This window comes from Saccopteryx leptura, chromosome 3 (assembly GCF_036850995.1).
Source record: "Saccopteryx leptura isolate mSacLep1 chromosome 3, mSacLep1_pri_phased_curated, whole genome shotgun sequence".
NCBI lineage: Eukaryota > Metazoa > Chordata > Mammalia > Chiroptera > Emballonuridae > Saccopteryx > Saccopteryx leptura.
The window spans coordinates 244,564,398-245,717,830 of NC_089505.1; the positions used below are offsets into that span (position 1 = coordinate 244,564,398).

Genomic DNA, 1,153,433 nt, shown 5'->3' on the forward strand with positions numbered 1-1,153,433 from the left:
TCCCTTCCTCCTTTCCCCCAACCCCTCTCTCCTTTTTCACACTAAAGGCAGGTATGAGGATGGGTGAAATGGGAGACAGAGCAAGGCAGAGGAGTCTTACTAATAAGTAACAATAATTCTGGGGTGGGGGGAGGAGGTGGTCTCTACTTCAAAAGTCTGAGAGGACATTAGGCTTGGCCCTGCCCCCAGCATGGCAGGAGGCAGGAAGACCTCAGGACTGAGTAGGGGAGCCAGAACACTCGTCCCGTCCTCTCCTCAGCTGCCCTTTACCCTTCCCGGCTGGCCAGGGGCCCAGAGTGGCTCCTCAGTTAACTTCGCTGCCAGCTACCTAGCGGCCTGGTCCTTTCCCCTCCTCCCCCACACCCTACATCACTGAGATGCCATGGGGACTGGAGAGGTGTCATGCCGTGGGGTCTCCACTCTGGTCCCCTCCTGGTCACGACATGGGAACTCAAAGGTGAGAGTGCACAGCTGGGCAATCTTTGGCATGTTACACAGGGGTGTGCACATGTGCTATGTGACTGGGAATTACTACAGACACATTAGCATAGGAGGCCATGTTCTGTGGAGAGAGGCTGGGGTTCACGTGGATGAGGCCAGGAGGCATTTCCCCAGAGCCGAGCTCCCTGAGGTGAGACATGGGGAGCTGCTAGGATGGAGCATGGCCTGGAGGTGTGGCTCCCGTGGGGAGGAAGGAGCGCCTGGGCACCTCCAGGCTTGGGTAACAATGGACCAAGCACCAGCCTGCATTGTATTTAAGGGACAAAGGACAGGAATTGGGAAAGGAGGGGGATAGGGGCATCTGACCAGCCTAGTCCCAGCTGGTCATGCTCATGGACAGACATGCTAGAGGTCCTTGGGGTGGACATGGAATATCCCCCTCACTCCCCTGTTCCTCACAGGCCAGCTGCTGGCCCCCAACTCAGGGGTATTAAACACAAAACCAAAAAATTTCCCAGCTCGTTCATGCCAAAGACAAAGGGAAACTTTGTCTTTTGGTTAATCTGAGGCCCTGGCTTGATCTGGCAGCTGGGCTCAGCATGTACAGGCATGTATTGTGTGTGCTTACATGTGCCCGTGTGTGGTGGCCAAGGCCAGGCCACGTATCTAGGGACACAGATTGTTAACCCTCTGGTGGGTGGCAGCTTGTGGCCCAGAGGCTGGTAAGGTCTCCCTGCCCCAGTGGTGGAGGACCTGGGGAGGCTGAGTCCAGGCCAAGGAGCGAGGCCTGAGAAAGCCCTGGGCCCGAGCCCATGGGTTAGTAAGGAGGCCTGGGGACCTGCCAGGGACAGTGAGCCTGGCCCTTTCTGCTTCCCCAGCTCCCCGAGGGCCTCTGAGGGTCCAGAATCCTAGAGGATAGGAAGAGAGACAGGTCTAGTGTCATTTCCAAGGCTCTTAAATCCCTGGGCCCAGAGAGGACAAGTGTCAGGTGTGAGAGACTCTCGCCACCTTGTGGGGACAAGTGGAACTGCTCAAGCTGAACGACCAGCCTGGTTGGGAAGAGGAGAAACCTTTGCTGGAACATTCACCAGGGTGGGGGTTGGGTGGTGCTGACTGCCCTCACACTTTCATGGGAACAAGGGGCCCAGTGAGAAAATCCACCCAACACCCACCAGACAGAAGGGACCACCCAGGCTGGCCAAGGCATACCTGCAGAGGCAAACCTGATGTCCTCAGATGCAGCCTGACCATGTTTGAAATAACCTGGAGAAAGGTTTACAGGAAGAAATGTTGGAGCTCATCTGGTTTTTTTTGTTTGTTTGTTTTTTCTGAAGTTGGAAACGGGGAGGCAGTCAGACAGACTCCTGCATGCGCCTGACCAGGATCCACCTGGCATGCCCACCAGGGGGTGACGCTCTGCCCATCTGGGGGCGATGCTCTGCCGCAATCAGAGCCATTCTAGCGCCTGAGGCAGAGGCCACAGAGCCATCCTCAGTGCCCGGGGAAACTTTGCTCCAATGGAGCCTTGGCTGCGGGAGGGGAAGAGAGAGAGAGAGAGAGGAAGGAGAGGGGGAGGGATGGAGAAGCAGATGGGTGCTTCTCCTGTGTGCCCTGGCCGGGAATCGAACCCGGGACTCCCGCAAGCCAGGCTGATGCTCTACCACTGAGCTAACCGGCCAGGGCTGGAGCTCATCTGTTTTAAGGAAAGCCCAGAAAGGGAGGGGGCCCTGTCTGAGACCCCACGACATGTGCATCAGAGGGAAGCTAGACCAAGGGATCTTGACTCCAAGGTTCAGGCATTTTCCTATGAGCCCAGTGAGTCCAGGACAAGGCGTCCAGAGCGAATCCCAGACCTCCTGAGGCCCAGAACAGGAACAGCGCAAAGAGGGATCTTTCCTCGGGTTAGCAAGGGGCAGGCATCTGGGCCACGGGGAAGAGATGAGGTCGCAAGTGGAGCTCCAGGATGGTCTGGATCTTCATATTAAAGGCAATGAAGAGTACTGGCCCCCACGAGGCAAATACTGTGCTTAACCTCACAGACACTGGGTTATTTAACACAATGACCCTTTGAGGAAGGCAACCTTATAAACCACATTTTTTAGATAAAATTGAGGCACAGAGAAACAACTTGCCCAGGGTTACAGCTAGTAAGTGGCAGAGCACGGACCTGTGTATAGCGATTTGACTCTGGTGAGTAAAAAGGCTGGTAAGTGAAAAAAGAGTGTGAATCACTGGTCTTCTCCTAGGAAGCTCAGAAGGGCACCACCAGCTTCAGCCCAGGGCCTCACTCCAGCCAGCGGAGCTGCCTGTTCAGGAGGCAGCATGGGCTCAGTGCGCCCTCTGCTGTGTAAAAAGAGCAGAGAGTTCCCTTCTGCATAATCGGACCCAAGTCTGAGTCCTAGAATTGGCTCGCAGGGAACATACTCTCCTCCCAAATATGGGCCAGGAAAGGGCTGGCTGGCTATAGACTACCACTGCAGGGCTCCCAGCTTGTCCACACCTACCCACCTGCAGGTTGGGTCTGGTCCTACCCCTGGTTTCTCAGGACTTCCCTCTTGGATATTGCCCCCTAAGGCAGTGGTCCCCAACCTTTTTTGGGCCACGGACCGGTTTAATGTCAGAAAACATTTTCACGGACCAGCCTTCAGGGTGGGATGGATAAATGTATCACGTGACTGAGACAAGCGTCAAGAGTGAGTCTTATGTAAAGTAGTACAACCATTATGGAGGAAAGTATGGTGTTTCCTCAAAAAACTGCAAATAGAACTACCTTATGACCCAGCAATCCCTCTACTGGGTATATACCCCAAAACCTCAGAAACATTGATACGTGAAGACACATGTAGCCCCATGTTCATTGCAGCACTGTTCACAGTGGCCAAGACATGGAAACAACCAAAAAGCCCTTCAATAGAAGACTGGATAAAGAAGATGTGGCACATATACACTATGGAATACTACTCAGCCATAAGAAATGATGACATCAGATCATTTACAGCAAAATGGTGGGATCTTGATAACATTATAAGGAGTGAAATAAGTAAATCAGAAAAAAACAAGAACTACATGATTCCATACATTGGTGGAACATAAAAATGAGACTAAGAGACATGGACAAGAGTGTGGTGGTTACCAGGGGTGGGGGGAGGGAGGACAGGGGGAGAGTTAGGGGGAGGGGGAGGGGCACAGAGAACTAGATAGAGGGTGGCGAAGGACAATCTGACTTTGGGCGAGGGGTATGCAACATAATTTAATGACAAAATAACCTAGACATGTTTTCTTTGAATATATGTACCCTGATTTATTAATGTCATCCCATTACCATTAATAAAAAATTTATTTAAAAAAAAAAGAAAAAAAGAGTGAGTCTTAGACGGATGTAACAGGGAATCTGGTCATTTTTTAAAAAAATAAAACATCGTTCAGACTTAAATATAAATAAAACGGAAATAAAGTTATTTATTCTTTCTCTGCAAACTGGTACCAGTCTGCGGCCCGGGGGTTGGGGACCACTGCCCTAAGGGGCCCTAAGGCATGTTGGCCCGTGGCCCACCCCATTGAGGACCAGCACCATGGGCAAAGTATTACCAGAGGGGGTAGGATCCATTAGGAGCACTGCCATGTGATAAGGGATAGAAATGGGAATCCAGGAGAGCCAGGCAAATGACCTTTCCCTGAAGGCTGGATACTCTTTGAATAAGCCAAGGGTGAGGAAAGGTGAGGAAAGACTGGGGTCACTATAGGTGAAAGCATGACAAACAGGTGTCTGGGAATGCCCAAATTGGCCAACTTTGAACCTGGCCTTGCCACTGGGCAGGACTCAAGTGACAAGAGGCACATGGTTCCAAGATAACTCTCCTGGAAAGAAGTGTGGCACCCCAAGTTTGGGTTAATTGCCTCAGGAACAGCCCTGGGCCCAGCAAACAGGGAGGTAGTCATTGGCCTGTAGCAGAGGCATTACTGTCCACTAGGCACTAATAAAGGACAATCCACATTTTATTTGTATTTGTCTTGGATGTGTAGAAAAACTCAGCCCCCCCCCCACACACACACTCATGTGGGGAACAAAGAGTAGGTTCTAGAGGAAGAAGGCATTAGAATGAAGTCATGGTGTTCGGCAGAAGGTCCCGCTCCCGAGTAGAGGATCCCTGTGGGCCGAGACTTGCATTGCCCCCGCCGCACCAGGCCATCTGTAATCTACCGTGCCCTCCTATCTGAAACAGCTAACCCTCCTTTCACCATGGACAGGAGACCCAACTCCCTCTCTTCAGTGTGTCAGCTTCTTGTCCTACTTTTCTCATTTTTTAAATTCTATTCCTAGAGAGAGAACACCAATAACCATAACCTCTCTCTCCCAAGCCTCCCTAACTCAGGGTGTTCAACATAGACTCCTAAGAACTGGGCACCCCAGTGACCTCACAACTGGCTGGGTCTGAGAACAGGACAGCAGGCATGAGCGCTTATCTGTGTAAAGCAGGGTTGTGGTGCCACTGTGGGAGGATGTGAGGAGGCACAGGGCTTCTGGGTGTGCCTGAAAGGGGAAGAGGGCCCCAAGGAGCCCAGGACATGGGCTTATTTATCGTAGAAGTCAACGTGGGCTCCAGACTTGAACGTATCCTTTTGCAGCAAGCTTAGCAGCTTCTGAGCCGACATCTTACAATCCACCAGCTCCCCCTTCGTCTTCAGCTCCTGCATCGTTTTTCTCAAGTCTGGGTCCACAGAGGTCTCCCGGGCCAACTGCTGCATGTCTGTGTCCAGGGGCCCTGGGCGATAGAGAGCAGAGGTTGAGGGGTACAGCTGAGGGAGGGGCAACCTCTATGTGTGTCAAGTCAAGTCTGGCCAGAGGCGGCACCTTACCTTGGCTAACGTGTGTGGTCAGAGCCACCAAAGGCTCTACTCTGTCACTGGTGAGCTCCAGACTCACTCAAATTCCAGTGCCAATTGCACACGGTCCCTCCAGACCACCATGTGCACAACCAAGCTTATCATCTCCCTTCTAACCGAGGCCTCCTCCCGAGGTGAGCGAACTCCTATTGGCACTTTCTATTAATATTTTCCAGAAGAGGAACTATAGCACCCTAGAATTTGGAGTGAACAGGCCTCAGGTACAGACAATAAAGGAATCTCAGGGTTGGAAAAGCTAGCCTCCTGATCCTCAAATGTTTTTCAACCACCTGTGCATCCCTGGTAAATGGGGACTTGCTATATCTTTGGACAACTGTTAGAACATTATTCTCCCAGAGACTGAAATGAAACCACGTCTGGTCTCAGCCTTCACTCAGGCCCTGGTGGCCTTACAAGAAGTTCATCTTCTTCCTAATTCCCAGGCAGTCCCTGAGATCTAACCCAGTCACATGCAATTCCGGGGTCTGCTCCACTCCGAGCTATGGTTTTCATTTGCTCACTGTTCACCAACTAGTCCTAGGCTGAGCTCAGGTTGGGTGCTGAGCTGAATGCTGGCTGGAAGAAGAACTGTGTGTGTGTTAGGGAGGGAGAACTGGGTACTGGAGAGCATGAGGAAGTAGAAATGGCACTGATCATGAATTTGGAGGCAAGGTTTGATCCTGGCTCTGCCACATCTGGGCTTTGGTCAGGTCATTCTACTTCTTTGCCCCCAGGATGCCGAGAGGAATAGACTGTTTTTTGGATCTCTAAGTTGCTCAGATATTATACAACAGTGTCACCACTTTCTAAGTGCAATAATCTCAAGTCTAGAAGTCTCACTTTTAAGGAAGCAGCACAGTGGCATAAGGGTAGGGTGGTGAGAAACCAGACCAAATGTCACAGACCCCTATCCTTTCATTTCTATGAGGGCCCTATTTTACTTACACCAACATCCTCCTCCCCACTCCCACTCCCACTCGTGTTCCAGCACAGTTCAGCCTAAAATGGTCAGTATTCAACAATGTCTGTGTGCCCTTCATTCAACTAATATTTTCTGCAGGCTGATTCAATGGGGCACTTTGCTAGGTGCTGGGAACATACTGGCACAGTCTCTGCCTTTAAGGCTTTCCTATCAAAAGAGAAGTATACAGACTGGCCAGGGGTGGCACAGTGGATAATACAGTGTTGATCTGGGACACTGAGGTACCAGGTTTGAAACCCCAAGGTCACCAGCTTGAGCACAGCATTATTGACATGATCCCATGGTTGCTGACTTGAGCAAGGGGTCACTGGCTCAGCTGGATCTCCCCCCTCCCCCGGGGTCAAGGCATGTATGAGAAGCAATCAATGAACAACTGAAGACGTAATTATGAGTTGATACTTCTCATCTCTCTGCCTTCCACCCTCTCCCTCGCAAAAATTAAAAAGAGCCTGACCAGGCGGTGGCGCAGTGGATAGAGCGTCGGACTAGGATGTGGAGGACCCAGGTTCGAGACCCTGAGGTCGCCAGCTTGAGTGCGGGCTCATCTGGCTTGAGCAAAAAGCTCACCAGCTTGGACCCAAGGTCGCTGGCTTGAGCAAGGGGTTACTCGGTCTACTGAAGGCCCGCGGTCAAGGCACATGAGAAAGCAATCAATGAACAACTAAGGTGTCGCAACGAAAAACTGATGATTGATGCTTCTCATCTCTCTCTGTTCCTGTCTGTCTGTCCCTATCTATCCCTCTCTCAGACTCTCTCTCTGTCCCTGTAAAAAAGTAAATAAATAAATAAGAGAGAGAGAGAGAGAGAAAGAGAGAAGAGAGAGAGGTATACATATGAATACACTTTGGAGGGTCCCATCTAACAATTAGAAATGTTAACAATTAGATAGTACTTCACAGTTAGAGATTATTTTCACATACAAGATAGGACAAATGTAGATTTATAGTTGTATGAGAGTTTATTCTTTAAAAATTAAAAAAAAAAATTTTTATTAAGTGAGAGGTAGGAGGCAGAAAGACAGAATCCTGCATGCACCACAACCAGATGTACCCAGCAAGCCCCCTAGGGGGTGATGCTCTGCCCATCTGGAGCCACTGCTCCGTTGCTCAGCAACCAATCTATTTTAGCACCTGCGGTAAGGCCATGGAGCCATCCTCATGGGTCCAACTTTGCTTGAACCAACTGAGCCATGGTTGTGGGAGGGGGAGACACAGAGGAGGGGGTAGAGAAACAGATGGTTGCTTCTCCTGTGTGCCCTGATCAGGAATCAAATCCAGGAGTTCCACAGGCGGGTCTGATGCTCTACCACTGAGCCAACCGGCCAGGGCTGAGTTTATTCTTGTATTATTAATTATTGTATGATTTTTCTATATGAACAACTGTAAACCTACTTTTACCCCACTCAGTATATTACCTCATTCAGTCCTCCAAACTGCCTTGTGAGACCAGTGGAGTCTTCCATTTTATTTGAGGAAATGGGGTACAGGCTTGGAATTCAAAACCTAATCGTCTCTCAAACTCTAATAGCTCAGATTTTCTGGCCCCACCATCCAGTTCAGGTGGCTCCCCACTCTCTCTCTGTGCCCTGTAACTATGGCTCCCTGCCCCTTCCAGCTCTAACTTCCTTAGATCTGGTATTTCCCTTAAGGAGTGATGAGTCATGATTCAGGGACAATATATTTGGAAGAGAAGGACTAGGCCCCTTGCTCAGCCCCCAGAGGGAAACCAGCCTGTTCTGGGGACAGGGATGGCAGTACTGTCCCACCTACCTGGGGCATAGCTCAGCACCCTCACACTAGGTTCCTCTCTGGCCAGGACCTGGAACATCATGTCACGGGCAGCTTTCCCTGCACAGTACAGTGCCCAGCCTTTGAAGGGCTGCTGAGCACAGATGGACGAGATGTTAACCACAGTCCTGCTGAGGCTAGGACTGTCTGGGAAGGCCTTCAGGATGCTGGAAGTCAGGCACAGCATAGAGGTCAAGTTCAGAGCCCAGTAGCTGTTCACTTCAGCTGCATCAGCCAGGTTAATGAAGCCTTTGGACACATCTCCAAGAGTGCCTGAAAAATGAGACCTTAAGAATCACCCAGTAGAAATGGAGCTTTCCCTTCCCTCAGCCCTCTCCAAATTCCTCCATGACTCCCTTCCCATTCAGACCTATAGGGGTCTCCCTAGTGCTTCTGAAGGCACCTCCTTTTCCCAGCTCTGCGCCGCACACACCCCCACACCCACACCACACCCACACCACACACACACACACACACACACACACACACACACACACACACACACACACACACACACACACCGGGGGCACCCACTTACCCCCAAGTTGCAGACTGAGAAGGCCCTGGTCTGGGACTGGGGGAGAACTCTGGGGCTATTTGCAGAAGCCTGGAAATTTACTTCTCCTGGGAGACCCCATGTACTGACTCAGGCCTCCGCCAGAGGGCGCTGAGCAAGACAATCGGGAAAGTTCCAAGTGTTCTAGGAAATCTGGCCTTTAAAGGGGAGGGCGGAGTGGGAGTGGGGGGGAGGAATGGAGTGAGCACCGGGTCTTTCTCCATACCTCGCTGAAACAACTAGGAGGAGGCAGTGAGAGGAAGGATGGGAAGGGATGCTAAGTGAGTATTCCAAGCGCTCACTCCAGGAGCCTGTCCCCCGCCAGCGGGCGTCTTACCTGCGTTGTTAATGAGCAGCACTCGCTGCAGCCCTTCGGGCCTGGGAAGTTCGCGCAGAGCGTCGAGAAGGCGCTGCAAGCCGGCCTCGGAGCCCAGGTCGGCGGGCACCCGCACCACGAGCAGGCCGCTCTGTCCCGCTCTCAACTCGGCCTCCAGCTGCCGCAGCGCCTCCTCGTTACGGGCGCTTAGGACCAGCACGGAGCTGGGAGATAGCAGCGGGGCTAGGAGGAGGGCCAGCGCGCGGCCGAAGCCACGAGAGGCGCCGGTCACCACGCACACAGCGCGCCCCAGGCAGCCCTCCTGGCCACCGCCGTCCTCCATGCTTGGGACCTCCATGCCTCGGACCTCCACCAGCTCTTTTATGAACCAGTGACCCAAGGACTGGACCTGGATAGGAGTTGGCGGAAGCTCCGCCCGAAGTGGGCGGGGACCTAGGACTTAAGTATTTGTTCCTGGGCCACTGGTGGCAGAAGAGGGGCACCTGCACCCCTTCTGAGTGGCGCGAAAGCGCTAAACGAAAGGGCGACCCCTGACACACACACACATACACACACACACACACACACACACACACACACACACTGGGATGGTTCTCATCCAAAGTCCAACCCAACTTTCTTGCACAGGTGTCACACACACACACAGGAAATCCTAGCACTTTCAGTTCCCTGCTGGGGTGGTTCTCATCCAAAGTCCGACACAACTTTCTTGCACAGGTGACTTCCTCCTGGTCAGGCCATTTTGCCCCGTAGCTAGTATCCTTTTTTAAAGCAGAGCCCTGAATGAATCCCATGCCAGGTTAGGGCTTTCGAATACATTCTGGGCTTGGTAAACTGACCAACCGCCCTGTGTGTTTCAGGAGTGTAATGCCGGTGGTGGAGGCCAGGCAGGTTCACATTGAATTCGGGCAGACGGTAGAAAAACTGCCCAGCCGGAAAGAGTCCATTCTGTTTAATAAAATCTCACAACAGCGGACAAGCACACAGGCAGGGGAAACCGCATCTCAAGCAAACAAACAATATGGCCCCTCACAGTGGCCGGCAGGCCATCCACAAGCTCCCATCTCTCTCTAGCGCAAGCACCCCTAGCCTTATATAGGCCACACACACATGGCACAGCCGCCCACTCACGCACCAGTCAGGCAAAGTGCTTGCAGCTGCAGCTGGTAAGCCGCAAGCAAGACTAACACAACTGCCCCACAAGGAGCTACTTCCAGGAGAACCACAGTCGCTCCTCCAAGTGATGTAAAAACCCCTTCTTCCTTACCAGGCTTTAAGTATCTTGGTGCTGACGCCTTATTTGACTTCTGCACTCCTAAAGGTCTATGTATCCTAGGATTCTGCAGCCATTCATGCTACACTCTTCCTAGTAGGCAATTGCATCTACTCCCAACTTCAAATGTTACAGAGATGCTCACCTAAGTCCTGTCCAGGGCTATGCTTCAGAAAACCTACATTTCCATCTTTTTTTTTTCATAGACCTGGGAAGATGGGAAAGCTGGCTACAATCTCCTTAAAAAGAATCTCTTCAGAGTTTATTTTAGCAAGGGTGGTAACTAACCTCAGATAAGTCAGCCCAAGTCCCTACAGGGATGTTCGCTCCCCTAGTAACAGACATCACAATTGCCTTTCAAAGCTCCCGGAAAATGCATTTTTGCTTCCTTTTGCTTTGAGCTATTGTAATGCCGAGGCCAAGGCTAGGCAGGTCCGCATTGGAATCCCGCAGACAGTAGAAAGACTGCGGAGTCAGAAAGGGTTGGGCCATTCTGTTTAATAAAGTCTCACAATAGTGGACAAGCACACAGGCAGGGGAAACCACCTCTCAGGCAAACAAACTGCAAAACGGCCCCTCACAGTAGCAGGCAGGCTGTCTGTGCATCTGCAACCCCCAATCTCTCTCAAGGGCAAGCACCCATAGCCTTATATAGGCTATGTACATGTGTCTCTACCACGTGCTCACGCACTGTGCCCCAAGCCTAACACAGCTGTCCCACAGCTATTATGACCAACACGTGGGGAAAACAGCTGTTAGTCCTGCTCGCTGGTTTACCAGCTGCAAGCACTTGGCTTGATTAGTGCATGAGCACGTGGCCATGCTGCGTGTGTACAGTCTGTGTAAGGCAATGAGTGCTTTCCCTCCAGGGATTCTCCCAGATCACTCTCCCACCACTGCGAGGTGCAGTTTTCCTGCTTCCTTGCCCTTCACTGTGGAAAGGAGGTTTTCCTTTGTTTCTTAGCTCTTTTCCTTTTTTGTTTATTCGCTCACCTGTCTTTGCCAGTCTCCAATAAACGGGTATAGCCCGACACTTTCTGACTCCACAGTTACTCTACTATCTTCCCGAATTCACTGCAAACCTGCCTGGCCTCAGCCACCAGCATCACACAACACCAAAACAATTTTTCTTGTGGGGGACCAGGAGGGGGGTGGCTTTTCACTTGTTAACATAGATGTCTTTATCACAAACGTTTTGTAAAAGGTGCAGTTCAGACTGTGCCTCTCCATGGAACACATTCTAAGAATGTGGGGCAGCTGTGTTAGGCTTGCTTGCTTGCTTACCAGCTGCAAGCCCTTTGCCTGATTAGTGCGTGAGCACGTGGCCGCGCCATGTGTGTATGGCCTGTATAAGGCTATGGGTGCTTGTGCTCAGGGGAACTGCAAATGCACAGATTGCTTGCCCACCACTGTGAGGGGCCATTTTTACTGTTTGTTTGCCTGAGAGGTGGTTTCCTCTGTTTCTGTGCTTGTTCGCCATTGTGAGATTTTATTAAATGGAATGGCCCAACCCTTTCCAGCCCTGCAGGTTTTCTACCATCTGCCCAAATCCAATATGAACCTGCCTGGCCTCGGCCACCGGTATTACATCTGGCATAATAGGCAGGATTTGGAGTAGATTGATATGGAGCCACCAACACCCTTGAGGGGTGAAATAGAGGAGTGGCTGTTCCCAGTGGCTCTCCTGGTGGGGACCGTGGGCTGGGTGTTTTTTACAATCCTGTGAGAAGAAACCAAGAGCTCTGTGCAAGAAGCTGAGCAAGGTCGAAAGCTCCAGGATGAGCTACATACTGAGCGCCTGTGACGGTGTGAACTGGAGCAAGTGCTGGAGAGAAGGCCAACCGGTCCGAGAGTTGCAGTGTGAGGTGCAGGCTGAGTGCCAAGGGCGCCTGGAACTGGAGTGGTCGCTGGAGAAAGATTTACAGGTTCACAAGTTTGCCCTGGAAGCTGAATGTTGGCAGTGATGGCTGTTGGAGAAACAACTGTGGGTTCAGGAGCTAGAGAGACAGCTTCAGGCTGAGAGCTGGCAGCCACAGGAGCCGAAGAGGATGTGGAAGACAGAGCTGCATTCCTGCTGGTGGAGGGGCTCTGAGTCAGCAGGAGCAGGGGTTTCCAACCCTTCTGAGGGGGAGGCTCCAGCTGCAACTGCCATCTGCAGACTTGGAGCCCGGCCGTTGGTCACGAAGAAGGTAAAGACCTAGCAGCCGAGAGTTCCTCAGGGGCAGCCACAACCCCCTCCCCAGGTAGTGGAGCATTCTGTGGTCTGGCCCTATACCCAGACAGAGCTGATGGAGTTGGGGGCACAATTCAGGCAGAAACCCACTGAGCCCCTGGCAGCCTGCTTGGTGCGGCTTCAGGACATAGGGGGTGGATGGCATCATGCTTTCTGGAACAGAGATGGAACATAAGGCTGTGAGGGGCACTGCCCGTCCTGCCCCCCGACTAACAAGAGAAATGGGCCTGTAAAGGTCACCCGAACACAGGTGTGGATAGGTTTTATTGTGGCCAGGACAGATAGAGAGAAATTAGATAGCAAGCCTAATAAAGTCTTGTTGGAGCTTTGGTGACAGTTTGAGTCAAAACAGAGGTTCCAGCCTCTGAAAAAGGGGAAGCAGGTGGCCCCAGCATCTGCCAGGAAAATGGCTGGAGTTCAGATTACAGGATCTCCAAGACCCATTGTCCCAGTTTAAATAGGGGGAAGAGCGAGGGACCCATCCAACAGGGATGGGCCGGGGCCAGAGGCCCCATGTGAAATTGGTAGTCCACTGGTCCCCTTCTAGTGTGCAGCAGGTGTTGGCATTAGAAGGTAATAGGTGCTTTTTTTTTTTTTTTTTTTTTTTTTACAGCAGCAGCTAAGAGAACTGTTAAGGAGACACAGGCCTTGAATGTGTTTGACCCCTCCAGGCCCTGTGAGCTTGTTGAGGGTTGGGAAGGGGCTTGTGGCAATGGACAGCACACTGGAAATGTGCTGAGGTCTGTTAATAAAGAGCTATATGGCTAGTTGCCTGTAATGGACCTTTATCTCGGTGATTTGTACAGACAGCTGGGCTGTCTATTGTGGACTGACTCTTGGACTGCAACCCGAGGGGGGCACCAGCTTCCCTGATAGATGGACACATTGCTTGTGAACAGTATGAGATTGCGATGTGTTCACATCGCTTGTGAACCCTGACTGGGGGGGTGCAGCAGCTGTGGAAGCTCTCCTGCACTGGTTCTCATCCAGTTGCAGAGGTGCTCCAAGGGCAATTTATGGTTTCCATGGACACAGCCCTGGACTATACAGGCCCTCCTATCTAGGATGGGGTAGGGAGTTAGAGGTGGGCCTCCAGGTGACACCTGGGCAGAGTGCTCAGGGAGACGCTGTGAGGGCACCTTTGTAATTATTGTGTAACTTGTGCTGTTGCTGTAGTCTCTGCTTCCTGTCATGTAGATTGTGAAGTGAGCAACCTGAAAGGGCTGGAGTGTGGGGCAGCTGTGTTAGGCTTGCGCCCTGGTTTACCAGCTGCAAGCCCTTTGCCTGATTGGTGCATGAGCACGTGGCGGCACCACGTGTGTATGGCCTGTATAAGGCTATGGGTGCTTGCGCTCAGGGGGACTGCGGATGCACAGATTGCTTGCCTGCCACTGTGAGGGGCCACTCTGCTGTTTGTTTGCCTGAGAAACTGTTTCCCCTGCCTGTGTGCTTGTCTGCCTTTGTTAGATTTTGTTAAACAGAATGGCCCAACCCATTCCAGCTTTGCAGTTTTTCTACCATCTGCCAGAATCCAATATGACCCTGCCTGGCCTCGGCCACTGGCCTTACAAAGAACAAATGAAACTGCCAAGGAACCTTAAGCTTAATTGCATAGACATCATTAATATGTATAGTACTACTTTGAAACTATTTTACATAAATTAGGGCAAAAAAATAAATAATTATGCTAATATTAGAGAAATAGATCAAGTATGAATTCAAGGAAGTTGTAATACCAGTGGCCAAGGTCAGGCAAGTCCACATTGGATTCAGGCAGACAGTAGAAAAACTGCAGAGCCAAAAAGCGTTGGGCCATTGTTGTTTAATAGCATGTTGCCACAGCAGACAAGCAAACCAGCAGAAAAAAACACTTCTCAGGCAAACGAAGAGCAAAAATGGCCCCTCACAGTGGTGGACAGGCAATCCACAACCTGCCATCTGCAATCTCCCCTGAGCGCAAGCACCCAGAGCCTTACATAGACTATGCACAAGTGCCTCTGCCACATGCTCACATTAATCAAGGACAGTGTTTGCAGTCGGTACACCAGTGAGCAAGCCTAACTCAGCTGTTTTCCCAACATTCTACCTCTTTAGGGTTGTTCACCTCACAATCTACACAACTGGTATCTTCCATGATGGTCCCTATGTGTGGAGTGAGGTACATTACAGAAACTAACAGACTACAGCAGCAGCACAAGTTATACAATAATTACAAAGGTGCCCTTTGCAAAGTCTCCCTGAGCACTCTGCCCAAGGAGCTACTGGAGGTCCACCTCTAGCCCCCTACCCTATAGGAGGACCTATGTAGTCCAGGGCCATGTCCATTGAAACAGTAAAATGTCCTTAGTGCGTCCCTGCAACTGGATGAGAGCAGCTTCCCAGTGCAGGAGGGCCTTCACGGGTGCTGTAGCCACCCCCCACAAAGTTTTTTATAGTACTGTCCACAAGCAGCATGTCCATCCAGCAAGGGAGCTGGTGGCCCCCTCTGGTCACAGTCCAAGAGTCCATTACACTGCTCAATGATCAGTCCATGATAGACAGCCCAGTTGTCTGTGCAAATGACCCAAGGTGGAAGTTCATTACAGGCTACTAGCCACAGAGCTTTTTATTAACAGGTCTTAGCACCTTTCCATAGTGCTCTTTCCATTGCCACCAACCCCATCCAAACCCCTCAGCAAGCTTACAGGGCTTGCCAAGGTCAAACACATTCAAGGCCCATGCCACCTTGACAGTTCTTTTAGCTGCTACTGCTGCAAAAAAAGCACTTCTTATCTTCTAACATCAACACTTGCTGCACATTAGAAGGGGCCAGTGGATTGCCAATTTCACATGATCTCTTCAGCCCCCTCATCTGTTCTTGTTGGATAGGTCCCTTGGCCTTCCCTTTATTCACATTGGGATAACAGGTCTTAGGGGATCCTCCTCTCCCTCACCTGTCTCCATCATATAATCTTGCAACCCTGCAACCTAAAAGTAGCCATTTTGTTGGCAGCTGCTGGGGCTGCCTGCTCCCCTCTTCTTTTTTTCAGCAGCTGGAACCTCTGTCCCAGCTCAAGCTGCCACCAAAGCTCTAACAAAACTTTATTAGTCTTGCCATCTAATTTCTCTCTATCTGCCTCAGCCACAATCAAGTCTACCCACATTTATGTTTGGGTAACCTTTACAGGCCCATTTCTCCTGTTGGGGGGCAGCATGGGCAGCAGCCCTCATAGCCTTATTGTGGGAGACAGTCTGTAAGCTGACAAAGTCCTTACAGCCTAGGGCTTAGTTTAAGACTAAGCTCTTCCCCACCCTTTTAAGACTAAGATATTCTCAACACCTGTCTAATACTAAGATCTTCCACACACCCTTTTTAAGACTAAGCTTTTCTCTGCACCCTTGACTGTTGCATGGTAGGGGGTGGTGCACTCTTATGAGGATTCCCATTTATGCTTCAGATAAGTGACTTTGTATCAGAGACTTCCTATTTGCATATGGCTTACAGGCTTTAATTCTCTACACTATATAATAAAGCAGACCAGGGGCTCTCTCACTCTAACTTGCCATCAGCTTGCAGAGGTCTCCTGATCCCATCCCTTTTTCTCTTTGAGTCTATTTCTTCATTCCGTATCATTCTCCCTCAGGACCTGTAATTATTAGTTGCGCTGGTTCATGGCACCTTATAGTCCATCTCTGTTCCAGACAGCATGATGCCATTCACCCCCTATGTCCCACAATTGCAGCAACCAGGCTGCCAGGGACTCAGTGAGTTTCTGCCTGAATTTCATTCCTACCTCCATCAGCTCTGCCAGGGTGTAGGGCCAGACTCCAGAGTGCTCCACTACCTGGGGAAGGGGCTGTGTTTGCCCCTGGGGGACTGTTGGCTGCTGGGCTTTTACTTTTTGGATGACCACTAGCCAGGCTCTGAGTTTGCAGATGGCAGCTTCAGCCTGAGCCTACCCTCAGACGAGAAGTTGGAATGCCTGCTCTTGCCAGCTCAGAGCCACTCTGCTGGCTCGGATGCAGCTCCATCCTCGGAGCCTGCTTCAGCTTGTGAGGCTGCCAGCTCTTGGCCTGAAGCTGGAACTTGAGCTCTTAAACCTGCAGTTGCTTCTCCAACACCTGTTGCTGCCAACGTTCAGCTTCCAGGGCAAACTACAGCTAATGAAACTGCAATTCCTTCTCCAGAGATTGTTCCAGTTCCAGGCACCATTGGTGCTCAGCCTGCATCTCACCCTGTAGCTCTCAAACCCAGTCAGCCTCCTTCTCCAGCGACTGTTGCAGTTCCTGCTGCTGTCAGTGCTTGGTCTGCAGCTCATCCTGAAGCTCTCGAACTTGGGTGGCCTCTCGCACAGAGCTCTTGATTTCTTCTTACAGAGCTGTAAAAAACACCCAGCTCACAGCCTCGAAAGGATAGCCATAGGGAACCATATGCTGGAGAACAATGACCACTCCTCTACCCCACCCTTCAAGGGTGTCAATACCAATCTGCTCCGAATCCTGCCCACTTCACCAGATGTAATGCCAGTGGCCAAGGCCAGGCGGGTTCACATTGGATTCAGGCAGATGGTAGAGAAACTATGGAGCCAAAACATGTTGGGTCATTTGCATTTAATAGTTGTGAGAACAACTGCAGACAAGCAAACTGGCAGGGGAAAACCACTTTTCAGGCAAAGAAACAGCAAAAATGGCCCCTCACAGTGGTGGGCAGGCAATCCACAATCTGCCATCCACAATCTCCCCTGAGTGCAAGCACCCATAGCCTTACATAGGTGATGCACACGCGCCTCTGCCATCTGTTCACACACTAATCAAGCAAAGTGCTCGCAGCTAGTACATCAGGGAGCAAGCCTAAAACAGCTATTTTCCCATCAGAAGTTAAGGAGAAAATCTGGTAAAAATGACTTTTAATTGGAAGCCAGAAAATTGTTAAATTTATTGCAATCATTTTAACTTATATGGTAACACCAAAAACACAGTTTTCTCTTCCTGATGTGTTGGTACTCCAATATCTGTGACTAACCTTTTTGTGAATCCTTCCTGCAACAGTGGAAGGATTAAAGTGGTGCCCAGATAAATTCTACAGTTGTGTTTTGTTTGGCCCAAACAGGGCTTTTTTTTTTTTTTTTTTTTTTTTTTTTAATTTGAGGTGACATTTCTAAAGTGGGAGATTTTACACAATATCAGAATTTCTAGCTTCTTTTGAATAATGAATGGGTCTGGCAAATTGGCTGCAGGGGGAGGTGAGCAACATCACCTCTTGGGAAGGAGACGTGTGCTCGGTTTGCCAAGACCCACACCACTCACAGCTGCAGACACTTTGTTTCCTACTCTGGAGGCAAAGCTGAATTCTTACACAGTAATGGGAGTCCAGAGATCATCAGGCCAGGCATTGTGTTGAACTGTGGAGAGGCGGGCCTAGAGAGGGGTGAGGGGGCTTTTGATATTTTAACACAAGTAAGACTACATGTGTGTGTATACTATATTTGAAACTGCCCTGTTTTCACTTATCTGATAAGAGTGGAAGATAAAGATTTTCAAAGCCCTTTTTAAAAAAATTATTGAGAGGCGGGGAGGCAGAGACAGACTTCCGTATGTGTCCTAACCAGGATCCACCTAGCAAGCCCCCCATCTGGAGATGCTCTGCCTGTCTGGGCTGCTGCTCCATTGCTTGTCAGCCAAGCTATTTCAGCTCCTGAGGGGAGTCCATGGAGCCATCCTCAGCACTCAGGGCCAAATTGCTTGAACTATTTGAGCCATGGCAGTAGGAGGGGAGGAGAGAGAGAGAGAGCAAGAGGGGGAGGGAGGGAGTGGAGAATGAGATGGTCGCTTCTCCTGTGTCCCCTGACCAGGAATCAAACCTGGGACTTCCACACACTGGGCTGACCCTCTACCACTGAGCCAAGTGGCCAGGGCAAGCCTTTTGTTTTTTTAGAGAGAGAAATACCAATTTGTTGTTTCACTTTTTTGTTTTGTTTTTAGGGAGTGAAAGACAGAGAGACAGACAGACAGGAAGGGAAAGCCAGCGACCATTGGGCTCAACCCAGCAACCATGGGAACATGGGAATTCGATCCCATGCTCAAGCGGGAGACACTGCCCTCTGGCTGGTGAGCCTGCGCTCAGGCCCTATGAGCCATGCTCAAGCTGGCAACCTCGGGGTTTCAAACCTGGGACCTCAGTGTCCCAGGTCAATGCTGTTTCCATTGCTCCACAGCTGATCAAGTTGTCTTTTCACTTATTTGTGCATTTATTGATTGATTCTTATGTGTGTCCTGACTGGGGATGAAACCTGCAATTTTGGCATATGAGGATGATACTCTGAACAACTGAGCTACCTAGCCAGGGCACTATAGCCTACTTTTAAAGTAATTTTTATTAGCCTCTCCCTGCTCTCCAGGCCTCACAAAGCAGGTTAGTGAAAGCACAATCCCATCCATTCACTCATTTGACATTTATTGAACTTCTACCATGTGCCAGGGGTTGAAGAAAGGAGGGAACAATGAAGGAGGCTAAAAATCAGACCTAACCTCTTTTATTTATTTTTTTTACACTTATAATGCATGTCTTTACTGTATGTACATTTTAACTCAATAAAGTTATTTTTAAAATCATAAAAATTTTCTAAATGAGAAATGTTGCACAGCAAACATTATAATAAGTACAATGTAATTTCTATTGTGGTAAAATCTACATAACACAAAATTTACCATGTTAACCAGTTTTAACTATTTTGGCTTTAAGTATTTTTACAATGTTGCTCAACTAACACCATGATCTTTCTCCAGAATGTCATCTTTTTTTTTTATTAATTTTAATGGGGTGACATTGATAAATCAGGGTACATATGTTCAGAGAAAACAGCTCTCGGTTATTTTGCCATTTGCTTATGCAGCATTCCCATCACCCAAAGTCCAATTGTCTTCTGTCACCTTCTAACTGGTTTTCTTTGTGTCCCTCCCCTCCCCCATCTCCCTCCTTCTCCTTCCCCCACTCGTAACCCCCACACTCTTGTCCATGTCTCTGAGTCTCATTTTTATGTCCCACCTATGTATGGAATCATATAGTTCTTAGTTTTTTCTGATTTACTTATTTCACTCCGTATAATGTTATCAAGGTCCATCCATGTTGTTGTAAATGATTCGATGTCATCATTTCTCATAGCTGAGTAGTATTCCATAGTACATATGTACCAAAGCTTTTTAATCCACTTGTCCTCTGACGAACACTTGGGCTGTTTCCAGATCTTCGCTATTGTGAACAATGTTGCCATAAACATGGGGTGCATTTCTTCTTTTCATACAGTGCTATGGTGTTCTTGGGGTATATTCCTAACAGTGGGATAGCTGGGTCAAAGGCAGTTTGATTTTTAATTTTTTGAGGAATCTCCATACTGTTTTCCACAGTGGTTGCACCAGTCTGCATTCCCACCAGCAGTGCAGGAGGGTTCCCTTTTCTCCACATCCTTGCCAGCACTTAGTCTGTGTTGTTTTGTTGATGAGCACCATTCTGACTGGTGTGAGGTGATATCTCATTGTAGTTTTAATTTGCATTTCTCTAATGATTAGTGATGTTGAGCATTTTTTCATATGCCTATTGGCCATCTGTATGTCCTCTTTGGAGAAGTGTCTATTCATTTCTTTTGCGATTTTTGGATTGGATTGTTTGTCTTCCTGGTATTGAATTTTACAGGTTCTTTATAAATTTTGGTTATTAACCCCTTATCAGATGCATTGTCAAATATATTCTCCCATTGTGTAGTTTGTCTTTTTATTCTGTTCTTACTGTCTTTAGCTGTGCAGAAGCTTTTTAGTTTGATATAGTCCTATTTGTTTATCCTGTCTTTTATTTCACTTGCCCGTGGAGACAAATCGGCAAATATATTGCTGCAAGAAATGTCAGAGAGCTTACTGCGTATGTTTTCTTCTAAGATGCTTATGGTTTCACGGCTTACATTTAAGTCTTTTATCCATTTTGAGTTGATTTTTGTGAATGGTGTAAGTTGGTGGTCTAGTTTCATTTTTTTGCAGGTAGCTTTCCAATTTTCCCAACACCATTTGTTAAAGAGGCTGTCTTTACTCCAATGTATGCTCTTACCTCCTTTGTCAAATATCAGTTGTCCATAAAGGTGTGGGTTTATTTCTGGGTTCTCAGTTCTGTTCCATTGATCTATATGCCTGTTTTTATGCCAGTACCAGGCTGTTTTGAGTATAATGGCCTTATAGTATAACTTGATATCTGGAAGTGTGATACCTCCCACTTTATTCTTCCTTTTCAGGAATGCTGAGGCTATTCGTGTCTCTTTTGGCTCCATATAAATTTTTGGAATATGTGTTCTATAATTTTGAAGTAAGTAATTGGTATTTTAATTGGTTTTGCATTGAATTTATAAATTGCTTTGGGTAATATACACATTTTAATGATGTTTATTATTCCTAACCATGAGCATGGTATATGCTTCCACTTGTTTGTATCTTCCCTGATTTCTTTTATCAATGTTTTATCATTTTCTGAGTACAAATCTTTAATCTCCCTGGTTAAATTTATTCCTAGGTACTTTATTTTTGGGGTTGCAATGGTAAAGGGGATTGATTCCTTAATTTCTCTTTCTGACAGTTCATTGTTAGTGTATAAAAATGCCTCTGATTCCTGAGTATTAATTTTATATCCTGCCACCTTGCTGCATTCATTTATCAGGTCTAGTAGTTTTTTGACTGAGACTTTAGGGTTTTCTATATACAATATCATATCATCTGCAAATAATGATAGTTTTACTTCTTCTTTTCCAATTTGGATGCCTTTTATTTCTTCTTCTTGTCTGATTGCTGTGGCTAGGACTTCCAGGACTATGTTGAATAAGAGTGGTGATAGGGGGCACCCCTGCCTTGTTCCTGATCTTAAGGGGATTGCTTTTAATTTTTGCCCATTGAGTATGATATTGGTTATGGGTTTGTCATAAATGGCTTTTATCATGTTGAGGTATGTTTTCTGTATTCCCACTTTGCTGAGAGTTTTGATCATGAGTGGGTGCTGGATTTTATCAAATGCTTTTTCTGCATCTATTGAAATTATCATGTGGTTTTTCTCCTTCCTTTTGATTATGTGATGAATCACATTGATTGATTTGCAAATATTGTACCAGCCTTGCCTCCCAAGAATAAATCCCACTTGATCCTGGTGTATGATTTTTTTCATATATTGCTGGATCCGGTTTGCTAATATTTATTGAGGATTTTAGCATCTAAATGCATCAGGTATATTGGCCTATAATTTTCTTTCTTTGTGTTGTCTTAGCCTGGTTTTGGAATCAGAATTATGCTCGCCTCATGAAAGGAGCTTGGAAGTCTTCCTTCCTCTTGAATTTTTTGAAATAGCTTGAGAAGGACGGGAGTTAGTTCTTCTTTGAATACTTGGTAGAATTCATTTGTGAAGCCATCAGGCCCAGGACTTTTTTTTTGGGGGGGGAGCTTTTTGATAACTGTTTCAATCTCATTTGTTGTAATTGGTCTGTTTAGGTTTTCTGATTCTTCCAGATTAATTTTTGGAAGATTATATGTTTCAAGGAATTTGTCCATTTTATCTAGGTTGTCTAGTTTTTTGGTGAACAGTTCTTCATAGTATTTTCTTAAAATATTTTGTATTTCTGTTGTGTCAGTTGTTATTTCTCCACTCTCATTTCTAATTTTATTTATTTGAGTCCTCTCTCTTTTTTTCTTGGTGAGTCTGGTTAAAGGTTTATCGATCTTGTTTACCTTTTCAAAGAACCAGCTTCTGGTTTCATTGATCCTCTGTATTGTTTCTTTTTTTTTCTTTTTTTTTTTTGTATTTTTCTGAAGCTGGAAACGGGAAAGCAGTCAGACAGACTCCCGCATGCGCCCGACCGGGATCCACCCGGCACGCCCACCAGGAGGCGATGCTCTGCCCATCCGGGGTGTCGCTCTGTAGCGACCAGAGCCACTCTAGTGCCTGGGGCAGAGGCCAAGGAGCCATCCCCAGCACCCAAGCTATCTTTTGCTCCAATGGAGCCTCGGCTGCGGGAGGGGAAGAGAGAGACAGAGAGGAAGGAGAGGGGGAGGGGTGGAGAAGCAGATGGGCGCCTCTCCTGTGTACCCTGGCTGGGAATCGAACCCGGGACCTCCGCACGCCAGGCCGACGCTCTACCACTGAGCCAACTGGCCAGGGCCTGTATTGTTTTTTTAGCCTTTATGTCATTTATTTCTGCTCTGATCTTTATTATTTCCTTCCTTCTACTAGCTCTCGGCTTTACTTGCTGTTCTTTTTCTAGTTATTTTAGATGTAGTGTCAAGTTGTTTATTTGAGCTTTTTCTAGCTTCTTGAGGTATGCCTGTAATGCTATAAACTTCCCTCTCAAGACTGCTTTTGCTGTGTCCCATAAATTTTGAGTTGATGTATGCTCATTATCGTTTGTTTCTAGGAATTTTTAAATTTCTTCTTTGATCTCATTGTTTACCCATTCATTATTTAATAACGTGCTATTTAGTTTCCAAGTGTTTGAGTATTTTTCAGATTTTCTGTTGTGGTTGATTTCTAGTTTCATGCCATTGTGATCAGAGAAAGTGCTCGATATGATTTCAATCTTCTTAAATTTGTTGAGACCACTTTTGTGCTCTAACATGTGGTCTATTCTAGAGAATGTACCATGAGCACTTGAAAAGAATGTATATTCTGCTGCTTTAGGGTGAAAGGTTCTGAAGATATCTATTAAATCGAGTTGATCTAGTATGTCCTTTAAGTCTGCTGTTTCTTTGTTAATTTTCTTTTTTGAGGATCTATCTAGTGATGTTAGTGGGGTATTGAAATCCCCTACTATTATAGTATTGCTGTTGATCTCGCCCTTTAAATCCATCAAAGTCTGCTTTATATATTTAGGTGTTCCTATATTAGGTGCGTAGATATTTATAATGGTTATATCTTCCTGTTAGACTGCTCCCTTTATCATTATGTAGTGGCCTTCTTTATCTCTTATTATAGTCTTTGTTTTAAAGTCCATTTTTTCTGATATAAGTATTGCTACCCCAGCTTTTTTTTCATTTCCATTTGCATGAAATATTTTTTTCAATCCATTTATCTTTAGTCTATGTGCATCTTTTTTTTTTAAGGTGTGTCTCTTGTAGACAGCATATGTACGGGTTCTGTTTTCTTATCCACACAGCTACCCTATGTCTTTTGATCGGATCATTTAATCCATTTACATTTAAGGTTATTATTGATATATAATTGTTTATTGCCATTTTATTCTTTAAAATTGTATTCCTCTTTTGCTATATTCTTTTTCTCCTTTGATCTGTTTACAACAGGCCCCTTAGCATTTCTTGCAGCCTTGGTTTGGTTGTAGTGAATTCCTTGAGGTTTTTTTTGTCTGTAAAGCTTTTTATTTCTCCTTCAATTTTAAATGATAGCCTTGCTGGATAAAGTAGTCTTGGTTGTAGGTTCTTGTTCTGCATTACTTTGAATATTTCTTGTCATTCCCTTCTGGCCTCAAGTGTTTCTGTTGAGAAGTCGGAAGTCATCCTTATGGGGGCTCCTTTGTAGGCGATAGTCTTTTTTTCTCTAGCAACTTTTAATATTTTCTGTTTATCACTTAGCTTTGGTATTTTAATTATGATGTGTCTTGGTGTTGATTTCTTTGGGTTTCTCTTTAGTGGAGTTCTCTGTGCTTCCTGAACATGTGAGATATTTTCCTGCCTTAATTGAGGGAAGTTTTCAGCTATGATATGATTGAACAAAGTCTCTATCCCTTGTTCTTTCTCTTCTTCTTCAGGAACCCCTATGATGCAGATGTTATTTCTCTACATGTTGTCACAGAGCTCTCTTAGAGTTTCCTCAGACTTTTTGAGTCTCTTTTCTTTTTTCTGCTCTGCTTCTGTGCCTTTATTTATCGTGTCTTCTAACTCACTGATTCGCTTCTCAGCTTCATCCATCCTGCTTTTAATTCCTTCCATTGTGTTCTTCATTTCTGATATTGTATTTGTCATTTCTGACTGATTCTTTTTTATTATTTCAATGTCCTTTTTTATATCTGCTATCTCTTTATTTAGGTGTTTGTAATGACCATCTATTGTTGTTCTAATATCTTTGTGCATCCTAAAAATTGTTATTTTAAACTCTGCATCTGGTAATTTGGTTATTTCTGATTCATTCAGGTCTTTTTCTGGGAATTTCTCTTGACTCATTTGTGTTGCATTTCTCTGCCTTCTCATCTTCTCTGTGTAAAAGAAGGTCTTGGCCACTGTAGTCCACTGGGTGTGGCCTTTGTTCCCTAGGTATGGTCTGTCTGCAGGCCCACCACCCCCTCTGCTGTTGCTGCCTAGGGCATTCAGGTATGGGCATTGCTGGTGGCTGCCCATTGGGGCTGTTGCTGTGGTTTCCGCCTTTCCTTCATAGGGTGGCTGTGATCATGTGCTTGGGTGTACAAGCCTTGGTGGCCTTGGCCTTTGCCCCACCCCTGTGGGTGGCGTTATGCTCGGCCCTGAGGGCAGTGGCAAGCACCTTTGCTCAGTTGTGGGTCTCCGCCTGTTTCCGGGCTTCCACCTCACCCTTGCAGGAGGGGCCCGCTCATGGGATGGCTGCAAGCCTTGGCTCCACAGGCCAGGCAGGACTGTGTGCCCATGCTCAGTAGCGGGACTCCACCTGTTCTGGGCTTTTGGCTCCACCCCCCACGGGAGGAGCTGGCTCCCAATTCAGGCCACAAGCCTTGGTTCCGCGGGCAGCACCCTTTATCAAGGGCAGGTCTCCACCCCTTCCGGGGTTCCCGCCCTTCTCCTGCAGGCTGGATTACAGGCAGCCCGCAGCTGGGCTTGACCACTTTTTTTTTTACAATATAAAATATTAAATGCTCTTATTATGCATTTATCATATTATAGTGTATTATTGCAATGAATAAAATGTTTTTTTTTATTTATGATAGTTTTCTTCAATTTATTTTTGTCCTCCTTTTCATTGTAAAAAAGTTGGTCACCTTCAAATAGAGACTGATAGAGATTGATACAGGACCTCAAAGTTACACATAAGATGGTTATTCCCAGACATCCTGTGGTTCCAAATGCACATAATCTAGGATCATCTATTCTGGTAGACTGCCAATATTCTTCAGTGATGATCAAGTTATGTAGTGCCTGTTTGAGCATGTCTGACACGATTCAGTGGCATCCAGAAGAGAACCAAACTGTGAAATCTCTCAAAATCTTCTAAAGCTCCCAGCAGGGGACACTGTGTGTTTGGTGCATGCTGTGACTGGCTCAGCAAAGGGTGTGCATGAAAGGAAAGCATGGCAAGACCTAAGAAAAACACATAAGACACAAGATAGAGAAAAGATGGCTACAGGGTACTCCCAGCCTCTAGGACTGAGAGCCTGGGCTTGACCTCTTTTGCAATTCCCCTCCTCCCGAGCCAGGCAAGACTGAGCTCACACCTGGGCCCAGTGGTGGGCACCTGGCTTCCGCCCTTGCCAACAGAACTGCGCTTCTGCATCCCACCGCCGCCCGCCCTCGGGCAAGCCCTCAGCCATGTGGGTGCAGGCGCTGCAGCTCAGACCCTAACACTCACTACTGTAGCCCCGAAAGCTCCCTCCTTCTAAGCGACTCTGCTCTGAGTGCCACAAGAGAGCTTGTTTGGCTGGTGTCCTGCTTTCCTTTGCTGGTATTGCTGTTTCCAGGGGAAATATTCACTTCAGATTTGGGGAATGACTCATCCCAGGGGCTAGGGTGGCTGTCTCCCAAAATGTTTCTCCCTGTGCCTCCTAGATTATACTCTCTTCCTGCTACTCCAGTCCTCTCCTCTCTCCCCATTCCCTGGAGCCCCGGGTGAGTGGTTATGAGAGAGGTTTTCTGTGTGGTCCCTTTAAGAAGAATCCTGGGTCTGAGAAATCAGTCTCTTTCTCATATACAGTATCCTGTATTGTTTCCAGGTAAATACTGTTCATACGCCTCTTCTAGGCTCTGGGGCTGCAGGCTGGGGCTTTGTTCCTGGGGTTCAGGACCCTCCCCTCTCTGCTAAACTCACTTCCTGCCACGCGAGTCTCTCCCAGCTGCCGTTTGCTCCGGGGAGCTGGGCAGCCCTCTCCACATTTCCACTTTTCCTACCAGTCTCAGTGTGGCTTCTTCAGTGTTCCTTGGTTGAAGAGTCCTCTTAGTTTAGTCCAAAGTTGGTTTTTCCAGATGATAGTTCTTAAAATTAGTTTGTAATCCCCTTTGGTTCTGTGAGGTAGGAGTTGGTACATCCACCTACTCCAGCGCCATCTTGTCTTCCAGACCTAGCCTCTTTTAAACTTAGCTGCTTCTAGGAGGAACTGTTTGGAAACAGTTCCCAAGGAGAGTGTAGTTTGCCTGGACTAAGTGAGCACATGTAAACCCATTTCTGAGGAAGATGGTTATCTACCCCTCACCTTTCCCCAGTCTTAGTTCAAGTAATGTTTTAGTAAATTGTGAATAATATCTCAGGGGAGGCATAGTTCATTGAATTTATTTAACAATAGCACAATAGTTCCCAAATACTCCTGCATGTTGTCACTGGAAAACTTCAAAAACAGATGCTAGTATCCCACAGGCCTCGGCTTAGGAATATTTTTTATTTAATCTGTTTAAACAAACAAAAAATAGTTCATCCATTTCTTCCAACTGCCCTCTCCTGTCTCTTGCAACCACCAATCTATTCCTTATGTCTATAAGCTTGGGATTTTGTTTGTTTTCCAGACTCCACATATGAGATAGTACAGTATCTGTCTTTCTCTGTCTGACTTATTTTACTTAGTGTAATGCTCTTGAGGTCTATGCTTTTGCAAATGACAAGATACTATTTTTTATGCCTGAATTATACATATCTGTACATACATTTGTGTGTGTGTGTGTGTGTGTGTGTGTGTGTGTGTGTGTGTATATATATATATATATATATATAGAGAGAGAGAGAGAGAGAGAGAGAGAACTCAAAATTTCTTTATCCATTCATCCATCATTAGACACAGGCTATTTTGATATCTTGGATATTTTATTTTTATTTTTTAAATTATTTTTATTTATTCACTTTAGAGAAGAGAGACAGATAGAGAGAGAGAGAGAAGTTGGGAGGGAGCAGGAAGCATCAACTCCCATATGTGCCTTGACCTGGCAAGTCCAGGGTTTTGAACCGGTGACCTCAGCATTCCAGGTCGATGCTTGATCCACTGCGCCACCACAGGTCAGGCCGATATCTTGGATATTTTAAATAATGTTGCAATGAGCATGGGTCTGCATATATCTTTTCCAATTTGTGTTTTTGTTTTCCCTGAATTAATATACAGAAGTGGAATTGCTGGATCATATGGTAGTTCTAAATTTTTGGAGGAAGTTTCATATGGACCACACCAATTCACCATATCGCCTCATGTATAAGACACACCCTTTTTTGAAAAATTTGGGGTCTAAAAACTGGGTGCATCTTATATAGTGGTTGTAGATTCTTTTACTTGCATTTCTTGCTTTTTTGCACGAATGAGGAGTTGTATGAATAAAATGAGTTCAATAACTTTATGTAATACATTTTGTTTTTAATTTCAGGCCCCAAAATTAAGGTAAGTCATTTATATACCTGGGAGGGTCTTATACATGGGAAAATACGGTACATTTCCACCAACAGTGCATAAGAGTTCCCTTTTCTCCACATCCTTGCCAATACTTATTGTTTCTTGTCTTCTTCATAATAGCCATTCTATCTAACAGGTGTAAGGTGGCACTGTGGTTTTGATTTGCATTTTCCTGATGATTAGTGATGTTGAGCATCTTTTCATGTATTGGTTGTCCATCTGTATGTCTTCTTTAGAAAAATATACACTCATATCTTCTGCCCTTTTAAAACTGGATTGTTTGTTTTTTTCTCTTGAGTTGTATGAGTTCTTTATATATTCTGGATATTAACCTTTTATCAGCTGTATGATTTGGAAATGTTTTCTCCCACTCAATAGGTTGTCTTTTCATTTTGTTGAATGGTTTCCTTAACTGTATAGATTTTAGTTTGATGTAGTCCCACTTGTTTATTTTTGCTTTTGTTGCTTTGCTGTTAGTGTCAAAGATTTAAAAAATCATCACCAATACCTGTGTCAAGAAGCTCACTGTTTATGTTCTCTTCTAGGAGTTTTATAGTTGCAGGTATTGGTGATGATTTTTTAATCTGACAGGAAGGGAGGGAGCTGAGAAGCATCAATTCTTTGTTGCAGCATCTTAGTTGTTCATTAATTGCTTTCTCATATGTGCCTTGACCGGGGGGCTACAGCAGAGCGAGTGACTTCTTGCTCAAGCCAGTGACCTTGGGCTTCAAGATAGAGACCTTAGGGCTCAAGTCAGTGAACATGGGGTCATGTCTATGATCCCACACTCAAGCCAGGTGAGCCCATGGTCAAGCCGGATGAGCCTGCACTCAAACCAGCAACCTCTGGGTTTTGAAACTGGGTCCTCAGCATCCCAGGCCAATGCTCTATTCACTGTGTTACCGCCTGGTCAGGCTGACTTATTATTAATTTTTTAGGTGTAATAATGGGATGTGGTTATGTAAGAAAATGACTAAAATTTTTAGACAAAGTGATATGAATCTATCCAGTGGCTCAGTGGATAGAGCACTGGCCTGGTGTATGGACATCCCAGGTTCAATTCCTGGTCAGAGCACACAGGAGAGGTGAGCATCTGTTTCTCCCCCCCTTGTTCCCTCCTCTCTGTCTTCCCCTTCCACAGCTAGTGGCTCTACTGGTTCAAGCATCAGCCAAGGCACTGAGGATAGCTTGGTTCATTTGAGAATCAGCTGGAGGCAGAAGTTGGTGGGTGGATCTTGGTCAGGGCACATGTGGGAGTTTGTCTCACTATTTCAGCTCTTCTCACTTAAAAAAATAAATAAACAAAATTTAAAGAAAAGTCTGGGATATGCTTTAGAATACTTAAGTACCAAAAAAGAAGAAGGAAAAGAAGAAGGAAGGAAGGAGGGGAAGGAAACAGGGATAGATAAATCAATGGTGACAACCTTGATAACATTATTTATTTATTTATTTATTTATTTATTTATTTTCAGAGAGAGAGAGAGAGAAAGAGGAAGGGAGAGAGATGAGAAGTATCCACTCATAGTTGCATCCTCATCACTTTAGTTCTTTATTGATTACTTCTCATACATGCCTTCACCAGGGGTCTCCAGCGAAGCCAGCGATCTTGGGATAATGTTAATGATCCTGCACTTGAGCCAGCTACCCCACACTCAAGCAGGTGAGACTGTGGTCAAGCCAGGGACCTTGCAGTCTTGAACCTGGGGTCTCAGCTTCCCAGGTTGACACTCTATCTATTGCGTCACTATTAGTCAAGCAAAAATTTTGGTAATTATTGAATTATTGTATCTAGATTATAGTTAGAGCTATATAAGAAGCCTGACAGGCTCAGTGGTCACAGAAGTAACCAAATAGGATGATCTGATCATAAAGTCTTTTTTTTTTTTTTTTAATTCAGTGAGAGGAGGGGAGGCAGATACAGAATCCCACATGGGCCTGAGGGAGATTCACCTGGCTGGCCCACTAGGGGGCAATGCTCTGCCCATCTGGGGCCTTGCTTGGTTGCTCAGCAACTGAATTCTTCTTAGCACCTGAGGCAGAGGCCATGAAGCCATCCTCAGTGCCCCAGGCCAACTCGCTCCAACTGAGCCCTGGCTGCAGGAGGGGAAGAGAGAGTGAGAGAAGGGGTGCAGGAGCAGGAGCAGATGGGCGCTTCTCCTGTGTGCCCTGACTGGGAATTAAACCCAGGACTTCCACACACCGGCCAACGCTCTACCACTGAGCAATTGGCCAGGGCCTGATCATAAATTCTTAACTGGGCAGTTCACAGTGGTAGTCACACCCCAGGCCTGTAGCTTTCTTAGTAAAAGATTAATCTTTACCTTAAAGGGGCCCTGTTCACTGTTCTTATGATTCTAGGATAACATACCTTTGCAATGTCAAAGTAATCATCTTTTCCATACCCCTCAAGGCCTAAGCACCCATGGGAGCACATGTAGCAGAACTCTCCACTGTTATGCTGTTGCCCACTACATCTCTAAGCATTGTAAATGTTAAATGTTAACTATTCTGTACCCACAAATGTAACAAGTGTCTCTCCATTTTGCTCTTAATGCAGTCCTAGAAATTTTCTCACTTTGCTTTCTCCCTACTCCTTAATCTCCCACCAATGGATTTCACCTACATTCCTTACACATCTCCAATGTAATGTACAAAGTTAACTGCAAAACTGCCATTCTCTGGAGCAATTTTTTAAAATTTGTTGAGATCTTGCTTCTGGGAATGTCCTCAGTTTGGCTCAAATAATAAACTCATAAAAAGTTTTGATAGTTTTGAACTTTCTTTTGTTGATAGGTATATTGTAGTTCATTATATTATTCCCTTTCTTTTGTGTATATCTGAATATTTCTATCATAAAAAATTTAAACCCTGAAAACTGATAAAAGTACCATAGAACATTCTACTACTTAATATTGTCCAAATTGCCTCTCAAAAAGTTAGAATAAGTCTATACTCCCAACTAATAGCATATAAGCATGTCCATTTCACCATATTAATTTTCTTTAAGTTCTTTAGGTTTGTTTGTTTGTTTGTTTTTTACAGAGTCAGAGAGAGGGATAGATAGGGACAGACAGACAGGAACGAAGAGAGATGAGAAGCATCAATCATCAGTTTTTCGTTGTGCCACTTTAATTGTTCATTGATTGCTTTCTCATATGTGCCTTGACTGTGGGGCTACAGCAGACCAAGTAACCCCTTGCTCGAGCCAGCGACCTTGGGTCCAAGCTGGTTAGCTTTTGCTCAAACCAGATTAGCCCAGGCTCAAGCTGGCGACCAAGGGATCTTGAACCTGGGTCTTCCGCATCCCAGTCCAACGCTCTATCCACTGCAGCACCACCTGGTCAGGCTAAGTTCTTTAGGTTTTAGTAAGACTGGTATTTGATTTGTTTGCTCTTTGCTCATTTCTAGTAGGCTTCCTAATTCTAGGCTTTTTGGTGGTTGCTTATTTTTTCAACCCCAATTTTTTTTGTTCCACTTACTTTTTTCCCCTATTGATTTGGAAGTTACACATCCTATTTTTAGTCTACCATGGTTACTTTGAAATAAAATTATAAATATGTGAACTTTTATTTTTCTATTAATATTAAATATACAATATTATATTTGGGAGGGAACAACATGAGTCCAGATTTTGGAAGCCTGGTTGGAAACCTGGCTCTACCTCTTGCTTATGCAATCTTGGCCAGGTCACATAACATATTTAACCTTTAACCTTGGTAATTTTATAGGCTTGTTTATTCAACATTGTAAAAGTATTTGTTGAGTGCCTAACATAAACCAAGAAATGGGCTTGTCTCTGGAGAGCAACTCAGACAATCCCTGTGTTCACAGAGGCTGGAATAAAGTAGCTAAATATAAAGCACTATTACATTGCCTTATAATTAATAAATAGCATAGTATTATTTTTATCCATATTATGAGAGATTTTGCACACTTTATTTTATTTTACTTTTAATTTTTATTTGTTGATTTTAGGGAGAGAGGAAGGAAGAGAAGGAGAGATTAAAAAATCAATCAGTTCCTGTATATGCCCTGACCAGGGGTTGAACTTGCAACCTTTGTATATCTAGATGATGCTGTAACCAATTGAGCTATCCTGCCAGGGCAAAATTTGGCACATTTTAATTCCTTCCTCTACACCTTCCCTGGCATCAGTTTTGTTTTTAAATATTTACTGATTGATTGATTTTAGAGAGAGAAACAGAGAGAGAGAGAGAGAGAAAGAAGAGAAACATCAATTTGTTGTTTTTCACTTATTTATGCATTCATTGTTTGATTGCTTTATGTGCCCTGAGCCTGGATCAAACCCGAAACCTTGATGATGCTCTGCTACCCGGCCAGGGCCTACATTCAATAATTTTTATGTGTTGAACTTAACCATTCATTCATGGGATAAATCCTACTTGGTAATGATTATAAACCTTTCAATGTGCTGCTAAATTTAGATTGCTAGTATGTTGTTGATTTTTGCATCTATATTCATAAGGGATAGCCCTGGCCAGGTAGCTCAGTTGATTAGAGCACTATCCCAATAAAATAAGGTTGTGGGTTTGATTTCTGGGCAGAGCACATACATGAATCAACCGCCTGACCTGTGGTGGCGCAATGGATAAAGTGTCAACCTGGAATGCTGAGGTCTCGGGTTCAAAACCCTGGACTTGCTTGGTCAAGACACATATGAAGAGCAACTACTACAACAAGTTGATGCTCCCTGCTCCTCCCCCATTTCTCTCTCTCTCTCTCTCTAAAAAAAAAAATCAACAAGTAAAATCTTTTCCTAACCTGTGGTGGCACAGTGGATAAAACATTGACCTGGAATGCTGAGGTTGCCAGTTTGAAACCCTGGGCTTGCCTGGTCAAGGCACATATGGGAGTTGATGCTCCTCCCCTCTTCTCTTTCTCTCTCTCTTTCCCCCTCCCCTCTCTAAAATGAATAAATAAAGTATTAAAAAGCTATAAAAAATCAACTAATGAATGCATAAATAAGTGGAACAACAAATCTATGTTTCTGTCTCTTTTCCTTTATCTCTCTAAAATCAATAAAAATAATTTTTTATATTCATATGAGATACTGATCTATAGTTTTCTTGTAGTCTCTTTGTCTGACTATGGTATCAGGGTAATAGTAAAAGAAATTTGAACAACATAGTTACAAGTTTGACTTAAAAGATATATATATCAATATATATTATATATGTATAGTGTATATCTAGACAGAATTTTTCTGTCCACAAATAGAGAATACTTATTCTTTAAAATTCAAAGGACATTTATAAAAAATTCATCATGTACATAAAAATCTCTATAAATCCCCCAAATTCTCTTAATACAATGTAACAAAATGGAAAAAAAAGCAGTAAAATGATATTTCCAATAATTCATCCTGTATCTGATTCACTGATTTCTGTTTCCTGCTTCAGAAGCAGCCAACCCAGAGCCACCTGGGATTTCTGCCCTTTCTGGACCTAGGTTTTTGTTTGTTTGTTTTTCGTTTTCTCATTGATTTGAGAGAGAGAAAGAGGAGGGGGCATTCTTTCTTTTAATTTTCATTCTTTAAAAATAAGTGTTTTTATTTATTGATTTTAGCCAGAAAGGAAGGGAGAGAAAGAGAGAGAGACAGGAACTTGCTTTGTTTTGGTATGGGCCCTGACCAGGGATCAAACCAGCAACCTCTGTGATTCTGGCCTATGCACTAATCAACCAAGCTATCTGGCCAGGACATTGACATTCTAAAACCACCTTTCCAAACACTCATTTTGAAGAAGAAATAAAAATCTATTCAGAGTCTGATCAGGCAGTGGCGCAGTGGATAGAGCATTGGACTGGGATGCAGAGGACCCAGGTTCGAAACTGCAAGGTTGCCAGCTTGAGCATAGGCTCATCTGGCTTGAATGCAGGCTCACCAGCTTGAGTGCAGGGTTGCTGGCTTGAGTGAGGAATCATAGACATGACTCCATGGTTGCTGGCTTGAGCACAAGGTCACTAGCTTGAACAAGGGGTCACTCACTCTGCTGTAGTCCCATGGTCAAGGCACATACGAGAAAGCAATCAATGAGCAAACTAAGGTGTCACAATGAAGAATTGATGCTTCTATCTCTCTCCCTTCCTGTCTGTCTGTCCTATCTCTCTCTCTCTCTCTGTCTCTGTCACACACACCAAAAAAATCTATTCAGAAAACAGTAACAGTGAGAACTCTGCTTTGTATATCAGCAAAACTCTTCTGAGAGGGGAAAAATATTACTAAATAAAAATCTTTTGTTAGAAAGCAACCCCCCCCCCCAATGAATCAAGTATTTGCCTTGTGTGAGTTAAAGATTTTTGTTTGCAAAAAAACAGAAATCAACTCAGATAAAACAAAGAGAAAGATGAAAAACCAGGTCCAGCCCTGGCCAGGTAGCTCAGTGGATAAAGCATCATTCTGGTAAACTGAGGTGGCAGGTTCAATCCCCAGTCAGGTCACATACAAGAAGCAACTAACAAGTATACAACTAAATGGAACAACTAAGTGGAACAATGAGTTGACGCCTCTCTCTCTCTCTCCCCCCCCCCCTCTCTCTCTCTCTCTCCTCCTCCCTTTCCCTCCCCCCTCCTCTTTCTCTCTCTCAAATCAATGAGAAAATGAAAAACAAACAGACAAAACCCAGGTCCAGAAAGGGCAGAAATCCCAGGTGGCTCTGGGTTGGCTGCTTCTGAAGCAGGAAACAGAAATCAGTGAATCAAATACAGGATGAATCAGCTACTGGATGAATCAGCTACAGCTGTTTTTAGTCCTACAATTTTGCTTATAATTTAGTTGCCATGGAGCAAGCATGAAATTAGCCTAGGTCAGGTTTCATGTCTATTTTTTAATCTGAAAACATTCAGTGCATCTTCATTGATGGTTTTACCAAACAGTGTCCAATAAGGAAAGGTCAGTTCCCCAAGAATAGCTGGGATAGTGCTATCAGAAGAAGGGGCAATGGATATGGGGGTAACAAAAACAACAAAATGGCATTACACAAAATTACACAACTTAGAAGCTAGATTTTTGCTAGAATGTTCACTATAGCACTTGCTGCAGTATCAAAAAGTTATGAGTGCTTTCTTCCTCTTCCTCTCTCTCTCCTCCCTCCTGTGTGTGTGTTCATATCCTAACACCTGGACCTATAAGTATGACCTTATTTGGAAAAGAGGTCTTTGTGGATGTAAATATAATTAAATGAATGATCTTGAGATGAGATCATCCTGGGTTATCCTCATGTGCCCTAAATCCAATAACCTTACAAGAAACAGAAGAGGAAAAGACATAGACACAGAGAAGACCATGTGAAGTCAGAGATTAGAGTGATGTAGCCACAAGCCAACGAATGCCTGGAGCCACCAGAAGCTGGAAGAGGCAAAGGAGGATTCTCTCCTAGGCCTTTGAAGGGAGTGGAGCCCTGCTGATACCTTGGTTTTAGAATTTTGCCCACCATTGCTATGAAAATAAATTTGTTTTAAGTCCCCCGTTTGGTGGTAATTTATTACAGCAGGCCTAGAAAACTGATATATATTCACAAACAACAGTAATCACAGTTGGAAAGATAGATGGAAGATAGTGTAGAAGATAGATGGAAATTCCCATATTTTTCCACATTATAGTACTGTATGTTGTTTTAAAATGTGGGTCTAAAGAAGTATAGCACATTTAATGCCAGACACAATAAAATTTAAGCAAAAAATACTAAATGTACCTATATTCCCATGGGCAAATCCCTATGAGAATACTACCCACTGTGACTTAGGAAACCCCTCCAGCCATATTTCCTATTCATTGCTTTGAATGCCTGAGCTTCTGTCTGGTTTTCTGAACCCCTTTAGTATCTGTTTTTCTGCTCCATCACACCTGCATTCGCTTCCTTGGGTGTCCAGGTTGGTTGGGTGGACTGGTTGGAGGGTTGGATCTCTCTCCATGGTGCTGTGGCCTAGGTTCCCAGCACCCAGCATCCTGGATCCTCACTTGGCTAGGAGAGGGAAATTGGAAAATTACAAAGAGAGGTTATTGCTGCCTTTCAAGTGCTCCTAACACATGGAGTGTGAAAATATCGGGTAAAAACCAACAGTAATGCGCCCATACCAATTGGTAAATTACAATGTGGTGATTGTTTCTCCTCTCTAAGGGCTGAGGTGTGATTGAAGTTATTATCTTTATTGGTGGGGTGGGGTGGGGGGAGGCCAGGTGATGAAAACTCAGGCCACCTTATTTTTGGAACCGGTAAATGAGAAGTGGTATTCACGGTATTCTGGCTGCCCAGTATCCCCAGGTCACCCAACAAAGCATCGCCATCTAACCGGGAGGACCCTGGGAAGATTGTAGCTCTTTTGGGAACCCCAGCCGGATGGAGAATCACTTGCACAGCACAAGCATCCCAAAACAGTTTTACCCATGGGCTATCAAATCACCACCAGGTGGCGCCAAAGAGCAGCTGAGACCTGGTGTATGTATAAATATTTAAATCCCGCAGCCTCAGCCTGGAGATGTCAGGAAAGCACCAGAATTAGATGCTGCGTGGTCTCTTCAGAAGGGCCCTTGCTCTCTGCCTTCGACCCCAAACTCCCCCGAAGTGGGTATGGACCCCTTACATCTCCACCCCACAGTGAAATCCCAAAGTGGAAGTTGTCTGCGAAGAGCAGGGATGTATTGTAGTAAGCCTTGCAGAAGTCAGCCCACAGCAGCCTGGCGAATATCAAGATTGTCAAAGGACTACAGGACCAGAGTATGCAAAGTTTTCACAAAGGTGGCCGGGAGAGAGAGGGCTGGCAGAGTGGAATGGCCTCGAGGTCTGAGCCAATTGTGCACGTACCAAAACTGGTAAGTGTGGGGAGAAGACCACTAAGCTAATGTCAGCATAGTCTGTGGCAGGTGACAGGACTGGGAGGAGAAGATGGTGTACACCTCAAGGGATGCCAAAGAGGCAGGTGATGACCACGGACCATTTAGATACTCCCCTTAAACTACAAGAAGTTCCCCCTGACTTAGATGCAGCCTCCTATGAGAAGGTGGGAAAGGGGAACCATAGTGGCCTGGAAAAGAATCCTGAAAAAAACTCAGAAATAGCTGAGTTTATCTGGAAGTGACTAATATTTGTGTGTGATCAATGGGTTTTATTTTTAATAGCCATTAGGAGTAATTGATACTCAAAAATAGAGGAAAAATTCATACCATAAAACACTACATTTTGTTTTACTAAACTTGGATCTGTGGCATATGAAATGGTTGTCAGCTACAAATATTTATAAAAATTGACTCATATAAGAAACCTTAATAAATTCCAAAAAAGCAGAAATTGGATAAGCTACATTCTACAGCCACAGTGTAACCAATAAATATATGAAAATAAACAGGAAAACATAGGCACCCCTAGAGTCATAGAGAAATCAAGATTATAATATCAGATTCTTAAAAAACAAGTAAGAAAACACAAAATAAAAAGTCTAAGATATATGGACTAAGCTTTGTTTTCACATATAAAATCATAGCTTTTAAATGCTTTTGTTAGCCGAGAGAAAGAGAATTGATCAACTGAATATTTTAGAATTTTAGGAAAATGAAAGGTCCTTATAAAGGAGTAAAGAAATAACAATGGAAATAAATTAATTAGGAAAAAGAACAGAGTTAGTTATTCTTTAAAAACTAATATAGAAATTACACGGAGACAATGTAAAATATACACTCGTTATCTTGTCCTTCAGAAAGCACTTAGCCATCTGTCTCAGCAAAGGGCTCTGCTTCCTCCAGTTAGCCCACTGTGCCCCTCTAAGGAGAGTTACAAGATGCCCTTCCTTGTAGATTAGAGTTTACTCCCACAAAATCTAAAGTAACCTTTAAAATCCGTAAGTTCCCCCACCTACATAGCTCCGATGAGATAGGGAACAGTCCTTAAAGATGACAGCAGGATAATATGAGTTACTATGACCAATTGGAAAGAACTCACATGTGTGTGTGCATAAGGGTGAGTGTATTTTCTTTTAGTTATTCTAAACTGTTGAATCCAGATATCCTCAAAGAATCCAGTCCCAACACACAAGTATGTTTAGTATGTGTCACACAGTCAGTGATGAACATGCATTATAAACCAAGGATTTTACTTTAAATTATGCACCTAAAATTTTATGCACCTCTCAGAAAAGAATTACTTTGATTTTCTTGTCCACCTTTATCAATCATCAATAATAACTGAGCACCACATACCAGGGACTCAGTGCCAAGCAATCATTATCTCGTTAACCTCTCCTTGTGTGAAGGTACCATTATCATTCCCGTTTGAGAGGGCTCACAGAGGAGTTAGTGACTTGCCTTGCATCACCAGCTAGCCCAGTGCTGAGCCAAATGAGGTCTGTGTGGCTTCCAAGGTACTAGTCTTATCATAATGCTATCAAAGTAACTATTTTATAATAAAAGTAATTTTGCCATTATTATATGCATATAAAAATTAATATGTATACCTACCTCGTTTTGGTTTTTGGCCCTAGATTTGACCTGAATCAGGAAGCCCGGCTTGCCGAGAGCATGGACACTGTAGTGTGTTATGACTGCCGTAAGGTGGCAGCAGAGTCTGAAGCTTTTTCTCTGACGTGAAGTCCAGAAGCTAGCGCGCTCTGCGAGGATCTGCCAGCTAGAGGAGCCCTCCTTGTCGCATGCTTCTTTAGTCTCTCGCCTGGCTTCCATTTGCTTTCCATCATTCTTCTGTGTAGCTTCTCACAGCTGAGCGGCCACGGCACCGGCTGGCACAAAAACACCTCTGTTCCTAGTGCAAAATTTTCTGTACTTGAGCCCTGTTCTGTGCTTGAGTCCTATGAAGCTTACAAAAAACAACTACCCTTATACTGACTGTTGGCCCTGGAAGGTTGGCTCAGTGGTAGAGCATCAGCCTGGCGTGCGGGAGTCCCAGGTTCGATTCCCGGCCAGGGCACACAGGAGAAGCGCCCATCTGCTTCTCCACCCCTTCCCCTCTCCTTCCTCTCTGTCTCTCTCTTCCCCTCCTGCAGCTGAGGCTCCATTGGAACAAAGTTTGCCCGGGCGCTGAGGATGGCTCTGTGGCCTCTGCCTCAGGCGCTAGAATGGCTCTGATTGCGGCAGAGCGACACCCCAGGATGGGCAGAGCATCACCCCCTGGTGGGTGTGCCGGGTGGATCCCGGTTGGGCGCATGTGGGAGTCTGTCTGACTGCCTCCCAGTTTCCAACTTCGGAAAAAGAAAGAAAGAAAGAAAAAAATATATATATATCGACTGTTGTAGCAATTTAGTTATTTTGTTTCACAGAGCGTCTGTTTTGATTTGTTAATACTATAAGGTATTCCTAATTTGCCACTTTATCACTTCCCCCCATATTTTGGCATCTAGTATTAAACAAAATCCATTGACTCCCTGGAGTGGGCTAAAGCTGGGAGTCAGGAGGACATCTCAAAGTGGGGAAGGCTAAACTTCCTAAAGCTGCCTTGGGCTCACTGAGGGTCTGCAGGCATGGTTCTTGTGCCTGCAGCTATCACCAGTTCCCCGAGATCTGGCAGTTGTTGGCAGTTGTTTGTGCTTTTGTGTGTGAGTGTGTGTCTGTGTGTGTGCTTTTTTTTCTGTGTTTCATGGGCACTTTCCTGTGAAGGTAAAAGAAGCTACAGTGAGGACTGTTAGAACATTCTTCCAAGACACAGTTGAGCTGAACCTTTGGCAGCCCCGTGCAGCAGCAAGATACTGAGTCTGCAGGTTCCTGGAGTTGGCGTGCCAGGGTGGGTGGGATTCTCGTCTCTCCTTCCCCAACCGTGATCACTTATCACCATCTTTAGGAAGGCGGGTGAGTTCTGGCTAGAGACAGGTGCCTGTGGCTCTGGGAAAGAATCTTAAAAGTGTGGCCCCAGGAGGAAAAAGAGCCAGAAGGGTTAACTAGATTGGTTTGAAAAAATTCTGCTGCTTCTATGTGCAGTCACGGCAGAGGGCGAGTCTCCTGCAGCCCCTTCTCATCCGTGATGCTTTTACTGACCCAGGCCCTTAGTGGCAATGCCCCTGACCTCAGTGCTCTTCCACAGCTTGTGAAGTCTTCATCTCATGAAGGTCCTTGTTGTCCATCAGCTACCCACTCAAGAGGTCCCAGAAAAAAACATATGGAAACTTCTGTTGTTGCACTGTGGGCTGGGCAGAGAGGAATGACCTGCCTCAGCAGCTGGAGACCCCATTCTGAAGATCGGGGCTACCACTGTGGCCGCCCCTCCTGCCACCAGCATGTCCCCATAGCCAGTCTCCCAGCTCTCGCAAGCCTTTAGAGCTTCACACCTTTGTATTTGGCAGCTGAGAGAAATGACTCCAAAGTCTTATATTCATCTAACAAACCCCTTAACAGCTGCAGGATGAAGGAGAATGGGAGTCAAAAAATGGGGTTGCAGCAGAGGGAGGAGCACCCCGGAGTACGGGGCTGGCGTGAGGGCCCCCGGAGGCAGCTGGGACTTGGACAGTGAGGAAGGAGAAGTGCAAGGTAAGGAAAGGGGTCGGTAGGGTGAAGTTCTTGGTATTATGATAACAATGGAGAGCAATTCAAGGGTTTAAAACAGATTGGTGATATAATCTGATTTGTGTCTTAAAAGATGATCTGTCTATAAACTGATTGGGAGTGGAATAAGCATATTAGGAGGATATAGCTGTGGCCTAAGCGAGAGATGATGGCGGCATGAAGGGGTGGCAGTGGGGAGGGAGAGGAGACCTGTGTAGTTCTGGGGAGAGGGATGAGGTGGGTTTATAATACAGGGCTGAGGCAATTTTCCTGTGAACGTGCTCACCCTCATACACATTCACACTGACATTTGCACTTGCACTCTCATCTGGTGCTGTGCTATTTGCATAAACACAGGAGGGAGAACTCAGGGATCAGGTGGCTTGGGGTAAGGAGATGAACGTATAGCACTCCCCGCTTCTTTGTGATTTTGCTTTTTGTGGTTTCAGTTATCCTTGGTCAAATCTAGTCAAAATATTAAATGGAAAATTCCAGAAAGAAACAAATCATATGTTCTAATCTAAACAGTGTGTTGTTCTGAGTAGCATGATGAAATCTCTCGCTGTCCTGCTCTATCCTTCGTGCGAGGTGAACCGTCACTTTGTCCAGAGTGCCCACGCTGTACCTGCAGGACGGAAGGGGTTCAGAACAGGTCTCCCCAAGAAGTGCCACGCCGGCATGTGAATTGGTTTGAGCTAAAAGCCATGGAGACCCTGCCGGCTCACAAGAAACTTTTACTTCTCCCTTAAAGAATTTAAAGTAGAGACTTTGCCCATAATGAGATATCACCAGAAATAACTTTTTGTGATCTGTTTACAGGGCTGGGAAAACTTCTAATTCCTGCACATCTGCTCTTCTGACTGCCCTGTGAGTGACCTTCTCCCCTCTGAAGCCCCAGGTGCCGTACCTCAGCCTTGCCTTGGAATGTCATCCACGCCCTATTTTACCTTTCTGTCTCCAATTCTCTCCTACATGTGGGATTTCCATATGTGCATATATAACTAAATGTTGTCATATTCTCTTGTGTCACTCTGTCTTGTGTCTATCTGAGCATTAGACCAGCCAAAAGAAACTAGAAGGGCAGAGCAAAGTTTCTTCCTCCCTCATAGCACAATGAGATGTTTTGAGAGAAAGACCGCATTCACATACCTTTTATTACAATACATTGTTATAATTATCTATTTTATTATTAGTTACTGTTGTTAATCTCTTCCTGTGTTTAATTTATAAATTAAACTTTATCATAGGTATGTAAGCATAGGAAAAGATATACCATGTATAGAGTTCAGTACTACCCACAATTTCAGGCATCTACTACTGGGGATCTTGGAATGTATCCCCATGGATAAGATGGGGTTACTGTACAATAGGTGATATAGGAAGAGTGAGATCCTGCCCTGGCCAGGTAGCTCAGTTGGTTAAAGCATTGTCCCAATACACAAAGGTTTCTGTTTTGATCCCCAGTCAGGACACATACAAGAACAGGTCGATGTTTCTGTCTCTCTCTCTCTCTCTAAAATATATAACTTTTTAAAAAATTAAGCCTGACCAGGCAGTGCCATAGTGAGACTGGGATGCGGAGGACCCAGGTTTGAAACCCCAAGGTCGCCGGCTTGAGCAAGGGGTCACTTGCTCTGGTGTAGCCCCTTGGTCAAGGCACATATAAGAAAGCAATCAGGCCCTGGCTGGTTGGCTCAGCGGTAGAGCGTCGGCCTGGCGTGCGGGGGACCCGGGTTCAATTCCCGGCCAGGGCACATAGGAGAAGTGCCCATTTGCTTCTCCACCCCCCCTCCTCCTTCCTCTCTGTCTCTCTCTTCCCCTCCCGCAGCCAAGGCTCCATTGGAGCAAAGATGGCCCGGGCGCTGGGGATGGCTCCTTGGCCTCTGCCCCAGGAGCTAGAGTGGCTCTGGTCGCGGCAGAGCCTCGCCCCAGAGGGGCAGAGCATCGCCCCCTGGTGGGCAGAACCTCGCCCCTGGTGGGCGTGCCAGGTGGATCCCGGTTGGGCGCATGTTGGAGTCTGTCTGACTGTCTCTCCCCGTTTCCAGCTTCATAAAAAAAAAAAAAAAAAAAAAAAAGAAAGCAATCTATGAAAATCTAAGGTGCCACAACAAAGAATTGATGCTTCTCATCTCTTCCTTCTTGTCTGTTTGTCCCTATCTGTCTCTCTCTCTCTAATTCTCTCTCTGTCTCTGTCAAAAAAATAAAAAATAAAATTAAAGAAGAGTAAAATCCCAAGGTGTGGGTCTAGCTCAACAAATCTATGACTTCATCCAGCCAGGATCCCTCTGAAGACCCTAGAGAAAAGCTAGCCAGCTGTTTCCCTGTAGACCAGCTCCCTGGGTCCTGGTCCTTGGAGAAGCTGCACCAGAATGCCATGGCTACTGTGGTCATGTGACAGACATAGGATTCACCTTCTATCCCAGAGGACCCAGTACACCACAGTTGGAAGGAGGTTTGGGAACAAGACCCCTGGGTTCTCATGCAGGGCCTCTTAATTGTCTTGGGGACAGACACAGCTGAGGTGCAATGTTTTTTTTACTTCGGCTCTCCACAGAGGCCAGTCTAGCCCAGCCCTAGGGAAGGGGGAGGGGCCTAACAGGCTGAAGGGGAGAAAATGCAGAAGACCACTGAAGAAGGTGAGGGAGGCTAGGTGGAAGGCCTCCAGGCAACAGAGTCAAAAAACAACAGGATGGGAACATATTAAAAGGACATAGGAACCAACGTGAAGGAGCTCCCAGTGATCAAAGCTGGGACAATTTGAGCAATAAAATAAATAATGTAGTATTAGATTATTACCCAAAACATAGAATAAATGTACATGTGTCCATAGTGACAAAGATATGTATTTGAATAAACAAGGAAATGGTGGGGGGAATCTTCCTTTCTGAAGAATCTCATTGAACGTATGTGGCTATTTCCTCCCCTAGGAGGGGAGCTTAGTCCCCCTTCCGCATGTGAAGGCAGACTTGACTCAGTCTGGATTCCAAAGAGTTTGGAAAGGGAACAGTACTAACACTGCAGAGGAGAAAACTGGCAAACACTGCCTTAATCATGTGCTCAGGCGATGCTCAGTGGGTTCATGTGCCCCCTACTGTGAGGCAATGACAAGCCGTTTCCCCTCTGTGGTATTCTTTCTACAAACTCCTAACTCCAGTCCAGTCATGAGAAAAACATCTGCTAAACTAAGTGTTTTATAAAATACCTGACCAGTATTGTTCTTCAAAATCACCAAGGTCGTGATAACAAGGAGAGTTTGAAAAACTGTCACAGATTGGAAAAGACGGAGAAACAAGGTGGCTAGATGAAGTATGGTGGTCTAAATTGGATCCTGAAGTTCATAAAGGACATTAATGGAAAACCCGGTGAAATCTAAATGGAGCCCGGAGTTTAGTTAGTACAATGTCCCAATATTGGTTTCTTAGTTTTGACAATGTTCCATGTAATATAAAAAAATGATAACAGAAAAATGAAACTGGATGAGTGGTATCTAGGAACACTGTATACTGTACTACTTTTACAATTTTTCCCTAAATCTAAAATTATTTTAAAGTTAAAAGTTTATTAAAAATATATATCCAGGAGGTTACTGATTTAGCACACAGGGAGCCTCCTCCTTTGTGTCTGCTTCTGCATAGTACTCCACTGTATGGATTTGCTGTAATTTATTTAACCATTTCTCTACTGGTGGACATTTAGGTTTTCAATCTTTTTGCTGTTATAAACAATGGTACATGAAGGATAGGCCATTTACACGTGTGAGAACATCTGTAGAATAACTTCCTAAAAGTGCAATTGTAGGATTAAAAATATTGGCACTTGTCATTTTGATCAATACTGCCAAATTGCCTTTCTTAAAGGTTTGTGGGTGAAAAGGGGGTTCTGTGGAGAGTAAACTCACAGGGCGATCTAATCACAAATTCCTAACTGGGCAGGTCATGGTAGGTAGTTATATGCAGGCTTATAACTTCCTCCCTAAAAAGCTTTTCTTTGGTTTGAGCAAGCTCTGTCCCTTGGTGTTTCTGTGCATCTAGATTAACATACATTTGAAATGCTTCTTTTTGGACCACTTCTTCTAAGACATAACCACCCTCAAGAGAGCTAATTTTAACTATCCTGTAAACCAGGGGTCCCCAAAGTATGGCCCCCTGAGGCCATTTATCCGGCCCCCTCTGCACTTCCGGAAGGGGCACCTCTTTCATTGGTGGTCAGTGAGAGGCCCATAGTTCCCATTGAAATACTGGTCAGTTTGTTGATTTAAATTTACTTGTTCTTTATTTTAAATATTGTATTTGTTCCCGTTTTGTTTTTTTACTTTAAAATAAGATATGTGCAGTGTGCATAGAGATTTGTTCATAGTTTTTTTTATAGTCTGGCCCTCCTACGGTCTGAGGGACAGTGAACGGGCCCCCTGTGTAAAGAGTTTGGGGACCCCTGCTGTAAACTCATCCCCACCTTGCTTTCTCCCACCGTCATGTGATCTTCATTGTGTCCTCTCCTTTCAAATGCACAAAGAAACTGCAAGACTGCCCTTCTGCAGAGCATTGAAGTTCTTGCTCCCCAAAATATGTTGTTAGTTTGGCTCAGCTAAACTCTTATTAAAAATTTTTTACAGGTTTGGAAATTTCTTACATTGACATTTACTTGGTATAGTTGGCAGGATTCTGAAGAAGCCCACCCAGGACCACCCTTCGGACCTGGATGTAGTACTAGGTACAAGCAAGGGCTCACGTCGTGTCCCACCAGCTTTCTTCTTCACATCAGATGAACCAACCACATCAGATGAGTCTTCTTTCGAAATTCCAGGCCTCCTTGCTTTGCGTAACAGGCCATAACTTAATTTCAGCTGTTCTTAGAAAATCCTGGAGATGGATAAAGGTTAAGATAACCCAAGCAAAGGAAAAACAGTGGGTTGCTGCTTTTATTTATAGTTCCACCTGCAATGTAGAAAATGCCTCCTCCCTCACACCCTCCCAACACTGGTTATAATCAAACCATCTTAGACAGGAGGTTCCCAAACCTCCCTCCTCAGGTTTGATTAATATGCTAGAGCAGCCACAGAACTCATGGAAACTGGTTTACTTACTAATTACTGCTTTATTACAAAGAATGTTAAAGGCCGGAAAGATTCTAACACAGGAACTTTCATCCACGTGGAGTTCGGGTACACTGCCCTCCATGTAATGGCCACACACCGTAGATCCCTTTTAGTGTAGCTCTCCAAACCCCATGGATAAGGGATTTTTTTGGAGGCTTCATTTCATAGGTATGATTGATTAAATCATTGGCCATTGGGGATTGAACTCAATTTCCAGCACATCTCCCCTCCCTGAAGGTTGAAAGGTGGGGCTGAAAGTTCCAACCCTCTAATCACGTGGTTGGTTCCCTGATAACCAGCTCTCATCCTTAGGTTGCTTAGGGGCTTTCCAAAAGTCAGGGTAAGTTTGTTTTTGTTTTAAATTATTGATTGATTTTAGAGAGAGAAGAAGGGAGAAAGAGAGAGAGAGAGAGAGAGAGACAGAAACATCAGTCTGTTCCTGTATGTGCCCTGACTGGGGATCGAACTGGCAATCTTTGAGTATAGGGATCATGCTCTCACTGAGCTATCTGGCTAGGGCCCAAAATCACCTTTTTAATGTACACCCAGGCTCAGTTGAAAGGGCCTGTTTTTATAATAAGATATTTGCTTCACCTTTGCAAGTAAAAGAGGAATGCAGGAAAGTCAGAGTCAGAGATGTAATGATAAACGCAGAGGTCAGAGTGACTGGATTGCTGGCTTTGGATATGGAATGCAGAAGCTGGAAAGGCAAGGAAACAGATTCTCCCCCAGAGCCTCCAGAGGAACACAGCTCTGCTGACATCTTGATTTTAGCCCAGTGAACCCCATTTCAGAATTCCAACCTTCAGAATTGTAAGGCAATACCTTTTTTGTTGTTTCAAGCCACTAAGTTTGTGGCAATTTGTTACAGCAGCAATAGGAAACTAATACACGGTAGTTGTGGTATAATTTTTATATTTTAGGAAGATGGCTCCATTGCTTCTCCACAACCTAAACCCCAAAACACTTGCATCTATACCCTACCTCCTGTGATAATGGATGAATATTCTCACCCTCATCAAAAGCCACTGTTAACTGTTGACTTACCAAAAGACCATCAGAAAAAAAAACTGTCAAGTTAAGCTTACTTTCTTAGACCTGATTTGGTAAGGGAGACCATCATTGCTGAATCGTAGTGTAGTGTCTCAAAATAGGGAACAAGGACAGGATATTTATAGAGTTTCAGGGTCCGGGTTGGGTGACCTTGAGGCAGGAAGGAGGAGGACTGGTGGAGATCGAACAGAGTGTGTAGCAGTTTTGGACTGGTGGGCACGAGGGGGTCTTCAGTGAAGGGAGGGTCTTGAAGGAGGCTTGATGAACAAGTCATTTCAATTGGTTCAGTCTGACCTCCCAGAGCAGGTGTTTCCTGGAACAGTCAGCTAAGTTACTTTTACTTTATCTCAGTCTTGTTTCTTTTATTCTCTTAAAAGATGAGAAAATTTATTTAGAAAGTCACAGAGGTAGAAGAAATGGGCTCAGGAGACAAGTTACAGAGGCAAAAGAAGGGTCTTTGGAGCTTAGGGGAGGGAGGAACTGCCTGAGGGGAAGAAGAGGAGGAGGGGAAAGGCACAGGTGTGCTTCCGGTAGGGAAGGCGCTGAGCTCAGGATTGTTTAACACAAGGACAGGAACGCAGGCCCAGGCCCAGTACGGTTAAGTATAGGCACAAGGAAGTGTGTTGCCATCAGTGCTCACCAGAAACTCCGCTAGTGGCCTGGACTTCATTCCTTCTCTTCACTCAAGGTCTTTAGCCCTATAACATTGCCTCTGTCTTTGACATCACCAATTCTCCCTATTAGATCATTTCCATCTTGGAGGGGAAATCTCCCCACCGACCCCTTTTACATTTTCCCCACTTTCCTTTACAAAAAAACCTCTTGAAAGAGTTGCCTGTGGTTACAGCGTTTACCTCCGCCTGCCATCGCAGCCGCTCTCCCCGCTTTGTTCTCTAGCTCTTACCACGCTGGTCTTCTTTAGGTCGCTGGGACGCTCCCAGCGCGCTCCTGTGTCAGGGCTTCGCTGTCTGCTGCTGTTTGCCGGTACTGCTTCTCCCTCCCCCAACATCTTTACGCAGCTGGCTCTTGTCCTTCAGAGCTCAGCTTCAATGACACTTCCTCACTGACACCTCTACCCATCAATCTTCAAATGATCGGTGCAGGCTTGATTACGTCACTGCACTTGACACAAATATTTTTTTTTAATGGTGGCAAAATACTCCTAAAAGAAACTTTACCATTTTAACCTGTGGCATGAATTCAGTGGCCTCAATACATTCACCTTATTGTGCAACCACAGCTACCAGCCATCTCCAGAACTTTCTCATCTTCCCAAACTCAAACTTTGCATCGATTGAATAATAGCTCACGGTTTCCCTCATACCCCCAGCCCCTGAGACCACTATTTAATTTCTGTCTCTATGAATTTGCCTATCCCAGGTGCCTCATATAAACGGAATCATACAATTATTGTCCGTTTGTTTCCAGCTTGTTTCACTTAGCATAGTGTCTTCAAGTTTCAACCATGTGGAAGTATGTGTCAGAATTCCATTTCTTTTTAAGGCTGAGGAATATTCATATATAGAATGCAAATATAAAAACATAAATGGATTAAACAAAATGTCTAGCTGAAGCAGGATAACAAGAAGCTAGAAAAATCCCTTGACAAGTAGAATAGGCAAACTGTGACAGTCATCAAACAAATGGCTGAGCAATTTACAGCCAGGTTCAGAAGGTCACCAGGGTGGAAAGCCCCAGGTGCCTAGTAAAGGGCAAGACTGACGTTCTATCTCGTTCCCAGGGTGGCCTTTCTCCCCGGGGTGGCCTTTCCCCCTGGGGTGGCCCTTCCTCTGCTGGCATATTGCTGGTCATGTGCTTTAGACTGCCTGACCTTTCCTCCATAGAGATAGCATTTGGCCTCAGTTGTATTTCAGCTCCAGGCCCAGAAAAGCAGCAAAACCAGGTGAGTTACCAGTTGCAATGACTAATGGCCCCTGATGCTGACCAATCAGTAGAGACTATGACTGAAAGAGTCCACCTGGAAAAGCTGATGAATATTCTATTGATAGTCTCCCCCGAAACCTCCCCTAAAATCCCTGCCTTTGGAAAGCAGATAAAATGCCTCAAGACAAAGAAGCCAGGGAGGCTCTTTCTGGGGCATGCCCATGACTTCTCTCAGGCGGGGAGTCTTTACTTTTTCTCCCCTAAATGCTAAGAGTCCCCACGAGACTTGTAACCAGAGGAGAAACTGGGCAGCAGTAGCTTGTCTCGGGCTAACCCCCTGAACCTGTCCCCAGGGCCCCTTTTCTCTGACTTTGCAGTGAGCTGACAGCACCCCGCCTTGGCTCACTTCTTTCCCATAACATTCCAGAGAGCCAACGAAGCCCCGCTCAGGTGCTCTCCTGTTGCACCCCCCCTTTTAACTATTGATTTTTTAGAGAGAAGGGAAAGGAGAGAGACAGATATTGATTTCTTGTTCCAGTTATTTATGCATTTATTGGTTGATTCTTGTATCTGCCCTGACCAGGGATTGAATTTGCAACCTTGGTATATTTGGATGATGCTTTTTTTTTTTGAATGTTTATCCTATTGACCTTAGCGAGAGAGGAAGGGAGAGAAGAGAGAGAGAGGGGAACACGAATCTGTTCCTCTATATGCCCTGACTGGGGATTGAACCAGCAATCTCTGAGCTTCAGGATGATGCTCTAACCAACCAAGCTATCCAGCCAGGGCTGGATGATGCTCTGAACCAACCTGCAGCTGAGCTATTTGGTCAGGGCTCTCCTGTTGCTTCTTATAGCATAGGCCATTCCTTGTTTCGCTGTCCCCCAGATTTAATAAACATACTCTCAAAATCACCCGGACTTGAGTTGTGAAATCTTTGCTGCATGAAGTCAAGAACCCACACGTTACAGACCAGGCTGAGGCAGACCCACTCTGGGCCAGTCTCTTTCCAGTAACACACCTGTTGATGGACAATTGGGTAGTTTTCATCTTTTGGCTATTGTGAATAATGCTGCTATACAGTAAACGCTTATGTACAAGTATTCGTTTGAGTACCTGATTTCAATTCTTTTGGGTATATACCCAGAAGTGGAATTGCTGGATCAAATGGTAGTTCTATGCTTAATTTTTTGAGGAACCTCTAAAGTGGTTTCCACAGTGGCTACATTACTTTACATTCCCACCAATAGTCACGGTGGTTCCAATTTCTCTACATCCACACAAACCATTGTTATTTATTTATTGATTTTATGATAGCCATCCTAATGGGTATAAAGTGATATATCAGTCCATTTTAATGATCTAAGTAGTATTTGTAACTAGCGTGGGGTCTAGAATCGCTACTCACGCTGTATCTCATTGGTATGCAGATTGCTTTGAGCTAAAGACTATTTTAGATTCAGGCTCAAGAGAAACTTCTCTCCTGCTGCCCCCACATTTTAATATCTAGAAGAATGTAAAGGCCTTGCCGGAAAAGAATATCAGAGATAGCTTCTTTTGACCTACCCATAGGGCAGGGCAAACTAATTACTGAGGTTTGTTCTTATCATGCACTGACCTTTTTTTTTAAATTTTTTTTAAAATTTATTTTTTATTGCTTTGAGAGAAAGAGAGAGAGAGAGAGAGAGAGAGAGAGAGAGATATCAATTTGTTGTTCCACCTATTTAAGCATTCACTGATAGATCCTTGCATGTGCCCTGGCTGTGGAGTGAACCCGTAACCTTGGTGTGTCAGGACAATGTTCTAACCAACTGAGCTTCCTGACCGGGGCCACTGCAATGACCTTTTGACACCCCCACGGCACTTTACCTCATCCCAGCTCAGGATGTCTTACTTCCCTCAATCTCCCTATCTCTGAACCCTTTGTGAGGTACAGTGCCAGTCTTGCCCTTTGCTAGGCACCTGGGGCTTTCCACCCTGATGACCTTCTGAACCTGGCTTGCTGATTCTCTCATGTATGTGAGATTCCCGTGCACATGAGATTAAATTTGTTTTCTTTTGTCAACCTGCCTCCTATTGTTTTGATTATTTGGCTAGTCAAAAGAACCAGACAAGAGAAAGGGGGGGTTTCCCCCTTCCCCACAGTTTCAGCGCTATGAGCCAGTTTCACTGACTGGAAGTGGCACTTCCTGCGAGGCTGCTGCAGATGAAGAGATCCTGGGGCATCTGACACAGGCTGCAGGGAGTTCTTACCCCGTCAGCACACCCAGATCTCTGTCTACAGCGTCCTGTGGGAGTGAAAGTGGTGAGGATCTTTTTCTCTTTTCTAAATTTAGATTTGCAAGGGAAAATATTTGTGAAATTATTTTCTTAGGCCAGCAAAATTTGGATATTTTCTCTGGCTAATCTGCCTCAAATGTATTTGATTATTTAGACTAGCAGAAGAGCCTTGAGGGTAAAGTTTGTTTCTCCCCCACACTAGTTGAGAGTTTACACACACACACACACACACACACACACTCTCTCTCTCTCGCACACACACTTTTTTTTCTCCTCCAACTATGTTGTAAGCTCTAGAAGAATAGGGATCTTGTCTTTCTTGTTTACCACTGTATTTCCAGCACCAAAGAGTGCCTGGCAAGTAATATCAACAACAACAGTAATGACAACAGCTACAACAAACCCAACAGCCAAAACTGATCCAGCACTATTTCATCACAGTGTCAGGTGCTGTTTTATAACAATATAACAATCCTATAGTAGAGGTATTATTATTATTATCCTGGCTTTACAGAGAGCAAAATTGAGACACAAGGAATTGAGCAACTTACCCAAGGTCATACAAGTAGTGTCAGGCAGATGTTCAAGAAAATTTTTTTGAAGAGAAGAGCGAAGGAATGAGTGAAAGAGAATGAGGATTTTAGGAAAATGAATTGGCAGACTATTGTAAAAGTCCTGGCAGGAGGAGATGTTAAGCCTTGACTTCTGGTAGTTACCATGGTGCTAGACAAAGCTTGGGTGGGGGTTATCCAAGCCACGGCAGAAGAAGAATCATTGTTAAGATTTCATGGTTTTTACATGGTGACGGAAAATGATTTCATTTGGGTGATGGGTATACAACATAATCAACAGTTCAAATGCTATAGAAATGTTTACCTGAAACCTATGTCCTCTTGTTGATCAATGTCACCTCATTAAATTTGATTTTCTAAATAAAAAAAAAAAAGATTTCATGGTGTAAATATATATTCAGAAATGTCTCTTTAATGTACTAGAAATTAGATGGCCTGGGATGGGCATGCAGGTTGTGAGAGATAGCTTGAGGAGGTGAAGGAAAACTAACCCGAAACACTCCTGATCCCACCATGCATTTTGGTGCTTAGTTATTTCCAACTCAGCACATTATCGCACTCTGCCTTTGTGTTTTCTGCTTGGTGTGGAGCAGGATAATGATCTGAGTTTCTGCTTTGTCTTTCCTTCTCTGATCTCCTTCTTCTATTCTAAGGAGGCAGTCTGGCTTCAGTTGACACTGCCTCAGAGCCATTTGTGTGGCAAGACAGGCATGAACGTGGTGAGAGGGAAGACTAAGTTCTGTGATGGGTGGATGCTTGGGTCTGTAGGGATAAGGCCAAAGTGAAGAGGGTAGAAGGGAGGAAAGAGTTCTTCAAAACTTCAGTGGTGACTTAGGGGTTCCCAAACATATGAGAACCCGAGCTGCTTCCCACGAGGCCCCCTGCAGAGGTGGTGAGACAGCAGAGAGGAATGGCCCCCCAGTGCACCCAGACACTGGGACCCCTCAGTGCTTCCTAAGGAGAAGGGTGATTTGAAGGCTGTGGGGTACTTCACAGGACTCCCAGGGCTGGGACAATAAGCAGCTCAGTTCAGGCTCCCCCAAATGTTTTGCTCCAGGATCCCCGCTGAGCCTTCCCTCAAGCTTGAATTTCTGCTAACCAGAAGGTTGAGCATTTGGAGGCAGATTTAACTTGATTAAAGGGAGTTAAATTAACGCACCATTTTGCATACCCCGTGTGCAAAGAAAAAAGTTATTATTATTATTTTTTTGTATTTTGCTGAAGTGAGAAGCGGGGAGGCTGGGAGACAGACTCCCACATGCACCTGACTGGGATCTATTCAGCATGCCCACCAGGGGGCGATGCTCTGCCCCTATGGGGCATTCTCGTTGCAACCGAAGTCATTCTAGCGCCTGAGGCGGAGGCCATGGAGCCATCCTCAGTGCTCGGGCCAACTTTTGCTCCAATGGAGCCTTGGCTGCAAGAGGGGAGAGAGAGATAGAAAGAAAGTAGAGTAGGAAGAGTGGAAAAGCAGGTGGGCACTTCTCCTGTGTGCCCAGGCTGGTAATCGAACCCAGGCCTTCCACACGCTGGGCTGACACTCTACCACTAAGCTAGCCGGCCAGGGTGCAAAGAAAAATTTATACTTGCTTTGTGTGTGCTTGTTGGCTTTCCCAAATAGATGAGACACTCTCTAAATGAGGGGATCGATTTTTTAAATTCATTTTGTCAACAAAGATTTATTTAGCACATACTATGTGCCAGGCACTGATCTAGACACTAGGCATACAGTAAACAAATCAGACATAGTGCCTGCCCCCTTGGATTTACAGCTTAGTGAAGGAGAAAGAAAATAAACAACAAACAAATAAGTATATAATTATAAATTGGGATGAGTGCTACGAAGGGGAAAAAAACCAGTCTTCATCTTAGCAGCCAAGTATCTAACTCAGGAGCTGGCCTGACAAAGCGAGAGAAAGTCGATGCCCTGTTGCAGCCTGGCCTCTGCTCCTCTCCCGGAGCTGCACCTCGACCAAACCCAGTCCTGGGCTGCTGCTTTCTGTCATGGCCAGACCTGTCAGACCTTTTCAATTTGGACTTCTCATACTTCTTATACCTTTTCAATTTGAACTTCGAACATGGCACACCATGTTCGAATGGCCAGTCACATTCTGTTTGTTACCATCTCTGAGGAGATAACTAACCTCTAAACTGTTAACTCCGATTCATCCTGCAGGTCTCAATGTAAAGGTAAATTCAGAGCCAGAGGTGGGCGGGATTTGGTGTGCTGGAGGGGCTGAAAGGTGGCCCCTGCAGCTGCAAGGTGAAGCTGGGGTGGTCAGGGGAAGGTGCACAGGGCCATGGTTTAAGTTTGGATTTGGATTTTGTTCTAAGTGCAACAAGAGCCGTGTGACACTGTAAGTTGAGGAGTACCTGTCTAATTTTTGTTTTAAGCCATATCTATTATTCTAGATATTGAAGTAAAGAACTGTCTATTCAGTTGTTTGATAATTACTTTCCAAATTAAATTAAATGAATGGTTGGTGGGTGGATAGAGGCAAATAACCCCTCTTTGGAGATGGCTTCCTTTTTTAAAAATTTTTATTGTAGGTAAATGTGGTAAACTTATTATTATTATTATTTTATTTAGAAATTAAATTGAATGGGGTGACATAGGTTTCCGGTGAACATTTCCATAGCATTTAAATTGTTGCTTGTGTTATGTACCCATCATCCAAAGTCGAATCATTTTCCATCACCATATATTTGTCTCCCCCTCACCCCTTTTCCCTGGTAACCACTGCACTTTTATCTATGTCCATGAGTCTCAGTTTTATATCCCACCTATGTGTGAAATCATACAGTTCTCAGCCTTTTCTGATTTACCTATTTCACTCAGTATAATGTTCTCAAGGTCCATCCATGGAGATGGCTTTCTTATGGCTAACAAAGACTGGAAAGTTTAAAACCCAAAACTTCAAGGTTGAAACTGTTTTAAGTTTCCCACAATTTTAAAGTGGAACAGCTCTGTGACAGTCAGGTCCTGGAAAGGTTGACAAGTTGTCCTAATTTCCTCTTGCTCAGCTTCTCCCTTTTTCAGTCTGACAAACTCACTGGGGAACTTAAAAAAAAATTTTTTTTTAATTTGGTGTGTCAGAGATTCCAGGCAGCATATGTGTAGTGCAAAATGCTGAATATAGCTTACGGTCTCAAGCGACAGGTAAGTTAAGGTGAGAGACGGAGGAAAGGTGCCCACACGTGGAAAGAGGCCTCTGGGCAAAGGAAAGGACCCCCAAAATCATGACCACAGAATTTTTCTCAGGCAGGGGCATGTGGACAAGGTCTGAGTTCCTTACTAAGCCCCATGGAAACATGAGTGATGTCAGTGTGCTTGTGGTCTCAGGGGCCTGGCAGAGCTAGAGGCTGACATCACTGCCCAGGGGACTCAATGAGCTCAGACTCTTGGGAGGCCTCCTCACAACCCCCAAAGATGCTAGCGTGACAAATATGACCAAGAGAGTCCTGGGGGCTCAGCTGCTTTCATCCGCTGTTCAATTCTTCTTTTTTCTCACCTTTCTGCTAGCACAGAATCCTATCTTAGCACTATGGAGAGAGACAGAAAAAGGGAGCATTGATGCTCTGCACCCAGGAAACTTTAGGCCTTTTGGGGAGACATATCTCTTCCCCTAAGAGAGCCAGCTGTGTGCACAGGCAGGACTCATGGTATATGTGGAGAGACATACAGCAAAACTAATAACAGCAATAAAAGAAAGGGTATGAAACCCTCGCTAGTTAGCTCAGTCAGTTAGAGCTTTGTCCCAAAACACCAAGGTTGAGAGTTCAATCACCGATAAGGGCACATACAAGAATCAACCAAGATGGTATGAATGAGTGAAACAAGTTGATGTCTCTCTCTCCCTGCTTCTCTCTGTCTCTCTAAAAATCAATCAACTAAAAAAATAAATAAATAAATAAATAAAGGGCAAAAAATGTATGAGTTTGAGGTTAGGCCTCACTACTAATCTCAGTCTGTCACTTGGCTATGAGCCATCTGACCTTGGGCAAGTTATTTCAACACTCTGTACCTCAGTGTTTTCATCAATGAAATGGAGACAATTTTTCTTATGGCAAGATGACTATGAAGATTAAATGAGAGAAATTATATTAGATTCCTGGAACCCAGCAGGTATTTAATAAATGGTAGTTGTTATTGTTACTCAAGATTACATGATGTGATAGGGACAATGTAGAGTCATATGTTAATACAAGCTAGAGATGTTGACATAGGATCCATTGATTGCTTGCCCGTGTTAGGAAGGGAAGGCTTGTCTTCACAAAGGAAGGCCATACAAGCTGGAACTTGAAGAATGATTTCACAAAGTAAGCAAGGAGGAGGAAAGAGGAAGAGTATTTATACTGAAGAAAGAGAGTAACATCACTAAAGACTAAAAAAAGGGGCAAGCACTTAAGTTCAGTTCATTTCAGCTCAAGCTACATGAACTAAAAACCTTCTAAATCCTTTGCTGAAGTGCTGAGAACCCAGGGGTGAATAATAATAGTATTACTATTAATCCTTGTTTAAGTACTTTGTATATATTAGTTTAATTTAACCCTATGAGGTGCTATTATCATCCCCATATTATGGATAAAGAAAATGAGACACAAAGAAATGAATAATTTGCCAGTCACACAGCTAGAAACCAGTAGAACCAAGATTTTAATCCACATTATCTGACTCTTGAGTGTCCTAATTACTCTGCTATGAGAGACTGAGCTATCCCGAAGGGAAAAAAGTAGTAAAATTGTGTGCTCACCCTTGGGACAGATATGTACACAGGAGGCTGAGAGCTCAAGTGGAAGAATGAGATCATATAGCAAAGGCTCCCCATAGGAGAGGGTGACTCTGGAGTTGAGTCTTAAAGAATGAGTGTGTTGTTCTAGGTGGAATGAACAACATTAGCAAAAATAGATACAGCAGATTGTTTATAATAGTCCTGGTATGATGTACAAGGATATGAATTAGGTAGGGTAGGGATACATGGGATAAAGAGGACTGAACAGAAGAGTAAAATAACAAGGCTTTGTGGTCTATTGGATGCAGGATATGAAGGAAAAGAAAGAAACTAAAATGGTTCCTGAGTTTCTGTTGTGAGCATATAGTGTCATTAAGTGAAAGGAATTTGAGAAGGGAGAGAGTATAGAATCAATTTTGTATACATTGAGTTAAAAGCACCCGGGAGGTATTTAAGAGCAGATATCCACCCAACAATAATAGTTGCAGACTTCATTATCTTACTTTTGATAATGGATATAACAACTAGGAACAAGGGAATAAAAGACTTGAACAACAACAGAGTACTCATCCTTATCATAGAGGAACACTCTCTATGATAGACCATATCAATAAATGTAAAAGGACTGAAATGAAGTATGTTTTCTGTACCACAATGAAATTAAATTAGAAGTCAGTGGAGCCTGACCTGTGGTGGCACAGTGGATAGAGCACCAGCCTGGGATGCTAAGGTTGCCCGTTTGAGGCCCCAGGCTTGCCTGGTCAAGGCACATGTGGGACTTGATGCTTCCTGCCCCTCCCCTCCTATCTCTCTCCCCCCTCTCTAAAAATCAATCAATAAATAAAAAAATCTTAAAAAAAAAAGAAGTCTACTGACCAGGTGGTGGTGCAGTGGATAGAGCATTGGACTGGGATGCAGAAGACCCAGGTTTAAGACCCCGAGGTCGCCAGTGTGAGCGTGGGCTCATCTGGTTTGAGCAAAGCTCACCAGCTTGGACCCAAGGTCGTTGGCTCGAGCAAGGGGTTACTTGGTTTGCTGAAGGCCCACGGTCAAGGCACATATAAGAAAGCAATCAATGAACAACTAAGGTGTCGCAATGAAAAACTAATGATTGATGCTTCTCATCTCTCTCCATTCTTGCCTGTCTATCCCCCTCTCTGACTCTCTCTCTCTGTCTCTGTCAAAAAAAAAAAAAAAAGTCAGTGGAGGGTATTCACAAATATGTAAAAATTAACATATTCTTAATAATCAGTGGATCAAAAATCATAAGTAAATTAGAAAATATTTCAAGATGAATAGAAATGAAAGCACAAATTGCCAAAACTGTGGGCTGCAACTAAAATAGCAATTAGTGAATTTCTAGCTATAAATGCCTATATTGAAAAGAAAGAAAATTCTCAAATCAATAACCTCAACTAAAGGAACTAGGAAAAGAAGAGAAAACTAAACCTAAAATAAGCAGAAGGGAAGAAATAATAGATAAAAAATAACAGAAAAACAACTGAGACAACCAATAAACCAAAATTGGTTCATTGAAAAGAACCAAAGTTGAAAAACTTTTAGCTAGACTGATCAATAAAACCACTGTAAAGCCCTGGCCGGTTGGCTCAGTGGTAGAGTGTCGGCCTGGTGTGCAGGAGTCCTGGGTTTGATTCCCGGCCAGGGCACACAGGAGAAGTGCCCATCTGCTTCTCCACCCCTCCTCCTCTCCTTCCTCTCTGTCTCTCTCTTCCCCTCCTGCAGCCAAAGCTCCATTGGAGCAAAGTTGGCCTGGGCGCTGAGGATGGCTCTGTGGCCTCTGCCTCAGGCGCTAGAATGGCTCTGGTTGCAGCAAAGTGACGCCCCAGGTGGGCAGAGCATCGCCCCCTGGTGGGCATGCCGGGTGGATCCCGGTCGGGCGCATGCGGGAGTCTGTCTGACTGCCTCCCCGTTTCCAACTTCAGAAAAATACAAAAAAAAAACAACCCTCCCCCAAAACCACCGTAAAACAAAGAGCCAAACAAAAAAAGAATAAAATACTTTAAATTTGATAACAAAAGTATAAGACTTGTCACTGAAAACAAATTGTTGTTGAAAGGAATTTAGAAAGACCTAAATAAATGGAAAGAAATCTCATGTTCATGGGTTGAAAAAGTTAATATTGCTAAGGTAGTAATATTTCCCAAACTAAACTATGTCCCAATCAGAAGCTAAGCTGGCTTTTCTTTCTGCAGAAATTGACAAGGTTACCCTAAAATTCAATTGAAAATATACAAACAATCCTGAAAAAGTGCAAGGTTGCAGGACTTCATCCTTCATAATATCAAAACTCACTACAAAGATACAATAATCAAGATAGTGCTGTAGTGGCATAAAATTAGATGGATCAATGGAATATACTTGAGTGTCTAGAAATGAATTCTTTTATGATCAATTAATTATTTAAAAATTTTATTTGTTGATTGATTTTAGAGAGAAGAGAAGGGAGAAAGAGAAACATCGATTTGTTGTTCTACTTATTTATACATTCCTTTGTTGTTTCTCATATGTGCCCTGATGGGAGATGAAACCTGCAACTTCAGCATAGATAATGCCCAATAATCACGTGAAAAGATGTTCAACATCAATTACCATCAGGGAAATGAAAATCAAAACTAACATGAGATGTCCTGACCGGTGGTGGTGCAGTGGATAGAGCGTGACCTGGTGCACTGAGGGGCCTGTTTGAAACCCCATGGTTGCTGACTAAAGTGTGGGCTTGGCAGCTTGAGTGAGGGCACAGCAGTTTAAGTGTGGGTGTGGCAGCTTGAGGGCAGGATCATCATTGACATAATCCCAAGGTTGATGGCTAGAGCCCAAAGATCTCTGGTTTGTTGCCCAAGATTGCTGGCTTGAGCAAGGGGTCACTGACTTGGCTTGAGCCTCCCAGTCAAGGCACATATGAGAAGCAATCAATAAAAAAAAATAACTAAAAAGTGAAGCAACTGCGAATTGTTGCCTCTGTTCTCTCTACTCCTCTATTTCCCTTCCTCCCGCCCCCCCCAATAAAAAAGAAAAGAAAAGGAAAAGGAAAAAAAAAACTGATGAGATGCTACTTCACATCCACTAGAATAGCTAAAATGAAAAAGACACACACATACAAATGTTGACAAGGATATGGAAAAGTAGGAACTCATATATTATTGGTGGGAATGTAACATGGTACAGACACTTTGGAAAATATTATGTAGCTACTAAAATATTAAACATGGAGTTACCATACAACCCAACAATCCCACTTCTGAGTCTATACCAAGGAAAATCGAAATGTATGTCCACACAAACTTGTATGAATGTTCCTGGCAGCCTTATTCATAATAGTTAAAAAATAAAAAACAACCAAATGTCTATCAGCTGATGAATGGATAAATAAAAGTGGACTATTATTTGGCCATAAATAGAAAGGAGTGCCGATATATGTATGCTATAATACAGATGAACCTTGAAAACATTAGGTGAAAAAAGCCAGTTACAGAAGACCACATACTGTAAGATTCCATTTATACGAAATGTCCCAAATAGACAAATCTGTAGAGACAGAAAGTAGATCAGTGGTTGCCTGGGGTTGGGAGTTTTGGGTGAAATGGGGTTATTGTTACTAGGTATGGCGTTTCTCTTTGAGGTGATAGAAAAGTCCTAAAAATTAATTGTGGGAATTGTTGCACAATTCTTTGAATATACTAAAAAGCAATAAATCATGGAATTTTTGAGAATAATTTCTTTTTAATTCTGTAAGTTTGGGATGATTTGTAACATAGCAATAGTAACTGGAACAAGGGAGTTCTCATCTAATGATGTCTTTTATATTTATTTATTTTTTAAAGAAAAAAGAGTTGAAACAATTTTGGGCTGTGTGTGTAGTTAGTTCTATTTGTGGAGCTTATTTCCTGAGGTATCAAAGAGCTATCAAGGAACATGTGAATGAGAATTGACTAAAGAGAGGTACAAGGCAGTTGCAGGGTATGAGGCAGGGAACACAAAGAGCTTTGCAGAGAGGTTGGGATTTGGGGTTGGAGGTCATTTGCATATTTGTGCTCTTTTCCCTAGTTGCCTTTGGCCCTTTTGGTGTAAGAATGGAGAAGGGTGATTGATTTAGAGTTGGGGTAGGACAGTGCAGTGGGAGGGCAGGGTCTGGCATCGAGAGTGATTATGGGAGAATGCAACTATAAACCTTCCCTCAGGAAGGCTCATTTAAGGTAGGAAATGGCAGGAGCATTCTGGGAAAATGTTAAATGTTAAAGGAGCCTGGCTTAAAGTAGAGGTAGGTCAACAGGGGGGAGGAATTATAGAGCAGTAAGACAGTGGGGAACTCTGAGGTGTTTACAATTTGCATAGTGTCAAGAGTGATTAAGATTGAAAGCAAAGAAGAAATTTTCCTGGCTTTCCTTTCTGAATGAAGCTCACAGGGCAGACTTTTTTAGAGGCGGATCTCTGCCCCAATCACGTTGGCAGAAGGCAGCTAGTCTGTGGGTCAGCTTAGGTGCAGTTATTCATCCCAGATGTTTTTAGCTTTGTGTAAAATTGGGATGGACTTATACAAATTTATGGCTCTTGAATAAAAATAGGTGGTGGTACCTGACCTGTCGTGGCACAGTGGATGGAGCATCAACCTGGAGTGCTGAGGTTGCCGGTTCAAGACCCTGGGCTTGCCTGGTTAAGACATATGCAGAAGATAACTACTACGAGTTGATGCTTCCTGCTCCACCCCCTTCCTCTTGCTCTCTCTCTGCTCTCTCTACAATCAACAAATAAAATAAGTGGTGGTGGCACTAGCTGGGTGGCTCAGTGGGATAGAGTGTTGTCTTGGCCTGCCAAGGTTGCAGGTTTGATCCCCAGTCAGGGCACATAGAAGAAGCAACCAATGAGTGTACAACTAAATGGAACAACTTCTCTCTCTCTCTCTCTCAAAGGAAAAAAAAAGAGGTTGTGGCGTAATTGGTCAGAGGGAAGATGGGAAGGAGTAAGAGCTGATTTTGTCAAGAAATTTAGATATTTGTTTAAAATATTAAGTTTAAAGTGGTAGCAGGATATTAAACAGTAATAGTGTCCAGAAGACAACCAGAAATCCATATATGAAGTTTAATAGAGAGCATTAGGAGTCAACAGAGAGATTATATTTGACCCCCTGGAATTAAATGAGATCACTCAAGGACAGAGAAGGAAGTTGAAAAGAAGGTTGGCTAGAAAAGGAGGTTGAGAAGAGAAACAATAAAGTATACAGTGTAAAAAAAAATGGTGATGAAAATTAAGAAGATGCAGGCACAGGAGAGTGAGTCAGGATTGTAATGTGTCCCAGAAGCTAAGGGAAGAGAAACTTTTATGGAAGAAGGTAGAATGTATTAGATAGTTATTGTTACAAGAAAGCTAAGTAACCCAAAGGCAATGGCTTACAACAGAAAGTATTAATTTTTTTTAAATTCAGTGAGAGGAGGGGAGGCAGAGACAGACTCCCGCATGCACCTGGGCTAGGATCCACCTGGCAAGCCCACTAGGGGTTGATGCTTTGTTGCTTAGCAACTGAGCTCTTCTTAGCATCTGAGGTGAGGCCATGGAGCTATCCTCAGTGCTCAGGGCCAACTTGCTCCAATCGAGCCATGGCTGCAGGAGGGAAAGAGAGAGAGAGAGAGAGGGAAAGAGAGAAGTGATGGGGGAGGGATGGAGAAGCAGATGGGCGCTTCACCTATGTGCCCTGACTGGGAATTGAACCCAGGACATCCACATGCCAGGCCAATGCTTTACCACTGAGCCAAACAGCCAAGGTAAAAGTATTAATTTCTCACTTAGGAGTTTGTGGTCAGCTGGGGCTGCTCTGCTTCAGGCTGCAGTTTGTAGATTGGTTGGGTAGCTCTGCTTCCCATTTTTCATTTTTACTGGGCCAGTGGGCTTTGCTAGGCATGTTTTTCTCATGGCAATGCCAGAAAGGCAAAAGAGGAAGCCCATTCATGTATGGACATTTAAGGCCTCTGTTTATTGCTTGTCTCTCTCATTAGCCAAACCGAGTCATATGGTTGAGCCCAAAGACAAGAGTCAGGGAAATACAATTTACCTATAGTGGGAAGAGCTGCAAAGTCATAGGGAAGAGTAAAGAATTGAGAAAAATAATGCAATGAACTGCATACAGGTAGTCAACTAAGCCTGTCCTCTAACATTTTTGGAAGACTTGGGATAAGGGTATGAAAGGAGGTACACTCCCTTTCTCTGTATTATTCCACTCAGTGCCGGGGAGCAACATGTGTCAAGTCATGGATAGATATCAGGTAAATGATGGCTGGAAAATGCCTTTGGATTTTGCGATTAGAAAGTTCAAGATCATGTGTGAAAAGCTGTTTTTTTTTTTAGGAGTGGTCTGAGTTAAGATATAAAGAACAAGTGGGAAGAGAAGAGAAAGAGTGAGTGTAATATATATTTCCAAGTAATGAAGGGAATGAAAAGAACTGGAATGGCTCAGAGAAGCAAAGTTGGGGGAGAGATTTTTTCATTTTAATTCCCCCTCCAGCTTTATTGAGATATAATTGACATAAAACATTGTGTAAGTTTAAGGTGTACAAACTTAAATTTGGTTCATTTATATGTTACAAAACAATCACTACCATAGCATTAACACCTCTATTACATCACATATTTACTTTTTTTTGTGGTAAGAAATTTAAGATATACTCTCTTAGTAACTTTCAAAACTAAAGCATTATTAGTTAAAATTACTATGCTGTACATCCCCAGAATTTACCCATAATTGGAAGTTTGTACCCTTTGACTATGATCTTCCCATTTCTCCGAGCCCCTAACTCCCTGGTAACCACCGTTCTACTATTTCTATGAGTTGGGCCTTTTTAGACTCCACTAAAAGTGATATAATACAGTACGTCTTTCTCTGTATGACTTATTTCACTTAGCATAATGCTTTCAAGTTTAATCCATGTAGCAAATGCCAGGGTTTCCTTTTCTCCTGGCTAAATAATATTTACCATCTATCTATTTCATATCTTCATCCATTCATCTGTTGTTGAACACTTACGTAGGTTATTTCCATGTCTTGGCTAATGTGATGAATGAACATGGAAATGCGGGTAATCTCTTTGAGATCCTGTTTTCATTTCTTTTGGATAAATACCAGAAGTGAGATTGCTGGGTTATACAGTAGTTCTGTTTTTGATTTATATATATATATATAAATATTTATTTATTTTTACAGAGGGGAAAGGAGTGAGAAGTATAAGTTCACAGTTGTTTCACTTTAGTTGTTCATTGCTTGCTTGTTGTATGTGACTTGATTGGGCAAGCCCTGGGTTTCAAACTGGTGACATCAGCATTCCAGGTCGAAGCTCTATCCACTGTGCCACCACAGGCCAGGCTGTCTTTAATTTTTTGAGGAACTTCATCACTGTTTTCCATAGTGGCTGCACCAATTTATTATTCCACAAACTGTGCACAAGAGTTCCCTTTTCTTTTTTTTTTTTTTTTGTATTTTTCTGAAGCTGGAAACAGGGAGAGATAGTCAGACAGACTCTCACATGCGCCCGACCGGGATCCACCCGGCATGCCCACCAGGGGGCGATGCTCTGCCCTTCTGGGGCGTCGCTCTGCCGCGACCAGAGCCACTCTAGCGCCTGGGGCAGAGGCCAAGGAGCCATCCCCAGCGCCCGGGCCATCTTTGCTCCAATGGAGCCTTGGCTGCGGGAGGGGAAGAGAGAGACAGAGAGGAAGGAGGGGGGGGGTGGAGAAGCAAATGGGCGCTTCTCCTATGTGCCCTGGCCGGAATCGAACCCGGGTCCCCCGCACGCCAGGCCGACGCTCTACCGCTGAGCCAACCGGCAGGGCCAAGAGTTCCCTTTTCTCCACATCTTTGCCAATTCTTTTATCTTTTACATTTGTCTTTTTTGATGATAGCCACTCAAACAGGTTTGAAGTCATACCTCCTTGTGGTTTTGATTTGCATTTCCTTGATGATTAGTAATATTTAACATCTTTTTCATGTGCCTGTTTGCCATTCTTACTGACCAAAATAAAGCAAAGAAGGAAAGACTAGAGCTGTAAGAAGGAAGAGAGATAACTAGGAACTTTTCCTAGAGAAGTTAACTTCGGAAAGTGATAGGGATCCCCATTTCTCTACATAGGAGATGAGGAGGAGTTGAATGAAAAGATGCTGAAGGGGAGGGAAAACAAGCTTTTAATAATAGATGGCAATTCTTCCAATGCAAAAGTATCTTCGAGGAATGAGGAGGATGGGAGCTGGGCTAGAATCTTAAGTAGGAAGCAAAGGATTACAGGTGGGGCCAATGAGCAGAAATAGAAGTCAAAGAATGGGTCAGCCACTCTCAGTGCCCAAATGATGTTGAGCAACACAAGTCTGCAATGGTGCTAGCTGCCATGGTCACAGTCTTCTTTCTTCATTACAGTAAGAGGGAGAGAAATTGGCAGTGTAGGTAGGGTGATGATCAAGATGTAAAAGGAAGCTAAAGAGAAGCCTGGCCTGGGGTGGTGCAATGGATACAGGGACGACCTGGAATTCTGATGTCACCAGTTTGAAACCTGAGGCTTGCCCGATCGAGGCACATACAACAAGCAAGCAATGAACAACTAACGTGAAGCAACTATGCATTGATACTTCTTGTTTCCTATCCTTCCTCTCTCTCTGTAAAACCAATAAATAAAATAGAAAGAAATATATTTCTAAAAGAAAAAAGAGAGAAGGCTTAGGCAAATTGGTAGCTCATGGGAGTACATGTAGTGCATAGCTTCTATCATTAATTCTGCCAAGTTCTGTGCTAAGCCCTTACATTAATGACTTCTAGTTCTTACAACTGCTTAAGGCAGGGGTCCCCAAACTACTGCCCGCGGGCCGCATGCGGCCCCCTGAGGCCATTTATCCACCCCCCCGCCGCACTTCTGGAAGGGGCACCTCTTTCATTTGGTGGTCAGTGAGCATCGGATGCATCCTGTGCTCCTGGAGTACTGTATGTGGCGGTGCCGCAAAGCTCGGCGTCACTCACATACAGTACTACTTCCGGTGATGTGGGATGGAGGCCTCACGGCTCCGGAAGTGCGTCATATCGCTTGTTATGGCTAGCAGTGACAAATATGGAACCTGAAATTGACCATCTCATTAGACAAAAGCAGGCTCATAGTTCCCATTGAAATACTGGTCAGTTTGTTGATTTAAATTTACTTGTTCTTTATTTTAAATATTGTATTTGTTCCCTTTTTGTTTTTTTACTTTAAAATAAGATATGTGTAATGTGCATAGGGATTTGTTCATAGTTTTTTTTTATAGTCTGGTGCTCCAACGGTCTGAGGGACAGTGAACTGGCCCCCTGTGTAAAAAGTTTGGGGACCCCTGGCTTAAGGTATTTGTACTTTAAACACTATTTTATAAATAAGAAAACTGCAGCTTAAGGAAGCCACGTAACATCCTAATTCACTTGCTGATTAATGGAGAAGCCAGGAATCAAACTCAGATCTCTCTGAATTGGAAGCTTGACTAGAAAAAATAAATAAATCCAGAATAAAAGGGAAAAAGTGCCAATAGATTACATAGAAATCAGAGGTGAAGATTGAAATGAGAATAATGTGTGGGTCTCAGTGAAATTAGGCTCAGGAAGAGGTGTATGGAAAAAAAGGCAGAGAAGAATTTTAAAGTTTGTGGTCTTGGGGGTAAAGCAGTGTTTACAGAATGGAAGGGAAAACTTGCGACTGTGGATGAATGTATTGTCTGCATGGCATGAGGAACATGGCTGGGGGTAGTTGGGCTACATGAGGCCAGGGCATTGGGTGGACTATCCAGGTTGATATTGAGGTGCCTCAGGATCATAGAAGAGAATGAAGTGGAGAGAAAAAAGCTATGAGCCAAGTGGTGAAATTTCTGAGGAATATGAGCATTAGCAGATGACCATAGCACAGCCGGATGCAATAGATTTCAAAGGTGACTTGAGGAAATAGGTACTGGAATAGCAGTTTAGAAGTGGCAGTGGGTTAGTGAGATACTATAAATCTACAGATGTGGGAGAAGAGAAAATCAGTTTATTTAAAGTAAGTGGAAAGAGGTAGTACTGAGAAGAGGTCTTCAAAGTGACCTTCAAGGGGTCTGAGAAGTGATGTAATCTCTGGGGCTGATGTTCTGTCCATCTGGGACCGCTGTTTCATTGCTCGACAACTGAGCTATTTTAACACCTGAGGTGAGGCCATGGAGACATCCTTGGTGCCCAGGGCCAACATGCTCACTTGAGCCATTGCTGTAGAAGTGGACAAAAGAGAAAGGTGGGGGGGGGGCGGGAGGAGAAGTAGATGGTTGCTTCTCCTGTGTGCTCTGACCAGGAATTGAACCCGGGACTTCTACAGGCAGGGCTGATGTTCTACCACTGAGCCAACTGGTCAGGGCCTGATGTAATAATAAATGATACTATAGAGGCCAAATGATTAGCTTAAGTTCACACAATAAATTGGCAATAGAGGGTGGGATAGTATGGCTCAATGATCAGGAAATGGGCCTTGGGATCAGATGGACCTGGGTTTGAATACCAGCTTCATCATTTGTTAGGTGTGAGACTTGAGGTATTACCAATTCTTTCAATGTTCTCATCTGTAAAACGAGATACATAGTATTTACTGTGCTGGATTGCTGTAAGGATTTCATGATCTGTGTGAAGTGCGTACTTTGTGTGTTGTGCCTGGCACAAAGAAAATGCTCAACATTCTAACTATTCATGCTTTACCTGAATCAAAGCTTCCCTGACTCTCAGTCTAGTGCTTTTTTGGTCATTCCACACTGACCTTACATTCTCTGTATTTAGAGGGCAGTCTGCCTTCACTGAAGCTTTCCTACTGGAATCACTCCAGACTCACACACACTTGTTGGTAACGTGAGATTTCTGTCCTCTGTGCGGGCTCAAAACAACAACAACAACAACAAACTGCTGAAAGTAGTAGAAGCTAGGTTAACCACTTCCATACGTATCTGGTCTACACACCAGTCTGCTTCTTGAGATGGACAAAGTTTTCTGCTGAGTGATATACTCAAATGGGTGCCTAAAGCGACCCCCTGTCATGTATTTCAAGAGATCTTTAGAAACATGAAAGGCTGCATACTCTCTGAACCCTCCCTACATCCATCTGGAATTGTTTAAACATGAGTAATGAAATAAAATGAGGACAGCCAGAGATTATTTAGACACAGACAGGTTTAGCAACTTGCTCACTTCCTGGTAAACCAGGACTTGTAACCCATTCTCCTCATTATGGATTTTGTGTAGTTTTAAAATTTATTTTTAGTTAATACTATTTTTATTGAGAAAGTAATACATGCACAAGGGAAAGAATTTCAAAAGTACATACATAATTTAAAATTACCTTCCTCCTACTTCAGGCCTCTTGCTTCCAATTCTTCTCCTGGCTGCCACTACTGTTCATAGTCTTTTGACTATCTTTTCAGAAATTTTGTATGTTTGTAATGTTTTATGTATATATAAGCATATAAATATTTATTCTTAAAGAAAACCAAGCAAATGAAAACATACTGTTTCATTCCTTGCCTTTTCACTCAACACTACAATTGGAAGACATTTTCTTATCTGAACATAGTCTTTTCTCTTTCTCTTCAGTGATCGCTTAATACTCCATGGTATGGATTTTTTGTGGCTGTTGTTGATGGCAACGCAATAATCTGTCACTCTGTTCCAAACTTTAGAGCAATACCCAAGGTCCTCCTTCCCATATCTAACAAATTGTGCCAATTCTGCTTTTAAATGTATTTATTTGTTCATTTTTTTATTCCATTTTCATTGACATATCCCTGGTTTAGCCCTTAACATTTTTTTTTTTTTTTTTGCATTTTTCTGAAGCTGGAAACAGGGAGAGACAGACAGACTCCCGCATGCGCCCGACCGGGATCCACCCGGCACGCCCACCATGGGGCGATGCTCTGCCCATCCTGGGTGTCGCCATGTTGCAACCCTCCTGGGCGTCGCCATGTTGCGACCAGAGCCACTCTAGCGCCTGGGGCAGAGGCCACAGAGCCATCCCCAGCGCCCGGGCCATCTTTGCTCCAATGGAGCCTTGGCTGCGGGAGGGGAAGAGAGAGACAGAGAGGAAGGCGCGGCGGAGGGGTGGAGAAGCAAATGGGCGCTTCTCCTATGTGCCCTGGCCGGGAATCGAACCCGGGTCCTCCGCACGCTAGGCCGACGCTCTACCGCTGAGCCAACCGGCCAGGGCCAACATTTTCTATATCATTTCTTTGTCTACAAATTTTCCATTTCTGCTCACCTTGCACACTTGCTTTTGATCAAATTTCTTAATGTCAAGCTTCTCATTGTGTCACCCTTCTTCTTAAAAATTATAGTGGATTCCCATTTATTGTGTTATGTAAAAATTCAAGCACTGATCAATAAATAGTATTTTTTAATTCTTTTTAATTTTTTTTTGTGACAGAGAGACAGACAGGAAGGGAGAGAGATGAGAAGCATCAATTCTTCTTTGTAGCTGCCTTAACCGGGGTGGGGGGCTACAGCAGAGCGCGTGACCTCTTGCTCAAGCCAGCGACGTTGGGCTCAAACCAGCGACCATGGGGTCATGTCTATGGTCCCATACTCAAGCCAGCGACCTCGCGCTCATGCTGTTGAAACTGTGCTAAAGCGGGTTGAGCCTGCACTCAAGCCAGCGACCTCAGGGTTTAAAACCTGGGTTCTCTGCATCCCAGTCCAAGGCTCTATCCACTGTACCACCGCCTGGTCAGGCTGATTTTAAAATTCTAATCTGGGGATTTTATGAAACGCAGATGTATGGAACAGAATGTCTAGATGTAAGATCTTTAGTCTGCACTAAAAACAAAAGTTTCGAGGTGCTTCCGATACAGTTGGTCATTGGATCAGTGGAACCATTAGAATAAAGTGCAAATTTCTTAGCCCAGTATTTCTCTCTTAAGTACTTTTCCAGCTCAACCTCTTACTACTACTTCTCTACATAGCGCAAATAAAGTTCTTGCTGGCTTTCTGAGATTTCTTTATACATTCTAGTCACACCTTTTAAACCTCTAGGCCCTGTCTATGGTCCTTTGCACCTACAAGTAATCTCAGTTTGAGTCTCTAAAGTGGCTTACAGCCACGTTCTGCCTTAGGTCTTAGTTTGGGCTTCTTCAGCTTTCCCTCTTCGCACCCCTAACCTTCCAGCTTGTATGATAGCGGTCCATAGAACCTAGTTAATCCTTTCTTATTATTCGAACCTGTAAAGCCTTTTGAACTTTGTGGCAAGGATTTTAAACAAGAGTTTGTAGGATTAGGGCCATTGCCTGAGTAGATCACCGCTGCACTGGCAGTCATTACTTGTTCTTGGCTTAAAGCGCGGCTTTCCACACTTACTTGTGAATTTAATGACTGTGTGAGCGGAATCCTGCCTAACATCTCCCAGAGAACTACGAATCCCAGAGGGTATTGCGTGGAACTCCAGCGGACGCAGTCACGCAAGGGGGCGTGCCGAGTCTGCGGGAGGGGTCGTCTGCGGGTAGTCAGAGGCTGGGGAGGCTCTGGAGCCTAGGGTGCGAGTGGGAGTGTAAGGTGAGCGGAGCTGAAGGAGGGGCAGTTTGCCGGGTGCCCAAGTCTATGGAGCGGGGTAAGATGGCGGAGGCAGAGAGCCTGGAGACAGCGGCGGAACACGAGCGGATCCTGCGAGAGATCGAGAGCACCGACACGGCCTGCATCGGGCCCACGCTCAGGTATTCCGGCTGCTGGGGCTACCCACGGGCGGGCGCTAGCAGGACAGGGGGCAGGCTCGTTCGGGGCTGTGCGTTTGGCCAGCCTCGGGCAGGGCCAGCGCTGGCCCCTCCCTCAGACAGCCCGGCGAGGGACCTCCACCCTTGGTGTGGCGGGTCTCCCTCTGCAGCCCCGATGTGGGGTGCCTTCCCCATCGTGGATCCCCGATCGCCGTCTTCACAGCCCGGTTATGCTGAAGGCTCCTCCTGCCTCCCTCCCGGCTGGGGCAGCTTTCGTTCTCCCTCCTTCATTCTCCCTCTGAGGCTGGTCGGGCGGGCAGCTAGAGAGCACCGGACAGAGGGTGCTTTGATCAGATCTTCCCCTGTGGACATCACCCTTCTCCCTCTGACTCAAGCCCCTTTCTGCCCTGGACATAAGTCCTGCTCTTCGGACAAAACACAATTTCACCCCATGGTTTGTTGCTCGGACATTAAACTCTTGCCTCCTTAAAACCACAACACTTCTCAGAAATGAGTTCCTCGAAATCCTAGGCCTGGAAGGAAGTTTCCCGCAACCCGTGCCTCTCTCCTGGGAGGGTGTGCTCCCGTAAGCCTGTCAGGAGGACGACCTCTCCCAAAGGTGCAGCCTCATGGTAGTCTCATCTCTGAGCAAGTTATCCCCCTTTCGCCTGTTACCATTACCTTGCTCCAACACCTCCATTTTACTTGGATGTCAAAAGAAACCCCCACCTACCTACGTATATTTATCAACACTTAGGTATCATTTACAGTGCAAGACACTGTTAAGCAGTTGCCAAATGTAAGTTATTCAGATCTCGAAACAATCCCGTTAGGCACTATTATTACCATTTTACAATTGCGGCACAAAGCTGTTAAGTGACTTGCTCAAGGTTACTGAGAAAACAAAGTGGGGGAGTTGAGATTCCTGCTCAGGCAGCCTGGATCCAGAGTCTGTATTTTTCACCTCTGCTGTTTGTTCTGCCTTACTTGGGGATTACTATCCAACTGTACTTGTTAATTACCAAGCCCAATTTCGAACTACCTTTGCCTTTCCCCGCAGTTTACTAGTGCTCTAGAACTAATACATCTTCATCATTCCTCTGATGCTTTCTGATCTCCATATAACCAATATAGTCTTGAGTCACTGATTCTCCTTTCAAAAAAGAGTTATTATTCTCTGCTTGTTTTTTTGTTTTGTTTTGATGGAGAGAGATGGCTCATGAAAAGAGTGTTTGAAGGAGGGGCAGGCTGGAGACTTTACTCCTCATCTCCACCTGCACAGCTTCCTTCTTGCAGGCACAGTTCTCCAAGTGCTATCCCTTGAACATGACTATTCCTAATAGTTGGCTAGTCTCTTATTGCATTATGATCGTGACCATAATTCTCCTTTATCCATTATTTTGAGCTCTTAAGGGTAAATGATCCTCATTCATTATCTTTTATAAAAACCAAGGGCTTCTTACTAGTATTTATAAGGGCATTATTCATTGTTATTAATATTTGGTTTTCATAAAACAAGATGTTAGTAGAGTTACTGAGGATGCTGTTTGAGTATTCTACTAAGAAATTTGGCTGCTGAGCTGCATTTGGCAGCCAAGGAAAGCTCCCACTGGAGCAGTTGGGATTACCAGTACTCTTAGGAAGAATTCTTTCTCAGACACCATCAATGTTGACTTGAGTTGGTTGTGGTTTTTCATTGCCATATTGGTTTATATGACAAATGACTTTTATTTAGTGCTATCAGTTTAGTTTGTTGTGACTTATTATGTTAACCCTCCACTGAATAGTAATGCATATTTTTTAACACTTGCCCTAACAATACATGCATATGATTCGAATATAAGTTACCTATTCTTCCCAAAGTTAGCTCTATTGTTATCACTGAGTTCTTTTCTTACTGGAAAGTGAGGTTTTATGGGGATAGATGAATTAGGGATCTTTTGCCCTAGGTGGATGTGGTAAGGCAAAAAAAAAAAAAAAAAAGGGTTTGAGAACCTCTGTACTATGCTATCAGTTCTAGTGGCTTTTCTTGACTCCCACTATCATTGTTAGGGGCTTTTCATTTTTAACCTTGTCCTGTCTTTGTCAGGTAACCCGAAATTTTACTCTCAGACCCAAGATTAAATTACTTGAACATCTTATTTTTTTTAACTTTTTTTTTTAATAAATTTTTATTAATGTTAATGGGATGACATTAATAAATCAGGGTACATATATTCAAAGAATCAACATCTTATTTTTTTCTTTTTTCTTCTAAGTGAGAGGATGGAAGACAGACAGACTCCCGCATGTACCCTGACCACGCAACCCCTGTCTGGGGCCCCATGGTTTAATCAGCCAAGCTATCCTCAGTGCCTGAGGCTGATGCTCTCATCAACTGTGGTATCCTCAGCGCCCAGGGCTGATATTTGAACCAGTCCATCCACTGGCTGCCAGAGGGGCAGAGAGAGAGAAGGGGGAGAGGGAGAGGGAGAGAAGCAGACGGTTGCTTCTCATGTGTGCCCTGACTGGGGATTGAACCTGGGATGTTTGCATGCCAGGCCAATGCTCTATCCACTGAGCCAACCTGTGAGGGCCATTGAACATCTAAAATACAAGTAGTACCCACTGTCTTTGTCTTTAGTCTGGCTTGTCCCTGCCCATATTCATAGGGGATGATCTCATCTTTTTTTCTTATCCTATTCAGAGAGAGCAGCATGCACAGACTTTATGTTTTAGATCCCATGCTTTACCCTGGATGTATCTCCATTATCATTATATCCTGTTTTCCATCACAGTCATTAGCCAGGTTTGATGAAGGCAGTAGGCTCTCTTCCCTAACTTTAAACTGTAAACCTCAAACTCCTCTAACCCGCCTCATGGTCTTATCTCTTTCATCTGTTGAGGTAGCATTTTTAAGGCACCAGATTCTTAGCTGTTGCTGAGTTATGTTTTGTAACAGAAAGTAATGGTAAATTGATCACAGATAAAAGATTGGTATGCCATCCCTTAAATTCCCTTTCTCCACAAAAATGCACCTAGTTACATTTGCTTAGTCAGATTCTTTTCTTTCGAATTATCACTTGTGAATCATTATTTGTTTCTTTCTCTGGTATACCAAATTATCCTTCCAATCTAACTCATTTTTGTTTGAGGAACCCAGTGGCTTGACTTTTTTCATTATATAACTGTCCTTATTTTAATCTTGAACAATCAGGCAATTCCCATATATTAAAAGGGAGTGCCTTTCCTTTTTCATTGTAATTCTGAAAGGCCCGAGCATATCATGCGTGTGGAGGCTATTGCCTAGCAAATTCTTTTGGGAAAGCAACCATTTCTTTCTTTTCTGTTTTCATCTTAAAAATGATTTTGTTAGTTGCAAGTCTTAATTTTGCAGATGATGAAAGAGACCCATAAGATGATAGGATTTATCTTGTTTTTAAAATAATATTGGCTCTGGCTGGGTAGCTTAGTTGGTTCGAGTGTCATCTCAACATGCCAAGGTTCGATTCCCAGTCAGGGCACATACAAGAATCAGCCAGTCAAAAAAAAAAAAAAAAAAAAAAGAATAAGCCAGTCAAAGAAAAAACAAGTCAACCAGTGAGGGCATGAATAGGTGGAACAACAAATCGATGTTTCTTTATTTCTCTCTCTCTTCCTTTCTGTCTCTCTAAAAATCAATCAATAATAATAAAAGAATAATACTGAAGTCCTAATCAGGTAGTTCAGTTGGTTAGAGAGCATTGTCCCAACACACCGAGGTTGTGGTCCATCCCTGGTCAGGGCACATACAAGAATCAACTGATGCCCTGGTCGAGTGGCTCAGTAGATGAAGGGTAGAGCTGGGGCACCAGAGATTGTGGTTCGACCCCCTCCCCACCCCCCGGGGTCAGGGAACTCATGAGAAGCAATCAATGAGTACACTACTAAGTGGAACGACTAGGTGGAACAGTGAGTTGATGTTTTCTTTTCTTTCTTTCTCGCCCTTTCTCTTTTTCTCTCTTTCTCCCCCAGCCCCCTTCCTCTTTCTCTCAAATCAATGGAAAAATTAAAAAAAAAAATCAACCAATGATACATAAATAAATGAAACAAATAATCAATGTTTCTCTCCCTTCCTCTCTCAAATTAATTTAAAAAAATCTTTAAAATGATTGATTCCAGCTTTGTAGCACTAATGCTAAAATATTGATTATAAATTACTCATGCACAAATCTCCATATTTTCAGTTTTCAAATCTCATCTCTGTATCTTTAGTTTTCCCTCATGTCACTTATTCAGTAGGTAATTTCTTCAGTTTGCTCTCTGGATACTAGCAGTTAACATTCATTAAAATTTTTTATTTATTGATTGATTTTAGCGAGAGAGGAAGGGGGAGAGAGGGAGAGATTGAAACATTGATCTGTTCCTGTATGTGCCCTGGCCAGGGATTGAACAGGCAAACTCTGTGCTTTGGAATGATGCTCTACCAATTGAGCTATCTGGCCAGGGCAGCATTCATTCTTCATTGCTATTTCAGGTTTTTAAACAAATACGTTTATTGAGGTAACTTTGGTTAATAACATTATATTTAATATAAAGTTCAGCTGTACAACATTATAATTTGATACTTGTATACTCTCTTGTATGCTTACCACCCAGAGTCTAGTTTCGTTCCATTTCCATGTAAACTTTTTAATTTAACAGTGAAATATACCTTTAAGAATAGCTTTATTGAGATATAATTCATATATCATATAGTTCACCCATTTAAAGTGTAAAATTTATACTCACATTTGTGCAATAATCACCATAATCTAATTTTGGAACATTTCCATCACTCCAAAAAGAAACCCTACCCATTAACACTCACTTTTCATTCTGTCTCCCTCCCTCCCCAGCCAGTCACTACTTTCTGTATTTATGGGTTTGCATATTCTGGACATTCATGTAAATGGAATTATACAGTATGTGTTTCTGTGACTAAGCAAGTTCTCAGGGTTCATCCTTGTGGTAGATTGTATCAGTACTTCATATCTTTATATTGCTGAGTAAGTATTCCATTGTATAGATATACCACATTTTATTTATTTATCAAGTAATGGACATTGGGGTTGTTTCCATTTTGGGACTGTTATGAACAATGCTTCTAAGAACATTTGTTTACTAGTTTTTTTTTTGTGGACGTATGTTTTCATGTCTCCCGTGTGTATATCTAGGAGTGGAATTTCTAGGTTAAATGCTAACTCTAGGTTTAACATTTCGGAAAACTGTCAAACTGTGTTCCAAAATGTCTTATCCAGCATTTTGGAACCAGCATTTACACTCCAACCAGCAATATATGAGAGTTCCAGTTCCTCATTCCCTTGTCAGCAGCTGTTATCTTTTTATTTTGCTATTCTGGGTGTGAAGTGGCATCTCACTGTAGTTTTGATTTGCATTTCTCTAATGGCTACACTTTCCATGTGATTATTGATTATTTATCTTTGGAGAAATGTCTTTTCAGATCCTTTGCTCAGTTTTTAATTGGTTATTTGTCTTTTTGTTGTTGAGTTGTAAGTGCCCTTTATATATTCAGTAGTCTCTTACCAGATATATGATTTTCAAACAAATATTTTCTTCCATTGTGTGAGTTGTCTTTTTTCTTTCTTTCTTTTTAATGTTTATTTTATTGTTTTAGAGAGAGAGTAAGGGGAGAGGTAGAGAGACAAGAACATCAATCTCTTTATGTGCCCTCACCCAGTATTGAACGGCAACCTCTGTACTTTAGGACTGTGCTCTAACAATCTGAGCTATCTGGTTGCGGCTAGTAACATCTTAATTTTTTATTTTAAATGCAGCATAATGACTTTTAAAAAAGATTGAAGAGGTCATGGCTAGGTAGCTTAGTTGGTTAGAGCAGTGGTCGGCAATCCACAGCTGGTGAGCCACACGTGGCTCCTTGGCCCCTTGAGTGTGGCTCTACCACAAAATACCACGTGTGGGCGCACAGGTAGGCGCAGGGGGTGTGTCGGTGGGTGAGGCGACAGGAGACACGCTGGCGGCAGGATACGCAGCGCGGGGTGGGCGATTCATGCTGGAGTTGAGTGAGTATGTGGCTCTCCAGCAGTGGTTTGCCCGGCCACTGGGTTAGAGTGTCATCCTGATACGCCAAGGTTGCGGGTTCCATCCCCAGTCAGGGCACGTAAAAGAATTGACTAATGAATGCATCAATAAGTGGGACAACAAATTGATATTTCTCTCTCTCCCTCTCCTTCTTTCCCTCTTTCCCTTGCTCTCCCTCCCTCTCCCTCTTTACTCCCCTCCTCTCTCTAAAATCAATCAATAAAAAAAAGATTGAAGAAACAGACAAAAAACTTAATCCTGCCATCCTCTCACAACTCTTAGATTTGTATATTTCTCTTTAACTTTTTTCACATGCATTTTATTACATCAGGCGTTAAAAAAGTATTGTGACTTTTTCAGTTAACATGTTATATATAGTTTCATACTTTTTAATCTATTTTAGAGCTATATCACTTTAGTGGCTTCATTCATGAGTTATTATTTTTTTCATTCATGAATTAACTTATTTATTCATTCAACAAATACTTATTGACTAAATTCTATGTATTAGACATTCTTCCAGGCTCTGGGATATAGCTAGGAACAAAATACACAAATCCTGCCCTATGGACCTTGTATTCTAGTGGCACACTGACCAAATAAACAAATTCATAAAATAATGTTTTTGATGTTACATATGGTGGGATGTTGTTTTCAATTAGGTGGCTGGAAAAAGTTGTTCTGGCAAAGGTTTGTAGATAGTGAAATAGCAAGCCATATGGCTTTCTGGGGGAAGTCTCTTTCAGAGGGCCCAGCAAGTGTGTCAAGGTCCTCAGGAGAAGCGTAATGGTTGGAGGTGATGGTAGGAGAATACTCAGGGTCCAGATTATATTGACTAAAAAAGAAGCTGATTTTATTCCAAATGTTAAGGGAAGGTAGAGCAGAGTTTTGAGCAGGAAAAAATATGTGCTGTGAGTTATGTTATACAAGAAACGTTCTGGCTGCTGTTTGGGGACAATAAGAGAAGAAACAGGGAACTCGGCCAAGGGGTATTTGCAATAATAAGAGTCAAGAAGATGGTTGTGGCAGTAAAGTGTTGAGGAGAAGAAGATGAGAAGTATTTAGATTTAGAATATATTTTGAAAGGAGAGCCAAAATAATGGATTCTTTATGGGGATTAGAGAATGAGGGAAATCAAGGACGATTCTAAGGGTCTTGGTATAAGTAACCAGGTCAATGATGGTACCATTAATTGGGATGGGAAACAAAGGGGAGGAACTTTATTTTTTTCATAGTACTTACTACTTCCTGACACATGTGAGTTTTTGATTTTCTTCTCTACTAGAATGTGTATTCGAGGAGGGGAAGGGATTTTGTTTCTTTAGATTGCTGCCCTATTCTGGGGGCCTAAAAGAGCTCCTGACATATAGTTGGTGCTCAATAAATATTTGTTGAATGAACAGAAGAATAAAATGTATTATGAATTGTTTATTATCTGAGCTGATTAACTGATTTACTGATTAATAATCAGTTAATTAACTGATTTGTGAATTAACTGTCTTAAAAATATGACTAGGCTTTTGAGAAAAAAAGAAAATTGCTGAAAACCTTGAAAACCTCAGTGTATCAGAAATGGTTTTTTTTTTGAATTACATATAATTTTGTAGTTTGTCCACCCAAAATATAATCTATGGCCCCTAAAACCTGCCATTTCTTTTTTTTTTTTTTTTCCTTTGTATTTTTCTGAAGCTAGAAATGGGGAGAGACAGTCAGACAGACTCCCGCATGCGCCGGACCGGGATCCACCCGGCATGCCCACCAGGGGGCGACGCTCTGCCCACCAGGGGGCGATGCTCTGCCCACCAGGGGGCGATGCTCTGCCCCTCTGGGGCGTCGCTCTGCTGCGACCAGAGCCACTCCAGCGCCTGGGGCAGAGGCCAAGGAGCCATCCCCAGCGCCCGGGTCATCTTTGCTCCAATGGAGCCTCGGCTGTGGGAGGGGAAGAGAGAGACAGAGAGGAAGGAGAGAGGGAGGGGTGGAGAAGCAGATGGGCGCTTCTCCTGTGTGCCCTGGCCAGGAATCGAACCCGGGACTTCTGCACGCCAGGCCGATGCTCTACCACTGAGCCAACCGGCCAGGGCCAAAACCTGCCATTTCTTAATATTTTGTGCAGTGTTGTCAAAAGTTTGCAAATATAAATATAACTCTAGTGATAAAATGTTATAATAAGTTCATGTTGTATACATAAAGCTTAACATTTGTCAAAAAGTTAAAATTATACATTTGGGAAAAATAATTTTCCTTAGCTGGGTAGCTCATTTGGCTAAAGCAGTGGTAGTCAACCTGGTCCCTACCGCCCACTAGTGGGCGTTCCAGCTTTCATGGTGGGCGGTAGCGGAGCAACTAAAGTATTATATAAATAAAAAGATTTAACTACAGTAAGTTGTTTTATAAAGATTTATTCTGCCAAACTTAGCGAAAATTCGACATAAAGTACTTGGTAAGTAATTATTATTATATGCTTTAACTTGCTGTAACTCTGCTTTATAAATTTTATAAAGTAAAGTTACTTCCCTACTTTGTAAATCACCATTACTGTGGAACTTGTGGGTGGTTAGAAAATTTGACTACTAACAGAGATACGAAAGTGGGCGGTAGGTATAAAAAGGTTGACTACCCTTGGGCTAGAGCACTGGCCCAGTACACCAAAGTTGTGGATTCAGTCCCTGCTCAGGGCACCTGCAAGAATCAACCAATGAATACATTTCTTAAAGCTTTATTTATTAATTAAAAATTTTCCCCCATTGATTTGAGAAAGAGAGAAGGAAGAGAGAGACAGAGGGGAAAGTAGAGAGAGAGAAGTATCAACTCGTTGTTTTAGTTAGTTCCATTTAGTTGGGCACTCAGTTGTTTTTTTATGTGCCTTGACCGGGGATTGAAACTACCACCTCAGTGTGCTGGGTTGACACTTTATCACTGAGCCACCTGCCCAGGACCAAAAAATTTTTTTAAGCCACAATAATTTCCTTTGAAACAATCTTAAATTTGATGTTTAAAATAAAAAAACTCCAACCCATGTGGTCCATTTAAAAAGTTGCCAACAAGTGAAAAACCATAGATGTTTTGCCTTAGGCTATATAAATTAGAATATACTGGCTGGAAAATGTATGTCTTATTTAGAAGGTTATTTACTTGGAGAGTCTGGAAACTTCCTTGTTCTAGATTTCTAATTTTAAAAATGTTGAGTGGTAGGGGCATGTGTGAGAAGCAACCAGTGAGTGCACAACCTAGTGGAGCAACAAGTTGATGCTTTTCTCTCTCCCTTTCTCCCTCCCTTTCTCCCTCCCTTTCTACCTCTTAAGTCAATGGAAAAATTAAAAAAAGTTGAAATGTGTGAATCTCAAGAGCATAGTGATTGATAAAAGAAGTTTAAGCATGTAATATGTGTTTGCATAACTATAATTTAGAATTTTATTTTATTATTATTATTATTTTTTACAGAGACAGAGAGAGTCAGAGAGAGGGATAGATAGGGACAGACAGACAGGAACGGAGAGATGAGAAGCATCAATCATCAGTTTTTCGTTGCACATTGTGATACCTTAGTTGTTCATTGATTGCTTTCTCATATGTGCCTTGACCGTGGTGCTACAGCGAACCGAGTAGCCCCCTTGCTTGAACCAGTGACCTTGGGTCCAAGCTGGTTAGCTTTTGCACAAACTAGATGAGTCTGTGCTCAAGCTGGGGACCTTGGGGTCTCGAACCTGGGTCCTTGGCATCCCAGTTCAACGCTCTATCCACTGCACCACCGCCTGTTCAGGGTATAATTTAGAATTTTAAAACACACATTCCCTTTGAAATATGTGTGAGTAAGAACTATCATAGTGCAACCAGCTAGATTACCTTACTGTGATTTGTGGTGATTTATATGGATTGTGACTCAGTTGAAACATCCACTTTCTATTCAGTCTTGAAGATACCATATTGATATATACATGACACTGTAGTGCCATTTACTTTCAGTTACTACTGTGGTTTGATCATTAGACTGATCAGTAGTTAAAAACAAAACAATGACATTAACAACAACATTTTTTAGAGCAGTTCTATCATTTTTTGAGTTTAGATGCGTTTAGTGTTTTAAATACTAGGTAAATGTTCTATTGTTAGATAAATGATGAAGGCCATTTGCTAAAAACTGATGATTTGGATTAAATTACAGGCACTTTTGGTGTATTTGTTTTTGATTAAAAAGCTGTGTAACATAGGCTTTCAGTTTGATCCTGTTTTTATATATTTGGAGCATGACAAGCTGTGTGACAAAAACATATCTTTTGGCACTGTGATATTGTACTGTGGATCACTGACATCTTGTTCATGTCTAAGCCAACTGGGTGTCTTTGTTCCTTTGTTCTCAATATCTCTATTTTCTTGCCTCATGTTTGTGCTTGCTTTTCGGATCTCTCTTCTACTTTCTATAATTTATTTATTTTTAAATTATTTGTTGATTTTAGAGAATGGAAGGAGAGAGAGAGAGAGGGAGAAAGAGAGAGAGAAAGGGAAAGAAAGAGAAAGGTAGGGGTGGGTGCTGGGGAGGAGTGGGTAGCATCAACCCATAGTTGCTTCTTATATGAGGCTGGACCTGGCAAGCTGGGGGTTTTGAACCAGCAACCTCAGCATTCCAGGTTGATGCTTTATCCACTGTGCCACCACAGGTCAGGCTACTTCCTGTAATTTAGAATTTTAATTTATTTATTGATTTTAGAGAGAGAGGAAGGAAGGAGAGAAGAGAGACAGACAGAGACAGAAACATCAATCTATTCCTGTATGTGCCCTGAGCGGGGATCGAACTGGCAGCCTTTGCATATTGGGATGAACCAAGCTATCCAGTCAGGTCCCTACTACTTATTTTATTTTTATTTTTGTCTTTGCTCTTTAGGTTCTTGAGGTGTAGAAGCTTAGATGATGATGATGATGTAAGTTTTTAAATGTTAGTTTGTTGGGGTTTTTTTTACTGATTTTAGAGAGAGAGGAAGGGAAAAGGAGAGAAGCATCAGTATGCTCCTTGTGTGTGCCCTGACCAGGGATGGAACCCACCACCTTTGCATATCTGGAATATGCTCTAACCTACCGGGCTATCCGGTCCAGGTGGAATTAGAGGATTGATTTGAGAATTTTCCTCTTTTTTTTTAAGGATGAAAAGACAGATTACACTTTATTTTAAAAATTGAAATGAATTTTAATTCAGAAAATAAAGACACCATATTGCAAATTTGTCACTCAAAGGGCTATTCTATTTAAGGAAATCAGTGTGTTATACTTTGAGAGATGAAATGTTACAGTTTGCACATCAAAATTAAAAAATGAAATTAGCCTCATGGGTGGTGTTGCAGTGCGTAGAGCATTGGTCAACCTGGGATGCTGAGGTCCCCGGTTCGAGACCTCGAGGTCACTGGCTTGAGCATGGGATCATCAACATGATCTCACGGTTGCTGGCTTTAGCTCAGAGGTTGCTGGCTTGAGCAAGGGGTCACTGGCTTGGCAGGAGCCCCCTGTTCAAGGCAGGTATGAGAAGCAATCAATGAACAAAAAAATGCTGCAACTATTGAGTTGATGCTTCTCATCTCTCTCCCTTCCTCCCTCTCTCTGTCTCAAAAAAAATAAAAATTAAAAAATGAATTTAAATTGAAAAATGAAATGTTTACTGAGGTAATCAGGTCAGGAATCAAAGGTGAAGGGTCACATGTTATTAAAAAGAAACCCCAAAGCACCGTTACATCGTGGTCTCTCATTAGTGTTCCAACGGAGCCTTTCTTTGGGTAAACTGGAACATTTTGGCAGACCTTCAAGCAGCTTTTTTGATAAAAAGTGTTTTACATGACTACTAATGCTGTGCCCATGATCATCTTTTAGAAGTGGCACGGTGTTGACAACACAGTAGTTGCTAGTTCTGAATAATACGCTTTGATAAACACTTTTCTGGCATGTTTTCAGCAGCGATTATCCCTCCATGTGCCTCATCTTTCTCCTCACTCCTGCCTAGTGCCTAGCCCAGCTACCCTGCAGCCCTCCTCTTTTAAATTTTAATTGAATTTATTGGGATTTTGGTTAATACAATTATATAGGTTCAGGTGTACAATTCTATGACACATCATCTGTGCACTGTACTGTGTGTTCACCACCCAAGTCAAGTCTCCTTCCATCACCACTTATCCCCTCCTCTTTTCTAATGTATGCATTTAGTGCTGTAAAAGCCCTTCCATCACTGATTTTCTGTGTCCTATAAAGTTTGCTATGTTGTATTTTTAAGATTCGCTCAGTGTGTTTTTTTATTTCCCTTTAGACTTTCTGTTTGACCTATGAATTATTTAGAAGTGTGTTGTTTAGTTTTCAAGGGTTTGAAGATTTCCTGTTGTCCTGTTACTGATTTCTAGGTTAATACCCCTAATGTTGTGGTTGGAGAGCGTACTGTGTATGATTTCAGTTCTTTTGAATTTGTTGAAGTTTGTTTTATGGCCCACAGTATGCTCTTTCTTCTGTGGACACTGAAAAGAATGTGTATTTTGCTCTTGGGTAGTGTTTTACAAATGTTGATTAGATGCCATTAGTTGATGGTGGTGTTGTGCTCTTCTACATGCTTGCTGATTTTCTGTGTGTTTCTGTCTGTTGTTGGGAGAGTGGTGTTGCAGTCTCAATAATTGTGTTGTCTGTTTCTCCTATGAGATCTGACAGTTTTTGCTTCAATTTTTTTTTCAGAGAAAGAGAGACAAGAAGGGAGTGAGGGTGAGAAGCATCAAATTTTTTTTTTTCTGTATTTTTCTGAAGCCGGAAACAGGGAGAGACAGTCAGACAGACTCCCGCATGTGCCCGACCGGGATCCACCTGGCACACCCACCAGGGGGCATCGCTCTGCTGCGACCAGAGCCACTCCAGCGCCTGGGGCAGAGGCCAAGGAGCCATCCCCAGCGCCTGGGCCATCTTTGCTCCAATGGAGCCTCGGTTGTGGGAGGGGAAGAAAGAGACAGAGAGGAAGGAGAGGGGGAGGGGTGGAGAAGCAGATGGGCGCTTCTCCTGTGTGCCCTGGCTGGGAATCGAACCCGGGACTTCTGCATGCCAGGCCGACGCTCTACCACTGAGCCAACCGGCCAGGGCTGTTTTTTTCACTTAGTTCTTCATTGATTGCTTCCGAGGGAGGAGAGAAAGAGAGAAGTACCAACTCATAATTGCTTTCAGTTTAGTTGTGCATTGATTGCTTCTTGTATGTGCCTTGACTGGGGCTGAGACAGTGTCGCCTTGCTCAAGGCAGCGACCTTGGGCTTTTCATGCCAATGACATTTGGGCTCAAGCTAGTATGCTTTGGGATTGTGTGAATGATACCCCTGCTTTAGCCAGTGACCCTGTGCTGATTAGCCCGCACTCAGAGCCAGTGACCTTGGGGCTTTGAACCAGCAACCTCAGCATTCAGGTTGGACACATTATCTCCACTGCGCCACCACCACTCAGACTTTTGCTTCAGTACCGTTTGGTACATACACAGTTAGGATAGCTGTATCTTCTTAGTGGGTTGACCATTTAATTCTCTGTCTTCTGTTTTTTCTTTGCTCTGAGGTCTACTTTATGTGATGATAATATAGTTACTCCTGCTTTCCTTCGATTAATGTTTGCATGATTTGTCATTCTATCTATCCTTTTTATTTTTAGCCTGCCTATATCATTATATTTGAAATGAATTTCTTATTGATAGCATATAGTTCTGTGTTTTTAAATCTGCTGTCAGTCTCTGGTATATTTAAAACATTTTCATTTAATGTAATTATTGATATGCTAAGGCTCAATTCTGCTTTGTATTTGTTGTTTTATGTTTACTTTCTCCTTTTTTGTTTCTGTATTTTCTTTTTTTTTGTGCTTTCCTTTAAGTTACTTGAACAGTACATTTTTAAAAATTTTATTTTGATTGTGTTTTTGAGTGTACTTTTGTGTATAGTTTTTTGGTGGTTTCTTGGGTTAACGTTATTTAATATTTAGCTTATCAGTTTAGTGGTGTCATCATTTTACCAGTTTGAGTGAAGTATAGAAACTTGACTTCCCTTTATGTCCCTTCATCTTCCCCTACTTATAACTGTCTTAAATATTTTCTCTACAAACACTTAGAACCATATCAAAACTTTTAGTTTTTGCTTTAAGCGGCAAACCTAATTTAGAAAACTCAAGAGAAGTAAGACCTATTGTATTCACCCATATTTTTGCTTACTGTGTTCTTTCTTTTTTTCTTATGTTCCAAGATTCCTGTTAAAAAAACCATTTCCTTCCTGTTTAAAGAAGTTCCTATGCCATTTTTTTAAAGAGTAAGCAGCAAATTTTCTCTCTCTCTTTTTGAGAGAGAGGCAGGGAGAGAGAGAGACAGGAACATCGAGTTGCTCCTGCGTGTGCCCTGACCAGGGAATTGAACTGGCAACCTCCACACTCTAGGTCAATGCTCCAAGCAACCAAGCTATCTGGCCAGGACCCAGCAGATCCTCTTTACATGAGACCAGCTCAGTTTTCCTTCATATGAGAAGGAATGAATGATTACTTCTATTGGGGGTGGGATTTTGGTGTCACTTTTTTCTGACATTGATGGTTTCTGATGAGAAATTTGCTGTCACTCAGTTATTTTTCCCCTGTAGAAGAGTTGTCATTTTTCTCTGGTTACTTTCAAGATTTTTTTTTCTTTGTCTTTAGTTTTCAGGAGTTTTTTTTTTTTTTTTTTTTAATTACTTATTCATTTTAGAGAGAGTGGAAGGGAGAATGATGTTGATTTGTTGTTCCACTTATTTATACATTCATTGGTTGCTTCTGTTTGTGTCCTGACCAGAGATTGAATCTACAACCTTGGTGTATCTGGTCGACACGAACCAACTGAGCAACCCAGCCAAAGCAGTTTTCAGGAGTTTAGTCACAATGTGTCCTGGCATGGATTTCTTTGAGTTTATCCTCTTTGGGATTTACTGACCTTTGTCAAGAGTCTGTAGGTTTATGCCTGTTGCCAAATTTGGGAAGTTTTCATTCATTATTTCTTCAAGTACTTTTCTGACCCACAGTCTTTCCACTCTCATTCTGGGACTCTGGTGACATGAATGTTAAATCCTTTTCTTTTTTTTTTTTAATTATCCAACAGCTCCTGAGGTGCTGTTTATTTTCTCCTACTCAGATAATATAATGTCTATTGTTATATCTTTCAATTCACTGATTTTTTCCCCTCTGTTTCTTCCATTCTGCTTTTGAGCCCATTACTGAGGTTTTTTTGTTTCAATTATTGTATTTTTCAGTGCTAAACTCTCCATTTGGTAATCCTTTGCTCAATTTTTTTTTGCTGAGGCTCTCAATCTTTTTTTTCAAGTATATTTATAATAGTGTGTTGGACCATTTTTGTTATGATCACTTTAAAATCTTTTTCAGGTAATTCTACCATCTCTGTCTCTCAGTTTTGGCACCTAGTGATGGTCTTTTTTCATTACTCTGACAACTTCCTTGTTCTTGGTATGAAGAATGATTTTTAATGCCACCTATACAGTTTCATATTATGTTAGGAGACTCCGGCTCTCATTTAAACCTACCCCTTTAGCTAGCTTTCTTTGACACTGCTCTGGCAGAAGTTGTGAGTTGCTGGCTTATTACTGCTGGGTGGAGGTAGATGTCCATGTTCCCCACTTGGATTCTGTTGACACCTGAAAGGTGCTCCTCATTACTGCTACAGATGAAAGTCCTGGCTCCATATATAGTCTCTGCTATTGTCATGGTGTGGGGATTGTAACCATCTGATGGGGGTGAAAGTCTTAGCTCCCTTCTTGGCCTTTGCTGACACTCTGATCTAGGTGTTGGGTGCTTTGTTATTACCTTGTAAGGGTGGAAGTCTTGGCTCCATCTCTGCCTGTGCTTGTGTGAGTATGGGTGGGGCCACAATTTTTTCTGTAGTGTTTGTCTGAAATACAGCAGTGATTGTGTGAATGTTTTCTGTCTTGGTAGGCTATCCCTTTTGTTATCTTTGGATAGAAAGAGCAGGCTTTTGTTGAGGCTTTTTTTGTTTGTTTGTTTTTTGTTTCTTTTCAGTTCCAAGCTGGGATATGAGGCAAAACTAAAATCCAGAAGATTTACCATAGTGTTATTGTTTTGGTCCCGAAGTCTCCAGCCAGTCTGCCCTCTTCTTTCTTCCTTTTAGATCATTTTATGTTTTTTTATATATGCTGCCTAGAGTTTTTAGTTATACTTAGTGGGAAGAAGAGGAAAAACTATGTCTGCTTCACTTTCTCAGAATGGGAGTCCTATTATATGTCTTTTCATTAAAATTTTTTTTCTTTTTTTAAATGTGATGCATGCTCATTAGTAAAAATAAAATCAAGAAGACTGTAAAACTATACAGGTGACATAAATACATATCAGGTAAAAATATGTTTTTGAGAAATGGTCATTATTCACTTTATGGTGATCATAATTCCATATTAGCATCATTCCACACAAATATACAAATAGGGCAAATAGGAGAAAATAATTTTCATAGAAATTTGATATTGGGTATACTATAATGCTGTTTCTATGAAAAAGTTTTACATTTAATTTTACTAGAGGAAACTGAAATGAAACATGGAATTACTGAATTTCAGGAATTTTTTTTTTTTTTTTTTGTGTGTGACAGAGACAGAGAAAGGGACAGGTAGGGACAGACAGAAAGTGAGAGAGATGAGAAGCATCAATTCTTCTTTGCTGCACCTTAGTTGTTCAATGATTGCTTTCTCATATGTGTCTTGACCTGGAGGCTACAGCAGCCTGTGTGACTCCTTGTTCAAGCCAGTGACCTTGGACTTTAAGCCAGCGACCTTCGGGCTCAAGCCAGTGACCATGGGGTCATGTCTATGATCCCATGCTCAAGCCAGTGACCTTGCCCTGAAGCTGGTGAGCCTGTGCTCAAGGCGGATGAGCCCACGCTCACGCTGGTGACCTTGGGCTTTCGAACCTGGGTCCCCTGCATCTTAGTTCAATGCTCTATCCACTGCCACTGCGCCAGCACCTGGTCAGGCCAAATGATATTTATTTTTAAAAGATCTCCTAAACTTAAGGTAAAATGTCAGTACCTATATTTGTAATTTAAAAAACACACATTTAATTTTAGGCAGTATTAATTGATTTCCCACTATGGAAATAAAGGAAAATCGGTACTTTTTCTTTTTTTCAAAACAGCTTAAATGAGATATAATTCACATACTTTTCAGTTCATCCACTTAGAGAGTACAATTTAATGATTTTTATTACATTCTCAGGCTACAGTATTTCTCCAGTGAAGAATCCCCTGATGCTTTGCCTACTGTGAGGTCTTTGGCTGCGGGAGTATCCATGAATGGGGTAGATGTGTAGAGGTTTGATTGTTCTGTGTTCAGAACAATGGATTAATCTGTTTGCTTCAGTGCTTCCGTTATTCTTGCCACTCTGACTCCTGACCTCCGTGGTTATGGCTGGTACTCAGACTCCCTTTTGGATTTCATTTCTTTGGCCGATGCTCTGTTTTTATACTACTCAGCTTCATCTTTACTGCTCTTTATCAGCTTTAGTCTTCCAGAAATTTGTTGCTATTTCTTGTTGGCTGCAGGCTCTTTTTATGTCTTTTGGAGTAATGGGTTTATACCCTTTTCTGTAAGGAGGTTTTAGGAGAAAGAAGGTAAATGCATGTGGTCGTTCCATCACATTGAAGTGGAGGTTTAGAAGCCAGAGTTACTCCTGCTGGCTCAGCTGTTACCTTCTAGGGTACAGCCAGTATATATTAAATAGTAGACAGTCACTAGATTTTTAACATTGCCCCCCCCCCCCATTTCAGTACTATTTTCATACAATGTGATGGCCCTCTCCCATTTATGTAACTTGCACTTTTTTTTCTAATTTCCCTCCCACATATTTTCTCTCAGTCTTTTTCTCCTGTTTTACACCGCCAGTCATTTGTCACCCAGCCCCCCTCAAGCCTCTATCTGTGACTATCCTATAGAAATCTTGCAAACTTGTGTTATGTGTCCCAGTGTTTTCAATTCTTCTTTTTTGTTCATATTTTATAAAAGGTGTATTAGTTTACATGATTTCCCTTTAAACTTCATTATTTTCTATTTTGTGTGAAATTATTTTATGTTATGAGTGTGTGACATTCCTAGCCAATTCATTTAATATTTCCTTTTGTTAATTGAGTAACCTTTATGTACCAGGTACTTTATTTTTAAACTGTAATAAATTTTTAAATATTTTAAAGTTTTATAAGTTTACTGTAAAAAAGAAACAATTTAGAAGTATATAAATAAATTTCCCTCTCTTCCCTATACTAAACTCACCCCTTCAAAGCATTAGTAGTAACTTAATGTGTAATTTTCTAGAATTTTTTCTTTGCTTATAGAAGTATGTGTATATGTATACACACTCATATATATATAACCTTATAGTTTGTTTTTATAGTGAAAATTACTGTGTACATTTGGTATACGTCTGTTTTTTCTACTTAACAATATATATGTCAGATATCTTTATAAGTTGAAACTTCTAGATCTTCAATTTGTTTAAAATTTTTGCTCATGCACACGCATACAGGAGGGGGGAGAAAGAGAGAGAGATACAGACAGGGACAGACAGACAGGAAGGGACAGAGATGAGAAGCATCAACTCATAGTTGCAGCACCTTAGTTCTTATATGTGCCTTGACCCAGGCTGGGGGAGCGTCAGCCGAGCTGCAGGCCCCTTGCCAAGCCAGCAGCCTTGGGCTTTAAGTCACTGATCTGGGGCTCAAGCCAGTGATCTTGGGCTTCAGGCCAGTGACCTTTGGGCTCAAGCCAGTGACCATGGAGTCATGTTTATGATCCCGTACTCAAGCTGGTGACCCTGAACTTAAGCTGGTGAACCCATGCTCAAGCTGGATGAGTCCGTGCTCAAGCTGGCAACCTTGATGTTTGAACCTGAGCCCTCAGCATTCTAGGCTGACACTCTATCCACTGCGCCACTGCCTGGTCAGGCTCTTCATTCTTTTTAATGATTGCAGGATATTCTGTTGTATACGTACTCCTCTGTTGATGGACATTTAGAGATGGTTTCCTTTTCCCTCCCTACGTTGTTCTGACAAACAGTTTTGTAGTAATACCTAAAACCATATATTCAGTTTATAAGATATAGCTTTTCTTTTCATTTCTGTGGGTCTAGTGGTAGGAAGGGAAAGAGGAGAAGAAAGGCATACATTCGGCTCAACCCAAAGAGATATAAAATCCTTAGGCAAACAAAACAACAAAAATCCTTGTTTATCTCACTGAAAATTGTCTTCTGATTCTTCAGAAGACTTTGCCTGCAGTTCCTAACTTCTGTGCCACATTTAAGGAATCAGCTTTAAGTATTAGAAAAGGATATTTTGTTTGAGCTCTTAAACATTTTATCCAGAGTCTTAAGCTGAGTAAGGGTAAACAAAACAAAACAAAACACCTCATGCAATCTGTATTCTTTCTTCTCATTTCCTAATGATCAGTATTAGAACAGTTATGTCAAGTTTGCCAGCTTCTTGCATAATGTTGACTGGAGAAGCACAAGATTGCATTTATTGAGGATGCTGGCATGTAATTGTAATGGATTATACGTTTTTAACTGAGGATGATCACAGTGTTGTCCTTTAAAATAATGACTCAGAATCTACTTCAGTCAGAAAAGACTATTCATGAAGAGCAAGTAAAATAGCATAGTGGTTCTTGAATAATTCTAGGGGAAGAAACTCTTTCTAAGGGTTTTATTTAGCTTGAATTTTTAAATCATTTATATTGTACAGGGCCCATGACTACTAGAAAGTGGTCTCTTTTCAGTATATAATATTCTGGCATGTGAGAAAACAGTCTCCCAAAGGTATACCAGATTTAAACTGTCATTGGTCTCAATTATCACATTTGGACAGCATGACCCAGAATTTGTCCTTGTTAACCAGACTTATTAAAAAAAAGTCAGAAGTTTATAATAAATTCTAAAAAAATTCAAGTGTCCTCTTTGCGGTTTTATTTCCCATGTCACTACACAAACTTGGTCAGGAGTTTTATTTTTTGCTACCTGGCAGTTTTTGACAAACTAGGAGGACAAGTCCCATGTTGCTTAGAATCATTTTTTTTTTTTTTTTTGTATTTTTCCGAAGCCAGAAATGGGGAGGCAGTCAGACTCCCGCATGCGCCCAACCGGGATCCACCTGGCACGCCCACCAGGGGGCGATGCTCTGCCCATCTGGGCGTCGCTCTGTTGCGACCAGAGCCGCTCTAGTGCCTGAGGCAGAAGCCACAGAGCCATCCTCAGCGCCCGGGCCAACTTTGCTCCAATGGAGCCTTGGCTGCGGGAGGGGAAGAGAGAGACAGAGAGGAAGGAGAGGGGGAGGGGTGGAGAAGCAGATGGGTGCTTCTCCTGTGTGCCCTGGCCGGGAATCGAACCTGGGACTCCTGCACACCAGGCCGACGCTCTACCACTGAGCCAACTGGCCAGGGCCAATCAGTTTTAAATTATAAATGTTTTTTGATAGGAGTAGAGAGAAATTTCTCAATATACTTTAGGCAGAGATGTATAAGTTTCATTTCATTACATCAAGTTACTAGACATATTTTGAAATTACCTTGAATTCTGCTGTTCTTTATCTGTTTGGAGCTAAAGCCCCAGAGCTGTATAGCCTGATCATTGGTTACTTGGAAAGATGAGGTGATAGGTTGTATACATAGTTGGGAGGCTTTAAAAATTAAAAAAAAAAAATTGATTTGAGAGAAAGATTGAAACATTGATTTGTTGTTCTGTTTATTTATGCATTCATTGGTTGATTATTGTATGCGCCTGGCTGGGGATTAATTAAACCTTCAACCTTGGCATATTGGGATGATGCTCTAACTATCTGAGCTACATGCCAGGTCCTAGGTTAATTCTTAAGCTTGGTTGCTTTGTATAGTGTGCAGGCTATATACTGGATAGCTGGGTCATTTCTACTTTAGATAATGTAGATTTATGTACAGATTGGGGAAAAAGTAGGTTTATAGTTGTAAACAGTTTATTCTTGTATTGTTTATTAATTATTGTATTTTCCATCCAAGCAACTGTTACCTACTTTTGCCCCACCCTGTATTCATAGGACAGTATTCTAGTAGATGGTAGGCAAGAGTCTTAGATAGGGGAAAGGTACCATATGGGTAAGTGTGTAGACCCTTTAAAAAAATTTTTTTTAATAGAGACAGAGAGAGAGTCAGAGATAGGGATAGATAGGGACAGACAGACAGGAATGGAGAGAGATGAGAAGCATCAATCATTAGTTTTTCGTTGTGACACCTTAGTTGTTAATTGATTGCTTTCTCATATGTGCCTTGACTGTGGGACTACAGCAGACCGAGTGACCCCTTGCTCGAGCCAGTGACCTTGGGTCCAAGCTGGTGAACTTTGCTCAAGCCAGATGAGCCTGCGCTCAAGCTGGAGATCTCAGGGTTTCAAACCTGGGTCCTCTGCATCCCAGTCTGACGCTCTATCCACTGCGCCACCGCCTAGTCAGGCAGTGTAGACCCTATTTTTAAGTATTAACAATTTCTTACAAAACTGTGAGAACTCTTTTTAAGTTTGTAGATGCAGTAATTTTAAGTGCATTGTCCATATATTTATCTTCTCTTTCCTGTATTTATTATTTCTTCCACATTTTCCTTATTATGAAGTAATAACATTTTAAAATTGATTCTTTATGTTAGGCTGTTGTATTTATTATATTGCCCTACAATGTTTGGTCTATCCATTCGACATTCTTTTCTTTCTTAGAATATCTTTTCACTTTTTCTAAAGGTTATAGTCCTAAATAATTTGACAGAACTTTGACACAGTTATTGTCATTTCATCATAACAATAATCATATGCTCCACGTTCTTCTTTTTTCATTGTTATCAGATTTCAAGGGACACTTATTCATTCTATTATACTGTGCTGTTCCAGTTGCCTTGATATTACATTCTTTCAATTTCAATAATAATTCAAAGCTTGTAAAGAAGTTTTTAAAAAATATTTTATATTCTGATGGATACTGCAGAAAAGTCATCTTCATTATTACAGAGGCTCCTATACCACTCACAACTTGTTTTTCTTCACATTTTCCTTCATAAATATCCATATGAAAACAATGCCCAGATTCAGAGCAACCATACTGCCCCGAAAACTGCAAAAGTAAAAAACAACAACTATGAACTACTAAAATACTTAAATAGTATCAATTTTAACATAGCACATTCCAGGAGCCCCAAATGAGATCAATAAAAAAATGTTTAAAAATAACTATTTTTAAAAACATATACCAGTAAAGTAACCTAAATTCCATTATCTAATTCCATTTTCAACCCTAATACACCAAAAATACCAAAAATAAAAATTAGGCATTTTTAATACTGACAGTGTTATTTTATTCTTTTCCTGGAGATAAAAGCTCTTAAGTGAATTTGCTATGAGAGTGTTTTGGACTTTTATCTTGGATGTGTTTAGTTTGTTCACAGTTCAGCAACTCTGAGGCATTAATGTAGATGTTCTTGCCTTGTTGAAATGACTTAATGCTTGAATTCTGTTAATAAGTTCAATGTATGTTGAATAAACCTAACATCTTTGCCAGAGATTTGAGTATTACTCGGTTGTGATTCTATCAGTGTGTTGTCAGCTGGGATTCCAAGATCATTTGTTATTTTTCAGAGTTTCCAGAAGGTTGCCCTGGGTAGCAACAGGCTTTTGATAGTATTCACCATCTAGAGCTGTTGTTTCTAAAGTTGGATTTGAAGTTTTATTTATTCTTTTTGCATCAAGATTAGTCACAGTTCTGGTGGGCTGCTGCTTTATTTCTGCTATTTTGAATATTTTTGAGGTTTATGAGTAAGCAGGCTCTCCTGGTGGGGATATCATCTGTGTTTGTTGGATCTATGTGGCACTAACAATATCAAGAGGAGTTTAAACTGGCCTTTCAGGTCACCAGGTTTTGAGTTCATCTAAAATAGTGGTTCTCAGATTTGAGTGTGGATCAGAATTAGCTGGATGGCTTATTAATACAGATTGTGGGCTCCACCCCCAGAGTTTCTAATTCAGCAGGTTTGGAATAGGACCTGAGAATTTGCACTTCTAACTAGTTTTAGATGATGCTGATTCTGCTGGTTTGGTTCACACTGAAAATCATTGCTGTAAGATAAAAATACCTTATTCTTATATAAAGTTATAGTACTTAGTAATCTGGCATGAAAGGCAGTAGATGTGGCTTATTGAGAAAATGATCAGAATATTAGAATTGTTTTTATTTTTATTTATTGATTTTAGAGAGGAAGGGAGAGAGAGAAATATTAATTTGTTGTTCCACTTATTTATGCATTCATTGGCTGATCTTGACTAGGGATTGAACTTGCAACCTTGGAGTATTGATTGGGATGATGCTCTAACCAACTGAGCTACCCAGCCAGGGCCAGAAAAATGAAAATTTAAAAGGATGAGATTAAGATATTGATAGTAGAGATGCCAATGTTTTCTTTCTGTGCCCAATAGAAACTGTTGCTTTATGTAGGTTTGCTTCTGGCACATTATTTTATCTGCAGAAAACAAGGGGCTTCCTGATTTGAGGCATATATCTAAACTGAACTTTTATACCTATCACAGCCCTACTAGGCTCAAAGAGCTATTTTTATATTTGTTCCTGAACTGTATAGTGCACTTTTTATTTCTTTAGCAACTCTGAAAGACTGGTTCCTTATACTACCACATGGAGAATGAGAAGGAAGAGGGTATTGTTTGTTCCTTCAGATAGATGGAGAAATTCTGCTATTAAACATCATTGATAGAGTGTATATTACATTGATTTTTGATTCTTTCAGAACCATGGTTTATAAAAGGTATTGTAGAGAAATTATTATACCAAATTTTAGTATAGTGTAGTGGTTAAGAGCCTTGTTTCCAGCACCCAACTATAGTAAATGAGTCATGGTGGGTACTCAGTGTTTATTTTGATCATTTATCAATTTATAGTCACTGAATTCATTTAAATGCTTATGCTTAGGTCATACTCTATCAGCACCTTCTTTAGGAATTGAACGAAGGAAATAGAGATTAATAAAGTTGTAGGAACTGATTAAAGTTTTGTTGGTTATTAGTGGACTTCACATGAATTACTTTTTTTTTCTGTTGCTCCACGTTTAACCAAAATATCGGGGTGATTGTCACCAGATCTCAAGATTACATTTAGGGTTGTTTGACATTCACTTGGGGAGCTCTGGAGGGAGGATCACCTCAAAGGTAGGCAGTTATCATTTCAGAGCAGCTGATACTGAGCTAGGCTAAGAGGCCCATATGATTGCCCGTTTGGAGAGGCATGCCTTACATATTTAAGCTGCCATAGACAGAGAAACAGTGGTTTCAATCTGAACTCCAAATCAAAAGTCAAATGGCAGGTTATCTGATCAAAATTGATCTACTTCTCACAAGGGCAGCTCTATATAGCATGTGACAAGATTTCTCTATTTATGTGAAAGTTAATGAGTTTACTAAGCAACATAGTAGTGGTTAGTGGGAGGGCAATTAGTTGTTCATAAATCTGTATTCATCTCTCATCCCTAATACTGAGGAGCAGTGTTTCACCAGTGAACACCTCCCTTTTCGAATGAGATTTAGAACAGCTTCTCTTGGTTTACTATGGTCCTGATGGAGAGATGGAAGCTGAGTTTTAGTTTTCTCAGTGTTCCCTTCCTTCCGTTTTATCAATATGTCTTACATAATACCTACCAACTTTTTGCCCACGACCTATTTGTTATTTTAGGTACACATTATTCTGGCATCTTCTTTTCTTTTATACCCTCTTTTTCTCTGGTACAAATCTTTACCTTCCCAGGGCTCATCTCCCAGTTGAATTATCCCCCTTTAATTGTTTTTCCTGAAGCTCTGCCTAATGACATCATTCCCTTATATCTCACTGTTTGCGAAGGTTGTCCTTTTAGTCATTTTTCATCATACCTGCTCTTCAAGGCCTCCTTTAAATTTCTGATGTTTCGTTTTTCCTTACTCTTCCAGGTGGTTAAGTAGTTAATTTTCTTTACTTCTAAAAACATTGTTTATAAGTCTGTTATAGAATTTATCACATTATTATAGAATTGGTTTGTTAATTTTTCCTTTCCCTCAAGGCTCAGCATTTTACAGTCCTATGAGTTTTATATTTAGAACCAATATATCATAGTAATATTTGGGTTTTGGGGTAGGCAGAGAGTAGGGAAATAGGCAGAATAACCAATATTATTTTCTGAAGTTACTGTATTTCCCCATGAATAAGACGCACCTTAGTTTTCGGTCCCGAAACTTGAAAAAATCGTATTACATAGTTATTGAACTCGTTTTATTCATCATAAAATTTATACAACTTCTCATCTGTGCAAAAAAGCAGAAAATGCAAGTAAAAACAAACTACAACCAGTATATAAGATGCACCCAGTTTTTAGACCCCAAATTTTCCAAAAAAAGGTATGTCTTATACATGGGGAATACGGTACCCTATTATAAATCTAGCCTGTTCTTAGGCAGATCAGATTTAGTAAAGAGTACATTTGAAAGTTATGGGTCTGAAATTGGGTTCTTGAGCAACTATATGCCCACTTACCATTTGGAAAGTCTCTGTGTGTGTTCTCTTTGTACCCATTATGTAGGTTTGTGTCTCTGAAGATCATTGCTCTAAAGAAATTCCTGTGTATTTGCATTAGGCTCCATGTAAAGGAAATGGTCATAGTACCAATGTACATGCTAACTAAAACATATAAACAGTGCAGATGTCCAAAAATAATAGGATTGATAAATAAATTATTGTATATATGGTAGAACATTCATACAATAATGAAAATGGACGAACCATATAGGTAAGGTACAACAATATGGACTCATCTCATTATTTATATAATATTGAAAGAAAAAGGGTACAAAAAATACAGTTCTATATTCCCTTTGTATAGGTAAAACTAATCAGTACTATTTATAGAAGCATACATATATGCTCAGATATAAAAAAGATCAAGAAAATAGTTATTACAAACTCATGGTAATGTTTACCTCTGGAAGGCACAAGGTAGTGATTAGAGAGAGATACTTGGTATAGCAAAAGTAACTTGATTCTGGTAGCCAGCTGACTTTAAGGCAAATTATCTAATCTTTTGGCTTCAGTTCCTTTGACTGCAAACTGGAATTATATAACCACTTTATGAAAGTTGGAAGGATAAAGTGAGATAAACTATAAAAGCAGTTAGCTCAGTGTTTGGCTAATAGTAAACACTAAATAAATGGAAATGGTAATATTTTATATTGTGTTTTTCACCAGATGGTGTAGGCTTTTGGTAAAGATGATATAGTTCAAAATATTCAATAAGTGGATGAGCCTGACCAGGCGGTGGTGCAGTGGATAGAGTGTCCGACTGGGACATGGAGGACCCAGGTTCAAAACCCCGAGGTCACCAACTTGAGTGTAGGCTCATCTGGTTTGAACAAGGTTTACCAGCTTGAGCCCAAGGTTGCTAGCTTGAGCAAGGGGTCACTCAGTCTGCTGTAGCCCACTGGTCAAGGCACATATGAGAAAGCAATCAATGAACAACTAAGGTGCCACCATGAAGAATTGATGCTTCTCATCTCCCTTCCTGTTTGTCCTTATCTGTCCCTCTTTCTGTCTCTCTCTGTCTCTCACAAAAACAAAACAAAACAAAACAACACACAAGTGGATGGAGTTAAAATATGGTAATCTAGAAACGATAAGGACAAGCAAACTCCATTTGGGTAGTACTTTGTTTCATATGCCTTGCTATTTGGGCTTATTATTTTATTTAATCTTCAAAATAACCCTGAGGCCAGGTTCAGTTATTCCAGCCAGAGTTAACCCCTGTGTTATGGCTTAGATGTCATTGTCACCATTTTAAATTGTATTGGTTAGGTAACTTCTTCAGGGTTCTACAGCTAATAAAGTGATCGAGCTGGGATTTGAATCAAGATATTTTTACTGTGTTGTTACTTATGAATTTGGCTTGAAAGTTGCCAAAATATAGTCATTAGTCTGCTTTCAGTGTACATGTAAATGCTTCCAGGAGTATTTAACCAAGGTGTACCCTGAAGTTCTGTTGAAGACCATTGGATTACATCCATTTCTGGCAAGGACTTCATTTTCCATGACTATGCAAAAGAATCTGGTTAAACTAATTCAGTTTATTTCAGGATTAATTCTAGTTTAACAGGGCTCAGTCTGAAATGCTGAAGCTAGGATTTTGGAAAATAGTTTTTTGTTTTTGTTTTTTTCTGAAGCTGGAAACGGGGAGAGACAGTCAGACAGACTCCCGCATGCGCCTGACCAGGATCCACCCGGCACGCTCACCAGGGGGCGATGCTCTGCCCACCAGGGGGCGATGCTCTACCCCTCCGGGGCGTCGCTCTGTTGCAACCAGAGCCACTCTAGCGCCTGGGGCAGAGGCCAAGGAGCCATCCCCAGCGCCCGGGCCATCTTTGCTCCAATGGAGCCTCGCTGCGGGAGGGGAAGAGAGAGACAGAGAGGAAGGAGAGGGGGAGGGGTGGAGAAGCAGATGGGCGCTTCTCCTGTGTGCCCTGGCTGGGAATCGAACCCGGGACTTCTGCACGCCAGGCTGACGCTCTACCAATGAGCCAACCGGCCAGGGCCTGGAAAATAGTTTTGAATCTAAATTTTAGTGAATTCAAAATTATAGGCAGAAGTTTACAGGGTTGGTTGCTGAACTTCAGCTCCTTTTGATTTATTGTGTTTATTGCCTTTGATGTTTATTGTGGTGAAGCCAGATTATTTACTTATTTGTTTGTTTGTTTATATTTAGCAAGAGGAGGGGAGGTGGAGACAGACTCCAACATGTGCGCCTACCAGGATCCACCCAGCAAACCCACTAGGAGGCGATGCTCTGCCCATCTGGGGCCCTTGCTCCATTGCAGCCAGAGCCATTTTTTAGCATATGAGCTAGGGGCCATGGATCCATCTTCAGTGCCTGAGGCCAACTCGCTTCAATTGAGCCATGCATACAGAAGGGGAAGAGAAGAGAGAGAGAGAGAGAGGGAAGGGGGGAGAGAGAGAGAGGGAGAGAGAGAGAGAGAGGGAAGGGGGGGAGAGAGAGAGAGGGAGAGAGAGAGAGAGAGGCGCGAGAGGGGGTGCGGTGGAGAAGCAGATGGGCACTTCTGTGTGCCCTGACTGGGAATTGAACCTGGGACATCCACATGCCGGGTGGACGCTCTACCACTGAGTCAACTTGAAGCCAGATTTGATAACTAGTTTTCAATCAGATTTACAGTAAACTCCAAGGATTAAAAAGATGACTTCATCAAGGATTGCTTATCCACTTGGTCTTGAACAGGGGTCCCCAAACTTTTTACACAGGGGGCCAGTTCACTGTCCCTCAGACCTTTGGAGGGCCATACTATAAAAAAAACTATGAACAAATCTCTGTGCACACTGCACATATCTTATTTTAAAGTAAAAAACAAAACGGGAACAAATACAATATTTAAAATAAAGAATAAGTAAATTTAAATCAACAAACTGGCCGGTATTTCAACGAGAACTATACTCCTCTCACTGACCACCAATGAAAGAGGTGCCCCTTCTGGAAGTGCAGCGGGGGCTGGATAAATGGCCTCAGGGGGCCGTAGTCGGCCCGTGGGCCGTAGTTTGGGGACCCCTGGTCTTGAAGATACCTGTTTTTTGGGTATTGACTTTTCCAGCTGTATTTGTTCTTTTGTTATTACTATTTGTTAAGAAGCATTTATATAACCTTGTGTTTTAAATTTATTTTGAATAGGCCTATTTTCAGTTTAGAAAATATTTATTTTTTATAGAACAGAAAATTGAAATTTAGAGTAGTTCAGTGATTTACTTCTAGTTTACATAGGTAGTATATTAGAGAATTGAGACTTGACAGTAGATCTGACTACAAAGTATGTGCCCTTGAGTACACCTGACATATGAACATTTTACCGTTTGCAAAGCACATTCACTATATTACCTATTGGCAGCTTAGTGTAATGCTTTGGAGCCATATTAGTTGGTGAAAGTTTTGGATCCACAAATTATTTCCTGTGTGACATTGTGTAAGTTACTTGAACATTTTGTGCCCTAGTTACCTCACCTGTAAAACGGGGATCCCAATATATTTTTTTGAGAAGAGAGAAAGAAAGAGAAGAGAGAGAGAAAGAGAAGCATCAACTTGTTGCACTAAGGGTTCCATTTAGTTGGCACCCATTGATTGCTTTTTATATGTGCTCTGCCTAGGGCTCGAGCTGATGACTGGTGTGGGATGATGCTCTATCCACAGTGCTACTGACCATGAAGGATCCTAATATTTCTTAACCTCATAGGTTGTTCTGAGGATAAAATGAAAAACACATTTAAAATACTTAAGGGTGATGCCTGGCATGTTAACAATAAATGTTAGATATGATTACTATAGATGATCAAAATGTAGGATTTTTTTTTAGATTTATTATTTTTTAATCATTTAAAAATTTTCACTTGATCTTAACCAAAAGGCCGAGAAGTGATATTCATTTTTTATTTTTCAATTACAGCTGACATACAATATTATATTAGTTTCAGGTGTACAATTCAGTGACTACACATTATATAACTTACTAAGTGATCATCCTGGTAAATCGAGTACCCATCTGACACCATACATACTACTTATTAGAATATTATTGACTGTATTCCCTATGCTGTACTTTTTTGACTATTTTGTTACTACCAATTTGTACTTCTTAATCCTTTCCCCTTTCCCCCCATCTCCCCAATCTCATTCCCATCTGGCAACTGTCAAAATGTTCTCTGTATCTATTAGTCTATTTCTCTTCTGCTTGCTCACTTATTTTGCTTTTTAGATTCAATTGTTGATAGATATGTATTTATTGCCATTTTATTGTTCATATTCTTAATCTCTATTTTGTTTTTCTTCTTCTTGAAGAAGATCTTTTTTTTATTTATTTATTTTATTTTTTTTTATTTTTTTAAATTTTTCTGAAGCTGGAAACAGGGAGAGACAGTCAGACAGACTCCCGCATGCGCCCGACCGGGATCCACCCGGCACGCCCACCATGGGGCGACGCTCTGCCCACCAGGGGGCGATGCTCTGCCCATCCTGGGCGTTGCCATGTTGCGACCAGAGCCACTCTAGCGCCTGAGGCAGAGGCCACAGAGCCATCCCCAGCGCCCGGGCCATCTTTGCTCCAGTGGAGCCTTGGCTGCAGGAGGGGAAGAGAGAGACAGAGAGGAAAGCGCGGCGGAGGGGTGGAGAAGCAAATGGGTGCTTCTCCTGTGTGCCCTGGCCGGGAATCGAACCCGGGTCCTCCGCACGCTAGGCCGACGCTCTACCGCTGAGCCAACCGGCCAGGGCCTTGAAGAAGATCTTTAACATTTCATGTAATACTGGTTTGGTAGTGATGGACTCCTTTAGCTTTTTCTTGTCTGGCAAGTTCTTTATGTGTCCTTTGATTCTAAATGATAGTTTTGCTGGGTAGAGTAATCTTGGTTATAGCTCTTGCTTTTCATTGTTTTGAATATTTCTTGCCACTCCCTTATGGCCTCCAAAGTTTTTTTTTGAAAAATCAGCTGACAGTCTTATGGGAGCTCCCCTGTAGATAACTAACTGCTTTTCTCTTGTTGCTTTTAAGATTCTCTTTGTTTTTAACCTTTTGTATTTTAATTATGGTGTATCTTGATGTGGGCTTCTTTGGGTTCATCTTGTTTGGGACTCTCCCGGACATATATGTCTATTTTCTTCACCAGGTTAGGGAAGTTTTATGTTGTTATTTTTTCAACTATGTTTTTAATTTCTTGTTCTCTCTCTTCTCCTGCTAGGACTCCCATGATGTGAATGTTGTTACGTTTGAAGTTGCCCCAGAGGCTCCTTACACTGTCTTCATTTTTTTTCTTTTTACTGTTCTGATTTGGTGTGTTTTACTTTCTTATATTCCAAATAGCTGGTTTGATTCTTGGCTTTATCTATTCTACTGTTGATTCCCTGTAAATTATTTTTCATTTCAGCTAGTGTATCTTTCGTTTCTGTCCCTCCCTCCTTCCTTCCTTCCTTCCTTCCTTCCTTTCTTTCTTTCTTTCCTTTCTTTCTTTCTTTCTTTCTTTCTTTCTTTCTTTCTTTCTTTCTTTCTTTCTTTCTTTCTTTCTTTCTTTCTTTCTTTCTTTCTTTCTTCCTTCCTTCCTTCCTTCCTTCCTTCCTTCCTTCCTTCCTTCCTTCCTTCCTTCCTTCCTTTCTTTCTTTCTTTCTTTCTTTCTTTCTTTCTTTCTTTCTTTCTTCTTTTCTATGGTATCTGTGTTCTTTTTCATGCTGTTAAAGTTCTCACTGAGTTCTTTGAGTATTCTTAAAACCATTTATTTGAACTCTATATCTGATTGTTTGCTTCTGTGTCATTTAGTTCTTTTTCTGGAGATTGCTCCTATTTTTTCATTTGGGATATGTTTCTTTGTCCTCACATTTTTGGCTACTTCTCTATGTTTGTTTCTGTGTGTTAGGTAGAGCTACTACTTCTCCCAGATGTGGTAGACAGGCTTTGTATAGTAGATGTCCTATAGAATCCAGTGGCATAGCCTCTCCAGTCACCTGAGCTGGGAGCTCCATGTGTGCCCCTGTGTGGGCTCTGTGCACTCTTTATTGTAGTTGAGCCTTGATTGCTGTTGGCATTACTGGGAGGGATTGACCCTCAGACTGATTGGCTACGAGGAGTGGCTGTGACTGTAGTCACAGGAGGAGCAGATGTGCAGGAGTCGACTCTATGGAGCAGGACTTGCTTAGTGGGGCTTTGGTGCTCCCCAAGTCTGCCCCTTGAGAAGCATCAACTAGTAGTTGTGTCACTTTTAGTTGTTCACTAATTGCTTCTCCTGTGTGCCTTGACCTGCAGGCTCAAGCTGAGCCAGTGACCCCTTCCTTAAGCCAGTGAGCTTTTGCTCAAGCCAGCGACCTCGGGTTTTAAGCCAGCAACCCCGCCAGAATCATGTTGATGATCCTATGCTCAAGCCAGATGAGCCCATGCTCAAGCTGATGACGTTGGGGTTTAGAACATGCAGCCGCAGCATCTCAGGTTGACACTCTTATCAACTGCAGCATCACCAGTCGGGCAAAATGGACTTTTGTTTATCTTTCTACATTCCTTAAGAAAGGAGATATAAACAGCTTGTTCACTCTATTTAGATTTAAATTTTATGAGGCTAGAATAGGCTGGAAGCATGGCTTTTAGTGGGGCTGCTTTAGGTTCTAGAAAGTATTTGAGAGACCGTTTAATAAGCTAATGATTGAGTTGGGTTTTCTTAAGCCCATTTTTACATTATTTTACGTTTATTTGCTATTAAAGAGCATATTGTGGATGAGGTCCTTTCTGCATGTGAAGTATTGATGAGGATACTAAATATAGAATTCTTTTCTTATTTAACTGTCACTTGCTACTTAGTTGTAGAAACTTGCTACTTACTGCTTGTACTTTTTTGTTTTCCTTAGGGGGTTTCTTTGATTGTACTTAGTATTTTCCTTCTTGGATTAAACATTTTTTAAATTTATCTCTGTGAAGGTTTCTGATGTTCCCTTGAAGTGGAAGTGTTATTCATGGTGGGTGCTGGCAATGTACTTAACACACCGGTCCATTTCAGCCATGTTAGGAAGGAAGTGGATTTATGGCCGCAGATGGAAACTCCTTTTCCTAATCAGCCCTGTGCCATTCCTTTGAGTGTGGCTGCCTTAAAGGGGGTCTGTGGGTGCCTACGTAGGTTGATATAAGACTTGATAAATTTTATAAAAGAGGACAAAATCAAGGAGACTTTGTTTTCTATTAATTGGGTGGTGGTAAATTTGTTCCCTCTGAACTCTGGGAGTGTTAGTATATGAGTATGTCAAGTTCTACCTTTCTGCTGTCCCAAATTTTTATTAAGAAAAGTTTCTAATTAACAGAAAAATGGAAAGAACAACCACTTAGATTCAATAATTAATTATTAACATTTACCATATTTACTTTAGCTATATACATTTTCCCATTGGACATTACATTGGCTATTTCTTTGTTGTTGTTTTTTTTGGTTGTCAAATATTTTCCTTTGTATTCCTTAAGTAGCTGGGCTTTCCAGTGCACCACTGTTGATGTCACCTAGGATGTCATGAGGGTGGTGGCCATCGACACTGCAGCCCACAGATTGGACATTCCCCAGGGTCTCTTTAATGGTTCCAGAGAGTTCTCTGTGGAGCTAAAGATTAGTGTTGCATCTGTTGGGCAATGGTGACAGTCTCATCAAAAGTGGTATTTCCATTCTGCTTCATGTTTTTTCTTCTTTCTGTCTCATGGTGGGTTTTTGAGGGTTTTGATGATCAGTGCAGAGGTTGAAGGTACTACCTCAATCTGGGCCTGTTGGTCAGTTTCACTGTGATCCTCAGACCATTCCAATCACATTTGCTTTGGTTATATTATCACCAACATTTTTTGGAGACAGATCCAAAGAGCCAATCATGGGGGCCAGAGAAGACTTGGCACCAACTTCCTCACCAGTGCACCTCAGGTACACAACTTCGTTCTTATTAGAGTCGAACTGTGGCAGCATGGTGGAGGCTGCTGCTGTTGGATGAACCCAAATTTGGGATGACCCAAGAAAGTTGCACCTAGGCCTCTTCCGAACCAAAAACTGAAAAGAGTCACGTTGGCTTTTTATTATACAATTGGGAGAAGGTTAGGTTTGGTGTCTTGTCATCAGTCACTAATTTAGATGTTTACATTCTGCCTGAAGGGTAGACCATTTTGACTTCTGAGTAACAAACAAATGAAGCAGTTTTCTCTCTGATAATGTTAATAATGATATAAACATTAAACATATAGTCACATGCACCTCTTAGGAACTTGGGAGGCATAGCTAAAATTAAGAAGTCGGAGACTGATACTAATTCATATTCACCTCAGAAAGTGTTGAGGTTTTTAAAGAACCCTGATGTCTGCAAGCTGTGCCCCAACAAGTTAACCATACACACCTGTCCTAGTCTCTCTCCCAACCTTTTTCATTGTATATTCCCTAGAGGTGGAGATAAAGTAGGGAGAAGAAGGGTAGGAGGAAAGTAGCATTTATTGACTAGACTTGACGTATTCCATGTTAGCTCATTTAATAATAACAATGCTATTATAGATATTAGTATACTCATTTTATAGCTGAGGAGATTAAGGTTCAGGTAAGTTAAAAAATTTGCTCAAAGTCACATACCAGGTGGTAAGGAGAGGGAGGAGTATTTTTGAATTTAAAGCCTGTTATTTTCAGCTCATGGTGATGACAGTATGTCAGGTACATTTGAATTACAGATCTCAGGTGGAAAATGGTGCTTTTAACATTTTTATAGTTGGATAAATTATTTAAATCTCACATGATTGGCAATCTGTGTGGGACTTGTTAATACTGCTTCTTAGAAGATAGGCACAAAGGTCTGTCTTAGTTCCTTTGGGATTTTAGGGAGCTTGATAAGTGCTAAGTCAGAACTTAAAGTCTTATTTTATGCTTATGTTCATGCTATCAAGAAAAGTGGATAATTACAAGGTAAACCAGCCAAAATACAGCTGAATTCCACCACATCAGCATTTTCAGAAGAGGTAGTGTCAGACACAGCACTGCACCCAGAATCAGCCATGCGGAGCCGGTAGAAGAGGCTAACTCAGGAATTCAGTGGAGAGGTTGTGACTCATCTCTGGATCCTGTAGAAAAAGCTGAGGTGAAGATCTAAGGAGTGAACTGAAGTAAAGAATGGGATCACAACTTGCTCAGCCAGCATGAGGAATATGGGAGAGTCTTGATATTCCGAAAGGATACAGGTTGTTAAGAATATCCAGTTCCAGCCCTGGCTGTATAGTTTGGTTGGTTAGTGTTGTGCCGATACGCAAATGTTGTGGGTCAGTCCCCGGTCAGGGCACATACAGGAACAGATCATGTTTCTGTCTGGCTCGCACTCTCCTTTTCTCTCTCTCTAAAATCAATCAATAAATTTGGAAAAAAGAAAAAGAATGTCTAATTCCAGAATGTTGCTAATTGAAATGTTGATACTAGGTAGTTTGCTTGGCTCATGCACAGGCTAAATGACTAGTCTTCACATTCAACTTATCACCTGTATTTGTATTAGGTATTTTTAATAATAACAGCAGTTAACATTTATTGAGTATTTACTTTGTGCTAGGCCATATTCATTGCAGTTTTATACATATTTACTCATTTAATACGACCTCCTCCTATGAGGTAGATGAGGAATAGGCTAAGAGGTTGACGACTAATGCAGAGATCATGGTAAGGCACAGGAATTGAAATTTGAATTCAGGGAGTCTGCATCTAGTGTCTTTGCTCTTGATTACGATGCTATGTCAAAACCATTATGCTATATTAGAAAAATACTATAAGGTAGGTGTTATATCATCCTTTCATCAATTATTGTAATTAAAAAATGTCTTTATTTTATTGATTTTAAAGATAGGAAGGGAGATAGCAAGAGAGAGACAGGAACGTTGAACTGTTCCTGTATGTGCCCTGGCTGAGTATCGAACCGGCAACCTCTGTGCTTCTGGATGATGCTTTAACCAACCAAGCTATCTGGCCAGGGCTCATCAATTATTTTTTTACACTTGATCTTAACTAAAGGCTGAGAAACAATCATAATTTATTTTTAAGGTCATGCTTGAATGGGGAAAATAAGAATATAAGTATTAAAACCTCTTAATGATGTCTCTCTTACCTAGCTCAAATAGCTTGATGGGTCTTCCTTTTAGTCCTTTGAATTTATAGTGTAGTCTCAGATATCTCTTTCTGATCTTAACTAGAACCTTTTTGAAGTTTTTGTTATAATGAAAAGTAAATTATAATCTTAAATTTTCCTTAGAACTACCTCTTATAGAAAAATAAAAATAAACCCCTGGAGGTTGATGTATATAGACTTTTTAAAGATCTTCCGCGAAGCACTTTCTAATAATATGTAATACATTAAAGGTTGTCAGGTAGTTGTTCTGACTTAGATTTTGTTGTGATTAAATTGCTCCTCTGGTCTCTGTAACTGCTTTCTCTCAGTTCCTGTAGTTCATAAGCTGTAAAACTTAGTATTTAAATAAAAACTCATTGCTGATGTTGTCCCCATTTCCCCCTGACAATGTCCTAATTTAGGCCCTTACGTTTTTCTTGGATAACAGTTTCCTTACTGGTGCCTCTACTTCATTCTTTTCAATTTTTTGAACAAATGTCTACTTACTTAGGGTTTGTTATGTGTGAGATGCTGTGCTCAACACTGAGTGTATCAGCAGTAAACAAGACAGGTATGGTCTTGCCCTAGCTTAGTGTATTGTCAACTGGTCAGTCCATTTTGCATTCCATTGTCATAAACTTTCTAAAATCCAGATCACATCTTTACTGGTTCTCATTTGCCTACCCTAGGCTCTTTATAGCCAAGTTGTAGCATGCCTTCCAGTTAAGTGACTTCTCCAGTGAAGTCATCCTTGATCTCTCCTTAGAAGCAGACACAATTATTTTCTTACCCTGAGTTCCATTCCATAGCACTTTATAAAAATCTTTACTAGAGTATTCATTATATTGTATTATAGCTGTTTGTATCAGTCTCCTTTGATAGTTTAAATATTTCTTGAAAACAGGGATAATTTTTTTGTTCATTATTGTTTTATCATTGGTTCAAATATAGTGTCTGGAATATAAGTGCTGCATACATGTTTCAATTATGGTGTAGTCTGAATATTTACTGTCATTGCAAATATTTGTCTTGTTTCTCCAACTACTAGTTTAAAGACTCTTATAATTTCTTTTGACATCGAGGCTGGTGCAGATAATGTTATAATCCCTAAATAAATATTTTCTGGTTATTATTATTATTTCAGCATTTTCTGCATGCTGGCCCTATCATTTAGAAAAGTATGTATTGGTCCCTTGTTTTACAGAATATCTTACATTATTAAAAAAATCCAAATATTTTACTCTAAGGGTCCTTATTTAATTTTATGCCTATCCTGAATAGCTGTTTATCTTATTGATCCTGTAATTGATAAGGTGGATCTTTCTTTCTCCTACTTGGCTAGTATAGTACTTACTTGCTACTACATTTGTGTCTCACCTTTAAAAAAGATATATGATTTCTTAATAATGTACTTTATGCATCATCTTCACTTTTAGTTTTAGGTTATTGCCCTTTGTATCGATTGGTCTATTTTTAATTTTATTTAAAAATAACTTTATATTATTTGTATCTTTACATGCTATTTTAAATCTTTAAACAAAAAACAGAGAAACCAACAATTCGTGGTCTTTTGTGGTTCCATTTATGTTTTTGGAATATTCTAGTCCTGTGAAATACACTATTGGTATCTGATAGGAATTGTGTTGAATCTATAGATTGCTTTGGGTAGTATGAACATTTTAATGATGTTAATTCTTCTTATCCATGAACACGGTATATATTTCTACTTCTCTGAGAACTGTTCTTATAATCCTGTTTTGCACTAGTGAAAGAAATAATTTTTTTACTTGTTTTAATTTTATTGGCATAGGTGTATTTGGAAATATGGAAAACTCAGTGTATCACAGGCATACTTTGTTGTTTATGAAGCTATTAATTATTTAAATTCTCTTGTAGTTTTTATTTTAGTAATACAATATGTTACATATAAACCATATTTTAAAAAGAAATAAACAGGATAGTAATATTTTTTGCCTTGGGACTATTGTTGCAAGTGACAAACTCAACAAGAAGTTATTTAAGGAAAACAGTTTATTAGCTTACCATGAGCAAGCATCTGAAGACCTAGGGTCAAGCTGGTGTTAGGGAAGACTGCAACACAGAACTCATGTTGACAATGTGTTTGTGATGTGATTTACACTTTTAATAAATGTTTTCTATGTAGTTGAAAAATATACACATATACACAAATGCATATAAGATGCATATAAAAAGTTTTGTGAATATATAACATGTATTTTTGTTACATAATTTTATGTATATTATGTATAGGAGCAGCAATATATAATATGCACATTTCTATTACATATATATAGTATATATACTTTTAAAAATAGGCGGATAGAGAAATAGAGGAATGTAGGATTACAAAATTAATTTGTAATTGATTAGGTTGACATGGTTTGCCAAAGTATACAGGTTTCAAGTGTACTCAGTATAATACCATCTACACACCACATTGTGCCCACCCCCTCGTCCCAAGCAAACTCTCTGCCTCCATACCCCCGCATTTGCATTTGCCCATACTACCCCTGCCTCCACCATCCTCCTTCCTTTTCCTCTGGCTATTGCCACTATGTTTCTGTGTCAGTCTTAGTCATGGCTCTGTGTCTCGGCAAATAATTTATCTTATCTGTAACTCAGTGTCTCTGTATGTAAAATAAAGATGATACTGTTATTCTATATCTTGGGATGGTTTTGAGGTTAAGCAAGATAATACATGAAAGTATGTATTTACAACAGCTCTTTTTTTTATTTTTATTTTTTTACAGAGACAGAGAGTCAGAGAGGGGGATAGACAGGGACAGACAGACAGGAACAGAGAGATGAGAGCATCAATCATTAGTTTTCCGTTGCGCATTGTGAGACCTTAGTTGTTCACTGATTGCTTTCTCATATGTGCCTTGACCACGGGCCTTCAGCAGACAGAGTAACCCCTTGCTCAAGTCAGCGACCTTGGGTCCGAGCTGGTGAGCTTTTGCGCAAACCAGATGAGCCTGCTCTCAAGCTGGCGCTCTCGGGGTCTCGAACCTGGGTCCTCGGCATCCCAGTCTGACGCTCTATCCACTGCGCCACCGCCTGGTCAGGCTACAACAGCTCTTTGTAAGCAGTAAACATGTAATAAATGGTATAAATACTGTAGTGTTTATATTATACTATTTATAGACATATATACTGTATATATTTGTATTGTATCATATTAATATATGAATCTGACCGGGGGGCGGTTGGGATGAGCATGGCAACCTGTGAATTTGTAGCTGTTCAGGCAGAAGTGTGGGTAGCTTGGATAACCCCAGTTGTGCTTGGTATCTGAAGTGGGGACTGAGCCCTTAACTTGTAGTGTCTGGTGTAAACTCCAGTAGTTAGTGTCAGAATTGAATTGAATTGTAGGACTCTCCTTTGGTGTCAGGGCATCAGAGAATTGGTAAAGAAGAGAAAGGACCTTTCATTGGCTATATGAATAAAGCTGTTATTCATTGGCTATATGAATAAAGTAATACAGACTTTTGTATTGTTTGGTCAACATAATTGATCATTTCTCTGGAATTAGTGCCCAGGTGTACAGTTGCTGGATTGTATGGTAAATGTATGCTTACTTTTTTTTTTTTTTTTGGTATTTTTCTGAAGTTGGAAACGGGGAGGCAGTCAGACAGACTCCCGCATGCGCCCAACCGGGATCCACCCGGCACACCCACCAGGGGGCGATGCTCTGCCCATCTGGGGCGTCGCTCTGTTGCAACCAGGGCCATTCTAGTGCCTGAGGCAGAGGTCATAGAGCCATCCTCAGCGCCCGGGCCAACTTTGCTCCACTGGAGCCTTGGATGTGGGAGAGGAAGAGAGAGACAGAGAGGAAGGAGAGGGGGAGGGGTGGAGAAGCAGATGGGCGCTTCTCCTGTGTGCCCTGGCCGGGAATTGAACCTGGGACTCCTGCACGCCAGACCGACGCTCTACCACTGAGCCAACTGGCCAGGGCCTGTATGCTTACTTTTTAAAGAAACTGCCAAACTATTTTTCTTAGTGGCTGTATACCATTTTAAATTCTCTCTAACAATGTGTAAAAGATCCAGTTTCTCTGCTTCCTTGCCAGCATTTGGTGTTGTCACTATTTTTTATTTTAGCCATCTGATGTATGATTATATTGTAATACTGTATTGTGTATTATGATTATATTTTAAATCCATCTTTATTATTGTAGTCTCCAGAATGACCGATTTATTATTTGCACTACTTATGTGAGATTTACTGTTGCTGGCTGTTTATATTTTTGCAGCTGAGGCCCATTGCTCTCCTAAAGATACCCAATACTTATAAACTTTTCTTGTGAGACTGGGTGGTGATATATGTTTTTTTAAATTTATTTTTCAATTATAATTTACATAATATTTAATAGTTCCAGGTGTACAACATAGTAAAGGTATATAAATTAAACATTTTTATACCTTATGAAGTGATCACCCCGGTAAATCTAGTAGACTGGATGGTGATATTAATAAATGTAACCTTTTGATGTTATATAATGTAATATGTCAATATTTGGCAGACGTGTCTAACCCAGTGAACCAGTGTTTTTCAAGTGACCAGTGCCTGATGTTACAGAATCATACATGGGTAAAAAATTCATTTGAGGTGTAATATAGACCAGCGGATTTTGTTTGAAAACTTGTGGAGTTTTGAGGTTGTATCAAAAATTTATATATATAATTACATGAAAAGCCTTTAAAAACTGTAGTACTTCCAATTACATATGTATGAAGCTGAGTTTTCTTCATATACAGGGCAAAAATACCATTATTTCCCCATGTATAAGACACTCCCATGTATAAGACACACCTTAATTTTGGGGCCCGAAATTTGAAAAAAAAATGTATTACATAAAGTTAATGAACTCAAGTTTTATTCATAAAATTCATACAACTCCTCATCACTGTCAAAACTCCCATCCAGGCCCTGGCCGGTTGGCTCAGTGGTAGAGCGTCGGCCTGGCGTGCGGGGGACCCGGGTTCGATTCCCGGCCAGGGCACATAGGAGAAGCGCCCATTTGCTTCTCCACCCCCCCTCCTTCCTCTCTGTCTCTCTCTTCCCCTCCCGCAGCCAAGGCTCCATTGGAGCAAAGATGGCCCGGGCGCTGGGGATGGCTCCTTGGCCTCTGCCCCAGGCGCTAGAGTGGCTCTGGTCGGGGCAGAGCGACCCCCCCGGAGGGGCAGAGCACCGCCCCCTGGTGGGCAGAGCATCGCCCCTGGTGGGCGTGCCGGGTGGATCCCGGTCGGGCGCATGCGGGAGTCTGTCTGACTGTCTCTCCCTGTTTCCAGCTTCAGAAAAATACAAAAAAAAAACCCCAAAAACCAAAAACTCCCATCCATTAACTTGTCCTCATCTGTGTCTGATGACGAATCACTGTTTTCATATATTGCTTCATTCTCAGTTCCATCTATGGCATTTGAAATGCCACAACCACGGTATAAGACTCACCCAGCTTTTAGATCACAAATTTTTCAAAAAAGGATGCATCTTATACATGGGGAAATAATGGTAGCTTTACAGGTGTAGTAATATAAATAATAAAATAATAATGCAAGAATAAACTTTTGTGTATTCACAACTGTAAACCTATTTTTGCCAAATCTTGTTCTGTAAGCAAAATCATACATGGCAAGAGATTGAATGTGGAAGCAGTTACAGAATCCAGATATATTCTGTTAAGCCAGACATTAAAGAGTTTTGTGCAAATGTGAAATGAACTTTTCTATTTTTTGTTTTGGAATATATAATTATTTTATAAAATATATTCATTGACATGTAATGGGTTTATTGTTAATTTTAAATCTATCAATATTTTCTAGTTTCCCAGTGTTAATTTTTAATACAGGAAATATTGACATATATATAATCCATATAAAGAATAGTCTGGAGGGTCCCCCAATAAGTTTTCGTAATGTAAAGGGCTCTATATCTAAAAGGTTTGAAAACTGCTAGTTTAGATGAAAGAGAACAGAAGAGACATGACAACTGAGTATGATATGTGATCCTGGCCTGGATACTCTCCAGGAAATGAAAATGCTCTAAGAACATTATCGGAACTGTTGACAAAATTGGAATACGGACTGTGGATTAGAATGTAGTTGTATGAATGCAAAGTTCTTGATTTTGATAAGTTGCTGTAGTTGGGTAAGAGAGGAAATACACTGACGTTTTAAGATACAATGTGTACAACACATTCTCAAATGGTTTAGAAAAATACATGTACTTATATAGAAAGAGAATGACAAAACATAGCAAAAATGTTACTAATTGGTGAATTCTGCATGAAAGCTATACAGGAGTCTGTATTATTTGTACAATGTGACATTTCAAAATAAAAATTAAAAAATTGTGAAGTGATAAATCTCTTTGAAGCACATTTTACATATTGTTTAATTGTGCTCAATTCTTTGTGCTCTGCTGCCCCCTAGTGACTTTTATGCTTATCAGCAATTCATTCTGTAAGTACAGTAACCTGGGAGTTGATTTAGAGCAGGGTAGTCATCCTTTAAAAATAACTTGGTATCTAAAGTAAAATAATTTTTTTTTGAGGGAGAAGGAGGATACTACTATGGCGCTGTACCGCATGGTCTCTTTATTCTTTGAATTTTTTAAAATTGTATTTTTGTTCTTGTGGGTCCTTTGAGTTGTACCCACAGTTCCTCTTATTCTCCTCCCCCACCCTTTTTAAAGATAGTATTTATTGGTTCCTCATCTGACAATAACAGATAAACTTATTTATACTCTTCCCTTGTCTCTTTTTCTCTACCACTAAATATTAGTCAAAAATATTATCTTAGTGTTTGGCTTTATATATAGTTTTAATATGCTTAGAATACTGTTAGCCCGATTTGAAATTTTAAAGGCTCTGAAAACTGCCTGTCATCACAACCTGCCTAAATTCATTAGACAACAAAACCTGATGTGAGATGACGAGATAGTGATACTCTTTATATTTACTACTTGTGTGAATATTCCTACATATTGCTGCAGAAATACTAATGTGACTGATTCTGGAATATTTCTTAAGACCTCACATATAATGTATGATTAATGCACTATATTTGTTTTTTTCAAACCTGAAAAATTCAAAATTATAAGATGTTTCTACTCCAGTAATTTTAGATTAGGGATTGTAGACTTTGCTTAATTTGTTTACCTTTGACTCCCTTTACTTAATTTGATTACCGTATTTCCCCATGTATAAGATGCACCTTTTTTGGGAAAAATTTGGGGTCTAAAGCTGGGTGAGTCTTATACCGTGGTTGTGGCATTTCAAATGCCATAGATCATTGGTTCTCAACCTGTGGGTCGCGACCCTGGCGGGGGTCGAACGACCAAAACACAGGGGTCGCCTACAGCCATCGGAAATACATGTTTTATTGAAAAATGTATTGTATAATAAATATGTATTTTCCACTGGGGTCGCGACCCACAGGTTGAGAACCGTTGCCAATAGATGGAACTGAGGATGAAGCAATATATAATATAAAGACAGTGATTCGTCATCAGACACAGATGAGGACAAGCTAATGGATGGGAGGTTTGACAGTGATGAGGAGTTGTATGAATTTTATGATGAATAAAACTTGAGTTCATTAACTTTATGTAATACATTCGCCCCCCCCCCCAAATTTCGGGCCCTAAAATTAAGGTGCGTCTATACATGGGAGTGTCTTATACATGGGGGAATATGGTAGGTATGAGGCATTCTACCAGCTTATTCTACTTGCTATCTTTTCTCTCTTATTTTTATTAGTTGTACAATTTTGCACACTATATTTATATTCTGTATTTTGTCATTTGTAATCTGATCTTGTTTTTGTCTTAGAGTTGCAGTTAAATATGTTCACTTTTTAAAACTGATCTTTATTGTTGAAGTTTCTTTTGTAGTCTACTTTGGTTGGAGTTCCTTCTCTAGCAGTTATCTTAAGAAGGCCTTCTATGAACAAGAATTTTTGAGTTAGTGTACATGCAGAATGGCTGCTCTGTAGACTTGTTCTGCTGGATGATATGGCAGCTCTATTTTTAATTTTTTGAGGACCCTCCATACTGTTTTCCACAGTGGCTGCACCAATTTTCATTTCCATCAATAGTGCACAAGGGTTCTCTTTACCCCACATCTTTGCCAACACTTGTTATTTCTTGTCTTTTGGATAATAGTCCATCTGACAAGTATGAGGTGATGTTTCATTGTGGTTTTTATTTGCTTCCTTGATGATTCGTGAGGTTGAGCACCTTTCATGTACTTGTTAGACATCTGTGTGTCTTCTTCAGAAAGATGTTTTTCAGTTCCTCTGCCCATTTAAAAATCAGATTGGCCTTTTTAAATTTATTTTTTTGTTTTTGAGTTCTTTATTATGTTTTGGAAATTATGTAACCTCTTATCAGATATATGATTTGGAAATACTCTCTCCTATTTCATAGGTTACTTTTTCATTTTGTTGTGTGTTTTTTTTTTTTTTGCTGTACAAAGCTTTTTAATTTGATGTAGTCCCACTTGTTTAGTTTTGCTTTTGTTGCCTTTGTTTTTGATGTCAAATCAAAAAAAAAATTGCAAAAACTGATGTCAAGGAGCTCACCACCTATGTTTTCTTCAAGGAATTTTATGGTTTCAGGTTTTAACGTTTGAGTCTTTAATCTATTTTGAGTTAATTCCATGCATGGTATAGGATAGAGGTCCAGTTTTATTCTTTTATATGTAGCTTTCCAGTTTTCTCAGTACCATATGTTGAAGAGACTGTCCTTTTCCCATTGTATATTCTTGGCTTCTTGGTTATAAATTTGATCACATATGTGTGGGTTTATCTTTAGGGGTCTCTGTTTTGTTCCGTTGATTTATGTGTCTGTTTTTATGGTAATACCATATTGTTTTGGTTACTATGGCTTTGAAATATAGTTTGAAGTCAAGAAGCATGATGCCTCCAGTTTTGTTTTATTTTCTTCAAGATTGCTTTGACTATTTGTGGTCTTTTGTGGTTCCATACAAATTTTAGCATTGTTTGTCCTATTCCTGCTTTTGTTCAGGATTTTCTTTTACTGGTATATTTTTTGGATATCCATTGGTTCTACTTTTTCTGATCTTTAGGAGTTACCATAAGGATTGTAACATGCCATACTAATGAGTCAACTTCCTTAACACTGTTAGGATCATATAACACTTTATTACATTTATTTTCTCCCACCTCTTAATATATTGCTATTGTGAATTTTAATTTTACTTATCATTTAGTGCCCACAAAACATTATCCTTATTATTTTGTAGAGTTAGCATTTATTTATGTTTACTTTTTCTTTTGGTTGATTTTCTTTTCCTCCTACATTTCTGTGCTTCATCTTGAGATTGCTTTCTTTTTGCACGAAGAACGTTCTTTAACATTACTTTCAGTGTAAGTTAACTACTGATGCATTCTTTTTGCTTTTATGAAAAGGTCTTATTTTTACCTTAGTTCTTTTGGAATTGTGGTAAAATAAACTTTACATAACATAAAATTTACCATGTTATTTTAAGTGTACATTTTGTGGCATGAAGCTAAAATTTACCATTTTTAAGTGTACAGTTTAGTGGCATTAACTACATTCACACTGTTGTGCAACTTGAACTTCAGCATCGTCCATCTCCAGAATGTTCCTCATGTTCCCAACCCAAAACTCTGTACTCACTAAACAAGAACTCCCTGTTCTCCTCTTGCCCCTCCTTCCAGCAGCTGCCATTCTACTTTCTGTCTTTGAATCTGACCACTCTCGTCATAAGTGGAATCATACAGTGTCTGTACTTTGGCAACTGGCTTCATTTAACATAATGTTTTCAAGGTTCATCAAGGTTGTAGCATGTGTCAGAATTCCTTTCGTTTAAAGGGTGAATAATATTCCTTTATATACGAACCACATTTTGTTTATTCATCTGTTGCTAAACACTTGGATTTCTTCTTTCTTTTGACTCTTGTGAATAAAGCTGCTGTGAACATAGAAGTGTAAGTACCTCTTGGGAGTCCCCGATTTCAAAGTTTTGGGTGTATACCCAGAATTGGAATTGCTGGACCACATGGTAATTTTATTTTTTTGAAGGAACCGTCAAACTGTTTTCCATTATGTACCATTTTACATTGCTCGCCTTAATTTTTAAAGTTTTTTTATTTTTTAATATTTTTCACTAGTTTAGGGATCTAGGCTGACAGTTTAATTTTTCCAGCACTTTAAGGTATCATTCAATTGTTGACTTACATTTTCTGTTAAAAAGTCAGCTTTGAATCTTAATGTCGTTTCTTTAATATTTTCTCCTTTGATTTTGGTTTTCTGCAATTTTACTGTGATGTACGTAGGTATAGTTTTCTTTGTAGTCATCCTGCGTGAGGTGTGTAGGGCTTGAAATTGTAGATCGATTTTTTTTGTTAATTATTTTTATTTAAGTATAGTTGGTATATGATTTTATATTGCTTATGTTAGTTTCAGATGTATAATACAGTGATTTGACATTTTATGCCATACAGTGTGATCACCCCACTAATTCTAATAATCTATTACTGTATAAATTTATCAAAATATTATTGACTAAATTCTCTTTCACCTTTTCACCCATCATCCCATTTCCCTCCTGCTGGTTACTATCCCTTTGGTCTTTGTTTCTCTGAGTTTGTTTTGTTTTTAGGGCCCACACATAAGTGAATCCAGGGTATTTGTCTGTCTCTGACTTATTCAATTAGCATAATACCCCCTAGATTTATTCATGTTGTCACAAATGGCAAGATTTTATTCTTTTTTTATTGCTGCATAGTATTCATTTCATTGTGTCTGTATACCACATCTTTTGCATTCATCCATTGATGGACACCTAGGTTGCATTAATCTCTTAGGTATTGTAAATAAAGCTGCAATGAACATGGGGTGCATATATCTTTTTGAATTAGTGTTATAGTTTTCTTTGGATAAATACCCAAAAGTAGGATTACTGGGTTATATGGTGTATCTATTTTTGTTTTTTTGAGGCATCTCCACACTGTTTTCCATAGGGGCTGTATGCTTGTTTTCTTTTCTCTGCATCCTCACCAACACATGTTATTTGTTGATTTTTTGATAATCGCCATTCTTACCAGTGGGAGGTGGTATCTCACTGTGTTTTTGTTTTTTTTTTTTTGTATTTTTCCGAAGCTAGAAACGGGGAGAGACAGACAGACTCCCGCATGCGCCCGACCGGGATCCACCCTGCACGCCCACCAGGGGGCGACGCTCTGCCCACCAGGGGGCGATGCTCTGCCCCTCCGGGGCGTCGCTCTGCCGCGACCAGAGCCACTCTAGCGCCTGGGGCAGAGGCCAAGGAGCCATCCCCAGCGCCCGGGCCATCTTTTGCTCCAATGGAGCCTCGCTGCAGGAGGGAAAGAGAGAGACAGAGAGGAAGGAGAGGGGGAGGGGTGGAGAAGCAGATGGGCACCTCTCCTGTGTGCCCTGGCCAGGAATCGAACCCGGGACCTCTGCACGCCAGGCCGACGCTCTACCACTGAGCCAACCGGCCAGGGCTCTCACTGTGATTTTGATTTGCATTTTCCTGATGATTAGTGATGAGAATTTTTTCATAAGTCTGTTGGCCATCTGCATGTCTTCTTTGGGGAAACTTCTATTCATATCCTCTACCTTCTTTTATTATTTGATTGTTTATTTTTTTGTTATTGAGTTGTATGAATTTCTTATGTATTTTGGATATCAGTCCCTCGTTGGATATATCATTTGTGAATATATTCTCCCAGTTAGTAGGTTGGCTTTTTGTTTTGTTGAAGGTTTCCTTCACTGTGCAGAAGCTTTTCAGTTTGATGTAGTTTCATTTATTTATTTTTTCTTTTGTTTTTCTTGATCAAGGGGACATGTCCACAAGGTACTATTCAGAGTGATGTCAGATAGTGTACTGTCTGTGTTTTCTTTTAGGAGTTTTGTGGTTTTAGGTCTTACATTTAATTCTTTAATCCAATGTATATTGTTTCCTCCTTTGTCATACATTAGTTGACCATATAAGTGAGGGTTTATTTCTGTGCTCTCTATTCTGTTCCAATGAAGATCGATATCTTTTATTAGTTTTGGGGAATAGTTGGCTCTGGTGTCTTTAAATATTGCTTCTATCAACTCGTAATTGGCTTCTCGTGTGTGCCTTGACCAGGCGAGCCTAGGGTCTTGAACCGGTGACCTCAGCTCTCCAGATGATACTCTGTCCATTGTGCCACCACAGGTCAGGCCCAGAAGACTATTTTTTAGGACTATGGCAAAGTCTCAGGCAAAGGATATCATCGAGGGGTGCTTCAAATGTAAGAAATGAACAAATAAAGTTGGTTTTTGTTTCTCAAAAAAAAAAAATTGCTTCTGCCCCATTACAGAATGATAAGAAACCTCTTTCAGCAGAGTTACAAATTCAAAACTATTTTCATATTATCGCTAAGATATTTTTTGCTATTTTTACTCACAGTTTTGCAGGATATAGTATAGTATCCCAGAGGCTATATAACATGTGAAGATGTCATTATTTAGTGGCTAATGTAATAGCTTGTGTATTCTAATGTTTAATTTTTTGTTTTAATTTCTAATGTGGTAAGTGTCTGCAAATATAACCACATATACAAAAGGTTTTGGGGACCACATTATTCCTTAAGTGTATTTAGGCCCCAGAATTTGACTACTGTTGTTAGTCCTTTTGACTATGTTTTATATATATATTTTATATTACCTAATTCCTCTGTATTTTACAACCTTTTATTTTCTTCTTTGTGCTTTAGTCTAGATATTTTCTGTTGACTTATATTTATTAATCATCTCTTGTTGATGAACCATCTATGGAATTCTTAATTTTAAGAATAGCATTTTTTCACTTCTGAATGTTCCCTCAATTTTTCAGTAACAAAGATTTCAAGGCATTGATAAAATTCTCCATTTCATCTAGATTGTTCATCTTTTCTTTTTTATGTCTTACTATATTAATCATAGCCATTTAAAATTTTTTTTCTGATAACTTCAATATCTGGATCATCTGTGGATTTTGAATTTTTAGTTGCGTGATTCTCTCCCTTGGTATCTGGTAATTTTGGACTGAATGGTGATAAAAAAAATGTGGAGGCATCTCTACATTTTCTTTTGTAAGGCAGACAATGTGGTAATGATTTTCTTTTCTTTTTTTTTTTCATTTTGTATTTTTCCAAAGTGAGAAGCAAGGGCTGCAGACAGACTCCCGCATGCGCCCGACTGGGATCCACCCGGCATGCCCACCAGGGGATGATGATTGGCCCATCTGGGGCGTTGCTCTGCTGCAATGAGAGCCATTTTAGGACCTGAGGCTGAGGCCATAGGGCCATCCTCAGCGCCCGGGCCAACTTTGCTCCAATGGAGCCTTGGCTGTGGGAGGGGAAGAGAGAGACAGAGAGGAAGGAGAGGGGGAGGGGGGAGAAGCAGATGGGCGCTTCTCCTGTGTGCCCTGGCCGGGAATCAAACCCGGGACTCCTGCACGTCAGGCCAACGCTCTACCACTGAGCCAACTGGCCAGGGCCAGAGTCATTTTTTAAAGGAAGGCAATTTACTTTTATCAGAGTTACCTGTTATGTTTTTTTTAATTCAGTATATTGAAACAATTATGCAGTTTTAGTAACCTTTCTTTTCAGAAAGATATCTCTTAATATGCTAAGCTAGTTTTTTACAATTTTAATTTTATGATTTGAGTTTTAGTATCACTTATCTTTTTAAATTTTTTGTTTTGACTGTCTTAGGACCATTTTCCCAAATAAATCTAAATAGGTCAAGGTTGTATCAGATTTTATTTTTATCTTTTAGAATATTAAAAATAAACTTGCTAGTATCAGTTATATAGTTGAACATGTATTTAATTTCTTGGTCTAGGTATAAAGTAAAATTATTGAATAGAGTGGACACTAAGATGTCTCCATGTAGAGACAGTTATCAACAGAGGCAAGGTCTTAATTTATTCAAAGACCATGCCCATCACTGAAGTAATCCTGTCTTGGAACACAAAGGACAGTATAGCAAGGCTGATTGTGATATGCCAGGCTGTTGTTTTGGGAGTATGAGGCTGATTGTGATATGTCAGGCTGTTGATTTGGGAGTATGATACAGATCATTGGTTCTGTATGTTAGCATGGAAAATGGTTTCTTGATGGAGCATATGTGAGCTTGGAATTATGAATTGTCTTAGAATTTCTTTTCAAGGGAAGGCACATATGAGAGGGAGGGTAAGCAAAATATTTTGTTTACAATTTGCTGTAAAGATAACTTATTACAATTGAATATTAAACAGCTCAAGAGGCCTAAAATTTATCTCTGTTGGTTCTAACTGGTGTTTCTTTCTGACACATGGTGTGAATCAACTGTCCTTCGAACTTGAAAGAGAGGAGAGCTTGCTGACGCAATTTCTTTGTTCTGGGGAATTGTTTCCACTGTGCCTTCAAAAAAGAGGGACATTAAAAAAAGCTTTGGCTCATGGCAAGTTCTCTCCAAGTTGGACACAGGTGGGGGCTGAATGTTGGCTGAAGGAAGTAGGGTTGGTGACTTCTTTTATATCCTGGACATTAACTTTTTCAAGCTCTTTCTACTTGACTTTATGTGATTTAACAATCCCTCCTTCACCCTTAAAATGGAACCAGAAAATCTCAGTTTTTATATTTTGGCATTTTCTAGGATACTCCTTTCTTAGATCTTAGAGAGTTGCTTGGGTTTCTGCCCTTGACAATAGTGAGTTTTCTTTTGTGAAAATATTCTTGTACCTAACAAAGGGAAACTTGGAAATGGAAACTTGAGTGACCAAATCATTGTCTCAGATCTCGGAAGCCCTGGCCAGGTAGCACAGTGGATAAAGCGTTATGTCAGTACACTGAGGTCCTGGATTTGCTCCCCAGTTAGGGCACGTACTAGAGACAATCAATGAGTGCACAGTTAAATGGAACAACTAAGTGGAACAATGAGTTGATGCTTCTCTCTCTCTGTCCCCCCTCCCCTTTCTTTCCCTCAAAGCAATGGAAAAATTTTAAGAAAAAGATCTCAAAAGCCTGGAAAGATGGACTGTACTTGTAATGGGTAATAAGTTGTAGATTCAGAATGTCAACTGAATGATTATAGTAACATATAAAATCAAGTTAAAAATTTTTATGCTACTTAAAGCTCAATATACAGTGCTATATGACTGCCAAAACTGTAAAGCATTATCGTTAGGCTTTAATAGAAGCTGAGGAACAAAGTTAAAGGGAGTGTGTCTTATTTTCCTACTTTGACCATGCTTGATTTTAAAATTGGTAATACTTACAGCATACTTTTTGTGTGCCAGGCACTGTTTTGAATGCTTACTTATATATTGTGCTATTTAATCTTCACACAACAACTGTATAAAGTGGTTGCTATTATTATCTGCATTTCACAGATATGGAAATTGAAGCATAGAGAAGTTTAATAACTTGCCCAAGGTCACACAATTAATAAGTAGAAGAACTAAGACTTGAATCTAGGAAGTCTGGCTTTGAAGCCTGTGCTCTTGACTACTGCCTGCTTTGCTACACTTTTTTTTTTTTTTTTAGTGACAGAGAGAGAGAGAGTCAAAGAGAGAGATAGACAGGGACAGACAGACAGGAACGGAGAGAGATGAGAAGCATCAATCATTAGTTTTTCGTTGCGCATTGCAACACCTTAGTTGTTCATTGATTGCTTTCTCATATGTGCCTTGACCGCGGGCCTTCAGCAGACTGAGTAACCCCTTGCTGGAGCCAGCGACCTTGGGCTCAAGCTGGTGAGCTTTTGCTCAAACCAGATGAGCCTGCACTCAAGCTGGTGACCTCAGAGTCTCAAAACCTGGGTCTTCCGCATCCTAGTCCAATGCTCTATCCACTGCGCCACCGCCTGGTCAGGCTGCTTTGCTACACTTTAAGAAAATGTTGACTACTGGAATGTGTCCAAAGGGTAAAAACCTGAATTGAAAAGCTGTTTATATATGGAATAGTTGAATAATTTGAGATTGTTTAGTCTGGAAAAGGGAAGGGAGGGATCCAGATTTTCTTCTCAGTAATCCTCTGAGGGCACAAATAAGATAAATGGTGAAAATTATAGGAAGGCAAATTTCATTTTTGTATTAGAACTTTATAACAGCTGTTAAAATGGGATTGCTTGCCTTGTAATGAGCTTCCTTTTACTAGTGATGTTTCAGCAGAAGCTGGATATGTATGTGATGGAGATAGCTAGAAAAAATTGAATTTGTGTCTCTGAGTTTGGCTGGATCATCTCTGAGGTTTCTTTTTTTCTGTACATTTTTATAGTGAAGAGAGGTCTTTATAATACTGTCTGTAAACAAGTGTTTCTTTGAAAGAAAAAAGATACAGTATTTTTTTTTTTTTTGTATTTTTCTTAAGTTGGAAACAGGGAGGCAGTTAGATAGACTCCCGCATGCGCCCTACCAGGATCCACCCAGCATGCCCACCAGGGGGCAATGCTCTACCCATTTGGGGCGTAGCTCTGCTACAACCAGAACCATTCTAGCGCCTGAGGCAGAGGCCACAGAGCCATCCTCAGCGCCTGGGCCATCTTTGCTCCAATGGAGCCTTGGCTGTGGGAGGAGAAGAGAGGGACAGAGAGGAAGGAGAGGGGGAGGGGTGGAGAAGCAGATGGGCGCCTCTCCTGTGTGCCCTGGCCGAGAATCGAACCTGGGACTTCTGCACGCCAGGCCAACGCTCTACCACTGAGCCAACCGGCCAGGGCAAGATATAGTATTGATTCCTAATGGTAACTTGGCATTATAATGTGAGAGGATGGGTGTGTCCTGATTTATTTTTGTCTAAAACATGAACTTTATTTATTTTTGTAAATAGCTTTATGCTATTCGTAGGGAATTCTTTGGATGTGATGCTAGTGGAAAAGGAAGCAGTAGAAAATGGGAACCTTTTCCAGTTCACAAATCAATTTATTTAGTAATAGATCTGAGGTTTCATCATAATAACCATTGATCCCCTCTTCTCCTCCTGTTTGAAGGATAATGAGAGAACATTAATTGGTGGGCTTCATAGTTGCAATGGAATAGCTCTAGAAGCTGCTACATCAGTCTTCAATTAAGAATTTCAAGTTAACAGCGCAATATATAGATCATGTATCATAGAAATGTACACTTGAAATCTATATGATCTTATTAATCAGTGACACCCCAATAAATTTAATAAAGGAGAAAAAGAATTTCAGGGTATCAAATACATGTATGTTTTAAATTCTATGTATGGAATTCCACTTATATGTAGAATCTAATGAACAAAATAAACTAACAAACAAAATAGAAACAGACTCATAGATATGGAGAATAGACTGACAGGTATCAGAGGGAATGGGAGTTGAGGGACTGGGTGAAAAAAGTGAAGGGATTCAGAAAATAAAATATTTATACACAGACAACATTGTGGGGATTGCAGGAGGGAAAGTGGGTGGGGGAGGTGGAGAGGGTAGAGGAGGGATAGATGGTGGTGGGGGAAGACTTGTCTTGGGGTGGTGAACACACAGTTTAGTGTACAGATGATGTATTATATACTGCTCACAAAATTTAGGGGATATTTCAAAATGAATGTGAAGCGATAAAATATTCCCTAATTTTTGTGAGCAGTATAGAATCATACACCTGAAACCTGTATAATTTTATTAACCAATGTTACTTTAATAAATTTAATTAAAAAACTACAGAGAGGATATTGATTGGTCTATTGGAAAGGCCTTGTGATTTGACATTTGTGGGCCTAGAATAAGGGAGAAGGATTAGATTTTTAAAAACACTGGTTACAAAATGGGCTGAAAAAGAAAACGAGGAAGAGTAAAATTGACTTTAATATATTTTTTTAATATTTTAATTTTATTTTTTTAAAAATTATTTTTATTTATTTATTTTAGAGGAGAGAGAGAGACACACACACACAAAGAGAGAGAGAGAGAGAGAGAAGGGGGGAGGAGCATCAACTCCCACATGTGCCTTGACCAGGCAAGCCCAGGGTTTTGAACCGGTGACCTCAGAGTTCCAGGTCGACACTTGATCCACTGTGCCACCACAGGTCAGGCCTTGACTTCAATATTTTTACAACAAGTAAGGCAATGTGGTGCCATTGATAAGAATGGTGAGGTTAAAAAATAGGAAATAATGTTAGGGGAAAAATATCATTTTGAGCTTATGATTAATGATAAGAGAGGGTTAAACCATAGAAAAGATAGTGAATTTAAAAAATTTTGACCATGGTGAGTGCTTCTTGGGTTTGTAAGTGATAGATTGTGACAGGAACGTCTTATCTATTTTTTTTTATATTTATCATATTTGACTTTTTGGTAATTATTGAAGATTATACCCCAAGTTACCCTGAAGTGTTTGTTCTTATTGGGTTTTTATTTTAACTAATGTTTTATTGAACATCTGTTACAGACCAGGCACTAGTATAAACTCTTAGATACATTTCTTTTTTCAATTATGAAAACTATGTGCTTTTTTTTAATAAAATATAAAGTTATAGAAAAAAGGCAGTTACATTATCCAAACGTCATTTGTGGTGTCTCTCTCTTTTCTCCTTCTTGTCCTCATCTTTCATTTTCTCCCACTCATCCATTTTTCATCTTATCCTTGATATAATGGAGCAATCAGGGGAAGGCAAATGTTTCTGTGTACTGGCAATATCAGAAAGGTTGCTTCATGTGTGAAATGATCATAGTGATAACTACTTCCATAGGATTATTATTATTTTGTTCTTTTTGAGAGACAGAGACAGGAAAGGAGAGAGATGAGAAGCATCAACTCCTAGTTTTGTCACTTTAGTTGTTCATTGATTGCTTCTCATATGTACCTTGACTGGGGGGCTCCAGCCGAGGCAGTCACCCCTTGCCCAAGCCAGCAACCTTGGGCTTCATGCCAGCGCCTTGAGAGCATGTCAGTTATCCTGCCCTTAAGCTGGTGGTCTTGGATTTTGAACCTGGGACCTCAGTGTCCCAGGTTGACACTCAACCCACTGTGCAACCACTGGCCAGTCCCATAAGATTATTTTTAAGCAGTAAGTGAGTTAGTGTATGTAAATTGTTTAACAGAAAGGACTTGGTAACTATTTAAAAATATTTATTACTTTTAACATTACTTTATAATGTTGAGCTGGAATTATCCTTTAATTTGATATAAGTATAGTAAGATTTCCTAGATTAAATTGCTGGGTAGTTGAATGATTGACCTCTAATTTTCTATGCTTTTCTTATGAGTTGGTACTGTAAGTAACTTTCCCCCCTCTCTTCTTGAGCCATCAGTCATTGCAAACTCAGACATATACCCCTTTTTTCTGAACAATGATCAGTTATAAACTGACTTAGCTGTCCCACAAGATGTGTGGTAGGATTTCTCTGCATAGCCCTATGATAACCATTTAATAGAACACTTAATCTAGGTCAAAATAATGAAAAAATTGGTAACTAACAGGACATTTATTATTGCTTGGTTCTCCATGACAGTGTCTAGTCTTAGTATGAGAGTGATGTTTATGATACTGAGTTCTTGACTACTTTTTTTTCAAGATTTTATTTACTAATTTGAGAGAGAGAGGGATCACAGTTGCTTCACTTTAGTCATTCATTAATTGCTTCTTGTATGTGCCTTGACCAAGCAAGCCTGGGGTTTTGAACTGGCAAACTCAGTGTTCCAGGTGGTTGCTCTATCCACCCTGCCACCACTGGTCAGGCTTTGCCTACTTTGATGTTTTACCACATACAAATCTTTAACAAACTATCCTGTCCTCCCCCTTAAAGATATAAAAATTAAAACCCGTCAACAAATTTTTTCTCCTCTGAGACTTAGGTTGGTAGTTTGGAGCATATAACCATGGTGTTTGGGAGCTGTTTCCATTGTTGTGGCCTGATTGCCCATGGTTTAATCATCAGTAGTTAAGAAGGAAAGCAGAAAATGGCTCCAGGCTACACAGTACCATAAAAAATTTTCCACCTGGAAACTATTTTTTTCTAAAAGCCCTTGGGGACTGCTGTCACCCTCCCCCTTCTATTGGCAACAGGGCCAGAAACACCTTTCCCTTCAGAGACAGGTCTTGTTGCAGTTTAATTGTCTTCTTTCTTCTAGCTTCCAGGGGAGGTTAGGGGAGAGCTAGGGAAATAAATTATTCCCAGACACTTTTCTGCTTCTACAATAGATATCCTTGAACCTTTTAAGTCTTACCTTTTCTTCCTCTGATTCTTTCTTTTTCTTTTTAGCTTTTTAGCTGAAGTGCCATTTTTTTTTTCACTGCTGGAATTTGAATTTACTTTTTAAGCAAGAATGTTTGTTACTGACTCTAGTGCTTGTCTTTGGAGAAAATTTAAATGTAACATTTTTGGGCACTGCTTTAGGCTCTTTGTCACTTTATAATGCCTTCTCTGTGAGATACAGGCATTGTTCCAGGTGGAAACTCTCAAGGAACTTGTGGTTCTGTAGGGGAGATAGACATGTAAATAAATCTTTACAAATGTAGAGTGCTCAATGTTTTAACCTTTCAAAAATATGAACAAATAAACATTTCAAAACAAAAGAATATCAAGTCAGCTTTCAATCAGTGAAAGTCATTAGTGATGGTGCCCATTCATTTCTAGCATAATACTAGGCAGTTGTCCATGAACTTTATGGCAAACCGAATGACAGTATTTCTGGTGAAATTTACTTCAAACCACATGTTTCATGAGTTCAAGGCCAGTTCAGATTTGTGCAATGTCAAAGTGAGGGCCAGGTGGTGAATGTGAGAATACCATGGCTGTTATCTTGTATCACTTACAAGGCTAGGCTAGGCCAGTGATGGGCAATCTTTTGAGCTTGGTATGTCTAAATTCACCAAAAAACTGAGCATAACTTGGGTGGTGTGTCACTTTGAGAAAAAACCATAATTTCGCAATATTTATAGTTTAAATAACAAAAATGTATAATTGAAATATATAACTGTATTTAATAAACCAAAAACTATTTAACTTACCTGCTTAGTGACTTCTTTGTTCATCTGTCTGTCGGTTTCTTTTGTTGGTCTTGATATTATTTAACTTGTGAGGGGTGCCGTGAACTAAGGTAAGTGAGGGGGAGGGGGAATTCTTTAACTAATCTGCCTATTAGTGACTTTTTTGTTGCTGAATTTCATTGGCTAAATCTTCAATTGGAGGTTGGTATTTTATACACTTCAAGCCCAAGCAAGTGCTAGTAACTTCATCTGTCAATCTGTTTCTTTTGTTGGTTTTGATATTATTTAATGCTGAGAATAAGGTCTCACAAAAGTACATAGAGGGAAAAATTGTGAGTAAAGCCACTGCTTATTTTTCAGGGTGCTAAAAGTGTCTGGTAATCGGTTCCAGGCACTCCAAATTTCCTGTTCATAGTGGCACTCCTCTTGATTCTCCAAGCAGCACCTTTCCAGATTCTCAAGCTTCGACCTCAAGTCGACCTGAGCCCAGATGCTGTCTTGAAATTCTGCAAGTTACATCTTATGTAAATTAAGATGGCTGCCCCTATTTCTAATGGCGGGAAACGGCACCCATAGCACAGGCCCTCGCCTCTCCCAGCCTCCCCCTCACTTATCTCAGTAATGATGGTCAATTAGAAATCCACGACACCTCAGAACAGTAGATTGGAGGATGGTTGCTGTGGTTGCTGGTAATGGCGATCACAGGGCCCCCAGAGTTGCGTCCGCCGCGGCATTCCACTGCTCCCTGCTCTGCTGGCTGGAAGTGAGGTCAAAGATCCCCTTAAGGGCCTAACCGGAAGTCCCAGAACTAGACGCTGTATGCTGTCCCAGAACTAGTTCTGTTGTTTTGGCCTGCAGACGTCCGGTAGTGTCTACACTACAGCAAATGTTTTATCCTCGGCTCCTGCACCTGGCCGTGCAGGAGCCGTGGATGAAACATCCTTCTTGGCATGCGGCCCCATACTTCTCTGGTATGCAGCTGCGTGTCATCGAAAATGGCTACATGTGTCAGTGTTGACACGTGTGTCATAGGTTCGCCATCACGGTGCTTCAACAGATTTTGTTTTTTAATTTTAAAAATAGATTTTAAAATGTATTCCTTCAAAAGCTAGGTTATTACATACTGCAAAAGGTTTTTTTGTTTTGTTTTTGTGACAGAGACAGAGGGGGACAGATAGAAAGGAAGGGAGAGAGATGTGGAGCATCAATTCTTTGTTGCGGCACCTTAGTTGTTCATTCATTGCTTTCTTATATGTGTCTTGACTAGTGGGCTACAGCAGACAGAGTGACCCCTTGCTTAAGCCAGCGACCTTGGGCTCAAGCTGGTGAGCCTCATTCAAACCAGATGAGCCTGCACTCAAGCTGGCGACCTTTGGGTTTTGAACCTGGGTCCTCCGCGTCCCAGTCTGACGCTCTATCCACTGAGCCACCACCTGGTCAAACCAGAAATTTTTTATTGTAGATGAGATTGGCCTTTTTTGGGGAAGGATGCCTAATATCAGCGTATCAGTAAATAAGAGAAAAGTAACCTTCAATATGAATATTCAAAGAATGGGTCCTGTTTGCCAAAAATGCCTTCAGAGAGTACAAACTTAAACTCGCTCTCGTTTTATGAACAGTTTCTTAGGTTCTACCTTGTTAGTAAGGAGGAGGAGCTTCGCTACCAGGTTAGAGTAGTTGCACTAAAGAGTGAGGTTTTATAGAAGTAAGTTTTGAGTGGTATTGAAGGATGAGTGGAACTTTACCACATAGCGTGAAGTAAGGAGATTATGGGCAGAGGGACGATGTATCGATAGTTCATTCAGGGAACTTGAAGTAGAGTTGTAGAGTGAATGTGGGGGTATTCAGAGACAAATCTGTACCTGGAAGGGTCTTTTATACTCTGCTAGGGACTTTGGACTTGATCCTGAGACAGTGTGTAATCCTAAATTGGGGTGTATGTGTGTGTGTTTCATGATCACAATTTAATTTTAAAAAGATTACTGTTAAAGAAGTATCAAAGATGAATTGTTAGGGAAATAAGAAGAAAGAGGTATAAAGAGTTGTGCAGGAGAGGGCTAATGAGGATGTGAGCCCTGATGGTGGTGGGGATAGGGAGGAAGAAAAGCACAGAAGAGAGCCCTGGCTGGGTAACAAGGTTGGTTAAAGTGTCACCCAATATGTCAAGGTGGCGGGTTGGATTCTTGGTCAGGGCACATAGAAGAGTCAAGTAATGAATGCATAAATAAGTGGAACAACAAATTTATTTTCTTATCTCTCTCCCTTCCTCTTTCTCTAAAATCAGTAACTAAATATAAAAAATTTAAAAAATCATAGAAGAGCCCTGGCCCGATAGCTCAGTTGGTTAGAGCATCATCTCGAAGTGCAGAGGTTGCTAGTTCGATCCTTGGTCATAGCACATATAGGAACTTTCCTGCTCTTTCCTCCCCTTCTCTACAAATCAATAAAATAAATATTTAAAAAAATCATAGAAGAAACATGGAATTAGAATTGGTAGGTCTTGGTGATTAGTTGGAGGGGAGATGTGAGGTGGGAGTGAGGAGGGAAAGTTAACTTACATATTTCTAGTGGCTGGTGGTACCTTTATTTTAGATGGTGAATGTAAGAGGGAAATATAAGTTTGGGTAGAAGGCTGGTGGTTTCAATTTTTGACATGCACAGTTTGAGATGTTTTTAAGATAATGGTGGTTTGATATTGAGATTTATAGGATTTGACAGAGATGTGTCCTGGTGTTACTGTTTTGGGAACCAAAGATGTCTAATTAATAGTGAAAGCTGAAGTATTGATGTTATCTCCAAGAGAGTATGTATGAAGAGTGAAAGGATATGAAGGCCAAGCATGTACTGAGGGCCGGAAGGAAGACTTACTGGAGGCTGTGAAGTAATGTAAAGGCAGCTCTGGGAATAGAGATTTAAGAAAGAGGGAATGGTTAGCAGTGGCACGTACAAAAGAGGAGTCAAGTAAATGGTGAACTGAAGAATGAATATTTGATTTGACAATTAGTAGGTTTTATTGACCTTAGCAAAATAGGTAATGGGGATGAGAAACAGGTTACGCTGCGTCGAAGAGCAAGTCCAATTTGAGGAGATGTAGGCAGTGTATGGATATTGCTCTTTTAAGAATTTTAACTGTGAAAAGAGAAAAGAGAGAGATATGATACCAGAAGGAAAATTATCAGAGGAGAGATTTTAACTTAATAGTACTTTTAAAAAGTGTGTGTGTGTGTGGGGGCTATGTTGAATTTTTAAAGAAGTTAATAGAGATGAAACATTTGACAGTACAGAAGTAAAAATGGAGTAACAACATTCCTGGGGAGAGGAGTAATGAGATGTTTAGAATACAAGATTAGCCTTATATTGAGGTGAGATTTCTGTTTCACTGAAAGAGCAAGGCACAAATGTAAGGATAGACAGATATAGATAGATTTGTAGATTGGGAAGAAGGAAATTAAGAAGATTCATGCTTGAAAAGCCTGTGAAATTTTCTTTATGAAATAGGTGACAAAGTCATTTGTTATGCAACAAAGTTGCAGGATTGAGGTTGGGTAATGGTAACAGTTTGAAATAAATAATATCTGTAGAGGAAGAATGACCTGGTAAAAGATGTACCAAATGTTTAGATCAGGGGTCCCCAAACTACGGCCCGCGGGCCACATGCGGCCCCCTGAGGCCATTTATCCGGCCCCCGCTGCACTTCTGGAAGGGCACCTCTTTCATTGGTGGTCAGTGAGAGGAGCATAGTTCCCATTGAAATATTGGTCAGTTTGTTGATTTAAATTTACTTATTCTTTATTTTAAATATTGTATTTGTTCCTGTTTTGTTTTTTTACTTTAAAATAAGATATGTGCAGTGTGCATAGGAATTTGTTCATAGTTTTTTTTATAGTCCGGCCCTCTAACTGTCTGAGGGACAGTGAACTGGCCCCCTGTGTAAAAAGTTTGGGGACCCCTGGTTTAGATGGTGCTAAAGGTCCTTTGTGTTTGTGTGATTAGCTCCATCAGAGTAATATGCTATGCTATTACTCTATGCTACTGAAGTTGAGCCATTAAAAGAATGGTTAACCAGGTAGCCCTTCTAAATATGGATAGATATATCACTGAACAGTGCCATTGTTGTATTGGAGGACTGCTTTTGGTAAGGCTTTTGAGTGTAAAAACTTCTATGTATCTTATCAATTTTGGGAAATTCTCTGCTATTTCTTTGAATATTACCTGTTTATTATTTCTTATTAGAGCTCCCAGTAAACTCCTGTTCTTCATATTTTTAACCTTTCTTTAATGTTTTCTGCTACAAGTTGAATGTTTGTGTCCCTCAAAATTCATATGTTGAAACATTAACCTCCAAGGTGATGGTATTAGGAGGTTGGACCTTTTGGATATTATTAGGTCACAGGGGCGGGCCTTCATTAGTGCCCCTCTGCCATGTGAGGATACAAGTTGTCTACACAGAAGCGGGCCCTTGCCAGACCCAGCTGGCACCCTGATCTCAGACTTTTAGCTTCCAGAACTCTGAGAATAAATTTCTGTTGTTTATAAGCTACTCAGTTTGTGGTATTTTCTTTATAGCAGCCTGATTAGTCTAAGACATTTTTCATTTTTTGTCTCTCTGTGCTGCATTTTGTAGAAGTTCTATATATACCTCTCAATTAAATATTGTCTCTTCTAATTTATTAAATTTTAAATAATGATTATTATATTTTCTATTCTAAAAGCTCTATACATCTCTAGTTTGTCTATTTTTGTAATTCCCTTATATTTCTTTAAATATATTACACATTTATTTTTAATTCACATGTAATTTTAAGACTTTGCACATCTTGATTTTGTTACTGCATTTTTGTTGATTCTTGTTTAATGTGTTTTATTTCCTTGTGAGTTTTATGGTTCTTGATACTTTAACTCAAGGAATGTAATTTGTGAGACTTTTTGGAAGTATGGGTTAATATGTATTCCTCTAGAGAAGATTTACCTTTACTTTAGTTAGTTTTCTGGGGGTACTAATAACCAGACTGGGACAGCTTTCAAAAAAAGTTCTCAATTTGAGATATCCTAGACCACGCAGCTAGTACTAATATTATAAATACGGGCCTCCCTTCTGTGAAAAGGCCAGCTTGTGGTTTCAGATTATCACAGGAGCCCTTCCTCTCACCCCATATCCTAGTTCCAAAGAGGTAAGTTTCTTCGTAGTTTCCCCTTAAGGGGAAGAGTTTTTCTACCTTATTTTTCTGTAACGGTGTTTCCCTTGGCTATCTTGGCTTTTATTCATTTAAGGGCTTCTGATTGGATTCCCCACTTTTTCTGGGCTCTGTGTTTTGTCTCTTTTTAAAAATTTATTTATTGATTTTAGAGAGAGAGGAAGGGAGAGAGAGAGAGCAAGACAGAAACATGGATCTGTTCCTATATGTGTCCTAACGGGATCAAACCCACAAAGTTGGCATATTGGTATGATGCTCTAACCAGCTGAGCTATCTGGCCAGGGCTGTTTCTTGTTCTATATATAGCTATACAGTCATCCCTTGCCATATCATGGTTTACTTTTCGCGGTCTCACTGTATTGTGGATTTTTAAATTGTATGTACCTAATTTTGTATCGCAGATTTTTTGCTATATTGCAGGAGTTTACGTAGGTTTAAGAGTATAGAAAGTATTTAAGAGCATAGGAAGTATTTATAAGAGTGTGGGAAAGGTTAGTAACAGTGTGGGAAAGGTTTATAAGAGTATTGGGAAGGTTTATAAAGCCTTAAATATATATACAAATAATAAAATAAATATAAATTCGCTACTTCGCGGATTTTCGCCTATTGCGGGGATTCTGGAACCTAACTCCTGCAATAGACGAGGGACCACTATAGAAGCATTAGGCTAGAGGGGATTGATAGACTTTGGATTGTCATTACAGATTTGTTTTATCCTCTGGAGATTTTTATTTCCTTTTTGCTTAGCCATGCACTAAAAAAAAAAAAAAAAAAAAAAAGATTTAGAAGCTTAATCCAGCAGTTTTAGAGTATAGTAGTAGAAAGGTTTTTTCTGTTATGTCTAATCTTCCATAGTGTTTGTGGAAATTCATCCTATTTGACCTACTTTGTTCTTCACTATTTTTTTTTAGGATAGAAACTATTGCAATGCCTTTTATCCACCCTCCTTTCAGGGTCTTCATTGCTCGTAGACTTAAAGATTGCAGTTAGCCATGAAGTGTCAGTAAACAATCACTTGTGGATGAAACTGGACCAGGAATTTAATGTGATGTTCACAAGTCTGATTCTTTCTCAGAAAATCAGAAATGTGTGTGTGTGTACGTATTTTGTGCATATGTGTGTATATGATACACACACACATATATATATATAGTGTATGCATATGTATGCACATACATGTCTTTATTTTTATTTTATTTTTGGGGGGAGAATTTATTTTATTTTATTATTTTTTAGTATTTTATTTTATTTAGACAATTAATTTTAATGGGGTGACATTGGTCAACTAGAGTACATAGATTTAGAAAAAACATCACATCATTTTGACATTTGATTATATTTTATACCCATTACCCAAAGTCAAATTGTCCTCCGTCACCTTTTATTTGTTTCTCTTTATGCCCCTCCCCTCCTTCTACCCCCTCCTTCTCCTCCCTTCCCCTCCCCCTGGTAACCACTGCACTCTTATCTATATCCATGAGTCTCAATTTTGTGTCCCACCTATGTATGGAATCATAGTTTTTAGTTTTTTCTGATTTACTTATTTCACTCAGTATAATGTTATTGTAAATGATCCGTTGTCATCATTTCTTATGGCTGAGTGGTATTCCATAGTATATATGTACCACATCTTCTTTATCCAGTCATCTATTGAAGGGCTTTTTGGTTGTTTCTATGTCTTGACCACTATGAACAATGCTGCAGTGAACATGGGGCTATATATGTCTTTACGTACCATTGTTTTTGAGTTTTGGGGGAACATACACATCTTTAAATGACAATACTTATAGTTTGACTTAGTGATTCTGGAAAACTTGGTCGGTCTAATTTTATTAAGCCCACATCAAATCTACATACATAAGGAAACCAGGAGTGTTCATTTAAGTGTTTCCAGTACCCACCCCCACTGGTTTGTTTTTCTGTGTTAATAGCTTTCTCATCTCTGTCATTGGAACTATAATAATTTTAAGTGTGGAGTTCCTGAAGCATTTCTTCAGTTAGCATGCAGTCTTTTAAAATATTTACATAGCTCTGCAGAGTATTTATTTAATTAAATAATATCTTTTATAAAGGATTTTGAAGCTTACCAACATACCCTAGTTTGTACTCATAATTATGATGGTGGTAGATATTAAGTAGATCAGTAGTTTCATTTAGCCCCACTCAACTTTGTATGTTTCAGTGTTAAATTTGACACTCTGAATTCCATGCAGTGAAAGTGGAGTTAATCCACAAATGTTAATTTTAACCCTGTGTGTACTAATGACCTTTCTCTCCTGCCTTCATTTTTCCAGGTTAGATTTAACAGGAGTCATCAGGCTGTGTATGGATTCTTTTTATTTGGCAGCAACATCCATATTCCAATTTTTAGCTGCCATATTTCATGACCACCACTGATTGCTGCAATGGAATAAATCTTATTGCACTTAACGCAAGTTGATACAGACGCCAAAATGAAGCCACTGATACATCCTGTAGTGCCTTTGTATCTTCAATTACTTAGGGTGATTAGTTGTTCAAACCACGGCCCTGGCCAGTTGGCTCAGTGGTATAACATTGGCCTGGCGTGTGGATGTTCTGGGTTCGATTTCCGGGCACATAGGAGAAGCGACCATCTGCTTCTCCACCCCTCCCCCTTCCCCTCTCTCTCTCTATTCCTTTCCTGAAGCATGGCTAGATTGGTTTGATCGAGATGGCCTCAGCACTGAGGATGGCTCAATTGCCTCGGCCTCAGGCTTTAAAAAAATGGCTCCATTGCTAAGCAATGGAGCAATGGCCCCTGATGGGCAGAGCATCGCCCCCTTGTGCGCTTGCCCAGTGGATCCCGTTGGGACACATGCAGGAGTCTGTCTCTGCCTCCCCTCCTCTCAGTTAAAAAGAAAAAAAAAAAAGAAAAATACATTGATCAAACCACGTGACAGTATCATGGTAGCTTTTATTAGTTTATTTCCTAATAGTTTGTTATTGATTTGAATGATATTTTGTGACAAGTTCCTCTTCTCCACTTACCTGTGCTTTTGAACCAATATCTGACTTTTAATAAGTCCTTTGACTAAGTGCCAGTTGGAACTTCTCCACTCTGCTTTTGTCCCTCTGAAAATAGCCATCACAAAAATGTGGGGCTCCCTTTCTGCCTTCAGGGAGATCTCTATCACACAGTATTGTTTTGGTTCAGGGACTGTCTTGGTGAAGTCATTTGGGTACTTTGGTATATGCAAGGGTGAAAGAAGGATTTGAATGTATTTGATCACCTGTAGCAATGCAAAAACATTTGGCTATGGTCTATAGCAGTGATTTTCAACCTTTTTTGAGCCGCGGCACATTTTTTACATTTACAAAATCCTGGGGCACACCACCTACCAAAATGACACAAAATGACACTCTAACTGTTAGAATTTATTTAAAGTTTAAATAAATTACATTTATTAAAAAAAAGTTAAATAAAAAAGGATAACCCCCTCATATATACAGTCCTATGTAACATCCCTCATATATATAGTCCCATGTAACATCCCTCATATATACAGTCCCACGTAACATTCCCTTATAAATACAGTCCCATGTAACATCCCCTCATATACAGTCCCATGTAACCTCATATATACAGTCCCATGTAACATATATACAATCCCGCTAATAGATACTGGAGCTTTCATCAAGATTGTGGGTTCAAATCAATTTGGCAAATACTCTCTCTATATAGAGACTGCACAAAATCAATTTTAGAAAATGTTGGGTACTTGTGTAACATCATAAGTCATCAGAGCATCTCTACTGTCAGATTGAGAAGTTTGCTTTCTAGGTAAGGATTCTGATAAATACTAGAGTTCTCCCTGAGGTTGTGGGTTCAAATCCCATGGTCAGCTGGGTGCAGGGGCCTTGGTTCTGTCTGTTTTGATGATGTATATAGAGATTTGAGCTCTTTAAGAAGATAACCCTTCAGGAGGCCATATACAATGTAGATAACATTGTGATGCATTGTATATCACCCTCTGCGGGGGCCTCTTTTAAAAAGAAAAAGGTCAAATGGTCAAATATTTATATACACCATCAGGATAGACATAACCAGCTGAGGCTGAGGCTTCATCTAGTGGTGGCAACATTTACCTCCAGTCCTGACCAGGATTAGAAATCGGGACCATGGGGAGGAGTAGCAGCTTCAACTACTCGCCGTGGCCACACAATGACAAGTGCGCAGCAGCCCTAGCAGGGACCTTCCTGGGTGTGGATGAGAGGCGGCCTACTATTGGTTCATCACTAGCGGTCGGGATGAATCCTAGAAGGTGATTGGTCAGTGAGCGTTCCTTGTGCCTCCACTCTTCCTGTCGCTGATAGCTGGAGGGATTGTGAGGGGAATGTTTATGTTCGGATGGAGGCGGCTGGTGGCAGGCCAGATAAATAGCCTATGCGGGCCGTAGTTTGGGGACCCATGTTTAATTTCCCCACGGCACACCTGACCATGTCTCACTGGTTGTCTCACAACCATGGCACACTGGTTGAAAAACACTGGTCTATAGCAGGGATAGTCAACCTTCTTATACCTACTGCCCACTTTTGTATCTCTGTTAGTAGTAAAATTTTCTAACCACCCACCAGTTCCACAGTAATGGTGATTTATAAAGTAGGGAAGTAACTTTACTTTATAAAATTTATAAAGCAGAGTTACAGCAAGTTAAAGCATATAATAATAATTACTTACCAAGTATTTTATGTCAGATTTTCGCTAATTTTGGCAGAATAAATCTTTATAAAACAACTTACTATAGTTAAATCTATCTTTTTATTTATACTTTGGTTGCTCTGCTACCGTCCACCATGAAAGGTGGAACGCCCACTAGTGGGCAGTAGGGACCAGGTTGACTACCACTGGTCTACAGCTTTGGCTTCATTAACTAGCATATACTTCCCTTATTAGTGATGATGATAGTGATCTGCTTTCACTTTTATGTATTCAGAGCATCCACATTACCATAGTAAGGTCTGAGTTACATTGATAGACAAACTGTAGTAAGGAAGGGAAGGTGCTTTAAATTTTTATTGACCTCCTGCAGTTTCTTTTTCAATATCATATACAAATCTGTTTTCCACTTTATTTATTTTGAGAGAGGGAGAGAGGGAGGGAGGGAGGAAGGGAGAGAAGAAGGGAGAGAGATGAGAAGCATCAACCTGTAGTTGTGGCACCTTAGTTGTTCATTGATTGTTTTCTCATATGTGCCTTGACTGGGGGGCTACAACTGAGCGAGTGACCTCTTGCTTAAGCCAGCGACATTGGGCTTCAAGCCAGCAACTTGAGGCTCAAGCCAGTGACCTTGTGCTTCAAGCCAACAACCATGGGATCATGTCGATGATCCCACACTCAAGCCAAATGAACCTGCACTCAAGTTGGTGACCTCAGGGTTTCAAACCTGGGACCACTGTGCCACCACTGGTCAGGCTTCCACTTTATTTTTAACTTTTGGAATAAACAAAAATACTAATGATGCTTTTATGGTACTTAATGAGAAGAAAATGTTTCAGGACTAAAACCATGACAGAAGTTAAAAAACATATTAAAAAGAAAAGACCACATTAAATGCTGGCATTTTTTTCTTTGATTAATCAAAAACAAAAAGCAAATTGTTCAGTCATCATATCTTGAAATTCTTGGTTCTGAAAACATCTCAACAGATAAGCTGTGTTTGATGTGATTCTCTTTTGCATCCATCTTTGAGAATGCAATCAAACCCACATTAGTTTGTTTCTTACCCTTTTTTCTCTTCCTCCATCTTCACATATCTGGAGGCTCTCCTTCAAACCAGGATCTGTGCTAGATGCTGAAGATAAAATGGGCAAGACACAGTGTCTCCCACAAGGAGATTAAAGTTCTAATATGGGGAAATTGGTGAGCGAATGGGCAACCAGAATTTAGATTAGTAAATTATGTGATGGTGTTAATAACAAAGGAGGAGCACGTAACAACAGTCTGTATGATTAGAGAAGGTTTCTCAGACAAAGTTAGGTGCAAGCTGAGATTTGCAGAGTGGATGGGAGTTAACTAAACTAGGAGAAAAGGATGAAGAGCAGTCTAGGTCCTAGGGACAGGATTCCTTAGCCCTGTGTAGACTTTGACTTACTGTTGTTTTTTCTTTGATTTGCCTGCTATCTTTGAAGACTGAACAAAGCTGTGCATTTAGAATACTTTCCTTTGCAAGTTGCAGACTATTGAGGGAAAGTGGAAATACCATATTTCCCTTAAAATGGGAAATACGATTGTTTCAGGATTGGTTCTTCATCAAGGATGCAGGTGTTTTCCCTCTTTATCTTAGTCATCTTCAAATTATTGATATTCTCTCCTCTCATCTTAGTATGGTTCCTGTGTCCCCAAGTATCATACAGAACAATGTCAAAAGAGGAAAAGCAGCTTCTTTCCCTGCGTCTTTCAGGAAAGAATATTTTAAAATATATTTATTGAGTTTAGAGAGAGAGGAAGGAAGAAAAACAAACATCGATTTGTTCCACTTAGTTATGCATTCTTGATTGATTTAAAAAGGTTTTATTTATTGATTTTAGAGAAAGAGGAAGGGGGTGAGCAATAGAGAGAGAGAGAGAGAGAGAGAGAGAGAGAGAGAGAGAAACATTGATTTGTTGTTTTACTGACGCATTCATTGATTGATTCTTGTATGTACCCTGACCGGAGATTGAACCCGCAACCTTGGTGTGTTGGGATGATGCTTTGACCAACTGAGCTTCCTGGCCAGGTCAAGAAAACTGTTTCCTGGATCCTCCCTACCAGACTTCCCTTTACGTCTCCTCAGTGAGAGTTGTATGACCTATTAATTGGTCACTGACAAAGGGAAAGGAATTATCATGATTGGTTTACAGATTAATTAGTGTTTACCCCTGTGGTAGGAAGTGAAGATGAAATACCAGAACAAATTGGGACTCTTCCAAGAGGAAGAAGAATGGAATAGCTGTTGTGCAGACAGACATAGCTAACCCTGACTCATCTTGAAGTAGAAGTCTCTCCCTCCCTCTCCCTCCCACTTAGCTTTGTGTTAGGCTTCAAATGCATTAGCTTTTCCTAATTGTGTTTTTTTTTCAGAGTCAAGTCCAGATGTATCAGTAACAAGCAATGTAATTTTGATTAAGGCATTTAACTTTTCTTGGCCTCAGTTTCCTCCATTGCACAATAAGATCCTTGTATTCCATTTTCAAGACCTCTTTCAAATCTAACATTTTAGGGGTCCGTCTGACTATTTTGCTTACCTTGTTCTAAAAGGAGACAGACTGATGTACTCCAGAGAATACTTTCTAGCTGTGTGAATTTGGCAGGCTACTTCATCTTCTTGGGTTTCAGATTCCTTATTTATAAAATGGGAATAATGTCTAATTTATAAGATGCATAGGATTTAAATGAGATTCCATATGCTCATAATATTATTTACTTTTCTCTTATGACAAACATATTTGAGCTGATGTAGGCTCTAGCAAGTGACATAATCCTATAATGATTTAGTATAGGGGAATGATAAATAATTCTTTACTAGCATGCCTGAAGTGCCATTTTATAAGTTAAAATTTCTCTCAATATACACCTGAAATCTAGGCAGGATGTTCACAGGTATGCATCAGATATAGACACAAGGGTAAAACATTTTACATTTTGCAAAAACCTGTAGTTTATTTGATGGTTTTTAAAAACTAGACTTTAAAAGGCAGCATTAAGTCGTTAAGTTAAAATAAAGCCTATTAAAAGTTGTTAATTTCCAAGCATTTCTTCTTGTTTATCTTTTACTAGGTACCAGGATAGTCTTTGTTTTACCACAAATAATTAAACCAATGGTGCAGTTTATTTCAAAGTTTAATTTAACTCTGGCACACCTGAATATATCAAAAGTACATGACCTTATTCTCAAAATTATACTTATTATTAGGAATGGAAATGTAAACATTAGGTTATTTTAAATAAAATATAATTTAATAGTTATAAGTCTTTAACCAGCAGGAGTTATAGAATATAGTTTTTCAATTTTTGAGCAGTCCCTCTGACTTGGCCACATCAAGTTTAAATTTCAAGGAATGTTAGAAACAGGCTATCACTAGATGGCAGTCTTTCTCTACTTTAAGTCCTTTGTGGGGTTGCGGGAGCTACTCTGTTCAAGTACAATGTTGACTATCAATATTAGGTTAAACTTGAGTTAGGTCTGTCACTCTCCAGAATTTAATTACTGTTTATTTTCGTTTTTAGCATTTTATATCTGATAGATGTGTTGGTTTGCACTGAGTAAAGCTGAGTTTATGGTTGAAATGCTGATTTGAGCTAAACTGTTAGGAGTGATCAATAATTGCCTTTTCCTATGGTAAGCATCTAGAAACAACATTTTTTTTTTTTTGTATTTTTCTGAAGCTGGAAACGGGGATAGACAGTCAGACAGACTCCCGCATGCGCCCGACCGGGATCCACCCGGCACGCCCACCAGGGGGCGACGCTCTGCCCACCAGGGGGCGATGCTCTGCTCCTCCTGGGCGTCGCTCTGTTGCGACCAGAGCCACTCCAGCGCCAGGGGCAGAGGCCAAGGAGCCATCCCCAGCGCCCGGGCCATCTTTGCTCCAATGGAGCCTCGCTGCGGGAGGGGAAGAGAGAGACAGAGAGCAAGGAGAGGGGGAGGGGTGGAGGAGCAGATGGGCGCCTCTCCTGTGTGCCCTGGCCGGGAATCGAACCCGGGACTTCTGCACGCCAGGCCGACGCTCTACCACTGAGCAAACCGGCCAGGGCCTAGAAACAAAATTTTAAATCAGTGGTTTGTGACCTCTTTGGTAACCAGATGGAAACTATGGATTGATTGGTTCCCCTTAAAATTGCATATATGTGCTCTGCCTGTGCACACAAAATTCACATAAAACCGGAAATTGTGGATTTCCTGATGCATACCTGCAGAACACAAGTTTATTAAACATAGTCTCAAACCCCTGTTTTAAATATGTGAGTATTATATTTTATTCTAACTTTTAAAAATTCTCAAGATACTCAGGGATCTATTGTAAACCTTTTGTGTTATTACACATTATTATAATAAAGAGAGTGTTAGAATCATAAGACCCTAAGATAAGAGAAACAGGCAGGGGATAGAGATAAAGATATAGAAAATTCATTAACTTGTTTTGAACTACCTGTTTAGATTATTCTGAAAATGTATGATATTTACATTATTATTGATTAAATTTGAAAGTGGAAGTGAATTGTAGAGATTTAGAGCTGGGTTGATCCTTCAGAGTATGTGTAATTGATTGCTTCCTATTTTCTAAATGAGAAAGCTGAGGGTCAGATTAACTGACTTGGCCAAAGATCCATAGCTAATTACATTGCTATAACCAGAGCCACACAGCTAGGTAGCTAAAATCCATGTTTTCTTTCTTTGATTTATATATATTTTTATAGGAAGTTCAGGGAGCTAGGGAGTCATTATTAACATGTTATAAATTTTTTAACTTTGGGATTTTCTTCTTGAGGTTGTCTTTTGTGATATTAACATAGATCATTGTAAGGGAAAAAAGAGAAAAGGTTTACATAGTAAAAGGACATAGACTTGCTACTTAGTAACATTATGGTTAAAATATAATTGAATTCGAAACCAAGAATTATCTAATATTGAATAATGTCTGCTTATACCATTTAGATTCCTTTTCAGTGTTTATTCCTTTTCTTCAAATGTCAAAGAATATTAGTATCTTTACATGGAAACCTTTCTTTATTTTTTTTTGAAAGGTGAAAGGTTATCCTTATTTGAGATTAGTCAATAGTAGTGTATTGTCTTGTGTATTTCAAATAGCTTTTACAGGCAAGTGGTTGTTGTGTAGTGTGTCTTAATTGTCAAAGCAGGGATTGTGATAATTTATTTGAAGGTCTTCTCTGTTTATTTCAAAGGAAGGAGAATGAACCTAGATTGCTCTGGCTTTTCTAAAGTAAGTTTTCAGAATTTTACTGGAAGCCAAACAAGTAGACATATTATCTGTGGTTACTGCTGAGTTTTGGACAGTGAAACTGACCTGCTCAGGAAAGTGTGCTTTCTGATCCACAGGATCAGGGTAGTGATTCAGTACTCAACAGATGGTCGTAGAACCAGAAAATATTGGTAATGATAAAATGTATATTTATTGAACAAATGTCAGAGATTAAAGAGTTCTCAGAGATGATATTAGTCATTCATTTAGTCAGCACTCATTGCCTACTACCTGTCTGGCACTTTTCTAGAGGTACAGTGGTAAATATGGCAAACATAGTTCTTGCCCTGAAGGTTACAGTCTAATAGGGATGGGTTGGGGGAGAGATAGACAATACACCATGGATGATGAGAAGGAGAAAATTGTTTGAAGGTATAAGGGACAAACATTACTAGCATAAAAATAAAATGTTTGAGTCAGGAAGAGGCTAAAAAGGTATCCAGTGTAGTTGAAGCATAGAGTGTGGAGGGAGGCTGGGGGTGGAAACCAGAGAGAAGAGAGAAATGAGGTTAGAGAAGCAGAAGCCAAATCATATGAACTCTTAGTAGGCCATTGCAAGCATTTAAGATTTTTATTCTTTTTGTAAAGAGAAGCAATGGGGGAAATTTAAGCAGGGGGATAACATCTGAATTACTGCTTTAAAAAGATAATTTTAACTGCTGTGTGGAGAGTGTATACATTGGGGTAGGGAATGGGACAGATGAGGAGTGGAGAATGGAGACTTTTAGGAGGCTATTGGCTGGCTCCATGTGGCAATGATGCAGGTGTGGACTAAGGTGTCAGTGGGCATGGTAGGATGTGGTCAATTTTAAGATATGTTTTGGATGTTTAGTTGTTAGGACTTTATTACTTACTAAATTTGACAATTGTCTGTTTTTCTTTTTCTTATTTTCCTTTTTATTGAATTTATTAAGGTGACACTGATTAACAAAATTATACAGGTTCCGGTGTATAAGTTCTACAACATGCAGATGTAGAATCTCAAAGAGGATGTGCAGATGGTCTGTAGACATTTGAAAAGACGCTCAGTGTCACTAATCAGAGAAATGCAAATTAAAACCACAGTGAGATATCACCTCACACCTGTGAGAGTTGTCAAGACTTTAATGGATTGGAATGGAATGTATGGGATGTATGATGGAAAGAGATGGATTAGGTGTGATTCCTAGATTTGTATTTTTGACTTTGGCAGCTAGATAGTGCCATTAGCTGTGATGAGGTGGATGGATGCGGGTTAGGGGGGATCTTGAGGGAAGGAACAGTTTGGGGAGAAGAGATAGTTTAGTCATAGATTTTTTTTTCTGTGTTAAATTAGAGATGGCTTTAAAAAATCCAATTGGAGTTGTTAAATAGCGGCTAAATATTTGAGTCGATTCTAGGAAGTGCTCTGAATTGGAGGTATAGAGTAGGAAATCATCACTATATGGATGGTATTTTAAAGCAACAGGCGATAGAGTGTAGATAGAGAAAAGAAAAGGTTTTAGGAATATTTAGAAAAATAGTAGAGCAGGAGAAGCTCATAAAGGAGATTGAAAAGGCATGTCAGTGAAAGGATAAAAACTGCATTACTGTGTATCATTGAAATCTAGGAAAAAAGGGTTTCAAGAAGGAAAATGTGTTAAACCATAGCAAATGCTGCTATTAGGTGGAGTAAGAGGAATGCTAACTATTGAGAGCTGAGGAAGTGGAAAGGTGTTTTGTTGGGAAGGGGAGCATAGAAATAAGATGGTACCCAGAGGGAAATACACATATAAGGACAAGTTTCTTAAAGTCATGTTTATATACCCATAAGAGTGATTTAGTAGAGCGGGAGAATTATATGATGCAGGGGAGAGACAAAGGGAATAATTGCAGAAGTAATGTTCTTGAGACAACAAGGATTGTAGCTAAAAGCTTGAAATATTTTTCCATTACAGGAAGGTTGACAGAGTAGGAGTTACAGATGCAAATAGGTTGGTTGCTTTTAGTGGGAGAAGAGGACATCCTTCTTTTTTCCATAGTCAGCAGTGAGGGGATGGACATTTGGGAAGAGGGGAAAGTAAGGTTTTTATACACAGTTATTTAGGAGAATATAAAGTGACTTTTTTGGTGGTAGTGTTGGTGCAAGGAAGGGGAAGAGAAGATTTAGTAGTATATCTAGTGGTTTTTATTGAGTGTCTGATTTATGTTTGTAGTTATAGAGCTCACCTGAGTCTAGCTGGCATAGCTATGTGATTTTTCCCAAGCAGTGTCAGCTTCTTGGATATTGTCATGGAATATTTTGAGTTGTGTTTATACAACACTGAGTTTTTCTAGATTAATTTAATTGAGAAAAAAAAGTGCAAGGACTTGTTATTTCTTCATTTGATGATGAGAATTCTGTGATGAATATAGTCAGACACTTAAGATTTTTGAATGTACCCTGGCCAGATAGTTCCGTTGGTTGGAGTATCAGCCTGAAGTGCAGAGGTTGCCGGTTTGATTCCTGATCAGGGCACATACAGGAACGAATTGATGTTCCTGTCTCTTTCTCTCTGGCTAAAATTAATAAAGAAAAGTTAAAAAAAAAAAGGCTACATTTAATATTTTTGAATGAATGAGAAGCAAAATTTTGGGTTTTCCTAAAAAATACTCATCTAGCATTGGGACAATATTAATATAATTGGATTACTTTGTGGTTTATGTACTTTAATATCTAATTTCTAAATACATTTGCTTCTGGGTTTGCAATTCTTTTTCGATATCTTAGAAGTAAATCTGCTGTAATCTTCATGTCATTTTTAAAAAATACATCATCTGTATATTGTATTGTGTGTTCGCTACCCCAAGTCAAATCTTCTGTCACCATTTATCTCTCATTTTCCCTCTGCTCCCCCCCCCCCCTTTCCCTCTTGTAATCCATGCCATTTTTTTTAAAGGTCTGTCTATGATGGTGAGGAACATGGACGATTCATGGAGAAGCTTGAAACTCGCATCCGCAATCATGACCGAGAAATTGAGAAAATGTGCAACTTTCATTACCAGGGCTTTGTGGACTCTATAACTGAACTGCTTAAAGTGAGAGGAGAAGCCCAGAAACTCAAAGTAAGGACGCTCTAAGAGAGACTTGGTTCTCTGTCCTGTGCTGGGATTTTGACTAGCATTAGAAGAGTAGGGAATACATTGCAGGTTGTTACATATTTACTACAAATAAGATTTTTGTATAGTAAGGAAGGACGAATTAGTGCCGAAACAGATCATTGGAATCATAGCTTCTAGCTAAAAAGAAAAGTCTTTTAAGTTAAATTTGGAATAACTACATGTGGATGAGAACCAGTAATAGAATAAGTGATAGTTTCTTTCAAACAGAAATTTAGTTGACTCTTCATGACATCTGTCTACTTCCTTACTAGATAAAAGTTATCCCTGTAGGATGGTGTTATTGCAGGGCCTGACTGTAGAAGTCTTCAGCGTGGCAGCCTGAAGGAAAAAAATCATAACAGTTGTGAAGTGTTTCCTTCTAAAGCATGAGGGTTCTTTCTTGAAACAACAGATTCAAGTTGAGGACCATATTAATCTGGTCCCTGGCTTAGCAAATCCACTTATCTTGGATAACTGACTTTGCTTATTGATGTAAAATCTAAGCACTTCACTAAACTGTTCTATTTTTTTCTAATAATTTGTATTTAGATTTTTCATTAAGTTTTCTCTGTAAACTTACTCATATGATCTGCAAGTAGTAACAGCTTTATTATCTTCTTTCCAGTTCTTATACTTTTAATTTCTTTCTTTTCCTTTCTTTCCTTTGTATTTTGTTTTGGTCTTGTTAGAATTTGAATTAAAGTCCCCAAAGGATATTCCTGGGCCATGAGTGAACTTGACAGTGAGTGTAAAATTCATATAAAAGAATACCTTAGTAAGAAAAGCAAAGAAACAACTTTATTGAGGGGAGAAGTGAGCTATTAGATGTTAAATTATATTTTAAAGTGACAGTAAATTTAAAAGCAAATTTGACTGCGAACTCTGACATGAATGGACATGAAGCTATCACATTGCTTAATATGTTTTATTTAATGTAAATTTTTGTACATTTCTATAGAGATATTAAGGTGTTTGATTATGGGATGCTATCATAGTATCCGTTGGTTGTATAATGTACAATTTGAACCATATTATCTTTATAAATCCCCGAAATTCTGAAGTCTGGAACACAGTGGGGCCCAAGGTTTTAATAGGAGTTCATGGACCTGGCCTGACCTGTGACTGTGCAGCTGATAGAGCCCTGACCTGGAATGCTGTGGCTGCTGGTGCGAGAGGCCCCAGTTTGCCCAGTCAGGGAACATGCAGGAAGCAGCTGTGAGCTGATGCTTCCTGCTCCTCCCCCCCTGCCTTTCTCTCTCCTCTTTCTAAAATCAAGTAAAAAAAATTAAAAAAAAGAAAGAGCTCATGGACCTGTACAACAATTCTCAAACTATCTTAAGAAATACAGTATTGCCAATTAAATATAATTGAAGCTTTTTTTTTTTGTATCCTTCATTGCCCTCTCCAACAGAAATAACAGCTCTTCTGGTTTCTTGTTCATATTGTTTAATGCTTAGCTAACTGAAATTAAATTAAATCCCTTTTTCATTCAACATACCAAAATTAATTTCAGATGAACTAAAGTTAAATGCAAAAAATAAAATCATAAAGTAACTATTAGAAAATATAGAGGAATATATTTCTAAATACAGTTTTAGGGCAGAAAGAAGAAATTGATAGTTATGAGAACATTAAAATGAATGAACCTTTTTTACACACAACTCAAAATTAAAAGGTTAGTTACAAATATATGTGATGATTAATAGTCTTAACATAAAAGATCATTGTAAATTAATAGGAAAATATGAACACTAATAGAAAACTGAGAAATAACTGTATACATTAATATACAGTGTAGAAGAGAAATACAAGGGAACTGTACAATTTAGAAATATTTAAAGGAATGCAAATAAAAAATACAAGTTGCTATCTATTAAAATGACAAAGAAGAAAAAAATAAGATTGAAGATGATACCAGTCAACAATGAAGAAATGTCTGGTTGGAGTGTAGATTGTTAGAAACTATGAGAAGAGCAATTTTATTTATCAATACTTAAAATTCCACATAGTTTTTAAGATTTATTCTAAGGCTCTACAAGTGCATGTACAAGAATGTTAATATGGTTTGTTAAAATAGATACAACTTTTAAATGTCCCTAGAAGTTATTTGATAGAGGAGTAGTAAAATAAATCATGGTACATTCATTAAAAAGAGTAATAAACTACAATACAGTGTAGAACAATATCTGACATGGAAAAGTGTTGGGAATATTTGCTTAATGTATAAAGCAAATTAAAATTGTGAACAATTTGATCTGATTTTAATTTATTTTTTACTTATTTGATTTTTTTTGTATTTTTCTGAAGTTGGAAATGGGGAGGCAGTCAGACAGACTCCCGCATGCACCCAACCGATCCACCCAGCACACCCACCAGGGGGCGATGCTCTGCCCATCTGGGGTGTCGCTCTGCCACAACCAGAGCCATTCTAGCACCTGAGGCCGAGGCCACAGAGCCATCCCCAGCGCCCGGGCCAACCTTGCTCCAATGGAGCCTCAGCTGCGGGAGGGGAAGAGAGAGATAGAGAGGGAGAGGGGGAGAGGTGGAGAAGCAGATGGGCGCTTCTCCTGTGTGCCCTGTCCGGGAATTGAACCCGGGACTCCTGCATGCCAGGCTGATGCTCTACCACTGAGCCAACCGGCCAGGGCCTGATTTTAATTTATTGTGTTTACATAGATTCAGGTGTCCCACCAAATATATCTCCCCCCACCCCTGTGTTCCCTTCGGGCCCCCCTTTGCTCCCTCCCCCCAATGTCTTCCCCCCTTCCCGCCAGGATTTGCTGTCCTGTTCTCTATAATGCTATGTTATGTATATATAATTTCACTAATATCTTTCCCTTCTCTGATCAATTTGATCTTATTTAAAATAAAATGTTATCTGAATTTTTGGGACCTGAATAGCCTCAGATGGACAAAAGAATCTGAAATGTGTGAAAACGAAGATGTGGGGTTCTTGCCTGGAGCCATGTGCTGTAGGTTCTCGGCCATCTGGCTTCCTACCCGCACCTTGGGCTGTTCTTTTCTATGCTCAGTGAACACGTATTCCAGAACTTCTCCCTCCGCTCCCAGTGCCCCGCACCCACGATGGGCAGCAGGATGTTTTGTCTGTAGTTACTGCAGTAGTAAACCTGTAGGCAGATAGCACTGATTGCCTATAACGCTAGTCAGTTGCTGGTTGGTACTCCTCTTCTTTCAAGTTGCAATGACTCAGGATGCTCCTGAGGGAAAGCAAGAACTGCGGGAGACCAGTTCAGCGGTTTTGGCTGCTCAGGCTGCACTCACTCACTTGGAGAATTGAGGGGATTGAAGTCCAGAAGCACATCTTGGAGGCTCTGTTCAGTGGGAATCCATTCAACTGGGATTAAGAGTTTATGAAATTTAGAGGTTCTTGAACTCTAGAAGAGTTTAGAAAATTGAAAAGTTTAAACATTAACTGTTCAATGCTATTTAACATAACAATTAAAAGAAACTACACTCTTTAGGATGCTTGATTGCTATTTGATTCAAAGCATGTGTATGTGTGTCTCTGAGAGAGGGAGAAAAAAGGTGTGAGAGAGAGAGAGAGAGAAAGAGAGAGTATTCCCTATACTTGTGTACTGGACTGCAGCATAAAATATTTCTTTTAATGAGTTTGAGGTAAAATATCTTTCAGATATGTCTTTATATGGTAAACAAGGTATTCTAGCAGAGACAGTGGTGCTAACTTTAGTAGTATTTATGGAAGATTGTATTTTATGAAATCTCCAGTTTAGGAGAATAGTCAAATTATTCTTGAATAACTTCTCTGAACAGGATGACACTAACACTCAAGGCATCCTACCCCATTTTTATTCACATTGCTTGAATTTTCTTATACTGAACTGATATTAACCCTATTTTCTAGTAATGTCCATTTATTGGGTTAAATAATAAGCACTATTTTTAGGGCACTACCTTTTTTTCTGATAGCTTTCAGATGTTTGAAGGACAGCTGTTGTTCAGGTATGGCGCATAGTGTGTAGTGCCCAGGTTAGTGATTAGTGCCTCCAAAAGAATCTTTTCCCCCCTCTTTGTGAACAGGCTGAGCCTCTCTGAGGCAAGATCGATCGGAATTTCCCTCAGTTGTCCCTCGAACTCGACCTAATTAGCACTACGTACTGCTTTCCTTGGCAGAGATTTTCTTGACCCTAATGCATGTGCAGTTAAGCTCCAGAACTATCCACTGCTGTGAGACCTCATTATAATAGTAAAAGCCCACACACCTGGGTGATTTAACATGCTAATGAGACATGCAAGGCTTGAAGAAGCATGTAGTTACAATGTAAAAGCACTGAAGATCCCCTCCCTCTACATACTCAGACGTCATCTTTCCCACCTCAACTTCTTTAAAACTGTTCTCTGGCTTCTGTTCAGGGAGCAACATTCCTTTCTCTCTTTAGATATTGTCTTCCTTGATGCTTGACTATATATAATGAGTCCTTTTTTTGGGTGAACTCTCTTGATTTCCATCTCAGGAGTTCCCAAGAATCCAGGTTGGTTCAAAGGTAGAAGTCTCCTCTGCCTTGTGGGAGACCTGGGTTTGATTCCAGCCAATACACTAGGCTCTATATTGGTCTTTGGTGATCTCTTTGTTTCCATCCTGGGAGATTGCAAGAACCCTGGGTGCTGGTAACATTCCGGCTAAAAATGGCATTCTCTAAATTTTTCATGTGGGTAGCTTTGACTCTCTCTTCAAACATATGTCTAATCATGCTTTAGTTTGTCAGTGGCTTTCCTAAAACATGGCATCTGGGTGTAATTCTCTTAGTGTGATCTTAAAGCCTTGTCTTCTCACATATTCTAGACCAAAGATCAGCAAAATATTATATATCTTGCAGGCCAAATCCAGTTTGCCTCCTATTTTTGTAATTAAAATTGTTGAAACATAGCAATGCCCATTCATATATGTCATGTTTTTTGGCTGCATCCTTGCTACATTGGCAGAGTTGAGTAGTTGCAGCAGAGACTAGCTACCTGGTCTCTTGGCAGAAACAATTTGCTGACCCCTATTTTAGATGACACATTTATTAATTTCGTCTTAGAGCATTTGGATGGCTGCATTACACTTTATTCATGTTGAGCTCACAGTCCAGTAAAACCAAGTGTTTCACATGTGGTGCTATTAAAAAAGTAATCAAGAGGGAATTTGAGGGTTTCTTGCTTCTGTTTTTGATACTTTATAATAACTTTTTGGAGAAAGTCTGATTTCATTTTGTCTCTGAAAGGGGGTACATGTGGTAATCTGCTCTGAAAATGATAGTCCAGGAATAGTGTAGGGCAAAAGTTTCAAAAAACTAATTTCTTGATATGATTCCCAATAAAAGGGTGTTATGTTAAATAACTTTGAAAAAGACTCTATGATATCCCCTTCTTGAGCATTCACAGTGCATATAGAATATTAAAGGCATCAAGAAATCTTCAATAAACTCACCTGTTCAGTGGAATTTCCCCTTCATATTGTGTGTTTGTGTGTGTGCATGTCTGCGCCTCTGTGTGCATGTATGGAGTAGCTATTAACATTTCTCGGTGTCCTGGGGACAAATAGGAAATACTGGGTTAGGGAATACCTTAAAAGTCTAAGGAGTGGCAGCTACTAGTGGAAGGGTGGAAAGCCTCTGTCAAAGAAAGCTTTAGAAGTAAATATTGCTCATGTTTTGATAATGTCAGAGATGGTGAGGAAATTACTATTCTATGTACTTATATTTATATCACTTGAATATTCAAAGGTAGGTACCCAAAAAGTAGTGCCAGTTTCTTTAAATTATGAACTCTAGATAATTTCTTGACAGTTTTGACTATCTGATGGAGAGATTAATTTAGAAAATGGGAATATGGAAGCGTTATGGACTGTTAAGAATTAATTATCCAGAAAAAACTAAGATAAAACTTTCTAAAGTTAGGATAATAAATAGGGTAAATTTGACCTGAGTTAAAAAGTTCAATTTATACCTGAGTTTTCCAGGAATACAATAGTAAAGTGAGGAATATCTATGATAAAATTTGTTCTTTCTGCACATAGTAGAGATGGTAAGAATCTTTGTGGGTTATTTCTTCTGTTTTTATCTTTCAAAATTAAAAAAACAATGTTTAGTTTGTTATAGTATCATTTGGAGTATTCAAAACGGAACATACCTCTTAGTAAATTTTTCTTTTCATTGTTGAAAAGTTCATGCAACATTTAGTAGAAAAGTTGGTATAATTTAAACACAGGAAGATACCACTAAGCTAAAATATGGTAGAATATTGAAACTATCTGAATACATATCTTCACTTAGTCTTTTTGTTGTAAATTTTGATCTTATCCAACTATTATCTAAATATTTGTTTTTATGAGTTTAAATTGTCTTCTCTCCACAGAATCAAGTGACGGATACTAATAGAAAACTACAACATGAGGGAAAGGAAGTAAGGCCAGTTTAACTTTTGAAAAACCCTTTTCTGTTTTCTGTCATTCTCCTTTGATGACTGTGTTCTTGATTTAGTGGCTTGTAAGACATAAACAGTATATTGGAGGAATTTGGATATTATTGTTGCTTCTTCTAATGTTTATCTGAATTAAGTGAATACAGCCACTAGAAAGCTTAATAAGAGATGATATAGCCTTTCTTGGCTGTGATTTTTAAATTACTTGGATAGTCATCACAAGGACAGTGCTGTTCCCTCCTCCTGGGATGCTTTTTTGACAATATTTACCTACTTCAGCTTTCTGTTTTGTTAGCTCCTTAATGAGGCATTTTCTAACCACCTTGTTTGAAATTGCAGTTTCACTTTCAACCCCCTGTATTATTTTTATCTTTCTAAGCTTTATTTTTCTCCATTGTGTTTATCATGCTTTCATATTATATATATTTACTTAGACATTTTTTTTTTTTTTGTCTGTCTTCTTCCATTAGAAATCAAGCTCCATGAGGTCAGGAATTTTTGTTTTATTGCTATATCCCTTCTACCTGTCTAAATAATGACTGGAACAAAGGAGATGTTGCGTAAATATATACTTGTTTAAAACAATGAATCATTGATTTCATTCATTGATATACTCATCATTTAAATTATTATAGTTTACAAGATTATTTTCTATCTATTTTCTCACTTGATCCTCATTGCAGACTTTGATAAAGTCAAGACAAGGTATTATCAGTATTTTATTGATGAGGAAACTAAAACAGATGATTTGCCAAAGTTTACATAGTAAATGGGAAGACTGGCTAAAACTTGTTTCCTGACTTGTATGTAGTCCATTTCTGTTCCCTGTATCATGTGCCTTTCTTATTGCCTGATTTATTAATTTTAATAATCTTTAAGAGGAGCTCTTGATTGTTTTATTAGTGACCTAACGGGTTATTCTCTTTTGTTCTTTTTTGCATGGTATCTAAGCAGATAATATTTTTAGATATTGGTATGGAAGTACTACAAGAGGCTATATAAATAGATTAGTGCTTTTTGAAAGTTTGTTACATACTTTAAATTATGCAGAGATGTAGTTTCTTTTAGTTTTTTTATGGTATGACTTCAGATCAAAACTTTTAAAACAGCTATGGGAAGAAAAGTAAGTTATTCTTAACTAAACTGTAATTTTTCAAAAAGCACAACTTCTAAGAGTGATGAAACCATAATTCATGAAGAATCTGAATACAGTTTGGAGAAAATCTGAACATTTTTTATTTTCGCCTGGATAGCCTCTGAATTTTAGGACTTTATTTTACCTAGCCTTTCCTTGTATAGTATGTACCCTGAGGAATTAGTAGGACACCATGCAGGAATGTTTTACTGGTTGAGAAAGGCAGTTCTTTAAGTCCACTTGGCAGGTCTTACTAAGAAACTGTCTGGGATTTTCTGATGAATTGAACACAGGGTGGAAAAATGTGACTGAAAGCTTTTTATTTACAGCTATTGGCATAATTCAGTTTTTTCCCCTCTTGCCAAGCTGGTAATAGCAATGGAAGAGCTGAAGCAGTGTCGACTACAACAGAGAAATATTTCTGCCACTGTTGATAAATTAATGCTGTGTCTTCCAGGTGAGGAACTGGAAATGGATAGGATTTTTGATGCAATTCTTTTAGCTTTAATTAGTCTTTCACTTTCTCTAAATAATGCTTGTTTGCTCTTCCCCCCTTTCTTTTTCAAGTCCTGGAGATGTATAGCAAACTGAGGGACCAGATGAAAACTAAAAGGTAAGATGTTTTTCCTAACCATCTTTTCGTAAAGTTTTAAATTACAAAGAATAAAAAAAACTTGTATGCTTTCTCTGAATTAACAGATAGTAATAGTTTTTCCATTTTGATTGACATGTATGTAAATCTATACAGTGGTCCCTCATCTATCGCCAGGGTCTAGGTTCCAGAACCCCTGTGATAGACAAAAATTCTCAAAGTAGCAACCTTGTATTTATTTTATTATTTATATATATTTTAAGGCTTTATAAATCCTCCCCACACTCTTATAAACCTTTCCCACACTCTTATAAACACTTCTTATGCTCTTAAAAACTTTCTAAATAATTAAGATAATAAATACACGTCGGCCTAGCGTGCGGAGGACCCGGGTTCGATTCCCGGCCAGGGCACACAGGAGAAGCGCCCATTTGCTTCTCCACCTCTCCGCCGCGCTTTCCTCTCTGTCTCTCTCTTCCCCTCCCGCAGCCAAAGGCTCCATTGGAGCAAAGATGGCCCGGGCGCTGGGGATGGCTCTGTGGCCTCTGCCTCAGGCGCTAGAGTGGCTCTGGTCGCAACATGGCGACGCCCAGGATGGGCAGAGCATCGCCCCCTGGTGGGCAGAGCGTCGCCCCTGGTGGGCGTGCCGGGTGGATCCCGGTCGGGCGCATGCGGGAGTCTGTCTGACTGTCTCTCCCTGTTTCCAGCTTCAGAAAAATGAAAAAAAAAAAAAAAAAAAAAAAAAAAAAGAATAAATACAGCTAGTGCTCGACTTACGACTATGATTGGTTCCGACAGACCGATTGTAACACGATTTGGTCATAAGTTGAGTAGGCTATATGTACAGTACTGTGAAATGATGCTATAAAAATCTTTAAGTCATATTTTATCATAATTTTCTTTCATTACTGTTATATATCATAATTTTCTCTGTTCATTTTATGCCATTTGTATCATCTCTACACCATTTTGTTTCTTATTTTTACATTCATCAGGTTTAAGTAAAACACTGTATTACCAGTACAACTGGTTTAATATTTGCAAAGACAATTTCCTCTTGGTAGACATCTTGGGAGGGGTTTGATGAAAAATATCCAAGACACAAAACACAAATTGCTGTACCGAGTCTGGGATAACAGTTGAAATGGTGCACCGGAGATGGTAGTGCTGCTGGAAGCTGGTTGCACTGTCATATGCCCAACTGGGCAACGCTTGCAATGCCAGACGCGGAGCAGTCGTGGCTAGCGATTGTGGTCCTAAAGTCGAATGGTCGTAAGTTGCATAGGTCATAAGTTGATCAATATTTGTATATAAAAATACCTATATATCGCAAAGTCCCACAATATAGTAAAAAATTTGCGATACAAAATTAGATACATACAATTTAAAAACCCATGATACAGTGAGACAGTGAAAAGTGAACCGCGATATGGCGAGGGATGACTGTATCATATATATATATATATATATATATATATATATATATATATATATATATATTTGGACAGAAGGAGGAAAAGATACACATTTTAAAAATTACAGATAAAACTTACCTACCTTTTCTCTATCCTACTTCTTCTCCTACTCCCCTGCAGAAACCAGTATCATAAATTTGATGAGTGTCCTTTTGGTCCATGCTTTTAATATGTATAAATTATTGTAATATTTTGTATTTTTAAAAATATTTACATGAATGATTATTAGTTCTCATTTTTTTGAGATTCATTTATTTATTCATTCAACAGAAAATGAATTTAGTACCTAATGTATGCTAGGCATTGCTCTTGGTGGCAGGGATATAGCTTTGATGAAAGCAAACAAAAATACCTGCTCTTATGGGGCTTACTACTAGTAATCATACTAGTAGGACTGATTTTCTTTATTTATATATGTAGATCTAGTTCATTTTCTTTAAACTCTGTATAGTAGTCCATTATATGAATAATTCACATTTCCTCTCATAGTTCTAGTAGTTGTCATAGTGCCGTTCACCAATATTTTTCTAGCTGAACCTTCTTTTGGCACATAGTAGGATATTTCCTGGGTTCCCTTGAACCGTGTGACTCTTTCGGGCTGGTAAGATGTGAGCATAAGTGATGCGTTTTATTTTTAGACTTAGCAGTTAATTTTCTGTGCAAGTGCCTCTAGAGTTCTATTTTCCGTTAGTCATGAAAAATGATAACTTGCAAGATGATATTGAATTTCTGAGTATTTGTAATGAACAGAGCTTCCCTGCCAAACTGCTATGGATGTATAATATGAGTAAGTTATAAATCTTTGTTTTAAGCTACTAAGATTTTTGAGATCGTTGTTACTACAGGATGACCGATCTGACTGATACTATGAGAAACATTTTGGTATGTTTCCTATTTGTTATGCAGACAAAGGTGCAGTAAATGCCCTAGTTCATGTCTCTTCAGGCCTACATTCAAGGTTTCTTGAGAACAGTTCTCTTCAAATGTTATGTTTACAAATTACATGGGGATTTGTTAAATGTAGATTCTAATTCAGTAGGTCTGGGGTCATTCCTGTCATTTCTATGGAGTTTTCAGTTTTCTCTTAATATTCTACTGTATTTTCTGTGTAGATGATCATCTTGTTTGTAAATAAAGACAGTTTGTATTTCTTTCCAATAGAGATGGTTTCTTTTTGGTTTATTTTTCTTGTCTTATTGAACTGGCTAGCACTTCTAGTAGTGTTGAATAGAAGTAGTGAGAGTGGATATCTTTGCCCTCTTTCTGATTTTAGGGTAAAAAGCACTTCACAATTAAGTGAGATGTTAGGTATAGCTATTTTTGTACATGCCATCTATGTGATTGAGGAAGTTTCCTTCTGTTTTTGGTTGTTGAAAGTTTCTGTTAGGAATGAAAATTGTTTTTGTCAAATGCTTTTTCTATGTCAGTTGAGTTGATCATATATATATATATATATATATATATATATATATATATACACACACACATATACAGACAGACTCCCGCATGTGCCCCACCGGGATCCACCCTGGCACGCCCACCAGGGGGCGATGCTCTACTCATCCTGGGCGTCGCTCTGTCGCGACCAGAGCCACTCTAGCGCCTGGGACAGAGGCCAAGGAGCCATCCCCAGCACCCCGGCCATCTTTTGCTCCAATGGAGCCTCGGCTGCGGGAGGGTAAGAGAGAGACAGAGAGGAAGGAGAGGGGGAAGGGTGGAGAAGCAGATGGGCACCTCTCCTGTGTGCCCTGGCCGGGAATCAAACCCGGGACTTCTGCACGCCAGGCCGACGCTCTACCACTGAGCCAACCAGCCAGGGCCTGATATGCTAAAATTTTGTTGAGGATTTTGCATCTATGTTCATGAGGAATGTTTGTCTATATTATTTTTTTTGTAATATCTTTATCTGATTTTGATGTCAGATTAATGCTGGCCTCATAGAATGAGTTGCAAAGTATTCTCTCTTTGACTTTCTGGAAGAATTTATATAATGTTGGAATTGTCTTTCTTAAATATTTAGTAGAATCTACCTGTGAAGGCATTTGGACAAGGGTATTTGTTTTTAAAACAAATTTAATTTAAGAAATCAGTACTGAGCTGCTTGCATTTTTGTTTCTTGAGTAAATTATGCTTATTTGTGTTTTTCAAGTAGTTTGTCCATGTCATCCAAGCTGTTGAATTTATTAGTAAAAATTGTCACGATATTCCCTTATTTTGTCATGTGTAGAAACTATAGTGATACTTGCTCTTTTATTGCTTATACTTTGATCTTTTCTGTTTCTCTTTTTTTTTTAATTATTTTTTCAATTACAGTTGACATACAATATTATATTAGTTTTAGGTGTCTAACAAAGTGATAGACATTTATATACTTTATGAAGTGATCACCCTGATAAGTTTAATACCTGTTTTTTCTGATTTATCTCTGCCTCCCTCTCTGATTATTCTCGCTAGAGGTTTATCACTTTTAGTAGTAATTTTTTTCAAGAAGTACTTTGAGGTCTTATTGAGTCTTTTCTAGTTGTCTTTCTGTTGTCTATTTTATTGATCTCTGCTATTATCGTTAGTATTTCCTTTCTCTTGCCTACTTGCAGTTTAATTTGCTCTTTTTCTGGCTTTTTAATGTGGAGGCCTAGAGCATGGATTTTGGTTATTTCTTTTCTATTGTTGCAATTTGAAAGTGTACATTTCTCTTTAAGTAGTGCTTTGACTGAATCTTACATGTTTTATTATGGTGTTTTTTTTCAAATATTTTCTAATTTCTCTTGTGATTTTTAAAATTTAATTCAGTAATTATAGTGAAATAGTTAATTTCCAAATATTGAGATTTTCCAAATTTTCAATATTTATTTGTAATTTTAGTTCATTGTGTTCACAAATGTACATGTATGATTTCAAAGTTTTATGTTTGTTGAGACTTGTTTTACACACATCATTTGGTCTGTTTTGGTGAAAAAGTCGTGTATACTTAAAAAATAATGTATATTCTGTTAAGTAGAGCATTTTGAAACTGTTATTCAGTACACTTGGTTGATAGTGTTATTCAGGTTTTCTATATACTAATAATTTTGTATTTGTCAATTGTTCACAGCGCAGTATTGAAATTGCTTATAATGATTGTGGATTTACATATGTCTTCTTTCTGTTCTTTGAGTTCTTGCTATGTGTATTTTGAAGCTCTCTTTTTTGATGCATACACATTTAACATTGATATATCTTCCTGATGAAATAACCCATTTATTATGGGAAGATTCCTCTTTATCCCTGGTTATGTTCCTTTTTCTAAAATATATGTTTTGTATTAATGTAGCCCTTGCTGCTTTCTTTTTGTTTAATCTTTATATTGTCTCTTAAAATTTTTGTCTAAAATATATGTGTATTTTTTCATTAAGTGGGAGGTGGGGAGGCAGAGAGACAGACTCCCACAGGTGCCCCAACCTGGATCCACCCGGCAAGCCCTCTATGGGACAATGCTCTGCCAATCTGGGATGTTGCTCTGTTGGTTGGCAACCAAGCTACTTTACCTCCTGAGGCAAGGCCATGGAGCCATCCTTAGCTCTTGGAGCCAAATTTGCTCAAACCATTTGAGCCTTGGCTGTGGGAAGGGAAGAGAGAAAGAGAGAGAGAGAAAGGGAGGAGGAGAGGTGGAGAAGCAGATGGTTGCTTCTCCTGTGTTCCCTGACTGGGATTTGAACACAGACTTCCCCACGCCAGACTGATGCTCTACTGCTGAGCCAACCGGCCAGGGCCTAAAATATTTTAAAAATATTTATTTATTGGCCCTGGCCGGTTGGCTCAGTGGTAGAGCGTCGGCCTGGCGTGCGGGGGACCCGGGTTTGATTCCCGGCCAGGGCACATAGGAGAAGCGCCCATTTGCTTCTCCACCCCCCTCCTTCCTCTCTGTCTCTCTCTTCCCCTCCCGCAGCCAAGGCTCCATTGGAGCAAAGATGGCCCGGGTGCTGGGGATGGCTCCTTGGCCTCTGCCCCAGGCGCTAGAATGGCTCTGGTCGCGGCAGAGCGACGCCCCGGAGGGGCAGAGCATCGCCCCCTGGTGGGCAGAGCGTCACCCCTGGTGGGCATGCCAGGTGGATCCCGGTCAGGTGCATGCGGGAGTCTGTCTGACTGTCTCTCCCCGTTTCCAGCTTCAGGAAAAAAAAAATTATTTATTGATTTTAAGGAAAGAAGCATCGATTTGTTGTCTCACTTACTTATGCAACCATTGGTTGATTCTTATATGTGCCCTGTCTGGGATGGAACCTGCAACCCTGGTGTACTGGACAACACTGTGACCAACTGAGCTATCTGGCCAGTGCCTGTCTAAAATATTTTAACAGCTTTTTTGACATGTAATTCATATTCAGTTCATCCATTTTCATCCATTTAAAATGCACAATTCGGTGGTTTTAATATGTCCACAGAGTTGTGCAACCATCACTGCTGTCAATTTTAGAATGTTTTTGTTCTTTCCAAAAGATACTTCAAGCTTCTTAGCTGTCACTACTCAATCCTCTCTGATCCCTGTCCTCTTTCCAGCTATTGGGAACCACTAATTGACTTTCTGTCTCTGTACAGTTATCTATTCTGGAATTTCATATAAATGGAACAATATAATATGTGGTTCTTTCTGATTTGCTTTTTTCAATTAAAATAATGTTTTTAAGGTTCATTCATGTTGTAGTGTATACCAGTTCTTTATTTTTTTATTGCATTACAGGATTTACTGGGGTGACTCTGGTACAAAGTTATACAGGTTGCAGGTGCACAACACTGTGTGTACCTGATCACTGTATTGTTTGTTCACCACCCCAAGACAAATCTCCTCAATAAAGAGAAAAAATAAATAAATAAATTGGACAAGGAAAATATATAGGAATATATCACATTCTATTTCTCTGTTCATCAGTTGAACATTTGCTTGTTTTCACTTTTTGGTTTTTATGAATTTGGCTATGAATTTCTGTTTACAGTTTTTTGTGTGGAGATACGTTATCATTTTTCTTGATTATATACCTAGGAATAGAATTGCTAGATTGTTTTAACTCTATGTTTAATCATTTGAGGAAGTGCCAAATAGTTTTTTTTACCCTCCTGTCTCTAGTATATAAAGATGTCAATTTCTACACATCCTAGTTAATACTTATTATTGTTTATCTTTTGATTATGGCTATCTCGGAGGGTATGAAATAGTATCTCATTGTTCACCTTCATTTTTTAATTTAATTTAATTTTATTTTTTTACAGAGACAGAGAGAGAGTCAGAGTGAGGGATAGACAGGGACAGACAGACAGGAACGGAGAGATGAGAAGCATCAATCATTAGTTTTTTGTTGCGCATTGCGACACCTTAGTTGTTCATTGATTGCTTTCTCATATATGCCTTGACCGCGGGCCTTCAGTGGACTGAGTAACCCCTTGTTTGAGCCAGAGACCTTGGGTCCAATCTGGTGAATTTTTGCTCAAACCAGATGAGCCCACACTCAAGCTGGCAACCTCGGGGTCTTGAACCTGGGTCTTCCGCATCCCAGTCTGACGCTCTATCCTTGTGCCACCGCCTGGTCAGGCTCACCTTTATTTTTGAAAAATATTTTTGATGGCTATAGAAGTCTAGGTTAATGGATTAATTAATTCTTATAATGTGATTTCTTTGACTTTTGGCTCATGTAGTTTCTGAGGAGAGGTCTGTGTACAGTCTTACTTTTGTTTGTACATAATGTGTCATTTCTCCATCTGTTTTAAAAGCTTTATCATTATTATTTGTTCTCAGCAATTTGATTCTGATGCACTTTAGTGTAAATACATGCGCATGCATACATGCGTGTGTATTTATCCCACTTGTGGTTTGTTAAGCTTCTTGGATTTGTGGTTCACAAAATCTGGAAAATGTTCAGATACTATTTTTTTTCAAACATTTTTTCCTCTCCTTTTCCCATCCTCATTCTGGGACTTAATTTACATCTATGTTGGAATAGAGGATCTATTCTGTTCTTCCCTCTCTTTTTCTCTGTGTGCTTTATGTAGTATAGATTTTATTGCTGTGGTCAGATCCACTGTTCTCTGTCTTTTGCATTGTCTTATTTTCTTTTAATCCCATCCAATGAAATTTTCATTTCAGAAAATATATTTTTTATATTTAGGAGTTCCATTTTTTATATTTAATTGTTTTTGTTTCCTTAAATACATGCACATAGCTCTACTATCTGTTTTCATGTACTTCTTTGCTAGTTCTGTTACTTTTGGCACTGGATCTCTTTCTGCAGACTGCTTTCATTTTTCCTAGTTATATGTCAGGTTTTTGTTTTGTTCTGTTTTTTGTTCTTAACGTGTTTTGTAATTTTTGATTTAATAATTGACATTATATTGTTGAGTGTCTGGATTTTTAATTTTTCTTAGAGAATGTTGATCTTTGTTTTGGCAGATAGTTTAGTTGTTTGCAGATTTGTTTAAACCTCATTTTTAAGCTTTGTTAGTCCCACCTTCATTTTAGGGGTATTTCAGAGTAGTATTCATTTGCTGAATAACTCAGGAATCCCCAAGGAATCTTCACTTTGGCTTTTCAGTTATTTTTCTGCCTTGTCTGAGCTCGTGGAAGTGCTTATCTTCCATCTCCATGTTATATGTCTGCCTCTCCCTTCCTTTCCTCTTCCCTTCGCCTCCTTTTCTTCTCTTTGCCTGCCTGTGTGGAATCTTAGTTTTCCTACGCTTGGTCTAGTACTCACTAAAGACTCAAGGGAACCCCTGTGTAGTTTTCTGTAGTTCTTTTCTGCATTGCTCCCCCCACCTTTTTTTTTTAATTCTGCTGTACAGCCTCAAGGGTCATCAGCTTCCCTAAACCTCTTGTCTCTGACTCTAGTGTTGCTATGCTGCTGGGTCCTGTTTGGGGTTTTTCTGACTCTTTTTGTGATCTAGCAATCACCTTCAGAAGATAATGCAGATAATTATTAAAGTTACCTTCTTTGTTTCTTTTTTCAGAGATTAGAGTTTTCTGTTACCTCATGTCCACTATCTGAAAACAATTGTTTTATATATTTTAGCCAATATTCTACTTTTAAAAAATGAGGATTCATGTCTGTTTCTTGTTACTCCTTCATGGCTGGAAGCGTAGTTATTTTTTAAAGCTGTAATTACTAATTATACTACTAGGTTTTCTTCCCAGGGAAGAATATCTGACCACCTTTCTATCTTTAACTCATAGAAGGGATTAAATATTTGTTAATGATGCTTTTTCATTAGGAAAGGCACTAATATTTCTTGTAGTGAAAGATTTTATTTCATATTCTTATCATACTTTGAATTTTAAAAAATTTCACATGGGTAGTTGTAATCTGCTTTAAAAGATCACATATTAGAATTTTAAAAACCATTTTGTGAAAATGGTTTTTAAAGTTACGATGGCAAGAAAGTACCAAAATTAAATTTGCCTGGAATCAACCTTTCTCTTCTCACCATAGCATTCAACCATGTCTGACCTTAGTTCTCCACATTCAACCACGTCTGACCTTAGTTCTCCACATTCAACCACGTCTGACCTTAGTTCTCCACATTCAACCATGTCTGACTTTAGTTCTCCACATTCAATCATGTCTGACCGTAGTTCTCCACATTCAACCATGTCTGACCGTAGTTCTCCACATTCAACCATGTCTGACCGTAGTTCTCCACATTCAACCATGTCTGACCTTAGTTCTCCACATTCAACCATGTCTGACTTTAGTTCTCCACATTCAACCATGTCTGACCGTAGTTCTCCACATTCAACCATGTCTGACCGTAGTTCTCCACATTCAACCATGTCTGACTTTAGTTCTTCACATTCAACCATGTCTGACCGTAGTTCTCCACATTCAACCATGTCTGACTTTAGTTCTCCACATTCAACCATGTCTGACCTTAGTTATCCACCTCATGGGATTTTTTAGATCTCCTTTCCTGCCACCTTTCTGTTTATTCCCTACTTTTATTTTATTTCTTCTCACATCACTATTAAAGAGCCTGCATGAGTGGAAGAGGAGGACAGCTAGCACACATGCAAATAAAACTTTAGAATTTCGTTTTTTATTCTATTTTAATAATGTTTATAGATTGTCAAAAGTAATGTCAAAATCTTGTTTTAGATTTCCATGGCTATAGGAAATAGGGTTTTTTTCTTTTGGTGCCTCTTATACAGGTATTTAATTGGCTGTCATTCTTTAACCTGTCACTGATACTTGAAATACATCAGAAATTTGAATAATCTTTTTGGTCTGTAATAGTGGGAACATGAATATGGTAGAAAAAAGACAATAGGGAAATAAGGTGACATTCTTTGTTGCCTGGAATCACTGGGTTTGCTACTAATTAGTCTTGAAAAATGTGGAGTTATTTGACAGACCAGATGTTTTCGGCATGCAGCCATGTGTCTCATCAGTGAATGTGCCTTGTGTCTGCAGGCAACATTGTTAGATTTTTCTCATTCTATAAACAATGTTCCAAAATATAACTAAACCCCAAAGTGTGTTTATCTTTTTGGCTTAATTTCTGGCTTTCTATTCATTCTAAATTTTCTCTCTAGAGGAATTGCATTTTATTGCACATAACTCTTCATACCTAATTGTACTATAAACAGCATTCTATTTATACTAAACCATGTGAATTGCATTGTTTTTGATTCTAAAATTTTAATAAAAGCAACCAGTTCAGATTAAACTGTATTTGTATTTTTATTTCTAAACTTAGAAGAAACAAACCTTTCTTCCCTCCATATATTTGGACTAACTTTTTGATTTTTGGAACACATGAAGGAAAAACAGTAACAACAAAAAATAAAACAAGTAAAACCAATCTCTAGTCTTTAGTGTTTGTGGTACTAAATGTATTTGAGCAAGAAGAGATTAAGTATCCACTGTGAAATTCACTCTTAAAATCTAAAATAGGGCTATAAGTCCTTTATTTATTAGGAACTGAGTTTTTCCTATACTAATATATTATTGGAAATTAGGAAATTAAAAAACAAGTAAATTATCAACCATTATGTTACTATCTAAAGGGAAAAAAATCATGGTTAACATTTTTATAAATATTTTTCTAGTTATTTTTCTATGTACTCATGTGTGGGTATATTTAATGATATATAGCTCATTCATGCATATAGATTTATAATCTATACATGTATACATGTTAATTGAAAAATATTATGATTATGTTTGTAAGTTTTGTTTTTGAAATAATTTTTATACAATGGTATTGTAAAATTTTTACTATTTTATTAGTCTTTTAGTACATGGATATACCATAATGTGTTAGTTCCTTGTTATTAGACACCTAGATTAGTTTTCTATTTATTAATAAATATAACTAATTCAAGAAGCTTAGGCATGTTCTGTATAGCTATCTTTGTTTTTTTGGAAATGCAATGAAGATTTTTTTTGGAAAACTCGTATCATTAATACAAATTTGTTTACTAGCAGGCTGTGAAGGATCATTTATTGAAACCACTGAAAATAATACATGATCTTTTTTGGTAGTTTGAATGACGAAATTATGTTTTTTATTGGGATTTCTTCAAATATAAGTTCAACTTCTGTTTTCATTTGTTGGCCTTTATTCTTTTTCATTTTTTTGAGACTTTACTTTGTTCATTGCTTTAAAAAAAATGCAAACAAACCTCAAGCATATATGTTGCAAATAATCTTTACCCGATTGTTTCCTCTTTCCTCTTTATTCTTATTATGTTCTTTTTATGTATAACTTATTTTGTTTTTATCTAGTCACTTTTATCATTCTCTTATGCCTATCGAAGCTTCCCTCCCTATCAGATAAATATTGTCCCTTTATAGTTTTGAGATGTTTTTCTGAATTAACAACAATATTTATTGTCTTAAAATCTATTTTATCTTATAGTAACATAACTATTTAAGCATTTTTTTGGATTACTTTTTGCACAATATATCTTATTCTGTTTTCTACTTTATAACCTATTTGTATCTTTGAATTTAAAATGTTTCTTGTGGACAACATATATTCATTCTAACCATACTTTTAAAATCTTTTCTGACAGTGTCTGCTTTTTGATTGGAGTGTATATAATCATAGATATGGTTAAATTTTGCTCTTTTGTTTTCTATGTTTTCATGTCTATTTTTGTTCTTATTTTTACTTTCTCCCTTTTTTGTGTTAAATAAATTTTACCATACTATTTTAAAATACCTCTGTTAATTGTTTTAGTGATTACTTTTTGGAGTTATTTTCTTAGGGCTCCTGTGTGGATTATAATCTGCATCATAATTTATTACAGTGTACTTGAAGTCATTGGTGATACAATTTTGGTGTAATATAGTAGCAGATTTGCTTTATCTTAGCTTCATTTCTTCCTTCCTCTTTGTATTATTTTGTCATGTATATTATATCTGTGTATTTAACAGAATCAGCAATGCATTGTTATAATCATTGCTTTAAAAACTCTTTTAATGAAATTAAAAAAAGAAAAGAGGAAAGTATTTTTATTATAAATTACTTGTCTTTTAGTGCATATATTAATTGTTAATAATTTGAGATTTTCCATTGATGTTTTTAATAAATCTTAATACTGGATATGTCTTAATGCACAGTGAAAATTTATTCAGGCTAGAAATTTTGGCCAAGGAATGTATCTGTGACCCGAAAGCAGACTGAGTTGAGCTAAAGGTGATACAATTCCTTTTATAGGCATTATCCTGCACTGAAAACTCTGGAACATCTAGAGCATACCTATCTGCCTCAAGTAAGCCACTATCGATTCTGCAAGGTGATGGTGGATAACATCCCAAAGCTTCGAGAAGAAATTAAAGATGTCTCTATGTCTGATCTCAAAGACTTTCTGGAAAGCATCCGCAAACATTCAGACAAAATTGGAGAGACTGCCATGAAGCAAGTAGGTCTTGGGTTTATGATAGGTTGGCCAATGACTTTGCAAGTGTTTTGTTAAATTCTTTTGCTAAGAGCTTTAATTATATCTTGTTATTTTAGGGAAATTTTTCATCTTGGTTGGAATTTATGATTTTGAAATGTTTTATTTTCTTAACAGAGAAATGAGTTATTTACTAGTATATATATATTTTGCTCTGTGCATGTCCAGTAAATACTGATTGATTGTGATAGTTTATATTGGGGTTTTGAAGAATCATCTTTCATCTATCTATCTATCTATCTATCTATCTATCTATCTATCTATCTATCTATCTATCAATCATCTATCTGTCCATCCTTTCCTGGCTTTGGATATAATTTGAAGCCAAGATTTTGAAAAGTTTCTTTCTAGTTAATGAGTTAAATTGTGTTGCAGGTACCTTTGGTTGATTATTTACTGTGTTAAGCAATCTGTCATGTTATAGATTTGAATTTTTCTGTAATTGCTTTTTCTGATTATCATTGAGTGTCAATGAAAAAGGGCTACTGGGGAATACTGTGAATTGTGGTCATAGAAAAGGATTTATTTATAGCTTATAAAAATTAACAAATGTGTTAGAAATACTTAGACTTTTTTCCGTATTCATCTTTAAGTCACCAAAGCCACAAGTAATGTCTGGATTTCTTTTGTTGTTATGAATAAAAGAACAGGAATGATTTGCAGTGCTACTTGCTCTTTTGAAATTTAAGTCACATTGATTTTATTAAAATTTTGCAGTATACCTTATGATGTAGCCTGCAACAGAAATAGAGGATTTGTTTATTTATGGAAAGTATTTTTTTTATTTTGATTCTGTATACAACTGTGTTCTTGAAGTCATTTGTAGTTCTTATTCTGTGAGGAAGGAGGGAGTAGGTCATATTTGGATCATATATTCAGTCACTGCTGGCCTTAGTAATTTTCTTTCAAATGTCTGTTTGATTCTGTAAATGAGATTTGTCTATTGAGAATCCCTTTCCTAATGGATTGCAGATATTTTCCCCCCTTTCTTCTTTTTAATTTTGTCACTGTTATACTTTACAAAGTGGAAACTTTAAAACTAGTTGATGATAAACTTGGTAGAAATCATGATATATTGTCTTTTTTTTTTTTTTAGTGGTGAAGAAACAAAATTAATTATTGAAATACACCTTTTGCATTGATGGGTGATGTTTTGAGTATGGAAATGAAAGTATCTTATAGGTCTTTATTGTTGTTGACTAATTATTCCTAAACTTTCAAAATATAGGAGTATAGTACAAAGTGTCTGTGGAAGTTTCCTTTTTTATTTCATTTATTTATTTAGGCAATTAAATTTAACAGGATGACATTGGTCAACCAGAGTACATAGATTTAGAGAAAACATCTCCACATCATTTGGACAATCAATTATGCTATATACCCATCACCCAAAGTCAAATCATCTTTCTGTCACCCTATATTTTGTTTCTTTAAGCGCCTCCCCCTCCCACCACCCCTTCTCTCTCCTCCCTTCCCCTCTCTCTGGTAACCACTGCACTTTTATCTATGTCTATGAGTCTCAATTTTGTGTCCCACCTATGTATGGAATCATACAGTTCTTAGCTTTTTCTGATTTACTTATTTCACTCAGTATAATGTTATTAAGGTCCATCCAGGTTGTTGTAAATGATACTATGTCATCATTTCTTATGGCTGAGTAGTATTCCATTGTATATCTGTACCACATCTTCTTTATCCAATCCTCTATTGAAGGGCATTTCGGCTATTTCCATGTCTTGACCACTGTGAACAATGTTCGATGAACATGGGGGTACATCTGTCTTTATGTACCCATGTTTTCAAGTTTTGGGGGTATATAACCAGTAGAGGGATTGCTGGGTCATATGGTAGTTCTATTCTTAATTTTTTGAGGAACCACCATACTTTCTTCCATAATGGTTGTACTACTTTACATTCCCACCAACAGTGAATGAGGGTTCCTTTTTCTCCACAGCCTCTCCAGCACTTATTACCTGTCTTGTAATAGCTAATCTTAGAGGTATGAGGTGGTATCTTATTGTAGTTTCAATTTGCATTTCTCTAATAGCTAGTGAAGATGAGCATTTTTTTTATATATCTGTTGGCCATTTGTATACAAATTTAGTGCAATTCCCATCAAAATTCCAATGTCATTTTTTAAAAAAAATGGAACAAAAAATCATCAGGTTTATATAGAACCATAAAAGTAATCCCAGGGGGGAAAAAATGAAGCTGAAGGCATTACAATACCTGACTTCAAACTGTACTACAGGGCCACGATAATCAAAACAGCATGGTACTGGCAGAAAAATAGACACACAGACCAATGGAACACAATAGAGAGCCCAGAAATAAAACCACATATATTGATATATAGTCAAATCATCTTTGATAAAGGAGTCAAAAACACGCAATGGAGAAAAGAAAGCCTCTTCAATAAATGGTGCTGGGAAAATTGGAAAGCAACATGCAAAAGAATGAAACTCGATTATAGTTTGTCTCCTTATACAAAAATTAATTCAAAATGGATCAAAGACCTAAATATAAGATCTGAAACAATAAATTACATAGAAGAAAACATAGGTACTAAACTCATGGACCTTGGCAGTAGAGAACATTTTATGCATTTGACCCCAAAGACAAGGGAAGTAAAGGCAAAGATAAATGAATGGGACTACATCAAACTAAGAAGCTTCTACACAGCAATAGAAACTGACAACAAAACAGCCAACTAAATGGGAGATAATATTTTCAAACAGCAGCTCAAATAAGGGGCTAATATCCAAAATATATAAGAACTCACAAAACTCAGCAACAAACAAGCAAACAATCCAATAAAAAAAATGGGAAGAGAACATGAACAAACGCTTCCTTTTTTAAAGTTCCTTTTCCTAGGCATCTGCTTAAGTCACTTCTTTTTTGGTAAAAGAGAGATTTCATAAAGACTATTAACTCATTTAATGTGAGATTATTTGGTACCTTATTTATTTGTAGAAATTAAGGCCCAGGGCAGAGAAGTGACTTGCTCCAGTTCAGATAATTTGTAAAGGTCAGATTCTGTAGTAGAATTCAGATTAGATTGAGGTGAATTGTCTGCGGTCGCCCTCTATCTGCGTAAACTATTAGCTATACTTTTGTCACATAAAGAAATGATGAAGAAACCTTTTTTGAGTTCAGAACTTTTAACTGATAACTCTTCATTCTGCCAATAAAAATTTATCTCATTATAGCTTTTTTTTTGCATATATTATTATCCTGTGCTATAGTATATAAAAGATCTTTGAGTAAAGATACCTTAATAGTATTTTTCCATTGACTTGCAGTGGGGGGAGGGAAGAGTGAGAGAAAAAGAGAAAGAAGCGTCCACTCATTCTACACAGTTGTATACTCATTGATTGCTTCTCATCCGTGCCCTGTGGCTTGAACTGGTGACTTTGAGGTCGAACCGGTGACCCCAGGATTAAGCCAGTGACCTTGGCATTTGGGATAACTATCCACTGTGCCACTGGCTAGGGCAAGATACATGAACATTTTTAGATCTTCTATAGTACCTAAAAGGTAAGAGAAGTAGATGGGAGAGAAACTACCACTTACTTTGTAGATAGTGTTCAATAAATTTTTGTTTGAATTCATGGATGTTGGAAAAAGAGAGGAAATGGTTTATTTCTCACTTATGTCAAGCCCAATATGATGTTTCTGATGGTTTTCTTCACAATAGTGACTTAGGAGCTCTTTCCATTATGTTGCCTGTGCCATCTTTAATGGCTTTGAAGATTGCTGCAGAAGGGTAAGACCAAGGACTATTGCATTAGGGAGGGATTTTAAGGGCGAGGCATGAAATGTAGCACATTATCACTTCTACTCACATTTCATTGGCCAGAATGTAATTACCTGGGCATATTGACCTGCAGGGGAGTCTAGGAAAGGCAATCTCACTGTTTCTAAGAGGAGAAGGACACAGGTTTGATGAATAATATCTAGTCTCTGGATAGTTTACTCTTCTGGTTATCAAATATCTCTTCACTCTTCCTCTCACTCATAGAACACACTTGCCCTTTCCCTAAGAGAGGTAACCCAATATCCCATCCAGTTGCTACATTCATTTCAAAGTCTAGTATCTTCCAGAGATGCTGAACATTCTCCATCAGATTAGATCCATATATGTTTCTTCAAGGGCTGCTGATCAAGAATTGGGATGACAAGTTATCTGGACTTGTGTCCCATCCCACCTATGATATACAAGGAAGAAACATGAATAGAGTAACTAGAAAACTCCCATGTAGAAAAGGAAATAATGGGAGACACACGGTATTCTCTGCTTCGTAGCAAATTATGTAATCCTTATGGGCCAGCATTGGGAAATCCTTCTGCCTTGGTAGTGGGGGCACTTCTTGCTCAGATGTTGACTCCTTGCTTATTGTTCTCCTGGGCTCCTTGCTGCACCCAGGTTTTCTTTGTCTTTTATTTATTGTTACACTTCTGAAGTCAAATATACCTTCCTTCGATTTCTCTCTTCTCTCTCTCTCTGTACATCTACATTTATATTTCAACTCTCTCCCTCCCTTTCTGTCCCTCTCTTTGTCCCTCCCTCCGTCCCTCCTTCCCTCTTTCTTTTCCTCCCTCTCCCCTTCTTTTCTTCCTTCCCACCCTCCTTTCCTCCTTTTCTCCACCTGCTTTCTGCTCCTGCAAGGTAAGGGGGTCTGGAAGTTTTGTTGTGTTTTTTTTTTATTAAAAATTATTTATTTATTCATTTTAGAGAAAAGAGGCAGAGAGAGAGAGAGAGAGAGAGAGAGAGAAGAGGAGGAGCAGGAAGCATCAACTCCCATATTTTCCTTGACCGGGCAAGCCTAGGGTTTTCAACTGGCGACCTCAGCGTACCAGGTTGATACTCTATCCACTGCACCACCACAAGTCAGGCTGGAAGTTGTTTTAAAGCTATGAATAGCCCTGGCCGGTTAGCTCAGCGGTAGAGCGTTGGCCTGGCGTGCAGGGGACCTGGGTTCGATTCCCGGCCAGGGCACATAGGAGAAGCGCCCATTTGCTTCTCCACCTCCCACCCCCTCCTTCCTCTCTGTCTCTCTCTTCCCCTCCCGCAGCCAAGGCTCCATTGGAGCAAAGATGGCCCGGGCACTGGGGATGGCTCCTTGGCCTCTGCCCCAGGCGCTAGAGTGGCTCTGGTCGCAGCAAAGCGACGCCCCCGGAGGGGCAGAGCGTCGCCCCTGGTGGGCGTGCCGGGTGGATCCCGGTCGGGGCGCATGCGGGAGTCTGTCTGACTGTCTCTCCCCGTTTCCAGCTTCAGAAAAATACAAAAAAAAAAAAAGCTATGAATAGTCAAGGTTTATTTAGTCTAGATTTATATGTTCTCGGGATTATAGTTACCTCAAAGCTTTAGTAGGCCTTTAATCTGTTTCTTTCCAACAGATTCTATTCTAAACACAATTTTCAGAAAATTTTTTTTCTTCTTTCTTGTTTGGAGAGATGGTGGAGGTAAGATGGTGTAGCCCTTGCCTTATGTCACTTTCTTACTTTAATGGCTCTGTTTTGGAACTATATGAAATAGTGAGTGGGAAGATCATACATGAATCTTATCTTTGCCTCAGGATTGAGTCACTAGGTCAACTAGAAGTCTTCGTGGGACTTACTTCCTTAAATTTTTTACCTTTCTTTTCTCTTAGTGTTTATGTTCTGTGTTTGTTTACCTCTGTAATCTTCTAAGGCGTGAGTTTCTGTACTTTTGTTCCCTCTAAGTTCAGTTTTTAAATCAGCCGATTCTTTTCTATGCTCATCTTCTTTATGTAATAATACCTTGCTAAAAGCAGAAAGTCCATTCACCCATAGAGCTACAGTAGATACATGGTGTGCCTTTTCATTTATTACAGGTTTCAGTTTTCCCAATTATGTCACTATTACAGGACTCTCCAAGCTTTTGACTTGTGAAATATATATTCTTGCTGCCTACTGCCTGATCTCTAAACTAATGCTGTTTAAGTTAATATTTTGTTTGTTTGTTATGGCAACATCATTCTTCCAGTACCTGTTTCTGTTTTTCTTAAATAATGCTGCCTGCTGTTATAGCTAAGCTCCAAAATCTCACCATAGAAATTGTATTTTTAGCTCATGTAAAGTCTCAAATGGATTTCTTGATAGGGTGGCTCTTCTCCAAGTGATTATCAAGGATCCAGGACTCTTCCAACTTGCGGCTTTACCACTTCAACCTCTGGCTTCCAAGGTTACAGCGGTAGGGAAAAGAGAGTTATAAATAATGCTGGGAGGCTTATTATGGACCAGGCTGGTAAGTGATTCATACACTTCTGCCAACCTTACATTGGCCATAGCTTACATGCTGCATGTGAGGCTTGGAAATGTAGTCTATCTCTGTGACCAGGAGGAAGAGGAAATAGGTTGGGAATAGCTAGCTAGAGTCTGCTACAACCTTCTATTATGTAGCCTTAAAAAAATACATCTTTTATGTTTTTTGCCTGTTGTTTTCTTCACAGGTTTATTTCATTGACAGTTACCCCCAAATCTTTTCCTTCAAATTTACTAATTCAATTTTTAGCATTGTCAATGCTGCTATTCAGAATTTTATTCTAATTACTTTTAGTTTAGCAATCGAAGTTTTTGTTTTAAGGAATTTGTTCTTTTATTTAAAAATGGCTTCTTTTTTATTTTAAAAATTTTTGCTTATTGATTTTAGCAAGAGAGGAAGGGATAGAGAGAGGCAGACAGACAATATCAACTTGTTCCTGTATGTGCCCTGATTGGGGATAGAAACACCAACCTCTGTGCTTTGGGACAGTGCTATAACCACCCATGCTATACAGTCAGGGCAAAAAGAGCCTTATTTACCATATGAGAAAACATATGAAAGTCTTATTTATATTGTAAGTTGGTCTGGGCACTCCTAGAAATTATGCAGGTGAATATGCTTTTTTTTTTTTTTTTTTTTTTTTTTTTTTTTTCTGAAGCTGGAAACAGGGAGAGACAGTCAGACAGACTCCCGCATGCGCCCGACCGGGATCCACCCGGCACGCCCACCATGGGGCGACGCTCTGCCCACCAGGGGGCGATGCTCTGCCCATCCTGGGCGTCGCCATGTTGCGACCAGAGCCACTCTAGCGCCTGAGGCAGAGGCCACAGAGCCATCCCCAGCGCCCGGGCCATCTTTGCTCCAATGGAGCCTTGGCTGCGGGAGGGGAAGAGAGAGACAGAGAGGAAAGCGCGGCGGAGGGGTGGAGAAGCAAATGGGCGCTTCTCCTGTGTGCCCTGGCCGGGAATCGAACCCGGGTCCTCCGCACGCTAGGCCGACGCTCTACCGCTGAGCCAACCGGCCAGGGCCTGAATATGCTTTTTTCTTGGCGGACATCTCCCTTTTCCTTCTTCCACTCACTATATTCTGGATTGCTAAGGTGACTCATGGGTGGGCTTTGTCTCTGGTACAATGAAATGATAGAGGCAGTTAGTAAATAGGCTTCTCTTTGTGATACACCAAAACAAACTACCAGAAGGGCTCTGCAGTAATTGACTTCAATGAGCAAACTGGGCTTCACACTTTTCTCTGAGATTTTAATTTCAAACTGTTTGTTGTCCAATTTTATCAAAAGGTACAAAACAGAAAAGTCTGTTTGAGGATCTGGAGGATATGTAGTTTATTCATTCACCTGTATTTAAGGTATAATACTGTCTCTGGATTAAGTTTTATCAGTAAGAAGCTTTTGGCTTTTATTGCATGTGGTAGGCAGAATTCTAAGGTGTTTCCCAGGATTCCTTCCCCTGGTGTGTACATCCTATAAAACCTTCTCCCCTTGAGTGCGTGGGCCTCATCTAATCAAGTAAGTTTCTTTAAAAGAGGGACTGCATGTCAGATGTAGAAGTTAGAGAGATTTAAAGTGGAGGCAGATGCTCTACTGTTGGTCTTGAAGAAACAGATTGCCATATTTTTGAGAGGGCCAGGTGGCAGGGAACTATAGTTACTGGGAACTATCCCTGGCTGATGTCAGCAAGGAAATGGGGACCTGAATTCTATACAACTACAGGGAGCTAATTCTGCCAAAACATGAATTAACTTGGAAGAGGCCCCTGAGCTCTAGATGAGACCACAGATGGCTGATGGAATGATTTAGCCTGGTTGAGACCCTGAGCGGAAGATCCCTGCAGAAACATGCTGAAGCCCGACCCGTGGAAACGCTGAGATAACAATTGTGTATGACTTTGAGCCTCTAAGTTTGTATAATTTGTTAACAGCAATAGAAAACTGATACACTCTGTTATATCAGTCTTGAATAGAATTACTTTTAACTAAACTGTACAGTTTAGTTTTGCCTTTGGATCTACAAAAGAGTGGTAAAGTCTGCTTTAAAATGGTGTTTAAGTAGAAGTTTCTGAGTCTTCTACCTGTCCATTGTACCTGGAGTATATTGAAAGATAAAAAGCTGCAGAAAGGTTAGAAAATGTACAGTTATGATAACTAGGTTAGAAGTTCAATCATTTAGCAAAATCTGAGGAAAAATTTTAAAATTGTTCATTCTACTTCCTATTACTAATTGAATTTTAAGTTAAGCAGTCATGATTTACTTTTCAAAAAATTTTTCACATATACACACACATGGACAGCATGGATTGAAAACATTACTAGACCCACCTGTGGGTTTTGCATGGAAACAGAGTCATCTTTAAAGCAGGTAGAAAAGCCCTCTCTTTTATCCTATCTCATTTTCTTTTTTTTCTTTTTTTTATAAATTTTTATTAATTTTAGTAGGGTGACATCAATAAATCAGGGTACATATGTTCAAAGAAAACATGTCCAGGTTATCTTGTCATTCAATTATGTTGCAAACCCATCACCCAAAGTCAGATTGTCCTCTGTCACCTTCTATCTAGTTTTTTTTGTGCCCCTCCCCCTCCCCCTCCCCTCCCTCTCCCTAACCACCACACTCTTGTCCATGTCTCTTAGTCTCGTTTTTATGTCCCACCAATGTATGGAATCATGCAGTTCTTGTTTTTTTCTGATTTACTTATTTCATTCCATGTAATGTTATCAAGATCCCACCATTTTGTTGTAAATGATCCGATGTCATCATTTCTTATGGCTGAGTAGTATTCCATAGTGTATATGTGCCACATCTTCTTTATCCAGTCTTCTATTGAAGGGCTTTTTGGTTGTTTCCATGTCTTGGCCACTGTGAACAATGCTGCAATGAACATGGGGCTACATGTGTCTTTACGTATTAATGTTTCTGAGTTTTTGGGGTATATACCCAGTAGAGGGATTGATCTTTTTCCAGGGTGCTTCTAAAATAACATGCATATCTGATTTTAGAATTATCATTTTAGCTTGAAGTGATTTTTTAAAAAAAGTCTGAAGTTCTTTGTTAATTATCTTCTGTTTTCTAGTTCCTTTTGAAATTGATTTCTGTGATTCACTTATGGAATTGATATGTACAGGAAGGAAGTTTTGTATTTGTTGTTTTGATTTATTTGTTCTAGGCTTTATGGAGCTAAATAACGTTTATAATGTAAATATTCTCAGGTTGGTTGATTTTTGTGTTAGGTCCTTTAATGAAGGGAAGGATTTATTTACTTCTAAAATTTTAACTTGGGTTTGCTAAATTATATGGGTTATATAACTGATGTTTAGGAAAGAAACTGGTTGCCCATAAAAAAATGGAAGGCTTTCAGGCATTCATCCTTTAGTAACTGGTTTTAAAGAAACTGACGCTTGGATGTGATTAGTTGTCACCATAGTCCTTTTTATCCTTTATTTGGTTAAGTGTTGACCAGAGCAAAATGTGCTCTTTTATTTATTGTGTAGACTTAGTTCTGGCACAGCACTACCACCTGAGTTCACACAGGCCAAGTAATGACTGCCAAGTAAAAGCAGTGTTGTTGTTGAAACCTCTTTTATGCTGGATGTTATGCAACACTTGCACAGAATATGACCTTTGAAGTCAAAGAAGTTGGTGTGCATTTAGACTGGTGTTCTTGAATTGACTTTATATTCTCTTTTCTTCTTGATTTTGGTATTTATTTCTTGCTCCTTGCTGATATGGTAGGGGTATGGTGGAAGAATATGAGAACTGTTTTATAATAGGGATTGTTGAAGTAGGCAGCAATCAGAATAGCTTATGATAGATAGGACAATTTTAGTTTACTGTTAAGTAATATGATAATTAACAGAATGAACTTTGAAGTTTGGGTTAGACTATTAGATTTGCAGTTTGCTAGCTGTATGACAGTGTGGAAATTACTAAATATCAAATTAGATCTTCTTTTAAAAAATATTTTAAGTCATAGTTGACTCACATTTAGTTTTTATAACTCTATAAAATTGGAATCTTATTTTTATTTTGTTAAGTGAGAGGCAGGGAGGCAGAGAAACAGACTCCCATGGGTGCCCCGACCAGGATCTACTTGGCAAGCCCCATCTGGGGCCATTGCTCTGCCCATCTGGGGGCACTGCTTCATTGCTTGGCAACCAAGCTATTTTCAGTGTCTGAGGTGCTGCTGTGGAGCCATCCTCAGCACCCGGGGCCAACTTGCTCAAACCATTTGAGCCATGGCTGTGGGAGGAAAAGAGAGTAAAAGAAGACTAGGGGAAGGGGTGGAGAAGCAGATGGTTGCTTCTCCTGTGTGCCTTGACCAGGAATCGAACCTGGGACTTCCACACACTGGGCTGATGCTCTACCACTGAGCCAACCGGCTAGGGCCTAAAATTGGAATTTTAAATATTCTTTTCAAAGATGTGGAAACATTTAGAGAAATCGAATACTTAGCTCAGTTACAGGTATATAATAAAGGTTAAATTAAACAAAATAAGGACATGCTAGTGAATGGCAGTTGTAAATAGACTTAAGAATGTTGAGAAGGAGAAGATAATTAAAGAGGTTAAACTTTGATGTATTGAAATACCTAGTTTTTTTTGTTTTTGTTTTTATTCCTAGAATTTAATTTCCTATGGTATTTTCAGCTTTGAAGTAGGTCTCATTTTCATTTTATTTTATTTTATTTTATTTATTTAAAGACAGAGAGACAGATAAGAGGGAGAGAGATGAGAAGCATCGACTTGTAGGCGTGGCACTTGAGTTGTTCATTGATTGCTTCTCATACGTGCTTTGATAGGGGGACTCCAGCTGAGCCAGTGGCCCTTTGCTCAAGTCAGTGACCTTGGGCTTCAAGCCAGTGACCTTTAGGGTCAAGCTGATGATCCCACACTGAAGCCAGTGATGCTGCATTCAAGTTGGCAAGCCTGCACTCAAGCTGGCAACCTCAGGGTTTCAAACTGGGGACCTCAGCATTCCAGTCAATGCACTGTCCCTGTGCCACACCTGGTCAGGCTAGATCTCATTTTTAAACAATTTTTCCCCCTTGCCTTAAAAAAAGTTATTTCTATTATATATAATTCCAAAATATTTTAAATGTGATTTCAGTTAAAAAGCACAAATATATTAGATAACCATTAAATTTAAAAGATCAGTATCTTTCTACTGGTATCTAGTTGGGGTGATAGAAGAAAGATAATTTATTTCCTTAATCTATTTTGAGGACAGTATTACAGTTTTGAGGCTTTCTGTTCTTGGCAAAAAGGTATGTGTATATATGTTTGTGTGTGTTTGTATGAAACAATATTATACTGTATTAGCTTATTTTTTCTCAAACTTTAAGAGAAAATTGTCATATAGATTCTCAATATAGTTTATGAATATGGTTGTGTGGTGAATTCATCCTAAAATAGACCATTGCTTAGAAAATCTAGAGGAAGAAGAACAGTTATTACAATACTTAGACTATCTCTCACAAATAGACATGTAGAAATATCTATATCTATATCTATATATATCTCTATATTTCTTTCAGTTATTTTAAAGTTAAATTCTTTTGAGAATATTCCTTTTATGAGCCTTGGTTTGTACTAAAGAGTAATAATACGTAATTTAAAACCATATAGTACTATAAGAACAAACTGATGAGCAGAACAGAATACAAGTACAGAAATGGACATATATAAGAATTTAATGAGTGGTAAAGGTAGTTTTTCCTCAGTAAACCTTATAGGCAGAAAGGTCAGCACAGTGCTTGGGAATACCATCTTCCTTGTCATTCTGTGGAGGGATCTGATGGGTTCAGCCACGTTGTTCAAATAGCAGGACATGCCTCAAGAGAGGACCCTGCTCTGGTATCACTTATATGGAAGTTATGAGGAGGGCCAAGAGAATCTAGTGAATATGGACTAAGTGGATTCTTGCTGGTCAGAGAAATAACTTGGCTCAGAGAATTCTCATATCAGTGCCAACTTATGTCAGCTGAAAAGACCTAGTATTCTTCAGGTGAGCTAGCTCAGTTTTATTGAAGAAGCTTATTGCTAAACTGTGAGAATGGAGAAGGCAGAGAGCCATTGGGGAACATCTCTAGCAGAGGGGAATACCATAAACATGATTGTTGCTTTACTTATCTTCTTCCCAACAAGTCTGGTCTCTGTAAGGAGATAGGGCCTTATCTTTTTATCTTTAGCACCTTATTAGCATAGTACTTGATGATTATAGATGTTAAAAATCAATTAATGGCCGTATTCTGTGAATATTTAATTAAATTTAATGTATCTACACCTTAACATTTTTCAGGAAAACCATCTTTTTTTTTTTAAATGTTCTAAGGTGTATGCTCTTAGTTACCAATTATATTTTTAAAGTACCGGTATATGACAATATCTCAAATTGCTCTGCAAGGATTTTGACCTTATCTCATAGTACGGTGGAGGTGCTAAAAAGTTATCAAGTTGACTTCTTGTTAAAGATGGTGGATTGTACATATAACATTTATATATTCTACCTCTCCAAATTCATAAAACAACATCTTAGGAAATTTTTAAAAAAGCATGGGCTCTCAAACATAAAGAATTCAGGAGAATAAATGATAGCAGCATTTTTAGAAGCTGCAAAGTAGGAAGAGGTGTGGTAATTGTACTAGCATACCTGAGAAAACTCAATCCTAAACCAGTAGTAAAAGTGTATAACAACCCAGTTTTTAGTGTATTATAGAACCATCATGTCTTAGAAATTGATAGTATCTGGTTGCTCTGAGAAAAGGGGGTAAAATCAATGCCCAAACCAGGAGGATTGGTTGAATGTCTGTTTCAAAAGAAGTTAGACAACTTTCTTCCCCAGCTATTCCCTCACCAGTCGACTGCCCTGTCTCAGCTCTAGGAGAAGACCAGTGGAGAGTAGATGCAAGCTGAGGGTAAGGTTACCAAACTGACAACAGTGGAAGTTTGTATATTAAATATGGAGACTTATCTTAATCTCACAGTTCTCTTTTATGATGTGGTTCCCAGAACTCTCATAGGCTTACATCCTTCAGGCTTGAGACTGGAAAATACTCTGAATAATATGATTAGCCCCAGAGAAATGTCCTCAAGGTATGTCCACTGGGTTGTCCCCAACCAAATGGACAAGTCAGATCTCTTTGAAGTCAACAGTTGACCAGATTTATGTACATACACAGAACTTGCAATCAGCTTTTTAGTTTTCCAATTTAAAATATGAAAAGATAATTAAGGGTTACCAGACATTTAAGGAAACCCTCTAACATGAAAGTTAGAGGTCAGAACAAAAATGTAGATATTTTGTAAGGAGAAGAAAACCAAAAAGGCAAACCAAAACAATTATTAATAATAGCATTAAAGGCCCTGGCCGGTTGGCTCAGCGGTAGAGCATCGGCCTGGCGTGCGGGGGACCAGGGTTCGATTCCCAGCCAGGGCACATAGGAGAAGCGCCCATTTGTTTCTCCACCCCACCCCCCCCTCCTCTCTGTCTCTCTCTTCCCCTCCCACAGCCAAGGCTCCATTGGAGCAGAGATGGCCCGGGCACTGGGGATGGCTCCTTGGCCTCTGCCCCAGGCGCTAGAGTGGCTCTGGTCGCGGCAGAGCGACGCCCCGGAGGGGCAGAACATCGCCCCCTGGTGGGCAGAGCGTTGCCCCTGGTGGGCGTGCCGGGTGGATCCTGGTCGGGCACATGCGGGAGTCTGTCTGACTGTCTCTCCCCGTTTCCAGCTTCAGAAAAATACAAAAAAAAAAAAAAAAAATAATAATAATAGCATTAAAAAGATAAGAGAAAATAAATTACATGCAAAAATGATCAGAATGCTACATAAAAGGAGAAGTTTAGAGAACGAGAAGAATATTTAGAAATTAAAAATATTCTTAAATATTTCTAACTTTTAATTTAGAAATTAAAAGTATTCTAAAACTACCAAAAGGAGGGTGTGGAAAATGAAGTTGAAAAAATTCCTCCAGAGAGAAGAGTAAAAAGAAAAAGAGGTGGAATATGGGAAATAGAAAATCTGTAAGAATATTAAAGAGTCATCCAGGCCTGACTTCTGGTGGCGCAGTGGATCAAGAGTCGACCTGGAACGCTGAGGTCGCTGGTTCAAAACCCTAGGCTTGCCTGGTCAAGGCACATATGGGAGTTGATGCTTCCTGCTCCTCCCCCCTTCTCTCTCTCTCTCTCTCTCTCTCTCTCTCTCTCTCTGTCTCTCTTCTCTAAAATGAATAAAAAGAAAGAAAGAAAGAAAGAAAGAGTCATCCAGAAGGTCCAGCATTTAATATGAGGGATTCTAGAAAAAGAAAGCAAAGAATATTAATAGAAGGAATTAAATCATAGAAATAGTGTGAGAAATTATTCTAAGACATGAATTAACAGGTTAAAAGACCCACCAAGTGCCCCAAAAGGGTTAAAAATAAACTTACAGTAGGCATGTTCTAAAATCTCAGAAACCAGAAGACAGAGAGAAAATCCTGAGGGCTTCTAGAAAGCTAAAACAGGTCACATACAAAAGATTTGGTATCTAAAAATTATTTTAGACAATACGGCAAGCTGTACTCTATACTGGACTGAACCAGGACTGTATCTTTAAAGTTCTAAGGGAAAAAGATTACACATCCATATTACCATTTGTAACCACAATACCAAGCAAGTGTGATGGTAGGGTAAATAAACATGGTTTCAGTAATGAAAGGCCTGAAAAATTTACTTCCTATGAACAACATAAAAGGATCTGATATGTTCAGGACATAGATAATCCAATGGAGGGGGGAAAGTAGAGGATCTAGGATGATGGTTAAGGGAGGTAGTTGATTGACAGTGAAGTAGCAGGACAGAAAGTGCAACCAGCACAGCCTGGAGCATTTAAGAAATTTAAAAAAATTCCTAAGAAGATGAAAGTGATAGAATGCTGGATGAATTTATGCATTTTGAGAGGAAATTCAGATAGTTGGGGAGAATATGCTAAGTACGTAGAAAACAGCAAATATATAAATGAGAAAACTATTAACTCCAAAAAACAAAAGTTGTGCAAGAAAGAAAAAGTAACCATAGTATCTTACATGGGTTGGCTGAGAATTGCATTTATATAGTTATAATAATTAAAAATTAAGTTAATTATCAAATCAATCTATTGCCTGACCTGTGGTGGTGCAGTGGATAGAGTGTTGACCTGAAATGCTGAGGTCTCCAGTTCAAAATCCTGGGCTTGCCTGGTCAAGGCACATAGAACAAGCAATCAGTGAACAACTAAAGTGAAGCATAGTTGATTTCACTCATTCTCTCTCTCTAAAATCAATAAATAAAATCTTTAAGAAATTTATAAAAAAGTCAATCCATAGATTTATCCTTGTTTTTGAGAGATAGGTTAATGGACACTTTGCAGATGTGTTATGTATGTGAATGAGACCTAAGTTCATATCTTCCATGGTGGAAAGTCAGTAGACAATGCTTAAAACCTAAAAAAATGCAATAGCCAAAAGGCAGAAGCAACCCAAGAGTTCACTGACAGATGAATGATAAACAAAATGTGGTATACCATTTCAACAGGATAATTATTCAGCCTAAAAATAGAAGTGAATTTTGATACATGCTACAACATGGATGACCCTTGCAGACATTGTGCTAAGTGAAATAAGCCAGTAATGAAAGGGTGAGTATTGTATGATTTCACTTGTGTGAGGTTTCTGAAGTGGTCAAATTCATAAAGACAGGAAGTAGAATGATGGTTTCCAGAGGTTGGGGATGGAGGAGGTGATTAGTTATTATTTAATGAATACAGAGTTTCAGTTGGGGAAGATGAAGAAGTTCTGAAGATGGATGTTTGTACATCAATGTGAATGTACCTGATACCACAGAGCTGTACACTTAAAAATAATAAAAATGGAAGTTTTATGTTATGTATATTTAGCACAGTCAAAAAACCTAAAAAAACCCCACAGAAAACAGATAGTAGCACACATAATCATGTTATATAAAGATAAAGAGGTAAGCATCAAAAGAGTGGTTGGTTGCCTCTTGGGGAGCAGGATTTGGGGGTAAAGAGGAGAGGAGGAAACTTATTTCTTGAGACTTGTTTGGAGGTTCTAGCAGGGGAGCGCAGCTACTCGTATACCCTTGACCGAAGAACGGTCCTCTCCTCTATCGGGGATGGTCGTCCTCTTCCACCTAGCATGCAGCTTCGGGAGGGATGCACATGGAGCGGTGAAGGAGGAAGGGGATACCCGCCTAGCCAGCCAGATCAGCCGAATCAACCCTGGCGATCAATGGGGTGACAGATGTTGCAGCCAGATTGCCTTCACATCCGGAAACATTTCTTATAATGAACTCTGTAGAACTATTTGACTGTATACAACTTAACTATGCATGGCTTTACATGAGTAACTTGGATAATATCTATTGAACAAAAGTAGAAAAGAAATATAAATTGTCAGATTTGGAATATATATGTCAGACAGGATTCGTTAACAGACTAGATATGAGGTGGGAAAAACTCAGGGTACAGAGAGAGATTTGCCCTTATTTAAGAGACTGTTTATCCTTAACTTTGGCTTTATTGATTTTCTTTTCTGCTTTATTGGGAGTAATTGAGCAGTGTTCAGTCCTCAGATTCATAAATGTAACAAGATAGGATTGGAATTATGTGTTAGATGTAAATTAAATTAAGGTCATTTCAATTCACAGTTATATTGTGTGCCTTATTAAAGAAAGGAATAGGCCTGACCTGTGGTGGCGCAGTGGATAGAGCGTCGATCTGGAAATGCTGAGTTCGCCGGTTCGAAACCCTGGGCTTGCCTGGTCAAGGCACATATGGGAGTTGATGCTTCTAGCTCCTCCCCCCTTCTCTCTCTCTGTCTCTCCTCTCTCTGTCTCTCCCTCTCCTCTTTAAAATGAATAAATAAAAATTAAAAAAAAAAAGAAGGGAATAGATAAATTTGGTAAAATGGACAACAAAACACATGTTTTGTATAATGTAAAAATCTTGAGGGTGATGATAAAGGTTGAAAATTTGTAATTATCAGAATGATCTCTTTTCTTTGCTTTGAATTTTTAAGATAAACATTTACCTGTGTTTGGAAGAGAATATGAGTTCTTCAACACTGTCTCTTGGTTGCAAAATAAATGTCACAGTACCCCACACCTTTCACTACTGCAGGCCCACACACTGACTTCGTACTTGGGCATGTGTTCTGGTGAGTGAGTGAGTAGTCCCTGTGCTGCTGCAGAAGATTGGGAAAGAGGGAATTAGAACAGTGAAGGAAGGTTGTGTTGATTGGCGGGCCTTCATAAAGTTAGCTTGGCCTGAGTTTTTTGGGAGACAGCCTGCAGCTTCATTATTATTTCACTGGGAAACAAATTTTCGTTAAATTTAAAATAAAGGAACATGACCCACACTATGAAGTTTTTCTTGGGTGGTTTGTACAATAACTGAACTTCATTCTAATACAGGACTCCTGGAATTTCCTTCTACCCCCATGTCATAAATAAATGCACCGCACTAATGTGGAAATGAGGTTCAGTTCACTAAACTCACTGTTGACTTGAATTTGAGACCAGTACTTTAGATTTAAGTTGTGAGGTGGAAATGAATTGATCTTATTAACATAAGTAAGATACTACCTGGTTACATTTTTATTATATAATTTAACCTCTGAAATATGCAGGCATATGTAAGAGATTATTTAAAATGATGCTGTAGCTATAATATGTAATAAGTATTATTACACAGGGGGCTAAGAACAACCACTTTATTATTTTTATTATCAGATAAACTTTACATTGGCCAGGCACAGCCTCTGTCTGCCTTTCTAAAAAATGAATGGAAGCAAGATGTATTTATCATCTTATCACTGAAATGGAGTATTAATGCTTATGTTTAATAGATAGTGATCTCTAATTACAGGTCTGAATGAGCTAGTATTCTTGTGTTGTATTTATAAAGTTACTGTCTTACTTTTCTTATATATCAGATTAGATACAACAACTACATGGTTGAACTACAGAATAAATATTTTAAAACAAAGACTTGCTTCTGTTTTACTTCCCATCTCTTTACATGCTGGGTTTTTTTGTCTCTTCTTTTTTTTTTCTCTTCTCTTCCCTTCCCTTCCCTTCCCTTCCCTTCCCTTCCCTTCCCTTCCCTTCCCTTCCCTTCCCTTCCCTTCCCTTCCCTTCCCTTCCCTTCCCTTCCCTTCCCTTCCCTTCCCTTCTCTCTCTCTTCCTCTTTTTCCCTCTTTCTTAGTTGTAGAAATCTTGCTTGCAAGACCAGAGGATTCAGCTTTCTTCTGAGCAGACTTACATGCTGACTGCCCCAGCTGGGAATCTGCATTTTATAAAAAAACCCAACCATATAAGATCTAAAACCATAATAAAGTTGAAATTAAGTTTGAAAGCTATGGTGTTTCTGTCTATTCTGTACATATTTAGTTGTGTGGATAATGGTTCTTTGGCTAAAGAGCAATTTTATATATGATATTTTTAGAGGGTTTCAATTCAAGGGCAAAGACTAATCAGTTCTGGTCCTTCCCAGATCCCAGATTTTGTTGATATTCTGATATAATATCACTATTCTAATTAGATTTGATAGATTCTAATACCTAATTTGATATCAACACAGTGAAAAGTGTACAAAGCAAAGAAGGACACAAAGGACATGGTTTAAAATGGTTATAAATTTCATCCATTTTTATATTAAATATGATTAATTCTTGGATCCTGCCTGCAGATAGTAGTTTATTCTGTTTGATTTCCATCCTAAATTTGGTGAGTGCTTTTTCACGCTTATTTCTCCATCCTAAGTTTAGATCTATTTAATATAATTCTATAAAGTAGATCTCATAGATTGTGATTAATATGTTTGGTCATTTCAATTGTCTTTTAAAAAAATACTTTTATTGGGCTAACAGGGATCATTAATAATCAAGAAAATAGGTCTCGTGAAATTGACTAGAAGTTACTATAAAGTTTTATAAATAGAAGAGTTATGAGTTATAAAATATTATAATAAAAGAGGAATTAGCACCAAGAAAATTTACTTTTATTTTTTTAAAGATTGAGTTTGAGATAGAGGTTAACTGTTAATATACTTAGGATTGGGAGAAAGGAGACTGGTTCCATTGTTGCCATCTAAAGGACCATAGTCATTTACTTACTATGAACATGACTTCCATTAATTGCAGGGGTAATGACTTCTTACCTTATCTTTGTCATGCTGTTATAGTGATACTACAAAATACCAAACATCAGTTAACCCTCTTTCTAATAATTTTTAGAGAATATAAGCTTATATCCATTCCTAGTCCAGTCTGTAGAAAAACTTTTATAGTATCTTCATAATTAAAGAACATAGGTTTGGAATGAAGAAAGCGAGGTTAAAGAATGGCTATCTCACTTATAATATGATTGGGCAAAACATTTAAGACTAAGCTTTACTTTCCTCTTTTATTAATTAGAGTCAAAAAAGATCATGTAAATAAGTGCTTAGCACTGTGTCAACACACAGCACACACAATCAATGTGGTGTTTTTGGATGATTTTTGTTTTGAGATCTATGTGATTTTTTCAGAAAATTAAAATCTTCAGTTGAATGTAGCTTGGGTATTGATAGCTTGCTAGTTACCAACTGTCTCTCCCCCTCTATATCTTTTTATTAAATGATTGCAACTATATTTTTCCATGAGTGTTTTAAAACAAACTGATTTGGAAAAGCATGAGTCACTACTTTTGGAGGGGAAAATTTTTTTTAACCTTAAAAGGTTTTATTATTTTCAGGCTTCAGTGTTAAAAAATGTGGGCACATTTTTTATTTTTTTTTGGTTTATTTTTGTTTTTTACTATATTTGCAATGAAGGCTTTAATGTCAATGAGAAACTAAACCCTAGATCTGTTTAAATAAGCAAATCAGACCATAGAAATTAATGAGACTTAAATGGATTTTGCAGAATGTAGTGGAGCCAAGTTCGAGGTTTGGATCGGGCGCCCTCTCTAGTCCCCGTGGTGTTCCCTTTGGCCTGAAGGATGGTTCTTCCTTGTCCTGGAGAAAACAGCTTGAGATTCCTAGGATTGTTACGCTCTCAGCATGGTTTATTCTTATCCTCTATCAGATATTTATTTTTACTGAGCACAAAAACACCATCAAAATTATTCTAAGAGAATTGATATATGAGGGAATAAAAAGAAAGGGAGAATATTTAACCACGTTTACAAGGGCCAGAAAAATAGACTTAAAGATGATCTAGAAGAGAGGGCTTTAGCTTAGTTGTATTTTCTCACATCTTTCTAGATCTTCCTGCCAGAGTATTTTAGCAGATAACCCTAAAGTAGTTAAAATGTAAAAAATACAATAAAATTCATTAATTTTTAGAATGCTTGAGTTTTTAACACATGCATAGATTCAGCACCACAAACAGGATACAGAGTAATTCCATCATTTCCCAAATTCCCTTGTGCTGCCCCTTTGTAATCAAACCTTGTCTCTACCCATAACCCCTGGCCATTGATCATGAAGTGAATCAAAAATATAGGATGGAAAGCACAGCCAACCAGTAATGATGACTACCAGAACTTTAGTTAATTATTGCTTCATTACACATTGATTGGGAATGTGGCATTTCTCTTATTCTTTCTTGTTTAGAATCTCAACAGAGAAATGGATCCCAAACCAAAAACACAAAGTTAAAGTGACAGATAAACATCTAACTCAGTGGTAGTCAACCTGGTCCTTACCGCCCACTAGTGGGCGTTCCAGCTTTCATGGTGGGCAGTAGCGGAGCAACCAAAGTATAAATAAAAAGATAGATTTAACTATAGTAAGTTGTTTTCTAAAGATTTATTCTACCAAACTTAGCGAAAATCCGACATAAAGTACTTGGTAAGTAATTATTATTATATGCTTTAACTTGCTGTAACTCTGCTTTATAAATTTTATAAAGTAAAGTTACTTCCCTACTTTATAAATCACCATTACTGTGGAACCGGTGGGTGGTTAGAAAATTTTACTAACAGAGATACAAAAGTGGGCGGTAGGTATAAAAAGATTGACTACCCCTGAACTAAGGTGTTGCTTTCTCTAGGTCTATGGGATTCTAAGGTTTAGAGGCTTTATCACCTTTGAATCTGACTCTTGGGATGGATTCTTTCTGTTTCCATTAGAAGGTGAATGGATAAAGGACAGCTCTGTGATGGCGAGGGACTGTAACACTTGGATTAGGAAGTATGGGAAATGGTCAGATCATTAGAGTTGAATTTTTAAATCACAGACTACTTCTTTTATTTATTTTTTTTTGGTGAGAGGCTAATGAACAACGCAATGGCAAGAGTTTATGCTGTGAATGGAAAATTTTCAACCGATTATGTTTTTGTTTTGAAAGCTTGTAAAAAAAGTTGTTTTGTTGACAAGTTCAGGCTACTTTACCTTCCTGACATACTTTTCTAATTGCACATCTATAGCAAATTTAGAACAGCTTTCAGTTATTACTGGTATGTGTGCATGTGGAGGAGAAATTCTCAGCAGATCAGAGCAAGTTGTTTGTGCAGGGAAGAAAGGCTTTGTCAGGTTGTGGTGTATTCTTGCACGTGTGTGTGTTTGCTTAAACTCAGAAGTCAGCCAATTGTGGAGGCCTCAGTGTGGTTAGACATTAATACAGTACAGTGATAATGGGTCTTTATATAAATTTTTAAGTATTTGGAAATTTTTAAAAATTGAGAAAATACTCTTTTAGAAATGAGATTGGTCTGTTAGGGGAGGTGATTATACTTTATGCCAGTGAGATGTTAATGAGATTGGGAGGGAAGTAGTGAATTGAAGAGCTTTTATTTTTAAAAAGTCTTAAAGTCCTGATGCTTAAGATGTGTTTTGTCCTGTGGCACACCACCATGAGGAACGTGCACTTTAAGTCAGGGGACTCACTTGCAGAAGGGATCTGGAGCAGGTGTTTGGAAGAGAGAAAACTATAGCTAGGATAGAGTCCAGGAAATGGAACTAAGATAATAGTCATTTACTGACATTTTCTCTAGGCACGTATCTAAATTGCTTCCATCATTTTGTTCCCATAGAACCTAGCACATTGCTTTGTATTAACTAGGCATTCATCAAATTTTTGTTTTATTATACATACATATGCTTTTTTATTCTCTTTGGCAGGGCACTTAAGAAAGCCCAGATGAAATTTTTTTCACTTAGGTATAATTTTATCTTGATTTTCCTCTAGTGAACCTTTCTCACTTTTATATACCAGTATTTTCTTTTTTTATTTGTGGTAAGATGTACATAACATAAAATTTACCTTTTTAATCATTTTTAAATGTACAGTTTTGTGGCATTAAGTACATTCACATCGTTATGCAATCATCACCATCATCCATCTCTAGAACTTTTTCATTTTCCCAAACTGAAACCTTGAAACCAGTGAATTTTAAGCTTGTAAATTGTGCCCCAGTAATGACTGAAGGTAGAGTCTCTATATATTTGTTGAGGGACTCGTGATCTCTTTTCAGGGAAGGAAAAGAGACAAAGAGCAAAACTGGAATTCTTTTAATTTAATAAGAAATAGATTATAATTGTTGAATTTTATAGATAGGTTTTTCTGTTCTTCAATTTCTTTAAGAAATATGTTCAGAAGCAACAACTGGAAGTGGCCCTTACTTTCTCAAAGTCTTGAGAAAGAGAGAGAGAGTTTCTTCAGTCTTTGTATATAACAAGATATGTATACAGAAAACTTATATTTTTCCCTTAGGTTTTGTGTTTAGTCCCATTACTGGCTGGCTTGGCCATGATGGTCTCAATCCACTTTTGAGGGCTATACCATGATATTTTTACCCTGGTGTCAGAGAATTTTAGGATAAGGAGTATCTTCTTTTTTTTTTAGTACTTTAATTCTATTTTTTGACTTAGGCTGAAGTCTGTTGTTAATTTGTATTTTCCTCCTTCTTGTAAGTAAACCAAATAAGAATACTTCCCCACAGAATGACTAGGTATTCTCAGTCTGCTAAACATGGATTTCCTCGCTGTCCTGATGAAGGCCTGTGGTCTAACTGGGCATGTGGTTTGTTTGTCTTTGTTGATAGGTCTTCAGTCAGAGTTGATCTTTTAACATTGGAGAAATGAAATATCTATAGCAGTAGTTCATAAACATGTTAGAGACATAAACCTTTTAAGAATCTAATGAAAGCCATGAACTCTCTTTTTAGAAAATTACCATAATAATTCCATAGAATAGAATTTTTTTTCATAAAATGCCATGGGATTTAGGCACTCTGTGGAATATATCCAATAATATATTCTTGGTGGGAGCCATTAGGATATTAAGGTCCACAATCAGTATCAGATTCAGTAGTATATTCTGGAATTCTTCTATTCTAGTTTCATCATGATTTGTGAAGAATACATAGAAAAGGTTGAATAAATTAGTGACCATCTCAGTTTCTTTCTATACTATCAGTGAAAATGGGTGTTATCTTCATAAACACTTTGACAAGTAGGTTTAAGATGTTGGTAAACTCTTCTGAGTAGCTGAGTTTAAATAGCGGATAGGTATCAGAAAATAGTTGGCCTATATTGCATTTTGCTGTGAAAGTTGGATAAGGTTGGGCTCTGATTTTCATGTGTTTTTGTCAGTTATTGTTTTCTCTTCTTATTTCAGTTGTACAATATTATAGAAAACATAGAATAGGGCAAAATAATTTTTAAAAAGTTCTACTTTTGACTTTAAATAGCTAGAGATAGCATGATATGAATAAACTTAAAGTTGGTAACTGCCTAAATATTTAGTATGACATAAAAAGACATTTTACTTTGGGGAAGACTTGACCTCTTTCTTCACAGAGAAAACCCTCCTTTATTTCTTATGAGTGATCTTACCTCTTAACCAATGTCATAGAAAACTGAGGACTATTTAGGCAGAAACTCTCTTGGCTTTCAGCATTCTTGTTCCTTAACTATTTAAGTCTCCATCACTCTTTATTGCTCTAACTCCATCTCAGAGGAAGAAGCTATTTTTCCTATGTAAGCTATTTCTTTTACTTGTGCTCCATTTCTTTTCTTTCTTTTTTCCCCTCTGTCAGTTATTCCCTTATTCTTCTCCTTTTTTCTTCAACCTTTCCCTTCCAATAACTTTTTCCACTTCACAATTGGCATGCTCTGGTCTCCCTTTTGTTGGCCATATCGCTGGAATCCCTCTTCCTTTCTCCAGACCATTTGATGCTTTTCTTCCATATTCCCTTTTTCATTGAATGATATCATTGTCTATCCATGATAGAAGCCTACTATGCTAAGAAATTTGATAGTTGTGCAAGTAATGTAGTAAATAAAATATTGTGGGATGGGGAGGAGATACATAATACTGTAAAATGAAAATGCACCGTGTTAGTAAAAGCAGAATATAAGAACTACGGAGATTCTTACTTCCTGGGATAGTCTGAAACTTGTAATGTTTGGAAGTACAGACGGACTAAATAGCCTGATGAGGCTTTTTTCAACTTTATTTACTACAGTCTCTAGGAATTTTCAACACATTTGACACCCCTATCTTCAAAAGAAATTCAACATTTGTGCCTAATATCTGTATATTTATAAGTTGTATATGTGTATTATTCTCATTAACTCATTGATTCTAAACCTTTTTGATTATAGACTTCCTTTAGTAAAGCATTTTTGTGTGTATGTACCCCATATTGCACATTTGATTTATTTCTAAATTATATACACATGTATAACTTGTATCAGCTACTATCTTAGGACAGGATATATATTTAGTCTAGGGATTCATTGTTAATAATGCATTTAAATTCCTTTTTCAGTTAGTCTTGATAATTTCAAATTTTGGGGTGTATTTTCTATCATCTCTGCTTTGATCATTTCTGTACTTACCACATGATATGTTTGGCAAGAGGTTCTTGCCAAGTGTATCAATTTTCCATTACTGTTTGACAAACCACCCCATAACTTCATGGCTTAAAATAATACCGATTTATTATCTCTCATGAGTTCATGGGTCAGCACTTGAGGCTGTGCATAGCTAGCGAGTTTGTCTGCTGACCTCCCCTGGAACCACTCAGTGGCTGGCTGGCACTTGCTGCCAGCTGTTGTCTTGGTCCTCTACCTGGCCTTATTCCCCAGTAGTCTGATCTGTGCTTCTTCAGAGCATGCTTGTCTGAGAGTTTAGAGAGAAAGAGAGCTGAAGCTCTAGGCCTCTTAGGATCTAGACTCTATAATTTAAAATTGTCCATCACATTCTGTTAACCAAAGCAAGTCATAAAGCCAAATCAGATTTAAAAACGTGGAGAAATGATCTTCACTTTTTTATAGAAGTAGCAGTGTTACATTGCTAAGGGGCATGTGCACAGGGAGGCATGATTCACTGGGGACCAATGTTATAATGGTCTAGCAACACTGGGATAAAGACAGGTATTCACCTTGCTCTTTTCTTGTCATTTGCATGTGCTAGCATTATTAGTATTATTTGAGGTTTCTTTCTAGGAATATGTTAAAGTCATTTGTCCATTTTCTATAAGTTTAACTAAAACTAGATTATATCATCTGATTTTACTTAACTGAACACATGTAATCTAAATACACTGTAATAAATTGAAAGCAAATAAACAAATGAGAGTATTATATCACCCACTTTGCAGTCTTTCCTCAGTATAGTATATCTTGAATTCCATAGGTGGTACTTGACTCTGACATACAGAGCATGAGGGTATCAGTGTGATTTCTTAAATCAAATGTTAGTAAAGCTTAGTTTCTTTTTTTTAAAGATGAAAATGAGTATAAATACTAATGGATTATTTTTACTTAACCTTGGGGGTAGACACCCCACTTTGGAAACCATGGGTCAAGCTGATATGGAATAGCTATGCCCCAAGTCTGTGGCACTGGTATGCCAGGAGTGTCGGTCCTGACAGAACTCAGTGATTCTGCATGGTGCTCTTTCCCCTGCCTCAGAGGGCTTCTCAGTGTCGTGTTCTAGGCTGGCCTTTACAAAGAGATTATAAATGACACATGAGGTAAAATGTGTCTGTTTTTCTGGTTTTAAGAGATTAATTTTACTTCTGGAAGAGGTAGAGGCTGTTTTAGGAAATATATTTTATAGTTGGTGTTTTAGGAAAGAACTTATCTGTGTGTGTGGAGTTGGAGTTTGTATGAGGGAGCTTGGGAAATACAGCCTCCATTCTTCCTTTAGCAATATATCATTTTTCATCATTGGTAACTTTTCTTTGGTTTTCATATGCAAAGTAAAACTATGGTGTAGAGAGCTGTGTCATAGAATTGGGCACCTGAAGCCTATATAATTATTTTAACCAGTATTACCCCAAAAAATTCCGTTAAAAATAGTAACCATTAAAAAAGGACTGTTTTCATATATTTTTAATGTGTTTGGATGGAAGATGAAAATAAGTGTTTATTTCCAGTGTATGAGGTTGGTTTTAATCCTGTTCTCTACAAAACTCAATTCACAGTTGCATTTCCTGATGTCTATGAGTTTGCTGATATCACTTCTTTAGCTTATGCTATGTGGTTGTCCTACTGTACTACTGGAGCTTTACAAACTTGAGAAGCTTGTTAAAATTCTAATGTAGTCATAGCTACTTCTCTTGTAGCTGTACTTTTCTTTGTCCTGGTGACTACAATGGATGCTTCTTCCATGCAGTCAGCAGGATTAACAAATAGGCAAGCGGAACCCCAAACTATTCAGCCTTCTTTCTTGCTTTGACCCCATAACCTCTTCTTTGGTTGGCAGTGTGCTGGTGTTGACAGTTCTCCTGGTTCAGCCAAAGGTGAAAGATAATTGCTTGTGGAGTAGCGGCTTGGATGGTATGTGTTTTTGCAGCAATCACCCCCACTCCCATCCCCAGGCAAAGGTTTGGATCTGGTGCACATTTCAAAGCATATGTTAAACTTTATGTGATACTGATTAAAATGGAGGGCTCCAGGGTGAATTGGCAGAGCCCCACAACTGCATCTGCCAAATGACATACAGAGAAATGTCTTGCTACAAATAGAGTGGCTCAATTCTGTCCCTCTTAGCAATACGCAAGGCTGCAAAAGGAAAGGTGACTCTGGGAATGCACAGACACAGGCTGTGGAGCATCCAGGATTCTTTAGCAACTCCTTTGCTTCTGTGGCATTTTAGCAGGAAAGAAAACCTTCTCATTTTTCTTCTCTTTTAAATAGCAACAACAACAACAACAACAACAAAACATATGGAAATAATAATTTGTATCACCATGTCCTTCAGTTTGTGATTCCTACTGAACATTTATGAAAAATCTAACTTGAGCCAAAGACTTGGAGGTGGAAGAATTGTCTGCCTTCTGAAGCTAAATTTATGGATCACTGGGATGAGATCTTGAAGGAAGCAAGACTTTCACAAGGCAGATGAGTTTGTATTCAGGTTTTTTAGATTCAAGATCTCCTCAGGATTTCTTTCTAAAAAGAAGGATGTATTTATATCACATGTTTAGATCATCACTTCCTCAAAGGCAACATTAGTATCTCAGGTCACATATCCTTAGACTTCTTGACCTGCGTTAATGTCAGGGTTAGGATAGATAGAACATCAGCTCTTTAAAGGGATTTAGACACTTTGTTAGGAAAAGGTAAGGAATTTTGAGAAATAACAAGGGTGAGTGGCACACATGGGAAAAAAATGAAAAGAAACAGGTTGAAGACATTAGTGAAAAGAGGAGGATTAGTAATCATCCAGGCTTCTCATTCATGAGTTAACCAGAGGGAACAGATAGAAGAATAGGGATTGGAAAATGTGGAATGGGTATGAAATATCAATAAAAATCAGCCAAAATTATATTGATTTATGGATTGAAATGGCCCCACCAAACACTGATGTATTTCATTTCATTTATATCCTGCTCCAGAGACTGAAGAATTGTTTGATCCTTTGGTTTTTCAGAATGGCCCAGAAGATGGCTTTGGGGACTCACTTTGGGATTATACTAGAGGTGGGGCAGATCCTGGATTACATTTTATTTTTAAGAACTTGCTTTTATAAATTCTGTGTAAAAAAGGAAAAACACAAGCCTTATGTCTAAGATGTATTTTAGTTTTCCAGGTAAGACCATCAGATCTGCTTTGCTTTTAAGTGTTTTCTGTGACATATCATATTTCTTTGTTAAAGTAGATTTCTTCTCTTTCTCCTCCTACTCCTTCATCTTTACTCTTTTGAAACAAAGTTGGAGGATATGCAGGGAACAGAAAGAAAAAATGCTGGCTATTTGCCTACCATTTTGGAGTTTTATTGAATTTCATGCAATTTTTTCATTTTTTCTCTGGTATTAAAGCTCAGTTTTCAGTCATGAAAAAAACATTTCTAAAGAGTATTTAGAAATAATACTTATTTATTATTATTTAGAAATACTTATTTCTAAAGAGTATTTTTAACTAAACTTCTGATAAGAGTGTTTGAGGGTGGGAAGTTGATAATCAGTGGGTTTTTTTTCTCTCTTAGAATCTTGGTTAGACAAATAGAATTTGCCTAGAGGATATTAGCATTGACTTCATGTAAAAGAAGTTTGAAACCCAAGATTCCACTTAATTTCCTCTTTGGGGCTTTTGTAGACTATTTTGCACAGATAGAAAAACACGACTGGAACGTAGTGAGCCGGTAAATCTCAGTGAATGCCACTTCTTTCCAAGGATCACCCTAGAATTTCACCCTGACTTTAGTCAAGTCAGTTATTAAATTGAAGCGTCAGCTTTGGTCAAGCAATCTTATTTGATAAAAAATACAATGAAAAAAGAAGAGGAAGTTCTACACACTTTTTTTGTGTGTACTAAAAGTTGTAATAGAGAGGATGGAATATAGAAAAGGAATTTGGAATTTATCAGTAATCATATAGTATTTCCTTACTCTAACACTTTTACCTCACAAACTCATTTTATGCTTGCAAGATTATCCTTGTTTAATAATATCTCATAATTTAGATACAGTTTTTTAAAAAAGAGTCAAGATTATTATCTTGATGTTTTATACTTTGTTTATTATTTCAGTCAACAAATACCTAGTTAGTGTGTATTAAAAACAAGTCAGTATAAATATGTCAGATGGTCATATTTGCTGTGGAGAGAAATTAAGCAGGGAAGGGGGAAAGTTTAGCTGTTTATTTGAGGTTGGATAAAGTGTTCAGTCCTTCAGTGTTCTTTGGTTAGACACTTAAAAATTAATCTTGATATATTCAAGATTTATTGTTTCTTCACATCAGCTGAAACTTATTATTTTGTTAGAGTGTAAGCTGCTTTGGTGGGGAGCAGCATGCAATGCTGCTTCTCCAACAGCCCAGATTCTGACTATATACAACTATTTAATATTAAGTAAACGGGCACAAAATTTTGTCTTTGTTTTTGTTTTTCATAGTATCTTTGGCTAGTGCAAAGCCAAATACAATAGCAGGTCACCAAATAATAGTATCCGATTTTAAAAAAATGTACCTGAAACTTTAAGATTCAAGAAGTTTTTACCCATTAGAAGTTAATAGATATATACAGTGTGTCCGTAAAGTCATGGTGCACTTTTGACTGGTCATAGGAAAGCAACAAAAGACGATAGAAATGTGAGATCTGCACCAAGTAAAAGGAAAACTCTCCCAGTTTCATACCTATTCAGTGCAGTTCAATGTGGGCTCACGCACAGATTTTTTAGGGCTCCTTAGGTAGCTATCCTGTATAGCAGGGGTCCCCAAACTTTTTACACAGGGGGCCAGTTCACTGTCCCTCAGACCGTTGGAGGGCTGGACTATAAAAAAAAACTATGAACAAATTCCTATGCACACTGCACATATCTTATTTTAAAGTAAAAAAACAAAACGGGAACAAATACAATATTTAAAATAAAGAACAAGTAAATTTAAATCAACAAACTGACCAATATTTCAATGGGAACTATGCTCCTCTCACTGACCACCAATGAAAGAGGTACCCTTCCAGAAGTGTGGCGGGGGCCGGATAAATGGCCTCAGGGGGCCGCATGTGGCCCACGGGCCGTAGTTTGGGGACCCCTGCTGTATAGCCTCTACAGACTCGTCAGTGACTGATGGCCTACCAGAATGGGGTTTCTCCACCAAACTGCCGGTTTCCTTCAACTGCTTATCCTACTGAGTAATGTTATTCCTGTGTAGTGGCGCTTCATTATAAACTCACCGATATTCACGTTGCACTTGGGTCACAGATTCGAATTTAGCGAGCCACAGAACATACTGAACTTTCCTCTGTACTGTCCACATTTTGACTGTCATGGCCATAGGCTGCTCCGCTGTATACATGGTGTTACGTCATCATCTGTGCATGCGCACATGCTGCCACATCATCCTACAGAAACTGGGAGGGTTTTCCTTTTATTTGGTGCAGATTTCACATTTCTATTGTCTTTTGTTGCTTTCCTGTGACCAGTCAAAAGTGCACCATGACTTTACGGACACACTATATATTATATATTAAGTCAAAATTGGATTTGGATGCTTTTTCTGTTTTTGTTGCAGTTGACATCTTTGATGGAACTAATTTCTATCCAGATTCGTAGACACATTCATGTTCTACTGTTTTATTTCAGGGCAGGAAAGTTTCAAACCATTTAGTCTTTTTATTGACACTTGTAATTTTTACTTATTTTACTCTCTAATAGGGTTTCTGAGATGGCTTTATTGAAGCATTTGAAGTGTTTTCAGATTTTGTCCTTACCAGCATATGTGCATTATCTTGGTTCGTAACTTTCATGGAACCTCAGCGCAGATGGTATCATCAGTCCAGGTTTAGTCGGAGGAGTGGAACCACTGGAAGAGTTCTTACCCAATTCCCAGAGTTGCAAACGATCAATCCCAAAGCCGGGCTGTTATCTTTGTGTCTGTCATGGAGTTTGGAGTCTATGTGGATGGTAGCCAGGAACAGAAGGTAGAAGGAGAGCAAGGACAAGCTGGAACCTGCAAGCATGGGCTTGAACCCAGGAGAACGGACTGAAACACCGGTTAGTTCTAGTTGTCTCTGATCTTAATGTTGTGGGTATACTGCAGGAGAAACTGATGTCCTTCATCTTGGAGCTGAACCCACACATGGCTTAGGAGAAGCTGAAGAACGATCCAGGGGAAAGTGAGTAACTGCAGGTCTGGTTGCTGCCTTGTGCCAACATGCTTAGCCTAGCAGTTAAGTGCAGTGTGAACCACAAGATGGCTGCGGCTTCATTTCTGCTCTAAATCTTGCAGTCATATCTCTTGTGCCTCACCTTAACTAAAACATATAGGGAAGAGAATTGTGGGAAGTGTAGTTTGGTCTAGCCAAGTTGATACATCACAACTAGGTGTGTATGATACCAGGACAATGAAGAAACATTACTCTATAATAGGGGTGTAGCTACAACCTGTGGGTGACCACCTGCTTTTATAAATAAAGTTTAATGAGAACACAACTATGCTAATTTATTTACACAGTGTCTACTTTTGTGCTGCCCAGAAAAGTTGAATAGTTTGTAATAACCACTGTATTGCCTACAAAGCCTGAAACATTTACTTTTTGGCCCTTTTAGGATAGTTTATTGACCCTTATTCTGCAGGGACTAAGAGATTCTTTGCATCCCAGAGGATTCATATCTAGAAACACTCTCAGACACTCTAGACCATTATATTTATTCCTAGGAGCCTTGCTAATTTAATATTTTTTTGTAAATGTCCTATTATAATTTTGTGGTTTTTTAAAATCTATATATTTTCAAGTTTTCTGAAATATTAACCAGAAATAGAATTAAAGTTATTGATAAAATATTACTGATTAACCTTCTTTTTAGAGCTCTATAAATTCAATTTCATATTGATCATGGTTTATCCTATAAGTTCTATTGCTAACTATATTGTGTGTTACTTTTTTGTTCTTTTAAATTTGATCGCTGTGTTTATAGTTACATATTTAAATTTTTTATTTTTATTGATTTTATTGGGTGACACTGGTTAACATAATTACACAGGTTTCAAGTGCAGGTGCAAATTCTACAACACATCTCTGTACACCATACTGTGTTTTCTTTTTTTTTTTTTTCTTTTTTTTTTCTGAAGCTGGAAACGAGGAGGCAGCCAGACAGACCCCCGCATGCACCCGACCGGGATCCACCCGACCGGGATCCACCCGGCACGCCCACCAGGGGGCGATGCTCTACCCATCCGGGGCGTTGCTCTGTCGCGACCAGAGCCACTCTAGCGCTTGGGGCAGAGGCCAAGGAGCCATCTCCAGTGCCTGGGCTTCGGCTGCGGGAGGGGAAGAGAGAGACAGAGAGGAAGGAGGGGGGGTGGAGAAGCAGATGGGCGCTTCTCCTGTGTGCCCTGACCGGGAATTGAACCCGGGACTCCCGCACACCAGGCCGACGCTCTACCACTGAGCCAACCAGCCAGGGCCTATACTGTGTTTTCATTCCCCCATGTCAAGTCTTTGTTATAGTTACATTTCTTAAGGTAGATATATTAGTTTTGTAGGGCTGTTGTAACACAGTACTACAAATAAGGTGGCCTAAAAACACCCCAGAAATTCATTCTCTCACAGTTCTAGAGGCCAGAAGTCTAAACTCAAGCCATAGGCGGGGTTGATTCCTTTGAGGTCTCGGAGAGAGAATCTGTTTTATGTTTCTCTCCTTGCTTCTGCAAGCTTTCAGAAACCCTTGGTGTTCCTTGGTTTGTGGCAGTATAACTCCAGGTTCTGCCTCCTTTATCACATGGTGTTTTCCCTTGTGTCTGTGTCCCTTCTCCTTTTCTTATGAGGAGAAATACACCAGTCATCTTGGATTAAGGACCTACTGATGGTGTCAACTTGATTACATCTGCAAAGAATATCCAAATAAGGTCACATTTTCAGGTTTGGGCATTAGAACTAACATTTTTGGGGACACGTTTTAACCTGGGACAGTAAAATTTAAGTTGACTGAGTTCTTGACAAGCCCTTCTTAGCAGCTGTGTCTGTACTGCCATGCGAGAAGGAAATGTTGAAATGAGCGCTACACACATGAGAGATCTTTAGCATAAGAAAGTCTGCACTTTATGAAAAACTAATTAAAACTAAGTAGGTATAAAAGGCTTTATATTCAAAGATTAATATTATATACCCAAAGTTGTTGAATTGATTACAAAGACTGATTCATGATTGTTACTAGTACTTGTCAACAAGTTGTGACTAACTGCAGTCAACAAGTCAATAGTGGTTAATCAATGACACTTTTAATGTGATCACGATGTACAAGGGCTTTTACTGTCAAAGGATTCAGAAGAAAGAATTCTTTAGAATGTTTTCAGGAAAGGTAAATTGACATATGATAAACTGATATTATAACTTGAGGCAATTTGGGCATTAAAGGAATGAATAGGTTAGTTTTGTTTTTAAAAAATGATATTCTGTTTAACAAAGAAAATAAGATATTCCTTTTTCTTTACTTCTTGTCCCATGGAAATGAAATGATTGGAATATGCATGGGGCCATGAGGATTTGAAAAGGGCCATCGGTCATTTGTTAATTATCATGTTGCTTTCCTTGGTTATCATGTACTCAGATGGTGCTCAAATGATGAACATATTACTGATGAGATGAAGCATCTTTTTAGGGGCTTTAGTTATGGTTGACATTTTTGTGAAGCAGGTAAGTGTGTTGTCCTTTCTGCCTTGTATGCTAGAAAAGTAAGTGTTCAGAGAAAGAGCTTTTGGGGGCAGGCTGGCTACAGAAATGTGATGGTAAAACTGGTTTGAACTGAAGGTTTAATTCCTGAGCTGTAATAAACCATCTCTGCCCTCCCGTTGTGTGAAGACTTCAAACTTGTATAACAGGTTGTCTTGGCAGAGTCGGAGCTGGAGTGAGAGGTTAGATAATATTCCACTGCATATCTTGTATATGTTTTGGGCAGACAGTTTCTTTAACTGTCTCAGAAATCTCAGAGAACACTTAAGAATGTACCTAGCTATGTCCCTCATTTGGTCATTAGGGACTCCAGGGAAAGAAGGTAAACCATCTGCACAATTGTGGTTCCTTAAACTGAGATAAGGAGATAAGACTGCAAGGAGACAGCAGAGCCCCTAGGAAGAAGCATGTGATGATCCTGGCACAATGAGTCAGACTTTGCCACAGGGCCCAAATATTAGAAAGGAGCATTGATCTGACCATTCTGTCTTAGTCTTCTCCCCTAACTTCACTCTTAGGCCAAGCACTTTTATTCCTTAGGACATGAAGCTATAAGATTTATTATTAAGAATCCAATTCCTTCTATTGTGGGGTATTTATTTTTAAATTAGATATTAAAAAGGAAGGCATTTCTATAAAAAAGAGAGACTCCAACAAAGCGGGCTGTGAGAATATGAGTGGAAATCAGGTTCAGCCACTTTGATAAATGAAGTTTTTGAGCCATTGAGCTTGGAGACATAATATTGTTAGAGTAGCCTAATAGGATATTGAGGTTGATAGGCCTAGGGGACATTCAGGTTATGTTTTTACCTTTCAGAGATTTAATCTTGTAGGCAGGTATAATTTTTAGTTTTGGTTACCTAACTATGAAATAGAGTAACACACCTTTCTGGCCAGCTGCTCTGGGTTAAAATTATTAGAGCTGGGAATTGGCATAATTAATGTGAATATAAAAGTTAGTAGGTAGCATGTTATAGAAGTTTAAAATGGGAGCTATGACTTTAGCTTTTAATTTTACTTCAATTTAACTTTTGGTCTTAATTCATCACTTATTGCTTTGGATTTGTTTTCTCATTGGTAAAATAGGGGTGGTTAATGTTTATCTACAGCACAGAGTGATGAGATGAGTACCATTAACCAAAGTGATATACAGCTTTGGTTAGATAACTTTGTAAACAAGCTTGATGATGTTGGCACCCTTATGATTTAGTACTAGATTATTAGTTTTCTAGAAGGCAGGAAAGAAAAGGATACAAGAAACAGTATTTTTACATTGGACGTGAGAGTGATCCAGGTTAGCTCAGTTCTTGTGGTGGCTGTGGCAGATGCTGTTGGTTCCCTGTTTATATCCCTTTAGCTCTTACCCGTTCAGTGCATACTGACTGAGCCTCCAGTTGCCAGCACCTGCATCTCTTTGCCTAAGCGCTTTCTTTGGATGCCAGAAATGGAGAATTTATACCACTTCTACCCTACTCCTGTCCCAGTAGTCAGTCAGTAACTGACGAAGCTGGTATAGAAATATTTCATCTCCCTTGTCCATCAGATAGGAGGGAGATACAGAATTTCTTTGAAGCAAGTATTCTATATATTACTTCCAAGTTCCCATGGAATTTAAGTTTCAGTTGGCCTAACTTGCTTGGTAACATATCCTATATTGACTTTCTTTTTGTTGCTTCATTTCCTTCCTACAAGTCCTGCCTGGGTTTCTCTCCCAAATAAATTCCTTGGACTCCCAATCTGTGTCTCATGTTCTCCTTCTGGAAGACCTTAAGATAGTACTCAATAGTAGTGAAAAGTCTGGACCCTATTTCTATACATACCCAACAGAAAATGTGGGTTTCTAGTAGATTTATGACTAAGCATAGTTACATAGCCACTTTAACTCCTAATGAAGTTATTCATCCATCCCCTCCCCCACTTGTGGGATAATCTGGATGTGGAGAAACTTTCTTTGTCAGGAGGATATATATATATCCCCCCCTTTTTTTGGCTGCTCAAATTACCCCAAGTAGGAGATTATAGAATCCTTCTTGCCTGCCAACATTTTAAAGAATCTAAGTGGAAGAAAAAGATTCGGAATTTCAACATTCAGAAAGTAGACTCTCATGCTTAATCCTCTTGTTTGTAGAAGGATAGCTTGTTTCCTCAATTGTGACAGCTATCCCCCTGTCCAGAGACCTTCTGTTGTTTTCTTTTCTAGAGAAAAATTCCTACCCTTTTGTTGTGGCAAGAGAAGGACAGGTACTTGGCCAGATGAAGTTAGAAAGGGGAATCTGAGGGTCTAATTGCTCCTTGCTCAGACTTTCATCTAAGCCCATTCAACCTTCATTTTCTACTTTTCCTTCCAGAGATAATTAGTGCTACCAATGTGATACAAGTCCTGCTGCTGCTTGCTCACTTTGTCTGGTTACCAATTGGACCGTCTGCCTTCCAGCCTCCAACATTTTGTTGCTGTTGTTTCTTTATGCACTGTTTGATTTTTGTAGATTTATGCCTTTTTTTTAAGGCTGTTTAGTTTTGTTTCAGTGGAGTTTTGAGGAAGGTATTCAGTTTGCCATCATTGACTTGAAATCACAGAAGTTAGCTTTTACCAAGGAAAGCCTAATAAAAGAGACTATACAGCCAGCAGTATTGAATAAAATGGTAAGTTGCATAGAGTGCCCAGTAGTTAACAATTTGTATATTTCTGAACATCTGAGGAAGAACATTTTAAGCAATTATTTCTTTTCTAGATTATTCATAAATACTGTCTAAAAAGAAAAACAAAAGAAAAACTTGGAGGAGAAACTAAGATCTTATGATTTTAGTGTGCATGAGCTATATATTCTTTGTGAAGTATATTTGTGGTAAATGTCGTTTGGGGTGAAAGTAATATTTTTATGAATTGCGCAGGGCTTTTCTTCTATAGAAGGAAGAAAGAAGAGTATAGTAACAATACTTATTTACTATTGTTTATATGAGAAATTCAAAATATTTGAACGTAAATAATTTAGAAAGGTGTTTAATTTGATTGATGGGGTAAATAAAGAACCCAGAATCTTGCTTAAGGTTACAGAGAAGTCTCAAAACAAAGCACTTGTCCTTCATTTGTGAAACCTGGTCTTTTTCAGATTCTACTCCTTGGCAATAAGTTGTGCCTTATTCATCAATTGTTTTGCTTTGGTAGGATTATCAGATCAAAATTGTATATTCTGAGATGCCTTTTGAAAACAGTATTTTCAGTGGTACTATCTTTTTTAGTATATCTTAAAGTTTATTTAACTCAGTGAACTCTGTATATGGCATACTTGTGAAATTTCAGATTTCTGTGGGCTTTTTTTTTTTTTAATCATGACTGTTGCCTCTTAGACTTAAAAGACTGAGCCTTCCTAAGGAAATCCACTTTTGAAAACTCCAGACTTCATGTGTGATGGAACTTAAAAGAAAAACTCTTGGCTGAGCTTGAATGCTGAGAACCAGTTAAGTGGTTTTCTCTGTCTGGAGAAAATTGGAAAAAGGGAACTATTAAGCCCAGCAAATGTAGTTGTTGATGGAAATGCTGACAGACTGGTTCTGCTTGGTGCCACTGTTGTGAGAAGTCAATCAATATTAGATGTATTGTAAGAGCTGCTGCTTATGTACAAGTTGTGTCTTATAGACCTTGTCACATATAAATAAACCCCTTCAAAAAATGTTAAGTGATTTCCATAAAAAACATTTATTCTGTTCTCCTTCTTAAGCCAAATTCTTGTTGTTTATGGCTTCCTGTACCCAACAGTTCCTGATTGTCTCAAAAAGCAAAACATGTCCTGCGTGGATTAAGCTGCTGAAATGCCTTTCAGGCATTGTTTATGAGTCTGCGCTCTTTATATTCAGAGAGAAAGCGAATACTTTAATGTCTTCCATATTCCATAAATCTGTCCCATGCTACAATTCCAAGCTGTGTGTGTTTTTGTTAGAAGTTACTTCTGGTTGTACTTAGGGAAGAAAAGCTGCCTAAGAATGTTAGTGAATATTTGGGTGGTGGTGGTGGCAGACTCCCCTAGAGGGGATTTGTACTGGTTGAAAGTGCTGTTGGTTTTTAGCTCAGGAAAGTAGTCACCAAAGGTGCTATTACAGTTAGTAGCAGAGTAATTGCTCTTTGATTGCTTTGCACCAGTAAGTTTCCTGTTTGGTTCATCCTTTGGGACCAGTCTTCCCTCCAGGCAAGCTTGCTGACTTACTACTTCTGACTCCACTACTAAGTAGCATACTGAGTGTATCTGCTTATTGGTCTCAGTAGAAAGAAGTTAGACACCACTTGCCACATAATGAAGCTGTTTATCTCTGCAGACAGAGCAAAAAGTAATTTGAGTTTCAGATCAAAGTTTACCTTTTTCATCTTAACATTTATTTTGAATATCATCAAACATACAGAAAAGTTGGAAGACTGTACAATTAACACTCATTTACCCACCAGCTAGATTTTACAGTTAACATTCTACAATATTTGCTTTATCATGTGTCTATTATCCATCAACCCATCACATCTTTTTCATGAATTTCAAAGTAAGTTTGAGACATCAGTGCACTTCAACCCTAAACACTATAGCAGTGTAACATTAACTAGAGTTAATAAAGCTACTATGAACATTCTTGTATAATATATGTATCATTTCTCTTGGGTAAATGTACCTGGGAGTGGAATTCTGCCATCAGAATTTTGTGAATACTTGTAAACCTTATTAAAAAATCATTGTATCATTTTACATTCCCACTGTTAATATAAGAAAGTTTCAATTACTCGGGATTCGAAACCCTGAGGTTGCCCGCTTGAGTGTGGGATCATAGACATGACCTTATGGTTGCTGGCTTGATGGGGTCCCCGGCTTGGCTGGAGTCTCCCCCTCCTCAAGGTATGCATGAGAAAGCAGTCAATGAACAACTGAGGTGCTGTAACTACGAGCTGATGCTTCTCATCTTTCTCCTTTTCTGTCTGTCTGTCTCCTTCTAAAGAAAAAAAAATTAAAATATACGTATTTGCAGAAATGGGCTGAAGCTATATTCAACAAATTATAGCCCTTTTATTCACATCTGAAAAATAATTAATATGTGTTAATATAGATCTACCAAATAATTTTTAATAGGTTATTATATAAATACCATGAATTAACTATTCCTGTATTTCTGGACATTGGATTGTTCTTAATACTTTTAAAAGCAGCCTTTTTTTTTATGCAGGCATGGGGTGGGAAAGGTTAAGGATGTTAGAGAATCAAAAATGAAAAGACATAGTTCTGTCTTCTAGGAACTAATAATCCAGTGAAACTGAATCAAATGCTAAAAGCTTTCAAAAGAAGTATTTTTCTGTGCAGAGCACGCAGAAAGTATGGGGTGGTTTGTACACAGTACATAGTTAGACATAGTATGACTCTTGCTGGTCAGTTTTTTGTTGGTATACCTGTGCAGCAAGACTGCCAAATTTTGATCAGGTTTGGTATTCTAAAAATGTTGTCAGTGAATTGCATTTGGGAATGTGGATTTTGAAGGTTGTTTGAGAGAACCCTAGAATTACATAATAACTTTATGAGGGTTCATTGAAAGAAAGAATAGTTATAGAGTGTGTGTCTGTCTCAGTGTTTATATATAATCCCACAAAAGGATTTGAAGATCCAGGTTATAGAACAGTACCATAGAAGAGCTTCCTGACCTTTTACTTTAGCCATGTATGGAATCAGGATGAATTTCATCTTAGTTATGTTTATAAAGTCAGAACCAAATCAGTTCAAATATATATTAATACTTGGTAACTTTGTCACCAGAAGACTTCAATCTTTAGAATTTATTGAATGAGTTGGTTTTCTCTTCTGTTATGGTTGCCCTGTGGTTTGTATGAGAAGCCATCACCTTTCCTTTTGTAATTACTCTAAAGCAGTGGTAGTCAACCTGGTCCCTACCACCCACTAGTGGGCATTCCAGCTTTCATGGTGGGTGATAGCGGAGCAACCAAAGTATAAATAAAAAGATAGATTTAACTATAGTAAGTTGTTTTCTAAAGATTCTGCCAAACGTAGCAAAAATCTGACATAAAGTACTTGGTAAGTAATTATTATTATATGCTTTAATTTGCTGTAACTCTGCTTTATAAATTTTATACAGAAAAGGTACTTCTCTACTTTATAATTCACCATTACTGTGGAACCGGTGGGCGGTTAGAAAATGTTACTACTAACAGAGATACAAAAGTGGGCAGTAGGTATAAAAAGGTTGACTACCCCTGCTCTAAAGTATGCTTTCTTCTAGGAAGCTTCTTACTGATTTTTCTTACAGAGGGATAGCAAATAAAAAGGTAAAAAGAGGAAAAGGAGGGATAGAATATAATATTAAAAAAAAAAAATATGTCTAGAGTTTGTGCACTTTTTGTCTTACTACTGTCTGAATTTTATCTGGTTCAAATTGTGATCTTCAACTCTGGGGCTCTTGTTTCTTGAATGGAATAAATAATAAGTCAGTCTATCCATTTGTGTAAAAGGAATCTTAGGAAGCAAGAGCAGATGGTTGCAGCCATTATGTTTCTGACCCAGCTGGGAAGGATACTGTTTTCAAATGTTATTTCCATTGTGTTTAATACTGCTCGAGGGCCTGTTTCCAGCACCTTTTTTATTTGGCCATGTGTTTTGTCCAACTCATGGTGCTAAAGGGAACTCTGGTCAAGACTTTGACTATAGGAATTAACCAGGCATTGTGACTAGCAAGATTAAACGCCTTCTCAGACAAATTTTATTAGTTTTCTTTTTTAGATACTATTCTGGTTAGAAATAACTGTATGAACTACAATTAGGCGGTCCTATTTCAAGGCTGATGGAGAGAAGGCACTTAGAAGAGTTGTCTTTTTATTTTATTTTATTTTTTTACAGAGACAGAGAGAGTCAGAGAGAGGGATAGATAGGGACAGACAGACAGGAACGAAGAGAGATGAGAAGCATCAATCATCAGTTTTTTGTTGTGACACCTTAGTTATTCATTGATTGCTTTCTCATATTTGCCCTGACCAGGGGGCTACAGTAGACTGAGTAACCCATTGCTCAAACCAGCAACCTTGGCTCCACGCTGGTGAGCTTTGCTCAAACCAGATGAGCCCATGCTCAAGCTGGCGACCTCAGGGTCTCGAACCTGGGTCCTCTGCACCCCAGTCCGATGCTCTATCCATTGCACCACCGCCTGGTCAGGCAGAAGAGTTGTCATTTTATATAGTGTATGCCCCTGATAGCAAAAGCATTTCAGTTATTAATTTTTTTATAACAAATTAAGGCCACAATATTGTTGTGACTAGTGTCTTCTAGAAAATCCACATACGAGTGTTCAGGGGCATCCCCTTTGTTACCAAACTACATTGACATCCTCTTTTTCTGAGAACTTGAGACATGGAGCTAAGTTTTCACTTCTGTGGCTAACATTTTACATACTTGGTTAAAAGTATAGATTTTGGCTTAGGCATTAGCCTTGTATGGTGGACAGATTCTTTCATTTGCTACTCAATAAAGTATCCTGTGTATACACACATGCTAGAATTTCTTGTCAAGAGATTCATTCACTCAATGCCAACTGAAAACCTATATTGTATCAGATTTTGTGCTTGCAATTCAAAGAATTATAAGACAAGCTCTTGCCCGTAAGAACCTTATCACCTAATGAGCATGACAAACTTAATCTTCAGTGTTTTCCCAACCATCAGTCGCGGACCAGTCTGCCAGAAATATGGTGTCTATCCACAAAAGAGTTAGTTAGCATCCTGATGCTGCGTGAAGTTTGTAGACTCAGTGATCTTAGTCAAATTCTCTTATGTTCAGGGTGATTTCTGCCCTAGTGGTCCCTGAAATAAGTCTATTTTCAGTGGTCCCCAAGTGTAAAATGGTTGTAAACCACTGGATTATAGTATAATACTGTGGTGGAGGTGTACACGTAGGGTTTTGTGTGCTCAAAGAGGTATCTGCCTCATACTGAGATAAGATTTGAGGGTGAATATGAGTTGGGTAAATGAGTAAGGATGAAATCCTATTCCAGACAGATGGAATGAGTGTTTCAGGGATTGAAGGTTTGTATTGAAAGAAGTGCAAGCAGTTTATTGAAGCCTCAGTGAAGGGTATATTTGTGGAAATGTTTTGAGAGATGAAAATAAAGTGGTATCCTGTAACTAATTCATGATGACTTTATATAATAAATTGAAGGAATTAGAATTTTATTCTTAAAGCTAACATTGAAGGTTTCAAGAAAGTTATCAGCTTATCAGAGTTGGGCATATAAAGAGTCACGTGTATAACCTCTCGCTGATAGCAATTGGACAGTTAATGGACGGCCAATCTGGAGGCAGGGGGCTCACACTGAGGATCAATAAACTTGAAGCTGAAGATGAAAAACCAAGACTTTTCCCATTGTTTGTTTCCTTTTTCCTCCTGTCACTGGCATGGTCTAAGAGACTGGTGGGAGAAAAGGGGGAAGGAATAAAGGATGATATTTGGAAAGGAGTAATAACAACAATTTGAGTACTTCTTAGTTGTTAGACACTGTTCTAATAAATGCTTTACATGAATTATGTCATTATTATATTCTTTACAACAACTTGAAGTAGTACTATATTGTCCCCGTTTTACAAATAACAAAATAGAGGGAGAGGTTAAAAACTGAACTTGCCCAAGGTCACATAACCAGTGAGTGGCAGAACCAGGATTTGAACCTAGGCAGTTGTGCTCCAGAGTGCATGACTTTTATTTTATTTTTTAAAAATAACTTAAGGTTAAAGAACACTTGCAAAACTAGTATGGAGAAGTTCATATACACTTTATCCAGATTGCTCAAATATTAAGATTTTGCCATATTTGCTTTATCCTTTTCTCTGTACATATAATTATATATATAATTATTTTTTCCCAAATGGTTTTAGAGTTAGTTGCAGGCATAATGCCTCCTTAAAAAATGCACTCTCCACCCTGGCCAGTTGGCTCAGTGGTGGAGCATCGGCCTGGCGTGCAGGAGTCCCGGGTTTGATTCCCGGCCAGGGCACACAGGAGAAGCGCCCATCTGCTTCTCCACCCCTCCCCCTCTCCTTCCTCTCTGTCTCTCTTTTCCTCTCTGCAGCCAAGGCTCCATTGGAGCAAAGTTGGCCCGGGCGTGGAGGATGGCTCTGTGGCCTCTGCCCCAGGCGCTAGAATGGCTCTGGTTGCAGCGGAGCGACGCCCCAGATGGGCAGAGCATCTCCCCCTGGTGGGTGTGCCGGGTGGATCCCGGTCAGGCACATGCGGGAGTCTGACTGCCTCCCAATTTCCAACTTCAGAAAAAATACAAAAAAAAAAGCACTCTCTTTTATAATCGCATTATCAAAATCAGGAAATTAATATTCATATTATCCAATTAATATTATTCAAATTTTATTAAAAAAAATTTGTTTTGGTCCAGGATCTAATCCTGTTCAGTTTGTGGTCTTAATTTCTATATTGTATTGCCTTTCCTTGGGCTAGTTACTATTGTTGGTAATAGCAGAACTGTTTCTAGCTACATTGATTATATTGCAGTTTTATTTTGAAATCTTCTGTTGTCACTTCTATCAGCTTCAAAGATTGAATAATTTCAAGATTCATTTTTTTCTTTTTCAGAAACTTCCTCCCGTTATAAGTGTTATTTAAATTGCTGTCACTTCCTCCAAATTCATTTACAAATCTTTTGTTATTTTTTATGACAGAGACAGAGAGACAGAGAGGGACAGACAGACAGGAAGGGAGAGAGATGAGAAGCGTCAATTCTTTGTTGAGGCATCTTAGTTTTTTGTTGCTTTCTCATATGTGCCTTGACCGAGGGGCTATACAACAGAGCAAGTGACCCCTTGCTCAAGCCAGCAACCTTTGGGCTCAAGCCAGCGACCATGGGGTCATGTCTATGATCCCACACTCAAGCTGGATGAGCCCTTGCTCAAGCCAGCAACCTTGGGGTTTCGAACCTGGGACCTCTGCGTCTCAGTCTGGTGCTTTATCCACTGTGCCACCACCTGGTCAGGCTCATTTACAACTTTTATAACATCAGTGAAGTCCTATGGAATTACCAGTTTTTTAATATCAGAAATGTTATTCTTTCTCCCAAACATCCTTCTGTCATTGAAAATATAGTCCCCAAAACAATCTTGACAGAACACAACTAAGAGACCCATGTATCCTTTTTTCTTTTTTTAGAACTGGATTTCTTAATCTGGGGTCCATGAACTATAGGTCCACAAGGTTCAGTAGTCATCTAAAATTATATGCAGTATTCTATGTTTTTGCATGTACTTCTGGATAGAGGGTTCATACCTTTCCTTAAGGTTTAAAATAGTTGATATCCCAGAATAAGTTTGAGGATTACTCTGATAGTGTGTTAATTTCTAGAGGAAAGATATCACATCTTGAGGTATGTTGTGTCTTTTGAAATTCTAGTTGGCAGTTAATCAAGTGCGGTTATTGAATATTCACATTGCACACCAATTTGATGTGTGCATTTGCACATGTTAGTATATCTATGTTCCTAATTTAAGTAGACTGCTATTGTGTATGTTTTAGCTATTAGTTTGCTCCAGTTTCTTAATAAGCAACACTCTCTCCTTCCCATTGCCAACCCTTCCAAGGAACCAGTACCAGTCCAGACATACTATTATACTACAGCTAGTGCTTGACTTATGACCAGGATTGGATTGACAGACTGGTCGTAACACGATTTGGTCGTAAGTTGAGTAGGCTATATGTACAGAACTGTGAAATGATGTTATAAAAATCTTTAAGTCATATTTTATCATAACTTTCTTTCATTGTTACATATCATAATTTTCTTTGTTCATTTTATACCATTTGTATGATCTCTACACCATTTTGTTTCTTATTTTTACATTCATCAGGTTTAAGTAAAACACTGCATTACCAGTACAACTGGTTTAATATTTGCAGACAATTTCCTCTTGGTGGACATCTTGGGAGGGGTTTGATGAAAAATATCCAAGACACAAAACACAAATTGCTGTACCGAGTCTGGGATAACAGTTGAAATGGTGCACCGGAGATGGTAGTGCTGCCGGAAGCTGGTCACACTGTCATATGCCCAGCTGGGCAACGCTTGCGCTGCCAGACGCCAAGCAATAGTGGCTAGTGATTGTGATCATAAAGTCGAATGGTCGTAAGTTGCATAGGTCGTAAGTCAATCAATATTTGTACTGGGCAGTGAAATCAGCTTGTTCACTAGTGGCAGCAGCATTTATAGGCATTGAAATAGAAATTGGTAATCATGTTACAAATGTTCAGCAAGCCACATTTCATGACCAGCTTTGCAAAAAAAAAAGAAAAAGAAAAAAGAAAGTGTGAACAGCTGTTGGTGCATTGCATTTGCATTTTTGAATTTCAAGTGCAGATAAAACATTAGCAGCTGTGAAAGATTCCTGCAGTTGACCTATTGCCTCAGGGTATGCAATCCATTGATGTTGTCAGACTGTCAGGGTCCTGGTGATAACTATGGGGAAAGGGAGGATCTAAGAGATGAAAATAGATTTGTTAGTCTTTTAAGTTTTTGTCCTGTTTTATTTTTTAAACTATATAGTCCTACTGGAATATAGCAATTACTATAATCACTGAAGGAGCTTTGACATAGGAATTCTAGTGGTTGATTGTTTTTAGACCATGTATGCCTTAAGAATATTAAAGTAGTTCTCTCATGTATTACCTATCTTTTTTATTTTGTCTATTTTGAATTGTATGTCTTTATGAGATTTTAATTCTGCCTTTGAATGTGTTTGGGTTTCCTCTTCCATCTTTACTTATGGCACTGTTGAGGAACTCTTTTATGAGATCCAAATGCTTGAGGGCAGAATTAAACTTTATTGGTGAAATTACTTTAAATCCACTTCTCATAGCATGTATTAGTAAATTACATTTTTTCCCCTCTACTTTAGGAGTTATGAAGTAAACTGTCAAGGAATATACTACTGTTTGACTTGCTGGCCCACTGAAGCTCAGTGTATAGTATTTTTGGAGAAGGTCCAAATAAAGTATTAAACAGGATTAAAGTGTGAAGAGTAGACTTGAAGGTGTTGCGTGCCTAAAGCTATAGAAGAAAGAGTTGAGGAGTAACTGCATACAATCAGTTCTTACTGTTTTGAACAACAATTTCTTCAAAATTTGAATGTACTTAGTTATCTTTTACTGTCCTTCACTCATTCCCACACCTGTTGAACTATAGGAAAGAAAGTCTAGGGTTTATGTTCTGCCAGCTGAGAATCAAATTAGAGATTAGGGCTGTCTGCATTCTGAAACAAATATATTCCAAGAGTTAGCAGATTTTTGGTCCACTCATCTTAATAAGAAAGGTATATTTAATGTTTTCTCTGGAATTGCTTTATTTTCGAAGACCTTGAAGACCCTTTAGTCCAAGATTTTATGTATGTAGACATTCTGGTACTAGTACTTAGTGGAATGTATAAGACAATGTCATTTGAGTTTTGCTTGTTTCTGCCACATTTGGTTTCCAGGGCATCACTCTGATGTGTCATAAGGTGGATTAACCCAGAACTTCTTTTTCTTCTTTTTTTTCCTTTTTGTAGCAATTCCTTCCTTGTTTGGGAACCAAGACAATTTATGCAGTTGGTGGTGGTAGTATCTTCTTCAGCTGCCTAGGAGGCCGGAAAATCTTGTGATCTGAGTCATTTCTCAAGAATACAGTTGACATCTAAATAGGGATGATTTTACCCCTTTCTTTAAATTGGGGTCATTGCCTCTGTTTTGGAAACAGTATTTGGTGGCTCTCCCTCCATTCTCAACCGCTAGACCTGTTAATCTTACTGAAGACTTCAGATGTTATATGCAGTCTGTGCAGGTAGCCAGATGCCAGATGCTGTTAATTTCTGATTCCATGAAGGCCAGATCACACAGCTGGAAATGATTGAAAGGAAAAGCACGTTCTTTTGTTTAACGAGACAAAGCCTATTGTGTACTCTGCTTCTGATGCTTAAAAGATGTATTTTTTTTCTTACTGCGTAGTATGTAGAGCTAAAAGTTTTGAACTCTTCACTTTAGAAATTACTTTTCCAGACAAAAGAGCAAAACAATGTTTGTTTAAATTGTTCTCTGAAACATGACTGATAGTGTTTACAACATTTCTATGACATTTTGATCCAGTGGGGAGTACTTGGAGAGGTATTTAAAGTGCTTTTCACTAAATCAGATGCTCTGTAGTCTTTGAACCTTTTTAAAAAATCATTTGAGAGGTTGAGTTAAGAGAATGAAAATGGCCAGGGCATTCACTAAAGACTCAGAATGACTTATAAGCAAAGCTGATTTTTTTCCTCAAAAATTGAAAACCTATTTTTTTTTTAGCTAGAATGAGTTACATACATATTGGTTCAGAGCTTTGTCTATTCATTCAGCCTTTTTATAAGAATTTTCAGAGTCTTCTGTTCAGTGAGAATTTTTTTGGAAAAAGTTAGGAGGAGGTGTGTGTGTGTGTGGTGTGTGTGTGTGTGTGTGTGTGTAGATTCTACTACCGAAGATGCTATAGTTTGATTCAGGTACCATGGACATAATAGTAGAACAGAGGAAAGCACCACATAACTGTTGTATTGAGCCAAAGATAAATTTTTAATCTCTGCCTTCTCCATTAGGCTTATATAATATATACTAACATTAACCATGTACCTCTACAGATAACTTCAACAAAGTCCAGGAAATAACTCAGCTTGAGTCATATGCTCAATCTTAAACTAAGACCAGAAGAATGAGGTACTCCGGCTAGCCTGGGGTTATATGGGCATCCCTGTGATAGGAAGCCATAGATACTACTGACAATAATATTCATTTATTCAAAAAATACCAATACCCTATACTGCACATCAGTTGAATCTGAATTACTGAGGATGAACCTGGGCATTGGTATATTTTAAAAGCTTTCCGACTTATCCCAGTATGTCATTAAGCTTGATAAACACTGATGTAGGCCTTTAGAGTCAGTGTAAAGACTTAATTTTGAGTGAGAAGGAAGTCACTGGAAGGTTTTAGATCCCTTTTTAAAATTCTTTGGATACATTGCTCTGACTGCTATGTGGAATATAGACAAAGAGGGTAAAAGTGGCCTAAGAGGACCAGGCAGTGGCCAATTTTATCAATACAGACACAAGAGGACTGTTACTTAGACCAGGCTATAGTGATGGAGATGTTGAGAAGGATTATACTCTGGATTTAACATATTTTTAATATAGAACCAATAGGTGTATTGAGTGGGTTTTAGGATAAAGAGAGATCAAGAATGGCACTAAGGCTTTGGTTTGAATGGTTGAAAGATTAGAATTGCTCTCTCCTATGATAAAGAATGTGGGTGGAGTGGGTTTTGGTAGGGGAGAAGAGGTTGGGAGAGGGAGTCAGGAGTTTGATTTTGGATGTGTTAAGTTTGAGATGTTTGATAGACATCCAAGTAGTGATATTGAGTAGAGTGATGGCATTTATGAGTCTGAGGTTCAGGGAAGAGCAGGTCAAACAATTTTGAGACTCATAGAATTGAATGGAATCACTCAGAAAGGGAGTGTAGATAAAGAAGAGGTGCAAGGACTAAGCATAGGAACTTTTCCAATATTTATTTAGAGCCGTGATGGCAAACCTTTTTATAAAAACCGCCCACTTTTGCAGTGCTGGTCAACCTGGTCCCTCCCGCCCATTAGTGGGCATTCCAGCTTTCATGGTGGGCCAATCATGGTGCCATTTGGTTGCTCTGCTACCGCCCACTAGTGGGCGGGAGGGACCAAGAAAGCTGGAACGCAAACTAGTAAACTAGTGGGCGGGAGGGACCAGGTTGACCAGCACTGCAAAAGTGGGCGGTTTTTATAAAAAGGGTGTTCTAGGTTCTTCTGTAGTGAAGGAGGTTTTCAGTATGAGGGGAAGAGCAAGTTCCTGAAAGGAAAGATTGTTGGGCAAAAAGTATCAAAGAGTCTTAAATGTCATTTTGAGTAATTTGGTTTTTTTCCTGTCAGCCCTATGAAATATCTAGGAACAGAATAGGAGCATGACAAGTTTGTGTTTTAGGCAGGCTTACCAGTAAGCAGTGTGATGATAGCCAGATTAAACGAAAAGGGATCTAATTGAGAGACTATTGCAGAATTTCATGGGAGAGATGATATATAGTAGTTTAATGTACTGATTCAGCCCTGTCAGAGCTAATGCTGACTTTTTGTAAGGAATATTTTGTAATGCCCCCTTTATAATTCTATAATAAAATTTATAGATAATATAATCCATATATATATATACATAATTGCAAAACTAAAGTAATGCTTTAACAGTACTATAAAGGAGAAATAAATAATAAGTTACTTACAAGAAAATATTATTATAACAAAAATTATATTATGATACAGTTTATTTACTTGGAAAATATTGTCATTACAACCCCTTCTGATGTGCATTAATGAATCTGAAGTGGACTGTAGTTTATTAAAAAAATTTTTAATAGTGTCTTTTACACAGCAAAAATCTTTAATATTGATGAATTTCAGTTTATCAGATTAAACAAATGGATTATGATTTAAATGTCATGTCTAAGAACTCTTTGCCTAACCCTAAGTTGTTAAGATTTTCTTCTAGAAAATAGTTTTAGGTTTCGCAATTAGGACTGTGATCTATTTTCAGTTAATTTTGTATAAGGTACAAGGTCAAGTTCAAAGCCTATTTTTGTTCGTGTGTGGATGTCCAGTTTGTTCCAGCACTATTTGAGGAAAAGTCTGTCTTCATTGAATTGTTTTTGTAGCTTTCAAAAAATCAAATGGCCATATTTATGTGAGCATATTTCTATTCCATTCGTGTGTGGCTCTATCCCTTCACCATAACACATTGTCTTGGTTACTGTAGCTTTAAAGTAAGTCTTAAAATTTGATATTATAATTCCTTCTATTTTATTCTTCTTTTTCAAAAATTAAAAAAGTCCCAGTTCACTTGTCTTTTCATTTAAATTTTAGGATCAGCTTTTTTATATCTTCAAAATATTTTGCTGAAATAGAGTAATTGAATCTATGGTTTAGTTTTGGGGAGAATTAAATCTTTATGTTGGGTCTTCTCATCCATAAATACAGTGTGTCTCTTCATTTATTTGATTTCTTTTATTAGCATTTTCTAGTTCTTTGCATATAGGTCCTGTATATGTTTTGTCAAATTTGTAGCAATTATTTCATATTTCTTTTACGCTATTGTAAATGATATATATAATTTTTGGTTTCCAATTGTTTATTGACAGTACATAGAAGTACAGTTGATATTTATGTGTTCACCTTATATCCTGTAAGCTTATCAGACTCACTTATTTGTTGCAGAAGTTTTTTTCTTTTCTTTTTTAAAAGATTCTTAGTGTGGCTCTGGGTGGTGGCTCAGTGGATAGAGCATCAGCCTAGTGTATGGACTTCCTGGATTTGATTCCTGATCAGGGCAGATAAGAGAAGTGACCATCTGTTTCTCTCCCCTCTCACTCTCCCTCTTCTCTCCCTCTTCCTCTCCCGCAGCCAGTGACTTGATTGGCTCAAGCATTGGTCCCAGGCACTAAGGATAGCTGGATTTATTTGAGCGTTGGCCTAAGACAGTGGTTGGCAGGTGGATTCTGGTTGCAGCACATGCGGGAGTCTGTCTTACTATCTCCCCTCCTCTCACTTAAAAAAAAAATTCTTGGTATGTTCTAGGTAGATAATTGTGTCATTAGTGAATATGACAGTTTAAATTTTTTATTTCTGATCTGTATGCTTTTAATTTCTTATTCTTTTTTTTTTTAATTTTTAAAATTAATTTTTAGAGAGGAGAGAGAATGAGAGAGAGAGAGAGAGAGAAGGGGGAGGGAGGAGCAGGAATCATCAACTCCCATATGTGCCTTGACCAGGCAAGCCCAGGGTTTTGAACCGGCGACTTCAGTGTTTCCAGGTTGATGCTTTATCCACTGCGCCACCACAGGTCAGGCTAATTTCTTATTCTTGTCTGATTGTATTGGGTAGTGTATGGCCAGTAGTCACAGTTGTCGTGGCCATCACCGTGGCGGCCAGGCAGGTGCAGGTTCCCATGAGATTCGGACGGACGGTAATGAAACTGCAGAGCCAAAAACTGGCGGGCCATTCCTTTATTCTAGCCTCGCAACCGGCTGGCGAGTAAACACACACATAAAGGGCACCAAAACTCACTCACATGTTCTCTGTTCCACAACCAGGAGAGTCTTCCTGGTTTTTTCTAGAATCAAAGGCCCCCACTAGTCTTATTCACTTCTGGTCCTTCATCTGCCAACATGGCTTCTTAACTCTGCAAAACTCTGCACAAACGGGCTTCTCCTTCAGCACCCCATCTTGGCTGCTGCTTCTCTGCAAAAACGTGGCCTCCTCTTCCCCTTTCTTCACAAACTTTTAAAAACTTCTTGGTGCGAAACCCCTCCTCCAGCACACATGAGCATAACAAAGCCCCTTCCCAAGCAAGAAGGTAATTAGCTGTTTCACCTGGGCAATGCAATTCACATGTGCAGTGGCCATTTTTAACAATAAAAGTGAGCAAAATCTAATAACACAAATTTTACAAACTTATTTGCCCAACAGGTAGGTACTTTTCAGTTCCCTGGGAGCTTAAAAATCCTTTGGCTAGAAAGCTGGGGCTTTTGTTACTCTGCTTTGCTGTGGATTTCTTCAACAGCCCCTCATTCTGAACCAAACGGAGAGAAAGAAAAAAGCACTGGGGTTTAGCACTACACTCTTATTACTTTTAAATTGAATTTTATTGGATGACACTAGTGAACATAATTATACAAGTTTCAGGTGTCCAGTTCTATAAAGCAGCTCTGTATACCATAGTGTGTATTCACACCCCTTAACCCCCAAGTCAAGTCTCTGTTCATCACCATTGGCCTTACCCTCTCAGAACCACAGTCCCACTGCATGGAGGGAAAGGTTCTTTTCAGAGTTTTAGCTCTTACGGCTCCCAGTTATGAACATTGCCATTGTTGCTTGGAGATTGTTTATAGGATGTGGTGGGAAGGAGAAGAGAAGGAGAAAATGGATGAGGCTGTTCCATACTTTCCTTGCTCTTTGAACTCAAACCAGAGGAAGTCAGGAGCTTTATTGCTCACTTCTAAGTTTCTGGGATATTGAGTTCAGTCTAGGAGATACCAGAAGGAAAAAAAAAGGTGAATTTACTCTCAGTTTGGTGATACTTCAAATTCTGGTCTTTTCTCCCAGTGAGCCTGCTATTATTTACTTTGCAAATAAGATACTCAAATGAGATACTTCATGCCTTCTGTCCAGGTTTTATAGCTATATTCAGTGGGAGAAATAGGTTTGAGTATGCTTATTTTGTTTTACCTAGAACTAGACTCCATTAATGGAATTTTATAGAGATTGAGCTAACCCATCTCCCTGTTAGCCATGGTTGTAATTGAAAATATTCTGTGATAGAAAAATTAATAGGCAAATACATTGATGGAGACAAAGTTGTTATTAGGAGGCATTGAATCAGGATAGCATATGTACAATGCTCCGGAAGAGAATTCTGAGGATACATAGTTAATTCTTTATCTGTGCCATTTCTATGAAAAAAAAATATTTTTTTATTAAAAGGAATAGAAAAAGGATAGTTTTCCTAAGGCTGAAAAAGGAATACCAGTATACAAATGTCACTGGAAATACATGTAATAAGTATTGTTAATTATATTCACGGTAATTAAATAATTGCAGGCTTTATTTCTTTCAGCTTTTTGATTAGGTAAATCAGTTTTTACGAATTAAGATAATATGTACTACCTATCTGCACACTGAATTTTAATAGTCAATTTCACTCTTAAAAAAATTTAGAAAAGGAGAGAGGGGGATAGAATGGTGAAGGAGATTGTTGTTCTATTTTACGCTGTGATTCCTTATTTTGGATTTTATCCAGACTGATCTGCATGGGATAGATCTTTTGCTGTTTTCAGATTGCCTGACCCTTTTGTAAGCTAAGGCTTTTAAGAATTCAACATTACAAATACCTTAGGTTCATTGGCATATGCAGAACAAATGTGAATCAAACACAAAAATGATTCTTTCAAGAAATTTATTTATTGATGTGGTAGTGATATCTACAATGTTTACAATAGCGAGCTAAGTGGGATTTTCGGTATGCTGAGAAGCTGACAGCTTGTGGGTCCTGAACAAAATAATGTCTTTTGTGGGATAAAAGGAGAAAAGATGTGTTCTTGAAATGATTATTTATAAATTATTTGAAATCTTGTTCTGCTTCCAGCTCAGGAGGCGTTTGCCAGCACTGTGGTCACTACAATGGTGAAACTTTGGTTGCAAGAAAAACCTCACAGGAGTCTGTTTGCATTTGAATAACAAGACAAAAAACCCAGTGTAGGCTTGGGAAAAGAAAATATGGTTTTACACATTTTTCTCTGATGGTAAAATAATTAGGAATTAGAATAAGTATTGTGGGAATTCACTGAAAAGTATGGTATGGATTTTGCTGGCTATGTAGTGGATAAGAGATTAGCAGTTCCCTTGATTGAAGGATAGACATCCCCATGGAGAGATACTTGCTTTGGTGTGATTTTATTTTCTTCAGATGGGAGGATAATATCGCATTTTAGGTTGTTTTTTGGAACTTGGGATATAGTCAAAACAGTCTATTATTTTCATATTGTATGTATTTGTTTGTTAATTTATTGTATGTTTCTGTATACTTCCAAAAATAATTTGAAATACTTCTGGGAAGAGACATAGAACTATAAATACTGAGGTTAAATGAACAGTAATATAGCAATGAAAATGCTGGTGAGTAGGGGGCATAACTAAAAGGAAGACTAAGAAATTGTACCAGGAAACTGTAATACAGTAAGTACCATATTTCTATATGTAACCTTACTCTGAATTTTCTGGCAGCCAAGGATTGAAAAGACAAACATAGGCTCTGTTACTTTCATCATTATCTGATAAAAAGAAATGTCACTTTTCTCCCTGGCCGTTTCTAAGAGAATTTAGAGGTATATATATATATATATTTATAGAGGTATATGTGTGTGTGTGTGTGTGTGTGTGTGTGTATATGTGTGTGTGTGTGTGTGTGTGTGTATATATATATATATATGTGTGTATATATATATATATTTAAATGAAACCAAGATAACTCAGTTATTGGGCAGGAGGGTTACACAATAATTATGATTAAAAATAATTAAAGTAGTCTGATTGATGGTGGTGCAATGGATAGATCTGCGTTGACCTGGGATGCTGAGGCTCCAGGTTCGAAATCCCAAGGTTGCCAGCTTGAGCGTGTGCTCATCCAGCTTGAGTGCAGGTTTACCAGCTTGAGCATGGGGTTGCCAGCATGAGTGTAGGATCATGGTCTCTGGCTTGAGGCCAAGGTTACTAGTTTGAGCAAGGGGTCGCTGCCTTGGCTGGAGCCCCCCACTCGAGGCACGTATGAGAAGCAATCAGTGAATAACTAAAGTGCCATAACTACGAGTTGATGCTTCTCATCTCTCTCCTCTTCTGTCTCTCTATCACAAGAAAAGAGAAATAATCAAAGTATACTCGTGAAAAAAGTGATAGTAACAATAAAAATACACTTATTAGAAAGTGTTTTTTGTTTCTTAGTCTCTTTTTGCCAATTAGAATTGTAACTGTCAGTGGCCGGTCATGTTGGAAAGGCAAGCAGAAGCTCCTTGTTGGCACCAACACCAAAGTGTCAGTGATGGAGGTAGAGGAATTAGGTGATGAGGAAATTGCAGCTGAAACTGAGTCTTTCCTCTTCTCTGGATGTTATAATATCTGTAAAAAAGACAGTTCAGCTATGAAAATAACAATAATTACAAGTAATTTTAAGAGACAGAAATGTTTGGGACACTTTGCTATCAAGAAATATTATTTTGGTCCTCTTTAATTATTGAAATTTTATTGGTTTAAAATTTTTAAGTTGATTTTGTATTTTTTAAATTGTCTTGGATTTCTTCTTTTTCCTGTTTCTTCCCTCCAGTTATCTCAGAATATATTGACTTGTTATAGGTAAAGGACATATCTATATTGGTGTCTTGAAGATTTTTTTTGTGTGATCTTCAATATAGTTTTATAGAGGAAGATAGAATGAAGAGCTGGGGTAGATAGTTAACCAGTTCTTTGGATTTTACTTTTCACTATCTGTTGCCTTATTTAAGTAAGGTGTACTTTTTCAAATTATAACAGTAATACTTGCTTAATGTAGTTGATTTGGGAAATAAATGAAATAAGAATTGTATATAATTAACACTTAGAGGTGACTGCTGATAATAGGTTGGCAAGTGTCCTTCAGCTTTTAAGTGTCACATCTAGCTTTTAAAATCTAGTACTATATTGCCTGGCCTGTGGTGCACACTGGATAGAGCATCAACCTAGAACACTGAAGTTGTGAGTTCAAACCCCTAGGCTTGCCCCATCGAGGCATATATGACAAACAATCAATGAACAACTGAAGTGAAGCAACTATGAGTTGGTACTTCTTATTCCTTCCCCCTCGCTCTCTTGCCTTTCTCTGTAGAATCAATAAATAAAATCTTAAAAAAATCTAGTACTATATTGTGAACATTTTTTAATGTAAGAAAATATTCTTCAATAGTATTAGCCAGTATTTATTGTTTTATTTTTCTCTTATGTAAAATTCTTTGGTGGGCTCTCCAAGACTAGTACAATGATTTTATTTCATAAAAACACCCAGGTTTTTTCTAACTTGCTGCTCTGTCATCTGTCAGTGCTACCTCAAGGTCCAACATGACTGTCTGAGTTCCATTTGTCCTAGCCATACTCCAGGCAGGAGGAGTATTGTTCAAAAAAGAGAGAAGACCTAATGTTGAACAATCATGGTCATATGGTTAAGTAGTTAATAAAATAGATAATTGATGATATATTGTTAATTCAAAACTAAATAATAGGTTATAAAATAATATGCATATGTATTTATATATATGTACATATATACACACACAAATATGTTTGTGCACACATACTAAAAATGTCTGGAAGGACATACATCAAATGCTAGTAGTAGTCTAGTCATCTCTGGGTTTTACGGATTTTTTTTTGTGTGTGACAGAGACAGAATGAGACAGAGAGAAGGCCAGATAGGGACAAACAGGAAGGGAGAGAGATGTGAAGCATCAATTCTTCATTGCGGCACCTTAGTTGTTCATTGATTGCTTTCTCATATGTGCCTTGACCCGGAGGTTACAGCCAACTGATTGACCCCTTGCTGAAGCCAGTGAGCTTGGGCTTAGGCTGGTGAGCCTTGCTCAAACCAGATGGGCCCGCACTCAAGCTGGTGACCTTGGGGTTTTGAACCTGAATCTTCCACGTCTCAGTCTAACGCTCTATCCACTGCGCCACTGCCTGGTCAGGCTGGGTTTTTTTATTTAAAAAAAAATAGTTCTATGACAAGCATCCTTGAATGAGAGTTATTTACTTTCACGAAAAATGGACAAGTGTGTCTTTTATCCAAATTGTTGACACTTAAGTTTTTTAAAAAAACAAACCTTTTCTACCATAAAAGGAAAAATTGATATCTTATTGGTTTTTTTTTTTTTTTAATTTATTATTATTATTTTTTGTATTTTTCCGAAGCCAGAAACAAGGAGGCAGTCAGACAGACTCCCGCATGCGCCCGACCGGGATCTACCCGGCACGCCCACCAGGGGGTGATGCTCTGCCCATCTGGGGCATCACTCTGTTGCAACCAGAGCCATTCTAGCGCCTGAGGCAGAGGCCACAGAGCCATCCTCAGTACCCGGGCCAACTTTGCTCCAATGGAGCCTTGGCTGCGGGAGGGGAAGAGAGAGACAGAGAGGAAGGAGAGGGGGAGGGGTGGAGAAGCAGGTGGGCACTTCTCCTGTGTGCCCTGGCCGGGAATCGAACCCGGGACTCTTGCACACCAGGCTGACGCTCTACCACTGAGCCAACTGGCCAGGGCCTATCTTATTGTTTTGATATGCATTTTTTGGACTGTTTTATTTCCTTTTTTGTGAAATTGTCCTTGCATTTGTGATTGATATGTTTAATATAATTGTATCTGTTGAGCCCCTCCCTTGTTTTCTGTTATGAAATCTCCATTCCAAGACTAGTTACTTTCTTTTATTTCCTACAGTATGATTCTTCTAATATGAGATAGAAACCTGATATTGTATATTTTTACCAAAGATTATCTATTTATCTCATTTATTAAAAAATTATTATTTTTTCATACTGATTGAAGTGATATCTTTTTTTAATTTATTGGTTTTAGAGAGAGACAGAGACAGACAGGAACATCAATCTGTTCCTGTATGTGCCCTGACCAAGGATTGAACCAGCAACCTCTGTGCTTCAGGATGAAGCTCTAATCAACCTAGCCAGGGTGAAATGCTACTTTTTAAAAATTTGGCTGTTTTTAGATTTTCTGTTCTATTATGTTATTTTCTTCTGTCTATTGCACACTAATATTGCTTCATAGTATACTCTAATATCTGATATTTTAGTTTCTCTCTCATTACTCTTCATTTCAAATGTTTTTTGGAATTTTCATTATATATTAACTTTATTTCCAATGGTTTCTTAGAAAACATTGTTATGCTTCATAAGAACTGTTAAAATTTCAAAAAGAATTATTATAGTATGTTTTAAATTTGATTTCTGGATAAATTGACATATAATAGAGGCATCATATCTAGGAACATGATATCTATCTTCATTTATTCTTGTCTTCTTACATCTATTAAGTTTATGGACCAAGATATAAGAAAGTAGATAAGTTTAAACTGGGAGCCTTTGCAAAATATCTAATATCAGGCATGGCTAAGTAGTTTAATACTACTAAATTAGAAAAGCACTTTCTACATAGAAATGAAATTTATAATTTTAGCCATTATATTTTTAATAATTATTTGAATCTGTTATATATTTTAGCGCTCATTTCCAGGCTTTGAATACTGGAATTTCTCCATGTTTGGGTGTTTATTTTGATTAATTTTGTGTTTGACTGGAGTGTGTCTTTTAATACTTTTTTCAGTAAGTTTACACAGGATGGAATATACATGGATGAAAATCTTATGGAACTATTGTATATCTCAAGACTTTTTTCCTTCTCTAACAAATGACTTTCTTGAATAGAGAATTCTTGTGTCACATATTTTTCCCCACTCAGAATATATTTATTTTTCTGTATTATCTTCTCACATTTATAATAGAAATCTGATATATCTTATCTGCTTAATTTTCTTTTTAGTATGTCCTTTAAAAAAATCTATAAATTTAAAGAATTAAAAAAGAACCTTGATAGTTTTGAATAAGTTTTTATGCAGTTATTCATAATATGTGCTTTTACTTTTTGAATTGACCTCCATATTTTCAGGCTAATGAGCTAAGTGATCATAGTTACAATTATTTCTGCATAAATGTCACTTTGTATAGAGTGGTTACTAAAATCTGTTTACTTAATTGTTTGAATCATTGATCTAATAATTCTGGACACTGAGTGTTGCTTGTCAATAAAAAAATCAGCCTGACCAGGCGGTGGCGCAGTGGATAGAGCGTCAGACTGGGATGCGGAGGACCCAGGTTCGAGGCCCCAAGGTCGCCAGCTTGAGCGTGGGCTCATCTGGCTTGAGCAAAAAGCTCACCAGCTTGGACCCAAGGTCGCTGGCTCCAGCAAGGGGTTACTTGGTCTGCTGAAAGCCCACGGTCAAGGCACATATGAGAAAGCAATCAATGAACAACTAAGGTGTCGCAATGAAAAACTGATGATTGATGCTTCTCATCTCTCTTTGTTCCTGTCTGTCCCTATCTATCCCTCTCTCTGACTCTCTCTCTGTCCCTGAAAAAAAAAAAAAGAAAATCAAATTTGTTCTCCTAATGAAAACTATTAGTTGAAGTGTGGGTAATTTGTGAAATTTGTAGAAGTAGGATTTAGATTTAAACTTTGTTCTACACGGGCTACCAATGTAAAAGGATAAATTATTTGTAAATTAGAAGAATGAATTAATTTGTTACTCAATTTATAGTGTTTGTTTTCAATCAATACCCCTTTTTCTTGGATAGTTCATGTAGAGTAAAACCTAAGAAAACGAGTTCAGTCTGTTTTTGCTTAATTAGCCTATAAAATCATACAGCCTGCTAACTTGTTGAAAGAATTTTGTGGCAGTCTTGATGTGTGGGTGATAACAGCTGTTGGGCATTATATTTGGTGTTTTTGAATTTAAAATAATCTTGGCATTAAGTTGTGTGGTCAAGAAAGAAAGAGAGAAAGAAAAAGAAATTATCTGCCTTCTGTGTTCAGCATGTAAACTAAGAATAAAGACACTTAGTTGTTTAATTTATATATCTGGAGGAGTCAAAATAACAAGAGAAAATCAGACTTTCTATGTCAGTTTTAAAGTCTAGTCTCTCCCTGTTCCCAAGCTATGTAAATTTCCTTAGGTTTTTCTTGGTTGACCCAGTTTAATCATAAATGTGAGAGAAATTAGTAAACTTATTCCAGGATTTGATATATAAACCTTTTTTGAATAAGATAAGACTTGCTGAGACTTCTATTGATAATGAAAGCTGGAAGAAAATCTAATGTCTAAAAATGTGTTTTTTTAAATTAAATGGAGGATGTTGTATATGGAGGGTTGGCATATCCCACTGAAGCATATACATGGGAGGATGTATATTTAATAAAACCTGTATTAAATGTTTGGCTGAAATATTAGATAGCAAACCAATAACTTTGCTTGGCTAATGAATAGTAAGTATAGATATTTCCTTCTTTATGTATTCAGGATCAGGGAGTGAAAGTAAATGGTTTTTAAAGTCTCTTTCAACTCAATGTCTGTTGAAAGACATTGTTTTAACATATTGCTCTCTAGTAAAACACGGAATGATTATAAAAGTAATTTTTCCTGTTCTGCATAGACATATATATGAAATGTGTTATTACATATGATATATACATAATATATGTGTATATGAACACACATGTGTGTATATAAATAAACCATATGTGTGTGTGTATATATATAGGTATGTATGTTGGGTATATATGTGTTATGTGCATATATGTATGGCCTCTTTTATGGAGTTATTTTCTCAGCTAAGCACTAGAGAATGTAATTAGGATGTTCTGTAGCAAAAGCAAATTTCTATCACTAGGTCATTGTTGATAGTTGCAAAGTTTTACTTGATTAGTCAGAAAAAATTAATCAGGAAAATATATACCGGTATATGTATTTTTAGAAACTGTTAGTCTGTGTTATTGGCTAGAAAAAGCAACATTATTTTGGTGAATGATTTGAATTATTGTTGAAGCCACTATGACAGACTTTTTGATATGGTTTGTACTGTGGTAGTAAAATCTGTTGAAAAGTTAGGATTTGTGAATCTTCTCCACCCAAAAGTTGCTCAGCTTTTCCTATCTTAAAGTGGTTAACATTTCCCTTAGTTTTCTACTTTGATATTTTGCAAAATAAGGGTACCAAGGAGCTGGTAATGGTTCTTCAGTTGTTGGGTAGTTTTGTTACTGACCTGAATAAATGTAAGTATTGATGTCACATTAAGAGTCTGGGAGCTCTATTACTGTATGCTAGGATTTGGACTTAACACAAAGTCGAGCAAACTAGAAAGATAATAGATGCAAACTTGGTACTGAATAGAGAGAAAAGAATGTGGATAGGGTAGGGATAAGCCATGAGGAAGATACAAATTCAGTGGTTTATTAAAAAAAGATTTCATTATAAATATGTAGGGTTTATTGTGGAATACAAATCCTTAATATTATAAAATAACACACATGCTCTTTATTACTATCACCATTCAACATTTAATAGAAATTCAATCAGTATAATATAATAATAATATGAAATGAGTTGTGGAAAAAATAGCACAATTACTTTAACTTGCAATATTAAAGTAATGGCGTTTACTGGGTAAGCCTAAAGTGATTTTAACCAATAAGAGAGATTTACTGACTAGGTACAAATATATAAAAGTTACCATATGTAAGAAATAACAAACAGAAAGGTAAAATGAGAAAAAGATCCTATATACAAGAGCATTAACGAAACCTGTTCATACTCTAACATATGTATATTTCCTAGAAAAAATAAGATATAATTAAGTTAAATTAACAAACTCACAAAAAAGATGCAAAATCTATGTGAAGAAGAGAACAAGACATTATTAAGGGACATCAAGTAAAACTTTAATTAATGAAGATACCATGTTGATGGGTGGAAAATCATAAATTTAATGTAGTTATAAGGAATATCCTAGTGAAATGAGAGTCTTTGGCTAAAATTGAAAAAGTGATTCCAGAATTTACTTTAAGGAGTAACTACAGCCATATTACCATGAATAATGGTGTGTGGCTTTTGTGGTAGGCATTTATGATTTGTGAACATATGAAAATATATAAAGCTATAACATATAGTAGTGACAGACGGAGCAATTGACTAGAATAGAAAGTACCTAAGCAGTACATATATGATGAAAGTGCCATTTTAAATCACTCATTGAAGGCTAAAGCATTTAGTGTGACACACAAACATTACAGGTGGGTTAAAGAGGTAAATGCAAAAAAATGCTATCAAAGTACTAGACAATATAATTTTGGGCTTCTAAACATGATACCAGAAGAATTATAACAATATCTGGGGAAAGTTTGGTATATTTTATTATAAAATTAAAAATTTATGTCTTATTTATTAAAATGAAAAGTGAAAGGCATATTACAGAGTGGGATAAACTATTTCATATCTGATTAAGAACTTGTATACAAAATATACAAAAAACTCTTAAAACTCAAAAATAAAACAACTCAATTGAAAAGTGGGAAGATGTGAACAAAGGAAGATATTAACATGAAAATTAGCATATGAAAAGATGTTTCACATTATATGTTATCAGGAAATTACAAATTAAGACAATGAGATAACTACTGTATATTCATTAGAATGACTAAAACTCCAAACACTGACAACACTAAATCCTGGTGAGGTTGTGAAGCAACAGAAACTTTTATTCATTGCTGGTGGGAATACAAAATAATATAGTCACTTTGAAAGATGATTTGGCAGTTTCTTACTAAGCTAAACATACTCTTACCATGTGATCCATCAATCATGCTTTTACATATTTACCCAAATGAGTCAAAAACTTGTCTTCACACACAAAATTCTGCACATGAATGTTGATAGCAGCCTTATTCATCATTGACAAAATTTGAAGCAACCAAGATGTCATTTAGCAGGTGAATGGATAAGTAAACTGTGGCACATCCAAGCAAAGAAATACTAGTTATTACTAAAATGAAATGAAACTGTCAAGCCATAAAAAGACATGGAGGAATCTTAAATGCATATTGCTGTGGGAATGAGGCTCTTCTGGAAAGGCTACATGACGGTATGATTTCAATTATCTGACATTTTGGAAAAGGCAAATGGGTTAGGGGATGGGGGAAAGAATGAGTAGGTGGAGCATAGGGGATTTTTAGGATAATGGTTTTATAATGTTAGATACATGACATTATACACCTTTCAAAGCCCACAGAACTGTACAATACATCTCGTACAAACTAAAGTAAGAAGAGCTCAGAATGTCTGAAAAGACGAGATGGACTTTAGTTAATGATCATTTATCATTATTGGTTCAACAGTTGTAACAAAGTTGTTGCACCAATGTAAAATGTTAGTTTTAAAATATCATTTCTTAAAAAGGGCAGGCAAATAGCAACTGGAAAACATTTTTATTTTTGGAAAGTAAATAGTTAATAACTATTTTCAGAGAACTCTAAAGACAGCCTTATAAAAATGGGCAGAGAACCTGAACAGATTGTTTACAAAAGAAGACAAGTTCAACAGAAATAATAGTAATGTACTTTTAAGCTCTAATATGATACTATTTGTCACACATGAAATTGGCAGAAATTTTCAAAAAGTGATACAGTACAATACTGTGACTAAGAATGTAGGGAAACACCCATTCTTGCATACTTCTGATTGGAGGAAGTATTGGTGATTGAAAGAAAATTTGAGGACACATATCCAAGCTTTAAAGTCTTGACCTAGAATTTCAAGGTTGAGGGTTTATACCAGTTAAAATGATCAAGGATGTGTGCAAAGGTCTAGTTATAAGGATATGCACTGCATGATGGCAGTAATTATTTGAAACTTCCCAAATGTCCACCATTAAGGAAAGGTTGAATAGATTGTTGTATGTGAATACAGTGGGAAAATGTATGGGAAAATGTGCTGAAATGTTGTTCTAGAACAGTGGCTTTCAAACTTGAATGTGCTTCAGAATTACTAGGACCCTGTTGGGCAAATGAGTTTGTAAAATTTGTGTTTTTGAGTTTGCTCACTTTTATTGTTAAAAATGGCACTGGGTAGCCATGTGTGTACTTGCCCTCAGAGCAGGGCAGTTGATTGCAAATTGCGGATAACTTTCTTGCTTAGGAGGGGCCAGTTATGCTAATATTTGCTGGAGGAGGGGTTTCTCACCAAAAAGTTTTAAAAAGAAAAAGAGAAGAAGGAGGAGAAGGAAGAAGGAAGCCAAGATGGCAGGGTGCTGAAGGAGAAGCCAGTTGTGCAGAGAGGAGAAGGGAGAAGGTGTGCAGATAGGGAACCAGAGGTGACTGAGACTGGTGGGGGGCCTTTGATTCTAGGAAAAACTGGAGAAGTTTCTCCTGGTTGTGGAACCAGAGAATGTGTCAGGGTTTTGGAGCCCTGTGTGTGTTTACTCTCCGACTGGTGCGAGGCTAGAATAAAGAAATGGTCCACCATTTTTTGGCTTCGCTGTTTCTTTACTGTCTGCCTGAATCTAATGTGAATGGGCAGAACCCGTTCACATTAGATTTGGGCAGATGGTAAAGAATGGCAGCGAAGGCGGTGACTACTGGCCATACAGACCCCATCTTTAGAAACTATGGTTTGGCAGGTCTGGGGAGTGGGAGAGATGAATTTGCATTAGTGATGTTTATGTTGCTGGTATGGGGACCATATTTTGAGAACCTCTTTATAACAAATATTTAGAAAAAGAACGCAGATTATAAATTAGTGTTTATAATCTGTATAATAATAATATGTGCTAAAATGATTACAATGATTATTTTCTAAAATGAAAATAGGGATGATTTAAATTTTCTGCTTTTCATTAATCAAGAAGTACTCTTTTTAAATGAAAAGAAAAATTGAAACAACTTAAAAGACAAAAAGATAAGGTGGAAGAAGACTTCAGTTCTTTTCAGGTTTAGCATGAGAACTAAAAATCTCAGGCAATCCATGGTTCCTTCTTCCTGTCACCTCCTACACACAATCAGTTATAAAGATATATCAATTTCACTTTCTACAGATTTCTTTAATCTCTCCATAGTTTACCATTCCTTCTGCCATTACTTCAGTTTAGTCTGTTATTATCTCATAATTAGGTATCTGGAATAGATTCTTTTTTTTTTTTTTTTACAGAGACAGAGAGTGAATCAGAGAGAGGGATAGACAGACAGGAACGGAGAGGGATGAGAAGCATCAATCATTAGTTTTTCATTGCGCGTTGCAACACCTTAGTTGTTCATTGATTGCTTTCTCATATGTGCCTTCATTGTGGGCCTTCAGCAGACCGAGTAACTCCTTGTTGGAGCCAGCAACCTTGGGTTCAAGCTGGTGAGCTTTGCTCAAACCAGATGAGCCCACGCTCAAGCTGGTGACCTCGGGGTCTCGAACCTGGGTCCTCTGCATCCCAGTCTGATGCTCTATCCACTGCGCCACTGCCTGGTCAGGCTGGAATAGACTCTTAATGTTTCCTTTAGCTCCAATCTTAGTCTCTTACAATCTAGTTTTTACACAGTAGCCAAAATAATCTTCGTCAAATTCAAATTTGAAGCATTGAGCACTTATTGTATGTTCTTAGCTGCCAGCATAAAGCCTAGACTTACCTCTTGCTCATCTTCCACACTTCTTTTCTTTCCAGACATTCTGGGCTCCTTTTATTTTAGTTTGTATTAAAATGTATTTTAATTTCCCTGTTCAGGTCTGACCCTCACCCCTCATCCCCACTGTTTTTGGGGATTGTCTTCCCACTTCACCTTGAGTTTGCTGACTTCTGATGACTTAACATAAATGTCATTTCCTTTGGGGAGCTTTTTCTAAGGTACCTAATTCCATGTTAAGAACCCTTTATGTATATTTCCATGGCATTCTTTATTTCTTTTATCCCAGATAACATTGCATTTTAGTTGCCTCTTTACTTGCCTGTACTATCCATTTTACTATAAACCCTCAGAGAGTAGGGATCAGTGTCAGGTCTAGAGTGGGAGCTTCAGAAATAATTGATGGCTGAGTGACTGAATGAATGGATGAAAAATGAAACATAAAGATGAGATGTAAAGATGTACTGATGTATGGGCCCTAAGTATAATTCTTGTAGCCTGCTCTGGTTAGTCTGGAATTCTCTGTATTTCTTTGTTCTACCAGAAGCTAAACTTGAAAAAGATTTGGAAAACAATTATCTTGATGATTAGAGAGCTAGAAAGTAGAACCAAGGAGGCAAAGTTCAGGGAATTTAGAGGACTATGAGTGTCCTGAAAGTTAATGGGATGATCTAAAAACTATCTTTAAATATATGCACTCATAGTTCATTTACTAAGAATACTGATTAGCTATTCTTCACCACTTCATGAGGAAAAAGAATTTAGTTGATTCTATAGAATTTAAATTCAATATATGGGGAAAAATTTAATGACTGCCAATAAATACTGGAATTATTACTGAGGCAATGGGAAGTGCCAATTTTTGTTTTGTTTTAATTTGTAAAAAACTTGTAAATAGAGAAGTATTATAAGGAAAATAGATAAAGATGATTTATGAAGTTTATTTTGTTAGTCAATAAAATACAGATAATTATAGTGCCTCAGATACTAAGGGAATTTAAAATGAAAATTTCTCAGCAGTCCCACTTCTGTATATTTATCTGAAGAAATCCAGAACACTTTTTGAAAAGATATATGGCAGCATTATTTACAGTAGCTAAGAGAGGGAAGCAACCTAAGTGTTCATTGATAGATTGGATAAAGATGTGATATATCCTTTATTTTATTTTATTTTGAGAGAGAGCCACAGGGAGAAAGAGACAGGAACATCGAGCTGCTCCTGTATGTGCCTTGACTGGGGAAACGAACCGGCAACCTCCACGGCCTGGAGTGATGCTACAACCAACTGAGCTGTATGGCCAGGGCTTAATTTCTTTTGATTTATTGTTTCAGAGAGACAGAGAGAGAGAAGGAGGAAGGGAAGCATTCATTTGTTGTTCTACTCAGTCGTGCATTTATTGGTTGCTTCCTGTGTGTGCCCTGACCAGAGATCCAACACTCTTAACCGACTGAGCTAATTGACCAGTGCCAAGATGTGGTACATCTTTATAAAAGAATAGTACTTGGCCATAAATAGTATGAAAACTTACCATATACAACAACATGGATGGACCTAGAGGGCATTATGCTAAATGAAACAAGTCAGACAAAGAAAGAGCAAATACCATATGATTTCACTTATATGTGGAATCTATAAAACAAAATAAACCACCAAAACAGAAACAAACTCATAGATACAGAGAACAAACTGATGGTTGCCAGCTGGGAGGGCATTTGGAGGGCTGAGTGAACAGGTGAAGAAATTAAGAAGTATAAATTGGTAGTTACAAAACAGTCACAGGGATGTAAAGTACAGTGCAGAGAATATAGTTAATAATGATGTAATAATTATGCACTCTGTCAGATGGGTAGACTTATTGGGGGGATCACTTTGTAAGCTATATAAATATCCAACCACTATGCTGTGCACATGAAACTAATATAGCATTGAATATCAACTAGAATTGAAAAATAAAAATATAAATAAAACTAAGATTTCTCTTCCAAAAAAGCTGTTCATATTTGAATATTGTTAATACGAATGGTTTTCTGACTAATTTCTAGGTAGCCTCACCAATTTCCTGTCAAGATTTAAGAAATTTTAGCCTTAATCAATGGAGAAAATACTAATGTCAGGATCTGAGATGTTAATAATCAGTATACAGAGAGCTGTTTTGGGGTAACATGAGCCTAGCAAGCAATGTTGACTTAAATGAGTGATGTATATATCCTGTATAATCAGTAGAATGTAAGTTTTAGCTTTCTCTGCAGCTGCAGGAGACATATATTTAATTAATACTGAAGCAATTATCTTGACAAGTAAATCAAACTCAATTAGATCTCAATTAGAACACTAACATTTTCTTAAATATTGTATGGTTGCCAGATGGTTACACATTTTTTCCCCCTCCCTTCTTTCTTTAAAGCTTGACTTTCCTACTACTGTGTTCATTAGGTATAATCACTCAGTTTTGTTTTCTTATTTGAGGGAGGAAAATTGAAATTTAACATACTAAAATTCTCATACCTGGCATTGTATAGTTTTGTTTTATAGAAATTTGGAAAAGTAATAATTTTTTCATTTATAAAATTAATAAATTCCAAACTGGAGATGGTGGATTACTTAGAATGAGCCTTTCAGAAGGCATTTTAATTCATACCCCTGCTGAGGCAGCTCAAATCAAAACTTGATCTATATATCATTGTGTCATAACTGTATTTTGTCTTCAAGTAGAATGGAAACATAGATGTTTTTTAGGATTAATAAATGCAGGCATTCCAATTACAAACTGTTTTATGATGCTTGCTAATTAAGACATTATTGTATTTTCTTCTACTAACCACTTAGTTATACTTAGAACATTGTGTCTAAGTGAGGTTTTCCCTTCAAGTACAGTTTCAAAGGTCAACTAAATGTTTCAGTTCAGATACAACTACTTAACTTCAGTCTTAATTTTAATTTTCTGTATCTTACTTGGTTGTTTATTTATAAAGATGGAGGATAAACAGTAGAAGCAGTATTAAATCATGGATTATAATTATAGGCTTTGTGGTTAGATTACCTGAATTTTAAATCCTGGCTCTATTATTTTCTAACTGTGAGGCTTTGGGCAAGGAAATTAACCTCTGTGATACACAGTGTAAGGTAATAGACCTAACTCAAAGGGTAGTTGAAGGTTTAAAGCAGATAAAGCATGGAATGTGCTCAGTATAAATTTTTTTTTTTTTTTTTTTTGGTTAAGTGAGAGGAGGGGAGCTATAGTGAGACAGACTCCCACATGTGCCCCTACTGGAATCCACCTGGCAATCCCTGTCTGGGGATGATGCTTGAATCAACTGAACTATTTTCAACACCCAAGGCTGATGTGCTCAGACCAACTGAGCTGTCTTCAGTGCCCAGGGCTGATGCTTGAACCAACTGAGCCACTGACTGGGAGGAGAAGAGGGAGAGAAGGGGGAGAGGGAGGGGAAAAGAAGCAGATGATTGCTTCTCCTGTGTGCCCTGGCCAGGGTTTGAACCTGGACATTCACACTCTGGGCCGATGCTCTATCCACTGAACCAACCAGCCAGGGCACTTAGTATATGATTTTGGATACATATTAACACCCAGGAAAAATTGGCTCTTGTTTTTGTTATTGTTATTCATTTATTTTATCATTGTTTTATGCATTGAATTTTTCAGTGAATACTTGGGTAATACTAGTCTTCAGATAAACTTAATTCTGAAATTTAAGGATTTAGGGTTTTACTGCTTAGCATATGCATAAGATTTTCCCTTGAGATGAGATAGTCTTTTAAATTATTTTCTTTTTTTTTTTTTTTTTTAACTCTTCTAGCTATTCTCCAAATGTTCTATATCAGGTGTTGGCAAGTATTTTGTGTAAAGGGCCAGAGAATAAATATTTTAGGATTTGAGACCACATACAGTGTCTGTTGTATTTTTCCCCCTTAACCTTCTATTTAAAAATATTACAGATTAACAGAAAGTTGCAAAGATAATACAAAGATCTCATATACCCCTCACACACTTTTCCCAGTGGTTACATCTTAAATAATTATAGTACAATATTAAAATTGGAAATTGACATTGATAAAATGTGCATAAATAGTTCTGTTATCACGTGTATATTCCTGTAACTACCACCATCTGCAATCAAGATACAGAACTATTCCATGGACCACAAAGGACTGCCTCATGCTACCCCTTTATAGTCACACCCACCTCTCATCTCAATATCCCTAACCTCTGGAAACCACTGATCTGTTTCTATTTTTGTCATCTCGAGAATGTTGTATGAATAGAATGACGCGATATGTGACTTTGTGATTGGCTTTTTTTTGCTTGATCTTGAGATATATTGTTTTGTGTTATGATTGTACATGCTTGTTATTGTGTATAGTTTTTGAGGAATTGGTCCATTTCTTCTAAGATGTCAAATATATGTGTGTAGAGTTGTTTGGAGTTTTCCCTTATTCTTTTCATGTCTGTACAGTCTGTGGTGCTTTCCTCTGGTTTATTTCTGATTTATGTCCTTTCTTTTTTTTCATTGTGAGTCTTGTTAGAAGTTAGTCGCCCTGGCCAGTTGGCTCAGCGGTAGAGCATTGGCTGGCGTGTAGAAGTCCCAGGTTTGATTCCTGGTCAGGGCACACAGGAGAAGTGCCCATCTGCTTCTCCACCCCCCCCCCCCGCCCCTCCTTCCTCTCTGTCTCTCTCTTCCCCTCCCACAGCCAAGGCTCCATTGGAGCAAAATTGACCCAGGTGCTGAAGATGGCTCCATGGCCTCCACCTCAGGTGCAGGAATGGTTCCAGCCACAATGGAGCAACGCTCCAGATGGGCAGAGCATTGCCTCCTGGTGGGCATGCTGGGTGAATCCTAGTCGGGTGCGTGCAGGAGTTTATCTGACTGCCTCCCTGCTGCTTCTAACTTTGGAAAAAAAAAAAAAAGAAAGTCAATTTTACTAATTTCAAAAAACCACTTTTTGTTTTATTGATTTTTCTGTATTAGTTTCCTGCTTTCAATTTAATTGATTTGTGCTTTTATACATAGTATTTCCTTCCTTTGGCTTTTTTTGAATTTATTTACCTTTCTTTTCCTAGTTTCATGAAGTGGGAGCCTAGAATATTGATTTGAGATTTTTTTCTCTTTTCTAATACATACATTAATGGTATAGCTGTGTCCCACAAATTTGGATGTGATTTATTTACATTTTTATTTAGGTTTTTTAATTTTAATTTTTATTTAATTTTTAAATTTCCTTTGAGACTTTCTCTTGATCTATGTATTTTGTTTACTTTCAAGTGTGTAGGAGATTCATTATTTTCAGAGATTACAACGTGTGATTTCAATTTTAAAAAATTTGTTGGCATGTTTTATGGCTGAGTATGACCTCTCTGGTATATATTTGTGGATACTTGAAAAAAATGGGTATTCTGCTGTTATTGTGAGGAGTGTTCTATAAATGTCAATTAGGCCTTGTTGGTTGATGGCATTGCTGGTTTTTTCTATGCTCTTGTGGATTTTCTGTCTCCTTGTCCTATCGGTTGTGGAGGTAAGAGTACTGAATATCCAGCTATACTAATTTGGCTATTTCTTCTTCCCGTTCTGTCACATGACACCTTGCAGGGATTCCTAGTTAGCCCTGACCAGGTTTAAAGCCCTGGCTCCCTATTCTACCTTTTTTGACAGTGGTGGGTGGGAGTGAGAGCATCCCATAGTCTGGAATGGGTGGAGTCTCAGCTCCTCACCAGGTGTTAGATGAGGTGGTGGTGGGTGGAGCTGCAGTTTTTTCTCTGGTGTTTGGCTGGAGTAGAGTGGTTATAGTGCAAAAAATTTCTGTCTTGGTAGACGACAGTCCCTTTTCTGGTCCTTTGGCTAGAGATTGGAAATTCTTTTGAGGGGGCTGCTTTCATTGACTTTTCTAGGTTGTTGGCTTCTGTAGTAGCCAGTGTTTTATATATGAGTCAAAATAAAACCCAGGGAACTCACTGTCATGTCATTTGTTGGATCCTGAGGTCCCTAGGTCCCTATATAATCTATCACCTTCTCACCTCCTCTCAAAATCTTTATGTAATATTTAGAGTTTTTAGCTGTACTTAACAGAAAGAACAGGTGTACTTCTCATATCTCTTTTATCTTTTTGGAAGTGGAGATCCTTTGTTTTTTCTTCAGTTTTTCTTTTCTAAGACTTTTTTTAGAGCAGTTGTAGGTTCATAACAAAATTGAAAGTAAAGTAAAGAGGTTTCTCTGTATACCCTCCCACCACACATGCATTGCTACTTCCATTATCAGCATCCCCCCACCTAAGTGGTGCATTTGTTGGAACTGATGAACATAAATTAACATGTCATAATCACCCAAAGTCCATATTTACATTATGGTTCACTCATTTGATTCCATAGTTTACTTTATGGTTCACTTTTGGTATTTTACATTCTGTGCTTTGGAAAAATGTATAATGACATATATCTACCGTTATAGTATCATACAGAGTATTTTCACTATACTGGAACTCCTCTGGGCTTTGCCTATTCACGACCCATGCCCAACTCTTTGCAAGTGCTGAACTCTTTCCTCTCTCCATAGTTTTGCTTTTTCCAGAATGTCATATTGTTGTAATTATAAAGTATGTAGCCTTTTCAGATTAATTTTTTTCACTTAGTAATATACATTCAGGGTTCCTCCATGTTTTTTCATAGCTTGAAAGCTCTTTTTTTAAATGCTGCATAATATTCCGTTGTATATTATAACATAGATTATTTATCCATTCACCCATTGAAGGACATCATGGCTGCTTTTAAGTTTTGGAAATGATGAATAACGCTGCTATAAACATCTGTGTGCAGGATGCACTTATTTGTGTAGATATAAGTTTTCAACTCTTTTGGGTAGATACTATGGAGAGCAATTGCTGAATTGTATGATAACAGTATGTTAAATTTTGTAAGAAACTACCAAACTACTATATGCCATCTGATATTCCCATCAGTAATGAATGAAAGTTCCTGTTGTTCAAGATTCTTGTCAGTATTTGGTGTTGTCAGTGTTTAAGATTTTGGCCATTCTTATAGACATGTAGTGATATCTCGTTGTTTAGTAGTGTTTGTCTATAAAACCCTTAAAAATGCTAAAAATCCTTAGCCCAAGGACTGTATGAAAACAGGCTATGGAGTGGATATGGTTCATGACTGCGATTTGCCAGCCATGGCTGTGCCTATGTTATTAACCTTGCTTGAATGTTTCTTCTGGTGGCTGAGAATACTGCAGTCACTGGCTTTTTATGTTTTCTTTTTTTTAAATCTGCCAACTCTTTTCTGTCTTCGAATCTTCACACATGCTCTTTCATCTGGATCATATTTACTTCCACTGTCTCCCTATCTATCTCCTATTTATCCTTTAGATTTCAGCTTAAATATCATCATTTCCAATGGCCTTTCTTGACTTTAGCAATCTAAGTTAGATCCCATGTACTGCTACTTCATAACACAGTCAACTTTTATTTTACTAATGACAGTATCTTGCTCGATATATATAAGTGTGACTGTTTGCCTGACATTTGTTTTAATTCTTAAAAATGAAAGTTCTTTAAAGGAACAGACCCTCTGTTTTATTAAACAGCTTATACTGCCCTAGAATAATATTTCAATATTTCACACAATGATTAACGCTTCAGTTTTATTAAGGGAAGTTGAAACTTTCATTGGTGTCAGCCTCAAGATACTATTCTAAGTGTTTTAGCCGTGTTTGCTAAGGTAATATTCTTAGAAATCTGTAAGGTAAATATTGCTATTCCTTTTTATAGGTGAGTATGATGAAACTGGAAGAGCTAAAATAATGTGTTTAAGTTTGGAGGCTTAGAAATGACCAGAGTTAGCAGGTAGCCTGTATCCAAACTCATTTTGTTTTAATTACACTAGCAGTTCTCACTGAAGCTTCAGAATCTTGATGGTGATAGGAGATGGGAAAGTGATATTAAAATAACAACAACAAAGAAGAACACTGTGATCAAATTGGTTCCTTTTCTAGTCTAGGGACAGGAAAACAGGCCGCCAGGAATGTGCTCCTATGTTTAGAATTCCTGCACCTCCACCTGCTGGCAGACAGAGTACTTTTTGTTAAGGGGCTTAATATTTTGGTCAGAGGGACAAATTTTGTAATTTGCTATTGATTGAGTAAATGCTGTATTGTAAAATTTAAAAGGAGACGTCAATGGATATACTGAGAAGGGTACAGTTTATTCTAGCTGTTCAGTTGAAAGAAGTGTGTTCACAGCTCATTCACTTCAGTGGGATGGCAGGGTGGAGATTAAGAAGCTGCGTTTAATACTTACTTTCTGGGGGACAATTCATATGGTCTCTTATGAGGAGTAGTATTTAGGTGCCAAGAAGTAGAAGGTAGACTATGCAGAATGTAAGAGACTACCACTGTTAAATTTTTGCATATTTTTCTATAGAATTTTTGTCTCCATGGCTGTGCTTTTTAAGAATAATTTTTAATTATATTGTATATGCAGCTGGGTGTGTTATTTTACACATTTATTTACATATATTTTTATGTTATATTGCATGTGAATGTCACTTTTAACAAATGTTTTGTGCTCGAGTCATGCTATATTAATAACTTTTACTAAATGATGGATAATTAGATTATTTCCAGTTTTAAAAAATATTAAAACACTAATTATATGCACATAGTCTTTTCCATGTTAAGATCATTTCTCTAAGATTGATTCTGAGAAATGGAATTATTGAGTTGAAGAATATAAATATCTTTTTAAATTGAATTTATTGGGGTGACAGTGGTTAACATAATTATTCAGGTATCAGGTACCCAATCCTAAAGCACATCTCTGTGCACTACATTGTGTGTTCACTCCTCACAAGTCAAGTTTTCTTCCATCCCCAAGAATATAAATATCTTTAAGGCTCTTGTTACACATCAAAAAATTGTTGCCTGACCAGGCGGTAGCGCAGTGGATGGAGCATCGGACTGGGATGTGGAGGACCCAGGTTCGAGACCCCGAGGTCGCCAGCTTGAGCACGGGCTCATCTGGCTTGAGCAAAAAAGCTCACCAGCTTGGACCCAAGGTCGCTGGCTCCAGCAAGGGGTTACTCGGTCTGCTGAAGGCCCGCGGTCAAGGCACATATGAGAAACAATCAATGAACAACTAAAGTGTCACAACGAAAAACTGATGATTGATGCGTCTCATCTCTCTCAGTTCTTGTCTGTCTGTCCCTATCTATCCCTCTCTCTGATTCTCTGTCTCTGTAAAAATAGAAAAAAAAATTGTTTCCCAGATAGAATTTTCACATTTTACTGATACTTCCAGAGAGTTCCTGTTTCATTGTACTTCTGCCAGTGCAAGTATTTTTCCTCAGTTTTAAAAAATTTAATAGGCATTGCTTTACTCTGACTTTATAATTACTAGTAAGACTAAACACTTTTTTTAAAACAAATTTTGAAAAAAACAACAAATTTTGAGAGACAGAGAGTGAGAGAGATAAGGAGGGAGAGAGAGGGTGAGAGAGGTCGGGAAACATCAACTCATAGTTGCTTGCACTTTAGTTGTACATTGAGCTTCTTGTAGCTGCCTTGACTGGGGCCACGCCAGTGTCCCCTTGCTCAAGCCAGTGATCTCTGGGTTCAAGCTGGTGAGCTTTGGGATTGTGTGGATGGATGATTCCCTGCTCAAGCCAGTGAGCCAGTGACCCCATGCTGACAAGCCAGCGCTCAGAGCCAGTGAGCTCGGGACTTTAAACCAGCAACCTCAGCATTCCGGGTTGATTTTTCATCCACTGTGCTACCCTGGTCAGGCAAGACTAAACATATTCCTATCCTCTTCCTCTCCCTTTCCCTCTCTCCATCTCTCCCTCCTTTCCTTGGTGAGAAGAGGGGAGATAGGCAGACTCCCACATACACCCCAACCAGGATCTACCCAGCAACCCCATCTGAGGCCTGTGCTCAAGTACCGAGCTGGTTTTAGCTCCTGAGCCTCACTTGCTCAGACCAGCTGAGCTATCCTCAGTGCCCAGAGCCATGCTCAAACCAATTGAGCCACTGGCTGTGGGAGGGGAAGAGGGAGAGAAGGGAGAGTTAGCAGATGGTCACTTCTCCTGTGTGCCATGACCGGGACTTGAACCCAGGCATTCATATGTCAGGCTGACGCTCTATCCACTGAGCCACTGGCCAGGGCCTTGTTCATCTATTGGGAGCCTGTTTTAATTTTTTTATATCAATTTGTATCTACTCCCATATTTTTTATTTTTTAAATTTATTTTTATTTTTTATTACTTTTTAATTTATTATGTTTACTTGGATTCAAGTATTCTACTGAATATAACTCCTTCCCCCCCACCTCTGTGTCCCTTTTTATACCCTCTTTACCCCCCTCCCCCTCTCTCCCTTCCCCCTTCCCTCTAGGATTTGTTGTCCTCTTATCTATATTTCTGTGTTATGTATATATAGTTTCACTAATCCTTTTACCTTCTCTGATCCCATCCCTGCATCCCCCTTCTCTCTGACAGCTGTCCCTCTGGTCCCTGTGACCCTGCCTCTGCCTCTATTCTGTTCCTCAGTTCACTTTGTTCATTAGATTACACATATATATGAGATCATATGATATTTTTCTTTCTCTGCTTGGCTTATTTCACTTATCATAATAATCTCCAGTTCCATCCATGGTGTCACCAAAGGTAAGATTTTCTTCTTTTTCACAGCCATGTAGTATTCCATTGTGTATATGAACCACAGCTTTTTAATCCACTCGCCCACTGACGGACACTTGGGCTGTTTCCAGATCTTGGCTATTGTAAACAATGCTGCAATAAACATGGGGGAACATATCTTCTTTTGAATCAGTGATTTGGTATTCTTAGGATATATTCCTAAAAGTGGGATGGCTGGGTCATTTCTAATTTTTTGAGGAATCCCCATACAGTTCTCCACAGTGGCTACACAAGATTGCATTCCCACCAGCAGTGCAGGAGGGTTCCCTTTTCTCCACATCCTCGCCAGCACTTATTCTGTGTTGTTTTGTTAATGAGCGCCATCCTGACTGGTGTGAGGTGATATCTCATTGTGGTTTTAATTTACATTTTGCTGATGATTAGTGACGTTGAACATTTTTTCATATGTCTATTGGCCATTAGTATGTCCTCCTTAGAGAAGTGTCTATTCAGTTCTTTTGCCCATTTTTTTTAACTGGATTAAATTCTTGGTCTTGAGTTTTAGAAGTTCTTTATAAATTTTGGTTATTAACCCCTTATCAGATGTATTGGAGAATATGTTCTCCCATTGTGTGGGTTGTCTTTTTATTTTGTTTATGGTGTCTTTTGCTGTGCAAAAGCTTTTGAGTTTGATATAGTCCCATTCGTTCATCCTGTCCTTTATTTCAATTATCTGTGGAGATAAGTTAGCAAAAATATTGCTACGAGAGATATCAGAGAGTTTACTGCCAATATTTTCTTCCAAGATGTTTATAGTTTCACAGCTTACATTTAAGTCTTTTATCCATTTTGAGTTTATTTTTGTGAATGGTGTAAGTTGGTGGTCTAGTTTCACTTTTTTGCATGTAGCTGTCCAATTTTCCCAACATCATTTATTAACGAGACTGTCTTTAGTCCATTGTATGCTCTTTCCTCCTTTGTCAAATATCAATTGTCCATAAAGGTGTGGGTTTATTTCTGGGTTCTCAGTTCTGTTCCATTGATCTATATGCCTGATCTTATGCCAGTACCAGGCTGTTTTGAGTACAATGGCCTTATAGTATAACTTGATATCCGGAAGTATGATACCTCCCACTTTATTCTTCCTTTTCAAGATTGCTAAGGCTATTCGTGTTCTCTTTTGGTTCCATATAAATTTTTGGAATATGTGTTCTATATCTTTGAAGTAAGTCATTGGTATTTTAATCAGTATTGCATTGCATTTATAAATTGCTTTGGGTAATATAGACATTTTAATGATGTTTATTCTACCTAACCATGAGCATGGTATATGCTTCCACTTGTTTGTATCTTCCCTGATTTCTTTTATCAATGTTTTATAATTTTCCGAGTACAAATCTTTAACCTCCCTGGTTAAATTTACTCCTACGTACTTTATTTTTTTGTTGCAATAGTGAAGGTGATTGTTTCCTTAATTTTTCTTTCTGACAGTTCATTGTTGGTGTATAAAAATGCCTCTGATTTCTGTGTATTAATTTTATACCCTGCCACATTGCTGAACTCATTTATCAGGTCCAGTAGTTTTATGACTGAGTCTTTAGGGTTTTCTATATATAGTATCATATCATCTGCAAATAATGATAGTTTTACTTCTTCTTTTCCAATTTGGATGCCTTTTATTTCTTCTTCTTGTCTGATTGCTGTAGCTAGGACTTCCAGGACTATGTTGAATAAGAGTGGTGAAAGGGGTACCCCTGCCTTGTTCCTGATCTTAAAGGGATTGCTTTAAATTTTTGCCCATTGAGTATGATGTTGGCTGTGGGTTTGTCATAGATGGCCTTTATCGTGTTGAGGTATGTTCCCTGTATTCCCACTTTGCTGAGAGTTTTGATCATAAATGGGTGCTGGATTTTATCAAATGCTTTTTTTGCATCTATTGAAATTACCATATGGTTTTCCTCCTTCCTTTTGTTTATGTGATGAATCACATTGATTGATTTACAAATAGTATGCCATCCTTGCCTCTCCAGAATAAATCCCACTTGATCATGATGTATGATTTTTTTCATGTATTGCTGGATCCGGTTTGCTAATATTTTGTTGAGGATTTTAGTATCTAAATTCATCAGGGATATTGGCCTATAATTTTCCTTTTTTGTGTGTTGTCCTTGCCTGGATTTGGAATCAGAATTATGCTTGCCTCATAAAAGGAGCTTGGAAGTCTTCCTTCCTCTTGAATTTTTTTGAAATAGCTTGAGAAGGATAGGAGTTAGTTCTTCTTTGAATGTTTGGTAGAATTCACCGGTGAAGCCATCTGGCCCAGGGCTTTTGTCTGTTGGGAGTTTTTTGATAACTGTTTCGATCTCATTTGTTGTAATAGGTCTGTTTAGATTTTCTGATTATTCCAGATTGATTTTTGAAAGATTATATGTTTCAAGGAATTTGTCCATTTCACCTAGGTTGTTTAATTTTTTGGCATACAGTTGTTCATAGTATTTTCTTACAGTACTTTGTATTTCTGTTGTGTCAGTTGTTATTTCTCCACTCTCATTTCTAATTTTATTTATTTGAGTCCTCTCTCTTTTTTTCTTGGTGAGTCTGGTTAAAGGTTTATTGATCTTGTTTACCCTTTCAAAGAACAAGATTTCATTGATTCTCTGCATTGTTTCTTTAGCCACTCTGTCATTTATTTCTGCTCTGATCTTTCTTATTTCCTTCCTTCTACTACCTCTGGGCTTTACTTGCTGTTTTTTTTCAAGTTCTTTTAGATGAAGGGTTGGGTTGTTTATTTGAGCTGTTTCTAGCTTCTTTTCTTTTTTTTTTTTTTTTTTTTTTTTCCATTTTTCTGAAGCTGGAAACAGGGAGAGACAGTCAGACAGACTCCCGCATGCGCCCGACCGGGATCCACCCGGCACGCCCACCAGGGGCGGTGCTCTGCCCCCCAGGGGGCGATGCTCTGCCCATCCTGGGCGTCGCCATATTGCGACCAGAGCCACTCTAGTGCCTGAGGCAGAGGCCACAGAGCCATGCCCAACGCCCGGGCCATCTTTGCTCCAATGGAGCCTTGGCTGCGGGAGGGGAAGAGAGAGACAGAGAGGAAAGCGCGGCGGAGGGGTGGAGAAGCAAATGGGCGCTTCTCCTATGTGCCCTGGCCGGGAATCGAACCCGGGTCCTCCACACGCTAGGCCGACGCTCTACCGCTGAGCCAACCGGCCAGGGCTCTAGCTTCTTGAGGTATGCCTGTAATGCTATGAACTTCCACCTCAGTACTGCTTTTGCTCTGTCCCATAAATTTTGAGTTGTATGCTCATTATCATTTGTTTCTAGGAATTTTTTATTTCTTCTTTGATCTTATTGTTAGCTCATTCATTATTTAGTAACATGCTATTTAGTTTCCATGTGTTTGAGTATTTTTCAGTTTTTCTGTTGTGGTTGATTTCTAGTTTCATGCCATTTTGATCAGAGAAAGTGCTTGATATGATTTCAATCTTCTTAAATTTGTTGAGACTGCTTTTGTGTCCTAACATGTGGTCTATCCTAGAGAATGTACCATGAGCACTTGAAAAGAATGTATATTCTGCTGCTTTAGGGTGAAAGGTTCTGAAGATATCTATTAAATCAAGTTGATTTAGTATGTCCTTTAAGTCTGCTGTTTCTTTGTTAATTTTCTTTCCTGAGGATCTATCTAGTGATGTTAGTGGGGTATTGTAATCCCCTGCTATTATAGTATTGCTGTTGATCTTGCCCTTTAAATCCATCAAAGTCTGCTTTATATATTTAGGTGTTCCTATATTAGGTGCGTAGATATTTATAATGGTTATATCTTCCTGTTGGATTGCTCCCTTTATTATTATTTCGTGACCTTCCTTATCTCTTATTATAGCCTTTGTTGTAAAATCATTTTGTTTGATATAAGTATTGCTACCCCAGGTTTTTTTTTTTCCATTACATTTGTATGAAATATTTTTTTCCATCCTTTTACCTTCAGGGTGTGTGTATCTTTTGTTTGAGGTGTGTCTCTTGTAGACAGCATATGCATGGGTCCTGTTTTCTTATCCACGCAGCTACCCTATGTCTTTTGGTTAGATCATTTAATCCATTTATATTTAAGGTTACTATGATATGTAGTTGTTTATTGCCATTTTATTCTTTAAAGCTATATTCCTCTTTTACTATATTTTCCCCCCTTTGTTCTGTTTACAGCAGGCCCCTTAACATTTCTTGCAGCATTGGTTTGATTGTACTGAATTCCTTGCATTTTCTTTTTTTCTTTTTGTTTGGGAAACTTTTTATTTCTCCTTCAATTTTAAATGATAGCCTTGCTTGATAAAGTAATCTTGGTTGTAGGCTCTTGTTCTGCATTACTTTGAATATTTCTTGCCATTCCCTTCTGGCTTCAAGTGTTTCTGTTGAGAAGTCAGATGTCATCTTTATGAGGGCTCCTTTGTAGGTAATTAACTGCTTTTCTCTGGTAGCTTTTAGTATTCTTTCTTTGTCTCTTAACTTTGACACTTTAATTATGATGTGTCATGGTATAGGCCTCCTTGGGTTCCTCTTTAATGGAATACTCTGTGTTTTTTGAACTTGTATGACTTTTTCCTTCATTAATTTAGGGAAATTTTCAGCTATGATTTCTTCAAATAGGTTCTCTGTTCCTTGTTCATTCTCTTCTCCTTCAGGAACCCTTATGATGCTGATATTTTTTCTCTTCAAGTTGTCTCAGAACTCTTTTAGAGTTTCCTCAGACTTTTTGAACCTCTTTTCTTTCTGCTGCTTTGCTTCCATGCTTTCATTTCTCTTGTCCTCTAAATCATTGATTCAACCATCTGCTTTATCCACCCTGCTATTAATTCCTTCTAGTGCAGTCTTTATTTCTGATATTGTATTTGTCATTTCTGACTGGTTCTTTTTTATGATTTCAGTGTCCTTTTTGATGCTTGCTATCTTTTTATTTAGGTGCTCATTATGTCTATCCATTGTTGCTCTAAGATCCTTGAGCATCCTAAAATCATTGTTTTAAACTCTGCATCTGGTATTTTGGTTACTTCCATCTCATTCAGTTTTTTTTTTCTGGGGATTTCTCTTGTTGATTCACTTGGGTCACATTTCTCTGTCTGCCCATTTTGTCTTTGTATTGGGTAGCACTGTCTGACTTTGAAATTTGTGTGTATTCTTTATGAAGAAGATGGGGTCAGTGGCATTGTCCTCCAGGCCACTTGTTTTCCTTGTTCTAGGAATGCTTCTTGAGGATACTATTTTTCCTCTTGTTGTATGTGAGTATTAGATTCAGTTGGTCCTTTCATGGGCATGGTTATCCTTTTAGGCTTTCTGCTTCTAAGGGTCAACCTTTGATTATATGTATTACACACTGTGCAATGTCTGTCCTGTTGGTCTTATTTATTCTCCACAGTGTCTGGTGCTTGCTAAACTCCACCTTTGGGTTTGCTGCTTGTATGGGTAGTTGTGTCTGGGTTAGGTGCTGTCTTCCACTCACTCCCAGTAGTGTTGGCTCTAGTTCTTCTTAGGTTAGTGTCAACTGTTTGTAACCCACTGTGGGCTACCAGTCTGCAGCTACTGCACTTTTCACTGTTTGTATCTGCATTTTCTGTGTGTGGGTACTGTCAGAGGGGCCAGCTTTTGTATAAAGATCAGCTTCCTCCTGTTTAGAGATGACAGCAACTCTGTAAAAGCCCCAAGCTCTGTAAGATTTGTTTGTAATTTTCAGCTGCTCCTCCTCCTCTTGCAGCTGCCTGGTCTTCCCACAGAGTTTTCTGTAGTAAGACTGTAGTGTGGGCTCAGATCGACCTCACTCAACCAATTCCTCTACAGGTTGCACACTTGGTGGGTTAGGGTAGCTGAGGTTGTGAATGCAGTATTTGTGGGACCCCCTACTTCAGGAGTCTCTTGGTCAGGAGCATAGTACAGGGGATATGGCCCCTACTCCAGAGCTTGATCCCTCAGCCACTGCTGGATACTTAAATTTTATTTCTTCCCAACAAGGTGAGCAACAGGTTCAGACTGAGTGTGGCCAACAGTCCCCTCTGCGGGAGTTCTTTCAGCTGGTGAGACCCCGGTCTCAGGGAGGAAGACTGAGAGAGTCCTCTTCTGGGGCTGACTGTGCCCCTCCCAAAGGTGGCTAAGCCCCTTGACCAGATCCAACAATAGACTCACAGGGACTCACATGTTAAATGTCCATGCTCTAAGACTCTCTCCCTTCCCCCTGTGGAATCTAGCCTAGCAGGACAGAATATCCAGTGCCAAGGCCTGCTGACTATGAAGCTCCACCCTATCCAATGCACATGAGCCACTGTACCGGTGCTGGTCACAGAGAGTGGAACTCACCTCAGCTGGGCCTGATGTGAGGAGCTTTTCCTCAGGATACCACTCTAGCAAGGATTGTTAGGTCCAGAATCGATGCTTTCTGCAGGTGGCCCCTGGATGCGCCAGCCCTGGGCCTCCCAAGCAGGAACCCAGCACAGACCAGTGGGAGACACTGCCTATGACTGGCCCTCAGCAACCTTCTTGTAGCTACAAGCAATTCAGAGTTTATGACTGCCTCTGTTGGGCTGAGGTGTACATGGAAATACCATGATGTGCTCCAAAGCTGGTTTTACCCATTCTGACCCTGGGAGAAAGTCCGCTCAAATGGCCAAGTTTCCCAGAGTCCCACCTCCTGCATCCTCTGTCTGCTGGCTGCTTGTTGGGCTTACCAGCTGTAAAAAACCTCTAGTAGAGTCTAGAGCCTGGGGCAATTCAGGGATTAGGAAGGGTGGTGGGTGTGGCTCTGCCCCTAGCTCCGGGTTCCTGTCTGCTCAGACTTTTTTCGCAGTCCTCAGTAGGGTGAGGCCCCAGGAGTCTGGTGGGCATGGCCTTAGACCCAGAGGTGTTGTCTGCCTGCCCACAGTTTCAGCTGATTCTCTTGTGAGGTGGAAGCACCAGTAATAGACTCGGGAGAGTGTGTGGGGGGGGGAACTCCAGTCTCAACACCGGAAAACTGAGTCACTGATGTGCTCCCTGCTTCCTGGCCTCTCCGAATGACCTGCCGCTGTGACTGGGGTATGAGAGACTCCCTAAGGTGGAGCAGTTGTTTTTCCCCAGGCTGCTCCAAGGGGATTGCTCCACCCAAGAAATATGGCGACTGCAATACTGAAGAATGATTCAGCACAGGGGTTCTGGTGGCTGTCCCCCACAGTGTCTCTCCTTGGGCCTCCAACTTTACACTGTCCTCTTGCAACTCCAATCTTCTCAGCTATCCCCTGCCAGAGCCCCGGGTAAATGGCTGTGAAAGAGGTTTTCTATGTGGGCCCTTTAAGATGGAGTCTGTGTCTGAAAGCTGTATCTTTTTCTTGCAGACTTAAACCGGCTCTTTTCACAGGTAAATGCTGTCTGGGCGCATCTTCTAGGCTCTGGGGCTCTGGGCCTGAGGCTGAGCACCCACACCTCTCAGGGCAACCCTCCCCGCAGTGAGAGTCCCTCTGGACCTTTAGCCGCGCTTGCCTCCCGGGAGCGAGGCAGCCCTTTACGCGTCTCCACCCTTCCTACCAGTCTTGGTGTGGCTTCTTCAGTGATCCTTGGTTATAGACTCCTCTTAGTTTAGTCCAAAGTTGGTTTTTCAAGATGATTGTTCTTAAATTAAGTTGTAATCCAGTTTGGTTCTGGGAAGTGGCAGTTGAAACATGCACCTACTCTGTTGCTATCTTTCTTCTCTATTTTTATTTTTTGGTGATTTCTTGTTGTTTTTTTGTTTGGATATTTATATTTGATTTTATTTTAAAATGTCATTTGACTATTTTATTCCTTAATTTAACTCTTTAGTATACTTGGAAAAATTTTTTTGGGTGGGTGTATAGTATGATCTAAAGATCTAAATTGCTTTTCAGGTTGATATTACCATTTGTTGGATAATTCTTGTATTCTGTTATGAATTTGGCTCCTTCACCTGTCCATGTGTTTGCACATTATCTTTTACAGGTTTGACGTCAGAGTTAAATATTATGATTGGATAGAGTGATGGAATGGAGCACTAGAGGGCCTATATAATAGTAATAATATAGGATTGTGGGTATTTTATCTTTGATTCACACACTGATTTAAGATACAGTGTATTATACACAGATATACAAATAAGCACATCTACGAATACACACAAATGCTTTAGAATTTTTGAAGTGTATTAATTATGCCACATTGCCTGTTTACCTTTTATTTGTCTTTATAAATAAAGGTTAATTTTTATAGGGTGTTCTGATTTGTGGTGGTAATGCAGAGTCATGGTGAATGTGCTATTATGTAGTATGCCGTGTTAGGACATCACATTGGGATTATTTAGTTTAGTTTGGTGATTTGATATGGTGCCAGTGTCCCTCCTTCAGTGTTGACTACTGTACTATTATGGCAGGGATTGCTGTTTCCTCCTGAGATTTGCACCTGAGCATTAGAAATTTTTTCCAGTGCAGAAAGACAGTTAACATGCTTTAGGATTGCCATTTCTCCTACTGTAATTGTTTAATTAGATATCGTAGGAGTTCTTTTCCCTCTTCTTTAGCTTGAGAAGTAACCCTATATTTTCTAACTTCTGGTGGCTCTGTTGCTTTAAAAATGTAAAATGTTTAATTTGGTAGAAAAATTTATACACATTCATTGTATAATACAGAAGACTATATAGAAATTTGATAATCTCAGAATGAGAGTCCAGAGGTCACAGTGGAAAGGTTGGGGAAAGAGGTCAGGGACATGCATAGGACTAATTCATATTGGGACAGATGTTGCATATTCAGCTAACTCCAAGAACTAAGTGGGTATATAAATGAGTATAGTGTAGACTGTGCAGGTCTAAGGGGGTTAGCTAATATTCGGTGCTGGCTGATTATTTCCATAGGACTCAACATTACCAGACCGTAATTTTTTCCCCTAACAGATACTGAAAATCTGGATTTTTGTGTTAATTATCTAATTTTTAAATATTGGCGGGTCATACATTTGTGATTTCTCACTTAGGAGACCTAGAGAGCATGGGGGGATGACAGTCTGGAGGATGGTAGATGATTAAAGAGACTTATACTTCTATCGTTAAGCCAAATGGGTGTGAGGTATAATAGAATTAGTACCCATGGAATGATCATGGGTAATCAGATCTCTTGTTCTGGTCCTGAATATTTCTTTCTGCATTTGTTGTCTCTTTGAGGATTGGCCTGATGTAATGCTACCCATAGCTAATGTTGCTTCCAAATGCTTGCAATCTGGTGAGTATTAAAGACAAAAAGAAATTATAATAAAGGACAGTGAATATTATTACAGAAGAAGTAAGTATAGCAAGTTTCTCAATCTCAGGAGAGTGGTATTTAACCCATATTAGGGTGATCAAGGAAAGCCTCCCATACTAAGTGGTGTGTTAGCTGAGACAAAGGAGTTTGATGAAGGTGGGATAGTGGGCGGACATGTTGTGGGTAGAAAACAAAGTGGTGCATTTAGAAATTGTAAAGGAATTCACTTCCTCTAACTTTTTGTCATTTTAAACATTGTTTTATATCATTGGTATCTTAATTACTGTTTATCCAGGGTAAAGAAATAAGAATTGAGTAAAAAGATGAATTAATGGATAACTAATTGAATATAAAGAGCAATAATAAATAAATCTTTGAGAATAGAGGGTTGTTGCTATTACTCCCATTGTAGAGGGTCTTTTGTGTTGAGCATTGGCTCTTTTATCAGAATAAGATGTTAGGAGTATGCTCATTATATTACTTATTAGTAGCTAATGAATAGGATGAATGTCAGAATCAAGATTCTGAAAGCTCTTTAAAGGGTGATCAGTTCAGTTTCATTTTGAGTTAAAGTTTTATCTGGAATACATTGCATTGTTCTTAAACCTAAAGTAAGTCATGTAAGTATAGGATGGGAAAAGTTTTAAGCAGCATGTGTGGAGGAAGTGAAGTGTGATCATTCAAAAAAGCAGAGGCTACATGAATAGTTTAATATGGGATGAGGGAGATGGCAGCCCCTTCCTGTTCTGTTTGGAATACACCTGGAATGTTACATATTGCTTTTGGAGACACACTTAAATAGGAGAAGCAGAACACCTTCAGGGGAAAGGAAATAATAGAATAGCTATCCAACAAAACACCATTGCATATGATGAGTAGTCGAAGGCCTTAAGGATATTTTTAATCTAAAAAACAGAAAATTTGGGGCCATTGATAATGGCTTTATATTTTTAAATGGTTAAATATGGAAAATTGATTGGCATTGTAATTTTTTGGCATCAAGAGAGTAGCCTCATAGCAGGTGGGCAGGAGAAGCTTTGGGGTTGGGAAAAGGTTAGGATGCCAGTAGAAAGCAAAGGGATGGGAGGTACCACTCCCATACTATAGATGGAGTTTTATATGCATTACATCATATAATACTTATAATACCCAATGCATCAAGTATTAGTTTAAAAATAATTTTGTATAAAAACATTATTAGCTTTTAATAATATAAAATATTCTTTAAAATTTTCTAAATTCATGTTTGCTTAAAACTGCTTTTAAAAGTTAATCCTGCCTTTCAGATGGCTTTCATATCCTGCTTTTACAAAACTAGCTAAGAACAACAAATGAATCTACAAGAATTCATATACAGGTTGGGGGCAAAAGTAGGTTAACAGTTATTTGTGTGGAAAATAATACAATAATCAATAAGCAATAATACAAGAATGCATTCTGTTTCATGTACTCCCAACTGTAAAACTACTTTTGCTCCACCCTCTATAATAATGATACAATAGAAAATGAGAAACAGAGGAATCTTAACCTACATTTTTGTGTTTCTTCTGAATGGATTTTTCAATCTTTCCATTTTCTGAATACAAGGTACTAAAGCACCAGTTATAAATTATATCATCTTTTCTCTAAAAAGAAAGGTTGATTGCAAGGCTTCACAAGTGCATATGCTTCTAAGGTGGCCAAATTATGCAAGACAATTGATTAACAACCAGCACTTTTTATTAACCATTCATGTAAGAGCTTTTGTTAGTAATTTTATCGATTTTTAAAATAACATACAATTTTCTATTTAAAGCTAACTACATCCAAAAAGCTTTTCTATCTCAGGAATGATTTCTGTGGATGGAACACTGGTTGCATGAGAGTGTACAGCGTAGTTGGTTAAATTACAAAGGTCCTGCTGTATGACTGGCAAGTTATTATACAATGGGGCAGGGTTCTCTGATGTGGCACCAATAAAGGGAGCACTGCTGAAATGGAGTGTTTTTAATATGTACATTTGTAGGGTCTTAGACTCAATTAAAGGAGGAATTTGGTTTGTAGTTTGCCTTGACTTTCAGTAATCTGAGAAGCAGAGATGGAGAAAGGAACGATTTTGGATATTGAACAGCATTTCAGACCAGTTAAAGAAAATCAGCAAGAACTGCTTTTCCGTTTTGCCTACTAAAAGCCTGTGCATAAATTCTGCCCCACCCCCATCTTCATAACAGCTCAGAGGGCAGTCTCCTTACTCAACTACAAAACATGGTATTCCTCTGATACTGCTCTCTTCCTTACCTCTTCAACCCTCTGCAAGAGAACACTCAGTCAGACTCATTAAACAGCAGTTAAACTTGCTTTTGAATACTATCTATCCAATAAGGCACAGATCAGAATAATCTTAATTAAGATTGTTGATCAGCAGGGGTCAGACTTTAGCCCATTGGATAAGATTAGTCTACCTTAGATGGCTAATAAATATATTTAAAAGTAGTGTAAAAGAAGGAAGAGTTTTTTATTCCATGTAAGTAGATCATAAGGTACTAGGGAGGGAAAAAGCTCCTCCTTCTTATACTTAGCAATGCTTAATAGTATGTGTAAAGTATTGTGTCAGTTAGATGTCAAAAAATTATTAAAAGGCCGTGATACTGTCTTTAATGTTTTAACAGTCAATGTGAGAAAACTATAAACCATAAGAAAGTAAAATGGTAATATATAGATAACAAACATTATAAGCAAGGTGTAGTAAAGATGTTCAGAACAGGAAGGAGTCAAGGACAGCTAAATAAAAGAATCCACAGAATCTCACAGTTTAAAGGGACCTCAGATCATCTTTTTAAAAAATAATCCATTTAAAAAGTGACTAGTCCTCAGATACGTCTAAAAACTGGAAACATGTCTGTGGAAGAGGCTAAACCATAAATTGTTCCTCAATTTAGATTTGGAAACTATGAGGCCAGCTATTAATTATCATTTTATTATTATTATTATTATTATTATTATTTTAGGTGAGAAGAGGGGAGATAATGAGGCAGATTCTTGAATGTCCTTGACGGATCCACCTGGCAACCCTGTTTGGGTTGGTGCTCAAGTACTGAGCTCTTTTTAGCGCCTGAGTCTGACCCACTCCCACAAGCTGTCCTCAGCACTTTGCGCTACGCTCAAACCAGTCAAGTCACTGGCTGCAGGAGGGGAAGAGTGAAGGGAGAGGGTGTGGGAGGGGGAGAGAAGCAGGTGGTTGTTTCTCCAGTGTGCCCTGACTGGGAATCAAACCTAGGACTTCCACACACTGGGCCGATGCTCTAGCCACTGAGCCACTAACCAGGGCTGCTATTTATTATCTTTAGGTGAACTCTAAATATTATTAGGAATCTGTGGTATATCCTCTGCTTGACAACCATTTGGTGTTTATTCTCTTCTTGATAAATCCAGTCAGATAAATGCTGAAAGAGCTATTATTGTTGAATATGAATTCATCTAAAGAATGGTTAAAGGATGGTTTTATATTTTATCATTTCTTTTAAGTAAAAAAAATGTGTTTTGAAAATTTTATTATTCTTTCTAGACTTGTTGAGGTGTCCTGGGAGATGGGGAAAAGCCTAGCTTTAAATTACTTGATTCATATAGTAGTCCTGATGTTGGAAAGGAAGGGCTACTATTAAATTCCAAATGAGGATGAATTCAGAAGGGAGGGATGGATTTGTAGAAACTTTGAAGGATAGCCAGAACATCTAAGTTTAGTTTCTTTGAAACCATGAAGAAGTTATAATTTTATAAAAACCACAGTAAATTCAATTGAAAACTATTGTTCAGTGTAAATGATGACCAAATGTGAATTGGAGGTGAGGGTATTCCTGAACTTTTTTAGTATTGGATCAGCTGTGGTGGTCCTGTAGCAATGGAAGGAGAACAAGAATATCCTCTGATGTTTATACAATTCAGTAAAAGACCAGTAATTCCAAGAGAATGCATGACATTTGGGATCTTGAATAAGAGTGTAGGAATTTGGAGGTAATTGGTATAGCCTGGAGCCTTTCTCGGCATATGCTAGCAAAATTTGAGGGGAAAAAGTTCTCTTTCCAGATGTGTTACATGGAAGAGTTTCTCATGAGTTGCTGAAATGAGGACAATAGAGGAAACAAGAAGCTGATGTTTCCTTGCCCTCCTAATGGACAGGCGAGGGGGTCAGTCCCTTGGAAGAGTCTGGCAGTAAATTTTGCATGAGAGGTAACCAAAAGCATTGAACCTGGCAGAGCTGTTTTTAGGGTATGGGACATGTATTTGACTATGCAGTCACAAATATGAAAGGACTGTTTCAGTCTCATTTGGAATTTCATAAGTGAACAAATGTTAAATACTATTGAAAGTCTTTTCTGTTTCTTTTTTTTAATAAAAGAAAAACTGTATGTTCTTGAGTATGGAAAAAGATAGGGAAATACAGGTCACCAGGCTGTTACTATGCATTAGAAGGTAGGAGAGTATGTGGTTAATACTCTGTGCACTCGGCAGACAGACTCTCTCAGATTTCAGCTCTGTCACTACAACATGTGTGACCTTGGGGAAGTGACCACCAATCTCTTGGTGTTTGTTTCTTCTTTCTTAGGATTGATGTAAAAATTAAATAAAGTAAAATGTGTAAAGTATTTAGAATGGTGCCTGGTAGGCATTATCATGCTTTTAAAGATAAAATATAGTAAAATAAGATTCTCAGATTTTGATCTAAAGGAAGAAAATATAGAGTTACTTTTTATATCTTCATTGGACTAAAAACAGTATATAGATTAAACTTTTACATTAGCATTTAGTTTTGTTTATGTACTATAGGATTTATGTACTATAGGAGTGTAACTTGAAAGGAGTTTCTTATGTATTCAGAAATATGACATTAAAACATGACCAACATTCTGGTCAAAATCTAGTCATTCATTATTTCATTCAGTCCTTTGTAATTAATTCTTGTTTCACTTCATCCTGGCTTATCATATTCATGAACCTATTTACTTTTCAATTTATGTTTTAAAAATATTTACTTAAACCACTAGTATGCTCTCAAAGGTGCTTAAGTGATATATCAGAATCCTATACCAAAAGGACCTGCCATAGTAGTCCCTTTCTATGGGAAGACTTCTTATTGAAAATGGAGCGCTCTGGCCTGTAGCTGATTCATAACAAGTGGTTTCAGGAGAATATCAGTTAAGTATCTGTAGGTGACAAAAGATTTAGCTTGGCTGTGCTTAACTTATTACTGGTAATTTTAAAAGTAGAAGATCTGATGAGAGTTTATTATAAGAATAATATAACTAACAAGAATAACATAATTGAAATTTGTTTCTGTGGCATAGAAAACAAGACATACATTAATCCAAAATTTTTGTAAATATGTCTGAAAACATATTTGATTAACCCTGTTTTCAAAGAATAGTGTGTATTGGTCTAATTCATAAAAATGGATAAATACAGTCTTTATAGATAAAATCTTAAGATATTACATATTAGTACTGACATAATATGCCATAAATGTATCATTTAAAAACAATGGAGGCCCTGGCTGGTTGGCTCAGTGGTAGAGCGTCGGCCTGGCGTGCAGAAGTCCCGGGTTCGATTCCCAGCCAGGGCACACAGGAGAAGCGCCCATCTGCTTCTCCACTCCTCCCCCTCTCCTTCCTCTCTGTCTCTCTCTTCCCCTCCCGCAGCGAGGCTCCATTGGAGCAAAGATGGCCTGGGCGCTGGGGATGGCTCCTTGGCCTCTGCCCCAGGCGCTAGAGTGGCTCTGGTAGCAACAGAGCGAGGCCCCGAGGGGCAGAGCATTGCCCCCTGGTGGGCATGCCGGGTGGATCCCGGTCGGGCGCATGCGGGAGTTTGTCTGACTGTCTCTCCCCGTTTCCAGCTTCAGAAAAATAAAAAAAAAACCCACAAAAAAAAAAACAATGGAAATTGTGATTGTAACACTAATTGTACTGTTGTCCAATATCAGGCAGAGCACCAAGATTCTGATAACGGGAAACATGACCACCAGTAGTGAGGGCATTGCCAAGATTGTCCCATGAACACAGCGGTACCTCAGTTGACCTCCTATAGTCTTTGCTTGTATGTAAAACCAGCACTATATTCACATCCCAGATCAATGCCACCTTCTTCACATAGATTTCTTTGTATCTTCAGTTGATTTAAAAACTTTTTATTTTGAAATAAGATTACAAAAGTTATAAAGATAGTTTGAAGAAGTGCTGTGTACCCTTTACCTGGTTCCCTCCAGTGGCCATATCTTGCATAATTATAGTATTATATATTATCAAATCCAAGTAATTAACATTGCTACAATATATGTGCATGTATATGTGTGTATATACTGTTTTATCATTTATGTAGACTCCTGTAACCACTGTTACAATCAAGACAGAGAACTATTCCATCATCACAAAAATCTAATGTCAGTATTTTGCCAATTATTGTAATGTATAGAAACCTTACCTCTCTTATGTCTCTTATTCTCTCTTGTTGAAAATGTAATTGTCTGAAAAATTTCCTGTAAATATGTTAAAATCTCTACCAGACAATATCATACTTTTGCTTTGATCATCAAATCTGTTTTAGAAAATTAGAAAGGAGTAAGGAAGTGCATTGTATTTACTAATGTTCTTTCTCTTTCTGTTATTTTTCCTTCTTTCCTTCTAAGATTCATTTATTATTGCCTTTCTGTTTAAAGAATGTCCTTTAAAAATATTAATAATAAAAAAATAAAGAATGTCCTTTAGGCCCTGGCTGGGTAACTCAGTTGGCTAGAGCATTGTTCCAATATGCCAAGGTTGCAGGTTTGATCTTAGTAAGGGCACATACAAGAATCAACCAGCGAATGCATAAATAAGTAGAACAATTAAATGATGTTTCTCTCCCTTCATCTTTCTCTTTAAAATCAATAAATTAAAAAAATTTAAATAAAAAACATCCTTTGGCCTTTCTGTTATGAAAGTCTGTTGATGACAAATTCTCTTAGTTTTCCTTCATTTTGAATGTCTTAAGACATTTTGATGAAGACATCTAAGACAGGTCTTGATTTCTCCTTTACTCATAAAGGATAATTTTGCAGGATATACAATTTGGGATGGATTCTTCTGAAAAATGGAAAGATTAGCATCAGTAATCAGGGCATTGCACTTCTCTGGGCACTTTAAAGATGCTATATCATTTCCTTTGTTCTTCTCTAGTTTCTGATGAGATACCAACTATTGTTTAAATTGTGTTTTCGCTATAGCTAAGGTATCATTTTACTTTTACTCAGGCTGCTTTAAAGACATTTTTGTCTGTTTTTGTGTTTAATTATGATGTTTCTTGGCATGAATTTTTTTGCCTTTATCCTGTGTGAAGTTGACTTAGCTTCTTGAATCTGTAAATTTGTGTGTTCTGCCAAACTTGGGAAATTATTAGTTATTATTTCTTAGAATACTTTTTCAGCCCCACCTTCTATCTCTCTTTCTTCTGGGATTCCAATGATTAGAATATTAGAGCTTTTGTTATACTTCCACAGGTTTTTGAGCCTCTGTTCTTTTTTTTTTTTAGTCTATTTTCTCCCTTTTATCAAGGTTGAGTGATTTCTATTGTTCTCATGTTAACTGATTTTTTTCTTCTGTGCTCTGCTATTGAGCCCATTCATTAAGCTTTTAAAATTTTTTGGTTATTACATTTTTTAGTTCAAAAATAATTTTAGCTTTCCTTAGTGGGAGGAATATGAAGAAGTGCATCCTTTTCATTAGTTAGCTCTTGAATAGTACTTTACAGTCGACAATCCATTTGTTTCAAGCATGTTTGTAATTGTTAAAGCATTTTTTTAAATTTATTGAATTTATTGGGGTACAGGTTTCAAGTATACAATTCAATAAAATATCATCTGCACATGGCATCATGTGCCTGTTGCCCCAAGCAAAGTCTCTTTCCATTCCATTTCCCTCCCTTTGCCCACCTCCACCTAGCCCCACACCCCCTTTCCCTCTGGCGAGCACCACACTGTTGTCTGTGTGTGTGTGTGTGTGTGTGTGTGTGTGTGTGTGTATAATGTGTTTTTAAAGCACTTTTATAATAGATGCTTTAGAATCTTTTTCAGATAATTTCAACATCTGTGTCACCTTCCTTTTGGTGTCTCTTCCTTTTTTAAGTTGAAGTTGAAATTTTCCTGGCTCTTGATATTATATATGATTTTTGATTTATCATGTCTATTTTATATATTATAAAACTGGCTATTACATTTTCAATTTTAGCAGACTTTTTGAATACTGTTTTAGTAGGGAAACTGGTTACTTTTTACTGTCAGTGGTAGTGGAAGTCCAGGGTCCCCACTTGGCCTCTCTCCTGGGACAGCCTGGAGGAGTGCCTCATTATTACTGGGAGGAGGTGGAATTTCAGGTTCCCACTAAGCTTTCCCACTAACCTCCTTGGCACGGGCAGGGTGGGACACCATCTTAGTGTTCTTCAAGTGGCCTGTACTGATACGGCAGCAGGGAGGAGGCTGGTAGCAGAGGTGATGGTGAAAGTTCTGACTTCCTACTGGGCCTCTTCTGATACCACATATTGGGGAAGAAAGTGTTGCCTCTCTACTACTTTATGGGGGTTGAAGTCTAGGATCCCTATTTGACCTCCTGACCATGGGGAGAAGACTTGGTACTGCCTGATGATGGTAGATGTCTAGGCTTCCCAATGGGCCTTTTTGATTAGACTTTAAGTGGAGTTTGCATTTTCTTCCCAGTGGTGTTTGGTTGGAGTGGGATAGTTACTGTCAAAAAGTTTACTGTCTTGCTAGGTTGCCCCTCTTAGTCCTGTGTTAGAAAAAAAAGAGGTTTTTCTTAGATCATATGTGCTTTTATTGGCTTTTCCTGTTTAGTTTCTTTTATTATTATTATTATTATTATTATTATTATTATTATTATTAAGTGAGAGGTGGGGAGTCAGAGACAGACTTCCACATGAGCCCCAGCCAGTATCTATCCGGTAACCCCCTACCAGGTGATGCCCTTCCTCTCTGGGCCGCTACTCTGTTGCTCAGCAGCTGAGCTATTTTAGTGCCTGAGGTGAGGTCCTGGAGCCATCCTCAGCGCTCAGGCCCAACTTTGCTCTAACCAATCAAGCCATGGCTGTAAGAGTGGAAGAGATAAGGGGGGGGGTGTGGCGAAGCAGATGGTCCCCTCTCCTGTGTGTCCTGACCAGGAATCGAACCTGGGACATCCACATGCCGGCCCGATACTCTACTGCTGAGCCAACCAGCCAAGGCCTGTTTAGTTTCTTTTATACCTACTCTAGGATACATGAGGCCACTCCCCCCCAACCCCCCTCCCCAACACCAAAACCAAAAAATAAACCCCAAACCATCAACAACAAAAGCCTAGGGAACTCACTGCCTTGATCCTAGTTTTTAAGGTCCCTAGGCAGTCTTTCTCCTTCCTACCCTTTGGAATCCTCTTATGTTTGTTGTATACATAATGACCAGGATTTTTAGCTCTGCTTAGTTGGAGGAATAGGAAGTGTGGTCTTCTGTATCTTTCATCAGTTAACTTTAGTACATTAGTTAGAGTTGGCAAAATGCTTCATGTGCATGATCTCACTTGATTCTCACAAGAAATTTATGTTGTGTATCTGTTGATATTATTATCTACATTTAATAGATCTAGAGTTGGGATCAGATGATCATAAAACATTCAAGAACAGAGCCAGGATCAGAAACTCAGCAATTATGGCCTGGCCTGTGGTAGCGCAGTGGTTAAAGCATTGACCTGGAACGCTGAGGCCCCTGGTTCAGAACCCCGGGCTTGCCCAGTAAAGACACATATGGGAGTTGATGCTTCCTGCTCCTACCCTGTTTCTCTCTCTGTCTCTCTCCTCTCTAAAGTGAATAAATAAAATCTTGAAAAAAGGAAAGAAACCCAGCAATTCTGATTCAACATTTTTTCTTTCCCTACTGTACTAGTTTTGATTCTACTAGTTTCAGTCACTCCAGCCTATAGCAGTTCTCTTTCGTTTGAATGAGTATAGACAGCAATTACTCTCTGATTATTAATTTGGTAATCTTTATGTGATTTTTATTTATTTATTTATTTATTTATGTATCTTTCTGAAGCTAGAAACGGGGAGAGACAGTCAGACAGACTCCCGCATGCGCCCGACCGGGATCCACCCGGCACGCCCACCAGGGCGACGCTCTGCCCACCAGGGGGCGATGCTCTGCCCCTCCGGGGTGTCGCTCTGCCGCGACCAGAGCCACTCTAGCGCCTGGGGCAGAGGCCAAGGAGCCATCCCCAGCGCCCGGGCCATCTTTGCTCCAATGGAGCCTTGGCTGCGGGAGGGGAAGAGAGAGACAGAGAGGAAGGAGGGGGGGGGTGAAGAAGCAAATGGGCGCTTCTCCTATGTGCCCTGGCCGGGAATCGAACCTGGGTCCCCCGCACGCCAGGCGACGCTCTACCGCTGAGACAACCGGCCAGGGCCTATGTGATTTTTTTTTATTGAACCATAGTTTATATAGTTTACTAGACTCTGTAATGAGAATTTATGTATGTATGTATGTGTGTATATGTCTGTCTGTATGGATTCATTTATTTTAGTTTAAAGTGAAAGAGAGTTTATTAGTGCAGCAGTAAGATAGAGTGGCTTCCTCACAGATAGAGCAGTCCCTCCCTAGTGGAATTTACTTCTTTTATTGTGGCTCATTTAATTGATGGGCAGGGCATTCAGTAAGAGGGACTCAGGGAAAGGGATGGGGACTTCTTGGAAGAGCCTTGGTGGTTTTAAATGATATAAAGAAATGATTAGTCTCCTTTACCTCATTTTATTTTTAGGTATTTTGTTTGTTTTGCACAATGTCTTGATTATAATTAGTATTTAAAAACTTTGCATTTTTATGCTACTGCTTCAGATTGGCTCTATCTCTGTGTTTGGATGATTTTGACTCTTATGTGGGAAGTGTTAGTAGCAAATATGGAAGGACTGAAAAGGTGTTTTTACTAAGGGGCTGGGCAGTTGAATGGAAACAAGAGTTACAGGCAGAAGTGGCCTTTCTTCCTTCTCCTCTCCACCACCACCTTCTTCATCTGTCTCTTCCTCCTTCCCTCAACAAGCTTAATTTAGCATGATGTATTGTTTTTAATACTCATGTGCAAAGTACTGCTTAGAGTTATGTAGTTTTTCTTCTCTATGGTTGCCATGTTTTCTCTTCCCCCTTTTCAGTGCCTTTCCTATCTTTCCGTTATCTTCTCTGATTTTGTAGTGGTTAGATCTTGTTTTAAGAACTTTTTAATAACATAGATAGCACCTGTAGTTCTTCTTCCCAAAGGAAGCCTACAACTTGCTTTGATCCACTTATAATGTCCAGGTTTTGTCCATTTCTTGTTTCTACTGTAAGCTTTCTGCTTAAGGAAACATGAAAATTCTCAGGACTTAAACTACCATATATGTATCATTGACTCCCAAATATACCGTATTTTTCACTCCATAAGATGCACCTGACCATAAGACACACCTAGGGTTTTAAGGAGGAAAATAAGAAAAAAAATATTCTGAACCAAATGGTTTGTTAAAATATTTAATAAAATACTGTATTTTTTGCTCCATAAGATGCACAGGCATTTTCCCCTCCACCTTTTGGGGGAAATAGTGCGTCTTATGGAGTGAAAAATATGGTATTTGTCTTCTCTAGACTCTCACCAGAATTCCACTCCTGTTTTCTGACTATTTGTAGGACAGCTTCACCTGGATGAACCTTATGACACCTGACACTCAAAATGTCTAAGATAAAACTCATATTCATTCATCCTGTAAGCCTGAACCAAACTTTCCCTTTTCTTTCTTATTTGGTAGCTTGACTGACCAGTCTTTTAAATTAGGGTTCTAGACATAAACTCTCTTCCTCCCTGTTTTCACATCCATTTCGTTATTAGAGCCTGTACCCTATTACTACTACCCCTCTGCCAAGCTGCTCACCTATTTTGCAGTGCTCGTGATTTGGCAGGCACTGTTGTGAGCTCTTTCCATGTGTGAACTCATTTAATTCTTACAGCACATCTTTGAGGTAGGTACTGCAATTATCCCTCCTTTACATATGAAGACTTTGAGAAGCTAAATTGCCTAATGTCATACAGCTAGGAAGTGGAGGAGCTTGGCAGGTTTTGGCAGTCTGGCTCTAGAACATCTACTCTTACCGAGTCTTTATAATTTTATCTTGAAGATAGTTTATGAATCTTTCACCTCATATTCATCTCTGCTAATGACTCAGTTCAGATTCTCATCATCTTGGGTGTAGATTAACCAGCCTTTCCGCCATCCATTGTTTTTTCCTTCAACTCCATTCTCTACATAAGTCACAAGGATGACAGCACTAAAGGGCAGCTCCCCCTTTTCAAATATCAGTAGCTCTCTAACACCTGAGAGTAATGTCCAGGCTCCTTACTCCTGCATCCATAGCTGCCCATTATCTAGTTCCTGTCTACTTCCTGTTTGTCTTGTGCCACCTCCTGTGTCTCTTTTCTTCTAGCAAGTATAAGTTTGATGGTATAAATTTGAAGTCATTTAGACCAGAAACCTGTTTGTGTGAGCATTCTTTTTCTAATTCCTTCGTGGGTTTTTTTCCCCCTCTGTTTTCCACTTTTGGTGTCCCACCTTAGCCAAAAAATTCTTTTCTTTTTATTTTCTTGCCACTATGCCTTTTCTCCTATTTTCTCTTATGCTTGATATATATTTTCCCTTTTTGTTGAACAGACTTATAAGATTTAATTTCATAAGATTTAATTCCTGGTCGCCTTGGAAGCCTTCCCCAAATTCTGTCTTCCCCTCTCATCCTTCCTGGGTGGGCAGAGATCTATTCTTTTTGTATTCTCCTGATCTCTGTTTTTCCTTCTGATGTTTGGCTCATATCACTGGATTTCTTTTAGGTTTCTTAGGAGTCATTTACTTTATAATTACTGGTGACTCTAATTTTTACTAGGCTAATTCTTGCCCTTTGCCCCCCCCTCCCCTTTTTGGAGAAGGGGTCAGTTTTCTCCCTCTGTCATCAGTGACATCAGGTCTTTTCATTCCTATCGTCTAACAACATCCCCACTATATTTTGCCAAATTGTGCTTTTCAACTCTTTGAATTTAGTCAAAAGAATATGTACTTTGTTGTTGCACCCCTGTAGTTTTGGACACTTGGCAAGTAAAACTCTGAAAAACAAAAACCTACACATTTGTTACACAGCTGTAATTTACTAGTGTTCAAAGTTTTTGCATTGACTGTTTATTTCCTGTCACATATTTATGACTTATTTTGAATAAGATGAAAAAAAAATTTGAGAGGATTAGCCTTATGGTCCCCAAATTTGTCAGTAAGAAGAAAAAAATGTGCTTAGCTTTCCATTCTGTGCTTACTCTGCCTTCTTTGACAGTGACATTATCTAAGTAAAAATTTTACCATACTAAACATACTAATTTTAACTGGTTTTGTTTACTGTTCTAACTAGAACACATGTAAATTGGTATATAATAGAGATTATGGGTAAATCCTAATCAGCTGCTCTAGCCACCAGCATGTGAAGAAGAATGTTGGGGGTGTTATTGGTTCTAGTTTTACCCTAGACTTGTCTTGTGACTTCAGTAATCATCTAAACTTCTTTCCTATATTTTCCCAACCCTTACCTGAGGTGGTTACCTCCTAGAATAGATTGAAATTATGAGAATTGCCAGCAGAATCATCAGTTCTTGGAAAAATGCTAAATGCTTTGAGAGTATGAGGAATTAACTGGTCTTTTAGATCTTTTAACAAGATTGTAGTATAAAAATATTTTGTCTTGGTCTTCACACACTGTTGACTTTGTATTGTTTGCATTTTGACCCCCCCCCCTTTTTATTTACCTACATTTTCTTAGCTCTGCTGTCCTTCATCTTATAATGGTAGATACCAAAATGTTTTCTTTGTGATTTTTATCTCCTTCTATAATTGTGAGAGATTAAAATATTCCAGGGAAGGAAGATGGGATATCAACCTCTATTTTACCTTTTATCTTTTGAGAATATCTGTTTATTGATCTTTGTTCCCTTGCATGGAAACGATCAATGATTTGTAACATCTGTGGACAGTTAATTATCAATTCACACAGTATGCTTTTTGGGTCAGACGTTTTTGGTTTTATCATAAACAGAAGTCAAAGTTGAGAACATATTTTTCTACATCCAGTTTCAGTTGTGGATATTTGGAATAGTTTGTTACCCACATCTTTTGGTTTTTGATGGGCCTCTTGGTCTGATAACACTGACCATTTCAGTATTCTACTATTTTTTTTTTTAAATTGGATTTATTGGGGTAACATTGGCTAATAAAATTATACAGGTTTCAGGTGTAGAATTCTATAAGACATCAACTGTACATTGCACTGTGTGTTTACCAGCACAAGTCAAGTCTTCTTGCAGTCCTGTTTACCTCCCTTACCCTCTTTTACTTCCTTCCACCCGTTTCCCTCTGGTAATCACCACACTCTTGTCTGTGTCTATGCGGCTTTTTTCTTTGTTTAATCCCTTCACCTTTTCCACCCAGGCCCCAACCCCCTCCCCTCTGACAGCTGTCAGTCTGTGCTCTGCGTCTATGAGTCTGTTTCTGTTTTGTTTATTTTATTTGTTAGATTCCACATGTAAGTGAAATCATATGGTACTTGTCTTATTCTGCTATTTTTCGAAAGTGCCCCAAAGGCTACATTATTGGAACTTTACTTATGTAAAACATAAAAGTGTTGTTGTTGTTGTTTTTTAAATTGCAACCATATTTTTTTTAATTAAAATCAAATTTTAATAAAAATTTGTAAGTCTAATGAAGAATAAGGCAGAAATTCTTCCAAACATTTGCTTAGAGCTATTGTTTCTATTTTTAATTTTATGGAAACTGACTTTATTCTTCTGATTTGAAAAGTAATACATATTCATTCTAGAGAACTTAGAAAATGCTAAGAGAGGTACAATGAAGAAATATATATCATTAATGATATATCATCCAGAAAGAGATTGTGAACATTTTAATAAATTTTAAAGGAACAAAAATAGACATATTTATTAAAAACATTAGCATCATATTTATAAATGGATTATTGGACATATTTCAGTATATATATTTTTATTTTGCTATAAAATAATTTTATTTTGCTAAAAAATGATTTAAATATGTAATATATGTAGATTATAAAACATAAAAATAAGATAAACATCTTTGTAATACTGCCCAACTTAAGACATATCATCAACTTTGAAGCTGCCTGAGTTGCTCGACTTTCTCCTACTTTCCAAAGATAACCAATATGCTACCTTTTGCACACATCATTTACTTGTTTCTTTAAATGTGAGTTAAGCATATATTATATATTAATTTTCCTTGTTTTTGATATTTTTAAAAACGGTAACATATTTCAGGCTTGCATTTTACACTTAACATTATGTTGCTACAAATTATATATTTGATATATTATTATTATTATTATTATTATTGTATTTTTTGGAAGTTAGAAGCAGGGAGGCAGTCAGATAGACTCCCCATGCCCACAAGGGGGCGATGCTCTGCCCATCTGGGGTATTGCTCATTGTGGCCAGAGCCATTCTAGCACCTGAGGCGGAGGCCAGGGAGCTGTCCTCAGTGCCCTGGCCAAGTTTTGCTCCAATGGAGCCTTGGCTGTGGGAGGGGAAGAGAGAGGAAGGAGAGGGGGAAGGGTGGAGATGCAGATGGGTGCTTCTCCTGTGTGCCCTGACTGGGAATTGAACCCGGGACTTCCACGTGCTGTGCTGATGCTCTACCACTGAGCCAACTGGCCAGGGCCTATATTTGATGTTTTAATGTTATATTTTAATTTTTATCTGTTATCTTCTTTTGAGTTTTCTACTTTGTGCATCTTCTGTTTCTCACCTTTTTTTTTCTCCTTTTGGACCAATTTAAAAAAAACATTCCATTTCATCCCTCAATCCCTTCCCTTTTTTGAAAGTTATACACATTTTTTTTTTAGTGGTTACCCTAGAACCTACAATGTGTACCCTTAACTTATGAAAATGTAAAGTTTATAAAAATTTTTACTCTACCTCTTGGAACACTTAAATTTTGTTTATTCTCTGCCTTATTTGTGGTATCAGCATTCTATCAATATATTTTAATTTTCTTTTAATCCTAGTAGACATTGTTTCATACAGTCAATGCTGGTTTACGTTTGCCTACATTTTAATTTTTTTTTTTTTTTTTTTGTATTTTTCTGAAGTTGGAAACGGGGAGGTGATCAGACAGACTCTTGCATGCGCCCGACCGGGATCCACCTGGCATGCCCAACAGGGGGCGATGCTCTGCCCATCTGGGGTGTTGCTCGCTGCAACCAGAGCCATTCTAGCGCCTGAGGCAGAGGCCACAGAGCCATCCTCAGCGCCGGGACCAACTTTGCTCCAATGGAGCCTCGGCTGTGGGAGGAGAAGAGAGAGACAGAGAGGAAGGAGAGGGGGAAGGGTGGAGAAGCAGATGGGCTCTTCTCCTGTGTGCCCTGGCCGGGAATTGAACCTGGGACTCCTGCACGCCAGGCCGACGCTCTACCACTGAGCCACCGGCCAGGGCCCCCTACATTTTAACTTTTAATTTCTTCTTTCTCTCGACTCAGACCTTCCTTTGGAGATCACTTACTCTCTACCTGAAGCATGTCCTTTACAATTATTAATGGAAATCTGTCAGCAAGTAGCATTTTCAGTTATATACCATATTTCCCATGTATAACAAGCACCTTAATTTTGGGGCCTGAAATTTGAAAAAAAATGTATTACATAAAGTTAGTGAACTCAGTTTTTATTCATCATAAAATTCATACAACTCCTCATCACTGTCAAAACTCGCATCCATTAGCTTGTCCTCATCTGTGTCTGATGACGAATCACTGTCTTCATCTATTGCCTCATCCTCAGTTCCATCTATGGCATTTGAAATGCCACACTTCTTAAATGACTGGACAACCACTATATAAGACCACCCAGTTTTTAAACCCCAAATTTTCTGAAAAAGGGTGTGTCTTATACATGAGAAAATATGGTACATTATATACATTATGTATATTTTTTCGCTGAATTCTAACTTCTTTTTTTAATGGTTTTATGTCAGCTGTCAGTCTGAATTTCACTCTGAATGTACTGTATCATTTCTTTCCTGACTGCTTTTAAAATTTCTCCATGTCTTTAGTTTTAAGCAGCTTCACTGTGATATGTTTGTGAGTAGATTCCATTTTATTTATACTACTTGGGATTTGTTGTGTATCTTGAATCTGTGGGTTGGTGTCTTTCATCAGTTCTGGAAAATTATCAGAATGTCTTTTCAAATTTTGTTCTTGCCTCAATCTCTCTACATTCTCTTTCTGGAATGTCAACTAAATGAATATTAGATTAATTTCACTCTAACCTGTATGTTTATTTCCTGGTCTATATTTTCATTATTTCTCTCTGGCTTTATTCTATATAATTTCTTTGATCTACTTCCCGTTAACTGGTTTTTCTGCTGTGATTCATCTATCAATGATAAACACTGAATTTAAAATTTCAGTGGTTGGTTAGTTTTTAATTTCTAGGATTTCTATTCTTTCCCCAAATCTAGAATCTCTCAACCATTTTATATTTCTAGAAGATATTTTCAACAATTTTATTTTTTAAAACAAAATAAGAATAGTTGTTATAATACCTGTGTTTATTATTCTAAAACTTGGAATCTTTGTGCTTGTTTGCTAATGGATCTTGATTTTCTTTTTTGCCTGGTTGTGTTTTTTTTGTTTTGTTTTTTTACTGTGTCTTGGCTGTTACCCTTGAAAAGGTGTGTGTGTGTGTGAGAGAGAGAGAGATTTTATTTATTTATTTATTTATTTATTTTTAATTTTAGTGAGAGGAGAGGAGGTAGAGAGACAAACTGCCATATACACCCTGACTAAAATATATACAGTAAGCCCACTTGGAGATGATGCCCTGCCCATCTGGGGCTGTTGCTCCATTGCTCAGCAACTGAGCCATATTTTAGCAACTGAGGCAGGCACAGAGCCATCCTAAGCACCTGAGGCCAACTCGCTTGAACCAATGGAGCCATGGCTGTTGGAGGGGAAAAGAGAGAGAGAGAGAGAGAGAGAGAAAGAGAGAGAGAGAGAGAGAGAGAGAAAGAAAGGCAATTGAGAAGCAGATGGTTGCTTCTCCTGTGTGCCCTGACTGGGAATCAGACCCGGGACTTCCACACAGCGGGCTGATGCTCAACCACTGAGCCAAGCGGCCAGGGCCGTGTGAATATTTCTTGAGGCCTATGATGAAAGTACCTTCCTCTAGAGATGAATTTTGTTTGCTCTATCAGGTACCTAATAGCACTGCCCCAATGAGGATGTTCTGAAGCCAAACTCACATGTCTGTCTAGGCCTGGGTGTCTGATTCCTGTGAGGCCTCGGAATAGAGCTTCTTCAGCATTTTGTTATTGTCCCTCTCTCACCAGCCAATGTTTCCACCAGAAAATATTGCGTTCTGCTCTGCACCAAGGCAACCTTCTTTGGATTTCCCACTGGGTAGGAAGGATTTAATTGTAATGTGTCCTCATCCTAGGTGTAGTCCTTTGAAGCTTTATGTGGGAGAGAATCAGCTACAATGCTTCTTATCTTGGATGGACTTGAGCCTTAACGTCTGCCCTCCTTGCCCTTTCCAGCCTTTAAAATTCCAAATTTTAGAATTCTAATTGGCAAAATTAGTTTTAGTGCTGTAGTAATTTTTCCTTCTCTGGGTATAAGTTTTATTCTGGAATTTGTCCTGGTGGTTTCACAGTAGCTTATTAGTATCCTAGTGTGCTTTTTTACTTGATGTTTTTAATATTTAGTTAACATTTTTAGTTTGTTTTTTTTAAGCAGAAATGTTGTTTAAGTAACCAAGCTCCCCATTAGTAGAAAGAATTTCTGTTGTGATTTGTTGTTAGTGTTAACTCAGTTTCTTTGTAATTTTATTTATGGATGCTATAATCCTGAGAAAATTTGTAGTAGCTTCACTTAGGTACTTTTAAGGTGGTGAACACTGATTACATGAGTTCTATCCAAATTAAATTCTCAACTGAGTTTTTTAAAAATTATAGTTGACATACAATATTATATTAGCTCAGGTATACAACATAGTGATTCAACATTTATATATCTTCCAAAGTGATTCACAATAAGTGTAGTAATATATCTATCACCATACAAAGTTACTATGATATTACTGACTATATTTCCTATGCTGAACATTGCATCCTTGTGATTTATTTTATAACTGGAAGTTTCTATTTCTTAATCCCCTTCTCCTGTTCCACCCATCCCTCCAATTCCCTCCCTCTGGCAGTCATCAGTTTTCAGCTGGGTATTTTTTGAATGTTAGACCCATATGCAGACTGTTTAGTGGCCACAAATGCTCAGGAGAATCTCTCCTTATCCCCAGGTTCTCTGTCCTCCTTCCTGTTCCACGAAGTCATTATGGAATCAGGCATGTGTCCGTGCACTATGTTTTTGTGTGATATATACTTCTTGAGTTCACTTTTGATTAAGTTTCTAGTCATTTGGTGTTACTGCCTTTTTACCGCATCTCTAATTTGATTCCTTACCCTGCATGAGCCAGAGGCTTTATTTCCTGTCCCCCTTGTGTATTCATTAAAAATGAAGCTCCAGGCCAAGGGCTGGCAAACTTTTTCTGTAAAGGGCCAGATAAAAAATATTTCAGCCTTTGCAGGTCATGCAGTCTCTCTTGCATCTACCCAATTCTGCGTGTGATATGAAAGCAGCTGTAGACAGTACTTAAATGAATGAGCATGTCTGTGTTGTAAAAAATTTTATTTATGGACACTGGAATTTGAGTTTCATATAATTTTCATTTAGTTAAATTTTTTCTTTTTTCTTTTCAACCTTTTAAAAATTTAAAAACTATTCTTAGTTTATGACTATAGGCTGGATTTGGCTTGTGGACCCTAGTTTTCCAACCCCTGCTTCAGGCCGTTAAGGTATCGTTCCTCCCTGCTGCTCTCATTCCTGGCCCTTTTAGAATTTTTCTCACTTCAGTGCAAGCTTAGGAAAGCTTAATATTCATTTTAAAATGAAATTAAAAGTACTTTTTGTTTTACCCAGCATTTTAGGTGTTTTGCAGTGGGAAGATTTCAGGATATGTTTATATTGTCAGAATTATATTTATTTCATCATTTCATACTAAGTAATATATAGTGAAATATTAAAAAAAATGGTAAACCATTTTCTGTATTAAATTTTATGACCCTGTTTGATCTATATTTTATATTTTTTGTTTTTACACAACTGTATGACTATATGCACATTGGTTTTGTTCTATGTTTACATTTAACGGTTTGGGGGCTTTTCTATACATATTCACAGTCCATATTTATTTACTCTATTAACTTCCTTAGCTGGTCATTGTGTTTTTTCCCCCGCTGGTATTTGTTTTTCTTGTGGGTTGTAACTGAGTAGTAAAGCAATTTAAAAAAGTGGAAATAGTTTTTGTCACATCTTGTTAAGGTGGTTTAAAACATTTAGAGGGAGGATTATGAGCTCCTTGGAGGCAGGGTATTGTTTTATTCCCCCTTTTTTTTTTTGCTGAAAATGACTTCTGTACAGCAAATGCCGGCTCAGTAAAGTGTTTTGTTATATTAACACTAAGCATTATCAGGAAATAAATCAAAAGGTTTTACTTGGATATTATTATCGTTTTAATGATATTAAAGCTATTCTTGAATTATTTGTTCTTATCCCACCCCCATTACCCCGCAATAATGATGGAACAGTTCTTCCACCTATCCCAGGGAATTTAAGGGGGCATTTGTTGTGGTTTAAAAAACACCAAATACAGCTGCACTGAATGACTTTCGTAAACATATATTTTGTTCTTTTTTTAAGACATCCAAAAAGAAAACTTTTGAGTATAGGCACCCATTTTTTAATATTTGGTTTATATGTATATATATGCCTAGAAGAAAAAACTCAGAACATTGTTTAAACAAATATGAGGGTTTTTGTTTTTTTTTTAATTTTTTTTTGTTGTTGTTTTTTTGTTTGTATTTTTCTTAAGTTGGAAACAGGGAGGCAGTCAGACTCCCGCATGAGCCTGACCGGGATCCACCCGGCATGCCCACCAGGGGGCGATGCTTTGCCCATCTGGGGCATCGCTCTGCCTCAACCAGAGCCATTCTAGTGCCTGAGGCAGAGGCCACAGAGCCATCCTCAGCGCCCGGGCCAACTTTGCTCCAATGGAGCCTTGGCTGCAGGAGGGGAAGAGAGAGACAGAGAGGAAGGAGAGAAGCAGATGGGCGCTTCTCTTGTGTGCCCTGGCCGGGAATTGAAACCGGGACTCCTGTACGCCAGGACGATGCTCTACCACTGAGCCAACCCTTCAGGGCCCAAATATGAGGTTTTTAATTATCTGTTACAACATGAAGCATGAAGGTAGGCAGTCCCGGGCTGAGGCAGCAGGAGTATGAAACTAAGGGGCACAGGCTGCTTCTATCTTTCTGCTCAGATATCTATAGCATGTAGCTTTTACCTTCATGCCTTTTCTTCTCAGAATTTCAATGTGGCTGTTACACTCTTAGTGTTGTATTGAGAAGGAAAGGAAGGACAGAGGCAAAGGCACTGCAAACTTAGTTGAGTCTTTCCTCTTCTAAAGAGTAATCCTAGAAGCCTCACCTTATAACTTTTGTATAAATATCCAAAAAAAAAAGTTTTTTACCTAAGCACACTACCACTTCTACCAAAATTAAAGTTCTTATAGTGTGGAAGGAGAGAATTGATAATGGATAGGCAGATATCAGCATCAGCCTCATTTAGGATTAACTCCTTTGTAGAAACTGCAAAGGACAGGTCATAGAATTGAAACTTTTCCCTCTGAGGCACATTGGTACTCATCATACTTGGTGTACGAAGATGAGAAGTTTTAAAATTTTTAAATGAGAAACACTATAGTTTATTTAATTTATTTTATGTTTTTTTCCCTCTGTATTATTGCCAGTGTAGTGGTATGTGTAATTTACAAGGTATAAATTGTATTAATTTATATAGTTTTTAATCTTGACTTTTATACTTTAAATGTTTTTAATAAGCTTTTACCATACCACTACATGTTTTTGAAGGCTTTACCATAATATTCCAAGATATAGTTGTACTATAATTTATGTACCAGTTCTTATACTGTTAAATGCTTATTTAGTTAGATTGATTATTTATATAATTATAAATTTGAGGAAATAATTTTACATTTACAGAAGAGTTTCAAAGATTACATGGAGAGTTCTTGTATACCTTTCCCCCACTTCCCCCATTAACATTTGTCAAGACTAAAAATCCAACATTGACACATTACTACTATTAACTAAACTCTAGACTCTATTTGTAGTTCACCAGTTTTTCCATTACTGTTCTTTTTCTGTTCCAAGATCCAGTCCATGGTAGCACGTTGTTTAGTTGTCATGTCTCCCCATTTTCCTCTGACCTTTCCTGTTTTACATGACCTTAATTATCTTGAGAGGTATTGATCAGATATCCTTTAGAATTTTCCTCAATTTGGATTTGTCTGACATTTTTCTCATAATTAGACTGGGATTGTGAGCGTGTGGAAAGGATTCCACAGAAGTGAATTTCCGTTTTAATCTCATCATATCAGGGAATATGTGATATCCACATGACATCATTGATGATGTGAACCTTCATACCTTGGCACACATGGTATTTGCCAGGTTTCTTCACTAAAGAATTACTATTTTTCTCTGGTCTTTGAAAGTGAGTCACTAAGTGTAGCTCACACTTAGGTGCTGGTGTGAGTGTGATCGGGACAGATGTGGATTAAGCTTCACCTACTGGAAGGAATTTCTATCTAAATTGTTTAGAATTCTTCTGTTAGGAAGATTTGTCTCTTCTCTCCTCAATTTATTGACACAATTCTTTATATCAGTATAGACTCATGTATATCTTATAGCTTGGGTTTTAATCTAATACTATAATATTTACTTTATTGCTCAGATTATTCCAGTTTAGACCATTGAAAGTTCTTTCAAGTTCCTTTCTATATCCTTTTGATAAGCACCCATTTTTAATTTTTTGATCAGGTTACTTTTTATTACAAAATGCTCTGATATCATCTTTTATTTCCCATTTTAGTCCTAGAATCATCCATTTCTCCAGGTAGTCCAGGCTCCTTTTTTTATTGGAGAATGGTATTTAGAAACCAAGTTCTGGTTGCTGGGAGTGCTCATTGCTGCTTGGGTATCATTGCTTCTAGTCCCTCAATAGAAAGAGGCTTCAGATCCCCTTGTTTTTTCCAGTAACATTCAATTTTCCCACACATTGCTTACTGAGTTATGTATCTATGAATAGAGATGGGGTGTGAGGAGGTAATTGGAAGGTGGGGTTAACTAGGTTTGTTTGGGGATATCTCAAGATTTCATTTCCTCACAACAGCCAAAGTGTTAGTATTAAAAATTTGACTGGTTTCTCCTTGTTCCAACAATATTCCTCTATCTATGGTAGGCTCACTCTTCTTTTCACCTGTGACTTTAAATTGATAATTGTCCCTAGTGAGGATAGTGTATGCCATTCTCTGTTAACTTTCAGAAGGGTTTGTCTCTTTCTGGTACTTTATTTATTTAGATTTTTTCCCCATCTACATCTCTTGTATGTTTTTAAAGGAAAAAATATATTTAGTTTCTGGTTTGTATTTTTATTGTTATTGGTGTGGTGAGAACACTGGTCTTTTGTGGCCTTCTACAGCATAATTAGAATAAAAATTTGTTTTTTTCTTATTTGAATTTAGCTTTTAAAAATTTATTTCAGCTTTAACGTTTATTTCTGAAACAGTAATGTGGAGGGAAAGTGGCCCCCAATCTCATGGCTACTGTGTGTGTGTGTATGCCCAATAAAAGAAAGGATTTATAAGGAATTTCTGGTTCAGTAATACTTGTGTGCATATATGTCTATTTTGGAGAGGAGGGATGAGGTTGGGCATAGTAGGAAGAATTAGGCTACTGATAACTATAAAAACTAAGGAATACAAAAGTCTTTTAGTTTATAAACTACTTAATGATTTCCAAGATCAATGATTTTTTTACCTCTTACAAGAAGAACTTTCTGGAATTTAATTATTTTTTGTATATGCAAATCTTGGTAAACTTTATTATTTGTTTTGTATTCTTTGGTTTTCAAAAAATTTTTTTTAAATTTATTGATTATTCTTGGAGGAAGGGAGAGAGAGGGAGAGAGGAACATTGATTTTGTCATTCCACTTAATTATGCACTCATTGGTTCATTTCTGCATGTGCCCTGACAGGTTTCAAACCGTCAAACTTGGTGTATCAGGATGGTACTCTAACCAACTGAGTTTACCACTCATTCTGTACATATTACACCTGTATTCTTTTAGTACCTTCTTTGTGATGTACCTTAAGTTCTTAAGACTTTCAAAATTTCTTAAAACTTTGGGCCATTGTGTTGTAAATATTAATACTTCATTCTGAGATCTATAAAACTCAAAAGTTCAGGAAGAGAATTGTTAGAATCTTATATATTTTGTTCTGTTTCATTTATTTAGCACTTCATTCAGGTCTAAATAACATTGTTTAGTTCATTTAAACTTATTGTTGATGATGGCCTTTTTTCATGTTTACTGAATTTATATAAAACTATCCTTTCTTCAAGTAATATCTTATTTCTTTTGTCTCATTACTGATAATTTTCTTAATGTCTTCTGTTCACTTTGATTTGAAATTTTTTTCAAGTTATTAACACTTTTATATTTGCTTATTTCATTCCATATCCAAACAATTATAAAAATTTCAGTCCCAGGCGTCTGATCACCCAGTAGAAAATCTTACTAAAGTTCTATCTGGTGTCTTTGAAACTTGGGCGTTAGGTATGACCTGTCAGCTAGTAGGCCAGCTGTCCAACAAGCAGCATGTTACCCATATTTTCTTAGATTGTAACATTGAATACAATAAAATATTTGTATCTTGTGTTAGCTCCTTTTTTAATTTTAAACATTTATTTATCCTTCACACATAGACTTCCTTTTCAGCCATACTATGGTATAATTGACAGATAAAATTGTAAGATATTTTTTCATGTATAGTGTGATTTGATATACATATACATTGTAAAAGAGTCCCCTGTTGAGTTAACTCATCCATCGTCATACACGTTTACCTTTTCTTGGGAAAAGGGGTAGTTAGAGCATTTAAGTTTTATTTTCTTAGCAAATTTCAATTACACAATATGGTGTTATCAAATATACCACCATATTATACATTAAAGTCTTAGACCTTATACGTCTTATAACTGAAAGTTAGTATACTTTTAATGACCTCTGTATTTTCCCTATTTTCCACCTTCCAGTGCCTGGCAACCTTTTTCTACTCTCTGTTTCTATGAGTTTGACATTTTTTCGGTTCCACTTATAAGTGATACCAACACATGGGCATTTAATTGGCTCAGTATGTTTCACAGAATCTTAGACAAGTTATTTATATTAAATGTTTCTTAACTTAGAAGAATTTGTCATGTTACTAATTGTCCATTTAACCATGTAAACTTTATTAAAAAAGGAGGCCTGATTTTTCTTGTCTATGAACTAGGGTATGACCAGATGTCTGGACTCCAGGGTATAACATATTTTTCACACATTCACCTAAGAATTGGGTTAAGTATTGTATTTGTAAAAATATTGTTAACTTTTGAGAGAGTTTCTTGAACTTAGGTGATTTTTAAAAATCGGGAGTATATAGTTATATCTTTAATAAGTTATGAGATATAAGACTGTTCTTGTTTGGGGCAATAACTTCAGATTTAGAGTTAGAGTAAGTTTAAATCTAACTCTATTTGGGAGACAGATTTTTTTTTTTGTAATCTGTGTTCACTGTCTTTCCTTAATGCTATTTTTAGAATGGTAGTATGTTTAAAATGCTACAAGAAAAATGATTTCACTAAAATGAATTTCTTGTTTTTTTGTTATATGCATTAACCATGTAGATGACTTTGTTAAGCTTAACACTTGGAGTATTTGTTAGATTAAATCTTGATAACATTAGATTAAAAGAATGTGGATGTACTATATTTATATTTCTGGGAAGTAATTATCTTCTAAACTTTATAAAATCATCACTAATATCTGTTTCTTTTAATGGAAAGGGGATAGGTGGAAATACTACTAATATGGAATAGATTTTTTTACTGAATTTTTTTGGTGACATTGGTTAATAAAATTATATAGGTTTCAGGTGTACAATTCTATAATACATTATCTGTATAATGTATTATGTGGTTGCTACCCCAAGTCCAGTCTCTTTTCATCAACATGTATCCCCCTATACCCTCCCACCTCCTACTCCCTCTGGTAATCACCACGTTGCTGTCTGTGTCTGCGGTTTTTAAAAAATTTTTGCTTAATGGAATAGATTTACTCCATAGACCTTTACGATAGTGTTTGTAGGTGTGTGTGTTTACTTGGGGAGTATGTGAGTATATGTGTGTAGTGTATGTATATAGTGGTAGTATAAATAAATCTTTTTATCATAACAGGATATTGAATTTAAATAAGCTTGGTAAATGACCTAATAGGACCCTTGAAAGACTTCTTTTTATGAGTTGAAAGCATGTAGAATATTTTGTTTGAAACTTAAGTATTAAAAATGGGAGTAATTACTCCTGGTTCATCTAGAAAATAAAATTATATTGTTAATACCTAGTAACAGAATCTGCGGGATCTTTATTTAGTTTTCTCTTTCTGACTCATTCTACTGATGGCCTGTAGAGGGCACTACATGTACAGTAAATAGAGCTTTGTATTATTAGTTTCATCTAAACTATTAGGTGCCTAGTTTCTGAGTTATATTCATATAGTTTATGATATGTCATAACTGTCAAAATTATTTAGTGGTATTGAGCTGACATAAGAGATAGTTATGAAACTAAAATTCAATTACAATTAAGATTTGGTTACTATAATTTCTTAAACTGCAGTTTTTATCTTTTCTGAGGACTAAATGAAGAAAGTATGCTGAAAGGGATTTAGAGAATTTGTGAATAAAGCTTCCCAAGATTTGTTTGTCTGGAATGAATTAGTTACTGAATCAGGCTTTAACATAGGTGTGCTAATCTAATCTTTCCTGAAATTCCACAGAAGTGATCCTTCTCAGTGAAAAACAAGAAAAGAACAAAGGTTTCTTCTTATTGCAGGCCTTTTGTGAACTTAAAATGCAAAGAAAACAGTTTAGTTCTCTTTATCCTTGAGATAAGTTGATATGATGTAGTGACAACTAGTAAAAACTTACAAAAATGCTTTCTTTCTGGACCCAGAGGACAATTACATAGTGAAGATCAGAATGGGAAGAGACTGTTTGATGAAACTGGAAGTTGTGAAGCCTTCTCTGGTTTCTCTTCCAAGGTAAACTGATTAAGTAGCATGCCTTCTCATCCTGGGGTCTTAGTGTTCCTCTATAAATTGGATTCTTAATTGTGACCTTTAAAGCTAGTGTTTTGCTTTCAGGTTTATGAGATTCTAAGTGGATAGGACATACTTATATTTTTGTACACATGTCATTTAATAATTAAATATGTAGTGCTGACACTATTTTTTATGGTGTTTAGTTGTAATGGGGAAACTGAGTAAATGAATGAATGATTCAGAAAAAGTAATTTGTGTAAAAGCTGGTCTTTACTTCAGAAAATTATTTTGACTAGAAAGAATTTTTTTTTCTGCCAAGAATGTTTTAATGATTTCTTTCACTCTTTGATATAAGATAGGCCAGACTCAGGATTACATCATTTTAATATAAAATAGTCTGATATTATCAGTAAGAGAGGTGCAGTTATTATGCACATGAGAATATAAATGTAATGTTTAAAGATATATCCACTGTTGTTAGTTTTACTTTCAAATCTTGGTTCTGCCAGTGTCTGTCTGGTATTTGTAATTTGTGGTCACATAAACTAAACATGTATCTTCTCTAAAGTGGGAATGGCAAAAAAATAAAAAAAAGAAAAATAAAATCTATACCGAGTTGTTTGTAATGTAAACAAAAAAATCCAGATTATATTTAGTATAGTGCCTGGTGTGGGAAGAGCATTCAAAAACGTTCTTCTTATTATTATTATTATAGGATTTCTTTCTGTAATTTTTAAGACAAAAAAATCATAGGATTTTCCTTATCCTAAAAATAAAGTGAAAAATTAAAAGTATTTTTGAAGCCCTGAAACCAGGGTTTATTCATGGGGTTTTTTTCTATTAGGTTTAAGATTATGAATAATAATCTTAATAAACTCCCCAGGCATCTGTGAGATTTATTTCAATAACACCGACTTTGGGTTTTAGATTATACTTCTTCCTAAGGTTGTTAGAGTCACTAAGTCATTTGGGGACTCTAGAAGATCTGTGTGACAGAAACTTCCATCAGCATCAAGTGACCAGGGACTAATAAATCTAAGATAATTGGTTTTTCTATAACAGTTAATAATTGTTCAGAAACTATCTTGATGGAACATATAAATGAAAAAATAACCCTTACATATCAAGACTCCAGTCTTGATATTAAGAAAAAGAAGTTCAAGACCATAAGGGAAAAATGTGGTGAATGGGGGAATTCCTTGAAAAGTTGTTAACTTGGGTAAGGGAAATAGCAGTGTATCTCTGTGGTCTTTCAGGAACAAAAAACATCTTTTGCAGAGGGCCTTGTGTTTGAGCCAAGATATAAAGTGACCTTCATGGCTGGCTGGCTCAACCTCAAGTTTTCCTAGGGAGAATCAGCATTGCTTCAGCTCTTGACAGTGGGCAGCAGATCACTTACCAGTGGGAAGCAAGGAAATGATGGTTGAAGCAAGGAATGACTGTTATTTCTCACCAGCAGATAGGTACACATCACTTGCTGAAATGATTCAGCAGTTTAAAGTTGAGAGCTGTTGAGACTTTGTGAGTTGCACACGGGGAGCACAGGACCCAGGAGGGTCAGCTCTGTTTGGAATACTTCTGGGATTGCTCTGTTCCCTTCTGCTTTGAATCACAGGCTGATGTGCGGTGTAGTCTTTTTCTTTTTTTCTCCTCACTGCTAACCCTGCCCCCAAGGTTTCACGACTATGTGTAATAGAGTATTCTAGACAGCAGCAGGTAAAAATTTTCAGGTGCTGTGGGGCCATGGGAGGTTTGGAAGGGGAAGGGAGGTGTTTCATCTATCCCATCACTGTTTAAGTTACTTCCATCTTTTAAAACTGACATTACTCTGTTCCACCCTATTCCCTGGAAAAAAACAGGCCTCTAGTCTGGGTCTTTTCGTTTTAATGATTTCCATGAAAAGGCTTTTACTCAGGCTCTGACATGACTGTCAGAACACACATTTAAATGTGAGACTGCTTAAAAGGCTATTGATATTCCCTGGTGGAAAAGAAAGTGCTTTAAAAAAATCCGTCTGTCTGTATACAAGTTAACCCTGACTATTTTCTTTCTTTCTCTTCCTTCTCTTCCTTCTCCTTTTCCTCTTCTTCCTTGCTCTGCTCCTCTTTTTTTTTCTTTTCTTTTTTAAATCAAAGACTTGGGGTAAAGCCAGATCCTTGGTCTCACAAAATGTGTGTGCCACCATCTTCTGGAAGCTGTCATTTTTATACATTGATGACTCTGGTTAATCTGGAACCAAAGATATTGAGTGGGGAGGAAAAATGCTTAAGTTTGGTCTGAGGCTGCAGTTTTGGTCTTGACAGACTGCTCCTTTTGAATCTGGGGCTTCTTTTTGTATATCCTAGATATATTAGCGAAGTCATGTTATCTGTATGGTAAAATGATAGTACTGTATATAGTAGGAATTGTATGCAGTATTTATAATAAAAAACACATTTGGCATGAATTTACTAAGTGCTGTTGGTTATTAAAGTTGATACCAGATTGCTGTAATACATAACCAGTCTGGTACAACAAATGGGTTCTGAAGTAACAACAAGGTATTTGATAAAATTTTAATTAATTGATAGGCATGTGAATATGGAGATGTCAACATGGTTGGTTTGTCCTCATGTTGGTGAGAAAACTGCCCTGTCTATTAACTATTAACCACTATGTTCATTGATGCTTTTTATTCCTCATGTGAAGTAAAATGGCTTTACTGAACAAGAAAGAGACATAGTAAAGTCTATAACAAGAAAAGAATTACTGCCAATGAGAATTCATTCATGGAAGTAGTAATATAATTATCCAGATTTTATCTACAGTAATCATGCCGCCTACTTTCACCTAGACATCCGAGGATACTTACAGAAACCTATAATTAAATTACCTTAATTATTACTTTCTCCAGGGTGACTTACTCTAAATTTTCTCATGTAATATAGTCCCACAACTTCACATCTATCCTACATTCCAGCTTATAATCTTTTACCTAGAAAAGGGAGATCATTAGGCAGAAGTTTAAAAAATGTCTAGATTATTTAGAATAACTTTCTCAAATTCCCTTTTTTATTTTTCACATTTCTTCTGGACCATCACCCTTTTTCCTATTTCAAAGAAAGAACTTTGTGCCTGGCTTCCCTAATGAGACTAATAGCTACTAGCTTTTTGTGATCCAGTGTCTTCCTAATTTTTCTAAAATATTGTTGAAATAGTAATCCCTTCTTTTCCTTCCATTTTCCATTCTCTTAGTTGCCACTTTTCCTTCTGCCCACAAACTTGGTCTTGTACTTTATAATAATAATTAAATAATAAAAAAAGAAAAATATTCTTCTACCTATAGTTCCCTCTTGAACCTTTAGCTTTACTGTTCTTTTAAATGCTTTAGCATGATGCCATTGATGTTTTTTTAGTTCAGTTCAGTATTTACTGATGTCTACTATTTACTCAGCAAAAAGATAAACCAGTTATGGCCTCTGTCTTCTTAGAGTTTATGTATATTTTATTCTGATAAAAATATTTGATCTAGTTGTAGTATTAAGTGTTAGATGCTTTAACAGAGATATATATTCAGTGCTGTTGGAGTTTACCTTGGTATTCACGGTATGCCCTCAACCTGCCATGTTAGTCTTACCTCTTTTTAAAAAATCTTATTTCGAAAATTAAATTTAATAGGGTGACATTGATCAGTAAGAGTACATAGGTTTCAGGTAAATATTTCTATAGCATTTGAACTGTTGATTGTGTTGAGTCCCCAGCCTTACCTCTTATTGTTGAGTGTCTGATGACTCTCCCAATGAAGTAAAAAGAAAATGCTTTTATACTATATAATTTTTTTCTTTACTTTTATTCTTTTTCTTTGAGAGCATGCATTCTGCTTATAATTGTTTTTTATATAATCTTAAGTTTTTTATATATTATAATTTTTATGTACTATAAAGCTCCTACTAATTACAGCAGTTTCATGTTGTCTTATCAATGTGTGATAAATTATTTTGAGAATTCAATTTTTAAAAATTAGTGTGTGATATTGATCCTTTCATAGCCAACTTCCCCAGTGACAAGTACTTTATTCTGAATCAAGGTTAGTTGCATTTCTGCCTTCAAGTAGAGTTTCAAGTAGAGTTCATGAAATGTGGTTTTTACCTAGGGATTTGAAAATATATATATGAATATGTCTCCCTGATATATGTTAATTTAAAATACATTAATGGCTTTAAAAAATAATAGACTTTTTAAAATAGACCATGGCGGTTTTTTTTTTAAAGATTTTATTTGTTGATTTTAGAGATAGAAGAGATAGAGAGAGAAAGGTAGAGGTAAGAGCAGGAAATATCGACTCTAGTAGCTTCCTATATGTGCCCTAACCAGGCTAGCCCAGGGTTTCAAACTGGCGACATCGGTGTTCCAGGCCGATGGTCCATCCACTGTACCACCACAGGTTAGGCTTAATAGAGTATGTTTTTAAGGAAAGTTTTAGATTTATATAAAATTGAGCGGATAATTAGAGAGTTCTCATATACCCATGTATCACTTCTCTCCCTATCACAGTTTTCCTATTATTTATATCTTGCATTAGTGGGGTATATATATTTTTTACAATGGATGAACCAGTATATTTTTAACTTAAATATGGTTGACATATTATGTAAGTTTAAGGTGTACAAGGAGTTGATTTGATACATTTATGTATTGTAATATAATTACCTGTGTAGCCTTAACTAACCTCTATTTACATTATTATTATTTTTTTTCTTTGTGGTGAGTACATTTAAGATCTGGTCTCTTAGTAACTTTGAAGTTTATAATATAGTATTGTTTTCAATGTTATGCTCCAGGACTTATTTTTCTACTAATTGCAAATTTATACCTTTAAACATCTCTCTAATTCCTCTACCCCTGAAGGCCCTGGTAAGCACCATTCTGCTTTCTGTTTTTATGAATTTGGCTTTTATACATTGCACATTTAAGTGATATCATACAGTATTTGTATTTCTATGCCTGACTGTACTCATTGAGCATAAGCCCTCGAAATCTATCCATGTTGTTGCAAATGGAAAGATTTATCTGGAGAAAATGAAAATGTGAAGGGATTGAACAAAGAAAAAAAAAAGAGAAAGACAACAGTATGGTGATTGCAGGTACACTCTACACTGCTCACAGAAATTAGGGGTATTTCAAAATGAATATGAAGTGATTAAAAAAAAGCATTTGATTTTTTTTTATTCAACAAGAATATCAGAAAAGCAAGCGACAAGTCAAAAAAAGTTGTTTGATTATGCAAATGAGGTGCAAAACCAACTTTTATTTCATTGGTGAAAATGCACTATACAACAGGCTGAAAGTACTGGAGTATCTGCATGTTCCGTGATCCCCTAATTTTTGTAGGAAAAGGGGTGGGAGGAGGTAGAAGAAGGTAAAGGGGGGTAAATGGTGATGGAAGGAAACTTGACTTGTGGTGGTGAACATATAGTTCGTTGTACAGATGATGTGTTATAAAATTGTACACCTGAAACCTACATAATTTTATTATCCAATTAAAAACCAAACAAACACACAGGATATCAAAAAGATATTTGTATTTCCATATTTATTGCAGTATTATTCACAATTGCCAAGATATAAGAACAACCTAAATGTCTAACAATGGATGAATGGATACAGAAGATGTGATGTGTGTGTGTGTGTGTGTGTATAATAGAATATTGTTCAACCATGAGAATGAAGGTATTCTACCATTTTAGATAACATGATATATTATTATTAGTCAAATCATAATTTACATTAGGCTATATTGTTTGTATTATAAATTTAAGTTTTGATAAATGTATCATCTCATGTATCTAACACTGTAATGTCATACAGAATAGTTTCATGGTGCTAAAAATCCCCTATGATGCTTTACAACTATTTATCACCCACTGCCCCAAATCCCAGGCAACCGGTGATCTTTTGTATTGCCGCTATAGTCTTGCTTTTTGCAGAATGTCATAGTTGGTGTTTTATACTATGTAACCTTTCAGACTGGAATTTTTTACTTAGCAATATACATTTGAGTTTCCTTTTTGTCTTTTTATGGCAGGATAGCTCATTTCTTTTGATTTCAGAATACTATTCCCTTTTATGAATGTATTACAGTTTGTTTTTTCTTTCATCTATTGAGGGGCATCTTGGTTGCATCCGAGTTTTGAATTATGAATATAATTATGAATATAACTGTTATAAATATTTGTGTGCACATAAATTTTAAACTCACTTTGATAAATACCTAGGAGTGCATTTGATGGCTTGTATGGTAAGACTGTATATAGCTTTGTAAGAAACTACAAAACTGTCTTCCAAAGAGGCTGTACTGTTTTTCATTCCCACCAGCAAAAAAATGAGAATTCCTTATGCTTCACATCCTCATCAGCATTTGGTATTTTCAGTTTTCTAGAAAAAAAAAATACATCCATAACAGATCTGTAGTGATACCTTGTTTTTGTTTTAATGAACACTTTTCTAATAACAGATAATGTTGAGGTTTTTTTTTTAATATGCTTATTTGCCATCTATCTGTATGCCTTCTTTGGTTAGGTGCCTATTCAGAAGTTTTGCTCATTTTTTTATTTGGACTGTTTGCATTTGTTGAGTTTTAAGAGTTTTTTTTTTAATATATTTTGAAGACCAGTCCTTTTATCAGATATGTGTTCTGCAAAGATTTTCTCCCAGTGCGGGTTGTCTTTATATTGTTTTAACGGTGTCTTTCACAGAGAAAATGTTTTTAATTTTAATGAATTTCAACTTATCAATTTTTCTTTCATGGAACATATGGTTGGTATTGTCATCACCAAACTCAAGGTCACCTAGATTTTGTCTAATGTTATTATCTGATAGTTTTACATTTTTGCATTTTATATTTAGGTCTATGATCCATTTTGAATTAATTTTTTTGTGAATAGTATTTAGGTCTGCATCTAGATTTATTTTATTGCATGTGATGCCCATTGTTCTAGTATCATTTGTTGAAATGGCAATCTCTTTTTTATTAAATTGCCTTTTACTGTCAAGGATCAGTTAATTGAGTTTGTGTGCATTATTTCTGTACTCTGTTCCCATTGATATGTTTGTCTATTCCTTTGACAATACTACACTGTCTTGATTACTGTAGCTTTATACTCACTCTTGAAGTTGAGCTTTATCACTCCTCTGATGTTCTTCATCTTCAGTATTATGTTGACTATTCTGTGTCTTGCCTTTCCATTTAAATTTTAGAGTCATTTTATCAATAACCACAAAATGACATGCTAGAAGTTTTATTGGTACTACTCTAAATCTATAGATCAAGTTGGGAAGAATTGATACCTTAACAACATTGAGTCTTTCTAGATCTTCTTTGATTTCTTTCAGCAGAAGTTTGTAATTTTCCTCCTATATGTTTTAGACATATTTTGTTAGATACCTAAGTATTTCTTTTGGGTGCTAGTGTAAGTAGTGTTCTGTTTTAAATTTCTAATTCCAATTTTTCATTATAAGAAATAAGGAAAGCAGCTGATGTTTGTATATTCACCTGTATCCTGCAGTTATGCTGTGTAATCACTAGTTCTGGGGGTTTCTTGTTCTTTTTGTTGTTGATTCTTTGGAAATTCCTACATTGACAATCAAGTTATCTTCAAACAAATAAAGTGTTATTTCTTCATTCCTAATTTGTACTGTATATATTTTATTTTCTTGCAGCATTAAATTGGCTAAGATTTCCAACATGATGTTGAATAGCAGTTGAATATTCTTGTCTTGTTTATGATTTTAGGGGGATAGCATCTAATTTCTCACCATTATGTATGATGTACTAGAGATTCTTTTTTTTTTTCAGAGACAGACAGGAAGGGAGAGAGATAAGAAGCATCAACTATTAGTTGTGGCACTTTAGTTGTTCATTGATTGCTTTCTCATATGTGCCTTGACTGAGGGGCACCAGTCGAGCTAGAGACCCTTTGCTCAAGCCAGGGACCTTGGCCTCAAGCCAATGACCATGGGGTCATGTCCATGATCTCACGCTCAAGCTAGTAACCCCTGCACTCAAGCTGGTGAGCCTGCACTCAAGCCAGATGAGCCCTTGCTCAAGCCGGTGACCTTGGGGTTTTGAACCTGGGTCCTCAACATCCCAGGCTGAGGCTCTATCTATTGCGCCACTGTCTGACCAGGCTCTATAGGTTCTTTTTATAGATCTTTATTAAGTTTAGGAAGTATGCAATTATGTAATACCCTCTTGATCCCTAAAAATTTTTCTTGTTCAAAAGTCTGCTTTGTCTGAAAATAATATTATATTGTTACTCCATCCTTCTTTAGATTAGTGTTAGCATGGGTGTATGTTTCTTTATCCCTTTATTATTTGAATCTGTGACTTTATATTTAAAATGTGTTTCGTGTAGGCAACATATAGTTGAGTCTTCTTTTTTATCTACTCTATCAGTCTCTCTTAATTGCTATATTTGGACAATTTACATTTAAAGTGATTATTGGAATAGTTGAATTAATATCTATCATATTTGAAGTTTTTTTATTCATTGCATTTGTTGTTTCTTTTTTTTATCTTTTCTTTTATGCCTTCTCTGGTTTTAATTGAGTATTTTATGATTTTATTTTCTCTCTTCTCAGCATATAATTGTACTTTATATTAAAATTTTTTCACTGGTTGCTTTAGCAATTGGAGTATACTGTATATTTGTAGTTAATCTACATGTACTTTCAAATAACAGTTCACTGGTAGGACAAATATAACAGAGTGTTTCATTTTTTCTTTCTGATCCCTTATATCATTGCTGTCATGCACTTCCTTTATCCGTAAACTGTAAAACCTAGTATCTTTAGCTATTATATTATTTTTAATCTTATTTTCATTAAGGTGAAATTCAGATAATTTAAAATGAATCATTTTAAAGTGAACAATTTTAGTGGCATTTAATATATTCACCATGTTGTTCAACCACCATTTCTATTTCTAAAACATTTTCATTGTCCCAAAAGGAAACCTTCCACCTATTTTTTCCATTCTCTCTCTAGCAGATATGCTGTACCAGATAATAGGAACTGAGCTAAGTAGGATTGTAAGTGAGTGTTTATGTGTATCTGGGCAGGAGTTAGGCTGGTTTTAATGTTTGCTATAATTATAGTTTATCAGAGGCTTCAATTTGCTTATGTCTGTTTTGTTTGCCCTGTTGTCTTTGGGTTATCTTCCTAGTCTTTTCTAGTTACTTCTTTTTATTTTTATTTTTTTAATTTGATTTTTTTTTTTTTGAGAGAGAGACTGGAAGGGAGAGAGAGATGAGAAGCATCAACTTGTAGTTACGACACGTTAGTTGTTCATTGATTGCTTCTCATATGTGCCTTGACTGGGGGCTACGGCTGAGCCAGCAAACTTTAAGCTCAAGCCAGCAATCATGGGATCATGTCGATGATCCCATGCTCAAGCTGGTGAGCCTTGTGCTCAAGCTAGATGAGTCTGTGCTCAAGCCAGTGACGTCGGAGTTTCAAACCTGGGACCTCAGCATCCCAGGTCAATGCTCTATCCACCACACCACCACCAGTCAGGCATAGTTACTCCTTCTTAAATAGAACCTTTGTGTTGTAGCTCTTTCTGTTGTAATTCACTGTTATTACACTGAAGCCCTGTTGATGTGGTAGTAAGGTATTGGGGAAGGGAAGCATTCTTTAGTTTTATGGTTAAATCTCCATTTTTATTTTATTTTAAATTTGACAGAAGTCTCTGAACTGTGGTTTTCAAGTTTCTGTAACCTTTCTTTTTTTCCCTTCTTTTTATGTGCTAAAGTAAGGCTAGAGGTGGCATATTTCAAAATGGCTACCTTTCTATGCCCCCTGTTGAAAACATGAGGGGAATTTTCTTGGATTTTCTCTGTGACAACCATGGAAGGCTCTTGGAGGTAAAACTTGTGGAAGCATAAGGGCCCTCCTAACACTGGACATCCAGGAGTTACAACTCTCAAGCTAGTTCAAACTTAGCCTCTAGCAGTTCACTTCTCATTTAAGTTGTCCTGTCAATACTGGATAGGCTCCAGGGACCTCTGTGTCTGGTAAGTTGCGATTTTCTGTGTTCACCTGTCTCTTTAATTTTTGGATTGGCAGTTTGCTTTGTAACCTCTCTTCTCTATGGATCTAAGAATAGTTAATTTGTTTTCTAGTTTTTTAGTTTTTTCTTTGTGTGAGGACAAGAGTGACCACTTATTTTTTTCAGTGAGAGAAGAAAAGTGAGATTCCTGCATGCACCCCTACTGGGATCCACCCACCAGCCCCTGTCAGTGGCTGACACTGAAATCAGCTGAGCTATTTTTAGCACGTGGATCTGATGCTTGGACCAGCCAAGCTGTCTTCAATGCCTGGGGCTAATGATTGAACTGATCTAGCCACTGGTTGCAGAAGGAGAGGGAAAGAAGGGAAAGAGGGAGGGGGAGAGAAGCAGATGGTCACTTCTCTTGTGTGCTCTGATCGGGAATTGAACCCAGGACATTCATACACCTGGCTGATGCTCTATCCACTGAGCCAACCAGCCAGGGGCCAGGGCCAGAATGACTTCTGTGCTCTTTACACTTCAGAGCTGAAACCAGAAGTTTATTCCATTTTTACTTTTTGTATTATCTTTGTAAAAGGTTCTTCCTGAGCTATCTTTTTTTCTCACCCCATTGTCTTTTGACATCTGTTATTATTGAGAAGTCTGACATTTACATGCTTTTAAAACATGTATTCCTCAAGTGTTTGATTGAATTTACTAGCATACCATCTGAGCCTGTAGTTTTATTTGTTGGAAGATTTTTTAATTGTTAATTCCATTTCTTTAATACATATAGGATTAATCAGGTTATCTATTTCTTCTTGAGTGAGCTTTAGTGGTTATGTATTTCAAGGAATTTGTCTATTCTAAGTTGTTGAATATATATGCATAAAAATGTTCATAATGTACCCTGATCTTTTGAATGTCTTTTGGGTCTGTCCTGCTTTGTATCTTTAAAGTCTGTATCTAGTAATTACAAATTCTGGAGCTTGCATGTAATTTTTTCATATCCTCTTCACTGCCGGTCCGGGATTAGTTTTTGTTCTTGTCTCATCTCCTTTGTGTTTGGTTACTTTAGTTACTTTTGATTGTGTGCTGGTCATTATGCTTTCAAAATTGTTTTTAGAAACACTTTCAATCTAGGATATTAGTATCCTTCCTTAGAGAGGAGTTAAGTTTGCTTTTTCCAGTCACCAGTAGATAGTATTATTCTAGGATGCTTGGGGGCATTAGTACTTTGGAATTACTATGAGTTTCTACAAGGGGCTTAAATAATCTTGGTTTAACCCAGGGGTTGGGAACCTTTTTGGCTAAGAGAGCCATGAACGACACATATTTTAGAATGTAATTCCGTGAGAGCCATACAATATGTTCAACACTAAATACAAGTAAATGTGTGCATTTTATGTAAGACCAACACTTTTAAAGTACAAGAAGCCTCTGAATTCTTTTTAATAACGTTGTTATGCTGTTGCTAACCAATGATGAATAAAGTACTTCTTTCCATTAATGCAACTTCTTGTGCTGCATGGTTTTGCTGATAGCTTTGTAGTCTGGTTGATATGTGGTGAGGTTAAGCTTCATGCATTCTTTGAGACTTCCATCCATTAAACATCATCATAGGTTAGTCTTAATGTTCTTTAGATGTGAGAAAGACTGCTCACATGCATACGTAGAGCCAAACATTGTCAGTACAGCAATACTCATGCTGCATTGTGTGGTATGAGACAGGAAGCGTGTTCCAAGTTTTGACAATCAGCTGGCTTGTGGGTTGAAGTTTTTTCATTTCTCCCCACTTGTGTTTGCTGGACAACTCTGCTTGTTGTCATGCAAGTCTTTCCAAATCTTCATTTAGTGACTTGAACTTATTCAACCACATGTCTGAGGCCTTCATGTCAGCAGCTTGTAGCTCAAAATCTCTGACAGAGACACTGGGGATGTAACTCAGGTTGGCGCTGTCCACTGCACACTCATGTGGATGGGTGATGAACTTAAAAAGACGAGTGCGCTCACGAAATTCTCCAAAGTGCGCTTTGAATGACTGCAGGAGATTAGATGTGAGGCCCGCTAGCTGCTTGGAGATCAAGATGTTGAGCAGGGTCACTTGCTGTGCATGCATCTTTAAACTCTCCCAGTTTTTCAAAGTGTAGTAAATGACCTGTTTCAATGTTGGCGATGAAGAGTTCCAGCTTGTTTTCAAATGCAAACACTGCTTGTTGAAGGGATAAGACTGTATTTCCAACGCCTTGCATTTTCACATTGCGCTGGTTCAGATGTTCAGTCATGTCCACAACATAGTAGAACTTCAGGAGTTACTCAGCGTTAGCTAACTCAGGATGCTCGACATTTTTCATTTCAAGAAAAGTCTGGATTTCGCTCAGACAAGCCGCGAAATGGCTGAGCACTTTCCCTCTTGATAACTAACGCACATTGCTGTGCAGAAGCAGACCAGGATAATTATTCCCAACTTCATCCAGCAGTGTTTTAAACTGGCGATTATTTAAAGCTTGGGCAACAATAAAGTTGACCATCCCAATGACCAACGACATCACCTCACCAAGCTGCTCGCCACACATCTGAGCACAAAGTGCCTCCTGATGTAGGATGCAGTGAAAACTTAGGATGAGTCTCTTTTCATGTTCACGAAGAAGTGCTACGAATCCTCTGTTTTTCCCCACCATGCACGGAGCACCATCAGTACACACCGAAATAAGTTTATTCATCGGTAGATTTTTTTCTTTAGCGAACTCAGTGAAAGACTTGAATAAATCCTCCCCTCTTTCATAAGCAAAACAGCAAGACTTTCCTCACGTAGTGTGTCATCAACAGCATACCTTGTATTCACGCTGAATTGGGATAAATGGCTTACATCTGTTGACTCATTCAAAGTGAGAGAAAAGAATGGTGCTGCATTTATGTCCTTCACTTGTGTTGCTTCAGTTTGATTTGCCATCATGATGGTATGATCGTGAACAGTTCTTGCCGATAGAGGCATGTCTTTTATTTGTTTGATTATCTTGTCTTTATCCGAAACGTCGTCAAAAAGTTCATTGGCAACATCAAGCATAAATGTTTTGGCATACTCGCCATCTGTGAATGGCTTTCTGTTTCTTGCAGTTGTTAAAGCATCAGCAAAGCTAGCTGAATTCCAATCACCTTGTTGGGTCAAAACATGAAGTTGCTGCTGACTAGCTTGTACTCTGCACAGTAGCTCTTGACATGCTTTCTTCCTGCTGTCTCCCGCTAGATATTTCGATGCAAATGTAGTATGGTGTGTGTCAAAGTGCTGCTTTATATTTGACCGTTTCATTGATGCAATTTTATCATTGCATATTAGACACACTGCAGAACCTGTTCTCTCCACAAAGGTGAATTCCCCTGGCCATTCCTGCTGAGAAGTACAATGCTCCTCATCTTTTTTTCTTTTAGCCATCTTCATCAAAAGGGTTTCTGCAATTAGGTAGCTGACTACTTGATTAAAAGGAGGGAAGTTTACTTCCTGACCTCACAATGACCCGTGTACCTTACGCATTATCCAATAAAAATTTGGTGTTGTCCCGGAGGACAGCTGTGATTGGTTCCAGCCACCTGCAACCATGAACATGAGCAGTAGGAAATGAATGGATTGTAATACATGAGAATGTTTTATATTTTTAACATTATTATTTTTTTTATTAAAGATTTGTCTGCGAGCCTGATGCAGCCATCAAAGAGTCATCTCTGGCTTGCGAGCCATAGGTTCCCGACCCCTGCTTTAACCTATCATAGGGTGCAACTGTTCAAGGTCCCATTCTATAATGAAGAGTATACCAAAGCCAATTCTCCCAGATAGAACTTAACTTTTATTTCTGTTTTCTAATCACTTGATATTATATCATAGAAAGTGCCATTTAGCTAGTCTGTTACCTTTCAGTATTGGTAAATGCCCTCAAAGGAAGAATGGCTACAAATGGTGTCTCTTCCTGAAGCCACTTCCCTTTCCTGTATTCTGGCTTAACAAGGTTTCACTTTTTACTCTTTGAATCTTAAAGTAGATGACTTTTATATTTTGTTCAGCTTTTCTTATCTAAATTGTCTAGTTCATTGCTTGAAGTGGGTATCCCTTTATATTTATAAACTACATCTATTTTATAAAATCTTGATAATGTGTAAATATATCTTGATTTTTAAGCTTGACATGTTAAGAGTATTTCTCCATGTAATTAAATGTTCTTTTAAGAGATTACTTTTAAAAATTTATTGAATAATATGTATTTATGTTGTATAATTTCTCATTCTTTTTAAAAATCTCATTCCCTATAGTAGATATTTACATTCCCTCTTATTTGCTATATAATGATACTTATAGATTCAAAATTATTTACAGGGTGTCTATTTTACACATTATATAAATGCAAACTTGATCATCCTTACTGGACTGGATACATATTGTGATAATAAAATTGAATTTTATTAGCAGAATGCATAGGAACCTTAGATATCTTGAGACACACCTGGCTTTTAAGTTAAAACTGGAAACAGAAGCTTGTGTGAGTGTATAGTTTTACACCTAGCAATAAGAGAACACATGTCCATCTGATCTTAGGAAGATTTTATAAGTTTCAAATGGGTCTTTGGCCCTGAGCCATTCTTGCTGTCATTTTTTATTAACTTTGTTCTCTTTTTCTTCTTACAAAAAGCCTGCTTTTTGTAATATTGTTTCTAAAAAATATGATTCCATTCAAAAGGATATTTTAAAATGGTGTCTTAAAATTGTGTGTTTCTGTCCATTAAAAAAACTCATAAAACATCATAATGTAAAATATACAGTAACTCGTCTGAGCCATAGAGTTAACTGTGATTCTCTCTCTCTTTTCATTTTAAGACTTTTTTTATTTTAGAGAGAGGAGTGTGAGAAAGAGGAAGGCAAGGGAAAGGAACTGGAAGCATCTACTCATTGCTTCTCCTGTGCCTTGACTAGGCAAGCTCAGGGTTTCAAACCAGTGACCTCAGTGTTCCAGGTCAACGTTCTATCCACTGTTCCACAATAACTCTATTGTAACTCTGCTTCATAGTAAATCAGTTTGCAATATCATCATAAAACAGCAACTTTCTTTTGAAGCAAACATCACTAGTTTCTTTTGTGGATAAGGCTGAGGCATTTACAATCACATTTATAGGCCCTGGCTGGTTAGCTCAGTTGGTTAGGGCATTGTTTTGAAACACTGAAGTTGCAGATTTGATCATCTCTGGTCAGGACACGTACAGGAAGTGACCAATGAATGCACAACAAAATGGAACAACAGGTGAATGCTTCTCTCTTTCTCTCACTTTCTTCCTGTCTCCCTTCCTCTTCCTTCTTTCTTCCTCTTTTCTCTCTTTGTCTCTCTAAAAGCAATAAAAAATCATGTTTGAAGATAATTTAGATGTTATTAAACATCACTGAGATTAAATCTAAATCTTAAAATTTACTACTTTGTTTTTGTATAACATTTGTATCAGCCTTTTTATTTATTTTCATAAACTAGATCATATGTATAGTGTTTGGTATTTCATAGATTGGCTAAATTATAATTTTTGCTGTTCTTTTTTCTCTGGCACATATTTTAGGAGTAGGTGGTAAGGACATGTTCCCTCTATTTCACAGCCCTCCTCCTGTCTGCTGTGGTTCATCAAAACTTAATTTTGTGGGAAATCAGGTTCAGCTTTTTTATTTTTACGAACTAGGTCATGGTTATGTTCGCTCTTTCACAGGCTGACTAAATTGCTGCTGTGCTGTTCCTTCTCCTATGGCATTTCTTAAGGGAGTGGGTAGTAGAGATATGTTCTCCTTGTTCTGATAGATACTCTTCTTACCTGACTAGTGTGGTTCATGCAGTACATACCTTCTATGTTGATAGGAACTATTGATAAAACAAAGAAACACTAGATTATTAAGAGAAGAAAGAGACTGACATTCTTCAAATGTTCACTCTGTGCCAATTACAGTGCTTGACACTTACATAAAATGAAGAGAATGGTTTATTTAGAACTTTGGACACTTTAATAAAAACCCATCAAGGTGGTTGGAGCTAAGCTTTGGAGACCTTAAGGTTTGCACTTTTTTCCTTTGTTACTATTTTTTTCTTTTTGCTATTTCCAGAGAGGATGAATTAAGCACAGCATAATAACATATAATTTTCTAATAAATATTCCTGCTTTATATAGATTGAATCTCTTGATAGCTTTTCTTTAGATATTCTTTGTGTTAGATTGTAGAAATAAGTTTAGTGTTTTTTTATAACTTCTATGTATATTTATAAACCATGATAATATTCATATTATTTTTCCAGATTTGCTTTTTACAATAGACTAGTTTATATGATATATGAATTTTAGTAGGACCATAATCAAGCTTTTCCTTGTATGGTGTTTTTCTCTATGAGAAGTTGTCTTATATACAGTTGGATTCCCCATCCTTGTTCTAATTAGCATTCTCTATAGCCAGTGACTTAATATCCAGTAGCTTTAATGCAGTCCTAAGATCGTGCCCTGAAGTCAAGGTAATTTGCAGGCTAGGAGAAGTATACCCTGGCTTTCCTAGTAAACCACACTAAAGGTATGGGTTTCCTTTGCTAAAAATTGGCTTCCTTCATCATTCTCCCCTCTTTAGAGGGCAGTTTGGAGTATTGCCCTTCACTTTGATGTGGTTTTAAAATTTCTTCTCTTCATTGGACTTCTTATAGAGGCCTTTATTTGAAACAGAATGTTTAAATCCAATGTGGCTTTCTAGCACATCATTTTTTTTTCATTCAATACATTTTCAGTCTAATAAATTATGTTGGATCTGTTATAGCATTTTCATGGTGCAAAAACATGAGAAAGGGGTAAGTAGGTAGATATAGGGAAGTAGTTCTAGTGACTCGGTGCACATACTACAGCCACTTGTTTTTAGACTTTTCTTGATTTTATAAGAGGAAGTCTAATTTTTAGGTAGACATTATGTCTCAGTGGATCATGTGGGTAGAAAGAAATTACAGGGTATACTTAAATATCTTGCTCCTTCCCAAAATTTAAAACAAAAGTAATTTTTTGAGTCGGGAGAATATGCCTATTCAATATATGCTATTGAATATTTTCCATTTTGATAACATTTAAAACTCAAGGAACTTTGTAACGCTTTGTTGTAGTAGGTGGAAGGGAGAAAAGAAATTTGCTATTAAAATTGTAGTTACTAGTTTAAGTCATATTGTGTGGATATTAATTAATACAGGAGTTATTAATTTTGTGTCATGTATCTTGTCAGAAAAAAAGTTATGGTACTTAAAGTAATGCATTTATTTTTCATTTCTAAAGTCTGATATTGATTTTTTCTACATATTTTTTCTTTACTGAATCAATGTTTCAAATATTGAAATAATAAGTCTTTACAATTTTAAAGCTGGAACTTCACTTAAACTAAAATCATACAAGGACATATAACTAGTTAGTAGCAGTTAGAACTACAAGTTAAGTCTCATAGCTCTTTGTACAGTAAATTTTTTCTTAGCCACACTGTTTAGTTGTTTTATCATAGAAATTTCTTTTAATTTTAACTTCCTTGTGAAGAAGTCTGTCACAAAAAATTTCTGACAGACAGTTCCATCCTGGGGCTAATTTGGATTCCTTTACTTGTGATAGGTTACTGCACAGAGAAAGGCTAATGATACATTTGAAAAGAAGTGTTATACTAGATTGGAATCATCAATATAATGTTGTTAGAATAGAAAACATTTGCCCTTTGGATTCTATTATTAGTGATATTTGGTTAAAATTTTTTACTTAACATTATTTTTCTCCTACTTCCTACCATTCTTAGCCCTCTTCTGCATTCATCTGCATTCAAACAAATATAATCATCAGGGTTTGGTAGAGTTTGAAGAAATATAGTAACATTTTTCTTGCCTTGTACTTGAGAAAGTTTGGAAAGATGGGTATCTTCTCTGCTTCTGATAGCTCTTGAGACTCTGGCTTTTATTAGAAATGCATTCCAGAATATAAAGGTAAGGGTGAAGGCGAGACATTTAGTTTCCTAAGAAGGAAGATAGTGGATTTATAAAGATTGATTTGTTAGAATTTTAATTTTGTCAAAAGGGTGAATCAATAGAATTATTATGGCACAATTCTTGCTGTTCAGGAATGGATCTGAAGATGTTATTGATTTTACTTCCTACCACTGTAGTTCTTCATTGTAGTTTTTCTTATGTGTTTGTTTTTCTTACTTGGGTTTTGATTGTAAGTTTTGTAAATGGAATGTTAAAAGAAGACATGTCGGCCCTGGCCGGTTGGCTCAGCGGTAGAGCGTCGGCCTGGCGTGCGGGGGGACCCGGGTTCGATTCCCGGCCAGGGCACATAGGAGAAGCGCCCATTTGCTTCTCCACCCCCCCCCCCATCCTTCCTCTCTGTCTCTCTCTTCCCCTCCCGCAGCCAAGGCTCCATTGGAGCAAAGATAGCACGGGCGCTGGGGATGGCTCCTTGGCCTCTGCCCCATGTTCTAGAGTGGCTCTGGTCGCGGCAGAGCGGCGCCCCGGAGGGGCAGAACATCGCCCCCTGGTGGGCAGAGCGGCGCCCCTGCTGGGTGTGCCGGGTGGATCCCGGTCGGGAGCATGCGGGAATCTGTCTGACTGTCTCTCCCCGTTTCCAGCTTCAGAAAAATACAAAAAAAAAAAAAAAAAAAAAGAAGACATGTCTCCTTAAACTTGTTTTATATAGCAGAAACAGAAGGGACATGGGGAATAATAGCGTATTATCTAGTTTGGTGCTATACTATGACTATGCTACCTAGTAACACATTGATTAGGTATTTATATTTGCATTCTCACTTAGGTTGAGTTGACTGAAAGGAATGATTTAAATGTTATGTGAGTTGTTAAGCCTGAGCATGCAAGTATGTGTAGTTGCTAGATATATGCTTATTCTCTTTCCCCCTCAATTTTAGCAGTTGTCTTCTGATAAAAAGGGAGATTACTTACAAGTCTTATGTTTTCTGTATAAAATTGTCCTTTGTTACAGTGAAAGCATAAAAGTAGGATGTTAAATTAGCATCTTTATTGATAGCCATAGGTATAGTTGAAACTACTGGTTTGGTTGAAATATTGACATGAATTGGTAGTTAAAATTATAACTTTTTCTTGTCCTTTTTAGGTGGGATGAGTTATCCTTGGAGAAAGCCTTGCTTATACAGGCCTTATCTTTTTTTAAAGGCTAGGTTAAAACATGTAATATTAAGCATGTAGGGGAGTCCTCTGAGGTTACTACCTATCCTTGATTATTTTTCCTCCCAATTTTACCCATATTAGGGGATCATTTTTATCACCACATAAAAATTGTCAGTGATAAAGAATGTAAAACTAACTCAACATGACATGTGGTAAAAATTTTTGGAGAAGAATTAATGCTATTTTCAGAAATAGGGTTAAGGATTATCTTGAAATTTAGCTTATTCATGACTTGTCCTATCTTAGAATCATGCATAAAAGATTTTAAGTGAGCTGTTAATGTGCTAGCCACTCAGCAAACCCTACCACAATTTTCCTGTCTTTCAGGTAACCAGGGTCAACTCAATAAAATTGAAAAAATATATTTCAAAATGACTAAAATATTCTTGAAATGTGATTAACGTTGTGGACATTGTCCTTTCAGGTATCACAGTATAACATTTATAACTCTAAAATCTGTGTGATAACTAGGGATTAAATAATTAACCGCATGTATTTGTCTCTCATTTTCTAAGCCCTTACCAATGAAATAAATAGGCACTAACATCTGAAACACAAATGCCACATTATGAAAGACTTTCCTTGATCACTCTGATTCCGTTCATACAGACCAATAAGGAGATTGGAACAGTAATCAAAAACCTCCCAAGAAAGAAAAGCCCCGGATTAGATGGTTTTATGAGTGAATTTTTCTTAACATTTCAGAAGAATTAACATTAGACCTTCTCATACTCTTTCAAAAAATTGAAGAGGAGGAACACTCCAAAACTATTTTTTAGAGGTCATTATTACCCTAATACCAAAGCTAGATAAGGACACTACAATAACAATAAAACTATGGGCCAATATCCCTGATAAATAAAGATGCAAAAATTGTCAACAAAATTGTCAACAGAATTGTCAAAAAAAACTGTCAACAAACATTTCAACAGCAGAACAGAAAGATCATACACTGAGATCAAGTGGGTTTTATCCCTGGGATGCAAGTATGGTTCAAGACAGCAAATCAATAAATGTGTATGCCGCACTAGTAGAAAGAAAGATGAAAATCATATGATCATTTCAGTAGATGCAGAAAAGTCACTTGATAAAATTTAATACTGTTCATGATAAAATACTCTCACTATCTTGGGTATAGGAGAAACATACCTTGACATAATAAAGGTCACGTGTGACAAATCTACAACTAACATTATACTCAATGGTGAGAGCTTGAAAGCTTTCCCACTAAGATCAGAAAGAAGGTAAGAACTACCCTTACCACCCCTTTTCAGTATAGTACTGGAAGTCCTACCCAGATAAATTAGTCAAGAAAAAGAAATAAAAGGCAGCCAAATAAAAAAAATAGGAAGTAAAATAGTCTCTGATTACAGATGATATGATTTTATATATAGAAATCCCTAAAGATTCCACCAAAAAACTGTTAGAAATAATAAACAAATTCAGTAAAGTTGCAGAATACAAAACCAACATACAAAAATCAGTTATATGTCTATACACTGACAATGCACTTCTGAAAAATAAACAATCCTATTTACAATATCAAATATAATAAAGATACATAGGAATTAATGTAATCATGGAGGCAAAAGGTCTCTATACTGAATAGTGTAATGTATGATGAAAAAAAAATTGAAGAAGACACAAATAAATTGAAATACATCCCATGTTCATGGATCAGAAGAATTAATATTGTTTAAATGACCATGATATCCAAAGCAATCTATAGCTCCAATGCCATTCCTGTCAAAATTACAATGGTACTTTTCATAGAAGTAGAAAGATAATGCTAAAATTTGTATAGAACCACAAAAGATCCTGAATAGCCAGAGCAATTCTGATAAAGAAAAACAAAACTGGAGGTGTTATTCACAATAGCAAAGACATGGAAACAACTTAATTGTCCATTGACAGATGGACAGATACAGAAAATGTGCTGTTATAGATACTATAGAATACTATAGAATGTTATAGATACTATATTATTTAGCCATGAAAAGAAGTACTGTATTTTGCAATAATATGGATGGACCTTGAGGTCATTATGCTAAATGAAGTAAGTCAAGTAGAGAAAGACTAAAACTACATGGTGTCACTTATATTATATGTAGAATCTAAAAAAGCTAAGCTCTTAGAAGTTGAGAATAGGATGCTGGTGGACAGGGCCTGGAAAGTGGAGGAAATGGGGAGATGCTGGTCAAAGGGTACAAACCTCCAGCTTTAAGATGATTAAGTTTTGGGGATCTAATATACAGCATGGTCACTATAATTAACAGTACTTTATTATGTACTTGAAAGTTGTTAACAGAGTAGGTCATAAATGTCACCACACACAAAAATGATAATTATTTAATGGAATGAAGATATTAAGTAACCTATTGTAATCATTTTGCAATATGTATGTGTATCACATTAGCATGCTGTCCACCTTAAACCTACATATGGTATATGTTAATAACATCTCAATACAGTTGGAGAAAAGAAAAACTGAGAGAAGTGTGTAATATAGCAGAATATATGACACTACAACAGAAAGTATAAATAGAGGTACACAGGGAATGGAAAAAACAGTTCAGTACAAACTTTATCGTTGGAGACTTTGGAGGTCTGAGTTACGATAGATGATGAGGTGAGAGGTTAAAGGTGTGATTTTTTGAAAGTTAGTATATAAAACATTTAATTCCCAATTTTCTTCTCTTGTCCCACGCGTGAGATATTTGCACTTATATTCTTAGGTGGGAGATTAGAAGATTTAAAAAAATTAATTAACCTTTTTGAATTTATTGACATTACTATTGGTTAATACAATTATATGTTTCAAGTATATGATTCTGTAAAACATCGTCTGTATATTGTATTGTGTGTTCACCATCCAATCTAGTCTCCTTCCATTTCCATTTATCCCATTTACCTTACCACTCTACCTGCCTCCTTTGGTAATTACCATACTGTTGTGTATCTATGACTTTTCCCCCCTTAATCCCTCCACCTGTTCCTCCCAGCCCTCCAGCCCCCCTCCCCTCTGACAGCTAGACATTGATAAAAAATTGCCACAAAATACCATTTGGATTTCCCCAGCAAAGAGATGACCTCCCTCTTAGGCTCTCTGAAGCAAAGCTTGCTAGTTGACAAGTCTCTTGTGTCCACAGACCTTTCCATAGTTCGTAAGTGATTCATTATTAAATATGAATAACCAGCCAAAGGTCAACAAGCATTTGAGGAAAAGATTCAGTTAGAGAGAGGCCAAAATCTACCAATATGAGAAAATAGGTATCAACAACTAAAAAGTATCTGGAGGCAACAGATAATACAGAAAACAGAATATATTGGTATCCTCAACAATTAAGAATTTGGGCCTTTATATGAAAATGTTACAAACATCATCAGAAGGAATTATAGAATTCAGTACAAATTAAGAATTCTAGACAAAGGGAGTGGTTTTCAACTTCATAACACTCAAAGTAAATTGTAGAAAGATTAAAAATACTGATATAAATGAGACTATAGAAAATATAGAGACAAGAGGAAAAATATTAATATAATTATAGAATGGGAGATTTTTAGTTTCTTATATAGCCAAATCTAATGATATGTTATGTTATCGTTTCTTCCTTTATTGTCATGTTTAGAAACCTTTACATTCAATGGTAAAGAGAAATGGCTCCTAGTGAAGCTTGGGGGCTAGGGAGTAAGCATCCATGCACGTGCGTGTGTTACTGTGAAGTGGCCTCGCTCTTCTGGAAGGTGGTTTGTCAGTGTTTATTGATTTTGCAGTATTTACCATTTGAGCTAGGTTTTCTATTTGTAGGAATTTCCCTAATAAAGCAAGGACATGCACAAAATTTTAGCTCTGGAAATAGTTTTTGCATTACTATTAAGTAGTAAAATATTAGAAGAAATATAGATGTCCTTTGATGGACTATATTTAAATAAACATTTGTTCTTTGAGATGCAATACAATGTTATAAATAGTTTTACTTGTTGAGAAAGATATTTGTGAAATATTTTTATGCAAAATGAGTACAAATTTTTATTCATTATAATTCTTTTCTGGCATAGCAATATCAATGCCAGTTGCAGCTAGATGGAAAATACAGAAAAGCAAAGAGAAAAATCTTTATATATGCACAGGAAATAGGCTGGGTTGTTTGTCACCAAAATAACTGATTATTACTGAGTGATTTTTTTTTGTATTTTTCCAAAGTTAGAAGTGGGGAGGCAGTCAAACAGACTCCCACATGTGTCCTACTGGGATCCACCAGGCATGCCCACCAGGGGGTGATGCTCTGCCCATCTGGGGCATTGCTCTATTGCAACCAGAGCCATTCTAGCATCTGAGGCATAGGCCATGGAGCCATCCTCAGCACCCGGGCCAACTTTGCTCCAATGGAGCCTTAGCTGGAGGAAGGGAAGAGTGAAATCAAGAGGAAGGAGAGGGGGAAGGTGGAGAAGCAGATGGTTGCCTCTCCTGTGTGCCCTGGCTGGAATCAAACCCGGGACTTCCACATGCTAGACCAACACTCTACCACTGAGCCAACTGGCAAGGGCCTGAGTGGAGATTTTGATAGATTTTTTCCCCATTAAAATTTTTTTCTTTGCATTTATTTCATATTTATTACCCAATTAACTACAATTAAATATATTTCTGTATTTGTGGTATTGTGTATGTTAACAAAGGAATAAGTATTTTTTAATTGATCGATTTTAGCGAGAGAGGAAGGAGGAGAGAGAGAAACATCTATTTGTTGTTACACTTATTTATGAGTTCATTGGTTGATTATTGATGCTATGCCCCGACTGGAGATCAACTCTGCAACCTTGGTGGATTGGGACAATGCTGTAACTAACTGAGCTACTCAGCCAGGGCTTAAGATAATATTTTAAAAGGGCTAGGAATTACCCTAATTCACAAGAGAATTTTATAGAATTTTACTGTTGCTTCATACAAATTCTAATACTCTACATCTAGTACATCTTACTACAGTGAATTTTGTTAGTGCAAAGCCCCGCCCTCCACCCCATGAAATATAGCTTTAAATGTGCATAGAAGAGTTTCAGAGACTAAGGATCTCAGTTATTATTTTAAAGGTGATATATATTTGCCTTCCTTGATTATTAAAAAATGTTTCAAGACTATCATAACCCTAGATTTGTCATCCGACTGATGGAATTCTTAGGAACATGATTAAGGTGTTGGTAAATTGTTTGTGTCTGTCTATTCTTCCTTTAAAATATCTTACAAAGTATATACTGTGTTCAGTAATATGCAAATAACTTTTTGATCTGATCTTGACTTTTCCCCTTCATTTTGAATCACTCTCCTTGTTTTGTTTTCATTTTGTTTGAATCCAATATTGAAGCTTTGTGACAAAGGATTCTACATAGTAGTTGCCAGAGCTAGTGCTGATAAGTATAGAGAAACCCTGTTTTGAAACTGCAACTCATTTGATTGGTGAGATTTGAAGAGACAGCTGTAGAGTCATCATTTCTTGATTTTGTCAATTATTTTCAGAGTTATCCTTTGGGCTTCATACATAAAACAAGGGGCATAATTCTGCTTCACTATTTTGTTGTACAGAATGTAATTTTAGCCTTGGTTTCTCTGAGGGGACCTGAGAGGTTGAGATGTGAGTGGTTTATTCATGTGTATAATCTATGGAACAGGAATTTAAGGGTCAGGAGGAGTGAAAAAAGAAGTTTGTAGAGTCAGTACACATACAATGCTAGGATGGTGTGGTTCCTTAATTCATGGGATTCTGAGAAGCCATATTAAACTGACTAGGGGAGGGACACAATGCGTTTACCTGTCAGTTCCTTGGTCAATGGTTGCTTCTCTTCTGGGTTGACAATCATGAGTGCTAAGTAGTTCCTGTGAGGTTCTGCACTGTGATATTAACAGCAAAGCCCCAGGGAAAGAAGCTAGAGGTGTAGAGTGTTAGAGCTGGTTTCAGGTTACATTGTATACTTCTAAGGCTGCTCAGAACAGGTTACTAAGGCTGCCCAGGACAGGTTGCTGATGCTCTAGCTGGAGTAAGAGCTGAGGTTGAGAGGATCTGAAGTGAAACACAAGAGGTGTCTAGGACAAATATCTGATATATGAAACGTTAGAAATGCAAAATTGAATGGCTATATGTAGCAGTATTAGATGCCAGTAATGATTATATATCTAAATATTTACTAGATCTCAGATGTTTCCATAGTAGAAAGTAAAATATATATTTCTATCTTATTTATTTTTGAGGGAAGACAGATGGAGCTTAAAAGTTTTTGTAGGTTTTTTTCCTTGATTGTTTCATTTATATTTGAATGAAGCTTTACTTACATCATCTCATTTAATACTTGTGGCAATTTTAAGGTATATTTTACTAATTTTTTTTTTTATAATAGATGGGAATTTTGGCCAAAGAAGTGAATAAACTGCTCAAGGTTATATAATAAGTTGCAGAGCTTAGATTTAAAGACCTTTCTTATTCCAAGAAGGATTTTGCTTTCTGTTTTCCTTTTTACTGAATTTATTGGGGTGACAGTGGTTAACAAAATTACACAGGTTTCAGATGCACAATTCCACAACACAACATCTGTACACTGTGTTGTTTGTTTACCACCCCAAGTCAAATCTCTGTCCATCACCATTTATCCCCCATACCCTTCTCCACATTGTTATCTGTGTCCATGAGTTTTTCTCTTTTGCTCAATCTTTCTTTACCCAGCCCCACCACCAACAGCTGTCCCCTGGCTCTCTATGAGTCTGTCTCTATTTTGCTTATTAGTTTATTTTGTTCATTAATTTGCCTTTTTTGTTGTTGTTGTTACAGCACCGGGTTATTGAAGTCCATTTAATTTTGTCAAGCCTCCAACCCTTCTTAATGAGTTTCTGATTCTACAGGTTATTTGTATATATTACTTTAGCCCACTAGAGGTCAGTATTGGGTTGATAAATACAGCAGCCTTCAGTTTTTGATTCGCATAATTTAAACAGTCTTATTGCTAGGCACCCTTGAAAGTTGTATTTCACAATAAAACTTTATTTTTTATATATATATGAATATATATATATGATGTCTCATAGCACTCTTTGACAATTGTAAAGTGTTAATAGCAACATTTTTAAGATAATAGTTCAGATTAGTTCATTCTTACGGGTTTTTTGGTTTTCCTCCCTCTTCTAATAGGTAGGAGAACATCCAAATCCTGTTCTTTGTAGGTATCTCTCTTTTGTAGGGCTAGATCTCATTCTCCCATAGATTTCTTTTGGTATCTATTGTCTTTATATATTAATTGTTTATCTAAATTAGTGTATATGTGCCACTGTATCTAGGCTTTGGGGATTCTAAGAATGCTAAAGTATTTCCTGTTCTCAAAGAAAGAAGGGTTACATCCTAAAGTGTGGTACTGGCATTAGCATGTGGATACCTCACAGGTTTATGGAACTTTTCTCCATCCTCTCTGTCCTGCTCTGAGCTCACTATTTCCCTGGTTTCTACTGGTTGGAATGACCCCACTATGTAGTCACCAAGGCCAGAAATGCTTGCAGCTATTTCTTATTTCTTTCTTGTCTTCTCTGTACTGCATCCAAATTAGCAAATTCTGATGCTGCTGCCTGTTATATATCTGATGCTACCTTAATTCAAGTCCTCATCATTGTTACTGAACGGTTATAATGATCTATATGGGTTTTCTTGTTTCTAATCTCTCTGTCTTTTCCCAGTTGACCATGCCTCTGATCCTAGAGGACTTGCCCGAATTTTAAAGCTGATCCTGTTACTCCCTTGCTTGCTGTCTCTCACTGTTTCTCCATTGCCTCTAGCTGACATTGAAACTGCTTTGTATGACATCTTTATCTGTTGTTAGTGCTTTATAAACTATATTTCTACACAAGATTACATATTCCTTGGGTGGATAATGCTATTTTACAATGGTCCTTTCTCATGCTATTTCCTTCTTCTGGAATGGTTACCCTTTCTACTTGCTTTTCTTGGGAAAAATTATATTTATTTTTTAAGAGCATGCTACCTGGTCCTCTGTGAAGCCTTTCCTGAAACCTCTCCGAGCAGACATGATTACTTTCTCCTTTGTTCAGCCATTGTTCTCTTTATTATTTCTATTATTATATTTATTACATGGGATTTCAGCCACTTATTTTCCAGTTGGACTTCCATAACAGTTTGATGTGAGGTTCATGAGTTAGAGACTCCCATCTTTTTCTTTGTATACCCAGAGTGCAGCACAATGCCTGGTACCAAATAGACATTCAATATATGTTTGACCAAAAATATCAATACAGAGAGAAAGCACCGTGAATTAGGGCAGTAAGAGGAGGCTTTCTAAAGCCAGAAGTATTTTAGTTGGATTTTGGGGGATAGGTTCGACTCAGGCAGAAAGAGGTGATTCAGTAAAGATACAGAAGTGGAAATATACCTCGTATACTATGAAGTAGGGTCTGATTCAAGTGGAAGATGTATTTGAGACTACTGGATACATATATTTGAAAATTAGGCTCAGCTTCCATTATGGAGGGGTCTAAGTGATGGATTGTGGAGTTTGGATTTGTTCTTGTTTAAATTTTTACCCAGTTTCCCTAATGCCTAATTGGTGTGACGAATGATGTGATTTAAGAAGAGCCGGGCCGCAGTATGCAGGGGAATTATAATGAGGAGGTGATGAGTTCCATTTTAGGTATGTTGGAAGTGAGGCGATGGTAGAGCACATAGTAATAATAGGAAACTGGAGATGTGCTATTTGATCTCAGGAGAAGAGGACTGAGGAATAAACCTTGCTTAATTTCTCTATATTAGGAAACCAGAGAAGAATGTATATGAGGGGACCTGGAAGAAGAGGTGGTTAAATGTATAAAATATTATTCACAAAGATAATGAACAACTAATAAGGAAAAGAAAATGCCTGAATGCTTTCTAAGCTACTCGTAGGCTTTGTATCCTCCTGCCTCCATTTCAACCCAGGTGGCAGAACTCAGGCAGCCACTTCTTTGGCTCATGATTCTAAAGGCTTTCTCTGGAGGGACAGAATAAATGGTCCTGGTGGTGTCGCTTCGTATGTTAGATGAGACCTCTGAACCATATTTACTAGTTTTTCTTCCCTGTGGGCTTATTTTAATACATATTATATGTATTTATATGTTATATCTATTTATTCTTCTCCACTTCTTGCCAGTCCCATAACATACATTCTGAATAGGTGGCAATTTTCATTTGCAACCATATGGGCAACATCTGAGTATTTATTTTATTATTCTACCTGAGATTCAGTGTTTCTAATTTGGCTGGTTCCTTCTTGGCAGCTCTGCCCTGACCGCTGCTTTACACACTGGAGCAGCCTTGATAATTCTAATAGAGACCTCAAGTTCTGATGGAGCTATGAAAGATTGCTTAAAATGCTTTGATTTCTAACATAGGGTTTGCTCTCTTAATCTGTACTCTTTCAAATTGATGGGAAAACCAGATACATACCACCTTAAAAGAACAAGTCACAGGAGATGTAAAATTACTTCTGTAGGATACTTTTCATTTAAAGTTTTAAATGACAGTATTTAAGTATGGCTTCTCTTGATTGTTTTTAATACACTGGCACTATTTTATTGATTGTGAAAGAAAAAGAATTAACGTGAAATTCAATAAAATAAAACCAACTTGTGAAAGCTTTTGGTATTGCTGTATTGAGAGTGGAGTTAAGGGACAAGGGACCACTCAAGTCGAGGGCGTGCATTTTTTAAACATGAAAACGTTAGGTAGTTCTCCCTTCCCTGGTGCCTCTCGGGTTCTGGATTCCTTTTTCTGTGGTTTGCATTTGAAGTGATGGGGAAGAACTTCTTACTTCTGAGAGGGAGAGAAAGACTATTTTATCTGGTTTTGGGTTTCTAATGCTTGAAGGATATGTATGTCTCGTGTACAAACCTAAATTAGATGTTCTTGGACGCCCTCTCTACCTCAGTTTGTCAGCATAGCCACTTATTTTATGTAAGTCAAAGCAAAATATCAATGAGCACTATGTAGAGAAACAAGTTTGTCCATTGATTCGAATCTCTGGAATGCAGATTCTTTTCATTTTCTTGGCAGAAACTAGCTCACATTGTTAAGGTTTTCCTCCGTCCTATTATACTTGTCTCATTTAACCAGGGCCTGGACTAACATCTTATACTTAATATTTGTCTTGAATTCCTTAATCTCATTCAGAATATTTGGAAACTGATTTTCCCCCGAACTAATATCTATTTGTCACTGAGGGGAAATAGCATATATCAGTTAAGGAATGTATATTCTGAGAAGTCACAGTTCCCAAACTTTGTATTTTAGGATGATACTAAGTATCACATATAAGAAAAAAAGGGACCATACATTGTGAAATACTTTTGGAACATGCTGGGTTAAATCAAATCAAAGAAATTTCTTAAAATGGACTTCTCCCAGTTTTCTGTTTTGTTGGTTACCATCATATATCTACAAGAAGGCTCCATGATGTGTAACACGTAGTTCCCATTTATTTGGTCACAGATGCCCTGTTTTGGGAAACATGCGGCCACGCTTTGCGGGACTTGGTGCGGGGGGAAGGTCACTGATGTGGGATTTAGTTCACACTTTGAGATTCTGATTTACTACAAACCTGACCCCATCCGAAGCCTTAGTTTCCTGAGTACTGACCAAGGTCACTTCGAGCTTTAATACTGTCTGGTTTAATACTTCTGTTGTTGACCTTGAAAGAGACACTTCCCATCTTTTTTGTATCTGTTGAAACCACACCGTCATTTGAGTCTATTTTTTAAAGCTGAGGGGATAACACTTACTTTTCTCTAAAAGTTCAAAAGAAGATGCCCTTTAAAACAGTTTTCCACAGATTAAGGTCATGAAATCCTGTTGGATTAGTTAGTTCAAAGCACACTATTAAGATACTTTTTTTTTTTCTTAATCAGTAGAATTGTGTTGATCTCTTAGATCCAAACAACTGTTTTTCAGAGTCCCCTAAGCTTAAAGTCCCCTGCCCTCCTCGCCCACCGCGTGGTTCCAAAGTGGCATTTATCTTGTAAGACATAAATATTTGGTCATGTGTACTAATCTCTTGGCTACTTAAAGGAAATGGGTAGTTTCACTTTGATGGTGATTTAGTGGGTATATTTGGAAAGTCTTATGATAGTACTGACTGAGTATAATCTTTTTTTTTTGGTGGGAACTGGGAAAATGAATTAAGAGGGGTAACTTCAGGGTTAAAAATATATACATTTATATTTTTGGATTTATTTCTGAGACTAAAACTGTGTATTAAGGCATTTTGTTGTATTTTCTTTAAGATATTAATTTGTTGAAAATAAGTTCTTTAAATACTTAATTATTATTATTATTTTTAATGTATATGTGTCTCTGTCCTAGGCCCAACAACAAAGAAACCTGGATAACATCGTCTTACAACAACCCAGAATAGGAAGCAAAAGAAAATCTAAGAAAGATGCATATACGATTTTTGAGACAGAGATAGAAAGCACTAGCCCCAAGTCGGAACAGGATTCAGGAATTCTGGATGTTGAAGATGAAGATGATGAAGAGGTAACTGACATTTGAACTGGGGATGTGAAACTGTTCTTAGATTTAAATACAGTATGTCTGAGATGTGATGAAGAATCTATTCATTTAATACAGCTTTTGTCATATTCTAGAATTAAATATCATTTTAAATACAAATAGGCCCTGATTTAAGGAAACTGCAGTTGTGCTAAGATATGTTAGATTCTAATTTTTTAGATTTTTAAATGCATTTGTTTAATTTTTTAAGTTTCAGGGCTTTTGATTGTATACTGACTGGGTGGGAAGAATGGGGTTTGCCTGACCTGGAGAAAGATATCCACATGACCTCCATTGAAACTACAAAACATTTCTGGAGACAAATAAAAGATGTTACTTTAAACAGTGGGGAACCAACAAGCACTTTCTTGGCCTTGAGTTATGGTTCAGGTTGAAAATGTAAAAAGGTTCCAGAAAGTTGTAAAGACATTTCTGGAGGAAATAAATATATGAGTGATTATAGAGAATCTGGGAATTTTGTGACACATCAGTAACCTCTGAGATTAGATCTCTGTCACTTTCAGGTAAATAAAGAATAAGATCAAGTGGCTTAACTAGTAGATATTTTTTATCTTTCTTTGTTGTTGGAAATGGATTTAATGTGTTTTTAAAAATAAAACTACTGTGACATGAGATTTCCTGTTAAAATGTTTTTGAAAATACTTATTTTTATAATGGAATTAGTTTCTCTTTGAGTGTAGTGGTTGAAGCATGACTGTTGGACTCAGACAAGTCCTGGCTCTACCATTTTATTTTGAAAAAAAATTAACATTTATATAATTTACTTTATTTCTTTTTTTTTTTTTAAATAAATTTTTATTAATGGTAATGGGATGACATTAATAAATCAGGGTACATATATTCAAAGAAAACATGTCTAGGTTATTTTGTCATTAAATTATGTTTAAAAATATTCAAAGACATGTGCGAGGAACCATTTATTTCTAGACTCAGTTAACCTGATTGCCTTTAAGTGCTTGTTACCTTTCTACTGTTTTATTTCTCCAAATAAAATTGGGTTCACTGTCTCCTCCTTTTTCTTGTCCTTTGCTATATCTACCTTACCACTCTCCTTTCTGTCTTCTCCCCCCAAAACTTGTCGCTGTCTAACTTTGTAATTGTAGGTAATTGTTGAGTCTGATGTAACTTTAATGTCTTCATCTATAAAGTAAAGACAGTATTCTCTGCCCCATAGGTTTGCACAGGTGCCTGTACCATGAATGGTGGTTTATATAGATGTTAGTTTCTGCCCTATTTTTATTATTCTTCCTTCCTCATTTCTATTAAGTAGCACTACTGTCAGTATCCCTGTTCTTGTTATTATTTCTCTTTCATGTCAAAAATCAAATTGCCACTGTTTAAACTGTTTGGGCTGAAAAGCAAATAACCCAGTTAATTATGTGTCTATAACATTAGCATTTGCATTTGATGGAAAGTCTGAGAGACCATCATATGTGTAAAGTACTACATTTTTTATATAGCTGTCATTATTGAGGGGACACAGTTCTACAATATAAGTGAATGATTGCATTTATAATTTATACTCTATCAGGATATGTTTATTATGTAAATGAGGTACATTAATGGTTAACAATGTGTGAAAATTTTATCATAATCCCTACTGTACATATATAACAAGAACTTTTAATAGCTCTAAGAAACAGAGCTAAGAAAAGAACTGCATATTTGCCTGACACTCCTGGAAAAGGAAAGGGGCAGAGAAGACTTGATCCCCTGAATATATTTCTAGTATTCTCTCTTCTTGCCTGTAATGACTGGTACAGTAGGATATAGATCCACAACTTACAGTAGTAATTCAATAAAGAATCAGTCTCAAGAAAGACCACTTAATGCTTTTTAATTACATTGTGGATACCTATCAAGGAAAGTAAATTCTATCAGGCACTGTGCTTTATGGAAACAGAAGTTAGACATAGTCTACACTCCTGGGTAATACTCCAAAAAGATGGTTAGATGATAAGATAAAAGAATAAAGTATGTGCACAGTTCTCATGTATCACCAAGAACCTTCTGGATAGAAGCCATTCTTCATCGTTAACTCACTGAATATCCTGAGCACCTCCCTTTTAATTTTTGTGCCACATTTCTTCTTTGTTTTATCTTCTAAGGTCCAGAGAAGATGAAGAAAGTAGGACTAGTAAAGTGTATGAGGGGTTCCTCATAAAGGAAGTATTTTAAGAATGTACTTGGAAGTTAACTTTTTAAAATACTCCCATATCCCAAATCAAACAGAATTCACATTAGAGATTTGCTGATAAGAATTCAGCACTTCACTGTCATCTAATGGCATCCTATCTTAAAAAAATTTCTACTTTATATTTATTTACTTCTCAGTTTGAATCTTCTTCAAGTGCACATTCTTAATCTCCAGCCTCATGTAGAGAATTATTTATTTAGATGTCTCCAAACTGGTTTCTTGGCATAGTTCTTGCATGGTGTGAATAAATTCTTCAGATAAGGTCTTTCGTGACCCACTGTGACGTTCTGACCTTCATTCTTGTCATTCTTCAACAGACCTCATTGAGAGCAGCGTAAGTAGTTTTTGAAATATTTTGACTTTTAAACTGTGGCATAGAATCCTGTCGGGCAGTGGTTCTTAATGTATTTGGAGTAATATGTTACTTTGAGAGTTTGATAAAAATGTATAGAATCTTTCCCCCAGTAAAACATATATATATTCACTCACAAAAAGTTCTGTGTGAAATTTTAGGACATTCATGAAACTCATGTTGCCCCTAGGACCCAAGTTAAGAACCTCTGTTATACGGCAGTGCTTCTTGAACTTCAGTGTGCACACGATCAACTTGTAATCATATTGAAATGCAGATTCTGATTCTACAGATTGGGCGTGTGAGAATGGTACACATGGTCTCAGAGCGTACTTTGAGTGGCAGGGGTAAAGAGGACCACAAGAAAGCATTTTTAGTGCATAAAGAAAACAAATACTCCCTGGCTGGACAGCTTGGTTGGTTAGAGCATTGTCTTAAAGCACAGAGGTTGCCGGTTTAATCCCAGATCAGGGCACATACAGGAAGAACTTGATGTTCCTGTCTCTCTTTCTCACCCCCTTCTCTCATTGAAATCAGTAGGAGACTCATGGTTTGGGTCTCCTATTGATTTTTCATTAATATGTCTTTTTTGGGGGTATTTTTTCTGAAGTTAGAAGCAGTGAGGTAGAGAGACAGACTCCTGCATGTGCCCAACTGGGATCCACCCAGCATGCCCACTAGGAGGCGATGCTCTGCCCCTCTGGAATGTTGCTCTGTTGCAACTGGAGCCATTCTAGTGCCTGAGGCAGAGGCCATGGAGCCATCCTCAGCACCTGGGCCAACTTTGCTCCAATGGAGCCTTGGCTGCAGGAGGGGAAGAGAGAGATAGAAAGAAAGGAGAGAGGAAAGTGAGGAGAAGCAGATGGTCACTTCTCCTGTGTGCCCCAACCGGGAAGTGAACCTGGGACTTCCACATGCCGGGCTGACACTCTACTGCTGAGCTAGCCGGCCAGGGCCAGGACTCTTCTCTTATAAGGACTCCAGTCCTATTGTATGAGTGTCCCACTCTTATGATCATTTAAGCTTAATCACACCTTTTGAAGGGACTTATATCCAAATATAATCATTTTGGGTGTTAGGGCTTCAACATAGGAATTTTGGGGGTGACACAATTCAGTCTATAACACGGTAATTGGAAAGAACTCAAGATTTGTATTTAGAAGGTACAAGTTCTGTCACCTTTGTGCTATTGGAGCAAATTAGGTCATTTCTCTAAGCATCTCTTTTCTCACTTATAAAAGTACCAATAATTAATTTATGTCAACTTGCTTGGGAAAAGTTCTAGTTATTAGGATATTTGACCCAAATTTCAAATTGGTTTTTACAAAATTTTCTAGTGACAGGAGGGTAACAGAAAATAAGGATCATTTCTCAGTAAGCTAAAGTGAAATACAGGATGCCATTAGAACTTCAGAGTTTAAATCAGAGAGGTTGCTGGTTGGCAGCCCATGGACCAGAAACAGCTTGCAAAATGGCTGTTGGCTTGTGTAGTGCTTGAAATTTAATAAGTTAGTTGCCAACTTTTAAAAGTCAATTGAATTCACATAAAAATCTGTCTTTCCAAGTTAAGCTCTTTCTAAGCATGGTAGTAATAGACTCGCCCTGGGTTGCCACGAGGGATCTGGCTTTCCCACTAACCCACACCCCTTGTTGTGCTTGCACATGGGTCATTGCCATTTACTGTCACGTTTATGCTGTTGTTGATGCAAAGATATTATTAGTTATACCAAGTCTCTATTAAAAATGGTAAAATTGAGGATAGAGTGATAGGACCACATGTTTGCAAAAAATGATGAGAACATAGTCTTTTTTATGGCAATGGTATTTTGCAGTTATAATTAAAACATTTTATTGACTTTATTGGGGTTATTAAAATTATACAGGTTTCAGGTGTATAAGTCTATAATACATCATCTGTGTATTCACCACCCCAAGTTGAGAACATAGTCTTTTATAACAATGAATAATAGTATGTCTATTCAGAGAATACAATTTAAAATGCTGGCCTACTTCACTTAATTCCCAGTGCCCCCTGACTCCTCCCTGTAGGCTGTGAATTTTTCACTTCTATTCTTAATGAAAGATGATCTATTAAAGCTGATATATACACGCAGATGAAAAGTAGTTACCTATACATATAATCAAGTGGCAATAAAGACCATTTAGAAACTTGAATAAAAACATTATGGCATGCTTGAGACATTCTGGGTTTCTTATTCCCATTCTTTGATCTTTCAGGTTTATTCATTGGCAAAAAAAAATACTATGGCTCATTGATTTAAGATCTTTTAAAATTTTTCACTGTAGTGATATTAAACAGATCTTGACATTTTGAAAATTGCTTGCCTTCATTACAAACACTTACCTACCTTTTCAGATCTTTTAGAATTTCTCCTTTATATGCTCATTGCTTACCCAACCACCCCTGTCACTCTGTGCTAAGTTGCTAATAACACCAAGTAAGGATTGTATCCCTTTTTTCTCCGTCATCTAAAATACCTAATTTTACTTTTCCTTGAGACTAGTTTATTCTCACCTCTTCTGTATCACCTTCTTTTAAAACATTTATTTTTTTTTGAAGAGTTTTAAATCTTCAGAAAAATTACGAGTGGTAAAATGAACATCATATATTCTTTACTTAAATGCTTCACTTATTAAAATTTGATGTATTCTTTCTCTTTCAAAAATTTGATTTTGAAAGAATCAGAAAAATATGTATCTACTTGCCCCAAGCAAAGCTAAGCCATTTGAAATGGTCGTACTTCATCATTTTTAACGCTCAGTACAGCAGTATGTAGTTTTCTGAGAATGACATTCTCTTTCATAACCACAGTAAAGTTATCACACCCATGAAATTTACTATTGGTACAATAATTGCCATTTAATATACAGCACATATACTCATTTCTCCAGTTGTCCCAATAATGTCTTTTATAGCAGATTTTTAAATTTTATTTTTCCTGTAGCCATATCCAGACAAGTATCACATATTGTATTTAATTTTTATATCAGTTTATTCTCCTTTAATATCTCTATTTAAGTATATTTGGTGCATCATGATTAGGTTAAGTTTAATTATTTTTGGCAGGAATATTATAGAAGTAATATTATGTTATTTCCAGTGCACCACATCAGGAGGTACATAGTTGGTTAAGGTGTTGTCTGTGAGAAAGGTACCTTTCCCTCTTTGTAATTAATGAGTGATCTTTGGCATGACACTTTTAGACTATGTGACTGTACTGTTCCCTAACAGTTTTTTAGCCATTGGTTTTAGAATTCATTGAGGATCATATGTTACTGTGGTGATTATAAAGTAGTGATTTTCTACTTTTATCATTTCTTTGACAATGATTAGTTGCATTCTTCTATAAAGAAGAAATTTCTTTTCTCCCTTTCCTTTTTTTAATGTTAGTACTGGCACATGGATTCTTATTTTCTATATAGTACAATGGGTTATATTCCATTCTTGTCTTTCATTTTGATTCTTTAATTGTTCCAAATTTGGCCAGTGTGAGTCTCATCCATTATCCTTTGACATGTCTCCATCAATTTTTTAAATTAAATTTATTGGATTGATATTAGTTAATAAAATTATATAGGTTTCAGGTATATAATTCTATAATACATCATCTGTGTATTGCATTGTGTGTTTACCACTCAGTCAGATCTCATTTTATCACCACGTATTTGGTCCCCTTTACCTTTTTCTACTTTCCCATTCCCCTTTCCCTCTGGTCACCACCATAGTGTTGTCTGTGTCATGAGTTTTTGTTTATTTGTTTGTCTTGTTTTGTTCATTTGTTGCTTTAATTTCTATATCCCACATATGGGTAAAATCATATGGTTCTTGACTTTTTCTGTCTGAATCATTTCACTTAGAATGATACTCTCAAGATCCATCCATGTTGTTGCAAATGGCTGTTTTCATTATTTCTATGGCAGAGTAGTATTCCATTGTATACATGTAACTATATCTTCTTTATCCAGTCATCTGTTGAAAGACATTTTAGTTTTATGTCTTGGCCACTGTGAATAATGCTGCAATGAACATGGGGCGCATATATTATTGTGAATAAGTGTTTTCAAAGTTTTTGGGTAGGTACCTAAGAAGAAGGGTTGCTGGGTCATATGGTAACTCTGTTCTTAATTTTTTAAGTAATCTCCATACTGTTTCCCCTATTGACTGGGAAACAGTTTATATTCCTGTCAGCAGTGAATTAGGGTTCCATTTACTCCACAGCCTCTTCAACACTTGTTATTACTTGTCTTGTTGGTAATTGCCATTCACATACGTGTGAGGTGGTATCTTGTTGTAGTTTTGACTTGTATTTCTCTAATAGTTTCCATCAATTTTTTTTTTGGATAGGTGCTCTTGGTTCAGTCCAGGTTCTATCCCAGCCCAGAACCAGCTATTTCTTCAAAGAGCTCTTTTCCTTTTACTGGAGAATGATATTTAGAAACTGAAATGTGGGCATTAGGTATATTTCTTTGCAGACGTAGCTAAAAAATACATATGCCATACCAACAATAGACAGTTTTATAAATCATGAGTTAAAACTGATGCTCTAATTTCAACCTGATATCACAGATAATAACTTCTCCTATTCCAGATTTGTATCTCTAAGAATTCTGGTTTCCAGAGTATCTGTATATTTATTTATTTGCCTAATCATATATCATAAACAAAGTAGTTCCATCCTTAATTGCTTGGCAAATGTTACTAAAGGCAGTAAATTTATTAGGTTCAAGTTTTTTTTTTTAGTTCTTTTTATTCTACAATATATCCCACTGAGACGATGTAGTTCAGAGTTTGTTTGTTTGTTTTTTTTGTATTTTTCTGAAGCTGGAAATGGGGAGAGACAGTCAGACAGACACCCGCATGCACCTGACCGGGATCCACCCAGCACGCCCACCAGGGGCGACGCTCTGCCCACCAGAGGGCGATGCTCTGCCCCTCCTGGGCGTCGCTCTGCCGCGACCAGGGCCACTCTAGCACCTGGGGCAGAGGCCAAGGAGTTATCCCCAGCGCCGGGGCCATCTTTGCTCCAATGGAGCCTTGGCTGCGGGAGGGGAAGAGAGAGACAGAGAGGAAGGAGGGGGGAGGTGGAGAAGCAAATGGGTGCTTCTCCTATGTGCCCTGGCCAGGAATCGAACCCGGGTCCCCCACACGCCAGGCCGACGCTCTACTGCTGAGCCAACTGGCCAGGGCCTAGAGTATTTTTGTGATAAAACTGATATATAATTAGGTTTATTTCTTTTTGCATTAATTTTTAGATTTCCCTATCATTATTTTTTTATATATATAAAATATGAACATGGTTCAAAAAATACATTCAGTGAAATCCCATTCTCCTCTTTGTCTCTTCTACTTTCATCCTACCCATACTTTGTAAATAATCGGTATCTTTTGTGTGTGTGTACCCTTCCTGATACTTTACATAGCATGACTATTAGGAGCATAAAACCTATATTTTTTTGGTATTTTTTGTCCAGAATATATATCCACATGTGTTTATAGACATCTTTTTCATCTTACTTTTACTGCTAGATAGTACTTCATTAATCGAATGTTGTTATAGTTTATTCAGTCAATCTCTATATGTAGGAGTTTAATGATTTTTTTCAAAATTTCCCTATTAAAATTTAGTGTTTCAACTACACAGCTGCTAGAATTAGCTAAAGATAATACTAATGATACCAGGTACTGGCAGATTACAAAGCAACTGGAATTCTTATATATTGCATTGAAAATGCAAAATAATATGGACACTTGGAAAACAATTTGGTAGTGTATTATAATGTTAAACATACACATCATATACAGGATGGGGCAAAAGTAGGTTTACAGTTGTGAGTACATGAAACACAAAATTTATTTTTATATTATTATTGTATTATTTTCTATATGAACAACTGTAAACCTACTCTTGTCCCACCCTGTATAGGATCCAGCTATCTCACTCCTAGATGTTTATTCGTTATGTTCACACAAAAACCCATACCTGAATGTTTATAGCAACTTTATTTATACATTGCTAGAAAGTAGAAACAACTTAAGTGTCTTTTAGTGGGTGAGTGCTTAAATGAACTGTGGTATAGGCACACCTGGAATGTCACTCTGAAATAAAAAGAATTAGCTATAGATACATGAAACAACACAGGTTCTCTGTGTTGACCCTTAGATGCAGTATGATAAATGAAAGAAGCCAGATCCAAAGGCTACAGACCATCTGAGCCTATTAATATGACACTCCTTAAAAGAGAGCCCCAGGGACAAAGAATGGATCACTGTTTGCCATGGGCTGGGTGTCAGGGAACAGTCTGATTATGAAGGGGCATGAAGAATTTGGGGGATGGCGGAGCATTTAAAATCTAGATTGTGATAATGATTACAGAACTACATGGATTTGTCAGAACCCACTGAATTACTTCTAGAAAGGGTGAATTTTACTGTATGTAAAATCCCTTAAAACTTTAAAAAGTTTCAAAATTAAGCCCAAAACCTGAAAATTGTTTTCCATAAAGTCAGACGTATGTGTTCAGGGTAGGTTCCTAGAAGCAGGATTGCAGGGGTAAATGCCTGTATGATTTTGTTAGATAGAGTCGATTCTGCTCCATAGAGGTTGTTCCATTCCCACATCTCCCCCTCCGGCAGGGTATGGGGTGCTTATTTCCTTACAACTTCTTAAAAAGCGTATTTTGTTAAGCTTTGAATATTTGCCAGTTGAATAGATAAAAAAATGGCATCTTTGTATATTTTTAAATGGCATTCTTATTACTAATGGTGAAATGTAGTATCTCATACGTTAAACTTCCTGCTCATATATTTTGCTTATTTTTCTAATGATTTTTCCTTCAATTTTAATGAGTTTTTTATACACTAGGGATATTAGTCCTTTACCTATAATATTTTCTATTATTTTGATCACCTTAATTTTTTCCTCCTCTCAGAATCTTTATACTTAATACAACATTCTAAATTGCCTTTTTTTGCCCAACAGTTTACAATTTCTTAGCATATAGTAGATTGTTGTTAAATAAAGACCAAATTTTTATTTCCCTAGTGTTAGCTTTAAGCAAAGAATTCTCTTTTTTTTTTAAAAAAAATGTTTATTTTATTGAGTTTAGAGGGAAAGGAAGGGGGGAGGGGGGGAGAGAGAGATAGAGAGAGAGAGAGAGAGAGAGAGAGAGAGAGAGAGAGAAAAGATTGATCCATCCCTGTGGGTGCCTGACCAGGGATCAAACTGGCAACCTCTGTTGGTTAGAGCTCTTTGGTTGATGCTCCAACTGAGCTGTCTAGCCAGGGCAAGCAAAGAATTTTTGAGGGACTGTCCTTTGATTTTGGCCACAGAACTTTTTGCAGTTTCTCAGTAAAGAAAATAGTGATTTTTCCTTATTTTCTTCTGCTTAGTGCAAACACTTGAGTAAATAAAGTGGTAATCTTTTTAGGGATTTCTCAGGGAGAATCCTAATAACTTGTAAGATGCTGCATAGCAAAATCTGGTACTTTTAGGCTAGAACTTATATGTTCAATGGCTTAGAAAATTCTTTATAGTTTTGTTAATTCTAGTCACTTAGACTCCTAGACCTTCTGGCTTGTTGGTGTGTTGTTGGTGTTCAGTCCAGCTATGAAGAAGGCTCATGTCTAAATGCATTTTACTCTTCTTTTCTCTGAAGTCTTGGTAACAAAATAGGACAGAAAAGTACACTGGTGAAAAATGTTTCCCAGGTATTTCCTGGCTTCCAGACATAATATAGGCAGTCAAAATAGATCCTCTGAATGCAAAGACAGTGCCCCTTCAGCTAATCATGGGTTGTTTTTTTCCCTTCAGAAAGATGCCTGGTACATTTTAATGACTTGAGATCCAACTAATGCTCAGATATGTGCACCAAGTCCCTGCATTCATTTACCAATACTGAGAAACTGGGTTTTTGTGTGTGTGTGTGTGTGTGTGTAAAGAGGTAATCAAAACTATTTTCAAGAAGGAGAATGACTCAAATAATTAGTGAGAACCATGTCTAAATTCCTTGCAAACCTCTGTCGTACTCTTTTTGGATGATCCACCTACTTTGAAAGATTTCATAAGAGAAAAATAAATGGCCTGTGTGTGTGTGTGTGTGTATCTCCTGGGACAGCTGTGAGAACAACAGAGCTGGAGCACACTAATGCATTTCTGTTTTCATGTGCGGCTTTATCAGCAGTGTAGGTAAATTTCTCAGTACATTTGCTTCTGCTCTTGAGGGAGGCAAGCAATCTTTTCTTGTGCTCTATTCTTCTTTCCTAATGGCATGCTTACCCAGTAATAAAGCAGGTAGATTTATGAGGTTGTTACCTGAGGATACTTTCTCCCCCTACCACCATCCACTGAGTCTTTAAAGATGGTAGAAATAGCTATTAACTCCCAACTTGTTTTGGGGAGTAGGAGGTGTTATAAAAATATTAAGTTGATGTATCTGTTAATACTTAAATGCCATTTTTTCTTTAATATCAAAATCACCTTTTTAAAATAAGTTAATTTTCTTTATTCTGTACAAGTGGAACTTAATCCATTAACCTTTCCATTTTCAAAGATTTGACCTGATATATTATAGAAGAAAAATTTCATGAAAGTCAGATCTTGAAGTTTTGTAAGAATTTTTGTAATTATAAATGTTTATTTTTTTTCCCTAACCATCCAATATTTCCACTTCTACTTGAATTTTCTTATATATTCCTCAAAATATATTTTCTGCAGAGGCTTAAAGACTATTTTTTCAGTGTGCCTTTCATTAATTCTATTTATAAATTTATTTTCTCACTTTGTTTCCAGATTCTTTCCATTCATCTGTATAGTGGCATCATTTGATACCTGGTGTATTATTAATAAGATACAAGGCTACTTAACAACAAATATTTTGAAGACAATAATTAAGTATTGCTTTGATGGAAGCTGCTACTATTTATCATAAAAATGTGAAAGTCATATAGAAACAGACTGATTAGTCATATGCACTGGTACCTAGTAACATATGATCTCTAGTGGGTGTGCGATTGTGTAATTGTAGAATATAGTAGTTGCCTTCCTTATATCTACCTCTCTCTTTTTTTTTTTCAGAGACAGAGAGAAAGTCAGAGAGAGGGATAGACAGGGACAGACAGACAGGAACGAAGAGAGATGAGAAGCATCAATCATCAGTTTTTCGTTGTGAAACCTTAGTTGTTCATTGATTGCTTTCTCATATGTGCCTTGACCGCGGGCCTTCAGCAGACCGAGTAACCCCTTGCTAGAGCCAGTGACCTTGGGTCCAAGCTGGTGAGCTTTGCTCAAACCAGATGAGCCTGCGCTCAAGCTGGTGACCTCAGGGTCTTGAACCTGGGTCTTCCTTATCCCAGTCCGACACTCCAACCACTGCGCCACCGCCTGGTCAGGCTATATCTACCTCTTAATGTTGTAATTCAGTCTCCCTTAAATTCTTTTACTGAAATATTATTTTAATTTCTTTATTTATATAATACAGTATACTCTTAGGCATGATTTCTTAGGTACAGAATCTAAAATCTTACTATTTGCTTCTTTGAAAATAAAGAGGTTAGGGCTGGCAGAAGGCACTAATGTTTTTCCATTCATAAACTATATAGGAAATTAGGCAGCTGCTGTCCTTGGTGATGAAATTATTTCATGTGAATTCATAAAGAAAATACTAATTTAAAAAAAGGCAGAATAATCTGAAATATACCATTGGTGGCAATGGTTGATATCTTCATAGATCTATTTGAACTAGAAAAATACAGACTCCAGTATCTTAATGTCTTGAGTTCCTGACTGCCAGGCAGAGGAAATGTTTAACTATTTTAATCATGTTTCTGTATCTCAGAAAGAAAGCCCTTATGAGAGGAAATGACAACGTCCTACCACAAAGTTATCTCTTATCAGTTATAGTCCCAGTCAATAATGATTTGTCAAACTTGGACATGTGTAAAATTCAAGGGCTGTGTTATTTACTTTGGAAAGGAAAAATTAGATGAAGCTGATAACGACAGAGTCATGGCTTTTGTTAGGAGACAGAAACCATTAGAGACAGTCATTGTTAGCTTAGGAAAGTGTCCTGGACCCTCCCTCTGCCCAGCTGAAACTTAAACCTGCTTGAATCATTCTTGCAACTTGAGGGAAGGGAGGGGCAGAAGAGGGGGAAGAAGAATGAGGACAGTTTTGACAGAGATTTAGCATTTTAAATGGGGAGCCAAAGGTGAGCCTCAAAACAGACCTATTTATGTGAGTAAGAAAAACTGCCTTTTGTTCACTTCCCCACCCCCATTTATTTAGGTTTTTGAAAGTTCACTTCTTATCCTTCCAAACATGTAGCATTCCTTCACGTACAGTGTAGGTTGCTCTCTTCCTTTCCCCTTTTCCTAGATGTGATTCTTTTTCATTAGTGAAAGCAGAGAAAACACATCTAGCTCAAAGCAACATGAGTCAGTGCATGCTTTACATACCTTTCTTCTCACAGCACTCTTGGTTCCACACAGTGCTCCTAGTGTTTCTCCCAGAAGGAAGCATGGAGGAAAAATGATTTCTAAATAGTAAGCTATTTTTTTTAGTATGGGCTTTATTTATTATGGGCATATTATTTATTAATCACATTAAAAAAGGATTTTATTTATTGATTTCAGAGAGACAGAGAAAGAGAAAGGCAGAGGGGAGGAGTGGAAAGCATCAACTCATTCATTGCCTCTCCTACATTCCTTGCCCGGGCAAGGCTGGGGCTTCGAACCAGCGACCCCAGCATCCCAGGTTGATGCTCCTTCCACTATGCCACCATAGGTCATGTAATAGAAGGCTACTTTAAGGATGGAGGTAAAATTTAGGAATTGAAGCCCCACTTTACTCCATCTTTTGTTGTTAGATTTTTGTGTACTGCTTTCAAAGCAGGCAGTCATGTGTTTAAGGGGGACTTAACTGTATTAAAATTTCAGGGCTAACAAGTAGCAAAGCCAATATTTCCAAGTCGGGACACTTTAAACAGTTTGAATTTGAATATGATGATGTTAAGTCAGCCTTACAGACAATAGGTTTGGCTGTAAAAATTTGATGGAGATAATAGGAAAGGCCTTTATCTCCTGTGTGTGTGTGTGTATTTTGGTTGGCCCAGATAAACCAGTCTTAGTAGCCCGTTAGTAAAGGGTTCCATTAACTTGTTCATCAGAGATTTGTGGGGAAACTATTCCCTAATGTGAGTGTTTATTTTATAAGGATGACTGACCTGTGAAAGGCTCTATCTGAAGAATGGCTTGAAGAAGTTTCCTTTTGAATGAAACTATAGCTCTCAGTCAAAGCAAAAGAAAATAAATAAATTGCATGAAGAACATATAAACAAAGTAGTGATTGAGTTTTTTTATCCAAAAATAGATAAAGAAATTTTCTGAACTTTTTATAAGTATATTTATAATAAATAACTTTATATAAAAGTATAATTTCTATACAGATCATTTTTTACAGTTTTCCTGCCTTTTTTATATGCATGTTTAATATTTATGAAGTTTAAGTACTAATATAAATATAACTTTAGAAAAAAATCTTATTTTCCTTCAAATTTCCACTTTGCAGTCAAAGAGGTAAGACTATAAAGATGCTTTAATGTTGTAGTCGTTTCAAGTGAGAGTACTTAATGTTATCTTGTTGCTTTATTTTGTGTTATTAAGTTGAAAACGGGTGACCGTTTGTACTCTTAAAGTTTCAATTTTTATGTGCTTTTTAAAAAATTGGATTTATTAGGATGACACTAGTTAACAGGTTTCAGGTGCCCAATTCTGCAACACATCTCTGTACACCATACTGTGTGTCACCCCACCCATTACCCCAAGTCAAGTCTTTGTCCATCACCATTTACCCTTCCTATGCCCTCCTGCACGTCCCCACTCATGGCAATCACTATGTGCTTTTTAATCCTACCTTTTCTTAACCTACATGTGCCCATCTGTCTATAAGCTGTGTTCTCAGTAATCCTGCTTGGGCCATGGTGTAGGATCTTGAGCACCTTACTATTGATCTTTGGATTTACATAAAAGTTAGTTTGAGTGCTTACATAGTATGCAGCACTATGAGATTCTTAAGCATAGAGATTTCATGTCTGCCTCATGGATGGAAGCAAATGAACAAATTCATTATTAAATCTGAACCAATAAACATAGAGATGCTTATATTCTGATGAATCATGCAATTGCCAGTGTTATAGTAAAAACTTCAGCTAGGTCTTTAAAAAAAATTACTTCTTTATGTAATTTTGTATTTTCTTTTTGCTTTATTATTATTATTTTTTGTTCAGTATTTATTTATTTCAGTGTCTCCTTTTGTTCTTACTAAATTCCTGTAGGTCAACTAGTAGTTTCTTTTTTTAGTTGAGGAACTTGAGGCCAAAGTAGATTGAGACTTATGAGTGTCAGGTCATGTGACAGATTGATTTTAGCATTGCAACTGTACTCCAGTTCTTACCTGATGTTTTTTGTTTTACTTTCTCTTTTGATGTCTAGGTTTAATCATATTCATTGTTCATAGTATAGTTTGCTAGTATTATTTATAGAATTTGCTTTTCCATTCTTTATCTTAATTTTTATATGATCTTCCCTCTCTTCCTAGCATATTTCTGTATTTTGATTGCATTCTTACTTAAATAGTCACTAATCCTTATAACCATCACAAGTTGGCTGGCAGGCCATTTAATTCATCCTTTGTAGCAAGTTTTGTATTGACCACAGGAATGTAGTTTTTAATGTAGACTACCATGAATCTAAGAAGGCAAAGTCGAGTTTTCAAAGTCACATTTCCACCCCTTTCCTACAGGCCCACGACCTAAAATATATCTCTAAAAGCAGATGCAGGACCAGTGACACCTGTTACTCCTCTCTGCTGTCCATCCTTCTGTTCTGTGTCTCAGCCTTGGTGCTATCTTCACAGTTTATTAACCACATGGCTAAAATGCCAAAATTAGGTTTCTGGGAGCATGGTTGGTTGGTTTGTTGGTTTGTGTTTCTCTCTTAGAAGCTAGATCTGGTTATTTATTTGTTTTTTATTTCCCAGTTAAGTAGTAAAAATGAATGCAATTGCTGTTTATTGCTTTGTTTGAATATTTGTAACAATCTTGATTGTTTTGCAGGTCCCTGGGGCCCAAGATTTGGTAGATTTCTCTCCTGTTTATCGATGTCTACACATATATTCTGTCCTGGTAAGTCTTTATCTGGTTCTGCCTAATAAAGATGTATATTGAATTCCAACTCTGCTTTCTCATTATTAATAGTTTTTTTATTTATTATTAAAAGTAAGGAGAGAGAAACTATTATTTAAGATGTATTAATTATAAAGAAAGTCTCTTCTTGAATCTTTTGTTTGTCATGTAATATGCTATAGCTAGTAATATTAATTTCTATTAGTCATATTTTATGTATATTAGGTTATACCTAAAAATAGTTACAATTCAGATTTCAGTTCTTAATATAATAATGTAGTTATTTAAATAACAGCCTATCTTTACATATAAAATAATATTTGTAAAAACTGTTTTTTTAATTCCTGATGACAACTATTTTTTAGTTATATAAATCATATGGAAAGAGGAACCTCCCTGAGGGGAAAATTATATGGGTGCTAGTGGTATTCTAATAAATGAATTAGAACTTACCTCCATCCTGATAGTACACCTGCATGCAGACGCACAGATGCATACAAAGTCAGTCAGAAATTATACTGTGAAATTAAAGACAAATTGATAAGAGAAGCCCATTATTGATCTTTTTTATAGCAAAGCTCAGAGAAGCTTTTATCAGGTTGTTTTTAATGTTATGCTAAATGAAGTAAGTCTGAGTATATATTGTTGCCCAATATGTTATCCATTTTCTTTCTTCATGTATTTAACATAGTGTCACTTAGTCATTACTCTATTATTTCTGGGTCATAAGGGATATGCATAATATTTCATTTCACTAATTTTTAATTTTTGTGAACCTGATGAGTATTGAATGCTAGCTCTTTGTTATAATCTGCATTTCTCTGATTACTGGTATCATTGTGCTTCTCTTTATACAATTACTAATCATTTAAGGTTTTCTTCTCTAAACTGCCTATCTTTAACCTTTGTCCTTTGTTCAGTTTTGTATTGGATCTCCTTTTTTTTTTTCCAGCAAAACACCTGGAAAATAAATATAATTGTTTTCCTTCTGAAATGACTTATTATATGTAGAATAAGTGAAAAGATTTTTATGTTTTGTTTCTGTTTCACAGTGATTCTTTTTATTTTAAATTAAATTTATTGGGCCCTGGTTGGATAGCTCAGTTAGTTAGAGCACTGTTCCTATACCAGCAAAAGGTTGCTGGTTTGATCCCCAGTCAGACACATACAGAAACAGATTGATGTCTCTCTCCCTTTCTCTCCCTTTAAAATCAATAAATAAAAAATTTAAAAAATTAAATTTATTGAGGTAACATTGATTAATAAGATAATTTAGGTTTCAAGTGTACAATTCTTTGATACATCATCTGTATATTGCATTGTTTACCCACCACCCAAAGTCACCGTATATTTGATCCTTTTTACCTTCTACTACTCCTCTGGTAACCGCCATACTGTTACCTGTGTCTATGAGTTTTTGTTTGTTTTTCTTGTTTGTTCATTTGTTGCTTTCACATATGAGTGATATCATATGATACTTAACTTTTTCTGTCTGACTTATTTCATTTAGGATGATATTCTCAAGATTTGTTGTTTTAACTTTTTATTTTTGCTGGAAAGAGGGATTTCAAGAACTTTTTATATATGGTAGATATTGACATGTTAGGATGTAAATGCTTTTTTTCCAGTTTGCCATCATATACTAAACTATGGCTATGTTATTTTTCATTAAACAGAAATTACTGATTTTTGATATAATCAAGTCCATCAATTTTAACTCTCTGTAGTTTGTATTTTTGCATCTTATTTTAAAAAAAAAAATCCCTTTCTATTCTACTGTCATAAAGCATTCCCTTGCATTGTCTTTAACATTTTACCATTCACTTTAGATTTTTTTTTTTTTTTTTTTTAATTCTGAAGCTGGAAACGGGGAGAGACAGTCAGACAGACTCCCGCATGCGCCCGACCGGGATCCACCCGGCACGCCCACCAGGGGCGACGCTCTGCTGCGACCAGAGCCACTCTAGCGCCTGGGGCAGAGGCCAAGGAGCCATCCCCAGTGCCCGGGCCATCTTTGCTCCAATGGAGCCTTGGCTGCAGGAGGGGAAGAGAGAGACAGAGAGAAAGGAGAGGGGGAGGGGTGGAGAAGCAGATGGGCGCTTCTCCTGTGTGCCCTGGCCAGGAATCGAACCCGGGTCCCCCGCATGCCAGGCCGATGCTCTACCGCTGAGCCAACCGGCCAGGGCCTCACTTTAGATTTTTATTTACTTTGGATTCACCATTGTATATAGTAAGAGGTATGGATCAAACTAAATTTTCTTTATATATAATGATTTCAGTTTTACCAACCCCATCTACTACATAATTTTTACATCACCAGTTATTCTGAGTAGAACTTCTGGCATACACTAAGTATCCATATTTATTGAACTTGTTTTCCAAATATATTGATATAATTCTGTGGTTTTTATCCTTTAATTTTTGAATGTGGTGAATTTCATTGATAGATTTTTCTGTTTTTGAACTATCTTTGCATTCTTTAGATAAATCCAACTTGAGGAGAATGTACTACTGCTTTTTTTAACATCCTGTGGAATTTAAGTCTTATTTGTTTATTTATTCTTTTATTTATTTTTACTCTTGCTTTTTCTTTACTCTTGTAGTTATATGTATGGTCATAAGGAGCACAGAACTATAATTTTTTTTCTATTTTTTATATGGTCTGTAAGTCAGTTTTATGCTAGCCTTATTAAAATGGCTAAATATTCTTCCATTTTTTCTATCTTATGAAATTATTTATGTAAGATAGGAGCTACCTGTTCCTTGACAGTTGAGTAGATATCCCATGTACAGTAGTACACATTTTTTCTTTACCACACAATTTTCTCCTTCCTTCCTATCATCTTGCTTCCATTCTTCATGATTTTGTTTAGTTTCTCCATTAGTATGTATGGTTATAGGAGTTCATAGTTGTTGCATTTAAGCCAAAAGTCTGTAGAAAAAAGAACCATATTCACTTATATCAAGTTTCAAGGTTTATTTTAAGCCTTATAATTGAAAAATCAAGTGAAATTTTTCTCTCAAATAATGTAAAACCTATGAAAATGGATAGTTTGTTTAGTTTAATCTTATACCTCAGTACCAACAACAGCTCTTGACATATGGTAAGTACTCAATAAATATTAGTTGAGTGAATAAATAAATAAATGGTAGCTGAAGAATGCCGTGCATTTGTTTGAATATATACTAACTCGAACCTTATTCATTTATTTATTCAATAAACTTATTTGTTTTCTCTTTTGCATGAAATGGACTTGGAGAATCAAGGATGTATAAATAAGTTAAGAACTTATGCTTTTAAAAAATTACACTCTATCAGGGCAGAAGTTATAATTTTTGAATGACTATAATATGACAGCATTATACCCTTATACCTAATCACTGTGTGTCTGCTAATTTATGTAAGATTTTATAATAATAGAAATTGTAAAAAATTTTCCTCAAGTAAGAACTCTTAATAGTGATTCGTAAAAGTACTGAACTAACTTATTTGCACACTTACTAACTGTGCAGTGTTAGGAAACTCATTTAAACCTTAGCTTGTTCACATGTGAAATGTAGTAATTATTACCAGCTTAGTGCAGTTACAGGTATATATGAACAGTGACTAGCTCAGTCTGTGGCACATAATTAGAATTTAATAGATGGCAGTTAATTTAAAAGTTATATATCTCTGGTGTTGATTATTAGACACATTATTTTATTAGTATTTTAAAAAAATATTTGAGCAAGTATAGACATGTAGATATAGGTTCTACATTCTTAAGCATACAAAACTATATAGTCCTAAACTGAAGACTAAACAAGAGGACCTTAAATTTCCTATTCAAAAATAAATTCTACATGCAGTATTTTGTAATGTTGAAATAGTTAGAATTCATACATTTTTGTAATGAGTTGATAAGGTATTGTTTCTATGGCAGAAACAGGCCCCCTACCCCATTCATAAAGTTTTCTAGTTTTTTAAAGGATATAACTAGTTGTAAGACCTCAGCTCTCTTTTTTCTCTGGAATACATGGTTATATTGTAGACTTTGCTGTTCCAGACCCACAGGGACTTTGATAATTAGATATCTCCTTTGCTAAATAAGGGCCAGAGCCTGTATAACTTCTAGGGGGTTGACAAAGCTTTGAGGGGCTATAATTTATCACTTTTCTGTATTTGTTTCCTCATTCTCAAGTTACTAATTTATATTATGTATGATGAAGGATAAGTCCTCATAATATTAGTGGCAGGGATAGTTAAAAATGGATTACTTAATATTAGGATTTGTAACAAATATTTTATTTCCTGATCTAATTAATATTAACATTAGACTTTAAGATTTGAGAGTATAAGTGAAGACTGAGGAGAAAATAAACCTTATATCTCTCATTCCTTTCCATTCAAATACTTGTCTCTACTTCATCATTTCTCATCAATCCAGTATATTTATCTTCTATTCATACTAATACCCTCAATCTGTATATTACTGGACCTTTCAGTTGCTTTTGACCTTGTTGATAACACACTCCTTAAATCACTTCATCCCTTTGTCTTCCTTTTCAATATGTTCCCTTCTTTCCTACCATCTTTTTTGAGAGTTGTTCATTGTTTTGGTCCTTGTGGGCTTTACTTTGTATCCCTCAGTGTTCCCACTTCTCTTCCTTCTCTCTTGCCTTTCTTCAATGATATTACCTACTTTTATGGTTTAATGTGCTAATGATTTTCACACCTATCTCTACTTATCAGCTTTTCCTGGAGCTTTACACTTTTTACTCTAATAGTCTACTGAACCTTACCTTATTCCATAGACAGCACAAATTCTATATATTTCATTAAATTATTTATTTTATTTATTCATTTTTAGAGAGGAGAGAGAGAGAAACATGGAGAGAGAGGAGAGAGAGACACACAGAGAGAGAAGGGGGGAGGAGCTGGAAGCATCAACTCCCATATGTGCCTTGACCAGGCAAGCCCAGGGTTTCGAACCAGCAACCTCAGCATTTCCAGGTCAACGCTTTATCCACTGTGCCACCACAGGTCAGGCCTCTATATATTTCAGAATGAACTCATTAACTCTCACCACCCCCTTAAAATATACTTCTTCTGAATTTACAGAGAGCTCAGATAATGACAGTATCATCTACCTAGTTACCATACAGAAACCTAAACTCTTCCTTTTCCTCAATTCCATATTCGGTCCTCAAAATCTTGCAACTGTTACCTTGATCTCAAAATGGTCCCATCTTCCCTGTCTTAAAACAATTGCCCTAGTTCAGATTCTTATTGGGATTATTGAAATTGTCTCCTAACTGTTCTCCCTACCTTATATCATAAATCACTAACTCTTCTCTATCATGATAGTAATCTATCATATGAATATGACAAATATGTTATCTGATTAAAATTCTCTGTGGTCAGGGGTGGAGTAAAATATAGCAGTCTAGAAGATAACATTGCTAATAGTAGTCTAGAAGGTTTTCTATGTCCTGTCTGCCATATTTCCTGCTGCTTACCACCTTGCTCTAATGATGCTGAAATGCCTTTAGTTTTTTGAATACATTATGCTATTTCATGTTTTTCACCCATTTCTTATGCTAGTTCTACTGTCTGAATTACTATTCTCTTTTTATTTTACCAATTCATATTTCTTTCTTCCTTTTTTAATTTTATTTAGAAAATTAAACTTAATAGAAGGTTTTAGGTAAACATTTCTATAGCATTTGAACTGTTGATTATGTTGTATGCCCATCACGTAAAGTCAGATCATTTTCTGTCACCTTATATTTGTCCCTCTTTATATCCTTCTCCCCACCCGCTCCCTTTTCCCCTTCCCTACATCCTCCTCCCCCTGGTAAGCACTTCACTTTTATCTATGTCCATGAGTCTCAGTTTTATATCCCACCTGTGTGTGAAATCATACAGTTCTTAGCTTTTTCTGATTTACTTATTTCACTTAGTATAATGTTCTTAAGGTCCATCCATGTAGTCGTAAATGTCATTATGTCATCGTTTCTTATGACTGAGTAGTATTCCATCGTATATATGTACCACATCTTTTTTATCCAATCCTCTATCAAGGGACACTTTGATTGTTTTCATGTCTTGGCCAATGTGAATAATGCTGCGATAAACATTTATTTCATATTGTGTCCTCCAGCAAATTTTCCTGACATTTCAAGTTGATGTTGGTGAACCCCCATCCCATTTACACTATTATAGGACCCAATATATGTTTCTATTAGTGCTTACTATATTATATCATAGTATTCTAAATATATATTCTCTTTTCTCAATAGACTATAAGCTCTTTTAGGGCAGGTACCATGTTTTCATTCATTTTTTTCATCCTTGTACTTAACATTCAATATTAGCAGTATATAATAATAAATGTTTGTTTTTAATTTTGAAAGATAACTACCCTCCTTTGACCTGCACATGAATCCAGTATTCTAGTCTCAGGCAGTGTTATACAATATCAGGGCTGGGACTCAGACGAGGGAAAACAGTTCTATTGGTGTCCAACGGAAGGATCATAACAGGAGTAACAAAAAGTTCTAATATTTTGTCATTTACAATAGTGTTTATCTGAACTTTTGGCCTGGAGGATAACAAGGCACACTTTGAATAAACATGGCAATATTTATTATTTTTAGTGAAACCGACCTTCCATTCACCCCCCTTTTATGGCTGTGCTGCTTATAAATTCCCAAAGGATTATTTGAAAAATCCTACTTATATCTGCCAGCCTTATCAGTAGGGCAGGAGTTCACGTATTGTAACAGGAGGTCAGATTTCGGTCATGGTCTTGTAGATGGGGCCAAGCACCTGTAAATTCTTCCTTTGGTGACTAAAGTGAAGTACAATATCAAACAGGCAGTGAGACTTTTCTAGGAAGTGCTGAACTTTGGCAGGAAGGGCAAACTTTGGCAGGAGGAGGGGAGGGAAGAAAGTGAACAAGGGTCAGATAGTGGTTAATTGAGACTCGGTCCTTGACGTAGTAATGCAATGGTAGTGTGCATGGCAAAGTTAGATATATTTTATTGAATCGTTTTAACAACTTAGACTGTTTAAATCTTCATATACAGTTTAGAGATGGGCAGGTAAGGGGTAGGATATAAAAACAGTTTACAGTCAAAGATAATATTTTTAAGAAGGGAGAAAATAACAAGCTAAAATGTTTTCTGGAAGGGAAATGATGAATAGTAATCTGAGGTACTTGTACATAGTGTAGTAGTGATTTAAAAGATGGATGGACTATCTGTCTAATGAAGAGAAGAAATCATTCTGTCTGGAAAATTCTTTTGAAAATTCTATTAAGACAGTGATATCTGCCATGTTTATGGGCCTCAAGTCTCGAATGCAGCTCATTTTGGACAAAGATTTGTATGTACTTTTAAGCTCCTCTATATACTATAACATCTTTCTGACTCTTCTCCAAATTTGCTGCTTACTCACCCTTCTATCACTGAAAGGGGGTATAAATATATATATCCCATCAGAGGAACTTGGGTGTCATTAGGAGACTGGGGGAGCAAAGCTATAAATACAACTGTGCCCCTTGTGTGTGAGTCTCATTTATGATCTTATCTTCTTGGGTATCTGCATCATCTGTGTAGTAACAATTCATTAAGTTAGAAAATGTTGATAAATGTACACCCTTGAGCTCTTTATTTTCCTGCATGTGTGTTATACTATAATAAAAAGTTTAAAGATTTCTACCATCTTGGGTTTAGGGATAGAAATCATAGGAATGTATGAGTTTTTTTTTTTTTTTTTTTTTTTATTGAGCAGCAACCCCTTTCGTATTATTACATGAATTATAAGAACCTCAGTTGTAACCTAATTTTCCTTCCATCACTAAATGAGACTATAAACCAGCCAAAGATATAAGAAAATGTGAAATGTAGTGCAGTGAATTTATTATTACAAAGACTCAAGAAAGCACAGTATTATTGTGTTATTTTCACTTCCTTGGGCAAAGGGCTCTGAGAATTTGATGAAGGCTGTGAACCTGTTCCCCAGACAGAATGCACATAGGTACATGCATATATTACTTTGCTTAGAATTTTAGAAGCTTCCCCATCTTCTGAATCTTGTCCATCAGAGACCTAGACAGAATCCCCCATTGGAAGGGAGCTACAAGGTGAGCTAGCTTTCACATACCTACTGGCTATAGACCTATGCCTCAGAATAGCTTACCCCAATTCCATTTGAGTATCCCCTTTTATATTTTCTAAGGACTCCCTACCAGCTTGTCTTGTTCTTAGATTTAGAAGCCTTGCCAAAATCTAATTTAAAAGCATATTTCAAAGTGATCTTATTTCTGTGTCATAAATTCTTATTCCTTGATCAGCCATTATGCATGCATGGCAAGCTGCTAAACTGTTTTCTGCTAAGAATCAGTTAGCCTCAGCACCTAAACTAATAGGTTTGCCCCCCAAATTGAAGAATTTGGGATTCAGAGTAGAGATTTAGGAATAATTATGAGAACTGTAGTGATTTATCTCCCTGAACATAAGTAATTGTGTTAAACTTTGGAATATTTTACCTTTAACTTGTAATAATCTCTCTTGTTTCTCGGCTGTACTTAGGAGAGGTGACTCAGCAGTAGAGCTAGAACTCACCCACACTCTCTTTACAATCCCTCATGCGTATTGCTGGAGCAGAGGGCGGGTGAGGTGGCGTGGGCAGGAACCCTGGATAATGTTTCTCCCTTTCTAATCTGAGGGTTTCTACTTGTATGGTCTGCACTGACAGCTGGGAAAACGACAAAAATCATGGTCGTGTACCTACAGATAACAGCAAGGAAAGGATTCAGAGAGTGGAAAAGGGAACAGATATAAGCAGTTTTAAGTGACATGTTTTCTGAGGTATTCAGGAATTACATAATGATATTACTTAAAGAACTTTGGTAGCAATTGGCTATTATAGTAAAGCACTTGGGAAATAAATACTTGAATAGTCTATGACACTCCTGGAGTATTCAATTAAAGAACAATGAATGTTTTAGGCATTCTCAAGGTTAGCCTTGAAGATCTTATTATGTTGTGGTAGTCAAAGGGTTTATTGTTTACATATGTATTTGTAATATTATGTTGGGTTTTATGTAACACTTTGCTCAGCAATCTCATAGTATTTCACAAATTTGACTATATTAAGTAAGTGACTTATATGTTAAGTATGAAAAAAATGCCTCACTTAGTAGAGACTGGCCTCACTCTGAATCATGGTATGAAATAGATTTGTTGGCACCAGAGGTAGAGTTTTAGGGTTCTTATTCTTGAACTTTTATCAGAAAGCACTGTTACTATTTAATAATCAAGTAAATTTAGCAGCTAGAATTGCAACATAGACTTAAAGCATATCTGAAGGACTGAGTGTAGTTTGGATGGTCAGATTTAAAATTTTTTATTAATTTTAAAAATGAGACGCTCTTTAAAATAACCCAACAAAACATTTCTGCTACAGATTGATTGGCAAATGAAAAAAAATCGTATATTAGTTTCCCCTTGTTTTTGCTAGTGCTTCTCACTGACCATTGATCTGACAGTGAATGCTAATCAGTAATTAGAGTTCTGACTGGTATTTTAGTTTTTATTATAATCAATTGTACTTTACTAGCATAGACTAGTTTTTTTTAGAGCTACTCTGATTCTATTATAAATGTTGATACCTTCGATTTGTACTTATTTCATATAACTAGTAAAAATCCATTCTTTAAACTCTTTCACTATTTTACAGACACCTGAGTGAACATTTAAATGCTTGGTTTGAGTGTAAAGACAAGCAGGGTAGAAACTAAGACAAATGACAATGAGGCCTACATGGAAAACTCTAGTGCCTAGAAGAGTCTGTGAATAAGGGTTTTTTTTTCTTCCCCCTTCTTTGACATTTTCAAAGATGGTATTACAGAGGGAGAGGGAAACATCACTTGAGTCGCCAGCCACACAGAATTGGAAACTGTGGCTATGGAACTCCAGGACTGCCAGAGGCATATATATTAACGGTCTAGATTTCCTTAAAGCTGTTTCCGAAGATGTGTTTCTGGGGAACACCACTCTCATCAGTTGATCTGTTAAAAAAAAAAATGGGAGGGACTCCTGTTTCAAATGTCATAGAAATTCTGTACTTGCTGTATTGACTTTTTTATGGTTCATGTTGGTATATTCAAGTATGTTCAGAGAAAATCTGCAAAAAATAACCATATTAAATTGTAACTATGCTAAATTTTATTTAAATCAGCATTTTCTAGTACAGTGAAAAATGTAAAGATGACCAGGAAACTTTCTGCTTTCAAAAGGTTTGTAATTTAATGGGTCTAGAGAAAAGCTGCTTGGTAAGGGACTCTGAAGAGGCCTGGTTTTAAAAATATCCATCATGTTTATTTGAAATGTATACATTTTCTTTAGGAAATTAAAAAAGAACATTGAACTTTTCATGGAAAAGCCTTTCTGAGAACAGTAATTTGAAATGAGTAGGTGGCATTTCAAATCCTTTGGAAAAGCATGGTGTTAGGAAGGAATTCTGCTGTTTATATATTTGAAATTTATTTTTTAAGAACTTTATGTGACTAATATTTCAGGTGCTGATATTTAGATACTAGTCTTCTTGATTCTTTTTATAACTATTTAACTTTTTTTTTCATTTTAAAGGCACTTTACTTTTTCTCTAAATATGTTCATCTGTTTTCCCAACTATTTAAGACAAATGCAGGTTGCATGGTAGAGAAGCCAGCTTATACTGTAAGAACAGAGCTGGAAGCTTTCTGGTTTGTTTCCATAGTGATCTTGAGTACTTCTGAGTAATAGAATGTATGTTAAGTATTTTCTTTAGAGATATGTTTTTTTAATGTGGAAAGTTTTGCCCTGAAATATTTGGTGACTCCTTGTGCATCTCTGACACTTAACAGATTGTTCCATCACTCTACTGCCCTATCTCACTGCGTCTAGTTTTACTGAGCCACCAGTGCCTGGTGAGGTTAGATAGGCGTAAACACTACATAGATCATAGAGAAAAGCTGAGGGTGAGATACTTTGTGCACTGCATTGATAAGGGCACAGGAAAAGCCATTTATAGTGATAACTTTCCTGTGCTATAGGCTAATGGGCCCTGGTTTGTGGTAGTTGTAATCTAACTTTTTATGATTGTCATATTGCTCTTTTAACGTGGTGACCTTACTACCCATGGGCATACATATCAATTGGCTTTGAACAAAACAAGAAGCAAAAGAAAAAAAAAAAGAAAAGTGATTAAAATTTCTTTATCGTAGACATGCTTGCATTTTTTTCAAAATGTTTACTTAAGGAACATTGAACTTCTCAAGTGTACTTGCTTGTTTTTTTTTTTTTTTAATAATATCTCACTTAAACAGCTTTAGACACCATAATAACAATTAAGTTCTGACAAAATAAACAAGAAATAATTCATTTCCATATAACATTTAGTAGCCCTTTTAAGCACAATTTAAATTATATCAGAACTGTGCTTTAAATACTTCAGTTTCTCATTGTTCTCAGACTACAGTACACTTCTTCACTAGGTGTATACTGTCTTCCACATTCGGCCCTTGGCTGAACTCTTACACCGTCTCTGCTGCTCTTTTTCTCCTGCCTGCCCGCAGTCTGTGCGCAGGTGTGCAGGCCTCCGTGTTTTCTCCTAACAATGCCCTGGACAGGGAGTTTCTATTCCCTGAAACATATTCATCTTTTGTTTCTTCCTTTTAATGTTTCTTTCTATTAATTATGCAAACTTTCTCACTTTACTGAGATCTCTCGATTTGGCATATATAATCTTCTCTCCCTCATCTCATAGAGCCAACCAGATCGCTTACATCTTTTTCTTCCCTTTCCTTTCTACTTTGGTTGTGGCTGCTAGGTTTTTGTTTGTTTACTTTAGTTTTTAAATTTAAAATTTTTAGGTTTTTTTTTTTTAACTTCCTTAAAATGACTTCTCTGCTGAATACTTAGTTTAGTACATTGTCTCAATGGTTTTGGACATTAGGAAGGAGGGTCATAAATAACTGCAATGAGAGCCTTAAGATCTAAACTAGGGGATGTGTAGGGGAGGAGTTTCCTTTTGTTTTATAGGGGAAATTTGGTCATTCAGACAGTTACGTCAGTTGCATCTACCAAAATGATCTTCTGACCAGAAACAAGTGGCATAACTGGAGCTCGTTTTTATCTGTAGTTGTAGCAGGTGTGATGAAGAGTTTGTTTGTCTTTAACCTGTTACCAGAACCGATTTATTTTCAATTGTGAGGGATTGGAAAAGCTGAGTTTGGGAATATATCGGATTAATTTTTTTCAGAGCCTACTCAAACCACAGTGTAGAGCTGAGGTAGCTTTGCAGCTCAGACTTTTTGTCTGTCTATACCCCCGATTTGCCCCAGATAGGTAGAATCCATCTTACTTTGTTACCTCAACGTTTTTAACTAGAACTTCTGGAAATGTCAGAATATTAAGTTTTCCCCACTTCAAAGAAGGAGCTCAAAAAATAATCGTGGAATGATTACCTGAATGAATGAATGAATGCTCAAAATACTTCAAGAAAGTACTATGTAAAAATTAATAGAAACCTAGAAATGGACTATCAAGTATGCCAGTCTTAAGAAGATTTAATTGTTTTGGTTAAGGTTACTATAGTTCACAGGTTTATCATATGGAATGTTAATTTCTTCTTGCCCACAGTATAAGATGTGTTAACATATTTTTTTAGCTAGGAAAAATGAGGTCATTATGATGTTTAATGGTGATGCTTATAGGAGTTCAGTTTGTATTTGACTACACGTAACCAAAACCTGACAGTAATGGTTTAGACAAAGAGAGTTTACATTTTTATAATATGACAAGAAGCCCAGGTGTAGGCAGTTTAGTGTTGGTAGTTTACATTTTTATAATATGACAAGAAGTCCAGGTGTAGGCAGTTTAGTGTTGGTATGGTAGCTCTACACTGTCCTGACTTAGGTTCTTTTAGTTACTCTAGTCCTCCATGTTTAGCATGTTATTTCATTCTTACAGGATGGATGCTGTGTCTTTAGGCTACACTTCAGGGAAAAAAAAGCAGGTAGAAAGCCAGAGCATAAAAGCTACATTCTATTTCTGCTAGGAAACAGTAGCTTCTTAAAAAAAATCAAAGACTTTATACAAAGTTTTTTGTAATTTTAGAAATAATTAAAATTAGAAGCTAATTAATTTCTAACAAACATGGTGTTTTTTTAAAAAAAATTAGGGACAAAGCAGATAAGCTTGAATCTAAATTTGACATAGATTTTTAATTCATTTTTAAAATTGCAAATAATAGTATATTTATGGCACAGTGGATAGAGTGTCGGACTGGTATGTGAGGACCCAGGTTCAGAAACCCGAGGTTGCTGGGATGAGCGCAGGCTTATCCGACTTGAGCGGACGCTCACCAGCTTGAATGTGAGGTCACTGGCTTGAGCGTGGGATCATAGACATGACCTCATGGTCACTGGCTTGAGCCTAAGGTCGCTGGCTGGAGCAAGGGGCCACTCATTCTGTGGTGGCTCCCTGGTCAAGGCACATATGAGAAAGCAATCAATGAACAACTAAGGAGACCCAACAAAGAATTGATATTCTCATTTCTCTCTCTTCCTGCCTGTCTGTCTGTCCCTATCTGTCCCTCTCTCTGTCTCTGTTACCAAAAAAGAAAAAAAAAAGAAAAAAAGAAATTAAAGAATGTATGTAAAAACAACACCTGGCATAGTACCTAAACATACTAAATCTTAAATATTTTCCTTTCAGCTTGTACATATTCTGTTCCACCACCCCGATCTGATCAAGAAAGTTTCATATTACTAAAGGGACTTTTTAAAGACTGTGATGGAGAAGGAATAAGGGAGTAGGAAGTAGACTAATGCATGTGTAGACATAATTACACAGATACAAGAAATAATACAAAAAGCCCTGTGCACTTCCTCTCACAGCCCATCCCCATCTAATGTTACCTTTATGAAAATTTGAATTTAGAAATTAAGAATTATAAAATATCAAGGGGAATGGGGCTTTTGTATATCCTTTCTTTTCATAGAAAACTGTCCTTGGCCTAGGACAGTTAAGTTACTCATCTAAAGTCACATAAGTGGTAAATAGTAGAATTAGAACTAAAAGCTGGTTAAATCTCTGCCTTGTGTTTTCACTCCATCAGTTGTCATCATCATTAAAGTGGCTAAATTTATTGTCCCATGTGTGAAGTCCTATTCTAAGCACTTACTGGCATTACTCAGTATATTATAATGCATCCCAATATGATATATAATAGATACATGAACTGTATAAACATAATCCATAATTTTTCTTCTGCTGCTGCCAGTAAGGGACTAGAGCAAAGGGTTTTCTGTCAGTAGTGATTGGAAATAAGAATGGATGTGGGAACGCCTTCTACATTTTTTAGTCTACCTTTTCAAAAAGTCTGTTCTCCTTCAGCATTGACTTTCCTACATACTTTAACACTTCAGTACTCTCAGTTTTTATGTAACTATATTTGTCAAAATGTTTGCTCTGGTTGTTCAGAACCGTCTGTGGTAAGGCCTCATGACAATAGCTGTAGGGAAAAAATCAGTACTGTCAGTTACTTTCATTCTATGAAAATGGTCTGTTTGCCTAATACTATTTTTTTCCTTATAACATAAAGAGATGCCATTGAAACCAGTATCATAAAAGAGTATGCCTGACCTGTGGTGGTGCAGTGGATAAAGCATCGACCTGGAAATGCTGAGGTCGCCAGTTCGAAAGCCTGGGCTTGCCTGGTCAAGGCACATATGGGAGTTGATGCTTCCTGCTCCCCCCCCTTCTCTCTCTCTGTCTCTCCTCTCTCTCCCTCTCTGTCTCTCTCTCTCTCTCTGTCTCTCCCTCTCCTCTCTAAAATAAATAAATAATAAAAGAGTAAAAAATTCTATACCATACCACTCTACAGCTGGCTTGGGTTTAAGTGATCAACACGGTTGCACGTGAGTTTAATGTTTTTTAAGCTATTGTTCAGGTTTTTAGGAGGGACTTGGGGATATTTTCCCTAAGTTTTAGTTGCATTTGGCCTATTGTCTTTCTAGATTTTCCTACATTATTCAGAAATTCTTCCATTAAATAACACAATAAAAAGTAGTCGGGCTTTAAAAGGCTTAGGGAAAAACACAGAAGTAGAGTTTGTGAGTATGGGTGTTTTCATTAGGAAGAATAGAAAACTATGAGTTTGTACTAATAATAAATAGATAATTGAATGAATAAATATATATACATAAATAAATGCTTACATACATAGGAGAGAAGACTGTGGTCTTACTTTTAGTAGTATGCTCAGTGTCGACTGTTGGGAGACAGTATGGGTCTCTTGCATCTCTATACATCTTGTGCACAGAGGCCCTGCCTGTGTTCATTCTAGACCATCTTTTCAAGGTGTCCGTGTTGCCAACAGCTTTGTAAGGAGGGATAGTGTTTCCCACCTTAGAAAAAAAGCAGATGTCCATCCAGCTTTGGAAAATCAGATAGTGTTTATCTGTGGAATGAAGATTTATGTGTTCCCTATGCTCAAGCTTCCTTTCTGGTAGAGGAAACTGCTGTGTGTAGGTGTCACCTGGATCTCTTCACATTGCCCTGTGGAAATTGGGACTCTGGGAATTGGTGCAAGTATAAATGCTGATATTCTGACTACTGCTATTGATACTAGTCATAGGTCCTTTGGCTCTGACCCAGGACTTTTGTGCCTTCTGCTAACATCCAAGATACTGTGGCATGTTAATTTGTTGGCTTGCAGGTGGTTAAAATCTCAGGCTCCTCATTGTTCTTCATTTTACAGTCATTACAATAAAGATTTATTCAAGCAGGAACCATCATTAGATGCTATATCAAGGTTGGAAATTTTGGTAAAGAGTATTATATTGTGTGGTATTAAAGTTTCTTCCCAAGATTGCTTATTAATAAGAAGGCAAAAATTGTAATTGGACACTATCTTTACCAGGTGATCAAAATTAACATTACAATTGAGGATCTGGTAGATAGTGTGTGCCTCTGAATGAGCTGCCTGAGGGGGATAAAGCATTACTTATGTAGTATTCTGACCCTGAGTGTGTAACCTAAATCTAATTCATGAGGGAACATCATAGAAACCAAAAATGAAGAACATTCTGTTAGGATGAGAAGAAGGAAGGAAGGGAGGGAGGGAGGGAGGGAGGGAGGGAGGAAGAAAAGAAAGAATATTTTTCAAAAATATCAGTCATTAAAGATAAAAGCTAAGGAACGATTTCAGATTAAAGGGAGGTAAAGAGATATGACTACCAAATGTAATGTATTATCCTAGACCAGTGATTGGCAAACTTTTTTTTAAAGGGCCTGATGGTAAATATTTTAGGCTTTGTGGACCATAGAGATTCTGTCACAACCACTCAAGTTTACTGTTATAGCTTAAAAGCAGCCAGACACATATGTAAATAAATGAGTGTGGTTGGATTCCAATAAAACTTTATTTACAAGTAATGGTATGGATATGACCCATGGTCTATGGTTTGCTGATCCCTGTCCTAGACTAAATCTTGTGGTTGAAGGAGAATATGCTATAAAGGATCTTATTGGTTCCAGTGACAAAACTGGAATATTATATAGACAGGAGATTAGGGGAATGTTGTATTTTCTAAAATTGATAAACTATTCTGTTGTTGTATAAGAGAATTGTTCTTATTCTCAGGAAATGTGCAATGAATTATTCATGAGTAAAGGAATCTGATATATATAATATACTTTCAAATGGCTAATGTAAAAACATGTAGAAAGGGCGCAACTGATAAAGGATATGGGGCAAAGTTCAAGGGTATGTGAATCCAGGTAAAGACAATATGGATTTTTTTTCATACTATTTTGACAATTTTTCTGTAAATTGAAATTATTTCCAAGTAAAAAGTTAAAAGAATATGTGTGTTTATATATGTATATTTATATGTATGCACATAGCGAAAAATATTTAAAAATTGGTAGCTCCTTTATACTCTCTTTATAGATACCTATAAAGGAAGAAATTAACCAAAACATGGATTGAAAATGACTATCTGTGATTAATGTAACAAGGGAAGCCAGCAAACATCATCCTTGGCTTAATCTGAATGCACTTAGTTACCAAACGGCTGTAGTCTAGGGGCCAGAGGTTTTAGTGCGGTCTAAAAACGATGGTGGGAGCCACATTTTCCAGACTGTGAAACACAGGGTGCCTTGTTTAGTCAGCACAGTTTAGGTCAAATGTGGTTATGAAAAACAGATGAATTCTGGTGATCAAGTTGTACTTTGACAAATATTCCATTGTTTGAACATGCAGTAATTTCTGAAAAATGTGAAGCAGCCCGGACTGCAGAGATTGAGTTTTCTCTTCTCAACTCCCTTGCCTGCTCACAAAGGTCTTGTCATCGTGGGGAGTAGAAATAACAGGGCAGAAGAAGTATGTTGGATACTCCCCTCCCCCATTTTCTTCTTCTTTTCTTTTTCTTTGCTTTACTGGCAAATCAAGCAGTTCTGGGCAGGCTGTTTTGTCAGCTGGAGGTCTTACACTACTCTGGGCTTTGGGGACAGCTTTTGTGCTTCAGTTTTTGTGGGTAGTTGTATATCGTGAATTAGATACTTAGAGTTTATCCCATTAATAGAAAAATGGTACTTGAGGTTTAGCGAGACATTGTTATATTTCACTGGCTCTTCTGTGTTATTATGTCATCCAGTGTCTGTTCCTAGCTCAAGAGGCTCATCCATAGAGCTGTTCCTATAACTTAAGAACCATAGCAGTAACAGCACAGCAGACCGCAGATGCTTGATGCAGAGAACTCCATCTAGAGTCAAGTCCTTGATGGCTTATCTTTCTATTTCTATGTTTGTGTTGTACTTTTTTGGTTGCTTCAGGATTTTGTCTCACTTTATTCTCTTTGTTCATTCGTTCACTCAATAAATATTATTAATATTAATATTGCATACTTAATGTACACAGAACAACACATGGTCTGTCTTTTTGTGTTTGGGTAAAATTTCTATCCTGGATAATTTAAACTTGTGTTATCCAATATGGTAGACACTGGCCACATGTGGCTGAGAACATGAAACATGGGTCATTTGAATCAAGATATACTGTAAGTGTAAAATACACACCAGGTTGTAAATGCTTGATACAAAAAAGGGATGTAAAATAGCTCATTAATAAGTTTTCTATTAATTGGATATTGAAATGACAATATGTTGGATTCCTTGAGTTGAATAAAATACATTATTAAATTTTATGTCGTGTGTATTTTACATTTTTATTGTGGCCTCTAGAAAAATTTAAATGGGTATATGCAGCTAACATTGGGGCTTACATTATTTTTCTGTCAAGCACTACTGCTTATCAAATTAATACAGAGAATTAATATAGAGAAATCTGAGTATTTCTCTCTTCTTTCTTATCATGAAGAGATCGTAGTCATTTCTAGTATTATCAGTACATTTACTGTTTTTCTATAAAAGAATTAGTCACAATTATTACACCCTCTTTGTTCTTTCAATTTTGATGATGAACACTACATCTCAAAAACACCAGTAATTCTGGTCAAATTGGTATACCACTTCTGAATAAATTTAGAACCTTGGTGAATATTTCTGGGCAATTAGATTCATTAATAACAAGCTGATACTTGTAAAGATGATGAGATGAGTATTACATAGAAATCTTGCTTGGCCCTGGCCGGTTGGCTCAGCGGTAGAGCGTCGGCCTGGCGTGCGGGGGACCCGGGTTTGATTCCTGGCCAGGGCACATAGGAGAAGTGCCCATTTGCTTCTCCACCCCCCCCCCCCCGCCCTCCTTCCTCTCTGTCTCTCTCTTCCCCTCCCGCAGCCAAGGCTCCATTGGAGCAAAGATGGCCCGGGCGCTGGGGATGGCTCCTTGGCCTCTGCCTCAGGCGCTAGAGTGGCTCTGGTCGCGGCAGAGCGACCCCCTGGAGGGGCAGAGCATCGCCCCCTGGTGGGCAGAGCCTCGCCCCTGGTGGGCGTGCCGGGTGGATCCCGGTCGGGCGCATGCGGGAGTCTGTCTGACTGTCTCTCCCTGTTTCCAGCTTCAGAAAAATACCAAAAAAAAAAAAAAAAAAGAAATCTTATAGTCGTTCTCTTGAATTCTACTAGAACTTCTATATATGTTACTAAAACCTTACGTAAAGTCATCATTGTTTTTATTTTGTGTGTGTGTGTGTTTTAACTATTTTAACTACAGAGAAGTGCAGGTACAGTAGTTGCATAATATAATGTGTTGTATAATGCAAAAGTAAGAACTTATCTCTAATCTTGAGCATTCAGTCACTATAAAATTGTAATTACAGAATGATGCAGTACATGTCTAATGTTTATTTGTAAAAGTGACCTTTTCTTGCTGAAATCTACAATGCATTCTGCTCTGAGGAATATAGACTGGGCAAAAGTTTTGATGGCTGCCTGGTTTTGTCTTTTGGAAATCTTGGTACTTTCATGCCATGGGAAGGCTGCCAAGATACTAGTATTTCAATACCCTACAGATGGTTTATGTTTTAGAAACTTGAAGTTAAATCTTTATTGTATACATTTTGATGTATATATACTAGTGTTGGACCTCTGCAAATGATTGTTGCAGTATTAATATCTTTTGTTATCATTGTCCCATGATTTAGATTTAATTAAGTCTTTACTTAGGTAGATCATATTTGATATTAGTGGCATATATGAATATGGGGCTGTTATGAATCTCACTAAGCCTCAACCATGGTATAGATACTTTTCAGGGCAGTGGGGCTTTCTGTGGCTTGAGACCCTAGTAGAGAGATGTCCTAATGAGGAATAAAGTTATGGGCAACTTTAAGGGAGAGAAGAGTCAGACTGCTGCTATAACTTGCTTAACCAGGACTTAGAAGCATGGTGTGTAACCAGGAAAAATCATATGCATCTGGACAAGGCTGGCTCCATAATAGGAAGTGAGAATGAGAAATGTCATCTTTTTAACTTAATTTTGGCACATTTTTGCAATGGGCTTGTTGGGGAAAAAAGTCAATTTGAGAATATGGTTTTTCCTATACCTGATACACTGAGCAGAGACAAGTGTGAGACATGTTCTTACATTGACAGATACTGATACAGGTGAGACATTAGATGACTGCCACTATATATGGACATTTCCTAATTTGAGAAAGGGCTTTGTTGGGCAGATAAAATATAATATGCTCACTTTGTTAAAGATGGTGCTGCCCACATGGAAGCCCATCGCCCAGGTGATATTAATGTGGGTTGGGGGCGGGCTGTGTGCAGGCAGGATCCTTGTAGCCTGAGGCTTGGTTCCCACCCTTTTTGATGTGGGGTGGTGCAATCCCATCATGCCTCAGATAAATGACTTTGTATTAGAGAATTCCCTATTTTGTATACTGGATTAAAGGTTTTGATTTCTGCACTATAAAGTGGGGCAGACTGGGAGCTTGCTCTCTCAGTTCCTGAGATTAGCATGAGGGGAGAGAGCAGAAAAGGAGAGCAGAGAAAGGCCACGTGGAGGAAACCAGAAGAAGCAGCCAAGATGGCGAAGTGTTGAAGGAGAAGCCAGTTTGTGCAGAGAGAAGGAGATGAGGAACAGAGGTGAATGAGTCTGGTGAGGTTAGAAACCTCTGATTTTAGGAAACTCGAATAAGTCAGTGGCTTTGTGAGCGCTGAATGAGTGGGTTTTGGAGCCCAGTGTGTGTTTTTACTTGCCCGCCGGGTGCAAGCTAGGATTAAAGTTAATGACCCACCAGTTCTTGGCTCCATTGTTTCATTACTATCTGTCCGAATCTAATGCGAACCTGCATGGGCCAGGTGGCTGTAACGGTGGCCGCGGCAACTGGCTTTACAGGCTTCTATGAAATATCCACATCAAAGATCATACTTAATGACTAAACTTTAGAAGGATTTCGAATAAAGTCAGGAAAAAGACAAGGAGAAATACGAGGACAAAGATGCCCACCACCACCCATCATGGTCATTATTTTCATGGTTCTAGGCCCAGAAAACAAATTAAAAAGGAAAGAAGATAGAGTTAAAAACTTGTGCACTATATACAATAGCATTTCTCAGTTATTTCCATTAAAAAGTACAACTGAAAATAAATAAACCTTTAAATAGGTTATATAGAAATTAATCCTCAGATTGTATAAAGCCTTTATGGTGACAATTTGAAAATTTGATTAGAGGACATATAAGAAGTACTGAATAAATGGAGAGAGATACTCTTTTAATAGATAGGATGTCTGGACATTGCAAAACATTTATTTCTTCCCTCATATAATATGTAAAATCAATGAAATTCAAATGATAATTTTTATAGGAAGTTTGTGGTAACTTGGCAACTCTTTTCACAATTCATTCAAAATTGCTGTGCTGTGTAGGCTGTGGCTTGCTGACACGACTTGAGGCTACATTGTGATGGCCCCTGCCCACAGGAAGCTCTTCTTTATTTCCACAAGGGTACATTTAGAAGGGTGTTTATTTTGGAATTGTTTCTGGGAGCAAATAATGGAGGAAATCTTGGTGTTCATCATTGGAGGATTGGATGAGTTAAATTGGCATTTACCTATGATTGAATGTAACATGCAACACAAACCAAGCAGTTGTAAATCATAAACAATACTTATATATAACAATATTTAAAGATTTCAGAAATATGGTGCTGTGGGGGTCAAAGTAAGAAACAATAGAATTGATAGCTCAATAACATTTATCTAAGTTAAAACAAACCAATAAATAATTCTATACATACTTTTTTCAAAGATATATTTATATATAAATAAATACAAAAGGCCTATTTGAGTAATTTTTTAAATATTTTATTTATTTTATAGAGGAGAGAGAGAGGGAAAGAGGGAAGAGCAGGAAGGAACAGGAAGCATCAACTCCCATATGTGCTTTAACCAGATAAGCCCAGGGTTTCAAAATAGAGACCTCAGCATTCCAGGTCAATGCTTTATCCCAGGGGTCGGCAACCTATGGCTCGCGAGCCAGATGTGGCTCTTTTGATGGCTGCATCTGGCTTGCAGACAAATCTTTAATAAAAATAATAATAACATTAAAATATAAAACATTCTCATGTATTACAATCCATTCATTTCCTACCACTCATGTTCATGATTGCGGGTGGCTGGAGCCAATCACAGCTGTCCTCCGGGACAACACCAAATTTTTATTGGATAATGTGTAAGGTACATGGGTCGTTGTATGGCTCTCACAGAATTACATTTTAAAATATGTGGCATTCATGGCTCTCTCAGCCAAAAAGGTTCCCGATCCCTGCTTTATCTACTGCACCACCACAGGTTAGGCAATAATGTTTATTTATACTAGAGTGGGTGGGTGCCTGTATCGATAAGGGGGATGGGATTAGGGATAGGATATAAAGAAAAAAATCAGAACGTATACTACTGTATGCCCAACTGTTTGTCTTGAACTGAGGTAGTGTAAAACCAATTCTTTGCATGTGATAAGAAAAGGCTCTAAACTGTTTCTACTTGAATGTCATGTTACCAGACAAATGCCATCAGCATTTGTGAAAAGACTACTGGTAATTTCCTATATCACTACATCTTTCCTGAAAATATTAAAAGAATTGCCACAAAGTATGGGTGGAACATTTTTTATATTCTTTTCTGTGAAACTTGAAAACCTGTAGTTCTTTTTACAGACTCATTGATGTTCACATCAGGCCACATAAAGTTGTTTTTCTTATCTATTTTGGAGATCTAAAATAGAAAAGACTTTATGCTTATAACCACGAGTATATATACATTCAGTATGCCTAAAGAGAACTTTACTCATCATGTACTTTGTATGGAAGTGGAGTAGGGTATAGTGGGGACAAATGGTGATGGTGGAGACTTGACTTGGGGTGGTGAACACACAATACAGTGTACAGATTGTGTGTTATAGAACTGTGCACTTGACACCTATGTAATAATTTAACTAGGCCGCCCCAATAAATTTAATAAACAGGAAGAAAACCCCAGACAAACAAAAAAAAAATGCCTTGTATCTAAAAAAAAGGTATCTTTTGAAAGGAAAACAATTACAAAACAAAACCAAGTAATGGCCTGCCTGACCAGTTGTTGCACAGTGGATAGAGCATCAACCTTAGATGCTTAGGACCTAGGTTCGAAACCCTGAGGTTGCAGGCATGTGCATGGACTCATCTGGCTTGAGCACGGGCGCACCAGCTTGAATGCAGGGTCCCAAGTTTGATTATGGAATGAATCATCAGCATGATCCCATGGTCACTGGCTTGAAGCCCAAGGTCACTGACTTGAGCAAGGGGTCACTGGCTCAGCTGGAGCTCTCCAGTCAAGACACGTGAGAAGCAATGAATGAACAACTAATGTGACCTAAACTACGAGTTGATGCTTCCTGTCTCTTCCTCTGTCTCTGTCTCTTTTTCTCTCTTGCTAAAAAAGAATAAAAAACAAGTAACAGATTCTTTAATACAACTATACTATATTCATTCACTAAATATTTTTGCATATATATTTTATTTTATATGGTTGGATTTCAAACCAATTAGAACTGCAGGTTTGAAGAGGTACATCAGAGGTTCCTTGATTGAAAAAAATAAAGAGTTCTTTGCTATAGGTTTCAACACCTTTGTAAACATGGATGACTTTGAGAAGGTCCTTGTTCTTTAACAGGGAAAGAGATGTAAATTATATGATTAGCAAGTTTTTCCTTTTAATTTTAAGCTTTTCATTTGTAATCGATGTGAAACATATTCCTTTATTAAAATAATTTTGATGGAGTTTCCTGAAACTACACTAGACCTGTCTACCTCCTCTGAAGTTTAATGTGCTTTAACCTTAAAATTTTGATTTGAGGTTTGGAGAGTTCCAGGAGGAAATCTCCATCCGCTATTAAAGGAACAGAAACAACTCACATCAGCTTGCTCAAAGTAGAGTCTTTGGAACTAGACAGAAAAACATGCAGAGGAAAGGCCAGTATGGCAGAAACAATATGATCTGGTATCACACAAATTTGTCTTGTTATTAGTGAGCTTTGTAACTTTGGCTTTCAGTTTTCTTACAGGGATAGGAAAAAGTGTTGTTGAGAAGACTAACTGATACAATAAGAATTGATTTTAAAAGGCACGTAGTAGGTGTAGTTGTTGCTCAATATATATTAATTCTTTGTACTATTTTTTAAAGCATGTGTAAGCTTGCCTCTTCTACTTCTAGCAAATCTTATATCCAACCCCACCTTATCAAGACTCTTAACTAAAGTTTAAACTTATGAATTACATATAGTTGATCCTTGAACAACATGGGTTTCAATTGTGCAATTCCACTAAGACTGATATTTTTCAATAAATATGTATAATATTATGTATTTTATGTACCTGATGGTTTTCTTAATCACATTTTTTATAACTTACTTTTATTATAAGAATGTGGCAAATAATACATATATAAAATGTGTGTTAATCAACTGTTTATATTATTGGCAGGGCTTTTGGTCAACAGTAGGCCAAACATTATATATGGATTTTCAACTGCACAGAGAGTTGGTGCCCCTCACCCCCCCCCCGTTTTGTTCAAGGGTCAACTGTATTTAAAATATATCATCTTTAAGGAAAAGTTTTACTGTATGCTTTTTAAAACATGAAGTATATGTTATTTGTTTTCCATTCTTTTTCCAATATAATTAAAAACATGTATTTCTCATGGCTTCCTGTGAAATATTGTGAAAATGGCAAACACATAGGATCCAGTGTAATTTTTAGTGTTACTTCTGCTGCCTCTTCAAACAGGTTTTGAAAACATGAGAATGGAAAGGTATCAAACTGATTTTTGTTAGAAGAAGGAAGGATAGTTTTTCTCTTTATTCTCCATTTGACAGTATTAGCTACAGCACTGAATTATTTTGCAGTCAACAGCCCAAACTGCTGAGTTTTTTTCAAGTACGTTTAGGAGTTCCATGTTTTTTTCCACCGCACTTTCACACTCACTTTATCTCATCTGAGCCTCACAATACCAGCCTGACAGAAAGCAGGTTTCATAGTGAGCATCTTGGATTGGCTTGGTGGTTGAGGGAATTGAGGCCCAGTGAGATTAATTGATCTGCCCAATGGATCACAGAGCCAGTGACGTGACTGGCAAAACTAGGAGGCAAGCCAAACAGGCTTTTACGAGTTGTATGTGAAGCTCTTTTTACTTTCCTGTATCAGTGTTTCTGTTTCAGGGGCAAGTGCCGTTCAGGAAGTAAAAAGACTTTCTGAAGGTATTACTAAAAAGTAAATCCACCAGCACTGTTTGAATTAATAGCTGGTTTTTCAAGTTTGGAGAGAAAGAATTGTATTTAAATTTTTAATAAAAAAGCAATGCTTTTGGTAGTTTCTGGAAAAACTATACTGAAAATAACAGTCGTGCCCTACCTTCTCATATTGGCAAAGGCACGGAAATCAGATATAAGGACCTGGAGAAAGACAGTCACATAAACCACATTGGTTTTGGCTTAGAAACATGGGGTAGAGAGAGAAGATGGACAAAATTCATTTAATAGTTTGCTCCTTAGATTGGGAGTGTTGCCTTATGAAGAACCTTAATAATGTGTTAGTGTCGTCATGCGAGATCTCCTTGGGCCTGTCAGGGTTCTGCAAGGCTAAGGAAAATGTCAGCCTTGTTGAAATAGTTCTCCACAGTTCATTCTAAGGGTTTATTTTGAATTAGAAATTGCCTGGTGCTCTCTCACTGCTTTTCACTGTAGGGCCTGGCTTGGGAAAATCAGGCGGGGAGGGCAGGTGCTAATACTGCTGTTTTAAAAGGCTCACTGCCAGCTCTAACTTAGGCAGAGCCAAACACATTCTGGATTAGTCTTAGAGTAGATCATCCTTCCTTGAGTTGCCAAATAGCCTTTCATAATGCCAGGTTATTGTGCAGTTTGTTCCAGGACCGGGTTGCTTTTGGGCCCTCCCATTCAGAAAAGAGCAAAAATTTCCCCTCTTTCCAGGCATAGCTTTATTACTCTGTTAAGGGAGACTTTCTGATATTTGGCTATTTCAAAAAACCTTCTGTTAAAAGTTTTTCCTGTGCAGATTTCTTCTCGTCTAAAATCATCTCATTCAGTTATTTTCGAGTTGCTTACTTAGTATGTACCTGAGGAGGCATCAGAGCCAGTCCCCTTGTCTGAGTCAGAAGTGGTAGATGACAGGGTCAGCAAAGCATTGGTTTGATGGTCATGTTTGCTACCAGGAAGGTAAGTTGCTTTCCAGGGGCCAGCGCTGCTACTCTTAGCCTGTTTAACTCTAGATGTAGTACAGGAACCACTTTTATCCTCACCTATCAGCTTCAGAGAAAGCACTTTTTTCTCTCTTGCGTTCTTTATCTTGGCCTCTGACAGTTTCTGTACTAATCACTCCACCATTGTCTGTGCTAGGCTCTTTCTTCCTTGACCTAGTGACATCAGTCGGTAGACTAGTGACATCAGTAATGCCTTTGATAAATGGAACTAAGGAAATACCTTTATTTTTCCCTAAATATCATTGTTTATTGTTTTAAAAATAGAAAAATTTGAAGAAACCAAATTACTCACGGTTCCATCACAATTTGGGTCTGCTTCCTTACAGACATTATTTTCTGAACACATTAGATATACTTTTACAAAAATTTAATTATACTATATGCTTTCTTTATAATTCACCCCTTAACATATGTCATATCACAAATAGCTGTTCATATCAATCACTAAATATAGATCCAACATTATTATGTTTTCATGGTATAAATTGATTTAATCTAGTGTTGTAATTAATTATGATGATGATGATGATGGGTACCATTTATTGAGTACTTTACTACATACTAGGCATATTATACAATTTGGATGCTAGGCCTTATATATAATTTGCATGCTAGGCATCATATTATATGACTTGCATATATTGTCTTTGTTAGTCATCATAGTAACCATGACAGTTATACATGTTAATACCCTTATTTTGCATATGGGACAATTGAGACTTAGAAAGATTAAATAGCCTGACCACCTGTGGTGGCGCAGTGGATAAAGTGTCGACCTGGAAATACTGAGGTCGCCGGTTCGAAACCCTGGGCTTGCCTGGTCAAGGCACATATGGGAGTTGATGCTTCCAGCTCCTCCCCCCTTCTTTCTCTCTGTCTCTCTCTCTCCTCTCTAAAAAAAAATATATATATATATATATTTTTTTTTTATAAAAAGAAAGATTAAATAAATTGCTTAATATCACAAAGTTAGGGGAAAACCAGGGTTAAACCTGTACTATTAGAATCGGAACCCAAGTTCTTTCTACTATGCACAGTTTAAACATTTTTTTGTAACTGATTTATCACTGTAGGTAAAATTATTAAAGTGAATTAAAGGGCATACACGTATTAAGCTTCCTGTTACCTAAGCTTTCAGGAAACTCTTAACAATTTGCATTCCTTAGCAAAAGAATGTAGGGGTACATGTTTAATGGACCTAGATGCCCTTTTCTCCTGCACCATGTTTTCAGCAATATTGGGTATTGTCTTTTTCTTTTGCTAATGTGTTAGGCAAGAAAAATGGTACATTGTGAATTTTATTTGCGTTGTAAAGTCAATATTGATTGTGACCTTTTAATAATGTTTAGTGGCCACTCATTTCCTTCTTGTGTATGCATGAAATGTTTGTACTGTATTTATTCAGATAAATACTTTTTTGTCTGATACGTATTTTATATTTTCTGCTTTTTAATTGTATTTCTTTTATTTTGATTTGTTGAAATTAAAAAAAATTTTGTGAACCAATCTGTCATTTTTTCCTACTTTGCTTTTTAAAGTATAATTTGCTGCATTTAAAATGTACAAATTTTAAAAGTTTAGCTTCCTGGGTTTTAACCTATTTGTACACTTCTGTAAGTACCACCCAGATCAGGATATAGAACATTTCCATCTCCCATGAATTTCCCTCTTGCCTCTTTCTAGTTATTATCAGCCTTTTCCTCCCCCAACAATATAAACTTTTTTGATTCTATCACCATAGATTAGTTTTACTTATTCTCGAACTTCATGTATTTGTAATCATATTGTCTGTGCTCTTTTGTGTCTAGCTTCTTTCCCTCAACATAACGTTTTTGAGATCCATGTTGTTGCACGTACTAGTAGTTTGATCTTTTTTATTGTGGTATAGTTTTTCATTTTATGAATATTGATGGACATTTGGGTTATTTCTAGTTTGGAGCTATTGATGAATCAAACTTCTGTGACATTCTTATTGAAATATTTTTAATGGACCTAGATGTCCTTTTTTCCTGAGAAAATATCTGGGACCAGAATATTCTAGTTATCTTTTTTGTTAGTGATTTCTAGATTTGGAGACATTTAATAAACCTTGTAGATTTTTACAATTTGAAATTTATGAAGATTTTCTTTATGGTCCAGTATATTGTATAATTTAATAAATGTTTAACATGCAATTGAAAAGAATATATATTCTGTAGTTGATAGAGGATCTACATATGATAGCTTGCTTTGCCAATATTTTCTGATTTTTGTTCTAACAGTATATATAGAAAATATGTAAGATAATTATATTTAATAGAGAAAGGTAAAGATGTAAAGGGAATTAAGCTTTCTGTACTTTTTTTTGGAACTGGGAAAATGACAGTACCACTAGCCAATAATATGTTTTATCATGTTATATTTGTGTGTGTATAAAGACATGAGATATATATACTGTAATACCTAGAGTAACACCTAAATATGTTGTACAAAGAGATATACTCTGAAACACTATAGATAAATAAAAATAGAATTCTAAATAATATTCAAGTAACCCACAGGAAGGAAGAAAATAAAAAAGAAACTAAAGACAAGGAGAACAAGTGTAAAATAAAAAAGAAAGTGACAGAGCCTGACCAGGCAGTGGCGCAGTGGATAAAGAATACAACTGGAATGCAGAGGACCCAGGTTCAAAACCCCGAGGTCACTGGCTTCAGCACGAGCTTATCCCACTTGAGCATGTTAAGTGCAGGGTAGCTGGCTTGAGCATGAGATCATACACATGACCCCATGGTCGCTGGCTTGAGCCAAGGTCGCTGGCTTGATCAAGAGGTCACTCTCTCTGCTGCAGCCCCCTGGTCAAGGCACATATGAGAAAGCAATCAATAAAGAACTAAGGTGCTGCAATGAAGAATTGATGCTTCTCATTTCTCTTCCTTCCTGTCTGTCCTCTCTGTCTCTGCCACAAAAAAATAAAATAAAATAAAATATAAAATAAAATAAAATGACAGACATAGCCCTAACATATAAAAATTTTATTGACTGTCAATTATCTAATGCATCAATAAAAAGGCAGATATGAGCAGAGTGGATTCAGAAACATGACCAGAGTACATGCTATTTATAAGAAAATCACTCCAATATAATGATATAGGTAAGATGAAAGTGAAAAATATGAGCAAAAAAGGACATAAATAAGCAAAATATTGATCAAAGAAAAGTAGAATTGGCAATATTAGTATCAGTGAAGTAGACATCGGCATAAAAAAATCACCAGAGACATAGGTACACTATATAATGATAAAAGGATCAACACAGGAAGACATATAATCCTAGATAAGTATACCCCAATCAACAGAGCTGCTAAGTTGTAAAGCAAAAACTGATAGAACTGAAAGGAGAAACAAACAAATCAAGAGTTAAAGTAGGAGACTTCAAAACCTCTTTTTTAAATAACTCATATAACTAGAAATCTTTTAGGATATAGAAAAACTCAACAGGATGATAAATAGACATTTATAGAACACTGTACACAACAACAGCAACATACACATTTTTTTTCAAACATCCTCACAACAAATACCAAGTTAGATCATTTCCTGGGCCATTATATAAGCCTTAACAAACTTTGAAATTACACACAGACCTCAATGAAATTAGACTAGAAATATAACAGAAAAATCTGTGAATACTTTGAAACTAAATAAATAACACACTTCTAAGTCAAAGAAGTCTCAAAGGAAATAAAATTACCTATCAAAATGAATGAAAATGAAAATTGGTGCTACACAGCTAAAGTAGTGTTGAGAGGGAAATCTATAACATGAACTTGCGTACATTAGAAAAGAAGAAAAGTCTCAAACCGATAATGTAAGCTCTTACCTTAGAGGCAAAATAAACCCAAAGAAAGCAGAATGAAGGAAATAATAATAGAAATCAAAGAAACTGAAAACAGGAGAACAACAGAGAAAAATCAAAGAAAGACCTAGCTTTTAAAAGGATTGACAAAATGGACAACCCCTCTAGAAAGACTAGCAAAGAGAAAGAGAAAAGAAGTAAGTTATCAATATCAGGAATAGGCCCTGGCTATTAGCTCAGTTGGTTAGAGTGTTGCCAGAAACACCAAGGTTGCGGGTTCAATCCCCAGTCAGGGCACATACAGGAAGCGACAAAAGAATGCACAACTAAGTGGAACAACAAATGAATCCTCTCCCTCCCTCCCTTCATCCATTTCTCTCTCTCTCTCTCTCTCTCTCTCTCTCTCTCTCTCTCTCTCTCTTCCTCCTTCTGTCTCTCCCTGCCTCTCTTGATCTCTCTAAAATCAATAAATAAAAATATATTTTTAAAAATATTAGGAATTAAACAGGATATCTGGGATACCACTATAGACACTACAGGTATCAAAAGGATAATAAAAGAATACTATGACTAGTATCTCTGTACACATAAGTGTAACAACTTATAAAACATAGGCTTATAAAAATGTTAACTTTGGCCTGACCTGTGGTGGCGCAGTGGATAAAGCGTCAACCTGGAAACACTGAGGTTGCCGGTTCAAAACCCTGGCTTGCCTGGTCAAGGCACATATGGGAGTTGATGCTTCCTGCTCCTCCCCCTTCTCTCTCTCTCTCTCTCTCTCTCTCTTCCCCTCTCTAAAATGAATAAATAAAAAAAATTTTAAAAATGTTAACTTCAACAGATTACCTAATATGAAATTGATAATTTGAAAAGCCCTGTGATGATGAAGGAAATTGAACCATAATTTAAAAACTTTTCCCTTCAATCTCCATCCATGCCCAAGTGATTTCAGTGGAGAATTCTATCAAACATTTATGGAACTAGCACAATTCTACACAGTCTCTCCCATAACACAGAAGTAGAGGGAACACTTTCCAATTCACTTTGTGGAGCTGTACTACTCTGATACCAAAACCAGACAAAAATAGTACAAAATAGAAAACTACAGACCAATATCCCTCATAAATATAGATGTAAAATGTCTTAAGCAGAATTTAGTAATATATAAAGTCAATACATGATCAAAGAAAGTTTATTTCAGGGATATAAAGCTGGTTCAGTATTTAAAAGTCAATATGATCTGCTACATCATCAGGCTACAGAAGAAAATTCACACACTCATCAACTGAAAGTTGATGCAGAAAAAGCACTTGACAAAATTCAAAACCATGCTTTTTTTGCCTACTAATTGTTTTATTTAGAAATTAAATTTAATGGGGTAATATTGATCAATAAAAGTACGTAAGTTTCAGGTATGCACATCTGTAGCATTTGAACTGTTGATTTCTTTGTGTGCCCATCACCCAAAGTCAAATAATTTTCTGTCACTGTATATCTGTTCCTCTTTACTCCCCTTCCCCTACCTCCCTCCTCCTGTTAACCACTTTACTTTTATCTATTCAAAACCATTCTTAATTGAAATAAAAAACCTAAACTTTCCTCAAATGGATAAAGAGCATACACAAAAGCCCACAGCTAACTTTGTACTTGAGGGCAAAAGACGGAATGTTTCCCCCTAAATCAGAAACAAAGCAAGAATGTCTGCTCTCACCACTCATACTCAACATAGTGCTGGAAGTTCTAACCAGTATAGTAAGATAAGGAAAGGAGATAAAAGGCATATAGATTGGAAAGGAAGAAATATAATTGTCTCTGTTTGCAAATAACTTGATTGTTTATGTTGAAAATCAAGATAAAACCATCTGATGATAAGTGAATATAGAAAGGTGGCAGGATACAAGATATACGGAAATCAGTAAGAGTCCTGTATACTAGCAATGAACATATGGGTACCAAAATTAAAAATACAGTACTATTTATGATCATTTAAAAAGATATGCTTATATAAAAATCTAAAACTATATGTACAGAATCTGTATGCTGAAAACTACAAAATACTGTTGGATGAAACCAACAAAAATGTCAATACATGGAAAAACACACTGTGTTCATGAATTGAAAGACTTAACACAGTATAGATAGCAATTTTTCCCAAGTTGATCTATAAATGTAATGAAATTCCTATCAAAATCCTAGCAAATTCTTGGAGATATGGACAAGATTATTTTAAAATTTGTATGGAAATGTAAAGGACTTAGACTAACGAAGACAGTTTTGAAAAAGAATAATAAAATGGAGGAACCAATGTACCCGGTTTCAAGACTTATAGATACAGTAATCAAGATTGTGTTGAAGGATATTTAGGTGAGTGTAGGGAACCCAAAAATAGACTCACAAATAATATTTGACAAAATTACAAAAGCCGTTGTTCAACAAATGGTCCTGGAACAATTAGACATCCGTAGACATTTTAAAATCTGTTCAAAGTGGATCATGACTGAAATGTAACATGCAAAATTATAAAACTTTTAGGAAAAAAATAGGAGAAATCCTCAGAATCTAGGGGGAAGGCAAAGAGTTCTTAAACTTTATTCCAAAAGTACTCACCATAAAAGAAAAATCTTGATAAATTGGAACTTATAATCAATACTTTTGCTCTGTAAAAGACCCTTTTAAGAGGATGAAAAGAGAAACTACAGAGTGAGAGAAAATATCTGCAGACTGAATATCCAACAAAGGAGAATTTTCTAGAATAAATAAAGGCTTTTTAGAATTAAAAATATCAGGCCCTGGACAGGTAGCTCAGTTGATTAGAGCATTGTCCTGATATGCCAAGGTTGTGGGTTCTATCCCTGGTCAGGGCACATTAAGAATCAACCAATGAATGCATAAACAAGTGGAACAACAAATCGATGTTACTCTTTTCCTTCCTCTCTCTCTAAAATCAATCAATAAAAATTATTATAAATCAAACAATCCAGTTAGGATATAGGCAAAAAAGAGGAAAAAACAATTCATCAAGTCAGATATATATAGATGGCAAGTAAGCACATGGAAACATCTTTTGTTTAGTATCATTAGTCATTAAAGGAATTCAAATTAAAGCCACTATGAGTTATCACTACACTGCTATTAGAATAGTGATGACACCAAAGGACAAGAGGATGCTGGTGGGAATGAAAAATGCTGCAGTCACTCTGAAAAACAGGGACTTTCTTATAAAACTAACCAGGCAATTGCTATATGACCCAGCAATAGCACTCCTGGGCATTTATCCCAGAGAAATGAAGACTCAATGCAGGTATTTTCTTTTTTTTTTTTGAGGGGGGGGGGGTTAATTAATTTATTTTTTGAAATGTTTATATTTCTTTGTTGCTTTCAACCAGTAACACTGTAAATAATCATGGAGCAAATCTCGTTAACCATTAATGCCTTGATAATAACTCGTTAATTTTACTTCAGTAAAGTTTTTTTTTTTTTTTATAATAATTTTATTTTTTTAATGGGGTGACATCAATAAATCAGGATACATATATTCAAAGATAACAAGTCCAGGTTATCTTGTCGTTCAATTATGTTGCATACCCTCCACCCAAAGTCAGATTGTCCTCTGTCACCTTCTATCTTGTTTTCTTTGTGCCCCTCCCCACCCCCTTTCCCTCTCCCATTCCCCCCTCCCCCCCGTAACCACCACACTCTTATCAATGTCTCTTAGTTTCACTATTATGTCCCACCTACGTATGGAATAATACAGTTCCTGGTTTTTTCTGATTTACTTATTTCGCTTCGTATCATGTTATCAAGATCCCACCATTTTGCTGTAAATGTTCCGATGTCATCATTTCTTATGGCTGAGTAGTATTCCATAGTGTATATGTGCCACATCTTCTTTATCCAGTCATCTATTGATGGGCTTTTTGGTTGTTTCCATGTCCTGGCCACTGTGAACAATGCTGCAATAAACATGGGGCTAATGCAGGTATTTTCTATACACAAATGTTGATAGCTTTATTCATAACAGCCCCAAACTAGTAACAACCTGATGTTTTTCAGTGGTTGAATGGTTAAACAAACTGTGGTACATTTGTACCAGGCCATGAAATATTACTCTGAACTATGAAGAAAAGAACTATTGATATATGCAACAACCTGTATGAATCTTCAGAGATTTATGCTGAGTGAAATAAACCAATTTCAAAAGGTTACATACTATAAGATTCCATTAATGTAACATTCTTAAAATGACAAGATTATAGTAACGGAGAACAGATTAGTGCTTGCCAAAGATTAAGTAGGGGGTTGAAAATGAGGGAAGTGGGTATGGTTATTAAAAGGAAATTGGAGGGATTCTTATATGATAGTTTGGAAACATGTACCTTGATTATATGAATGTTGAAAGCCTGGTTGTGATACTATACCTTACTTTTTAAAAATGTTTACTATTGGAGAAACTGGGTTAAGGCACATGGAAGCTGCCTCTATTATTTCTTTCATTTTTATTAATTTTTAAATTAATTTTAATTTATTGTGTTCACATGAATTCAAGTGTCCCACTCAATATAACATCCTCACCCCACAACCATGTGTCACCTGTTAAACCTTCTTCCCCCCACCATCCCCCTAATTCCCTCCCTATCTTCCCTCTGAGATTTGCTGTCCCGTTATCTGTAGCTATGTGTTATGAATATATAATTTCACTAATTCCTTCACCTTCTTGATCTCCTCCCCTAATCCCCCTTTCCTCTGACAGCTGTCCTTCTGCTCTTTGTAACCTCTCTGCCTCTGCCTCTATTTTGTTCCTCAGTTCACAGTGTTCATTACACATATTCAACATATAAGTGAGATCATATGATATTTTTCTTTCTTGTCTTGTTTATTTCACTTAGCATAATATTCTCCAGGTCCATCCATGCCATCACAAAAGGTAATTCCTTCTTTTTCACAGCTGCATAGTCTTCACTTGTGTATATGTACCACAGCCTTTTAATCCACTTGTCCACTGACGCACACTTGGGCTGTTTCCAGATTTTGGCTATTGTAAACAATGCTGCAGTAAACATGGGGGTGCATTTCTTCTTTTGAATCAGTGATTTGGTATTCTTAGGATATATTCCTAAAAGTGGGATGGCTGGGTCAAAAGACAGTTCGATTTTTAATTTTTTGAGGAATCTTCATACTGTTTTCCACAGTGGCTGCACCAGTCTGCATTCCCACCAGTAGTGCAGGAGGGTTCCCTTTTCTCCATACCCTCGTCAGCATTTATTGTTTGTTGATTTGTTAATGAGTGCCATTTTGACAGGTGTGAGGTGGTATCTCATTGTTTTTCTTTTTCCTTTTTTTTTTCTGTATTTTTTCCGAAACTAGAAGCAGGGAGGCAGTCAGACAGACTCCCGCATGCACCTGACAGAGGTCCACCCAGCATGTCCACCAGGAGGCGATGCTCTGCCCATCCAGGGCATTGCTCTGTTATGGCCGGAGACATTCTAGCTCCTGAGGTGGAGGCTGTGGAGCCATCCTCAGTGCCCGGGCCAACTTTGCTCATATGGAGCCTTGGCTGCTGGAGGGGAAGAGAGAGACAGAGAGGAAGAAGAGGGGGAGGGGGGGAGGTGCAGATGGGCACTTCTCCTGTGTGCCCTGACCAGGAATCAAACCCAGAACTTCCATACACCAGCCAATGCTCTATCGCTGAGCCAACCAGCCAGGGCCCATTGTGGTTTTAATTTGCATTTCTCTGATGATTAGTGACATTGAACATTTTTTCATATGCCTGTTGGTCCTTCTGTATGTCCTCTTTGGAGAAGTGTCTGGTCAGTTCCTTTGCCCATTTTTTAATTGGATTGTTTATCTTCTTGGTGTAGAGTTTTAGAAGTTTTTTTATAAATTTTGGTTATTAACCCCTTATCAGAAGTACTGCCAGATATGTTCTCCCATTGTATGGGTTGTCTCTTTATTTTGTTAATGGTGTCTTGCACTGTGCAAAAGCTTTTTAGTTTGATTTAGTCCCATTTGTTTATTTTGTCCTTTATTTCACTTGCCCAAGGAGATTAATTGGCAAAAATATTGCTATGAGAGATATCGGAGAGTTTATTGCCTATGTTTTCTTCCAAGATATTTATGATTTTGCAACATACACTTAAGGCTATTATCCATTTTGAGTTTATTTTTGTGAATGGTATAAGTTGATGGTCTAGTTTCATTTCTTTTCTTTTTCTTTTTTTTCTTTCTTTTTTTTTTTTTTTTTGCATGTAGCTCTCCAATTTTTCCAAAATCATTTATTAAGGAGACTGTCTTTATTCCATTGTATGCTCTTACCTCCTTTGTCAAATATCAATTGACTATAAAGGCTTTATTTCTGGGTTCTCTGTTCTGTTCCATTGATCTGTATGCCTGTTCTTATGGCAGTGCCAAGCTGTTTTTATTACAATGGCTTTGTAGTATAACTTGATATCAGGAAGTGTGATACCTCCCACTTTATTCTTCATTTTCAAGATTGCTGAGGCAATTCGTGTTCTTTTTTGGTTCCATTTGAATTTTTGGAATGTTTGTTTTATATCTGTGAAGCATGTCATTGGTATTTTAATAGGAATTGCATTGAATTTATAGATTGCTTTGGGTAGTATATGCATTTTGTTTTTAGTATATGCATTTTAATGATGTTTATTCTTCCTATCCATGAACATAGTATATGTTTCCACTTGTTTGTATCTTCCTTGATTTCTTTTTTTCAATATCTTATAATTTTCCAAGTACAAGTCTTTTACCTCCTTGGTTAAATTTACTCCTAGGCACTTTATTATTATTATTATTATTATTATTATTGCAATAGTGAAGAGGATTTACTTAATTTCTCTTTCTGACAGTTTATTATTGGTGTATAAAAAATTCCACTGATTTCTGAATATTAATTTTATATCCTGCCTCCTTGCCAAATTCATTTATCAGGTCTAGTAGTTTTTTGACTGAGACTTTAGGGCTTTCTATGTACAGTATCATGTCATCAGCAAATAATGATAATTTTACTTCTTTTCTAATTTGAATGCATTTTATTTCTTCTTTTTGTCTGATAGCTATGGCTAGTACTTCCAGAACTATGTTGAAGAAGAGTGGTGAAAGGAGGCACCCCTGCCTTGTTTCTGATCTTAAGGGGATTGCTTTTAATATTTTCCCATTGAGTATGATGTTGGCTGTGGGTTTGTCATAGATGGCCTTTATCATGTTGAGGTATGTTCCCTGTATCCTGTATTCCCACTTTGCTGAGAGTTTTGATCATGAATGGGTGATGGATTTTATCAAATGCTTTTTCTGTATCTATTGATATAATCATGTGATTTTTATCCTTCCTTTTGTTTATATAATGAAACACATTTATTGATTTGTGAATATTATACCAGCCTTACCTCCTCATAATAAATCCCACTTGATCATGATGTATGATCTTTTTTGACATATTGTTGGATCTGGTTTGCTAATATTTTGTTGAAAATTTTAGCATCTATGTTCTTCAGGGTTATTGGCCTATAGTTTCCTTTCTCTGTAGTATCTTTACCTGGTTTTGGAATGAGGATTATGCTCGCCTCATGAAAGAAGCTTGGAAGTCTTCCCTCCTCTTGAATATTTTGATATAGCTTGAGAGAGATAGGTGTTAGTTCTTCCTTGATTGTTTGGTAAAATTTGCCTGTGAAGCTGTCTGGTCCAGGACTTTTTTAAAATTAATTTTAATGGGGTGACATTAATAAATCAAGGTACATATGTTCAGAGAAAACATCTCCAGGTTATTTTGACATTTAATTATGTTGCATACCCGTCACCCAAAGTCAAATTGTCTTCTGTCACCTTCTATCTAGTTTTCTTTGTGCCTCTCCCCTCTCTCCACCCCCTCCCTCACCCCCTTCCCCCATAACCACCACACTCTTGTCCATGTCTCTGAATCTCATTTTTATGTCCCACCTATGTATGGAATCATATAGTTCTTAGTTTTTTCTGATTTACTTATTTCACTCAATATAATGTTATCAAGGTCCATCCATGTTGTTGTAAATGATCCGATGTCATTATTTTTTATGGATGAGTACTATTCCATAGTATATATGTACCACATCTTCTTTATCCAATCATCTATTGAAGGGCTTTTTGGTTGTTTCCATGTCTTGGCCAATGTGAACAATGCTGCAATGAACATGGGGCTATATGTGTCTTTACATATCAATGTTTATGAGTTTTGGAGGTATATACCCAGTAGAGGGATTGCTGGGTCATATGGTAGTTCTATTTTTAGTTTTTTGAGATACCACAATACTTTCTTTCATAATGGTTGTACTACTTTACATTCCCACCAATAGTGGATGAGGGTTTCTTTTTCTCCACAGCCTCTCCAACACTTGTTATTACCTGTCTTGTTGATAATAGCTAATCTAACAGGTGTGAGGTGGTATCTCATTGTAGTTTTGATTTGCATTTCTCTAATAGCTAATGAAGATGTTCATCTTTTCATATATCTGTTGGCCATTTGTATTTCTTCTTGGGAGAAGTGTCTGTTCATATCCTCTTCCCATTTTTTTTATTGGATTGTTTGTTTGTTTGTTGTTGAGTTTTATGAGTTCTTTGTATATTTTGGATATTAGGCCCTTATCTGAGTTGTTGTTTGAAAATGTCATCTCCCATTTAGTTGGCTGTCTGTTTGTTTTGTTGTCAGTCTCTCTTGCTCTGCAAAAACTTCCTAGTCTGATGTGGTACCATTTCTTTATCTTTGCCTTCACTTCCCTTGCCTTTGGAGTCAAATTCATAATGTGCTCTTTATAACCAAGGTCCATGAGTTTAGTACCTATGTTTTCTTTTATGTATTTTATTGTTTCAGGTCTTATATTTAGGTCTTTGATTCATTTTGAATTAATTTTAATATAAGGGGACAAACTGTAGTCAAGTTTCATTCTTTTGCATGTGGCTTTTTGGTTTTCCCAGCACCATTTATTGAAGAGGCTTTCTTTTCTCCATTGTGTGTTGTTGGCCCCTTTATCAAAAGTTATTTGACCATATATATGTGGTTTTATTTCTGGGCTTTCTAGTCTGTTCCATTGGTCTGAATGTCTATTTTTCTGCCAATACCATGCTGTTTTGATTGTCATGGCTCTATAATATAATTTGAAGTCAGATATTGTAATGCCCCCAGCTTTGCTCTTTTTCCTTAAATTTGCTTTGACTATTCAGGTTTTTTTTTATAGTTTCATATAAATCTGATGATTTTTTGTTCTATTTCTTTAAAGAATGCCATTGGAATTTTGATGGGAATTGCATTCAATTTGTATATTGCTTTTGATAATATGGTCATTTTGACTATTTATTCTTCCTATCCAAGAACAAAGAATATTTTTCCATTTCATTGTATATTTTTCTATTTCCCTTAACAATGCTTTGTAGTTTTATTATATAGGTCCTTTACATTCTTTGTTATGTTTATTCCTAGGTGTTTTTTGTTGTTGTTGCAACCATGAAGAGGATTATTTTTTTGAGTTCATTTTCTGATGTTTTATTGTTGGCATATAGGAAGGCAATGGACTTTTGTATATTAATTTTGTATCCTGCGACCTTACTGTATTGGTTTATTGTTTCTAGTAATCTTTTTTGGAGTCTTTGATATATAGGATCATATCATCTACAAAAAGTGAAACCTTTACTTCTTCTTTTCCAATATTAATGCTTTTTATTTAATTTTTCTTGTCTGATTGCTCTGGCTAGCACCACATTAAATAAGAGTGGAGAGAGTGGACAACCCTATCTTGTTTCTGATTTAAAGGGAAAGTTCTCAGTTTTATGCCATTTAATATGATGTTAGGTGATGGTTTATCATAAATGGCCTTTATTAGTTTGAGATATTTTCCTTCTATACCTTCTAATTTGTTGAGTGTTTTAAACATAAAGTTGTGTTATATTTAATTGAATGCCTTTTCTGCATCTATTGATAAGATCATGTGGTTTTTGTTCTTTGGTTTGTTGATATGGTGTATTACGTTAACCGTTTTACGTATGTTGAACCATCCTTGTGATTCTGGGATGAATCCCACTTGATCATGATGAATTATTTTTTTAATGTGTTGTTGTATTTGGTTTGCTAGTATTTTGTTTAGTATTTTAGCATCTGTATTCATTAGAGATACTGGTCTGTAGTTTTCTTTTTTTGGTGTTGTCATTGCCACATTTCGGTATGAGGGTTATGTTGGCCTCATAAAATGTGTTTGGAAGTATTGCTTCTTCTTCAATTTTTTGGACGACTTTGAGTAAAATAGAAACCAAGTCTTCTTCGAATGTTTGAAAGACTTCACTAGTATAGCTGCCTGGCCCTGGACTTTTATTTTTGGGGAGGTTTTTAATAGTTGTTTCTATTTCCTCCCTGCTTATGGGTCTGTTTAGGCTTTCTGCTTCTTCATGACTCAGTCTAGGACGATTGTATTGTTCTAGGAATTTATCCATTACTTCTACATTGTTAAATTTGGTGGCATATAGTTTTTCATAGTATTCTACAATAATTTTTTGTATATCTATGATATCTGTGGTGATTTCTCGTCTTTTATTTTGGATTTTGTTTATATGAGTCTTTATCTTTTTTTTTGGTGAGTCTTGCCAAGGGTTTGTCAATTTTGTTGATCTTTTCAAAGAACCAGCTCCTTGTTCTATTAATTTTTTCTGTTCTCTATTTCATTTATTTCTGCTTTGATTTTTATTATTTCCTTTCCTCTGCTGGTTTTGGGTTGTCTTAGTTCTTCTTTTTCTAGTTCCTTAAGATGTGAAGTTAAGTGGTTTACTTGGGCTCTCTTTGTTTACATAGGCCTGTGGTGATATGAACTTCCCTCTTATTACTGCTTTTGCTGCATCCCATAGATTCTGATATGTCATATTGTTATTTTTGTTTGTTGGTATGTATCTTTTGATCTCTATGCTTATTTCTTCTTTGACACACCATTTTTTAAAAGTATATTGTTTACTTTCCACATTTTTGTGGGTTTGTTTACCTCATTTTTGCAGTTGAATTCTAGTTTCAAGGCTTTATGATCAGAGAATATGCTTGGTATAATTTCAATTTTTCTGAATTTGCTGATGTTATTTTTTTGGCCCAACATATGGTCAATTCTTGAGAATATTCCATGTACACTAGAGAAAAATGTATACTCTGGCACTTTGGGATGAAATGTTCTGGAGATGTCTGTCATATTCAGTTGTTCCAGTGTTTTGTTTAAGGCCAATATTTCTTTATTGATTTTCTGTTTGGATGAACGATCTAGAGCCTTCAGCAGTGTATTGAGGTCTCCAAGTATGATTGTATTTTTGTCAATTTTTGTTTTTAGGTCAGTCAGTAGCTGTCTTATATATTTTGGTGCCCCTTGTTTTGGTGCATATATATTAAGAAGTGTTATGTTTTCTTGATTCAGTGTCCCCTTAATCATTATGAAATGACCGTTTTTGTCTCTGATTACCTTTGCTGTCTTGTAGTGAGCATTGTTAGACATGAGTATGGCTACACCTGCTTTTATTTGGATATTATTTGCTTGGAGTTTTGTTTTCCAGCCTTTCACTTTGAATTTGTTTTTATCCTTGTAGCTTAAATGTGTTTCTTGTAGGCAGTATACTATTGCATTTTCTTTTTAAATCCTTTCTGCTACTCTGTGTTTTTTATTGGTGAGTTCAATCCAGTTACATTTAGTGTAATTATTGACACTTGAGGGTTTCCTATTGCCAGTTTATATATTGCTTTTTGTTAGTTTTGTATCCTGTTTGATTCTTCTCTTTTGTTTTTCTATCATTTGTTTTTGTTTGTTGTAATCTATACTTCTTTCCTCTATTACTTCTTTTTTTAAGTCATGTGCTTCTGTGGTGGTTTTTCATGGGTGGTTACCATTAAGTAATGGAAATGGTGCCTACCATGTTCATTGTAGTACACTATCTCATGAGTGCTTTTGCACTCCATCCTCCTTTGCTACTGTTAATCTTCGTCCTCTCTCCTTTTTTGTTTTTGTTGTCACAGTTTAAATTTGATTTTATTGTATTCTTGGTGGAGCTTTTAATTGTGGTTTTGTTTTGTTTTGTTCTTTGTATCTGATCAGAAAACCCCCTTTAGTATTTTCTGAGGTGGGGGCTTTTTGGTGAGAAATGCCCTCATCTTTTCTGTATCTGTGAATAATTTTATTTTTCCTTCATATTTGAAGGATAGCTTTGATGGGTATAGTATTCTTGGCTGAAAGTTTCTCTTTTTCAGAACTTTAAATATTGGGATCCACTCTCTTCTTGTGTGTAGAGTTTCTGCTGAGAAATCTGATGCTAATCTAATAGGCCTTCCTTTGTATGTTGTATTCTTCTTTACCCTGGCTGCCTTGAGAAATTTTTCTTTGTCATTGCTTTGTGCCAATCTCATTATGATGTGCCTTGGAGTAGGTTTGCTGGGGTTAAGATAACTTGGTGTTCTGTTTACTTTTTGAATTTGAGGCTTTAGTTCTTTCCACAGACTTGGGAAGTTCTCATCTATTATTTGTTTGAATATGTTCTCCATTCCATTTTCTCTCTCTACTCCTTCTGGCATACCCATTATTCTTATGTTGTTCTTTCTGATGGAGTCAGACAATTCCTGTAGGGTTATCTCATTTTTTTATATTCATCAGTCTCTCTCCTCTTTTCTCTGTAGTGCATCTAATTTCCTGTCTTCTATGTCACCAATTCTCTCTTCTGTCTGGACTGTTCTATTAGCTAAGCTTGTAACCTCGTTTTTCAGTTCATGAATTGAGTTTTTCATCTCTGCTTGATTCATTTTCATAGTTTCAATTTCCTTGGTAAGATATTCTTTCTGTTCATTGAGCTGTTTTTTTTTTATCTCCCTAAATGGTCTTTCTGTGCTTTCTTGTATATCTCTGAGTATTTTTAGGATTTCTATTTTAAGTTCTCTGTCATTTAGCTCTAAGGTTTCCAATCTATTAAATAATTTTTTGTATAGATTTTTTCTCATCTGTCTGTTACACCTCTGTCTTTTGTATCCATGATATTTGATTTCCTTGTCCTTAATGGCATTTGAAGGTGGTTTTGTTAATAACACTAATAAGAATTGATAAAAAATAAAATTAAAATAAAAAATTTTTTGAGAAATATTGTGAAAATGAGAATTATATTATACTAAATGGAACAAAAACTACCTAGAATGGAGGGCCTGAGTTGGAGAGAAGTGACAAAGGGGCAATAAATGAGGTAACGACCCACAAAATCCTACAACGAAAAACTTTGTATAAAGAATAAAATAATTTCCTTGTAAATGATAGTAAAATGAGAGATATAGTGAAAGAGAAAAGAAGAAAACAAAAAAGAAAAAAGTTCTATTGTATTAAGTGGAACAAAAACTACGTAGAATGGTTAGCTGGGGTTGAGAGGAATGCTAATGAGATAAAAAGTGAGGTAAAAAGCACATAAAATGCCACAAAGAAAAAATTTGAATTCAAAATAAAATAATTTGTTTGTAAATGAGGATCAAATGAGAGCAAAAGTGAAAGAGAAAAGAAGAAGCCAAAAGAGGGGGAGAAAGAAAAAAAGAGAAAAGGAAAGAAAAAAAGGGGGGGAAAGAGATAAGATTTTTGGAAAATAATCCTTATAGAAAGAAAGAAAAAAAAAGAATGGGAAATGTAACACCTATGAGTAATGAAGTTCAAGATGAAAAGAAAAGAATAAGTCAAAAAGAGGATAAAAGGACCAAGGTGGAAGAAAAATAAAGATAAAAAATGAAAGAAGAAAGGTGGAAAAAGAAAGACTGTTGACTATTCTTGATTTTGAGAGGTTATCTTCTTTTTTTTTTTCCTTCTTCTCTCTCTTTTTGGTTGGTGGCACTGTACCCCAGGCTTTGCGCCTGTTTCAGGCTTTGGTAGAGATTTGCAGTTGATGTGTCGCTATGGCGATGACATATACTAGGCCTCAGTCTCGTTGGTAGTCAGGGCTTTTTAGCATTTTCAGGCTCCAACAATGCAAGAGTCTGTTTTCCCGGAGCCTATTTCCAAGTCTCTTCTTTCTGAACCAGCAGCCTGGTGATCCAGCTGTGAAGTTGCCCCTGCCACTGCCTGGAGAGTAAGAGGCCCTAAGAGCTGCCAAATCCCTCCTCTATCCCCACTCAACACAGGGCTCTGGGTAAGGCTTTGCCAGCCAGAGCCGCCAGCATAATCAGGCAGGACTGGGAGCCAGTTCCATGATCCTCTAGGCATGTCTAGTATGCCTCAGCACTCTGCGGGACCACTCTCCCCAGGATTTTTTACTTTGTAACCTGTACTGGCTGGCAGGAAGATGCCCTAGTCACTGCCTGCAGAACAGGAGATCTTAAAAGCTGCCAAGTCCCTCCTCCAGTTCCTTTTAGAGCACAGCCCTGAGTATGAAAGCTCTGTCGACCAGAGCCACCAGCTTAAGCAGGCAGGGGGGCAAGCTGACTTCTGTTCAGGCTTCTTTCTAGGGTTTCCCAGGTATTTCTATTTAAATTTGCCTTAGCGTTCCGTGGGACTGCTCTCTGCAGGCTTCTCCCTTGTTAAGAAGCCTACAGCCTAGCCTGCCCAATTTCTGCAGTGTTCTCTGAGGTCTGTTCTGTAGGAATGTGTTTTTTACCCTGTATTGGCTGGCAGGAAGTTGCCCCAGGCACTGCGTGCAGAGCAAGAGGCCCTAAAAATATCTCGTTTCTCCTTCGGGTTCTCTTAGATCTTAGACCTGAGAAAGAAGACCTTGTCAGCCAGAGCCGCTGCCAGTATTAGCCAGCTGGGCAGTGAGCAGACTTCGGGTTAGGCTCCTTTCTTTCAGCATCTGATTCGTGGGTCTGCTCTCCAAAAGCTGTCTGCAAGCTGCCTGTGTGCCCCTCCCCCTAGTACTTCCATATTTTTTCTTCCCGGGTAATGTGCTTTGTTAGCCTGCATGGCTGGCAGAGGTGCACTGCCTGGGGAGGTCTGGTGTGTAGGGAAGCCAGCTTTCGTGCACTTCCTGTACGCTGTTGTTTGGGGAGCAGGGATTACACTGAGACTGGTCACAGCCCATGCAGAAGGCTACTGCTGACAGTCTCTGACCCAGCCCCTATGTCCAGGAACATGGGCACCCACACCTAGGGCGCTAGGAGGAACCACTCGTACACTGTCCATGCTCGCTGACCAGGGTATCGGGAATAAACAAGGCAACTGCTCGCCCACCTCTGCTGGGGTTTGCTGTTAGTGTTAACTGTGCGCTCTGTGTGGATTGAGCTGCAGGCACACTCTCTCCTCGGCTTGAATGTCTCTGCCCTAGCCCAGCTTTTTCTACACACCCAGCCCTCGCTTTCTCTCAGTTCCAAGTGAAAGCAGCCCTTGCTCAGATCAGTGAGGAAGGCGGAGTACTCCATTCTTCGTCTTATTTCCTTCAGAGTGGATTATAAATTCAGCTACCATTTTGCCTAATCGTACCTTTATTTGGTTTATGTGTATTTTAGATGCTCCTGGGATTGTTTTTCTGTCTCTAGTTGTTGAATTTGTTGATATTTCGGGGAGAGATATCTGGAGCCCTCCTCACGGTGCCATTTCTCTGACGTCACCCCCAAGAAAATCGGTCCAGGACTTTTGTTTGCTGGGAGTTTTTGGATAACTGGTTCAATGTCATTTGTTGTAATTGGTCAGTTTAGGTTTTCTGATCCTTCCAGATTGAGTTTTGGAAGATTGTGTGTTTCTAGGAATTTATTCATTTCGCCTAGGTCATCTAATTTTTTTTGGCATATAGATTTTCATAGTGTTTGCTTACAATTCTTTGTATTTCTGTGGTGTCCATTGTTACTTCTTCACTTTTATTTCTAATTTTATTTATTTGAGACCTCTCTCTTTTTCTCTTGATAAGTCTGGTTAAAGGTTCACCAATCTTGTTTTCCTTTTCAGAGAACCAGCTCTTGGTTTCATTGATCTTTTGCATTGTTTTATTAGCCTGTATGTCATTTATTTTCACTCTGATCTTTATTATTTTTTTTCTTCTACTTCCTTTGGGCTTTGTTTGTTGTTCTTGTTCTTTTTGGTGCAGGGTTATTTATTCGATCTTTTTCTTCTTAAGGTATGCCTGTAATGCTATGAACTTCCCTCTCAGGATTGCTTTTGCTGTGTCTCATAGATTTTGAGTTGTTTGTTCATTTTCATTTGTTTCAATGAAATTTTTTATTTCTTCCTTGATCTCATTGTTAAACCACTTATTATTTAATAACATGCTATTTAGTCTCCAAATGTTTGAGTGTTTTTCAGTTTTTCTATTGTAATTGATTTCTAGTTTCATGCCATTGTGATCAGAGAAGATGCTTGATATGATTTCAATCTTCTTAAATTTATTGAGACTTGTTTTGTGTCCTAACATGTGGTCCTAGAGAATGTACCATGAGCACTTGAAAAGAATATATATTTGGGGGTAAAAGGTTTTGAAGGTATTAATCAAATCCTGTTGATCTAGTGTATCATTTATGGCTGCTGTTTTTTTATTAATTTCCTGTCTGGAGAATCTATCCATTGATGTTAGTGGGGTATTAAAATCCCCTACTATTATGGCATCACTGTCAATCTTCCACTTTATGTCCATCAAAATCTGCTTTTTATATTTAGATGCTCCTACATTAGGCACATAAATATTTACAATGGTCATACCCTCCTGTTGGATTGCTCCCTTTATCATTATGTAGTGACCATTTTTATCCTTTGCTTTAAAGACTATTTTGTCAAATATAAGTATTGCTACTCCAGCTTTTTTTTTTCATTTTCATTTGCATAAAATAGTTTTACCCATCTCTTCACTTCAGTCTATGTGTATCTTTTATTCTGAGGTGGATCTCATGTAGACAGCATATATATGGGTCCTGTTTTCTTATCCATGTAGCTACCCTATGTCTTTTGATTGGAGCATTTACCTATTTATAATTAAGATTATTATTGACATGTGCTTATTTATGGCCATTTTATTTTTTAAATTTACAATTCTCTTTCTCTCAATTTTTTCTTTTATTACTATTATTATTATTTTTTATTTATTTATTTTTTTTTGCTGATTCTACAGCAGGCCCCTTAATATTTCTTGTAGTACTGGTTTAGTTGTAATGAATTCCTTGAGTCTTTTTTGTCTGGGAAGCTTTTTATTTCTCCTTCAATTTTATTTTATTTAATTTATTTTTTTTAAATATTTTATTTATTGATTTTTAGGGGGGGAGAGAGAGAGAGAGAGAGAAGGGGGAGGAGCAGGAAGCATCAACTCCCATATGTGCCTTGACCAGGCAAGCCCGAGGTTTCGAACCCGCAACCTCAGTGTTCCAGGTTGACGCTTTATCCCACTGCGCCACCACAGGTCAGGCTCTCCTTCAATTTTAAATGATAGGCCCTGGCCGGTTGGCTCAGCGGTAGAGCGTCGGCCTGGCGTGTGGGGGACCCGGGTTCAATTCCCGGCCAGGGCACATAGGAGAAGCGCCCATTTGCTTCTCCACCCCCCCCTCCTTCCTCTCTGTCTCTCTCTTCCCCTCCCGCAGCCAAGGCTCCATTGGAGCAAAGATGGCCCGGGCACTGGGGATGGCTCCTTGGCCTCTGCCCCAGGCGCTAGAGTGGCTCTTGTCATGGCAGAGCGACGCCCCAGAGGGGCAGAGCATCGCTCCCTGGTGGGCAGAGCGTAGCCCCGGGTGGGTGTGCCGGGTGGATCCCGGTCGGGCGCATGCGGGAGTCTGTCTGACTGTCTCTCCGTTTCCAGCTTCAGAAAAATACAATTTTAAATGATAGCCTTGTTGGATAAAGTAATCTTGGTTGTAGGTTCTTGTTTTGCATCACTTTGAATATTTCTTGCCAATCCCTTCTGGCCTCAAGTGTTTCTTTTCAGAAGTCAGATGTCATTCTTATGGGGCTCCTCTGTAGGTAGTTAAGTGCCTTTCTCTTGCATCTTTTAGTGTTCTTTTTATGTTTCTTAATTTTGGCATTTTAATTATGATGTATCTTTGTGTAGGGCTCCCTGGGTTTCTCTTTAATGGGACTCTCTGTGCTTCTTGAACTTGTGTGACTGTTTCCTTCATCAATTTAGGGAAATTTTTCAGCTATGATTTTTTCAAACAGGTTCTTTATTTCTTGTTTGTTCTCCTTCAGGAACCTCTATGATATGGATGTTATTTCTCTTCATGTTGTCACAGAAGTCTCTTACAGTTAACTCAGTCTTCTTTAAACCTCTTTTTGTTTTGCTGCTCTGCTTCTGTGCTTTTGTTTATCTTGTCCTCTATTGCTGATTTGATCTTCTTCTTCATCCAGCCTGCTGTTGATTCCTTCTAGTACAGTTTTCATTTCTGATATTGTATTTGTCATTTCTGACTGGTTCTTTTTTTATGATTTCAATGTCTTTTTTGATGCTTGCTATCTCTTTATTTAGGTACTCATTATGCATCCATTGTTGTTCTAAGATATTTGAGCATCCTAAAAATCATTATTTTAAACTTTGCATCTGGTAGTTTGGTTATTTCCATTTTATTTAGTTCTTTTTTTCTGAGGACTTCTCTTGTTGATTCATTTGGGTCGTATTTCTTAGTCTGCCCATTTTGTCTGTGTATTGGGTAGTGCTGTCTGACTTTGAAATTTGTTGTGGTGTCTTTATGAGCAAGATGGGCTCAGTGGTTCTGACCTCCAGGCCACCTGTTTTTCTTGCTCTAGGAATGCTTTGTCAGGGTAGTATTTTCCCTCCTATTGAATGCAATTGTTCTTTTCATGAGTGCAGTTATCTTTTCAGGCTGGCTGGCTCTAAGGGTCAACCATGATCATGTGTATTAGACACTGTGCAGTGTCTGTCCTATTGGGTGTATTTATTCTCCATAGTGTCTGGTGCCTGTGGGACTACTCCTTTGGGCATGCTGCTTGTATAGCTAGCTGAGTCTAGGGTTGGTGCTGTCTGCCACCCACTACTGGTTGTGCTGGTTCTATGTCTTCTTGTATTTGCATCCGCCATTGTTTGTAACATGCTGTAGACTCCCTGTCTGGAGCTACTTCTCTGTTCGTGTTTGTGTCTGCATTTCCTGTGCCTGGATAGTGTGGGAGGGGCCAACCTGTGTATAAGAATCAACTTTCTCCTGCTTAGAGATGGCACCATCTCCGTAAAGCCTTAAGCTCCGTAAGATTTACTTTCACTTTTCAGCTGCTCCTCCTCCTCTTGCAGCTGTGTAGTCTTCCCAGAGTCTTGTAGAAAGACTGTAATTTGTGTTAAGACTGGCCTCGCCCAACCAACCCCTCCACAAGTTGAAAGCTTGGTGGGTTAGAGCAGCTGAGTTTAGGAATACAACTTTAGTGGAACCCCCTGCTTCAGGGGTCTCTTGGTCAGGAACTCAGTACGGGAAAGGTGGCTCCTACTCCAGAGCCTAATTCCTCAGCCACTGCTGGATACTCAAATTTTATTTCTCCCTAGCAAGGTGAGCAGCAGGTTCAGATCGAGTGGGGCTGACAGTCCTCTCTGCAGAAGTCTTTCCAGCTGGTGAAACCCTGGTCTCAGGGAGGAAGACTGAGTGAGAGAGTCTTTTCCTGGGCTGACTATGCCCCCCACCCCCCAGGAAGTGGCTTAGCCCCTTGACCAGGCCCAAGAAGAGGCTCACAGGGACCCACACTTTAAATGATCATGCTCCAAGCCTCTCTCTCTTTCTCCTGTAGATTCTAGCCCAGCAGGGTAGGATATCCAGCACCCAGGCCAGCTGACTGTGAAGCTCCACCTTATCTAATGCACATGAGCCACTGTGCAGATGCTGATCACAGAGAGCAAAACTCACTTCACGTGGGCCAGGTGTGAGGAGCCCTTCCTTAAACCAAACCACTAGCAAGGGTTGTTAGGTCCTAATCCTATGTTCTCCACAAATGCCCACTGGATATGCTGGCCCTGGACCTTTCTGGAGGGAACCTGGCACAGACCAGTGGGAAACACTGCCCATAACTGGCCCTCAGTAACCTTCTTGGAGCTACAAGCAATCCAGAGTATGTGGCTGCCTCTGCTGGGCCCAGGTGCTCATGGAAATACCAAGCTGCATGCCTAGGCTGGCTTTTACCCACAGTTGGTTTGGGGGAAGGTCCACAAAAGGCCAAGGTTCCCTGAGGCCTGCCTCCTGTAGCCTCTGTCAGCTGGCTGCGTATTGGGCTATTAGACCACTGAAAAAACCTTTAGCATAGTCTAGAGCCTGGGGCAATTCATGGGTTAGGAAGGGTGGTGGGTGTAGCTTCACCCCTCAGCCCCAGGTGTCAGTCTTTCCAAACTTTTTTCACAGATCTCAGTAGGGTGTGGGCCCAGGAGTCTGGTGGGTATGGTTTTTGAGACCCAGAGGTGTGGTCTGCCCGCAGTCAGGACAGTTTCTACTGAGTCTCTGTGGGGCGGAAACACCAGTCATCAGTCATAAACTCGGGATTGTGTGGGGAAGCTCCAGCCTCATCTCTAGAAAACTGAGTCACTGATGTGTCCACTGCTTCCTGTTTGACTTCTCAGAATGGCCAGGTCTTCATGGGGTGGGCAAGAAGGATTCCCGAGGGTGGGGCATTTGCTTTTCCCTAGGCTGATGCTGCTCAGAGGGGACTGCTCCACCCAAGAAAGATGGTGACTGTGGTATTGGAGAGTGACTCAGCACAGGGATTCTGGTGGTTGTTCCCCACTGTGTCTCTCCCTAAGCCACCAACTTCACACTATCCTCTCACAGATCTAATCCTTTTAGCCCTCCCCCACCAGAGCCCTGGGTAAGTGGCTGTGAACGAGATTTTCTGTGCTGGCCCTTTAAGATGAAGTCTGTGTCTCTGAGAGCTCCTGTCTCTTTCTAGCAGACAGAAACCTCAGCTATTTTCAGTACTAAATGCTGTGTGGGTGCCTCTTCTAGGCTGGGGCACTGGGCCTGGGGCTTAGGTCCCTCCCCTCTCAGGGTGAACCTCTGGCAGTGAGAGTTCCTCCAGATTCTCTGCCACAGCTCACTCCTGAAAGCGGGGCAGCCCTTTCAGCATCTCTGCCCTTTCTACCAGTCTCGGTGTGGCTTCTTCTGTGATCCTTGGTTATAGACTCCTCTTTGTTTAGTCCAAAGTTGGTTTTTCAAAATGATTGTTCTTAAATTAAGTTGTAATCCTACGTGGTCCTGGATCGTGGCAGTTGGAATGTCTGCCTACTCCGTCGTCATCTTGGGATCTTGAGCTCAATTATTTCTTATAACTGCATGTGAATCTACAATTCTCTCACAATAAAAAGTTTAATTTTAAAAAATAGTATTTTATTCAACTTTTAGTTTTTTTTTTCTCTTAACTCGTATTCTTACATTCTTTCTTTTTATATATGTATACTTTTGGTCTAATGTTTGTTGTTCACTTTGTCTGTTTTTAGATATTTTGCCTGTTTTCTGAACATGTGAAGTTTAGTATTACAGATTTTTTTTAATTTTTAGTTTCTAAATGTGTCTGTTTCTATAAAGCATCTATGAACTGAGGGTGGGGGCGGGGCAGCAAGCATGGGTTTATTTATACAAAATTTTCCCAATCCTCACTTAAGTGTATAAAAGGCTGTTTTTTGGGGGTGTGTAGCAAATCTGAATTTGAAATGCAGGGAGCAGCCATGTGTCTTTAATAAAACAGCCATTACATACATTTATATATCATAAAAATAACATGTATAGCTCTTTCAGTTTATAAAAGTACTTCAGCTGACCCTCAGGTTTTGTGTTTTCCTGGCATTGGCTGCCTTTATATACGTGGGAAGTCACTTAAAAGCTATGTAACTAGTCTTTTTTGTATAAAATCTTATACTGTACCTTCTGTTAAGCCAGTTTTTTTTTTATTAATAACGTCATTGCCTTCATCTCCATGAAGTGATTGTGTGTAACAACTGTGACATGATGGTTTTATTTTTATTTACATTTTTAGATGCCACATTTTTCTATTAGCTCTTTAGTAACTGTTCAGAGGCCCTATTCATTTTGTCAACATGAAACAAATTAAGAGATTTGTCTGGGAAATTTAAACTTTCAAATTGTGAAGTACTTTAACAGCTTAAAAGAAGGACAGGTGTGAGTTAGAAGATACTTTCCTTAAAAATTGGCACGTGTGGCCCTGGCCGGTTGGCTCAGCGGTAGAGCGTCGGCCTAGCGTGCGGAGGACCCAGGTTCGATTCCTGGCCAGGGCACACAGGAGAAGCGCCCATTTGCTTCTCCACCCCTCCGCCGCGCTTTCCTCTCTGTCTCTCTCTTCCCCTCCCGCAGCCGAGGCTCCATTGGAGCAAAGATGGCCCGGGCGCTGGGGATGGCTCTGTGGCCTCTGCCTCAGGCGCTAGAGTGGCTCTGGTCGCAACATGGCGACGCCCAGGATGGGCAGAGCATCGCCCCATGGTGGGCGTGCCGGGTGGATCCCGGTCGGGCGCATGCGAGAGTCTGTCTGACTGTCTCTCCCTGTTTCCAGCTTCAGAAAAATGAAAAAAATAAATAAATAAAAATTGGCACGTGTGAAATAGGGTAATTGAATAGTACCTTTGGAAAACTGTCAGATCTGGACCTAGTTCTTTGGAGAAAAGACAAAAAAAAATCCCTCATTATTTAATCTAATTAAAGGAATGATTCTCCTTGCTTGTCTTGTATGGATACTCAATTCCCTGAGAATTTTTGGTGTCTTATTGTTGGGCAGTTAATTTGGTATACTTCTTTGCTCACATATTCTTGAGAGTCCCTGATATTGTAAGGGACCACACTATAAAATGATGGAGGGGAGGTGGATTTATCATTTAGTGCCTTTTTCCATAATAGTAAAATAACATGCATTTCAATGGTTTATATTAAAAGCTGTATCATATATTAAAATTCTCTTGTGGAGTTGGATGCTAGCTAAATCTATTGTGGTAATCATATCATAAAATATATAAATAAAACCATCATGTACTCCTTAAGCTTCTACAAAGATATATGTTAATTTTTAATAAATCTGGAAAAAACATGAAAAAAAGAAAAATTTCTCTAGCTAATTATCCAAAATTGTTTGTATCATATTATAAGCATACTAAAATTTCTAATTGGCCAATTAAGATGCACAGTTATTTGCAGATTATTCAGTTAGGGTTTTCCTCACAAAAGGGACATTTATCTTAAAAGTGAAATCCAAATTTTTTCTCTGTTCAATTACCTTAATCATAGAGGAAGTCTGGGTGTTTGTTCTAACCAGGTATGTTGGTTGTAATTTTAAGCAGTTTGGTTTGCTAAGCATGATTAAGACACCATTCCCTTTGAGGTTTACCCTTTTGCTTCTAAGGTACAACTGTTTATCATCTTGGGTCAAAGGTTATAAAAAGTAGTCATCAATTAAAGCTTTATTGGTTGTAATTGGTAATGCTATGAAAGGAGCCAGCCAAACTGAATCTGATAATAAAAGACTCTTTGTTAAAATATTTAATAAATTAACACTCTCTTGGAGGGGGAAGCTAATTACAAAGCCCAAGATTGTTAATCATAATGTTTACTTTCTTCAAAAGCACAGACTCAACTACTCCATAATCATTAGACATCAGATTTCTTTTTCTTTTCTTTCTTTCTTTTTTTAAAAAAATTCCTGCAGATTCTATCATTTCCTAAGGGAATGTCCTTTTCTGTGGCTCAGGCTCAGGATATGGCAGAAGAATGAATGCCAAGACAAACATAAATTATAAGGGCCATCCTAAAAATAAACAGGACTCTTAGACATCAGATTGCCTTTGCTGTCTTCAAAAAGGGTCTGATGTTTATGTGAATTTATTTTGTAGGCTAATTGAATGATATCAATAATTGGGCATACATAGTTTTTGGTTTTTTGAGGTGTTTTGACTGTGTCGTGGCCCTTGAATTTCAGGCATTTTTAAAGCTCTAACGTAGGTGGTAGATCTGTGACATATACTACCATCACGATTGTTGATGACCTGCTTGGGAACTCTAAGAATGGACTTTTACATCTGGGAATTGAATGTTTCTATGTTTAGGCAATAGGGGGCATCTTAAGTTTGTTCTTTACACATGTTTCTGTAGTCTGATCTTTTGGGCAGTTCTAATGAAAGAAAATCGTGCTTTGGACCTGCTGTGCAAATTAGCCATATGGTGAAGTGTAATATCCCGCTGAATGTCATTATGGGACCCTATGAAAAGTGCTTCCCTTTTCACATGGAAGCAAATTAAAGTGGCCCTTTCAGGTTTTTTTAAGGGAAAAAAAGAACCCTCTGAATAAACCTGTCTTCACTTGGAAGCCGGGACAGTTAAAAGGGAGCTCTCCAGCTGCAGCCAGGGTGGTGAAATTACAGGCTTTGCCCAAGACCAAATGGAAATATTGCTTCCTGTAGGAAATGCCGGAAGAACAATGGTGTGTGCCTCTCTTCCATTTCCCTCCCTTGTTCTTTGTGTACTCATCTTTAGCTGTGTCTCAATCTAAGGTTTAATTTTCTGTTATTCTGATAGGTTAGTTGACTCGGCCCGTCTCCAGTGGACCCCATATCAGTCTCTAACCAGGAAAGACCCACTAGACGAAGAGCTGTTTAGCCAATTAATTTCACAGTAAATATTTAATGAAGAGAATAGAAGATCTGTCTCTTTTTGCCTATTGTGTAGACATATTGCCCAAGAATCATTGTCCCAGCATAAGTTTTTATTCCTTCTACAAAACGAGCATGTAGACACCACTAATGTTTGGTGGCATATGGGGCTCAGCAATTGTATGAAATGTTAGGGTGTCTATGTGCATGTAGAAATTATTACCTTTGTGAGAAGACAAATCCATGGAAAGGTCTTTTATCTGGCCTCCCCCCACCCTCCCTCAAGAGCAAGGATCACATGAATGTGACTTATTTGATTGTGACTTATTTTACATTTGTAGTTTTTAGTAGCTAAAATTTGACTTTTAAGCTTTATTAGCAATAATTTTTATCACTTTTGCAGACAAAAACAGAAAGCCTCACTGATGTGCCTACACTGAGTGGCAATACTGTGTATGTTTCCTATATTTGTATCCAGACAAGTGTCTAGACATATGAGGAATTGAAGTTGTCACTGGTATTTTTATTTTTAAACATTTATTCAAAACCCGTTTGTTCCAGCATTTGTATGAGAGTATATAGCATGCGTTTGAAGAAAGGGAGTTTTAACAGTGCTTTGCAGGAATAGCGGATCATACTAAATTGTGTTGTTTGGGAAAAGGTATCCTGCATGCAAAGGTCAGTGAAGAGTATATACAATATGATCCTATTTATATGTGTGTTTATATATTGTATGTATGTGTGTGTGAATTTCTGTTTATTTAGAACAGGAAACACTTCTGTAAGGGTGTATACTGAAAAATAAAGAGCAGTTATCTCCAAGCGATGGGATTATGAATGACTTTTATTTTCTCTCTTTGCCTGATCTTTATTGTCTGGTTTTTCTAAGCTACATATTTTAATTTTTTACTTAATAATAATTTTAAAAGAGATTCTTTTTTAAAACCAGAAACAATTTGTGGCATAAACTAAGGAGAAGTGTGTCATTTCCTTGTAAAATCAAGTACTAGGATTAATGATTAGACTTAGGAAATTGGCAATGGTTTTTGAGCATTTGATCATTAGCATCCTTCTTAAGTTTATCACGAAATATAATATAATATTTAAATTAAATATGAGTTTTAGAATATAGTTTGTGATCCTTTCGTTCTTATGTAGTTCTGTAAATGAATGACAAAATTTTTGTTGTAGAAATTTCTTTATAGTATAAACTTTAGTACTTAGGTTAAGTTTCAAATGGGATGTTGTTGAGCAAATAAGTTTGTAAAATGTGATTTTTATGTTTGCTCACTTTGTTAAAAATGGCGCTGCCCACATGAATGGCACTGCCTAAGTGAAACTGCTAGTTACTTTCCTGCTTGGGAAGGGCCATTGTTGTGCTAATTTTGCTGGAGGAGGTATCTTTGTGGGCCCAGGTAGTTTTTTTAGAAAGAGGAAAAAGGGGAGAAGAGGAAGAAGAAGCCAAGATGGAAGGGAAGGAGACAGAAACCAGTTTTACAGAGTAAAAAGCCATGTTGGCAGATGGGGAACCAGAGGTGAATGAGCTGGTTGGGGGCCTTTGATTCTAGGAAAACCCGAATGTGTCGGTAGCTTTGTGAGCTCTGAATTAGTGGGTTTTGGAGCCCTGTGTGCTTTTACTTGCTGCCAGGTGTGAGGCTAGAATAAAGGAATAGTCTACCAGTTTTTGGCTCTGCAGTTTCTTTACTGTCTGCCTGAATCTAATGGGAACCTGCATGTGCATGGCCGCAGTGACAGTGGCAACTACTGGCCATACAGATGTACACATTTAACATAGAAAATATTAAACAAAGTCTTGCTTGGCTTCTAAGTTTTTCTTAACTTTTACTAAAAAGTCTAAAAACTTACAACAGCATTGATTAATGAGGATGATAATTAACATTGCATTATCTGAATCCAAATCAATCTTTTTCTGACTTTAGAGCTGATTGAATGGATTGAGAAGTGAGTTGTTGAGTGAGGTGTTTTGTTGCCCTAAACAGGACGAACCTTAAAAACTCAGAAGACACTTTATTCCTTTTTATTACTGTATGCCTTCTGACTTGAGAATACAATCTTGAATTGATGAACACATTGGTTGTCTACCCCTGTACTGCTTCCAGACTGTGGGGTGAGGGAGAAGGAGGAACTCTGGTGGCAGCCCAGTTCATTCTGTGCTGGAGAATACTTAATAATGCTATCAAGAGCACAGCTAGTAACACTCTATAGTATTGTGGTTTTCATTCACTTGAAGAATTTCAGAGAGTTAGACATGAGAACTGTGTGGTAGGAGAATGTTTAACTATATTTCACCTGAACCTTGTAGGCCAATGGCTTGCTAGTCACTAGAATCAATTGGTGGATTATCTTTGAAACAGCTTGGGACCTGTACACATCAACCTGCTATAAATTACCATCTCCATAAGGATATTAGTAGCTAGATGAATGGTGAGTGGGCCAAAGGCAAACAAACCATAAGCCAAAAAGGGCTGCTGTTGTTTAAAATAGAGCAATTGGGAAAATGAAACAATACAAAACAAAATTTGAGACCTGAAAAATCACACAGAATAAAATGGATCAAGGGACATCAACATAAAAATTGAGAGGAAACACGATTCTAAAAATGGTTTTCTGTAAGAACCAACAGGAAGTTTTAGAAAATTGTTTGGTATGAAGAAGTCATAATCTCTATGAAACAGGAACAAAATTCTTTAAAAGAATGAAGATAGAAAAACAACAGGAGGAGATAAGTATGAATAATTAGAAAGAAGTGATCATTGCAATAGCAGTTAAAGTGTAAATATGAAAATAAAGTCTTATAAGAAAATGATTAATATTTTGTTCACACTTAATCATTTATTCAAAAAAATACATATTGAATACCATTTATGTACCAAGCATTGTTTTAAGAACTGAGAACACAACAATGAATAAGATAAAAACAAGAAACATATCTCATAGTGCTTGCACCCAAATGAAACGGACAAACAGACAAGAAGCAGCACAGTGTCACATGGAGATATGAGCTATGCAAAGAATGAAAGAGGCTTATGTATCAGGCATGACTTCCCATTTTATTTTATTTTTAAATTGAATTTATTGGGGTGACACTGATTAGTAAAATTACATGGGTTTCGGGTGTACCATTCTATGATACATCATCTGTACACTGCTTTGATTTTACTTATATGTGGAATCTAATGAACAGAGTAAGCTAACAAACAAGAGAAAGAAACACATAGATACAGATGACTTTTCCATTTTAAACTGAGTACTAGAAAAATCTTCTCTAAGTAGTTGGCATTTGAAGTTATACTGTATTTTTCGCTCCATAAGATTCACTTTTCCCCCCCACAAAAGTGGAGGGGAAGATGCCCGTGTGTCTTATGTGAAAAATATGGTATTTTATTAAATATTTTAACACACCATTTGGTTCAGAATATTTATTTTCTACCTTAAAATCCTAGGTGTGTCTTATGGTCAGGTGTGTCTTATGGAGCGAAAAATACTATATTTTAATTATGAGAAAGAGCCAGACATTTCTTATTTGTTGATGTCACTTGGGACATTTGTGTTAAGCCCTTTTATACTTTCATCCTATCCATGTTCCTTAGATTAGCACATTTTTTCCTAGGCTTCAGTTACCGTCTCTCTGCTAGTGATTTTGCAATCCATGCTCATTGGCTTAGCCCTTTCCCCTGAGCTGTGGACTCAAATATGCCTGCTTCCAAACACTTAGTGCTTGGAACTCACAAACCAAACACGTCCAATACAGAGGAAGTCGTTATCATCGGTACCCTTAGTTAACAGTCAGTTCTTGTTATTCATGGTAGTTATATTTCATAAAGTCAGTATAAATGCTGAGTTAGTGAAAACTGAGCCATTGCTCCTAGGAGAGATTAGGGTTATGTTTTTGTGAGTGTTTGATCACAATATTTGCATCAGCCAGTCAATTCATAACCTTGTTTTATGTGTGTTTCTCTTTAAAGACATTATTTAATATATATTATTGATTCATTAATATTGAATTCATGGCCAGCATCATTGTAACTCATGCCTGAATGAAGCTTATCTAAAACATGTGTTTTCCCTGTAAGGCACATCTTGCCTTACTGAGCTTAGAAACACTAGATAGCGGTTCAGAAGCACAAAATTTAAGAAGCACAAAAACACAAGATGTACAGTTGGCCAACAGGGTTATGAAAAGGTGCTTAACATCACTAAACATCAGGGAAATGCAAATCAAAACCACAATGAGATATCTCCTCACACCTGTTAGATGGCTGTTATCCAAAGACAGGAGATACCAACTATGAGCGAGGATGTGGAGAAAAAGTAACACTGTGCACTGTTGGTGGGAAGGGAAATTGATGCAGCCACTATGGAGAACAGTATGGAGCTTCTGTAACAAGTTAAAAATAGAACCAGTGTATGATCCAGCAATTCTACTTCTGGGTATTTATCTGAAGAAATCAAAAACACTAACTTGAAAAAATAAATGCATTTCCATGTTTATTGCAGCATTGTTTACAATAGCCAAGATATAGAAGCAACCTAAGTGTCCATCTATAGATGAATGAATAAAGAAAATATAGTGTATATGGACAATGAAATATTATTCAGTCATAAACAAAGAAGGAAATCTTGTCATTTGTGACAATATGGGTGGACCTTGAGAGCATTATGCTAAATGAAATGAGTCCTACAGAGAAAGACAAAGACTATGATGTCACTTATATGTAGAATCTAAAAAAATAAACAGAAACACTCAACCAAACTCACAGAGACAAAGAACATATTGTTGCTTCCTAGAAGTGGGGTGTGGGGTGGGGAAATTGGATGAAGGTGGTCAAAAGATACACACTTCCAGTTTATAAAATAAATAACCCCTGGGTATGTAATGTATACATCACGGTGACTATAATTAATGATACAGTAGGTATATTTGAAAGTTGCTAAGAGAGTGCTCTTAAAAGATCTCATCACAGAAGAAAATACTGTAACTGTGTAGTAATGGATGCTAAGTGGACTCACTGTGGTAATTGTTTTACATTGTATACAAATATCCAATCATTTTGTATACCTGAAACCAATACATGTTATATATATAGCAATTATCTCTTAATTTAAAAAAAGAACAAATGCAAAGAACGTGGCACCAGGTAGACTGTGAAAATGGTCTAGTACAGTGGTCCCCAACCTTTTTTGGGCCACGGACTGGTTAAATGTCAGAAAATATTTTCACGGACCGGCCTTTAGGGTGGGATGGATAAATGTACCACGTGACCGAGACAAGTGTCAAGAGTGAGTCTGAGACGGATGTAACAGGGAATCTGGTCATTTTTTAAAAATAAAACATCGTTCAGACTTAAATATAAATAAAACAGAAATAATATAAGTTATTTATTCTGCAGACCGGTACCAAATGGCCCACGGACCGGCACCGGTCCGTGGCCCGGAGGTTGGGGACCACTGGTCTAGTATATAAACTGAAAGAAGAAAGCAGAGCATGCCTTGTTTGGCCTCAGCTAGGAGCATGTGTATCAAGCAACTCAGATTGTTTACCACTTTGTACATGTCCATAAATGACTATGAAAGAGCCATGAGAATTAATTTTTAGGTTATAAGTAAATTTTAACAAGTAGTTAGATTTACAGATATGGAATCCATGAATAATATTTAACTGTGTTTTTTTCTTAAGTTGTCTTTCTCATTAAAGGGCACCACCATCTAACTAGTTACCTAGGTTAGGAAGCTTAGCTACTTAGAGCATCGTCCTGATATGCCAAGGTTAGGGCACATACAAAAATCAACCAACCAATGAATAAATGAAGTGGGACAACAAATTGATGTTTCTCTCTCTATTGCTCAAATCAATAAATAAAAATTTAAAAAAATTCCCTCACATCAACCTTTTTTCCTTCCTGTTCTTTGCCACCCATATCCATCAGTTATCAGCTTTACCTCCTAAATACATGTCAAATTCTGACTGACCTTTTGGTATTTAATTTTCCCTTTCTTCATTCAACTCACTACATTACAACTTCCAAGTGTCTAAAACTCTCATTATCTTAAGAATTGAAGTCCAAATATTTTAACATAATTCACAAAGACCTCCAGCCTAATCTCTTACCATCCCTCTCCCTTAACTTTGAGGTTCCAGCTGTGAAGAATTTCTTTCAGGTTTTGGGATGTGTGAAGCCTTTGTTCTTTGACCCCTGTGTCTCCACGTGGAACCCCGCCCCTTTCCCTTCACCTGGCTTATTCATTCTTTAATTATGAGTATAAATGTCATTTTTCCCTCCAGGAAGACTCTGACATTCCTCCCACTCAGTGTATACACACACACTCTCTCTCTAATCAATAGGCTTCTGTAATATAATTGCTTGTTTAGTTGCTAGTCTTCCACCATAGACTATAAATTCAGCAAAGGCAGTGTCTATCACATGGTAATAAAGCACTTTCTATATGCTAAATGCCTTGTTTTTTCTGTGATAGTGGGTATTAATTAATTATTACAAAGCCTTTGGAGAACTGTAATACTAATGACATAATGACATAAAATGAAAAAAAAAAAAAAAAAGCCAAAACATCTTTTTACTTGCTTGCCTATTGTTTTATCTCTGTTTCCTTATATCTTCAATAGTGTTTCAGTTTTAAAAATTATTAATGATTAAAGGAGTTTGAAGCTGAAGTGGCAAAGCTCTACAGTTCGTCTAGTGACCTATCGGTGGATAGGCAGGTACTTCATCAGTTACTCTACTGTACTGGTCAGGCATTTACTTCTCAAATTCTACCTGTAAGCACTGATTTGACAAAATTGGCAAAGGAAATGGAATAATCAGAGGTGAATTTATTTACCACCACTAGGGAAAATCTAATTCATTTTTGTAAATTAGATAAGTTGGTCATTTCTTACTTTTTTATTCTATTGAATGATTATTGGAAAGGCAAAAATGTATCTAGTTCAGAATTAAGTAGAGGTTCATGTTTTGGCTTTTGTATAGAATTTCACCTTGTGCATTTTCTATCATTTATAACAAATAATTAAATTAGTATGCCATGGTCTAATTAAAGAGAGGGCTTTTGCTAAATTCTCAGCTAAGTGGATCTTGGCTCCACAGCATGTTGAATGTGTAATGTCACACCAGGATAATAAAGGGCCTTTAGGACCATTAACCTTAAAATGACAAGCTCTTCAGTGTGTACAGAATGTAACTGACATTTGATAATACCACTGTGCCGTGAAACTGTGCCAAGGGGGCAATAGCTTTAACAAGCCAACAGGCAGTTTCTACTTCCTATTTTTTAAACAGAATCATTTGCTACTTCATTAATTTATGGACTAAGAAAGCCTTGAAATGGCTGTCTTAATGTTTGATATTATTTTATAGGCAGGAAGACTCGTGTGTGTACAGTTATAATCACTTCGGCATCTTAAAATATGTGTTTTTTAAGTTACACCAGGTATCAACAAATTATGACCCATGGACCAAATCCTGCCTGCGGCCTGTTTCTGTTTGACCTGTAAACTAAAAATGGTTTCTGTTTTTAAATGGTTGGTTAAAAGATCAAAAGAAGAATATTTCATGACAAGTGAAAATTATGTGAAATTCTAATTTCAGTTTCCACAAATAAGGATTTGTTGGAACCCAGCCACAGTGATTTATATATTGACTATGGCTGTGTCTGCACACAACAGGAGAGTTAAGCAGTTGCAACGAAGTATAAAAATATTTACTAAACTGGGTGGCTTAAAACAACAGGAATTTATTCTGTCATAGTTTTGGAGGTTAGAAACCCAAAATGAAGGTGTCAGAAGGTCATCTTCCCTCTCAGACTCTGCGTACAGTCCTCCTTGCTTCTTCCTAGCTTCTGATGATGCTGTCACTCTTCGGGGTTCCCTGGTTTGCCCCCTGCACCTCTCTAATCTCTGTCTGTGTCACCATATGATGTTCTGCTTGTTTCTATCTCTGTGTCTTTTCTCTTTTGAGAACACCAGTTATATTGGATTAAATGCCACCGTACTCTAGTATGACTGCATATTAGTTTAACTAATTATATTTGCAATGACCCTAGTTCTAAATAAGGTCACATTGACAGATCCAGGAAGGGCATGAGTTTTGAGAGGACACTGTTCAATCCAAACCACTTACAGAGCTCTTGAGACAGCTGTTGTTCCTTTAGCACCTGCAGTTAAGCCCAGAAGCCCTAAATGAAAAAGCAGAAACTATGCACTGAGAATTTCCAGGGCTGGCCCTAGCCTATTAGTTCAGTTGGTTAGAGCACTGTCCCCGATATACCAAGGTTGTGGGTTTGATCCCCGGTCAGGGCACAAACAAGAATCAACCAGTGAACGCATAAATAAGTGGAATAACAAAAGGATGTTTCTCTCTCTCTCTCCCTCTCTCTCTCTCTCTCTCTCTCTCTCTCTCTCTCTCCCCCCCCCTTCTCCCCTTCTCCCTTCTCTCTCTTAAAATCAATTAAAAAAATTTTTTTTCAGGGCTTTTTTTGTTTTATCTTTGATGTCAATTCTGTTCTAGAATGTATTCTGTCTGGAAAGACTGAGTACTATTCTCAGTTCCTTCCATTTTCCTGCCTCTCTTTGGCTGTTTGCTCATGATTCAGTTTCATTCTGGACATTTTTTTCTTCTGGAATGTTCTGTAAGATTTTTAAAGGAACATTTCTCAACTCTTGTTATAACCTATGAGAACATGGTTTGTCTTAATTCTTGTGAATTTGTGATAGTTGTGGAGGTTGTTGTGGTAGTTTCCTCTTTAAGAATCTTTTGCATCCATCACTATGAGATTTGTAAGTGAAATTCAACAAATGGTAATAGTTACTTTATTTTTTCTATGATTATTATCATTGTTAAAATAACAAATTTTGAGAAATGTATGGGTGCCTCAGTTCCAGACCTGGGAGCTTCTCTTTTTCCATGAAATAGTGGAGCAATTGGTCCAATTGTGTCAATTTTTTTTCTTTCATTCATTTACAGGGTGCCCGGGAAACATTTGAGAACTACTACCGAAAACAGAGGCGAAAACAGGCTCGTTTGGTGCTCCAGCCTCCATCTAACATGGTAGGATTACCACCTTTACTTTTCTCACTTTGTCACTTTTCTTTTCTGTTATCTTTTAATTATGTTGCATATGTGCTTAATTTTTTTTTGAACTGTTAGTCTGAGACCACTTTTGATGAATGTAATAAGAAAATAGCAACTCCAACATCTATTGATTACTGTGAGTCCGGCATTGTTCTAAGTCTTATTTTGTCCTCACTGTAACCCTGTAAGGTAGCTACTATTATTATATTTACCTTATAGTCTTGGGAGTCTTAAGAAATAAAAAAGCTGATATTAATTCTGTTTTAATGTATCAAAACAGACACAGTAACATTTTCTTTTTTGCTTCCTTGCAGCATGAAACTTTAGATGGCTACAGGAAGTATTTTAATCAAATTGTAGGGTAGGTATGTGTGTATGTGTTTAAACTGATACACTTTCAATACATATATAGATTTATGAGACTTGGAAAAATAAATCAAGTTTTCTTAAGGAAATTCTGTTGTGGTTTGTTTTTTAATTGTTAAGATTTAGTTTTGACTTTCTGATGATTTCAAAGGAATATTCTATTGGTTTCAGTGTTATATTGCTGCAAAGGACTTTTTGTGGATAAAGGGAGAAAAATATTGAATTGTAATCTTATTTGATGATTTGTTTCTCCATTTATGGTAAGAGGGAACCACATAATCAGCAAAAGTTGGCAAACTTTTTCTAAAAAGGCCAGATGGTTAAGTATTTTAAGCTTAGTAAGCCATCAGGTTTTTTGTCACAAATATCAGCTGTGTTGCAGTGTGACAGCAACCACAGACAATACGTAAATGAGTGAGCATGTCTGTGTTCCAGTAAAACAGTGTTTATAAAAATACACAGTAGGCTAGATTCATCCCATGGGTTATACAGTTTGCCATCGTATCTCTACTCCTGAGGAATTGCAGTTTCCAGATAAACATCCCAAATACAGGCATCTTACTTGAATTGCAAAATAATGGCTTTGCAGTTAAAAGAAAGGGAAATAAAAGATTGTTCCATGAAATGTCTTTTTTTAGATTAAGATTGTTTCAAAGTAATTGATAGTTTTGACTAAAATATATAAATATCCTATATATAAAAAACTTTTAATTAGTATAAAAATTTAGGCAAGATAGCTGAAGACACATTTTAAATACGTAAAAATATAAAAGCTTCAGCAGACTGTTAAAAAATAACTGTGCATTTTTGTTATAACCTTTGTAAGATATTTTTTCATTCCTATGTTGAGAAAGTCCATATAGGGATAAGGGTAGTAATTTTTACATTTTGTGTGTTGGATTCTTAAAATATGTATATTTTAGCTTTCATGTTCTCTTTAAAACCTATTGGTATTTCAAAATGTACTAATGACCTGATGTTTTTAATATGGTAAAATTAGCCTCCTTTACCTATAAACATTTTCTTCCCTTTTAAATTGCTGGATAACATGGTTAACATTAAATAGAAATGTAATTTCAATTTTTGTAAAAGTGTTTAAGAGGATATTAAGATCGGGGCATAATTCTGTCTAAGAAATCTGATTTTATTTATGATACCAAACAGTATTCTTTAAATAAAAAAATGACTGTTAGAATTTAATGGCAGGTCTTAATGTTTGTCAAACCCGGGAGATAGTATGCAATCTGTAATTTCTGACAACTGTGCTTTCTTTTTTCCTTAATTGTAGCTTTTTTGTGGTTGAAGATCATATTTTACACACAACCCAGGGCTTAGTAAATAGAGCCTACATTGATGAACTATGGGAAATGGCACTTTCAAAAACCATTGCAGCCCTTCGTACCCACTCGGTATGTAAAGCCTACGAGAAGGTCTTCAAGCTTATTATCTATATGCTATTCAGGTTTTATTGTTTTAAAATAATAATATGTGTATCATGTGCAATCTGAAATCAGAGCGCCAGCTTGGTGGGTTTCTGGTGAGGACTCTCTTCCTGCTTTACAAATGGCTGCATTCTCATTTTGCGTTCATATGGTCTTTCCTCCAGTGTATTCATTCTTCTTATTCTTTTGTAAGGACACCAGTCCCATTAGCTTAGGGCCCAACACTATTACCATATTTCCTCATGTATAAGATGCTCCCATGTATAAGATACCTTAATTTTGGGGCCCAAAATTTGAAAAAAAATGTATTATGTAAGGTTATTGAACTCGTTTTATTCATCATAAAATTCATAAAACTACTCATCACTGTCAAACCTCCCATCCATTAGCTTCTCCTCATCTGTGTCTGATGATGAATCACTGTCTTCAACAACAAGCACAAAATAAGCACAAAGAAGCGGGAAATGCAAGTAAAAAAATCTACAACCACTGGATAAGACACACTCAGTTTTTAGACCCCACATTTTCCAAAAAAAGGTGTGTCTTATACATGGGGAGTATGGTGCCTTAGTTGATCTTAATTATCTGTCTAAGATCTGTCTTTAAATATAGCCACACTGGGGGTTGGGGCTTCAGCATGTGAATTTTGGGAGACACAACATTCAATTCATAACATCTCTTACTTTCCCACATATTTTGAAGGCCACCATTCTCATATAATAATATATACAGTAAGGTCAATTTCTAGGCTCTATGATCCTCCCTTTCCCTTTCCTTTTCTGTATGTCTTGAATCAATATAGTATTAATTATTTGATTACAACTGATACAGTATGGTTTAATATTTTTATAGGACATGTGTATTTTCTGAAATCCTGTTTTTAAAATGTGCTTATTATCTTATTTTTCAAAAGTAATTTCAGAATTACTTTGTCACATTTCTTCTATCTCTTCTTCCCCCCTCCCCTACTTGAACTATAATCTTATTAGGCAATAAATATGTAAATATAATTGATATATTTTAAATTTTTGTAGTTTTCACCAGAAATATATATATATTTTTTCTTACTTGTTTTCATGTCTTTTGGTAAAATATCTTATATGCTTCCCATCTGTTTTTGGTGCTTTATGGTTTTTTTTCAAGTAATATTTTGAGGAAGGCTTTTTTCCCACCAATCATTTATTAACTGATATTGATGTCATTCTCTGGAATTCTGTGACTTTGTTTGTTCTGTATCTGTTTATTTCAGTGATTTTACCAGTTTTATTTTTTTCCTGGGAAAAGCTATTTTTCTTTCAGAAAACTTAATTTTTTCTAAGCAATTTCTTTTATTTAAAGCAGTGGTTTCTAATTTTTTGTGTATGACTCATGATACAGTTGAGGAGTCTATGTGATGAACCTATAGGATTCTCTCAGCAGGACAATATACCTTCTTCATGCAATTACATTTGATGTCATTAAGAGCAGGCCACTTTCCAAGTGTGCTGAGTAAAGTGTATATGTATGTAGACCATTAATCTTAATGTGTGTAGATCGAGTGTATATTCTTTTGAATTAAAGAATAAATGAGAAAACACGCCCCCTTCTCAATAGCTCAGCATCAGTCTATAGAGGGAAAAAGTATATTAGTGGTTGCTTAGGGCTGGGAGTGTGTGGAATGAGCAAGGCTATGATGGCATAATGGGCATGGGTTTCTTTTTGAGTTGAAGAAAATGTGCTAAAATTGACTGTATTAGTGTTTGCACATGTCTGCAAATATACAAAAAACCCTAAAAACCAATGAATTATGTATTTTAAATGGGTGAGTTCTGTGGTATGGTAATTGTATCTCAAGAGAGCTATTAAAACATAAGTTAGCATCACCCACATTTACTCACTGAACCATTTTATCCATTATGAGTCAAAGTAGTTGATGCCACAAATATTAATTCTATTTCATGACACTGATTATTGTATTATATTACCCAGCAAGCATAGCAAAATAAGAACGACCATACATCAAAACAAATCTCAAGCTATATAGCTGAGTGATTATGTTGTTTATCAAAAATCTATATATATATTTTAACACTATATGTCACTATTTAAAACTATTCTTTTACTTTTTTGATTGACTGAGTTATTGCATAAACTGAAAACATTTTGAAAGATATAATATTTTAAGTTATTAATTTGTGTAACAGTCTCATGATAATTTCAAAACAATAAAGATCTTAAACAATGTCTCAATTCAAGTTTATCAATATATTAAAATAATAATATGCTAATACTAAGAATTCAATCAGTAGTAATTCAATATTAGACCTGCTAATATTGCTAATATGATTATTATGATAAACAAATCAACTGATAATACTGAAAAGGTATTTTTAAGATTCAAAATTGTGGAACACTGTAATCCTGTGTGACTCAAAAAACTTATGTCTTATAGATAAAAATAGTGCATATTTTTTTCTTATAAAGTAGTCAAGAGTATGTACTGTGAGAGTGGTTTGATATACACCCACACCCATATCTAAACCCATTTCTTTTTTTTTATTTTTTTTTTATAATTTTATTTTTTTAATGGGGTGACATCAATAAATCAGGATACATATATTCAAAGATAACAAGTCCAGGTTATCTTGTCATTCAATTATGTTGCATACCCACCACCCAAAGTCAGATTGTCCTCTGTCACCTTCTATCTTGTTTTCTTTGTGCCCCTCCCCACCCCCTTTCCCTCTCCCATTCCCACCTCCCCCCTGTAACCACCACATTCTTATCAATGTCTCTTAGTTTCACTATTATGTCCCACCTACGTATGGAATAATACAGTTCCTGGTTTTTTCTGATTTACTTATTTTGCTTCGTATCATGTTATCAAGATCCCACCATTTTGCTGTAAATGTTCCGATGTCATCATTTCTTATGGCTGAGTAGTATTCCATAGTGTATATGTGCCACATCTTCTTTATCCAGTCATCTGTTGATGGGCTTTTTGGTTGTTTCCATGTCCTGGCCACTGTGAACAATGCTGCAATAAACATGGGGCTGCATGTGTCTTGACGTATCAATGTTTCTGAGTTTTTGGGATATATACCCAGTAGAGGGATTGCTGGGTCATAAGGTAGTTCTATTTTCAGTTTTTTGAGGAACCACCATACTTGCTTCCATAATGGTTGTACTACTTTACATTCCCACCAACAGTGTATGAGGGTTCCTTTTTCTCCACAGCCTCTCCAACATTTGCTATTACCTGTCTTGCTAATAACAGCTAATCGAACAGGTGTGAGGTGGTATCTCATTGCCGTTTTGATTTGCATTTCTCTAATAGCTAAAGAAGATGAGCATCTTTTCATATATCTGTTGGCCATTTGTATTTCTTCCTGGGAGAAGTGTCTATTCATATCCTCTTCCCATTTTTTTTATTGGATTGTTTGTTTGTTTGTTGTTGAGTTTTATGAGTTCTTTGTATATTTTGGATATTAGGCCCTTATCTGAGCTGTTGTTTGAAAATATCATTTCCCATTTAGTTGGCTTTCTGTTTATTTTGTTATCAGTTTCTCTTGCTGAGCAAAAACTTCTTAGTCTGATGTAGTCCCATTCATTAATTTTTGCCTTCACTTCTCTTGCCTGTGGAGTCAAATTCATAAAATGCTCTTTAAAACCCAGGTCCATGAGTTGAGTACCTATGTCTTCTTCTATGTACTTAATTGTTTCAGGTCTTATGTTTAGATCTTTGATCCATTTTGAGTTAATTTTTGTACAGGGGGAGAGACTGTAGTCCAGTTTCATTCTTTTGCATGTGGCTTTCCAGTTTTCCCAGCACCATTTATTGAAGAGGCTTTCTTTTCTCCATTGTGTGTTGTTGGCCCCTTTATCAAAAATTATTTGACTATATATATGTGGTTTTATTTCTGGACTTTCTATTCTGTTCCATTGGTCTGAGTGTCTATTTTTCTGCCAATACCATGCTGTTTTGATTGTTGTGGCCCTATAATAGAGTTTGAAGTCAGGTATTGTAATGCCCCCAGCTTCATTCTTTTTCTTTAGGATTGCTTTGGCTACTCGGGGTTTTTTATAGTTCCATATAAATCTGATGATTTTTTGCTCTATTTCTTTAAAAAACGTCATTGGAAGTTTGATGGGAATTGCATTAAATTTGTATATTGCTTTGGGTAATATAGCCATCTTGATTATATTTATTCTTCCTAGCCAAGAACAAGGTATATTCTTCCATCTCATTATATCTTTTTCGATTTCCCTTAACAATGGTTTATAGTTTTCATTATATAAGTCCTTTACATTCTTTGTTATGTTTATTCCTAAGTATTTTATTTTTTTTGTTGCAATCGTGAAGGGGATTATTCTTTTCAGTTCCTTCTCAGTTGTTTCATTGTTGGCATATAGAAAGGCTATTGACTTCTGTATGTTAATTTTGTATCCTGCGACCTTACTGTATTGGTTTATTGTTTCTAGTAGTCTTTTCGTGGATTCTTTGGGGTTTTCTATGTATAGGATCATATCATCTGCAAAAAGTGATACCTTTACTTCTTCTTTTCCGATATGGATGCCTTTTATTTCTTTGTCTTGTCTGATTGCTCTGGCTAGAACCTCTAGTACCACATTAAATAAGAGTGGAGAGAGTGGACAACCCTGTCTTGTTCCTGATTTAAGGGGGAAAGCCTTCAGTTTAGTGCCATTTAATATGATGTTAGCTGATGGTTTATCATATATGGCCTTTATCATGTTGAGATATTTTCCTTCTATACCCATTTTGTTGAGAGTCTTAAACATAAAATTGTGTTGTATTTTATCGAAAGCCTTTTCTGCGTCTGTTGATAAGATCATGTGGTTTTTGTTCTTTGTTTTGTTGATATGGTGTATTACGTTAACCGTTTTACGTATGTTGAACCATCCTTGAGATTCTGAGATGAATCCCACTTGATCATGATGTATTATTTTTTTAATATGTTGTTGTATTCAATTTGCTAGTATTTTGTTTAGTATTTTAGCATCTGTATTCATTAGAGATATTGGTCTGTAGTGTTCTTTTTTTGTGCCATCCTTGCCTGGTTTTGGTATGAGGGTTATGTTGGCCTCATAAAATGTGTTTGGAAGTATTTCTTCTTCTTCAATTTTTTGGAAGACTTTGAGTAGAATAGGAACCAAGTCTTCTTTGAATGTTTGATAAAATTCGCTGGTATAGCCGTCAGGGCCTGGACTTTTATTTTTGGGGAGGTTTTTAATGGTTTTTTCTATTTCTTCTCTACTGATAGGTCTTTTTAGGCTTTCTGCTTCTTCTTAGTCTAGGAAGGTTGTATTGTTCTAGGAATTTATCCATTTCTTCTAGGTTGTTGAATTTAGTGGCATAAAGTTTTTCATAGTATTCTACAATAATTCTTTGTATATCTACGGTGTCCGTGTAAACCCATTTCTTGTCACACACATATTTTAAATTTTTTCAAGTCAAAGGGTATACCAAGCATATATGTCTTCCAGGTCTTCTAACCAAGTTGTCATTGAAATAACATGGGGGAAAACTAAAAAGAGAAACTCTACAAAGTGCTATCTATAGGCTAGAAATCTCAATAAATTTCTTTGAACGTAGAAAACAGATGAAATCAGAATACTGACTGCACCTGAGAAAAAATTACATTATATATGGTAAGGGGTGGTTATTGTCAAAACAAGAGACTTTCTTCCAAGTGGAATATAGGAACACTCAAAATTCGGAGTCAGCAAATACAATGAGCAGGAATGGGCCTAGGATAAATCATAAAATAAATTAGTTAGAGGTTTATTTTCCAAAACCCTTGGCCAGTCAGCTGTTTACCCAGTTCCTTTGGCCAACCTTACCATTTAAGTAAAGAGACAATAGCATGATCAGCGAAGTTCTCTGGTACTGCTTTTTGAACAAAGTGATTCATCTGCCCCACTCACTTATAAAAAGCCTGTACTCAGTTTCTTGGGAAATTGACTTAAAACTGTAGAGGATGAAACCCATACTAGTGAGCCCTACTAATCAACCTCATCCTTCATTCTATAATGTGAACAAATAGTTGAGTCCAAAAATATTTGAGGAAACTCAATTATAGCAAATAAAGACAATAATAAGCAAAAAATAGAACATTCTTTAGTCAATATAAATAATTCATGGACTAGGAAAAATTTTACAAAGTAATAATCATTTCTCATTTTAGGAATATAGAAAGCTAGGCTATTCACACCAACTGGAAATAACTAAAAAAGCTGCTTTATGTATATGTATCATATAAGATGTTCTTTAAGTTTTAGTAAGCATATAAAGAATTACCAGGCCAAATCCAAGGTGAATTGAGAGCCCAAAGAGATGGGCCAAACACTTAAACTGCCATTGCCTTGAGGTAACGTGTTAATCTGAATTTAGATTTTGGTAGCCTGTTTCCATCTCCAAAATATGAAGGAAAAGTTAAGAAACATAGATAGTTGATGTAGACTTTTGATTGTTTCCAATAGAGGTTTAGAAAGAAAGAACAGTAACAAAGGAGGGTATTTAAAAAAAAAGAATAAAAGAAGGAAATTTCTCTGCAGTAAAGAAAGACTATATTATTAAAATTGAAAGAATGCATCTTGTGTCAAGCAGGCAGGGTAAATGACAGCAACTTTTTCACATCTGAAATTTTATATTTTCATTTGAGAGCAAAAAAAAAAAAAGGCATTCTCAAACATATCAGGATTCAAATTTACATTTTACCTATTCAACTTATTGGTGTTCTACAATAAGGTATGAAAATGAAAAAGAAATCCAAAATATATGATGAGATAGGATTAAATACAATGTTAAAAGGAGTAAAACTCATGGATAAATCTAATAATTATTTATTTGCAAAGTTTAATGCTGTTAAGAATCCATACAAAAGGAGAGGCTTAATGTTTAAAAACTTTTAGTGAAAACTCCAGATTATTTTAAGTAAGCTAGTGGGCAGGAAGTATTTAGCTTCTTAATAACCACTATAAGATAATTTATAAAAGTTGATCCAATGAAAAACATGAAAAGAAACAAAAAGAGAAGAAATAATTATAAATAGAAAACTTCAAATGGCTGGAATAGATCCAATTATATCAGTAATCATGGGAAATGTCAGAGTTAGAAAGTTGTATAGTTTGGTTATGAAGAGATATTCATACATAATTGAGATTATCTACAGAGACCGAAAATAAAGAAAGAGGAGCAGAAATGGCAATATTCTATAAGGCAAATAAAACTGAAGTTGAAGACTATTAAATGAGGGAGGAGAGGAACATTTTGTGTTAATATCAGTTTTACCCACCAAAAAGACAATAGCTTATTTACAGGAGAAAAGTAAGCATAAATATGTATAAAAACAAGAACTCTTAGCAAGGAGGAAGAGAAATTGATGAATCATACCACTGTGGGACAATTTATCCACACTTTCAGGAACTGAGATAGCAAGTAGAGAATGAGTAACCAAACTATATTAAGATAATTTGAATTCTAAAATCACTGAACTTTTAAAATAGTTACATATACATCTCTGTATCCTGCCCATGGAAGCTATCTTCTATGTCATTTCAATTTTCAAATTTGTTAAGAGATTGTGGACTTATTTGTAATTTTTATTTTCCTCTGTATTTGTTTATTTTCTCTTTTGTATTTCTTGTATTGGTTATTTTTGTTTTCTCTTTGTTGTTTAATCAGTCTTGCCTAATATTTGCCTATTTTATTTTTAACTTGTGCTTTTGTTTTCATTGATCAAATCTTTTATGTCTTCTCTTAGTCATTAATTTCTGCTGTTATTTTTATTAATTTTGTTCTCTCACTTACATATGGTTTATTTTGGCTTTTTTGGCTGGCTTCATGAGTTGAGTCCTTAGTTTGTTTACTTTTAATCTTGTTTTGTATTTTAATGTTAGCACATAAAGAAATAAATTTATTTTGAAATTGGCTTTAGTCACATTTTAAATGTTTTTATATTATGTATTCATTGTTGCTCATTTAAAAATAATTTGCAATATCAATTTGATTTATTCTATAATTGAAGAATTATTTGGAAGTGTATTTTTAAATTTCCAAGTGTTAAAAATATAGATCATGGCTTACTGGAGCCTACTCAGCTCCTCCCTGGCCAAATCTGGTGTTAACTTGAATCTGGTGTTGGGCCCTCTCATTAGAGCCTTCACTAGGTGAAGCAGTGAACACTTAAATCAAAATTTATTTTTATTTTTAATAATAAATGTTTTCCTAATTGTCTTTTATTTTCTTTAGTCTTACTGTTCTGATCCAAACCTTGTGTTAGATTTGAAGAACCTCATTGTGCTTTTTGCTGATACACTTCAGGTTTGTGACTTTGGTTTACATATATTTACCTAGATTATTAGTATTTCATCAGCTCTAAATCTTTTCACTGTCTACCTAAGTTTGAATAAGTACCTTTCAGTTTTTAATTGTGTTTCTTCTTTTCCTAGAGCAAGAGCTATTATCTCTTTGTAGCATTTCCTGATCATCCCCTTGACCATGTTATGTTCTCAGAAATAATTCCCATCACCTCCTTTTTTTCCTTAGAGCAAATCAATTGATTGAACCAACCACTACCTTACTTTTCCAAAATTTTCTTAATTCATATATAGGGCCTGAGTGGCTTTAGACTTTTTTTAACAACCATCTTCAATAATGATTATTGATTTGAACCACATATTATATTAATAAAATAGCATTAGCAGTGGGTGAGATTCGTAGCATTTTTAGTTTTTCTCCCTGCTCCTGATGGTTAAGTGTTACAGGCATGGTTGTAGGGAGAGCTTAGCTGATGTTCTATCCTATATAGATTGATTTTAACTTTCATCTTTTTATTTATTTCTGACTGGCTTAAATATTTTGGTATGTACCTTTTTAATTCTTGAGAGATAGATATTAGTTGGAAATAAAAGGTTCTTTATTATGATTTCATTTAAATTGTTGGCCGAAGAACAAAGATATCTTTAAATGCCTACTCTCACGTTACTAAAAACATCACCTTATAAAATAAAGCTATTTTTTAATTTTGTTTCAGGTGTATGGTTTTCCTGTAAATCAGCTTTTTGACATGCTGTTAGAAATCCGAGATCAGTATAGTGAAACTCTGCTAAAGAAGTGGGCTGGTATTTTCAGGTGAGAAGTTATCTACAGTGGTGTGTGTGTGTGCAAACTGTGCATGCATGTGCATTTTGTACGATGTGTTCATGCATACGGTTTTTTAGATGTAATGAGGAACAAGTAGATTTATATTTTCTAGCTATGGTTCAGATTATGAATAATAATAAAAGTAAATAGCATTGATATCTCAAATAAAGTTTCCAAGATATCCAATATCTGTGTGTTAGTGTCTACCATGTGCGGAGTCACCAAGTCCCATTGTGGCTCTTATGTTCCCTTGAATAAATGTCAAATATCATGGTATCTATCATCTATATCATCTTTTGTCTTCTTATTCAATTTTTTGTTTTCTATTTGAGGATCATGCCTAGTCTATGGCTTATTCATAAGGTAGTGGCTTTTGAGCCCTTTAGAATAATTTAGCTTCTTTGAAGTGTTTCTTGAAGATTGACTGATGTGATTCCTCATCATTTTCCTTCTCCATACACAGGAAAGAGAGCTATTACAATCCAAATTTGAAGCATATTATTTAAATAGTAGTTGTAACATGCTACAACAATAAAGAAGTGATTTTGTTAAATATCCCAACTTACAAATGTCTCCCTGGACTGGTGTACACCCCATGTCATTCACTTGAATTTCTTCTCCTTTTAAATCTTTCTTCTTTCCTTTACTTAAAGTGATCTTCCTGCTTGCTGCAAGATCCCTTCCCCAGATCACTTACCTTGTTTTCAAATTCTTACAGCTTCAAGCTCTTACATTGCCCCTTCAATTTTAACTATCTATAGTTTGTGAACATATCTCTGATATCACATAGTGATATTATTTGTATATTATATTATTTGTATATTAATATAAACAATTTATATTTCTAAGAACCAGATTTATCTAATGGTACAGTTGTATATTAATAGTGGAGGATTATCTCTAAAGGAACCTTGAAAATTAATAATACAATAAAGTCATGGTCTTAAGAGCATCTGATTTGATATCTTCAGTAAATTTCTGTTTTAATTTTGATAGTATGGTCTTTGCTTTTGTAGAACCCCTAGCCTAGTTAAGGAGTCAGGACCTATGGATGAAGAAAAGTCAACCTTAATATAGAGTAGTAGATGAAGTAAATGAACATAATTTGGATTTATTGTGGAAGTTACTTTTCTTCATCTGTCAATTTTGAAAGTTTGAATGGAAGATCTAGCATAGGATTAGAGATCATAATCAAATATATCAAACTACAAATAATCCAAAAACAAATGACTTCAGTGGCCAAGTTTAACAAGCAGCCAGCAGATGGAGGCAGTCAGAGGCAGATCTCAGGGTGACTATACACATATGAAAAGATGCTCAATGTCAGTAATGGTCAGAAAATTATAGATTAACACCACAATGAGCTATCACCTCACACCTATCAGAATGGCTATTATCAATAGATCAACAAGCAACAAGTGCTAGCCAGAGTGTGGAGAAAAGGGAACCCTTGTGCACTGTTTGTGGGAATGCAGATTGGTACAGCTACTGTGGAAAGCAGTATGGAGATTCCTCAAAAAATTAAAAAATGGAACTGCCTTTTGACCCAGCAATTTCACTTCTGGGAATATATCCTAAGAAACCTGAAACACTAATTCAAAAGAAGATACGCACCCCTATGTTCATTGTAGTGCTATTTACAGTAGTTAAGATTTGGAAGCAGCAGTGGTACATTTATGCAAGGAAATACTATGTGGCCATAAAAAAGAAGAAAATCTTGCCTTTTGTGACAGCATGGGCTGACCTGGAAATCATTGTGCTGAGTGAAATAAGGCAGTCAGAGAAAGACAAGTACCATATGATTTCACTCATATGTGGAATCTAATGAACAAAATGAACTAACAAGCAAGAAGAGAAACAGACTTCTACATCGAGAGTGGGATGACAGCTATCCAGGGGTGGAAGGGTTGTTGGGTAAGGGAGGTGGAGAGTTAGAGCAAAAAAGGACAAGGAAGAAAAAAAAAAGAGAGAGAGGGATAGAAAAGAAAAGAAACCCCTTTGCCTTTTCCAGAGCACACATTCTTTTATTGTTAATTTATCTTAAGGCTTCAATATATTGCCTTAAATTTTCTGTCTCATATGTAAATCTCAAATACTGTGAGATCATGTTTATACTTGTGTTCTATTTGTTTCAGCATATAGTTTTCTTTTTGTCTTATTTTAAAGATGTCCTTACCTGAAACCAAATAGCTATCCTGTAGAAGGAATAGACTAGAGACTTGGAAATATTTATTGGATTGTGTGTGTGTGTGTGTGTGTGTGTGTGTGTGTGTAACCATTGGAATTCACCTGAAAATTACTTGTGATTACTACAGTAATTAACTCATCCTCCTTCCCTCACTTTTTTTCCTACTGCCCTCTCTCCCTCCTTCCCTTCATTCCTTCTTTTATTTTCTTATAGAAACATACTTGATTCTGACAACTACAGCCCTATACCAGTAATAAGTGAAGAGATGTATAAGAAGGTGGTAGGACAATTCCCATTCCAGGATATAGAACTGGAAAAGGTAAGGAATGCTGTAAAGTAAATTTCTCTGTTTGTTTTGGTATCCTTTACATGCTTTCATTGTATTAGTCTCATTAAAGCTATTACCTCTAACTCAGTGGGTTAGAACTAGAACACCTTCAAACGGTGCTTGGGCTTAAAAGAATAGAAGTTCTGTTTTGTGTATCAGTAGATGGTTTTAGAGTCTTCTCACCTCTGGAGTATTTGGAGGATTGAGGTGTTTGGTTTGCACTTTGAAGTACAGTACTTGGGGTTTTTTTTTGTTTGTTTTTTTACAGAGACAGAGAGAGAGTCAGAGTGAGGGATAGACAGGGACAGACAGACAGGAATGGAGAGATGAGAAGCATCAATTATTAGTTTTTTGTTGCGCATTACGACACCTTAGTTGTTCATTGATTGCTTTCTCACATGTGCCTTGACCGTGGGCCTTCAGCAGACCGAATAACCCCTTGCTCGAGCCAGTGACCTTGGGTCCAAGCTGGCGGGCTTTTTTGCTCAAGCCAGATGAGCCCGCGCTCAAACTGGCAACCTCGGGGTCTCTAACCTGGGTCTTCCGCATCCCAGTCGAACGCTCTATACACTGTGCCACTGCTCGGTCAGGCAGTACTTGCTTTTATTATACCCTTAGAACAGTAGTGGGATTCAAATAATTTAACAACTGATTCTCTGCCCTAATGACCATTCTAAAGTATAAAAAAACGGTATACTGATAGTTATTATTTCATGCATTTAATACTTAAATAAGAACAAAAAAAGAGATATACAAAACTAGATTATGTTATAAGAAAGTTTTAAAATATTAATGAAAAAATATTAAATAATACATGACAAAACCAAAATTGTTATTTACTATATTTCCATATTGCATCTTGATTGGTGTCTTCACTTGCAATTTTTTTCACCTATGGACAGAATGAATGTTACTATGGGCTCTTAGAATACGCTGTTGCACAGATGAACGTTAAAGAAGAGTAAAGGAATGTAAAATTGTGATTTCCACATTGGGTGGTTGCCCATGTGCCCACCTTAGGGGGAACTCTGATTACAAGTGCCATTTTAACAACTGGTTCACTGAACTTAACAAAAAATTAGGAATTGGTTCTGCTGAACTGGTGTGAACCGGCTGAATCCCACCACTGCCTTAGGAAATTTTCACCCCTGAACATACAGTCAAATTTACCTTGTGTACGATATAATTCTATTGGCTTTGACAGTGCATTGAGTCATGTATCTACTACCACAATAATGACACTGACCAGTTTTATCCTCTCCTCAAATTCCATCATGCTGCCCCTTTTCAGTCACTCCTTCCTCTTACTCCTAGCCCTTGGCAGCCACCAGTCTGGTTGCTATTCATCTACTTTTGCCTTTTCTAGAAGCCAGTATAATTGGAATCATACCGTATATAATCTTTTGAGACTTTTTTTCACCAACATAATGCTTTTGAAATTCATCCAATAGTTCAATAGTTCATTCCTTTTTCTGCTGATTATGTATTACAATTTATTTATTCCTTTATGATTTGGAAGACATTTGAATTACAGCTTATTTAAATTTATATCTTATTCTTTTTAGTATTAGGTAACTTCCAGAAATACTTTTCTTAAATTGAGGTTGGTAAGCAAACAACTCACAATGGAGAAGAAATTCATTTTGCATTTTAATTAATTTACATGTATCTTCAATGTATGTTTGATTGTGATTTACTTTCATTAATTCTTGCATTTACAGCAACCATTTCCAAAAAAGTTTCCTTTTTCTGAATTTGTGCCAAAAGTTTACAACCAAATTAAAGAATTTATCTATGCCTGTCTGAAATTTTCAGAAGATCTTCATCTAAGGTATGTCTGATATAATGGAAATGCACAGGATATGGAAATTGTGACTGTATATGTTGATTTATTTTCCTGAAGAACTGTTGATATTCCTTTCAGCTCTTATTTGGAGTCTTTTGCCCTCACAGCGTGGCACTGCTGTGTTCTTAGATAGTCATGGTGAAAGGGAAGATTGGAAACTTTTGAATAACTTGTTTTTGTTTATATTATTTAGCTTATTCTCTACTATTTACAGATTTGTGTTTCAACACTTTTCTGTTAGTGAGAATTCACTGGGAAAGGGTAGTATAAGATACTAGTTCTGGCATTCTATTTGATGAAATTTTAAGGCTAGTAGGAGTATAGCAGGTAAATCCTTTGTAAATATCCTCCATTCCAAATAGTCTCTGGACTTGTTAAAGGTATCTGTGTCTTCTTTAATTTATACTTAATTATTTAACCAACATATATTGAGCCTATTTATATACCAGATACAATCTGCTTTTTTGGAAGGCATAAATAAAAGGTGCAGTTTTTTGCTCTTAGATATTGTCAGTATCTACTGAGGATAAGAAACATGAAAATAGACATGTAAAAATACAGCAGGGTGAGTGTTGTAATATGAATAATGTATGTACTTTAAAAACACCTAAAGAAGCCTGACTAGGTGGTGGTGCAGTGGATGGAGCGTCGCACTAGGACGCGGAGGACCTGGGTTCGAAACCCCGAGATCACCAGCTTGAGCATGGGCTCATCTGGTTTGTGCAGGGCTCAGTAGCTTGAGCCCAGGGTTGCTGGTTTAAGCAAGGGGTCACTCAGTTTGCTGTGGCCTCCCAGTCAAGGCACATGTGAGAGAGCAATCAATGAACACCTAGGGTGCTGCAGTGAAGAATTGATGCTTCTAGTCTCTCTCCCTTCCTGTCTGTCTGTATCTTTCCCTCTCTCTGTCTCTCTCTCTCTCTGTCACCAAAAAAACAAAACGCCAAAAAAAACCCCAAACAAACCCAAAAAACCAATCAAACAAACGAAAACACCTAAAGAACACTTAGTTCACCTTAAAGAATTTGAGGGAGGATAGTCACAATGATTGGCTCTCTAAAGGAACCGCCTCTCAGTGAATGATACCACCATTCACCCAAGTCACCGACCTGAGAACCATTTTCAACTCCTGTTGTCTATTAATAACTTTTTTAAAAAATATATATTTTTATTTTTCAATTACAGTTGACATACAGTATTATATTAGTCTCAGGTACACAATCCATTATTTAGACATTTATATAATTTATGAAGTGATCACTCTATAAATCTAATACCCATCTGACATGGTACGTTTATTACAATATTATTGACAATACTCCCTATGCTGTACTTTACATCCTTACGACTATTCTGTAACTACTAATTTGTGCTTTCTAATCCCTTCATCTTTTCCACCCTCCACCCCTGCCCCTCCCTGCCGCCTCTCCTTCATCTGGCAACTGTCAGACTGTTCTCTATATCTATGAGTCTGTTTCTAATAACTTTTATTCTTAAAATCAAAATTTCAGGCATTGACCTAAATTCCTAAACACACTTTACAGATATGTTATTACATCTGTAAAACTCAAAATAGTACTTATCGATGGGGTACAAGGAAGCATACGTTAGTTTTAGAGAGAAGGAAAGTCAAGGAGTAACCTCATACAGGGAGTGCTGTAAGTGTTCAAGCCAGACTCAAGTCTGATTAGCATCAACATCAACAAAATTGTCAGTACCATGTTTAGAATTCTTACTCTTTGGTAGTCATTGTGTTAGGATTTTACATGCATTCTCTTAGGTAGGTGTCATAATAGTTCTCTGCGATAAGCACAAATTATTCCTGTTTTAACAAATGAAGGCAGTGGTCATTTGTAAATGAGCTTCCTTAAATCTCATTGGTGACAAATTCTATGGATTTTTTTCCCCAGCTCTTTTTTTTTCTTTAAAGTTCTCTCTTCACAATATGGCTGTTTTAATTCACACTGTAGTCATATTTGACCTGGACTATTTAGTCTCCTAACTATTCTTCTATCTCTAACTTTACTTTCCCAACCATCTATCTTTTCATTTTCCTGATTCTATTCTGTATGTCCCTTAGAGTCTTTTCCTCAAATCAAATCTCATTTAACTTTTGTTTTCACCTTTTCAGGGATTCCTCATGGCCAGTAGGATAAAGTTTACTCTAGCCTGACATATTTATCTATCTGCCTCCTCCCACACCCCTAAACCTAGTCCGCCCTATACTCTTTCCCGATTCACAGCCCAATGTAACTTCCCTCTCACCCCATGCTTCGGTCATAATAACCTATTTGCTGTTTTCTGATCTTAACATACTATTTTATACCTCTCTGACTCTGCTCATGACTCTTTCTCTACTTCAAACTATTTTTCCCCGTTAGTGCTCTTGACTAATTTTTAACTATCCTTCAAGATGTAATTTAAACATCATGTACTGAATGAAGCCTTTTGGACCACTTCCATTCCTAATGGAGTTGAACTAATGATTCCTTTGTGCTACTTCTGTACTCTATGAATACTCATCTTAGAATTTATTTATCTAATTGTATCTATACATTTCTGTGTGTGTGTTAGAGTGTAAGTTCCTTTGTTTATTTATTGATTTATTTACCATGTGTTATGAGTAATTATTATTTGTTAGATGGTATGTGGTAGGAAGGACATTAAGATGATGAAAATATGGTCTCTGTCATCAAGGAGTACCTAATCTAATTGAGGAACTGAACAATCCATGGTAAGTGCTGCAATAGAGATATATAGGAACCACATAGTAACCAACTGAGACAAATTGAGGATGTTAGAAAAGGCCTTGTGAAGGGTAGAAGCATTTTATGTTTTGTTCTCAACATAGTATCTCCTGTACCCAGTTCAGTAAATTAAAAAGAGTGAATGAGTGAATGGAATGTATATAATAGGCTAGGCAGCTCTGAAAATAAGCATAATTGGAAGATAGCTTGAGTAACCTGTTTGATAGCTATTCTTACTAAGGAAAAATAAAACATGGGGTTTGTAAAATTAATTTGTTCTTTTCTGTTGGTCAAATAAGTTTGTAAATATGATGTATATGTTTGCTTGCTTTGGGTGTGGGAGACAGGCTGTAAACTGGCAAAGTCCTTATAGCCTAAGGCTTAGTTTTAAGACTAAGCCTTTCCCTCCCTTCTAATACTATACTAAGGTCTTTTCCCCACACCCTTGACTGTTGCATGATGTGGGGTGGTGCACTCTTATGAGGAACCCCATTTATGCTTCAGATAAGTGGCTTTGTATCAGAGACTTCCTTATTTGTATATTGGCTTAAAGGCTTTAATTTCTACACTATAAAATGAGGCAGGCTGAGGGCTCTCTCGCTCAGATCTTGCCATCGGCATTGCAGAGGAGAGGCATCTAAGATGGCGGAATGCTAAAGGAGAAGCCAGTTTGTGCAGAGAGAAGGAGATGGGGAACAGAGGTGAATAAGGCTGGTGGGGTCTTTGATTCTAGGAATACTTGGATGAGTCAGTGGCTTTAGGAGCCCTGAATGGAAAGGGGAGTGTTTTCCCACTGTGTGTATATACTCGCCTCCTGGGTGCAAGCTAGGATTAAAGGTAATGGCCCACCAGTTCTTGGCTCCATTGTTTCATTACTGTCTGTCAGAATCAAATGTGAACCTGCATGGGCCACGCAGCTGTGATGGTGGCTGCGGCTACTGGCTTTACATTTTCTTTAAAATATATTGATTTCATAGAAATGTTCTCTTGGAATGAGATGATCTTTGGAAGTTATAAACTAAAACATTTTTACTACTACCCTTACCATAATCTCTAGAGTACAGTTAGGTATGTTATTGTGTATAAATTATAACAAGTGTGTTACTTTTTCTATCCCCTTTTGGAGGAAAGGTAATATGGTAAGAGGGTAATGTGACTAAATTGTTCAGAAGTATTTTTCATACTTGAGTATATTGTTTGTCTGAAAATTCCTTTTGATGTGTATAAATAACATTGACAATTTAAAATATACATTTAATTTGGGAGTGTTTGTGCTTTTTACTCTTTGGTTGCCATTTACCTTATTTCCTGGACTACATTTACCTTATAACCTACAGTGACAAAGATTTCTTTGGTAAGTATAACTGTTATGGTGGGGAGAGGTTATAATATGGGATGTGAGACCATAATATATATAAGAAACAATTAGTTCTCTTAAACACAAGGCTTTCAAAACAAGAAAAACTGCTGTACTCATTTTTATGAATCTTTAAGGATAATTATTTTCAAATAAAATTTTTGGGTTTTTTCGGCAAGAATTTTTACTTTCATTGGATAAAAAATACTGAAATAATTATAAATATTGAAAAAATATATGAGTTCTGAAGACACCAAACTCTCCTTGAAAAGAAATTTCTTTTTATTTTTTTTATTTTTAGAGAGAGAGAGAGAGAGAGAGAGAGAGAGAGAACCGTCGATTTGTTGTTCCACCAATCCATGGATTCATTAGTTGATTTTTGCATATGTCCTGACCAGAGGTCAAATTGACAGTCTTAGCTTCATCAGGTTAATGCTCTTACCGACTGAGTTACCTGGCCAGGGCCAAGAAATTTTATTTTCAAAACAGCAAATAATTGTCATTTCTATAGTAAAATAATGTTCTAGCATTTGCAACTTAAAGTAGAATGCATATATCTTTATTATATGAGGCTTAAGTGTCTGTTTGTCACCGATAGCTTATTGGTTGCTTGCGTAACTATACTAGCCAATGGGGTGAAGTTGCCACGGCTGAACGCAAATTGAGCGGGTCAGGGGGAAGGTGAACATTTGTTTGCATTGGCAATCATCTGCTTTTGAAACAATTTAAGGCTGAACGCAAATTGAGCATGTCAGGGGGAAGGTGAACATCTGTTTGCATTGGCAATCATCTGTTTTACATAAAAACTACGTCTTAACGTAATTTCTTTTAAGAATGCCTCCTAGAAAATACAGCACTGAAGAGGAGAGAAAAGGAGCTAAAGCTGCACAAAAAAGGCTTTCTCGACAAAAGGAAACCACTGAGCAGAGAAAGACAAGGCTTGCTTCAGTCGCAGAGCAAATGCATCTTTCTCGGCAAAATGAGACTGATGAGCATAGAGAAACAAGGCTTGCCTCAGATGCAAGACAAAAAAGCCTGTCTCGACAAAATGAGTCCCTTGAACAAAGGCAGGAGAGAAATGCAAAAAAATGACAGAGTAATGCTGACCGAAACGCAAAAAGGATTAAAACAGTTTCAAACAGAGAAACTTTCATTTTTGAGCGGGAAACCCCGTGGAGCACTAAGCAAAGGGGCGTCCTCGCCGCCTGCCCTGGGTAATTCAGTTTGAATTAGCAGACACCTTTGCACAAATCATTTTAATTACAATTTATAATATCTAGAACAGCGGTCATTTCGTATGACCGCCGGGCTTTCTAGTATATGTATATACACACATATCTCTTTTTTTAAGGTATTAAAATTTGATTTCTTTGAAGAATTTGGGAGATATAGAATGGCACAAAACAGAAAAAATTTAAAGACCCAAAATGACCACATGGTGATAACTACTTTACATATGGGACTTTAAAAAAAAATTTTTTTTTCCCATGTGAACACACAGAGAGAGAGAGAGAGAGAGAGAGAGAGAGAGAGAGAGGCAGCACTTTGTTTTAAAGCAAGTTACAGTGATATACTTCCACTTCTGTCTATAATGTTGAAAACTGGACAGAGTATTGCTTTTCCCCTAACGGTGAAACAAAAAAACAAAACAAGTTATAAAAGGAAAACTTTTCTGGAACCTGTCAGGGAGCTGAAGTCACAAGGTGACCAAATACCCTGAAATCTGAAATGAGACTGACCCCATACAGGAGAGAGTAGTAGGATACACAGACTCCAGTGGCAAAACAAGGAAGACAGGCATAGCTATCATGCAGGTGAGAGAGTAGTAATTACCATGTTTCCACATGTATAAGATGCACCTTTTTTTTGAAAAATTTAGGGTCGAAAAGCTGGGTGCGTCTTATAGAGTGGTTGTGGCATTTCAAATGCCATAAATGGAACTGAGGATGAGGCAATATATGAAGACAGGGATTCATCATGAGACAAAGATGAGGTCAAGCTAATGAATGGGAGTTTTGACAGTGATGAGGAGTTGTATGAATTTTATGATGAATAAAACTTGAGTTCAATAACTTTATGTAATACATTATTTTCAAATACATTACACCCAAAATTAAGGTGCGTCTTATACATGGGAACGTCTTAAATATGGGGAAATATGGTAGTTACATCTTAATGGATCAGTAATATCTTAGTTGGAGCTAGTTAGTATGTTAGTATAAAATATTCTAGTCATGTGTCCCAGATCCAGGAGGAATTTATACCCATATGGATTTAAATAGACACATATGGTTCTTTGCAAATGGACCTCCATTACGTGCTCATGAGAAATATTGAGAACTGGCTAAGATATCAGAGAGAATTATCCCTGATCTTGCAGGCATGGAGAAAGGGATCAACTTCTGCTGTGAAAAAGGCATGGAGCCCCACCCCCTGGTTTGGGCCCCTCATTTATACTGATCAAAAACTCCTTCTCTCTGCAGTGTACAGGAAAAGACCTATTATTACAATAGGGAGGATTGAAGAAAAAAGGAAAGTCTTTTACTCCTGGGAAAATGTCAGAAGACAGTCCTGGTCTCAGGATCTTATAGCAAATACCATTAATGTTCTTCTAATAATGGGAGAGGGAACAAAACTGCAGTAGATTCACAACAGAGACAAAGCAGAGTTTGACTGCCACTGGCAGGAAGGGCAGGGATGTTGAGCAAGCTCTACCCCTTAGCACCAGGCACACAGGACCTACCTAAGCCTGACCCTGGTCAGGACAACAGAGACAGTCTTTTGATCTTTACTAATAGCATAGCAAGAACTAAGTAACAAGTGGCAGTAATCTGCCACCAGGTGATGGGAAAGCGTGCAGAGAGAGACAGAGGACAGAACAGTATAGGTTAATTATGTATGATAAGGTATAGCTGAACTGTGGATGATGCAGACCTTTATGAAAAATTTTCTAGGACCCCAGCACTCACACCAGGCACATTCTGTTATTAGAAAAATTTGGAATCTATGAAGCATTAGAGGTAACCATTGCAACAACAAAACCCAAATGCAGTTCAACTTCTGCATACACAGGCCCAACAGGAGAAAAGAAGATGGTCATTTCTACATATAAATACTGTTACCTTAGCCTCTACTGTTTTATTTATGATATCCAACCTTTAATAAAAAGTGTGAGACATGCAAAAAAGCAATTAACAACTCATTGTCAAGGGACAATGAACTCAACAGAACCAGGCTCAGAGATGACCCAGATGATAAAAATAGCAGTTTAGGGACTTTAAAATACCACATGCATGAAAAGATAGGGACTTTTAGCAGACAGACAGAAATTATTGGAAAGAGTTAATTGGAAATCTTGACGTAGAAACAGTTTTAGAAATGAAGAAATCCTTTGAGGGGCTCATCAGTAGATTTGATAAAGCTGAGGTAAGGTTTCAGTGATTTGAAAATATGTTAATAGAAGGTATCCGAACTGATATACAAAGAGAAAAAAAATGTTGAAGGAAATAAAAGTATTCAAGATCTATGGGGCAATTTCAGACAGTGTAATTGTTGGTCTCAGAAGGAGAAAATAAAACTGGAAAGAAGAAATGTTTTATAAGCAAATGGCTGAGTATTCTAGAAATAGTAGAAGACATTAAACCAGAGACAGACTCCCAGTAAGATAAACAAGAAAATAGTAGGAACAACAGCAAGCAAAGAAAAATACTTAAATACATCATATGCAAATTGATGAAAATGAAAGATAAAGAAAGTATTTAAAGGGCAGTTAGGGAAAAAATGTTATTACATGCAGGTATAATGATAAGAATTACAACAGACTTATCAGAAACTATGCAAACCAGTGACAATGTAGTGATATCTTTAAAGTATGGAGAAAAAAAACCCCAAATCAAACTAGAATTCTTTTCACAGCAAAGTAACTTCCAAATGAAAGCAAAGTAAATTTTTTTAACCAAACAAAAGCTGAAATAATTCATTGCCTTTGGACCTACATAGTATAATAAAAGGAAATTTTTTATACGGAAGGGCTGTCATATGAGACAAAAACATATACTTACAGAAATGAAGACATAAATAGCTTTGGGAATGGTCAAAATTAAAGTAATTGTAAAATACTTTTTTTTTTTTGTATTTTTCTTAAGTTGGAAACGGGGAGGCAGTCAGACAGACTCCCGCATGCACCCGACTGGGATCCACCGGGCATGCCCACCAGGGGGTGATGCTCTGCCCATCTGGGGCGTCGTTGTGCCGCAATCAGAGCCATTGTAGTGCCTGAGGCAGAGGCCACAAAGCCATCCTCAGCGCCCGGGCAAACTTTGCTCCAATGGAGCCTCGGCTGCGAGAGGGGAAGAGAGAGACAGAGAGGAAGGAGAGGGGGAGGTGTGGAGAAGCAGATGGGTGCTTCTCCTGTGTGCCCTGGCCAGGAATCGAACCCAGGACTCCCGCATGCCAGGCCGACGCTCTACCACTGAGCCAACCAGCCAGGGCCTTTTTCTCTTTTTTTAATTGCTCATTTTCTTAGGTTGTACATGATTTTTTAAAGGCATATAGTGTGATGATTTAATATACATATATATTATGAAATGATTACTACAACTGATTAATATACCTATTACTTCACATAATGACCATTTATGTGTGTGTGTGTGTATGTTGTGTGTATGTGGTAAGAACACTAGGTTTACTCCTTAGCAAATTTCAAGTATACAAAATAGTATTATTAGCTATAGTCACCATGTTGTATATCAGCTCCCCAGAACTTGTTCATCTTATAACTGAAAGGTTGTTCCCTTTGATCAGCATGTCTCATTTATCCTGCATCCTAGCTTCCGGTAACCATCATTCTATTGTATGCTTCTATGAGTTTGAGTTTTTTAGATTCCATATATAAGGGAGATCATACAGTATTTTTTTCCCCTGCATCTTGTTTATTTCACTTGGCATAACGTCCTTCACATTCATTCATGTTGTTGCAAGTGGTAGGATTTTCTTTCTTCTTTAGCTGAAAAATCACATTTTTTTAATCCATTTATCTGTTGATGGACACTTGGGTTGTTTCCGTATTTTAGGAATTGTAAATAATGTCCTAGCGAACATAGGAGTGTAAATATCTCTGCAAGATACTAATTTTATATCCTTATTTCACACCCTCACCAATACTTTTATCTCTTGTGTTTTTAAACTGAGTCATCCTAACAGGTGTGAAGTAATATTTCATTCTGGTTTTTATTTTTATTTATCTGATGATTAGTGATGTTGAATACCTTTTTGTATACCTGTTCATCCTTTGTTTGTCTTTGGAAAAGTGCCTATTCAAGTTTATTATTTAATTGGTGTGTTTTTATTTTTTGCTATTGAGTTGTGTGAGTTTCTTATGTAGTTTGGGTATTGTCCTCTCATCAGATACATGGTTTAAAAATATTTTCTCCCATTCCATAGGTTGCTTTTTTATTTTTAATTGTTTACTTTGCTGTGCAAAGCTTTTTAGTTGGATGTTGTCTCGCTTGTTTATTTTTGCTTTTGTTGCCTGTGTCTTTATTTGGTGTCATATTCTAAAAAGTCATTGAAAAGACCAATGTCAGGAAGCTTTTTCCTGTGTTCAGTTTTAGAAATTTTACAGTTTCATATCTTGCACTGAAATCTTTAACCCATGTCATGATATTTTTGTCTGTACTGGAAGATGCAGCTTTTGGGTCTGTTTGTGGGGGTGTGGCAGCATGTTCATCTCCCCGGGTCCCTGGGTGGGGAGTACTACTCCTGGACCATACCTTAGAGAGCCTGGAACCAAATCACAATTCCTTTTCAGGCTCCACATTCTGAATGAGGGAATTTGACTCCACAGTTGGGTTGAGGGATTCCTCCAGGGGCACTGATAGACATTCCTCCCACTGGGTTCCTGGGCAAGCCAGGCTAGACTTAGACTGTAGATGGGAGGGGATAGATTTCAAGAGACACTTCAAGATCCATAGTCAGACTGGGGTCAGTGGTCCTACCTCAAAATACAAGGAGTGACATGTGGCCTGGCAGGTCTCTGGGAAATAGGAGTACTCCTGGTGTGTGGCTGAGTGGATCTATGGCAAAATTACAGGGCTGTTTTAGTATTTGCAGTCAAACCAAGATTGAAGGGCTTACCTCTGGGCCATATATGGCATGTTTTTCTCACAGTCATGAAGTCAGGATTGACAACTGATGCTGGATTTGGGAGATGGACCACAGCTATTACTGAGATTGGTAGGTAAATGGTGCTGTTGGCAAGATCAGACAGGCTATAGCTGAGGTCACAGGGTTTGTTTCTGTGTCTGTAGCTGGTACTACGACAGTTAACCCTTTGAGTAGTAAGTTTTTTTCATGCTCGCTGACCCCTGGGAGTGAGTTGTTTTTTTGTTTTTTTTGGAAAAAATGAAATTAGTTCCAGTTTCAGTTTTTTTTCTATTTTTTTTCCAGTTCCAGTTTTATTAACTTAAAATCATGTTTGTTTGATAACCAATTTATGGAAACAAGAAAAAACATATATTTGCCTTTTTTAATGTTGCCTTACACATTTTTAAAATAAATTGATCATACTCTGGATGGTCAGGAGGCACGAGGACGCACATGAACATTCGTCCTACTCAGAGTTAATAACTGTGCCATCTGGGGATGGGCTTGCTTTCTCAAAACAGACTTCTTTGGCTGTGGGTTCCACCAGGTTTTACAGTCTCCTATCTGGATCCCAGAATTCTACAACAGCACCTTTGTCCATGTATGACTGCCAAATTCTTGTTGCTGACATGGAAATATGAGTGTAGGATGTCCTGTTCCTGTTCTTCTGTCTTGCTGATGTCACTCCTTTATTTTTAATTGCCTTTGAAGAAAATTACTTATCTAAAGCAAAAATAGTTACAATGTCTAGTAAAAGTAAATGTATACCAGTAATAGGACAAAAGACATCAGAGAAAAAATGGATATACTATTTAAGGTTTCTATGTTATATATGAAGTGGTACATTATTTGGGAATACATTCTGATATATTCAATATATATTATAAGATGTTCAAAATAGGTGAAACTTATTAATAAGCCAGTGATGCAGGTAAAATTGAATTAAAAAAATACTCAAAAGCCATCAAAAAAGAGCTAACTAGGATATAGAACAGATGGAACAAATACAAACAACTAGCATGATGATAAGTTTAAATTCAATGATAGCAGTGCTTTATATGCATGTGATTAGAATGTGTATTTTGCAGTTTTTAAGTGTAGTATTCTGTAAATGACATTAAATTTGTTAATACTATTGTAAAAATTTTCTGTACTTTCTTTGCTCTACTTTTTATGTCAATTACTGAGGAGTGTTAAAAGCATCCCTCTATGATTTTAGATTTGTCTTTCTCTTCAATTTCTTCATATTTATTGAATATTTTAAGTTCACACACAGTTAATACTGTTGCATCTTGTACTTACCCTTTTAAGTTTATGAAATGTCCCTTGTTATCTGTGTTAAAAATGAGAATAGTTTTAATGTCTACTTTACCCACTATTAATATAACTGTAAACCTTTTTTGTATGGTATGTAGTTATCTCTCCTATTATTTAACAACCTTTTCTTTTTTCTTTTAACATGATATTTTCAAATAATTTCAACATTAAGAAAATACTTGGAGAGTGTTTTGATGAACTGAACACCTTTTACCCAAATTTACCAATTTTTGACGTTTTACAATTTATGATTTATTAATCCCTCCCTCCTTCTCTTTCTCATTGTCTCTCTGTCTCTTTGTGGGTGTATATGAGTGTGTGTGTGAGTATAGTATTATAAACTCTATGGTTTATGTTAATTTTGATTAGTTAAGATTTCTGTTTTTTCTTTATAGTTATCATTTTTCCTTTGTCATAAGTAATATTTGTATTGAAATACTTTGAAACTGTATGTTTATTCTGTTATCACATGTCTTCTACCCCCCTTCTCCTTATAGTGTCCATTGATGTTCCTTGCCTGAATGAATTTTTTGTAATAATTATTGATTTATGTTTTTTAACTAATTTTTGATTTTTAAATTCTTTATGTATATTAGCATTCTATATTAAGGAGTCTTTCTCTCTCTGCTATCTATTATCTATCTATCTATCTATCTATCTATCTATCTATTTATCTATCATCAATCTATTTATCAATTCTCTATCATCCATTAATCATCTACATATCATTAGATCAGACTCACGGAATCTTACTTCATTCCTTCACTGTCTTTTTTCCTTTTGATGTTCAAACTCTCCCAGATATGGCTAGTGTAGGTCACTTTATGCTGGCTCCTGTGCCTTGTTGATGCATTCCTATCATGTTTGGGACATTTTCCCTCTTAACCATGGCATCATTAATTTCTCCAAGAAGCCTAATTCCTTTTAGTGCTGAGTGGTATCTTGAAAATAAGATCTGACTCAGACCAATGGAACAGAATAGAGAGCCCAGAAATAAAACCACATATATAAATATATAGACAAATCATCTTTGATAAAGAAGCCAAAAACACACAATGGAGAAAAAAAAGCCTCTTCAATAAATGGTGCTGGGAAAATTGGAAAGCCACATGCAAAAGAATGAGACTTGACTACGGTTTGTCTCCTTGTACAAAAATTAATTCTAAATGGATCAAAGACCTAAATATAAAATCTGAAACAATAAAATATATAGAAGAAAATATAGGTACTAAACTCATGGACCTTTGCCATAAAGAGCACTTTATGAATTTGACTCCAAAGGCAAAGATAAATGAATGGGACTACATCAGATTAAGAAGCTTTTGAATAGCAAAAGAAACTGACAACAAAACAGACAGCCAACTAAATGCAAGATGATATTTTTGAAAAACAGCTCAGATAAGGGGATAATATCCCAAATATATAAACAACAAACAAGCAAACAATCCAATAAAAAATGGGAAGAGGACATGAACAGACACTTCTCCCAGGAAGAAATACAAATGGCCAACAGATATATGAAAAGATGCTCATCTTCATTAGCTATTAGAGAAATGCAAATCAAAACTATAATGAGATACCACTTCACACCTGCTAGATTAGCTATTATCAACAAGACAGGTAATAACAAGTGTTGGAGAGGCTGTGGAGAAAAAGGAACCTTCATTCACTGTTGGTGGGACTGTAAAGTAATACAATCATTATGGAAGAAAGTACGGTGGTTCCTCAAAAAATTAAGAATAGAACTACCATATGACCCAGCAATCCCTCTACTGGGTATATATCCCCATAACTCAAAATTATTGGTACGTAAAGACACATGCAGCCCCATGTTCATTGCAGCATTGTTCACAGTGGCCAAGACATGGAAACAACCAAAAAGCCCTTCAATAGATGATTGGATAAAGGAGATGTGGTACATATATACTATGGAATACTACTCAGCCATAAAAAATGATGACATAGGATCATTTACAAAAATGTGGATGGACCTTGATAACATTATAATGAGTGAAATAAGTAAATCAGAAAGAACTAAAAACTGTATGATTCCATACATAGGAAAAATGTAGTTCTTTGTACTTACCCACTTATTTGCCATTTTCAGGCCTTCTCATTCTTTCTTGCAGATCAATGTAACCAATGTAACAATGAAACCAATGTTACCTTTGGTAGCATTTTCATTCAGTGTGATGAATTTATTTTAGCATTTCTTATAGTGTATATCTTCTGGTATTGTATTTTTTTTAGCTTTTGTTTGTCTAAACTTTTTCATCTTTGTTTTTAAAAATATATTTTTTAAAATATAGAATTCTAGGTTGACAATCCTATTTTTTTCTGAAGAGAAATTAGTCATCACTCTTACTTCTGTTTCCTTGAATGTATTGTCTTTTCTCTATGGTTGCCTTCAAGATTTTCTCTGTATCTTTGCCATCTACAGTTTGATTCTGATGTTCCTACGTGCTGTTTTCTTTGTATAAATTCTGTTTGGTGTATGCTGAATTTCTTGTATCTATAGGTTGAAATCTTTTATCAGGTTTGAAGGTGATTTTGCTAATATGTTCTTAAATATGTCTCCTTTCTCATTTTCTTCTTCTGTGATTCCTAGCTGCTTGATAATTCATTCAGATTTCATATTTACTTGAGTGAACTGAATGTGAGTCTCAGTTTTAATTAATTTCAAATTACTTCTGATTTCAGATGCTATTGCAGAAGTCTTTTTGTTCTTAAGACCAACCAACTCTGAAATTCCAAAGCTTCTATCCAGGGGCTTATCTGTGATCTTAACAGGATTTGAGCTGGGCTGTGTTTCAGCTTTAGTTAGTTTTTGCTCTCCTTTGGATTGAATTTCAGTATAGTCCTGGAACCTAAATCTCTTGCAAAATTTGCAAGAATTTTCTCTGATTTCTAACACTGCCTCCACCATTTCTTATATAACAGAATTTTTATACGAAAGAATTGTTGGGTCAGTATGTTTATTTTTGTTTGGGGGCTCTTCCAAGATTCCAGTCTGTAATATTAGCCCTCACTGTTAAAGGTTTGGCTGATTTCTCTTTATCCCACCAAAGCTGCTCAGCCCATGACTCTTTTACTTCCTCATCTCTGTGTACCCAGATGAGGTATTGGCCTGGAATATGAAAGTGGTTGGTACTCTTTGCTCACCTTTTAAAGGCTTGTTCCAGTGTGCAATTTAGTTTATTCACACAATACACTGCATTGATGTTTTAGCTTAGACCTAGCTTTGTTGTTGTGATGAAGGTAGTGATAGTCTCTCTTGATTTTCTACATCATATTTAAAAGTGGAACTTCTGCTAGTTTTTCTTAAAGCATAAGAGAGATATGTTATGAGCATAGGATGCCATGAAAGTGAGTGATATCGTGGTTACCAGAGTATTTTGGGAACCTGGATTAATCATTATTATAGCAACCTGTATTTATTTATAGTTCATATTATAATTAATATGATATAATCATGAGTTTACTATATGGAGGTTGAACCATGACCATTTTGTTCACCACTGTGACCTGAGTATTATACAAAAACAATGCCTTGCACCTTATATTTATGAAATGTATCTCAGTTTAATAATAATTTTGGAAAGAGTGACAGTGGGCCAGAAAGTATCAGTCAATTGAATATATCCTTACATGACCCTGTAAAAATATTTTTGTGGATCTTTTTTGTAATTGATTATGGCCTTGCATTTTGTAGTCTTATTTGTTTCTAATATTTTTCTGTTTTCACTTTGTATGACAGTGTAGATTGCCTATTACGTATTTTGAATTTTAAGATTTTTAATTCAACTCAACTAAGCCTATGATTTCCTTCTGTAGAAAGAAAAATCAATAAGGTAAAATTTATGACCATTATGTATGAGCAATAAATTATTCACAAAGATGTGTTCACACATCTTTATGTACAGTTAGTTCTTTCTTTTTTGAGAGAGAGAGAAAGAGAGAGAGAGAGAGACAGGAAGGGAGGAGGAGAGAGAGAGATAAGCAGGAAGAGAGAGGGAGGTTGGGGAGCATCAGCTTGTATTTGCTTTCACTTTAGTTTTTCATTGATTGCTTCTTATATGTGCCTTGACCGGGGCCAAGCCAGTGTCCCCTTGCTGAAGTCAGTGAGTGACCTTGGGCTTTTTGTGCCAATGGCCTTTTGGGCTCAAGCTGGTGAGTTTTGGGATTATGGTACAATCCCCCCTGCTCAAGCCAGTGACTCCCATGCTGATGAGCCCACGCTCAGAGCCAGTGATCTCTGGGCTTTGAACTAGTGACCTCAGAGTTCCATTTCGATGCTTTATCCACTGTGCCACCACTGGTCAGGCTACAGTTAGTTCTTGATGTATATACACAAGTACCATTATAATAGTAACTTATTATTAAAGAACTGTTTGTCTCAAAAGGATATTTTTTGTAGAAAACCATCCTGGGTGATGTTTTCGAGAGCTCATGAAGGCTATATAAGTCTTAAATTTAGTTGGTTGTTTGTAAGACTGTTTTGTTTTTAGACTTTACATATAAAAATAGCTTTGGAAGATTTTCTTTATGTTTACTTTTCTTTACTGAATAGAAAATGTCTCGCCCTGGCTCAGTTGGTTAGAACATCATCCCAGTACGCCGACGTTGTGGTTTTGATCTCTGTCAGGGCACACACAAGAATCAACCAATGAATGCATAAATAAGTGGAACAACAAATTGATGATTTTCTTCCTCTCTCTCTAAAATCAATTAATAAATAAAAAGAATTAAAAAAAAGAAAGCGTCTTTATTGATTACTCTTGGGATGGTAAATGGCATTTTAGAACATGTATGTAGAATCAAGCTTCTGGCTGGAAACATTTATTTTAGAATTAGAGCAAAATAGACATTATATGTAAATTGATACTATAGGAACAGAGATACCCTTTTTTAGGGACCTTTATCAGAGACTAGGTTGGAAAATTATAAATATGAATCTGTGAAGGAACTTGGAAATATGGGAGAAATAATGGATTTAGGATGAGGAATCATGCTGGAGAGCTCTTGACTCTGAGACAGTGTAGTAGTGCTTCCATGCTGTGGGCTTTAGACTGGACTGCCTGGTGAACATCCTTTATTCCCTCTATACTCACCGTGTGACTTTGAGCAAGTCACTTAATTTCTCTGTGCCTCCATTTTCTCATCTGTAGAAATAATAATAAATCCACTTTATATGTTTATTGTGAAGGTTACATGAATTTTAGTTCATTAAAGTACTTAGGATAATTTCTGGGACACAATAAATGTTATTTGCTGCTGCCATTATTTATTATTATTATTATTATTATTATTATTATTATCATCATCATTACAAGTACCACCTTGTCTGTTTGCAAAATAATTCTGTGCAGATATGACTGACTCCTGACACTTCTTTTTCAGCTCAACTGAAGTTGATGACATGATTCGAAAATCCACAAACCTGTTGCTAACCCGGACTCTGAGCAACTCTCTGCAGAATGTCATTAAAAGGAAGAATATTGGACTTACTGAGGTAAAGCTGCTCTTAGTGGAGGTGGCCAAGGCAATATGTCAACAGATGTCCTAAGCTCTGGGGTTTGTGAATTAGTTACACCTTTCCATATGGTTTAGTTCATCATGCTTTACAGACGGTCCCCTAATTGTGGGAGTGCAGAAAACTGTCTTGGTGTTCTTTGGTTGCCTTGGAGAAATCCATTATTAGTTTTTGAAAGTTATTTTCTTCTCTTTCTCTTGTTTCACTAGCTAACTAGTTTTCCTTTCTGAAGATGTTGGGTTAAATTTGTATTATTTTTCATTGATTATGTAAACAAAATTGTTGGTTGGAGAATATAGTCAACATCAGGTTACTATACTAGTGATTTCAATATGAGATCATATTTGGCCTGCATGAATGATTGTTGCCACAGATGTTGGTACTCACAGTCTTTGGTTAGTGTTAGACTTAGCTTTTGCTTTTGAGATACCTCAAATGGTAAGTTTCTCCTTATTAGCATGTCAGTCTGGGGGTTGGGGATTGAGGAAACCTGAGAGAACGGCAGTCATCACACTTCTGCGGAAGCTTATGGAATCTTAGATAGAGAGGAGAAATACTGTATGTATGCTGGGAACAGTATCTTGGCAAAATGAAGATTTGGAGCATTGGCATGAAGTCCTAAACTTTAGAAAGATGTGAAGTATTCTTTCTCTTGGAACCCAGGATTGCATGGGGACTTCAATTTGCCCTTTAATGGAAATGGTAGTGCCAAAAGTGAGTGCTTGGAGAAAATGTTTTCACAGGGAAAGGCTGTTGGCCATCTGTCTTACCTGCAGAGATGGTGTAGTTTGAAAGGCAGTTGCTCTAGGAAAATGGAAATTTTCAGATATATACTGTCAAGAATTATAGTGAGTTACTAAATGGATAATGATACTGACCCATAGGTGAAGACATCTGGAAGCCAGGTGAACATCTACTTCTGTTTTGAAATGATTAGGGTTTTTTTTCCCTTTAAGATACAAAAGTATAATATTATAATGTGGGATATTGGCAATGACTGAATTCTACTTATAAAAATTTTTTTTTATAATTGATTGTCACATTTGACATTATTTAGGACAATTATTTTTCATTTTGCAGAGCTTCCTTTTTATTGTTGGGTATAGAAATAACTATATTGCTTTTGTGTATCTGATAATAGGCTAACCTCATAATCAGAAAGACTACAGAAATGGAAAGTTGGAGTGAACATTAGAAAGTCTTGCTTTTGTTAGATTGTGCTGTTCTTCTTTTATGAATTCCAAATAGGACAAGAAGTTTGTTATTTATTTTGTGAACTATCTGTATGTTATAAAAGTCTTGATATAATTCTTCATATGCCATTCAATTCAACAGTCTCTTTTTTTTTAATTTTATTTATTTATATTTTACAGAGACAGTGAGTCAGAGAGAGGGATAGACAGGGACAGACAGACAGGAAGGAGAGAGATGAGAAGCATCAATGATTAGTTTTTCGTTGTGCGTTGCGACACCTTAGTTGTTCATTGGTTGCTTTCTCATATGTGCTTTGACCGCCGGCCTTCAGCAGACCAAGTAACCCCTTGTTGGGGCCAGTGACCTTGGGTTCAAGCTGGTGGGCTTTTGGCTCAAACCAGATGAGCCCACGCTCAAGCTGGGGACCTCGGGGTCTTGAACCTTGGTCTTCCGCATCCCAGTCTGATGCTCTATCCACTGCGCCACCACCTGGTCAGGCTCAACAGTCTCTTAAAAAGCCATTTCAAACAAGTGGTGTAGCAGGAACATGGAGTGATAGAAACTTTGACCACAGAAGACTTGAGTTTAGTTGGGTCTGTGCAATTGATTTACTTAAGAGAAAGACCTGATTTCTTACTTCTTTGGTTTTCCTGATCTTGTTGTCCTTTTTAAGGGCATTGTACAGATCATCTAATGATAGGAAGAAGCAGTAGGAGCTTGTCAAGGAAGAAGTTATCATAATTTTTGGCACTACTTAAATGAATGCTAAATGTTATTCCTAAATCATTGGATTTCCTTAGGCAAATATACTTTTATTATAAATATCTTTGCATATGAATCCACAGGCATTTATTTTTGTGGTTATAGTGGTGTGTACATGTATAAGACACATTATCAATTTTTTTCATCACTGACCAGTAAATATTTGCATAATTATATTATTCAATCATTGTAATTCATCATTGGAAAAGGAAGTTGTTATATCTTCCTTTACAGTTAACTAAAGTGAGTTTACATCTGGAATCAACATTATAATAGACAACATTGGTGGAAAAATTTGTATTCTTCAAAGTCCATTCACAAATACCATCTCATTTAACAACATTTGAAGCAGTCTGGGCATGTGTTATATCCCCATTTTTATAGATGACATATAATTAAAGTTCAAGGGGATTGCCCAAAGTCATATAGCTAGCAAAATGATAGAAATGAGACCTAAGTCCAGGCTGTTCTTTTCCCCAAATTTACTCACTTTTACTATCTGTACTGCCTTTTATATTGACTTACCATATTTCTCCATGTATAAGATGCACATTTTTCTGAAAAATTTGGGGTCTAAAACTGGGTGCATCTTATACAGTGGTTGTAGAAGTGTGGCATTTCAAATGCCATAGATAGAACTGAGGACAAGGCAATATATGAAGACAGTGATTATTCATCAGACACAGATGAGGACAAGCTAATGGATGGGAATTTTGACAGTGATGAGGAGTTGTATGAATTTTATGAAGAATAAAACTTGAGTTCAATAACTTTATGTAATACATTTTATTTTCAAATTTTGGGCCCCAAAATTAAGGTATATCTTACACATGGGAGCTTCTTATACATGGGAGAAATACAGTAATTATTTCATTATAACATGATAGAGATTTTTACAGGAGGTCCATAGTAATGTTGAAATTGTTCTTATTAGAGATGGTTTTATTACAGGGGATGGACTTCCATTAAAGCAATATAAGTATTGGTGATTACACAATTTCAAAATAGAATTAGGTTGTCAGACAATTATTTTAGGATTTTAAAGTCCTGTAAGTACATATCTGTTTGTCTGTCTTTCTTTGAGGCTACATATTATATAGCATCTCTTTTTTTCCCTGTCCACATGTGCTGTCCTTTTGTCTTTCTCTGTTTGTATACTGTATTTCTTGCTTTTTTCATGGCTGCTTAACTTCCTCATGTTGAGCCAAATCGACACTGCCTTGCAGTTTTGGCACCTACTTTAACTTGAATGTCTTGCTTTCTCAGATCTTAAGTGACTACCCCTAGTGCAATCAGCTGGTAAAGCTGTTTTCTTGAGCTGCTTTTTCCAGGTCTGTGAGGAGAAAGGGAAAATGCATGTTCTAAAGCAGACTGCCTGGGTTCCAGTTCTGGCTCTAACCTTAACAAATATGTTCTTGGGCAAATTACTAGGTTATATTTAAAAAATGGGGACAACAATAGCATGTATTTTATAGGCTTGTTGTCAGAATTAAATTAACAGCTTACAACAGTGTCTGGTACATAGTAAATATTCAATGCATATTGCCTGTTATTAAATTCTCTGCTTCGGGAAATAAAAATATATCGATTCTCATATAGGTAGATGTAAATACCGTAGAAGTAGTTTATAGTTGGGATGAAAATTTCTTCTTGGAATTTAGGGCTTAGTTTTGAACTATTGAAGATAAAGGCTTTTTTTCTTCTTCTTCTGGAGTTTGTCAAGAAAATAAACAGCTCTCTGTCATCATGGTTCATGCTCTGCTGGGGTGTTCCAGCAGGGTTGGAGAAGTGATTCCTACAGTCTACCTTGTGCCCTTTTTCATCAGATTCTCTGTGTTGCTGGGAGGGATGGAGAAGTGTTCTTCTTCTTAAAGATTTATGAACCAAAGGTCATTTAGTTGTGAGATGTGATTGTTTGCTATATAGTATGTTTTCTTTTTTGGACAATTCTTATAGAACTTTTCTTTATATAAGACATAACCAGTATATAATATGTTGTTGGTTCCATGTCCTTGAAACAATGTTAAGGACAGTTTAGATTGCAGCAATGTTATATTATTTTATAAAAGAGTGGGAAGTAGGGATTAAAAATACCAAAGGAGCTCAAATTCTGATGGAAGTTGATATCTGAAATTGCTTCATTTCATCCTTATGTTCAAAATTACACCCAAAACATCTGGCTTCACATTTGTAAATGCCCTTGTAAGGATTTTGGTTAGCTGTCACTCAGGAGAAGTGATCACTTAGACCTCATTAACAGACAATATTCCCTTTGAAAATGACATGGTATCTACTGTAATCCTAGAGTGTTTTAATAGTCTATTCTATGCTCAGCAATGAAACATTTCAGAAGTGACTGACAGCCAATTGATGTAATTCATGGTGATCTTTTGTGTTGACAGATCTTTAAAAAGTCATGGGAAATTACTACTGTACCCAGTGAAGCCGCCTTCTTTTTATTTTTTAACTGCCAATATCCTGCAAAACAGGACAATTTTCTCTTTGACTGCCACTGTTTTTTTTATTTCGACAACATGACACGATTTCTCTTTATTATTAGGATTTTTTTGATAGAGTGTGTTTGCAATTGGTAATGCTGATTTTAAAATAGAAAATTTTCAGTTCTCCAAATTAACTCTCTTACTTTTCTGACTTCTTTATCATGACAACCTTGCTAATAGCCACTTTCTTATTGAGGAAGAAGAATAATTTAATTTAGACAATTAAAATTTTTAAAAAATGATTTTAGTCCTCCTCTGAGGGAGGAACATGTTGAAAGGAAAAGGATGACAAATTGCTTATTTTGGTGTCTGTTTTTTTTCTAGAGCACTCGAACGCCAAAAGGCCAATGTTTGGGGTAATTTTATAGGAGACAGTATCTGTATCCAAAACTGCTAGTTGATGGAAGACCCAGAATCTACTTCAGCCTACTGTACTTATCATGCCAGGGCTGCCCCATGCTATGATAAAAGGCAGGGTCAGAAGTCATTTAAATGAGTTTGTATTTGAAAGTAGATACTTGGACTTGAATCTTGGTTCCATTTAGTTATGTGGTCTAGAGAAAATAATTTTATTTTGTATTTGTTATAGTAAAATGAAAGTAATAATTATTCTTATTTAATTTTCTTCTTCAGGTTCCTGGGAATAAAATTTTAGAAAATGAATTGCAAAGTTCTTCATAAATTTTAATTCTATATATATAATAATGATTATTCTTCCTCATTCTCCCCTCAGAGTAATTTATAGATGACTTTTATCTTACCAGTCCTGCCTCCTTTAAGGATATTTCCTGTATGAAAAGAGAAATAGTATTAACTAAAGAATATTTAATTTTCACAATAACTCTGTGAATTAGAAGTTATTATTGACATTTTACAGATAAATAAACAGGCTTAGAAAAGTCAAGGAATGTTCTCAAGATCACTAATTTTTTTGTGACAGAGACAGAGAGAGAGAGACACAGAGAGACAGAGGGACAGGCAGATAGGAATGGAGAGAGATGAGAAGCATCAATTCTTTGTTGCAGCACCTTAGTTTTTCATTGTTTGCTTTCTAATATGTGCCTTGACCAGTGGGCTACAGCAGAACTAGTGACCCCTTGCTCAGACTAGTGACCTTTAGGCTCCAGCCAGCAACCATGGGGTCATGTCTATGATCTCATGCTCAAGGCAGCGACCCCATGCTTAAGCTGGCGACCTTGTGGTTTTGACCTGGGTCCTCTGCATCCCAGTCCAACACTCTATCTACTGTGCCACCACCTGGTCAGGCTCAAGATCACCAATTTGTAAATAGTTTTACCCTCTGGTTTCTCTGACTTCAGTGCCTGTGTTTTTTCTTCTATAGACCCATGTAGTTTAATATACTGCAATCTATTCCAATACCTCTCTGTTCTTCATTCTTAATTTTGAAACTTTTTTTTTGCCTTTCATTATTTTTGTTTTTTCAGTGGGATTTTATTTAATTTATTTGGCAGTTATTTAAGGCTAAGCATTATGCTAAACAATATTAGTTTATTTTCCTGGTCTAGTCTTTTTTTAAACAGAAGAAAACATGTGTTTAAAATATAGTGACAAAGCTCCTATATGTAGAAGGGGAAATACATGATGCTTTAGACAGTTGGAGAAGGCTTCATAGATGATAATATCTGTGTTTTAAAACATCCTTAGTGGAGTACAGATGCCTCTGCCCTCATGCATTTTGTCATCTTGTACCAGCAGTTTTATACTGAGCCGTTTATCTTGAGGTGAATAGTCCAATGACTCTTACATGTGCCTGCTGTTTTCTAGCTTGTCCAGATTATTATCAATACAACACACTTGGAGAAATCCTGTAAGTACTTGGAAGAATTCATCACCAATATCACTAATGTGCTTCCAGAGACAGTCCATACCACCAAGCTCTATGGCACCACAACTTTTAAGGTGAGAAAACCTTAGAGTACTATAGAACTGCTTTTAGTATGCATATTCTGGGATAGTCCACCTAACATGGCTTTGTTCCTTCCAGGTTACATAGTAGGGTGGTTCATAGCATGCTCTTGAGAATAGGTGCTTATGAATTTCTTAGGGAAACAAATACCAATGCTAATTTTGAGGTGTTTATACTAAAAAAGAAGTCGACAACTATGTCCACTAAATCTTCCTTATATTTTCTACATAAAAATGGCTATTTCCTGCCTGACCAGGCGGTGGCACAGTGGATAGAGCATCGGACTGGGATGTGGAAGACCCAGGTTCGAGACCCCGAGGTTGCCAGCTTGAGTGCGGGCTCATCTGGTTTGAGCAAGGCTCACCAGCTTGAGCACAAGGTCACTGGCTCAAGCAAGGGATTACTTGGTCTGCTGTAGCCCCCTGGTCAAGGCACATATGAGAAAGCAATCAATGAACAACTAAGGAGCCTCAACAAAGAATTGATGTTTCTCATCTCTCTCCCTTCCTGTCTGTCTGCCCCTATCTGTCCCTCTCTCTGACTCTTTCTGTCTCTGTCACAAAGAAAGGCCATTTCTTTTGTTTTAATTAATTTTAATGGGGTGACATTGATCAATCAGGGTATATAGGTTCAGAGAAAACAGCTCCAGGTTATTTTGACATTTGATTATGTTGCATACCCATCATCCAAAGTCATATAGTCTTCCGTCACCTTCTGCCTGGTTTCTTTGTGCCCCCCTCCCCCTGCCCCTTCCCACCCCCCCCCCCCAACCACCACACTGTTGTCCATGTCTCTGAGTCTCATTTTTATGTCCCACCTTTGTATGGAATCATACAGTTCTTAGTTTATTCTGATTTACTTATTTCACTCAATATAATGTTATCAAGGTCCATCCATGTTGTTGTAAATGATCCGATGTCATCATTTCTTATGGCTGAGTAGTATTCCATAGTATAGATGTACCACATCTTCTTTATTCAATCATCTATTGAAGGGCTTTTGGTTGTTTTCATGTCTTGGCCACTGTGAACAATGCTGCAATGAACATGGGGCTGCATGTGTCTTTACGTACCAGTGTTTTTGAGTTATGGGGGTTTATTCCCAGTAGACGGATTGCTGGGTCATATGGTAGTTCTATGTTTAATTTTCTGAGGAACCACCATACTTTCTTCCATAATGGTTGTACTACTTTACATTCCCACCAACAGTTGATGAGGGTTCCTTTTTCTCCACAGCCTCTCCAATACTTGTTATTACCTGTCTTGTTAATAATAGCTAATCTAAAAGGTGTGAAGTGGTATCTCATTGTAGTTTTGATTTGCATTTCTCTAATAGCTAATGAAGATGAGCATCTTTTCAAATATCTATTGGCCATTTGTATTTCTTCCTGGGAGAAGTGTCTGTTCATGTCTTCTTTCCATTTTTTTTATTGGATTGTTTGCTTGTTTGTTTGTTGTTGAGTTTTATGAATTCTTTGTATATTTTGGATATTAGGCCCTTATCTGTGCTGTTGTTTGAAAATATCATCTCTCATTTAGTAAGCTGTCTGTTTGTTTTGTTGTCAGTTTCTTTTGCTATGCAAAAGCTTCTTAGTCTGATATGGTTCCATTCATTTATCTTTGCCTTCACTTCCCTTGCCTTTGGAGTCAAATTCATAAAATGCTCTTTATGGCCAACGTCCATGAGTTTAGAATCTATGTTTTCTTCTATGTAATTTATTGTTTCAGGTCTTATATTTAGGTCTTTGATCCATTTTGAATTAATTTTAGTACAAGGGGACAAACTGTAGTCGAGTCTCATTCTTTTGCATGTGGCTTTCCAGTTTTCCCAGTACTATTTATTGAAGAGGCTTTCTATTCTCTATTGTGTGTTGTTGGCCCCTTTATCGAAAATTATTTCACCATATATATGTGGTTTTATTTCTGGGCTTTCTATTCTGTTCCATTGGTCTGAGTGTCTATTTTTCTGCCAATACCATGCTGTTTTGATTATCGTGGCTCTATAATATAATTTGAAGTCAGGTATTGTAATGCCCCCAGCTTCTTTCTTTTTCCTTAGAATTGCTCTGGCTATTCGGGGTTTTTTATAGGTTCATATAAACCTGATGATTTATTGTTCCATTTCTTTAAAAAATGACATTGGAATTTTGATGGGAATTGCATTAAATTTGTATATTGCTTTGGGTAATATAGTCATTTTGACTATATATTTTTTCTTCCTATCCAAGAACAAGGAATATTTTTCCATTTCATTATATCTTTTTCAATTTCCCTTAACAATGCTTTGTAGTTTTTATTATATAGGTCCTTTACATTCTTTGTTATATTTATTCCTAGGTATTTTATTTTTTTTGTGGCAACCATGAAGGGAATTATTTTCTGAGCTCGTTTTCTGATGTTTCATTGTTGGCATATAGGAAGACAATGGACTTTTGTATGTTAATTTTGTATCCTGCGACCTTACTGTATTGGTTTATTGTTTCTAGTAGTCTTTTTGGGTCTTTGGGGTTTTTGATGGATAGGATATCATCTGCAAAAACTGAAACCTTTACTTCTTCTTTCCCAATATGAATGCTTTTTATTTCTTTCTCTTGTCCGATTGCTCTGGCTAGAATTTCCAGCACTATGTTGAATAAGAGTGGAGAGAGTGGACAACCTTGTCTTGTTCCTGATTTTAGGGGAAAAGTCCTCAGTTTTATGCCATTTAATATGATGTTAGCTGATGGTTTATCATAGATGGCCTTTATTATGTTGAAATATTTTCCTTCTATACTCATTTTGTTAAGTGTTTTAAACATAAAATGATGTTGTATTTTATTGAATGCCTTTTCTGTATCTATTGATAGGATCATATGGTTTTTGTTTTTTGTTTTGTTGAGATGATGTACTACGTTAACCGGTTTACGTATGTTGAACCATCCTTGTGATTCTGGGGTGAATCACACTTGATCATGATGAATTATTTTTTTGATGTGTTGTTGTATTTGATTTGCTAGTATTTTGTTTAGTATTTTAGCATCTGTATTCATTAGAGATATTGGTGTGTAGTTTTTTTGTGTGTGTGTTGTCCTTGCCAGGTTTAGGTATGAGTGTTATGTTGGCCTCATAAAATATGTTTGGCAGTATTGCTGCTTCTTCAATTTTTTGGAAGACTTTCAATATAATAGGAACCAAGTCTTCTTTGAATGTTTGATAGAATTCATTAGTATAGCCTTCTGGCCCTGGACTTTTATTTATAGGGAGGTTTTTAATAGTTGTTTCTATTTCCTCCCTGCTTATGGGTCTATTTAGGCTTTCTGCTTCTTCATGACTCAGTCTAGGAAGATTGTATTGTTCTAGGAATTTATCCATTTCTTCTAGATTGTTGAATTTGGTTGTATATAGTTTTTCATAGTATTCTACAATAATTCTTTGTATATTTATGATATCTGTGGTGATTTCTCGTCTTTCATTTTGGATTTTGGTTATATGAGTCTTTCTCTTTTTTCCTTGGTGAGTCTTGCCAAGGGTTTGTCAATTTTGTTGATCTTTTCAAAGAATCAGCTCCTTGTTTTATTAATTTTTTCTAAGATTTTCTGTTCTATATTTCATTTATTTCTGCTCTGCTTTTTATTATTTCCTTTCTTCGGCTGGTTTTGGGTTGTCTTTGTTCTTCTTTTTCTAGTTCCTTAAGATGTGAAGTTAAGTGGTTTACTTAGACTCTCCCTTGTTTGTTCATATAGGCCTGAAGTGATATGAACTTCCCTCTTTTAACTGCTTTTGCTGCATCCCAGAGATTCTGATATGTTGTATTGTTATTTTCGTTTGTCTGTATGTATCTTTTGATCTCTCGCTTATTTCTTCTTTGACCCATTCATTTTTTAAAAGTATGTTGCTTAGTTTCCACATTTTTGTGGGTTTGTTTACCTCTTTTTTGCAGTTGAATTCTAGTTTCAAGGCTTTATGATCAGAGAATATGCTTGGTATAATTTCAGTTTTTGTGAGTTTGCTGATGTTATTTTTGTGGCCCAACATATGGTCAATTCTTGAGAATGTTCCATGTACACTAGAGAAAAATGTATACTCTGGCACTTTGGGATGAAATGTCCTGTAGAAGTCTATCATATGCAGTAGTTCTAGTGTTTCATTTAAGGCCAATATTTCTTTATTGATTTTCTGTTTGGATGAATGATCTAGAGCTGTCAGTGGTGTATTGAGGTCTCCAAGTATGATTGTATTTTTGTCGGTTTTTGTTTTTTGGTCAGTCAGTAGCTGTCTTATATATTTTAGTGCTCCTTGGTTTGGTGCATATATATTAAGAAATGTTATGTCTTCTTGATTCAGTATCCCCTTTATCACTATGAAATGATAGTTTTTGTCTGTAATTACCTTTGCTGTCTTGTAGTCAGCATTGTTAGACATGAGTATTGCTACACCTGCTTTTATTTGGATGTTATTTGCTTGGAGTATTGTTTTCCAACCTTTCACTTTGAATTTGTTTTTATCCTTGTAGCTTAGATGTGTTTCTTATAGGCAGCATACAGTTGGATTTTCTTTTTTCACCCATTCTGCAACTCTGTTTCTTTTTATTGATAAGTTCAATCTATTTGTATTTAGTGTAATTATTGACATTTGGGGGTTTCCTATTGCTATTTTATATATTGTTTTCTGATAGTTTTGGATCTTGTTTGGTTCTTCTCTTTTATTTTTCTATATTTTTGTTTTTGTTTGGTTGTAATCCTTACTTCTTTTCTCTGTTACTTCTTTTTTCAAGCCATGTTCTCTGTGGTGGTTTTTTCAGGGGTTGTTACCATTAAGTAATGGAAAGGATATATATCATGTTCATTGTAGTTATTATCTCATGAGTGCTTCTGCACTCCATCCTCCTTTGATACTGTTAATGTTTGTCCACTCCCCTTTTTTGTTTCTTTGTCACAGATCAATCTTGTTTTTATTGAGATCTTGATGGAGCTTTTACTTGTAGTTTTATTTTGTTTTGTTCCTTGTGTTTGATCAGAAAACCCCCTCTAGTATTTCCTGCAGTGGGGGTTTTCTGGTGATAAATTCCCTCATCTTTTCTGTATCTGTTAATATTCTTATTTCTCCTTCATATTTGAAGAATAGTTTTGTGGGTACAGTATTCTTGGCTGGAAGTTCCTCTCTTTCAGAACTTTAAATATTGGGATCCACTTTCTTCTAGTTTGTAGAGTTTCTGCTGAGAAATCTGTTGATAATCTAATGGGCCTTCCTTTATATGTTGTATTCTTCTTTTCCCTGGCTGCCTTGAGAATTTTTTCTCTGTCATTGGTTTCTGCCAGTTTCATTATAATGTGCCTTGGAGTAGTTTTTTAGGGTAAAGATAACTCAGTGTTCTGTTTGCTTCTTGAATTCGAGGCTTTAGTTCTTTCCACAAGCTTGGGAAGTTCTCGTCTATTATTTGTTTGAATATGTTCTCCATTCCATTTTCTCTCTCTTCTCCTTCTGACATACCCATTATTCTTTTGTTGCTCTTTCTGATGGAGTCAGACAATTCCTATAGGGCTATCTCATTTTTTTAAATTCATGAGTCTCTCTCCTCTTCTCTCTATAGTGCCTCTAGTTGCCTATCTTCTATATCACTAATTCTCTCCTCTATCTGGGTTGTTTCATTGGCTAAGTTTGTTACCTCTTTTCTCAGTTCATGAATTGAGTTTTTCATTACTGTATCATTCATTTTCACAGTTTGAATTTCTTTGGGGAAGTATTCTTTCTGTTCATTGAATTGTTTTTTGAGTTCCCTATATTGGCTTTCTGTGCTTTCTTGTATATCCCTGAGTATTTTTAGGACTTTGATTTTAAATTCTTTGTCATTTAACTCCAAGGTTTCTAAGCTATTGAAATTTTTTCTATACATTTTCCCTCATCTATCTGAGCTACATCTCTGTCATTTGTATCCATGATATTCTATTTCTTTTTATTTAATGGCATTTGAGAGTGGTATTGTTAATAACACTAATAAGAGTTGGTAAAAAATTTTTTTTGAGAAAATGCAGTGAAAAACTGAAAATTCTATTGTGATAAGTGGAACAAAAATAGGTAGAATGGAGGGCCTGGGTTGGGGTGGGAGTAACAAAGAGGGAAAAAACGAGTCAAGAACCCACAAAACACCACAAGGAAAGGATTTGGATCAAGAATAAAATAATTTCTTTGTAAATGATGGTCGAATGAGAGAAATAGTGTAATAGAAAAATAAAAAAAAAGAAAAAGAAAAAATATAGTGAAAAATAAAAATTCTATTGTATTAAGTGACACAAAAACTATAGAATGGAGAGCCGGAGTTGGGGGAAATACTAAAGAGATAAAAAGTGAAATAAAAAGCACACAAAATGCCACAAAGAAAAAATTTGAATCCAGAATAAAATAATTTGTTTGTGGGTGAGATTCAAATGAGAGAAAAAATGAAAGAGAAAAGAAGAAACAAAAAGAGAGAGAAAAAAAAAATTGAGTTAAGTTTTTTGGAATGTAACACTCATAGGAAAAAAAGGAATGGAAAATGTAACACCTGTGGGTAATAAAGTTCAAAATGAAAAGAAAAGAATAAAATGGAAAGAGAATAAAATGACCAAGGTGGAAGGAAAAAAAAGATAAAAAATACAAGAAAAAAATAGAAAAGTTATAGACTTTGGAATTTTCCTGGTTTTGAGAAGTTATCTTCTTTCTTTTTCTTTCTTCTCTCTTTTTTTGGCCGGTGGCTCTGTACCCCAGGTTCTGCCCCTGTGGCACTCTTATGCAGAGATTTGCTGTTATTTTGCTATGGTGATGACATAAACTAGTCCTCAATCTTATTGGTAGGTGGGTTTGTTATCGTTTGTAGGCTCCAACAGTGGGAGAATCCGTTTTCCCGGAGACTCTCCCCAAATCTCTCCTTCCTGAACCAGCAGCCAGCTGTGAAGTTGCCCCAGCCACTACCTGGAGAGCAAGAGGCTCTAAGAGCTGCCAAATCCCCCCTCTATCCCCACTGAACTCAGGGTTCTGGGTAAGGCTTTGCCAGCCAGAACTGCCAGCATAATCAATCAGGCAGGGCTGGGAGCCAATTGCCTTTCAGGTGTCTTTCTATGAGCCTCTGGGCATGTCTAGTATGCCTCAGTACTCTGCAGGTCTGCTCTCCAGAGGCTGTCTGCAAGCTGCCTGCATGCCCTTCCCCCCACCACTTCCACAGTTCTCTTCCCCAGGAGTGTGCTTTGTTAGCCTGTATGACTGGCAGAGGCGCCGTACCCGGACAGGTCCAGGTGTAGGGAAGCCAGATTTCATGCACTTCTCGTGCGCTGTTGTTTGGGAAGCCAGGATTATTCAGAAACTCTGGTCACAGCCCATGCAGAGGGCCACTACTGACAGTCTCTGACCCAGCTCTTCCGTCCAGGAATGCAGGCACCATTGCCCGAAGCACCAAGTGGATCCATTCGCACATTACCTGCGCTCATCGACCGGTATACCGGGAGTAAACAAGGCAACTCCTCGCCCACTTCTGCCGGGGTCTGCCGCTGGCGTTAGCTCTGCATGGGCTGAGCCACGGGCACACTCTCTCCTCGGTTTGAATGTCTCTGATCTAGCCCAACTTTTTCTCTCAGCCCCAGCCCTCCCTTCCTCTCAGTTTCAAGAGAAAGCAGCCCTTCCTCAGATCAGTGAGGAAAGCGAATACTCCGTTCTCCATCTTGTTTCCTTCAGAGTGGGTTATATATTCAGCCACCTTTTCACCCAGTCGTACCTTTATTTGATGTATGTGTATTTCAGATGCTCCTGAGATTGTTTTTCTGTCTCTAGTTGTTGAATTTGTTGAAGTTTCAGGGAGAGGTATCGGGAGCACTCCTCACGGTGCCATTTCTCTGACATCACTCAAAAGGCTATTTCCTCAGTTGGCCCCCATCATAGTCAACAGTTATTAAGTATGATCTAAATAATAGTGGTTATAGTTGAAGTCAACATCAGTTAAAATTTTTAAATTAGCTGTTCTCTCTTTTCTGTACCCTAGTCAATTTTTTTTTTTACCTTTTAAATGAGGAATTTCTGTCCCTTGCTATTGTAGTTAGCAATTTTATGATTATTTCACAAGGCCACAGCACTAGTTTTGACCCAGTGTTAATCAAGTGGGAAAAAAATAATGACTCCCTTGTAGAGAAAAAGAAGGATTGATGGTAGATAAGTTTCTGGAGAGTAAATACCTTCATTTCAAAGAGCCTAAGAAACTCCTTTGTATTGCCATTTGAGCTTTAAATAAGTATTAACACTTTGAGTAGTGAGTTTTTTTATGCTTGCTAACCCCCAGGAGTTTTTTTTTTTTTTTAAAAATGAAATTAGTTTTATTAACTTAAAATCACGTTTGTTTGATAAGCAATTTATGGAAATAAGAAGAACATACATTTGCCTTTTTTTAATGTTGCCTTACACGTTTTTAAAATAAATCTCTCATACTCTGGATGGTCAGGAGGCACGAGAATGTACATGAATGTTAATACTACTCAAAGAGTTAAGCAGAAAAAGTGACAAGGCAACATTTTAAACATTAAAATGGTCAATTCTGACATAAAAGCTAACCTGTATGCTTTGGGCTTTTGTTATTGTTTTATTTTGCTGTTTTAGTTTCAAAACAAATTTGTCATTCTTTTGAAATCCAGAAGTTGAACTTTATTAGCTACAAAGTTGTAGAGTTGAAATCATGATTTTATGTCCACTGGTGTTTACTTTTTCCTATCCTTTTCCCCTTTCCCCCTATTTATTGGTACCATGCCTTGAGAGTAAAATTAAGAGAAGAAATCAAGTTTGATTCATATGGCTTATTACATTTTATGAGAGATAAAAATTTTGACTATGATCTCTTTCTCTGTTACAAGGAAAGATAAGAAAGACCATAAATGGTCAAAGCAATCTTAGAAAGAAGAATAAAGTTGGAGACAGCATGCTTTCTGATTTCAGATTATATTATAGAACTATAATAATCAAAACAGTTGGTATTGGCATAAAAATAGGCACATTAATAGATCAACGGAACTAAATAGATAAAAATAAGTTAATAAACCAGAAATAAACCCATGCATATAAGGTCAATCAATTTACAACAAAGGACCCAAAACTGTACAGTGAGGAAAGGCCGTTTCTTTAATAAATGGTGTTAGCAAAATGGGACAGCCACATGCAAAAGAATGAAACTGGACGCCTATCTTATATCATGTACAAAATTCAACTCAAAATGGATTAGAGACTTGAATATAAGGCTGAATCAATGAAACTCCTAGAAGAAAGCATAGTGGGCAAGCTCATTGACATTGGCCTTAGCAGTAACTTTTGCCTTTGACACCAGAAGCAAAAACAAAGCAACAAGCTCAAAAATAAACAAGTGGGACTTCATTAAGCTAAAAAAGCTTATGCATAGTAAAGCAAACCATCAACAGTATGAAAAAGCAACTGATGGGACTGGAGAGATTATTTACAAATCATATATCTGATAAAGGGTTAATATCCAAAATAGCTAAAGAACTTCTACAATTCAATAGCAAAAAAAAATGAAGCAACCCAATTTAAAAATGGGCAGATGTTTCCTGACAGCCAGGAGAGTGGTTCGGGGGTGAGGGGGTACAGAGGGAAGGTATAGGCAGAATAAATGGTGAAGGACAAGGACTTGACTTGGGGAGAGGGAACACACAATATGGTGTACAGGAATGTGTTGTAAAATTGTGTGCCTGAAATCTGTATAATTATGTTAACCAGTGTCACCCCAATAAATCCAATTAAAATGAAAAAAAAAAGAACTACCCAATCGACTTGCATATTTATGAACAATAAATATTCACTATTTAAAAAAAATGGACAGAGGAACTGAATAGACATTTTTCTAAGGAAGATATAGAAATAGCCAATAAGTAAACATAAAAGATGTTCAACGTCATTAATCATCAAGGAAATGCAAATGAAAACCACAATGACATATCACCTCATACCGGTTAAAATGGCCATAATCAAAAAGATGGAGATAACAAGTGCTGATAAGCATGTGGAGAAAACGTTTGCACACTGTTGGAGGGAAGTTAACTAACTTGTATAGCCACTATGGAAAACAGTATGTAAATTCCTCAAGAGATTAAAATTAGAGCTATTATATGATGGCACTATCTTACTCCTGCATGTATTATTCAAAGGAATCAAAAACATTGTCTTGGAGTGATAGCTATACTTCCATGTTGTTCATGGCAGTATTATTTACAGTAACCAAGATGTGGAGACAACCTAAGTGTCCATAAACAGATAAATAGAAAAAGAAAATGTGGTTTGTGTATACAATGGAATATTATTTAGCCATGAAAAATAAGGGAAACCTGCCATTGTGACAATGTAGATAAACCTTGAAGGCATTATGCTAAGTAAAATAAGTCAGACAGAGATTGACAAATACTGCATGGTATCACTTATATGTGGAATCTCTTTTAAAAAGTCAATCTCATAGACAGAGAATAGAAAAGTTTTACCAGGGGCTGGGAAGTGAGAGAAATTAAAGTTGGTAAAAAGATACAAACTTTAAGCTATAAGATGAATAAGGTCTGAGAATCTAATATAAAACATGGTGAATATAGTTGATCATACTGTATTATATAACTGAAATTTGATAAGAGAATAGAACATAAATGTTATTAAAAACTATGTGAGGTGATGAATGTATAAATAACTGATAAGGGAAGTCTTTGACAATATATACACATATATCAAATCACTACACTATACATTTTAAAGAACTTATAATTTTGTCTTCAGTAGTACCTCAATAAAGCTGAAAAAAATGAGATGGTCAACCACAAAATATTCGCTTTTAGAGAGAGAGGAGATAGGAGGGCAGCAGACAGGGACAGACGGACAGCAAGGGAGAGAGATGAGAAGCATCAACTTATAGTTGTAGCATTTTTGTTATTCATTAATTACTTCTCATATGTGCCTTGACTGGGGGAGTCCAGCTGAGCCAATGACCCTTTGCTCAAGTCAGCGCCCTTGCTCAAGCTGGTGACCCCATGCTCAAGTTGGTGAGCCTGTTCTTAAGCCAGTGACGTAAGGATTTTGAACCTGGGACCTCAGCATCCCAGGCCAATGCTCTATTCACTGCACCACCACTGGTCAGGCCACAAACTATTCTTAAGATCAGCTACTAGATAAGTTACATGTTTGAGGTGTGAACATGGATTGTTCAAATTACCTATAAAATTACTTAAACAAAGTTTATCATTTATCACATTATATGTGTCATTACTTGCAAACTTTTCAGTAATATTTTATTATATTAATATTGATAGTCATTTAGTGAGAAAAGGGCTTATGTAATAAAGAGGCCCAAAGAATGATTATGAAAATATGACAAGGGCTTTAAGACTCTTGGGATGATCTTAGGCAGTTGAAGAATTATAATTACTCTTAAATAGTAGCATTATTATAGAGCATGGGTAATAATTGTATCAAAAATATTTCCACTTGATTTACTGTGGAAGACAGAATTTCTCTAGGTAAGAAAATGTGGGAGGGGGACTATAGCTAAGTGTTCAGCAGAAAACAAGGGTTTGGAGGCTTAGAACAGGAGGATCATTTATTCTTATGTATTATACAGGGAGTATGCAATATGTTCTGCTACTTTTCCCCACACCTATCTCAATTTTCTTATTTCAAGGGCTTTTCAAATTGTGGTCAGCTATTTTCCCAGACAATGGCTTGTGTATTTTGTTATTGCATTTAACATTAAGATTGCTGAAGGAAAATTAAAGGCAGACAGGAGCTGTAGGATTTGAGTAGCCAGTTAAATCCTTACTTAGTAAGGGAGAACTTCTGAAGACCACTACAGGTCATGTCGACAGTGCTTATTGGAAACACTGGTTGTGTAAAACACATTAAAAGTTTATTTTTACCAGAACTATTTCAGAGTAGCTAGCCCAGAACTCAGAGTAAACATGGCAATTATAACAGCTACACATTGTGTATTTTCTTAAACTACTGTTTCCAGAAAAGTTTCCCTTGCAGATGGAAACCTTTATGCTGAAAAAGGGGCAAAAAGAATCAGAAGGTGTTTGGTGTTTTCTTGCAGTGTTTCCATTAGTTGCCATACATGCCATAGTTAGGCTGGTATTCTTTCCTTTCCTGTCCATAAGATTTTCTTAACTGTCTTACAAAATAGATTCAAGGTATTTGTCAATGTACTCCATTGTAAATATTGTTTTTGAACTTACTGTATAACAATCTGGTAGTTTTCTTAGATAGAAAAAAAATTTTTAGTCCTCAGATTTAGAGTTTATAATCTACACGAAAGACAAACTATAAATTCTATGAAGAATTAGGTGATAAATACTAGAATAATATAATATATACATTAAATCTCCCATTGATTCTACAAGTTTCTATAAAGCCCCTACTACATAACAGGCAATTTATAGGTATGAACTAAATAAACAAGTCTCCTGATCTTATGGAGCTTATAGTCTATTTGATAAATAGGGATGATTATTGATAAATATACACACAAAAAATGTCATGGAGTGGTAAGAACTAGGAAGAAAAATAAATGACCTGAATGAAATGACAATGGAATCATTTGGATTTCTGATAGACAAGCATTTTTTGTCAGAGGGAACAGTACAATAGTAGGTATTTGTGTGTTTAAGGATAGCAAAGGGGACAGTCTGGCAGTGATGTGTCTATCATCAGTGGTGTGATTGGTAAGAGATAAGATAGGAGCCAGATGATTTCTGGCCTTGTGGGTCACTGTAAATACTTTAAATTTTATCCTGAAATGAAGTTTGAGGTCATTAGAAGATGGAGGTGCTGGTGATAAAATGATTAATATATTAATGGATAACACTGGTTACTGTGTGGAAAACAAATGCATTATAGGTCAGTAGAGTGGAAGAAGAGAGTCCAGTTCAGAGGTGATTGCAGCAGTCTAGGTAAGAGATCACACTTACTTGAACTACAGTGGAAGAGGTAGAAGTGCTTAGAAATATTTTTAAAGGAAGAGATGGCAGTGCTTTATTGCTGGATTGGGTATAGGGTTATAAAAGGAAGAGTAGAGTCCAAGATTTTTGAACTAAGCAAACTTAGTTTAATGATTCAAAAAAAAAAGTAAACACAAAAAATTATCTGAACAAATAAAGGTAAATATTGATGTAAAAATCATAAATAATGAAATATCAAACAAAATCCATAGAAGTACATACAAAGTAGGGTAGAAAAGTAAAGATAAGAAAGCAAGGAGAATGAGTGTCAGAAAATTGACTAAAATTATTCACAGATATATCAAGTAAGAAAAAAATATGTGAGTATTTAAAAAGATACTAAAAAGGAAGTTATAAGTCAACATGTCTTCCTGCTAACGTCCCTTAGTATACCTCCCTATCAGTAATAGAGGCAGTAATCCAGGAGGCAGAAAATCAGTAAAGATACAGTTGAACTAAATGGAACCACCAGTCAACTGGATTAAATTGATATTTATAAAATACTTTATATAACAACAGCAAATTCACCTTCTTTTGAGATTATAAGAACATTCACCAGGGCAGACCATATTCTAGGTAATACATACACCTTAACAATTGTTTTATAAATTTTTATTAATTTTAATAGGGTGACATCAATAAATCAGGGTACATATGTTCAAAGAAAACATCTCCAGGTTATCTTGTCATTCAATTATGTTGCATACCCATCACCCAAAGTCAGATTGTCCTCCGTCACCTTCTATCTGGTTTTCTTTGTGCCCCTCCCCCTCCCTCTCTCCCTCCCTCTCCTCCCCCCACTCCCTGTAACCACCACACTCTTGTCCATGTCTCTTAGTCTCGTTAATTATACAAAACTTGCTCGCAGACCACATAGAATTAAATGAAGGAATAAATTAACAGAAAGATAGCAGGATACTTAAGTATTTGGAGATAACCAACACACAATGTTTTCCAGAAAGTAGAAGTAAAGGGAATACTTCCTAACTCATTGTATGAAGCCAGGATTACCCTAATAACATCCAAACATTTCAAAAAAGAAAATCTACAGATCAATATCTCTTATGAACATAGATATAGAAATACTACATGAAATATTAGCAATCAAATTCAACGTGTATCAGAAGAATACACAGGTGACCCTTGAACAATTGCAGGAGGTATAGATGCTGACCTTCTACATAGTTGGAAATCTATGTTATAACTTTTGACTCACCAAAAACTTAACAACTAACAGCCTTCTGTTGTCCAGAATCTTTACTGATAACATAAACAGTCAGCTAACATATTTTGTATGTTATTTGTATTATATACTGTATTCTTACAATTAAATAAACTAGAGAAAAAAGTTATTAAAATCATAAGGATAGGCCTTGGCCGGTTTGCTCAGTGGTAGAGTGTCAGCCTGGTGTGCAGGAGTCCCGGGTTCGATTCCCGGCCAGAGCACACAGGAGAAGTGCCCATCTGCTTCTCCACCCCTCCCTCCTCCTTCCTCTCTGTCTCTCTCTTCCCCTCCCACAGCCGAGGCTCCATTGGAGCAAAGATGGCCCGGGCGCTGAGGATGACTCCGTGGCCTCTGCCTCAGGCGCTAGAATGGCTCTGGTCGCAACAGAGCGACACCCCAGATGGGCAGAGCATCGCCCCCTGGTGGGCGCGCTGGGTGGATCCCTGTCGGGTGCATGCGGGAGTCTGTCTGACTGCCTCCCTGTTACCAGCTTCAGAAAAATACAAAAAAAATAAATAAAAAAAATCATAAGGATAATAAAATGCATTATTAGTATCTGTTGAAAAAAATCCACATATAAGTTGCCCCAACAATTCAAGGGACAACTGTACTATACAACTGATGGGATTGGCTTCAGCTCTGCAAGTCTCATTTAGCACTCAGAAATCAGTTAATATAATCCATCATATCAGCAGTCTAAAGAAAAATCATGCAATCATTTCAGTGGGTGCAGAAAAAGCATTTGACAATATTCAACACTATTAATGATAAAACGTCTGAGCAATATACAACAGAGGGGGAATTTCCTAAACTTAACGAAGGAACATCTTTGGAAGTCTTTTTTCTTTAACTTTTATTTTAAATTTATTGTGTTGACATGGTTTCAAGTGTCCTCCTCAATAAAACACCTTCTACAGCCCACTTCGGGCCACCCTTGCCTGAAAGTCTTATAGTTAACATCATACTTGATGTTGAGAAACTAGAAGCTCCCTGCTCAAATCAGGAAAAAGGAGAGGATCCCTCTCTACCACTTCTGTTCAACATCCAATAAAACAGGAAATAAAAGATTTACGGATTGGGATGGTAGAAATAAAACTGACTTTGTATACAGATGACGATTGTCTATGTTGAAAATACAAAAGAATTCACAAAACAAGGAAAACAAACAAAAATACATACCAGAACTAGTAGTGAGCATAGCAAGGTTGAGGACTTAAGGTTAATATACAAAAGACATTTGGTTTCTTATTATACTAGTAACGAACAACTCAAATTTGTCATTAAAAACAATATCATTTGTATTAACATAAAGAGAGAAATAGATATAACTAACAAAATAAATAAGGTCTATATGAGGAAACCTATACAATTCTGATGAAAGAAATCAAAGAAGGACAATCTAGATAAATGGAGATATAATCCATATTTATGGATGGGAACACTCCATATTTTTTCAAGCTATCAGTTTTTCCCAACTTGATCTATAGATTTAACACATTTTCATTCCAAATCCCAGCAAGTCATTTTGCATATATTGACAGATTGAGTCTGAAGTTTATATGGAGAGGGAAAACACCCAGAAGAGCTAAGACGGTACTGAAAGCAAGGAAGGACATCGGAGAAGTGACACGACCTGACTTCAGGGCTTACTGTGCAGCTACAGTGATCAAGACAGTGTGGTATTGACCAAAGAATAGATAAATAGATTATAAAAGCACAATAGGGAGCCCAGAAATAGGGCCACACAAATAGGGTAAACTGTTGAGAAGGAATAAAGTCAATTTAAGGGTGAAAGGAGTCTTTAATAAGTCATGTTAGAATCTCTATATACCCACATGTGATAAAAAAATGAATCTATACACAGATCTTATACTTGTCACAAAAATTAATTCAAATGGATCATGGACTTACACGTAAATACAGAACTATAAAATGCCTGGAAAATAACATAAGGGAAAATTTCGGTGATCTTTTATTTGACTGACTTTTTAGCTAAAACAACAAAAACACAATCCACCAAAGATAATATTAAGTTGGACTTCATGAAAATGAAACTTTTGGTCCTGGGAAAGACACTTTGTTAAGAGAATAAAAAAACAAGCCACAGACTGGGAGAAAATATTTATAAAATTCATATGTAATAAAGGATTTACATCCCAAATATAGAAAGAACTGGTAAAACTCAACAACAAGCAAACAAACAAAAGTAACCAAGTTAAAAATGGTCGAAAGATCTGAACAGATTCCTCATCAAAGAATGGAGAGGGGATTTTAAATTAAAACAACGAGATAACCACTACACGACTACTACAATGACTGAGAACACCAAATGTCCAGCAATAGCAGCTCTCATTCATTGCTGGTGCTAATGCAAAATGCTAATGCCATTTTGGAAGATAGTTCATCAGTCAGTTTCTTAAAAGGTTAAACATAGTCTTACCATGCAATCCACCAGTCATGCTCCTTGATATTATCCAAGTGAGTTGAAAAATTAAACCACAAAATAGCTTATACATGAATGCCTAGAAAAAAGTTATTCGTGATTGCCAAAACTTGGAAGCTACCGTAATGTCCTTCAAAAGGTGAATGAATCAACAAACTGTGATACATCCATACCATGGAGTATTGTTCACTTATGAAAAGGAATGAACTATCAAGCCATAAAAAGACATGGAGGAAGGTTAAATGTACATTGCTAATTAAAATAAGCCACCCTGAAAATATTTTTCATGTGACATTGGTCCCATAACATTTCTTAGAGTCTTATTGCTAGAGTACATCAAGAGACTCTTAAACAGGGTTTCTGAAACTTATTTGATCTTGGAATTCTTTTGCTATCGTCTTAGCATTTTTCAGGACTTAGAACACAATTTAGGAAACAGTGGCATGTACCAACCTTTGAAGAAGCTTTATGACAAAGAATCTGGGAAGTAGGGTAGTAACTTATGGGAATATATAGCATTAGGTTGAAACTTTAGGATTCTTATAATAAGCAAAATGAAGAGACTAGGGGACATAGAGGGGTATTACAAACAGGAAAGGAGGTTCTTAGAGTCCCAAAGGAGATGAGGGAATAGAATTTTAAGCAGAGATCAGAAAGTTGAAAAGGATGCAGATAGCTGAAGACAGTGCCAGTTTCTTTATTTGGTGAAGCAAAATGATAGCTTTCTTACAGACACAAAATAGAAAATACGCCACTATACTTTTGAAAAAATGAAAATTTATGGAGACTCTGATATTACTTAATATATACAATTCTGATATTTAGTGGATCATTGTGAGATGTGTCCAAACAGAAATTTCTGATATGCCTGTATTAGAAGTCTGAATGATTTTTGAAATTTTGTATTTCACAGGATGCCAGACATGCAGCTGAAGAAGAGATTTATACCAATTTAAATCAGAAGATTGACCAATTTCTACAGCTGGCTGACTATGACTGGATGACAGGAGATTTGGGCAACAAAGCTAGTGACTATCTAGTAGACCTCATTGCCTTTCTCCGTAGCACCTTTGCTGTGTTCACACACCTTCCTGTAAGTGACAATTGCCTTTACTTTGCCCATCATAGAAAAGAGCTCTGTTAAAATTTAGTTTAGAGAAAGATGTTTGTTTCTGCTCTTCAGGATATAAAAGCTCACACTATAATTATTGCCCCTTAACAAGGTCTGGAGATCTCTTCTGTTATTTTTTCATTTTGTTTATTCTGAAAATGGTTCCTAATATTGTATCTACTTATATTCCTTCTAACTTAAGTATAATTAGTACAAACACATAATGAATCCCTTGGTAGAAGAAAAACTTAGGAGTTAGAATTTCAGATATGTATTTTTTGGTTGTAGAATGTTCTTCTAATTGTTTTTATAATCTCAGATTTTCTGATAAAACTTTCTGTCTTTTTATCTCATTTGTCTATCTTTTCTCTATTTTTTTGAGCATATAATTAATCACAGTCCTCTTAAAACTTTTGTTTACTAATGCTAATGTGTACTTCACCTATGTGTTAATAGATTTGTTTCTGATTCCTTTTTCTTGGTTATCAGTGATATTCCTGTATCTGTTTACTACTTTTTGGTTGATATAAGACACTGTTTAAAATAGGTAGAGGTTTCTGGTGACTTCACATCCACTAGATTTGGTTTACCTTTTCCCTTTTTAAGTCGGTAGAATGGGTGGGTGAGCTGTGGTTTGAGCTCATCACCTTAGTCCAGTCACAGGTTGATCTGGGTTAGGCTTGGGTTGCAGTTGTGTTTATCTAGTTCGTACCCGTCAATAGAATGTGGTTGTTCAACACTTCAATGAAAACCTGAAAGGTCATTGTCTTCAGTACTAACTGGATTACAGAAGTTTCCACTATTCAGAGAAACCTTATTACTTCTGTCTTCTTTGATTTTAGAATTTGGCAAATATCTTAAGAAGGAGTCTTACTCACATCAACAATTGCCAACAGGAAAAAAAGGGGTTGGAAACGGTCAATGTCAATTCACCATCCCTCAAAAGTTTTCAGCTCCCACCTGAGAGTCTCATGAATCCTCCCACTAGTGAGTCCTTTTCTCTGAAACACAGAAAGACTGGGAAATCTTACTTTGCTTTCAGAGGTTTTGGCTTAGACCCTCATTTTTCTCAGCGGCGTAACTTTAGATTTCAGTGTCTTGTGGAAATAACTGGCTCTCAAATCTCCAGTTTTTGGCATTTCAGCTTCATAATAGAAGCAACAAAAATTTAATGATATTTTTTCACCCCAGTTGCTGTTCTCTACCTGGACCTGACCAGATTCCCAGTCTGGTCCAATGCCTACGTTTGGCAGATGCCTCCAGAGACAGCCACAGGTCCTCAGCTCACCTTTCACAGGTTTGCCCTCTCTGCAGCTTTATTCCCTTTAGTCCTTATTGCTTCACAGTCTTCTGGTATCTTAAAATATGTTTTTTCTTAGTTTTCTTTCTTTCTTTACTTTTTTTTAAACTGCCTTTTCTAATGCTTGGTGGGAACACTTCCCTGCAGAAAACTGGGTGGTTTCATCTAGCATCATCTTGATACCAAAACCAGACCAAAATAGAACAAAAGAGCAAACTACAAACTAATCTCACAATAATGGATAAAGAAATAAAATAAAGATTTAGCAAGTGGTGATTGCTGAAGGTGGAGGGTGTCGAGGAGGGTATGGAAGAATAAATGGTGTTGGACAGACTTGACCTGGGAGGGTGGTGAACACACAATTTGGTGTACAGAAGATGTGTTGTAAAATTGCGCACCTGAAACCTATATAATTTTGTTAACCAGTGTCACCCCAATAAAGTCAATTTAAAGAAAAAGAAAAAAGGAAAGCAATTTAGTACTACTATGTAGGATTTATTCTAGAAATGCAAGAATAGTTTGATATTTTGAAATCTTAATAAAATTTATCACATTAATAAGTGAAGATAAAGTATGTAGTCATCTTTATATTTTCTAAAAAGGCATTGTATTAACATCCTGCTTGCATTCCTGATTTAAAACAAACTTACTAAAATACAAGCAATGTAATATTTCAATAATATGATAAAGAACATCTATTTGAAATTCAGCAGCTACCAGATTTATCAGTGTCACACTTAAAAACATTTATTTGCATTAATGCCAAAAGTATGGTAAAGTTGCTTCTCACAACTGCTTTAGAAGTTCTAGCAAATAAGGTTAAAAGAGGAATAAATTATAAATTTAATAATGAGCCATAATATTATCATTATTATTGTATAATTGAATAATCCAAGAAAATCAACTGAAAAATAATTAAGACCAATAACACCTTCATTGGTTATATCATTCACTTATAAAACAAACCAACTTCTATTATATTAGTAATACCCTCATAGAAAATATATTGTAAAGAATGCCCTATCCACCTTAGGGCATAAGATGTAAGATTTCTATGAGTGCACTTAACAAGAAGTATGTAGGATCAATCTGAAAAACATGTCACAGAGTTATTTAAAAGAGACCTCATCATGTGCAAATACAGAGTTATAGGATGGTAATGTTTCATATCGTAGAGAGCTTTTTCAAAATTATCCTAATTGCAAGGAATATCAAGTGAATTTGGTCTTAACAATATAATTCTACAATTTTAGAGATAAACATGGACAATATTTTCCAAAGAAATATGAAAAAAATTTAATGAGGGTGGTCATTTCCTATCAAACATAGAAATATTATTGTAAACCAAAATAATTTAATTAATATCCCTCTCACACTAAAATGGACTGATAGATTACAGAAATAGAATATAAAATTATAAGTAGTTCAAAGTATTTGTAAGAATTTCATATATGATAAAGATGACATTAAGTAATTATTGTTGCTACTACTATCCTTTAATTTGGATAAAAAGAATATTAAATCTCTATCTCATTTATCAAAATGAATTCTAGATCAAATACAACTTTAAATTATTAAAAAGAAAGAAATTATGGAGGCATCAATAAAAATACTAACAAATATCTCTATACCCTGAAAGTGATTTATTATTATAATGATACCAAAAATTGAAATTATTAGAGGAAAAGGTTTAAAATCTGACTGCATAAAATGCTTTTTAAAGTACCCAAAAGCAATTAAGAAAGAAAATAGAATGTAAGCTTACCCAGAAAAATAATTACAATAAATGTTCCCAAAGGTTAATATATGTAGCATATAACAAACAGCATAGCACATTGTTTCAAATTTAATAAGAAGACACAGAACTTGATGGGGAAATTAGCAAAAATTATATTTAGGCAGTCAGAAAAGAAGAAAAATAAAAGACTGATGATAACATAAATAAAATGTATAACTCTCATAATAAGACATACATATTAATGGGTATTTTTGCCTATAAACTTGACAAAAGTTAAGAAAATGATAACATTCAATATTTATGAGAAATATTTCAAGAACTAGCTCTTCTGATACATTGTTGATAGGTACATGAATTGCTACAGTCTTCCTGGTGGTCAGTTCTTCAGTATGCCTTAGAAATCTCTTAAAATCTGTTTACCTTCTAGCCTGCAATCCCATTTTTGGAAACCTAACTTAATGAAATAATCATGGATGCATTAAAAATTTCAGATAGAAGTATGTTCAACACAATATTGTCTTTTGTGGAGTGAAAAGTTGGGGATAAATTAAAAGTTTTGCAACAGATGTATTAGCAAAATTATTAGATATTCATGTAGTATAGTATCAATCATTCATGAAATTAATGAGGGATCTTTATTTAAAAAAACATTTTAATTATCTCTGAATTGGAAAAGCAGATCACAAAATGGTATATACAATTTTACCTCATTTTTATGCCTATAGATATAGACACATTAATCATCAATTATATATAATAAAAATCTAGCATCATATTCTTCTTGGAGTAGGATCAACCATTCATAATCATCTTACCTCTTATTGCTCAGAATCAATCAGTCAGAGGTGATTCACACCCCTAAATACTCAATATTGCTCCCACAAATGCTGCTTTTCTGTCTTGCCTTATAGAGTGAAGCCACACTTTCAAAAAGTAATTATATTCATCAACTATTATGTTCTTTCCTTAGAATCAAATTAGTATGGCTTCTAAACCATTCTGGTTCTCTGCAGACAGAAAACAGATTGCTCAACATTTGTGTTCCTGCTCCCCAGAATGCTAGATAACTTCTCCCTGGAACCTCATATCAATAAAATGAATAGAAAGACAGAGTTGTGTCTAAGATTGCTATAATGCCTTGTGAGTGAAAGGTGAGAGAGAAAGGAGCTATTTCTGAGAAAGAGCCCAAATCATTTGTTTTTTAATAAATATGACTATTTCCATTCATATTTGAAATTCCTTGGCAAAAGTGGCTCTCTATCCAAGAGGATATTAGATAATAGGAAATATGTATATGATGTGGAAAAAGGCAAAGACTCTGGCCTGAGATTTTGAAATCCCCAGTTTTTCGTAGTTCTCTGGGATGTTTTGCCACCACAGTAGCAACATAGCCAAAGTCATAGGTCAGATTCTAGAGGGTGTGTGTGTGTGTGTGTGTTCTAGATTACACTCCATCAGTGAATGGTCAGGGAGAAGATTATTGAAATATGCAGCTATTTTCCCCTTGAGGTTTGATGACTAAGGTGGCCTCCCTATTTTTATGAGACAACCAGAAATGATTATAATAGTAAAGTTTTCCACAGTTAAGAGTTCTAAAATGTTGCTGTGTACTTTGAGTTAACAAATGAGGTAAGTTCATAAGCATTTTTTCAGGCTCCAGTTATATAATTTACTGTTGTGTGCACAACTACTCATTTTGCTTGCTCAGCATAAGTGCATACTTTTGAGAATTTATCCTGTTGTCCTGATAATTATCTTTCAGAAATGTTTGAGCAAGGAAATGCTGTCTCAAGTAACAGACCAAAAGGAGGGAATCCTGAATTTGTTTTCTTTGTCTGCTGTTAATGTTAATTTATATGACCCAGGGCAAGATCTTGGCTTGCCTTGACTTTCTTTGTTTAAAAATAAAGTGATACCTGCCCTTGGCCTTCCTTCCTGGGCAGTTAGTTGATGGGTCATCTTTAAGGGAAAGTTATTTTCTACATAGAAGTTCCTGAAATTCTTCTTGTCTAAACCCTCTGCAACTGACATTTCTCTTAGCACTCCACAGTTTTGTGAACTGCTGCCATCTCAGCACTGAGCAAATGATTCTGCTCTTTAGAAACTCTCAGTACCTCCCAGTAAGTACAGAATCTTCTCCGTGACCATCAAGACTGTCCATAATGTGACTCTCAAACTGCCTTTTCAACTTTTATTGCTCTATCTCAATTTTCTATTGGCCCAAGACATTCCTCCCAAAACTGAAGTAATAATGCTCTTTGTTAAGTACAACCAACTCTTTCTACTTTTGTTTTTTTACATGCGGGTCTTTGTCTACTTGAATTGCTTCTGCTCTTTAACTATAATGTATTGAAATATTACCAATATTTCAAGGCTCATTTCAAATCCTACACTTTCCATGAAACCTTCTCCAACTCTACTAAGATGAGATGGCAGCTTTCTTCTTCATGGCACTAGTCTGATTCTGTCTTGGGTGGGATGTGTCATCCTGTATGCTTACTTCACAGAAGGGGAAGGAAGTACCTCTGTGCTGAAGATATTTCACATGAGTTATATGTCATCTCAAATAATGAAGACTAAAAATGCTTCAATCAGATAAATAGTATTACAATTTAGGAAAGAGAACATGAGCTAAGGGCAGTTATGCACTGTGCAAGAGATACAGCAAATACCGTATATCCCCATGTATAAGACACTCCCATGTATAAGATGTACCTTAATTTGGGGTCTGAAATTTGAAAAAAAGTGTATTTCATAAAGTTATTGAACTCGTTTTATTCATCATAAAATTCATACAACTACTCCTCATTGTCATAATTCCCATTCATTAACTTGTCCTCATCTGTGTCTGATGATGAATCACTGTCTTAATATATTGCCTCTTCCTCAGTTCCATCTATGGCATTTGAAATGCCATACTTCTTAAATGACTTGACAATGATCTCAATCTTTATATTATTCCCAGATCTTTTCACCCAGGTACAAACTTCTGTAGTTGGTTTCTTGCTGTTGTCAAATTGTCCCCAGAAGACTTCATCTATTGGTTCCATTTGTCTCTCATGGCAGCTTTAAAGGGTTTGTTAATGCTGACATCAAGTGGTTGGAGCTGGGATGTCAAGCCTCCAGGTATGATGACCAGTTTTGTTTTGCGCTCTGCAGCAATTTTCATTGTGTTTTTTGTTAGGTGTGCCCTGAACTGATCAAGCATCAATAGGGCAGGTTTGCGTAAGAGCCCACCTGGTCTCCTTCTCCAAACTTTGTCAAACCAGATCTTCATCCCATCCTGATCCATCCAACCCTTGTCATAAACATGAACAGACAATCACTTTTTGAGGAATGTCTCCTTTTGTCATTGTTTTGTGTTTGAAAATCAGCATAGGAGGCAGCTGGGTTCCGTGGGCACAACAAGCTAGAACAACTGTATAATGGTTCTTTTCATATCCACTTGTCTTCACAGTTACAGCTTTCACCCCTTCTTATCAACAGTTCTGTTACTTGGGACATCAAATTGAAAGGGGACTTTGAAAAGATGGAGATTAACAGTAGCAAAGGACGATGGAGTGCAAAAGTACTCACAAAATAGTTCACTACAATGAACAGGGTAGGAACCCTTTTCATTACTTAAAGGTAACCACCATTGAAAAAACCACCACAGAAGCACATGAAATAAAAAAGATAGCAACAGAGGAAACATGTATGGAATACAACCAAATAAAAACAAAAGATAGAAAAACGAAAGAGAAGGATCAAACAAGACACAAAACTAACAGAAAGCAATCTATAAAATGGGAATAGGGAACTCACAAGTGTCAATAATTACACTAAATGTAAACAGATTAAACTCACCAATAAAAAGGCACAGAGTAGCAGAATGAATTAAAAAAGAAAATCCAACTGTATGCTGCCTACAGTAAACTCATCTAAGTAACAAGGATAAAAACAAATTCAAAGTGAAAGGCTGGAAAACAATACTCCAAGCAAATAACATCCAAAAAAAGCAGGCGTAGCAATACTCATATCTGATAATGCTGACTACAAGACAGCAAAAGTACTCAGAGACAAAAATGGCCATTTCATAATGGCTAAGGGGACACTGAATCAAGAAGACATAACAATTCTTAATATATATGCACCAAACCAAGGAGCACCAAAATATATAAGACAGCTACTTATTGACCTTAAAACAAAAACTGACAAAAATACAATCATACTTGGAGACCTCAATACACTGCTGATGGCTCTAGATCGGTCATCCAAACAGAGAATCAACAAAGACATAGTGGCCTTAAACAAAACACTAGAGCACCTGGATATGATAGACATCTACAGGACATTTCATCCCAAAGTGACTGAGTATACTTTTTTCTCCAGTGTACATGGATCATTCTCAAGAATTGACCATATGTTGGGCCACAAAAACAACATCAGCAAATTCAGAAAAATCGAAGTTGTACCAAGCATATTTTCTGATCATAAAGCCTTGAAACTAGAATTCAACTGCAAAAAAGAGGGAAAAAATCCCACAAAAATGTGGAAACTAAATAACATACTTTTAAAAAATGAATGGGTCAAAGAAGAAATAAGTGCAGAGATCAAAAGATATATACAGACTAATGAAAATGACAATACGACATATCAGAATCTATGGGATGCAGCAAAAGCAGTGATAAGAGGGAAGTTCATATCACTTCAGGCATATATAAACAAACAAGAGAGAGCCCAAGTGAACCACTTAACTTCCCACCTTAAGGAACTGGAAAAAGAAGAACAAAGACAACCCAAAACCAGCCGAAGAAAGGAGATAATAAAAATCAGAGCAGAAATAAATGAAATAGAGAACAGAAAAACTATAGAAAAATTAATAGAACAAGGAGCTGGTTCTTTGAAAAGATCAACAAAATTGACAAACCCTTGGCAAGACTTACCAAGGAAAAAAGAGAAAGAACTCATATAAACAAAATCCAAAATGAAAGAGGAGAAATCCCCACGGACACCGTAGATATACAAAGAATTATTGTAGAATACTATGAAAAACTTTATGCCACTAAATTCAACAACCTAGAAGAAATGGATAAATTCCTAGAACAATACAACCTTCCTAGACTGAGTCAAGAAGAAGCAGAAAGCCTAAACAGACCTATTAGTAGAGAAGAAATAGAAAAAACCATTAAAAACCTCCCCAAAAATAAAAGTCCAGGCCCTGATGGCTATACCAGCGAATTTTATCAAACATTCAAAGACTTGGTTCCTATTCTACTCAAAGTCTTCCAAAAAATTGAAGAAGAAGCAATACTTCCAAACACATTTTATGAGGCCAACATAACCCACATACCCAAACCAGGCAAGGATGGCACAAAAAAAGAAAACTACAGACCAATATCTCTAATGAATACAGATGCTAAAATACTAAACAAAATACTAGCAAATCAAATACAACAACATATTAAAAAAATAATACATCATGATCAAGTGGGATTCATCTCAGAATCTCAAGGATGGTTCAACATACGTAAAACGGTTAACGTAATACACCATATCAACAAAACAAAGAACAAAAACCACATGATCTTATCAACAGACGCAGAAAAGGCTTTCGATAAAATACAACACAATTTTATGTTTAAGACTCTCAACAAAATGGGTATAGAAGGAAAATATCTCAACATGATAAAGGCCATATATGATAAACCATCAGCCAACATCATATTAAATGGCACTAAACTGAAGGCTTTCCCCCTTAAATCAGGAACAAGACAGGGTTGTCCACTCTTATTTAATGTGGTACTAGAGGTTCTAGCCAGAGCAATCAGACAAGACAAAGAAATAAAAGGCATCCATATCGGAAAAGAAGTAAAGGTATCACTTTTTGCAGATGATATGATCCTATACATCGAAAACCCCAAAGAATCCACGAAAAGACTACTAGAAACAATAAACCAATACAGTAAGGTCGCAGGATACAAAATTAACATACAGAAGTCAATAGCCTTTCTATATGCCAACAATGAAACAACTGAGAAGGAACTCAAAAGAATAATCCCCTTCACGATTGCAACAAAAAAAATAAAATACTTAGGAATAAACATAACAAAGAATGTAAAGGACTTATATAATGAAAACTATAAACCATTGTTAAGGGAAATCAAAAAAGATATAATGAGATGGAAGAATATACCTTGTTCTTGGCTAGGAAGAATAAATATAATCAAGATGGCCATATTACCCAAAGCAATACACAAATTTAATGCAATTCCCATCAAAATTCCAATGACATTTTTTAAAGAAATAGAGCAAAAAATTATCAGATTTATATGGAACTATAAAAAACCCCGAATAGCCAAAGCAATCCTAAAGAAAAAGAATGAAGCTGGGGGCATTACAATACCTGACTTCAAACTCTATTATAGGGCCACGACAATCAAAACAGCATGGTATTGGCAGAAAAATAGACACTCAGACCAATGGAACAGAATAGAAAACCCAGAAATAAAACCACATATATATAGTCAAATAATTTTTGATAAAGGGGCCAACAACACACAATGGAGAAAAGAAAACCTCTTCAATAAATGGTGCTGGGAAAACTGGAAAGCCACATGCAAAAGAATGAAACTGGACTACAGTTTGTCCCCCTGTACTAAAATTAACTCAAAATGGATCAAAGATCTAAACATAAGACCTGAAACAATTAAGTACATAGAAGAAGACATAGGTACTCAACTCATGGACCTGGGTTTTAAAGAGCATTTTATGAATTTGACTCCACAGGCAAGAGAAGTGAAGGCAAAAATTAATGAATGGGACTACATCAGACTAAGACGTTTTTGCTCAGCAAGAGAAACTGATAACAAAATAAACAGAAAGCCAACTAAATGGGAAATGATATTTTCAAACAATAGCTCAGATAAGGGCCTAATATCCAAAATATACAAAGAACTCATAAAACTCAACAACAAACAAACAAACAATCCAATAAAAAAATGGGAAGAGGACATGAACAGACACTTCTCCCAGGAAGAAATACAAATGGCCAACAGATATATGAAAAGATGCTCATCTTCTTTAGCTATTAGAGAAATGCAAATCAAAACTGCAATGAGATACCACCTCACACCTGTTAGATTAGCTATTATTAACAAGACAAGTAATAGCAAATGTTGGAGAGGCTGTGGAGAAAAAGGAACCCTCATACACTGTTGGTGGGAATGTAAAGTAGTACAACCATTATGGAAGAAAGTATGGTGGTTCCTCAAAAAACTGAAAATAGAACTACCTTATGACCCAGCAATCCCTCTACTGGGTATATACCCCCAAAACTCAGAAACATTGATACGTAAAGACACATGCAGCCCCATATTCATTGCAGCATTGTTCACAGTGGCCAGGACATGGAAACAACCAAAAAGCCCGTCAATAGATGACTGGATAAAGAAGATGTGGCACATATACACTATGGAATACTACTCAGCCATAAGAAATGATGACATCGGATCATTTACAGCAAAATGGTGGGATCTTGATAACATGATACGAAGCAAAATAAGTAAATCAGAAAAAACCAGGAACTGCATTATTCCATACGTAGGTGGGACATAAAAGTGAAACTAAGAGACATTGATAAGAATGTGTTGGTTATGGGGGGAGGGGGGAGAGGGAGAGGAAAAGGGGGAGGGGGAGGGGCACTAAGAAAACTAGATAGAAGGTGACAGAGGACAATCTGATTTTGGGTGATGGGTATGCAACATAATTGAAAGACAAGATAACCTGGACTTGTTATCTTTGGATATATGTATCCTGATTTATTGATGTCACCCGATTAAAAAAATAAAATTATAAAAAAAAAAAAAAAAAAAAGAAAGGGGACTTTGTCCATATTTGCAATCTGTCCCAACTCAAACTGATGTGTCTTCGGACATTGAATGACAAAACGATGAAATTCAAGGACCTTCTGCTCATAGCTTTCAGGCACCTTTTGGGCAAGTCTGGTGCATGTACACATGCTTAGTTCATTTCGTTTCATGAACCTGAAGCACCAATTGTGCCCTCCTTTGAAATCAGTAATTTCTTTTTCATCAGCAATTCTTGCCTCATGCTGAATTATCTTTGTGGACACAGGAATTCCAATTGCCCTTTGCTCTTCAATCTATATCTTCAATTCCCTCTCTAAATCAGGCCATTTTGCTGACTTACCTCTAATGGATTTCTTCTGCTGTGGCATTTTCAGTAGGATTTCTTCTTCCTGTAGCCAGTCTCAGATTGATTTTTCAGTTGGAGGAGGACCAGACTTACATTCAGCAGCATGATTTTCATTCATTTTTGCATACTGGATCACTTTTAACTTGAATACAGCACTGTACAAAAACTTTTCTGGGCCATTTCTGAGCAGAACGTGGCAAAACGCAACCTACTATAATATACCGGTAACATGTGCGAGACAATGAGCACAAAGACAACAAGTGCGAAAAAGTGGGAAATGCAAGTAAAATAATCTACAACTGTATAAGACACACCCAGGTTTTAGACCCCAAATTTTTCAGAAAAAGGTGCATGTTATACATGGGGAAATATGGTAGGTGGCAGGGTTAGTATTTAAACAGCTTTATTTTATTTTAAACTTTCCTATGATATCATTGTGCCCACCAAATTGATTGCCAGCTATAGAACAGTGAATTCTGTGTAGAAAGACCTCGTTTTATTCATCTCTGTGTTTGTATACAATGCAGCATCTTGCTTGAAAATGATGCACAATAATTTTTGTGGAGTTTACTTGTTTTGAATAGTAAAATAAGTGAATTGAAAACCATTTTTGGATCAAATTCATCATTTAAAAAACCCCACTTAATTACTAACAAGAAAGATTTAAACTATTATTCTGAGACAAGACCCTGAAATTTGTTTGGATTAAAATTCTAAATTCATCTTTCTCGTTTTATCTTTTTTCAAGTTTACCACTAAAAATGATCATTGTTTCCCAAGTGACAGAATTTTAATTATAACAATGCTGTGCATTTGTGTATCACTTTATAATACTAGACCTCTTTTATATATTCTTATGCTCTCATTTGGTTTATAAAATAACCTCTATGCTGTATGGATTGTTATTATCTTCCTTACCTGACAAATGTCGACACTGAGGCCTAAAATGGTGTTGCCTGAGCCCTGGCGAGGTGACTCGGTTGGTTGGAGCATCATCCCTATCCACCAAGGTTGCAGAGCCTATCCTCACTCAGAGCACATGCAGTAATCAGCCCGTGAACGCATAAATAAGTAGAACAACAAGTCTCTATCTCTTTCTCTTTCTCTTCCCCTCTCTTTCTAAAATCAATAAATTTAAAAAAATATTAAAATACTGCTGTCCAAGGTTAGAAAATGAATCAATAGTATGGGTGGGTTTTTTATACTTTGTGGTCAGGCTTTCTTCACTATATAAAACCATCTTTCATTATTTAATAGTAGTTACTATCTTTTGAGTATATAACATGTACCAGGTACTATGATAAGCATATGCATATGTATATAAAAGTGTGCATATGTATGAATTTGTTGCAAGACATAAATGAAAATTTGTGTATATCTTTAGATATACACATATCTATAGATACCTCTACTTTACGTGTATGTGTATGTTTACATATTCTCATTTATTCCTTGTAATACATGTGCAAACAAGCATTATTATCCCATTATCCCATTTTAAAGATGAGAAAAGTAAAGCATAGAGAAGTTTACTACTGTGTTAAACATGGATCTGGGGTGTGTAATGCCTCCAAAGCCCAAGTTCTCTTCCCACTGGGTTCAAGGCCCTCTGAGCTGTGCGTGAGGAGCACAGGCCATGTTTCATGGTGCCATCATTAAATGCTATTTTCTCTGTGAGATTCATACTTAGTTTTTGTTGTTGTTGTTAATGTATAAAATTTTATTCATTATGACTGGTGCAGTTCCCAGTAGGAGACATAAATTGTGGTAATGTGCCCAGAAAGTAGGGACTTTATTTGGTAATGGGAAGGGTGTCATTAAGTGAGTTGCCTGTTTCTAATGTAACCTAGTTCTCTTAGCTGACACCTCATGTGGAAATTCTCTCATCTACTGGTAATAACAGTTCCATAAATCAGCCCGTCCCTATGGTGTTCTCTGGAACAAATTAAGGAAGTTTTGGATGTCCTTAAGGGGCCAGAGGCATCATTGCCTTCAGAATATCAACCAGTTTTTTTAAAAAATTAATTATTTAAGTAGAGCTCTTGTCCAAGGAATTTTTTTCTTTGTTATTTTCTCTGACAGAGACAGCAACTTACAGATTTACTAATGATTTTTCTGTGTACTCAGAAATTGTTTCCTGTTTACATGCTGTTAAAACTTTAGCTATTTGAGCTACACATCAGCATATTAGCTCCTTAGTATGGTATTGGGGTTGTAAGTTTAATTAGTTGTTTTAATGACTAAATCCTTCAGTTTTGTATTTCTTCAGAGATATCTTTTTTTTTTCTCTCTCTCTCTTTTTTTTTTTTTCTGAAGCTGGAAACGGGGAGAGACAGTCAGACAGACTCCCGCATGCGCCCGACCGGGATCCACCCGGCATGCCCACCAGGGGCGAAGCTCTGCCCACCAGGGGGCGATGCTCTGCCCCTCCTGGGTGTCACTCTGCCGCGACCAGAGCCACTCTAGCGCCTGGGGCAGAGGCCAAGGAGCCATCCCCAGCGCCCAGGCCATCTTTGCTCCAATGGAGCCTTGGCTACGGGAGGGGAAGAGAGAGACAGAGAGGAAGGAGGGGGGGTGGAGAAGCAAATGGGCGCCTCTCCTATGTGCCCTGGCCAGGAATCGAACCCGGGTCCCCCGCACACCAGGCCGACGCTCTACTGCTGAGCCAACCGGCCAGGGCCCAGAGATATCTTTTTGTATTGAGCTTGTACTTAACACTCTTCCTCATAAAACTACTTAACCCTGTAGCCTTGGCTGTCCCTGCTGTCATATTCAGCCACGTGTCTCTTGCCTCTTTAATAATACTGATCTTTGAAAACAAGATAGAAGGTGACAGAGGACAATCTGACTTTGGGTGGTGGGTATGCAACATAATTGAACGACAAGATAACCTGGACTTGTTATCTTTGAATATATGTATCCTGATTTATTGATGTCACCCCATTAAAAAAATAAAATTATATATAAAAAAAAAATAATAATAATACTGATCTTTGGATTGTCTCCTGCTCTTATAATTATTAAATAAAAGATTAAGAATGTTTGAATCCTAATACTAAAAGCCATTTCCTTCCAATCCTGTTTTTGGTGATAAGAAATAAGGAGAACCTAGAGCTTAAAGAACTGCAAAATTCTTAAAATCAAACTTTCCAAATTGAATATGGCGTGTATGAGTCAGAGAAAACAGTGAGAAGATCTTGTGTACTGCTAATCTGATTACCTTACTATCTCAGAGGACTTTTTATAATGGAGAGGATACAGCTTTGATTTTTTCTCATTGGAGCTAAGATCTTGGGAAGCTGGAATATTTTCCTAGGAAAGATCATTATTTCAACATTGCTTATAAGAACAAATAATTAAAAACCATTTTAACTATGTAATGACAGGTAAATATTTATATAAACTATAATACTATTCAATGAACTGTCATACATTTATTAAAAGTAATATGAATGTTATATAATACCATTGCAAAGTATTAATAATATGTTAAATGAAAGAAGCAGAATGAAAATTTTAGAAGCAATGATTTAAGTATGTAAAACCTCTAAAAATGTGTTATTAGTAGGGAAAAAGTTCAGTAGGAAGTATGTTAATTATGTAATTGTTTTGGTGGTGTGACTTTGTATTCTTTTTCAAAATATTCAGTATTTTATAATTTTTTGTTAACATTTTAAAAATATTCAAACAATTGTTTTATTAAAAAATTTTTTAGGTCTTTATAGCTTAAAAAGTATTTATCCAGGTTCCTAAGGAAGAAAATACTACTACTTGGCAACATTGCAATTAGGTCACTCTAAAGTGCATTTTTCCTCCTTTGACAACATGGCAAATTTGAGCCTGCCGCATGGTGCCAAGATACTCCAGCACATCTAGTGCACATGTTGTGGGGTGAGGAGTTCACAGTTAAATGAACAGGGATCTGGTACATGCCACTGTTCTGAGATACAGTACTTTCATGGTGGTTTATAGCCACATTTTTAATATGGTTTAGTAAGTGCTTGAAATTCTCCAAACAAATAGCACATATTATTGGAAATCAGACCCTGTGCGTACTTGCCCCTGGGGACTCCTACTTTGAATTAAAAACTGCAGGCTTCTTGTTCTGTAGCTCCCTGGCTGTGGATGAAGTCCAGGCTCTTCTTAAGTAAAAACTAGCTTCTTAAAAAATTAATAGAGTAACACACACATACACAGCCAGAAAAAGAAAAAAAGATTTCTACCCTGAAATATATTATGTTGTGTTTTTAAAAGGGTTTCTGTTAAGAATATTTACTTGTTGCTTTTATTTAATATAGGATAACTTGATTGCCTTTACAGTATTCCTGCAAATGAATGATTTATTCTCTTTAACTGTTCCAAGATGGAGACTTTAGTCAGTGACTGCCAAGCTAACAAAGTGATGAAGATGTTTGTTGTGTGTTAGCATATGTATTTTATTCTGCTTGGGTGGATTGATGTTTTTGTTTTTATTTTAAATTTCCTTTTTATTGTTGTGTATCTTGATAACCCCTTTGGAAGATAGTCCTAGGATCAACAGGTGACAGAGACCTGCCTTTCAATAGACAAATAGGTCCTATCTTTAAAGTCTCCAGAAGTCCCAACATGAACCTCTAGTAAAGGTAATTTTCTTCTATTTTTCCTACATGTGGACACAGATTCCAACTGGAACTACATAAAATTAAGTGTTATTCTCTAGAATGATATTTAGGTACTGTGCTGACGAGATCTACGTTTCTGCTGTTGTGAAACAGACATGGCACCTCTTGTAGCTCATTGTTTGAGTTAAGAGGGCCCTGAAAAAAACACTTTTTAAATAGTACATTTTTAAGGAAAGGAAATAACTTCATATGCTGCTTTTTTTTTTTTTATAATTAAAGAATAGCAGCTTGACCTGTGGTGGCACAGTGGATAAAGCATCAACTTGGAAAACTGAGGTTGCTGTTTCAAAACCCCGGGCTTGCCTGGTCAAGGCACATATGGAAGTTGATGCTTTCTGCTCCTCCCCCCTTCTCTCTCTCTCTCTCTCTCTCTCTCTCTTTCCCTTCTTTCTAAAATAAAAATAAAGTCTAAAAAAAAGAATACCAAACATATAGAAAAGTGATCAAATTATAAATACTAAATACTTGAATGACTTTTCACAGAGTAGACACACCCATGAGATCATCACCAAGATCAAGAAACAGAGCATTACCAGTTTCTCAGCAGACCCTTCTAGCCTTTCTCTTATCAAATTTTTACCTGTCTTCCTGAGGATAATCATTATCTGTATTTCTTTTTTTTTTTTTCAAGTGAGTGGGGGGTGATAGTGAGATAGACTTCTGCGTACACCCTGCCCAGGATCCACAACCCCCATCTGGGACTGATGCTCTAATCAGCCGAGTTATCCTCAATTTGATTCCATTCAGGGCACACAGGAGAGGCAACCATATGTTTCTCCACCCTTCCCCCTCCGCTTCCCCTAGATGAGCAGAGCATCACCCCCCCTGGTGGGCATGCCCGGTGGATCCCAGTTTGGACGCACGCAGTAGTCTGTCTCTCTGCCTCCCCTTCTCTCGCTAAAATAAAAAATAAAAAAATAAAAAATAAATAAAGTTGATTCCAGTTTTTGGTTATTAGAAATAGTGTTGTTTTGAAACTTCTATATGTATTTTGGTGAATATATTTCTTTTGAATACATACTTAGTGGTGGAGTTGCTGTGTCATAGGGCATGTAAGTTTTCCAAAGGATTATATATACTAATTAATATTTTTTCACCAATAACATGTGAGTTCCAGTTAAATCACATCCTTGCCAAATTTTGAGTTTATTTGTCTTTATCATTTTAATCTTCTGGTGTGTGTGTATTGATGTTTTCAATTGCCATTTTTTGAGGACTAATGAAATTGAGCAGTATTTCATATACTTATTGGCCATTTGCATACATTCTTGTAAAGTTCCTGTTCAAGTCTGTTGCCTATTTTTAAAATTGGGTTGTTTGCATTTTTGTTAATAATTTAAGAAGTTCAGTATATATTTAGATAAGCAGTTGTGGTAGACAGAAAAATGGTCTCCAGAAGATCTCTGGGCCTGATCCCTAGAACCTGTGAGTGTGTAAATAGCAAAAGGAGTTTTATAGGTATGATTAAGTCAATGATCATGAGATAGAGAGGTTATCTAGTATTATTGGGATGTATACAATATAAACTCAAGAGTCCTTATATGAGGGAGGTAAGAGTGTCAGAATCAGAAAAGAGATATAATGATGGGAGGAAAGGTCAGAATGATATAATCAGAAGCCTAGGAATGTTAGTAGCTTCTAGAAGCTGAGAAAAAGCAAGTAACAGATTTCCTTAGAGCTTCTAGAACAGGGGTCGGGAAACTATGGCTTGTGAGCCAGATGTAGCTCTTTTGATGGCTGCATGTGGCTCACAGACAAATCTTTAATAAAAAAATAATGTTAAAAATATAAAACATTCTCGTGTATTACAATCCATTTCCTACTGCTCATGTTTATGGTGGGGGTGGCTGGAACCAATCACAGCTGTCCTCCGGGACAACACCAAATTTTTATTGGATAATGCGTAATGTACACGGGTCGTTGTGAGGTCAGGAAGTAAACTTCCCTCCTTTTAATCAAGTAGTCCCCTAGCTAATTGCAGAAACCCTTTTGACGAAGAAGATGGCTAAAAGAAAAAAAGATGAGAAATATCGTACTTTTCAGCAGGAATGGACAGAGGAATTTGCCTTTGTGGAGAGAGCAGGTTCTGCAGTGTGTCTAATATGCAATGATAAAACTGCATCGATGAAACGGTCAAATATAAAGCGGCATTTCAACACATGCCATACTACATTTGCATCAAAATATCCAGCGGGGGACAGCAGAAAGAAAGCATGTCAAGAGCTACTGTGCAGAGTACAAGCTAGTCAGCAGCAACTCTGTGTTTGGACCCAACAAGGTGACTGGAATTCGGCTAGCTTTGCTGGTGCTTTAGCAGTTGTGAGAAACGAAAAGCCATTCACAGATGGGGAGTATGCCAAAACATTCATGCTTGATGTTGCCAGTGAACTTTTTGACGACTTTTCGAATAAAGACAAGATAATCAAATGAATAAAAGACATGCCTCTGTCGGCAAGAACTGTTCACGATCGTACCATCATGATGGCAAATCAAATTGAAGCAACACAAGTGAAGGACATAAATGCAGCACCATTCTTTTCTCTCACTTTAGACGAGTAACAGATGTAAGCCATTTATCCCAGTTCAGCGTGATTGCAAGATATGCCCTGGGTGACATACTACGTGAGGAAAGTCTTGCTGTTTTGCCTATGAAAGAGACAACAAGAGGGGAGGATTTATTCAAGTCTTTCACTGAGTTCGCTAAAGAAAAAAATCTACCAATGGATAAACTTACTTCAGTGTGTACTGATGGTGCTCCATGCATGGTGGGGAAAAACAGAGGATTCGTAGCGGTTCTTCATGAACATGAAGAGAGACTGAATCTAATGAGCATGAGCTTTATAGCATGTCAGGTTTCAACAGTATGCTTAAAACTCCAGTTCTAGTTCAGCTCTAATGTTAGTTCATAGACCCAGTCTACTGCGAATAATATGGCTATGATTAGCCTTAATCATCCCTATTCTGTGCTATTGACAAAAGATTGCTAGACCTGGCACAATTATATTATTGATACTAACTATAGAAAGTCACGAGGAATGTCTAGTGACCTTCTGTCTGATGCAATGTCTTCCTTTTTTATGTTGAATGGCATTTGATCTGCTTTTGATTAAAAATCACCACTACCCAAAACTACCAAACCACAATGTCTTTATGAATAACTCACAAACATTTACTTGTCTTATGACTCACCTTGATTTTGTTTTGCTCTGAGTTAACAAGTAACATCTCTTGCTGTTTAATTCCTTTACTTTTTTAATTTTGAGAAAGTCCTGTGATTAATTTTTAATGTGTCTATACGGTCTACAGTCTATGATCTCTGCCTTTCAGGCCCTCTGGTAAACTTGCCAGGCTGTTTCTGATTTCATAGAGGGTGAGTAGATATTTAGCTCAACTACTATTAGCCCAGAAGCCTAAGAAGCACTCTGAGAAAGTGATCTTGTCTGAATACCAGTGGTTAGCTTCTTTTTCTTCTGTCCTTCAGATCTCTTTGCAGTCCCTCATACCCTCACTACATTAACAGGATATGTGAATACTGGGGAACCTGCCATACTTTTCTGGTGTGCTGATTTTGTCTATAATTTTTTCCAAAGGATATACTTTCAAATTGTTATGGAAAGAAACGAATTTATCGCTGGCTGCTATGGATATTATCCCTAACTCTCACCATTAATTTCTGCCTTTTATTTAGAGTAAAATCTGAGTACCAAATGGCCCTCTGTTTTTTCTTTTAGAAATGAGAAAGCCCGGTGCTGGAAAATGTGGTTGTACGGCGGATGGATTAGATCTGTTTTGAATGAATCTAACAAGTAGGAGTTAGAAATAAATTAAATAGAGCATGAATTAGTTAACTTATGGTCAGCACTGGAACACAGACTAAATGATTGTTTATGGGATGTTATAAAGACAATCCTCGTGTTGACAGCGTTCGACTCGGACTCTGAGTCTTCCAGCCCTGCGATTTCCGTGCTTCTTCCTCTCCGTGCTGGAACCACGTATGTGGAATAACTTGGTGCAGAATTTGACACTGTGTCTGTATAATGTTTAAAGGTCATCCAACTAGTAACTGTAAAAGCATTTTAGAAATTAAACTAATAGTGAAGATAATTTTAGATCAAGGCCTAGTCTTTAGAGTAATTTTCACTTTATATTTCTCGTATTACTGTGACTTAGTTATTAAATGCTTAGTTTGATCCAATATACTTATAGAATCTCACTGTGAAGAATATCTTCCAAAACTTAATTATAACTCTATCCTCCAATAACTAAAATGGAAAAGAAAAAGCTAATTCTGATGATAATTGCAAAGTGAAATGAGGAACATAAACACCAAAGGTAAGAGATTTAGAACATAAATTATGTGGTTAATAATAATAAATACATTTATTATAAATAATAAAAATCTTTATAATATAAGCTGAGGTATACTTTCCTTGTGGGAAACAATAGACTTGCAATTATGTGCTTTTCTGATTTCACTGTCTGGCACTATAGAATCTCATGACTCTTTTTAACTTGGGATTATGTGACAGAATGCTGATCACACTCCATCTCACAAAGCCCTTAGCCATCTTCCCAAATGCAACTGTGACAATTACTGTTGTGAAGTGAGCTGGTCCATGGCTAGTCCCTGTCCAGATGTTCTAAGACAGCACTGCACTCAGTATTTTAAAGAACTTAGATTTGAGCTTCTTAGGTTTGAACATATTACTGATTTAACCAGATGATCCAAACCTAGGGAATTGTTTTTATAGCACAGCATATAGTCATTTTTGCTAATTTTTATATTTGACTTTCATATTAAATATAGCCCATTATTTTAATGTTTAGTTCATTTATTCTCTGTTACCACAGTTAAATTTTTTTTGTTGATTGCAAGGCAATGATGAACAATATCTAAATTTTCTTTCTCAAGTTATTGTTTTAAGTATACCTCAGTTGAGAGTTCATGAAATAAAACATTACTCAAAATATATTATTTGCCTCATTGTAAACTGTTAATCTGTATCATCACAAGTTGATTTTGCAAACAGTTGCCTAACATATAATTTGAAAACCAGTTACTTAAATGAATAGAGAACAGGGTGTATTCTTCTGTAGCTAAAAATAGACAAATATAAACTATGCTTTTTAAAAAGTTCAGGAAGATTCAAGAAATTATAAAACAGTTTCATGTACTGTGTAATCTGGTAGAAGAGAAAGGAAAAGACACCCCTAACTACACTGCTCACAAATTAGGGGATATTTTATCGCTTCATATTCATTTTGAAATATTACTTAATTTTTGTGAGCAGTATATATACTAGGCATTGAGTATACATCAAAACAAGAATATAGATGGGACATAAAAATGAGACTCAGAGACACGGACAAGAATGTGATGGTAACAGGGAGTGGGGTGGAGGGGTGGGGAAGGGGCGAGGAAGGAGAGGGAGGGAGTGGGGGGAGGGTAGGGGCACAAAGAAAACCAGATAGAAGGTGACGGAGGACGATTTGACTTTGAGTGAGGGGTATGCAGCATAATCAAAGGTCAAAATAATCTGGAGATGTTTTCTCAGAACATATGTACCCTGATTTATCAATGTCACTGCATTAAAATTAATAAAAATAAGATAAAAAAAAAAAACAAAAAAACCCCAAGAATAATCCTGCCAATATAGTGGCCTCTGTCTTTTTATATTATTTTAATATCTAGTTTGATGCCTAACACATTTTATTCCACATAGATTAGGAAAACGAATTTCAAAGGCCTTACGTGATGTATCCAGGCTTATTACAAAATGGCAAAACAAAAACTAAAATAAAACCCAGATCTGATTCCTAATACAGATTTCTTTTTAATATGTTATATTACTTCTAAGATTCCTTTCAGTTGTAATATGTGTATCATACCTGTTTGTATGTATATATGCGTATATAATATATGTGTAATATGTATGTGTAGCATGTGAATATATGCATGTGTACATATAGATAGACAGATAGATAAGGGCTAAGTGGAAGGAAAATAACTGATGTGGCAATGTCCCTACCAGTCAACAGTCAATGTGATCTTGGAGTGGTAACATCAAAACCTTTTTTACCTTCATTTCCTTTTCTAAAAATCGATGTTATGTTCAGCAATCATTCAAATGAAATCATTGACCCCTAACTATATGAAAGGTGGTAGACAGGTATTTGAATAATACCTGTCTATTGATAGGCCAATATGAGATATAATTTGTGAGATATAATTGTGATATAAATAAAGTGCGGTGAAAGCCCAAGGGGGAATGCTGAGAGATAGGAAGTATGGAAATTATTTTATAAAGAAAATACTCGCTATTTTGAGTTTTGAAGAATATATGGGAAAGGTCTTTTAAGACAAAAGTAACCCTATAAGGAAAGCAATGAAGGCTTAAAACTTGAGGTGTGTACGAGTGATAATAAGTAGTTTGATATATCCTGAACTGAGGATATATAAAGAAAAATATCAGGGAAAAATAAATCTGAAGAGGCAGTGTTTGGGACTGGATGTAGGAGTCCCAACTAGCCAAGGAAAAGCAAATGAAGCATCACCAATTGGCTTTGAATAGCAATTGTTTAAAGTCATACTTTTGTTTCTGTGAAATTGATTTGATAGCAGGAAATTAGACTGGAGATGGACAAATTATGGATAGGAAAACTAAGTTAGTGGCAGAAATTTCTACTAGTACATGTAGTAGATTAAAGAATGTTTGAATTGATAGAGATAAAGAGAGAATTAGTAAGAGAGATATTATTGAAGTAGAATCAATATGAGTAGATAATGAGTGAGTGTGTAGAGTAAGGGGAGAGTTATAGATGACTGAAAGTTTTGAGCTAAAAGTTTGGATAGTGATGGGGTAGTATCAATAAAATAGATAAATATGGAGAAGAGCAGCTTTAGGAAGAGATGATGAGTTTAGATTTGGACATGACTGTGAGGGCATTTATTATGTAGTTATTCCTAGGATGGCAATGTTATGCCTATGAACATTGTGTAAAATATTTGGATCTAAATGTTTCCTTTTATGGATATGATTTTATATTTTTTAACTTTACCCTTTTACAGAAAGGTTAATTAGAAAGGTTATTGCCCTGTGCTTAATGAAAGCATATTTTGATATTGAAATCTCTTAAATTTGTTAACTCTGTGGGATGTGCATAACTCCTATATGTTATATATTGTTTGTGTTAGGTTATATAACAGGAAATTCTACTTCTGTCATTATGATTCAGGGGATTTTTTTTTTTTTTTTCTTCACTACAGGAGACAGAATAGATGCCAGATGAGATTAGCACTCCTGGCTCTCATTTTTATTTATTTATTTATTTTTAAGTTTTACTGAATTTAAGGGGGGACATTGTTAAATACAGTTCTACAGGTTTCAGGTGTATAATTCCATAAAACTTCATCTGTATGTTGCATTGTGTGTTTATCACCCTGAGTCAAGTCTCCCTCCACTTTTATTTTAGAAAAAGAAATGTTTTATATGCAGCCAAATGTATAAACATAAAGGGCTATGTTAAAATATTTTAAGTTATAGATTTTTAATAATCTTTATATTTCTTCATCTGGGCAATAAGCCTTTTCAGGTTGTTTTCCCCCAAATAGGTTTTATTTATTTACCAAAACATATACACCAACAATATACAGCAACTATTCTAACTTACTTTATAAATATTAATTGTTTAAGAACCTTGTGGGATTGGTAGTATTTTACTCATTTTGTAAATGAGGATATTCAAGCACAGAGAACTAGGTAAGTTGCCCAAGGGCACGCAGCCCATTAGTGAGAGAGGTAAAAACATCGTCAATACCTTTAACAGAATCAACCTAATGTTTTTTAATAGCTGATGTTTCTCTACACAACATGGTAGAAGTGAAATAAAATTAGGCTTTAGTAAACATTTCAAAAGAAAATTCTGGGCCATTGCCTCAGTATTTGTATATCTTGCTTCAGAGTTCCATGTAGCAAGAATCTAAGCTGGGGTCTAAAATGTTAATGAAAATAGAATGAATTAAATGGGAGTTGAAGGTGATTTTTAAGAGGAAGTAAAAGCATTTGCACTGGTATGTTTAGAGCAGGGGTCCCCAAACTACGGCCCACGGGCCACATGCGGCCCCCTGAGGCCATTTATTCGGCCCCCGGTCGCGCTTCCGGAAGAGGCACCTCTTTCATTGGTGGTCAGTGAAAGGAGCACATTGACCATCTCATTAGCCAAAAGCAGGCCCATAGTTCCCATTGAAATACTGGTCAGTTTGTTGATTTAAATTTACTTGTTCTTTATTTTAAATATTGTATTTGTGCTTGTTTTGTTCTTTTACTTTAAAATAAGATATGTACAGTGTGCATAGGGATTTGTTCATAGTTTTTTTTATAGTCCGGCTCTCCAATGGTCTGAGGGACAGTGAACTGGCCCCCTATGTAAAAAGTTTGGGGACCCCTGGTTTAGAGTGTTTCTTTATAACTATCAATGGCTACATGCCCATTTCAGAATTGCCATAGCTCTCCCTCTGGTGTTTTTCTTATCAAGTTTTAATATAGCTTTATAGTCCAAGGTCTTAGATAAATTATAGTTGTAATTCAGTTACATTTCCTTTGCATTGCTAAGTTTTTTATTATTATTCACATAACTTTAGAATAACATGAGAGATCCTAGAATTTGAGGTTTATTGCTTTCAATTTAGTTCAACAAATATTTATTGAGCACCTAATATGAGTTCAGTGATGTGCTGTGCTGCCTGGTAAGGTTATAGAAATGATCTCTTCTCTGAGGAAAAATTAAGTGTAACAATTTGGAGTATTGCAATTTAATTACATGGGATGCATTTGGAATTCAGCTGTCCTAAAGATGCACTTTAGGAATAATTCCTCACTGAAATAAATTGACATTAGTAAATAAAGAGATTTATTCCAGGTTTAATTTTTGCCATTTCTGACAATCTAAGTAAGACCACAACCTGATGCCATTTCTGTTCTTATAGCCACATCGGGAAAGAACAAATCCCTAATATAATGCCCAGTATTAATTGAGGTAATATGAGGCAAAATTTAAATGAATGAGCTAGTCATCAAAATAATTGTTTAAAATTTATGATGAAGTTGTTGGTAGGTGAATCTCATTGGAAGCCAAGATATCAATTATGAAAAAGTATGTGCAAAGCGGGAGTCTGTAAACTAGATAAGAGTACAATAATAATTTTAAAATGATGCTAAAATTTTTTTAGTGCTCTAGGACATTTAATTAGGCAGGCTGAAATCTTTGATCTGTTAGTCTCTATTACAATTTATGATACTAACAGCACACAACACCTGAGAAGATAGATTTTAGTATCCCCATTTCAGTGCAGAGAAAGCTAAGACCCTCATAGTTAAGCACCTTATCTGTAGTCCCATAGCCATGAATTAGTTGGCCCCAAAATCAAATCTCTGGCTCTGAAGTTTGTCCTCTTGAGTGCACAATGTGTTTTATTTCCCACTGGTGAATTGGCAATGCTGGCAGCTCAGTTTCTTTCAAAATAGAGAAATATTGTGAGTTATAAAGTTAAAATTTTCCACTGATATGATTTTTCACGATACTGAAGAGTTTTATGGGTTCTCTTTTGATTTACATCTTTTTTTTTCTCTGAATTTAACATAAAGTGTCTTTAAGACTTGTTAGAGAGAAGCATAAGTTTCATCCATATAGTTGGAAACAAAGACCAACTTTATAGATGAGCAGAAGATGTTGGTTACCTCAATGTTTTATTTTTGCTTCCTTATAAAATTCTACAGGTAATAAGATGAAGAAATGTAACCTCAGTTATATTATGGGTCGTTAGTTGTGTGTGTGTATGGTTTTTAAAGCAGTCATATCGTAATGTACTTCCAAATATATTTTATCCTTTAAAACAGTCTTGGAAAGTTATACAGTTTTTACCAAAAAGTACATTTAGAGTAATTTTGTGGATCATGTTGTTTTGCAGTTATTATTATTACTCCAGAGAGTGTCATTCAATTTAATTGTTAAATACCTACAGAATGCAAGAAACCATGATTAAGTAATCTCCCATCTTATTCCTCATTCTTGGCTCTAAAGCAAGGATTCCCAGCCATGGCACTATTGACATTTTAGGCTGGATAAGTCTTTGTTGAGGGGTCTGTGCGCTGTAGGATGTTTAAAAGTATCCCCGTCCCTTGCCCATTGGATGCCAATAGTTTCCTCCCTGGCTTCCTCTCCTTGCCAAAATTGTGACAACCAAAAATATTTGCAGTCATTGCCAAATGTCCCCTGGAAAGCAAAATCATTCCCAGTTGAGAATTACTGCTCTCATGTCTGAATTAAAAAAACAAACAAACAACAAAACAGTGAATAATGCTACCATTGAAGATAATAAAAATACTGACCATGAAAGCTGTTCTAAAGGAGGAGTTCCAAGAATATTGAAAGCATGAATATAACTGTTGTATAACCTCCTATGGTTACCTAAGCTCTGAAATGTTTATTAAAAATATTAAATCTCTTTATGCTTATGTCATATATCATTACTTATCCTTGATGCCTTTTTCATTTCTACTCATATGGCCTGTTTGCTTTTAATGAGACTTTTGTAATCATCTAAGATAATTTTCAAATTCAAAATTGTTCAGTTATCCTCTAATAGCTTCATCATTTTATCCGTCTTTTCCATTTTGGGTAACGGCAGGAATAGTTCATTGAATTCAATTTGTTGTTTATTTGACACAAAGTGTTAGAATATTCTTTTTGCTAAATTGAATTTATTGGAGTGACATTGGTTAATAATAGGTGAAGAGATTAAACAAAGAAAAAAAGGTCAGAATATTTCTACTCATCAAATGCAAACATCAGGGTATGTGACACCTATGACGATTTTCAGAAAATTCATTTGAATATGGACAGTGTCATTGGAAACAAGCAAAAGATAAAAATAACTTTCTTTTTGGTTTGCTTGTTCCTTAAAGGGACTAAATCAATGAACTTATCTTTGAACATTCTAAGTTCAAAATAAATTTGAAATGTAATTACTTACTAACTACAAAGACTCATTATTTGATATCTTTAGATTTGGTTTCATCAACTTTAATGTGAAATTTATGTGAAAATTGAAATTTGAGAGTTCTACACAAGATGGCTGGCTGAACTGACTGCCCTACCTGAAACACTCTTGAAGCAGACGTAAAACAGCAAAAAATCGGGATGAGAGCTTCAGCCACAAGTAAAACTGTGGGAATGACTTTAGCTCCATTCCATTTATTGCGAAGACTATTTCCTAGATATTAATAAAATTGGAACCAAAACAAAGTTGGATGTCAAAAGCTGTTACATATATCCCCAATTTCAGCAGGTTTGAGGTTTTGCAAATAAGTAAGAAAGTTCAGGAAGATCTTGTCAGTAACTTGGAGATAGCACTAGGGATATGAGTGATAACAACAAACTGGGGCTAACTTTCATACTTCAGAATACAGAATGACAGGGGAGTTGGGGCTGATAGAGGATCATTTTAGACTACCATTATTTTTCTCAACCTGACTTTCTATTTTGGAAAAATCCTTCCATCTGTACTTCTGGCCCTGAAATGAACAATGGCTAAAATCTAAGAGAACTACCCTCATGGAACTTGACTTTGAGTCAGGACTAAACAGTCATCCAAAGTGTTTGGAGATAATATATTTGAGTTTAGGTCATCTCACCTAGATTCACTGTTCTCTATCAACCTCTCCACCTTTTTCAGAGCATTTGAAGGAACAAACAGATGTTGTATTCAGTCAATTTCGAGATTTCTAGCTCAGATTATAAAGTATATATTTTTTAAATGACTGAGAAGCAGTAGAATTCAACAACACTAATCATGGTAAACAGCAGATATAACCAAGTTGCGCCTCCTTGTAGCTAAATGACAAGTACAATTAGAACCTGTATAATGAGCCCTGGCTGGTTGGCTCAGCGGTAGAGTGTCGGCCTGGCGTGCAGGGGACCCGGGTTCGATTCCGGCCAGGGCACATAGGAGAGGCGCCCATTTGCTTCTCCACCCCCCCCTCCTTCCTCACTGTCTCTCTCTTCCCCTCCCGCAGCCAAGGCTCCATTGGAGCAAAGATGGCCCGGGCGCTGGGGATGGCTCCTTGGCCTCTGCCCCAGGCAGAGTGGCTCTGGTCACGGCAGAGCGACACCCCGGAGGGGCAGAGCATCGCCCCCTGGTGGGCAGAGCATCGCCCCTGGTGGGCGTGCCGGGTGGATCCCGGTCGGGCACATGCGGGAGTCTGTCTCTCCCCGTCTCCAGCTTCAGAAAAATACAAAAAAAAAAAAAAAAAAAAAAAGAACCTGTATAATGAGTACTACCAAAAATAAATAAATGGAAACATAAAAGCCAAATGAGGAGTATATATTGAAAGAAAAATTACTCCTGGAAACTGAATACCACTTTAAGAAAAAATAATTCTCAACACTCTCAAGGATATAAAAGTGACCATGGACTTTATGATAAGAGATCAAAGAAGAGATTTAAGAGATTAAGACATAGATAAAAGGACACCAAAGTAAGGTCTAGCAGAAGGGGATGAGTAAAACCATCAAAATAATGAAAACCACATTAGATACAGGAAGATGGAGTGAATGGTGCAGCAGATGGACTCAATGACTTAGAGAAAATGCCTAAGAAAAATCACACAACGTGCAATAAGCAAGTGGGAATGTATTGATGGAGGGGATCATTCCTGAAATAAACAAGCTCAGTCTATGGATTGACAATATTTACTAAATACCAGGAAAAAGTAATAAAGACTGAGACCACTCCTAGTGACTTTTGAGGTTTTTTAGAAATTCCATATTTCTAGACTAAGAAAAAAACTTACCTACAAATTAAAAAAATGTATTGGACTCATATATTTTTCTCAGACCCCAAATGACACTGTGATAATGTCTGTAGAATGTTGAAGAAGAAAAAACAGGTGACTTAATTTAAAAGGTAAGAAATTGTAGCTTTTATGAACCCTTCCAAAAACTGGCTTAGAAAATGAATCAAAAGAAAAATATCTGTAAATGATAAAATTACCATAAAAAGACTAAAATTGAAATGATGTAATGCTCAAAATTTTAAATAGAAGATATATAATTTAGAAATAATAAATTGAAGATAACAAATAAAAAATTTATTGAGTCAACAAAATGGAGTCTTTTTGGAGGGTTTGGGTTGTGAGAGAAGGTCTTATTAATATGCTAATTGTTTTTATATTTTCCAGAAGAAGTTATTTTGAAATATAAGTGGAAAAATGCAACTTCAATATACTAATGCATTTCATCAGTGGTAAAGAACATTTTTTCTCACATTTTAACACCTTTGGAATTAGAATATGTTTTCTAATCAATATTAATCTATAGTTAAAGTTGGCACCATATTTCTTTCATTGTCATTTTAAATAACCATACATCTTATAATTAATGACATTTTAGAATGCATTACATATAGATTTTAAACATATAAAGTCATCACTAGTAGAACTAAAATTGACAATTTTATATATTTTTTAAATTAATGATTGGCCTGACCTGTGGTGGTGTAATGGATAAAGCATGGATGGACTTGGAATGCTGAGGTTGCTGGTTCGAAACCCTGGGCTTGCCTCATCAAGGCACATATGGGAGTTGATGCTTCTTGCTCCCTCCCCACTTCTCTCTCTCTCCTCTCTCCCCTCTCTCTAAAAATGAATAAGTAAAATCTAAAAACAATATTTAAAATTAATGATTAAAGGGAAGAAGGAGATGGAAAAATCAATAGAATGCAAACCAAAAGCAAAGATTGAAAATAAAAAGCTGCTAGGAGAGGAGGCCATTTACAATAATAGTTAAAAGCTCAAACTTTGAAAATACTGATGTGGGTTGAGATCACAATACCGGAAAATGTGGAGGTAGTCCTATTACCTGGATAACAATAACACTGACAATTAGAAAATTTTCTTTTAACCAATGTTTTAAATATAGAAATCAAACTATAAGTTTATAATATCCTTTTTCAGAATATTTTAATATAATGATAAAAGCACCTCACATGGCCTATGAGGTATAATTAGAATCATACTTCAAGGATATTGATAACCTGAATGATTCCAATTTTAATCTAGTAAGAATGAAAAAACAAATGTTAAAAAAATAAGCATCAAAGGGAAAGCAACAGGAACTAATTAACAATAAAAATCATTAATTGATGAATTAAATATCCATTGAATGAATAGATTTAAGATTTTTTTCTTTGATAATAAAAGTCATTAATCTAAAGTTGGGGAAATGAAAGTAAAAAATACAAAATTAAGAATAAGAATTGGAAGATGACAGTACAGAGAAAATTAAATGCTTCAGTTTTGCACAAATATACACTACATACTTGAAAATTTGGATGAAAGATTATTTTTCTGGGAAATTTAAAGTAGACTGAAAAAGAGAGAGGAAATCTAAACAAAAAGACAAAAACATATTGGAAGGAATAAAACTATCAGAGGGCTTACCTATTCCTGTCACACATTCTAGGTAGTTCTGTTAGTGAATTTTGCTTAACTGTTGTTACCAGACCCCAATATTTGAGTCTGTCTGCCTGCATTCATTAGCTAAAATAAATGCACTATCAGGGATGTGCAGTATAGAAAAAAATGTGGTGCATTTACACAATGGAATACTACTCAGCTGTAAAGAAAAAAAGGAAATCTTACCTTTTGTGACAGCATGGTTGGGCTTGGAGAGTATTATGCTAAGTGAAATAAGCCAGTAAGAGAAAGACAACTACCATATAATAGCACTTATATGTGGAATCTAATGAGCAAAATAAACTAAAAACAAAACAAAACAAAATAGAAACAGACTCATAGATGCGGAGAATAAACTGACAGCTATCAAAGGGGATAGGATTTGGGGTACTGGGTGGAAAAGGTGAAAGGATTAAGCAAAAAAAAAGTCTTATAGACACAGACAACAGTATGGGTATTACAGTAGGGAAGGGGGTGGGGGTAGAAGAGAATATAGAGGGAATGAATGGTGATAGAAGGAGTCTTAACATGGAGTGGTGAACACAATATAATATACAGATGATGTATTATAGAATTGTACAACTGAAACCTATATAATTGTATTAACCATTGTCACCCCAATAAGTCCAATGAATTTTTTTTAAAAGGAAGGGAGTAGGTTATTATACAATTGGCCACTCTAGCATTCAGACTAGTTCATGCTCTCAGAGACCCTGATGACTTGTAGGTTTCAGAATATATATGGCAAAATCACAGCTCATTGGTTGGAGGTGATGTAAGGGTAATAAATTAGTTCTCCGGGTCTTGAGGGTAGGCCTAGGTCTGCTGTGCAGTCCCTTTGCTGGTTTCATGGAAAAATAGCCAGGGTTTTATTCTACTTTAGGACTCAGGAGCTGAAACCTAACTTAGGTCAGGATGTAATAGTTAGCTCTGGGCTATTGTCTTCCGCTCCTGCCTTAGGGGTTGGTGATTAGTAATGGAAAGGCTGAGGCTCTTTGAGTATGCAGGAAAGAGAAAGAGGGAGAGAAATTTGATTTCTAGAGCTAGGATTGAATGCTAAATTTAATCAAAATCATAAGGACCTTGTTTTCACTATTAAGGGAGAGGTAACATAAGGCTATTAAAATTGTCACTGATCATAGATTTAAAAGACATATTGATAATTAACAGCTACATTCATGAGAAAACATAATATTGACATGAAAACCTGACGTCAATAAGCAAAAAAGAATCTGCAAGTCAGTCTTGCACAATATTAATGAAAATCACCTTTAAAAATTTTAGCAAATGCAATACAACAGAGTATAAAAAGAACATATGCCATGGCCAAATGAGATTCATTCTAGGAATGCAGGGTAGTTCAATGAAATTCACAGATTATATTGTACAAAAAGACTAAAATGTTGGACACTTAAAAATATTTAATATAACTAAATATTTATTTTTATATAAAATCCTTAGATAACCATGAATGGATAAACAATTCTTTAAAATGTGTGTGTGTGTGTGTGTGTGTGTGTGTGTGTGTGTATGTGTGTGTGTAAAACAAGACAAAGGTTTTTCCTGGCACCATTATTTAATATATTTTTTTTTCTGGAGGAACTAGCTAAAGCAATTATGTAAGAACAACAGATTATAAATATTGAAAAAAAAGAGGTAAAATTATTACTACTTTCTGATTATGTGGTCCAATATCTGTTATATCTTGAGATGAAACTAACTAAAGCACAACTGGCTTTAAAAATTACGTAATTTAATAAATACATTAATTTGTAGTTTTCCTATACATACACCCAAACTCACAAAATGTAATGGATATTAAGATCACATTCATAATAACAACTAAAAGATTGGAACATTTAGAAATAAACATGAGCCTGACCAGGCAGTAGTGCAGTGGATAGAGCATTGTACTGGGATGCAGAGGGCCCAGGTTTGAAACCCCGAGGTCACTGGCTTGAGCGTGGGCTCACCAGCTTGAGCACAGGATTGCTGGCTTGAGCCCAAAGATAGCAGGCTTGAAGCCCAAGGTTGCTGGCTTGTGCCCAAGGTTTCTGGTTTGAGCAAGGGGTCACTCGTTCTGCTGTAGCCCCCCTGGTCAAGGCACATATGAGAAAGCAATCATTGAACAACTAAGGAGCTGCAGTGAAGCATTGATGCTTCTCATCTCTCTCCCTTCCTGTCTGTCTGTCCCTATATTTCCCTCTCTCTGATTCTGACTCAGTCAAAAAAAAAAATCTAAAAAGAAATAAACATGAAATATGTCAATACTAAATTAGGGAATTTTGAAAACTTAAGTATTATAAAATCATCTTTTGATATGTGGTAAAAAAAACTAAAAAATATGAGTTATCCCTTAATTAAATAAAGCTCATTAATAATTCCAGTGGGATTTGCATTGGAATTTATTATGTAAAATTTATTTTTTTCTGAAAGAAAAAAAAAGTGAGACAAGAATGATCTTACTTAATTTGGAAGGTTAGACTATGCAAACATTTGGCACTTGCAAGGATATGAATATATAGTTCCATGTAGCAGAGTAAGAAATCCAGGAAATACAGCAAAGTCTATTTGGGAATTTAATATATGATAAAGATATTTTGATCACTGGGAGTAAGGATAGATCATGGAACAAGTGCTGGAACAACAGAGTTAAGATGGAGAAAAGTGGACTCCTTCACTGCCCTTATACCAATGATTTTTTTTTAAAGTTCTAATAGTAGAAGAAAATGGAGTGGAGATTTCTTTAGCATGATTCAAAATTAAGGGGCTATACTGTAAAAATCTGTTAAATTTGACTGAAAACTCAATACTTCTCTGTCAAAATCACTACGAACAGAAGTCTAGTAGGGATGGACAGGGCTAGTTTTTTTTTTTCTTTCCGAAGCCAGAAATGGGGAGGCAGTCCGACAGACTCCCGCATGCGCCCCACTGGGATCCACCCGGCAGGCCCACCAGGGGGCGATGCTCTGCCCATCTGGGGCGTCGCTCTGTTGCGACCAGAGCCACTCTAGCGCCTGAGGCAGAGGCCACAGAGCCATCCTCAGCACCAGGGCCAGGGCTAATTTTTTAATAAACAATGCTCTTATATATTATTACCAATTAAAATATTTAAGATCAAAGTAGGCTAGGCCAGGGGTCCCCAAACTTTTTACACAGGGGGCCAGTTCACTGTCCCTCAGACCGTTGGAGGGCCAGACTATAAAAAAAACTATGAACAAATCCCTATGCACACTGCACATATCTTATTTTAAAGTAAAAAAAACAAAACGGGAACAAATACAATATTTAAAATAAAGAACAAGTAAATTTAAATCAACAAACTGACCAGTATTTCAATGGGAACTATGCTCCTCTCACTGACCACCAATGAAAGAGGTGCCTCTTCTGGAAGTGCGGTGGGGGCTGGATAAATGGCCTCAGGGGGCCGCATGCGGCCCGCGGGGCCATAGTTTGGGGACCCCTGTGCTAGGCACACATGTCTTTTTTTTTTTTAAGAGACAGAATAAGAGAGAGGAATAGATAGGGACAGACAGACAGGAATGGAGAGAGATGAGAAGCATCAATTATCAGTTTTTCCTTGCGACACCTTAGTTGTTCATTGATTGCTTTCTCATATATGCCTTGACCTGGGGGCTACAGCAGACTGAGTAACCCCTTGCTCGAGCCAGCGACCTTGGGTCCAAGCTGGTGAGCTTTGCTCAAACCAGATGAGCCTGCACTCAAGCTGGCGACCTTGGGGTCTCGAACCTGGATCCTCTGCATCCCAGTCCGACACTCTATCTACTGCGCCACCACCTGGTCAGGCTAGGCACACATGTCTTAATATCCTTTAACACTCCAATCCTGTAAAATAAGAGAGCAGATATATTTTTAAATGGAAATAAATTAGTAGCAGTGCAAGGAAACAAGAGAGAATGATGTCATGGCATACTAGATATTAAGGGATTTTTAAAATAAAATAAAGAAAATTTATGAGATTATTTGGAGAAAGAATACCGGAATAAACCATATTCTAAAGGTCAAGTAGGAAATTGCTGTGGTTTCAGTGTACCAATTAAAGTGGGTACCCAAAAAGTCCTCTCATTTGGATGAAATGGCTCAAGAGGGGAAAAAAAAAGACTAAACGTGGCTTGCCCAGAAAAACTGGCTCACCTCAAGGAACTTGTAATTAAGTCTAGAGTAAGAGGCATATCTCAGAAAGATTTGTGGATATAGCTATTGGCATAACAAAGTGCAGTTAAATAAAAAGTTAACTGAACTTTTGAGAGACTTGTACTGCCAAAGGTGCTATGCTAATAAGTTCAACTAAAAAAGACATGACTCAGGACTCTTGTGCCTCCTGCCTTCTGTGACTAGGAAGCTGCCTGATAAAGCTGCTCAGCCCCAACATGGTGGGGGGGGGGGCATTTTCTTTAAAACCTTATAGGTCCAGGTAAGATCAAGAAAAATGAACGACCTTCTAGAGCAGGGGTAGTCAACCTTTTTATACCTACCGCCCACTTTTGTATCTCTGTTAGTAGTAAAATTTTCTAACCGCCCACCAGTTCCACAGTAATGGTGATTTATAAAGTAGGGAAGTAACTTTACTTTATAAAATTTATAAAGCAGATTTACAGCAAGTTAAAGCATATAATAATAATTACTTATCAAGTACTTTATATTGGATTTTTGCTAAGTCTGGCAGAATAAACCTCTATAAAACAACTTACTATAGTTAAATCTATCTTTTTATTTATACTTTGGTTGCTCCGCTACCGCCCACCATGAAAGCTGGAACGCCCACTAGTGGGCAGTAGAGACCAGGTTGACTACCACTGTTCTAGAGGGCAGAGCTAGCGGACTCAGAGAACAGTGCACTGGGAAGCCATTCCAAGAGAGCAGAACCAGGACTCAATTAATGAATACCCCCCACCTCCAAGGCAAGCAGCCCTCACAACTTCTGTCCGGCCAAGTTTCAAAATTCATATGGATAAGTGACTGCTGTGTGTTCCCATTCTTCCCCTTTTCAAATTGGATATTTATTTCAGTTGTATTATTCCCCATTCTACAATATTTTGGATGTTTGAGGGCCTAAAGTTAACTTGTCTTTTTAGTTAACTGGTCTCCATAGTATAAGGTGCTACATCTGGTATTTAAATAGAGACTATTACAAGATCCTGGACTTTGTAAGTCTGTTGTGATTGGCTAGGGGCAGGGTGTATATATTTTGTGTACAAAGGGAAAAGGCAAATATTTGGCATCAGTTGGTAGATTGTGGCATAATTATTTTCCCCATTATTTCCTGCCTCCCCCTGTGAGAGAATTAAAATTTTTTACCCACTGACATGTGGCTTGTCCATGTGAACAGAAGGGATGGGTATCACCTCCGAGCAGGATCCTTAGGAGACATGACATAGTTCTGCCATGGCTGCCTTCCCTCCTCCATGAAACTAACTAGTCCCAGGAGAGGGCTGCTCCTTCAGCATGAGCCCTCTCTGACATGTGACACGAGTGGAAAAGAAATCCTTGTAGTTGTAAGCTACAAAGATTTGGGACTTATTTGTTATTTCAAAACAATCTAGTGTAAGTTCTTTGACAAATCAGTACTTGTCAAAGTTTTTGTGTTCATCTCCAGAATACTGTAGATGATATTAAGCCTCATAATATCTCCTAGAAATCACTGTTTCTGTGAACTTTACTGAAAGATAAGGAGTAAAAACTATTATTGCTATTTGACACTATTCCATATGTGCCATATATACTGTTGTTAATTCTTGCAGTTCTAAGATCTTCGTTACTGTCCCATAAAGTAAGAGCCAATAGTCAGAAATTTCACTTTGTGCTACCTATTCCTCAGTGGTGGAGTGAAGCAGTTGTGTTCAGTTGGCTTTTACATTGGCATGGTAACTAGAAGCTGTGCTCTAAATTGTCTATCACACTTTGGACACATAGAGACAGAAAGTTGTAGCATCTGTGGTTGATGCAGTAAAATTAACCATTAGAAAGGCTTTCATACATTTCAGACTACAGTGTTGGTACATTTGTAAGAGTTTTCAGGACGCATTTCAAACATAGGTCTTCGTTTTTTGTTTTAACGTGAGAAGACCTTGCTTCTTCTCCACACCTCGCCGCCCCCTTGCTTTTTTGCCACAACGACAGTGATTTGGCCTTTGATTGGCATATTTTTTGGAGGAGCCCAGGCTCAACATCCTTTGTGTAAATTTGTTCTGTGATTTTTAAAGTTCCCAAACTCCATAGCTAATTTTGGGAGACTGAGGCAAAAGCTTCAGTCAGGAGTATTGGTTTCTTTTTAGCTCATAATTTTTCCTGAGTTGAAAATTCAAATGAGTACCTGAATCTTAAGGGTCCCTCAGTGTTGTCATAGTAATTTATTATGTTTCTTTAAAAAAAGGTATAAAAATTCATCATGTTCATATCCTTTAAAAAAACATTTTTACCAATTCCATGACAGGAGAGTACTTATTATCAGTTTAATTCAGCCAAGGCAGTAGACATAGAATCTTAAATAGGCATGGGAAATAAGAGTTATCATAAAAGTTATATTGCAATCAAGTAATTTTTTCTTGATCCTCTGCTGACCAAAGCATCTTGAATTGAAGTAAGTATGAGCAGAGCTGGGCTATTTCACTGAGCTGATATATTTTTATAAGACTTCAGGATTGCATTCTTGAGATTTATCTTAAGTCTGTCAAACCGACTTTAATTGAACTTTGGTACCCAAGAAGTTGGCACAAAAAAATAACTAAGCAAGGCTTGTGAAGGTCATTAATTTCTAAAGTTTAACCAATTGATGCTGAACGCATCTGTTCCTTGAAAGGCTGTTCTCCTGGCATATTAATATCCTTGCACAGAGGGCCTCTGTCCATGTTATGTGGAAATGGCAGGGTTCTTTGTCTTCTTGTCACATTAGCTAGCTGGAGTCAAGGGCTCCAACTCGAAAGTAACTTTTTTCAGTTTTGCATAAGTATTTATAAAACAGGTTTTTTTTTTACAATAGTAATTGAACAATTAGAGAAACTATTCATATAGCTGAGAAGGAGTTAGTTATTTTTAAATGGTTTTTTGGAAAGCATTATGTAGTTGATTCATTGTTTTTTTGCCATTCTTAGCAATTGTTGTTATGGGATTTTAGAGAAATAATTTGTAGATACTCAGTGCAGAGCCTTTGAATTCTGTTAGTGTCAGAGAAAGGATACCAAGAGATCTTTGAAACTGGCTCACTTATAAATTAGAGATGACAGAGCTCTGGAACTTCTTTTAGCTTGATGAATTAAAGCTAAAATGTAAAGAATAATATACTCTCTTTCATATATGAATATATCATTAACAGTCTACCATCTGTAACACATTTTTTGGTGATTTTCTCAACTGAGATAGAAAACAAGGAATAGGCATGTTAAGTAGGTTATTCAAGTCAATTGTGTTTGTAAAACAGATTTGAGAATTTGAGTTGACTGCAAGTTCAGGTTAAGTACACGAAGTGATAGGTCTGCTGAAAAACAGAATTGATCTAAGTTGCTTTACAGAAGAATATTACCTAACAGTTTTTAAAGTGTGGCCCTTGTAACAACGGTATCAGTATCACAACAGAACTTGTTAATAATACAGAATCTCAGGCCCCATTTCAGGTGTACTGAATCAGAAACTCAGCTTTTGGCTTAGCACACTGTGTTTTAATAAGTTCTCCAGGGAATTCTCATGAATACTAAATTTTAAGAACTACTATTCTAGAACAAAGTTCTCTTCTACTTGATATTTGTAAGAGAATGCCTAGGTCAATTATTTTGGTTTTATTTTGTAATCTGAAAAAGATGCCAACCAGCCAGAAAACATCTAGAAAAAAAATGCTATAGTGTAGAAAGGACTAAAAACTAAATCCTATGAAGATATTTGAAAAAGGTTTTGGTTTATTCAGCCTAGAAACAAAGATATCTTAGAGACTTAAAGCACGTATTTGTGGACAAGTCCTGCCGGGGGTGAGGACGACGGAGACGCAAAGACCCAACTCCAGGGACCAGGTTCCATGACGCAGGTCCACTTTATCCAGGAAGTAAACTATAGTTTATATACATGGGTTCAGCCAATAGGATGTTATAGCGCAGGGGTCCCCAAACTACGGCCCGCGGGCCGCATGCGGCCCCCTGAGGCCATTTATCCGGCCCCCGCCGCACTTCCGGAAGGGGCACCTCTTTCATTGGTGGTCAGTGAGAGGAGCATAGTTCCCATTGAAATACTGATCAGTTTGTTGATTTAAATTTACTTGTTCTTTATTTTAAATATTGTATTTGTTCCCGTTTTGCTTTTTTACTTTAAAATAAGATATGTGCAGTGTGCATAGGGATTTGTTCATAGTTTTTTTTATAGTCCAGCCCTCCAATGGTCTGAGGGACAGTGAACTGGCCCCCTGTGTAAAAAGTTTGGGGACCCCTGTTATAGCGTGTTCCTCAAAGCCAATGGCTGAAAAGATCAAGGAGCTGCGTGGTTGGCGCTAAGTCACTTCCTTATAGCAGGGGAGCATCCTTCCTGGGTATGCCCAGGAGGTTTCTGGGAGCTGAAGTATTCTCACAGCATTGCATCAGCCACAGCTGCTAGGGTTGTGCTCTGTGCTCCACCCACATGTATTTGTTGACTTCATTAGCTAAAGTGCTATCTTAGCTCCAGGAGATAAGACTAAGCAGACACAGTTGTCTTGCAAAAGTGTTATATGTTGTCTCTGTGACTTAGCCAGCTTCACTTTCCTGAAGGCATCTGTATAAATTCTAGACACTGTCTTAATGGCAATATTGCAGTAGTCATTTATGTAGTGGGTTGAATCAGGTGGCCACTAAGATCTGTTCTAGACTTAGAGATTATATATGTGTCTATGACTTGCACTGTCATCATATTCTCAGTGAGCTTCTGGTTGTAACCTAGAACAATGTTCTTCGAGTTACGTAATATATGAACCCCTCTTACTTGAAAATATTATTATTTCACCCCTGTTCAGTCTCTAGCGGGGTTTGGAATTTGAATTAAACCTTACTTCTGCCTGTTGATGACGTTTTATTGTCTTCTAGCTTCTTGTTGCTGTCAGTCTTATTTATTGTTCCTTTGTAGGCAATTTGTCTTTTCTTCCTTATTACTTATAAGATTTTAATATTTTTACATTTCTGATTTATATTGTGGGTAATTCAGATCTGTCTTCTACTCCAATCTATTGTTTGTATAATCTACTGAATTTTAAATTTCAGTGACAGTATTTTTCTAGAGGTCCTATGTAGTTCTTTTTCATATCTGTTTCATAATATTCTGTTATTATGATTTAAATTCCTTTTATCTGGTTCTACATCTTAAACATGTATTTTATTTTAACTTTCAAAAAGTTCTTTTTCTCTCAGATCTTTGTCTATGCTATTTGGGTTTTTTTTGTTGTTGTTGTTGCTCTCTAGCCTCTACCTCATGGAAAATCAGTTCTTTGTGCAGTTTTAAATTTTTGATTGTGAGCTTACCTTCAACAGAATTGTTTTTCCATGGGAAAGGATGTTGCTTAGATTACACAAGATTTATATCTTTCTATTGTATTAGTCCTGTATCTTTAAGGATACTTTTATACCTTAAAAATCTTTTTCTGATGTTTGCTAAGACAGAAAGTTTTTTTTATTTTTGAATAATCTGTCTTTTCCCATTCTGTATTCTTATTTGAACATGCATTTTTTTAACGAAGCATATAATTATGTATTGTTTAAAATTAGCTTGAATTTTTTCTTTAATTTTACTATTTATTCTACATAACCTAATTAATTATTGTAGTGTTTCTGTTTAAATCTACCATCTTATTTTTATGTTCTATTTTCTCATCTTTAAAATTTTTTCTTTGCCTTATTTTGATTTAATTGTTTCTTATTTTATTGTCCTCTATTAGCTTGTCACAGTTTATTATTTATAGTTATTTCTCAATATATCAGAGCATGAATTTATAAGTTATTTATATGTACTATAAATAAGTAATTTCCATTTGTTCCTTAATGGTGCAAAAATCTTGTAGTACTGTAACTCCATTACCTTCCTGCTGCCTTCTCTGCTACTGCTGTCATGTGTGTTAATTTACATCTCTTTCAAACCTTTTAAACTTTCTTTTTACTATTTTTACAATCTATGCAATGCCCTCATTTTCATTTCTTTTTGCATTATTCTGCTGCCAACTGGGTATTATTTTTTGCTCTGCTTAGGGAATTCCCTTTAGTAGTTGTTTACTGACATTTGGATTTACTTGTGGCAAATTGTCTTTTATTTTTGTATCCAGAAACATTTTTATTTTTTCTTTATTTTTGAAGGATTTTTTTAAAGCTTTTCGTTGCCAGTTACTCCCCAGCAATTTAAAATTATAATCCAATTATCTTCTGGCATCTATCATTTCTGTTGAGAAGTCAGCTGTCAGTATTGATGTTGCTATAATTTTTTCCTCTAGTTACTTTTGTATTTTTCTTTTAATTTTCTGTATTTGTACTGAGATGTTCCTAAATGTGGGATTCTTACTTATTTGGCACTCATAAATATTCTTATACAGTGGAACCTTGAGATACAAGTTTAATTCGTTCTGTAAACAAGCTCGTCAGTCAGTCAACTCATATATCAAACAAATTTCTCCCATTTAAAATAACTGAAATAGATTTAATCCGTTCCAGCCCTGTGAAACATCCCCAAACCATCCTAAATTATGAAAAAAGACATGTTTTTAATTAAGAAACACACATGTATACTTTACCAATGCATAACAAAATATATGAAATAAAAGAAAAAAGTGTTATTTAGTACTGTATTCTTACCTTGAAGACAAACGAGTGCGGCTAATGGAGGTGAATGGCGGAGGAGGAGGGAGGGAGGGATGCAGGCACTGTAGACACGTAAACTGAAACTGCACATTCTTATCACTAAATGTGAACTAAAACGGCATTTTCATTACTTTAAACAAAACTAAAACTGCACTTTCTTTACTTAAGATGAAACCACAAAAACTTAATTGTAAAAAAATGTACTTTCTTAACTTTAAACTTAACCTAAACTTAACATTATGTATTTTTCATTTAATCATCACCTGTTATTGCCTTTTGGCTGCACTTTCGGCACTTTAACTTGCAGGACTTTTGAATAAAAATCTACCAAAGAGGTTTGCTTTTAAAATGTTATGGAAATGTGACAAACAAGTGTCATTAAAAAGTACTGAAGCATGACCAGTTTAAACTTTTTCTGGATGTTTCTTTTCAATGAAACTTGAAAGCTTCTCCCACATTGCCAGCATGTCTTTAATTTCACTTGTAGAAATCACTTTCTCGGACTTGACCTCCTCCTAACTACTAATGTCATACAGAAGCTCCATATGTTGCATCATCTGTAGCTCCTTCAACTCCTCAGTTGAGAGTTCCTCCTCATGTTCCTTGATGAGCTCGTTTACGTCACCCTCATCTACCTCGAGACCCATCGACTTTCCGAGGGACACAATCTCCTCCAACGCTTCTACCTCGGTCTCGGTCTCGGTCTCTGGTTTGAATCCTTCGAAGTCCCTGTCTGCAACAACATTAGGCCATAACTTTTTCCATGCTGAGTTCAAGGTTCTTGTAACCTCTTGCATTGCCAAGTCAATAATGCATAAACATATGCTGTTGTAGTGATCTTTCCAAAACTCTCGAAGGGTTAGATTTGTATTCTCAGTCACCTCAAAGCAGCGGCAGAACAAGTGTTTTGTGTAAAGCTTTTTAAAGTTGGAAATGACCTGATGATCCATAGGTTGCAAGATTGAAGTCGTGTTGGGTGGGAGGTAGAGGACTTTCACGAATTTGAACTCATCGAGAATATCATTTTCAAGACCAGGCAGGTGGGCTGGAGCATTTTCAAGGATTAGTAATGCTTTCATCAGGAGTTTATTTTCTTGAAGATATTTCTTCACTGTGGGACCAAAGATGAGATTTACCCATTCAATAAAAAACTGCCACATAACCCATGCCCTAACATTGGCGTGCCACATAACCTGCAGTTTTTCTTTAAGAATCTTGTGAGTCTCAAAGGCTTGAGGATTTTTGGAATGATACACTAGCAGTGGCTTTACTTTACAGTCACCACTAGCATTTGCACACAATGCAAAAGTCAGACGGTCCTTCATGGGTTTATGGCCTGGCAGCTTCTTCTCCTCTGCAGTGATGAAAGTCCTCCAGGATATTTTTTTCCAAAACAATCCTGTTTCGTCACAGTTGAACACTTGCTGGGGGATGTAGCCTTCCTTTGCGATAAGCGCAGCAAAACGTACGATGTACTCCTCAGCTGCCTTAACGTCAGTACTCACAGCTTCACCATGCCTCACCACCGAGTGGATGCCAGATCTCTTCTTGAAATTTTCAAAACAACCGTGACTTGCCTTAAATGTATCTTCTGCTGCCTCTTTTGAGGTTGATGGCTCTTTCTTCTTCACGTCGCATAAATAATATGTGCCTTTTCACATATTACAGTCTCCGTCACTGTATCTCCTGCCAGCTCTTTTTCTTTCATCCACACCAGCAGAAGCTTCTCCATTTCTTCATGGATATTTGTCCTTAATTGGGACAGAATTGTAGTTCCTTTTGCTGGACTTGCACTTTTGATGGCATCCTTTTGTTTAAGGATGGTACAAATTGTAGATGTACAGTGGTACCTTGAGATATGAATAGACCAACATACGAATTTTTTAAGATACGAGCTGCGACTTGGTCCATATTTTTGTTTGAGATCTGAGTGAAATTCCAAGATACAAGTTGTGATTCAGGAAGCTGTGGCTAGTTGGCACGTTGGCACATGAGTCTAGTATTGGCATTTTGATATACGAGTTGACTGACGAGCTCGGTTACAGAACAAGTTAAATTTGTATCTCAAGGTACCACTGTATTGTGGTCGTACAGCCTTGGCAGGTCAGTCACTCGTACACCATACTCATGTTTTTCTATCATTTCTTGCTCTCTATTGACATCATTCTCTTCTTCTTCTCACCACTGTCCTTTAACACTCACTTTCTTCGGCCCCATGACAGCACACAAAAAAAGTTAGTAAAAAAATGCATAAATGATGCAAGAACGAGTACAGCGCATGAGATTCAACTTGATTCTGTGGGTAACACATGAGAAAGAATGAGATGCTGGTGTTGTGCTGCTGATACTGGACCCGTGCGCCAACACTCCAACTAGCGGCAGCTTCCTGAATCACAACTCATCCCTCGAAATTTCGCTTGGATCTCGAACACAAATACGAACCAAGTCGCAGCTTGTATCTTTAAAAATTTGTATGTTGGTCTGCTCATATCTCAAGGTACCACTGTATTTGGGACTTAATGTCCTTGGTTAGCTTTGGAAAATTCCCAGCCAGGATCTTAACAATTATTTCTTTCTCTCTCCTTTCTTTCTAGGACCTTAGTTATGCATATATTAGATACTTTACTGTACTTCATACATTTCTTACAATATTTTTGTCTTTTAAATTTGTTTTATTTTCTATGTTTGAATCTGAATATTTTCTTTGGACCTATTTTCCAATATACTAATTCTTTCTTATATCTAACATATTATTAAAAACATATTTTAGGTTCTTAATTAATGGTTTTTCAGTTTATAGGTCTTAGGTCTTTAGTAAAATTCTCTATTCTGTTACATATTTTTCTAAACACTTGAAATTATCTTATATGATAATTGCAATATCTAAATCACCCAAAGGTGTTTTTGTGGTTTTGTTTTCTATTTTTGTTTGTTTTTCCTCACCCCATCCATGATATATATTCATCTTTTGTCACTTCTGATAATTTTTCTGTTGAATCTAAACATTACCTGTAATTTTTTAAGTAAGTTCTACATCATGTAATCTCCCTGCAAAGTAGGCTATCTATAAGGCTTTGTAAGGATTGACGTATTTCTGGTTCACACTTAAGAGTATAGTCTTGCTGGTATCTCAACTTGAATCATAGACTGTTTACCAGGAGCCTTTCTCCTGGGATCTTTAATTTTCTGCCCAGTTCTGTGACACTGCTTAAATTCTGCTTAGCTTTCTCACCTCTTAGCAGGTGCTTCCTGATTGCTGTTTCTGTTCATGCTCCCTGTACAGCTTAGGATTCAGTAACATCAAACAATATAAAGAATGTTGGTCCTGTTTCTCTGCAATTTACCTATTTTACGCCAGAATCATCTAATGTCCTAACTTGACTACCTTTTGGGAGGAGGATGAAGGGAGGATCTGAGGATGAGAGTGCTGAACTTTATTATTCTTTGACTTTACATTATCTAGTGGCTGGTATTTTCTTTTCAGTCTCCATGCCCTGTGTTGGGAACAAGCAAATTTTTCAATGGAAAGAAACATTGGAGATATTCCAGGTCACCTCAATGTTTAACTTCTTTCTTTCATTTCTTTAAATCTTTGTGTCCTTGATTGCTCTTTAATGCCTACAAACAGCTGCTTTTGTTTTGTTTTGTTTTGTTTCTGTTATTTTCTCAAGTTTTATAGAGGGTCTTGTTAGGAGGATTTGTTTTATATGAGCCTTTGGCAGAAGTGGAAAGTGGAAGACTCTTTAAGTCTCTCTCTCGCTCACTCGCTGGCTCTCTTTTTTCTAATGCTTTGCCAGATATTTATTAAAAAAACTCAGTTATTTGTTTTATATGATTTCCTGTGGTCCATCCCTGTGATATTACTTAATATGTTCCTCTGTGTCCTGTATTTTCTTTAAACAGGTGGTTGTTTAGTAGATGCAATTTTGACTGAAATGCTTTATAGATATTTGTATGTATTTCTAATTGGTGTGAAATGGGAGGCTCATAATGTCTGGTTTTCTCTATTTTTGTGATGTTAAAACTAAATAATGGGTGTAATTTTATTTTAATTTGCATTTGTGTGAAATGGTAAATTTATATTTTTAACTTTTTAATGTACTCACAAGTGGTTTTTGAAAATAACCATACCATTTTATATTCCCAAAACCAGTGTATTAGAGTTTTACTTGTTCACAGTTCTTGTCAACCTAATTTTAGTCACTCTAGTGAGTATGTGCTGGCATTGCCTTGTGTTTTTGTTCATTATTTCTTCAATACCCAATGATGCTGAGTACTTTTCGTGTGCTCTTTGACTGTTCATATCTCTTCTTTTGTCAAGTGCCTGTTCAAACCTTTCCCCATGATTTCACTTGGATTATTTTACTTATACTAAATTTTATATTATTTCATGTATTTTGGATACCAATTTTATTTTTGCTATCTATGTGGTGAGTCCTTGTCTTCTCACTATATCCTAAGAAATCTCCTCCAAGTTCTAGAAGTTTTTCTATGTTTTTTTTCTAGATTAATAACTAACTTTTTTTAAATTTAGCTGTATGTTCCATTTAGAGAATTTCTTTTGTATAATAGGAATGACAAAACAATTGAGGTTTATGTTTAGCTATATGGATATCCACTTGTTCAAGCACCATGTTGAGAAATCACTTAGGGTTTCAGTGGGTATTACCTCATTTACAGATAAGAAGACATATTTCCTGACCATAATGTATAAAGTTTAATATATATCTTTTCAAATCATATTATTGTATTATTATTTAGACCTCACTTATAATTTTTGCTCTTTGATCTGTCAAAGTCTTGGTATATTTTGTTAAGATATCTTACTACTATTTTGTTGTCTTTTTTATTTTTAGGTCTTATTCCTTTTTTGCAATTTTTTCTTTATGTATTTTAATAAAACATATTATATGTTGTATGAGGGCTTACAACAGGTCTTTATTTTAGAATGCTAATAGGAAATGACTCTTTAAATTACGTTTTCCTTGAATTTGAACTTACCTGTTAATTAATATGTAATTAACTCTTCCTTTACACTTGTTTTTCAGTGTATGGTTTTACCTATTATTTGTCAGTTTCACCAGTTTTTAATCTTGCCTTTGTCTTTTAATAGAATAATTTAGACAATATACAGTTATTGTGCAGTTGACTTGGTTATTATAACTATGTTATTTTTCTTTCATTATATCTCTTTTCAAAGTTTCTTTTGTTTTAAAGCATATATTATATATTTTAGCTTTGCACATCTTTAGAGTTTTGAACATCAGTCTTTTTTTTTTTTCAAAATAGTTTTCAACTTACACTCTCTAAGCTTTTGGAATTAGGCATAAAAATTTATTTGTGGGATAAAGAAAAAAAAAGAATTTAAAAGCCCTGGCTGGCTGGCTCAGGGGTAGGGTGTCACCTGGTGTGTGGAAGTCCTGGGTTCAATTCCTGTTTAGGGCACACAGGAGAAGCAACCATCTACTTCACTCCTTCTCCTGCCCCTCTCTCTCTCTCCGTCTCTATTTTTACTGCTGCCATTGCTCAAATGGTTCAAGCAAGTTGGTCCTGGGGGCTGAGGATGGCTCCATAGCCTCACTTCAGTTGCTAAAATGCTGCCATTGCTCAAATGGTTCAAGCAAGTTGGTCCTGGGGGCTGAGGATGGCTCCATAGCCTCACTTCAGTTGCTAAAATAGCTCAGTTGCTGAGCAACAGATCAGCAGCCCTAGATGGGCAGAGTATAACCTGGTAGGGAGCTTGCCAGGTGGATCCTAGTCGGGACACATGCAGGAGTCTATCTCTCTGCCTCACTGCCTCTCACTTAATAAAAAAAGAAAAGAAAAATTTATCTGTGGCATATTTAATATAAGTGGGTTATCACACATTTTTGTTCCCCTTCTTCCTTGCTATATTTTAAAATATATTCCAATGTTTTAGATCAAGAGTATTACTATTATTATTACAGCATTATTTTCCATGTTACATGTCTTTTTTAACAGTAAATACTGATATTTACATTTAGTTTAAGACAATTTTTAATCTTATCTCACTTTTAATTAGTTTCCATGCTTTAGATCATGGCTTTCACTATATATATCTTCAAGTAAAGAGATTTGTTTCATATTTTATGAAGCCGTCCTTTTTTTTCTTTTTACCTTTTAATTAACAAAATTAACCTTTTGTTCTTGGTTATTGGCCTAATTTTTCTGTGTGGATCCTAATACATTTTTGTTAATTTTTCTCTGATATATTGATTATACGTGGTATCTTGTTTTCCTAGCTCCTTTTTGCAAATGTAAGTTGACCTGATTTGTTAACTGTTTTCTATGTTAAACTGATCACTTTCTCTGTCATAATCTTCAGTTTCATGCTAGTTTTCTAAGTTCTGGGAGAAAGTCTCATGCTTGTTTTCAGTACAATTTGGGTAATCTTCCATAGCTTAAAGCCTGTAATTAGAATCCCTCTTGTGTGGATTCTAATTTAGTTAATCTATGTTTGATTTTCTTATAACCCTTTTCTTTCAATGATTATTTTTCTTTTTTTTAAATTATTTTTCTTTTAAAAAATTTTCTTTTTATTGATTTTAGAGAGAGGAAGGGGGAGAGAGTGAGTGAGACAGAAACTTTGATTTTTTTCTCTATGTGCCCTGAGTGGGGATTGAACTGGCAGTCTCTGTGTTTCCAGATAAAGGTCTAACCAACCGAGCCCTCTGGCCAGGGCTCTTACAATCCTTTTATCTGTCTCCTTTTATATTTATTGTTGTGTTCTTGATTTCTCATGCTAGCATTTCACATCAAACTTTTTCTCCTTACTGTGTCTCTCTTTCTTTGAGAACAGTTTATTTTACTAGATGATGATACAAAAGAGTTTATTTAAAATTTTCCTTTGACCCATTAATAAACAATTTTCTGAGGCGTGAAAATACTTTGAGTCTTTTGTATAGTGTATATTAGTTAGGATTCTCTGGAGAAACAGAACCAATAAAATGTGTGTATGTCTGTATATAAAGAATTGGCTCATGTAATTATGGGGGCTGAGAAATCCCAAGATCCATAGTGAGAAAGCTGGAGACAAGGGAAATTGGTGTAAGTTTGGATCTGAAAGCTCAAGACCCTATCAGAGCCATATTTCATCTCAAGTCTGAAGGCTGGAAAAGACTGGTGTCCAGCTCAAGGAAGTAAGAAGGCATGAAGGGTTCCTTCTTAGTTACAGGAGGGCCAGCCTTTGTGTTCTAGTCAGGCCTTCAACTGATTGGATGAGGCCCACCCACATTAGGGAAGGGAATCTGGTTCACTCATTTTACTGATTACATGTTAATCTCATCCAAAATACTCTCACAGACACATCTAGTGTAATGTTTGAGTAAATATTTGGGCATCTAATGACTTAGTCAACTTGGCACATATTATCACAGAAGCTGTATTCTTTCCTTTGTTTTGCAGTATTTTTATAATTTTGTGCTAGTATTTTACTTCTCCCTTTACTTGTCCTCAATTATAGGAGATCTATACAGGCTGTGTATTTGTCAAAAAATCAAGTGGGTAGACAGTCTTTCATCCTTTTCTCTGCCCCATTTAATGGCATTCTTATTTTTAATCCAGGCTATTTATATGTATCATGATGTACACATCTCTTATCTGATTTTCTGATTCTGCTGGCTTTGATGTGATTATATGTTATCAATAATTGCAAACCAACTTCAGTAGTTTGAATGCCTAAAAGTGTATTTTCTCAAATAATAATGCCACAAATGACATTAGCTCAGAGACTCAGGAACATCAGGGCTGAGCTCTTTGTCATTCTCTTGAGTTTTTCCTCAAGATTTCACAATAGCTGCTAGAATTGTGATGCTAGAATTCTAGCCATCACAAACTTACCTTGATAGCAAAAGAAGAAAGTGCGAGGCAAAGGGGCTTCTGCAGGCATTTCTGCTTTCAAATCACTTGCCCTCCATATATGACAAGATGTAAATGTCCTAACTTTTTATATAGCCAAGGATTATTTTGTTAAGGTAGAAGGGATCATAGACAATAAGTAGGCAACTAACATACTGTGCAAATACAGTTTTCAGTGGAGGTGGCGTGTTCTTTTAGCACCAGGGTCTGGTTTCTGAAAATGTTCTGAACTTGTTTAGTACAATATAAATGGTAGTTTTTTAGCATGTCCTGTTACAGAGATCCTTCAATTCTTTTTCTGACTTTGCTCAAGGGACTGTACCTCTAATATTTGATTATATTCTACCCCAGTTTCCTTCCAGCCACAACTTTGTGCCATCTTTCTAACATTTACAGGTTCTTTTCAGATAAGAAATAAACTAGATGGCAGAAAGTAGGTGAGGGAATCAATAGGTAAAAGGGATAATCTTGTTTTAACTTAATAGTTAGGAGCATCTCCATTAGAGAGGAGCAGCTGCCTTTCTCTCTGCTGCTTGGTGCCCTGGGTTTCTGAGGATGGGATAAATGGGAGAGGACTTTCTTGTTTGATGTCCCATATTCTGAACTCTAGGACTTTTTTTCTTAATTTAACTTCTGTCTTCTACTTAGGGTAATTTCATCTCCAGTTTCAATAATATTGGTTTTAGCATAAGTGTAGCTTTTTATCTTTTTGGGGGGAGGGTCTCTTTACTATTGCGAATGTTTATAAAAAGCTATATTGAGGGGCTGTTAGCCAGACAGCCTTTATTCGGTGGGTATTTATTTTAATAGCCATTTGGTTTCATTACCTTTTAATGAGTTCTTTGATAGCAAGTTCCTTCATTAACAAGGCAGTCTTTCAGGTTTCCTCTTCTCTAATTGTTAACATATTTTGGGTGCTTTCACATAAATACACAGTGATGAAAAGTTTCCTCTTTTACAGCTCCTGTAGGACATTCAGAAGCGAAAGACGCGATGGGGAGACTGCAGCGTGTTTCCTTGAGATCTAAATGGTTTAAGAGCATTTGTCCTCACAAACTGAGACTGACTGAACTATCCGTATTTCGTGCTCAATTTCCTGCATCATGATTAACTCAGACTAGATTTCTAGGTGTATGAAAGTTGATTGAGTTCAGCTCACATTAAAATTTGCATGTTGAAACAAATAAATAAATAAATAAAATTTGCATATTGAATTTTCCTGTAACCACTTTTTAAGAAATGTGGAATATTTAATTCTGCCTGGGGCCCGAACACATTTTCATTAAAATGTTTTTTTGAGCTGTATACAGGAACATGTTATTCCATTTATTGAGCCCCTACTATGTGCCAGATACTGTGTAGGGTTCTTTACTATATTACTTCATTAACTACATATAATTTCTGCAATGTGGCTGACATTATCTTCATTTTACTGATGAGGAAGCTGAGTCTGATCAAGATTAAACAACTTTCTTAAAGGTCACATAAGTGATAGGGCCAGAATTTGAACCTAAGTTAATATGAACCAAATCCTTGCTCTTTCTCAGTGTGTCACTTCCACTCTAGTCTTAGTCTGTTTTTACTACTGCTTCCCATAAAGTGGACATTGTGGTGCATGCACTGTTCTCTAGAGTGAGAGTAATTAGAAAGCTTATTAAATACTTGTAAAGAAGATCTTGAATGATTTTTCTCAGAGAAACCTAAGGTTTTAAATATTCTAAAATGAAGCATTTGTTATTGGCAGAAAATAATGATCCAAAGCACCTACAGGATACGTTAGCTCAAAAAAGCAAAAAAGAAACTCAGGCTAATGAGGTGTTTGGGAGGAGAAATGCTCTTATTTAGGGTATTGACCAGTTAGGAACTGAGTAATATGTTGTATGTGGAAGTTAAAAGCGACTGGCTGGCAGACAGTCAGGCGTCTGTACCATTGTGTTTTGTAAACTCTCTCCTATGGCTATGGTGTGTTTTTTCCAAGCCCACTTAATTTTTTATGAGGTTTGTAAAGGTCTTGAATAAACAATTGAGATTATAGAGGTTTTCCTGGAAGCTTTGGTTAATATTTTAATATGCTCTGCTTTGTCACATTATTAAATAGCTTATTGGAAAGTATGAAAGAGAGGGTTTCTTTTTTATTTTTCTTATTTTTCCTTTGCTTTTTGTATTTCTTTTTGTTGTTGTTGTTGTAGTTAAATATGAAAATTGGATGTAGTTTTTAGCTGATTGCCTCTCTTCTTTTTAGTTTAACTTCATATATCTACAGATCACCCGTGAATTGGGACCCAGCATCTGGGAGGCCTCCACTTAAAATGCACTTCAACTAGAATTACAGTTTAGTGGGTATATCTTGAAACTAAGCCAGTGACTATAATTTATGTAGTAAGAGGACTGGAGAAAGGGAGAGGGAATTGGATAAGGTCAAAAACAGGAACTAATAGAACTTTGGAAATTACTTCATCACGACCTTTTGCTCATTAATATTTGAATCTGCTTCTTTGGCATCTTGGTTGTAGTCTGGTGAAGTGTCCAACCTGGCAAAGACTGAATACCTTCAAAGACATTTCTGTGTTAATGAGATGACTTGACGAAGTTGACCTTTAACCTGAACAGCAGCTGAGGAAAGAGAAGGGAAGAGTTTTTATTTCTCATTATAAGGACTTGTTCTATGGAGGTTTGTGTAGTAGTGATTGTTATTCATTGCAGAGTACTTTATATTACCTCATTTCAAATTGTAAGCCACTTGAAATTATTTCCGTGGTGTTGTTGTTGATATGTAGTGAAGGTTACCCAGCAAGCCCTACCATTTTTTGTGAAGCCTTCCCCTACTATTTTGGCTTCATAAACTTTTCATCTAAAATCATATTGTGCTTAAGTTTATTCTGCTCAATTTAGCACTTAATTGCATGTTCTCCTTGATTTGCTTTAGAACAGGAAGTACACTTTCTACTTTTTTGCATGACAGATTTTTTTTTTTTGGTGTAAAAGAAGAAAATTGTACAACTCTATAAAAGGGATAAATGGTTAGTAAAATGTTACTCATAAAATACTTAAATTTTAAGCAAATATGTGCAGTTTTTTTAATGGTTTTCCGTATTCTGGATCATAGGAATAAAAATTATACTAATAAGACATTTACTGAATACTTAATATAAGCAAGGTACTGTGGAATTATTAGGTAGGAAATGCTACATAGGAATTATATATTTTTATTTAACCATGGTAGCAATCTATTTTGCAGATGATGAAACCAAGACAAAGGTTTAAGTCAGTGGCCTAGGGAATTGTATTTTAATACATATGTTGGTTTTCATTAACCACATGCCTGTAATTTCTCTGTTTACCTTTATATTTTTTTCTTTGTCTTTCTGACACTGTTTTGGTCTATAGAAGTAGAAGATATGCATTAAGGCATTTGCTATGGTGGTGGTGTTTTGTAATGTACTGATTAGGTGGCTATATCCTTTATTGTAAATTTTAGTTAAACACATATATGTATGCATTATATCTACAATGCAAAAAGTTTGGACACGTTGATAATGGAAATTAAGACTAGAGCATATATAATTATTGACCAGGGAGAAATTCTTTAAATGTTACTGTAGTTGTATGTTTTTTTCCTGGTTGATATAACTTTGTCATTTAAAAAAATTCTTTTACAGTTCTAGTTGTGATGCATAGTATCAGACTTACCCTCTCTAGTGTAAACAATTATGAAAGCTGGACAAAATATAGAATCAGAATATTATCAAAAAAATGGAAAGAATCAGTACTTGGTATGTCAATAAGCATATGTATTAGAGAAATAAGATACCAAAAAGAAAGGACAGAGAAAGAACCCCACAAAGTATCTTTCTAGATTTCTCCTTTAGTTCTAGGCTAATTTTTCTGTTTTGTTTTTAGTGTGAGAGAGGGGGAAAGAGACAAACAGACAAATAGGAGGGGGAGAGAGATGAGAAGCATCAACTTGTAGTTGTAGCTCTTTAGTTGTTCATTGATTGCTTCTCATATGTGTCTTGATCAAGGGAGCTCCAGTCAAACCAGTGACCCCTTGCTCAAGCCAGTGACTATTGGATCATGTCAATGATCCCATACTCAAGCCAGTAACCCTGCGCTCAAGCTGGTGAGCCTGCACACAAGCTGGTGACCTCAGAGTTTAGAACCTTGGTCCTTGGCATCCCAGATCGATGCTCTATCCACCATGTCACCACTGTTCAGGTGTAGGCTAATTTCTATGCTGCACATGAATGGAGCACACTCTGGGGCTTAGAAGGCAGCAGCCAGGGGAATATGGGCAAGTGTTCTGGAAGGTGCACAGCTGGATACATTGAGAGTTGAACCAATAGGGACTTTTTCATTTAAATATCAGCAAAGCCATTTTCAGGGATTATGGACAAGGTCCTAAAGCAAAACTAAAATGGACCAACTGTAACTTTAAAAACAAGCATGACAATATAAAGTAATCCACTAATAATTTAATTGCCTACCTGAACAAAGTTCAAAACTCTATTGAAGACAATTGAAAGCCTCTATAGCATCTTGTCTACAATGTATGACATATAAAAGAGTTTCTTAACATGCTAAATAAGCAGAAAAAACTGACCTATAATCCAAAGCTAAAGTAGTCATAGAAGTAAATCATTATTAGGCAATCTAAATATTTGTACTGGCAAACAAAGATGTCAAAATAACTATGATTAGTATGTTAAAGAAAAGAATAGACGAAATACAAAAAAGGGATAAATTATTTAAGTAGATATTAGGAAGCAAATGTGTATTCTAGAATGACAAAATGCAGAATTTGTAATAAACAGTTCCTTAGGTGAAATCTTCAGCAGAAGTCAAGATTAGTGAACTCAAAGACAGATCTGTAGAAAATAACTAAACTTATACACACATTGAGGGGAAAAATATATATAAATTTGTTTTAATTTTAAAAATTGAATGGAACATAAAAAATGGGGGAACACAGGTGAAAAGGTGTAACATCTATGTACATAGAGTCTTGGAAGAAGAGAGAATAAGAACAGTGCAGAAGCACTACTTAAAAAAATAATGCTTGAGAAGCATTATTTCTTTCATATATGAAGAAATGCATCAGTCCACAGTTTCTGAAACTCAGCAAACCTAAGCAGGAGAAGTACAAAGAAAACTATACCTAGGCATATGAATATTAAATATAAAGAAAAATCTTCTCATCTCTCTTCCTTCCTGTTTGTCCCTGTCTGTCCCCCTCTCTGTCTCCCTCTCTATCTCTATCATAAAATAAATAAATATCTTAAAAACAGCTACAAAACAAAAACACATTCAAGAGAAAAACAATAAGACTTATAGAAACAGTGGAGACAAGTGGCCAATCAAATGAAACTTTTAATATTCCAAAAGTAAAAGAAAACTGTTAATATCCAATTCAGTATCCAGCAAAAAATATCTTTCAAAAACAAAGGTAAGATGCTCTCTGCTGATCATGTTGCAATAATTGGTACTAGACTGACTTTCAACCATAAACATTTAAAATATCAGACAAAATAAATGAAACAACTGTTTTCAGATACCAGACAGCAGGCGGTGTAGAACTGTGATCTCTGAAAAAAGGGACACAAAAGAAACAGTGCCTGGCAATCTGCCTACAGGTACTGCACCAACTGTGGAACAGAGCGGGTACCCAGGGAAGCCCAAGTCTAGCAGGGAAGTATTGTTGCATTAAGAAGACACAGATTGCCCTGGCCGGTTGGCTCAGCGGTAGAGCGTCGGCCTAGCGTGCGGAGGACCCGGGTTCGATTCCCGGCCAGGGCACATAGGAGAAGCGCCCATTTGCTTCTCCACCCCTCCGCCGCGCTTTCCTCTCTGTCTCTCTCTTCCCCTCCCGCAGCCGAGGCTCCATTGGAGCAAAGATGGCCCGGGCGCTGGGGATGGCTCTGTGGCCTCTGCCTCAGGCGCTAGAGTGGCTCTGGTCGCAATATGGCGACGCCCAGGATGGGCAGAGCATCGCCCCCTGGGGGGCAGAGCACCGCCCCTGGTGGGCGTGCCGGGTGGATCCCGGTCGGGCGCATGCGGGAGTCTGTCTGACTGTCTCTCCCTGTTTCCAGCTTCAGAAAAATGAAAAAAAAAAAAAAAAAAAAAAAAAAAAAAAAAAAAAAAAAAAAAAAAAGAAGACACAGATTGGAGTTTGGGGAAGTAGTTGATGATATTTGTAAGGAAAAGTTTTCAGATGAGGAAGGTATTTTGAGGGATAGTACCAGATATCCACATTGGGATCTGTTTATGGCTTTGGCTGAGTACTAGGCTGTTTGTGTATAGGAAAAGTCCATGAGGTCAGGCAGAAAACACCTGCCAGGGTACAGAAGCTGAATGCAGCTGCCAGAACTCACACAAGGGAGGAGGAATGTCATAATTTTAACCTGTGAGAAGAAGAGACCTCACTGAATTCTTTCAGCATTTAGTAGAGCCATCAGAAGACTGGCTGGTCGTTGTCTAGAGCTACTTTTGAAGTAAGCCTAAAGTAACCATAGAGAAAAGATGATTCTAATCCCCCAGAAGAGAGTAGACCAATAAACTTCAAAATTCCAAAAGAAACTTAACCCATTGTTGTAACAAAATCAACACTCGAAAGAATTTCAACAAAATAGAGACACTCGACAACCTAACATCCACAGTATCTAGTACTAATAAAAGATGTGACAAGAAACAGGACAGTGTGATCCATAACAAGAAAAATAATTCACAAGAAAATTGTAGAAGTGACATAAGTGACAGAATTAGCAGATGAATGCTTTCAAACTGCTCGCATACTCAATAGGTTCAAGATTTACAGGTAAATATAAATATAAAGACAGAAACAGAAGTTATAGAAAGTGAATCAAATGGAACTTCTTAGACCAAAGTATCTGAAACGAAAAATAATGTGAATTGGGCTAGCAGGAAAAATTAGCAATTTTAGAAGTTACGGTTGGAAAATTTCAAAGCCTGAGCAGTTGAAACTATACAAAGTAAAGTAAAACAAAGGGGAGAGAGTTTTACAGTGCATCAGTTATGTGTGGGACAGTGTCACAAGCAGCATCCTGCCCTTGGTGCTCCTGGGTCTCAGGCTTCAGACTCGGACTGAGTCCACACCCTCAGCTCTCGGGCTCTCATGCCTTCGAACTGTATCTCTAGAAAGAAATAGGATTTGACCTAACAAAATGTGAACATGGGAATCTTTCTCAGAAAACAAAAGCAAAAGAAAGTTGGTGTGAAAGGACAGCTCTCTTTCCCAAAATAGTTCCTGGCTTATGTTTCTTCAAACTTGCTAGATTTCCAAGAGAAAAATCCTTGATGATCTAGGATTCAGGATCTCATCCCAGTAGGCTGACAGAGAGCTGTGGTAGGAGTCCATTTTAAATACCTACTGTGAACTCAGCTTTCTTTTGGTGCTTCCTCGGATGAGAAGGGCAGCAAAACACCTCTCACTCAGTATCCCAGCCTTTCATATTTGTGTGATTTTTATCTTCTTGTGCTCGCCATTCCCCTTCCCCACACCTCAGAGCAACAGAAAGATGTAGAAACTACCACAAACCCTCTGCTGAGAGGCAGGATCAAATGGTTAAAACTTTAGGACAGTGGTAGTCAACCTGGTCCCTACCGCCCATAGTGGGCGTTCCAGCTTTCATGGTGGGCGTTAGCGGAGCAACCAAAGTATAAATAAAAAGATAGATTTAACTATAGTAAGTTGTTTTATAAAGATTTATTCTGCCAAATTTAGCAAAAATCCGACATGAAGTACTTGGTAAGTAATTAGTATTATATGTTTTAACTTGCTGTAACTCTGCTTTATAAATTTTATAAAGTAAATTACTTCCCTACTTTATAAATCACCATTACTGTGGAACCGGTAGGCAGTTAGAAAATTTTACTACCAACAGAGATACAAAAGTGGGCGGTAGGTATAAAAAGGTTGACTACCCCTGCTTTAGGAAGTCTCACAGGGGTGGATTCACATCTTAGCTCCACCACTTACAAGATACAGTATTTTCAAATAATGTAACCTCTCTTTCTCTGTCCTAATCTGCAAATTGAGGATTAAATAAATCATGGGGTTCTTGTGAGAATTATGAGACAGTATTTTTAAAACATTTGGCACATACTCAGTGCTCCATAAATGGAGGTAGCCTCTCTGATGGTGGCTGAGATGTTAGGGGTATCGATGATGATGATGCTTTCTCTAAGCTCTTCACCTCTACCCACTTGCATTTAGTATGATGACAACACTTAGTTGTGTAATTGAACTACATACTAATTGAAAGCAATGAATATTGAGCTTTCTATATTTCTTTGAAGGAATAAGATTTCTACACATTTGCCTTAATTGTTTTTGTGCCTTTGTATGAGAAAGAGTGGGTGATATCTCCCTTTTCTATAGAAGTGATACAGATACTCCCTGGCCCAGTGAAATATATGGGATGGGAAAAACAAAAACAAAAAACATGTAAAAGGACACCATAGTGAAAATCTGGAATTTTCATGAATTCTTACTAGACCTACTGAGTTTATAATAGCAAGAAATAAATGAATAAATAAAGTAGAAACCTAAATCTCCAACAACAGAAGAATGTACATTGTGGTATACTGTGGAATAACTAAAGTAATAAACACTCATTACATTAAAAAAGCTTCACATTATAATATTGAACCAAAAAAGCAAGTTAGCAAAAGGACATGCCATATGATCTTATAGAAAGTTTCAAAATACAGAAAATAATATCATATATTGTTTCTTGTCATACACACACACACACACACGCACACACACACACACAGAGCATAATAGTGTTTTAAAATACAAATGGTATACTTAACACCAATAATGGTCACCGCTGGGGAGAGGGAGGAAAATGATTAAAGAGGTCACACGGGCTAAATTGTATTTGTCATGTTTCATGGGTATGTGATTGTTTATCATATAATTCTATATATCTTTCCATATAGCTGAAACAGTTCATAATTTCAGAAAAGAGGGATCCATTATTTGACTAATTTGAGAACTCAGACTTTTTAAGACACGTGTCATCCTGTTTTTCAGAATAGGTAGTGATGGTAAATAAATAACAAATAAAATGGATAGATATCTGGGAAGAAAGTGCATATATTTTATATGATATATGATTTTGACCTTAGACTAAGATGTAATTCACTAATTATAAAGTATTTGTGCCTGAAGCAGTGGTGCAGTGGACAAAGCATCAGACTGGGATGCGGAAGAACCAAGTTTGAGACCCCAAGGTCACCAGCTTGAGTGCAGAGTCGCTGGCTTGAGCGTAGGATCATAGACATGATGCCATGGTTGCTGGCTTGAGCCCAAAGGCCACTGGCTTGAAGCCCAAGGTCACTGGCTTGAACAAGGGGTGACTTGCTGCTGTCGTCCCTCAGTCAAAGCACATATGAGAAAGCAAGTAATGAGCAACTAAGGAGCCACAACAAAGAATTTATGCTTCTCACTTCTCTCCCTTCTTGTCTCTGTCCCTATCTGTCCCTTTCTCTGTCTCTCTCTTACACAAACACACACACAAAAATAAAATAAAGATAGTAAGATATTTTAAATATCATTAAAGATAGTAAGATATTTTCAATATCATTTTAAAAATTATCTTAGAATTTATGTCCATAAACCTCTTTATTTTTTAAGAAAACAAAATTTATCTTTTTAATTACTTTTTTTAGGAAATTTTTTTTATTCTTTTCATTTTATATGTGTTAAATCATAAAGCACCAAAGATTTTAATTTCTTAGATATGTTAAGGATTATTGTTCACATTTGTCTTTTATTTATGTGAAGGGATTAAGCAACGAAAAAAACCCTCATAGACACAGACAACAGTGTGGGGATTGCAGGAGGGAAAAGGGGTGGGGTGGTGGAGAAGAGTAGAGGGGGTTAGTGGTAATGGGGGGAGACTTGGCTGGGGGTGGTGAACACACAATGCAATGTACAAATGATAAAATTATAGAATTGTACACCTGAAACCTGTACAATTTTATTAACTAATGCCACCCCAGTAAATTCAATAAAATTTTTTTTAAAAAGAATGATTGTTTTGGAATGGACTGTTTGAAATTTATTACCTATGAAAAAATTACTTTTCGGTTTAATGAAGATTTTGAATGTTGTTTATCTGTTGTTAGGAAAAAAATGCTTTTGGAATAAGTAGCTGGGCTCTATGAATTTTAATTTAGTGTTATAGCTACATGACTGATCATGATGAAGCTAGTGTTTAAGATGTTTGCTATCAGGTGCTATTAATCCCAATATCATTTGAAGGTAAAGACATTATGATGAAGAAAACCTTAAAGATATTCCTAATTGAAAAATAAATTATTTTAATTTTGTTGAACTTTTATTTTAATCCATTAACATTATGATTTGCATTCTTGTATTTCAGGGAAAAGTGGCTCAGACAGCATGCATGTCAGCTTGCAAACATTTAGCCACATCCTTGATGCAACTTTTGCTGGAAGCGGAAGTAAGGCAGCTCACCTTGGGAGCATTACAGCAGTTCAACTTGGATGTCAGAGAGTGTGAACGTAAGACAGTTAACCATCCCTTTGCTTGTTTTGCCTGAATACTCACTTCTGTGAAAAAAAATTTCCTAAGTCTATGGCATCTTTGTTCCTGATGAAGTCAAAGAATACCTAGATGACAGAAATAACTTATAGGATATCTAGAAATAGAGCCTATCAGCAAGCTAATTTAAGCACCCAGAGTACTTAGCCCATATATAGAACACAGAAGATCCCTGGCCAAAAGGAAGATCGCAGTGTAGAGGGGAATATAAGGCAGATGTGCATTTAATGGATACCAAAGAAAACCTGATTAGTTCTAAGACTTTGAAAGAGTGCAGTTTTACATCATATTTGCAAACCCTTCTTCGTCTAAAGGACAAGTGCTATGTGTATCAATCAGAAATGCTTTCTAGTACAGGTAGAACAGAGAACCTTAGACAGAGTGGTTTAAACCAATAGGTTTTCTTTTTTTTCAGAGGCTATGAGTTACTGACTTGATTTAGTTGCTCAGTGATGTCACCAAGGACCCAGGCCTTTTGTTTCCTCTACTCTCCCATAAGAGCGTGGACTTTTCCTCCTTATCAGTATTATACGTAGTAAGAAGAAGCAGGAAAAAGAAGCCAGTCTTACCTCTATTCCTTTTTCTAAAAAAATGAAACTTTTTACGAGACCTTAAGAAACTTACCTACCTGTTTGTCTCATTGGTCAGAATACAGTTGTATGGTCACCTCCAACATTAGGGGTGGCTGGGAGATTGAGTGTTTGCGTGAAAGGAGAGCATCACTATTGGCATAATTGATTCATCATGAATCATTCACTTGGTGTTGAACACAGAATTATAATTTGGTTGGGAAGGCAGAAGGAAGGGAGGGAAAGTGCTGTGGTGTTCATTGTGCTGTCAGTGAAAAATAAAAATGAACCAAAATGCTATGACTCAAATGATTTTTCTAAGAAAATTAAAATAGTGGAAAATTCTTTGATTCTGCTAATACTTCTGCCCCATCTTTTTGTTTTTCCTGCTTACTGGTCTCCTTTGGTTGGCTCTGATAGCTGGAAATTAAGGTTTTATTTATTGGATATGTTATTTTTAACTAATTAAGGCTTCCAGTTCCAGTCATCACAGAATAACAGGTATCAAAATCACCCTCCTTCCATAAACAACTGTAAAACTGGATAAAATGGGTGAATCAGGTCTTTTCGTGCCTTGGGCAGCAGACAGCACAAGGCTGTGATCCTGTAGAGAGGGGGGAAGTATATAAGGTAAGCTTGTCATTCACTCTTTTTCTGTCCAGGTATACTATCCAAAGAGCAGCACAGGAATGTAGATCCCAAATAAAAAAGCAGTGTTTTACACAGATCAACAGAGGTTGGCAGGTAGGACTGGTGAGGCAGCTGGGATTTGTGGGGCAAGGGACAGGAGAACAGAGTTGTTTAGCAAAGTAGCCCCAGAAATCTACATTAGAGAGCTTGTGAGTCTTTGGTTAAAAACTAAGTTGCTATGTGAAGGGTAAAGCTTTGTGAGCCTTGGCAGAGAATAGCCACTGAGGATCTGTGAGCTGAATAGGAATGCCAGAGGTTATAGAGTGCTAGGAGACACTGGAATTCCTACCAGAGTGGAGAGACCAGCTAAACATCTTGTGCATTCAGTAAGACCCCAGAAGGTTAGACCTTAAGCGTGCTAATCAAACTCTAGAGTAATGGCTAATCTTGATCCACTGTAACAAAGCCTAATAACAAGACTCAACAAGATAGAGTTAATCTGCCAATTAAATAACTGCCTGCCAAAACAAAACTCAACAGTCTTTGAAAAGGAACAAACTTACAAAAAAATTCAGACTCTCAACCACTGAGTAGCTACAATTTCACAGCAAAAAGCCTATAATTTGACATGCCATGAAGCAGGAAAATGTGGTCCGGAACAGAGGAAAAATAGGCTATAGAAATAGACCTGCTGAGAACACAGATGTTGAAAAATTACAGATAGGTCCTTTAGAAATCTGAATAGAAATATATTTATTAATTTAAAGTAAAAGATGGACATGATGATTGTAGCTGAAATTTCTTTTAGGTTTGATAAAAAGTAGTAATCTATTGACTCAAAAAACTCAACAAATCTTTAGCAGGAAATGGTCAGGTTTCTACCAAAAAAATAATAAAGAGAAAATCTTAAAGCAGCCAAAAAAGAAAAGACATAATAGAGAGCAATGATAAGAATTACTGCTTACTTCTGTCAGAAACAGGGGAAACCACAGGAACAAGAACATCTTTAAAGACCTGAAAGGAAAAAAAAAGGCATATCAACCTAAAACTCTTTATATATAAAGACATTTGCAAAGAAACAGAAGTTCAGAAAATTTGTCACCAGAAGGTCTGCATCACAAATACACATTGTGATCACATTGTTCAAAGATGTCAACAACAGTATCTCCTTTCCCACATCTTTTTTCTAGAACCTTCCCACTATCTTATGAAGAATGACATCTAATTCTCCTTTGAATCTGCGCAAGCTTGTGACTTGATTGTATTCAACAGAATGTGGCAGAAGTGGCCTTGTGATTTTTGTTACTAGGTCATAAAGACAGTGCAGCCTCCATGCTCTTAGTTAGCTGCTGTGTAAGGCATCTGGCCACCCTGAGGCCTCCAGGAAGAGACCACGTGGAGAGGCCCTTGATGTCTGACATGTTCCAGTTTATGTTGTTGGTGCTGTACTTTGTTTTATTCCTATAAATAGTGTTAGATTTTGTTCTGACCTGCATTTACATTACTTGAAATTGGTTGGATCCTTTTGAGACTTGCTTTTAAGTTTATAGTGGGTCCAGAGCAGCCTTTTGTCTGGGTCGTATTTAAATGGAAATCTAAAGCACTGCCCTTTGAAGAATTCTACCCTGTGCCCAGGTGTCTGGAGATCTTTCAGCTCTGGCTAGTGGGAACACAAAGAATACCCAGCTCTATGAGAGATCCACGAATTATTTCTGGGGGTTCTTTCCCCAGCCTTGGGTAGTTTCTTCCTCTACATACACAGATTAGGACTCTGCCAAGTATTCAGTAGCACACTCCTCCTGAGAGCTCTCTTTTGCAGCCTCTTCCTTTCTGGTAGTCGGTTCTGCAAATACCAGTTGCCTTGGCGTTTGGGCCAGCAATCCCTGACTTTTCAGTTCAGACTGTCTATATTTCATTTGGGTGCTCTCCCTTTGCTAGCTTTGCGTCATAGCCTGGAAACTGCCTGTAGGCATTCTCTTCTTGTTTGCTTTCCTTCTGTCAAGGAGCCCAGTTCTGCATTGACTGTTGCCTAATATCTAAAACCATTCTTTCAAATGCTTTGCCCAGTTTTCCAGTTTGTTTTGCAGTGGGAAGATGAGTCCTCCATTACTTCATTATGACCTGTAACAGAATAAATGAGCACCTTTTCAAGTTTCTTTTTATATTTTGTTTTTTATAGAAATAATACCTGCTCTTTGTGGCAAGTTTTTTGGGAAAAAGATAAAAATTACCATAATCTCATTATTCAGAAATAAGTACAATTCCAGGGATTACATTTGGACATGATAAGATCCAGCAGCCACAAAATTGTTTCAAGAATTCATCCACCAGATTTCATGCATCTAGTTAGCCAACATTGTTTTATATGCTTCTGTCTTAACCAGCTGTTTACCAGGAGAATAGAAACATAGTGACTAGCTAGACCAATCAAGATTACTTCTTGATATGAGTTTGAAGTCATTCTCTTCTGAGTTTTGATGAGAGAGTAGAACGTCATTCTGATTACGAACAAAAAGAAGAAAAGAATTTTGAGTGGATAACCAACAAATACAGTTGGTTAAACAGCAAAGTCTGATGGTTGATTGGGAATGACTGCATGACTGCATTCTTGATAGTGTTAAAAGACAAAGAGAGATGGAGAGTGATACAGCTAAGTATATGGACCTTGAGGAGGAGGAGTGTTGGTTTGGGAGAAGCACTGATGCATAAGGAAAATGCCTACCTATGGCCTGACTCTGAATTACATTTTATGTAGAAGAATGAGCATCTTCTACTTGAGAGAACGATGGGTGAATTGTCATCCTTAACAGAGAGCCAGCTTCCAGTTAATACTAAGAGTTGGAGAGATCATTTAATGAAAAGATGGAAACATAGTAGAGTTTGTTAACATTGCAAACCAGGTTCCAGAAGGCCAGTATCTTATCTGAAAAGCTATTCAATGCTTGTTATAACCTTTCAGACTTAGGGTCTGCTTGAAACTAACATTTGTAAGCATAGCAGTGCCTCCAATAACCATATTACCGCTGAAATCTTTTCTAATATATTGTGGATCCACTAAGTTTCATTGATTTAGAATTTAACATTTCATTTCTGATTGGCAGTAATTTGTCTGTCAAGAAACTTTCCATGGACATATATTTTACTTTAAAAGAAAGAATTCTATTCTATGTCTTTTGCTATACCACCCCCCTCGTTTTTTTTCTTTAGATGCTCAGTGGTCTATAAAAAATCTTAAAGAAATGATACATAAGATTCAAGTAACTATACAGAGGCGTATAAAAGCAGCCCCAAATGACAAGATAATTAACACTTACATCTTTCTACCCAGTGGTGTGTGCATGAGGTATTTTCCCTATTGTCTGCGAGTCCTTGGAAGAACTATATATGTCCTGAAAGAAATCAAACTCTGGACAAGATGGAATGTGACTAAACCTTGAGTGTCTGACTCTGAAACCTGGGCTGCCACCTTCTTAGATCCCAAATACATAGGAGAATTATATGCATTACCATGAGCCAGAGATATTCGGCTAGTGTCGTGTGTCATTAAGAACATAGATTTCAGAGTCAGCTTGACAAGACATTCAAGTCACCACTTAACTTTTAGCATGACCTTGTGTATATTATGAAACTCCTCACAGCCAGCCCCATTTATGAAATAGGAATAATAATAGTACTTAATGTTTCAGGGATGGGGTCAGAATTAAATAAGATAATACACAAAAGAGTTTATTTCATGGCTTAACAAAACACTGGCTGTGCAGTAGTAGTAGCTTCTATTGTTAGCAGCAGCAGCAAGCAGCAGCAGTTACTAAATATTTAGCAACTCTCAAGTCTTTTGCAGACCACTCAAATCTTTGTCTCTTGTTTGTGAATCTGTGGATTTCGAGATGCCTTTTTATTTGGCATAAGAAATCAAGTTTCTTCTTCTTGGTAGTCGTCTGTCAACTTCTGGGGTTGTACTGGAAGATATGATTCAGAACTGATGATTTGTTAATTCTCAACTTAGTGCTTTTGCAAGAAATCAGTCAGTTAGCTGTGTTGTTTACTAGAGAGGGTAATTACTTCTTAGGACACTGTTACCTAGCAGGAGTGTTGTTGTCAGGTAATTTGTATTGACTGACTACTAAACCTTCAAGGTAGACATTTTTGGAAATTTAGATATGAAGTCTATCTCCTTCTTCTCCATGTGAGGAGATTGAAGGGGAAGGCTTAGGTGAGGGACCTTTCCCCCCAAATACACCCTCCAGACTTCGGCAGACACTCATTTCCCAGATTAGAGGCATGACCCTGATTCCTCAGCCTTTCTCTAAACTCAGAAAAAGTGACAGCCAGGGCAGAAGCACATTCCTTGCACTTTCTCCTCAGCTAAGAGATTGCGGGGGAAGATGTCGAGAAAAGCTAGACCCTGCCTCCAGAGATCTTTTTTTTTCTTTTTTTTTTTTTTTCTTTTTCATTTTTCTGAAGCTGGAAACAGGGAGTGACTGTCAGACAGACTCCCGCATGCGCCCGACCGGGATCCACCCGGCACGCCCACCAGGGGCGGTGCTCTGCCCCCCAGGGGGCGATGCTCTGCCCATCCTGGGCGTCGCCATATTGCGACCAGAGCCACTCTAGCGCCTGAGGCAGAGGCCACAGAGCCATGCCCAACGCCCGGGCCATCTTTGCTCCAATGGAGCCTTGGCTGCGGGAGGGGAAGAGAGAGACAGAGAGGAAAGCGCGGCGGAGGGGTGGAGAAGCAAATGGGCGCTTCTCCTATGTGCCCTGGCTGGGAATCGAACCCGGGTCCTCCGCACGCTAGGCTGACGCTCTACCGCTGAGCCAACCGGCCAGGGCGAGATCTTTTTTTCTCTTAAGTGAGAAGCAGGGAGGCAGAGAAACAGACTCTTGCATGAGCCCCGACTGGGATTGACCCGATAAGCCCCCTACTGGGCAATGCTCTGCCCATCTGGGGCTGTTTCTCCATTGCTTGGCAACCGAACTATTTTAGTGCCTGAGGCGAGGCCATGGAGCCATCCTCAGTGCCCAGGGCCAACTTGCTCCAACCTAGCCATGGCTGTGGGAGGAGAAGAGAGAGAAAAAGAGAAGGGAGAGGGTGAGGGGTGGATAAGCAGATGGTCGCTTCTGTGTGCCCTGACTGGGAATAGAACCCAGGGCATTCACTTGCTGGGCTAGCACTCTACCACTGAGCCAACCAGCCAGGGCTCATAGATTTTAAAGTCATTTTTTTATTCCGTGATTGTTTTTTAGGGATAACAGGAGGTTGGACAAGCTGCATTTCAGAAATGCTGTCATAATGGCTTTTAATACCTTTTAGTCTTCTTACTGGTGCTATTTTGTAGACTAAGGAATTATGTTAATAGGTTTTATTAGGTTAACATTTTTAAAAATCTGAGACTTCTATTTTTGTCTTACCATTTTTATAAAAAAAATTTTTTTTTGTAATCAGAGCCATGGAACCAGAATGGGGGAGAATTGTGCCCCCCCCCTTTTTTTTTGATAGTTTTGCTCATTTTTAGGCAGAAAGATGATGGATGCCTAGAGTTTACCTTATATTGAATTAAAATCAATATTTCTCTATAAAAAGAAGAAATTTAGATATGAAGAAAATATTTCTTTCCTTTAAACATTGACCTCTGATAATTTCTGATTTGCATGACTTTTGTCTTACATCTCCTTTTATTTGTGTCTTATATTTGGTTTTGGGTATTGGAGCACTGGGTCCTCATCCTGACAGCAAAACTGGATTTTAAATACTGTCAGCTCTCGCTTGCCTAATACTTACCTCCTTGATCAAACCTGGACTATTCTGTCATTCAAGCAGATTTTCCAGTCTGTGTTTGGATTTGTCATTTCCTAAGCTTTCTCTTTGTGTATTCTAAATAAGAAGGTCTAGGTTCATAGTCCATCTCAACTTCTTGTTAATAGCATTAATTCAGTAATGTGTTTATTTTATTTATTTATTTTTTTATTTTTTGTATTTTTCTGAAGCTGGAAACAGGGAGAGACAGCCAGACAGACTCCCACATGCGCCTGACCGGGATCCACCTGGCACGCCCACCAGGGGCAACGCTCTGCCCACCAGGGGGCGATGCTCTGCCGCGACCAGAGCCACTCTAGTACTTGGGGCAGAAACCTAGGAGCCATCCCCAGCGCCCGGGCCATCTTTGCTACAATGGAGCCTCTGCTGCAGAAGGGGAAGAGAGAGAGAGAGAGGAAGGAGAGGGGTAGGGGTTGAGAAGCAGATGGGCGCTTCTCCTGTGTGCCCTGGCCGGGAATCGAACCCGGGACCCCTGCACACCAGGCCGACGCTCTACCACTGAGCCAACCGGCCAGGGCTGTAATATGTTTATTTATTCAACAAATATAGGTAGAGTTCCTGCCCTGTACAGGGTACTGTGCTGGAGGCTGGTGATGGAATAGGAAACAACGGTTTTTTGTTTTTTTATTAATTAATTTATTTATTTATTTATTACAGAGACAGAGAGTGAGTCAGAGAGAGAAATAGACAGGAACAGAGAGAGATGAGAAGCATCAATCATCAGCCTTTCATTGCGTGTTGTAACACCTTAGTTGTTCATTGATTGCTTTCTCATATGTGCCTTGACCACGGGCCTTCAGCAGACCGAGTAACTCCTTGCTGGAGCCAACGACCTTAGGTTCAAACTGGTGGGCTTTTGCTCAAACCAGATGAGCCCATGCTCAAGCTAGTGACCTCGGGATCTCGAACCTGGGTCCTCTGCATCCCAGTCCGATGCTCTATCCACTGCGCCACCGCCTGGTCAACAATGGGTTTTAAACAGGAGAGTGGTTTGATTGTATTTGTGTTTCTAGAAGGAACTCTGCAGTTTATCAGGAGCCTCAGAGACCAGTCATGGCTGTGCCAGTAATCTGTGATAGAGCTGATTTGGTTGCTTGGTGTATTTCATGGTAACTTAAGCCTTGGGAGTGAGTGACTCAACTCCTTGAACTTTTCTGAGTCCATCAGTAAAATGGAAGTACTGATCCTTGCCATATTTGTCTCACAGTATTGTTATAAAGTCAAATAGGATAATATATAAAAAATCATTTGTAAAGAGCCATGGAAATTTTATTTATTACAATTATTTATTTATCCTTATGTTTTTATGTGTTTTTTTCTTAGTTTATTTCCTACTTCCCACTTGCTTTTTTGTTTAAAATGAGAAGTTTATTTGCTCAGTACACCAAATAGGATGCAAGCACATGGTTTTATAGCATTAAATATTTTCAATTTTTAGTTATCTGTTCAGGTCCCTAAATTATTCAAAAGATTGGTATGTGAAAAATATAAGCCAAATCCAGTGTACATTTGGTTGCAAGAAAATGAAGCAACAATTGCATCTACTGAAATTTAGTGTAATCCATCATTTCCCAGGACCCATTAGATTTTTGCACAGAATAAACTGGGTCCTTGAACAGCAGGGCAGTAGGATGCATCTTGTCAAATTCTCTCAGTTCTGATGGTCAAATTCATCTGGCCTAATTTACTATTTTGGAAAGGATCAAGGGCTCCAAAGTCTTGTATTTCAGCATTGTTACCATATTAGCCCTCACCACAAGTCAGGAAAGTAATGCAGAGATCTGCCTAAGCTCAGGATTTAGAGAAACAACTTTGGAGTGAAGTTGTGATCTGACTGAGCCCACTATGATATGAGGGCTCAGAACACCATTATTACTTAACTCCCCTATTATGTCCCCTACTCTTTTTATTTTATTTTAATGCAGTGACATTGATAAATCAGGGTACATATGTTCAGAGAAAACATCTCCAGTCTTAACTAAAAAGTCCAGATAACTTTCTATATCCCTAAAGAGTTAGTTTTAGTTCAGATTCAGGACCTAGTTGTTCCTGAAAACAGAATTTATGTCTCTTTGTATATATTCACTATAATAAATAGCTGCAAGTCCCACTGTGGTATAGCAGGATCCTCTTGACTCAGGTGTGAGATATTTTAGCCAATGTTAACCAGGCAAACCTTAATCAACTTGCTTATGATTTTGCCATTGGGACTTTTGAACTAAAGAATCTTTTTTTTTTTTTTTATTATATAATTTTATTTTTTTAATGGGGTGACATCAATAAATCAGGATACATATATTCAAAGATAACAAGTCCAGGTTATCTTGTCGTTCAATTATGTTGCATACCCACCACCCAAAGTCAGATTGTCCTCTGTCACCTTCTATCTTGTTTTCTTTGTGCCCCTCCCCCTCCCCCTTTCCCTCTCCCATTCCCCCCTCCCCCCCGTAACCACCACACTCTTATAAATGTCTCTTAGTTTCACTATTATGTCCCACCTACGTATGGAATAATACAGTTCCTGTTTTTTTCTGATTTACTTATTTCGCTTCGTATCATGTTATCAAGATCCCACCATTTTGCTGTAAATGTTCCGATGTCATCATTTCTTATGGCTGAGTAGTATTCCATAGTGTATATGTGCCACATCTTCTTTATCCAGTCATCTATTGATGGGCTTTTTGGTTGTTTCCATGTCCTGGCCACTGTGAACAATGCTGCAATAAACATGGGGCTGCATGTGTCTTTACGTATCAATGTTTCTGAGTTTTGGGGATATATACCCAGTAGAGGGATTGCTGGGTCATAAGGTAGTTCTATTTTCAGTTTTTTGAGGAACCACCATACTTTCTTCCATAATGGTTGTACTACTTTACATTCCCACCAACAGTGTATGAGGGTTCCTTTTTCTCCACAGCCTCTCCAACATTTGCTGTTACCTGACTTGCTAATAACAGCTAATCGAACAGGTGTGAGGTGGTATCTCATTGCCGTTTTGATTTGCATTTCTCTAATAGCTAAAGAAGATGAGCATCTTTTCATATATCTGTTGGCCATTTGTATTTCTTCCTGGGAGAAGTGTCTATTCATATCCTCTTCCCATTTTTTTATTGGATTGTTTGTTTGTTTGTTGTTGAGTTTTATGAGTTCTTTGTATATTTTGGATATTAGGCCCTTATCTGAGCTGTCGTTTGAAAAAATCATTTCCCATTTAGTTGGCTTTCTGTTTATTTTGTTATCAGTTTCTCTTGCTGAGCAAAAACTTCTTAGTCTGATGTAGTCCCATTCATTAATTTTTGCCTTCACTTCTCTTGCCATTGGAGTCAAATTCATAAAATGCTCTTTAAAACCCAGGTCCCTGAGTTGAGTACCTATGTCTTCTTCTATGTACTTAATTGTTTCAGGTCTTATGTTTAGATCTTTGATCCATTTTGAGTTAATTTTTGTACAGGGGGAGAGACTGTAGTCCAGTTTCATTCTTTTGCATGTAGCTTTCCAGTTTTCCCAGCACCATTTATTGAAGAGGCTTTCTTTTCTCCATTGTGTGTTGTTGGCCCCTTTATCAAAAATTATTTGACTATATATATGTGGTTTTATTTCTGGACTTTCTATTCTGTTCCATTGGTCTGAGTGTCTATTTTTCTGCCAATACCATGCTGTTTTGATTGTCGTGGCCCTATAATAGAGTTTGAAGTCAGGTATTGAAATGCCCCCAGCTTCATTCTTTTTCTTTAGGATTGCTTTGGCTATTCGGGGTTTTTTATAGTTCCATATAAATCTGATGATTTTTTGCTCTATTTCTTTAAAAAATGTCATTGGAAGTTTGATGGGAATTGTATTAAATTTGTATATTGCTTTGGGTAATATAGCCATCTTGATTATATTTATTCTTCCTAGCCAAGAACAAGGTATATTCTTCCATCTAATTATATCTTTTTCGATTTCCCTTAACAATGGTTTATAGTTTTCATTATATAAGTCCTTTACATTCTTTGTTATGTTTATTCCTAAGTATTTTATTTTTTTTGTTGCAATCGTGAAGGGGATTATTCTTTTGAGTTCCTTCTCAGTTGTTTCATTGTTGGCATATAGAAAGGCTATTGACTTCTGTATGTTAATTTTGTATCCTGCGACCTTACTGTATTGGCTTATTGTTTCTAGTAGTCTTTTTGTGGATTCTTTGGGGTTTTCGATGTATAGTATCATATCATCTGCAAAAAGTGATACCTTTACTTCTTCTTTTCCGATATGGATGCCTTTTATTTCTTTCTCTTGTCTGATTGCTCTGGCTAGAACTTCTAGTACCACATTAAATAAGAGTGGAGAGAGTGGACAACCCTGTCTTGTTCCTGATTTAAGGGGGAAAGCCTTCAGTTTAGTGCCATTTAATATGATGTTAGCTGATGGTTTATCATATATGGCCTTTATCATATTGAGATATTTTCCTTCTATACCCATTTTGTTGAGAGTCTTAAACATAAAATTGTGTTGTATTTTATCGAAAGCCTTTTCTGCGTCTATTGATAAGATCATGTGGTTTTTGTTCTTTGTTTTGTTGATATGGTGTATTACGTTAACCGTTTTACGTATGTTGAACCATCCTTGAGATTCTGGGATGAATCCCACTTGATCATGATGTATTATTTTTTTAATATGTTGTTGTATTCGATTTGCTAGTATTTTGTTTAGTATTTTAGCATCTGTATTCATTAGAGATATTGGTCTGTAGTTTTCTTTTTTTGTGCCATCCTTGCCTGGTTTTGGTATGAGGGTTATGTTGGCTTCGTAAAATGTGTTTGGAAGTATTGCTTCTTCTTCAATTTTTTGGAAGACTTTGAGTAGAATAGGAACCAAGTCTTCTTTGAATGTTTGATAAAATTCGCTGGTATAGCCGTCAGGGCCTGGACTTTTATTTTTGGGGAGGTTTTTAATGGTTTTTTCTATTTCTTCTCTACTGATAGGTCTGTTTATGCTTTCTGCTTCTTCTTGACTCAGTCTAGGAAGGTTGTATTTTTCTAGGAATTTATCCATTTCTTCTAGGTTGTTGAATTTAGTAGCATAAAGTTTTTCATAGTATTCTACAATAATTCTTTGTATATCTACGGTGTCCGTGGTGATTTCTCCTCTTTCATTTTGGATTTTGTTTATATGAGTTCTTTCTCTTTTTTCCTTGGTAAGTCTTGCCAAGGGTTTGTCAATTTTGTTGATCTTTTCAAAGAACCAGCTCCTTGTTCTATTAATTTTTTCTATAGTTTTTCTGTTCTCTAATTCATTTATTTCTGCTCTGATTTTTATTATCTCCTTTCTTCGGCTGGTTTTGGGTTGTCTTTGTTCTTCTTTTTCTAGTTCCTTAAGGTGGGAAGTTAAGTGGTTCACTTGGGCTCTCTCTTGTTTGTTCATATATGCCTGAAGTGATATGAACTTCCCTCTTATCACTGCTTTTGCTGCATCCCATAGATTCTGATATGTCGTACTGTCATTTTCATTAGTCTGTATATATCTTTTGATCTCTGCACTTATTTCTTCTTTGACCCATTCGTTTTTTAAAAGTATGTTGTTTAGTTTCCACATTTTTTTGGGATTTTTTTCCTCTTTTTTGCAGTTGAATTCTAGTTTCAAGGCTTTATGATCAGAAAATATGCTTGGTACAACTTCAATTTTTCTGAATTTGCTGATGTTGTTTTTGTGGCCCAACATATGGTCAATTCTTGAGAATGATCCATGTACACTGGAGAAAAATGTATACTCAGTCACTTTGGGATGAAATGTCCTGTAGATGTCTATCATATCCAGGTGCTCTAGTGTTTTGTTTAAGGCCACTATGTCTTTGTTGATTCTCTGTTTGGATGACCGATCTAGAGCCGTCAGCGGTGTATTGAGGTCTCCAAGTATGATTGTATTTTTGTCAGTTTTTGTTTTAAGATCAATAAGTAGCTGTCTTATATATTTTGGTGCTCCTTGGTTTGGTGCATATATATTAAGAATTGTTATGTCTTCTTGATTCAGTGTCCCCTTAGCCATTATGAAATGGCCATTTTTGTCTCTGAGTACTTTTCCTGTCTTGTAGTCAGCATTATCCGATATGAGTATTGCTACACCTGCTTTTTTTTGGATGTTATTTGCTTGGAGTATTGTTTTCCAGCCTTTCACTTTGAATTTGTTTTTATCCTTGTTACTTAGATGAGTTTCCTGTAGGCAGCATACAGTTGGATTTTCTTTTTTAATCCATTCTGCTACTCTGTGCCTTTTTATTGGTGAGTTTAATCCGTTTACATTTAGTGTAATTATTGATACTTGTGAGTTCCCTATTGCCATTTTATATCTTGCTTTCTGTTAGTTTTGTGTCTTGTTTGATCCTTCTCTTTTGTTTTTCTATCTTTTGTTTTTATTTGGTTGTATTCCATACATCTTTCCACTGTTGCTATCTTTTTTATCTCATGTGCTTCTGTGGTGGTTTTTTCAATGGTGGTTACCTTTGAATAATGAAAAGGGTCCCTACCCTGTTCATTGTAGCGAACTATTTTGTGAGTACTTTTGCACTCCATCGTCCTTTGCTACTGTTAATCTCCATCTTCTCCCCCTCTTTCTTTTTGTTGTTGTCACAGTTTAAATTTGGTTTTATTGTGTTCTTCTTGGAGCTTTTACTTGTGGCTCTGTTTTTTTTTTGTTCTTTGTATCTGATTGGAGAACCCCCTTTAGTAATTCCTGGAGTGGGGGTTTTCTGATGATAAATTCCCTCATTTTTTCTGTATCTGTGAATGTTTTTATTTCTCCTTCATATTTGAAGGATAGCTTTGATGGGTATAGTATTCATGGCTGAAAGTTCCTCTCTTTCAGGACTTTAAATATTGGGGTCCACTCTCTTCTAGCTTGTAGAGTTTCTGCTGAGAAATCTGATGATAATCTAATGGGCCTTCCTTTATATGTTGTATTCTTCTTTTCCCTGGCTGCCTTGAGAATTTTTTCTTTGCTGTTGGTTTGTGTCAATTTCATTATGATATGCCTTGGAGTAGGTTTGTTGGGGTTAAGAAAACTTGGAGTTCTGTTTGCTTCTTGAACTTGAGGCTTTAGTTCTTTCCACAGGCTTGGGAAGTTCTCGTCTATTATTTGTTTGAGTATGTTCTCCATTCCATTTTCTCTCTCTTCTCCCTCTGATATACCTATTATTCTTATGTTATTCTTTTTGATGGAGTCAGATAATTCTTGTAGGGCAATCTCATTTTTTTTAATTTTTGAGTCTCTTTCTTCTTCTCTCTGTTGTGCCTCAAGTTGCTGGTCTTCTATTTCACTAATCCTCTCTTCTATCTGACCTGTTCTATTAGCTAAGCTTGTTACTTCGTTTTTCAGCTCGTGAATTGAGTTTTTCATCTCTGTTTGATTTGTTTTTATAGTTTCAATTTCCTTGGACATATATTCTTTGTGTTCATTGAGTTGTTTTCTGAGCTCCCTAAATTGCCTTTCTGTGTTTTCTTGTATATCTCGGAGGATTTTTAGGATTTCTATCTTGAATTCTCTGTCATTTAGCTCCAAGGTTTCCAATATATTAAATTTTTTCTCCATAGATTTTTCCTCATCTAGCTGTGTTACCTCTCTTTCTTTTGTATCCATGATATTCGATTTTCTCTTCCTTAATGGCATCTGAGGGTGGTTTTGTTGATAGTATTAATGAGATTTAATAAAGAATAAAAAGTTTAAAAAAATAAAAAAAAATCGAAAAGAGTTGTTTTTTTAAAAAAAAATTAATAATGAAATAAAGAAAAATAAAATAAAATAAAAATTAAAAAAAAAAAAAAAAAAAAAAAAAAAAAAAGGAAATTATTCCCCCCCTCCTTTTTTCCTCTCCTCTACTCTCCCCTCTTTCTTGATAAAATCTTGTGGTGGACTGTGAATTATAACAAACAATGCCTGTGATGGAGGGCCTGAATTGGGGAAAAGTAATAAAGGGGCAAAAAAAAGAAAAAAAAAAAGAAAGAAAAAAGAAAAAAAAGAGCGTATGGACCCACAAAAAGCAAATAAGGAAAAAATTTGGGTCAAGAATAAAATGATTTGCTTTTAGGTGTTGGTTGTCTAAGAGTTATGATGAGAGGATTAAGAGGAAAACGGAAAAATGAGGGGACAAATTAAAAAATTACTATTGTATTTAGTGGAACAAGAACTAGATAATATGGAGAGCCAGGGATGGGAGCACTGCTAGTGAGTTAAAAAGGTGAAGTAAAAAAACCTAAAATGCCACAAACATAAGTTTGAGTCCCAGATAAGATAATTTGTTTGTTATTGAGGTTTGAATGAGAGGAGATGTAAAGGAAAAAGGAAGAAACTAATATAGAGGGAGAAAAGAAAGAGAGAGAGAGAGAGAAAAAAAAGAGGGAACCACTAAAAGAGGAAAAAAGAAAGGAGAGAGAGAGAGAGAGAGAGTTAAGGGTTTTGGAGTGCAACCCTCATAGAGAGAAAGGAAGAGAAGAGAAAAGATAATGGGAGATGTAACACTTATGGGTAGTGTAGTTCAAGGAGAGGAGAGAGTAAGACCGGTAGAGAGTTAATCGGCCAAATTGGAGGAGGAAAAAAAAAAGTATCAAGAATGAAGATAAGAGAAACAAACGAACAAATATAATAAAATGGGATAGGTTATAAAGTCTGCAGATTATTCTTGATTTTGAGAGGTTATCTTCTTGCTTTTTCTTTTCTCTCCCTCTTCCTGGTCGGTGACTCTGTACCCCGGGTTTTGCCCCTTTGCCACGCTCAGGTGGAGGTTTGCAGTTGATAAGTCTCTATGGCAGTGTCATGTATTGTGCTTTAGTCTCGTTGGCAGTCGAGGCTATTAGCATTTATAGGCTCCGACAGTGAGAGAGTCCGTGTTCCTGGAGCCTTTCTTCTAGTCTTTCCTTCCTCAATTAGTAGCCTGATAATCCAGCTATGGGGTTGCTGCTGCCTCTGCCTGGATAGTAAGAGGCTCAAAGACCTGGCAACTCCCCACTCTGTTTCCACTCAGCACAGGGCTCTGGGTAAGGCTCAGTCAGTCAGAGCTGCTAGCATAATCAGGCGGGCTTTCCACCCACTCACAGACCTCTGGCTCTGCCACTCTGTACGGTAACACAAGCGGGTGCCCACTTCCGGGGCGCTTGGAGAAAACTCTCACTCACTGGCTGCGCGCGCAGACCAGGATATCCGACCAGCAGTCTCACGCTCTGAGTGAAACCCCCGACCGCAGGGAAAAGTTGCAGCGTTGGAATTGAGTCTCGCTCCATCCCCGTGCGCGGCTTTTGCAAGGTGCTGGGGCGGCCCGAGATTCCGCTTTGGCCCACACAAAGGCCCCTGACTCTGCCCCTCTGTGCGATGACACGGGGGCGCACTGCCGAGGCACTCGGAGGAATCGCTCACTCCTTATCTGCGCGCGCAAACCCGGATATGAGGCCGGCCGCGATTCCCTCTGAGTGAAACACCCTCGGCAAGGAAAATCTCCACCATTGGAATTAGTTCTCACTCCCTCCCGTGCGTGGCTTTCCCAGGGCGCTGGGGCTGCCCAGAGACTCTGCCCTCGGCCCACAGAAAGGCCTCTGACCCTGCCTCTCCGTGGGGCAACACGGGCACTGACTCCCGGGACCTAGGAAGAAATCTCTCGCCCACTAACTGCGCACCAACCAGGAGACCAGGTAAAATGGCCGCGCCGCTTGTCTTTCTTTGTTTGGGTTTGGCGCGAGTGTTAGCTTGTATTGCCCGGGTTGCCACAGGATCAGATTTTCCTCGGCTTGGATCTCCGTGCCACAGCCTGGTTCGGCTGTTTGTATTCACCCCCTTTGCCTGCCTCAGTTTCTATATTCACAGTTACCAGAGAAAGCCGCCCTGTTTAGGTTAGTGAGGAAGGCGGAGCATTTCTTACTCCCTATTTCCTTCGGGGTTTGGTTATATATTTAGCCAATTTTTCACTCAGTCATACCTTTGGGTGTATTGCGAAGCATCTGGAAGCTCCAAGTATAGGTTTTTCTGTTTCTGGTTGAAGATCTTGTTGAGTTTTGGGGGAGATTTATCGGTATCGCTTCCTACCCCGCCATTACTCTGACGTCATCCACCCTAAAGAATCTTTATAAAGTGATCTCTCTGAACCTTAAGTACCAAGACACAAACAACTGCCAATCGGGATAACTGTACTCACTTACTGGTTTTCTGCATACTCGAGCTCAACTATCCTTGACTCTCCACTTCCGTATACTTAATAACACACCTTTGGTCCCTCCCCACCAGAGTCTCTTTTAGGCTTCAGGCATTCCTTTACCAATCTCTTCCTGATATGAGGGAGAGCAGAGAGTCCCCAAGACCCTGGTGAGAAACATACAGAAAGCGTATGTGATAGATCCATACTATCATTCTTCTCATGCAACCTTTGACGTTTACATTATACAAAAGGAGTCTGGTTCTTAACAGCTAAGCTAGTGCTGAACCCAAATCTGCATCAGCCAACCAAGTAAACTACTAAAGTAGCCACTAGCTAGTTCAGTAATACCTTGGTTTTCATTGACTTCAGTTATCCTCGGTTTTGGTTCTCGTCAATTTTTTCCACGAAAAATTTGTCTCGGTTTTCGTGGGTTGCCTCAAATTTCATTGGCGTGCGCACGCGACCTTGCTAATTTTGCGAAAACAAAGGGCGACCCACACGTTCTCCTCTTCTCCAAGTACTAGCGAGTGCTAATACTACAATTACATGTAAATGATTACTGCGTATACAGTATCTGCACCTCTTTCTCCCCTCCTCGCATCTTCCATACTCAAAGGAGAGTCTTCAGAAAGGTAAATGACATGTTAAATGTTCATTTATTCTTTACATTAGTCATTTTATATTAATTTCATGTTTTTAATATTAAACACTATATTTATTCTCCACAAAATGTGTTTTTGAAATGTATTTTGGAGTGTCTAGAACGAATTAATTGGATTTACATTGATTCATATGAAAATAATTGCCTCAGTTTTCATCAGTTTCATATTTTGCCTATTGTTTTCAGATGGATTATCGACAAAAACCGAGATATCACTGTAAATTAAATCAAGCTTCTCTAGTGAGATGCCCTGTAGTAATTAATTTGTTAATCAAGATTATGTTTAATCACCCTAGAATAAGTAGTGCACTATGCATATCCACATAGTCTTCTCTGTTTTTGCTGAGATTCCCTAGAAAACTTACTTTTCCTTTGGTTATGATTCTTTCCTTCCCTTCTCTTATTTTGCATGTCACCCTTGCGCCCATGTTGTTTAGAGCCTCGATACAGGACGGGTTTCAGTAAGAGCATCTAGCAGAGCAGGGTGCCGCTCTTCTCTGGCAAGGGAGATACAATGCAAAGCATTTTGGAGAAGGCTGAGGGATAAAAGTTCCACAATTTCTCTTGATACCTTTGCATTTATCAAGGAAATAGGTGAGATTATGAAGACAGCTGGTACACTGGCTCGCAACTTGAAAGATCAGTCTAGCCTGACCAGGCAGTAGTGCAGTGGATAGAGTGTCGGACTGGGACATGGAGGACCCAAGTTCGAAATCCCGAGGTCACTGGCTTGAGTGTGGGCTCAACCAGCTTGAGCACAGGGGCACTGGCTTGAGTGTGGGATCATAAATATGACCCCATGTTTGCTGGCTTGAGCCCAAAGGTCACTGGCTTGAAGCCCAAGGTCACTGGCTTGAGGAATGGGTCATTTGTTCTGCTCTCCCATCCAAGTCAAGGCACATATGAGAAAGCAATCAATGAACAACTAGGGTGTCGCAATGAAGAATTGATGCTTCTCTCCCTTCCTGTCTGTCTGTCCTTATCTGTCCCTTTCTCTGACTCTGTCAAAAAAAGAAAGGAAGGAAGGAGGGAGGGAGGGAGGGAGGGAGGGAGGGAAGGAAGGAAGGAAGGAAGGAAGGAAGGAAGGAAGGAAGGAAGGAAGGAAGGAAGGAAGGAAGGAAGGAAGGAAGGAAGGAAGGAAAGAAAGAAAGAAAGGAAAGAAAGGAAAGAAAGAAAGAAAGAATCAGTCTGTGCACTAGATTTTCACTTCCCTCAGCTGTCCAGCTGCAGACAGAGGGGAATTACTGCAGTAGAGCCTCACGATGTTTGTGGGTGTTCTTAGATTCTTGCGCTGCATATTCAAGCAAGGACCAGGATTTGCCCTGTTTTCATTGTGTTGCCCAGTGTAGTTAAAAGCTTTCACATGCCTCATATTCTTCATTTTTAAAGAACTGATCAATGGCAGTACAACCTAGTCTTCCAAAGCTTTACCCTCAGTGGGAACCTGTTCCCAGGTGACTTAAGATAATACTTTAATTATAAGCTTCTCCATCACATTCCACAGACTGTTGACTTCCTACCCTGGAAAGTGTCAATGCCCTTTTCCCTGCTGTTTCCTGTTAACCAATTCCAAACAACTACTTGATCACTTAATAATCTGTCTTAATTAGAGTATGTTTTCTTGCAAGGAAAAACAATCTGTTCAAACCAGTTCAAGAATAAAGGAGGGTTTATTTTAAATATCGGTCTTATAGACGCCAAGTAAAAGGTAAATAGTAGATCAGTTAAGTCAGGGATCATGTCTGTCCTGCTCATTTCTGTCTCCTAAACACCTAGCACAGTGCCTAACATTAATAAATATTTATTGAATGAATAAAAATAACTGGCTTAGCATGACCTCAGTTTTTGGATCTCTTTGTTCGGCTCTGTGAATGAGAGGGAATAAAAGTAGGAAGTAGCTTGGGCTGATGTCATGTTTTGTGACTAGAGTAGCAAGACAGCCTAGAACCCTAAGAATTATTATTCCCTTAGGAGCATGAACAAATGAAAAAGTAAGTGATTGGCAATTTTAGTACACATGTCTTTACCACCAACTTTTATGAATTCTAAAGCCATCTTTGTCACCAGTAGTCAACTGTCAATGTATCAGCGATACAATACATGTTAATATCGAAGGCAATAGAACCTGAGTGGTCGGCCTTTGAAACCTGGATCTTCATTTTAGTCATTTGAGCAAATTAACTCCTCTGAACTTCACTTTCTTCATTTCTGAAATAATGTTACAGTTGTACCTATCTGATAAACTTGTGATGACTGAGTAATTACACATAGTAAATACTCACTAACTGTTAGCGGCTTCCACATTATCCCCGGCATTGTCATCAGCAACAGCAAGAGTGCTGGGCTGGAAGTCAGAACACTTGTTTTATAACCTCAGTTTTGCCACTAACTATATCTTTATGGTCTTAGGAATTCATTAAATCTGTGCAGGCTTTGGATTCCTCATTTATTAAATGAGAACGTTGAGCTAGAAGATTTCTGAATTTCATTGAGTGACGTGTGCATGAGAGTTGGCTTTTCTAGCTTCCTGACCCCATTTTAAATGAGGTTATTGCTTATTACTGGTAATTTTTACAAAGGCCAATAACTTTCTTCTAAAATTAACTTTCTACATAATCCTTAAGGTAGGATTATCTCAGAGTCTGCTTTGTACTTTTTACTTTTTTAAAAAGAAATGTGATTTTTATTTTTGAGAGAGATGAATTTGTTCTTTCACTTATTTATGCATTCATTGGTTGACTTTTGTATGTATGTGCCCTAACCAAGGATTGAACCCATAACCTTCATGTATCAGGATGATGCTCTAACCAACTGAGCCACCTGGCCAGGCTGTTATACTTTTTACTTTTGTATAATATTGGTTTAGGAAGAACGTCAGGCTATCTAATCCAGACCTGAAGCACGATTGTATCTTGTAGAGGTGTCAGTGTGTTTGTGGGTTAAATTAGAGTTGCCATGGTAAAATATATTAATTAGGTAGTCCAGAATTTTAAAGGAGTATGAATACATTTTTTTTGAAACTTGGTTATCAAGACATGAGTACTGATAGAAATAGATTTAAAGAGAAGTTGACTCTATAAAATTAATCTTGTAAACCTTAAATCATTGTCACAAATGGCACTGTTTCCTACTAAGGGATTCTTGTGAAAAGTTTGATATTTACTTCCCTTCCAGTTAAAGTGTATGTTTTATACTTTATCCAAAGGTCACTTTTCATATTGTATCTTAAGCATTTTCTACCTCTTTTAGTCTTAAGAAGAGAGCTATCGTAAGAATGTAAAGTTTGAAGAGCAGAAACATGGAGGAAGTTTGAGCTTAATAAGATTTTAAACCTGATCTCCTAGGTTATATGAAAATACAGAAGCCTTTTTTATTAGTTGTATACACTACTTAAAGATGCAAATTTCCTATGGGTAGACTACTAAAAGGACGTTTAGGCCCTGGCCGGTTGGCTCAGTGGTAGAGCGTTGGCCTGGCGTGCAGAAGTCCTGGGTTCGATTCCTGGCCAGGGCACACAGGAGAAGCGCCCATCTGCTTCTCCACCCCCCCCAATCTCCTTCCTCTCTGTCTCCCTCTTCCCCTCCCACAGCCGAGGCTCCATTGGAGCAAAGATGGCCCGGGCGCTGGGGATGGCTCCTTGGCCTCTGCCCCAGGCGCTAGAGTGGCTCTGGTCGCGACAGAGCGACGCCCCAGAGGGGCAGAGCATCGCCCCCTGGTGGGCAGAGCCTCGCCCCTGGTGGGCGTGCCGGGTGGATCCCGGTCGGGTGCATGCGGGAATCTGTCTGACTGTCTCTCCCCGTTTCCGGCTTCAGAAAAATACAAAAAAAAAAAAAATTAAAAAGAAAAATAAAAGGACGTTTAGTGTGCTCTAATATCATTAATTTCAGATCCCTGAGCCTCTATTCCCAGCCTCATCTTTCTGAATTATAATTTTAAAATAAGCTTTCCTTTTCTGCCCTCCTCCATCTGAGAAACATTAAGGTAAGAAGATTGATGATTGGCTTCAAGCTTGTATATGCTAAAAAGCAAACTTGTATCCTATAATTTGCAGTGCTCTGCACATGTAAAAATCTAAGGGTAATTAGTTGTTATTGCTTTAATATGATGGAGACAATTTCCATGGGACAAGCTTCATGGCTAATGAATTTTGTCTTTTGGTTGATTGACTGGTTAATGGAATTGGGAAAATATTTTATGTCTCTTCTTTACAATAATGTTTTCATTCTCTACTGGAAATATATAGGGATTTCAATAGCCGGTCTTTATTAGAGGATCCTTCTTTATTTATTTTATAATGTGTTTTCCCCTTTTCTCAGTTTTTTTTCTAATTTTCTAATTTTTATTTTGTTTCAATATTTGCAGTGAAACAGATTTACAAGGGAGAATCATTAACTTGGTAATTACACACACACACACACACACACACACACACGCACGCACACAGCCCCAGAGTAATCAACAGTTCATTCATTCTTTGCATTCTTGTTTTTTCTGTAAGACCTGGAACACTGTAGATAGTCTATACAAGAAATGAGATTTAAAACTCAAGAGTACTGGGGATTTGTAAGATGAGGATTAGTCTGCAATTATTTGCTCAGGCATGTAGCTCTGAATCAACCTCTGCAAAAACTTCTGTGGAAACATATAGATTGTGTGGCTTCTTTCTCCCCCACTTCCCAGGCTCTTACCAGTTTTTTGTTGTTGTTTTTTTTTTTTTTTTTTTTAGAAAGATTGAGGTTGGATTCTCAGGTGCAGAATTATGTGGGAAGAGCAAACTGCAGATATCTTCCCTCCATCAAAGCAGGCAGTACAAAAGCCCTACTCTGTTTGCTGTGTCTTCCCACGCCTGCAAAGGTTTTCATGCTAGGTGCTGTGCTATTATGATGTGCCTTTCTTAGCGATGGAGAACCCAAATAGAAGTTTTCTCTACCATTAAAATGGCCGTGTCACTTCTCTTTGACTATGGTTGAAGGTCCCTGTACCCTCTGGAAGTGCTTTACTCAGACATGGGTCAGCGAGTAGTGCCCACTCAGCAGTTATTTCGGGTTACGGGCTGAAGTTCCTTGAATTCCAGAAGATAAGGCATCATTGTCTCTCTGAGCCTGTTGTCAGACTCCTGGTCATTTGATAGTAGATGCTGCCAACCTGAGCAGCGAGGGCAGGCAACCTGCTCTTGCTCACCATGGCCTAAGATGCCATCCTTGTCAAGCAAATGGAGATGGATTGTGCTGCTCTAACCTTGTTATACATCACTGTCAAGCTCTGCTATTGGCTTCCAGAGATTGGCCAACACAAACAAAGTACTTTTTCTGGTAGCAAATGTTACCTTGGATTGTTTGTGGGGCGTATTAGTGATGAAGTAGTGAGTATAAAGGGCCTGCTACATAAAGATCCTAATTTCCAATTAAGCTTCTTTTTCTGTGACAAACTCTCTCAGTATCCTAAATTCTGCCAGGCTGTTTGATAAATGTGGTACTTAATCCATCCCTAAGTAAGGACAGTGACTGATTTCTTTTTGAAATTGTTTAGATTTTTCTTCCTGGTTTTATTTCGAGGGATATTTTTGGGAGTGAGGGATGGCATAGGAGATTTAACTTAAACTGCTGGTGATTTTCAAAAGGCCATTTTCCCTCTGCATGCTTTGAAAAGGAAAGGACCACTTGTTTTTCAAAGTAATATTCCAAAATTGGTGCTCTTCCCATTTTTCATTTTGGATATTGCAGGTGTTATTCCCTTTTTCTTAATTTTATTCATTTTGAAAATTTTGGGGACCAGAAAGATCAAGAAATACCATTTTAAAGAAAAAAAAAGTCCAGAATAGATTGTTGTTATCTATTTGTCTGTCGCATCTATCTATCTATCTATCTATCTATCTATCTATCTATCTATCTATCTATCTATCTATCTGATACCTATCACTTGACCCTGGTTTCAGACTTGGTAAAACAGATTTTCTTACAGTTGAAAGAGTATATCATAGCAATTTCTTAGTCTTCAAAGCCTTTTTTTTACTGTTTCTTTGTAAGAAACTTTAATAAACAATTATTTGAAAAATTTTTTAATCCTCATGATTTGCTTAAAAACACCCAGAGAAATGTTTTTGTGGAGAAATCAGCTAGTAGAAACAACAGTTCATCTTGTTGAAAACCAGAGACCTCTCACCATTGGCCCCAGAACTATTGTGGCCATCTCTTTCTGCCATATCAACTAGCTACAAACATCGCCTCAGCTGAAAATTTCTTTACACTGCTGCCTCATTCCATCTAGTCATTTGTACCTCCCTTTCACTCACACAGCCCAAATCCTGATGTTTGTAATAAGCCTGAGTCTTAACTGTGTCTGGTGCATTCACTGCTCTTGCTCTGTCCACGTGTTTACACTGGGCATTGTATACACTTCACATTTTCTGTGGTCCTCATTTCATGTTTTTGGGGCTGAGGCCAGTAAACTATTTGTTTTAATTGGGCCATTTTATATGGTGTAAAACAGGAAACCATTTTAAATGCCATGTCTATTTAAGAATTATTGTAATTGCTGAAAGTTGGCAGACTTCTACTCAAATGGCAAAGCATTTTATACATCTCAAAAAACCTGATGAAAGTACTAATTTTATGACATTAAAAAAAATTCATGCCCTTCCATCATTACCTGCTCTAGCATTTCAACCTTTAACAGATTATGATTTGAGTTCTGCTGTTTTATTTAAACCACCTATCTAGTCTGCTTTAGTATTGTAAATTTTAAAAATGCGTCATTTTCTCTTCCTCTGTTTTACCTGTTTGTGCACATACATGTGTGCGCATGTATGTGCGTGTGTGTGTGTGTGTGTGAGAGAGAGAGAGAGAGAGAGAGAGAGAGAAAGAGAGAGAGAGACCAAAAATCACTTTAATATTCACAATTTCATATTTCTAAGATTGGAATTTGGAAAATGTGAGGAAAATATCATTTCTAACACTTCATTTAGAAAAGCTGTTTCTAGATACCAGTGAATCGTATGGAATTTTTTGTCATACTTATAATGTCCTGCAATGGTGGTTGATCTCTATTTCATTTCTAATGTCCACTGTTTTCTTGAGACAAGATGGTATGGTAGGTTCACTGGTGGGATAATATACACTTGTATGGATGAACTGAGGCTTATGTCTTCACTTTTGTTTGTTCACTAAGAAGCTGTATATTTGGACAATGCATTTAATCTCTTTCAAAGTGTTTTTACTCATTTGTAATATGTGAGTGGGTTGGACTAGGATATCCAGTTGGACCACATAGCTAGGAGTTAGCCATTCAAGTGGGATGAGGTGGTTTGCCAAGGGTGTTCTGACAGTGGCAGGTATTTGTGTACATTCTGGTAGGAAACAAAAAACATGGCATGTTAGGGAACTGAAACTAGTTCATTATGACTGGAGAAGAGGGTGCAATGAAATGGGGGTAGCCAAGAGGAAACGATGCAAGATTTATTAAGAAGTATATATAGTTGACCCTTGATCTACATGAGTTTGAACTGTGCTGGTTCACTTATATGAAGTGAAAAAAGGTAGACTTTTTTTCAGTAAGTACTTGTACTGTTTTCTATTCATGGCTAGGAGTTTGGAGATGTGGAGGGCCGAATGTATGCATTGATCTATGCTATTTCATACAGGGCACTTGAGTATCCTCCGATTTTGTTATCGGCAGGAGTCCTAGAAACTAACTCGCCATGAATACATGGGGACAACTGAGTTTTCAGGGAGCTAAAAGTTATGTCTGGATTTTTGACTGTGTGGGGTCAGTGCTGCTGACCCCCACATTGTTCAAGGGTCAACTATACTTTATTCTAAATACACAGGAAGCTGTTTGTATGTCTTAAGTATGAAAGTGGCATGATCATTTTCTGCCTTATAAAAATCACTGTGGCAGAAGTGTGAAAAATGCATAGGAAAAGGAGAAGAAAGATACAGAAACTAGGTAGTTAGGAGTAGGCTGCAGATAAAAAGCAGGACACCAAGTTAATTGGTATTTCAGGGGGAAAATTAGATTTCAGATAAATGAATACTTTTTTTTTTTTTTTTAGGATAAACAGACCTCATATACTATACAGTACCTGTAGATATCAGTTAAGATAAGGGCTGAAAAGGTGTCGCTTGAGTAACAAGGAAGCCAGGCAGAGTTTGGAGAGGGCTTTTAGTGGAAATGGAGGGGCAGGAACCAGATGGCAGAGAGATGAGGAGTGAGCAGAAGACAGTCAGCTGAACAGCTCCTTCAGAAACTCACTTTGAAAGAGAAAGATGGGAGGGGGTCTGGGAGGTATTGTATTGCCTTGGAGAATGTCAGTGGTTATTCTTTATGTTGCCATTGTTAAGCCTCATGATTTGGGACTGTTTAATTGGAAAGAACCTCAGTTTTCCACCAAATCCCTGCAGTCCTAGTGCTTGAGAGCGGTCCTTTCCCCCAGCTCCCCAGAACTCATGGTCAGCCGTCTGCCTGTCCATGGATAGAAACAAGGTGTAGCTTAAGCCTCTGCCCCAGCAATTAACCAGGGAGCAGAGTGAGGGGACTTCCCACTCTTCTTTAGAAAATCATTTCTGAAGGCTTTTCCACAGGGACTATTTTAAAGACAGGAGCGCTTTTTATACTTGAGATGCTCATTTATCTCCTATACCTCCTAGCACTTAAGATAGTCCTTTAAAAGCACCAGTTTATCATGGAAAGAAGTTGCTTATACTACATACCTTAAGAAACAATTATTTTCATTTCCTTTTCCTCCAACTAACCTAAATTCTCTTAAACACTAATCTCCTCCTCTCTCAGCAGTGCTGAGGAGTTAAATGCCCAGCGCTTCCTCTAGAGCTCCCGTGTGTATCAAGCCAATCCCTTGACCCCTTACCTTGTAACTACCAACTTAAGGTCTCAGGTTTCCCTGACAGAGATTCTCTTCTTCTCCTTTTATTTTTTTGTTTGTTTTAGGAAGAAAAAAAGGAAAGGGAAAACATACTCCAAACTGAGCTCTTAAGTGGCGAAGTTTGTGTTCTCTATGAAGATGGATCCTGTTTAGATGTTGACCTCTGAAATTAAATTCATTAGCCTATGTAACCTGAACAGCAGACCAGTATTTATGTTGATATTGATCCTAATGCAGCTATTTTCAACCTTTTTCATCTCATGGCATATATAAACTAGTCACTAAAATTCTGTTACACACCAAAAATATATTTTCTTGCCAATCTGACAAAAAAATGTTTAATTTTGATTCATTCCCACTGAGTGGCTATTCTTGTATTGGCTGTTGTCATCTTTTTATTTGACAATCTAAAAGAAAAGAGGTCAGTACCCTAATAGTCAGGTATTGCATGTTTTAAAAATTCTTGCGGCACACTGGTTGAAAATCGCTGCTCTAATGCAATTGTTTAATGTGGATGTTGTGTTACAGAACAGAAAGAGTTTGTCTACTCTATTCTAGTAGTGGCAAACAATAGGCACTGAGAACTGCAGTGGAGAAATATTGGATATTTTATTATGCATGGTGCTATCCAAGAGAATGGGAAGCTAATGATCCAAAGACCTAACTCCCTGATGGCTGCAGGTTACAGATTATATGGGGCAACATCACTAAATTTAATCAAAGTCATAAGGAACCTCCTTTTCAATTCCCCCTGGCTCCCCAGAAGTCTTTTGATTATTCCTCAATCCTAAGGGAGAAAGGGCGAAAACTATTCTGGCTGCTTTCTGCTGAAACGGGGCAGAGTTTGGGATTAGAAGAATGAAACTCACATTCAATGGAAAGTAATCTTTAGTTCCTGGTTTACTGTGAATAGTCTGTACTACCATAATGTTTGCTCTTTTCCCCTGGGAGCCCTGCTTTTTAGTCCTAAAGGTGAGATACTTAGTCAAAACATATAGCCTCTAACAGAAAACATAGTAAGATAAGGATTATCAAGATGAGGCCTCCCATTCCAGGAGGTAGCTAGGAGAAGAGATAGTTTAACAGATCTTTCTTTCTCATAACTTGTAGCTAAGTAGCCTTCTGCATAATTCTATTTTTCTGAGTCTCAACTTCTCTAGAGGTGTTAGTGTAGGTGCAACATGTTGTGTTAGCCACTCCATAGACTCCTCCTTGTTTTGCTGGGTAGTAATCTAAGTTCTATTGTCTAAAGACCCATGTGCCGAGGACTCTAAAGTGGTCTGTTAGAATCTTGGAGCTTCATCTTCTTTAGTTATTAGAGAAATGCAAATCAAAACTGCAATGAGATACCACCTCACCCCTGTTAGATTAGCTATTATTAACAAGACAGGTAATAGCAAATGTTGGAGAGGTTGTGGAGAAAAAGGAACCCTCATCCACTGTTGGTGGGAATGTAAAGTAGTACAACCATTATGGAAGAAAGTATGGTGGTTCCTCAAAAAACTGAAAATAGAACTACCTTATGACCCAGCAATCCCTCTACTGGGTATATACCCCAAAAACTCAGAAACATTGACTTGTAAAGACACATGCAGCCCCATGTTCATTGCAGCATTGTTCACAGTGGCCAGGACATGGAAACAACCAAAAAGCCCATCAATAGATGACTGGATAAAGAAGATGTGGCACATATACACCATGGAATACTACTCAGCCATAAGAAATGATGACATCGGATCATTTATAGCAAAATGGTGGGACCTTGACAACATTATACGGAGTGAAATAAGTAAATCAGAAAAAACCAGGAACTGCATTTTTCCATACATAGATGGGACATAAAAGTGAAACCAAGAGACATTGATAAGAGTGTGGTGGTTACGGGGGGGAGGGAGGAGAGGGAGAGGGAAGGGGGAGGGGGAGGGGCACAGAGAGAACTAGATAGAGGGTGACAGGTCAATCTGACTTTGGGTGATGGGTATGCAACATAATTGAACTTTAAGATAACCTGGACATGTTGTCTTTGAATATATGTATCTTGATTTACTGATGTCACCCCATTAAAAATAAATAAAATAAAAAATATATTAAAAAAAAATAAAATAAAAAAAAAAGAATCTTGGAGCTTGATCAGTAGAACCGGCCAAATGGCTGACTGTACAGGTTAAGTTCCCTAATTTCAGATATTTAATGAGAGCTATGCCCATGAAAACAAAATTAAAGCAAAGATTAATGATAAAAGCAAATAATAAACCAGCTTCTGAGTTTGTAAGGCTGTCACTTGAGATTCGTAGATCTGTGGAAGGAAGCATTTCTGCATAGTTTGAAATGTCTCTGATGAGTCATCAGGTGCTCAGGTAAACTGCATGGCGTACACTGCATCAGTGACTGAGATTGTTCAAGCATAAGCTGTTGTGGCAGTTTTCTAAATTTTATGTCAAATTGTTCATCTTTAGCTTGCAGGATTTTGGAAAAGGATTATGCTTTGTTGTTATTTTTGTTTTGTTTTGTTTTTGTGACAGAGACAGAGAGACAGACAGGGACAGACAGACTAGAAGGGAGAGAGATGAGAAGCATCAATTCTTCATTGGGCACCTTAGCTTTTCATTGATTGCTTCCTCATATGTGCCTTGACCGGGGGCCTATAGCAGACCGAGCGACCCCTTTCTCAAGACAGCAATCTGGGGCCCAAGCTGGTGAGCCTTGCTCAAACCAGATGAGCCAACGCTTAAGCCAGCGATCTCGGGGTTTCGAACCTAGGTCCTTCGTGTCCCAGTCCGACGCTCTATCCACTGCACCAACACCTGGTCAGGCAGGATTGTTTTAGTTCTCAATGATTCTTAGTCAAAGGATGGGAGGAAAATTGGAAGCATGTTTAGAGAGTCCTAAGCAGATATTGGAAGAAACTAGAAGAATTCAGGATCCAGTTCAGGTTACAAGTAGGAAAAAAAACTCAAAAGACAATGAACAGCACTAGAATCTAATATCCACAAAAGTATATTATAGTTTCTATTCAAACATAATTTTTCTTCTAAAGTCACCCCTATTTTTACCCAAGATAGCCAAATTAAAACTAATTTATTTGCAAACCAAGTCTGGTTTCAATAAAGTTGGCCTGATTATTTGTATAAGTTTAGCAAAAATATTAATTAACCATATTGATAGTATTAAGTCTGCTTTGCTGGAATCATCCATAAGAAATCTTCAGATTAAATTTAAAAGGCCTCTCAAGGCCAGAAAAGCCAAGGCAAGGACTTGCCATCAGATGTTGCCTGCTTATAGATTTTGGGTGAGTTCCTCTCTATTTGGAGTCCCCCAAATATCTTGAAGTTCCTGCACCTGCCAAGAAGTGACATAGTAAGGCTTCTTGGGAACCCTGTAAGCAAGGTACCAGGCCAGTATTTCCAAGAGTTTCTATTGCCTTCTGTAAGTCAGTCTGAATTCCTTAAAGCTGTCTGGTCATCTCTGAGTCTATGTTTTCTCTCTCAAACATGGCATTCTAGTCAAACCTTTGATAATAAAATCTGGTTTCCAATTATGACCTGTTATAGAAAATAGTTTTTTAATGAACTTATGCAAATAATCCCATTGCTGTGCAAATAAAAATGCTCATTAAGAGTTTCTGAATGCTGGAGGGATCAAGTGGGGAGAAAAGAAATGAATGTTTCAGTTATGTTTACAAAGGTATAAGTCACAAATTACTAAGTCATAGTTGTTTAAGAGAAACAAGTTTCCTTTTACCTGGAAAATGAAAGATTTTAAAAATCAGCAATATTTTAAACAAATATTCATAAAAGTTATAATCATCCTCAGTTTACTCAGGGCCATATAATTCTTATTTATCTTAGTCACTTGCCAGCATTTCAGAAATATGAATTTAATTCGTTCTGTAACCGAGCTTGTAAGTCAGTCAACTCGTATATCACACTGCCGATACTGGACCCATGCGCCAACGCGCCAACTAGTGGCAGCTTCCCAAACCACAACTCGTATCTCAGAATTTCACTCAGATCTGGAACAAAAATACGGACGAGTCGCAGCTCGTATCTTAAAAAAAATTGTATGTTGGTCTCTTTGTATCTCAAAGTACCACTGTACAGTTATTCCTTAGAGTTCTACAAATCTTCATCCATTTTAGATATATGAGCCAAAAGTTTATTCTCAGAAACCTATATTTTAGAAAAAGTCAGTTCTCCTTATCATACTGAGTTATTTTTCTTGCTGACAAAATTTTGTAACAAGGATAACGTGAGCTTATTTGACTAATAAACCCAGGTAGAATAAATTATTTAATGCTGATGACTTGAAAAATCTGCCTATTCAACCAAACCAAACTCAGAACCAGCTTTCATATCAAACATTTTCCCAAGGCATGTAATTCTGGAAAACATTTAGGTTATTGTTATATTTAAGAATTCTCATATAAATGCTTATTTGTTTAAGCCAATTTAATGTTACAAATTTGCAATACCATTCAGTGGTAAAAATATGCTATATCTGGAACATACATCCATGAACCTACTGATAAACATTAACAGAGATCTCATAGTTTTCATTTTGCAACACTAGCTTTTGTGTCCCAGAAACAATTCAAAATCCAGAGGAAAAACTGGATCTAAATTATGTTTCTGATAGATAGACTAATTTAAGATTTTGTTCAGAGGACCAAAGCTTTGCATGCTGTTTGAAAATAACATCGACAAACAACATGTTGCCTTCACCTCCCTTTCTGCAACATACAATGTTTTCAGATTTAATTTGCTAGCTCTAAACCAAATTCATAGTTTCAAATTAAAAACAAAATTCCATGGCTGGGTCAAGCTTCTACTGCTCACTTCTTCAAGGTCTACAGTCAGAATTGCCCCCACTTCCCACAAGATGAGACACAGACTAAACAAATAACAGGCATAGTTTCAGTAATCAGCCCTAGCTGCTTATTGTAATCTCTCAGGTCCTTTTCCTAATACAACCAATAGTGGGATCTCCAAACCAAGTCAAATGAATCTCTCAGTGTCCCAACCAAAAGTAATATGAAGGTGTTCCTGGGATTGTCACCTGTGAGGTTACGCACCAAAGATATCTCCTAAACTAAATACCATTTCTCTTACAACAAAATGAAAATGCTGTAGGTCAACTACACCCTGTTGGTAGTGAGCACAGCAGATTCGTCCCTGGAGCAATCAATCCAGGTGGCTGCTGGACAGAACCTGGCAAGACTACCACCATCTGAACTGGCTGCTGAACCGGAGGCAGAAAGCTCACTTAGGGCTGAGTTCCATCTGAGTTGCCCTTTTGTTACAGAACTGAAAGAGTTCATCCATTCTGTGCTAGCAGAGCCAAACACTAGACACTGAGAATTGCAGTGGAGAAATACTAGCTTTTTTGTTGTTGTTGTTTTGTTTTTTAATTTTTCTTATGTGAGAAGTGGGGAGGCAGAGAGACTCCCGCATGCTCCTTGACCAGAATCCACACAGCAAGCCCCCTATGGGGCCATGCTCTGCCCATCTGGGACCGTTGCTCTGTTGCTTGGCCACTGAGCTAATTTTAGCACCTGAGGTGAGGCCATGAAGCCATCCTCAGTGCCTGGGGCCAGTTTGCTCCAACTGAGCCATGGCTGTGGGAGGAGAAGAGAGAGATGGAGAGAGAGAAGGGAGATGGGGAGGGGTGGAGAAGCAGATGGTCGCTTCTCCTGTGTGCCCTGGCTGGGAATCAAACCAGGGACATCCACACATCTATCTGTCTGATACTCTAGACACTCTACTGCTGAGCCAACCAGCAAGGGTCAGCCATTTTATTATGAATGGCACCAGGAAGGAAGACAGTACTCAAGAGCCTGAACTCCCCAGTGGCATTTAGGTCACAGATTATATAGGACAAAATCACAAGACACTGAGGGTTAGGGGTTTGGGGTCATGCAGGAAGCTGCTTGTTCAGAGGTGAGGTAATAGTAATGAATTATTTCTGTAGGTATTAAGGGCAGCTCTGAGGTTTTTTCCAGCATCCCTCTGTCCTATATCATGGAACAGTAGCCAGGGGGTGGTTCTACTTTACGGGTCAGGCATTGAAACATATCTTAAGTCAAGAGGTTACCTATAGCCTGTCAAAGGTTGGGGAGTGTGAACATTATCAGGTCTGGGCTACTGTCTTCCACTGCCTCTGGGGTTGCTGATGATCCAAGGGCAAGGCTAGGTCTTTGATGGGTATAGACATATTATTTCTAGAGCTAGGATTTAAAATTGAAATTTTAAGTCATAAGAACCTTGGTTTCAGTTGGGTCATTGTTTTACTACTTTACATTAAAATTTCACTTTGGGGAAAATTTTCCCAACTACTACTAAAACAATTCTATGAAGCAAGGTATCAAAGCTTAGAAAAGGATAGCTTTCTCCCGGCAAGATATTGGAACTTTGTACTTTGCCGTATGGAAAATGATCTCTAATAAATGAAAACTTGTTTTAATATTTTTGATTCATTGAAGAACTGGTCACATAGGGGAAAATGTGTATTATTATTTTAATGCATCCAATTCCAGTTTTTACATTAATTATACTGGGACATGTATAGTTATAACCTAAATATTAAAGCGAACCCAATATCAAGTTATATTGCAGTTCATCTGAATTGGACCTTGTGTTGCTACCGCAGTTCTCTGACACTAACTGGGTGTCCCTCAATTCAGTTTAATTCGAACACTAACTACCTTGAGAAAAGGCACACTCCTGAGACTGTCCCTTATCAGATATCAGCCACAAGTCTCAGGTGTCTTCAAGTGACTTGCACCTCTTCCTAGCTGAGTACAGATTCAGGGTTCCCTACATCCCCTTTGGATTCAATAATTCACTAGAAAAACTGACAGAACTTGCTAAAAGTGCTGCACTCGTGATTAGTTTTCCTTTAAAGGCTGTAACGCAGGAACGGCCAAATGGAGGCGATGCATAGGGCGGGGTCCTGGGGAGGAGGTGCTAGCAGCTCCGTTTCCATGTCCTCATGAGAGTCGGGCCTGTCCTCCCCTAGCATCTCAGCATGTTCACCAACCAGAAAAAGCCAGTGCGTGGAGTGTTTGTACGGGATTTTATTACGTAAGTGTGACTGAATAAAAATTGGCTACATGATCGAAATCAATCTCCAACTCCTCTCTCCTCCCTGGAGATTGGGGATGGGCTGAAAGTTTCAACCCTTTAATCAAAGACTTGGTCTTTGTTTTTTCCAGCTCCCCTTTTAAAACTATCTAAAGGCCTATGTCCAGTTACTTTGTTAGCATAAATTTAGATACGGCACATAAGAGCTCATTATGAATAACAAAAGATACTCCTGTGACTCAGGAATTTCTAAGATTATTTGAAACTCTATACCAGGAGCAAAGTCTGGTATAAAGCAAACTCGATATCAGGACAAAGACCAGATATATAGTCTTTATTATATCACAGACCTCAAGTATACCATATTTCCCCATGTATAAGATGCTCCCATGTATAAGACACACCTTAATTTTGGGGCCCAAAATTTGAAAATAAATGTATTACATAAAGTTATTGAACTCAAGTTTTATTCATCATAAAATTCATACAACTCCTCATTACTGTCAAAACTCCCATCCATTAGCTTGTCCTCATCTCTGTCTGAGGACAAATCACTGTCTTTAACAATGAGTACAAAAACAAGTGCAAAAAAGCAGGAAATGCAAGTAAAAAAAAATCCACAGGCCCTGGCTCAGTGGTAGAGCGTCACCCCAGCATGTGGAAGTTCTAGGTTCGATTCTTGGTCAGGGCACTCAGGAGAAGTGCCCATCTGCTTCTCCACCCCTCCTTCCTCTCTGTCTCTCTCTTCCCCTCCCGCAGCTCAAGGCTCCATGGAAGCAAAGTGGGCCCGGGTGCCTAGGATGGCTCCATGGCCTCTGCCTCAGGTACTAGAATGGCTCCTTCAGCAACAGAGCAACACCCTGACTGCCTCCCTGCTTCTAATTTCAGAAAAATACAAAATAAATAAATAAATAAATCCACAACCACTGTATAAGATGCACCCAGTTTTTAGACCCCAAATTTTTTGAAAAAAGTACATCTTATACGTGGGGAAATATGGTATATTTGATTCAGCTATGTAGCTTTAAGCATGTGGAGTGTTACCTTTATATTGAAGCTGAGACATCTGGCACTAAGAGCTTATATGATTGGCCCAAAATCACATAAGTAAATTTTAGAAAGGACAGTAACCCCAGTTATCTTAGCTAATTGAAATGTCTACTTTCTGTGGATATCAACTTAGACTCAATTTTCCTAGAAAATCATGAGACCATCCATGTAATGTATACCAAAGAAACATTATCTATTGTCGGTTTGTGAAGAGAGGTATTGACTTAAAAAATATATCTATCAATAGTTCTTTAACTGGAAACACCTCACTTGGAACCCACCTTGCTCATTTCTCTGAATTGGAGCTTTTTTCACAGTGCACTGTGACATACCTCTACTTCATTCAAGAATCCTGATAATGAGTCTTGATACTTCTCCTTTTAGTGGTTCAGCATTTGTTTTATATTGTACAGTTAGAAAACATTTTGTAGTTATAGATCAAGATTGTTGCTATCATCATTGGCTGCAGGACTGAGACAAAGAACTTTGTCTAGAAACTCATATGCTGATCAACTATCATTATTTAAAAAGAAAAATCTACCCTACTGTTTTCCCAAAATGATCTAAGACCACTTTCAACAGGATAAGTTGAAAAATAAATAAGCTACATATAAGAAAGAGAAAATGGAATGAAGAGAAGAAAGATAAGAACACTAGTATACAGATTAATAGGTGATATAAAAATTGATTGACAGGTGTGGTGAAGAATACACAAATTACACAGCTCTCTCAGAGGGTGAGAAAACATCTTCTCTGATGTATTTTAAAAATATGAGCTGAGTAACTACATTGCATAGAATCATGGACATGTGCTTAATTCTTATTCCATAGCCAATGTAAAAAAATAGAATTCATATCATGAATTTTGGGAGAGCTCTCTTTCTTTGAAGGAATTCTGAGCACATTTCATTTTGGTTTACATTCGTTACAGTCAACATCATCTAAAGCTGTGCTGTCCAGTAGTATAGCTACTGGCCACCGGTGGCTGTGAGCATTTGACATGTAGCCAGTCAGAAAGGAGATGTGTTATAAGTGTGAAATTCATATTGAACTTTGAAAATATTTATGAATAATTTTTAAAACATTTCATGTTGAAATTAAAATATTTTAGATATAGTAGGTCAAATAAAATATGAATTTTAAAATTAATTTTTAATGTATCCACTAGAAATTCTAAAATTACACAGGTGGCTCACATTTCTATTTGGACAGTGCTTTTCTAAGAGAATTGATTTTCACTGTTATGTTCAATGCCCTACAGAATTCTTTCTCCATGTAAAATTTCAGCTAGCCTTCGCTCTGTGTATATATTCATATAACAGAATAATCAGTGCTGAACAAACACATGGGTAAAATTAAATCCTTAAAAGCATAGTAAAAATATCAAGGATATAGAGTTACTTCTTCAGAATACCAGTCTTTCTCATCTCTCAGGAAGCCCACCCATTTTATGGCCAGTCATCAGCTGGCCTAGAGATTATGCACAGAAGCACTGCTGATTGCTAATTAGGCCAGGCTTCTTTTCAGTATAGTTTTAAAAGATCTATTCTGAAATTGGCCCTTATTTTGCAAAATTGTAAAGCAGTTGGAATGTCAGAGGAAAATGATGACTTTACACAATCTATATATTCCTATGATTTTATTTTTCCCTGAGTGGAAAATAACATGTATATAAAGGACCAAGTAAAGTGAATATTTGTTTTGAGACATTCCAGGCGAGGGGTACATATTGAAATAGACTGAGGGGGATTAGATCCTAACTGGTTCACTGCCTTAACCATTTGGGCCGTAATATTTTTATCTGTAAAAGTTCTTAGCAATTACTAATGCTTCATTTAGTTTTAGGATTCTAGGTTGTAGGCTCAGTGCTAGGACATCCTTGTTAGTTCTTTTTGGCTATTATATTTCTGTGGACTATTAAGGGAAAGCCCAATGCTGTGTGACATGACACTGTTCTACCACTTCTTAGGGTCTTGACTTTCTTTCACCCTCTTCCTCTGCAAACAATAACACAACACAAAGCCTCTCTGTTTAATTTAGTGAACGCAGTGAAAGTATTCTTTTTTTTTTTTTTTTTGTATTTTTCTGAAGCTAGAAACGGGGAGAGACAGTCAGACAGACTCCCGCATGCGCCCGACTGGGATCCACCCGGCATGCCCACCAGGGGGCGACGCTCTGCACACCAGGGGATGATGTTCTGCCCCTCCGGGGCGTCGCTCTGTTGCGACCAGAGCCACTCTAGTGCCTGGGGCAGAGGCCAAGGAGCCATCCCCAGCGCCCGGGCCATCTTTGCTCCAATGGAGCCTCGGCTGCGGGAGGGGAAGAGAGAGACAGAGAGGAAGGAGAGGGGGATGGGTGGAGAAGCAGATGGGCGCTTCTCCTGTGTGCCCTGGCCAGGAATTGAACCCGGGACTTCTGCACGCCAGGCCGACGCTCTACCACTGAGCCAACCGGCCAGGGCTGAGTGAAAGTTTTCTTATCTATCATTTATAATATTATTTATTTAGAATTCATTTAGGTGACATTGGTTGATAGAATTTTTTGTGTATTGGATTCCACATGTGTATAAAATTATATGGTATTTACCTTTCTCTGGCTGACTTATTTCACTCAGCTTAATGATCTCCAGGTCCATCCATGCTGTCCCAAAGGGTAAGATTTCCTTTTATTCTTTTTTTTTTTTTACTGCCAAGTAGTATTCCATTGTGTAAATGTACCACAGTTTTTTATATTCATTCATCTTCTGATGGACATTTGGGCTGCTTACAAATCTTGGCTATTGAGAATAACACAGCAATGACCATATGGGTGCATATGTTCTTTCAAATTCCCAGAAGTGGAATCACTGGGTCATAAGGTAGTTTCATTTTTAATTTTTTGAGGTAACTCTGTACTGCTTTCCACAGTGGCTGCACAAGTCTACTTTTTCAACAGTGCGTGAGGATTTCCTTTTCTCCATGTCCTCGCCAGCACTTATTTGTTGATTTATTGATGATAGCCATTTTGACAGGTATGAGGTGATTTCTCATTGTGGTTTTAATTTGCATTTCTTACATGATTAGTGACATTGAGCATCTTTTCATATGTCTATTGCCCATCTGTATGTCCTCTTTGGAGAAATGTATATTCAGGTCCTTTGCCTACTTTTAATTGGATTGTGGGGTTTTTTTTTAGTTGTATACATTTTTAATAAACTTTGGATATTAACCCCTTATCAGATGTATCATTGGCAAATATGTTCTCCCATTCAGTGGTTTGTCTTTTTGGTTGATGAGTTCCTTTGCTGTGCAAAACTTTTTCGTTTTAACCAAGGATAAAAAATACCTGTACTTTTATAACACACTGAAGAAACTGAAGGAGATACAAATCAGTGGAAGCATTCATCATGTTCGTGGTTAGGAAGAATTAACATCATTAAAATGCCCATACTACCCAATACAATCTACAGATTCAGCACAGTTCCTATCAAGATAACAATGGCGTATTTCACCAGTACTAAAACATATACATATTGGAAAAATTTATATGGAACCACAATAGATCCTGAATAGCCACAGCAATCTTGAAAAATAAAAAAGATTTATTTTTCTGAAGTTGGAGGAATCATGCTAGTTGATGTCAAATTGTACTACAAGACCATAGTAACCAAAACAGCATAGTACTGGCGTAAAAACAGTCATATAGTTCAATGGAAGAGAGTAGAGAGCCCAAAAATAAACCCATGCCTCTGTGGTCATTAATATTTGACAGAGGAGGCAAGCACATATATACAATGAAGTAAAGATAGTCTATTCAATAAATGATGTTGGGAAAATAGGACAGATACATGCAGGAAAATGAAACTAGACCACTTGCTTACACCATACACAAGAATAAACACAAAATGGATGAAAGACTTAAATGTTAGAATCAAAACCGTAAAAATCCTAGAAAAAAACATAGGCAGAAAATCTCAGACATTTTCTGATATATTGCCTCAGGCAAGGGAAACAAAAGAAAAATAGACTATTTCTTTAGACAAAGAGCAGCACCTTATTTCTACAAAGGCATCCAGTGCCCTCGAGACTTCATAAAATGATAGGAATTTACGTCATCTCTTTTTTCAAATTTTGAACAGAATTCTTTTCTAATTTATTTTACTAAATAAAACCAACTAATTTCATTAAAATGTCTTACTGATTATTTTTATATATTAAGCAAGGCATAGAAATCAGCTTCTCCCATCTTTATGTTTATTCGTCATAAGTGAGCTTTCCACTCCAGGTGAATATGTGTTGTAATTGACACCAGTCACTGCAAGTGCCCAGACCCTGTTTCCTTTTAGTGGAACTAGAAGGCACAGCCAGATGGTGATGACTGGCCTGTTTACTTAGCAGCAGCATGAAAGTTCTTTCATGCTTGTAGCCATTTCCTAGCTTTAGGGGGTTAATTCCTTATTAATTAAATAGCTATGTCTATCTGTCCTAGTTTTCAATTGTCTTTTAGGGCAAAAAAAGCTTAGAGAATTGACTTGGAGAATTAAACTTCAAAAATTATTTATAAATTTATAGTACTGTCTTGGCATTTGCTATGAGACTTTATTATTATGTTTTCATTAGATTCCTCTGATAGAAACTTTGAAAATAAGTTTGAGTTAGCCTGCACTGTCCTCTGTCCTTCTTGAGGTAGAAGATCTATTGAGTTACATATTTAAAATATATAAAAGCAGAGACTAATTTACATCACTGAGTCATACCCTAGATAAATAAAAGTAGTTATTTTTTATAATCACATGCCCAAAGAAGCACCATTATACAAATATAGTGAGTTAAATCTCCAAGGAGCTCACCCTCCCACCCCCTGCTTTTCTGTCTCCTTGATATCTCTTACTTTCATTCTTGCTCATTATGTTCCAGCCAGCCTTTCTCTGACCAGCAGGGCCTTGAGCTCATTCCCTGTGGAATCCATCAACTCCTCTCTGTAATTAGCCTAGTGGAGCCCCTGTGAAGTGATGCAAGAAGGCCCGAGCTCCCCTGGAGCCACACTTTGTAGTCTAGCACACTTCTTACCTGTTGCTCCAGGGAGCCAGATACCAGGAAACCATTATGTTAATATAGCAATGGCAGCTCTTGTTTTTTTAGTCCCACAAAAACCACATGTGACCTGACATGATTTTAAGATATAAACAAGTACCCAACATACTTTGCGTTCCCAGGTACTGAGTTTTCTTTTTCACCTGGCATTTTGGCCAAAACAAAATTCCCTAATTTGTTCAGTGAGGGATGGTGATGCTATCACATCTATGTCTGACCTGGAAGTTCATTGGGAACAATAGTCTTTGATGTTATTCAGGGACCTCTGGTTACTGTCCCTTCAACTTTCTTTTATTTGAACAAATTATATTTTCTTTCAACTATTTAATTTTACCTATTTGCCCAGTATTTATATGAATTCTGTTTTTCTGAGATAAATTTTACTTTGCTCCTCTTCCTTTCAAAATCACTCTTGTTCTAGAGACAATTGGCAAAGATTCAGAATAATTAGTTTTATACTTTGTTTCTCACAACGTGCTTTTGCTAAACTCTAAAATGTCCTATTAGCTATACAAATTACAGACTAAGACAATTATTTTGACTTCTCAAAACCCCATGTAACTGATTCGACTAACATTTTATTCTAATTAGGATTCTCTACTCTTTATATATAAAATAGATATATTTTTCTTCAGCCAAATGTGAATGTCTGATGATTTTGAATTTATAAAAAGTTTTTCTTCTTTCTTGAAGTGACAGAGTTAGTGATTTTGAGTCTTTGAGAAGTCTAGAAAGCATTTTGAAATTAGTAGAATCTCCCCTTTTTTTCTTTTTCTTTTTTGTGACAGAGACAGAGACAGACAGAGAGAGGGACAGATAGGCAGGAAGGAAGAGAGATGAGAAGCATCAATTCTTTGTTGTGGCTCCTTAGTCTCCTTAGTTGTTCATTGATTGCTTTTTCATATGTGCCTTGACTAGAGGGCTCCATCCGAGCCAGTGACCTCTTGCTCAAGCCAGAGACCTTGGGCTCAAACCAATGACCATGGGCTCATGTCTATGATCCCACATTCAAGCTGGCGACCCCACGCTCAAGCTGGTGAGCTCGTGCTCAAGCCAGTGATCTTGGGCTTCAAGCCAGTGACCTTGGGCTCAAGCCAGAGACCATGGGGTCATGTCTATGATTCCACATTCAAGCCAGCAATCCCGTGCTCAAGCTGGTGAGTCCTAGCTCAAGCCGGATAAGCCCACACTTAAGCTCCAGCAACTTCAGGGTTTAACCTGGTTCTTCTATGTCCCAGTCCAATGCTGTATCCACTGTGCCACCGCCTGGTCAGGCTCCCCTGTTTTTCTGCTTTGCTAATTCCATATCAATATAAGATGAAGATTATTAGAAATGTATACCTACAGGATATTTTCGAGAAATTGATATTGTTTTCAAAAAAATGATTGTCACACCTCATAGGTTCGAGTATATATGAGACCGTAAGGGAATGTTGGATATTTGGTAGGTAAAATGCTTTTTTTATGTGATTTTCTTTCCCTGCCTAAACCTTCACCAAAGTGTGCCGTCTTTCCTATAACTTTTACACTTCTTTTTTTTAAAAAAATGAAAATAGTTCCTTCATTAACTTCAATGAGTTGTCAATTTTTGCAAATTGATACCAGCTTCGACTCTGGGAATCCATCCTCTGCCTGGACCAGGGCAGGAAGAGCCGCTGGGGAGAGCCAACCTTTCTCCAAAGCGGTTTGGTGCGGGTCAGGGGCTTTGTTTGCCTCAACAAGTTTCCCAGGAGGAAGATTTCTTTCTTTTCTATTTTTTAAATTAAATTTAATTTATTGTGTTTACATGGATTCAAGTGTCCCACTGAACATAATTCCCTTACCCCCCACCCCTGTGTCCCTATTTATACTTCCTTTGCCCCCTTCTGTTAACTCCTCCCCTTCCCTCTGGGATTTGCTGTCCTGTTATCTGTATCTCTGTGTTATGTATTATATTTCACTAATCCCTTCACCTTCTCTGATCCCATCCCTCATCCCCCTTCCCTCTGACAGCTGTCCCTCTGCTCCCTGTGACCCCACCTCTGCCTCTAATTCTGTTCCTCAGTTCACTTTGTTCTTGATGGTCTCACTAGAACTCTATCTCAGTGCCCAAGTAACATGAAGTTGTCAAAGGTGAGGTTTGCTTCTGTGCTCAGTGGAGTAAGCACCCTAATATTCTGTGATACTCAGGCCACCCTGCAGAATGCCAGGCTGTGGAAATTTGGTATTGGTTAGGCCATTTAGAGACTACTATAGATCTTGGAATCCAGAGACAAGTCCAGGTAGGGACTTGGGCATTGTGTCCTATATTGCCATTGGCTCCACATGGCCACACTTGCATACATATACCCCTTTCTGTGGTGTCAGAAGAATGGAGGTTTTCATTCATGTGGTAAGGAGAGGCTGCTGGGCACATGTCAGTTTGTGTATGCATCACTGTGTTACAACCGACTGGGAGCCCTTGCCTCCCTCCCCTGTGCCATTCTCCTTTATAGCAAGCAGCATCTGGGAATTTGGGTGCGTAAATTAATCCCAGTTGCCTAAAGTGATAAATCTTGAACAAGTTATATCTATCGACACTAGAAAAAATACTACTAAAATCAGCACCACTATATAATTTGATGTGTGTGTGTGTGTTCTACTTTCTGATTATAAAAGTGGTCTGTAATTATTTTTAAAATTTATAAAATATAAGAAGAATAAAGCCTTCTCATAATCTTCCTTTCAATAACAGCCTCAGTTAACATTATGAAATAAGTGCTTACTGTTGTGTTTTCTGTGCATATTAAATTTTATTATAGTTGAAATCAGACTATCTACAAATTTTCATTTTATTTCTTAAAATATGTACACTTTCTGATGCTATTACCATTTTTGATATATCTTAAAAAATTGAATTCTAGGACAGTCATTTTTTAAAGGTACATTGAGTTCCAAATTACATATCTATTTCATGCATTTAATGATTTTTAAAAATAATACCAATGAAAATTACTGTGCAGATGCTAATCCATGAGTAATTAGTCATGTTAATTTCCTTTCAGTGAAGTACTTAAGTATTTGACTATAAAATATTTGCAGAGCCAACTCATCACTGAGTGGTAGCTGAATTTCTTCTAATGTTTTGTTCTGAATGTAGAACTGCTTCTTAACCTTTGGTCACCAGCCCTCTGAGAATTCCGTGGAAGCTATGAATCTTCTTCCCAGAGAAATGCATATTCACACCAAAAACTAATTGTAATGATAATTGTGATATGCCAGGCACTCTGCCAGCTGCTTTACATGTGCTATTTCATACAGTCCTCATAGCAGCACTGTAAGGAATGCACTGGTATCCTCATGTTTGAGATAAAGACATTGAAGCTCTAAGGAGATTAATTTTCCCATGGCGATAGAGCTAGTGACCAAGGCTCAAACTCTGATTTTAAGGGTCTTGAAGCCCATTCCCTAAATCTTTGTGCACCTAATTTTAGGGAACTTATAAATTCCTAAAGCCTGCTTTTCATGTGTAGTGCACCTTAACTATTGCACTCTAAAGATTTTTATTGGCAATGAGGAGTTTGTGTAATTAATGAGTCTTGCTATTTTTGTAACTCATTTAATATGTAAGTATTTGTTGAACATTTACTAATTTGAATACTTGTTAAGTTCTGTGATATGGTTTTATCCTGAAGGAGTTTACTACCTACATGGGATGACAAAAATTTTATAAGGCCGTGAGAAAAAATATAAATATGAAGTGAATGTATTCTAATTAGACATTTCCATAAGTTAAATGTGAAAATTAATCTCTTTACTTGTCACACCTTGATGCAGTTGTCATTCTTTAATTCCCTGAATTATAAAAGGAAAGCCAAATCTAAAAGGCCATCATGCCCTCTGGGAACCTGGAAGATTCAGTGTGCTATAAAAATAAGGTTTATAAAGTGAGACTCTGAGAACTAAATATGTATCTCACCCAGGACCCTGAATGTTTCATCAGCATCATCTGTTAACCCCAGGAAATATGCCCCATAAGGAGATTTAAGAATGTTTAGCCAGCTCTCAAACCATGTATATTACGGGGTAGTCCTGTTGAGTTGCACATGTATAGGCGGTAGAACACCTTGCTAGTTGCTGTATTTTGACTCAAGTAGGTTTTCTATTGACAGAGAGGACTGAGATACTTTTCACATGATGCAGCATAGCCTGAGTCATGCTGGAGTAACAGTGATCATCCACCAACCTTGGATGAAATCGTGCTGCATGGGAAGCTTATTGAAACTGACCACCTGACAATCAAGGCCGTCAAAGAGAGTGGCTGTGGCTATAATTCAAAGAACTGCTTTCCGTAGGAGCATATAATGGGAAAGTTGTGCATGTGACTTGAACAGCTGCTGTATACAACGTTATCACAAATAATGGCTATTGTAAGATATGAAGGATAGATTATGTCAAGATTTTTATTAACAGAGCTTCATCGAGTATTTGTACAGTTTTAGAATATTAATTTTTAAAAAAATTAATATTTGTAAAGTTTTAGAGTATTAATTTTGGGCAATCCAGATGATAGAATTAATTTATAAATGGCATTTGAATTTTCTTTTCAAAGCAAGTAGAAAGTTATGCTAATCATGGTACATAGTTTATCTCTTTCATTTATGAGTCATTTTTATTTGAAATAAAATTCTTTTATGTACATTTTTGCTATAAATTAGTTTAATAAATTGTTTTAAATTTTATTACACACACTGTTTTACTAATCTCTGCAACTTGTTAGCATTGTTTTTTAAAATGAGGCAAGGATTTTGTGAAAACGTATTATATCTAAGAAGTCCCTAGATGGAAAATACTTATAAAGATCAGAAATTCCTATCATTGTTCACAAACCATCATTTGAATCTATCCGGCTGTTGTTTGAAGTAATTTTTCAGATAAATATGCAAATATCTTGAAGGATTTTTATCTAATCTGAAAAGAAAAATATGATACCAACACTCTTTTAGTTTCTTAAATTCATTCCTGGGGGGAAATATAATCGAAAGGAGAACATTCCTTTTCATATTTGCTTTGAGCAGATCCTTGAGTTGTTTTTGAGGGAAAGAGTAGATTGATAATAAGTGTCCATCACAATTGGGCTTCAGAGAGAGAATTCAAGACATAGTAACTGTCCAGCTTTTGAATTTGCTCTGTGTGTGTGTGTCTTTGTGTACATGCACACCTGCCTGTGTAGGGGGCTTGCTCAAGACCTTTTGATTTCATAATAAGCAGGGCTTAGGGACAATAAAATTTGACATTCTTAACTGTTACTAGTATTTGTCCCTATAGCCCTGTGTAGTTATCTTCTTGTTAATGACATAGAAGCCAGAGTCGTAAACTGAACATGTACCCAAGGCACTAGTGTAAATTGCAAATAGCATTCATGTGGTCCGGTTTCTTTGACCTAAGACTAAATTGGAATACAGGAAAGAGAAAAAGAATTTTCAAAAGTGGAAAAGAAGTGGAAGTCAAGAAAAAATATACAAGAACAACAGACTTGTGCAAATATTCCCTAAGGTTTTGTAGAACAATTTATTTAGATGAGCCTTTTCATATCTGCAAGTATTCCTTCACTCCAGAGCCAGACTCTATACTGGGGGCGCCTCTGCTGCTGGCGTGTGCATGTGTGTGTGCGTGTGCATGTGTGTGTGTGTCTGTGTCTTGGCAATAATGCACTCATGAGATAATACAAATAATCAGTGAGGGAATAATTAATGATGTGGCAGGGAATATTTTTTGATAAATGCTTGGGGAATGAGGTGACAGGCGTGAAATTGGAAAATTCCTTCAGCGATCTAAAATATAAATAGCTTTCGGAACTGAAAAGAGTTTCACAGCTGAAGATTTTATTGTGTTGAGAGGAAAAACTTTTTTCTCTCCCCCACTCCCTCCTCCTTTGCAAGTTGTTTGTCCATTCACAAAACAAATACTCTGAAGCCCAGCGCGGCTCATGGGAATAAATTTCAGGTCGAATTAGTACAGTTTCCTTGCTGTCAGGATGCTGGAATTAATGGTGTTTTGATGACACGAATTTTGAAGGGCAAACAAAGAAGCTGAAGGGAGAGAGACATGACTCCTTAGAAGCTTGGTCCTCCTCTCCCCCAGCCTCTCTTGTCTTCCCTGTCATCCGTCTGCCAATCTCCCTGTCCATGGTTAGTTAAAGGCGCTTTTTATCCTCTTTTCTTTCCCACAGAGTTTGCCAGATCCGGCCCGGTGCCTGGGTTCCAGGAGGACACGCTGCAGTTGGCCTTCATCGACTTGAGACAAGTAAGTCTTTGTGTTTTTGTTTTTTGTTTTTCTTTTAAGATGTGTGACTGAAGACCATCAGGTCTTAAGGAAAAGGGGAGGGGAGGGGGATTGGCGTTGGCGATTCACACTGGAGACCTAAGGTTTTTTCTCTGTGTTTGAGGCCACCTCTTTTATTTAGCTATCTGGAATCCTTAGCTATGGTGGAGTTAAAGGTTTTGTGGTTAGAAGGGAAGGCAGGAGGTGGGAGGAGGGACCCAAAGGGTAGAGGGACTCAAGTGACCCTCAAGTGATGTGACCCATTGTGCTATAGTTGGCTTCTGCAGACACGGCGAAAAGATAACTCAGCAAACCAATGCTAAGCAGGTGCATTGATGCAGAGACTGCCTGCCTAGAGAACTTTTGTTTGCAGATAATGAGGGCAGCAGCATTTAAGGAAAATGAAATATTTTACATTCTGGATTGTGGGTTTGGCTTGTTGACTTTTTTCTGTTGCCTTAAGTCTTCCCATCCTGTTCTTCGTAGAATGTGGTCAGTCATGAGTGACTAAGTGGCCATTTTAAAGAAGATGATAAGCAAAGGCCCTGACCACTCATGCTAACCTGACAGGCAACCCTATTAAAGAAACATGATGAGAGCCCGTCGTTAGGTTTACCTGAGCTTCGCAAGCTCATCAGACAGAATGAGTGTTCTTTAGAGCTGTTGCCTGCAGGTTGAAATGGTGAGGAGGCCTTGGTGGTTTGGGTACCGAGGAACAGGATGGGTGGGGGCCTAAAGAGGGAGAAAGTTAACTGGGCTCTGTCATCTCTTCACTCTGAAGATGGATGAGGTTGGATAGAAAGTGTGAATGAAGTAAGAATCAATGACTGATGCTTCTTTCCTATTAAAACAATCTTTTTTTTGGTCTGTTTTAAAAAGGGGGCTGGCTTTGTTTCTCCTGCCATAATGATTCAGTGCCTCTTGTTTTCAGAGCTGACATAGTTTGCATTCTGAAAACTTTTAGATGCCCAGGGTATTTCTTAAAGCTGTATCGGTAGTCTTCTTACCACTGCGACTCGATTCATGCTGGAACAGCTTTTAACCCATAATGGATGACTTGAGCTACCCCTGAATCCTTGTGATGGGTGGTGTAATCTGTCATCTGATGACAATTCTGGAAAGCCCTATTAAGCAGAAAACAGAAAATTGTGTCTCTATAGATCCACCAAAGTTTGAGGATTCAGGCCGCGTCCCAGAAACGTGTGTCAACTTAATATTTGGGGGCTGAGCGAGGGGGTTCTCTTACACATAAAGGCTGTCTCAGCATGGTCACAAATGGATATCAGTATCTCTTTCTATACTTCAGACCTTCCACCTGTGGATTCAGCAACTCTACTGAGACATTCAGATTTTAACCCCTTGGCTGATATAAGGCTGGAAGATTGGGATTTTGCTTTAGGGTTTTATGGAGTAGATCTGTTGGACTTTTCCCCTTGTTTCTTCTCAGAAACTTCTGAGCCAATTGACTTTTCTTGGAAAGCAGAAATTGAATTTCATTGGAGAAACACACCCAAGGAAAAGAATTTTCCCTTCTCACAATTCATGAGAAGGAAATGTGGTCATTCTCTCTAGTTTGTGGTTTTGGTCCCTATGGAAAGCAACTAGCGTTCACAGAAAATGTTAACTAAGACATAAGTTAGAAAGCACAGCCAAAATAAGGTGAATCTGAGCCGGGGATGAATGCTCAAGTACTTGTGAGCTCCCAGTGAGCACTGTTGTTTATACTTAAGTTTCTCTTTTCTATTACATTTCTGTTATCCAGGTCCTTTTATGACACCCGAAATGTCAAAATTTTACTCAAGGAAAGAGTATGTCTCTTTCTATTGAATCAAGCACCTAATTTCTACTCATGTCTGTTTCTTTTAAAGCAGCTTAATTTTTTTAACAGATCATATGAAAAACTTTCCTAGCTCTCAGGCTGTAGCTCATTATGAGGAGGTCTTGGGTAGATTGAATTATTGTGAGAAAAACTGACTTTCCACACCCCATGTGGCAAATATTGATCTCCTTGCCATTATCTTAGTCATTCTTGTAACTCACTGAAAGTGAGCATCTTTTTAAAAGGAGACCTTTTTTTCTGAACTAAGAGATGTTCAAACTGTAAATAGAAAGCCTGTGAATATTGTTTCCAAAAGGGATATCTTGACTTCAAATGAGGTGTTATTTGAAGCTGGGAGCTATTCTTAAAAATCAGGTGGTATAACCTTTGGCTTGATACTTCAGTCCTGTACACTACAGCACCTCAGACTGTGCTTGAATTTCTTCCTTGAAGAAATCGCTGCCCTAAAGCAGCAAGGTTCACGTTGGGACAACCTGATTATGAGAAAGATATTTCTTACGTTGGCTAAAAGCTGTCTCACATAACTTTGACCCTTTGACTCTCTGTTTTTATTAACACACCCCAGTTGGGAGGATAGGCTTTTTATCCTGATTTATTGAGCTTCCTGTCTTCTAGTATTAGTCTTTTTCAAATGAAGCATTGTTACTCGTTTCTCATCCAGTCCTTTTATGGTTGATTTTATGAACCAAAACTAGAGACTTTACTCACTTTGTGCTGTACTTTTCTTTTAAACATATCAACAACATAGATTTTTATCATTTTTATTTACTTAGCCTATCTGAACCTTTGAGGTTCTAATTTAATTGTCCACCTTATTAACTGGATATTATAAGCCCTTTATAAGTCAAAAATAACAACAGGAATGGCAGATGTATAAGGAAGAAGTCTAAGGTAAGTTATAGGGTGCACACCCATGCAAGAAGGGGACTTGTTCCTGGTTCAGCAAAGCAAGGATGTTCTTTGCCTGTCATTGAGCGTATTTACCTGACTAGTTATGAGTATATTCATTTTGAGCATGCTTTCATGTTCCTTTGCTTCAAAGTGTTTCAGACACTATCAATTGCATGATAATTTTTTAAATATTCAAAACATGGAATATGTGATGGAAATCATCTCTTTGTAGACTCTAATAGCAGAGTGTCATTTAAAAGCTATAGGATGTCATTAGGAAACAAATTAGATGTGAATAGCAAAGCTATTCATCCTTTCTCACCTGTCCTGTCTTCTAATTTTCCTACTTCTTAAGGAAAAGACTGCAATGACATTTTGAATGTACAAGCTTTCACGATATTTTACATTTGTATAGCACTTCAAAGTTATAGTAAATTTACATACATATATCATTTGTCAGATTTCTGCGTCTAGAAAACCTGCTGTTAATAATGTGCATTAGACAGTAACCATCAAAATCTCCTTCTTTGCCACTTCATACTTTCTGTATTTCCAAGTTCATAAAAATAGGATTGCAGTATAACTTCACATTCAGATAGTAAATATATGTGCATATTTCTGTCAAAATCCAAATTTGGGTTAATACTAAATCTTGCAAAGGACATGTACACTCCAAGTACTAATACTTACTGGCCTAAAATAACTGAGAATTACAATACAAGGCCAAGAGATGACTCTTAGTAATTATTTGATTCTTTAACAATAATGTGGTTTGTATTTTTCTTATTGTTAAACATTCAGTAGATAATTCTGATGAACACCAAAATTTGATCTTCAGTTGATTTTTATTTCAATTTATCAAACTGTGAGTGCCTACTGTGAGCAAAGCACAACCTAGGTGCTCTGGGAATACCCAAGTGAATGTAATACAGTCTCTGCTTTTCAGGAGTGAAGAGGTGATCAGTAAATAAATACTTGATTCTAATATAAGACACACTGTGATAAGTATGCCATTAGAAGAATAAAGCTGTTATGTATGTTTCAGTTATTTCTGCAGCTTTTGCTGCATAATACATTCCTCTAAGATGTATTGGCTTAAAACAGGAACCATTTATTTACTCAAGTTTCTACAGATTGGCAATTTGTAATAGGTACATCTGCGCTTACTCAGGCTTGGAGGTAGTTTGCTAGACTGGCTAGGGACGGCCTAGTCTAGTGTGCCTTAGCTAGGCCAGCCCTTCTTTGCTCCATGATCTCTCAGCCAGGAGCAACCTAACCTAGGATAATTCACATGGCATCTTGGCCCACTTCCAAGAGAGCAAAAGGAAATGTGCCTTGTGGCCTATACTTGGAACTAGAAAAACATGTATTCTGTTGGCTAGTGCTTGTTACAAGGACAGCCCAAATTTAAGGAATAGGAAGAAAGAGTCCAACTTAACTCTCTAGTTCAGGGGTCGGGAAACTTTTTGTCTGAGAGAGCCATGAACGCCACATATTTTAAAATGTAATTTTATGAGAACCATACAAAATGTTTAACACTAAATACAAGTAAATGTGTGCATTTTATGTAAGACCAACACTTTTAAAGTACAAGAAGCCTCTGAATTCTTTTTAATAACATTGTTATGCTGTTGCTAACCAATGATGAATAAAGTACTTCTTACTATTAATGCAACTTCTGGTGCTGCATGGTTTTGCTGATGGCTTTGTAGTCTGGTTGATACATGGTGAGGTTAAGCTCCATGCAGGCGTTGAGACTTCAATCCGTTAAACATGATCGTAGGTTGGTCTTAATGTTCTTTAGGTGTGAGAAAGACTGCTTACATGCATATGTAGAGCCAAACATTGTCAGTACAGCAATACTCATACTCACATGCTGCAGTGTGTGGTATGTGATGGGAAGCGCGTTCCAAGTTTTGACAATCAGCTGGTCCGCAGGTTGAAGTTTTTTCATTTCTCCCCACTTGTGTTTGCTCACCAACTCTGCTTGCTGTCGTGAAATTCTTTCCAAATCTTCATTCAGTGACTTGAACTTATTCACCCAAGTGTCCAAGGCCTTCAGGTCAGCAGCTTAGCTCAAAATCTCTGACTGAGACTCCGGGGCTGCAACTCAGGTCAGCACTGTCCACTGCACACTCGTGTGGATGGGTGATGCACTTAAAAAGACAAGTGTGGTCACAAAATTCTCCAAAGCACGCTTTGAATGACTGCAGGAGATTAGATGTGAAGCCCGCTAGCTGCTGGAGATCAAGATGTTGAGCAGGGTCACTTGCTGTGCATACATCTTTAAACTCTCCCAGTTTTTCAAAGTGTTTCAATGTCAGCAATGAATAGTTCCAGCTTTTTTTCAAATGCAAACACTGCTTATTGAAGGGATAAGACTGTATTTCCAATGCCTTGCATTTTCACATTGAGCTGGTTCAGATGTTCAGTCATGTCCATGAGATAGTAGAACTTCAGGAGCTACTCAGTGTTAGCTAACTCAGGATGCTCGACATTTTTCATTTCAAGGAAAGTCTGAATTTCGCTCAAACAAGCCGCGAAACGGCTGAGCACCTTCCCTCTTGACAACTAACACACATTGCTGTGCAGAAGCAGACCAAGATAATTATTCCCAACTTCATCCAGCAGTGTTTTAAACTGGCGATCATTTAAAGCTCGGGCAACAATAAAGTTGACCACCTGAATGACCAGCGACATCACCTCACCAAGCTGCTTGCCACACATCTGAGCACAAAGCGCCTCCTGATGTAGGATGCAGTGAAAACTTAGGATGGGTTTCTTTTCATGTTCATGAAGAAGTGCTACAAATCCTCTGTTTTTCCCCACCATGAATGGAGCACCATTAGTACACATCGAAATAAGTTTATCCATCAGTAGATTTTTTTTCTTTAGCGAACTCAGTGAAAGACTTGAATAAATCCTCCCCTCTTGTTGTCTTTCATAGACAAAACAGCAAGACTTTCCTCACCTAGTGTGTCACCAACAGCATACCTTGCAATCACGCTGAACTGGGATAAATGGCTTACATCTGTTGACTCATCTAAAGCGAGAGAAAAGAATGGTCCTGCATTTATGTCTTTCACTTGTGTTGCTTCAATTTGATTTGCCATCATGATGGTACTATCATGAACAGTTCTTGCTGACAGAGGCTGGTCTTTTATTCGTTTGAGTATCTTGTCTTTATTCGAAAAGTCATCAAAAAGTTCATTGGCAACATTAAGCGTGAATGTTTTGGCATACTCCCCATCTGTGAATGGCTTTCCGTTTCTCACAATTGCTAAAGCACCAGCAAAGCTAGCCGAATTCCAGTCACCTTGTTGGGTCCAAACATGGAGTTGCTGCTGACTAGCTTGCACTCTGCACAGTAGCTCTTGGCATGCTTTCTTCCTGCTGTCCCCCGCTGGATATTTCGATGCAAATGTAGTATGGCATGTGTCGAAGTGCCACTTTATAGTTGACCATTTCATTGATGCAATTTTATCATTGCATATTAGACACACTGTTATGTTCTATTTACATAACATTATTAGACTGTGAAATTTTCAATGGCCTCAATTATTTTAGAACATCTTTACAATACAAATATTTTTATAATATGGGGGTGAACAATCACATGGTTTATGATAAAAAATATATATCGATAAAAGGGTGAAAGTCTCATTCCTGGCCAACCATTTTTTCTTCCTAGAGCAACTGATGTTGTTACCTTTTTGTGTATATTCAGAACTGTTTACACAGCTAAAGGTAATTACAAATATATGCTACTTTTTTTTTCTTTTAGAGCTGTGATGCAGAAAGATTTCAGTCTCAGAAAGCCAATGTCCTCGTGCTTTTTCACCACTGCATAGTATTCAGCTGTGAATTTTTCTGACTTTCTTAAGTGCTCCCTACTGCCTGGTGTGTGGCTGTTTCCAGGGGTTTTTCTACTTTGTTATTACAAATGCCATTTCAAAGCGAAAGCCTGCATCCACACATTTTTTATACGTAATGTGCCAGCCTTATAAATTCCTGGACTGGGCCTGCTGAGCCAGAGTACGTTCATTTGTCAGTTTTATAACTATTGTTAAATTTTCTAGCCCAAGTCCCTGCTCCAAAAAATGTGCAAAAATGGGTGGCAGACATTTAAAATAATTGTTTATTTCATTACTGGTCATTTCATACCTAATTCATGAGTTGTATTTTCTGTGTTTTGCCCCTGGACTGCGGCCTGGAGCTGAGATCCGTGCCATCCACAGCGCCATCAGCCCTGCCTCCCACCTCTCCAGAGAGCTGGTTTTCTTAACCCAGCTTCTGTTACGTCTTTTATGCTTCTCTGGCCTCATTTCTCTCTTTTTACACCAATTCCTTTTCTCTTTTGAGTTATGCCAGTATGATAACATCCTTTGATTTTGTGTCAATCACACAGTCTGTGATCATCTTCCAGCACACTTCACCGTTTTCAGTTATAACACCAGCAATATCACCATTTTCTCTGACTTCAAACTCGAGTTCACAGATCTTATCGTACACTCAGGGAGAAAGCCATGTGGTAAATAGATCATCCAGTAATATCTGTCAGGAGCCCACAGAGGGCCACGTGGTGCACCAGGCGCCCGCAGTCCTGCCTTCATGATTCTGAGCTAACCATGATCTAGACCATCTTTCCTCCTTTAGAATTGGGCTACTTTCTTTAAACCACCATTTCTTAATTTCTCTCTTTTATCCTTATTTTTGCTGTTCAGCTTCTTTATAGGCCTCTTTTTTTAATGTCTTATACTTTTCCTCATCAGTGCTGCTTTTCGCAGGCCACCCTGGGACGGTTCACATTTCTTTTATTCACATTTATTGTGAGGGACTCTCAACTTCCCCATATAATTATTTATATACAAGGAGGGGTAAAATTAGGTTTACAGTTCATTTGAAATTAATACAACAATTAATAAATAGTAATACAAGAATAAACTTGTGTTGTACATACTCATACTGTAAACCTACTCTTGCCCCACCCTGTATTTAATTAATTTATAACTGTTCACATTACATGTTTGACCAACGGGAAAAGGTTTGAGTATATTCTTTTCTTTAGTAATATCATATTTTCTGTTCCTTGGCCCCAGCTGTTATTTACTTCCGATATACGTAAGTTTTTATAAAGCTGAATGAACCAGATTGTGACATTGCCTCAGATCTCCTGAATGGAAAGTGTTGGCAACAACGCCTCTGCAGCAAAGCCCTCCCAAGATACGTGCGGCTTTTTTTAGCTCGAGCTGGTTGCATTCCCTCTCGGACAGTTATTCCCCAGTTTCTAAACCTTCAGTCTCAAGTAAACACAGTGCATTTCCATCGCAGGCACTTCACCTGCCCTAAGGACAAGCAGAGGACCTGAGAGAAGTCAGTGTGTAAATATTTCTTTGGAGATACTGAACAAATTCTGATATAAAATCATGACCTTGAGTTAGTCAACCTCAGGTAGGGAAACCTGAGAATAACTTGAGAACCTAACGGCCCTTCCTATTTCCCAGCCTATCTGGATCCTATTCGATACAATTTCAGTATTTTAATCAACGTGCTTGCCCTCCCTTCTCTTCTGCCCCGCCCCCCCTCTAATGAACAGTGCTCTCGCTAAAAGGAATATTCTCTCTTTGCTTGTCTGTTTTTGGCTCTTGTAGCAAAATCTTAATTTCGCTTGATAATTATGTATATTTTAACCTCAATATTTAATCTCACTAGAACACATATTTATGTAGAAAAACTTTTGTTGTCTGATACACCACATATCAAAATGATATGTAGTCAGTAGAGTTTCTTTTTTTAATGTTTCACCCTGGCCAGTCTAAACAGCCCCTAACCAGGAGGCTGCTGTCAGGATAAGGGGGCCACATCTTACAAGGCCTCAGGTGTCAGTCTTCATCATAGCCAGTCAGCTATGTTTAATAGGAAGAAAGACATCTCTCACCTGTACTTCTTAATACTGGTTCTTAAATTTCTGGAATGTAACTTTGGGGGGGTGGTAGTGTCTGCAATTTTCCCACGTATTTACTGAGCTTGCCAATAGAGCATGTTGGAGAAGACGAGGTGTGGGGAAGGGAGTAGTAGGGGAAAGTTTTCGTGAAAGGATAGTCTTGGTGGAGGAAAACAGAGTAGTATGGGAACCCTTCTGCAGTAAAGTGTATTGGCCGGTAATGCCGTCAATAGCAATACTTTCCAAGTGCTCAATTGAAATATTTTGTTGACCTTCAGATTGTGTATGATTTTGAATAGTCTGTAAAGCTGGGAGTCATCTATACCAGAGTCAGAAGTCAAACAGTTATATAACTCATGGAGATGGAAGATGCCATTCCCAAGACTTAAATGGATGTTGGGGTTGGAAGGAATGGTTTAAGCCATAAGACACCTTTATCTTGGAAGAGATTATCTGCATCATCCATAGAGTGGTGTATCTATGTGGATAGCATGTATATGTGGGTAGGTGTCATTTCATCATATCCCAAAGGCATTTGGTGTTTAGAAGAAGTAGTAAGTAATGAAGTAATGTTTCAGACCATGCACAAAGATCTCTTTTTTACTGATATAAAACCACTAAAAGTTCCTGCATACTGTAGTCCATGTCTTGACATAGGCACAGCAAACATTTGGGTATAAATAGAGACCTCCTCAATCAGAAGGCCTTCATGCATTCACTCAGCACTGCGCCCAGCACTGTTGCAGCAGCCTTAGTGGCGTCGTGGGCGTGGCGCCGTGAGTGGAACCTGGCCCCTGCCCTGTGGAGCTTTGTGCTTGTGTAGTTTGCCCACGCTTATAAAACAGGCCTTTTTTACATTCTGCTCTTCCCTAAATCTCTCTTCAGGTGGCCCTGGTGCTTCAAGGGGATGCCATGACTTCTAGATTTTGATTTTTTTGTATTGATGCTGCACTGGTCAGTTTTAGAGACTGCTACAGAGGTTTCTGGGAAGATCCCTAGGAGGAAGGGATCTTCCTCCTAGGGATCTTCAGGCTTTCAGAAAAGAACTTTTAGGTATGGTTTGGAAGTCTGGCATAAATAATATGGTCAACTGGAAATATTTCAAAATGTAGCCCTTTGGTTTTTGAAAGCACACGTTCCTGGTTGTACTGACAAAATTGTTTTGCCTAAATTGTTTTGACAGACACACATAACCCTCAGAGTGATTGATACTTCTAGTCCCAGAGGAAGCTCTGACAGCAAATAATTCCTAAGCCCAAGCAGGGGAGAGTTAACACTTTTGGGTCTAGTTCTGTAAAAAATATATAAATAGGAACATTTTTGAAAATTGAGTCCACTGATGTAGACCCTTGGCTTCATATAAGTCCCGGCTGGAGCAGCATGCACAAAGATGGGCACAGGTGCATGACGTCTTTGGCTGCTGCAGCCTCTGAGAAACCAACGGTATCTCTTTACCTTGCTTGGGACATTAGTATCTAGAGCCATTATGGAAAACTTAAAGACAGAATAAGTAATAAGGAACACATTCTGGGATTTACTGAATGTCCTTGGTTGAGGGGGATCTGTTCTTGAACTGCCAAGTCTCTGTCTCACCTCATACCAGCCTCTTAACCAGGAAGGAGGTAAACTCAGAAACTCGGCCTCAGGACTTTTAAAAAAATTTAACACAGAATCTTTTTTTTTAGACCAACATCTCATGAAATAATATCCAAGCAGAGTACAACTCTCTGGTTTAGAAATTAAGTAAGGTGTCATTTAAATGCTAGGAAAAGACCCAGGTATTTAATGGGCCAGATGGCATCATAGCATGTTGGAAAGACTGTTTTCTACTCATTATCCTCTCACTATGGAAATTATTTTACCAACTCTTAGATCTAATTTCTTAAAGTCCCAGAGCTGTGTCAGGAGGTTGGGAATCGGAGGAGAGGGAACCAACATTAGTAGTGGATGCTAACCGCATTGACACGTGGCAATCGTATAAGAGGTAGACTTTTCATTGATTTTTTTTTAAAAAAATAGTGAACAGTAGGGTCCTTAAGGGAAGGTGGAAGGTTTGATCAGCTCCTCTGTGTATTTTCCAGGAGCTTTGCTCTTCCTCAGAGAGGAAGCACACCCACCGAGCAGGAATGTGGGGAAAAGCCACTTGGCTCTCCTTGGTAGAGAGGTAGCTCCTGAGCCACTTTAAGGGTCTTCCCTTTTAGACAGTTTGTGTCTAGAAATGCTGACTCATGATAACAGGCACTGAGGGCCCTGTCAGAGTCCTAAAATGGTATTAATGGCAGATATGTGGAGACAAACAGTGCTGAAGGACCTTCAGTTAGGAGCAGCTGTGGACAATTTTTTGGTTAACAAGATACAAAGCACCTGGTGTTTGACACATTCTACCATAAATAATACATTTGGTTTGGCCTTTGATTCATGGGTCTCCCAGGCTAACATTATCCATTGTTATGGTCAACCCATATTGGCAGAGTGTTGGGTTAGATGGGAAGTCTAATCCAAGATGAAGCTTGGTCAACAGAGATGTCCATTACTTCCTTCTTCAGCCCAGAGGCAGAGCTCTGCTGCTCACCAGAGTATAGAACAGCCTTTCCAGTAAATGCTAGAAGGGCCTTTTCCAGAAGTGTGAGTCCAGTCTGTGACAACCTTCCTACCTCTTTGCTCCAATAGAACAACTGTAAATTTTAATGTGGGCATGGTGCCAGCTTATTTTAGATAGCCTTATAATGACATCTATCAGTTCAAAAGCTAGAGTTTCATTCAATTTCAGCTCTTATATGAAGAGCTAATAATCTTAGCACAGTAAACCACCTGCTAGTTTCTACCTTAGCTCATTAGCATTGGTAATCCTCTCATGCTGCATTCCAAGAGACCTAGGGAATCTGTGAGGCTAGCTACTAGGCTTGCCTGAGGCACTGGACCATTCTGCTTCTCCCAACAAGCCAAGCCTCAAAAACTGGGAGGTTTCTCTTTATCTCTGACACACATCATGAATATGCATGTCCACAAACCTGGAACCTGACAATCACATCTTCAGGAGAAAGGACTGGAAAGTCATCACAGTGAATTGCCCTGGGAGTAGCAGTGCTATCAGAAGTTGCAAATCTCATCTCTGTTAATTACACTGTCTAGTCTCCTACTAGAGGAAACTCATAGGCCAAGGGCAGGGCAGCAGAGCCAGGCCTTGGAACTAACTCCTTACGTGCATACGACTGATAGCCGCTGGAGGGCAGCAGAGAGTGACAACAGAGGGCTAAATTTAGCGAACAGGGGCATATTTCAGTTTGCCAAGAAAGAAATCCCCTTAGCTGTAAGAGAATTAGCTACCTAGGAGCCACAGTTACAAGCATAGGGCCTTTGGGAGCAAGGACCAAAAAGAGCATCAAGAACCCTTATCTGAAGGTTTAAAACACTGTCTAGGCAAGTTCAAGGAACCAGGAATGGGTAAAGAATTGAAGGACTGTCTGAAAGAGGAACCAGACAGCATCAGTAAAGGTAGAGAACCAGAAGGACATTCTGAAGTGTCAAGTCGCAAGGGTTGCAGCAAAGACGGAACAGGAGCCAACTGAAAGAAAGAACTACAGTCAGAGGTAAGCCAGGTAATAAACTGAAGAGGCAAAGACACAGTCAGGAAAGATGGATTCTCTAAGGCAGCCATATCCAGGAAGGAGTCTTGTGTAGAATGCCTATCGGTCACCAGGGAGTTGCAAAGGGACCACATTCAGACACAGCCACACAGCCATGTCTATTGGATTCGTATCTTCTCCTTGATTAGCCAGATCATTTCTTTCTTGGTCTTTCTTGATTTCAGGAGCAAAATAACTCATTGAGAATGTGGAGAGAGAGACCGAGAGAGATGATAAAACATTCTAAGATATGACTAAGGGATTTTTATACATGAAATAAAATTTAACTTGGATATGAAACCCTTCTGGGCATTGGTGTAGAAGGACAGCTCACTTTCCTACAATAGCTACTGATTTCATATTTTATACTATAACATTTGCTAAGACTATCCAGTATAAAAGAAAAACTGGCTCTGGTGACTAGATATCTAGGCAAGATCTTCAATTAATCCGAGGAGTTAGGATCCTAGAATCTATTCCCAGTAGGTTAGTGGAGAGCTGTTTGGACTTTCTTCTAAATGCTGAGCACTTAACAGTTTTCCAGACCTCTTAATTTATGGAGAAAGGACACTCTTGCTTGCCCTTTTAAACTTCTAGTGTCTCCCTTATTTGTCTTAACCCCTAAAACATGGGGAAAATGGGACACCTGTCCCTGCAAACTGCAGGAGCCCTGTACTGGGTATTACTGGGTATTAGGACAGCATAAAGGTTAAGACAAATAAAAACTAGTATCCGCACAAGCACTTGTACATGAATGTTCATAGAAGCCTTTTTCCATACTAATGCAAAACTAGAAATAACAAAATGTCTATAATATATAGCAGTCGAATGACTAAATAATGATATATTGATATAAAGAAATATCATTCATCAATAAAAAAGAATAAACTATTGATAACATCCAATTCTAAAATTTTTATAAAATTTTAGAAAATGCAACTAATCTGCAGAAAAGAGATCAGTGTTTCTTGGGAACAAGGGGACATGACTACCTACAAAGAAATACAGGGAATATCTTGGGATTATAGAAATATTCTTCGTGACAGTCACATAGGTGTGTGTATTTGTCAAAACTCATGAAATTATATGTAAAATAGGTTTATTTTATTGTACATAAAATTATATCTGAATAAAAATAATTTTAAAACCAAGTCTAAAAATATTTAATTTCATGTATTAAACTCTATAAAATATATAAAATTATGGAATTTCTATTTTTTATACCCTTTATGCTTGATTTCTTTCATTCAGTATGATGTTTTAATATTCATCCATGTTATTGGTTGTATCAGTAATTCATTTCTTTTTATTAATGAATGGTATTTCTTTATATGGATATATTATAATTCACTTAGTCATTTACCTGCTATGTTTGTGAACATTTTATTGTTTCCAGTTTTACATTATTATGAAAAATGCTGCTATGAATATTCATGTAGAAGTGATTGGTTTTTATTTTTCTCGAATAACACTATGAGTGGAATTGTTGGGTCTATACAAAGTATGTACTTACTCTTTTTTCATTTTCATTTCAAACTGTTTTCCACAATGATTGTATCACTTTTTATACCCACCAGCAGTGAATGAGGGTTTCTTTTTGTTTTCTATCCTCTTCAACACTTGGTGTGACAGTCTTCTGTTTGTTGCTTTATTAAGACATAATTTACATAAAGTGAAACTCATCCTTCTTAGATATATAGCCCTATAAATTTTTACAGACTTAAGCATTTGTGTAACCACTACCAAAATGAAGATATAGAATATTTCTATTACTCAAAAGGTTTCTTTATTCCTCTTTGCAATGAGTCTCCTCTTCCCACTCTCAACATCTGGTAATGACTCCTCTGATCTCTGATGCTACACTTTTCTCATATAAATGGAATCATATATATATATATATATATATATATATATATATATATATAACTGAAATCATACTTTTTATCTTGGTCTCATTCATTTAGCATAGCAATTTTCAGCAGATGTGCCATGGCACAATGGTGTGCCATAAGAATTTTTAAAACATGCAATACCTAACCATTTAGTCGGGCACTGACCTCTTTCTCCTTCAATTGTCAAATAAAAAATGGCAACAGTCAATACAATAGCTGTCTGGTGTGAATGAATCAAAATTATTTCAATTTTTTTGTCATATCAGCAAAAAAAGATGTTATGTTTTTGGTGTCACAGAATTTTAGTAATTAGTTTATGTGTGCCATGAGATGGAAAATGCTTTTGGGATTCATACATATACATAGTTGTATATATTAGTAGTCTGTTGTTTTTATTGCAGAATAGTATTTTATTATAAGGATTATTTGTTTACTCATTGTGAACAGTTGGTGAATATTTGGATTGTTCCCAGTTTGGAGATATCAAGAATAAAGCCACAATAAATGTTTGTGTAAAGGCTTTTTGTGGACATATGTTTTCATTTCTGTAGAATATATACTACACTTGGGGTGGGATTACTAGTCATATATTAAGTGCATATTTGACTTCATAAGCAACTATCAGAGTTATTCCAAAGTAGTTTTCCATTTTGCATTTCCACCACCAATATATGAGAATTGCATTTGCTCTGCACCCTTGCTAATATTTGATATTGTCAATTTTATAAAATATGCACCATTCTAATAGGTATGTAGCAATATCTAGTGGTGGTTTTAATTTGCATTCCTATAGTGACTCGATGAAGAACATTATTTTGTGTGCTTATTAAGTATCCATATCTCTTCTTTTGTGAAATGTTCAAATCTTTGGTCCAGTTTTTATAGTAACTCTTATTATTGCATTGTAATAGATGTTTGTTTATCCTGGTTAACAGTCCATTATGAAATGTGAGAGGAAGGAAGATAGAGAGACAGACTGTCACATGCACCCTGACTAGGATCTACCCGGCAACCTCCATCTCGAATCAACTGAGTTATCCTCAGCACCCAGGGTCAATGCTGGGACCAACTGAGCTATTCTCAGTGCCCAGGGCTGACACTCAGACCAATCAAACCACTGGCTGCAAGAGGAGAAGAGAGAGAAGGGGGAGAGGGAGGGGGAAAGAAGCAGATAGTCGCTTCTTATGTGTATCCTGACCGAGAATCAAACCTGGGATGTCTGCACACTGGGTAGACACTCTATCCACTGAGCCAACCAGCCAGGGCTGAGTTTTTAAATTATAATGTATATTTCATAATAATATCACTATTTTTCTTTTATGGCTCATTCTTTTTCTGTCCTATCTGAAGAAATTTTTGCCTAACCCTGATTCACAAAAATTACCTCCTATGTTTTCTTTTAGGAGTTTTATAGTATTAGGTTTTACTTTTAGGTTTCTAGTGATATATTTTGAGTTAATTTTTATTATGATATAAGATATGATCAAGGTTCATTTTTTATATAGAATATGCAGTTGTTCCAGCACCATCTGTTAAAAAAAAAGTCTTCTTTCTCAACTCCATTGATTTGTTTTGACATCTTTATCAAAAATCAGTTGACCTAGCCTGACCAGGTAGTAGTGCAGTGGATAAGAGCATCAACCTGGGATGCAGAGGACCCAAGTTCAAAACCCCAAGGTCACCGATTTGAATGTGGGGTCACTGGCTTGAGCATGGGATCATACACATGACCCATGGTCACTGGCTTGAGCCCAGAGGTTGCTGGCTTGAACCCAAGGTTGCTAGTTTAAGCAAGGGATCACTGGATCTGCTGGATTCCTCCAGGCGAGGCATATATGAGAAAGCAATCAATGAACAACTAAGGGGCCGCAACGAAGAATTGATGTTTCTCATTTCTCTCCCTTCCTGTCTGTCTGTCCATATCTGTCTCTCTCACTTTCTCTCTCACTAAAAACAAAAACAAAACAAAATAAAACAAAAACCCAGTTGACCTGTATGTGTGCTTTTGTTTCTGGACTCTAAATTCTGTTTAATTTATCTATGTGTCTATTCTTTTACTGTGTCTTGATCTCTTATATCAAGAATTGAAATCAGATTAAATGGTATGGATTCTCTGTTTTTTCTTTTTCAAAATTATTTTCTTTATTCTAGGACCTATACATATATATTTTAGAATTAGCTTGCCGGTGCCTACAAAAGAGCTTGCTGAAATTTTGACTAGGATTTTGTCTAATTCATTAGAGAATTGACAGTCTGACAATATTGAGTCTCCTAATCCATGTACACAATTTCTCCATTTAATTATGTTTTGGGTTCCTCTCATCAGTGCTTTGTACTTTTCCACAAATCTTGCACATACTTTGTTCAATTAATTCCAAAGTAATTTATGTTTACAGCAAATGGTATTGCTTTTTTAATGTTTTTTATATAATTGTTTGTTGCTAGTACTATATATAAAATTACAGTTGGATTTTGTGTGTTGACCTTGAATCTCAAACTTTCTAAACTCACTTATTAGATCTAGTAGTATTGTATACACTCTCTGGCATTTTCTGGGTACACAATTATGGTATCTGGGGATGAAAACAGTTCTACTTCTTCCTTTGCTACCTAGATGCTTTTTGTTTCTTGTACCAGAATGATCTCTAGTACAATGTTAAATGGAAGTGGTGAGAGAGGTATCTTTGTCTCGTTACTTATCTTAACGGGGATGTAGTCAGTTTTTACTATTAAATATCATAATAGGTGTAACTTTTTTATGCCCTTCAATACTTGAGAAATCTTTCTCTAATTCCTAATTTTCTCAGAGTTTTTATTATGAATGGTACATCAGTTTTATCTGTCATCGTTTAATTAGCCATTATTAGTTTTGAAACTTTAGGTTATTTCTAATTGTTTTTATGTTTGAATTATATGAATTCATATTTAAAGCCCTTTTTAAAAATCTGAATTTCTTCTTAAGGTAATTTCTTTATGCAATAATTATAAAAACATTTCTTTGGCTTTTAAATGTGTCACTGGTTCCTGTAACAAAGGGTTACATCAGCTTCAAGTACACCTCGCAGTGTATTCATGCATTAGTTTTACTGCAGACTCACAAACATCAAGTCTATAAATTATCAATTTTAAGAGTTTTGCTTAATTTGACTGGTATAAGAGGGTATCCTTATTTTTTATTTCTCCCTATTTTGCTATACATAAAAAATTTGAGTGGCCCATGTATATCATAAGGATATGAATTTACCATGTTCTATAACAAGTTTTTTGCAATATGATATGATGCATCTCTAATTTAACTTTATTTATCTATTTATTTATTTATTTTTACAGAGACAGAGAGTCAGACAGAGGGATAGATAGGGACAGACAGACAGGAACGAAGAGAGATGAGAAGCATCAACCATCAGTTTTTTTGTTGCGACACCTTAGTTGTTTATTGATTGATTGCTTTCTCATATGTGCCTTGACCATGGGTCTTCAGCAGACCGAGTAACCCCTTGCTCGAGCCAGCGACCTTGGGTCCAAGCTGGTGAGCTTTGCTCAAACCAGATGAGCCCGTGCTCAAGCTGGCATCCTCGGGGGTCTCGAACCTGGGTTCTCCGCATCCCAGTCCGACATGCTATCCACTGCGCCACCGCCTGGTCAGGCTAATATAACTTTAGCTTATCAAAATCTAATTTACAAAAAGGCAAGACTGATACTTTCTAAAAAGTTAACTACTAGTAAAAAGCATGTAATTAAATGCCAAAGCAGCACGCAAAGCATTGTATGAGTTGGAATGAGGGAGATACTGCTGTGTAATTAGAAGTGAAATTTTTGCCTTTTTGGTTAATGGGTCAATAGGAACTAATTTTATTTCTTAGATTTATTTTAGTTGTTTAGTTTTATAAAGGCATTCCATGACCAGAACATCTGAGACTCACTATTCATGGTGTCTCAGAAAATTGTGGTCATCTGCAGAAAATTAATTCCATACTAGTAATAAAAAACATTCAGACCGTTGCTTGGCTCCAGTGTTACTACAGAAAAGAGCAAATTAACATGCTATTGGCTAGCAAAATTAAGGTTTAGCTTCTTTATTTTCTAGACTGTGCTATAAAATATGTTCTAAAGACTTACTTGAAGGTTGAAATGTTCATCTAAATAAAAAAATCAATCAAAAAGAGGCCTCCCAAATTCTTCCCAAAGCTTTAATACTTTGGGCCTGATCAAAGCTAGCAGCAAGTTCTCTGTAGTGATGGTTTTGTCTCTTTCCCAGCTATTACTGGTATAGTCTGTAGTATTTAGTGACTTGGGAGAGACAATGGGGAAAAGGTGGTTCTCAGAAGCTCCTGGTACACCAAGGTCATATTAAAAACTATCTTAGACAATCATAGACTGGCAACATCACTGAAAGTGAATGTATGCTATAAGGTAAGAAGAAGTGTAATTCTTCTTTTTAGAGTGTATAGTGGTTATCAGTTGTCCATCTAGTATTGGGGCGGGTTGCACATGTGCTCACGCATGTTCATACTTCCCTGTTCTAAATCCACGTGCAGTTAGAGTTCCATATGATGCTCTTAATTTCTTCCTTCCCTTATAGTCACTGATGGAAATTCTTAAAAGGGAAAAGGTAGTTTTCCATGTGTTTTCTCGAGGATGCCAACTTCTGACATCTATCTGTGCAGATATATTTTCCTTCACTGCCTACTTGAGGAGACGATGGTGGAAGGAGACAGCTAATTTCTTGGTGAGAGGTAATAGTAGGTTTGGAAGATGAGGAATGGAAGTGGATATGTTTATGATTCTTTCTGTTAAATGTAAAACTCTACTCTTCTTCTCTTGATCTGTTTTATAAGGTTGTCATTGAGGATCTTTTATTTCTTTTTTTCCATTCTGCCACCTACTGGTTTTTTTTTAAAACATAATTATAATCATGCCATTTGCCAGCTTGAAAAGCCCACGAGCTCTCAGTTGCCCAGTGAACGAAGGACAAACTCCTAGCAGAGCAAGTCTAGTCTCTGCTTCTCTTCCTGTCCCCCTTTCCTGTCACTCTGCCCCATGTTAACTCTACCCAGGCCCACTCCTCACACCTCCCTCATCACAAAGCTGGGCAAACTTGAGGCATCCTCTGCCCATCACAGAGTGCTCTCTCTTGGTAAAGTGATAAACTCCTTCCCTTCCTTTACAGCTTGGCTCAAATGTCATCCCTTTTATAAATCTGATTTAATTGTTCCCTGTTTGGGGCCCTGACATTTTGTATGCCCCTTCATTACTGATTCTCTTATAATTACTTGTTTAATCATCTGCCTTCTCCATTAGATTCTGAGTTCACCAAGGGCAGAAACCCTGTTTTATTTGTCCTCGAATTTCTCCTCCCCCAGTGGGTAACATAGTTTCTATTCAATATTATGCTTCTATAACTGTTTGATAAGTGCATTTTCTTAATATTGTTTTGTGGCATTTTAGAAGTAAATAGCATTCAACTGAATTTCTGAATATTTGTACTTATCTACCCTTAAATGAAGAGTATTCATCATTTTTCTCCCATACCATGCTCTTAATTTTCACTTTGCTTTAATCTTGTTAAATGAAGTGCAGAGGTCAGAGCACGGGGGAAGGCAGGAGCAAATGTGGGGAAAGAGGACTTAGCTGGTAGTCCCTGGGACTTGGCACAGGAGGACTATCGCTTCATGAGGGATGGCTGCCTAGGCCCTGGAGAGAGTACCATGCACCTAGACAGTTCATTCTGGAAGAGGAAATAGCTCCTTGCCTGATAAATTGTTCTCACTGCTTCAATAGAAGATGACTTCTTAGGTGAAACATTTCATCATATTCTTCCAACCCTGGTGAGCATCTGGGTTCAAGTGTCAGGTGTTGCCTTTGTGTTTCTGTTCCAAGATGGGGCCATTTTTCTCAATGCAAATATGCCTTTGGAATTCATCCAGAATTCCATCCTTATTATAACCCTCTGACAGGTGTGGAGCCCACTAACTGAACCTCACAATTAGGCCAGAATATCAATCCAAACTTTGGAACCAATCGATTCAAGATGTGGAAGTTTTTCTAGAAATGACTTCTAAAGTAGTTTACAAATAATTCCTGCTGAGGCAGAGAAGAATTTTTAATGAGAGTGGTTAATATGTGGAAAATGTCATATGGTCTTGTTCTTCATGCCAGATATGTACGTATCTTCATCGTGCATGATCATAAGGCAATCCTACTATGTTATATTATAGCCAGAATGCTCTGAAACTATGTTCCTTATTTCCCTATGAAACTTCTGTAGGGCTCTTCATCTCAATGAATGGCGGTTCTGGTCTGTCTTCTAGGAATGGATACCTTCTTTTCTCATCTCTCACAGATAGTCTGCCAGCATTCATGTTTTCTCTCTCTTCAAAATATATTCAGAAAGTAACTATTTATAACTATCATTTCTCTTTTCCTAATTCAAGTCATAATTATTTCTCAGTGTGTTCTTGCAATAGCTTCTCAACTGGCCTTCCTGATTGTACCTTTATCCCGCTATAGACCTTTCCAAATATGACAGCCAGTGTGAAACAGTTCCAACAGGAGTCAGATCATGTCACCCTTCTGTCTGAAACTCACAATGGTTTCCCATTTTACTGTAAGCAAAAGCCAGTCTGTTTAATGACCTTCAGGATCTTGTAAAATCTTCACATGCACACTTACTCCTTAACTCTCTGACCTCACCTCCTACTGCTTTTCTCCTCATTCTGCAGTTGCTGATAGCCTTCTTATTGTTTCTCAGACCTGCCAGGTATACTTAGATCTCTTCATTTCCTCTTCCATTTCTTCCTGGCCTTTGCACTTGATAGCAATTCTTTCTAGAACATTCTTTTCCATAAATACCCATATTGGTGCTCATTCATCTACCTCAGGTCTTTATTCAGGTCATTTAAGGTTCACTTCTCATCGAGGCCTTTTCTATTCAAGATTGGAAGTTACCCCTCCCACTACCTCTCCCACCCCACCACCAAAGCAAAACTTTCTATCCTCTTCCCTGCTTTACTTTTTTTCTGCAGAACTTATCTTATAGTATATTATATAGTTTACATATCTTTATTTAATTTATTTTCCCACACTAGAAAATGATTTACAAGAGAGAAGAAATTTTGTCCATGTTGTGAGCAACTTTATTCTTAGTGCCTAGAATAATTCTTAATACATGGTAGGCCTTCAGTTAATATTTGTTGGAGGAAAAAGTGTAATCTCTGCAGGTTTGCCTTAGCTTTAAGACCTAAGAGATTAAGAGTGGCTTAGACATGATTTGTTCTACAAAACAACCTGATGCACCATTAAAAGTAGTGATTTCAGAAAGTTTTTAAAAAGCTGTTTAAAAATGTGTTGTACATATTGGATATACACTCTGTATCTTTCTTTTTTTTTTTTCGTATTTTTCCGAAGTTGGAAACGGGGAGGCAGTCAGACAGACTCCCGCATGCACCCGACCGGGATCCACCCGGCATGTCCACCAAGGGGCGATGCTTTGCCCATCTTGGGGCGTCGCTCTGCTGCAATCAGAGCCATTCTAGCACCTGAGGCAGAGGCCACAGAGCCATCCTCAGCGCCCAGGCAAACTTTGCTCCAGTGGAGCCTTGGCTGCGGGAAGGGAAGAGAGAGAAAGGAGAGGAGGAGAGGTGGAGAAGTGGATGGGCACTTCTCCTGTGTGCCCTGGCCGGGAATCGAACCTGGGACTCCTGCACGCCAGGCTGACGCTCTACCACTGAGCCAACTGGCCAGGGCTCACTCTGTATCTTTCAGTGACGTGGAGAAAGAATATTTCCTAAAAATTTTCTTGTTTGTGGATTTCTTTGCTTAACAATATAAATTGATAGGTACCTGCTGATAAATGTCCTTTCTTAATAACATATCTCCCAGGATGATGAAGATGATGATGATGATGATGATGATGATGATGACATTTAGTGTGGAGAAGAAAACTGAGCCATGTGTTAAAGTTTCTGATCACAAGTTGGCAGCGAGCCTTAAGGCAGTACAGCTTATCGAGTAATGCAGAAGTCACTTGTCACTTGAAAGTGGTCAGAGTAACTTGGCAGAACATGTTGGGGAGCAGTGTTCAAATAAATGGAAAATTGAGTCCTGATTGGAAAAGTATGTTGTGAGTTTTACAGAGGACTTTTAATGTTGTTCAGGGACAGAGTAACCTCTTTTCTAACAGTACTTTAAAGTGTGGTGAGATATGGAGAGTTTGGGAAAGCAAAGGATACCAGATGAATGTGACATAATGAGTGTCAATATATCAAGGAGGGAGAATAAGGAAAGTTCTCCCCACAATGTGGTAGTCCAAGTACAGTGTTTTGGACAATTAAAAATAATTAAACTATGTAACCTACAGTTAGACTCTATAAATTTAGTAGCCCATCCTGAGGAGTCACAGAGGAATCCAAAATAAGATGTCCAGAGCTAATTAGACAACTTCTGTTGCTTTCTTTACGTCCTTTCTCTTCATCCCCTTCCTTACTGTGGTCGTCGGTGTCCCGGCGGGCATCAGGCCCACAGAAACAGAGAAAGGAGGCCGATCTGTGGAGGCGTTTGCCTGCTGGACTCCCCCACTGCTTTTACAGAGCGCAACTGGCAGCAGCTCCCTGTCCTTAAGTAGCAGATTGCCTGGACGGGGATCATAGGGTTTAATTGCTGCGTCGGTGACTGGCTGAGACTAATTGCATAAATGCTAGGGTTGGGTGGCCTATACAGGCTGACTCCTTGAAATGGGATTTTTTTTTTTAAATTTCCCAGCCTGGAACAGAATAAAATAACTGTGGTTTTGTGTTAGTTGTATCCTGTAATGTGCTTGGGAGCATAGGTTTCAGAGATTCCTTTATTGTGGCTCCTGCTTTTTATGAGGTAATAGAAGTAAAAAAAAAAAAAAATCTTGGCAAGAAGTCAGATATGGCAGAGGTAAAACCATTAACCTTTTTTTCCCAACTTTCTCTTTCCCATTTTCTTTCCCCAGAATCCTGTGGTAATTTCACATATTCTCTCTCTCTCTCTCTCTCTCTCTCTCTCTCTCTCTCTCCCTCTCTCCCTCTCCCCTAAAATATCTTATGTAGAGCTAGCTGTTGATGCTTGAGTTGTATACTGGCTTATGGTCTTCTAGGCATGCTACCCCCTGGGAGAGAATTTAGCCCATGACTTTTCGTAAGTCATTCTTTATTACTTTTGAAAAGATGTTCTTTAGGCTCAGAGACTATATAAATGAGTTTCTAATAGAGGTGAGGCTGGAATTGCTAACAGTAAAGATTGGCACTGTTTCACACCATTTTTGTCCGCTAACTGAGGCTCCAGAATAAAGTAACTGAGAAATTGGAACCCATTTAGCTCCCTCTTATGGACCGCCCAGGACTTACCATTGAAGGGGAAGTCGGAGCACCTGTGGTATTGCCAGCAGCTAACTTACCTTGGGAAAGTCCCCTTTTCATTTCCCCAAAGTAAAATGAAGAAATAGGTTAGATAATCTTCCTGTTCTCTTTGATCTCTTTTGTTCTGTTTCTGGGTCATCCTTGGTAGCTTTAGACTGCTCTTTCAGGATGGCTTCTTCCTCAACTTCTTATATGTACTTGCTTAGAATTCTTATATTTCAGTGTTAGATAATAACACTTATTTAATAGGATGCTTTTCAGCTTTCCTGTCACCAATGATCCTCATCTTATACCACAGGACCTACCCAAATCTTTTATCAACCCACCTATCCATATCTCATAGAACTTACTTGACTCAGTTGGGGAAAACGGTATTGACACCGGGAGATTCCCCGCTTGCTTTCTGCTTTTGAAAACCTCAGGTAAGGACCTTGCCAGCCATGGTCCTGCCATCTATATATTGCAGCTTTCCAAAGCTACCTTGCTTTAGGGAGTTTTAGCAGTGATCTATTATTTTATTGCCTGGAGCAAAATGTTCCTGGAAAAGAGGTCTCTGAATGTTCAGCCAATTTAGCAGTTCATTGGCTGAGTGTTCTGAGATATTTCAGGATATTATGTGCAAAATTGAAATTCGTGTAGTCACTGCCCAAGAATCAGCACCATTAAAGATGACTGGATTGGGAGGTAAAAGACTGGGCAAAAGAGTCTTAAGAAAATTATTTCCAGGTTAAAAGAGGAAACCAGTAAGTCACGTACAGGCAAAACTTCACACAAGAATATTCAAGGTCAGCGTCCCTTTGGATATCCCTTTCTGAATGCTCCTTCTTCAGCTCTTGTGGGGGCGTCTTTTTCTCTGCCCATGTCTTCCTATCATCCTTCAAGGGTTCTATCAGCCCTCTTTCCTAGCAGTTTCCTATTCTTACTCACTATATTCTCCCTAGCTGAGAAAAAAAAATTATATATATAAAAGAGAGAGAGAGAGAGAGTGTGTGTGTGTGTGTATGTGTGTATGTGTGTGAATAATGCCCCTCTCCCCACAGATGGTCATATCTTCAGTATTGGGACTATGCTACCTTTAGGACAAAAGATACTTTTAAAATGTGATGGTAAAGACTCTGAGATGGGGAGATTATTCTGGATTATCTATGTGGACCCAATTTAATTCCATGAGTCCTTAAAAACAACCAAAGGAAGCAGAAGAGTGGGTTGAGGAGATAAGATGCAAGAAAAAGAGATTGAAAGTATTAAAGGGATTTGAGCCACCTTGTTGGTTTTGAAGATGAAAAAAAGAAGCCATGAGCCAAAGACTTTGGATAGCCTCTAGAGGAATGGCCCTTGACTGAAGGACAGTGTGGAAATAGGTATCTTAGTCTTGTGACCACACGGAACTGAATTCTGTCACCAGCCTATAGGATCAAGGAAACAAAGCCTACACTAGAGCCTCCAGACAGGAATGCAACCCTGCCAACTTTTTGATTTGAGCTGGTGGAGACCCATGTTTCCTTCTGACCTATAAGGCTATCAGATAATAAATATGTGTTGCTTACGTTACTAAACTGGTGGTAATCTGTTATGGAAGCAATGGAAAACTAACACAACATACATTTATTCTTTTGTTACCATAGTCAAAAAACTTTACATTATGCTATCCAGTAACAAAGTATAGTACAGTAGAGAAAAACGTGTGCAGTCCATACAACGGGACAAAGCTGGATTTAAGTCTTATGTATCTCTATCATATTCTATTAAAGGACTTTGGAGAAAAAAAATCACCTTTTTTTTCTCTAGGAAATGGTTATAATACCAACTAGCTTAGAGAGAGAGACACACAAAAAAATAAAATAGCACATGTAAAATGCCTAGCATATGGTAGTATGATTCAGTAAATGATAGTGATTAATATAATAAAAAGTAAAGCCAAGCCTGACTACTAATGGTACTGTGGATATAGCGTTGACCTGGAACCCTGAAGTTGTGGGTTCAAAGTCCCGAGGTTGCTGGCTCTGAACACAGCTCATCACATGATCCCAGATCTCTCCAGCTTGAGCCCAAAGGTTGCTGGCGTGAAAAGCCCAAGGTCATTGCCTTGAGCAAGGAGACACTGGCTTGGCCCCAGTTGAGGTACATATGAGAAGCGATCAATGCACAACTAAAGTAAAAGCAACTATGAGTTGATGTTTCTCATTATCTCTCTTCTTTCCTGTCTCTCTCTCATTCTCTCAAAAAAGAAAAAAAGAAAGAAAGTTAAAGCCAGCAGACATATTTCAGCTATAAAAGAAGCACCATACTAAAATATATCAAAGAAACAGGAAGTAAAAGAAAAAGAAACAACAGATAAATTGTACTTCATCAAAATTAAAACATTTTTTCTCTCTCAAGAAAGTGAAAGACAGCCCTGGCCTATTGGCTAAGCATCAGATTATTGGCCTGCCATGTGGAAGTCCCGGGTTCGATTCCTGGTCAGAGCACACAGTAGAAGCTCCCATCTGGTCCTCCACCTTTCTCCCTATCTCTCTCTTCCCCTCCCACAGCCATGGCTCCATTGGAGTAAAGTTGTCTTAGGCACTGAGGATGGCTCCATGGCCTCCACCTCAGGCACTAGAATGACTCCAGTTGTGAGGGAACAACACCCCAGATGGGCAGAGCATCGCCCCCTGGTGGGCATGCTGGGTGAATCCCGATCAGACTCATGTGGAAGTCTGTCTGCCTCCAGCCCCCCCCCCCACACCCCCACTTCTCACTACGGAAAAATACAAAAAAAAAAAAAAAGTGAAAGTCCATACAATGGGAGATAATATTTGCATACTATGTATCTGATAAGGGACTAGTATCCAGAATATATCAAAGAATTTACAAGTCAACAATGAAAAGATATTTGTTTAAAAATGGGCAAAGGATTTAAACAGACATTTTCCAAAAAATGGTAATGGCCAATAAGCAAATAAAATATGCTCAACATCATTAGTCATTAGGGAAATGCAAATTAACCCACAATGGGATACTACTCTACACTCACTAGGATAGCTCTAATCAATAAAATTGAAAGTTACAAATGTTGGCAAGGATGTAGAGAAATTAGAACTTTAGTACATTGCTCGTGAAATGTAAAATGGTGCTGCTTTTATGGGAAACAGTTATAAGGTTCCTCAAAAAGTTAAACAGAATTACCATATGACCCAACAATTCTGTTCCTGGTTACATACCCAAAATAATTGAAAACAGGTGTTCAAACAAAACTTGACTTGAATATTCATAGCAGCAGTACTCACCATAGCTAAAAGGGGAAACAACCTAAATGCCCACCAGCTGATAAATGGGAAAAACAAAATGTGGTATATACATTCAATAAAATATTATTCAACCATAAAAAGGAATGAAGTACTGATACCTGGTACAACGTGGATGAACTTGGAAAACTTGATGCTAAGTGGAAGAAGTCAGACACAATAAGCCACATCATGTATGATTTCATTTACATGAAATATCCAAAATAAGCAAGTTCACAGAGACAGAAAATAGATTAGTGGTTGTTAGGGACAAGGGAATGCGGAGTGAATTTCCTTAGAAGTGATGAAAAAGTTCTAGAACTGTAGTAGATAGTAGTTGTTGTACAATGTTGTAAATGTACTTGATACCACTGAACTGTACACTTTAAAATAGTTTAAATGGTAAATTAAGTTTCACTTTTGATATTCCAGAAATGTTAAGCAGCAGTCAACTCATTTGTGTGTGTGTGTGCGCGCGCGCGTGTGCGCACACACGTGTGTGGGGGCATGCACGTGTGTACAAAACTAAGATAATTGAGTGGAAGAATTTTTGAAAATCTTCAAATAGGTGAGTTTGCTAAAAAGATTGGAATAAAGGTGGGTGCAGGTTTTATAGCATATAGGAAAATATGCAAGGGACGGGTTTTAACTTGGATACCATCATGATTTAGAAGGTCTAGAAAGTGATTTAGGGAGTAAACAAGGCAGGAACCAAACATGTAAGGATATGTGTTCAGACTAATTTTCAATAACTACATTTTAGTGAGGGGTATATAACCAGAGATTCACTTGAAGGCAAAATTTCAGATGAGTTTAAAAGAAGTATTTATCATTAATGGCACCAAATGGTAGGAGCCAAGTGAATCCCCCATAGTAGCCAACTCATTCTCACCTTCCTCCAAATTGTTTTTCCTTCCCATCTACCTGTTTCTTCTCTCTTTCCTCCTATAGAAATTATTAGGTGGCCATTTAGGGTTAGCCACAGAAATAGAGAAAACGGAAAAAGGCAAACTTCAGGGCAGTCTTGTATTGCTATAGAAAGCAACACCTCTGGGTCAGGAGGGTCCTGAACCTATTAGGGCCGGATACCTTGAACAACAAATATTTATTTTTTTCAATTCTGGAGACTGGAAACTCCAAAATCAAAGCATCAGAAGATTTGATGTCTCATGAGGCCCACTGTCTGGTTCATAGATGGTCATTTTGTCACAGTGTCCTCACTCTGCAGAGGGGGTTGAACAAGTTCTCTGGGGTCTCCCATTTCAAGGGCACTGACCCCATACATAAGGGCTCATCACCGAATAACTTCCCAAAGGTGCCACTTGCAAATACCATCACACTGTGCATTAGGGTTTCAGTATATGGATTTGAGGAGGGAATAGACGGACACACACATTTGGTCCATAATATAAGGTTATCCTTTGATTTCTCATAAATTATAGAAAACACCTTTCTTTTCCTACTAATAAAAAATAAAAGTAGATAAAAAAATTTCACAAATCATTTTAGATAATTGTGAAAAATTGCATACCTATTAGAATGAGAAAATAATAATGTTGGGATATCAGAAAATTTCCTAGAAATGTATATATATGGAGACTGTGATCAGTAATGAATAAACTTAAAAGGTCTCTTTTTAGCCCAAAATTCTGGCCATTGTTTTATTTACTGAACACCTTAAGTTTCATCTGTCTAATGAGAAATAAGAAAAAGAAAATTATAATATTGCACATTAACTCATTTTATGCTTACAGCATCTCTGTGAGATAGATACTACTGTTATTCTCATTTTACAGATGTCTTCTCAGTAACAGAAAGGTTGTTCTACTTTAGTGTAATGTGTTCCTTCTTTCCTACCCATTCCATAGCCATTCCATTATTCATTCATTCCATAGATGTTCCTCTTAGATGTTCCACTTTTCTTAGGTCTCTTGGTTTAGGCTTTCAATTTATTGACATTAAACAAGAGTTGATTTTGGAAGTTAATAATGCCATAAAATGAGATGATGTAGGGCTGGGATGTTTAAAGAGATGATTCACTGTTGTAGAAAGGAGATAATGTTTGGGGTTGATAGTTCTGGTTAGGCATGTGCAGTGGACACATGGCCATTTTCTAGAGACTTTAGGATTATTTTGACTTAAAAAATTAAATGGAAGCAGCAGAACATATTTAGATGTGGTGGTCTTTGCTGAGTTTTCCTTCTTTGAGGTCTCTGCAGAGATTTAAAAGACATTGCCCATTCAATTATGTAAGGCTTTCAAGTTAGTTGACTCTTTTAACTCAGCAATTCTGATGAATTTTCAACAATGGACTCTAGAAATCAGTACGGCTATGTCGTTGTGATGGGGGATTGTCTCTTTTAGTTTATATTCTATTTTATAGACATTTATAATGTTTTATGTGAAAACATTAGGGACTATTTGCCAGATAAAGACAAGTTTGCTCCTTGTATTACTCCTCTAAAGTGCAGGTTGATATAAATACATTGAACATTCAATTGAATGCAAGGTACTATGCCTAATTTGGGGTAGGGTAGAAACAATCCTCCCTGTTAGTTTATACTCTAATAGGGAGGCAAATATATAGAATATTAAGTTCTCAAACTCCTGAGATAAAGAATGCCTACTTGCTGGAGCTCTTACACAGTTCCCTACAGTTTACCAGAGAGATCAGACACTGGATAAGTAATTTTGAGTAAGGAAAACTAGATAGTAAGGGAGCTTTAAACTAGTGGTAGATGTTAGTGACATTTAAGAATAGCTCAGTAATATTTAGCTGGGAGAGGTAGTGGAATTCCCTATGGTGAGTGCATTTGAAGACCTCAAAGCAGGAGAGGGTGAGGCATATAGGGTCAGATGTTCCAGAACCATATAGACCAACCTAGGATTTTGAATTGTATCATCAAAGTAATGGAAGCCATTGAAGATTTTAAGAAAGGGATATGATAAGACTTCGGTTTTCTTTTTTTAATGTTTTACTTATTGATTTTAGAGAGAGGGGAGAGAGAGATAGAGAAGAGGGGAAGGAGTGGGAAGCACCAACTTGTAGTTGCGTCTCGTATGTGCCTTGACCGGGCAAACCCGGGGCCTGGAACCAGTGACCTCAGCATTCCAGGTGGACGCTCCATCCACTGTAGAGACTTGAGTTTTTAAAGTTATTCTGACTGTAAGATGGAGATATTTTAGGATTGGCTGTGACAAACTTGGGTAAACAAACTAGGAGGTTCCTTAGTTTGTTATATGACATAAATTAGATATGATCCTGATCCTGAAATGTATGCTACAATAAGCACCTAAAAAGGTGACATGATGGTAATCTCATTTATAACACAGATGCAAATACCTTAAGTAAAATAGAACTCCACTTGAATAGAATTATCTAGAAATTAGGACTGTGATCATGTGTTCTCAGAATTAGAGAGACAGGGAGCATATGGAAACTCACCACCAATGACAAGAGACAAGGAACTTTGGAGATGTAGACTTAGACATAATGAGTAAGTTGCTAGAGCTGGTTGGAGAAGAGTTTAGCAGTGTACAGTGAAGAGCACCAAACTGACCACTATTTTATACCAAAAATACTCTTTATAAAATTATTTAGGGGGATGTAAAAGAGAAGTACTATATATTTATATATGCACTGTCACTATTTTTAGTAAAGAAAATTAAGAAAAAGCACAAATAACAGTTGAGAAGAGTTTTAACTGTTATATGTTAATAATAATTGAATATTACAATTTAAATCACAAATTAGTGGACCAACTTAATGCATATAAGGAGCACAATACATATAAAATGAACCACAAAGTAGTGTTTAAAAAGAAAGATCAGAAAACGGTATCTCCATAATGATACAACTATTTTCCAATGTATTTTTGTAATGGTCAAGATAGGAAACACTTGTAGAGTTTGGAGAGTTGTATAAGGTGAAGCCACTTATGTTTCCTGGACTCAGTTTTATCAGCTCTGAAATGAGTATATTAGATTATAAAGGTATACATTTTCTGTTCAATTCTGATCTATGAATTATTTTCCCCCTTTTAAAAAAAATGTTTAAATGGGCAATATATATGAATACATCTTGAGAGATGCCTTAATCTGAGTCAGCCTCTTCAGAGTAAGAAACTTCCCTTTTTTTCCTTTAGCCAAGCCTGCTCTCCCCAAGAGGGAAAACTTGTTCAAGATTTTGGGGGTGCTGGGATCATGATTCTTGCTCCCCCTTTTGGAATAGGAGAACAAGACAGGAGGCCTCAAGCCTGTGCTATATAAACAAGAACAGAATTTCTGAGCCCTGTACTTAAAATCCTTTCATTTCACTGGCCTCTTGGGTTATCTTGAATCTAATCAGCTAGTGTTCAACATTTTGACATAATTTAATCTAAAGAATCAGTAGAGATTAGGTTCCTAAAATGTGGAACACAATAATATATTGAAATTTGCTACTTATTACAGCAGATAAGGAATGTGGTGAAATATAGTAGAGGAAAACTTTATATGCTGGAAGTGTTTTCTTATAGATCCTTTATGTTGAACACCATGTATAGTTTATAATTACTATCTACTTTGCAGTCTGAGGTGGATAATTTGACTACAGAATTTTAGTATTACAGGTACCAATTAACTTTCCATGAAGATGAAACCCCTAACCTTCCTTCACAGATTCAGAAGGGACAACTGAATAAGCATATAATTAATCAAACATTGGCGAGGAACAAGAAATATCATATACACCAGTGGTCCCCAACCTTTTTTGGGCCACGGACCGGTTTAATGTCAGAAAATATTTTCACGGACCGGCCTTTAGGGTGGGACAGATAAATGTATCACGTGACCAAGAAAAGCGTCAAGAGTGAGTCTTAGATGGATGTAACAGAGGGAATCTGGTCATTTTTTTAAAATAAAACATCGTTCAGACTTAAATATAAATAAAACGGAAATAATGTAAGTTATTTATTCTTTCTCTGTGGACTGGTACCAAATGGCCCATGAACCAGTGCCGGTCCGCGGCCCGGGGTTTGGGAACCACTGATAATACACAACCACACACACACTCACTCTTATACCATATATATTTTTTCCAGCATAATTATTTTGGGCATTTCCATGAAATGATTTTCTTACTAACCTCAGAGCCAGAGCTAATCTGGCTTTCACCTACATAAATTTAGCGGTATAAGCCTGGATAAGCTTATAACCTTTCTGTGTCTTAATTCTTCCGTTGTAAAATGCAGATAATTATAGTAGCTACCTCGAAGGCTTGTTGTCATGATTAAGCTAATCCGTGAAGAGTGATTAGCATACTACTTGTCATATGATCAACATCATGTTTATGGCTTGTAGTTGTTCTGATTTACTCTACCTCTCAGAAACTCTTCATCCTTTAGATATATGCTCATTTCTGATATATTGAACAGAAATGTACAACGCATCTGCTCCCACTCCCTCTACTAGCTGCCTCTGGACCTTCATGTTTCTCAAGAAACCTTTTTCTCAATCTCTGATATTGACCCAAATAACTCAGCCCCAGTCTTACCGAATTTGTTTTTTATTGTAGAGGCCCTTACAACTTCAAAGCTGTCAGGATCCCAGACAGCATTTTCCCATTTGGGGTAAAGGGGTAAAATGAGAGCTCTACTGAATGCACAGCTGACTAATCTTTTCATACCACAAAGGGTATTACAAGGTTGATCTTCAAGTAGACTTTCTGCTGTGTTAAGTTCACTCCATCTATGTATTTAATTTAGCATGCATGACTTTTAAAAGCCCTACTGACAGACCAGAAAGAGATGGATGGTAAAGAACAGACACCAAAATGGGGGTGGGTATGTATATTAGTTTAATTTTTCTCCGTGAAAAATGAGAAGTTAACAAGTTTGTTTTAGTCTGGATAATCTAAATTTGTCTTTTCTCCATCTTTTCAGAGGCAACAGTCTAGAAAAGGAGTGCTACAGCAGATAGGGAGGACGCTCTTGCCCAATATTCAGTTATTATGAACCCAAACCACAATGAAAGGTTCCTGGCTGAAGAGACAGTGATTAAGTCTTCGTTATCCTCTCCCTAGTACTGTGATGGCGAACCTTTTTATAAAAACCGCCCACTTTTGCAGTGCTGGTCAACCTGGTCCCTCCCGCCCACTAGTGGGCGTTCCAGCTTTCATGGTGGGCCAATCACCGTGCCGTTTGGTTGTTTGGTTGCTCCCCTGCTGCCCACCATGAAAGCTGGAACGCCCACTAGTGGGCGGGAGGGACCAGGTTGACCAGCACTGCAAAAGTGGGTGGTTTTTATAAAAAGGTTCGCCATCACGGCCCTAGTGGAAGGAAAGGACTCAGATAACTGGCTTTTGAGATCTTGTTTTGTATTTTTTTATTCTCCTGCTATTTTGCTTCTCTGCTATTTGTTATATTTTCTTTGTTTCTTTTTAAAATTTTCTGTATTAAACAGAAAGATGTATGCTATTTTTATTTGTACTAGGATTTATTTATTTATTTTTATTTTTTGTATTTTTCCAAAGTTTGAAGCAGGGAGGCAGTCAGACTCCCACATGCACCCAACCGGGATCCATCCAGCATGCCCACCAGGGGGCATTGCTCTGCCCATCTGGGGCATTGCTCTGTTGTAGCCGGAGCCATTCTAGCGCCTGAGGCAGAGGCCATGGAACCATCCTCAGTGCCCTGGGGCCAATTTTGCTTCAATGGAGCTTTGGCTGAGGGAGGGGAAGAAAGAGAGAGAAAGGAGAGGGGGAAGGGTGGAGAAGCAGGTGGACATTTCTCCTCTGTGCCCTGGCTGGGGATCGAACCCGGGACTTCCACATGCTGGGCCAACGCTCTACCACTGAGCCAACCGACCAGGGCTAGGATTTAAATTTGCCATAAATCTTTTCTCTTTCACATATAAAGCATTATATATTGGTTCTCACTCCTCTCTCACATATGTATGAGAAAATACACATGATTTCTCTTTTCTTGATCTTTTCCCTAAACCTTACCTTTGTTTTAGTTGCTATTGATACACACATATAAATATATAATCTATATATCTAAATATACCTATAAAACATGTATAACATTGCTATGATATATAATATAAATATATACATATATAACAGAATACATATATGGAGTGGGCAGAAGTAGTTTATGAGTAGTTGTAAGTACATGAAACAGTTTATTTTTGTATTATTTACTTATTAATTATTGTATTTTTCATACAAACAGCTGTAAATCTGATTTTTCCACCCCTGTATATAAAATATATATTAATAAATACATAGATACTTTATATATACATCAAATATATAAAACATACTTATATGTAATATAAAAATATAAAATAAGTATATAATATATAAATATACTTATATAAATATATAAAAAGAATTTATATATGAATATATAACATATTTATGTATAAATATACATATAGCAGGATATATATACATAAACAGAAACCTGGGAGAGAGGTGGGTAAGTGCCATCGTAGGTCTTTCCAGTGTGGAAGAGGGCAGCCTCTTTACAAATGGATACAGGCACGCCTCATTTTATTGTGCTTTGCTTCATCGTACTTCACAGATGATGTATTTTTTTTTTTTTTTTTGTATTTTTTCTGAAGCTGGAAACGGGGATAGACAGTCAGACAGACTCCTGCATGTGCCCGACCGGGATCCACCCAGCACGCCCACCAGGGGGCGACGCTCTGCCCACCAGGGGGCGATGTTCTGCCCCTCCGGGGCGTCGCTCTGTCGCGACCAGAGCCACTCCAGCGCCTGGGGCAGAGGCCAAGGAGCCATCCCCAGCGCCCGGGCCATCTTTGCTCCAATGGAGCCTCGCTGCGGGAGGGGAAGAGAGAGACAGAGAGGAAGGAGAGGGGGAGGGGTGGAGAAGCAGATGGGCACTTCTCCTGTGTGCCCTGGCCGGGAATCGAACCGGGACTTCTGCACACCAGGCTGACGCTCTACCACTGAGCCAACCGGCCAGGGCTTGTATTTTTTTAAATAAATTGAAGACTTTGCATATTGGCGCCATTTTTTCAACAGCATCTGCTCACTTCATGTCTCTGTGTCACATTTTGGTAATTCTTGCAATAGTTCAACTTTTTAAATAATTATTATAAGTGTGTATGATGATCTGTGATCAGTAGTCTCTGATGTCACTACTGTACTTGTTTTGGAGAGCCATGTACTGCACCCGTAGAGGACAGCGAACTTCTAGACGGGTTGCCATTCTAGATGCCATTAAGAACATTTGTGATTCATAAGAAGAGGTCAAAATATCAACATTAACAAGATTTGGAAGAAGTTGATTCCAACCCTCTTGAATGATTTGGAGTGGTCCAAGACTTCAGTGGAGGAGGTAACTGCAGATGTGGTAAATAATAATAAGAGAACTCAAATTAGAAGTGAACCTGAGTATGTGACTGAATGGCTAGAATCTCATGATAAAAACTTAATGAATGAGAAGCTACTTCTTATGGATCAGCAAAGAAAATGGTTTCCTGATTTGGAAGCTACTCTTGGTGAAGATGTTGTGAATATTGTTGAAATGACAACAAAGGATTTAGAATATTACATAAACTTTGGTGATAAAGTCAACAGGGTTTGAGAAGATTAACTCTAATTTTGAAGTCCTACTGTGGGTAAAATACTATCAGATAGCATCAATGCTACAGAGAAGTCTTTCATGACAGGAAGAGGCAATTGAGCATTGTCTTATTTTAAGAAATTGCCACAGCCACCCCAGCATTCAATAGCCACCACCCCGTTCAGTCAGCAGCTATTGACATCCAGATAAGACCTTCCACCAGCAAAAAGATTACTCCTTGAAGGCTCAGATGATGGTTTTTAGCATAGTGTATGTTTTAAGTAATATTAGAAATAATGCTGCTGTGGACTACAGTATAGTGTAAACAAAACTTTTATATGCACTGGGAAACCAAAAATTTCATGTGACTCACTTTATTGAAGTATTTGCTTTATTGTGGTGGCCTGGAACCGAACCTGAACATCTCTGAGGTATTCCTGGAGTATTTGTGTCACCTTTACAAAGGGAAATTGATGCCTTGTTCTCAGGAAGAAAGGAGGAGAACAGAGAGCTCTTCCTGTTTCAGCTGTTTCTCATTTATCTTCAGCTCAAAATAATCTTTATGCCAAAGTGGCATATTTTGGGGAAGCATATTCTGATTCCCTTTATTGAGCGCCAGTGTCCTGAAATACCTTTATTATGCTTTGAATACTGTGAATTCTGACAGCTAAGTTTCTTAGTTTCTAGTAAGGTTGAAACTTGTCATCACTTACTGTGTTTTCACGAGAATTTTAATGGACAAGTGAGGAAGGGCAAACTGGGCTTTGTTCACTTTCCCATCATAACCTGGAAAGTCCTGGCTATAGGGTTGCAGGCGTGGGATGACCATTTTTGAGAATGCAATATGAAGAACTTCTCATGGAATGGAAGATTGCACGGATGACTTGGAGGCACCTCCCACCTGGGCCTGTTATGATTTAGTCATCCTTTTGTGTGGAGTTCAGTTTGTATACTCCTCCCTACATGTAATCTAGTGAAGATTGATAAAAGCATACATCTTGCAGAGTGTTTATCTATAAATACTGTTTTACTCTAAGATTGTGACTTTCTTAGAAAGATTAGTCTCTGTCCTTTTAAAAATCACTTAAAAGGTCAAATAATTCTTGGTATTAAGTTTATAATTTACTCACATTACTGTATACCCCCATGAGGTTAGTCTTTGATTCCATGTTTTATAATTGACCTAAAATGTGACCAAAGAAAGTAAGCAACTTGTTTGACATAATTTAGCTGGTAATTGCAGAACCTCAGTCATTTACTGGCTCTATAAACCCTCTCCAGTGACTAATGTCTTTGTGTTTCAGTTATCTCATTTATAAAAAGACATTATTATACTTTAGTGGAAGAAGTTCTGGTGAGGAGTGAACATGTCAGTGTGGCATAGTGTCTGGTGAACAGGAAGTGCTCGTTCTCTGTTTATGTTCTTCCTGTCTCCCAGCTGTGGGTTCCCAGGGACACTTTGTGCTTTCCTGATTTTGCCATTAAACTCAATCTAGTAAAAAGGCACCTGTTTCATTTAGATGAAGGAAATAATCATACAACTGTATAAAGGTGTGTATACTAAGAAGTTTGCCATAGTATTGTTTATAATGACAAAAATTTGGAGCAATTTGATTAAAATTTTAATTAAGTTAAAATTTGATTTATTTAACCAAAAATTGGGTTAAGTTATTTAATCAGAAAATGATTTGTTTAATCTGATTAGGTAAACTGTGTTACATACATGCTATATGGTATGCTGTGGCATGATGCATACCTCAAATATAATGAGAATTATGCGAGTTGATATTAAGAAGGCACTTTGAATAGTTCCTAGTACATAATAATTACTGTGCTTTTTTTAATGGCATATTCAAACACAGAATGATGCACTTGTTCAAAATGATAATACAAATTTATATAAATATATAAAAGTATCTATTTACAGTTAAATAGGTCACAATATATTGACTGAAAATAGTTCACAACACATTATCTATGATATCTCTGAGAAAGATCTGAAAGGATATACTGTATTTAAATTTTTTTTAATTAAAAAAGTACATAGCCAGAAATACAAACTTAATTTCTAACAGCTGACTTTCCTGGCAATAAGTCAGAATTGGGTTATATATGATCTTGAGAGGTTTATTTGATGGTGAATATTTTTAAGGAGTTTCCCTCAGCTTCTCTTGGTCCTTGTAGCTATGAGAGTCAAAATAGAGTCTTATAGGCCTTCTTTTTATTCTGATTAACAGTGAGATTTAGAGCTCAAACTGATTAGGCCTACTTACTTGGAATGAAGAAACTTTGGAGTTAAATGACAAGCGGCAGCTTGCTTACTTTACCTTGGGTGGGGGTGCTTAGATATAACTAAAAAAGTTACTAATGGGAAAACTGTCAGAATCTCTTTTCTATAAAAAGACTATTTGAGGAGGTTAATTCTTGTTGTTCCTTATGAGGTTGTTGAAAGGATTAAATGAGTTAATATGTTTAAAACTTAGAATAGCTAGCATATAGTAATCATTATATATGTTTCTTATTGTTTTCTGTTTGTTGGTTTGTTTGAGCAGTGCAGTATTAAAGGGAGGAAAAGTTCTAGTGCAGCACCTATCAGCCTCTGACTCCTGTCACTCAGCCGGAAGATTGAGAAATGGCATTTTTCTTCCTCAGTTTTTGACTAAATATTAAAAACTATAGGAAAGGAGGGAAAAAGCTGTCCTTATTAACAGATTATATCATTGTCATGCCTAAAAATTTTAAGTGTATAGACTGAAAATCAATATATTGTTAAAAGATGATCAGCAAGATAGACAAAATATTAATATATTAAAAAAATAGCTTTCCGATAGAACAGCAAATACCAATGGAGGGAAAAAATCCCAGTTATAATCAGAGCAGAATCAATAAAACCCCTGGGGAAGAAACCGGATTAGAAATGTACAGCATCTGTAGGGGAAATTTTTTTATGAAATCTTGCTGAAGGACATAAAAGAAAAATAAATAGAAGGACATACCATGTTCCTAGATTGACAGATCTAGGAATTTTATTAATAATTTTATCAATATTTTCTTCTTGAACCTAACCAATGAATTCAGTGAAATATCAAAGACTCTGAAATTTTTTAAAATGAAACTTGATAGGCTGACTCTCAAACTTACCTGGAAGTGGGAACAACCAAGAAACTTTTGGACAATAGTTATCATACTTCAATTCTTACTATGTGCTGAGTACTGATTTAAGAACTTTATATGTATTTACTCATTTACCCTCCTAATAAAATGTAGGAACTGCTAATATCACCATTTTTCAGATTATGTCTACTAGGAAAGTTCAGAGAGGGTAACTTGCCCAAGGTTCCCCAACTAGTATGTGACAGAGCTGGGATTCTAACATAATCTTATTCCAGCCCCTGTTCAGAACAACAACTACTGCCCATATACTGAGGGAATAGTTTCATTTCTTGATATTAAAACATCATATAAAGCTATAAATTAAAAATTATGATTTTGGTGCAAGTATAAAGTAGCACAATAGAAAGAAATGAATGTTTGGGAATTTAGCTTATTTATGATAAAGGGACAATTTTAAATCAGTCAGAAAAATGTTAGTAAATGGTGCTGAGACAATTCACCATTTCTTTGGGGAAAAACTTAAATTACATCCTTGCTTCATACCATGCCCATAAATAAATTCCAAATGTATTAAAGACCTAAACATCAAAAGTATTAACAGAAAAATGAGAGAATTTCTATTTTTATACTCTCAGGGTGGGAAAAGACTTCCTAACTGAAGTAGAAAATCTAAAGCCATAAAATAAAAGATTGACAAGATTTAAGGCTCTACTATGATAGAGGACAGCATAAACAAAGTTAAATCACAGTCTGGGAGAATATTGTCAGTATGTATAATGGAACAGTGATTAATATCCAGAATATATTTAAAAAAAAACCCTCTAAGGATGCAATAAGTAAAAGGTTAACAACCCAGTAGAAAAACTCACAAAGGATATCAACAGACAGTTCATAAAATAAAAATATTAAGTGTCCCCCCCTCAAATGCAAAGATAACTTCATTATTAATGGAAATTAAAATAATAATGAGGTATTATTTTTCAACTATTAGATTTATTTTAAAAATGTAGTTTATAAATATCTAGTGTTGGGAAAAGGAATAAAGAAACTGACACTATTTGAAACTATTAATTAGGGTATAAATTGGTGCAGTGTATTTGAGAACGGTTTGGCAGTAACTCACTATTTTAAATTATATCTTGCATTTGATCTCTAGTAAGTTTAGCTCTCACATGTGTACAGGAATACAAGTTTAAAATAATTACTGTAGTCTAATGTGTAAGAGTGAGACGTTAGAACAAATCTAAATATCTATTAGTAGAAGAATGGCTAGAAGTATGGACCAGTCACACTTGGGATATTATATACCTCTTTAAAAGGTCTAGGCAGTCATATGTATTGGCATGAAAAGATCTACAAAGACATTCTAAGTTTAAAAAGATAAGTCACCAAATAATACTTAAAATAAAATCCTATCCTCACCTAAATATCTGTTTATATTGTGCATATTTATATTTATTAAGAGTTAAATTATCCTTTCATTTTGATGAAGAAGAAAAGGGGTTTGGGGGGGGAGGCAATCAATGTCTACTTAATTGATTTCTTTAAACTAGGTAGAAAATTCCTGTTAGAAATTTTGTTCATACTTTTCACTTTTTGCAGGTTCATCCTCAGTAGAATAGTACAAAAAGAGCAGTCTTCATGTGACTGCAAACAGTCTTCCGTGGGGAATTTAGTTCATGAGTAGAAACTTAGAAAAAAATCAGAAAAGCATTGTTTATTCTGCATTTTCTTTTGCCTAATTTTATCCCATTACACCTATTTAAAGTCTCTTGAGATGTTTCATTCATCTCTCCTCCTTGATATTCATATTCTTTTAAATACCTGGAAAATTATCATATGATTATGTCTTTTCATCTATTCCCAATTTTAAAATGTTATTATGTACATATCTTTTATCATGAGACACCTAGAACATTTTTTGAGAGCAGGCAAAGTAGGAAAGAAAATAATGATAATTAATCATATTTTCTTTATGTGCTCTACTGTCATCTATCATTTAAATGCCTGCAATATATAGAAAAGGCCACCAATAAATATTGATTAAATTATCTTTACTTAAATATTTAGGGAATTCTTTAGTACTCCCCTTTCCCTGTCCATGTGGGTTCTGAAGAGAACAGTGGCATTGTCTTTGGAAAGACCAAGGACATTTGACCCTCTCGTTTTTGGCAGATCAGAAAGCTTTACACAGAATTTGAAAGACCCATGTTTCTTCTCCCCCAAATTTATCAAGGTATCATGTCAGCTAGCTCAAACTATGTTACAGGAGAAACTTCCTGTTTGGAGATAAAAACTGCCAAAATGAATAATCTTATAGTTAGCATTTCAGGATCACATACTAATTTATTCAGAAGCAAATCTATTGTTTTTAATATATTATTATTTAATATCATATAAAATTGCCACATACATGTTTAGGGTTCTCTTTTCCTATAGACCCTTGGACAAATCCATAACCACACTAATCCTTGACTTCATCATCTTTAAGGAGACGTCTTTGTATTTATTTCATAATTAAATTATGAAATGTAATTCTTATTGAAAAGGCTTTTTATAAATATTTAACTTCCACCTCTTTTTTTTTTTTTTTTTTTTTTGTATTTTTCTGAAGCTGGAAACGGGGAGAGACAGTCAGACAGACTCCTGCATGCGCCTGAGCGGGATCCACCCGGCATGCCCACTAGGGGCAACGCTCTGCCCACCAGGGGGCGATGCTCTGTCGCTCTGCCGCGACCAGAGCCACTCTAGCGCCTGGGGCAGAGGCCAAGGAGCCATCCCCAGCGCCCGGGCCATCTTTGCTCCAATGGAGCCTTGGCTGCAGGAGGGGAAGAGAAAGACAGAGAGGAAGGGGGGGGGCGTGGAGAAGCAAATGGGCGCTTCTCCTATGTGCCCTGGCCGGAATTGAACCCGGGTCCCCCACACGCCAGGCCGACGCTCTACCGCTGAGCCAACCGGCCAGGGCCTTCACCTCTTTTGCACAGTCTTTTTCATTATATTCTGAAAAAAGTACATACTATAAACCTCCTTTTTTCTTCTTAATTTTTTTTCTGTACAAACATCTAATCTGTTTAGAGAAGATTTGAAAATGCCATCTGGTCTAATAACCAGCCTTAGGCAGGCAGATGCTTCAGAAATCAGGACAATCATCTTTCCTCTGCTTGAAAAACGTAGGCAGATGCAAACTTCACATCCTTTTTCAGTCTTTCAGTGTGAAACCCCTGATATTTAGGAAGTAGTTCCTTAACTCATGTTCCAGTTCTTACTGTTTGACTAAATACTAACTGTAGTGCTTCTTGACCATAGAGAAAAGCTCAGTATCTCTTCATATGAACATTCTTTAGAAGTCATGGACAATTTAAACTTACCTATTAATCATTTGTATTAGTTTTTGCTGCTACATAGCAAATTATTCTAACACTTGGTGTCATAAAATAGCATTTATTATCTTACAGTTTCTGTGGGTCAAGAATGAGTGTGGCTTAGCTGGGTTCTCTGGCTCAGGGTCTCTCTCAAAGCTGCAATCATCTCAAAGCTTTAATGGGAAGGTCCATTTCCTTGCTTACTCATGGGCTATGGGAAGATTTATTTCCTTACAAGTTGTTGGACTGAGCCATGAGTTCTTCAGGTGCTGTCAGCCACAGACCTCCTTTAGTTCCTCACAAGTGCCTCTCCATAGGGCGACTCCCGGTATGGAGGCTTTCTTCATCAGAGCTAGCAGCTGAGTGGGTAAGAGATGGTATGACAGTCAGACAGAAGTCAGTCTTTTGAAACCTAATCATGAAAGTGACATAGCATCACTTTTGCTGTAGTCAGTTGTTTCTTATCAAAATTAAAAAATTAAAAAAAAAAATTAAAAAATTCACCTATAGGTAGATGTAGAAGATTTAAGATCTACACTAATTTATAGTCAGCCAAATTCACACCTAGGGCCAAGATTCAAACTTGGGATTGATTCAGCAAATCACCTGATGGAATCTTGAAACCCTGTATTACATATGTCTTCCTCTTTTCTCTATAGATATATGCCTAAAGGGTTAAATAAAAGGCACCTTGAGGCACACATGTCTGAGAAGTTCTGACTTACACAGATAATGGAATATCTTCACTGCAGACTAGATTGATACATATTTACAGGCTGGTTTATTTCTCTCCTGCAGAAATTATCACCTGAAACGATTAATCAGGCAGTGACCAGGCATTTTACCATTGGATCACTGGTACCATTGTAAGGTGCACGTATGAAACACACAGGAGCAAACACAGGAAGACCTGTGGGCTTTGGTAAGGAAAGGGGCTTCCTGGGATGATAAAACAAAGGACACACTTTCTTTCCAGGTGATAATAATATTTACCCATCTTGGGAAATTAGTGTGGCAGTTTCTCAGCAGGGAAATGGTCTTCACTACCTTTGAGAAAAGAGGCTCTGATGACATCATTCCAGTGTTTGCAACCTGTTTGTCATTAGTCTGGCCTTGGTTGAGTTCACAAACCATTCAGTACAATTACTGCATTAATTTTGGATCATGATTGGAAATGGACACATACACCCAGGCAATTTTTTTCTCATTCTTCTCAAAGTTCATCTCCTCAGTTTTATTAGCCTCTTCTAGGAGCTGTGTTCCATTTCTTAAATTTTGTGGCTGACAGCATTCTTTGAATATTTTCTCATTTCCATGCTTCTGATAGCCTTAATTTCAGCTATTATAGATATTTCATATAAAAGTGAGCTTGGGTAATTGTTTGCAAGCCTTTTCATCCATTCTGTCACTCTAATTTTACTCTGGTTTTATTGTTTTTTGCTTTTTTTTGTATGTATGTATGTTTGTTTCTGTTTTTCTGAGTTTTTTTGACAATTGAATCAAGACTATATGTTCTAAACCATTAGCGAATACTGAAAGAAAATTTCTGTGTAGCAAAGGAAACAACAAAGAAGAAAACAAAGTAGAAGGCATACAAGCAGATAATACAAGATCAACCATACTCATTATGATAATAAATGTAAGTAGGTTAAGAGTCCTTAGTGAAAGGCTCAAATTGGCTTTAAAGAATAAAAGTCCAGTTAATAAAAAGTGACTTGGGCATGTTAAAAGACAAAATAAAAGATAAAAAATTCAAGCAAACACAGTTTATAGGAAAGTAGAGGCTGTAGTATTAAAATTGGCGACCATGGTTTGGAGTTAGTTTACTGATTTTTAGTTGAAGAAATTGAAGTGCAAACTGCATTTAATTTCTTTGAACGTTGTGTTAGTGAGTTATTGATGAAGCCAGATCATTCGGGCCAGTTGTTACAGAAAACACATAAATACTCTGTGGAGATTATTTATAGTCTTAGCCTTTGAATTGTGCATATATGTTTGAAAGGAGAGAAACTGGTCAAGAGCAACAGAATCCAAGTTCCCCAGAAAATAAAGAGAGGTGGGGGCGATTGTTCCTGTCCTCAACACGCGCCTTCCTGATTCTGAGTGCCTTGAAATTAGAGCCACCTGGTCAAAATTTTAGAGTTGAGCGATTGTATCAGATTCTCAATGGCAGTCTCTATTGTGAAGAGTAGAACTGAGGACAGGAGAATAGAAAGACAGTTAACTTTAGAGAGCAAACAGTAAATAATTGTTGATTCAAATTCTTTGGTGTTGTCTGCCCATACAAATCATCTTTTATTTATAGGCTTTTATTTTTTTTTAATCTCAGCAGTTTTATAAGAGTGATTTAGGCTTGTCCTTTATATCTGTTGTTTAAGTTGCCAAAGTTGTGATCATTACTACCTTTAATATTTATAGAAATTCTACTATTGCATTTTTTACATTGATTCTACTGTCTCCCTATCAGAACTTCTTTCACTGTGGACTTCTGTTTACTTCTATTCTATTGGGAATGAAAATCAGTTTTTATTTTTTAATTTTTTTCTGGGATCTATACTAAATCTTTTCCAGAAATGTGTATTTTTCTCTCTGGAACTTTAAGTGTGTTAGTCCCTTGCAAGGATCCTAGAGTAGTTTTCCATAAGTTTTTTTTTTTCTGATTACTCATCAAAGAAGGATATTTAGATGCATTGTGTAGTTCAACAGATAGGATATGTGGTTCACTGTGGTCCTCTTTGCCATTTAGTATTCTTAAAAATATCAGAAAATAAAGTTTATGCTCTTGTATCCAAGTTAGGAGGCAGCACAGTAGCATGTATTTTAAGCCTGGTGCAAGAATATTGGCTCATAAGCCACATCACAGTATGTATTTAATTCTATGCCCAAAGCCTCAAATACCAGATTTTCAGTTTTAAAAACTGCGTATCTATTAACCCTGTTCTTGAGTGTGGTTAGCCCCACCACAGATCCTTAGCTGGAGAACAGGGTGATATGCAATCCCTATCCAAGTATCCTTCCTTTGGCAGTTGCAACATTTACTGTTTATCATAAGCCTACCCTTATTGTCTTCTTCTCTGACATTAACCAGTAAGGAAGATGAATGGAAACACTGTTGCCCCATCAAGTCTCCTTCCTGAGATCTTCTAATCTGTACCCACATTGTAACTCCATAGTGCTTTGCGTCACCTCAAGTCCCCTTGCCTTTTGCCATATTATAAAAATATAAGTACTAGGTAGGAGCTGAAATACAAAGGATAACTAGTTTTGTGCACCTCTGAAAGTAGCACTTGATTAAGCAACTGCTAGTGAGAATGCCGAACAATTGGATCTCTCATGCATACATTACTAGTAGGAATAAAAGATGGTACTGCCACTCTGGAAAAGAGTTTAGCAGTCTCTTATAAAATTAAATATATACTTAACATATAGACCAGCAGTCATACTCCTAAGCATTTTATGCTAGAAAAATGAAAACATATTTATACAAAAACCTGTAATGAATAAATGTTCATAGCAGCTTTATTTATAATAACCAAAAACTAGAAGTGTACTTCCAATGTACAATCCAAATATACCTCAAAGTGTGAATGGATAAACAATCTGTGATACGTCCATACAGTAGAAGACCCCTTGGCAATAAAAAGGATTGAACTATTGATACATACAAAAAGTTGGATGGCTGTCAAGGGTACTATGCTGAAAGAAAAATAAAAGCCAGTCTCAAAGTTATATTCTTACTGTGTGATTTCATTTATATAACATTCTCTGACAAAACTATAGTGACAGAGAACAAATCAGTGGTCACCAAGGGTTAAGGGTTGGGGGTAGAGGAAGGTGTGACTGGTAGGGAGTAAAACAAAAGAATTCTTTTGTAGTGATGGAACAGTTCTGCATCTGACTGTAATGATGGTTACACAAATCTACACAATACAAATTTTATACACCTGTGCACAACATACACAAACAAGTGCATATACAACACACATACAAATGAAGGTGTGTAAAATGGGCAAATTCCAAATAGGTCTATGCCTGAATTTATAGTATTGTACCAATATTGGTTTCCTGGTTTTGACAATGTACTCTGGTTATGTTTAAAGAAAAGCCTCAACTGTGCAACAGAGGAATGGCCACCTAAGTTTTTTTTATTTATGTAAACAAGTAGTTTTCAAACCCAGGAGATCATCAGATTCACTTAAAGAACTTTATAAAAATATTGTATTCTGTACACTTTCCCTCCTGCGTGCACATGCACGTGCATGCGCGCACACACATACACACACACACACACACACACACACACACATACACATACACACACACACACCATATCTATTGACTCAAGATCTCTGGAAATGGAGCCAAGGACTCTGTATTTACAGCGAATCACTCAAGGCTGAAAAACACTCGTACAGAGCTTAGATTCCAAGCCAGGGGTAGGAGTGGAGAAGACTGGTGGGTCTGTTCTGTGTGAGCTATGGATGGTGACTCTTATTTCTACTCCAATCTTCTTACAGTGAAATTTCCTCTGAATTCTGGTAATAAGCTGACTATTTGTGATTTTTACATTGTTAAGAGCTTTTTTTTTTTTTTTTTTTTTTTTACTTTTTCTGAACTTTCATAAAGCAGTTTCAGTGGGAAGTTTCTTGAGGCTGTGTCATTAGCTACTTAATCAGCTGCCAATTTAAACCAAAAGCGGTAGTAGTACTTTCATAGATGGACCTTGTCTTTGCCTTTTCCACATGTGAATTGTGACTTGCTTCCAGCTTTCCCCAGCTTCCCCAGCCAACCTGCAGAGTTCTACTTTACTTGATCAGATTTTCGCATTGATGTGGCGGCCACATAAATCATGTTTCCCCCAAGATTGGCTAGTGAGTGGAAGACTGCCAAGGGACACCACAGTGAAGACATCAGTTAGGAAAATTACATCCAAAACCTGAAAGCTGCTGTCACTGAAGTTTTTGTTTATGAAAATTGGAAAAGCTCTCCCCTCTAAGCCACTGACATCTCTGATTTATTGTTTCTCTGCTGAAAATTATCCAAAGATGTTTTCAGACATTAGCTGGTGAAAGCCAAATTTATTGAAGGTGGAGGCGAATGTAAAGAGTCATTATATTTGTGAATTTCTCAGTCAGATGTGGCAACCTTTTAAAAGCTAGAGTTGACTAGATTCTTTTTGCGCATATAAAAAATCAGTTGAGGAGCTGTTATGACCCATAGTGCTAGAAGGAACAGATCATCTTAGGCTGTGGTGCAAAGATCTCTGGACCAATAACCAAGCTGCAAGTTGAATGTTTACCCTGACTCCGCCACTTACTAAAAATGTACCCTTGGTCAGATGGCTTGACTGCTCTGTGACTTCATTTTTTGATCTATAAAAATTGGAGGTAGACATTAGGCTAACATTTTTTAATGTTTAAGAATTATGGAATTTATAGTAAACAATCTCATGATTACCCTCTTCAGAGTTTAAAAATAATGTTTCGCCGCCCACTGGCATATGCTACACAAGCAAAGTAAACATTTCAGATTCTGCATAGCACCAAATATTCTAACGTTAACTTTAATGTCATATTTATAAATATTAAATACATATCACCTTTTCCCATATAGAAATATGCATAATACTTAGTTATTTCAAACTAATTACATAAGAGAAAGCATAATTTATTGAGTAATTCAGTTATAATATTTTATTGGTTTTAAGGGCAACTGTAAGGAGTTTCAGTTATTAAAATAAGAATCCAGAGAGCCAAATCTATTTACATAAACTATTGAATTTTTAAAATTTGAATATTAAAGTAATAATAATTGTTTAAAATTTTCAAGTTATGTTTCTAAATAAAATAAAAGGTATTTCATGCTAGTTAGTTTAAGTATTTCTTTAAAAAATAAGTATCAGTAAGACTAATCTTGAATTCTAATGAATACAAAATCAAATCGAATATAAACATATTGCCCTTTTAAAATATCTTGTTTTAAAAGACTAAGGATATTTTTTGTACATTATAAGGAGTCTGATCAATGAATTTAATTACAAGCTGGTTTAAGATCATCTTTGAGACTTAGCTGCAAAATTATAACCATTTGTAAAGCCAGTATACACGGCCACCATCACAGCCGCCTGGCCCATGCAGGTTCGCATTGGATTCAGACAGACGGTAATGAAACAACGGAGCCAAAAACTGGTGGGCCATTATCTTTAATCCTAGCTTGCACCTGGCAGGCAAGTAAAAACACACACTGGGCTCCAAAACCCACTCATTCAGTGCTCACAAAGCTACTGACTTATCTGAGTTTCCTAGAATCAAAGGTTTCTAGCTCACTAGACTTATTCACCTCTGTTCCCCATCTCATTCCTTCTCCCTGCACAAACTCTGCACAAACTGGCTTCTCACTCAGCACTCTACCATCTTGGCTGCTTCTCCTGACCTCCTCCATGTGGCCTCTCTCTGCTCTCCTCTCTGCTCTCTCCTCTCATGCTAACCTCAGGAACTGAGAGAGCAAGCTCCCAGTCTGCCCCACTTTATAGTGCAGAAATCAAAACCTTTAATCCAATATACAAAATAGGGAAGTCTCTAATACAAAGTCACTTATCTGAGGCATGCTGGGATTGCACCACCCCACATCAAAAAGGGTGGGAAAGGCTTAGTCCTAAAACCAAGCCCTAGGCTACAAGGATCCTGCCTGCTCACAGCCCACCCCCAACACACATTAATATCACCTGGACGACAGGCTTCCACGTGGGCAGTGCCATCTTTAACAAAGTGAGCATAATATATTTTATCTGCCCAACACCATTTTTATGGTCTTTATTTTTTTTCAGTGTTTCTTCTGTTCTCTGCCTTCCACAGTCTATTATGCACAAAAAATTAAACAATAAATGAGTGTATTAGTCAGAGCTTTCTAGAGAGACAGAATATGTGTGTGTATGTGTGTGTGTGTGTATGTACACATATATATTCATTTATTATAGTAGATTTATTATACGGAATTGGCTCATGTGATTATGAATACTTTCCCAAGATTTGGAGTCTGGGGACACAGGACAATCAGTGATGTAGTTTCAGTCTGAATGCTAGCAGGCTTTAGGTGGGAAAAGAGCTAATGGTTCAATTCCAGTATAAGGGCCAGAAACTGGTATGCTGGCCCAAGGCATTTAGGAGCTCCCTCTTACTTGCAATAGAGGCAGCTTTTTTGTTTTATTCAGTCCTTGAACCAATTGAATAGGGGCCCGCTCATGTTTGAGAGAGCAATTTGCTTTACTTAGTCTACCAATTCAAATGTTAATATCATCCAGAAACACTCCCAGAGACACACCCAGAATAATGTTTGGTCAAATGTCTGGGCACTCTATGGCCCAATCAAGGAGTAAAATTGGAAACATTTTCAAATTTTATAATGGTAAACACACCCACACCCACACCTACCTGTGTTCAGCTGATTTTTCACTAAGCTAGTGTTTGCATGGTATATATTTTTTATCACATTTTTTTTAACTTTTCAAGATTGTTATATTTAAGTATGATTTTATAAGTGACATGTAAAGTGTTTCTTTGTTCTAACAAATCCAGCTTTTTAATTGGAGTATTTAATTTGAATTTAAATTAATTACTGGTATATTAGAATTTATATGTCATTATACTTCTTGTTTTCTATTTTTGCCCACTTTCATTTTTTCACTTTTTTCTTGCCTTTTAAAAATTACTTGTATTTTATTATTCTACTTTTTTCCCTCTATTAGCTTACTTGTTATACAGCCTTTTCCTATATAGTACAACAAGCATCCTTAACTTATTAGTCTAATAAAGTCCCACAAAATGCTAGAGCATTAGACTACTTTATTTCTAACTTTTTATTATTGCTAACATACATTTTAATTTCACAAGTATTTTAAATTCAAAATAATATTAGTATTATTACCAGTAATATATATTTATATGTATCTACATATTTATCCTTTATTTCTTTTCATGTTTTAAAATATATTTTAGTGCAGGTCTGTTGATAATAAATTATCTTAGCTTCTGTTTGTCTTGAAATAAATTTTTTTCCTTCATTACTGAAGGATCGTTTTATTGGTGTATGGCCAGTAGCTGTGGCTGTCATGGCCAGGCATGTGAAGGTTCACATTAGATTTGAGCAGATGGTAAAGAAACAGCGGAGCCAAAAACTGGTGGGCCATGTCTTTATTCTAGCCTTGACCTGCGGGTGAGTAAATACACACAATGGGAAAACACTTCCCTTTCCATTCAGGGCTCCCAAAGCCACTGACTTTGTCTTGGTTTTCCTACAATCAAAGGCCCCACTAGACTCAGTCACTTCTGGTTCCCCATCTACATACCTTCTCTCTTCTCATTGCTACACGAACTGTCTTCTCCTTCAGCACCCTGCCATCTTGGCTGCTTCTTTGAAAAAACATGGCCTCCTCTTCCTCCTTCACAAACTTTTATTGGCACAGAAACCCCTCCTCCAGCACACATTAGCATAACAAAGTCCCTTCCCAAGCAGGAAGGTAATTAGCAGTTTCACCTGGCAGCAGCGATTTTTAACAATAAAAGTGAGCAAAATCAAATAACAAATTTTACAAACTTATTTGCCCAACAACTGGGTATTGCATTTTAAGTGGCCATTTATTTTCTTTTAGCATGTTAATGTGTAGTTTTATTGTTTTCTTATTTCCATAATTTTCTCAGTGAAGTCAGGTGTCAGTCTTGCTGTTCCTTTGAAATTTTGTCTGGTTTTGGCAGTTTTACTCTAATGTGTCTCTATCTGCTTTTTTTTTGCCTCCATGGAGTTTAAAATTTCTCTTGAATCTGTGACTTGGTGCCTTTAATCAGTTCAGAAAATTTGCAGCTGTTATTTATCTCTTTGGTTTTATTCTCTGGCCCCTCCTTTTGGGGAGTCCAAATATATGCATTTTTAACTTTTTTCACTATGTCTCATATGTTCTATCTTCTTGTTTCCATCTTGGTCTAGATATTCTGTATAGACCAGTATGCCAATTTAATAATTCTCTCTTCAGCTGTGTACAAACTGTCCTTAAACCCATCTACTACAGTCTTAATTTCAACTATTTTTCAATCCTAGAATTTCCTCTTTTTAAAATGTCAATTATGTGGTGAAATTCTACTTTTGTCTTCTATTTTTTGTACATACTAATCACAGTTATTATTTTAGAGTCCATTTCAGACTGTGCTCACCTGTAGAACTATTTCTGTTGTCCATTTCTCTCACACTCTTATCCTTGGCAAGTCTGTATTTTTACTGACACCCAGCCATTCATTGTTCATGATAACTCCCAGTGGCCCTGGATGACATTCTTCACCAGAGAGTCATGTTGTCTTTTGGTCCATCTCTAGAGTAAGTCCAGCCAGGAAGTTCGCAGACTTGTGGCTGGGATGCAGTTTTCATAAGAGTCAGTCTACATTTTGTTTATATCCGCTGTGACAGGTAGCCCTTCTTGTGTCCCCACAGAGCCTAGAGCATTTCAGTAAAGCCCATTCTAGTAGGATTTGAACTCTTAGCTTTTGTTTCCTCAGCATCAAGAGTCTGCAGGAAACTCTGCTCTGCTCTTTAGCCGTTTTCTGCTTGGCTACCGAGCACGCCCCTCAGCTCAATCCTTCTGTCCCTCTCTTCTCTCTACAATCTATCTCAATTACTTAAAGTCTTATTTCCTTAGTAGTACCAAATTCCAATTTTTGTCTCTTTAGCCATGTGAGTTTGCCAGAAATCTTCCTGGCTTCTCTGCCTCTCTTCTAACCCCAAGAATCTGGTATGTAGAATTGCAGATTCACTTCAGAGGACTTCTGTTTTCTTCCATATTTTGTCTTCTTACATCCTAGATTCCTCAGCAGCTCTCTGATGCTTTCAAGCAACTTCTTTTTTTAAATTTGTTTCTAGCCTTTCTAATTGTTCTTGTCAGGAATTTTGATCTGCGACAACTTACTTCATCAAACCCAAAAACCTGTTTCTTAATTTAAAATAGAAATTCTTCTGATGCCATTACCCCCATTAACACGGAAGCCACAGGGGTTTCCAACGATGTCCCTAGACTAAATGATCCCTGAAGGTATGTTTAATATAAACTTCCGCTGATTCTTTTAGGTTAATATCATGGACTTCTATACCCACTTTTTGCTCAATTCTAACATCTGTTTTATCTCAGAGTACTTTAATAGGAAAGGGTTATGAACACAAGAAATGTGAAAAGGAAAAAAAATAGTGACTTGCTCTAGTTGACACATATCTGAATTAATTTGTGATTCAGACACAGGCAATTCAGGCAATAGAGATACTTCCAAAACAGAATATGAGAATGAAATAGGGAAGTAAAAGACCAAAAAGGAATGTCAGGATATGTTATTTGAATTTATCTCATAAATAAAATGCTTTGTTATAATGTCATTTAAAAAAGTACAGACAGGATAAAATGGTGAAATAGAACTAGAATAATAGAAAAAGATTAATGAAGGCCAGAGGTTATAATAACTAATAAGACTGTATACAGATTAAGTGCTTGGTACATGCTTGCTGTGAGACAAATGCAAATTGTATTTTTAGGAAGCATTACTTGCTCAGTAAAGTGTGTTTTTGTTGATGATGACAGTGTTGTTCCACAGTCATCTGTTTCTGAAAAGACTCAGTACCCTTAGAAAAGCTTTCTGTACTTATTGTTGTTAATTCACTAATGTTGATACAAAAGATAAGTTGAGCAAAAGTTCCTTTGTCATCATAACTTTGAAAGAAGTAAAAAATCGCCTCTAGCTCAATTATATTTTATCATATATAAAAAACAATTATTTAGCATTTGGACCCTTATAGAATTTTTGTGTGGACCAAGCTCCAAGTTTTCTAGATCACCTGATTCACATATACATATTGAATCTAATATTAACAACTGGGTCAGATGATCCCTAAAGAGAATCTAAAATAGGACTTTGTAACTCCAGAATTTGACAGAAGAATTATTACTTAAAGAAATCTTAACACTGGTTAAGGCATTATGACCATAGGATTCTTTCCTTCTGAGAATATCTAATCTCTGTTGTAGCTCCAGGTTAGCCCTGATTCAGGTATAAAGGAGGGACAGATTAAGAGGAGTGACAGGAAACAGTGGTGGGAAAGATGGGGTGATTGAATGAAAATACTTTTCATATCATGGAGTAACTCTCAGCGTGATTGCCCTACAAATTGAATGTGGCTCTGGTTCTGCCTTTAATCTTAGTGGTGTTCTGAGTCCAGTTCAATCTGCTATATCCTGAGGCTTGCTTTGTTACCAACTCAGAGCTCTGGGTTCCTCCCCCTCCCATCCCACAACTTTAATCTGGAGCTAAGCTTGTACCCCTGATACAAATGGCCTGGGTAGTCACCTTATGGCAGTTGACTGACAAAGTCACAGTTCACTTCTTTGGTATCTTACCTTTCATCCTTTAGATACTTGGGATCCAACACAGGATACTGATTTAAATTTGCACCAGAACAGTGCTAGATATTTTTATAAATATTATCTTTTTACCTTAAAAATAGTGAGGTAGTGGCCCTGGCTGGTTGGCTCAGTGGTAGAGCGTCGGCCTGGCGTGAGGAAGTCCCGGGTTCGATTCCCGGCCAGGGCACACAGGAGAAGCGCCTATCTGCTTCTCCACCCCTCCCCCTCTCCTTCCTCTCTATCTCTCTCTTCCCCTTCCGCAGCCGAGGATCCATTGGAGCAAAGATGGCCCCGGGCGCTGGGGATGGCTCCTTGGTCTCCGCCCCAGGCGCTAGAGTGGCTCTGATCGCGACAGAGCGACGCCCCGGAGGGGCAGAGCATCGCCCCCTGGTGGGCAGAGCGTCGCCCCTAGTGGGCGTGCCGGGTGGATCCCAGTCGGGCGCATGTGGGAGTCTGTCTGACTGCCTCCCCGTTTCCAGCTTCAGAAAAATACAAAAAAAAAAAAAAAAAAAAATAGTGAGGTAGTGATTATTATTCCACTTTTAGAGATGAAGAAACATACTCAAGGTGTTCTTCAGTGATAGCATACTACTATGACATAGCGATACTAAGTTTGGATTCTTGTGTTCTGACTTCAAGTTCAATGCTTTGTTTTAAGACCCCAAAAGATGTCAATAGAGATTTTGTTGATTGTTGACTGAGAAGGAACAGTTCCCCTAAAATGAAAGGCAGACTTCAGATGACTCCTTGTCTTGGCTTTAACACTCCCCATTTTCTTGTGGATGAAAAAGAGGCAACACCCCAACCCTGACAAGCTCAGGGAAGACTCATACGGCAGACCATACAAACCCAGAGCCCAGAGTAACCACGGTGGTCTAAATGTAGAAATTCCTAACTCAAATCAAATCCTAAACCTGTCGCTTCCCTGACAGAGGTCAGTGTTGAGCTTTGAGAGTTTCTCTTGTCCTTGGGCATCTAAGAAAACATGCCTTTGAAATGCAGTGATCCTCTTTTCCAGATCCCCTTGATGCCACAGCCACCACACCAGCCTGTGACCCTGTTGTTATCTTGTTGCCCACATAGCTTCTCTATGTGCTGTAAACCAGTGGTCCCCAACCTTTTTTGGGCCACGGACCGGTTTAATGTCAGAAAATATTTTCACAGACTGGCGTTTAGGGTGGGATGGATAAATGCACAAAATAAAATTATGCGACCGGTGTAAAAACTGTGGTATTTTTAAATATAATTGTCGAACTTACGATATTTATTGGGCTGAGTTAAAGGAGGGACGAGCATGTCCTCATTATTCAGGCTGTATTTAAATTTGTTATTATGACAATGTTTCATGTTATTTATTCTTTCTCTGTGGACCTGTACCAAATGGCCCTTGGACCGGTGCCAGTCGATGGCAGGGGATTGGGGACCACTGCTGTAAACGATAAATATCCTGTACCTACCTGTGTAAAGGAAGTACGTCTGTGTCTCTCAGTGTTATTTTTAATTCATTCCCAGAGATCGTCCATCCCCCTCTGGGCTTTCTCCCACCAGTCTACTACCATGTATTTCATGTAGCCCTCCTGCTTCTCCTTCTTTGATTCTAATGTATGAAATAAACTCCAAACCAGCTGTGCCCTGAAGCATTTTCTCAATCTGTTGAGATTTTGCTACCCAATTATCTCAGTTTGGTTCAGATACACTCTTATAAGACTTTTTCTTACCCTGGACTAGTGGACATCCTTTTTTTTTTTTTTTTTTTTTTTGGTATTTTTCTGAAGTGAGAAGCGGGGAAATGGACAGACAGACTCCCACATGCACCTGACCAGGATCCACCTAGCATACCATACCCACTAGGGGGTGATGCTCTGCCCATCTGGGGCATTGCTCCATTGCAACTGGAGCCATTCTAGCATCTGAGGCGGAGGCTATGAAGCCATCCTCAGCACCTGGGCCAACTTTGCTCCAGTGGAGCCTTGGCTGTGGGAGGGGAAGAGGGAGACAGAGAGAAAGGAGAGGGGGAAGGGTGGAGAAGCAGATGGGCACTTCTCCTGTGTGCACTGGCCAGAAATGGAACCCAGGACTTCCACACACCAGGCTGATGCTCTACCGCTGAGCCAACCAGCCAGGGCCTAGTGGACATCCTTAAGAATGCCAGATAAGAGAAAACATCCGTTTTTTTCTATTTAAATGTAGGAAAGTTGAGACCAAATAAGTTTTATTGTAGACCTCAACTAACACTTGTCAGTCTACATTTCTTGTCAAGGAAAGTTGAGAAGCATAGCGGTTGTCACCATGAAGGTTGGGTGGAGTGTTTCTTTGATGAACAGAGTCTCCTGTGATGACTAATCTCTTGTGATCTCTGAGATGATGAGGAATTTCTGGGAGAACATGGGGTAGAAAAGGAGAGAAATATCATTCCTGTCCTCTTAAAATGACATGTTCTGCACAGAAAGCATTTTTTCCAAATGAGACAAGGTAGTGTAATGTAACATTTATTGAACTTTTTGGATGAGCTAAGTATTGTGGGGAGTATAATACAAATCAGCCAGAGCCCCTGCCCTCAAGAGAGGATAATTTAATGTAAAAAAATGGTTTAACATGATCATTCATTTGTTCTGAGTTACCTGAGTTTGGGCAAATGATTTGCCACTTACAAATACCTATGTATTTTCTAATTACTACCAATATCTATATCTCAGTAGCTTTGAAGCTGTGTTGCACAGTGGCTAGTGGTTGTACTGCGCTCCCTCAGGTGTGAGTCTGCTGTGGCTGTTGAAGGTGGGGGTGGGGGAGGTATAAAGGGCTGAGCTGATAGGCACCTGGGTGGTTTATCCTAAATTTGCCTCAGCAGCTTTTGATTATGTGTTATATATTAGGCTTCTTTGTAAGATTCATTTGGGGAGAGAAAACAGGCTCTGCAATGAAAAAATTTAAATCACTGATTATGTAACAATAACCAAACATTCAGGCTCAGTGGTGGGCGCTCGAGTAAGTGATCTGTGGTCTTACAGCAACCAGAAAGTGCCTCTCTCGTTTGAAAAGTGGTGTTGAGATCATCTGTGGTTAAAGTTTAGAGTGAGAAAGCTTGTTACGCCACCCACTTGTTTGCCAAAAAAGGATCCTCTGAAGAGGGAATGAGGGAACATTATAGAAATTGTCTTTTCATTTTGTTGAAGGGACTGACAAGGCAGGATCAGGCTGTGAGGAAGCCAGTGCAGCCTAAGCCCGTCCACACTCTAAAACTCCAGGGAAGACTCCTCTGAAGCAACTTGAGGCAAAGTCCCATGAACTAATAATTGTTTTACGGGAAATAAATGACCAAGAATGGAATATGCTGGTGGGAGTCTATCCTTATTTTTGGCCTCTTCAATTCAGCTTACAATATAAACAATACCTTGAGCAGCTGAATCCTTTTAGGTAGTTTGGAAAAAAATAAAAGAATTAAAACAAAGAACAACTAAGCTCTGTGAAATGGAAAATGAGATTTCTATACAGGATGAGTGATGAGTGATACAGAAAGCATTCCTGAGCAGAAGCTTTGGGCCACTTGTTATGGTTTGGTTTTAAGTGGGAAAATGGGTCCGTTGGTCCTACAGAACATTCCCACAAAACGTCGTTCTGATATGTGATACAACATAGGCAGCAGGGGATGAGAAAAATCACATCTGAAATGACTCCGCTCATTGATGTCACCTGGGCTCTTTCAGCCTAATTGATAAGAGAAAGGGCCCTTGTCTGCAGAACACATTTACCTCTCTGAGAACTTCCTTTTCTGTTCCTATTCACTGAGAAAGCAGAAGGAAATCAGCATTTGTCCCACTTGCCTTCAATGCAGAATCCAGCTTCCACCATTGTGATCACTTCAGAATGTAACACAAGGCTGCTTTTGAGCCGGTTTTGCCCCTGGCAGTGATGCAGTCAAGTTAGTATCTAGAAGCCCCTGTAGGCCCCACCTTAAAATTGCCAGGCCTTCCCTGGTGAGTCGGAATCAGCTCACTGAGATGGCAGTTGGCACGGAGTCCTCTGATCTCCACAGGTCAGGAGCCATGGCTCCCCTTCCTTTCCCCTGTCCCCATCCCCCACCCCCTACTTCCTTCGGAGCCACTAAGCGCTCTCTCTGGAATGTTTGAAGGTGAGGATTTAGGTCTGGGCAACCTGTTAAAAATATGAATTGTTACCATGAACTCTCAGTGGCCTTTCAGCTTTGCTGACAGAAATTTACTCTGGGTAGACCCCCCCCCAAAAAAAAAAAAATTAAGCAGGTAAGGTCATTTGGAGTTGAAACAAGCATGCAGTCGGTGTGTTTGAAAATGAAATTATAATTAACCTGCTGATGGCTGTGAGGTGTTACCTTGAACTCTGTGTGGCCTCTTGGCACAGCGGCTGAACTTGCTTTATTGAATACCCAGAGACCTGAACAGGTGAAATCAGGATATGTCCGGGCCAAATGTACTTTTAGAAAGAAGATTATGTCTCCTTTAGTGCCGATTGTAAGAGAGTCGAGGATTAATTGAGCAGCACTAATCAGAAAATAAAAATGAGTTTTGACCATCCATGTCTATGTGAAGCATCAAATTTGTTAAAACTACTATGGAAAATGACTTTATTTGCCCACTTTGCGAATTGATTCCCAGAGTGATGGGAGCTTGCCAGGCCTGATAGTGGCCTAGGAAGATTATTGCAATTTGGCAATCGTATATCATCTACATGTTTAGGAAAACATTGTAATTACCCATCTGAGAGCTATGAAGTGTTGCTTGAACTCCTAGTGAGGTCTGTTGACACATGGGTTGGACAACTTTATGGAACTATTCAAAATGAGGTAGGTAAAATCATACAGCAATAACTTAGCATTGTTAATGACAAGAAGGGGTGGTGAGGTCATTTATGGTATAGAATGAATGGGTCTGAGATAAACTTTTAACTCTCTCTTGTCCATGAAATATTATTTTAAAGTAAATGTGTGGCTTACTTCCTTAAATAATCAACAAAACTGAATAATGGTGCTGCAGTTAGCAAGTGTGTACTAGGTTAGGGGAATTTATTGCCAGCATCAATCATGAGTTGTACCTTTTCATACCTGATGCTTTATACCAGCAAGAAATCCATTTCATTCTCATTACCATGAATAAAAAAGAACTGCATTATTCTGTTGTCTCCTTCACATCCCTCCACTCTTAGTTACATATCATTCCATGGTAAAGTCACATTTTACAAAAGCAAAAATTTGGGGATACTCTTTGTTTTGGCTGAGAGCATCTATCATTAGACTAAACAGACTGTTCAGTTCACTCTGTTCTTCTGACAGGCTGGCTGGAATGAGTGTTCTTGTTGGTTTCATGAACAAAGAGCAATAATTCAAAATGGGTTTTATTACTAGGTGGAATTACTCCATTCACAAGAGTGGAATTACTCCATTCATAGGATTGGAATGATCCAGTTGTTCACATTGTCTCATCTAAGCATTAACTGTATAGGTAACATTAAGGTTTCCCTGTGTCAGAAGAAGTTCCAGTTGGGACACAGACACAAACACTCTTGGCCTTTCCAGCGCCTCTCTTAGTAGTAGTCTGTGTTATATAGACTCTTGAATTTCTTGTAGAATACTTTTTAGATGAAGAGGATAACTTCACAAGGTTCTACCTATAAGCCAAGTTCATCTCATGTCATTTCACTAGATTGGTAGTTAAGGAAAGAAAATGCTTTGTATTTGGCCAGTGTACTTAATCTCAATCAATGCACAGGCTTAGAAATGTACTAAATTATCTACAACAAGTATAGGCATGACTGTGTCAGCTCAGTGTCCGCAGAGAGTAACTGTCTAGACCCACTTTGAGGTGCCATCTAGATTTCGGAGGAGTTCTGTAACCTGGAATACCTGCCTTAATGTGTAGAGCCTCAGATAAACTTTATTTCTCTCATATTTCTCTCAATCTGAGGTGTTCTCCAATTCATAAACATATCATGTTTCTATCCTGCAGTGAAGAGCATCGCACTTTATTCTTGCTGTTTCTCCAGTCCGGGATGCTCACTCTGTCCCTCCGAGCTCCCGTTGCTTCTCATTCCCGCCTGCCTTCTCCGTGAAGATTTCCCTCAGGTTCCATTCTAGTCTCTGAACTTGTGCGACACCCACTGTCTCTAGCACTCATAATGGCAGAACATACATGACAAAACTTACACAGGCATCCACGTTAACCTCAGCACTTACCACATACTTTATCATGGTAATTTTACATATTGCGTCAAAATGTCCCCTCTGCTATTGCATGGTACAGGCCCCTCCCCCTTCCATTTACTGCCAAAGTGACCTTTCTGTACAGATTTGCTTGAGTGTTCTCCTGCGTAAAACTGTTCCAGGTCTGCCCATCACCTCCAGGGAAGACAAAAGAAAAAGCCCGTGCATCTCAGTACCTTCTCAGGCCAGCGCCTCCTGTCTTCCCAGCTGCACGCTCTACCATTCCCTTGGTATACCCACACAGAAGGTGTTGCTGTTCACCGAACATGACACAGCAAAGTTTCTTCCTTTTCACTAGGCATTTATTCCCCTGGCAAACATTTACTCAACTTTTAAGACTCCGGTTAGCTGTTTCCTCCCCTGGGAAACTTTCCCCAACTCTCTTAGGCAGGGACTGGCCCGCCTTCCGCACCTCTTAACACCTTACACAAAGCTCTGTTGCAGCGTATCATACCACACTGTATTTATTTTCCTGTATTTATGTCTCCTCTACTAGCTGTGAAATATTTAAGATAAAGAAGGTTGTCTTACTCATTTTTATATCCTTATCTCAGTTTCTGGCTCACAGCCATTGTTCAGTAAATGTTTGTCCAATGAATGAATAAATGAATGAGTGAACAAACAAATGAACATCTTTTTTAATGGAATTAAAAGAAAGCCAAATAATTTCTACTGAGAAGGGTGTTCAGAAATTAAAGTATTTTTGTCTGTAGATGTCCTGCTTTCATGTTGAGGGACCTAGACACACAGCCTTTGTGCGTTTAAGCAGAGAACACAGTCCCTTGAAATGTGTACTGACTATGGATATTATGACTTGTAAAAGTCTTCCAGTTTGAGTGGAAGTGATTATACCCATTGTTAATCACACCTAGATTCCAAGGTAGGTCAGAGAGCTGTAAGGACAATTTGTGACTAGAACGTTAGAGTCAGTTTTCAGTCTCATCCTTTACCGTCTCTTTAATACAATGTGTGTTTCAGAAAATGAACACTTCCCTTAGTGTTCTGTAGTATTTTTGACCAAAACTTAAAAAGACGGAATTAGGCAATATTCCCATCTGATTTTTAATTATTCTCTAATAGGACCCAAGCAATGGCCAATTCTATCCAAAATTATCATAGAAGAACAACACCACTGATATCCTATTCGGGGCCACCTAAGAGGCTTCCCTGTTAGCCAGCCCTTGACCTGAAATTCCAAAAGCACAAACTCTTGAAATTTGATCTTGTATTTCTTTTCCTGTTATGAAGATGTAGTTGTGCTACTCTCCAGAGCTCTCTGAGCAGGTCATAGAAGCAGCTTAGGAATGAATAGTGAGGACTGCCATTTCAGAGGACAGGGAAGCCAGGCACGTCCAGGTCACACACTGTGTGAGATGATGTCGGGTGGGTTCAGCTACAGGTCAGTGCAGTGGTGATGGAAGCGCCCAGGTAGCCTTGAAGGATAGTCCCTTGGCTCAGCACCCAACTCCTCCACCCTGGGCAGTTTAACTTGTGCCAGTGCTCCCAAGGATTTTCTGAATGAATTACCATAATTGGATTTAATTTAGGAAGGGGATATTTCCTGTATGCACCAAACAGGCTGCATACTGACTTCTTTTGCCTAGATGACGGGGAGGAAGAAATCCAACAGGAAATACATCTTTGCATATTAGAAAAGTTGATGAGCTAAGTCCTGCAAACATCGGGCACTTATCCAAAGTGAACTCCTAGTAACCCCCTGGCACCTTGGCTCACCTTACTGCACTTCACAGTCAGGAGCATGCCAGGTGGATTCACTTTCTTACCTCCCTGATAAGGCAGCAGGACTTGGCCACACCCAGACTCACATCCAGTCTCCTTTCCTGCTTCCCCTGACCTGAGGGCTGATAAAAATTCAGAGTGATAATGCTATTGAGGTACAGGCTATAAACCATATCAGTATGTACGTAAGTGGAGGGAGGGGAAAGGGGGAGGAAAAAGCAAAAAAGGCCAAATGGAGAGTTCAGCTTTACCTCTAGGTGACCTTGGTAGCATGTGGAGTAGGAGGGAAATTGCCAGGAACTTTCAGACCCTTTTTTTTTTTTTAAGTATTGTTTTGACTTGGCTTTGCTACAGAGCAACTTTAGGGGACTGGGGCAAAAAATAGGTCATTTTGAACTGCAGGTGCAGTTTTGATCTTCAACTATAATCTGTTGTATCTGTGCAAACCCAGAAGTATTTAGCAAGATGAAAATGAAGCTTTTCCTCATAGGTACATGAACCATTTTACATCACATTAGCCCCAATATTATCAACTTTCCCGCAAGAATGATAGGATAGACTGGAGTTCTCCCCTCTCTCCCTCTTTTTCTCTTTCTCCCGTTCCCTCCCTCTTTCTCCCTCAATATCTCTCTCTCTCTCTCCTTTTCTCATCCTTCTTTACTTCACCACCTGCTTCCACAGACCATGCTTCTCTGTTGTGAAAAACCTCATTGGACAAATTACCTGTTTTTCAAGCTGTTCTGAAGAGATACTAGTTAGTGTGGGCAGGCTCACTCAAGGATTCTGTGACAGCAAGATAGCCAACAGGCTGGGGTTTCACTGTTACTCCCAAGGAGTCAGAGCATTCACTCTGACCTTTGCCTACTTAATTTAAACTCTTGAGAGGATGCAGCCCAGTATGCAGATAGAGCATATCCAACAAATGAAAGTGGGAGAGTTTTAAAACCCTTACTCTTGGCCTCAATAATGCCACTTAATCCCTCCCACCGTCTGTTTCCTCATTTTCTGATGTAATAGGAAACATGTCAGAGCACCTGGCTGCTGAAATGACGGGTGCTGTCTCTGTACTGAGAAGAAACCTGGAGAGGATTGCTCCAGCAGTTTTATTTTTAAGAACCACTGAGAAACTTTGCTGATTTCTTCCTTCCAGTCTCTGCTGTTCACACAAAGAAGGTTGAGAGAGCAGAGGTTTAAATCTCAGCAAAACACATTGAAATTCGCCTAGAAATGCCCTGCCACCCATTTTTCCCGGGAGGGAACCATTTAGGTGAGGCTTAATACAAGGGAAGATCAGTTTTATTAATTTCTGATTATTATGATTTTTGGAGATTAATAATCAGAGGGGAAAGGTAACTAGAGGAATATAGGTATCTAATACTGATACTTTTTGTGTAACATTGGATTAGTTGACAGGAAATGTTGTTGAGAAACATAAACAGCTAAGAAGAGCATTTTATTATGGTTTTTAACCGTGACTTATGATAGGTTCTGGCCAATGTGGGTAGGAAGGTGAGAAAGGGAGGATGCATGGGCAGATGGTCTCACCTTGAACTTTCTTCAAAGTTTGTTATTTAATATGTCAGTTTTTAAAGTTGTTTAATCTGAACCCGTATTGATACTTGGTGGAAAGAGACATATATATTTTTATCACTATTTTCAGGAAGGAAGTGAAAATGGGAGTGGACAGATATCTCAGGACAACCTAGCCACTAGCATCTTTTGGTGCCCCAGAATTTTGCCCACCCAGGAGTTTCAACTGCTGTCAAAAGGAAGCCTCACATGTCTGTGATCTCTGGGACCCCCCATCTATACCTCTGCAGTTTTAGGAACCTAAAATACCCAGAGTTTGGTTCTGCTAGTCTGGAACAGTAATTCTCAGCAATAATGGGAAGGCATGTGGGTTTGGGGCACATCTAGAAGGCTTCTTGTCCCTGGTTATCACTTCTTATCCTGTATTTACTTATCCCTTCATTTCCCCCACTATTATGATGGAGATGCCCCATAATTATCTTGAATATAAAATTAAAAAAAGAATGGTTTACTTTATAAAGCCCATCTATAACAATAAATGCTTCCTCATTCCTTTCATTTCCCCCAACCATTCTTTGAATATTTCCTTTGGGCTAGGCAGAAACTAAGCAGTGTATTCATACATTATCTCTGGTAATTTTCTAAAAACTTTGTGAGATAAGAATTATTATTTCCATTTTATAGATGAGAAAACTGAAGCTCAGAGAGGTTCAGCTACTTAGTCAAAGTCATACTTAATGGCTGAACCAGGAATTGAACACACATCTGTCTGATGCTGAGGTTACCTAATAGTTACGCCCTTCTGCCTTTTCTCTCCAGTGACCTTGCCTAGATCCAGTATAGCTGAATGACGAAGTAGCAACTGTTTACTCAAATAGCCAGGAACTCTCTGCCTTTAAGTTTCAGAGGAAACATTAGTACCAAGTCTTTACTTGTGGTTAGAATTCCTATCATCCAAGAGATACATTTTTCTATACCTCAAAGTAAATACAGTCAAGTGATTGGTCTCTTTGAGATCTTTTTTTTTTTTTTGAGAAATTTATATACAACAAATAGTATATTTCTACTATCTAGACTTGAAAAATAACCTTTTCCTATTTATCCTCATTTTTATTTAAAAATCTATATAATCAGTAAGAAGAAACATGAAAAGAAAATAAGTTAAGTGAAAATATAAAAGAAGAAAGACACTGTAGTCTAGATAACATCCTATTTGATCCCCAGGCCTTCACAGGCCCATTCCTGGCATAAACTTGGCATTTATCTTTTCGGGGAGGGGGCGTGTTATACTTTTAAGCCATATATGAGTATCTAGGAAAAATGTGTTGCTTTATGCGTTTTCTAAATTTATACACGTAAATCATGCTATGTACCATTGTGCAGCATTATTTCATTGAATAGTATTGTCAAGATTTCTCCATGCCAGTAATGAAGTATAATGGGTACCTTTTATCTGTGGTATCATATTTCATTACATTAATATTGCCACATTGCATTGTCCTTTCTCCTCTTGATGAACATTGAAGTTGTTTCCATTTTTGTGGGTGTTGTTTCAAATAGCATTTCACAAAGCATCTTATGTTTGTTTCCTTGTACACACATATGTGTGTCTCTTTGGAATTTTTACTTAAAAGTATACCTAGAGCCTGACCAGGCGGTGGCACAGTGGATAGAGCGTCGAACTAGGATGCGGAGGACTCAGGTTCAAGACCCCGAGGTTGTCAGTTTGAGCGCGGGCTCATCTGAGCAAAGCTCACCAGCTTGGACCCAAGGTCGTTGACTTGAGCAAGGGGTTACTATGTCTGCTGTAGCCCCACGGTCAAGGCACATATGAGAAAGCAATCAATAAACAACTAAGGTGTCACAATAAAAAACTGATAATTGATGCTTCTCATCTCTCTCCATTCCTGTCTGTCTGTCCCTGCCTGTTCCTCTCTCTGACTCTCTCTCTGTCTCTGTAAAAAAAAGAAAGAAAGAAAGAAAGAAAGAAAGTACACCTAGAAATAGAATGACTGGCTCATTGAGTTGTCTTGTCTTGATGTGCAGGAGATTTTTATTTGAGGAGAAGACCCCAAGTGAAACCGTAGATGTATGTTTACAGTAAGAGAAGAAGGGTGGGGACAATGTCATTGTAGACTGGCAGACCCTGGGTACCATGGCTGTCCATAACTTGTTCCCATTCAACAAACAGAATGTCAATCTTCAGCTCAAAAGGCAGGTGAGATCGACCTGATTTAGGTGATGATATATGGCATCTGCTCTTTATTGCATTATCCTTGTTTTATACACTTGGAGGAGGCCCATTTTGTGGTGTTCTAAGCAGACTGCTCTCAGGATCTTCATGGCATCTGACTGTCGGAGGCTTTACTGCTCTGCCTGTAGTGGAACCTGAAAGGGAATTGCTCTTTGCAGGAAGGGCTGAGAACAGCGACTCTGCATTGTCTGGGTATCCTGCTGCACACTAAAGTACTTATTTACTTTAGTTAGTAGCTATGGCTGAGACTTTATCTTTTTGTAGCTCATTTTCCAGTGTAACAGGATGGGACCACTCCTGCCATTATGGTTTACCATGCAGCAAACAATGAGGGCTTTTGGACTGTATTTCATAGAATTGCTTTATTCAGCCTCTCCTTCCCACCCCTTTGGGAAAGAATTGACAATTGATATTTTTCTTTTGGATTTTTCAGTGAATTCAGCATTCCTAGATTTGGTTTCTATTTGTTACTTGGCTTGTAAAATCCATTACTTTGGGGAGAAGAGTGGCATGTGTCCAACATAATAGTTTTTGCTTACTAGTCTACCCAGTGACGGGAGGGCAAAGACAACGGGGCGGGCCCAGCCCTAACTCAGTTGTTTTGTTCATATTCTAGTCCAAACACAGAAATAGCCCACTCCCAAACAAACAAGGATTGAGTATAACCCTCGACCATGGAGCATCGTCTCTTCCCAGCAGCGCATCTTAGTCAGGGCAAGTTCAGGTGTAGCACAGTCGAAGAACTGCACAGCGGACCACAGTGGGGTGTGCAGGCCCAGCCCGCTGCTGGCTGCTGTCCTCCTGTCAACCTGCCTTGGCAGCCTGTTCCACACACACACCTGCTTCTCCTGGGGGCCAGTTGATTTCATAGGGCAAATTCATTCTATTGACAAGAGGAAGAGTTCTCAGGTCTTTTGTGTTATGAGAATTTCATGGAATTTTCAATCTGTGATGTCAAATATAAATTACTCCCAATTCTAAATTATCCCCCAAGTTTGGATCTTGCTTTCCAGATGAAAAGCTTCAGTCTTAGTACGTTTATACTTTGTGCATCTATTTTTTTCTTATATTAGTGTAGCTGCTTTATTGTATTCCTGTCTTTTTTACATCAGTTGCTGAGTTCTTTAATGCAGGTCTTATTCTTTTTATGTGTGCGTGGATTTCAATCCTTAGTGCCTTTTGTCTTGTTGATTTGCAGTAAGTATATAGTGATTAATTCCATATGTATTTTGCGGGATGAATTCAGAATTCGTGGGAGGTGGGAAAGATACAAAGAAAGCACGTAAGCCCAGTACCAACCTGTATGCACCAGAATGCTGTTTTGCCCAGTGCTCTTAAACTTAATTTCAATTACGGCTCCAGGGTTGTATATATCACTTCAGTCTACACCTTTGCAATAGATTTTTTATATTCAAACTTCTGATTAAAAGTTGAAAATAGTTTATATGCCAGGGCTCCCCCTACTCTACTGCTACCACCACCACCCAGGCCAATATTTAATTGTTTTGAACTTCTTTATGATTAGTAAGCTGTCTTTAATGTCAGGGGACACTATTACCTGACCAAGAAAGTGTTGGGATTTTAGTTGAGAAGTGCAGGGAACCTGTGTGGACTGCACGGACCTCTTAAACAAAGACCAGCAGTTACCCATGTGTTTTGATCCTCAGCTACTAGATTCTTTAAGACCTTTACCCAAAGAGGTTACCTGAGAACACATCTTGTTTTCTTTTGTGAATAGGAGTGGAAACCCAAGCAAGAAGTTCTTGACCCTAAGACTCATTGTTTTTCATTCATCCCTTTTATCATCACAAAAATTCTGTTATGCATGGTAAAGAAACATTTTTTTTTCTAATCAATAGATTATTTTTCTGTGTGACATAGGGAAAGAATATTGAAGGTCTACTTCCTATTTCTGTCTTTGCTACCATCTGCCTGAATAAATGTGAAAAGTAATCTAACCTTTCCTGTCAGTTGTATTAGAGGCAGTTAGCTGTGATAATAAGCCCACGCCTAGAGCATTGCATTTGATTTGGAGCATCACATTTTAAGCAGGACAGTGATAAAGAGCATTTGGAAGAAGCAGTTAACCAAGAAATCTTGAAAACCCTCTTTAAAGAACTATAGATTTTTCAGCCTGAAAAAGAGAAGACAGGAGATTCATTATACTCAGTTTTAAACATATAAAGACCTAACTTGCAGAGAGGACTGTGAGCAGACTTACTTCTGTTTTGCTAACTAGAACCAGTGATTGGAAGTTAAAGGGAAGCAGATTGCCTCAATATTAGAGAAAAACTTGTCAACAGCTAGAAAGCTCAAAAATTGGAGCAGACTACATTTCCTATAATTTAAGCCATGCAAGCAGAAAACAGATTCACATTTTATAAGAGACGTTTTTATATTGGGTAGCAAATTACACTAAATGATTCTCAAGGTTCCTTCCAAAGCTACAAGTCAATGAGTTTGTGAATAGACAAACTCAGACTCTTTCCAGCCTTAAGTTATATGACCCTGAAATATCTGTAAGTTTTAACAAACTTTTCTTAAAAGGAAAAGAATAGATAAAGTGCGTTGCTTTACCACCTTCCAATCGGGAGAGCTTCTCAGCTTCGGGTATGGTCACGAGTTCCTCCTGGAGGGGGTGCTCCAAGCATGGTCTTCCTCTCTGCTCTCCCTCCCTCTAAGCACATCTGCCACTTTTTTTTTCTTTCTCTTCTTAGTGACTTTCATATTTCTTTGAATCTTTACAGGTGGTAGCAATTTTGGTTCATCTGACTTGATGGTATGAAATTCTAAATAGTTGGGGGTCATTTGGAGTGATTACTTTTTTCTTTGTATTCTGGGAGCCTGGGGGAGTATGTTTGGAGCTGCTTAGTTTATAGTCCTTGTCAACATAAACTCTTTATTCATCTTCCCATCTCTCTAAAAAACAGACAGAGGAGGTTCATGATATCACAGATGTCATGCAGCAGACACAGAGTCAAGCAGAATTGTAGTAGTCTCTAAACTGGATAAGTTTAGTAACATATTTCTAAGTCAGAGGTTGGGGGAGGGGCAGAATTCCATAATTATCGCCAGATAAAGAATAAGACCTCAGTTTTAGTGGACAGTGTCTTTAGTAGGAAATCTGTTAGAATATGTTCTTGCATGTGGGAATATCTTCACCTCACCATCCCCCCGCCCAAGATTAAGTTACTGAGAATTGCAGCTATTATAAGGAAATTGCTGAGATCTTCTCTGTTCTCTTATCAAATTATCTGGATGGTGGGATTTTTTTTTTCTTCCCCTACTCCTCTTTCTAAAATCTGCTGGAGCCCACATTTTTTATGAGATTCTTTTCTATTACACTTTCAAGGTGTTTGAAATCCTGTCTAGATTATTGGCCATGGGGCAAGGAAAGGGGATCTTTGAACTTGATCTGTGTGGCAACATATTTTAAAACAATCTCTCTTAACTTCACAGAGGTTGTGCTAGTAGTGACTCTCAGTTTATCATAGTTGCCTCACATAATTGTAACTGGGTATGACTTCTGTTATCCTATAGACTGACTCCAATGCATGAATTTTCAAAAGTGATTGCCATTCTTTCTTAGTGCCCCAGTCAGTTTCACTTCATTCACCCTGAGATGCTGATGAAAGCCCAGCAGTCTCCATGAACCACAGCATTCCCCTTAGATATGATCACAGTTCAGGCCCTGGCCAGTTGGCTCAATGGTAGAGCGTCTGCCCAGTGTTTAGAAGTCCTGGGTTCTATTCTCGGCCAGAGCACACAGGAGAGGTGCCTATCTGCTTCTCCACCCTTCTCCACCTCCTTTCTCTCTGTCTCTCTCTTCCCCTCCCGCAGCCAAGGCTCCACTGGAGCAAAGTTGGCCTGGGTGCTGAGGATGGCTCCATGGCCTCCACCTCAGATGCTAGAATGGCTCCAGTTGCAACAGAGCAACACCCTAGATGGGCAGAACATCGCCCCCTAGTGGGCATGCCAGGTGGATCCCGGTCGGGCGCAGGCAGGTGTCTGTCTCTGCCTCCCCGCTTCTCACTTCAGAAAAATACAAAAAAAAAAAAAAAAAAAGACATGATCACAGTTCAGTTTTCCTTTATATATCCACATTTCTAGAATGTGTAATTAAAGACACCACTTTATTATTATATACAATCTTTATTAGCTATACACTTGAAGAGGGAGCTCAACCACTGCTACTCTCCCAAGGCAAAGACACCCAGCATGGCATGCTGGGGTGACACTAGCTGGAGCTGAATTATTCAGTCAAAAGTGGGCTGATTAGAGCAACCGGAACACTCATACATTGTTGATGGTAGTGTAAAATAGTATGCCCAGTTTGAATGGTTTGGCAAGTTCTTATGAAAGTAAACATGTACCTTACAACACAGAAATTTCAACCCTAGTTATTTATCCAAGATGACATGTGCACAAAAAGACTTTAAAAAGATGCCTGACCAGGCGGTGGCGCAGTGGATAGAGCGTCAGACTGGGATGCGGAGGACCCAGGTTTGAGACCCCAAGGTCGCCAGCTTGAGCGCAGGCTCATCTGGTTTGAGCAAGGCTCACCAGCTTGAGCCCAAGGTCACTGGCGCGAGCAAAGAGTCACTTGGTCTGCTGTAACCCCCTGGTCAAGGTACATATGAGAAAGCAATCAATGAACAACTAAGATGTTGCAACAAAAAACTGATGGTTGATGCTTCTCATCTCTCTTCGTTCCTGTCTGTCCCTGTCTGTCTCTCTCTCTCTCTCTCTCTGACTCTCCCTGTTTCTGTAAAAAAAAAAAAAAAAAAGACTTAAAAAAGAATGTTCATAGCAACTATGTTCAAAATTGTAAAAAAAATATTAAGTATACCAAGCACCCATCAATAGGGGAATGGATAAACTGTCATATGTTCATGTAATGAATTTTTATTCTTCAATAAAAAAGAACAGCTGTGCCTGACCTGTGGTGGCGCAGTGGATAAAGCGTCAACCTGGAAAACTGAGGTTGCCGGTTCAAAACCCTGGCTTGCCTGGTCAAGGCACATATAGGAGTTGAAGCTTCCTGCTCCTCCCCCTTCTCGTGCGTGCGCTCGCTCTCTCTCTCTCTCTCTCTCTCTCTCTCTCTCCTCTAAAATTAATAAAAATAATTTAAATTTTTTTAAAAAAGGAACAGCTGTGATACATACAACATGATGCATCTTTAAAACATTATGCTGACTGGAAGACACCTTATGCAAAAGAGAGCATATTGTATGCCAGGGGTCCCCAAACTATGGCCCGCAGGCCACATGCGGCCCCTGAGGCCATTTATCCAGCCCCCACCGCACTTCTGGAAGGGGCATCTCTTTCATTGGTGGTCAGTGAGAGGAGCATAGTTCCCATTGGAATACTGGTCAGTTTGTTGATTTAAATTTACTTGTTCTTTATTTTAAATACTGTATTTGTTCCCGTTTTGTTTTTTTTACTTTAAAATAAGATATGTGCAGTGTGCATAGGGATTTGTTCATAGTTTTTTTTATAGTCCGGCCCTCCAATGGTCTGAGGGACAGTGAACTGGCCCCCTGTGTAAAAAGTTTGGGGACCCCTGTTGTATGCTATCATTTATGTAACATTTTGGAATAGGTGACTTTCATGGATGAAGCAAAACTAATCTGAGGTAGGAAGAAAAGAGAAAAACCATGGTTGCCTCTGAGGGGTAGGGACTGAGTGACAGAAATACTCTACCTTAATAGAGATTTTGGCTACACAGGTATATGCATTTTTCAGAATTCACCTAAATGGTACACTTACGATTTGTGCATTTCATTATATATGAATTTTTCCTCACAAGAAAAAATTGAACTGTAAAAAAAATTAGACTTTGGTTAATGATATGCATGATGAAGTTGTCCACAGCTTACTTTGAAATAAATCAACAAGGCATTAGCCGGTGGTGCAATGGATAGAGTGTCGGCCAGCATATGGATGTCCTGGGATCAATCCCAAGTCAGGGCACACAAGAGAAGCAACTATCTGCTACTTTCCCCTTCCGTCTCCCCCTTCACTCCTTCTTCCCCTCCTGCAGCCAGTGGATTGATTAATTCAAGCATGGCCCTAAGCACTGAGGATAGCCCAGTGGGTCTGAACACATCTGCCTCAGGTGCTAAAATTGCTCAGTACTCAAGCATTGGCCACAGAGGGGTTGCCAGGTGGATTCCAGTCAGGGTGCATGCAGGAGTCTTCCTCACTTTCTCCTTTCCTCTCACCTTAAATAAATAAATAAATAAATAAATAAATAAATATATGTAAAAAAGAAATGCATCAACAAAAAAGAATGATGAACATAGGTATGATAAAAAAAATAATAAAATGTAAATTATAAAATTTAGGGGGTAGATGGTTATATGAATGTTCATTGTTGTTTCAACTTTTCTGACTATTTGAAAAATTTCATAAAATGTTGGTTAGGGATGCTTAGGAAGCAGTTATAGCCACAATGACAAGAAAAGCCAAGCTTAAATTTTCAGTGGAATAATTACTGTCTTAGTTTATGTATGTTAGGGCCTTCTAATACTATTATTATTAATTATTATTATTATTATTATTTATTCATTCACTTATTCAATAAGCTTTCCTAGATTACATGGTGTGCATCAGTCCTGGTGTAAGTACTGGGAACACCAGGATAAAAGAAACACAAATACTGTTCTTCAGGAGCTCATGGTCTAATGGGGTAAATAAGGAATGCTTCCAGACCATTCATACTTGACTTTCCATAAAGTAAGACAGCGGTGTTTTCTTGTTTTCATTGTCCTCTTAGTCTGAGAATTTAAAAAGTAATGATTGGAAGAATGTTAGTCTATTTAGGTTTAAAAAATGCACAAGAATCTATTCATATGTAGGTATTTAACTTGAAACTGCTTAAAGCCTATAAATATGAAACCCAGTGAGTGAGCCAGCCTCCTCCTGGAAATCTCCCAGAGGATGTCCATTTTGCAAGACTTAACACTGAGCCATGAGAAGAGTCCCAACTAACTGCCTGATTGAGATATTTCTGTGCCCATTTAACTCCAACTCCCCAAAGAGTCTTCAAAGAGTCTGGGGCTGTATGAATGATCAGAATGCCGTCTGGGACCATGTGATCCCTCCCCGTCCGTCCTATGGTTGTATAGGTTGTGGTGACTGGCCCAGCCTGGGAAACAGGGTGGTTTGGACTGAACAGAAGAAATAACTCCTGCTTTGATCTTCCTCAAGATAAGGAGGCATCAGTGTTTCATTGACCTCTCTAGTTCTTCCTAATTCTGCCAAATTCACAATCCTGTCTCCATAAGGATCTTCTGGTAGCTGACAGACATGTCATTCAGGCTCCATGTGTTAACAGGCCTTGTTAACACACTGTGTTGAGCTAATGGTAAACAGAATAATATGTTTCCTTCAGTATTTATTTAATGACCAGAGATTGATAGTGCTTTTTTATTCTTCTAAGGTTGGGTTTACTCAAGATCAACTAGTTCTAATGATTAAATGTAGGCTCTACTACAAATGTGATTTTCCCAACCCTAATGTTGCCTTAGAGATTAAATTCAGGAGGAAAAAAAAGTTAAACCGGAGAGCCAGTTTAGAAACTCTGCCTGGGTTTAGAAACAAGCGAGCAAACAAACAAAAAGCCTTATTTAGTCAAAACTGGGCCTTTTCTAAGGAGGAAGATGGGTTTTATTTTATTTTTTTAAGCTTTGTGACTCCTGAAAGAGGGAAAAGATTTTGTGAATATTGCTCTCAGATGTGGCAAACTCATGTCAGCAGGTCTAGCTTATATGCAGGCACTTTGAACAATACCTGCTTCACTTGGCTGGTGTCATGTCACATACGTTCTTTCCTTTTGTGGACAGAAAACACTTTGCACAGTCATTTTTTCCCCAGAACATGATGAGAGGGGACAGGAGGGAGTCAGCCTAGGGACAGTGAACAGTTATGCAGAACAAAGGCTATTAAGGGTTACCTTAGGCCCACATTCCATGCCCCTGGAACCTGGAATAAATAGGTTCCAGATACTTGCTTTACATCCAGCTTCTTCATGTTCCCAGACACACAGTCGGCCGTGCAAATACTTAAGTGCTGAAAAGAAGAATTTAGCACTAGAAGGAATTGGATAATCTTTTAGCCCTGCGATTCCCAAACTTGGTTGATCTTGAATTACCTGAGAGGTTTTTTTTTAAATAAATAGATTTTAGGGCTATGATGATTCTGAGTTAACAAGTTGGACAGGGTGGTGTGGTGAAGGCTGGAAGTCTGTGGTTCTGAGTAAGCTTCTATGTGACTCGGTTGATGAGCCATTTTGAACTATCCTCACCAGTACTCATCATCCCCACTCTCAGTTTTACAAACGAGACAACTAATGCCTGGAGAGGGTGTGATTTACCTGGTCATACAGCTAAAGCCCGAGCTAGAGCGCCAGTCTCCTAATCTTCACTCCAGTGCCTCTCACTCCACCTGGAAGCAACAGCTGCAGAGACCATCTGTTTTATGCTTTTTCTCGATCTGAAATCACTTAACTTCTTTAAACTTTAGTTACCGTATTTGCAAAATAGCTTGATAATATCTTAGTTGCTGTACTAGTTTCCTGTGGCTGCCATAGCAAATTACCACAAATTTGGTGGCTTAAAACAACAGAAATTTTTTTTGGTAAAATTTCTGAAGGCCAACATTCTAAAATTGAAATGTCAGAAGGGCTTTGTGTCCTCCTAGAGGGGAGAATCCTAATCCTTCCTTGCTTTGTCCAGCTTCTGGTAGCTTCAGGGGCAAGGTCCTCGGCTTGTGGCTTATATAGCGCCAGCGTTTGCCTCTGTGTTAGCAGGGCCTTCTCTTCTCCCTGTGTCTTCTCCTCTGTCTCTTAGGATAATCACCACTGGATTTAAGGCTCACCTGTTTAATCCAGGAATGATCTTATTTTAAGATCCTTAATTAAGTTACTTCTGCAAAGAGCTTTTTTTTCAAAGAAGGTCACATTCACAGATGCTAGAAGTTAGGACCTAGACATATCTTTTTGAGGATCATTAGTCAACCCACTTTATATCACCTTCTGGCCCTCAAAAATTCACATTCACCTCATATGCAAAATATACTTACCCTAATTCAACATCTCCAAAAATTCAACTCATTACAGCAGTTACTCTAAGTCTAAAGTCTTACCTAAATAACATCAACTCAAAAGTCCCAAATATCCTCATCTTAATAATTAAAATTAGATGTGGGTGAGACTACTAGCTATGATTCATTCTGGGGCAAAATTTCTCTCTATCTGTGGACCTAGAAAATAAGTTTATATGTTTCTAAAGTGCAGGTATGAGATAAACATCTCCATTCCAAAGATGATAAGTTGAGGAAGGGGTCACCAATACCAAGCAACTTTGAGGCCAAGCAAGGAAAATTCCATTAGGTTTCAAGGCCTGGCACTAATCCTCTATGACTCTCAGCTCTACTCTTTGGGCCTATGGCTCTGCCCTCCAGGCCTGTGGCTTCTTTGTCAGCCTCTGCTTCCGCACCTGAGTCTCTGTCACAGAAGTCATTCTTTCTTTTTCTTGAATGGCAGCGTACATGTCTGAAACTGAGTAGCTCGCTCAGCACATTTCCTGCTTGTAGAATTGTAGAAGTCTAGCAGCCTTTCTTTGCTTCAGCCTGTCTTTTCCTTCAGGTTCAAGCTGGTAGTGTTGCTTCTGATAGAGCATTCCTAAAACCTTTATGGGTCTCCTACGTATGTCACAGGGATCTACACCATTAGAAAAGAGGGCCCTTCATAGATCTTTCCTAAATAGCCCATGTCTATTTCTGGCTCCTGCTGAGATGGTTGAGTGGATCAATGAGTCATATACAGACTCTCTTTATCAAAATGTTGTTCAGGCATACTCTTGGCTTTGTCACCAAAGCACACTTTCCAAACAGTAAATTTTTTAATTTTGGCATCCTTTGCAATTTGAATATGCCAAGAACCTCCCAAATTATTAAGTACCGGTTCCTTTCTATTTAACAGTTTCTCCTTTTAATTTTTAGTTTTTCTTTATTTCTTTTCTCTTACATTTTACCATAAGCAGCAAAGAGAAATCAGGCTGTACCTTCAACACTTTATAGTCTCCTCAGCTAAGTATCCATATTCATCACTTACCTGTTCTACTTTCCACCCAACTGTAGAACACAATTCAGCCAAGTTTTCTGCCACTATATATAATAAGGATCACTTTTCCTTTGGTTTCCAATATCATGTTCCTCATTTCCTTCTAAGACCAATCCAGAAGTACCTTTGTTTATATTTCTGCCACCTATTTTGTCCATGATGATACATGCATTCTCTAAGATGCAGCTTTCTCCACCATGCTTCTCACTTCTTTCTCAGTCCTCAATGGAGTCACCTTTAATGTTACTATTTCTACCAACAACCTCTTCAAGGCAATATAAGCTTTTTCTATCATTTGTCTCAAGTTTTTTCCATCCCCTGCTCATTACTCAATTCCACAGCCATTTCTACATTTTTCAATACGTGTTACAGCAGCACTCCTCTTCCAGTATCAAAATCTGCACTAGTTTTCTAGGGCTGTTGTAACAAAATTACCATAAACTTGGTGGCTTGAAACAACAGAAATTTATTCTCTCACAATTCCGGAGGTCAGTTATTTGAAAATCAAGAAGTTAGCATTGCTGTGATCCCTCAGAAGGTTCCTGGGGAGAATTCTTCCTCAACTCTTCCAGCTTCTAGTAGCTCTGAGCATTCTTGGCTTGTGGCTTATCTAACTTGAGGCTGTGCCTCTGTCTTCTCCCATGTCTTCACTCCTGTCTCTTGGAAGGATCCTTACCACTGGATATAGAATTCACCCATTTAATTCTAGTTGATCTCATATTGAGATCCGTAACTTAATAACATTAACCTAGACAATTTTTCTAAATTAGGTTACTTTCACAGGTACTGGGGAATAGGATGCTCTTTTTGAGGGTCACCTTTCAACCCACTGCAGATACCAAATGTAAGGGAAACTACATTATTTCTACAGCTTCCTTCTAGAATTGTGACCTGTGATTTTTTTAAGTCTTTTCATTAATGAAACTATTAATAGCATTATTAATTCTGTGCCAATATGCTTTATGTGTATTTTTCATTTGATCCTCACAACAACTTGTAAAGCAGGTATTATTCTTGCCATTGCATAGTTGAGAAACTGAGGCTCAGAAGTATAAACTGATTTGGTCAGGATCACAAAGAATATGACAGAAACTGGGTTCAAACCCAAATCAGTCATATGACAGGCTAAAAGTTTTATGCTTTACATTATAATGCCATCTAATTTTTTTTCAGAATGTAGCTTTTAAGGAGCAGTGTATTACTTCTGTGATAATCACAGACTGTAGAAATAGCTCTTCTACCAGCCTCCCAACTCACACACATGCACACGCTACTGAACAGGAAGAATGTCTATATAGTGCAATCGTAGTAGACATTTTAACCTTGTTTATATAAATGCAATTAAACAAAATTGTATAATTTCCAAAAAATGGCTACTATTCCTCTGTGGCTCCAATGCCCTTCTTCCCTTTCCTGTGCCCTAATATTACTTAAGTTATCAGATTGGGAGATAATCAACCATGTTCACATGATGATGGATCAATAAAGAGGGAAACATTGATTCTAGAGAGAAAGGGGATAATTGCAGGAACAAAGCCCTTGAATAGACAATAAAGAGTGAGATGAGGGCACATGTGCAGGAGCAAGAATAGTTCATTCATTATAACAGAAGAAGCAGAGGATATGAGTACAGATGCAAGAGTGCTAATAGGTTTGGTGTTGATGAAATATTCAATAGTATAAACAGAAATGTTACCTAATGTTGATACTGATCAGATGGGAAATTACTAAAGCTTTACATTTGCTAAATATTAAATGAAAAGTACCTTAAATTTTATTTCAGTTATAGCTGTGCTATTCATGATTATGCTTAATGGATAAAGTTACAAAGGAGTAGAACTGAGAAAATGACACATTTATCCATTTCTCTGTAGGAAGTATCACAGTACAGACAAATGTATATTTATCAGTTGTCTCAAGAGCTATTGAAGTTATGGTTTCAAATCTTATCCATATCATTTGTCCTACTTAGAAAAAATAAAAAATTTTAAATGCTATTCTCAGACTCACACATGTATCTCATTAACTAACCTCTTAGTATTTCTAACCATCTTACATATGCATGCCTTTAGTTTAAAATGAGTAACAGTAAGAATAGACTTGTTTCATAACTACTCCTACCATTGGAGAAATAATTCAATTTACATCTGACCACAGGCATGTCATATTACACCCATTTCTTTCATATAAGGCATTGAACTTAACTACTTTTTTAGATTATTAGATTCTGATGAGAAATGAATTATGTAACCTAAACATAAACTCCTATGTACACCTTGAACCATTCTACGTGCCTAGAAGACCTATTCTGAGAGGTTGGTTTATGATGAAAGGCTTGGAATCCAAGTAGGAAAAGTTCATCAAAGAATATAATCATGAGCAAGCGTTCTAAGGAATAAAGTAGACTGGAGGGGAGGGGACGGTGATGGAGACTGCCAATATCAGACAGAAAGAAGCAAGTGAAATAACGAAGGCCTGTGTTTCTTTCACCTTCAAGAAACAAACTGAAATAGTGTTCAACAGTGATGAGAAGAAAACAACCATAAAATTTTCAAAAACTCATAAGAGTTCAAATAAAATAAATTTATTAGTTTAGAAAAATCTGACCTTTGCAAAGTATGTTCATATCTAGGCGGTGTTGTCGGGATCTGATCAGTTTGATCCAACATAACAACAGATGCTGTATAGGGGCAACACATCAGGACTTTGATGGCCATATTTACATAAGAATTTGGAGACTGTTTTTACCCCCCAGATTATAAAAATGATTGAAACTTGATCATGGATCCCTCTACTGTGTCATTCAAGCTTTATGTTACTTTCTGGATGAAAGATTTCCTTGAAATAATTAAAGGAGTAGAATAGCCATTTAACTTAACAAAGCATTATTGACCGCTTATGTGTGGCAGACACTAAGGATTTAGCAAAGAATAAGCTAAGTCAAGTCAGTATTTTCAGGAAGTTTACATTTTAATGAACAGTTCTAAATAATATCAGTCAAGATTGATCTTACTCACTCTTGGTGTTTAACCTAACTAATTTGATAAAACCATTCTATTAGTTGGACCATATAAAACTACCAATATTCAACAAAAACAGCAATTTCATGCAGTTCAACCAGCTATTAAGTCTATTAAGTACTTACCTAGAATATACCAAAGAAGAAGATAGGCATTTTTCTGTGTTATTGACATAGCTTTATTTATTTAAACTTAACTTAAACTTTATTTATTTATATAAATCGCTTTATTTCTATAAACCAGAAGTGACTATAAGAAGCACATAGAGCCTCATTGGCTAGTAATTCACCCACTTAAATGTATTCATTGATTCAGCAAGCATTTTTGAACACCTCTGTGCCAGACATATTTTGTTTGGGTGTGAGTAGGGGGTACAATGTTGAACTAGCTAGACAAAGTCCCAGTTTGTTTGCGAGCTGATGAAACAGACAATAAACAAATAACCATATAGATAAACAATAAATTACCATTTAATAATAAGCTTTATCGTGAATATGAACAATATATACTTGACATTTGCAGATGCTAATATTAGAAATATCCATTTGGAAGAAATTCTACAAATGTTTTATAAATTAAAGATAAAAACCTTGTCTTGTGTATACTTTTTTTATCCACCACATCATACTATATAAGGATTCTTGCAAAAAAAAATTTTTTTTTTCTCTCCTAGAATTCAGTGCCAGGAAAATGTTTGCATCTTCAGATGGACTGTATTGAAATTAGAAATTTAGTGTGTTTCTCTCTTTGTTTGGCAACCAGAAAGACAGTAAAACTGTTTAGTGCGTGCTCCAATATAGTGATAAATTTGTCCAAATTCCCACTGCATCTTTCTTTCTCTATTATTTTTTTGTCTTTTAATCTAACTCTTCTATTTAACTTACTGCTATTTTAAAATTTAATTTTATTTCTATTATTTTATTATGTATCTATAATATGTATTCATATTATTTCTATATTCTATATTTCATATTTCTATTTTTTTCTTATTTTCTACAGAATTTTGTTTAACTTTTTTTGTCTAATTTTTAAATTTTTTATTAATTTTAATTTATTGTGTTAACATGGATTCAAGTGTCCCACTCAATATAACACCCTTACCCTTATCCTCATGTCCCCCATTATACCCCTTAGTCCCCCTCCCCCTAACTCACTCCCCCACTTCCATCTGGGATTTCCTGTCCTGTTATCTGTATTTATGAGTTCTGTATATAGGATTTCACTAATCCCTTCACTTTCTCTGATCGCATCCCCTCATCCCCCTTCCCTCTGACAGCTGTTCCTCTGTTCCCTGTGACCCTGCTTCTGCCTCTATTCCATTCCTCAGTTTACTTTGTTCATCAGATTCTACATATAAGTGAAATAATATGATATTTTTCTTTTTCTGCCTGGCTTATTTCACTTAGCATGATAATCTCCAGGTCCATCTATGCCATCACAAAAGGCAAGCTTTCCTTCTTTTTCACGGCTGTGTAGTATTCTGTTGTGTATATGTACCACAGCCTTTTAATCCACTCATCCACTGACAAATACTTGGGCTGTTTCCACATTTTGGCTATTGTAAACAATGCTGCAATAAACATGGGGGTGCATATCTTCTTTTGAATCAGTGATTTGGTATTCTTAAGATATATTCTGATAAGTGGGTCAAAAGGCAGTTCCATTTTTATCTTTTTGAGGAAATGTCATACTGTTTTCCACAGTGGTTGCCCAAGTCTGCATTCCCACCAGCAGTGCAGGAGGGTTCCCTTTTCCCTACACTCTTGCCAGCATTTAATGTGTGTTGATTTCTTAATGATTCCCATTCTGACAGGTGTAAGGTGGTATCTCATTGTAGTTTTAATTTGTATTTCTCTGATGATTAGTGATGTTGAACATGTTTTCATATGCCTATTGGCCATTTGTATGTCCTCTTTAGAGAAGTGTCTACTCAATTCTTTTACCCATTTTTTAATTGGATTGTTTACCTTACTAGTGTTGAGTTTCAGAAGTTCTATATAAATTTTAGTTATTAACCCCTTATCAGATATACTGGCGAATATGTTCTCCCATTGTGTGGGTTGTCTTTTTTATTTTGTTAGTGGTGTCCTTTGCTGTGCAAAAGCTTTTTAGTTTGATATAGTCCTATTTGTTTATTTTGTCCTTTATTTCACTTGCCCATGTAGATAAATCGGCCAAAAATGCTGCTACAAGAGATATTGGAGAGTTTACTGCCTATGTTTTCTTCCAGGATGTTTATGGTTTTGCAACTTGCATTTAAATCTTTTATCTATTTTGAGTTTATTTTTGTGAATGGTGTAAGTTGATGGTCTAGTTTCAATTTTTTGCATGTACATGTCCAGTTTTCCCAACACCATTTATTAAAGAGACTGTCTTTACTCCACTGTATGGTCTTACCTCCTTTGTCAAATATCAGTTGATCATAAAGGTGTGGGTTTATTTCTAAGTTCTCTGTTCTGTTCCATTGATCAGTATGCCAGTTCTTATGCCAGTACCAAGCTGTTTTGATTAAAATGGCCTTGTAGTATAACTTGATATCGGGAAGTGTGATACTTCTCACTTTATTCTATGTTTTCAAGATTGCTGAGGCTATTCACGTTCTTTTTTGGTTCTGTATAAATTTTTTGGAATATTTGTTCTATGTCTTTGAAGTATGCCATTGGTATTTTAATAGGAATTACATTGAATTTATAGATTGCTTTGGATACTATAGACGTTTTAATGATGTTTATTCTTTCTATTCATGAACACAGTACTTGCTTCCACTTGTTTGTATCTTCCTTGATTTCTTTTTTTCATGTCTTATAATTTTCCAAGTACTAGTCTTTTATCACCTTGATTAAATTTACGCCTAAGTACTTTATTCTTTTTGTTGCAATACTGAAGGGGATTGTTTCCTTAGTTTCTCTTTCAGACAGTTTGTTGTTGGTATATAAAAATGCCACTGATTTCTGAATATTAACTTTATATCTTGCCACCTTGCTTAATTCATTTATGAGGTCTAGTAGTTTTTTGACTGAGACTTCAGGGTTTTCTATATACAGTATCATGTCATCAGCAAATTATGACAATTTTACTTCTTTTCCAATTTGGATGCTGTTTATTTCTTCTTGTCTGATTGCTGTGGCTACGACTTCCAGAACTATGTTGAATAAAAGTAGTGAAAAGGGGCACTCCTGCCTTGTTCCTGACCTTAAGGGGATTGCTTTTAATTTTTTCCTATTGAGTATGATGTTGGCTGTGGATTTGTCATGGATGGCCTTTATTATGTTAAAGTATGTTCCCTCCATTCCCACTTTGCTGAGAGTTTTGATCATAAATGGGTGCTAGATATTATCAAATGCTTTTTCTGCATCTATTGATATAATCATGTGATTTTTATCCTTCCTTTTGTTTATGTGATAAATCACATTGATTTGCAAATGTTGTACCAGCCTTGCCTCCCCAGAATGAATCCCATTTGATCATGATGTATGATCTGGTTTGTAAGTATTTTGTTGAGAATTTGAACATCTATTTTCATCAGGGATATTGGCCTATAGTTTTCTTTCTTTGTAGTGTCTTTTTCTGGTTTTGGAATGAGGATAATGCTTTCCTCAGAAAAAGAGTTTAGAAGTCTTCCCTTCTCTAAAATGTTATGAATTGTAGCTTGAGAAGGATAAGTGTTCTTTTTGAATGTTTGGTAAAATTCACCTGTGAAGCGATCTGGTCCAGGACTTTTGTTTGCTGGGAGTTTTTTGATAACTGGTTCAATTTCATTTGTTGTAATCGGTCTATTTAAGTTTTCTGATTTTTCCAGATTGAGTTTTGGAAGATTGTATGTTTCTAGGAATTTATTCATTTTGCCTAGGTTGTTCAATTTTTTGGCATATAGATCTTCATAGAATTTTCTTACAATCCTTTGTATTTCTGCAGTGTCAGTTGTTATTTGTCCACTTTCATTTCTAATTATATTTATTTGAGTCCTCTTGTTTTTGTTTTTGTTTTTGATAAGTCTGGTTAAAGGTTCATCAATCTTGTTTACATTTTCAAAGAACCAGCTCTTGGTTTCATTGATCTTTTGTATTTTTTTTTCAGCCTCTATGTCATTTATTTCCGCTCTGATCTTTATTAAATATTTCCTTCCTTTTTCTTCTGAGCTTTATTTATAGTTCTTTTTCTAGTTCTTTTAGATGCAGGGTTAACTTGTTTATTTGAGCTTTTTCTTACTTCTTAAGAGAGGCCTGTAATGCTATGAACTTCCCTCTTAGGACTGCTTTTGCTGTGTCCCACAAATTTGAGTTATACATTCATTTTCATTTGTTTCAAGGAAATTTTTTATTTCCTTGATCTCATTGTTAACCTATTCATTATTTAATAGCATACTATTTAGCCTCTAAGTGTCTGAATGTTTTTCAGTTTTTCAATTGTAGTTGATTTCTAGTTTCGTGCCATTGTGATCAAAGAAGATGCTTGATATAATTTCAACCTTCTTAAATTTATTGAGACTTGTTTTGTGTTCTAACATGTGGTCAATCCTAGAGAATGTATTATGAGAACTTGAAAAGAATGTATATTCTGTTGCTTTGGGGTGAAAGGTTCTGAAGATATCAATTAAATCCAGTTGATTTAGTGTATCATTTAAGGTCGCTGTTTCTTTATTGATTTCCTGTCTGGAGGATCTGTCCATTGATGTTAGTGAGGTATTGGACTCCCCTACTATTATAGTATTGCTGTCAATCTCGCCTTTCATGTCCATCAACATCTGCTTTATATATTTAAGTGCTCCTATATTAGGTGCATAAATATTTACAATGGTTATATCCTCCTGTTGGATTGCTCCCTTTATCATTATGTAGTGACCTTCTTTATCCCTTACTATAGCCTTTGTTTTAAAGGCTATTTTGTCAGATATAAGTATTGCTACCCCAGCTTTTTTTAATTTCTGTTTGCATGAAATACTTTTTTCCATCCCTTCACTTTCAGTCTATGTGTATCTTTTGTTCTGAGGTATGTCTCTTGTAGACAGCATATGTACAGGTCCTGTTTTCTTTTTTTTTTTTCAGAGACAGAGCAAGAGTCAGAAAGAGGGATAGATAGGGATAGACAGGAACGGAGAGAGATGAGAAGCATCAATCATCAGTTTTTCGTTGCAACACCTTAGTTGATCATTGCTTGCTTTCTCATATGTGCCTTGACCGTGGGCCTTCAGCAGACTGAGTAACCCCTTGCTCAAGCCAGCAACCTTGGATCCAAGCTGGTGAGCTTTTTGCTCACACCAGATGAGCCCACACTCAAGCTGGTGACCTCAGGGTTTTGAACCTGGGTCCTCTGCATCCCAGTCTGACTCTCTATCCACTGCGCCACCTCCTGGTCAGGCCAGGTCTTGTTTTCTTATCCATGCAGCTATCCTATGTCTTTTGATTGGAGCATTTAATCCATTTATATTTAAGGTTCGTATTGATGTGTACTTATTTATTATCATTTTATTCTTTAATTCTACAATCTTTTATTTTTTTCTTGATTTTTTTTCCTTTGTGCTTTTTACAGCAGGCCCCTTAACTTTTCTTTTAATATTGGTTTGCTTGTAATGAATTCCTTCAGTTTTGTTTGTTTTGTCTAGGAAGCTTTCTATTTCTCCTTCAATTTTATTGATAAATTATAACCTTGCTGTATAAAGTAGTCTTGGTTGTAGGTTCTTGTTTTGCATCACTTTGAAAATTTCTTGCCAATCCCTTCTGGCCTCAAGTGTTTCAGTTGAGAAGTCAGATGTCATTCTTATTGGGGCTCTTCTGTAGGTAATTAACTGCCTTTCTCTTGCAGCTTTTAGTATTCTTTCTTTGTCTCTTAACTTTGACACTTTAATTATGATGTGTCTTAGTGTAGGCTTCCTTGGGTTTGGGTTCCTCTGTAATGGGACTATCTGTGCTACTTGAACTTGTGTGACTTTTTCCTTGATCATTTTAGGGAATTTTAAGCTATGATTTCTTCAAACAGGTTTTCTATCTCTTGTTTGTTCTCTTCTCCTTCAGGAACCCCTATGATGTGGATGTTGTTTCTCTTCTTGTCTCTTATTGTTTCCTCAGTCTTTTTGCACCTCTTTTTGTTTTGCTCCTCTACTTCTGTGCTTATGTTTATCTTGTCTTCTAACATGCTGATTTGATCCTCTGCTTCATCCAGCCTGCTGTTGATTCCTTCTAGTACCTTCTTTATTTCTGATATTGCATTTGTTATTTCTGACTGGTTCTTTTTTATGATTTCAATGTCCTTTTTGATGCTTGCTATCTCTTTGTTTAGGTTCTCATGATGACCATCCATTGCTGATCTAAGATCTTTGAGCATCCTAAAAATCATTATTTTAAACTCTGCATCTGGTAGTTTAATTACTTCCACTTCATTTAGTTCTTTTTCTGGTGATTTCTCTTATTGATTTATTTGGGTAGTATTTCTTAGTCTGCCCATTTTGTCTGTGTATTAGGTTATGCTGTCTGACTTTGAAATTTTTGTGGTGTCTTTATGAGGAAAATGGGCTCAGTGGTACTGATATCTAGGCCACCTGTTTTTCATGCTCTAGGAATGCTTCTTGAGGGGTACTATTTTCCCTCCTGTTATATGTGAGTATTGAGTGTAGTTGATCCTTTCATGGGTATAGTTATCCCTTCAGGCTGGCTGGCTCTAAAGGTCAACCTTGATCATGTGTATTAGACACTGTGCAAGGTTTGTCCTGTTGGACATATTTATTCTTCACAGTGTCTGGTGCCTGCTGGACCCCGCTTTGGGCATGCTGCTTGTGTAGCTACCTGAGTCTAGGGTTTTGCTGTCTGCCACCCACTACCAGCTGTGTTGGTTCTAGATCTTCTTAGGTTGGCATCAGCCATTGTTTGTGACCTGCTGTGGGCTACCTGTCTGCAGGTAGTGCTCTTTTCGCTGTTTGTGGCAGTGTTTTCTGTGCCTGGGTAATGTGGGAGGTGCCAACCTGTGTATAAGGATCAGCTTCCTCCTGCTCAGTGATGACAGCAGCTCTGTAAAAGCCCTAAGCTCTATAGATTTGCCTCCAATTTTTTAGCTGCTCCACCTCCTCTTGCAGCTGCCTGGTCTTCCAACAGTCTTCTCAGTAGGGTGTGGCCCCAGGAATCTGGTGAGTGTGGCCTCTGAGACCCAGAAGTGTAGCCTGCCCACAGTCCAGGCAGTTTCTACTGAGTTTCCAGTCTTGGTGTGGCTTCTCTGATCCTTGGTTATAGACTCTGTATGGTGTTTTAATAAAAATCTTTTATATCCATTGTTTCAGTTAATCTTCAAACAATTTTTGTGATATAAGAGTAGATAATACAATCTCCATCTTATAAGTACAGTGGTACCTTGAGATACAAACAGACCAACATATGAATTTTTTTAAGATATGAGCTGCGACCCGTATTTTTGTTCGAGATCCAAGCAAAATTCTGAGATATGAGTCATGATTTGGGAAGGAAGCTGCTTCTAGTTGGTGCATTGGCACATGAGTCCAGTATCAGCAGTTTGATATACGAGTTGACTGACTTACGAGCTCGGGTACAGAACAAATTAAATTCATATCTCAAGGTACCACTGTATAGCATAGATCACTGCTTTATTGTCCAATGATATAACTCAGGAACAGCCAAATGAAAGAGATGCATAAGGCATGGTATGTGGGAAGGCATGTAAAACTACCATTCCCTCACCAGGTGTGCCATTCTCCTGTTTGTCTACTTTTGTATATTGCAGGCAATCTTATATCCCTTTTGGTAGTAGATTCGGTATGAATAATAATTTTTTTTTTATTTTTTATTTTTTTTTATTTATTTTTTTTCATTTTTCTGAAGCTGGAAACAGGGAGAGACAGTCAGACAGACTCCCGCATGCGCCCGACCGGGATCCACCCGGCATGCCCACCAGGGGCTACGCTCTGCCCACCAGGGGGCGATAATCTGCCCATCCTGGGCATCACCATGTTGCGACCAGAGCCACTCTAGCGCCTGAGGCAGAGGCCACAGAGCCATCCCCAGCGCCCGGGCCATCTTTGCTCCAGTGGAGCCTTGGCTGCGGGAGGGGAAGAGAGAGACAGAGAGGAAAGCGCGGCGGAGGGGTGGAGAAGCAAATGGGCGCTTCTCCTATGTGCCCTGGCCGGGAATCGAACCCGGGTCCTCCGCAAACCCGGGTCCTCCGCACGCTAGGCCGACGCTCTACCGCTGAGCCAACCGGCCAGGGCATGAATAATAATTTAATTAGCTGTTAATAAACGCTTTTTAATTTACTTCACAAATATTCATTGAACATTTACTGTGGTGGGCATAAGAGAACTATGCAATGAATAAGATACACAAGATCTGTACAAGGAAATTACAGGTGAAAATGGACTTTGATGTTCCCAAAGAAATGAACAACTAGAGGTAGATGTTTAGGTGGAAGACTCTGGACATTTAGGAAGCTGAGTCACCTTCAGGTTACACTTTGAATGATTCTGCCCAACATGTGGCACATGGTGAAATGGTAAAAATTGGGCCAAATTTAAGCTAAAATGCCTCTGCCTACAAAGAGTATCAAGTTCAACAAATCCAGATCTAATTATAGAAGTGTCTGGATTATTAGCTCTAATTATTAAGAAGTGTCTCCAAGTGCTGTTTATAATAAAATGATGATTTGTCAAACCTAGATCTTACCTTCATGACTGTCAGTTTACTTGGTAAATAACAGAAATCTAAGGTTAAAGAAACTAAATTATAGCATCTATACCTGCCATGGGACATGGAATTATTTTATAATAATGAAAGCGTTCTAACACATTTTTAGTTGTTGTTATCACTGCTTTTGTGTTATCTCAGTAGTTCAAGTTCTGGCAGGGGATTTGGGTAATGTGGAGATATGCTTCCAAGAGGACTAGAGAATAGGCCAATATCCCAGGGCCACTGGCAAGCATATCCATCCACAGAACCACTGAGATTTGGTTGTATATTATTATAGAATCTTTGGTGAAAGGCTTTTCAGGAACAGCTAGTCTCTCTCCCACTCTCCAGGCACCTATTATCTACAACATAAAAAGATAGATGACAGCCTAAGGCTCTGAGGTTCTTGAAGAAAGATCCAAGTTCAGATTCAGAGCATCTTTTTTATCTTGGGGTTGTTTTTTGTTTGTTTGTTTTTTCACATTTAGTATTAATAGAGCATCTTACTATGCCTTCCAAACTTCCTAATATGACTCAAAACAAATTATTAAAGGATTAAGCATCTCAATTTTGAAAAAAACTATCAATTGTCCTTCCTCTCTCCCCAAAAAGAATCTCATCTATGAGCCAATCATCCTGTTCTGATAAATTTTCAAATTTCCCATGTGTGCCTTCCAAGGCAGCTGTAGAAAGGAGCTGGGAGTTTACATGAGTAGTTACAGTCACAAACTTCAGCCTGCCAAAAAGTGTCTTAATTTCATAGCAGATCTAAGAGGGAGGACTTTTGACATCTGGATGGAGCTGGAAAGGCCTGAGGCACACAGTCAGGTCAGCACAGTATATTATCCTTGGGAAACCCTGGAAGAAGAGCTACAAGAAGATTAGAAACTTTAAAAATTCTTTTTAAAATTTTACTTACTGATTTTAGAAAGAGGGTAGGGAGGAAGGGGGGAGAGAGAAACATTCATTTGTTGTTCCACTTATTTATGCATTCATTGGTTAATTTTTGTATGTCCTGTGACCCAGGATTGAACTTGCAACCTTAGTGTATAGGGATAATGCTCCAACCAGTCAAGCTACCCAGCTAGGGCCAAGACTAGAAACTTGTAAAAGGCACTAAGCTAACAACAGCATCTATATGATAATGATAGAATCCCCAGCATCCTTTTTCTCTTAAGCATTAGTCTTTGCTGAAATTTTTCTCCTGCTAATTCAAACAGCCTGTTGCTGTACCTTCAATGACTTCAAGCTCCACACAGGAGGGGTTATAATTCCTTATCTCATACACATGACGGTATCTGCAGAACAACTCCTGGTGTTGCCCGTGTCTTGTCTTCCTACTTCTTCATATCTGAAACAAGGATAAGGTTGACCAAATAACTATACTACAGAACACACTCTGTGGTTTATTAAATAAAAAGCATATCAGAAAAGTTCTCATCTTCTTGATGACATCTTTTTTTTTATCTTAAATAACAGTTTTATTGTTTTTTTCAGGTATTTAAAAATAGTTTTTTATTAATATTTTACAACTCTTTCTTATAACATAATCTAGTTTTGTGTACCACTTTTACTATTCTTTTTTTATTATTATAATTTTATTTTTTTAATGGGGTGACATCAATAAATCAGGATACATATATTCAAAGATAACATGTCCAGGTTATCTTGTCATTCAATTATGTTGCATACCCATCATCCAAAGTCAGATTGTCCTCTGTCACCTTCTATCTAGTTTTCTTTGTGCCCCTCCCCCTCCCCCTTTCCCTCTCCCTCTCCCCCCTCCCCCCATAACCACCACACTCTTATCAATGTCTCTTAGTCTCACTTTTATGTCCCACCTATGTATGGAATAATGATGACATCTTGATGTTTGCCTTATAGCACAGAGTCCTACCTTCTGTGTTTCTAAGGGAGCAGATTGTGTTATCTCCTTCTTCGTTTCAACCTGATTCCCCTTGGCCTCCCTGCACTGATTTCCCAAGTGATCCTCGTGAGGCAAGAGCTAAGGTGGCTGCCTGGGAATTGCCCATCAGTGCTAGGGAAGCTGGATGTCCACCTTGGACTCTCTTTTTCTTAGTAGAAAAACTGAAATTCCAGCTGGCCCTCTCGGTGTAGTGCTGTGCCAGCCTGGGTATGAGTGAGATGGTGAAAGTGAAACCTCCACTTTTACCTTTCTAATGTGTTCCTCTTCGGTCTCTGCATCAAAGGGAGTGCCTTCAGCCTCATCTTCGGGTTCTGGCGTTTTCACAGATGTATTTTGTCTCTGGATAGTGGCTGGTTGATCTTTTTTTGTGGAAAACTGAAGTCAGCCACCACTTGTTCTGATATTTTGCCTTTTATTTTTCTTTTAATGTCAGTGGCATCTGTAGTAAAAACCCCTCTTTTTTTTTTTTTTTTAAAGTTGTAAATGGGGAGGCAATCAAACAGACTCCCGCATTCGCCCGACCGGGATCCACCCGGCACGCCCACCAGGGGGCGACGCTCTGCCCATCTGGGGCATTGCTCTGCTGCAACCAGAGCCATTCTGGCGCCTGAGGCAGAGGCCATAGAGCCATCCTCAGCACCCGGGCCAACTTTTTGCTCCAATGGAGCCTTGTCTGCGGGAGGGGAAGAGAGAGACAGAGAGGAAGGAGGGGGGAGGGGTGGAGAAGCAGATGGGCGCTTCTCCTGTGTGCCCTGGCCGGGAATCAAACCCAGGACTCCTGCACGCCAGGCCGACACGCTACCACTGAGCCAACCGGCCAGGACTAAAAACCCCTCTTTTATTTTGATATTAGTAATTTGTGTCTTCAGTCTTTTTTTTATTAGCCTGACTAGAGGTTTATTGATTTTATTTATCTTTTCAAAGAATCAAGTTTTTATTGATTTTTCTTTATTGCTTTCCTATTTTCTTTTTCTTTTACTTTTATTTAGAAAATTAACTTCAATGGGGTGACATTGATCAATAAAAGTACATAGGTTTCAGGTGAACATCTTTATAGCATTTGAACTGTTGATTGTGTTGTGTGCTCATCACCCAAAGACAAATCATTTTCTGTTATCATATATTTGTCCCTCTTTATTTCTCTCCCCCCAACCTCCTACTGCAGTAACCCCTTCACTTTTATCTATGTCCATGAGCCTCAGTTTTATATCCCCCCTATGTGTAAAATCATATGGTTCTTAGCTTTTTCTAATTTACTTATTTCACTTAGTATAATGTTCTCAAAGTCCATTCATGTTTTCAGAAATGGTTTATTTCCTAGTTTTTATCATTTTTCTCTGCTTACTACATAATTAATTTTTAATATATTTATTCAGTGCTATAAAATTCCCTCTGAGAACTGCTTTTTCTGCATCCTACAAATTTTTATTAGTTGTATTTTTCTTTAGTTCAAAATATTATTTAATTTCTCTTGAGAATTTATCTTTGACTTACATGTTATTTAGAAGTGTGTTGTTTGATCTCCAGGTATTTTGGGATATTTCAGCCATTTTTCTGTTTCAAGAATTTAATTTTTGATATCTAGTATGACCTTAGAGCACACTTCTTATGATTGTTATTCTTTTAAATATGTTATGTTTTATGGCCCATAATGTGGTCAATATTAGTGACCATTCTATATGACATTGGGAAGATGTGTATTCTTGCTCTTTCTCAATATCAACTAAATCTACTCAACTGGTGGGATCAGCAGACATCTAGTTCTCTCCAAAATGTCCATGGAGACATTTGCTCTACACCAAATGGTCCTTAATATTTGGTCCTATAACAAAACATCCATGGAGACATTTAGTCCATGCCAACCCATCTACCAAAACCCATGTGCCATGACCAGCTAGGCAATAAGGCTTATACAGCTGGATGTCCACCTTGGACTCTCTTTTTCCCAGTAGAAAAACTGAAGTTCCAGCAGGTGCTCTTAACATAGTGCTGTGCCAGCCTGGGTACAGGTGATGCAGTCAAAATGAAACCACTACTATTACCTTTCTAATGTGGTCTCATTGGACCAATATAATATGATAGTATTTTTATGTATTTTATCTGTAACCCAAAAGTGTAAATAAACATTATGGGCTATTTGAACTTAGGCACATTTTCTTAAATATTGACATTTTGGATAGAACTAACTATTAAGGACCTTTTGTCATGGACCAAATATCTCCATGGACATTTGGACAGGACCAAATGTTCTGCAAGGGATTGATGGTGCTGTTAATTTAAATATCCTTACTGACTCTAGCTTATGGATCTAATCAATTATTGTTAGAAGCATGTTGAAATCTCCAACTATAATATGAATTCATTTATTTTTCCTTGTAATTCTATCAGTTTTTGCCAAATATATTTTAATTCTCTGTTGTTAGACACATACATATTAAGGATTGTTATATCTTTTTGGAGAAATGACCCCATACCATTCTGTAATACTCTTCTTTATCACTGATAATTTTTCTTGTTCCAAAGTCTGCTTTGTCTAAGATTAACACAGTGGTCCCTTGTCTGTCCTGGTGGTTAGGTTCCAGAACCCCCTGTGATAGGTGACAATACACGAAGTAGTAACCTTATCTTTATTTTATTATTTATATATTTTTAAGGCTTTATTCGGATTTAATATTCTTTTAATATGTTTTAATTAATATTTTTATATATTTTCAATTTTTTAGGCTAGAAAATACTTATTTTACTGCAAAAATAATTAAAATAATTAAAATAATATATAAAAATACTTATATACTACAAAATCCCACGATATAGCAAAAAATTCATGATACAAAATTAGATATATACAATTTAAAATTCACGATACAGTGAGACCATAAGAAGTGAACCACGATATGGTGAGGGATGGCTCTACTCCAGCTTTCTTTTGATTACTTTTAGGGTATTATATCTTCCTCTATCCCTGTTTTGTTTTGTTTTTTGACATGGTTTCTTATAGATAACATATAATTAGGCCTTTTCATTTATTCACTCTGATAATCTCTATGGCTTAACTGGTAGTTAGACTATTTACATTTGAAGTGATTATTGATATAGTTAGATTCATATCTACCATATTTGTTAGTGATTTTTACTCATTTCCCTTGTACTGTGTTTTTTGTTTGTTTTGTCTTTTATGGTTTTAACTGAACATTTTAAAGTTTCTACTTTTTTCCTCTTTTAGCATACCAAGTAAACTACTAATTCAGTGGTTGCCTAGAGTTTTCAGTATAAATTTACAATGAATTCTAGTTTATTTCCAAATAGCACTATGCCACTTCATGGCTAGCACAAGTATATCATAACAGACTGTCAATTTGTCCCTCCTGTTCCTTATAACATTACTTCATTTCACTTATCCATGAGTTATATATAGTTGCCAGATACATTGTTGCTATTATTGTTTTGAATAATCTGTTATCTATTAGATCAATTAAGAATAAGAAAGTAGATTTTATATTACCTTTATTTATTCCTTTACAAATGTTCTTTATTTATTTAGATATGATTTTCTGATGTTGATCATTTCCTTTTCCGGAAGAACATTTTTTAAAATCTCTTGCAAGACAGGTATACTAGCAACAAATTTTCCCAATTTTGATCTTTCCAAGAAGGTCATGTTTTTTCTTTACTTTTGAAGGATAATTTCATTGGGTATAGAATTCTAGGTTGGTGGGGGGTTTTTTTCTTTCAATACTTCAAACATTTTATTTCACTTTATCTTTGCTTATATGGTTTTTTAAAGAGAAGTCTAATGTGATTCTTATCCATGCTCTTCTATAGGTAAGGTGCTTTTCCCTCTCTGGTTTCTTTCAAAACTTTGTCCTTGATTTTTCTGCAGATTGAATATGATATGCCTAGGTGTAGATTTTTTTTTGGTATTTATCCTATAGGTATTTTCTGAGCTTCCTGGATCTGTGGTTTGAGATCTATAATTTTGGAATTTTTTAGTCAATATTACTTCAAATATCTTTTGTTTCTTTCTCCTGCTGTTCCTATTTTGCATATTTTACACCTTTTGTAATTGTCTCACAATTCTTGGATAATCTGTTCTGTCTTTTAATTTTTTTTTCTTTTTGCATTTCAGTTTTAGAGGTTTCTATTGACATTTCTGCAAGCTCACTGATTTTTTTTCCTCACTCAAGTTTTTAATCTAGTGATGAGCCCATCAAGGGCATTTTTGTTACAGTATGTTTTTTATTTTTAGCAGTTTCTTTTGATTCTTCTTTTAGAGTTTTCATTTCTTTTTACATTACCCATATGGTATTGCATGCCCACTATTTCCATGTTATCTATTTGCATGTTAATTATTTCTTAGCATACTAATCATAGTAGTTTTAAATACCAAATCTGATGATTGCAACATCTCTATCACTTATGAATCTGGTTTTGATGCTTGTTTTGCCTCTTCAAACTTTGTATTTTGACTTTCAGTATACCTTGGAATTTTTTGTTGAAAGCCAGACATGGTCTACTGGGTAAAAAACAAACAAACAAACAAAAACTGAAGTAAATACTGTATGCCATTAGTGTGAGGTTTTATGATTATCTGGGTAGGAGTTAGGTCGTTTTTACTGTTTGCTTTATGTGTGTCAGAGGCTAAAATTTCCTCTTGTGTTCTTATTTTTTACTTCCTTGTTGTATTAATATTTGGATTTCCCTAGACACATATTGTTTTCAATAACATCAGAGATTTGCTGTTTTTTAAGTTGTGCTCCCTCTTTACCATGCAGGAGTTCTGTTGACATGGTTGTAAGGTAGGGGGAGAGGAAAAGTGTCTTGTCCCATTATCTGGTCTCAGTCTGTTAGGGAGCCTTTGCCATGGGGTATGACCCTCACCAGTGCGTCTCAGCATTCTCCGCCCACTTTGATCAGACAGGAAGGCTAGAGAGGGCTGAAGTCTGATCATTTTCTTTCCCCAACATGGAAGGCTGGGGCAGGCTGGAGCTGAGCATCACCATTCCCCGGGGGGTTAGGTTTTGGTAAAACCCCATCTAGGTTTTTGTTAAGAATAAACCTTGCTAAATAATGCTTTTGGTGTATATTGAAATAATTACTGAAAATAGATATGGGGTTTCTTCTTGGAGTGATAAAAATGTTCTAAATGTGATTGTGCTGCTGGTTGCACAATTCTGTGAACATCGTCAAGACCATTGAGTTGTATGTACACTTTAAATGGGCGAATTATATGACATGTGAGTTATTTCTTAGTTGAACTGTTTTTTTAAAAAAAGGCAAATGCTTCCTCAAGTCCAAAAATAAGAGAAATTTTTGTTTCTTTCTCTCTTTGGCCTTGGCTCTCTCCTGCCTCTTCTCCACCCACACTTCAAGTCAGTAGCCTCCAAGGAGCACTCAGTTTACAGCCCCTGCTGCCGCAATGTCAGGCTCTGTCGAAATATGTTATACAGAGCAGAAATCAAAAGTCATAGTATGTGAAGTCTGACAGAAACTGGCAATTACACAAAGATTCAGAGGTCAGGCAGGGGGCGAGGGTAAGGAGAAGGACAAAGTTGACTCTGGAACATGTTTAAATTCTCTTTGCTGTGTAGCTTTATATTGTCAACCAGAGGCTTTACTTCATTTATTGTCAGTTTTCCAGTTTTCTATGTTTTATTCATAACCTATGTATTGGGTTCTTTCCATATTTTTTATTGTGCATATCTATTGACTGTCGTATTTGCCCTCTTTACCTATTAAACCTACTTTATTTGAAATTTGCATATGTACATTTTCAACTTCCTGTTTATATCCTCAGAGAGAAAAGTGTATTTAGCCAATTGATGAAAATCATTGATCCGAAGATAAAGGAGATGGTGTCCTGATTACCAAATGTCTATCGCACAGAACATATACTTTTCTAGTTTGGACCCATCTTAGTGTGAACTTTAGGAGTTTAACATTTTGCATTCCCATTGCCTGACCCCTCATATGTGCTCCATAAATATTTATGAATGAATGAATCAATGAATGAACTATCTGGACATATCTACCTATCACTGGACCTTCTAGTCTCTTCTCTTCTCATGGGGCACTGTACCTTTTACATTTCCAAGCCTTGCTTTTCACCTTGAAGTCTCAGGAAATATTGACTCTACTTAGAGTTTATAACTATGTCATCTTTCTACCCAGCAAGTAGAAAACCTTTCTAGAAGAAAAGAAAAACATGGCTGCTACCATGCTGTGTTTAACTATGGGGCTAGTAATCTGCTGTTGATAGTGATGAGAAGCAGCATTGATTTTGCTACAGAAGACTGGAGTTACCTGAAATTGTGTAAGAGAAACCAATACTGCTGGTGGTCCCTGAATTTTGATGACCTTCTTTGCTTGTAATCCCATTAGTTATCTATTTGCATGAGATCTGGCTAAATGACAGTTGGGTCAAAAGTTGTCAAGAAAATAACCTTATCTTTCAAGACTCATCTGCTGAGTCACAGAAACCCTAACTACTTTGCCTGTGGAATAGCATTACTAAATTATTGAGTTATCATGGATCAAACATGTCAAAACAATTCAGAGATAGGGACAGGCGGGTATGAGGTTTCCAGGGTATTATTATGCAGGATCTAAGAATACTTGAATTTGTTGGTAGCTATCTTACAGGAAAGTGTGTTGAAAGTTACATCATATTTGAAAACCACGTATTTAGTGATTTTGAAAGTCTGAATTCAAAACAGTATTGACAAGCCAGTGCCAGGATGTGATTTACTTCCCTTGCCCTTGGAATAGTGTATCCAAATTATTGTCGAAGTTCAGAGAGAACTAGAATTCCAAATATTTCAGACCATTTAATCTGCTCTTGTGTATGTAGTGGCCTAATATTACAGCCTCTTCTCCAACTGTCAGGAGCCTGCAAGCATAAATCAGTACCAGTTCAGCTATAAACAACCAGTGTTGCTAAAGGGATTAGATGCTTTGATTTGCCAAGAGGCTGCCCGATCTGGTGAGGACAGAAGCATTCTCAGTCCATTTTGGCTTAGCTCAAGAATTTAAAGGAAGTAAACTAACTCTTCTAGACGTCAGTTTTCATTTCCATAAAATGCGAGTAAAAATCCTTTCTTCTCAGAAATGGTCAGGATGATTAATATAGATTTGTTAGATGTTTTAAGCTCCCTCATCAACTAACGTCTGTTAAGTACTTTAATATGGCAGGGGTGGCCTTGAAGGTTTTACAGCCCTCTTGAAGGGGAGGCAAATATACCTGTAAAAAGATAAGCTACCATACAAAATGGTACATGATAATGCGAAATAAGTGGTACAAGGAGTGGGAAGAAATGATGATGGTTGAGGCAGCAATGATATGTGAAAAGGCGACCTGGGGAGACCAAGGGCCTGAACCATGCAGCCCGGGAAAGATGAGGGCTGCTCCACAGATAGAGGAGCACAGCCAATTCAAGAGCTTGGCTAAGAAAGAGGGCTGAGGACAAGGAGTTACAGGCTAGGAACCCCATACACCTGTGGACTGGGATGACCTTTGGGTTTCATTCAGTTTCTAGACAGCACCATTTAGTTAGAAGCTGTATTCATCAATTCTGCCTGAATTTCCTAGTCCCTTTTGTTTAATAAAGAAAATGTGGTTCCATGATCATGTGGTCTTTTGAAATTCTTAGTCCTATAATGAATGGGTTTTTGAAGGGTCTCATATTTTGAAGGATTTCTTTCCATGGTTATAAAAGTAGTACATGTTTATTATTGAAATTGAAAAATATGGAAAATTATAAATTTAAAATAGTATTGACATAGTATTTGTTTAGGTTTGTGTCTAGCATTTTCACTTAATGTTATCTTACAAGCATGTTCTCATATCATTAAAAACTACATAAACATAGTCTGACTTGTGGTGGTGCAGTGGATAAAGCATCGACCTGGAATGCTGAGGTCGCTGGTTTGAAACTCTGGGATGCCCCGGTCAAGACATATATGAGAAGCAACTACTATGAGTTCATGCTTCCTGGTCCTCCTCTTGCCTTTCTCTCTCTCTATCCTCTCTCTAAAATCAATAAATATTTTTTTAAAAACTATATAAACATCATATTTTATTTTTTGCCTACTTTAAATAAAACTATGATGAACATCCTGTATGTGTATCTTTGTCTACATTTTCTGATTAGTCCCTTAGGATTGATTTCCAGAAATCGAATTACTAGGTTAAATGTTGTGAACATTTGTGGCTTTTGATGTATATTAACAAATTGCTTTCTAGAATAGTTTTACCAATTTACTCCCATGTATATTACATGAGAGGGTTAATTTTAATCTCACTATAAGCAGTATTAAATAGTCTCAGCTTTAAATTTTTCTTGCTTATTTCGTAAGCAAAAGGTATCTCACTTTTACTTAGCACTTCTTTGCTTTTGAGGCTAAGCATTTTTTTTTTTCTTGAAAGAGAAAGAGAGGCAGGAAGGAAGAGAGATGAGAATCATCAATTTATAGTTACATCGCTTTAGTTGTTCATTGTTTCTCATATCTGCCTTGAGAAGGGGCTCAAGCTGAGCCAGTGACCCCTCACTCAAGTCAGTGACCTTGGACTTCTTCAAGCCAGTGACCTTTGGGATCAATCTAGTGACCCCGGGGTCATATTGATGATCCTACACTCAAGCCCACAACTCTACGCTCAAGCTGATGAACCCATGCTCAAGCTGGCAACCTTGGGGTTTCAAAACTGGGTCCTCACTGTCCCAGGTCAACGCTCTATCCACTGCGCCACCACCAGTCATGTGAGGCTAAGCATTCTTTAACGTTTATTAGCCATGTGTGTTTCTTTATTTGTGAAGTATCTAATAATATCTATTGTCTTTTACCCACTTTTCATAGGAGCATTATATTCTTATCAGTTGTAGCTCTCATATAGTAGTTACTTCTTTGTTGTATTACTGAAAACATTTTCCCTGGTTTATTTGCCATTTGTTATTATTTTTTAATATACTGAAGCTTGAAATTTGTATGTAGTCAAATCTCTAACTTTCCTTTGTAATTTCTCTTATTGCTATTATTCTTCAAAAGTCCTTCCACAATAATAAGAGTAATACCTCCATTTTTCTTTGTTTCTTTTTTGTTGTTGATGATTTTAGTGAGAGAGGGAGAGAGAGAGGCAGGAACATGGATCTGTTCCTGTATGTTCCCTGACCCAGGATAGAACCAGCAACCTCTGTGCTTAGGGACAATGCTCTAACCCAGTGATTTTCAACCTTTTTTGAGCCGTGGCACATTTTTTACATTTACAAAATCCTGGGGCACACCACCTACCAAAATGACACAAAATGAAACTCTAGCACAGTACATATTATACATATAGTTAATAATATAGTTTCTAAATGTATTTATACTCACTTAGTGTGAAACGTGTGCCTGTTTCGATGAACACAAAAGGGATATCCTGGCAGGAATGGTAGAAAGACACACACAAAGCTCTTCCTCAACCGTTCTCAGTCTCTCTCTGATTTTAGTTTTTATTGCAGTCAAGCTTGAGAAGCTCAGCTCACATAGATATGTGGTTGAAAACGGGAGCAATGTCAAAATAGCTTTGTTGGCCAGAATGGGGAACTCCTTGGCAACAGATAACCAAAAACTGTCCAAAGGAAGATCAGCAAACATTAGCTTTAAAGTTAGATTGTGATGCATTGTATATCACCCTCTGCAGGGGCCTCTTTTAAAAAGAAAAAGGTCAAATATCTATATACACCATCAGGATAGACATAACTAGCTGAGGCTGAGGCTTTATCTAGTGGTGGCAACATTTACCTCCAGTCCTGACCAGGATTAGAAATCGGGACCATGGGGAGCAGTAGCAGCTTCAACTACTCTGCGTGGCCACACAATGAGAAGTGCGGGGCAGCCCTAGCGGGGACCTTCCTGGGTGTGGATGAGAGGCGGCCTACTATTGGTTCATCGCTAGTGGTTGGGATGAATCCTAGAAGGTGATTGGTCAGAGAGCGTTCCCTGTGCCTCCACTCTTCCTGTCGCTGATAGCTGGAGGGATTGTGAGGGGAGTGTTTATGTTCGGATGGAGGCAGCTGGTGGCGAGCCGGATAAATAGCCTCTGCGGGCCGTATCCGGCATGCGGGCGGTAGTTTGGAGACCCATGTTTAATTTACCCACTGCACACCTGACCATGTCTCATGGCACACTGGTTGAAAAACACTGCTCTAACCAACAGAGTTATCCAGCCAGGGTGGCAATCAGGTCTTTTAAATTTACAATGCTGTTGAGAGGTAGAGGGAGAGGGAGGGAAAAGAAGAGGGAGGAAGAGAGGGAGGAAGAGGGAGAGAGAGAGAACACGCGCTCTTTTATGGGAAACAGGAAGTTGGAGAAGTTGGGGAAATCTATCATGTTAAACCAGAACTAGATTCTGTTTTTACTGGGAACTTTTAATCTCCAGATGTTATTATGGATGGGAAAAGCGTTTTAATTTCTTGACTATTGACTCCTTTTTTTAAAACCCATTATTTTGCAACACATGCCTGTAAGGCCTTTTTTTTTATATCTCTTTCTTTATCTCTTTCTCTTTTTTTTTTATCTCTTTCTAGTATCTAGCAGTAAGAATTTTTTAAACCTCATTTAAATATATGGATTAGGTCATTGATAAAATGTTAGAATGCAGATTATTCATTATTAAGTATTTACCACTCTCTCTGCCATCATCTCATGCAGGTAGCTCGTATCAGGGACTCTATAAGACATAGTGAAACAGATTATCTCCATTTGACAAAAGAAAGAATTACAGTGAAAAAAGATAAAATGATATGCCTTCAATTAAAGACATTACTCAAAAGTCAGACTTTCCTAATTCAGTCTTTTTGTCTTCCTACTAGTTCTTCCCTTTCCAGAGCTGCTTTGTTCACAAATAAGTTTTTTAAAATTAGTTCACTCTTCCCATAGTATGTTCAACAAACCATAGCTTCATAGCATGCTAATTAGCATCTTGCCATGAAAGAGGTTCATAGTAATTAAATTTGGGACATAAACATAATATTCTATATACTAATTTCAGTCAACTTATTAACAGCAGGACTTCTCAGAACCCTTCAAATGGTACATACTGCAGTAAGGCAAATGTACTGCCTGTAGCACTCTTTGTTTTTTTCCAACAGGGTCTGAAAATACTTTGGGAAACAGCACTGTTCCATTCTTTTCCTTCTGTACTCCTTTTTCCCCCCTTTGCTTATGCTCCATTTTTGGTTTTCTATCTGTTATGCATTGTACAGGAAGGTGACTCTGCTTTTCTAAGATGCTGTGAGATGGGAATTCTTATCAGAATCCTGTCTTGATATCATTATGTCCAGTATTACAAAAATAGCTGAAGCTTCACTAACAGTGTAGATATTAAGATATGTTACTAAATGGCATGGAGCATCTGTTTTTCTGAACACAGGCAGCTTTTCTAAAAGAAATGTTTTAAGTTAATGTGTCATAATTTACTAATTCGAATTTAGATGGTCTCTCATTTTTGCTATTGCAAATGACTACAATACATATTTTCATGCAGTGGTAACTATAGAAAAATGAAAATGGAACAGATATTTGAATTTGTACATTGTCTCTTTTCTCCTTTTTCCTTCCTCTGTGGGATGCTCTGCATTGAGGAACTCCCTGCCTTGTCTTCCTCTGCTGAATACCTGATTTCTTCCAGGTCTGGAGAAAGTGTCTTATTGTTACAGACCACAAATGATTGGTCTAAAGTTGTCCTGTTGTCATAAAGATTGTGGTTTTATAGCAAATGGCAGACTGATTCAGGTTTCTCAGTTTCTGCCAACTTGATTTTTTTTTTTTTTTTTGTATTTTTCTGAAGCTAGAAACCAGGAGAGACAGTCAGACAGACTCCCGCATGCGCCTGACCGGGATCCACCTGGCACGCCCACCAGGGGGCGACGCTCTGCCCACCAGGGGGCTCTGCCCCTCCGAGGCATCGCTCTGTTGTGACCAGAGCCACTCTAGCGCCTGGGGCAGAGGCCAAGGAGCCATCCCTGGCGCCCGGGCCATCTCTGCTCCAATGGAGCCTCGGCTGCGGGAGGGGAAGAGAGAGACAAAGAGGAAGGAGAGGGGGGGGGGTGGAGAAGCAGATGGGTGCTTCTCCTGTGTGCCCTGGCCGGGAATCGAACCCGGGACTTCTGCACTCCAGGCCGACGCTCTACCACTAAGCCAACTTGAATTTTTTTTTAGCCTCTAATCTCCTTGCTTCCCCTTTGCTTCCTAACGCTCCCTCTAAAGCAGGGGTCCCCAAACTTTTTACACAGGGGGCCAGTTCACTGTCCCTCAGACTGTTGGAGGGCCGGACTATAAAAAAAAACTATGAACAAATCCCTATGCACATTGCACATATCTTATTTAAAGTAAAAAAACAAAACGGGAACAAATACAATATTTAAAATAAAGAACAAGTAAATTTAAATCAACAAACTGACCAGTATTTCAGTGGGAACTATGGGCCTGCTTTTGGCTAATGGGATGGTCAATGTGCTCCTCTCACTGACCACCAATGAAAGAGGTGCCCCTTCCAAAAGTGCAGTGGGGGCCGGATAAATGGCCTCAGGGGGCCGCATGCGGCCCGCGGGCCGTAGTTTGGGGACCCCTGCTCTAAAGTGTCCCATCACTGAGTTAGACCTTCTTAAGCATGTCTCACCAGTACTTCATATGCAGTATGCCCTGAGTTCAGTGCTTTTTTTTCTTCTCTCCTACCTGCTTTTTCTTTTTTCCTCTTTTCTTTCCCTATTAATGACATCACCACACAGTCACACTAAGAAATCTTAGATTTACCATATTTCCCCATGTATAAGATGCACCTTAATTTTGGGTCCTAAAATTTGACAAAAAGTGTATTATATAAAGTTATTGAACTCAAGTTTTATTCATCATAAAATTCATACAACTCATCATCACTGTCAAAACTCCCATCCATCATCCATTAGCTTGTCCTCATCTGTGTCTGATCATTAATCACTGTCTTCATATATTGCCTCATCCTCAGTTTCATCTATGGGATTTGAAATGCCACAACCACTGTATAAGATGCACCCAATTTTAACACCCCAAATTTTTCGAAAAAGAGTGCATCTTCAACATGGGGAAATAGACTATTCTTATTTCTCTTTTTCTCCCACTTACTCATTGCCCTGGACATAAGGTAAATAAATTATCAAGTGATGTCAACTCCCTGACCTTACCACATCTGCACTGCTTCTATCCCAAGTGAAGCTCTTTCAACTGATCACTCCCTCCATTGTTTCTTCAATGTAGTCCCTCCTCCTCAGTGGAGTAAAACTTACCAACCTCACCCTTAGACACCTTTGATCAGTTCCCTTTGGCTAAAAGATAAGATTCAAACTTCCTTCTCCTGGATAAGATCCAAACTTGCTGAATCCAGTCTACCTTAACAGCCTCTTTTCTACTTTTTCCTTCTCATTTTATGCTTTAATCCTACTTTCCCCCTGAATTCCTTGCTCTTTTGGATATTCTTACCTTTGCAATTGCTGTTCCTGCACCAGCAGTTCTCGTCTTGGCTGGAGGAGTACCAGGAGTAAGTAATGTTGCTTATGGAAGGCTGAAATGAAGGGATCACTTCCTTAGCTTCTTTGCCTCCCCCCCCAAGTTGTTTTTCTAGTTTTGTAAAATTATTAGCATCTTGGTGAAAAGACTTTCCTGTTTTAAAAAAAAAAAAAAAAAAAAAAAAAGACCTTCAGACTTAAATTATTTATAATTTTATTGCATGATTCCAAGAATGTGGTACTCTGATGTTTGCTTTAAAACATCTTTGTGACCAATGTTTGTAAAAACCCTACAGGTGCTTGAAAAGAATGTGTATTTTCTAGTAAATGAATGCAAGGTTACGTATCCAGTGAGTCAAACTTAATAATTGTGCTATTCAGATATGCTGCATCATAACTAATTTTAAAAAATCTGCCTTATTATTACCAAGAGTGTTACAATCTCCCTGTAATATTTTGGTATATTAAGTTATCCTTATAATAGTGTCAGTTTTTGCTTTGTATAGCTGCATATTTTAGAACTATGCTATTAGGTATATAAACATTTGGTGATTTTTATGTCTTGGTGGATGTAAAGCCAGTATCCACGGCCAGGGCCACTATCATAGCCGCCTGGCTCATGCAGGTTCGCATTGGATTCGGACAGTCGGTAAAGAAACAATGGAGCCACAAACTGGTGGGCCATAGTCTTTAATCCTAGCTTGCACCCGGCAGGCAAGTAAAAAACACACACTGGGCTCCAAAACCCACTCACATGCAGTGCTCACAAAGCCACTGACTTATCCGAGTTTCCTAGAATCAAAGGTTTCTAGCTCACCAGCCTTATTCTCTTCAGTTCCCCATCTCCTTCCTTATCCCAGATACAAACTCTGCACCAACTCTCTTTTCACTCAGCACTCCGCCATCTTGGCTGCTTCTCCTGGCCTACCCCACGTGGCCTCCTTCTGCTGCTCTCTGCTCATCATCCCAGGAACCAAGAGCACAAGCTCCCTTTCTGCCCCTATTTTATAGTGTAGATTCAAAACCTTTAATCCAATATACAAAATAGGGAAGTCTCTAATACAAAGTCACTTATCAGAGACATGATGGGATTGTACCACCCCACATCAAAAAGGGTGGGAAAGGCTTAATCCCAAAACCAAGCCCCAGGCTACAAGGATTCTCAACACACATTAATATCACCTGGGCAACGGCCTCACATGGGCAGCACTATTTTTAACAAAGTGAGCATAATATATTTTATCTGCCCAACAGTGGATTATTCTTTATCAGTACATAATGACTCTCTTTATTCCTAATATTGCTTTTTTTGGTCTTACAGTATATACTACACTACTCTCTCTCTCTTTTTAGTATTTTCTTAGTGTATCTTTTTCATTGCTTAACTCTGAACTTTTTGTGTCCTCACAGTTATATATATAACTATCTCTTATAAGTAGCCTATAGTCAGATTTACTTATTAATACAATATGAGATTCTCTATCTTTTAACTGATTTAGACCACTTGTAAAGCCAGAAGCCACGGCCACTATCACAGCAGCCTGGCCCATGCAGGTTCGCATTGGATTCGGACAGTCGGTAAAGAAACAGTGGAGCCAAAAACTGATGGGCCATACTCTTTAATTCTAGCTTGCACCCGGCGGGCAAGTAAAAATACACACTGGGCTCCAAAACCCACTCACATTCAGTGCTCACAAAGCTACTGACTTATCCGAGTTTCCTAGAATCAAAGGTTTCTAGCTCACCAGCCTTATTCTCCTCAGTTCCCCATCTCCTTCCTTATCCCAGATACAAACACTACACAAACTGGCATCTCACTCAGCACTCCGCCATCTTGGCTGCTTCTCCTGGCCACATGGCCTCTTTCTGCTCTCTGCTCTGCTCCCTCTGCTCTCTCATGCTAATCATCCCAGGAACCAAGAGAGCAAGCTCTTGTTCTGCCCCCATTTTATAGTGTAGAAATCCAAACCTTTAATCCAATATACAAAACAGGGAAGTCTCTAATACAAAGACACTTCTCTGAGGCATGATTGGATTGTGCCGCCCCACATCAAAATGGGTGGGAAAGGCCTAATCCCAAAACCAAGCCCCAGGCTACAAGGATTCTACCTGCCCACAGAGACACACATTAATATCACCTGGGCGATGGCCTCCTCGTGGGCAGTGCCGTCTTTAACAAAGTGAGCATAATATATTTTATCTGCCCAACACCATTGCTATAATATTTTTATTTCTAACATTTTATTTGTGCTACTTACTATGCCTTTTCTTTCCTTCTTTTTGTTCTTATCTTTATCTGCCTTCTATTTTTTATATTTTGCTTTTTAAATGTTAGCATTACAAATACAAATGTATAGAATACAGATACATTCTAAAACTATTTTAATACGTGTTATTGCCTTCAGTCTTTGACAATCTTAAGGTTATATATTCTGTTGGTTTTATATAACAGTTGTCAATTCCACTGCTTCCTATTTACCTGACAAATATACAGACAATTTGCTTCTGGTTATGAAGGCTGAAAACATATCCTTGCTAATTTCAAAGCACTTGTTTTTGCTTTTTTCATTTTTTAAATGTATGACAGAGTTGTCATATTTAATATAAACACCACTGTTTGGCTGTTCACACCAGTTCCCTGATGTACCAGGTCTACTGACTTAATGAATGAAATTAGTCCCATCTTAGTTACTGCCAGAATGACAGTGCTTTGATGATGGTATTATGATCTAATCAAAGGGAACATAAACCTAAATTCTTACTTTTTCTTTAAAACATGACAACCCAAGTAAACCTAGATCAAGATATTCTAAAGGAATGTTGAAGAAAAAGCAATAGTTACGCAACTCATGCCCTCAGAGACGCGGCACCAACCTACCTGTACTTCTTTGCTTGGATGGTCCTCTTTCCCCCTCTGTGTCTTTGCCTGTATTGCTCTCCTCGCCTGGTGGGATGGCCTTCCCTTTTCCACTTTTTTTTTTTTTTTTTTTTTTTTTGCATTTTTCTGAAGCTGGAAACAGGGAGAGACAGTCAGACAGACTCCCGCATGCGCCCGACCGGGATCCACCCGGCACGCCCACCATGGGGCGACGCTCTGCCCACCAGGGGGCGATGCTCTGCCCATCCTGGGCGTCGCCATGTTGCGACCAGAGCCACTCTAGCGCCTGGGGCAGAGGCCACAGAGCCATCCCCAGCGCCCGGGCCATCTTTGCTCCAATGGAGCCTTGGCTGCGGGAGGGGAAGAGAGACAGAGAGGAAGGCGTGGCGGAGGGGTGGAGAAGCAAATGGACGCTTCTCCTATGTGCCCTGGCCGGGAATCGAACCCGGGTCCTCCGCACGCTAGGCCGACGCTCTACCGCTGAGCCAACCGGCCAGGGCCCCTTTTCCACTTTTTAAAAAATAAAATTAGGGGGGATAATTTTAGATTTATAGAAAATTTACAAAGATAGTACAAAGAGTTCCTGTATGCCCTTCACCCAGTTCCTAATGTTGACATCTTTATTTTACCATGGTACATTTGTCAAAATTGAGAAATTAACATCCATGCATTAACATTAACGATAGACTTTTCAAATCTGGCCAATTTTTCCACTAGTGTTCTTTTTCTAATTCAGGATCCAATTCAGGATAATACATTGCATTCAGGCATCGTATCTCCTTTGTCTCTCTGCCTTCTATTTGATTGATTTTTTTTAATTTTTCTTTCTCCTTTTTTCTCTTTGGTTTGGTGTCTTTACTTTGTACTTCTAGTCTTTTAGAAGTTATCAATACACTGTTTCCAAGGATATGGAGGGATTGTCGCATACGTTGCTATGGTAATATAAGTCAGTAGAACTAAAGAATATGATGTCTTTTGATCCAGCAATTCCCCTCCAAAGACGCAATCCTACAGGTTTGTGTCCTTGTACACATGTACTAGGTTATTCATCACATCATTATTTACCATTGTTTAATGGGATATTAATGAAGAAGTTTTATACACTGATATGAAATAATGCCCAATATAGTGGTAAATGGGACAGAGGGAAGCAAAATCAGAACATTATACTTAAAATGCTGTGATAAACAGATTTCCCTTATCCTGCTGTGCCAAGGGTAGTTTTGTTTTCAGGTCTGCCTTGTCACTAAGGTCCTGTCTTGATATAGCAATTTCAGTTCTAACCTGCTGCATAGGCAGGTCCAAGTCATTGTCCCTGGTCCCCATGTGGGTTTGGGAGCTCAAACTCATACACCTTCCTGCCCTCTAGGGTACCTGCTGTTTCCAATAATGATTTTTTTTATATAAATCTAAAATGTTTTAATTACTCTATCACCTAGAGATATGAAAATTAAATAAAGAATCATGTTTACAAAGAACTTGGCTCAAACACCTGACGCATAAAGTGCTCAATAAACATTAACTATTGTTGTTGATTTTTCTAATTTTGTTCATTGTTAGACTTGCTATTGATATAGAGATTACTATTTATCCAACTTTCTTTCCTTATACCTCTTTTTAATGAACAAAAAAATAAAAGCAGTTATAATTCTCAATATGCTTTTTAAGCTAAACATATACATATACTGCTCACAAAAATTAAGGGATATTTCAAAATGAATATAAAGCAATAAAAAAGAAGCATTTGATTTTTTTCTTTATTAAACAAGAACATAAAAGCAAATGACAAGTCAAAGAAAGTTGTTCAATTGTGCAAATGAGATGCAAACCCAACTTTTACTTCATTGGTGAAAATGCACTGTACAGACGGCTGAGAGGACTGGCGTATCTGCATGTTCTCTGATCCCGTAATTTTTGTGAGCAGTGTATTTGCTTCTTTTCTTTTTTCCCTGCGAAGATTCTGATGTACTTCCCTCCCCCATCAAAGGGTGCTTGCACCCTAGTTGAAATCCATTAATTTAGCTTATTTTCAATTTTATGTTGTTTTATTTCCTGAGAATTCTGTAACATAGATATTTATATTATAACATTTTAAGTTGGGTAAATTATTTCCCTTTAGGTAAATTTGTATGACTGGAATCATTTACTGTGCCAGGGATAGAAATATTTTTGTAATTCTCAGAGTAATATTTCTTCCTAACCCATTTGCCATATTATAATGTGCTATTTGCAATTCCTGAATATACTAATTTTACCAAAACCTTGCAAAATTTGAGTTAATATTTTTTAATACATTTGCTAATTCTTAGGTGGAAATTGTCAACTTTCCTTTGCTTTAATGTCCTTGTCCTTGATTACTAGTGAATGTAAACTAGATGTGTCTTCAACATAACATTTCTGATATCTTTTATTAGTTTATTTAAAAAAATTCTCATTTGGCTTTTATACTTTGAAAATATTTAGAGCTTAAACATATTGAAAGAAGAAAGAAATTAAACTGGAAAGTAGCTGTGTTTATAAACAAGCAATCTTGAAACACAAGACCATTGTGGTAGTTGGAATGGTCTGTCTCCCAGAATGTCCTGCTTAATAGATGCCAAGCTCACCAAATCACTAGGAAAAAGCAGAACAATGTGTTTACCCCCAAGGTGGTCAGATGGGGCAAATCTGAATTCCTAAGCTCCACAACTACTCTCTACCCAAAAATTTATCGTGCCCTGCGCCATCTGAGTGTTTACATTAAGGATTCTATTTTCCTAAAGTGTTACAGGATTCTTGCTTTAAAAAAGAAAAAAAAAAAACCCCAGGCATCCACTGATGTCTGAGAACATTTTCTCTCTTTATAAATGTATTTAATAATAAAACAGAAACACATGTTCTCTTTCCAAATACCATGTTAATTCAAAAAAGCCCTTTTCATTAGATGCTATATACACAAGGGCTAAAGATTACAAAGGCAAAATAAATTGTAAACTGTACAAGGATGCTTAGGAGAAAACTTTAACAGGGGTCATAATCAGAGATGCTATCCTTTGGGCTTGCTCTGTTTGCAATATAACGTTCATGGGGAATACTGTCATAATCTGTAACCACAAAGGGATGACTCAGATCTTTATCTTTTATAAACTACACTCATAACTTGGTGCTTTACTCACCCTCCCAAAGTTTAAATGAGTTTGGTCCCATTATTCAAAACAAGTTGAAGGAATCTTTGTGGTTTTTTTCCCCCAGCGTATTTTCTGGATCGTGGTGTTGCAATGGCTATTAACTATTGAAATCAGCTCACAAGCATACTCCACTTGCCTTTGGGGGCCCTTTCTACCTTCTGACCGAATTAGAATGGAGCCTGGTGACCAAGGAGAAGACACCAGTGTTCTTCGGGTGGGGTTGGGGACAGGGGTGCAGAGGGAGAGGGTGGACCTCAGACACACTGTACACAGATGGCGTCACTGCCACACACTTTCGGAGCCGGCGACTCAGACATGAAGCAGCGCTAGAGCGACTCTAGAGAGTGCGTGTGCTGCAAGCCCTCACATGAAAGTGTGCCCTCCTCTCAGTGTCCTAGTCATCAGCCTCCAGTTATTGGTTTGGTTCCGGAGGAATGATAAATATCTGAGAGGACTCCTAGTGTGAAAGTTCCCTCTGCCCAGTTAGGGTTCAGAGTAGCTTGTGATGAGTAATTTGAAGTGTTGGGGTATACACAGCCCACTGTACAGTTACAGGATTTTCCAGATATATTACTCACATAGCCCAGACAGCCACATGACCTGTCCCCAGCATAGGAGACAGTATCTGGTATTTCCTGAGAAAGGCACCTGTGCCCCCAAAAGGACCCAATTCTGAAACACTGTATCACAAGAAGAAAGGCTGGGGGCTCACGGAGCTGCTAATCACCTTAACTTCTAGCCTAGGGCTGTTTGTTTGTTTCAAGATTCCATAACTAGGTATAGAGATGCCCAAATATACTATAAACTTTTTGTATTAAAAAATGATTAAGAAGCTTCTTGAATAAATTGTCCTTATGTCTTTTGTTCTGCCAATAAAAAATATTATTATTGCATGCTTGTTTTTATGTCTACACTAAAATATTTCCTTCTAGACTTTAAGGCCTACCTATTTTATCTAAAGGTTTCTCTGATAAATTCTGGACACAAATACAGTCTGGGAACTTTTCTCACAATATTTCCTCACTATAATGTGTAGGTGTTAAACTGCTTGGTATAGCATAGGTCTTTTTCTTTTTTTTTAGATCTGATTCTGTTTTTCAGTATAATCATAGTATTCCTTATATCTCATAGGACTCGTTACATGTATCAGGCAGTGGGGTCCAGCCAGCAAAAGGATAGAAGTTGTAAATGTTTAAGGGTTTTCATTTCTGTCTTCTCTGGCTGTTCCATTAGTGAATCTCAGGCTCTGTGAAGCTCTCAATGGCCGTCTCATCAGTGTGAGCACACCGGCCACTTCTCAGTCCTTCCAGATCCCACCCCTGACCTCTCCCTTCATACCCTGGCCTTCATTGCCTGCTCCCCCCAGCAGCTTGACTCTCTTACCTGGCTGGCTAATTCATAAGAGTTTCTTCTCCAAACCAAGAAGAAGACAAATAAAAGAAGATAGTGACAGAGTATTTATGGTTTTCAGATGCATAATGTTAATCAAACAGAATGTGTTTTTAAATATCTTCTGGGCCCAAACCCTGAGTTGCGTATAGTGGCAACTCAAAAGAAGTTAACCTTTGCCCTCAAGAAATTGGAAAGTAAATTATTCTTTGAAGGTTCATTCATTCATTTATTCAGTCAATCTGCTGGGCCTCTGCTATGTACCAGGCACTCGTGATACATCAGGAAACAAAATAGACCAAGATTCCTGACCTCCTGGAGTCACAGTTTCGTGTACAGGAGTGAGGAGGCTGGGTTAGGTTCAAGTGGAGGAGGACAGAAGACATGGAATTTCCAAGTAGCAGGGCTAGCACCTAGGAACAGTTTAGAAAGTGCTGGGCATATTCCCCAAACCAGTTCAATCCACTTATATATGGGGGTTCTCGGGTTACGGCAGTCTTGACATACGACATTTTGAGTTTTCTACACTCACTCCCATAAAAACTTTAAAAAAATTGAGACGTGAGTATTTTGGCTTATGCCAGTAGCATCATACTTACGGACTACATGGGTGAACTAGTTTGGTTGCACGTGGCAGACGAATACACAGTATTTTTCTGTGGCTTAGTTGTATTTTTATGTTCCAGATTATGATTTTTCAACTGTGTTAGGATAGGTAAGTGACTTAGGCTAGGGTGTGTTTTGACTCACACCAAAATTCGGTTATATTACTGTCATAACTCGAGGACTCCCTGTACTTTGCAGATCCAGGGAAACATAAGCACTCACAGATAAATTCACCTCATTTCCATCCCTGGGTACCTAATGGAGCTTTAACATTAAAAGCTTATTAGTGCATGACTGGTTGGCTCAGTAGTAGAGCATCGGCCTGGTATGTGGAAGTCCCGGGTTCAATTCCCAGTCAGGGCACACAGGAGATGTGCCCATCTGCTTCTCCACCCCTCTGCTCTTATTTCTCTCTCTCTCTTTCTTTCTCTCTCTCTCTCTCTCCCTCTCCCCCCCCCCTCCCCTTACTCTCCACTGCAGCCATGGTTCAGTTGGAGTGAGTTGGCCCCAGGCACTGAGGATGGCTCAATGGCTTCCGCCTCAGGCACTAGGAAGAAAGAGCTCTGGTTGCTGAGCAATGGAGCAACGCCCCAGATGGGCAGAATATCGCCCCCTAGTGGGCTTGCTGGGTGGATCTTGGTCAGGGTGCATGCGGGAGTCTGTCTCTGCCTCCCCTCCTCTTACTGAATTTAAAAAAAGAAAGAAAAAGGGGAGGAAGCTTATTAAACATTTAGGTAACATTTAGAATCTTTAAATCCCTTTATAATTGTTTATTAACTAATCTCTGTGGCTTTTCTTGAACACAGGTTGGTATTTGTATCCCCAATTTAGCAATCAAACACTAATATGTTAAGTGGCATACCTGAGGTTGTGCCATGAGTCAGGTCCCCAGTGAGTCCATAATGTGTGAACCATTATTCAACCAGGCTCCACCAGTACACATCTTTGATCTCTCTGAGACTTACTTTATTCATATATGTATGAGATACTATTGATCTTTGTCCTGCTTATTCCAAAGAATGATAGTGAAAATAAAATGAGGCAAACTGAAAGTGTTATAATGTGGGTTATAATTAGGTAGTGAATTAAGGCAAAAGGAATCAACAACCTCATTATCTAATACTTAAGGAGTGCTGTTTGTTTGGGGCCAGAGCAGAAAAAATGAAGAGAGAGACAACCTCTAACAAAACTAAGTTCTCTCCCTCATTTGATTCAGCTTAGACCAGAGAAGAGAAGGAAAACAAGGAGAAGTAAACTAAAGATTAAAAGAGTACATAATGCTAGGAGGAGAAAAATGAAGGTGATAAAATTGTAAGTGTTTAGTATAATATAATAGTGCTATGGTGCTCATCTTGTCTGAAATTCAGGCAAGCAATATTGCAGCATAAAGGGAGAAGCTTAACACTTGAGAGCAGCGGATGCTTTAATAGCTGGATTCTGTTGTCCAAACCATTGGTCTGTGTCCCAGATCTGGTAATGATTTTTTAAAACATGTAGTCTTGCATTCTTTTTCTTCCCACGCCCCACCTCATTGCCTCCTGCCCCTGCCTACGCCAAGCTTTAGAATGTAAGGCCAATAACTTAGTTGTTAGTATCTATACACTGGCTGACCACTTGATGATTACAGCAAGCATCCCCTCAACCTCCTCTTCTCTGGCCTCCACAATTCCAGACCAACCCTGTCCCTCCATACTACTCTGTGAATGCCAGTGCCTCCTGTTGCCTATAGAAAGCAAGGCCCCCAGACACAAGCAACTACAGGTATAGTCAGGTTACTAAAACACTGGTCCTTCTGTTCATTCTCCAGTTTCTTTTTCTTTATTCCTTTTGTTAAGTTGAGCATATAAGAGTAGAGATGAATGTTTAGGGAAATATAAAAACTGGAGTAAGTAGTATGGGATAAATGCAAAAGAAGAGGTCTTGAGAACAAATAAAAATTCAGCAAAGTGAAGAGCAGTGTCAGAGGACAGTGGACAAATAAAATCATTACAAATCAGGTTAATTTGGTTTCTTAAACCAAATTATAAACACATACATATACATGAATATATACACACATATATGCACACATGTGTGCATGCACATACATCCACATACCATGTTCTGAGATCCTTGTTGGGTGGCTTCCTTTCTCTAGGTTGAGTGAGGTCCCAGAAATTAAAGCAGAATCAAAGAACTAATGCATATGCATAAATGCTAAACTGTAAAATGTTTATTTTTTATCTTTTTCCCTGACCTCTACTTCTGTCTGGCCCCTTTAAGGCAAGTTCCCCTTCTCCTACCTTGAACAAGGAAAGCCCCTGATGGTGGAAGACGATGTCTTGGCCACAGAACTAGAATTGACCCAATTAGGAGGTTTTCTTCCCTGTATTGTCAAGCACTTGGTACATGAGTCTTGCATACAGTGAGTGCTCTGAATGCTCCCACTCCTTTTGTACCAGCCCCTTTTTGTAGCTGAGGGACCCTCTGCAGCTGAAGCAGTCAGTTCCATTATTCTGTGCCGCTGAGTTTGGAAGTCCAAGTTGGGTATCCATGCTGCACCACCTCAGGAAACCCTGCTCCCTGGTCATCCTCTGTGTTTGTTTTGTGTTTGTTCCTTATCCGAATGTGAGTAAAGGAGAAAAGTGTATGTGTTATGCATACATCTATAAGAACATATATTACATATATTTCCTAATTTTGTCTGGCAACAGTTACACCCCAATGGCAATGAGCAAACACCTCTAGTGCTGTATCTTTGGTTCTCGGTATAATTTTCCACTAAAAGAAACCAGGGCATTTTGGCAAAATGACTGTTTCCAGGCAAAATACAAGATTAGCCTAGAACTTCTTTTTGTACTGGAAATCAAGTACTTAAAAAATGATGGAGGATGTCAGAAGGACCCAGAAGCCACTTGAAGGGGCCCCCATTGGCTAAATTGGAGATGATTTGAGCACCAAGTAAATCATTAAAGTTACAAATTATATTGAAAATGTAAGAAATCACAAGTCCATAAAGATATAAATAAATGACTGAGTACATTGAAAGTTAGATGAGGAATGGAATATTTACATAATTTCAAAGTACCTCCCCACAGAATACCTATTATGAGGGGAGGTACACCTTTTACAGTGGAGAAGCCTGGCAGACTCCACCCTAATCAAGTGATCAAAGTGAACATCATCAGTAATTGGATAATTTGAAATTATTTGCCACTAAATAGGATGCAATGGGGGGGGGGGAGCAGTATCACCTGTCTAATATTCTTGCCAAGAATGAATCATCTGAACTTAATCATATGAGAAACTTACATAAATCCAAGTTGAGAGACATTCTGTAAAAGAACTGATCTGTAATCTTTACAAAAATGTCATGGTCATGAAAGTCAAGGAACTGTTCCAAATTTGAGGCGATTAAGAAATGAGAACTAAATGCAACTCACAGTTCTCAACCAGATCCTTTTGTACTAAAGACAGTGAGACATTGGTAAAATTTGAATGGAATTGAGAATTAGCTGATAGAGTAGTAATATATCAGTGTTAATTTCCTGACTTTTGATAGTTATATTGTGCTTGTGTAGAAAAATGTCCTTGTTTATAGAAAACATACACTAAAGTTTGCTACAGATAGAGCATTAAATTGTCAATTTACTGTCAAGTGGTTGGGGAAATTTTTTTAAAACTATTTTTATGTATTTCCAACTTTTCTTTAAGTTTGTGATTATTTCAAAATTCAAAAATTTGAACTAAATCAAATAGAGAAAAACTAAAAGCATACTCAAAAAATTGCATGAAAACAAAAATAAATTAACCTAATTAATTGTATATTGAATTGATAATGTAATCATGCAGAATAAATTATTTCAAGTTACTTTTGGAAATAGTTCTTTTCTTTCCACAAAAGAAAATGTTTCTTTGAATTTTACTCATAGGTTTATTACAGTTTGTAGTATTGGTGTTATACTTTGAATCAATTTTATATATATATTACAGGTAAACAACTAAATATATTAATGTTACTAGGAACAAGATTTTTACTAAAAGGGAAACTAATTTAAAATAAGTAAAAGAGACTTGAGAGCTGAACAGAACTTTGCTGAGGTTTCCCCCCCACAGATTTAGTCAATAAATCCTATGTAATTCATTTCTGTACAATGCTATTTAAATTGTATCAGATCAAAACTAAAAATAGAAAAATTTGCCAGTTCACTTAATGAAATTAGTGTAATTCTGAAAATTACATTTCCAAAAACACAGAAAAGCAAACTATAGATTATTTTGAATTAAAACATGGGGGTTTTTTTGGGGTTTTTTTGTGTTGTTGTTTTTTTTCATTTTTCTGAAGCTGGAAACAGGGAGAGACAGTCAGACAGACTCCCGCATGCGCCCGACCGGGATCCACCCGGCCCGCCCACCAGGGGCGACGCTCTGCCCACCAGGGGGCGATGCTCTGCCCATCCTGGGCGTCGCCATGTTGTGACCAGAGCCACTCTAGCGCCTGGGGCAGAGGCCACAGAGCCATCCCCAGCGCCCGGGCCATCTTTGCTCCAATGGAGCCTTGGCTGCAGGAGGGGAAGAGAGAGACAGAGAGGAAAGCGCGGCAGAGGGGTGGAGAAGCAAATGGGCGCTTCTCCTGTGTGCCCTGGCCGGGAATCAAACCCGGGTCCTCCGCACGCTAGGCCGACACTCTTAAAACATGGGTTTTAAAAATCTCAAATAAAATGTTAGTAAATTCAACTGAATGTTAAAAGAATAATCTATTTTGACCAAATATGATTTATTTGAGAAATGCAAAGATATTTCACATTATTAGTAGATAAAAATAGAAAAATCAGTAAGGTAAGAAAATTAAACAGGAATGCCTACTGTCATCAGTATTATGGTACTGTATATTCTAGTTAGTGAATAAAATAAGCAGAAATAAGAGGCAAGGAAAACAAAAAGAAATGTCATTGATTATAAATAATATAATTGCAAAAAACATGTATGAAAATACACTGAAAACTAATTGAAGTTTGATGAGAATTCATTTAGCTTAGTTAAAGTACAAGTACCAGACCAAAAAATCTGTAATTGACAGAAGGTTAATATCCAGGATATATAATATAAAGAGCTCTCACTAATCAATAGGATAATGGCTAAAGAAAAGTGGACAACATATGTGAACAGGAAATTCACAAAATAAGAAACACAGAAAGCTAATAAATAAATGAGTTTGCTCAAAATTAAGGAAGTAACAAAAACAGTAATAAGGTAACATTCCTCTCTGTCAAATTAGCAGGGTTTGTTTTTTTTTTAAGCCAAATACTATTCAATATTGGAAAAGGTACAGAGACTGATTTTCACATTCACTACTTCTTGGAGGTAAATTGGTACAACCTTTTTTGTTGTTCTTTTTTATTACTATTGATTATAATTTAAAATTGACTCTTTATAGTGTACAGTTCTGACAAATACATATAATCACGTAACCACCATCATTGTCAGGATTAATACCAGGTGCATCACCTTAAGGAATTCCTTCATCTCCTTTGTAGTCACCTTTCCTCCCACCCCTCATCGCCCACCCACTCCAGATTCTGAGAATTGCTGATCTATTTCCTGTTTGTATATTTGTGCCTTTTCCAGAATATTATATAGATGGAATCATGCAATATGGAGCTTTTTCAGTTTTTTCATATGCTTCACTTTGCATATGCATTTGAGATTTATCTATATTGTAGTATATATCTGTAATTCATGCCTTTTTATCACTGCATAATATTCTATTGTATGAATATAGCACTGTTTGTTTATTCGCCACTTAAAGGACATCTGCATTATTTCCAGCTTTTTGCAATTATGAACAAAGCCATTTTTAGCATTCACAGACAGGGTTTGCTATGAACATAAGTTAGGAGAGAGGTTGCTAGGTTATTTTTTTTTTATTGCCCATCTGTTTTCCAAAATGAATTTTTAATTTTGCTTTTAAACTAAGCAGTTCTAATAAGTGTGTGATGATGTTATTGTGGCTTTAATTTGTGTTTCCCAAATGACGATGCTGAACATCTTTTTATGTTTGTAGTCTGTGTATCTTCTTAGGTGAAGTGTCTGTCTTAACTTTTTCCCATTTTTGAAATTTGGTTATTTTAATATTGAATTTTGAAAGTTTATTTTATATTCTGAATAAATGTTCTTTATCATATACATGATTTGAAAATACTTTCTCTGTATCAGTGGCTGTTTTTCATTCTCTTCTAAAGAGCAGAGGTTCTTAATTTTGTTGAAATATAATTTTATTAACTTTTTAATTTTATGAATTTTGCACTTTGTATTATATCTAATAAATCTTAGCCTGAGACAAGGTTACAAAGATAATTATTGTATGTTTTATAGTTAGAGATTTTACATTTAGGTGCATGATCCATTTTGAGTTAATTTTTGTATATGGTATATTGTATATTTTGGAGAATTTTTTCCTGTAGGTGGCTGTGGTGGGCTGAGAAGTAACCCCAAAAAAGATGTGGCAATACCCTAATTCTCAAAGAGATAGAGAGAAAGGAGAAGGGAAGGATGGAGAAGCAGATGGGCGCTTCTCCTTGTGTGCCCTGACTGGGAATTGAACCTGGGACTTCTATACGCCAGGCCGACGCTCTACCACTGAGCCAACTGGCCAGGGCAGGATGGATTTTTTAGTATAGTGACTTTGTATCCTGTGGTGACCTTACTAAATTTACTTATTAGTACTAGTTAGTAGCTTTTTTATAGATTTTAAGGGATTTTATATATGGACAGTCTTATCAATACTGTTTCTCCCTTTCCAAACGGTGAGCCTCTTACTTATTTTTTTTCTTGCCTTTTTGCATTGCCTGAAAACTCCACTACAATGTTGAAGAAAACATAGGGAGTGGACATCCTTGTTTTATGCCTTCTCTTCTTGCTTCATCTCACAGTGTCTGTCATCTAGCAGTTTACTGGTGACATTGGTTATTTTTCGCTAGTAAACTTAGTGAGGAAGAGTGGAGGTGTTCACATTTTCTTTTCTCAGCAATCCTGTCCCTCTCCCAGCAGTAAGGGGTTTCTAATGATCTGGACCCACACATTTTTCTGCCTCTCCCCATGGATACAGGGTTGTTGTTGTTTTTCTGTTCCTTTACCCTAACTGCACTAGATCTTCCCCTGTGCTACGAATGCTTCCCTTTCTTTCGTAAGCAGCTTAAGGGTTATGTTTTATAGTGGAAACGGGGTAGAAGTATCTGGGGCAAGGCTCTGTTTCTTTTCTGAAGTGGCTACTGTACATCTCCCCCAAGCCTCCATCTTGAAGGAAGCCCTCTCTGGTCTCCTGTTCTGCTCCTAATTTCTGAGGTCTGTGAGGAAGAGTCTCCTAACAGGTACAGATCCCTGGTGTGTGGATCACTCCCAGAGGTTCTATATCCTCACACTAGTCCACCCTCAGCCTTTAGGAATTTGTTAGCAATTTTAGCTGACTTCTTACCAGCTTGCCTGGCACCTAGAATCTATCCCTGGTGGTCAAGTGGTCATATCTCATGTCTGAGTGAAGGTTCCTGTCTTTCTTTAAGTTTCAGGCTAGTAGGTTCTGCAACCTTAGCTGTCTGAGAGGTTCAAGAGCTGTTCTTTCCTGTGAAGTAAAAACTCTGCTCCTATTTCCATGGTCACTTTGGTGTAATATAATGGTGTCTTTCTTGGAAGTTAAGTGTAGGTAATAAGCATTGTGTTAGGTAGGTAAGAGTGAGACATGTTAGAGAGGTGAGGTGAGGTGAGGCAGATGTATCTGCTTTGGACTTCTTGGTTATTAGGTGATGGTAGGGTGGTAAATCAAAGAGACGTGATGGAAGTTGTGCCTAGCCCGGGGCAATCTAGGAATGAAACAAGATCCCTCCTCCCTAACATCTGACCCCAGAGGAGGACATGAAACAATAAAACTTACTAATTTCGATACCCATCCCTTCTTTCTGTACTTAGCCTGCACAGAGAGGTGGTGTTTAGTAGACTAGTGGGAAGAAAGGTGATTTGGCCCTCTCTCACTATTCAGCAAGCAGGGAGACGTGACTGCCCCATGAGTAGCTGTTGCTCCCCATTTCCAATGTAAGCGAGGCTCATGATTAATGAGCTAGGGCAATCAACAGTGCTTTTGAAAGATGGATCATTGTGAAAAGACCCAACCCTGTTTGCTACATTTCCTCCCTAAAAGCAGTCAGTCTTGACTGAAGCTATGCAAATCATTTTGTCTCCCATTAATAATGACCTCAGTGGCTTGTTTTAAAGAGTTCACAACCCCAAAACAATTTTTACATTGAAAAGCATAGAACCAATGAAATTTTGGGGAACAGCTTCTCCTGAGCACTCATCCTGTGCTTCTTTTCATTAAATCAGATAAATCCCTTTGTGGCAGGTGGGGAGCTCCCATCAATGGCCTTGATATAGACTTGAAGGAAGAAGCCCGCACTTTGCCATCTCTGCGTGCATTCTCACTGAACATCGGCTGATGAGTGGAAAGTTTGGCTAACGTGAAGGAATAGAAGACATGAGTCCATGCAAGCAGGGTTGATTGGCTAGGGAATCCTAGCCAGGAGAAACACTAGGAAGGAACTTGGGCTACCACGGTGGTGGTGTGGTAAAATAGTCATTAGGGAGCATACTTTAGAGCAGTGGTCCCCAACCCCCGGGCCGCAAACCAGTACCAGTCCGTGGGCCATTTGGTACCGGTCCGCAGAGAAAGAATAACTTACATTATTTCCATTTTATTTATATTTAAGTCTGAACGATATTTTATTTTTTAAAAATGACCAAATTCCCTCTGTTACATCCATCTAAGACTCACTCTTGACACTTGTTTCGGTCACGTGATACATTTATCCCTCCCACCCTAAAGGCTGGTCCGTGAAAATATTTTCTGACATTAAACCGGTCTGTGGCCCAAAAAAGGTTGGGGACAACTGCTTTAGAGCACATCCTGTGCCCCAGGCACCAGTAACAATTCTTAATATCAAATGGCAGTATAACTGGAAATGACTCATTCCTGACTCTAGTTTTCTACAGCAGGAAGGGGCTCTAGGAAGTAGTGCCAAAAGAGCTTCATTGGAGCCCCTTCTTGACTGAGAGCAGTTTCTATTTCAAGAGCTACCATCCCACAGAGAAAAACCAGTTTCCCCTTGAATTTCCCCTACAGAAATTGTAACAAGACTCACTATAGAGACTCTAAAAGAATGCACTCCTCCTCTTTACCCATGTTCAGTGGATTGTTAAAACCACAAAGGTGAGTTTGAGACCTCAAAACTCTCTGCCTGAGTTTTTATTCTGTTATGCTACATTCAAAAATGACCCCAGAACTTAGTAGCTTTAGTTAACAACTATTTTATTTGTTCACAATTCTGTGAGTCAGGAATTTGGCCAGAACTCAGCTGGATAGGTCTGTTCCATGTGGCATCTCTCATGAAGTTGCAGTCAGAGAGCAGCTGGGGTTGGAGAACCTGGATGTGTCATCACAAGTGTGGCACCTTGACAGGGTTGCTTAGGCGACTGGGTGTCTGTACACCTCTCTACATGGCGAGTTAGCCTTCTTTCCATGGCAACTGGATTTTAAGATTCAGCATTCCAAGTGGTGAAGCAGAAGTTATGACCTCTTAAGGCCCGGCCTCCGAAGGTATACAGCATCATCCATCATTTTCTTTTGATGAAAACAAGCCCTGGGGCTACCGCATATTCAAAGGGAGGGGAAATAGACTCCACCTCTTGATGGGTGAGTGGAAAGGTTACTTTGCAAAGAGCACATGGGATGGGAGATATTGTTGCAACCATCTTTTGAAACATAATCTGCTATACTGCCTAAAGTCTCTCCTTCCAGTGCTTCAAATTCTGCTCTGGTAAGAACTGTTTTGTATTTAACCCAAGCATTATGTACTGCAATTGGCATTCATGCCTTTTGGTTCACCTTTAGTGCAAATGGAGATTGTGGGAGTCATCGCCCTCCATTCATCCCTGAAAGGCTAATTATCCAATAAGCTTGAACTCTGCTTCTCTTAAGTAAGATTAGAAGTTGTGAGAAAAAATCTGGAAGGAAACAAGATGCAAATTCTTAGTTCTTTTCCCCAATTATCTAAATCAAATGCATTTTTATTATTATTAAGTTGAAGGTGTTTTATTATCCACACAGGGATTTTCAGTTCAGTTAATATGCTTGATACTGACATTTAATTTTTTTATTACTCTGTTCTTTTATCCTTTCTTAGTACCAACTCCAAGTCCTCTTTTATAGGGCTATTATTTTCTAGGGCTGTTTTATTCCTGTGTGTGTTAGAAACTTGGGTTTATCTCTATAATATGTTAGTAATTAAAGCAAATAGGATATAAAACAGCTAGACTTGCTCTAAGAAATGAGAACTGCAGCAAGGACTAAGAGCTGTGTTGGTAGCTGACAGCCACTCATACACTCTTTAAAACAGTTTTTGGTTCTTACATCTAAATATACTTCAGATGCCACAAGGACAAAGGTACCGTCTTTCTACAAAGAGGCACCCACCAAGGCCAGACAACCATCTTTGAGACAGCATGCATTGGGACACAGCATTCTTGGGCAAAAGGGAGAGATGCCTTCAGCACATTTTAAAGCACTGGAGCCTTGGAACCTCATATTTTCCACCTCAAAACACCTAAGGGCCTGACCAGGTGGTGGTGCAGTGGGTAATGCATTGGCCTGGGATACAGAAGACCCAGGTTCAAAACCCCGAAGTCATCGGCTTGAGCGTGGGTTCACCAGCTTCAGTGTGGAGTTGCTGCTCGAGCAAGGGGTCACTCACTCTGCTGTAGCCCCCCGGTCAAGGCACATATGAGAAAGCAATCAATGAACAACTAAGGTGCTTCAATGAAAAATTAATGCTTCTCATCACTCTCCCTTCCTATTTGTCTACCCCTCTTGCTTGCTCTCTCTGTTTCTCTCACTAAAAAACAAAAACAAAAATCAAACAAAAAAAGACAAAAGAACAACAACACTTGAGGGATTCCACACCCTCTCATCCATGGTAGACACTCACTAGGTCAGTGAAGGGCCCAAGTGTATGGGAAAGTCCACCAGTGAGAATCAGCTGGTTAAAACTTTAAACAGCATAAAGTAACACTGGTTAGCAGAGAAATGTAAACCAAAGGAACAGGTAAACCAAGCTGATATACAGTCTCCTAAATCCCTCACACAGCCTCTGAGGTTAACAAAACAAAACATACTTGTATTTGAAAACTCATTGGTTTCAGAGTACTACTCCCAAATGATGCTGCCTGCCCCATAGTGAATTTACAGTGAGAAGTGAGGAGTTGTGTGATTAAAAATCATTCATAAGTCTGCACATCACCTTCTAGGAACCTCGCCATGCACAGAGCCTCATTAAAATGTCCATAAAACTGGGCCTGTGGTGGCTGTGATAGAATGTTCCATCTTAAGCAGGGACAGAGTTTTTGTTTCTGCTATGGCTTTGCACTCTTTGGGCACCTGTTCAGCATTTATTATAGGTCTTCATTAACAAGTAGATGAGAAAATGGATGCATGTGTGGAAATACCGGCCCCAAGCCTGGTCCTAAACTTGTAGCAGACTTCTTTCAAGGCTTTTCTTCCTGGGACAGCGCAGCTCTAGCAGGAGAGGAGGCTCATTTTCCCACCTCAGCCTCATTGGAGAACACGGTGCATTTAAAGATTAAGTTTCAGAGCTAGAAAAGGGCCCTTAGAAATCAATTAGCCCCCCAATTTTATTTTATAGGTGGGGAAATTGAGTCCAGAACTATTATGGCTTTTTCCAGCATCACCTGTCAGCACATCTGTAACTGAATCTCCTCCAGGCGGGCGTGTGAACTGGTCCACTGAGGAATGAGTCTTAGGGTTGCAGGTGCCCAGGAGGTTGGTGTGGACAGGATGCATTTCAGGGGGAGAGGGAAGAGAGTTAAACTGCTAATGCTTTCCTGGTTCAGCTCCGGCGAGGGGAAGCTGGGGCTGCCTGGGAGGGCAGGGAGGTGGTGTTTCGCCTTCTCCAGGTACCACTTGACCAGCTTATGACTCTTTCCTAATCAGCACCCTTAAATCTGTGCTAAGTGAAAACACTTGGAGGATATGCCTTTGTAAACAAGTGTTGCTGTCTGGTAACCCAGAGATTGCATGGCGGTGTGCTCTTTGCTGAGCAGCAGACTGCTGATAGAGGGAGAGCCCAGGGTGTCTGTCGAGGATGTGCACGTGCTCTGCTGAGGAAACAAGCTCCCCGCTGCAGACCGGCCTCAGCAGCTAGCTGCTTTCCACCACCCACCAGAAAAACCCATCTCATTAGAAGCGCAAACCAAGCTCCACGGGCACTGTCCCCAGAGAAGCGGCACACATTGACTTGTTAGATGAGGCATGGCTCCCTCTGGGATAGCTGCCAGAAAACTGCACAACCTGATGGAAACTGTAATGACTCCGGGGCCCTTCGGGGAAGGTAGATGGCCTGGCAAACACCTGATCCCTGAGCTTTGACATAGAGGGCAGGTCAGGAGACGGAGGAATTCATTCTATAAATATTTATTGGGTGTCTATTACATGTCAGGCACTGATCTCAGAAATGGGTGTCCAGTATGAACAAAATATTATCATTGTCCATTGCTCTGCCTTCTAAACCTTCTGTGGTGGTGTGCACCTTCCTGCACACTGATATATTCATTTTATTTAACATTCATGGAAAGTTAACAAAATGTCATCCATAAAAATAGTACTTTTATTGACTTAAATATGTTGGTCTGGATCCCCAACTAAATTCTAGATCTCTTGAGGGCAGCAGTAGTGTCTGCTCCTTCCTTTGTAGTCCTGCTAGCATTTCACATAAAGTATGATTAACTAGATACCTAAAAATATTATCCGAACAAATCAGAGAGAAGTAGGGAGGAGGCTGATAGCAAACAAAGGTTTAGAACCCAAAAGAACAACATACCTAGAGGTGGCAGCTACAGGTGCCCACCAAAACAAAAAATAGCCTTACTATTTATAGTAGTTTCATTTTTGATGTATGCCTGCACAGTCTGTGCATAGCAACATCATTAGGTGCATTATATTTGAATGTCAAGAGCAATAAATTTAAAAATGTTATTACTGAAGACCAAAATTAAATACCATATATTTTACACAAAAGGGACTGCCTTGGTTATGGTCATTGATAAGTAAGAGTATATTCAGATGCCCACAGTTATATTACCACTGCACTTGTCTTGATGTTAATACTCAGGACACAGATTATAAGCACTCATTCTCTCATGGAGACATAAGCCTTTACTTCAACAAATGCTATAGGATCAGAAATGTAGCTAGAGCCCAATGTTTAAATGAGCCACTTGTTATTTTCTGCTATGAGCCTGTATCTGCATTGGTTCTCTGGCTGAAATATCTGTAGCTTCCAATAGAGTAAAACACTGACACTTCCGATTAGCAGGGGAGGGTGCTAAGATGGAGAATTATAGTGAGGTCCTGAAGACACCAGGCTGAGCTTTGCTTCTTTAGAAACCTGAAAAATTACAAAAGGAGGGTATTTGGGGGGTTAGGGAGTAGAGCAGGGAGCAGCATGATAGAAACAGCTAAGGAAATTTCACTTATTAAATGCTAGTAAATGCTCACCATTTACTCTCCCCATGAAGTGAGAGACAACTAAAATATTTAGCCCTGTCCAGATAGCTTGGCTGGTTAGAGCATTGTCCCTAGGTGTGGAGGTTGCCGGTTCGGTCCCCTATCAAAGCACATTTTCTCTCTCTCTCTCTCCCTTCCTTTCTCGCTAAAATTAATAAATTAAAAAATTAAAAAAAAATTCAAGCTACTTCAGTTAACAAGATTGTATCTTTAATTCCTTGCCTATGTGTTCTTTTGATACAAGAGTTACTAGAGAGTAGAGACAAATAACTGTGGTTGCAAGTTGAAATCTAAAGAGAAGAAACTTCTGAATGCTTGGATAGTCACCATGGAAGATAAAAAACCTTACAGAGCTGTTGAACTGGGGGTGGGGAGGTGAATGGGGCAGGCCCTCTGTGTCTATTTTATTACAAGGTGCAAGGTTGGGTCTTAGGATCTAGAAAAGGATAAAGATGAGATCTGGCATCCCTTTGGTTATTTTGTAACCTAATCATCTCTTAATTGTCCCAGTTGGAAAGTAGGAGTTTTCATAACCAATAAAGTAGATGGTGTTTTTGCCACAAAATGAGAATATATTTGAAGACATTTTGCAAATTATAAAGCCTATCTAAATGCAAGTTAGATAGTGCCTTAGAACATTTTATTCCAGAATGTCCCACGTTTTTTAGCATGTTCTTCTGATTTTTATTACATTTATGTGCTATAGGAATAGGGCAAGGAAGCATGGGATTTTGTGGTAAAAGGGATCATCAAGATCCCTAAAGCTTCTGGCTTAGTGAGATAACCCCTCAAATATTTCTGAAAGGTGTTTGTATAGGCTCTGTTCAGGTATTCCATTCAGAAACACTCTGCTACCTACTAATGGAAAAACAAATTGATATAACATTCTGGAGGGCAGTTTTTCAATGGATATCAAAAGGCTTTAACCAAGAATTCTGCTTCTAGGAATTTATCAGTCACCACCGTCAGCAGCAGCAGCATCATGGCTAACGTTTGCCATGTTAATGTGTAAAAGTACTAAGTGCTTTGCATGAATTAACTCATTCAGTCCATACAGTGACCCTATGATGTATGTACTATTGTTTCTATTATATAGATGATAAAACTGGACTGTAGAGAAGTTAGATAGCTTACCTATTGTCACAAAGCTGGTAAGTGGAAGAGCTAGGAACATAACTTAGACTGTCTGGATACAGTGAACACTTTTAACCATTCTACTATGTTGCACCTTGTATTATTTCCTAAGGAAAAAATTGAAGAAATGCACAAAGATATATTTGCAAGTATGTATTTCATCAAAACATTGAGTAATACAGCAAAGAATCAGAGGGGGAAAAATAGCCACCAGTCAGGAATTTGTTCAGCCATTAGAAGTAGATCCTATGGAGTCTTTAAAAATAGATCTTATGGATTCTAGTGAAAAAAAGTAGCTTTTGAAAGCATGCATAATTTGCTCTATTTTTGGTGAGAAAAATGTCATGAAGGCTAGATACCAAATCGTCAACAGTTATTATCCCTAGGAGATGAGATGGTAGATGATATTTTTCCCATTATCTATTTTTTTAAAAATATTTTTAATTTCTTTTTCAAAGAGTATATGTTGTTTTTAAAAAGAAATAACACAGCAAAGCTCCATCATTTCGGGAAAAAATTGTACACAAAAGAAGTAGGGCTCAGTCTATCCTCATGTCCATATTCCTTATACCCTCTACTCTAGAACATTCCACTAGTGACAACTCTCTTCATTATAAAATGTTTTTTTATTGTTTACATTGAAAGCTTTTTGTTGGTTTCTGGGGGTTGGGTCACAAGTGTATTGAGGTCCCATTGTGTGTCCCTTGCTGTGTTAGGCATTGTGGGTCTCAGGCCACAAAGAATTGACTTTCTGTCCTGGGAGATAACAAGCATAAAGCACTTAGGTTTCTTTCTATATCAACATCTAGTTTACTGACATAATCAGCTGTTCAGTTGTGAGGGACAAACAGTTGGAGGGAAAAAAGTATGTGATACAGTGCTTCCTGTGCACCGTAAACAATAAGTACAAATAGAGTTCAGAGAAAGGATAAATCTCAGAGCTGAAAGCAGCACTCAGGGTTTCCTAGAGATGAGGACTTAAGCAGGGCTTGAAAGATGGTAGGAAAAGGAAGAGGACATTTCATTCAATCTGACCAGCGTGAACTTTTATAGATTTCCTTAATTCTGTAGTTTCAAGATTTTACTCTCATATTTTATAATACATTGACTCAAATAGGCCTGGGTTCAGATTCTGACTTCCTTATTATCAGTGTGGTTTTGAGCATTTGCTTAATTGTTCTGTGCCTCAATTTCCTTATCTTTAAAATGAGCATGGTAATAGCATCTTCCTCTTAAATTAACATTAAATGAGCCGGTGCCTGTACAGCACTTAATTTAGTAAAGTGGCTGGCCCACTTTTAGCTCTCAACAATTATAACTTTTATTATGCTTTCCCTTCCCCCCAAGTTTCCACCCAGCTGTCTAATCTTGTATTTTCTAGCTCCTGTACATATTTGCCTTTCTCCCTCTCGTGTTCACCTTCCTCTTTCCTTGCTGCTGCATGTCCCTCAGCTGGTACCTGGTTGAGCTGTTGTTTCCCTGGTTTCAGACTCAGCTCCAGCGGAGCCCCCTGCCTGCTTCACAGCCTTCCCATGGTTCTCCTACCCAGCCTCCATATGTGCAGACTCCTGGGCTTACCACCAAACACAGAACTCATCTTGAAAGACAAGAACCCATTCCTTTTCTTCTCCAAGTCCAGACTAGAGCTTTTAACACAGGCTGCCCCTGAGACCAGAGGGTGACTTCAGAACTCCCATGCCAAACCTCAGTGTCCCCAACCCTGTCCTGGCTCCACTCTGTGTAGCAGAGGCAAAGCCTGAGCACTTCCAAAGGCCTGTTTCTAACTCCTGGCCGAGTCTCCCAGGCAGCACAGGCAGGAGCTGAACTAAGCCATCAGCTGCTTTCCTTGTGTGGTGGACCCTGGGCTTTGCTCCTTTTATGGACGAGGCCTTGCCAACTGTAGAAACAATGAGGCCCTTTAGCACCCCTGTCACTGCCATAGGGTAACCAGAGACAGAACGACTCCTTTCCAAAGGTGACTTTGCTGGCCAGAGCCTATCACCTCAGTCTGGGCTTCCTGACCACTTTTTACAATTCTCTGGATCAAATAGAGCACTCCGTGGCCTTTTCTGGTTATAGAGGTCTCATTGTTTAATGGTCAGTGCAGGCCTTTTGCAGGCGTCTCTTGGCTTTGGAATGCTGGAGGATTTAGCAAACTTTGCTTGAGTGGAATATCCATTTTTCCCCCTACTTTAAGCATAAAACAATGAATCATAGAAATAAATGTTCTCAGGTCATCTGGTCAGTCTCCTGGGTATAGCTTCAGGGTGTTTCCTTTAGAATACGGTTTAGCTTTTGTCCAATCTGCTTTTAAATGTCCCAGATGTTAGGGCGTCCTCATCTCTCACAGCAGCTCCGCGAACAAAACAATCTGTTTTCTTGCCGCCTTGTCTCCCCTGGCTGCTCCCCGTCGGTTTGCCCCATACTGTATAGCAAACCCAAGGGAGGGGTCTCCTTCTCGGGCAGAGGTGTTACTCCTGGGAGCCCTCAGACAGGCCAGGGGCGTGCAGAGCAGGTGTGGGTCTCACCTGTGAACTTTCAGCTTGCCTGGAAATGGAACCAGGAGCATGTCAGCTATTTTGTTGAGTTTGGGGCCTTTGAAGTCTTCTAGAACTTTAGTTTCTCTGTCATGGCCAAATTTCTTTCCCCTTCTTTCTGGGACACCTAGATGCAGTGTTTTCTCTTTTGTTCAGAACTGTGGAAAGGAACTGTTTGTTTGACTACGTTTCCCTTTTTTGAACTACCCCCACCCTAAACCCATTGCTCTCTTCCTCTCCCAAAGAAGAAAGAGGAAAGCAAGCCACAATAATACTTCTGTAAATTTATGGCCACTCTCTAATGTTTAATCACAGCTACGTGACTGGGGGCTTCAGAGCGGGCGTACAAGTTCAGCGCAAGGTGAATCTTGTCTGAGATAATCTGAAAGTTCATTCAGAGGTGAGGGCAGCAGCCTCTTGCAGACGGGTGAGGTTAACAGGAGGTCACCTGCTTTTTTTTTTTCTTCTGGTCTTCTCCCCTTTAATGTGTAAACAAAGGGAAAATGTAACTTCCAATGAACTTGGCATATGTTGTGCTCACGCTAATCTTGGCCTGGCCAACTGTAAACAGTCCAATATCCTGTGGCCGAGCCTTTCCACCCATTCTCCACCTTTTGGAGAACATGAGGAAACACCAGCAGAAAGCAGAGGCCAGCCTGTTGAGGAGGCAGGTCCTCGTGCCCCCAAGAGGGCACGAGGCCTGAGGGGCGAGGGGGCAGGGGGGCTAGACAAGACCTTAGGCAGAGGTGTTTGCTGTGATGCACTCAGGGCCATCCGGGACACTGGCCTCCTGCGAGGCTGTCTCACAACCATCAGTCAGCAGGCCTTTACTGAGCTCCTTTTCGGCCTCAACACACAATGCTAAACCCTGAGAAGAGAAACACAGACAAGCCTTAAGGTGCTTATAGGCTGAAAGGCCAGAGTACCTGTGATATGGCCTCGTAGGTATGAGAATAAAGGAGAAGGATTTTACAGATGTCAGAGAAAGCTGAAGACAGCTTCTGGATGGAACCTTGTCAGAAGTTCCCCTTCTTTGTTGGGCTGGACAGTAGCTCCCATCGCCTAACAAGATGTCTTCAGGCCAGATAATTCCAGAAGCTTATAGAAGAAGTATGTATGAGTGGAATGTATGAGTATGTATGGGCTCAAGCCCATAGCCTGAGCATCAGTAGCTTGCAGACTATCAGTAGCCACTTTAATTTTTGATCAGCTCTCATTTGCCAACCCAATTCCATGGCAGTCTGGGGCCCCGGGGCCAGTCCAGTTCTTGGGGAACACACCTCTGCTCACCTCTGTAGACCTCTTGGGATTGTGGGAATATAATTAGTGCTCTGATATCTAGAGCAGGAATAATTGCCTGGTGAATTATGTGTGGCAAGTGTTAAATCTCAGATGGCTTTTAGATCCCTTACTTATTTCCACCCCTTCAGCCAACAGAAGACTGTTTCAGTATTATGAGGTGATAAAGTCACCCCAGGAAGAGACAGCCTTCAGCTGTGAAATTCCGCTTGCACTGTGCTTGGACTCTATGACCAGAAAACAGAAACCTTCTTGACTGTGCTTGATACTAAGTATTTCGTAGCTAATGTGGACCCAGACCTATGCTAGGTCAAAGCAGAGAAAAAGATCCTGCCCTTATGTAGCTCATAATATCCTTCTGGAGCCAAGACCAAAAATGATTCGGATAAGATAGGCTATGACACTACCAAATGAGACATTGCCTGGAGCTGATCGAAGAAGGTTTCCTAAGGGTCTCTTTAGAATGGGAAGGACCTGGACAGGTCAAAGAGAAAGGGGAAGGCTTTCCAAATCAGAGAACAACATAAGTGAAGTTGTAAAGGCAGAAATGAGTTGGTCAGCTTCATTTTCATTTTCTAATAATCATTTTCATTATCATCATAACTAATATTTGCTAAGCATTTGTTCTGTGCTAGGCATGCTGAGTTTCATTATCATCATAACTAATATTTGCTAAGCATTTGTTCTGTGCTAGGCATGCTGAGTGCTTTACCAAATTAGGCATTATTATTTCCATTTTAAGGAGAGATTAGTGTCTTGCCTGAGGCATGTAAGTAAGGAACAGTGGAAATCCTGACCTGACTACAGCTGCTAGGCAGAGGAACTTGGATTTGTCTCGACACCACTGCTCTTTGTAACTCTGAAGGTCTCTTGAACCCCCTCCTCCTACCCCACACCCCTGCCCTCTGCCACCAGCTCATGTTGTAAAGTATTTGTTTTGAGATCCATAAAGGGGACAGGGGAAGGTGTTGGGAAGATTTATCTGCTAAAGAGGACACCTTCAAGAATGTCACCTGACAAGAAAACTAGTCAGGGGGACTGGTTAAAACAACATGATGGTGATTTGCCAATGCACCGTGGTATCTACTTTTGGTTGAAAAAAATTTTTTTTTCAGATATGGGATGGATCTCAGATAAAGAATAGGTTGTTTTTCTGACATCTTGCTCATGGTATGTTAACTGTGGGTGGTCTTCTCAAAAAAAAACAAACCCCACACACAAAGAAAACAGTGCTTATGATCAGGCCCTTAAAGGAACTCATCTCCCAAGGAACAAGCCCCATAGGCAAATCTAATCTGAAGAATGTCCATCTGCCCCTGGTTTACAGAGAACATAGACATGTCAGCTCTGAGGTTGGGAGAAGGGAGTTGTAGCTTGGATGAGAGTCAAAGGCTTCCGTCTGCATTACATTGAGCAAAAGTCAGACAATTTCTGTTGCATTAAAGTTCATGGAAGTTAATGTTTTGTTGCTTTTTTAAAAACCTCTTTGGATAATAATGATATCCCATAATAATAGGCTTAGTAACTGTTATAACAATGTGAAACTGCTTTCATTGTACTACGTATATCTCTTTTCATGCCCTTATGCAATAAATTGAAGCAGATTTTTAACAAATTCATATAACTGATTGAGAAACTAAATCAGAAAACTATACTGAATTGTTTGAGACCTCACAACAAGCCATACTAGAACCCAGAGATAATAAAAACAAAAACCTCATGTTGGACAAAGGCTCCCATGCCATCAAAGACCAAAGACCTTATTGCTCCGGCCATATAAGAAATTAGAACATAGAGCTTGTCTATGCAGAATAAGAGTAAGAGAAGGAATCTTTCCATCCTAGGATGTCTAAGAATGACACCAAATTCTCACACAAGAAGCCTTCTTTATTCTTCTCATTTCTCCTTCCCATTAAACTCAAACACTAGCTATTGGCCATTTAGTTCTTAGAAAAATTCAGAGACAATCTATTCAAATCCAAGGAAATCGAGGATAACAGCTGTGGAGGCAGAGCTTGCCCTTTTCTGGTCAACCTCCAATACCTTTGAAGTTCCTGTAGAAACTTCACCATTCACTCCCAAAGGCTCAAGAAAGGAGTGGGGGTGTAACTTCCTGACATTACCATTCCGAGAAGAAACATTTTGTGCTTATCTTAATTGTGGTCAGAGTGACTTAATGACCTCAGCATCACTGTGCTTTTTCCTTATTCCTGTGCATGTTCTTTTTCAAGAAGGGGTGTGTTTCCTTTCAGTCCCTTCATTGAGAGTCTTGGCCTACACTAGTCATCTAAGCTTTCTCCATGCCACTTGCTGTGGTATCAAATTCAGGCATATTAAAGTTGGTCCACCAGGTGACCTGACATTTTTACATAATTTCTGATGTATAGAGTGGTAAAGATTGACTGATACTCCTTTTTCATTACACTCACCTAGCATGCTGCCTACTCCCTGGGTGGGTCAGTCAGGCATTCCAGAGAGCCCCCTATCACCCAGAAACAACAATTGTACAAATTTCCATCACTGAATTAATTAATAAATATATTGTAGTATATTTAAGTATTCTTACACAGTGAGAATATGATTTGGCAGTTAAAATGAATGAACTAGGTTCACATGAATCAATAAGGATAGCTCTTGAAAACAACATTGAATGAAAATAACGTTACAAAAGAGTCTATACAATATTCTATATGTAAACCAAAACATAAAAAATTACCATATATTGTTTCTCTATTAAGAACGTGAAAACATGTAGGGGATACATAGCAGAATCCCTTTCCTTCTTCACCTTGTAGGCATCAAACCTCTGTCCTGTTCTCATAGGTGTTGGCTCTCCACCAGCTGATGAAATTGCACCATATACTAGAAAGACAAGTGGACTTTACGTCCTAACCCCAGTCCCATTCGTGGTAACTTTGTACATGACCATGAATCTCTCTCGACGTTAATTTCCTCCTGTGTAAGATAAAGGAACAGTGCAGTTCTCTCTGAGTCCTCACATTTTAGCAGCCTCATTTCTGCTAAGGGATGAGAACTACTCTCTGTCCCACAGCTGTTTCCTTGCTAATAAAGAATTCTCTAGGTTTAGAATCTTAGAGCTGGAAAGGACATGAGTGTCACTGGCCATCAGTAGAGTGATCTTTATAGGAGTCCTACTTAATAGGACTGACTGCTAGTGATAGCTTGGGCCTACTGTGCTGGTCTTCTGTCTCCCATTGTGGGAATCTGAAAACCCTGCAGAAGCCGAAGGCATACATCTAAAGCTAGCAAAGGAAAGCCGGATGACTAGTATGTTTGCTAACCAAGAGACAGCTAATATAGAACAAACTGAAAGGTTTGGGTTCCAGAGTGGTTTTAACAAAATTCAAGCAAAAATTGTTCCTTCCTTAAAGAATTCTGAGAACTGATATTGTGACAGTTTCTGACATGAAGATAATTTTAGAAGAAGAATCTGACGGAAAAAAGAAAGAGAATCTTATATTCATGGTGATAGGGGGTGAAAATGGAGGTGGAAAAGGGGCTCCTATGGTTTATTTAATTTCTAAGATTTCACTGTTTCTTTGAACATTTTAGCTGACTTGGTCACACTGCAACCTGCCACAGGCCCCTGGCCAGCCTTACCCTCTGCTGGTAGAAATCACAGTGAGCAAAGAGAAAGAGCAAAGCAAGACATGCAGTTTCTGTTCACCTCCTGCATAGCTTAACCAAAAGCAGTTGTGAAAACTCGTAGACATATTGGTCCACAAGCTTTTTTTTTTTTGGAATGAGAACAGTTAGTTATGGGGAACACCTACCTGATTCATTCCTTTATATTACTGCCTGATCCCTGGAGGAAACTGATTTTGAAAACTCTGCCTTGTGATCAACCTCCGTTCCTTCAGTTAGACCTGATATAGTAGCCATCTTGTTGTCTGTCATCCCATTGATTCCATTCTAGTCCATAGCTCCTCATTACTTCAGCTCATCCTGCCTGAAAATTTCCTCTTCAAGTCTATCTTGTTTAGTGCTCCCAGATTTATCTTACTAATAAGTTGCTACTGAAATGTTACCATTGTCCATGCATTGTAATATTTTTAAATCCTTGGACTGGCAGCCAATACACTTCATAGCCTAATTCAACTACTACCTCTTCCGTCTCTCCGCTACTTGTCCTTTTTTGGCGACCTCTACTCACCCGAAGTGTATATCAGATGGCCCTTGAGAGAGATCTAGAAGGGAATAGAGGGAAAGTCCAGTCTAGAGTCAGAATGTCCTGGGTCCAAGCCCTGACTGTATCATTTACTGAATATGTTCCTCTGGGCATAGTCTTTTTAACCGTTTTGAGCCTTCATTTCTTCATCTATAAAGTAGAAACACCTACCACATAGGTTGTTGATTTTCCTAGGGATTAAATGAAATAGATGAGTAAGATGCCTAGCGTAGTATCTGTCACAGGGTCGGTGTTCAAGAAATGTCAGGGTCTTCTTCCCTTGAACACCTCCCAGCTTCTTCTGTTTCTGCATTTTGGCTTCCACCAGCCTCTTTGTTTGAAATTCCCTCTGTTCTGTTCTCTGTTTAAATTGTGCCCATCTTTTTGAATGACTGGGACTTTAAATCTTTTGGGCCTCTCTCATCTTTCCTTTCTCTGAATGCAGGTCATACTCACTGTCTGGGCCCTTCATTTGGCTCTCAAGGGCAGGTGCTGTGCTTATTAGCACTTTTTATCAAATTTGTTTAATCCCATCTATTTCCAAAATGGCCCTGAGGTGGCTCATTAAAATGATACATAGAGTATAATTAGAAAAACAGAATTGAAAAGAAGGAAAGAAATTTAGCAGAAAGAGAAATAGCAAATACACCAACCTCCATGGGGCTGAGACGATGGCCTTCCTAGGAACTAGCATTTATATAACACAATCTTTGGGAGGCAGAATCCTTTTGAAACTTGGAGTTTATGGAGAGGAAAAATGAATCTTTTGATGGTTGATAACCACTTATCATCAAATAGCTCTTTAATTGATTTATTGATTAGTTTTAAAATTTGTCACTAGAATCTGAGTTGCAATTTTACTCATGCTACAACCCTCAAACCCAGAACACAATAGGTTTTAAATGCATGTTTGACTGGGCTTAGTAAGGGTCTTAAGAAATTAGCTGTCTAGAAAAACTAAAAACTGTATAATTTCACACATAAGAGGGATATAAAACTGAGGCTCATGGACATAGATAAGAGTGCAGTGGTTACCAGGGGGAGGGGGGAGAGAAATGTAAGAGAAAGGGATGGGGGCTTGGGGGAGGGGTATAAAGAGGGACAAATATAAGGTGATGGAAAATGATTTGATTTGGGGTGATGAGTATACAACATAATCAACTATTCAAATAATATAGTGATGTTTACCTGAAATCTATGTACACTTGTTGACAGAGGCGGATTAAGGTCGGTTGAGGCCCCAGGCACAGAAGAAAATATTGGGTCCCTTACATTAGAAAAAAGTGTGACGTTGGGGTTTTGCGGGGCCCTTCAGAAGTTGGGGCCCAGGGTGCGCACCCAGTGCTCCCGCCATTATATCCACCTCTGCTTGTTGATCAATGTTACCCTGTTTAATTTTCTAAAGAAAGAAAAAGAAAAAGAAATGATCTGTCTAGTACTGTCTTTTGTTCAGACTTGTATATTCTAGGCCATTGAGAGTCTAGATTAATGTAAACTTATCCAGAATAAAAGGACCTTCCCTGCTTTAGTGTCTTTAAATGTTAGATATTTTTCTTATGCCTATCATAAAGCTCCTGGGCTGTAATTAGTAATGACTCACATAGGCAAGAAGTAATTTTATATAAGTAATGTTTCTGTGATAAGTTTTTCCTGCAGGATCTCTAACCAGTGTCTCCAGACTTTTTGATTGACCACCACTGTTGGCAAAAACAATCTTGAGAATTCACCCTTAATGTATTTGTATGTTTAACAATTTATTAACAAATTATAATTAGATACTGAATAACTGCCAAAGGATAGAGATCTAGCAAATCTTAGAACCTCTATCCACCGCAACCCCGTAGCCTGTGGAAGGTCCAAAGGCCTCTTTCAGATTTCTGTGAAAACCTAGGTACCTCCAGTCTTCTTCTTTTCCTGGGCTCCCATGTCCACAGTATAGTTTTGCAGCTGGCCAGTGTGAAACTCACCCTCTTTGAATTCAGCCCCCACCAAAAAAAAAAAAAAAAAGAAGAAGAAGAAAAGAAAATTTACCCAGGCAATTGAGAGCACAATAGATGGGTCTAAAAGTTAGGAGAGATTTATATCACATAATACATAGCAAAGAACTTTGAAAAAGTCACTTAACAGACATCCCAGGTCTCCAAAGCTGTCTGGAGCCATAATAATACTAGGACTTGACTTCTTAACCCTCTCAAACATATTAGTGAAGTCTCCTCTCTTTAGATATCTCTCAAGAACCAGAGTAACAAATTCCTTTCCCCTTCTCTACTACTCTAGGGATATTACAAGGAAGATATTTCCCCAAACACATTTCTCTGCCCCAAAAGGATTCTAATGCCAGATGTTAAGATAATGAAGTTTTTACCACCTCATTACAATTAGAAGGGTTTCCCCTAAGCCATTGTCTTTCCTTTTTTTTTAAGTTAGTAGATATTAGCCATCTTACATCTAAGAATTTCAGAGCACACTACCCTCCCTGGCCTGGATCTACTGGCAGACTTTTTCTGTAAGAACTGGATAGTGAATATTTTATGTTTTTCAGGCCATATGGTCTCCATCACTACTTAATTCAGCTGTTATAGCATATAAGCAGTCATACATCATATGTTAACTAATGAGCGTGGCTGTGTTCCAATAAAACTTTATTTACAAAAACAACTGGTGGCTGTAGTTTTTCATCCCATAATCTCAAAGAAAGCAGATAGCAACTTTGATGAAAACAAGTAGAGAAGCCTCCAGGCTAAAATTCAAACTCCTTAGCTTAGTATATGAGGCCATTTATCATACCCACCATTTGTCTTCTTTATTCCTATAGTTATCCCCACCTACCTGGCTCAGGCTTAGATCTCCTTCTTTTGAACTTTCTTTGCACCCTGTTAGCATGCCTTTTAGAGTAGCATGTCATTCTGCATCTGTATTTACAGACTCAGTTCCTCAAGACTAGAGAGGTTTACTCACTCTTTTTTGTGCCTAGAAGGGTGCCTGATGCACTGTTGGTAATCAGTTTAAGTTTGTTCAGATAATTCCTGCTTTGTTTCCTCCTGCCTTTGCCCAGATTTCTGTGTCAGGAGGTGCTCCTGAGGATATGTGGGAGGTAGGTGGCCACTCTCCTTTGAATATTCATTCAGACAAAAAGTTGGGGGAGATCTTGAGTAGTAAATACCAAGGAGTCATCAGTCAGGACTGTTTTTAGTGGGCTTTTAACTATCATTCTCTTGATTTACCCTCAGCTGTTGATAGGAGCTGTTATGATTCCATAAATGAACAAGAAAAATAGATTTGGTTTATCTGGGGTCACACAGTCAGAGAGCTACCAGTCTGAGGCTCTTCTTACATTGCCAAACTACCTGTGCATCAGTTTTTATGAAAAATACTTAATAATGATGCAATCGGTTTCATCCTCTCAAAGGCAGGGTGGAGGCAAAAGAAACTTTTCTGGTATCGTGTTCTGTATATTACTGCTTTCTAAAGTACACTGCACTTTATACAGGAGCCGTGTTCTAAAAAGGTAGTATATTTGGAATTTTAGATGATATGTTAAGTGTACCAGAGGAGCATGCTATTTGCAATCATATTGTAGTCTATCCTGTTTAACATAAAGAATTCTTCTGGGATGTATATAAAGTGCAAATTCAGGTTTTCATATATTGAGTTTACTTCAAGGACACACCTACTTTGGGAGCACAATTCTCTACAGGACTTAATGTATCTGTTCAAGAAAAAAGTGTGGAAAATGTAACCTTAAAGAGGTAGCTATTGTCAAGTGTGTCTTTTTTCATAGCTCCTACAGATAAAGATCCTTGGAATCTTTGCAGGCGTTAAACATGAGAGAGGCCCCCTGCTGCCCACCAGGAGCCAGCCCAGATGTCACCTCGGAGCCACACAGAAGCTGAGTTCCCATTCACTAGTCTTCCCCTAGAACATCGGGGTCAAACATGCAGGGCTGGATCTCCACTGACCTGTCCTGGGGGTCTTCTCTCCTGTGTGGTGGTTTCTTCTTTCTCATATAACCTACCGTATTTCCCCATGTGAAAGACACATGCTTTTCCAAAAAATTTGAGGTCTGAAAACTGGGTGCATCTTACACAGTGGTTGTAGTTTTTTACTTGCATTTCCCGCTTTTTCGTGCTTGTTTTTGCACTCATGCTCATTGTTTCGCACTTGTTACCGCTATATTACAATAGGTTACGTTTTGCCACATTCTGCCCAGAAATGACTCAGGAAAGATTTTCATACAGTGCTGAATTCAAATTAAAAGTGATCCAGTTTGTGAAAGTAAATGGAAATCATGCTGCTGAACGTAAGTTTGGTCGTCCTTCAACTGAGAAATCAATCTGAGACTGGCTACGGGAAGAAGAAACCCTACTGAAAACACCACAGCAGGAGGCCATGAGAAGTCAGCAAAATGGCCTGAGTTAGAGAGGGAATTGAAGATATAGATTGAAGAGCAAAGGGCAATTGGAATTCCTGTGTCCACAAAGATGGTTCAGCATGAGGCAAGAAGAATTGCTGATGAAAAAGAAGTTACTGATTTCAAAGGAGGACACAATTGGTGCTTCAGGTTCATGAAACGGAATGGACTAAGCATGTGTACATGCACCAGACTTGCCCAAAAGATGCCTGGAAGCTATGAGCAGAAGGTCCTTGAATTTCATCATTTTGTCATTCAATGTCCAAAGACACATCAGTTTGAGTTGAGACAGATTGCAAATATGGAGGAAGTCCCCTTTCAATTTGATGTCCCAAGTAACAGAACTGTGGATAAGAAGGGGGTGAAAACTGTAACTGTGAAGACAAGTGAACATTAAAAGAGCCATTATATAGTTGTTCTAGCTTGTTGTGCCAACAGAACCATGCTGCCTCCTATGCTGATTTTCAAATGCAAACTAAAGCCAAAAGAAGACATTCCTCAAAATGTGATCGTCTGTTCATGTTCATGACAAGGGTTGGATGAATCAGGATGGGATGAAGATCTGGTTTGAGAAAGTTTGGAGAAGGAGACCAGGTGGGCTCTTATGCAAATCTGCCCTATCAGTGCTTGACACATAACAAAAAAACACAAAGAAGATTGCTGCAGAGCAAAAAACGAAACTTGCCGTCATACCTGGAGGCTTGACATCCCAGATCCAAGCAGTTGATGTCAGCATTAACAAACCCTTCAAAGCTGCCATGAGAGACGAATAGAACCAATGGATGAAGTCTTCTGGGGACAATTTGACACCAGCAGGAAGAGTGAAGAAACCAACTATAGAAGTTTGTACCTGGGTGAAAAGATCTTGGGATAATATCAAAATTGAGATCTCTGTCAAGTCATTTAAGAAGTGTGGCATTTCAAATGCTGTGGATGGAACTGAGGATGAGACAATGTATTAAGACAGTGATTCATCTTTAGACACAGAAGAGGACAAGCTAATGGATGGGAGTTTTGACAGTGATGAAGAGTTGTATGAATTTTTTGATGAATAAAACTTGAGTTCAATAGCTTTATATAATACTTTTTTTTTTCAAATTTCATGCCCCAAAATTAAGGCATGTCTTATACATGAGGAAATATGGTAGGTTTGATACATTTGGATATTATGAGAAACAAATTATAAATCTGTCTCATCATCTAGCCAGTATCATTCTTATAAAAGTCAGTTCACCTATTTTAATTCCATTTAGTATCTTTGGTGACTACCTGCTGGATATATAGCCTGTGCAAATCCATGCTGTGGAGTAGTCAAAAATGATCTGCACCTTGGGGAGCTCCCCATCTACATGGGAGGTGAGGCTCATATCACAGGGCTTGATGATGAAGGCAAGAATACATATCACAATTCTCCTTAATGAGAGTAGGCGTGATAAGAATTGTTTTGGGAACACTAGTCTAGTAATGAGAACCAGCAGGGCACTTCCTCACCAGGCTCTTCATTTTTACTTTCTGAGCTTTGAGGGTTTAGGAGGCTTTGAGGAGTGGGAGGATATAATCCTTTTTGCCTGGCAGAACACAAGGGCAACCTCAGGATCATTTGATTGACCATTAGTCCATAATTCTTACTTAAAGATTTCCTTTTACTCCTTTACTCATGAGAAACTCATCCATTTCAATTACCCCTGCATTTTCTGCTAGAGAAGTGTGTATGCTGGTCTGCACTGACAAGGATTGACAGTGTCCTGCTTTACCTTAACAATATCTCATTCTGGAGGTCTTCCTTGGGAATTTGCACTTGTTCTGCTATTACTATGTTCTCTGTACTCTCTCCAGTTAACTCACTCTGTGGCCTTGCACTCATTTTTACTTTATTTATTTGGATTTTTCTAGTATTTCTCAGCTGCAATTGCAAAACAGAAAGATTGTTCAGAAATTTGACCTACTCTCATGCAAATACCTAACCCAGAGACCAAATCAATGACAAGTTTTAAAAACTAAACAGCTATGGCGTCTTGGGGAATATAAGCCATCAAGCCGTCTCTACCACTTGTCTACCAAGTCATTGTCAGCAACTTGCTTTTCCTGTCTGGGTCTTGGTCCTCCCCATCTCCCCACCTTCATGAAATCAAAATTATAATTTAAGTACTGTTTAGCCATGGGAATGTTTTACAGTAACAATGAAATGTAGTAGAGACAGCTTTGAAACTGCCAAAGTCCTATTTAAAAGTCATGTAGATGAAAGTTATTTTAAAAAAAAAGGATTCTATCATAACAGTTTGCTTAGTATGACCTGATTCAAATGTCTTCCCTTGTCCTATCCTTTCCCACTTGTACACATTATATTTTAGCAAGAGAGAGACAGAGACAGATAGAGAAATGGAAAGAGGGACAGACAGACAGGAAGGGAGAGAGATGGGAAGCATCGATTTTTCATTGCGGCTCCTTAGTTGTTCATTGATTGCTTTCTCATATGTGCCTTGACCAGGGGGCCTCCAACAAAGCAAGTGACCCCTTGCTCAAGCCAGTGACCTTGGGCTTCAAGCCAGCAACTTTTGGGCTCAAGCCAGCAACCGTGGGGTCATGTTTATGGTCCCATGCTCAACCAGTGACCCTGTGCTTGAGCTGGTGAGCCTACGTTCCAGCCAGCGATCTCACGATTTTGAACCTGGCTCCTCTGCATCCCAGTCTGATGCTCTATCCATGGCACCACTGCCTGGTCAGGCTGTACGCATTTTTGTATGATCACCAATAATCACATAATTTACCATTTTTATTAATCTATGTAGCTTAAAAGGTGTTGTATCAACTACTACATTAGTTTAATTCACCTGCTCTGATAATACCTTAAACAAATAATTCTGTGTTTGAAGTCAAAGTATCATTAATGATGGCTGAGTTTTCTTTTGATTAATGTGTTCCTGACTTTTATCCATGTGTCCTACCTACTCTTTAAGTATCTAACACTCTCCTCTTCCATCAGTTTAGCGATAATATGCCTCAGAACATAATATCTTCTCTGTCCCTTGAAAATGACTTGTCTAGTTTTTAAAGAGAGCATTTATATGAATAAATGAAAAATATGATCATAAATGAGCAATTAGCATCTAAGGAATGAGTTCTAAGATATACCATTAAATGAAAAGAGCAACATGAAACAGAGTACCTGGAGTATGCTCCCCTTCAGGCAAGAAAGAAGATACAGGAAAATGCACAAAATAAATAAAGGAGGATAAACCAAAAACTAGATTGTTTACCTGCCAGAGGTGGGTAGAAAAGATGTAGAAAGAAGTGTGGAAAAGAACAGGTTAGCTAGGATGACAACGAAGTGGTACTTCTGAGTGTATTTTTTTATATAGCTCTGCTTTATTCCCCTAAATAAATAAATAGGATGGGGGGATCCAAAATGGAACACAGCAATGAAAAAATAAATCTAGCTGAATTATGAAGGAAAAGTAGACCACATTGAAAGAGATGAAGTAAAGAATTAACCCAAGTAATTTAAAAACAGTATTTTTTACTGTAAAGCCTACAGACAAAAAGAACATATACATCCTATACTCTAGTTAGTGCATTTGTTTCTCACTGGGATTATATTAGGGTATACTGTATTATATACTAGGATTGAACAAATACAATTGATCCTTGAACAATGCAGGGATTGGGGGCACTGACTGCTCATACAATCAAAAATCTAAATATAACTTTTGATTTCCCAAAAATTTAGTTGTTCCTTGGTATCCGCGGGAGATTGGTTCCAGGACCCCTGTAGATACTCACACCCCCAGATGCTCAAGTCCCTATATAAAAAGCCATAGATTAGTGCATACAGTCAGCCCTCTATATCTGCAAGCTCCTAACTGTGGATTGAAAACAGTACAGGATTTTATTTAAAAAAAAAAAATCTGTAAGTTAGCCCATTAATTCACACCCATTGTTGTTCAAGGGTCAATTATAAGTGAAATATATTATAGGTAATGCAAGTTAGGTTTGTTACTGTCAGAGGAAGAAGTGATAAAGTAGGAAAGATGGAAGGCTAGAATGAACCCCATGGTGTTGGACTGAAATCGGAAACATTGGATATGAATTCATGATTTTTTTTAACTTTTATTTATTGATTTCAGAGAGAGAGAAAGGAAGGGAGAGCGTGACAGAAACATGGAGCTCTTCCTGTATGTTCCCTGACTGGGGTTTGAACCAGTAACTTTTGTGCATCAGGACGATGCTCTAATCAACTGAGCTATCTGGCCAAGGCTGAATTCATAATTTCCATATACACATACAAATAGGTATAGAGATAAATATGGATGTGTTTGTATGTGCAAGTCAGTAAACACACATATATTTCTTAGCTCTGTCCACTGAGAGGGCCTAACAGCAGTAATACCTGGTAGAAATGAGCATGCTAAGTTCCCAGATCTTGGTTTCTAAAAAGCATTCTTCAATTAAAGGAACCTGAGCTCTTTGGAGAAGTGACAGATTCCAGAGCAGGGGCAGGGAAGGTACAGAATGAGCTTGGAACATCTTATAGGGCCAGAAAGTGAGGAAGTGTTCAGAATAGGATAGGGGCAGGTTGAAACACAGGTACGCCAATCTGAAGGAGTCCCTAATGGCCAAAGCTAGAACAATTTGAACAACAGAATAAGTAATGATTGTATGAGATTATAATCCATGAAATAAAATAAATATCCATGAGCTCATAGTGATATAAATAATTGGATAAATAAATAAATGGAGAAGGGACAGCACTTTTCTTACCAAAGAATTCCAGCTAACAACTACAGAGAAGTGAAAGTAGTCAAACACCAGTAAAATATTGTTACAGGCAGGATCCACCAAAGTTTGAGGAGAAACAGGATATTTACCTAGCCTCACAAGAAATGTATTAATTACAAATGTAAAATAGTAACTTTGCAGTAGAGAGACTCATTAGCCACCACCTTAACCAAGTGATCAAGGTTAATGTCACCAATAACAAGTTATAGGAACATTACATATACCTGATGTGATGCACTAAGAACAGCACAATATCACTTCTGTAGTATTTTTTTGTGTGTGTGTGTGTATTTTTCTGAAGTGAGAAGCAGGGAGGCAGAGAGACAGATTCCCTCATGCACCCAACTGGGATCCACCTGGCATGCCCACTAGGGGGCGATGGTCTGCTCATCTGGGGCATTGCTTCATTACAACCAGAACCATTCTAGTACCTGAAGTGGAGGCCATGGAGCCATCCTCAGCGCCCAGGTCAACTTTGCTCCAGTGGAGCATTGGCTGCGGGAGGGGAAGAGAAATTAAGAGAAAGGAGAGGGGGAGGCTGAAGAAGCAGATGGGTGCTTCTCCTGTGTGCCCTGGCTGGGAATTGAAACTGGGACATCCACATGCTGGGCCAATGCTCTATCACTGAGCTAACCAGCCATGGCCTGTAGTATTATTATTATTTTTTTTATGTGAGAGGAGTGGAGACAGTGAGGCAGACACCTGCATACAACCTGACTGGGATCCACCTGGCAATAAGATCTGGGGACGATGGGCTCCTATCGAGCTATCTTCAGCACCTGGGGCCACACTCAAACCAATCGAGCCACTTGCTGTGGGACAGGAAGTGGGAGAGAAGAGGGAGAGGGAAGAGGGGAGAAGCAGATGATCAGTTCTTCTGCGTGCCTTGACTGAAAATTGAACCCAGGACATCCAAATGCCAGGCTGATGCTCAATCCACTGAACTACTGGCCAGGGCCATCATTTATTTCTGTAGGACTTTTCCAAAAAAACAAAGAAAACACTTAACCTCAATGCAGGGTTTTGTAACCTTGACCCTATTGACATTTTGGGTAATTCTTTGTTATCAGGCTGTCCTGAGCATTGCAGTATGTTTAACAGCTTCCCTGGTTTCTACCCGCTAGATGCCAATAGTGTCACCCAACCACTAGCTTTGTTACAACCAAAAATATCTCCAAACATTGCTAGATATCCCATGGGAGGCAAGATCTCCCCTGATTCAGAACTAATTGAGTCTCCCTGACTCAATATAATCATGAGAAAATATTGGGCAGACCAACGTTGAGGGATATTCAGCAATATACATAACCAAAAGCAAACTATAAATATTAAGGTCTTGAAAGTTAAAAGTGAGGGATTGTGCCTGACCAGGCGGTTGCGCAGTGGATGGAGCGTCAGACTGGGATGCGGAGGACCCAGGTTCGAGACCCCGAGGTTGCCAGCTTGAGCACGGGCTCATCTGGTTTGAGCAAAATCCCACCAGCTTGAGCCCAAGGTCGCTGGCTCCAGGAAGGGGTTGCTCGGTCTGCTGAAGGCCCGCAGTCAAGGCGCACATATGAGAAAGTAATCAATGAACAACTAAAGTGTTGCAAAGCGCAATGAAAAACTAATGATTGATGCTTCTCATCTCTCTCCGTTCCTGTCTGTCTGTACCTGTCTATCCCTCTCTCTGACTCATTCTCTGTCTCTGTAAAAAATAAATAAATAAAAATAAATAAATAAAAATAAATAAATAAATAAATAATTTTTTTTTTTTTAAGTGAGGGATTGTAACAGATTGGAAGAGACTAAGGAGACATGATGACTAAATGCAATGTGGGATACTAGATTGGATCAGAAAACATAACATTAATGGAAAACCTGTCAAAACTGGAATAAAGTCATCATTTAGTTAACAGTACTATATCGCTATTAATTTATTGGTTCTGATAATTGTACTGTGGTAATATATAAACATTGGAGAAGCTCAGTGAAGGTTATAGCGGAACTGTCTAAACTTTTGCAACTTATTTAAGTCTAAAATTATTTCAAAATAAAAATATTTTTTAAATCTTCCACTGAGTTAATAAAATGCCTGGCAAATTTCCATACTGAACTCTATGGCAAAGATATAAGCATAATTAGTATTTGATATTGCTATTATTCCCATTATCTTAAGGAATTTTCTGATAACCAGATTAACTTAAAATATAATCTGTGTGTTTGTGATTTGTGTGTGTGGTCTGTACCACAATTTATATTTGCTATTTAAATTTTTCTATAAGTGAAAAACTGAAAAATATTCAGTTGATGGTTCAAAAAGGAAGAGTAGTCAATTTGTCATTTTATAGCATTTAACTTATTTGCTTTGGATTATTCATGTTTTTCATATATTCTCCTATAAGAGGGGAAACCACTCTTTAATATCATTTGAAAGGCCCAGTTTTGTTCTATTAGATGCTTTAAAACATGTGTTTAATTCAGTGGGTTTAGCCTGACTTGTGGTGGAGCAGTGGATAAAGCCTTGACCTGGAACACTGAGGTCACCGGTTCGAAACCCTGAACTTTTCTGGTCAAGGCACATATGGGAGTTGATGCTTCCTGCTCCTCCCTCCACCCTTTTCTCTTTCTCTCTCTTTCTCTCTCTCTCTCAAAAACAAAAAATGAGTAAATAAAATTTAAAAAAATAAAAGGAAAATTTAAAAAATTCAGTGGGTTTACATCTTTATTAAGAAAATCTCTTGGCCTGACCTGTGGTGGCGCAGTGGATAAAGCATCGACCTGGAAATGCTGAGGTTGCTGGTTCGAGACCCTGGGCTTGCCTGGTCAAGGCACATATGAAAGTTGATGCTTCCTGCTCCTCCCCCTTCTCACTCTCTCTTCTCTCTCTCCTTTCTAAAATGAATAAATAAAAAAAAAATTAAAAAAAAGAAAGAAAATCTCAGACAAGCAAATATGGTTTATTCATATTTCAAATCCTGTAAATAAGTGTTAGAAGGGGTTATTTCACTTGAACTTTTTAACTTAAGATTATAATTTTTATGCAACTTTTAAGAAATAAAAATACAATGAACATAGTGCAGGCCCAAAGTGTGGTTTTGTAAATTCTATCAGAAGTCATCACATACAGAATCAAGAATTTTAATAATGTTCTGACACAGAAGTAAGAACTCATCAAAAGCCAACTAAAGGGAAACCCATTAGTGAGGATTCCTGGTTATGGGGGAAATGAACTATCCTTGTGGTTGGGTTAGCAAGTTGCCCAGCCCACCCCAGCTCACCAGGCCTCACCAGCCAAGCCAGACCATCAGCTCTGGACCTTCCTGACCAGCTTAAGACATAGGACCTAAAGTTACACTGATTTCTCATAATGAGACTGGTGTTTGACTAATACTTCTCAGTGCTTCTTTGTGCACGTAGAATACTTAACTATATTCCAGGCACACAGCCATCACTCAGCTCTTAGCTGATGTCACAAATTAATCCCAAAACATAGAATGGATGGAATCCTAGAGGTAGAGAAGATCACATAAAGTGGTTATTCAACATACAGGATTAGGTAGTACCCAGATGCACCTTTAAACACTAAATCGTGTTGTGAACAAGCTATTTCTTTTCAGTCTTTGTGATGACAAAGAGAACATCTCATTGTGGTGCTGATATTTAAGTTATCTTCTAGTCATGGCAAGCAAGAGTGGTTTCCCACTTATAATAGTGATTCAAAATGTTCTTTTACATTTTTCTTAGGATCAAAACATGAATCAATACAGAGAAAACAATGTTAAGTAAATAATAACACATATACCATGAGGATATGGTAAAAATCGCAAAGGTGATACTCAAAGTTTGGGGAATAGTGATCTTAGGTTGTTTCCCACCTCTGACTCCCCTTTTCTTCTTCTTTTCTATCCACCACCTACTTATAAACATCAAGAAATAAGATGTCTTAAAGTACATATGAAGTACTCTACTTTGTGTGAAAGAAAGAAGGGGAGATAAAAAAGCGTATATAGAAACACCAGCAAGACAAATCTAAAAACAGTGGAGCTGGTTGCCTGTAAGGCATGGAAAGCATTGGGATGAAAGGGATACAAAGGAATGGCGCTCCTCTGCGTCAACTTTTCTGTATTGGTGTGTACGAACTTTTTTGTGGTGGTATGTACAAACAATTCAGAAACCGTGTTAGATGTATTATAGTATTGAGCCAATTAATAAATGGGATGATGAGGCTGTGAGCCAGATTCTCACTGGAAGAAAGCACATACACACGTGGAATGGAGGTGGGCAAGAGAAAGCTCTAGGAGAATGGTTACATTGGGAGGTGTTGTTATAAACTCATGATTTCTAAAAACATGCACATGCTTGTATGAGTACACGTGTGTATGTGTAGATTTATACACATGTATTTCTTAACTCTGTCTTCTGGAAGGGCTTTAACTCTCTATACAAGTTGCCCCCTGGCAGCAATGATAAAAGATACTCCAGGAGCAATGAATGTCTCAATCTCCAATGACATTCCACCAAAAGAAACCAGGGCTTCTCAGAGAAACAGCTGATTGCAGAGTAGGGGCCAGTGGATGCCAGGTGAACCTGCAACACCTTGTTATGCCAGAAAGTAAAGAACTGCTCAAAAAAGTGATGAGGTAGGTCAGAAGGACACAGGCTCCAGTTGAAGGGGCTCCCACTTGCCAAATCTGGGACAATTTGAACATCAAAATAATTAGGTATAGTAATGAATAGAAGGCATTGGAAAAAATGGGAAACCATGAACCATACCAAAAATAAATTGATAAATGAGTGGGGAGAAGGGAGAGCACTTGCCTGCAGCAGAATGCTGAGTGACAGCTGAGAAATGTGGAAAAGAAGATTAAGCTGGAATGTCATCAGTTTGCAACCATCAGAGTAAAGACTGACTCAGAAAAGAATCCTCAATGGATGCTAAATCTAAGGGGAAATTTTAGTAGGAGCACTACATTTGCACGGTTTAAAATTGTCTCTCAGCTGCTTACTAGTTACAAAGGAAACATAACACCTAGACAGTAGAGAAATCAGACAACTTCTTGACTAGTATCACCAGTGAGAGACAAATGAACACTGTATATACCTCCAACTGGGACACCCTGAGGAAGACACAGCGTCACTTTGTAGTATTCTGGCCAGAAGTGCATGTCTTAAATCATGAGAAGGCATTAGAAAAAACAAAACTAAAGGGGGAGAAAAGAGGCAGGGGACTATGTTCTTCAAAAAAGTCAGTATTATATTTAAAAAGAGAAAGGCCTGTGTAAATAATTCAGATTTAAGAAAACTAAATAGATAATTAAGTGTAATAGCTATTCCTAAACTATATGATATAGTAGAGCCAGAATAAGACTGTGTGGGACATTTTGGGTCAATTTATAAAATTAGAATATAGACAGTTATCAATAATATTAAATGTACTGAGGTTGAAACCTATACTGTAATTATGTAAAAGACTAACCCTAATTCTTAGGAGCACTGAAGTATTTGGGAATAAAGGGCCATGATATATGTCTTTACTCTCAAGAGACTCAGAGAAGAAATATCATGTGTGCATGTGTGTGGAAAGAAAGAAGGGAGGGAGGGAGGGGGCGAGAGAGAGAGAAAGAAAGAAAAAAAGAGAGAAAGAAAGAGAAAGAAAAGGGAAGAAAAAGAACTCAAATGATGATGGAGCGTGTAGGTAAAATGTTGATAATGGATAGATCTGGGTGGAGAGTATATGCTGTTTTTATACTATGCTTATTCTCGCAACTTTCTGATAAGTCTGAAATTATTTCCAACTGAAAGAAAAATTTTGTAATTAAAAAGAATGTGATAGTTAGTGATGACCGAATGCTCTGCATCCTTGGGAGACAGTTTGTTGAGACCTGACAAGGCCATTGTAAGTGGAGACCCAGGCAGGCGGACCTGAGTTTCCTCTGCAAGTCACAGTCTGGGAATCAAAGGCTGTGCAGATTCACAGGCCGGCCAGTTTTCTTGACTTCTTATTCTAACACAGTTCTTTGGAGTCCGACAGAACTGTGTCCCCAGGCAGCTAACTTACTTAGTCAACCTCTCCCCTACTCCAGTCCCTGTCCTTCTCTCTCAGAGGAGGCCATAGACCTAGGAACAAGCCACACTTACGGACCGTGGAAAGAACACACACCAAAGGGTGCTCTCCAGGCTCGGACTGGTGGAGCTGCAGAGTGTGTAGCTTCCGACCCGACCCAGAGTAGGATGAAGTAGGGAGCCTGCTATACTGGAGCACCAAGAGACTCTGGCAGAAGATAAAAATAGAAAACCGCAGCGCTGAGTCTTGAACTGCCCTGCACACCCCATTGGTGATCTGTCCAGGTTTCACCAGCCAGGAAAACATAGCGTTCCTTGCAACGAATCAGAAAATAGTGACACCATTACTTCCATCACAGAAATTAGGAATTCATTAATAGAGAAGGTAGTTTTATCAAATAAATGTATGTGTTACCTTCTGTAAAGCAATACCTAAAATAGGTTTAAGCAATCAGGTTTTCAGACGTTTCTAATTAAACTTATTTGTGATTCATTTATACTGCTCACAAAAATTAGGGGATATTTTATCACCTCATATTCATTTTGAAATATCCCTAATTTTTATGAGCAGTATACTTTTCTTTTATTAGCTTCTTAGGATACAAACAGTAAAAGCCTCCCCACAGTTTTTCAGAATTTTCTGAGAAAAAAATTTTTAATTAAGAAAACGCTATTCTTTTTTCTCGTTTTCCCCTAGGACTTGAGGGGACAGTGTATCATATTTTGAAAGCACAGCACTGGGAACACTTCAGAGCAAGGGGCACCCCGAGTGTGGATTGTGCTCCCCAGGAGCAGGTGAAGAGGACCTGTCTGGAGTGGTCTTCGAGCCCATAGGACAGAACTGCAAGGCCGGAACAGGAAGCCAGGGAACGCTCTCTCCTAAAGGAGAGGCTCAGAGGCCCTGGGGCAGCAACAGGAAGCGGCAGAAGCCCCTTAACTTGCCAACTAAAACAGGCATGACCTAACAAGGCCCTGAGAGGGCCCTTTGGGACCATGCCCACCCAGACCAACCAGCGTGTCTAGAACAACCATTCTGAGAGAATGGAGGGAAGAGAGGGGTTGGCCAAGTGGGGCAAGGCCCACACTGCCTGTTTGCCCAGCTCCACAGTAAAGATAGACGGGGAGGTGTGCCTCAAGCCCAGGCCTCAGCATCGCATTGATTCTAGGCTCTCTGCCTTTGTCCTGCACAGAGACAGCGTTTACTACCTCTCTATCTCTCAGAAAGGGGAGGGGGTGGGGGTGGGGAAATGCCTTGAGTCCAAAAACACTCACATATGTCTCATTGCTAAAAACTGCATAGAGTGCCCTGCTTCTGTGCAGTGATGAGTCTGGGACTGTGCCCCTTCTAGAAGCTTAGAGAGGGGAACTAGCACTTCCCTTTCATCATTCCAACCTTTGAAATGCACTGATTTTTTTTTTTTTTTTTTTAGCTTTACTCAGATAAAAATTTTAATATTTCTTAGTGTGATACCTGAGGTTAAAACTAACTGGCTGGGAAGGATAGCCTTTGACAAAATTTATTTGGTTTCTCTAAATCAAAATCTCCGCTGATCTCAGAATTCAGTTTACCAAAAGCTCTCATTAGCTTTTTATTAGTACACATCTAGTTCCTGGCACTCCGCAGTGACACTCCCCACCCAGTTCCAGAGTCTGTGCCCTCAGTCCTGGACTGTTTTTCCATCCTGACCAACCATGCCCTGTGTCCATCTGCTCAGCCAGTGCCCACTCAGGCAGAACACATGTCGCCTCTTGTGAATGCTACATGACCTGTTTGTGAAGTGTGTCTGTATCAATTGAGGAACCCGGGCAGAGTCAGTACAGCAGGTCATACAGCTAGTACCTGCACCCAGACCTTCCCACCTCAAAGCTCGTATGACTGTGTGTGCAGTGGACCACGTCCCCATGCATTTGTTCATTGCTGGATTCTGAGCTCCTAGAACGGTGCTGACACCTGGAAGGCACTGGATGAGCGCTCATTGAATGAGCACGTGAGTGATGGTTGTGGCAGTCTTGTGTTTTGCTCTGGCTGTTGGCCTGTCGTCTCAGCTCAGATGACTCCGACTTACAGCGGTTACTCATTTATCTTCCCAGCTGCATTATATTTTATAACCATTCTTTCTCTTGATACATTTTTATTTTAATTTTTCACATCTATTAGCTGGTAGTAAAGGATGCTAAGGGTTTCTGAGGGTTGTCTTGTCTGTCTGATTAACCCCTGGGGTTGGGGTTTGGATATCTTACAGCTCTTGGACCTCTTCATCCAGTGGGATTGGTCGACTTACCTTGCTGACTATGGTCAGCCCAACTGCAAGTACCTCCGGGTCAACCCAGTGACAGCACTGACGCTGCTAGAGAAGTGAGTACCCAGTCCAGCCATCTGTGTTGGGAAGCGGGGGGTGGGGGGGGGGCGGAAGGTGAAATAGGCCCTCATTTTATCTTTGCCAGTAGCTGGGAAAGGCAGCAGAGAGACCCTGTTTTTGAAGTCACTGTAGGTGGTACCAGTTGTCTCTGGCAGTAGACTTGACAGGGCAGCCTTGTAGCCTCTTAACTCACGAAACCCACAGCAAGGCCAAGTGTGAGTCACTTGGGCTCTGAGATTACCTTGGAGCTTAGTGGGGCAACGTTTCTTTAACTGGAGATGACAGAAGAAGAAAGGGAGATGCCTTAGTTTGGGGCTCAGGCCAGCCTGGTAAACAGAGCGAGGCTGGCCCAACCCTCTGGAGCGTGATGATGGCTAGAACAGCCCCACAGAGCAGGGAGCCTCTGCAGTTTCCTCAGAGAAGCTCCTGGACTTACTGAACCCCACACCAGAGCCCCACATACACACTTGAGCTTTACTGTGCTGACTGTCCCAAGAAAGCTATGTTACAGGAGGTACCTAATTCTTGCCTGAGGAAGTCACTAGTTGGCAAAGGTTGCTACCACTGAGACCGGGTTGGCCAGCTCCGGAACGCCTCACGGCTAACCATCATGTCACCCAGGTGCTGGGATCTGCTGTGCTTTGCAGCCTGGCTCTGACATGTAAAAAGGAAGCTTGTTCTTGTTTTCAAACTAATTAACCCCCACCGCCTTAAAAGCCCTTCAACTAGGCAATGTAGCAAGTCTAGGCACATGGCCAGTCAGGCAGGGCTGACACTCCAGGACGGCTAGGAGGTGAAGGGAGCTCTCGGCAGGAGGGGCTGAGGGTAGCACTCCTACTGTGCAGCGTGCTGGGGATGCAGAGGGGGAGGAGCGGAGCGTGGGCAGGAGCAGGGTGCAGAGGTATGTGCTTGGAGCCAAGAAACTAAGAGCCCAGCGTACAACTTTGTCCAGACCAAGACAAAGACTGATGTTTCCATTTTAACTTTGTTTCCCATGGCTCTCTCTTTGAGTGACCTTCCTCCCTAGGATATCTAGAGAGTAAGTATATTATCCACTTGGGCCTTTTCCACCACTTTGAGGCAAGTCCTTCTGGTTTCCTCATTGACACTAATCATTATGCTAAAATCCCTCCCTGTGAGTTACCCTCCCTGACATACTAATCTACTAAACCGGCCTGGTGCCACTGGCCGGCTGCTCCTCTGTCCTTGTCTTCAGAGTGACCCTTGGCTTACCAACTCCTCTGGGGCTGGGAGTGGCGGCAGCAATGTCCCCCCATCAGGCCGGGTAAAGGGCTGTCCCCACTCAGTTTCCTGATACGTGCAACACTTTGCTAGTGCAGGGCCTGAAATTCAGCCCCTCCGCAGATCTGGAACTATGTCTCCCACAGAAGATTCTTTATTAGAGGCAAGACCTAATCCCAGAATTCTCGGTACCCAGCTGAAATGCAGAACATTTTGGCTTTTGGGTTGGTGCTTAGATGCCATATTCTTATGGATCCAGATGTGCTCTGGGATTCCCTTTCAGCCAGTTACCAAGAAGTACTGACTCACTCACTTGCTGTGGATCAACAACAGTGTAAAATAACTAGCCTTTCTGGAGCATTCCCAAGGCTTAGCTGGTAACAAAGCCATGTGCTTAGTCCTCACAATCAGCAGGGTTTAAAGCTTCCTTCCAAACACAGTTTAGCCAAAGGTCACCCTAAAATCTGTATTTCCAGCCTCCTAGGAATCAGTCCCTTTTCCAGACCTACTCTTGCTTCCCCCTCCCAGTGATCCCATTGGAGCTTGACACTCCTTGTCTTCCTGGCGCTTCTTAGCAGGGCGGGATATGGAGGAAAGGGAAGCTGCTCCTGTGTCATCATGAGGTGGTCACAGTGAAAGTAGACCAGGGGGTCTTACAGAACGGGATGGGGGGAGGGTGTTCCTTTGGTCTCAGAGAATACTAGGGTACCACCAGCTGCTGTCGTCAGCACTCAGGGCACTTAAGTTATCTGTCAAGAGATCCCAACTCCAGGCCTGAATGGCCAGGAAAGCTAACCTCTGAGACTCAGAGACTACCCTCTTCTCCTCTGCCTTCCTGAAGGACCTCCCCACAGGGGGCTGAAAGCCAGCTCTAGCCACTTGTCTCTGGGCTGATTCAAGGAGTTACGGGTCTAAAGATCACACTGAATGTTAAATTAGATGTTCCATAAACATGGGAAGCATTTTCTCCCTTTTCTTTTTGTTTTGTGTTGTTTTTTATTTAGATTTATAGCATAATTAAGAAGTGGAAAGGATCATTCTCTGGGATAAATAATCTAACACCAGGCCAGTTCCACAAACATAATTGTGACATTACTGTGGCAAGGACTGAGGACCATCATCATCATAGCCTTGAGGGCTCTTTTCAACCTAAACCTCTACACCTTGTTACCTCTCCCCAGCCCCTCCAAGCACGGCCTTCTCATGCACATGGTTGTACCTTATATCCAATGTTCTCAGTTTGCTTGATGAGTAATTCCAGCCTGAAGGCCCTTAAGCTTACTTAGATCAGAAAGAGAGTGTGATGCCTCTGTCAGCCAGAGCCATAGCACTGTGGTGCTCACCAGAACCTCTTATCAGTGGAAATAAATGCCCTGTGACCTCTATTTGCCTGTAGGGAGCATGCCTGGCCCCAGGCTACTCCACAGTGCTGCCTTCCCTCCTTCCCTTTGTCTAGCCAGCCTTCTTGCAGCCCAGGGAGCCGGGAAGTCAGAGAGCAGGTGATGGTGAAAACCAGCCTAGCACTATCCCAAGGAGAAATCCATCTAGGAGTGTTCTCAGTTCTCTAACAATGGGGAACTAGCTAAGGGGGAGAGATCTGGTGTGTGGAGCCTGGAGCGAGAACTAATAGTTAACACCAGATGTCAGGGTCATGCGTGGGCCCTCTGCAAGAAAGACCAGATTCTTGGATTCTATTGCAACAGCCTAGTCAGACTTGGGGGATTCTGTGACACCCTCAGCCTGACCTTGATTTTTTTAATCTGTGCTTGCCAATTATGTCTCGCTATCTGATAGAACCATTGGCCAGAGCTGCCCATTGTTTGTGCTCTAGGAATACGCTAGAAAAGTGTTCTGGGGCTTCAGGGTGTTCTAGTAATAGGAAGTTCTCCAATGGTCAAAGGCCTGAGGATATAAACAGCCACTGAGAGCTCAGGGGCTTCTCTTGCCAAAAGCCCTGGTTCATCAAGTGAGAGAATAGTCCAACTTTTTTTTTTTCAATTGATGTTTTAGATGGAGCAGAGAGAAAGAGAGAGAAGGAAATATCAATTTGTTTTTCCACCCATTTATGCATTCATTGGTTGACTTGTATGTGGCCTGACCCGGGATCGAATCCACCACCTTGGCATATCAGGACAATGCTCCAGCCAACTGAGCTACCCAGCCAGGGTGGTCCAACCTTTTCTCATCTGCTTTCCTCAGCATCATGACCTCTTTCACACCTTACTCTGAGATGAAAGAGATCAGTCAAGCCCTCAATTTTGCTAGGGATGGGGTTGAGTGACCAATGGCAAGGTTTAGAATTGCATAGTGGCTTTGTGATTCATGTCCTCTTGGAATTGCTAGTTAAGAGCATTTTTCTGCTTTACCTTTCAATTACCAGCTCTAAGGTCCCAGCAGGATTAAGTCAGCTTATGAGGTGATGAGTAAATTCTACATCTTCTGTAGGAGCCTTCTGACCATCATTGCTACAGCATGTCCCAGGTATCTCCATGTAGCAGGTGCATACCTGGAGATAGAAGGGAATGGTGTAGGGAGGTGGGTGTGGTCCACAGGGGTAAGCCCCTCCAGAGTTGGCACTTAGCTGTAGCCAATGGTGCCTGAGTTTGGGAGGACTGTGGGCGCCAGCAGGACAGCTTCCTGTGCAAAGGTAATAAATATGAGCCTGACAGTGGGAGTGTTCTGGACTGTCACTCTGGGTGGCAGCTGAGGTACACTCTGTCATCTTCCCTCTTGCCAGTCCCCCTTCTACCATGGTCTTCTCAAACCCTTGCTCTCCTTTTTTCTTTCTCTGTTTAGGATGAAGGACACTAGCCGCAAGAACAACATGTTTGCACAGTTTCGTAAAAATGAGCGAGACAAACAGAAATTGATTGACACTGTTGCCAAGCAGCTCCGTGGACTCATCAGCAGCCACCACTCCTGAAGGCTGGCCTCAGCCCCCGGGGGCTGCTCGCCCCAGCCCCACAGACCAGGGCCCAGCCCTCGCTGGCCCTGCATTTATGCATTCTTCTTCAAAGAGAGAAAATGTATTTTTTTAATAACCTATGTACAGTATTCACATAACCTTTCCCCATAGTCATAGAGGCACAAGAGTAAGCAAGCATATGAGATGTTGCTAGGCCGGGACTCAGGGGAAGTTATCGCTACACTATCTGTATGATCCTAGAGTGTCATCAGCCCCAGTGTGAGGAACCACCTGTCACTCACAGCTCTTGAGCTTAGGTCTGGGGCTCAGGAACTACACAGGCAGAATGGGAACTTGGCACGGGAAGGTAAGGTGAGCAGGCAAAAGGATATACAGTGTATCCTGTTCACTCCTGGCTGCCCATTCACCACCTGGGAGGCTGATTCTTCCTGGAAAACTAAAGACCAGCACACGGTCCTGGGGTTCGCCTCATCAGTCCACTGACTGTCATTGGCTCTGGTGAAGAGGCATGGCACGTGGCAAGATGACACTTCACTCCAGCCCCCCAGGACGGCAGCTTCTTAGCCTAGCTCTGACTCAATGCTTTACTGCTAATGTTTCTGCAGCAGGACAGAGGTGCGTACACAGTGGTAATAATGGGGCCCTGTGACTGCGGGTAGGTTGCCCCACACTGGAAGGCCAGTGTGGATGGACCCAGAGCCTCAGCCCCATCTCCGTTCATCTCATTTCCTCTTTCGCCGTCAGGGCACTGGCTCAGGGCAGGTTGGCAGTCACTTCCATGGGTCTTCCCGGAGAGTCTCAGACGTGGCTTCCTGCAGTGCAGCAGCGTCACTGAGAGGGCAGACTCCAGGAGCCTGGCATTGACCCTACTTTACCCCTAGGTGAAACCTGAAGATTACTTGAGATTTTCCTTTGTCTTTTAAAACCCATTTTCTGTGCACCATCTTTAAAAGGAAATGTCACCAGCTCTGCGCTGTAGGAGCAGCCCCAGCTGGACTGGATGCCTCGAGTGATGGCGCCACTGTCCCCGTGAGGTAGACTGGGCCAACCAAGGCTAGTGGTTTGTTGCTTCTGGCCCAGCTGTCCCTCACCAAGCCATCTGGATATGAAGCTTTGCTCAGGCCCAAGGCCTCTTGTCCTCTTCTGAGCTCCCTGTAGCCATCTTTTGGCCCTGCCTGAAAAAGACTGTCTATAAGCCTGCCCCGGACTCCTGAGTCTGCATGGGGAGCCTGCGCCAGCTAGCCCGGAGACTGTGTCCACTGGCCCCGCTGCGCTCCTGAGACTCCATACAAGGGCTTTGCTTTGAGGCCCGTCAGAGGAACCTGCACCTGAAGACATTTCGGGAAGATGCCGTTATGGCTACTGGCCAGAGTAGAATTGTGCATCAGCAAGCAGTTACCAGTAAGCCACACAGGTGTTTCCAGCGTGGGTTCGTGGGAAGAGACGCTCATCAAGCAGCACTGCACTACCTTTGTCAGCTACTGCGTCACTTCCGGAGGGCAGTGCTTCCTCTTTCCTTCCCCACCCCTGACCCTCCTTACTCATCACAACTCGGAAACCACAGGAAAGAGCGCGCACATGCACACACACACACACACACACACAAACACACACACACGTGCAGCTTCCTCAGAGCTGGAGAGACCGGGCCACACTGAGCTCTGCACGAGCTTCTGAGGCTCATCTGGGGCTCAGCAGTTGGCCCGGGATCTTAGGATGAGGCGATGAGTACTGCCACCCAGAACTTCAGAAGCCAAGGGAAGGCAGGGCCCATGCAAATCTCCCAAACATTGGATTTTATTGAAAAGATGAGACATGATTACAGTAATGTGCAGCCCTGTTGCCGAAAACGGGCCAAACACCCTCCTTCACTCATCCCCGGTGGCATGCAGCAAGATCCCTCCAGCTTGAGCACCCAGACTTGCAAGTGGGAATGGGGTAAATCTTAAGTGTGTCCCAATTTTTGTCTTTTTGTCTGCATTGCTGGTCTGGTCTCAAACCTGTTCCCTGGGAAAACTGTCAGAGAGTGAAAAGTAAGCAGGCAGAGGAGCAAGGTGTGCTCTGCACCTTGTTCGAAGAAGCCCCTATAAGGAAAACACCCGTTCAAGCTCCAGACTCATGGGCAGACCCTGTGGCAGCTCCCTCCGCCCTCGGCTGCCTTCAGTCTTCCCGAACAAACCCCGTGTGCTGCTGCTGTGTTGTCTGCAGAGACCCCCTCTTAGGGGTGGGGGGTGCGGGTGGGTAAAAAACAGGGACCAGCAATGTCCAGGGGGTTGGGTGGGTAAAGCAGGACTGTTTTGTCTGTAGGCCTCCAGCTGGGCCAGCCCTTGAGAGGACCTGTGACAAGTGTGTGTGCCCATGCTCCTTGGACTCCGAAGGGCTGGCTTCGGATGCCCAGTGGTGCACAGTGCCTGGAGGCCCAATCAGAGCGAGGAGGTGGGTGGCTGGGAGCTGCCAGGTTTACAGTTGGCATGAACCCTTGGCCAAATTCTTGGGGAAACCATGTTCATGTTCCTGAAAGGACAGTCCAGTTTAGGACTCTTAGTGGGTTTCATAAGGAGTAGAAGGAAGGAGGAACCGGTTGTACTTTTGACTCCTAGGAAGATCTCTCTGAGCCGACTCCTGGTTAGTAGGGAAAACAGGACCTGGAAATTGGAGCCAGCAGAGTACCCGCATGGGCAGAGGGGACGGAAGGCTTCCCGGGAGCATCCTCAGTGTTTCCAGTGTCGCCAGGCCTCAAAGCCGGCTACCTTCCCTGCGCAGGTGACACATGCTTGCTCAGCAAATCCCAGACCCAGGGCCCTTGATCCCCGTGACTGGCGTTGGCCGTGGCCTTCCTCGTGAGGCCCCTGAGCACACGCCTGGGGGTGCCGCAGAAGTGCCCACCTCAGCCTCCCTTCTTCCTGGACTCTGCTCCTGGCTGCTTCATTCGCTGCTTTTTTTGTTGTTGTTTAATTTTTTTTTTTTTTTGCCTGAATTCACAATTATTTTTTACTAATTTGTTGGAAATGGCCTTTTTATTTTGCACAGTTGCACATTTACTGAGGAAATCTAGGAGAGCCATTTTTTAACTCTAAAGGGAACTTTTTAAAAACTCACTAGTAAAGCTACTGATGCTGATGAGCCTTGTGGTTCCTGGGAAACCTGCTGTGTGGAAAGAGCATGTTTACTCCTCTGTACACTTTCCTGTTTTAACTGCTATTAAACAAGAAGCCTACATACTTGTTTCAAAAGCCACGGCGTTGTCTCATGGTCCTTTTGTTCTCCCACCCTCTTTGCACAGTGTGGCCGTAGCTGGATGACATACATTGCGCAGGACCAGAGCAGGCAAAGCCCGGTGGGGTGGAGAAAGCCTGCCTTCCAGGCAGGGCCAGGGGCCCTGGAAATATCCAAACCGCTGGGTTAGGCTTTTCTGTCTGCACAGTTAGCACCAGCATCGCCATGCAGAGGAATAACTGCTGAAATGCCTGATTTGTGCAGAGCACTGGGCCAGGCAACCAGGGCCCAGTGTGGTTTGGAATACCAGCCTGGAAAGATTCCTGGTCAAAACAGTGATGGAGAATTATCCCAAACAAAGCCAGTCTGGGGCAGTGGAGAGAACCATTCTAGAGCTCCGTAGGGGAGAGGGACAGGCATGGCCTGGTACAGAAACTGTCTGTTCAGCAAGGTGGCACAGAGAAAACAGGATGCCAGTTAGCTGAGCCTCAGAGGAATGGAATTCAGACTTTGTTAAGCTGCGGGAGTATTTTAGGTGCAGGCAACATTAGAGTGGATGTCAACACGAATCGGCGAGTGCTGGGAGGATAGTGAAGGACCTGGTAGGCACGTCTGAAGCCATGGTGAGTGAGGCCAGAAATGGTACGAAGCACCCAGCCTGTGTGTGCTCTGCGCTGGCATGGAAGCCCTGGGACTAGGATGGAAAGAAATCTGAATACAGTATTGCAACTGGGCTTTGAGGCCCGAGAGACCTGGACGTCAGTCCCTGCTGTGCCACTCACTGTCTGGGCAACCTTCCACCAGCTCCCTACATCCGATCATCCTAGTCAGTGACAGCAGAATCGTAGTCCCTAAGCTACAGGCTGCTGTGGATGGTAAGAACGGCACAGGTACTTACAACACCTGTACTTAGGCCTTTCCCTCCCTCACCTCCAGTTCCATAACGTACCGTATGGCTGGGCATTGGCAGAAGTACCGGCGTGCCTCCATCTCCCAGCTTTCCCTCCCCAAGCCCAGCACAGGGTTCACAGTGAGGCCTCTCAAGCTCCTAGACGTGAAACAGGTACAAGGGTTCAAGTCCTTCAAATGAGCCAGCCGACAGCCTGGCTCAGTGCACAGCCAGTCCTGTAGGTGGGGTTTGCTCCTCAACACCACCTGGAACATTCTCTATTCTCATTTTGGTGCCAAAACGTATACCTTCTTCTAGAATTCAAGAGTTCTTAGCCAGACATCCATGAACTCTTGGAGTGAGTGCGTGTGCATGTGTGTACACGTGCACATGTGTGCCCAGGCTAACATCCAGCCATTCTCCTGGATAGAAGGTGCATGGCTTTCATCAACGTCTAAGAAAGATTCATGATTAAAATACTGAGTAATAACCAAATCTCTTTGGGAATGTAGATCTCCCAGTGAGGGAACCTCAGAAGCTTTGAGCAGTTACCTCCTCTCCCTGTCTCCTGTAGTTACAGCAGAGATTTTTCCAGACCTGGAGCTCTGCCAGCCACCTTTCCCGGGAGCCCCCATGAGCCCCAGATCATACTGGAAAACCAGTACAGCGGTCATTCCTAGCTTTCCCCAGACCACGCGAGGGTACTGAGGGGGCAAGAGGCCCCTGCGCTTCGGACACAGACATTTCCAGCTGGTTGGGGAGATGGCAAACGAGGGTCCAGTCCAGAGGCTTGGGTTTCCAAAGCCAAACCGAACCGGACTCACCCCAGAACATTTTCCAAAGCTTCTGCGCAGTGCCTGGTGCAATGTGTCACCCATAGCCTCACCCAGAGAGGGCCAGCAGCCCTGTGGGTGCTCTGAGGAGGGAAGCACTCACCCACTCGCCCCCTTCTCAGGGCTGGGCTTCCTATCTGCTCACCAGGCAGATGAGGATGGGAGTAGCCAGCGGCAGATAGGAGGAGGGAAAGAAAGAAAATGCCAGACCCTTTCCCCAAAGGCCTTGGTTTTGAATTTAATGGGCGGTGTTTGCTGGGAATGAGAGAGGCTCCAAGCCCAAGGGACCAGAAGACAAAAACTCTTGAGGAAGCGGAAGGAGGAGGGAGGAGGAGGTGAGAAGTGGGGGCCTGGGCATTGTGTGGGAGAGCTAGCCCTCTATCTGTTTCAATCACTGGTGGGGTTAGGGTTACCCTGCCTTGGGGGCCCCAGCTGCTCTGTGGGGTCTGTGACATCGGCTGTTGTGATGGTAATGGAGGGGCCTCTCTCACAGGGGCACCCTTCATTAGCCAGTCCACATCAACTCCCAGAGAGGATTGAGGCCCTGTTCCCTCAGGGTGGGGCAGGATGTGGGCCCAGAACTGGACCCAAGACAACAGCCCCCTCTCAGTCTGAACCCACTGCTGGGTGTACCTTCCAAACCCAAGCTATGACCTTCCTCTCTCCAAAGCTCCAGAAAAGGAATGGAATCTGAACATTGAGACGCTTTTCTGGCCCTAAACAATCCTTCCATTCTCTAGGCTCAATGATGGGTCTATTTCCTCCTGTAAATAGGTCTCGTAATCTTCAACTTTTACCTTTGCTTCTAAGGGTAATTAATTGGATCTCCCTCTTGTTCTCCTCACACACTCCCCTCTCTGTTACAAGGCTCAGGTTCAGCCGTGTGGATGGCTTTTCTTTCTATTCCATGAAGTGCTTATTTTTAAAGCGGATGGAGTAAGGCCCCGCCCTCCCCAGTGAACCCCTTCTCCAGAGGACCTGCCGGGGAAGCACCGGGTCTGTGGGCACAGGAAGGGCCTCTGACTGCCCTGCAAAAGGCTTTCAGACAGCCGGTTCTGAGCAGCCATTTCAGTTCTTCCCCAGGTACGTTTCCAAGGTTTTAGGGAAAATTCCAGGAAAGAGGTTTTCAGGTAACACTCTGAGGAGTTGCGTGGAGGGTTACGTGGTGAGCTGGACACTGTAGACAGAGGGAGGCAAAGACAGGCATCAGGAAAACATCAAAGGGTGACAGAGTTCCCCGACCCACCCAGGGTTAGGGAAACAAGTAGGGCCTCAGGTGCAGCGCAGCGTGAGGGCATCGAGGCAGGAGGGGTAAGGATAGAACCCCACCAAGGCAGCTTGGAGGAGACGGGTCAGGTAAGTTGAGCCTCAGAGAGACTGACGATTCCCGGTATCCGTGTCCTTGTCGGCTGCATCTGCTCCATCCTGAGCTCTGTGGAGACGGGAACGACATCGCAGGCCTATCTCATCCCCTGCAGCTCCTTCCCAACAAATGGCACATGGGCATTTAGGGCCAGAAGAATCACACTTGTAGTAGGGACAGTTGCTACCAAAGGAAGGGGCTGTGAGAGCAGCCCTCCCTACTGGGGGGAGGAATTGGTCACTGGTGTGTTTGGAAAGCATGTGGTGATAATATAAAGCAAACCAGCTTTAAGTCTGTTTTATTATGGTTTTACAATTCTCTACAAGCATGGACCACCTCACTCTTGGTACTCATGGAGTAGGAAACAGGTTGAAAACAGATTGAGTCCGGTGAAAACACCAAAGCAGCAGTTTAATTCCCTTCGAGCAGGGTGTGGTCCCTGTCGTGGTGGTGAATGTGATCGCGTGTATGCGGGTATCTGACAGACTTGGAGGCTCCCCCACTGAGCCCTAATCCCATTTCCCACATATAATCGCAGGAAACAGTGTGCTGATGGTCTTGCAGATCATTTTAGTATATAGATACTGACTTTTTTCACACACACAAAATTATATTACAGGTTTTTTCCTCACTTAATGCATCTTAAACATCTTCTATGGCAACATATAGGATTTCTTCATCCTTTCTGAAGCCCATAAGTATTGTACTTTTCATTGCTTAGATGTACCTTGAGTTTATTTTATTAATTCTGAATTGATGAATATTTCATGATTATAAGTTATATTGTATGACACTTACATACATCTTTGCCTTCTTGCTTAAGTATTTCAATAGCATAAAATTTCAGGAGTGGAATTGATTGGTTAAAGGCTATAAATGCTATAAACGTTAATAGAAATAATGTGTATTACTCTTTTGAAAATCACTAATACACACTCTCTCCAATAGCACGAGTTTGTTTCTCTATATAGTTATCCTCAGCCCTAAGTAATATCAATAGTTTTCATTCTTGTCAAACTTAATCAGTAAAAAATGAAGTCCCTTTGTTTTATGAACATTTCTTTCAAAGTGAGCTTAAGCATCTATTTGTGCTGTTTGTTGGTCATTGGTATTTCCTCTTACAGTAAGTGGCTACCCATATATTCTGTCTTTTAAAAAAAATTAAATTGTTTCCTTTTATTTATTTGTAGCTCTTTGTTTATTAGGGGTTTTAATTATTTGTCTTTGTCATTACAAATATTTTCCCAGTTTGCCTTTTAAGTTTGTTCATTGTTCATATAATTTAGAACTATTTTTACAGGTAACACAGAAACCAACTCAGAAAAAATGACTTTTCATCTTTTTTGTTTGTTGCTTTGTTTTTTGACTGAAAGTTCAAAGTAAGTACAGGGTTGGTTTGATTCATGACTAAAAAATGTCAAGGTCCTGCTTTTCTTCTCTCTACTCTGCCTTTTATAGTAGCAAGTCCTTCCTAAATCTTACTTCCCTCCTGGCGGCTAAATAGTTCTAATTTTTCCAGGGTTCAGGTCTCCACACTGCACTGTGCAGAAGCTGACTTCCAGCAGCCCTCTTAGAGGAGTGAGGAAGCTGCTGCCCCCATAGCCCCCAATATTTAGAGTCCTGAATGGGATTAAGTGTCACTCTTTTGATCAGGACTGTGCCTTGGCTTTACTGCTTAGACTGGGGTTGCTTGGACCAAATACCGTGGCCAGGACAACAGGATTGATTCCCTGGTGGGTTAAAACAATCAGTTGTCACCCCTGGAGTTTGCAGTAAACAGGTGTTAATACTCACCTCCCCCTAAACAGCATGGTAACCATACAATGGGGAACAGGTGGAAAGAATATTGAAGAGTCAGACCACAATATTGACCATATGGAGATTTTCCCACATAGAAAGCTTTTTGATTTTAAAATGTCAAGTTATCAGACTTTTTCCTTGATGATGGTTAAATTTTATGCCACTTAAATTGTCCCCTCTTGAAAATTATAAAAATGTTGACCTGTGTTTTCTTCTGATATTTCATGTTTAATATATTAATCATTTATCAATTTGAGATTTACTTTGTGGTAAAGAATGGGTAAGTCTTCCCCCCAAATGGCTAACTAGTTATCCCACAATATCATTGATTCATTTTAAAATAACATCCTTATCATATATTAAATTCTTATTTATCCTTGGGTCTGTTTCTGGACTTTCTTTACTGTTCCATGATCATTCTGTTTCCAAGTCATTAGCATATTGTTTAATCACCACACCTTTGTAAACTGCTTTAATATCCAGTAGTCCCTTCCTAAACCATGCTTTTTGTTCAGAATGTTCCTAAATATTGGTGAGGATGTGGAGAAATGGTGGTAGGAAGATAAATTAATATAACTACTTTAGAAAGCAGTTTTGGGGGTGAAGATCCAGGTCCCTCACCAGCAATTCAGTGATCCAGAAAGCCCCAGAAACCAAAAGTTCTTTTTCAGCTCATTCAGTGGCAAAACCTGGCCTGATGTGAAGCTATTTATTGTCTTTATCTCACTTAACATGGATATTTATCCTGTTCATCACAGAAAAACTAATATATTTGATTATGGACTACTTCCCCCAAGCCCTGCTGAGAATGTTATATTTGGCGCATACACCATATTGCCTTTCTGAAATCCAAATATTCCTATTCTGAAACACATCTGGCCACAAGGGTTTTGAACAATGTATTGTGAGCCTGTATCTGGTAAAGTTTAAGATATGTGTACCCTAAAACCCAGCAATTCCACTTCTAAGAATTTCCCTAGAGAAATCTATCCACATGTGTATAGGAGGCATGTATAAAAATAATTGTTTATTCTAGCATTGTTTATAATTATGAAATATTAGAAATAATCTAAATGCTAATCAAGGAGAGATAAACTGTGATATATTTACCTAATAGAAAACTATATAACAGAATGAACTATATCTACTCGTGTCAATATGAACAAATTTTTAAAAAGTTGTTGAATAAAAAGAAATCAGTTGAAGAATGACAACAATACAATGCAATTTAAAGTTTCAAAATGTGCATGAAAATAAATGCCAAGTTCAGTAGCATCTCTCTTTCAGAGGGAGGACAAAAATGAGGTGACCTAGATACACAGGAGGTTTTTTACTTTATAAAGTCTAATTCCTTTTTTAAAAATCTAAAATGAATATGGGAAAATGTTGAAATATTTTTACAAATAGATTAGTATTGCATATAATACTCTCTTTTTTCATGGCTGCATAGAATTCTATAGCATAACTTTACCTTAATTTAGCCATTTCCTCAGTCTTTAACTTGCTTTTACTAGCTAATTTTTACATTTTGTTAGGTAACACAGAAAGGCTGTACTAGTTTATATAGTTAACAGCACCATAGAAGAGTGCCTGTACTCCTCACACCCTCAGTAAGATTGACAAACTGGCGTGGGGAGGAATGGTATATTAATTTGCAATTGCAAGTTTCTATTAAGCTGAATCATCTTTTCATCTCATTAGTCATTTATATTCATTCTCAAGAAATTGCCTGTTGATGCATTCATCAGTTAGAAGTATGTTCAGCTGCGAGTGGTTGAAAGTGGACTATAATGGCAGTACAGAACAGGGTAGAGCGCTTTTTTGTTTTGCTTTGTTTTTAATAATTTTATTTTTTTAATGGGGTGACATCAATAAATCAGGATACATATATTCAAAGATAACAAGTCCAAGTTATCTTGTCGTTCAATTATGTTGCATACCCATCACCCAAAGTCAGATTGTCCTCTGTCACCTTCTATCTAGTTTTCTTTGTGCCCCTCCCCCTCCCCCTTTCCCTCTCCCTCTCCCCCCTCCCCCTGTAACCACCACATTCTTATCAATGTCTCTTAGTCTCACTTTTATGTCCCACCTACGTATGGAATAATGCAGTTCCTGGTTTTTTCTGTTTTACTTATTTCACTTTGTATAATGTTATCAAGATCCCACCATTTTGCTGTAAATGATCCGATGTCATAATTTCTTATGGCTGAGTAGTATTCCATAGTGTATATGTGCCACATCTTCTTTATCCAGTCATCTATTGATGGGCTTTTTGGTTGTTTCCATGTCCTGGCCACTGTGAACAATGCTGCAATGAACATGGGGCTGCATGTGTCTACGTATCAATGTTTCTGAGTTTTTGGGGTATATACCCAGTAGAGGGATTGCTGGGTCATAAAGTAGTTCTATTTTCAGTTTTTTGAGGAACCACCATACTTTCTTCCATAATGGTTGTACTACTTTACATTCCCACCAACAGTGGATGAGGGTTCCTTTTTCTCCACAGCCTCTCCAACATTTGCTATTACCTGTCTTGTTAATAATAGCTAATCTAACAGGTGTGAGGTGGTATCTCATTGCCGTTTTGATTTGCATTTCTCTAATAACTAAAGAAGATGAGCATCTTTTTATATATCTGTTGGCCATTTGTATTTCTTCCTGGGAGAAGTGTCTGTTCATGTCCTCTTCCCATTTTTTTATTGGATTGTTTGTTTGTTTGTTGTTGAGTTTTATGAGTTCTTTGTATATTTTGGATATTAGGCCCTTATCTGAGCTGTGTTTGAAAATATCATTTCCCATTTAGTTGGCTTTCTGTTTATTTTGTTATCAGTTTCTCTTGCTGAGCAAAAACTTCTTAGTCTGATGTAGTCCCATTCATTAATTTTTGCCTTCACTTCTCTTGCCTTTGGAGTCAATTCATAAAATGCTCTTTAAAACCCAGGTCCATGAGTTGAGTACCTATGTCTTCTTCTATGTACTTTATTGTTTCAGGTCTTATGTTTAGATCTTTGATCCATTTTGAGTCAATTTTAGTACAGGGGGACAAACTATAGTCCAGTTTCATTCTTTTGCATGTGGCTTTCCAGTTTTCCCAGCACCATTTATTGAAGAGGCTTTCTTTTCTCCATTGTGTGTTGTTGGCCCCTTTATCAAAAATTATTTGACTATATGTGGTTTTATTTCTGGGTTTTCTATTCTGTTACATTGGTCTGAGTGTCTATTTTTCTGCCAATACCATGCTGTTTTGATTGTCGTGGCCCTATAGTATAGTTTGAAGTCAGGTATTGTAATGCCCCCAGCTTCATTCTTTTTCTTTAGGATTGCTTTGGCTATTCGGGGTTTTTTATAGTTCCATATAAATCTGATGATTTTTTGCTCCATTTCTTTAAAAAACGTCATTGGAATTTTGATGGGAATTGCATTAAATTTGTATATTGCTTTGGGTAATATGGCCATCTTGATTATATTTATTCTTCCTAACCAAGAACAAGGAATATTCTTCCATCTCATTATATCTTTTTCGATTTCCCTTAACAATGATTTATAGTTTTCATTATACAAGTCCTTTACATTCTTTGTTATGTTTATTCCTAGGTATTTTATTTTTTTGTTGCAATCGTGAAGGGGATTATTCTTTTAAGTTCATTCTCAAATGTTTCATTGTTGGCATATAGAAAGGCTATTGACTTCTGTATGTTAATTTTGTATCCTGCGACCTTACTGTATTGGCTTATTGTTTCTAGTAGTCTTTTTGTGGATTCTTTGGGGTTTTCAATGTATAGGATCATATCATCTGCAAAAGTGATACCTTCTTCTTTTCCGATGCCTTTTATTTCTTTGTCTTGTCTGATTGCTCTGGCTAGAACCTCTAGTACCACATTAAATAAGAGTGGAGAGAGTGGACAACCCTGTCTTGTTCCTGATTTAAGGGGGAAAACCTTCAGTTTTGTGCCATTTAATATGATGTTAGCTGATGGTTTATCATATATGGCCTTTATCATGTTGAGATATTTTCCTTCTATACCCATTTTGTTGAGAGTCTTAAACATAAAATTGTGTTGTATTTTATCGAAAGCCTTTTCTGCGTCTATTGATAAGATCATGTGGTTTTCTTTGTTTTGTTGATATGGTGTATTACGTTAACCGTTTTACATATGTTGAACCATCCTTGAGATTCTGGGATGAATCCCACTTGATCATGATGTATTATTTTTTTTATATGTTGTTGTATTCGATTTGCTAGTATTTTGTTTAGTATTTTAGCATCTGTATTCATTAGAGATATTGGTCTGTAGTTTTCTTTTTTTGTGCCATCCTTGCCTGGTTTTGGTATGAGGGTTATGTTGGCCTCATAAAATGTGTTTGGTAATATTGCTTCTTCTTCAATTTTTTGGAAGACTTTCAGTAGAACAGGAACCAAGTCTTCCTTGAATGTTTGATAAAATTCACTGGTATAGCCTTCTGGGCCTGGACTTTTATTTTTGAGGAGGTTTTTAATGTTTTTTTCTATTTCTTCTCTACTAATAGGTCTGTTTAGGCTTTCTGCTTCTTCTTGACTCAGTCTAGGAAGGTTGTATTGTTCTAAGAATTTATCCATTTCTTCTAGGTTGTTGAATTTAGTGGCATAAAGTTTTTCATAGTATTCTACAATAATTCTTTGTAGATCTATGGTGTCCGTGGGGATTTCTCCTCTTTCATTTTGGATTTTGTTTATATGAGTTCTTTCTCTTTTTTCCTTGGTAAGTCTTGCCAAGGGTTTGTCAATTTTGTTGATCTTTTCAAAGAACCAGCTCCTTGTTCTATTAATTTTTTCTATAGTTTTTCTGTTCTCTATTTCATTTATTTCTGCTCTGATGTTTATTATCTCCTTTCTTCGGCTGGTTTTGGGTTGTCTTTGTTCTTCTTTTTCTAGTTCCTTAAGGTGTGAAGTTAAGTGGTTCACTTGGGCTCTCTCTTGTTTGTTCATATATGCCTGAAGTGATATGAACTTCCCTCTTATCACTGCTTTTGCTGCATCCCATAGATTCTGATATGTCGTATTGTCATTTTCATTAGTCTGTATATATCTTTTGATCTCTGCACTTATTTCTTCTTTGACCCATTCATTTTTTAAAAGTATGTTGTTTAGTTTCCACATTTTTGTGGGATTTTTTTCCCTCTTTTTTGCAGTTGAATTCTAGTTTCAAGGCTTTATGATCAGAAAATATGCTTGGTACAACTTCGATTTTTCTGAATTTGCTGATGTTGTTTTTGTGGCCCAACATATGGTCAATTCTTGAGAATGATCCATGTACACTGGAGAAAAATGTATACTCAGTCACTTTGGAATGAAATGTCCTGTAGATGTCTATCATATCCAGGTGCTCTAGTGTTTTGTTTAAGGCCACTATATCTTTGTTGATTCTCTGTTTGGATGATGGATCTAGAGCCATCAACGGTGTATTGAGGTCTCCAAGTATGATTGTATTTTTGTCAGTTTTTGTTTTAAGGTCAATAAGTAGCTGTCTTATATATTTTGGTGCTCCTTGGTTTGGTGCATATATATTAAGAATTGTTATGTCTTCTTGATTCAGTGTCCCCTTAGCCATTATGAAATGGCCATTTTTGTCTCTGAGTACTTTTGCTGTCTTGTAGTCAGCATTATCAGATATGAGTATTGCTACGCCTGCTTTTTTTTGGATGTTATTTGCATGGAGTATTGTTTTCCAGCCTTTCATTTTGAATTTGTTTTTATCCTTGTTACTTAGATGAGTTTCCTGTAGGCAGCATACAGTTGGATTTTCTTTTTTAATCCATTTTGCTACTCTGTGCCTTTTTATTGGTGAGTTTAATCCGTTTACATTTAGTGTAATTATTGACACTTGTGAGTTCCCTATTGCCATTTTATAGATTGCTTTCTGTTAGTTTTGTGTCTTGTTTGATCCTTCTCTTTTGTTTTTCTATCTTTTGTTTTTATTTGTTTGTATTCCATACATCTTTCCTCTGTTGCTATCTTTTTTAAATCATGTGCTTCTGTGGTGGTTTTTTCAATGGTGGTTACCTTTAAGTAATGAAAAGGGTTCCTACCCTGTTCATTGTAGCATACTATTTTGTGAGTACTTTTGCACTCCATCGTCCTTTGCTACTGTTAATCTCCATCCTCTCCCCCCCTTTTCTTTTTGTTGTCACAGTTTAAATTTGGTTTTATTGTGTTCTTCTTGGAGCTTTTACTTGTGGCTTTGTTTTTTTTTGGTTCTTTGAATCTGATTGGAGGACCCCCTTTAGTAATTCCTGGAGTGGGGGTTTTCTGATGATAAATTCCCTCATCTTTTCTGTATCTGTGAATGTTTTTATTTCTCCTTCATATTTGAAGGATAGCTTTGATGGGTATAGTATTCGTGGCTGAAAGTTCCTCTCTTTCAGGACTTTAAATATTGGGGTCCACTCTCTTCTAGCTTGCCACCCTGTTTAGGTTAGTGAGGAAGTTGGAGCATTTCTTACTCCCTATTTCCTTCCGGGTTTGATGATATATTTAGCCAATTTTTCACTCGACCATACCTTTGGGTGTATTGCGAAATATCTGGAGGCTCCAAGGATAGGTTTTTCTGTTTCTGGTTGAAGATCTTGTTGAGTTTTGGGGGAGATTTATCGGTATCGCTTCCTACCCCGCCATTACTCTGACGTCATCTCTTGTTTTGTTTTTATTTTGTTTTTGGGGGTGGGTGTCATATAAGAATTCTGGAAGTTTAAGCATAAGCAATACAGAATTAGAACAGCTGAGCAGCAGAGACCCGGGCTCTTTCTGTCTTCTGTTCTGTTATCCTTGGCATGCTTAGTATTTCATAGGCACAGGAGAGCTGCTTCACCTCTGGACTCACATCCACTTCCCAGGCAGGAGGAGGAAGTCAAAGAGATAACTCTGTCCCTTTTTTAGAAGCTCCTCATTTCCATCTTTCTTTATATTTACAAATTTATTTACCTAAAATTGTGTAAAATACTCTCAAAATTATTAAAATTAGTATTTAAAATTACTTCTTTATAGTACCTCCTTTTACATCTTATTGGTCAGAACTGAATCAGATAGCCACTTCCAAACCAATCATGTCCTACCAAGGAAGAATATCCTGTCTGGTTTAGACCAATTACAGTTCATCTCTCTAAGTTCTGTGAGAGTAGGGTGTTTTGTTCACATCTTTATCTTCCTTGCCTACAAGAGTTTCTGCTACATAAAATATGCTCAGGAAATTTTGCGAGTGAACTGAGGGTGTGCATGAATGAAAAGATGAATGGAGCTGGGATGGACAGACAATCAAGGCATCGACACCACCTTTTGAGCTGAGAACTGTAAACAAGGAAATCAAGGAGAAATGAATATTGTCAAGAGACAGGGTCTGTCACAATATTCATGACCCACCAATCCAGTTGATGCTAACTATATATGTGTTTGTTATATAAGGGTGAATATTTTCTCCCAATCGTTTCCTTTTTTTATTGATTTTAATTTATTGTGTTTACATAGATTCTAGTGTTGCCCTGAGTGCACCCCCTCTCCCCTGTATTCCCCTCACCATCCCCCTTACCCTCTTCCCCATAGTACCCTCCCCCCTTCCCTTTAGGTTTATCCCATCCCATCATCCTCTTTCCCTCTGTTCTCTTGTCCTCTGGTCCCTTTGATCCCTCCTCTGTCTCAATTCCATTCCTAAGTTCACATTGTTCATTGGATTCCTCAAATGAGTGACGTCATGTGATATCTTTCTTTCTCTGCCTGGCTTATTTCAATTAACATCAGAGTTTCCAGGTCCATGCATGTTGTCGCAAAAGGTAGGATTTCCTTCTTTTTTGTGGCCCCATAGTATTCCATTGTGTACATGTACCACTGTTTTTTAATCCACTCGTCCACTGACGGACATTTGGGCTTGCTCGTTCCCTTATTTTTTAAGTAAACTTCTTATTTGGGGAGAATTTTAGGTTTACAGAAAAATGACAAAGTGGAACAGAATTCTTGTACACCCCTCACCCAGTTTCCCTTATTGTTAACATATTACCACATATGTTGTGAAAATTTAAAAAACCAACATCTGCATATTAGAATTAACTGAATCAGACTTCATTAGGGTTTCACCGGGTTTTTCATTAATGCTCTCTTTCTGTCCCAGGATCCAGGCTAGGACACCGCGTGGTATTCAGGTGCCACAGTTCCTTGGTCTCCTCTGTTCTGTGACAGTTTCTCTGTCTTCCCTTGTTTTCATCTCCTTAATAGTTTTGAGGAGTCTTGGTCAGGTATTTTATAGAATGGCCTTTATTTGCATTTGTCTGATGTTTTTCTCTTGATTAGACTGGGGTTATGGGTTTTTTGAAAGAATACCACAGATGTAGAGTGTCCTTACCTGACATCACTAGTGATGTGAATTTCGACCATTCAGTGTGGCAGTTTCTGCCGGGGTGTCCCCTGTAAAGTTACTATATATTTAGCCCTTTCTGTATTCTATTTACTAGTCACTAATTTCATGTGGCCCACCCTGGAGATGGTGACAGGGGAGATGGGGTGTGGGTTAAGTTTTACCTCCTAGAAAGGGTACCTAAATAAATTATTTGGAATTCTTCTTTGAAGAAGTTTTATCTCTTCATAATTTATTTATGTAAATCATTTATTTATATCGGTATGAACTTGTATATGTTTTTACACCTATTTTAGACTATTTTCTTTTTTTGAAATTTTGTTATTGTGATATAACTCATAAAATTCATCTTTTTGAAGTTTACAATTCAGTGGATTTTTTTATATTCACAATTTTGGGCAACCATCATTACCTAATTTCAGAATATTTTCATCTCCCCCAAAAGAAATTGTACTTATTAGCAGTCACTCCCAATTTTCCTCCTTCACTACCCCCAATCTGTTTTCTGTCTCTATTAATTTTCCTATTCCAGACATTTCATATAAATGGGATTGTATAATATGTGTTGTTTTGTGCCTGGCTTCTCTCATTCAGCATGATGTTGTAGCACACATCAGTACTTCATTCCTTTTACAGCTGAATAATATTCTGTTGTATGGCTGGGCCTCGTTTTGTTTCTCCATTCAGCTCTAGATGAACATTTGTGTTGTCTCCCCTTGTGCTCTTAAGCATAAATGCTGCTATGAGCGTAGGTGTACAAGTCTCTGTTTAAACACGTGTTTTCGGTTCTCTTAGGTACACACCTGGAAGTGGAATTGCTAGGTCGTATGGAAACCCTTTCACTTTCTGAGGAACTACCGAACTGTTTCTCAAGTGTCCGCATCATTCTATATACATTCCCGTGAGCAATAAGTGAGGGTTTGTCACATCCTTCCCATCACTTGCTATTTTCTGGTTTGGGTTTTTCTTTTTTCTTTTTTTTTTTTAAATAATTAGCATCTTAGTGGGTGTGAAGTGACATCTCATTGTAGTTTTGACATGCATTTTCCTAATGACTACTGATATTGAGTATCTCTCCGCATGCTTCCTGGCCATTTGTATATCATATTTGGAGACATGTCAATTCAAATCCTTTGCTCTTTTAAAAATTGGTTTGTTTTTTTTTATTGTTGAGTTATTTATAGATTCTGGATACTAGACCCTTATCAGACATATAATTTGCAGATATTTTCTCCTGTTCTATGAGTCTTTTCACTTTTTGACAATGCCTTTTGATGCTAAAATTTTGATGAATTCCAAATTTGTGTTTTTGTTGTTGCTTGTGCTTTTGTTGTGATAACTAATAGTCTAGAAACTGCTACATAATCCAAAGTCCTTCTAAAAGTTTTGTTTTAGCTCTTACATTTAAACCTTTGATACATTTGAGTTGATTTTTTTATGTGGCATAATTGAAGGGTTCAAATTCATCCTTTTATATGTGAAGATATAGTTGTCCCAACACCATTTGTTGGAAAGGCTATTATTTTTCCCCCTGTTAAATGATCTTGGCAGCCTTTTTGAAATAACTGACTATAGGTTTTATTTTGGACTCTCGGTTCTATTACATTGATCTATATTATTATGTCTACCCTTTGGACTTATGTGTTTATTTTATTCTTTAGGTAGTAATCCAATACCATGTTATTTATTTATTTTACTGCTCAAATTATTCTGGTTTGGAGCTCTTTCTGGTTGGCTCTGCTGTACCTTTGACAAACTCCCATCCTTTTTTATTTTTAAACATTTCCTTGATTTATGAAACTACAAGATGTTCCAGATATATCTTGTACTTTCCCTGTTCAACCCTAGAATTAACTAGTTTTCTTGGATCCCTGAGTTCTTTTATGGGAGAATGATATTTAGAAACCAAGATATGGGTGCTTGACGTGCTTATTGTTATTGGGGTGTCATTTTGGGGGGCAGACAGTTAAATACTTTATTGTATGTGGTAACATACATGCACACATACATTCATATGTGTATGTGTGTGGGATATGAATCATATAAACATGAGTTCATACAGATGTCTCAAACTCTGATCCAGTATTACAGGGGGATAATTCTAGCCTTTACTTACTGCTTCCCTCTCTCCAACTAAGAGAGCCTGGCTCCCACCATCTCCTAGCCATTTACTTATTTATTCAAGCCTAGTCTACAGTTTCAGAATTAACCTAGAACCTCATGTTCAGCTATTTTTTCCTGCTCTAATACATTTATTTTAAATTTTATTGGTTTAAATAATTAAATTTTGCTTGACCTGTGGTGGCACAGTGGATAAAGCATTGACTTGGAATGCTGAGGTCGCCAGTTTGAAACTCCAGGCTTGCCCGGTCATGGCACATATGACAAGCAATTACTATATGAATTGATGCTTTTTGCTCCTCCCTCTCCCCCACCCCTCTTTCTCTAAAAAAATCAATAAAATCTTTAAAAAGATTTTTACATTTACAACATTTTGTTATTCCTCTAGCCAAGCACAGGAGGCATACACTAAATGAGTAATTTTTCCTAAACTGAGAATTTATGAGTTCCACCTATTTTTTATGTATATGTTATGATTTTCTTTTAATATCTTCCACAAACACTGTAGTAATTCTTTGTACTTATTCAATATTTAATAAAATTACCTGTATGGGGTTGATAACACTTTTACATCCACATGGAGGGATACCAACTATTTATACTAGCCTTTATCATACAAAATTTTGAAATGTAATGTCATTTAATTGTCAATCTTTTTCTTTAACCTCCTGAGTTTTATATCTTGGTTGAAAAGCTTTACAACTCATCACCCATCCCCAGATTATAAAAATATAATAGTTTCAGCCCTGGCTGGTTGGCTTAGTTGTAGAGTGTCAGACTAGCATGTGGATATCCTGGGTTGTATTTCTGATCAGGGCACACAAGGAGAAGCGACCATCTGCTTCTCCACCTTCCCCCCTTTCTCTCTCTCTCTCTTCCTCTTCTGCCGCCATGGCTCTATTAGTTCGAGTACATTGATCCAGGAGCTAAGGACGGCTCCATGGAACCTCCACCTCAGGCACTAAAAACAGCTTGGTTGCGAGGATGGCCCCAGACTGGGAGAGCATAGGCCCCAGATGGCGGGCGCTGGGTGGATCCCAGTCTGGGCGCATGCAAGAGTCTGTCTCTCTATCTCCCCTCCTCTCAGTTGGAAAAAGAAGAAATATATCTATATATATGTATATATATTATTTGAAGTTCATATAAGATGCATATAACCTTCTTTTTCTCAAATGTCTACATGACTATTATCAGTAGTCAGTCCTTTCCTTACTTATCTGTGATGGGTCTGTTTCTAAACTTGGTATTCTACTGATTTATTTGTCTATTTCTGTGCCAATATGAGTCTTTTAATTTTTGTTATCTTAAAATATGTTTTGACATCTACTAGCAAAAAAAATCTCCCATTACTGATCTTTTTCAAAACTTTCTTGGCTTTTCTTGTATGTTTATTCTCTCAAATGAACTTTAGAATTAATTTGTGAAGTTTCACTTTTTAAATACTGTGGGAATTTTGATCGGAATTACATTGAATTTGTTCAATTTTAGAGATAGCCACATCTAACATGGTGAGTTAGAGCTTCTTTTAAAATGTCTTTCATAAATTTTTTTGTTTTCTTTGCATAAGTCTTGCATTATTCATGAGTCCACATTATTCATATTACTCACCAAAATTCATATAAATATTCACATTTAAAAAATATTTTTTTTTTTTTTTTACACAGGGACAGAGAGAGAGTCAGAGAGAGGAATAGATAGGGACAGAGAGAGAAATGAGAAGCATCAATCATCAGTTTTTCGTTGCAACACCTTAGTTGTTCATTGATTGCTTTCTCATATGTGCCTTGACCACGGGCCTTCCGCAGACCCAGTAACCCCTTGCTCAAGCCAGTGATCTTGGGTCCAAGCTGGTGAGCTTTTTTTGCTCAAGCCAGATGAGCCCACACTCAAGCTGGCAACCTCGGGGTCTCGAACCTGGGTCCTCCGCATCCCAGTCCGACGTCTATCCACTGCACCACCGCCTGGTCAGGCTATTCACATTTATTATATATTTAAGTCACATTTTAGATTAATGCTAATATGTAAAAAAGCTATTGATTATTTGTTTGTCATGTGTCTGAACAAGTTACTGCATGTTCTATCAGATCTAATAGTTTTCCAAATGATTCCCTGGGATAGTCTATTGTAGACAGTCCTTTTATTTATTTATTTTTTTTGTATTTTTCTGAAGCTGGAAACAGGGAGAGACAGTCAGACAGACTCCCGCATGCGCCCGACCAGGATCCACCTGGCACGCCCACCAGGGGCGACGCTCTGCCCACCAGGGGGCGATGCTCTGCCCCTCCGGGGCGTTGCTCTGCCACGGCCAGAGCCACTCTAGTGCCTGAGGCAGAGGCCAAGGAGCCATCCCCAGCGCCCGGGCCATCTTTGCTCCAATGGAGCCTTGGCTGCGGGAGGGGAAGAAAGAGACAGAGAGGAAGGAGCGGGGGGGGGGGGGGTGGAGAAGCAAATGGGCGCTTCTCCTATGTGCCCTGGCCGGGAATTGAACCCGGGTCCCCCGCACGCCAGGCCGACGCTCTACCACTGAGCCAACCGGCCAGGGCCGACAGTCCTTTTTTTTTTTTAAGAGAGGAAAGGAGATGGGGAGATAGAGTGACAGACTCCCACGGGTGCCCCAACTGAGATCCACCTACCAACCCGTCTGGGGCCAATGGTCAAATCAACCAAGCTATCACCAGCCCCCAGGGCTGATACTTGAACCAACTGAGCCACTGACTGCAAGAGAGGAGGAGAGAGAGGGCAGGAGAGAGGAGAAGAGAAACAGATGGTCACTTCTCATGTGTGCCTTGACCAGGATCGGACCTGGGACATCTGCACACTGGGCCAATGCTCTACACACTGAGCAAACCAGCCAGGGCCATGTAGACAGTCTTAATCGCTGTAGATAATGATACTTTTTATTCCTTTCTAAATCAAAGAGCTGTTTATTGGAGGGGGGGAACGAGTGTAGAAACAAATCACTAAGCCAATCTAATCAAGGAAAAACAACTTTAAAAGTACAAGTACTTTCTTGATTCTTAAATAAAATTAAGAATCAGAAAATAGAAATAACCACATACTTGAGGAAATTTAAGTAATAATTTAAAATAGTAATTTAAATACAAGTAATATTGACAATATTTTGTATAATTTTGTGGAAATAAGTCCATAAACTTAAAAGGAAAGATGGCAGATGCTTCTAGAAAAATATGTATTACCAAAATTGACCCAGGAAAGAAAAGCCCAAAAAAGATCAATAACTAAAAGAGAAATTAAGAAAATTGTCCAAGAGCTATCTTTTTTTTTTTTTTTTTGTATTTTTCCGAAGCCAGAAACGGGGAGACAGTCAGACACTCCTGCATGCGCCTGACCGGGATCCACCCGGCATGCCCACCAGGGGGTGATGCTCTGCCCATCCCGGGTGTCGCTCTGTTGCGACCAGGGCCACTCTAGCGCCTGAGGCAGAGGCCACAGAGCCATCCTTAGCGCCCCGGCCAATTTTGCTCCAGTAGAGCCTTGGCTGCGGGAGGGGAAGAGAGAGACAGAGAGGAAGGAGAGAGGGAGGGGTGGAGAAGCAGATAGGCGCTTCTCCTGTGTGCCCTGGCTGGGAATTGAACCCGGGACTCCGCATGCCAGGCCGATGCTCTACCACTGAGCCAACCGGCCAGGGCCCCAAGAGCTATCTTTAATATTTATACTGTTATACTTTTGATTCTTCTTGTCTTTTTTTTTAATTAGCTAAGACAACCAGACAGTGTTGAATAATAGTGATAATGATAAGATTGTGTTTCTTTCCTTGCTTTTTTTTTTTTTCATTTTTTTTCTGAAGCTGGAAACAGGGAGAGACAGTCAGACAGACTCCCGCATGCGCCCGACCGGGATCCACCCGGCACGCCCACCAGGGAGCGACGCTCTGCCCACCAGGGGGCGATGCTCTGCCCATCCTGGGCGTCGCCATGTTGCGACCAGAGCCACTCTAGTGCCTGAGGCAGAGGCCACAGAGCCATCCCCAGCGCCCGGGCCATCTTTGCTCCAATGGAGCCTTGGCTGCGGGAGGGGAAGAGAGAGACAGAGAGGAAAGCGCTGCGGAGGGGTGGAGAAGCAAATGGGCGCTTCTCCTGTGTGCCCTGGCTGGGAATCGAACCCGGGTCCTCCGCACGCTAGGCCGACGCTCTACCGCTGAGCCAACCGGCCAGGGCCTCTTTCCTTGCTTTAATAGAAGTGCTTCTAATGCTTGATTGTTAATTATAAAGTTAAGGGGACTGTTGTTGATTTCTAGCTTATTGTAAGCTTTTATAACAAATTAGTATTGAATTTTATCAAATGTTTTTTTTATCAGTATAGACTGGAATAATCAGTCTTTTTCCTTGACTTATTAATAAAGTCCTAATGTTGAAACATCTTTTAGCTCATTTATGGGTTCAACACTACTTGGTTATAATGTCTTATTATTTTTGTGAGCTTCTGGATTTTGCTTAGTAGCATTTGATTTAAGATTTTTGTATAAATATTCATAAGTTAGATTTGTCTGTACTGGCTACCTTCAAAAAGTTTTGTTTGGGGACACAGAAAGAAAATCTTAGCTTTCTTCTCTTTGCTTTAGTTATCAAAAGTTATGTGTCCCTTGACATAACTTAGAAAATTAGGGAGAAAACTACATTGATGGCTTGTGATTCCTGTCAGCCACCAGATGAACGTAGATGATGGGCGGTGGGAGAAGGGAGAGAAATCACCTGAGAGATTAGGTTACAACAGCAGACTTACAGCATATCATGTCCCTTAACAAACTCTGACCCATGCTGAAATTTCCTCTACTCTGAGGTCAGTGGAAATGGGGATGTAAATGAGGAATAGAGTCAAGAATCAACATGGAAGATCACTTCATTGACTTTGGTTAGTTAAACATCCAGGGAGGGAGATGTCAAGCCATTGTCCCTTTGGCTTACTAGGAAAATGACAGTGTTGCTAGAAGCAGGGTTGCTAGGTTCCAGAGGAAGGCTGGTATGAGAGAAGACAAGGAATTCAGTTTTGGACATGTGCTAAAGATGTCTTTTAGATCTTTTAGAAGCTTGATGAAGGAAAAGAATTGGGCCCAGAATGCTATCAGATGCTGAATGTAATCCTCACAATTAACCTATTGGCAAGGTACAGATTGGAGGCCCAGAAACTTGAGTTCTCCAAGATCTTTTCATTGTAACCATCATGCCTCCTTTGCCTCCTTTGTGAGGCTATCAGCCCAGAGTTCATTGGCCTTAAGGGAAAGTTTTCAGGCTAAGAGAGATATTGGCTTGGTTTTAGGCAGAAGGCAAGAACATTTAGAAATGGCTAGAATGAAGTTGAAATAGAAGTGAGTGAGGTCCCAGCGTATGTAAGAGAGGAAGAGAAGGTTTATTTTAAAAGACTCGTGGAGAGCATGGGCACTGGGACTGCGAAGAGCAGGAGGAAAGCAATTTCTGTACTTGACGTCATTTAATTGATCAAGAAAAAGGAGCATAGGGTGAATCGCCTGACTTCCAGCTCCCACCAAGGCAGCCCAGCTCCCCCCATGCTCTTCTCCCTGCTCCCCCAAACAATGGTTCCCAAAGGCAGGAACCATTTCTGTCTTAATTGGCATGGGAGGGGTTGGTGCATGAACGAGAAAGAGAAAGGATTACAGTGATGTGATAAATGCTAGAATGGAAAGTGCAGAATGTTCTGGAGCACCAAGGAATGAGTGACAAACTAGAAGACTCCGTAAAGAATGTGATACTTGATTTGGGTTTTGAAAGATCAGTAGGAGTTTACCGACCACTAAAGTCAGGATATTTAAAGCTGAAGAATATTAAAGGGACTATAAAAAGGAAGGTTATTCAATCTAGAGCTAACTTTGTAAAGGCTTAGGTCACTTTGTACCTATCAGATGGCAGAACTAGCCCACAGAATACCACAAGTGTGTCAAAAATGAGGGGAGCCAGGCACTGTGGGCACTGCTGGTGATGTGGACTGTGCAGCCTCCCCGGAGTCACACAGACTCGACACCCGCACATCCCGGGGACCCTGTTGCTCATTCTGGTTAAACACCCAGAGAAAACTGACATTCGCTGCACAGTGTCTGTTGTAATAGGGAGCTGGAGGATATCTAGGCGTCTGTTGCCAGAATAAAGTGTGGTAAGTACAGCACACATTTTAGAATATTTTGCAGCAGTCAGAAGTAACCAACTAAAAGAACATAAAGCAACATGACTAGGTCTTAAACACAGTGTTAAATGTTTTAAAAATCTGAAACAAGATTAATAGTACTAGGCCATTTATGTAAATTAAAAATACATGCATGAAATAACACTATGTATAGACTAAATATTCAAAGATCTGTATACATCACCGAGGACAGCACAACCGAGTGCGAGCTGGGTGTGAAGGAGCGTGGAGAAGCCTGGGGCCACGGGGAAGGGGAAACAGGAAGGGAGCCTGCACAGACCACACCCCGGGAACGGAGTGGCCCAGGACCAGCGTTCTGCCCCCAGGGCTCACAGATAGTACCCAGCGGTATGAAGCGTGTGGCAGGCTTTCATGGAAGAGGCCACGTGAGCTGAGGCTGGACAGTGGCTGGAGTCAGGGGGCCAGCCTGGATCCCATTTTGATGGCACCAGGGAACTGCTAATGGCTTTTAAACAATAAAGAAGTTTTTGTTTTAAATGATCTGTTCTGGTGACAGAGAGGATAAGGAAAGACTAGAGGCAGTGTAGTGTTTAGGAGACTACTTTAAATTGCAAGAGGAAGACTCAGAGATCGGAATTAATGTGGCAGAGGCGGGTAGCAAAACTGTGGGTGGTCTGCAGCGGGCACCAGCTCTGGCCAGTGTAGGACGCCCTGCAACCTCCTCTTGTCATAGAGGCAGTCATTGGCCTCACTTATTTCCGTAGATCTCTATAGAGTGTGAAGATGTCCAGTAGCATATAGGCCACAGTGATGTGTCTCCTCTCCCAATTTCATTTCTTCCTCCACCCTCGGTCATGCTGGTACAAGGAGCAGGAGACTCCAGTGCGGATTCCAGCTCTTCCCTCTGGTTCCAGAAGTGACCTTGGACAGGTCCCACCTTCTCTCTGGACCTTACTTCCTCTTCCCTTCCCAGCTTGCACTTCCTTTGGCTCCATATTATTTCCCTAGTAATAGCTCCCTCCTGAAATTCCCCCAGGTGTCTCCGAAGTCCTGACACCCTCCTCAATCTTCTGGCTCCACTGCCCCACCCTGGTGAGGAAGAGCAACAAATTGGTACCATAATGGCCCCGCTGATTGGGTTATGGGTGTCTAATGCAATATGTTCTCATGAGGACCATCCATCAGAGCGGGGCCCCTCCCCAAGTCCCTGCCACCCCCGTCACATTAGGCAGGCAGCCCATTCATCACTCCCACCCCCCTCCATGGAGACTGGCCTAGACAGATGAGGGGCCAAATCAGATTTATGGGGAGGAATCGTGAAAAAAATCAGCCCCATCCATCTCTCAGACACTGAGGAAGGAGTCCTGTGTCCCCACTCCCTCCAAGGCTCCTCAGGGAAACGGGTGCTAATGGAGAAGCCAGCCAAGTTGCTTTTGTTTTCCGGAAGGCCCATTCCTGAGCCCCCTTGTTGCCTAGCATAACCCCACGACTGGCTTCTCTAAGAGTTCATAATTTTTGGAGTAAAGCCCCTGCCAGGACCGGGACACCGTGCCCAGAGTCAGCCACAACTTGTGAGAATCTGCAGAATTCATTTAGCAGGACCCCTGGGTTGGGCCAACTGCTGGGAGTGGGGGATGGGGAGGAGTAGGCACCAAGCCCAGCTCAGGGATGAGCCCAGAGCTGGGGCAACCTTCTCAGGGAAGGGGCGTCACCCGGCCTTCCACCTGGGCTGGGGCCTCTCCTAGGGCGCATGATGGTTCCGCACAGCCAGACCCAGCAGTTCTTCTGTGCAGGGAAGTGACTTGAAGAGGATTGAGAATGGGGTGAGAAGGGAAGGGGAAGACTGTCCGTTAGGTCCCAGGATTTGTGAAACCTGAAACTTGTAGGATTTGGGGGACCCTCTTTAAGAAAATAATGCAAAAGAGAAGAATTGCTGGGGCCACTGCCAGGAGCCTGCCCACGTGAGAGACCCCAGAGCTTCGGCCGCTTGCTGTGAGCCGTCACTGCGCCGTGTTTTATATGGATTATCTTTTCCATTTTCTTCTTTTTTTTAATCCTCACAACGGGCAACTGCTCAGTAAGGCATGACTTTCTCTCCCCACTTTTATAATAAAATGAAGATCGGAGAGGTGAAGTGACTTGGCCAACGCCGTACAGTTGGTGACAGCAAAGCTGACTCCGGCTGGGCCCGTTCCACTGCCCCTTGGCCTGAGTTGAGTTGGCTGTGTATGTGTTGGGCTGGGAGGGACCTCTGGCCCAAAGGTCTCCTTTCCAGATAGCCCTCAAATGCGGACGGGATGTCCCCTCTCTCTGCAGCGCTCTAAGCCCAAGTGCCAGAGCTGCCCTAGGCGGCCTGCAGAGGCCCCGCAGAACCACGGCAATAGGACTGAGAAGAAATCCTTCAACCAAGAGCCCAATCTGAGCTTGGGCTACCTCTTCACAATAGTTAATATTTATCCCCCAACCGACCACGTTCCCATCCGAGCTGGGTCCTGGTGGAAGGAGCTCAGGGGCTGAGCAGGGCTGGAAGCCCATATTTGGGCCCAGGCCGCGCAGGGCCCTTTTTCTGTTAGTGTCACCTTCTCCACCCCTACCCCCAACCTCATCCCAGCAGGCCTTCCTCACTCCACCCAGGCTTTTGTGAGCTGTCCCACACACTGCAAGCCAAGCCCGTCCCTGCTCACCTGCATGCTCAGGTGCTGAGAGTGGTGGACGACCCTCTGCCAGGAAAGAGGCTCCAAGGCTATGAAGCTCAGCCCCCGGAACCAGCTCACAGAGCATGGGGAGGGGCTGGGCATGAGCAGTGTGAACAGGGAACATGTGACTCTCCGTGAGCATGTGTGCAGGCGGTAGGAGCCTCCACGTGTGTGAGCCCACCAGTGGAGGAAGTGTGGCAAACTTCTTGCTCACTTGGTCTCCCTGTGATGGTTGTGCCAAGTGTCTTTCCCACAGTTGCCACTTGTCCCTGAGGGCAGTGCCTTGCCTGAAGCTGTCTGAGCTGGTGCTTTGATAACTAGCACTATTTATTGTGTAGAGACCTTACCCAAGCACCTCCATCCTCCTCCCCTGCCTTCCCCAAGCCTACTAGACCAGCTCCCCACCCCTGTTGGCTCCTCCAGCCTGTGAGCCCTCCCACAGCGGACCAGGAAGCGAGTGGGAAAAGATGCACCTTCCCCTGTCCTTTGCCTGTTTCCTTCCCCCTGCTTTCTCCAGTCCCCATTTCCTCCTGGGGTTTAGGTGTGACTGCTCCATCTATGAGGCTTTGGTCCTTCTGCTGACTTCACTGGATCCTCACACTGCCCGCTTCACATGGCTCCCTTCCTGTCCCAGCCCTGAGCTCAGAGCAGTGGGCTACGGAGTCAGGCTGCGTTCCTCAGGCCTTGCAATCTGTTCAGAGACAGAGTGCAATGCGGGAACTCTACCCAGTGAATGACATGCAGCCAAACAGAGTCTCAGTCTGAGGGCACAGAGACCATAGCCCTTAGCAGATGCCCCTAGCAGTGATTATGCCACAGCGTCAATGTGCTGAAATGCCTCAGTGAATGACGGTTTTGTAATCAATTATAAGATAAAAAAATTAATGCTGCTGGATGAAGACTCATACTGTTGTTTATCGGTCAAGAAACTTTGTGTGTGTGTGTGTGTGTGTGTGCGCGCGCGCATGTACACGCATGTGTGTGCCTGGGTTGGGTAAAGTAAGATTGCTAACCCGAGTCCCTTGATAACCCTGAAATTCTAGGTACTGAGGGGAATCAAACCAATAGCATAATCAGCCTCAAGTGAGGTTAGCGAGGACATGTGTTTTGAGCAAAGAAAGGAGATCCCTCTTTCCCAGACTCCTTTTCTTCCACTTGTAACTTAGATGTCGGTGCTCCTTGGGGCACTGTCCTTGGCTCACTTCTCTTTGTGTGGAGCTTCTCCACGCCCATGGCTTCCATCAGCACCTGAATATAGATGATATTCAACTCTCTCTCCAGCCAGATCTCTCTCCTGTGCTTCAGGGTTCTGCACAACAGCCCATCAGACAGCTCCATGCGAATATCTCTTAATCACCACAAATCTTCCAGGATGAAACCCAGCATCATCTTGTCCCCCAAGCCTCACTCTTCTGAATCCCCTAGCTCAGTAAATAATACCATCGTGCACCCAGTAACCCAACCTGAAGTCCTGAAGCACCCTCCCTCATTCCTCCACAGCTCATCCATTGCCAAATCTCTCCACATTTTGGTTGGAGCTGTAAAGACTTCTAAAATCTCTCCACTTTTCCCATCCTCACTGCTATCAGTTTAGCATAGTACTGAGTATGTGAGTGACAGCTCAGACTCTAATCCAGATTCATTGGGTTTCAATTTTAGGGGAAATCAATCTAGCCCCCAAAGTGCAGCAGGATTCGCATGGGCAAGTTGCCAAACCACCTAGTACCCCAGAACAGTCCTTTATAAAGTGAGGTGATATATCTACCTCCTGGGGTCACTCGGAGCATTAAATGAAATAATATATGTGGAAGTGCTTTGAAAATGACCAGGCATATAAGAAGTGCTTAGTAAGTGTTGGCTATTATTATTGTGCTATTGTCCCTATTGTTACCACTCTTATTATTGCCACCCGAGTTAACACCAGTCTCCTCATAGGTCTGCCTGCCTCCATTCTCATTGCCTCCTGATCCGCCGCCACACTGGAGAGGCACCCGAGGCTCAGACAGGGGAGTATAGTACTGAAGCCCCTAAGTGGTAGAGCCTAGGTCTCCAGGTCTCCAGACTCCTTGTTCAGCTACTACGCCATCTGCCTATTTGCACTATGAAGAATGACTGGAGGTGGAGAAGCAGGACAGTGAGGGAGGAGTGACCCCAATGGAGGGAAAACTGGAAGAGAGTCAGAGGCACTCCAGGGTGTCCAGAGAGAAGGGATTTCAGGGTGGCGATCTGCATGCAGGGGATGGGAGGCTGGGGACTTGCACTGAGACTTGATCTGAAAAAGAGGCATAGAGCTTTGGTGGGGATGTTGATGGACAGGATGTGTTAGAGGGGCAAGAGTCCTTTTGAGAACTTCTTGGTTCCCCCAGAGTGGTCAGGTTTAGGCAGTGGGGACCAGGTGAGACCCTGGAAGAATAGCCTTGGCCATCAGAAGAGTCTGAGCCAGGAGGTGTTTTTGTTCCTGGGAATTGTTCCTCTTATCTTTGGCCACCATGCCAATGTCTGGGAAGGAAACTAATTAATGCAGTGTCGTGGACCCACGTTGGCTTGAAGCTGTGGGGTGATGGTGGTGCAGGTGTGAGAAGAAAGTGGGGGGTATTCAGGTGGGCAACCACACAGCCACCCTGCTCTGCCTCACCTTCTTTTTCTGAGTCAGCAGACACTGTGGCCTCATGCAAGGGAAAGCAAATTGGACTTGGGGGCGGGGACTTCTGCCAACGAGGTTCTCAGGTTAGGTCTGCTCTCTACAATCCCCGGACAAAGCTGCTGGTCAGTGGCTGGCCTGCATGCTGGGTGACTTTTGAACAAAGCCAGCTGGGAACGTGAAGGCAGGGTAAGGGTGGACTTGTTTCAGGCACTGTCTCCAACCTCTGGATAAGGGAATATTTTTCTTTCCAGGCTGTTATTCTGCATTTGAGCTGATTACTTGGGTTGCTGCCCTCCCTTTGGTCCCCAAAGAACAGAATTCATTGGAACAAGCAGTCCAATGCCCTCATGTCCTCTGCCTCAGGCTCCAAACTGCCTGATAGTCCATCCTTCTCCACCTAACAATCCTGGGAGTTCCAGTGCAGAATGAAACTTTGGCAGGAAAAAGCCCAACCTATGCCTGAAACCAACCAGACCCCTAAGAAGAAACTGGTTGCAAAGGTCACGATGGGGCACAGTCCCTCTGTGCGTACCTCTCTCAGAAGTCTTCCCTGGCGTGGGGCGCGTAGAAGGGAGCCCTGGAGAGAGAAACCTTTGCTCCAGCTAGTCTGACTCAGCTCATGTGAAAATGAACAGTGTTCCTTTTAAAGATCAACAATCTTGCAATTTCTGGGATCCGTGGGATTTTTGCAGCTAAGGTGGAGGGTGGGGGAAGCAGTTATTACCAGACAACATGAAGGCAAATTCCCTTAGAGCCACCCAACCACATCCCCCCGCCTTTCATATCAGTGTTTTACCTTTGACAAAAGCTCTGGGTTCTCTGTCATGCCTTTCTTTTTTCTGCCTGGATCCCAATTGTCAAGCCTTCAAGAAAATGCACTTCAGTCTTTTGTCACTGAGTGTAATTTGATAAACTGAGCAGAAACACACTGCTTTCCCCATCCTTTCAAAAACTGTTACTGCCAGAGAAAGAGGATGAGGGAAAGAGATCTGAGGTCTTTGAATGGACGTTTAAGCACACGGGCATGCACACAGACACAGACACACACACACAGTCTCACACACATACCAGGACATCAAGTTGCCTGGGATGGGAGGAGGTCGAATCCCAGATTCTTGTGCGTGGGGGTCTGGCCTTGGGGGTCCTGGGGCGCATGCCCTCCCAGCTCCTAGCGACTCCCTTAGTTGCAGGCCTGGTTACAACCGCCCAGTGGGCGGTGCCAGGGCAGGTTTCAGGCTATAAAGGGCTCTTGGCTCCCCGGGCCTGAGGGAACGCCATCGCTGCAACAGTGTCCCTGCCAGCCACAGCCAGCTTGGGGCACTGCCGGTGTCCCATCACCACCGGGCAGGCTACTCTTTTCCAGGCAGTGCTGATTTGAACACAGCTGTCAGCTGTGTTCCTTGTACCCACCCTGTTGGCTCCATCGGCAAGTCCTTCTTTGGGTTGCTTTCATCTGGGTTGGGTGTGGGGCGGAGGGAAAGGGCTGGGTACTGGGGCTTTGACTAGGAGGTTGGGGGGGGGGGCTTTGATTAGGAGGATGAGGGTGCTTCCCAAAAATTCTGCCTGGAGCAAGTCTCTGAAGCTGAGATTTACGAGATGAAGTATGGGGTAAGGCTTGTTCCGTATTCAGGCAAAGGAGAAAGAGGTGAAGTTCCTTCCTGAGGGCCACCCTTTCCCAGGCTCCAGAGGGGTGGTGAGGGCTCTCTCCCCGCTGCTGGTCTCAGCGGCTGGGACTGAGGAGCCGGGCTGTGCCTGCATCTGGCACTACCAGGTAGACACACTTGGACAGGGGTTGTTATCTATAAAACAAAAGTAAAACAAAAAAAACTAAAGAGTCAGTGATGCAAGGCTACCTGGGGGGTGGGGTGGGGGCTAGCCACACTCAGACAAAGAAAGAGAAGGGGAACTTTAAGAAATAAATAACTAGACTCTGGAATCCAGCTTTTCTTCCACTGCATCCCAGACACTGGGATGGCGGCTCCAAAGAGGCGGGTGGGCCCGTGGGACTCCGGCAGGCAGTGGTTTGGAAGGGGTCAGTAAATGTTCTAACCAACAGCCTTAGAGCCCCTGATGCTGCAGGGAGGAGAGTGGAGGAGAGATTGGCCCCCAGGGCTCTAGAAAAGTGGCATCCATGGCACTGTGGTGATTTCCAAGCCAAGCGGTCCCCTCCCCCAACCAGCCTGGACGACAGAGTTTCTTCCCCTCTCAGAATTGCTAGGACACAGTCAGGGAGCGTCCTTTAAATTGTCCTTGAGGATTGGGCACCAGAGGGGCACTGCCAGCCGGACCATTCTCGCTCTGGAGGGCGGGCATAGAGTGGGAGATGGTAGGCAAACAGACCTTGGGATGAATATCTGGGGCCACAAACTGGGACCAGGGCCGAAGGGACACTGCTAGTCTCCTGCAGTAGCAGTTTTGCTTCCGTTCTGCAGGAGTGGAAGGGACATGGCTGAGCTGGAGCTGGTGTCCTCTGGTGGACCCTCTCTTCCTTAGCTCCTCAGATGGAAGCAGTCTGTTGCTTCCCACTGGACTTGGAATATTTCAGGGACTGGGGCGGGGGAGCAGGGAGGACAGAGGCTGCCACCGAACTGAGAGTCCTTAGAATAAAATGAGGACTAGCCTGGGGCCCAGGGAGGATGAGGGCTGAGCAGAGAAGACTCCCAGAGGTGAAATCTTGAGTTTGGTCTCTCAGGGCATTTGACAACTCCCTCTGCTGTCAGCTTTAATGGTCAGAAGCATGGACATTGAACAAAAGGGCAGCTGCCATGTGGGACCCGACCTCTTGTCTCATGCGGCTGCATACTTGCTTGGTAGGAGTGGGACCAGAATGATACAATGTGGATGGATGGGTGGAGGGCCCTCTAAGCCTCAGTTTTCTTATCAGTACAAAAAGTAGTGTGCAGATATAATTTCTAAAAATAGTGTTACCTCGTGGGGCTATTGTGGACCTGAAATTAAATAGATGTGTTGGCTGCATAGGACTGCACATGTGTAAGGAATTCGGAAGGTGCAATGTCTCTGTGCCTTTGGCACAGACAGTCCAGGGTACTCCTGGAGAGCTTTGTGCCTCAAGTGAGGAGCAGGGCTTTAGGCAGATTTGCCCATGTGGAAGAGTTTTTTCTGAGCACAGGAAGAGGGTGCGCAGGCTATGCCATGCCCATTAAATACTTGTTCCTAGAGCACCTGAGGCCTTATTCTGCATATTCTCCCTGCCCCTTCTGCCAAACTTTGTGGAGTTTATTTATATAGAACTCCCTGTGAACCAGCATCCCACGCCTGATCCCCCAGTCTGACTGATTTCAAGGTGCCTGACAGGATACAGGGACATGGGAGAAGCTGTGAGCCAAGGCTGCAGAGCACTGCAGGCAAAAGCCAAAGCCCTAGGGTATGACCTGGGCCCCCTGGAAAACGGCTGTAGGCAGAGGGTGTCCAGGAGTTCCTGGGACATTAGCTATAACTAGCCTGGGGTGCGAGGGATGCACACGGGGCACAGGCGGGTCATTCTCAGGCCAGAGCGAGGAAATTTCTGTCTTGGATACCACTCCTCTCTCAGAGCCAACTTTCGGCCAGTCCACAAGGAGCTAGCCACAGTCATCTGACTAAAAATAAAGTTCGGTGATTGTTGATGGGACTGGAGGTCAGTTTGGAGTCAGGGATAAGGTCAAACTGTGACCAGGATGAAGGGTCAGTCTAGGAACAGGTTTACGGGTCTGTTTTAGGTCAGGGTTACAGATGAGACTAAGGACTAGATCAAGGCTCGGTCTGGGACCAGGGTCGGAAGTTCATCTGAGGTAGAGGAAAGAATGTTCCCTGCTGGACTCTGGCGAAGATGGCTGCTGACCCTTCTCTGTCCTAGCCTCCTCCAGCCAAGAGCCTGCTCCACAGCCCAGCAGTCTTCCTCTCCACAATATGGCGTTCCCTCTCTTTTTTCCTAAGTACTTTTTGGAACTTGAGCAGAGAGATGGTTCCAATTAGGAAATCCAGCAACTACTGCTCTGGGGCTGTGCTGTCCCATGAACATTCCCGAGGATTCCACTTGGTGGCTGGGCAATAAGGACTCAGTGATTACCCCACACTCCATCCCAACTCCCATTGCACAAATAAACAGTAGAAAATGAAAGTGCACAAAAGCCATTCCTAAGTGTAGGGGGGGGATGAATTCAGGGAGACTTCTGAATCTCACTGCGATCCTGCAGAACAGACTCCTTTGTGGACTCTGGAATTTGGTGGCTGGAAGGCAAGTATTACTTGAATTTGTCGGCAATGATTCTAAGTATATGTGCCTTCCCATGTATGTGTGTGCTTGGTATTTGCCTGGATACCTGTTGCAACTCCGTAAGGCTGTGTGTCCATCCTTTCAGAGACAGATGTCTCCACAGGTGTACACAGAAAGTCCCATGACCTCAGGACCAGTGCCATGTCTGGTGTTGGGGGGTCAGACTGAATTTTTAGGGCTCTTCAAAGCAACAGGGCTTCAGCAATCTCTCCAGCCCCATTCTCACTCAGCTTCATCTCTAAGTGGGGGATGGGTAGCACTGGCCTTGCCACACTCCTGGGTGCCCAGTCCAGAGTTCACTGGCCAGTGAAATTTTCCTATTGTGAGAGTGTGTCCCAGCTTTCTATTTCTGGGTCCACAGTTGTCCTTGCAGGGACTTTCTGAGTGTCCGGGCCCAAAGCTGCCTGCCTACAAGCAGGCCCCTCTAGGGGAAATCTCCCACAATGGAAGGAGAATGAGGGAAGGAGAATGAGGGAAGGGAGGGCAAGAATAGCTCTCTCCTGAATCTGTAGTACTATAACTGTCCACCAGGTGGGGTTCCAGGGCAGAGAGTGAGAGTTGAAATGACCCAGTACTAGAAGCCAGGGACCAACTTTAAAATCTGCTCCCGCCACATCAGCCTCGGAAGCGCTCGCACAGGGAGGGACAGCACATATGCTCGCATCTTAAACGCTCACATACGTTCTCTTCCAGTGAACTCTAAAATAGAACTCATGCTGGGGGCAGCGGAAGTGTTCAAAGGGAATCTAGTTTCGTTTACACACACACCATCCTAAACTGTAAGTGGGATAGCCAGTCGTCCGCTCTGGGAGTGCAAAAGTGACAGAGACAGGGGGTTCGGAAAGTGGAACGCTTGGAAGAGAGAAGAGCCAGACACTAGTTAGACGGGATTGGCACGCACAGCTATCTGTGTCACAGACAGGCTGGAGGAGAGGCCAGATGAGACAGATGCAAGGATGCACAGACACACATACAGCAGAGAGCACACAAACCCTCAGACACACCACACAGCTTCCCAGACGTCGGAACACACGCGCGCTCACACACAGGTGCGTCCCGGGGCCACACGCACATCTCGCACAGGCACGCGCTCCGGGCCCTCTGACGGGCTAGGAGAAGGTGGCCGCGCTCTCCCGTCTTGTTTATTTACTCATTTGTATCAATGAACGTTTGTACCCGACTCCTCCCGCCTCCGGAGACTAGGGCCACCGCATATGTCCCCAACGCGGACACTCACCGAGAGCAGCAACGGGGTTCCTCCGACGCTGCAGGGAGGGGCGGAGAGGACTACAGAGTTAGGGAGTTAAGGGGTCTCGAGGTGCCCAAGAGGAGGGGCTGCAGCGTCGGTAGCCTGGAACGCGGATGGGGAGAGGGAAACATCGGGGTCTTGTAGTGTAAGAGATATATAGGGGTGGGGGACACCCTGTCATCGGAGGTTTGGGGGTGTACAGACGCGGGATGGAGGGTCTGGGAGTAGCAAATAGGAGGACGAAGGGGTTCCTGGAGATAAGAACCGGCGGGCTCCGTATGATAGGAGCTCGGGACCCCGAGTACAGGTTGCGAGGTTTCTGGCGCCCCCCAGTCGAGGGGCGGTAGGGCCAAGCCCTCAGCTGCTGGGGCGACGGCACACGCGGGACTGCCCCGGGCGGGAGGAGGGGGCTGAGGACCCGGGAGGGAGAATAAGAGGGAGGGAAGTAGCCTAGCAGCCAAGCGGGCACCGTGCGAGTGAGCACCGTGTGTGTGTGTGTGTGTGTGTGTGTGTGTGTGTGTGTGTGTGTGTGTGTGTATGTGTGTGATCTCGTCCGTCTGTAGGTGCTGGGATCAGCGAGAGGCCGGCGAGAAGGAAGAGGAGGCGAGAGGTGAACTGAGTTTGATCCTTCGGCGGCTACAAGTGGGTCCCGGGCGGGCGGCGGGGCGCGGGCGGCGGGCGGCCGGGGCGGGGCGGGCGGTGGCGGGCGCTCACACGCTCGGGCCGCCGGCCTCTCACCACGCCTCCGGCTTTGTGAGCGCGCCGGGGAGGGGGGGGCTGGCGGAGCGCCCACGGCGCAGCCTCCCGCCTCTATATAAACACACGCATCGCCTGGCTTTGGACTCAAATTCACATTGAGAGAAGCTTTTAAAACCACCAGCCCTGAAATCCTGCCTCCTGCTTTCCCCCTCTTTCATTCCTTTTGCCTTTCTTTTCTCCCCCCCTTCCTTCCCCCCAGCAGCAACTCCAGAGCTGAGAGCCTGCGTCCCAGGACGGACTGCCTTTTCTTAATTGATACAATAGCCTAGCTCGGGTTTTCACCTCCTCCCCCAACCCCACCCCGCCTCACCCCTCCCGTCCGCCGCCGCCGCCGCCGCCGCCGCCCCAGCGCTTGCCCCGGGCTCTGTCGCCGGCTGCGTCCCATCCCGGCCGCGGGCCGCCAGCTCCGCACCCGCGCTCCCGCCGCCGCGCCGCCTCGCCCTCTGTGCCCGCTCCGGGGGTGCAGCGGTGGCTCTGGGGCTAAAGGCACGCCGCCCGGGGCAGCCCAGGGACGCTGGGCTCGGGCCTCTCCACTCGCCTCGGCCGGGGAGCCTTCCCCCTCGCCCCCAAAGTTTCTGGGTTCGTTGGAATTTTTGGATTCAGGATTTTTTTCTTTTTTTTTTCCACTTAGGAATTTGAGGGGAAAACTTTTGACCAGTCGATCGCACTTTCTTTCTGCTACCCCCCCCCTTTTTTTTTTCTGAGCAGGGGAAGGGGGCTTACAAGAGAGGCTCCCGCTGGACAAAGTTTTCCAAAGTTTTCCGAGTGTGATGGTTGCGGGGAGCGCTAATCCACCAGCTTGATTCACGGCTTCATCTCACCACCCCGCGAGCAGCCCTTAAGTCCGCTATAAGGGAAAAAACAAACAAACAAACAAACAAAGTTACACTCCGAGTCGCCTCGTGTCTCCTCTCTCTCTCTTCTAGGCAAAATTTTTTTTCTTCCGCTCTCCGCTCCCCTCGAAGCCTCCACTCCCCTTCCCTCGGCCCCTTCCTCCTTCTCTGTTTCGGCTGGAGGTGCCAGGACCCCCGGCCGCAGTCTCCCCTCCCCCGCCGCTCCCGTCCCTTGCCACCCAGCCCTCCCCTCCCCCGCCGCGGCCGGCACAGCCAATCCCCCGAGCGGCCGCCAACATGCTCTTTGAGGGCTTGGAGCTGGTGTCGGCGCTGGCCACCCTAGCCGCGTGCCTGGTGTCGGTGACGCTGCTGCTGGCCGTGTCGCAGCAGCTGTGGCAGCTGCGCTGGGCTGCCACCCGTGACAAGAGCTGCAAGCTGCCCATACCCAAGGGCTCCATGGGCTTCCCGCTCATCGGAGAGACCGGCCACTGGCTGCTACAGGTAAGGGCGCAATCCTTCCGCTGCTCTCCGAAGTCCGCTAACGCGAGCGCCGGGCCGATGGTGCCGCGGCCCGGCCAGGGGGCGCCGGGAGCCTGAGGGCACCGGTCCCCGCCCCGCCCCTTCCCTCCTATCCCCCGGCGGCTCCCGGGCTTCCCCTGCCCGCCCGCGGCGTGGCTCGGTGCTCCCTGGCGCGGGGGGCGCAGGTTCACGGGGCCGATCGGAGAGGTCCCGGACTCGAGAGGGCTCCCGGGACAGACTCTGCACCGCAGGGTCCTCAGCACGAGTGCGTGAGGCGTCCGCTTTCGCCTCTCCTTCGCCCTCCAGGTCCCAGTCGCCGCGGCTCCCTGGGCTTTGGCGGTGTCATTGGGACCCGAAAATTGAGTCGGGGAGAGGAGGAGGGGGCCAGTGGCAGCCAGAATTGTCTTTTTAAGTCCCGGGCTGTGTTCCCGCCACGTCGTCGGCTGCGCCAGGTACAACTACCCTGGGCCACGGTCCGAGAAAATATGTGTTTTGTGGTGGGAGAGGAAGAAGGTGACCCAAAGAAAATGAGAAATCTGAGACCCGAGGGCTCTCTGCTTTCGGGGAAAGGGTCTATTTACTTACTGGGTGAGGACAGGGTAGCATGGGAGAGAAACTTGGGAGCGGTGTGTGTGTTTGTTGTTGGACACCGCACTCCCAACACCGCTGGTGATAATGGGGTGGCTCGTCGGAAGCTGGACCCAGGTAGGTAATGGGGCGATTAACCTGGAATTAAACCCATCGAGTGCTAGACAAGCTCTTCTGCAGCTTGATACACACTCGGTTTTCTTTCTTAATGTGTGTTGGGGGCACTCTGGGTTTACCGCGGGAGGTGTGTTGTGTGCGCGTGTACACGAGTTTTGTCCCGCTGATGCTGACGACGGTTTGGATAGGGATGAACGTCCTGAAACGGGCAACCCCGGCAGGGAGAGGTGGGAGGTGGGAGGGGAGCTCAGAGACTTGTGGGTTTAGAAGTGGGAAAGTTTGGCTTGAAATGAACAGACGCGTGCAATCCGTTCGCACACACTTATACCCCGCTGGGCGCCAAGTGTCAACGGATCTGGGGCGGAGTAGGGGACCTCAGGTTCCTCTGCCCCGTGGTCTTCCCAAGTCCCGGAGTCAGCCCATTTCTTTGTGGGGGAGGGTTGTTCTTACAACTGGTGGGGTTCACTTCAACCAAAGGGACTACCCCCAGTAAAGAAATCCCCGAAGCCTATCCCGTGCCACCACACTTAAAGGGTTAACTGCAGCGGTGGTCTAGGCTTTTGGCCGAGAATTTAGGAAATAAAATAACTCACATGGGCATCGGCTCCTACCTCGTTAGAGCCAATCTGCAGAATCCGCGGTCTGTCACCGCCCCCCCTCCCGTTTCCTGACCTTTCTCTGCCCCCCCAATATGTCCCTCTGACCTTTTCTCCGAGTCCCACAAGGACCCTTAGGGTTCAGCGTCCAACCGGCGCGGAAGATGGGCAGGAGGAAGCAGGCCCACGCCTCCCCATCCATTTGCCCTTGGGGCCCTAGGCTCTGCGTAGGGAGGAATATGGGGGGGGGGGGAATGCCTGCAGAGGGGCGCCTAAGGGGTTAATGGGAACCTTCTGAATCCCAGCTTTATTTTTTCGGAGTCATTTATCAGATTTTACGGGGGGACCTCCAAGGGCTCTCCGTTTCCACCATGCGCCATCTAAACAGAGCCCAGGGCTAAAAATACAACATTTTTGTATAAATTGGACTCGCGGCCCGAGCGGCCGCCCCTATGAAAGTCCTCTTTGTGAAGACCGTGGAAACGGCGGACAAATAACTCTTTATTAATGCCACAAAAAACGCACTTTAATTATAGTTAGGCAGATCAGAGGCGGGGGGGGGGGGGGCGGGAGAGAGGCGGCGACGACCTCGGAAAATTCACAGCCCAACTTTTGTGTCGAAAGAAAAGAAAAACAGAGGAAAAGAAGGAGAGGAGAGACGGAGAGTCAGACTGAGCGAGCGAGACGGGTATAGCAGACGGAGGGAGGGAACCCCGCTCCTCACCCCCCCTTTGTCGCACCTCCACCCTCTCCTAGATTTCTCTTAAAGGGGTAGACGCCGTCTAGGTCAGCGCAGGGTGGGGGTTGTCCTCCCCGACCCGCTAACCGGGGAGTGGGACGGCGTCCCCGCGGACCAGCCCCCCTCCTAGAGGCGCGGGCGCTCTAAGCTCGCTCCTTGTCGCGCGCCGGGGCCGAAGGCGCATGTGGAAAAGAGATTAGTACTCTGGGTTCTGCAGAGTCACTTTTCGGCAGTGCTGGGGTGTGTGCACACATCTAGCTAGAGAATACTTTTCCGTGGAAGAAAGAAAAGTGAGGGGGGTACCAACCGGGAAACGGGGAAGCCAAGTTGTACCTTTAGGAGTGCATGACCCCTGGAACCTGGTGCCCGCATTCTCACTATTGTTGGCGGGCGAGCGGGACAGCTGGACAGGTGGCGCTCCTCCCCTTCTCACCCAGTGCTGTCTTGGCAGAAGAAGGGTTAATATGGGGTGGGGTAGCAAGAGCCTACGTCAAAGGTGAGCGGGACGCCCCTGCCCCCGCCTCTCCGCGGTCCCCTCGGTTTCCGGTACCCTCGAGGGGCCGGCCCCGCCAGCTCCGGCGAGCGGCGGGTCGGGGCCGGGGCCTAGCTCTCCTCGGCTAGCGCCGCCGCTGCCGGGGATCCGATTACCTGCGACGGCAGCCCGCCCCGGCCCCGCCCCGCCCCGCGGGAAGCGACTTCCTCCGCGCTCCCGCTTCAAACTCGAGAGCAGCGACGCGAGTCCTTCTTAGTTATTTCCAGGGCAAATTGCATTAGGAAAATCTCGGCCCTCAGATCCTGACCAGACTCTGCAGAGCCCTTAGAGGGCCACCGAGTCCCTTCGCTGTCCGCATCCGAGAACCCAGGAAACCCCCGCCCGCAAGTGTAGTGCCTGCCTCCGGGCACCGACCGCTCACCACTATAAATAATCTTTGGCCTGCGGCCACCCCGAGGGGTCTCGCCAGCCCGTGGCCGGGAGCCTGGAAATATTTATTCTGAGAGACTTTGGAGTGCGAGGCGGAGGAATTGGGGGGTGCTTGGGTGATTGGTGGAGGCTCTAGCTTCGGGTCCCGCCGTCCGGAATACCTTTTCCTTACCGCAAGTGCTTACTAAAAACTCTCGCAGGGTGCCCCTGGGCCTCCCGCCTCCTTGCATTATTTATTATCCTCTGGGCCCTACTTCCCGGTTCTTGTGTATGCTATGAAAAATAAAACCTGCGCGCGCGCGCGCGCGTGTGTGTAGTAAGAGCAGGGAACTGGTGCCCCGGGTGGTGTCCTCCACCCCTCCCCCCGCCGCCCCTTGAGCCTGGGCCTCCGGGAAGTATCATCCTGAGATGTGCACACTGAAAAGGTCTCCCTTGTGGCTCCCTCAGGGTTCTGGCTTCCAGTCTTCGCGGAGGGAGAAGTATGGGAATGTGTTCAAGACGCACTTGCTGGGACGGCCGCTGATCCGCGTGACAGGCGCGGAGAACGTGCGCAAGATCCTCATGGGTGAGCATCACCTCGTGAGCACCGAGTGGCCGCGCAGTACACGCATGCTGCTGGGCCCGAACACCGTGGCCAACTCCATTGGCGACATCCACCGCAACAAGCGCAAGGTAAGAGCTTTAACCAAGGGTCCCGCAACCGTGCTCTGACCCTCTTCTTCCTTGCCCCACCCCTCGGGATAAGGAGTTCTCGGAGCCCTGGAAACATATCCACCCGAATTGTGATCCTGCTTGCACACTATATTGGAGGTTTCCCCTGCCTAGACGGCTCTGATCCCAGATCTAGGGCCTGTACAGGCTTCTTCTGGATCGACCCCCTTGCTGGTCCACTGCTGTTTGAGTGGTTGTTTCACAGAACTTGAACGAGAGGGAATTGAGGCATCTAACGCCTGTGCTCATCGTGCTCCCAAAAACAGTAAAAAGGAGAGGGTGGAGGGTGGCCAGAGGCCTCATTTTAAACGTTTTATTTATTTATTTATTTATTTATTTATTTATTTGGGGGGGGGGAGAGGCAAGGAGAGCATCAACTCCCATATGTGCGTTGATCAGGCAAGCCCAGGGTTTTTAACCAACAACCTCAGCATTCCAGGCCGACGCTTTTATCCACTGCACCACCACAGGTCAGGCCCCTGAGGCTTCATTTTAGAATGATAACGACGGATCATTCTTAAATCAAAACCTAGCCTTCCTGCCACTGGTTGCTTTAATGTCGACTCGGGGAGGCGCGGAGGGCTGGGGCACCTTGTGGGCAGTGATTACAGGGCCTGTCTGGAAGGGGAGAGGTGAAATTTGGGCTACAATGTGCATGGGTCTGGACAGTGGGGGAAGGGCAATGGGTGGGAGAGCAGCCGAGGCGCGGCGCGGGATCAAAGCACAACCACCCCCTCCCACAAAGAGGAAGAGAAAGTGGGTGTTTATCCTGTGGATTTCCCGAGCGCCTGGAAGAGGCGCGAAGGAGGAGAGCCAACGCGCACGGAGCGAGCCCCCCCCCCCCCTCCCAGGGCTGAGCCGAAGCCGCTGCAGTCGCAGTGGCTCGGAGCGCGGGCGGCACGTGCTGTTTGAACTGCAGTAACCCGAAAGCTGAGCCGCCGCCGCCGCCGGGTGGGAGCCGGCCTGCGGGTTTAAAGCGTCCAGAAGTGGGTGGGGGAGACTGCAAGACCTCTCCTTCCGTTTTTTTCCTTGGGTCAGAGGACTCACCCAGGTTTGAAACCTGAAGGAAACCGCGAGGCAGTCTCTGATATCTGGGAAGATTAGTAGAGCCCAGGAGAGGCGACGGGGCAATTATGCACAGCCTCTCTGCCAGAATTCTGCGTGTGAGTTGGTCTTGGGAACGAAGGAATTCATCTTATAGCATTTGATGTCTTCTGAATGGCCTGTGAAGAGTAGTTCTCTGTAGCAGACAAAAGGAGGAAAAATCGCATGGAGTGGATTGGTCTGCACATACCCCCAACGCCCCTCCTCCCATAAAACATGTATTTTAGGGGCTGGGAAGGAACTCCTAAAATTGGCTCTCCTATCTGCCTCACTAAAGCAGGAATCAGCAAACAGGGCCTCAGATCAGACTGAAGGCGGGTGCCCTGGGAGTGGCTGGGAGGGGGCTGCCTTATCAGGAATGGTGGCTTTTCAAATATCTTGAACACTTTTTTTTCTTAGTCTTTGTGACTCCACCAAAACCTTGTCTCAAATAATGAGGAGAGCCAGGTACTCAGAAATCCAACTGAATGTGAAAACTTCTCATTTTATTTTTATAGAGGCTTTGACAAGAAAGTAATCATTTTTCCCTTCTCACACTGAGACTCAGGTTGAGAGACTTCAAATCTGGAGACAAAGCAAAGGCAGGTGGAGCCTTCAACATTCCTCCATGAGAAGAGGTGTTCCTGGGCCCCCAAGCAGAGCACTGCTCAGTCCTGCCCACCCAGGACTGCCAGAAGAAAGAGGCTGGGGTGGAAGGGAATGCTGGGAGGAAGAAGGCTTGGTCAAGATCTGAATGTGAGACCCTGGGGATGCAGAAAGCTTCTGGGTGAGGCTGTTGCTTTGTGGCTCCACCCACCCTCTGCTTGCCTTGGCCTTGGGCCTCCAGGTGGGGAGGGCCTGCCTGGAAAGCCCCAAGGTTTTGGCCTACATTCTTCATTTGGGAAGAGTGGAAGAGGAAGCAAATGACATAAAATGACCAATGTCGGAGAAATACAGGGAAAGGAGAGGAAGGGCTGGGGTAAGACAAGGGAGGGGGCAGAATCTGGGGACCCCACTGGGGCATAATGGGGCACGTTTGCCCTGTAAGTCCCATGAGCAGCAGCCAGAACACAGTTCATCCTGACACTGACTTGGGAACCAATGTTCAGTGGTTCAACAACCCTCCTTTTGTGTGTACTAGTTGTATGCTCGCTATGTGATTCACGTACATGTGGTTCTCTAGTAAGTATGTTGATAAAAGGGTCCTTCTCTCAAATCTCTGTAATTGGTGTTCTATGAACTTAAGTTCACTGAACTAATAGAAGGCCTTGGGTTAGGTAAAAACAGAAAAGCTGGAAACTTGGTCCTTGCCTTCAAGAAGTGGAGTCTAGCCATAGAGACGACAAGAGAATAATCAGAGGCATGTGTTGGTCTTGGAGAGAATGGCCAATCTGCTGGACCCAGTGCCCAGTGGACCTAATGTGGCCAGGGCAGGAGCTGTAGATACCACTCACACTTCCTTATTCAGCCCAGGCTGCAGTTAAGGATGTGGCTGGAGAGTGGGCTGCTGGGCCAGGCCCAGGCCTGGTTAGGATGCATTCTCAAGAAGTGAGGCCCAGGTGTGCTGGGGCCCAGATGGCGGGGGAACTAGGAGCGTCACTGTTTCCACCGGGGCGGGTGACCCGCCCCTTCTCTGGGAGGTCTGACCAGATGTGCTGGGAAGGGGCTCCTCATAGCCATCACTGCATCCAGGTGTTTGCCCTAACTGCCCTGGTTGTTTAGGGCCAAGAGAGGTGGGGTTGCCAGGGAGAAAATACAGTCTTGCCTAGTCTAAAAGAGTCTTTTCCGAAAGCCAGACCTGTGTCCCAGTAGCCACCACCAAACTCTGTCTCTTCTCCTTGTTACCCCTTCCTGCCCTGGGGTGACTCTGAATGATGGAAGAGAGACCCTGACCCTTTCCTTTTTTTGTGCAGAGAAGCTGGGGTGTTGTCTTGGAAGGATGGATAGAGTCTGGTAGGGATGACCAGGGAAAGAATTGGCAGAGACGTGGAGGAGTTGGGAATGCCGTAGTTCTTGAAGCTCCCAGTGCCCAGCCCCACATAGCAGGATCAGGCATTTCCTCTTTTCCTTCAGAGACAGAGCTGGGCCTCTTTGCACCAAGGAGCCAGAAGCTTCAGCAGACAGACCTCAGACTGTGGCCTTCCCAGAACTTGGAGAGCATTTCAGGGGATGCACTTAACCTAGGGCCCTTGGACTGGTGGACCCAGCAGTAGTCTTGTTCCTGCTACCCAGATCCCTGGCTCAAGGACTTCTGTGCCAGAGGCTGAGGTGGATCAAGAACTCCCTAGGCTTTGGAGGCAGGGATTAAGAGACCCCCACTGCCTCTCACTGACTTGTCTTTGGGCCCTATCTGGGGTGGGGATGGGGATTAGGCTCAGGATTCCTGCACTCTTCTCAGAAACTCTGTGTGTCCTGGGTTTCTGTTAGGATGGAGAAGCCAGGAGGTGCTTCAGTACAGAGCCAGAGGGCCTGTGGTTGCAGGGTCCTGGGGAGGCCAGGTAGAACTATCTTTAGGTGTCCTTCAGATTGGTGCATAGCCTCTGACTTTAGAGTCATGTCCACCAGGCTCAGCTTAGGGCAGAAGTTCCCACCTGCACTGAATTGGAAGGTGAGTGGCATGGCCAGCTGTTACTGTGAGAAACCCCAGCATAGACCTTTGCTCTACTAGCTGAAGTCCTTCACCCAAAAGTTACTATAGCACCAGCTGGTGGGCACAGGAGCCATTGAGGGGGCAGGTGGCAGGAGCGGATGTCTCTGAAGGTCAGTGAGGGAGGGAACCCACAGCCAGCCACCAGGGCGCCTGGGAGAGGGTGCCTCCCTCTGCATGCTTTTGTGCCAAACAGTGGGAGGGTGGGTTGGCTAGGAGTGGGGGCTACACCCTCCCTTTCCCTCCTTTCTGTGTCCTTCTCCCAGGGTAGGGTGGGGTCTGAGCCTGTGATATTAATGTGTTTGCTCACTCTAGCAGCCTTGGGAGACAAGTATGGCCTTGGTGGGTGAGAAGGGGCCGGGCTTGGCTGGGGTCTGCTCTGGCTCTGAGCCCCTTATGCCACCGATGTATCCATTCCAGGTTCCCCAGGCAGAAGGGTACGGTTGGGGGCGTGTCTCCCAGGGCTGAGAAATGCTGAGAGTAAAACAGAGTAACCAGAACAGCTGGCCTTGCCCTTAGAATGAACTTGGGCCAGAAAGGAGGGTCCCCTCAGGGTTCTTGGATAAATTCAGAGCCCCCAGGATGGGTAGAAGGCCACTTTATGTGGCTAGGAGTGGTGGGAGGCAGGGGGTTTAGGGATCCTGGTGGGTGTGGCCAGTCATGCCTTGGACTGTGACCTTAGAAGGTCCTTTCCCTTTGGGTCTTAGCTTTCTGAGGGGGTTTTACTGTGGCTGGAAGAAAAATGAGTGGGCAAATTTTTTCATATTCTGTGGCTCTGCCAAGTACTGCCCTCCTATCCCCCACTGGGGGTGTGTGTGTGTGTGTGTGTGTGTGTGTGTGTAAGAGTTAGAGGAGCTGATTAGAGCTGGAGCAAATAGGAGACAGGTACTCTGTTTCCATTGATGCTGGGACCCAGAGGGCATGTGCAGGCTGGGAGGTCTGGGCCAGCTCCTCCCAACCAGAGGGGCTGAGTAGGGACTGGCTCAGGAGGCAGCCAGGGTGAAGTCGAGGCCCAATGGATATGCCAGGCAGCTGGGAAGATGACGTCCTCTCTTGTCCTCCCTCTTACTTGAGAACACACCTTGGCGTCACCTCTGCGCTGTGCGGACAGCTGCCCTGGTGGCTGACTGCCCTCTGTTATTCTTTCCACCCCGCAGGCCACGGCTCCAGTGGCTTGGCGGGCTGGCCTGCCTGGGCCCCCACCCTCCCGGGCAGCCACTTCCATTCCTCCCAGTCTGAGTCACTGGCCCAGGGAGTGGGTTCCCTCTCTGACTCTTCTATCTCCCAAGGCTTCCCAACCGTCTTATCTGTCTGTCTATCCATAGCAGTCAGCAGAGAAGGGGGAGGTCATTGGGTCAATCAGCATGCAAGGCCATGGGGGTTCAGTGAGTGAGTCCCAGAGGCACTGGGTGAGAGGCAGTATAGGGAGGCAGGGGGAGGATTTGTAAAACTGATTATAGGGAATTGGAGCCTAGACAAACCACTTGGTGGCCCTCTCTAACCTCCCCTTCCAACTTATTGTGGAATCATCTCCTATTCAGGGAAAAGAGAGAATCAGGGATGTGGGCTCTTGAGCCAGTAACACAGGTAGGGGGAGGGTTTCCGAGCACATCTTACAGGCAGGAGCCCACCCTGCCCAGACTATGCCCGAGGTTCCCAGGTCCTCGATCCTCTGTCCTTGTTCTCCCAGCAGCAACCCTAGTGGAAAGTCCATACCTGCTATTCCCTCTGCAGGGCTCTGCCTGGGCCAGGGCTGGTTCCAGATGACCTTTGTGCGGCATTCTTGGCTCACGCTTGGGAATTCCAGTGGAAGCCCCAGAGGGGGACAAAGCAGCCTGGCTTCTGTTACTATTGTGGTCAGGGAAGGCAGCTCTGGGGACCGGGAACACTTCCCCTCTTCACACAGAGCGGCTCCACCGGGCACTTTCCCACGTGCCCGAAGCCTGCCCCCGCCTGCCCCATCACAGCCTCCCTTTGCCCTGGCCAGCACCTCCGCCTCCTCCTCCGGCCCTGCATGGTGGGCGTGGTTTCTGGGCTGCCTCTACTTCCGGAAGTGCCCGTGTTGTTAACCTTGGGCACAGACCCAGGGATGAGGCCCTGGAGTTTTCCCGGTGCCTGGGAGGCCCCTGTGCCTATGGAACAGCTGGGCCAGAGGCAGGCACATGGATTTGGTGATTCTGAGTAAAGTGCCTTGGTCCCGGTGTGTCTGAAATCTGCCTCTGCTTGGCTTGTCATCTGGGGGTGGGGGGGTGGGGGTTCTGAGGAGAATCGTGGGGCTTTCAGGTAAAAAAGGATTCCAGCCTGACCAGGCAGAGGCGCAGTGGATAGAGCGTCGGACTAGGGTGCGGAGGACCCAGGTTCGAGACCCCGTGGTCGCCAGCTTGAGTGTGGGCTCATCTGGTTTGAGCAAAGCTCACCAGCTTGGACCCAAGGTCGCTGGCTTGAGCAAGGGGTTACTCGGTCTGCTGTAGCCCCACGGTCAAGGCACATATGAGAAAGCAATCAATGAACAACTAAGGTGCCGCAATGAAGAACTGATGCTTCTCATCTCTCTCCCTTCCTGTCTGTCCCTATCTGTCTCTCTCTCTCTGACTCTCCCTGTCTCTGCCATAAAAAAAAAGGACTCCAGAACATCCTGTTAGATTTTTTGATGCGTCAAGATAAGAGGCTGGGATTCTCTTTTCAGAAGCCCCAGCCCTAGGGGTTCTGTAGGTACAAAGTGCTGTGGGCTTTCTGGGGTCATTCCAACTTCTAACCTTGCTCAGGACTGCTTCTGACCTAGAGGTGAGGTGTGGACTGTTTGCCCTTGGAGTCCCTCTGCTGAGTCCGAAGTCTCCTTGGGTCCACCCTGCCCTCCTTGACCTGAGGGCTTGAGAAGGAGCTATTTAGGTGCCTGTCACTAGAGGGCGCAGGGAATGTAACCTTTGGGGCAGGGTAGGGCTTGTCAGTACATCTAGTCTGGCCACTCTTGGGTTGCACTGGGGACCCTGAGAGCTCTCCTTTTGATAACCCTGAAATGGCCCCTCCTGGGCCACTGTAGCCCATGTAGAAGTGTATGAGTGGGGGCCTGGCAGGCATTTACCAGGTCACTCGTGCAGTGCCAGACTCGGGGCTTCTTAGAGGGTACAGCATCTACTTAGGGATGTATGGATACTGCTGTGTATGTGCTGTGTACATTGAAAGGAAAAGGCGGTCATTGGTTTAACCTCACCATGTTATAGATGAGGAAACCAAGCCTAGGAGGTGACTTGGCCATGATCACACTGTAAGTTGGTGGATGATCTGGGGGGTCTCTGGGCACTCAGCCTGCCTTTTTTTCACCACCCACTGCACCTTAGAGCCCAGCTGGCTTTGACTGGGGCCAGTTCTGGTCAGTGTGGCCTCTGCCTTATTGCCCCCTTCACATGCCTAACTTTGGCCCAGGTTTCCCTTGCTCTGGTGGCCCTGGCCAGCCCCTGCCTCCCTACCCTTCATGACAGTACCCCCCCCCCCCCCAGTCTGTCTTAGGGTGGCTGACTCAGGGGCAGGGAGGGCCTACCTGCCCCTGCTTTTCCCCAGCTGCAGCCTTCCCCGAGGCCTGCTAGCCACAGTTATCTTTCCGTTTTCCGATAGGCCTGGTTGTCTCCTATGTGCCACTTCTGCTCACCCTGTGGGCTCCTGACTGTCCCGTCAGGCCTCTTGGTTGGTTGGTGTTGGACTCTGGGGACAGAGTCCCCACTCCTACCCCATAAGTTTTTTTGACCAAGAGCTAAACCTGGAATCCAAAGGACATCAGGGTGGAGGGCTGAGGCAGATAAAGGCATTGCCTTTATCTATAACCTGTGAAAGAACGTGGCAGTTGAAGTCCCCCGTGGAAATAACCGAGACACTAAACTGAGCAGAGCAAGGTGTGAGTGACCCGTCCAGGCCTGGGCTGCCCATGGCCACTCTCATCGTCCTTCTACCTTTCAGTTGTCCCCTAGTAGCAGGAGCAGCCCCAAACAGTGCCGGCTTCTCCGCCCCTCACCGGCGGCCTCCTTCCCTCCTCCCTCCCTCTGCCCACCGGGAATTTCGGAATGAAAGTGCTATTGTGAACGCCTGGCTGGGCCACTGAAGGGCCAGCACTGTTATTTCTGCAAACCAGCCCTCCCATTAGCCATGCAGGGCCGAGGCCAGGAAAATGTTACCTTTTCCTCCTCGAGCTGACTGCAGGGGAAATTCTCACATTTACAGTTTGTGCGGTGGTTGTGTTTGGGGGGCAGGAGGGGCGGGCGGGCGCGTGTGTGTGGTTTGCATGGAGCAGGGTGGGGGGGGGGCTGGGGGAATATTTGTCTCCTTTCACTGCACTGCCCCTCCTCCCCCTTCCCCATGACCTTCCCTTTGGTGCTGGTGGGAGGGCACCCCCCTTCTGCTCCAGACTCAAGGAGGGGGAATGAGGCTTGTCGGTTACTAGTGAGACCCACAGGCCATCAGTAAGTAAACTAACATCCTCCCCTTGCCTGTGCACTGTGGCGGCCACGTGGTGTGCAGGGGCATCTGAATGAGGAGAGACAGAAGGGGTTGCGGAGGCATCAGAAGAACTGAAAGCAGGGGTGGTGGCAACAGGGACTCACTGGTTACTTAAAATGGACCAGGAGATGCAAGGACTTAAAAGGGCTTCTGGTTGCGTCTGTGAACTTTTGGGGTGGAAAACCGTGTCCCCATCATCCTGCCTCCAGACCTGGCCACACTGAAGACATTTTGTTGGCACAGCTGTTTACAAATTCTTTAAGTGGTTCCCAGGGATTGAGAGCAAATTTGGATATCAGGAAGTCCTACTTGCAGTCTAGCCTCAGACTCTCTTGTTCTCCCGTCAACTACTACTTTCCACCTCTTCCTTGTTCCACCTCTCTTGGGCAGTTCTGCCCTGTGGCCTGTGAATTTGGGAATGGGTCACTGCAGTGGAGAGCTGCCTTCCCTCCAGCCCTCTCTGTGTTTCCCCCTGGCTGGTGCAGTCACATCACCCGTAGACCTGTTGGCAGCCAGACTGCCCGGTCCCCAGGGCTTTGCTGTTGTTTGGAGCCCATGCTTTTCTGGGGTCAAGACAAGATGATAGCAGGTCACCCTGTGAGTGATGTGGAAGGTCTTGACTTTGAATAAAAATACTTATGAACTATGTTTTAATCCTGTTTTTCCCCTCCCACCCTCCACCAAGGCCCAGGCAGTAGGGGGTTCAGAACAAGGGAACCAGCGAGGGGACTCTGTCTGCGGATAGAAGGGGAGCCCGGTCAGGGTGAGGACCGGGAGTTTTCCCCAGTTGCAGTCAGAGGACCTGAGCTTCAGCCAGGCCCCCAGGAGCCTGTGGGCAGCCAGAGCCCATCTGATCAGCTTGCCCGCCTCTCTGCCCTCCAGGTATTCTCCAAGATCTTCAGCCATGAGGCTCTGGAGAGCTACCTGCCCAAGATCCAGCTGGTGATCCAGGACACACTGCGCGCTTGGAGTAGCCGCCCCGAGGCCATCAACGTGTACCAGGAGGCGCAGAAGCTGACCTTCCGCATGGCCATCCGTGTGCTCCTGGGCTTCAGCATCCCTGAGGAGGACCTTGGGCACCTCTTCGAGGTCTACCAGCAGTTCGTGGAGAATGTCTTCTCCCTGCCTGTTGACTTGCCCTTTAGTGGTTACCGGAGGGTGAGCACTGAGGGCATGGGAGGAGAGGAGATGGGCATTCATGAACCCACCCTGAGGGAGGGGCGCCTGGCTGATCGCTGAGACAGTCACCAGACACACAGACAGTCGGAGGGTGGAGTGAGCCTTCACTGAGGGTCTCTGTGGCTGAGAGGGGAAGTTCTCACAGGGATTCCCTACCTTGCCTCACCTTAGGAGGAGGCTCTTGGTGGCCTTGCCCTTCCGCTTGGGTGACAAGGTGGTCCCCTTCTCCCTCCAGGGCATTCAGGCACGACAGACCCTCCAAAAGGGCCTGGAAAAGGCCATCCGGGAGAAGCTACAGTGCACAAAGGGCAAGGACTATTCGGACGCGATGGACATCCTCATTGAGAGCAGCAAGGAGCACGGGAAGGAGATGACCATGCAGGAGCTAAAGGTAGGGGCCTCCCCCGCGGGCGGCTCCAGTGCCCCGCACGCCACGCTGAGACTGCCCCTGGGTGGGGTGGCCCTGGCTTTTTCCACATGATCTGGTCCCCTTTCACAGGGACTGTTTCTTAGCAGCTTCTGTGGCCATCCCTGCGCTGTGTTGGGGGCTAAACCAGAAGAGAGACCATGTCATGCCTGCCGCACACACCATCTGGCGGGAGGACGAGAAGCACCCATGATGGGTGCATGGAGCTTCTCCTCCTATCCCAGATGACATATGAGCACTCAGTCCTCATGGTGAATGGGTCCCCAAGACCATGGGCCCCAGGCTCTCCACCTCGCCCATGGTCTAATCCACCAGTTTGGAAAAGATGTGAAGACCAGGCCCTTAACAACCTCTGAACCGACCCATTGTCAGTGGTGTTTGTCAATCCCTCTTCCCTTCCCCCACTGTCTTCACTATTTCAGTGCATTTTAGTGGTCCCAGTAACCATGGAAGGTCACCTAGGGAAACTCAGACCAGAAGGGAAAGCCACCTGCTCGAGGCCAGCCCAGTCCTTGGGGAAGAGCTGGGGAGGTTTGGATCTAACTCGGGTCTCCTATCCCACCAGCCTTTTCAAGTTGGTGGCATTTGACACCCTCCCAGCCTGCCTGGCATTGGCAAAGCCCAGTTGGGCTACTGGCACCAAGAGTGTTCACACTGGGCTGGAAGAAGGGCTCCTCCCCACCCTTATTTTAGGGTGGGCATTCCATCTGAGAGGGGATCCGTTAGCTTTTCCTCATTCAGACTCTGCTGCCCACTCACTTGCCAGGTGCCACAGAGACACGCCAGACTCTCCCCACGCCCCCCACCCTGCTTCCCCTCTTCTAGCTTCAGTTTGCATCTTGGGGATGCAGGAAGGAGCCCAATGGCTTTCCCATTTCACAAGAAGCTTTTGATTCATAGGTGGTGCCATGGCAAGTCAGGAACACAGGTCTCTGCACTCTCCTTTCTGCACCTGACCCACCTCTGTAAAACGCAGGGCTTGGAACGAGATGACCTGCTGGGACCTTCCCATCAGGCACCCATGAGCCAGGTGTCTCATGGGTGTGGCCACAGACTGCCTCCCAAACCCTGACATCCTCCTGGAGGAAGGAGCTGGAGCTGGGAAGGTTGGGGTTTCGGCCCGGAATCCCCACCCCACTCGCCTGCATAGTGCCTGGCTCTTTAAGATTTTTTATTTATTTTTTCCTGTGAGCTACTACACTGATTAGGCTGCTGGGGCTCACTGCTCCAGGATCCAGCAGTGAGTGAGAAGGAGCCCCACCCCGGGGAACTTCCAGGCTAGTGCCTCCGCCCTGGGTTGCAGCACTTATATCTCTTGCTGAGCCAGGGGACTCACCCTTTGACCTGTGCCCATTGTGGCCCAAACGCCCCAGCAACACGAGTCTTGGAGGAAGTAGGCAGGACCCAGCAAGACGACTCTGGGGCATGGAGAACAGCGGCAGAGTAGGGCTGCCCCCAGGCTGGGCCTGCCTGGCTGAATCGGTCCCTAATGGTGCCTCTCATCTCCACGCTGCAGGATGGGACCCTGGAGCTGATCTTTGCCGCCTATGCCACCACCGCCAGCGCCAGCACCTCTCTCATCATGCAGCTGCTGAAGCACCCGGCTGTGCTGGAGAAGCTTCGGGAGGAGCTGCGGGCCCATGGCATCCTGCACAGCGGCGGCTGTCCCTGCGAGGGCACGCTGCGCCTTGAGACTCTGAGCGGACTGCACTACCTGGACTGTGTCATCAAGGAGGTCATGCGCCTCTTCACGCCCATTTCTGGCGGCTACCGCACAGTGCTGCAGACCTTCGAGCTTGACGTGAGGCTGGGCCCTCAGGGCTGGGCCTCAGGAGGCCCAGGGGGCACTGCCCTGGGCATGAGGGGCTGGCTGATGGGAAAGACCAGACTGCCCCTCAGGCTACCAGGCTACCTCAGTCTGTTGGGGAGACACCCCTTATCTTCAGGAAGCTTACAGTCTGACGGGAGAGATTCCCAAATATAGGCTCAGAGGAAGCCAGCTTGGGTATCATATATGAAATTGCATGTGAACATTCTATAAATAAGAGACTGGACTAAGATGCTGAGGGGTACTGGCCAAACTGAGGGCACCAGAGTAGGTGGCTCTAGGAACATCTGGGGGTGGGCTGGCAGGCAAGAAGTCCTGGGCCCTCTCAGATCTCCTTTGGCCCTCACCACCCCACCCCTCCCCATCTTGCCTCCAGGGTTTCCAGATCCCCAAAGGATGGAGTGTCATGTACAGCATCCGGGATACTCACGACACAGCACCCGTGTTCAAAGATGTGAATGTATTTGACCCCGACCGCTTCGGTCAGCCTCGGAGCGAAGACAAGGATGGCCGCTTCCATTACCTCCCCTTCGGCGGTGGTGTCCGGACCTGCCTGGGCAAGCACCTGGCCAAGCTGTTCCTGAAGGTGCTGGCAGTGGAGCTGGCCAGCACGAGCCGCTTTGAGCTGGCCACCCGGACCTTCCCCCGCATCACCTTGGTCCCAGTCCTGCATCCCGTGGACGGCCTTAGTGTCAAGTTCTTTGGCCTGGACTCCAACCAGAACAAGATCTTGCCAGAGACGGAGGCCATGCTAAGTGCCACGGTCTAACAGGGCCTGGCCCACACCCCTGCCTCAGCCCAGCTGGGCCCTGGGTGGGAGGCGAAGGAAGGGTAGAAACCTGTGTGTGGGAGGGGGCTGGAACCCGGGGAAGGGGGATCGGCCCCCATACCTTGCCCTCCCATTCTTCCTCCCTGGCAAACCCTATTCAAAGCCAAACGGGCCCCGTTCTTGCAGGGGATGGGGCCCTTCTCCTGGCTCCTGCTTCTCCCAGTCTCTCTCCAGTTCCCACCAGCTTAGCTCCTGGGACAAGGCATCGCCGGGGGCTCCGCATGCCTGTTACAGTGTTAAATGTCAGCTCATGCTGCAGCATTTGCTTGTGATGTTACCAACTGGTCCCTCCTCTCCCATTTCACTTGGACCCTTTTAGTTGAGGTCAAGTCACAAGATGTGGGCGTTGGGAGGAAGACGTGGCCGCTTCAGATCCCCTCCCCCGCTCGCCTCTGCTCAGGCTGAGGCACCCTTCCGGTGTTCGCCAAGGAGCAGCAGCCTGGTGCAGAACCCAGGTCACCTTGGTGGGGGCAGGAGCTGCAGCCGTCCTAGTGGGGTCCCACTCCTTTGCCAGTTTGGACATTTGAAATTACCTGTTGCTGCTACTTTTTCTTTCCTCTGACATTGGGGCAAAGGAGCTCCAGGCCCTGTGATTCCAGCATCCTCTCCGGTGGTCCTAGGTGTGCACACAGCACTGACATCCCCACCTTCCCACCAGGTGGCCTTGAGCCCACCCTGCTCCACTGTTAGACACACACCCAAGGCCCCTGGCTCATATTTATTCACTGATATAACCGGATCTTGGCGTCACTGGGGACTGGAATCGCACCTTCTCTGTCCCCTAGCTTCCATCCCAGTGGTCCCGGAAACCACTCCTGTGAGTGACCCAGCCCTTTCTGACTGAGGGTTGAGCAGCTCCCCCAGGGTCCAGTCCTTCTGTGGGTTCAACCTCAGCCACACTCCTGGGGTGACATCCAGCGCCTCTGCCTTGTCCCCTGGTGAAGATGGGGAAATGGCCCACTGCTTCCCTCCCTGCTCTGTCAACAATGGGGGTCTGGGGGCTGCCACCAACTCCTGCATGGTCACTGTTCTCCCCAGTGCCCCCCAACTTGGCTAGTGAGTATGGGGAAGGATACGGGTTCTTTGTTCTGACGGGGAGCGAGGGCCTCCCCCGTCCCTTCCTTAACTGTCACCCTTTGCCCTTGGAAAGGTGTGCTTGAAGTCCCTTCCCACCTCTATGCCACTGTCTGCTTAGCCCAGCTCAGGGGTGCGGGGACGAGATGAAAGCAAGGGGAGGTGAGCGAAGAAGGCAGCCCCTCCTCAGAGCTGGCTCAGCCTCGGCCCTGGTCCTGAGGCAGCTGCCGGAGAGAGGCTGCAGGGAGAGCTGAGGCAGGGGGTATGTGCGATTTGTCAGAAGTGATTTGCTTGAAATTGGCCAGTCAGGGGATGACTGGGGGAAAGAGGAGTAGCTTCTGCCACCAGCATTTTGAGTGTTGGCAATTTGGGATGCCCTCTGGGGCTGGTTTGGGGCCTTTGATGAGTCTTCAGCGATTTTGTCTGTTTTGGGATTTTTCTTTGCCTTTTGTGTTTCTGTATTGGATTTTGATGTTATCAAAGCAGTGAATCCTCTTCACAAGAAAATCAAAAACCCAGGAGAAGATGCAGGATGTTGATTCCCTTAATTGTCTGTAAGAGGTGGGCACTGTAGCCACTCAGTGGCCCCCTCTGATGGTGCTGAGCGTACGGATGGCAACCCCACTCTCGACCCGTTCGTGCCCACCTGGAGGTAGACTACAGGAATGGACTCACGCCCCACACTGTCCTCTAACCTGTGGTTCTCAAGTGTTTCACTTGCTTCCTACTTTTCCACTATTAAAAAACTGTGTAACACATTACTGGCAAAAAAAAAAAATAGACATTTAAAAAAATTAGTAAAATCTCTCTATCTCACCACATTCTGAAAAACAGGCAAAAATGTGTTAGGACTCATCAAAGTTTACAAAATAGCTTCATGGTGCACCAGAAGTGGTCACCCCCCCCCCCCAAAAAAAAAGCTAAGTGTCTGGAAGGTTTATGCACCTTCAAGTTAACTCAGCTGGCCCTGGACCACTCTGGGCAAACTGGGTTCAGACAGGAAGTCCACTGCGCCTGGCCTGGGTGGCGCTGGAGTGCTCTAGGGGGCCTCCGTGGCCCTTCCGCTAAGGCTAACCAGCTTGGAGGGGCAGAGAAAAGGCCGAGGAGGATCCCTGTGAGGGAAGAAAGAAGGATCATTTGCCTGCTGGGTCTCAAAGGTAACAATAAGAGAAATGAAGAAAGCTCTTGACTGGCTGACTGAAGGGTTGCAATGTCCACGTTCATCCATCTCCTCCATGCATCCATCTGTGTCTGTGTGCTGGTGTGTAGGTTTTAGAGACGTAGCATTAGATGGGTGATGTTTTCTCACTTACCATTCCTAACTATTGTAACTTGACATTAAAAAGACAAAACCCCACAAAACTTTTCCTGCCATGGGCTTGCAGATTGAAGCACTTTTGATGTTGGGCGCTGGCGTTTGTGTTCTGGGCAACATCCTGACCCTGCCCAGATTGCTATAATATTATTTTATACACAAAACTTTTTTTCATAAATGTTATAATTTTGTGTCTGTCTTTATAAACTATTATAAGTACTATTTTTGTTATAATTCAAAATATTTAGTATAAAGTTTTTGCTGTTAAATATTTGTTATTTAGTAAAATATGAATTTTTCTCTATTGTAAACATGGTTCAAAATATTAATATGTTTTATCACAGTTGTTTTAATATTGAAAAAGCACTTGTGTGATTTGTTTTGATATGAAACTGGTGCCGTGTGTGTTTTTGCTGTTATGTGGTCTTAATCTGTATATAATATTCCATGTTGCATATTAAAAAAAATGAATGTTGTGCATTTTGTGATTTTGAAAGTACTCAATGTGGCTCTTTTATAGGCTTCTGTAATAAACAGTGGGGACTCACCTCGTTTGGCTCTCTGGTCTCTCAGCCTCACTCACTGAAAGGGTTTCCCCGCCACCCATGTCCCCTCAGCAACACCCATCCCACCTGTCAGACAGGAAGTTCCTCCTGGAAACATTTGTCCTGTGAGGCCAACCTGCTGTTCCTTGTGGGTAGGCATGGAGAAGTTCATGATAGTGTCTTTCAACAAGTAGGCTCCCCTGGGGGGGACGATGTAGCTGGCCCCAGAGGCCTGTCGGGGGATGGGACAGCTGGAGCCAGCTCCCCTGGCAGAGCGTGGCCAGGACCGCCGGGGCTAGGCATCCTAGTGCTGGACATGACAACCCAGAGTGCTCAGGACCTGTCCTCAGAGTCCATCATGTTTACACTGATGTCCACAGCCACATGGCAAATTGAAGAGCAGAATTTGGTTCTCCTGACTCCCAACCTCATGTCATACGCACTTCTCAGACGCAGTTTCATGGAGCAAATAGATTCTCTGATTAAATAAGTTTGGAAGAGGCCCTGGCCGGTTGGCTCAGTGGTGGAGCGTCGGCCTGGCGTGCGGAAGTCCCGGGTTCGATTCCCAGCCAGGGCACACAGGAGAGGCACCCATCTGCTTCTCCACCCCTCCCCCTCTCCTTCCTCTCTGTCTCTCTCTTCTCCTCCCGCAGCCGAGGCTCCACTGGAGCAAAGATGGCCCGGGCGCTGGGGATGGCTCCTTGGCCTCTGCCCCAGGCGCTAGAGTGGCTCTGGTAGCAACAGAGCGATGCCCCGGGTGGGCAGAGCATCGCCCCCTGGTGGGTGTGCCGGGTGGATCCGGGTCCGGCGCATGTGGGAGTCTGTCTGGCTGCCTCCCCGTTTACAGCTTCAGAAAAATACAAAAAAAATATAAATAAGTTTGGAAGAGGTTAAACAAAGGTGGGCAAATACCTTCACTGCGGGACACTTAAGACGTCACGCCCAAGGATAGGCACACTGAAGGGCAACATGGTGTAGAGTGGACTCAGGTGGCACGGCTCTCCAAGCCCATTTGATGACAAACTGTGTGCTCTTTGCCAATAACCTACTGGGAAAAGCTGCTCAGCAGACTGTCACAGAGGACAAAAGCAAGACCAGCAAAGGGCACGATGTCCAGCCCTGAGACAAAGACCGTCCAGGGCAGTTCCCAGGACTGAGGGGCTGTGGGTAGGGAGGGAGGGCAATGAGAGACAGAGCCATGGCCCCAGAGCTGCACTGAGAACCAGGGTGGGAGAGGGCTCCCAGGGCCCAGGCTGGGCTGCTGAGAATGACCTTGTTGTGGCTGCAGCATTGTTTTCCTTTTCCTTCCTTCTTTCTTTCCTTCCTTCCTTCCTTCCTTCCTTCCTTCCTTCCTTCCTTCCTTCCCTTTCTTTCCTTCCTTCCTTCCTTCCTTCCTTCCTTCCTTCCTTCCTTCCTTCCTTCCTTCCTTCCTTCCTTCTTTCTTTCTTTCTTTCTTTCTTTCTTTCTTTCTTTCTTTCTTTCTTTCTTTCTTTCTTTCTTTTTGACAGAGACAGAGAGACAGAGAGAGGAACAGACAGACAGGAAGGGAGAGAGATGAAAAGCATCAATTCTTTGTTGCAGCACCTTAGTTGTTCAGTGATTGCTTTCTCATATGTGCCTTGACCAGGGGGCTCCAGCAGAGCGAGTGACCCCTTGCTCAAGCCAGCGACCTTGGACCAAACCAATGACTATGGGGTCCTATGATCCCACACTCAAGCTGGTGAGCCCGCACTCAAGCTGGCGACCTTGGGGTTTCAAACCTGGGTCCTCTGCATCCCAGTCTGACACTCTATCCACTGCGCCACCGCCTGGCCAGGCTGCAGCATTTCTTTTCAATTCAGTCAGTGAGACCCGATCTTGTTCAAAGCCCCCAGGCGCAGGCACACCCCAGGTCACAGAACCTCTCCGCACCTGGGTCACAGAGCTTGGCCATCCACAAGAGAAATGCCAACAGCTTCCAAAGAATGCCACCAGGGCAAGACACTCAGCAGGCCCCCGTCATTTGCCCTGAGCCGTCTTTCTGCCTCACCTGCCCCCTCCCACTGGACCCAAGCCTACTCTCCCTGAATCTTAGCCTTAACCCACCCCCTCATCTCCCTGTCCCCCGCAAGGTGGGGGTACAGGAGCAAGGGTAAGTCCTCCGTTTTCCATAATATAGAGTGTCAGAGCATGGCCTCACAGAATTGAAGGGTGGTCTTTGTACCAGAACCAGACCATGTGTCCCACCCAGCACATGCCCACTCTAAGGGGCTCCCTCAGATGGAGGTCTGCAGGGTCAATAAGAGGCAGCAGTTTACCCCGAGCCTCTGCAGGGACATGTGCCAGGGGACAGTAGTAGTTTTTCAGAGTGTGAATTCCATCTCTCCTGGTGGAATGTCCTGTGTGGCAGCAGAGGTGAAGGAAGCATGGCCCTTGGGCTGCCCTCAGTCTGACCGCCCTGCCGCAGGGTGGGAAGGCCCAGCTGGGCGGGCGGCAGGCCTGTCATCACCCAGTCTGTCCGTGCCTCTGTCCGTGGGCCCGCGGGTCAGTGACGTCCGCCCGCCTGCCTGCCCGCCCCCCACACGGCTGGCTGCCCCGGGATCTCCTGGCCTGGAAGGAGAACACAGGCCTTGTGGGCAGGCAAACACGGTCGCTGTTTGTCCAGGGATTGGGGCGCCAGTTTGGAGGGAACTCGGAGACCGCACATTCTGCCACCTCCCAGCATTTTTCCAAAACAACCTGGCCCTGGCTGGGGCTGGCTGCCCGGGGCGGCCGGGGGCGGCCGGGGGCTGGGAGCCAGGAACAGGGCCGGGGAGAGCAGGGCCTTGGGGCCAGCAGGATGAGGTGACCAGGTGAGGGCAGAGACAACACTCGGCCAGAGCCAGCCTGCTCAGCTCTGACGTGCCTTGGAGGGAAAGAGGGAGAATGACTGTGTGTGTCTGTGCTGGGGGCTGAAGGAAAAACAAACTTGACTTGCCTCAGAGTCTTCAGGCTGAGCCAGCCAGCTTCCATGCCTCACAGAGGCCCTGCAGTGCGGAGCGTGGCACAGAGGCACTGATGGGGAGACGGTGGGCTGGGACTAGGGGTCAGCTCCTCATCCCCCTCCTCCCCCCAGACTTCCCTTTGGTCAGAGGAGATGTCTGGCTCCCGTTTCAGCCTCCACTGACCTTGCCCACCCCCAGGGACTCTGATCTCTCAGGAGACATTTACCCCATCCTTGGCCTCCTTTCAGTCAATGACAACCCCTCCTCTTTACCCCTCAACCCCTGTAATCTAGGACTCTGGTCTCTTCCAACCGATCCCCCACCCTGGACAACAGGCAAGTGACAGGTGAGCCCACAGAACATTCCGCGGAAGTGTGGCGCTCTGATGCCACCCCTGGAGGGAGCTGGGTCTGCTGTGGGGGCTGTGTTGGGCACACGGTGAGGGTAGGGGGGAGGTTCCTCGGCTGGCAGTAGCCCACCTGAGGGTAACAGGCTCCCTGGATGGAAGTGTGGGTGGTATGGGAGGCAGGCGTGCCTGCTTCACTATGACTCCCCCCAACCTTTCCGGCTTGTCTACACCTACAGAAGCCCTTCTTGCCTTGCCTGGTATAGACTTGACATTTTGGCAAGTCTTTCATTCTCACAGCTTCTTCCTCTTGGGCTCCAGCTTAGGATCCTTCTGAGCCAAACGTTTTCAGAACACATTGCGAATGGTGCCCCTTGAAGGAGTGCGCGCAGGAAGAAAGCCCCACCGACAGCCATCATTGCAGTGGTCACATAACAACCCCCTGCAAAGACTCTGGCCCAATTTGAGTCACATGTACATCCCTTCGGAAGAAAAATGGCTAGCTCCCTCTAATTAGTTGCCCTAGAAAGGGGTGGAAAGGTGGCATTTTATTGGCAGCCCAAGGTAGAGGTGGGAAGGAGATGTGGGAAGGGACAGAACACAGCCAAGTAGGGAGGGGAAGGCGCTAGCAAGGTGAGGGAAGACCAGGGTTGCTGAAGGGACATGCCAGCAGTGTAAAAGAAGGGTGGGTGACAAATGACATTTCTTGAGTGGAAAAGCTGTTAAAAAATCTTGGTTGCTTTGCATGAGGTTTTTTTACATTACTATGATGTCAACTCTTCCTTCATCAAAACATAGTCTACTATGCTTTCAAAGCCTTTCTGTGACTGTGTGTGTATCTATTTCATTTTGAAATTTTAAGTGTATCTTTGGCCCTGGCCAGTTATCTCAGTGGTAGAGCATCACCTGAGTGTGTGGATGTCCCAGGTTCAATTCCCAGTCAGGACACAAAGGAGAAGGACCCATCTGCTTCTCCACCTCTTCTCCTCTCACTTTGCTCTCTCTCTCTCTCTCTCTCTCCCCCTCCTGCAGCCATGGCTCAATTGGAGCGAGTTGGCCCTGGATGCTTGAGGATGGCTCCATGGCCTCTGCCTCAGGAGCTAAGATCTCAGTTGCTGATCAAAGAAACAATACCCCAGATGGGCAGAGCATCGCCCCCTAGTGGGCATGCTGGGTGGATCCCACTTGGGGCGCATGTAGGAGTCTGTCTCTCTGCTTCTCCTCCTCTCACTGAATAAAAATAATTAAATAAATAAATAAGTATAGCTTTGCAGGAAGTTGCAATAATAGTACAACTGACCCTTGAACAACATAAATTTCAATAAATATGCAGTCGCCCTTGTATATCCCTGGGCTTCAACCAACTGGAGATAGAAAATTGTATTTTCCATCCACCGTTGAAAATCTGCAGATGAGGAAGGCTGACTGGATGCATTGTTCTCTGACATTTTACATAAGGGACTTGAATATTTGAGGATTTGGGCATTTGAGGGAACCCTGGAACCAATCCCGTGGATACCAAGGGACCACTGCAATTAAGTTTGGGGGTAGTTAAAAGTTATACACGGATTTTCAACTGCATGAGGGTTAGTGTCCCAACCCCCAGGTTGTTTAAGGGTCAACTGTACAAGACAGGTCCTGTGTACCCATCACCCAGTTTCCCTTAATGGCTTCTTGCATAATTATAGTACAATATCAAAACCAGGAAATTGACATTGGTACAATGTGTATGTGTAATTTGATGCCTTTCTGTCACACCTGAAGATTGGTGTAATCACCACTGCAACCAAGATACAGACTTATTTCCTCATCATCACAAAGATCTCACTCTTTATAATCACTCACCAAACTTCCCCATCCCTCCTTCCTAACTCCTGGCAACCACTAATCTGTTCTCCGTCTCTATAATTTTGTCCTTGTAAGGTTATATAAACTGAATCATTCAATATGTGATCTTCTCAGATTGGCTTTTTCACGTAGCAAAATGCGCTGAAGAGCCACCCAAATTATTGCATGTATCAATAGTTTGTTTTTGTTGTTGAACAGTATCGTGTGGTGTGCATGTACCACCATTTGTTTAACCACTCACTCACTGCAGGACATTTGGGTTGTTTTCAGTTTTTGGCTATTTGGTAGTCCCTCTTTATCCCTTATTTCTTTGCTGAAATGTTCTTTTTCTTTTTTTCATTTGTTTCAAGAGAATTTATAATTGTTTGTTGAAGCATTTTTATGATGAATACTTTAAAAACCTTGCCAGATTTTCCTTATTCTTGGTGTGGTGGGTGATGTCTTTACTGTATCTTATATGTTTTAGCTATGACGTTAAGATGTTCTAGGTCCTGAATATATTTTTCTTTCTAGTAGTCAATCACCCCATTTAGGTTTCACACAAAGGTCCTGGCTTAATTTTATGAGCCGTAGTTCCAATGGAAAGTTAATTTTCAGAGTGTTCTCTGTTACTTTGGTCTACTTAGGATAGTTAGTGCATGAGGCTTCTCCTGGACCTTCTAGGGCTGCTTCAGAGGGCAGAGAAAGCCGCCCCAGACTGGATCACTTGCTGCTTCTAGATGGGAAAGGAGTCTGGCCGGCAAGCAAGGGAGCTTTGTAAGGGCTGACACTTGTGGCAGGGTAGTCCCTGCCTTGAGCAAAAGGGAAAGCGTCCCAGGCTGGGTGCCAGCTGTGGCAAGATCAACTTAGCTGGTGCCACTGGGACTCCTGGTGTCTCTGACTGGGTGTGGGGAGGATCAAGCTTACAGGATGCGTGTACTTCCAAGTTGGGATGCTTGTCTTGATTATAGCAAGTATATAAGCCTTAAAATTGGATAGAATTATTCCTTCCACATTATTCTATTTTTCAAATTGTTTTAGCTATTCTAGTTCTTTTGGCTTGTGATACAACTGTTAGAATAATCTTGTCTCTCTATATAAAAACTCTTGCTGAGATTTTAATAGAAATTATATTGTATTTGTATATCAGTTTGGGGATAATTGACATCTTGGCAGTCCAAGGTTGAGATGGGGAGGAGTGTGGAGGAGACAGATGGAAACTAATGTTACCCTAGAGGAAGGGGAGGAGTTAGCAAGACAAAGTGGGATGGGGCTGGGTGGTGGGAAATGACATTTGAACAGTAGAGAAGCTCTTAGATGAAGCTACTGCTGCTCCTTGTGAAATTGTTTAAATTATTATGATAGGAGAATTGATATTCTCCCATCAAAATTAAGTCTACCACGTGCCAAGCAAGAGCTTTGTGTGAGTCTCTGTGTGTGTGCGTGTGTATGCGTGTGTGTGTGTGTGTGTGTCCATTTTTAAAAAACAAAACAGTGCTGAGTTTCACATTAGGGTCCTTGAATACAGAGGTGTTGAAGTACACAGAAACAGGAGTCCAGGGACTGGGGCCAGAGGCCAGGGTGGGAGGGTGGGCAGAATGTGTGCCTCTGGGGACCCCAGGGTCTGTCACTTGTACAGGCAGTAGGAATGAGGGATGCTGAGTCTTTCTTACGTATTTCTTGAGGGCAGAGGAACCTGGTTGACATCGGGGTCTACCCCCATTCTGCTGGGAAAACAACTGGAGTTGGAAATTCCCCCAACAATCCTCCACCAGTTTGGAAAGTGGATGGTGGAAAAGAGGGTGAGATTAAGTCAGATGTGGCAGAGTGACTTCTATTAGGGACAGAAAAGGCCCCACGGATGGGTGTGCACTGTGTAGAAGCCCTGGTCCTCTCTCCACAGAGAGGCACTATCAGCCTTTCCCACAGGGATGGTTTGCCTTACGGGCTGCCCCCATGGGTGCTTTCTCATCACCATACCCACTTCTTCATTCTCTACTGTAAGACTTAGAACCCATTCTCTGTGCCTTTGAATGGATGAGGAGAGTAGAGAACAAAGAGGGGGCACTTGAACCAACTGGATCCCACCTCTACCACCGCCATCCCCAACTAAACTTCCAGACCGCCAGGTGCTGCCCAGGGGCAGTGACAGCCCAATCACATCCACAAGGCCAAATTTCAGCTTCATGAAAAAAAGGAGAGTGTTTTTTGGAGCTGGTAGCAAAAATGGAAAGTCATCCTCGAGGTCTAACTTACCTATACCATTTTCCCCGCTGCTAGGGGGAGGGGTTGGAAGATGCTTTGGCCCCTCTGTGAGGGTATTTGCTGTCACCTGGCAATACCTCCCAAACATTCACACCAACAGATGCTGAACTAGCCGTGTGGACTCAAGACACAACTCACACACTTTATCTTGTTGTTATCCTCATGCCTCTTATTTCATAACTCAAGTTTTGACTCAGTTTCATGACCTGTGAATAACATAATACCCCAGTTAAGGCAGGGATTGGTTATAAAAAGCATTACAAATTTCTTTCTTTCTTTCTGCTCTTAGATCAAGGAAGTCTTTACTATTTGTTTATCTGTTTGTTTTTGCATGTTAGAAAAAGTGGAACCCTCTCATTTCTGCCTTAACCCTCACCCATAATTGACATTGTTATCCCAATATATATATATATTTAAATGATATAAATCCCTTTTTAAAAAAATTATTTATTTATTTATTTATTTATTTTTTACAGAGAAAGTGAGTCAGAGAGAGGGATAGACAGGGACAGACAGACAGGAATGGAGAGAGATGAGAAGCATCAATCATTAGTTTTTCATTGCACATTGCAACACATTAGTTGTTCATTGATTGCTTTCTCATATGTGCCTTGACCGCGGGCCTCCAGCAGACTGAGTAACCCCTTGCTGGAGCCAGCGACCTTGGGTTCAAGCTGGTGGGATTTTGCTCAAACCAGACGAGCCTGTTCTCAAGCTGGCAACCTCGGGGTCTCAAACCTGGGTCCTCTGCATCCCAGTCCGACGCTCTATCCACTGCGCTACCGCCTGGTCAGGCCCCAATATATATATTTTTAATTCCCTCCTTCCCATTGTACCGTGTGAGGACACATCAAGAAGATGACCATCTTGCTTGACCTGTGGTGTCTCAGTGGATAAAATGTTGATCTGGAACACTGAGGTCGCTGAGGTTGTCGGGTCTAAACCCTGGGCTTGCTGGTCAAGGCACATACGAGAACTAACTATGAGCCGACGCTTCCCGCTCATCTGTGATCCCCCACCGTCCTCTCTCTCTCTTCTCACTAAAATCAATAAATAAAATGTAAATAAAGAAGATAGCTATCTATGAACTGGGAAGTGATCCTTCATCAGCTACCCAGTTCCAGCACCTTGATCTTGGACTTCCCAGCCTCCAGAATTATGAGGACATTGAAGGTCAGAAAAGTGCAGAGATCTGCCACTGGGGTGGAGCCCAAGCCCACGTCCTGAGCCTTTCCTGGGGTGTCTGCAGCGCTCCGTTGGCTGCACAGCACCAAGGGCGTGGCTGCTGCAGACTGCACTGACATGCTTTAGAACAGGGGTCCCCAAACTACAGCCCGCCCATGGGCCGCATGCACCCCCTGAGGCCATTTATCCGGCCCCGCCGCACTTCCGGAAGGGGCACCTCTTTCATTGGTGGTCAGTGAGAGGAGCATAGTTCCCATTGAAATACTGGTCAGTTTGTTGATTTAAATTTACTTGTTCTTTATTTTAAATATTGTATTTGTTCCTGTTTTGTTTTTTTACTTTAAAATAAGATATTGCAGTGTGCATAGGGATTTGTTCATAGTTTTTTTTATAGTCCAGCCTTCCAACGGTCTGAGGGACAGTGAACTGGCCCCCTGTGTAAAAAGTTTGGGGACCCCTGCTTTAGAACATTGAATGTATGGGGGGGTCTTCCTTAAATTTTGAGTTGACTTAATCTAAAAAAGAATAATTCCTATTTCTTATGCCCTCTCCTTTGACAACCATCAGCTTATTCTCTATATCTATATCTTTGTTTTGTTCATTTATTTGGGGATTTTTTTTGATTCTACATGTAAATGAGATCATATGGGATTTGTCTTTCTATCTCTGACTTATTTCACTTAGCACAGTGCCCTCTAGGTTCATCCATGTTGTGACAAATGGTAAGATTTCATTCTTTTTTATTGCTGAAAAAGCATAACAAATTTCTAAGTGAAAATATGTAGTCTTTGGCCAGCCAAGATGACTTCAGGGCTGGCAGGTGAGGACAGTGCTGGCTCAGAGAACAGGGTTCCAACAACATCCCCAGAGCCCCCTGCTTTCTTCTCCCCTCCTCTGTCAGCCCTCCCGGCAGTCCTGCGGGGAGCAGGGGATGCGCAACTGGCTTCGTCCAAGGGTACCCTGGGCACTTTGATTCTAGGCTCACAGTCCTAGGAAGATCAAGATAGGCTTGAGAGAGGCCCCAAATCAATCTTTGCCTGGCACAGAAAGAGCCAGAAGTGGAGACAAACAGGCAGAGAAACACTAAAGATGGGGCTCAGTGTGGGTCCCCAGCCGCCTGTCCTTCCTGGCTCCCTGGGGCATTTGATGCCAGGAGAGCCCCTCCCTTGCATTCCAAAGGGCTGGGCAAGGCAGTGCCGCAGGAGGGGTTGCTCCTGTCACCCTTGAACTATGGAGGTGTGACATAGCTCCATAGGCACACTGAGAAACCCAGTTCTCTGAAAGGACCCCCTCCCCATTCTCCTGGCTGCTCTATAAGGTGACAAACCACCCAAGTTTGCCCAGGACATTCCTGGTTTTACCACTGAAAGTCCTGTGTCCCAGAAAACCCCTCAATCCTGGGCAAATGGGGACAGTTGGTCACTGAATTTCCGTGAGTGGCCACGAAAGTCAGTTATAATCCACTTGAGGGGAGCCCTGAGCACCCTGTCTAGTACACACAGATTGCTCAGGACAGCTTAGAGGATCTCCTGGGAATAGAGATGTATCAAGCCCTGGAAATGCCCTTCTGATCAGTTGCCATCTAAAGCGGGCTCAGAGCAACCCCACTTGGGACACAATTCACCTGCACCCATTCTAACCCAACCTCCCATCACCTGAAGAGGCAAGCAGATCCCTCCTGCCTGTCACGAGGACACCTGAGGCCAGGTGCTTTCCTCCACAGCTTCATAGCTTTTCCATGGGAAACAGCTGTTGTTGGTTCCACTTCCCAGGCTCCCTATCCCCAGACACAGTTCCTCCTGAACTCCTATGCTGAGGTCACCCATGTAGGAAGGTTGGCTAAAACCTAGCAGCTACAGAGTGGCTCTCTGATGCTCTCACCTAGAAAATGTCAAAGGTTCTAAGAGACCTCACAGAGTAGTGACGTGTGCTCCCCTTCCTCCCTTTCACCAGTGGGGAATCCAAGGCCAAAGTCACCTCACAGTCAACCTTGGACTTATCATCCAGAATGCTTCCTCCCCCATTTTCTGTGCAGCCTCCATTGTCCCTGGTCTGGGCAGATGCAGAAGTGCCTTCTCAGCATTCAGGAACCAGGGCTAGAAGCCAAGTCTCATTTACCCGTTAGGGGCCATGCCCTAACGTCCGACCTGCAGGGGCCGCATGGTGAGAGAACCTGGGTGTGTTCTGGGCGTCTCTCCTAGCTTCTTTGCTTTGTGCTTGAGAATGTGGGCGGTGATTACAGCAGTGTTTGATTTATATGTATTTTCTATACCATATATGTATATATTTCTATGTACTGTTTCTGTAGGTCTGTTATATTTCACATACACACACACACAAACACTTAAAAAAGAATGTGAAAAAAAAAAAAGAATGTGAGATTTGGTCCTGGGCAAGATACAAAGGAGATGAGGAGGATTGTGTGGGACTATGTACCTCTGAGGACACCCACGCTGCCTGAAGGCTCCTGGGCTGAGATGTTGCAAGGTACGGGCAGTCTGGGGAGCCCTCAGCCTACAGGAAGGTGTAAGAGGGTGCTGCACCACTGTAAAGCCAGTAGCTACGGCCACCATCACAGCCGCCTGGCCCATGCAAGTTCGCATTAGATTCAGATAGACGAGCCTGACCTGTGGTGGTGCAGTGGATAAAACATCGACCTGGAAATGCTGAGGTTGCCAGTTCGAAACCCTGGGCTTGCCTGGTCAAGGTACATATGGGAGTTGATGCTTCCTGCTCCTCCCCCCCTTCTCTCCCTGTCTCCTCTCTCTCTCTCTCTCCTTTCTAAAATGAATAAATAAAATAAAAATTAAAAAACAACAACAATGGCCCTGGCCGGTTGGCTCAGTGGTAGAGCGTCGGCCTGGCGTGCAGGAGTCCCGGGTTCGATTCCCAGCCAGGGCACACAGGAGAAGCGCCCATCTGCTTCTCCACCCCTCCCCCTCTCCTTCCTCTCTGTCTCTCTCTTCCCCTCCCACAGCCGAAGCTCCATTGGAGCAAAGATGGCCCGGGCGCTGGGGATGGCTCTGTGGCCTCTGCCTCAGGCGCTAGAATGGCTCTAGATGCAACAGAGCGACGCCCCTGGTGGGCAGAACATCGCTCCCTGGTGGGCATGCCGGGTGGATCCCGGTCAGGCGCATGCGGGAGTCTGTCTGACTGCCTCCCCATTTCCAGCTTTGGAAAAATGAAAAAAAAGAAAACAACAACAACAACAAGAAAAGATTCAGACAGACGGTAATGAAACAACAGAGCCAAAAACTGGTGGGCCATCAGCTTTAATCCTAGCTTGCACCTGGCAGGCAAGAAATACACAAAGTGGGAAGACACTTCCCTTTCCATTCAGGGCTCTCAAAGCCACTGACTTATCAGAGTTTCCTAGAATCAAAGGTTTCTAGCTCACCAGCCTTATTCACCTACATTTCCCATCTTCTCTCTACACAAACACTGTACAAACAGGCTTCTTCTTCAGCACTCCGCCATCTTGGCTGCTTCTCCTCTCCTCCACGTGGCCTTTCTCTGCTCTCCTTTCTCTGCTCTCCCCTCTAATGCCAATCTCAGGAACTAAGAGAGAGAGAGAGCCCCCGGTCTGCCCTACTTTATAGTGTAGAAATCAAAACCTTTAATCCAATATACAAACAAGGAAGTCTCTGATACAAAGTCACTTATCTGAGGCATAATGGGATTCCTCATGAGAGTGCACCACCCCACGTCATGCAATCAGTCAAGGGTGTGGGGGAAAGCTTAGTCTTAAAACTAAGCCTTAGGCTATAACCTACTTGCTTACAGCCTGTTCCCCCACACCCAATACAAACTATAAGCGAGCAGACATATATATCATATTTACAAATTTATTTGACCAAAAACCACTCTCTGGCCTGCTGCCAGGGCGGTGCCGCCATCTCCAGGCCCTGGTTGGAACGGAGACCAAAGCTGCAGCGAACTCTTTCTGCCCTGCATGAACCTGAGAACGCTGCCCCAATGGGCAAACAGTGGAGCAGAAAAAGTACTTTGTTGCAGGCCCTGAGTGACCATGAACAAGGCCTCAGCCTGCACCCTGAGCAGGAGCCTGAGCTCAGGCTGCCTTTTTGGAACAGATTTCTAACCTGGGGTCCATGCAGGGCTGCAGGGATTGTTATACCCTAACATTGTATTTACAATGTTTGTGTGATTCGACTTCTTGGAGGTGAGAGTTCATAGCTTCCAGAGCTTCTTGAAGGGGTCTAGGGATTGCTCTATAGAGAGGATCAATGCTTTCCATTTAAGTCAGTATCAGAAAAACAAGAAGAGATAAACTTCATTCATCTTCTTCTATGTCCTTGGTCCCACTGGGGCTAAGAATGCTAAGTAATTGATTCAGGTTCCCATATCTCAAAAGTTGAATCCTTTAACAGAGGCTATTTCTTGGGGTTTTCTACTAGTGAAGGGAGGAGGAGAGGGCCCCAGTGCACAGCCTGCAGCTTCCTGGGCCTCCCTTGGCTGGGGGCACAGACAGCAGAGGGTGGGGCGGGGTGGCTGCCCCATGGGCCTGGGGCGCCGGTGCAGAAGCTGTCGAGTGAGGCTTCCTCCCATCCCCCCTGTAGGGTGGCAGAGCAGCGGCTGAACAAAGGGACAAGTGGGCCCCTCATAGGGCTCTGAGATAGCCAGTAGAACAGCAACTCCATGCAGCTTGTTCTTCGACCTTTAAGTGGTACTGGGGCTGCGGGTGACCGGGGGCTTCTCGGCAGTGGCAGGCTGGGATCCGCGTCTGGGAGACTGGGAAGAGTGGTGTGAGCACAGACAAGAGTCAGGGCATGTGTGGGCTCACACGGGAGAAATGAGCATAAGGTGTGTCCTGAGGGGCCAAACCAGCAGCATTTAATTAGGGTGGGGGAAGCTGATGAGACATACATGCTTAAGAAAATGACCTGGGGGTCAGGGCTGACCCCAAGCTGAGCAGTACTTAGAGACAGCTGGTTATAGGGTGGGACCCATGAGAGGGTGTAGAAAGTTTGAGAGCCAGGAAGTGATCTTTCCTCTGCCCTCAGCATCAACCCCACCCTCACTGGAGTGTCTTGTCCTCTGAAAGGTAGGTTAATGTCTGCCCTGGAGTTCCAGGGCGGCCAGGGCTACCCACGTGCCTGTGCCTGGGAAGGGGCTCCCTTCTCTGTCTCTGGCCTCTCAGACTGAAGAGGAGGGTGAGGTGAAGGAATGAAATGAGGTGGGACTCAGAGGGCCCCATGGGGCTGGGTCTTGGAGGATGCCTAGTACAGGTTTCTGGGGAAGCGGGAGAATCAGAGCAGCCCTTTCCTGGCACTTTCACTGCCTCCTGTCTGTGATCCCCGGCCTGTCAGTCAGCAGGCTGAGTCACAGCTGCCCTGGGGCTGGGGGCTGCCTGCCAAAGGCCTGACTCATGGAGAATGGCAGATTGGTTTCTCTAGCCTCTGTCCCTCCCTGTCACAACACGCTGAGGGAGTGAGGCCTGGGGACGCACCCGGGCATCACTCTCTCGGGCAGCTCCTCCCACAGCAAGGGGCACGCGGGCTTCTGTTCTGGAAAGGATGGCCTCCCAGACTGCCAACAGGGTTCGCCCATGTGGGCTTCTCCTTGCTCCCCAGCCTGACATGAATCATGGCTATGCTCAGTATACACGTGGGGAGTGAATGAGCAGCTCCTCCCTCACCACTGGCTGAAAATGACATCGAGCCCTCCACAGCCTACGCAGGACCGTGCAGAGCCTCGCATCCTCAAGTCCACAGAACTGAAAACGCTGTGCTAACTGTCGGGCCGTGGCTCACAGAAGCAATTTCCTAACACCCCTTTTAGTCCCACGAAAGTACAAACTCTGATTTCACATCTTATTTAAATGAGAAAAAAAACTCACAAACTTGTAAGCTAAGGAGACAAAATGCTGAGTAATGAGAAAGGTGCTTAATAACCGCACTGAATGAAGGATTTGGACAGAGAGGGAGCTTTTGAGTGTCTGTGCTATGGAGCAACTCCTCAGAGAAGTCTGTATGCCTGAAATGGGGACCTGGGGCCACAGATCAGGCCAGGCAGCTAAGCCCAAATGAGACCCAGTCCCTGGGATGGCGGGTGCTGTGGCGTGGCCTGTCTGGGACTGAGGTCTCTATGAGGTCGGGGCTGGGGCTGCAGGACCGAGGGTGCTGTGGCGGGCTGAGGTGGGTGCGGTTGAGGGGCCCCACGGGCTACTGGGAACAGCTGTGAGGAGTGAGGGTCCAGGTGGCACACAGCGTCCCACGTGTAGGACTCATGTCTGTAGAGACACTGATTCACAAGCAACAGGAAACAGGACCCACTGGCTCCAAGTCCAGAAGGGGCTTTGGTTCTGGCACTGCTGGTTCCAGGGGTCAGGTGGGATCCCCTACGTCGTCTCTGACCTGATCTCTTGGTCCTTGAGTGTCTGTGTGTGTCTGGCTCCGTTCTAAGTGAGTAGAAGGCAGGCTGGCCATGTGAGGTCCCAATTTATGAAGTTCCAGTGGGGAACAAGTTCTCTCCCATTGTTCACACAACAATCCTAGAAAAGTCTCTGATTGGTTGCAGGAAGGGATTTATACTTGGTTGGCCAGCGGGGTCATGTGCCTGCCCCAGTGGGATGATGGTGAGGACATGTGACGTCTACTCACTATAAGTACCTAGAATGAGAAAAGAGCTTCCCAAAATGATGAGGCAGAGGGTGGCGAAGCATGCCTCCCACCCCCGTCTGGAGGCTTAGCCAGATGCACGGACAGGCACTTGTATCTCTGACCCATTCTAGTCGTATGACTGAGTCCTGTCCCACCTGAGGTTAATGGTACAGGGAGATAACAGACTGAGGGAACTTAGATGGGAAACTAACAGAACTGGTGTATTGATAACAAGGAGGATTTCAATCCAGTCCGGGGCAGACAGCTTTGCACACGTAACTCCTTTTCCCTGGCACAGACAGGCCACGCCACACGTAACTCCTGTTCAGCAGAGACATGTGACCAGGCTGTGCACGCTTGCTGGGCCCACTGGGACAGTTAATTGTGGGGAAATTCCAGCAACGAAGCCGGCTGGGGTGTTCAGCCTTGTTACCCATCTCATTTGGAGGCAGCACTCAGGGATCCAGCAGAGCCAGATGTGGAATCTGGGAGAAGGACCATGGTTTTGGAACTCTTGAGCCACATGGTCAGGATAGTACCCGCCTCCCCCGTCAGACGATGCAGCTCTCCACCTCTCCACCTTCCATGGGACTGCTTGCCCTGAGTATGGGTCTGAGGCTGGTTTGGGGAAGCCAGGTCACGGAGTCTCCAAGTTAACTCTTATCTGCCCCCTTCCCACCTTGGCCCAGCCATACCTGTCTTCCAACACCCTGCCAGCTGCTCAGTCTTTCTCTTTCCCCTCCCCCAAAACAAAACAGTTGAACAGGGATCCACATGCTTTCTGGCAGAAGCTATCTCAAATCTCAATACTGGGTAAACAGAGGGAAAGTAACATTTATTAAAATGACCAAAGTAGCTAGAAAGAAAAAGACTATATCAGTTATCTATCGCTGTCTAACAAATTACCCCCAAACCTAATTATCTAAAAGAATTATAAAGGCGTTAATTCGTCACAATTTCTATGGGTCAGGAATTTAGGAGAGGCAGGGTAGAGTGCTTCTGGTCCAGGGACTTCCAGGAGGATGGTCCTCTATAAAGCACAAGGAGCAAACTGCAATGCCTTTTATGACCTAGCCTCAAAAGTTACATATTCCATCCCATATGCATCGTGGGAGGACTCCATTGGTTTCCTGGGTAAGCCCTGGTCGGCGAGAGGGGAAGACAAGGGGCAGGAATAGGAGAAGGCAGGGCTCTTTGGGGGACATTTGGAGGGGGTACAGCAGGGGGTACCCAAGGAAAACTGAGTGAATGTTCCCCCATGGAACAGAGTTACCGCAAGAAACAAGAGAAAAAACAAAATGAAAATAACATATTATATCTCTCTTTATAGTTTCTACAATTTTTATTGCATCTATGAGAAAAGAATAATCCCAATTACAAAAATTCTTTTTATATAAAAAAAATCACTATTAAAAATTTAGAAAGTATAAGCCATGAATAGGATAAAACCAAATGATATTAGAAAACTAGCTTGAAAATTTCTAATAGATATCTGAGGAAAAGGCTAAAGAGATGAGAGAAAGCATAAGAGAATTTAGGTGATACAACATTTATGGAACAGGAAGATAAAGAGACTCGAAGGAAGAGCAAAGAGAATTCAATCATGCCTTATAATCTCACTTAGATGTGGAATCAAGCAGAATAAAACGTATAGAAAAGTGATTAGATTTGTGGTTACCAGAGGTGGGGGTGGGAAGTGTGGGAATAGGATAAAGTTTGTTAAAATGGTATAAAGTTCGTTATAAGATAAATAAATACTGGGGATATAATACATATTTAAAAGGTGTGAAGGGAATAAATATTAAAAATTTTCATCACAAGGAAAATAATATTTTTTTTCCTCTCTTTTTTCTTGTAATCCTATCTCTCAGTGATGAGTGTTACCTAAAGTTATTGTGGTAATCATTTTGCAATATATGTAAATCAAGTCACTATGCTGTACATTTCAAACTTATACAGTGCTGTGTGTCAATTCTATCTCAATAAAACTGAACAGAAAAACACTTGAAAGAAGATTAGAAAATTCTAGCCTGACCTGTGGTGGCGCAGTGGATAAAACATCGACCTGAAACACTGAGATTGCCCTTTTGAAACCTTGGGCTTGCAAGGTCAAGTCACATAACGGGGCAAGCAACTACTACAAGTTGATGCTTTCTGCTCCTCTCTCCTCTATTTCTCTCTCTCTTCTCTCTAAGATCAATAAATAAAAAATATTTTTTTAAAGAATCAAGTTAAAGATTTTGTTTAATTACACTGGGGAACAAAATTTTTGTTGCATCTACAAAAAGACTTGTTCTTACCTAATCTGATCTCAAATCTGACATTAGTTTTTCTCTGTAGGCTACAGTTTTTTTTGCAATTCAAGATTTTAGATTTTCATCTTATTGTAAAATTTTCAACATTTAGTTTAGCATAATGAAGTAGAATGTCTTCTTGGGCATCATCTTTGTGAAAATATAATAATTTATATAATGCAGTAAATACACTAATACACTAAAAGATATGATTGCATCATAATTTGTCTACAATTTTGAAATAGAACATATTAAAACACTTACTTTAATCATAAAATTTGTGCAAAACTTATTTAAATTCTATTCAGGCAAAAATTTACGTTTGTAGCTCTTGCGTTTGTGTACTTGTTAAGGACAATCTCGTTTGATGCTCCAGCAGTAGTCTGCTCATCACTAACACCTCCAAGATTTTCAGGAAACTTATCAAGGTGACTGTTCAGGAGGTGAATCTTTTTTTTTTTTTTTTGTCAGAACATATATATTTTTTAATTATTTTTATTTATTTATTTATTTTAGAGTAGAGAGAGAGAGAGAGAGAGAAAGAAGGGGTGAGGAGCAGGAAGCTTCAACTCCCATATGTGCCTTGACTGGGCAAGCCCAGGGTTTTGAACCGGCGACCTCAGCATTCCAGGTCGACGCTTTATCCACTGCGCCACCACAGGTCAGGCCAGGAGGTGAATCTTAATGCTTATGTTACATCCAATGTTGCGGAAAGCCAACAGCATCCTTTGGACCAGAAGTTCATAGTTTTCTGCTTTTTTGTTGCCAAGGAAGTTCTTTGTAACTGCCACAAAAGACTGCCATGCTGCTTTCTCCTTCTTATTCATCTTCCTGGCAAATTCTTTGTCACATATGAGGGTTCAAATTTGAGGTCCATCGAATACACCTACTTTTATCTTCTTGAAAGACAAGGCAGGAAAAGCAGAAATAATATGTTGAAAGCATTCACTTTCTCTATTCAAAGCCTGAACAAACTGCTTCATTAAGCCAAGTTTGATGTGAAGAGGGGGAAAAATGATCCTGTCTCAATTAACTACAGGTTCATTCACAATATTTTGCATCCCTACTTCCAGAGCTTCACATTTCGGCCATTCCTTCTGTGTCCAGTGTTTCTCCCGAGCTCGGCTGTCCCACAAACACAGAAAGCAAGGATAATTCGTGAAACCTCTCTATTGTCCTAGCAGGAAATTTACCATTTTAAGATCCACACAAATGATCCTGTTATGCTCCTCATACTTCAGAAAGGCAAGGACAATTTTTATGTCATTCTTACAAAGTCATTCAATTCGGGTTGGCTAAACTGCTGAGGGGTTAATGACTGCTTGGCATCAGAAGAAGACCCTTCAGATTCTACAACCATTTCCTCATGCATCTTATCAAAATACACTTGATCACCATGTTTACTTTCTTCGTCCTTAGAAGAAATAAAACCATTGAAAACTGGAACCGGGAGTGTCTCAGAGTGTGGGATAGGTCGTATTGCTGAAGGAATATTAGGATATGTGATCATATGCCGTTTTTTCTTGCTAATGCCCTCTGTATGGATCAGACAGAAATAACAGTCACTGCTGTGGTCCTTAGGTTCACACCAAACCATGGAAATACCAAAAGGGATTCCTTTGTGTTTACCTTTTGTCCAGTCATGAAGCAGTTCCTCACAATTATGACATACAATATGAGGAGCCCAATTCTTGTCTTGATTGCCAAGGGAAACTTGAAAATAGGCAATATATGCACAAATGATGAAATATTGCGCCTTTGACGCTGAAGTGTGTAACAGCCACATATATAACAGAAGCTGTCAGGACTATTCTTACATTTACACCTACTCGAAGAAGCCATGATTCAATCTTAAAACAAAATAAGAGGGTGTTTTTATCAGATAATAATTTTTTGCATTTAAAAACAATTACACTTATGTAAAAGTAATGTTTGTAAAACATTAATTGCCTTGTGGTTATATTCAATCCAAGAGTCGTTGCCTTTTAACTCCAATTTAAAAACCAATGTATGCCATTAACTGTAACAAAAAGAAGTTAAAATTGCATAAAAACTAGAGCATGCGCCAAAAAACAGATTTCATATTTGGAATCAGCGATGCAAAAATATATAGAAACAGTTCTAAAACCTCAAGCAACAGAAAATGAAAAAAAAAAAGTTCCCCAGTGTTATTTTCTGTAATCTACTACTTCTATATATAATCAAGTAATTGAAGAACATTTCTCTGATGCAAAGGAAGGTGTGAGCTATCAGATTTAAAGGGTAAAATGAATTTAAAGATACTGTACCTACTTATATCTTAAATTTTTTTTATTTCAAGGATAGAGGGAAAAATATAGGTTACTGACAAAGAAAAAAATTAAGTTTTCCCAGACTTTACTTATGTAACTCTAAATTCTAGAATGAAGCAATGTCTGCTGCATTTTGAGAAGCAACAACACAAAGAATTCTGTACATAGTTACAATGTCATTCATTTATGGGTCAAGAGAAGACATTCTCAGACATGTAAGAGCTCACGTAATCTGCCTGACAAACAATGCCCCCAAAGGTCCATCAATCAACTGAGAAGTGAGTCAAAGTGAAGAAGCCAAAAATGGAAGAAGTGGTACAAAAGAAACAACCATGAGTAATTAAGCCAGTAAAGAATAGTTAATGTCTAAATCATTGTTTGGAACATGATTATGAAACCAAATGTAAATGTCAAAAGTAATTCTTGAAGGGAAGAAATATATATAAATCCCAAATATATAATTATTTTGACAACAATTTTAAGGTGAGGAAAAGGCAGAGAAGGAAATAAAAGTGCTCCAAATGTCTCATTAACTTCAATGCAGTTATAGATATTGTTTAATTCTTGAAATTGGTAGATTTTTTTGCTTTAAATATTTTTCTTTAATATAACTTCCAAATTATTACAGGAAAGGGAGTCAAGAAAAATTGATCCACAAAGCAAAATTCAGAAAAAGAACCAGCAAAGGCACATAAAGCACAGAATAATATTATGAAAACAATGCCAAACATAAAGTTTCATTCAAATATAAATGTACGAAATTCTACTGTTCATAGATCAAAACTTTTAGATCGTGTAAAAATGTCAAAGCATATTCTGTTTTTCGGAAACATATAGTGTTAATGAAAAAGTGAACACTAAACAAATGGGAAAATATCACACACAGAAAATGCAAACAAAAAGAAGGCAGTAGCAATCTTAGGAGCCTATAAGGTGGAACTCAGAGGAAAATTCAGATAAGAGAATGTTAGTTTATATTGATCAAAATGTCGATCCACAATAAAGGTACATTATAAACTTCTATGAACCAGATACAATCTCATTTAAAAAGCATACAGCAAAACTCCTATAAACAAAAGAAATGTACAAATCCATATACGAGTGGAGATTTAAAACTTTCATCCCTGTATTTGACAGATCAAGGAAACCTGAAAAAGCTATAGAAAAATTGAATAAAGGGGGAAAATTTAACAATAAAGGGGGAAAGTGGAGATGCCTGAGGTTTCACCCGAACAGGACACAATCACCGTCTAAAGTGCCCCTGCTTCCTTCAGAGACTGTTCGGGAGAGAGCCGCACCATGTTCCATCCTCAACCTAGCCTAAGAGTTTGTTCTGGGATTAAATCACACTCTCACTCCAGGACCTTTGTACCAGCTCTCTGTGAGCTTGGAACAGCGCACGTGTACTTGACTCATCCTCACCTCATTGTCTTGAAAGCTCAGAGGCTGCCCCCTCAAACAGGTCTTCCTTGCCTCTTTGTGATGGGATTTTTCCTGCTGGCTCAGTCCCGCTCTCAGCCATCAGCCATCACTCTTTCCTGATCCTGCTTTATTTATTTGTTTATTTATCTGCACACAATTATCACTACTTGATGTTTTATTTTTTTTTTTATGTTCTATTATTATACAAACATTTTATTTATTCACTTTGTATCCTCAGTACTGGAACTCTGTTTGGCACACAAAAGTATTGGCTAAATAGTATAATTCATAAAGGAATGAAAATTTAAATATAAAGAACTTTAATCTGCAAGTTCTTTGTGCTGCTATAAATCAGTGGTTCTTGACTGGAGTTGACTTTCGCCTCTCGGGAACATTTGGTAACGTCTGGAGAGATTTTTGGTTGTCACAACTTGACGACAACCAAATGCACAGGAAAGGCTCCCCAAGAAATGATTAGCTGGCCCCAATAATAGTGCCGAGGTCGGGAAACTGCTACAGAGTCACTAATGCCTTCTTTGTTTGGGAAAAGAGTCTCTTAGGATTTTAAAAATTATAAATATGTAATCAGAAGTTAGGAATCAAAGTTTTAAGTGGCTGAGAGAGGTTGAAGGTAGGTAGACATGAACAGGATGAGTGTGGAGAATTTTGGGGGCAGTGAGCAGTTAACAGCAGTGGATACATGTCATTATGCATTCGTCAAAACCCATAGAATGTACAACAGGAGAATGAGCCCAAATGTAAACTATGTGTTGGCGGGGCAAGAAATGAAACAGCACCAGGTGTGAGACTGGTGGGGAGGACCCAGACCTGCGTTCACCAGCCTTGGTATTTGAGCTCTAGCTAGGAAAGAATTCAGAGTCAAGACACAAACAGCAAGAGAAAATTTATTTAAAAAGTCATGGAGGTAGAAGAAATGGGCTTCAGGAAACAAGTTACAGAGGCAAAAAAAAAAAAAAAAGGGAGCTTAGGAGAAAGAAAGAAAGAGCCGTGCCATGGTAGTGGTGGGTGGGGGCAGGGGGCCGGGGGGGGGGGGCTGGGGCATGATCCCTGAAGAAAGAGCTGCTTGGTCTTCTGTCCCAGGGCTTTTAAGGGAGGAGATTTTAGAGGTGGCCCCAAAATCTTAGAGAATATTCATCAGCTCTCCAGGTGTGTCCTTTCAAGGTTGTGGTCTCCACGGATTGGTCAGTGCTGGGGGGTGGGAGTGGTCCTTAATCCTGAGGTCCCCTGCGGAGGGAGGCACTTGTCTGGTTTTGCTGCTTTTCTGGAGCTGAAACACAACTGAGGCCTGGCCTGCTGTCCTCGCTTTATTGAACTTCTGTGTCTGACCCATCGTCCCTGCTCTGGTCATGTCTGTCTAACTGTCTACTGCATGTGTACATTGGATGTCTATGTGTCAATGTAGGTTCCCTAATTGTGTGGGATGTTGATAATGGGATAAGCTGTGCATGTGTTGGGAAATCTCTGCATCTTCCCCTCAATTTTGCTGTGAACCTAAAAGTGCTCTAAAAAAAATAAAGCCTATCTAAAAAGAAGAGCACCCCGGCCAGGTAGCTCAGTTGGTTAAAGCATTGTCCCGATATGCCAAGATTGTGGGGTTCAACCTCTGGTCAGAACACATACAAGAGTCAACCAATGAATGCATAAATAAGTGTAACAACAAACTGATCTCTCTCCTTTCTTCTAAAAATCAATCAATTAAAAAAAGACTTTATCAAGGCACATAGATATTCTAGCTCTTTGATGCTCAAATTATGGTCCTTGAATCAGATGTGTCAACATTACCCGGGAGCTTCTTAGACATGCAAACTCTTGACCCCACACCAGACCTGCTGAACTAGAACCTGCACTTTAATGACATCCTGGATGCTTCATAAACACGTTTAAGTTTGAAAAACACTGGGCTAGGACATGGGTTCTCATTCTTGGCTGCTCATTGGAATCACCTAGAAGTTTTTAAAAAATCTTAACTTTCAGGCCACACCCTAGGCCAATTAAATGAGAATGTGGGGGCTTGGCCCACGTATTAGTATTTTTTAAATCACCTCAGGTGATTTCAATGGACCCAACTTGTGCACCGCTGTTTGAGACTGCATGTGGAAGTTCCAAAAGAGTTAGTAAATATCCTTGTTTTGTGATTCTTGGGTCTTCACATCAAGAGCAGACCATTATGGGCTGACCAGGTTGTCAAGATTAGAGAGGGTTTGCAAGGGAAGATCTCTGGAGAGTGAGTGGGCCTCGTTTCCCCCCTTACCTCGTGACCCCTGAGCAAGCCACCGGGGAGCTTGGCCTGTGTGGCCTGGATCTGGGGACACAGGAGACTGGGGTAGACATCTGCCTGAATAGGGGCTGCAGTTTTCAGGCTGATGTCAGGCCAGAGGGTGACTGGCTACTCAGGGACCAAGGTCACTTTCACTGAGGGCTGGCCTGGGGCACCTGTTTTCCATGGACAAGAGTGAGCCTTGTGATGTGGAAACTCATGAACTTGCCTAGTACTGTTAATAATCTTGCCCGAGAGACCCTCCTGAAAAAGCAATGAGACCCTGCCAGTGACTGAAAATGCGAAGTGGACACCGCAGCAGATGCATCTCCGCTTTCAAAGAAAGTGCAGCCGGATGTTCCCTGTGTGGCTGGCCTCCGAACTTGCAGGCAAACGCGCCCTGAGAAAGTCATCTTTAAATCACAGGGCATAGAGCCAGCTTAGAACAGTGCCTGTCAGGCGGGAACTCGCCTATCCTTCTTCTCCCTTTCTCCCTCACAAGACCCCTGGCCCTGGAGGGGGCGGATGCCACAGGTAATTGAGCTGGGAGAGGTAGAAAACTGCTGGGCAGTAAAAGAGAAAGAGACTTATGCCTAATACCTCCGCACTGCCCAATTGCCCCCTGTGGACTCCCTCTACCCCCCCCACACCGTGTGAGCAGGCACCCTTTCTGAGGTTGGGAAGAAAATCAAAATCAGGTTTGAGGATTTGGTTATCACAGAGGCATGGACACTTTCCATTACTGAATGATTCAGCATTAAGGATTTTAAGCAATTTTTATTATCTGAAAGCAAGAGAGAGGAAGAAAAAGCAATGCTCCAATTTTCAACCCACAGGAAGAGGACTAAATAACATCTTTCACTGGATAAAGTTGAAATGAACAACGAAGATGGGAAACACAAGTAAAGGGGCTCAATGTGCGGGCCTCGGAAGAAAGGCCCGGGCTCCGCCTAGGAACAGCAGAGGCGGGGCTTCGAGGAAAAGAGCTGGGTCCTTCTGCGTAATTTCAGTTGAGTAATGGATCAGAGAGTGGGGGGGACAGAGAAAGAGAGAAAATGGGGAAAAGGCTTGGAATGCAAGGCAAGAGCAGGAGGCTGGCCCCAGAGCTGCAGGACCGGGGAGCTGCAGCGGCATGGGGGCCATGGTTTGGGATAGGCTGGGAGATGCTGGTCTGAGGTTAATAAAGAGAGAACTCTGTACGGGCCACCCACACGCATGTTTGGTTTCTAGAACTGTGTTACTGGGCTTTGCCTTTTTCTAAGCAAGACAAAGCAGTGGAGCCAACATCATTAGGTTCTCTTTTCTTTGAGTTTATGACAGGATTAAATGATCCCCAATTCTAATGTCACACAGGAGAGAGGGGCCAGTGAGGAGCAGTCTGTTCTCAGTAAGTCTGGCTGGTTCACATGACTCTTGGAGGTCCCGCTTGGCCTCTGTGCCTTTTCCTGTTCAATAAACAGACAACATCAGGGCCCCAAGGAGCCAAACAATGCTCCTAGAGGGGTCCCTGAGCCCAAACCACTCTCTGCTACAGGTGTCCTGAGGGAGAGCTTCCAGGAAGAGGGCAGGGTGGGAGATCTTGCCGTTCCCTTCCCTGCCTTTGCCACCCCCCCAGCCTCTCTCCCTCCCTCTGCCCTAGACTGGGCCTGCGTCATTGATGGTGTAAGTCATGTTGTCTCCCACACTTCTGGTTTGCTCAGAGGCCACCAGAGAGAACTCTGCAGAGGATACACGTTCTCTTCCATCACTGTTGAGAATGGTTTCAAAACTTATTCTTCTAACAGGTCACAAAGACATTATCAATAACCTCTAACACATACACATTGTACACATCATATTCTCTGACCAGAATCCAAGAAAACTAGAAATTAAAAACCAAACGATGAGCAAAGAACAAAAACATTGAACCACTTGGGAAATTAAAAATCGCTTTTCTAAGTAATTCTTGGGTCTAAGAGGGAGTACAAATGTCAATAATAGGCGGTATAGAGCATAATGATAAAAATGACAACACAGAAAACTAAATGAGCCAAACAATTATTTCCAGATGCCAGAAAAAGAAAAGCAAACAATCACCACCACCAACACAACCCAAGGAAACAAGAAGGAGAAGCTAATCACAAAAACCCCCAGAAATTAATGTATTAGAAAATAGGAAACATAAATTGATGAACAACTCCAGAGTCTGGCTCTTTAAAAAGACCATTGACTTAGAGAAACCATTGGCAAGCTTAATCAAGAGAGGAAAAATGAGTACAGGCATGAGAAATGATATAGAGTAAATGAAAAATAGGGGGAAATGGGTTTTGTAACTTTATGCAAATAAACTTAGAAATCTCAACAACATGGATAGTTTTTTGGGAAAATATAAATAACCAACTATGACTGAAGAAGTGATAGAAAACTGAATAGATTAATAATTCTAGACAAGCTGAAAAAGTTGTCAAAAGAAAGTGTTAAACCCAGACCGTTTCAGAGGCAAATTCTTTAAACCTTCTAACGTCATCTCTGTGCTATTTACCTAAGGTTATTCTAGGAAAAAGACAGGCAGCTTCCCCAGTCATTTGTCTAAGCTAGCATTGCCCTGACACAAAAGCCAACCAGCCAGATGGGCAAAAGAGAGACTGCAGCCCAATTTCACAAATGCAGACACAAAATGTTAGAAAATTGAACAAAGCCATATGTGTACAATAATAGTACACTATATACAAGCAGGCAACGATGCCAGCAGTACAAATGCTCAGTATCGGGAAATCTCTTGGTGTGATTATGTTAATAGGTCAAGGTGAAAATCCACATTATCACTGTCTTAAGAGCTTACGTTTTGAATTCAGAAAGCCTGAGTACAGATCCTGCCTTTTTTCACTTCCTAACTATGGACCCATGGAAACTTTCTTATCTTCAAATCTGGAATATTTGTGTAAAGTTGGGTCATGTGTGCATTAAGTGAAATAATAAATATAAAACTCAGCATGGAGCTGGACACATAAACAGAGCTCAGGAAATATTAATTTTTATAAAGTCATAAGAAATTGCTATCCATTCCTGGTGATGTTTTTGTAAATAAAACAAGAATTGAAGAACACGTCTTTAATATTACAAAGATACTCTCTCTCAAAGCAAAGCAACATCATCGTTAACTGTGAAAACATTAGTGACATCCCAATTAGGTTGAGGAACAAGATAAGGATGCCTCTGTATCTCCACTATTACTTATTAATGTTCTGGAAGTTCTAGCAATGGAATTAAACAAGAAGATAAAATAAGAACTATAAATATTCCCAAGAAGGAAATATTATCATTGTCATTTTCAAGGGATATGTTTGTTTATTTGTTTTTAATATGTGTTGCTGAAGTGAGCATGGTATATAGCTCTTTGTAATTTGACCATCTCAAAAAAATCAACTGAAGAAGTCAGAGAACTAACAAATGAGTTTAGTAGGGTAGCAGTCACAAAATATAGAAATACATATATAAAAGCCAATACCTTTCCTATGGTAATGAATAAGTTGTTAGAACACATCATGGAAATATATTGCATTTACAGCAGCAACAAAATTCATGGGACTTAAAAAGAAATAGGCAAGATTTATGTAAATAAAACAAAAAGACTTTACAGAGAAATTCAAAATGAGGCTTGAACACAAGGAGAGACACTCTTTTCTAAGAAGAATCAACAATATAAATTTGCAGTTGTCCCAATTAATTTATGCATGAACAAATTTCAATCAGGATTTTTTTCTTAATGAAATCTTTTTTTAATGGTATTTTTTAAATTGATTGACCTTAGTGAGACTGAGAAAGGAAGAGAGAGAGAGAGAGAGAGAGAGAGAGAGAGAGAGAGAGAAGCATTCATTTGTTGTTCCACTTGGTTGTTCATTCACCAGTCGTTTCCCCTATGTGCCCTGACTGGGATCGAACCCACAGCTTTGGTGTTTTTGGATAATATTCTGATTGACTGAGCTAACTAGCCAGGGCCTTAATGAAATCTTAACAAAGTTATTGTGAATTTGAATTTCTCTGGAAGACTAGAAGTGTGGAGAGGAAAATGTTGAAGGAGAACAAGGTTGATGAACTTGTCTGACCAGATATTAAATTTAATTAAAGGTTCCAACAATTAAAACAGATTCACAGGTGCATAAAAACTGACAGACAGATTCATGGGACAGCCTAAGGCAAGAAAAGATCCAAGTATGTGTGAGAATCTATTATTGATTACAAAGTTATTTCATAGAGTGGGGAAATGACCATTCAGTAAACAATGGCAAAGTTAGCTCCTTTACTCAAAATGCGCATGAAAACAAACCTCAGCTTTGAATTATGTATATTTTTGTTTTTGACCTTTTCTATTGAAGATTTAAAATGTTCAGAAAGTGCTAGAATAGTATAATAAAGTCCATCATACCCTTCACAAAGATTCACAAATTGTTAACATTTAAACATTTGCTTTGTCATATATATGAATGAAGTATTTATCCTTAAATACTCAGTGAGAATCTTCCAAGTACAAGGGCAATCACTTATGCAGGTACATTATAATGATCACATTCCAAATATTTAATGTTGATACCTCACTATTATCTAATGCTTAGTACATATTCAAATTTTGCCAAGATTTTCGGTAATTATCCTTTACAGCAGTCTCTGTACTCCATCTAGGATCCAACCTAGGATCATTTATTTATTGCATTCAGTTGTCATTCTTTAGTTCTCTTTAATCTGGAACAGTTCTTCAGCCTTTCTTTGCTTTTCATGTAACTAATGTTTTTTGAATTGTACAGACCTGTAGTTTTGAAGAAACTCCCTTTATCTATCTCTGGTATTTCCTCATAATTAGAATCAGGTTATGCATTTTTGTAGGAATACTGCATAGGACATATTGTGTCCTCAGTGCATCACTTAGGAGGCACAGTAGGTTTGTTTCATTATTGGTAATGGCAATTTTGATCCATCACTTGGCTAAGTAGTGTTTAATGGAATGGAGTTTCTCTATATTCTTTTGTGATTAATACCAAAATCTGTGAAGGAATACTTTGAAGTTGTGTGAATGTCTTTGCCTAAATGGTTACTAGAATTGCTGTAAGGTGGTAATTTATAACTCTATCGTTCCTTCTGTATTTATTGGCTGGCATTTTACTGTAAGGAAGAGCTTTCTCTCTCCTTTCTTCCCTTCCCCTCTTCTCTCTCCTCTGTTTCTTTTCTGTCAGTATGGATTTATGGATTATGGTATTTAGTAGGCCATCACCCATTACTGTCATTATTTGTTTTGCTGCTCAAATTGTTCCAGATTTGGCCAGTGGGTCCTGTGCCTTTTTGACCCGTTCCCATAATTTTTTAGCACTTTTTTGCTTCCTGGCACAACAAGATGTTCCAGGCTCATCTTGTACTTTTTCTGCCCGGACTTGGAATCAGCCATTTCTCTAAGGAACTCTGGTTCCTTGTGTGAATTGGGAAATGGTGTTAATAAACAAAGACTTGGGCATATTACATAAAAAAAGTAAATCATATAAGAACCACAGATAAATAGTTATGTACCCTTTGGGTGAGAGAGGACTTTTAAATATAATAACAAAGGCAAAACCCATAGATTTAACTACATGCAAATTTAGAAATTTGCCTAGGACATTATCATAAACATTGAGAGCCCTTAAGGCTTATTTCTTGGATCTCTTCTTTCCTTTTTCCACACCCCCTTTATTTGTCATCTCATTCAATGTTACAGCTTTTGTGACTATTTATGTTTGGATGATTAGCAAATTTATGTCTGCAGCCTGAACCTGCCTTCTGATCCCAAACCTGTGTACTCCACTGCCTATTCCACATCTCCACTTCCCAACTATTCTTCCTACTCTCATCCCCATATTAACTCCCGGCAACTGTATTCTCCCAGTTGCTCATGGACAATTTTAGGGGCATTCCTAAATATGTTCTTTTTCTCACTTGTCACCATTAACCCACAGCAGATTCTGTCAGCTGTACATTCAAAATACATAAAAAATTTGATCATTTTTCATCACCTCCTTTGTCACCACTCTAGGCCATCTCATTTGGATCATTGTCCAACCTCCTAGCTAAACTTCCTGCCTCTGCCCTTGTTTTATTATAATTGATTCTCCACAGAGCAGCCAGTTGGTCAGATAACATTATTCCTCCACATAATTCTGAAACCCCCCCATGGCTTCTATACCTTTCGGAGAAGTAGCCCAAGTCCTCATAATGGCTTCCACAGCCCAATACCATTGGTTCTTAGCTCTGGCTCAGCAAGTGGCTTTCCTCCTAACCCGCTGCTCTAGTTGAAATGGTGAGGTTTCCCTGGAAAAGCCAAGGATGTGGGTTTTGTTGTCACTAGGGCAGAGAGTGACACTGACCATTGCAGCTGTGCCTTTTGCTGGCCACTCCCTACACCTCCAGATGGACACTTCTCCTTCTAAAAATGTTTGCAATGGGCCTGACCTGTAGTGGCGCAGTGGATAAAGCGTCGACCTGGAAATGCTGAGGTCACTGGTTCGAAACCTTGGGCTTGCCTGGTCAAGGCACATATGGGAGTTGATGCTTCCAGCTCCTCCCCCCTTCTCTCTCTCTGTATCTCCTCTCTCTCTCTCTCTCTCTCTCTCTGTCTCTCCTTATCCTCTCTAAAATGAATAAATAAAAAATAAAAATTAAAAAAAATAAAAATGTCTGCAATGGACAGCCACAAACACAAATTGTGCCCACTACACAGGCGAGTGGGGTGAGGCAGAGAGAAGTGGGAGGTTTCTCTCTTGTTATTTAAGTAACCCACCTTGAATTTTCTTATTGGTCTAAAGTATTTATTGTCTGGTCCTTTTTCAGGGAAAGTGTATAAGCTTTGTGAGCATTTTAAAAAAAATGAAGGTATAATTGACATATAACATTGTGTTAGATTCAGGTATACAACATAATGATTGAATATTTGATCGCCACAGTTTAGTTAGCATCTGTCATCAAAGTTATAATTTTTTTAGGGCATGGTTTTAAATTTTTATTTTGTTCACTGATAATTTTTCTGTATGTAACAGAGTGTCTGGCACATAGTAAGTTGCTCAACAGTACAGGTGAATTAGACAAATACTTGTATTATATATAACAGAAATCCTTAATATATAAAAAATCAATATATATCATTATAAAAAATAAAATCAGGTATAAACATGAAGGTAAAAATACAATGAACAATAAACATATGAAAACTTCAGTACCAATCAAATCCAAGTTAAAAAGAGGTCAGATAAAGTACACAATAAATATAAACCATGAAAGAAGAAAATTGAGCCCTGGCCAGTTGGCTCAGCGGTAGAGCGTCGGCCTAGCGTGCGGAGGACCCGGGTTTGATTCCCGGCCAGGGCACACAGGAGAAGCGCCCATTTGCTTCTCCACCCCTCCGCCGCACCTTCCTCTCTGTCTCTCTCTTCCTCTCCCGCAGCCAAGGCTCCATTGGAGCAAAGATGGCCCGGGCGCTGGGGATGGCTCAAAAAAAAGAAGAAAATTGATAAGATGAACTTCATTAAAATTAAAAAGTTGTGCTTTTCAAAAGACACCATTAAAGAAATTAAAAGGCAATTTACAGAATGGAAAAATATATTTACTAAACATATGTTTGACCACAGACTTGTATCCAGAATATTTAAATAACTCTTGTAATTAAAAAATACAACAAATAACCCAATTTAAAAATGAGTAAAATATTTAAAGAGACACTTCTCCAAAGAAGACATGTGAATAGCCAATAAGCACACGAAAAGATGTGTGACATCACTAGTCTTCAGTGAATGCAAATTGAACTCACAGTGAGATATCAATACATGCTTCCCAGGATTACATTCAACAGATTGACAATACAAAGCATTGTTGAGAACACTCAGCTAGAAAGCTGATAAATTACATGGGACTGTAAGATAGCACACCCACTTTGCAAAGCAGTATGATTTATACTAATCATACAACCCAGCGATCCCATTCCTGGGTAGTTACCCAAGAGAAAAGAAAACATATTTCCTCTCAAATACTTGTATGAAATATTCATTTGCAGCCCTATTCATAAAAGTCCCAACCTGGAAACAGCCCAAATGTTCATCAACTGTTAAATGAGAAAACAAATTGTAAAATTTTTATATTTTATTACTTAGCAATAAAAAAGACCAAGACACTGATACACAAAGCAACACAAATGAATCTCAAAAGCATTATGCTAAGTGAAAGAAGCAATGCATAAGACTGCATTCTATAATATATGATTATATGTTCCATTTACGTGAAGTTCTAGGAAAGGCAAAATTATAGAGACAGAAAGTTGCCTTGGGCAGTGGGGCCGAAGGAGGGGATTGATAGAAAAAGACAGAGGGTAACTTTTTAGGGAGATGGAAATACTTTAGATCTTGATTTGATTGTGGTTATATGGCTGTATACAATTGCTCAAACTCATTGAACTGTACACTTGAAATGAATGTTAATGTGTATGAATTATACCCCCAAAAGCTAATTTGTAAAATGATGGAAAAAAGTTAGAAAAATAATAGGAAGGACATTCATAGAAGAGGAAGTTGCGCAAAGATTTTTGGTTCGTTTTCAAGGTGGGAGGGGACTACTGGAACCTAAGGGATATCATGTCCCTTGACAGAGAACACAGTGTTTTTGGTGAGAAAGTTGTCTTAGATTGATGCTTAAATTGCAGCTGTCACCTACCCTGATCCACAACTGCATAGTTCCCCAACATAATTCTTAAGAAAAATGCTGGCCCTGGCTAGTTGGCTCAGTGGATAGAGCATTGGCCCAGTGTATGGATGTCCCGGGTTCTATTCCCAGTCAGGTCAGGGCACGCAAGAGAAGTGACCATCTGCTTCTCTTCCTCTCCCTCTCCCCCTTCTCCTCCTCTTCCCTCCTGCAGCCGGTGGCTTGATTGGTTCACGTGTCAGCCGGGACATTGAGGATAGCTTGGTTGCTCTAAGCGACGGCTTAAGACAGGGTTGCCAGGTAGATCCTGAGCCTGGTGCATGTGAGATTCTGTCTCTCTATCTCACTTCCTCTCACTTAATAAAATAAAATAATAAAAATAAATAAAAAAGAAAAACGCTGGCTTATTGGAACTTTTCCCATATAAAAGGTGATTAATAAGATGGGTAATAAACAAAAAGGAATCGTGAAGAAAGCTGTTACAGGAGAAAAGATGTGTAACAAGTAAAAAACTGGTGGAGAATGCATATCAGAAAAAGAATTACTTCGAGAAATAGGAACATTTCAGATAAATACTCTATCCATTAGCTCAAAGGAATTAATGAGAACATGAACTCTTAATGGGAAAATGGAAGAGCTCAGGGAAAAGATAAAGGAGATTGAAGAAGCAACATTAAGACAATGGAGAGAGATTTAAAAGTGAACTGATAAAGATTAAAAAGTAAAAACATTAGATAATGTGTTAGAAAAATAAAACTTTATTGGCAATCACAAGAATGGAGCAGAATTTTAAAAGTAGAGTCAGATGCACAGTAGACAAGTATGAGAAAAATTTCATAAAATAAAATGGAGAATGAATAGGGGGAAAAAGTGAATATTTGTAATCAACCAAAGAACTCCAGCATACATGGAAGTGTTGTTCTAGTAGAAGTTGACAGAATGAAAGTAGAGAAAAAAAAAAAAAAAAAAAAAAGAAAACGGTTCTATTAAGGAAGACCTGAATGAATAGTTTGTAAGGGCATATTAGGTTCTAGAGAACCACATTCTAGTCAAGTAATTAAGTTTTAAAGCTAAAGAAAAAATTATATAAGCCTCTAGGGAGAAAAAGCAAGTCACTTACAAAGCAGAAAACAGCATCAACCAACCTGAGGTTTATCCCTGGTAACATTCAGTAACAAAAGGTAGTAGAATATTGTCTACAGAATTCTGAAAGAAGTATGAGCCATCAAGTTTTCACTCAGCCAAATTATCACTCAAATCTAAAGGCAATCGTCATTCACAAACACGGAAATATGCAGGACTGTTGCACCCCTGAGTACATCTTGACAAACTACCTGCTGATGGAATCCAGTTAATCAACAGATGAATCTAAATAAAGAATGGAGAAACCACTATATTAAAGGGCTGTTGGTAAATCTTGAATAAATTTACATATAAAACCCTATGTTTATATAATTAATATAATATTAAAACTGTAAAAACTCTTGTTGCAAACCACTGAGATTTTGGGATTGCTTGTTACTGCAGGCTAAACTAACAAAAGATAATTGATATACCCATATTAGTCTAAAAAACAAGACCCTATTTGAGAAGGACTGAGGGGCCTTCTGGGAAAGAATATTCTAAGATAGAAGGATCTTGGTTGGCTTTGGAGAGGTTAAGGGAGTTTAATATAGGGTGATGCCTATTACTTAAATGTTTTTGGCTGTGTCCCATGGCTCATATCGTGTCCTTGGGGGAAAAAGAACTGCAGTGCCAGTAAAATAAAAATATCCATTTCACTAAAACTCTCAGTGATATTGCGGCCAGAGCAATGAGCTTTGAGATCCTCTCCCAGAATTATAACATGAAAGGAAGAGAGAGATTTTTGTCTCACTTTGTCTGAGATGCTCTGATAGCTTTGCATCTTTTTTTTTTTTAATTCTTTTGCCTTGAGAGAAAAAGAAAGCATTGACCCACTGTTTCATTTAGTTGTTCCATTTAGTTGTGCCCTCATTGATGTTTCTTGTATGTGCCTTTACCAGGGGTTGAACCCATGACATCTGGTGCACGGAGTTGATGCTTTATTTATTGAGCCACCTGGCCAGGGTGGCTTTGCATATTGAGGGCTCCAAGATATTGGTGACAGTGCCCACTGGGAGGGCCATGCTTAATAGGGACCATGCTCAGGGTGGAAACTAGAGCCAGTGGGAAATTGCAGCAGTAACCTGTGATTGTGTAGGGTCCTGTGTTAGATTGTAGATCTAGACTGAGCAGATGATATAGCAGTGATGGATTCAGTTGTAAGTAACAAGATTATGCACAATATAAACACTAAAGGAATTTACAGGCTTAGCGTATAGAGATGTCCCGTGATACAATGAGCTTCAGGCCGTTTGATCTAGAGATCCAAGGATGTCACTCAAGACTTGATTTCTTTTCATTACTGTTTTATTTCCATACAATCAGTTTCACCTTACAGCTGGGTGCTCTTGCATTTGCAAGAGGGCGCCCTCAATTCCCAGGCTGACATTAAACAGGTGAGGAAAAACAAACCCCACAGAACACACATCTAATTGGAACAATTTATATCATATATCCAAACCAATAATTGTGGAAGGGAATGACATTATGTTATTAGCTTAGACCAGCAGTTTTCAACCAGGGGCGATTTTGCTCCCCTGGGGACATTTGGTAATGCCTGAAGACATTTCAGGGGTGTGTTTGTGCGTGACTAACATCTAGTGGATAAAGGCCAGAAATGCTGCTAAACATTGTACAGTACCCAGGACAGCCCCAGCATAGACTTGTCCTGTCCAAAATGTCAATAGTGCTGAGGTTGAGAGGCCCTGGCTTGAAATACTCAGGATCCCCTTGAGTTGAGATGGGGTCAGGACCACTCAAACTGTGTGGCTACTACACGCACAGGAAGGGTGAAATGGACTCTGAGAAAGCAACACGATACCCCCCACAAGTGCCCAGAAGACCACTAGGTGGCAACTGGGCTTGTGTGTGAACATAAGTGAGACACTCTTGGGGTCTCCCAGAAATAGTGTGGAGATTGTAAGATGAGAAATTCTTACGTGACATGGACCAGAGAAATTCGAGTTATTATTCTTAGCTGACTTCATTTGTTCCCAGAGGCTAGTAAGCCTTAGCCAACCCAGATTACACAATTGTAGGATTTTGGAATAAGGCCTGGAGGCTTGGATACCCTTACCTGCTTGAGTTGGGGAGGACTAGAGATGAAATGTGATGCAGGGCAGGAGCTGGAGAGGTGGGCAGCATTCCTGTGGGTCAGCCAGGAATGACCTTTGCCTCCCAAAGCTGATAAGAATTCCTTGAGGATGTCAAAAAGAGAAATGATATAATCAGATTTGCATTTTATAAAAATCACTCCTTGTGTGGAGGAAGAACTGGAGGAGAAGGGTGGAGAAGGGGTGTAAAGCCAGGAGCCGCCATCATGGCCATTCACATGCAGGTTTGCATTAGATTCTGACAGTTGGTAATGAAACAATGGAGCCAAGAACTGGTGGGCCATCATCTTTAATCCTAGCTTGCACCCGGCAGGCAAGTAAAAACACACACTGGGCTCCAAAACCCACTCATTCAGCGCTCACAAAGCTACTGACTTAACTGAGTTTCCTAGAATCAAAATTTCTAGCTCATCAGCCCCATTCACCTCTGTTCCCCATCTCCTTCTCCCTGTACAAACTCTGCACAAACTGGCTTCTCCTTTCAGCACTCCACCATCTTGGCTGCTCCTCCTGGCCTCCTCCACGTGGCCTTACTCTCCTCTCCTCCAGCATGGGCTCCTAATGTAATCACTCTTCTCTCAGAACAACGTGATCTCTCTTCCTTTTAAAACCTTTTGGCGCGAAAGCCCTCTCCCAACACACATTAATATAATCACACCCATCCCAAGCAGGAAGGGCAACCAATACCATCACCTGGGAGACAGGCTTCCACGTGGGCCGCGCCGTCTTTAACAAAGCGAGCATAATATATTTTATCTGCCCAACAAGGGGGATAGCAGGAAGACCAGTTTAGGAGACTATGGCAGTGTCCGGGGTGAGGTGAAGTGACACCCAGAACTAGAAGGAGGTGTAGAGGATTAACTGACTTTGAGAGCTACTAATGAGAAGGCAGTTATAGGATTTGGAGATGGGTTGAAAGAAGGAGGTAAGGAAAGGAGGGTAGGAGTCAAGAATACCACGCACATTTTTGACCCAAACTGCTGCTTAGGTGGCGGAACTACCAACAGAGATGAACCACAGGGGATGGAGTTAAGGTGCTGGTGGTGAATTTGTTAGGTTTGAGGGGCTTCTGTGATTGGTATCTGGAGTTCAGCAAGGTCATCATGTCATCAGTAGAATTAGTGTGAACTGTGGTGGTGTTGTGGATAAAGCGTCTACCTCAGGGGTCGGGAACCTTTTTGGCTGAGAGAGCCATGAATGCCACATATTTTAAAATGTAATTCCATGAAAGCCGTACAATATATTTAACACTAAATACAAGTAAATATGTGCATTTTATGTAAGACCAACACTTTTAAAGTACAACAAGTCTCTAAATTCTTTTTTAATAACGTTGTTATGTTATTGTTAACCAGTGATGAATAAAGTGCTTCTTACCATTAATGCGACTTCTGGTGCTGTATGGTTTTGCTGATGGCTTTGTAGTCAGGTTGATATGTGGTGAGGTTAAACTTCAGGCAGGTGTTGAGACTTCCATCCATTAAACGTGATCGTAGGTTGGTCTTAATGTTCTTTAGATGTGAGAAAGACTGCTCACATGCATACGTAGAGTCAAACATTGTCAGTACAGCAATACTTACATGCTGCAGTGTGTGGTATGTGACAGGAAGCGCATTCCAAGTTTTGACAATCAGCTGGCTTGTGGGTTGAAGTTTTTTCATTTCTCCCCACTTGTATTTGCTTGGCAACTCTGCTTGCTGTCGTGCAAGTCTTTCCAAATCTTCATTCAGTGACTTGAACTTATTCACCCACATGTCTGAGGCCTTCAGGTCAGCAGCTTGTAGCTCAAAATCTCTTACGGAGACACCGGGGATGTAACTCAGGTCAGCGCTGTCCACTGCACACTCATGTGGATGGGTGATGAACTTAAAAAGATGAGTGCGCTCACGAAATTCTCCAAAGCGCACTTTGAATGACTGCAGGAGATTAGATGTGAAGCCCGCTAGCTGCTGGAGATCAAGATGTTAAGCTGGGTCACTTGCTGTGCGTGTATCTTTAAGCTCTCCCAGTTTTTCAAAGTGTAGTAAACGACCTGTTTCAATGTTGGTGATGAAGATTTTTAACTTGTTTTCAAATGCAAACACTGCTTGTTGAAGGGATAAGACTGTATTTCCAATGCCTTGCATTTTCACATTGATCTAGTTCAGATGTTCAGTCATGTCTACAAGATAGAACTTCAGGAGCCACTCAGTGTTAGCTAACTCAGGATGCTTGATGTTTTTCATTTCAGGAAAGGTCTGGATTTTGCTCAGACAAACTGCAAAATGGCTGAGCACCTTCCTTCTTGACAACCAATGCACATTGCTGTGCAGAAGCAGACCAGGATAATTATTCCCAACTTCATTTAGCAGTGTTTTAAACTGGCGATCATTTAAAGCTCAGGCAGCAATAAAGTTGACCACCTGAATGACCAGCAACATCACCTCACCAAGCTGCTCGCCACATATTTGAGCACAAAGCGCCTCCTGATGTAGGATGCAGTGAAAACTTAGGATGGGTCTCTTTTCATGTTCACAAAGAAGCGCTACAAATCCTCTGTTTTTTCCCATCATGCACAGAGCAGCATCAGTACACACCGAAATAAGTTTATCCATCGGTAGATTTTTTTCTTTAGTGAACACAGTGAAAGACTTGAATAAAACCTCCCCTCTTGTTGTCTCTTTCATAGGCAATACAGCAAGACTTTCCTCACGTAGTGTGTCACCGACAGCATACCTTGCAATCACACTGAACTGGGATAAATGGCTTACATCTGTTGACTCATCCAAAGTGAGAGAAAAGAATGGTGCTGCATTTATGTCCTTCACTTGTGTTGCCTCAATTTGATTTGCCATCCTGATGGTACGATCGTGAACAGTTCTTGCCGACAGACGCATGACTTTTATTTGTTTGACTATCTTGTCTTTATTCGAAAAGTCATCAAAAAGTTCATTGGCAACATCAAGCATGAATGTTTTTGGCATACTCCCCATCTGTGAATGGCTTTCCATTTCTCACAATTGCTAAAGCACCAGCAAAGCTAGGCGAATTCCAGTCACCTTGTTGGATCCAAACACAGAGTTGCTGCTGACTAGCTTGCACTCTGCACAGTAGCTCTTGACATGCTTTCTTCCTGCTGTCCCCCGCTGGATATTTTGATGCAAATGTAGTATGCGTGTATCAAAGTGCCGCTTTATATTTGACCGTTTCATCGATGCAATTTTATCATTGCATATTAGACACACTGAAGAACCTGCTCTTTCCACAAAGGCAAATTCCTCTGTCCATTCCTGCTGAAAAGTACAATACTCCTCATCATTTTTTCCTTTAGCCATCTTCTTCATTAAAAGGGTTTCTGCAATTAGCTAGCTGACTACTTGATTAAAAGGAGGGAAGTTCACTTCCTGATCTCACAATGACCTGTGTATGTTAGGCATTATCCAATAAAAATTTGGTGTTGTCCCGGAGGACAGCTGTGATTGGTTCCAGCCACCCACAACCATGAACATGAGCAGTAGGAAATGAATGGATTGTAATACATGAGAATGTTTTATATTTTTAATGTTATTTTTTTTTATTAAAGATATGTCTGCGAGCCAGATGCAGCCATCAAAAGAGCCACATCTGGCTCGCGAGCCCTAGGTTCCCAACCCCTGGTCTACCTGGAACTGTGAGGTCACTGGTTTGAAATCCCAGGCTTGCCCAGTCAAGGCACATATAAAAAGAAGCATCTATGAATTGAATTAAATTGGTGGGAGGGAATTTGCATGTAGGACACTCAGGAGAGAGACTTGGGGAATGCCAGCATTTAAGGACAGGATAGAAAGAGAGTCAAAAGGAAGGCAAAGAGGAAATGCAGAAAGAAACTTGGGAGAAGCAGGGAGTTGCCAATTATCAGACACTACTGAGAAATCGTGCATGATAAGGCTGGAAAGTGTCTATTGAATTTAGCTCTGGAGGCTGCTGTGACCTTGGGGAACAGTTCCCAGGCAGAGATAGAGGCGGAAGTCTGATTGTAAAGTGGGAGGAGAGGTTGGGAGGTGAGGATGTGGAAGCAGTGTGTCCAGACCCTGCTGTGGAGAAGCTTGACTAGGAAGGAAGCACAAGGAGATGGTGGCAGGGGGAAAGGAAAACTGGACAGATGACAGATTCAGAAAACTCTGAAAGCTACTTCCGCTAAATTAAAAAACAAACAACAGCAAGCAAGACAATTACATTAATAAAGGACTTTCACTAAATGAAAAAAAGTGAGTGTTAATATGAACTAAAAACAAACAAACAACAAACAAAGAACCCCTTCCATGCTTTTAAACCAATATTTTAAGCTTTTATTTAGTAATCTGATATTTTATTATCAAAGCAGTATACAAACTGTGGAGGTTCAGAATGAGCTACCCCAAGATGTGCCTGAGTAGTTTGCAAATTATTTTCAGCTAAAAGTGATTTTAGCTTCAGACTCAAGCGAAGCTCCTGCCCCTCCCTTCAACTCTCTAGAAGAACTTGAACTAGGGGCCTTTGTCCATAGTGAGAGATTATTAAAGATAACTGCTTTTGGCCTACAGGGCAGGGCAACTTCTGTTTACTAAGTGTCTGTTCTTATCACCCTGTAGATGACCCTTTGAAGCCCCAAGGTGTATTGTTACTTCATCCCTAGCACAGGATGTCTTACACACCTCAATCTCCCTTTCTATCTCAGAACTCTAATGCATGTGGGGTGTCTGACTCACTCTTGTATGCGGGGCTCCATACATATGTATGCATGAAATCTGGTCATTTTCTCTTGCTAATCTGCCTCATGTCTGGTTAAAACTAGCCAGAAAAACCTGAGGAGAGAGGAAAGTTTGTTCTTCTCCCACATTATTTAAAACTCTAATTTTAATTTTAATAGCAGAATAAAATAATATTTTACATTAAATATAATTTATGGATATAGTAAATATATATAAATTTAATATCTTAAATCATTTTGTAATTTATTTAACTATTTCGCTGTTAGTGAAGTTATTTTTGTTTTGTTTATAAGACAGTTGGAACTTTCAAGCTGAGAGAGTAAATGGAGGGAAGAATGAGACGCCTTGTTCATGGGCCCCTTAGGACCTAGAAGTATCCTGCTTCTAGCTGAGGGACCCCTCTCATTTTTACACATTTTTAGGAAGAGAGGAGTAAAGACAAAGGATGAGCAAGTCCTTGTCAGCTGAAGTCACCAGCCTTCTCCAATGCCCGAAGCCTCCCTCTCACCTTTGATGTGAGATCATTTTCTGGAATCTTATCACTGCTAATTTACATTCATGTTTCAGAAGCAATACATTGAAAAAAACCACAGACTATCATACAGTCATTTTCTCTTGTGAGGCTGAGGAGTTTGGACTTGATCATACAAAATGAGAAAATGGCTCCTATGTTAACTACCCTCCTTCCTGCCTCCCCTCCCCCTCCTGTGTAAGCAGACCTTCTCCTATTGCCTCTGGCCTACATTTCCTCTTCTTTTAGGATAAATGATCCAAAACCATTCAGATGTTCAATTCCATTACTACCTTTTGAACCTAATTACTCAGACACTACCCAACATTGCCCCAGGGTAATCAATGGATGTGTTGATATCCGGTTGGTAAATTGTGTGTCATGACTGGCAAGCCTGTAGACAACTGTGCACTTGCACAATTCCAAGTCATCATGGAAGCTGGGAGGGGGTCAGAAAGCCTGGGAAAATGTCATTCCGAACATAACAACTAGAGAGAAGATGGATCATGGCAGAAATTACCATGCCCAAGGAGGCTCATGACTGACCTGATTAAAGTATGGTTTGTAAATCTGGAAGATAAAGTGGTTACCATCAGGAACCACCCTGGCTTCGCTCAAAAGAACTGTGAAATCCTATTCATTTTTGATGAGTTATGGATTAGGAGAGGTAAGGCACAGGTGTGCCTGTTTCATTCAAAGTCTTTTAGCCCAGTGGCCAAATATGGCCCGCGGGCCGCATCTGGCCTGTGTAATGAGTTTATGTGGCTTGCGATTAAATTTTTAATATTCTCCGCATGACGCACTGTGGAAATAAAATAAGTGGTACTTTTAAATTGTTATACATAAACTATGATATCTTCAGTTATCTTCAGCTCAACTTATATTTGTGAAAAAACTTTTTCTTTAATGAATCTAAATAAAAGAACAAGATTAAGATTGAATGATTTACATTAGGAGGCTGTGTTAAGAATAGCTACTTCAAGTATAGAGCCAGATACAGGTAATAAAAAAATAATAGGCGATGCAAAGTGTCTCAACACATCACAGTTTTTTTGTTAATTTGTTGTACTAAATTACTTACATTTATTCATAAACAAATTACATAATAAAATTTTGTTTACTTAAACGAATTATTTTTGTATTTAACATTTTTTAATTTTAATATTTTGTCCGGCCCGTGAAAAAAGTTTTCTTTCTAATCTGGCCCAAGGGCAAAACTGTTGGTCACGCCTGGACTACCTTGTCCCTGAGCCCTTTCAGGAACTCCAGTCCCACTGTTGAATCTGTGTCTTGTCCTTGCCATTATACTGCACCCTCACTTCCCAGGGCACCCAATCCTGCGCAGCCTCGTCTGCTGGGATCCCCACAGATGTCCCTGACAATTTCTCCCTCTGGCCTCCTTGAGCTGGGCTCCTCCAAACTGAGCCTTCCTGGGCAGTGTGGATGAAAGTGGGGTGCTGCAATAAAGCTAACCGAAAGTAACCTCACAGGGCTATCTGATTATAAACTCCTAGGTGGGCAGGTCCTAGGGGCTAGCCGCACTTTAGGTATATAATGTCTTTTATTATTTTATTTTATTTTATTTTATTTTATTTTATTTTATTTTATTTTATTTTATTTTATTTTATTATATATATATATATTTTGTGACAGAGACAGAGAGAGTCAGAGAGAGGGACAGAGACAGACAGGAAGCAGGAAGGGAGATGAAAAGCATCAATTCTTCCTTGCGGCACTGTAAAGCCAGAGGCCAAGGCCAGGGCAACCATCACAGCAGCCCAGCCCATGCAGGTTCGCATTGGATTGGGACAGTCGGTAAAGAAACAGCGGAGCCAAAAACTGATGGGCCATAGTCTTTAATTCTAGCTTGCACCCGGCGGGCAAGTAAAAATACACACTGGGCTCCAAAACCCAATCACATGCAGTGCTCACAAAGTCACTGACTTATCTAAGTTTCCTAGAATCAAAGGTTTCTAGCTCACCAGCCTTATTCTCCTCAGTTCCCCATCTCCTTCCTTATCCCAGATACAAACTCTGCACAAACTGGCATCTCACTCAGCACTCTGCCATCTTAGCTGCTTCTCCTGGCCTACTCCACGTGGCCTCCTTCTGCTCTCTGCTCTGTTCTCTCCTCTGAAGATAATCTCAGGAACCAAGAGAGGGCAAGCCCCCGTTCTGCCCCTATTTTATAGTGTAGCTTCACAACCTCTAATCCAATATACAAAATAGGGAAGTCTCTAATACAAAGTCACTTCTCTGAGGCATGACTGGATTGTACGGCCCCACATCAAAAAGGGTGGGAAAGACTTAATCCCAAAACCAAGCCCCAGGCTACAAGGATTCTCAACACACATTAATATCACCTGGGTGACGGCCTCCTCATGGGCAATGTAATCTTTAACAAAGTGAGCATAATACATTTTATCTGCCCAACAGGCACCTTAGTTGTTCATTGATTGCTTTCTCATATGTGCCTTGGCGGGGGGGCTACAACAGACTGAGTGACTCCTTGTTCGAGCCAGCAACCTTGGGCTCAAGCTGGTGAGCTTTGCTCAAACCAGATGAGCCCACGCTCAAGCTGGTGACCTTGGGGTCTTGAACCTGGGTTTTCCGTTTTCCAGTCCAACACTATCCACTGTGCCACCACCTGGTCAGACTACAACGTCTTTTAATATATACATTTAAAATTTTTTTTATTAATTTTAGATAGAGAGAGAGAAAAAAAGAGGAAGAAACATTGATTTGTTATTCCACTTATTTATGCATTCATTGGTTAATTCCTGTATGTACCCTGACTGAGGATCTGCAACCTTAGTGTTATTGGGAGGAAACTCTAACCAACTGAGCTACATGGCTGAGAGGTGAGTAACTTCTTTAGTAAAGGGTTTATCTTTGCCTTAAGCAATTCCTGTCATCATTTCTGTGAAACTAGGTTAAGATACCTTTGAAATATCTCTTTTTCAGACCCTTCAGAAGCTTAACCACCTTCAAGAGGCACATTATCTTGTTAACTGTCCTGTGTTCTGACCCCTGCCTTGCTTTCTCCCACCTTCATGTGATCTTCCTTACTTTCCCTGCTTAATTCCAAATGTAGAAAAGAAACTGAGCCTGACCCGGCGGTGGCGCAGTGGATAGAGCATCGGACTGGGATGCAGAGGACCCAGGTTCGAAACCCTTGAGCAAGGGGTCACTCGGTCTGCTGTAGCCCCCCGGTCAAGGCACATATGAGAAAGCAATCGCTGAGAAACTAAGGTGCTGCAACAAAGAATTGATGTTTCTCATTTTTCTCCCTTTCAGTCTGTCTGTTCCTCTCTGTCTCTGTCACAAAAAAAAAAAAAAAGTAAAGAAACTGAAAAACTGTCCTTCTTGAGAGTATTTGAGATTTTGCTTTCTGGTGTTGTCATCAGTTTTGGCTCAAATAAACTCATAAAAATTGTCTAGTTTGGACATTTGTTATGTTGACAGCAGTATTCTCAGCCAATCTGTTCTATTTACCGGCCCAATTGCACCTTCCTGCCCATGAAGACAGCCTGTATGTCCCTAGGACAAGGTTGCTCAGGTCCTGGCTGGTCTGCGAGCTCAGCTGCCTCACAGCCCAGAGGCCTTGAGCTTCTGTTTGCACAGGCTGGGGACCTGTGGACTTTCCAGTACCTGCCATCCCCGTGCCCCAGTCTGAGGGTCACTGCCTCGGGAAACTCCTTGCAAGTGGATGCTGGGTATGTATGTGGTCTGAGACCTTGCTCCCCTGTGCCCACAGCAGGTCCAAGGAAGTCATCTGTTGAACACAGCTGACATGAGGTGCCCAGGAATCGTTCTGGTGGTAAGATTTTACCCACAGGGGTATTCCATGTTGGACAGAGACTAGCTGGCACAATCAGATCTTCTTTAAGAAACTTCAAAAGTGAGATAACTCCCAGAAGTCAGGCTGTAAAAAGGAGAAACAAACACAAAGCAAGGGGCAAGAGGGATGTCTGTTTTGGTGATGTAGGAAACAAGCTCTGTAGTCATGCTGAGTCCTGACAGACCTAAGCCCCTCCGCTCCCCCAGGGCTGGCCGAGCCCCTGTGGGGCAGCTTCTTCTCCCTGCTCCGTCTCCCAGTGTGTCCTGAGCCAGGCTTTGCTTCTACCCAGCTGCTGCAGGGCTGATTGGCCACACCCACAAGGTGTTGATTAAGGAATAGATTGAGGTCAGATGGAGAGAAGTTTCAGCAGAATATCTTGGTCTGTTTAATTAAGGTGACCAACTTTTTTACAACGAAAAGGAGGACAAAAATAAATTGAAGAAAACAATATCATAAATAAAAGAAACATTTTATTTATTACAACAATAATACACTATATGATAAATGCATAATAAAAACATTTGTAATATTTTATATTGTATCTATGCTTACATGCCTATTAATTTTTAATAATAATGATAAGAAAAAAGTACTCATTTAGATACAAATACGTCATATCACATGCAATGAATTGACGCTGCGTCGATCGAATACGGACATTTACAGATTAGTCTTCCAGTATCAAAAAGGAGGACATGTAGGAGGACACTTTTCGAGGGAGAATGGAACTTACAAAAGAAGGACTGTCCTCCCTAAAGGAGGACAATTGGTCACCTTAGTTTAATGATTCTAGTAGTGAAGGAGATGAAGATATAGATGACATGCTTATCAAATGAGGACATGGCCTAGGCCTGAGAGGGATGGCAATGGGAGCCAGTCTGGAGAGATAGACCAAATCTAATGTGACAACACTCGAAGGACATGGGAAACACTCCCCCCACCCAGACCGCAGCTCCACAGCTCTTCTGGAAAACACTTAACAAGTCTCACGGGCTGCAGGGGAAAAGCCCACAGGTAAGCTCAAAGGGGAAAATGCCAAAATGCTTGAATCCTAAAATAATGCACGTATTTGGCCTAACCTAACAAGAAGGCCAAAGAACTTTCAAAGAAAAGCTTGTGACTTTTTGTTTGTTTGTGACAGGGACAGAGAGAGTCAGAGAGAGGGACAGATAGGGACAGACAGACAGGAACGGAGAGAGATGAGAAGCATCAGTTCTTCATTTTGGCACTTTAGTTGTTCATTGATTGCTTTCTAATATGTGCCTTGACCGTGGGTGGTGGAGGGCTGGGGGGGCGGGGCTACAGCAGACCAAGTGACCCCTTGTTCGAGCCAGTGACCTTGGGCTCAAGCTGGTGAGCCTTGCTCAAACCAGATGAGCCCACACTCAAGCTGGCAACCTTGGGGTCTTGAACCTGGGTCCTCCATGTCCCAGTTTGATGCTCTATCCACTGTGTCACTGCCTGGTCAGGCAAGAAGCTTGTGTCTTGAGGAATGAGTAGGAGTTTAGTTTTGCCTGACAGATTTAGGAGGGGGGGAGGGGAGGGGTAAGGGTGGAAGGGAATACCAGTTTGAGAGATGGTGAGACATTTGAATTGCCTGGAGGTTGGGAAAGGGCTGAGAGGGAAGCTGTAATCATATAGTACAAGAATTTATATCATTTGAAGGACTGTGGTCTTTATCCTGAGGTCAGTTATTAAAAGTTTTAAAGCAAGGATCAAAAAAATCTCAGATTAGAGAGATCACTCTAGTAGCAGGATGGAGGATGGACTAGAGAAGAAAAAGGCCAAGGGCAGGTAATCCCGTTAGCCACAGCGGTAGCCTCTGGTCTCCTTGCTGGCAGAATCAGACCCCTGGGCAACGGGCTAAAAATGTCAGACCCTGATGATCCCAGCCTCCTTTGCAGCTAGATATGGCCATCTGACCTAAACTGGCCAATGGGACCCAAGGGAAGCCCCTGGGGAAAGTGGTTTCCAGGGGGAAAAAAAACAAAGAGAAAATTGAGGAGGAAAATGTCTTATCTGTCTTTAGACTTGCCGTGTGAAATGGGATGTTGAATCCATAGCAGTTGTCTTACACTCTTTGGGAGAAAGCCGTGAGGATCAAGGTGAGGCTGACCCTGAGCCCCAGCGTCAGTCCTGCGGTTGCCTGTCTCTTAGCTGCCTGCTGTAGACTGAGAGCTGTCCCAACAAATTTGCATGTATTGATTCTTATATTTCTCACAATAACGTCATAAGAAAATGAAAGAATCAATACATGTAATGATGTAATATCAATATATACTGCTCACAAAAATTAAGGGATATTTCAAAATGAATATGAAGCGATAAAATATCCCCTATTTTTTGTGAGCAGTGTATGTAAGTTATTACCTATACTTTGCCAATGTAAGAAATGTTTAAACCTGTAAGAATTTTTGTGAGTTTATTAGAGCCAAACTCTTGACAACTGCTGGGAAGCAAAATCTCAATAGACTGAGAAAATACTCAGGGAAATTGCAGTTTCACCACTGATTTTATACGTTATAATCAAACGGGAGGGCATAAGGGGGTTACATGAAATTGTGATAGATTAGAGAGGCAGGGGAAAGCAAAATAGGGAATCTTTGGAATTAGATAAAAAGTAAAATGTGTGGACACATGCTTCTTTTACATAGGCAAGTGTAAGACAGTTAAGATGATAACAATGAAGGGATTTGTGGCCTCTGTTCTAGTGCCCTGGGGAGGGGCTCTGGAGAAGAAGGTTACTCTTGTTATTCTTACATTTTAAAGGTATGTTATTATAGATGCAAAAAGACAACAGACAGGCTCAATTGAATAAGCATTGACCTTTGTTAGAGAAAAATAACACCCTACAACAGGACTACCTGCCACGAACTGCTTTTAGTTAGAAAGCTTTAATTTCAGACCATCCTGTGTGGTTACCGTAGGTCTCTGAGTCTGTAAAGCCACCATGTGGGCTTCCCCTGAGCGTGTCTGGTTCAGCATGTGGCCCCTTTCTCATCTACAATGTTACAGATGAGGAAATGGCTGCACCAAATACTGAAGTGACTTGGATACAGAGAATGCCCAAGTCCACACAACTAGTAAGTGAAAGAACCAGAATTCAACATCATACTTAGTTAAGGTCTCTATTGGGCATTCTGTTACCGGACAGGGACCAGCCCCAGAGTGGGTCTGCCTTCGACCTGCCTGTAGTGTTTTTTGTTCGTTTTGTTTTTTTAGTTTTATTCAAAACTAATATGGATACCATATTCACACATTTAAAATACATATTTTGATAAATCTTGATATATTCACATTGTTGTGTAACCATCTGTATGAAAAGGTGGGTTCTTGACTTCATGCAGGAAAGATTTCACAGCACAAGCCTAGGTGATTTTGAGAGTATGTTTATTACAGCTGGGGACAGTAAAACAAGAAGGGACTTAGGATAGAAGAAGCAACAGAAGAGAGACTAGGCGGGGCTGCTTTGGCGTTCTAGAAACGTTATAGGAAACAAATGGGCCATGCTGGGCTGCATGAACTCACTGAGAAGTAAAAGTCACAGTGACAGGAGTGAGTCATGGCAGGACTGCTGTTAGTGTACTCGGAAGTCAGAGAGAAAGGGGGCCTTGGAGACAGGTTCAGGGGGTTAGTGCAGGATGAGCCACTGCTACCTGCTGTCCCTGGTTGCAAGTCTCGTGGAGACCCTTAGAGTTTAGGAGAAAGAGCCAAGATACATGCCTAAGGGAGAAAGCCACGGGCATGCTCTAGAGAGCACCACTAGGTCATTTGTCTGAAGGCTTCTATCTCTCTTCTGCCAGCAATAATCCTAGCGAAAGTCTCCGGGAGGGTCTTAACAGGATATGTATTAGCTTTCTAGGTATGTCCTTCAATATGTTAATTCATCAAAATGTGCATTTATAGGGGACAAGGTTATTTTCTAGTCAGTTTCATTTTTAAAGGACGTCCTTAAAGAGTGACAAGGACTGAGGACAATTTGCCCCAGGACGGTCTGGAATGTGTAAGTCATGTGTTAAGTGTCCTTGGTTAGGGAACATAAAACTTAGTGATTCATTAGCTGCTTGTAAATTGCTCAAATCACTTGGCCTTGTTTAATTAGTTTGTCTCAGTTTCTCTTATTCCCCTTGTCAAGGAATTTCCTCAGATTCTCACTATCCCACCTCATTGTGACCAACAGCTGGGCAATCCGCCTGGTGAAGGAGGCTATTGCCGTGGGCTAGCAGAGATGACCTTCACCCAGGGCTGTGGCATTGGTCTTGGCGTGGGGAGAGGAGATGGATCAGCAAGGCATTTAGGAGGTAGACTCAATCAGTCTTGGTGCCCTGTTGGGTGTGAGAGGTGAGGCAGAAGAAGGAGAAAAGGGCAACTGCTGAGTGTGAAGTTGTGTAGGCGATCAGGAAATGGGCAGGTCTCAGGAGAAAAGGGAGTTTGGTTGGGGCGGTACAGTGCCTCTTGGGAGTTGTCAGGTGGCACAGGGGTCTGGCAGGCCCTTGGAAACTTGTTTGTTGGAGAAAAGGGTCAGGGGAGCTCTAGAACTGGGAGCTGTTGACACGGACAGGGAGCTAATGTACAATTAGATGAGATGACCCAGGGCCTGGTAAGGAAGAGAGGACTGACCAGGGGACCTTGAGGAGCAGACAGTATTCAAGAGGACCAGGGAACTGAGGAATGGTCAAGAATCAGGACATGGTGCCAGGGCGGAAAGCTCCAACACAGGGAGGGAAGTTAGAAGAGGCAGGCACAGGTGATGGAAAGCTCCAACACAGGGAGGGAAGTTAGAAGAGGCAGGCACAGGTGATGGACTGTGAGGCCAAGGTCGCTTTCCCAGCGAGGGCAGGGCACAGACGAGAGAGCTGAGGGCTGAGCTGTGGGGTGGCTGGGAGCTGAGGACCAGCAGGCACTTAGTGCGGATCATTCTTTCAAGATGTTTGAAAGAAAGCAGAGATTTAGGGTAGAAGGAAGAGACTTGAGAGGGAAGTCTCTCAGAAGAAGAAGGAGCTTTGAGTATGTTTGCAGGCTGTGGGGTAGGAGTCAGAAGCAGAGGCAAGGTGGAGGGTAGAGGAGGCAGGATAACGAGGCAGCTGTGCTGGGAGTCGCCTGAGCGCAGGTGCTGGTGTGTGTGCTGCCTTCCCCAGGGAGGCAGGAAGTCGGGTGTCTGGCCCTACGCCTCATTTCTCTCTGCATTAGCCAAGTTCAGCTGCTGGGTAAGGAGCAGGGTAAGAGTGAGGCACTGCTCAGGAGGAGAATGCAGAATGGAAGGTTTAGAGGAGGCACAGTGTATGGCCAGTAGTCGCAGCTGCCATCACAGCCGCCTGGTACATGCAGGTTCCCATTGAATTCGAACAGATTGTAATGAAACAACACAGCCAAGAACTGGTGGGCCACCCTTTATTCTAGACTCATACTGGCCAATGAGTAAAAAACAAACACATGGGGCACCAAAACCCACTCACATGTTCTGTCCCACAACCAGGAGAATCTTTCTGGTTTTTCCTAGAATCAAAAGCTCTCACCTCACCAGTTCAGCGGAGCTTACAAAGCCCCTCACCTCTGTTCCCCTTCAGCTCCCCGCCATCTTGCTTGCTTCCTCTCTGCCACCACGTGCCTCTCTCCCTGCAACAACGGGGTCTTCTCTTTGCCAAAATATCCTTCTAGCTCCTCCTTTTAAAACTTTTCAGCGCGAAAGCCCTCCTCCAGCACACATTAGCTTCAACAAGCCCCTTCCCAAGCAGGAAGGTAATCAGCTGTCCCATGTGGGCAGTGGTATCTTTAACAATAAAAGTGAGCAAAACCAAATAACACAAGTTTTACAAACTTATTTGTCCAACACACAGTTTCTGGGAATGACCCGTTTTCTTACTTCCTCCCCAGTTTAGCTCCTTCTCTCTCTTCCTCTTCCAGTCCTTGTCAGTATGGATGAGGGGCCCTGGTATTGGGCCTAGAGGCCTCGGGAAACAGATCTCAGAGCTCCTGGCGACTACCAGCAGCACTCAAAAGGCAGCTTCCTCCAGGCAGCCTTCCTGGGCTAGTGGGCAGCTGGTGGTTCCAGTACAGCTTATAGCTTGCCCAGTAGCCTCACTTCCCAGTACTCAGCCTGGCTGCTTCATGTCGTTACTTTGTTTCTCCTTGTTCTGACCTTGGCCTTTCTGGAGCAGGCTTTCTTCCCCCGGACTGGGCCCATTTTCCTCCCCAAGGCACACTCTGGGTGAGAGGTGGGTTTGGGGACAGCAGGCTGGGCAGCCCCCCTGGGGGTTTACTGGAGCTCCCGAGCAGAGAAGGGACTACAGGCAGGTGAGATATTGTTACAGGTCTGCGGTGGTCCTGAGCGGTCCTGAGTCCTACCCTGTGCCTCCACAGCCCGGCCTTGCTGAGCCCCATTCTCTGCAGCTCTATGCCTCAGGGACACTAGAAGAAGATGCCTCCCTCGAGCCCTGTTCCAGCCTCTCAGGCCTGCCTGGGAGAGGCACTGACTGGGGGTAACCCCAGGCAAGCTGCCTCCTGCATAGGGCACGACAGCTTACTCAGCTCTGGGGTCATCGGCCTCTTCCTCTTAGCCCACATCTACTTTTAAGGGGGGGGGGCAAGGCTCTTGGGGCCATAGCCCTCTGTGGGCAGCAGGTCTGGGACAGGCCCTGGAGCCAGACTGCTTGGGTTCTTGGGTTCAAATCCTCACTCTGTATGTGTTAGCAGAGCAACTGTGGGTATGTTTTTTAACCTTTCTGAACTTCCATTTCCATTGGTAAAATGAAGCTAATAACTGCCTACCGCATGGCGTTGCGGTAGGATTTAAATAGTGCTCCTCAGGCTGGGCGCACTGTCAGTCACATATGGTTGGCTGTGGTATTTCACGGCTTGATGTTCCCGTGCGGGCAGCCTGTCTCCTTCTGTTCAGGGCACCCTCCATCCTGGGGCTGGCGGGGAGCAGACAGACAGGAGACAGCACAGTCTGAGGGTGGAATGTGCGTGTGTTCAAGGGGAACTGATCCGTGAAGCGGACCCTGGAATTCACTCCACTCATCTGCTGAATCCCAATGGAAACAAATACACATGCTCTTTATAAACAAAGACAGCGTCAGAACAAACCAATAAGCCGGTCTGAACTGGAGCCGAAGCTCTGGGTTTTCTGACAACTTTCCATCTAAACAGAAACTCCCCCCCTCTCAAGACATCCCTTTCCTCCAGGCCTGGATTCGGTGGCTGCCCGCACCTCCCTCTCCTGCAGCCCAGCCACGTGCAGGAGACTCTCCAGCTGTGGGGACTTCCTTCAGCTGCCAGCGGCTTCCCTCACAGTGGCTACCCAGTGTGGGGAGGGGGCGATGATGTGGCCCCTGACCCTTGGAGGTGACTGAGGTTAGGAACACCTTCCCCCAGACTCGGGACACGTGTGTAGCTACACAGTGAGGGTGAGGACTCCCAAGGCCCGTCTTCCTGTTGGTGACACCATCTGGGAGACAGAGGTCATTATGGAAGAACAGTGTTATCACTTTGGACTCAGTGCAGGCTCCTGAACGCTGCTCCATCTGGTCTTGGCTGCACTTTTCTCCCCTGTTCCTTGCAGAACAGAGGTTATCTTTGTCTAGTGCCCAGCGCTGACCCTCCCCACTCCAAGGCTCCCAAAGCCCAGCTCCCACCTCACCACCTGTGCATCAGTGAGCACCTGGCGCTTCTTGTGCATGGGCCTGTCTGGGCTCAGGCCTGCCTCTGCCTGCCTGAGATAGCTGCAGGAGCCTTCTCAGGCAGTGACTACTGGACCCATGCACACTGATGGCCACTGCACGGGCCAGGCATGGCACCCAGGAAAGCCATGGTCTCTCCCAGGCCACCTCCCCATGCTGCTAGGCCCTCCCCAGACAGCTCTGACTAAATGCCGGTTCCCCACACTGCTCCCCATTTCCAGGGTCCTTGGAAGGCATTCAAGGCTCTTCACAATATTTCTAATTTTAACGTATAATTTCTGCCTCCCCATATGCTACCTCTTTCCAAGCTTCACCATTCAAGTTCCCCTAGCACTCCCGAGGTGTAGCAGGTAACAAGCGAGGCTCTGTGCTGGGGACCCCCATCCCTGGGATGTGTCTAGTCTAATGGATAAAGGGCCCAGCCTCCACCCTGAAGGTGCAAACTAGAGAATGTGCCTATGAATCATTTTTTTTTTTTTTGTATTTTTCTGAAGCTGGAAACCGGGAGAGACAGTCAGACAGACTCCCGCATGCGCCTGACCAGGATCCACCCGGCACGCCCACCAGGGGCGACGCTCTGCCCACCAGGAGGCGATGCTCTGCCCCTCAGGGGCATCGCTCTGTCGCAACCAGAGCCACTCTAGCGCCTGGGGCAGAGGCCGAGGAGCCATCCCCAGCGCCCGGGCCATCTTTGCTCCAATGGAGCCTCGGCTGCGGGAGGGGAAGAGAGAGACAGAGAGGAAGGAGAGGGGGAGGGGTGGAGAAGCAGATGGGCGCTTCTCCTGTGTGCCCTGGCCGGGAATCGAACCCAGGGCCTCTGCACGCCAGGTCGACGCTCTACCACTGAGCCAACCGGCCAGGGCCGTATGAATCATTTTTCCTGAGAAGTGAGAAGGGTGGCCTCGGGAGGGAGAAAGCCGCTGCAGTGATTCCTGTGGTAATCATGATCTTGGCTGATTCATCCTCTGAGACAACCATCATTTCATGTGAGCAGGTGAAACTGCACATCCACGTGGCACATGGCACAGAGATGCTGAGGGGAGGCTGGACCAGCAGGCAGGTAGAAGGTGGACTGCTACTCACTTCATCTGTGCCCGTCAGGGTTGACACGAGGGCAAAGCTGGCCTTCCATTCTCCAACCAGTTTCTTGCATGCAGTAGCCCAGGCCTCATGGGCCACCAGTCCCCTCAGGCCTGGCTCACTCTGACACTTTATCAGCTCTGCTCTCTGGGCCAGAACCACCGTGGTTACCGGCAGCGCTGAGTGGCAGAAAAAGAACAATGCATGACTCAGGGTTTCATGCCTTTGTGTGGGTTCTAATTTTAGGCCATTGTATCATTTCTCTCCGTGCCCTTCCCAGAATTCTAGCGGGTGGGGGCAGGCCAGCTTGCCAAGGTGAAGACCAAGGAGGGGTGATGGTGGAGGGCAAGAGGTAAGATGAAGGTGCTTGCTCCAGGGGCCAGGCTGAGAATGGTGGCCTGGTTAAATCTTGAGGTTCTGAAGAAAAATGACCTTTATGCCAAGGGTCTCTGCTGCCCTCCAGAAAGTGGCCTGAGGGTCAGGAAAGTGGTGCTTCTGACCAGTGCAACCCTTCTGATTACTCAACTATGCCATTTGAGTTACAGGGAGGGAGATCAGGAAACCTCAAAGCTCTGAGTCACTTGGGTTCTCGGGCAAGTGGTAAGTCCCACAGATCTCAGAGAGACAGTGGGCTCGTGAGCTGGCATGTGAGTGCTAGTGTGCCTGTGGTTCACCTGTGCAGTGGCTGGAGTGGGGTGGGGGGGCATGGCCCGGCCCCTGGCTCATCCTCACCCCACCCATGGAGAAACCCGTGACTGCCCCACTCCATGTGTGGTCCAGGCACGAGGGCGCACACTGGGATGGGTCATTACTTCCAGAAATCCACCAGGCACGCTTCCTTCCTGGGATCTCAGGCATTAGGGGTCATCATGAAGGGTGAGCAGAGAGCTGGTTGTGTGTGGAGTCTGTCTATGCCAGGGGTCCCCAAACTACGGCCCGCGGGCCACATGCGGCCCCTGGGCCATTTATCCGGCCCCCGCCGCACTTCCGGAAGGGGTACCTCTTTCATTGGTGGTCAGTGAGAGACGCAAAGCATGGCATCGCTCACACACAGTACTACTTCCAGTGATGTGGGATGCACGCCTCACAGCTCCGGAAGCACGTCACATCACTTGTTACGGCTAGCAGTGACAAATATGGAACTGGACATTGACCATCTCATTAGCCAAAAGCAGGCCCGTAGTTCCCATTGAAATACTGGTCAGTTTATTGATTTAAATTTACTTGTTCTTTACTTTAAATATTGTATTTTGTTCCTGTTTTGTTTTTTTACTTTAAAATAAGATATGTGTAGTGTGCATAGGGATTTGTTCATAGTTTTTTTTTATAGTCTGGCCCTCCAATGGTCTGAGGGACAGTGAACTGGCCCCCTGTGTAAAAAGTTTGGGGACCCCTGGTCTATGCCTTGGTGCTCACATATTTCTGGAAGGTTCTTCAGACCCTGTTTCCCCAGAAACTTGTGTGTGAATTATAGCTCCTTGCAGTCTGACACCTGCATGTGTGTGTGTGTGTGTGAGCGTGTGCACATCGGAACATTAAATTTCCTCCCTGGATTGTGAATAACCACGGCCCTGCCGGGAAGTCAGCGTTGAGCAGGGGTAGAAACCAGCTCACTGCATCTCACCCTTGTCCCCTCACTTTCTCTGAGGTAGTTATTCAGGTGCAGTCTGGTGGAAAGAGCAGGGGTGGGAATCCAGGAGCCCTGGCATCCAGCTCCACCCTCGGACTGGTTCTGTGGCCCTGGGCAGTTTCTTGTTCACTCTGGGCCTTAGTTTTCCTGGAAGCAGGAGCCTTACCTGCCCTTCCTTTCTTCTTCAGAGACCTCGGGAGGGCAGAAGGGAGCCGCAGGCCCCACGGGGTGTGGCTCTTGGCCCTCAGATGGCTTCCTGGCAAAGGAAGATAGTATTCATCCTTCCTGGCTGACTCAGGCAGGGGCCACAGCAGGCTGGGTGCCCAGAACCCCGCCAAGGCTCAAGGGCTAGCGCCCCTTCCTGCCTCCTTCTTGTTCTCTTTCTTGCTCTCTTTCCCTTGGTGCTCCTCTCCCCGTGCCTCCTCCTCCTTTCCCCACCCCACTCCCCGCCCCGCATTGAGGGATGTGCTATTGGCCACCACACCTCCCAGACACTTCTATCAACTGTGCCGTCCTCATCCTCTTTTCATTAACTGTAGGGCTCATTTTCTCCCAATTTAACACTCCTTCTTCCTCGAGTTCTTCCCCTCAAGATCAGAAACATTGCCTCTGTCTCCTGCCATGCAATTCTCATGTCCCTCCCAGGTCACACAAATGTGTCTCCATGCTCTTTCATCTATGAAGGCCTTTTGTACTTATCTTGGCCCTAAATGGTCTGCCCCAGTTATCTGTTGCTGTGTAACAAACTGTGCCCAAACTTCAGGGGTTTAAAACAACCACCATGGTACTATATTTCACAATTGTGTGGGTCAGGAATTTAGATATGGCTCAGCTGGGCAATCCTGCTACTCTTCATGATGTTAAAGTCACTCAGTGGCCATGAGCTGTCAGTGGGTGGTCTGGAGGGGCTAAGATGCTCACTCATATGTCCGGTGTCCCCAGCAGACTTCCCCCAGAGCAGGTGCTCCCAGGGGCCTGGAGAGAAGCTGCAGGCTGAGCCCGGCCGGGGCTGCCCACCGCACACTGACGGGCGACCTCTCCAATGTCACGGTATCAGGGGTAGGCATTCTGGTGACAGCTCAGCTGAGCCAGCCCTCATCTAGGAAGTGGGAATACATTCCATTCTCAATTGACAGGGACTAGCAAAGACTTTCAAGCGTCTTTTATCTACCATACCATCTTGCTAGATGTGAGCTGAGGCCCCTCACTTGGTCCTTGCAGATGAGTTGTTAACTTTGTAACTCCTTTCTAGGTGCTTGGTAACCCTGGCTTCCCCAGCCAGCTGTGTGCACTCTCCCAGGGAAGGGGCAGAAGGCTGTCTTGGCCAGGGCTGCAAGCAGAGGCAGTACCCAGCAGATGTTTAACAAAAACAGCAGGAGAGCCCTCCAGAAGCTGGAAGGGGGTCAGGCTGATGACCATGAACTCTCCTCTAAGCAGGAGCTAAAACCAGTGGTGGGATTCAAATATACATAATTTAACAACCAGTTCTCTGCCCTAATGACTGTTTTAAGTGTAAAAAAACGATTTACCAAAAGGTAGTTTATTATTTCATGCATTTAATACTTAAATAAGAACAAAACTAGATTATGTTATAAGAAAGTATTAAATAATACTTGACAAAAAACAATAAAACTATTATTTAAGCTATTTCCATAGTGCTTCTTGATTGGCATCCTCACTTGCAAATTTTTTCACCTATAGACAGAATGAACATTATTACGGGAGCTTAGAATACGCTGTCGCACAGATGAACATTAACAGAGAGTGAGGAACATAAATTTGTGATTTCCACATTGGGTGGATGCCCAGGTGCCCACCTTAGAGAGAACCCTAATTACTAGTACCATTTTAACAACCGGTTTGCCGAAATCAACAAAAAATGAGATAGAGGTTCTGCCGAACCGGTGCAAACCGGCTGAATCCCACCAAGGAGGACAACCCTGGGACTATGAAACCCTGGCTCTGAGATCTTGTCAGGGAGCAGTGACATGGGGGCCCAGAGGATGGAGTAATAAGCACCTGGTCAAAGTGGGCAGGGCATTTTCTGTCTTGATGATGGCAGTTCTCACTCATGGCTTTTGGTTGCTGAAGGTTTGAAGTTGGCAGACTGAAGTCAGACTAGAACTTGTGACTTCCCCCTGCTTCAGCAGTAGGGAGCTGTATGGCATAGTGTCAGTGCATACGTTCTGGGGGGACAATGCTGCATTCAAACCCTTGATCCACCACTTGCTATTACACAACCTGAATGAAGTTGCATGTCCCCAAACTTCAGGTTTCTTTTCTTTAAGGTGGAACAGGAAGTAGCATCTATCTCATTGTGGTGTTGCAAGAATTTAATAAGATAATAAAGATTAGCAGCTGTCATTACTGTCAGCATTATCTTCAATCATATCCTCAATCATTAGGCCCCGACTAAGAGGAGAGGGATAGAAGAGGAAAAAGAAGAACTCCAGGAAAACTGATCATTATGGAAAGAAACACCATTAATTAAAACATATAAATAAAAAATAATTTATGGCACTTTAACTTGTGCTGGCTGCAGTTCAAGTTAATTTACCTACCCATTCTCCTGGGAAACTGGAAGCCACCCTCAAACCATATCTAACAGAGTAAAATCATAGAAAAGATCTATTTTATCCAGGACTAAATAATTTGAATAGGCATGAACACATAAACAATTGTTGACAGCGTCTTTTATAAATCCTAGTTCTGGACTAATATATGCATCTTATATATGGGCAAACAAAGTCACCAGGTACATGAGCAAAAGAACCACTCAGAGAAAAAAATACGTATGCCCCCTGTGAAATAAATGTTCTCCATTAAACATGTTTCTAAGAAGGAATTAGCCCTGACCAGACAGCTCGGTTGGTTAGAATTGTTCCAGAGTGCAGAAGTTTTCAGTTTTATCCCCAGTCAGGGCTCATACAGAAACAGATTAATGTTTCTGTCTCTCTCTTTCTCCCCTTCCTCCCTCTCTAAGATCAATGAATAAAAATTAAGAAATATATATGCCCCCTATGAGACAAATTTACTTTATTAAACCTGATTTTAAGAAGAAAATAACCCTGGCCAGGTAGCTCCTTTGATTAGAGCAGTGGTTCTCAAACTTTTGAAGTTGAGATGCACTTAAAATCCTAAAAATAATTGTAGGCGCACTATATACAAATTTCTGAGAAATATGTTATAATAATTAAGTCAAATGTTAAAGAAAAAAATATAAGGTCCAAGTGTGCTTTTATGGTAATTAAATGAAATAAATACAACACAATTAAATTTATTCTGACATTAAAAACATTTTTATGTTACATTTTTTGAGTTAAGCTTTTTAGAATTTGTAAAAAAAGAGGGGTTAAAAAACGACAAAAAGTTATCTTTTATATACATATATATAGATACATTCTTAGTAAGATTTAGTAAATTCAGCAGGTCCCAGCACAAATGTGTTCAGTTTTTTCATTCTTTTGTTTATGAGAAACATGAGCCTGATGTGTCCTAGCAATTTCTTCAGTGTTTGGGCATATATTTGAAAGGCAAACTCTCATTTCCTCATCAATACACTGAAGAATTCCTCTTTTTTACTCTTAATTGTGTTGAGTGAAGAAAACCCCCACCATACATATCATCTTAACTTTACACCAAACAAAGGATAGAAGAAACTTGCCTCCAGTCTTTCCGGGGAACATGAGGGATAGTGTAAACCAGGGGTAGTCAACCTTTTTATACCTACTGCCCACTTTTCTATCTCTGTTAGTAGTAAAATTTCTAACCGCCCACCGGTTCCACAGTAATGGTGATTTATAAAGTAGGAAAGTAACTTTACTTTATAAAATTTATAAAGCAGAGTTACAGCAAGTTAAAGCATATAATAATAATTACTTACCAAGTACTTTATGTTGGATTTTCGCTGTTTGGCAGAATAAATATATTTTTTAAAAGCTGCAAATATATATTTTTAAATTTTATTTACTTATTTTAGAGAAGACAGAGAAAAAAGGAAGGGAGGGAGGAGCATGAAGCATCAACTTCCATATGTCCCTTGACCAGGCAAACCCAGGGTTTTGAATCAGCAACCTCAGCGTTCCAGGTCGATGCTTTACCCACTGCGCCATCACAGGTCAGGCCAGAATAAATCTCTATAAAACAACTTACTATAGTTAAATCTATCTTTTTATTTATACTTTGGTTGCTCCGCTACCGTCCACCATGAAAGCTGGAGCGCCCACTAGTGGGCGGTAGGGACCAGGTTGACTACCACTGGTGTAAACAATCCAGCACCACAGCTTAACAGCCTTTTACAACCTAATCAGGCAAGTGAGGTGGGGGGTTGGGCAGACTGTCAGCTTACAACTAATTCCTCACACCTCTCTTCCCTAAAAATCTAAACTCCAAAAATCCTGTTGATTTTTTGGTCCCCAACGGTCACATATTTCTCTGGAATACAATAGGGCACACCTGGAAATCTTCTATGGCGCACCACTGGATTAGAGTGTCATCCTGATAGGCAAAGTTTGTTGGTTTGATCCTCGGTTGGGAAACATACCAAAACAAATCAATGTTTTTGTCTCTCTCTCTCCCTTCCTCTCTCTCTAAGAATCAATCAATAAATTAAAAATATACATTTTATTTATTGATTTTTACGGAGGGAAGAGTGGGGAAGTGCTTGGAAAATATCAACTCATAGTTGTTGCACTTTAGTTGTTCATTGATTGCTTATCATAGGTATCTTAATGGGGCAAGCCCAGGGTTTTCAACTGGCAACCTCAGCATTCCAGGTTTACGTTTTATCCACTGTGCCACCACAAGTCAGGCAAAATCAATAAATACATTTGAAAAAAAAATTGTAAAGAAAAAGAAATATTTATATTCCCAAGAGATGAAGGAGGAATCTGAAATCAAGACACAACAGAATCTATCTTAGAGATTTTTAGTTGTCAATCATTAGATTTTATTTTCTGGCAGAATCCAGGTATTAAAGAATTTGTTTCCCGTCATCCTTCAGGAATTACTTTGAACTGGTTTCTTTCTCATCTACCTGGTGGCCCAATTGGCCATTGGCAGTTCTGGGACTTTGTTTTTGTAATAGTTCTAGCAAAATTCACTCTCATTAGCCTGGCATTAGTCAGTGCCCATTACTGTGTCAATCACACGGCCAAGAGATTGCCATGCTTTTATTGTCGTATATCTGTTTACCCTTGGGATCTAGGGATGGAAACCATCTCTAACTAGACCACATGAATGAATAGAGATGTGGGAGATGTGGTTCTTTTTAAAAAAAAAATTTTTTTATATTCATTTTAGAAAGGAGAGAGAGAGGGGGAGAGAGAGAGAGAAGAGAGAGAGAAGGGGGGGGAGGAGCAGGAAGCATCAACTCCCATATGTGCCTTGACCAGGCAAGCCCAGGGTTTCGAACCAGCGACCTCAGCATTTCTAGGTCGACGCTTTATCCACTGCGTCACCACAGGTCAGGCAGGGAGATGTGGTTCTTAAAAGAAAGAGATGTGTGCGGGGACAGCCAAAACAGCTGTTCACTTACACAACCTAATTTTTATTCATGTGGAAAGCAACACAGAGATATTCTTAGATATGCCAGGATTCAGAAAGTACATCTGTTCTAGAAAATTATTTGAAGAAATATAACTGAGAAATGGATCAAAATAAGTCCAATATAGAAGATGTGCTATAAAAGAAATGGTGACAAGCAATAAAACAGCAAAACTTACAGTTAGTGTACAAATTGCTAGTAACATAATTAAATATTTAATAAAATTAGAAATAATTCTTTGAAGAGCTAACCAAAGAGAAAAGGAATTTGTAGAATTAACCCAGACCGAAAACCTCTGGTTATTTTAATGAAAATCCTCGGGTTAGGTTAAATCAGGCAGGGAGATGGATGTGAAATAGGAAAGAGTAAGAGCAATCTGGAACCCACCAGGACAAACCAGAAACGTGTCTGTCTCCCACCGCTCTGATAAGCTGGCACCAATTATTCTTGCAACAGGGCCAGAATTCTGAGAGCAGGAGGAGAGCAGTGCAGCTGAGGGTCTGGCTGCTGCCCACACTGAGCTCAGCTAGCAGTTACACAGTATTTGTAAACTGCACCAGTACCCGTGTTTACAGTAACCTTTGATTTAAAAAAATTATTGCTCTTTCACTCTTGTCACCCAAATAGCACCTACCTGTCTCTTGGGTCCACTCTAACACAGAGACACATAAAGAAGGGGATTCTGTGAAATTGCCTCAGCTTAAATGAGTGGTCACAGTACAAAGCCATAACAATAGTAAAATAAGAGAGAATGAAAGCAAACACATTCAACATCTAACCAAAAATTTACAGAAGAGTAATAAAACAAACATAATGGAAGTAAAAGGAAAAAATAAAGGCAAAGTAAAACAATGAATTAGGAAATGAAGACTGAATAGATTTATTAAATACATTAAAGTGTTTATTTTTTAAAAGCCAATAAAATAAGAATATCTTTAGCAGTGCTAATGAAACATAGAATCCACACAGTGTTGTGAATGAGTGATAGTAAACAAACACTTTAGAAAGAATGATTTCTTAAAATAAAGATAGCAATAAGCAACTAGAAATCCAAATAAAAAATACCAATTGCAAGAACATTAAAACTTTAAAATAATCAAGGATAAGTAGAACAAATTTTGTAAAAGACATGTACACTAAAAATTATAAAAGTTGCCAAGAAGTTAAATACAAAAAGTTAAATACAACTAAAGTAATGAGAGATATACCATATTCATGATTTGGAGGACTTACTAGTGTCAAGATTTTAATTGTCCTTCAAATTATCTATATATTTAAAATAGCCCTAATCAAAATTCCAGCAGGCTTTATTTTTTTGTGGAAGAATAGAAGGGTATAGAAATTGACAAACTGATCCTAAAATTCATATGGAAATGCAAAAGATCTAGAATACCCAAAACAATTTTGTAAAATAGGACAAAGTAATAGGTTTTTAGTTATTTGGCCTGACCAGGTGGTGGCGCAGTGGATAGAGCATCAGACTGGGACATAGAAGACCCAGGTTCGAAACCCTGAGGTCACTGGCTTGAGCACAGGCTCATCTGGCTTGAGAATGAGGTTGCTGGCTTGAGTGTGAGATCATAGACATGACCCCATGATTGCTGGCTTAAGCTAGGGTTCATTCACTCCCCTGTAGTCCCCTAGTCAAGGCACATATGAGAAAGCAATCAATGAACAATGAAGGTGCCGCCACAAAGAATTGATGGTTCTCATCTCTCTTCTTTCCTGTTTGTTTGTCCTTGTCTGTCCACTGTCCACTCCCCTCTGTCTCTGGCGCGCGGGCGCGCGCACACACACACACACACACACACACACAAATTATTTGATTTTATGAGTGTAAAGCTACAGTAATGAAGACAGTGTGGTATTGGTGTGAAGAAGACACAAAGATCAATGGAATATATACTGTCCATTAATTTTCTGCAAACGTACCAAGGTAATTCAATAGAGATTTTTTTTCAACACATGGGACTAGAAAAATTTCATATTCACATGTAAAAAAGTGATCCTTGATCCTTATTTCACACCATAAAATTTGATCATGAAATAAATTATAGTCCTAAGTAAAAGAACTAAAAATATAAAGCTACTAAAAGAAAATGAAGAAGAAAATCCTTGAGATGTTAGGTTAGGCAGATTTCTTGGGACAGTAACAGTATAAAGTATAAAAAAAAATTAATTCAGATTTCGTCAAAATAAATAAAAGTTTACCTGATCAGGCAGTGGTGCAATGGATAGAGTGTCAACCTGGGATGCTGAGGATCCAGATTCAAAACACCAAGGTTGCTGGCTTGACCTCGGGCTCACCAGCTTGAATGCAGGGTTGCAGACTTGAGCGTGAGATCACAGGTATAACCTCATGGTCTCTGGTTTGAGCAAGGGGACACTGGCTTGGCTGGAGCCCCCTGGTCAAGGCACATATGAGAAAGCAATCAGTGAAGAACTAAGGTGCCACAATTATGAGTTAATGCTTCTCATCTCTCTCCCTTCTGTCTGTCTCTCCCTTCCTGGCTATCTCTCCTGCTGAGAAAAAAAAATTCTTGCTATTTGAAAAGTATCTAAGAAATCGAAACACATGCTACAGATTGGGAGAAAAGACATGTAAACCCATTTGTTATATAAAAAGCTTTTATACCTTAATAAGAAGGCAAACACTGAGTAAAAAGTAGATTACATTTTTGAATTAAGCACTTCACCAAAGAAGATATATGAGTGGCAAAAAAGCACATGAAAGAATGATCATCATCATGAGTCATCAGGTATATATAAATTAAAACCACAATGAGTTATCACTATGCTCATACTACTATGGCTAAAGTTAAAGGATTGATAATACCAAGTTTTGGCTGGGAGGTGGAAACAAGAGCTCTCATGCATTGCTCATAGGAATCCAAAATGGTACTCCCACTTTGGAAACAGTCAATTTCTCATAAATTTAAACCTATATCCCAGTTATCTCACTTCTGTTTATCAAAGAGAAATGAACAATGTGTCCACACATAGACTTGTGCACAGAGGTTTATATAGCAGATTTATTTGTAATAGCCCCTGGATTAGTTTCCTGAAGCTGCTGTAACAATTTCCCACAAACGTGGTGGTTTAAAAAAAACATAAATTCTCTCACAGTTCTGGAGGCCAGATGTCCAAACAGTTTCACTGAGATGAAATCAAAGTGTCAGCATGACCATGCTCTGTCTGGAGGTTCTAGGGGAGAACCCGTTTCTTTCTTCCTTGGTTTGGAATTCCTTGGTTTGTGGCTGCATTGCTCCAGCACCTTCAAATTTCTCTCTGCTCAGCGTTCACATCTCCTCCCCTGTGTGTGTCAAATCTGTCCACACTTCTATCTTACAAAGGTATGTGCCATTGAAGGTCCACCCTGCAATAATCTTCCCATCTCAGGATCCTTAATTAAATCATATCTGCAAAGATACCTTTTCCTCATTAAGTAACGTTTATAGATCTCAGGGATTAGTATGAGACTATCTTTTTGGGAAAACATTTTTTGAAGGTACCATAACCTCAATAGAACTGATGAATGGAAAAACAAATTCTATTATGTCTGTACAATAGAATCATACTCAATAATAAAAAAGGACAAACTACTGGTACATGCGTGAGTAAATCTACAAACCTTATGTTGGATAAAAGAAGTCAGATACAAAACACAAATTCTGTCTGGTTCCAGTCCCATGAAATTCTAGGAAAAGCAGACTTATAGTGATAGAAAACAGACCAGGGACAGGGATGGGAAGAGGGCATGAGGGAAATTCTCAGCACAGCAGAAAAAACCTCTATATTTTTGGTGGAAGTTGCAAGAGTGCATTAACTTATTAAAACCTATTGGAATGTACATTAATATGGGTGAATTCTGAATGGAGAGTGCATGTCAGTAAAGCTTATATTAGAAAGGAAAAGACTACAAGGCGAAGAAATTTGAAAACCGAGATGAATTGGTTGAGTTTTAAGGGAAATGTAAATAAAATAGAGTCAAGAAGAAACAACAGTCTGAATAGAGCAATAAACATGGAGTAAATCAAGAAGTTTGTGAAGCACTTTGTCCTCTTTCCTCTCCACTGAACTGCACCACAGAGACAGAAAGTAGCTCTTCATGCAGGTGATTTATTTCAAAACAGAGAATTTCAGTGCAACTTAAATCACTCCAGTGAATAGGTAAAGAAGGAAAGGTTTTAAATTTATTTAGTGAAATTTATTTAACTCTAATACAAAAACTATATTGGACAGCACAAAACAGAAAGCTACTGAATAATATGCTCATGAATAAAACATCAACAAAACATTAGCAAATCAAGTGCATTCTTATGTGAAAAGAATAAACCAACTCTGCTAAAATAGGGCTCATTCCAGAAATGCTGGGTAAGTTCGAAGAACAACAACAACAAAGGTAGAGATTAATTAACTTGGGACCTTTGCTTTTCCACATTCCATCTCCAAGTACTTAGGGCAGGTGGTGGCGATGGTGCGGGGGTTCTTTTCACAATGTTCCTGTTTTCTGGGGTACGAAAGGTGAATAAAACACAATCCCCAAAAGCTGTCTTTTTGTGAAGTGAGTAGTGATTGAGATGGATTTCTGGTACCTTGCCTCTTCACCCTAGGACTCTCTACTCTCACTTGCTCAGCCCCTTGGACTCATATAGAAGAAGTCTAGCCTTCTCTCCAATACCCTAACAGATAAGACAATTTCCCTAGTAGAGATGAGATCAGGCCACAATAAGAGAAGTTAGAGTCATAGTTATTTCAAGTAAAAAATAACACATACTTAGAGTGCAGATTCCTTCAGGAGAAATATTAGAACAGACAGATCAACAATTTAGAGTAATAAACTAAAAGTGATAAAGGAAGATATTAGCAATATCTAACATCTTAGAACAAGAACAAGAAAACATTAAGATCAAGAAAAAATATTAGGTATGAAAAATGTAGTAGTTAAAATAAAGAATAGAATAATGGGGATAAGTAGCAGGCTGGGTCTACCTGGTAGGATGAACTAGTGATATGAAAGACCAGACTGAGATTATCTCCTCTAAGGAAGAGAAAAAGACAGATAAATAGAAACTAGGAAGAGAAAAGTCAAGACATATGGAAGATAAAAGTAGAATGCTAACATCCAATCCAGTTAATGGGAGTCCCAGAAAGAGAAAAAAGTAAAAAATGGAGAGGAGACCTATTAAAGAAATAATGATGATAAATTTCCTAGACTTGAGTAGAGGAAGAGGGTAAGAAGTAGGAGGAGAAAAAAGGCTTTAGGTCAAAAGAGACTGCAGAGAACAAGTAAGAAACATAGAATAGAAATGTGAAATTTAAGAATAACGAAGTATAACTTGGGGTGGTGAACATACAATACAATATATAGATGATGCATTATAGAATTGTACACCTGGCCATGTCTGGGTAGCTCAGTTGGTTAGAACATTGTTCCAATATGCCGGGTTGTGGGTTCAGTCCTCGGTCAGGGCATATGCAAGGCTCAACCAAAACATCCAGAGGGAAACAAGAGAAAAAAAAAAAAGAATCAACCAATGAATGCATGAATGGGTGGAACAACAAGTCAATTTTCCTCTTTCTCTCTCTTCTTCTCTCTTTAAAAATCAATACATAAAACATTTAAAAAATATTTAGAATTGTACACCTGAAACTTATATAATTTTATTAACTAATGTCATCTCAATAAATTTAAAAAAAATAGTGAAGTCTATGAGAAAATTCTAAAAGTGCCCAGAAAAAAAAAAAAGAGTAGTTCACACACTAAAGAATAAGAGATTGACCCTAAGAGACTTTTCAAATAAGCACTGGTTACAGGAAGTCATGAGAGTATCATTTAAAAAAAATTAGAAGGAAAGAACTTAACTTTAGGATTTTATATCTAATCAAGGTATCATTTAAAATGAAAGCATGATAAAAATATTCTTAGTCCCAGAAAGCTTCAGAAGCTTTGTCACAAAAGAGTCCACATTTAAAGCTGTTTGGCTAAAGAGGAAATGCAAACCCAGGATTCAGCTGCCATATTGGAATATCTCAGCTCATACCTAAAACATAAAGAATCTGCCTGAGTTCTAGATTCTTTGAAAATTTAAGAAACATTGGTTTAAATATGTTTACATGATTGGGACTGGGATGAAGGAAATATTAAGGGAATGTGAGAATGTGTTAAAATTCTTGTCAAATTAGAAGGTAAAGGACACACCAGAAATATGTATACTTTCAAATAATAGGTATGAAACAGAACATGACATCTGATTACATTTAATTTAGGAGTGACAGACCCTGGCCGGTTGGCTCAGTGGTAGAGCGTTGGCCTGGCGTGCAGGAGTCCTGGGTTCGATTCCCGGCCAGGGCACACAGGAGAAGCGCCCATCTGCTTCTCCACCCCTCCCCCTCTCCTTCCTCTCTGTCTCTCTCTTCCCCTCCCACAGCCAAGGCTCCATTGGAGCAAAGATGGCCCGGGCGCTGGGGATGGCTCCATGGCCTCTGCCTCAGGCACTAGAATGGCTCTGGTTGCAACAGAGTGATGCCTCGCATGGGCAGAGCATCGCCCCCTGGTGGGCATGCTGGGTGGATCCCGGTCGGGCGCATGCGGGAGTCTGTCTGTCTCCCCGTTTCCAGCTTCAGAAAAATACAAAAATAAAAAATAAAAAAAATTTAGGAGTGACAAAAAGATAAATATGAAACCTTACATATTTGGATACTTGACAAATACATTGCTAATTAACTCAGGGATCAAGGAGAAATTATAGTAGGAATTTTAAAATATTTAGATCTTATTTATTTTATTTTTTGAAGGGAAGATAATAAGACAGACTCCCACATAAGCCCCAACTGGGATCTTCCCAGCAACCCCTGTCTGGGGGCTGATGCTCGATTATCAAGTTATTTTTAGTGCCTGAGGCTGATGTGCTCATATCAATTGAGTTATCTTCAGCATTTCAGGGCCATGCTCAACCAATTGAGCCACTAGCTACAGGAGGGGAAGAGGGAGAGAAGGGAGAGAGGAAGGGAGAGAAGCAGATGGTCACTTCTCCCTTGTGTTCCATGACTGGGAATCAAACCTGGGACATCCATATGGTGGGCCAACAATCTATCCACTGAGCCACTGGCCAGGGCCAAATACTTAGATCTTAATTATCATGAAAACCAAATCAGAGCTTGTGGAACTTTTTAAAAAATGTAGCTTTAAGTATGTATGTTGAAAACAAAGCAGCCTCAAAGTTAATGAACTATGTGTCTAGCTTAAGAAAGTAGGAAAAAAACAATATGATAATACAAAATGAAGAAGAAACAGATAAACATAAGAATGGAAAATCATGCCTTGGCCAGATAGCTTGGTTGCTTAGAATGTTGCCCCAAAGCATAGGGGTTGCCGGTTTGGTCCTGGGTCAGGACATGTACAAGAACAGATCAGTGTTCCTGTCTCTCTCTCTCTCTCCCTTCCACTCACTCTAAAATCAATAAATAAAAAAATTTTAAAAAAAGAATGAAAACTCATGAAATAGGAAAAAAAGATACAATAAAAAATATCAATACCACAAAAACTTGGATCTTCAAATAAACTCACAAGATAGGCCAATATCTACTTGATTAGTGGTAGCACAGAGAATGGAGTGTCAACCTGGGAGTTGAGGTACCAAGTTCGAGGTCACTGGCTTGAGCATGGGATCATAGACATAATCCCATGGTCGCTGGCTTGAACCTAAAGGTCTCTGGCTTGAACCCAACGGTCGCTGGCTTGAGCAAGGGTCACTGGCTCAGCTGGAATCTCTGTTCAAGGCACATATAAGAAACAATCAATGAACAACTAAAGTGCTGCAACTATGAGTTGATGCTTCTCATCTCTCTCCCTTCCTGTCCCTGTCTTTCTCTAGTTCGCTTAAAAAAAAAGAAAAGAAAAGACACATAAACATATAAATGTAAAGGGGGAGTAACTTAGAGATGTAAAGATAAGAGGATACCATCAACAACTAGCAACTATATATATTAATAATCTTGTGTATGTAGACAAAATAGGCAAATTCCTAGAAAACTGAACTGAAAGAATTAAAATAAAATCATCCCACAAAGAAAGCATGAGAAGCATCAGTTCCAGATGGCTCTACAGATGCCTTCCACAACCCTTCTAAAGAACTCATCATTACGTACTGTACAATTGTTTCAGACAGTACAAAAAGAGGGAGAATAACTTATTCTATGAGGGCTGTACTCTTCTGAAACCAAAGCTGAATGAACAAAGACATACTGAGGAAGAAAAAAAAAAGGTAAAAAGAAAAAAAAAGGAAGGAAGGAAGGAAGGAAAGAAAGATGGGAGGGAGGGAAAGAAGGAGGGAGGGAGGGGAAGGAAAAGAGGAAATAAAGGGGGAAAGGAGGAAAGACTATAAACCCATTTCACTTAAGAGTGTAGATGCAAATTTTTTGTGAGCATATCTTCAACAAAATATTTTCAAATAGAATCTGACAGAACCAACGGTATTTAAAAAAATATTAACACATTGTAACTAAGTCAAGTTTATCCTAGGTGGGAAAGGATGATTTAATATTAGAAAGATTCATAAACATTAACAAATTAAAAGAAAGAAAACATAATCATTCTAAAAGTTGCAAAAGAAGTTATTTGTTAAAACTCATCTATGATTAAAATACTTAATAAATTAAGATTAGAATAAAAATTTACAAACTTCATACAGAGTAGCTATAACAATTCTAGAGAAAATGTGGTCCAAAATGGGGAAATAATTTCATTTAAAATCAGGAACTAGACAAGGATGCCAACAATATCACCACAACTCCTCATGTTTTTGGATATCCTAGTCAGTTCTATAAGACAAGAAATAGCCTGACCTGTGGTGGCGCAGTGGATAAAGCGTCGACCTGGAAATGCTGAGGTCGCCGGTTCGAAACCCTGGGCTTGTCTGGTCAAGGCACATATGGGAGTTGATGCTTCCAGCTCCTCCCCCCCTTCTCTCTCTCTGTCTCTCCCTCTCCTCTCTAAAAAAATGAATAAATAAATAAATAAATAAATAATTTAAAAAAAAAAAGACAAGAAATAGAAATTAAAGGCATAAGGACTGGAGAAGTTAAAAACATCATTATTTGTAGATGATTATATAGTTCATAAAAAGGTAAAAAATTACTTGCAAACATATTAATAGAATAGATGCTAGCAAGATGAGTAAATATAACAAGAATAAACATGAGAACTTATACAATTGTAAAAACACAGCTGCATTTTTACATAGCAGCAGCAAATGAGAAAACACAGTTAAAGACATTTAACGTATAATCAGAGAATGTCAAATATCTAGGTATAAATATAACAAATAGTGTACAAGACTTCTAAGGGAAAATCATAACACTTTCTTAAGAAAAAATTAAAATATATAAATAAATAGACAATAAATATATAGTCAAGAATAAGAAAATAATATAGTGAAGCTATCAATCCTCCCCAAATCAATTTATAGAGTTAAGGCAATTTAATTAACATTTGGAGTAAGTTTTTTTTTTAATGAAACTAATAATAAAATTATTCTAAATGTTATATTAAAAGAAAAGGCCAAGAATGGCCAGGACACTTTTGAAATAGAAGAGCAGAGAGAGGAATAACTGCTCTATCTAATATGAAGAAAAATCATGCAGCTCTAGCAATTATAACAGTGACATACTGTTGCAGGGAGAGCCTAGTTAACTAATGAAACAGAATAGGGAGCTCAATCCCAGTCCCAGACATGTGTGGAAAATGAGTTCAAAGAAGAGGTGACATATCACACCAACAAAAAAGTGAACATAGCTAGAAAACAATGGTTATCCATGTAGAAGAAGATTAAATCATAATTCTACCTTTCACCATGTACAGAAATCAAGTTTAAATGGATTAAAGACATATGGATTAATATCTAAAATTTTAAAATTATTTGTTAAGCAAAAAACAAAGATGTGACCTATAAGGAAAAGATTTATAGATTTGTCTGTATTAAAATTAAGAACTCAGTGCTGGAACAACCAGACATCCATATGTAACAACAAAAAAATAAAAAAAATCTAGACACAGACCTTACATTCTTCACAAAAGTTAACTCAAAATGGATTACATATCTATTCAATGAATGTAAAATGCAAAGCTATAAAACTCCTAAAAAATAATATAAATATAAGAAAAAAATAGATAACACTGGGTGTGGTGATGACTCTTTAGATATAACACTAAAGGCACAGTCCATAAAAGACATAATTGACAACCTGGACTTCATTAAAATTTAAAACTTTTGAAAGGCAAAAGACAATGTGAAGAGAACGAGAAGACAAGCCACAGACTGGAAGAAAATATTTATAAAAGACACATCTGATAAAGAACCAAGGGAACATTTGAGATCTTGCTTCCTGACAATGTCATCAATTTGGCTCAAATAAGCACATAAAAATTATCAAAAAGAAAAATGTACAAAGAAATCTTAAAACTCAACAACAACAAAAAACAACCTGATCTATAAATTGGTTAAAGACCTTAACAGACACCTCACCAAAGAAGATACCATAGTTGGCAAATAAACACATGAAAAGATGCTCCACATCAAATGTTGTCAGGGAAATACAAATTAAAACAACAGTGAGATAGCATTACTCACCTATTATAATGGCCAAAATACAGAACACTGACAACATCAAAGCTGATGAGGAGGTGGAGCAACAGGAACTCGCATTCATTGCTGTTAGGAATGCAAGATAGGACAGCAGCTTTTAAAGATAGTTTGTCAGTTTCTTACAAAACTAAGTATAGTCTCACCAAACATTCGTTGGCATTTACCCAAATGAACTGAAAACTCATGTGCACACAAAACCCTGCACAAGAATGTTCATAGAAGCTTTATTCATAATTACCAAAACTTGGAACACCAAGACGTCCTTTAATAAGTGAATGAATGAACTGTGACACATCCAAACCATGGAATATTATTCAGTGCTAAAAAGAAATGAGCTATCAAGCCATGAAAAGACAAAGAGGATCTTTAAAAGCGTATTACTAAGTGAAAGAACCCAATGTAAAAAGGCTATATAATTTCAACTATATGATTTTCTGGTAAAGACAAACCTCTGGAGACAATAAAAAGTTCAATGTTTCTAGGGATTGAGTGAGGAAGAAGGATAAATAAGTGGAGCACAAAAGATTTTAGGGCAGTGGAAGGAAATATGTATAATATTATAATGGTGGATACATATCATTGTACATTTGTCAAAACCCATAGAACATGCATACCAATAGTGAACCCCAATCTATACAATGGACTTTGGGTCCTGATGATATGTCAATGTCGGCTCATCAATTGTAACAAATGTACCACTCCACTCTGGTAAGGGATGTTAATAATAGAGGAGGCTATGCATGTGTGGGGGCACAGGTATATGGAAAATCTCTGTGCTATGAACCAAAACTGTCTGTCTTTAAGAAAGAGAGAGAGAAGTAAAGACAATATGGTAAAATAAAAAAAATAAAAACCAGTTCTCTAAAAGATGTTTTATAAAAAATTAGAAAGTCAAAGTAGAAACTGAGAGAAAATATTTGCAAATCTACAGATGGTGATGATTTGTATCAAGAATATATAAAGAATGTTTACAGATGAATGCAAAAAGCACATAATAACCAAATAATAAATGCCCAAAGGTGTAAAGAGACATTTCCCAAAAGAGGAATCACGTATCACTCACATATAAAGGAAGAGATACTCAACATTAATAGTGATAAGAAAATCCTAATTAGGACTACACTGAGATGTCATTTAATACCCATCCAATTGGCAAAAATTAAAATATCTGACAGTGCCAGAAATTAAAAAAGAATGATTCCCAAGTATCTTTTTCTTATACATAGCTAGTGGAAATTTAAGTTGATATAACCACTGTGGAAAACAATTTGGGATGATCTCCTATAGAATTCTATTTCCATATATACCTGAGACATTTGCACTTTTAAAACAGGAAGCACCTACAAGAATGTTCACAGCAGTATTGCTCACATTAGCAAAAATCTGGCAACCTAGGTTTCCATCAGTGGAGGAGTGGGTAAGTAAACTGTGATGTTTACATGATAAAATATTACACAGAAGGCAAAACAAATGAACCAACAGGATGCACAACCATATGGATGAATCTTAGTGATATAACAAGTGAAAAATGTAAGTACCAAAAGAGTATATTTCCCTGATATTGTATTTTAAAAGTTAAATTTAAAAAATTATATACAATATTAAGGAATATATAGTTAATAAAACAATATGAAAAGAAAAGTAAAAAATTGAATACAAGTTTATGAATGATGATTAACTTGAGTTGGGGCAAGAAAGAGAAGAGGGTAGAGGGAAACCATGTGGTTAGATGCAGTTTATTGTCAATGTCTGTTTTGGTTTGGATGGTAGATTAATGGATGTTTATTTAAATCTATCATCTATCTATCTATCTATCTATCTATCTATCTATCTATCTATCTATCTATCTATCTATCAATCATCTATCTATCTATCCATTTCAATTATTTATTGCTGCATAACAAGTCATCCTAGGGTTAATAACTTAACACCTGCTATTATCATACTTCATGAATCACTGGGTCAGGAATTTAGACAGGACACATGGGGGCTTGTCTTTGTTCCACAATGGCTGGGTGAGTTGGGATGAGTCCAACAGTGGGGGTTTGCAACAGTGAAGGTTGACTAGTGTTTCTGTCTTTATCTCAGTGGAGCCAGGCTTTCTCACAGCATGGCAGCCTCGGGGTAGTTGGACTTCTTCCATGGTGGCTCAGGACTCTAGAGTGACTACATTGAGAGGCCTAGGTGGCAGCTGCAGGGTTTCTTACGATCTAGGCTGAGATAACAAGGTAAGGGAGAGATAGACTACACCTCTCAAAGAATAAAAGGCATGCAATATGAGAAAGAGAGAAACTAATGGCAACCATCTTGGAGACAAGCTACCACATGACCTGTCCAACTAAATAAATGAATTTATAAAAGCGTGCCATGCATGAACCAATAAGAATGAGTCATAAACCAATGGTTAGTATTAATCCAATTCTCTGCATATGAGTTCCATTGAAAAATGGAAAGACAAATTTAGAAAACAATTTCCTGTGTATTATTATGCTAAATCACACAAAATTACAGATTTTGTAGGTCAAAATGCCCAAATATTAGCAATGTTATACAATTCAAACAACTAACAATAGTTATAGATATAGATACCACATTTAATTTCTATATGGAAAGAAATATATCATAGATCAATTCTCAAATTAGTCTATTAATTTGATGTGATTCTAATTAAAACTCAATGATTTAAAATTTGTGCAAAGATTCAATATGAAACATGTTCTAAAGTTTATGCAATGATTCAATATAAAAGAACAGTCAGTAAAATGATGAAAAAGAAAAGTAATGTGTAGATACTTTTCTTACTAGATAATAAAATATGTTTTATTAATTTTCTTCTTTTTTATTGGGGTGACATTGGTTAATAAAATCACACAGGTTTCAGGTGCACAGTTCTACAATACATCATCTGTATATTGATTGTGTGTTCACCACCCCAAGCCAAGGGTCCCTCCATCACCATCTGTCCCCCTTCTGCCCTCCTCCAGGTCCTCTCACCTCTCTTTGCCTTCTGCAATCCCTGCACTGTTGTTTGTGTCTATAAGTTTACTTCCTTAGCTAAATTTTTTCATCTTTTAAAAAATATATTGTAATATGATAACAGAGCCCTGGTGGTAGCTCAGTTGGTTAGAGCATTGTCCCAATATGCTAAAGTTGTGGGTTTGATCCCCCATCAGGGCATATGCAAGAATCAACCAGTGGATGAATAGATAGGTTGAACAACAAATTGATGTTTCTCTCTCAAAAATAAAATTTTAAAGTGTATAGAACTGTAAAACTATAATAAATGAAAGAGTATAATATCAGTATCAAGATAGTTTAAAAGTGGAAGTAAATGAAAAGTTCAAACACAGAAAAATATTTGTAAGAATTTAGTATAAGGTAAAGATAGATTTCATAATAATAGGAAAAGGATAGAATAGCTGATATTTGGTGTTTACATAATTTACTTCTTTTTTAATAGAAAACATGGTTGGATTCCTTTCTTTATTCTTTATATAAAATAATTTTATATTAATTACATATTTAAAGAAAAAGCTAAAAGAGAATATAGGATATTATTTTTATTCTCTCAGGATAAGAAAATCTTTCTTCTCTTGAGAAAAAACAATAAATAAGATACTGAAAGGTTTGACTCCATAAAAATGTACAAATTCATGCTGTAAAAATTATTTTGAAAAAATTAAAACATAAAGCCATCACAGTGAGGTATTTTTGCAATAAAAATAAAAATAACAATCTTCCTTTTTCATGTCAATCTCTCTCTGACTTTTTAAAAAATAAGGACATTTACGTATTTTATTTTGCAAATACAGTAATATTCTCTATATAAAGAAGTATTTAAAATCAGTAAGAAATTGAATAGCTTAATTGTAAATATTGGCAAATTATACAAGATAACTCACAAAATTTTTTAAGTGAGAAGCAGGTAGGCAGAAAAACAGATTCCCACATGTGCCTCAACTGAGATCTACCTGGCAAGCCCCCTGTGGGGCAATGCTCTGCCCATCTGAGGCTGTTGTTCCATTGCTCAGCAACGGAGCTATTTTTGCATCTGAGGAGAGGCCATGGAGCCATCCTCAGCACCCAGGGCCATCTTGCTCCAATCAAGCTGTGGCTGCAGGAGGGGAAGAGAGAGATAGAGAGAGAAAAGGGAGAGGGGTGGAGAAGCAGATGATTGCTTCTCCTGTGTGCCCTGACTAGGAATTGAACCTGGGACATCCACAAGCTGGGCCGATGCTCTCCTACTGAGCCAACTGGCCAGGACCTAATTCACAAAATTAAAAGCAATAAATACTTGAAAAGCATTGATATTCAATAGTGAAAATAAATGCAAAATGAGATATCTTCTTCCCTTGTAATAGAATGGTAAACACTAAAGAAGTAATACTGCACAATGCTTGTCAGAGTATAGAAAGTAGCACTTTCATACACTATTGGTTTGAGTACAAATTCCTTGAGGGCAATCTTCCTCATCTCTACCAAATGCAGTAGAGACACAGTTTTGTTTGCTCCTAAAGTTTTTTTAAATCTAGTGGTAGATTCTACTTCTGGAAAGGAATTCATCCTAAGCAAATAATTGGGGAGCTTCAAGTAAAAAACATGGTGGATTGAATTAATGGGTTTATCTATGCCCCCTCCAAGACCCCACTAGACTGACACACAGTTAAAAGAGAAGTGTAAAATAGGAGTGTAAAATAACAAGGAGATGACAGGGAATAGAGTTGTCAACATAGCTTTGGAAGTTGAAAATGAATGGAGAGCAGAGAATGGCAAGTTGAACACATGCATTTAATTTTGCTCTCTTCCAAAATCCCACTAAAGCTACAGCAAAGGGATTGTTTAAAAAGGCTAGAACCCACAAGGGAAGGGAAAGCAGCAGAGAAGAAAAGAGGAACACAATTTTGTAAGCTAGAAAATCAATAGATGAGTCGTAATTTACTAGGTGAACTTGAGAAAGCTGAGAACCCACCTGGCTTATACCACAGAATCTTGCAAAGACCCAACAATTGAAGACCCCAGTTGTGTTGAAATTACTCATTATAATAATAGCTTGGTCTATTCTCCCTGGGTCTATCACCTATTCTAATAATTAATATAAAACTTATAACTATTATATATTTCTAGTACATTAAATCTTTTCTCCTTATGTAGTGACTTTTTATCCTTGATAGTGCTTTTTATCTTAACTTTGTGTCATAGCTGCCTAGCTATTTTTTCTTTTTAAGGATTTCCCTACAATATCTTTTTTCTTTCAACCTGTCTTTACATTTTATGTGTGTCATTTTCAAACAGCACATAGGGACCCTGGCTGATTTGCTCAGTAGATAGAGCACTGTCCGGCATAGGGACGTCCCAGATTTTATTCCGGTCAGGGCACACATGAAAAGTGATCATCTGCTTCTCTCCCCTTTCCTCTTCTCCTTCTCTCTCTCTTCCCCTCTCACAGCCAGGGGCTCAGTTGGTTTGGGCATTGGCCAGGGCGCTGAGGATAGCTGGTTGGTCTGAGCATTGGCCTCAGACAGGGTTGCTGGCTGGATCCTGGTCAGGGTGCATGAGGGAGACTGTCTCACTATCTCCCCTCCTCTCACTTAAATAGATAGATAGATAGATAGATAGATAGATAGATAGATAGATAGATAGATAGATGATAGGTAGATAAGTAAATAAATAAAACAGCACATTGATAAACTTTTAAAAGTCTAATCTGGCCTGACCAGGCGGTGGCACAGTGGATAGAGCATTGGACTGGCATGGGGAAGACTCAGGTTCAAGACCCCAAGGTCACCAGCTTGAGTGTGGGCTCATCTGGTTTGAGCAAAAAAGCTTACCAGCTTGAGCCAAGGTCAATGGCTTGAGCAAGAGGTTACTCGGTCTGCTGAAGGCCCGCAGTCAAGGCACATATGAGAAAGCAGTCAATGAACAACTAAGGTTTTGCAACAAAAAACTGATGATTGATGCTTCTCATCTCTCTGTTTCTGTCTGTCTGTCTCTATCTATCCCTCTCTCTGACTCTCTCTCTGCCTCTGTAAAAAAAAAAAAGTCTAATCTGACCATATCCATCTTTTAACTGGTAATTTTAGTCTATTTAATCTATGAAGATTACTAATATTTTGAAACCTTGTATTTTTTGGGCTTTGCAGCTGATTCACTTGTTTTTGTGTTGTAGTACCAACATTGGCATTTACCTTCAGGATCACTTCTTTCACTTTTGTACCTCTCCCAGTTTCCTTTTCTTTTTCTTGACTTTTTTTGGGGATTGTTTGCTCCTGAAGTTTTTTTAAATCTAGTGGTAGATTTTGTTTTATTTTTATTTTTTTAAATTTATTTTAATATTTTCTAAGTGAGTAGGGGAGATACAGAGACAGATTCCCACATATGCCCCAATCAGGATCCACCCATCAACCCATGTCTTGGGGCAGTGCTCTGCCCATCTGGGGCCATGCTCACAACTGAGCTGTTTTTAGCTCCTGAGGGGAGGCTCCCAGAGCCATCCTCAGCTCTCATGGCTGATGTGCTTGAATCAATCAAACCATGGCTGTGGGCGGGGAAGAGAGAGAGAGAGAGAGAGAGAGAGAGAGAGAGAGAGAGAGGAAGAAGGGAGGGGGGGAGGGAGAGAAGCAGATGTCACTTCTCCTGTGTGCCCTGACCAGGAATCAAACCTAGGACATCCACATGTCAGGCAAATGCTCTACCGCTGAGCCAACTGGCCAGGGCCAGATTTTGTATTATTTTAAGATCCCAGAAATTAGAATTCAGTATGTCTTAGAGATCGGTAAATAAGTTTCTGTATTAATGCAAAACAAAACAAAACCTCTCAGGTGACTCTGATGTATAATCCCAATGAGAAGTCATGTGGATTCTTTATTGATAAGAAAAAGTAATTATAATTCACATTGATTAGTTGAGATGCAACTAATAAAGATGTATTACAGCTTTCAGTTGAATGGCTTGACAGACATACATTCAAAGAGAAATTAAAAAACACAAGCTCTTTGCTTCCTTCATAGATAGGTTTTTAATTGTGAGTTACAAAAAAACCCAACTCTGCCTGGAATGGAAGACAATATTGTTAAGAAGTCAACACCCTCCAAAGAGATCTACAGAATCATCATAATCCCTATGAAAATCCCAATGATTTTTATTTTCAGAAGTAGAAAAATCCATTTAAAATTTATATGAAATCTCCAAAGACTTCAAATAGCCAACCTTGAAAAAGGAGAACAAAGTAGAAGATCTCACATTTTCTGATTTCAAAACTTACTACAAAACTATAGAAATCAAAATGGTGTGGTACTGCCATAAAGACAGACATATAAATCAGTGAAATAAAATAAAGAGCCCAGAAATAAACCCTTGCATCTATGGTCAAATTGTTTTGATAAAGGAGCCAAGACCATTCAAGGGGGGAAAACAGTGTTTTCAACTAGTGGTGATGGAAAAACTGGATATCCACATGCAAAATAATAAAGTTGGACACTTTCCTTACACAATATACACAAATTAATTCAAAATGGATCAAGACCTTTAACATAACAAATCAAACTGTAAAATTCTTAGAAGAAAAATAAGGCAAAATCTACATAACATTAAATTTGACAATAATTTCTTGAGTGTGACACAAAAAACACAGCAACAAAAGAAAAAATAAATTATAGTTTATAAAAATAAAAAATCTTTAATGAGTCAAAGGACATCAACAAGTGAAAAGGCAACTCACAGAATGGGAGGAAATATTTGCAAATCATACATCTAGAAAAGGATTAACATTCAGAGTATATAAAGAACTCTTACACTTCAAAAAAAAAGGGGGGGTTTTGATAGGCATTTCTTCATAGTAGATATAAAAACGGTAGTAAGCACATGAAAAGATGCTCAACATAACTGATCATTAGGAAAACGCAAATCAAAACCTCAACGAGACATCATTTCACACCCATTAGGATGACTACTATTAAAAAATTCCCAGAAAATAACAAGTGTTGGTGATAGTGTGGAGAAATTGTAACCCTTGTGCGCTACTAGTGGGAATGTAAAATGGTACAGTTGCTGTGGAAAACAGTATGGTCGTTCCTCAAAAAATTATATATAAAATTAGCATTCCAAGTAACAATTCCATTTCTGGGTATTTACCCAGAAGAACTGAAAACAGGGTCTTGAAGAGATATTTGTATACTCATGATTATAGCATCATTATATACCATAGACATCCACATTAACCATCAACAGATGAATGGATAAACAAAATGTGGTATATACATATAATGGAACATTATTCTGCTTTTAAAAGGAAGGAAATTCTGATACACACTACAACATGGATGGACCTGGAAGAGATTAAGCTAAGTAAAATCAGACAGTCACAAAAGGACAATACAGTGTATAATTCCACTTATCTGAGGAATTATGTCGAGTAAAATATATGGAGTTAGAAAGTAGAATACTGTAATGGTAACCAGGAACCAGAGTAAGGAAGAAATGGAGTATTGTTTAATGGGTTCAGAGTGTCAGTTTTGAAAAATAAGAAAGTTCTGGAGTTGTATGGTGGTGAAGGTCGCACAGCAGTGTGAATGTGCTTAAAGCCACAGAACTGGACAGTAAAAATGATTAAATGGTGAAATTTGTGTTATGCCTATTTTACCATAATAAAAAATGAGTACATTTTGCTTCTGATTTTTATGGGTACTAAGGCTGCTTTCAGACCTTGGCTGTGTAAATAATGCTGCAGTGAACACAGAGGTGCATATTATCTTTCGAATTAGTGTTTTAGGTTTCTTCAGATAAATTCCCACAAGTGAAATTGCTGCATCATAAGGCAGTTCTATTTTTAATTTTTTGAGGTACTATCTACTGCTTTCCACAGTGGCTGCACCAATCTACCTTTCCATAAACAGTGCACAAGGGTTTATGTTTCTCCACTCCCTCGACAGCACTTGTTTGTTGATTTATTGATTGTAGCTATTCTGACAGGTATGAGGAGTTATCTCATTGTGGTTTTTAATTTGCATGTCTCTGATGATTGAGCACCTTTTTCACATGTCCATTGGCCATCTGTATGTCCTCTTTGGAGAAATGTCCATTCAAGTCTTTTGCCCAGTTTAAAATTGGATTATTTTGCTCATTTAAAAATTTTCCCCATATTAAAATTGGATTGTTTGGGGGTTTTTTGGTGTTGAGTTTTTAAGTTCTTTGGATATTAACCCCTTATCAGATGTATCATTGGCAAATATGTTCTCCCATTCAGTGGGCAGCCTTTTCATTTTGTTAATGGTTTTCTTTGATGTGCATACAAACTTTTTTAATTTTTAAAATTATGTTCAAGGTTTTCCTCTGGATAAAGAGTATATAAAGATATATTTAAGGATGTTCATCTTAGTATTGCTTATGATAGAGAAAAAATTACCATCTATTTGGGAAAATAATGTGAGTGTATATCTTTTTTTTTTTTTGTATTTTTCTGAAGTGAGAAGTGGGGAGGCAGAGAGACAGACTCCCACATGCACCCAACCAGCATCCACCTGGCAAGCCCACAAAGGGGCAATGTTCTGCCCATCTGGGGCATTGCTTCTTTGCAACTGGAGCCATTCTAGCACCTTAGGCAGAGGCCAATGAGCCATCCTCAGTGCCCAGGCCAACTTTGCTCCAATGGACCCTTGGCTGTGGTAGGGGAAGAGAGAGATAGAGAGAAAGGAGAGGAGGAAGGGTGGAGAAGCAGATGGACACTTCTCCTGTGTGCCCTGTCAGGGAATCGAACCCAGGACTTCCACATGCCGGGTCAACGCTCTACCACTGAGCCAAGCGGCCAGGGCCATGAGTGTATATCTTACATGCAATCATTCTGCTAAGGAAAAGAGCAGTTTAAGAAGACAAAGGAAGGACTGTTTGTGAATAGTGGCCAGATGGATTATTCATTGATGCGGGTGTTCAGGAGAGAGAGCGAGCCTGCTGGCAGAGATTAGCTTGGGAAGAAGATGAAGACTGTGTTTGACTGGTAAGATGGGACTCAGGGGCCTCTGAAGTTGAAGCATGGGGCTCAGAAGGGCCCCAAGTGGGGCAGGAGCCCAGAGCCAGGGGAGAGTGGGCACACTTGCCTGGAAGGCACGGAAAGGGGCTGGAGGGGAAGAAAGGATCTAGTGGGAGGGCGTTAGCACTTTGTGGAACAACAGGGCTTTGAATGGCTGGTGCAGTTATTTCCAACATGCAGCCCAAGGTCACTCCCACCAAGTCCTACAGCCGTGTATTTTGTGGTGTTTCTCCAGAAACATCTATATGCTCTTTTCCTGTACCTTTGAGATCGAAACGCACAATGTTGAGGTGGCCAGTAGCCAGGATCAGGCTCAGTGAAGCTGCAGTTGGGATTAGGGTAAATCTGAGGGCAAGTTTAGCGGAGAGGCTGTGGCCAGGGTTAAAGTTCACTCTGAGGCCAGGTTAAGGTTCAGTCTGTGATCAGGGTTTGGGTTTGTCTGCAGTTGCTTGTTTCTGATTGGATCTTTTTTTTTTTCTGTGTCAATAAATGTTGCTTAAGTGCATGGATGAACTGTAGCTGTTCTTTTCAAAAGTCTTCAGTTTCTGCCTCTATTGGCCCTTCTCTCTTGGCCCTCTCACCACACCTCACATAGGGACACCTTTCCTAGACCTCCCCAGACCCAACCTTTCTTAAGTTTCAATCCACTAACTTCTCAGTTGGGGGCTGAGCCCTGAGGCAGTGGTTGTCTAACTTGTGCTGTAGGAAGGAGCCCCGTGGTGGGCGAAGTGGGAAGAGGCCCCGGGCAGCCTGGCTCCTTGTCCCCTGTCCACCTCAGCTCGACCACCAGCCAGTGCCTCTTCTCCTCTCACCCCTGTGAGCGTAGCTGTCTTACTCAGCACACTAGAATCCCAGCCCGCACAATGCCTGGGTGCTTTCGAGGCAGCTTACTGAAACTTTAATCCCAGCTTTCCTTTTCATTCCTAACCCCCCCACCCCCTGCCGAACCGCCGTGGTCTCAGTTGAGCCACTCCCTTTCCCTGTCCCAGCAGACACCTGAGTCAAGCCTTGGAGAAGGACTCCCCATCCAGTACGGCTTAGCCCCTGGCCGGGTGTGGCTAGGTCGGGGTGGGGTGGGTGATGATGGGGGCCATGAGACAGGCCAACGTCTTCTCGTCTCACTGCCACCCTCCTGGGTGCATGCCTCCCCAGCATCTGGTCCTCGGCCGCCTTCCAGCTTGGCTGCCTTCCCCCTGCCTTCATGCTCCGACATGCAGGAGTTTCAGGAGAGGCTTTGAGGATGCAGAGCGCAGCCTGGCACCGCGGCAGCTGAGGAGGGAGGGGCCCACTCTCCTGCTGCCCTTATACCTCTCTGGGCTTTTGTTGGCCTCCTTTTCCCTCTCTGTCTCTTTTGTTTGCCTCCACCCCACCCAGCCCCTGACCTCTACTTGCCTTCTTCTCCCTGCTCCCCTTTATTTGACCCTGTTTCTGTCTGTCCCTGTTGCCATCTTTCTCCTGCACCATATCTCTGTCTCCATCCTTGCCTGGTCGGCATCCCATGTCTTGTTGCTTCTCTCTCTCTCTTTTTTATTTTTCTGTCCGCATCTTTTTCTTGCCAACTTCTCGCTCCATCATCATGGGTCAGAGGGGCAAGTCTTGTCCCCAATTACTCAGCAAAATGGACATATGACAAACACCTGTTGATGATGAATATAATTTGAGGGAGGGACCTTCCTCTCCCCCCACCCAATTATTCTGCATAGGATCCTTTGTCCCTGAATCACTTCTTGGAGTTGAGGCAATTCAAAGCCACAGACAGTTCTCTGAGCTCCTCTAAGCAGGTGCCAGCCCTGGGCTTGGGGCTGAACTGTGTATAGGTCTCCATTCTCCAAGAGTCTACAATGGAGTGGAAGGTGTGTGTGAGGGTGCAAGAATACAAATGTTGGAAGGAGGAATAACAATATAAGATAAACAATTATAGCCTGGAATTGTTGCTGTTCAAGGCAACAGTTCCAGGCTATAATGGAACAAGTGTGCCGCCGGATCTCCCTATTTTGAGGACTAAGGAGTTGTCATGGCTGAGGGAGCTGTGCAGATCCTACGGGGTTTGTGAGAGCAGAAGCAGCTACTGAGAGCTGGCGGGACTTGTGAGTGCATGCGGGAGCAGGGCAGCTCCTCTGGGCCGGGAAATGGGAGCAATGGTCCAAAGATGGGAATGTGCACAGAGCCAGGGTCCTCAGAGGTTAGCTTGCTGGGACCTCAGTGTTGGTGTTTGTGAACAAACGGGCAAAGGTCGAGGGGCTGCTTGAGCCCACGTCGTAGACTTGGCCTTGATCCTCTGGGAAGTAGGGAGAGATGGCAGCTTCTTGAGTATGAGGATGACAGGCCTCAAGCACACATCAGGAAGCAACTCCTGGCTATGGTGAACATCCTGCTTCCCCCTCCACACCCAACCACTGGAGAACTTAAACCAGGAACATCGCCTATATCCATGAAGGCAGCTGTGCAGATCCTGGCCCCCACTGAGGACCAACATCAAGGTCTCGAGGCCACAGCTTCTGTCTGTTGTCAGAGGCCTGTGGGGATGAGGACCACTGGACATATGCCCAGGTGGGTCAGGGAAAAAACTTGTAATGGATGGCTGTGTCACCTGTGTTTAAACCCCTCTGTGGCTTCTTGTGTGCCTGGGATGAAGCTTCAACTTCTGCGCTGAGGCCCACAGACCCCGCATGTGCCGGAGCCACCATCCTCTTGTGTCTTCCCCGTGTACTTTGTCACCTCGCCTGCTCTCTCTCAGCCCACACCTTCCCACTCTCGGGGGCTGTGCTCAGGGACTTTGTCAGGAACGCCCGCACTGCCCACTGCAGCTGAGGTTTGTTCATGCCTGCGTTGCACTCAGGGAGCCCTGGGTCCTCAGCAGGCACCCTCGGGTGGGGCGCTTGGCTGCTAATTGGCGCCTGTAAAGCACTTGAAAGCATAAAGGATGACACCAGTGAGGAATGTGGCTACTAATCCCAGGGTTTCTTAAGTCAGAGGAGGAGCTGGGGAGGGGACAGCCCTGAGAAGCTCTTGGACAGTCTCCTTCACGTCCTTAGGACATGGCCCCTTCAGGGTGTGCACCCGCCGGGAGGGCTCCGGCAGAGCTGCTTTCCAGGAAGTGCCCTCGGAGCAGCGCCAGGTCTGGGCTGCTTCTGTACCTCTGGGCCAAGTGGAGAGGGGACCTTGTGGAGGGTCAAGAGACCTGGGCTCTGATTTCCGAAGTGGCTGTAAGGTCTGGAAAGGTCACTTCTCATATCTGAACACCCCCAGTGACAAGTAAATAAAAGCCTACCTCAGAGCAGCTCAAACAAGAGGGTTTGTCTTCCCACACAGCAGGGCATCCTGATGTAGCATGACCGTGGTTGACGTGGCAGGAGGGCCACGATGCTCTCAGCCCTCAAGGACCTGAGGACCTCCCATCCTTCCTCTGCCTAACACGGCAGTTGGCAGTGTCTCCCCCAGGACGGGAGATGGTAAAATGGCATCTGGTGAACAAGCAGGGAGCTTCTTTCTCCTTGAACAGTGAGAAAACTTTCCCTTATGCCTCCCAACTCCCACTGACCAAGATTGGGTGACACGTTCAGGCCAGGGGACTGAGACCCTGTCATCAGCTTTCACCACTGGCTCTCAAAAGAAAACCATGAGTATGTTGTGATTGTCCTGGAGATAGGAGTGCTATGTCACCGGGAGGTGGGGGCTGCATGTCCTGCAATGCTCGAGCTGGGTATGACCTCTGAATGTCATACCAGCCTTTTATGGAGATGAAGAACCTGCTTTTCACTCTCCAGGCCTAGGCGCTAACTCCATTTTATAGAAATGTTCTTGCTCAAGGCTTACCTGGTAAATTGAAGGAACATCCTCTGTGGTTTAGAGCCACTCACCACTTCTGAAAGTCTCAAAGCCTGGGCAGCATGTCACAGGGCAGGTGACCACAGTGCCTCAGGTCTGCGCTGCTGTTTCAGTGGATCCTCAGGGTGGGTGGTCCTGCTTACTTAAACATGTATGTACTGAAACGCCATATCTTATTAGAGATCGCTTTTCTTGTATTCCTCTTTTATTTAGTTGCAGAATTCTGTTGGGTTTTTTTTTCTTTGAAACTCTATTACCTTTGGATTTTACTTCAGGATACTGAAGTGGGTGGCTTGAGATGTTTGCTAACAAAAGAGGGTATTGGGTTTGAGAGGGTTGTGAACCACTGGCTTAGGCCAATAGAGTTCATTTCTGGGGCCAAAAGGAGACATTCTTCTTGATGATCTCGGATGATGATCTTTGGGACAAAACTGGGAGTTCCCAGCAACAGGGTGTGGGCTGGAATGTCAGCTGGGAAGCCACCAAAGCACTCACTACACTTGTCCTCTGAGGTCCTCAAGTTGCTTATCTGTAAAATAGGTTGATAATCTCAGCTCTGGCCACCTTCCTCCTTGTGAGACTCTAAGGCAGGGGGATCTATGAAAGTGCCTGGACAGGGGTCTATTGCTGATCCAGTGAGATGCAAAAGGTGCTGTTGTGCCCCTGGGTCCTGCATCAGTTTAGCCGCCTTTATTAATGCCTGTTTATGCCTTCAAGAGCCCACGTCCTCACAATCCTGTCATTTAATCCCAGAGTCACCAAATACAAATGCAGTTACTGCAACTGCGCCAAAGTGTGGTGTGACCCCTTCAGGATAAGCTGCCTACTTACAGGCCCTGCATTCAAGTAAAAAAAAAAAAAGGAGATGGTGAAATTCTAGGTATCAAGAACAGTGGAAATAATGCAAAGTCTGCCTGGAGTCTGCCTTGCTCCCTCTGGAATTCCACACCCAGAGATTCAGATGTGGGCTTAGCTCCTCTGAGGAGGAAGGGGTGGTGGGAGTGCGGAGAGCTCTGGCAAGGCCCCAGCTAGCTTGTGTGGTCTTGCTCTTAAATCATGGAGTAGTTAAGAGCAAGGCCGACCCACTGGGTTTAGAAGGCACAGTATTTTTTATTTTTATTTTTTATTTTTTTTTATTTATTCATTTTTAGAGAGGAGAGAGAGAGGGAGAGAAAGACAGAGACAGGAGGGAGGAGCTGGAAGCATCAACTCCCATATGTGCCTTGACCAGGCAAGCCCAGGGTTTCGAACCGGCGACCTCAGCATTTCCAGGTCGACGCTTTATCCACTGCGCCACCACAGGTCAGGCCCGACCCACTGGGTTTAAAACCAGTGCCTGGATTTAAGTGCCAGAGCCACATATTTAACTCCTCTGTGCCTCAGTTTCCTCATCTGTACATGAGGTTGTAATACACCATGGGATTAAAAAAAGCAATTGTTTATAAAGCTTTAGAACTCTGCTTGGCACAGTATAATTTAACCACTAGCTGACTCTTTGTTGCTGACGCATGAGATTCGAAGTCTAAGAGCTTCCGGTTGCTGGGGTACCCCCATCCTTTCCTGGGCTCAACAGCTGTAGTCGTAGGGATCATGACTCACAGGTACTCTAGGGGAGGTGCCTCAGAACCTCTGCTTCCCCTCCCAGGCCTGGGGTGGCTGGGCCCATGGAATGACCTCAGCCAGGAGGAATGAGGGGCGCGGAGTCTATAGTCTGGGTGTAGGCCCTTGCCTACCCCTGGGGCCCTCCCTGCCCCACCTTATACCTGCTCCCTAACAGCTGACCCACAAGCTATAGGATGCCAGGGGTCACCCCAGTGACTCACTATGACCTTTTGATCCAGAACCGGTGAACGGGACATCCCCTCACCCCTCCCTTCTTTAGCCCTAGCCTTAGATGCACCATTGACCCTGATTTCTAGATGAGACCTCAAGCTGTCCTGTGCCTGATGTATTACTCTGGCCTTTGACTGACCTCTGATCCTGGCCACAGACAGACTCAGATAGGGTTCCAGCTCTGGTCTCTGGATGAGCTCTGGCCCCGTCTGCAGACGGGCCCATCTACTAGACATGGAAGACACTCAGGGAGTGTCTGTCTCTGCAACACTGTCCCTCCCTCTGATCCCCTGCATACAGGCTGGCATGCTCCTTCTGCCTGGCAGCCTGGCTCGCTGAAGGTGGGGAGTACCTGCCCAGCTCCCCTTGTTGGGAGGGGAACATGAAGAAGGGCCTTGGCCTGGGAGGGGAAGGTGCTGACTTTGTCCCTTCAGTCCAATTCTCAGTGAGGCCGACTGAGGAACATCCTCCTGCCCTGTCTGACTGCAGCTCTGAATGAAAGGAACCAAGTCCTCCCCATTCAGCCCGGATGCTCCCTCGGAGCAGTGACAGAGCTCCCCAACTGGGCCAGGGTTCTTAAGGACAGAACCTCATCTCTTCCATCAGACTAGGGGATCCTTGAGAGTAGGAGTTGTGTCTCAATCACCCAAGGGGGTCCCCAAAAGAAGGTAAGAGCAGAGTGGGTGTTAGAGTCATGCAAACTTGGATTCAAACCTTATTAGCTGTGTGTCCTCTTAACCTCTCTGAGTTGTTTCCTCACTTGCAAAATGGGGCCAGAGACATTCTCTACCTCATAGAGTTGTGAGGATTAGATGGATGAGCTTCAGGAAGCACTCGGTGTAGTCCCTGGCTCTTGTAAGTGCTCAGCAGTTGTCAGTAGTCATGGATTCTGTGCCATTACCATGGTCGAGGTTCCATAATATCAGGGCAGGGAGATTCAGTGAGGCTGAGCGCTCTTCTCCCACCCTCCGAACCAGATGTTCTTTTACTGGAGAGGGATAAGATAACGGTGTCTATGCTGGCCTTCCCTGCTATCCTCATTTCTTATGACTTCTCAGGGGCTCTGGGCCTACAGGGCTTGGTCTTGTCTCTGCACAGAGCTCCTCTTTCCCCTTCACCTTAAGAAGGCTTCTCCTTTCTACATTTCCCCATTCTTTCTGGGTTGCCTGACCCAGCCTATGTCCTCTAGGAAGCCTACTGGGTTGACATCTGCCAGGACCTGGCTCTCTAAGGCTAAGTCACAAATGTCAGGATTGGTTCTCCACTGCTGATGGCTTTGCCATGATCCCTGGCTACCTAGTTCTCCAGAGACAGTGACAATCTGCCCCTCTGACCATGGACTGGGGGTGAGTCCACTGAACCAGAGCCACTGTCCTGGGAACATCCTCATAGCACTCGTGACCCAAACAGGTCCTCTAACTGCCCTTGGGAGGGTCTGGTTTCTTTTTCTCTCTTTTCAATTAAGTAAATCAATTATGTCATCTTGAATCACTCCATTTGGCCACTTGGGGCTTTCTCTTTAGTGCGGCTTGATAATTAAGACAACAGAACAGATGCCAAGATTAGTCATGAGTTGGGGAAACACTTCCTGTGGGTGAGCTGGGGGTCCGGCTAACAGACAACCACTCAGGAGAGAGAGAAGAGCCAGGCAGGTGCCCCATGCATGCGCCTGGACTGACCTCTAGGGAAGAGACTGAGAACAAGGCTACAATGCACCATAGGGCCACTTGGCCAAAGCAAGGTGGGAACTCAGGCTGCCTAGAAGACTGGGACATCCATGTTTCAATCAGCTACCAGCGTTCTTCAAGGGTCTCCTAGATGCCAGGTGTTGGGAGAGGATGAAGAGATGTTTCTATGACTCCTGAAGACTCCTTTTTTACTTCAGCTGTTGGGGAGCTTAGATTTGAATTTAATCCTTAATCACAATGATTTATGTCAGCCTCTATGTTTGGCATATTTGTGTCATTTCTTCTCTTTTAGTTTGTTATTATTAATTTTTGTTAGTAGCAGCATTATTGCATATATTTCATTATAGCTACTTCATAGTTTCTTTGAAAGAGAATAGAGTATAAATGTAAAAAATTAAATAATGGGGTTCAGAAGAACTTACAGACCACTAAGGGGAACTTACAGGAGTATCCTGCATTTAACCTTTTTAGTTGGCGGTTACCTCAAGCAATAGGGGGTGGAAAAGTTAATTTTCTGGAGCCTAAAGGCCCAGAAACAGGTTACAGCTGCAGCTTCTGGTTGGAGTGAGAAGGAATAGCAGGGCTTTGGCCCAAACTGTGCCCCTCTGTGGAGGAAAAGTGGCCTGAGCATAGGGCTGCCAGCCCTGACTTTTGGCCCCAGGCCCATCTCTCTCTGGCAGTACCCTGGGCAGACCCTCTCGCCCCAGTGGGCCACTGTTTATCTGGGGGTTAAATGGGTATGACAGGAATCTGACCTTGGTTTCCTTGGGGCTCCCCTGAGCCAATGGGTAGATCTTACTATTTTCTCTGATCAGGATTGTACACTGCTCCTGCTACTCAAAAAAACAAAACAAAACAAAAACCCCCAAAACAACAACAACAAAACAACTGGAGGGTTTGCTCAGACTGCAGGCCTACAACGACCTCCTACGCCCAGCTCCCCAACTCCTAGAAGAGGAATCCATGTGTTAGAAGAAAGGCTGTCCTCCAGTCTCAGAGAGACCCACTCCCAACTTGAGGTCCAGTGCCTTCTGGTCACTGCCTCCCCCAGTGGCCTGGGTCCTTCCATGTCACACCCCCAGCATCCCAGAGTGACCAAGCACATGTGTTAGAGCTGACCCAATCCCCTTGAATCAGGAGCTAGCTTCTCAATGTGTAGGTGCCCTTGCTAGGCTCTGGGCAAGAGGAGCTTGCTGAGCGAGCCACGGGGAGCTTCTAGGAGTGTCTCCCGACCTGGAAAAGGGCTCAGAGGGGTCTGACACACCTGCTTCCCATGATGCTGTGCAGATGGCATCGCTGGCACAGTCAACATTTACTGAGCACACAGCTTGTGCCACCCACTGAGCTGAACACCTGTTTAATCTGCACAATAGTTCCATGAGTCAGGTATCATTATTGGCTTAGTTTTAAAAATAGGGAAACTGAGGCACAAAAAGGTTGTGTCACACAGTTAGGCAATGGTGGATTACCAAAGCTCTATTAATCATTACAACTGACCCACTCTCTCTCATTCATTCATTCACTCATTCCACAAGTGTTTATTTGAGTGGGGGGGGGGTACCATGTGCCAGGTGCTAAGGATCCATCGGTGGATGAAACAGACTAACGCTGAGATTCCAGAGGGAGAAGAAAGACAACAGACAGAGCACACAGTGGACAAGGAAATAGTATGGTAGAAGGTAGTGGGTGGTATGGGGAGAAACAAAGGAACATGAAGTGGATGGGGATGGTAGAGAGAGGGGAAAGCTGTAATTAAGTGGGATGGCCATGGAAGACATCATTTCAGCGAAGACTTGAGGGAAACAAGGGAGGGAGCCACATGGTAACTGGGAGAAAGATATACCTGTCAAGTCAACATAGGAGAGAGTGGCTGGAGGAAGGCTGAAGACATGAGGATGATGAAGAGGGAACGGGTGACGGAGTGTGTAGGAGGCCATCATAAGTCCTCCTCCCCACCCCCACAAATGAGTTGGTCATGTTATATGAATAAGAGGGTGGCTGCATCATCAGGCCTTTGGCTTCTACTTTGAGACCAATAGGAAACCTTTGTAGAGTTCTCAGTGCTGTGCTTTACAAAGGACTGTCTGACTGCAGTAGGGAGAGCTGATGGCAGGGGGCCAAGAGCAGGGCTCTCACAATGGCCCAGGGGAGACCATGGGGTCTGGATGGTGAAAGAGGAGAGGGATGGTGAGAAACAGTGGGGTTCTGGATCTATTTTGAAGGTGGAGCCAAAGGATTTGCCGCTGGATTAGACGTGGGGTGGGAGAGAATGAGAGGAGTCAAAATTTGTGTCCTGAACAACTGGAAGGATGGGTTACGATTTACTGAGATCCAGGGTGGAGAAGGCTCTTTTATAGCATTTGGGGGATGATCAGAGTTCAGTCCTGGGTGTGTTTAGTCTGAGCTGCTTATTGTGCATCCCAGGAAGAGCTGTTGAGCCAACAGCAGGACCTCCGTGTCTGTGGTGGGGGGAAAGGTGCAGTCTGAGGACTCGTGTCTGGGTGTACCTTTCTCGGAGCAGGATGGGCCCTTAGGGGTGGCCCATCTAGGACAAGGAGCAGTTTTGAGGGAAAAGGTAGTTGGCAGGGCTGGGACTCGCACCTCCTAGTATTCTCCAGGAGAAGAGCTCCCGTGTCTTCTGCCTCCCGGTGACAGCCAGGACAGGAAGGGGCTGGGCTTGCTGAGTTCACCCGGCCCCCGAACACCGATGGGAACTGAGGCCCATGTGACTTGCCTGGGCCAGAGAGGACAGGTGGCAGAGCTAGAACCCGGGCCGTCTGACACGGGGTTCAGAGATTTGTGCATGACAAGATAGCACTCGTGGAAGCGCCCCAACAGGTCTGGAATGTGGGAGTGAATTTGGTGGTGGTTGTTATGGATCTCATTGGCTGGCCAGGGGCATATTTTGGCAGGATTGTCCTCTCACCCAGTGAGCTCTGGGGACCAGCTCATGCTCTTCCTGCTGGGAGAGGCCTAGGCCCCTGGGTGGGGGCTCCACACTCAATCTCTGCCTCCCTGATTCATTCCAGCTCTCCTGGCGTCCTGAGTCACTTTCTTTCCAGGAGCAAGCTGCCTCTTTGGCAAATTGCTGGATCCTGAGGAAGGAATGGGAACTTGAGCTCAGGGTTGGTTCTGCATATAGGTGAGGCAGGCAGCCACCCACACCTGCCCTAGATCCCTGCCCTGGCTTGGAATTTACTCACTTGTCTATCTATCCATCTGGCCATCAATTCCTGAGTAACCATCTCCATTCAGGTGCTCAGGATTGTGCTATTTACAAACAACTTTCCTGTAGTCCTATTTTGCAGATGAGAATACCGAGGCTCAGAGAACAGAAAAGGCTGCTTGAAAAGTGCCCAGCCGTAACCAGGAGAGCCAGGGTGCAGACCAGCTTATCCGACTCTAGGAGCTTTCCATATACAATCTCTTCTGTCCCAAAACCTGGCTCCTATTCCCAACTCCTGGCCCCAATTTTCTGCTCTGGGGAAGCAAGCTGTGACCTTGGGGAAGTCTTCAATTAGCCTTGTACTTTGGGTGATGGGAGAAGGAGGTGACATGTGATGTTGATGAATAGCTTCATGGATGACTCTGCAGCAGGGGTTGTGGGAGAAGTCTCCAATGTGTTGGTGCTTAACAGCAGTTCCATGGAAGCAATCAGAAAATCAAAGAAGCTAGTAGAGCAGAAGACATTCTGGGCAGGGATATAGCCAGAGGAAAGAAATGAACTTGATTCGGAGGCTAGGATCAGAGGGTGTGGAGAGGGTGAGGGAGAGTCAGATTGCAGAAGTTTCTAAATGCCTGTGGAATGTTCTGGGTAGTACCTGTGAGGGGTTGAGTGCCTCTTTCCCCAGGAAGACATCCAGTGCTAACTCTGCTGGTTCCTCAGCCCCAGCAGGCTTTCCTTCCTTCCCTGGTATAGCCTGAACTTCAGAAGGAACTCACGAGACTTCCTGGGTCTTGCCCTCTGTCCCAGGGAAAGGCATGTGGCTGCTCACAGGATACCCACCCTACTGTAGGAGACTGTGGGATGTCAGGAAGCCTAGAGACTTTCCCAGGAAGGATCAAAGCTCAGATGGAGGGCCGATCTCACAGAGAACTGGGCTGTATTTTACCCAAGGTGTATTCAGAAGTCTTCTCTCCAAATAGCCCCAACTAAATGTTATGGTGCCTGGAATTCGAGCAGTGGAGATTCACTCTTTTTGGACTAAGTCACATCCTTTATTATACGCAGATTTTGTTAGAAGGAGTATTACTGTTTCCATCACTGTGAATGCCATAATTTAACACTTTCCTCTTTGGGTAAGTGGGGGTGGGATGGGGGAGCAGAGAAGAGGAGGAAGGCCTAAGAACCCCAAGGGAAGGCCAGGTAAGAGAGGCACCTTCGGGCCACGCTGCACTTGTGCTGTGCGTGTAAAGGCTTCACAGTGATGCATCTATAGGTCTCACCAATGCCCCAACAGTCAGGTCAATGGCGCCCTCTTTCAATAAGACCCTTGGTGAGTCTTGGGCTTCCTTGTACATAAAGTGACCAATTTTTTTACAGTGAAAAGGAGGACAAAAATAAATGGAAGAAAACAATGTTGTAAATAAAAGAAACATTTTATTATTTGCAACAGAGTACAGTATAATATGATAAATGCATAACAAAAGCATTTGTAATATTTTATATTGTAATTATGTTTACATGCCTATTAATTTTTAATAATAATTGTACGAAAAAAGTAATCATTTAGATACAAATATATCACATCACACACAATGGATCAACTGCATCCCACTAATTTACAGATTAGTCTTCCAATATCAAAAAGGAGGACACTTTTTGAGGGAGGATGGAATTTACAAAAGAAGGACTGTCCTCCCTAGAGGAGGATGATTGGTCATCTTATTGTACAAGGGATAGGGGAGTTGGTCTAGGAGAATTTTAAAGGGGTCTCAGAGCCCATTCCCCTTAGCAGGAAGAATCTAATTCAGGGAAAGAAATCCGGGCACCTGTCAGTCTGCATAAAAGCTCAAGCTGAACAACAGTGCCATCTAACTTGGGTTTGTACCTGTAACCAGAGGCGGATTTAACGGTGGGCATACCGGGTGTGTGCCCTGGGCCCTGACTTCTGAAGGGCCCGCAAAACCCCAACTTTACACTTTTTTTCTAATGTAAGGGGCTCAATATTTTCTTCTGTGCCTGGGGTCTCAACCAACCTTAATCCGCCTTTGCCTGTGACTCCATCTGTAACTAACCAAGTGCAAATTAGCTTCACTCCCACTGAAATAGTGCCCTTGAGTAGAATCAAGAAAACATTATGCTAAACTATCTTGATCTTGTCTTTCTGCAATAAGCATGTAGACATTGCATGATGCCAATACATGCCACACCTCTCATCAGGAACCCAGTCAAAGCTGCAATTAACTGAAATTCACAACCTAATAATGCATGGTGCATACAGCATTGTTTATTGGGGAGGAGGATTGGTTTTATTATATAAGGCTTAAAGTCCTTGACATGACCCTCACAAACAGGTCCAGTTTAAAAAAAGGTAGACTGAGAACTTGAGGAAGGTGGCCAGTTGATGAGCATGAGCCAGAATAAAAATTATCTTTAAATATATTATGAATAAGACTTAGTAATAATATATATACATATATGTTAGAGAATGTGGCTAATACTGGCCAATTATAATAATGAAAGATTATGAAATTAAAACAAGTAATTCTAAGTAAATCAAAATATATTACATTTACCACAAGCAGTTGATTTCTTATTTTGAACATAAAGAAGAAAAACATATAATTTATATTAATTGAAAATCTGTTCTCCCATTTCCACTAAAGAAAAGTTGACCAAAAAAGAAAATTTAAACAGTTTATTGGGACATTAAATAGTTAGCTTTCTTGGGTTGCTGAGTATCCTGTCCTTCCTGATGGGAATGGCTGGCGGCACAGAGGCTCCTTGTGGGAAACTGGAAAGCCATCAGCCAGGAGTGACGCAGTTCCAGAACTGGGCTATGATAATATCTGTGCTTCTCCTTCTTCTTCTTCTTTTTTTAATATCTGTGCTTCTTATCAGTGCTTTAAATAACTAGATCTAGCAGCAGGTCTGATAATTATTGCAATTCCGGTATAGTGATGAGCATTTAGGATATGTCGAGTATTTTATCAATTGTAATGTGACTTGAAAATACCTGATTTCTATTGGTGACAGAGTCACAGGTACTTTTGTGAAGAGTTGAGCAACATGAGCGTTAGGAGCACTGACTCCTCCATCCCTGGTCCCCAGTCAAAACCCCCCGTTTAACTGCAGTTGGCCCTTCGCATCTGCAGATTCCTAACCCTGGATCAGAAACACAGTTGACCCTTGAACAACATGGGTTTGAACCACGAGGGCCCTCAGTGCTGGTATCCACACCTGTGTCCACCTCCCCACGCTCTCCCCTGATGAGCCGCTACTCGTGGCTTCTGCACTGTCCATGTCTGCCTGCCCCTCCGAGTCTGGGCCTCCAGCCTGGCCTGCTACTAGAGCCTCCTGACTGGACCCTGCTCCTCTCTGTTTGCTTCCCATTGGTTCTCCACAGGGAAGCCAGGCAAGATGCAAAGTTCCTCATGTCATTCTCTCCTTAAAATTATTTAGTGGCTTCTGAGTACGCTTAGGCTAAGAACGAGGTGGGCCTTGGTCCCCAGGGCCTGGCCCCACTGATCTCCAGGCCTGGCAATCTCATCTCCCGGTGGCCCCTCTGTGCCTACCCGGGCTACATTTCACTTCCCAGCTTATGCCATGTGCCCACCCACCCAGCCTTGACACTTGTTGTTCCCTTACCCTAGGGCATTGCTCACTCAGCTCAGTACCCTGGGAAGCCCTCAGCTGTTGCTCAGACGTGACTTTCTCCAGGAACCCTACCTGCTCTCAGCAGCGCCCCTTCCCACACTGGTCGCCCTGAGTGCTGGTTTATTATAACATGCATTTCACCTCTCACATTGGAGATGGGTGAGGTCTTCATGAGGCAAAAGGGGGCACTGTAAGCATCCTGTCACCTGGCAGCACTGGGAGAGCTCAGGCGTGAGGCTTGTTGCTGACTTCAAGAGTGAACGCAGGACTGGGAGCCCAGCCCACAGGTCTGCTGTGGATGGCAGAGGCAGGCTGGCCTCCTGTGGAGGCTCTTGTGGCACCACGAACCTTTGGTCTACAGTCTACAATGCAGTTTTAATTTTACTTTTCTTTGCTCTTCCGATCTAGGCTATAAGTTCCAAGGCAGGAGTCCCCAAACTACGGCCGGGGCCTTATGCGGCCCCCTGAGGCCATTTATCCGCCCCCGCCGCACTTCCTGAAGGGGCACCTCTTTCATTGGTGGTCAGTGAGAGGAGCTGTGCTGGAGCACTGTATGTGGCGGGGCCGCAAAGCACGGCGTCACTCACGTACACTACTACTTCCAGTGACGCAGAACGCATGCATCACGGCTCCGGAAGCGCGTCATATCACTTGTTATGGCTAGCAGTGACAAATATGGAACCGGACATTGACCATCTCATTAGCCAAAAGCAGGTCCATAGTTCCCATTGAAATACTGGTCAGTTTGTTGATTTAAATTTACTTGTTCTTTATTTTAAATATTATATTTGTTCCCATTTTGTTTTTTCTTTACTTTAAAATAAGATATGTGCAGTGTGCATAGGGATTTGTTCATAGTTTTTTTATAGTCCGGCCCTCCAACGGTCTGAAGGACAGTGAACTGGCCTCCTGTGTAAAAAGTTTGGGGACCCCTGTTCCAAGGAAATGCGGATGGTGTCAGTGCCTGGCACCTTGCATGCACCTGGCACGCAGCCGGATGCAACTGTTGCTTTTGATGGAACGTAAGAGCTCTCCTAGGAAGAACCTACGTCCTGCGGGTCGGGGAGAGATGGTCATGGAAGGAGACTTGACTTGAGGTGGTGAACACATGTGATATACAGGTGATGTCTTATAGAATTGTGCACCTGAAACCTGTATAATTTTATTAACCAATGTTATCCCAATAAATTTTTTTAAAAATTAAAAAAAAACCTGTCAAATAGAAGAAAAATAGCCTGTAACCCCTTTTCTTGTCTCCCTGGGCCTCTTAAGAATCTGCCCATCCTCACATGGGCTTTAGTGGGTACTTTCCACTCACTGCTAAGTTTTGCAGGAGGGTTGCCAGTGATTCATACCCAGTATGGCTGAAGGAGCTCCTTGGAGACTGAGTAGGTATTCAACATATGTGTGCCTAGTTGAGTGTCAAGTCTGGAAGCAGAGGGGTGGACAGGATGACCTCACTGGAGGAGGGTGGTGCACAGAAGGCCAGGTACCCAAGGTCAGAGTTCGATTTGGGGTCAGTGGTGGGGCCCTGGCTCAGGGGAAGGTGCTGGGGCGTCTGGGGAGTTCCACACCTCATGATCTGGGCTGGGTACTCAGATAGGATCCTGGCACACCCCCAGCAGCCTGCCCCCACCTGCTCCTGGGGCGGGGTCCACTTATCACCAACCAGGCCAGCGGGTGGAGCTGGCATTACTCTGGGGAGATGGCAATCACACAGACACTCCTCAGTGGAAAAACACTTTATCACTTGGCCCTTCCTGGGAATGAGAACAGAGTCTGGGAGACATGGGTTCAGAGGCTGCCACCAAGTGTCTGGGTCTGCAGAGGGTACCTGGTCACCCCTCAACCTGGAGGCAGTTGGGCAAGCTGCACATGGGCAGTGCTCGGACTGGGTCAGGATGAGCCGAAGGTGGGTCCAGGGCCACGTGGGTTGTGGCCTGTTAGAACCTTGGAAAGCAATTGCAGCTTCCCGCTGGGCCACTGGGGTCTCTATAATCATCTCTCATCAGACCTGGCAGGCCTGGACTAGCTTCAGTCATGGTCCCCTGAGGTCTCTAAGCTCCCAGTTTGGGTATAACAGTGTCCTTGGCCTTGGGGCTGAATGTTCTGTATACTTTTTAATGGGAGCCTTGGTTCCTGGCTCCTTATGGTCAGAGTGCACAGAATGAGGAATCTCCATATCACTTGCTAATCAATTTGCTTGAAGACAGGGACATGTATATGTGCTTTCTCATCCATGTCCACAAATGAAGCCATTCTCTTGCATGATTACAGACATAATCAGGTTCCTGCGGGCCAGTGTACAGAGACCTCCATGCAAAGGTAGATGCATGTGCCTCAGACATGGACAGTTTCCACATGCAGGCTCAGCTCCCCAGTCCTGCCTGGGAGGTGGGCAGTCACGATGACTCCCTGTCGATCTCTTTTCTACGCACTTAAAAAACATACATACTTGCAGTTGAGACGTTTGTACAATTTTCTATCTCATGTCATGAAATACTTTTTATAAACATATTTTTTAAATCGTTGCATAACCTACTGTCATAGGGGTGGACCATAATTTATTAAACCAATTCCCTATTATTGAGCATGTAGTTGTTTTCAGTTTTTCACAAGACTGTGCATAAATCTTTATCTACCTAGCAGATGATTTCCTTGGGCTGAATTCCCAGAAGTCACAATACTGTCAAAAGGTAAGACTTTCCTCCATATTTATATTGAGATTCAATTGGCATATAAAAGAGTGAGACTTTTTTTAAAGGCCTTTGATACAATTGCCAAATTTACTGAGATGATTAATTTATATGTCCACCAGCAGTTCCCTTGCCAAGCCTAAATACTTTTTTCAATTGATTTTGGTGGTTTTTTTTTTCTTTTTCTTTTCTTTTTTTTTTTTTAGAGCCAGGGGAGAGAGAGAGAGAAAGAAAGAGGAGAGGGGAGTGGGAAGCATCGACTCATAGTAGTTTTTTCCCATTTGTGCCTTGACTGGGCAAGCCTGGGATTTTGAACCAGTGGCCTCGGCATTCCAGGTTGACACTATCCACTGCACCACCACAGGTCAGGCACCTAAATACTTTTAATTTAAAAACTATTCTATAGCAATGTTTACCTGAAACCTATGTATTCTTATTGACCAATGTCACCCCACTAAATTTAATTTCTAAAAGAAAGAAAACTATCAATTTCATGTGCAATTCTTTTTTGTCATTTAGTTTGCATTTGTGGCATTAATGATGCAAGCATTTTTACATGTTTGTTAACCATTTATAATTTCTATCTTTTTAAAATATTTAAGTCCTTTTGCCATTTATCTATTTTTGTTCTAGCTTTTAAAAATACTGATTTGTAAAAACTCTTTGTATTTTAAGGACATTAATTCTCTCTTTACTGACTATATTTGTTTTAAACATTGTTTCCATATTTCCTACTTGGCAATTTATCCAGACACTACTCAGAATAGTCCTACTTGTTTATATTTTGCTTATGCCATTTTTGATATAGAGAGAAGACTTACATTCTAAGCAATCAGATTTAAAATGTTTTCCTTCAGTACTGCTGCATTCACTTGCTCCTTCCATTTACTTTTAAGTTAAGAATGTTCTTGCCTATTCTAGATGTTAAGTATTGTTTCTGTTTCCTTCACCTGGGAAATAAGGAAGGAAAGACATTATCCCTGCCCTCCAGGAGCTTACAGGGACAGAGCAAATAGAGTAAAGTGCCTGTGTTATCACTGCTCTCATTGTGAGCCAGAGATATGATATGCAGATAGGGGTTCAGTGAAAGGAGAGCTAAGCTGTGGGGAGGAGACGGGACTGACTGCTGCTCAGGATTGCAGGGGGCTAGGAGAGGCTCTACTTACTCATTAAACATGTGCGCAGACTCATGTACCAGGCATTGTTTTAGTGCTTTTTAAATATTGACTGATTTAATTCTCATAATTACTTCCTGAATACTTTTCCTATTTTACACATGAGGAAACTGAGGCCCAAAGGGTAGGAATAACTTACCCAAGATGGTACACGGAAGGGCCAGGGTTTGAACTCAAGAAGTTGGGTTGGGTTGGTGGGAAGTAGGGTTACTTATGGCTGAGGGACTCGAATGTTCAAAGGAAGGATTTAGATCAGCAGTTGGAAAATTTTTCATGCAAAGAGCTAAGTATTAAATATTTTAGACTGTGCAGGCCACGAGGAAAATTCAAGAGTTTTATGGGTACTTATAGAACTAGAGGAAAAAATTTCTACAAATTTTTATTGATAAAATTGAAAATATAATTATAATAGTCAAGTACATATATATACATACTGCTTACAAAAATTAGAGGTATTTCAAAATATGAAGCAATAAAAATAATAAGCATTTGATTTTTTTATTAAACAGGAACATCAGAAAAGCAAAGAACAAGTCAGACAGTTGTTAATTATGCAAATGAGATGCAAAACCAACTTTTATCTCATTGGTGAAAATGCACTGTATACAAGGCTGAAAGTACTGGAGTATCTGCACATTCCCTGATCCCCTAATTTTTTGAGCAGTGTATTTTTCAATTATATAGGTCTACTAATGTAAAGAATGGAATGTTCTTTGAAGGGATATAACATTTTGCTTAATAGGGGTTTGAAGTTAGTGGTCCTGATCACCTGATTGTGAGCATTCACCTGTGAACACCACTCTCAGTTGGGGCCTCGGACAGGTGAGGGCGGATTTGGCCTGCAGCCACAGTAATCTGCCCACCCCGGGGTAGAGCTATTGTTTCAGGGCACAGCTGCCTTGAGGAAGCTCTGTGAGGAGCTGTGCACTGAATGGGGAAGACATAGAAAGCTACTGCCAAGGTCCAGGGAGAGGTGAGGCCACCGCAGGGCCAGGGCAGTGTGGGGGGAGAGGTAGGATGGACTCTGGACTTCTGAAGTAGGCTCCCAGGCTGATGGTCCATTGTGGGGGGACGGAGAGGGCCTCACAGACAGTGTGTAGTGGGCACCAGCTGCACACAGAAGCACAGTCCTGCCTACGAGTCAGCATCACCCTAAGCACCTGCCTATTCTCAGTTCAGGGGACGCCTTCTCAGGAGACATAGCTAGGGGCCAAGTCACTAACAAAGACAAAGAGTGCTGTGGCAGCAGTTTGTGCGGACTTGCTTCTACCGAATACCAGGAAGGCCCTGTGGCCAGAAATTGTCTCCACATTTTCTGGCCACAGGGTCAGCGATCCCATCAGCAGACTGTTGTCCCTTGGCTCTGCCCCTCAGATGCCTTTACAGGGTGGCAGGGCACCCAGACCTTCCCTTTCAGGGGGAATGAAGGGAGAGGCTGTATGGTGGATGGGGAGAATGTCGCTGAAATGCGGCAAGGAACACAGACAGGGATGGAGGCAGTCTGGGAAAACGTCACCACTGTGGTCGTCACAGTTTCTATGGAGGCTGATCGTGTAGTTGGGAAAGGCTCCCTGACTTCTCTCCCTGGTACCTCCTGGTGGAGGACAAGCCTGCCCCCCCCCTCTGCCCCTGTGGGGGCGGGAGGTGGCCACTTGCTGTGGCTGGGCTCTGTAATTAAGTCTGTAGCAATGGGTGGGGGAACGGACAGATCTTGTCCCAAAGCTGTTCTTGCTGTCAATGGGCTTAAGTGTAGGCAGATGGCTTACGAAATGCTCCTGAGAAATTGTCGTGGGTGAGCCTGAGGTATGCCAGATGCAAATGGACCTGAGGAACAAACACAGTGGCTCTCTGGTGGGGGTGTGGCCACCTGCCTGTCCACAAGTCCAGAGTTTGAGGGTTGTGAGCCAGGTAGGGGGCGACCCCCTCTCCACAGCAGCCAGCACTGTGCTGAGGGAGAGCCACCACTGCTCGCGGGAGAGCCACCGTGCTCGCGGGAGAGCCACCGCTACTCGCAGGCCAGTCCCTTAAACGTGACCCCACCGTGACCCTGTTCTAGCTGTGAGCTAATCCTTAACTTTGGTCTCAGACAGAGCTTTAATTCTCTCCCCAGGATGACCTTAGGATCCTGCCCATCATTTTATAAATTAAACATTCTTTATAACAAGGGAGATTGGGCTCAGCAGTGTGAGCATCTCCGTGTGGGTACGAAGGAACCCAGCTTGTGGCCGGTATCTTAATGCCTGGAGGGTGGGCCATGAAAGGGCCATGGAAGGCCACTACCTCCCTTCTCCCCCCAGCTCCCACTCCACTAAATGACTCTGGGAAACTGTCTTAACCAAACTGAGGTTTGGGTACGCAGAGAGATTTACTCATCTGTCCAGTGGGTATAACTCATGTACCTGTTCTTGCCATTTCTTAAAGTAGGTGTGAAGGTTCAATGGGGAAGAGTGGAAGTGATTTGGAAACCGAACAGCAAGCACTATGATACAAACGTGTAGTATTAATGAGAAGGGTTGCTTGCTTGGATTGCACTTCCAAACACTGCTGCATAAGGTAACTTGTCTACACTTTCTTCTTTCCTAGAACTTTCCACTCTCTTTATTTATTTATTTATCTATTTATTAATATTTGTTGAGAAAATTTTCAAACACACTCACAAGTGAAGAGAATAGACCCTTGCTGGGCAGCTCAGTTGATTAGAACATTGTTTGAATACATCAAGGTTGTAGGTTTGATCCCTGGTCAGGGCACATACAGGAATCAAACTATCAATGAATAAATAAGTGGAACAACAAATCACTGTTTCTCTCTCTCTCCTCTCTTTCTCTTCCTCTCTCTCTCTCTCTCAAATTAATAAAAAAGATTAAAAAGTAAAGACAATAGTTTAATGAACTATTAATGTGGCAGCCGAGAGAGCACGCTTTGAAGCCCTCATACTTCAGGGAACCTAATGGACCTGGGCCTGGCTCTGATGGTTCTGAGGCTGACCCTCCCCAGGGCTGGGCCCCACAGCACGACAGCTCTCCTGAGGCAAGCCTGGCTGGCGAGTTTCCCCGGACCACCACTGGATTCGGAGACACTGTCCTCAGACTCCAGCAGAGCCCTGCAGTTTCAGATGCACTAACCATCCCCTCCCTCCCTTCTTCACTGAGGATCAGACTTGAATTTAGAATGATGCACTCTCAGCCTTTCTGGTTCCTTCTCTATTTCCTTTCTCATTGTCATTCCTTCTAATAAAATAAAACCTTTAATTCTATCTTGGTGTCTGTGTCTTGGAGCACCTGGACTAACAAACCTCATATCAGAAACTGCCATTTTCCAGTCAACAGTTATCGATATTTCCCCTCATTGGTTTCAGCTACCCTTTCCTCATCCTCCCCCCTGCCCCCTGAAATAATTTGAAGAAAATCCTAGATATCATGCTATTTCACTCTTAAAATATTGATCCTCATTATTCATAGATTCTGTATTTGCCAATTTGTCTACTGCTAAAATTTATCTATAATGCCAAAATCAACACTTGCTGAGCTCGTGTGGACATTCATGGACATGCATAGAGTGGTGAAAAACTTGAGTTACCCAAGGTGCAGGTTCTCAGCTGAGGCCAAACAAGCCAATGTTCTGCCTTTTTATTTCCACTCCAGCTTTATTGAGATATAATTGGCATATGCCATTGTGTAAGTTTAAGGTGTACAAAGTGTTAATTTGATACACTTATATATTGCAAAATGATTACCACTGTAATGTTAGCTAACAACTCCATCATGTCACATGGTTACTATTTCTTTTTTGTGGGAAGAACATTTAAGATTTAGTCTTAACAACTTCATTCTGCCTTTTTGTTTCAGCTCTTATACCATAACTATTGTAGCATCCTTTATGTGGTCTAGTTATTGCCACTTTATCTGTGTTTTTGTTGGTGATGTCACTGTATAAACTGGCCCCCAAGCATAGCGCTGAAGTACTTGTCTAGTGAAAGCTGTGATGTGACTACAGAGAAAATATATGTGTTAGATAAGCTTCATTCAGGCTTATAGGAATGATGAATTATAGTGCTATGGGCCAAATTCAGTGTTAATGAACAAACAATATACATTAAATAATGTGTCTTTAAACAAACACACCTAAAACAAGGTTATGTATTAATCAGTTGATTGAAATGAGACCAGAAGCTCATAGGAACCTAACCCAGTATTTCCCCTAGGAACAATGGTTCAATATTTGATAATTCAATGTTTTGGTGACTTTACATAAAATAACTTTTAAAATAAGAAAAATTGACTGTACTTAAGCAGAATGAACATTTTATTACAGGACCACAATGCCCTACCATACCTAAGAAAATTAACACTCCTCCCGTGGTATCATCTGATACACAGTCCATTATCAGGAGTTTCTGAATCTAAAGCAATTCTCCCCTTCCATTTAGTTTTTTTTTTTCCATGCCATTGATTTGTTGCAGAAAACAGGTCAGTTGTCTGTGAAATGTTCCACATTCTGCATTTTTTCTGTTTGCCTCCTTCTGATATCATTTACTTTGTTTTTTTTTATCTCTTATATTTTGGGGCAATGGAATTTATCTCAGGATTCTATTACTTGTAGGGTCTAGGTACAAAGAATTGGGGATGGGTTTAAGGTTATATTGAAGAGGGTGACATTAGTTTGGGTTGGATTAGAGTTTGAATTCAGGACAGAGCTGCACTTGGCAGGATGACCTAGTGGTTAAAGCAAAGACTTAGAGTCCAGGATTTCTTCTTCTTTTTTAAAAATAGTTATTCTTGCTTTTTTTTTTTTTTTACAAGGACAGAGAGAGAGAGAGAGAGAGTCAGAGAGAGGGATAGATAGGGACAGACAGAAAGGAACAAAGAGAGATGAGAAGCATCAATCATCAGTTTCTCATTGCAACACCTTAGTTGTTCATTGATTGCTTTCTCATATGTGCCTTGACTATGGGCCTTCAGCAGACTGAGTGACCCCTTGCTCAAGCCAGCGACCTTGGGTCTAAACTGGAGAGCTGTTTGCTCAAGCCAGATGAGCTCGCGCTCAAGCTGGCGACCTCGGGATCTCGAACCTGGTTCCTCCGCATCCCAGTCCAATGCTCTATCCACTGTGCCACCGCCTGGTCAGGCTTCTTGCCTTTTTTTTTTTTTTTTGTATTTTTCTGAAGCTGGAAATGGGGAGGCAGTCAGACAGACTCCCACATGCGCCGACCGGGATCCATCCGGCACGCCCACCAGGGGGCGATGCTCTGCCCATCTTGGGGCATGGCTCTGCCGCAACCAGAGCCATTCTAGCGCCTGAGGCAGAGGCCACAGAGCCATCCTCAACGCCCGGGCAAACGCTGCTCCAATGGAGCCTTAGCTGTGGGAGGGGAAGAGAGAGACAGAGAGGAAGGAGAGGGGGAGGGGTGGAGAAGCAGATGGGCGCTTCTCCTGTGTGCCCTGGCCGGGAGTCGAACCCGGGACTCCTGCACGCCAGGCCGATACTCTACCACTGAGCCAGCCGGCCAGGGCCCAGGCTTCTTGCTTAAAAAAAAATTTTTTTTTTAATTTATTCATTTTAGAGAGGAGAGAGACAAAGAGAGACAGAGAGAAAGGGGGGAGGAACAGGAAGCATCAACTCCTATATGTGCCTTGGCCAGACAAGTGCAGGGTTTTGAACTGGCGACCTCAGCGTTCCAAGTTGATGCTTTATCCACTGAGCCACCCACAGGTCAGGCCAGAATCCAAGATTTCTGGGTCCATATTGTGGCTCTACCACTTATTAGCTATTGACCTTGAACAATAGATATATGACAAGTTATATAACCTCTTTGAGTCTCTGAAATAAAGACTCACCTCTGAAATAAAGATAACAAGAATCCTTACCTCATATGGTTTTCCTGGGGTTTAAATGAGTTAGTATATGTAAAGCACTTGAACGGGTGCCTAGCACATGGTGGATACTTTGTAAATATTTGCTATTCTGTTGTTACTGGGGTTAGAGTGGGAGTTGAGGCTGGGTTAGTTGCAGGGTAAGGATGACTCTAGTTCATGATTCCACCCATTACAGGAAGTTCTACCTCATGGTCAGAGAGGTTTGGGTGGAAATGCCGGGATCACTCCTCCCTTGGGATTGCTTGCTTTCCCTCACTTCCTCTCTGGGGAGCAGGTCAGGATTGAATGGGGACAGGTGGGGCTCTGCCTCACTTTCCATTGGAAGCCTTCCCATTCCTTATCCAGTTCTGATTCTGATCCTTCCCTTTCCTTGTTCATGTGCCAACAGGGCTGTGGAAGTTTTTTGATACAACCACAATCCTGAGTGAGATTTTAGAAGGGTGGGGGAAAATAGGCCTTAGACTCTACTCACTTCTGAGAAAGAAAATTTGTTGAGTGAGGACACAGGTGTAAACATTTGCATCATTTGCATGGAGCTATAATGAAGGACTAATATAATTTCAAACTAAGAATAAGGCAAACCACAGAGTGGCCACTAGGAGTGCTGGTGGATATGGGCGCAGTTTTCATATAACCATCCATATGTCATCCATCCTTCCACCCACCCACTCACCACGTGTCCATCCATCCATGTGCTTATTATTCTATTCATTTATCTATCATCACAACAAATACTGGGTACCCACTCTGAGTCAGGCACACTGTCCCTTGTATTCAAGCAGCTCGTTATCTAGTGAAAGAGGTACATTCTTAGTGACTACACATTGTGCTACTAGAGGAATGTACTGTATGAAGAGAGTTCTGGAGAGGGTGGAACCATTTACAGCTGGAGCCAGGGGCTAGGAAAGAAGCTTCCTCCATCTTTCTTTGGGACTGACTCTTCTGCCCTGGTGACAACCCTTGTCCTAGGCCTGGGTCCAGTGGCAGGCTAAATCTTCAGTTTCCTGGTTCTAAATCACTGGGTTCAACTTGAGAAGAGACCTGTTGCCTTCTGGGAAGGAATTCTGGAGTTACCAAATCACTCCACCACACCTGGCTAGGCACCCTGAGGTCACAGCCAAGTTCTCTGGAGATAGACTCACTTCCTCATGAAGACTCCCTTGGGGAGATGCGGATACAGAGTGCCCAGGTCACCTCCAGCCACTGGAGTGGCAAGCCCACAGACACTGTTCTACTGTCCCAGTTTGGAGCTATTTCTACTCCCCCTTACTTGAGGCAGTGTGCAGTGGGCAGTGGTCCAGAAACCACTCTTATACCCTTCTACTCTATTATCTCCCACCTCAGTCCACGTCTTGGCCTTTGGTTTATGTCTCTTAGTAATGGCTGTCAATCTTGGGTATCCTAATGGGGACTATTTTGGTTCTAACTAATTGCAGGCTCTAAGAGTGAGAGTGTGGGAAATGTGATTCCCTAAATAAGATTAGGTTTCACAAGGCTGCTGCACAGTGGGGGCTGTCTTGGCCACTGGCATAAGGGTCAGATGGCAGGAGTTGTGTCTGCTCCATCCACCTGGGGCCTCACCCCATGTCTCTCCCCGGCTCCAGAGAAGGAACAGGCCGCTCGCACACTGGCCTGTTTATGAGGGGAACCTGGCCAGGGCCCGAGGTGGTTTCAGCACACTCTCCCTCCCTCCGTCTGTCTGACTAATGTTCCCATCTGCCAGCCTCAGGTGAGAGATGTCAGCGTCTCCCGCTGCTGCCTCAATGAGCGGCTGTGTTTGCGTTGTAACTGCCTGATGATATCTCGCAGGGTGGTTTGGGTGAGCTGTCTCTTGGGAGTGTCTGCCTGTTGTTTACCTCAGCCCCCACCTAGCCCCCACCCCAGCCCCTGCCTAAGCTTATTGCATTATTCATAGAACCATAGGACCAGCACCCCTGCCCCTGCACTGAAAGAAACCCGCCTGGCTGCTTACTGGGGTGTGTGTGTGTGTGTTTCAGGGAAGGGGGTTCTCTCTGTACCTCCACTTGAACAAGCTCCCAGGATTTCTCCTCTGACATGTTCCTAAGTGGAAACTATGGTAATGTCACTGCTGCCAGGGTGTCTCCAGATGGGAGGCCCCATATCCATCCTCTGACTCACAAGAAATCCCAGCAGTGAGCCCTAAGGTCCAGGCTCCCGCATTCCGGAATGACCTCTGAATACCCTCTCCTGTACCAGAGGGTTCCCACCTCCTCATTTGAGGAGATTTCCTCTCTGCTTCCTCCAGCTGAAGAGGGCCTCCTCTTGGCCCCAAGTCCCTCCTATGGTAAGAGAAGATGAAGGATGATGCTCTCAACAGAACCTAGTGCCAGCTTGGCTTGACCTCTCCTATCAGCTGTGTGAATCACCGCCACCAACCCACCCCTTCCACCATGCCTTGGTTTCCAAACCTGTAAAATAGGCTAATAGTATGAAGAGGCCTGTGACATTAAATGAAATCATGTGTGCAAATGTGCTGGGACAGAGTCCAATGTCTTAATATTCTCCCTCTTCCTGACTCTGTCCCCTCAATTCTATATTTCCCAAAGACAGTCTCCTGGGCTGCAGCAAGGCACAGTGTGTCAGAGGAGAAACAGACACAAGAAGGAGCCCAGCCTTTCAGGGTCCTCTGAGCTGATGGGAGAGATATGTTCTCGTGTGTGTGTGTGTGTGTGTGTGTGTGTGTGTGTGTGTGTGTGTGCGCGCGTGCATGCATGCGCGCGTGAAAGAGAGAGAGAGACAGAGAGAGAGAGAGAGAGACAGAGAGAGAGGTTGGGGCATTGCTCAAGCAGGGGAGAGGAGCCCAGATGTGTGTATCTAGGCTAGACAGTGATGACTGTAATGTCTTTTTAGCAGGCAGGAGCAATCAACAAATTAAGTTCCTGTTTACACATCTATTGTCAAAGCTAATAATTTGATTTAACTAAGCTCATTACCTTCATTAAAACTATTAGTTACCATAAGCAAATGTTCTTGTGTTTGCATTTTCATAATTATGTTGGCATTTCACAACTTGCATTTCAAGGGAGGCCTATGATCAAGCTCAGCCTCGTCCATCCACCCAGGTCTCAGGGCTCTCTCTGCACTGACCTCCTTAGCACGGGCGCTTTGTTAGGTGTTGTGGGATGGGGGAACAAGATAGGTCTGGCTGTCCTTTGCCTGCAGCCCATGCTTTGCTGCCTCTGATGTTCTGGATGGTCCCTGTCCTTGTGCTTGGATGGCACCACAGGCTGTCTGTGGACAGGGCAAAGGCCTACCATACAGCTGGTCTCAGGCACCTCTGGGTGCCCGGTTGCCTAACAAAGCAGACTCTTCATGTGGGACAGCCCTCAATATAGCCTTTCAAAGGCATCATCGATTGACACATCCACTATTACGTGGGAAAATGGAGGATTCCAGGGCTCCCCTTTCTTTCTTTCTTTCTTTCTTTCTTTCTTTCTTTCTTTCTTTCTTTCTTTCTTTCTTTCTTTCTTTCTTTCTTTCTTTCTTTCTTCCTTCCTTCCTTCCTTCCTTCCTCCCTCCCTCCCTCCCTCCCTCCCTCCCTCCCTCCCTCCCTCCCTCTTTCTTTCTTTCTTTTCTTTCTTTCTTTCTTTCTTTTTCTTTCTTTCTCTCCTTCCTTCTTTCCCTTCCTTCCTTCCTTCCTTCCTTCCTTCCTTCCTTCCTTCCTTCCTTCCTTCCTTCCTTCCTTCCTTCATTCCTTCCTTCCTCCCTCCCTCCCTCCCTCCCTCCCTCCCTCTTTCTTTCTTTCTTTCTTTCTTTCTTTCTTTCTTTCTTTCTTTCTTTCTTTCTTTCTTTCTTTCTTTCTTTCTCTTTCTTCCTTCCTTCCTTCCTTCCTTCCTTCCTTCCTTCCTTCCTTCCTTCCTTCCTCCCTCCCTCCCTCCCTCCCCCCCCCCTCTCTCTTTCTTTCTTTCTTTCAAGAGAGAAAGACAGAGACAGAGAGAGGGATAGAGAGAGGGTCAGATAGAGACAGACAGACAGGAAGGGAGAGAGATGAGAAGCACAATTCTTCACTGCAGCTTCTTAATCTCCTTAGTTGTTCATTAATTGCTTTCTCATATGTGCCTTCACTGGGAGGTTCCAGCTGAGTGAGTGACCCCTTGCTCAAGCCAGTGAGCATGGGCTCATGTCTATGGTTCCACACTCAAGCCAGCGACCCTACACTCAAGCTTGTGAGCCCCTGCTCATGCCAGTGACCTTGGAGTTTTGAACCTGGATCCTTTGCATCCCAGGCCGACACTTTATCCACTGCACCACTGCCTGGTCAGGCAGGGCTCCCCTTTAGAAAAAGGAAGACACCAGTATTTCTCAAGTACTCACAGCTGCTGGGTGCTGGCACTATGGTTTCCTCTTTAATTCCTCCAGGAACCTATCAGCACCTCCATTTTACAGATGAAACTGAGACTTGGAGAAGTAACTTACCCAAGTTCACATGGCCAGGAAGAGGGTCTGCATGTCCAACACATCACGCTTTCCTTCCCACGAGACTGGTAAACAGGTCTCTGAGTCAGACTCTTCCAACCCCTGGCTTGCTGAGATCCACATGCTGGCTTCGCTTACTTATCTCCATCAGGGAGGAATGGGACTGGAACACACTGTACCTTGAAGAGGATTGGTTTCAAGGCCACCAGCCGTCCTTCACTGCCCCATGATTTTCCCTTGTGATTTTCTAGGTCCTGGCCTGGCCCCAGGATGAACCCAAGTCCCAAAGAGTTGCCATATGTGCCTTTTTGGGGCCTGGGCTAGAGATTATCCATTTTCCTTTCTCCCCAGTGGCCTGACAGCCCCGAAGCCTGGGACCCCCAGGCAGGCTGTGCTCAGGGCAGCAGGGTCCTACTACCTGCCCTTCTATCACTCTGGCTGATGCCCACATGGGTTTTCTTGAAGGCCCATCCCCCTGGAACAAGAGCCAGCATAGTGTGGAGACAGCATAGCCAGGGAGGGCTCCAAACAAGAAGAGGAATTTGGGCTTTGGAACAGTGACAATTGTGTAGGTGATAATGATAGAGTCCTGACTGTGTGCCTAGGCTCTGCTCTAAGCTCTTTGCTACTAACAGACAAGAAGATGTACCTCTTAAACCCTCAGTCTCTTCATCTATAGAATGGGTAGAAGAATCATAATGGGAAAGCATTGCCACGGATGGCTTTGCACTTGGTTTCTTGGCACTGTGGAAGCACCCTCCCTTCTCCTGGACTATCATGGACTATCATGGAAGGAGGAGCTATGTTGGCCAGGGTCTCCCAAGCTGGCCACAGGGGAAGCCTGAGCTTGGAGGAAGGAAGGGTCCCTTCCACAAAGGTTGCATGAGGGGAACAGAAGAACTGCAGGGGGCAGCCCTGAGCCTGACATGGCCTGCCTGGCTGGTCCCTTCTGCACCTTCGCTTCCTTCTCCTCCTGGGTCCTGGCTTCCTGTGGGGGCTGCCTCCCCACTTCTGTCTCTCCTTACCTACTCTCTGACTTGTTTTGCTCAGACCTCACCCAGGGACAGCCCTGCCATGGGAGCTGTTCCCAAGGACAAGCCTGGCAGCTGTAGGGTACAGAAAACCAGTCCCATCCCTGCCCTCTTGCATAGCACTGTCCCTTCCTGGGATCCTATAGCCCTCCATATCCACTGCCCGTTCCCTTCCCTCTTTTCCTTCTCCTCCCCCTTCCTTTCTGCCTTCCTGTCCCTGTAGGGTGTCTTCCTGGTTGTGAATACCTCCTACCTACCTCGTCCTGTGCAGCCTCCTCCACCTCACAGTCCTGTTTCTCACCGTCTCCCTCCCCTTCCTCCTCTGACCCTTTGCCCGGTCCTGGACCCCCACTGTCCCTCCACCCCTAGGCCTGAGACAGGAGCAGCCCCTACACATGCAGGAGACAGAAGCTTCTGCACTCCACACGAGAGGAAGCAGAGGGTTTGGATACAGTAGTCAGCAGCTGCTGGTCTTGGCCATTCAGATGAGCCAGGTGAGCTGGGCAGTGGCTGTTTCTGCTGCACAGAACCCAGGAGTGGTACTTTGTTGACACGTATCCCCTTTTCAGAAACAGAGTTGACCTTTAAAGGAAGCCTGTGCTTTTGTGTGCCTTGTCAGTTCAATTCTGCTCTGTGACACCAGAGTGTGCCGAAGGCCATGCGAGGCGCTGGGGCACTAAGAGCCACAGCCAGCCCTGCTCATCCTCTGGAACTCACGGCCAGGTGACCTGGTACCTGAGGGCTACACAGACTGCTTCTGGGTGTGAGGGAGACAATTCCACTTCCACCAGAGCTGTGTAAAGTCTTGAAAGTGTTGTTTGCCGCTGGGACATGAGGAACTTGGAGGCACAGTGCCAAGGTGCAGGAAGCAGGCCTGGGCCTCCTGCATTTGAGTTCCAGTTCCTCTACTTCCTAGCTGTGTAACCTTGAACACATGACTCTTTGGGGCTTGGTTTTCTCATCTTTAAAATGGAAGTAAGGATCGTACCAATCTCAGTTTTTCTGTGAGGCTGAAAGACAGAATCCTCAAGACTGCAAGACACTTTTGGCTTCAGAAAAAGGGCATTTCTAAAATGTGCCCCATTTCTAAAACATTTTTAAGTGAGGCACACAGCCTCCTGGGCAACCACCCACCCTTGGCGTCTCAGAATGGAAACGCTGGGCTCGGCTTGGTCTCTGCCACTGGCCTGCTGTGCGCCCATCTGTGAGATGAGGAGGCTGAGACTGACATTTCTAAAGTTCCTGAAGGTTTGACCTTATTTCTTTAAGAGACCAGTGTCACTGTTTTTTTGTTGCTGGCCCATGGCAGTGGGGACAATAAAGTTGGGGCTGGGCTGTAGGAAGAAGGCCTCCTTCTTCCAAGAGCCTGGATCCCAGAAAAAGAGACCCAGAGAGAAGAACTTCGGTGTTGAAACAACTTCTAGGAGGAAATAGGGTCTGTGCATGCCCTTGAGTCCCAAACCAAATATTTGGAGGCTTCTGCATTGGGGTGTGGTAGGGATGAGTCACCCAGTGGGGGAAAAAATTGGGAAAACATACCTCTGTTCTCCTCCCTTCCTCGTCCTGGTGCTCATGAGCAGGGAGTCTGCACAGGTAAGCCATATACACTTACTAAGATGAGACACTGGCATGTTTAGTCACCCGGGCAAGCTGGGGGGGAGGGCTGTTGTAGGACGTAACAATCAGAGCACACACGCTCGCTCCCCACTAGCTTGCAGCAGTGGCTTTAATGAGCCCCTTGCAAAACTATGGGCCTTTAAACAGATCACGTCCATCCACGTCAGAAAGAAGGAAGAAAGCATTATTAATAAATTGCCCTGGGCACCTGGTAATGATTGTAAGCGGCGGTGAGCCAGGGTACACGAGGGCACTGCAACTTGAAAGGGAACATTTCCCAAAGGGAGGTGATAGGTCTTGATAATTGTTATAATAACAGCTCAGCGGGCCCGGGTTGGTTCCTTTCATCCTGTGAGGTCATAAATGGCTTTCTCCACTGGAGAAAGGACAGCGCCTCCACCCACCGCAAACACCCTCTCGCCCCCACTCATCCAGCTGGGGATTTGCCCAGCTGTTATTTCTGAGCTGGGGAAACTTTGGGATTGTTAAAACAAGGTGAGCTAATCATGCCTGTGTGCACCATTCTCCCAGGATGGGTGGAAATTCCACTTGTCGCATAGGTTCTCGAGCTCTCTGCCAGGAAGCTTGTTCCAGTGCGTTGGTCCTGTTTCCCCTCTGCCTGTCTCTCTCACACACTCGTGGTGTGCAGTGAGCTTAATGCTTTGTTTGTGGTGCACGTGACCGCAAATACGCCTTCCTCTTCTCCTCAGGTCTGTTTACATTTCGAAGGATGGAAGAGTTAGCACAACTCCGATTTATTGCTTTGTCAAGCTCAGGTGTCTCTTTAGGACTCTAAAGGACCTGACAAGCCCACTGCCAAGGTTGCGGGGGCGTAGCAGTTAGAACACCAACGACAGGCCCTGTGCGAGCTGTTCAGGTTATGCATTTATTAAACTTTGACCTCTGCCCATCTGCTTCCTTTTATGTTTGGTCTGAGATGGCGAGATCACAAGAGCTGTGTGCCGTGTCCTGGAACTGTGGTCTTCTCCTTCCCTGGCCCCAGTCATTCTCCTGCAGAGGAAGTGGCTCTATGTTAAGGGTCACCTGGTTTGGAAGATGAGGGTGTTCTTGTCTATGTTGCTCCTGCCTCTGCCCTGGTTCGATGCTGCTGGGCCTACACCTCATGTCCCCCCAGCCTGCAGGTCTGCCTAGGCCCCCTCCTCAGCCCTCCACAAAGGCGCCCCGGGGTCTTCAGCCCCAAGACCACTGTCCTTGCTGAGCAGCGATGGCCTTCCCTATGAGCCTAGTGAAAACCACACACCCCTGGCTTTCTAGTACATCTTGGTTCAATGTTCAAGCCTTTGTCACATGCTAGCTCAACAGTTAGAATTTGGGAGAGACCCCTTGATTTTATTCACCACAAATATAGATGCCTTGCAGCAATGCATATGATCACAAAATTACTGCAGACTTCATTTTACATCTGTTCTCTTGTCTGACTGCACAGACCTGGGCGCAGAAGGGGTTCCTGGGAAATGCCTGAGATTCAAGTGGAAGATAATCAAAGACAGGCAGGTTTGAGGAAACTTAGGAACACGGTTTCAAGGTCCAACCCTGCTGCATGTGATCTGGGACAAGTTTCTTCAACTGAGGAATGAGGCTAACAATGTACCCATAGGATTGTGCAAAGACAAAATGAGTTAACGCACAAAGAACATTTAGAACAGTGCCTGGGACATGGAATGCCAGCTGCTGTAGTAATAATTTTTTTTTATCATTGTGAAAGGGGAGGAGGGGCTAAACTCTGACCTTACCAAGTCCTGTTCCCTAGAATCTGAGACCCATGAACCGCCAGTGTGGAGTGGGGTGAGGTACCAGCTGCTAGCAAAAAAGGTTCTTGTTTAAAATCTTCAGGAAAACACATTCTAAGACCATCTTGAACTCTTAAGAGCTTCGATGTTTCCCTGTCAGAAAGTTCACCCTTAGGTCAGATTTCTTGCCTGCATGTTGCAACCAAATCACATCTCTGTGTCTCCTTTCATGCTTAATGCAGATAAAGGGATGGCCTGGTTTCCTAGGCTATGAGGAATCCCAGAAGACGGGACGATGTCAGGGCAGTCCCTGGACATGCATGGCCTGGAACTCTGGTCCCAGTTCCTTGAGCCCAGCCCTTGGCACAAGAAATCAGTCTCTTTCTCACAAACAGTATCCTGACTTGTTTCCAGCTAAATACTGTCCATACACCTCTTCTAGGCTCTGGGGCTGCAGGCTGGGGCTTTGTTCCTGGGATTCAGGACCCTCCCCTCTCTGCTAAACTCACTTCCCGCCACGCGAGTCTCTCCCAGCTGCCGTTCGCTCCGGGGAGCTGGACAGCCCTCTTTGTGTTTCTGCTTTTCCTACCAGTCTCAGTGTGGCTTCTTCAGTGTTCCTTGGTTGAAGAGTCCTCTTAGTTTAGTCCAAAGTTGATTTTTCCAGATGATGGTTCTTAAAATTAAGTTGTAATCCACTTTGGTTCTGGGAGGTGGAAGTTGGTACATCCGCCTACTCCAGCGCCATCTTGTCTTTTCCCCCCTTGGCACAAGAGAAGACACTCAGAAACCCAAATGAAGTGCCCATGAAGGCTTACAAATAGTCACTGTATCCAGCCCACCCCAAAGCAGCCTCTGACTGCGAGGCCATGCTGATGTCCCTCTGCCGTGGCTTTCCTCCTATCACCTGTGGTTCAAGGAGTGTATATTCTCCCGACTGCTGATTCACTGCCCATGTAGGTGCAAAGGGTATTCTCTGCTCTGTGATAGCTTCATTCCATCCTTCATGGTTCAGAGTTCATGTCACCTCTACCAAAAGCCTTCCGTCCCCACCACCTTCTCCCTCTCTGAATTCCTCTGGCCCTTGGCATTAATATAAAGTAGGCCAAAGGTTTATTATGGTCTCTCCCACCATCCCAGCTTGTTCTCCCATGATGGCTGAAGTCTGTGACCAGGGTGAGGTGACAGAGTGTGAGACAGGCAAGACCTGCCTTCCTGCTCTCAGGGACCTGGGGTCTCCTTGGCATAAGACTGATGGAGCTCTGGCTGCACTGGAGCGGTGGGACTAGTCATGAGAGCTCTCTTTAAACTTGCTATGGCTTTAAAAGCTGGGGCAGGAGAGGACAGGCGCGCCTCTGTGCGGGTTGGATTTGGGGGTTCAGTGTGAAGAGAAAGCTGTTTGGGAAACACCAGAGGAGAGTCTCAGTGCAGACTGCTCTGTGGCTGGTGCGTGTCCACCCGTCTCCCTGATCCTCTCCGGATCTCTCTTTGCCCCGCTTCAGTCTCTTGATCTCTGTGCCACCATTTGTCTTCTTTCTGCGCAAGGCAGGCTCACAAAAGTGCTGGACTGACAATTTCCTCTCATCAACCAGACGTGAGTGCAGACCTCGTTTGGTGCAGAGGGTTGTGCCACCTCCTGCCACCAGATCCCCACTTAAGACTTATCAGCACATCTCCAGGGCAAGCAACTGGCCAGCTGATGCCCAGGGACTTGTTTTCCAGGCTGACCCTGGCAAAACCCCGCCGTTGTCAGCCCCAACCTGACCTTGAAGTGCCAACTTGCTGCCAGTCCCTCATATTTTGGATTACGCTGTAATGAAGCACTCCTGGTTCAGAGGCCATGATTATTTTTTTTAAATCTGGGATTATTTACATGAGAAATTATAAGGAGAGAAAACAGCTGCCTCCCAGAAAAGGGAATTCAGGGGGTTCAAGACAGGACATGACTGTGACACTGTGTTAACCTCAGATGTGGCCGATCCCTACGAGGGGTGTCCTGTCAGCCTTGCCTCTCCAGCCAAGGCTTGAACTTGGGGGTTCAGTGTGAAGGGAGGTCAGAGAGCCATGTTAGGTAATCGGGCAGGGTGGTGGGACAGTGGGCAGAAAGGGGGCAACCCAATAGCATCTTCCTCTCCCAGGGTCCTCTGGGCCTCAGCCCCTTGTACCCTGAAGGTCAAAGGTCAGAAGAGGCGTGTCCAGGACATGACCACCATATGAGGGAAGACTTGTTCCCAGATCCAGGCATCTTTGTTTCCTGACTGGACACACCTTGCCTCTCTCTCTGAGGATTGTCCTTCTGCCCGAGGAGTTTTCGCACACAATAGTTGGCAGACTTTGGCATTTATTTTCATCACTGTTTTTAGGTTGAATGGCATTTGTCACATTCCTTCCTGGCTGGCTTTGATGTGGGGCGATTTCCCACTCCCTAATGACAGGTGAGGAGCTGGCCAGCTAACACCCAGCACCTCTGGGCGGGCTCGCTATCCCTGCCAGATCTGGTTCCCACAGCCGCTGCTTGTTCTCAGTATCTATTTCAGGGACTTTAATTAAGATCCTTTTTAATGATGGAGAGGAACTTCTCCAGAGATTACCTCCTTAGTTTTACAGGTCTCTCAGGCTCTGTCTCTCCCTCCCCCTCCATGGCTCCCACAGTCTCCATTCTTTAGCCTGACAGATGATTGAGGATGAAGCTCTTCCACCGGATTTTGGGGTATAGACAGAGTACCCCCGGACATTCCAGCACTACTCAAGTGCCATAATAAGAACATGCAAGATTGTTTTAAAGCCTGTGCCCTACACAAGCTGTAAAACTATAGTGTAGCACAGTCTCTGGCACACAAAAGGGACTCAAGAAATGATTGCTTGATGAGTTAAATGAGTAAAGAGATTAGCGTAGGGGTGAGTATGGTATTGAACACAAAATATTTTGGGCAGGACACTCCTGTTTTCCACTGAAAGTGGTCTTAGAAATTGAGCCTCTCTTCCTGAGCATAAACTTTGTGTTCATCAGTCCAGAGATGTGGGGATCTGATCATGAGGTGGGGTATGTTGAGGCCAAGTCAGGGAGCCTAGAGTTTTGGGTTCTGTGTTCCACCTGGATGTTTATTGTGGTCTGACTATGGCAAAACCATGAAACAATTCTGAGCCTGATACTTTATTTGTAAAACTGAAATGACAATTAGCTTCCAACCTACTACCTCCTTCTGGTTGTGGAACAGATCTAAGTGCTTCCCCCCCTACTCAGTGGGGAAAGCACTGGTCCAGGCTCTGTATTTCCCATTGCCATAAAATTTTAGCCTTGACCTCATTTTTCTGGCTTCAGTTTTCTTGTCTACACATTGGGGATCCCAATCCCAATTGTAAAGGTAGATTGTGAAGGGGCAATGAGACCCTGCATATAAAAATACCTAGCCAGAGCCATTCCAGGTTGATTCAAGGTAAGACAAGGGCCCCAGCTTTTGCATCTGGAAGGAGAAGGGGCTGGACATTCTAGGACTCCAGGGCCTTGGGCTGGGCTACTGCCTCATGGAATCCCAAAAGGGCCTTGACCTGCTCTTGGTCTTCTCCTGAGCCCTGGGGGTCCTGCTCAGTTTCCTCCTCAGAGCTGGGCCTCCTCCTGCCTTCCTTAAGACAGCTGCTCTTTCCCCACCCCTCACCACAATCCAACACCTACTCCTCCTGTCTGTTCGGGACCCTCCATGGTGTCCTACCTCACGTAGCCTCATCTTCACTCTCCAAGAATGAGTATCTCTCCCACTTTCTTGAAGGAAGTCTTGAAATCCTGTATTGAACGTGGAGGCCAGAAAGACCCAGGACTAATTCAGGTCAACTACTCGATGGTAAAGGCTGAGTACAGGCTCTCAAAGGTTAGAGAACAGGTTCAAGGCCACCTAGATGGCCAGTTGTCAGCTGGGGCTGGAAAGAGAAGTGCTCCTGCCCAATTCCATGCTCTTTCTAGAAGACCTAGTGGCCAGGACTCCTGGAAGCTGGCTTAGACGTGTAGGAGATGTGTGCATGGGGCTAAGTGAGAATCTGACCCTTCAGCCATCACCTAGGGGTGCTCAATCATCCCCAGCCCTGACTAACTCCTACAGTTTGCCTTGCTCTGATCATGGAGTGGGCACTCTACACTGGAGCTCTGAGCTTGTATCCCCTCCCTCTCTCTGAGCCTCAATCTTCCAATCTGTGACGTGAAAGGTTGCAATGGAGAAATTCTTGAGCTGCCTCTGGCTGGGTCATTCTCTGGTGCCAAGAAGTGAATCGGGAGATGTGGAGGTAATGGGGTTCCAGAGAACACACTGCCCATTGCCTCATGCCTTCCTTACACACATGTGCCTACCATGTGCTCCTGTTGTCCTTCGACAAGGCTGACCTATCCTAATAGGTGGCTGGTTTTGGAGACAGGGTTGGTGTGGTGAGTGTCCAGTCAGGGAGCCTAGAGTTTTGGGTTCTGTGTTCCACCTGGACGTTTACTGTGGTCTGACTATGGCAAAACCATGAAACAATTCTGAGCCTGATACTTTATTTGTAAAATTGAAATGACAATTAGCTTCCAACCTACTACCTCCTTCTGGTTGTGGAACAGATCTAAGGAGATTCCCTGCCCTACTACATGAGAGATTATCATGATTAATCGCCCAAAACCAGTGAGAGGGTGAGAAAATGGAAAGAGTACAGCCAGGTCAAAGCCCAGACGATCCAGGAGGCTAGAGGGCACAGTGAAAGGGGGCCTGGATGAGTCTCCCTAGGGGCTGGATCTGCAGAGCCGACTGGGAGAAAAAAGGCACAAGGAGTTGGGGAGGGGGGTTGGAGATTGAGGGGTGGCTCTGGCACGGCCAGAAAGCTGGTGGCCATGAGTGAGGCTGGGGACTTCTTAGGGCTCTAAATGCACTAGACTTTAATCACTGAATGTGAATTTGACAAGATGTTTTAATCAACGCCACGAAAAATTTAGAGAAAATGTGCAAGATGACCAACACATTTCTTGTATTTGGTCATGGAACTGAGAGCCTAGTTTTCAGTGTCTGGGGCTCAGAGTGTGTGGGGGGACTGCCAGAGTCAGGCCTTCCCAGTGCCCTTCACCCAGGCCTTGGTTCTTATTTGTCTAGTGCCTTCCTTCCCAGGAAGGCAGAGGAGGGGCACTTTGTCCTCTCGGAGCCTTTCCACACCTAGGGGGAGCAGGGAGGGGACTGGGATCTTTATCAGGGGTGCGGCATGGGGCTGGGGAGAGGCCACCCCATCTCTGCTCTGCCTCCCGTAGCCTGTGAGTTGTACTCAATATCTTTAGGGGCAGCTTGATTTCAGCATTGGGCCCAGGAGACAGTTGGCTCTGCTAATTATTGTTAGAAAGTAAGACTTCAGATCAAATACTCTGTCAGCAAGGTCATTCTTTTTGGTAGCTGGTTCTTGGCTCTTAATGGCAGTGAATCATTGCACACAGGTCTCCTCACAGCTACCTTGGGTTTCATTTCACAAATGGTTTGTCTTGGAAGGATAGCAGGAAGGAGACCGCTCAAAGCGAGGCATCCCAGGAGACTTTCCTCACACTCAGAAAAGAGTGGGTTGATGCTTGGCTGGCTCTGCTTTAGAATTTTCCCAGGCTCAAGTCACTTATAGTGTATGTCACTGGGTCCATCATTTTCCTGGAAGATTCCTGGTCCTTGTTAGGCCTCAGTGCTGTTAAGAGAAAATGTCCAACCTTTTCCCAGCTTGACATCTGGCAGGTCACTGGATCTCATGCAAACCTTTAGCACCAAGAAAAGCTTCTGTCACAGTGCAGTCACTATGGTCCCACTGTTTGACTGAACCTGGCCTAAGACATTCTCTTTGAAAAGTATTATTTGAGAGATCTGCAAAGGCACCCCCCCGCCCCCACCACACACATTATTTGCTCTAACATCTACCCCTAGACACAGATCATCAGGTGTTCGTGTAGTTGCACGGGACCTCACGGCCCATCCCCCCAACCAACTGCATGTCACATTAGGCAGACTCCCCTAAGCCTTGCCGTGGAGTGTAAGGAACAAAGCTCATGGCTGTGCTTGCTGCAAAGACGTCTTGGAATGCTTCGCTCATTGTCTTGTCCTCTTTGGGAGGGTTCGGAGACATTTCTTTCCGTTCTCTGGGACATCAGGAATGCTGGTGTTTCTCTTAGGCAAGTGGTTTGCTTTCATCTAGAGGATCCTGGGAACTGTGCAGCTGATCATGTTTCATCTTGGCACTGGCTGTTAGAAGTTTTCAAGCCAAATTTGTGGCCCACCTCTCGCAAATGGATCAAAGTTTATAGTATGTTTATTTTGTATTAGTCCCATCCTTGGCTCCATTTTATGGCTTTACCCTTGTTTTTACATTTTTTTTCTTTCTCACCTGCTTCTAATTTATGTCATCTTCCTGAATTTTATGCATCTTTATAAGCTGGTTTAAATCCTTTGGTGGAACAAAGAGGTGTATACACAAACATACAAACAAATGCACATTCTGCATCATCACGAGATAATGTATTATAATTTTTGGCACAGAAAACTAGGTCTGTATAGCTTCTCTTGTCCCCAGGGCCACCATTCATCTACAAGACAAGCCAAGCAGATCAACTGTGAACAAAGACAAGCACCTACTCTCCAAGGAGTAGGGAGACAACAAAAGCAAATAAATAACTACACTAAAGTCAGGTGATGTTAAGGGCTATGAAGAAGATAAAGTCAGGTTAGGGGAATAACACACTCACAACCTGGCCCGGGGCAATCTTACTGAAAGGGGATCTTTGAGCAGAGCCCACAGAAGAGAGGGAGGTAATCGGAGCATCCATGGCGGAAGAGCATTCCAGGCAGAGGGACTGACTGGTGCAAAGTTTGGGGGCAAGCTGAGAGTGTTGAGAAAACTCAAGGAGACCAGCGCAGCTAGAGCAGAGTGAGGAGGAGACTGGTAGGGGTCAGGGAGCACAGACCTGATCCCATAGGATCTCCTAGGCCATAGTAGAGACTTGATGCTCTTCTGAGAAGAGAAACCTTTGATGGGCCTGGGAAGAGGTGTGACTTGATCTGACTTAAGTTTCGGCATCATCACTGTGACCATCAGGGGCAAGGACGAAGCAGGGAGATGACTTAGAAGGACTACAGCTATTCAAACAAGAGGCAACAGGGGTTTGAATTATAATAGGGGCAATAGAAGAAGAAAGAAGGGGGAAGATTCTGGATCTTTCTCCATACTCTATCACCAAAGTATAAGTCTGTTTAGTTTTCTTTTTTTTTCTTAATGTTTTTTTAAGTGAGAAAAGGGGAGATAGAGAGACAGACTCGCACATGTACCCCAACCAGAATCCACCTGGCAACCCCTTCCTGGGTCTGACACTCAAACCAATTGAGCCACTGGCTGCAAAAGGGAGAGAGGGAGAAACGAGAGAGATGGAGGGATAGAGAAGCAGATGGGCACTTCTATGTGCCCTGACCAGGAATTGGACCCAGGACATCCATATGCCCAGCTGACACTCATTCCACTGAGTCAACCATCCAGGGCCCTGTTAGTCTACTTTTGTTGTCCACACATCCTTGTCCTTTTCATATCTCAAACAGTGCAACCTGACTGCTGCCTCCACTCCCTAACGGGTGGTCAATAATTGCTTGGCATTAACACAGTACTCCAAGAACTGTTGCTTCTTCCTCTTCCCCGATCCACCTCCCCTGTGCCTTCTCCCACTGGCACAGGGCTCCATGATAGCTTTACCAGGTTTCTCTTGCACCACCTGCTTTTTTTAGCTTGAAGCTTCAGATAGTTTTGTCATTGTCCTTCTTACCCTCAAAAACTGCCACCTGATTTGCAGGGTCCAGTGCAAGACAAAAATGTGGGATGCTTCCTTTAAAAATGATTAAGAAATTCCAAATGGTGAGAGTAGAGCATTAGGCCAAGCAAGCATAGGGCTTTTCTGAGCACAAGGTCCTCTGTGGTCACACATCTATAAAGCCAGCCTTGCTCTTTCTACATGCTCCTAGGACAAACTCATCTGTGTTGGCATTGATGACACACGCTGACTCCCAGGTGAGTCTTTTTTCTTGAGCCCCAGACCCAATTATTGGCCCAAACTATTGATGTCAACACTTTGTCATTTTGGAGGCAACTTAAAAGCAGTCAGTTCAAGACTGAACTCATTATCTTCCCCCAAAACCTGCTTCTCCTCCTGTATTCTCTATCTTGATGAATAGCAACTTAATCCTCTGGGTTGCCCAAACCAGAAATCTCTGAGTCATCCCTGACTCTACCCTCTGCCTTCCCCCCATATCCAATAGGTCTTCAAGTTCAAATGATTTTAGTTTCTTATTATCTCTGCGATCCATCTTCTCCTCCCAGTGTCCTGGGCCACTCACGGCCCTTGTTCAGGTACTCGGCAGCTCCTGTATCCTCTGGTGAAATTGTCTCCTTTACCTGCCTCTTGTGTCTTAGCACCCATCCACCCTCATCCACCCTGTCACCACAGAGATGTTTCTAAAACACATACCTAATTACCTCACTTCCATTTCAACAACTCTCAGAGTCTGTGGAACAAAGTTCAAACTCTTTGGCATTGTATGCTGGCTCTTTAAGGTCTGACTCTTGTCTACCAGCATCTCAACCCTAACCCAGGCCACACCACTCCAACCTGCAAATGATGCCAATAGTCAAGCTCTCCTGTATCCCCCAGACAGGCGTTGGCTTCCATACTGCTTACCTGTGCACATCCTATTCTCTCGGCCCGGTGCCCGCTCCCTGGCTCCCTCCCTCTTCTGGGCCTTCATGGTGCAGCTCTGGGATAGCAAATTGAGTCTTCTACATCCCAAACATGCAATGAAATAAACAAAGAGAACAAGAGTTAAAAAAGAATCCATAGCAACACTAAGTAACAAAAGAGGCCACCATGAGAAGAGAAGGCATTCGTAGAAATTTCTGGAAGAAATAAAGCAGAGTCAGGTTGAAGGGACAACAGGTGAGCATGCACTATAGATAAGGAGGATGCCCCTGAAGCTGAGGGCAGGGTCTTGCCTACAAAACTTCAAAGGACCCAATGCTTGCAACAACAGGGACATGTGTGTGTGGTGGGACAGTCTCAGTTGGCCATTTGAAATGATGTAAATTGGAAGCCACATAATTTCCCCATGGTGAGAGTAGTGGGTTCACTGTGTGGGCATTCCTTAGCAAGCCTCAGTGTAGACTGAAGAACAAAGCAAGATGTGTCAGGACCCCCCTTCCAACTCTGAGCAGTACCACAAATGTGGAGAATTGAAAGAAACCTGAAGGGTGGTAAAATCCCCTCAGGCTCTCAACACCCACGGTGGTAACTCCTTTCCTCCTTCCTGTTGACATCTTCCTTTTGACATCAATGACTTTGCTGGAGACACACATGCACACAAGGTCTCCCAGTAGGAAACCAGGGAATCATAAGCGGGGTGTAATCTGACAGTCATCCTGGACTTGCCCAGAGCTTCTCACTCCATGGTTGTCCTAAGTGCTCTGCAGCCCCCTCCCATGGGGCTACCTTTAAGACCAAGCTGCATACTCAGTGAGGATGAGGCCAGGAGCCCTTACAGATACAAGCTTGTTACTGAGAACTCTGGTCTGCCGCTCTGTTCTCAACCCACTTACCCTAAAAGAAAGCCCCCAGCAGCATGGCCCAGCTCAGTCCCCACCCCAGGCAGACCCCAACTCTGAAGCCTGGAAGACATCACTCAACAACCCTTTCTAAGGGAAGTGATGGTGACCTGGAAATCTATACCTGCTGAATGATTATTCATATATGAGAGACAGAGAAAGGCATTTCTAAAACACAGAGGTCAAAATACCTGTATGCCCTTTCTGAAAGGGTAGGGCAAGGCAGAGGGGCTGAAGAAAAACAAAACAGAAAATTAATCAGAGAAAAATAAATTCAGATACAGGATATAAGAAAGAGTTTAATTCAAATAAATGTGTTCGTAATGGGATTTAGAAATTTAATGCAAATATTATGGAAGGGTTATAAAAAGAAGAAAAACATAATTGTAAAATCCTGAGAAGTAGATCTATGAAGCAAACAATAAAAAAAAGTAAGTTAATTTTTTTATTTTTTTAAAGATAGTGTTTATTAATGTGCATACTTATTCAGACTTATTTGCTAAAATTTAGAGATAACAAATAGTAGGATAGAAATAGGATATAAAACTTTGAAACTACTGGAAAATAAAAGGATCCATAATTTTATCCAGTAAAACTTAGGAAAGGGAAAGTAAGAAATAAAATAAATACAAATTAGAAGATAAAATGTCAGAGATGAGATCAAACATAAAAGTCACAATAAGTGTGACTAAGTTAATTCTCTATGTAAGAAAAGGCCATCTCAGACTGGCTATAAAGACCAAATTCAGTACTGTGCTGTCCCCAAGAGAAACGTGGAAACCGAACTGATACAAAATAGAAAAAAATAATGATATAAAGATATACTGAGAAATGTGTGTGCATGAAAAAAAGAGAGAGAATATTAGGAAAATAAATAGAAGCAAAGACAGTAATATCAATATCAAAGTAAATAGAATTCAAAGCAAAAAATTAAATTGGAAAAAATAGAATAATTTACATATATTAAAGTTACATTAATGAAAATATGCAATATTAATGAAACTTTATGCATTGAAAGATACATATAGAAAGGTATAAACTACCTGACTGGTGGTGGCACAATGAATAGAGCATTGACCTGGGACTCTGGGGTCCAGGTTCAAAACCCCAAGGTCACCGGCTTGAGTGTGGCTTATCTAGCTTGAGTGCAGTCTACCAGCTTGAGTGAAGGGGAGCATGGGATCATAAACATGATCCCCTGGTTGCTGGCTTGAAGCTCAAGGTCACTGGCTTGAGCAAAGGGTCAATGGCTTGGTTGGAGCCCCCTGGTCAAGGCATGTATGAGAAACAACTAATGAACAACTAAAGTGCCATATCTATAAGTTGATGCTTCTCTTCTCATCTCTCTCCCTTTCTCCCTGACTTCCTCTCTCTCTCTCTCTCTTACTTAAAAAAATAGAAGGTATAAACTGCTAGAAGTATAAGAACTTAATGAAACCAAAATTATAGTGAGAGGTTCTAATACTCAATTTAGATAATACAATTATTGTTTGATTTAATGTATACAAAATAACTTTATACCTAATACATAAAAATATATTTTCAGATACTTGTAACTCATTTACAGAAATTAACCATGATCAAATATATGAAAAAATTTTCAATAACTCTCCAAAACCTACCACAGTGCAGTAAAATTAGGAATAATAAACAAAAACAAAAAGCTTTCTAAAAATGGAATCACTTAGAAACAATTAAATTTTTCTATATAAATTTAGTAACAAAAACAAACAAACAATACATAAAAATTTATGAGGTAAAGCCAAAGCTGCATTCAAAGCAGAATTCATTGTTTTAATTATTTTATTAAAAATAAAAGATTTAAAAGGTCTAGCTAAGAGTTTTGTTTCAGAAACTAGAAAAGAAACAACAAAACATCAAAAGAAATTAGGGGAAGAAATTTGTGCATAAGAAATAAAAAAAGTGATACAGAAAGTAAAAACAAGGCTCTATTGATTTACCTTGTCAATTAGTGCTGATTGCATGCCACTGTGGATGTTCAGATTACAGTAGACGTGATTGCTGTTCTTGTAGAGTTTATTTTAATATTAAAAAAAATAAATCAACTTTTTTCAAGACTGGCAATGAAAAAAAAAGGCAAAAGTGAAAAAAAATGCAAATATACAATTTTACAAATAAGAAAGTGGATATAATTACACATACTGGGGAAATTTTTAAAATATGAGTATCATGTATAGATTTATGTATATAAATTGGAAAATCTAAATGCAGTGGGTACTTTTCATGACAAATATAAACAGCACAATTGGTTCAAGAGAAGACAGAAGACCTAAAAATATCAATAACCACTAAAGAAAGTGTAAATGTAAAAAAATATTTAACACAGAAAAGATCTCAGACCAGATGGTTTTACATATGAGTTCTATCAGATTTCCAAAGGGCAGCTATTTCTTTTCTGTTTTTAGAGATAAAGCCCTTCTAGAATAATTTTATGAGATTCATTTAGCCCTGATACTAAACTCTGACAAAGATTGTACCACAATATGATACAATTTATGGAAGTGTAAAAATACTAAAAAAATCATTGGAAATTTCAGTATAATAATATAACTTTTAAAAGATATGAATACTATAATTAAGCATTTCAAAAATCCAGGACTGGTTCAATATTAGATAATTAATTAATTTATATTGATAGATCAAAGAAAAAATTATGATCATTTTAATAGATGCCTCAATATCATTTAACAATACCTAAATTCTGGCCTTGTTAAAAACTCCTAATGAGTCAGAAATAATAAAGAAATTTATTAACTTCATAAAAGTTATTTACCACAAAATGATCATAACCATTATCTATACTAAAGAAATATCATTAAAATCACTAACAAGACAAAGATGTTCATCATTACTGCCATTCACTATTAATATTTTTTGAAGTTTTTAACTAAAACAATGAGATAAGAAAACCACATAAAGAACAGCATATAGTAAGTAGAAAGTGACAACTTGTCATTACTGTGAATGATGTAACTAAAATACCCAAGATAGTCAGACATCACATATGTAGACAATAAGTGAGTTTTGTGAGGCAGTCAGATTAAATCTATATTAAAAAACAAAATACTATAAGCATCCTAAATACCAACAACAACCTGTTAGAAAATTAATGTAAAAGAAAAGTCATTCAAAGAGTATACTTAACTACAAAATAACTAGTAACAAATTTGAAATGTATAAGACGTATGTGAAAAAATCATATAATTTTTTAAAAGGATACAGAAGAATATTTAAATTAATAAATGGAGAGACATAACCAAGTTCTTGAATGAATAAATTTAATTGTGCAAAAATGTTAATTCTTTACAAATTTATCTGTTAATTTAACTTAATACCAATGAAAAGCAGAATGAGATTTTAATATTGAATATTGTAAATCAATTATAATTTTGTAAAAAAAGACTAATAAAGAGAATTTGTTTATCAGCTATCAAAAAGTACTATAAAGATACAGTAATGAAAATTGTATAACAGAGATACAGAAAAAACAATAAAAGAGAATAGCCCAGTGTAAAAATAGATGAATGTTCATATATTTATAAAAAGAACAAAATATGTAAAGTATGCATAAGGTAGCAATCATATTACAGGGTAGATTTTTTAAAAAAATGAGTGGGGCCAGATTATGTGGATACTCATTTGAAAAACAATATTGTGTCTGTAATTTCTTGACACCATATACAGAAAGAAATTTCAAACTAATAAATAATTAAATGTAAAAATATTACCATAAAAGTGTTGGAGAATACTTGCATAATTTTTCCACTTTCAGCATCTTTCTAAGCATTACTTAAAACCTAAAAGTTATAAAATAAAACAATGTAAGATTTTATCAAATCTGATTTTTTAATTATATATTTCTGTCCATCAAAAGACTTAAATAGACTTAAGAATACAAATGTTACCAAAAAATCATTAATATTCATAATAATAAAGAACTTTTACAAAATATTGATAACTCTTGGAAAGATGGGCAAAGATTATGAAGAGTAACTCAGAGAAACCAATCAATATAAGATGCTTAACCAAAGAAATTTATATGGAATCACAAATAATCAAGAGTGTAATAATCTAGTACTGGTGTGGGTACGAGTGTAAACTGATACAAATTGTTGAGGGAAGTACATTTGCAATGTCTATCTCTTTAACTCAGCAGTTCCATTCTGAGGAACTTAATCTATAAATATATTTACATAAGCACCCCAAAGTTATATATAAGGATGTTTATGGCTGTATATTTTGTAATCGTGAAAAATGGAAAACAACCTGAAGGCTCATCAGTTGGGGACTGATTGAATAAATAACGCTAAATTTGAGCACCACATTGTGCAAATGTGCACAAGGAGATTGAGAGTGAAGAATTAGAAGAGAAAACCTGGCAGCACCATAATCAGTTCTGTTTGAGCATCACACTCTTTTTTTTTTTTTTTTTTTTTGTATTTTTCTGAAGCTGGAAACGGGGAGAGACAGTCAGACAGACACCCGCATGCGCCTGACTGGGATCCGCCCGGCACACCCACCAGGGGCGACGCTCTGCCCACCAGGGGGCGATGCTCTACCCCTCCGGGGCGTCGCTCTGCTGCAACCAGAGCCACTCTAGTGCCTGGGGCAGAGGCCAAGGAGCCATCCCCAGCGCCCTGGCCATCTTTGCTCCAATGGAGCCTTGGCTGCGGGAGGGGAAGAGAGAGACAGAGAGGAAGGAGGTGGGGGGTGGAGAAGCAAATGGGCACTTCTCCTATGTGCCCTGGCGGGGAATCGAACCCGGGTTCCCCGCACACCAGGCTGATGCTCTACCGCTGAGCCAACCTACCAGGGCCGAGCATCACACTCTTAATTCTGTAGCCAAAAGGCCATACTCTACTTGGATACTAAGAAAGAACTTGGGGATCTAGATTCTCTTCTTTAATTCTAGAGATGAGGAATCTGATCCTGGTAAATGTTTGTCCACCTTCTATTTGAAGTTCTTGAGTGGAAACCCTGGTAAAAATCTTCCTTATAAAGCAAATCTGACTCTCTGAAACCTACTTGCTACCAGATAGCAGCTGAGGAGACCGGGAATGATAGATGGGAATCAAAGGACACAGAGTTCAATGTAGTGAAAAGAAACCTTTAAGAGTGACTACAAATGCCCTGGCAGGATGACTGCTGGAAAGCACTGATGAAGACATGTAGATGTTATTTGTAATAGTTGATTAATTGACAGTCAAGGTCACTTCCAGCCCTGAGATCTCATGATTCTATTGGTTTCACTCACTGTGCTCTAATTTTCTCCTTTGTGAAAACACAGATTCAGCCTGATCTCTCCCTGTTTAACACCCTTCAGATATTTGCAGAGAACTCTCTAGTTCACTTCCAAAGTTTTCTTCTTCATGCTCATATCTCTAATTTCTTTTTCTTCCTTTTTTTAAAACAACACTCTCATGTATTATGACTTTTTGATTCTTCCTCTATCTGCCCAACTTCCTGTGGTCACTTTTTAATCTTAAACTATGGAACTAAGAATTTAATCAATAATTCCAGCTGTGGTCTGGCTAATATAGAATACAGTGAGATTTTTCATTTTCCTTACGTAGGACATACAGTTCCTGTTTGCAAAGTCCTAAATTACTTCTTTGACTGCCATTTTACATTACTGGGTCATATTAGACTCAGAAGGGATGCTCTAAACCAGTGGTCCCCAACCCCTGGACCACAGACTGGTACTGGTCCATGGGCCATTTGGTACTTGTCCACAGAGAAAGAATAAATAACTTACATTATTTCCGTTTTACTTATATTTAAGTCTGAACAATGTTTTATTTTTAAAAAATGACCAGATTCCCTCTGTTACATCTGTCTAAGACTCACTCTTGATGCTTGTCTCGGTCACATGATACATTTATCTGTCCCACCCTAAAGGGCGGTCCATGAAAATATTTTCTGACGTTAAACAGGTCCGTGGCCCAAAAAAGGTTGGTGACCACTGCTCTAAACTATTGTGAGGTTATGTACTGCACAACTCTAGGGGGCTCTATTTATGACAGAGTAGATTTATATATTTCTTATATAATTTTCCAGTAGATGGCAGTAAAGTGTCTGAGGAAGGGGGTGCCTTTTCTAATTCAGACAAAGACCTTCTATGAGCTAGCAATGACCCTGGCTCATAGTCAACTAAAGCAATAAATATTTTAAATATAACTATACTATCTTTATGATGGATTCTCTAATATTCATCTCTTCCCTTCTTGCTTCCTAACAAACTCCAGTTTTGTCCAAATATCCACCCCTCTCCCATGTAACTTTGGGGGAAGGCAATCTTTTAACCTCCTTCCAGCGGTAGATCTGAATTACTCTTAATCAGGGTTTCTTAGCACTACTGACATTTGGGCCAGTTAATTCTTTGTTGTAGAGGCTGTTCTGTACTTTGTAGGATGTTTAACAGCTTCTTTGGACTCTCTTTGCCTACTAAACACCAGAAGAACATTCCCTTTCCCCAATTTCAACAACAAAAATGTCTCCAGATGTTGCTAAATAGCCCCTGGGGGTAAATTACCCTCCCATGGTTAAGAACCACTAGCCAGAGTACCTCAGAGAAGTAAAGCGTTCACAACCTGCAGCTACTTTTCCTCTGTTGCTTTGCTATAGGAGATGCTAAATTGCCTTATCTATCTTGAATCAGGTTATTTTTGTTACTTGCAGCTAAAAGCATCCCTGTCTAGTACAAGAAATTACTGCTAACTCATGTCCGCTCTTTCTGTACTTATATAATATTATTGTTGTTCAGTACCCAAATGAAGAACTTGCTACTACCGCCATTGATTGTGTTATAGTGTTAGTCCAAGTTCCAGTCTATCAAGAGACTTTGGAATCCCAATTTTGTCATCCAAATTATTAGTTACCCTCCCTGTTTGGCATTGTTTGCAGATCTGATAAACATGCCATAAATACTCTTGTCTAAGTTGCTGATTTAAAATATTTTATCAACATCTTTTAGGTATAGTTGTTTAGCCAGTTATAAATCCACCTAATTTATTAGCCGCCAACTCACATTTCTTTATCTCATTTACTAAGCTTTCCAGAGAGACTTTGTCAAATAGTTTACTAAAGCTAGGAGGAGTCATGCCCATTGTGATCCCTGACCAATGAGTCAAATAGCCAAGTGGAGATAGACTATACTAGATCCTTAGGTGTGAGAACCCATGTTTATGCATGGTAATTTAGAAACCATCATTATTAGTTCATTCTAGTGTTTTGCTGGTAAGAGGTGTCCTACTCATCAAGCTGCAATTCCCATATGCCATCCATCTTACCAACATGAAAAATATCTAATGCCTGTCAATCTCCTGTTGGCTGATTCATCTCTATTTCTCCACAAACTCTCAATTGCTATCAATAATGGTTTAGTAATCATGTTTGCAATAATATTTAGTGCTCTGAGACTTAATTCATCCAAGACATGAATTGATTTAAAGTTACCTTTTATGTCAAAGAAATTAAATAAAAGAGCCTATACACTCACTCAACCAAATACCACAGGTACAAAGGAGTATTTATTAAACACAGTGCTGATAGTCCTAATTGAGAAACACTATCAAGCCTTGTCTGACTTCACCTCTGCATCAAAAACAAATAAACAGGATGTTTGGTAAACTAAGGAGAGAAGCGAACCCATGGAGAGTCCCATGGGCATGATAAAAGACTCTGCTGAGAAAGAGAGATAGAGAGAAATAAGTTAAGCTGGCAACCTCCACTGAATTGCATTGAGTTCCTTTCTCCCCCCAACTTACTTCTGCAACCTTGTTGAGTAACAAGGGACAACAGGGCCCACTGAGCTGTCCGAGGTGAGCATTGAAGCTGATGCCAGCCCTGGGGAATGGGCCAGCCCCTGCAGAAATAACAATGTCAACAAGAGGAGTAAAGTGACCACACATAGTGGTTCTTGACAGTGGGCAATCGAAGGTCACATCACAGAGCTGAATATATGCACCATAGAAAGGCATTGACTTCTTAGTCTGCACCAGGAGAATGTCGCGGCACCCAGAGTCTGCTGTGGAGGAGGACCAATCTGCAAGTTTCTGCTCCTTGGTCTGGGCTTTCATTTTTCATCTGTAGAGCTAGAGTCAGAGTGATTAGGTTCAAATAATAGGTCTTCCAGTTATTAGCTATGGAAACTTCGGCAAACCATTTAACCTCTCTGAGGATCACTCTCCTTGGAAAACAAGAGAGCTCTCTTGTTTTGGTGCCTGGAACACAGAACACAGCATTGTTAGTGACTATCACTTTTCATGCCATCTGCTTTAGAAACTTCCTCCTTGCTGAGAGGAGGCTGTTGAGAGGAAAAGGCCAAGACACTCTGAGTTTGATCCTCAAACCAAGAATTAGTCCTGGGGTTTATATAATCCTGCAAAGGAGGGTTGAAGCTGAAACAGATGGTTCAAGTGATTTTCTTTGTTACTAGATGTGGATTTTTGGATTCATTCTATGGCATTGGCCCTTCTGAAAAGCAAAAGCAGTGGATTTCCAAAGACCTAAGTTTCTCTGCATAACAATGTTAACAGGTTATCTTGAGTTAAAGTTATGGGGTGGGGAGCGACAGGGTTGCACCTCTGCATCTTTAAAGAAATGTCTCTTTCACAGCTACAGGATTAGGCTGTCCTTCTTGGTATAATATCGCTTGTTCTTGGAGGTGTTCCTATGTTACTCTTCAAGCATTTGGTCATAGATCTTGGAGGAGACCCTGAAGTTGACAGAAAGCCTGTGAAGTTCTGGTCAACACTGTGACTGGAAGAAAGACAGAAAAGAAATGGCTTTGGCTTGGCTTGGACTGTTGAGAGCTCACAGATGGTATTTTCAAGATCAAATAAGCTAACGTTTGAGAAATATTTTGATGTGTAACTGGGTTCAAATATATCTCAAGGACCAAAGGGCAAGATTGTATTCCCATGGGTGGGTTGTTTTCTTAAAGAAGATTGATTTCTCATTGTCACTCATATTTTCAAAAGGTTAATCGTGGGACTGGAAAATCGGAACTTGGAATGTGAGCCCTAGAATTAAGTGAGGAAATACTGCCTCCTGTTTCTAGGTCTTGGGATATGACTCAATTGGATCTTTGGCTGTCATGCTCAAGGACACTTCCTTTAGGGTAGACCTAGTGGCAGGTAACATATTAGGATAAGGAAAGGAGGCCAGCCTCCACCCAGTGAAGAGCGCCAGAATTAAGAGAAAGAGGAGAGCAGTAGTGGGACCCTGTGAAGGGGCCTGGGCCTATGGACTCAAGGCAGCCATTGATGACATTTGGTCTAATCCCTTTGTGTGCTACTCTTACCTGTAATAGCCTACTCTTCAGTCAGCATGCGATAACTTCTACATCAGTAGAGGAATAGCAGGAGGTATTATTATTGGGGAAGAGTTGGTTCAAGGACAGCTGAGTCTATAGAGTCTTGAGCCTTGACTCTACAGAGGCAGCATTCAGAAGAGCCAGCCAGAGCCAGATGATGCCCTGAGGTGGGAAGAACACAAGAGGCTTTTGGTGAACACATCAAATTGCCCAGAAAGCCCAGACAGAGCAGGGAAGGGACAGGCGCTCAGATTTCTATGAACCACAGATTAAGGGGAAGTGTGTTTCCTCAATTGGGATGTCAGGGTAGGCAACTGTGTCCCCTTCTTGCTGAATGACTTTGTGTAAGTTACTTACCCTTCTAAGTTCCAGTTTCTCTTTCTGGGGAATGAAAATAATAATAGTGATTACTTCATAGGGTTCTTGTGAAGATTAAATGATCCATGGTAATAATCCAAGTTCTAGAAACTTTCAATATTAATATATTACTACCCCAGGAATGCTGGGAAAGGGAATTAGTGCAGTAAGCAAAAACCATTACAACTAATGGCCAGGTAAATTCACGTAAGGTGTTTAGGTAGAAATGCAGCATAAAGAAGAGGCGTTCTTAGCTCATCACAGACTCAGATGAAGAAACAATGCTGACCTGGGAATCTGATATATTGCTGGGCTGCTAGAAGCACTCAGGCTACCTCTTTCTCTGCAAACTAACAGAACTGGGTCCCACACCAGCACCTCAAGCCTTGAATCTCACCTTCCCTAAGCAGAGTCACGTTAGCAGAAATCCACTTGCAGTGGCCCAGGTACGATTCAGGAGAGGGTTAACCCCGCAAACTCCACCAGAAATGGACGTTGAGGAGTTAGTACTGATCTGCCTCGACCCATTTTCCTCAAGCTCTACTTTAGCTGAGGCAACAGCACCAGAATTTTGCTATAATTCTATTTGGATCTCTCATTAGACAGGCATGCTCGTACCGGGCAACTTGATACTGCCATGGAAGTCTTTCTCAGCCCTTCCTGGCCTGTCCCTCCAGCGCCTTCCAGCTGGCTTCCTGTGGCATTCCCTTGGGCATCTGGGCTCCTGCCACAGGGCTCTGCTTGCTGACCCCAGAGCTGTTCCCTCCCCAGTGTTGCTGCCTTCTTCTTGGGGTTACTGCTTTATGATAACTTCCCATATCTGTAGGCTGAGTTAAGAGTGAAGTGCTTGCCTTTGGCAGTCTATTAGGATATCATGTTTACCTTTTTCATAGTGTTCTGTATAATCACTGACCTCCGAGTCTTTTCTCTTGCTAGAACACGTACTGTTTAGGGGGGAACGGCCACATTGTCTTTCTGTGTTCCTATTTCAAGCTCAATGTTTATTCCTATTTCTAGCATAGTAAGCTTTCTTTAAGGGTGTGCTAAATAAATTCATGAATAAGTGGAATGGACTCAATACAGAGTAGTTAAAATGAGAAAAGGTAGTCATTTATAAGTTTATTAATTCATTGAGCACCTACTGACTGCCGGACAGCCCTCCCTGCACTGAAGATGTAGCAGTGAATAGACCCCGGCCCTGCTTGGCGCCTGCGCGGTCCAGCGTGACAGACCGGAGGGAGATGAGCAGATGGTGTGTTCTCAGTGGGCAACGTGTGGGATAAAAATAAAACAAGTAAAGGTAGGGCAAGCCATGATTATTGCACTGAGCATTTTAAAGACATTTTTAAGACAAAAATTTTAAGTACAATGTTGTAAACACTAAATAAAAATAAGAAAGTAAGAAAAACAACTCACTTATATTTTAGAAGTAAATAATAGGGTTTATAACCCTGGATTAAAAATTTTAAATGTGTTAAAGGACCAGAAATAGGCAAAATAACAAATTTATTTAATCTTTTATAAAATGACTATGAAGTTATTATTTTGCTTTTGTCTCTTACAGTTAGTTAATTTCTTTCTGCATATGCACAGGTGTTCTTACATGCCGTCAGGGATGTGTTGCTTTTGTTTCCCTTGACTGTCCCCTCCTTCCATTATGGCAACCCATCTGTGTTAGTGAACTAGTATGTAACCTTCCTTGTCTTTTCCTATGCTAACATAATCATCTACATGTGCATGTGTGCGCGCACCTACACGCTCATTTACATAACAGGTTTTTCTCTGTTTGTCTTTTTTTTAAATTAAAATATAAAGAGCAGATATTATTTACCCCTTTCCACATCTTGCTCAGTGAAACCTCATGTAAATCCTACTAGAGCAAAAGGTTCTAGTCCCATTTTTAACAACAGCTGCATAGTATTCCATGGTATGGTCAAACCGTATTTTCTCAGTCATTCCCTTATTTATAGGCATTAATTTTGCTTCCAGTTTTTTTTTTCCACACTAACAATACTTCAATGTGTCCTTGAATATATATTCTGGTTAGATTTCCAGCAATGAAATTATTAGGTTATGTGTGTGTGTGTGCATGCACGTGTGTGTGTATTGAGAGAGATTAATTTTATAGGTATTGCAGATTGCTTTTTATAACAGCTGTAACATTTCACAGTGCCATCAACAATATGTTAGCATTCCTTTTCCTCCACACATTCTCTAGAAATAGAACTTGTGAAATGACATTTCACTGTTTTATCTGCATTTCTCTACTAGTGATTTAGATTTTGTATTTGGGTTTTAGTAATTCAATGGATATCATTTTTAAGTAAACATTTTATAGAAGGAAAGCAAATCCTATGTATCAGATCAATGAACAAATCCCCATAACCAGCATCCAGATAAGAAATAGAATATTATCAGCTTCCCGGAAGTCCCTTCAAGGCCTCTACTAGTCACTAACCCCTCTGCCCCAAGGAAAATCACTATTCTGACTTCTATCACCACAAATTACTTTTGCCTACTTTTGAAATTTATATAAGTAAATTGTACAGTCTGTATTCTTTCCAATATTATTTTGTGAGATTCTTTCATATTGCATAAAGCAGTAATTCTTTTCGTTTCTTTGCTATAAAGATTTACATTATGTAAATAAATTTACCATTTATCTATGCAAGTGTTGATGAATATTTGGGTTGTTTCCAATTTTGACTATTATGAATAGTAATTCTATGAGCATTTTGGTACATGTCACTCTTGCTGAGTACATATCAGTTGGAATTGATGGACCATGGGTATCCATTTGTTCACATTCAGTAAATACTGGTAAAAACCTAGTGTCAGAGACTACTGCCTAAAATGATTCTTTTTTTTTTTTTTGCACTTTTCTGAAGCTAGAAACGGGGAGAGACAGTCAGACAGACTCCCGCATGCACCCAACCAGGATCCACCAGGGGGCGACACTCTGCCCACCAGGGCGCCTTTCCGGGGCGTCACTCTGTTGCGACCAGAGCCACTCTAGCGCCTGGGGCAGAGGCCAAGGAGCCATCCCCAGCGCCCGGGCCATCCTTGCTCCACTGGAGCCTTGGCTGCGGGAGGGGAAGAGAGAGACAGAGAGGAAAGAGGGGGGGGGAGGTGGAGAAGCAGATGGGCGCCTCTCCTGTGTGCCCTGGCCGGGAATCGAACCTGGGACCTCTGCACACCAGGCCGACGCTCTACCACTGACTAAAATGATTCTTACCAATTTACACTACCCAGTAGTGTTGGACGGCTCTACTTGCTCTATATCCTTGAAAGCATTTTTGCTTGTAATTTTAGCCTGTTGATGTGTTTTCTTTAATTTGTATTTCCTTAATGACTAATGACATAGCACATCTTTTATATTTTTATTGGCCATTTAGATATTCTCTTTTGTAGCATGTTTATTCAAGTCTTTTACCCATTTCTCTAGTGGTTTATTTATCTTTCATGATTTATAAGAGTTCTCTAGTATAGCTGCTGGACACATGCTCTTTCTCACCTTTGTCAGATATATCTATTTTAAAATGTCTCCCACATTGTTGCTTGTCTTTTCTTTCTCTTACTGGTGTTTTTTGATGAGTAGAAACTCTTAATGTTTATGTAGTCTGATTCACCATTTTCACCCATTGTACTTAGTGCTTTTTATATTCTATTATATTTTGGAAATCTTTGTCTATGCCAAGATCATAAAACCATTCTCCTGTGCTATCTAGAACAATGTTTCTCAACCTCTCTTTTTTTTCATTATCGCCTGTGATGGACAGATGTTAAAGTGGTTCCCATCATCCCTATGTTCTAGTATTTATGCCCTGTGAAATCTTCTCCCTCTTGAGTACAGAAGGGACCTGTGACTTGCTTCTTGCCAATAGAATACAGCAAAGGAGACAGGTTGTTACTTCCCCCATTATGTTACCTAAGATTGTAACAGCGCTCTTGCTAGGGAACATTTTCCTTTGTTGGTTTTGAAGAAGCAAGTTTCACTATTGTGAGCTTCCTAAGGAGTAGAACCATGAAGCAAGGAACTGAGAGTAACCTCTGGATCAGTGGTCCCCAACCTTTTTTGGGCCATGGGCCGGTTTAATGTCAGAAAATATTTTCACTGACTAGCTTTTAGGGTGGGACAGATAAATGTATCACGTGACCGAGACAAGCGTCAAGAGTGAGTCTTAGACGGATGTAACTAAGGGAATCTGGTCATTTTTAAAAAATAAAACATCATTCAGACTTAAATATAAATAAAACAAAAATAATGTAAGTTATTTATTCTTTCTCTGCAGACTGGTACCAAATGGCCCACGGACCGGTACCAGTCTGCAGCCCGGGGGTTGGGGACCACTACTCTGGATGACAGTCAGGAAGCAACTAAAGTCCTCAGTACCAATACTTGTAAGGAATTGAAAACTACCAATGACCATGTGAGCTTGGAAGTAGATCCTTCTTCAAGCAAGTTTTCTGAAGACCCAGCCCTGGCCAAATCCTTGATGCAGTCTTACAGATGACCCACATTAAGCCATGCCCAGACTCCTGGTCTACAGAAACTGTCACATAATAGATGTATTGCTTTAAGCCACTAACTTTGTAGTAATATTGTTATGCAACAATAGATAATTAAAACATCACAACCCTAGAAGAAAGAGATGATATAGTTTGTTCCTAATAATTACCTGTTTCACTAGTGTGCAACTTTATACTACATATATACTTATATCTGTTTATGTACTATATGTATAATATATATGTGCTTTATACAAAAAAATAATTAATTTTTTTCTCCCCCACAAACCAATTTTTACCCCCCTGGGGGCAATATCATCTCTGTTGAAAATGCATGCAATGGTGTTGGCCACCCACATGTTTTTGTAAATAAACTTTTTTTTTTGTATTTTTCTGAAGCTGGAAATGGGGAGGCAGTCAGACAGACTCCTGCATGCGCCCCACTGGGATCCACCTGGCATGCCCACCAGGGGGCGATGCTCTGCCCATCTGGGGCGTTGCTCTGTTGCAACCAGAGCCATTCTAGCACCTGAGGCAGAGGCCATAGAGCCATCCTCAGCACCTGGGCCAACTTTGCTCCAATGGAGACTTGGCTGCGGGAGGGGAAGAGAGAGACAGAGAGGAAGGAGAGGGGGAGGGGTGGAGAAGCAGATGGGCGCTTCTCCTGTGTGCCCTGGCTGGGAATTGAACCCAGGACTCCTGCACGCCAGGCCGACGCTCTACCACTGAGCCAACCGGCCAGGGCTGTAAATAAACTTTTATTGAAACACAGCCATGTTTGTGTTTCACCAGGAATTTAATTTTTACCTATAATGTTAGGTAAAGGTCAAAATTCTTTTTACATTCCAAGTGGATTTTCAACTTACTCAGCATTATTTACTGAAAAGGCCATTCTTATCACTTACATAGTTGTGTAACCTTTGTCTGAATCCTATGATTGTATGTATCATATGTGGGTCTCTATGTGTATTAGACATAGTTTAGAGACAACTGATATCTATAATATTAAGTTTTCTAATTTTTGATACAGAAACATTTATTTGTCTTTCAAAATTCTCTCAATGATATTTGTATTTTTTGTGTAGAGGTCTTAAACCTCTACATTATTAAGGCCTAAGTATTTGATTTTTTTGATAGCTTATAACTTGCATCATATAAAATTTTTTATTTTTTAATTGTATTCTTCTAGTATATAGAGGTACAATTGATTTTCTTATATTAATTTTGTTCCCAGTGACTTTGTTAAATCCATTATTAATTATAATAATTAAACTTCAAACCTTTCTAGATTTTCTATGAGCACAATCATGTTATCTGTGAATAATGACATTCTATTACCTTTTTTCTAATTAATTTTTATTTTTTTGCCTTAGCACACTGACTGAAATCTTTAATAAACATTGAATAGAGAAAATAGCACATATGCCTGATAGTGGTGGTGCAGTGGATAGAGCATTGACCTGGGATGCTGAGGACCCAGGTTTGAAACCCCATTTGCTGGCTTGAGCGCAGCCTCACCAGCTTGAGTGCAGAGCATTGGCATGACCATGGGATCCCATGGTCACTGGCTTAAGCCCAAAGGTCATTGGCTTGAAGCCAAGGTTGCTGGCTTGAACGAAGGGTCACTGGCTCAGCTGGAGTACTCCCTTGCCCGCTATCAAGGCACGTATGAGAAACAATTAATGAATAACTAAGTGATGCAACTACGAGTTGATGCTTCTCATCTCTCTCCTTTCCTGACTTTCTCTGTCTCTATCTCTGTCTCTGTCTCTCTCGCAAAAATAAAATAAAATAAAAATAAATAGCAGATAATAGTTTTATTCCTGATCTCAAAGGGCAAGTTTTTAATATTACATCATTAAGTGTTATGCTTGCCTTTTTTTTCTTTTTAACTATTACTTATCAGATTAAGGAAGTTATTCTTCTACTCCTTGTTGTTAACAATTTCTTAAAATTTATTTTCTCACCAATCTATATTGTTTTATAAATGTTCTTTTTGTATCCACTGAGATAATCATTCAATTTTTTTCTCAATTATAATTAATGTAGCGAATTATATTAAGATTTTGAATGTTAAAGTGACCTTTCACCTTGCATTCTTGGGTTAGACACAACTTGGTTTTTTATACACATCACTGGTTTCACTTTGCTCATAATTTGTTTCTTTTTGCATTTATCTTCATTAAACAAGTGGGGAAGTACTTAACCTTTTTTTTAGTCTTTGGAACAGTTTATATAACATTGGTGTTATTTCTTCCTTAAATGTTTGGTGAAAACTTCTGGACTAGAGCTTTCTTTGTGGAAAGGTCTCAAATACAGATTCAATGTTTAAAATATAGGTAGTAGTATTCAGATGTTCTATTTCATTTTATGATCTCTTTGGTAAGTTATATTTATCTAGAAAATTGTTTAATTGGAATTAAAACTTCTTGGCATAAAGTTGTTTATAATGCTTTTGTCCTTATATTTTAATTCTTTTTAATGACCATAGAAGCTACAATAAAGTACCCTTTTACTTATGGAATTAATTTATGTTCTTCATTTTTTTAAAGTAAGTTCTGCTAAGGATTTATCAATTGTTATTAGACTCTTCAAAGAATGAACTCTTGTTTCTCTTCTCTATTGTATATTTCTTTTCTCTTTCACTGATTTCTTTTATTATCTTTATATTTTTTAATTTTTGTATTTAATTTTTTCTTTTTCTAAATATTTGAGATACTCAGTTAACTTTCAATCTTTCTTCTGTTCTAATATGTACATTAAAACTATCAATTTTCCTTAAAACACAGTTTTAGCTATATTCCACTAATACTGTTGTTATATTTTCACTATGTTAATTTTTATTTTAAGATTTTATTTATTGATTTTTGGTGAGAGGAAATAGAGAGAGAGGAGAAGCAAGAAGTATCAACTCATAGTAGTTGCTTCCTGTATGTGGCTTTTTTTTTTTTTTTTTTTTTGTATTTTTTTGAAGTTGGAAACGGGGAGACAGACAAACTCCTGCATGTGCCCGACCGGGATCCACCCGGCATGCCCACCAGGGGGCGATGCTCTGCCCATCTTGGGCGTTGCAACCAGAGTCATTCTTGCGCCTGAGGCAGAGGCCATGGAGCCGGTCCCCAGTGCCCGGGCCAACTTTGCTCCAGTGGAGCCTCAGCTGTGGGAGGGGAAGAGAGAGACAGAGAGGAAGGAGAGGGGGAGGGGTGGAGAAGCAGATGGGCGCTTCTCCTGTGTGCCCTGGCTGGGAATTGAACCGGGACTCCTGCACGCCAGGCCGACGCTCTACCACTGAGCCAACTGGCCAGAGCCCTGTATGTGCCTTGACCAGGCAAGCCCAGGGTTTCGAACTGGCGACCTCAGCATTGCAAATTGATGTTTTATCCACTGTGCCACCACAGGTCAGGCCTTTTTTTTTTCTTCTAATTTTCATTGTTAATTCTTTGTTGGTCCATAATTTATTTGGATGCACATAACTGAATTTCCTAACATTTAGGTTTTTTTTTTTCTATTTAGCTTTTTGCTATTAATTTTTAACTTAACTTCAATTTAGTTAAAAACATACTCAGTTTTGTTTAATTTTTAGAAATTTGTTCAGGCCTGCTTTATGGCCCAGCATCTTAAGAAAATATTTCATATTTTCTTTAAAAAATGTGAATTCTGGTTTTGGCTTCACAGTTTGTTTTTTTTACTGTTGTTGTTATTCATATAGCTACACTAACTTTCTTTTGGTTAATTTGTATGGTATATCATTTTTTTATACTTTTACTTTTAATATTCCTTTGTCCTTATACTTAAGTTCTCTCTCTCTCTCTCTCTCTCTCTCTTTAATTCAGTGAGAGGAGGGGATGCAGACAGAGACAGACTTTCTCATGCGCCCTGACCAGGATCCACCCAGAAATTCCACTAGGGGGCGATGCTCTGCCCATCTAGGATGTTGCTTCATTGCTCAACAACCCAGCTCTTCTCAGAGCTTGAGGCAGAGGCCATGGAACCATCTTTAGCGCTGGGGCCAACTCACTCCAATTGAGTCATGGCTGCAGAAGGGGGAGAGAGAGAGAGAGAGAGAGAGAGAGAGAGAGAGAGAGAGAGAAGGGGGAAAAAGATGGGGGAAGGGTTGAGAAACAGATGGGCACTTTTTCTGTGTGCCCTGACCAGAAATCAAACCCGGGACATCCACATGCCAAGCTGACATTCTACCACTGAGCCAACCAGCCAGGGCCAAGTTCTGTCTCTTGTAAAAAAAACAAACAAACACAAAAAATACTGTTGCTATTGTTTTAATTTGGTCTTATAATTGTTTTAATTGATCTATAATTGTTTTAATTTGGTCTTGTAATGTATGACTTTTGCTTAGAGTTTTTAGTCTATCTACATTTAATCTAATTACTAATATATTGGAGCATATGTCTACCATGTTATCATTTGTTTTATATTCATACTTGTACATCTGCTCTTGTTCTCTTGTTTATTCGACTTTATTGCTGTCTTCTGCATTAAACAAGTATTTTTAAATTCTATTTTCTTTGTTAGCTTATTGGATATGCACTCTTTAATATTTTTAGCATATATGAAATCAACATAGATATTGATTACCACATATATTATCACTAGACATTACTATATATATTATTAATCTATTTCAGGCAATGTAAGCACCCTACAGACATCCTCTTCAGGCTTTTGTCTTATTGCTCCAATGGGTTTTAATTTCACATATATTTTATATCCCATGAGACTTTATTATTACTGGAGTTAATACTCATTTAGATTAATTCCCATATTTACTCTTTTGAAGGTACTATGTCTTTCTCTGCATCCCAGTCCAACGCTCTATCCTCTGCGCCACCGCCTGGTTAGGCTACTATGTCTTTCTACTTGGAAACTTTTAAGATTTTATTCTGGCCCTAGCCGATTTGCTCAGTAGATAGAGTGTGTGAATGTTCTGGGTTCAATCCCCAGTCAGGTAACACAGGAGAAGCGACCATCTGCTTCTCTACCCCTCCCTTTTCCCCCACCTCTCTCTTCCCCTCTTGCAGCCAGTAGCTCGATTGGTTTGAGCATAGGTCTCAGGCACTGAGGACAGCTTGGCTGATTCAAGCATCAGCCTTGGATAGGGGTTGCCGGGTGGATTCCAGTTGGGGTGCGTGTGGGAGTCTGTTTCTCTATCTTCCCTCCTCTCATTTAAAAAAGAAAAAAAGATTTTTTTCTTTGGTTTTTATTCTTAAAAATTTTAATATGATTTGGATAGATGTATTTTTTCTTTGTAATTATTGTTTCTGGAGTTCATAGTGATTATTTTTTGTCATCAGTTTTCTTCAAATAGTGCTTTTGCTCCATTTTTTTCTCCTCTCCAGTCTCTAATGTCATGCATGTTATATCTTTTCACTAAGCCCCATATATTCCTTATCTTCTTTTTAGTATTTTTCCATACCTTTTTTCTGTTCATGGTTTAATTCAGATTTTTCTACTCCTATATCTTTCAGTGTACTAATCCTCCTTTCAGTTGGGCTTAATCTACTTGAAAAAATATCAGTTTATTTTTAATTTCAGTTATTTTTTTTTTACATTCTGAGGAATGTTTATTTATATATGTATACATATGTATATATGTAATAAGATAAATAAAACATAAAAGGGAAGGGTAGAAAGACCTATTTGATGTAATATTTCTAAATTTTACTTGAAATAGTAAAATATTAATTATAAGAAGGCTGAAAAGTTAAGATTTATTGTAACCTTACAGGAACTATGAAAGAAAGTTTAAAGAAGTTAATTCAAAGCATAATAGATGCATTAAAATAGAATACTGAAAAATGTTCAAATAACTCCAAAGAAGGCAGAAAAGGAGCATAAAGGGACAAAAAAGGGAATAAACAGAAAATGAAGTATAAATGTTAAATTCCAACATATCAATAAATACATGAAATGTAAACAATCTAAATACACCAATTAAAACACAGAAATTATGGAATGTATTATAAAACAAGTGTGTACAAATTACTCACTTTAATAATAATATAAAAGCATAAAAATGTAGTACAATAATAAATAATACATAAATATACAATTGCATTTATATGATAAATATATAAATGGTAAATAATGACTAAATACCGTAAATAAAATGGATAATAATGTGGGCTAAAAATAGAAAGGTGAAAGGTAATTTATGCAAATGCTAATCAAAAGAAAAGATGAAGTAGAAGTCAAAAAAAAAGGTGAAGTAGAATTCAGAACAAAAAAAAGTGACCAGAGATGAAGAGTAATATTATATAATGATAAAAGGATCAATTCTTCAAAAAGCCATAACAATCCTATATGTATATATACTTAACAAGGCTTCAAAATACAGAATGCATAAAAACAAATGGAACTGAAAGGAGAAACACACAAATTCAAAATTATAGTAAGGACCTCAACACTATTCTCTGAGGTAGAAAATCGCCATAGAACTGAACAACATCATCAACTGTATTTAATGAACATTTATAGAACATTGCACCCAATAATAGCAGAGTTCACATTCTTTTTCAGTGCTTATCAAGCATTTACCAAGATAGACCCATCCTGGATCATATAATAAGTCTTAAAAATCTGAAAAGAATTGAGGTCATACAAAGTATGTTGTCTAGCAAAAATGGAATTTATTGGAAATCAATAATTGAAAGATAATAGGAAAATCATCAAATACATGGGAATTAAAGATTATACTTCTAAGTAACACATGAGTCAGAAAACATTTCAAGGGATATTAGAAAATATTTTGAAACAAAAAAGTGAAAATAAATTAACAATTTGTAGGATGCTTCTACAGAAGTGTTTAGAGAGAAAGTCATTGCAATATAAATTCATTGGTTATATTACAAAAGAAGAAAGTTCTCAAATCAATAACCTAAGATTACACATTTGAGGAACTAGAAAAATTAGAGCAAAATAAGCCTAATGAAAGCAAAAATGAAGACGTAATAAAGAAAAGAGAAGACATCAATGGAATTTAGAATAGAAGAAATCAATCAAACCAAAAGCTGGTTCATGAAAAGATCAATAAAATTGATAAAATTAATACAACTATCAGCAATACAACTGCTGCTGGAAATGACAAAGAAACTGACAAAGAAAGAAACTGACAAAGAAAAAGAAAGGGATGACACATATTACTGGTATTAGTGATAAAAAGGGTATAACACTACAGAATTTGCAATCATTAGAGATAATAAGGAAAGAAACAACTCCAAACATATGTATCTAATAACTTGAATGAAATAAAATCCTTGAAAACCAAAAACTACCAAAATTCAATCAAGATTAACTAATCTAAAGAGTTCTGTAACTATTAAATAAGTTGAACTTCAGTTAAAAACCTTCTGAAAGAAAATACCAAGGCTCAAATAATTTCACTCATAAATTCCACTAAACATTTAAAGAAGAAATAACACCAATTGTAAACAATCAAGTACAGAAAACAGAAGAGGAAGGAACACTTTCCCACTTATTTTATAGATTAGCATTACTGTGATAACAAAAGTACTGAAAAAGAAAAAAAAGGTAAACTATAGATTAATATATATAATTAATATTCCTCATAAACATAGAAGCAAAAATATTTAACAAAATATTCATAAATTGAACCCAGAAATACATAAAAAAGAATAATGCACCATGACCAGATTGAGTTTATCCCAGGGTTTATGCAGATTGGTTCAATATTTGAAAATCAATCAAATCACTGCTGCTGGAAATGTAAAATGGTGCAGCCACTTTGGAAAACAGTTTGGCAATTCCTCAATAAGTTAAACATAGAGTTACCATATGACCTCATAATTCCACTCTTATGTGTATTACCCAAGATAAATAAGAACATGTGTCTATACAGAAACTTGTACACAAATGCTATAGCAACATTATTTATAATTGCCAAAAAGTGGAAACAACCCAAATGTCCATCAACAAGTGAATGAATAAACAAAATGTGGTCTGTTCATATAATGAGAGATTATTCACACATCAAAAGAAATGAAGTACTGATATATGCTCCAACATGGATGGACCATGAATGCTAAGTGAAAAAAGCCAGTCACAAGAGACCACATATCACATGATTTCATTCATGTGAAAGTCCAGAACAGGGAAGTCTACAGAGACAGAAAGTAGATAAGTGGTTGCTTGGGGCTGAAGATGATAGCTAAAATAAGGGATTTCTGACCCTGGCCAGTTAGCTCAGTTGATTAAGAGCATGGTCCCGAATCAACAGATTTTCAGGTTCGATTCCTGGTCAGGGCACACACAGGAAGCAGCCAATGAGTGCATGACTGAGTGGAACAAATGAATATTTCCCTTCCCCCTTCCTCTCTTCCTTCCTCTCTCTGTCTTTCTGAAAAAAAAAAAAAAAGAAATTAAGCCCTGGCCAGATAGCTGGAGTGTCTTCCCGGAGTGAGTGTGGATGTTGCTGCTTGGATTCCCATCAGGGTACATACAGGAGCAGCTCCATGTTCCTGTCTCTCGCACCTTGCCTCTCTCGAAACATAAAAATTAAATAAGGAATTTCTTTCTGATGTCACAAAAATGTTCTAAAATCAACTGGTTTGATGGTTGCACATATATGTGAATATACTAAAAATCATTAAAATTGTATACTTTCAATTGGTGAATTGAAGTGGTAAAGGAACTATATTTAAATAAAGCTGTTAAAATTTATATATGCAAAACAAAGAAACTAGAATAGACAAAACAATTTTGAAAAGGAAGAATAGAGTTGGAGAAATTACACCACCTCATTTAAAAATTTACTATAAAACTACAGTAATCAAAAGTGTGACATGTGTGAAGGGACAGACTGATAAATTAATGCCACAGAACACTCACACAAATTTGACCAACTGCTATTTTTTGATACAGTGATCTTCTCAAAGGGTATAATTCATTGGCATTTAATAAAGTGTTATGCAACCATCACCACTATCTAGTTCCAGAAAATTTCATCACCTCAAAAAGAAACACTGACCTCATTAAGCAGTCATTCTTCATTCCCCTCTGTCTAGGGCCCCTTGCAATCTCTAATTTCTAATCAGATTTCTGTTTCTATAGGTTTGTTTGTGCTGGATATTATATATGAATGAAATCATACAATGTCTGGCTTCTTTTACTTAGCATGATGTTTCCAAGGTTTATCCATGTTATAGCATGTACTAGTACTTCATTCCACTCTATGCCTGAATAATATAGCATTGTATGAATATGCCACATGTTGTATATTCATTATTCAGTGGACATTAGGGAAGTTTCCATCTTCCATCTGTTGACCATTTGCATAAGTTTTTATTTGAACATTGGATTTCAAAATTTTGGATATATACCTAGAAATGAAATTGCTGGATCTCCTGGCAATTCTATGTTTAACTTATTGAGTAACAGCCAAAATGTTTTATATAGCTGCTGTGCCATTTTACATTTCCACCAGCAATGTATGAGGGCTCTAATTTCTCTACATCCTCGTCAACATTAGTTACTTTCTATTTTTGTTTTGTTTTGTTTTATTATGGGTATCCTAGTGGGTTTGTAGTGGTATCTCATTGTGATTTTGGTTTGCTTTTCCCAAATGATTAGTGATGTTTTATGCATTTATGCCATTTGTAAGTCTTCCTTAGAGGAACATCTATTCATATCTGTTGCTTGTCTTTTAATTATTGAGTTGTGATTTTTGTGTATTCTAGATATTACACTTTTTTTCCCCCAAAGTTAGAAGCGAGGAGGCAGTCAGACAGACTTCCACATGCACCCTACCTAGATCCACCCGGCATGCCCACTAGAGGGTGATGCTCTGCCCACCCTGGGGCTTTGCTCCGTTGAAGCCGGAGCCATTCCAGGGCCCAAGGTGGAGGCCATGGAGCCATCCTCAGTGCCCGGGTCAACCTTGCTGCAATGGAGCCTTGGCTGTGGGAGGGGAAGAGAGAGACAGAGAGGAAGGAGAGGGGGAAAGGTGAGGAAGCAGATGGGCGCTTCTCCTGTGTGCCCTGACCGGGAATAGAACCCAGGACTTCCACATGCTGGGCTGATGCTCTACCACTGAGCCAACTGGCCAGGGCCTAGATATTACACTTTTATCAGCTATATGATTTGTAGATATTTTTTTCTATTCTTTGGGTTGTCTTTTTACTTTCTGGATAGTGCCCTCTGATGCACAAATTTTCATATTTTGTTACAGTCCAATTTATCTATTTTTTGTTCTCTTGGTCATGTTTTTGTTGTCATATCTACAAAGCCTAGGTAATGAAGATTTACACTCATCTTCTAAGAATTTTATCATTTTAGCTCCTATATTTATATTTTGGTCTTTGGCCCACTTTGAGTTTTTATAGATAATGTGAATTTGGTAAATTGATTTTTGACAAAGGTACAAAAGCACTTCAGTGAAGAAAAGATAGTCTTTTCAATTAAAGGTCTTGTAACAATTGGACATTCATATGTAAAAAATTAACCTCGACTTATACCTCATACCTGTACCTTAGAAGAGAGAAATTCATAAATTAGTTTAAAGAGAAAGTTGGAGAGAACACCAGAATCCAGAGTTGTTTTGGGGTAAAATGGTAAATAGATGGAAAAGGCACCATTCTCTGCCTTTTTACATAGAACCCACAAAGCTTCATTACCCTTTACCCCCTTTCAGGACTGGATTCTTCAGAAGCACACAGAATACACACCTTTGCATGGATAATAGGGGCTCATGCTAGACCATAACAGTGACAACTTGACTATTTTTAGGAACAGGCTAACTTCATAGTGCTTCTCAAAGTAGCCCTCTGTGAGAGAGCCCAAGAAAGTACAAAGTGGAGCCTGATAATGACAACACAATGATGTCCAGGAACTGAACACATTCCCTAAGCCAATTTATTTTCTTACTACCCTGAGAAGTATAAAATCAATCCGAAGCTTCCATAATTATTTTCTCCTATTGCCTGCCACCAATATGCAAAGAAGAGAACTGGGGAATGTAATTTTCTCTGAATCAAGACAGTTGTTCAGATGGTGATGCCAATGGCGTGTGAGTCATGAATGTTTGACTTTGTGTGTGCATGATATATCTTAGTCTTCCAAGACCTCTCTCTTTGAAAGCAGGAGATTGAGTTCATGTATTTCTTATTACTCACAAATCCCCAGAGCTGAGGGCTCCTGGCTATTCCATAGAGCTGAAGAATGAATTCTAGTTGTAAACAACAGTTGCTATGATGACAGGTATTATGGTTTATCTATTAGTTTCTCAGAAGCACTGGTTCTAGAGGCTATGAGGTGATTAAGGCCTGTACATAAGTTTGCTCTTGGCTCAGCTAAGAGTCTCTTTTTGGTTCATTCATCTTTAGAAGATTGACATGAAGGGAACCCTAGCTTTAGAGCCAGATAAATACGCCCTGGTTCAAACCCTGATCTAATCAGGTTTTAGCTGTGTGACTGTGAGCAAGTTTCTTAAGCTAACTGAGCCTCAGTCTTCTCATGAGTAACAACAAAGATAATAACACTCATTTTGCAGGATTATTGGGAGGATTAAATGCAATAATATAGATGAAAACATATACTTGGTACTCAGAAAATGTTGATCTCTATTCTTTTTTTCTTTATAAAGGGATGACTAAAATTCTGCTCCTTAATATCTATAGCACTAAATTAGGAATTAGGCTTGGTGTAACACTCAAAACAATAGTGATTTAAGTTTGAGAAGTTTATGTCTTTCCCAGCTAGTGTCTAGAATAATTAATCCAGGTGGTCCAGCATGGTCTATTGTTCCAGCATCACTGTGGTCCAGGTGACTCACCACATCCAGGCTCCACACAGAAGGATGGAGGGATGAAAAAGAAGGCTAATGTTCCTTCTTTCAGAGAAATGGCCAGTATTGTCTACATCACATTCCTGCACACATCGTATTGGTCAGATTTTAGTGCCATGGCCATCCTCGCTACAAAAGCTAGGGAATGTAGTCTTTATGCTGAACAGCCATGTGCCCCAGTGGTAATTGAGGGTTCTATTATTGTAGGGGAAAGGGAAATGGATATTAGGGAACAGTTTGAAGTCTCTGTCCAATATCTGCATTTTCTCCTTACTCTTAGTCACAGGTAAAGTTTTTAAGCATAAGTGCAAGCTATGTAGATAATGAATAGAATCAAATTAATCTTACATCATTAGAAAAAAATGCATAGACTAAATTACATTGGAGAGACATGTAAACAAGAAATCGTAAAAAGAAGAATTAAAGACAAAGGGGATACTAAAAGTTCAGTTTCTATTGATGAAAATTAAAATACTTAGGGACTTTTCAGCAGTAAAGAATCTTTGTTCTGGGCACTTTCTGCATTCTCTTCCAGATCCACTCTTCCATCTCCTCACTGCTCTGGGCCCCAGCAGGCTGACCTATGGGGCCACACTGACAGCTTGCACTTGGGTTTGGCCAATGGAGAGCACCAACAGGAGACGGGGGAGAAGTTGGAGGGTGGGTTTGGGTTGCTTCGTTCCCTAATAGCGTTCCTACAAGGGTGTCACAGGTTGGCCCTATCCTTCCCCTGAAGTCACAGTTCCCATAGTCCTCCTCTGCTTCTAAGTTTGTATATGCTCTTTCTTGTATTTTACAGCCTAAGGAAGGTGATGGTCCTCAGATGTTTCTGGCCTTAGGGTACTGCACTACCACTGTGGTTTCACTACTCCAGAACCATACCTTTGTATATAGTCCTTTTATTAAACCTTCTTCAAATTACCCAGATACAGTGGGCCATCTATTTCCTTTCAGAACCCAATCAATACTTAATGCTCCAAACACTATATCCTCAAAAGCAAATCCCATTAGAATTGTAGGAAGAGATTTTCAAAAGCAAATTTTCTTGAGACATTTTTAACCAACCGCTATTCATCTAAAATGTAAAATTTATATTCTAAATAAAAAGAATATGTACTATTTTCCAATGGCCATGGACAGTTTGGAGCATTGAACAATATCTTCAATATCTCTAATTAATATGGTAAAAGCTAATGTTTTTAAAATACAAAGAACATTGAAACAAAGTTATGAAAGGTTAATAAACACATTTAAATTTTTTAACAAGGCTGGTAGTCAAAATATGCAAATTAAAATGAAATGTCTTTTTTTAAACTATCAAATTAGCAAAGATTGAAAAAATAGTGCTTGCAAGAGTGTGATATGACACTGTTACTCACAGCTGGTGGGAGAATGAACTGATAAAAGCTTTCTGGAAAGAAATTGTTCTTTTCAGACACTAAGACTAAAATATTTGGAATCATCAAGAGTCCTATAAAGATTTATATTCTTTTAACCAGTACTTCTACTTCTAGGAATTTATTATAAAGAAATAAAAAATACAATGCAGATGTGTTTAAGGATGCATTGCACACATTATTTATAAGAGCAAAATGGGAATAGTCTAGATAATTGACAATAGTTGATGGTTACATTATGGTATATGGATGGAAAAATACACAGACATTAAGATAGGAATTTCAAAAACTAAATGAAACCGGACAAAAATCCCAAATAATATTAACTTAACAAAACAGGATATAAAACTATTCTTTCCCTTGTCTGTCATCCCTTGCAGACAGATCTCTCCTTTGGTTCCCAGACTTTCAACTTACAAGCCGACTGATTTGTGCCTCGAGCCTTCCCTCATTCATCTCTCTTATGTTGCGTACTCCTTAACGCTTGGGCTTTCTGGTCTGTGTTCAAAACTTTTGTTGAGTACATTAGAGAGACTGTTGATTCTTTTCAACATTTCTCCCCCATCTTCCTTCTTCCAATAAGAAACAATTTCCTGGTCATACTCATGTTATATCTTTTGGGCTATAGCATATTGGTCAGGTATGGGGATGTGATACAAGATGGCCCATCAAAGCCCTGGTTCCTCTAGAGACAGAAGCTATAAGAATCTGAAAAAGCCCTGTGGTCATGTCCCCCATGGTAAGTGAAACCTGGTCTCAGAGAATAAAGCTCGCACACAAAGAAGAGAGATGCAGATGATATTTACAAAGAGAGTCCAGATGGTATTTGGTCCCTGGATCCAGCTGTCCCTAAAGGCCAGTTCCAGTCCCATTTTGAGTTGGTTACATGAATTTCCCCATTAATGCTTTGAGTTAGTTTGAAATAAATTTTTGTTACTTCCAACCAAGTGTTCTAATGCAACCATTTCCGACCTCTCAGAGTCACTATGATTTCACACTGCAATAGCCCTTCACATTCCTCCCTCAGAGAGCAGTCTTGTCCACCTTCAGACTCTCAACCCACATCTCTTTGCAGGTGACAGAAGCTTTGGACTAGAAATAGAAAGCTTATGTTTCTATTTCTGTTTCTTCCAGCAAAAGCTGTGTGAGCTTGAGGATAACCTTTAACCTATCTGGGTCTTGATTTCTTCATCTATAAAACGGTGGCAATGGATTAGATGGAGTCTAAAATTCTTTTGACCCTTAACAGTTTATGATTCTACAGTTCCAAATTCTATACCTCCAGGTTAGCTCTGCCAAAGCTTTGGTCCTAACTCTGCCCACCTAGCACTTCCAGTTGCATGTCCCACCATTATTGCAGTCAACTACTCTGGCACCATCATCATTTTGCCCCAGAACCTGGTCTTTCCTGTTTCTGCAATAGGACCCACTGCTCTTCCAGACACCAAGACTTCAATATTTGGTAACATTTCTAACTGCTTACATACTTTTATCCCATATGCTTAAGGATCACCAGTTATCATTATTTCTTCTTTGGAATATTCTTGGAGTCATCCAGTTTTGGGTTCTTACTGCCATTTGTTAAGCTATATCTAGGTATATCTCAATCACTGTGTCTTTCACATATCTCTGTATTATATCTGCGTCTGTACTGTATCTCTATCTCTATCTATACTATATGTATGTGTATATGTATATGTGTACGTGTATATATATGTATAGCTATCGCTATATCTTCCATTTCTATCCAAAATTCCAGGCTCATATCTTTACATACATGGTGAAAAATTTTACTCAGATATCTCTCAAGCGTCTCAAACTCATTATCCTCACCTCAAATGACTGCTTCTTCTGTGTTACATGTCTTGAGTAGAGTTGTTATGAGGCACTTGATTTCCCAAACTATTACCTTGGAAATATCCTTACCTCCTTCTCTAATTCCTTCAGCTCTAGCCTAGAAATGATTCTCAGACCTTCCCCTACGCCCTTGAACCTACCTCCTCGGGTTGGCCTAGGTCAGGCTTCCTTTTTCTCTCACTGAACTACTGCAGGGCCTCTTTTTTTATGACAGAGATAGAGAGAAACAGAGAGAGGGACAGATAGGGACAGACAGACAGACAGGAAGGGAGAGAGATGAGAAGCATCAATTCTTCGTTTAGGCACCTTAGTTGTTCATTGATTGCTTTCTCATATGTGCCTTGATCGGAGGGCTACAGCAGACCAAGTAACCCCTTGCTCAAGCCAAGCGATCTTGGGCTCAAGATGGTGAGCCTTGCTCAAACCAGATGAGCCAGCGTGCAAGCTGGCAACCTTGGGGTTTTGAACCTGGGTCCTTGGCATCCCAGTCTGACACTTATTCACTGCGTCACTGCCTGGTCAGGCTGCAGTGGCCTCTTAACAACAATTCCTGCCCCAATTCTCAGCCCACCTTACCCATTATTTACACTGATATTAGAGTGTCCTTTTCAGGGAACTAAACTAACCAAGTCTATCTACCGCTTGGCAATTTTTAAGGCCCATTCTTTTCCTACCAGATTAAATCCAAAGGTTTTAACATGGCCTGAAATGACAAAAATAAAATGAAGGTGTCCTAAGGAGAAAATATTTTGATGAATTCAGATAAAGCTCCCAAGGGAACTTTATAACGAGGACGCGGAGGGTCAAAGATTGGTCCACAGTACCAGAGGTAAGGTCTGCTTTCTGCCCTTGACTCAGTGTTACTTCCACTGTCTGTAGACCTGCTCAAGTTCGCGCTGCTGGGGTCGGCTTCCTGGATCACTGCCGCTCTGGGCTCTAGGGCCAATACATCCTCATTGCACATTGTAGCTTCCGTTCTCCCCTGATCAGGAGTGCTCGGGATTGCTTTTCCTCCCACAGTGAGAGCTGCAGGATCTTAAGCTGGCTAACCTGGGAGGAAAGGACACCCAGCACGGCCAATGGAGACCTGACTCAGCTCTGCACAAGGGTTTGGGGCAAAGTCCCCGCTGGGAACAAATAGCTCCTTTGCTTTATTTTGTCTTGTTTGTGTAATCCCTTTGGGGATTATGGGGAAAGCTGACTGTTGAAAGCCATTTTGGGGAGCCACACCTGGGCCATTTTTGTCTCTATAAATAGCAATCTGTGCGCCGCTCTGATACAACTCAAAACCCTCATGATTACTTTTTGTCATACCAAGCAGGAAGAATAGGGAAGGATGGAAACATGTTTTCTGGCAGATGGCATCAGAGAACAGATGACAGGGAGAAGACGGGTCAGTCAACTCCTACTGAAAGAAAACATTGGCTTTCTGTGCCTGAGACAGAAATCTCCATTCTTGGAAGTATAGAACAAATGTGGTTAGGAAGGAATGTGAATATAAAAATAGAAGTAGGTGGTAAGAGAGCAATTTATTGCTTTTGAAAATATTTAATGGCAATTTTTAAACTTTAAAGAACAGTTTGAAACTTAAATGTAAAAAGGAAGAAAAGTTACTCAGAGTCCCACCAACCAGAGATAAACCTTTCTTAACATTGATATCTTGTTCCCTCCATTCCCTTTTTGTTTTAACTACGCACACATTTTTTTTCTTCTATTTATTTTCCAAATTGCAATCTTTATATACACAAAATTTGGTATTCTGCTTTTCCTAGAACATTACAGAATAATCATATTCATGTTTTATTACACAGCTCTTATAAACTTTTGCTAATTCAACAAAATACTTACCAAACACCTACAATGCCCAAGCGTGGGCTGATCACAGCGAGGCCTCTTCTCTCAGCGTGTTCACAAGCAGCTGAGGCTCAGGGACAGGCAGGCCTGCAGGCACCTGAGCGTGAGACAAGGGCGCAGATAGGATCAAATGCAGGATCTGAAGGAGCACTGGGAAGGGCCCAGATGTCTGTGGTGTGGGTGTCAGAGGAACTTCCCAGAGGAGGAGGAGGAGGTATCTCAGCTGAGTTCTGCAGGGTGAGTAAGAATTATCCAGGAAAAAAATGTGTGGGGAGAAAAGCTGTCCCGAGGTCTAGAAGAGAGTGAGAGCACGCGGAGGTGAAGAACATTTGACGCAGGGAGGATCTAGAGGTCGGGGGTGAGCATAGGAGGGGCAGGCTCGCTAGGAGGGAGAAGCAAGAGAGGTAAGCCACGTGGTAGGCAGGGTCATGAGGAGCCCTCTCAGCCTGTCGAGGAGTCTGAACACCCTCTGGCTGGTAATGGGGAGCAGGGAATGTTTTAAGGAAGGGACTGACAGGTCAGGGCTGCATTTTAGAAGAACTACTTAGGCTGTACTGTGAAGGACACCTTGTAATGGGCAAAGATAGTGTCTGGGAAACCAATTAGGAAACTCAGCAGTAATCCAGATAAGGGTTGATGGATCTCTAAATGATTTTTTCTATCCCAGCCCTGGTCACTACCAGATATAGAGGAAACAGCCTTCCACAGACATCCTCACTGACTTTTCTCAGGGGTCATCCTGGTTGGACACACATAGCCTCAGAGAGGGCTGATTTGTAGCTTTCTACTGATCTTCCAACCCCCCCTCTCTCAGGATGTATACTTCCCTAGCTTTCTCCATAATTGTGTCATATCTTATTTTTATACTATAGCCTTCATTTCTTTTTGTTTCTTTCTTATTTTTTTTAGGTGAAAGAAGGGGAGATAATGAGGCATATGTCCCGACTGGGATCCACCCAGCAACCCCACCCAAGGACAATGCTCCTGTACCAAGCTATTTTTAGTGCCTGAGGCTAACACCCTCCAATGGAGTTATCCTCAGTATCCAGCACCACACTGAAACTAGTTGAGCCACTGGTTGTCAGAAGAGAAGAGATAGAGAAGGGGAGGAGAGAGGGAAGAAGCAGATGATCGCTTCTTCTATGTGCCTTGACCAGGAATCAAACCCAGGACGTTCATATACCCAGCCAACATTCTATCCACTGAGCCACAGACCAAGGCCTATATCTCACATTTCTTAATACTTACCATGTATTTGCTTTCTGATGTGGCCCTTTGGTCCCCAGTCACACTGGTCCATTACTATGTTCTTTCTTATCTTGCATGGAATAACCTAGTTTTCTTCTATAGTGTTTGTCTCTACTACACCGTTAAGCCCCTCAGGAGCAGGGGCTTAATATGTTTCATTCCTGAGAACTGTGCATGGAAAAGTTGCTCAATCAGTTAAGTGAACGAGTGAGTGAGTGCGTGAATAAATAAATTAATGAATGAATAAATGAATATGTAGACCCAAAGCTCATGAGAGAGAGCTGAGCTGTAGATAGAGATTCTAGTTGCTGAAGCCATGGAAGTGTGGGAAATTACATGGGGAGAGGGTGGAGCGAGAAGGAAGGAAGAGGATTCAAAACAGAGTTTGGAAGAGGGCCCATGATGGAGAAAGAGGAGCTGCTGCAGGAGGGCAGGAGCCAGTTCAGGCGTGCTGGGCTGAGAAGGCCAAAGGAGAGGAGCACTTGGAGATGGAGGGAAAGGGCCATGACTGCTGGAGTTAGATTTAGCAACAGGAGGCCTTGGAGGGCAGCTTCAGGAAAGTGGTGGGAGGCCACACCACTAGGGACTGAGGAGAAAGTGAGGGTGAGGAAGGACAGAGAACAAGTGCGTGTGCTTCCGAGGAGGCGGCTGAGGATGGGAGGTGGGGGTGAGGGCAGCGGCAGGAGCGATGTAGTTAAACGAGGCAGACCAGTGCCGATGGGAGGGACCGATGGGAAGAGAGAGGCTGAATGATAGGTGCAGGGGGAGATCAGGGTGCGAACTGAAAGAGGGCTCTGCCTGAGAAGGTCGGAGCAGATGCCTGCGTGACTCTCGCTGGGGATGGACAGGGCAGGAAAAATTTGGAGCAGACAGCTCCCTATGTCAGCCAGAGTGAGGGACTGTTGTCAGGAATCCCTGTGTGTCTGGGGACAGGAGATCCAGCCCTTCAACCCATTGCAGTGGGCAGTGGGCGGCAGGCTGTCTGTGCAGAGGGCTGGGCAGTGAGGGGTAAATGGCTTGGCCAACATCAGTCCCTTAGTCCACCGGATTTCTGCTCAGGAGAGCGCTGCTGGGGCCAGAGCACCACTGTTGGTCCCCTCAGCTAGGCCTTGAAAGCGTTAATTCCCACCTGGAGACTTGGGCTGGGAGGAGTTCCCCTCTCTTTAGGAAAAGACCATTTCTTAAGCTCTTCTGAACCTCCTCCCCACCCTTCCTCTGGGATCAGCTGAGGGGCCTGGCGCCACCTTCCCTGCCCGGCTCAATCCCTGAAGAGGGCAGTATTTTCACAGGTGGGCTCTGCTCTAACAAGCTCCATTATAAGAAGACTCTGGCTTTTTAAACTGGGGCCAATAAAAGAATTTGCCAAGAGGGTCTTTGAAGTAATGACCTCCGTAGTTAGTGCCTTGAAACATATTTTTACATCTTGAAGGAGAGATTATGAGCTGGGGGGGGGGGGCGGAGAGCTGTGGGAGGTGGAAGACCCAGGGGGTGGCAGAGTCCTGGCTCCTGTCCAGAGCCCACCCCTCTAGGGGGGAGCAGAGGCTGTTGCTCAGGGAGGAGCCTTGGGCCTAGGGAAATCGGATTCACAGAATTCAACATGTCTAAACCCAGTTCCTGGGCAAATAGAGGCCCGTCTGGATTAGAATTATTTATTCTCCATAAGCCCAGGTTCAGGTCCAGCCAGGCTAAGTGTGAAGTCCAGGCCAGCTGAAGCCATGTGGAGTATCCTCTTCCTCTGTGTCTGGTGAGAATGAGTGGGGTGTGGGCAGAGGGTGACGAGGGCTGAGGGAAGAACTATAGGGTGCTTGTGGGGAGAAGGGCCAGAGAGTGGTTGTCCTATATAGAGCTAAGGATCAGAAGATGATTTAAAAAATGTATCTCATTTTTCTCATTCATTCATTCATTCATTCATCCATTCACTTACTCATTCATTTCTCAAATCTTTGTTGAGTACCTGCTAAGTGCCAGGCTTGTTTCTGGGGATTAAACAGTGAGTGACTAGGATGGCCCCGACCCTGTGAGGCTTGCATTCTAGTAGGGAAGACACACATTAAACAAATAAGTGTGCTGCCGTATAATGACAAACTGTGAAAGCGCTACGGAGAGAAAGTCATGGGAGCCACTACAGCACATAACAGGGTCCCCAAAATATGGAGGGGTGCAGTAGTTGGGGTTCTGGGGAAGCCACCTTTGAGCTGGGACCTGAAACATAAGTGGGCACCGGCCAGGGCTGAAGCTGACTGAGGAAACAGCATGTGGAAAAGCCCTCAGGAGAGGGGTGCGGGCTGCCCTGGGGAGAAGACCATCAGGATGCCAGGGCACAGGGAGTGAGCATGGCCTGTGGAAGGGCCGGGGTAAGGGAGGTTGGCAAGGACCAGATCACACAGGGCCTTGTGGGTGGCAGTAAAAGGTTCAGATTATATTCAGGTATAAATAGGAAACTACTGGCTGCAATTCAGTGGAGACAGGAGTTTGAGTATGGTGGCCTCATCCCAGCAATGATAAGTCAGAAAACAGAAACACAGTCCAGACCATCTCCCAACCTCCCGGCTCACTCGATGTCCTTCCACCAGGAACACTTCCCAGGGAACAGCCTCGAGCAGGAACACTGACTTCTTTCTGCTCTGCCTCTCTGCCTTCCTCTCAGGGTCCCTCTGCCCTGAGTGCTGCCATGGCCCGCAGGAGGAAGTTGGGGCAGTGTGTGGGCGGTCCTATCTGCAGGCCTCTCGGAGACCTCCTCATCCAACACCCTTGATTTAAGGACGTGCAGACTGGGATGGCAAGGGAGAATGAACCTTGCAGCTCCCACAGGGCATTCTAGATGCCAGAAATGCTTCACCCCAGAGGCTCAAATTCTTCCCACCTGCCATTTTGGGGAGACTGTGTTGTGAATTAGACATTATGGGAGGAGAAAGAAGTATGAGCGCACGAGAAGAAAGTCCTGGGCTTTAGCTATTCTGTGAAGTGTGGGCTATCTTCACTTTGGTGTGCGGTTCAGAAAGGTTAAGTGACTTGCCTAAGGCCATGAAGCCAATAAGTGGGGCAGCTGGCCCCAGCCCTTTGACCTGATATCTGCCTTTCTGGACCTCTCCACAGGGCAAGTTCAAAATGCCAGGCTGAGGAGGTTTGGTTTCTTTGAAGAGCCCCAAAGGCCTTGGAGCAGAGGTAAATATTAGGAATCTTGTTTGGTGCTGGAACGCAGGATGAGTTGGAGGGAGGCCGGGACAACCGTCGTCAGGCTGTTGTGGTCTGGGAGAAAAACAGGTGTGATTATGAGGAAGGCAGAGAGGTTGGGACAGGGGTAGGGGCTGGGCCAGTGCTGGCAGAGGTCATGGTGGGACTTGTTGAGAGATGAGCTGTGTGTGGCTGTGGCTGAAATGATTGTGTGTGCGCACATGCAGGTAGTGGTGGCAGGGTGACTTCCAAAGGATCTGGAGGCCATGGACAAGCACTTGGGTTACCATGACATTTGGTGCCAGATTGAGGTTCACTTTGGCAGGACAAGGCTGAGGACATTCTATTGGGGAAGCAAAGTAGAGTCTTGGAACGTTGAGCTTAGAACTCAGAAGGGAGAGGCTCTGGGCATAACTAGCTTCTGTTGTGAATTCATCACCAATTAACTGATTATTTCATAAGCAAAATGCCATCTCTGAATTCCTACACTTCCCACTCAAACTCTGCAATCCCAGTGATTGAATTCTGGCCTATCATTCCTGAGGTCAGCCCTAACCTTGATGGTCAGTAATGACAAGATTAGTTTATCCTTCATATTCTACAAGCTTTACCCCCTACTCGTGGTCACCTCCGGGTGAAAATACAGAGAAACTCCCTTCTCAACTCCATCTGACATTCCGCCTGAGCTTCCCAAGGCTCCCTTGCCACACCCAGGGAAACTGCATGGGGCAGTACTTTTTGTGTTCTCACCAACATCTTTGCTCTGTTTTGCCCATCGTAGCACTCTGCTGGAATGCATGCCCTTCTCCTCGCCTATCTCAGCTTTCCCACGTGGGCAACTAAAAACCCTTGTATATTGAAACCACAAGCCTATGTGCACCCTGCCCATTTTCCAACGGCCATCCCTAGTTTCCCCTCCTCCAGGAGCTGTCCCATGATTATACTTTAGCCCGTTGTCCCCGCGGGCAAGGTGTTGACTCTGTAATACATGGGGTATTTGCATTGCACGTGGCAGCTGCCTGTGTTTGCTGCTCTCTGTTCATTTCATGCAGGTCGGCTTTGCTGATCAGAGTCGGCTGGGCTTTGTGCGAACAACAGCTCTACTCTGAAATTTTAGTGGCTTCACGCAATACATGTTTATTTTTAGCTCATGTTGCATGTCACTGTGAATTGGTGGGAGACCCTGCTCCTTCTTTTTTTTTTTTTGTATTTTTCTGAAGCTGGAAACGGGGAGAGATAGTCAGACAGACTCCCACATGCACCCGACCGGGATCCACCCGGCACGCCCACCAGGGGGCGATGCTCTGCCCCTCCGGGGCCTCGCTCTGCCGCAACCAGAGCCACTCTAGCGCCTGGGGCAGAGGCCAAGGAGCCATCCCCAGCGTCCGGGCCATCTTTTGCTCCAATGGAGCCTTGGCTGCGGGAGGGGAAGAGAGAGACAGAGAGGAAGGGGGGGGTGGAGAAGCAAATGGGCGCTTCTCCTATGTGCCCTGGCCGGGAATCGAACCCAGGTCCCCCACACGCCAGGCCGACGCTCTACCGCTGAGCCAACCGGCCAGGGCGACCCTGCTCCTTCTTGTATGAGGACCTGGGCTGATGGTGACCCAATGTCTTGTAGCTTCCCCACCTGGAATGGTGTTGTCCCATAGAACTTCCTACGATGATGTACGTCTTGCATGTGCTATGCAATGCAATGCAATCTCAGCTCGTCTCATGTGGCTATCAAGAAGTTAAAATAGAATTTTAAACTTCATTTAATTTTAACTTACTTAAGTTTAACTAATTTTCACAAATTTAAGACATGGCTAGGTCCTACCATGTTCAACAGTGTAGATCTATAATATGAGGTCTCTGGGTTTAGCTCCCGGGTGGCACATGAAGACACTATGCAGAGAAGCGTGCCTGATTTTCTGTGCTCATCCAAGATGTAACCATTGATCAGAGCTGATCACCAGGCCCCACTTAATTCAAGGCGGCTGGAGAATGTGGGGGAGGTCTGAATCAGCTTTGCCATGGAACTCTTCTAAGTGCAGTCAGACCTTCCGGGGGCTACAGTGCATGGAATTTTGGGGGGCAGATTGAGTTGGGATGGATGGAGAGGAAGACCAGGGATTGACTGAGCTAAAGCAGAGGGATTGGAGTTTAGAGACGCAGAGACAGACCCAGGGAGGGCAAGGAGTACAATCAACACCACAGTGCCAGGCTGGGCCTAGACTCTTGAGGTCCTGGCCCAGAGACAAGAGAAAGGGGAAGGCAGGATGCTCTACCTGCCCTGGGGGAACAACAGCCCTGGCTGAGACACAGCTAGCCTGGCCTTCTGAGTCCCTGGGAAGGGAAGAGCTAAGAGTTGCCAAAGGCCTGTTCTCAGAGCCTTTGGAAGAGAATGGTCCCCCAGGGCTTTTGATTATAAAATGGCCTTGGCTGTTCCCCCCTGAGGTGAGTCACTGAGCTGCTTGCAAAGGGATGAAGGACAGGGCAAGAACCCAGCATGAGATCACCGGGCCATACTTCCCATTTGACCCCCGGCCCTGGGGCCAAGATCAGGGAGTTGCCCACGGCCAGTGAGGAAGGGTGTCATGCCCCAACTGCTGGAGAGCTCCAGCCATTGCAAAGGGGTGAGGAAGGGTGGCATGGTCTGCCACTGGGGTCAGGAGCCAAGAGGCTGTGGAATGGACTCAGAAATGACTGAACCAGGGGAGGAAACTGAGGCCGAGAAAGAGGACCCACGACTACTCAGGGGATTAGCTGACCGGCCCCCAGGGCTCCCACACCAAGCCCTCCGCACTCCCATGGGAAGGAATCTCTGAGGCAGCCCTGCCCCGAGTCTGTCCTCACAGTGCCCAGGCTGGTGCCGGCCCCCAGGTTTGTCCTCACAGTGCCCAGGCTGGTGCTGGCCCCCAGGTTTGTCCTCACAGTGCCCAGGCTGGTGCCGGCTCCCAGGTTTGTCCTCACAGTGCCCAGGCTGGTGCCGGCCCCCAGGTTTGTCCTCACAGCCCCCAGGCTGGTGCCGGCCCCCAGGTTTGTCCTCACAGTGCCCAGGCTGGTGCCGGCCCCCAGGTTTGTCCTCACAGTGCCCAGGCTGGTGCCGGCCCCCAGGTTTTGATTTTTCCTAGAGACCCACAGAGCTCTGGCGCTGTCTGCTTCTGATTCTAGTGGGTCCTTGCTGCTGTTGGACCCATTTCTTTTTCTCTCATTCCCCTGGGACAGAAGACATGCTCCAGTTGGCCGAGAAAGACCAATGTAGTAAAGAAAATGTTTGATCTGACTCTGGATATGGGGAGGAGGGAGCCTCTGCTTCCTCCAGCCAGGTTGACACAATTCTGTTTTTAAAAGACAAATCCAGAGTGGGAGAAATTCCTAACTCTACAAACTACTCTTCATTTTAGAAGACTTGACCATAGGATTCTATAAAGGCCAAGAGTTCCCTGGTTATTTCATATGAAATTTGATTCACTGAACTTCTAATTTCATCAGCACAATGTTATTAACACTTATCATCTGTAAGGTACCAAAGGTTTTTAAAATATGGCATTTAAGCAAAGTTAAGCCCACTGATAGGTTCCTCAAATTTTAGGGAACCCAGTGTCAGTACGGACTATGCCAGCCTCCAATCTTCCCAGGCCAGGAGAATTCAACCCCATTTTATAAAGGGACAACTGATGGTGTGGCAAGGAAGTGGAGCCGAGAGGTGGGAAACTGCCAGCCCTCCCTCCTGGGCAGGGGAGGAATCTTCTCCCCTACCCCCCGCCCCTTGGGCTGCCTAGCTAAGTGAATAGCTCCCACTGTGCTAGAGGCCAGTGTGCATTCCAGAAGCGAACTGTCTTTTCCTCTTTCTCATGCTGTTCAGGGACGGACCCCTCACCACAGCCCAAACTCACCTGCCCTCTGCTGGTATCGGCAGTGGATGGTATTTTTTTTAAATATCTCTGATCCGTATGTTCTGTAGTATGACCATGCTGCTCCCTCATTTGGGGTAGAGTCTAATTTCTCTTCCTTTGTTCTTGGTGGGCACTGATTGCCTGAACAATAGAGCACAAGAGAAGTGATGCTGTGTGACTTCTGAAGGTCACAGAAGTAACGTAGCTTCTGCCTGTCTCCCATAACAGCTGCGCATATATAAGAAGTTCATATACCTCGAAGCTGCCGCACGGTAAGAAAGCCAAGCCACACGGAGAGGCCCCACGTAGATGCTCCGGCCATCAGTCTTGGCCTAGGTGCCAGACATGTGAATGAGGAGCTTTCAGGTGCTTCCAGTCCCCAGCCTTCTAGCCACTCCCAGCCTTCCAGTCTACCTAGCTGAAGCCCCAGACAGCATGGAGCAGAGACAAGCCATCCCTACTATGTCTTCCTAGTTTTCAAATTCTGTGAGCATAACAAGTGGTTGTTTTAAGCTGCAAAGTTGTGGGGTCATTTAATACATGGCCTTAGAAACTGGAACAAGACCCGCCTCTGAGGTCTCGGGGCACCAAGCATTCTCTTCAACAGCACTCGTGGTAGTGGTAATTAATGAACTAACTCTTCAGGCAATACCCTCTTTAATGACTGTCCTCCCCATTCAACTCTAAGTTCCAGGAAGGCCAGGGGTGCTGTCAGAGAGTCAGCCAGGGAGATGCTCAGTGAATGTTTAATGAGTGACTGATCCTAATGCTGTCCTCAGGTTGACCCCTAAACTTGACCTCAGGATGACTCTGGCCCTGGATTCAAACTGATTCTAACCCTGGCCACAGACCAACCCCTGATTCTGGCATCAAAGACTGGACCCTGGCCACAGAACAACCCCTGATTCTGGCATCGAAGACTGGACCCTGGCCACAGCCTGAGCACTAAGCCCAGCTTCAGACTGACCTCTACACTTGACCTCAAAATGACCTCTGACCCAAACCTCAGGCTGAGTCCTGGCCTCACCTCAGCAGGGATGATCTTACCTACCTCTCCTGGATCACCCTGTGCTCCCACCTCCATCTCTCACCATAGTGCCCTTCTTTGAGTTGCTTGAAGGAATAAAGCTCTTCGGGCGTGAGCACCTTGGTGTATACTTGCCCCCTGCCAGGAACGCTCCTTACTAACTCCTACTCTTTCTTTCAGTCTTGCTTAAATGTTACTGCCTTAAGGATCAGCCAATTTAAATGAAACTCCTTTATATTTGCTGTTAGCATTTTCATACCTTATAACTATATGTATATGTTTGCTATTTTCTGTTTGATGTTTTTCTCTTCCTAAAGATTGAATTCAGGAACCATGTTTTTTTAAAGGATACATTTTTATTTTTATTTATTATTTTTAAATTGAATTTATTAGAGTGACACTAGTTAATATGATTATCAGGTTCCAGGTGCCCAGTTCTACAACACATCTCGGGAACCACATTTGTTCTCTTCACTGCTGTATACGCTGCATGCACAGTATACTCAGCACAGGGCCTGGCACCTCCAAGGGGCTAATAAATAATTGTGCAATGACTGAACAAACCAATGACTGGACATGGAGTCTTCCAGCAAGCCTTCTCTGGGCCCCTCCCTGTCATGTGGAGTTCACGCCTTTCCTCATTCTCCCCCCAGGCCCCGTGAACAGCCCGAGGGGCATTCAGCCCTGACCTGGGTTACTTGCAGGTTTCCATGCCTCTCCCCCCAGCCATGGCCCCCTCCAGCCCTCAGCCTGGTCTCTCCCCTCGGCAACCCCAGCACGCACAGGCCCGGGCAGCTCAATAAATGTTGGTTGAACTGTTGAACTGAACCTATTTCTTCTCTCCAGTCTCCTCTCTGGCCTCAGCTCTCGACTGATTCATGTGAGGGGCCACCAGGAGCAGCGCTTCAAACAGAGAAGAAACAAATGAAGAAGCGGAGAGATCGGCAGCAGGAGACAGGCAGAGACATCCATCTCCTCCTGCCCTCTGTCCTCATCACCGTCCCCCTGAGGGTTGCAGGCAGTCAAAAGTTCAGGCTCCACGTTTTCTGGAAAAGGGAGGGAAATCTATGTGTGGGGGATAAAAAAAAAGTCCCCAATCTCAAATCACGCACACAAAACAACAAGCCATAAAACGGAACACCATTGGGAGAAGATGGGGTCACATGGTGGGAATCTGGATTGCAGCAAGGGGGAGCGGCACTTGAGAAAAGGCAGTCTCCTCAATGGGAACCAGATGGGCTGCGTGCTCTTAAATAGAATCCCAGACTCGTGGTGCTGGGCTGGGCAGGAGCGGGGCTGGGGGTGCTCTCCCCTTGGCCCCTGCATGTGCAGAGGGGACAAGAAGGCGGCGTGGGGGTGGGGTCGGCAGGCTCTGAGGCTGCGACAGAGTGGCTTCCAGACCCCAGGCTCCTGGCTCTGGGTCAGGGCCCTCTCCTCCTGCCACGCTGTCTCCCAGCCCTTTGCCAGAATCTCCAAATTAGAAGCATATCGAGAAGCAGTACTGTCATTCCTCCCCCTTTTCTGTTCTTTCTTCTAATTCTTTCTCTTTGCAGCATAATTTTAAAGGTGCCATAAATACTCCTTGTTCCAAAAACCCCCCATTCCAGCCCCCACCCCATCAAGAGAAGACACAAGGGTACCTGGGAGGGGCACTGTGCTAGGTGCTTAATGGCTATTTGCTTACATAATTGTCCTAACGCCCTGCGAGGGCCGTGTTGGTGTATCAGTTCAGTATCCCACTGGACAGAATGCAGGATTGGAAGTGAGGCTAGGGAGATGGGGATCAGATACTGTCATTTTGCTTATCAACTAGTTAGGATTTAGTATCTCAACCAGAGACCTTGTAGCAACAAAAGCATGAGGTAAAGCTGACCCTTAGGGGATCAGAGAGAGCTCTTGAGATATGGAAGTTCACGAGGCCTCTACTTTTCTCAGCAGTGCCCATCACCCACCTGCAGAAATCAGGTGTAAAAACGTGAGGGTGGACATCATTCCATTTTCTCACTGACCTCTCCTCCCCATAAAAAGACATCACTGGTCTCTTTCCCAGCTCCCCTGAGAAACAAATTCTGGTAACTTCCTGGGGAACACTGCTGCACGGGGCCCAGTAGACTATGCACTAAATGGCTCCAGGGGCACCATTCACAGGGGTTATGATGTGAATGGCAGCCATGGCCTTTCCCCTGGGTTTTTCTTTCTTTCTTTTTTTTCCATAAATTTTTATTAATTTTAATGGGGTGACATCAATAAATTAGGGTACATGGGTACATATGTTCAAAGAAAACATCTCCAGGTTATCTTGTTATTTAATTATGTTGTATACCCATCACCCAAAGTCAGATTGCCCTCCGTCACCTTCTATCTGGTTTTCTTTGTGCCCCTCCCCCTCTCCCTCCCTCCCCCCCCCCGGAACCCCCACACTCTTGTCCATGTCTCTTAGTCTCATTTTTATGTCCTACCTATGTATGGAATCATGCAGTTCTTAGTTTTTTCTGATTTACTTATTTCATTCCGTATAATGTTACCAAGATCCAACCATTTTGTTGTAAATGATCTGATGTCATCATTTCTTATGGCTGAGCCTGACCTGTGGTGGCTCACTGGGTAAAGCATTGACCTGGAACGCTGAGGTTGCTGGTTTGAAACCCCAGGCTTGCCTGGTCAAGGCACATATGGGAGTTAATGTTTCCTGCTCCTCCCTCTGTTCTATCTCTTTCCTCTCTCTCTCTCTCTCTCTCTCCTCTCTCTCTAATAAAAATGAAAAAAATGAAAAAATAAAATCAATACTACCCCCTGGGTTTTTCTGATGCCCACCCAAGCAGGAGGCAGGGCCTCTGGCCTCCTCAAGGCACACAGAGGAATCCCTGCTTATCTGGGCTTCAGAGGTGTCTGTCACCTACTAGGAAGAGGTGAAAAGTTGGACATCTACTTTCTTTGACATCTGCCCCCTTCTGGGTTGCAATGAGGCCAGAATTCTTCCTCTCTCTCCGTCCTGGGGTCAGCAACAACCAATCACTCAATTATCCAACCAGTGGTGGTCAGCCCCTTGCATTGTGCGTTGAGCTGCAGGTGAATGAACTGGTATGTGAACAGCCACAGGGAGGGCATTCTGGTGGAGGAAGAGCCAGTGCAGAAAAACCAGAGCGGGGCAGGGCCTGGAGCACACAGGGCCAATGTGCCCACTGTGCAGGGAGTGAGGGAAGGGCAGCAAGAGAATTGGGAGATGTGAGGTCAGAGCAGGGACTAGCTCAGGAAGGGCCTGCATGGCCATGGCCAAGAGTCCAGATTTTATTCAAAAAGTGGTGAGGACACATTTGAAAGACTTTAAGCAGAGAGACGGTATGACAATATTACTCATGTTGGGGTGGATAAGAGGGAACAGAAGAGAGGCAGAGCATCAAGAGAGAAGACTACTTTAGGCGTCCAGGTGAGTGAAAGAGGTGGTTTGGACAAGAGCAGCTTTGGGGAGATGCAGACAAATGGATGAATTTGAGTATATGCTGGAGAAAGACTTGCCAGGACTTCCTGCCAGATTGGGGGGGGGGGGGGTGAGAGGCAGGAACTGTCCAAAGTTTGGGGCCTGAATAAGCAGAGTGGCTGTGACAGGAAGGTCGGCCTCCTTCCCTAACCCCCATCTGACTGCCCAGCTCATGACTTCAGTAAGTGAGGAATATGTGTTGTGGCCTTTCTCCTCCGTTCTTGCAAAGCAGATGGTGAGAGAAGGAAGAAGGCCAAGCCTCCAGGGCTGTGATTGTACTTTCCACTTTTAACTCAGCAGTTGGGAGCCTATGGCCTTGCTATCCTTAGCCTCCTACTCCTGGTTCTCTTAGCTCTGCTCTAAATCAAATTCAGCTCAGTATTATTTACTGAGCACTGCTGTGGCCCAGCTACATGAAGGCTGCTATGGGCTAAACAGGAGAAGGAACACATGTGGTCTAGCCTCTGAGGTGTGGAGAGAGCCAGGGGCATAGGAAGAGAACTGGAGCAGCCAGGGAGGTTTGCCTGGAGGAGGTGGGGGTTTGGCTTGGCACAAAGGAACTGGATGATAGAGGGGCTACAAGGGGAATCTCCATGAATTATATATTTTCATAGTAGAGAAAAAGAACCCTAGAAAGCTACGGACACTTATTTGAGGTAAAACAGTGAGACCTGGAGGCGTAGTCAGCATGTCAATGAACTCCTGAGGCAGGAAAAGGCTAGCACCATCTTTCCAACACACACACACATGCACACACACACACGCATACACATGTGTGCCCACACATGCACATGTGCAAACTGCCATGAGGTAATTCTTGATCTCTAACCTCAGCTTTCATGTCCCCCTGTCCCCTGATGAGATGGAGAGGAGGGGAAGACTTGGTGCCATCTGTCCTCTGTCTGCCTTACCATCCCAGACCACTCCCAGAGAACCAGCTGAGAGACCAATGAAAACAGCCAGCTGCTGACCCTCTGTTCTGAGCTTCCTCATGTAGCGGGTCCTTTTGTCCACGTCTCTAGAAAGCTCCAGTGGTTCTCAAGGTGTAGACCTCAAACCGGCAGTGTCAGCCTCACCTGGGAACTGATGAAAATGCACATTCTTGTGCTCCACCCCAGACCTGCTGAGTCAGAAACTCTGAGGGCAGGGTCTCAGAATCCGGGTTTTCCTGAGGCCCCAGGGAGTTCAGATGCACACTCAAGTTCGAGAACCTCAGCGGTCCTGAGATAAAACCTCCCCAGAAGAGAGTCACTTCTCCGGGGCCTAACCCTGCCTCCTCCCCAGAAGTCATTTCCGTCCATATGGACTCTTTAGCTCTTCAAATTTATTGCCCACTTCTAACCACCCGGGGCTGTGGGAGTGAAGGCCAGGTGGCCACATCTGCCGCCTGCCCCCCCTCCACCCCCTTCCCCCGGCCTGGCCTGCCGCATCCATGCATCCATGCAGGGAAGCCAGCGTCACCCATGGAGAACATTCAGGCAGTGGAATAAATGGGGGTACCCCAGTGCCCCATCCCAGTTCAGTGCACCCGGCTCCCCCTCCTGCCTTAGAACCCCATCCCCAGCAGTGGGGAGGAGCAGCACCAAGCCACTGACATTGCGCTTGGCTTCTTTAGGTTAGAGAGGAAAGGCTGGTGCGCACGGCCGACAAAATCAGTTGTCAGCTGGCTGCCTCCTGGGATGGGAGAGCTTCCTCAGCCCCAGAGAGCTCATACCACAATGTTATAGCCAACCAGGGGCCCCTGTTTTCTTTAAAACTACAAGCAAAAACCACCCACTGAACAGACACTCTTTCACAGAGCTCCTGCTGCTTCCCCAGGCTCCTGGCAGAGCCCCAGGGGAGGCACGGGGTGAGGTGGGGGGTTGCTTCCTGCTAGCTAGGCCCCCTCCTCTCTTCTGAGCATTTGGCCAAAGACCAATTTTTTCATTGCTTTTTATCATTTTCTTGCTTTGCTGTCTAATGAGTTGTGAAGCTGTGTTTGCTTAGACTGTATACACTGGGTAGGGGAGGGTTGTGCTGCTTTACGAAGCAGGGCCAGAGAGGATGGGGTCCCTGCTCCCAACCCCGAGATGAGTAAGCAGAGGGCTCTGTGAGCATGTGCAGGTCTAACTGCCCAGTGTTGGCAAGAGCAGAGAATGAGGGGGTACTTGTCCAAGTTCCACCATCAACAGTCTCTATGGCTCCCAGGGAGTCAGTCTCAGTTTACTTGTCTGACAAATGGGAGCAATATTAGCTCTGCTTCCCTTTCAAGACCGTTGTGGATGTCACATGAGCTGGTATCTAAAAGACCCCTGAAAATATTGCTGGCTCCATGTAGCAAGGCAATGTAATCATAGCAGGGTCATTGCTCCCTCCTGTAAGGCGGAGATTGCAGCTTCCCCATGTTTTGTATTCCCCAGAGCAGCTGGTACAACCCAGGGCAGGTGGTCAACAACAGCACTGACTTGCTGAATGCATAAAATAGAAGGCATGGTCCCTGTCTCCACAGAATGGAAGGTCTGGCTGGGAGATGGTGGCGGGGATGAGGAACACACAATGGAAGAACTTAAGAAGAGTAGAGGCCTTTGTCAGTGCAGACACCTCTCATTTAGAATTTGTGATGCTTTCACAAGGCCAGAGAGGAACTGAACCCTGCTGATGGGAACATGTACTGAACAAACTCCTAGTGGGAACACGATAATAATAACAGGAGCTCCCGGCTTCTGAGTGCGAGTTGTGTTCCAAATGGCGGAGGGAGTGCGGTCCCTTTTGGCAAGACCTGATTTTATGGGAGCAGTTGACATGCCTATTATAAGTAAACTCTGACCTCGTCTGAGGGGCAGCCTTTCTTTGACCATGCTTTGTTAATGGCCGTTCAGGGTGACTTCACGTATGTAAGGAACATAAAATTTTATTTTGTTAAAACTAGACCACTACTGGCCTACTTTATGCTTCCCCCCAAACAGCTCAGGTCCGTCCATTCACAGTCTTTAATAGATTTGGTGACTAAGAGCATGCAACCAACTCAATCTTATCGCCCCCAGAAGAAGGGACATGGGCACCCTTAACAGCAATGGGGGGCAGCCATTGGGCCTGGCAGAGAGTTACTGGCTGTTGGGGACCCTGGCGAGCCCCTTGCCCTTCCTGGGCCACAGTTGTCCCCCTCCTCAGAGAGGAGGAGGTTGTCATCCAGTTTACACAGACAAGGCCCACTGGAGCTGGCTGAGGACTTTGCAGAAGGCTAGCCCCGGCCACGTCATCCCTCTGGGAGAGTGGCCTCTGGGTTCTCTTTCCATGAGGTGAATGTTTTTCCCATCCTGGGTTAAGACAGAAACAGTGCAAAGGCACGGAATCCTGAGGTGGTTCAGAAGGTAAGGTTGGCTCTTCCTCTGGGCACCCTTCCTCTGGGGTCCCAGCCTGGTCAGGGAACGCACCATGAGAAAGGCGACTGGGTAGATATCAGCTCTTACCTGCTTCCCGGCGTGACACCTCCATGCGGTGAACAACACACAGGGCTCTCTAGGGGCCCTGGCTTAGATGGCTTCCCCCTTTTGGGGTTCCTTCTATAGTTTTCTCTGGTTCTCCCTCCTCATTTCTGTCACCTCGTCCTCTCTGCTCTTCTTCCGTCCCTCCACTCGTGGAGGCTTAACTGCCGTGCTGTCCAACCTTGGCCAGGGGGCTGGGGCTGGCCCCAGCCGGGGGAGAAGAGAGGCCTGTTGGTTATTGATGGGGACTTCAGCCTGGCAACTCGCTCCCCCCAGCAGGCATGCTTAGGAGGCTTCCGGGGGTTTAGGCCTCCATGTCTTGAATAAAGGAGGCATGGGATGTTCCTGTAGTTCTGCCCTCAACTGAAGGGACAATTCCTGAAGGCTGAATAATGGGCATGACTTGAGGGGTACAAGTGGAGGACATCTAGAGGCAAGCCTGTGGACTTGCTCATTCTCTTGTGGGCACTCTCTCAGCAAGGAACAGAGAGCCCCCTCGTGTGTCCTGTCTCCCCCTGAGCACTCCGTCCCAAGGCTGGGGGGGCTCACAGAAGCCCAGGTGGACCACAGATGCATGCCCAGCCTGACAGGAAGTCATTAGTGCGCCAAAGCAGAGCAAGGGTGGTAGAGTGGGGAGGAACCGGGCTGCCCCTGGGAAGGTCACAAGCAGGGGATGGGGGCATGGATTTGGTCAGGCCTTGAAGGGCAAGCCAGTCTGGCAGGGGCTTAGCTTTTCAGGTACAGTCCCATGCATGAGCCCAGGTCCCTGCTGGAGAGGGCGGGCGGTGGGCAGCATGGAGACACGGTGCGGGGACAGAGTGCGAAGGCTTTCGGTCCTGGGGAGAGGGGCGCAGCCTTCACTGGTAAGGGGGAGTCGTTGCAGGCTGCGAGTGAGGGCCGGCTATGATCAAGGTCTGTGCCCTGAGCTGTAGCCACTCAAGTGAGATGGGCTAGAGACCTGGGGGTGCTGACTGCCCTGGTGTACCCCCAAGGGCTGCAGAGAAGGGCGGAAAGCCGAGCAGGAAGTCCCTCTAGAGATCAGAAGTGCTAACGGGGCAGTGCGAGGGGCCCTGGAGAGGCCCAGAAACATCCCAGGAAATTGAGATTCAACAATCCACCACCCCAGTCTGAGTTCCTACGAGGCCCAGGGGACTACAGCAGACATTCACATCTAGTTTCCTCACTGACCCCTCAGACAGTCTTGCAGTGTTGCTGTTCATAGCCTCATCTCACGAGCAAGGGACCAAGCCCAGGAGAACTAGCAACTTAACTGGAGGTCACCCGCTGGCAAGGATTCGAGGCCGGTTTGGGATCCCCTGCCTGTCTGACCCCAGCGCCCTGCTCTTTCCATCACCTCGCAATGCCTGAAAAGACCCCTCATCTCCAGGCCCAGAGCATGGGGATTAGACCCCAGGGAGGGTGCGGGCACAAGCTGGGCAGAGGATCTCATCCCAGGCCCCGGTCCTGGAAGGAAGCTGGGCATTATCAGTGGGAGGAGGCGAGTCTGGACTTGGCAGATGCCACTACTGAGTTTCAGGGTCTGGTGGCGGAGGAAGGCTGCGTGACACTCTGACCTGAACACAGCCTGCTTTACATTCTTCACACCCCTACTCAGATTCTTTCTTCTGCCAGTTCCGCCATTTTCTGCTGAGGCTCTGGGCAAGACTCCCCACCCACCGTCACACCTCCGTGTCCTCATCAGTGCAGCGGGGCCAATGACACAGTGTGGTTGTGAGCGATTAAATGAGATCATATTTGCCCGAGTGCACATCGTAGGAGGACTGCTTAATCCCAGGGGCAGCATGTGCAAAGTCTTCCCCTGTGCGCCTGCCACATGCTCCACTCATCTTTAAAGCCCAGTGCGAATACCATTGTGTCCCTCTTGGCAGAATTTGCTACCTTGATTCTGTCCGGCCAGAAGCTTGGTAAGAGCTTTACTGCTTGATTTATTGTGGTCTGGCTGTGATCAGTTGAGGATATGTCTGTCCTTCCAGACAGTAGCCCCTGAGGGCAGAGGCTGTGCTCACCTCATTTGTTTGCTCCTCCTGAGCTCAAGAAGGGACAGCTGCTGGGACAGCTCTCAGCTTCCCCAGACATATGCTCTCTGGCCATGCCTCCTGGCTTCCTCCTCTTCTCAAAGGAGAGGCCTATAGTCTCAAAACTCTACTTCCTCAAGGCCTCCCCCCATTTTGGTCTCCATGGCCTTCCTTGCCTCTCAGATTGGCCACCAGTGACCATTCTTTGTTTCATTGACCCTCCCTCTCCACGTGATAATGTGCATCACTCCATTTTCCTGGAAATTAACTTTTCCCTCTGTCTGTTCCACCACTTCCCCAGGACTTTTTCTTCCTCCAGGCATGCTCTTCCTCTATCCTTCATAGCAAAGTTGGGCATTCAGAACACTTCCAGGAGATACCAACTCAAGGCAGTTCTGAGAAAGTTACCCTCTATGTGGACCTCCCAATGGCCATTCTTCTACCAAGTCTGCATGGAAGGAAACACTGCCATCCTGAGCCATCAGCATGGAATAAAAGACAAAGTCAATGTGGGTTTATATCCAAGAACAGCAGAGGTGGTGGTGTGTTCTCCAAACTTCACTTCTTCTGCCTCCTGGGCAAGGCATTTCCTGCCGCCCTTACAGGGACTGAGTTCCAGCCAACGAGATGGAGCAGAAGTGATGGAGGGCACTCCAGGCCTGGTCCTGAGAGCCTCCTCCATAATTGTCCATCCCAGCTGACTGTGGAGAATCCAGCAGGAAACTCTGGAACCCAGGGACTTGGCAGATTCCAGATTCCCCAAATCAAGAGAGTCACCCAGTCACCACTGCTTGCATTGGATTGCTACAGTTGAGAGAAATAAACTCTTTTTTCTATGCCATTTCAATTTGGGGGTTGTTTATTACCACAGTTACCCTACTCTGATTAATGCAACCCTAAGAGTATTTATGCAGCCTACATATACAGTCGACCCTTGAACAACATGAGCGTTAGGGGAGCTAACATGCAGTCTAAAATTCACATATAACATTTAATTCCCCCAAAACTTAAGTTGTCCCTCAGTACAACTATGGGGTGTTGGTTCCAGGACCCCCATAAAGTACTAAAACCTGCTGATTCTCAAGTCCCCTATATAATATGGTGTAGAGATCAATGCATGAAGCTGCCCCCCGCCCCCATCCATGGACTCCCAACTACAGATTGAAAACAGTACAGGTATTTGTTGAAAAAAATCTATGTATAAGTGGACCCACAGAATTCAAACCCATGTTGATTAAGGGTCAACTATATGTTACAAGAGTATAAATATAAATAGCTAAACAAATCAAGATGAGGGTAAAACAGATGAGGAGGGTAAAATGAAGTCAGGCATAAAGGAAAAAGTCGACAGGTCTTGCGAATTTTACAGAAATCAGTAAGAGGAGAATGAATATTCCAATAGAAAAGAAAAGGGACAAAGGCTCTGAACAGGTAACCAGCAAGTAAGTTATCCCGAAGGCCAATAAGTATATGAAAAGATGCTCTTGAGTAGCTGGGAAAACACAAATTTGAGAAACAATGAGATATCATGTCAACCTCCTTGGCTAGGCAAACACTAGGCGTTGTGCATGATGATACCCCATGGTGAAGAGGAGAGGGAGAAACAGGAGCTCTGTGGAGCTCAGTACAGCTATGGGGTATTGGTTCCAGGACCCCCAGAAAATACTAAAACCTGCTGATTCTTAAGTCCCCTATAAGTAATCTGTGGATTATTTGATGAGAGTGTAAGTAACTACAACTTTCTTGGGCAATAACTTAACAATATCTAGTAAAGCTGAAGATGAGCATTCCCTTCACCTAGCTATTCTACAGAAACTCTCACATTTATGCACGACTAATAGAGATAGGATGCCAATTTGGCTCTGAGCTTCCTAGCAGCCAAAGCAAAAAAGAGCAGAAGAAGATTATTTATAAGATCTTCAATCCTTAATGCCTATAGAATAATAATAATAATAAAAAGACCAGTGGCTCTGGCCTTTCGGTTGTAAGGTCAGAGAACATTTTTCTCCTGTGGATCTCCTGGAAGCAGTATGTATTCTAATAGACACGATCTTAGGCAACATCCCCATAATAAATAGTATATTACATACAACTTACTGAGTTTCAAAGCACATATACAGTTATATGAAACTTTCTATTGATTATAGGGATGAAATCCAAGCTAAGGAGCAAAAGGCAATTCAATAACAGCAATTATAGGAGAGTTCAAAGCCATGTGGTCCAAGTATGCACTCTCTGGTGACTTAGGATAGCCTGGCTTGATTCAGGAATGAGATTTTTAATATCTCCAGGAACCCTCCCACAACCACCATGATAATTATTTCTCCAAACCAAGCTTTTGAATAGACTGAGTAGCAGAAAGTTCAGGTTACAGTTTCAGGCAAACTACCAGAGTGAAAATATCCTCTGCTGTTGATTTAAGGCATGACCATGAACTTTGCTGATGCCATCGCCAAGAAGATTGCTATCTTTTTATGAGAGTTAAGGAATTCTCACCAGGAACAATGTCTAGAGAGATGCCCCCCTAATCAAGAGGTATGTGGAGGGAGTCTAGGTTAAATAAGGAAAAATTATATTAAGAAATGCACATTAATGCAAGATATGGTTGGTTCCTAAACACAAAATTTTAATATGAGTTTCTTTGCAGTCAAAAGCAAAAAAAGACAGTGAGCACAATGGAGTTTGAGCTTATCTAGCTTCTCTGTGGGAGCTCATTGACTTCAGTTCTGAAAAGCCCAGGTCATGATCAAATGCACAGAGCTGGTGCTTCATGAGCAAAGCTTGCAGCCCCTAGAGGAGTGAATACTTGTCAGTGCTCTTAGCCCAGTGTTTCTGGTTATGACTGAAGCTGCCCACTGAACCAAATGCTTCCCAGTCCAGAAATGGAGCAGGGGCCTAGAAATCAGTCCTCCTTTATCCCATTTCAAAAAGGGACTCTTACAGTCAGACGGTCACTCCTGTGACTCCAGAGTGGTGGTGTGGTCATCGAGGTTCTCAGGACACACTCGAGCCATATGAAATCCACACATCAGCCCAAAAGTGGTTCCATACTGGGAAGAGGGTGGATGGTTCTCAACTGCTGCCTCCACTGGATGGGATGGAATGACAAAGATGAATAGGGGTCAGGGGGACCGCTGCCATTCCAAATATAAAGCTTACAGGAGAGGAAACTGTGTCCTCTTGCTAAACCTGAGAGCAGCAGACTGGTAGTTGAAACTTAGAGCAGAGAATTTGCCTCTTCAGTGGGGACCAAAGACTTGACTCTAGGTACCTAACCAAGAAAGAGAACAGACAATTTGCAGACATTTGGGCCAAGTGCTTATGGCAAAAGTTTAAGAGCTCTGGGAGCAGACAGTTCCATCCTTCAACTCTAGGAGGCAACCTTGATCAGTGACATCACCAGGTGAAAAGGCTGCTGTTGGACTCTGCCCAGATGCCCTTTGCCAGGTCTGTGCACCCATCCCTCAGCTCTTGGGAGCTTCCCTACTATGAAGGCTACTTTTGGGTCACTGGATTCACTTCACCTTGACTCCTGGAGACCTGGAAGTGTGTGAGTTTCTATCCATGCTCCTGAGACAGACTGAAGCTACTGCCTGCTTGGTGCGGGCATATGGCAGCCCAATTTCCTAGTCTCTGAGTTTGGGGGTGGGGTAGGGAGATGAACTCTGTGGTGTAATTTATGCTCCAGATCTCCCTGCAGGATCAAGCAGAGGCTGAGATTTCACCTGGGACTTCATACTGTTACTTAGTGTCTCCCTGTTCCCATCCTGCCTCCCCCACTCCCTTCACCTGTTTCTCCTGGGAGCATTTCCTTGCACGTGAATCCCCTTCTCAGGGTCTGCTCCTGAGAGATAGCAGGTTCCCTATGGGGGCTTTTCAGGGGTTCATGCAGGATGGAGGTGGTCCTTGGGCTTGTACTGACTTCCTCCCCACACCCTGTCACTATGCTCGGGCCAAGGGCAGCAGGATCCTGGGCTCTTCGTTAACCAGCAGCCCTTCAGGACGATGCCGGGGACCTCCTCTGAGATTTGAGACACCTGGTTGGGTGTCTGGGCTCTTTGGAAGCAAGTTGCTCATAGAGTGACTGGGATGCAATGCATCTTGGCAACAGGACGTCCTTCTCTGTGCTCCTCTGGGGCTGCCCTGTAGGCTTGCCAGGGGAGTTCTGGCTTCCCAGAGAGCCTTGAAAAACAAGAATTTTATAGCCATCATCTCTGCTGCCAGACTGAGGAAATCAGGCTGAGATCAAGCGGTCCCCATCAGTGGTGTCTGGCTACAGGGAAAGCACCACTGGAGAGGTGCAGCAGTGACCATCTGTCCACCCCCTCAAGCCAGAGGATGGTCCCAAGCTCCTCCAGTGCCTTCACAACATGACCAGTCCTGTGTAGGTCACCCACAGTTGAGCCAAGGCTGCCTTTGAGCAGAGAGAGTTTTAAGGTGGGAGGGTTCCTTATCTGAACTTTCTAGAAGGCCCGTGTCACAGATACAGCAGTTGTTGCATCATCAGTGACACCAGCCCTCTGGCTGACCTGCGGGCCCATTTCCCATCAATGTATGCCACGGCTGCTGTTGAGCAATATGTGCAGTTGGATCGATGGCCCCTTCAGTCACAATGTCTCTCCCAGAGGTGTGGCCCATGGGAAAGCAGTCTCCTAAGGCCGCTTGCCCACAGATAGGGATGGCCCGGGCCTTTCTGAGAAAGGCATAGCATTCTCAACAGCCAGGCCACCTCTAATTAGTATGACAAATGGGGGATACTGGCTGGAGAAGCTGGGACCCTGTACCTAAGGACACTCCTCTGAGCCACAAACAATAGTAGGTACCAAAACTCATCCTGTTGGGTTCCATAAGATACTTTATGTCCTCCAGGTACAGGCTGAATGGCCTCCAGCCAGTCATCGTGTCAGCTAGTGGCCAGCAGAAGCCAGAAGTTCAAGATTCTTACAAAGGACATCAGCTTGGAAAGGAGTGGGGCCTGGAGCGCCGCATGCAAGCCCCACCCTGCCCCAGCCTGCCCCAGCCCCAACCCTCCCGGCCCTTCCCGCAGCTGGGCACAGCCCTCCATCTCCGTCTCAGGCTGCAGTAGTCCTCTCCTCGGAGAACCAAGCCCCTGGTACCTTCTCTCTCCAAGACTCTGTCCCAGCACTTGGTTTTGTGATCCTGTCAGTCCCTGTTCCACTTGTAGGGTGAATCCCATCCTCCCTGTGACACACATGCTCCTGCCTCCACCTGCTGCAGTCTGTCCCCTCACTCCACCAAAAAGGCTCTCACCAAGATCACCAGCACCCACCTCTGTCACCCACGGCGGAGGCACCTCAGTCTCAGTGCACTGTCCTCTCAGACTTGGAAGCTGTTGGGCATGTCCCCCGTCTCGGCACCACCTGCCCTGCCCCCCACCCCCTCTGGCTATGCCTTCCCTGATCCTTTGCAATCAGTTTCCCTCTTACTCTCCCTGGAAGAGCACAGCTGAGCTGTGGCCTGGCCTCACGACCGTCTCTGTGCCAGCTACTCCCAGTTGTCCCTCCTAAATGCCTGATTATGTCCCTATTGGACATCTCCCAGGAAATGTGGCAGTCTTGACCAACTCACTTGCCCCAAACTGAACCATCTTATTCCCATTTTTCTGCCAAACTTATTCCTTGTCAGGAAAGCTCACTATTTTGTAACCCCCAGCTCCTCCCCAGTACTCCCCAATGCCCCAAATGGCATCACTGGTCAGGCAGGTGCTCACACAGGAAACCTGGGGTCGCCCCCACTCTTGCCCCTTTCATTCCTTCATCCTGCAAGGAGGCCTGTGGATTTACTTATTTATTTATTTATTTACGAGAGAGAGAGAGAGAGAGAGAGAGAGAGAGAGAGAGAGAGAGAGAGAGAGAGAAATGGAAGGAGCGCGAGAGAGAAACATCAATTTGTTGTTCCACTGATTCTTGCATGTGCCCCAGACTGGGAATCGAACCCACAAGTTTGTTGTATTGGGTGACGCTCTGACCAACAGAACTACCTGACCAAGGCCTTTTCTCCCCTCTGTGGATTTCTCTTACACCTTCCTTGTCACACCTGCCCTTCTCCCTATGGCCAGGGCCAAGGCTCCTGTCAGCCCTCATCTTCACCTTCTAGCCGCTCCCAGAGGGGAGTTTGCCTTTAACTGCCACAAGCCTAGCTCCTCCCCTGGGGGATCTGAAAGAAGGCCACACCTAGGTTAAGGTTGACAGTCTGTCTGGAGAAAAGTGAGCCTTCACTGGTCGACTGTGCGTCCAGAAGCCTCTCACCCAGGCAGACACAGTCCTGGGGGCATCTGAGCTGAGATGGCCACAGGAAGCTGCATCTCAGGAACTCGCCTGGAGGCTGGAGGGAGGAACAGAGGTTTCCCAGCTGTAAACCTCTGACACCCAGCTCCCCACACCCAGCTCCAGCAGCCCCCCAGCGTGGAAAGCCCTGCTCTACTCACCCCACTCATTCCCCGTTTTCCCCCTTGGGAGCATAACCGCCTCTACATCATTGTCCCCAGCCCCAGCCACCCTGGATTTTGCAAACTGATGGTTTTAAAAATCCCAAATCATCCAACTGCCAAATGTCCCACTTTTCTGAGAAAATGTCATACTTCCTCCTGTGTCCTTACTTGCAAATGAAGGAAGCTGGAGGTCAAGACCAAAGTGAGACTCGCCTAGACCTGAGAGGGGCTGCCCACAGTGGTTCATCTGGTTTATCTCGGGAATCCGCCTGCTGCGAAAGCAACCCTATGACCTGGTGTGGAGGCAGACATGGCCCCTGGAGTTCATTCCTCTGTGGCAAACGCCCCTACAGCATAAGCTCCATAGTCTGGCCAGCTGCCACCAGCGAGCCGCAAGCGGCCCTGCAGATTAAATGGACAGTAGCTTGAGGGGTGTGTGTGTCAAGGGGAAGGATGGAGAAGCAGGGTGAGTATCCCCTGGAGAGCCTGCGCTGCGGGCAGAGCCATGTGGACACTTGGGGGGGGTACCTGGGAAGAAAGGGCGCAGAGAGAGCCCTTGAGGCCTGGCAGGCTTTGGAACCGAGCACGGTGGCCTGGGGGAGGGGGAGGAGGCCAGTGGGAGAGAGGCTTTCAGACTTTGAGGGAACGTAAATTTTACCCCCTGGCTACTTTCTCTGGGATTTATTTCTCGGTGAACTTGAGACTTTGCCTAATTACGTTTGGGTCTCTTTCAAAGCACATAAATTGCATCCAGTTCTTCTGCCTCCTTAGGAATGAATAAATTGTCCCTGTGCAAGGAGGGATCTGGGGGAGAGAGTGAGACTTTATTAATTCGACACAGAACTCTGTTCCCCTGCCCTCCCCTCTGCCCCCCATTGAATAATAAAATAATGAAGATTTGACTTGGACCAGGATGTGTGGATAAATATATTGGTGACATGAATGGAAATGGATTTATTACATAAACAGGAGACTTCATCAATTTAAACCTGGCCTCCTTTCAATGGGCATAAATTACATTTTCTTTTCCTACCAGTTGCTGGTTTTTTTTTCCTTTCTTTTCTTTCTTTCTTTTTTATTCTTTAGAAGAAACTGGATTTATTGAAATTGAGATTTCACTAATTTACTTCATGGAGCCTTGTGCTTCGTCTTTCTACCCAACTCATTAAAAAGAGGTTTCCTTCCAGTGATTCTTCCTGAGTCTTTCCCACTCCAGTCCTGCTCAGGGTCTTGTGGCCTGCTGGGAGGGCGGGGTGATGGTGGGGTGGGATGGAGCACAGGTGGTCACCTTGGACCCTGAAAGGAGACTCCCATACCTCTCCACCCTCTAGAACGATCCAGTCCACCTTAGGAAGGGTGCTACAACAGGGCGTGCAGCCCAGAAGCAGAAAAAGGTCCACTTCCAGGCCTCCAGGAGGGCCAAGGGATGACCCTGAGCAGGATCTGGCCTGGGCTGGTCCTAGGATGGGTCTGCAGGGAAATGGTGGGGAGGTTCTGTGAACGGGAAGAGGTTCAGGTGTGCTTGGCCAGAAGTCTCGGGCGAGGCGGGGGTGGGGAGGGTGCAGGGTGTGCTAGAAGGTCCCACCAAAGACCAATGGCAAAATGCTTGTGGCACAAGAACTGATTTTTTAGGAGTTTGAGGCTCATAGTCCCTTTTCCTCCTCCCCCTTCCTTTTTCCTATTGCTTTATCTCAGCAAAATGGGGATTTATTAAAATGTTTGGTTGGAGCAGGAAGATGTGCCCTTTGGACTTTGTAACTTTGCGTATTCTGTACCTTGGCTGGCATGTCAAGCTTACTCTCAGCCTGGGAATTCCACGCAGGGAGTCCCCTGTTTGCTTCCCTCCAGGTATCTCCCCTGGAACTTGGACAGTGCTGAAAGTCGTACATAGTCTCATTCATTTAAAGTGGTAAGAAACCCATGTGTTGATACTCCCGGGGATATATGCATGACAAAGAAGAAGTGTGGCTGTCATCTTATTTAGAGAACCTGAAGAGGACAATGATTAACGCAGAGAGGTGACTAATGGGGGAAGTTCTGGGCACCACAAGAACCAGCTGATGAGAGATTCCTCGTCAGTGTGCCTTCCTGATACCCGGAGGCTCCCACACAATGAGAAGGGTGCTGCCCCAGTAGTGCTAGCTCTATGGGGGCTGAGGGATGAGGGGAGAGGGAGGAAAGAGACTGTCCCCCACAAAACCCTCACCCCCATCTCCCATCGCATCATCCCACCCCTTTTACCAGCCCCAGGGTTGTGGGGGGAGTGGGCAGTGGCGGCTCTGCAAGCTGTCATTCACCAGGCCCGCTGTCTGGCGCAGGTGTTTCTAATAAGGGCTCCTTCGGGCTTGCTTCATCCAGGAGGATGTTTACAAGAAGGTCTGATGAGAAATTGTCTCCAAATGCTGTCTTGTAAGCAAGACGTAAAGAAGGAGGGGGGTAGTGCCTTAGGCTGTAAGCAAGCAGGGCTCCTGGAATGGGGCCTGGCCAGTGCTCCCTCCACCCCCAGTGCTCTTGGCCAGGATTGGCAGGCTGGGGCCTGGGCAGGTCTGGGCCCACTGCCAAGGTTGGTGAGCGCCATGGGGGTTGGGTTTCAATAAACAAAAGCAATAATGTTGGAAGAACCTCCACAATAAACAGAGAGGCTGGGGCATCCCAACGTGGCTCCCCAAGCCCCAAGGCCTCTTCTCTGACCCTGTGATCGCTCTTCAGCCCCTCCTCTGCAGGATGGGGGCAGGCAACCCCAGGGTTTATTATCATCGTCGTGAACAATGCACACATCATTTAGGAACGTCTTTCTGGAGAATCCCAGAGAAGAAAGGGAGGTATCTGCATCCAAGGCTTCACACAGAGAGTCTTCCAGTGGGACAGGCCCTCTGGCAGGAACGAGGACATGCACATCAGCGGTGGCTAACTTTTTCCAGAAGGACCAGATAGTAAATATTTTTTATTTTGATCCCTCTACAGTTTCTGTCCCAACTACTCACCTCTACAATTGTTGCGTGAAGGTAGTCATAGACAATAGCAAAATAAGTGGGCATGGCCAGATTCAATTCACGCTAGTAGTGTGTTGGCCCCAGATGCATAGGATTAAATGAGTCCCAGAGGGGTCAAGCGATCAGCTGAGATCACACACACAGCCTATGGGCAAGTGAGCAGGACGATCGCCCAGCTCCTGACCTCTCTGCCTAGCAGGCTGCATAGACTGTCATGACCCGACTCAGTGTAGGTTACTGAGGTAGTTCCCGGGAAGTCTAAACTTGGCATAAGAGAATTGTCCTCCCTGGAAAAGATCGGCATGCTCAAAGTTGGAGAGGAATTTGAGACTTAGTCAAGTTAGGTATACAAATAAGAAGGAGGAATGTAGCTGGCTGTCCTGGTATTGCTGGGTGAAAACTTCTGGTGCCTTTCCTGACTCCCAAAGACAGGACATAAAAGGAGAGCATCAAGGACTCAAGTCAAGGTTCTGTTGCCTGCAGAGGTCTGGGGATGGTCCCTCTTTAAATACTATCCCTGTTGGTGCTGTTTTGTGTGGGGTCACTGGGTCTGTGGGGTCAGGCTGTATTAGAGAATAATGGTGCAGTTGAACTTGGGTGGTCTTTGTGAGGATGGAATTGTAGGTCTCTTTAGGTGTGGGGGTGATCGAAGGGGACAGAGTGAGGCTAGGTTTGGAATGTTTTGTGGTGGGTTGGTGTGTGTGCAGGATTTGAAAGCCCAGTGTAGCCAGGGTTCAGTGTGGCTAGGAGATCAGTGAACAGTGGGGTGGGTTTGAGGCTACCATCAGAGAGCCCTCTATGTCGAGGGGCAGTGAGGTTTGGCATAGGCACGGAGGGGTCAGCATGTAGTCAGGATGCATGGTTAGTGTGGTGTTTAGCTTTGGGGTCAGCATGTCTTTGTTGGATAGGCTTGGCCTGGGGCTGAGGGTAGGGATGGGGTTTAAGGGTCAGTGTATTCTTGGGACAGGGTCAGTCTGAGGTAAAGTTTGATGGATAAATTTTGTTGGAGCTGAGTGTCAGGTGAAGTCCTGGGATTAAGGGTGTGGACTTGTTTGGGGATCAGAGTGACTGCCTTGGAGTAGCTGGAATGGTGCTCATTGTCTGGTTGAGGTTCATGAGGCCAGTGGGTGTGCAGCTTGGGGTGTCTATGCCCTAACTGAGTGGTGAGCATACAGTAATTGAGATGAAGGGGTCAGCATGTGATTGGAAAGCTGACAGCCAGCACCATTTGGGCTTTGGTACATAGGCGTCTTACCGAGTTGAGAGGATTGGTGTATGTGCTGTTCTGATCTTGGGAGCTGGCGTGTATTAGGGGTTGGGGCGTCACCGTGTGTGACTGAGTTCAGGGGTAAATCTGTGGCCAGGCTACATATTCCAGTGTAGTTATGTCTGTGGGTAAGTGTGTGACTGTGGATGAAACTGTGGCATCAGTGTATGGTTGGCTTTGGAGGGTCAATGAGATTGGGGGTTACTTATGGTTGAGGATTCAAGATACAGTTGTGTTTTCAATGTGTGGGTCTTTGCAGGTCATTTTATTAGGCTGAAAGGTCAGGGTGCAGCCAGGTTTGGGTCAGGGTGTGCTTGGTGATCAGCTGGTTATCTTGAGGTCAGTTGGAGGAGTTGGGGTGAATGAAGTGGGGGGTGGAGATGAACGAGTGGTCTCCCACGGAACACCCCCAGAAGAAGAGAGCCGCACGGGCAGAGATAGAAGGCTGAGCTGGGTTCAGCAGGAGACTTGGGCCATGGGTTCCACATGCGATGGGGTTAAAGGCCAGCAGGTCAGCATGTGACAGCGAGGGTGAGAAAGCATCATAGGAGTTGGTGGAAAGAGGTAATGTGGGGAGTCACTCCCCATGTTTGGGGTGGAGAGTTCTGGTTATGGACTTCTTACCCAGTGCTTCTTAGAGAATATAGAAACCAAAGAAGATTAAGGGGTCAAATTTACTTAAATATTTGGGCAAAAACACTGTAGCAAATATAACTGTTGCCCTGCCAGTACTCCCTGGTACTCACTCTTCCTTACATGCCAATAGCTTTTTGCTGCAGCACCTGCAACTCTGCCTGGGGCTGTCACCTGGCTGTGGGCACAGACTCTGTCTTCAGCCGGCAGGCCAGAAAGCTCTGGAGTGACGCCCTCAGTGATAGCCCAGTCCTCATGATGGGCAGGAAGGGGTGAACGCACACCCTGGCTTTGGGTCCTCAGCAGGACTGCGTTCCTCTCCTACAGTAGTCCCTCATTCATGAATACACCCTGTGTGGGCCTTCTTCCCTTCCTGGCTCATGTCCCCACTCCCCTATGGTGCTTCCTGGGATCACAGCCCAAGTAAACGACTTGCCTTCATATCCCTGTTGCAGGCTTGCTTCTAGGGAACCTGACCTAAGAGAAACATTTTTATAATAAAGTTACAAAGATATATTATGGAGCATGAATTCCATATAACTTTTCAAGATAAAGCAAAAAACACGATAGAAAGTGCATGCCTCTGGCAGCGGGGGTCCTCTCCCTTATGTTATAATGAGGGCCTAATTCCAGAACCTGGCTTGGGAGGCATGATGCAGTCCCTACAGGTCAGCCTCCTCAGCACAGGTGGCACGAGAAAGGTGGAGTGTGAATCTGGGGGCGGGGTTGGCCAACGGAAACTACTAACCACAGCTGTGCACTTGAGCTTGGGGAGTTGACATGTGGCCAGGGTGTACTAAGTGTGCTCTTGTGACTTGGGTCCTCAGGCTGTTTCTTTTATTCTATCATAGGGTAAGTCGGGGATTGAGGGAGCTTGGCTTAGGGTTCAGTTGCTTTGGGGTGGTCTGTGTCCTGATGACTTTGTGAGGATTAATATGTAGCTGCTGTGGGGTGGTCAGGGTGGCCCAGTTCTGGTCATTATGTGGTGAGTGGACAACTAGAGCATGCTTAGGATTGGTGGGGAACCAGCATGTAACTGAAGTCAGAAGTTGACAATGGTCATGGATTTCCCTAGTGAGAGGGCTGTGTAATTGGTTTCAATATTTAAAATAGTCAGGGTGGAGATCAGAATTTATCCCAAGGGTTTGTGAGTACTGCTGCCAATCCATATAGCATCTTTGTGTGGATTATAATGTTCCACTTTCGGCAGACACACTCTGCCCCAGAGGACGGATATGGTGCCCAGGGTACCGGCTGGGTTTCAGCCCTCACTTGTTCTGTTATCTGGGTGCCTTTGGGCAGTGACCGACCTGCACCATTCCACACAGCAGCCTGGGATTGGCTGGGATCTTCAAGCAGAGGGTCTCCACTGACCCAGCATCCTCCAGCCCCCTCCTCAGTCATTTCCTCCAGCTGTCCTGTTCTTCCAAGAGGAGGCTGGGCAGGTTTCTGCAGTGTGAGTCCCTGCACCCTGTGAGGCTTGGGAGCTGGTTTCCTGGAGTGAGGGTCAGGGTCAGGGTTCGAGTCCTGGCCACGTCGTATATGTGTCAGAATGAGCAATGCCTTTTTAGGTCACATATACTTTGGACTTCAACACTGCTTTATGTAGGCCATAAAATTAATAGGTGGGAACGAGATTTATGGGCCCCACTGGGCTGTTCTTTGCTTGTTAGGTTAAACACACTGATTTCCTGGTACAAAAGTGCTTGTTAAAATAATCTCCCCCAGAATGTTCAGAGGGGACATATCTGTCTTGTTTGGGAGGTGAGGAGAAGACCGCGGAGCCCCATCCCTACCTCCCCGCCTGGACTACCTGTCTTGGCCTCCCCCAGCCCCAGCTGTGTGTATGATGGAATGAATGATGATGTTTCTGGGTGGGGGGCGGTCCAGGCAAGAAATGCACCTCTGTGCAGATAACGCCAGAGCCAGACACACACTCCCATCACCCCTGCCCACGCTGAAGAGCCACTAGCCTTTGTTCCTGCCATCTCTCGAGAGGGAAAGCCAGAAGAATATAGGGTGTGTGCACGTGGGGGGAGGACGGTGTTGTTGGCCCAGAGTAGGAAGATGGTCTCACAGCTGCTTCTGAAACTTGGAAGTCAGAAATGAAGACAGAGAGAAGGGGAGGCAGGGCCTGCTGCCTGCACACTGACTTCTCCCAGCCCCGGGAGCCCTTAGGTGGCCTGAGCTTGCAGGTCTATGGGGACCAACTGCATCTCTCCTTCCCTTCCCACAATGCCTTGGGGCATGCGCCCTCTGACAGACTGGACCACCCCAGGTTGTAGAGACTGTCTTGCTATCTCCTATCCCCTTCCTTTCCTGGAGGTGTGACTAGTGGGGTCATAGGTGAAGTGGATTATGCAGAGTATGTAGGAAACTTCTGACAGAATCAAGTTGCCCACAGATGTACTGGGCAGAGCTAGGAGGTGGGTCTGGGTGGGGTGTGAGTCGGCCTGATGGTGGTGTGAGCAGCTCCAAGGACACATCCACAGCTCCAGAAGAATGGCACAGGCTGAGCCAGCGGGAGACAGCTGCTTGGCCTTTAGTAGGTGCTCGGCCTTGTTGAAGAGGGCATGCTGATTGGGGTGCTCCAAGTCCTCCTCTTCCTTGTTTAACTAGCTCATTGTGAAACCTTCTGAAGATTGTTTTCCAGGTCCTCTAACACCTCAGCGCTCTGGTTCGGTCATGAACGGAAGGGTGTCCACTGAGCTCCTTCCTCCCCTCTCCCTCGTGATTTCTCGGGCATCACAGGCTGTCACTGCTCAGCTTGGAAACTCATTTCAATGGCCTTCCTCCAGGCTTCTGGTGCCTTTTGTGTTTGTGGACATTTTAGCAAAGCACAGGACCTACTCATTCTCCCATTTAATCCTCATGAGGTTGATATTATATCAAATTATAGACAGATGTGAATAACTGAGGCCCTGAGACAGCCAGCAGTGAGAGGAGGAGCCAGGCTTGAGCCCAGGGCTGAGGACCCGATCAGTGTCCAGTCCCTGGGTCCCTTTCCTGCTGCCTGTGTGTACCTACCTTCATTATCTTGGGACACTAGAACCATCAGCTCATGGAGTTTCTGGAGCAGGGATGTTGTCTAGATAATTTTTTGAGTGGAAATTCGGTATATGTTTGTAGATTGAGGTGTAATGTTACTACATCTGCACAGAGCTTAGGTTTAGATGTACAGTTAGACTACTTGGGTAAGAATCTTGGTTCTGGTGCTTCCTGGCTCTGTGACTAAACCCTTCTCACATGTAAAATGAAAATAATAACAATACTTACCCCATAGAGTTTCTGTGAAGTTTCAATGAAATGCTCTGTATAAAATGTGTATGACAATGCCTAGCACATGCTAAAAGCTCTGTAACTCCCCGTTATCACAGTCCTAACCTGCTTGAGTCACCTTCTTGTTCTGAAATACTGCCACCTGCTGGTAGGTTCCAGATGCAACCACCACCTACCACTGGTGGCCAGAGCAGCTGAGCACTCCAACTGGGGGGATCTCAAGGAGATAGATGTGTCAACGTAGGGCCGGACCACAAAGTATTCTAAGGTCTCTTCTAGCTCGTCCGTGCTTTGTGTCTGAGTCAACCACAGTTTGACTTAATGACTTCCAAATGTCTGCTTGGGAAAACTCACTCTTACACCAGTGGTTGACCCTGAACACCACCCCACATTGATCCAAGGAAACCTGCTGGGCCCTGCAGAAGGTAACTAGGTGCCCTGCTCTTGATAAAAGACCAACTCTCCATTCAAATCCAACCCCAAAATGTCCAAGGTTCAGAAATAATGCCGGTTCAGACTTTGGGTTGGAGAGACAGGCCCGGGAAATAAGGCACACTGCTTGTTCCTTCCTCTCATGGCTATCTCTGAGAGGAGCACAGCAACCCCACTTTGCCCGAAAATGTGCTCCTCGTGTCTTAGATCTCACTCTAAGTTTGCTTCTTTAGGGTGCTCCGCTATAGGCTCCTCTCCAACCCAGAAGGGTGGCACATCTGTGCCTCTCTGTCAGGCTGACTCTCCCAGACCCTTGCAGGCAGCCTGAGAGCTCTCGAAGAGGCAGAAGGCAACAGAGCAGAGCTCCCCGAAGGCTGAGGCCAGGGAGCAGATGTTCAAACGTTCAGACAGCCTTCACCGTGGTACAGAGCCTGCCCACAGGCCTGGGGGATTAGAAGGGGTATTTGGTGAGTCCAAAACCAGCCTGCAGGGGTGGGGAGCTTTGCTCAGACTTTGTAGACCATCCAATGGCCTCTTTCAAAACAGGATTTTGATGAGTTAAGTGTAAATGAATCAGAAACACATGGGTTGGATTTCCCTCCAAATGCAGTGGGGTTTGAATACAGCTCGGGGAGGGACTGGTAGGAGGGAGATTGGGTCTGGGGAAGAGAGACATGGCTTCATCAAACAGGTCTTTTCTAATTTCTGTTAACTTTGGCCACCACTGCTCCATGGCTCCCTGTTTCCACCATCTCCTCACCCCAACCTCCCCTCAGGGGTGTGAGACCTGGGTCTTTGCTGCCTATGGCCCGCTGAGGACCCACAGACGGCCCAGCCGGCGTCAGACTCCGGGGAGCTGGATGCTCCCAGCCGCCCTCTGGCTGCTGTCCGGGAGGCCTGGCAGAAGCAGCTGGAAGGCTCTTCTCTGGAGACAGTGCCTCTGCTCTTCCTGAACACCTGAGGTGTGTGGCCAGGATGGGGCAGGGCCAGGGAGGGGGCAGGCCCCTCGCAGTGTGGCACACCTGGCCTTAGAGAGTCGACCCCACCTTAGAATGCAGTGTCTCACTAAGGACGCAACTTTTCCAACAAGACTGTGTCTTCATATATTAAAATTACATGTATTATTTTACTTTATTATAAGCATCATACGTTTTGGGTACAAATCTTAAAAGCACAAACAAAATAACAAAATAAAAGCTACCAATAACCCCACCCAGAGATATCTTTGTTAACTATTTACTATAACTGCTTTTAGGCCCATGCTGTGTGTCTTTTTAAAAATTCAGATTTAGAGTCATACAGGATAGACAGTAAAGTGTAGTGGTTATAATTTTGAGTCCAGAGTAGAGTAAGCTACTTGAGTTCAAATCCCAACTCTATCACTTGCTGCATGCTAGGTCAATTTTACTAAACTTTGGGTTTCACTTCTCAAATCTATAACAACCACCACCACTACCAGTATGATATTTGCCAGGATTAATTGGCCTAGGATACATATAGCACTTAATGGAGTGCCTGGTGCATAGTAGCCACTTAATAGTTGTTAGCTATTAGTGTTTCTCTTCACATAATGTGTTTCCCTGTCACATATATGTATGATATCATCTCCCTATGTCATTAATAGTTTATATAACATGATTGAATGACTGCATTCTTGTTAGAGGTTACTCATTCAACCTTTGCCTCTAAACATCTACTATAAATATCACTGTGATGAACATCCTTCTGCATTCTAAGAGGGTACAGCTTGAGTCTGAGTTTTTCCCATGTAAGTTTCTTTTTGTGTAAGTTGATTTGCATGAAGAGAATTAACTTGGAGAATATTTATGTTTATGAGCTGGGAGAAGAAATAAGGGATTTCTATTCCTATAGTTTTGTATTTTTCAGAATGTCAAATAAATGAAGTCATACAGTATGTAATGTTTTGTGTCTAGTTTCTTTCATTTTGCATAATGCTTCTGGGATTCATTCATCTTGCATGTACCAATGCTGCATGCCTTTTTACTGCAGTGCAGTATTCCACTATATGACTATAACATAATTTTCTTATCCATTACTAACTGATAAACTTTTGGATTATTTCCGATTTTTTTTGGAGAGGGGCTATTGTGAATAAGGATTCTAAATTTTGCATTCCAGTCATTGGTAGATATATGTTTTCATTTTTCTTGAGTAAATTACTAGAAATAGAATTAGAGTCCTGTTGTGTATATAACCTTATATAAGAAGCTGCCACACTGCTTCCCTAAGAGGCTGCACTACTTTGCATTTCCACCACAATGTTTGAGAGGTTCAATTAATCACATCCCTCAGCAGCAATTGGTATTATCAGTGTTCTAAATTTTAGCCATTCTAATGGGATGTAGTGGTATCACATTGTTGTTTTAATTTACATTTTCCTATTAATTCATAATGCTCAGCTTCTTTTCATGTGCTTATTTGCTATCCATATATCTTCTTTGGTTAAGTGTTAAAATCATTTGCACATTTTAAAACTGGGTTAATTCTCTTTCTAGTATTAAGTTGTAAGAGTTCCTTATATATTCAGGTCACAAATCCTTCATTATATATATGTTTTGTAAATATTTTCCCCTAAATTGCATCTTATCATTTCATTTCCTTAACTGTGTCTTTTTTTTTTTTTATCTCTCTCTCTCTCTCTTCTTTTTCCAAACGAGATCAGGAGAAATAGAGAGACAGGCTTCCACATGCACCTTGGCCAGGATCCACCCGGCAATCCCTGTCTAGTACTGATGCTCTGCCCATGTGGGCCATGCTCGTAACTGAGCTATTTTTAGCACCTGAGGTGGAGGCTCCATGGAGTCATCCTGGGGCCAATGTGCTCTAATAAACTGAGCCATGGCAACAGGAGGGGAAGAGAGAGAGAGAGAGAGAGAGAGAGAGAGAGAGAGAGAGAGAGAGAAAAGGGAGGGGGAAGGGTGGAGAAACAGATGGTCGCTTCTCCTGTCTGCCCTGACCAGGAATTAAACCTGGGACCTCCACATGCTGGGCCAATGCTCTACCACTGAGCCAACTGGCCAGGGCTCTTTAACTGTGTCTTTTAAGGAGAAGATTTTAAAAATTTGAGTCCAATTTATTAATTTTTTAAACTTTACTAATTGTGCTTTTTAAGTCCTAGCTACAGAACTTTGCCCAACCTCTAGTCACAAAGATTTTCTTCAAAGTTATTTCTAGAAGTTTTAGTTTTAGAATTTACATGTAGGTCTATGATGCATTTTGAGTTAATTTTTATAAGGAGTGAGGAATAAACTGATGTTCTTTTTTTGCATGTGGGTGTTCAATGGTTTCAGCTCCCTTTGTTGAGAGGACTATCCTTTTCTAACAAAATGTCTTTGATCTTTTGTCAAAAATCAATTACCCATATTTGTGATGATCTATTCTTGAACTTTATACTGTTCCATTGAGCTAAGTGTCTATTTTTCACCAATCCACCATCTTGATTATTGCAGCTCTATAGTTATTCTTGGAATTAGATAGTATGAGTCTTTTAATTTTCTTTTTCAAAGTTATTTGGCTATTCTAGTTTTTTTTTTCCAATTTGATATTGTCTTAAAGTTTTTGGGTCTTATTGATATTTAATCATTTTTTTCTTTGTGCTTCTGTTTGGAACATGTTTATTGACCTACCTTTAAGTTTGATAATTCTTTTCTCTTCTGCCTTTAGTCTGCTGATGAAACTATCAGAGGAATTCTTCTCTATCTCTGATACCATATTCCTCCCTCCCCATCAGTATTTTTATTTGATCTTTTTAGTTTTCATCTCTTTGTTGAAATTCCCTATCCATTTATGCATGTTGTCCACTTTTTTTTTCACTAGATACTTTAACATGTTAATCACAATTATTAAGGTTCCTATTGGATCATTCCAACATTTGGTTCATCTCTGGGTCTGGTTCTGTGGACTGCCTTATCCCTTGACAATTGTTTATTGCTTTTGTGTGTATCTTGTAATTTTTTTGTAACAGAGACAGAGATAAAAAGTACTTTTGCCCCAAAATGGGCATGACTCTTTTCCTGTGAGACCTTTATTGTTGTGTATATGTGTGAGCTTGTTGAGTTAACCTAGTCAATATGTGTACTGGGTTTGAATATTGCTGTTGCTATAGTTATCTTAACACTATCACATCTTGCAAATACTTCTATCAGTGGGTTACTGCTACCTTGTGTGACCTACCTTTTCATCTGTACTTTAAAGGAAAATTGTGTGTTCCATCTCTCCTCAATGGGTATTCATTCTTTGAAATTCAGTTCATCTGGTAGTCTTGTGACAGCTCTATTTTGGTTCAGGAAAACTCACACTCTCCTCTGAGTAGATTATCTGAGTATTTTAAAACTATTTTTATAGGGGGAAGCAATGTTCCCTTATGATTTTCTATACCCTAAGAGAAAGCAGATTTTTTTCTTGCTTTTTCATGCTTATCTAGATGATCATAGGGTTTTCTTCTTTGAACTAAAGATGCAGTTAAATTATATTAATAAATTTTTTCTTAAACCATATTTACATTATTTTAATGCCTATTGTCTCATGTTGCATTTTTCTTTTATTGTAGTGTTAAATTTGATTTTCTAGAATTGGTAGGTAGTTTTGCTTTGTTACTATGATATATTTTTCATGCTATTATATCATAGTTAATCTAGGCTTATAAAACCAACTGTGATATTTGACATCTTTTTCTATTCTCTGTGAAAGTTTATGCAACATGGATGTCCTCAAGTCCATGAATATTTGTGTGATAAAATAGTCAGGTCATTGCACTATTTTGGGAGGTAGTTCTGTATCAACTCTCTCAATTTGTTACTTAATTATTGGTCTTTTGAGGCTTTATGTTGCTTGAATTCCTGTGGCAATTTGCATTTCCCCAAAAATGAATTTATCCTATTGAGTTCTTTAAAGTATGAACTTGACTGAGTTTATAATGTTGTCTTAGCATGAGAAGAAAAGAGCCTAGATAGAGACAGTAGGAGTATCAATACCCAAAAGCAGAGAAAAAGAAGTATTACATATGAGTGTGAGAAGGAGTACACCAAGAAATAGGAAGAATTAGGAGGTTTTGAGAACCTGGAACCAAAAGAAGAAAGATTTCTCAAGGTTGAAAGTAATCAAGCTAGGCTCATATTTCTTTGCCATAATAGAAAGCAGAAGAAACTAAAAATCTATCCAGAATTTTGAAAGGAAAAGTTAAGATTGCTTGACCGGGTGGTGGCACAGTGGATAGAGTGTCAGACTGGATGTGGAGGACCCAGGTTCGAGACCCGGAGGTCGCCAGTTTGAGTGCGGGCTCAACTGGTTTGAGCAAAGCTCACCAGCTTGGACCCAAGGTCACTGGCTTGAGCAAGGGGTTACTCGGTCTGCTGTAGCCCCACAGTCAAGGCACATATGGGAAAGCAATCAATGAACAACTAAGGTGTCGCAATGAAAAACTAATGAATGATGCTTCTCATCTCTCTCCGTTCCTATCTGTTTGTCCCTATCTATCCCTCTCTCTGTCTCTGTAAAAAAAAAGAAGAAGAAGAAAATTTAGGATTAATAAAATCTATAGGCAAGGTAAAGTGCCAATGGTGTATTAAGGCAAGAGAAAGAAATTATTAATTATACACAGATTTCATGAAAAATGCCGCACATCTATTTTTTTCTTCTTCTCCATGGAGACAGAGCGAGAGCCAGAGAGAAGGATAGACAGGGACAGACAGACAGGAACGGAGAGAGATGAGAAGCATCAATCACCAATTTTTGGTTGTGACACCCTAGTTGCTCATCGATTGCCCTCCTATATGTGCCCTGACCGTCGAGCCATAGCAGACCGAGCAACCCCCTGCTCGAGCCAGTGACCCTAGGTCCAAGCTGGCGACCTTGGGATCTCGAACCTGGGCCCTCTGCATCCCAGTCTGATGCTCCATCCACTGCGCCACCGCCTGATCAGGCCATACATCTATTTTTATGACAAAAAAAATTACCTAAAAATATAATCCAGACAACAAGGAGATAAAACAAGAGTTCACAAAAGGGAAGAACATGGTATGAAAGAAATTGGTGATTACTGATTTGTTCTACAAGTATCTCTCTGAGCATTGCTTTCACTGCATGCCACAAATTTTTATAAGTTGTGTTTTTAGTTTCATTTAGTTCAATATATTTTTAAATTTGACTTGAACTTTTTTCTCTGACCAATGTGTTATTTAGAAGTATGTTGTTTAAGCTCCATGTATTTGGGGATTTTCCAGTTATCTTTCTGTTATTGATTTCTAGTTTAATTTCATTGTGGTCTGAGAGTAGACATTGTATGATGTCTAGTCTTTTTAAATATGTTAAGATTTGTCTTATGGCCCAGAAAGTGGTCTATCTTTGTAATTGTTCTATATGATTTTGAAGCGAATGTTTATTTATTCTGCTGTTGATACGTGTATATTGTTATTATAAATTTTAATTAGATCATATTGTTTGATAGTATTATTCAACTTTTCTATTTACTTTCTGGTTTTCTAACTACTTATTCTTTTTTAAAATAAGAAATAATTTAAAATAATTGGCAAGTTTAACTGTGTATATTTGAAGTGTACAATGTGATGGTTTGATATACACATGCATTGTGGAATCATGGCCAGCATGAAGATAATCAACAAATTCATCACCTCAAATAGTTAACTCTTTGTGTAAAGAGACTGCTTAAGATCTGCTCTCAGCAACTTTCAAGTATACAATACCATATTATTAACAAGTATACAATACTATATTATTAACTATAGTCAGGTGATATAAGTCAGAGCCTCAGAACTTATTCCTATAACTGAACGTTTATACCTATTGACCTTCTCTCCCTAAATCCCCCTTCACCCAGCCCCTGGCAACCACTATTCTATTCTCTATTTCTATGAAATTAGCTCATATTTTTAAGATTCCACATATATAAATAATTGCATACACTAGGACCTATTTCACTTAACACAATGCCCTTCACCTTTATTTATGTTGCTGCAAATGGTAGAATTTCCTTCTTTTATATGGCTGAATAATATTCCATCTATGTATATAATTTTCTTTACCCATTCATCTTTTGACATTTAGATTGCATTTAGATTGTTTCCATGTCTTGGCTACCATGAATAATGGGGAAGTGAACATAGGTGTGCAGATATGTCTTCAAGACACTTTTAAATATATACCCAAGAGTGGGTATATATTCTGGATCATGTAGTAGTTTAATTTTTAATTTCTTGAAGAACCTCCATACTGTTTTCCATAATGGCCATACCAATTGACATTCCTATCAACAGTTTATTAGTGTTCTCTACATTCTCAACAATGCTCTTTTGTCTTTTAGGTAGTAGCCATCCTAACAGGTGTGAGGTGATAACTCATTGTGGTTTTGATTTGCCCTTCCCTTGTAATTAGTAATGTTGAACACCTATTGGTCATTCAAATGCCTTCTTTGGAAAAATGTCTATTCTGACCTTTGTTTATTTTTTAATTAGATTATTTACTTTTTTTGTTATTGATTGTATGAGTTCTTTATATATTTTAGATATATGATTTGCAAATATTTTCAGATATATGATTTGCAAATATTTTCTCCCAGTCAGTAGGTTGTCTTTTCAATTTACAGTAGTCCTCCCTTTGCCAAGGGGATACCTGAACCCACATATAGTACCAAACCCTATATATGCTATGTTTCTCCTATACATACATACCTATGACAAAGTTTAATTTCTAAATTAGACACAGTAAGAAATTAACTACAACAACTAATAATAAAATAGAACAATTATAACAATATGCAGTAATAAAAGTTAAGTGATTGTGATCTCTCTTTCTCAAAATATCTTATTGTACTATATTCACCCTTCTTCCATTTGATGATGTGAGATAATAAAATGTTTATGTGATTAGATGAAGTGAGGTGAATGGAAGATTGTTAAGTAAAATAGGAGTTACTTGAGCACAGGCACTGCAATACCACACAGTCGATCTAATAAATGAGATGGCTACTAAGTGACTAATGGGTGGGTAAGGATATACAGTGTGGAAACACTGGGCAAAGGGGTGAATTATGTTCAGATGGAATGGAGCAGGAATGGTGGAAGAGTTCATCATGTTACTCAAAACAGTGTGCAATTGAAAACTTATGAATTATTTATATCTGGAATTTTCCATTTAATGTTTTTGAACCAAGATTGACCACAGGTAACAAACTATGGAAAGCAAAACCACAGATAAGGGAAGTGGGGAACTACTGTTTCCTTTGCTGTGAAGAAGTTCTTTAGTTGGATGTAGTTCCACTTTATTTTAACATTTATTGCCTGTGCTTGTGGTGTCTTACCCGAGAGATCATTGCCAAAAGCAATGTCAAGGATCTTTTTCTCTATGTTTTCTTCTAGGAATTTTATGGTTTCAAGTTTTACATTTAAGTTTTTGGTCCGTTTTAAGTTAATTTTTGTGTGTGGTGTAAGATAGGGGTCAAGGATATCCAGTTCTTCCAAATCCACTTATTGAAAACACTATCCTTTGCCATTGAGTGTTCTTGGTGCCCTTGTCAAAAATAGTTGACTGTAGCCTGACCAGGCAGTGGTGCACTGGATAGACCATTGGCCTGGAATGTGGAGGATCCAGGTTTGAGACCCCGAGGTTGCCAGCTTGAGCACAAACTTATCCAGCTTGAGTGCAAGCTTACCTAACATCTCTGGCTTGAGCAAAGGGTCACTGATTTGACTGGAACCCCTGGTCAAGGCATATATGAGAAAGCAATCAATGAACAACTAAGGTGCCACAGTGAAGAATTGATGCTTCTCATCTCTCTCCCTTCTTGTCTGTTTGTCTCTGTCCCTCTCTCTGTCTCTCTACCCTACCCCCCAAATAATCAGTTGACTGCATATGTGTGGGTTTATGACAGGGCTCTTTATTCTGTTCCACTGATCTGTGTGCCTGTTTTTATACTGGTACTATACTGTTTAAATTACTATAGCTTCATAATATAGAGTGAAATCAGGACGTGTGATGCCTCTGGCTTTGTTCTTCTTATTCAAGATTGCTTTGGTTATTTGAGGTCTTTTGTAATTCTACACAAGTTTTAGGACAGTTAATTTTTTATGCAAAAGGTTCCACTTGAATTTTTATAATGAGCACACTGAATCTTTATATTGTTTTGATTAGTATAAATGTTTTCAAAATATTAATTTGCTCATTCCAAGAACACAGGATATCATTCCATTTATTTGTGTCATCTTCAATCTCTTTCATCGTTGTCTTATAGTTTTCAGTGTACAGGTGTTTTGCCTCCTAGATTAAATTTATTCCTAAGTATTTTATTGTTTTTGATGCTCTTGTGAGATTGTTTCCTTAATTTATCTTTCAGATAGTTTATTGTTAGTGTATAGACATACAAATGATTTCTGTACGTTGATTTTTGTATCCTGCAAGTGTACTAGAGTCATTTATTAGTTCTAACAATGTTTGGGTGGAATTTTTAGGCTTTTCTGTGTATAAGATCATGTCATTTGCAAACAGAGGTTATTTTACTTTTTTCTTCTCAATTTAAATGTCTTTTCTTTCTCTCTCTCTCTCTCTCTTTCTTTCTTTTTCTTTTTCTATCTGTTTTGGCTAGGACTTTCAGTACTATGTTGACAAGAAATGGTGAGAGTGGTCATTCTTGTCTTGTCTCTGATTGTAGAGGAAAGATTTTTAACTTTTCATCATTGAGTAAAATGTTAACTGTGATCTTATCATATATGATCCTTATTCTGTTGCAAAATATCCCGTCTACTTCTAATTTGTTGAGTGTTCTTATCATTATAAAACATTGTGTTTTATCAAATGCCCTTTCTCCACTCAAATGATCATATATTATTATCCTTAATTTCGTTACTGTGCTGTTATCACATTTATTAACTTTCATATGTTGAACCATCTTTGCATGCCAGGAATGAATCCCATTTGACCATGGTATATGGTCCTTTTAATGTGTTCTTGAGTTCATTTTGCTTGCATTTTGTTGCAGATTTTGTATTTCTGTTCATCAGTGATATTGGCCTGTAATTTTTTGTAACATCCTTGTCTGCTTCAGTACAAGGTAATGCTGGCCCTGTAAAATGAGTTTAGAAGTATTTCTTTCTTTTTAACTTTTGGGAAGTATTTGAAAAAGAATTGGTATTAATCTTCTTAAAATGTTTGGTAAGATTTACCTGTGGAGCCCTCTGGTCCTCTACTTTTGTTTGTTAGGAGATTTTTAATTACTTATCCAATCTCCTTACTCATTATTGGTCTGTTTAGTTTTTCTATTATTTCATTTTACTTTTTTACCTATCTGTGAATTTATACTTAAAATGATTCAGAGCATATAGCTGAAATTTGCTTTTCTATATAGAGTGAAAATCTCTGCCTTTTATTGGAACTGTTTAGACCAGGAGTCAACAAACTATATACCCTGTGGACCAAATCTGACTGCACCATTCATTTACATATTGCTTATGGCTGCTTTTGCACCACAATATCAAAATTCAGTAGTTATAACAAAGACTATATGACCCACAAAAGTCTAGAATATTAACTACCTGGCCATTTCCAGAAAAAAAGTTTGTCAAGCTCTGGTTTAGATTATTTACATCTAATGTAACTAGTAATATAAACATATATGAGCCTACTATCTTACTGTTTGATATTTATTTGCCCATATATACTTTTTAAAATTCTTCTTTTGAATTGTTATGACTTGATTTTGCTTCCACTATTGATTTATTAGCTATAGTTTGTTTTATATTTAGAGATTGCTCTAGTGTTTTTTATATGTCTCTTTAACTAATCACAGTCTACTTTCAAATGACATTATACTGTTTTATGTATTATGTAAAATTTTATAACATACTTCTATTTTTTTATTCTTTATGCTATTGTTGGCACACATTTTACCTCTTTATGATTATAAACTCTATAAAACTATTCTTATTGTTTTATTAAATAATCAATTATATTTTAAGGAAATTTAAAATGAGAAAAAGTACTTTATAATTACTCATATATACTGTTTTCAGTGTCCTTCATTCTTTTGTATAAATCCCAATATTTATCTTATATCATTTTCTTTCCACTTGAACTACTTCATTTAATAATTTCTGTAGTTAAGTATATCTGTGATCAATTCTTTCAGCTTTTGTCTGAAAGATTGAATTGTACTTATAATTTTAAGAACAACATTTACTGGTTTTAAAATTTTATTTTGACCCTGGTCTCAGCACTTTAGAGATGTCATTTCTTTGTTTCCTGGCTTGCATAATCTTTGGTGAGAGGTCTGTGGTGATATGCTTATCTTTGTTTGCCAGTATATAATGTTTCTCTTTTCACTGGAAGGCTTTAAATTTTACTTTTACACAACTTTACAGAAAATGTTATCGTGGTTCTCTTTGTTTTAATCTTTCTTGGGGTTAGTTGATCTTGGGTGTGTAGGTTTATAATTTTCATCAAATTTGGAAATTTATAAGTCATAGTTTCTTCAAATACTTTTCTGCTCCTTATTTTTTTCCTCCTGAGATTCCAATAACATATACAGGTATATGTTATACCCTTGATCCCTTGAAATTACCTCACACATCACTGCACTGGGGCTCTGTCCCCACCACCACCTCAGTCAGCTTTCTCTCTGTGATTTAATTGTATAATTTCTACTGTTGTAGGTCCAAGTTAATTAATTTTTCTTTTTCTGTATTTAATACGTCCTTGTCAACTATTGGTCATTGGTGCCTATTCAATGCCAACAGGAGTCCTGAAATTAAAGAACTATGAAGAGGGAGACTTAACTCAATGCAAACAGTTCGATTGTGATACAGTACAGCTGTGGAACAACTCAATTGTGACACACTTTGGCTGTAGAACAGCACAGCTGTGAGATAGTGCAATAGTGTCACAGCTCAACTATGATACAGAACAGCTGTGACCAGCATGCTGAGAGGTGGCCCTGGGGCAAGGCAGCCTCAGGGCAAGGTTGCCCTGGTGTTGCAACTCAGCCCCTCTTGGTGAGACCAAGGTAGTTCTGATGCACTCTGGTCTGGTTTGGTCCCACAAGACAGCTTAAGTGGTACAGCTCCAACCAGGGAAATGCAGTCTTTGGTGAACAAAATTGTGCTCTGCAAGCCAGAGCAAAGCTCACTCATATAGAGAAAAGTCCTCACCCTTGATTGATCCATTCTCATGTAAATGAGGACTCCAAATTCTCAGTTTGAATGGTCCAAAAAGCACTGTTCTGTCAGAATAGAGCTGCTGTGATTGGTTGGTGAAGATGTTAATAAAAAATATAGCAGCACAGCTATAATTGGATGGGGAAAGCCTAAGTCCTATTGGTTGAAATATGATTCCAGGAACTCCTTCATAAAGATTGGTTCAGATGGCAGGAGCAAAAGGCAGGCAGGCCATTCAGTGCAGGCTTCTCCCTGAAGAGCAGCTTGAATGAGAGGTCCTGTGTAGCAAGGGCTGCTGGGCTCTGTTTATAAATTTGAGCCTAATCAGCCACCAAGAGCCCTTTTAATAGGTACCATATTCCCCCATGTATAAGATGCACCCTTTTCCAAAATTTTGGGATTTAAAAACTGGGTGCATGTTATACAGTGGTTGTATATATTTTTTTGTTTGCATTTCCATAGACAGAACTGAGGACGAGGCAATATATGAAGACAGTGATTCATCATCAAACACAGATGAGGACAAGCTAATGAATGGGAGTTTGACAGTAGTGAGGAGTTTTATGAATTTTATGATGAATAAAACTTGAGTTCAATAATTTTATGAAATACATTTTTTTTCAAATTTCGGGCCCCAAAATTAAGGTAAGTCTTATACATGAGGAATACGGTATTCTCTTTCTCAGGGTCAACACCATTAATCCCATCCAGTAAATTTTTTATTTTAGATGTTCCATTTGATTATGTAAATGTATCTTTTATTTTATTTAAATATTAAACTCATAGTAATTGTTTGAACATTAATCATCCTTATCAGTGACTTTCAACCACTGATCTGCAATCGGCAGTTGAAAAACACTGATACACTGTCTGTATCTCTTCTACTGAATGATTTTCACTCCCTGGTTTTGGGTTACATTTTTCTACTTCTTGTCATCTCTAGAAATTTTAGATTGGATGCTGGACATTGTCAATGATACATTCTTGGGAACTGGGACTTTGTTATAATGGTCAATAAAGTTACTTGTGAAATAGTTCATCCTGTCAAGGCTTGTTTTAAAGCATTTTCTGGTATGCCTTTAATCTAGGGTTTAATTCTATTATTAACGTATGGTTTTTCTTAGGGCCTCTACTGAATAATCTACATGTTCAACAAGAATTCTTCCATCCCTGTTTGGTAGTTTAGGATTGCTCAGTTTATGACTCCCTGATTACTCTTTTCCACCCTCATGGAGTTTCAATCTACCATCTTAGTTTTCATCAGCTGCAAGAGGACTCCTATGCAGATTTCTCAAGCTCTTTTTCCAAATAGCTTCCTTTGTGTGGGGATTCTTCTCCTAAACATTCAGCTGCAACAGACTCCCCGAATTCTCTCTCCAGTGAGACTTTCATACACAGCTTGGGATCCCCTCCCTGTTCTGTGGTTCGGAATGTTTCTTCATGTGGAAGCCAGTGCAATTACAGGGGTTTCCTCATTTCCCCCCTCCTTGGAAACCACAATCTTGAGCTGCCTGTTGTCCAGTATCTGAAAGCAGTTGTTCGATACATTCTTCTAGTTTCTAGTTGTTTAGGGTGGGATGATAAACCCTGTCCCTGTTAACCTATAATCCCAAGAAGGGAAGTAGAATTATCCAAATCTCTTCTTGATTTGGATAATTATAGACATGTAAGTTGCAGAAATTAGCTTTTTAAATTTTCCTGAAAATATAACCAAAATACCAAAATTATGACACAGAAAATAACCACCATTAATATTTTGTTATGTATCTTCACAATTTTTGTCTATACTTGGTGACACTCATAGACATGGGTTTATAACTTAGTGAGTGGCAAAGCCTTGGTAATGAAACAAACAAAATAAAAATAAGTAGTATAAATCTTGGAATGAAGTTAGTAATGTTATTATTTACAGATAATATGATTATCCATTTATAAAGTTAAAAAAACTAAACTAAAAATGACTGGAAATAATATTTTTTTGGAAAAGATTTTTATATATCAATATTAACTAATTAGAAAATATAGCACTGGCTGGCTTGCTCAGTGGATAAAGCATCCTTCCAGCGTGTGAATATCCAGGTTTGATCCCTGGTCAGGGCACATAGGAGAAGCAACCATCTGCTTCTCTCCCCCTCCTTCTCCCCCCTTTCTCTCTCTCTTCTCCTCTCGCATGCAGTGGCTCAATTGGTTTGAATGTCACCCTGGGCACAGACGATAGCTCAGTTGGTTCGAGCATTGGCCCCAGATGGGGGTTGCTGGGTGGGTCCCGGTCAGGGTGCATGCAGGAGTCTGTCTCTCTATCTCCTCTCCTCTCACTTAAAAAAGAAAAAAAGAAGAAAATATAAAGGGAAAAAGATCTTGGTTACAATAGCAACAAATATATGCAATGCTACATACATATGTAATTAGGTTTATAATTTTATGAAGGAAATAAATTGTATGAAGAAAATTACAGAGCTCCCTTGAATTTTTTAAAATAACTAGTGAGAATATTTTGTTCTGATTTGGGAACATTTAATACTGGAAAGTTGTCTGTTGGCCACAAATTAAACTTTAAATTATTTGTAATACTCATCAAAATCCACTTGGGAATTTTTTAGAACTAGACAAAATGATTTTTTAAATTACTGAATGAATAAAGTTTGAGAAGATCCAGGGAATTTTTGAAAAAGGAGAGTAATGAAATGGGAGTTTTCCCTACAGATATTAAAATGTATTATAAAGTTACAATAATCACATTGGATGAAACTAGCACAGGAATAGCCAAAACAGATCAGTGGAACAAAAGACAAAGCCCAGAGAAAGTCCAAAAATATTCAAGAATGTAGTGCAAGATAAAAGTCCATGAGGAATGGAGGAATTGATTTAATAAATAAGTTTGAATTTACTATCAGATATATTTGGGGGCAGAGGGTACATGAGGAGTTAAAACATAATTTATGTCGGAATAAATCCAGGTAGATTGTAGACCTAAATGTAAAATACGAAGCTTATCAAGGGAGTGAGAAACAGGCATTCCCGTATATTTTCGGTGGAGTATTTGTCTAACTCTATGGAGGACAATTTGGCAATATTTATTAAAATAAAGCGATGTTCAGACACTTGGATCCTACAACTCCTCCTCTGTTAATTCATTTGGCAATTCATGTAGATGTACTGGTCCATGTGCACAAATAAATATCTTTGGACAAGAATATTAATGACACCAGAATGAAACTTTTCTTGGCTCAAAACACCCAAGTGAATGTGCCATAGACCCCTTCCTCTCTATAGAGTGGCAAAGGAATTTAGCCAGAAATCTGTCCAATGATTCTTGGTCTGCTGAGCCATACAAAGAATGAAAACAGGGTCTGAAACTGTAAGGGTAGGAGATGTGAGGAAGGGATCCTTTAAAGAGAGCCGTTGCCCTTCTGGGTCCTCACCCCATCTTTGGGAGATCAGTGGTAGAGGCTACTGTCAGGACTAAGCAGAGAAGTTCCTAGGAACTTTTTGGAGAGCTTCAAAAGACTTTTCTATCAGTGGGAGACTAAGATGGCTCATGACTGCCCCAGGCCTGGGGGTGTTAAAGTGGCTTAAGGTCAGTAGCTGACTCTCCTAAGAAATCCAGATATCAGAGGCCTGCTTTGCAATTTGGTGGCTGAGCCCTGCAATCGCTGCTGTGTTGGAATTAGGGCTTGTTAGGACATGGGATATATGAGTGTTTCCAAGGCCAGGTATGGACCATGTGCAAAAGACCAGCATGGGTTCCCCTGGGTCTAGTTCAGTAGAATTGCCCAGACAGCCAAGCAGAACTTGGAAGAACAAGGCTGGAGATACTTTCATATGCCCATGCCAAGAAAGGAGTCCTAAATAACAATCAGGAACCAATCAGGAAAACTGCAGGAAGAGATGCTTTATGGGTAATATCCAACAACACCATGAAGCTCTGTCAGAGCAAGAGTCAGCATGAGCCATCAACCAGAGGCAGAGAACCCAACATCACTCAGTCAGATAACAACAAACATCTCATTCCTTTACCCTTTCTTACTTATTTACACCGCCTACCATCACCCATATTGACTCTCTTGGAAAGTAAAACAGCAGCTAGAGGGGGATGAAGGAAGGAAGAGCAGCAGAGACCAAGTCCCCTGTCCAGCTGCTGCCGGCTTCCTACTAGTAGCCGGCAGAGTCAGGAAGGGAGAAGATACAACTCTGTTCAGGGGTTAGGTTTATTACATAGGCAGAAAGATGAAAATTTCTGAATTGAGGCTGTGCTTTTCACTGAAAATAAAAACTAATGAGAACCACCATTGTTTTCAAACAACAGCAGGAATTGTTACTCTGAAGAAACACTTTTGAAGGGACAATAAAAGAAAAAAAAACATTATTTTGCTTATGTCATGTGGTATATTTGTTCAAAATATCAGTTATAGCAGTAAAACACTAAAAAAACTTAGAGACTCACACACACACATGCACACAAAACTAGTTAAATACACTGATGTGTCCATAAAATAAAATGTTATGCTGATGCTAAAAATAAAAGTCTTTATGCACAGATAAAGACTGATCTCTAAATAATGTGTTTAGTGTAGACAAAAGCAAGGTATAGAGCACTTTATGTAGTGTAGCACCCTATATGCAAAAAAAAGAGAGAGAGAAAGCGGGGATATATAGTATATATAGTATACATATGGCTCATGAGTAAACAAACCACAGACTATAAAACAATCTGCAACATGTCTAACCACAAAGGAATACTACGATTCAGTTACAAAAGTAAATGGAAGAATGGGCAAAGTATGTGAGGATTTACAAAAAAAGGGACCTCAATGGCCAACAAATGTGTGAAAACATAATCAAATTGATTTGAAATCAATTCAAGTGCATATAAAAAATGTTAAGATAATACTTTTTACCTATAAATTGACAAAAATTAAACCTGATAATACTACAAGTTGGAGTAAGAATTCAACTCTCAGGAGAAAGTAAAATGGTACCACTCCTTGGAAGTGTGATTTGGCACCATCTAGGGAATCTGAAAATGTGCATACCAGTCACCTGAACAGTCCACATCTTGGCATGTACCTGGAGACATTCTTGCATCTGCTCACATTGCCTGGGGCAATAACATTCACTGAAATGTTATTTACCCAAGAACAGAAAAATTGATAAATTGTGGTGCATTTACAAAATAGATTATGCCTCTATTAAAATAAATAAATTACATCCCTGGCTGGATGACTCAGTTGGTTTAAACATCATCCTGAGGCATGGAGGTTGCTGGTTTGATCTCTGGTCAGGACACATACAGAAACAGATAGATGTTCCTCTCTCTCTCTCTCTCTTTCTTTCTCTCTCACTAAAATTAGTAAATAATTAAAAAAAAAAAACCCTGACCAGGTGGTGGTGCAGTGGATAGAACATCAGCCTGGGAAGCAGAGGACTCAGGTTCAAAAATCCGAAGTGGCTGGCTTGAGCATGGGCTCATCCAGCTTGAGAGCTGGTGCACCAGCTTGAGCATGGGGTGTCTGGCTTGAGCGTGGGGTGTCTGGCTTGAGCGTGGGATCATAGACATGACCCCATGTTCACTGGCTTGAGCCCAAGATCGCTGGCTTGAGCAAGGGGTCATTTTGTCAGCTGTAGACCCCCAGTCAATGCACATATGAGAAAGCAATCAAAGAACAACTAAGGTGCCGCAATGAAGAATTGATGTTTCTTATCTCTCTCCCTTCCTGTCTGTCTGTCCCTATCTGTTCCTCTCTCTGTTTCTCATTGTCTCTGTAAAAAAAGTAAATAAATAAATAAATAAATAAAGTGAATGAACTACAGATATATATTTCAATGTGAATAGATTTATAAAACATAATGTCAAGCATAAGCAAATTATAGAACATCTATAGCATAAATTCATTTATGTAAAATTTCAAAATATAATGTGCAAAACAAAATCACCTACATTGTTTATGGAAAAATAAATTTACATGAGAATATGAGAATGATATATAAAAAAATAGAATAGTGATCAGATTTGGAAAAAGAGGAAGGGGAATGCAATTATGTAGAGAAACACAGAAGATATCAATTGCAATGAAAATGTTTTGTTGCTTTAAAAAATCTAAGGCAAATTGACAAAGTGTTATTTCACAAGGCCATGAGAAAGAATACACACATATTATATGGCATTTCTATATGTCATAACGCAAAATGAAAACATTTGCAAAATATATGGCAAAAGGGGTTAATATTGTTTATCTACGGAATGCTTGAAACTCAACAAAATTATACAATCAGCCCTCCCAAAATCTAAATCTAGACAAACTATGTAAGTAGGCAGATCTCAAAAGAAGGATTACAATTAAAATTGTATTACTAGTAATCAAAGAAACTCATACTAAAATGAGATGCCTCTTTTTTTTTGTTGTTCTTTTTACATTGGTAAAGATGAAAAGAATAAAGTCAGCAGTGGTGAGAGTGAAGACACTCCAATGAAACAAGCAGAATTAGAAATCCCCTTGTATTTACTGGAAGGACAACATTGAGTAAATCAAAAGTTTCAAGAGCACTTATCATTTGACTCAATAATTCCATTCCTGGGAATTTATTCTAAGTGTAGCAGAGGCTGGAATCAGACAATTCTAAAAAGGAGGCTTATTGTAAGATTATTTAGAATATCAAAAATTAAAGATCATTTAAGTGACCTAAAATAGGAGCTTGAGTGAATAAATTATGATACAAAGACATAAAGCAATATAAAATTATGATACAGACACATTTTTAAAATGCTTTAATTATGTAGAAGTTTTAAAATTTACATTAAAATAATGTCTGTTTCTATATCTATAAATTAATGTACAGTTTTATATATTTTTATATCTACACCTATGCACTCACATATACATTTCCATAGAAAACAAGAAAAAATACATCAAAATGTTAAATAGGTGATTGCTTTTCAGGTGTTCAATTTTAAAAATTTTTTTTTAATATTTGTACTATGCTTATATATTACTTGTGTGTAAAAAGGAAACAAAACTAGCACAAGACAAGAATGTATTCTTCCTCTGAATCTTGAGGGTCATGTTGCTCTAAATATTGGAGAAGAAGAGAAAATTATCATTATTTTAAGATATTACTGTTGGCTTAAGAAAACCAAATCAAATCAATTAGAAAAGCATTAGAAGCAGTAAAAGTGGATAGTAGCTTGTCAAAAAAAACAAAAACAAACAACAAATGATATACTGATCCCAATAGCTTTCTATATGCCAAAAATAACCAATTAAAAAACATAGTGAAGGAAAATACATACCCATAGCACCAAAAACCTTAGCATATCTAAGAATAAGCTAACAGGCAAAGTGGGGCCTATGTGAACAGACAGACAGACACACACACACACACACACACACCTCATACACATAGACCCTCTACACATATAACCATACCTAGAAAGAAGTTTAAATAAGATTTCAATAAATAAAATAGTTTGGAAGAATTAACATCAATACATTTAACACAATCCTATCAAAATTTCAGTATGAGTTTGGGAGGTGGAGGAATTGTCACATTTACTGTGAAATTGTCCTGAAAGATTAAACTCATGACAATATTAAAGAAGAAGAAAAAGAAAAAGTGACTTGTACACTCAGAGATTAGAATCTATTTCAGAAATATAATAATCAAAACAATGTGGCTGTGGTCCAGAACAGAAAGCCCAGAAACCAACCTAATTTGATGTTAGAATTTAGAACATATGTAAACACATTGTTTTGTTTGTTTGTTTGTTTTGTATTTTTCTGAAGTTAAAAGCGGGGCAGCAGACTCCCGCATGCGCCTGACCAGGGATCCACCCAGCATGCCCACAAGGAGGCGATGCTCTGCCTATCTGAGGCTTTGCTCCGTTGCGGCCAGAGACATTCTAGCGCCTGAGGCGGAGGCCATGGAATCATCCTCAGCACCTTGGCCAACTTTGCTCCAATGGAGGCTTGGTTGCGGGAGGGGAAGAGAGAGATAGAAAGGAAAGAGGAGGGAAGGGGTGGAGAAGCAGATGGATGTTTCTCCTGTGTGCCCTGATCAGGAATCGAACCCAGGACTTCCACATACCGGCTGACGCTCTACTGCTGAGTCAACCACCAAGGGCCAGTAAACATGTTTTTCAAGTCAGTAGAAAAATTATTCATTTTTAAAACTGGTGTTAGGGCAATTGATGAAACATTTGAGAAAAGTGAAATTAGATCTATATCTCACAAGGTATATTAGAATAAAATCCAACTATATGAAATAATTAAAAGTTTGAAATCATAGATGGCCTAGAACAAAATGTAGATATTTATCTCATGTCAGGAGTAGAAGGCCTTTCTAAAAATATAAGAGCAAAATTCACAAAAAAAAGAGTTGCTGAGATTTAACACAGCACATGAACAGAAAACACCATTTTCACAGGTGGATTCCCCGAGAATCTGACCCTGAGATGGAACATGTAGAAGGTTTATTCGAGGTGCTCTTGGGAATATCACATGTGCAAGCAGTGAAAGGCTCGGCCATGTTCCATGTCAGAGAAGCTGGGCTGAACCCGGAGGGAACCCTGAAGCTGGGTCGCCCTTCAGAGTTGTCTCGAGTTGGGGGAGGGCACCTGGCCTTTACATCCTTGGGCAACAATAAATTGGAAGCAGTTTCCCAGAAATGGGGCATTGTAGTGGTTTAAAAATACGTCCATGAATTACTTAGCATTTGTCCCCTCCCTTTGAATGAGGGCTGGACTTGGTGAGACCCTTCTACAGAATGAATGCAGCAGAAGTGATGGCAAGCTTAGGTCCGAACAGGCATTGCGGCATCTTCTTGGGCTTCCCTCTTTTCTTTTCTTTTTTCATTTTAATATTTAATTTGTTGTGTTGATGTGGTTTCAAGTGTCCTACCCAATATAACACCCTCACACTGCGTAGCCACCTCGTGCCCCATGCAAAGTCTCTTTCTACCCCCATTTCCCTGACTTTGCTCCCTCTCCCTCTTCCTCCCCTTGGCCTTTGGCTATTGCTACCATGTTGTCTGTATACATGTGTTATGTATATTTAGGCTTCCCAAAGAAAAGCTGCCACATTGTGAGGACACTCAAGCATCCCCATGAAGAGGTCCACAGGGTGAGAAACCAAGGCCTTCTGTCCACAGACATTTTAGGGCATTTGTCACCTTTAAAAGACAATTCCTTAGCTCCAGGCAGGACTCCAGACTACTGCAGCCTGGTCAACATCTTGACTGCAACCTCTTGAGAGATCCTAAGCCGGAACCACCCAGCTAAGTAGCTCCTGATTTTCAACCTACAGAATGTGCAAGTTAATAAATGTTTTAAGCTCCCATGTTTTAAAGTAATTTATTACATAGCATCAGATAACTATTACACCTGTGATTCGGGGCAAGGGGGCTCTTGAGAGATGAAAGATGAGGTCTTTCAGTTGGCAGCATTCTCTGCAACTGGGAGAGTAAGTCCTACAGTTCTACAGGGAGACACACCACAGTGGGATTCACTTTCACTGTAAAGAAAACACAAAACCAAATTATTAATTGAGTTTAACTAATCTAAATATTAATTAGTGTGTTCTAAAAATTAACTCCTGGTGCTCCTAGGCACCTTGATGGTTTGGGTTTTCCAGTTCAGGGAGCAAGTGGGTGACTGGCTCTGATGTCCTTTGACTTCATGGCCTGAGATAGTCATTTCGTGTCAACTAGGATGCAGAACTGGTTCAGATAAACCACATTTACACTTAGCATCACCTCCCTGGCTTGAGGGTCATGAGAAAGTGTCACATTCTGGAACCCACTCACATATTTCTTTTACCCACACCCCCTCTTCTCTTACTCCCATCTCCCCACCTCACCCTCCATCCCCAAATTCCTGCAACCCCAAGTTTCTCCCTGTCACACAGAGAAGTTCAGCTCTTCTGTGTACAGTTGATTTCTATTATACTTGTAACAAGTGGCAGCCAAAGGGTCAATATCTTTCATATTAAAATAATAGCTCTTACTTGAACATTTATTATGTGCCAGACATTAGCTTACATACTTTATATAGATTTTCTCACTTAAGGCTTTCAACAACCCTGTGGAAAAAAATGAGCAAAAAATACAAGGTAAGCCTGACCAGGCAGTGGCAGTGGATAGAGCATCAGACTGGGATGCCCCGAGGACCTAGGTTCGAGACCTCGAGGTTGCCAGCTTGCGCGCGGGCTCATCTGGCTTGAGCAAAAAAAAAAAAAAAAAAAAAAAAAAAAAGCTCACCAGCTTGGACCCAAGGTGTCTGGCTCGAGCAAGGGGTTACTCAGGCTGCTGAAGGCCCGCGGTCAAGGCACATATGAGAAAGTAATCAATGAACAACTAAGGTGTCGCAATGAAAAACTGATGATTGACGCTTCTCATCTCTCTCCGTTCCTGTCTGTCTGTCCCTATCTATCCCTCTCTCTGACTCTCTCTCTGTCCCTGTAAAAAAAAAAAGAATACAACGTAATTTACAAAAGAAAAATATACAATAGATACATATTCTTGGAAAATAAAGTGGCAGCAAACAGGAAGGATTTGAGAGAAGGGTTCAAATGTCAGAGAAGACTTCACAAGGAACAGGTAATGGGTCGGCCGTCTGTGTTTTAAGCTGAGAGCTGCCAAGGGACACATTAAGGACCATTCAGAATGAGGGTATTCAGTCCTTGACGTGAGGCCCAGACCTCCTGAGTGCTATGGAAGACCCAGTTGCCTCTTCTCCAAAACGAGAGATTATAGAGGCGTATTCTGCCTTTGTGGACCAGACTGGGTCTGCTGAAACCCACAGAGGACAGGGCACTGAGGGCTGTCAGGGGGTTAGGCCCATACCTGCCCTATGAGGTCCCAGTCAGGTGAGTATTCCCTGCTCTGCTTGAATCCTTGCTCTGCCACTTACCAGCTGTGTGACCTTGGGAAAATCACTTCACTCTCTATACCTCAGTTTCTATATTCATAAAGTGGATTAATAATAGTAATAGCTATCTCATAGAACTATCATGACAATTCATTTGGCTAATTCATACAAAGCCTTTAGAACAGTTTCTAACAATACTAAGTATCCCAAAATGTTAATTAATATTCAAAATTCTATTTTATGTTTCATTTATTTAAAAACTACTTATTTAAAAAAAAAAAAAAAAAAAAAAAAAAAAAAAAAAAAACCACTCCACAAAGCATTGATCCTATTCCCAACAATTCTCCCAGTGCTCAGATGTCAGTTGAGAAGCTGAACCATGTTTAGCCATTCTGGGCCTCTCTCCTGTCATTTCCTTTCCTCAACGAGGAGGCCAATTTAACCTGAAACACCCCAGCTGTGGTTTAGTCAGTGACTGGTTTGGCCTGGGGTGTTGATGGAGTCTCTGTTTGTGGAGTCCAGGTCCCCTTCCAAATCCACAGGGTCTGCTTCATGGCAGGGAATGTGGGGTGAGGAAGCTGGCTCCCCTAGAGCCTGGGAGAGACACAAGTTAGTCCCAGACACAACTCCTAACGTGAGGGTGGGCTCTGAGCCAGCTATGTCCCCAAGGAAGGTCCATACCAAGCAGTTCTCCCAATGGCCTCCGAACAGCCTGAGTAGGTTATTCCATTCTGTCTGGACCAACCCCGGGGGTGACTCCTTCTATCATTTTAAAAGCTGTTTTGACCTTGGGCATATGAATCATACTCTCAGAGTTTGTTTCCTTACAATGGAAGGTAACGCCTGCATCCCCAAACTGTTCTGAGGATATGGTAACATATTATTAGTTACATCCTGCTATAAAATACCTGCTTGTTGGTCTTCAACGAGTTTTCGGTAAACGTTATTAGTCTCTCTTCTCTTCAAGACTGTCTGGTCTGTGGCCTCAGTCTCAGAAACAAAACTCTCTTCTTCTGTGTCTAGTCCAAGCTGGTACCCAAAATTCTGCTGACCTCACAATGTCTGGTCTTGGTTTAATATCTCTTTAATGTTCTCCTTGCCGTAAGTCTTCCCCCAGACAGCATTCTGGAGCAGAACAAGCTATTTCAGAAACGCTTCATTTTACAGAAAAGAAACCTGAAGCCCAGAGATGAATTTGACCAGTCCAAGGCCACATGACAGGAGCCATGAGCAGGACCAGGGCTTTGGGTCTCTCAGGCCAGAGCTCCCTCTCCTGGGGGCCTTGGGTAAATCTTCACTGAATCCCCATTCTTCAGCCCCCAGGGCAGTACCAGCTCTCATCACCGCTCACTGATCTAGTGAGGAGGTGATTCTCAAACACAGCCAAAGGCATATCCACAGTGAGCATGAAATGGGGAGGGACGGTTGGAGGGTCACTCATCAGAAGGCCAAGCCCAGGCCTTGAGCCAGGTGCCAGGGCAGCAAGCAGGCAGCAGCCAGTCTTAAATCCTCAAAGCGGATTTGCAAGATATTTAACGTGGTTGGATGTCAGCTATCTTGGCCAGAAAAATCTGACGTTGTGTTCAGTGCCAAAGAGAGGCCCATGGCTATGGGACACTCTTCCTGGGCCCAGGACCACAGCTGGCTATGCTCCTCTTCCCTGGCCCGGCTTCATTTGCACTCTGACCCTGACCCAGGACTGAACAAGAGAAATGGTATAAGAACTCAGAATTTGGGGCTTATCTAGACATTTGAAACATTTTGTTCTAACATTTCTTGGAGTCCTTTCTTCCGCTTGATTCCCTCCCTCTCCACTTTCTCCTCTTTCGTTAAGCCCTCCAAGGCTGATCCCGATAAAGGGTGTCAATGGGCTTTCCTTCCGCCCCACCAGGGTCTGAAAGGCCTCTGTTGCCTGTCCCTCCTTGGAGGCATCATTTCTCCAGCCAGTGTCTGGCTGCCTCTGGCTTCCTCTTGTTCTACGGGGCTCACAAATCCAGCTCAAGTCCTCTTTCATCAAAGAAGCCACCTTTACATGCTTTGCTGATCTTGCCTGCCTCTGAGAGTGTGTTAAGCTCACTGCCCCACATGGCACTGGGCCATTGCAACAGGTGCTACTTGATTAACTAAGTGGCTTCCTGTGCCCACCAGGTGAGCTTCCTGAGGATGGCAGCCTCACCCCCTCCTGTTTCCTCACAGTGCAGCAGAGCACAAGGCTCTGCTGAGACAAGAGGGATGTGACCAGGTTGCTGGTTAAAAATTCAGAGTCTCAGGCCCCACTCTAGACCTGAATCAGCATTGCTGGGCAGGATGCCAGGGAATCTGCTTCAACAACAAGCCTTTGCAGTAATAGCCACACCCATGTAGGTTCCAGAACCCCTGGGAGGGAGTCACAAGGTATCCCACTCGTCACCTCATGAATCACATAGGTCAGGTGATTTGACAGAACCCCTATGCCTTTGCGTGAGGTGAGGAGGGAGGGGGCAGAGCTGTGCAATAGCAAGGACAGAAGAGGGTGAGAAAGGCCGTGGGGCCCTCAGAAGAACCCAGGCCAAGGTTCTTCAGGGTCTGCAGAGGGAACAGGGATGCCTGAGAGGCTGCTGAAACCCAGTGAGGAGGGCTGGGGCGTCCTCTGCCTTCATGGGCAGCCCCTCACCTCTGCCCCTGGAGGTAGGAAGGCTTTCAGGTGCCAATGGAGTCCTTCGGGTGGTCCCTGGCTGACCGGGGATGACCACAGACAGAGTGCAGGTGGACCTGGGGGAGGGGGTTCGGGAGCGATGACTGTGAGGGGAACACATTGTTCATCCATCCCTGGAGAGCGAGACCCGAGGAGATGTATCTGATATAAAAGAACATATTCTGGGTGTAAAAGGGGTAAAAGATGAACAGCTTGGGCAATTTCAAGAAGAGATGGGCTAACTCCCACTGGTCCTGTATGGATTGCAGTTTTGTTCTTAAGAAGCAGGGAGCAGAGGGGCCTCTCCAAGCCTCTCCAAGTACAGGACTCTAGGTTCCTGTCCAGGTGAGCAGAGGAAAGACCAGCTGCCAGCTCCAGAGTGCTTGCGGGTCAGCTGGGCCTGAACCTGCGTTCTGTATTTGGGAAGATTCTGATGCTGACAAGTGGTTCTAGACATGTGACTCCAACTGGGCTAGGCACCCGGCTGCTTTCCTGGAGCATGCTGTGGGCAAGATAACCGATGATGGGAAGGCCCAGAGACAGCCACAGGAGCCATTAGAGAGCAGCATCAGTGCAGGGAGGGGTTTCTGCCCCCGAGACCTATGCCCACCCTCAGTCTGGCCATCAGCCTAGTCAAACACACGTACATATGGCAGCAGAGTAGAAAAGCTGCAGAAAGAATGGAAAAGAAAGGGATTGTGGGCAGGTGCAGTCAGGGAAGGCTTTCTGGAGGAGGGCACCAACTGGGCCTTAAAGTTTGGCCAGGTTTGATGTATGAATGAAAACTCTCTTTTTTTTCAGATTTCTAGAGAATAAGTCATAGAAAATCTACCCCTCACTGTGTCACTGTGTCCTAGCTTCTCAGATGTCCCTGCCTTGCTTCAGTGGAGATTAGGCCTTGGACTTGTTTTTAGGACTATGGAGGGGTGCTGGAGGGCAGTGCTGGACGGTCGCTGGGGAAGTCACTGTGCAGCGCAGAGCTGAGGACACAGGAAGGCAAGCTGGCATTTCCAGAATGGAACATGACTTCCCTCTTCCCCGTCCACCTTGTGCAAGGATATCTCCTGGCAGGCGAGCAGCGGGCACTGGGCCTGGGGTGGTGCCCTGTTGCTTTTGGCCTCTTCATCAAGGCAAGGAGCAAGGCAATAGGCACAGTGTTTCCCACATGCTATATGCCAGGCCCAACCTGCCCATGACAATGCCCGGTGTTCCTGGATGCATGGTGCTGGGTGTGAGGATGGTTTTGTAATGGAACAGGAGGAAGGCAGCCTAGTTGTGAGGCGGGAGACTGTCCCTGTCTCCTGCCCTCCCTGAGGGAGGTGCTTGGGGGGGGGGCTTCCCTGAGCATGTCCTCCTTTATCCTGAGGAGACTTATGGGGGCATTGGTGGCTTCAGAAGAATATACTGAACTTTCTTAGAAGTCCCTAAACTACATGCAGTAGACCCATAGCCACCTGACCCTGAATTCAGACTGACCCTAAATGACCTCAGATTGACCCCCGATCCCATCTGCATCGGGCTGCTTTGTGATGAGGGAGGCTGATTTTGCATAAGTGCTAATACTTACACACTGCTTCCTACATGCCGAGTGCTATTCTGAGCACTTTCTATGGATTAATTGATTGATATCAGTACAACTTAACAAGGCAAGCACTGCTATCACAGCGAAGTGGAAAATTCTGCCCAGAATCCACAGTGAGCAGGCAGCAGAGCTGGGGCTCGAGCTCAGGTCTGGCACCAAAGCCAGGGGCTCACCTCCCTCTGTGGACCCGCCCCTGCTGCTGGGGAAGGAGGGAGAGACAGTGCTTACACAGGCCTGGTAGGTGGTCAGGGCCTCATCTTCCTGACTTGATGACAGTACACCCACACTTGTTACCCAAGAGATGACAGAGAAGGGGCAGAGCAAAACTGGAAATGATCTGGATTCCCGCCTCACGTGACCCCAGACCGACTCTGGGAGCCTTGGAGACAGCAGCTGCTGGTGGTTCATTCCAGACCCATGCATATCAGTCTCAACCTTCCGCTTACTCAAGCCTTGCTCTTGTCGATTCACTCACTCACTCATTAAGCATTGCTGGGCGTCCGCTCCTTCCTAGGAATGGCAGAGGCACAGTGATGGATGAGGTCGATTTGTGCCTTCACGGTCTGATGGGACAATTAAGTGGGTCTATCTATCATCTATCTATTTATAATCTATGTATTATCTATGTATCTATATATATATAGCATGTACCTATCTACCTACCATATATGTATATGTCTATCTATCTACCTGCCTGTCTGTCTGTCTGCCTATCATCCGGTACAGTGAACACAGCTGAGCATCTGGACAGGGAGAGCTGCTAGAGGAAGGCTTCCTGGGCAGGGGTCCCGCAGCTCAGTCTGAAGGAGCCAGATGCAGGCTCGGGGCCATGGACAGTATGGGAGGGGCTGCGTGGAAGAGTCTTGGTGGGGGCAGCAGGGCGTACGGAGAGCAGAAGGAGGGAGCTACAGAGTGAGGCATGGCTCAGCCCTTGGAGGACATTCTGGGACACACTCCCCAGGGCCAGGATGAATGGCCCTCCCCAGTGTTGTTCAAGAGGGTCTCAGGTGGGCCTCTTGAAGTGTCCTTAGAGCCTCTCTCTTGGCCTAGGAGCTCCCTCAGCAGCCCGCTCAGCTCTGCAAATGGTTGTCCCTGCTGAGGGCCCTGTGAGCCATGGCTCCACTGCACGAGTCACTCAGATGCTCATGGTGGTCTTCTCATATGACAGGAAGGTATTTGTGAGTCATGACAGTGCTAAGCATTTTAGCAGTAAGGTACTAGGCCTTGGGTGACCCATGTGTCTGGTTGAAAGTGACCTTTTAGCTAGATCACAGGTTGCACCATCTCTTTCCAGCTGGCTGGAACTTTTAGGTTCAGCGCAGAATCCCTGGACCACGATGGCAGCCTATTGCTCAGGCAGCTGGAGCGAGGGACCACTGCGCGTGGAGGAGCCCAGGCCAGCGCTGTTCAGCTCCTCTGCTGTGAGAAAGTGTCTGTCTATTCCAGTGGAGCGTGCTGTCCTTAGGAACAGCTAAGGGACCAGAGGGAGACAAAACAGCAATCCCTTTGAGTAGCATTTACCGCCCTCCAGGAGAGGCCCCAGAAATGTTAAAAAAAAATCAGTATTTTTGTAAAAATTAACATTTTTCTATTGGGAGAGTCTATTGATGCTTCCTTGACTACAGAGGAGAAGGCGTTTGAGAAGGGGAGAAGAGGAGGGAGGAGAGGGAGGGGAAAGAAAGGAGGGGGAGAGGAGGAGGCAGACCTGCCTGGGCACTAGACAGTCTCACTTTTGTAGGTCCCACCCTACAGTATATAAAAGAATTAAAATGCACCCACATCCCACATTAAATAGAATTATTTTGCTATAAAATACTTGGAAAGAATTTTTATAATTTTGCTTTTGAAATTATTTGGCTGAAGTTTACTCATTTAGTTTACGACCGGCTCTGATTCCCAGCCATCACCACGCGGACTCGGGAATCCGTACAAGGGGAGACAGGCGAAGGGACAAATCGCTTTCAAGTGGAAGGAAATTTTCACGAGGACCAAATTGAACAATTAATGATGCTTGAATGGATTCATTAAAAATTTATTATTTCCCATTTTTCTCTTTTGTGTTTCGGAGCAACCTCACTTTGTTCCCAGGTTGCAACGTTTTGACCGGTAGAGCTCTCGGGTCCTGAATACTTGACTCTGCCGGGTTTGTGTTCCTGGGTAGGGTTTACGATAAAGCAGCCCTGAGGAGGGGTGAGAGGAGCCCGGCCTCCATGCAGAAGGCCTGTCTCACCTGCAGGCTGGGAGGGACACTGCTGGACAGTCCTTCCTCCAGTTGTCCCATGAGGGCCAGGGCTGGGGGAAGGGGCCCCTGCCCTGGAGTCTGGGAGAGGAGCCTCAGAAAACCTGGGTCAACCCAGGTCAACCTGTCACACCCAATTGTGAGCCTGTGGTTATGAGAACCTCATCCCAGGCGGGGGGACTTCTGAGGCCACTGAGGGGCCAGGGCGTTGGGCGCCTGCACTTTGTAACATGGATTTCTTGTAACTAGCCCTGAGGGGACAGGGAAGGGGAACAGAAAGCGACTTGATAGACTCCTGCTTTCAGTCACTACAGAGGTTTTATGATCTGAGAGGTGAACTGGGGAGCAGCCACAGACTATTTCATCTGGATACGAACATGCTGAATGGAAATGCAGACAAACCATTTGGGTTTGGGTTTTTTACCTTTTTTTTTTTTTAAAACAAAAAAGAAAGAAAGAAAGCTCGCTTCAGGCCACAGCACTGGGATTCTGCTGTCGTCCAGGCAGCGTTGGCGTGGTCCCCGGCCCCGACAGCTTCCCAAGAGAAACTTGCAGCCCAGCGTCAGCGACCCCACCACAGGCCCTCCTGTCCCTGTCCCTGGGGCCTGGGAGTCCTGCTGTGGGTCTGTGGGGCGCAGGCTGCTGTCCTCGACATCACCCACCCCCCGTGGGACAGCGGGGACCCCTTCCCTGGCGGATGGTGGCTGAGGAAAGTCACATTAGCAAATGAGGTGTTGTGATTGATGGGGTCTCTTCTAGATGTCAGGATGATGGATGGGCTGCAGGACCGGGTCTGACCGCAGGATGGGCGGCCATGTTGGGACCACACCCAGCAGAGCCCCGGCGCGCAGGGCCCCGGTGCTAACACGTTGTAGAGACACGTTACATGTTGAATGAATGTTCCGTTGATGAAAACTTCAATATAAAGCCAGCACTGTGCGGGGGAGATAACCAGAGTGCTGGGTGTTGTCAGCTGTTTTCTGGAGCACTCGAGTACGATGAGTGATGCCGATGTTGTAGTCTCTCAGATTCCTTTGAAGCATTCCATTTTTTTTTAAGTTCCCTCCACAGGTGTCCTTGCTTCTCACTGCCTCCCATGCTGCCAGTGTCTTTGGTCAAGAGAATGCTAGGTGTTGTAAATTAACCCCTAAATTTCTCCCAGTGGCTCCACCGAACAGTGGCTTGTCGTTCCCTTATGCAGCCGTCCAGTGTAGATGCTCCTGGTTGGCCTGTGAGTTATCTCCAGGTGGTGATTCAGGAACCTTGGCTTCTTCCATCTTGTGGCTCTATTATCCCAAGGGGCCTCGAGTCCTCCCACATGTCCAGTAGGGACAGAGGGGCAGTGTGTGAAAAAGGCACAGCCTCTTTTGAAACCCCTTATCTGAAAAGTGACCAATCCCATACTCTATTGGTAAGAATTAGTCACGTAGCCCACTTGGATAAAAAGGGGGCATGACAGTACCTACTGGGCAACTGATTCCTTGAAAAAAAAAATAATTCTGTTCTACTGAGAGGGACAGTGGAGAATGAGCTATTTCATCATCCACTTCTCAGAGGCTTACATTCTGGTCACCCTCCTCCTCCTCATCCAGATAGCTAACACACACACATGTGATATGTTCTAGTTGCTCTTGGTACTGTGCACAGTTTAAATTGTGTCATTATAACAACACTATGAGTAGATACTACTTTATCTCATCAGTTCCAAGATGCACAATTTTTTTTTCATACTTGAGCCTCTTCGAAAAATCAGAAGATAATCAATGGCATCTTTTAATCACTGTAAGTTAGGTAGCAGTCCTGGTGCCATGTGTGGGAAATCTTCCTCTAACATTTTCTGGAAATATCACAAGAGTTCCAGTATCTATAGATTTGGAAACTGAGGCCTAGAGAGATTTATTAATTTGCCCCAAATCAAACAGCCAAGGAGTAATAGAGCTGAGGTTTGAAGCCGGGCATTCCCCTCGTCTCTGAATCCAACACATCGCATGACCTACTCTGGGAGACCAGCCATGTTTACCAACTTCTGTTTCCCAGATCCCTCCTGGGGCACTTCTGGGGCTCTGGTCCTCTGTGGAGGACCGGAGGAAGGGGAAGTCCTTCTCCAAGTCTAAGAGTAGGGCCTCGAAACTCGCAGAAGCCAGGACCTGCTTGGAGTGGCAGGACTCTGGTTACAAGGACATCGGCTGAGGCCAGAATGCCTGTTCCATTCTTGCCTGGCTGATAATTTAATCTCTTAAAAAGCAGCAAGCGGAACTGGCAAGAGACACCAAATTTTGATCAACTAAGTGGCGTGCAGTAATAAAATGAAAGTGATAGGGACCTAGGAAGAAAAGCGTTGGTCGTCCTGGCATTTGTCACAGGAAGGGAGTGGTGGGCACAACCAGTAGTACAGGGGTGGACCTTGAGAAGTAGACAGTTTTTAAATAGATAAAATATAGTAGCCCTGAGAAAATGACTCAGAAGATTAATGTGTCTCCATGAAAAACTCAAACAAACAAAAAATGATCACCACTACCAACAAGCAAGGGATATCACTAGACTGAGCTCTGTATGCCCAGGGAACAGGTCTCATTTATCTGTAAATCCTTTGTATTTAGCCCAGTGTTGGGCATAGAGTAGGCATTCAATAAATGCTTCAGGAAGAAATGATGGGAGGAGGGGGGAGGTTAAACATATATCCAAGAATGCAAACAATTGTTTCTCCCCCCCCCAAAAGGATCCTCAGATCAGATGTTCAAGTGTGTCAAGACCACACCAACCAGAATATAGGCTTACGAGAGCCTTTGATGATAGAAATAGCTTAACCCTCGCCTCCTAAAAAAGCTCCCATTTTCCTTGGAGAGTAAGCATCCCTGGGAACTGTCTGCACTTGGGGAAGCGACAACCTGACTCCTGAGAGAGTTAGAGAAGTGGGCAGGGCACAGGTGTCTCTGACAAGGGAGGTGAGTTGGGTTTCAAGCTCTGGGAGAAATTGCTGATGGAAGCCCTTGATAAGAGGAGGAGAAATGAAAACCGGAGATGGATTAAAAACTCTCCTGACCATCAAGATGGAACTTAGAAGCCAGAGCCAGTGAAGTCAATCTCCAGCAATAGAAAGGAGCAGGTTTTTGTAATTATAAACCATTAGCAGAGTTGGATCAGCCTCATCCTGTACAGCACATGGGATTCCCTCAACCCCACGTGGCTCTCCCCCAGGCTCTGCTGAAGGATCAGTGTTGCGCAGCCAGCCACGCGCACATGGACACCACCTGACGGCTGGTTCCATGTCCTCCCATTCTCCGTGGGGCTGTTCTGTGAAGGTGGCAACAGGGGCTCCCCAGTAACCATCTAGTTGCCCTCCCATGCAGAACCAGAAGTGTAGAAGAGTTCAATCCCCATGGGTGATGCTGGAGCTCCCACTTTTCCCTGCAGAGAAGCATCCCTGAAGGGCATTTCACTTGGCCCCTTGGATAGCCCCATGGAACCCACTGACCATGTGTAGGAGAGGCCAGCCTTCTCCCTCTGTCCCTCCCCAGTTCATTCCTTGTCCTTTCCTCCTGCTTCCTGGGTGCGTTCGAAGCTGCTTTCTGTAGCATTAATAGAAGTTTGAAAAATAGAAAGGATAAAGCACTTGCATCCTGTCACCCCCCTAACCCAATTTCTGCAGTACCTGGATGCCCCAGGTGTGCATGGTATTCTACATACTTATCCTCATGGGCTGCATGTCATCTTGTAGCTTGCTTTTTTGAGTTCACATTATACGTAAGTTCTTTTCCCTTGTCTTACCACATACATATTTTTAAAAATAGTTACAGTTTCAATGGTGTCTCTGCTGCTCCATGGAGAGATTACCACATGGACTTGGCCTGCATCTAAACTCCTAGATCTCAGCAGTTCGCGTGGCAGTGGGTCCTCAGATCTGAGAATTTGAACACCTTCATGGTTGTTGATAAATATTGATGAAATAAAGAAATATCTTTGACAGCCTAGAAGAGAAAGTGAAGACACTCAGAAGCCAGCATCACTTTGCAAAGAGCAAGTAATATCTGGCCGACCTCATTCTCCTTCTGGCATGGGTACCAGAGACCCGGGGGACTTCTGCATACGTCATGGTTTGCGTATGCAACGGTCTCTGGTTACCTTTTGTGAACAAAATGGATGGGAACACAGATGGGATCAGAGATGGCTAAATTATCATTCCCCAGCTACCGAGATTAAAAGGTCGATACCCACAGGCAGGAAGGTCTCTGTGGCTTGCTTGCCTTGTTTAAAAGCTGTGTCGTGAGCATGTGTAAAGATGCAGACTGCCTCTGTGTCACAGTCGTGGATGAAGCAACTCTAAGAGGGATGAATAATACATTGAGTTGAAAGATTTAAGATTTGGATAGATCTTAAGTTAGAAGGATGGACTATAACTCAGGGGTATGAGATGTTACATAAGGTGTTTAGTTCAAAAAATCAACTGCATATGGACAGGATGGGGAAGCCCTGCCTTACTTAATAGCTGTTCATGTGAAACAGACCCAGAGACTACAGTTGATCTCAAGCCCAATATGAATCATCTGTGTGGTGTGGCTCCAAGGACACTAATATAATCTTGGGCCACGTTAAGAGAAGTATAATATTAAGGCCAGGGGAGGAGGCATTCCCACCAGACTCTGATTATTCAGAGCATACTGGGAACATTGAGTTGAATTCTCTAAGTCATTTTCTCAGTGGAACATTGACAAATTTATTCCTTCATGAAGCATTCATTGAATGCCTATTATATGCCCAACACTGGGCTAAATACAAAGAATTTACAGATAAATGAGACCTGTTCCCTGTGCATACAGAGTTCACAGTCTAGTGATATCCAGGGCTCTCCAGTATTTCACATAACATTTAATAATTTATAAAGCAGGGAGATCCTAAGCTGTGCTTAGGATCCTTTAAATTGTTCTTAGGACTCACATAGATATCACACTTGCAAATATATACTAACGGCCCACATTTGAGGTGGTAAGTTACTGAACACTCTTTTCTTCCGCCTGCCCTCCCAAAACCATCTCGTGTGATCTTGGCCCTTAATTCCCTCCATCCAGCCCTGTTTGACCCAGTTATCAGGTTGTAGATTCTTCTCACCCTAGCTTTGCTCTGAAGCACGCTTAGCCCTTCAGTATGTGTTTGCTATAGCAGGTGTGCCAAATTGACCCTCAGAGTCTATTTTCTGAAAATGCCTTCCTGCATTGCAGAGGCTGAAAAGGTAAAAACTACTTTTCTTAGACTCTCCTGAAGCTGTGACTCTAGATATAAACTAGGTTTTTTTTAGCTGGATATGGGACCTGGCAGGTGGAGCTGCAGCCAGGCCTGCTTTTCCACGACTTCAGCTCTTGCTTGGGGCAAGCATGACCAGGGCCAGCACTGTGCCTGTGTCTGGCGATACCTGTCAGAAGGCTTATACTGTGCTTAGTAACAAACAATCCACATTGCATGGGTGGCTGGGGGTACCAATCCTTGGTTCTTCCACCTGAAGACCCAACCTGGCCAAAAAACATCCTGCAATGTGGAACGTTGTGAGTTGCTGTGACAAGGGAAAGAAAGACTATAGAAAATGATGAAACAGCACTTAAAGCTTTCACTAGGAAGTGACACGTTTCATTGAGTCACAGGGTCACTTAAACCCAGGGGTCAGAGAAGGTTAATCTTACCATGTGCCTGGAAGAGAACTGTAAATATGTGGTAAACACCCTAATGACTACTACCACAGTCATCAGCTTCCTGAGCATTGAGGTGCAGTCGTGGAGTGATGGTGGTGATGTGCTGGTCCCAACCTTACAAAGCAGTCTCAGACCCCTAGCCTTCCTGGTTGTGGTAGACTGCAAGCTCCCCTGGCCATGTCCAGGAAATATTTCCCAGAAGGCCAGCCTTGATCCTGCTCATCCAGGCCCTCCACTGGGTTTGTAATCACCTAATTACCTGTGTTAAATCCCTTTCTGTTCAACACAGCTTTGGCATCTTCCATTTCCTGCCACTGAACCCTGACTGATACAAGCTGCCTGCCTGTCCCACCCTGGCCTCCAAGACCACCACCCTCAGCACTGCCATCACTTAGCCCTGAGCATGGTTTTTTGAGGTCAGTGGGGTAGGTATCATCAGCTCCTTGTTTACCAAAGGTAAAAGTGAGACCAGAAGGATTCAAATGACTTATCCAAGGTTACAGAATCAGATTGTGACAGAGCTGGGTCACAAACCCAGTTCTCTTAATGGCTGCTCACTCTACTTAACCACATGTTAAAACCACAGTTAGAATCACATCACCAAGGAGGTGTGGACACAGGTCTTACAAGGAAGACTAAAGACAATTTTGAGAGGACAGTACACAAAAGAGTTGACTTAAAATACTTAGAGTAGTACTAAGGCAAACTGTATTTTCCAAAAAATGTCCATAGCAACGTTGCTAGTCCCAAATGATTAGCCTGTACCTTGTCACTATCTCAGCGGGAGTGGAGTCCATTTCCGTTCCCCTTGAACTTGTGCACAGGACTTCGTGACTGTGTGGTGGGTAGAATGCGATGATAGTTGAGGCTAGGTCATAAAAGTGGATACAGCTTCTGCCTGGCTCCACGCTCACTCTTAGAACCTAGCCATCGTGATGCAGGCAAGTCCAGCAGGTGAAGAGGCTGTGTGTAAGTTTCCCAGTGGACAGTCTCAGCTGAGGTCCCAGCTAACAGCCAGCATCAACCATCAGACATGTGAATGAACAGGCCTTGGGATGATTCCAGCCTCCAGCCTTTGACTCGACCCAACTAATGCCAGGTGGAGCAGAGACGAGCTCTCCCCACTGAGTCCTGCCAAAACTTAAAGTTTGTGAGAAAAATAAATGTCATTTTTAAATTTAGTTTAAGCCTCTGTTTTGTTACATAGCGATCGATAGCTAGGATAGGTGCCACGTTCAAGAGGAAGTCAATTTCTTCTATGTAGCCTATTGTTTCTAAGTTGCTACTGTCCCACATTGTTGGGTCCTGGAAGTTCAAAAAGTCACCAAGACACCATCCCTTACCTCAAGCTGCTTGCAGTCTTATAGGGAAGGTATATGGGCAATGAGCTCACGCAGTCGACTGATTGCTAAAACCAGAGCTATAGGGAGCAACACAGAAGCAAATTCAACTAGCTCTGGTTGGGTGAGTTAGTAAAAGGTTCATAGAGAAAATCATACCTTGCACTGGTCTCTTAGACTGAGCAAGAGTTTCGTGAAAAGGGGGTGAGGAGAACATGCCAGTGGAGGAAACAGCAAGTGTAAAAGGATGGAAGGGTGACGAGCATGCCATGTCCAGGGAACAGAGAGGGGAGGGACACTCAGTGGACTGCAGGGAACGGCATAGAGAGGACGAAATCAGTCAGGGAAAACCAGCAGGAGAGGGTCACCATCATCCTGGCAAGGGGAAGTGACAAAGAGATTTTGAAAGGACATTTAAGGTGTTTGGTGATAGTCTGGATGAGAGAAGTGAGAGAGGAGGAGGCAGAGGGAACTATGGAATTCTGGCAAAAGAAACTCTTTGCTTAGATGAGGAACTCTAGGGAAGAGTGATTGGGAAGAAATAGATGACTTTATTTATGAAATTATTGATTATGAGGGGTGTATTAGTTAGAATGATTTCAGCTACAGGAAAGAGAATACCCATCTGGAAGTGGCTTTAAATAAAGACATGTGTTATCTTATGTAGCAGTGAGCCCAAAGGTCCCAGGTTAGTTTATTGGTCCAATCACATAAACAAGGAAGCAAAATTTATTCATACTTTTGGTCTACTAACCTCAGTACATTGGGATTGTCCCTTCATGGTCACAAAGTAGCTGCTGGAGGTCCAGGCATCACCTCTAGATACTAACTTCCAGCCCCCCAAAAAGCAGGTTTCATTCATAAGCCTAGTTTAATAGAGATAAAATGTTTCCCAGAAGCCTTTATGTCCATTGATCAGATTGAGGTCATATGCCCATGTCCTAGCCGAAGGAAAGGCTGGGAGAATGACAATGTGGCCTTTATAGCCAGGTGCACTTTGACAGAGAAAAGGGCAGATATAGAAGAATGGCTGTTGGGGACGCTCCAAGTAGGTTTACCCATGAGGCACTCAGAGACACAAGCAGACAGTCACATACGCAGGTCTGACATTCAGGAAAACATTTCAGGCCAGAGATTTTATAAGGTATGTTGTTATATACGTTTTTGTAATATTTGTTGAATGCTGTGTAAGGCACTTTATACAATTATTCACTAGATTCCTAAGGGGACTAGAATCAAGGAAACTGGAGGCCCCCTAACATCACATGGTTTTGTTTTGTTCCTGTGTGAAGTGGATGGAAGTGGTCTTGGCAGCTCCCAGGCTCCTGTAGGGCCTCTCCCCCACCTTCCCTGGTTGGTGAGTATAACTAGCCTCTTGGTGCCTGTCTCCATGTGGGAAAACAGAGCCTGGTTTAGTGAAACTCTGGAGGCAGAAAAAGAGAAGCCTTTGAGACCAAGTGGGGTGACTGAGGGAACAGCTCAGCCCTAGACATGGGGAGACCTGGAGCCCAGATGTAAAGAATCCTGCATCCCCAGGGATGTGAGAATCAGAGAAACAGCTATGGCACTGGACCAGGGAGAAAACAGCGACTGAATCAGGAGAGTGAGCATGCAGAATAAGCATGCTGAGTTCTGCTCCTGCCTGGAGAGTTGAGGCAGTGGACGGGATTTCTCATTCCCTTGAGGTCTCTCTGTCCTGCAGTTGCTCGTGAGAGGGAACCTGCTGTCCAGGCTGTGGTAACAAGGACTAGAGGACACGGTGGAGAGGAAGATCTGTGACCTGCCCTTTGGAAGTGCTCCCCCTGGATGGTGGGTACAGAATGTTACTTAAAGGAACAGCTTCTAGGTAAAGTAGGACTTTAAAATGAAGTTGGACAAGTTGGAGTTATGTCATGGGGTTCTTCCAAGTTTACTTGATGCTGAGCCCTAAGTTCATGCCAGCTGAAGGAGCTCAGCCAGGGTAGTGCCTATCACAGAACCCAAAGACCCTGGAGGGCATTCGTGGTGAGAGCACTGCCAAGGGGTTTCAGGAAATTATATGGGGTGCAGCACTGCCTTCTGGACCTAGGCATGGCTATGTAGAGACAGTGGTGTCCACCAATATTCCATCTGCCCCAAAACTACCCACCACCTGCAAGGAAGCAGGACCATGTGGCTAATTTTTAGTGATGCATTAATGGACTGTCTCTCTCATCACTCGCCTTGTGAAGGAGAAGTCTTCTGGCGAAATGACAGAGCTCCTGATCAGAGCAATATAAAATCAGAGTGGAAGACAGTTGCCCTGAAAAGTTCAGCTATAGACGTGGAGTGAGAGAATAACAAGCCTTTGTCATACTAAGACTTGGGGTAAATATAGTCAATAATACTGCAGTAACTACTCATGGTGCCAAATGAGTACTAGACTTAGCAGGGTCCTCAATTCATAAGGTATATAAACATCTAATCACTATGTTATACACTTGAAATTAATATAATATAGTATATCAACTGTAACTAATAAATAAATAAATACATTTTTAAAAAGATTTGGGGGCTGTTTGTTACTACAACATAACTTTATCTATTTTTTCCAATACACAGTATATGCTCAATATATGTACATTTAAATTATAACTGCTCAGGACCTCAGTTTCTTCATCTGAAAGTGGGAGTGGTTACACTTGCTTTATAGGAGTGTTGCAAGTGGACTGAATGTGACTGTACTTGGGTCCTTATGGAAGACACACAAATCATTTCATTTCACTTCCTCTTCCATGAGTGAGACACAGAGATAGAAGGCAGTGTCCCTTTTCTGGAGGAGATCTCAGTCTCACTCAGGACACAAAGGGAGATAGGTTGTGACAGTCCTCCAGCTGGGAAATGGCATTCTCTGGAAATTGGCTAACAGTGTGGCTGGTGTCTCTATTCCAGTTTTTTGACTGGTTTAAAATGTGAGGATATACAATATGACTTATCAGAATCTTTGGGATGCAGCAAAAGCAGTAATAAGAGGGAAGTTCATATCACTATAAGCTTATATGAAAAACAAGAGAAAGCCCAAGTAAACAACTTAACATCACATCTAAAGGAACTAGAAAAAGAAAAACAAAGGCAACCCAAAACCAGCAGAAGAAAGGAAATAATAAAAATCAAGCCAGAAATAAATGAAATAAAAAACAGAAAAACTATAGAAAAAAGTCAATAAAACAAGGAGCTGGTTCTTTGAAAAGATCAACAAAATTGACAAACCTTTGGCAAGACTCATTAAGGAAAAAAGAAAAAGGACTCAAATAAACAAAATCCAAAATGAAAGACAAGAAATCGCCACAGATATCATAGATATACAAAGAATTATCATAGAATACTATGAAAAACTATATGCCACCAAATTTAACAATCTAGAAGAAATGGATAAATTCCTAGAACAATATAATCTTCCTAGACTGAGTCATGAAGAAGTAGATAACCTAAACAGACCCATAAGCAGGGAAGAAATACAATCAACTATCAAAAACCTCCCAAAAAATAAAAGTCCAGGGCCAGACAGCAATACTAGTGAATTCTATCAAACATTCAAAGATTTGGTTCCTATTCTACTCAAAGTATTTCAAAAAACTTAAGAAGAAGCAAACACATTTTATGAGGCCAACATAACCCTCATACCAAAACCTGGCAAGGACAATACAAAAAAAGAAAACTACAGACCAATATCTCTAATAAATATAGATGCTAAAATCCTAAACAAAATACTAGCAAATCGAATACAACAACACATTACAAATGGGATGATCAAATGGGATTCATCCCGGAATCACAAGGATGGTTCAACATATGTAAAACGGTTAACGTAATACACCATATCAACAAAACAAAGAACAAAAACCATATGATCCTATCAATAGATGCAGAAAAGGCATTTGATGAAATACAACATCATTTTATGGTTAAAACACAACAAAATGGGTATAGAAGAAAAATATCTCAACATAATAAAGGCCAGTTATGACAAACCATCAGCTAACATCATATTAAATGGCAAAAAACTGAAGATTTTTCCTCTAAAATCAGGAACAAGACAAGGCTGCCCAATCTCTCCACTCTTATTCAACATAGTGCTGGAAGTTCTAGCCAGAGCAATCAGACAAGAGAAAGAAATAAAACACATTCATATTGAAAAAGAAGAAGTAAAGGTTTCACTTTTTGCAGATGATATGATCCTGTACATCAAAAACCCCAAAGGCCCTGGCCGGTTGGCTCAGTGGTAGAGCGTTGGCCTGGCGTGCGGGAGTACCGGGTTCGATTCCCGGCCAGGGCACACAGGAGAAGCGCCCATCTGCTTCTCCACCCCTCCCCCTCTCCTTCCTCTCTGTCTCTCTCTTCTCCTCCCACAGCCGAGGCTCCATTGGAGCAGAGTTTGCCTGGGCGCTGAGGATGGCTCTATGGCCTCTGCCTCAGGTGCTAGAATTGCTCTGGTCACAACAGAGCAACGCCCTAGATGGGCAGAGCATTGCCCCCTGGTGGGCATGCCGGGTGGATCCCGGTTGGGCGCATGCAGGAGTCTGTCTGACTGCCTCCCCGTTTCCAACTTAAGAAAAAAAAAACAACAAAAAAAAAACCCAAAGACTTCATAAAAAGACTATTAGAAACAATAAACCAATACAGTAAGGTCACAGGAAAAAAACTAATATAGGCCCTGGCCGGTTGGCTCAGCAGTAGAGTGTCGACCTGGTGTGTGGGGGACCCGGGTTTGATTCCTGGCCAGGGCACATAGGAGAAGCGCCCATTTGCTTCTCCACCCCCCCTCCTTCCTCTCTGTCTCTCTCTTCCCCTCCCGCAGCCAAGGCTCCATTGGAGCAAAGATGGCCCGGGCGCTGGGGATGGCTCCTTGGCCTCTGCCCTAGGTGCTAGAGTGGCTCTGGTCGCGGCAGAGCGACACCCCAGAGGGGCAGAGCACCGCCCCCTGGTGTGCAGAGCTTCGCCCCTGGTGGGCGTGCCGGGTGGATCCCGGTCGGGCGCATGCGGGAGTCTGTCTGACTGTCTCTCCCCGTTTCCAGCTTCAGAAAAATACAAAAAAAGACAAAAAAAAACAAACTAATATAAAGAAGTCTATTGTCTTTCAATATGCCAACAACGAAACATCAGAAAACAAACTCAATAAAATAATCCCTTTTACAGTTGCAACAAAAAAAATAAAATACCTAGAAATAAACATAACAAAGAATGTAAAGGACCTATATAATGAAAACTACAAAGCATTGTTAAGGAAAATCGAAAAAGATACAATGAAATGAAAAAATATTCCTTGTTCTTGGATAGGAAGAATAAATATAGTGAAATGATCATATTACCCAAAGTGATATACAAATTTAATGCAATTCTCATCAAAATTCTGATGTCATTTTTAAAGAAATTGAACAAAAAATCATCAGGTTTATATAGAACTATAAAAAAACCCAAATAGCCAAAGTAATCTGAAGGAAAAAGAACAAAGCTGAGGGCATTACAATACAGTCAATATAATATGACTTCAAATTATATTATAGAGCCACAATAATCAAACAGCATGGTATTGGCAGAAAAATAGACACTCAGACCAATGGAGAATAGAGAGCCCAGAAATAAAACCACAAATATAATATATGGTCAAATAATCTTTGATAAAGGAGCCAAAAACACACAATGGAGAAAAGAAAGCCTCTTCAATAAATGGTGCTGGGAAAATTGGAAAGCCACATGCAAAAGAATGAAACTCGACTACAGTTTGTCCCCTTGTACTAAAATTAATTCAAAATGGATCAAAGACCTAAATATAAGACCTGAAACAATAAATTACATAGAAGAAAACATAGATACTAATCTCATGACCTTGGCCATAAAGAGCATTTTATGAATTTGACTCCAAAGGCAAGAGAAGTGAAGGCAAAGATAAATGAATGGGACCACATCAGACTAAGAAGCTTTTACACAGCAAAAGAAACTGAAAACCAAACAGACAGCCAACTAAATGAGAGATGATATAAATATTTTCAAACAACAGCTCAGATAAGGGCCTAATATCCAAAATATACCAAGAACTCACAAAACTCAAAAACAAACAAACAAACAATCCAGTAAAAAAATGGCAAGAGGACATGAACAGACACTTCTCCCAGGAAGAAATACAAATGGCCAACAGATGTATGAAAAGATGCTCATCTTCACTAGCTGTTAGAGAAATGCAAATCAAAACTACAATGAGATATCACCTCACACCTGTTAGATTAGCTATTATCAACAAGACAGGTAATAACAAGTGTTGGAGAGACTGTGGAGAAAAAGGAAACCTCATCCACTGTTGGTGGGAATGTAAAGTAGTACAACCATTATGGAAGAAAGTATGGTGGTTCCTCAAAAAATTAAGAATAGAACTACCTTATGACCCAGCAATCCCTCTACTGGGTATATACCCCCAAAACTCAAAAGCATTGGTACGTAAAGACACATGCAGCCCCATGTCCATCGCAGCATTGTTCACAGTGGCCAAGACATGGAAACAACCAAAAAGCCTTCAATAGATGATTGGATAAAGAAGATGTGGTACATATATACTATGGAATACTACTCAGCCATAAGAAATGATGACATCAGATCATTTACGACAACATGGATGGACCTTGAGAACATATACTGAGTGAAATAAGTAAATCAGAAAAAAATTAAGAACTGTACGATTCCATACATAGGTGGGACACAAAATTGAGACTCATGGACATGGACAAAAGTATGGTGGTTGCCAGGGGAGGGGAAGAGAGGAGAGGGAAGGGGTGGGGAGAGAGAGGGGAGGGGAGGGGCATAAAGAAAACAAAATAAAAGGTGACAGAGGACAATTTGACTTTGGGTGATGGGTATACAACATACTCAAATGTCAAAATGATCTGGAGATGTTCTCTGTGAATCTATGTATTCTATTGATCAATGTCACCCATTAAAATTAATTGTCTAAATAAATTTTTTTTAAAAAAAGCGAGGATATGTTAAGGGGTTCCCCAAGCTTCTTCTTCCTCATCTCAGAATTCAAGAAATCTTCCTAAGTGACACACATCCACTTTGCTCCTTGGCCCTGCCATCTCTCCAGGTCTCCTTCAGGAGGCACGCTAGTTGTTCATGGCTGCCCTCAGTGCCCCATCCATGTCATTCTGGAAATGCATCCCAGGAGGTGAGGAAGAGGTCCAGGAAGACTCTGGCAGCACCAGGTCCTCTTCCCTGACTGTGCTCTGGAAACCTTTGCCCTGAGGCTGCTGCTGTTCCCATGCATCCAGCTGTGGCCACAGAGACAGGAAGGCAGGTGACAGCCAAGGCTGCCTGGTCAGTCCCTGGCAGGAGAGGATACCTGTGAGGCCTGCCGGCCTCTCCGGTGGTAGGCTGTGAGCAGGTCAAAGTGTGGGTCCTGGGGCTGGGCTGAGGAGGGAGGAGCTGCCCCTCAGGGCCAAGGGAAGGCCCACAGCTCACTGCCATGTGTCCAGGGGCATCTGAGTGATTCTGAAAATGAGACAGACATGGGTTTGAGTTCCTTCTACAGCCCTAACTTTTTGTATGGCCGTGGACAAACCATTTATGACTTCTCTATTTTCTCTGAAAAATGGAGAGCACATCTACCTCTCATGACATCAGGTGAAAGAACTGTGCAATGACTGGCATACGGTGGGAGGTCCCCAGACACTGGGCAGTAGATAGAGTCTGGGGCCATCCCGCTGGGAAGGGCAGCCTTAAGCTGAGAACTAATAGTGGAGACGGCCGACCCGTGGGCTCTGCCCTGGGCGAGGACAGTGGGACTGAGTTCCGAGGCCACAGGGAAGGGCAGTAGGCAGGCGGAGACAGGGACTGCTGGCTGCCTTGGCACCGGGCATCCTTTCCTCACATCCCACTTGGCCTTGGAAAGCAGCAGAGCTGGTCTCCCTCCCCAGCTGTTCCTCGTGCTCCAGATAAATTGTTTCTGCCTGAGCTGCCTCCTCCTTCCCCAGCCCTCTTCCTGTTGCAACACCTCACTGGGCAGTAAACACGAGCCCTATCTGTCTCCACCAAGTCCCTGGCTCCCGGCCGGCCACAGGCTCACCCTCCTCCAACCCGGCCCTGGCCAGATGTGCCCGTGGCGTGGCTTTCACAGCTGTTCCCTTGACCCCTGAGTCAAAGCTCTCTGTGTCAAGGGGTTGATTGCCCCTGGCCCTCCCCACCCCTTCCATATTAGCCCCCCTCCCATCAAGGCAGGAAATGAGGGGGTCTGGGGACCATTTCTTTTTTCTTTTTTCTTTTTGCAGCTTTCTCTCTCAACCCAGCTTCTTAGCAGCTTCTGTAGACTTTAGCAGTTGGCAACCATTTAAAAGATGCTTAATGTGTCTCCACCGTGCCCCCAGCATCCTGCTTCCCAGATTCGCAGGACTGGTCTCCCGCACCAGGTGCCCAAGCCCTCCAAGTGCTCCAGAGTCCCCTGAGCCCACCCATGTGAGCACCTCCCAGGTACCATGTTCTTTTTTAGGGTCTCCACATGGCCTCATCTTCCCAAGGAGGGTAACGCCTGTTCTTCCAGCCCTGGCTCTGGCCTTGGCCTCATCTAAGCTCTCCACAGCTACTGCCCCAGGGAGAAGAGGACTTCTGCTCTTTCCTGACCTCCAGAGCTGCTGGGGGATAGGTCCTGGGGTTGGGCAGGGAAAAACAACCCTTTTCTGGCCCAGGGAGGACTTTGGAGATGTTGGCCCAGTCTCTCTGGGCTTCCACATTCTTGCCACATCTCCACAGATGCCCAACTTCCCTGGTGTACAGCAAAGATGTCCATATATGTCTGCTCTCACAGACACAATTTTTGTTCTCTGTCTCTCTGTCAGACACACACACCAGCATGCTAGAAGAAAAGGAAGGGAAGTGTCACACCCCACCTCCTCTAACAGCAGCAATTTTTCAACACTAATTTGACACAACTGTTGTTAAGACCACAATGAAAAGACCACCTGGGGAAATAGTGTGAAAAGAAAGGTCCTCCTACTGGAATTCAGTGGCAAGCTGAGTACTGCTTGAGCAGGAAGGAGAAGATTCCTCACAGGCATCAGAGGCATACCCTCGGCTCCGGGCCCTGTGGTTCAGAACGGTTCAGAACGTGGTAGGCTTCTCCCCAACACCGTCTTCTCAGAGCTCAGCTCGCTTAGCTGCTGTCCCTCTGTTGCCCCATAAATCCCTTCTCTAGAGTCCTGATGTACTTTCTACAACTCATTGCTTTCTCATTCCCCACAAGTCCCAGTGCCTGCATTGGTGGCTCAGGGTAGAGGACTTGCTCAGAGGGAAGGACTTAGACATCACTCTGGCCATCCTCTCTTTTTACAAAGGGATATAATTGAAGCCCAGAGGTAATAGCTGGGAATGGCAGTAGCTAGGATTTTCTGAATATTCTCTATGTTGACAGACCTTGAGCTGAGCATTTCATGTGCATTACATCATTTAAATCTCATGGGAACTCCCTGAGAAAAGTACTATTATTATCCCCATTTTACAGACAAGATAACCGAGACTTGGTGAAGTTAAGTGACTTGCCCAGGGATACCCAGTTACTAAGTGTTAGAACAGAGATTCCAACTCAGGTAAGTCTGACCTCAAAGTGCAATGTCTTAAATGGCTAACTGTACTGCCTCCAGTGCAGAATGGACTTGGGAAGAAATTTGTCCAAAATCACACAAAAATTTGGAGTGCAGCTGATCCCAGGTCCCAGGTTACCATCACTTGCTGTCTATGCTTAGGGATCAGGTCCTCGGCGAACAATTGTTGTGACAAGGGCAGGGCTGGGCCTGACCTGGTGGTTTCCTGATGGCTCTGGCCCTGGCCCCTTCTTTCTTGGACCCCAGCTCAGCCCTGATCTAGAAGAATGTCTGAGCTTGGAGGACTTGGGAGCTCATCTTGCTGTACTTATCAATGTGACGTGCTCAAGGTCACAAGTGAACTGGGAGCAGAGCCTAATACCCATGCCAACCCCTCTCCATCCTGGCTCCATGCTCTGACCCTGCCCTGATGTGCCAGGCCATCCCAGGGTGATGTCAGCTCCAAGAGTATTTCTTCGGTCAAGACCTGGTGGCAAGTCCCAACAAGTCCTCACTGGGGGGTTAAGATTAGCACAGGGACCTCAGCGATGACTCAGAGATGGCCGGTTCAGGTTAGCCCGGCTCCCATTACTGCTCTCCTCTGATTCACCAGTGGAAAAGCGGTCCAAGACTTCCTCTGGTTGTGGGCTTCCTCCCTTTCCTTCTCCCCACTCGGCTCTGCAGAGTGGGGACAGGGCCTTCCTATTTCTTAGCCTTGGAAGCTGACCTTGGAAGCTGGTGGGGTTTGGAGATTCCCTTCTTTGGGACCCTCTCTGATGATCCCCATCATTTTCTCACATTATCCATCCTTTCTGGTCTCCCTAACATTCAACCCACCCACCTTCTGTGCTTCAGAGAGAAAATGCCTGGTCAGAAGCTGCCTGGGGGAGGGGGAGATCTACTTACACCCTGCTGTGACTTCTCAGATTTCACTGAACTTTCTGAGGTGTGATGGCCTCAATGCAAGTGTAAGGGGTGCATCATTTATGTGTTTTGTGCCTCTCACAATCTAAAGCCACAGAGGGGTCAGTACTCTGTTAATAAGGGGTGTGTGTGTGTGTGTGTGTGTGTGTGTGTGTGTGTGTGTGTGTGTATGTGTGTGTGTAAGCCCTGCCTTCAGAAATCCCATACCAGGGTTGGCAGAACTCATTGTTCTGTGTTTGGACCTGATGGCCTGTTAGTGTCTCAACCTGCACACCAGCTTTTCCAGAGCCACTTGCTTTCCAAATGCATTGCCTCCTGGACCCCACTTACTGTTTTCAGGCACAGCCTTGGCTTGGATCTGTAATAGATATTTATCCTACTCCTAGGCTCCTTTCCTGACCTGCATCCTGGAGGCATCTGTGAAGGAGCAGCAAAGGTTATCAGTCATCCTGGTCAACACTGACCTCGCCAGAGGAAAGGAGAGGTGAAGCAGGAGGAAGGGAAAGGCTGATTTCTGGAGCAGCCCTGTGAGCTCTGGCAGCAGACATCAGAGCTGATGCGGAGACTGCCCCCTGCTGCCCGCTGATTTTGATTCAGGTTGGCTTTTCTCCCCAAAGGCTTCGAAGTTCCTGGACTAGCAGATGTGATGGTGAGCATGACACCCTTTTCTTTCTCTCTCTTCTTTTTTAAGAACATGGTGGAGATGTGGCCCGGTGGCACTGGGAATCTTGGAAGAATAGTTGGAAGGACCTGGGGCCCAATACACCACTTTGTGGGCATCCCAAATATGAAATGAAGCCACCATGCAAAAGGAATGATACCCCTCCTCGGGACTGGAGAAGTGAGTAGGACCATGGAGGGGAAGGCCTTTTGAGAGCTGCACCTTCAGGGGGAGAAGGGAGCAAGGGGAGGCTGGAGGCTCCCTGGGCAGGGAGGATGATACCTGCTCCTGCCCCTTGCCTGGCACTGGGCAAAGCTGCAGCAAGGCTAGGGCAAACTGAGAGCCATCACTGCTTCTGCAGAGTCCCTGGCACAGCCTGCCCTGCAGTCCAAAGGTCAGTTGAACAAAACAATCAGCCCTGGAGAAAAGGCAGGCAGTGCCCCTTTAGAACGCTGCAACCCTAATTGTCACGGCAGATGACAGTGATGAAATCAACAAGGAATATGAAGATGCTCCAAAGCATCAGGATCTCAACCACACAGGTGGCACGGGGCTATGCCACTCTATGACAGTGGGGGGGGGGGTGGTAGGAGAGGGCAGTGGACAGGGTCGGGTCAGGGAGAGTGCTGTGCAGAAGGAAGGATGGTACGGGAACTGTGCATCGGAGGGAAGGGCAAGCTCCTGTGGCGTTTCAGGGCAAGTCCACACCTCCGGGACCTTGCCCACGGACAGGTGGTCTCTGCAGTCCCCCGGAGTCTGAGGACACTGATTCCCAGAATGGGGGGCAGGGGCCACTTTGATGGGTGGCTGTACCCTACAACAGCCAGACTGAGCTGGGACCCAAGGCCGGCCATGTGTGGAGAAGCTGTGGCCACACACGGGGTGGGCTGGAGCCAGGGCAGAAAGTGGCTGCTCTGGTTCATCCCAGGCCTGCAGGGCAGATCTGGCTGTGCCGCTCAAGGCCACCCTGTGTGTGGGGAACACAGCTGGCCTGCCGGAAGAGCCCAGCACAATCTGCATCTTTCTCACTTCATTTCTGTAGCCCCCAGGGACCAGTGAGGCCAGCCCAGGTCGACCAGGCCCTCGGCAAAGGATGGCCCCATCCCCCGCAGCCAGCCTTGTTTACACCCTACGTTGCTCCAGACCTGAACGTGGCAGAGTACGGGAGAGAGACCTGAGGGGGCACTCATTGCACTGCCTGGAGGAAACCCACTCCTCAGTCCTTCTCCAGTGAGGGGGTCAACAGTGAGCACTGGGGGTGTCTCTACCAACCCATGCATCCTTGTCCCTACTTTTAGTGGGCTAGTACCAGTATGGGCACATGGATAGTGGACCAGAGGGACGACCAAGGTGGCAGAGACCTCTCTCACATCTGACAGAAACTTCTAGGACATCACTGTCACATTCCAATGTCAATCCCTGTAACCAGGCTTCCTATGGCTTTGTAGAAACAACAAACATCTATCCATCCATCCATTAATACGCTCATCTGACATCCTGTGTCTCCCCTGTCCTACTCTGGCTCCACCACACTGAGCTTCCTAAATGTGCCTTCTGTTCTGTGAAGTGGAAGTGTCCAGACTTTGACACAAGCTGTTTCCTATACTGTGAACACTCCACCCCCATCCTGTCCAGTCTCAGCTCAGACGTGACTTCTCCCAGGAAGCCGCGGCTGTCCGACAGTGGTGTTCCTCTGCACTCCCACAGCCCCTGGATTCTCATATTGTAGCATTTTTCATGCTGGGTTGTCATTGCCGAGATGAACAAGTGGACTATTTCTGTGTGCCTGCTGCATTGTGAGACCTATGCAGGGTGCTGGGGATAAGGTGAAGGAGGCACTGTTCCACCCTGTCCCCACAGTTTCCAGGGAGATGCACATACCCAAACCACTGTCAGAAAGCACTGGTCTCACCTGTGGTCAATACCTGTGGCTGACCCATCAGCAACTTTTGCTTCAGTGTTATCACCATCATCATAATCAGCACCTCCGCTTTTTTAGAAACGGCTTTATTAAGGTATAGCTAATGCATAATAAACAGACTTCTGCAAAGTGCACAGTTGGATTATTTCTGACATCATCATCACTGTACTCAAGATAATTTCCTTCTTCTCTGAAAGTTTCCTCCTGCTTCTTGTTGTCCTTCCTCTTGTCCTTCCCAGTCCATTCCTTGTCCCCAGGCAACCCTGCTCTGCATTCTGTCACTGTAGATTAGTCTGCATTTTCTAGAGTTGTATATAAATGGAATCATACAGCACGTACTCTTTTCTGGCCTGGCTTCTTTCACTCGGCATAATTACCTTGAGACTTGTCCAAGTTGCTGCATGAATCAGTAGTCCGTTCCTTTTTATTGCTGACTAGTGTTCTATTGGATGGATATACCAGGATGTGTTTATTCAGGCACCTGTTGATGGGGATTTGAGTTGTTTCCAGTTTGGGGCTTCTCCAGATAGAGCTGCCCAACATCTGTGTATCGGGCTTTGCACAAGCCTTTGTGGGGACAGATTGCTGTCATATCTCTTATCACCACCTTCGTGCACGAGCTCCTGCATTGTAGGGGCGGGGCCTGGATAGGAGGACTTCCTGAAAGGGGTGGGGGAGAAGAGCAAGTAAGAGTGAACACAGGCCTGGCTAAGGCTCTGCCACAGGTCCCGGGGGCAGAATAAGGAGGGGTCCAGCTGCCCAGGTGGTCCCAGCTTTGCACAGCCCACACACCCCTTTAGGGCTGCTGGCTGGTCTCTGTCTCCACACGGCTGATCAGAGAAAAAGGATTTAGAGGCATCTTCACTCGTGCCCTATTTTGAATGAAGTGGTAAATACTGGAACATTCTATTACTATCAGGACAGAGTAAGAGAAATCTCCTTTCTTCCATACATTGGCACCTTTCTTTTCTAAGTGCATGATGCATGCACACACAGGGGCTTGGAGGTGAGGGATGCCCCAGGTCCCAGAGGTGGGCTTCCTGGAAGCAAAACTGAGGTTGCCCTGAGGTCTAATGTCTTCACCTGGAAGCAGCTGCTCTGGCCTGACCTCAGGTAACTGCAGGGTCACTGAGGGGCAGCTGAGACACAGAACTTTGGGAAACCCCAGGGGTATCTGAGCTGCTTTCAATCCTACAGCCCCACCCCTCCCTCGGGACCTCAGGATGAGTAATCCTTTGGTCCCTAACCTTCCCACAGCAGCCCTCCCTGCTTTCACCCCTCAGTGAGGGCCACCATGAGGACAGGCCAGCCTTCAAACCTCTCTCTTCCCTGAGCTCCGTCTGCCAGAGGCCATCTTCTTCCTTCACCTCAGAGCCTCCCCAGCTTCAAAGTGAGCCATTTTTGTCCTTGGGCCCCACTCTCAAGGCTTTTCTTGCTTTCTCCTCCTTCAACCAGGTTCCTTTGATCAATTCAAGTCACTCCTGAATCTGATTTGCTAAACTTATTCTCTTTTCATGAGGCCTGTGACCTGAGGTAACTCCCTTGCAGAACCTCAAGAAGCAAAATCAGGATTGTTAGAATCTTAATGGCTGCCTCAGGTTCCTCTCCTCCATCAGAGTGGGCGCCCACAAACCAGGAAATAGGCGGAGCTGCGGCTCGAACCCAAGGGCCCTGACTTCCTCTCGAATGCGCAAGCGCCCTTCAGACCAGGTCTGCACATTTTAATAATTGCGCTCCTACGCTTCACGTGAACATTGGTGGCTGCGGCCAGAGTAAGACTCATCAGAGGGCCAGGGAAGCCAGCTGTGACAGTACCATAAAAAATGGTCAGAATGAGTGCAATGCGAGAACTGGGTGTCTCTAGTCCCAAACACAAAGGACAGCCTAAGCAAGGGAAGAGGGCGCTGCCTTCTCCGAGCCCAGGGGGCTTCAAGAACTGGTCCGGAAGAGCAGGCCGAGCTGACCTGCAGAGTGGCGTGGAGGGCACTGCAAGCAGCTCGGCTCCCTCAGAGGGTGGCAGGCTGGGCGGGCCCACCCTGTCCAGCTCCCTCACACATCACCTGGGCCTCAGCCTTCTCTCTTCCTTCAGCTGGGATCCTCTGATGGCGTCCTCACTCTTTCCCAAACTCTAACACACCCCACCTCAGCTCTCCTCTCTAGGAAATCCAGAGGGACAGTATGGACTCACATCTGGGCACCAACACTTCCCCTTTTCTCTTTGAGGTCGGCAACAGATCTTTATTGGGCAATGACCATCCTGTGCCCTTGCTACAGCCCTGCACCTCTCCCCCCTCTTGGCCTCCGGTATCATCCAATCACCTGCAGCCTCCAAGAACCTTTGGCTGGGGCAGGTAGAGATGTGATGATATGGAAATATTACTGCTTTTGGCTATAAATACCCCCAGGCCAGCGACAGAGGTGGAGGGGGGTGCTAAATATAGCAGTGGGTCCTGGATCTTGATGTGTGTATGTGTGTGTATCAGCATCACCTTGGGAGCTTATTAAAAATATGTGTGCCCAGCCCCGCCCTGGAAACTGAGTCAGAATGTCCAGCACATGATGTTAAGAGGCATGTTTATATTTTTAACATCCACTAGGTGATTTTAATGTCCTTCCCACGGCCCCACCTTCCCTTTGAGTTGGAAACAGATGTTGAGAGACGGGAGAGTTTCACAGATCTGGCCATCAGTCCGTCCCCATTCCGTCGGTCCTGGAGCAGCCCTGGGCATCCCAGCCTTCCCTGGACCCTCTGGAGGCATGAGGCCTCCTGGTTTCACCTGCCTCGTGGTTAGTTTCAGGACCATCATACCCACCCTGGCAAGGGGACCCATTGAAGCCAGAGCTCCCCACTCCCAAGGTCACAGTCTTGGTCCTACGTACGGGCTTTGCCTCAGCTTGTTTCTCACTCACACCTCAACATGCCTGTACAGCTTCAGATTCTGTAATTGGTGCCCTGTTCCGGGTCTAACTTGAACCATTTCTGAATACAGCTTTTCTTGCCCTTTTAAACTACAGTTAAGATTCTCCTTCCAGTTATTCCAGATCAATATCCTCCTCCTTCCCCCATCTCTCTATACCCTTTGCCCCAGGATGCTTCCCTCTCAGGACCATGATGATGGGTTTGCACTCCCAGCCGCCGCCACCACGCCCATTGCAACAACCACAGCCAATGCCCTCTCCCGTTCCCATCACCGCTATCAGCACTGCTGTCTCCAGCATCAGGGTGGTGTTGGCACCGTCATTACTCGGGCTGACATCAACACCATCACCACCTTCACCTCATCACCGCCACCACCACCGGATATCCCTGCTCCCTTAATTACCAACACCACAAACATGACAATGTCTGCCATCATCCTTCTCTTTTTTTTCTGAAGTAAGAAGCGGGGAGGCAGACAGACAGACTCTCGCATGCACCCAACTGGGGTCCACCTGGCATGCCCACCAGAGGTCGATGCTCTGCCCATCTGGGCCATTGCTCTGATGCAACCAGAGCCATTCTAGCACCTGAGGCAGAGGCCATGGAGCCATCCTCAGCACCCAGGCCAACTTTGCTCCAGTTGAGCCTTGGCTGCGGGAGGGGAACAGAGAGACAGAGAGGAAGGAGAGGGGAAAGGGTGGAGAAGCAGATGGGCACTTCTCCTGTGTGTCCTGGCTGGGAATCTAACCTGGGACTTCCACATGCCAGCCTGATGCTCTACCACTGAGCCAACTGGCCAGGGCCTCTGCCATAATTTTCTTTATAAAATATGCATGAGCATGGACCTTCCTGACCTTCACTTGAGCCTGACTTGTATTCTTGGCTGAGACCTTCACCTTGCAGTGCTGTTCTGGCCCTGGAACTTGCAGGGACCACCCAGTCTGTCAAGGATGATGGCATTCTCCCAGGGCCCCCAGATCACCAGGGAAGACATACTCTCAAGACCTCCACAGTGAAGATCCTTCATTGATGATCACTGAGGGAGATAGTCTCTTAAAGAACTCCTGGACGAGTGGGAGAGGACTCTCCAGGCATGGTGGAGGAATTGCTTCAGGGACCTCCAATTGTTGGAGGAGGCATTTCCTCAGGAAGTTCCCTCCCTATATTGATGGGAGAGCCTTCTCAGAGAGCCATGCTCTGACTAAGGTGGACTCCCTGAGGGAAGCTTCTGACTAAAGGGTGGAGGCCATCGCTTCATGGAGGCTGGAGACTGCTGACAGGTGCAGAAGTAACCTGAGGAAGGGGACAAGGAGTGAAGGGAGATGCTTTGCTGAGGCTATCATTTGAGAAAATAGAGCTAAGATGCATACCAAAAATTATACCAAAACTACCAGGTAACACTGGAGTGAGCTAGGGCCTGCTGCAGCAGCCACATTTGGGTGGCCATGATGGTAGGGCCTCCTAGAAGAGGGGTTCTGGGCTGAGGGAGCCCCTTGCAGCTCTCTCTGCCCAGGCTCTGGCTTCCCCATGGATGACCCAGCCCATGACCAGCCTGGCAGTGGCTCGTGGGTGTGTGCCAGACTCACATTGTTTCCACAGCCGCTCCCTGTTTCCAGGTTGTGTCCACTCGCCTGGCGCCAGCCTTGCCTGGCAGCCCCAAGTCCAGACGCAGGGCTCAGGGCACTCAGGGTCAGGAATGTGTGGAGAAATGCCCTTGGCCACCAAAGCCAGTGAGAGTCCTCTTCCCTCACAGGGCAAGATCGGATGACCTGGGAGTCAGGTGTCTGACAGTGAGTTGGACCTTGGTCAGAAGACACCATCATTTGAGGACCTTCCCTAACACTACATTCAGCTGTGTCCATTCATTCTTTCTAGTCCCTCAAGGCTTCATTTTGCCTTGTCAGGTTTTTTCTTCAAAGTCTCACTAGAAGCTTAGTCCCTCCAGGAAGCCATCCCTGGTTTTCCCCTTAGAGAGCAAAGCTCGAAACGTCGTGGGTTCATGCTCTTATGTGAGCCTATAGCCATTCTGTTTTCCAGCCACAGAGTAACTTCAACTCTGAGCTCAGCCAAAGCCTTGACCTTGACCTTGACCTTATATTGCTCCTAACACGGACTGTGGGCAGAGTTTAACCCTAATCAATGGTTAGACCCTAGTCCTGGAAACTCTGCTACCAACTCTGTCTTCTGCTTTTCAAAGAAAATCCATTGGTTGCTAAAAACAAACAGGTGAAATATTATGGCAGCCAGCCTCAGCCCTCTGCAGTGGTTACGGCTTTCACTCACAATAACTGCTTCAACGAAGAAGCGTGTGTGTGTGTGTATGTGTGTGTGTGTGTGTGTGTGGTGTGTGTGTGTGTGTGTGTGTGTGTGTGTGTGTGTGTTTTCTTTAGTCTATTTAGAATCCCCTTTCATCACAATTCCTTCCAATCTTCTCCAGGGAACAGAGGAAATAGGAAAAGGATCTCAGGTTACATGGGGAGGAATTCTCTGCTAAGCCGGGAGGCCCTCAGCCGCCTAGCGGGGCTCGGATGTCACTGCAACAGCTGTCTCTCCCTCCTCCCCTGCTCAGGTATGAGCTGAGAATTGGAGAGAGAATGTGAGTGCGAGGCATCTATTAGGATACATTAGACCTTTGGAGCTTCTGTTTGTCACCTCAGACAGTGACCAGAAGGAGTGGGATCCTCCTCAATTCATCTCTCCCAGCTCCTAGTCCAGCCCCTCATTCCCACAGACACCTGTCCCATCCTTGGGCCTTGTCCTGCCCCTCTCTTTCATTCTACAGCATCCTGCTCACTCTTGATCTCTCTCGTGCTCATTCTTCTTCTCTCTTATTTTCAGTCTTTCTCTATTTTTTAATATTATCTTTCTTTTGCATCCAATTTCTTTGTGTCCTACTTTTGATACTGACCTTTTACTTTTCTCAGCAAAATATTAAGCAGCCAGGATTTTTTGCATAGTTTTGCATCACCTGACGTTATAGGGCCTCACAGGCTGATGCAAGTGTAAGTCTTGCCTCTTTGACAAAAATCGGAGCTGCACTTACTCTTGTCTTTTTTGCAGCAGAGTTTAGGTCACGGCAAAGTCCATAAATACCAGAGTGAGGAAGGCCTCGGAAATTTAGTGCTCTCACCTAACAAAGGAGGGACGTTGAGACCCCATAAGAAGGAGCATATTTCCCTAGGCAACCCAGCTTGTGAATAAAAGAGCTACAAGCCTGACCGATACTTTACCCCCATCAAGAATGAGCCTTTCCTCTCTAAAGAATCGTCTCTGATCTATCCATACCATTCATTTCCACTGAACTTGACTTAGTTCCTCTAAGCTGCCAGTGATGTAAGAGTAGAATACAGATAATTCTAAGACACGTGAAAATATGTCTAGGCCTGTGGAGTCAGGTTCTCAATGTGGAAAAGGGAGAATGAAACCAATGAGCTGAGTCATAAGGACACAGGAGGGTGACGAGACTTGGTCCAGTTTTATCAAAATCTGAGCCTCCTGCAGTTAACTAGATGGATGGACAGATAGACATCTCAACTAAGTTCTGAGTAAGATAATAATGTGAGTACAGATGTCCTATCCTCCATCCCACCCACTCATATTACCTCATTGAAATGACCAAAATATTAGAAATGTGGAAAAGGAAATATGATGATATGGAAGAGTACCACTCAGACCCAGAGAAATCAAGCGGCTTTGTACAAGTGCACCACAAAGGACCGATTCTCAGGGGCTCTGCCTGGGGAGCAGCATCCAAACAAGGAAGTGAGAATAGAGCCTGCAGGCCTCCACCTCTGCCTAATTGGAGGGATGAAGGACAGAGGAGAGAGAGGACAGAGAGCAGATAAGAACACTCCATGTGAACTCCTTCCACACTGCAGAGCAGCAGCCCGGGTAAGAGGCGCTGGGAGGCTCCAGGTTTTGAGTGACAGCAACCTCCCACAGAAAGCCTGCAGGGAAGCAGAGTTTGCCCTGGCAGAGCAGGCAATGATCCATGGAAGGAGGTCGGGTCCAGCTGTGGTTTATACCTGGAATGAAGGCCAGACCTAACAGGAAAACGGAAGTAGAAAATAGCTTCCCCAAACATTGAGCCGGAGTCCCAGACACACAGTCCCCTGCTAGGAGTGCTCACAGCCCAGCTTTCCTTCTCACTGTGAATAGATTGTGTAAATTATTACCAGCCACCTCTCCAGCTTAAGATCTGGCAGCAGGGTTTGTGCAGCAACAACAACTATAAAAAAAAGAGTGATAGGAGCTAAGAACAATTCCTTCACTGGTTGTACCGGCTGGCCTTGTTGATTTGTCCTCCAAAGGAAGCCAAAGAACCCTGCCCGTACCAAAATGACACTGCAAAGTAAAGCAACACAATCAAGATGCATATGAAAAATATACTTTTATCAACTATTTAGTATAGAAGATGTTAGAAAACAGTTGCTTTGTGTTCTCAAATAATTCAATGAAATATAAACTCTAAGAAAAGAGATAACTGAGGAGATGATGAAATATTAGAGATAATAAGGAAGGAGGGAACAGAGGAATTTGATGATGGGGAAAGAGAGTAAGGAAACTAGAAACGCCATAGAACAATTGAAATCTTCACTAGCTATGGAAAAGGAAATTTGACACTGAAGGAAATAGAGTCAATGAGGTGAAGGATACTTGAGAAGTTTTTCAGAATGCCAAGGAAAACAATAAAAAGACACATGATTAAAAGAAAATGAGAATCTTTATGGACAGGAAGACTCAATAGTGTTAACAGGTCAGTTCTTTCTAACTTGATCTAAAGAGTCAATGCAATTTCAATCAAAATCCTGGTAAGTTGTTTTGTGGATAGTGACAATCTGATTCTAAAGTTTATATAAAAAGGCAAAGGAACTAGAATAGTTAACACAATATTGAAAGAGAAGAACAAAGTTGGAGGACAGTGCATTAGAAACAGACCTTCACCAATGTAGTCATGATCTTAGATAAAGGAGCAAAGACAGTACAATGGAGTAAAGATAGTCTTTTTAACAAGAAGTGCTGAACTATGCGACATTCACATGCAAAAGAAAATGAATCTAGACACTCATGTGAACTTAAAATAGATCATAAACCTAAATGTAAAATGCAAAACTATAAAATTCTTAGAAGATAACATAAGAGAATACCTATGTCCACACAGAAACCTGCATATAAATGTTCAGAGCAGCTTTATTTGTAACTGCCAAAACTTAGAAGCCACAAAGATGTCCTTCAGTGGGCAAATGGATAAAATGTTTCATTCAGACGATGAAATGTTATCCAGTGTTAAATAGAAATGAGCTATCAAGCCATGAGAAGATATGAAGGAAACTTAAGTATGTATTACTAAGTGAAAGAAGTCCACATGAAAAGGCTACATGCTGTATCATTCTAACTATATGACATTTTGGAAATGGCAAAACTATGCAGACAGGAGAAAGATCAGTGGTTGGTGAAGTTTATGATGGAGGAAGGGCTGAATAGGATGAGCACAGAGGATTTTTAGGGCGTGAAATTGTTCTATGATACTATATACTATAATAGTATGGTATTATAATGGTGGATACATGTCCTTGTACATTTGTCAAAACCCATAGAATGTGTTATACCAAGAGTGTAATGTGGTATAAAACAGTGGCTCCCAACCCCCAGGCCTAAATGTAAACCTCCGGGCCATTTGGTACCAGTCCACAGAGAAAGAATAAATAACTTACATTATTTCCATTTTATTTATATTTAAGTCTGAACGATGTTTTATTTTTAAAAAATGACCAGATTCCCTCTGTTACATCGTCTAAGACTCACTCTTGATGCCTGTGTCGGTCACGTGATACATTTATCCATCCCACCCTAAAGGCCGGTCCGTGAAAATATTTTCTGACATTAAACCGGTCCGTGGCCCAAGAAAGGTTGGGGACCACTGGTGTAAACTACGAACTTGAGTGATGATAGTAAGTGTCAATGTAGGTTCAATTATTGCCACAAATGTACTACTCTGGTATGGATGTTAATATTAGGGGAGACTTAGGGGACAGAAGTATATGGAAACTCTCTGTATTTTCTGCTCAGTTTTTCTGCAAACCTGAAAGTGTTCTGAAAAATAAAGTCTCTTTAGCCTGACTAGTTGTGGTGCAGTGGATAGAGTGTCAACCTGGGATGCTGAGGACCCAGGTTCAAAACGAAACCCTGAGGTCGCTGGCTTGAGCACAGGCTCACCACCATGACCTCATAGTCGCTGGCTTGAAGCCCAAGGTCGTTGGCTTTAACAAAGGGGTCACTGGCTTGGCTGGAGTCAAGGTACCTGTAAGAAACAATCAACAAACAACCAAGGTGACGCAACTATGAGTTGATGCTTTCATCTCTCTCTCTTCCTGTCTGTCTGTCTGTCTCTCTCTCTCTTCTCTCTTGTTAAAAAATAAATTAATAAATTAGAAAAATAAATTCTATTCAAAAGAGAGAAAAATGAAGGCATGGTATTGTGAAAGGAAAGAACAGGGATTCGATGTTCAGATAGTGGCTATTTCTGAGGAAGAAATCAGAACCAAGGAAACATCACACAATAATAAAAACAAAACTTTTTTGAGCTGAAGACCTGAAAAGAAATAAATACATTGGATATACTCACAATGAAATTACCAAAAGTCAGAGGTAAAAATTCCATAATGAGAAAGAGAATAGATTACTTACAAAAGAAAAAAAGTCAACTTTTGGACTTTTTTGTTGTTGTTTAATGCAAAAAATAAGGGAGTGAGATATTGGGAGCTTTGAGAAAGTACATAATTGGCAATATAAACCAGCCAATTTCCATCTGTGTGTGAAGGCCATTGTCAAATACAGAAGAGCTCAGAGAATTGCATCCAAGTACCCTTGCTAGAATAAATATGCTTATTTCAAGTACATATAAGACATAATCCAAGCAATAAAGAACTCAAGAAAGGGGAGGATATAATGTCAGACTGATTGAACACTGTTAAATATAGACTTGGATCTAAGTAATTGTGGTTAATATGGTTTAAAGATAAATAACTGCCCCTGTCCAAAATTGGAGAGAGGATATCAGGAACCTAGATGGGTTATTTCTATGCACAGTTATATTCTAGATTCATTAATTTTTTAATCATAAAGAATTTTCTAAGCCATTAATGGGTGACCCAAAAAATCCACTTACATCAAAAGCATTGGAATTGGAACTCCTACTGCTGGGAAGAAATACCATCAAATGGGTGCTCTTCAGCTGTCCACATTGCGTCTCTGTGTGAGTTAGAAAGTGGCATCCTTGGCCCTGGCCTGTTGGCTGACTAAGAACAGGAATGTTACCCCTCCTATTCCCCCAGGTCCCTAGGTCTGCCCTCGTGCCACCTGTCTCCACCTTACTGGTTGTACCCTGGTAGTTAATAACTCTGTTTTCTCTTTTTCTTTCTAAATTAATGATACTAACTATAAGAATTTGAGGCACCTTTATTCTCATGAGATGAAAGATTTTATAGTGTTTATTTCTCTTGACAGGTCTAAAACCCCACTCTTCTTATTATAGAATTAATTAATTAATTAATTTCCAGGGATAAATTAAATTAACACATTTTTAACAGCTTTCTATTGTAAAGAGATCAGTGACACAAGAATTTGTGTGAGTCTTTTCCTAAAGGTGAACGTTGCAAATTAGAGCAAATAAAACACTTAAGATTGACAAAATTCTTGTGAGAAACAAGCTAGTTAGAGCTGTTGTTACAGAACCCAGGGAGACTCGCCCATCATCCTCAAATAGCATAACAGAATTATGCTCGACGCTCACCATGGGCAGGAATTTCAGCCCCAAGAGAAGTTATAAAAAGGGTCAGAGCACCTCTTCCCTTTGAAGCTAATGGCCAGTTGTGTACCAACCATCTGCATCTATCTAGTCCCACAAAAAGGTGAGGTTGAGCCCTGACCGGATAGCTCAGTTGGCTAGAGCATCATGCTGAAGCACAGAGGTTGTCAGTTCGATCCCTGGTCAGGGCACGTACAGGAACAGATCAATGTTCCTGTCATCTCTGTCTGTCTCTCTCTCTCTCCTTTCCTCTCTCTCTAAAATCAATAAAATAAACATTTAAAAAAAAAAAAAAAGGTGAGGTTGAGAGACCTGCTTAGATCTTGTTTGGAAGAAGGGAAGGGAAGGAAGAAGCCTTGCCGGCAGTGACTATGGTAATATCTAAATGCTAAGGAGCACTTGAGGTCACCAAAGACTTGTTTAGGCTCTTGGACTTCTGGAATTTCCTTCTTATTTCTTATATTAAAACAGTGGTTATCAACTGGAGGTGATTTTGCCCCCAGAGAACATGGGCAAGGACTGGAGACATATTTGGTCGTCACAAACTAGGGGCAGGGGATTGCTATTGGCACCTCCTGAGCAGAGAGGCCAAGGACGCTGCTAGGCATCCTATCAGGTGCACAGTGACCCCCTCCCCAGGAATCGTTTAGCCCAAACCACCAGCGGTGTTGGAGTCAAGAGACTCTGTTTTAAAAGAACCAGAATTATGCCGACTCGGAGAATGGGGTCGCCCCCGACGAGGACCAGCACCAAGCTCTCCCCTCGCCTCCCTCCAGCAGCAGCTCGCACCAGCTGGGTCTGACTGTGCAGTCTCAGAGCACCCCCGGAGCACCTGACTGTGGCGCCGAACAAAATCTCTCATGTCCCAACATATGTGTGGAGGCCTTTTCTCTTTCTTGTTGGTTGTGGTCAGAAACCTTAAGGGCATTCCAGCACCTTCCCACACCACCACATACCCATTCAAGGGCTGGCGGGCCTCGTGCCTGCTGCAGATGGAGAGGCGTTTGTGGCTTTGAGACCATTTACGCTCCTGCTGTCTGACTGACCTATCACACTCTGTCTCGGTCTGAGGTTGCTGGCTCTGGAGCTGGCACCCCGAAGTTCAAACCACAGCCTGAAGTCCTTCCCCTCATCCCTCCAGGTTGGCCGATCCCCACACGTGGCTCTGGGTTCTGCAGGGCCTATGTATCCATTAAGCACAAGAGTCTCAGTGCCAAGGGCCTGTGATAATTTTCAGTAGTCCTGAAAATGTTTTCATTTGATCTACTTTTAAAATCAAAAGAAAAAAAAAGAATATACTAACAATAATGATGTATAATAATGGAATTAATGTTTTTACTGCTGCCGGTGTAAATGTAAGTTTTAATATATATATTTTTTAATGGAGCAAGAAGCCCACGAAGGTAACAGTGCCTAAGGTATGTGAAAGTCACCATGGGGCGCTAGGTTTCTGGAAGCACACACCCTCTACCACAGCTCTGGGGTCAGGGAAGCGTGTTAGCAGGTGAATTAGGGACATGGAAGCTAAGGGGAATCTGGCAGGAACCTCCCTTCCCCTTCCAGGAAAGACTCTAACTTTTAAAGAAATTGTTTATCTATTGAGGCCTGCTGTTTTCACCAGGGATTCTGTTAGACTTAACTTTAGTGAGTTGACATAACCCTGCATGACCTCAGTTCTCTGTCTGAGGCATCCAGTATCAGAGGGAGCCGCCCCCACAGGTTGTAAATCAAGTTCAGAGAGCTTCCCGGCTTCCCTCCAACTCGGAGGTGGATTCTAGGCCCCCGGCAGGCAGCGTACATGGGCTAGGCCCTCCTCCAGATACCAACTGTCAGAGAGTCTGGCTTTCGAACTAAGGACACACTCCTGGGTGATGATTTTATTTGTGCCATGTCTGGGTACTGCTCTGAGTGTTAAAAACCTGGGCAACCCTCCAAAATGTGCCCTAGATATGAACTATCTCCTGCAGTTAGCCTCTCTTCCCTTTCCAAACCAACTTAGAGCCAACTAGGGACAAAAGTAAGAAAATATAGCACGTATATCAAGAGAAGTTATGAAACTGAGCCCCAGAACAGAACTGTAAGCAACATGAATGAAGTATAATAAAAATATGTTAATAAATACAATTACATATCAGTTACAAAAGACACACCTATACCAATGTGGCACAGATTTTAGAATTAAAAGAATGAGTAAAAGAATGCCAAACAAATGAGGACAAAGGAAAAGATAGCAGAAGTCACAAGAATATCAAACAGAACAATTTGGTTGGACAAAGGTCATGGGATAAATGCTACAGGGCACATCTGCTTCAGTTCTCATAAACTTTATGCATCTATTAACACACTTGTTGAACTTTAATGAGTAAAATCTGCTGAATATGCAAGGAGAAATTGACAGGAATGTGGCTTATGGGATATTTAAGATGCCATATCCCCATTTAATTAATGAAATAACCACAAAAGCAATAGTATAGAGTGTCTGGATGACATAGTTAATAAAGTAGGATTAATATGTTTATAAGCCTCACCTCCTATAAACAGAATATATCTCCTTTTCAAGCATTCATATTACATTAAGAATGATCATATTTAGGCCACAAAGAATGTCTCAAAGTAAAATCCTCAAAGTAGAAACTGTACAGACCATATCCTCTAACCACAACGCAATAAAACTAGATATTAATAACAAGAGTTCAAACAAAACATTGCAACTACTTAGGAATTTACATTCAGTCTCCTGAATAACTTTTGGAGTAAAGAGGAAATCAGTTCTGCAATCACAGATTTTTAGGGAGATAATGACAATGAAAAAGTCAATATAGCCAATTTTATACATAACATATGATCACTATTATGTTAAAAAATTTGTCATGGGAAAAGAATGGAAATAAAATGTATCAAAGTATTAACAATGTTTCAGTGCCTGTTGGGAACTAGGGACTACAATGTTTCTTCATTTTATACTCCCAGCACCTGGGAGGTAAGACTTAATACCCACTTTTACAGATGAGAAAAATGAGTCTGGGAGTGTGTAATGCTTTGGAAAACATCACATACTTAGTGACCGCAGAGTCAGCATTAAGACCCGGTCTGACACAACTCATCAAGTACTCTTCTCTCTACCACACTTCCCTGCACTGGGGACTTAGTTTTCCCCAAATATAACGAGGCCACGATGGTATCTATGGGCACTTCCAGTTCAGCCCTCTGGGACTCTAAGAAACAGGAGAGAAGGCAACCTAACCCTCGGTTGGCTTCATTTTAGCAGGGAATATAGATTTGCAACCTGGGAGAATGCTGCAATCAGTCCACCTGGACGGGAACGTGAATTACATGGGCTGGGTACGAAAGCCTCCATGTAATCCTATAAGACAGACATTTGTGGGGAAGAGTACCAACTGTATGTACTGGCAGTGGGCATATGACAGGTGGGCATCAGGGAGATAGAGAGCAAGTGGCCATTTGCCCTCTGAGAGCTCTTAGAGAGAAGCTGACATAGCTTCCCAGTAACTGAGAATAATGCAAGTCACACTGTGGCCAGAGCCATGGGGAGCCTATGAGTGTTGGAGGAAACAGCTCAAGAGGTGACATTTAAAGGGCAGATTGGTACGGAGAAGGGGAGGTGCTCCAGCTAGACAAGGGACATGGGCAAAGTCTTAGGAACTGAGATGAGCACAACTCTGACTGTTCATATCCCAAATAGAGCTGAGGTTGGTTGGGCTTTCATCTCACTGGGAAGGTCAGACACCCGGACTGTCCTGTTTCCAGGTAGGACTGTGCTTTCACCATGACAGGGATATCCGCTCATCTGCTCACCTTCTCAAAGACACCTGCAAAAAATGGGGTGCCTCTAACATCCCCACATTCTCCTTCTCTTCCAGGTATCTTCACTACCCTTCACATCACAGGGTACTTTAGATATTGTCAATGTTCAAGACACACTTTTAAAAAACAAAATTTTGGTGACAAGCTTGTTGGGATTAAAATATTCAAGACATCTTATATATGTGTTGGTAGCTGAGCATGGAGCTGTCTGTGTGCCTCTGGCCCAGATTCCAGCTCTATAAGGTCACTGTGTTGCCGAGACCTTGTACTTCCAAGGTGGAACCTCCCCTGACCTTCACATCTTCTGGGCTACTTTTGAAGGACCGCACAGGGCCCGCTTCCTCCATCGATAGCAGTGCCCCAAGGGCAAGGTCTGACTCCTGATGATGTCTGGGGCACCCGAGGAGGCGTGTGCTCTGTATTCTCCCACACTCCTTGGCATGGTTTCACCACAGCTCCCTGACGTCTTGGAGAAAAGGACTTAGCACTGCAGCTTGCTGAGCAGGAAGGCTGGAACATTAGCTTCATGGAATGTTAGAGATCCTCTAGCCGAGAGTTTCCCAACCACCAGTCCATGGGCAGGCAGCAGGCCAGGGCAGATTTTTACTGGTCTGCACACGTTTTCCTCCTCTGCATTTCTTTCCTCCTACTAGAAAGTGAAACACATCCAAGTGGCCCCCCGCCTCCACAGTCACAGCAAGCGGCCTGGCCGGGACTCCCGGGGCCCAGGGCACTTGTGTGGCATTGCTTTTAGGTGCTGATCTCAAAGCCTGTCTCTTCCTCTAGCACATCAGAGAGCCCGAGTGGCCTTTCTTCCTCCTCTCCTGCCTTTCTGCCCCAGTGCAAGTCAAGGTTTGCCTCACCTACAGGGTTGTATGAGCTGTTCTCTATGCCTGCTATACCGTTTCTCCCTGTCTATTGGGCAAAGTCCTGTTCACCTGGTATTTCCTCTTCTAGGAACATTCTCTTGACCAGCCTCCCTCCTCTGAGGCTCAGTTGTGTGACCCTGCTCCATGAACACCCAAGGCACTACCCACCCCTCTCGCTATACACCCCACACACCCAGACACACAGCCTCCGAGACTGTGTGGGTCTAGCTTCTCTGTCTTCCCCAGCAGAACATGAACTCCTTGAAGGCAGCAACCTAGTCTCCCCCCCATCACTGTGTTCTCAGGGCCTGGCATGGTGCCTGGCAAGTGTTCACTGAGCAAATAAGTGGGTGGATGGATGGATGGATGGATGGACAAATAGATGGTGGAAAGGGGATCTGGATATTGCTATTTATGCTCTAATGGGATAAGAGTGGGAGCAAGAGCTTCTGGCTAACAGCCCCTTGGGATGGTGTGTCCACCCATTTTCCTCTATCCCAGTGGTCGGCAAACCGAGGCTCACCAGCCACATGCGGCTCTTTGGCCCCTTGAGTGCGGCTCTTTGGCCAGCTTAGGAGTACCCTAATTAAGTTAATAACAACGTATCTACCTATACAGTTTAAGTTTTAAAAATTTGGCTCTCAAAAGAAATTTCAATCATTGTACTGTTGACATTTGGCTCTGTTGACTAATGAGTTTGCCAACCACTGCTCTATCCCACGCTAATTGAAAGGTGCATCCTGCGCAAAGATGAAAGCTGTGAGAGTACATGCTTATTATTCCCACCCCTTTGTCCTCTTCAGGTTAGTGTGATGGCAGCGAGAGGGCCAAGGGGAGAACTCGGGTGTACTTACTGGTTTGGTCCAGAAGTGGCTGTGACCCCCTCGATGACTGTGGTCTTTATGCACAGAACTTTGTGTGTCTGTGTGCACAGATGGCGAGGCATATTAAGGGCATGGAGAGGATCTCAGGCCATCTTTTTCTCCAACCTAACTTCAGGCTGTGGCCAACCCTCAATCACCCTGTGCTGCCGACCAGTCTACCTGATCAATTTGCTGCGGCCCCAGTCAGCCCAGGGTAGATAGCAGCTATTGGAGGCATGAGTACAGGTCACAAACATAAACACACACTCACACTTGTTTACACACGTGTCCATGCTCACACTCATTAATGCACACACAGGCATATCCCCTCACTCACGCTCACATACAAGTGCACACATCCATATACTCACACACATACCCTCAGTTTCCAATCAATCAGAAGTCAAGGAGCATCAAAGAACATGCTCAGAACCCCAGTATTTTCCAAGGCAGCGTCCCTGGTGTAGCTGGAGCAGGAACAGAGCAGGACACCCAATCTTTTACCTGCAGTGACCTAACCTGTGGCTAAGGGCCCAAGGGATATCAGGCTTTCACCTCAGACCCCATCATCTGCTCCCTATGTCTCCACAGTGCTAGAAGAAATTCCTCTTTGATGGGCATAGTTAGATTAACACATATCATCTTTTATTTGTTGTTGTTGTTGTTTTTTGCCACTATACTAAAGTATAATTCACATGCCATAACATTCACTTGTAATGTAATGTCACCAATAATTGTAGTAAATTCAGAGAGTTGTGTGAACAGCACCACAACTCAGCTTTAGAAACTCCCCGTCACTGCCATCGAGTTCTCCAGATTGGGGAGGTTTCTCTCTCCTATTTTATTGAGCATTTTCATCACAAATGGGAGCATACTGTTTAGGGAGAGTAGTGAAGTGCTCAGCCATTTATACCCTAGTGTGGATTAATTTAATGCATTGCTTTTACAAATTCATTTAACTTATCAAGCAATTCTTTTGTACTGTTGTCAAGGCTGGGGAGAGCTTGATGTCCCCCGGCTTCTCAGCCAGGAGTTGAGTCGTTCTACAGGGACTCGGCCCCCACTCAGGTTCTGCTCTGTTCCCCGAGGCAGCTCCACCAGGGAATCCCACACCTGGAACAGTGATAGATATTAAAAGCCACTCCCAAAGAGTCAAAATTTTGTAGAGACAATGTAATGGTGCACAATCACCACAATGCATTCTGGGAAGCATTCAGTAGGTTAACGAAGGTGCAGAATGACAGGGTGCTGTGAAAATTAGAGGTTGAAATGGGCTTTCAGGGCAGGGAGATGGCAGTGGAGTGTGTGAAAGTCCTTGAGGGAGGGGTGCTGGGAATCAGGGCTCAGAGAGTGACAAAGGGGGACCAGGAAGGATGATGGGGAATGCCAAGTCCACTGGGGCATTGTGATGAGGGCCAGCGTCCCACAGTCTTTCTGTAGGTGAGTCATCCAGACATTTTCCCTGCTTCCTTGGGGGCCTCAGATGTCCTGGGTGCATTGACCAGCTCTGGCAGACAACAATGCTTACTCAAGAGGAGACTGGACAGAAGGTTTACCCAACCCCAGGTCAAGACAAGATCTGCCTCTAGATGTTGTCACAGGGAGATGTGGACCGTCTCCCTTAGAGGATGACCTGACAAGACCCACTGCCAAGGCCCCAGAGTCTCCCCCAGCCAGGCCAGCGAATCCTCGCCTTCTTTTTCTTTCAACTCTCTCTCCTTCCAGGACTTGGTTCCATCTCATTTTATTTTTTTCTGCTATCCCTTGCCCCCACCCCTGCTCTCATTTCCTCTTTCCACAGTGCAAGGGAATTTCAGCTGGAACAGTCCATAGTATGTGGTGGGCCTGGGGGGCCATCCAGAGGTCGCTGGAGCTGGGAGGACCCCAGGCAGGGGCTGAGCAATGTGTCACTGCCAGGGCTTGGCAGGGACTGCAGCCCTTGGGGGTTGGGAGCAAGGGAGGCCTGGGAGGTGGGAGGCAGAGGGTAGTCGGGAAGCCTGGAGCCGGCCTGCCAGAGGAGACAACCTGGGGTGGGCGTGGGGAGGCCATTGAGCTTGGAAGGGAGATCCCTGCTGGCCACTTCCTGACCAAGCTCCCAGAGTCTTTAGTGGGGTTCCTGGCTTGGAAAGTGCCACCCTAGCCAAGAATTTTTCTTTCTGTTTTTTTTTTTTCTTTCACTAAATTAAATAATAGAGAGACTGTATCTATCTCTATTTCCGTGTAGCCAAGTCTGAGCCTTGGCTGATCCTGGAAGCCAACCAGGTACATGGAAAGAGGAAAAAGCAAGAGCCAAAGAAAACGAAGTGATGCCTTGAAGGCCAGATGGAGGCTGTGGGCAGGGATCTGCAGGAGGCCCTGGACTGCAGGAGGGGGGACAAAAGAGGGGGGTCTTTCTGGCCTCTAGCAAAGGGGCGGCCACAGCATGAGTGACTCTTCCTAGATAGAGATTCCTAAGGTTCTTGAAGGTCCCAGAGGGAGCAGGGAGGTCTCTGAGTTTGGTGGAGGGTGGGAAGGAGAAGTTTGTGGACTGGCTTGGGGAGGAGAAGGGACAGTCAGTGCTTGGACCTGCTCCCTAGTCTGGTGGCCCTGATCATTCTAGCCTGGAGCTCACTTTCACCCACAGTCCCTCCTTTTCCTTACTGCCCCACACCTCCATCCCCTCATGCATGGCTGAGTCTTCCTCTGCCATTAGGTCTGGGTCAGAAGGTGGAAGGTATAGTGGCAGGGTGGGGGAAGGTGGAACGACTCTACCCTGTTAATGTTTTCTGAAAAGGAGAAGACACACATCCACAGCTTCTCTGCTTTAAACATCACCCCTCTCTCCATGCCCATTGCTCTGGCTCGGTTGGGAACCCTGATGTTCCATGAGGGCAAAGCCCCTAACTAATCCTGTTGCCCATCCGCCATCAGCCCTGGGACCCTTTCCCTACATCATAGTCAGAGTCATCTTTCTTCCCTCAGATATCAACCTCTGTCCAACATGAAAGCCCATCAACCTTTTTCCTCAACTTTCAGAATACAGTCCAAGTTCCCAAGCATGTCCCCAAAGGTTCTACATAACCAGGTCCTTTCTCAGCACTCCAACTCCATGACACTACTGACACCCCGCCTTTCCAAGTTCTTTTACCCACTTTTCACCACTAAGTCCTGTGAGGTTCTGCACTCTTCCTGCCCTCACACTGGCTGCCCCCTCTGCCAGGACAGTACCCTTCATCATGCACCTGGTTAACACCTTTTGTCCCAGCACCAAGGACAGCGCCTGGCACAGAGCAGGCACCAATAAATAATAATAAACGAATGAGTCTTTCAGACTCTGCTCTTTCTCCCTTCCCCCAGGCTGGGGGAGGCACTTCTAGCTAAGCTAAGCTTCTTTAGATTTTATCACATTATATTAAAATAGCCTAACCACTTATGTAGATGATAGGATTTTAGTATCTTCATTGATGTACTTTTTCATCCAAGTATTTATTTTCATCCCATGGTTTCCTCCCATTCAAGCTAGATTATAAGGCACCCATGCCTTGAGGAAGAGCTGTTTCAGGAGAAAGGCAGAAATAGATTTTGGAGAGTTTAAAGCAGTGGTAGTCAACCTGGTCCCTACCGCCCACTAGTGGGTGTTCCAGCTTTCATGGTGGGCGGAAGTGGAGCAATCAAAGTATAAATAAAAAGATAGATTTAACTATAGTAAGTTGTTTTATAAAGATTTATTCTGCCAAACTTAGCGAAAATCCGACATAAAGTACTTGGTAAGTAATTATTATTAGATGCTTTAACTTGCTGTAACTCTGCTTTATAAATTTTATAAAGTAAAGTTAGTTCCTTACTTTATAAATCACCATTACTGTGGAACCAGTGGGTGGTTAGAAAATTTTACTACTCTCAGAGATACAAAAGTGGGTGGTAGGTATAAAAAGGTTGACTACCCCTGGTTTAAAGCATACCCTGAGGATGAAATAAATGATGAGTCTAGAAGGATGCCCCTCATTAAGGCAAAGGGAGAGAAAGGGAGACATGAGGAGAGGAGTGAGGCCTAGATAGGAAAGAAGGCATTGCACCCAGAGGAACCATCAGTTCAAGGGTGGGGTCAAGATCCAGTAGTGCCTGGCTCCTCTTTGTTCAGCATCACTCATTACCAACAGCAGGCAGCCATGGGGGAGCCACGTTGGTATAAACCCGAACTCCCTGACCTCCACTTGAATGAATTTTCTAGGTTGTCCTTCCTGATATCTGGACTGGACAGCACCTGCTATGGGCAGCAGCCTTCTGGCTTCCTATTGACCATCCAGAGAAAGGGAAGCCTCTTTCTGTCCTTTGTGTCCACTCAATCACCATCCAATTCATTCAGGGTGGACCCCCATCAATACTGCAATATCCTAAGTATGTGGGGCTCTGAAGGTAAAAGTGGGGCTGGGATGCCTGGGGGGGGAAAGCTCCCCACACCCATTTCACACTTGACAAAACAGCCTGCTCAAGACGGAAGACCTTGCAAAACAATAGCCAAGAATGTACGGCTGTTATCTTCATCTCTCTTTCACACTAGGCCAGGATCCCTGGGCTAGCTGCATCCCCAGCTATTAACACACTCCCTGGCACATTGTAGGGTCTCAATAAACCTGAGGCAGACATTCTCTCACTCCCTTTCTAACTTCAAGTGTGTTCAGGAAAGCATTGTGATCATTTTCCTAGAATCTCTTGCAGCTATGGTGGCATTACAACTGTGTTCTGGATAATTAAATATAAGTGGGACAATAAAATGAAATAATATATATGTAAAATATAAAGTTATGGTGGGTAAGGCTGTTGGGAAAGCTTGTTAAAGGGACTGATGCAACCAGTATGTTTCTTTCAGCTTTAATTCGACATCTTTTTTCTCTTTTCCTGCCTGAAACATGGACATGATGCTCACAGGTACAAGAGTCAGCTTGCCATGATAAGAACAAATTCATATTCTAATAACAAGAAAGCAGAATGGTAGAGAAAGCAAAGGCCTCCAACAGCAGGGTGGAGGTCAGACTGTCATTACTGAGTTACTTATCTTTGGACTTCTTGCTTGTGAGTGTATCAGTGAGCAATTGCCTCAACAGTGCTGCATTACAAATCATCCCAAAGGTTAATGGTGTGAAACAACAATCATTTACTCTAACTTATTCATCTGAGGATAAGCCAGTCTTGGCTTCAAGCTGCAGGTTGAGCAGGGTTCGTGCATCTCTCATTCATCTTGGACCAGCACCTACTCACGGCATGTTCTTCTCCTAACGACAGCAAAATCAGAAGGGGTCAAGCTCAACTCTGCAAGCACATTTCAGGTGTCTGTTTGCATTGCATCTGCTAACATCCCATTAGCCAAAGCAAGTCATGTAGATGAACCCACAATTGAGAGTTGGCAAAATATACTCTGTCTCAAGTGGGAGGAACTGCAAATTCACATGGCAAAGGGCATAACTATAGAAAGGAGTGAAAAACTGAGGTCAATAACTAGAAAATGCTTGTTAAATATGTCACTGTTGAGTGCCTATTATGTGTCAGGCATCATGTTCAGTGTTTTATGTTCATTCATCATCTCGTTTAACCTTTACAACAACTGATATGAAACAGGTTTTATTACATTTACTTTAAGATTTTAAAATAATGTTGTTCAAAGAGTTTAAGTAATATATCACTTGTGAGGGTAGGGCAGGGTCTCAACCTTGTTTCTGGTGGTTCTAAAGCCCATCCTCACCCATTACATCGTGTCTTTATTTTTTCCCTAAGGTCTCCGGGGAAAGCACAGGTGTCTTACTGGAAAGAATGTCGGCTTAGTATCTTGTCACTGTATATCTGACTCCAGGCCAAGTAGGCTCCAAGGTATGGGGTAAAGGTGAGCACAGAAAGCCTCTGAGAATCATGACTGTGTCATTTACAAGCAACAAAAACTGAGTCTGGGTGTTTTACATAGAGAAAGGTTATTCAGCGTTTCCCAGAATTTCCCAGACAGTGGAAAGACAGTCTCAGAATACAAGTGCAAGCACAGCCCAAAGCATGTGACAGAAGGGGTCCTGCCACCTGCCGGCCCTGCATGCTGGCACCACAGTAACCACCACCGCTGCTGCCCCTTCAAAATGAAGGCTGTCGTTGCAGCCACCACCAGAAGAGTTCTTCCCTGGCTTGGGTTTAAAGTATAGTCACAGTGCCTCCAACTGGCTCAGCCGGGTTAGATGTCCCTGTCCCAACTATAAAGTAGCTGGCGTCAGCATTTGTAGTGAGAGATGGGATCTGTCTTGCACCCAAACTCAGTCAGTTAGAAATTCCTTCAAGCATAGGAAAAAGGATCAGAGGCTAAGAAGCCAACAACAAAAAAAATAAATAAAGATAAATGTCCCTTCACAGGCTCAGCCAGCAACCAGCAGCTAGCGTGGTCAGTGAATGTGTGAAGAAAAAGGAGGCCTGCCCCTGACTCCCAGCCCAGTTCCTGTGCCTCTGGGAGTCTGGGCCGTGGAGAGGCACAGAGCTGCAGCCTGAGTATCCTGGCCTCCAGTTTTCAGCCGTGCCCAGGGGCGAGGGCTGCTCATCAGGAGGCTGCTATTTCTTCTGCCCTCAAGGGTTCCCAAGCTGGGGAAAGAAAATTCTCATCCACAGGGAACTTCTGGAGAATAGTACAAGGCAAATCTCAGCCTGCTATTGCTGTTAGGACTTCAGAGAAGGGATTGGAATGTCAGGGAGGGCTTGACATTGAGCGGGGTATGGAAGAAGGCAGATGTTTCAACACAGAGAAATGAGGGAGAGCATTTTTCTGGGAGTGTAGCATGGACAAAAGGAGTCCCTTCTACCATCTCCTACTGAATTGTGCCAGCTGTACTCCTGAGCTGGTTGGCTTTCTCTGGGACTAAGAAGCAAAGGAGGACAGTGGTGACCTGTTCAGTCCCAAGCACAGGCACCATGAAGTTCATAGCTAGAAGCCCTCTAGGTGCTGGGAAGAGCATGGGCTTCAGATCCTGGCCCTATCTCTTTTCTCTTAGAACAAGTTACTTCTTATGTCTGAGCCTCAATGTCCCTATCATTAAGTAAGCAGAATAGTGGTGCCTCCCTCAGAAGTTCGCTGGAAGGATTGCAATGAGGTACCAGATGCTAAGCAGTTAGAACATGGTCTGTATATAAATGCACTATATACGGGCCAGCCATGCAGCTGCTGCTGAGAAGGAGGGGGAGGAAGACAATGGCTATGATGATGTAATGAAACACCTAACATGCAGGCAAAGCACATGGTAGGCACTCAGTAGATCCTTATTCCTTTCCTTGTTCCCCGGTTCCAGCTGCCCTTCTCACTGTCCAGGTACACAGTGTCTTCAGGACTGCCCCTCCCAAAGAACGGGGCTTCTTGGGGTCCTCCCCACTCCTTGGATATCTGAGCATGTAACTGAGAGTATGGGGGGGCAGGGATCAGAAAGAGGATGCGCACCCTCCCATCCCTGCTCTTCCGTCCTGCAAAGCCCAGTAGAGGCTTTCCCTTGCTGCTCCTCAGCTCACCAGCCTCCCCTGGGACTGGGCCCCTGCTCCCTGCGCCTGCTGAGGTCCCACTCCTCTTGCTGAGAACGGAAGCTCCCTGATGGGAAGCCATGCCTGCTACCTGGTTGGGCCCAGGGCTGGGGGTAAGACTGGCTGGTTCTCAGGATGGGGGAGGGCGCTGCTAGCCTTACCAAGCATGGGTCTCACTCCCCAGTGCCTGCTCTACTTCCATGCACCCCCAGGGGGGAGGGGCCAGGAGGGGCCACACTTTGTGGCATCCCTCTGTAGAGGCTTAGAAGAGTTTCAGGAGCCCTTGGCCTCTAAAAGCTCCAGAGCCCGGCTGGCCAGATACCCCACCTTGGCCATGAGCCTCTGGAAAACCCTCCCCTCTTACTTCCCCAGGCAGACATAGCTTGTCCCCAAGTTTCTGGGGTCAGGGTCTGGACACTTTGTAACCTCCAATCCAGTCCCTAAATGACCCCATCTCCTCTCCCAACCCAAGGACTGAGCAGGCCTGGGACAGTCCCAGCCCCTCTCCTCGCTCCCCTCCTCGCTCCCCTCCCGCTCCCCTCCCACCTCCCTGTCTAGTCCCCAGCACAGAAGCCCCGTCAGGGATCATTGCAAAGCACCACGTGGAGATCTAATCTGGGGCGGGGGCGCCGAGCTGAGGCGGGGTGGAAGGGGTCGACGAGAGGAGGAAATTAATGATTAAATAATGGGTTCCAAATGTAGCGGCTCCGAGTGAAATCCCCAGCCGCAAGCCGGCGGGCTGCACGCTCTCGGCCTGGCTCCAGGAGCCCTGAGGAGGCTGAGCGGGCGGCGGAGATGCTGGTGGCGGCGGGCGGGCGGCTCCCCCCAAACCCGGTCAAATGGTCCCGGCCCGGATGCGGGGTCAGCGGAGTACCCATGGGGCCCTTGTGATTCCTGATGACAGGTGGGAGCCCTGCCACTTGGAGTGTGGCTGCTGAGCACAGCGGGGTCCTTGCAAGGGACACAGCAGTGGTGGCTGGGCCAGGCAGGGAGGAAGTCTTGGCTGGCTGCTTGGCCAGGACTGCAGCCACTCTTGGCTTCCATGCCTGGCACCCCCACCCCCATTTCATTCCATCTCTTTATCATCCTGGCTACCCTGAATCTTAGGCCTTCCTAGAGGCAGCCCCTGCAATGAATCCAAGGGGAGGGGAAGGCGCCCCCTGCCAGACCATCACTCCTACTTCTACTCTTCCCTATGATTGCTCTCCCTCCCTATGTCCCAGTAGGCTGTGCACCCCATTTACGGAGAGACAATTCTCACACTGAAACTCCTGATCTCGTCTAGAGCAAATTCTTTCTCATCATGTCTCAGTTTTCCTATGAACAAACGGGTTCCTTTATTGCACTCCCCTGAGAACTAGGACCCTTTTGTATGTTTTTCTCACTAATCAATGGGTGTGAACCCCTCCTGGGCAGGGAAGGCTGTGAGCCAGTACCCTGGGACTCTGGTTTTCTACTGCCAGGGAATACTGCTGTGCTCCATGCCTCCTGCCCATGGGAGAAGGCCCAGATCTAGGAAGCCTGGGACAAGCGTCTTGGCCCCAGGACCCCTTTTGCCCTCCTCTGGAACCCCGCTTGGAGCCTGAAATTTTCCACACTGAGCTTTTGGCTGCAGACACTGGAACTTTGGGAATTTCCTGACTTGAAAACTGCTCCCCTACCCTACACCCTTCATTGTATCCCACAGGTCTTGTAGGGTGATCCCCTCAGCGGGGAGCTTGGAACCCAGACTGTTGGGAGCACAAGCCTAGATCTTCAACCATGACATTGAGAGGCGCACTCTTTGGCTGGGAGCTCCCATGTCACTATCGATAATCCTCTGTCGGTCTCACCAAGGACCTCTCAGAAGAATGGCTGGCTTAATGGCCCAGGATAGTGGGGGTGGGTGGGACAAGAAGGAAATCAGTCTCCAGGTAAATGGGATTGAATGATGGGACTAGAAGTTCTATGTGAAACTCCGTTATACAAAAGAGAGTTCACTCTGGAGTTTGGGGCCAATGCTACCTTCCAAGATCAGATCAGGGAATGCCAAGGACTCTTTGGGCCCAGGAAGGTGACACAAGTAGCACTGCGGATCATCGCATTCGAAGCCTGCGACCAGGCCAGCACTTAGAAAACACTGGAAGCCAGGAGCCCAACCCTGCTCCCAGCAGGTTGATATTGCTGAAGTGTCACAGCTGAAGTGAACAGGCGGCCATGCCTGCTTCAGATGCTGCTTGCGGCCAGGGGAGAGCTGCCAGGCCAACGGCCACCCTGCGGGGAGCCTGCAGGGCAGAGCAGAGAGGGAGCAGCTCTCACACGCTTTCCCCACAAGGCTGGGCCCTGTCCGTTTTCCACACCCACGGCTCTCCAGAGTGTTTCCTGTGTCGTCTGGGGGCTGACAGCCCAGAGCCAGGCTGAGGCCTGTGGCGGCCCTTGTGTCAAACCCGCCATGATCTGGGGCAACAACCTTGGGTCACTTTTATGGACTTCCATTTTCTACTACTCTGGAGAGACAGGCCAAATAAACACCAGGCCGAAAAAGCCTGAGGCCTTCCTCACCCCAGGTCCCCCACACCGCTTCATCCAAGATCCACACACCGTCCGGGATTGCGCGTGCAGAAGAATTTTAATAAAAACAAGCAATTCAGAAGGTCTGGCGGGGCAGGCAGGCTGGCCGTGTAGAGTCGGTGCTATTCCTGGCCTGGGAGGCCAGGAGGCTCTCTTAGGAACAAGCGCTCCCAAGACAAATAAGGAGCAACAAGCAGGCTTTGTCTTCTCCCTTTGATGATGGAGCGTCCAGGCTGGGACTTAGCCACACAGGAAGGGGGCGGGGCTAGAAGGGAGGGGCCCGAGCTGGGGGCTTCAGTCCTTTGGGAAGCTCCCTGAGGGTGGGCATTTAGGGTAGGTGTATGTGAGCTTAAAAGGCAGACATTTTTTGGCTTTGCCACCTGTCTGGCCTCCTGTTGTCAGTTCACTCAACACCCTCCCACACAGTTCAATCAGGTGTCTGCTGTCCCCAACATGAAAATCAGTCACTGATGGCCCCAACCCATGGCACAGATGCGGTGAAAACAAAAAATCAAAAACAAAGCTGAAAACTTTTAATCCCTTGGTTCTGTGGAGATGGATCTTTTCCAAAAAGGAATTTAATTAAAGACAGAAAAAGACCAACATAAACCAAGAAATCACACACACATGTGAAAAGTGTTATGATGGCCCCAGCGTCCCGGCCTGAGAGAGGGAAGTCTGGGCACCGGGTACCGGGGCCCCCAGAAGCTGGGCCCATGACGCTGACCTGGTCTGCTGCAGTTTCAGAAGCCTTGGTCGGGGTGGGGGGCTCTCCCCTTCTTAAGGTGCGAGCCAGGCAGGCCAGTGGTCCCTGTGGGGAAGCTCAGGTCTCCCAGGCCAGTGGTCCCTGTGGGGAAGCTCAGGTCTCCTCAGGCCAGTGGTCCCTGTGGGGAAGCTCAGGTCTCCCCAGGCCAGTGGTCCCTGTGGGGAAGCTCAGGTCTCCCCAGGCCAGTGGTCCCTGTGGGGAAGCTCAGGTCTCCCCAGGCCAGTGGTCCCTGTGGGGAAGCTCAGGTCTCCCCAGGCCAGTGGTCCCTGTGGGGAAGCTCAGGTCTCCTCAGGCCAGTGGTCCCTGTGGGGAAGCTCAGGTCTCCCCAGGCCAGTGGTCCCTGTGGGGAAGCTCAGGTCTCCCCAGTAACCATCCAGACCCAGCAGTGAGGACCTGGAGCTCCCACCTGGGGACACAGTCTTTCCCGTCCATTGTCAGGGAGATGAGGGTTGATGCTCCTTGGTGGTAAATAAAACCTATTCTAGAGAAGTAGCTGGTCTCTTTCTCATGTGGATCTTTTTTTTTTTCTTTTCTTTTCTTTCCTTCTTTCTTTTATTTTTTTTTTCAGCAAAACAAGCCCATTTTTATGCTTTTAAAATTTTACTAATTTTCTTTTCCCCAATCAGTTCAGCACACGTGGTCTGTGCCTCCCAGCCCCATTACGCAGCCAGCATCACCACATCAAGGCTTTGGACATGAGCTAGCTCCTTCTCTCAAGCTCACCCAAACCCCTTTTGCTCCCTTTCTGATCTGACCTCAGTCTTTTCAGATTTTGATGTTGCTCAGCTTGAGCTGGTAGTTTCTCTCTGTAACTCAGATGGATGGTCCCGTGGTTACAATGCTGACCTTGTCCTGGGGACACACCTGCCCTGATTCAGCCTGAACCTAGGTTTTTGTATCTGGGCATAGACCCTCCCAGACAGTCCCCTTTCAGGTTCACCCAAAAGGGAAGGTGAATGAATGAATGCATAAATGAATAACTGATTAATGGTGAACTCCCGTTTTGTTTTCACACATCAAGGCCTTTCCCAAATGCCTAGGCAGAGTCCCTTAGACCATAGCAACCCCTTCTTCATAACTCATTCCACATTCATCACATCAATGTTCAATATTGCATGTTGGTTAAACTAATATTGCATATTGATTCTCTCCAGGCCCTGTTTACCTCTGCATCCTTTTGTTACTTAGAACAACGCTTGGGACATAGTAGATGAATGAGTGTGGAATTAGTGACTGTGATGTAACTTGAAGTTTTCTCAATCTGGGCTGTGATCATTGTTCTATATTTTACATCCATCAGTGCCTCTCACATCCAAGCTTAAACTCTTTTCCTTTTCTTTCTTCATCATGATCACTCAAGATTTCCATGGAAGCCTTTCTTTTAGGATTCTAGACTATAAGAGCCTCTGCTCTCTGTAAGCTTCTCAACAGCAGCGGCCTTACATTTCTATCTCAGTCTCCCCCATCATGGCATTGTGCCTGGCACTTCATAATAACTGTTGTACAAATAAATGGAGAAAAACCGACTGAATGCCTGAATTAATGAATTTACGTTTTTCTTAAGCATTGGGAAATTGCCCTGGCTCTATAATGGTTATTATTCATCAGGGTTCCTCTCTTTCACTTTTCTATTAATTTCTTCTTCTTACTGATAAGAATTTAGTTCAAAAGAATAGTCCATTTCCCTCAATTGTTTTTATCAACCTTCTGGAAGATAACTCTTCTATCTTTTATCCACTTTATAGTCCCCCTCTCCCCACACAGAAGGCACACTGGGCTCAGCATGGCATCAGTTAGATAAGCTAAGTTATGATATAGTGACAAATAACCCTCAAATATCAGTGATTTAAACAGTCACGATCTGAGTGACTTTCCAGGGCAGGGTCTTCTTTCTGTGTGGTGTCTTAGGGTTGCACCCCTCTCCCGTATTAATGATTGCCTCAACAAGGAAAGAGAGGTGGAGAGTTGAGCAAGGAAAGCCAATTAAAATTTTCCACCAAAAGGAGGTGCACCTCCCTTTTGCTCACAGTTCATTGACCAAAGCAAGTTATGACCACTCAATGTCTAGAGGGTGGGGAAATACAATCTTTGGTATACCTTGGAGGAGAGGAGACCAGATACGGGGAATAGTAGTGATCCCTGCCACACCGAAATTGGGGTCAAACTCCGGCCTGTTGAGGCCATTAGAGGTTCACTCTGTGGCTGAAGAGAGGAGATGAGAAACAGAACAATGGGAGTAGCCCCACCCTAGATCTGAACTGGGGCTTGGACTTCTCAGTCACTCTAATTACCATACCAGTCATTTCCTACCATTTCTGCCAGAAACTTTGCCAGGAGCCCTGAGTAATCACAGCTTCACAGTCAGCACCAGAGAAAACTTTGTCAAACTTCCCTTAGGCTAGTGTTTTTTAACTCAGGTCTGCGGGATTGGAGCCTGGGACCTGGGGCCTGTGTTCCTTCCCCTAGGGCCTCTCAACCAAACTGTTCCTTCCCCTGAGGCCTCTCAACCAAACTCGTTCCTGAAGGGGGTGCTCCAGAAGGTGCCAGGAAGGAGACAGTTTGCTGCCTTGTGTTACCTGCCACAGTTCCACCCTGGTGCCGCCTTTCCAAACCTCTGCCTGCTCCCTCCCTCACTGCCTTGCCTACCATCCTTCATCTGTTGGTGCCACTTACCCTCTGGCTTTCTTGGCCAAACCATAGGGTCTGAGTGCCTGAGGTGCAGGCAGGGTTAGGGAGAGCAGGTTTGAGCTCTGGTTTAAGAATAAGGAAGAAGAGAATTGGGGAGAGAAAGGGAGAAGAGGACAAGAAGGAAGAAGAGGCAAAGGAAAGGCTGCCAGAAGCTCTGGCTCTCTAATTAGGGCAAGTCAGCTTGCAGTCACATGTGGCGCTCACTCCAGGACCCCGTAGGGACCCTGTGATCCAGCTGTCCCTTGATTCTGTCCTCATCAACACTTTCAGCTCAAGCTTCTCTGCTGCCTCTACTCTTTCTCTGAGGGTCCCCATCGGGCTCCTCCCAGCATTCCTCAGGCACTAAGACCCCCTACTTAGTGGAAGCAAATTCACTTTCCCTCCATTATCCTAACACTTCAGATAAAACCAGGAGATTGAAGACCTCACTCCCCAAACCAGCTGTCTGCAGCCCTTTGTTGTCACTTCTGCCAATGACATGGAGTCTGGTGAAGCTCCTCTGTCACCCACAAATCCATGATCTCTTTACTGTTACTGGGGTGCAAGGAACGAAGGAGCCCCCTCTGGGCTTTGCATACCATGTGTTCAGACTGTCAAGTTTGCTCTCATTCTCAGAGCACTCTTCAATGCTCCAGAGAGTCTTCTTGATGTCTCTTCTTGGGTGTAGCAGACACTTGTGTCTTGCTTCAACAAAACTGAACTTTTGGTCTTGCCCCTACAGCTATTCTTCCCTCAGTGCTCCCCATTCCTGTCATAGACACCTCTACTTGATACCAAAACCCTGCCAGTCATCTTTGAGTCCTCCCTCCCTTACCTGCCACACTCCAACACAAAATCCTACTGACTGTGCCTCTCATCTCACCTCGTCTAATCCTCCATCATTTCTTGCATGTTTGGCAATCTTAACCCACTCTCTACAGAGCAGTCAGAATAATATTCCTAAGGTGTGGCTTGGGTTACATGACCACCTTGCTTTAGATTTTTCAGTAGTTTTCCATATTTGCTCAGGATAATGCTCAAACCCTTGAACATGGCATTCAAGACTGCGCCATCTGGCCCACCTACAGCTCTCCAGTTTCACTCCAGCCACGCCAGCAAACCTTCATGTTTTTGAATAAGACAAGATCTTTCCTATCTAAGGGCCTTTGACCTTGCTGTTCTCTTGTCTAGAATGTTTTTCTCTCCATTTTCCCCTGGTTAATATCTTCTTATCTTTCAGGTTTCAAATGAAATGTTACCTCCTCAAAAGGCCTTTTCTATTTCTCAATCTAAATTGAATCTTGTTGCTATTTTCTGACATGTATCTGGATCCTTTCCTTCATAAAATTCATAAAATATGAAATGATAAATTTGTAGATGACATTATTTAATGTTTGGCTCTCCCACTAGATTGCAAGCTCTGACAGAAAGAGATCATGTTTAGTTAGGCCATGAGTATAAACTCAGTGCCTTGCACAGTGCTTGGCACAAAGTAAGTGCTCAATAAATATATGGTAAGTAAATAAATGCATCATTAGCACTACAGATGGACACACTGAGGATCAGACTGGCCATATGACCTGCATACCATGTGAATGAAAGTTAAGACTAGAAGTCAGTTCTTCCAAAAACCCCTGTGCTCTCTCCCCAATACTACCACTCTATTATTTTTTCCACCACTGCTGTCTCCACCAACAAGGGACTGGTTTCCTAAGATGCTGAGTGTACTGTGAAGGAGAGGCCACAGAGAGATGTCTGCCATCCCACAAAGCCACCATGCCTTCCTATCTACCCATCTTCCCATGCTCTTCGCTGCATCCTGCACACCACCCATCATGACCAATGGGCTTTTGTTGGAAGGCTTCCCCATTTTGAATGCTGCTTCCTTTATCACCCAACCTCTCTTCTGATTTCAGATCCTTTTGAAGGCTTGCCTACTCCCAAAAGCCTTCTGTAGCTGTTGAGGTCTTGGACACCCTCTCCAGGGCTGAGCTGTTTTCTGACCGCTTCATAAATGTAGATCTCTCCCTCCCCTAAAGCCTATGAGTGTCCAAGGATGGAGACTGACACTTTGGGTCTCTTCAGATGATGCCTGCTATATTCCAGGCACTGTCCAGATGCCCGGGATGTTATAGGAAACAAGACAATATATTTATCCTCATGGAAATTAGATTCCAATGGGGAACAAGAAAATAAATAGTGTCGTTTCTGGGGGTGACAAGGGGCCATAGTGGTATTGAGGAGGACCTGATTTATATCCAGGGATCTTATGAAGCGATGGAACTTGAGCAGAGACTAAAGGAATGGCGGGAAACCAGAGTGGCCTGGGTAAGGGACATGGAATGAGAGATGAGCCATGTCTAGAAAGGTCTCGTCTGCCTCTGACCCCATGGATGTGAGAGTGGGGGCAGGAGCTGGGTATAGGGAAGGCAGGGTTCATAGCAGGTGGGAGAAGACAGTAAAGATAGCTCCTTCCTGTGGGAAAGGGTGTCTTCTTTCCTTGTTTCTGTCCTTTTTTGATGCCTACCCTGATTCCATGCAGCAACTACCAGTTTAAATCTCTGACTTCAGTGGGCAGAAGTTTCAGGGACAGTTCTTCAAAAACCTCATCACCTTCTTTCTTCCAGCTGCTCCCTGTCTGTTCCTTCTAACACTGCTTATTATCACAGATCTGCAGAATTCCCATCTCCTCCCCTGGGTAGGCTGGAGCAAGAGCTGTCTGAGGTCCTTGTCTTTAGGGCAGGAAGGAAGGCATCCCATCCAAATACTAGCCCCAAGGCCCTGCCTTCTGGGGCCTTCTGGCCTTTCTCCCAACCTAAATTCTGACACATCTCAATCCCATTCTAAGATCAGGGCCTCAGCAGTTCTGGCTGAGGCTCATGCAGGTAACTTTGAGGTATTAATTGGGAAGAGTATTCTGTTCATATAATCCCAGCCAGCAGGCAGATTAAAGACAGTGGTGAAGGCCTGTAATGCTGTCTCCACTCAGAACGGTTCCTAATCCCACTGGGCTCCCAGGCCTTTCCTGAAAAGACAGAGAGAAAAGGACCAGAGTGAGTCAGAGACAACTCAAAGGTTAAGACTGGGGTAATAGCAGAGCAGACATTCAGGGAGTAACCAGGAGAGACATTAGTTCACCAGGAATAGGTACCAATGGGCAAGCAGGTGCCCACAGCATGGATTTCTGGATACTACTGGCCTGGAGAAAGCTTGTGAAGCTGCAACAGCAAAGTGGGGCCTACCTAGAACAGAAAGTGAAATTGATATACTCAGATTGTGGCAGTGTGTTTCAAAGGTCATTGTTTGCTTTTATTTTTTAAGTTAAATCTTCCCTTTCTTCTCCACCCTTGACTCTCAGTTTTACCTGTTTCAGTTTGGCTTTCTGGAGCCATTTCCTCTCCTGAGCTCCATCAGTGCCTCCCCAGGCTGGCTTCCATTCCACTTAAGACTCTGCTTTCTTCTACTTCTCTATTCTGAGCATTTGACTCCTTACATGGCTTTAAGAGCACCTTGTTCCCCTGAGCCTGTGATGACAGTCCAGCAACATCCTCTGACATACAGGACTCGCTGCAGGTAGATCCTTGCTTACTTCGCTGTAGTCTCCAGAGCCCCCTCATTAAACTATCATTACTCATTTTCAACAGGCAGGGACTTAACCAGGCTGGAGGTCAGAAATGAAATTCAGCCTAGCCCTCCAAGAATCGAGTGTGCTGGGAGAGGCACAGACCACATGTACTCTAGCTAGGGTTTCCCAGAAGCAGACCCTGAGACAAGGAGTTGAGTGCAATAGTTTATTTGAGAGATGTTTCCAGGAAACACCAGTACTGGAGTGGGACACGAGACAAGGAATGGAGGGCAGTCAACGGGTGCTTTAACAATTCAACTACCACCTTGAGCAACTACAGTTTACTTCCTCTCGGGAATCTCTGAGGACCAACATAAGATGCTCAGTAAGTTATTTGACCTAAGAGTAATGGAGTTGGGTATATATTGGTTGAGAGTTATGTGTTTAGGGATTGTTAATACCCTCACCCTTCTAGCCTGCTACACAGAGAACAAAGCTTCCAGTAACCTGAAGGAAAATAAGTGTGAAAACTATTGGTTAGAAGTTGAGTCAGAATGCACTGAAACAAAAAGGGTAAGACAACAGCTGTTACAATGTGCTAAGGCATTCATTCAGAGGACACAGAGGTTAGAAATGGTGTATATAAGAGTTAAATTTGAAGGTTGGGTAAGGTTTTGAAATACCAGAAACAAGGAGAGTCACTCGAGGAAAGGGAAGCAGAAGAGTCAAGTTCTGAAAGCAAGACCACAGAAACAGTGCAACCTTAGAATGCATCATGGGCTGAGAAATTTTGTGAGGTGATATACAAACCATGGAAGGTATGGGAAGATCAGAGCTCTATGCATGAATGGGAAATTATGGGACATTGTCTGAGATGGGACTGAGACAGGTTTCAGGAGGAAGACAATGAGTAGAGGTGTGGGTACATTGCATTTGAGGTCTCTGTGAATCATCTAGGTGGAGATATATGGTAGGTGGTTGCACAGAGGAGTCTAAAGCTGGGGTTAGAGGCTTGAGGTGATGATGAAAATTCAAGAGTCACCTGCTTAGAGGTGGAGGTCAAAGCAATGGGGTTAGTGAAACCACCAGGAAGTGAATGGAGTAAAAAAAAAAAAAAACTCAAGGAGAAAATGAGACAAAGTATGAAAATATCTACACTTTGAAAAGGGGAAAAATATAAAGCAAAGAAATATGTAAAGAATCAGCAGAACTCAAGAAAGCAAAGAAAAAGGAAGTGCTCTAACAAAGAATTGAGAAACAAAAAATTTTCAAAGTCAAAGTGGGCAAGAGCAATAGATGTAGCAGTTAGAAAGTTTATTGGAAAGCAGAGCAGAATTGGTCTTGGAATACAATAGAAAAGGAAGTCTTATAGTCAAGAAGTCTGATAGGGGTCGTGGCTCACCAATCTTTCAAGTTGAGAATTAGAAATATATATATATATATATATATATATATATATATATATATATATATATATATACACACACACACACACACACACATACACACACACACACACACACACACACACACACACACCTTGGTGTGGTATGTATCAAATTTTATATTAAACTCTATCTCTAAAACTTACCAGCTGTATGACTTTGAAAAAATTACTAACGTTTTCTGAGCCTTTGTTTTCTTAACTATAAACATGAAGGTAATAATATTTGTCTTTATGGTTGTTTTGAGAATTAAACAGAATGTTTATGCAGTGTTCATCAGAGAACTTAAGTTATTGTAAAGAAACATTGTTTCTCTCTGTCTGCGTTTCTATCTTATGAAAAGAATTATAAGAGGTTATGTTTTGAATAATTTATAATGTATAGGGGTTTATCAAAATCAGAAATTAAGAAGCTTGAGTTTTACTGCTCACATGGATACATGAGAGCAGGCATGTGCCCATGAAAGTTAGGAAGTTGGAACTTATAATCCTTCATAACTCCAAGATCTTGGGGAAACACCCTTAGTGCAATAATAAAATAGAATATTATTTAACTACCTATTTTTTTTTACTATGATCTAGATGTGGAAAAAAAAAAACCTCTAAGAATATTTAACAATGTACCTTCCTGCAGGCAAGTTTGGGCTTTATGTTTACATTCTTTACAGGATCCTCATGAAAAGCAGTTCTATCCAAGTGATATCCCTAGAGTTCCTGGCAGAAACAAGTATAATATCCTTGAAGAACACATCCTCCACCCAGACAGAACTAGATTCCTATAAAAAAGACCTTATGAAGATGAAACTCAGAAGGAAATAACATTCTGTTATTATCAAAAGTTAGTAAATAAAACAAGTAGTTGTATTAGACTTCTAAAAATTTAGATAATAAAACTATCAGATACCATAAAATAAATATTTAATTAGCAAAGATAAAAATTAAATATAAGAGTACAAAACAAAAATGCTGTTTTGAAGAAGGTCTGATGAATTTGATAAAGAACCAAGCATAACTTCTTAAAATAAGAAATAAAACCATGAATATTAAAAGCTCAATAGAAAGACATATCAAACATAGCTGAAGAGACAATAGGTAAACTAGAAGATAGTTCTCAGAATATTACCTAAATTGCAGGACAGAAAGAAACATAAATGAAAAATAAAAATGAGAGTTTTAAAAATGTTGAGGGTAAAATGAGGAAATACAACATGTTTCTACTAGAGGTTTCTGAATGAGAGAACAAATAATGAGGAAGAGGCAATATTTGAAGATAATGGCTAAGAACTTTCCATATTCTTACTTAAAAACATAACTTGTATTTAAGAAATAACCTCAAACAGGAGATATAAGAAGAAATCCATATCTAGACATCATGGTGAAATTGCAGAACCCAAAAGATAATGAGGAAATGTTGAAAGTAGCCAGAGGGAATAGACAGATTACTCAAAAAAGAACAACACTTAAACTGACAGCAGACTTTTCATCAGCAACAACAGAGGTCAGTTGACAATTGGATCATCCTAAAGAAAGGAGGGTAATTCCATACTCAGCTAACACATATCTTCAAAGTGAGAAAAAACTGAAAAATCTGAGAAAATAAATTTTCTCCTAGAACCACCAGAGGATGCAGTCCTGGATTTTAGCCCAATGAAATACATTTTGGATTTCTGACCTCCAGAACTATGAGATAATAAATTTGTATGATTTTAAGCCCTCAAACTTGTGATAGTTTATTATAGCAGCAATAAGAAACTAATGTATCAGCTGAAGTTATAAACTGGTCTAAAAAAACTAGGTATTTAAAAATATAGAGTTAATGCAAAATCCTATATTGATGTCAAAGAAAATAATGAAATCCAGACTGCCAAGATAAAGGAGACTTTATATTATATAAAAGGCCTAAGAATTTTAATTGATTGTAAGCTCAGTAGGAAATAAACAGAGAACCACACACAATAATATAAGCAAGCTTAGAATGGAGAAATAGAAGGGCCATATTATCAAAGAGAGGGTCCTGCAGTCTTCACACTCAAATTGATGCACAGTGTTCAGCTATGGGTTCAATACTTTACAAAGGATATTGATAAACAGATAAGACATCTGAATGAAGAAAAATCTAAAAAGTATATTTAAAAAAGGAGCTCAGTATCACAGTTGCATCAAAAAGAGAGAAAAATAGAAGATATGCCATTTTCTTATTAGATGGAATTTATTCTCTGTGGTCCTCAAAATACTCCCACAGATCTCCAAGGGAACCTGTTATAATTTTACACAAAATAGAAGTCCTTTGCTTTCCAAATGGTCCTGAGATAGGATGGATTTTGTTGGCAGTATTCTAGGATTCCTGACCCAAGATGTAGCAGAACAAAGCCTAAATGTGTCTTTCAAGGTCTTTTGACCCTCAGAGACTGTGTTCCTTAAAGGAAAGTGAGTTAGGTGTAGGGTCATAGAAAAAAGAAAGATAACCCTACTTTTTCACCAAGCCAAGCCACAACTGCAGAAAGAAACCTGAACAGTTAGAATTCTGCCTCCATGTGGGAAAATCCAAGATCCTGCGGATAAAGGAGAGGACCTCGAGTACTTGCCAACAATTCATCCCCACTCCCACCTCAAGGCTGCCTTTCACCAAAATAAACACTGCCACAACAAAATAAAAATCTGTTTACATCAATATCACTTCTCATGGTCAATAAAGTCTTAAAACTGAGGAAATGTACTATTTTCTAGTCTCTTGTGCAAATTCTCCAAAAACAATTTTTTTAAAGCGCACCAAAATGAGCAGCAGTGATTCATCATAGCGCCTATCTGCTCCTGATCATGAAGAAGAAGGAAGCCCCCCAGCTCCTCCCTCTCTGGAGCAGTCTGCACCCATTCCCCCAGGAACCCCAGTCCTGTGGGGGAGGCACAGGGGAACTCCTTTTCCAAAGTCAGTGGCTCTTGACCTTAGAAATGTCTCAGGGCTCTGTTTTCCTCTTGCTGGGTCCCAGCCTTGACATCTGCCTGAGGAAGGGTCAGATGAGGGGCACAGAGTGATGAAAGGTGAGATAGCCCAAGTAGGATCAGGACTCATTTCATGTCATGAGAAACAAAGGGCACTTGGGTGCAGAGGGGTCCAGGTGGGGGTGTGGGATAGGAGGTGGAGCAGAGAATGAATCCTTCCTGGAATGGATTTGAAGCCACAGATTAGTAGTTTCAGTCCTACACATGGCATCCTCTACTATGGCCAACTTCAAGGGAATTTCCATCTCCCTTTTGCCCTTCGGCTTACCCTCCACCCCTGCCCAGTCCCCAGGATGGGTGGGAAGGGAACTGTGGAAATTCCCTCTCTTCAGGAACATAGGGGTGACCTAGAGATCAGGAGGTAGTGAAAACAAAAGGAATACTAAAAACAGAAGGACCCGGTGGCTTCCTGACCCTCACTTTTATCCTCAGCCAGGGCATCTTTTAAAAGGAAGAAGAACTCACCAGCCCCATCCGCAGGTGCTGAGTTTTCCCAAGGCCTCCAGCCCACCCTCCTCTAATCCCCCAGCTAAGCCCATCCCACTGGAGAGTCAGAAGGCCCAGCCGACAGCTGGGTTGTGCAATCAACAACCCAGATGTGGCTGGGACGCTGGCTTACAGCAGCTGCCTCTGTCATCACCCAGAGACTATGGCCTTCATTTCACCCTTGAGCTGTATTCTAGCAACATTCCTGTCCCCATCCCAGACAGGCCCCACCCCAGCCACTATCCTTCTCCGGCAGCTTCAGAGAACACTTGGAGACTAAAAATCACAGGCCCAGTTCAGCCATACTATGCTGTGCAACTAGTTGGGGAAGCCTTACCTTCTCTAGGCCTTAACAGATATGTAATGAAACTTGAACTCAGTTCTCTACTGAATTTCCTCCTCATTCCTGAGACCCTCAAATTTACTGATACATTTATTAGCTCCCCACAGGAACTGGATAAAATATAAAACCTCTTTTATTGCTCTTGGGTATTCTAACCAGGGCAAGGTCACATCTCATTCTGCAGCTATCATGACCACTGCTTTAAGGAAACCTTGGACATGGTCAATCGTTAGCCAATGTCATTGAGTCTCTGGCTACAGAATTGGCAGTCGATTAGACTTACAATAATCTCAGCCTGCTCTCTGCTTCACACTGGACTGCCTGGCTCAGAGCAGATGCACTATAATCATTTACTAAATGAAATTAAGACTCACAAAGATGGAAAGAGTTGCCTGAGGTCATAGAGCAAACCAGTGTCAGACACAGGGTTAAAGCTCAGGGATTGGACCTTAGAATCATATTCCTCTCCCTACACCATGTTCTTCGTAATCCTGATGGCAATAATGGTGATGATGGTGGTGATGAAGGTGGTGGTGACGGTGGTGGTAGGGATGATGATGATGGTAGTAACATTGGTAATGGTGAGAGTAATGGCAGTATAATAGTGATGGTAGTTAGTAGTGGTGATGATGGTGGTGGTTGCAATGATGGCAGTGATGATGGTGATGATGGTGAAGGTAGTTACAGTAGTGATGATAATGGTGGTGGAAATGTTGGCAATGATGGTGATTTGATAATGAATAAAAATCCATCTTCTCTCAAGAAACTCTCTTTAGGAAAGCATAGCTCATTTCAATAAGTTCAGTTCTAATCTTCAACTTTGGAATGATTCAGAATTTGAGCCTTTGTTCTAATCTTCCTTTAGCTGCAGAAATCAGGCCTCTGAGGCAACCATGAAAATGCGCTGCTCCCAGCCCCTGCTTTGATGAACATATGGAAAGATGGCTGCAGTTGCTGTCATTCTAAATCCAGCACAGCACTCGTGCTGAAGCCATGCTTCCCAGAAGCTACTCTAGCTGGTGATGGAGCACAGCAAGTGTATTAACGCTGGCCAATTGCTTGGATGCAGGACTTTTTAGCCAGGTGAATTTGGCTGAGGGACTGCTTATCAGACACTTCATCATGGCTTACTTTCTTGGAACTGCACTGTAGACTCAAACTCTTCTTCCCCAGGCCTCCTTCCTTCCCTCTCTCCTGCTCAGAGGCAGACCAGCACTGCCATCTGAAGGCTCTCCCTGCCTGCCTTATCTCCCTCCCCTTTATCCTTCATGGGCGTTTCCCTCAAGAAATCTTTCATGTCCACTTATGTCTTATTCTATACTTTAAGAAGACCCAAATTCATAAACCTGAGTGATTGAGTTGGGTAATACCATTCTGGTGCAAATAAGAATAGTAGATAAAACATTTTATCTAGCCCTGGACAGAGCATCATCTTGATACACAGAGGTTGGTGGTTCAATCCCTGGTCACAGCACATATAGAAACAAATCTATGGCTTGACCAGGCAGTGGCACAGTGGATAGAGCATCAGACTGGGGTGTGGAAGGACCCATGTTCAAGACCCCAAGGTCACCAGTTTGAGCGCAGGCTCATCTGGTTTGAGCAAAGCTCACCAGCGTGGACCCAAGGTCTCTGGCTTGAGCAAGGGGTTACTCGGTCTGCTAAAGGCCCACGGTCAAGGCACATATGAGAAAGCAATCAATGAACAACTAAGGTGCTGCAACGAAAAACTGATGATTAATGCTTTTCATCTCTCTCTGTTCCTGTCTGTCTGTCCCTATCTATCCCTCTCTCTGACTCTCTCTGTCTCTGTAAAAAAACAAACAAACAAACAAACAAAAAAACCAGATCTATGTTTTCGTATCATGTCTGTCTGTCTCTCCCCCCACCCTGCCTCCTCTCTCTGAAATCAATAAATAAATTTTAAAAATATATTTTGTAAATGAAACAGATTTTCTTCTATGACATGCAAAATGTCTCTAAAGATAATTCCAGACTAAAATGTATTGTAAGCTTTGAGAAATGAAGTAAAGTTTGACTTTAAAGGATTAAATACTTGCTAGGGGCTTGGCAGTAGAGAGAAGAGAGGAAGGCCAGGGAACCACAGGACAAAGGCCTTGTGACGAGAATAAGCTTGACGTGTTCAAGGAACAGAGAGCAGACTCACAGGGCTGGAGTGGAGAGGAGAAGCTGACGCTGAACGGGAGGAGGGGACAAGGTAAAGGCTGGGGGGCCAAAGGGAGGACCTGAGATTTGATGAGCCAAGAAAAGAGGTGACACAGATGACTCTTGATTAGGTGGGAAGTGGCATTACAGAGTGGCGGGTAAGGAAGGTTTGCGGGTAAGGCATTTGAGGCTGTTGGAGTCATCCAACCAAGTAGCGACAAGAACTGGAATTGAAGTGGTGGATGTAGAGTCAACACACAAGGTGGCTTGAGAAAGAATGAATTCACCTTGGCATCTCATCCCACTGGACACAAGTATTAAAAAGGAGTCGAGGGGCCTCAGGAAGCTCCAGTCTGGAGGGTAGACCAGTGGTACGTCCGACAGAAACGAGATGGTTGAAAGGAGTGACATTCTGGAGCGAAGGTTATGAATTGTTTTGGTCATGTTTTTTCCAGTGGTCATGTCCACCAGAGACTTGAAAATATGGCTTAAAGAGAAGAGAGGATGTGGGCTTTGAACCAGGATGTGGGCTTTGAAGACTTTGACAACAAAGGAGCAGATAAGCTGTCCTCTAAGGGTGACAGAGGGTATGCTACAGGTGCTGCAATGGAGAAGCAGGGTGGATGGAATGGAGCTGTCAATAGAGAGGGGGTGAGCAGGGAGGGCAGAGACCTTTTTCACCAGAATGTCCTGAAGGCTCAGTTTGGTACCTTATGTCCCTTCATAGCCTTCCAAACTAAGGCAAGTCATTGTTGGCCCCAAGAAAAGTAGGGACAGGCATTTGAGGGTTTCTCAAAACCCTTCTCCAGGACCATGCCAGAACAGAGAGGTGACATTCTGGCTGAGCTCAGGACTGCCATGCTGCCAGGGGGGCAGCCTCCCACAGGCTGCTCCTGTGGTCCAGCGGACACGTCGCCCTCCTGGGGTCAGCGTCGGGGCGGCAGCAGCCTCCGTGTGAGGTGGTGGTGCTGGCATCAGCTTCCCTGGAACAGCGACTAGGAAAACAGATGACCTCAGGCTGAAAGCTCTTAGAATCGTTGCTCAGAAGAGGGCGGAAAAGACGAGGCTAAAAATACATGCAGACCCAATTCCCTACCTCTTCAGAAAAGTTCCAGGCAGAGTGTCCCACAAATGTGTTTGACACAGGCCCTGCAATCAACGATTCCTTCACCAGCCTTTTCATCACACTCATCTCTGGCTTGCACACCTGCCCTCCACCCACGTCTGGTTCCTCTCCATCCCCAGGGCAGGCTGGGCTTATTCCTATCTTCTACTTTTGCCTACGTTCTCCCCTCCACCCAATGCATCTGTCTCTTGTTCCTGGCCTGTCTCCAACTTGTCCAGGACCCTTCTCACAAATCCCCTCAAACCTTGTCTCGGGAACCTCCTAGGCCACCAATACTAATCTCACTTCTGAGTCCCTAAACCAAAAGGAGAGGAAGCAAAGAACTACAATATTTGGGTTTCCTGCATAATTTTGGAGATTCTCAAGATGGCCCTGAATGCCACGAAGAGCCAGGGCCCTCCTCTTCTGCGTCACAGCTGCCTCAGGCTCGCCCTTTGACCGCAGAGGAAGGAACTCTGCTGGCAGGACTGCACAGCAGAGGCTTTGCTCCAGTGGCTGCGATGGCACCTCTGATTTGTGTTCTTCGTTGCTGGCTGTAGGGACAGGTGGAATCGAGGTTGTGTTTAATGGCTGACTATTTCTTTACACCTGTACCTTTGCTCTTCTCCCAGAATCCTCTCTCCCCAGCGGCCTCCATCCAACTGCCTCCGTCCTAATCTGCAACTCTCTCAACTACAGAAGCCCTGAGTTTAGCATGAAACCTGACCCTCAGGAGTCACCCCAAAGGAACAGGTGGATGGAAAACAGGAAGGGAGAGGAGAGAGGATGGGAAATGAAAATTAGTTTGCAGTTCTAAAACTTCTGGCACAAGGATAGTAAAGAAAAGATAAGGAATAAAATACGTTGACTTTCTGTAGCACAGTTGGTATAACTGTAGTAATCAGCACAGAGACTCACGAAGAGATTGGCCAATCTCGGTTTTAACAAAGTAACTAGGATCAATACAATAAAAACAAACTTTCAACATGTTGGGGAAGGGCATAGGATTCTGACCCCCACAATTCAGTTTGACTCGCAGTGAGTGGACGCCCACATCAGCTTCTCTCCAACCTGAGGAGTGTCAAGGGAAACCATCTTGGACCTTCTCCTCATCTCCTTTCTGTCTGCCCCAAACTGGATGAACTGCCAACTGGGTCAGAGCTGGACGCTTCTCTGGCTAGGCTGTACAGTGAGTGGGCTTACACAGGTACCACCTTCTCTCTTCTGCTTCCTGGGACTCAGCTGTCCAGGCCATCCCAGCCAACCTCCCACCTCCTCTCCTTCCTGTGCTGTTACCTGGCTCCCAGAGGCAAAGGCAGCCATGTCCTGCACCGTTTGCCTATGGCACTGTGCACCAGGCATTCCCAGGTGGAAGAAGGGCGGGGAAATAAACACAAAAGCAGTCATGCAGGAAAAGTTCACTGAGACATAGGGACTTGGAGCAGAAAGCTCTGCTCGGGCTTCCAGACAGAGCCTCCTGTCCAGCCAGCTTATCAGAGCAGCCCTGCTTCAGGGAGATGCAGGCATTCATCCAGAGATTAGGAAGCCACTACTTTGTTTCCTTTTTGGATTTTATCTTTATGTTCAAGACTCCCTTGGCAAGAAAGTTGAGAGAAAGAGAAGTGAGCAGCAGGATTCGGGCTCCAAACCTCCCTGGAGGCCTTAGCAAGAAGCCAGTACGGCAGTAACCCTGCCGAAGACAGCATTCTCAAGGCCACACTTTCCTCGTGTCCTACTCATTCCATGAAGTTCTGCCCACAAGGTAGAGAGATGAACTACGGAGGACAGGCTGGGAGTTAGATGACTTGAGATTTCATCTCAGCTCTGCCCCTGAGGGGATCCTTCCTTCACTGCCTTGGTTTTCTCACTTACTGAATGAGAAGATGGTTCTAGAAGATCCTGAAGGCCCTTACAACCTCTCATGATAAGAACTTTGTGATCACAGTTAAGTCTGATGCCTGTAGCTTGTGTGCAGGACAGAAGCCGAAGGAACTTAGTGGTGGAGTTAGGAGAGAGAACTCACATGTGCGAGCCAACTGCCGACAAACGTTGGGCAGAGTTTGATTGAATGCCTGAGTGAGTGGATCAGACCGGCAGTGCCTGGCTTGTGGGCTGGAACTCTTGCAAGGGAGCTGTATATCCACATGCCCTACAAGCATTGACCGGAGGCTGAATAAATAATACAACTTGCACGTATATGTGTGACTATTTTTCAAATCATCAATGCTGCTGCCACGAATGAAACACAGATTCTCTTGAAAGTGGTTCTGCACGCAGAGTGCCTTTGGGTTACTACACATTTTCCCCAACAGCAGACCTTACCAAGACAACTGCTGTTTACAGTGAAATAAAATGTTATCTGGGCTCATCTTTAAAATACTCAAGGGAAAAAAAGGCGGGGTGGGGGAATGAAACTAGAAGGAGAGAATGTTAATAATTCTTGAAACTGGATGATGAGTACATGGGGGCCGTTATACTGTTGTCTCTACTTTTGTATGTTTGAAATTTTCCACAATAAAACATGTTTTTCTTTAAATCATAAATGTTCTTATGTGGTCATTCAAGGAATCTTTTGACATTAAAAAAGGGGTTCTTTGTGGAAAGCTCTTCACAATACATTGTTGAATGAAAAAAATGCAGTTATGAGGCCACATGTAAGTATGACTTCAATTCTTCTTTAAAAAAGTGAGTGTAAGTGTGAGTGTATGTGTATAGAAAAAGGCCTTTTCAGACAGTCATGAAGATGTGAATGGTGGTTTGCTTGAGGTTGAAAGAACGGAACAACTTTTATTTTCTTTATTTTGTTTATCCATATTTCTAATGAATGTATTTCCCTTTTGTTATCAACCCCAAATGTTATTTTTTAAAAACTTTATAAGTGTCCCTAAATTCAAAAAGGCTGGGAGGCTCTCATTTGGACCCTCAAGTGCTGTAGGAATTCAGACGTCAGGGTGATGGGCGTGGATGCCTCCGCTTGGGAAGCTGTCATGGAAGACCAACCGCCTTGTGTTGTCTTAAGGATGGGTAGGATTTAGAAATCCCGAGGCGGGTGGGAGGGCGTTCCAAGGAACACAAAAATAAGTACATCCTGTCTTGAGACAGTGTTCTTCCCAGAGCAAGGGTGAGCCCAGAGGCCAGGGCACTTTGGGGGGGGGGGTGTGGAGCAAGGATGGAGGGGCTGGGTAGGGCACGGCCTTGAAGGGCCATGGGGTTCTGGGAAAAGAGGAGCCTGAATGTCTGCCTAAAAATTGTCTTGGGTATGTGTGTGAGTGTGCACACGCGCATTAACTGTGGCATTCAGAACAAGGGATAATTGGAAAAACATGACCAATGCTGAGCCACACGCATTTGGGGACATGTGGCTCTGGTTCTGGGATTGTTTGTCATTTCTTATTTCAGGAAAGCAGGAAGACAAAAGATGAAGCATTGAACTCAATGAAGACTCAGATATCACTGAAGAGTCAACATGGGGCCAAGACTGTGATCTATCAACAGTACCTCTTGGGGTTTCCACTCACCCATGACCAACCCCACCCCTGGGCTATCCATATGAACGGTGCCAGCTGCCAGTCAGGACCCGGGCCCTCAGCAAACAGAGCTTTCGCAAGCTGGGAGATGGAACTCTGGCACCTTCCCAAGGGTTTGCCGGAAGGGAGCTGGAGGGGCAGGGACGGAGAGGAAGAGGCTGCATTACAGACAAACTAGAGACAACACGGGAAACTCCCAGAAACCCCAGCACAAACCGCGGAGAGAACCTGGGTGATCCGTAGAGGCTGACATGACCTCACGAAGGCCCAGAGGCTGCTGCCTTCCAAAAGCTGAGGAAGTTGATGGCACATATCACTGCACCTCGGTGCCTTTATTGGCAACAAAAGTGGAGGCATTAGGGTGGGGGTGGAGGGCTCAGCTCAGGCTTCCTGGACTCCCAGAGAGGGAGGAAGACTTTGGGCATTCAGAAGCTAGGCTGGGCTGGTGGACTTCTGCTGGGATGACCTGGGAGGGCTTGAACATTCCGACTCCCTTTGAATAAGTTGATGGAGATCCGACACACTGTTAGCATCTGGCTTTCTGAGTGTCCTTCACTCACTCAGACCTGGGAAACGTTGACTACTCCCCAGTATATAGAGCATCTTGACATTTTAGGACTGAATACAACCTTATACCCAACCTTGTTCTGACCTTTATGAGAACGCTGAACACAGAGCTCAACAAATGTGAGGTCCACTTACTGTTCCCATCCCAACCCTGTGTTCCAATAAGGCCTGGGTGGCAGGCAGCCTTCACCAGGAATGCAGTAGCTTTCTTCTTGTTCTTCCAGCCAAGTCCCTTTCCCCCAAACTTAGCCAAAATAAGGTTGGACTTTTTCAAACTGTTTACTAGGAAACTAAGACACAAACAAAATAAAACTGAAGGCATGTGAAAGAGATTCGGAACTATTACAGACTTCCAGAATTTATCAGCAATGTTAGATCAAAGAACGCAACCCAAATCCCCCAGGAGGTCATTTTATTTTTTATAAAAGTGGATCTCACTTATTCTTATTCTATTATTTTAATCCTCATTCTCATTATTGTTTTTTGCTAATATTTCAAGCATATGCCATGTACCAAGCATTTTGCGATATGACCATGGATCATTTTCTCAGGCTCATTAAAAGTATACATATAGCATTTTATCCATTTCAGAAGGGTTAAATAATTTCTCCACAGTGGCTCTTTTGTGCCAGGAATGAGAGCTGAAATCAGGCTCTCTGATCCCAAAACTTGATTGTTGATTACCCTTTACCTTGTCTTTCATTGGTTATGTTCCTAAATTCCTCCTTGTAACACAAGGCATCTAAAGTAGGGGAGGGGCAGCCAGGGAGCACATGTAAACCTTGGGTCCCATTTCTGACTCAGGCCAACTTTGTACAGAGGATCCTGACACTGGTTATGTAACAGTTTCAAAGTTTATGGAGACAGATGAATGGGACCACCTTTTATTTAACTTTTTTTTGAGATGGACTTCAGCTGCACAGTGTTAGAGGAAAGCCAATCTTACCTCATAGCACATATTATCACTAGTTCATACATAACCCTACTGTACTTATTGTTTATGTATTTTTTCATTTCTAAGACTGAACACCCACTGGCTACCACCCCGTATTATAGATCTTAACAACTACCTGTGCTCTTATCCTATTCTGCTCTCTGACCACACCCTCCTCAGAGTGACTATGCTGAATATTATGTTTACCATTTTCCCATTCTCTTACTTTTTTAAAAAAAAATGTAGTTTTATCAGTTATATATGTATGTTTAAATATAAGGGTCTTTTATTGTTACTTTTGCTTATCTTCAAACTTGTGGGGTTACAGCTGAGCACCAGAACTTTCTGAGGTTTATTTTTTTTCACTCTAAATTTACAACTAAGATTTATCAATGTTGTGGGTCCTTTCTTTTTTCCCCTTTGACCCTATCAATAAAACTAACAAATAACTTTGTCAAGATTTTTGATCACCTTTGCATCTGATGTATCTTACGCTATCGCTAGAATTTAGTTCTCTTCTAAAATGACACTTCAAATAGTGTCTTCAATGTGGGTCTTTTGTGGCTGGTCATCCAAGCCTATGTATCACTAAGAATATTCTCATTGTGCACCATTTTTACAATGACAACTTGGCTTATATATAAAATTCTTAGTTCCAAATTTTTCCTTCAATATTTAAAACATATTATCCTACTGTCTTTTTGCCGCTGGTGTTGCTATTCAGAAGTCTTGATATCAGAATGGCTCTTGTTCTTTTGTAGTGCTTTGTTTCTTTCTCTATAGAAGTTTTTAAAATGTTCTTTTTTGTCTTTAATATTCTTAAATTTTAGTATATATCTAGGAATGAGGATTTCCATCTTTTTCTTTTTTGTATTTTATCAATCTTTTTAATCTGAGGTTATTTTTTAACTCTGGAAAATATAACTCATTCATCAAATACATTCTTCTTCCTATATATTTTATCTTCTTCTGGGACTCCAATTATCTGAATATTAGCACTTCTACTCCCATCCTCTAGATTCTTTCACTTTTCATATATATATTTCTTTCTATATATATAATTATGTTAAGAATACATAACATGAGATCTACCTTTTAACAAAATTTTAAGTACCCACTAGAGTATTGTTAACTATAAGCAAATGCTATCCGCAGTCTTTCTATCCTGAGATTTCTTCTGTTAATAGTTCAATGCAGATAGATCCTGCCATGACCTTTAGGTTGTAGAGATGTACATACCTCCTATCCTGAGACCCTTGACTAATGCTAGATAACATTGATCTTATAAAGAAAGGCTGGCCAAACTGATTGTGAAAAAAATATAATTAACTGCTGATTTAATTTGCAGATCTGCAGAATTGTTGGGGATCATTTCATATATGAATTAGCTATTGGCATTTCTGTGAAATGCTCATTCTTACTCTTTGTCCAGTTTGTTTTTGAGTTATTTGATTTTTTTCTTATTATTTTTAGAATTTCTTTATATATTATTAATATTGTACAGAAAAGCCCTAGAACTTGCTCATCTTGCCTAACTGAAACAGACATGTAGAACTACATTAAATGAAAACCTCTTCATAGCAAGGGACTCAACAGACCAAAACGACAACTTATGAAATGAAAGAAATATTTGCAGACCATATATCTCCTAAGGAATTAATATCCAAAGTATAAAAGAAACTTAATAATAAAACAATCAAACAAACAGAAAACAAATAATCCAATTTAAAACTGGGCAAAAAAAATAACTTGAATAGAGTTCTCCAAAGAAGATATACAAATGGCCAACAGGTATATAAAAAGGTATTTAGCACCCTTATTATATATGTGTTTCAAAGAGTTTCTCCTCTAAAGCAGAGGAAAGAAGATTTTCATTTAACTATGTTTGTCTTTGAAAATATAGATGTTTAAAATTTTTATGTAGTTGTATCTTTCACTATATTTCATAAGACTTCTGAGTTTTGTTCATTGACTAGGAAAGTCTTTCCCACACTTAGAATAAAAATAACTTCAAGAGATTTAAATAAACATTTCTCTGTGCAGACATGCAAATGGCCAAAAAACACATAAAAAGATGCTCAACATCATTAGCCATCAGAGAAATGCAAATCAAAAACAATAAGATCCCATACTATATCCACTCAGGGCTATAATAAAAATGACCAGTAATAACAAATGGGGAAAAAATAAAACCCTAATACACTGCTGATAGGGATACAAAATGGTACAGCCACTTTGGAAAACAGTCTGGCAGCTCCTCAAAAAATAAATGTACAGTGACCATATGACCTAGCAATTCCACTCCTGCATAAATACCCAGAAGAAATTAACACAAATTTCCAGGCAAAACTTGTATACAAATGTTCATAAGTGTTATTCTTAATAACCAAAAAGTAGAAACAACCCAAATATTCATCAACTAATGAATTAATGAATGAATAAATATGGTATACCCATATAGTGGAATGTTATTTGGCAATAAAAAGGAATGGAGTACTAACAACAGTTACAGCAGGGATGAACCTGAAAAAAATTATGCTAACTGAAAGAAGCCAGTCACAAAAGACTGCATGCTATATAATACCATTTATTTGAAATGACCAAAGTAAGCAAATACATAGAGAAAGAATGTAGATTAGTAGTTACCTAGGACTGGAGAGGTGTGTGTTACAACTCGGAGAATATGTTGAAAGCTATTGTATTATACACTCAAATGAGTGAATTGTACAGTATGTAAACTATATCACAATAAAGTAACTTTTTAAAAAATCTGCATTAAGTGAAAAGAACATTTATTTGTTCTGTTTATAGAAAGTCCGGGATAAATGCTCCTCAGGAGGACTTGGTTTGTCCTCACCACTCTCCTTGGCCTTTAGATATATAAAATTCAGGCTCCTTGTAGTTGGTCACATGACCATCACCACATAAACCAGAGGCATGGAGTGTTTTGACTGGCTATGCCTGGGTCACATGCTTGACTCCTGTTGCTAAGAGAGGAATTCCATCCAGATCACAAGGACCAATACATATAAAAAAGTGGACCCAAAAGTGAAGTTTTGGAGCTATTTCAAAATGGAAGAAGAGGAACCAGACCCTGGAGAGGTGAAAGATATTCAATATGGAGTCAATCAAATCATTTAAAAATAATGGGTTTTTTGTTTCTTTGTTTCTAATATTTATGCTATTCAATTTTTCTTTTTTATTGCATTGTCTAAGATATCCAAAACTATGTTGAAAAAATTGTAGCAATAGTATTCTTTGGCTTTGAGAGAATACTTCTAGCATTTTACCATTCTGGATAAAGTGAGTTATTTAAAGTTTTATACACCTTACCAAGTAAAAATATACAATTCTAGGCCCATCTGAGTGAAATATTTAAAATTAAAACTTAATGTCTATTGCTATGATCATGCATTTTCTCTCTTATTTATATAAGGCATTATACATTGAATGAATACATGTCTTAATATTGAACAGTTTCTGTGTTTCTATGAATTGCTTTTATAATGAGGGGATAAACAGACTATTTTTATTATAAAAAGCAGCAAGTAAGTTGTGACATCTTTCTATGTTCTGGCTAAGAGAGAAAAAATTGTTGGGCACTCACTGAGAGCATATATGAGAAAAGAGTCCAGGATATGAAAAACAGTTATGGCAATTGGCTCTGTTTTCAGGTCCAACTTTGAGGACTTTACCCTTCCTGGACCCAAAAAGTAACCATGTAAGAAGTAGGTGCCTAGGATAATCCAATCCACTGACTGCTCCTCCATTGACTTCTATAAGGTGTGGTAATGGAGAGAATGGACAGGATCAAGATCTGACGAAGGGAAAGAGGCACTCAGAGGACAGGTGAGGATGCTGGTGCGGAGAGCCAGTGACTTGCCTACAATTACACAGCCTTTAAACCCAGGCAGCCTACCTCCAAAACCTGAGATCTTAGCCTTACTACTATACTCTCCTGAAGGCTGGTCTGTACTGCTCAAAACAAGGGCTATGAATTCCTCAGAACTGAAAGTTGAGGGAATAGAGGTAGCAATCTCCTTGTTCCTGGCTGAGTCACAGAGCCTCTTTCACCAGTATTAGCTTCCTGGTCCCCTCCCATACTGCTGCTCAAATGAGTTTCCAAAGATCCAGTCCTCCTGTTCTCACACCACCCACATTTTTCTAGAGAGGGAGAAGTTTTAGGAAAAGGAAAAGTTAATGAAAATCCCAGCTAGACTCAATTGGGAAGGGATTGTCCCTTCAACATGTTCATGTAACTAGCAGCTCTTTCATTCAGAAAAGCTAAAGCGAACATCAGAATGAATGGAATCAGTGTTCCTTGAAAACCCACAGGCTTTGGTAATCCTTAAAATGTCTGAGTTGCTTTAGATATAACGAAAGGAGAGAAGGAACATTTAGAACAAACCTCAGTAAAAACTGAAGACAGTATTGGAAGCCCTGGGGGCTAGGCATCTCTTCCTAACAGAAAACAGTGTTGATTTCATAGGATTGAATAAGGAGAAATATCAATCACTCATGTTTTTGATGAATACATTCCCAGTTTCTTCTGTGTGCAGGGCAGGCCACCAGTTGCTGGGTAGGCAGTGGTGAAGACAGTAGACATGGCCCTTGATGTGACAGAGCTTTGAGTCTGGTGAAGGATACAGTCAACAGGAAAAACAAATTTCAAATTCTGCTATGAGGGCAAAGAAAAGTGTGCTGTGAAAGAAGGGAAGAGAGAGAGAGGGTGCACACATGGAGGAACCAAGGGTGAGGAAAAGCCATCTCAGCTAAGAGGGAGGAAAGCTACAACATGGGCAAAGTCTCAGCCATAGCAAAGAGTGTGGCTTAAGGAACTGGAAGACCTGTGTATCAGGAGCACCGTGTGCTGGGGACACTCATGTCCATAATACGACAAGGACGAAGTATCAGAGCCAACTCATACAGTTTCTCTGGAGCCATGTTAAAATGTGCGGGTTTTATTCCAAGTAAAATGTGAAGTCATAGAAAATGCTTTAGACAGGTGAATAGAGTGATCCAATTTCTTTTTCTTAATTGTCCTAGCTTCTATATGTAAAATAGTTAGAAAAGGGCAGCACAGGAAATAAGAAACTAGTTAAAGGCAAATTCACAGATAAGAAATTCTAGAAGTGTGGGTGAAATTGGTGTCAGTGGAAATGGAGAGAAGTAAATAGACTGGAGATGTATGTTGGAGGGAGAATGAACAGACCCTGATGGATGAAGACAATGTAGGAAATAAGAAAAAGGGCAGAATCCATAATTAGAGTTTTCTGGATGCAGCAACTTTGGATGGTCATGCCACCCTAAGACGAGAAAGCATAAGGTAATTCAAGAGTTCAACTTCAGAAATGTAAAAATTAAGTATCTACTTTTCAAACTCTTTTCTCTAGGGCACACACTGGGCCTTACTCCTGAAAGACCCTACTCTGATGGATGTGGCGTGGGCCCTACCAGCCAAAAGACTTGAGCACAAGAAGGCCCTGGAAGATCTTGTCACTTTTTCTTTGCCTAGCCCCACGATGACGGTCTCCAGCAGCTCCATGGGGCCCAAGTACCCCTCCCCCATTTCTCCATCTGAACAGGAGGATGGGATTGACCCTGGGAATGACTCTTGGCCTCTACTGGGAAACTGGCTCCCAGTAACCTCCTCCCCCTGCGTCAATCCTTTTCCCTTAAATGCTTCCCAGCTTCCCATATGGTCTCCAGATACCCCGCACCCTCTCCCCTGGGTGAAATTATCATTCCTAGGGTCAGTTCAGCCCTTTGGATCCCTCAATCTAGGGAGAGTCATGAGTCCATCTGTCATCACTCACCTCCCTGGAAACCGAGAAGGGCAGAGAGCCAAGCCAGCGGGCAGAGCACATCTGTATCTCCTTGTGCAAGCCCAGCTCTGCTGGTTAATCCATAGAGAAGCCCAGCTGGGAACTCTACAAAAAATACAGGAATCACTAGTTTGAGCCTCCTGCCCACACACATCCCCCTACCCATCATCATGCACGTTCTGTTGATTATCCCAGACTTAATTCAAAGGTTACTTCATCTGGGTAGCCTTCCTAATTCTCAAGCAGATCCAGTCACTTCCTCTCCTCTGCTTCCTTGAAGAGACCACAACAAAAGCCCTGACTGTGCTGTCCTGCTAAAGTAATGGCCTAGCTACTTGTCTCTTTTTCATTATATCTGTGCTGTCTAATATAGTTCCCGTGAGTCACATGGGACTATTTAAATTTAAATTAATTAAATTACAATAAAATAAAACTTCATTCCATAGGTGTTCAATAGCCACATGTGGTCACTGACTCCCATCTTAGACATCATAGGTTGACAGTTTTATCATCATTGCGGGAAGTTCTATCAAACAGCTGGATTCAACACAATGCTTCCTGAAGACCAAACTGGGTGTTACTTGTCCTTGCACCCTGGCACCAAGTATAGTTTTTAGAACATAGAAGAGGCTAAATAAACATAGAATGAATAAGTGGATGAGAGAAGTAGTTCTGGACACCAAATGTCGAGAGGAATATATAGCTTGTATAAAGTATGTTCTAAAGACAGGGACCAGGAAAAAATGTGATGTAAGAGAAAGAGAGAGAGGACAACTGAGTGTGAGCAGTGACCCCTCCATGTCCTGAGACACTAGAATGTGGGTGCCAGTACCCTTCAGTAGTGCCAGTACGTTGGTGCTTAGCCACGCAGCACTGCTCATTGCTGCCTGCCTCTCCTCCATGATATCTCTTTCCACCTCTCTGCCAATTGATGCACACCATTGACCTTGCGAGCCCCTGAGAAGACCTGACCACCCCAGCTGGTCCCCCTCTTCACACTCTTCCCAGCGTCCCCCAGCACACTTGGGTTCCAGTTCCTACCTTTCACGTCCCTGACTCTGCTCTCTCCTGCAGGCTGACCAGAGGATCTCCGAGGGCCCGTAAAACCTGGGCGGTTCAGGGGCAAGAACTGTATTTTACCAGTCAAGGTGGAGAGAGGATCCCCAAACTGCCTATTTTCTCATTGGGCAAAGGGCTTATAAGGGAAGAACCATGAGACCTGATCTTATGGGAACAATTCATCCAGAGTCTTGCCCACTATGGTCGACACAAAGCAGGTGCTTGGGGGAGCTCAAAATGATGCTGTTTCTCCTCTGAAACCTCAAGTGGACTTAACGTAACAGTTTCACCTCAGGGCAAGTTTCTGGCCCCAGTGTAAAATGAAAGACCCAGCCCTGAGCCCTGAGGATTTCAAGAAGTTGAATCTCCCCTCCTCCATTACCATGTTTCTGTTTTCCTGTGTTTGTTCCTGATTCAACACCTTGAGCCCCACCACCTTCCTTTGCTCTCTGAGGATCCATGGGAGAGGAACTGGGCAGGCTTCTGGCTTGGCTCTCTCTTCCTAACTGACCCTAGAACTACCCCTGCATTCATTGCTTCATAGACACACTTTTCTATCAGGAAAGACTTTCTAATCTTAGAGTCCTCATCCCATTTTTCTGTGGGCCCATTTTTCTGTGGCCCCCTGGGCATATCTGGAATTTAGCACAAAGCTGGTGGTAGTAAGGTTCTGTTCTGCCCTTGGAGACAGTTCAACTTCCCTCACTGGGGCCTAGGCCATTCTCAACAACAGGTCCAAATCCCAAGATGGCGGCCCTATCAATGCCAAGGTTGCAGAGGGTGATATACTATTTAGAATGTCTTCAGTCATTTGCCTTGCCCTTTCACTGGTCTCTCAACATTAGCCTCTTTGACCCAAGGACTATCCCTTGAAGGAAATAGTAGCCATTCTCTTTGTCTCTGACAAAAAGTCTGGTCTTTAGCAGCTCGTCTTTGGAACCTATAGGTACTAGTGCCTCACACACAATCCCTTCTCTCTGGTTCTGTGTGATGCCCCTTCCATGGTATTAAAGGCTCAGCACAGTTCACTTGTGCAGGAACACACACCACTGCTCTGAGGAGGCTTGTTCATGCATTGTTTTGTATGAGAGGTGTCAAGAAAGCTTTCTGACCTCTAAATCTGGTTGAATGCTTGCCTATTAGATTCATTCCTTCGGATCAAGGCTTGCTCTTCCTAGACCTTTTTTTTTAAAAAACATAGTCTTCCTACCTTCTCTGAGGGGATCCTGGCGCTGAGTTCATAGGGGAACTTTGTGGAAGCCAGGAGACTCTGTGACTGCTCCTCAGAAGGGGAGTGGGAGCAAGTGACTGTCCTACAGCCCTGTGCTCCTCTTTTCCCGCTGAGCCATCTGAGAGCAGAGGCTGTCTTTCCCATGTTTGGGGCAACGGAGGGGAAGAGCTGGAAGTCATCAGGGTGTTGTTTTTGCCAGTGGAGTCCTTGAAGTGGAGACAGGAGAAAAACAAACAAACCCATGTCATCTCCCTAGGGCCCTGGAAGAGGTCCCTTTCACAGCCAGGAATGTGACAGGGAGTAAAGTCAGCCAGGAGGCTGCTTGCAGAGGGAGGGATACAGGCATCCCAGGCTGAGGATCAGAGGCACAAAACTGGGGAAGGGGCCAGAGTGGGGCGTCTGCTGTCACCGCATCTCCGGGGAAGGACAAAGAGCCACCAGAGAGAGCTGTGACCCAAGGCCCACAGCACAGAAAGACCACACATCTCAGAAGGGTCACTTACAGTCTGCTGAAGCGCCCAGCTGATGTCCTGTGATGGCCAGTTTCGTGGCATAGATGTGGCAGTAATCACAGATTGACCACAGCCTGGCAGGGAGATCCCAATCAGGATGGAAAAAGGGTGAAAAATAGATACACAAAGAGCAAAGAGGAGAAAACTGCCAGGGAGGGGAACCAGCCTTAGGCTGAGAAGTGGAACTGACAGAGACCAAGCGGACCAAAGTCAAGGTTATGCAGAGCTGGCCCAGCACTCTGGCACAAGGGGAGGGCTCCGACAAGCCAGAACGGCCACATGCACCACACTGCTGTGTTTTCAAGAACCTTGACCAAGAATCTAATGGTGTGTCCCTCCCTCACCTCACTAGATGCAAAGCCACCGTGCAGCCCAGGGCCCAGGTCGGTTCTCAGCTCACTATAGTTACCAGGAACAGGGGAGAAAGGTGGGAAAAAACTTGGAATTTCCTACACAGTCGCCTTCATCCTCCAAACTGTGCACTTAGGGTCCTCCAGACCACTTCTTCAACCTTGAGGCCACAGGCTCAGGCCCGACATGCTCTCCTTTTCCCTCTGTGTCTGAGAGGCTCTGAGGTACGCTCCGCTCTGGCCCCTGCCCTGGGTCCCAGCTGTGTGAGCAAAGCAGCCAAGTCCAAGTCTCCCAGGGGCTCTCTCTGTAAGGCTCACCACAAATGGTCAGGGACTCAATATGCCCATTTGCAAAATGGAGACGAATTCTGATTTCCCACCTCACTCACAGTAGCTGGTTAACATGAAACCGTAGTTGCCAGGGCACCCAGGTACCCAGGAAATAAACTGAAGCATCTGAAGTATTCCAGGAGCAAGGCTCCTCTTTGGGGATAGTCCGCTGAAAATGTTGAATCTGTCACCAGCCTGAGCTCAGGCTGTCAGAGCTAGCTTGCCCAACTTCTCCATTTGTGGGGAGGAGGCCCACCTGGATGAAGGAGCAGTCTGTGTGCCCTCAGCAGAGCCAGGCAGGGTGCAGCATACACCTGTCTGCTCCGCCCCTCAGGGGGGCGGGGGACGGAGATGCATGGGGGAAACCAGACCCATCCTCTGGCAGCCTTGTCTTGGTGCTTTCAGTCTGATAAATGGGTTTGCACCTTGGGTGGATCCTGGGAGACCTAGGATCCAGCCAAATCTTTTCCTTGGGTCTGAAGCCTGCCTTAGGATCCTCCTAGCACCATTCTGAAGCCCAAGTTTGGTCCCTGCTCTTGTTTCTCCTCCCAGAGGCCAGCTCCTCTCAAGTCTTTAGTCCAAATACCACAGCCTCCTTGCTGCTCCCAGACTCCCAACATCCCACCTGCCACTCTTCCCAACCACCCGGCTCTCACTAGAACTTGAACCCATGTCGGCAGGGGTTTGGGTGTCTCTAATTCGCTGATGTCTTCTCAAGCCCCTTGAGCACTGCTGGCACAATGGAGACATCCAGTGTTATTGAATCAATGTGCAGAAGCCTGAACCTACTATAAAAAGATTGGTATGAAAATGGAGTCATGTGTTGATGCAAAACAGACAAGAGAATGCACTGTAGTGGACACTTACGTCATGCATCCTTCGCCCCCAGTTTGCCGCCTCTCCAAATTGAATCAATCCATCACACAGAGGGGCACCTCCCTCCACCAGCCCACGTGCTGGGACTCTTCATCACCTGGTGGACACCTCAGGCTTCCTTCTGTCTCCAGGATGTCCACTGTCACCACAGCCTTGGGAACAGTCTCCAATCCTTCAGGCTACATGCTCTCCAGCAAGGTGGAGCTCACTAGGCCCATCTGGTGGGTCTGCCCTCCTTGCTTGGGGTCTGGATGCTCAGACCTGTCTGGAAGGCTGTCAGGGATGGGGAGGCCTGGTTGGATCCAGCTCCTGAAACCTAATGACTATTGCCAGGGGTTGGGTTTTCCGGCCTTCCTCATAAGTGCATCCTCGGCTCCACTGCCCTGCCTCTCTCTCCACACCCTCAGCTCCTCTTTCCACTTGCTGGCTTCTCAGGGGGTCCAGGCCACAGATCAAAGCCACTTCTGGTACCAGCACCCGGAGTACAAGGAAGCTGCTAGCTCATATCCCTACGCTCCTCGCCCCAGGAAACGCCAGGACCTTGTGTTCCCCTGCTGCATTCCAGGCAGAACTCGGGAGATAGTCACAAGAAGGCCACCAAGGTGGTCTGGGCTCCCAGGAACAGCCTGACTCCTTCCCCACCCGCCCCACTCTGACCTCCCATCACCACTCAAGTTTTCTGGCTCTAAGTGTCTGTAGGAATCTTGGCCCCAGATCCCCACAACCTCTTCTTCCACCTTATCTGGAGGCCACACTGTCCCCTCCTTCCCCGTCCCGGCTGGGGCACCTCCACTCCCTCGAGGCTCCTCACATCTCTGTCACTCTCTTTCTTTGGACCTAACAAGTATCCTGCTGGCTCAGAGATTTTAAACAAGTTCTAATGAGCTGGAGCTCTAAATTGTGACTCCCCTTCATCTTAAGAATATCACCTCTATATCTTACCCTTCCCCCCAGCACAGGCAGATCTGTACACCAGTGTGGAGATGACACTCTGGTCAGAGACTGACTGCCTGAACAGATTGCTATCTAACTCTGATCTTCATTTGACCCCAACTGTCTGCTCACAATGACCCCAGTCCCTTCAACCAATTCTCAAGTGTAGGATGTGGGGCACTTGAGACACCAAATGTCTGCGACCTCTAGAGATCCCACTCAGAGTCCACACTGTGCAAAGAGGGGCTGGCATCCCACACTCCACTGCCTCATAGGAACTCTTCTGCCATCAGGAAAGGCTTTATGGCCCTGAGCCCTTAGAACCATGCTCTCATCCTGGGCTCATTTCTCTAAGTCCCCTGGCTTATATGAAGCTTGTAGACTAGGCTTCTTCCCTCACGAGAATCTGTATGCATTCTAATCGACAGTTTCAAGGCCCGAGGCGGCAGTCTCATCAGTTGTAGAGGGGAATGTAGCATTTACCATGTCCTTAACTATTCACCCTGTCCTTCCAGGGGGGTTATGCAAACACTATCCCTTCTATAGCTGTGCTCCTCTTAGAGGACTCTGCTACCTTCAGCTCCCCTGAGGTCTCCGAGGGTCTGTTCCTCAACCTGCCCTTGGACCTCCGTGAGCCCTCCAAGTCTCTCGTATGTGTGGAAATCACTTCTTTAACTCTTATCTCATCCCTGGAGCCCATGTGAGCTCCTGAAACTTCATGTGCTAAGTCATGACCTGTCCGTTTGGATGTATCTGGGTCTCTGGTGGAACAGCCCCAGGAGAGGCACTGGAGAGTTGAAAGAGACATCCCAGGCTGATGCAAACAGCCAACACAGCTCCATGCCCTCTGCTGTCATCGCCCCTGCACGTGGTGACCATGGGCTCTGGAGAAGAAGCCCTGGAGCTGGTCGGGAGGAGGGCACAGTGGGAAACCCAAGGTTCCTGTGGCAGGAATAATGAAGAAGGTGATCCCAGAGGTGGCCAAAGTCCCAACAACCTGACTTCTTGCCCCAATTATTTCTTTACCCATTACCCAACTGCCTAAAAATGTGCCTATTCTGTATTTGTTTGAATAATAATCATTTTCTTTGGAAACTGCAAGCACTTCTGCAAAAGCCAGGCCTCACTCTCTTGTGTACCCTGGCTCAGACCGGGACCTTGAGGAACATGGGAACTTGGGGTGGGTGATAGCTGAAGGAACAGGGGACTTTGGGGAGTATACATTGGGGGTGGGCCTAGCAGTGGCCCCTAACCCACAAAAGGAAGTCTTCCGAAAAGGGAGGTAAAGGCAGGTCGAAGACAATGGCCTTTGTCACGTCCCCCTTCTCTCGGACTGGCTGAGTCTGCCTGCAGCACGGAGCTGCAGCAGAGCCAGCCTGGGTGGAGGTGGTATCTGGGTGCCTGTAGACCAGTACCTTTGTGAGATGAGGAAGAGATCTTCTGCTTGTGGGAGGCTGCAGCCCAGCCCCGGGGAACGGCCGTTGATGAACGGAGTCTGGCCTCGTTACATTTTAGCTCCAGCTCACACCTTGGGCAGGTGCCTTTTTCCAGTACATGTTCTGATTAACACCTGGGTACAGAAATGAGCTAATTTTCAAACTAGCTAAAGACACTGACCCTTGTTCTGAAATTCTCAAGGCCCAACGAGGCCAAGGAAGTTGTCTCCCCTGTGCCTCCTGAGAGCCTTTGAAACCTGTCTCAGAGTTTCATTTCTTAGTCTAGTTCAGAAGACACCTCAGGCCTCCCACAAGCTCTAGCCGCTTTCCTCCTCCCAAAGCGGTGATTCTCCCTCCCCTGCTCCTCCCCCATCTCCGCGAACACCTGTCATAGGCCTATCAGAGAATCATGTTTGAGGAGCTGGCTATTGCATGTGGACAAGGCATCTCAGCCCTGCATGCCCCACTGGGCTCTCACCTATGCCTCTACGTTTGGTGACAGGGGATACATAGAGGTGTGTCCCCAGGGCAGGGTCCTGGGACTCAGCAGAGAAGCCAGCCAACCTGCAGGAGAGCCCATGTTGAGTGATAAAACCACTGCAGCATTCCCAGTCCTTAGCAAGGTCTGGATGACCGGTCAGTGAGCAGCTGGACTACAGCTGGGACAGCTCTGACCCGCCCTGTCCTCCCCACGTCTGACCTCTACATGGCCCCTGGATCACACTGCCCCCCAAGCCAGCAGCCTGTCATCAGCATCTTATTTCACTCTCTCCCCATCCTTTCGCTTGCAGTGTGCTCCACAGCTCCTTCTCCCATTGTGCCTGGGGCTGAGAAGAGTCATAGTGGGCTCTTCCCAGCTCAGATGGCAGGTGATTAGCACTCCCAGCTCCATCAAGACTGAACCTTTGGCACCTTGAGGCCTTTCTCACACACTGTCATAGTGACCCAGTCAGGCTGTATGAGGCTGTGGACATCTTGCTGTGTGTGTCTCTCTTCCTCATTGCTGGGCTCTCTGGAGACCCAGATCTGCGGTTCTGGCTTGAGATGGTGTTAGACTGGCCTGTCTTTCCTCCATCGGCTGACCAGCCTTTTGTGTGTCCCTGCGTGCCTTTCCTCTTATTCTGCCCTCACAGAGGCAGCCCATACTGACAACAGAAACCCCTTCATTCTTTCCCCCTTCTATCCTAGCTATAGTTTATTAGTTCTTGTATTTAAAAAAATGAAGACAGGGGTTCTAATATGCCCAGCTTACCGAATAACTTGCTCAGAAAATCTCCCCTAGAAACTAGGTTTTAGTGTTGGGTTACAGAGAAGGAGAAATCCAGGCCAAAGGGCTAGCTCATCATTAAGATCTGGGGTAAATCTGTAGCTAACTACATCAACTTATTGCCATCAAACCATCATCTTCATGACTACAATCATCACCATCATCACTATGGGTATGACAACCATTATTACCATTGCTGCCATCCAGTGAACATCATCACACCAATCGTCACCCCCATCTTTATCACCTTCTCCAAGGTTTCACCAAGACTAACATCTAACATCACCATCACCAAAGTCATTACCACCACCACCACAATCATCCCAGTTATCATTACTTCTATTAGTCAAATCTTCACCACAATCATTTCCACCATCATTATCACTTTCATAAACATGATCATCAATTTCTATATCATCTCTCTCATCATTTTGATCATTAACACTAAAGGATTACATGCACAGTCTTCTTCACATATATCATCACCACTACTATCACTAAAAATCTCACAACCATCGATACCAATACCAATCTCAACCCCATTACCACCAACCAGCACCACTAGCCTCATCATCTTTATTCAGTTGACTTTCTCTGTAATGGCTTCTATGAAATTCAGCTCTGTTCTGAAAATCTAGACTAAACATAATCTATGAATTCAACACACAATGGGCTATTCAGGTTGAATTAGTTGGCTTTTGCTGCATAAAATTGGCGACTTAAAACAACAGACATTTAATTATTTAACGCACAATTCTTGGGATCATCTGGGCAGTTCTTCTGGTCTGGGATGGCTTAACTGATCTCCACTAGATGTCCTCATGTGTCTGTAGTCAGCTGATAGGTCTGGTAGCAACTGGATGAGCAAAAATGGACTCGCTCATGCCCGACAGGGCACTTCAGTTCTCCTTCCTGTGGCCTCTCATCCTCCAGCAGGCTGGCTCAGTGGCCTCAGGGTTATAAGTTTGGCAAAAGGGCAAGCCACAATGCATAAGGGTGCTTTCCAGGCCTCTACTTACATCATGATTGCTAATGTCCCATTGTCTAGACTATGCCATAAGGTCAGCATAGGTTCAAGGGGCAAGAAAACAGACTACCTCCTAATAAGAGAATCTATAATGTCACTTTGCAAAGGCATGAGTTTGGGGAAGGGAAGAATTTATGGCCATTTTATAATTTACCACACAGGTGGGCATGGAAAAAATAGAAGACCTATTCTTGGCATCCATTAAGATGGATTTATATTATATTAAAGCTAAGAAGGCTTTGATATAATGTGTCTATTTCAACTTCCATGAACTCATTTTGCTACTTTCTCTTTTGTCTACTTCCATCTTCTCTGACTTGCCCTGACTCTCTCTACAAGGATGCCTTTCCATTCTCTTCCAGGGACTTTCTCCATTTCTACTCCACACAGCTTATGAGACGTCCCAGATGCTCTCATACCTCAGTCACATTCCTTCTCAGCTTCCATCACAGTCAACTGACTCCCTGAATGCTTGCACGGTTCTGCCATCTGAGGTTGACCAGCTACTCTGCAGAGCCTCAGGCTCCAAGTTTCAGACTTGGAGGAAGTATCGATGCAGAGAGTGTGGGATCTGCCTTCCTAAGCAGCTACTGAGGGACCTGGGTGATATGATCAGAAAATTTAGGTTAGTCAGCTCCTTATAAGATGAATTTTGAAAGAGAGGGGATAGAAGAGAACATCAGATAAAATTCTCTCTTTCCTACTTTTCTAATGGACTGTTTTAAAGTATACCTTTTCTCTGCAGCTTGTCCAGGGATGTCCCACCTGGCTGGTGGGTTGACAGCTTGTCAAAAAGCAAAGGCCAGCTTGATAACTAACCATCTTGCATGGTTCCCTATTCTTTGCTGCTTCATTTCCACTTTGACTCACACTTGCTGCCCTGGATTTGCACCTCCTAAATAAATCATTAGCACTTAAGCCTTGCCTCAGGCCCTATTTTCTAGGGAACCAAAACAAAGACATCATCTTAAAGGAGTTCACAGCCAGGGATCTTAGGAGGAAGCCAAGGACATCAGGGGGCTAAGTGCTTATACTTTTTAGCAGAAGAAGCCTCTAACATGACAGAGATCTTTTTGTGGTGTTACTGAAAGTGAGGGTGGTGGGACATCTCTCCCCCCCCCCCCAAAGAAACTAGTATCCCATTTCTAGGTTAGAGCTTGGGAATGAGGGTCCAGGAACTCAAGTCCTTGTCATTCCAACTCCCTGGAAAAAGGCATTTTTCTTTTTTCCCTTTGCCCTGCCACAAGTGCTCAGATGCAGGTCTAAAGATTCTTAGTTATGCTAAGTATCAGAATTATTTTCTTACATTTGTGTTTTGCTTTATTTCTGAGTCAATGAGCATGAAACATCCCAATTCCTGAGATCACTTGGCAGCTCCTTGGTGAAAAGGACTGCGACTTCCTCATCAGACTAGGGTTCATCGAGGGCAGGAAACATGTGGCTCCCCATAAATGGATAATTCCATTTGGTCATGAAAACAGAGTCCAGCCATGAGGCTGAGGCAGACGCTGTCTGTCTGCCCCTTCCCTCGCTCCTTCCCAGGGCCCAGCCCTCACCAGAGAGCTCCCCACTCTCCTCTCCTCGGCCTCCCCTGTTAGAAACTGGGTCATGTACATGGAATTGTAGCCCCTTTTGTCCTTCTTTGTGTGTTCATTAAACTGGATGGCTGAATTTTCAATATGGTTAGGAGACAAAACAAAATGCTAACAAGTAGCCCCACAAAGGTATTTATTTATATAATGGGAAGATATTTTCATGTGGAGAAATTTAAACCTCCCTGCCAAAAAAGTATTTTGCATTTGGGTTTCCCAAAAGTCCAAGCAAACCAGAGATCGGCCATATAACCCTTTAGTCCTCGTGTTTCAGGACTGAGACGGAGTAACACACCCCTCTCCAAGCCTGGGGAGGGGCAGGGGGTCGCTTAGTCCTGGCCTCCAACTCAAGACAGCATCAATTCCAAAACCTGTCTCTTGAGTAGCTCTCCTGCCTTTAAACACACCTGAGTCTAAATTAGAAGCAGAAAAAAATGTTTTTGGTGGCCTGTTTCTAATAGTGGCCCAACCACTTTTTTTAGAAGGTCTCCTTGCAGCACATTCAGATCCTTCTGGGTATAATTTAAACCTATTTCTACCTGCAATTCATAGTAAAACTTGAAGCCCTGATGCCATGCTACAGACGTCGGTTCTAGCATTGCAGGGACACAGAGTCTAGCTGACTCTTTGGAGCTGTGGTTCACACTGAGTTCTACCTAACACTGGACAGCTGAGACCGGGCCCTGCACTTCGCCAGACCTGCCACACACTCACCAGTATTCTCAAGGGCAATCACTGGGGTGTAGTATAGGGGCTGAGACCCATCCTAACTTGGCAAGGCACAGACTGCTGGACCACCCCTAAGGTCATACAGCACCTCTAGAGGAGCAATTCTTGTGTTCTCAGATCTATTATGAGGTGCAGTCCATCTACCAAGGATACTTTTTTTTTAATGCAGTGAGAGGAGGGGAGGCGGAGACAGACGCCTGCAAGTGCCTCTACCAGGATCCACCTGGCAGGCCCACGAGGGGGTGATGTTCTGCCCATCTGGAGATTTGCTCCGTTGCTTAGCAACTGAGTTCTTCTTAGTGCCTGAGGCGAAGGCCATGGTGCCATCATTGGTTCCTGGGGCCAACTTGCTCCAATTGAGCCGTGGCTGCAGAAGAAGAAGAGAGAAAGAGAGAGGTGAGAGAGAGAGAGAGACAGAGAGAGACAGAGACAGAGAGAGAAGGGGGAGGGGTAGAGAAGCAGATGGGTGCTTCTCCTGTGTGCCCTGACCAGGAATCAAACCCAGGACATCCACATACCAGGCAATGCTTTACCACTGAGCCAACTGGCCAGGGCCCCAAGGATATTATATAATAAAACACAGTGTTCAGGATATAGTGAGGTTCTGCAATGCCTCTTCTCTTTTGAAAGACCCTTGGATCTGATTGGTTTAGGATTGAGGGCAGACACTGCCACTCCTCCACCAGAGCCCTCTGTTCCCTTTCCAGACTAATGATTACCTTCAGCATGTAACAAAGAAGACATCTGAAGACTGTCTTTGCAAGCAAGACAGGAGGGGAAACGGAAAGGGAAGAACCACTCAGTGAGCCTTTAGTATGTGTATTATCCTAGAGAGGACTTGGAGGGCCCAGTGAGGCAGGCCTGGCATCCCCATTTAGTCTCAGAGGTGGTCTCAGACAAAGCTCAGATCTCTTCTTTGTTTCTAGAAAGTAGGAGAGGAGGACAGAAGAAAGTCTCTGATATCAAGCAGTCCTGTTCAGCAGCAGCAGTGGGGATTTCTCTGGGTATCACCCCAACTCTCATCCTGCCAGGTAGGCTGCTTATGGCTTTAAATAGCATGATATCCTGTCTTCGGGCAGATTGAACAGTGAGAGAAATTGAATTTTCTTATTCAAAGAAGGTTCATCAGGTCTCTTCTCCATGTTTCTGAGATGCTCTCAGTCTTCCCTCCTCTGTGTCTCAGCATCACTCTCAGCTCTGCAGGAAGCCTTGGCATCCCATCTAAGTATGAATATGCCCAGAAGATGACAAAGGACCTGTCTTCTTCTTTCTCTGTCTTAGAAGTAAAGAATTATACCCTAGAATCTCCAAACAGACTTTCCTCAAATCTCATCCCTACATTAGTCACAGGCAAGAGACTGAGGTTATCCTGATCAGCTAAGTTAGAGCCACCAGCTGGGACTCCAGTTCCATGAGCACTGCAAACTTTCTCCAAAAGGCTGCTCCAACATTGACTGAAGCATCGTCTCCCACTCTGCCTTGCACCAGGCAGCACTATGGGAAGACAAAGGAAAGGCCCACCATCCAGCCTCAGGGGCTCATGGACCAAGAAGGGTTTAAGACAAAAACAGCATAGATGAGTAACAGCTAGCCAGGACCTTGACTTGTTCTTTCCGGCTGGCTTCAGGGGGTGAGTTCTCTGGAGTTAGACAATGAAGGCCCCAGGGAAAAAGTGGGGCTTCCGATGGGCACAGAGGCAGGACTGGGCTGGCCACTCAGGGGACAGTGTAGAGCTGGGCGGCATGAGTAAGAAGAGGGGGCCGTGAGAACAGGAGGAGACAGGGAGGCAGGTCTGGAAGAAGGTGAGGTTGAGTTTGCACTTGAGCTCAGAGTCAAAGGTTCAAGAGCACTCATCCTACCCCTGTGCCGAGGCAGGTGTCTTCCTCCCCCAAACCACATGCACCCCCTAAAAGGCTTTCTCTGAGTAAGAGCCTCTGAGGAGATGGGGGAAAGCCGAAGGCCAGTTCCACAGACGTGAGCAGCTGGAGTCTGGAGATGGCCCAGACCACCTCCCCCCCAAGAAGCCCCTGCAGGGCAGAGGCACGAGCACTTCTGTGTACTCCCTCAGGTCCAAACGACAGTGACATGGAGACAGGAAAACTAGGGAGAGTGTTCCCCCCACTGGTCAGTAAGGACAAGACCAGGACTGACTGCCCGCGCAGGGTCCAGGGCCAGGCCAGAGAGGCCTTCAGACCTGAGCTCATCTTCCAGGCCCCTCCCTTGAGGGGCAGGCTGGGAACTTGAAAGTGTAACAGAGGGAGTCAGGCAGTGAAGAAAAAGAAGGTGATGGCAAGTATGTTTAGGGAAGTATGTTGACCCTCCAGGCCATTTGCTGTCCTGGCCCTGGGGAGGGTCTGTGGGGCCTCTCCCTCTCTGGAATCTAATCTACCCCATGCTCCCTGTGATCAGAGGGCCCAGGCAGAACGGCCTCAGTGAGCACGTTGAAAAGGGGCTACTTGGAAGTCTCCCTCCTTCCCCTCATATTAAGATTAGCAAGAATGGCGAGGTTAAGAGGGTAGAAGTTGGTCCTTCAGAAGGCAGAGCTTGGAAAGCTCTACGTGATCTGAAGAAGGGATCCCTGCAGGATAGGAGGGAGCCACGATCCCAAGGATTTCCCAGTCCAGCTGGCTCCCAACATGAGGGTAACACTCAGGCCTCGCTCAACCCAAGTGGACGGGCTCCCTTCACTGCCGTGATGAGCCTCACACACGAAGGCTGGAGGCCACGGCTTTCTGGCCTCTCGATTTCTCTTGCCAGGTATTGAGGCTTGTAAGAAACCTTAGGATTTGAATGAGTTCACTTTTTTCTCATTTCCAGGAGAAATCACACCTTTTATACAGGTTTCCTCGAACCTTCCTAATCACAGTGACCTCTGCCATCACCTTCTTTTTCTTCATTGCCTGGCTCCCTTCTGTTGCACTTTATTTAAACCTCTGGGACAGCGCGATGTGCTGGGCCAAAGGCCACAGAGGAAGACAGCGTGGTTCCCATCTTTGTGAGCCCCCATCTGAACGTTTTTGTCCTAAAAAGCCCCACAGCTTCTGGGAGAGATGGGCTAGGCCCTCCTCAAAGGAGCGAGGCCTGCAGCAGACAAATATACAAAGTCGAGCAGAAATCATAAACACATTTTATTTCTAAATAATTTTAAAACCACTGGCATTGTAGCAAATTGGAATATATTTCCAGAATCGACTCAAAGAGATTTTTTTTTACAGCAACATATGAAAAATGTCATTTAAATATCCACCAGCAGCTGCACCACATGTTGGGCTCTTAGGAAAACACTTTCATTCCTTTCATCAAAGTCCCTTGATTAATGTTCCACTTTTCTTTGACACTTTTTCCATAGTTTGGAAAAAAAAATCAAAGGCTGTACTATTATCTAGAAGAAAATTAAACCGATAAGATTTAATGTCTGCTATATTCCACGGTTGTGGCAAAAAAATATCGTTTCGGCCTTGGGCCAAATGCAAATGAACATTAAGCAGAAGGGTACATCCCTGCTTGAGGCTTTGGGGAAAGGTGAGGCTGGGGCAGATGGGGGAGCAGACAGAGCTGGTGGGGCAGCAGGGGACGGGGCTGGTGTGAAGGGGGAGGGAAGAGCAGGGGAGGGGCAGAGGTGCTTTATCTGACTGCAGAGTCGCAGAGCAGGATGGAGGCGGCAGGGACTGCCAGCTGTGCCCACCTACAGCAGGGCCTCCTGCCCTGATGCTGGGGTTTTGTGAATGGGACCTTGAGGGAGAGAAGGAGTGAGCAGGAAGGAGGGAAGGGAAAGCAGCAAGTGGAGAGACTACTCCAGTAGGAAAGCGAGGCAGATGGAGTAAGGGGAAATGGCAGCGTGTCTGGCACGGCAGCTGATGCCATAATTTAAAGGTCACCTCAGTGGAAAAGGAAGAGAAAAAAGGGGGAGGGGAGGTGTTGAAACGACTGCCTCCACAGTATGGCACTTAACCCCTCCCGTCCCAGTGCAGCCCTGCTTGGCGTTTTTCTCTTGACTTGACATCCTCTAAGTTCTGGGGGTCCCCCTCTTCTTCCTTCCCACACCCCATTGTGGGCTCTGGAGGCTGCAAACCTCACTCTGTATCCTGCCTCCTTTTGTCACCTCATCAGGGTAGAAGCCACGTAACCTCCCCAAAGCTTCGTTGCTTCATTCATAAAATGGGGATGATCACACCTAATCTCCTGTTTATTGTAAAAGTTAAATTGTATAATGGCACACACGCTGGAAAAACTCATTGGAAACTTGCAAATATTTCTGGGGTTCTCTAAAGGAAGTGGCTTGAATTTGCCTTTGAGAAAAAAACGTGTCCCTTTGTTCTGGGAAAACCACCATTTGGGCAAATAAAAACTAGTAGTCATCCTTTGTCCTAGGGCACCCTCTGTCCTTGGAGACAACTGGTCATCCTTAGACTGAACCAATGTGAGGATGACATCGGCTCACTTCCTGCTTTTCCCCTTGTTTTTCCTCAGTTTGGTTTATAAATGGGCATATCTTTTAGCAGAATCAATCTCTCCCTCTCGCTCTCAGTGGGCTGAGCTGCTTCTTGTGGAGGAATGTAACTTTTCTCTTCATGAATGTGCGCTGCCTTGTGCCTATAAATTATGGCAAGTTCTCGGGAGCTATGGAGGTTTTTGTTGGAACAGTCTTTTGCTGGAGGACTGAAGAGGAAACCCCAAGGGCTGCAGAAAAACTTGCAGGCATGGGTCTCAGCCCAGGCTGAGGGAAGCTGTGTAAAGTAACTGGACAGGCCCTCAGACTTCCTAAAGTGGTGCCGTTAAAGGGTGAAAAGCCCGAACGGAATCAACGTGGAGTTATTCCATGCAAGGGCCATGAGACTAGCCCACGCAGCCTGTCATCTATGGTGAGACAGAACACAGGGCGTGAGGGGGTTCTCAAGGCCATTTCTGTGCTCCGAAGCCTGAGGGTACTGGGATAGCTGCTTGTTCTGGGCTAGAGAGTCCCCTGGTCGCCTTGGAATCGGCCCAATGGCTGACTAGAGCCCTACTGGCCCCTCACTTCCTTTTCATTATCCCAAACTATTCAATGTTTCTAATTTAAAGCAATAGCTTAGACTTTACTGTATGGAGAGCTGCCTCCTGTTCCTCCTACCAAGCCATGGCTTTAAAAGGCTTTCAGTTGTAAAGATGGTGATGTGGCTGGTAATGGGGAAGATTTAGGGTCCTCCTTCAGTGTCCCCATCACTGGAGCTGCAGGTAGGCAGCCATGTTCTGAGCCAAGACACTAACAGAGTTACACTCCCTCCCTCGTTCTCTTGGGTGTGAGGAAGGCCTCCTCTCCTTTGGACAGACAATGACTGGGACACCTCACTCCAGGACAAGTTTCCCCTAAGCTGAGAGGCCATGTTAGATGATGGAAGGGGCCCCAGCCTGACGGCCAGAGAGAAGGACATTGCCTTTTTTCCTGCCTTTCCTCTGTTCTTCTCCAGTCTAGGGTCGCTTCTCCTTCCCTGCACTACAGGCTGGGCCACCTCTGTTAGAAGGCGAGGTCCTTCCAGTGCTGAAGCTGAAGCTCTCGGGTCCGCCCTGAGCTCTCTGCTGCCTGGCTCTACGTGTGCCGGGACTTGGCAGGGTGGGGTGAGGGTTCTCAGGAAGAGGTTCTCAAAGTGGGTCACTGCAGGGGAAAGGAGTCACTGAGTTCCTGAGACTGCCTTGGCATAGACCCTTGATCTTAGGTCTGGTGGGTAGCAAGGAAATCTAATTCAAGGGCCTTCGGCAGCCACAGGGCCAGCACAAGGGACGAGGGCTGCACGAGAACCCTGGGGGGAGCAGCACACCTTCACAGTGACCACCAGGGGGTTCAGGGGGACCTGCAAGAGCTGCTTCTGGAGGAGAGCCTTCAGTGACCCCTGGCCTGGCCTGTGGCCCTAGAGAGATGACAGAACTTGAAGTGAACTAGCAGATAGTGAGCTCCCTGTCTCCACGGGTACATGATGGAGGCAGAAGGTGTTCTTCCAACAGGGAAATTTCCTTCTCATGTGGAAGTTTGACACAGGTCCCCCCTGCTTTACGATTCTACGGCATGACCCAGAGCCCCCAGGCAAATCAATACTGTGTTCCCATGAGCTGACCCCACACACCGTGCTTTGCTGTCCAGGGGCTGGCAGCTAAGACCAACCAAGACTGTGAGAGACAAACACAAGTTTCATTCACAATCTCAATCTAGCCAAATGTAGGTGTTGGCAATTCCTTGTAGATAATTAAAGAGACAGCTCACATTTGCCTAATAAAATAACTAATGAATTGAAGGAATAAACCAATAGTTTCAGGACAAAAGAGACCTGGGAGTTATGACTTGTCACAGATATCATACATAGATGAGGGGCCTGAGGGCAGAGGTGGCCCCTCCCCATTGGGACAGAGGCTTCCCCAGGGCAGAGTCTGTGTCTGACCAACCCCACCCACTGGCTTGGGAAACTCGGAGGGTCTTTGAGAGGGCTGATGTGCCCGTCTCTCAGGAACCCAGCTGCTAGCTGAGGCTACAGGAAAGGGTTCTAGGCCGGGGACACTGCAGCCTTGCAGTGGCTAAAGGGAAGGGCAGCCCGTGGCATGTCTCACTCCCTACAGCATCAGGTCCCCTCGCAGTAGCCCTGACCCCAGAGCCAACACCACAGTATCCCATCCTGGGTGCCCAGCCCCTAGTGCTGCTGCCAGCACTTCTCTGGGGGGCATTTTTAAGAGCCAGCTGTTCTGGGAACAGAGGCCTTCTCTCCCTAAGGAGAGCTCACACCGCCCACCTCCAGCCTCTGCCTCCTTCCCAAAGCAAGTAAGTCCTCCTGACTCCCTGGGGTCCCCAAAGCAACTCATGCCACTCTCTGCTCAATTTCTTCCAGCTGCTCGGCCCATGCTCCCACCTGAGCTAAGCCGTATATGAGGCCCATGCTGGGTACTGGGGATGCAGAAGCAAGCTGCCTTCCATAAGCATTCTAGTCAGGATGCTGGTGGCCTCCTGTTAGGGCCCTGCTTTCTGGAAACCTGTCCCAAGTCACAGACTCTGGCAGAGACCAAAGGCCATGGTTGAAGGCCGGCAGTTGGGGCAAGAAGGGACAGTCATAATCAGCTTATCTATTGACAGGAGGCTCAGACTGTTTGGGGGTATTGTCCAGGGAGGCAAGAAGAGAGGGGAGAGGATACATCAGCTGCAAACCTGAGCTCTAAGCAGAGTCTCTCAGAATCCGGCTGTGTTCAAAGAGGAGTCATACTGGTCAAATTCACACTGAAGTAAGGGGGGCTCATATCTGGGTTTTAGCTCAGACTCTAGGACTCGCTCTCTGGCCTCAATTGTCTCCTCTGAAAAGTATAAGGCTCACCCTTGCCCTACTCCCTTACATGGATATGGTAAGGATCACATAAGCTCTAAGGGTCGCTATGAAAGTAAAAGATTTTACTCCTCGGCTCATACTTGCATACTTGCAGGACACGGAGCTCACTACCTATCAAGTAGATGCAGAGTCTCTTGAGTTGGTGTCTTCTCTGAGAAGTTCACCTGAAGTGCACTGGGAAACCAGAGGAGAAGGAGGCTAATGCAGCTCAAGACTTCATATGGAGATGGTGGCTCCATTAAAATCAATGCTGGCACTGTGCTGAGGACAGACCCCAGAAAGCCAGAAGATGGTCTCTGCTTACAGAACCTTCCTCGAGCACCTCCCTGACCCCTGCCCACACACTTCCCTGGCCTTGACCTGCTGGAGGGATTAGCACACTGCCCAGTGGGCATGTGTGCTAAGGTCTAGGGCCCTATCACCCCCTCTGAAGGGCACACATCTGAGAAGCTGAATGGGTGTCTTGGTGAGCAGTGGGTGTGCCAGGCAGGCTGAGGGGTGTCCCTCACCCCTGGAGATCAACCCTGAGACTGAGGCAGCTTCGCTGTCCCCTGGAGGAGGAGCCCCTGGGGGTGAGGGCATTTGGGGCAGTCCAGGGGACTAGGATGAGAAGCAGGCGGCAAAGGCAGGCAGCTGGTTCAGAACCGTGGCAGGAAGTCACAACCAAGATTCATCCAGGAAAAATGTAACTAATGCTGCACAGCTGGGGCCAGCTAATCAGAAACACAGGCTCAGAGGTGGCAGCAGGGACAGGCCCCGAGGGCAGGGCCGACAGAGAGGTGATAATTGGCAGCAAGGTCTAGGTCTGTCTCCCCAACCTCTTCGGCTGGCTGCCGTTTGCACAGACCAAGGCTGTCACACTGCAGTCTGGAAGGGACAGTTTCTCGACCTCTGCCCTGCCTGCCTGCCTGGAGGAGGGTCCATTGTTCATCCATCACCTCAACATCAGCTTAAACAGCTGATGCCTTGGCCAGTCTCTGGAGGGCAGTACACAGGATGGTGACCTTTACCCCTAGAGTCCCACTCCCAGGTGACAGCTCTCTCCAAACCCTTGGGGCCTGTCTCCCTCCCCAGCACAGCCTGCCCTCGGAAGAGTTTAGAGGAGCCTTTCAGTCCTCGAGGCTTCCTCTCTGTCTGGCACAGGCCCTGTCCCCTGGGAAAGGTGAGAAGGAGAAGGGATTCCAAGACAAGGCTATGGAGAGAAGGGTGAGGAGCTGGTTCGGGCCAGAACTCCTGAAAGGTCGCTTGCATTGAGCTCATCAAGCGCTCGTTAAGCTCCTACTGTTTCCTGTGTGCCAGGCACTAGGTTACAAACTGAATATTAGCCTCTCTGTACTCAGGAGGGTCCCTGTCTAGTTGGAAAAAGAAATAAGGAAAAAGAGGATTTCACTTTTAGAGAGAGAAGAGAGAGAAGGGGGGAGGAGCAGGAAGCATCAACTCCCATATGTGCCTTGACCAGGCAAGCCCAGGGTATTGAACCAGCAACCTCAGTGTTCCAGGTCGATGTTTTATCCACTTCACCTCCACAGGTCAGGCTGGAAGGAGGGGATTTCAATAGCAGAAAGTGCAGTGTCTCAGGGAGCTGAGGGCTAGGAGAGAGGTGCCGCCCAGGAATGAGAAGCAGGGGCTGCCAGCCGGGTCCTCCAGGAGCTCCGGGTGCTCACGGCTTCTCATCGTCCACCCCTCTCCTTTCCAAGCCTTCCTTCTGTCCTTAGTTTTGTCTGCTTCTGAGCAAGCCCTCCGGGCTACAGAGGGGAAGGATGGAGAGCCCTCTGCAGGGCAGAAGAGGCTAGGCTCTGCTGACCCCCAGCCCGGAGGCTACCTCCTCCACGGGGACTCGCGGACCTTCAGCTCCTCCCCCTCAGTCCCTTCTCTGCCCAGGCTCTGCGTGGCACCATGCAGTCACTGAAGCCAGAGTATGAGACAGATTCGAAGGTCTGGCTCACTGGCACCCACGCCAGGAACCCCTCTGGGCATTACCGGCTTCTGCTGAAACACTTCCAGTGGTGCAAACACCCGCCATTGAAGGCATCCAGACACTACTTTTTGACAGCTCTGATGGAGCAAAACAGCTTCCTTGCTTTGTGTGGCCAGAATCTACCTCCCTGAATCTCCCAGCCTCTGGTTCTTGTTCTCTGCTCTGTAGCCCCACAGAAAAGCTCTTGAAGAACACAGTTAGTGGGGACCAGGCTGCAAGCCCTGCTGCCTCAGGGCTCTCTTACACCCCCACCTTACCTTCCCCTTATCCCCACCTCTGACCCCGGGGGCCTCGCTGCCATTGACCTAACACTTCACACCTCCCTCCCTTTGGCCCAGACAAACCCTGTGCTGTAGCCCAGGTCAGGGGGCCCTTAAATATCCTCAGAGCGATGCCCCAGGTGACAACAGAGTCCCCTATCTTCAGGATAAGCATCAATCAGGTCCTGCAATTTGTCTCAGATTGCCACTGGCTTGAATTCCCTAGTGGTTCCTCTTGTTGGTTGGACCCTTTTTCTTTCTTCAAACTGTCTAATAGCGGCATCCGCAAGCGGCACATTGATGAAGTGCACCAGGCTGGCCACAGCCTGGGCCTCCCCAGTCTCCTCATAAGCCCTACTTTTCTTCCCCGTCACCCCACACCATGCCTGCAGACCCTGAAGTATAAGGCTTGATGTCCAGCACCCCTCCCAAGTTAAAGCAAACATAAAAGGAGTGAGGCAGGGGTCTAGGGTGGAGGCCCGGGAAATGGAGGTGGAAGGAATGGGAGGGGGGGAGGGGGAGTCCAAGGAAGAGGGGGTTGGGCAGGCATCAGGGAGCTCACATAGAAGAAGCCAAGGTCAGAAGGTGGGGGCGGAGGAGCCACATGGTAATGGCAGGAGCTGGGAGCTGCCGTGCTGGAGGTTTCCTTACTGCCTGAGTGTTTGCCATGGAATTTCCCGGCCTAATAAAGAAGAATTTAAATAGACCACAAGTTGCTTAATGTTGACTGTATAAATAATCCAAGTCCCAGCTCCCTTTGTTCCACAGGCTATTTGTGTCAAGAAAGAAGGGGGGGCAGAAATCTGACAGAAGCCGCCGTCCCAGATTGAGGATTTGGGGACTCTCTGTTCTCCTCTGTCAGGGCCCCAGGGAGCAGAGGCCAAGGCCTGGGAGAGGGAGATTTGGTTTTCCCACCAGGGCTTCCGCTTGTGAGTGTACACGCAGGCACGTAATCCCCACACACGCACGTGCGTATATGTGCCTATGCACGTTGGCACACGTGGCACTCCCCACGCTCACTCATGGGCATGTGTGTGTACACGTGCATGCTTGCCCACACAGGCTGACTCGTGTGCTGACAGAAAAAACACAGAGTGCATATATACTCAGACACCCAGAGAGTCTCAGTGAGGCACAGCCTAAGGTGCCAGGGGCAAGGGCCTGTCATGGGTGAGGTCCCAGCTGCTTCTGTGACTATCCTACTACTCAGTCACACTGGGGCACATGGCTTGGGAATACGGATCCTTCAGAATCCCGTTGGATGTGTGACACAGTGGCTTTGGTCACACTGAGTCACTTCCAAGGAGAGCTCCTGTTGGAAAAACAGTGTAAAAAACCAAGTTCAGAATCCTCCAAACCCCACTTTTGGCCAGTGACCAAGGTCTCCATCCCCTCCTCGCACACGTGTCCAGTCCTGCCATGTACACCTAGCCCAGGCCTCAGAGCAGAGGGGGAGGCACAGCCCATCCCGCAAGGTTGAGCTGGGGCCAACCTGGAAGTTTCTAGCCCCTTCGTGATAGGCATGGCAGTAGAAAGGCAATTGTAATAGAGCACTGGTACCATCCAATCTGCAGTACGCAAGAGGGAAGAGATAGGAGGGGCAAAGGGAGAGGAGGAAAGGAGAGGGACGGGAAGGCAGGGGCAAAAGAGCCCTAGAGGGCTGACCTGTAACTGCTTCTGCCTAGTGTCCATTCTGACTGATCTATTTCTATACATACCAGAGTTAAACGTTTTATACTCACACATACATTACATTACAGAGCAGGGGAGAGTGAGGTCTTGGGGGATGGGAGTTGTCCGGCCTCACACATATTCCCAGGTTAGAAATCCCTTCTCCAGACCCTGGCTGTTTGGCTCAGTGGTAGAGTGTCAGCCCAGCATGTGGATGCCCTGGGTTCGATTCCCAGTCAGGGCACACAGGAAAAGTGACCATCTGCTTCTCTCCCCCCCTCCCCACAGCCATGGCTCAATTGAAGGGAGTTGGCCCCAGGCTCTTGAGGATACCTCCATGGCCTCCACCTCAGGCACTAAGAAGAGCTCAGTTGCTGAGCAATGGAGCAACTCTCCAGATGGGCAAAGCATCGCCCCCTAGTGGGCCTGCCAGGTGGATCCCGGTTGAAGTGCGTGTGAGAGTCTGTCTCTCTGCTTCCCCTTCTCTCACTGAATAAAAAAATAGAAAAAAAAAGGAATTTCTCTTCCAGGCCTGGTCCCTGAGCCCCAGACTTTTCCTAGCCATCTCAATATTGCCCACACCCCCGCCCCCTGCCACCCCTCTGCTCATAGGGGCACAGCTCAGACTGGAACGGTAGTTACCATCTCTGCATCCAATCCCAAACTCTGCAATGCCCAACAGATGTCCCAAGAAGTCAGTGGCAGGAATTGGCTGATGACCAAATCCAGGATATAGGAACTTAATGTGCATTAGATCAGAGCTCCTACCCCAGGAAGCCACAATTTAATTTCATGCTAAGGATAATAGCATGTAGAACAAACAGTGAGTGAGAAGCAACCACCCTAGATAACCCCAAAAATGCCTCCGGTCAGGAATTAAGAATGGGAGAGCATTCCTCTGAGTATAAAGGGAAGAAAGCTCTGTGAGCTAAAACTATCAGCCATGTTCATTCACTAATTCATCCATCCATTTGTCAAATATTTATTGAGTACCTACTATATGCAGGCACTATTGCAGACACTGTCTTCATAGAAGTGTGTGTGTGTGTGTGTGTGTGTGTGCGCGCGCGCGCACGCACGCGCATTTGGGTTTAGTAGGGATTAACTCCTCACAGATAAATACAGGCAAAAGCAGGATCTGAGGGCCACCCTCAGTCCCTGTCCCAACTTCTGGGGCCAGCAGGTACTGTAAGTCCTTCCTCTGAGCCAGTGTTGGCTCCTGGATCTAAGGGAGCACAGAGAAATCAAAGTGGGAGGGGTCCCTACATCTTTGCAGACCCTCACCAACTTTTCTGAGGTCTATTAAGTACAATAAGCATTTTGCATATACCTGTTGCTTACTACCATGAAGCTCCAATGCTCCCTTTGATCCCCGTCACAGCAGGGGTTCCAGGAATAGAAAGGCAGTCACAGCCAGCAGCTCCTCTTCTGGGCTGGCTGGGGGCTTGAGGATGCTCGGGGCTTGGGGCTGCCAGCAGATGGTGTGCATCTCCCAGGCTGCCTGAGAGATGGACGGGAAGGGAAGTGGGGCTGTCCGCATGCCCAGAATCTCTGGGCTGTCACCAGGTCCCTTGATCCTCCTTCCAAGAAGGAAGGGGGAAAAAACACGTCTTTCCAGGCCCTAATCCTCTCCACATGGGTGGGCACCATGGAGAGCCAAGGCCCTTTGCAGGCACGCAGGCCACAGGGCGGCAAGAGCACTGTCATCACCATGCCCAAGGACCCCTCTCCCAGGACCTGCGGGTATGTGACTACAGAAGCTTCTGCCTCCCCTGCCTTCCATTCAGAGCCTCTACGCTGCTCACCTCCTGCCTTCATCCTGCCCTCCTCTTGGCATCCTCTTGCATGCTTCCACCAAAGGGAAACTGAGGCACTGCCAGCTGAGAGATGCCTGGGTGGAAGGAGCCAGACAAGAAGTGGTTTGCCCTAAGCTGAAGCAAGCACCTGAACTTGAAGTTTCCAAGGGCATCACAGGCAAAGGTATTTAGGAAAGTCTCCAGGGGGATTGTGCGACCCTTACAAATCAATAGAGTGCATCAACAGGGGCTCACTCACATCCCTGAGCACTCAGAGCAGGGCCCTAAGTGCCCTCCTCTCAGCTGCGAATGACCCCTGGGCTAGTCCCCTGAGGGAGATCAAGTCAGGTGGTAACAAGAGCAGGGGAGTGGAAGACCCTCCCGGATGGAGCCCTGGTGGTCAGTGAGGGAGTAAGAATCCTTCATAAGGAGGCCTGAGTAGTGGGACCTCCTCCAAACTGACTCGGAATCCCTCCCAGCCGGCATCCCATGGAAGGCCAGTTGGCACAGCCAATGTTGTAGCTCTTTCTTGCCACAGAAAGATAAACCCTATGCCATCTCCACAGGCTTTAAACAAGCTTTGGCTCTTGCTGTTGATCTGGGCCACACGGGCCCCAGCCCATGGCCTGGTGTTAGTGACCTCCATGTCTAACCCCTGGTATCTGAGGGCACAGAACCAGCGTAACAAGCACAGGCACGCACGACAGTGGATGTGGGCTGTACCCACAGTTGCAGGGCCTGGCAGCCCCAGAATGGGAAAGGGCCACATCCTAGCCTTTCTAGCTCACTTGAGGCTTCCCATGGATGCCAAGCTGGCCTGCCCTCTCCAGCCATCATGACCACATAGCCTGGACCCAAGGGCAGGGAGGATCTGCCAGGCGGCAGGGAAGGCCTGGCTCTGCTTTGATGTCGGGCATCAAAGTCCAGGAAATGCAATCAACTCTGAGGAGCACGTGCTGTCTGGACATCCTGTGCAGGCACAGGCCCAGAACCCTCCTTGTTCTCCAAGGGTCAGCCCGAGCCCCAGCTGGTTGGCCAAAACCCTGGGCAAAGGGCTGGAAAGGCCACCTCCATCTCCAGCCAATTCAACAGTAACTCTTTGAGTAAGAGCTAATTCTGCTGACATGGCATCTTCCTTTTGCACCCCCACCCTGTTCCTGTCTATGTTCTCCTCCACCCCATCCCTAACCCCACCCGGCTGCCCCCCTGACTTTTATTGTCCCAGACATTTGCGTGAAAACAGAAACTTTGGGCTCTGGGCTCCATCTGCTCCTGTTTATTTCTCACTTGGAGCTGCAATCCTTGGTCACATTTGCCCCCTCCCCATGCCCCCCTTCCACTCAGGCTACCCTGAGTCAAGGACTAGTGGGGTTTCTGATCTCTGGGGCAGGATGATGTGGCCGGAGAGTGTGGCCTTCTCTTCAGACCCTTGCTTGACCATGTTGTGGTTGTGGACACTGGGGGTTAAAAGCTTCAACGCAGGCTAGGCTCTGGAGCCTTGAGATTAACAGCCCCCCACCCAAGCCAAGTTCCCTCTCTCACTCTGCGCCGTGCGGCTCTGAGCCCCAGAGGCATAAAAGAACTCCCCCAGAGCCCTGGAAGAGTTCAGGGAGTCAGAGGAGGCCTTCAAGACACCACCAGGGTCCTGTGTGAGGAGACTGGAGTGTTCAGGCCCCGATCTCCCTCCCTAAAAGGCCCTCCGACCACAGTATTCAGGAGCCACATGTTTGAATGAACACCATCTTCTGTTGCATGTAGGGATTAAAATGGATAGCACAAAGAAAACTATGTTGTTAAATAAATGAATAAAAAGTTTTTCACAGGCACTTACTCTGTGTCAGACACTATTGTAAGAATTTGACAAATATTACCTCACTACTTCTCACCTGTCTCAGATAGGTGCTGTTATCCTCTGTGTACAGGTGAGGAAGCACAGGCAAGTTAAAGAACTCATCCAGGCACATCGCGGGCGAGAATGGCATGGCCTGGCTCTCCCATGCTGGCGAACAGTCAGGGCCCACTCACCCCTCTGAATCTTGGCTCACGTTTTGCTCTGGAATGCTCTCCCTCCTCTTTCTTCCTGTCCTTTAAGCTCATTCGCATCTTCCTCCTGAAGCCTAGGGGCTTCTATTCCCATTTTAAAGATGAGGAAGCAGAGACCCAGCGGTCACTATGTTTATGGTGAGATTTTATAGGAACCAGATTTAAAATGGAACTCTCTCATTATCTAAAAGTTAAAAAACTCTTTTTGCTGGAGGTCTTTCATTCCAAGGTTCCCCAAATCAGATACCAGGTGAGCAGAGCAGGAGCCAGATCATCTGGCCAGTGTGCTAGAGAGGCAGCCGGGCCCTGTGAGGAGCGGTCCTCATCAATGGGCCTCAGCTCTTTCCTCTGAAGACCCTGCCCTATCTGCAGCACCCAGTCCAGTCCACCTCCCCAAGCTCTCTGCCCCTCGGTTTCTGCCAACTTCTGCCCCCAGGCAAACACCTCGGCTGTACCAAACCCCACATCATCAGCAAGTCAGAACTTGAGGGCTCTCTTTGGGCCTGTGCTATCACCCTGAGGGGACAGGCACCACCCAGTGGACATGGTGAGAGGTGACAGAGCCCTGGATTGCGGAAGAGTGCTGGGATCCATATTCAGATCTTCACTGGGGTAAATTATTTGGCCTCTCTGGCCTCAATTTTTTATTATGTAGAATAGAAGGGGGTTCAGCAATCCCCAAATACTCCTCCAGCCCAGACTGGATGAAAAGAGAAAACAATGGCAAGTGACCAACTTACCTGGGATAGAACTGAGGCAGCACACAAAGGCGAAGTCTTCTATCACAAAGGAGGTGAAGTAGTCACAGGAATGCAGACAGGGGCTCCTGGAGGGCGTCCGAGGGGAGGTGAGCTGTGCACCCAGATCTTGGAGAAGGTGACAGGAACCAACTCTGCAATGTGTGACTGGCAGGGACCCCGCTGTGCAGAGCCTGGGGAGCGGGTGAGGGCCTGCTGTGCTAAGACAGAGGCAGGGGAGGGGGCCGCCATTCCCACAGGAAGCCCCAGCTTGTTGTTGGGTAACTTCTCCTCCTGTTTTCTGGGAACAAGCTATTTGGAGAAGAGGGGGAGGGAGACCTTAAAGGCTTCCAGATGGGGGACCCTTCTGCCCAGGCCTGCTGCCGTGCCGCCACAAAGTCTGCACAGCACTTTCTAAGAATCCCAGCAAACGTTCTCCAGGATGGCTCTGAGAAAGTCTTCGTCGCCTTTTCCCTGCCTCTGTGATCCCCACTCTCCTAAGGCTAACAGGAGGCCGGAGCCCATCCTTTAAAAGTACTCTTCTTACCAAGAGGCTGCAGAGACAGTTTTCTCTCTTCTTTGGCACCCCCTTCCTTGGAATTTTAGCACCCCCTCTATCAACTTCATCTGGGCCAATTTGCCCAGAAGGTAGCAGGTAGAAGGGAACAACCGGCTTCTCCCCAACCTTGAGGAGGCCATTGAAAATTCAAGAGAGGAGAGACAACAGAGCAACCCCAGGACCTCTGTGAGAGGATGGACAGGGGCCGGGAGAGGGGTTACAGAAAGGAGAGGGGGATTCAGGTTAGCTGAGGCCATCTCTGGTCTCTGGCCCCTCCCCCATGCAGGCACTCATGCACGGAGCCAGGGCTGCTGTGGGTGGCTCCCCACTCTTCTTCTATTGTTCCGGGGGCTATTTCTCAGGAATGGCCAGTGGTGCCCACACTCAAGGACATCCCCTTTTCCTGCCTCTTTCCTCTCTGACCATTCTGCTTCTAATCCTTGGTCTTGGCCCATCCTCATCAACAGCCACACCCTGAGCTGGGGTATTGAGAATGTGCAGCCCCATCTGGGGCAGCTGGCCTCTCCTGGGCTACCCAGGACCGAACCCTGGAAGGGTCAGGGGAGGCTCGGGGCAGAGACAGCAGCGTCAGGGCTCAGCACCGCGATATTGCCCTCTCTTCTCTGTGCCGCTCGTGATTTGTCCACCATCCTACAGGTGGCAAGATAGAGCAGGGTGGAGTGTATACAAGGACTGGGGCAGTGAGAGGAGACTTCTAGAGGAAGGCTCCACGTCTGGGCCAAGTACAGTTCACCCTCTAGTCCCACCCTGAAGGAGGTTTCACCTAAAGTCTGACCCTCCCCAGACTGTTACAACACAGGCCTCTGATAAAAGACATTTTTTATGAGTCAGTTGAAAATATATGAAGCACACACCACAGGGGTGAAGGACAGAGGGGCTGGCATGGGGACAGGGGGAGGAAAGACAGGCAGAACCAGAGGCAACCTCCCTGGGCAGAGCAGCTCACTTACCAGGTCTCCTGACAGCCGTGGACCCAGCTGGGGGCACTGGGTCCCATCCGTGGGGCTTCTTCTTAGAAGAATGGGACATGGGGTCAAAGGAGACAAAGCTCGCTGGCCCTGCCATGGCCCTACCTGTCCCAAGAGCCCAGAAAGATCTCAATCTTGCCTCTAGGGTCCTGCCCTGACTAAAAGGGAGCACTCACCCTTGAAGAGGGCCCATGAAAAGGGGCCCAAAAAAGCCATTCCAGAACCAATGAGGAGTGGCTGGGTTGGTGATGGCAGCGTGGGGCGGGGGCTCATGCAGAGTGGAAGAATCTGGCTGCACCATAGGCTTCCTCCAGGCCTTGGCCCTCCCCACAGATTGTCATTGTTCTGACAAGGTCCTATCATACCAGCTTGAGATAGAAAGAGCCAAAGGGACCTGGTTTCTATGTTCCTAGCCTCTCCCCTCAGTCCGCCTTGCTAGGCCTCCCCGGAACCACCACCACAGACAGCACCTGGCCCTCACCTCCCCCTTCCCTACAGAGAACTCCTGGAGAGCCCACACTAGTTGGCCCTTCCTGCAAGGGCCAGCCTTTGCTCTCTCTCTGCTGCTCCCGCTTCTGTGGAGCCCTCCTGAGAGGGGTCCTCAGGCCTCCCAGTGCTAGATTGTCCCCAGGGCTCTCTCTGTCCCCCCCCCCCTGCAGGGCTCCTGGCCCTACAGCCACTTGGGGGCCTGAAACTTGGATCTGTTCCCTGTCCGTCATTCAGCTTCTGACTCCTTGATAAATTCTTCCTCAGCCCAACGTCGCTTTGCCCCTGCCTTCCACTGTGCCACCCGGGCCTCAGTTTTTCCTTCTCCAGTAAGAGTTAGGACAGCAGAAACTCCTAGTCCCAGCTGGCTGGATGATTCTGTGAGCTCCAAGGCAGGCAATTTGTGGGGCAAATGTATGCAGATAGATATGCAAATGGACATCTCCAGGATTTATGAGTGGGCTTAATTCCAAGGGGAGGAGGTGGAACGGGTGGAGGGGGCATTTCAATGAGGCAGCCTCATCCAGGCTGGGCCCACTAAATCCTGGCCGGTGTCAGCGCAGTAAAGCACCGTGATGAAGGGCAGGCGCCCGCGGAGGGGACGGTGATTTACAGCGGCAGGAGCTTCCTCCCCGCAGCAGCACAGGCGAGTGCCGTGGGACAGGGATGAGGAAGGATTTATGTCCTTTGCTTCCCCACCCCGGTGGCGGGCAGTCGGGAGAGCGATATGGACAGTGGCAGAAGGTGACTTTCACCTTCAGAGGCAGCACCACACTGGCAGAACAGCCTGCGTGTCTACCCAGACTGGGCAAACAGGGGAAGCGCAGGGCATCCCAGCCTGACGCCTACCCGGCCCTTAGCCACAGTGGTCTCTTCCGGTCTACCTCTCTGCACTAACTCTGCAGCCCAGCCCCCTGGCCCAGGCTGCCACTTTCTCCTTGGGCCCCTAGCTGTGTCTGGCCAACCCTTCTGGACCTGGCAAGCTTCAGCCCTGAAAGACCAAAGGGAAGTAGGTTCTACAGTATCTCCTCCGATCAGAGTTCTCCTAAGTCTAACTTCACTCTCTTATGCTGGAAAGAGAAAGAACAGTATATTTTGATCTATTCTTGGCAGCCAAAAAAGAAAAAAAAAAGGAAGTTGATTTCCCTTATCTTCACCTGGCTGCAGGTGCTTGCTGTGTCCTCTCCCTTCCAGCACCCCTCCCCCTCCATTGGGTGAATGCCCAGAGGTGGGGGCACATGAAACCGCAGGCAGCCCTCTCTCACACACTGATAAATTTCTGACCTCTCTGGTAAATAAAATGGTAGAAAGGTAACAACACTGTTTCTCCAGTAATTTACTAGAGTGTCTCAGAAATGGCTCATGTGTCACTCAACCAGGGAGTCCTACTGTGTGTACTGGCTGACATTGGAGGACAGAAGACTCAAAGGCAAACTTCTCCACCGGGTGGTTATCAGGGCCGCCCAGCTTCTAGCATTGAGGCCTCTGCCTCTCTGTTCACTTCAGCCTTTCCATAAACAAAGTTTACATGTCCTGTTATCATAATGAAAGGAGCCCAGCTCAAAGTCCCTCGGGTAAAGGAAGCTTCCTTTCGAGGATATAAGCACGTAAATCAAAGGCTTGGTTCCATTGAGTTGTTCATCTACTGAGCTGTGTGTCTGGAACTGAGGCTGCCTCTCTTAAATTTGTTTTATATAAATGTGCTCCGGCCTTCTGTATGTTTGGGCCAGACAGAGCAGAAGGGGCCTCTGCCCTCAGAAGGAATGCTGTCCTGACCTAAGGCCTCACTGCAGAAATCTAGCATTTCAAAGAGTGAAAAGCCATCTTATGATTTTGTATTTCACTCCTCAACATCTCCTGGCTGTAAACTACTAACTCTGGCCATATTTTCCCAACTATTTTGTGCCTCTCTCTGTCTCCTCGCCAAACAAAGACCAAATCCAGTTACCATAAATGCTGTTGTCTCAAGTACATCTCTGCGTTACTGAATTATTTCCAAGAATCAGACTATGAATTTAAGCAGGGCTCTTTATGACACAGTACAGATCGCAACCTCCAAAGGCATTTCCCCTGGCGGCACGTGACTTAGAGATCGGTGCCCAAGGCCTCAGAGACTCGAGGAGCAGGTGGTGGAAGGTGGAGGAGTGAGAGGGCCTTAGGGGAGAAGGAGCACACATAGGACCCCCCTGACAAATACGTTTCTGTCTTACTTTCAACTGCATTCGTTCAGTGTGCTTTTTGTTGAGAATTTGTGGACCAAATAGAATCGTTGGGAATAATTGTGCAGTTTGTGTGTGCACAAAACCTAGAAATCTAGAGAACTTCTAGACAGAAAATCTATGAAAAAATAAGCATCAAAATGCAGCTCCTAGCACCCTGGCACAGGGACAAATCCCCCCAGAGAAAGGGACTCTTTACTTAATTCACACAAGACTCTGTGCATATTAACAATAGCCTTGATGCTGGGCACTGTGAAAATATGTCTACATTTATAACTGCATTTTTTCACAACAAAGATAGGTGTAATATCCCCATTTTACAGGGGGAGAAAATGGAAACATGACAAGGTCAAATACTTGCTCAAGGTCAAATGGCTGCTAACCAATGGAGGTGAAAGTCAAACAGCACAGTGCTTTCCCAGATCCAACCTCCTTCTTGTTGGTGTCTTCTCTACCTGTACTTTCAACTTCAACTCTGCCCCTTTACTCTCACTTTTATAACCCACATGACCTCAGCCTTAAGCTAAGAAGATTAACAATACCAAGTGTTGGCAAGTAGGCAGAACAGCTAGTACTCTCACACTGCTGGAAGGAGGGTGTAATGGGACAAATGACTTTGGAAACTATTTGTGATTTTGTTCCAAAGTTAAACATACACCTACTATATGATTCAGCCATTCCACTCCTAGATATATATACCTAAGAGAAATGAAATAATACCTCTACATAAAGACCTGTGCACGAACGTGGCTGAGCGGAGAGGAAGGGAGAAGCAATCAGGAGGGGACTGGGGAGATAGGTTCACCCTGGGCTGCCTCACTGCACTCCATTCCTTCTGATCCAAGTAAAAGCTCTCGGGAACTCCAGGCTAACACACTGGGGACAACCTGGGGAAAGGGAGAGCCCCTGGGTGTCTGGGCAGTGCTCACAAGGCCTGCTGGTGACTGCTCCAGCTCCAGCCTTTCCGCTGGTTGAAAAGCAGGGCCATGTTGGTGGGAAGGGCTGGGGTGTGGTGGGAAATAAAGAAGGGGGAGAGGGAGGAGGGGCCCAAGCTCAAGTGAAAAGTAGCACAGCCAAGAACTGGGTAGACACAGAAGTCAGGCCAGCTGAGAACAGAGATTAGGAGCCCATAAAATGGGTTTTAGTCAGAGGGCTGCAGTAAGACTACTCTGTGGGTGCCCAAAGGTTCAGCCATGCATCTGAGATGATTTGTAAGGGCTCCAGGTGGGTGGAAGACCCAGCCGGTTGGATTTGCCCCAAGTTGAGGTAGTACCAAGTTTCTAGCCTAAAAGTTTCAGGGAGCCACTGCTGAGAGGGGTCAGGTTTGGGCCTGGCTCCCTTCCAGCTAAGCCACACCCTACCACCCCAACTTCTGCCTCTGTGCTGGTCATGACAGCTGTACTAGCTAGTGAGCCTCAGGTTCAGCACCCCGCCCCCCCGGGCCAGAAGACTGGCCAAGGATGACACTGGGAGCCCCTTCCCTTGCTGAAACCAGAGTCTGCAGGTTCTGATCTGTCTGCTGGAGGTGAGCAGAGCTGAAGTACCCTCAGGAATCTCTGGAGTGGCCCTGTCTTCTGCCCACACCCTGATTCCCTACTTCATTTCTGTGCCCCGCGGAGATGGAAACCTCAAGACTCTGCTCCAGGTTGCTACTCCAGCCCTTGCCTTCACGCCCCAGGACACTACGCTAGCTGCCCTTTATCCCTCCTGACAACAGCCAGGGTGGAAGGTCAGGCCATCTGTAGTCCAAAAAGAAAAGGTAGTGCCACCTGGAAAAGCTCCACACGTCATCAAAATGGCACTTGCCTTAAAGAAGAGCTCAATGGGGAGATCTGAAGTGGGGAGGGCACACTGATTCCCACTCACGGCCCAAACTTTCTTACCAATCTGGAGCTATATCCAGGGCTACAGGCACCCCTCTGCCACTTGAAGTATAAGAATATGTTCCAAAGTCAATCAGGATTGCTTACTTTTTACTATCCATCGTTTCGGGTGATCAAGGTCAGCATGGGACATGGGCGGGGTAAGGGAGCACCTACTGGTTTCTCTGTGCTGCCAGGGCCCCTTGCCATGGCCCAGAGACTGCCTGGTCCCCACTACACACCAAGTTGAAGCTATTCTCTGTTATTCTGTCCTTGGACTTCCATGCCAATTACCACACCTTCCATGGGAAAGACAGACCATTTTCAATTCCAGAGCACAGGATTTTTCCTCTTTGTCTTTAAAAGCAATTCCTTTCCTCGCCCCTATTTTTCTTACCTTCATCGCCCAGTTCGGGCCTTCACAACTTCTGATCCAGACTTTCACACTTCTGCTCTGAGGTCTGCCCAGAGGTCGGCCTAACTTCTCCCTACCCCCAATTCTCCCTTTTCACCAGGTAGTGGCTCAGGAGAACTATGATTTTTTGAATGTCCACCTACTTTGTGCCAGGAGCCACAAGAGCTGGAGACAAGGACATGCCTGCCTTCTGGTGGAGAAGGCAGATGTGAACCAGTTAGTGCCACAACCCAGAGTGTCCTGCAGCCCAGAACACGCCCAAAGCACGGCCCCAGAGTCCCAGAACACTTCTATGGGAGCAGGTGGTGCGATAACAGGGTGCAAAGGTCCAGAGGTCAGATTTCAAGGTATTCTGTGACCTGATCACACTTGCTTTTTGTACTAATCAAGGCTCGTGTAGCCATATATGACACAAAACCACCTCAGACTGACTTAAACAACAAAGGGAATGTATTGACTTTCAACCAAAACTCAACAGATTGAGCCAGAGAAGCTCGACCCAGCTGTTTAAAGGACTTCACCAGGGACTCACTTTCTCTGTGTGTCTTTGCTTTATCCTCAGCTCCACAGGTGCCCCTGTCACCTTCCAGCACTCCCCTCCAGGTGACAGTGCCAGACCTGGCACCACACTGCCCGGGAGAAGAAATCCTACACCAATAACAACCCCACCTTCACACCCGCTTCCTCTCTTGCTGGAGATTCACTCTCTAATAAATACAACAAATGTCTCCTTCAAGCTCATTGGCTGTGACTGAGTGAAATATCCAGAGAGATACATGATCCTCCCATCGGTGAAACCCAGGTCATGTGTGCTACCTGGCATATAGGTGGAGAGTGGGCATGAAGGACATTGTAGCTAGGAGCACCTGTCCTACACATGGACCAGGATGGGCTCAGGCTGGAAAAGGCACCTGTCCTGTACATGAGTGTGAGTGAAAAGGTCACCTGGGATAGTTTTAAACCAAGTAACAAGTCACCTTGTAAAGAAAGACTCTGGGAAAAATGGTAGACCCCTAACTCTCTCAAGTCTCCTTTCTCCTGATTCATTTATTCTATATTTCTAAGATGAAAAGACAGAGCATTGGCTGTGTGACTTTCATTTCTATATGGAACAGTTGCGTGTGCATGCATGTGAGAGAGAAGGAGAGAGAGAGAGAGAGAGAGAGAGAAGAGCTGTATGTATATAGGTACACATCCTTCCAAATACTAAATAGTCATAGCCAAGACTGTTAGCCAAGAAAAAAAGACTACACACAGAATGTGATGTTGACACTGAACCCAGGGATCATGGCACCTGCTCTGAGGCACCTCCTGCAGTCCCACCACCAGTGTGCACCTGGAAGAGAAGGGGCTGGGACCGGCTTCTCTCTCCCAAGGGAAAGCTACAAGCCCAGCCTCTGGCACTTGCAGGGGCAGACTGAGGTGAGTGTGAAAATCCGGAAGGGTCTCTGGGCCTCCAACTCCACAAATCATCCTGTTTTAATGTAAATGGTGATTACCAAGAGTACGGCATGTTTCCCTGTGTCAGCAGCTCAGTGACTAATGCCCCAAGATAAATGGCTTTGTTTTGCCCTGTTTAGAAGGATTCTGTAATCCTTTCCTCCTTTCCACAGAGGAAACTCCCCAGAGCCCTCCCTAGTGCACCCTGGGGCTGAGGAAGCCTGGGAACCAGGTTCACTCCCCGTGCAAGGAGAGGCAGGAGAGTGAGAACCTGTGCTGAAAGGAACTGAAATGGATCAACCATGAGTCCTTGGCAAATGACCGCAGAGGAACTGAGAACAAGTTTTACCCTCCAGCCAGTCTGAGACGGAGGTTGGAGGGAGACTCCAGAGCACCTGGCACTCTTAGGGAGAATGAGGGGGCCTGGGATAGGAGACTAAGAAGAATGGGCAAGAGGACCAGGGAGAGGTTACACTGCCATCTTGTGCCACATGGGTATTATACTTACTACTCACAAAAATTAGGGGATATTTTATCACTTCATATTCATTTTGAAATATCCCCTAATTTTTGTAAGCAGTATATTAAGCTCCCTACGTTTATTTGGTTTTGTTTGTACCAGAGAAGACTCTGAGGTTTGCAAGATGAATTGGCTGTGGACCCAGACCCAGGTGGCTGAAAATCTCAGCCCTAACACTTACTGACTATGGCATCTTGGATGGTATTGCCCCCATTTTATAGATGAGGAAACAGGCTTACAGTAGCTAAACAATTTGCCCAAAGTCACACATCAGCTCATGGCAATGTTCAGACTTAAACTAGGACTGTCTAGCACAGAAGTCAAGAGTGTTGAATAGCCCTGGCCGGTTGGCTCAGTGGTAGAGCGTCGGCCTGGCGTGCAGAAGTCCTGGGTTCGATTCTTGGCCACAGCACACAGGAGAAGCGCCCATCTGTTTCTCCACCCCTCCCCCTCTCCTTCCTCTCTGTCTCTCTCTTCCCCTCCCGCAGCCAAGGCTCCATTGGAGCAAAGATGGCCCGGGTGCTGGGGATGGCTCCTTGGCCTCTGCCCCAGGCACTGGAGTGGCTCTGGTTGCGACAGAGTGACGCCCCGGAGGGGCAGAGCGTCGCCCCTGGTGGGCGTGCCGGGTGGATCCCGGTCGGGCACATTCGGGAGTCTGTCTGACTGTCTCTCCCCGTTTCCAGCTTTGGAAAAAGACAAAAAAAAAAAAAGTGTTGAATGAAGCAATGATTGGAGGAATAAATTTCCCATGCAGAGGTGGATTAAGGTCGGTTGAATCCCCGGGCACAGAACAAAATATTGGGCCCCTTACATTAGAAAAAAACTGTAAAGTTGGGGTCTTGCGAGGCCCTTCAGAAGTCGGGGCCCAGGGCGAGCACTCAGTGCACCCACCGTTAAATCCGCCTCTGCTCCCAGGTACCTTCTGACTACCCACCTGAACCCCTAGCTCCTCAACCTTCCAGAAATGGGCCCTTGCTTAGCCACCCTTCTACTCTGACCACACTTCTCGATCCTCTGTGGTTGGCGAACCATGAGATGCCTGCCATTTCCAAGCTGGGGCATTTCACTGGCAGGATGAAGCCCTCCAGAGCTCTTCCCCCATCACAGCAACCATCACTGTTCCAGAGAGCTGCTCCATCAGCCTGGATCCCACAGAAGGACGGCATGGACAGGCCCCCAGCCAACCCACAATGGACAATGAGGCATGAGTGAGAAAGAAATCTTCATTGCTTTAAACCCAGACCACTGAGATTGGAGGTTTGTTACTGTGGTATCACTTATCCCCTTCTGACTGACACTCTTCCTTTTCTGGGAGAAGGAAGCAGGTGGATTCTTCTAGATGTACACAGCAGTGCTCACAGGGAAAGAACGGGGGTCCCATTTGCACCAGCCACATGACAGTATTTCAGAGAAGCCAAGAGGAGTAGGGAGAAAAGACACGGATTCCAAGAGCGCTGAGCCAGAGAGCTTTCAGGCTGCAGGAGGGTTATCTGGCCCATCTCTGACCAAGAGACCAGGTCAGGGAAGTCTGATCTCACACAGCTCAGATCCAGGCTGGAGCCAGAAGCTGCCCAGGCCCTGTGCAAGAAGAGTTAAACCGTGGCTTTGTGAGGGGCTGGGTCACCATCCCTGGCCCTCGCCCAGGCCAAGCACCATCAGCAGGGTCTCAAAGTGCAGAGGGGCATAATTGCAGAGGGGCATCTTGACAGACAGGCCCAGGGCAGTGGTGCCCAGTCACCTGAGTGCAGACTCCCTTCCCCAGGCACACTTTATGGACAGTGGAGAGGGTCCTCAGCGAGCACGAGCCTTGGAACACAAACTGCGGCAGCAGGGACTGGGACACAGGGGTCCTGGGAGTGGGCGGGAGCCCTGCAGAAGGGCATGGGCACTAGCCCTTTCCCTGGATTATCTTTCCCGCCCCTCCTCCAGCATAAACAGAGTTCCCCCAATCCACATTTCTCGAAGACAACTAGAGGAAAAGTATTTAGACTATAAATCATTCCCCTTATGTATAAGGTGTCCTCAAGCTGAATTTGAACTGGAAGAGATCTTGGAGTCTGGTGCTCAGAGGGAGACTACTGGGGGTGGGGGTACAGGGGACTGTAGACTTTCCCATTAGTGGCAGCTGCCTGCTGGTGTGAGTGGAGGGATGCCTCAAGGCATAAGTCACACCAAAACACCTTGCTCCACTCTCCCATTTCCCTCCAGTCAGACCTAGCCTTTACTCTCTCTGCCCCTGCCATACCCCCGTCCCAGTTCCCCAGAACCACTGGCCCTCCCCGAAAGCTGCAGGAAAGACCTCACACTCTTTCCTAAGCAATGCACGCGTTCCTTCCAAGAGACCCTAGCCCTATTCCCCAGCCAAGACCGGCAATTTAGAAGCTGCTTTGGAACTTCCTTTGGAAACAAACAGTGACATCACCTCTGACCCCTATTGTATCCATCGGCAGAAGAGTGTAGAAGGAACAGATAGATCTGGGTTTCATTTCCAAGTCTTCCGTGTGCAGTATGTGTAAACTTGAGCACAGGGTTTACACTCTATAAGCCTCAGTTCCCTCATCTGTAAAATGAGGATCACATTAGTCCCCATATCGTGAGAGCACTCCTATAAGGGTATGAGGCTGAAAGAAGACACAACCCTTAGCGCAGGTTCTGCCCTGCCTGAGGCACACACCTGCTTACTAAATGAGACTGTCAGTGTGCTGCCCTGAGTGGGCGAGCAGCAGAGAGGCTCCTACGAGCCTGAGCAGCAGTCTGTGAATTTGATTGACTCAAAAAGGCAGGAAGAGGGTTGGAGAACCGTGCAAGGGGCCGAGGCAGCACCCCAGGAGCCTTGTCAGCTGCAGCACGCGAGGACTGAGCACCCTGATGCCAGCACCTCAGACAGGGAGGGGCTCCAGGGCAGAGTCCTCCCAGACAGGCTCTGCGGCCAGCCCAGCACTACCTCGGGTGAACATCTGAACACGTTTGTCCAGCATCCTGACCGTTCAGAAACCAGCCCTGGGAAAAGCTCTTCCTCAGCTTTATCCCCATCTATCTCTGTCATTGCTCTTCTGTTTTTGCTTTTGCATTGTTTGTTGCCTCTTTTGATCTTCAAGCTGTTTGTGGGTATTTCAGGAGAAGTTGTCAGGCTGGGAGCAGGAACAGAAAGGACAGCCAGGTCCCATTCAAGAGCCCAGAGAGACTTGGGAAGGCAGGAAAAACCAAGACTATGTGGCCTTAGGGCTGCTTGAGGAGCACAGGGCGCTTCCTTCCTAGAAGACGGCTGTCCCAGGGCAAGTTACCCTAAAGTGTTCCGACGTGATTGCACCAGTCATTTAGCACCAGTCCAACTGTATGTGAATAATTGATAGGGGCTTTCGGGTCAAGGTGTCAGAAATATATTTGTTAATTCAGAATATATGTGTTAAAGAGCATAAGGAAAGGCAAATAATAGAGGAAGAAAGCACCAAGGTAAGCAGGAGCTGCCGGGCAGCTAAGAACAGAGACCAGGCATGGGGGTCAGGGCTGCTTTGCCAGGAGCTGCCTACATGAAGCCAGGAGCCATGAACACACAGCCCACCTACTAGGGGAGGCCGGGATTAACTCTGCTCACTCCAGGGGCAGAAGTCTGGAAACAGTTTATCTAACACCAGAAATACAGATGTAGGCTGAGAAAGACACTGAGTCCCTACCCTGGTCCCTATGCCTGTATGAGTTCAGAACTTCACTCACATGTAGAAATCCCCTGGACAAAGTTGTTCACGTAATACCACATCACAACACTGACCCTCACAGAGCCGGACTAAGGTCATCACAAAACCACCCTGCAAGGAAGAGCATATGGTAGAACATCCCAGGAAAGATGAAGTCTCAAACAAGATTACCTGCCAAGAGGCCCTAAGTGGAATGTGTAATTTCTAAACATGTAGAGGAAAAAATGTACAAAAGGAAGAAATTCAACAGAAAGTAGGAACGGAGGAGAGGTAAAGTAGCAAAGACAAAGTATGGTAAATAGAAACAAAGATCATATTATATCTCAAACATATTAATATCATAAATGAATTCGAATGGGCTAAACCTTTATTAACAGATAAAATTTCATAATGTTTTTTTCCATTTAATTCATATATATATATGTTACTTATGAAAGAAACATCTAAAATTGAGATAGAAGATATAAAGATATGCAAACAACACACACATGCACATACACACACCAGTAAAATGCTGTCCAAAAAGGTGAATAGTAATTAAGAGAAGAAAACATTGATTGCATGGAGATGAAAAAGAACATTCCCTAGTCTTAAAAAGAATTATTCTTTAAGATGATTTAACACTCACACCTTGGACACAACTAACAACACAGACCCAACATATGTCACTTATAGGACTGAGAGAAATTGACAAAGACACACTCAGAATGCATCACTCTTTCAGAAATGACTAGATCGTGGAGTCAAAACTCACTAAAATTTGAATAAAACTATTTGAATAATAACATTATTGAGGGTTTTATATAATAGAGTTACAGAGTACTTTGCACCCAATAAACGGAAAATACACATATCTTGCAAGTATACATGGGTCACTTGTGATATTTGATCTAAAATGCATGTCAGAGGACGTCTCATCAAATTCTAGACTCAGTGTGATGTAGACCCCATGTTCTGACTGCCGTACTACAAAACTCAAATAAACCATTAAAAAACAGCACCCCAAAATCCCATGTTTGGAAACAAGCAACACAATCTGACTGCCAAATAATTCCTACTTTTAAAAAAAAGTAATATATAAAAATTATAAACATTTTAGAACTGAACATTAATGAGAGCGTGGCATCTCAAAACTTGTAAAGCTGTCCTTAAAGAGGAACACCTAAATCTAAATACATTTTTTAGAAATCAAGAAAGACTTAAATAGACTGAGGAGTCACCGCAAGAAATTGAAAATAGAATAATGAAGTAAACCGAAAGGAAGTAGAAAAAAAGGAGAATAAAAATAAAAGTCAAAATTTATAAAATAAAAATAAATACCAAATACAGAAAGGAACAATGAAATAAGTGGTTCTTTGGGGGCGGGGAGCTCTAGTAAGGCTGGTAAAAACATTATGTTATAATAATAATAATAATAATATTATAAACAATCAAGCAAAACAGTAAAGTTATTTTGGGGGCTTCTGGTAGCTACTTCAGTGTTAATCATACCTTTTTATTTTCTGTATTTTTTCTTTTTTTAATTGAATTTTATTGGGGTGACACTGGTTTACATAATTATACAGGCTTCAGTTGCCCATATTTTTGGTATTTTCTGATGCTTTGAAATCTGTGGTCTTACTAACCAGGAGAGACTGCCCCTCCCAGATGTAGCCAGTTCCTAGAGATAGTAAAGGACTCTCCAGTAAGCACTTTTCATATGCAAACCAACCAATCAGGATGTCATAGCCCAAACACTACCTTTATCCACCTGACCTCATCACCCCAGAGCCAGGTACCAGACAACAAGGGACAGCCTTTATACCCAGAGCCCACTGAAATTATTCAAACTCGCCAATCCTAAACTTGTTTAGCCTGACTTTCCCATTCCTTCCCACAAAAAAACACAATACAGTCTCCTGCCCACACTTTCTCCTCACCCCCTCTGCCTCCCTAACTGAAACTGGTGCTTCCCCATGAGAGCAGGCCACGTTTAGCATACACCCTCTTCTTGGGAATGTGAGTAACAAACTGTCCTTCTGGTGACAATCATCTCCTGGTCTGTTGGCTTCACCATACCTGAATAATAACAACACCTACTTTTAAAAACAACTTCTTCATCACTATTCCAGACAAAGAAAGAGAAGATGGATCAAGTGAGAAATGTGGGAGATGAAAAATATCTTTAATCTTAGAAACAAAAGGCCCCATGGAGAACAAAGCATTGTTAATAAATGAGGAATCATATTTAATTAAACATCTCCTGGTGAAATTTTAGGATATCAGCAATAAAGCTTAAAATCCTTTAAGTACCGTATTTGAGAAAAAAAAAATTTTCATGTCAAGGTGAAAAAGATTGAATTAAAATCAGACTTCTCCTCTACAAACATAACTGCAAAAAAAAAATATGATAAATAGAATAATATCCATAAGTTCCAAGGGAAAAAAACTGCATTCAGGACAGGAAAGTTATGAGTCATTTGTGAGGTCAATTAAAAGTTCTTTTTCAAACATTTAAGCATTTAAATATATACCACACACCAACCATCCAGGAAAATTTGCTCAAAATAATGCTCCAGGTGAGCAAGAAACAAGAAAATTAGTAAAACTCAGGGTTAATTCATTTTAAAAACTGATATTAACATGATGGAAAGAAAGAAATAGAAATGTCTTTAAAAATTTTTAAAGAGAAGGAACATAAATGCAAGAAATAAATTTATAATAATCTTCATCTATAATGTTATTATATCATGAAAAATGGGAGGTAGAAGTAGGAAGGCAATTTTAACAGCTTTTGTTTGTTTGTTTGTTTTTGAATATTTTACCAACACTCTGTATTATCCCTAAGAACAATGAATAGATGTGTCCTGTATTTGTATAACTAAAAAAACCTCCAAAACAAAGAACTACTTTTCCAAGGTGACTTCTGTCTTTAACACCAGTGACTGGTAGGAACTTAAATCTGCTTGCAACTTTTAAAACCTGGATAATATTTTTGTTCTGCCTCACTAATCACCCTTCTACGTGTATATTTAATTATTTACATAACCGGGGTTCTACAGCATGACAACATACAGTTCAGTATCCTATTTTTCTCTTTTAACATTATAGAGTATTTTCCATGTCGTTAAAAATTCTTGGAAAATGTAATTATTAATGGCTATAGAATGTTATAGTATATAAATGTACCATAATTTATTTAACAATTCTCTTACTATAGAATATTTAAGTCATCTCCTTTTTAAAAAAATTTTTTTTCAATTATAAATAATAAATGTCATGGTGTATAAATTTTTACCTGAGTTTCTTTTTTTTTAATTAATTTTAATGGGATGACATTGATAAATCAAGATACATATGTTCAGAGAAAACATCTCTAGGTTATTTTGACATTTGATTATGCTGCATTCCCATCATCCAAAGTCCAATTGTCTTCTGTCACCTTCTAACTGGTTTTCTTTGTGCCCCTCCCTTCCCTCAACCTCCTCCCTCTCCTCCCCTCCACCCCGTAACCCCCACACTCTTGTCCATGTCTCTGAGTCTCATTTTTATGTCCCACCTATGTATGGAATCATATAGTTCTTAGTTTTTTTTTGATTTACTTATTTCACTCAGTATAATGTTATCAAGGTCCATCCATGTTGTTGTAAATGACTCGATGTCATCATTTCTTATGGCTGAGTAGCATTACATAGTAATACTACATTGCATAGTACCAAAGCTTTTTAATCCACTTGTCCACTGATGGACACTTGGGCTGTTTCCAGATCTTCGCTATTGTGAACAATGCTGCCATAAACATGGGGGTGCATTTCTTCTTTTCAAACAGTGCTATGGTGTTCTTGGGGTATATTCCTAAAAGTGGTATAGCTGAGTCAAAAGGCAGTTTGATTTTCAATTTCTTGAGGAATCTCCATACTGTTTACCACAGTGGCTGTACCAGTCTGCATTCCGGCCAGCAGTGCAGGAGGGTTCCCTTTTCTCCACATCCTCGCCAGCACTTCTGTGTTGTTTTGTTGATGAGCGCCATTCTGACTGGTGTGAGGTGATATCTCATTGTGGTTTTAATTTGCATTTCTCTAATGATTAGTGATGTTGAGCATTTTTTCATATGCCTATTGGCCATCTGTATGTCCTCTTTGCAGAAGTGTCTATTCATTTCTTTCACCCATTTTTTGATTGGATTGTTAATCTTCCTGGTATTGTGTTTTATAAGTTCTTTATAAATTTTGGTTATTAACCCCTTATCAGACGTATTGTCAAATATATTCTCCCATTGTGTAGTTTGTCTTTTTATTCTGTTCTTATTTTCTTTAGTTGTGCAAAAGCTTTTTAGTTTGATATAGTCCCATTTGTTTATCCTGTCTTTTATTTCACTTGCCCGTGGAGATAAATCGGCAAATATATTGCTGCGAGAGATGTCAGAGAGCTTACTGCCTATGTTTTCTTCTAAGATGCTTATGGTTTTACGGCTTACATTTAAGTCTTTTATCCATTTTAAGTTTATTTTTCTGAATGTTGTAAGTTGATGGTCTAGTTTCATTTTTTTGCAGGTAGCTGTCCAATTTTCCCAACACCATTTGTTAAAGAGGCTGTCTTTACTCCAATGTATGCTCTTACCTCCTTTGTCAAATATCAGTTGTCCATAAAAGTGCGGGTTTATTTCTGGGTTCTCAGTTCTGTTCCATTGATCTATATGCCTGTTCTTACGCCAGTACCAGGCTGTTTTGAGTACAATGGCCTTGTATCCTGAAGTGTGATACTTCCTACTTTATTCTTCCTTTTCAAGATTGCTGAGGCTACTCATGTTCTCTTCTGATTCCATATAAATTTTTGGAATATGTGTTCTATATCTTTGAAGTAAGTCATTGGTATTTTAATCAGTATTGCATTGAATTTATAAATTGCTTTGGATAATATAAACATTTTAATGATGTTTATTCTTCCTAACTATGAGCACGGTATATGCTTCCACTTGTTTGTATCTTCCCTGATTTCATTTATCAATGTTTTATAATTTTCCGAGTACAAGTCTTTAATCTCCCTGGTTAAATTTATTCCTAGGTACTTTATTTTTTTGGTTGCAATGGTAAAGAGGATTGATTCCTTAATTTCTCTTTCTGACAGTTCATTGTTAGTGTATAAAAATGCCTCTGATTTCTGAGTATTAATTTTATATCCTGCCACCTTGCTGAATTCTTGTTTCAGGTCCAGTAGTTTTTGAATGAGACTTTAGGGTTTTCTATATACAATATCATATCATCTGCAAATAATGATAATTTTACTTCTTCTTTTCCAATTTGGATGCCTTTTATTTCTTTTTCTTTTCTGATTGCTGTGGCTAGGACTTCCAGAACTATGTTGAATAAGAGTGGTGAAAGGGGGCACCCCTGCCTTGTTCCTGATCTTAAGGGGACTGCTTTTAATTTTTGCCCATTGAGTATGATGTTAGCTGTGGGTTTGTCATAGATGGCCTTTATCATGTTGAGGTATGTTCCCTGTATTCCTACTTTGCTGAGAGTTTAGATCATGAATGGGCGCTAAATTTTATCAAATGCTTTTTCTGCATTATTGAAATTATCATGTGGTTTTTCTCCTTCCTTTTGTTTATGTGATGAATCACATTGATTGATTTGTGAATATTGTACCAACCTTGCCTCCCAAGGATAAATCCCAATTGATCATGGTGTATGATTTTTTTCATATATTGCTTGATTCGGTTTGCTAATATTTTGCTGAGGATTTTAGCATCTAAATTCATCAGGGATATTGGCCTATAATTTTCTTTCTTTTTTTTTCTTTTTTTTTTTTCTTTGTATTTTTCTGAAGCTGGAAACGGGGAGAGACAGCCAGACAGACTCCCACATGCGCCCGACCGGGATCCACCCGGCATGCCCACCAGGGGCGATGCTCTGCCACTTCGGGGCATCGCTCTGCCGCGACCAGAGCCACTCTAGCGCCTGGGGCAGAGACCAAGGAGCCATCCCCAGCGCCCGGGCCATCTTTGCTCCAATGGAGCCTTGGCTGTGGGAGGGGAAGAGAGAGACAGAGAGGAAGGGGGGGGTGGAGAAGCAAATGGGTGCTTCTCCTATGTGCCCTGGCCGGGAATCGAACCCGGGTCCCCCGCATGCGAGGCCGACGCTCTACCGCTGAGCCAACCAGCCAGGGCTATAATTTTCTTTCTTTGTGTCGTCTTTGCCTGGTTTTAGAATCAGAATTATACTCGCCTCATAAAAGGAGCTTGGAAGTCTTCCTTCCTCTTGAATTTTTTGAAATAGTTTGAGAAGGATGGGAGTTAGTTCTTCTTTGAATATTTGGTAGAATTCACTTGTGAAGCCATCAAGCCCAGGACTTTTCTTTTTTGGGAGTTTTTTTTATAACTGTTTCAATCTCATTTGTTGTAAATGGTCTATTTAGGTTTTCTGATTCTTCCATATTGATTTTTGGAAGATTGTATGTTTTAAGGAATTTGTCCATTTCCTCTAGGTTGTCTAGTTTTTTGGCGTACAATTCTTCATAGTATTTTCTTACAATATTTTGTATTTCTGTTGTGTCAGTTGTTATTTCTCCACTCTCATTTCTAATTTTATTTATTTGAGTCCCCTCTTCATTTCTAATTTTATTTATTTGAGTCCTCTCTCTTTATTTCTTGGTGAGTCTGGTTAAAGGCTCATTGATCTTGTTTACCTTTTCAAAAAACCAGCTCCTGGTTTCATTGATCCTCTGTATTGTTTCTTTAGCCTCTATGTCACTTATTTCTGCTCTGATCTTTATTATTTCCTTCCTTCTACTAGTTCTCGGCTTTACTTGATGGGTTTTTTTCCAGTTTTTTTAGATGCAGGATCAAGTTGTTTATTTGAGCTTTTTCTAGCTTCTTGAGGTATGCCTGTAACTTTCCTCTCAGGACTGCTTTTGCTGTGTCCCATAAATTTTGAGTTGATGTATACTTGTTATTGTTCGTTTCTAGGAATTTTTTTAATTCTTTTTTGATTTCATTGTTAACCCATTCATTATTTAATAACATGCTATTTAGTTTCCAAGGGTTTAAGTATTTTTCAGTTTTTCTGTTGTGGTTGCTTTCTATTTTCATGCCATTGTGGTCAGAGAAAGTGCTCGATATAATTTCAATCTTCTTAAATTTGTTGAGGCCGCTTTTGTGCCCTAACATGTGGTCTATACTAGAGAATGTACCATGAGCACTTGGAAAGAATGTATATTCTGCTATTTTAGGGTGAAAGGTTCTGAAGATATCTATTAAATCGAGTTTATCTAGTATGTCCTTTAAGTCTGCTGTTTCTTTGTTAATTTTCTTTCTTGAGGATCTATCTAGTGATGTTAGTGGGGTATTGAAATCCCCTATTATTATACTATTGCTGTTGATCTTGCCCTTTAAATCCATCAAAGTCTGCTTTATATATTTAGGTACTCCTATATTAGGTGCGTAGATATTTATAACGGTTATATCTTCCTGTTGGATTGCTCCTTTTATCATTATGTAGTGATCTTCTTTATCTCTTACTATAGCCTTTGTTTTAAAGTCCATTTTGTCTGATATAAGTATTGCTACCCCAGCTTTTTTTTTCATTTCCATTTGCATGAAATATTTTTTTCCATCCTTTTATCTTCAGTCTATATGCATCTTTTGTTTTAAGGTGTGTCTCCTGTAGACAGCATATGAATGAGTTCTGTTTTCTTATCCATGCAGCTATCCTATGTCTTTTGATCAGATCATTTAATCCATTTACATTTAAGGTTATTATTGATATGTAGTTGTTTATTGCCATTTTATTCTTTAAAACTGTATTTCTCTTTTACTATATTCTTTTTCCCCTTTGATCTGTTTACAACAGGCCCCTTAGCATTTCATGCAGCATTGGTTTCGTTGTAGTGAATTCCTTGAGGTTTTTTTTGTCTGGAAAGCTTTTTATTTCTCCTTCTATTTTAAATGATAACCTTGCTGGGTAAAGTAGTCTTGGTTGTAGGCTCTTGTTCTCCATTACTTTGAATATTTCTTGCCATTCCCTTCTGGCCTCAAGTGTTTCTGTTGAGAAGTCAGAAGTCATCCTTATGGGGGCTCCTTTGTAAGTAATAGTCTTTTTTTCTCTAGCAGCTTTTAATATTTTCTTTTTATCACTTAGCTTTGGTATTTTAATTATGATGTGTCTTGGTGTAGATTTCTTTGGGTTTCTCTTTAATGGAGTTCTCTGTGCTTCTTGAACTTGTGAGATGTTTTCCTGCCTTAATTGAGGAAGTTTTTAGCTATATATGTTTGAACAAAGTCTCTGTCCCTTGTTCTTTCTCTTCCTCCTCAGGAATTCCTATGATGCAGATGTTATTTCTCTTTATGTTGTCACAGAGCTCTCTTCAAGTTTCCTCAGACTTTTTGAGTCTCTTTTTTTTCCTGCTCTGCTTTCATACCTTCATTTATCTTGTCCTCTAACTTGCTGATTTGATTCTCAGCTTCATCCATCCTACTTTTAATTCCTTCCATTGTGTTTTTCATTTCTGATATTGTATTTGTCATTTCTGACTGATTCTTTTTTATTATTTCAATGTCCTTTTTTATATTTGCTATCTCTTTATTTAGGTGTTCTTAATGACCACCTATTGTTGTTCTAATATCTTTGAGCATCCTAATAATCATTATTTTAAACTCTGCATCTGGCAATTTGGTTATATCTGACTCATTCAGGTCCTTTTCTTAGGATTTCTCTTGATTCATTTGTGTTGCGTTTCTCTGCCTTCTCATTTTTGTCTGTGTAAAGGTTTTGGCCACTGGAGTCCACTGAGTGTGGCCTCTGTGTTCCCTAGGTGTGGTCTGTCTGCAGGTCCTCCACCCCCTCTTCTGTTGCTGCCTGTGCCTGCCCACTGGGACTGTTGCTGTGGTTTCTGCCTCTCCTTCATGGGAGTGGCTGTGATCATGTGCTCGCTTGTACAAGCCTCAGTGGCCTTGGCCTTCGTCCAGCCCCTGTGGGTGGCATTATGCTCGGTCCTGAGGGCAGGGTGAGCACCTTGCTCAGCTGTGGATCTCCACATGATTCCAGGCTTTTGCTTCACCCCTGCAGGAGGAGCCTGCTGGTGGGATGGCTGCAAGCCTTGGCTCCACAGGCCAGGCAGGACTACGTCTCCACACTCAGTAGTGAAACTCCACCCATTCTGGGCTTTTGGCTCCCAAGTCAGGCCACAAACCTCGGTACTACGGACAGGGTAAGGCTGTGCTCCTGCGCCCTTGCTCAAGGGCAGGTCTCCACCCCTTTTGGGGTTCCCATCCTTCCCCCCCGCAGGCTGGATTGCAGGCGGCCCGCAGCTGGGCTTGACCACTTTTGCACATCCCCTCCTCCCAGCCAGGCAAGACTCAGCTCACACCTGAGCCTCAGTGGTGGCCAGCCGGCTTCTGCCCTGCTGACAGAACTGCACTTCCGCATCCCACCGCCACCTGCCCTCAGGTGAGCCCTCAGCCATGTGGGTGGGGCCGCTGCAACTCAGACCCTAACATTCACTACTATAGTCCTGAAAGCTCCCTCCTTCTAAGCGACTCTGCTCTGATTGCCACAGGAGAGCTTCTTTGGCTGGTGTCCCGCTTCCCTTTGCTGGTATTGCTGTTTCCAGGGGGAAATATTCACTTCAGATTTGGGGAGTGACTCGTCCCAGGGATTAGGGTGGCTGTCTCTCAAAATGTTTCTTCCTGTGCCTCCTAGATTACACTCTCTTCCTGCTACTCTGATCCTCTCCTCTCTCCCTGTCCCCCGGAGCCCCAGGTGAGTGGTTGTGAGAGAGGTTTTCTGCGCAGTCTCTTTAAGAAGAATCCTGGGTCTGAGAAATCAGTCTCTGTCTCACAAACAGTATCCTGTCTTGTTTCCAGCTAAATACTGTCCTTACGCCTCTTCTAGGCTCTGGGGCTATAGGCTGGGGCTTTGTTCCTGGGACTCACTTTTGTTTTGTCCCCTTTCTGCTAAACTCATTCCCCACCACGCGAGTCTCTCTTGGCTGCCGTTTGCTCTGGGGAGCTGGGAAGCCCTCTCCACATTTCTGCTTTTCCTACCAGCTTCAGTGTGGCTTCTTCAGTGTTCCTTGGTTGAAGAGTCCTCTTAGTTTAGTCCAAAGTTGGTTTTTCCAGATTGATGGTTCCTAAAATTAGTCTGTAATCCACTTTGGTTCTGGGAGGTGGAAGTTGGTATGTCTGCCTACTCCATCACCATCTTGTCTTCTCTGGATACTATGTTTTTTTAAGATTGGTAAAGAGTAGTATATATGTGGTGTGTGTGTGTGTATAAGTAAAGGAACCAGAAGTAGGTGACTTCCTAATGTTTATTTTATATTATTATTTTTTTAAATAAATTTTTATTTTAATGGGGTGACATCAATAAATCAGGGTACATATATTCAAAGAAAACATGTCCAGGTTATCTTGTCATTCAGTTCTGTTGCATACCCATCACACAAAGATAGATCGTCCTCTGTCACCTTCTATCTAGTTTTCTTTGTACCCCTCCCCCTCCCTCTCCCCCTCTCCCTCCTTCCCTTCCCCCACCCCCATAACCACCACACTCTTATCCATGTCTCTTAGTCTTGTTTTTATGTCCCACTAATATATGGAACCCTGCAGTTCTTGTTTTTTTCTGATTTACTTATTTCACTCTGTATAATGTTATCAAGATCCCACCATTTTGTTGTAAGTGATCCGATGTCATCATTTCTTATGGCTGAATAGTATACCATGGTGTATATGTGCCACATCTTCTTTATCTAGTCTTCTATTTTTTTTTTACAGTGATTAAAGCCTTTAAGCAAATTCTTGGCCAATATAGCAAGAATCCATAAAAGAGTATTGTCCTTAACATGTTCACCAAGTCCAAGTTGGTCCCAACACCATGCCAAATCCCTGAAAAATGCAACCCAACCACAGTTCAGTCTGTTAGGAGCTGTCACAAGGAGCAGGAGTCCAGGAAAAGTCCACATCCAGGAAAAGTCTGCATGGCACTGGAATTGTTGTCACAATTCTATACTTTGCAGCTCATGTCCAAGTCACAATGACTGCTGCTTCTAGCTGGTAATGATTCAGGTAGACTGGAAAAGCCATCTGCAGCATGTGTGGAGATGGAGCTTCTGTTCTCCTCTGCCTGGAGATATGAGACCAGGTTGCTTTTCCCTGGAGCTCTGCAACTGTGGCATGGTTAAGAGAACCTTGGGAAACACTAAGCTGGTTGGCAAAGGTAGATTCATAATAGAAGTTGGCAAAAGGGGGAAAGAGAGCTCTAAATTAGGAGTAGGTCCCAGCCTGAAATATGAGTGGGGCATTGAGGTAGGAGGAAAAAAGGAAACACTATATATTAAACAAAGCAGCAGAAAATAGGACTATCAACACCCACAACAGAGATCTTCGAGGGAAGAATAAAAAACCTGACTATTCAGGCAAGACATAGTTAAGTGGCTCTTGTGCAAATGAGATCAGTTTACCTGCTTCTTGGAAGAAATACCCTAGGCTCATCCACAGTGTCTTAGATGGGGCCGATGGCCCTGGGCACCTTCAGCCTTCAGTGTCAAACCCCAGCATTCTGGGCAAGGTTAGGTCACAGGTGGCGGAGCAGGGCTGGAAGAGACTGAACCCTCCCTTAGAGGAGCGAGGGAGAAGCCTACCTTCCAGTGTCCCTGTTTCCTCACAGCAGAGGCATGTAAGTCTGGCAGGCTTTAGCTCAATGACCTTCCTTTCCACTATTGAAGCAGGACCCAGATGGCATCCTATGAGACCCCTTTGGGGCGTTGGAGCCTTTAAGGGTGTATCCTAGAAGCTGGTAGTTCCCCTGATCTCTATTGGGCTTTTTCTGCCGCTAGGTATCTTAAAAGCCATTCTCAGAAGATTTCACTGAGGGGTTTGAGGATCCCCATCCACCTATATAAATCTTTTCCATATATCTGGAGCTATTTGTAAAAAGACAAAACAGTGTTATTAGCTGGATCAAATAAAGAAGGTAGTAGTTTTCATGCGAAAAAGATTTGGCGTCTCCTGTTCATCAGCATTCAAAAGAAATTAATTTTTTTTAAGTAAAAAGCATGATATGGTAGACCCATAGGAGTTCCAGGATATGACTATCTCCTTTTAAAAATTTTTTTAAATTGACCTTAAAATATTTACTGGGTACACTTTCATAATACCTTAACTTTAAAGATTGTAAGCATGACAAAATACAGTAAATGCTTTTGCTCCATATGCAGGAGCATTTTCAGTTTAGCCAGTTTAGGAAATCCAATAATAGAACAATGCATACAGACAATGAGCTATAACATGCTTAGCAGCCTCTCCTGTTCTGACAGAGGTTACTATAAATCCAGAATATGTATCCACTGTAACGTGGACATAGGACTGTTTGCCAAATGAAGGTATATGAGTAACATCCATTTGCCAAAGTTTTCCTAGTAGGGGTCCTTGAGGGTTAACTCTAAATGAAGGGGCAGATTATAATATAGGACCCCTTGGACAGGATTTCCCAATCTGCTGTGCTGCTTCCCGAGAAAGCTGAAACTGCTTACACCAGGCTGCAGCGTTCTGGTGATGAATAGTATGAGACTGAATTGCTCAATCTGTCATGGTTGCTCCAAATAATTTTCTTTTGGGTAGCTTGATCAACAAGGGCATTCCTAGGCCCTGGCCGGTTGGCTCAGTGGTAGAGCATCGGCCTGGTGTGCAGGATTCCTGGGTTCAATTCTCTGCCAGAGCACACAGAAGTGCCCATCTACCTCTCTACCCCTCCACCTCTCCTTCCTATCTCTCTCTTCCCCTCCCGCAGCCAAGGCTCCACCGGAGCAAAGCCACCCCAGGCGCTAAGGATGGCCCCGTGGCCTCTGCCTCAGGTGCTAGAATGGCTCTGGTTGCAACAGAGCAACACCCCAGATGGGCAGAGTATTCTCCCCTGGTAGGCGTGCCAGGTGGATCCCGGTTGGGTGCATGCCAGAGTCTGTCTGACTGCCTCCCCATTTCCAACTTCAGAAAAATACAAAAATACAAAAAAAAAAGTGCATTCCCTTGTGCTAAAGCTCCAGGGAGCATGGAGTGAGCTCGAGTATGTCCTATAAAACATGAAGCTCTATGTTGACATACAAGTCTTTGAAGAAGGAGGAACTGCTGAAATAGTTCATCAGCATTTGTCCCTAAGACAGCAGTCTTTATAGTGGAAACACCATAAGTACATATTTGCTCTCTGTATATAGATTAAAGGGGGAATATGGCAAATACTGAAAAGCCATGATAATGGCATATAATTCTAGACTTTGAGCTGATTTTAAGTTGACAGTTTCAGTATAAAGTTGTCCATTGATTTGCAAGAGCGATTTGCCATTTAGTGGAAGTTTCCCAGAGCCATTGTTGTTGATCCTTTGAAAAAAAGAACAACAATAATTTTGAGGCTCAAAACCTATAAGCTGTAAGGGTCGCCTATGCCCCTTGATAATCCAGGAGGCAACAAGATCAAAATATAGAAGTGTATTCCATGGGCTATTAGATGGTTCAATGTGCCCAAGCTGCAGCTGCTCTTGTACCAATTGAGCAGCTGCCCTAAGTTTCTCCTGAGAAAGGGGCCATTGGTCTACCCATACAGGATTATCTGATTTCCAAGTAATTGGTCTGCACAATGTATTATTGAGGTAGCAGGAGCTACCAAGGCCCTTATGCTAAATTATGATACCCTAATCCACACCTTCTAGTATTGGGTGCCACTTCTATGGGGGTGAGAATTCCTCGCTGTTCTTTCCCTAGACCCTTGGTGCGCAAAAATCCCCGATCAAGCATCTGAGTACTGACTAAACCATTAGGACTGACAAGCAACACTCCCATATATTATTTTTTATTTTTAAGTGAGAAGAGGAGAGATAAAAAGACAGAGTAACACATGTGCCCCAGCCAGGGATCTACCCTCAGCTGGAGCCAGCACTCAAATCAACCAAGCTAACCTCAGTGCCTGGGATAATGCTTGAACCAGTGAGCCACTGGCTGCAGAAGGGGAAGAGAGAGAGAGAGAGAAGGGAGAGAGGGAGGGGAGGAGAAGCCGATGGTCCCTTCTCATGTGTGCCCTGACCGGGGATTGAACCCAGTATGTCTGCATGCTGGGGTGATGCTCTATCCACTGAGCAAACTGGCTGGGCCACTTTCTAATTTTTAAACAAAAGAAACTTGAGCCCTGGTAGGTAGGCTCAGTGGCAGAGCATCAGCTCGGCATGTGGATGTCCTGGGTTCGATTCCCAGCCAGGGAACACAGGAAAAGCACCCATCTGCTTCTCCACCCTTCCCCCTTTCCTTTCTTTCTATCGCTCTCTTTCCCTCCCACAGCCAAGGCTCCATTGGAGCAAAGTTGGCCCAGGCACTGAGGATGGCTCCATGGCCTCCACTTCAGGCACTAGAATGGCTCCAATTGCAATGGAGCAACGTCCCAGATGGGCAGAGCATCGCCCCCTAGTGGGTTTTCCTGGGTAGATCCCAGTCGGGCGCATAGGGAAGTCTATCTCTCTGCCTCCCTGCTTCTCACATCAGAAAAATACCAAAAAAAAAGAGAAACTTCTTCCCCAGCTGGTTGGCTCAGTGGAAGAGTGTTGGCCAGGTGTGTGGAAGTCCCAGTTTGACTTCCAGTCAGTGCACACAGGAGAAGCAACCATCTGCTTCTCGACCCCTCTTCCCCTTCCTCTCCTGAGGCCATTTCTTGAATCAGCAAGTTGGCCCAGGGAGCTGAGGATGACTCCATGGCCTCCCGTTAGGTGCTAAAATAGCTCAGTTGCCTAACAATGGAGCAGCAGCCCCAGATGGGCAGAACATCAGCCCCAGATGGGGGTTGCTGGGTGGATCCCAGTTGGGGCACATGCAGGAGTCTATCTCTCCACTTCCCTGCCTCTCACTTAATTAAAAAATGAATGAATGAATGAATATAAAGAAATTTGCAAAGAAAACTTAAGCAAATGAGAAAATAAAAAAAGAGAAATATAATGAAACATGAAAAGCAGAAAGCATTATTATCATATGAGATAAGTTATTAAATATCCTGACTCCAGAGCCCCCAAACTGAAATGACATTGAGAACTCCCTGCAAGGGACTCTGTCTGTCTGCCATTGCTAGGTCTAATTACAGTTTGTTTGTTTGTTTTTTGTTTTTTTTGTATTTTTCTGAAGCTGGAAATGGGGAGAGACAGTCAGACAGACTCCCGCATGCACCCGACCGGGATCCACCCGGCACGCCCACCAGGGGCAACGCTCTGCCCACCAGGGGGCGATGCTCTGCCCCTCCGGGGCGTCGCTCTGCTGCGACCTGAGCCACTCTAGCGCCTGGGGCAGAGGCCAAGGAGCCATCCCCAATGCCCATCTTTGCTCCAATGGAGCCTTGGCTGCGGGAGGGGAAGAGAGAGACAGAGAGGAAGGAGGGGGTGGGGGTGGAGAAGCAAATGGGCGCTTCTCCTATGTGCCCTGGCCGGGAATCAAACCCAGATCCCCCACATGCCAGGCTGACACTCTACCGCTGAGCCAACCAGCCAGGGCCTCTTCAATTACAGTTTTTTAGTCTACCTTATAAGAAGGTGGCCATGGCACAGGTGGCAACCCAGGGTGTGTCCCCTTAGATCCAGAAAGTGGCAAAGCTGGGTTAAAGTCCTTAGTCCCAGTTCCCACACCAAGAGAGAATTCTTATTAGCCCAGCGTGTATCAGATGCCCATCTTTGAAGCAAACAAGTGTGGCTCAGGGCAAGGTCTTACAGAGCTTTTTGTAAAGTGGACTATCTTCTGGGAAAAGGGTAGAAAATCTAGTAGGTGCCTAATACCCAAGGACAAACAAGAATAAAGCAATATTCATAGCAGAGAATGTAGAATTTGCAGCAAAAGAGCAATAAAGGCAGGGGAGGAGGGATGTTTTTTGTATTGATAAATAATAAAACCTAATTGAGAATATAAGAACCATCAATATGTATGCACTGAAGATAGTATTCGATATACAAGGCCAAAAAGGTTGGGAATTAAGGAGAAATTGAACAAAACCACAGCCATCATAGAAGGTTTAATATGCCTCCGCATTTCTGAGAGATCAAGTAGACAGAAATTTAATAAGAATGTAGAAGAGTTAAAAATTATTATTAAAATTTTGACTTATTATATCTATATCATCCTGTGTTCCCTAGAAACAAAAAATACATATTCATTTCAAATGGCCAAGAAATAGTTACAAATTTGATCATATCTTAGGCCACAAGGAAATCTCATTAAACTCTTAAAAGTAGAAATAGCATAATACACAAACTCAAACCACAATGCAACAAAACTAGAAGTTAATAGCAAAAGGAAAAACAAAGAAATAAATAAAAGAAAGCTACTCTGGAGATGGGGGAAACTTGTCTCAAAAGCCCAAGAGCCAAAGAAAAAAATCAAAACTGCAATTAATGATTGTTTAAAAAACAATGGGGAGCTGGAGCAGAGAGAAAACACAAAGCTCTAAAGAACACTATACATATAGTTTTTGTTTTTCTCATTAAACAGAAGAAAGAAATTAAGTGGGCCAAGTTAAGCTCCAAAAGCAAGTAATAGAGCAAAAAAAGTGAACCTATGAAAAGCTAGAGGAAGAATTTGAAGGTAATGTTAAAAAAATTATAAATGAAAAATAAAAACTATAGATCTGAGAAATTCAAGAGCTGGGTCTGTGAAAAGACTATAATCACTATAATAATAATGACCATTCATTGGGGCATTCAGCTAATGGTCAAGTACCATACTAAACACTTTAACATCCACACATTCATCTCGCAATCACCACTATGAGGTAGGAAAGTATAGATTCCCTCATTTCATAGATGGGAAAACTGAGGCATTGGAAATTAAGAGTTTTGTCCCAAGTCTGTTCATCCCCAGAACCCATGCTCTTAGTCATTATACAACTGCCTCTAGCAGGGCAAATCAAGGACAAAAGAAATGGCCACAGACACACAATACAGTGGAGGAGAAAGGCATTCAACCACTTAAAGGAGACTTAAATATTAGAAGAAAATACTACATAAAATGTAATGACTACAATAACTGTTTTTTCTCTTTTTTATGAACAAATTTATTTCTCGTATTTAGGATCAAGCATTATATCCAGTTTAGTATCCTTTCTTTTTCTCTTTGTATGTAGAAATAATTTCAGACTTAAAAATCTTTTAAGAACACTCCATGAAACTCCCCCCCCCACACACACACAAAACCATTCCAGGATAATTTGCTGATAGGATGCTCCCTTACCCCCTAATACTTGAATTTGTATTTCCTTAAAATATAGACATCCTCCCACAGAGTCACAATACAATCATCAGAATCAGAAAAATAATACCAATACTTAACTATCATTCAGTCCATGGACCCCTTTCAGGTGTTTCCGACTGTCTCAATAATATCCATAAGCAAAGAGACTCAATCCAGTATCACGTGCTGCATTTAATTGTCATCTCTCTCTTTAGTCTCCTCCAATTTGGAACAGTTCCTCAGACTTTTCTTGACTCTCTTGACCTTGATTCTTTTGAGAATCTATGCCAGCTATTTTGTTGAATGTTCTTCAGTTGAGTTTGTGTCATGTTTTCTCGTGATGAGATACAAGTGATGTATATTGAATAAGAACATCATTGCTATGGCCTACTTAAGTCCTATCAGAGGTCGTATGATTTCAAATTGGTCTTGATCACTAAATTAAGGGAGTATCTACCACTGTCAAGCGACCATCTTTCCTTTTTAATCAATAAGTACTATGTTGGATAGTACTTTGAGACCATGTAACTATCTCATTTGTCATCCACCATGATAACAGCTAATATTTTTTTAACAGCTAATATTTTTTCTGCATCCCAGTCCGACGCTCTATCCACTGTGCCACCGCCTGGTCAGGCTAACAGCTAATATTTCTTGACTGAATTGCTTATTATTAGAATGGTTGTCAAATGGCAATTTTCTAATTCCATCATCCCTTCTACATCAGGAAAGTGTTTCCTCTCCTCTCCATTTACATATTTATTTATTTATTATACCAGTGTGGACTTCTGGATGACTTCTGGATTTCTATTTTATTCAATGGTAAAAATCTGTTACAACTATATTAGCTTCTTAAAAGATCTAGTTTATATTGATTCATGTCTTCACTATAAATAAAAGTTAATTTTGTATTTGGAAATAAAATCTGTTACTATTCTCTTGCATTTTGCAAATCATCCCAGAGTTGGCTGGTGGGAGTCCCCTCGACGTGGTTTCTATGTCCTCCTGCCCTGTACCCATCGCTCTCAGAGCATGGCTCTGCTTTCTGGCATGAAAGGACATTCCAGGCTTGTCTTTCACTTTTTCTGCCCGAGTCCTGAAATCCACCAGTTCTTTTTTAAAATCCCTAGTTCTTTTTAGTAGAGAAAGGTGCTTTAAAACAAAGATCTGGGTATTAGGTGTGTTCACTGTTATTAAAGTTGAGAAATCCAGCTCTCTCTCCATCTCTCCCTCTCTCTCACTCACGGGTAGCCCCAGGACTGCCCCCAAAGATCCACATCTCCTGGAATTCAAATCTTGATGTAATCTCCTTTCTCCAAGTGTGGACTGGACCTCACGGCTCACTTCTAATGAATAATGATCAAGATACAGCAAAAGTGATGTTATGCCCGATTCAAGTGCAGATGACAAAAAGACCATGCCTTACATTTTGAGCACGTCCTCTCAATCACTCATTCTGAGGGAAGGCAGCTGCTGTGCCGTGAACCACCCCATGGAGACGCCCACACAGCAAGGGACTGAGAGTGCCTCTGGCCAACAGCCAGCGGGGAAGTGACCCTGCAAACAACCACTTCGGTGAGCGTAGAAGTAGTTCTTCCCCTAACAGAGCCTTGAGTTTGGTGGCAGCCTTGTGAGACCTGAGGCAGAGGCACTCAGCTCAGTCACTCCTGGATTCCTTGCACAGGTATTATGAGAAAGTAAATATGTCCTATTGTTTTAAGCCCCTAAGGTTTGGGGTGTTTTATTATTTAGCAATAAAAAACTAAACATATATACAAATACATACATTTATTTCTATATCTATTTTATATTTTGAAAACCATGGGTTCATATCCATACATCCAATTCCAATTCAACTTCACAGAATTAATTCTATTTTTCTTCCTCTCCATAATTGTAACTCCCTTCTCAAACAGTAAAAACCTAACTCATTATTCTTAATATTTTTACTTACTGGGTCACCCCCCTCCAACTTATAACTAATTTTCTCTCACTGCCACCACCACCCCACACAGGCTTCCCCTCGCCCTGCTCAGACCCTGACACCCCAACTTAGAGCCATGGGCACCACCTACCCTATTTGAACCTCTACCTGTCTAGTCTCACTCAATGGCTTCTGGAAGAATTTTTTAATAAGGGAGGAAGGGAAAGAAATTAGGAGGCTAGAAAGAAGGCAATAGAGAACACCAAAACTGATTTTTAAAAGATAGAAAAAGAATATAAAAATAAGCTCAAAAGAAACTGACATCAGAGACTTAACCACCAAAAGGTGTTAGAGAAGTATTTCAGAGTCTCAAGGAGTCGGCATTCCTATACTACAGGGGTAGTGAACCTTTTTATACCTACCGCCCACTTTTGTATCTCTGTTAGTAGTAAAATTTTCCAACCGCCCACCAGTTCCACAGTAATGGTGATTTATAAAGTAGGAAAGTAACTTTACTTTCTAAAATTTATAAAGCAGAGTTACAGCAAGTTAAAACACATAAAAATAATAATTATTTACCAAGTACTTTATGTCGGATTTTCACTAAGTTTGGCAGAATAAATCTTTATAAAACAACTTACTATAGTTAAATCTATCTTTTTATTTATACTTTGGTTGCTCCACTACCGCCCACCATGAAAGCTGGAATGCCCACTAGTGGGCAGTAGGGACTAGGTTGACTACCACTGCTATACTACATAAACCACTCCAAGACCAGAGAAAAAAATTAGGTAGTATCTCAAACCATTTTATAAATCCAGCATAGCTCTGTTATCAAAACCTGGCTAAAGAAACAAAAACTTCACATAAATAATAATTAACTGAATTTAGCAATACACTAAGTATAATGCATGACCACATAAACTTAATTTCAGGAATACAGGAATGGATCAGCATTTAGGAAATCTCTTTACTTTAAATTAATAGATAAAAGGAGATATGGGGATAGCAGTTTACATCAAGTAGACTTTTTAAATTTCAGATTATAAGTCAGGACTCTTTTGGGTGCAAGCAACAGAATCCAAGCGAGGTTTACACACAGGGTTGTCTCATGGCAGCCAGTAAACCAGAACTTAAGAAAGAATAAATGCTGGAAAGGAAAAAGCCAGTCTGGTTTTTATATCTGTCCATTGAGAATAAATACCCTAAAATCAATAACTTTCCCATAAATCAACAATAACCAGCTTGAAAAATCCGTCACCTTTTATTTGTCCCTCCTTACACCCTTCCCCCCACCCTCCCCTAGCTTGAAAAATCAATGGAGAAAAATTCCGTTTACAATATCAACAAAAGACTATAAAATACCTAGAAGATTAAGGCTAGTGATGGACATCTATTGAAGAAATGCAGACTGTTTTCACATGAGGATATCAAAAGGAAACCTGAGTAAAAGGAGAGGCAGGCAGTACTCCTGAGTAAGAAGGTGCATATTGTAAAAATGTTCATCTGCCCTAAATAAATCTATAAATTCAATGCAATCCTGAGTAAGAAGGTGCATATTGTAAAAATGTTCATCTGCCCTAAATAAATCTATAAATTCAATGCAGTCCCAATGAAATGCTTTAAAATTTTTGACAATACAAAAATGAGAAGATTTCATGGAAGCCAGGAAAAACTTGAGAAGTTGCCCCCCAGATACTAAAAACTTACTCTATCAAGTGCTGATGCTGAGTTAAGTATTTTACATGCAACATGGATTCTACAGACTCCTCCCCCAAAATACTGAAGTACGATTACATGCACCTTAGAAATGTTTAAAAAATGTTTGCCATTATCACAGAATTACTAAATGTCAGGAGTCTATATTTGAACATTGGACTCATACCTTCAGAGCTTAAAGTTTAACTACTCTGCTAATTAAATATGTTACAAAGCTAGAGAAATGGAAACAACACAAGACTGAGAGGGGACTCAATGGTACATATATACTATGGAATACTACTCAGCCATAAGAAATGATGACATCGGATCATTTACAACATGGATGGAACTTGATAACATTATACGGAGTGAAATAAGTAAATCAGAAAAAACTAAGAACTACATGAACCCATGCATAGATGGGACATAAAAATGAGACTCAGAGACATGGACAAGAATGTGATGGTAAGGGGGGGCAAGGAAGGAGAGCGAGGGGGTGGGGGGAGGGGCACAAAGAAAAAACCAGATAGAAGGTGACGGAAGACAATTTGACTCTGGGTGAGGGTTATGCAACATAATCAAATGCCAAAATAATCTGGAGATGTTTTCTCTGAACATATGTACCCTGACTTATCAATGTCACCCCATTAAAATTAATTTAAAAATGGAAAAAATTAATGGAAAAAAAAGTATGTACACCTATCTTGTTCTTGACATAGACTAGAATTACAGCTTTATTTTTTCTTACACTTTATTTCTTCCATGATTTATTCAATAAACAGTGTAAGGAAGAATTTGTTTACTTTATTGCTTTTTTTAAAGAAAGAGTCATGGAATCTATTTATCAATCTTACTACTTTTTGGTTGTTGTAGCTCTTTGTTTTCTCTATTACTTTTCCCTCCCTATTTCCTTTGGTGTTTTGCTCTTTGTTAATTTTCTTTAGTTGGATGCTTAATTTTTAAATTTAATAATGAGGCACTTCTTGCCCAAAATGAACCTTGTATTCTCTTTACGTTTTGCTAAACTCCTATGGGGACGTTTATCAGGATTTTGTTAAAGATTTACATTAATTTGTGGTAAAATGACATTTTTACATATTGAATCCTCCCAATGAGAAACATGTCCCTGTTTAGTCCAGTCATTTTTTATGCCTTTCAGTAGTGTTTTATAGTTTTGTTCCTATGGGTCCTGCACAGTTTTCAATAGTTCATGCCAGGAAAATCTTTTTTTTTATAAGGAAGTGCTTTACTTTGCTAACTTAATTCATTTTGTAATTGATTCCCTTATAACTTCTTTTCCTCAGCTTCCTTAGGCTTTTCAAGGTAGAAAAATTTACTAAATACAAATTATGATATGTTCATTTTTTTTTTAGTTTCTTCTTTCAGTTTCTTAAATAATTGCATTAGCTAAAACTTCTAGAATAATGTCAATTCATAATGGTTATTATGATGGGCACCTTTGTTCCATTTCTGACTTTAGTGTAAATATCTCAAATGTTTAATATTTAATGACACTTTTTATTTTGAGATCATTTTAGATCCATGTGCAGTTGTAAGTTACAAAGAAACCTCATGCATCTTTTACCCAGTTTCCCACAGTTATATCTTGCAAAATTCTAGTCACAACCAGAATATTAACATTGATCCAACTTACCCATATTATTCAGATTTTCCCCCATTTTACTTGTATTTGTATATATGTGGGTGTGTGTTTCTTTAATGTTGTGAAATTTTATGATGTGTGAGTTCTTGTATCTGCTGCCACAGTAAAGATATAGGTCAGTGCCACCATCACAAACATCCCTTGTGTTTTTTTACAACCACACCTGCCTCCAGTCCTTAACCTTCACACCCCATCCCTGACCCCTGGCAACCAATAATCTGTTCTCTGTTCCTATAATTCTGACATTTCAAGAAAGTTATATAAAGGGGATCATACAGTGTGTAACCTTTTGAGATTAGATTTTTTTCACCTTAATTTCACCATGATTCTCTGGCAATTCATCTAAGCTGTTGTGTATATACCAATTGTTGCTTCCTTTTTATTGCTGAGTAGTATTCCATAGTAAGATGTACCCACAATGGGTTTAACCATTCACCCATTAATGAATCAGTTATTTCCAGTTTGGGTCTATTATGAATAAAGAAATTGATAATGCTGTTCACCTTTCCTGTGTTTAGTCCATTTGCCATCTGTATATTCTTTATGTAAAATGTCTATTCATGTCTTTTCCCCACTTTTCCAATCAGATTTTTTTACTTTCATTTTTAAGAGTTCTTTACATATTTAACAATGACTGTTTTCTAAACTATATGACTTCCAAATAAAGTCTGTGGCTTGTCTTATATGCTCTAGATAGGCTCTCATAAAAAACTTTTAATTTTAATGAGGTTCAACTTATCTTTTTTTGCCTAGCCCTAAATCCCAAGATTTTCTACTCTTTTTTTTTCTAAAAGTTTTTTTAATAAATTTTTATTAATTTTAATGGGGTGACATCAATAAATCAGGGTACATATGTTCAAAGAAAACATGTCCAGGTTATCTTGTCATTCAATTATGTTGCATACCCATCACCCAAACTCAGACTATCCTCCATCACCTTCTATCTAGTTTTCTTCATGCCCCTCCCCCTCCCCTTCCCCTCTCTCTCACTCCTTCCCTCCCCCCCTAACCACCACACTTTTGTCCATGTCTCTTAGTCTAGTCCTTATGTTCCACCTATGTATGGAATCATGCAGCTCTTGTTTTTTTCTGATTTACTTATTTCACTCCATATACTGTTATGTTATCCAACCATTCTGTTGTAAATGATCCAATGTCATCATTTCTTATGGCTGAGTAGTATTCCATAGTGTATATGTGCCACATTTTCTTTATCCAGTCTTCTATTGAAGGGCTTTTTGGTTGTTTCCATGTCTTGGCCACTGTGAACAATGCTGCAATGAACATGGGGCTACATGTGTCTTTACATATCAATGTTTCTGAGTTTGGGGGGTATATACCCAGTAGAGGGATTGCTGGGTCATAATTCTCAATTGTTTCATTGTTGGCATATAGAAAGGCTATGGACTTCTGTATGTTAATTTTGTATCTGCGACCTTACTGTATTGGCTTATTGTTTCTAGTAGTCTTTTTGTGGATTCTTTGGGGTTTTCGATGTATAGGATCATATCATCTGCAAAAAGTGATACCTTTACTTCTTCTTTTCCGATATGGATGCCTTTTATTTCTTTGTCTTGTCTGATTGCTCTGGCTAGAACCTCTAGTACCACATTAAATAAGAGTGGAGGAGTGGACAACCCTGTCTTGTTCCTGATTTAAGGGGGAAAGCCTTCAGTTTAGTGCCATTTAATATGATGTTAGCTGATGGTTTATCATATATGGCCTTTATCATGTTGAGATATTTTACTTCTATACTCATTTTGTTGAGAGTCTTAAACATAAAATTGTGTTGTATTTTATCGAAAGCCTTTTCTGCATCTATTGATAAGATCATGTGGTTTTTGTTCTTTGTTTTGTTGATATGGTGTATTACGTTAACCATTTTACGTATGTTGAACCATCCTTGAGATTCTGGGATGAATCCCACTTGATCATGATGTATTATTTTTTTAATATGTTGTTGTATTTGATTTGCTAGTATTTTGTTTAGTGTTTTAGCATCTGTATTCATTAGAGATACTGGTCTGTAGTTTTCTTTTTTTGTGCCATCCTTGCCAGGTTTTGGTATGAGGGTTATGTTGGCCTCATAAAATGTGTTTGGAAGTATTGCTTCTTCTTCAATTTTTTGGAAGACTTTCAGCAGAATAGGAACAAAGTCTTCTTTGAATGTTTGATAAAATTCACTGGTATAGCCGTCAAGGCCTGGACTTTTATTTTTGGGGAGGTTTTTAATGGTTTTTTCTATTTCTTCTCTACTAATAGGTCTGTTTAGGCTTTCTGCTTCTTCTTGACTCAGTCTAGGAAGGTTGTACTGTTCTAGGAATTTATCCATTTCTTCTAGGTTGTTGAATTTAGTGGCATAAAGTTTTTCATAGTATTCTACAATAATTCTTTGTATATCTACAGTGTCCATGGTGATTTCTCCTCTTTCATTTTGGATTTTGTTTATATGAGTTCTTTCTCTTTTTTGCTTGGTAAGTCTTGCCAAGGGTTTGTCAATTTTGTTGATCTTTTCAAAGAACCAGCTCCTTGTTCTATTAATTTTTTCTATAGTTTTCTGTTCTCTATTTCATTTATTTCTGCTCTGATTTTTATTATCTCCTTTCTTCGGCTGGTTTTGGGTTGTCACTGTTCTTTTTCTAGTTCCTTAAGGTGTGAAGTTAAGTGGTTCACTTGGGCTCTCTCTTGTTTGTTCATATATGCCTGAAGTGATATGAACTTCCCTCTTATCACTGCTTTTGCTGCATCCCATAGATTCTGATATGTCGTATTGTCATTTTCATTAGTCTGTATATATCTTTTGATCTCTGCACTTATTTCTTCTTTGACCCATTCATTTTTTAAAAGTATGTTGTTTAGTTTCCACATTTTTGTGGGATTTTTTTCCTCTTTTTTTGCAGTTGAATTCTAGTTTCAAGGCTTTATGATCAGAAAATATGCTTGGTACAACTTCGATTTTTCTGAATTTGCTGATGTTGTTTTTGTGGCCCAACATATGGTCAATTCTTGAGAATGATCCATGTACACTGGAGAAAAATGTATACTCAGTCACTTTGGGATGAAATGTCCTGTAGATGTCTATCATATCCAGGTGCTCTAGTGTTTTGTTTAAGGCCACTATATCTTTGTTGATTCTGTTTGGATGACCGATCTAGAGCCGTCAGCGGTGTATTGAGGTCTCCAAATATGATTGTATTTTTGTCAGTTTTTGTTTTAAGGTCAATAAGTAGCTGTCTTATATATTTTGGTGCTCCTTGGTTTGGTGCATATATATTAAGAATTGTTATGTCTTCTTGATTCAGTGTCCCCTTAGCCATTATGAAATGGCCATTTTTGTCTCTGAGTACTTTTGCTGTCTTGTAGTCAGCATTATCAGATATGAGTATTGCTACGCCTGCTTTTTTTGGATGTTATTTGCTTGGAGTATTGTTTTCCAGCCTTTCACTTTGAATTTGTTTTTATCCTTGTTACTTAGATGAGTTTCCTGTAGGCAGCATACAGTTGGATTTTCTTTTTTAATCCATTCTGCTACTCTGTGTCTTTTTATTGGTGAGTTTAATCCGTTTACATTTAGTGTAATTATTGACACTTGTGAGTTCCCTATTGCCATTTTATAGATTGCTTTCTGTTAGTTTTGTGTCTTATTTGATCCTTCTCTTTCGTTTTTCTATCTTTTGTTTTTCCTCTTTCCTCTGTTGCTATCTTTTTTATCTCATGTGCTTCTGTGGTTTTTTCAATGGTAGTTACCTTTAAGTAATGAAAAGGGTTCCTACCCTGTTCATTGTAGCGCACTATTTTGTGAGTACTTTTGCACTCCATCGTCCTTTGCTACTGTTAATCTCCATCTTCTCCTCCCCTTTCTTTTTGTTGTTGTCACAGTTTAAATTTGGTTTTATTGTGTTCTTCTTGGAGCTTTTACTTGTGGCTTTGTTTTTTTTTGTGTGTTTTTTTTTTGTTCTTTGTATCTGATTGGAGAACCCCCTTTAGTAATTCCTGGAGTGGGGGTTTTCTGATGATAAATTCCCTCATCTTTTCTGTATCTGTGAATGTTTTTATTTCTCCTTCATATTTGAAGGATAGCTTTGATGGGTATAGTATTCATGGCTGAAAGTTCCTCTCTTTCAGGACTTTAAATATTGGGGTCCACTCTCTTCTAGCTTGTAGAGTTTCTGCTGAGAAATCTGATGATAATCTAATAGGCCTTCCTTTATATGTTGTATTCTTCTTTTCCCTGGCTGCCTTGAGAATTTTTTCTTTGCCATTGATTTGTGCCAATTTCATTATGATGTGCCTTGGAGTAGGTTTGTTGGGGTTAAGAAAACTTGGAGTTCTGTTTGCTTCTTGAATTTGAGGCTTTAGTTCTTTCCACAGGCTTGGGAAGTTCTCATCTATTATTTGTTTGAGTATGTTCTCCATTCCATTTTCTCTCTCTTCTCCCTCTGATATACCTATTATTCTTATGTTATTCTTTTTGATGGAGTCAGATAATTCTTGTAGGGCTATCTCATTTTTTTAATTTTTGAGTCTCTTTCTTCTCTCTGTTGTGCCTCAAGTTGCTTGTCTTCTATTTCACTAATCCTCTCTTCTATCTTGCCTGTTCTATTAGCTAAGCTTGTTACCTCATTTTTCAGCTCGTGAATTGAGTTTTTCATCTCTGTTTGATTTGTTTTTATAGTTTCAATTTCCTTGGACATATATTCTTTGTGTTCATTGAGTTGTTTTCTGAGCTCCCTAAATTGCCTTTCTGTGTTTTCTTGTATATCTCGGAGGATTTTTAGGATTTCTATCTTGAATTCTCTGTCATTTAGCTTCAAGGTTTCCAATATATTAAATTTTTTCTCCATAGATTTTTCCTCATCTAGCTGTGTTACCTCTCTTTCTTTTGTATCCATGATATTCGATTTTCTCTTCCTTAATGGCATCTGAGGGTGGTTTTGTTGATAGTATTAATGAGATTTAATAAAGAATAAAAAGTTAAAAAAATAAAAATCGAAAAAAGTAGTTTTTTAAAAAAAATTAATAATGAAATAAAGAAAAATAAAGTAAAATAAAATTTTAAAAAAAGGAAATTATTCCCCCCCCTCCTTTTTTCCTCTCCTCTCCTCTCCCCTCTTTCTTGAGAAAATCTTGTGGTGAACTGTGAATTATACTGTATTAAATAGAACAAACAATGCCTGTAATGGAGGGCCTGAATTGGGGAAAAGTAATAAAGGGGCAAAAAAAAGAAAAGAAAAAAAGAAAAAAACGGGGGTATGGACCAACAAAAAGCAAATAAGGAAAAAATTGGGTTCAAGAATAAAATGATTTGCTTTTAGGTGTTGGTTGACTAAGAGTTATGATTAGAGGAATAAGAGGGAAACAGGAAAGTGGGGGAACAAATTAAAAAATTACTATTGTATTTAGTGGAACAAGAACTAGATAAAATGGAGAGCCAGGGATGGAAGCACTGCTAGTGGGTTAAAAAGGTGAAGTAAAACCCCCCCAAAATGCCACAAACATAAGTTTGAGTCCCAGATAAGATAATTTGTTCATTATTGAGGTTTGAATGAGAGGAGACATAAAGGAGAAAGGAAGAAACTAATATAGAGGGAGAAAAGAAAGAGAGAGAGAAAAAAAAAAGAGGGAACCACTAAAAGAAGAAAAAAGAAAAGAGAGAGAGAGAGAGAGAGTTAAGGGTTTTGGAGTGCAACCCTCATAGAGAGAAAGGAAGAGGAAAGAAAATATAATGGGAGATGTAACACTTCTGGGTAGTGTAGTTCAAGGAGAGGAGAGAGTAAGACCGGCAGAGAGTTAAACGACCAAATTGGAGGAGGAAAAAAATATATCAAGAATGAAGATAAGAGAAACAAATGAACAAATATAATAAAATAGGATAGGTTATAAAGTCTGAGGATTATTCTTGATTTTGAGAGGTTATCTTCTTGCTTTTTCTTTTCTCTCCCTCTTCCTGGTCGGTGACTCTGTACCCCGGGTTCTGCCCCTTTGGCATGCTCAGGTAGAGGTTTGCAGTTAATAAGTCTCTATGGCGATGTCATGTATTGTGCTTCAGTCTCGTTGGCAGTCGAGGCTCATTAGCATTTATAGGTTCCGACAGTGAGAGAGTCTGTGTTCCTGGAGCCTTTCTCCTAGTCTTTCCTTCCTCAATTAGTAGCCTGATAATCCAGCTATGGGGTTGCTGCTGCCTCTGCCTGGATAGTAAGAGGCTCAAAGAGCTGGCAACTCCCCACTCTATTCCCACTCAGCACAGGGCTCTGGGTAAGGCTCAGTCAGAGCTGCTAGCATAATCAGGCAGGGCTTCCGCCCACTCAAAGACCTCTGGCTCTGCCACTCTGTCCGGTAACATGGGCAGGTGCCCACTCCTGGGGCGCTTGGAGGAAACTCTCGCTCACTATCTGCGCGTGCAGACCAGGATATCAAGCGGCAGTCTCACACTCTGAGTGAAGTCCCCATCCGCACGGAAAAGTTCCAGCGTTGGAATTGGCTCTCGCTCTGTCCCCATGAGCGGCTTTTTCAAGGCACTGGGGCGGCCCGAGATTCCGCTTTTGGCTCACACAAAGGCCCCTGATTCTGCCCCTCTGTGGGATAACACGGAAGCACACTGCCGAGGCACTCGGAGGAATCTCTCGCTCACTATCTGCGCATGCAGACCAGGATATCAGGCGGCAGTCTCACACTCTGAGTGAAACCCCCACCCACACGGAAAAGTTCCAGTGTTGGAATTAGTTCTCGCTCCCTCCCCGTACGCGGCTTTCCCAGGGTGCTGGGGCGGTCCGGAGATTCCGCTTTCAGCCCACACAAAGGTGCCCATGTTACCTCTCTGTGGGGTAACATGGGCGCCCACTCCTGGGGCTTTGGAAGGAATCTCTCGCCCACTATCTGCGCGCACTGACCAGGAGATCAGGGAAAATGGCTGCCCCACTTGTCTTTCTTTGTCTGGGTTTGGTGCGAGTATTAGCTTGTATTGCCCGGGTTGCCACAGGAACAGTTTTTCCTCGGCTTGGATCTCCGTGCCACAGCCTGGTTTGGCCGTTTGTGCCGCAGCCTGGATCTATTCACCCCTTTTTCCCGCCTTAGTTTCTATATTCTCAGTTCCCAGTGAAAGCCGCCCTGTTTAGGTTAGTGAGGAAGGCGGAGCATTTCTTACTCCCTATTTCCTTCGGGGTTTGGTTATATATTTAGCCAATTTTTTGCTCGACCATACCTTCTGGTGTATTGCGAAACATCTGGAGGCTCCAAGGATAGGTTTTTCTGTTTCTGGTTGAAGATCTTGTTGAGTTTTGGGGGGGATTTATCAGTATCGCTTCCTACCCCGCCATTACTCTGATGTCATCTGGACTTTTATTTTTGAGGAGGTTTTTAATAGTTTTTTCTATTTCCTCCCTGCTAATTGGTCTGTTTAGGCTTTCTGCTTCTTCATGACTCAGTCTAGGAAGGTTGTATTGTTCTAGGAATTTACCCATTTCTTCTAGATTGTTGAATTTGGTGGCATATAGTTTTTCATAGTATTCAACAATAATTCTTTGTATATCTATGATGTCTCTAAAAGTTTTATAATTTTGTTTTACATTAAGCCCACACAACAAAGCATTTGTCAAAATCCAACTCTAACTCATGATGAGAACCCTCCATACATTAGAAATACCTCAACTTGATAAAAAGCATCTATGAAACCCAGCAGCTAATATCATACTTAATGGTGAACAACTGGAGGCCCTTTTCCCAAGATCAGGAGTAGCAGGTCTGCCCTTACTTTTTCCATTTAGTGTAGTACCAGAAGTCCTGCCCCTGCACCAAGGGAGGAAAGGGGAATGAAAGACATATACTTTAGAAATAAATCCATCTTTACTTGGAGATGATATATTGTCCATCACTGGTAGTCAACCTGGTCCCTACCACCCACTAGTGGGTGTTCCAGCTTTCATGGTGGGCGGAAGCAGAGCAACCAAAGTATAAATAAAAAGATAGATTTAACAATAGTAAGTTGTTTTATAAAGATTTATTCTGTCAAACTTAGTGAAAATCTGACATAAAGTACTTGGTAAGTAATTATTAGTATATGCTTTAACTTGCTGTAACTCTGCTTTATAAATTTTATAAAGTAAAGTTACTTCCCTACTTTATAAATCATCATTACTGTGGAACCAGTGGGTGGTTAGTAAATTTTACTACTAACAGAGATACAAAAGTGGGCGGTAGGTATATAAAGGTTGACTACCTCTGGTCTATATAGAAAATCACATGGAATCTACAGTAGTAAGATTAGAGTATACAAAGTTAACAGAGAGAAATCAATTATGGGTCTACATACAAACAACAAATATATACAAACTGAAATTAAAAATATTATACCTTTACAGTCACTCCAAAAAAAAAAAAGAAATAGGTATATGTTTACCAAAACATGTTCAGGATCTATATGCTAAAAATTACAAAATGCTGATGAAAGAAATAGAAGAAAATCTAAATAAATGTGAAGACATAATGTGTTTATAAATTAGACAACTCAGCATAATAAAAATGTCAGTTCTATTCAGATTGATTTATAGATTTAATGCAGTATCTATCAAAATTTCAGCAAAAATTCTTATAGATACAAACGAGCTTATTCTAAAGTTTGTGAGGAAGGTACAGACCCTACAATAGTTAAAACAATTTGAGAAAGAAGACTGAAGTGTGAAAATCACACATACAGTTTGGGGCTGAACTTCTTTAAGTAACTCTTTTTACTATGAAAGAATGTGGGTCACAGACTCTTACCCACAAAACTTAAAAATGGAAACATTGTTAGGCTTTCTTTTGCCAGTAAGTTTAATGTTGCAGATGAGAAGTCTGAAGACATCCTAATTTGCTGATAATCTATTTTTTTCACTCCTTGATTACTATATAATATATTTTTCTTATTAAATATAATAATTTCCATGATATGTCTAGATGGGCTCTCTTCTTATCTTGCCTAAAATATAGCAAAACACTCTGGACACATACTTGAATTCCCTTTTGTCTTCTAAAAAGCCAAAAACATTTTTGTTTTGACTGATCCTTGTTTCTTCCAGAACCTTTGCAAGCCAGGGATCTGAATTTCAAGCCAATCAGACTGAGTTTGGCTGCCCTAGTAGTGAAAGAATTCATTAAGAGGATTTTGGTTATCTTACAAAAATATCAGAAAGACTGAGCCCCAGGCTCAGAAATAGACAGCAGAGGAGGCTCAGCATCAGCTAGGACGACAGCCAAGTAACACCAGAGAAGCCACCCACTGAGGACTCCAGGACACTAACGTTGAACCTCAGGGGCAGCTCGTAGCATCATCTCCTAGCACAGGGCACTGGACACCGTCGCTTGTGCTGTGACTTCTGCTCTCCTAGACCCAGGACTGCCATCCTCAAAATGAATTCTCCTCAGACCCTTCATCTTTGTGCTACAAGGTGCTTCAAAACCCCACATATCTGTGCCCAACTATTTGGCATAGGTCACATGCTGATACACTAGCAATCATGCTGAGAGAATGGGATTCTGGCCCTTTCAGAATGCCCTATGTGTGAGGCAGTTCTGCCGCCAAGACACCACAAGCTCAGAAAGGGAGTTCCATTAGGACATTGTTTCTCTGTCCTTTGTCTTCCCACTCATTATTTTCCTCTCTAAGTCCATTCATACTTTCTGGGAGAACTCTCAAGTTTGTGTTCAGTATCACTATTCCAATTAGTGTCAACACTGCCCCGCCTCTCCTGTGCTGTGGATATTAATCTCCTGAAGGTTTCTCTTCCCATTCTGCCTTTTAAGCTACAACTCCTGGGTAGGTTGACTACAAAGACAGTTGTCAGCAGTTCTTCCTGAACCTGTATGCACATGCATCCCTTCTCATCAAGAGGTGGAGATTATATCCCTCCCCTTCAATCTGCACTGGTCTTGTGACTTGATCTGACCAATATATGCAACAGAAGTAATATTATAGGACTTCCGATCTTCAGTCTTTGGAGGTTTGGCAGCTTCCACTTTCTCACTTCGGGGATCCAGACACCATATAAAGAAACAATCGCATGAGAAAGAGTGGGAGGGGTCTCACAATTTCTTAGCCCAGGTGCCAGCTATGTGAAGTAAAGCCATCTCAAATATTCTGGCTCCAGCCCACTTCCCAACTGAATGCTACTATCTCATAGAGCAGACCCCACCCCGCATGGAGCAGAAAAATTGCCTACTTCCTTCCCACAGAATTTTGAGCAAATAAAATGTGTGATTTAAGACACTAACTCTTAGGTGACCTGACAGGCTCCCATGACTTTCCTGGTCCCCATCTCATCTCCTTTGTCACCTTTTTCTCTCATGTCACCCTGGCTGCTCTCTCCTTATGGTTTTCTGTAGCTGGTCACAGAGGCCACATTTTTTTTTTTTTTTTTTTGCAACTTAGTGAGGGTTCCAAACAACTTTCTGAAATTTAATTACAGTTACTCTCTGCACTTCTGAGTCATCAAGATGAAGCTTCCTTTCTCATGTTCTGCAGTTCATCTTTTTTAATAGGTCAAGTTGAGTGTTTTCCCTTTTTGTTCATTTTTACAGTAAAAGAGATGCATCAAGATTCTATCTTAACAGCAAACAAAATGTGCAGATTTCTCTTGGTGCCCCCACCATTCATTTGGAATCCGCTGAACCCCCTTCTCATATTTATTGCAATGGGCTATCGAGGGTTCTATATACTATAGCAATCTCAGCCCAAATCCCAGGGTTCCCAGACTTTCTTTGCTACGGTGCTGCTGGGCTAAGTGAGGTCTGGTTCCATTCTTACTACATGGCTTCCTGACCTTTGAATCTGTAATGCCCAGCAAGCCTTGCTACCAGATCTGATAAGTCTCTGTTCCACCCACAGACATAAGGCTACATCTGAGGGTAGTGCACCTGCTTGAATGCAACGCACCACCATTGAGGTCCCCCTGTTGTTTTGCAGCAGTTTCAAACTCCAAATGAATCAGAAACATTAGTAGGAAGGCAAAATAAACAGTGAGACAGCTTCTTCATTGGTCACAGAGTGTCTTAGGGCAGCCAGAGGAGGAAAAAAAAGAAGTATTTTGTTTTATAAGAGAAAAGCACAAGTATGCTGCTGATATCTGGTTTTGTAACACAGCTTTTTCAGGTTTGGGTTTAGTAAGAACTCCTCTTATAAGCTGATAATATGTTGTTCGTCAGCCTTGGTTTTTTAATGATGCTACATATTTTCATCTCTAAGTCATCATGGGTTTTTACAAGGAAAGTCATAAAGTCCACACCAGAGACTGCAAACCCTGCCTCCATTAAAATCATTAAATGCAGTCAAGATTGAGGGTTTGATAGAGGTTCATATTATATCTGCTAGAAGAATTGCATGAGTGGAAAAAATTCTAGAAAGACATTGTGCATAGGGGCTTTTAATTCCATTTTCTCAAAAGATGCAGATGGACTGTGAAGAAAAGGATTGGAAGAAAAATGTCGTGAGTTAGGGAAAAGAGCAGGCTTGATGGAAGAGGCTTTTTAGCTACAGACAGGATATTGGGTCAAGAAGTTATGAATCATAATAGCACCAAATTTTAGGTTTGAACTATCTATATCAGGGTAGAGATCTTGAATGATACATTGGAATGTTAAGGTCAATATCAATTGTTAAATTTGTGTTAATAAATTTCTAAACTATAAGTGCAGAGAGAGCAGAGATAAGGAGCCAGCTAATACAGGTCATTGAGAAAAATCCACAGATTGAATCTGCTGCTTGCGTAATAACCATCTCAAAATTCAGTGCCTATGACACTGAGCATCTTATTGCTTACAATTCTGTAGGTTGTCTGCCCCCTGCTAGATAGGCTTACAGACCACAGTGGGTCAGTTTGGTGCTACAGTCATCAGAGGATTCAAGTGGACTGGAGCATTCACGATGGCTAACTGACATGTCTGGTCATGTAGAAAGCCTGGACTCAGCAGAGCTACTGGGAGGGCCGGGCTTCTCTCTCTACCTCCTGGAGTCTCAAGGCTGACATCTCTCTGCTTGGCCTCCCCATGTAGTCTCTCTGCACAGCCTCTCCAGCCAGGTAGCTAAAATTCTTTTGGTGTCCAGGTCTCTTTAAAGGGCAAAAGTAAACGTTTGAGAGCCTTCATAAGGCTTAGTCATAGAACTCTCACAGAATCACTTCCATCATATTCTGCTGATTAAAACAGTTACAAAGCAACACAGATTTTTTAAAAAGATTTTATTTATTCTTTTTTGTTTTGTTTTGTTTTTAGTGAGGGAGGAGAGAGAGAGAGAGTGAAAAGAGGGGGAGGAGCAGGAAGCATCAACTCCCATATGTGCCTTGACCAGGTAAGCCCAGGGTTTCAAACCAGCGACCTCAATGCTACAGGTCGACGCTTTATCCACTGTGCCACCACAGGTCAGGCAAAAGCAACCAGGATTTTAAAGGAGGAATAATGAAAGCCCTGGACAGATAGCTCAGTTGGCTGGAGAATCATCCCAAAGCACAGGGGTTGCCAGTTCGATCTCTGGTCAGAGCACATACAGAAACAGCTTGATGTCCTGTCTCTCTGTCTCTTCTTGCCTCTGTCACAAAAAAAGGAGGGCAGAGGGAGAAGAAATAATTATCAAATCTAGGGAGTAAAGAAGGAGAAGGCTATATGCATGGGATCAAAACAACATGGAATAAACACACAAGGGGACAAGGGGCAAAGGGAATGGCAAGCTGTCAGTGAGGGGAAGGGACAGGAGGAGTGTGCAGCAGCCATAGAGAGAAGTGAGCCAGGTGGATCAGTAAGTCTCAGAGCACAAGACATGACTCCAGAGGGGACAAAAAGAAAGTGGTGAATTATCTGGTAGGTTTAACCAATTGGAAAGTTGTATTGAGATGTCTTTTACAGAGCTACAGAAGGGTGAAAAATTACTTAGATGTTCAAAGGAAATAAATAAATAAATAAATAAACATCTGAGGCAATTATTAACTCCAGAAAAAACTAAAAGTTGTACAAGAACGGAGACTAATCAGACTATAGCATACATGTCAGCTGTGAGAAAAATTTATAATCATAATAATGAGAACTTTAAAAACGATTTCCACTGAGAATTGACACATAATTCTATTAATAGAGTAGAGGATGTAAAAGAGTGTGTGAATTTGTATTTTCACCTATCATAGTAGAAAATCAATAATATCTGAAGTTAATGGGTGAAGAGGAAGCAAAACATTTGTTTTTCTTAGAAATATGTATATAAATACCAAAAGAAACAATAAAAATGTTTTAACTGTTTTCTTCTGGGAAGATGGGAGGGGATTAAGAGATGCCGTCTTGAGTGGTCTCAACAGGACGTCCTGCTACTTCATCCAAATACCCGCTCCTCGCCTCATACCCACTGCCCTGTGACAGAGTGAGAATGGGCTGTCGTTGCTTACAGTATATTTCCACTGTCACAAATCTCCTTCCTTCTTGATCCCCCCTTCCCCACCGCCCAAGGCTCAAACATGACCCAGGCAACCTTACCCTTTACTTTGTTTGCATTTGGGATGAAGTCTTTGACACAAGCGTGTTTGTTGTCTGCAAGTCCCAGAAGAAAGTGAAAATGAGAGATTATTTTTTAAAAAAGAAAAAAACCCCAACTAAACATGAGCAATAAGTTCAAAGGAAAGGTTTTCCAGACTCAAGCTCAGAAAGCAAGTAGACAGACACATTTGTTTTAAAATTTTGAAAATAATTGTTAATCTAGCATGAATGGCTGTGTTTACCAGTTCCTCCTCCTTTTCAAATTCATCCTTCTAGCCTTGCTCCCTTCATGATATCTCCCTGCCTTCTGAACCTGAGGGACCCTGTTGTTTCCAGGACAGAGTACCTTCACACTCAACCAACTCTCAGCCCATCAGACCTCTGGGTACTCCTCAACTATGCCTGCTCCATTTAGATCACAGTAGTGAGCAGTGGGGGCATTTACAGGCTCCCATCAGAGGCTGAATTGGTTGAACTGCTTGACTTAACTCCCAGCAAATGCCCTGGAGTCGGCTCACGTGGCCTGCTCTTCCCGGCTGAACAGTGAGCTATTGCAGTGGTCAGTACCTGGCTCTTTAAGTCTGTTTTTCTAGTAGGTGTCAATAAATGTTTATTGAATGAATGAATGAATAAGTGAATCCAATGATTATGTGTTTTACTGATGGTTTCTGCCCTCGTTAGGTGATGTGAGCACAGCAAAGCTGGATTGAAGTATAGTTAGGTAGTGGTTTTGGCCCAAAGATCAAGGTGGGATCCCTGGGCCAGCTGCATCAGCAGCACCTGGGAACTTGTTAGAAATGCAAAACCTCAGGCCCCACCTGCACCCTCCTGAATTAGAAATATTGGGGTGGGGCGTAGCAACCTGCTGTGGACAGCTCCTCCAGGTGATTCTGATACAAGCTCAAGTTTAAGACGCTCTGCACTAAGGGTTCCTCTCATGCCCAAGGCTGGCTATGCCTTGCCACACATTTGCACACCTAGAGATATTAATGAGTGAAGTAGAGTAACCACAGCTGGAAGTCAGACTAGCCAAGGCTCAGTCTGGATTTTGCTGATGGAGGCCTACAGTGACTGATGGCAGGACTTTAGGCAGATAATTTGTTTTAAAGAAATGTGTCCTGATATTTTAAGTCCTGCTAAGAATCATCTCAAGCAGGAACCTTGGGCTCCAGCTGGAAAAGTTATCCAGGTTACAAAAGAGGAGGGTTGCTGAACCAAAGTAACCCAAGGAAGACAAAGACTATCACCATTGAAATACAAAGGAGCCTGACCAGGTGGTGGTGCAGTGGATAGTGTTGGATTGAGATGCAGAGGACCCAGGTTCAAAATCCCGAGGTCACCGGCTTGAGCACGGGCTCATCCGGCTTGAGTGCAGGCTCACCAGCTTGAGCACGGGGTCACTGGCTTAAAGCCCAAGGTCACTGACTTGAGCAAGGGGTCACTCATTCTGCTGGAGCCCCCGGACAAGGCACATATGAGAAAGTAATCAATGAACAATGAAGGTGCCACAATGAAGAATTGATGCTTCTCATCTCTCTCCCTTCCTGTTTGTCTCTATCTGACCCTCTATCTGTCCCTCTCTCTGTCTCTCTGTGTCAAAAAAAAAAAAAAAAAAAAGAAAAGAAAGAAATGCAAGGGAGTGAACAAATTCCCTTTCAGGACTGCCCCCAGCTCTGAGCACCTCACCCCTTCTTCCCCACTACCCTTCGCTCCATCCTCATCCTCCAGGGCAGAGCTGAAGCCAGCGCCAGGGGCAGATTTACAGCCCACTGCCATGAATAATGCAGCAGCCCAGCTCTCCAGGCAGAAGCTTCTGGGTAGCCCATAAATTACTGCAGCTCGGTGCCAGCCTGCTTAATCAGCTGTCCCTAGGGCACCTCTGCAGAGGGAAGGAGGGCACCCTGTCCGCATTCAGTACCCCATTAATAAGGCCCTGGGCTACAGCAGCCAACCCCTCTGCTAGCCTCACAGCCCCACAGAGACGAAAGGCACCCCTACCCAGAAGGGACAGCAAAAGGACATAGAAGAGTGAGGACCCAGTCCTTGATCCAGTAAGCTCCAGCAGATACACATGCACAGCACTCCTGCTGCAGAGCTCGGGGCCATGGTGCAAGATTGTGCACATCATGTAGTCATTGCGGAAGGGCCACACCAGGAGGGATACACGTGGTGCTGAAATCCAGCCCCGCCATTTCCCACCAAGCCCTGCACTAGGGCTCAGGGCTGTGCTCCAGGACCTTTCTCTGATTCATTCAAAGGTGTGGTCTTTGCTTGTAGCTTTGGTGCTGGGTACACAACTGGGTCCCCGCTTCCTTTCTAGCCCCACCACTCCTAGTTGATGACACTGGTCCTGCCTCCTCCTAGAACCCCAGTCTCCCGGGCAGTTTTCCCTGCCCCTTGCCCATAGGCTGGGGCCCTGCCCCACCTCTTCCAGGCGCTGTCTGCCCCACATCCCCCATCTCTATGCCTTAGGAAATTGAAGCCCATTGCTGACATGTGCTCACACATTGCTGTCGTCTACACATGAGGGAGCTGTGACGTGACTTTCCCTGAGCCAGGGTCATTCCTGAGTTCCCCATGGAGAGGTCAGGGCAGCCCCATGCTGTGAGTGACCAACAGAATGATTGAGTTTCCCCCAGTTTATTTGTATTCCAAACTCTGTCCATTTCCCACAAGGACATTCAGGCAAGCCTGAACCATAATCTAGGAGAAAGACCTTCTCAAATTAAGGATGATTCATGAACCTATTAATGATTCTTCTCCACTGGAAAGGAGAATGTTGCTCATCATAAAAGGGTAAGTGGGGGAGGGGTGTGCACAGGGGAGCAGGGATCTGAAAATAGGGTTAGGAATTTTAGAAATGTATGAAGTTTCTGAACCATGTCTCCTATCACATGGCCTGTTTGGTGTCTCCGGAAATCCCACACGGAAAATTGAACCAAAGCAGGGAGACACAGCTTTCCCAGGGAGGGTCGGCTTGCGGACTTCCAGCCTTCCTGCCTCCCTGGGAATGGCGGTACCCTTGGACTTGCGGTTTAATGAATGAGCCAGGTCGCCTGCTCTGGGAAGAGCCCCTGAGGCCTTGGAAGTCACAGGGACAGCTCGTCCTGGCCACAGCAGCCCACTTCCTGCCTTGGCCACTCTCCCTCCCCCAGCCACAACTGACTCCAAACATTGCATGACTCAGCACTCAGAGCTCTGAGTGCTGAGTTCACGGTCACCCCTGAGAGTCTAGGCAACCGGAAGTCCCCAAGTTCACCAACACTCAGAGGTTCCATGTGGAACAATCCCCCTGTCCTAGTGGAGAAAGTGCAGCCCCTGTCCTTCATTTGCTTGGTCTTTGGTCACACTGCTGGCCACCACAGCCAGGCACTCAACAGATAGTTATTGCATAACCAAGGGGACTGGGACTTGACAGAGGAGCTGGGCCTATGGCTCTTTCTCTAGCTATAAGTCGAAAGTCATGTAGTAATTCAACACACACAGCCAATGCCTCCTGTGTACCAGGCACTGGTAGAGCATGGCGTGCAAAGGTAAGTAAGAAGGGATACCACCGGGAGAACATCACTGAGACCCAGGCCCTCTTCTGAATCCTCTATATGTCAGCCCTTTGTAACCCTGACATCAACCTTTTATCTCATCCTTATTTTACTGGAAACTGAGTCACAGAGAGGTTAAGTAATTCATCCAAGGACACATAGCAAAGTGACAGAAGAGATTTTAATTCCAGACCACCTGGTTCTGGAGTTTTAGCTCTGGGTAGCAGCCCACCTCACTCCTCCACTGACAGATCTCCTTCCCCAAGAGCTCATTGTCTATGAGACAGCCAGGCAAGGAACCAAAGAATTAGAATACTGAGCCCCTGGGCTGAAAATGCCAACTCTGTAGGTCCCTGGTGCCGGAACCGGGTGTCAAAGTAGGACTTACTAGGACAGCAGGGCCTTCCCGAAAAGGAACAGTCAGTGAAAAATCTCAGAGGAATAAGTGCTTGGCATTTCCGGAAAATGGCAAGACACACACCACACTGGAGTTTATGACCGGTGAGCAAGAGGCTGGGGAAGCAGCTGGAGGCCAGAGTCTGAGGGGCCTTCCACGCCATGCTGCGGCATGTGGGCTCTGTCTGTGGGCAGTGAGGAGCCACCTGAAGGTCTCAAGCAAGGTGGTGAGGTAACCCTCTCTCCAGCCAGAGGCCCTGGCACAGGGAGCAAGGGGCCCAGCTGTGGGCTGCCTGTGGCCGAGGACCTAGTGGCTGGCTCCCCCAGGACCTGGTCTGGCCTGTGCCTGCCCCGGGCCCAGGGCTGGGCCAGGGGAGCCGGCCGGCTGTCTCCAGATGATTAAGAAGCTGGCAGCAGCTCCTCGGTCCAGGGAGGCTCCAGCCAGCAAAGCACAGTCTTCCCTCTTTCCCTTTTGGCACCGGCAGGCCTATTGATGTTTATCAGCCTGTGTTTATTATTCTTAACGCTGTTCAGGATGTTCCTCCCCACTGGGGAGGGTGAGGCAAGCCAGTGGGGAGATCCTGGGGCCGAGACCTCGGCCTCGCTGCCACCCAGGGTGTGTGTCAGCTCGGCCAGCTCAGCCTCCTCATTGACAGATAGGGACATTGAGGCCAGAGATTGGGGAAAGATTTGCCCAAGTTCACAAGCAAATTTGGTGCAGAAGATTTTCTGCAAGGAGAACTGAGCACGAGTTCAGCTCGCTGAGACCCGGCAGTCCTTGGATCAGGGCTTGGCATTTCGTTAAACGAACACTTTTCATGTGCCTTGGAAGATTGAGTAGGAGTTATCCAGGGGCTGACAGCTGAGGTGGGGTTAGGAAGATGGTAGGCAGGGTTCATGAGCAGAGAAAAGACCTTGGGCAAGGACTGGACTATGCAGACGATTCCAGAGCTGTGTGTGCCCAGAGCTCGGGGTGGGGGGGGGGGGGGCAGAAAGTGCAGCTGAAGACAGCAGCAGGGCTGACTCTCTCCGGCCCGAGAGGTCCCCTGTGCCCAGGCTCGGTGCCCAGGCTGCCTTCATCCCTCCAAATAACACTCAAGCTCACCCCTACCGCCTCCAATCCCAGCATTAGAACTGCATCTCTGAGACTCTCATTCCCCCACGAGTGCAGTTGATCCAGACTGGGAATGCAGTTCTCTCTGCTCACTGGGAGACGGTCTCTCTCCATAGACCACGCATGATGGTGGAGGCAGCAGCTTAGAATGAGAACTGGCTCATGAGGGACACAGCTGGAGGCCTGCTTGGAGAAAGGTAATGTCTGTCTCTCCAGGACCTAAGACAGGTAAATGGCCCCTCTGAGATGAATCTAAGTCCCCCCCCCTTCCCTACCTGAAAGCTCCCAGAGCAAGGTACACCACCCCTTCAGCCCGGCGCTGTGCTACTCCAGCCCCAGGCTCCCTGGGGCCCCCGGAGGAGAGGGCCTGCTCCAGCCTCTGTCCCTGAGCCTTCCCAGGGCTTATCCCACCCCAGGGAGCCTACCCTAAGTGCTCCCCCAGACTCTGAGAATACTCACACGGTGAGAACTCCAGACTCAAGTCTAGGACTGCCTTGTTTAGTCACACTTGCTTCTCTTGTTTGTGACCTGTGCATCCTGCCTGATCTCCATTGGCCCCACTGAGATGGACCAGCTCTTCTTGGCCCTTTCTGTGCCTACCAAAATCGGGGGCAGAATCAGGGAGGTACCTTGGTGGCCTTCTGCCTTGAATCAGTCCCGAGAGATTGATTCTAAGTTGTGGGGTTCTGAGACCCAAATCTATTGTCCTCAAGGCTGAGGTTTTATTGTCCCCCCAATAGACCCTCAGCATCAGGTGCTTAGAAGGAGGCAGAGGAGAAACAGGCAAACTGGAAACTGTCAAGGCATCAGCCCAGGGCTCCCAAAGCACGAGGAAGGTGACAATGACAAGATGTGACTGCTGAGGCGACTGCCCAAGGCAGAGGGCTCCCTGATGAACCCTGGGGTTCCAGGACCCCCCCTCCCCTCCGCACTGGGGACTGGGGACTAAGCCCTTGTCTTCCAGGGCTTCACCCATATAGTGAAGGCATCAATTGGTCTGGAAGATTTCTATGAGGCTTCCCAGGTTGGATAGGTGAGATTCTGTTCTGTTGTAACACTCATGCTCTCTGACTGCAATGCACACTGCAACACAACAGAGGAATGCATTTATAACCTCAATACCTCAAATCCAGGGCTCTGGAAACCCACATTAGTAAATACTCAGGGTCCTTATGAAGCATCTAAAGTATGCGGTGTAGCTCAGGGTGGAAGAATGACATGTCCCTAATAGCCAAGGTAGCAAAGATCAAATAGCCAACCCACGTGTGGAGCTTCTGTTAGTCATCCGTGCTTAAGGCCAGTTGTTAGTTCAGGCCGTTAGCTTTGGAGGCCCTAAGAAGGCAGGGAAAATAGGGCACAGTTCAGAGTAGGGAATCGGACTCAGCACGCATTCCTGTGTGTGCCAAGGGCTGTCATAAAGGCGGGATTGATTCATCACTCCATTCATCTCTTCAGCCATTCATCATTCACTTCCTGCGTTCTCTCCGGCTGTGGTTGTATGCCAAGGTCTGTGCGGCTAGGGAGAATTAGGTGAGTAAGACAGTCTCCACCCAGAGGAGTGTATAGCCAGGCTGGGGACATGGATGGGTAGTAGCAATTAAGGGCCACCAAGGCTTCAGTAGGCTTAGGTTGATGTCTGCCCGGGTGGGGGTTGCTCTGAGGAAGCAGCATGCAGAAGCACAGACCGGCCCTGGGCTAAGGTGAGAGAGCAGGTGAACAAGGGGGAAGCCAGGAAGGCTCAGCAGAGCAGCACTGCCAGACTGCACCCCAGGGGCCGGGGGGCCATGCTGGGGAGAATGGACTTTAGCCAGAAGACAGCGCGAGGCCACAGAAGGGTTGGAAATGCAACTTGCTCAGGTCCATGCCGTCAGGTGAGGGACGGTGGTGCCCTTAACAAATGACCTTAGCCCAGGCCTTGGTCACCGGTGCAGGGAGGAAGGAAAGTGGGGTACTGTCCTAGACACCTGGTTTTCTAGCCGGGGCAACCAGGGAGGTAGCATGAAACACACAGGAATGGGTTTACAGGGAGATGACAAGTTTCGCTTTTCCTGAATCACACACGTGTTTTCTTTGAGAATAAAAGGTCTCATCAATAGTGTATAATGATTTATTGTCCCTCCCCGTGTGTATTTATTACCCTTTGAATTTTTAGTCCTATATGCCCAGAGACAGAGACAGGGAGAAAGACCCAGAGCCAGTGCAGGAGGAGCGGATCTTTCCTCCTCTTGCTTTCGCCCTGGACTACGCCTCTCACAAGCGTGAGCCGGTCTGGGTCCTGCGCAGTGCCTGCATCCACTCCCTGCATCCACTCCCTGCATCCACTCCCCACCTCGTTCTGACAGCAGCCCTGGAAGGCTTGAGAAACGGAGGCCCCAGGAGGAGCCGTAACCTGCTAGAAGTCACACTTCCAGGCAGTAAATGTTTCCTGATGCTCACAGCAAGGTGGCCACCGAGGTATGCTGCTCTGCCTCCCCTGTTGGCCCTCAGAAACATCAGGAGATGGAGGGGGCACCGGGGAGGGCCCGGGACACAGCAGAGCCTCGTCTTGGTCTGTGGACCTGGGTGGCCAGGGAATGCCTCTGGTGGCTGCATCGAGGGTCTCTACCCCAGATGAAAGGTCTGGAGTATGAATAGAATGTCAGGTCTGAATTCCTGTGGAAGTGCCTCCTGACCCTCTCTAACGTGGTGCGGTTTGAGTTTTCCGGAAACCAAGCCCCCGACTTGGTTCCACTCTCTTTTCTAATAAATACGTGGCCGTGGGCCTGGCTCCCTTCTCTGCTTTGTCATGAGGGACCCGTTATTTATGACTTGGGGATGAGTCACAGGCCTTGGCAGGAGCTCGCGGCTTGGGGCCCAGTGCATTTTTCCACTCAGTAGCCATCGAAGGAGGACGCTTGTAAATTCTCCTGTTGAAATGACTGTAGGTATCTTCACAGCGGTGCTGCTCCTGGCTCGGCCATAAATCTCCCTGTTGCACATTCCCGGTGGTCCTCAGCTGTGGCCGAGGAGTGTGGGTGGGGGCTCCAGTGGACTCTGGATTAGGCCCCCACCCACGCTCCTAGACCATGCAAACACTGTGTACCCTGCTAAACTGCCATATATGCTGTGGGGAGCTCTCCAAAGCACCTGGAGGCACAGTGAGTGAAGGGAGGTGAAGGGGTCAGAACTGTGGATCCCAGAGAAGATAAGGGATAAGGATGGGGTATGAAAAAAATGGGCAACAGGATATAGTGGCTTTTGGAGGCTGCCATGACCCCAGAGCCTTCCCAGACTACAGACCTCAGCTGGGCACTTCTCTGTGCTGGGGCTGACCCTCCACCTATCCCAGGACTGCCCTGGACACCCTGAGTTCACTCCCAGCATCCCTGCTTTGCTCCAGATTTTCCCCCTCCATCCAATCCCCCACTATGCAGTTAGTGACCAGACCATGTTGTGGATAATTTCTTACTTTCTATTCATTTGTCTTCTTGGTCCAAATAGATTTTAAGCTCCTGAGCAGGAGGTCTCATGTCACTTTTCATCACTTACATGATGATCAAGCACTTGATTTGGAGAGAGGTATCCAGTACTGTGGAAGGAGCTGAGATTTTTACCCTACCTGCAAGCTAGCAAGTTAGCCTGCCACTGTTTCATGGGTACCAGCAGAAGACACAGGACTCCTGAGTCAGAGACAAAGGACAGTTTACTACTCACAGCAATAGCGGTATCAAGAGCATCAGCATTTGCTCCAGTTCCGAGAACCCTGACTCTTACACAGTAAGGCAACAAAGGGTAGGTGACGCCTGCACAACCACTGGTTGCATTACAAGAGAGGGCCTGTGAGTTTAGGGAGTCTGATCTTTTAAAATAACCATAAGCTTGCTTGAACCTTGACCTCGAGGAAGACATGCTCTTACTGGGCTAAGTAGTACAAAGCTGACCTCTGCTCCAGATGGAGACATCTTCTCTGTTCTTAGACTGTTAACCACGCACACCATCTTAAAAAGGTAGTCAGGAGCAAAGGGACCCCGTGCCTGTGCTGGCAAGATGTGCAGAAACACGAAACCGGGCAGCATTGTGTTCCAGCGGGGGGTCCAATCAGCTTCTGTATTCATCTTGTAATGACTGTCTCTGGCTTCATCCAAACCCTGTCATAGTGTACTAGCCCAGTGATCCTAAACTCTGAACTGTGCGTACGCGTCTTAGAGAAGCTGAGGGCAAGAGTAGAGCATGTGCCCCATTTGTAAAAGCATGTTGCAGTCAGCGCTCTTGGTGTCCTGCCACAGTCCTCAGCGGTCGCCTCTGCAGACTGAAGGCTGACTAGTGCACACCCTGCCTGTGCACAAGACGGGCCGAAAGTGCTGAAGGCTTAGTGTTCTGGCAGCCCTCAACTAGAGAAAGATGGGAAGGTGGTGGGTAGATACCCCAACTCACTTTCCCCTTGTTTGGGACAACTCTATCTCCTGAGTTCTCAGTGAGATGGCACCCCAGTCACCCACACTGACAGCTACACGGTAGCACTCTCTGTTATTGGCTTCTTCCCTCCATTTCTCACTTTAGCATTCCCCTTGTATTCTGGGGTCACTTCCCTACTTGCACTCAGATTTTTGTCTCAGGGTCACTTGTAGGGGATCCTACCCTAAGACACGTAATTAATGTTACAACACCCATATTTGAAAAATGAAGCATGTATTGTCCTCATAATAGAAAGTATACCTTACCACACTCAGCTTGACTCCTAGAGATATGCAAAAGATAACAATGAGCCTGACTAGGCAGTGGAACAGTGGATAGAGCATTGAACTGGGATGCAGAGGACCCAGGTTCAAAACCCTGAGGTCGCCAGCTTGAGCGTGGGCTCATCCAGTTTGCACGCGGAGTTGCTGGCTTGAGCGTGGGATCATAGACATGACCCCATGGTCGCTGGCTTGAGCCCAAAGGTTGCTGGCTTGAAACTCAAGGTCGCTGGCTTGAGCAAGGGGTCACTCGCTCTGCTGGAGCCCCCCCAGTCAAGGCACCTATGAGAAAGCAATCAATGAACAACAGAAATGCTGCAACAAAGAATTGATGCTTCTCATCTCTCTTTCTTCCTGTCTCTCTGTCCCTACCTGTCCCTCTCTCTGTCTCTGTCACACACACACACACACAGAAAGATAGCAATGATTCTTTCCAAAAGAGAGGCAGATCAACAAAGGGCAGGAAGGGGAAAATGGGGTTAGAGAGGTCAAGATACCCTAATCTAAATCCTGTACTGGCTCCTGAGAACACAGCAACTGAAATTCTCTCAGCCAATACAAAAGGGAGACATGAAAGGACCATTGGCCAAGGGGGCATTTGCCTAGTCTTCTCTTCTTGGAGCTCTGTCCTTCAGACTCAGGTCTATCCCTCCTTGGCCCAGACTCTTTTCTTAAAGGAATCTCAATCACACAGAGGTGTGAGTACTTGAGAATAGCTGTGAATAGGATCCCCGAGACACTGACTTTACAACAAACTTCAAAGCCTTGAGCTAAAGTGAGGAATACTCAGGAAAGAAGTGGGGAGAGGCGGAGAGCATCAGAACCACTTGGGGAGCTTGTCAAAACCACACACCTAATGATTTGGAGCCATCCTAAGAGTGAGCTGGATGTCTCCAGTTAAGCCACAGTCCTGCCTACTCTACATCCTGCCCAGGACTGCTCTGCCAGTTTTCCCCCGCCCATTCACTGGAACTGCTCCCCGCTAACCCTTTAAAAGGCAGGTGGAAGCATATTAGGAAATTCCTAGCATTAATTAGCACTTACCATTATTGTTTGTTACCATGATTATATCTGGAATTAGAACAGCTCGTTATGCTTTTTAAATTTTATCATGTTGATCATATGTCATTTGAAACTTGTTCTCTCCCTACCCATAAGATAATTAAGAAAATAATATTATTCTCCTTTTACAGATAATAAAACTTTGGCTTAAAAAAGAAAACTTGACAGAAATGCCCTCATTTTAAAAATGAGGAAACTGAGGCTCGGAGAGAATGGCCTGCCCAAGGTCCCACAGCATATTAGTGTCACAGAGAGGAAGAAGAGCATCTTGTTGGGTGTCACCGCTAGTTGGGTGTTTACCATCTGCCAGGTCCAGTATGCTGAGAACGTTCAGCTCATGATTTTTGTTAATCCTTAACAACCCTTCAAGTAGGTGCTATCATTATCCCATTTAACGTATGAGGATATCAAGGCTTAGTCGAGTTCACCCTGTGCCCCCAGAGGGTGGGAAAGTCTGTGAGTGATCCTGCCAGATGGACATGGATGTGTGTGTAGTTAGGTTTCCTGGCCTGCCAGCTCCCTCCAAGCATGAGCTCAATCAGACCTGACAGCCAGATGTCTGGGCTGGTGACATCAGGGCTTAGGGCAAAGGGTTGGGGGGCAGCCAAGCTCTGGTTGGTAGCCCCCACCCAGACAGTTCCCCATGTGCTGGGCCACATGGACACCAGAGTGAAAGAGTGTGCCAGCTCCTCCCTGCTGAGGACAGCCTGCTGAGGGGCCTGGGGCTGGTCTTTGTACAGCAAAAACAACCCAGTGCTTGTGGGTCCTGCTTGGAGGGGGCCCTTGGAAAGTGTTGGACGCCATCCCTTAACTCCATTCCAGTGCAGGCATCGCCACCACAAAGGCCCCCAGTGACTGCCCATCCCAATGGCTCCCAGCTGAGCAGAGAACAGTGCCTTCCTCTCCCCCATCAAAGTCCCTTCTGTTCAGCCCACAGCCACTTGGCCATCCCCTTCTACAAATCTGCTCAATGGTTTCCTCCCAAGGAGACATCTTGTTCCCCTCCCGGGCCTGGCCCATGTCTCAGAATGTACACCCAGGCTGAGCTCACCACTTTGCTTCAGGAATGATTTGGTTTGAGTGCCGGGGAGTTTTGGGTCACTGGCAGTAAGTCTGCTGGAGCGTCCCTTTCCCTGAGCCCTGACACTTGCCCTCAGCAGCAGCCCTTGAAGCCTCCTCAGCATCCAGATGTTTGGTGTCCTACGGCCTGGCTGATGTCCAGTAACACCACAGCGGCATTAACGAACCGTGTAGGCATAGAGGCTTCTGCTGGGAAGGATGGAGGTCAGTTTACTTAACTCAATTATAAACAAAAGCAATAATTAGCCTGGGCAAGAGAGGGAAGGGGAAAGGAATAAATCAAACGCAGGCTGAAGAAACACCTGTGGAAAGGACTCTGCAGCCCAGGGGACAGAGGCTGCAATAAACAAACCATGAGCGACCTTGACTCACAGGCTATTAATTTGCTGATTGTTGATGGGTATACACAGCCTAAAATGGGAAGAAAGCCATGGTCAGGCAGCAGCTCAATCACCCTGTGTAGGAGCATTTAGTCATTGAATTAGCAAAAGTGGACCAGCCCTTTTCTAGGGGTGGGCCTGAGTGGAGACGCTACTATAACGGGGGACATCTAATGGGTGCTGCACCCTCTACAGACTGAGACAGAAGGGGAAGGGATCAGATTTGCACTCAGATAACCACAGTGCGATGCAGAACCAGATAGGTGTGTGTATTAGTCTGGACTCTTGGTTGCAACTTAAACTGCATTAGGAAAAAATAGATATTATTCATACAGAGAGTCCAACTAAGTCATGGCAAGAGCAAAGATGTCATTGGGCTTCAAGAAACCTTTGAGCACCTCCAGGTCTCTATCTCTATCTCTATCTCTATCTCTCCCTATCTGTCTCACATCCATTCCTCTCTGTGTGTTAGCTTCTTTCTCTCACTAAACAGTGGCTTCCTTCACACAAAGGAAACACGCCCTCCAAACAGCTTTGAAGTTTTATATCATACAACCTCTGCCTCATTTTCTTTCTCAGCTTCTGTTTTAAAAGGCATTATCAGGGAATATCACTGAGTGGCCTGGATTGAGTGAAGTCATTGATCTTGAACCAATGAATTAGAACCAGAAGGGTAAGGAGCTATGATTGACCCAGTTTGAAGAAGTCTCTCAACTGTGACCATGAAGGCAGGGTTGCCAAAGACCAGGGCGGTCCTGCATCTTCAGCTGTGTGGGTGGTAGGGACAGCAGAGAAGGTTGGGAACTCCAGATGGAAGGAAGGATGCTGGTTGTTACTATCACAGCTGGCCACTGTACTCTATTGACAGACACAATGAAGAACTATGGTGGCAGTCTGAGCAGCAGGGGTGCAGAGCAAAGCATATGCGACTGAGTTGGACGAATTGGGTGGAATGAAAGTGAACTTCCAAGGATGTATAGGTGTTCAAGAAGTAAAGAAAGTGAAAAGCCCTGCAGGCTGACAGAAGCAAATAGCAAAAGATACAGGGGTCTAAGTCTATGTGGGTGCGATAAGAAACGTGGCTTCTGGGTGCTGGAGGGAGAGTTGAGCCTGAAAAACCTGATGGGCCCACCCTGCAGGCCCTTGGATGCCTTGGAAAGGGTTTAGACTGTATTAGAGTCCATGAGAAGCCACTGAGGTTTTCTGAGTCAGGGTGACATGGTCATTCATTCACTGAACCAACACCTCCTGGAGGCTCGTTATTTCCCAGGCCTCGTGCCCGATGCTAAGGGCAGGGAGAAGCAGAGTGCATGGGCCCACCCTCAGACAGCTCCTGAGCAGGCGAGGAGGTGCAGGAATGGACTGTTAGTTTTTGTTCTGGGACAGACAGAGGCCGTGCCACAGAGGCCAGGGACTAGGGGAGATCTCAGCACCTAAAAAAGGCATGGGAAGAAGAGAGAAGAGGCTTCCAGAGAGGTAGACACTTAGGCCAACTTCTGAATGATAAAAAGGTTTCTGCCATGAGGTTGGGGAGAGCAGAGAATGGGATGGTGGGAAACCCGGGCCGAGGAACAGGCTGTGCAGGGTGCAGAGCCCAGCTGGAAGTGCGCAGCAGGGGTGGGAAGGAGCAGAGCATGGCGGGAAGAAACAGCAGCCGGCCGGGCTGTGCACTGTGAGCACCGGGGAGCACATTTCAGAAAGAGTCTGGCTGCACTGAAGACTCAGAGAGGCAAGTGCCAACGGGAGGCAAGAAACACCTAGCAGGCGGCTGCGTAGCCAGTAGCGAAGGGAAGAGGCCTGAACTGAGGCAGGGGATGGAGAGGAAGGGACTGATTGGAGGGAGGATTACAGGGACCGCTGGGAAGAGCATAGGGGAAGAGGGCTGGTATCACAGACAGGAGCAATGGTCCTGTGGAGAAAAGCAGGTGTGGGAAGAAAATAATGAGTCAAGTTTGGGGGCATATTGATATTGATGTGTTCCTGAGACCTGCAAAAGGAATTGTCCACTTGCGGACAGAAGTGTGAGTGCGGAGTCAGGCAGCAGTTCTGCACTAAGGGACTTGGGAGCCCTTAGCCGGGAAGGGTGGGACTGGAACCCCCAGGATGACCTGAGTCCCTGTGGAGAACTTAGAGAGGGACAGGTGAGCAGGCCTGAAGAAGAAAAACCACCATTGAAGGGGCAGACATGGGAAAACTGTCCATGAGAAATATGAACAGGAGCCATCAGAGACAGTTGCCCCCAATATCTGTTCTCCCCTCCTCTTGTGGGAGGAGGGTTCCTGCCTGGCCAGAGACCACAGTCCCCAGCTTGGTGTGGCCACGTGTCAGGTTCTGGCCAGTGGGGTGTGAGCTGACGTGATATCCTGACGTGATGCCCCTCTGAGGGGCAGCTGCCTGGTTTCCCACCCTTGCTCCCTTTTCCCACTCATCACGGGATCTGAAGCAGCCATGCAAGACCAAGGAGCGGCAGACAGAGGCCATGCCACAGAGGCCGGGGGCTGGGGTTAGGTCTCGGCACCTACCCCAAACGGAAGATGGTAGAACATGCAGAAGGAGCCGGGTCCCAACATTGTCACACCACCGCACCAGCCTCTCCCTAGACAGAGGAGTAGGTTTTCATCCTGCTTAAGCCACTGTGTTTCTAGGTCGTTTGTCTCAGAGAGTAGCACAGAGGTCAAGGAGGAAGGTGATCAGTGTAATCAGCTACTGTGGAGGCCAAAGGAGAGAGGTCAGAGAAGGACTTGGCGAGGAGGCCTTGGTGACGACAGTGAGCACAGACTCAGTGGGATGGAGGGCCCTCGTCTGAGTGGAATGGATCAAGCTGTGAACGGCAAGCTAAGTAGAGAAGCGAGTGCAGACAACAGCTTCTAGACAGCAGGCCGAGGGGAGAGCCGGGGGCCGGGCTGCGGCTGGTGGCAGCAGTGTGCAGGCAAGGACGGGAGGCCTGCAGTGCCGTGGAGGGACGCGGCCCGGCGAGGCCCGCAGGGCCCGTGGAGGGACGCGGCCCGGCGAGGGGGTGGACGTGAGGCTAGAGCGTGGTGGCCTGGTTATCCAGGATGTGAGAGGGTAGGGACATCTCAGGCAGCAGAACCCACGAAACACCCCCAAATCACGAAGGTGACCAGGAAAAGGAAAGCATCTCCGAGGCAATGTGGCACGGCAGACTCCACGGCAGCTTGGAGCGTGACGGACGGAAGGGTAGACAGGCCCAGAAGAGAGCGTTTTGTGAAGGGTTTGGGGAAAAAAAGGGGTAGGCAAAGTTCCTCCAAGGTGCCATCATTAGCACCCATGAACTGTGGTCAGCCTAGAACTGCCTCTCACAGGTCACAGCTTTCGTGGAGCCGTTACTGTCTGGTGTCGGGGACACAGGCTCCGTCTGCGCTGTTTGCTGGGCAAGCAGGGCCTAGGGCTCAGGGGCAGATCAGGGCTGGATGGAGAGAGCAGAAAGGCAGAAGAGGGAGTTAGTCCAAGAGAAGAAAGAAGGAGGAACCCATCTCTTGGTCTTGGTTGTTCCATCCCTGGAACAGGAAGACTGGGGACTGGAAAGGTCTGGGTCGTGAGGAGGTGCCCAGTAGCCCTGGGGACATGCTCGGCCTGAGGCTCCCCTGGAGAGTAGACAGGAGACAGCAGCACAGGCTCTGGTTCTCACGTCGCCAGGGCTGAGGGGACATTGCTGGAATGTACCACAAGCCAGCGTCCATCCCCTGGGACAGCCAGTGGGGAATCTCCAGCCCTGAAGTCATCGCCACCCGAGGAGCCTGGACCCCGCCATGGAAAACGGGTCCCGCAGGGGCGCCCGGCGCCGGCCGGCAAGGATGAGCTCATAGCCACTTGCCGCCTCTTCCCCTCTTTTCCAAGCAGCTCAGATTTCTGGACGTCAGGAGCATTCGACAGACAGGAGCAGAGGACAAGGGGCATGCTGGGACACAGACTCAAGGTGAAATGTGGAGGGCCAGTGGTGTTCCCCTCCACGCTGCAGACCCAACACCATGGCTGGGAAAACAGCTGTCCAGAAGGTTCCCTGCATGGGGACTGGGTTACCCTGGTCATCTGAGCATTGGATGGCTCTCTAGGAGGACAAGGAAAGACAGATTGCAGTTAAAGAGACTGCCAAAGAGACAGGGGAAACTCCAGCCAGGTGGCACCTAGGAGACTGGATCACCTGATGATCCAGTCTCTAAAGCACTCTACCAAGACCCCTGAGAGTTTTTCAACTATAAAGACTGGATTTCCTATCAGCCAGACAAGGTTATTGCCATTGTCAATCACAGATATCATAGGCCAGACATGGTCTTGAAGGTTGAACACTCAGTTCTTAATCCTCTCCAGGATATTGAGTCCACTGTGGGAAACTGAGGGACAGGAGATCAATCGTATGGCCAGAGGCAGCCAATCCCATAGTTGGACAGCTCTCCCCGGCATCCAGAACTAGAGGCCTGGGGGTAAGTGTCATTTCACCTGCAGGGAGAATTTTCCATGGGAAGGGAGGGAGGGAAAGAAGCTACCAGTTATTGAACCTTGTTTTGCATAAGCACTTGACCTGCTATGTGCCCAACATAGAGTAGATACTCAACAAGTAAGATGATCAATGAGTGATGGATGGATGAATGGGTGAACAGATGAATAGCAGGTGGGAACAAACCAAAATGATTTAAAATCCTAATTGCAGGGATTCTGCTTCCTCATGGAGTGATATAATGCCTCTTCTAAGTAGATAGCTTAGTGTGAAACAAAGAACCATTTGGTTTTGCAAAGCAGGTCTCAGGGAAGAGAGGTGGGAAGCAAAAAGAAATAATTTGCTCTGCATTGGAAAACAAAAATTTGACAGCTTCAGAAGAGAGCCCAAAGGTTCAGAAAAAGGTGCATGGGAATTGGAGAGAGGCTTGGAGCCAGGCAGATGGTAGCAGGACTGGGCCTCCAGAGAAACACAACCAGTGAGAACGAGCGGTACAGGTAATGGACAGACTTTTCAGAACAGCAAGATGTAGAGATCACTCTTTATGCTACCAGTTGGGCGGCCCTTACGGGAATCCAACCTCTAAAACATTATCCCTGGAGCATAAAGCTGCCACATATGTGGCCCTGGTCCTTAAGGATATGAAGGAGTTTGTGAGGGTGAGATGTCCATTAAACAAAACTAAGGACCCAAAAAATTTTAAGAGGTAGGGATTAACACAAGGGATTAGCATGTCTTTGCTAATGTGCTCCTGTCCACAGCTCTGTGCGAATTCAGTGGCCAACGCTTCCAGCTATCGGATCTCTAGAAGTGGAGCAGGCTGCCTTCAACATGGAAAGTGCTTCATTCCTCATTAGAGGTTTTAAACAGACTTCCCCCATGCACCTCTCCCTGTTTGTTCTCGTCCTGCTGATCAGAATGTTGACACCAGAGTGACTAGAAGCCGCGTACGTGTTAAGGACAGGAGAGTTACTATCAGCAGCAGGTATCCTGTTGTAAAGAGAGTTAATGTATAAGAGCGGGATGAAGCGTGTAGCGTTCCCCTAGCATGTTTAGCCATGCAGCGTTTTATTTTTTGTTGCAAAATATCTAAGCATGGCACCCAAAGCCCTCCATGCTCTGGCTCTAGTCAATCTTTCCATCTTTATCTTCCATTGCTTCTTTCTATGAACCTTGTGCTCCAAACAAGCTTTCCCAGGATCTGTTGGATTTCTGGGAAGCCAGAAGTACCAGGCGAACTGAGGGGCAACGGCAAGCAGGTTTGTGAACTTGGCCATGACTTGTCCTGCCTCTACCTCCTGGTGATTCCTCCCTCTAAATTATTTACCCTTCATCCCTGAGCCCCTCCACATTGACCAAGGCCTTCCTCCATGATCATACCAGCCTTCCATGACACCTCCACGGCCCTCACTACCGCCCTACTCTGGGAGCAAACAGTGCCTATCGCAGTTGTTAAAGAGTTCACAAGTACTCCAACTCTCTTCTCAGGCACCTGGGAAGACCACTTCCCTGACACTTTTACAAGTAGTCTTGCTTTGGCCAATAAAATGTAGGCAGAAACAACATGTGTCACTTCTGAGCAGAAGCTTTAAACCCAGAATACACTTCACCAGATTCTCTTTTCTCTCTGCCACCCAAACTGGCAAAGTTACAGGTGTCTCCATCAGCCTCGGTCCCAGAGTGAATATGACATGGAGCCAGTCTGCCATGTACATACAGTGTAAGTGAAAATTCTCATTACTGCCACGTCACCCAGCCTTAACTGACCAGTACAGAAACAATGCATCTATCACATTCTCTTTTTACTACTATGGTGATCCTAAAAGCATATAGAATTGGATTTTCCATCAGTGTGGTCCATGGGTGACCATGAGAGCAAAATCACCTTCTAATACATAGTATTAGAATTAAACTTTTGCTATCCAAACTCCCTAAGATGTGAAGCTTGTTTGTTGCTACAGCATAACCCAGTCTATCCAGACTGCTGTCTTTTGATGGCTTACATATGTGTCTGTCTTACGATCTTGATTAATACTCCTATACTGATAACACTGTGTCTGTTATCACTGCATCCAGCATCATTGTCTTTGTTACCAATAGCATCATTCTCACCGTTATAAAAACTGCCTTCTTGGCAGTAATCACACTAACATTTTCAGAGTGTAGAGTCAAAATATTCCCACCACCATCATCTCCAACATCAATGCCACGATCGCTCCCCTCATCCCCGCCATTACCACCATATCACTTCCACTGTCATTACCATAATTATCAATGCCATCCATATCACCATCAGCCCCCTGCACATCACTCCAGTCACTGCCATCATCTCCGCAGTGACCACATCTCTTGCTGCATCACTGTCACCACCATATCACCTCTACCATCATTATTAATAATCCCTCCTCTAACATCTCCGTCTTCATGGCCACTGTCACCTCTGTAATCACTAACCCGATCACTCCACTAGAACTATTTTCACCATTACTTCCTATACCATTATCAATATCACTTTCACTGTTACTAACTCCACCACTGCTTCTGTCACTTCTCCCCTCACTTTCTCTGTTATATTCATTATAAAACTTCCACTGTCACTGCCACTTTCTCTATTGCTCTCATCACACTGTTACCTCTGGCCTCACTGCCACCACCACTGTTGGACTATTGGAATTATTCACAGCATTCTTCTCCCTCTTGCTCTCCTCTCTAGGGGGAGCATTACTCAGATCTGAGAACACCTTATGGGCACTGTGCTAGTTAAGAAGATGGTGTGCCAGACTGACTGTCTAGCCCACCTGGGTGCAGTAGAAGGCCTAGGGCCTGCCTCCCCAGTGAGAAAGCCCAATCATCTCTCCTTTGTGGTGCTAACCTTTTCTCCCCACTTTTCTCTCTCTCCCATGTGGCAGCCACATGGTCCTGGAAAAGACTGAGCAATAAAGCAAATGCAAGATGTTTCTGTGTTTCTTGAGCTCCCTTTTGTGGCTTTCTGGTGAGTGTGGACACATCCAAGACTTGGGTTTGGACCTACAGGCGGTAGATGGAGCAGGTCTTTCAGCTGATTTTGGTTTTGAGCCATTTGGACTGACTTATTTGGTCAAGAACTTCTCCACATAATCTAGCACAGCTCAGTAGAGCTCTCATTTTTATATTCTATTTAAATCTTTATTTTTTATCAAAGTAATACATGTACATATTTTTGAAAGTAAAATGTTCTACAAGGTTTATAATGAAAACCATAAGACTTCTGCTCTAGTTCTGCTCACTTCTGAGTCCTTCTTTCCAGAGGCAAGCACTTTGAAATTTAACTCTTTCTTTTAATGTTCATGTCCATCCTTCTAAATGACATGGTAATGCTGATTTTTTCAGGTTTAGGTTTTATTTATTGATCTTCTACGTAGAAGATGAGGATTTAGCTCTTTTACAGCACTACTCACACACACACACACACACACACAATATTGATGTTAATCACAGCTGTATTCAGGCTTTGTGTTACTATTACTATTATTCACAATTGAGCCACTTTACCTTTCTTGTACAACCTTTTAGTTCTCTTGGAATTAATAATTATCTTAATTTGCTCTTTGCTTACCTTTCCATATATCATGCACTAATTTATACTCTCCAAAGGAACCGAACATTTCTTTTGAATGTACATTACTGTCAGTTTCATTTTCATCTTACAGACCTTCCTCCTCAAGTCCTCCATCTACATGGCCAATATGGACTGACTATTTTCTACAAATTTCATATGCCTGTGATCCTAACACTCTCTGTCACCATCATTCTCAAGTGAAAGTGGATAACATTCTCCAATATTCTCCTATAAAAATAGTGCTTGGGAAATAATTCTTAAATACCACACATATCCAAAAATATCCTTACTTTTATTGTTACACTCAAATGCTAGTTTGGCTGGGTATAGAATTCTAGTGTGAGAATTATTTCCCTCAGAATTTAGAAGCATTGTTCATTTTCTTTTACTTTATATGGTAGTTGTTGAGATATTTAATACAATTCAGAATCCCAATGATTTATAAATAAAGTTTTTTTTCTCATTCTGAAAACTTTTAAGGTTTTCATTTCCAGTGTTTTGAGATTTTACTACAATATATCTTGGGGTAACTTGTTTTTCTTTTTCAGTTTGCAATGTACTCACAGAAAAGATTTTCAGTCTGTAAACTCAGTTTGCAGTTTTAGGAAATTTTTGTTTATTGTTTCTTTGAATATTTTATCTTCTTTCTTTATTTTATTTCCCTCTAGGACTTACATTTTTAGATGCTGCTCCTAGATTAATCATCTAAATTTTTCTATTAATTTCTGTTTCTTTGGGGGGGGGGTGTTCTGACTTTATCTTCCAACCCTTTCTTTGGTTTTTAATCAAATATGGATGTTATATTTGTGTTTCCAAGAAATTTCTTCTTTCTGCTCCTTTTTAAAAAATCACCTCCAGTTCTCATTTAAAGAGAAGCATCACCTTCTTTTATCTGAAAATGTTTATCATAATTACTCCTTCTTTGCTTACATCCCTTTGCCTCTTAGTGTGTTTCTATCCCTGCCTTAATGTTGAAGACCTTTCTGAAATATCAAGTTTTCTTAACTGTCCACTCTTACAGAAGTGTAAGGAACTAAACTTCCGAATGAAAATGGTGGAAGGAGAAGAAAGTTGTCAACACATGGGCTTCGCTATAGGGTAATTGAATGGCATTCACAGTTTCAATGGGAAACCAAATATTAAAACTTGTAGGTTTTTCTCTTGGGAAAGTCAATTTCCCCAAGAAAGTCTCTCCAATATTTTGCTTATGTGATACCACCTGGCTTCCAGTTTTGGAGCTTGATAAAGAGAGCTGAGAGACTCACCTTTCAGGAAACAGTTTTATCTTTTATCTTCCATTTTCATATTGGTACCTCCCATTGTACCTAGTATATCTATATTCAGAACTTTTCTGGTTCAACATCTCAGAGCATAAACCTTCTCTAATCTGCCAGCATGGGAAAGGATGACTACCTGGTTGTATAGGGTAGAGGAGTAAGTCTGGGATAAAGAGGTTTTTACTGTGTTTTTAAACAACCTGTAACCAATCCTCCCATTTTTCACCGTCATTCTGAACCCTGCCTTCAGAAGTAACTTAGTGCCTCCAATTCCCAGGCTTTTCTGGGATTTTGTGCCTAGAAATGCTTTGCTATCTATTGGCTCCTGACAGCTATCCCACATCCTTGCAGGCTTGGGTTCCAGTTTTCTGTGGTCTGCTAAGTCAGGTACCACTCATCCATCCACTTTCTAACTTCCAGATTCTTGACTTACCTTGTCCACTGCTGTTTTCTCTTCCATTCTCTCTTTTTCCTTGTGGGTTTATGCCTTTTTAAAAATTCCATTAATGACATTTTAGTGGGACTTCTGAAAATAGCCAAGATAAACATGTGTGTTCAATCAGTGATGATTAAAAAGTTTAATGTTCTCTATTGGAGTTTGGGACCAAAGTAACAATAATTCATAAAGCATTCTTCCACCTTGCTTTGCCTGAGTCCTCTGTGCCTTTATCTTCTGACATGGATAACTGGTTGAAAGTAGTCCTGATCACAAATCACCATATCTCACCATGGCTGAAAATCAAGTGTAACAGAATAATCCCAGACAACATTAACATCATGACTTCTAACATAGCTTCTAACACCATCACCACCACTATCATTCTATCACCACTATCCTTACCTTCACTTCATGATAGCCTCCATTACCACCTCCACACTGCCCCAACCATCACCTTCTCCACCTTCTCCATCATCTACTCCAAAATGTCTATCACCACCCTCACTCTGACATCACCACTTCCTCCACCATTATTATCTCATCATTATGCATACCATAAAAGGCATTGTCTCTGCTTCTATTATTTTTATCAAGACTTCTATCATCTCATCCAGCATTATCACCTCCAGAAAGTTTTTAAAAAACTATTTGAATATATTCTTCTCCATGTGAGTTGCAATAGTGATATTCAGCAACGTGGAAAAGGAGTGATTTTTACCTTTGAACACACAGCATTCTTCTTTTGGAAAAGAGAGGGGTGAAAAAGAACCTACTGGCTTTTCCAGCTCAAGCCACATACATGGGGAGAGGGAGAGGAAAAGAGAATATTCATTGAGCCCTTTCTATGTAATAGGCATTATACTAGGCACATTAGTTGGAGCATTTTCTCTGGTAAGAATCATTGCCTCAATTTTACAAGGAGGAAACTGAGATTCCCAGATGCTAAATAACATACTCAAGGCCACACAATTAATGAGTGGTGGAGCCAAGATTCCAACCCTGTGTGACTTCAAAGTCCATATTCTTTCCATTACACTATGCTGGCAAGAAATCTCAGGAGCTCGATTTAAGCACAATGGGTTATGACTCTGAGCAAAGAGAGCCATAGTCATGGTCCCTGGTCCCAGGGAGATCTGATCTGATGAGGCAGAAAGAAGCCCTGTTCTCAAACAGACTGTTATCTGATGAAGAAGATTCAATCTCAGGCTTCTAGAGCCTATGCTCTGCCTGAGGGCCTCACTCAAGTACCTCTTCACAGTGCCCAAGCCCCGCCACCTCTCCCTGACCTTGGGTTCCCAGAGGGAGCGGGAGGGAGTGTGGACATTCAGTCCTGGGAATGCCTGGGGTTGGGAGAGCTGAGTTATTTTGGGATTGTTTACATTTGGAATCTTCCTGATCTTTGGTCCCAGAAAAACACCCACATGTTGGAAACTCTTCCGAGTTATTCACTGTTGGGGTTTTTCTTCATCTCCTTCAGCTTTTTCTTCTTGGATGGAAAAAAAATCTGCTCGTGATTAGTCACAACCTGTGAGGCTCGGCTTTTGACAGCCCCACTGAGAAGAGAGAGACAAAAGGGCTCAGAGCGGGGCCCATGGGCAGCTGCTGCTGGGAAGGAAGTGTTCGCAGCACTGACCTCGGGGTAAGGGATGGTCTATTCACCTCTCTCTGCCAAGGGACAATTACCCCTTAGACCATGACTATTCCATTCCAAGCCCTCAACCTAACTTTACTTAGGAACACAGGCCAAAGCATGAATTACAAGGAGACCTAGGGGGTCAGGACCTGAGCAAACAGCCAAAAGGGGGGGGGGTGGAGAAACAGGTGCCAAGCACAAAGGATGCCTGCCCCGTGGGGTCCCTTTGGATACCATCTCCACTGATAATTCAGAGTACCCCGCTTCAGGGTGGAAGCATAAGCTGCGACAATCCCGTACCTCCTGGACAGCCATATGATCTCTGGCAAGTTTTATTACATCTTTGGGCTCCTGTAAATCCCAGGGTATGAGCTGGCCTCTTGCTTTTTTTTGTGAGAAGGCTAAGGGTCGGGTGGGGCTGAGCACTGTCCACAGAGGCCAGGACAAAGGGAGATTGTTTGAGCTGAAGAACTAGGGCTTAGAAGTCAGATCTGGATCCAATTTTAAAATCTAAGAATTGTGAAACATGGTAGGAAGGGGATAATAAAGGGAATTTGGGAAATCTCCCTTGGTGTAGGTCTTTTTAAAGAGGTTTCAAAGCAACAAAGGGAAAATCAATTAATACAATAAGCAACAATACAACTGCATGGCTCAATGTCAGGGGAACGGCAGAGCCATCTGCGGGGGGTGGGGGGGACCCCAGGAAACTGGTTTTGCCAGGCTCCTGTCTATATAAACAATTTGAAGCATTTAAAATCAGCTTGTCAGCAGCATTCTGAAAAGCCAATTCTCATGTGATCCCACATAAAAAATACTTCACGAGCGAGAGGAGCAATCCACTCATCAGACTGCCTGCCTGGAACCAAGTGTGGCTATAAGGTCCAGGGTGACCACGTAGACATGGGTCTCATTGCTTGTTGGGGCAACTAGTCAACCCCATACATGAGACAGAGGCTTAGAGAGTACCTGGAGGAGAAAGAGGAACTGGAGCCCACACAGGTCTCCGTCCCGGCTCAGAGAGCCCCACTCTGATGACACTGACAGCCTTGGTCAGTCCTGGCCACAGAAAGGAACCTAAATTTGTTTTAAGAAAGGCCCTCCAAAGCTGGGGCCCTTCTTGTCCAGGTCTAACAATGGTACTGAAATAGGGGACGCAACCTCTCAGCAGAGCAACTCAAACCTCTGCAGTAGGGGGTGCTGGGGGGCAGGCAGCAAAACTGGGGTTCTAGTCCTGCCTCTGTCTTTTACTGGCTATGTGACCTCAGGCCACCCTCTGTTGCTCTCTAAGCCTCGGGTCCCTCATCCATAAACCCCCAAGAGCTACTGTGAAGAGTCATAGCCCAGTGTCCTGGTCCTGGTCCTGCCTTTGCCTACAATAGGCGGACATGCCCATGGCCATGTGGTCCAGGTCTACACTCTTGGCCCTGCCTTCCAGAGTTGAGGTTGTGCTGGTTAATACCATTTCTTCCTAGGGCTGGAGCTCTGTTTTTCTTGAGAAAAGGGGTTGCTAGGGTAGGGCCAGGTCAGGGAGGGCAGAGCCAAGGTAAAGGTCTATTATTTAAAACAGGCACTGACGCTAGCAGGGTTCAAGCTGCAGGCCTTACAGGAGTGGAAGGAAAGCCCAGGCTGGGTCACCCACATGAGGTTCTCGAGGATGTTATACTAGCAAAAACACTGCCAGCTTAGACTGTAGGGGACAGAGAGGATGGAATAAAAGGAGGCGGTATGACAATGAAAGCAAAAATTGGAGTGATCCAGCCACAAGCCAAGGAATGGGGATAGCACTGCTCCTGGAAAAGGAATGGATTCTCCTCCATGAGGCCACAGGGTCAGGAGCTGAAGATGTCTTTGTGCTGAGAGTTATCTCGGCCTTATTGTAGGAAAAGGAAGTGGCAGGTGAGCCCTCAGAGAAAAATATTCAAGCTGACCCATTGATCCAGTCCTATATGTGACGGAGTCCTGATAGCTACCTAGTACAAGTCCACATCTGGGTCTCCAAAGCTGCCCCAGGCATCAGCTAGGGAGCAGCCAAGCTCAGGGACCAGGTGAGGAATGGAGACGAGGACTTGATTAAGCTAAGCATGGCCTCTCTCCTGATTTCTTCTCTCCCACCTCCAATAGTGCAGTTAGGTTA

General features: G+C 41.0%; 3 protein-coding genes, 2 long non-coding RNA genes, 1 other non-coding gene and 1 pseudogene across 10 annotated transcripts; 3 read left to right on the forward strand and 4 right to left on the reverse strand.

Moving 5' to 3' along the window:
* Positions 1–4,419: 4,419 nt before the first annotated feature.
* On the reverse strand, positions 4,420–9,455 carry SPR (sepiapterin reductase). The gene is made up of 3 exons (XM_066378002.1): positions 8,988–9,455; positions 8,077–8,367; positions 4,420–5,204 (listed from the first exon to the last, which is right to left on the reverse strand). The coding sequence occupies exons 1-3, from the start codon at positions 9,322–9,324 to the stop codon at positions 5,014–5,016; spliced, it is 819 nt and encodes a 272-aa protein (XP_066234099.1). The 5' UTR covers positions 9,325–9,455; the 3' UTR covers positions 4,420–5,013.
* A 60,206-nt stretch (positions 9,456–69,661) lies between these two features.
* EXOC6B (exocyst complex component 6B) lies at positions 69,662–708,415 on the forward strand. 4 transcript variants are annotated; one of them, XM_066378003.1, is made up of 22 exons: positions 69,662–69,880; positions 144,694–144,859; positions 151,271–151,318; positions 152,838–152,928; positions 153,039–153,084; positions 165,219–165,423; positions 308,216–308,389; positions 324,106–324,174; positions 387,755–387,838; positions 388,177–388,223; positions 389,517–389,637; positions 397,922–397,993; positions 398,706–398,803; positions 401,217–401,322; positions 403,053–403,162; positions 420,140–420,251; positions 426,515–426,649; positions 444,208–444,387; positions 503,915–504,056; positions 550,194–550,267; positions 700,894–701,006; positions 705,049–708,415. In XM_066378003.1, exons 1-22 carry the CDS (start codon positions 69,768–69,770, stop codon positions 705,173–705,175), a joined length of 2,433 nt encoding a protein of 810 aa, XP_066234100.1. In that variant the 5' UTR covers positions 69,662–69,767; the 3' UTR covers positions 705,176–708,415. The 4 variants fall into 4 exon arrangements, with proteins under 4 accessions (XP_066234100.1, XP_066234102.1, XP_066234104.1 ...); XM_066378005.1 differs by lacking the exon at positions 144,694–144,859 and having other exon boundaries at positions 69,665–69,880; positions 152,801–152,928; XM_066378007.1 differs by lacking the exon at positions 144,694–144,859 and having other exon boundaries at positions 69,806–69,880.
* Positions 103,005–103,559, reverse strand: LOC136397885 (large ribosomal subunit protein uL11 pseudogene; annotated as a pseudogene).
* Positions 708,416–742,200: 33,785 nt separating the features above from the next.
* Positions 742,201–742,920, reverse strand: LOC136400800 (uncharacterized). 2 transcript variants are annotated; one of them, XR_010750397.1, is made up of 2 exons: positions 742,798–742,920; positions 742,201–742,366 (listed from the first exon to the last, which is right to left on the reverse strand). It is a non-coding gene; the product is annotated as an uncharacterized lncRNA (long non-coding RNA). The 2 variants fall into 2 exon arrangements; XR_010750398.1 differs by having other exon boundaries at positions 742,704–742,811.
* On the forward strand, positions 742,362–761,961 carry CYP26B1 (cytochrome P450 family 26 subfamily B member 1). The gene is made up of 6 exons (XM_066378008.1): positions 742,362–742,853; positions 746,281–746,505; positions 755,645–755,920; positions 756,177–756,332; positions 757,885–758,169; positions 758,573–761,961. Exons 1-6 carry the CDS (start codon positions 742,650–742,652, stop codon positions 758,963–758,965), a joined length of 1,539 nt encoding a protein of 512 aa, XP_066234105.1. The 5' UTR covers positions 742,362–742,649; the 3' UTR covers positions 758,966–761,961.
* Positions 761,962–1,064,386: 302,425 nt separating this feature from the next.
* LOC136397886 (uncharacterized) lies at positions 1,064,387–1,075,310 on the forward strand. Its single transcript, XR_010749928.1, has 3 exons — positions 1,064,387–1,064,422; positions 1,064,536–1,064,640; positions 1,075,147–1,075,310. It is a non-coding gene; the product is annotated as an uncharacterized lncRNA (long non-coding RNA).
* A 22,381-nt stretch (positions 1,075,311–1,097,691) lies between these two features.
* Positions 1,097,692–1,097,767, reverse strand: TRNAA-CGC (transfer RNA alanine (anticodon CGC)). Its single transcript has one exon. It is a non-coding gene; the product is annotated as a tRNA-Ala (tRNA).
* Between the last annotated feature and the right edge of the window lie 55,666 nt (positions 1,097,768–1,153,433).

Excerpts from the sequence above, each read along its gene's own strand:
- EXOC6B (XM_066378003.1), top strand. The coding sequence starts at position 69,768 with ATGGAGCGGGGTAAGATGGCGGAGGCAGAGAGCCTGGAGACAGCGGCG. Across the intron at positions 144,860-151,270 it reads GAGAAGCCCAGAAACTCAAA|AATCAAGTGACGGATACTAA; the intron begins GTAAGGACGCTC and ends TTCTCTCCACAG. Across the intron at positions 151,319-152,837 it reads TACAACATGAGGGAAAGGAA|CTGGTAATAGCAATGGAAGA; the intron begins GTAAGGCCAGTT and ends CCTCTTGCCAAG.
- SPR (XM_066378002.1), bottom strand. The coding sequence starts at position 9,324 with ATGGAGGTCCCAAGCATGGAGGACGGCGGTGGCCAGGAGGGCTGCCTG. Across the intron at positions 8,368-8,987 it reads GCTGCTCATTAACAACGCAG|GCACTCTTGGAGATGTGTCC; the intron begins GTAAGACGCCCG and ends CTCATTTTTCAG. Across the intron at positions 5,205-8,076 it reads GGTGCTGAGCTATGCCCCAG|GGCCCCTGGACACAGACATG; the intron begins GTAGGTGGGACA and ends TCTATCGCCCAG.
- CYP26B1 (XM_066378008.1), top strand. The coding sequence starts at position 742,650 with ATGCTCTTTGAGGGCTTGGAGCTGGTGTCGGCGCTGGCCACCCTAGCC. Across the intron at positions 756,333-757,884 it reads TGACCATGCAGGAGCTAAAG|GATGGGACCCTGGAGCTGAT; the intron begins GTAGGGGCCTCC and ends TCCACGCTGCAG. Across the intron at positions 758,170-758,572 it reads TGCAGACCTTCGAGCTTGAC|GGTTTCCAGATCCCCAAAGG; the intron begins GTGAGGCTGGGC and ends TCTTGCCTCCAG.